Source organism: Rattus norvegicus, chromosome 14 (assembly GCF_036323735.1).
Source record: "Rattus norvegicus strain BN/NHsdMcwi chromosome 14, GRCr8, whole genome shotgun sequence".
Lineage (NCBI taxonomy): Eukaryota > Metazoa > Chordata > Mammalia > Rodentia > Muridae > Rattus > Rattus norvegicus.
The window spans coordinates 10,622,576-11,776,008 of record NC_086032.1 but is presented as its reverse complement, the minus strand read 5'-3'; the positions used below and the strand labels follow the sequence as shown (position 1 = coordinate 11,776,008).

The window sequence follows — 1,153,433 nt, the reverse complement described above, 5'->3', positions numbered from 1 at the left end:
AGAAGGGAGTATGGCAGATGCCACCAGCGTTGCAGCCATAGCCACTCACCCACAACCATCTGCTGGTGCTAGCCTGGCTTGGAACTACAGCGCTTTCTCCTCTTTGTCTGTTACTATTCTCTGTGGCCCAACCCTGCCCTGCTTATAGTACACCATATATAGAGACTTGCATATATACAACTTCCTCTCCCTTGGGTGGGAGAACTCCACTGATTAAGCTCCATTCTTTTTCATGCCGTAAGTTGCATGAAAAAATATATTTCTTGCTTTTCTGATTCCCTACCTACTCTCCTAGCGATGTCTTCACAGGCCTCCTTTCTGTCCCTCCCTCTTATGCTTTCTGCCTCAGACCCCAAGCTCAGGAACTGAAGCCCCACCCACCTCTCTTCTGCACAGCTACAGCCTGTAGACATCTTTACTCAACCAATAGTTTTAAATCGAGAAGCGAGGCTTGACCAGCAAAAGCTAACATACATGAGGATTTAATCATCTTGAGACAACTAGACCTTGGGATACAGAACTGAACATTACGTTACATAGTAACAGACTAAACCTTAACAATTCCTCCCCTGCCCATCTTTTGTCTAAATAAAAAGGTTCTTCCTCTTATGATAATAATAATTGACATAAAATAGGAACAATTATGAAACAGTAATAAAGTTATTAGATAAGAGTTACATCCAAAAAGTCCAGGCTGTTTGTATTTAGCAATTTTTTACCTAAAATATTTTATCATTTATCCTATCTTGGTGAGTTTAGAGTTCCACATCTAAATCATTTTTTAATCCTAACTTGTATTATCATCCCTAAAACATCTTCTTAGGTCTAAAAAACATCTTCTCAAGTCCTAAGCAATTTAAGCTTCAATGTGAGACTGTAACTATCTAGTCTTCAACCCCATCAGAGACTTGAGAAGAAAATAAACATTCTGAGTATACAGGGAGTACAGAAAGCACTTCCAAAATTATAGAAGTAACAGACAGTTGGCTGCCTGGACAGTTACCCAGTGTTCTAAGACATCAGAATAGCATATCACTGTACATAAATTTAGTATTTTCAAGCATAAGTAAATCTACCTTTCCCTCACTTGCTAAGGGGAAATGACTTTTGGTGATGCCGCTCTGTCTAGCTCACATGAAGAAGTCCGTACTAACATTTACGCCTTGCAGAGCATGGAGAGAGGAAAAGACAAGCGGATTGGTTAATCCAGAAAGTCTTCAGGATGCTGTCAGTCCCACTGACACAGGACTAGGAGGTAGACTGTGGCTAGGAAACTCCAGACTTCAGGGAACATGGAGGCAAGCCAAAGGGCAAATAACGACCTTCCTTCTCCCTTCTCTTCTCCATGAAAACTCTTGCCCCATTCCTGGCTGCTTTTACATCTGTACTGTGTCGTTAGACAATCTGGCTACCCAGAACCAAAATGCTATTAGGTGATAGCACACAAAGGAAACCTCCAACTACCCTGAAGAAGTGTGTTCAGAAGTATTTGGTACACTGAAATGATTCTAAATTATGGAATGGGTCCCAACACAGGCAAGGAAAGAAAGAAATGGAATCTCAAGGTTACTCACCCCACAGAATATAATCTGAGTCCCAAATCTATGTCAGTATTAGACAAAGCACATCAAACCATGGCGCGGTAGAATGTTCTGCAAACAGATATGAATTTGTATATGAAAATACAAACAAAGGTAACACCACACTTAAAATTTCCTTACAGACTCCCTGTTTTCAAAATTAACATGGGGAAAGACAAGGACGAGGGTTAGATATTTTTCACAGGCTGGGAAACAGATCGAATGCTGGAGCAAAGGATCCAGGAGCTCACCACCCTACTCCCAGGAGGCAACAATAAATGAACTAAAGCCCGGCTTTGCCACCAGGTGGCTGTAGGTTCTAATCCTGGCTCAGCCACCTGCTGCCTATGCAGTCCTGGGTAACTTTTGTAACTACTGAGAATTAGCCAAATACTGTGGAAGGCAAATGTGGCCCTAAAGTTACAGACGCGTCAAAGAAACACAATAATCATTCATATTCTACTAGATTCAAGTCACTGCCCAGAGCTAGATGGACACGGTCAGGAGGAAAAGAAGAACATGCATACATGCATGCATATATAGGTGTGAGGAACATACATACATATATGCACATATAGGTCTGAGGCACACACATATATGCCTATATAGGTGTGAGGAACATGCACATACATATATGTGTGTATGTGTGTGAATGTATAGGTCTGAGGCACACAACACATATATAAGCATATATAGGTATGAGGAACACACACATATACATATGCCTATATAGGTGTGAGAAACATATACATAAATACATGTATAGGTATGAGGAACACCCACATGCATATGTACACATGTATAGGTCTGAGGAGCACATACCAACATACATATACATGTATATATAGGTATGAGAGCAGGGGGAAAGTACATAGAGAAGAAAGGGCCAGACATTTCCCAGAAGGCTTCTGTGCATTCCACCACGCATGTTCTAGTGAATCGAGATGAATGTTTAAATTACAAACCTGGTCTGAGCAGTAGAGAACTACATCATTATGGCACCTACCAAGCCAGTTATCCCTTCTTCAAGATCCTCTGGAGTCCAACATAGATCAACTTCAAACAGGGATTCTGCCCACTAAGCTGGTAATTCCGGGCCCTTGACAAGAGTTTCTAATTTAAAATAGTTCACTTCCTATTCATAGAACGGTCAACTTTGAAGATATCTGAATTTTCTACTGTTTCTCAAAAAGGTAAGAAAATAGAAACGCCAAAGAAAAGAAATGTTTTCCGAACATCAGAGAGCTAGGAACACTTTGACTCCTGTCCGTGCGGGTGGGAAGATCTAACAGTGAACGCTTGTCAGGTGGAAGTCTCACAAATACATTATGAAGGCAGCAGAAATGACTTAGTCCTTGGTTCATGTGTTCCTTATGCCTAAAATATTAAAACTGAGTGGATGCAACTGTGCTACTAAATGTGCTACTTGGGCAAAATCCAAGACTTCAAATAATTAATGAATCGTTGACCAACAATGTAAATTCATAATATCCAACCCTAATAAATTATGAAGTAAGCTGGGCACACTGGCCCAAGCTTTTAATTTCAGCACTCAGGAGGCAGAGGCAGGGGGATCTCTGTGAGCTAGAGGCCAGTCTGGTCTACATAGCAAGGTCTAGGAAAACTAGAACCACATAGAGAGACCCTGCCCACTCCAAAAGGGGAAACAAACAAACAAATAATATGAAGTAAATTTTGTAAATAAGAAAATATGAATAACACTGTGCTAAAAATCAAACAGTGGAAACACACACATACACACACACATACACACACACACACACACACACACACACACACAAATAGCATTAAGTAGAGGCTTGAGAGGCGACGGGGTGGACTCTTATAGAGGACTTGAGTTTCTAGCACCCACATGATATCTTTTATAACTGAGGTCCAGGAGATCCAACTCCATTCTCCTAGCTCCACAGGCACCAGGCATGCTCACGGTATATACAGACACACAAATACACGAGACACACACGTAGGCAAAACACTCGCATTCATAAAGTAAAATACATCATTTTAGTGGCAAATTGAACATAAATATGAAAATATTTTTGTGTGTATTTTTGAGACAGGGTTTCATTATGTAACCCAGGCTGGCCTCTCAAGTTCTAGGAAGACAGTCACTCCAAGGTACCCAGAAACACTTTTAAAGAAATACTCATTCTGTGGTTGTTATTTATGTTAATGGATTGTGAACTTTGCTCATTACGTTCTCTTCCAGAGAATACTTAATGAAAAACTGAAAAAAAAATCACTGAGAAGCAGAAACAGAGACAGTGTATCATAGAGTGAGTACTTTTCTTTATGTAAACAAATATATTTGCGGACAGTTTAACAGAATTTATAACACGTTTTCTGTAACTCGCCGACAAATCTTTCTACTTGAAACTTACAAAGGCCAGAATGTTAGCAGTTCTGTTTTAATTAATCAGTTTGTTTGTTTGCTCTACATCCTGACCACAGGTTCTCCTCCCCCATCCACTCCTCCTCTATTTCTCTCTATGAAAGGGCAGACCTCCTGTGGATATCGACTACCCATGGCATATCTAGTTGGAATAAGACTAGGTACCTCCTCTCCTATTAAGTGAGGCTAAATAAGGCAGCCCAGTAGGAGGAAAGGGTCTCAAAGGCAGGCAACATAATTACACACCGACCCTGACCCTCTATTAGGAGTCCCACAAGAAGATCAAGCTACACAGCTGTAGCATATTCTGAGGGCCTCCGTCAGTCCCGTGTAGGCTCCCTGGCTGGTGGATCAGTCTCTGTGAGCCCCTCTGGGCCCAGATTACTTGATTCTGTGTGTTTTCTTGTGATGTCCTTGTTCTTTAGGGATTATCAGATAGCCAAAGGTTTCAAATGTTTTCTGTGGGTTTCTGCAAATGCCACGGCTTGCACAGTCATGATCACGTGAGGCAAGAAAGAGCTCTGGTTCAACACAACATCTGCCGTCAGGTGCCAATCATTCTCAGGAAGTAAGTCTCTACCTATGAAGCATTCTGTTTCTTTTATTAGAAATGGCCCTCGAGCCAGTAAGAAGCCTCAGCAGGTGAGAGCACTTTCCCTGGAAGCCTAAAGCTCTGAGTTCCTTACCTGGAACCCACGTAAAAAGCCAGGGGCAATGGTGCACACCTACAAGCCAGTGAGCCTACTGTGAGAGTACAGAAGAAGTAGAACAGCCCAGCTTGCTAGCCTTAGATGTGTAGAGTGACGATAAAGTAAAAAGGACCCTTTCCAGGGATCAAGAGAAAGTTCCGTGGTTAAGAGCACTGGCTGCTCTTCCAAAGGACCTGGGTTTGATTTCTAGCACCTGCATGGTAGGTCACAGCCATTTGTAACTCCAGTTCCAGGGGAATCCAATGTCCTCTTCTGGTCTCTGAGGGACCAGGCATGGATATGGTGAACAGACATGCATGCAGGCAAAACACCCATACACAGAAAATAAGTAAATGAAAACAAAAGATGAAGACGCTGCCTCCATAAGGTAGTAGACAAGAAATAACTCGCACGCAATCAATCAATCATCAATCAATCAATGATTTGCCCAACATAACTTTTCTCGTAAGAAATAAAATCAATTTTCATGAGAAAGTAAAAGGAATAAAAAATAATAATAATATCAAGAGACCAGGCATTTAAAACCAGATTATTCATTTTCTCGATTTCGTGACATCTATCAACATTTCAAATCCCGTACATTTTGAAATATCGTTTTTCTGATAAATATACATCATCATGTTTAATTTTCTATTCATTTCATATTGTTCCCCCCAAAAGAGGGTGTCTAAAACTCCAGTTCCCCCTCCATATCTGGCTCCTCCCCAAACACAGTTCTGAGATCTACTTAAAAATGTCTTGTGTGTCACTAGACGGTGAAGTGCATTAGTAGATAATTAAATTTATTAATGCTGTAATACTCTGTATGCTTCCTTTCAACAGTAGTTCTGAATTATCAATGAGACCATTGATGGAAATGCTTTCAAAGGGAATAAGCACCATATCAGTGCAGACCGCCATTTTATACCCTTTTAAATGCAGGCGTTCGGCGTTCTTTTATAGGTAGCTATCTAGTGATAGTTCACTAAGTGCATGGGGTTCTGGGGACTGGGGGACGGGTATAAAATAATTCACATCCAAACTTATCTTCAGGGAGCTCACTGTCTACAGCATGAGGAATACTTCACCAAGAATAAAGCAAGGGATCGATTCTACATCAGTAAGCTTCTACTTTTATTACCATCTACATTTTTAAAGTGAAGCTCGAAGTCTCCACACATACATTCACATGTACCTACACAACACAGATTAAATAAAAGATAATAATTGCTAAAAAGTGCATGCTGAAAGGGACCGGATATAGATCTCTCCTGAGAGACACATCCAAAGCATGTCCAATACAGACATCAATGCTAGCAGCAAACCACTGAACTGAGAACAGGACCCCCTTGGGGGGAATTAGAGGAAAGATTGAAAGAGCTAAAGGAGCTTGCAACCCCATAAGAACAACAATGCCAACCAACCAGAGCTTCCAGGGACTAAGCCACTACTCAAAAACTATACATGGACTGACCCAGGTCTCCAACTGCATATGTAGCAGAGAATAGCCTTGTTGGGGCACCAGTGGAAGGGGAAGCTCTTGGTCCTGTTAAGCTTGGATCCCCTGCCCAGTGCAGGGGAATGTCATGTGGGGAGAGGGGTAAGGGGGATGGATAGTGGGGAGAACACCCATATGGGGGAGGAGAAGGGGATAGGGGCTTATGGACAGGAAAGGGAATAACATTTGAAATGTAAATAAATAAATATATCTAATAATTTTTTCAAAAAAAAAGAGCCAAAAATAGAAATAATTACTTTTACCTGACACACAGCCTTATAGTTCCCTCTTCTAGTCAATTCCAGAAAATACTGGTCACGCATACCCTCAAACTCAAATTTTTAACTTCCTAATGGATCGCACCCTATCATTTGAAAAATACTGCTCTTCGTGATTTTTGTCTGACGGAGTGTGAGTTTAAGAAAAAAAAAACTATGAACTTACTAAAAGAAAACCTTCATTATCTTCAGTAAAAGTTTAAACTCTGGTGGGTGGAAAAAAAATGTCGTTGAGAGTCTATGAGACCTCTGGTCCCAATTCTTCACATGCTTGGCGCTGTTGGAGGAAAATGCCGGCAGTTCTCCTGCACTGATATGCACAGGCGTGAGAACAGATACTTGCCCTCACGTGCCTGCACTCTCCGTGTCTATATGCTACATTAGTTTTTGCACGCTGACAACTGCAGCGAAGGCTCCCTGCAGGGAATCACGGGAATTTGAGTGAAGGGGTTACTTTACTTGTTCTTCGCCATCTCAAAAACTGCGTTGAGCCACAAGGGCTTTCTGACAAGACTTGGCAAGCTCCAGCTATTTCCAAGATTGCTTATTCTGCTGGCAAGGTTTTGATTAAAGAATGTGTCTCTTTATTTCAAAGTATTTGTGAGTGTGTATCCTCATGTACATATTTAATTTTTTATTCCTTAAGGTCATAATAAAAATTATTATTAAATCATTTACCTTTTCCTTTTCCTCCCTACAGATCCTCCCCTAAACCTCACTCTTTGCTCTCTTTCAAAACCATGGTCCCCTTTACCATGAATTGTTGTTACATACATACATACATACATACATACATACATACTCGTAACCAACACACATATACAGAAACACGGTACACAAATACAATTTGCTCTGTATAAGATTACTTATGTGCACCTCTTTTCAAGGCTGACAATTTGGTATTGGATAACCAATTGGTGTGCTCTTCCCTGGGGAAGGCCGTTTCTCCTGTGCCCCGCATTCCTTAGCTGCTGTAGCTGTTTATGTAGACACCAGGCCTTGTGAGCTTCTCCCTTCACATTCTCCTGTCTGTGTTGTCCTTGTTCAGGTCATGATTAGGCAGCTGTGATGGTAATACTTCATAGCTATAGCTTTTCCAACATGTCTAGGAGACACAATCTAACGAAAACATCCCTGATCCTCCAGTGCTCACAATCTTTTCACCCTCTCTTCCACAATGATCCCTGAGCCTTAGGTATGGAAGTTGTCCCGTAGATGGGTCCAGTAAGACCGAGATCCACAACTCTATATCCTGATTAGTTGTGGTTTTCTATGATAGTCTCGGTCTCTTTCAAAGAAGAGAGATGAGAATAACACTTTTGGGTAGTATGCATGAGGACAAATATTTAAAATGTAATTGCAGTTGATATTGTTTTGGTGAAGCAGTGGGTTTTAAGCGTTCCTCCAAGACCTGTGACTTCACTAGCCCCGTGTAGTTGACTAGTTCTCCTACACTAAGCACTTACACTTAATGCTACAGAAGACATACACACACATACACACACATACACATACACACACACACCACACACACATACATACACATACACATACACATAGACACACACACACCACATACACACACACACATACACACACACCACATATACACACACACCACATACACACACATACACATACACACACACATACACACATACACATACACACACACACCACACACACATACATACACATACACATACACATAGACACACACACACCACATACACACACACACATACACACACACCACATATACACACACACCACATACACACACATACACATACACACACACATACACACACACACACACACACATACACACACACATACACACACACACACACACACACACACACACACACGGATGGGTATAAATACTTTCTTAAACATTCTTGCAACACTTGTGCTTTGGTTGCCATATGACCATAGATAATTTTCTTTTAAAGGGTGTCATATGATGTAATGGTTCTACAAGCCTTCCTCATCATCACAGAACTCAACTATGTTTAAGAAGCACATTGGGTCTGTGTGCCTTAGAAGAAGGTAGCCCATGAGAATAGCAACAGTCACAGTGGGGAAGAATATATTCTAAACGCAAAAGTATTAGCAATGTTCTACTCTAGGAGATGACCAAAAAGTTTATTCTATCCGCTTCTCTTTACATCTGAAGGAGAAATGCCGTGGTCTACCTTCATATTTCGCTCTGATCAGATTTCATCTGCATATTCACTTCTTTTGGCTGGTGCAAGAATCAGAAAAATCATGGTGTAGTGAGAACATGACCCTGCAACTCTGGGGTCCAAGAAATGCCTCTAGTGTCGACCCTGTAGTCATTCATGTGGTGTTGTAATGATGTTGCTACTCTGAAAGTCAATGTCACATAGACTATAGACCATGATGACATTTGGTGAGATGACTGTCGCGGGATGAAGAACGTGAATACGTAAGACCATGAAGCAAATTCAGATTCATAGATTCATGAAATACATATATGTGTCATTGGAAATTGACCAATGTTTCCTTTTAAATTAAATTATACTTTACAATTATACTGTACATATATATTGCATACATTAATTATGCTTTACATACATATCAATTCAGCCCAAGAATTCAAACGTCTGTGACTTCCTTGTTCTTCATTTTTGATATAAAATTCAGTAATTTTTGATTCTCAGCTCCAAAATCCCTATGTTTTTTTAAATCCTTTCATTATTGCCAGGACCCATTCTTTTCCATTCATAATCACATGTTTTATGCTCTGCCTTGCCTGTGCGTGCCTTCGTGCCATTTACACACGCCTAACGCTCTTTCCCTTCTGTATGTTTTTCCTTCTATTCCACAACAGCAGCTCTGAGGATCAAACTTAGATAATTCCCCTGTGAGATCCTCTGGGAAGCCAGGAAAAGTGAGTCCCTTTCCCTCACACCATTAAGGAGCCTTGCATGACCTTTTAATGTCTTTTCCTCCTTTCTTAGACTGGAAGTCCCTGGAAAACTGAAAGTGTAGGATATTTCCATTTTGTCCTTAATGCCTCGTAGAAATTGGCACTGGGTTTTAATAGATTATTCAATTCATGGATCCATTTAATCAATGTGATTGCCTTGATGTCTCTATAGTTCTCAGAGCCCTATTTTATCCAGGAATATTTGTCTCTGTCCTGTCTGAATCAAACTGTGTCCAGTCATCATTCTTGGGGTGACTTTGTACTTCTCCTGAAGTCTGTGAATGCCTCAACCTTACACAGTGTGACTGACGGTGGATGGGCACGTGAATGGGTACACGTGATTGACACTGGCTCATGCATGGCCACAGCGCCTGAACAGGCCTGGTCTCCTCTGAATGGCGCTGGCTTCCTCTGATATTAGAGACAAACTGTTTCAGAAGCTTCTGTCACTGCTGTTAATTTTCTTCCTTGTGATTGACGGACTTCTCTGGTACATCAGATCACCCGGGGCAATGGTAAAGTCAGGATAGCAACTTTCTGCCCTGTTAGTCTGATGTCCCCGGATTAGCATCACTTCTCAGTTGCTGGAGTCCACAGTCAGAGGCTGATCTTTCTTAGCCATCTCTGAAGGTTTCCCTGCTCTACTGTGTCTGGAAGCTCAGCAAGTGTTCTTACAGGCATTATTTCCCTAGGAACTCTTTGCCTCTATTTTACCTGTTGTGAAAGTTGTCCAAAAATTCCTTTAGTCTTGCTTGACATCCAAAGACAAGTTTTACCCTACTTAAAAGGTGGATCGAAACATATCAAGGCATGAGTAGCCCATAATCCATGAGATTTCATGAGAAACATTTATTCACTTTCTTTTTCAACTCAGTGATAGAATATTATTTAAAAATACCTCAGTAGCCCTGGGCCGCCTTGTTTAAGAAAAACAGAAATCTTCAGTACCATCTGTAGCCATGGAGGGAAAATTATTAGTATTTAATAGAGTTCTAAAGACCACAGACCCCAGCTTAGAACGTCCCCATAGGACCAGCCATAACAATTCCAACTGCATTTGCTATAGTCTAAGCCCTCACTGGGCTCAGTGGTACACACCTGGGGCCAATACTCCTAAGGCCGAAGCAGACATTGAGAGCTGACAGCCAGCCTAGACTTTGTAAGGAACTGGATTCAATAATTAAAAAGTCCAATTCAAGTACTAAACTGTCTCAAATAATACGTCTGTCCAGACATTTTTTTCCTTGTATTTAAGAAAAGACACTGGGGGATTGGGGGCGGCACATGCCTTTAATCCCAGCACTCAGGAGGTAGAGGTAGGCAAATCTCTGAGATTTGGAGGCCAATGTCCAGGACAGTCAGGACTAACACAGAGAAACACTGTCTCACAAAACAAAACCAAAAGGGAAAAAGAAACAAAGAAGAAAAGAAACAGGCAAAGAAAAGACTTATCCTTCAACAGCAGATATGGTCGCTGGGAAGCTTTAGTGGCAGTTCTAATGAAAGTCCTGTTACCTTATACCAGAGCACTTGTAATTTTTTATCTTCCTCTTTGGAATAGATCTCAGCTACATTTTCTTAAATGTGATGGCTCTTCGTGATTGCCAGCCCTAGATTTATAATCACCTAGGAGACAAACATCAGGGTGAGCTATAAATGCATTTCCAGAAAGATTTAACTGAGACAAGAAGATTCCCCCTGAATGTGGGTGATGACGCTTCAATGTCTGGGACCCAGAGCTGATAAAAAGGTAGACGTGTTACAGCTTTCTGGCCAGCTGTGTTACAACTCCAGCAGCCATAGCTAGAGATGCCCAGGGTACCATTCCTTCCCCACAGAGATGGACTGCCGCTTCTCACTGTAAAACAAACCATTCCTTGTGGGTTTTTTTTTCAACAAGAAATGCAGTTGGTATACAAACATTGTTTGTCCTAAATATTCTTATTGGCTGTCCAAGACCATACCTCGGATCTCAAACAAACTCTGGAAATATCTTCCTGGCCAGATTCTCACTCCCCTTCCAGCTGCTCTTAAATAACCCATGCTGTGGCCCCTGAAAATGAGTAGATGTAATGTGTGGTAAATAAAATAGTTCGAGAAGCCTAGCACGAAATCAGTACCTAGAAAGTTCACATTGGACAAATAGTTCAAGATCACAGTCAAAATTAAATCTAATCGCTATGATTAATTTCTGAAAGGAAAGATGATGAACGAAAATGGGATCTGATTGGTGTTCTAGTTCTTCATTAACTTCATTAAATTGAAAGGAGGAAGGCAGGAATGAAGGGAAGGAGGGAGGGAGAGGGGGAGGGGGAGGGAGGGAGAGAGGAGGGAAGAAGGGAAGGAGGGAGGAGAGAGGGAAGAATGGAGGGAAAGAAGGAGAGGAGAGGGAAAGAAGGAGAGGAGAGGGAAAGAAGGAGAGGAGAGGGAAGAAGGGAGGGAGAGGGGGAGGGAAGGGGAAAGGAGAGAAGAGGGAGGGAAAAAAGCAGGAAGGGAGAGAGATAAGGAGGGAAGGAAGAAGGGAGGGAGTGAGGAAGGAGGAGGGAAAGAGAGAGAGAGAAGAGAGAGAAAAGAAGGGGAAGGGAGGAAGGAAGGGAGAGGAAAGGAGAGGAGAGGAGAGGAGAGGAGAGGAGAGGAGAGGAGAGGAGAGGAGAGGAGAAGTGGGGAGGGAATGAAAGCTATCAAATCAGCTAGAGAAAGTCAAATGGACTTCCCTATATTAGATAATTTTAGAATTAAGACAATGGCAGTTTCCTTTAACTCCATTTTATCCCTCTCTGGCTCACTAGCACCTCACAATTTTCTAATATCCCTCAGAGGTTTTTGCATGCAGAGAAAACACTCGGGGATAAAGGGTACAAACCTCCTTAGGTCTTTAGACCACGAGGACGTCTACAGATGCTTTCTTTTTAATAACAATAATACCAGATAAGTGCACTTTCACGACGATTATAGCATATTATCCTCACAGTAATATCCCCAGGGAAGATATTATCTTCATCATACATATGGAAACAAGCTCAAAGAGGTTAAACAGCTTGTGTCACGACAAGTGGGAAATAATGACCTCCGAGTACTCCTGCTGTCCTCTCCATTTTGCGTGGACTGTCTGTCTGCAAAACACAAGCAGGGAGCTGAGGGCTACTCACCGTCAGCGACATCCAAAGGAGCAGAGAAAATGAAGCCAACCAAAGTTAGCGTTTACTCCCCAAACTGTGATTCCCTCAGAACTGTGATTTTTATACATTGGCTCCAATACTCTCAGTAGCAGGAAAGCAATAGAAATGACCACTATTTCCCGTTTTTGCAGTAATTATAACCACAGAACTCTTCCCAGACACGGTATCCTGCCAACTATCAGTACTAGGGAGACACCAGCCTCACAGAAAAGAAATCCCGTCTTCTTTGGTGAACCCTAGTGGGTTCTGCTTGTGCCCCTAGATTGTGTGCTGTCTAGAGAACGTGCCCAATGCATTTTCTTTGTTCCGCAGAAGAGGCCTCCAGAAGAGTATGGATTTTAATTTGAAAAATAAATAGGCACCCTTGAGAAAAGATAGCGGTGTGTCCCTGTCCCCCTCATCTGACATCCTCATCCATTAGCACAAATTTCCTGAAATATAGAGAACGGAGGCAGGGCTCAAGGTGAGAGAGAGGTGGCACCACGCACAAACTTGGATAGGCCTTTGAAAGAGTGCAGAAGGAAAGTGTGGTTTCTAAGTTACAGTCGTTGCAGAATGAACAGCATATTGTATGTGCTATGCTAGAGGTATGTTATGAATAACAAAAGCCCTGCAGCATTTACATATTTGTTTTCAGCAATCCCGGCAGTTGGATCTCACCAGTCTACGCCTCTTTGCCAGAATCACTAAACACTGGTACATATGGCATCTGAAGGACCATATGCCATAGAAAATGCTAGCTGATGCCTATACTTCTATATTATATTTTTATTTCAGATTTTTGCAGTTTGAACAAAGAATAGTCAGGGGGAAAAAAAACAAAATATTGGACAAGCAGTAAACACGAACGTGGAAAAAAAATTGCCTTCAGAGAAAGCAAATAAAGGAAATGAATCTATCATGAACTAACATGACTGTATGGTAATGAGTCAGATATGGGAAGTAATTGTTTTGCATGAAGCACATTTACATAGCTTTTCATTCCATTGTGTTTGAAGCTAAGAGCTACAGCAGGAAGATTGAGGGGTAACATATTTTCCCTACCTTATTCTGTCTGACATTTCTTGCTAAAATCAAATCTCCATTTGATTGAAGTTAATTAGGAAGAGGAATACAATTGGCACATTTAAATGCAGGTTAAGGCAGAACGATTTAAATATCAGGAGTTACTTTTCCAATATTTATTCAGGTTTTTAACAGAGACGTTTAGTACAATGTAGGTAGTTTGGTGGTGGTCTTTGTTGTTTTTGTTTGTTGTTTTACACGAGGAAGTTTTGAAACAAAATCAACGTGACTGAATATTTTGCTTTATCAAAACAAGAAAACAAAATTCCCAGGCCAGTCTTTTACCAATTTGAAAAATACCAAGATATCCAGATAGATCTGGTATGTAAGAGGAATGTTTTCATCGCTGAAGAGGGAGGGGGAACTACATATTGCAGCAGCATTCCAAATGTAGTTTGCTCCCTTTAAGAACTCCAAAATTCCAGTGCAGACTACCCAGCCGAAATGTGCATGGTGATTAAAATGAACACGCAGTTCAAAAACAGTGGTACACGAAAAAGTATTGGAATCATTGATTCCGTGGTCTCTGTGGTTGAACGCACAAATCAGAAGGAACGTGAAATAATGGTATGGGGGAAAATACATTTGTATAAAGCACATGTGTTGTAATAGTTTAGCATTAAATCACTTAACAAAGCCATTAGTTTGAAGCTACCCTGGTATAATACTTTAGAGCTTTAAAGAGCTCTTTCACAGTCTGTCTCGTGGGAACAAGGCATAAGTGCTTTCCCATTTCACAGATAAGAAAGCCAGCCAGAAATGTTGCTCTCCTCTCCCTGTGTCCTCTGTATACCGCAACTGTGTTACAGTGTAGAACTAAGCTCACTAAAGACTGGGAAGAGGTTCATAGCAAGACATGCTCGCAGAGGAACTGTCCAGTATGGCACAAAATTGCGTTTGATACACAGTCCTAAGGTTCTCCCAAAAGCTTACTCATGGGAGTTATGGATTTTGATGAGCTTGGAGCTGTGTTTTCTACACTTCAGTCATTTCGAAATCAGGGACCTCAAGCTGTCGAGTCTACAGAGGAAACCAAGTGGAGCATGTGCTAGTGTTAGCCACCCGTCTGGAATGCTACAGTATAGCAAGAAAGATATGTTTGCTTTGGAGAGCCACCCTAGCAAACGGATCCTGCACTTTAGAGCTTAAAGCAGCAGCATCCGGGACTAAGTCACACTCTGAACCCCACAACACAAAGATCTCCCTAGAAGTTCCAGAAGAGCATCCTGCCTTACCGTGGGGATCCAGTTTCCGGCTTTTGCCTTTCAGTGAAGTTCTCTTCTTTATCTGAGCCATTCTCCTGTGTCTTTTTTAGGACGTGTCTTGTTAGCTTTGGCAAGGCATGCATTTCATGTCAAGAGCATCTGACATGCTTGATTGCATTAGCTGAGACAATATTTCCAAAGAAAGCCATGATAGGGTTTCCATTTCTGGGAACTAAAAGGTAGCTTATCTTTTGACCCTGTCCAATTCACTTCAGTCCACCCTCCGCTGTCCACCCATTCTCATCTGCCGCACTCATAAAATCATATTCCTATCGCCCTAGCAGCTTCCAAGTCTCAAACCACTACAATAGCAATGTCTAGGTACAAAATTTTAAACAAATATCATCAGTTGAAAAAAAATACCTAAGTTTATTATGTGGGCTAGGTATGTGTTAGACTCTAGGTACAGTCTATGCTAAGACAAAGTCGTCCCCCTTATGTAGATACAATAACTAGGAAAATGTATTTTTCTAACTTCAGTAGTGGAAGGGATGCAGGCACGAGATATAGACAAAAGAGAGAATCCCATTCCAAAAGAAAAACTGAAGGGAGTAAAGGGATCACCGTTTCTAAGTAGGTTTGAAAGGCATCGGCAGGAATCCCATGCGTTTGTCTGCGAGTAAGATTCTGTGTTCTTATCTCATGATGGCTGGGACCATGAATAGACCTCTCTCACCTTCCAGGCTTCACATTTGAGTCTCCATTCCTCTCCTCTCTCAGGAACTGCACTTCCAGTCTCTTTCCTGGGTAATTCTGAAGGCTCAGTCTCATTCTCTCATTTTGGCCCTTATCTTTCAGTGTTCAAACCATCAGCATTCGTGATGACACAATATTATCAGAACTCTCGTGATTCTCCCACACAGGACGCATACAGCAGAGCCGCGCATGGCACTAGACGAGAGAATTCTTCACAGAGCTCCTCTGGATCGCCACGTCTCTGTTCAGGTACCTATCCAGACAACCGAATGGTTCCTTAACTCACAAACCTAATTGAGTAAAAGTGTTTCCAGCGGTACCCCAGGCTTCTCTCCAGAGAGCACTCGCGTGATCATGATTTTGTTTATCTCAGGACACTCTACAATCTGGATAGGCAAGAGCCTTCCAAACCACCACGTACTGATTTCTTTTTGGCTGACAGTTTGGTTCCTTAAATTCTGTCTTTCCTACAGAACAGGAAAGAGAGAAGGAAAGGGGGAAGTGGACCATGCCTTCCATGCCTCCCTGGATACAATGACATTACTTCCTGTTCTCCCCATTCCCGTAGAACAATCAGTCAAGTTTTCTCCCGCTGCCTAACAATACCTAAGTGTATAAATCCATTCAGTTTTCCTCATCCTTCCCATTCCAATCTGAGTTCTTATTGGAGTATCCCTTTAGCATCTTTATTTCTAATCAATCCCTTCAAAGCAACAGGCTTTTCTACTACGTATTTTAATTTCTTGCAGCCTCTACTAATTGCCTAATTTGTTATATAAATAAGCCAGTAACGACTTCACTGTATCAGCTCCCAGGTTGTTTACTTTCCCATTAACTAAAAAGCCTGGCACCGGCAAATCCAGACATTCAATGTCCAATTGTTTTCAACAGGACCCAAAGAGGCAGACCATTAGCTACTTCAGAACCGTCTCCTTTGCACAGTCCCATGAAATTAAGTTGCAGTCTTGGTAAACTAACTGCTAGCTGGGGATAAAAGACAGTCTGAAACCATGAGGAGTGTAAGCTGCAGGTGACTTCTAGAACTGGAGAATCTCTGCTATGGTAGTAAGGGACATCTCAACAGGTGCTCCCCTTTGAGGGGGCTGCATGGAAACTTTTAGACAGTGTCCCATTGTGAGGACTTCCCGTCATACGCAACTCTGCCCTTCAGCCTGATGGTGTCTAGGTGTGCCCCTGCTATTCCTTGGTCGTACCTTTTCCTTGGTCAGCTCTTAAATAATTTTTGCACCTCTCTACAGACTAGAGGATGAACTAGGTTTCCCAGGCTTTTAGGTATTTGTCACCGAATCCCTCCACTTTCCAGGGCAATGATATTGTCTCTTTAGCAATGTCACACAGGTGCAAGCACCCCTGTGCCACTTCTTCAGAGCCTCTCACTCAGCTTGATGCTTTCGGCATCCATCTATACCCCTCAAACTAACCCGTCTTTCTCAGTAAACGGTGTTTTACTATGTGAATGAACCAACCGAGGATAATCCAGTTGCTATCAGTTCAGGCAATCACGAATACATTTGTGAACATCAGCGGATAAGATTTTGTGAATGCATTTCCGTTCTCCAAAGTACACACCCAACACGTGGGACTTGTGGGGTATAGGGCATATGCTCTTTAAAAAAATAATTACCAAGCTGTCTCAAAATAGTTGAGGTCCCTCACAGGCCATGCTCAGTGACTGTGAATCCCCCGTCCCAGGCGGCCTCATCAACTCTGAGAGCCTCCACTGCTTTCAAGCAAGTCTAAGAATTTCATTCATGAAATCACAAGGAAGCCTCCAATCCTTCACTGTCCTCCCCGTCCTCCCTGAGGAGTGTCTGTTTAAGTTATTCCCTCCTGGGTTAACTGGGCTATTTTCCTGGCAGAAATCATGTTTACCACAAACTGTCCTAATTTGATATTAAATTCAATCTATTATTTTTATGATTTGTTACTTTGATACTGTGTCTAAGAACATTTTGCTATCGTATCTAATTCCAAGTCACACACCTATCTGTTCTTCCAAATGCTATAGGTTCAGACATTCCATTTAGATCTGTGGTAGGTTTTGTTTTTTTGTTTTGTTTCGTTTTTTGTTTTTTTGTTTTTTTTTAGTTAATATTGATATAAGATATAAATTTCCCTACATTGTTTTATTCTGTTTGCATAAACATGTCTAATTGTTCCAACAACAGTTAACCAAAAGAACTCTTGGGGTGGAGAGAGAGCTCCATAATTATGAACACTTCCTGATTTTGAGGACTTAGGTTCAAATCCCTGTACCCACATCAGACAACTCCCAACAGCCTGTAACTCCAGTTTCAGGGGAACCCAACACCTTCTTTTGACATCTATGGGCACCTGTATATTCTTGGTGCACACATACTTTTAAAAAGAACACACACATAAATAATAGATATATTTTTAAACGTGTATTTTATGCGTTTATAAAATTACAACTGTGTATGTGTATGTGAACCTATTTTTAATTAATTATTCTGTTCCAAGATCTCTCTGGACTGAACTACAAATGAATACCTTTGCCAACGTCACTGCTTAAACACTGTAGCCAAAAGTCGGATGCTACTAGCAGCTAACGAGTTTTTTCAAGTTAATAGGCAAAGCTCCTACCCCAGCAAATATATTTCCAGTCTAAGAATGAGCTTTCCTGTGTTTACAACAAAACCCCTCTGAATCTCTTTTTGAGATTTTCATACATGAGTACAATGCATTTTAATGGTATCTACCCCTTCCTCCCTCTAACCCCTTCTGTGTCCCCTCAACTTCTGTTAAATGAATGTTTTTTTATTTTTATTATTATCATTATCATTATTATTATTATTATTATTATTATTGTATACATAAAGTCTATTGAGTCCAATTAGTCAGCACTTAGGTGTGAGGCTAACCACTGGGGTTCAACCCTAAAGAAAATTGACACTTCCCTTTTCTGTAACCATACAGTATACCTCAAACAAGGACAAGGCCCTGTGGGCTCTTCCAATTCACACTGCAACGCCAACTGGTGTGATCTTGTGCAGGCCTTGTGCGAGCAACCGTGTTGAAAAGACCATGGGTACAACATCCCCACCGTGTCCAGAAAAGACAGTCCTGCGGCGGTTGCCCTGGTCTGCCAGCTCTTTCAATCTTCTTCCACAATGATTCCTGAGCCTTAGGTATCATAACTGTGTTACAGAGGTTCCACCTGGGGTTGGACACAACCCAGCCACTTATTCTCTGTACCTTGCCCAGCTGTGGTTCTCTGTAGTAGCCTCCGTTTCCTGCAAAGGACACTTCTTTGACAAGATGCGAGGGCGGCGCCAATCTATGCCTATCAGGCTGAGCACTTAGAAGGCAGGTGGATGCCATATCATAGGATGTCATAGAGAGTAATGGTTTCAGATTCTCCTATCGTGTCCATGACTTTCCTACTCACCAGTTCTTGGCTAGGTTTACAGTACCAGGCATGAGTTCTTGACCATTGAGTGCTCCCCCAAGTGCAGTCTGGCATCCGTTTGTCACCCTGAGATATTAGAGCATCACTGAAGCAGGAGGCATACTTTGCAGCACCAGACATTACTGCCATAGTCAGAATTTAGAGTCCACACAACATCTTCCAGTATTACAAGAGCTAGCCGCCAGGAGCAGTCTTCCAGACCTCTCTGAGTCCCGTAGGCAACATATGCCATAAGTTCAGTACCACTCCGACTAAGTCGAGTCCTTGCAATCAACCAAGAACAATGGGAACAGCCCGTACTGTTTGGGATTTCTTGGACCTCCTGACCTACAAGTTGAAAAAGATATTCTATACCTGACCCTGGGCTTTTGTTTGATGGTGTATTGTAGGTACCCACACTTACTTACTAGACCAAGGTTACCTGGTATGGCCAGTTGAAGAATTAAACCAGGCTCAGGTTGCTGGCAAGACTCAGGCTATGACAATTTTGTTCAGAGCAATCAGACTTGTTATACCCTTGTCAGAAACAGAAGATAGTTGCAATTGCTGGGAACAATATAGTTGTGGTTGCCTGGGTGCAATGAAGTTTACAAGCTATATAGGGCACGCAAGACCATGTGTCCTGTCAAGCGTCCACATCTAAGGGAACATACAGCTTCCACACCTCCTTGACATCTAAGGGAACATAGAGAAAAACACACGGCAGCCTGAACACTTCACTGCCTGAGGGAGAGCACTGGTCTCGAAGAAACTGAAAGGAACACAGTGCACCTAGAACTTCTGACTCTACTCTGAAAATCCTATGACACAAACCTCTCAAGGCAGCTCGCAGGACAGCTCCATGGTTCCCAGCAGTGTGTGGCTTCTTGAAGGAACGTTTTTTCCCCATGTAGGGTAATTCTAATTAGCTACAGTTTTCATAAATGTTTCTAAGAAAGCTTAAGAAGTAGTTTATGTCTGTCTTGTTCAAGCATCCTTAGCGTTACCTACCCCCTACTCTACACCACACTCTCATGCCCCTCTCCCTTGTTCTTCATTGCACTGTTTCCCGTTAGAGTGGCTCTTCTCTGTATCCACTCTCTCGATGTCTCCCCTTCCCACCTCACTGGTACATTTATAGTTCCTGACTTGTACAGTTACTATAAATAAAACACTCAAACCTAAAGATTAGGAGATAGGGTCTCCGTATGAGAAAGAACACAGAGCATTTGTCTGAGTATGTGTTACCTCACTTCCGGTTCCATTCTTTTACCTTCAATTATCATTATTTTATTTTTATTTACTGCATAATAGAATTCTGCCATGTATATTTATAACATTTTCTTTTTTAATTTTTTTGGTGTTTTGTTTTGTTTATTCTTTAATCTTTTTTTACAGTCCAGTCGTTATCCCCGCCCCCAGTTTACCCTTTGAGTGTTCCCATCCCATGCCTCCACCTTCTCTGAGAGAATGTCCCCATCCCCCTCCCACCACCACCCGGTCAGACCTCCCCACTCCCCGGGGCCTCAAGTCTCTAGGGTTTGGTGCATCTTCACTCCCTGAGGGCAGACCAAGCAGTCCTCTGCTGCATATATGTCGGGGCCTCATATCAGCTGGTGTATGCTGCCTGGTTGGTGGCTCAGTGTCTGGAAGATCTCCATTTGTTGAGACAGCTGATCTCCCTATGGGGTCGCCCTCCTCCCCAGCTTCTTCCAGATTTTCCTTAATTCAACCACAGTGGTCCCCAGCTTCTGTCCATTGGTTGGGTGTAAATGTCTTTATCTGACTCAGTAGCTTGTTGGGCATTTCGGAGGGCAGCTGCGCTAGGCTCCTATCTGTAAGCACACCATAGCATCGGTAATAGTGTCAGGCTGTTTACCACAATTTCATTGCCCATTCTTCACCCGATGGGCATGCAGGCCGTTTGCATTCCCTAGTCACTGTGCATGGAACAGTACCAAGTGTGGATGAACAAGTGTGTCTGCAGCAGGATATGAAGTCTTTGGGTAAACACCCAAGAGAAGAACAGCCAAGTCATACGGCAAGTCTACCCTTAGCTTTTTGAGGCTTCTCCACACTGATTTCCACGGTAGCTGTGCCAATTTTCACTCCTGCCAACAGCGAATAAAAATTCCTCCCCCCACCCCGTATTCTTGCCACCGTTTGTTGTCATTTGTTTTCTCGATCTTAGCAATTCTGACTGGAGTGAGATAAAAATCTCAAAGGGGCTTTAATCCGCACTTCCCTGCTTGGGAGGACGCTGAACAACTTTTAACGTATCAGCCGTTTTTATTTCCTGTGAGAGCTTTGTGGAGATGTTCTATGCATAGATGAATCGGGGGTCGGTTGACAAGTTGGCCATGTTAGCCGCTCTGATACATTTATTTAGCCAAGTCTTGTCAGTATTTGTACTTCCTTAGAGATGTCAGCATATCGATTGGCCAAGCTCACTGTTAGATATTCATTTTGTAAATTTTTTTTGCAATTTTTATCAAAATAATTAGTATCAATGTGCACCTTGTCTCTATATAGAACAATTATCCTTTTGTGTACTGACTATATAGAATTATGATATTTTACGTTGCTTACTTTACAGTTCCCTTGGAGAGACAGAGAGAGAGAGATGGTAGCGATGTAGATATAGATATAATCACTGTTGGGGCTCAACCCTAGAGCCTCCTTCATAAAAACAAGTACTCTATAAATAAACAATATGCCCATTCCTCTGACATCTTAGGTAGGGTCTCCCTTGCTGTAATAGAACACCATGACTTTGGCAGTTTATAGAAGGAAACGTTTATCTGGAGGTTATGGTTCCAGAGAGATAAGATTTCGTCACCATCACATCAGTCAGACTCGGTGACTGGGCCTGGAAGCCGAGAGCTGAGGGGTCTCATCTCAAGCCACACACAGGAAGCAGAGAGCAAACTGGAGGTGGTAAGAGGCTTTTGTAGCCTCAAAGCACACTTCCTCCAGTGAGGCCATACCTCCCAAGCCTCCCTAAATAGAATCACCAATCAGGGACCAAATATTCAGATGCCCAGTCTAGCCGGGTAGCATTTTTAACCAAGAATGGATGTTGATAACATGAAAAAGAATGAAATTGAACTTTTACTTCACCCCACTTGTAAAAATAAGCTCGAATTTGGCTACAGACTCAAATGTAAGATTTCAGAATGTAAATTTGCTATTTTAGAAATAAAAGAAAATTTTCTTAGCAGTGATTTCAACAACAAAATAATTGGACATACTTCCAAGAACACAAGGAGAAGATTAAAAATAGACAGAGAATTATATCCAACAAAAAAAAAAAGCTTAAGCACAACAAAAGAAACAACAAAGGGAAGAGATAACCTATGAGATGGGGGGAAATATTTACAAATCATGCATCGGATATAGGGTTAATGTCTAAAGTACATAAGTACTCAGACAATTCACGTGTAGAAAAACAGCTCCACTAAAAATATATGAAAGATCTGAATTGAGACACCCAAAAGGTATTCAAAAGACAAATAAAAATGCCATTATCCAGGGAAAAGGGTTAAAGTTATAATGAGACTCCATCTCAGTTTTCTAGAATGAATTTTATCAAGAAGGTAACAGAAGGTAGGCATTAAGAAGGATGCAGAGTAAAGGAAACCCTTGCGTACTCTTAGTCAGAGCATAAATAAGCAGGGGCCATATGGAAAACAGAATGGAAGGTTTTCTCAAAGAACAGTAAAATAATTTTATCACCTGATCCAGCATTTCTTCTGAGTATATATATATTCAAATAAATTAAATCAGTGTGAAAAAAGTCTCTGCCCATTTATGTTCACGGGAGCGTTATTTATAACAGTAAGGTATGTCAGCAACTAAGGGTCCATTGATAGATAAACGGATAAAAAAATGTTGAAGGTTGAAGAAGGCAGTGAAGTCCGGTGGAACAGTATTTGTGTCATATGCACAAGGTGCTGGGTTCGATCCTCCGCCACAAAATCAAATAAGCAAACAGAAAGAATAAAAGGAAGGGAAAGGGTGGAAGAACATGTATACAATAGGGTAAGACCGGAGCTGAAGGAGAGAATCCATCGCTTGCGACCATGTAGACAAACCCCAAGAACGTTCTGTTAAGCACGGTAAACTAAGTGGGCAGGAGCCTGATGTCACTCAGACAAGGAATGTAGAGGCTGAACTCTAAGAAGAGGAGGCTAGAACAGTGGTCAGCAGGGCTAGACGAGGATGGAGGTGTTTGAGTTTAGTGACAAAGCAGGACCAAGTTCTGAAACAGATCCGGCGCATGGACCACAGGCAGCCCTAAAGTACTGTGCAGTTGAATTTGTTGCAGCTGCAAGTGTTGGGTTGGAGGATGTGGGATGGGAAAAGAAGTGAGTAGTGGGTAGGTTAACTGAAACTGGGATGTATGGAAAGGCTCTTTGGAAAGCCACTGGAGAGTGAAATATAACCTTAAGAGTGTGGGCATGATTGACAATTCCACTCCCAGAAAACGTGGGTTATTAGCAGTGCCAGGCATGGAAGCCTTCCCTATGGATTGTTGACCAGAAAGACCCAATGGGTCTCCCAAACAACAACAGGCTATTTCTAAGGCCCTTGGTTACCAACCATAACTACATCGTAAGACCCTATGGCAGAAGAAATCACACGCTGGCTGTGGGGAGTAAAGAAGTCAATCTTAAACTGGCTAAGCAGTTTTCTTCCTGTTGACTGGCTTTCATGGTGCCAGAAAGTGCAATGGAGGCTGCTGGGGGCGGGGAGAAGGAATCAATTGTTTTACCCAGCACTGGATTCTGCATGCTACAATACTGACAGGCCAGACAACATGTGCCCAGTGGTGTGATTGTGGTACGATCTCTGGAGGGTACTTAACTGCCTTCTGATTAGATCTGTGACATGCTCCACAGGAGGACAGTTCACGCCTGACACTGTAACCTGCTCAAAAGCCACGGCTGGGGAGGCTATAAACCCACAGAGCCTGCCATTGCCATTTGCTGAATGGCCATGCTCTCTGGATGCTTCTAAGTGTTTATGATTAGAGCCATGGAGCTGGGCTGATCTCAACCTCAGTCAGAGAGGCTTCTATCTCCAACAAGCAGTCCATGGGGAGGTCCACGGAGGGATGCATAAATAGCAGAAGTCCTGAGACTAAGAGACAAAAGGCTCAGCACTAAGTGTAGCATTTGTACGGACCCCTTCCTCCATAGTGGAAGCGAAGTAGAAGGAAGCGAGGAGAGGTGCTGTCAAAAGTGACGTCTTCAGGCTGCGGCATGGTTACTGAACTCATAAACCCACAGAGGCTGGGGTTGCCTGTACGAGATCAAGCCGATCACACTTACAGCTTAGATGCGGTGGGTGAAGCCAGGCTTCAGGGTTTTCTGAGGAGCTATTGACAATCGATTGCTAATAAAAAGGGAAGATCATTCTTATAAGGATGTATAGATTCCCCATAGATTCCCCGTGCTCCTGTGGATGGCCCACACCCGTGCACTTGTTGGCACTCAGTATAACTAATGGAACTCAGTAGATTATTTTTAAAATGACATAAAGTTGGAAGAAGAGCACCCCTCCCTCTGGGGATGTGGGCAGGATTGGAAGAAGATGGGAATAAATGTGATCATATTTCATTGTATCCACGTATGAAATTCTCAAAAGCAAAGGAAAACATTTCAGCCCGATTTTCCATATACTCATCACACACAAGCCAGGGAATGCTGAGATACACCTCTAACACCAGCACTGGAGACACAGAAGCAGGTAGATCTGTGTATATAGTCTACATAGCAAGTCCCAGGCTAGCCTAGGCTACATGGTGAGGACAAGTCTACAACAGTAAAGAAAACAAAACTATGGTTTGGATCAGACGTGTGCCGAAACCCCATTGGCTTGTTCTTCTGAATACCTGGTCCCCAGGTGGTGTCCCTATTTGAAGGGGGTGGCAGTTTAAGAAGCTGAGGCTTAGGTGGAGAAATAGGGAAAGGTCAATAGGTCCACGGAGATTCATATCCCTGGGAAATTCCTGGTTCCACTTCCTGTTTGTCAAGAGCAACTGTTCTCTGACCCATGCTCCCATCGCCATGGTCTTTTGCTCAAGTGCCACAGGCTAAAAGTCATGAGCCAAAGCCCATCGATCCTCCTTCATGAGTTGCTCCTGCCAGATATTTTTCTCACAAAGATGCAAAACTAAGAACAATGGAAAACTGGCCACAGAGGAGTGAGGGGTTCTCCAGCCTTGACCGTGTGGTTCTTAGGCCTTTGTAGCTTAGAAGAACTGCAGATGTGGACAAAGAAGTCCTCCAATTCCCTCAACAGCCAACCTGATGGGAACTCAGGTGACCAAAAAAATGTTAATGGAAGATCAGACAGTAAAAAGCTGCACACTTGGGAAGTCATAGATGAGAACCCAGATTCCATTGGTAATAAGGCTAAAGGTCATCCACGGCTGGCTAATAATTTTCTCTATTTTCTCAATGTCTTGAAACTTTAGAGGAGGTCAATTTTAAACGAGAAAGGTGAATTAGGGGAGGCTATTTCAGGATAACAGCAGCAAGGCTGTGTCACAGATTTTACTCATGGGTTGTGGCTGAATTTACAGAGATAGACAGGAATGAAGAGAAGAGTAGATGGGTTTCAACACCAAAGCCCTCTGGCTAGATAGCAAAGGAGAATGGTGAACCATGGGAGTTCCGTTACTAATGACATTTGAACTATTAACAAGAAGCTAAGAACGTTGTACTGGAACAAATAGGAAACTGTCCAGACCCCACCTGTCACGAGCTTCAAGTTGTAAAACTGTAAACGAATTGAAAGGCTTCCTCTGAGAGCGCAGAATACAGCTAGAGTGTCCTATTGGCACAGGGCCACCCAGAAGCTAATGCAGCCTAAGGGGCTCAGAGAATGCTCAGCGGACCTCAAGATGATACCAAGTCTGAGTTTACAGAGGCGCACACCTAGATTCCTAACGAACGCTTTAGAGACCAAACAGTACATAATATGGCTAATCCCTAACAGAGAGCCACAGAAAGGGCTGAGAAACTGTGAGGGAGGACTGAAAGGCACTGGAGACCCTAGGAAATGCAGACATACGGACCATCTGCTGAGGCAATTCCAAGACTGTAGAAGCCAGAGAGGACGGACGGCACCAGGAGAACATGACTCGCTCAACCAACTAAGCAGGGCTCCTGTTGGCAAGCATAGAGCCTGCATGGGTCTGCGCAGGTCCTCCGCATATATGTTTTGGCTACTGGCTTGTGGGACTCCTAGCTATTGGAGCAGTCATGACTCTGACTCTTGTCTGCTCTTGGGACTCTTCCACCTGACGGGTTGCCTTGTACTGCTTTGGTATGAGGGAATTTGCCTTGTCTTGTTGGGTTTTGTGTTCTCATGTTCGGTTGTTGGCTGTCGGAGGCCTATTCATTTCTCATGGAAGATGGGCCAAGTGTTGATCTCCAGAGGTGGGGTGTGGAAGAGATAGAGGTGGACCCGGGAGGAATGGATGAAGGGAAAAACTGTAGGAGAGAGGAACCTATTTTCAACAAAAAGAGAGCTTTTCCTAAGTCTCAAAAGCTTCTATAAATTCATACTTCTGAACAATGTTGGAGCTGTTAAGTGATTGAGGATTCATAGATAAGGGTTGGACGGGTTTTCATTATGAAACTACGGCTTTTGGTGGGCTGTGGGTGGGATTTTCTTATTTAAAGTGAAGTATTCGGTGTCCATTTGACAAGGGGTAGACTAGGCACAGTTAGTCGTCACTGCCAGCTTGACCGTATCTGATACCATCTAGATCAGCGTGCATCGTGATGAGAACCGGGTTGCGCCGTGCCGTGGTCTCATAGTGACGAACTGGACCCTGTGGAAGAGGGAGCCAAGGTTAACTCCTTCTCCCTTGAGTCACCTTTGCTCACACTCGCAATACTATTAGCTAACCACATCTTGATTTCCTCCCATTACAGAGAAAGGAACATCTGAGACTCCGCCCATGTTTCCTGCCCTCGCACCTGTAGATTATCAGAGTTATGATTCAAAGTGTGGTTGTTGCTGGTTCTTTTCCCCCCTGATATTTCCTTTAGCTGTGAGATCTGCATCTGCCAGTGCTGTAGCCGTTGTATGTAGCTATGATCGCATTCTCGTGTGACTATTTTTACGTCTCCATATTAGCTTACCCTTATCACTGCATTTGAAGTAACAGTTTTCAAGGATGGCATCAATTTGATTGGTGGTGACATTTCCCCTGAACCCATTCTTTGGTATGTTTAGAACAAAACACGCTTAATGCAATTAGCACGTTTTCGCTTCCACTTCGAGCTGTCATTTTTATTTCTCTTTGTTCCACATATGTGATTTTCACACTTCTGTTTCTCCCTCTCCAACTTATTTGGGATTGTTTTGCCGTTTTTTATGTGCTAAATCACATAGTAAATGCTGTTTCGTTTCTGAGGCCCTGTCATGACCTTGCTGTTGTTGGTAACTGTCTTGTCTTATCATAGCCATTCTGGAAATGTTACCTCATGATTTTTGACTTATCTTTATCATGTTTCTGTGTAGTTTAAAGTTCTGTTTTGTTTTGTGTTTAATGTTCCACACAGCAGAGCAAAATTTGTAGTTAAAATATTAATTGAATAACTGTCTTATTAATTTTATCAGGTTGATTATTGAAAGCCCATAATAAATACATTATCTTCTTACACATTTATTGTTATAGTGTCGTCCCATTATATGTATTCACTCTGATAATGATGTAATAGCTTTCCTGGATTCTTCTGTATCACATCATGCCTCCCACAGATACTGCTTAGCTTTATTTTTAAAGGCGGGTGTCTTCTCTTTCTATTTCTTGCCTCAGTTCTGTGGCTAGGATTCCCAGCCCAGTGCGGAATATAGGCTGCGCAGCAGACATACTTGATTTGCTCCTGATCTCTGCAGAAAGGCGCCCAGCTCTTGTCATTAAATACGATGTGGCTTCTTGTGAGCATCCTTTATCAGACTGGGGAAGCCATCTATCCCTGGTTTGCGGACATTTCAATCATTAAAAAAAAATGTGTTGGCTTTGTCAAGCGCTTCTTATGGATCTGTTAAAAAAATTCTTTCACTTATTTTCGCCCTGTTGATATTTAATTGATTTTCAAATATTAAGCCAAAGCTGGGTCTCTGAGGTAAACTTTGCATTAATAATATATGTTTCCCTGTCCTAATGTGTGTTTCTTTTTAAATGATGGATGACATTCATAGTTATTTTCTTAAAGACTTCCCATTTATGTTAGTTATGGAACAATATTAATCCAGACTTTCCACTCTATTTTTTGATATATTTTTCTGACTGTGTAATCAGGCTAAAATAGAAAATTAGTGGGGACTGGTTCTCTTGTGTTGAACTTTGAATATGAAATGATGTAGATGAGATAGTAGTAGTTAAGACCTTTCTTCTAGGCTTTTACTGTGGATAACTTTCTATGTTAAAGCCGTTTATGTTTTAACAAGGTATTTATTTACAAAGTAAATAAAAATTGCCAGCTGTAAGAGATGAAGAGCAAGTTGGAGAGGTGGCTCAGTGGTTAAGAGCACTGACTGCTCTTCCAGAGGTCCTGAGTTCAAATCCCAGCAACCACATGGTGGCTCACTACCATCTGTAATGGGATCTGATGCCCTCTTCTGGTGTGTCTGAAGACAGTGACAGTGTACTCATATAATAAAATAAATAAATAAATCTTTAGAGAGAGAGAGAGAGAGAGAGGGAGAGAGAGATGGAGAGCATGTAAAAAGTAAAGTAGATAGTGCTGGGGTTGCATAGTTTCTGTTTCTTAGTGAACACAGCACTGAGCTTGGGATGTAGCTCATAGGCAAAGCATTGGCTTGGTTGCCAGCACCACAAACAGAGATAGAAAATAAATGAGTAAGTAAATAGGTCAAAATGGAAAGTGATGGGATTTCCTGTGTATACCACCCACTGGGACAACTCTTCCATAAGTCAACGCTACAAAGTTACCCAAGAACAAAAGTTGCCTCACTCAAATACCATGTGAACTTTTCTTTGTTTCCAAAGCCATATTTTTCTGCAGTTTAATGCAAATTGTTTTCTAATATGTCTTGTTAATTAATCACATATGTATGTTGCGATGGGGAGGATATGTGTGCTTGGGCCGGCAGAGACCAGACAAGGGTATTGAATCCACTGGAGCTGGAGTTACAGGCCGTTGACACAACATAAATGATAAAATGTTGCAGGCACTTGCAGTACCCCACATTATGTTTTGATGTGAGTATTCACTGTGGTACGGTTTAAGTCAACCTTGTTGGCTTGACTATTATCTGACATCGTTATCATTTAGTATGATAATTTCATTATCGACTCCGCCTTTTCCTTTGTTTTATCTCACCCACAGTGGGCTGGGCTCTCCCACGTCAATCATTAATGAGTAAAAGCCTCAACAGGTTTACTCAGATTCCGTATTTGGACTAGAGCTATGACTCAGTGGCTCAACCACAGGCACCGGAGTATGGAATCTCAGCTGTGCAATTCTCTGTTTGACACTGCTATGCTAGAACACATGACCAAAAGCACCTTGCAGAGGAAAGGGTTTAGCCATGCTAGAACACATGACCAAAAGCACCTTGCGGAAGAAAGGGTTTATTGGGCTTCCATGTCCAAGTCCCAGTCCATCACTGAGGGAAATCAGGGCAGAAACTCAAAGTAAGAACCTACAGTCAGGGACTGAAGCAGAGGCCATGAAGGAGTGCTGTTTACTGACTTGGTCATCATGACTCGCTCAGCCAGCCCACTTTTATATATGGTCCAGGACAACTTGCCCAGGGGATGACACCACCCACAGTGGACCGGGAGTTCTTACATCTATCACAGCCCGAAAGTGCCCCCCAATCCTTGCCTGTAGGCAATCTGATGGGAGCAGAGGTTCTTGCTTCCCAGATGACTCTACCTTGCATCAAGTTGACAAAAAAATAAAAAATAAAAAATAACAAAAGAAAAAAAGCAAAAGAAAACAAAACAGAAAACCCCAAAACACACATGAGTGTGCGGCCCATGGGCTGCACATACTTCAGGACAGCTATGAATTCAGCCCACAGAAAGTCATACTTATTAAAAATGTTATGTGATATTCTTGGTAACTCCCTTGCATGATTCTCCAGTGTTAACTTTGTAGACCACAACTTACATTACATCTGGGAAGCAAGAACCTCTGCTCCCATATCAGAGTCTTTGTTGTTTTTGCTGTTGTTATTATTATTATTATTATTATCATTATTATTATGATGATGATGATGATTTTCTAGTTCTCCTTTTATTTACTTACTTTTCTGCATCATGTAATTTTTGTTACTCTCATATTAGGGACATATATATTATATATTATATGTTATATATGTATATATTACATATATGTATCTTTATGTGTATGCATATATATGAGTACATTTGTTGTGTATATATGCACACATATAAATACATCTTTGTTTATAAGAATTATAGCTTCCTTGGAGGGTTGACCTATTTAGAAGTAGAAAGCCTCCTCTTTATGACTTGCGATTTTTTGCTCTTAAAACTGCTTTGCCTAATTCTCAGCTGTGCCTACTTTTCTAGTTGGTGACTGGTGCTCTTGAATTCTTTGACTTTGAGTCTATCTGCATCTCTCTATCTAGAGTGTCTTCCCTTTGTACAAGGAATGGTTGGGTCACGCCTTCTTTAAAACCCCTTCCTAAGCATCTTGGCTGTGATCTAACTGCTAAGTTCCCTCTCCCAGGAGGTTTCTATTGTGCCTGTTTTATCCAGCGTGTGTCTCATGCTTCCTATTTCCTTTGTATGCTTCATGATTTTTGCCGGAAAATGGTTATTGTTGATAATATATTTAAGTAATTCTGGGAACTTGTCCCCACTTAAGGCTTGTTACTACAGTTTTCTTGTTTACGTGTTTAGCAAATGGAGGGTCATTTCCTTTCCGTTAGGTCTGTTCTGCATCCTGTTCTCTCCACATCCTTCTCGTCCAGAGCAGTCAGCCTCTGATGCTGTTTTGTGAAGACACACAGCTTTGACCCTATTGCACTGCATCCTGAGATACCCATAATGCTGCAGGTTTCTCCTCAGCCTTTACTGGTCTCCTCCAGCTGCGAGGCTCCTAAGTTCTGGGCCACATTGTTTCTTGGCAGAGCTGTGATGTATAAGCTCCTCCCAGGCAGTTCTCCTCTCTGTTCTTTATGTAAAGAACAACCCTGAATTTAAGGATCACACTTAGGTGCATTTTTGCTTGTGGCAAATCACTTGGCCGCTGTGCACTTACTTTATAAGTTAGTTTTAGTCATTTCTTGGGCTTTATATTTACCAAGGCTCATGAGAACAGGTAAACATTGTGACATCACCCGTGATGTGTCAATGTGCACACGCTGGGGAACATCATTTCATTCCTGAATATTCTGGGTTAAAATTTTAAATTTTTAAATGCGAGATTTTTATTACAAGTATGTGGTCTATATTAAAACTTGTTAAGGGGTTGGGGATTTAGCTCAGTGGTAGAGCGCTTGCCTAGCAAGCTCAAGGCCCTGGGTTCTGTCCCCAGCTCCAGAAAAAAAAAAAAAAAAAAAAACTTGTTAAAACTACCTAAACTTTAAGCAGTGATGGTATTTAAGTAAAATGTTATTTTTGCATTTTGCAGCCCGAAAAACAGTTGGGTTATGTATACAGATATTCAGAAATTAAAATCATAAAACTTAAAAGAAATAAAGGTAGATAAGTAAATTCCTCCCGGATTGATCTGTTCCTACCATGGCTCCTAGAATGGACTATTTTCTGGAATCAGTATTGATATAAGTATTGATTCCCTCTTTTCTGTTTGTATCTTTGTTAACAACTCCTTTAGGCTGTGTTATTTACCAATTCTTTTCTGCAAACTAGATGACCTACTGCCCGGTCCGTATCTTCTTCATTCGCATCTCTAATACTCTAGCAGTTACTTTCTCTGAATGGCATTTACTGTTTTGGAGATTGCTCTTAGATTTAAAACTCTACATTTTGTTTCAGATGACAGTATCTTGGGGAGGAAGTGATAATCTGCTTTATGACTGTATAAATTAATGATGTGACAACTCTCTGGTCTGCTTAAAGGGCAGGTTTCTATTGTAGATATGAAAGAGAGAAAAGCCAGAGGCCTCTGGAAGAAGGTAGAGCAGAGAGAGAAAGTAGACTGAATATGGCCAGCTTACCTGGCCTGGCCATGAGAGAAGAAGGAGCAGAACAGAGGTGGTGGGGGAGGGAGTGGAGGGAGAGAGATGAAGACAAAGAACAGTCCACGACAGTACAAAGCTGAGATAGTAGAGTTATAAGGAAAAGCTGAGTTGACAGAAGCTCCTGAGCTGGGGGTTGAGGGGATAACTGCTGAGAAGAGCATGGATGCCAGCCTGGACTCTGAAATGTGTAACAGGTACTTTCAATACTGAGAGAGCCTGGAGACCAGCATGAGCTTTGGGTTATGGAATCCATTGATAGCCATTCGTCCCTTCTGCCAGTGATTAGGGAAAGGCTCCTTGGGTAGAGAGAACTAGCTGTACAAGCTCCTGAATGAAGATGGGAAGATCTCCCAGGCTCAGGGATCAAGTAGGATTAGCATTGTGAAAACGGCCATCCTACCAAAAGCAATCCACAGATTCAGTGCAATCCCCATCAAAATTCCAACCCAATTCTTCACAGACAATGAAAAAGTGATGTTCAACTTCATATGGAAAAAGAAAAAAAAAGACAGGATATCGAAAATAATTCTCAATAATAAAAGAACTTCTGTGGTAATTACCATCCTGACCTCAAACTGTACTACTGAGTAATAGTAACAAAAACACAAAGTATTGGTACAGAGTCAGGCAGGTAGATCAATGGGATTGAAGACCCAGAAATAAACTCACACAACTATGGACACTTGATCTTTGACAAAGAAACCAAAACCAAACAGTAAAAAAAAAAAAAGCATCTTCTACAAATGGTGCTGGTCTAACTGGATGTCTGCATGTTGAAGAGTACAAACTGATCCATATTTATTACCTGTACAAAGCTCAACTCCAAACCCATCAAGGACATCCAAATAAAGCCAGACACATGGAATCTAATATAAGAGAAGTGGGAAAGAGCCTTGAGGACATTGGCACGGGGAAAAATTTCCTGAATAGAACACCAATGGCTCAGGCTCTAAGATCAACAATTGACAGATGAGACCTCATGAAACTAGAAAGGACACTGGCAATAAGACAAAACATCAACCTACGGGTTGAGAAAAGTTCTTCACTAACCCTACATCTGACAGAGGGCTAATATCCAAAATATACAAAAACAAAAAACAAAAAACAAAAACAACAACAACAAAAAAAAACCCAAAACCCTCAAGAAGTTAGACTTCAGAAAACCAAATAACCAGATTTTAAAATGGGGTACAGAGCTGAACAGAGAATTCTTAAATGAGGAATTGTGAGTGGCTGAGAAGCATTTAAAGAAATGTTCAACGTCCTTAGTCATCAGGGATATGCAAATCAAAGCGACCCTGACAGTCCATCTTACTGTGGCGTGTAGTTTCCACTACCCCACTTCAAACTCCAGGTACACCATGCTACCAGCCACAGCACTGGTGTCCTTGGATCCAGGGCTAAAAGATGGATCCATACACATACACTAGCTTATATTCAATACACTTCTTAGCTAAACGGTCAGGCACTTCTAGCCTCCCACAACTAACATGTCCTTACCTTCACCCCCAGCCCAACATCTCTAAATCTGCTCTGAATTGAGAACCCCGTTACCTTCTCCTTGCTCGGCACCCTAAATCTGCCCTCAGCTTAGTTGCATTTCTAATCTCCCACCTGCTACTCGAGGCTCAGTCGGGGAAGCAGCCAATGAACACTCCACATGAGATCTCACATGGCTGGTGCCTCTCTCTCCCTCTGAAGCATAGCAGAAAAATCTTTCCTCCTGTGTCTCCTATCCCGACCGCAGGAACTTGGAAGCTCCGCCTCTTTTGCCCTGCCAATGCTGCTAGCATCCTTACTGATCGATCAAGAACCAATTGGGAAACAGGACATTCAGCATCCACAGGCAGTCCTGACCAAAGCTACCGAACCACTCCCTGCACATTACACAATCAGAATGTCTAAGTTCAAAAGCTCAAGTGATAGCACATGCTGGTGAGGATGTGAAAAGGAACAATTCTCTATTGCCGATGGGCTGGCAAACTGGTACAATCACTCTGGAAATCTGTCTGGCAATTCTTCAGATTTCTGTCTGCTTCCAGTTTCTATCTGTACCCAGAGCTGGCCTTGTGCCAGAGCTCTCTGTACCCACATGCCGCCAGAAGAGAGCTGGTCTCCCAAGTGTGCTGACACACCTGAGAGCACAGGTTAGACCACCACTTCTGCTCAAATACAGGGCCCAAAAGGAATCTGGCCAGAGCCCTCAGGACACAGGAACCTAGAAACAGTCTGGAACAGGACTCTTCCAGTTTTCGTCTGTGCCTGGAGCTGAACTTGTGCCACAGCTCTTGGTACCCAAATCCCTTCAGGAGAGAGCAGGTCTCAGAGTGCTGATACACAGGCTTACAGGAAGGTCAAGCCAAAGTCAGAGACAGCAAGACCAGCTAACACCAGAGATGACCAGATGGCAAGAGGCAAAGGCAAGAACCTAAGCAGCAGAAACCAAGACACTTGGCATCATCAGAACTGAGTTCTCCCACCACAGCAAGTCCTGGACACCCAAACATACCAGAAAAGCAAGATTCTGGTTTAAAATCACATCTCATGATGATGTTAGAGGACTTTAAGAAGGACATAAATAACTCCCTTAAAGAAATACAGCACAACACAGGTGAACAGGTAGAAGCCCTTAAAGAGGAAACACACACACACACACACATACACACACACACACACACACACCTTAAAGAATTATAGGAAAACACAACCAAACAGGTGAAGAAATTGAACAAAACCATCCAGGATTTAAAAATGGAAATAGAAACAATAAAGAAATCACAAAGGGAGACAACCCTGGGGATAGAAAACCTAGGAAAGAGATCAGGAGTCATAGAGCAAGCGTCACCAACAGAATACAAGAGATAGAAGGGAGAACTTCAGGGGCAGAAGATACCATAGAAAACATTAACACAACAGTCAACAAAATGCAAAATGCAAAAACATCCTAGCCCAAAACATCCAGGAAATCCAGGAAACAATAAGAAGATCAAACCTAAGGACAATAGGTATAAAAGAGAGTGAAGATTCCCAACTTAAAGAGCCAGTAAATATCTTCAACAAAATTACAGAAGAAAACTTCCCTAATCTAAAGAAAGAGATGCCCATATACATAGACATCTATAGAACTCCAAATAGATTGTATCAGAAAAGAAATTCTCCTATCATATAGTAGTCAAAACACCAAATGCACAAAATAAATATTAAAAGCAGTAGGGGAAAAAGGTCAAATAACGTATGAAGGCAGATCTATCAGAATTATACCAGACTTCCCAATTAAGACTATGAAAGGTAGAATATCCTGGACAGATGTCATACAGACTCAAAGAGAGCACAAATGCCAGCCCAGGCTACTCTACCCAGCAAAATTTTCAAGTAACATATATGGAGAAACCAAGATATACCATGACAAAAGCAAATTTACACATCTTTCCACAAATCTAACCCTACAAAAGATAATAGATGGGAAAGCCCAACACAACGAGGAAAACTACACCCTAGAAAAAGCAAGTAAGTAATCTTTCAACTAACCCAAAAGAAGATAGCCACACAAACATAATTCCACCTCTAACGACAAAAATAATAAGAAGAAACAATCATTGGTCCCTAATATCTCAACATCAATGAACTCAATTCCCCAATAAAATGACATAGACTAACAAAGTGGATCCCTAAACAGGACCCGGCATTTTGAGGCATACAGGAAACACAGCTCAGTAACAAAGACAAACACTACTTCAGAGAAAAAGGTTGGGAAGAAATTTTCCAAGCAAATGGTTCCAAGAAACAAGCTGGAGTAGCCATTCTAATATCAAATAAAATTGACATTCAACCAAAAGTTATCAAAAAAAGGTAAGGAAAAATCCACTCTCAATTCTGAATAGCTACGCTCCAAATGCAAGGGCACACACATTCATAAAATAAACTTTACTAAAGCTCAAAGCACACATTGCACCTAGCACAATAATAGTGGCAGACTTCAACACCCCACTGTGATCAATGGACAGATAATGGAAACAGAAACTAAAAAGAGACACAGTGAAACTAACAGAAGTTATGGACTGAATGGAATTAGCAAATTTCTATAGAACATTTCATCCTGAAACAAAAGAATATACCTTCTTCTCAGCACCTCATGGTACCTTCTCCAAAATTAGCCATATAACTGGTCACAAAACAGGCCTCAACAGATACAAGAAGATAGAAATAACCCCATGCATCCTATCAGATCACCACAAACAAAGGCTGGTCTTCAATAACAAAAACAGACAGAAAGCCCACATACACATGGAAGCGAAACAAAGCTCTACTCAAGGAAGAAATAAAGAAATTCAAGACTTTTTAGAATTGAATGAAAATGAAGGTACAACATACCCAAACTTATAGGACACAATGAAAACCAGTGGTAAGAGGAAAATTCGGGGTTGGGGATTTAGCTCAGTGGTAGAGCGCTTGCCTAGCAAGCACAAGGCCCTGGGTTCAGTCCCCAGCTCCGAAAAAAAGAAAAGAAAAAAAAAAAGAGGAAAATTCATACCTCTGAGTGCCTCCAAAAAGAAACTGGAGAGAGCATACATTAGCAACTTGACAGCACACCTGAAAGCTCTAGAACAAGAGGAAGCAAATACACCCAAGAGGAGTAGACAGCAGAAAATAATCAAACTCAGAGCTGAAATCAACCAAGTAGAAACAAAAAGAGCTATACAAAGAATCAACAAAACCAGGAGCTGGTTCTTTGAGAAAAATACTCTCCAAACTATTCCACAAAATAGAGACAGAAGGAACACTACCCAATTCCTTCTACAAAGCCTTAATTGTACTTAAAACTAAACCACACAAAGACACAACAAAGAAAGAGAACTTCAGGCCAATTTCTTTTATGAATATTGTTGCTGAAATACTCAATAAAATTCTTGCAAACCAAATATAAGAACACATCAAAATGATCAACCATCATGATCAAGTAGGCTTCATCCCAGGGATGCAGGGATGGTTCAATACAGGAAAATCTGTCAATTTAATCCACTATATGAACAAACTTAAAGAAAAAAAACACATGATCATCTCATTATATGCTGAAAAAGCATTTGACAAAATGCAACACCCCTTCATGGTAAAAGTCTTGGAAAGATCAGGAACTCAAGGCCCATACCTAAACATAATAATACCTAAAAATAATATACAGCAAACCATTAGCCAATATCAAACTAAATGGAGAGAAACTTGAGGCAATATCACTAAAATCAGGGACCAGACAAGGCTGCCCACTCTCTCCCTACTTATTCAATATAGTGCTGGAAGTCCTAGCCAGAGCAATTAGACAACAAAAGGAGGTCAAAAGGATACAAATTGAAAAGGAAGAAGTCAAAATATCACTATGTGCAGATGATATGATAGTATATTTAAGTGACCCCAAAAATTCCACCAGAGAACTACTAAACCTGATAAACAACTTCAGCAAAGTGGCTGGATATAAAATTAATTCAAACAAATCAGTAGCCTTCCCCTACTCTAAAGGATAAACAGGCTTAGAAGGAAATTAAAGAAAAGACATCCTTTACAATAGTCACAAATAATATAAAATACCTTGGTGTGACTCTAACCAAGCAAGTGGAAGATCTGTATGACAAGAACTTCAAGTCTCTGAAGAAAGAAATCGAAAAGGTCTCAGAAGATGGAAAGATCTCCCATGTCATGGGTTGGCAGGATTAATATAGTAAAAATGGCCATTTTGCCAAAAGCAATCTACAGATTCAATGCAATCCCCATCAAAATTCCAACTCAATTCTTCCTAGACTTAGAAAGAACAATTTGCAAATTCATTTGGAATAACAAAAAACCCAGAATAGTGAAAACTATTCTCAACAATAAAAGAACTTTTGTGGGAATCACTATCCCTGAACTCTGCTTCTATTAACAGAGCAATGGTGATAAAAAAATAAAAAATTAAAAATTAAAAAAACCTATATGGTGGTATTGTTGCAGGTAAATCAATGGAATAGAATTAAAGACCCAGAAATGAACCCGCACACCTATGAACACTTGATCTTTGACAAAGGAGCTAAAAAACCATCCAGTGGGAAAAAGGCAGCATTTTAAAAAAAATGGTGCTGGTTCAACTAGAGGTCAGCATGTCAAAGAATGCAAATTGGTCCATTCTTATCCCCTTGTACAAACCTCAAGTCCAAGTGGATCAAGGACCTCCACATAAAACCAGATACACTGAAACTAATAAAAGAGAAAGTGGGGAAGAGGCTTGAACACATGGGCACAGGGGAAACTTTCCTAAACAGAACACCAATGGCTTATGCTCTAAGATCAAGAACCAACAAATGGGACTTCATAAAATTGCAAAGCTTCTGTAAGGCAAAGGACACAGTCATTAGAACAAAACGGCAACCAACAGATTGGGAAAAAGATCTTTCCCAATCCTACATCTCATAGAGAGCTAATATTCAATATATACAAAGAACTCAAGAAGTTAGACTCCAGAGACTCAAATAACCCTATTAAAAATGGGCTACAGAGCTAAACAAAGAATTCTCAACTGAGGAATACCGAATGGCTGAGAAGCACCTAAAGAAATGTTCAACATCCTTAGTCATCAGGGAAATGCGAATCAAAACAACCCTGAGATTCCACCTCACACCAGCCAGAATGGCTAAACTAAAAAACTCAAGTGACAGCAAATGCTGGTAATGATGTGGAGAAAGAGGAACACTCCTTCATTGTTGGTGGCTGGTGCAACCACTCTCGAAATCAGTCCAGCATTTCCTCAGAAAATTGGACATAGAACTACCAGAGGACCCAGCTAAACCCCTCCTGGACATATACCCAATAGAAGCTCCAGCATACAGCAAGGACACGTGCTGTACTATGTTCATAGCAGCCTTATTTATAATAGCCAGAATCTGGAGACAACCCAAATGTCCTTCAACAGAGGAGTGGATACAGGAAATATGGTACATCTACACAATGGAGTACTAATCAGCTATTAAGAACAATGACTTCATGAAATACTTAGGCAAATGGAAGGAACTAAAAACTATCATCCTGAGTGAGTAACCCAGTCACACACACACACACACACACACACACACACACAAAACCCACCACACACATGGTTTGCACTCACTAATAAGAAGTGGATATTAGCCCAAAAGTTCGAATTACCCAAAATACAATTCATAGACCACATGAAACTCAAGAAGAAGGAAGAGCAAAATGTGGATTCTTCAGTCCTTCTTAGAAGGGGAACAAAAATACTCACAGCAAGAAATATGGAGGCCAAGTGTGGAGCAGAGACTGAAGGAAAGGCCATCCAGAGACTGCCCCACCTGGGAATCCATCCTTTATACACCAACCAAACTCAGACACTATTGCTAATGCCAAGAAGTGCATGCTGACAGGAGCCTGATATAGCTGTCTCCTGAGAGGCTCTGCCAGAGCATGACAAATACAGAAGCGAATGCTCACAGACAACCATTGGACTGAGCATGGGGTCCCCAGTGGAGAAGTTAGAGAAAGGACTGAAGGAGCTGAAGGGGTTTGCAATCCCATAAGAACACAATATCAGCCAAACAGACCGACCCCCATCTCCCAAGCTTCCAGAGACTAAACCACCAACTGAAGAGAACACAGTGTTGGTATCAGGGACAGCTTTCACCTCCAGCAGTGATGTTACCTGCAGGCACATCTGTTGTCATAGCAATGGCTATACATTTCCAGCATACATTTGGTTCTGCTCCCACCTTCACCTTGGAGCAGTTACATCACAGTGTAAATAAATGGCAGACCCTTCCTGTCCCTTTTCTCTTTCTCGTTCTCTTCCTTTTCTCCCCACCCCACATCCACCTACTGTCTCCTCAATGCACCTCTTCCACACAGGACTGTATTGGCCTGGTGTGGTCTGTCCAGACATGAGCTGTGATTCTATTACAACACACATGAAGGGACCTATGGCTTCAGCCACATAAGCAACAGAGGATGGCCTTGTTGGGCATCAATGGGAGGAGAGGCCCTTGGTGAAGGCTCAATGCCCCAGTGTAGGGGAATGCTAGGGCGGGGAGGCTGTAAGGAGTGGGTGGATGGGTGCGGGAGTACCTTTGTAAAAGCAGGGAGAGACGGGATGGGATACCGAGTTTCTGGCGGTGAAACCAGGAAAGGGGATAACAGTTGAAATGTAAATTTTTAAAACTCCAATAAAAGAAAAGAAAGAAGAAACTGGAAATTTTTCTATACCTGCCTGGACATATACCCAAGAGGTACTCCACCATATCATAAGGACACTTGCTCCACCATGTTCATAGTGGCCTTAATTATAATATCCAGAAGCCGGAAACAACCCAGATGTCCCTCAACCGAAGAATGGATATAGTAGAAAATGTGGTTCATTTACACAGTGGAATACTACTCAGCTATTAAAAACAAAGACATCATGAATTTTTCAGATAAATGGATGGAACTAGAAAATATTATCCTTAGTGACGTAACCCAGACCCTAAAGGACATAGATAGTGTGTACTCACTGAAAGTGGATATTAGCAAAAAGTTCAGAATACCCATGATACACAGACACAGAAAAGTTAAACAAGAAGGAAGGCCCAAGTGAGGATGCTTAAATCCCACTTAGAAGAGAAAATAAAATAATCACAAGAGGCAGAGGGAGGGAGGAACCTTGATGGGATAAGGGAAGGGAAGGGAAAAGAGAAGGCTGCATCAGGTATGGTGGAGACAGGAGAGAAACCCAGAGGACCCAGAGAATAAATAGAAAACAGGCAGTAATAGAGGGGAGGCAGGGACGGGAGAGGTTCCTAGGACCCAATGGGGATGATCTTAGCTGAAATGCTCAACAGTGGGGAGAGGGAACCTCAAGAGACCACCTACAGTATATAGACAAGACCCTCATTTTAGGTATGGCGCCACCCACCTGTCCATCATCAAAATACTTGACCCAAAATCATTTCTGTCTAAAGAAAATGCAGGGACAATAACGGAACAGAGACTGAAGGAAAGGCCATCCAGAGACCAACCAGGCCAACTTGGGATCCATCCCATGTGCAGGCACCAAACCCCAGCATTGTTACAGCGGCATGTTGTGTTTTCAGTCAGGAGCCTAGCATGCTTTTCTTCTTGGAGGCTCTACCAGCGTCTAATTAAGACCGATGCAGATACTCACTGCCAACCATCAGACTGAGGTCAGGGACCCCTAAGGAAGAGTTAGGGGAAGGACTAAAGGAGCTGAAGGGGATGGCAACCTCATAAGAAGAACAACAGTGTCAACTAACCTGGACCTCTCAGAGCTCCCAGAGACTAAGCCACCAACGGAAGAGCACACATAGGCTGGCCCCTTCTCCCACCCACCACCCATTCCTGCTACATATGTAGCAGAGGACTGCCTTATCTGGCCTCAGTGATAAAGGCTATGCTTAATCCTGTAGAAACTTGATGCCCCAGGGAAGAGGGATGCTAGTGGGGCGAGGTGGGAATGAGTGGGTGGGTGGGAGGAGCAAAGGGGAGGGGGATATGTTGAAGAACTCATTGGGGGAGAGGGGCAGAAATGGAGGCAACATTTGAAATTAAATAAAATAATTTAGTTGAAAAATAAAGAGTAAAACAAAAGCAAAAGCAAACAAACAAAAGTTCCAGAGGAACATGCTCACTTTTGTCTCACAGCAGATTTGGGGAAATGGAGCTTCCTTAGGGTCTGAAGATGCCCTGCTTCTCTTCCCAGGCAAACTCCTGAGCAGGTTTCTGGGAGTGGGGGATAGAAACAGTTGACAAGTTCCTCTGGGTGGCACCCAGTTTCTAGGCCTTCAGGGCTGGGTGGTTGAGGTAGAAGTATTTGAAAGGGTAAAGGCCAGAAGTCCCCTCTGCTTGCCTCTCATGATGTGTAATCCTGACCTTCAAAGACCAAGGGAAGGCCCCTTAAGTCCCAATATACCATATTCAAGATAGACTCTCTAGGGACACAAATAGGATTTAGGTGGAAGGAGACAGCCACCGCCGCCACCACCACCACCGTCACCATTCCCCTGAAGCTTAGCCTTAACCACCAGGCAGCTGGGAATAGAATGAGGAAAGACCACTGCCTGCCCATCCTGTAACAAAAGTCCAGTGGCTGAGATGGGCAGCCAGTCTAAAGTACTCTCTGTCTTGCTACTTCTGTTTCTGCAGACCAGGGAGAGAACTGGAGCAGGATAGTCTTGGAGCAAACACTGCAAACCCGCTTTTCTCATTGAATTTGCATAAGTCCCTTTGAATGTATGCTGTCTTATTTGGTCTTCGCTTCTATCATCATTTTTTGATCATCCAAATGGTTGTTGTTCTGTATGGTATGTGGGTTGAGGGCATTGTTATATTCGAGTGCTTCCGAGTCCTCTGCTTCCTCCCTTGGGGGGTGTCCAGATGCCACTGCACATTGGGCTGGAAGGATGAACCTTACTGCTGAAGGGAGTTCTCTAGTTTATACCAAGTTCAGAAAAATCTAGGCAGTCCTGGTAGACTGCGAGCTCAATTAGCAGGGTCTCCCCACTGTTTCATAGGTAACTTCCACACCTTATTGCTCAGAAATCAACCTGTCTCTCTTATATTTTCTGTTTACAAAACTGTTCAGAAGCTCTGTTTGTGATAAGATCTAGAGTACCCAACCACCTGTAATTTTTTTTCCCCTAAGTTTGCAGTGTTTCTCTACCACTGTGCTCTTACTCTCTTGTCTGGGGGTTAGTGCAGATTCAGGAGCAGAGGTCAGGAATAGGAAGTCGGGAAGAGGAAGTTTCTGCATCCTGGAATTCAGAGGAAGTCATGGAAGTCTTCTGCCCTGAGACTGATTTGTTAAGAAGTGATCGTCATTCACTGAAATCTGGCTGGTCTTGAGAATAGTGACTAACAGAGTCAGCAAGTGACTAACCAAATACGGCAAACCTGGTCCTATCACAGGAAGCCACAAAAGGATGAGAAGCACCAGGGGTACCCAAAGAAAGGAAAACAGTAGGGTATGCCTTCCAATCTTTCCAATCTTCCTGATCTTGACTTGCAAGGCCTCCCAAGACTTCTTGAGAGCTGTAAGAGCCCTTCAGCCAAATGACTCAGAAATGATTCTTTAACTGTGAATTCAGGGAGGGAGGGGAAAAACAAAAAAGAATGGAATACTTGGGGCTGGAAAGTTATAATCATTAAAGTACTTGCTGCTGCAAAAGCATGAGGGCCAGAGCTGCCAGATCTGGAATCATTTAGAGACAAGCGACCCAGGTACATTTGTAAGGCACTATCTGGCCTGGATATTTTTGTAAAGGATTATGTTGATTAAAGTGTTCATTGGATTCATTAAATAGGATTATGTTCATTAAAGTGGGAAGACCCACACTAAAAGTGGGTAGCACCATTCCCTTGGCTCAAGTCCTGGGCTGTACAAAAGGGAGAAAGTTGGATAATCCTGACCTTATCCTTGAACTGTGATCTGGAATAAACCCTTTCTCCCCAGAGTTGTTATTGTCAGGATATTTTATTATAACAACAGGAAAAGAAACCAAAACAGATGCCCAGTAGCCAGAGGAAAACCCAAGTGTGATGAATGGGAGAGGCAAAAGGGACTTGGCTTGCTGTGAAACAACTCACTCACCTACATTTAAGCTCAAAGCACTAAAGCTTGAGCAACCCATTCATGTGTATGGTGCCCCACAATCTAGTCACCTCTTAAAAGTCCTCATCACTCAATATCATTACATTAGGAATCTATGTGAACTTCAGAAGGGACAAAGCACATTCCAGCCGTAGACCTTATGTCCTGTTTGTATTCTTTTTGTATTCTTGCACTTCTGACACTCTGTGTGCCCTGACTCTGATGAAATTCACAAAGATAATTCTAAATACAAGAGTATGTGCAGGCACATAAGTAGTTGATAGATAATTTCTCATTCCACAACACCTTGGTTGGCCTTGAACTCATGATCCTTCTGCCTCTACCAAGCACTAAGAAGTTTAGAGATTACAGGCCCCTATTATAAAGGCTAGGGTTTTGGGGGTTTTGTTTTTGTTTTTCGAGAGGTGGGGGGCACTGTTGGGTTTTTGTTAGATTGATTTTGTTTTATGTTTTTGTTTTTTGGTGTTTTTTTAGTTTTTCTGTCTTTGTTTTTGTTTATTTGTCTATCTTGTTTTGTTTTGTCTTTGACTTTTCATTTTTCGGTTGATGTTTTGAGACAGGATCCTGCTATATAGGCCAGACTAGCTTAGAGCTTGCTGTGTAATATACTAGTCCTTCAAGGAAAAAAAAAACTTTTATTTGGACTGGAGAGGTGACTCTAAACCTAAGAGCACTAGTTGCCCTTGCAGGGATCCCAGGGTCAGTTCTCAAGACATATGTGGTGGTTCAAGACCATCTATAATTCCAGTTCTAGGGGATCTGACACCCTCTTCTGACCTCTGAGGGAGCCAAGAATGCCTGTGAAGCACATTCACATATGCAGGCAAATAGTCACATGCAAAAAAAGTAAATCCAATAATCTAATAATTCTAATGATCTAATTTTTAAATATTTTTGTTTAGGATGTCCACCTATAAAACTTGATAATGTAGTCTTGCTTGGTGCTAGCATGAACTCCTCTCTTTTATCCTTCCATTTTTAAGAGTTCTCTTTTTAAAAACCAAAAATAAACATGCTTGCTGTCCCCTAAAAAAAAAAAAAAAAAAAAAAAAGTTCTCTTTGGGGCTGGAGAGATGGCTCAGCGGCTAAGAGCACTGACTGCTCTTTCAGAGGTCCTGAGTTCAAATCCCAGCAACCACATGGTGGTTCACAACCATCTGTAATGGGATCAGATGCCCTCTTCTGGTGTGCCTGAAGACAGCGACAGTGTACTTATATGTAATAAATAAATCTTTAAAAAAAGAGAGAGAGTTCTCTTTGTAGCCCAATAACTATCGTCAAAACCTGTATCACCCCCCTTTTTTTTCTTTCACCTTGAAGACTAATCTCCCCAGACCCCTTGGCTGGTATCTATGGCCATGTGACTCAGAGCCAAGTCATGAAAACTTAAAGTAGTCCCTTCATGGATGAAAAGAAATAGCCCATCTCTTCGCCCATCCCTTCTTTAACCTTAAAATAATAATGTGACACCTGGAGTTATAGGGGTATTATGGTGAACATGAGACAATTGTTAAATAACGTTTCTATACAGCTATGTAGTAAATAAGCTGCCCATTTAAATTTGAATTTCTTATAAATCACTAGAAAATTTGAAGCATTAGTATGATCCAAATGTTTACAGTGTATATTTTAAAAGCATAATTTTGTAGATAATAATATGCATGTGTCTTAGTCAGAGTTTCTATTCCTGCACAAACACCATGACCAAGAAGCAAGTTGGAGAGGAAAGGGTTTATTCAGCTTACACTTCCACACTGCTGTTCATCACCAAAGGAAGTCAGGACTGGAACTCAAGCAGGTCAGGAAGCAGGAGCTGATGCAGAGGCCATGGAGGGATGTTTCTTACCGGCTTGCTCCCCTGGCTTGCTCAGCTTGCTTTCTTATAGAACCCAGGACTACCAGCCCAGGGATGGCTCCACCCACAATGGGCTGGGCCCTCCCGCCTTGATCACTAATTGAGACAATGCCTTACAGCTGGATCTCATAGAGGCATTACTCAAGGGAGGCTCCTTTCTCTGTGGTAACTCCAGCTGGTGTCAGGTTGACACACAAAACCAGTCAGTACAACACGTATACTAGTTACATTGTGAAGAAGAACCAGCATTTTAAAAATAAAATTAAGAATGCTGTTCAGCTGAACTTTATACGGAGAGCCACACTCTTTAAAAATTTCCCGTTTTTGTTATTAACTGTATCAAATATCAAATGGATAAAACAATGTTTATAAAAATGTGCGCGTCAAAAAGAAAAACAGTAGAATGACGGCATTAGCAACCACCTAGTCCAGGACTATCTTTGTCTAGGTTGTGTTTAGTTTTCCTTTTCCTTTTAAATAGCTTCCTTCGTTTGTCCAGCTCTATCTTTGGCTAAAATCTAGGAACTGAAGAAAGGCCTTTGAGTCACTACGGTAAAGTTAACCCAGCAACCCCTCCCCTACCCCCACAACCCACTTCCACATGAAGGCGCTCTGTCAAGATACTCAAAGCCCACCACCAAGTTGATCTTTTTCAGACCTAGTCGGGTTTCTAGGCAGACAAGAGAGACTACAGAGAAGGTATTCTTGCAGTGAAGGGTGGAATGTGGGTCTCTGTGTGTTTTCAGAGAAGCAACCCCAACAGTCAGGTTTTCTCAGGAGTTTCCTCTGCCTCTCCAGGACTCAACCGCAGACATGGCGCACACCCCTGCCCAAGCCTCCCTCCTGCAATCCTGCATATGCTTTCAAGCTAAACGACCCTTTCCCTGGTTATCTCCTCACGGGATACATCTGCTGGATGCCTAGCCTCCTCAGCTCGGCTTTCATCTTTCCGTGTCTCAACACATTGTTTCCTCCAGTCCTGATGGCAGCGTGGAAGGCAGCCATCCCACCCGGCCCTCTTTGGGATTGGCAGCGAATGAATGATTGGCAGCGGGCATCTCTGTCAGAGCTTTGGCATGCCGCAGAGTGGGAGCCCCGTGCTAATGAATGCCATCTACACCTACCAGATGTGCCACTGGGTGACATGCCAGGTCTTTTACATAATGCCATTCTGCCGGACACGGGACAGCTGGGGGTGGGGGTGTCTTTTAATGCCTTGGAGTACGAGTGGGTCTGCCTTCCCTTTCTGTCATTTTTTATTCAGGCTACCCTCTACTGTCCATAAGCCCAATTAGTTCCCATTATGCTGCCCTAAAGACTATAAAGTTGAGGATGGCGAAGAGACAGCTCTAAACTGAAGAAACTTGAGCTTAATGAATATGTCCCCTGACCTCCCACGCACAAAAATAGCCCGTCTTCTACTGCCCGCTTACTCTCTGCCTCTCCGCTGCCATCCCTAGAGAAACCGCTTAGAAGTGTATAGAAAGAATCGCAAGCACCTGGGATATCTGGTATTAAATGGGGGAGGGAAGGCCCCAAACTTCTCACCCCCCCCCAGCCCATGTTAAATGAGCAAGAATGAGCTTTGCACGCCTCGGCGACCCCATGGTTCTTCCCTTCTCAGTCGGCAGTGTTTCCCCTAGGGAAGGTACCTTGTCCAAAGTGTGTATCAAGTTATGGATGAAGTTATGGAGGTGAGAATGTTTCCTGAAGTAGGGTGAACTCTGTGGGAAGCACAAGGAACTAGATAGACCACTTTTGAGCAATGGCAGGTGTCTGCGCTCCCGTGTGTGTGTGTGTGTGTGTGTGTGTGTGTGTGTGTGTGTGTGTGTGTGTGTGTGTGGCGGGGGGGGGGGCGGTCTCCACTCCAGATGGAGAACTGAGAGCTCAAGGTATGCTAGATTAGTCCCTCTGCTTCTGCCACATCTACCCCAGGGGATGCCGAATCTTAGGCTACCTGAGGAGAGCAGACCTCAAATCCCCCCTAGACCCATACCTTCCTCACGCTCGCCCTCCCACACAACCGCTACTAACTCTGAGGCCACAAGGCTCCGCCGCCACCAGGCGCTGCTCCCACGCGCCGGCCACTGCCCTTGGCCTAAGGGTCCCGCAGGCAGGGCCAGTCCCTGTCACCCGCGCCCCGCCCGCCGTCAGACTCCAGATGGCGGTTCCTTGCGCTCTGCTTGCGGTACCCCAGACGCCGCCCCGCAGCAGCCGGCAGCCGCTCCCTCCCTCCCAGCTGCTGCTGAAGAGCCCAGTACGGATCGCAAAGCCTCGGCTGGGATCTGGGCCCAGGAACCCGTGTCGGAGCGCGGGACTTCAGAGGTCGGCTCGCCCGGACTGAGCGCCCCGCATTCCGCAGGTAGGAAGCAGGGGATGCTCACTCGGACGCGAGCGGGAGCCTGCCCGCAGGCGACCACCCGCACTCTCCCTTGACCTTCCTTCCCTCACCCCTCCTCCAAGCGTGGAGGGCGGGGCTGGGGCTGGACCACCCGTGGGACAGCCAACAGAGGCTGCGCAGCCGCCGGGAGAGGGCGCCCAGACGCTAGTACCCGCTCTGGAAGCTCGCTGTCTGGGCGCCGCGCCCCGGCGCAGGGGAAAGAGGTTTCAACCGGAAGGACGACCCCTTCCGTCCGAGAGTGGAAATGACCACTACGAGCGTGACAGCCCACTTCCCCATTTTATTTTATTTTATTTTATTTTATTTATTTTTTTTACTGTTCTCACTGTCCTCCCTCCTCTTCCCCTTCCTCCCCTCTCCTCTGATCTCCCTTCTCGCCTCTCCCCTCCTCTCTTCTCCTTTCTTCCCTCTCCCCTCCTTTCCCCTCCTTGCCTAGTTGTCTTTCTACTGTCTGCTCCGCCCTAGCATTCCCGTACTCCTATTCTTAGAGCCCTCAGAGGCTCAGGAGGAGTTTGTCTGCCCCTGGGAGATGCTACGGAAGGCGATGGGTTTTCTGCCCAGACTTGTTGCTCTGAATGATCCCTCCCTGGGCGCTGAGTCCAGCAATCAGCTGGGAGTATGACAGCTCCGGGAAGTTGGGGTTTTCCTCCCATCCCGTTGGAGGAAATGGGGTATTTGATCAGGGAGTGAGTGTTTTGGTGGGGAGCAGCACATCCCCGGAATGTGGAGCTCTGGGTTCCCACTCCTAGACAGAATAAGTGAAGTGATGTTCAGTGGCCTGGTACTGAGTTCCTTCCTCCCAAAGCACTCAGGACGTTCCGTACACTCCTCCCTTAAAGGAGACATCCCTAAGTCAACCTTCAAGTCCAGTCCTCTCTGTTTCCACCAAAGCCGGGCCTGAGGGTGGGGATGGAGGAAAGACACTACAGGCCGCGGTGCCCGGCCCCTGCGCGACCATCTGACGTCCCCTCTAATCCCCAAGTGTCCCAGCGCGTGCCCACAGTGCCCTCCGGCAGAAGCAGGTTCCATAAGCTCTCAGAATAAATCCCCTTGGAAACATTAATCACAGCGACCCGTAAGTGCAAACCGTGAGCCCGCCCGGTGTCTGCCCTTTAATCCCTCCCTCTGTCTTCTGAAAAAGCAGCGGGGGACAGGCTCAGTTGATCCCAACCGGGCGTGCTTTCCCGAAATTTCACGAAGCCTTAGCCAAAGTAAAGGGATATGAAAGTGGAGAAAAGAAGTGAGGGGAGACAAGTGGGAAACTGGGGTGCAGGTTAATTTCTGCGGAGTAACCCTAGCCTGGAGCCCAGAGATTGGACAGGAACCGCAGCACTGCCGGGGAGTGGGGGGGGGGGAGGGGTTGCCTGAACTGAAATGCTGGTCTAGGTTGGGAGCCGGGGTTGGAAGCCAGTTCTTTTCCTTCTGCGCTTCAACACACGTGACCTCACGTAGGCGTTGTCCCCTCATTTGAGTCAGCTTGCGAGAATCAGGGTTTGCCCCTCTGGGGCTTGTTGCTCGCACTTGAGATTTCACCATCATGTCGTTCAATTAATCATATTCCACTTCTCCTATTTTATTCAAATCCGTCTTCCAGTTCCCTCATAATCGTAATTTGCGCCATTGCCTTTTATCTTTGATTAATTAGGAAACTGAAAATGATAATGGAGGGTTGGACCAATAAATTAGCTTTAAGAACAGACTGACCGACGTCCAGGCTTGCTGGGTGGGTGGGCGCTGCAGAAGGGGGGCGGCGGCCGCGGTGGGTGCGAAATACACCCGTCCGGGCCTCAAATGCATCGGGTAGGACCACTCTCTGCCCTGAGTGCTGAAAGACCCCTTCTCGAGTTTGAGTCTGCACTTGGAGAGAGGCTAGTGAGGGCGGGCTTCACCTTTCTTTCTGAAGCCTGGCTAGTGGGTCCAGGTTTAGGAATCGCTCCTGTTGAAAATATTTCTGAAAGTTACCGTTGGATCTTGCACTCTTTCTTCCTCTGCGTTCACTGAGAGAGATTGAGAGAATCTAAAAATCCGCCCCGTGGCTCCCAGGCCCAAGAGGCAAGGCCCGTTGCGCCCCTTTTCTCCTTCCATGAAATCGCTCACGCCTCCAGACGGCTAAAGGAGAGAGCACTTTGCGGCTCTTCACGGCTTCGCTCCAGCCTCTTTAGCTTTCAATTGGAAACCAATTAAAGGTTTCTATAAATCTGTTAGCTCCCCTTTTATCTGGAGACCCCTGATGCATGCGATATTGCCCTTTAGATGGCTCTTCCGCGTTTTGTTTTACAATTGTTGTATCAATATAATGCGGCCTTTCTTCTCCTGTCTCTATAGATACGGATACACAAGGAAAACCAGAGCTATTCAGGCTCATTTGTCCAGGAGCCTAGCAGCGGTGCCCTTTCTCTGCGGCTGCTTTCCCTGGTTCGGTAGCAGCAGTTATGGTAGAAGCAGATGGCTGCTGATTGGGGGAGCTTTGTGGCTCTAATGCTGAATACTTTATGGAAAAGGACTTTATCATGCTTGGTTGGGCAGAGGAACAAGGGGGGTGAGATTTATGGCCAGGAAAAATAAATCTTTTTCCAAGTTGTGGCTTCTTCTCACCAGTGTCTCCTCTGCCCCTGGGGTCAAACACTAAGGAATTGGTTTGATTTGATTTGATTCGCCTTTCTGCTAACAGCATTTTTTAGTCAGGATCTGTGTGGAGCGAGCACTGAGAGCCAGAAGTTTATGAAATACCCCAGGTTGCTGGTGCTGCTTCAACACGGCCTCACCCCGGGGTGAGGAGCAGAAGGACATGCTCTTAAAGGCTGTTTGAGGCCCTGTTTTCCTGTATGTCTTGCTGAGAGAGGCTTTATTGCTGGTTATCCTATTATCCGTAAGGAACAAAAGAAGAAGGATGCTCCCACAGCCAGAGGCAGAGGAGGACACTGATCGTGAAGGAGGGAGAAAAATGACAAACACGGAGAGGCGGGTGTGCTTATCACTTTGAAAGGGTGTGAGGTGGAAGGTAGTTTAAGGGATGTCGGTGAACTCAGCGGGGTTTTTTTTTTTTTTAGACTAAAATTCAAATTCAGTTGTGGAGGGGTACTCACAGTGCAGCCTTCTGTTAGAGGCCGAACTCACCTCAACCTGTACCCTTGTCCTTCTTCACCTTCTCTTTACCTCTCCTGAGTTTTGCTTAAGTCAGGTGTATTCTGCCTCTGCTGCTGTAGTGTGCACCACTCCTCTTGCCTTTAGAAGCTGTTCTAAAGCAGTGTCACCCACCCCCAAGGGCACACAGACATGTTCCTAACATGCACAGCCTTGAAAGTCTGGCTTTAAAACAGGCTAACCTATCTCAGTGCTGGCTCTCTTTCTATTTCAGGTGTAGTCCTTGTTTTCCCGACCTTGAAAATGCCGCCAGTTTTCCATTTTAAGAAACTGTTGACCCTTCTTCATGTTCCAAAGTCCCTTTATCCTGCTTTTCACATTTTAACCTGACCCCAGAAACTGAAATGGCCAGGGCAGCTTCCAAAAAGGTCACAGTTTTCTACCTCAAATTTACCTCTACGTCTCTGAAGAGCACTGCTACCCTACATTCCCACAGGCACCTTTACATCTTGTTTCTAGAGAGGAGAAAACATTATACATATATACTGTAGCTGTCTTCAGACACACCAGAAGAGGGCATTGTCTCCCATTACAGATGGTTGTGAGCCACCATGTGGTTGTTGGGAACTGAACTCAGGACCTCTGGAAGATCAGTCAGTGCTCTTAATGGCTGAGTCATCTCTCCAGCCCCACACTTAATTCTTATGCTGACACATTAACTAATTTTTTTTTATCACCATAGTTTTACTCTTCCTTCAGGGGAAGCAGCAGCACAGAGAGGCTGCCTAACCCAAGCATGTGACAGAGCTGGGATCCTAACACAAGTCTGCTCTTGGTGTACTGGAAGTTCAGAGAGCTTAAGAGGTTCTCTCAGACACATGGCTAGCTCACTGAAGACTCAGAGGTCAGACATAGGTGTCCAGTGTCCCAAATAAAGAGCACTTAACTCCTGTCTCCGTTATTCTTCAGGAGGAATTTGGGAATCCACGAACGTTCCTGGATTCAGAGACAATAGCTCGAGATCATAGCTTAGGACAAGCATAAGTTCTAGCTTCAGGGAGTGTGTACAATAGGAGGAAGCAGATTCTAGCTGGGCTAGTAGTAGGTACCAGGACTGGGGAGGGGAAAGGGGAGAGAGAGGTTGAGGGTGAAGAAGAGCTTACTTGGCCCTTTGCCCAAGGAGCACGGGGCTTAGGGCGTGACTTGTGAACCATCCCTAGGAAAATTAGCAGTGCTCTCTGCCCCAGGGCCCTGAGACTGCTGCTCTAGACCCAGCTGCTTGAGTATGTTGGGGTACAGGGGTGGGGAGGCTAGACTCTTCTTTCCAGCCAGGGCTTGCAGACTGTGACCAGTTACAGGCCTCAGTTTTGACTGTAAAACTTGAGTTAACCTGTATCACATCCAGGAGTTTCTCATCTACGGAGCCTGTCTTACCTCTGACAATCCCACCCCGTTTCCTACTGAATCTAATGTGGCACTATGACCCATGGCACCTTACAGGCCATAAGTGGGAATGGAAGGGGGGGGGGTCGTGTCTATTCTTTTATCCATTTATCCTGCCCTCTTGCACATTCTTGAGGGCCTTTGGGTGGAGAGGCAGCCAGCATCTGCGACAGGAAGAAGCGATCACAGGTTTTGCCTACTATATCTTCCAGTGACTCCACTCAGAAGTCTCAGCCTTCCCTGAGACCCCTGGAAAAATGGGTGAACGATACACTTCCAGCTTTCCCGATTAGGAAACAAAGACAGCGTTAGTGACCTCAGGTATCACGGGCATAAGTTTTTACTTGCCCTATACTAGGCATTTATGTGCGCTCGCTTAAGTCAAACAGAGCCCTCACAGTAACTTCATAAAAGGACTCCTGTATTGCCTTGCATTAGTAAATGAGGCTGAAATACACATGCACAAAACCCAATGTATCTTCTCTGTTTGGGGCAGTACGTCTGCCTGTGTGTGTGCTTAGTGCTGGTTTTCCTTGGGTCGGAGCTCTAGGCTTCTAGCTAAGGAGACTTGTTCATTAATGAAGGCATTGAGACCTCCCCAGAATGTCAAAGACTGAAATGAAACTAGCCCTGGCTCTTGGAAGTAATCCCTTACCATCTGCCCAGCAACTGGCTTTCCAAAACTTGCTCGCCCTGGTTCCCTCACTGCGATCCCTGAGGCAGCTCTTGCCAGCTAGTTCAACTGCAGGAAAATGGAGCCTGAGCTAGGTCACTGTCTGCCTAGCTAGTGAGAGTGCTAACTCAGGGCGGCGCGCTCGCTCGCAAAAGCTGGGAGACCTGCCAGGGCAAGGTCGTGGCCAGGAGCAGGTGGGGAGCGATGTGTTTCTGTCAGAGCAGGTTTCTCCCTGGAGACCTCGTACTACAAGGATCGCCTGACACCTAGCAAAAGGCCTTGAGAGGAGGCCTTTGGAAGGTTAGGGAGCCTGCGGAAAGTGACAGACCCTTAGAACTTCCTGCCGAGTGTGCTTCAACAGGAGCACCAAACAAACCGGTCCGGCTCTAAGTTCAAGGTTCCTCCCTGCTTCTAAAGACCACCCCCTCCACTCGCAGTGGGTGGCATGTTGTTTGACCTTCCATAGGTGGCATCTTCGGTCAACAGCTCTGCATTCGGATGAATTAGCGCAAATGTCATGGAGCCCTTGCTACTTACAAGTCTGGGAAATCCAGCTGGGTGCCCTCCCTTCAGGGAAGGCTGGGTGGCCTTCTCTGAAAGACTCTTAGCCATCACTATTGCTGAGTCATGGACACCCAAGGAGCAGAAGTTTCCCACACCCAGAAGGACTGTCCACGCTTTTCTCTGCCACCCAAACTCTGAGCTCAAATTCGGTTCTAAACCCAATGATTCTAGGGAGGAGATGGAATCTTTTGCAGTCAAGATGCACTGGCTTTCTCCACAGGTTCAGGGGAAGCCTACCTGCGTGTAAACAATATGCTAGCACCACAGATAGACCTGAGAATGTATGATGCCACCGGGCACCTGCTCAGACACAGACACCGCACAGTAAGAGTGTATTGAGAAATTGTGTCCTTCTTAGCTCTACCGCTTGGCTTCTCTCTGGGGATGAAGGCTTTATCATAGGACTTCCAGTGAAATGTGTTCTCAAAACAGCATTGAGTGCCCTATAGATAGAAAGCCAAGGGAAAGACAGGACGTCATCTTTCTCAATTGCTGATCTCAGCAACTTTCACGCCCCATTGTAAATGCACAAGCATACTGAGAAAGCGTTAACAAGTGTTTATTATCTTGTTGTCTTAATGGATGTCAGGGAAACAAAGAGTCAGCCTGGAGTAGAAAGAAAGCCAGCACCAAGATTGGTTGGTCCCTCTCAGTGCCAGGCTTTCAAGGGCAGCACAGGTAGGTTCCTACCCATTGGGAACATCTCTGTGTGTGTTTAGTTATGGCTCTTGGAAGGGGAAGACCTGAGGGGCAGGGTGACGCTGCTTTACCACAGGTTCCAAAGGCAAGAGAGGAATACACTCCAGCAGTAGACACAGCACATCCCGCTGAAGAGAAGCAAAACCCCAAAGGGGGAAGAGAAAATGGAAGATATGGGCAGATTTTTGTTTGTTTTGTTTTCTGAGATAGGGTTTCTCTGAGTAACAGCCCGGACTGTCTGAGAATTTGCTTTGTAGACCAGGCTGGCCTTGAACTCACAGAGATCCACCTGCCTCTGCCTCCCTCCAGAGTGCTGGGATTAAAGGGATGTACCACCACGCCTGGCTGATATGGGCAGATCTTAAGGTGAACTTGGCCTTCAATTGAAGATTTCCCTGTGTGTATTCCTTGATATTTGAATTTTAACTTCAATAAAATTAAAAAATGTTACAGCTCTCCAGAGAGGGATGGGTATGTGTGAAGGGGTAGGGGGTGGGGAGGCAGGGGTGGGGAGGATACCATGAATAAATGAAATCCACAGATATTTTGGCCTACATTGAACTTGAGGCCTAGGCTATCACTCTATCATAGTCAATTATGTTTGTTATTAGGAATGTTTCAAAAGATCCACTTGGCAATTTCAAACGCCATCCATCCTTTAAAACATGAGTTCTTATTAAAATGTTACGGAGGCTCATCGAATACGTTCAAAAGATCATACACATCAGCTCCTACTGTCTAGTGTTTCTTCCACCTCATAAAGCTCTTTCACTGCGGTGTGTAACTCCTAAGATGTCACTGTGGCTTGTGGCAAAAACGTTCCATCCTTAAAGTTTTAAGGGTATTGTTCTTCCAAATATTCACCTCGAAAACCACGTTTGGTCGTGGCTTTGCGTACCTTTGAAATTCTGTGACAAGTTCCAGGCTTTCCACGGAACATTTGAGAAAACACCTTCCACTGTTGTTCAATTAGCTTATGTAACACCTGTTGTTCATCTGCACTGAAATAATGGAAGCCTGACTTGTGCAGTTCAATTGGCAAGTGAAGGAAGGGAGTGAGTTAGGTTTCAGGGGGACTTCTAAAACTCTTGCAAAGCAATGTGGAGCTCTCCATTGTTACTGTTGACATCAGTCCCCATCCCCCAAAGTCTCAAGAAAGTCTATCACCATTAGCAGATTCCTAGCTAGAATGGCCAGGAGCTTGTGAGTGGACTGGCTAGTCTCCTTCTCCCAAGAGAAGATAGTGCTTCTCCTGCTCACTCCCAGCAACAGGATCTCTTGCAGGGTAAGTGCTTAGAAGGTTGGGTGGAATTAGGCACCAGGGAATGAGCCTGTCTCGGTGCCAATAAGTGCCTCCTTTTAAAACTCTAGGGACACAGCTTGAAATGAGCAATGGGCCTCAGGCATTAAACGCAGGATAAGGTCTTTCTCTTGGCTTTGTGAAGAAGTTGCTTATGGAGCAGGAGAAGCACTACACACAATTTTAAAGGCCAGCTAGCTCTCGGGTGAACCTCAAAGAAAGTGCAGTTGGAACTCAGAATCCCTCAGAGGAAGATACAGACTTTAGAAAGGTAGATTGTAATAACAATGACACCAACCCTGGTAGTGTCTAGCAGGAAAGACAGCTGAGGGAAAAAAGAAAGGAAAAGGAAAAAGGTCCTTCTTTCTTCTTTCCCCTTCTTTTCTTTCTCCCTTTTTTCCCCCTTATACGTAGGTGAGGAAAGACCCAGGAATATGATGAGCTTCCTCCTGACAGGATATAAAACTGTATATCTCATGGGTTTCTGGTTTTCCCAAGATCAGGCCAAGAAGCACATACTTTTTATTTTTATTGTTTTTATTAACCATCCAGTAAACTAACTAACAAGGGAGGGGTGCACCCAAAGTGACCTTACCATGCATGTATGCTTGTAAAGTACAAACTGTGCCCTCAATCTTGGTGAATCTTTGTCCTCACCAAGATATAAAACAAACACGCAGATTAATCTCCCATACTCTCTTTAAATCCACCAAGTATTATTCTCAGGATAAAAGAAAAACAAAGAGCTGGAGAGATGGCTCAGTGACTAAGAGCACTGACTGCTCTTCCAGAGGTCCTGAGTTCAATTCCCAACAGCCATGTGGTGGCTCCCAACCATCTGTGATGGGATCTGATGCCCTCTTCTGGTGTACAGATGTACATGCAGATAGAGCTCTCATACACATTAAATAAATAATACATCTTAAAAAGAAAAATAGAGGGCTGGAGAGATGGCTCAGTGGTTAAAAGCACTGTCTGCTCTTCCAGAGGTCCTAAGTTCAATTCCCAGCAACCACATGGTGGTTCACAACCATCTGTAATGGGATCCAGTGCCCTCTTCTGATGTGTCTGAAGACAGCTACAGTGTACTTACATGAGTAAAATAAACACGTCTTTAAAAAAAGAAAAATAGAAAAATAGAACAAAAACAGGTGTGGTGACCCATGCCTTGACTGCCAGCTCTCAGGAGGTAGAGGCAAGTGGATCTCGGAGTTCGAGACCAGCCTGGTCTACAGAATGAGTTCCACAACAGCCAGGGCTACACAGAGAGACCCTGTCTCATCCCCTCACTACACTCCCACCCCCAATAAAAGAAGAAGAAAAAGAAGGAATTAAAAATCATCCTGATCAATAGCTTTGGTATCTGACAAGTGTTTTCTGCTTCCAAGTAGAGATGGTAAGTCAATTCCCCTTAGAAAGTGCCTTATTCCAAGGGATAAGGTTAGTACTATATGCTACCCCTGAAGTTTTTCTTGCTCTCTCTGAGTCTGACAACCTCTTCTTGTAGAAACTTGGGAAGACTGTGGATAGCCTCCCATCTCTGAGAACAATTCTCCCTTATTATCTCAGAATAATTTCTGTTTGCTACTCATTGCCAAACTCTTCATCACCAAGACTGTGATGGTAGATTGCTTTGGCAATCAAATAAGAGATATAAAACAGGACCCAGACAGACACAGACAAACAGGGTGTTATTACAGTGATAATTCCTTAAGTGAGTTCTTCCCAGAGAAGTCATTATTTTACTCCTGCTACAGTAGCTAAACTTCTTGAGGCCCTGCTTCTGAAGTCCAAGGGAGAGATTCACTGAGAACCAAATTTCCTTTCTCATCCTTCCTTTACCCCTTCTCTTAGGTCATAAAAAGAACCACTTCAGGAATCCTTCATCAACTTCTCTTTAGCCTTTTCTTCCAAAACAACACTGCTATTGTCTACATATGGGCATGGGATTGTTTGTTTGTTTGTTTGTTTGTTTGTTTGGGTGAGAGGGTTGCCACAGCTTCGAGAACCTTTGCTAAACCAGATCAGAGTGGCTATTCTTATTCATTATGACTGTACTTCTGGTCATTTAATTGGAAAGAGCTCCAAATACATTCATAAACCTATCATTCTACATCACTGTATAAAACTATTGGGTGAACTGTATTTTTATAGTGCTGTCTAAGGCTGAATTAAGTGTCTTAACTCTTTGTTTAGCATCAGTAAAATCCAGCAGTTGATTTCAACTGCTTGTGCACTATCTTAGTCAATAGATGGCTAGAAAACTAAAAAATTATCTATGGAGTTGATTAACACTCTATTAATGATTGTCATTTTGAGCATTTATGTGACCAAATAAAATGTGCACCACTTAATATACTGGAGACCTCCGGAAGTAAGAATTTCAGCACTTGCTTTGTTTGGTTGTGTCAGCCATTTGGTCTTCAAACAAAAGAGCAACTGGGATTTCATGAAATGTGAGGGATTTAAAATTTAGATATTTAACCTAAGATCAGAAATTGAAATTGATCTAGAGGGTGGAAAAAAATGAGCTAAAACATCAGTTGATCACAATGTGTCTCCTTTGGGCTGGAAGGTTACTTGGCGACAGGGAACTTGAGGAAGGTAGGCTCCCTTATTTCTGATGTATCGAGCTCTAGGTTCCCTCTAGATTTGCCCTTGAAAGTCAAGCTGGTGAACTCCTATCTGAAATGCAAGAAACATTCTTATTCCACACAAGGTAGAAACAAGAATTCAGCCCTTGAGCAGAACTACGTAAAGAGAAAGAAGGTGTAATAGTAGGAGAAGAGAAGTCAGACATGAGGAAAAACACCCTCCATTTAGGATTAGGTTTCTAGAAGCCTACCTTCTGGAGTGGAACAATGAGTGTTTGGGTATTTACAGGATGTACAAAGACTGTTAAAAATACATTAGCTGATGATGTTTTTCTGAGAAAAACAAGCTTCATGTTTTCTTTTAAAGAGAAACCAAAGTGACACAGAGCACTGTTTTGTTCAACTCTGAATGAATGAAGGTGCCCCAACAGGCCTTAATTCCATTGCATCACTGAGTCAGTCCTTGGTTACTGTACAACCACAGCTCTCTCAGAACTCATTGGCTTATATTTTAAGTTGGGGGCCTAGCCTTTGACCTGATGAGCCCCATCTCTAGCCTTAGAACGGATTTGCTATCATGCCTTTCTATTCTTAACAACTGGGCCTTCTGGCCTTTCTTGTTCTTCCTTCTCTTAATTCACATAAATATCTCACCTCTATGCTTCTACCCAGGTGCTTAGTTTCCAGGTTTGAGACAACTCTTTCAACATTTCTAACGCTCCAGTCCAAAGAATCAATATGGGGATGCTGTGTGAGAGAGAAAAGGGGAGGAGGAAGAGGAGGAGGAGAAGGGGGAGGAAGAGGAGGAGAAGGAGGAGGAGAAGGAGGAGGAGAAGGGAGAGGACGAGGAAGAGGAGGAGGAAGAGGAGGAGGAGAAGGGGGAGGAAGAGGAGGAGGAGGAGAAGAAGGAGGAGGAGAAAAGTTGTTAACATTTCTTCAATGCCAATTCTTCCCTGATGGCAGGTACCTGCAAGGTACTTTGATGTCTTGCTGACCTCCAGGCTTCAGGACAGAAGTCAGAGCTCCATACAGATTTGCCAACCGTCATATGCTCACCCCAAGAGGCAAGGGCAGAGATTGTCTCCTCCTTAAAATTGGGCCCTGCCTCTTGCCCTTTAGCGAGTAAACTGTACAACTGGATTTATACTCAACCTGACCTATTGCTCAATTGAATGCAGGGAGAGTGGGGGGTCGGGATTGAGGGATTGCCCGTGCCACTCAAAGGCCTTTCTTTCCTTAGGAATAGAGAGCCTACCAGAGAAAAACAGCCCCAGAGCCCCTAGCGTCATTGTTTTGTGGCCCCCGCAGAAGGAGAAAACTCTCCGGCTGGCTGTCAAAGACCTCAAGTCATTAGCATCAGCTGCCGCTCCAAAGGACCAGCCAGCGCCTCTAAGTGGCTTAGCGCACAAACGAGGCTCCCGAGACAGCCTCACTCTTGTGATTCCATCCGCTCCTCCATCAGCCGCTGAATGTGAAAGGCTTTTGAGAGTCCTTCTCAGTATTTTTTTTTAACTTTGAACCATCCTTTCTTTACCCCGAGGTCTTAGAATCTCGGCCGCCATTCCCATTATGGGAACCTCTTGGGAACCACATAGTACAGAGTACAGAAGGTGAAAAGCTTTAACACCTGAGTCCAGTGACCCAGGCTTTTCCCAGCAAAGCTCTCCTAGCCCATACCCACGCACAGACCCTTGTCCGGGGACCTAAAAACCACCGAAGTCCCTTTAGGGGTCTGGCAGCCTTCCAGGTTTATCTTCAAATCCCACCCCATTGGGCGGGAGATGGCTAAGCCAAGTTCCCACCAAAGCACACTCCCGGTTGCCGGTATTTGCCCGGGACTCCCTGCTAGGTAGCGTAAATGCATTCAAGGAAGTCTGTTTGTCACCTCCTAGGCCACTAGCTTTATAGACCAGCCACAGCTCAATGGCCAGAGAATCCCGCGGGGAAATTTCTCACCTTCCCCCCCCTGGGGGGGGCATACCACTCAAACTCTGGGGACATAAGCAAGTAGTTCACGCGCTGGAAGCGTAGCCAATTCAACTCCTAGTCCTAGGTCCTCGAGTGCCTAGCAAAAGAGAAAAGAGCCGCTTTGCTTTTTCTGGCACCTTCCTTCCGGAGCCTGAAGCGGATTTTGCCAACCCAGGAGTCCCAGAGGGACCCAGCTGCAGAAGGAAGCAGGCCAGGATGCTCTGGGGGAAGCTTTGCCACTTGGGGAAGGAGCTCAGAATCTGCCTGGCGCGGGCAGGCCAGCAAAACCAGGCTTGCGGCGCCGGAGGGAGCTCCCAGACCAGCAAGAGTTAAAGGGAGGGGACGTGGGCTGTCACGCGTCATTGGGCAGATTATGTGCAGCAAACAAAAAGTGTGTGTCTGCGTGCCAGTCAGTCATTGCATCGGGTCCATCTGTACAACTCTCTCTCTCTCTCTCTCTCTCTCTCTCTCTCTCTCTCTCTCTCTCTCTCTCTCTCTCTCTCCTAATCTAGCTGCATCTCTCTTCTCTCTTTGGACAGAACCTACAAGACTGACACCGACACCTCTTGACATGGAAATACACTAATGTAATAGGCAGAAAGGAACACTGGGTTGCACCCCGTCGGTTCCAGGTGGCCTTATTTGGGCGACTCGGTCCTGACCTTATTTCTGGTAAGTCTATTTGCATTGACGTGTGAGGCGTGTGAGGGGGATGGGAAGACGACAGGTTGAGTAGAAGGAGTGAAAAATTTGCCCCCCTTTTCCTCATTATCTAGAAGATAGGAGGGAAACGATCGCTGAAATGTTATCTCCACTGCCAATAAGATTATACAAAGGGAGGAGCGGGTGGGAGCACTTTGCTGGATAAGCAAGGGAGCTCGCGGCTACCAGACAATGCCAGCCGGGAGTGGAGGGAGAGCTTCGGCAGTAGCGCCCGCTTTTCAGCGAGCCCAGCTGGCTCTGGGTTTCCCCGGAGGATCTGGGGAGGAAGAGAACCCGGGGCCTAGAGATGGGCGTAGGACTGTGAAAGACTAGATATTAAAGCCCGGGGTCCTGCCTATCGCTTATTGTGGCTGGTTTGCGTCGTAGTGGCCACGGTGGCAGCACGGACCGCTATTAGCCCGGCTCTGGGACCTTTTTGCTGTATTGTTAGATAGAACTGCATTTTAATGACTGGGTCCCTGCTGTTGCCGAAGTGGAGGGCGATCTCCTGTCACAATGAAAAGCTTCTGTGAAGGATATTTTCAAAAGCGAGGCAGAAATCAAGGTACAAAACGTTGAAATGTAGGCAACTGGGAAGAGAGAGCGAGTGGGTTTATACGGAAAGGGTGCTAAGAGAACCTGTATTCTGCAACCTAGTATTTGATTTGCAATTGGAAATCAGAAGGGAACAAGACAGGTCCAGGAACAGAAAGTAGTAATCGTAAACTTTCTATTTTGTGGCTATTTCCCTTATGCCCACTGTTCGGAAAATACACTTGCCATTTGGGGCATATAGGAGAACGAACAGGAAAGAGGCTAGCTGAAGCTACGGGCATTGCATTTTCTTACATTTGTAAGACTAATTGGCTAGTAGATGTCGATTTAAAAAAAATACACATCACCAATATTGTTCTTTAATGAGAAGCTAGCCAAGCAAGAGAAGAATAAGATTGTTCTCCCTCTGCCACTTAAGGCGTATAAATACAGAGAAATCACCATCACTGGCGAAACTGCTGGGGGAAAATCAACTTAGAGGAATTGTTACATTCCCCAAGAAAAATGACATGGGTAAGGAAGAGCTAGTTTAAATACCTTCAACTATTGCTTTCTCTAAGTAGTATAGGGGGTGTCCAGTGACTGAGGAAGGAAGCCATCCCTGTGTGACAGCTTAATAGAGAGCCCGCCACTGGGGCATTACTTCTAAATTGTTGCGGATTAAACAGCTGGAGGGCCCACTGAGGACCATTCAAGCAGGACTGCCCCTTCTTGCCCAAACAGTGGTATCCAGGGAAGTGAGAATTCACCAGTCATTACACACAGTATTTCAGACAGGGGACACTTCAAGCCTGCCCTATACCTGCTCGCTTCATGGGCCACAGGCGACTCAATCCACCCTCTTGTATAACAAGGTAACTGGGATTTAGCCTCATCCATAAATAAGCATGTCGAGAGAAAATAATTACCTCTGCTTGCTGCTTTTAATTAAAGCCTCGGAGGGACACTGTTGGATTATGGTAATGAGCAGACATGCGTCCCTTCTTGTAGGCTGCAAAGAAAGGTTAGCTGACATAGAATTAGTGGCCCTGACACTCCACTTGAAATCCATTCGCCATGCTCTGTGGTCCCCGCCTGCTAGCTAAGGCTGCTCCCCTTGTTAGAAGAAAAGAAATCGCATCGAGTTCAGTACATAGGACAAGGCTGTCCTCCGAAGATTAAAAGTTTGGGTGAGGAGGGGTATATAAAGTCACAAAAGCTATATATGCTAGTTTAAGGGCAAACAAACCTGCAAAAGCCCTCCCTTCACCCCGATGCCCACGCTATAAATCCCAGGCTAACACAGACACAGCCTGCTCCAGCCCTCACTAGCTCTTTATTCTCTTATTCTCAAGCAGGAAGTGTGCTCTCACGCTCGTTCCAGTTATTCAAAAGGGAGGAATAATACTTTGAAGTTGGCATCTTTAAAACAAGCCAGATTGATCTGCTTTATTTTTAAAATAGGAGCTATGGTTAAAAAAAAAGAAAAAAGAAAAAAAGCCCCAAGTGCAAAGAAAATATGTCTGGTAGCGGAAATGCTCTGCGGAGGTTCATAGCAGAAAAGGGAATAACAACTTTCTCTTCTTGTCCTGGGTATCTATCTCCAGTGATGGAGGATTCAGGCATCCAGAGAGGCATCTGGGAAGGAGATGCCAAGGCTGTCCAACAATGTCTGACAGACATTTTTACCAGTGTGTATACAACCTGTGATATCCCAGAGAATGCCATATTCGGTCCCTGTGTTCTGAGCCATACCTCCCTGTATGACAGCATAGCCTTCGTAGCCCTCAAGTCCACGGACAAGAGAACGGTACCTTACATCTTCCGGGTGAGTCTCGGCAAGCAGGCTGGGGGTGTGTGAGGGTAATTTCCTGTGGGGAACCAGCCAGGAGCCATCCTAAGGACAGCCGGTCAGAGCAGAGCGGACACAACAAAAATTAGAAAAGGAAAAGTAGATTCGAACGATCAGGTCCTTTTCTGAGAAAAAAAAAAAAAAAAAAAAAAAGACAACACCAAGGTTGCCCAGGTTCTGGGTTCCCTGGATTAGGATTCCCTCAATTGCTAAGGAGACCTTGCTAGGACGGCCACGATTACGAATTAAGTAGTCCTTGGGGGTACTTTTACAAGTATCGAGTGTATTTGTTTTGTAACTTGGGAGGTCACAATAATTGCCTGATTATTGCTGTCTTTAGCTAACATTAGCTAGTGTTCAGAGTTTGCATTTAAATAAAAATGTCAAGTGTTTTGCTAGCAAAGTATTGTTAAATCCACATTTGTGTTTGTAACAGGCCTCTCTCCTCCTGGTCTTTGGTTGTTTTTTTTTTTTTAATTAATTATTTTATTTGTTTACATGCCAAACGTTGCTCCCAGTCCTTTCCCCCCAGCCCCCTCCCAGAGTTCCTAGTTTTTCTTCATGCAGAAAACCTGTTAGTCCTTCAGGCCTCAGTTAGGAAAGATGGGCTTTGAGAGCTATAAATAATTTCGAAGACCCAAACTTACCCTTTACTTCTGAAACATACGAAATTGCCCCTACTTCTGTCATGCATGGCAACGGAAAAGGAAATTCTACAGAGGCTAATCTGTAAGTCTGACTCAATATTGCGAAGGATGGCCAGCTATCATGCCCGGGGATGCAGTCCGACTTTGGTCAACTTCTGCAAACTTGGTTTCAGATCATTGTTTGTTAGGAACAAAAACCAAGCAGAAGACACATCCCTGGTTTCTCTGGTTTCTGTCTTTCACGTGGATGACCCCCCCCCCTCTTGTCTTTCTTAAATATTGTAGGTAGACACTTCGGCGGCAAACGGTTCCTCTGAAGGTCTCATGTGGCTGCGGCTGGTCCAATCAGCCCGAGATAAGGAAGAGCAGAATCTCGAAGCTTATATAAAAAACGGACAGCTGTTCTACCGCTCTCTCCGCAGGATTGCCAAAGATGAAGAGTTGTTAGTTTGGTATGGGAAAGAACTGACTGAGTTGCTCTTGCTCTGCCCGTCTAGATCTCACAAAATGAACGGTAGGTTGGCTCGCGACCTGCACGTGAGTCTTTCGCTAGCTGGGGAGAAGTGCAGGGACTAACCAGGGTGCCTGGGTGCGCTTTGCTTTCCTTGGGCTCCTCATAGGCTGGACGAGACTTCTGAGGTGTTGTCCAAAATGGAACTGGTACAGAAAGGGAAGGAAAAGCCTAGCTTGATAAATGTGCAAATCAAGAAGAAAAGTTTCACCGAGTAGAATAGCGTATTCTTTTCACAGGCACTCAGAACCGAAAGATAAAGTGGATTTGTTATGGGAATGATGGCTTAGTGGCCTGGGGGCGATGCTAACTAACCTTGGTGTGTGTGTGTGTGTGTGTGTGTGTGTGTGTGTGTGTGTGTTGTTTGCTCACTAAGCAGGGTCATCTCCTTACACATGCCTGGAATGCAGCCAACGTTTCCAGTTTGAGTTCCCCTACGTGGCACATCTGCGATTCCGCTGCCCCAAGAGACTTCACAGCACTGATGCCAATCCCCAAAGCGAGCAAGGGGGCGGCGTGGGCACCAAGGACCAAGGCGGCGGTGGTGGTAAAGAGCAGCAGCAGCAGCAACAGCAGCAGCAACAGCAGCAACAGGAGACGCCATTGATCCCGGGCCCCAAGTTCTGCAAAGCCGGCCCCATACACCACTACCCCGCGTCGTCCCCGGAGGCGAGCAACCCGCCGGGTGCCGCGGGTGCCGGTAGCGCCAAGCCGTCCACGGACTTCCACAACCTGGCTCGGGAACTTGAAAACGCCCGGGGAGGCAGCAGCTGCTCGGCGGCCCCGGGCGTCGGCGGTGGCGGCAGCGGCCACCAGGAGGCGGAGCTGAGTCCCGATGGCGTCGCTGCGGGCGGCTGCAAGGGCAAGAGGCGGTTCCTGGAGGAGGTGGCGGCGGAGGGCGGCGGCGCGGGGCTGGCGGGCGGCCGTGCGCGCTTCTCCGAGCGGCCGCTGGCGACCTCCAAGGAGGAGCTGGTGTGCACGCCGCAGCAGTACCGCACCGCGGGCAGCTACTTCGGCCTGGAGGAGAACGGCCGGCTCTTCGGGCCACCCAGCCCCGAGACCGGCGAGGCAAAGCGCAGCGCCTTCGTGGAGGTGAAGAAGGCGGCCCGCACTGCGGGCTTGCAGGAGGAGGCGACGGCGACAGACGGCGCAGGGGGCACGGCCGAGGACCCGGACGTGGGAAGCGGTGTCGCCAGTGGCGGCAACGGCTCGTCCACTCCCGTGGCAGGGTCGCCCGGGACTGCCGAGAAACTGCTGGCCCCGCGTCCTGGAGGCGCGCTGCCCGGCCGGCTGGAGGGCGGGAGCCCGGCGCGCGGCAGCGCATTCACCTCGGTGTCGCAGCTGGGCGGCGGTGGCGGCGCGGGGACCGCGGGGACCGCGGGGAGTTCCGGGGGCGGCCAAGCGGCCGCGTCGGACGAGCGTAAGAGCGCCTTCTCGCAGCCCGCGCGCTCTTTCTCGCAGCTGTCCCCGCTGGTCCTGGGCCAGAAGCTGGGCGCGCTGGAACCCTGTCACCCGGGAGACGGCGTGGGTCCCACCAGACTCTACCAGGCCGCCGCTGATCCGCTGGCTGTGAAGCTGCAGGGGGCCGCGGACCTGAACGGAGCCTGCGGGCCCCTGGCGAGCGGCGGCGGCGGCGGCTTGCCCAAGCAGAGCCCCTTCCTCTACGCCACCGCCTTCTGGCCCAAGAGTTCGGCTGCCGCTGCAGCCGCGGCGGCAGCGGCCGCGGGGCCCCTGCAGCTGCAACTGCCCTCGGCGCTCACCCTGCTGCCGCCCTCCTTCACCTCGCTGTGTCTGCCCGCGCAGAACTGGTGCGCCAAGTGCAACGCCTCCTTCCGCATGACCTCCGACCTAGTGTACCACATGCGGTCTCACCACAAAAAGGAGTATGCCATGGAGCCCCTGGTGAAGCGGCGGCGGGAGGAGAAACTCAAGTGCCCCATTTGCAACGAGTCCTTCAGGGAGCGTCACCACCTGTCCAGGCACATGACCTCGCATAATTGATGCGTAAAAGACTCCGGCTTTCCACGCGTGTGCACGCACAGTCAAGCCACCTGCAGGAGCAGACACGCGAGGACATCCACCACTACCTTATGCCCCCAAACACTGCAACCAAACATGTGCACACACAGGTCCCTCCCCTCGCCAGGAGCCTCATCATCCAAATGTTTAATTTTACACACACACACACACACACACACACACACACACACACACGGACGCACGCTTGCACGCGCGCGCACACACAGACAGGATGGTGGATTTTGGATTGGGTGGGTTGTTTGAGGGGGTTTTCTTTTGAATGCACGAATTTTCACTTTCCCAAAAACAAAGGTACATTTTAAAAAATGTCATATATTGCAACATATTGATGCATTTGTCATACGTTTCTACTTAAATTATTAAGCACTTATGGTTTAGATGTAATAATTATATGTAAGGGCAAAGTTTATTTTAGATATAAAGTAATGAAGGAAGATGAAATGCTTTCTGCATTTCCTGATGACAGCTGTGTTCTTACAAAAATAAACAAAATGAATAAAAAGGGGGTCACCATTCAGTTTAAGTTTCCAGGGGGAAGTGCATGTATCATGAAATGATTATGGACTTCAGTGAAGAATGTCATCGATGATGTAAATATGTATTTCCTTTTAATACAAAGTGTAATTTTGTGCCAGTGAAATGGAGTCTGAATAGTTATGTGTTTCTTTTATCCCTAAAAGATTTATTAAACTTTATAGTTTATCCAGGTATGTTGGATGCTTTGACAATAAATAACTATTTTCCTCAAAGCAAATATTTGGAAAGTTTACAAACATATTTTTAGGTCAGTATAATACTTTGTGTAGTTAGTGCAGTTTCATCAATGCCTTGCAAAGGAGCGAAGAGACCACAGTCTCCTCCACAGGCATTTGCTACAAGCCAGTTTTGACCCTAAGGGTGTTGATTGTCACTTGAAGATTCTTAAGCTGAAAGGTGTTGGGCTTAATGATTAAGGACAAATCACTTAGGCACGGTAATCACCATGCAGGTAACCTGTCAGGACAATGTCAGTGTCTTTTCCAGAAGGAAACAATTAATCTCCACACAAGTGACCAGCCTTTTGGACAGCATCTGGAATAACAGATTTTTTTTTTTAAGCCCACTTTAGGATCTAGTAGTGGTGCTTCTTCCAAAGGGCGTCCTACATTCTAGAACTTTCAGCTTTCTGTCCTCCATTAAGGACACCATGGAGAATTTGTCAAATAGTACAGTTTGAAAGATCAAGGTTTGATGACAGTGTATCAAAGGGCTCAGCCTCCACACCTGTACATCTGAGAGTGATACCAAGACAGAGATGCCAAGGAACCGACTTGTTCTTTATGAAAAGTCACTGTCACCTTCAGCTACTGTCTTCAGTTCTTAGAAAACATCGTGTATATGTCTGGTGTACACTGAAGCCTCTCCATTAAACACCAAGTGACCAATGAGTCCTTTTAGGCAGCAACCTCACTCCCGCCCCCCACACCTCCCCCTCTCCCAGGAACAAACCTATTTCTCCATCAATGGAACTATAACCTCCCCCTCCTTTTCTGTTGATTTCCCCCTTATATCTGAAGGACACTGTGAGTTGATCTCTAGTGAGAACTGCACACACATCTTCAAGGCTTTCCCAAAACTTTCCCTAAAGGACTTCAAAGCCTTCGTTGTGTTTAGGGCCACCAGACAGCATTTAGAAGAGGGAGCCTGTAAAGAGTAGTTGGTGAAAAAGCTGTCTGTCTACCTTGGCGTCATCCAAATACTATTTTGGTATGATCATTCTTTGAGGCCTGCTTTCAATTTTCCCACATAGTCTGATGATTTTACACTCAACTTGCTCAAAATGTTAAAAAAAAAAAAAAGAATGGTCCCAAGTTTCCCAGGTTTTACCTCTGCTAATGTCCACTAGTGTTCTCCTTGTTGACATCATTTGGTGTACCTGTGAATTATTTATGTCTCCTATAAAACCAGTGAAGCACGGTCGGTCCAGTGGTGTCTTCAAATTACTTCTAGCACCGAAGAGGGTCTTTGGTTTGTTTGTTTTTTTGTTTGTTTGTTTTTTTTGTTTCCCAGTCAAACAAATAATTGAACCTAACAAGAGATTTCTAGAAAAAGGCTAAGATTAGTTGTGAGGAAAAACCGAACAGCTGGAACGCAGAAGGATACTTAGGTGTGAAGAGAAAACGGTCCTTAGGTGATGCTTAAATCACGGTGTCCGACTGACTGGAACTCTCTGTGCTTGGGACACCACTGTACTACTGGGGGAAAAAATCTGTTAAAAATGAGCAAACAGGCCGTCTTGGGAATTACCTCCAAGGGGGGTGGATTGAACTTGCCTTCCTTTTTCTCTGATCCTTCTGGAACTTCAGCTTTCACCTAAACAACTCCATTAGCAGTGGGGATTCAGACGGAACTGAATTGTCTGAGAAAAGTTCTGCGGATACTGCTCCTGGAAAGGGGTTTCCGAAGGGCATATGCAGACATATTAGTCCCTTCTTTACTGGCTTTGCTTTGGTTGTTATCTTACACACACCATCAAGCAGAAAGCCTCCCAATGGCTGAGCTATTTCCTAGGCGATCCAGGTAGGCAGATACTTTAGTTCCGGGGTTCGCCATGCCGACCATTCTGTGCAGAGCATTTTGGCGGGAGTAGTAGGGGAAGGATGCCCAACGCTAGCTTTACCATTAGCCAAGGCAAACTCTGTAATGTTCTCTTTTAACGGGGCACTGTCAGATGCATTGCGATCCCTTCCCCTGTCTAAAGCCCAGAAAAGGGCTTCTAGAATTCCGAATCTCTCCTAGCTGAGGTCATTGGCTGGAGCTGTGCTAATGCCTGCACGCAGCTGCGGAGGAAACAAGGTCACGGGACTCCGTGACAAGCTGGTTCCACAAATTCGGTGCCAGGTGTCCCAAGCTTCCAGGCCAGGCAGGTGGCCTGAGCTTTGAGTGTCCTGCCGGAAAAGCAGGTCACAAAGTCAGCCAGTTGCGTCTCAGCATTTGTTCTACCGGAGTCACTGGAATAACGCCCAGACGTGATCTGGCATCTGGGGTCTTCTTCTCCAGGCATTTGCGCATGGAGGAGCCCATACGTTACAGGGTGTCTTTATGGGGTGCAGCGTGCACCCACAGGCCCGCAGAACAGGGAGGGGGCATGAAAGGACGCACGTGTATCTGCTGGAATGTACGGGAGAGTTAAGTCCGAAACGAAATCTTATCTGGGAAAGTGTTCAAGTTCTAGCAGCCTTGAGTTTGCAGCCTGAGTACTGTACTCCCCGAGCCTGGAGCGTGGCAGTCTCAGTATGGTGGGCAGGAACTAGTTGCAAACGCAGGCTGTGGTCTGGTATCCAAATTGAGGGATGAGTCCTGTGTCGGATCTCTGAACTACGGCTTCCTGTATCCTGTTAAACTTGTCCCAGATACCTTAAATCATTTAGACTTTTTGCCAGTTGAGTGTTACTTCTAATGGGAAATTGTTGAACAAACAAGGATCTGAAAAGTCCAGAAAAGGGTGCAGCACCGCCCCCCCTCCATGCTCTTATTCTGAGAGTTAAGGCCCTGAACAGCCTCACCTGGGAGGAGGGTGGTTCTGCTTTTTCACTCATTCTGTTTCTTAGATGGAGGTAGGCCAGGTTCTCCTGCCTGCCCAGGGTGTGCTGTAAGCTTCAAGGCTGGGGCAGAGGCCTCAGGGATTGGGCAGAGCCTCAGACCAAGCCCAGCTCACAGCAGGAAGGCCAGCAGCTGTGGTAGTGGTGTGGGGTGTTCAAGTGTCGACTTCCCTTCTTTATTCCTGAGTGGCTCAGGCTCAGGTTCTGGAATGAACAGAGCTGATTCTGCAGTGTCTCTGCCGCTCACTCCAGCTACCTTCCTGTCTCTCAGTCTCCTAAGCTTTTGTGGAGGTTTCCCTTCCCAGTTTTATAGTCTTCTTGGAAGCTCTGCCCTTCAGGCAACTGGTCCCTGTAACTCCATATGAAGATTATACTGCGAAGTACTCACTCTGGGATTGGGAGAGATGGATTATCCAACACACAGACACACACACACACACACACACACACACACACACACACACACCATCCTCTTCCTTTTGTATATATACAGGAATGGAAGTTTGCACACATGTCCACCTACATACAAACACGTGCATCACGTATGTATACAAGTGGCATATGGCAGGAAATATTTTAAATATTCTTCCTATATTGACTTAGTTTAATCCTCACAACCTACCCAAGAGGATGACAACTAAGGAGCCTGTCCCCTCATGTCTCAGCATGACAGTATGGCTGTCACTCTGGGGCGGAAAGGTGGGTATTTAATTGGGTAGAATATAAAGAATAGTGGTCATAAGTCAGTAGACATGCTGAAAACTTGTGGCCTAGCTGTTTATGCTACCTTTCTAGAGTGTGAGTAATACCACCTGTGCATTTACCTGAAATGATATCTTAAAACTGAACTAAAGTCATGTATGTAGAAGTTTGCCATTCTGTCATATACAATGGACATCATTATTGGTGAGCAGGATAGACTTTTTTTTAAAAAAATTACTTATTTTGTGTATATGAGTACCCTATAGCTGTCTTCAGATGCACCAAAAGAGGGCATCAGGTCCCGTTACAGATGGTTGTGAGCCACCATGTGGTTGCTGAGAATTGAACTCAGGACCTCTGGAAGAGCAGACAGTCCTCTTAACTGCTGAGCCTTCTCTCCAGACCCCCCCACCCCCTTCATAGCCTTTTAGTCTCTCTTTATTTATCATCCTTAGATGATCAAGATACTCTAGTACCTCTATCAGGTGCCTTTTGTGGCCTTAATATTCTTTAAAGGTCTTTGTTTATTTTTAATCATAGGTGAAAGCGATCACTGGTTGACTTTGGAGGTACACACATAATCACTTTTAAGACTTCTAGTATCTGAAGCTTACAAGGGAGCCACTGGGGGTGTGGGGGTGGGGGAGGATGTGAGACAAATCAAGCCAAGTTCAGATCCATTCATTTGCATATAGTTTCAGCTTCCTTAGCTGCAATGGGACTAAAGTCAGGTATTTATAAGTGATAAGCCACCATGATTATAAAGGTAAAACAGATCATAAAAATCTCAAACTGTAATTTATCCTGTCATAGACAGTGTTGAGAACATAGAAGAGTAAATTACTCCTCTTCTTGGTGGCTATATGACCAACAGCTCCTTGCTTGGGAAGGCCTGCTGTGCTCAGTACTTGAGCCAGTGTTCCCTCTGTAGCTCGTGATGTCTCCTGAGCTGACTTATCTGTTCATGTCACCCAAAGGGAGCCCCTCCGCCCCCCCCCACTTTGGCTTCAGCTCTGCAGTATTTAAAGGTACGCTGTGAGCTACAGGACTCTAGCTTTATCATTAACTACTTTTAAAAATGGAGACTCAGAACACCCATCACATCTCTTCTTTTCTGCCTGCTCTTTGGGGAACAGATACTTGATTGAAATGGGGAGTTCACCTTCTGTAAACTAAGAGACATTGGTATATGAAATTGGTCAAAAAGAAAATAAAAGTAGGGGTTGGGGATTTAGCTCAGTGGTAGAGCGCTTGCCTAGGAAGCGCAAGGCCCTGGGTTCTGTCCCCAGCTCCGGAAAAAAAAAAAAAAGAACCAAAAAGTAACTGTCAGTTCTTCGTTTCTTCACTTCTCCCCAAAATGCTCAGCCACCAACTCTAAATGCCATCCCCATTTCCCAGGTTTCAGAAGAGAAATGCACACATCACTTCTATCCTTGGTGGTGGTGGTAGTGGTGAGGCTCTGTGTGGGCTGTTTCCAGGGTTGAAGTCTGCACTATTTCTCCAGAGCTGCACCTTTTCTCTGAGGTCATCTCTGGGCAGCTGGGCCAGTATTACAAAATTGGAAACTGCTTGTGCAACTCAAGTAACCTTTTCTGTTTTTCTTTCCCCTAGTGAAGTGGTTTTTTTTTTTTCCCAAAAGTTTTTGATGGCTTCTTTTTCTCTCAAATCAAAATAAATTAAGGTCTCTTTTCCTCTCTGGTATGGCTTTCCCCTGGATCTTTAAGAAAGATAAATGTGGTCGAACAGCGACACCCAGCCCAGAAATCCGTGGGAGTCTCAGATAGAAAAGAAGTCTTAGTTTGCTTCTCCTCTAGGCTCAAAACAGCGGGGAAGAAGGAACGTAAAAGGGGTACGGCCCTAGGAAGATTAAAGGTAGCATTCCGGGAGGGTAATTATGTTTCCATTCAATGCTTTCAAGGAGAGTGAGAGTTAACTACTGGCTTTAGAAAGGAGACCAGGCAGGGATAAATAATGAGTGTGTGAGAGCTGATCTCCAGGGAGGTTTAATCAGCTGATGAATCCTATCTCCACCCCACACCATCTTCCATTGCTCATATCACTAAGCTTTTAAACATCCCCTTCCTCCTTTTCCTCCCTCAAGCAATGAGGTAGCCTCTAAAATCCTGATCAGTGCCATTACCAGCCAGGATGAAAGTTTCAATTTACATTAGACTATTAAAAAAAAAAAGGGCCTTCCCCCCTCCACTTAATTTCTAAGTTTGGAACATCTAAATAAAGAGGAAGCACCAGTATGTGGAGGTGCCTCTCCACCCAGGGTGATAATGCTTCAAAGGTATTTGATTGTGAGGGTCTGGCTTATTGGGCCTCCAAACAAGCCTAAACCTAAAACCAGGAAAGGCATTTAGAAAACGCAGCCTTCAAAATCCGAATTCCATACCCAGGGAAGAAGAGCACGGTAAAACAAGTCACAACAGGTTATATGATTGGCATAGTCTCATATATGAACTTCTTAAATCCTTTGAATATTCAAAAATACACTTACTTTTAACCACTGAAATCTAGAGGGTTGGGATTTTCTGCATCTATGTAAGTCACCGGGGCATATGCTTTCCACCAGCTTCTCTCCAGGAGATCCGGGGAGGGGTTCTTTTTACAGACATTTCAAAAGAAGCCTCTTGTTTTATTGCTATTATTCTGGCTGGTGTTTTGATACAGAACCTTCATGCATAACCCAGGCGGGCTGGGAACTCAAAACTCTTGCTTCATCCCCATAAGTGCTGAGCTGACAGATATGGGCCACCTTACTAGGTGGAGGGGGACCTGAAGCATAGTGCTGTATTGTTTGAGTGCCTGTCATTCTTAGCTTTCTGTAGGAGTCTCCTCGGGGATGCAGGATACAGTCAACTAGAAAATCAAATGAAGGGTGCAGGTGTGACATCCAAGTCTCATGGATAGCACATGCTGGAAACCAAAATCTGTATGAGATTCTTTGAAGGAGCTGAAGGGGCTTGCAACCCCATAAGAACAACAATACCAACCAACCAGAGCTCCCAGGCACTAAACCACCATCCAAAGAGTACACATGGAGGGACCCATGGCTCGAGCTGCGTATGTAGCAGAGGATGGCCTTGTTAGGCACCAGTGAGAGGAGAAGCCCTTGGTCCTACCAAGGCTGGACCCTCCAATGTTGGGGAATGTTGGGGGGAATGGAGGAAGGGATGGGTGATTGGATGGGGGAACACCCTCATAGAAGAAGGGGGAGGGGGATGGGATAGGGGGTTTATGAACAGGAAACCAGGAAAGGGGATAACATTTGAAATGTAAATAAAAAAATACAATAAAAATTCTCATCAGCACTATTATTATGTACATTTTTGTATAGTGTGTGTGTGTGTGTGTGTGTGTGTGTGTAAGTCAGAGGAGTCCGTTCTTTCCCTCCGCCATATGGGTATGGAGGATGAAACGCAGACCAGCAGGTTTGGTTGCCAGCACCTTTACTCCTGGAGCCGTTTTACCAGCCCAGGAATTTTCACTTTGAACAGCAATGGGCATTAGCCACTACTCAAACAAGAAACAAGAACAGAACCCAAAGGACTTTGTAGCCGTCCGACAGGAAGAGAACACTCCTGTCACTGTTAACTTAGAGATGCAGACCCTACAGGCATGACCAGAGACCTGGCAGAACTCTCACAGGGGCCAGAACTATTTACCTTCGGCAGTCGACCAGGAACCTTGGAGAGGTGCTGTATCTGCCCTTAGCTAAAGTTAGAGAGGAGGTTAGGACCAGCCTGACAACTGCCGGAAATGCCGGGGTTGCCATCTTAGAGAACAGCTCTGTCCCTGAGACACAATGTGCTTTATATTGATGTAAATACAATTTCCTAATACTTCAGCACTGTTCTCTGCATTTCAGATGGCCACGCTTTGCTCTTTGCTTTCATCCCAAGTCCAAGGAGATTCTGTAAATAAAACTTACGACAATGGGACTGGAGAGACAGCTCAGGTGTTAAGAGCACTGGCTGTTCTTTCAGAGTACCTGGGTTTAATTCCCAGCACCCACAAGGCTGTTCACAGCCTTCTGCAACTCCAATTCCAGAGGATCTGACTCCCTCTTCTGGATAGCCTTTGCTGCCCTACATGGGCACCAAGCATGTACTAGTAGTACGCTGCACATACGTAGAAGCAGGTAAAACACCTACACAAATAAAAAGAAAATAATTTAAAATATGTTTAGATTGTGAGGATGTGAGAAAGCCCCTGAAGAGTACCAAGAAAGAAAGACTTATTTATTATGTATACAATGTTTCTTTATTATGTATACAATGTTTGGCCTGCACATATGCCTGCAGGCCAGAAGAGGGCACCAGATCTCATTACAGATAGTTGTGAGCCAACCTGTGGTTACTGGGAATTGAACTCGGGACATCTGGAAGAGCAGACCGTGCTTTTAACCTCTGAGCCGTCTCCAGCCCAAGAGCACCTTTAAATTAAGCAAAAGAAGTTGTTTAGATGTTCATATGTCAGCACCGGCTCAGTGGTTTCCATTTCACTCTGTAGACGTCAATGCACCCATGCATCAATCCACAGCTGTTTCCCATGTGTGCCTTTTCAGGATCTGACACAAACTTCCCAGGAACTCTCTTGAGTTCAGGTGTTTTTGAAAAGCTAATGGCAGAAGGCCCTTAGATTCCGCCCACCAGCCAACCCTGGTTCTGTCTCTGCCAGCAACTACTTTCATAGGTACTGCCATTTTCTGACGGGGGAGTGGGTCTAAGTCTTTGTGCTTCTGCGGCTGGTGCCAAGGCAGGTCTCCACTTTCTACCTGTCATTGCGCAAAGGAGTGCTGTATTCTCCTGCTATGTAAGGGTCAGGGCAGTGTCTCAGGAGGCAGGGTAGAAGAGTTTGGCAGTACCAAGTAGAACGCATGCAGAACGTTCGAGCACCCATCAGATCTATGCTGCCCATGGCCCTGGAGCACAGAATGAGTTCCTGGAACGTATCCTTTGCATAAACTTGGCTGGGAGAATCCTGCCTTTCTAGGTCTCTGGACAGGTCAGGATACCCCAACAAAAGGGAAGGTACACTCTGACAGTGGGTGGTAAATAGATCACCTCAAAGTTCCTCGAGTTATCCATAAACACTCAGAATTCTGCTAAAAAAGAAAATCATCTCATGTGTCAGAGGATCAAACACCTAATTCCGTTTCGGCTATGCTGTTTCCTAGCTGTGAGACCTTGAGTGAAGCAAGGCCTCTAAGCCCCTGGATTCTCACCTATAAAATAAGAAGGATGAGATCACGGCTTCCTAGACTTTAGAAACCATTTGCAAGGTTCATACCCGGGCTTTCTTGTACTTCTGGAAATTCAGAAGAAGAATGGGAGTGGCTAGAGTCTGTTGAGATCTGTACTTTAGTGAAGCTTCAGATTATCCCCTAGTCACCTTTTGGAAATGTATCTAGACCCGTAGTTCTCCGTTGTGGTCTCCTATTAGAAACCTTTGAAAAATTTAAAAATTACTTATGACCAGTTCCATTTCAAATAAATTTCTAAGACTATTCGGTGTCTGGGTTTGGGGCCCATGTACTAGTGAGCAGAAAAATTTTGTTCTGCAGCAAAGAGTCTGTGGGTTAGGTCATAGCTAAGAGGTTTTCTTAGGCTTTTTTTTTTTTAAAAAATGTTATTTAATTACAATACTCCCCCTTCCCTTTCCCTCATGCAAACCCTCTTATATACCCCTCCTAATTCCCCCTTAAAATCATGGCCCTTTTCTTGCTAATTGTTATTGCACACTCATAAGCATATACATATATATTCCTAGCTATGTCCTCTTGAGCTCATATAATGTATTTATGTGCGTGTTTTAAGCGCTAACCATTTGGCACCGGATAACCAATCCTTGTGCTCTCCACTGGAGAGGATCTCCTCTCTCTCACTCCGAACTTTACTCTGTGGCCCATAGTTCTTTGAGGTTGAGGACCCCTGGGTCCCAGTCCTGACACCCCGCCCCTCCAGACAGTTTTGCTCTGCCCCTCCGGGCAGTTTTGCCCCGCCCCTCCGGACAGCTTTGCCCCGCATCTCCTGGCATTTTGCTTGTCTATTGCTGTTCCTTGTTCAGCTCAGTGGGTGGTCCTGTTGGTGAGACTTTACAAGTGTAGCTTCTGATGTCACCAGAAGACCCTGACTCACAGAAAACAGTGCTCCTCTGGCTTTTCCAATCTTCTGCCCCCTCTTTCACAGGGTTCCTTGAGCATTAAGTGTGGGAGTGTTTTATAGATATATTAGGACTGAGATCCACGGCTCTGTAATGTGACTGGCTGTGGTTTTCTGCCGTGGTCTCTGTTCTAAAGAGACATTTCCTTGTTGAGGGGTGACTGTGGGTATAACGGTATAAGGACGACTGTTTACAGATTGTTGCTAGGGGTTATGCTGCTTTAGTAAATTCGTCCTTATAGAGTCTCCTCCAGTAACCATGACTTCCCTAGTGCGGAGGACTCAGCTACGTTTCCTGTACGTTGAACACCAATTTCTCATCTAGATTTCTGCCTCTGTACTTCAGCGTGTAAGTGAACTGAATTGTACCAACAGATTTACTATTGTGTATGCAGAATTGTTTGTTCCTATATGTACCCACTGAGGTCCTAACACTCGAAAACTTTGAATATGATTGCCTTTAGAGAAGGCTATTACTTGGGTCACTAAGGTTATATAAAGTTCCTGGCATAGATCCTACTTTACAGGACAGATGTTTTATTAGGAAGTGAGATGCCAATACAAGAACACGGGCAAAGGGACTACCACAAGAAGAGACAATGAGAAGGGGGCCATCTATGGGTCAAGGAGAGAGGTCTCAGAGAAAGACTCCCTGAAAACCTTAGGATACACAGTGATACACTGTGAACTCATCGTCTGTCAGACTGGACAGTGAGAAAGCAAACTGGAAGTCATACTGGTATTTGCTTTAAGGCAGATTTATCAAATACACAGTGAAACAGATTACTAAACCCACGGGACTTCAGCAAACACAGTAGTTATCTTATTTGTTCGGGAACAAAATACTACTAAATGAGTACAAATGGACTAAAAGACACCTAACTCTTCAAAATAATGAGTTTAGTAGGACTTTATGGCAAAGTGATTATTAACATGATCCAGGAAAATAATAAATACATTTAATAGTGCTATAGTCTTTTTCCGGGGCTAATGTACTAAGCAGTTGGACTTAGAAAAAAATAGAACAAAGAAAATATGCAATACTTTTTTGGTATAAACAAGAATACTCCTAATTCTTTTAATAAATCACTATCAAATATTTAATATGTTCCTTTCGGAGTTAATGCAAATCCTGAATATGACCATATGAGAACACACTTTATCATTTGAGTTTTTATGTTGGAAATATATGTATGTCATCATATATTTACAGGTTCCTGCCTCTCTATGTGAAGGTTTCTTTAACCTTAACTTTTAATTTTAATTTTCAGTTGGTTCCATTAAAGGGGGGGAATACTCAAATAGGTATTTTCGTTTTACCAGAACTGTAAAGAAAAAAGATATATTGCCACCTAGTGGAAAATAGGCTGAATATCTGTGTAATCTGGGTTTTAACCACAAAATGAGTAGTGGGGAAGTGTTTCTGAATGAATATGCATGCATTGTAAGTCAGAGAACAAGATCCAGGCCTGCCTGTCATGTCGTTTTTTTGGACCTTCACGCAGGATGTCATCACTGTCTCTGTCAGCCACTACCGGAATCTGCTACTGCCCTGCGCTGATTGACACATCAGAGCAGTTTTCCTCAAAGGCATTTAGCCGAAACAGTAAGACAATTCACAGAAAAATATAAAACAATTTCCATTACAGAAAGCCAGTACGTAGTATGGTGACCAGCTAGGGTAATTACGGTTGACTTATCTTGGAAAAGTCACAACTCTAGGTGTGTTTCTTCACCCTCCTAAATAAGTGAGTGAGTAATAAATTAATAGAAGGGGATTGCTCCATTTGTAAAAAGCTTTCAATTTTAAGATCTGACCACATACTTAGACCGTGCAAAGTTTTCTTCCTTTTAGTATCAAGTATTTCTGTTTTGTTTGGTTTTGTTTCCTTTTTTGCTCTTAAGTAACTGCCCTCCCGAGTTCTTTTCAGAAGTAGTGCTCACGAGTTAATGGGTGTCTGTCTTGGAACAACATTTCAGAACAGAGCTGAACGAGCTTATGAGTGGGAAGGAAGTCCCTAGCTATTTACTTGGTTGCCAGGTTCCCAGAGGTATTTTTTTTTCCATAAGAGTAAGGTGACCTGTCTAATTTTATCTTCAGAAATTACGTTCCACCCAGCTAAGTTATCCTCAGAGCTTTTATCTGGATATAGCATCCTTTATTGTTTCCTGTTCCGAACTTTAAGGAAGTGTTTATTAACTGATTTACTGGTGCTGACCTTTAACAAGTATGGAGAGGGGGGAGGGTGTTAATTACCTGGTACTTCTGTAAGAGCCTTTCTTACCAGAGACCATGGAGGGAGGAGGGTTTAAAAATAGTTTCCTTTCGGTAGCTTGTGGTATGTCCTGAGAATATCACAATCCTTAGTTAGCCATAGAAGGTGGATGGCTTCTGACAGGCAATAGTTCAGCTGATACAGTGAGGCAGGGAGCTTAAGGTATCGAATAGTTGAATGGATTTCCTTTTGGACTAAAAGAAGTCTCTAATAGTTTCAAGTAGTATGGGCCTCCTATGAGAATATCAAGTCTGGGAAATAGCAAGTCATGAAATACCTTAGCTAGGCAGTGGGAATTACTATTTAGCTTTAAAATAATTACTTTATAAGGGACTTATTTTTAAACTTCCCTCACTCCCTGGTCTGTGGTAAGACAGGCTCTTACAGGAGTACCAAGTGTCCATGAATACCCCATTTCTGACTATATTTACAAGTTTTACAAATCAGCTACAAAGAACAAGAGAAATGGGATCTCATTTTTCTTCCCAGAAACATTTAAAATACATCCTCTTCAGAAATAGTTGATTCTTAGACGAATTTTTCTGGCATTGCTTGTTTATCCCGAATGAGAAACTACAAGTCCCTTCCTCCTAAAAAGTCTTACCTACTTGCCTATTGTACTTTTCCTTTTTATATAAAAATTGTTAGGTTTGTTTGTTTTATGTGTATGAATGTTTTGCCTGCATACATGTCACCATGTGTGACACCAGCCTGAGAAAAGTCAGAAGGATGTTCTGGGTTCCTTCGTACTGGAGTTATAAATGGTTTCCAGCCACCACATGTGCACTGAGAATCAAACCCCTGTTCTTTACAAGAGTAAAAGTTGCCCTTAACTGCTAAGCTAACTTTCCAGCCCCTGTTGTGTTTCCTTTAGAAGTAATCTAGACATAGGTTCACTTCATGTCAGAGGTTAGACTGTCCATTTAAACTGTGTCTTAGTCAGGGTTTCTATTCCTGCATAAAACATCATGACCAAGAAGCAAGTTGGGAAGGAAAGGGTTGATTCAGCTTACACTTCCACACTGCTGTTCATCACCAAAGGAAGTCAGGACAGGAACTTACACAGGGCAGGAACTTGGAGGCAGGAGCTGATGCAGAGGCCATGGAGGGGTGCTGCTTACTGGCTTGCTCCCCTGGCTTGCTCAGCTTGCTTTCTTATAGAACCCAGGACTACCAGCCCAGGGATGGCACCACCCACAGTGGGCTGGGTCCTCCCCGCCTTGATCACGAACTGAGAAACTGCCTTACAGCTGGATCTCATGAAGGCATTTCCTCAAGGGGAGGCTCCTTTCTCTGTGGTAACTCCAGCTTGTGTCAAGTTGACACACAAACCAGCCAGTACACACTGTAAAGTACTTTCCCTCTATCAGCTTTGAAAGCTGCCTCCCATTGCTTTCATTCTCCGAGTTACAAGTCATCTCTATCTTGGTGTCTGCCTCTGTGTTTGTCTTTGTCTCTTCCTATCTCTATATCATCCATATCCATCTGCAGTTTTTTTGATCAGGCAGGTGGCTTCAGCAACAAAACATGGGAAATGAGTACTGCATGCCTGAAGCAACATTTGGAAAGTGACAAGGACAAATTAAAGGTCCTGACACACATTTCATTAGGCAAACTTTCTATACATTTGAAAAAAAAAAGCATTAAGGTTGATCTGACTCAAATTCCAGTATAATTTAATATGCCTGTTCCAGGAATAGATACATCTGCCAAGTCATTACCATTATTCTCTGTAAGATAACGTTTCCCCTCCACTGAAATTAAGTAGTATCAGATAACAACAACAACCCCTCATTTCGAGCAGCCTTCTTAAGTGCAGAGCCCTGGAATGGATATTTTAAAAGGTAACTTCCGTTGACTGCACTATTTACTGCTAGTATTAACTGATAATTAATCAAATATCATTCCACAATAAAGTGCTTTATTATTGGAATGCATGTTGTTTTAATATACATTCCAGAAGAGCTGAGGCTGAAACGTCTTATCATAATAAATGAGAAGAGATTTCTAAAGTCACACGTGTTAAATTCCAGGCATTTTCTTTAGCGCTTAGTAGAAAGAAAAAAGTCATAGCGAAAGGGGAGACTTTGGCAATGCTGCTGTTCTCAGAATTTAGGGAGTATTAAGTTAGGAGAAATTCTATGAGGCATGTGTAAACCAACACTGACTCTTTCTACTGAAATATTCTTCTGCTTGGGTCTAAAACGTTGTATTAGCCCTCCTTTCTATCGAATGCAAGTTTACATATGCATGATAATAAGCTTATTTATATTCAACGAAACATTCTTTTGGCAAGCAGCCTAGAATATTCTAGTACTCTAAGAGTCAAGCAAATGCCTCAGAGAGTCAAAGTCTTTGTTTCCTTTTCAATGATGCAGAGCATAACAATTCCTTATCCTCTTGTTGCTACATTGTAAAGAGTGTATTAATTGACAAGCGCCAGGTTGCCCGGATGTATTCTCTGCCTACTAACAGTAGAGCATCCACCTAAGAATTATGCCTGGTACCTTCAATACATGTATGTACTTGAGTGGATGTATTTTGGCTTCCAGACTAGTCGAAGTGTGTGTTCTATTCGCTTTGTTTTTGCTGTTGATTTAATTCTCATGCATTGGTGACATACAAGTTAGGTAAGGGTTCAGAAGCCCCAGATGGGCAGCGAATGAAACCGAATGTTTACATATCAGATCTCTGGTGAGCGAAGGAATGGCTGTAGGCCCTGCTTATACTTCTGGGCTGTATTGGAAGATGGAGGAGAGTCAGAAAGACTCCAGTGACTCCTACTACTTGGGTTGTGTTCTATGACTATATGAACTGTTGGCAAGTCACCTTCTGGAATCTGTTTACTCCTCTGTTACCGGAAACACTGAAAACTCTCTGGAGTTGTAGTAAAGAGTGGAGATGAGCCGTGGAAATCCAAGTCACATTGGATAACATAAATATTAGCAGTTCTACAATTCTCCCTTGCAGATTTTTGTGATTTCTTTTTTACCTATGGCTTCTCAACTTTAATGGAGTAAACACTGTTTTTCTCACTTATGAATAAAAGAGGCATTTCTCGTCTTCTTTCTGGAACAGGATGTTGCTGAGAAGATGTCTAAGGGATACACAGTTCCTTTTCTTTGAGAAAGGAAAATTAAAGAAGACCAAGTCCGGTTTGAATCCAAATCACCTCTTGCACTCGTCAGAGTAGATTTCTTATCTTCCCTAAACATCTTGGGTAAAAGAAATCATTCCACCAAGACTGTCTTGGAGGTTAAGTACTCCCCAGCTCCCTTCCCTGGTGGTCTGGTGAAGCCCAGGAATGCTGGCCTTTAGGGCACATGGCCAGACCTGTTTGCTTGCTCCTGCTGGAGTGAACAGCGTGGGAGGTCCTGATAAGCTGGCTACGGAAGGGTGCAAGAGGCTGTCTGAACTTTTGTGTATATTGGTGAGGCTGTCAAATGGTCACCAAGATGTTTCTAGTCAAAAAGAATATGACCGTGTATTGTATTGGCATATTACCTTATAAAATCATTGCAATGATTCTCTAAAATTACTTTGTATCATTTATACAAATTCGAAAAGTAACCACTTGATTCTTTAAAATAGCTCTTAGCCTCTACGGAATTGTCTGGGAGCCAGAAAATCCTAAATTCAATTTTGGTATGAATTGAATAACATTTCTAAAAATGGAAGAGAGGGTTGACTTCTGTCTTTGTTTAATTCGTTCATTATTTAAGTAGTTCTCAATATGTGTGAAAAGAGAATATCAGTAAGACCAAGCTTTCTACAGCCTGTTTTAAGTTTGCTCTCTTGAGCAGAGCAAGGCTAGACTGAGGGAGGGTTGAGGTCAGTGAAGTTTCTCTAGTCTTGTTAGATGGCATTGTGTGCATTAGGGAAGGCCTATGGAGTTCAGCTTCTAAAGTTCCCTAAGCTTAGTACAATTACAATATTCTAGATGAGAGAACCCAAGTGACTGTGGGTAGCACATGCTTGCCCTTAGAATGCAGGAGGCTTAATCAAGAGGAAGAGTGGTTTGAGGCCAAGCCGGGCTTCAGAGGGAGGGTATGTCTTAACAAAAGGCAGGGAAAGAAGAAAGGAAGGAAGGGAGAAGGAAGGAAGGAAGGAAGGAAGGAAGGAAGGAAGGAAGGAAGGAAGGGGAAGGAGGAAGACTGGGCCATTCCCACATGCTGTTTGAATCTTGTGTGTTTCTGGAATAGCAGAAAAACCATATTCTGAATACATTTCTTTTTCCCCCTTCCACTATTCATTTCTCAATATCCCCAGAGTCTAAATTTTCCTTTTATTGGTGAGGCATGGTGGGACACCCCTTCAGCTCCACACAGGCAGATCTGTGTGAGTTTCCGGGCAGTCCGGTCTACTTTGTGAGCTCCAGGCCAGCCACAGTGATATACATACATACTGAGATCCTGTCTCAAAAAACAAAACATCTGGCCGAAGAAACAGCTTCCCTTTTATATCTTCTCTTCCCTTCTGGAAATCAAAACCCTTACTTTTAAAATAAAATAGAACTCGTAATGTGACCTGAGAGATGGGTGTCTCTAATTTGGTGAAGATCTCTTTCACTGTCTCTGTTTCCTTATACAACCATTAATCGGCACTATGCATGTTCTCAACATATGCTTTTTAAATGGATTTAACTCCTGATCCTGAAGCAGGAAGCAACTGATATTGATTTATGGCCCTTGTTCAAATCGTCCAGCAGAGGCTCCAGGTCAGGGCAGAGGGTTGACCTTCTTTTAGAATTCAAGGGGCCAGTGTGAGCTGTTTGGTCAGTTGTGGAATGCTCTAGACCAGTTCTGTATGTCTGGGGCAGGTCCAGAAGTCTATGTACTGGGTTGTCCTGGGTTGTAGCTCATAGTGCCAAGCTGTATATGTCATGGGCTGACCAGACACGAATGTTTGTCTGATAAACACGATGCCGTGCAAGCCAAAGAAAAACAAAAACAACCAGACAACCCCCAAAAGCAACAACAACAAACCGGTCTTTTAAAGTTTACCTTATGTCAAACATGTTAGACCAGAACAGTAGAATTCGTAAGTTTCCTTTGAAATGTTGATTTTAGAACTTAAATGCAATTGAAATAAATGGGCTACTAAGTCTGATTTTAATGCTATCCCTGAGTGACTTGCTTAAATGTTGACACAAGTGACGGAATGAATAAATAAATTAAAATGGTGATGGTGGAAGCAAGGAAAAACTTGCTTTTTCAAAACAAAAGGGCCAACATGCCCAGTGAAGAAAAAGCCCACTAGAGGTCACTTTTCAACTCATTTCTCCAAATAACTGATTCTAAGTGAGTCTTGATTCTAGCTACTGTTTCAGCTCCCTTCCCGTCCCTCCCTGCACATCTGGTTAGAAGCTGTTACTAAAGAGCCTGTGATTTTCCCCTGAGGCTGCATACTGTTCCTTTTCAAGTAAGGTATCTGTCGTGACATTTCTGATGATTGTTTTGGGTACCTTACTCATTCCATGCTACTTCTGATTGTTAAATGCCACTATTGGAACTCAAACAAGCTGTGCTAATCTCCTGAAGTTTTAGTGAACTTTGTAATGCTGGGTTTGCATGAACAAGGAAGGGCTGCAGACTGTGAGGCACCCATTCAGTTACCTCTCTTGCTACAAACAGCACCACTTCCACACAAGCACTGTCGATCGGCTTGAAGCTCTGACAAGAATCCCACCCTTCTTGATTTCCCCCAGTATTTATTAAATTTGACTTTGACCCAGTGAAAAGGAAAAGGCTTGGGGCTGAGAGCTTAGCTCAGCTTGGTGGTGAAGAAGCCTAGATGTATTACTAAGGATTACTTCACGGAATCACGCATACATACATACATACATACATACATACACACACACACACACACACACACACACACACAAGCTGAAAATTCCTAACATGTCTGATTCAACAAAAAGACATCTTGAAACTATTTTTCCTTAAAGTTGAGCATCAAAACATTCACAAGCTTCTATCATGTCAATGCCACAACTTGTACATGAAAGGAATCCTGAACTGTACATTGACTAAGAGCCTCTGGACCCACGGAATTAATATAGTTACTGATCTTCAAATATTTCTCAGTTATGTGAAATTTCAGTCAAAATAATGGACCTTTAAACTTGGTGTTCTCCTATGGCAGATGTGATGGTTCGAATATGCTTGGCCCAGGGAGTGGCACTACTAGGAGGCGTGGCCTTGTTGAAGATGTGTCATTTTAGGCATGGGTTTTAAGGCCCTTGTTCTAGCTGCCTGGAAGCCAGTCTTCAGATGAAGATGTAGAACTCTCAGCTCCTTCTGCACCAAGCCGGCCTGGATGCTGGCAAGCACCTGACTTAATACTGGACTGAACTTCTGACCCTGTAAGCCAGCCCCAATTAAATGTTCTTATAAGAGTTCCCTTGGTCATGGTGTCTGTTCCAAACAGTAAAACCTAACTAAAACAACAGAAAAGTGTTAGCTTCAAAAGAAAATCACACGCAGAAATTACTTTGTCTCTTAAGGTCATTACTGTCCCTCACCTACATATGTGCCATAGAATACCAGACATGGGTCTTAATTCTCGACCCCTCCCCTAGCTTGGTTCACTCATACTGTCCTTCACCACAGCAGCTCAATATAAACTCTAGTCTCACAGCTTCTTATTCAAAATACACCTCAAAGGTAACTGGACTTTTGTAATTTTTTTTTTTGCAGTTTCACAGACAGTTCACTGATTTTCCCTACATATACCACATCAGAAAATATAGCCCACACCTCATTATTTCAGTCCTTACGAGTCTAACTAGCCCACACCATAGTGGTCATGCATTGATAGGATGCATGTTTTTGTCTTGTCTTTGTGACACAAGGTTTCTCTGCATAGCCCTGGCTGTCTCAGAATTCACTATAGAGGAAGCTGCCCTCAAATTCAGAGGTCCCTGTTTCTCTTCTTCCCAAGCACTGGTGTTAAAGTCATGAACCCCCACACCACTAGTGCCTTCTGCCATTAGAGAATTGGCATGACTTAAGTTGTAAAATCAATATTCTGGTAGCCATGCCAAAATATAGGTGAGGAAGCAAAGACCAAAACAGTATAATTAAGAAACGTTCCAATAATTCAGGCAGGAGATGACTGTAGCTGTGTCAGGTGGCAAAGAGAGTGGAAGAGCTATAAACTGCATATGGCTGCCCTCATCTTCCAGTACTTTTTCTGAAAAAAAAAAAGTTAAGAAAATACCCACTTTAATCCCTGTCAACTAATGGAAACCAGAAACGTTATAGAAACCACACACTTTTAAGTGCGACTGTAAGCTTTGTAAATTTGTTAATTCCTCAAGACTGACTTGCAACTCTTACATTGTTTATAAACGTCATTTTCTCACATAGCAGGACAGCACAATGAACTAATCTGGGTGAGCAGTACCTATCTCTCTAATCCGTGAAGAAGCAACCAAGCTTTTCCTGAAGTTTGCAAACATTAGTGGCTACAAAGTAGCACTGAGGTAAGGCTGTTTGGCTTCACCGTAAATAACTAGTCTGTTGCAAATAACCAGTCTGTTGTAAATAACCAGTTGGTTGCTGTGGACACAAGGAAAGGGTGAGTCAAAGCACATGCATGCACAACATCGTTTAATTATCACTAATTTGGCACACCTGAATATTCTGAATGTCAAGTAGTTGGGATTGGGTCACAGGATATATAGCTGGGCTTGGAATGAGCAAGCAAAAATAACTATCAGAGTATGTAATACAAGAAACATGACACTTGGAAGCCTGTTCCTGGCTTTAATGGAGAATTTAGTTCAGACTTAATCTCTGACTGATTTTCCTTCTGCCTGACTACAAAGAAAATCCGGTTGTTTACGAAACAAAAGTTTAGCTTTGTTCAATTATATTTTCAGTTGAACACAGAATTGAAAAGCTGGAAGAAAGCCTGACTTCTGGTGTTCTAAGTAAGGTCAGGCTGAGAAAGATAAATGATTTGCAGGATTGGAGATAAGAGCAGGCAAGGATGGTTTAGGTGAGCAGTTCTGGCACTCTGGAGGCTGAGGTAGGAGGAACCTGAGCTTGAAGCCATCCTGAGTTATCCAGAAAGTTTAAAGACAACTGGTACTTCACAGAGGGATGCTGTCAATCAATCAGATAGCACAAGGACAGCTCAGTAGTTAAATACTTACCTGGTATGAGCAAGGCCCTGAGTTTGATCCTCAGATTAACAAAATCATATTTAAGGAAAGATGGATTCATGACATTTTAATACTGAGGACTACCTTTTCCATGTGCACAGAGTTGAACTTTTTTTCCTAGTAATTTCCTTTAGTTTACCCATGCTACATTTTTCTCTATTATAGTTAGAAAAGTATATATCTTCATTGGAACCCATGCCTAGGCTTAAAATATTATCTAGGAAGCGCAAGGCCCTGGGTTCGGTCCCCAGCTCCGAAAAAAAGAACCAAAAAAAAAATATTATCACTTTTCTGGTCGTATGGCTTCAAGAAGTTTTCCTCACCCCAGCCAAATTTTCTGCTTTTTAAAAAATGACAGTTATAAGATGTGCCCCCATGTGCCTGCTGTGATAGCAAGAAAGAGCAGAAGTGCCTGGCACTCAGTAGGTCTGTCTCACGTGATAGGCATGACATCTAGCCTCGACTTACTTCTTCCTTAGACTTCTATTGGAGGGATTCATTCATTGAACTGATTCTGTAGTAAATGAAGCAATGCTTGGAAGCTTGCATTCTGTCCTGCTTCAGACAGCTCTATCCTCTTCTTCCATAATATGAAAAGCTCTCCACAGCTGTAGTCATCCAGTCATTTACAGTCTCTGCCTCTCTCTCTCTCTCTCTTTCCTTGTACGAATTTTGTCCTTACAGGGCAGTGAAAAAAATGCACAATACAGAATCATAATTATAGAGAGACACTTTTGCTTTCCAATACTACTTTTAGGTTCCTAATAAAGAAGGAGCTTAACGTGGATTTTATTTCTTTGAGTCTGAAAGTTACATATAGATAACTTAATCATTCGCAATTAAAAAAGCTTAGCTAGAAAAAATAACTAATTTTCCCCCAAGGTACGTGGTGACTCAGTTCCTGAAAGACTGAAACTCAAGTCCACGGTGATTCTTTATGTGACACCCCCTCTACCATTGCCAGCTTCTGGTGATTGGGGACTGTCGTCGTCTTGACAGAATCTGAGGCTCTAGTAAATAAGCACAAAGACAAGAGGACTCTAGTAAGGAGGTAGCGTGGAGGCCCCAGACCCCTCTGATTCCATGATCTAGAGAGCCTTGTGAAGTGAAGACAATACTGTTAAAGACACTCAGATATACAGGCTTGAGGATCTCAAACCTCATGATTTTAAGTCACAATGTTGCATAAGAGAGACTAAAATTTTAAATTTCAATTCATATTTCTATCGTTTATCTTCATTCACACAATGACAACTTTAACGGTAGCTCTCTTTGTGTGTTACCACTCTGTGTGTCTATGTCTCCCTACCCCTTCCCTTCTCCCCTCCCCCTCTCCCTCCCCTTCCCCTTCCCCTCCCTTCCCTCTCTCTCTCTCTCTCTCTCCTTGTATGAATTTTGTCCTTACAGGGCAGTGAAAACATGCACAATACAGAATCATAATTATAGAGAGACACTTTTGCTTTTCAATACTACTTTTAGGTTCCTAATAAACAAGGAGCGATCTTTAGCAGATGTGGTTGTCTAACACAGAAAAGAGTCCGACACTATTCCCTTCCTTCTGCATTCAAAGTAAGTTTTGAGAACGTGTTCTCTATGACGTTCACCAAGACCCTCCTCATCTTGAGTCACTCTTAAGTGCAGCCACGGGTCTGACTGCCGCGGTGAGCCTCGCTGACTTCCTCTGTGCTGTCCTACAGCACAGGAGGGATGTTTCACAGGTCAGGACAGTAAGAAGCATTGGCCGACACCGACATTGTACCTAGGTCCTCTGCTCACCCCCACGAGCCACACCACCATTAGATTTCATTTCCAAAGGGAAATTCCACACCAAGCTGATAAGAATTTCAAGATGCCACTAGCAAATCATGAAGCCAGTCTGAATCTGCGCAGGTTCAAGGTGCAAGGTCATGAAACGGACTCCACTTCCCGTCAGGCACCTGGCACGTCTGCTCTAATGGGGCACCTCCTCTCTTCCCCTCTCACTTTTCTTTCGAGCATCTTTTGTGCACGATCTCTACCTCCACGCCTGACAGTCAGCTTCTAGTCCCCAGCCCTTATTAATCTAGATTGTCTGGCTTCATTTACCTTTGACATCATTATACACCAGTCAAATAACTTACCATTTTTCACATGAATTTCGTCGTCTTTTCAAAGCCATTTATTATTCAAATTGTCGTTCAATTGTATTTAAAAGTACAGCAACACTATTTTTTTTTTTTTTGGTGTATTGAGATGTTTTTCTTGTGTCTCAGCACCTCAGAAATACAGTCTATGTCTAACATTTTCCGCATAACTAAACTCGTCCAGTTTGGTTACTGCATTTGAGAAACCTCAGCTAGAAAATGGGAACAATTTCCCAACTTGCCCATGGTAACAAGATTCAATTCCTGTCTTAAAAATCTATTTCTTGGCTGGGCATAATGGCTCATGCCTTTAATCCTAGCACTTAGGAGGCAGAGGCAGGCAGATCTCTGTGAGTTCGAGACCAGCCTCGTCCACAGAATGTGTTCTAGGACAGCCAGGGCTACACTGAGAAACCCTGTCTCAACAAATCAAAATAAAACAAAAATCTAGTCCATGGCTGTTTCTATTATGCCTTTTTAAAATATATTTTTTCTATATTTAAAAGAGACTGGGTCTCTTGTGTCCCAGTAAGTCACTTGTCGTCCATGGTAGGAGAACAATTTTTGTAAATACTTGCTTCTTGACACATTGTCAACATTCCTTGGAGTTCTCTTTCAGATGTAACTTCTTCAAAGTGTCAGTTTTTTTTTCAAATGTGCAGAACTGAGTTCTTTCTTTAGATGTGTTTTGTCACACAATGCTATGGTTCCATTGAATCATCTGTGAAGTACAGATGAGAAGAAATATGGTGAATAGTATTTTAGTATTTCATAGATAGCAATGAGCTTTACACGTATTTCCTTACTTGGCCTTTATAGAAACCAGAGCAAATGACTTTCAAATGTATTTCAGTGTTAAAATTAACAATCAGTACATGAAACAGCAGATTAATGTACTTATTTTCCTACCCTAGAACTTAAATTATTATTAGAACATTTTGCATATATGTGTGTATATTATATATAATATATTTCCTTCCTCCAAAATCCTCAAATATGTCTTCGTGAGAAATAAATGAAGTTGCTATTGAGGCAGGGTGTGGTGACACATGCCTTTAATCCCAGCACTCAGGAGGCAGAGGCAGGTGGATCTCTGTGAATTCCAGGCCAGCCTAGTTTACAAAGTGAGTCCATGGTAGACAGGGTTCTGTTACACAGAAAAACCCTGTCTTTTTTTTAAAGCTATTTGGGGTTGTGATAGCTGAGGAGGTTAGTGGTGGACATGTAGTATAATGGTAACTGAAGAACCTTAGAAGCAGTGAGTCTTCATTTTGATATGTTTTAATGGGCATTGAGTTACTTCACAGGCCTCACAGACCACGGTGGAAGAGTAGGCTCAGTCATTTAGTCCCTGTGCTTCTGTTGGGAGAGTGGGGTTAGCAAAAGTAGCATTTAAGTGTCATAAATAGGTAAAAACAACTATCTGAACCATACCACCCATTGTCTTGTTTTCTTTCTTTTCCTTCTTGTATCTCTTTTAAATCTCTCTCTCTCTCTCTCTCTCTCTCTCAGATTTATTTATTTTATGCACGAGTACACCATTGCTGTCTTCAGACACACCAGAAGAGGACACGGGATCCTATTACAGATGGTTGTGAGCCACCAGTCCTGGGGATTGAACTCAGAAACTCGGGAAAAGCAGCCAGTGCTCTTAATGGCTGAGCCATCTCTCCAGACCTACTCTCTCTCTCTCCTCTCTCTCTCTCTCTCTCTCTCTCTCTCTCTTCCTTCCTTCATTTATTATTTTGCTTATTTGTTTGTGTATGTGTGTGGACATGTGGAGGTCAGAGAACAACTTGTGGGAAGTTGAATCTCTCTTTTTCTATTGAATGTGTTCTCTGTGCTGACTATTCTTACGTTAACTTGACACACTAGAGTTATCTGAAAAGAGGGGCTTTTAATTGAAAAAAAAGTTTCTGTAAGATCCAGTAGGGCATTTTCTTAATTAGTAATTGATGGGGGAGGGCCCAGCCTATGGTGTGCGGTGCCATCCCTGGGCTGATGGTCCTGGGTCCTATAAGAAAGCAGGCTGAGAAAGTCCACGAAGAGCAAGCAATTGAGCAGCACCCCTCATGACCTTTGCATCATCAGTTCCTGCCTCCAGGTTCCTTCCCTGCTCGAGTTCCTGTCCTGACTTCCTTCAGTGATGGCTAGGCTGAATAAACCCTCTCCTCCACAAGTTGCTTTGGTCATGGTGTTTCAGCCATAGAAACCTTAACTTAAATAGTCGTTGATAATTTTAGACCTTATAGAGGTCATTCTGACTATTGTGACCGCTGCTCTCTAATTTCTCAATTTCATTCCCATGTATGTTAATCTCTTCCCTACAGTTCTCTTCAAAACTCTTTCTCTTCCCCTCCCCCACCATTGCCAACTTCCCTTCCTTTCTTTGGTGTTCCAGGCTAAACTGGACTTAAGACAGTTGTCTTGTCTTCACCTCCCAGGTACTGAGATTATAGGCACCGTACCCAGTTTTCATTATTATTTGTTTAAGCAGGTTCTCACTAGCCCATGCTGGCCCTCAGCTAGCTTATAGTTAAGGTTGGCTTGAACTACGAATCCTCCCCTTCTCAAATGCTGGGTTAACAATCATTACCTGCTGTGGCCAGCAAAAAAATATTTCATGTATTATTTTTCTCCAAAAATTTGAATTAGGAACAAAGGTCCTTGAGCTTAGAATCGCTGTAAAATATTCTTGCTATTACTATACTCCCAAAGGATTTGAGAACCACCCAGTCTTAATGAATCCATGTTTCCAAGGTGCATAGCAACATTGTTACTTGAATCGTAAAGAATCCTCATCTCATTCTTATTGTATCAGTAGCTTAAATTTCTTAGGAAACATCTTCGTGTAGCACAACATTTATGCTTACATGGCCTAAAATGTATGGCTTTACAAACCTATTGAAATCTTTCTGAGAGTGCTCCTAAGTTTTACCCAAGTTCACACATACTGCTTTCTGGTAACTGCATTCTGATGACTAATTTCTATTTTAGATTCGGAGTCCTTCGCCTGCTAACTGTCCATGGCTTCAGCTGGACACACCAATCCTTGGAATACTTCTTCACACTCACACTTCCTGTCGCTGTGGTTTCATCTTACTTCCTTTTCCTTTCGCGCAGGTGTTCAGTTTCTCTACTCCCAGGTCCTCTCATTCCCCTGCCCCCTTCCTGCCTGCCCTTGGGCTGCTATGTGTCCCTGAGAGTCTTCAGGTCCCCATAAGGGGAGGAAGCATGTATTCTTGTCCTGTACTACACAGCATTTTCCTGCTACTAGCTGTGTCTGCTTGGACTGTCCGAAATCCATGCTCCCCGATGTGAATGCTAACACCTTTCTTTCCTGGTGTATTTATTCTTTTAATCATTCCTCTTATAATCATTTCTTGTATCTGATGTGGAAATTCCAGCCATTATTTAAGCTATTTCTTAGCCTTCGTAAGGCAGTCACCGTGTCCAGCTTACTGATAAAAAGAAGGAACATCTGGTCTCGATGTGACTAGCTGAGGCTCACTCTGGCAGTCACTGCTGGAGACTGGAGACTAGAAACCTCCATGCCCTGTGCAAGCATAGCCAGGACTCACTTCTTCAATAATGTGCCCTATTATGGAGGACCCTGGCTCACCACTGCCGATATCCATGCTAGAAGGGTATTCCCTGCTTTTGCTGGAAAGAAAATATTTTGTATGTAAGATGCTTAAGAATTCAAGGATGAAATACGTTGTTTCCTCCCTTCTATTTCATATTTGCATTGACAATGCTGTGAAAAGAATATCATGCGGAAATTATTCACGAGGAAGTATACAAACATGGATTAGACCAAGAACTAGAAGCTCATAACCTTTGCCTCCCAATAAGTGATAGGCTATTAAATAGGATAGTAATTAATTGATTAAATTTATTGCCAGAGAATGGTAATTGGTCAAAAGCATGCTTACTATAACAAATATAATACATACATGATGTACTAACTGTACACTTCCCCTGTATTTAGATTATATGTTTTGCCTGTGGCTTAGGGACATTGAGTGACAGGAGCATTTTCCTCTCTGAGGGAGATTCTATCATGGGCATTCTTCAGAGTCATCCTGATATACACAGGATATGCAGGAACTTATGAAAGCTCCCACCACACTGTCCTCAGTTAGGGTGATTTTGTTCCCTAGAAGGCATTTAGCAAAATCCGGAGACAGTTTTACTTGTCACAATATGAATTGGCAGGCTACTTGGCCAGGAGCCACAGAGGCTGCTGGGTGTCCCACAATGCACAGCACAGGCCCCCACAACAGAGCATTCCTCTTTTCAAATGCCTGCAGTGCTCCTGAGGGTGACACACCTGAGTCTACCAAGACAGCTTCTGCTTTACGAAGCTAATCCCAATTAGTCCTGCTGGCTAATCCCATTTCACGTGTAAGAAGTCAAACACTGCCTCATTCATTCTCGTCCTGTCTTCTGTCATATCTTGACCATCCTTCCATTTTCGAGTTGTTTGACACCTAGTGTACGCTCAATAATCATCATATTATATCAGACACCTATAACTTTCAAAAATATGATTCAAAAATACGATGCATGCCACTGTTAGAAATCTCCATAAATAGCTTCTTGACATGTCCGAATAAGGGTTTGAATGATTACATCCTTTCTCTCTGTGTGGTGGCTTCCCTGGTTTTCATCCAGACAGGTGGCTCTTTCTGAATCAGTGACTGGATAGTGGGTAGAAATAGCATGCAGAACACTGTCGGGTCAGAGGATTTGTGGATGCATGCGAGGGCATGCAGAGAATTCTCGGTAGTCAGCAAGATATTTCAGAGACTTGAACTCCAGGAAATACTTTTCTCCTACCTGCAGACTGAAGGGACAGCAACCTACCAATCATGTAGGGAAGGTCCCGTGAGGTGGGGATGTGTGCTTAGGAAGGGAACAGCTGGGTTCGTGAGACTCTGTAGCACTGTCAGGGGGAAGGGTTTAGAGACTGCACACACAAAATGCCGAAAACGAGGCTTAGCCCATGGGAGTGCTGGGGGAACACGTGGCTAAGGTCTCCTGAGTTATCCCAATCTTGCCCCAAAGACAGACAAGAAGATGAAAAGCAGAGAATAACATTCTCAATGCTTTGTAAATCTGGCATGATGGGGACCATGAGAAACAAACTCAGTCATTATATATGTATATATATATATATATATATATATATATATATATATATATATATGTGTGTGTGTGTGTGTGTGTGTGTGTATGTATTATATTATACAATGCATACAATAATACATTATATATACATATATAACATATAATATATATGTAATATATGTGTGTGTTCATAATATCACACATACATATATATGCATTTGAGTTTCTTGCCTATGCGGTTCGTAATTCCAATTTCAAACCAACCAGGAGGAGGAGTTCTTGCCCCTTAACCCTGGAGTTCAGAGAAAACCTGCTCTCAGGAACCAGTTACAATCTCATTTGCACACAAGCTGCTTAAGCCCCTTCAACCGACTAAGTATTGATGAGATGTGAAGATAACTTTTAGAAATTAGCAGCTCAGATGAGAAAAAAGAAAATGTCAATGCCACCCGAGTCCAACCTAAGTATTGCTTGGTGAAAGTGCGTAATGCAAGCCACATGACTGTACTTGTACTGGAGATGAAATCTTTTTAAAGATGAGTTCCTAAGAGACTGTTAGACTTACTTCATCCCTCACCCTACCTCCTTCACCCTCCTCACAAGCACAGAGGACGTTACTCTCCTCTGCCCTTCACACTCTTTCCTCTCTTGGTTAAGCAGTCTCCATGGTGCCTCGTGGAACTCCTGTTGAACTCCTGTTCCATTATATTTCCAACTGCATTCTAAAATACGGTTCCTTTCTTCTGGCGTTAGCCTTATCTTCAGTCACCCCAGTGCCCACCCCCACGGCATCTCAAGTTGCCACTGTTACCCTCTTTCCTGATGTTTTAAGTGCTTTGTGTCCCAATCAGGCTAAGTGTTCTTCCAGACCATGGCCTCTCACTTCTTAAAGCACCCAGCTTTACAGCTCACGTGGTCACACAGCACCACTTGGCTACCCAATTTGTTGGCAACATCTAAAGACACTCAGGTGACCTGGTTCCTTACAGACACTTCCTCATGAATCGTTGCCTTTCATGTTTTTTTTTCTTTTATTTATTTATTTTTTTTTAAATATTCTTGCTTAGCCCCTTGGTCGTTCCCGTGATGATCTTTTCTTCCACTCACAGTTGTGGACTAGTGCCTTAGCCATACCGATAGGTTTTACTCTGAATTCCTTGCCATTACCTGCAGCGCTCCCCGGCAGTTCAACTGCCTTCGACCACTCACTCTCCCAGCACAGCCGGTGAGAATCACAGTTGAGGCGACTGAGGCCTCGCTAATGCACTAAACCATTCCCATTCACAATAGCTCGCCTCTTCTCTTTTTGCCTCAAGGCTGGCTTCTTCCCTAACCAGTTCAATCTCCACGCAGACAGATTGCCATGATCTCCTACAAACAAGTGAGCAAACCCCTTACATCACCTTTTAAAGCCTTTATCTACTCTGAGAGAGTCCATCCAAGTATATCCTGAACATTTCATTCCCTCTGCCCTTACCCTTACCACCCTTTCAACCCTCCCATCCCTTCCAATCCAACCTGTGACTTCCCCTTCCTTCTCTTTTCTTCTGGCTTCATCTTTCCACACTGAGACTAGTTTGGGCTGGTAGTTCGTCTTTGAATTGGAGTCTGCTATGGTGTGTAGTCACCCTACCAGGGGTCAGTCACATCATTAAGGAAGGCTGACTCTCTTTCCCCCCAGCAACAGCAAAATACCAATAGCTCTTAAGATAGGAATAGGATGTCATGCCTACTTCTTCTCCTTCTATTCTGGGATTTTGTCTCGCAGACACTTGGTTGGGTCTTGTGGATGCCTTCACCATTGTTGTGAGTTCATATATACCTATTCCCTGTTGTGCCTGAGAAACATTGTTTCCTTGATGTTACCACCTCTGGCTCTAAAAGTCCTTCTCACTCTTCCTCAGTGATCTCTAAGCCTTGGAGAGAGGAGCTTGATGAGACTATCTCATTAAGTGTGAGCACTCCAAAGTTTTATGTTTCCTGTATGTTGACCAATTGGGAGTCTCTATATTAACTGCATCTAATGCAAAGAGAAGTTTCCCTTATGAGGGTTGAGAAATGCTCTGATCTATAGCAATAAATCATTAGGAGTTATTTTAATACTATGTCCACTTAGCAGGATATTCATGTTGAGTCCTCTCCCCTTGTTCCTGTGACCTATGAAGCCATGATTCCTGGTCTCTTTAGTCGTGATAGGTATGGTTTCCATCTCAAGAAATGGGTAGTGATCTAATCATACTATGTTCGGTTGCTTCTGAAACATTTGTGGTGCTATTGCATGAGTGAGCCTTCTTACCAGACCAGTTGTTAGTGTGGATTTTCAGGGTCTCCAGCCAGGCGAATTTATTTTTCTCCTCTGGTAGCATGCATAGCACCGTCTGTGAAAGCTAGCCAGTAGAGATGAAACTTGCAAGGTGAGTACCAGCTCTATATACGTGACTCAAGTATATAGTGTCTTCAGCAATAGGGTCTTGCCATCAAATTCTGAAGGGCATTACTCATGGTGGCCCACAATATTTGAAGTCTCTGTGATCTCCTTTGCCAACTACTCAAAAGGAGACCACCCATTTCTGGCACTTGTATTTTTATTTGCTAAAATGGGGTATTTCATGAGGGTTATTTTCCTTTCATGCAATGTAACTCAATTAAAACTACTTTTATGCATGCATATGCATATATTTTATGAACTCTTTATAGTGATAGATTTTCATATGACGTTAATATCAGTCATTCCTCCCCGTATTCGGTCCCGTACTCTATTCTCACGTCTTTCACGCTCCTTATTCCGGGTATACTGTGTACTAACAGTGGTGATATTTTTGAAAGTTGCCAGCCCAGGTAAGTTTGCTCAGTATCCTTCAATCATATCTCTTATCTTTTGGAATAAAATTCTCCCCCTCCTCCGTGATATCACACATGGCGGGCATCCCTTTCCTTTGACCTCTTCTACCGCTCTCAGGCTCTAGGACTGTGCTTCAGTCACTGGCTCTCCCTGCCATTACTCCTTCAGTTCCTTTCTCCTCCGGGATATCTCTCTTATGTTTTTAAATGTATCCCCACGGTTTGTCTCCTCTCCCCTTTTCCATGTCTCTGTCCAAAAGTCCTCTTTTTGGAGGCTGGAGAAATAGCACCCCAGCTATTTAAGAGAAGGTACTGCTCTTGGAGAGGGTCCCATTTGGGTTTAAAGAGCCTGTGCTTGACAGCTCACGTCCACCCCCAATTTCAGTTCCAGGAGATCCAATAACCCCTCCTAGCCTCTGAAGACACCACTATTCAGATGTGCATTTGAATTCACACACACACACACACACACACACACACACACACACACACGAGAGAGAGAGAGAGAGAGAGAGAGAGAGAGAGAGAGAGAGAGAGAGAGAGAGAGAGAATGTGGAGAAAAATAAGCTGATACTGATCTGAAAGCTTCATTCATACGGTTTTGCTTTCATAGTGTTGGGAGTTGCTAAGCAAGCCACCAGAGGAGAAAAAGAAGAACCACTAAGTCTTCCCAACTTGTGAAACCCACAAGCTACAATTATGACTGGCCTGGCACGGTATGTCCAGTGACACAATGGTGCATCGAGCGTTATGGTGCTAACCAAACATCTTGTGGTTGCAGCAGAGGTCCACACCTTGAGATGGAACCCATATATAACTGTCACTGTTATTGGGACCCAATCATGTGTGGCTAATGGCTAGATGAGTCACGGGTCCACTGTGTCTTTCTTCTAGATGCATGTAGTGTTAAACAGACTCCTAGTAACTTATGTGTGTAGATTAGTGTGGCTCTCGAACCCCATCTGAGGAGGCTCCTATTGTAAATGATGATTGACAGCAAACCCAACAACCGTGCATTGATGGATGAACAAGAGACGGCAGAGTGCTTGTGTTTAAATGGAACATTTGTGTCACACCTCTTAACTCCAAGGCTATCGTTACAGAAGGGGGAACAGAGATCGTAGGAGCCAGAGCACGCGGATGACTAGGTGAGACAGTGTTTTCCAGACACAACAGAGCAGTGAACTCACAGTGCTTGTGACACATTGCGTAAGACCTGCTCAAGAACGAACCAGAGAGAATACCGACGTGGGAGTGGGAGAGGGGCAAGAATTTCCACCCCATCTGAAAAGATACTGATGGGTGATAGCTGCTGAGAGAGGGGAGTCATTTTTCATTAAGGGTGTGAGCCTTGGATGTTTGACCATGCTCCAGGGGACGGCCTCACAGCCAAGAGCATTTGGACAGCACACATGGGACTGGAGAAGTTATTAAAGTTATTAAAAGTGAGGGCACAGGTATGTAGAGAGGTTGGGGAGGTCTGGGAGGAGTGAGAAAAGAAGGTAGGCATGAGTAAAATATAATGTATGAAGTTCTCAAAAAATTAAAGATTGAACATATTTTTGAAAGTTTCCTCTGATCATCCCTGTAAGCCAGCAACATCCTTTCTTGTTATAGCCCAATGTCTCTGTCCTACCATAGATAATGCCTTTATTTTACTTATTTTTAAATATTTATTTATGTTTATGTGCATGTACCTAGATGGGTTTAGGTTCAGTTTCTCACAAAAGGCAGAAGGGGTTAACTCCCAAAGGTGGAGTAACAAGGGGTTGTAAATCATCTGACGTGGGTGCTGGGAATTGAACCCAGATCCTCTGCAAGGGGAGTGAGCACCGTTAATCCCATCCAAATTTTATCTTTTAACGAATCATTTACTACCTTTCTCCTTGCATTGGGAGAAAGGCCCACAGATATACTTTTGTGGGTGTTATTTTGTTTATAATTACATGGTGGTTATATATGTTTATGGTGTTGTACCTTTTTATTCTACCAGTACAACCAGAATGACACCCAGTACAAAGTAAAAACTAAAACAAAACTAAGAAATTCGATCATTTTGCCACTACGACAAGTTTACATTTTAAAAATATGTCCTTGCGTGTTTCATCGGAAAGTGTGTGTGCGTGCGTTATGTGCATGCCGGGTACCTGTGAAGTCAGAGAAAGACGTTGGGTGCCTGGAACTAAGGTGAGAGGCAGAGCCTCCGTGGGGTTCCTCCAGAAGAGCAGTCAGTAGCCTGACTGGCTGAGCCATCTCTCCACACACACAGGTTCACATTTTAAACGACCACACTTAACACTCACTAAGTCTCAGAGACTATTAAATACTGAGCTTTACACACTGCAATATTCTTCAATTAACTGTGCCTGCAACTCAATTCTGCCCTGAGTGGGACTGACTACCACCCTCCTAGCAGACTACCCTCTTGTATGAGAAAGTTTGCTAAAGCAAACATGATAAAACATTGATGGGTTTCTATCACACTGAATTAGAATGTCTTTACATGATGATGTCAAGGCTTGACCGCAGTCTCACCCAGCAACCGTTCAGGGTGATCCACTGTTTAGAACTTTGATGCAGCAATCTGGCATCAGTAAATATTAACTCCATTTAGTCATATGAAGGGAGAACTTTGCAATCGTTTATAACCACCATCTTGATGTTGGTGTTTACTATGGCTACAGAGTTGCTAAAATCAAGTTCATGCCACCTCCGATTGCCAGTAAGAGCTCTGGGTCCTTAGAGAAGGAGACCACGTTCAAAGGCTTCTCCCGGACTGTTGTTGCTTTCATAAATGATAAATGAAAATCACATGCCTCCAAGCTTCATTTCTCTTTGTTGCCTTCTCTATGGCGTCTGTAGTGGACCAGCTGCCTTCTGGCACGCATGCTCTGGGCGACTCTCAGGTCTGCTGCAGTTCTGCAGGCTTCACTGTCACTGTGGTGTGATCCTCTCAAGCCACTCAGGGCTGTGGGCCACCATTTCCACTCTCATCACGGGCCCTGTTTCTGTGTTCAGGGGGTACCTGTCATCCCGCTACGGCAGTCTGTTCTACCCGCCATGTGTGATCATAGCTACAATTTCTCCTCTATCAGTGGTTCCTGAACTCTGGCTTCCGACAGCTTGCCAGCGACACGCTCTGTGCCCTTGACATCTCTACCCTATCACACCTGCTGGTGCCACCTGCTCCTGGACCTTGCCAGCATCTCCCCTACCGCCTTCATTGCTGGCCACGGATCTGTCAGGAGGAGGAAGGACTCCTGCTGATCAGTGGCTGCTTCTCGACAGCCACACAACTACACAGTGACATCTGGGAAAGACCAAGTCACCTGTCCTTGAGACTGGGAGCATCTTGTATCACAGCCAAGACCACTTACCACTCAGTTCATGGATCTGCAATGTCCACTGTCCTTAGAATACTCTCTCCTTTGGCTTTCTAAGAATTCCACCCCCTACCAAAATAAATCCTAAACTTCAGTTAAAAATCACTCCAGTCAGTCTCGATTTTGTAGTTCATCTTTGACTACCCCATCGAACTTTGTGGGGAGAAGGAAGGAACTGTTTCTTTGATTGAAGCTGGTCCCCACGTCACTGACATGAACTACAATTACACAAGTCTACAGTGAAGAACTCTAGTATGTTGATAAATAAGTCTTGAAGGAAACGCTTAGATTCTTAAGTGAATTCTGGTAAGTGAGGTGTACAGATAATTAATTAGAATGTTTGTAGGTAAACCTATACCATAGTTTTTCAAAATGCCAAAGGGAAGATAGGGTTGGAGGAAAAGAGGAGAAGGAGTTGGGGATTGTATTTGGGGTTATAATCTTTTAATTACATTAATACAAATCACAGGAAGATTGTTTTAAAATTGCATACTCATAGAATAATAAGTTAATCTAGATCCAAAGACTAAGGAGCATTAAAGCTTATGGCTGTGCTGTGAATGACAAAACTAGGCAAACATGGGGCCTGTGTTTTTCCAAAGCACAGTTTCCCAGGGCAGTAAATTAATCTTGTGACGAAAAGGTTTATTCTGTACGTCAGGGCCCTCTAATGGGTGCAAAGACTGCAGCAGGGAAAGTGTACTGTGATTCATTTACATCATCAACATTTCCATGCTTCATAGGGCAGAATAACCTAAGCGCACTTTCAAAGCCCTCAATAATCGAACGCACTCTTGTAAAAATGCAGAAGTTCACAACAACCATGTGTTTATACAAGTGAACACGTAAGGGTTTCAAACACCCAAGAGGCCAAAGCAGGATGACCTGAAGCCCACCAGCCTGGTCTGTGTTGTGAGATCCCATTTGGTCTCCTTTTTTTTTTTTTTTTTTTTTTTTTTCTTTTTCGGAGCTGGGGACCGAACCCAGGGCCTTGCGGTTGCTAGGCAAGCGCTCTACCACTGAGCTAAATCCCCAACTCGTGAGATCCCATTTGGAAATAGCGATATTGTTTAAGGAGTTAGAGAGAGTCCCTCAACTTCTTGGTAATTAATTTGGCAATGTGTAGTAAAAACTTTAAAGTGCCCCCATAACACTGTTACAAGAATAAAATCGTTGGTTATAGTTCAAGGTTTATTTAACACATTTAAAATGAATGATCAAGTGAAATTGGAAATGATTTGAGTAGCTATAAGAGAGGTTTATCCTAATGTGTGACGCAGAGCAAACATTTCATAGAAGGAATTAGTTCCATGCCTAGGAAACCTTTCTTTTATCTGTAAAAGCACAACCATATTGACATAATGCCAGTTCTTGACACAAATTCATCCACATGTATTTGGGCATAGATTAAAACATTGAAGGCTCATGCAAAAAAAAAAACATTCTACATGTTGTTGACAATAGATATCTTTTTTAAATACCCACTTTGTTTGAAAACTTGTTTTCATTTTTAAAAGTCATATTTACTGTTAGTGTTTCTTTTGGTTTGGGAGTTGCATACTCACTTCCCCAGTCAACACTGACTATTTATTTATGCACAACCACACCCTAATTTCGGGGTGTGTGTGTGTGTGTGTGTGTGTGTGTGTGTGTGTGTGTGTGTGTATTTTCAAGACAGGGTCTCACTATATAACTCTGGCTGTCCTGGAACTCACTTCGTAGACCAGGCTTGCCTCGAACTTACAGAGATCTACCTTGCCTTTATCTCCTCCTAAGTGCTGGGAGCTGAGATACATGAATTATTATCATCTCATAAGTAGTTGTTCAACTCAATAAGCTACGGCATAAGGCCTTTGTCACTTTTTGTTTGTTTTTGTTTTGTTCGGTTGCATTTCTTGTTCTTGTTTTCTGTGTAGGAGTATCTGCCCTTCCTGGGAGGATGGCTGAAGCTTGTACACTTTAGGATCAGAAGAGGGCATCCGTTTGCCTGGAACTGGAGTTTACAATGGTCGTGAGCCACCATGTGGGTGTTAGGAACTGGACCTGGGTCCTCTGCAAGGGCAAGATGTGCTGTTGAGCACCAAACCATCTCCAACTGGTTTTTATTTTGTTTGTTTGCTTTGTTTGGCTTGGATTTTTGAGACCGTATCACTGTGTAGCACAGACTTGCCTTAGACTCAGCTCTCCCTGCCTTGGCCTCAGAAGTCCTGGAATTTTGAGTACGTGCTACCTTGCCTTGGTTTTCTTTGTCTCTTTTGAAGTATACATCTTCTTATGTCTGAGTTGTTTCAGCTCCAAAATTCAATGTTTTCTCCCCAATTCGTCTGTGTCCTGTGCTCAATGTTCCTAAGCCTTTCAACCACGTGTTAGGACTTGGAGACGCTCTTCTTCCTTTTTTGTGTTAAGATTCATCATTCTGCTTTGGAAACATTTACCCAGTATCTTTGACGTATGCAAGAACTTCAGTAGACTTTTACAAGGTTTGGAGATTTATATTAAGACTGTGATGGATCGCTGTCATAATGCATTAATAAACATGCGTGTGTGTATGCATGTGTGTATATGTGCATATGTTTGTGTGTATGTGCACACACGTGGACATGTGTGTTCTGTGCATGTGTGTGTTTGTGTATGTGTGTATGCATGTGCATGTGTGTGTCGTGGATGTGTGTGTATGTATGTGTGTATGTGCACATGTATGTGACATAGGTATGCACTCATGTCGGTGTGTGCACAAATGCGTATGTGCATGTACATGAGGAGGACAGAGGTTGCTGTCTTTAATTGTTCTCTATCTTATTTTTAAAATTTTTTGTTTTTTTCACATTTGTGCTTTCATTTATGAAAGAGAAAACAAATAAAACATCCAGGCTCATGTATGCACAAGTCATGATATATAAACAGGGTTCCATATCAACATTTTTATGATTATTGATATCTTATCTAAAACATATTTACAATTATTTTGTATGGGGGAAGTGAATGTTATAACAAAAAATAGTGAGTAAAAAGTTTTGAACATTTTTATTTATGATTTTCAACTATGAACTACAATTCTACTAGTAATAGTTCAAATTAAGTACACGTTAGTTTACGGTTTAGTTTATAGGAATCTTTAGTAGCTCTCATTGGAGGAGAAGACGGAACAAATTGAAACGTCACATGAAAAATCCAAACTCTCACACACACAGGAAATTCGGATTGTACAATTCCACAGACTTTGCACAAAGCACCTTGATGTTTAAGCCTAACGTTTCATTGAGCATCAGAGGAACAGTAAGTGCATATATTGGTTCTTTGAGTAAATTAATAAACAACAAGGTTGAGTTTCTTACATAAATACCCCCAAAGAATACAGCTGAGCTATACCCCTAACAGTAAACAGCTTTATACCAAAGGAGTCTGAGACCGTAAGGTTGTATCGTCCAACAACACTCATTCTCTAAATTATACTGCTCAACAAGAAACTAAAACTTACTAATAAAAAAGGTAACACATTCTGGAAATATATGACTCATATTTTTTACTTGGGGCCACTGCTATGACTCAGGTACTCAGGTAAAGGTGCCTTCCCCAAGCCTAAAGGTGATGGACTTCAATACCTCGGACCCCTATGGTAGAAGGAGAAAGCTAACTCTGCAAGATGTTTTTCCTTCAACATATAAACAGTATGCACATGAACATGCACATGTACACGCACAAACATGCACACACACATGCACACATACATACACACACAGGCATGCATATACATGTGCACACACAATTTCCTATCATAGCCACATTCATCTCTCCACCACTCTTACCCTCTTCTCATTCCCACCCACTTCCTTCCTCCGGACATGTCCCCATCCTACTTTCCTATAGTTTTTGACTTTGCTTTGACCCATGGGGTGAACAAAGGCCACCCATTGACCCATGGATAAGTCCCCAGTGGCTACGTACTGATGACAATGACTTCTACAGCAACTGTCAACCATTTCCTGTCTAGACAGCAAGCCTCGGAGGTCGCTTCTATCTCGGTGTTTTTCTGGGTTCAGGGTTATGTATACTTTCTTACTGCTATGCCCAGGTTTTTACATGGGTTTGGGGATTCCAAACTCAGGTCTTCATGCTCATGTGGTAGGAACTTTACCAAGTAAGATGTCTGCGACCTGTGTTCCTGAATGTTTTAACGCAAACTGTGTGTTGTCTCTCATCTATCATATTTTAGAAAAAAACATTTCATCCTACAAGCAGTGCCTCACCTTCAACTACTGTCAGTTCTATTCTATTCGCCATGTTAGTGTGAAGAAGATAAGGCTATACTGTACACTTGTTATAGTTACAATTGTGTAAATAAAATACCTGCCTTATTATAATAAAAAGAAACTTGAACAGTAAAATTGCTTCTTTTATTAGGGGTAGGTATTAGAATGTGGGAATTTTGACCCTCCCTTCTTTTGATGGTTTTCCCAATTTTCTTTAATAACATTTAAATGAAAAGTCATATTCATTGAGCAAAATAACTTTTATCTTGTTTGAACAAAGTACTTTCAACTCTTTAGTCTCGATGAAAGTCCTTCAGTGGATAAGCTGCATGTTCAGGCTTTGGATCAGGAAGAAACATGGTTAACAAAGTGACTGCTGGACTAGACTGATAAATGAGGGAAAACCAAGTGTAGACACCCACTCTCACGTTGTGACTTTAAATCTGTTAATAAAACCTTAATAAATATCTCGCGGTACTCACAATATGCTTACTCAAGAGACCCCGAAAGTGCCATGCTGGGAGCATCTGTATTCGCATCTGTGGAGTTAACCGAATCGCTTTTCCTCAAGGAGCAGAGTAGAGCGGCTCATAGCAACAACATCAACACGCAGCTACAGGCAGTGTGGCACTTGTGACACATGATGGAGTGACAGGAACCCAATGGGACAGAAGACTAGATGGTGCTCTGTTGCCCCTCACTGCTAAGGTGTAGTCTATCGGCCATGTCCCAACAGCGTTCCTGAGCTTAGCACAAAATGGAGGACTCCCTTTTTTTTAAGTGCGGGTTTTCTCTTCTCCACTTGATCTGGGGAGCCCGACCCCCTAGTATTCTACCTGAGGAATGCCACGTAATCCTTGGTGAAATTACAGGTTGAACTTCCCGGAATGCCTCTTCATGAAAATAAGGTAGTCCCCTGACCTTTAAACCCCAGCCAATGAAATTTCAGCCTAAGAAGAAGCCCTCCCCACCCTCCAAGGTTCATGTATATAGCCTATGATTCTCCCCAGTGAAGTGGATGAGCACAAGATGTCTTGTCGTCTAAGAGAGCTGTTTCCTTAAAGAGCCGTAACACTGAAATCTCCAGAGGACACAGCCCTTACCAGCATTCGCTACCAGACAAGGATGCCGCAGACCCACCTGTCCAGTCCTTTTTCACCTGGTGTGCATGGGGTCCAGGCTCCTCTTCCTTCTCCACCTGGTGTGCAGCAGCACCCGGACACCTCAAGGAAATAACGGAGAAATAACAGTGCTTCTGGAAAGAACACAATCGGGAAAAATCTTGAAAGATGAAAGCAAGCAATGGGGGAGGGGTGGCATTTGGGAGATTGAGAAAGGTATTCTAGCCAAAGAGACAGTCAGTGTGAAAGTCAAGAAGGAGAGACAGATTGTGGCCTGGGACTCATGAATCTATGCTTAGTTTATTATGAACGAAGCAGCGAATAAGAGAAATAAGTGAAGGCCAGCTCATGAAAGTATTTTTAGCCTGGATCTCCGATCCGAATTTGTGTATTATGTGCTCAATGTCATAGGAAGTCACTGAAGGATCTTAAGTAGGGGGATGACATAGTCAGATTTGCAACGTGATAACCCCGGTGACATTAAGAGGAATGTACTGAGCAAGAGCAGAGCTGGGGTGTGAGAGCAGTGACCATCAATTAGGCCAAGTGGAGAAATGGCGTGCTGTCAGCCATGGGAAAGGTCAGGGCCGTGGCGATGAGAGGAGAGTGAGAAGATTGTAAGGGGCGCTGTTAAGCTTTTGAGGACTCTCCCTTCTTCTGTGCACAGTAATCATGTCTTATAATCCAGCAATCCCAATTCTGCAGTCAAAATAATCGAAAAGTATGGCCTTAAAGAGGTATTGCATCCAGGGCATTGCAGCCAGGATGAAAGGATTACAAGGACGGCCAACAGCTCACTGGATGACCAAGTGCAAGAAATCAACCAAGAGCAAGAATCAAGGAGGTCACACCACACACCAACATATTGGAGAACTTTGAGGACTTAGGCTGAGTGCAAACCAGTCATGAAATACGTAAACACTCTACCTTTGTATCTAGTAAGACATCTCCAACAGTTGAACATGCATGTGCAGAAAGTATGGGTGTTGAGCACAGGCTGTGTGGAGGTGGGAGTGGAAATCGTTGAGTTGGTATGAAGTTTCAGTTTTCTAAAAAAAAGTCTGAGAGAAATGTTTTAAAACAATATAAATAAACTCATCACAACCGAACCACCGTACGTACAAAAAACAGGGAAGACGCTGTGCTGGTTGGTGTTGTTTGTTTGTTTATGTCAACTTGACACAACCTGGAGTCGTCCAAGAAGAGGGAACCATGGGTGAGAAAATATCCCCATCAGATTGGGGATAAGCAAGTCTGTATGGCATTTTCTTGATTAGCAACTGGTGTAGAAGAGCCCAGCCCACTATGGGTGGTGACATCCTTAAGAAGGTGGTCCTGGTATCGATAGGAAAGGTAGTTCAATAGGAACCTCAGGGAACAAGTCAATAAGCAGCACTCCTCCATGGTCTCTGCCTCAGTTCCTACCTCCACGTTCCTGTCCTGCTTGGGTTCCTGTCTTGACTTTCCTTTAGACTATGACTGAGGAACGTAAACAAAACAGAACGAAATTTCCCTTTCCTCCTCCAAGCTGATGTTTACCGTGGTCTTTGTCAGAGCAATGGAAAGCAGGGAGGGCAGATGATAAATTGTGTGATTAATTGAAGCATTTTCCCAATAATTAAAAAAGTATACAAAAAGCAAAAATTGTTCATATTAGATGTGGGAGATAGAAAGGTGGAGAAATATATGATAGTGTAGAGGATCTTGGCTTGGGCAGGAGGTAACTGTATAAATGAATGGGTGTGACGAAGAGCTCGGCTTGGAGATTATTGTAGATACTAGGGTACTTCTCTCCTTTCTGCCCTAATGCTTTCAGTCATGCAGGAATACATGGCTTCCACACTGCTGGCAAGGCTACCGGCTCAGAAAATATAGTCAGTTTCTCCCCAGGTGTCTCTCATCAAGTCTAGCATCGTCAAGGAGCACATGGGTGTATTCCTCCTGTGGAAGGAAGCAGAGTTGGTAGGGCATGTTCTGACCTCCCATGCTCCTAGGAGTCAGTTGTTGAGGTAGTTTATAAAGAATGCCCTGAGATGTTTCCAGTGCATCTGAGTCTTAGATGATGACTCTGGTAGCCAGTTCCACAGTCTCTCTCCCTCTCTCACCCTCCTCTCCTTCTCTCCATCTCTTTCATCTCCCTCTTCCTCTTGCCCTTCACTTTCTCCTCTTCCTCACCCTCCCTGTCTCCCTCCTTCCCTCTCCTTTTCCCTCCCTCAGTGCCTCTTTCCTTCCCTCTATCTCCCTCTCTCCCCCTCTTCCTTCCCCCATTACCCTCTCCTTTTTTCTCACCCTTTCTCCCTCCACCCTTCTCTCCCTCAATCCCTCCCTCCCTCCTTCAGTTCCTCTCTCTCTCTCTCTCTCTCCCTCTCTCTCTCTCTCTCCCTCTCTCTCCCACTCGCTCCACCCCCCCCCCACACACACACACAGAAATGAGCATGGACATGGACTGTGGAAACTATACTTCATTCCTTTTCTTCTTCCAGTGAATTTGCGGTGACCAGATACAGCTCTGGACTCTTTCAGGGACTCTTCTGCCTTTGCAAGCTTTCCATCTTGTGTGAACAGTGGAATCTTCTCTACCTTCCTCATACTTTTACTTTATTAAAATGCAAAATAGAGGTTTTGGATAAAAGGAGAACAAACATAGCAAAAAGAGACTTTAACTTCTGTTGGGTTTTCATCTTTGCACCTCTCACAGATAAGAGGGATTCTGTGCTGGTTCATGGCTTGTAGGACCCCATCCTGCCCAGGTGTCACATCCTATTTGATGCATGAAGTCAGAAATGGGATTGAAATCTGGAGAAATCCAGGACCTTTGGCACTTTTCCAAAGGCTAAAAGAAATGAAAGGTGTTTGCAACCTGGGAGAAATACGTTCTTAAAAACATTAAAGCAAAACTCTGTTCTCAAAGAATGACAGATTTAGAGGATGAAGTGAGCCTAATCTGTCCTTGAGTGACAGTGTTCTCCCCTTCATGTGTCAACACTGGTGATCACATTTTCTGGTGGTCATCATCCTGTAAGAACAAGAAGCTCCAATGCCAGGCATCATTGTAACGTGTTTCCTGTCTCAGATTTATGTCTAATTTTTCTTGCTTTTTTAAAGAAAGCATCCTTCCTGTAGGATGATGTCATCATGCAGGTGTAGGCAGGTACAAGATAGAATGAGGGCTGTCATTGGATGAGAAGGAAGGATGGGTGAGAGAAAAGATTTAGAGAGGAAGAGACTGGAAGGGAAGCAGAAGAAGCAGTGGAGAGAACGTGGAGGCTGATGCTGAGGTTCCTCTCTGCGCATTTACAGGTTATTATGAATATTCTTAAGGGATGGATATGTGTAGGGCTTTGTGTGCCTAGGTGGGCAATTATATCTTATCAATTGGTTGTAAGTTAATCGTGTTGTGTGTTCTTTCATGTGGTGATTTAAGTTCAAGAGAATATGTGGTGACTGGAGATACTGGGCTGCCAAGGAATTGGGATGCATATGTCTGACATGGTGGCAACCTGCCTTGGGAACTAGGTGGGTAGAGAGATTGTTGCCAGGCTCAGAGAGAAGCCATCAGCAGTGTGATATGGGATGGAGCAGAGCGGGTGAGACGCTTCGCTGACTGAGATGGAGATATTTACCAGATATCTTGGAAATGGGGCAAAGTTACACAATGGAGTACTACTCAGCTATTAAAAACAATGACTTCATGAAATTCTTAGGCAAATGGATGGAACTAGAAAATATCATCCTGAATGAGGTAACCCAGTCACAAAAGAACATACATGATGTGCACTCACTGATAAGTGGATATTCGCCCAAAAGCTCAGGATTTCCAAGAAACAACTCACAGACCATATGAAGCTCAAGAAGAAGAAAGACCAAAATGTGGATGCTTCAGTCCCTCTTAGAAGGGGGGAACAAAATACTTATGGGAGGAAATACAGGGACAAAGGGTGGAGCAAGGATTGAAGGAAAGGCCATCCAAAGACTGCCCCACTTTGGGATCCAGCCCATATACAGCCACCAAACCCAAACACTATTGTGGATGCCAAGAAGCACTTGTTGACAGGAGTTTGACACCGGTGTCTCCAGATACAGATGAGGTTGCTTGCAGCTAACTATCAGACTGAGCACAGGGACCCCAATGGAGGAGTTAGAGAAAGGACTGAAGGAGCTGAAGGGGTTTGCAACCCCATAGGAAGAACAATATCAACCGACCAGACCCCTAGAGCTCCAGGGAATGAACCACCAACCAAAGAATACACATTGAGGGACCCATGGCTCCAGCAGCATATGCAGCAGAGGACAGCCTTGTCTGACATCAATAGAAGGAGAAGCCCTTGGTCCTGTAAAGACTCATTTCCCCAGTATAGGGAATGCCAGGGAGTTGAGGTGGGAGTGGGTGTGAGAGTGGGTGGGTGGGAGTGGGACCATCTTCATAGAAACAGAGAGAGGCGGGAGGTGTGATGAGAGAGGGGAAAAATAAAAAAAATAAAGAGAATTGCTGGACACTGAATGTCATTTAAAAGGCATCAATTCAGAATTTTTTCTTAAAGCAGTAGTACTTTAAAGCATGAAGCTAAAATCCCTTAGAGTTTTGGCTGTAAAAGACCGAGAACACCCATGTGCTCTCTGACATCAATTCACAGGGAAATAGAGAGTCACATCCTTAGGATACATAGAAAGCTGTGCACCAACAACCACCCTGCTCAAGACTCTGGTATGTTCTTTCTCCCCTTCAAGGAAGTTTGATTGAAGCAGTGTATAATGTGGTTGAAGTCTGAGATCAAAAACAGATGTGACTTTTTTTTTTAATGCGCCTGTATTTATGTCATAGGTTCTGTATTTTAGAGTCACTAGAGTTTAGTGATCATCTAATCTTTTTTTCACCCCAATATTTTATATTTTATAAGATACACGAGAGAGGGACGAGACCTGCCCAGCCACATGAATACTCTTTGGGAATCACACCCTTATCCAGGCACTATGTGAACTGTGCAGGTTTTGTTTCAGTTTTAAGTTGGGGTATCCCTCTGAAGTCCATGCTGTCCTTCAGTTTATGGTAATCTTCTTACCCCAACCTCCAAAATGCTGGAGTAGCATATATAAGCCAAGGCCCGGTCAGTGTGTTTCTTAACTCTCTTCCCTGCTGACTCAATGCAACAAGGAGCAAGAATAGAATCCTGACCCCTGTGAGCTTAAGTGGATCTGTAGGCTGGTGCTTATTCAGTTGTGGCATAAGAGTGAGAATTTGGTAGTACATATTTGAGGGCCCCGGGTCACGGCCTTGGTCTGTTCCTGGAGGTTAAGTGTATAAAGGACTCATGGTCTTTGAGTCCGCTTATCTCTAGAAAACTTGACTGACACATATACCTCATTCTTGAGCGCTCCTGTTCTATGTCCCGTTGCCCCTCCCCATTGGTCTACCCTGTAGCAAAGCTACGAGAACCCAAACTTTGTAAACATCTGAGTGTTCGTCTTGCAATATTTCAACGCTAGACACACTTCTAAAAATTAAATTAGTTGGGAATTTCATACATCTGTATGATGGGCTTTGATGACATCCATCGCCCAACCCATGCCCCTCAAATTCGTCCCCTATCCCTTCTACTTTCCATCCCAACTTCCTGTACTCCCCTTTTTAACCTCCTGAGTCCTTCTAGTGGTACACCATGTGTAGGACCATGTCCTGGAACATGGGGTAGTCTCTTAGAGGCTGCATCCCTGGCTTTCTGTCCTCAGGTACCACCCATTACTGAAAGCTCCTGAGGTAGGTAGGGGTCCGACTTCATGAGCCCTCCCAATCCATGCTAAGGTTTTTGGTGGACTTGGTTTAGTGTAGGTCCTGCCCATGTAGTCACGGCATGAGCTCAGCATGCATTGGTCCTCTCGTGTCCCGCAAAGACAGTTTGCCTGCTGCTGTCCTGGTAGTATCCTGGCGGCCTCCTGTTAACGGTGCAGCCTAGCTTAGAGTTAGTGCCCAATGTGGTCTACAAGAAGCCATCTGACTCTAGGTGAAGTGTCACTTACTGATTAGGAGGTAAGCTCATACCAAAGATAGACAAAGGTTTTACATTGGCTTCACTGACTCATGATGATGGGTTTTTAATTTTTATTGGATATTTTTATTTACGTTTCAAGTGTATCCCCTTTCCCAGTTTCCCGTCCATAAACCCCTATCCTATTCCCCCCTCTTATGTGAGGGTGTTCCCCCTCCCCAACCACCCACCCCTTCCTGCCTCCCTCCCCTGACATTCCCTTACACTGTGGGGTCCAGTCTTGGCAGGAACAAGGGCTTCTTCTCCCATTGGTGCCCCAAAAGGCTATCCTCTGCTACATATGCAACTGGAGCCATGGGTCTGTCCATGTGTACTCTTTGAGTAGTGGTTTAGTCCATGGGAGCTCTGCTTGGTTGGTATTGTTGTTCTTATGGAGTTGCAAACCCCTTCAGCTCTGTCAATCCTTTCTCTAACTCCTTTAATGGGGACCCCGTTTTCAGTCCAATGACTGGCTGCTAGCATTTGCCTCTGTATTTGACATGCTCTGGCAGAGCCTCTCAGGAGACGGCTATCCCAGGCTCCTGTCAGCACGGCGCACACTTCTTGGCATCAGCAATATTGTCTGGGTTTGGTGGCTGTATGTATATGGGCTGGATCACCAGGTGGGGCAGGCTCTGAGTGGCCATTCCTTTAGTCCCTGCTCCAAACTTTGTCTCCATATCTCCTCCTATGAATACTTTTACTTTTACTCAGTCCCTTTTAAGGACTGAAGCATTCTCACTTTGGTCATCCTTCTTAAGCTTCATGTGGATGATGATAGGTTTTGCTGCCCTCACCATACTCCTGACCCCACCCTCACCCCCTACCCCCAGGCCCTTTACTCTCAATGCACACAGAGTTTGACTGATCATTGGAAGAAATGTAGTTGAGTTTGAAATTTAAAAAAAGTCTGTTAATTTTAGTCCAGTGCTTGAAGAGGACATGAAAGCAAATGTTGTTTTGGGAAGAGACCAGCAGTGTCTAACACATGTTCGGTCTGTTTCTTCACTTAGGTGTGAGGGGAGACAGCACTAAAATGATTTAGCTGTGCAGAAAAGGTTCTGTTTGGACACAACAAAGGAAAAGTTTTACAAGGATGGAAACTTTTGAAAATGCAGCCTGGGAGGACCTAATCTAGATATGGGGTAGGTCTGGAAATCCTTCTTAGAAAGCAGATTTTAAACAGAAGGATTGAAATGAAGAAGCACATAGAAAATGGGTCGTTTGTGGAGGGTTCATTTTCAAACTCAGAAACCCAATACCTTCCTCTAATCTTCCTTCACAGTTTCTCACGATTTCCATGAAGCATCAAATCTCATATGGCTTCTCCTTAGGTTGCATATTTGTCATTTTTCCTTATGGCGAGTGTGTGTGAGTGACTAATGCGGTGGGGGGAGGCACTGGTGCCACGGATTATGGGTGGAGCTTACAGGTGTCATGGCGCATGCGTAGAGAGGTCAGGGCTAACAACTTGGTTTCCCGCCTCTCACTTTACTTGCGTCCTGAAAATTAAACGGAAGCTGCCGTGGTTGAAGCGTCTGAGTTGACATGTGCCTATACCCACCGAGATAGCTCCCCGGCCTTACATAGCTAGAGCAGACTAAAACCAAGGGACAGTCTCGGTTATGGTGATTGTTATACAGCCATGAGTTCATCAGAACTCAGTTAAGTGCACTTCAGAAGATGAGTTTTACCACATGGATGTTTAAAAAAAAAAAATCAAATCAAAATGCAAATTAACCGTGCCGCTGGCTACTGCCATCCAGTTCCTTTCTCAGCTTCACAATGAAAGCTCCATGGAAGGGTAAGCGGAATTGTGTGCTTCTGCTAAACCCTAATATACATGTACACGCACACGCACACGCACACGCGCACGCGCACGGGAAACCTATCTTAATAGAGTTTGTGTGTTTCCTGCTCCCAGGCTGTTGGAGGAAACACTGTAGGACAGCTCATCCAGCCAGTCCTCCTCATCCTAATCATCATCATCTCTAGGGCCTCCTGTCTTTCGAGGGTTAGGCATATCACTGAGGCCAGACCAGGCAGTCCTCTGCTGCATATGTGTTGGGGGCTTCCGAACAGCTGGTACATGCTGCCTGGCTGGTGGCTCAGTGTCTGAGAGATCTCAGGAGTCCAGGTTAGTTGAGACTGCTGGTCTTCCTATGGGGTCTCCCTCCTCCTCAGCTTTTTTCAGCCTTTCTCTAGTTCAACCACAGTGGTCCCCGATTTCAGTCCATTGGTTGGGTGTAAGTATCTGTGTCTGTCTCAGTCAGCTGCTTGTTGGGCCTCTCAGAGGACAGCTATGCTAGGCTCCTGTCTGTAAGCACACCATAGCATCAGTAATAGTGTCAGGTTTTGGAGCCTCCCCTTGAGCTGGATCCAAATTACGGGCTGTGAATTGGACCTCCTTTCCCTCAGTCTCTTCTCCATTTTTTTTTTTTTTTTGTCCCTGAAGTTCTTTTAGTCAGGAACTGTAATGTTTACGTGTGTGCTGATTTCTTCCTGCTTGAGTCAGCTCATGCTGGTACCAAAGTACAGATCCTTTCCCACCATTGCCAAGGACCAAAGCTTTAAGGAGCTATAAGCAAAGAGGCTTTGCTTGGTTAACAATCCTAGCAGGGATGGTGGTGTATTAAATGTCAGAGAGTTACGAAGGCAGGATGTAAATGTTTTCTCCTTCCTGTCAATGATCAGAAAGGTAATAGAAATTCTTAATAATAATTTCAAATGTCAGTGGCAAACCAGTGCTAATCCGGTCTTTAACCCTGGCATAGACCGTTCCTTTAATTCTCGTCTTAGCTCCTTTTGTTTGTAGCTGTCTGGTGCCACCACCAGCTTTGCCCAGTCTGATTCTTTTCCTTAAAACACACTGACCTTTCAAATTTGTAACTTGGATATGTTCAATTCTTTTTCACTAAAAAAATGCCTATTATATTTAGACACGCGGCAGTGTGAAACGTCTGTCCAAACAAACCCCAGGCCGTATCAAGTGGTGTGGTTAAAAGGTCCTAAAGTACTTTGCAACTCTAGCTGAGTAAAATTCTTTAAGCTTCAGATTTGTCTCTTGGTTTTGAATGGATGGAGAAACCGATGTGGAAAGGAATGAAGCTCTTCCGCTCAATCGTGAAGGTTTTCTGTTTTTGGGCTACCCCGGCGCGAGAGCGGTTGGTGTAAAATATTCTAAGGTGGAGACCTGAAGCGAAATCCCTGTTTTTAAAGAGTAGCCAGATGTCTATCCACAGGCCCCCCACACTGCAAACTACTGCTGGGGGCTTCCTTCTGCGTTAGAAGAGATGGCGGTCTGCTGTAGCTCTTACATAATGGTAGCAGCAGAAACCGATGCTGGTGAAGACCTTGGAAAGCACACGTGGGTCTTTATAGTCATTACCTTCCTCTCTTTGGCGTTGTTGGGGCGAGGGGGAAGAGAGGCAGCTACAACCCTCCCATATTCACTGGAATTGCCTTGAGCCAATCAACTGCCCAGAAGGCTGCACCCGCTTGTCAAAAGATGCTAGGTCATCCCCTTCTACTGTAAATCACAATGTTCAAAATCAATGATCTTATTTTATTGTCCGCAGTCAATGGATGAATGGAGGCCCTTCTTATCACTGTGCTTAAGCTTTTTGTGTATTTGGAAACTGTCATTTAGACATATTTAATGCAAAGATTGTACTTGTGCAATGATTTCACGGTCACGGTGACACTCAGGCTCTCATTTTCTCCTAAAACAGCAAAAGACAGGAAGATAAAAATTGTCCCGTGATCTTGCAGAGAAGGAGCATTGAGTTCTGAGGGTTGATGGAGGCTCGTCAGTATCTGTGTGTTGGGGTGGGCTGTAGGATTGGTTCCTGTTATCAAGTCCTTCGTTTTGAAGCACTACCATCCTTCTCCGCTCATATGTCTTTGCTTTCGTGTAGGTAGCACAAAGAGCTGGGCTCACACCGTCCCTGTCCTCTGGTACCGAATCCAACTGCGTTTGTTGCTCCAGTGAAATCCCCATAGGGAGTGAGGTCTCATAGCTTATGTGCTGCGAAGTGTGTGTGCACAAGAGCGAGAGTGAAGGCTCGAGGTGTCTGTCTGTCTTGTGTCCCTGTCGCAGATGCCTACCCCATTTACCACGTATGTAGAATTGAAGCGAACTTCACGGCACCGTTGGGGCAGTTTGACACATTCACAAAGGATACCATGAAAGGGAATGCTTGACCCCGTCCTCCCCTTCAAGGCACTTGAGAATTGGTTCTGGCATGACCCAATCAGATTTGTTTACGCACTCCACATACTTACTGGGTACCCACAGTTTGTCAAGCGTGATTTGTGGACATTGTCTAACTTTGGACAGAGGAAATATTCTGATTTCCATCGAGCTTACATGCTAAGCAACTGATCGACACAGCTGGCTCTCACAATCCTGACGTTCTCCTACAGCAGCTTAGAGGTGATTAATTACCACAAAGACTCAAAAGCCTAGCTTCTGGGACAGACTCCTGAGCTTGAACCTCAGCCTTCCAAACTACACAAAATAAGGGTGTCTCTCGGCTTCTTTGCCCCTCGTGTGTTTTTAGTGACCTAAAAGAAACGAGAAGATGGTTCCTGTTTCTGAAAAGTTTTTGTGAGCATTTGGTAAGTTAGTACCTGACCAGAAGGCTTGCCTTACAGCACAGCCTTTCACACCATTTGTGAAAATAAAAATAAAAGACAATCGCTGTCGGGGAAAGAACCAGAAAGCAGCGTGGATATCACAGAGGGGTTTTATACTGACTTGCTCAGATTTGAGAGGAAAACATCTGAGGAAAGACTTGGAGGGGTAATGGAGTTAGTCAGACGTGTATAGTGGAAAGCCCAGACTCAGCAGAAGAAGCAGCCCTGGTGGCCAACCGGAGATAAGGATGTGGTTCCTGAGGGGAAGCCAGTGTGGCCTCAGTGGGGAAAACCTTATCAGGTTGGTGCTTGAAGGTCACTGATGACACTTACTTTGAATGGAAGGAGAAACGATGGGGAGTTTTAAGGAGGGTGTTATGAGCTGAGGATAACTTTCAAAAAGATTACTTAGCTACTCTATGACGACGAGACCAAATTGCAATCGCCCAGGGCCCAAAGCAAGGAGATCTGAGGTTGGGAACATTCACATATGGTGTGATGGCTGCTTTGTTCCAACTGTGTGCAATGGGGGGGGGGGGACAGAGGGATAAAAGGATTCTTGATGAATTGAATATGGAACATGCAAGAAGAGAAAACCCAGCAGTGAACCCAAGAGTAAAATCCTCTAAATGATTCTTTTGTTGTCCCTCTTCCCCGTGCGTGATAATTTTTTTTAACCTACCTTAAATTTCCCTTTGGGGTTAAGTGCAAAGAGTGTTCTGCTGAGAGTAGGAAGGACCACAGTGCAAGGAGGGGATCTCGGTGTTATGAGGGACAATAGGACAGAGACAGGAAGCACACCCATCTGGAGGAAGAAGGAAGGCTGGCAGCTCCTATCAGAGAGCATCATGGGGAGCTGTTCCAACTCAAGCAGGTGCAGATGGATCCTTAGAAGTCCCTGCTCTGTGGGCAGTCTTTCACAGCACGAGGCGGGCTCCAGAAGTTTCCCGGTGCCAGTATGAATTTCTATACATATTGAGCCAGGGGAAGAAAAGGTTAGAACATCTGAGAGTGAACAGTGGTGCTGAAATCTCTTGGGAAAAGAAAGACCCGTGAGCGTTTTATTTTTGCTCCTTCTCATTCCTCAATGCCTGCTCCCTTTTGTCCCTTCCCTTCTCCATATAAGGAGAGAGACTATTGTCAATTCTAACCTGTCCAGGAAATACTGATTACTTAGGAAATCGATTATGGTTTTTCCAGTGATGTCTAGTACAACACATTTGACTGTCCCCTCGCAACACCAGTTCTGTGCCACCAACTCCCTCAGAAGGGTCCTTTTCTGGACTTCTATGGAGAACAAGTTTGTCTAGGCTTCTCTGTTAATATCATTGCTTCCTTTCCTTTCATACCCCTCCTTCTAAATTATCAGGTGAATAATTACCCAGGAAATCATTCCTACATGGTGGTGAACTACAGCCTCCTTTAAAAGGGAGTTCTCCTGGACTCTGAGCTCCTTCATTTGCTCAGGAGCAGATGTTGCAGCCCCAGGCTGCATTTCTCTGGGGCAGACAGAGATAGGCCAGCAGCCTCGTGGACATCTTCTGTTAGAAGTCAGTAAGCCGCCATTTGTTCCTCCCCGGGGCCCTAGACAGTTGCTCATCCTTCCTTCTGACAATTGCAAAGGTTTCCAGGACCCTGCGACAGCCCTGAGTGGCTCTCCTAACAGGTGTTCCTCTGAATAACCAGACAACAGGTGTTAGCCTGGAATGGCCTGCCAAAAGCCAGGGAATCTGGACTAGAAACCATAGTGCATTATTTGAAAATGATTACTATAATTAAGATCTATGGTAATACAAATGATGAAAACAGACACACACACACACACACACACACACACACACACACACACATGAGTGCACACATACTCATGCATCATAGTCACCCAAATCCTCGGGCCACTTGGTTAAGGAAATGATGGAGAGTAAATTAGCCAGCACCATTAAATGTTAACTTCCCAATGTTAAAAGTGCTCATCACTTTTGCGGAGATCTTTAAACAATTATTCAGCACCACTGAAAACATTTCCCATGAGAACCTGCCCAGGATTCGCTTTCAATGGTGTATCTCAGGAAAAGTGAGACACTGGATACTAAGGAGAGAGCAACTGTATGTCCTTTCCTTCGGGAGTGACTGTATCACCACACCCAGTTGAAACTGTGTATCCTCTGCTCACCTCCAGAACTGCTTCATTTATAAGCAATACAAATTTCCATTCTTGAGAAGATGTCTCCTCTGCTCCTTACTTCTTTCCATCAGAATTGCCCAAAAACCTCCAAGACAGGGCAGCCAGAGTGATTTACAAAAGGTAAACCCTCCCCCTACTTCTCCTCCTCCCTCCCTCTTCCCTCTCTTCACTAGACAGGATTTTGCCGTGTTGCCCAGGCCACTCTCCAACTCCTGGGTTCCACGTGATCCACCTCCTCACTGAGCTGGAACTGCAGGCAAGTCTTACTGACTGCTGTGCCCAGAACTCCTTCCCCTTCCCTCTCTCTCCTTCTCTCTCTCTCCCTCTCCCTTTTCCCCTCTCCCACCCTCCCACTCTTCCTTTCCCTCTCCCTCTCACTCCCCCTTCTCCATCTCCCTTCCTCATCCCCCCTCCCCCTTTCCCTCTCTCCCTCTCTCCATTTCCCATTCCCCCTTCCCCTTCCCCTCCCCCTTCCCCTGGTCTCCCATCCAGCTAGGAGCTAGGCTGGAAGCCTTTCATTGCTCGAACCCAGTCAGCTACAGGAATGACCCAGGCAGGAATTATAGTAACATGATTTTCTGGTTGTGTATCTATGGTCATAATAATCAAACTGATCCACGTAGGTTAGGCCTTGGTTCTACTTTAGATTTCTTGGTTTGCAAATGGTAGGAATTGGGGGTATTGGGTAAAATTCCATTCCAGCTATCACCAGGGCCCACACACTCCTCAGACTATGGATTATCAATAATTTACACACCACTTTGAATAAACAGTCTGGATTTTTAAATTAGCTATTGCCTAGTTAGGAAAGACTGGCTTGAAGAAACCAGAAGGACTGTCCAGTAATCCTCCTTGTAGAGACTGCAGCAGGAAGATGTTTTCCTTCCGTCCTTCCTTCCTTCCTTCCGTCCTTCCGTCCTTCCTTCCTTCCTTCCTTCCTTCCTTCCTTCCTTCCTTCCGTCCTTCCTTTCTTTTCCTCTTTCTTTCCTTCACTGTTTTATTTTTTCCTTAGCATCTTTTGGCTGAGCTAAAATCACTTTTTTCAACTTCTAAAAGAAAGTACGCAGCGATTCTTTCTCTAGAATGTTTTGCCTGAACCAGGTGTCAGGTGCACACCTCTAATCCCAGCACTTGAGAGACAGTGTCAGGTAGATCTCTGTGAGTTCAAAGTCAGCCGGGTCTACATAGAGAATTCTAGGTCAGCCAGGGCTACGTAGTAAGATCCTGTTTCAATAAGCAAACAAATAAATACTATGTATTCGTTTTCCTTGGAAGAACAAAAACTATCATCAAACCAAACTTAAGTAAATACCCACATGTTGTTGTTGACAGCATCTTTCAAATTTGGTATACCCTCTCCTTCCTATATCTAGATCTTCCTCCTTCCTGATCACATGGGAAAACAGCTTACCACCCGAGTGTACAGACTTAGTGTGAGACAACATCTTCAGAGTCCCTTCCTGAACAAAGGCTGGTGAATAGACAACATTGTGAGGTTGGCAGCAGCAGCCCCGTCAGCTTAGGGCCTGTGGTTCCTGTTTCCTTCCCACCTTTTCCATTTGACAGGAGAAGAATCTCCCAGGTGACAACACTTCTCTTCTTCCTACCCTCTGCCCATCTTCTGTACTGCATTCCCATTTGCCCTGTCTTGCCTCTCTTGGTACAAATAAACTATTCAGAGTGCTAGATGGACCGATCTGAAGAACAGAGCTGATTTTCTTCCTTCTCCTTCACATATGTGAAAAGCCTATGGTTTCCCACCCAACGTCCCATGGTAACCTGCTGAGACTCAGGACACTGCACTCGTCCCACATGCACACACCATGTTCTTTGACATGATTAGAGATAGATAGCGCCCAGAACAACAATCTGTCACATTATTGTCTGGGGATCTTGCACAGGGTTGCAGGGGCCTCTGTATTGAAGGAGGGCTTGAGTTATGACTTTGGTATCCATATGAAGTAAATCCTCCAGACATCTCATCTTCTACTCCTGACCATCGAATACTCTCAGACTCGTGATTTCTCCCACTATTGGATCTTGTGCTTTGAGATAATTTGGCAGTGTTCTGGGGGAATTGTTGCATGAACTTTAGCAGAAGCTCAAACGTGAACAGTCACTAGGTTAGTTCGGAAGCCTAGGAACTGAGCTATACTGAGAAAGATATGGCTGACTTTGTTGAGTTTGTTCAGGTTATAGAAGGTCTCTTTATACCTGATGCCACAACCGTCGATGAGGGTGGTGACCAATTCCAACCATCACCCCTTCGTAGAGAGACCAATGGACTCTGAACACGAGGGAAGAGATCTCCTCCTCTTGTGCTCTCCTTGGCTTTCTTCTCCCACAGGAGGCCCTTCCCACCCTTCTCAACCTGTTCAGCCTGCTTCGGTAGCCACAGGCAATTTTACTGCTGTGGTGGCTGCCAACTTGGCTGGTGGGAAGCCAGGCCTGGAGGTGAGTGACGGTCATGGCAACAGCATGATCTGAGGGCCCTACAGGTCAGCTCCAAACTCTTCCCACAAGGCAACCTTGTTGCTTTTTGTCTTCAGCTGTTTCAACAAGAGTATATAAGGTAGGATGGCTTAGAGAGCATGAGGCTGACTATACAGTCGGCAGTCTGGGAATTCTCAGATCAAGCTACCTTACGGTCAGGCTCTTACTCGGAGGCAGGGGTGGGAAGGGAACTAGGTATTTTCTATCCCTTCCTATAAGAACTGATTCATGAGGGACCCATCACCAGGGCCCACACACTCCTCAGAGTTCCATGACCGAATACCACCATGCTTGAATTTAGGGTTCCAATGTGAACTTTAAGACAACATACACCTGAGATCCACAGCAAACTTCTTGAAAAGTTGTATGGCATCCCTGAGAACCTGGTTAGCCAAATATGACGCGTGTCGCTCTTTGAACATGACCTCTCTGAATCTGAAAGGGAGACAGGAATGGAGTTAAGACAGCTTTTGTAGGAAATAAAAAATTCTGATTGTCTCCTCATATCAAGGAGAGGCCTTACCTTCCAATCACACCCTCAAACATTCAAACCGACCAAGCACTTGCATCTCTGGGAGCAGAGATTTGACTCAAATGAAGCTTTGGGGCAGAGGTCTAGGCAAGCTTCTGGCACTGGAGTCTGCTTCCAGCTGGGAGGGCCTCTAGCACGGCTTGCACTGCCTTGGGTGCTGCACCCTAAGCCATTATCTGCATCTTTGCCTACATCCTGGTCCTAGCATGATACACATTTAGGAGGGATGCCTCGGTGAAGCTAGGCCTTGGCTTACAACCAGTGGAGCAACATTAACAGTGAACCTGTTCCTTAGGTAAAAGGAAGCCTTTACCTGAACCTGAAGCCTTTACCCTGTCTTCTTGGACTTCTGAGGTCTAAGCTGAGGATAGGATATTGTGTCTTCCTTACAGATGATTCTTGGGGCTAGAAACTGAATCAATGATGTAGCTGATATTCTCAATTAGGAGAGGCCTGGAAGGGTCTAGATACTAGGGCCAAGGAAAAGGGAGTCTGAGATGTTAGGGCTTCCAAATGTGAGGTTTAAATCAATAAAGTGACAGCAAGTGAGCCTGAGGAAATAGGACCATAGAAGGCCACCATGATGGGGTAGGGTGGAACAGACTGCACACCCCTAGCCTGGAGCCTAGGTGATTGGTGGAATCTATCAGCTTCCTGAGCTTTTCAGGCAGCAGTGAGTACTTGCACACTGCCCTTCCAGAATGACGACGAGCTTTGCAATGCAGACAGCATGGGTTTTCTCCAGGTCCAGCTTCTCAGCTCTGAGAGAGTAGGGACTGGGGGATGACACCATGGTGCTGGCTATGGGCACAGGCTTTTAGGAACTGTGTCCAGGTTTCAGTGGCTCATATATAGCAACTGGGGTACTATCCCCAGCAGGGGACTTTAGCGTGATAGCCTTGTAGAAAGCCACCCGAGTGAGTAAGTGAATGTGGTATAGTGTCTCACTCATTTTGGGAGCAGCCAAAACATAGAAATGAGAGATTTTTACCTCCAACAGTGAATTTCCTCTGAGCCCAGCTCTGGCTGAGACCAGCTAGTCATGTGTGAGAAAGGATGTGAGCACTGTGGGCTTGCACAGCACTGGTGTGCAGAGCATTAACCACAGAGAAAAGCTGGTCACTCGGCTCACTGGCAGGTGACAGGCATGCTGTCATAGCTTCAGTTCCTTGGCTCAGTTTCGGCAGCCCCCACCCCTTAAAACAGATGCAATCCCAGTTTAACAGTTTTTCATCAATATAAAACTAACGGCAACTTCGCTACTTGCTTACATGCCACAGCAGGGAGAGGGTCTTAGAGGCACACGTAGACATTTCTGCCTTCCAAGAAGAGAGCTAAGTTGCTTTGCCAAATTTAATCGCTTTCCAAGGCAGCTGGGGTTTGTCTCTTTTTAGGGAGCCCCACCCAAACTCTCGATTGCCAGAAAAAGCTCACCTCGCCAGTCCCCGAACTGAGACAGTCGAAAGCCTGAGCAAGTGTTAGCCTTTCTAGGTTACCCTTGGATAAGAGTTGACCTTCAACTTGGCTCTTTCCAGGGACAAGAGTGACACAGAAATACTGCCTCAGCTGAGACAGAGCTCAAAGAGGAAAAGGTCAAGAGGTTGAGTTTCCATTTTAGAAAAGTCCCAGAGTCCTTTGCTCTCCCCTACTCCCCACCTACACACCATGCAGCAAGGGGCATGATCTGACACCTAACAGAGAACTTACTCAACTACTCGTTTCATAGACTCCTACGATGGTGGCCAGTGACCCAAGTCAGTCATAGGCAGTGGATTGTGTCTTACTGATGTCATCCAGAGACACCAAAAGAGGCCCAAACCATGTAAGACCAAGTGTTTCCTCTTCAGAAGGCACACACACACAGCATCTCAGCATGCTAAATTCATCCACCCTTGAAGAAGTGACTCTTCAAATGGGACTTTTGGTAGGAACCTGGTGTTGTTCCCAACATTCACAAGCTAGAGATTCATGCTACAGAGCTCTGTACCAGGGACACAGCCTCAGGTCACAATCTTTTGTGTTGGATATCCCCTTTATTGCCTATGGTGACTTCCCTGTGTTGATCAGGTGACCAGCTGTCTGTCATAAAGCTGCCTTGCTGCCCCATACTCTGTGCCCTGTCCAGGGAAGATTTGCAATTCTGAAAACAAATCTACATCTGTTTTGTAGGTTTGCACTCTTCAGGAAGGAAATCCGAAGCAGATACTCAGTAATGAATAAAGCCATGTCTTAGCATCAAGCATGATTGATGTGAGTTGACCCCCGGTGGTGGCCGGTTTCATTGACTTTTCATTGAAATGACCAATGAGCGATATATCATAGTGTAGTTTAAAGTTTCAAATATGTCTTCAGACAGAAATATTCCAAGAATGTAAGTCAGGTATATTTCTCAGATAAATAGCAGCCATAGCATTACATACAGGGAAACTCTCCCTTCTCAGGTTTCCCTAGCTTGGGATTCAGGGGCTGCCATTAATCATTCATTGGGGTCGCTCTTCCAGTCAGTGGAAGTTGAAGAGTGCTGTTGGCTGATTCCTTTAGGCAAGGGATCATGGGGTCAGAGAGGACAACTGGGCAGTCCTGGTATCCAGACTCAATTCATCCTTGCCTGGAGTTCAATCAAGTGTGTGTGTGTGTGTGTGTGTGTGTGTGTGTGTGTGTTTTCACCTGTTTCAACACAGAAACTGGTTTTCCTGAAGAAAAAGAAAGACATGTCGTTCATTGACAGAGTTTCTTACAGGGCAGCCTGAGTCCTGACATAAGATTCAGGGTGGCTTTCTAACGGAGAAATAAACGCCCATCTTAGTTTTTTAATAAATCAGTAACAGCAAGAAACCAGTCTTCTTTCCCACCTGGGCCACCCCAAAGCCTTCCCAAGTTCTGTGGCCAATCAGTTTTTGGTTCCCTTCGGAAAGTGGTTCCCAGGCTCCAGATGGCAGGGGCCAGCACGCTGGAAAGCGGGTGCTGGGTGGGACACATGTGACCACAGAGGAAGGGAACCCGTGCCCACGTTGCCTGCCGTCCGTCCGTGCCCCTTGCGTGGAGAGCGGCGCGCGCGGAGCCGATTCCGGAGCGGCTGGCTCGGGCAGGGGGTGGGGTGACCCGGTGGCCCTCCGGGTTGCGTGGCCCGTGCGTGGTCGCAGCCAAGGTCCAGGGGGCAGCTTCTGAGGGCAAGACACCTCCTCCCACTCCCGGGATCGCATCTCCCTCCTCCTTCACACCCCCGCCCCCAGGACCACGGCGCTCCCTCCCCGCACCGGCCAGTGAGTACACAAAGCGGCGGGTGAGGGGAAGCTTCGCAGGCGTGCACGGAGCAGTGAGATCACTGGCGTTATAAATATCCCGGTGCCAGCGCCGAGATCAGCTCGGGTGGCCCCTCTCTCTCTCTCCCCCTCTCCCTCTCCCTTCCCCGAGGCTATGTCCACCCAGTGCGGCGAGGGAGGCAGCGCCAGAGGCTCGCAGCCGCGCGGGGGCTACGGAGCCCGGAGCCAGCCCTGCAAGATGCACTTAGGACCCCCGCGGCCGGAAGAATGAGCCTGTCCTTGCTCTTCCTCATCTTCTGCAGCCACCTGATCCTCAGCGCTCCGGCTCAAGGGGAGAAGCGTCTCACTCCCGAAGGGCAACCCGCGCCTCCTAGGAACCCGGGAGACTCCAGCGGCAGCCGGGGCAGAAGTAGCGCGACGTTTGCTTCGTCTTCTGCCTCTTCCCCAGTCGCAGCTTCTCCGGGCAGCCAAGGAAGCGGCTCGGAGCACAGCAGTTTCCAGTGGAGCCCTTCGGGGCGCCGGACCGGCAGCCTGTACTGCAGAGTGGGCATCGGTTTCCATCTGCAGATCTACCCGGATGGCAAAGTCAATGGATCCCACGAAGCCAGTGTGTTAAGTAAGTTGCTCACTCTCCAACAGAACCTGTTCTGGGAGGGACGGTCAGTGTTCCTTTGGGCCACGGGGCACCTCTAGGAACCCCAGCGTCTGGGACTCAGTTGGTTCTGGAAATAGTCCGGTAGGGTTTCCGCGGAGATGCGTCTACTCGGGGCGAGCAGACGCACCCCTCTGTGGTAGCAGGCATGGCTAACCCCAGGTGAGGTTGCTGTGTGAGACAAGCAGCTCCTTTCTAGAATGCCCTGGCCGAAAATACCAGCCACGCACCATAGCTGGAGGAAAAAACATAATGAAAGAAGTAACAATCTTCCTCCTGGTACAATTTCTTTCTACTTATCAACCAGAAGCGCATTTTTCTTTAAGCGTCAAAGTCTATCTCTAATTCCCTGTACGCAATTTACGTTAGTTTATGAAAAGAACAGATCTGAGTACTTCCAGTCTCCAACTGCAAATATCCCATGTAGCCCATATTATGTTTTTATATGAATATGAGTATGTAACTTTATATGCACAGGCACCTTTCACACGTGTGCATACATATACACATACATACATACATACATACATACATAGGCACACAGACCAACTACATATGTCTACGTAGGATTTATGCGGACATACATCGGGAGAACAAAGTTCTGCTTGCAAGAAAGCAACACTATCTGGAAAACTGGACAGACGGATGGTAACTAAGTCGGGTGCTGGGTTTATCAACGTTTAGTAGGCTGAGACCCTGACAATACTTTGCTAGCTTTTGGTTTCCAGGGACAGATGGAAATTCTTAATTTTAAAAGAACTACAGAGGAGGTTGAAATGGTTGTAAATTGAGCACAACTTAAAAAAAAACGACAATCCAACTTGAAATTTTTCTGAGTTCTCTCTCCTTTCCTCTCTGCTTCTACCCCACCCGCGTCCCCTTCACTCCCTCCCACCCGCGTTCCCTCCACTCCATCTGCCTTTCTGACCATCACAGTAGCCATTCGCACTCCCCTCGCAGCTCGTAGGCCGCCGAGGTGAGCGGTGTTTCCCGAGCGGTGTGAATGGAGCTGTCTCGGCAGGGTAGACCAGCGAGGTGTTTTCTCAGTAGGTTCACCTCGCGTTTCCAGCAGGGCTCAGTCCACCAGATAAAAGCCACAGCAGGGACCGCTCAGACAACCGTGGAGAGCGGAAACGGGGCGGGAGAGAGTGCTGTGTGGTCACCTGTCCCCTCTGGTTTTCCTGGTGACTCTCAGGCACACCTCACTAGACCAGTGTCCCCAGAAACTAGAACACTGTTTACTCAGCTCCAAGAACCACGGACTTTATCGGCTGGGGCCTGTGGAGAGGGTTTGGAAATTCAAATACAGGTGGCACGGCTGACCCACCAGCCCCTTTCAGTGAGTTAAGAGGATCCGGCTCCTGAGTCCCGACAGGTGCCGCCTGCAAGCTGCGTGCTTTGTCTTTGGAGAGCACTCCTTCAGCTGGCTGAGGTGCAAGTGGAGAGGCTGTGCCCAGCAGAAAGGGCCCTAGTCTCTCTCTCATCCTATTAGAGTCACAGAGCTTCCAATATGGTCCACACTGGACCTCCTCTCTTCACGAAAGAACGTTGGTCTTTGTGTATGAGAGGAATTATCTGTTCCAGTAAGGGTGGATTTTCTGATGCTTCAGGGAGATGTTACTTCTGTTTCAGTATTTCTACTCACTCTCCTAGTTTGGCAGGATTCAGTTCTCCCGCGAGAGACAGCCTTTCTCTAGTTTGCTGCTGTGGGCGAGCAACAACTGCGTGTAACCTGTGCTTGCTCAGGAGAGGCCCGGGTTGCAGGGATCCAGCAGTAGGGTGGGATGCCCTGCCTGGGGTAGCTTTGGAGTACTAGGGAGTTCTGGAAGCAGAACACTTCAGCCCAGTGACGCTGAATGTGACTACAGTCTAGGCCCCACTAGAAGGACATTTACAGAAACACAAATGGAAAAAAGGGAGAACAGATAAACAGATTTCATTTATCCAAAGAAGAAACTGGCCAGCTACCCATTATTTCTAGGGGCTAATTTATTTTAAAATCCTCATAGAAAGGTGGCCACAAGCCAGCAGGAGATGTATCCTAGGCAGAGAGTAATAAAACTTTGTAAGTTGCCTTTTCCTAACTCCCAACTTTGCGATTTTACACAACCGTTCGGAATGTAATTTGTATCTTTCAAAAGACTGGCATTCATCCATCCATTGATTCATTAACTCATTCATTCACTCACCCAATGTAGGGCACCTGCCTCACCATGCTTGCTCTGGTTACTTCCCTGCTATGTTTTCTTTTCCCTTTTGCATTTTCTCTGGCTTTGCCTTCCGCAGGAATTTCTCAAAGGAAAGCATAACTTAAATCTCACAGTCGTAGCCCTTTGGATGTCAGGAGTTCCCAACACACCTCTGTGAATGACTTTATGTGCAGTGGGAGAGGCATGGAGTTTGGAAATTTAAAATGTCTCTTTACACTTAGGTAGCCACGGAAGAAAAGGAAGCATCTACATGCAATTGACTACTGTAGGGCACTTTGAAGATATATGTATATATATATGTATGTATATATATACATACATATATATATATATGCATGTGCCTTGGACTATGTATTACTTAGACTATATGTTTGTGTCTCATAAGAAAGGCCAAAATGCATTGAGGGAAAAAAAAACACCCTCAGAATAAAAGTTATTTTTTATTAGATGTCACAATAAGACTTTTTTTGTCAAATAAGATGTCAATTTTTACTTGATAATCAGTGTACTTGCCAATCATGAAGATTTGTTTAGTTTGACTATCAAAATCATGCTCCAGCCACAGATACTAAAATGTCTCTTTAGGTACTTGAATTAGTAAGGCCCCGGTTTGCCTCCCTCAATAGTGGTACCATGTTTTAAAGGCAGACTGTGGTATTTAGCATCTTGCATATGAACCCTTGTAGGAAGGAAATGCTGGGGAAAGAGGAAGGACAGACAAGACGAGGGGTTATGAGCTCTGACCTTGAAGAGAAAACATCAGCTGCTCTAACTTATAAGCTGTCAAGTTTAGCTTCCAGACAGTGCTTTCCTTGAGCCACTTAAACTATGAAATTAGATAGTTAGCAGTTCAGAGGGACAACTTTAGGTGAAGGATGTACAAAGTAGCCACACAAAATACGAAGATTTCATTCACATGTTGGTTAAGACAGTCCTCAGTTTTACACTTTGTTCTGAAAGTCTGATTCGACTATCCATTTTGGTATCATACACTCATCAGACATTTCCCCAGGCTGAATAAACCAGAGTTTACTGTGCAGAGAAATTCAAGGGGAAATTTTGTTACTAATTTAATCAGCAAAGACTGTGCTAAATTGAATCATTCAAGACGAAGATTTGATAACTTGGCAGAGCATATCTGTTGTCATGGGTGAGAGTAGAGAAACCTCGGCTCTCCATATTTTTTCTTTGGGAATTTTCAAATGCTTTATTGAAAGCTTTGAACACATGTGCTGTCTATGTTGTTCTAGCATGCACTCTCCTGTAATAATGTGTCCCCGGTCATCAATAGCACCTTCTGATATTAAGAGAGCTAAAGAAGAACAGGAAGGGAGCTGTGCATGCTTTTCCTTACTAAGGTAAACTTATTCTTAAAGGGTAGACATCCTTTGAAGTAAGTGGATTAAGGACCAATGGTAGAGACACCAAAAACTTTGTCTCTTTCAATCTTGATATCAACCTTGATTATTTTACTAAGAAAGGCCTTTTCCTTCCATCTCTGTCTCTCCTTTTCTCTTCTCCTAACCATAAGCATCTTGGGAAAGATAACACACCATCTTTAGTACCCACATATGAATTAATTTATCCTGAGTTCTCTACACCCATTCCCAAACAGGAGAGAGACACAGAAAATAGTAAGAGCAGCTCAAAACACATGTACCTACAAGGGGTTTGTCCCCAACACAGTGCAACATCAAAGGCAGTCACTGGCCCCTACATGAGTCTCCTTGGGGTGTCCCCAAGACAGTAGATCATACCAGATAGTCACTGGCAGGTCTGTAAGACAATTGCCTTCCACAATTTTGCTTAAGGACACTGTCTTAACATCCACAGGGTGAACACGAAATTTCCCTTAAGTTTATACTGAATTTTTTAAAGTCAGCTTTAGAGAAATGTTTCTTGGGAGGCGTTAATTCATGATTTAATGCACATGGGTTTACAGTATTTTCTAGAATTCTTTAATGAGTTACTGAGATCTGCGTTATGAAGCAGATAGCACAGATAAAGAAAGCCCATTGTGAGTCGTGCAGAATTGGGCTGGTATTCTAGAAAACCAGACTGTGTGAAATCATTATTGATATTAGTTTAGAAATTATGATTTTAACAATAATTCCAATATCAGGTAAAAACTACATTAAGGATTAAAAGATTAATTACCAACTTGCAATTCTTATATACACATTTACATATTCACATGCACACATACATACATGCATACACATACACACATGATTATTAAGCTTTCAGGAACATTAAATCCTAAAATTACATACTTTCCATTATAGGGCAATATGTGCATTTTATAATAAAATTTATCATACAAACAATGCAATGTGTAATAAAACAACACTTTCATAGGCATTATTTCATCATCTCCCCATATTTAAAATTAATTGCAATGAAAATGTATATAATGAACACAAATAGAATAAAATACGCAGTGTATTGAGATACAAGTGAGCTGAAACGAGTTCTTAAAAAAAGATCTTAGGTCAGAAAGCAGTTGTTCAGTTAAACAAGGACATATATGTTTTGTAAACCAAGTAAATATAAAATTATTTAATTTCAACATCTCAAAAGTTAGACTGAAAGTGCGAGAGTTCGATCTTTGATCCTGCTGTATATTTTCACTAACATATGACCAGTTTACATTAATAAAGCTGAGTACATCCATACGAAGAACAGAACATTCTTCAAGTTCATTGTCATGGCTTCCTAATAATTAAGATACAGAATATACTGAATTTAAAAAGGCATCAGAAAAATGTTTCTTGGGCTGCATAACTATGTGAGTTAACGCGTCCCCAGACATCTAGAACCACGAGTACACTGAAGACAACCATGAACAGCTCATCATCCAGCCCTATTGCCCTCCTGCGTCAATCACTCTACAAAGAAGAGCTCTCACAATGACCCTTCCGTGCTTCTGATCACATGTGTAGTGTTCACACGTTCATCCCCAACCAGCTAAAGGCTGGAACTCTTTACTGATGCTTCCAATTTCATTCTTAAATTCTGACTCAAACATAGCTTTTTATCAGATATGACAGTCCTGTTTTAATAATAATGTGTAACATCTTTATAATTTATTTTATTAAGTTAAATAACATACGTGTGAAGTATACTTTAAATTTCAGAAGGTTAAATGCACCATGTGTGCGAAACCTCTTATACCCTATATAAACTGGTGCGTGTGCCTTTACAAAGTATTCCGTGTCCTTCGCCAGGATCTGGTAACGTGATGGTGCTTCTAACTCCTCGGACGCGCATCACAATCAAACCATTTTTATATTAAGTTCTACACAAATTAAATTTTAGAAATATTTGAGAGGAAATGGCATGCAGGACACTAGCATCTATTAACACTCCTCTAACACAAGATCCTTGTTAGGTGAGTTTTGTTTTGTTTTGTTTCTTTTTGTTAGTTTGTTTTTGGTTGTTTTTTTCTTTTTTCTTTTTGTTTCTTTTAATTCTCACGAAAAGACGACAATGCTAGAGTGATGCCTGCAATTTTTCCAAGATGTTTTTCTCATTCTGGGCTAAGACTGTTCAAAACAACAATGACAAAACAGTTTCCTGGGTGTTCCCCTTCCTTTGTGGAGTTTCTAAGTGTTTGAACAGGCGGAGCTGAGCGAGTACACTGCGGTGCATTTGTGAGAACAACAGGTGCCCAGCTTGCACTGTGCCATGTAAGTCTTCAGTAAGTCGATTCACCTATGTGGACTCAGCGTCCTTGTTGGCAAATTTAACCGTGGTGCACATGGGTCAAGTCCTGCAGGGGACATTGCTCTTTCAAGGAAACCTGAGGAAAATGTCCCCTCTGTAGAGTTCTCACCACATACCTTAATCAGGGTACAATCTTGAAACAGTTTTGTCCAAGTGTTGAGATCTGCTTTCTCCTCCTCTGTGTTTTCTTTGGTTTTTCTTCCCTCAGCTCTGATGAGCTATATTAATATATTTCAGCCCTAATGAAATACACTATATATTTTAACAATATCATAAGTACAACTAACAAGAATATTGTCTCTACTCGTATTTATATAAATTCCTTTGTGACTTTATTACTGGAAAGGCAGGCTTTCTAGCTCTGTGAAGAATGCACACTGAATCTTATTTAAAGCCCTCAATGAATTGCAGTGAACAGTTAGGCACATGGCTGCGTGAAATGACTGTAGGAAATGAAGAGACAGGGTCTTGGCACACAGACTGCACATTTCACGGCCACAACACTATTCAGATCATGACATTCTTTTCTAGGGCATGACTTAAAGTGCAATCCTTCTCCAAACGTAATTCATTACACCATTCACAGAAGTAATGTCATTGATATCTTTTAGTACCTTAGGTGTGGTTTTTACAGTTTTAAAAAGATTGTTTTATGTAAGAAATTATACATTCCCAGGCTTTTGACTTTTTCTTGCTGGTGAAGTAGCAACAAATTAGAATATTTTAAAAAATATTTTAAAAGCCTCTTTCAATACCTTTAGGGCTTGGAAAGAATCGATTGTCAAATTAAAAAAAAAAAAAACCAACAAACAAAAAAAACCTCCAACAACCTGCTATTTGCAAACACAGAAGTACTGAGGAAGCAGAATAAAGTCTCTGAATCTTGAAATAAGTCGTTCCGAGTGGACACGCAGTGCTACCCATTCTTTAACATACTGAATCTCGCGAAAGGTCATCACGTGTTCTTTTATTTGGTCTCAGTAGTAAAGACTGAGAACGGCCGACGTAGACATTGAATTCTTCACAGTTCTGTGTAGAAGAGTCTGTGTTTTATTTTGGGATTTTTTTGTCATCCTAGGTATTTTGGAAATATTTGCTGTGTCTCAGGGGATTGTAGGAATACGAGGAGTTTTCAGCAACAAATTTTTAGCGATGTCAAAAAAAGGAAAACTCCATGCAAGTGTAAGTAGAAACCGCTTCGTGTTTGTTAAAAAGTGCTCCACAGGTTTTTACGTCTGTAACAAAGTGAAGTGATTGTTTTCAAAATGAGTAGATAAGATAGACAATTTGCTTAAGGAACTTAATTTTTTTCTCTGGTAAAATTATATGTTTGAATAATCAATTGTGTATGTATCTGTAAGTAATCACTGGGATATTTCACTGTCTTGAGAACAAAGTCTCCGAGACTGTAAAGGGCAAATGTATTTGTACACAGCCTTTGCACATGAATGGACACTGTTAGTTTTCTAGAGAGCCCTTGGTTAGTTCTTTAGAGAACTGTCACAGCAATGAGCCATTCCGTGGCATCACATAAATTTTACATTTGGTGGCATGTGTGTTTGATAGATAGGGGAGTTCTTAATTGATTTAACAGGTCATTCATGATATCGAACTCGGGTCTAAGTGCTGTCATGTATTTCCATATAAGGAAGTAAAAGACAAGACAAAGTTTGTAGAGCCTCTCACCTCCCAGAAAGAAACCGTGCTCGATGAAGCAGGGGGATTTCTCTCTTGTATTTTTGTCATTTCAACTATAATTACTTAATATCAATCTTGCATTCAAAAGTTTTCTTCAGATGACTTACACATTTCATAATCATTTTAAAAATTATTTGTCTCTTAGCTTGCACTATACCTAGAATTTATTTGTCTTAGTGTCTATGTACCACACTTAAAAATTACTTAGGATTTTTCTATGACAGAAGAGTCTTTTTAACACCAAATAAATTTAAGAGGCAATTACTTGTTAAAGGTAGTTCTTTAACTAATAGGAAATGAATAGCTGAATATTTCTTTTGTAACTTTCAAAGCATACTGAAAGTCTAACGTAAGGATGAGATAAACTGATGCTTGCTTCTTAACCTTTTACTCTGTGGATCCTTTAGGTAGCCAGTAAGAATCCCACACATTTCTATATGGGGAAACTTTACAATTTCCTTTCCTCTGCATGGAAGGAATTAATAGCTTCTTGAAGAACACTGTCGCTACTTGGGATTTTGTGAGATGGTTCACGTAAAGTCCTTAGGGGCAGCCTTTGGGACCTTCTAAGTATTCCATAAACAGTGTGCATTATTAAATGCACTCAGCTAAACACAATGTAGCAAACCACTGCAATCTAGGACTAATGGAAACCTTTTGTTAGACTCTTTAGTCATTAATTTCAAGAATTACAGAAGCAATTTGTTTCATTTCTGGGTTGTTTTACTTTAGCAAGGACTAACAATTTTTCAAAATAAAGGCTGGACAAGTAAAAGTAACCTTTTACTTGTTTCTGTGGTGGTGGGGGGGATCAGACATCTCTCGTTTTGTTAAGCATAATCTTTGGTCACTAAAAAATTCACATCCAGGTTGGAAAATAATGACTTTCCATCGTTCCGCTTTGAGGCTGTCAAACCTTCAGAACCTCAGTGCCCTAAGATACGAGACAGGAGATCACCTCTTGTGGGTTTGTCTGAGGGATGTAAAATCCTAACACTGAAAATATTCTCATCTGTGTACTAGTGCATACAAAAATAGCCGAAACTCGGGCCAGCGAGAGGATAATTGCCGCAGAAAGCCAAGTATTATAAGTGGATGCCAATTAGAAGGGTCAAACCGAGAGGTTAGGATACATGATTCCTCTGTCAAATGCAAGTAACTAATTTCTAGAAATTTGACCCAAATGTCTACGGATGACTGGGAGAAATAATGCAGATAACGCAAAAACAGCATCTGTTATTCTTTTCATCCTGCCAGGCCAAAGTTATTTCATGGAATAATGACTTTTAAACAGTACAAAGCAAGCCTTGGTCTTGTCACTCATTGGGGCTCTTAGATAGAAAAGTCATTCTGATGACTTTGAGCTGAACTGTAGATAAAAAAATTAAGCCCCAAGATTGTGTCCAAACCTCCATTCTCTTATCTGAGCTTCTATTGGTGCTTTTTTTTCTCTCTCTAGGTGGAAACCTAATTAAATTATGAAGTGATTTATTTTTAAAGAAGTCAAGCTTAGAGACAGCATTAATCATAGCAATTATCGGCTTTATGCCTAGCTTTGTTTCCTGTTTTCGCTGTACTGGAGCACGATGAAGAGGCATTCCTCTAAATTTCAATGTGTTTGCTTGACTTGGTTTTGATATTTACAGAACCGTATTATCACCCAAACCACGACCCCGCACTCAGTAACGCAGAGATTGTGAGTTGCTTCATATCCATAACCTTGCAGTGGCCTTAGAGAGCACCTCTCGGCCTCTTCATCTGAACTGAAAGTGAGTTAGATGTGTAAAGTAGCCAGGTAACTGTCGAAAATAATCCCCCAATAGTGGGTTGTCCATTTCAACTCGGTTCCGATCACAGAGCTAAGGCTGGTCACCAGGCTACGGTGATGTAATTTCAGGGTTCTGCAAAGGACCTTCCACTCCCATGACCTCATCAGACTCTGAGGCAAGGAAAGAGGCTTGAGAGGGGTAGTTACTTTCCTAAGGTTACACAGTTGTAGGACTGAAGGAAAACTGTGCCCTCTTCAAACTCCCTCTTTAGATATCCAAATGGTTTGCGGGCATATGATAGTTGAAGATGTAGCCTTGTGTTTGGGAATGAATTGCATTGTTTTCATGTGCTTATAGGAATTAGTCAGTGTCTGATTAAGTCATAGTCTTACACCATACATAAAAGGTGAAGACCGGCAGATTGTTAAGAACATTACAGGGCCCTGGTAACTAGCGGAGGAGAGGAGAATCCTAGACTAGATGTGTAAAGTTGTAAATTATTTTCCACCTTCTCACCTTCCCTTGGATTCAAAACATTTACTTCGGCCCTAGCCTTCCCCTCAAACTCTCCAGTACTTTATTTTAGTCTGCAGGGGAGGGGATGTGTCTGCCACAGAGCTTTACACAGACATATCCGGGGTGACATTGCATTGCTTAGGGAACCCCTCAAGGATAACTGTCAAACAAAAAGGAACTGCTGCGTTCCTAAAAGTATTCATGCTCTGAATGCTGCATTTTTATGGGTGTAGACAAAGATGGCGTACTACAGCAGCCCGGCCCTGACTGAGCAGCATGAGTGAGGTGGCGCTGGTGCTGACAGAAATTGTCCTGCTTGTCAGTTTCACAATAGAAGTCTTACTCGAACCTCGAGTGGACAGGTGGTGTTGCAAGCTCACACCCCATCCCCTCTTCCACATCCACCTCTCCTCAAAACCATCCACGGATTCCAAACGCACAAGATAGCCACCTCCCCACTGTGTGAAATTCCCAGCATGCTCTAAAAGAACTTAATTGAAAATGGTTTTTTTTCTCCTTCATACAATATATGGTTTTCCCTCCTGCAACTCCTCGAAAGATCGTCCCCACTTCCCCCACTCACCCAAATCCACACTCTTTCTCTGTGGCACGCAAGAGAGAAGGGTGTTATGGGCTGAAAGTGTGTCTGGTCCTTTGGTGAAAAGGTGTGAGGAACTCTGGAGAATAGGGGAGAATGATTGCTTCCTAGAGAGCCAGCAGGGTTCGTCAGGCATCACCATGGCTCTGTTCTCTGTCTTAACCTGTTCTGGATGGAGGCCCTTTCTGAGGCTATGTGTCCTCCTCAGACTTTCAGCTCTTCATGTTCGAGGTCTTTACGGAAAGCCCTCCAGAGGACCTTTCTGGCTTTTTCTACACAGTTGAGGAGTGAAGTGTGTATCCCTCTGGGTGTGCACGCAGACCACTTGTAGACCAATTCCACTCCACACTGTCACAGTTATCGAATACCCTGTGTTTGGCTTTTATAGTAGAAACAAATAGGAAAATTACAGCTGCTACCTGCAGTAGTGACAGTGGTGTTTTACACAAGACTATGTACAGAATTTTTGCTGTAGTGTCTAGAAATTATTACTACTCTACTATCTTCCGGAATGGTCTCTGGTAGCTGGTGGGCGATCGCCAATGTCTCCTTCTGATTTCAAGGTCAAGTACCTGTGGTTCCTCAGTTTTTTTAGATTAGCCCAAATCCTACACACCATTAGCCTTTGTTCCTTGGGACACCACTGTTGGCCTCTTATCTGCTAGGTTTTCCTTTTGCCAAGGAATCAGAATTAAAGCAAGGTTCTCAGGCTCACACTGGCATGGAGGTGGGGGGCAGGGAGGGTGATGTCCCTGTTCTCATAGTATTCTAGTCCTTTTGGAGTCCTACAGTCCATTTTAGTATCTTAGACCCAGAAAGGAAAATTACGAATGTTGGGAAAGTTGGATAGCACGTGTGTTTCATGAAGTATGTTTCATGAAGTGTTTCATGAAGTATGCATGATAGCTTGTTATGCACTGGGAAAAACTGTGTTGGCCTAGCTATCCAGAGAAAGGCATGTGGTCAAATGGTTATTTTCTTATGTCTCCAGGTTTTAGGGGATCATGTTTGGAAGGAAGGCTAATTGCAGAGTTTACGAAACAGGCTTGGAATGTGTGCTGATCAGCCCCAAGTGAGGACTAGAAGATTCTCCTTTCCTGGGTTCAGAGTGTGCCAGCTGGCTAGCCAGGAGGAGATTCTGGACTGGATGTCCAGCGCTGGGGGGCAGTGAATGAGGAGCCAACAGCCCCCCAAGCTCAGCGTGTTTAGTAAAAGGGGAAACAGAAAAACTAGAGCAGCATTGTCGCTTAGGAAAATAGCCTATTATGAGGTCCTCTTCCTGTCAAGATCATGGGATCGAGGTATAGAAATGCCATTAGCATTGTAAGAGCTCATTTATATGGAAAAAGGAAAGGGCCAGTAATTTGCCATCCAGAATGGGTTTGCAGTTAATTCTTGTATCAGACTCTTAAGTTTTCCTTCTGTCAGGTTGGTGAGAAGGACTTTGTTGAAGAAATGTGGGCAAAACGAGTGGACTTATTGATTCAAAGTCCAAGTTGCTTAAAGCAAGGAATAGTGTGTCATTTGTCTGATGGTTTGGGGGATGGTACTTAGCATTTATTACTCTTTGAATATGGGAGAAATTCAGAGTGAGTGGGCTGCACAAATGTGAGGAGACAAGTCTTGAGTCTGAGTTATGGAAAGAACTGTAGTCTTGGTCAGGAGATGAGAGCTATGCAGCCAACCTGGTACATGAAAATGTGGGACTTTAGGTGGTCAGTGTCTTTATTTGGACTTAGGGCCAAGTAATAGCATCTTGATGGTTGCAGGGGAATCACGTGTGTGGAGTGGTGCAGTTTGCCAGGGCTATTAAAGGCACCAGAAATCAAGACCTGTTTTCTACCCCCGGTCTCCATATACAACCCTTACCCTGACTCCATCACCGCTCTCTAGCTGCTGGTGATTCAAGTCCAGACTCCCATCTCACGCTTATTAAACTAGAATCTCTAGAGATACAGACAGGGAAATAGGCATCTTAAATCTGCTCTAAGATTAATTTTTTAAAAGTTATATCGACGTCCTTTAAGTTGTCTATTTTGAAGCCATTTAAATATCTGTATAAAGTTCTTAAGCCTTCCGAGGTTATGTAGAACTAAAATATAAATCTGCTCTCTGATTTTTAGGACAATTCCTAGTTGGCATTTGCCACTGTATTACTGGAATGGTTATTATTAAACCCAATAATCCCTTCTGTTGATCCATAGGAATAATGAAATATAGAATGGTAAGATGTTCAGTGTCCAGCAGGAGCTGTGGCCCTGCTGGGATAGCATAACAGGGTTTCCATGGACCTCCATATGACTTACATGGTAAAGGGTAAAGGCAGCTCCATTGGGCTCGCATTGCCCTACACCAGGACACAGCTGTACACAGCAACATGAGTGAAAGTAAAGGTGGGAGCCCAACCTTCCTGAACATAGGTAGAGCCAGAAGCTGGGATCCACGCAGTTCGGCAACCGCTTACAGCACACTTTGGCTGATACTTGTTTTTATTCCAGTATGTAATAACATGTTAATTATTGAGATTAAGTCGATTCTTCTCAAATTTATAATTTTTAGGAGAAAGAAGGCAACCAACGCAAACATGGTAAAATGGATAGATAGATAGATAGATAGATAGATAGATAGATAGATGTGGATGGATGGATGGATGGACGGACAGACAGACAGACAGATAGACAGATAGATAGATAGATGGATAGAGGGATGGATGGATGGACGGACGGACGGACGGACGGACAGACAGACAGACAGACAGATAGATGATAGAGGGATGGGTGGATGGATGGACGGACAGACAGACAGATAGATGGAAGAGGGATGGATGGATGGACGGACAGACAGACAGATAGATGGAAGAGGGATGGATGGATGGATGGACGGACGGACGGACAGACAGACAGATAGATGGATAGAGGGATGGATGGATGGATGGACAGACAGATGGATGGATGGACGGACAGACAGACAGACAGACAGACAGATAGATGGATAGAGGGATAGAGGGATGGATGGATGGATGGATGGATGGATGGATGGATGGATGGATGGGTAGAGAGACAGAGAGGGATGAAATGCCGTATAAACCCTGTGTGTTAGGTACCATCTATCCAAGTTCGCTCCAGTGGACACCTCGTTCATGAACTGCATCTTCATTTGTCGTGTACACTTTGAGCACTGCTGTTTGCGTAGCCCTGGCCTGGACCCAGAGATCCTTTGCTTCAGCTTTTCCAATGCAGAGATTACAGGTGGGCAGCGAGAACTTTTGAAAAAGCACAGATCGTTTAGAATTGATTCCACACTGTGAGAACACACGGTAGAATCAAAAGCACGACTTATTTATTTATTTATTTATTTATTTATTTATTTATTTATTTATTTATAAATAAATTAGCCCACAAAGTAATAGATTTCACTGTTTTCAAAGACAGCTTGTAGTTATTCATCTTCTGTCTCCTTTCCCTCAACCCGACCCCTCTATGCTAACTCCAACAGCCACTTGATGTCTCACGTTTGTTTGCTACCAAACTCGGCATCAGCTTCTTTAACTCCCTTCCCCCTCCTCTGGCCTCCTTTCTAACGTCACGGCCTGTACCCACTTTCACCTCTCACCTGCATTAATAAAAACACCGAAAGACTCGAAAGAACACGTGGTTAGTCTTTCTATGTATCCCTTACCTAGCTTGATACAATACTCCCCACCAAATGTTTGAAACGTTTGTGAGTTCACTGTTCTTTACAGCAGAATAAACTGCTACTTTGTATAAGTACCACATTCTCCTTACCCATTTCTTCTCTGGATAGTCATCTAGGATGGTTGCAGTTCTCTTCTTTTATGAATAATGCCACAATAAACATGAGTGTGTAAATGTCTCTACAGTGGGCTAGAGTGGTGTCCAAAGATGCCCAGGCTGATATAGCTGGGTCCTATAGTAGGTCCATATAGATTTCCATGGTGTCCACACTGCTTTAAAGTCTTCGTCAGTAGTGCATAAACTTCCCTCCTTCCTCCATCCCCACCATCACCTGCTGACATTTCATTTCTTGGTCTTGCCATTCTGATGGGGAACTGGATGAAACTCAAAGTAGTTTTAATTTGCAGTTTCCTGATGTGCAGTTCCCCAATGGCTGAGTGATGTTGAATGCCTAAAAAAAATATGAAACAAGTATTTCCTTTGTGGAGAGTTGCCTCCTCATGCCCACTTATCAACTGGCAGTTTGATTTTCTTGGTGTTTAAGTTTTACAGGTCTTTGTGTATTCTAGATAGGACCTCTTTGCGGCATTCTGCAGGCTTTCCGATAGTTTTCTTTGTGCATAGGAACCTTCCAATTGCAAAGGATTCTATCCGTTGATTCTTGGGGTATTCCCTGCACGACTGGAGTCCTGGTCAGGAAGCACTTGCCAGGAGCTAGAACTTGAAATACACTGCCTGTTGCTTTCCTCTGGTAGGTTCAACACTTTGGGTGTTCAGTTGAGGTCTTTGATCCACTTCACGTGTCTTTATGCGGTGTGAGAGATGAGCTTCTAACTCAATTCTTTTGTAGGCAGAGGTCAGTTTCACCAGCACTGTTTGTTGATCCCTTTGTCAAATATTAGGTAGTCATACCCGAAATCGCAGCCGTTGGGCAGTAAAAAGTTCTTGCTTTCATTAGCAGCCCATGTATCCCCTCCCTCTGCGTAATGATTGGATATCTAAGCATGCATAATTTAATTGGTTAAATTTTACTTGTTTTGACAGAAATAGTAAACTACAATAAATTAGTTGGTCTAAATATTTCACTTTAATGTTCAACTCAGGGCCTCTTGATTGTAATTTGTCCAGACACTTATAAAATGAAAGAGAAATACACAGATAATTTAATTCATTATGGGAGACGGCAAGGGCTTATGTCCCTATATAGTTTTTCTCTATAGAATCTGAAGATGCCATGCCATTTGGCTACACAGTCAGCAAGAGTTATCAAATCAATTCAAACATATCTGAAACAAAGATAGGGGAGAAGTCTCTTTTTGATTTTTTCTTTCTTTGCTGAGACGAATGTTCACTGACCTCCTCGTCACTCTCTTGTTTTCCCCTCCCGAGTGCTAAGATTACAGGTGTGCCATCCTCCAGCAAAGACAGAGATCGGAGGCCCTGCTGCCCTAGTGGCAGACAGTGTGTGAATGCTAAAGCTATGGCTGGTTTCAGTGGCTCATTGAGCATTTGATTTACCTGTCTATATCACACCTTTGATAGATGAAAACACGTATGCCAACTTTACTCTTCCCCCCAGGGAAATGATGCATGTCAATGATTTAAAAAACATATACTTTGTTAGAAAATCTCGTAATTTAAAGGAGAATGTGGCATGAAATCCCCCTAGAAACACTCAGACCTAGATAGGATGTCATCATCAAACCCCTCCCCCTCAGGAGTCAGGGAAAGATGCAGAAGAAAAGGAGGCAGAAATCATGTAAGAGATGGAGGGATTGGAGGACGTCAGGGAAACGGTGTCTCCCAGAGTCAGCAGGGCAGATGTGCACAGGACAACAGAGACTGTGGCAGTGTACATAAGGCTTGCACAGGTCCAAGCCAGATGGGGTCCCAGAAGTGAGAGGAAATTGGACACTCTCATTCCTAACCCAGAAGCTATCCAAACGACAGCTTGATTGCCGAGAAGAGTCAGTTTCCTCCTGTGGAGTCTCACTGGTGTACAAATCACATTTATGGGCAGACCCGGTGCCCCGTAGTAGACACTGACACAAAATGAATTCGGGGTGCTTTTGTAGGTTTTGAATGCTTGCTTGTTTTGCTTTTATTTGTTTCTTTTTGTAATTTTTCTCATATTCCTTTGGGCACTTAAAAAAATCACTGGTCTTTTGCTTGTATTTTATGGTTTTTGATTTTGTGATTTGTATGGGTTTTGTCTGCATGTGTTCCTTGTGTTTTTTTCTTTTTTAAATCCTGGTCTGTTTTATTTCCCTGTTTGTTTGAGAGAGAGAGACAGAGAGAGACAGAAAGAGACAGAGAGAGACAGAGAGACAGAGCCAGAGACAGACAGACAGAGACAGACAGACAGAGACAGACAGACAGACAGACAGACAGACATGGCATGGCATGGCATGGCATGGCATGGCATCGAGTTGGATGGGCAGGAGATGGAGGATATTGGAGGAAATGAGGGAGGGCTAAGTAATCAAAATATGTTATTTGATTTACTTTTCATAAAAAGGTAAAAAAAAACAAATCACTCTAGAAAGCCATCCTCCAAACGTTTTTTACAGAGTCATTGTATTCACTTGGTAAATGTATGCATATTGTGCTAGGCCCATGTTTCCCTGGTCCCTCGCTCTCGAGATGCTCCACACTGACCATTGCATTGGAGATCCTCCGTTTAGTCACCGTTAGACCTTTGAGAAGGGGAGGGTATTGATAGCAACCATCAGTCCTTCGAGATGAAACTAGATTTCCTAATTAAGAAGGCCGTGAAAAGATTTGCTCAAATAGCTCTGGTACATCACAGATGGGGGAAATATTCAGACCAACCACAAATTAGACGTCAATGCAGAAAACCCAAACAGTCTGACTCTCTTTACTCCGGCTTTCACGTAGGATGTGGAGGGAATGGGGACTGCACATGGCGTACAGGGCATCAGCACAGTGCCATCTCTCCTGTGACCTCTGAAGGAGGAACAGTCTCCCTGGCCATCACATATGAACATGTGCATATGTACAAGCATGTGCCAGACATGTCCTTAGAAAGACTATGTGTCTTTACCATGAGAATAAACAAGACTAAATGCAGCCCTTGGAAAGCCCGAGTGCCCTTGTCATCTGGCAACATTGTTAAATGAAAAGAGTTTTATTGTTTGAGATGCTAAAGACTAAACCCAGGCCCTCCCAAATACCAAGAGTCTAACTCGGACCTGTTTGCAGCTTTGGCCTGTTATTCTTGTTAATGAGATGCACCTCGTCCTCCTAAAAGGCTTCTCTTTTTATGGTGCTGCAAACAGCTGAAACGGTGACATTTTTATTTTAAAACTGTGACTGGAAGCCAGGCATGGCACACACCTTTACACTTAATCCCAGGCAGAAGCAAGCCGAGCTCTGTGACCTTGAGTCCAGCCTGGCCTGCAGAGTGAGTTCAAGGATAGTCAAGGCCACGTAGAGATCCCCTGTCTCATAAAAGAGTAAAGTAAAAGCAACAAACAAACCAAACCCGCCCTCTGCCAGGAGACAGTTTCTGGGAGTTTGAGGCCAGACGGGTCTACATGAGAGCTCCAGTAAGGGGTATATAGTAAGCCTTTGTCTCACACAAAGCAAAACAAACAACAACAGAATATTAAAATCATAGGTGTGTTTATTTAAGTTGAAAGCCTTTTAAAGAGCTAAACAACTATAGATAAAAATATGTTGAATTTACAAAGACAAACCAGGAGCAAATTATGTATATTATTAATGGTATTATTATAAGGGTCATTACAGAGCCTTCTCTGCAGACACTGGCAGGCAGTTTGGGAATTAAAGACAAGAATGTGTGTGTGTGTGTGTGTGTGTGTGTGTGTGTGTGTGTGTGTGTAGAATATATATATATATATATATATATACATACATACATATATATATTCTTCATAGCCATTGCAAAGAAGCTTACCTGAACTTGGGGGAAAGACTAAGGAGACCACTGGGTCGTGGTGGCACATGACTTTAATCCCAGTACTCTAGAGGCAGAAGCAGAAGCAGAAGCGGGCAGATCTCTATGAATTTGAGGTCAACCTGATCTACAGAGCAAGTTCCAGGACAGCCAGGGGCTTCACAGAGAAAGGTGTTTGGATTTTTCCTGTCCCTTTACCCCCCAAAAAACTAAACTGTGAAACATAGGTAAAAATGTTGAAAACACTCTAAGGTGGGTTGTGTTTTTGGATTTGCAGAGGTAATAACTTCTTTAGGGGAGTCTTATTAATGGATTTGTGTGATTTTCCTTGAGGGTCCAGACGTTCAGATTTCAGTGTGTGATCTTCATTGCAGAGAAAAGTTTGGTATTATTAGAAAAAGCAAGGAACAGAACATTTTCTACACAGAAGCATACCGCAGCAGGGAAAAACCACCCGTTATTCTCAGACGCAAGAACTTTGTACAAACGGGACTCTCTGAAATTGTGAGTCTTGTTAGTCTGGACTAGCACAGGAACTCCTAAATCATTCAAGGTTTTGGGCTTTCTTATGTTTGATCAGAACTACAGATCCTTATCTTGGGAAATGTGTTGGTCCTCATAGTGGCCATATAGGCCAGGCTTCTGCATAGGAACGGAAGGATAAGAGCTTAGATGGCAGTCCCAGGCCATGGTAGGAAACCGAAGTCCACCCACACTGTCCCTCTGTCCTATACCTCCAGATTGCTCAGCTTGGGAGACAAGTTGTTTTAGGGGTGGCACTGGCTTGCTTTGTCAGTCCCGTCACTTCTCTTTTCTACAAAGCTCCCAAGTCACATTGCAGCATTTGTAAGGGTTCCCACATGCATTCTCATGCACATATATACCTTCTTACTGTCTCACACATGACACAGCTGCAATGCTGGCTGTCCTGAGCTCCTACCTACCACCTCTGCTGCTGTCATTGTACTCCCAGCGCACGGAGGTCACATGACCTCTTATCATAAGCTGCACCTTGACAGACCCTTCCAATCTACCTTTCTATGCATCAAAGCGAGCTTGACTGTGTGGGTGTGGATAAGACTCAGGTGAAACGTGGCTGATGACTTTTTCCTTCCTGGAATCAGCTGTACTTTCTTGAACCACATATGTGAATATATTTTTTTTCCTGAAGAACTTTAACACACGCCATATTAATAAAGCCATATGCTACCCCTTTCTTGGCATCAAGAATCACACCGATAACACTGAGAATGTACGCTTGTTTGAAAAGACTCACAAGACTCTGCTAACTGCATCCCTAGGAGGAGCATGGCTCTCTGCATACACAAAAGCACGTTTGATTGGGCAATTGTTTCTGAGGAATATAGTTCTATTTTTTTTTCCTGACTCACAGGGGAAAATGTTAAGTTAAACTTTAGGTACAAATTTCAAAGTATTTTGAAAAAGAGTAATAACATTTATACGTAATAAAAATGAGAGTCCATAATGCTTAAATTTAATAGTTCCAAGTCTTTGTGTTCACAATGACACCACCTAAACATAATGAATAAAAGTTGTTACAGAGACAGCTTAGGAATATAGAACCCACCTGTAACACACACACACACACACACACACACACACACACACACACACACACACAAACACACACTCTAACTTTAAAGGGAACAGAGTACGAGGATCCAGATTCATACAATTTTTGGATTTTTCAAGACTTCATATTTATTGTATGCTGAAAAACTGTCACAACTTAAATTTTCTCTTTCCTCCCACCTCTAGGCCAAATTTACAGATGACTGTAAGTTCAGGGAGAGATTCCAAGAAAACAGCTATAATACCTATGCGTCAGCGATTCACAGAACTGAAAAGACAGGCCGGGAGTGGTATGTGGCCCTGAACAAGAGAGGGAAAGCCAAAAGAGGCTGCAGCCCACGGGTCAAACCCCAGCACGTCTCCACCCACTTCCTACCCAGGTTCAAGCAGTCCGAGCAACCGGAACTTTCCTTCACCGTCACTGTTCCAGAAAAGAAAAAGCCACCCAGCCCCGTGAAACCAAAGGTTCCCCTGTCGCCACCTCGCAGAAGCCCCAGCCCAGTGAAGTACAGACTGAAGTTTCGCTTTGGATGATGCTCGCCCGGAGCCTTGTGGGAAACCACTCTTCTCCTCAGGACCTTCTGCAGGCATCCTCGGAGCCCTGAAGGAAATTTCGGACACAGTGTCCATCCGCTGTGCTTGCACGAGTGGAAGTCAGGTCACTTGTTCTGCTTTGACTGGAACTAAACTGCTTTCTAAATTTTAAATAGAAACAGAAGTGGGATTCTCCGTAGCGATCCAGGGAGCACATCCCTACGGATCACTAAGGTTATAAAGGCTGCGAGATTAGAGGATGTTTAGCATCATGGATTTTCAGACCGTTCAATACCCCGGACTGTGTATTTTTCTGACTTTTACAGATCAACCGGGAAGAACACACATGATACATTTTTATTTTTGTTCTCCAAAGAATATTTTGATGCAGATAAAATATTTTATAAACTTTTGGGTTTTTTTTTTTAAGGTACCTCAACATTGAGCATACTTTCTTACTTCTATTATTTTAATTAACGTGACACAAGCAGTTGGTTTGTTGCCGTTCGCCGATTGTAAACATTTTGGTAGCTTGTGTGGTAGGATCTGGATCTCCTTCGAGTTTTTCTCTCTCTACAGCATTGTTTACTTTATTTTAGCGATACCTCAAATCGTATAGGTTTAGTTCTACGTTTTAAGACTTTTTTAGAAAATGTGCTTTCAAAGCGCCAGAGGCTCGGCGTGGAGGTGTGTTATTTGTGTATAAAGTCATGGCATTCTACGTGGAATCTGGCCACGTTAGCGGCTGGGCTCTCGATTGGAAGGACGAAAATTTGAGGACGTTTTGATGGATTGAAAGGTTGGGTATAAAGAAGGACGGAGGCAAACACAGGCTGAGTGTGAAGCTTTGGCTGAGATTTGACTCTGTCTTTGGCTTCCTCTCCTTTTATGTGTGCCCCTCCCCCCCGCCCTGTCCTCATTCAAGAACAGCTGGAAGAATAAGTTTTATTCTGTCCGTCAAGCATACACTATGAAACTGGAGGAAACTGGAGTGCTTAAAAGTACTTCTACGACTCCCAGTCATCCTTACTGTATGAACCCACAGGGAGCAGCTAATCAGGATGCGCGCATGTGTGTGTGTGTGTGTGTGTGTGTGTGTGTGTGTGTGTGTGTGTGTGTAGCTGAAGGAGAAGAATCACTAACCAGGTTTTCACGTCAAGTCTCATGCTCAAGCACACTTCTATTATTCAGTCAAATACCTGTTGAGCTTTCTATCCTAAAGGTCACGACCTCGATGAGTGGGTCCGCTCTGCTCTAAGAAAACCTGACACGCCCCAGAAGCATCTCGTGATGCAGGAGCTTAATTTGGGAATTTGATGAACTGAGAATGACACTTCATCCTCAACTGGAATTCCAAACGCTGGGTGGACTTCACAAATAGTTTAACTTATGAAGAGTTACTAAATTTATTTTCTTGGATAATCATTTTTTTTATGGAGATCTATGGAGTATAAGTGTTCACCTTATGTTCCTAAGTGTTGCAATAAAGACTCAGAGGTGACCATTACATGTGTGCCTTTCGTAGAGCAAGTCAGAGATGACCATTACATATTATGTGCCTTTCGTAGAGCAAGTCAGAGATGACCATTAGATGTGTGCCTTTTGTAGAGCAAAAAGCATTCATGCGATACTGATCAACTCTTTAAATAAAATGAACTATGGCTTGCTTTGGGACACAAATGCAGTTAAGACACATCAAAACTGGACTTAGTGGCACAAACACACAAGTTGCATTATTTGAATGGGAACAAGCTACTTGTTATCTGTTATATATAATATGCTCAGAATTAAAGTCGGTAAGTTGACCGAATATCACACGTAACACATATAGAAATGAATTGCTGCAAATTTTAATTAGCATATACCTGAGAATTCTCCCGATTTCGAGGAGACAATGGTATTCTGCAAGAACAGATTATGTCAAACTCCTATATGACTACCCCATGACCCTGTCTACACAGGACCATGCTATAAATCCTCTTCTGGTGGATTTAAGTGTCATGTTGAAAACCGTGAAGTATTTATCAAGTTAGTAGGCTACACAAAGAAACAGATCTTCCTCATCCTGTTAATAAATAAGGAACAGATGATAGTTAACATATTAGTATATATCAAGTCAGCTAAATACCACTCTGCTCTAAGTGTAGTTTTTCTTGCACTTTGAGTTTGGTTTAATTAACATATCAAGGTTACATCGGGAGAGCAGCCGAATATGTAGTATATACAAGTCAGGATTCATTAACTTCAGAATTTGAAGCCATACTAAAATTGAAAAGAAATTAAATTACACTGATCTGAAATTTACAGGCACTATGCGGTTAATTAATTATTAATGCACAGTTGAACAGAACGCTCCTTAAGTTAAGGGAATCATGTACAGGGGATATGCCTATGTACTGTTTCCTTCCTAGAACAACTTCCTAGGAGACACATAGGTGGCTATGTGGTTTCTGATTATTTTTAAATACCTGGCCCGTGTCATCAGTCAAACAAAGCCGCCTGAATACATCCTGTCCACCCCAAAGTGTTAATGTTTGGGGAGCTAATTTGTGCCAAACAGACATAAACACATCAGATGGGGTGCAACAGCTTTGCAACCTGCTTTCTGTTTGATTATTAGCTTGCTCTATCTGTTGTCTGAAACACAGGGAGATAAGAGAGGAGTCTAAATAAGATGACAGCATGATAGTTCCCCCAATCAACCTCTGCTCCCTTCTAAAGAAACCAATTATGTGAATAGAGAACTGTGAATACAACCCCTCTGTCCTTTTAGCTGAATTACAGTGGTCCCTGCGCTGGGAAGTGCATGACAATAATAAAAGAAAGGAACCAGCAGAGTCATTTCCAAAGCACACACAGCCTGGGAACAGAAAAGAGAGCACAGATCAGATTGGCAAATTTATTATATAAATTACTCATGAAGTGCTTAAAACTTTTTAAAAGTAAGGTGTGACGGCTCTCAATTTTCTTTCATTGTGTAGCTTAATTATACAAAACCGTGGTGGAAATAAAATTCTCATCTTATGGAAGCAGAGACAATGTTACCTCCAGCCTTGAGCTCTTTGCTCTATTTGAAAGTCCTGGAGAGAGAAGAGACAGAGGTCAGTGGAGGCTGTGTGTAGACCTAATAGTCAAAGGCGGCGGATCCCAATCTTTCCAATGCTAAGAATGTCGTGGTGACCCCCAAAACCATGAGATTATTTTGCTGCTACTTCATAGCTGAAATTTTGCTGCGGTTATAAATCCCCATTGTAGATATCTGATCTGCAGGATGATCTTAGGCGATCCCTAGGAGAGGGTTGTTTAACACTCCCCAAAGTGTGTGACCCACGGGGTTGAGAACCACTGGTCTCAACAGTACATTCATGTGTGCTTCAAGTCATCAACCGGCATTCAGATGGCTATGAATTAAGGAACATGGCAGTTAATAAGTTGACAAATCTTCATCACCTTCCAGCCTCCCCCTCTCACCTTTGACTCTTATTGTAGACACTACAAGTCACTAGCATGACCTCTGCCATTTGATCGTTAACATCATCCCCAGCTTTATCGCAATAAATTGTATGACCTTTAAAATATGAACAGTCCTAGTTAGGTTTCAGAGAGGGACATGGCTCTGGTTTAGATCCAACTAGTAATCAGCATCTGGATGAAATAGTGCAATCACTGGGGAGAAAAATTCAACGAGGTAAGAAATACGCACTTATTTATGTATTTACTTCCTTTTTACTTATTCACTTTATGTCCTGCTCACTGCCTCCTTCCTGGTCAACCCTTCCCATAATCCTTCCCTGATCCCCCCTCCTCTTCTCTGGTAGAGTCACTATTCCTCAACCCTGGCTTATCTAATCTCTGTGAAGCTAGATGCATCCTTTCTTACTGAGGCCAGACAAGGCAGCTAGAAAAACATATCCCAGGTTCAGGCAACAGCTTTTGGGATAGCCTCCACTCCTGTTGTTCGGAACCCAGATAAAGACCAAGCTTCACGTCTGCACATATGTGCCTGGAGGGTTAGTTCCAGCCCATGTACATTCTTTGGTTGATAGTTCAGTCTCTGAGAGCCCCAAGGTCTGGGTTAGTTGACTCTGTTGGTCTTCCTGTGGAGTTCCTATCCCCTTAGGAGCCCGAAATCCTTCCACCTATTCTTCCATAAGAGTCCCCAAGCTCCACCTAATGTTTGGCCGTGGGTGTCTGCATCTGAGTCAGCTGCTGGGTGGAATGTATCAGAGGACAGCCATGTTAGATTCCTGTCTGCAAGCATAAGAGAGTATCTATCATTAATAGTGTCAGGGATTGGTGCTTACCCATGGGATGGGTCTCAAGTTGGGCCAGTCATTGGTTGGCTGTTCCCTCAGTCTCTGCTCTATCCCCTGTCCTTGCAAGGAAATACATGTATTTTTAAAAGACGAATTCTTAGTTTAAAAAAAATTACTGGAGATAGAAGTCAGTGGGGGAGTACTGATTAGAATTCAGAGAGCTCTGTGTTTGATCCCTAGACTTAACAACCAGCCAAGACGGAGATTGGATCAAGGATCAATAGACTCATAACACTGAGGTTATCCTGGGAGTCCGGTATTCTATGGAAGACACGGGAAGTGTGAATTATTACAGAGAGCAATGCTTGGAGTGGTATCACTGGTCACAGTAAATAGTTCTCACACCCCAAGTCATCTTTTAATGTTCCTTTTGTGACGATAATTCTGTGCTCTGAAAGCCTTCAAGAAATGTATGAAGGGCTAGGAGCCGCTCTTTCTTGACTTCACCACAAACACACAGTCATCTTTTCCCTTCTTTCTTGTCATTCAGGAAGTTTTCTCTAAAGTTCTAACTTGCACAAGTCACTCAGCTAGTGAGATACGTTTGATTTGCACAATTCTTTTTTTTTTTAAATTATTTTATGTATTTACATTCTGGCTGTTGTCCTCCCCTTCTAGTCTCCCCTCCCACAGTTCCTCATCTCATTCCCCCTCCCCCTTGCCTCCAAGAGGGTGCTCTCCCCCATCAGGCCTCCCTCTTCCCTAAGGTCTCAAGGATTAAATGCATCTTCTCTCACTGAGGCCAGACCAGGCAGAGTCTGCTATATGTGTGCCAGGGGCCTCAGGCCGGCCCATGTATGCGTGAGGTTGGTGGCTCAGTCTCTGGGAGCTCCATGGGGTCTGGGTTAGTTGAGACAGTTGGTCTTCCTATGGGTGGTTTTCCCCTTCAGTTTCTTTAATTCTTCCTCCAATTCAACCATAGAGGTCCCTGACTTCAGTCTAATGGTTGGGTGTAAGTATCTGTATCTTTCTCAGTCAGCTGCTGGTAGGGTCTCTCAGAGGACAGCATGCCAGGCTCCCATCTGTAAGCGCACCATAACATCGGTAATAGTGTCAGGCCTGGGTGCCCCACCATGAGATGGATCTCAAATTGGGCCAGGCCTTGGACTTCCCTTCTCTCAGTCTCTTCTCCATTTTTTTGTCCCTGCAGTTCTTTTTAAAAGGAGCAATTCTGGGTCAGAAATTTTTACTGTGGGTTGGTAACCCAGTCCCTCTACTTGAGGCCCTGTCTATCTACTAGAGGTGGACTCTTCAAGTTCCTTGTTCCCAATGTTGGGCATTTTGGCTAAGGTCACCCCCACTGAGTCCTGAGAGTCTCTCTCCTCCTGGGTCTCTGGTACTTTCCAGACGTCCTATTTCTATTCATTCTCCTGGCCTTCTGATTTGCCCAATGCTCATTCAATGTATTCTTTGTGCTCTCTTATCCTTAAATTTTGGAAGGGCCTTATCTGCACTCGTTACACTTTACAATCTGACATTAGGCAAGTCTTTCATCAGAAGGCTTTTGTGAAATTCTCTTAGCTGGTAGTAATTTTGAATACATTTCTGTGACATATTTTTGTAGAGATGGGCGGAAATGCGACTTATCCACAGAGCATAATATACACATATAGGTCTAGGTCCCTGGCATATGTTAGCTGCTCGAAAATTTTAGGGTGGAATGAGTTGGTGAGTAGGATGTATTTGAGGAAGTCTATCCCAGGTAAATGGATTTCATGTTAGGTGTAAGATAGCCCCTTCAATATGAGCGGGACACCCACTCTTCTTGGCACTATAATTAAACACAAATTGTGATGCCAGGGCACTTATGAGCTTGTTTTGGCACCAATACACCAATACATTAATTAGTTAGCATGTGACTCCTCAGTTCCATTGATCATCATAAAATTAGGTCACTAGGCAAATCCCCATGTTCCGCTATTTGTAAACCAAAGAAGCTGTCTAGTCAAACAGTCCGTAGGTATCAGTGGGGGAGTGGAGACATTTCTCTTTCAGTAATTTATTTCTCAATGCGTTTTTCCCCTCTCTCAGATAAACTCTCTTAGAGAGGCCTGAGTTCTTCTGTCCCCCTACAGTGAGAGATTAGTGACTGCACAATCACACGGTGACAGGTCCTGTTCCAACGTGTTTCTCATTAAATTCTCTGTCGTTCCCTCGGCGGGAAACTGGAAAATTTATCAGATTTTCATACAGGGAGGTGAATTTCTGCTGAGGAGGCAACCTGACTGCTTTTACTCTCGGGAGAGCAATTATGGCTGTGCGTCTGCCTGCAGTCCTGCATTTTATGACGGCTTTCAGTAGAATATGTGCATTTCACACGCTGTCCCATGCGACATTCTTACATTTTTGTAAAAGTTGGATTATTGTCCTGCATCTACCTCCACTGAGGGCCCCTGGTAATTTTATATATATATATATATATATATATATATATATATATATATATATATATATACACATACATATACATATACATATACATATATATACATATATATATATATATATATATATATATATATATTCCTGCAACAGTCCCTATTCTCTTAGAGCATGTGACATAATGCCTTTAAATTTTGGAGAAGAAAACAGTATACAAGTAGCATATCTTCCCTTAACGTCAATTCTGATTTTTTTCTTTTTTCATGTAGCATGCATTAGCATGGGGTGAAGGTGTGGTTTTGTTTAGTGAACATAATTTAAGCTGTCCACATGGGATCCACAAATATCCTTTGAGGGCTGGAGTTCCTGCAAATGATAATTAGGAAGGGAAGCCATGCTGCTTGTATCATTGAGGATTAAAATAGGGTTGCCCCAGAAGCTCATTTTTACCTTGGAAATAATGATGTCTAAAATCCTTAGCTTACAATATGGAGGGGGAGATAGATAGATAGATAGATAGATAGATAGATAGATAGGTAGATAGATAGATAGATGATGGACAGACGATGATAGATAGATAGATAGATAGACAGACAGACAGACAGACACAGATAAATAGATAACTGAGATAAGTGCACACATACATATGGCAGCTCATTGTGCAGAACACAGGCTCTAGTCCTGGCAATTTAATGTTTAATGCTATAAAATCAACTCCATTAAACAAAACTCCCAGGTCCAAAGGAGTCAGTGCCAACTAGATGAATAATGACTTCATGGTTGCCAATAATATATGGTAGGCACCACCAATACATTTCACGCAAACACTCAGTGCCCAGTTCACAGCATTACTGTGAGGGTTTAGGGATGAAATTGAACACAATACCTGTTTGAGGGAAGCTTACATTCTTGCTTTTATTCTTGTGATAGTGAATCCTAGCCTTGGAATGTTATATCCAGTTCTTAGTATATATATATTAAAAAATCTTTATTTTTGCGTAAGTCGTTTAATGTTAAGATACTGTGTACCATGATAGACCCAAAGCCTAAATTGTAGGTTATGCTACCTATCTAGGAAACAGTACATAAGTGACCTTGGTGTCCCCTTTTAAGAATGCATAGCATATTTTCCACATTTATTGACTTACAGGATATTATCAAGGGCATAAGACTGTCCTATGCCCATTTAAAGATAACCAGGCAAAATAGTACATGGCCTTTAAAAGGATGACTTCAAAGTCCATCTGTTTTAGCAAACATTGACAGCAAGAATTAGGAAAAAAAAAAAAAACAGAACAAAAACCAACCAACCAACCAAACAAACAAACAAACAAACCAACCCCAGGATTTCTCAGAAAGTGAAAAAAGAAATGACCCGTGCTTTCCAGAGTCTCGCTATTTTCAAGATGAAGATGTCTGTGTCGCAGAAACAGGTAGAGAATGAAAACACCAGGAAGTGAATCTGGCCCAGAACCTACTGCAACTTTCCAGCTGCTTATGTACCTGCTTGCTCCAGGAAAAAAAAAAAAAAAAAAATTAACAATTTTTTTTTTTTGGTTCTTTTTTTCGGAGCTGGGGACCGAACCCAGGGCCTTGCGCTAAAAATTAACAATTTAAATAAAACATCACCTCCCACTGCTGGTCTTAGGCAAGGGATTATGTATCAGACTCCCTCTGAGAACAGCTGCTGCAGTTTGCACCGCTGGGGTGAGCGCAAATGAACCTCCCCCAGGCCATGTGAGGGGGCTGGCAGATGCTGCTGGGTCTTCCGTGGGTGTTAGAAGCACCCTTACTGTCCGTGGTTTCCGCCAGCGTTCCTCTCGCATTGGCTTGCTGTCAATAAATATTTCATGTCTTTTTCCCCCCGGGGGTTGTGCTCAGAGGACCACCCTGCAAGTATATGGGTCTGTGGTCACAGCTTCATGCCGTGAGCGGTGAGTGGGTGTGCAGCCGGAGGCAGGAGGTGCAGGCAGGATCCAATGCGGTTAAAGTTTGGGGTCACTAGTCTGGCTTTAGGGAATCTGGAGCCTACTCTGTGCCAACACTTGTTCAGGGAGGAGAAGCATGTCCACCAGAGGATTAGCATCAAGCGTCAGGGTGACTCACGGAAGGGCTAATGGAAGGAGACATTCATAAGAGGTGAGGTTTCGGGTTAAAAAAGAGTTCGGTCCCCAGCTCCGGAAAAAAGAAAAAGAAAAAAAAGAAAGAGAGGCCTCCCTAGGTAATACACGACTCTTGCGTTTAGGCAGGTGACTCTCAGTTTTCGAGTGATTTCAAAGGTACTCAAAGGAGGAAAGGGTCTCTTTCTCCTCGGTTCCTTAATATAGGCCACAGGCTCTACATCAGACAATACAAGAGAGCATTTAGCAAACCGAGCAATACAAGGATTGGCCAAGAGTTGGGTTGCCTAATGAAAAGACTCAAAGGCAGAAGAGAACAGAGGTGATGTTGCACAGCCTACACTGATTTGAGGGCCTGAGCTACCCATTGCCCTGACAGAGGCAAGCATGGAATGCATTACAATTGGAATAGCTTGATTAGTTGTTCCCTGTTTGTTTTCTACAGACATCAGTAGGGACTAATGGCATGCCCAATGAGGCACTAACTGTTGGGGTGCACAGAAATAAGTAAGACATGGTCTCCCATCTAGAAGCCCATGTTTTAGTCTAGGTTTCTATATCTGTATAAAAAAACCATCATGACCAAGAATCAAGTTGGGGAGGAAAGGGTTTATTTAGCTTACACTTCCACACTGCTGTTCATCACCAGAGGAAGTCAGGACTGGAACTCAAGCAGGTCAGGAAGCAGGAGCTGATGCAGAGGCCATGGAGGGATGCTGCTTACTGGCTCGCTTCCCCTGGCTTACTCAGCTTGCTTTCTTATAGAACCCAGGACCACCAGCCCAGGGATGGCACCACCCACAAAGGGCCCTCCCACCCTTGATCACTAATTGAGAAAATGCCTTACAGCTGGATCTCATGGAGGCATTACCTCAAGGGAGGCTCCTTCCTCTGCGATAACTCCAGCTGCTGTCAAGTTGACACACAGAACCAGCCAGGCAAGCCTGTAAGGACGTCGGGAAGACCTTCAGTGATACCATGAAGCTCTGCTGTGTGGAGGGGCCGGCCTCTGTGGGCAATAATGCTAGTATTAGTCTTCCTACTGTGAAGGTTGCTACTGCCACCTCACACCTGGACAGCCCTTTTTAGTTCCGGCTCAGTGCTCTTATGTTTCCGAATACATTCAGTTACCTTAATAACTAGGTGGGTCAATCACCCAAGGGAGGCGGAACGTTTCCACAGTGTTAGCATTCAAACCTTTGATCCTTTGGGGGTGTGGTCTGTAGTCCTGTGACATAGCGCCCCCAGTGGCTGAAAATACAACTGTCCTAAGGTGTGTCTTTCAACACTAGGGAAGTTACTTGGCCCAGGTAAGGCACAAGAGCACCCTGAAGCCACAGATCCACTGATTCAGAGCTACAGTGGTTCAGTCTTGGTTTCAGAATTCCCCATTACCGTGAAGCCATAGCGGCTTCCACGTAGCCATGGGGTGAGCTAAGGTTCAGCGCCTAGGTCTCATTGTCCTTCTGTCTGCCCCTTTCCACTTCCTGACAGGCAGACACCTTGGAATCCTTAGAAACAATTTTTTAAAAATGCGAATTTAATGTAAACACAGAATGAGCATAATTCGTTTTTATTTGTTGCATCTGAGAGATGGATGGGACACGCAGGGATCCCTTTCAAGAAGACTCAGTCCAGTCCATGGCACGATGACTGACTCAGGAATTTGAGCACAACATTTGGGATCATTCTTGTGTCTTTTTCTTTTGCTCATAACCCTCATTCAAGCTGCTTGTGACACCTTTCATCTAAACCTTCAAAATAAACAAATCCCATCCCTTCTGTCCGGCCTTTATACCTGAGTCTACAATACTCTTATTTTGATCTATTGATTCAGCCTCCCACCTGGTTTGCCTTCCTATTTATACTTTTAGCCAAAGTGAAATTTTTAGCATAGGAGTTGTCTACTTTTCTTTTCTGCTCAGACATCTTCAGCGGCTTTAGTAGGTCCTCCTGGGATGGTTTGGGTCCTTACCTCACTCTCCTGTGATGTCTCTCTTTGGTGTCAGGAGCTCTGTTTGAATTACAGATGTTTAGAATGCCTCTCCTCTGGTCTTTCACCCACTGCACCCCCTCCCCAGAGATGTCTGCCCTGATGGCTCTGTTTAAAGTGTGTCCTCCACCTACTCCATCAATGTAAGTGGTCTGCCTCTCACTTGGTTTCTTCACGGTGGCAGGGTTTCTGGTCCCGAGCAACATACTTAGTACAACGGAGGTACCCAAACTTTGTGGATGAATAAACTGAGCAGGCACAGTCAGTTCTGCTGTAACGTTTGTGTTGAAAATACTCTTTCCTTCCCAACTTGATGTGCAAGAGAGCAGTTGGAGCATAGAGCGAGTCGTCCCTGTCCCATTTCATCTGTGAGACTCGTTAGCAGCCTCAGCTGGGCTAAGCTGAAGACGCACTGCATGTACACGTATTCCGCACAAGACCAGTGAGCCATATCTGCCCGCTTCTGATAGCACAACTGTCTCCCTGCTTCAGCCTTGTGGTGGACGGAATGAACCGTGTGCCTTCTAACACTCATGTGTGCTGAAGCCCTGACCACCAATGTAGATATAATGACATCATAGAGACAACTAAGAATAAATGAAGTCATAAGGCGGGGTCCTAATTGGAGAGGGCTCCTGTCCTAAGATATATAGGAGGAGAGAGAGAGTGCTTCCTTTGCTGCCTTGAGTAAAGGCATTGGGGGTGGGGCAAAGCTCGATTACAGCCATTCGCAAGCAGTCAGTGCTCTTAGCCACCTCCCCAGCCCTCTTTCTTTTTTCTCACTGTTACCATAAAGGGTTTGTCTTTGTCATATTTATTATAGCATTTCGTGGTTTTTTTTCTTTCATTATTTGACATATCCAAAATCTTTATCACTATTCTTAGTAGGTCCCCATCCTCTTAAATTTCGTGCTCTTAATCCTATTATAGGTCCTAAGACTTTTATGGAGCAATTTTGAATGTAGTGGTGACTCGAAGAAAGTGGTATGTTGTACTCTGTAGAAAACAAAAACTATGGTCTTTTTGCTTTCTGATGGAAAAACTTACCCTCATTCTCTACACGGCACAGAGAACTGGTGCCTAAGGCCCAGTCAGTACCACCTTAATGCATATATTCTGCGATGCACCCTCTGACATTAATTTTCATTTAAGGTTATAGAACAGCCTTCATCCGATCGTTTCTAAAGTTATCTTCTTTGTGGTGAAGTTTACCAAGCAAAGGGAATGAAAGCACACGACTTAGATGATTTAAACCCAAAGCCTGCAATTGACTGTACAGTTTTTTTATTTTTATTTATTTATTTATTTTTATTTATTTTTTTTATTTTTTTTATTTTTTTATTTTTTTTATTTTTATTTATTTATTTTTTTTATATCAAGACTGTACAGTTTAAAATGGATTTGGTAATACATCTTTGTTCTTGGGTTCAAAAAATTGAGTTAACAATTTCCTAATGCATACTTTATTTTATTTTAGGTCACACACATTAATTATTAAATCATTTCAGTTTCAAGTTGTATAGATCAGCAGCAATTAAAAATAAATACATTAATATATAAATAACCACGCTTTTTCTTTTTTTGAGACAGCCTCATGCATCTTCAGCTGGCCTTGAACTCCTGATCCTCCTGTCTTCATCTCCCAAGAACTGAGATTATGGGTGGGTCTCACCGTGCTAAACTTTAAGCACAGTTTCAAAAAACGAGACACAGCCAGGATACAGCAGATACAGAGGCGAATGCCAGCAGCAAACCATTGAACTGAGAATAGGACCCCCGTTGAAGGAATCAGAGAAAGAACTTGAAGAGCTTGAAGGGGCTCGAGACCCCATATGTACAACAATGTCAAGCAACCAGAGCTTCCAGGGACTAAGCCACTACCTAAAGACTATACATGGACTGACCCTGGGCTCCAACCTCATAGGTAGCAATGAATAGCCTAGTAAGAGCAGCAGTGGAAGGGGAGGCCCTGGGTCCTGCTAAGACTGAACCCCCAGTGAACTAGATTGTTGGGGGGAGGGCTGCAATGGGGGGAGGATGGGGAGGGGAACACCCTTAAAGGAGGGGAGGGGGAGGGATTAGGGGGATGTTTGCCCGGAAACCGGGAAAGGGAATAACACTCGAAATGTAAATAAGAAATACTCAAGTTAATAAAACAAAACAAAACAAAAAAAAGAGTGTCTTTTTTTTTATCAGATAGTATTTATTCGATTTGCCATATGAAGACTTGCAAAAGGGACTAGAGGGGACTCAGGGTTCCTCTGCTATATTTCTGTGTTTGTCTGGCCTCTTGGAGTATCTAAGCTCCCTTGTTCTGAAAACACTCACTGACTCTGAAGTAGTTCTGCTGTAAATTAACTCAGAAGGTCTAGGCCTTTTGTTGGGGTTTGACCTGATAATTTATAGAACTCTCTAGAAGTTTGAGCTACTATTATTTTTCCTGTTAGTTATCTTTCAAGACAGTTTCTAAACTGGGTACATGTCATGCTGACATTTCTAGTCATGGGGTGCATCTTCTGTGGGGAAGCCTCAGCCCTCTCTCCTAACTCTGCAGGTATCTGCAGGTTCCCGTTAGAAAGGACCTGGTAAACAGACATGATTAAGAGAAAGTTATGAGTATAGTATACTTAGGTATTAAATATTTAACATTAAATAACAGACTATTCTGGTGGAGGGGAGAATGCTAACCAAACTTTGTTAGCTTAATTACTGTAGCTAATTGAAGAATGAGAAGAGTAACAAGTATTTCCTCGTCCCCCTTTGCTGTTGTACTATTAATTCTCGGAGGTCTTTCAACATTCTACTCTGGGTTCCAGGAATCAACGATTGTGACTTGGAATTGACTGAAACCTAAATTCTCCTACTAGATTAAACTTCGCCTTCATCCTGAGTCTCTTGAGTGAGCTGCATAATACATTCTAATAGGCCGTCTGTCACTGACAGTCATAACAGTTCTAAAACCCTTTTAGTCTTTCTAAGAGTCAATTAGTTTTTTCTAAATTAACAAAAGGGAGACAGCAAATCATAGAACAGCTGTAAATGCGACCACGAACAAGACAAAGTACAAATACATTCACAGATAGGAAGTTGGATTAGACTGCTGCTACCATACTCCTTAAACCTAGGCTTTCGAAAACTATCATGAAAGTAAGTGTCAGTGCTGTGCTCAGCCACATATGGGACACCCATATTACCCTCTCCCTACAAGGCTCAGGGACCATCTTAAAGGAAGGGGTAGAAGGATTTTAAGAGCCAGAAATTGAGGAGCGCAGCAAGGCAGTGTCTTCTGGACCCCTGTACTCATGAGCTCACGGTACCTGTGGTTGTCTGTCTGAAACCTGAACAAGACCAAGCCAGTAGACATTCTAGATTAGGGGTTCATGAGCCTCCATTCCTACCAGAGGAGCTATGGACAGTTGATGGCCTCTGGGCAGGGCAGATTTCCTTAAGGGTGTAGCTCATGGTAGGTTGACCACACTCAAGTGGATGCCCCCACACCCTGGAGTATTTGGTAGGTCAAAATGATGTGATGAGTTTCAAAATGAGGACACAGAGTCGGTGGGGGAGAGGACATGGGATTGGATTTGGGAGAACTTAGGGGGAAGAGTACGGTGTGAATGCAATCAAAATGCCTTGTGTGAAATTCTCAAAAAAATAATAAAATAATTTTAAGACCCGCCTTAAATGGACTCGCTGGTTGTAAACACCTTGACTGGATCAGCTGCTACATTAATCATTATTTAAAGCCCTCAATCAAAAGCTCACTGCAGAGGAAAAACCACGGCAATCATACTTAGAACTGACCTTACTATGTGACCTTAAGACCTTAACACTGAATGGTTCAGCGATATGACACACATTCAATAAGGAGTTATTCACACAGAAAACTTGGTCTTGGCGCTAAGTGGTTTGGCCAGACTCATTTCTGACATTTCAAAGGTCGGAAAACTGAGGGCTGTATTGTCAACAACAACAATAAAAATGAGCGAGACTGCTGAACTCTACAAAAGATGGCTTGTTTTGTCTTAAAAATCCAGCCAGAGGCGAGGGAAAGGTCACTTGAGCAAGGACGTGTGTATTTTTAGCTGAAGTTGTGACCACTCATGATTCAGTGTGAAATGTGTCACATCTGCATAACAGACTGCTATGGCGATTGTTCTCACCGAACTGTGTGCTTTTGATGCATTTCTATTCGTGCTAAAGCAGCATAACAAGTGAGGGAACCACAGTCAACGATTGGACACACGAGATATCTTTCTTCTAGGACTCTGAGTCAGCCTCCGCGGTGGATTACTAAACACATTCCAGAAATCTCATAAGTTACTACTGCTCTAAAAATGGATATAATTAAGGTTGAGCAAACCTACCGCAGAGCCTGATGCAATCGTTAAGCTAATTAACACAAACTATTTGCAACAGGCGTTTACTCCGATCTTCTAAAGATTGCATATATGTTACTACAAGTTCATAGACCTTACCATTACAAAAGCGGCCCCCCTCCCCAGCATTCCGAGACCCAGAAAGGAGAGACTGACCTTGAGGGTTAGACAGAAGAGATCTTTTCAGTAACCCTAGTTGTTTACTTCGCCTAGCACCAGCCAGAGACGTGAGAATGCTTCACAAATTCCATTATTTTAAGGTTTACCAGGTAGATTCCTCTGGGGGTAGGAGGACTAAGATCTGGAGCATGCAACACCTAAGATCCCCGACTGCTCCAACAACAGTGTTTTTATCGATGTGTGACCAGCTTCTTTCTATGGTGGTGAAGGCAATGATTCATCCCCCAAATTCTTCTTTTTGGGACTGACTGACTGTTACTAAACTCTTGAAAATAAGGATCATCTTCTTGCTGTCCAAAGGTGCTCTCAACTCGGGCACTCATACCACAGCAAGGCTCTCAGTTCCTCAAGGGTTTCCTGAGAGAGCCATTCGTAGAATGTCCTGTCTTTCGATCACATGAAGGTGGTGTTTGGTATAAGCCAGAGAGCATGCTAGGGGCTTTGACTTCAGAACCACAGAATGTGGTTTTCCTTCAGGTTAGACATGAGACTGAAATACTGTATCAACCTCCCAAGATCTTGAGGCCAAGTTTAGAAACTGGGTTTTTTTTCCCCCGCTCTGTCTTCTAGTTCAATGCCACACAGGGGTAATCATTCATTTCTGTTTTAATTTTTATAAAATGCTTATCCTTAAGACTCCATAGTACATACCATGTAAAACCTTAGTTTCCCCCTTTTCTATTGAGACAACTATGAGGAGGGAAGGCTTTTTAACCAGGGTTCAGAAAGAAGTGGGTATTAGATGTAAATTTGGTTAGCTGAACTGGAACACAGAACGTATGTGATTTGCAAGCTTGCGTATAGAAGAGATGCCCCAGGCACTGAGGATGGACTCAATCAAAGGCTGCAAATGAATCATGGACACTTGCTTAGTGACTCTTACTTCCTGTGTACTCTGCAATGAGCCTTTTAGTTGTACTGAATTCTTATATGCATATATATATATACATATATGTATATGTGTGTGTGAATGTCCCTTTCCAAACTTTTACTTAAAACTATGTTTACATATGCTTTTATAACAGTCATTCAGATCACATTTACTTTTAACATCAAAGAACCAGGAAACAAATCGCAGGCAGAAGCACAGCCCCCGAAGCCTATCTTTGAGATACCTTCCTCTCATTATAATTTGACCTGGTCTTACTTTAGCAGTAGTTGAGAATATTGCTCTTAGCTGTCAAGATTCAGTTGATCCATCACAGATCCCTAAAGCTATGTAGGGAACTCTCTCCTTAATTCCAGAGGCTTCATTTCCAAGCATCTGTAATAGTCCCTGCTGGGTTCAGGGAGAGTTTTGCTTGCTCTGAGCATGAGATCACGCCCTAGGTAATTACAGTGAGCATGCAGCGAAAATATGTGGTGAATATAATGTCAGGAAATCATGCAAATTTTATTATCACCGGTGAAGTGGTGGCTGGTGGAGAATGTGTCAGTATTTGCAACATGAAGCCTTAATTACCTTGATTTACTTGTACTGCCATTCATAACCTTGCCGCGATGTTGCTCCTGACAGTGCCTCTGTATTTTACAAGGAAGGAATAACACCGTGTAAATAATTTAAAAACAATAAATCATTTAGAGTGGCTTTAAACCAAAACCTAATGCAGTAGCTGGCTGAATACTTGCTACACTTGACAGGTAGCTGGCATGCAGAGTTCATCTGTGTCTAGAAGGGATTTACTCCTAAATTCCGTAAATGCAGAGAAGGCAGGTCAAGAGAGATGCAAAACCTATGAGCGCATCCGCCCTTTTACCTTTTGGACACGGTATGGAAAATGGGGAAATCAAACTCTAATCAGGGTCCTCCTACTTCAAACGGAGATTTGCTGAGTTACACCAGGCAAATGGCTAATTAAGGCTGCCTCTCCAGCAGAGCAGAGCGGGCTGAGCTTGGAGAGGGGGTATCTAACTTGCCCCGGGCTGCTTCCCCACCTCCTCCTCCACCCCCACACCAGAGCTGGGGTGGGGGTGGGGTGGGAGGACAGGATACGTTGGGAGCAGGGAGAGGAAACAGGGCTGACAGGTAAGCAGCTCCAGGAGGGCAACACTCTTTTCTCTCTGGTCATTTCTCCACACAAAGCAGATAATAAAACCATCGGAAAAGCTTCTACTTAATGAAGGAAGGTAGGAGGACTCGCTTTATGCCCGAGGGAGCTTGGGGCTGCCAGCTGCTTCTGGACAATTGCGTTCCTACTGGGTGCCAAGCCCGTCATTACCTCTTTTAATCCTCACAACAATTCTCTGAGGTAGGTATGATTATCCCCTTTTATAGATAAGGACAAAACCAGAGTTAGATTAAGTAATTTGCCTGAGATCACCAGCTAGGGAGTGACTATCAGGATTAAGTCTGAAACCTTCTGACTCAGGCTGCACTCCCTCTATCCCCACTCTCTTCCCTCCCCCACAAGCTGACTTCTTAACTCTGTGGATTCACATATAATTTAGACATGCCTTTGACGTTGTTCTGTGAACACTCAGACTAGTGGAACCCTTCTGGGGATAAAGGCCCAGAAAGCCACCGGTCTGGCTATGTCTCAAACACCTCTGCTCTACTTCCCAGATAGGTGTCTTGGCTGACTCTGCCCTGTTAGTGCTCAGGAAAGGGCACAGGTATATGTGCTTGATACAAATCATAACACCATGTCTTCTACACTGATTCCATTGCCCGGCATCCCCCACCCTGAGTTCCCTGGGCAGCTGCTCCCCCTTAACCATTTTTCTTCAGGAAAGGTCAGAGTATGTTTGCTGTTCTTTCCAAAGCAAGGGCATTTGAATACCTTTTACCTTAGACTAGATAATCCCCCATTATCTGTTTATTGATACACATCAATTGTACAAAACAATGGGTTTCCTTATGAAGCCTTCACATATGTGTATATGACTTTGACCATTCTCACCCTACATTGCCTTCTGTTACCCCCTCACTCCAGAGACCTTTCTTTTCCTAAGTCCTTTGTGCTAAAGGTAGTAAACCAGGCTCAAAAGAGCAACTGTCACTCGTTTTCCCTCACGTGCAGGATAAAGATTTATTTCAAAGAATTTCACTCTTAAAGAACGAAGGTGAAACGACAGGGCCTCTCGGTACAGACTTGCTGATGTTTACTGATTGTTAGTCATTCCTGTGGAACCTTGGGAGCTACTTAGAGAGGACTCTTGTCTTCTGTGGTACAAGACCTTTATGGAAAGAACCTGCTAGGCTTTTATCAATGGACTGCCCTTCTCAAAGTCCCATCCCAGGAGCAACTTGGAAAGTACCTGGGACCTTGTTGGAAATGCAAATTCTCAGACTTACTCAATCAGAACCTGTGGGCAGGAGGCCTAGGAATCAGCAAGTCGTGCAGAGGGTTCTGGCGAGGAAGGAAGTTGAAGAATAAGGTCCTGTGACAACTTTTTAAAAGGAAGTATCCGAAGGTTACAATGGAGGGCTAGAGAGATGGGTCAGCCAGTGAAAGGGTCTCCTGAAGGACACGATGACCTGAGTTCAGTTCCTGGCACCCAGATTGGTAGAAGAGGACTGACTCTGGAAGTTATTCTGTGACTTCTATGTGCACAGCGTGCTACATATGTGCTTCCAAGCCCATACCTGTGTAGGTGGATGTGTGTGGGCACATACCACACCACACATACACACACAACAAGCACTCATACACACCACACACACACACACACACACACACACACAGCAAGCACTCATACACACCATACACACACCACACACCACGCACACACACACATACACGCACACACACCACACACCACACACAGACACATACTACAAACAAAATGTAACTTTTTAGAAAGATTAGAAACTAAACATTTGACTTAAGACGTTAGCTGTGATGCTTGTCGACAAGCCCCGTTACGTCTAGCAGAGAGCAAACTGAAGCTCCAGAGAGCTTTGCTCTGGTGAGCAGTGAGTCTCAACTCTGACTGCATGCCAGAACTATGTGAAGGTTCTTTAAATGCACGGTGCACGTACGTTTTGTTGTTGCTAATTTTTTCACTATTGTTTTTCACAATATTATTATTTCACAATATTTTTTCATCTATTAATATGTCATATTTTGGCTTTGAACTGTGGTTAAAGCTTTGTGGTGCATACTGAGCTCATTTTGACCGAACTTTCGGCTCTTGTCCTTTTGTAAGATGACACAGAAAAGGAGCCGGAAACACAGCTATGTTTCCTAAAGGGTTGTCCTGTTTGCAGGTACGCATGCTCCCTGGGAACGCCACCTGTATGCCATCAAGAAAGTGAAGCTGGAGCCTACCACCCTCTCCCCATAGGTTTCCCATGCCAACCTGTCTAGTGAAATAGCCCAGTCCTGAGCTACCTGTCCATTACAGTGAGCTTACAAAGCCACATGACTGTCAGCAATTTGGATGGCAAGGCTTTTCTCAGAACTTCGGATTTTCGGGAAAACCCATCTTGCATCTGGTGCTTGAGATCTTTTGAGATCTCGTTTCTTCACTCTGGGTGGAAAGCAATGGCATTCATCAAGTCTTCGAGTATTAAGACCCCCATGTCGAGCTCGCACAGGGATGTGGGAACTTACAGTTGTGTGAGATTGGGCTACATTTCTTCCCACAGACCGCGGCGTGTGACTCTATCAAGGGTCTACACCTCACATCTTCCTAGAATCTGTTAGGCAGGTACCCAACATATAGACAAGGAAAGATGCAAAGACCCTACTCAGACCACATGGAAAATGTAATTGGCATTTAATTAACCTCCAGGGTGTTAGCAGGACCAAGGGTTTCTTCTCCCATTGGTGCCCAACAAGGCCATCCTCTGCTACATATGCAGCTGAAGCCATGGGTCTATCCATGAGTACTCTTTGGATAGTGGTTTAGTCCCTGGGAGCTCTGGGAGGTCTGGTTGGTTGGTATTGTCGTTCTAATGGGGTTGCAAACCCTTTCAACTGTTGTTTTGAAACAAGAACAATAAAACCAGAATTTGTAGTTCATGCTTTTAATATCATCATGCAGGAGGCAAAGGCAGTTGGATCTCCATGAGTTTGAAGCCAGCCTGGTCTACATACTAAGTTTCAGAATAGCCAAGGCTACCACAGTGAGTGATACATTGATAAACATATCGTTTAATTCTAGAAATCATACTTCATTAGACAACTTTGTCATTTCGAGAGCAGTAAAGAATGCATGCATACAAACCCAGATGGTATAGCCTATCACACTGAGTACATCAGAGTGGGGCACCAACGTGTTTGTGTGTTTGTGTGCATAAGTGTGGTATAGCTTGTTTAGAATAGACTGACTGGGGTTGGGGATTTAGCTCAGTGATAGAGCGCTTGCCTAGAATAGACTGACTGACCAGTAGATGATCAACCCTAGGAAAATGAAACTGAAGAAAAAGTTATGCTATAAAGAGACCAGGTAAACACAAGTGGTTTAAAGCTTCTTCAGCTATAACATGCCGTGATCTCTTATAGTACAATTAAAAAAATAATAAAACTCTCTTAAAAAGAAACTGACAGTGTATCATTAATACATAAACTAATAACACAGTTGCTTAGTCTTATCACCAAATACTATCCCTCGTGCATGAGTGTCCCTGTTACCTTTTTATACAAGGGCCAGCACAGTACATTTGTTTGCATGAGTGTTGTCATAGCGCTTGAGTGAAGAGTTGCAGGTCAACTCGGTGACTGCTATGATGTCATCAGCCCCATTATAAACTATGAGACTACCATAGATGCAGTCTGTGATTAACCCTAATGCCTTCAGCTGGTTCATGAATGTCCCATCCCAGGCCACTTCCTAGACACTGCTAGTTCATTGTCCTAAGGTAACACCCCAGACTTCCGCATTTTTCAGAGGTTCAGAGATTCAGTTGAGGACCTGCAATTACGCTGACTCACGTGTCTTGAGTTTGACAGTCATTGCTGTAGATGCTTCTGAACTGGGACATGAGAAAAAGTTACAGATGATTTTCTCTTCTTTCTTTTTTTTAAAATTTTAAGTATCTGTACGTACACCTGCATGCCAGAAGAAGACATCGGATCACATTGCAGATGGTTGTGAGCCACTGTGTGGTTGCTAGGAACTGAACTCATGACCTCTGGAAGAACAGTCAGTGCTCTTAACCACTGAGCCATCTCTCCAGCCCCTAAAGGTGTTTTTTTGATTTGTTGTTTTGTTTTGTTTTGTTTTGTTTTGTTTTGAGGTATAAATTTGTTAAGTATGGGAAGGTAGCTGTCCATCCAGCAGAGAGCGTGGGGCTCTTATTGGTTCTTGAAGCAATGTTTGAGTTCTCCAGACGGCAAAGCGACTCTCATTGTTCCTAGATGACCTGTTACGTAGCCCTCATAAAACTGATGGGTACAGATGTTCATCGTAAACGTAATCCAAATGTTCCACCCATACCTCTCCTCTGTGGAAGAGGGGGAGGAGTAGCGTGCATGGAGAGAAGTCTGAGTCTCAGAGTTAGAACGTCAACGTCGGAGGGCGCGCCGTTCCATTAATGGAGCTCTGTAACTGGGTCAAGTAACATGAATGCTTCGCGCCTGTTTCCAAATCTGTGCCGTGCAATTTGAAATAAGAATTTGTCCCCTTCGTTCTGTGTGAAGTGGCCACCATAGGCTTATATATTAAAGGTGCACGTGTCTCAATAGACGTATGTATGTTGTACCTTAGGTAAACTGCACAGCTCACTGCATTTGATAGATCTCGCTTCTTATTCCTTCAGCTTACGCATCTATTACAGTTAGACCTCCGTTCTTCCCTACGTGATGCTGATGTCCCAGGGCAAACCTAGAAGTGGCCAGAGTAATAATTACACTGTGAACCGAGAGGCCCCACTTCACCGCTTCCAACAGAAAAAACAGAAACAACCCACCAGAGCTAGCAGGAGCATCAAATTACTGCTAAAAGCAAGTTTTCACGAAACGAATAGCCCTGCTCGTAGAAAGTAAGACATTTCTCAAGCCTTTTTTTCTCCTACTGTTTGATTTCATGATCTGTTTTTATTATCAACTTAGAAGTGAAGGCCAGGGAGGGCTTGGCTGCTGTATATTCCCTCTCTCTCATAAATGATGCTCCAGATTCGATGCGACTCTGTAAGGTACCATGTGAAGCGTACCGCACAATCGTTAACGCGCCGGTCATCCTGCGGGTTCCAGAAACCCACGCGAGGATCAGATTCTAAATGGAGTCCTCAGCCAGAAGACAGATAGAGCCTCTAACTTTACCACCGCTGCACATGCTCCCGCTTACGGTTCATGTAAATGTTCTCTCTCTCATGGTCTCTTACATTGTTAATGTTTCTGACGTAAGCCCATTTCAAAGTTTCTCACAAACTTCTCGAAGAGAGAAGAACAAACCAATCCATAAACCATTTTCATTTATGTGATTTTTTTAAACAAATTTTGATGCACATTCGAATGTCTCTGCAGCCTCTGTAGCAGATAACCCCTTCTCTTCAGCAGAAGCAGGGCGACAGAGAGTTAATCCGCAAACATGTGACCGGGTAGGACAAGGCTCCCATCACGCAAAGGTGCACAGAGCCTTTTGATTAGCACGAAAAAGTAAGTGACGGTTCTCAGGGAAGGGAGAAATTTTATAAAAAGTGCTTTTTGTGAGTATAAGGTGGAAAGGAGATGCTTGTATGACAGGGATACGGAATGCAGATGTCAGTGTTGTAAACAGAATCGATCTCATTTGGATCGATGTATTATTTTGCAAAGAGTACTTTTTGGTGAGGACACTTAAAATCACCCTGAGACATACTAAATTTAGAAACACTGCTTTCAATTGTTGAAGCGTGACGAGCAGAACAACTGAGTTTATAAAATCGCATTGCTCTCAGTAGAATGTTAACACGAACAAGGGCAAAAGGGTTCTTAGCTACTGCTAAAAATTATTTAAAAATAGACTATCTTACTTAATAATTTTTGGGTCATTTGTATTTTAATTCACGTTTAGGTATAAATGTATGTCACATACATAGTTAGTGATATTTCATGTTTATAAGGGAAAAACTACCTTGTCACTGAGTAACTGATAACAGAAAATGAAGAGGATTCTAAGTAGATAAATTAGAGTATTGGGGTCATCAGCACTCAAAGTCAACTACACACTTACACACACACACACACACACACACACACACACACAGTAAATTTAATAAAAAGTTGCAAGTATTTCATGCAACACCCTCAATTCTTATACACATGATGCTTATAAAATTACACACGCTACTGTGGAAAGAAACATAGTTATCAGCAATGAATATTCAAAGACAAAATGTTTGATATTCGTTCGTGCTGTACCTCACAAGACATTTTCCTTTTGATTGTCGCATTTGAATTTACTCTGCCATCTTGTATTTTTCATTAGAAGGTGCAGTGACTCTCAGTCACTGTATCAGTCAGGGTTCTCTAGAGGAACAGAACCAATAAACAGAATATATATTAAAAGGAAGTGTTAGATTGGCTTACACAATCCAGTCCGGGCAGTAAGACAAAAGTTGATTTTACCCTGGAAAGGCTGAGAACCCGTAGCTGCTCGGTCCACATAAGGAAGGGTGGCTCAGTAGCCTTACTCAGTGGAGAAGGTCTGGAAGATTCCTGCAGAGCCACTGGTTTTCAGCCCATGCTAGAAGACCAAGAAGTAAGGTTCCAATGTCAGTGAAGGATGGAGACAGTGGCAACAGGGACAGCAACAAAGTCGATGCACTGGACAGCAAGCATCAAAAGCAAGCAGGCAAAGAGCTGCAGCTTCCCCTCGGATCTCCTTCTTTCTGTGCAGCCGCTACTGGAAGGTGTTGCCCACATGGAGGTGGGTCTTCCCACCTCAGATAATCAGGAAAATCCTTTATCGGTTTACCCTGAGAGTTGCATCTTAGGGGACTCCAGATCCAGTACAGCTGACAACCAAGATTCGCTTCACAGTCCCCCGAGCACCTCCACAGAGCCCTATGTGCTGAGCTAAGCTATGTCGGTGACACAGGAAGCAAGACGGTCACAATCATAGTGTCTAATGCCTCTGCAAAAGACACCACTGTTGAATGCTAAAATATAATTTAGTCTTATGTTTTAATGCAGGAATGTTCCTCTCTTCCACCCATAGAGTACGGCCAACCAGGGGTAAAGCATCCAGGAAATCAAATACTAAGGTAGGAAAGTTGGAAAACAACCTCCATATTCTTACAGAAGTAGATAGGCATTCATATATGTGTGTGTGTGTGTGTATGTATGTGCGTGTGTATATGTGTATATATATGTGTATATGTATATATGTGTGTGCATGTGTATATGTATATATATGGATGTGTATGTGTGTATGTGCATATGTATATATATGTGTGTGTATGTATATGTGTGTATATGTATATATGTGTGTATGTATATGTATATATATGGGTGTGTATATGTACATATGGATGTGTATATATGTGCATATGTATATATGTATGTGTACGTATATGTGTATATGTATATATGTGTGCGTATGTGCATATGTATATGTATGTGCATATGTGCATATGTATATATATGTGTATGTATATGTGTGTGTATATATATGTGTATATGTATATTCATATATGTATTAATGTATTACATTTAAAGTGTTTCATTAATATCAATGATGGACACTGTCAACAAATACAGTTCATAACATATTCCTATTATGTTACAATTATACCTGAATTTGTGAAAATTTATGTATAAATGATTTATATTTTCAGGGAAATAGGCTAACATCAGGAAAAGAATTCGAAGCCATTTTGAGAATAATGTACCACATAATGTGCTATTTTTATATACATTTTCTTATCTGTCATTCTAAGACATCTCCTAAAACAGCCACTTTTATTGCTCTCGGTTAAAAAACATAATAAAACAGGCACAGGATATAATGTATGGATTGGCCAGTATGACAGTCACGGGAGGCAGATCTGGGTTTCAAGTGCAGATCATCCTGTTAATAGCTGATGTCTGCTGAGCCGACGTGAGACCTGTTTCCTACCTCTGCACCAATGTGGACAGTGCTTTGCAAAGATTAAAACCCGCAGTATTTAAGCACCACTTAAGGGGCATGTTCAGATACGTCACTTGTAACGAGCATTCTTGTGGTTTGCTTTGTTAGGAATTAATGATAGCTCGAGATATCAACTTTGCCAAAGTTTAATAAACACAAAATAACTATTTTCATAACGGCTGAAAATGGGGTCTTAAAAATCTATGAGTACCTAGTTAATAAAAACGTGAACACAACTGTCCAGCTCATAAGACTAATTGCTCAAGCCTTTCCTCTGCTTGCACATGCTCCCTTTAAAGAAACGCAAATGGAAAAAACCCACAACAGAGGGATGAAGCTGCACCACGAATCGATCTAATCTTCTATCTGGGATTCACATTATCTGGGAGCAACTCCACTGTCTGTTTCCCAAACTTTGTCCATGAATATCTTTCCTTGATTTTGTCTAAAACTGTTTCTAAGAAATTACTTTCATGGAGGAAGATCACGTATCTGCCCTCCATGCACATGCTCTGGTTCTGCATACCTGAGGTCGAAAGGTTGCCTCTGAACTCAGCCCTCCCTGTGTTTTGTAAACCACTAACTCCTCACCTAAGTTGCTCAATGAGTGTCTCAGAAAGACCGCTCGAGACAACGATGTTGATGATAGATGACAAAGAACCGAATTGGCCTTCACAGACAGATACCTATATACATACACATATGTGTGCGTGTGTGTGTGTGTGTGTGTGTGTGTGTGTGTGTGTGTTTGCTTGTATACACAAACTTACTGCCACTGGAATGCAATAGTGCCTCCCTGTAATTTTTCATGCAAAAAAATTTTTTTTACAAAGAAATGTGTCTCATTTTATTGAATGATTTTGTGCTTGGTTAAAAAAAATATGTACTCTTTTTAGAATCCTAACATTTGTTTTAGCTGGAAAGTAGAAGTTATGCTGTGAATAGAGTCATCAAAGGAGGAGGACAAATAAATGGTATTTATAGTAAATAACAGCAGGAAATGGGAAGACAAAAGAAATATTTTATCAGATACAGTAATCTACCTGTATAAAGACTTTCTCTGAGATGAAAATTTCAGATGTGTACCTAAGAAGTAAAAATTATCTTTATTTGGGAAGACATTATAAAATGGACAGAAATTTATAAGCAATCCACGGAAAACTGACTAGCACTAGTAAAACCAGCAAGGTTGTGGCTGTAAGATTAAAATGTAAAATCGGTTGTAGCTCCAGGCTCTTGCAACGAATGAGTTAAAAAGTTGAGAAAACACTGACTCACGATGATTGCTGATTTTAACAAAGTCAATAGAAAACTAGCACTCAAATAAAAGTCTAAGCACACAGACACTGTCTGCTCCTGTGGGCCAACGTTCAATTTGCCAAATGTTCTTTTTTTCTTTTGGATAAATTATTGGTATGAAATTTTTTTAATTTTTATTGGATATTTTTAAATTTATTTACATTTCAAATGTTATCCCCTTTCCTGGTTTCCCATTCATAAGCTCCTTATCCTATCCCCCTTCTTCTATGAGAGTGTTCCTCACACATCCGCCCACTTCTTCCTGCCTGCCCACCCTGACATTCCCCTACATTGAGGGGGTTGAGTTTTGGCAGGACCAAGGGCTTCTCCTCTCATTGGTGCCCAACATCCTCTGCTACATATGCAGCTGAAGCCATGGGTCTGTCAATGTGTACTCTTTGGATGGTGATTTAGTCCCTGGGAGCTCTGGTTGGTTGGTATTGTTGTTCTTATGGGGTTGCAAACCCCTTCAGCTCCTTCAATCCTTTCTCTGACTCCTCCAATGGGGGCCCTGTTCTCAGTTTAATGGTTTGCTGTGAGCATCACCTCATATTTGTCATGCTCTGGCAGAACCTCTCAGGAGACAGCTATATCAGGCTCCTGTCAGCATGCACTTCTTGCCATCTGCAATATTGTCTGGGTTTGGTGACTGTGTGTATATGGGCTAGATCCCCTGGTGGGGCAGGCTCTGAATGGCCATTCCTTCAGTTTCTGCTCCAAATTTTGTCACTGCATTTCCTCCTATGAATATTTTTGTTCCCCCTTCTAAGAAGGACTGAAGCATTTGCACTTGGTCATCCTTCTTGAACTTCATGTGGTCTATGGATTAGATCTTGGGTATTCTGAGCTTTTGGGCTAATATCCACTTATCAATGAGTGCATACCATGTGTGTTTCTCTGTGATTGGGTTACCTCACTCAGGATGATATTTTCTAGTTCCATCCATTTGCCTATGAATTTCATGAAGTCACTGTTTTTGATAGCTGAGTAATATTCCATTGTGTAGATGTACCACATTTTCTGTATCTATTCCTCTGTTGAGGGACATCTATGTTCTTTCCAGCTTCTGGCTATTATAAATAAGGCTGCTATGAACATAGTAGAGCATGTGACCTTGTTATATTTTGGAGCATCTTTTGGGTATATGCCCAGGAGTGGTATAGCTGTGTCCTCAGATAGTAATAGGTCCAATTTTGGGAGGAACCTCCAGATTGGTTTCCAGAGTGGCTGTACCAGCTTGCAATCCTACCAACAATGGTTCCTTTTTTCTCCATGTCTTTGATAGCATCTGTTTCCATCTGAGTTTTTTATCTTAGCCATTCTGACTGGTGTGAGGTGGAATCGCAGGGTTGTTTTGATTTTCATTTCCTTGAGGACTAAGGATGTTGAACATTTCTTTAGATTCTTCTCAGCCACGTGGTATTTCTCAGTTGAGAATTCTTTGTTTAGCTCTGTAGTCCATTCTTAATAGAATTATTTGATTCTCTGAAGTCTAACTTCTTGAGTTCCTTGTATATATTGGATATTAGCCCTCTATTAGATGTAGGATTGGTAAAGATCTTTTCCCAATCTGTTGGCTGCTATTTTGTCCTAATGACAGTGTCCTTTCCCTTACAGAAGCTTTGCAGTTTTATGAGGTCCCATTTGTCCATTCTTGATCTTAGAGTATAAGCCATTGGTGTTTTGTTCAGAAAAATTTCCCCAGTGCTCATGTGTTCGAGACTTTTCCCTACTTTTTCTCTTATTAGTTTGAGTGTATCTGGTTTTATGAGGAGGTCCTTGATCCACTTGAACTTAAGCTTTGTATAGGGTGATAAGAATGGGTTGATTTTCAATATTCTATATGCTGACCTCCAGTTGAACTAGCACCATTTGTTGAAAATGCAATATTTCTTCCCTCCTGACACATCAAGCTGCCGTGACTCTGAAGTCAGCAGGAACATTGTCAATCATTTTTGGTGGCTTATGGGGAATCCTCTGTCATTGCTTCTAACTGAAATACTAACTGGTAAAGATGCTTAGCACTATTGCTATGGAATTATGTCTTATTAGAAACGATGCCCAAATTTTTCTTTAATCTATATTTAATCTCCATGTAAAAGTAGACTATTCCTAACATCTCTCCCTAGGATCACAGCATGCAGTGCATAGATTATGATGTGGACCTCAGATATATTTCTTCCATTAGATGGTTTTAGCTCCTTTGTCAAAGATCAAGTGACCATAGGTGTGTGGGTTCATTTCTGGGTCTTCAATTCTATCCCATTGATCTACCTGCCTTTCTCTGTACCAGTACCATACAGTTTTTACCAATATTGTTCTGTAATACAACTTGGGGTCAGGGATGGTGATTTTTCCAGAAGTTCTTTTATTGTTGAGGATAATTTTTAAAAAGATAAGTTGGATTTATAACAGTATAAAAGGATACTGTCAGAAAGCTAAAATCCAGCTCTTAGAATGATAAGGTTTACTTGAAAATTACGTTTGACAAAGACATGTAGAATGTAGGAAAGTCCTATAATTTAACGATGTAGCAGATCTACAGAGTTCTTGTTGGCTTGTTTATGGAGACTATCATTGAACAAATGTGAAGATTGGATACAGACAGATATCATTGAATGACTGTGGAGACTGGAGGGACCTACCAGCCAAATCACTTTAGAAAAGAATATCTAAGAAGAAGTTCTACCCTTCAAACCTACCATAAAGCGGCAGTAACCACGACTGTCAATTATTAGTTATGTCTGTATATGTATAAGATATATATCAACATGTGAGTTATATATGAATATATTTTATATATGAACGAGTGGACATATGCCACCGTAGTATAAGATCAAAGGTTCAGAAATACTCTTATATAATATGGTCCATTGAATGTTTCTACTTTCTCTCTCTTCTTCTCTCCACATTCTCCTTTCCCCGTCTTGCCTCTCCTCTCCTCTCCTCTCCTCTCCTCTCCTCTCCTCTCCTCTCCTCTCCTCTCCTCTCCTTTCTCCCCTTCTTTCCTCTCCTCCCTTTTCTTTCGAGACAAAGTTCAGGATGCCTGTGGATTGAGAACCTCATTTTTCAGCTCCCGGATGCTGTATCTACAGGTCCGTGCCACAAGATCCAATCCAATCAATGTTCAATAAAACCCCAAGAAGACTACTCGAAGAAAGATGTTTTCAACAAATACATCTGGGACAAGTGGAGAGACACAGGAGAAAAGAATGACATTGGACTCTTGTGTTTCTCATCCCAATGAAAAGCAGCCTGAGATGCTTCAAGAAACTGAATGTGGAAGATAAAAGTAAAGACATTTTAGATACGAACTGCGGTTTTCAAATTAGGGCTTCAATTTTCACATGGTTTTATCACGAAGTGTGCTAGGCATTGGGGGAGACTTAGAGAAATGTAACCGGCGACCCATGTTCATGAACAGCTACATCACATCCAGAGGGCTTTTCTAGTAGACACTGAACCTGTGTCCCCAGAAGGGAAGCGATAAAGGCAAATGCTCCAAATGAGAACTACACCATTATATACTATTTCTTTCCCCTTATATTGAATTTATTTTTTTTAAATAATCAATAGAAGTCGCTTTCTACCTTTTGTTTTAGAAAGATTAAAATTAGAAAGGTAAGAATATACAGCCCTTAGAAATAAGCAAAACAAACAAACAAAACCCAGGAGCACACTGGACTCAGCAGCTTCTTTGACAAGTTCCTAAAGCACTGTCATCAGAGTTCAGAAAGGTAAGTTGACCTTTTTTACCATTTTAAGACTTTTGCAACCACCCCCCCCCCACCGAGAAGATACTGGAGGGGAATAAAAAGATGACTCTCAGAATGATTTAATTTTTTGTATGTGCACCTGTTAAAGAGACTGTATGTAGAATATGGAAAACCTCCTATGATTTAATTACAAGACTTGCAAATGCTGTTAAAATAAACACAGAATATAAAAAAGATACATGTATGTGGATAGAAAAGTTCACTGTGTTTATTCACCAAGGACACGCAATTCAAAACCACACAGGCACCCCTTCAGTTCACTAGAGATGCCAGAGTTAAAATGTCTGTCAGGAGCTGGACGAAAGGAGAAGAAAACAAGCCTGTATCACTTACCAGGTGAGAGTGAGGATCAGTCCACTGAGTTTAGAAAGCTGTGTGGTAGTTCCCCAGGAAGCTAATGGGGAGCACCGTCTAACAGAGAGTTCCTACTCTTGGGACTCTGTGAAGAAAAGTGCACCAATATCCACACAAAATCCTGTCCAACATCATAGCAATGACATTCATAAAAAGCCAAATATGAAAATAATCCAAGTGCCTTCCGTCTGGTAAATCAGCAGAATGGGGGCTGTGTGGATGACGGAACACCATGCTACCGGAATAGGTATGAAGTGATGAAGGTTTGCTATGGCATGGATGGATTTTTTTCTTTGAATCTTTAAAATTTATTTACATTGGTGTTCTGCTTCCATGTATATCTGTGTGAGGGTGTCAGATCCCTGGAACTGGAATTGCAGACAGTTGTGAACTTCTATGTGGGGGCTGGGATTTGAACACCAGCCCTTTGGAAGAGCAACCAGTGTTCTCACTCTTAACCGATGAGTCATCTCTCCACCTACATGGATGAAGCTTTAAAGCATGCTAAGAGAATTTGGATAAAATCCCGTATGATTCTCTTTATATAAATGTTTGGAATAGGCAAGTGCCCTGGGTAGGGATGGGAACCTGGGAATATTGGGAGATGGCTGTAGGTAACTGAAGAGTGCAGAGTTTCTTCAGGGGCTACTGGAATGTTCTGAAACTGATGGTGCTGCTGGATAATGCCTGACTATGCTAAAACCCATGATGCAATACACCTTGCATTTACAAATTATAAGGTACTTGAGTTATGCCTTAGTAACATTATTGCTGATTAAAAATACAGTATTCCTCTGCTAAAACCCATGATACAATATACCCCGTATTTATAAATTATGAGATGCTTGAGTTATACCTCAGTAACATTGTTGCTGATGAAGATACAGTATTGTCTGTGTATACTTCTAGAATTAGGAGTCCAGCCCTCAGCATTAGGAGAAGCTTGTGCAAATAAGGCGAGGTCACAGACTACATTTTAGAAGGGGATTTCATTTGGTCTGGATGAAAAAAATGCCCTGTTCACTTCTAAAATACAGATGCATAAGCTTCACTTGTCACTTAGCAGCACCATGAGGCTGAAGGCTGGAAAGGTCAAAAGGCATGAAATAGGAGATCGCATTCTTTGGACTTTTTTTCATTTAAAAACAGGTGCACTCTATCCTCAGAAACAGTTGGTGCAGCCCGTAGTAGATTCATTTTTTTTTTTTTGGTGTGTTGATTTGTCAGTAGAAAAGTCTATTTTCAGAACGTGCTCCCTTCTAATGAATTATACATTCACAACTTATTATTCTTACCCAGCTATGACAACAGTCGTAGGGCATCTCACTGGAATCCTCAGGAGCTGGCACGAAAGCCAATTCTGTTTGCCTCTTGTCTCCCCTGCCGGTGAGCCTTTCCGGTTAATAAATCTGAAAAATGTATTAGTCACAGAGGTTTGGAGTCTGCTTTCCTAATGCTGCGTTTGCAGTGAGCCTGTGCACTGCTGATCTGAGCTTCTCCTTTCCTTTGCTGTCTTTCACCCCAGGCTTTTCCAGACCCAAAGTGTCAAAGTATCAAGCAGATAGAGTTACAGCTGGATCATTGGCTTGGTGGAGAATGGCCCCATGCTTTTAGCAAATGTGCACCAGTATTATTTAAAAAGAAAAAAAAAGATGGACTGTTAACAGAAAGTTTGTTGAATATGGTTTTCTATCCTAATTTTTGTATTTAGAGAAGATATGTGATGCCGTAAAATAAAAATCAAATAAATCAGCTATCCGCCTAGGAGCCCAGTCGTTTTTAGTAGGCTTGAATTTATTTATTTTTTTTTTAAAGTTGCATTTAAGAGGAGGAAGAATCTGAGCCCTTGTATATGTCAGAATAGGATTTTTTATTTGTTTGTTTAGTATGGCCTGCGATGTGAAAGCACTTTTCTGATGCCTTAAGAAGGTGAGAATGACCCTTTCCTCTTTGGTCGGCTCCCTACACAACATGAGGCAGGGCATTTCCTTACCTTATAAAGAACAGCTCTGCAATTACTTACGGGCCCACACAGAAGCACGCAGCCGCGCTGCTGGGATGGACGGTGTGTTCTTTCATCTTTAAGTTTTGTCTCTCTGCCCCTCACAGAACGAGGACAGGGAGAGTGTAATGAGAGCTGGACCAGCAAGTGGCCAGGAGTCAGGTCTCCAGGCTCAGCACTGGCTCAGCCACTGGCTCTCCTCTGCAGTCGTCTTCTGTTCTCATACTACGTCCCTCACTGAACAAATAATTTTCATTACGTAGTATATGAATGACACTGTTTAGATGTCCTGGGTTCCTAATAGATAAAATGAAACATGAATAAAGCTGTGACAAGTGTGGTAAGAACCAGAGAACAGATACTAACACATTTTGCTTATATAACGCCCATCTACTCCCCAGTAGGGATTTCTTATCGTATTTTCCAGTCTTCCCTACTGCTCTATAGTGTGGATGAGCATCAGGGCTACCCTGCCCTAAACTAAACCAAGCCATTTTTTTCTTTTCCCCTCCCTTCTTTGCTCTCTCCCCTGCTCTGCTTTTTTTCTCTTCCTCTTCTGCAATATGGAGAACCCCGCACAGGCTAGATGAGCATTCTACCGGGAAGCTCTACTCCAGCCCTCCCATTAAGCTACTCAGGCTTGCTTTGAAATCACATTGTAGCCTAGGCTGGTCTTGAATTCACTCTGTAGCGTAAGCTGATCTTAGACTTACTTGGTAGCCTAGGGCAGGCTTGAACTCACTTTGTAGCCTACACTGGAATTGAATTTGCCATTCTTCTGCATCGTTTCTCCAGGGAGCAGGAATTACAGAATGGGCCTATCTCAACTGATACAGCTTGAAAATGGTTTTAAGTAAGCTCTCTCTCTCTCTCTCTCTCTCTCTCTCTCTCTCTCTCTCTCTCTGTGTGTGTGTGTGTGGTTTGTGCAGCATGATAGAAAGTTGATTTTAAAGATTTATTCATTTTTATGAGTACACCCTTGCCCCCTTCAGACACACCAAAAGAGGCATCAGATCCCATTACAGATGGTTGTGAGTCACCATGTAGTTACTGAGAATTGAACCTAGGACCTCTCTGGAAGAGCAGCCAGTGCTCTTAACTGGTGAGTCATCTCTTCTCCGGTCCCCATGATAACAAGTTAATCATCAGATAGAGTATTAGACAATGTATGATATTGTAATTCCACAGTGTTTGGAAATTCCTTCTAGTTTGCGTAATGGGGGATTTATTTTTAATAATGAAAAATGTATTTGATTCTATGGTTTATTCCATCTCTTCTCCTTTGCAGAAGAAAGCAATGTCCAGAAGCACATGGTTTCTGAGGTTGCCCGAGAGTCAGTGGCAAATGCTCTTGACTGCAGGTGCAAAAATAGTATTTGACATGAGCCATTCTACAACACTTGTGTCTGCTGCAGCCTTGCTCAGAGCCAATGCACTTTGCTATGGTGGGAGATGGAGCCCAGAAATGTCCTGACTCTCTTTCCTCCTCGGAGCCCATTGAGAATGTAAGTGGCCCAATGGCCATACCTACCTCAGCCTCCTTTCTTCTCCCTGAGCCTACACCTAGAACCCCAGAGATCCCTGTCAACATGGGCTCTATGAGGCACATCCCATGCAGGTGTATGAACCCTGGCTGAGGGATGGTCAGAAGGGTGTGTGTGTGTGTGTGTGTGTGTGAGGAGGAGGACAGGTATCTGATATGTAGATGAGAGAAAAGAGGCATGGTCTCCAGATTATGCTGATATAGAGCTAGCCCGGGAGTCTGTATTAACTCTTCATTATATCGTGTATGTTTTTGTGGTCGTTCCCCATCCCCACATTTGGAAGATGCAAAGGTATAAAACAGACACCTGTAGATCAATTTGACTGCAAATGTTTTAAGTTAGTTATAATCAAGCTTGGGTCCCTCCACCCCACCCCCGCCTTTATGTGTCTTTTAGTCTTCTTTTTCTTTCTTTCTTTCTTTCTTTTTTTTTTTTTTTTTTTTTTCGGAGCTGGGGACCGAACCCAGGGCCTTGCGCTTGCTAGGCAAGCGCTCTACCACTGAGCTAAATCCCCAACCCCGTGTCCTTTAGTCTTATGAGAGTCCAATTCTAATAATCTAAAACATCACATCATGGTCTCATGGTCCGTCCTGGTTGCTTCTAATCCCATAGGGTACTCCACCTGGTCCGAGATCCTGTTCCCAGAGTCTTCTTCATGCTGCCTGATCCAAATAAACAAGAATTCCATTCCTCCCCCAACCCCCAGGAAGTTCCCTGTTTGTATAAGTAGTCAATGAGTGGATTGACCGTATTTCTCATGATACATTTTCTAATCCAATGTTCTTCCCTATAGACAGTAAGAGTCACAGTCATATTTAAATACAGACTCGTTCGAAATGTAATTAACAGAAAGACAACCTCCATAGTTAGACAGAACTTCAGACTGTGCAGATATTTGGAGGGTTCATCTCTAGGTGGTCTTGATCCTGCCCACTCTGCTGGAATCTTTCTCCTGATTACAGTTACAGTTTCTGTTGCCTTCCCCACAGAGCATTCCGGGTCCTCGCCCCCTACCGATGAGGCCAACTTTAAAAAAAAAATACACCTTTTTTTCCTTCCTATTTGCTAAAGTCTAACAAAAGGGAGACAAACAGATTAAAAGCAACACAGACGGTTTGCTCAGGGGTATGGCTTCACTATCACACAGCTGTTGAAATCTTAAGAAACCCAAGTTTTCAGTAATCATGTAAGACAACAATTATTTCAGTAGGAATAGGTGGGAGTAGGGGCTTGAAGAGTTCAGATGCAAAACAACAAAGTTATTTTAAGGAGCAACCCTAATGATCCTTGGCTGGAACTCCTGGTAGGCTGCCAGGTGAGCTCTTGGCTGGCAGGCTTGGTGCCCTTCAAACCATCCCATAGGATACCTTGCACCTGTGGGAAAAGCTGATCCTGTAGAGAACCTGGGGCAAAGCAGAAGAGATTGGACGCCCTGTTCTGACTGGGGAGACTCAGGCAGGAGCACCACCCACAGGAGGCTGGGATAAATGCATTTCTCTGAGAGGCAAAGCTGTTCAGCCTATGGGCAAAGACATCCATCCAAAGGAGGAACAGCAGTAGCTGGGACGGGGTCAGACAAGCCCTGTGACAAAGGCAGACTTCAAAAGTATATAGTGCCGGAGGTTCTAGCTAGAGCAATAAGACAACAAACAGAGACCAAGAAGATACAAATTGGCAAAGAAGTCAAGGTATCACTACTTGCAGAGGATATGATAGTATATATGAGACTCCCCCTCAAACTCTACCAGAGAACCTCTACAGCCAATAAACAACCTCAGTAAAGTGGGTGGATATAAAATTCTCTCAAACAAATCAGTAGCCTTCCTTTATACAAATGATGAATCAGCTGAGAAAGAAAATGGGTAAACAACACCCTTCACAATAGTCACAATTACTGTAAAATATCTTGGGGTAACTCTAACCAAGCAAGTGAAAGATCCGTATGACAAGAACTGCAAATCTCTCAAGAAAGAAATCAAAGAGGACCTCAGGAAAATGGAGAGATCTTCCATGCTCATGGATTGGTAGACAATACAGTAAAAGTGGCCACCTTACCAAAAGCAAGCTACAGCTTCAACGAGATCCCCATCAAAATTCCAACACAATTCTTCAAACGCATGGAAAGAGCAGTTCTCCATTTCATATGGAGAAACAAAAGTAACAGGCTAGAAGCTACCTGTTCATTTGGCTCTGGACTATGGTCCTAGATGGGGTGTCATTTCCTGTCGTGGGTGCTGACCTCGAAGTCTGAAGAGCAATATAGCGTAAAGGAAACGAAGGGAAAGGAGAAAGCAGGCCCTCTGTTTTATGCTTTTGCTTCTTCCCATTTCCGTCAGTTCTTTAACCACGGCTTGAAGGGACTTAGAAATTATTGGAAAGACCGTCAGCCAAGAAAGTAAGAGGTAAAGAGCTTACAGTTTGGTTACGGTCCTAAACAAATAGATAGAAGAACTAGATGTAAGCCTTGATTTTTCTAAGAGTCTAAACCCAAACCATGTAGCTATTAAATATTGACTTAGGATTGTATAAATCGCTTAGACACTTAATAATTGCCTTAAATGCCTCTTTCTCTTAGTGACCAAAGACATACATGAAAGTCATATTAACCTAGGGTCTGGGGACACGGCTCAGCCAGTAAGTACGTGCCAGCAAAGCAGGAAGAACCGGAGTCTGATCCCTGAATCCACCTAAAAGCACAGTGTGGTAGTGTCTGTCTGTAATTTCACTATTTGAGAGACAGAGGTGGGAGGTTCCTTGGGGAGGGCAGGTAGCCAGCCAAGCCAGATGGGTGAACTCCAGGATCAGTGAGAGACCTTGCTTTAAAAATGAGGTGAAAAGTAGTTAATGAAAACACTTGGCCACCACATGCATGCAAATACACAAAAGAACACGTATGTACACATACACACCACACACACACACACGCACACACACACATTAACCTTAGAAGGCTATAACTAACACTGATAACTATGGAGAAGAAAGTTAGGTGTATAATCATGTATAGTGTAATGGTCAGTGTTGTGTTTGAGTGAGAATGGCCCCATAGATGCATCTTTTTGAATACTTGGTCCCCAGTTGGAGGAAGTACGTGGGAAGGGTTAGAAGAAGGTGTGTCATTGGGTGTGGCCTTTGAAGTTTGAAAACATTTGCTCCATTCCCAGTGAGCTTTTTCTGTTTTTGTCGTTGTATTTGAGGATGTGAGCTCTCAGCTGCTCCTCCAACACCATAGCCTCCCGCTATGTTCCCAGCCATGCCGGTCATAGACTCTAACCCCGAGAATCTATAAACCCCAAATACATTCTTTCTTCTATAAGTTGTTGTTATCATGGTGTCTTATCACGGCAATAGAAAAGTAACTAAGATAGTCAACAAATCGTGTAAGCCTATAATGAAAGCATTGGAATATTCCATAGAATTATTATAATTCTTCACTCTTGAATAGTTATGCAGGCCAAACTTCCAGAAAACAGCCCAAGCATTAATGTTATCTTTAATTATGTTTTAGGCTGTTTTAAATTAGCAATTAGATTCTTCCTCATGTGTCAGTAATTATTTGGAAACTTTACACACTGTAGGTTAATTAGAATGATTGTCAACAGTCATGGTCTTCAGATGAGTTCTATTTTAACAATGATTTGAGGGAATTAGTTGAACGATGAGATAATATTATGAAAATACATTTAAAAAGTTCAAAAGCTGACTATGCTGCATGCGCTTCTGAAATACATAGTGGAATTGGAGACATTATTAAAAAAACAAGGACAAATAATTGTTTTGCTTTTTAGAGTGGACATTAAGAAAGACTCCTAAAGTATGATGCTGCCCATTTTTATATCATCTCTTCACAAAGTACCACAAAGCCTAATACTTGTCTTATTAAACAAAATTGTAAAAGAGAAGAAGAAATGTACACTCCATGATTCATTACACTGCATCATAGAGTAAGATCTAATTTATCATTACTAATGTATTAATGATATTCACACAAACAGCCCTACTCAAAGGTTTGGCCTTCGTTTTGTTACATTGTCCCTTGCAGTGGTTACAATTATGTAGCTGCCCTGACTGTCATGCAAACCCAAGGATACCTATCACTGATGTGCCTGGGAGAAAGCCATATCCAAAGAAATGAAAATTTGTGAGGGTAGAAGTAATAAAAAAATATAATATATCTTATGGTGAGTATCTTAGTTAGGGTTTTACTGCTATGAACAGACACCAGGACCAATGCAAGTCTTATATAGACAACATTTAACTGGGGCTGGCTTACAGGTTCAGAGGTTCAGTCCATTATCATCAAGGCGGGAGCATGGCAGCATCCAGGCAGGCATGGTGCAGGAGGAGCTGAGAGTTCTACATCTTCATCTGAAGGCTGCTAGCAGAATACTGTCTTCCAGGCAGCTAGGACGAGGGTCTTAAAGCCCAAGTCCACAGTGACAAACTTACTCCAACAAGGTCACACCTATTCCAACAGGGCCACACCTTCTAATAGTGCCATTCCCTGGGCGGAGCATATACAAACCATCACATCGAGTACATAGGAACTATGAATATGACAGTAAGTGTTCTGAGTAGCCACGGAAATGCATACATTTAGGGAAAAAGGCTAGACCATCAGAGGCATGAAGATCCCAATGGTTGTGATGCAAATAAGTGTGTGTCCTTTATTGTGGTCACATAAGTGCATATTTGTTAACCTCTCCTTAAGTATAGACTCACAGTGTTTACTGATGAGACCCAGTAGAAATATAAAGAGTTTAAAACGATTTTCATTTTAAAATGATTTTTTAAATGTATATATATATATGTACGTCACACACATATGGGTGGCCCAAGGAAGCCAGAAGAGGTGTTGAACCTTCCGGAACTAGAAGCATTTGAGAGTTCTGGCCCCCTCCAAACTCCCTCTGGAAGAAGAGTGAGCACTCTTTGTAGTCAAACTATTTCTTCCAGCCTCACCCTCTTTTGAAAAGCACATTTTCCAGTCTCTCTTCTTTTCCTTCATAGGGCAGGCTTTCTTTAGGCCTTAAGGACCCTGTCTCTTTCACCAGCTTTGCACCAGGCTGTTCAGGCTTTCCCTGCTTGAGAAAACAATTCCTAATAACCTAGCTGTGGGTGCTGCAGTTCCTGTGATCTAGAAGCTTCACGCTCAGCTTGGGAAGCCCAGAGGCATCCAAGACACCTTCTTCAGAGATGGTCCTGAAAGCCATGATTGCTACTACACTTCAGACCAGTTTCTGAATGGCTTCATGCCCTGGGCATAATCAAAGGCTGTCCCTGCAGTGAAAAGTCAGGGGTACTTTTGGCATTGCATTTTTTCCTCTTCCTCGTTCTTATTCCCCCTTTCACCAAGATTCCATTTTTGGTTATTGAAATCCATATCGCCTTGTATTTGGCTACTGACAACAGAAGCGTTTGACTTTGTAGAAGCTCCTCATTTTTTTTCCCTATAAATAACACCTTAAGATACCAATATGTGGGGGTTGGGGATTTAGCTCAGTGGTAGAGCGCTTGCCTAGGAAGCGCAAGGCCCTGGGTTCGGTCCTCAGCTCCGAAAAAAAGAAAAGAAAAAAAAATACCAATATGTTTAGTGCTCAATTTATTTGGGGAGTGCTGTCATTTGGAATACTTGAACTATCCTAAAAAATGATATCTCTGATCTATTCTGTCATCTGGAAATTAAACTGCTGAGGGTAAACATTTGTTTTCCTCTAATGGCAGCAGCTGATGTCCTAAGTGCATTTGAAGCACTTTCAGTTTCTTGATAAAGTAATGTCCTTGTTCCAAATTAGCACTTCAGTTTCATTGCCACAATGTTGCTTACAAATCATGCCATACTGCCGGCAAATTTCATTCCACTTCTAATGTGACTGGCCGGCCATCTGGGCATATATTGTAGAGGGATATTTTAATAAAGGCATCTTTGAGAGCAAGCATGCAGAAAATAGTCCTACACTCTTAGGTCTCTGGATGAAGGATGAGGCATCTTCGTGCATTACTTTAGGACCCTCAGCCTTGACTGGAGAGTTGGAAGGAAGGAAAAGGAAGCCAGTTACCTACAGTCCTACTAGCTGCAACGGCCTGCAGATGAAGACTGTATAGTCATTGTACAGAGGCTGTACTGAGGCAAGCAATTTTATTGGGTAGTCTTCGTTAAAAACAAAAATAAAAAGACCCAACTTCTTAGTTATTACTATTCTATACTATCATTAGTATTTGAGTTTCCTCTTTATTCTAATTAGCTGCATATAAAGAGTCCCTTCTGAAACTGCCAATGTCAGCGAGGAAGGTGACTCATTCTTTCTGTCATCCCCGTCTTCCTCCCTTCCTTTGAGAGCGTGTGTCCTCATAGTTGTGAACGATGGTTCTGGAACTGCATTCTCACTCTTATTTTCGTACCTATGCTGCTTATGTGTAAGCACGAACCCATGCATACACAGGAGAACGCGTGCATGAGTGCATTCCCATGTGTGTGCCCTGCAAGAGGAGAGTTGTCTTTGTGAAGTTCAAATCCTTGGGAAGTCTGGAAATGAAAGAGGCAAACAGGGGGAACGTTAGTAGGATGAAGCAGAACCAAAGCCATGCATAGAGACACAGGCCTCTAGTCCTAGCTGTTGGAAGGCAGAGGCAGGCACAACTGCTGTGAGCTCCAGAGGCCATCCTGGTCTACATAGGAAGTTCCAGGACAGCCAGGACTATACAGTGAGACCCTGTCTCAAACAAAACAAAACAAAACAGCCAAAGAAAAGAGCTTAGAAGTAAAAATTCCTCTGGATTCATCACGCCGATGTTTTGTGATAAGCTAAGGCACAATGTCTATTGTGGTGATAGCAGAATTCTTTGAACAGAACCAGTGCTAACAAACCAATCAAGAGTCTTCTACTGGGATAACCAATCACAGCACAGAGTGCACTGTGCATAGCTGGCCTGTATCCCCCTCTGAGTGCAGTGTTTAATTCTAGTTTTTCTAGGCACTGATTTCTTATGAGTTTCCACTGACTCAGTGACATTCATTAGAACAATGGCTTTGTGAATGAGGTTTTATTTCACTTACCATATCTGATTTCAAATTCCTTTGTGAGGATTTTTAGAAAATATCTAACGATTGGTGTGCCGTAGTATAGATGTGTGTTAATCTGACCCAGGCCAGAGTCATCAGAGAGGAGGGAGCCTAAGTCAAGAAAATGCCTCTAAAATATTGCGTTGTACACAAGGCTGTAGGGCATCTTCTTAGTCAGTGATTGATGGGGGAGGGCCCAGCCCACTGTGTGTGGTGTCATTCCTGGGCTGGTGGGCCTGGGTGTTGTAAGAAAGCAAACTGAGCAAGCCATGAAGAGCAAGACAGAAAGCAGCACCCCTCCATGGCCTCAGCCTTAGCTCCTGCCTCCAGGTTCCTGCCCTGTTTAAGTTCCTGTCCTGACTTCCTTCAGTAATGATGACATTGTGGAAGTGTAAGCTGACAAAAAAACTTTTCCTCCCCAGCTTGTTTTTTGGTCATAGTATTTCATCATAGCAATGGTAACCCTAACTAGGACAATTAGTTTTATGAAACCTGTAAGGTCTGGTTACTTTATAAGTTGGAGTTTTCCCATCATTAAACCCATACTCAACACTTAGCAAGTTTTAGGCATTGCTTCTGGTGTCTTGCATATAGAAACCAAGTCTGAGGAGACATGTTTCGTGCACCAACTCTACATTCCAACACATAAGTGTAAAAGATACCAGTGATCACTGCGTGGAGAACCAGAGAATATATTTGGCTACATTGAACCGGATATTTAGTATCCGATGTCATTTGTATCAGAAACTCTGACATGAGAAGGACCAAGTGACTGGGGTGAGGAAGGAGGATGGGCTACAGGAGCATAACTACAATAGATTTCAGGGACCGAAGAAAACCAGAACTAGGGATTCAACAGTGGGGGACTAAGGTTTATTGAAGTAAGAGGAAAGGCCAGGAAATTCATAAGGTGAAGAGGTAGGACTCTATAAAACAGGAGAACTATTTCAGAAAATTTTCTAATTGCAGCGGAAGTCATTGATGACGTTAGCGGAACGACATGGCCTGATATGGTTTTAAAATGAAATGGTCATGCGTCTTCATGTGGAGTGAGGCTTAAGGGAGGTCCACTGGGGAAATAAAAAGGGCTTTTTAGGAAATTAAGGCAGTTGTTTAAATAGATGATAATGATGATGGTAATAAAGTGCTAGTGTGTATTGGGATGACACAAGTGGAGCTGGAAAGAACTGAATGGATTTGAAATGACTTTGGGGCAGGGCCAGACAAGCTAAGCCTACCTGACAGATTAGATGTGGGCGATGGGAGCGAAAACAGAATCAAGTCAACTCGTGGTTTTTTTTTTTTTTTTTTTTTTTTTTTTGAGATGAGGGACAGGACTACGATGGAATTTATTTATTATTTATTTATTTGTTTGTTTAGCTGGTGTGGCCAAGTTGAAATTTTGAGATGACTAATTGTATCAGTGTGGAAAAGTCAATATTTCAGACAGAATTTTGAGAATTGGTCAAAAACAAAAACAAAAACAAAACAAAACAACAACAACCAAAAAAAAAAAAATTCCCAGTGTAGAGAAAGGATTTAAAGTGATAAGATGAGATAACCCAGAGAGAACATGTAAATTAAAAATGGCTCTCCAGGATAAACTCTGAAGCATCTAAGGTAGTGGGATCCCCAAGCTTAGAGGGAGGAGGCAGTGTGGTAAGAATACAGCGAGACAGTGAGACAAGAAAGCATTCAAAACAGAGAGACCAGGACCAGTCAGTTGCTTAACGCCACCCAAAGGTCAGGCACATTAATAGCAGATCCACATCCTAGATCAGACCGCAAAGAAGTGATTGGTGGGTTGGGAAAGAGCAGTGTTAGTCAGGACACAGTTTGACTTCAGAGAACTCAGGAGAGGCGAGAGAGGGGTGATGGCATCTATGGTCTCCTCTTCTCGGGAGGTTATTTTTGGGAGAAGAAAAGAAGTAACAGTAACTGAAAATAAGAGCCGGAGTCTTTTTAAGATATGGGATCCGTGCCACGTCTGGATAAATGATCAGGAATGAACTGTGGAATAACAGAGAGATGACCAAAGTCAGAGGGAATGGGTGCGGCTGCAGGAGGAATCTGTGAGTGGAGGAGATAGGATGGGCGTCAAGAGTGATGACCGGCACCCGCGGCATCCTGTCAGAGCACGCCTCATAACTATAGAAAAAGCGAGGTGCATCATCACAGATGCAAAAGTCCGGTGGACCGACTGGTGGCAGGAATTAAGCCACGGGCTGAGATTATCACTTGGGAACACGTGTTCGCAAAGGAGTGCGACAGGTGGCCATGCAGGGTGGAGCGGAGGAAAGGGAAGGAAGACAGCAACTTTAAATAGGAGTGAGCATGGGGATTAGGGAATTTTGCTTTGTAAGAAAGAAAGTAAATACACTAAGGCAGGATTGTAGGGCTGTTAGACACATTACGATTCGAATGCTTGAGATAGGGTTCTTAGTTAAACTCAGTTCATTATCCCAGTCAAAGCACAGGCTAGGAAAACATCTGCATGCTGTCTCTTTTTCCTTGGCTACTTCCTTTGAGCCAAACCCAAAAGTTAGTGAAAACATATTAAAATACTGTCCCAGAATTCTCAAGTTAGATATGACCTCAGAAGCCACCTAGTGTCTTAATTTACTTTTCTTCCAGGTTAAAAATTTTATTTTTGGGGCTGGGGATTTAGCTCAGTGGTAGAGCGCTTACCTAGGAAGCGCAAGGCCCTGGGTTCGGTCCCCAGCTCCGAAAAAAAAAAAAAAAGAACCAAAAAAAATTTATTTTTATTGATTTCTTAGCCCTTTTAAAAAAATATTAGCCTGTGTGTGTGTGTGGGGGGGGGATTTGTTCATGTGAATACCATTGCCTGAGGAGGCTAGAAGGTATAGGATCGCCTGAAACTAGAGTTATAGTTGTGAACTAAACTCAGGTTCTGTTTTTACCTGATGAGCCATTCCACTTCCCACTACTGACTTCCAAAAACGCATCTATCATCTTTGAACTCTGTGTTAAGCCTATCCTCTACACACACACACACACACACACACACACACACACACACACACACGCACGCATAAATATATATATATATATATATATATAAAATATATATATGTCATCACAACTCTTGTAGATTTTCACCTCGATCATTTACAAGATTTCCTCATTACACCTCCTCACAGTATTTGGTCTTTTCCTTCTTTTTCCTCTTTCAATCGGCTACTAGCACAGGCTTCCCTTCTTCCAGGCCTAAATAGAATAGCCCTGAAGGGAAGGCTCGGACACTATTTTTCTTGCATAATGAGTGACTAGCACCATTCGAGTGTAACTCTTGGATTACCGTACATGACTGTTGAAGTAAGTTTGTCTGAGTGGATTAGAGGTGGTCAGAGAGAAGGATAATAAATATGTAGACAGAATGTGTGGTATCCTAGGACTACAGAGCTGAGTCCAAAAGGGCAAATTAGCCATTAATAGAATTGGCATCTCTGGTGCTGCCTTCACGTGGTCTAGTGATCTTCATAGTTTTGCTTTTCCTTTCTGCTTTGGCTTAGTTGTGCTGAAGTTATCCCGTTACCAGGGCTGTTGAAGAGCTTGAGGATCTGATGACCTCTGACAATGTGCTCAGAGGCTCAATTGAAGATGTTGGTTTTAAACTACACCAAACCTCTCCTCTTAGAACTCCCATAGGGGCCACTGTGTGTTTTAGAAGGGCTAAATATACTCCTCGGAGAGGCAGCCTGTTTCCACCTTGTCTCTGGGGTTTGAAAGATGTAACTTTCTACCCTTTGCTGAAATTTCATCTGAATTTCTTTCTTACCGTCAAGTCGGTGCCTCGTTAGTGAGTAAAGTACTTGTGACTTCGTATTAAAAGGCAAAGGTAGATCTTATTTTGAGCAGGCAAAAGTTTGATCTGAACGAAGAACTGATTCTTGCTTAAGGGCAAAGCTCACACTGGACTTGAAATTGGTCCTGCATCTGCACAATTCCTTCCCAAAGAGTCTTTGGATCCATCTCCAGCGGCCTCTTTCAAATTGAGAATCTCCTCTGCCCTGCCTTCTGATGTAAGATGTCTTTCTACCTCCCCTCCAGCCACTCATGGCTGTCAGAAAACTCTTGCTAAGCGCAGCTGTGATGATCAGTTTTTTTCCACAGACCTCCTTTGGATTTCTCTTGCTTGGAGCATACAGGGAGCTGTTAAGTGGACAGGGCTCAGTGAGGTCTGCTTTCTGATTCCAGTCCTATATTTCTTCTCTTTTGTACCTGTCCTGCAGGGTCATCAAATTGACACACTCCGTCTTCCCTAAACATCATTTGTCGCCTGCCATTGCAATTTTAGCACATGATTCCTTTCCTTGCCCATTTATTCCTCATTTATTAAGCAAGCTCTCCTTGACTCCCTCCAGTTATAACCCAATGTTATCTTTCTAAATTTGCCTATTACTTCAAATTACAGTGGTATAGCTAAGTACTATTCTAGAACTTGGGTGCTAATACTAAGCTTACGCCTATTCTCTTTACACTACAAGTAATGACACTTACCTAGCAGTTTCTAAAACAAGGGAACGGAACACGAAAGAAGATAGTTTCACTTAGCAAATAATTTTGAGGAATGACCATGTTTCGGGCATGGTGTCACCTGCAGTGAGTCTAGTAAGGAGACTTGGCACACCCTTGATCTTGATGTGTGTAGGTTCTATCTATGAAACGTAGCACTATCTTATTCCCAGGCAAACTCTTCCTAAGAGATGGTATGCAAGTAGGCAGACAGAATGTGCTTACACGAAGGCTAACCTCAATGTCTTGTCTTTCTCTGCATACCTGGATGTATAATGGGAAAAGGGCACACTGTGAAAGCACGTTCTAGGCTCAATATCCACCACTTAGAAATACAGTGGTTCTTTTGAAAACGCCAAGCTATCTGGTGCGGTTGGCCCTTGAAACAAGTAGCATGTCAAGTGCCAAGTGAGGGTCAAATGTAGACTATTTGGCAAGCCATGCTAATGAAATAACCACAGATTGGAACAGGGAGCCAGCGCCAAGTCTTAAAAAGGGAATAATGAGATTGAATTTGTATTCTTTTAAACTTAAAAAAAAAAACCCTTGTGTGTGAGCATTTGCCTGCATGCATGTATGTATGTATGTGCACCATGTGCATGCCTGGAGCCCTGCGGGCCAGAAGAGGGGATCTGGATCTCCTAGAACTGGAGTGAAGGACAGTTTTGGTTCACTATGTAGGTGCTGGGAACTGAATCCAGGTCTTCCACAAGAGCAGCCAGTGTCTTTAACCACGGAACCACCTTCCCAGCTCCAACTTGGTGTTTTTTGTTGGTTTGTTTGTTTCATCATTATCGTACATATTTTTATTTTATTGAAAGGTATATAATTAAATTAGAGTTCGAGTACAAATTCTATTTTATTTGCTATTATTTCTTATTCATGAAAAATCAGACATTTATTTCTTATTTATGGAAAAAAATAGGTTTTGCAACATTGATGCGAGACACAAAGTCCTATTTCTAGTGTCTTCGTTTCTTCCTTTTCCCCCACATAACGTTCTTATCGCTTCTCTGGGAGCTTCACATCAGGCACCCCAAACGCAATTCCTTCCTGGATTTTCCATGTCTGTTCCAATCTGTGTTATTTATATTCTCACCTGGAGTATGGTCAAACTCTCAGTGGGCTGCCCCTTAGACAGAACTAAGTCCTTCCTCTTCCATACAAACTGGCGTTTCAAGCAACTACTCTGACTTCCTTCTGAGGAGTGGATGAGAGAAAGGGACAAAGACAAACCTGGAAAAAGCAGTCACGCTTTGGCTTGGGCAAAGAAACATTGTCAGTGAGTTTGGGGAGACATTGTAACCTCTGAGGCTCAAATACCTCTTCTTGAACACTGGGTTTGTAGAGAGATTACCCTACAGCTCCTTTTCTTTTCCTCTATTTTAAAACATTTTAAAAATTCATTCTTTGAGGGTTTCACACGGGCTTTGATCATACGTCCTGCCCTCCCCCCATCACCGAGAGGAGCGAGGACATTATGTTGAAGGAGAGAGAGAGAGAGAGAGTAGAGAAAGAAGGGAAGAGAGAGAGAGAGAGAGAGAGAGAGAGAGAGAGAGAGAGAGAGAACACTGAGGAAGGGAGGGGAAATTTACCTTTATACATGGTATACATTCAAGGGCTGTCTAATAGATGGCTGGATCTGAGGTTTGGAGCTCGGGAGAGTTGCACAGCCGGTTATTTAAATCAGAGACCCACAAACACATGGGGTAGTAAGCAAGACCGTGGATGTGGAAGTCCCCATTGATGAGGACACCATTCAGACACAGGACTCGAAGGATGTGAGCTGGATCTGACCAGAAAGCCTCCTCCATGAGAGCTATTTTCCTTTATTTTTATTTTATTACTCTTTACATGTATGGGTATTTTGTCTGCATGTATGTCTATGCACCACTTGCATGTCTGGTGACCACAGAGGCCAGAAGAAGGCGTCAGACCACCAGGAGCTGGAGTTAATAGGCAATTGTGAACTTCCACTGTAGAAGCTGAGAATCAAACCTGAGTCTCCTGGAAGAGAATCCAGTATTCTTAACTGTGAAGCATCTCTCCAGCCTAAAGACGAACTTTCCTAGCTCTGAAAGGTGCTGTACAAGCTGCCAAGGGAGGGAGGGCAGCAACCTTTGGAGTCCTACCAATATGTGATACCTATGAACCACCATGAAGATCAGTATGGCAAGATATTCCTGAAGGTTTAATCGTTGCCTGGTCGTAACCAATTGTTGTCTAGTTGGACTTAAGCCCTGCTCAAAAGGAGGTGCCTTAGTCAGGGTTTCTATTCCTGCCCAAAACATCATGACCAAGAAGCAAGTTGAGGAGGAAAGGATTTATTCAGCTAACACTTCTACATTGCTGTTCATCACCAAAGGAAGAAGTCAGGACTGGAACTCTGGCAGGACAGGAAGCAGGAGCTGATGCAGAGGCCATGGAGGGTGCTGCTTACTGGCTTGCTTCCCCTGGCTTGCTCAGCTTGCTCTCTTATAGAACCCAGGACCACCAGCCCAGGGATGGGACCTCCCACCCTTGATCCACTAATGGAGAAAATGCCTTACGGCTGGGTCTCATGAAGGCATTTTTCCCAAGGGAGGCAGGCTCCTTTCTCTGTGATAACTCCAGCTTGTGTCAAGTTGACACACAGAACCAGACAGCACAGGAGGGAAATGAAGCTAGGTACTGGGAATGCTAGCCACCTAACCAGGGGACTAGTGATGCCATGGACCTTAGGAAAGAACTTACTGGTGCCAGTTTGCAAAACCAGAACAATCCACAACTGCATTCTAAATACTCCTAAACCTCACCAAAGAAACTTCTCTTTGCAAGAAACCATTAGCAGAATCCAGTATTGGTCCAAATGCAGACAGCTCATGGGGGTACTTGGTTCCAATGAATACATCTTCAACACAGCTCCTGTACCTAGGGCTCCAGCAGTATTTGGAAGAGGTGGCAGGGAGATCCCAATAGCCAGAGGATCAGGAAGTCTGCTGTGAGACTGTGTTCTCCTAGAAATAACGGGGAAGCTTCACCCAGAATACCTAAAAATGTGTCTGTCTAAACAAGCCCTGAGCAAAGACAACGCCAATAGACAATGCTAAGGCCAGAGAGAAATGTTATTGGACTCCATCCCTACTCAAAGAACCACAGGCAACTAGGGGATCTTAACACATAGTACACTAGCTTTTTTTTTTTTTTAAATCATCTGCTGATATTCGTTAATCTCAAACCTGGGAACAAATCCATCTTCTATTGTCTTTCTTCTGGACTCTGTCACACTGCCAGGTATTGAAGAAGAATGGAGGGTGCATGAATTATGACATGTGAACAACTATGTCTCTGTGACTGACAAGCAGGGGAACATGAAGTTCAGCATGCTAAGCTACAAGACTGTGGAAGTCCAGTGACTTCATCCGAAGAATTAGTTTAACTGCATTTAGTGTCATCATTATTACAAAACATACACACTACACCACACACACACCACACACACACACACACACACACACACACACACACACACACACACACACAAAGTCTTGTTGGCTCATGATTAAGCAACGGCCCTCCCCTGCAATCACAGACACTTAATAAGAGGTTGGGTAACATCAGACACAAATCGCTTATCTTACTAGAGAGAGCATATGTTTTTCTTTCCTACTCTATGGTAATGCATTAAGTCCCTCCTAATGGGAACTCCAGTTCTTACCCATAGTGTTTAGCATTTATTAGCATAATTAGCACAGTGCCCCTTTCCTAACATGTCCACATACAAAATTATATTCTCTACTTACTTTCTCAGCTAACATAGAGTATTATTATTTGGAAATAGAAAAAGATAGAGTTTAGTTTGGAATGACTTCACCTCTCTCTAGTGTGAATAGAAGAAAGCCTATTTGTTTCAAAGAAAGGCTAGGGTTTTGGTTTCTCCTATGACCTTTACTCTATAGTATGGCTTTCTGTATCCAGTAACTAAGCTAAGTGGGGCATTATTTTCTTACCCTTCCATATGTCTCTTCTCTCCTACATTTTGCAGTTTGTTGTGAATATATATGTAATCCCCGTCTTTTGACAAAGAATAGAATTTCTGGGACTGGTGCTAAATTCCTGGATTCAATGTTTAAAAGTCCCAGACTTGAAGAAGGAATTTATGGTTTCCAAAATAAAGTATTTCTTCGTCATAACAAAGGCCTCACCATAGGAAAGAGACTTGCTTAATCTTACGCATTTCATGGTTGCCTCTCCTTCATGTCGTTTCTCAGGCTCTGGTCTAACGTGTTTCTGAGGCAAAGTGAAAATCTAGAAGACTTTGCTGTTGGGCTTAGTGTAACTTTAACCTTTCTGTGCGGAATGGGCTAAATTTATAAATTTCTTTCACTACTAATAAAGACACTGCTCTCTGTTAAAAGTATTTGGACAGTATTCGGGTCATCGATTGCAAGTTGTTTACATCCCTATGCTTTCAGGATTATTTCACCAAAGAGCTACTGACTGTAGTCAATTTAATGAAGCATCCCTAGAAACGTACAATGACAATGGATCGTACTAGAACAAGGAAGGCAAAAATAGTCCTTGGTACCAGAGTGCCCCAGTGTCATGAATTCAAACATTCCCTGGGTGTTTCCTTGTTTCAAGAGGGTGATAAAACCTTGGTGCGGGAGGATGTCAGAAACAATCGTGATCCACACAGGCACAGCCAAGGGCTCCCGAGATGAGCAGTGTGCGGTGTGTAATAGCATGGGTTCCATTTCTGAAGCCATGGTCTTCCCAGCTTCTCCTGTTCAAGGACATGGCTGGCCTCTTTTGAAACTTCTTTTAATGCAGCTTCCAATTTCAATCAGCTTCCTTCTCTGTCTCCTCAGCTTCCTCCTTCCAAGTCTTTCCTAACCCTACTGGCTAACTGTCCCTCCATTCTGCATAAAATGTTTGTTTCTTGCCTCCACCATTTGGAAGATGCCCGATGACTCCTAGGCTTAGTCTCAATCCCTGTTCGTTATCGCATGTTTATTTTTCTTTCTAAGAAACAAGCCTTTATACAGCTCTTTGTAACCTCCGTGCATTCCCACCATGAGAGAAAAGGACTATTGTTATTTTTGCATTGTTTGTTTTTGCACCTGACACTTCGACCAAGTCATTGAAACTCGAATCCCGCCTCCACATTGAGGGTAAAACCAATGCTGGGTTTCTAGTGAGTTTGTTGCTGTGAGTAAAGGAAATAATGATGGTAAGGTATTTAGAACAGGGCTGGTATGTGGTAAAGTCAAATTAGTTACCTTGCTAAAGCAAGGTTCCTATTCTGTGGACCCCAGTGGCAGAAACTTTTCTAAGCTTTCTGTTGTGCTGAACACACCCGCAGTAATGTCTCTGGGACAGGAGGGGTTGGGCAGTGAGGCAAGAGAGCACAGGGTGGAAACATCCGGGTTACATAGGAACGGAAGCTGTAGGACCGGAAGCTCATGGGCTAGAGAAGTTCAGGGTAGGGGGCAGTGTGAGGGTCGCTAAGAGGAGCCTGTAGTCAGCTTGGACTCTGTAATAGGTACGTGAAATGCTGACAGCCTAGAGGCCACCATGCCCTTCAGAATGCTAAAAGACATAAAAGGCTGGACCTGACAGTACAGAGACTTCTCTACTTGGGACAATGTTTTAAGTCACATGACTTTTTTTTTCCCTTCTACTTTTGGAGTTTAATTTCTATAGCTATCTAGATAATTATACAATATAAATTGTTGGTAGCTGTTTATTTTAATAAAGATATAATTTACTGTGCAATTTGGGGTCCTAAATAGTCTTGGCTTTTACTTTGTATCTACGTTTCCCTCCACCAACAGATGGAAAAGATTCATTGCAGAATCTGATTTGATTTCTACAAAGGAAGGGATGGTTTTAAGTTCCTTTGGCCTAACGCACGCATCTGTGCTTTCAGGGCAGAAGCGGTTGTCCAAGTCGACTGTAATAAGACATGTTTCAGGTTCAGCTGTAGACTATAGGATTTTAAAGAAACGAGTAAATGGGAATATGCGGCAATGTCAGTATTTCCGTGGGATATATCGTACCATGCTTAGCATTTCCCCCGTTTTTTTTAAGAAGGACGTTCAAGGAGGCAAGATTTTTCAAGTAATTTTCAACTTACTGAATTTTAAATAACAAAGTAAAGAAGATGAAAGGCAGAACTCAGGGACGTAGGAGATCATTGAGGCTGCTTCGTTTGGGAAGTTTCTAAATTGTTCCTGGCACTCAGATGCAACCATAAGCCTTTAAGTTGTAATTATAAAACTGACCCAAATCGCGTGTTATTTTGAAGTACCCAGCAAGACTATTTCTTAGATTTCGAGGTTCTTACTGAAAGCACTGAGCAGGCACATTCGGATTGCGCTAAGGCTTTTACCCCGCAAAAGTTTGGGTTTGCAGTGCGGGGCTGACAGCTTCCAGGGGTTAGAACCGCCCAGGGAACGGGCTGGGGAGGGGCCAGCGCAGCGCCCTCGCCCCGCCCCCGCAACCGGCGCGCGTTCGGCCCCGCCCACACCGGTTACTAGGGACGCGTCGGTGTAGCCGCGATGGATCAGGACGATGGAATGACGGCCTTGGACAACATCGTCACGCAGTTCAACACCTACGAAGACTTCCTGGACTCGCAGATCACTACGGTCGACCTGTACTACCTGGAGGTAAGCGCGGGTCGGCCTTGGGGACCGCGGCGGGGCTTGGTCGCCCCCTGGCGGGGACGGCGCGCACCGCAGGTCTCTGGCTTCGAGAAGCTTCCACCTCCGCAGGCTGCAGGAGTCCTCAGCTCACAGGCAGCTGTCGACTTGGTCACTGTAAAATGGTAATCACGAAACCAGTAGGAAGGAGTTGCTGTGGGCAGCTGGGGGCAGGGCAGCGGGAGGACCCGGAAGCGCGGGAAAACGCAGTTGGAGGTGGGGGGGGGGGGTCTGCAAGTCCCTGACCGCAAACTCCCAAATGCAAATCTCACAGACCAGCCCAGGCTGTCACCAGAGGACAAGAGGGCATCTCCCTATTCAGGACAGACAGAACAAGCACCTTTCTGGGGGAATTATCCATAGAGAGGTCTGGGAAGTCTGGGAAGGATTTGAATCCTGCAATTCCCTTCATTTCTCTTGTGCACATGGCAGTTTAAAATATAGACACTCCTTTTTTTTTTTTTTTATGTGCCACGGTATGAAAATAATCTTAGATGAAGATAATTTGTTCTTTTTGAAATAATCTGTTAAAATAGTTGTAAGTGGTTTCTAACAAAGACGATTTCTAACCACCACCACCACCACCACCACCACCAGGCTTTTACGGTTATTTGTTGGGTAACTTAAAGTCCCGTTTGTGTGTATGCACACACGCATAAAAAGTCAGCGGGCAACTTGGAATCGCTTCTAAACTTGTATTCTGTAGGTCCAGGGATTGAACTCAAGTTTGGCAACAAGTACCTTTCCAATTAAGCCATCTCTCCAGCTGTTAGGCAGTATTTTAAACCCACGGAAGTTGCTTTAAATCCTTGTATCTAAGCCACTGAAATGAAGGAAGGAAAAAAAAAAGCTCCTTGTTGGTGTTTGCACACAAGGTTTTGAACATTAAAAAGAATCCCGCAGAAGACGAAATGTGGGTAATAAATCTCTTAATAGATAAGGTCATCTTTGTGGCCTAGGTGGGACATTGCCAAACTTAAGGCTAATCGTATTAGGACAGATTTTAATATTTTTTTTAAAGACGGATCTTTCAGATCAGAAACTAAAAATGTCCATGTTCAGGAGAGAGATTGTTGTGTTATTGCCAGATCAAATGAGAGCTGAGAAATAACTAAAGTTCCATCAGTCAGAACAGAGAACGGTAACGCTGCTGAGGAAATGCTATGCACTCTCGCATTTGGAATTATTTAGATCTTTTTAACATTCACCAAAGATTAAGAAGTAGTTGAATAATGATTCTAAAGCAAATATGTGTTGGTGTGTGCTTGTGTGCTGGTGGGCGTGTCCCAGCACATAGCCAGTGTGGAGGTCAGAGGGCAGCTCAGGGGAATTTATTACTTCCTTCCATTGCGTGGGTCCTCAGATCAAATTCGAGTCACCAGGCATGGAGGTCAGTGCCTTTGTTAGTTGAATCAACTCATTGGCTCCAATGACAACATTTAAAGTGCTATCATCTGTGGACTGGTAGGTTCTCAAATGTAGCTGCCAGGTATGGGCCATTTAACTCACATAGAGAGTAGAATCCTCAGAGTCCCTTCAATGGTACCACAAGTAAACTGCTCACAGATCATGCTATTTAAAGCAACCCCTCTTTTTTTTTTTTTTTTTTTCCCATTGGAAACTGACTCAGGTTGCAATGAGGAAATTATATTTACCTCACATAATGTGGTATTTTGAAATATACATACCGTAGGACAACTAAGATAGAGACAATTAACACATGCTACTTCACAGTTATCACCGATGTTGTAAAATCATTTAAAATATACTTCTTAGCACTTTCAAGACTATATTGTTATCAACTATAGGTACGGTACTGTGCAAAGATCTCTTGGGCCCATTCGAATGGGGCAAATTTTCAACGGTAAATTAAAGATAGTTATTGTAGTCAGGAGAGCTGCGACTTCTGAGACTTACTTTAAGCCGATTTGAAATCCCATTTCTTCATCTGAAGAAAGCGAAGGGGCTGGATTAAGAAACACTCATTACTCCTTTTAAAATTAAAACTTTATTATAAACATCTTACAAATTAAAACGCCGCATGGTAAAATTAGCCAGGCTCAAAGTCTATCTACAGATTATTTCAGCCAAAATATGAGTTATTGGTTACCCTTTTAACCAATGTCTCTCACCAGTCTTCTGTGCTACAATGGCCTGGAGGGTTCTAGACTCTCTCCCACTCCCCCACCTCTGTGTGCACAGGGCTGTCTGAGGGACTCTGTAAACATTTTATAAGTATGCTGTCGTCCAGGTGTTTACTATCTGCTGCTCCACTCTTACGAAGCCTGCTGCTAGTTTCCATGAAAACTTCTAGCAATAATTCTTATTTATTAGGGCCGCTGGTCTGTGCCGGTTTCAGCCAGCAGTACACACCGGGAGGGATGGGAGGGTTGCTAGACAGTGGATAGAGGATGTATCCCTCTCTTCTGCTGGCTGTGGTGTGGAATCAGCTGCATCCCCTAGGTTTGGCCATCTTCCCTTGCGTGAGTCCAGCCCTGTTTCCAGGTCCTGGCAGTGTCTGCTGCCCCAGGGATTGATTCCTTCCAGTCTCCTGCCGTGGGTCACGTGTAACTATGGCTTCCGAGTGCTGCTTGTCCCAGGGCTGGTCCTCATTCTTTGTGGGTTTCCATGAACTCTGTCCGTGTCACTATGAGTGTTATCTTGTTTTCAGCCACCCGCTTTTGAGTTTTCCCAATGACTTGCCTCCACACAGCCCTAATCTCTATGTCACCATCTAACACTTCAAACATACATTAAACAGACAAGTTAACACATGGGTGTGATTATCACAATAGATGTTACAAGAAGCTTGTTAAGGGAGACCGGGAGGTAAGGAGAAAAAGGGTGAGTCCAGAGGATGAGGAGCGTGGTTGGCCCATGGTTGGCAGACCGGAAGTAGTGATGAGCCAGAGCATGAGGAGCATGGTTGGCCCATGGTTGGCAGACCGGAAGTAGTGATGAGCCAGAGCATGAGGAGCGTGGTTGGCCCATGGTTGGCAGACCGGAAGTAGTGATGAGCCAGAGCATGAGGAGTGTGGTTGACAGAACGGAAGTAGTGTGTCTCCATCCTCTATTCTCTGTGTTCACTAGATAACGACAGAACACTAAAACAACAGCACTGCAGTGGCAGCAAATCAACAATTTTTATTCTAAAAGTTAGTATCATCTAAAAAAGCCAATCACTTCAGCAAGTGGAGAAGTTGTTGAAAAGCTTCAGCAAAATTGCTAAGCTATGAGTTTTAGATTCTTTTCCAGTCGTCTGTCCCTCTGACCAAACACTCTTTGGTGGCTGCCTGTGGACTACTGGAAAAGTAAAAAGTCCCAGTTGAATTGCTTTTCTCAGGGAAGGGATGAAGAGATATTAAAGTTTTGTAAAGATCTTCCTGGATAATGGATCCCAGTCATGGATAAGTTATTTACAGATATAAATGACACAATGCTTTACTCAAAACATCCCCCCCCCCCCAATACTCAGTGGTAGAGTGATTGCTGACTTGCATGAGTCCCTAGGTTTAATCCCCAGTATTGACAAAGCAACACACACACACACACACACACACACACACACACACACACACACACGCACACTCACACTCACACACACACACCCCAGCTAATTTTGATATGCCTTGACAGCTCAAGGGTTGAACACTTCTAACTGTCCCCGTGGCTAGCATACACACACCCCTGCCAGTAGTCTTGAGTTAATATTTGCTAGATGCTTATTTCTATTTTTATTGGATATTTTTAATGTACATTTCAAATGTTATTTACCCCCATTCCTTGTTTCCTGTCCATAAACCCCCATCCTAACCCCTCCCCCTTCTTGTATGATGGTATTCCCCCTCCCCAACCACCCACCCCTTTCTGCCTCCCTGCCCTGACATTCCCCTACACTGGGGGGTCCAGCCTTGGCAGGAACAAGGGCTTCTCCTCCTATTGATGCCCAACAAGGCCATCCTTTGCTACATATGCAACTGGAGCCATGGGTCAGTCCATGTACAGTCTTTGGGTAGTGATTTAGTCCCTGGGAGCTCTGCTTGGTTGGTATTGTTGTTCTTATGGGGTTATAAGCCCCTTCAGCTCCTTTAATCCTTTCTCTAACTCCTCCAATGGGGACCCCATTCTCACTTCAATGGTTTGCTGCTAGCATTTGCCTCTGTATTTGTCATGCTCTGGCTAAGTCTCTCAAGGAGACAGGTGTATCAGGCTCCTGCCAGAATGCACTTCTTGACATCAGCAATATTGTCTGGGTTTGGTGGATGTATGTGTATGGGCTGGACCCCCAGGTGGGGCAGCCTCTGAATGGCCGTTCCTTTAGTCCCTGCTCCAAACTTTGTCTCCATATCTCCTCCTATGGATATTTTTGTTCCACCTTTTAAGAAGGACTGAAGCATCCACACTTTGGTCGTCCTTCTTGAGCTTCATGTGATCTGTGGATTGTATCTTGGATAATCCGATGTTTTGGGCTAACACTCATCAGTGAGTGCATACCATGTGTGTGGGTTATTATTATTATTATTATTATTATTATTATTATTATTATTATTATTTGATTGGGTTACATCACTCAGGACGATATTTTCTAGTTCCATCCATTTGCCTATGAATTTCATAAAGTCATTGTTTTTGATAGCTGAGTAATATTCCATTGTGTAGATGTACCACATTTTCTGTATCCATTCCTCTGTTGAAGGGCATCTGGGTTCTTTCCAGCTTCTGGCTATTATAAATAAGGCTGCTATGAACATAGTGGAGCACGTGTCTTTGTTGTATGTTGGGGCATCTTTTGGGTATATGCCCAAGAGAGGTATAGCTGGGTCCTCAGGTAGTTCAATGTCCAATTTTCTGAGGAACCTCCAGACTGATTTCCAGAATGGTTGTACCAGTCTGCAATCCCACCAAAAATGGAGGAGTGTTCCTCTTTCTCCACATCCTGGCCAGCATCTGTTGTCACCTGAGTTTTTGATCTTAGCCATTCTGACTGGTGTGAGGTGGAATATCAGGGTTGTTTCTATTTGCCTTTCCCTGAGGACTTAAGGATAGTGAACATTTCTTTAGGTGTTTCTCAGCCGTTTGATATTCCTCAGTTGACAATTCTTTGTTTACCTCTGTACCATACTTTTAAATAGAGTTATGTGAGTATAACTTCTTGAGTTCTTTGTATATATTGAATATTAGTCCTCTATCAGATGTAGGATTGGTAAATATCTTTTCCCAATATGTTCGTTGCCATTTTGTCCTGATGACAGTGTCCTTTGCCTTACAGAATCTTTGCAATTTTAAGAGGTCCCATTTGTCCACTCTTGAGCTTAGAGCATAAACCATTGGTGTTCTCTTCAGGAAATTTTTTCCAGTGCCCATGTGTTTGAGGCTCTTCCCCACTTTTTCTTCTGTTAGTTTTAGTGTATCTGGTTTTATGTGGAGGTCCTTGATCAACTTGGACTTAAGCTTTGTACAAGGAGATAAGAATTGGTCAATTTGTATTCTTCTACGTGCTGACCTCCAGTTGAAGCAACACCATTTATTGAAAATGCTATCTTTTTTCCACCACATGGTTTTAGCTCCTTTGTCAAAGATCAAGTGACCATATGTGTGTGGGTTCATTTCTGCATCTTCAATTCTATTCCACTGCTATATCTGCCTGTCTCTACCAATACCATACAGTTTTTATCATTATTGCTCTGTAATACAGCTTGAGGTCAGGGATGGTGATTCCCCCAGAAGTTCTTTTATTGTTGAGGAGAGTTTTCACTATCCTGGGTTTTTTGTTATTCCAAATGAATTTGAAAATTGCTTTTTCTAACTCTATGAAGAATTGAGTTGGAATTTTGATGGGGATTGCACTGAATCTGTAGATTGCTTTTTGACAAAATGGTCCTTTTTATTATACTAACCTTGCCAATCCATGAGCATGGAAGGTCTTCCCATTTTCTGAGATCTTCAATTTCTTTCTTCAGAGACTTGAAGTTCTTGTCATACAGATCTTTCACTTGTTTGGTTAAAGTCACCCCAAGGTATTTTATATTATTTGTGACTATTGTGAAGGGTGTCCTTTCCCTAGAATTTCTTTCTCAGCCTGTTTATCCTTTGAGTAGAGGAAGGCTACTGATTTGTTTGAGTTACTTTTATATCCAGCCACTTTGCTGAAGTTGTTTATCAGGCTTAATAGTTCTCTGGTGGAACTTTTGGGGTCACTTAAGTATACTATCATATCATCTGCAAATCGTGATATTGTGTCTTCTTCCTTTCCAGTTTGTATCCCTCTGACATCCTTTTTTTGTCTGATTGCTCTGGCTAGGACTTCGAGTGCTATATTTATAACTAGGGAGAGAGTGAACAGCCTTGTCTATTCCCTGATTTTAGTGGGATTGTTTCAAGTTTCTCCATTTAGTTTGATGTTGGCTACTGGTTTGCTGTATATTGCTTTTCTATGTTTAGGTATGGGCCTTGAATTTCTGATCTTTCCAAGACTTTTAACATGAAGGGGTGTTGAATTTTATCAAATCCTTTCTCAGCATCTAATGAGATCATGTGCTTTTTTTTCCTTTGAGTTTGTTTATATAGTGGATTACATTGGTGGATTTCCATATATTGAACCATCCCTGCCTCCCTGGAATGAAGCCTACTTGATCCTACTTGATTGTTTTGATGATGGATGAGTGTTCTTGGATTCTGTTTGTGAGAATTTTATTGAGTATTTTTTGTGTTGATATTCATAAGGAAATTGGTCTGAAGTTCTCTTTCTTTGTTGGGTCTTTGTGTAGTATAGGTATATGTGCAATTGTGGCTTCATAGAAGGAATTGGGTAGTGTTCCTTCTGTTTCTATTTTGTGGAATAGTTTGGAGAGTATTGGTATCAGGTCTCCCATGAAGGTCTGGTAGAATTCTCCACTAAATCCATCTGATCCTGGGCTTATTTTTTGTTGGGAGACTTTTAATAACTGCTTCTATTTCTTTAAGCGTTATGGGACTGTTTAGATGGTTTATCTGACCCTGGTTTACCTTTGATACCTGGCATCTGTCTAGAAAATTGTCCATTTCGTCCAGATTTTTCAGATTTGTTGAATATAGGCCTTTGTAGTAGGATCTGATTATTTTATGAATTTTCTCAGGTTCTGTTGTTGTCATGTCTCCCTTTTCATTTCTGATTTCGCTAATTTGTATACTTTGTCTTGCTCTCTGGTTAGTGTGGCTAAGGGTTTATCTATCTTGTTGATTTTCTCAAAGAACCAGCTCCTGGTTTTGTTGATTCGTTGTATAGTTCTCTTTGTTTCTACTTGGTTGACTTCAGGCCTGTGTTTGATTATTTCCTGCCATCTACTCTTCTGGGGTGTATTTGCTTCTTTTTGTGCAAGAGTTTTTAGGTGTGCTGTCAAGCTGCAACTGTATGCTCTCTCCACTTTTTTTTTGAAGGCACTCAGAGATATGAGTCTTTTTTTTTTTTTATTTTAACATTGCTTTCATTTTGTCCTATAAGTTTGGGTGTGTGGTGCCTTCATTTTCATTAAATTCTAAAACGTCTTTAATTTCTTTCTTTATTTCTTCCTTGACCAAGTTATCATTGAGTAGAGCATTGTTCAGCTTCCATTTGTATGTGGGCTTTCTGTCATTTTTTTGTTGTTATTGAAGACCAGCTTTAGTCTGTGGTGATCTGATAGGATGCATGGGATTATTTCTATCTTCTTGTATCTGTTGAGGACTCTTTTATGGCAAATGATATGGTTAATTTTGGAGAAGATACCATGAGGTGCTGAGAAAAAGGTATATTTTTTTTTGTTTTAGGATGAAATGTTCTATGAATATCTGTTAAATCCATTTGGTTCATAACTTCCGTTAGTTTCTCTATGTCTCTGTTTAGTTTCTGTTTCCACGATCTGTCCATTGATGTGAGTGGTTTGTTGTAGTCTCCCACTATTATTGTGTGAGGTACAATGTGTGCTTTGAGCTTCAGTAAGGTGTTTTTTTATGAATGTAGGTGCCCTTGCATTTGGTGCATCAATATTCAGGATTGAGAGTTCATCTTGGTAGATTTTTCCTTCGATGAATATGAAGTGTCCTTCCTTATCTTTTTTTGATAACTTTTAGTTGAAAGTTGATTTTATTCAATATTAGAATGGCTACTCTAGTTTGTTTCTTGGGACCTTTTGCTTGGAAAATTGTTTTCCAGCCTTTAACTCTGAGGTAGTGTCTGTCTTTGTCACTGAGGTGTGTTTCTTGTATGCACGGAAATGCGGGTCCTCTTTATGTATCTAGTTTGTTAGTCTATGTTTTTTTATTGAATTGAGTCCATTGATGTTAAGAGATATTAAGGAATAGTGATTGTTGTTTCCTTTTATTTTTGTTGTTAGAGGTGGAATTATATTTGTGTGGCTGTCTTCTTTTGGATTTGTTACATGAAAATTACTTTCTTGATTTCTTTTTTTTCAGGGTGTAGTTTCCCTCCTTGTGTTGGAATTTTCTATCTATTATTCTTTGTAGGGCTATATTTGTGCAAAGATATTATGTAAATTTGGTTTTGTCATGGAATGTCTTGGTTTCTCCATCTATGTTAATTGAGGGTTTTGCTGGATACAGTAACCTGGGCTGGCATTTGTATTCTCTTAGGGTCTGTATGACATCTGTCCAGGATCTTCTGACCTTCATATTCTCTGGTGAGAAGTCTGGTGTAATTCTGCCTTTATATGTTACTTGACCTTTTCCCCTTACTGCTTTTAATATTCTTTCTTCATTTTGTGCATTTGGTGTTTTGACTATTATGTGATGGAAGGAATTTCTTTTCTGGTCCAGTCTATTTGGAGTTCTGTAGGCTTCTTGTATGTTTATGGGCACCTCTTTCTGTAGGTTAGGGAAGTGTTCTTCTATAATTTTATTGAAGATATTTATTGACTCTTTAAGTTGGGAATCTTCACTCTCTTCTATACCTATTATCCTTAGGTTTGATCATTGTGTTCTGAATTTCCTGAATGTTTTGGGTTAGGAGATTTTAGTGTTTTACATTTTCTCTGACTGTCATGCCAATGTTTTCTATGTTATCTTCTGCCCCTGAGATTCTCTCTTCTATCTCTTGTATTCTATTGGTGATTCTATGACTCCTGATCTCTTTCCTAGGTTTTCTATCTCCAGGGTTGTCTCCCTTTGTGCTTTTCTTATTCTTTCTATTTCCATTTTTAGATCCTGGATGGTTTTGTTCAATTCCTTCACCTGTTTGGTTGTGTTTTCCTGTAATTCTTTAAGAGATTTTTGTGTTTCCTCTTTAAGGACTTCTACTTGTTTACCTGTCTTGTCCTGTGTTTCTCTAAGGGAGTTATTTATGTCCTTCTTAATGTCCTCTATCATTATCATGAAATGTGATTTTAAATCTGAATCTTGCTTTTTCTGGTATGTTGGGATATCCAGTATTTGCTTTGGTGGGATAACTGGACTCTGATGATGCCAAGTAGCCTTGGTTTCTGTTGCTTAGGTTCCTGTTCTTGCCTCTTGCCATCTGGTTGTCTCTGGTGTCAGCTGGGTCTTGCTGTCTCTGACAGTGGCTTGACCCTTCTCTAAGCCTGTGTGTCAGCACTACTGGAGACCTGTTTTCTTTCAGCTGGATCTGGGTAGAGAGCGCTATAGGACTGGTTCACCTCTGGGTGCAGGCAGAAACCAGAAGCGTCCTGTCCCAGACTGCTCCTTGGTTGGTGTGTCCTGAGGGCTCCAGGTGGGTCCCTCAGAGCAGATGTGTTGGTCTTACGTTTGCTCTCAGGTGTATCAGTGCTCTTGTTGACTGGTTTTCAGCTCAGGGTCCAGGCAGAGACGAGAAGGATCCTCTCTGTGACTGTTCCTATGTTCCTGTGTCCAGAGGGCTCTAGGCAGCTTCCTCTTGGGCCAGGAATGTGAGCAGAAGCAATGGTCTTTCCTGAGCTTTCAGGACTGTCTGCATTTCTGAGCATATAGATCTTTCCCCTATGGGATTTGGATAAAGAGTGCTAAATCTATATTTCATTTCTGCTACCACAGACACAATCATGGGATTACTTCTAGGGCCATTTTCCTGGAACCTTACATGTCATCAGGTCTTTAAGTCTGTTCTTGCTCCCTGATCATGGATTCCTTCCTTCCTCCTCCCCGTCTCTCCCTCTGTCCCTTGCCTGTACAATCTGAAAGTCCTTCCCTGTCTCCCTGACCAGCCACTGGCTACATGGTGATTCTTTATTACCAAATGAACCTAGCTGGGGGCAGGACCCTCAGGTCTGGAAGCATGGCTTTGGGAACCAAATTAAGACAAAGCAATAGAACCAATTCCACATGTTATAACACTCCAGTCTATTTCTCCTTTCTTGGAAAATCCCCTTCTTGCCACCCCCAATCCCTTACTAATTACCTAACCTCTGTGATTATTTGGACTGAAACAAACACGTATAAGGATTAAAAGCCAATATCCACATATAAAAGAAAGATGCAGTTATTGTTGTTGTTGTTGTTTTTACTTTAGATTACACACTCAGACTGAGTGTTTTTAGGTCCACCCAATTTGTCTGCAAACTTACACTTTCTTTTTTCTTAACAGCTGAATTGTAATCACTGCATTGTGTAAATGTACCACAAATGAACATCTAGGCTGTTTCCGATTTCTGGCTATTATGAGTAGAGGAATAAGCATGTATCTCTGTAATAAGATATGGAGTCTTTTCAGTTTATGGTCCAAGCTGGTGTAGCCGGGTCTTACTGTAGTCCCAGCTTACTGTGGCATTTTGCATATGGGAAATTGGTCTCTCATTTTCTATGTTAGGTCTTGATATGGTTTTGGTATCAAAGAGGCTTTATAAAAATGAGTAGGGAATGTTTCTCTAGTTTTTATTTTATCTAATGTTTTGAGGAGTACTGCTCTTTGAAGGTCTGGTAGAATTCTGCACTGAATCCATTGGCCGTCCCCCACTTTTTGCTGGAAGACTTTTAATTACTGTTTTCATTATACAGAGGGACATGGATCATTTAAATTGCTTATTCGATTTTCATTTAACTTTACATCAAGAAATCTGTATTTCTTTCAATTTTTCTAGTTTGGTAAAGTATAGGTTTTAAAAGTATTTCTCTGTAATTCTCTGGATTTCCTTGGTGTCTATAGTCATGTCTCCCATATAAATTCTAATTTCATTAATTTGCAACTTGTCTTTCTGTCTTTCAGTTGACTTGGCCAAAGAGTTGTCAATTTTGTTGATTTTCTCAAAGAACTAACTCTCCTTCACTGATCCTTTGTAATTCTTTGTTGTTTCTATTTCGTTTATTTCATCCTTAAGTTTTATTATGTCTTCCTATCTTATCTTTCTTTGGGTTACTTTTCCTGTTTTTCTAGTGTAGTGGTTTTCAACCTTCCCAGTGCTATGATCCTTTAATACAGTTCCTGATGTGCTGACCCCCAATCATAAAATTATTTTCATTGATACTTCATAACTTTAATTTTGCTACTGTTATGGATTATAATGCAAATATTTGTAATGCAGTATCTGTCTTTTCTCATGGTCTTAGGTGACCCCTGTGAAGAGTTGTTTGAACCCCCCCCCCCCAAAAAAAAGGTTGTGACTTACAGATTAAGAACTGCTGATCTAGAACTTACAAGTGTGTTGTTAGTAACATGATTTTCTCCAATATTTTTGTGAAAGCCTTCTAGAACTGCCTTCATTGTATCCCCTAGATTTAGATATATTGTGTTTTCATTTTCATTAAATTCTAAAAAGTTTTAAATTTTCTTCTTGCTTTCTGCGTTTTCATTCAATAGTGAGTTGTTCAGTTTTCATGAGTTTGGAAATTTACTATTGTATCTTTTGTTGTTGATGTCCAGATTTAATCTGTGGTGGCCACACAGGATGTAAGGTGATGCTTCAACTTTTAAAATCTCTTTTGAGCCTTTCTTTGTGCACCAATTTGTGGTAAATTTTGGGGGAGGTTCCATGGGCTGCTGGGAAGAAGGTATATTCTTTAGTGTTTGGGTGGGATGTTCTATAGATGTTGGCTGGATCATTTGACTCATGTAATTCAAGCATGTCCATTTAATTTTTGTCTGGATGACCTGTAATGGTGACAGTTGGGTATTTAAGTCACCCATTATGCCTGTGTGTGGCTTGATATATTATTTTATTTATAGAACTGTTTCTTTTATGAACTTGAGTGCCCATGTGTTTAGTGCATTGAATTGCAATATCCTCTTTGATTTTCCTTTAATGCTTGTACAGTATCCCTTCCTTATCCCTTCTGATTAGTTTGAATATTTAAATTGCTATGCCTGCCTCTTGGTTCCATTTACTTGGAATTTTTTTTAATCCCCTTTATCCCAAGATGATATCTGTCCTTGATGGTGAGATGTTTCTTGGATGTAGCAGAAGATGGCTCCTGTTTTCTAATCTGATCTGTCAGTTTATGACGTTTTTGTTTGACAGTTGAGATAATTAGTCTTGAAAGTTATTAATGAGCAGTGTTATTCCTGTCATGTTGTGGTATGGGTGTTTGTCTTTTACTTTTGTCCATTTTTTGACTAACTGTTCTGGGATTATTTATTTCTTGTGTCTTCCTGGATAACCTCTTCAGACTCAAGTTTTTCTTCTATGGAGTGCCTTATGAAGAGCTGGTTGGTGGAAATTGCTTAGATTAATTTTTATATTAAATTGGTTTGCTTTCTCCATTGATTGTGACTGTTAGTTGCTGGAAATAATAGCTTGTGATGCCATCTGTGGTCTCTTTGAGCTTTTGTTCAGGCCATTGTGGCGTTCACAGTCTCCACTTGAAAAGTCAGCTGTTAAAGGAGCACATCAATACATGTATTCCTAATGGCGTATTACTGTACCAATCGATCAGAGCATCCATCATCACCAGAGACGCGTCTTCTTTCATTGATAGTAATTTACATAGGGCACACAACTGAACAGTGTGCACACAGTGAAGGACTCTGGAGCTCTCAGCCTTAAGTGAGATGGCATAATCAAACGTCTCTGAAGGCTTAAGGGTCTACATGATGTGGAAGAAGAGGAGGAAGGATTTTAATGGTCAGAAATGGTGGTGGACTCCAAAATGACAGCATCTTTCAGACTCAATGAACTGATACACCTGTGAACTCACATGGACTGGGACAGTGTGCATAAGACGCGAGTAGGTGTGAACCAGGCAAAATCCCAGCACTTGAAAAGGAGAAGTGGACACAAAGTTCCAGTTCTACTCAACAGACTATTTGCATTTGATACCCGCTGGAAAAGGGAAGATCAGTTCTGTGATGAAGTACCATTAGGTACCTTATATAAACCACATTCCAAGGCAGGTATTGGGTCAACCCTAAGTGGACTCCATGTTTGTTTTGTTTTTCGTTTTTGTTGTTGTTACTTTGTCAGGAGCTATTTGGTGCTTCTCTGAAGCAGAAAGGGGGTAGAGAGAGGAGAGGAGAGGAGAGGAGAGGAGAGGAGAGGAGAGGAGGGGAGGGGAGGGGAGGGGAGGGGAGGGGAGGGGAGAGAGAGAGAGAGAGAGAGAGAGAGAGAGAGAGAGAGAGAGAGAGAGAGAAACAAGCATGAAGTTGGGGAAGGAATGGAGGTGTGGAGTACCTGAACAGAATGTGAGGCAAAGAATATAATCAAAATAATAAAAGCATTCTATTAACATACTGTTTGTATTTGGAGAGGAGAACAAGGAAAGAATGAAAAATTCGTTTCCTCACAATAGGGAAATCACCAAACAAACTTGTCTGGATGCAGATTAAGAAATATATTGCATGAAAAAACCTAAATGAAATTCTATAAAAGATAAGTTACTATTCTAATGGGCCTGCTTTTATATGTAACTTGGTTTATTACTCCAGAAGCTTTTGATATCCTTACTTTGTTCTGTACATTCAGTCATTTGGTTATTATGTGTCACGATGAGTGTCTGTTTTGGTCCCATCTGTGTTTCTTGTTCTGTATGCTTTTTACCGTGAGATGCATCTCTTTCTTCACATTGGGCAATTTCCCCCCTATGATTAGGTTTAAATATTTTTGTGCCATTGATCTTTTTTTCTTTATACCTGTTACTTGTAGGTTTAATATTTCCACAGTGTCACAGATATCCTGGATGTTTTGTGCCCAGAAATTTGAGATTCAACATTTTCTTTCTCCGAGATACCCATTTCTTCTAGACCATGTGATCTAGACTTGAAATTATTTCTTCCATGACTTTTATTCTGTTAGAGAGACTTACTGCTGAGTTTTCATTTGATATTCTGAATTCTTCATTTCCAGATTTTTCTTTCAGTTTGAGTTTTCTTTAGTGATTCTATTTCTTTGTTAAATTTTACTTTAATTTCTTTTATTGTCTCCATCATTTCATTTAACTGTGTTTTCATGGTCTTCATTGAAGTCATTCACTCACACTCCTTTCAGGGACTCTGAACATGCTCATAATTACTATTTTGTAGTTCTTGGTTTGTGCTTCACCTAAATTGCTTTTCTCAGGGCCTATTACAGAAGGTTTCTGGCTTCTGGAGGAGGCATATTATTTGATTGTTTATGTTTATGATTTGGCCCTGAGATTTAATTGTCTGGAGTTGTGGAGTTTGAAGTGTTTCTTGGTCTATCTTGTGTGGTCTTTGTTGGGTGGGGGCTCATCTGGTCTTTGGTGGCTGTTGTCCACCCAGTGTACTAGCCAAGTGCAGCCCCTGTGAGGTTTCTTAGTCCCAGTCACTGGCCAGAAAAGCTGTGGATCCCTGACAACAGTTATAACTAGATGGTTCAATACTGGTCTTTCTAAAGTCACTACCTACCTACAATTGCAGAAGGTAGAGAAATTCAAGCTGAATCTCACCTGAAAACTTCCTTCCTGTTGGCTGCCTTTGGTAGTTCTAGAAGGTGCTATGTAGGGATGGGAGAGGAGAGGCATCAGTGGGATTTCCTGCAGTGAAGCCTGAACACTGCAATACTGACTTGCAGGACAAGGTGTACATGATGGTTATGGGAGTAATTGACGGCTTTCTGATTAGAAATCTAATCTAATCTAATCAGTGAGAGATGGATATGACCAATATATACATGACATGAAACTAAATAAAGAATAAATTAACCAGATTAAAGCATTAACATGTCAAAAGTAAAAGAAAGAAGAAAAAATTATGATTCTTGTAGATACAGAAAAAGCATTGAAGAAATTCAATTCTATAGCTACCCTAAAAATGTGATAGACTATTTTAAACACTTATAGACTATTTAAGTCTCAAAGCTTAATTAATATTCAAGCTAGAAGCCTATGACTGTAGCTGCTGTTGGCAGTCTAGCCAATAGAATGCAATGCTTCAGTGTAAAGAGAATGCCCTGCATATTTAGAAGGAACCAGAATATGGTTATGGTTAAAATGCGATAAAATTGGCTGAAATTTTTTAAGAACAAAAAACAAGTTTAACAAGCAAATAAGGGTTGAGCTAAAACAGTTCGTTCACTAGCAATGGACAATGTGATCTCAACAGATGACGTTATGTAGACAGAAATGAATCGAGTCCAGAAGCCCTGGCGTAAGCATTGTCAAACACCTTCATGTGCTTGATGGCAGAGTTAGCAAGAGCTGAAAGGGAAATATTTGAAAATATGAGTTTTTTTTTAAAAAAAAAGACTTATTTATTTTTGTGTATGAGTACTCTATCTGCATGTATACCTGTCCAGAAGAGGATATCAGATCCCATTGTAGGTGGTTGTGAGCCCACCATGTGGTTGCTGGGAATTGAACTCAGGACCTCTTCTGTCCTGTGCTCTTAACTGCTGAGCCATCTCTCTAGCCCTAGATAATAGTTTTATGAAAATTATAAATGTAAAACATCAAGAACTTCAACAAACTCTAAGCTTAATAAACACAAAAGAAACCCACAGTAGGGAATGGCTTCATGAAATCACTAATGAGTAAGGAAGACGAGTCTCAAATGCAGCCAAGTCAAGATGACAGACCACAGAGTGAAAGACAACGACTGGACCATTTCAGTAGCAGAGCACACCACCAAATAGTAGAATGGTGTTTTTAAAGTGCTGAGTGGTACAGAAGTCAAGGGAACCGGCATCATATTCGGTGGTAACCTTCACAGAGGGCAGCAAACTGAAAACACAGTGAACTGTGTATAATATCTGTACTCAGAGTTATGGAATATATACAATTGCTAATTTTTATTGTATCATATATTTCATGGAAAGGCATCCAAGATAAGGTATTAAATTTAAAGAATTGGGCATGAGAAGCTTTGCTCGACATGATTTAATTTTGTTCACAGAAACCTAGGATGGTCATACACATGCCAAGAACAATGACTGGAAGTCTATGCTCCAGGGCGTCAGTGCTTGTCTTTGAGTGGCAGAGTCATCTGGAATTTACCATTGGGGCAATGTGTCTGTCCAATGTCTTGACGTTTTCTTCAGCAATCATTTTACGATTGTGAGGAAGAGAGCTGTAGTTTTAACATCGTGAAGTTTGTGACTACGTCATCTTTCTCATGGTCTAAATAGCACATTTCTGAATCCTGAGCCAGAGAAAAGAGAAATGTCATAATACATACATGTATTTAATATAAAATTACCACTATATATAAAATATACATTTTTATATATAATATATATATATGCATTGCCAATTTCAGAACTATCCAGATGAATTTGTGTAACCAAGTTAAGACACAAAGGCATGCAAAATTTAGAGAGTAAAATAAATACAAAAAAATATCAGAGGTTCTCAGCATGTAATTGATCACAAGAAATTTATATTGTCTTGGAGGAGTCTTCCTGTCTTGGCGAGTAGATTTCTATGCACAGATTCATTTTAGAAGAATATTTAAGGTGATTTATACTCAAATTAGTTTTGAAAGCAAACCTTAAATGTGTCTTGCTCTTTCTATTAAAGATTAATTCCACTAGGTGGAGGCATTTGCCCAGTTTTGTGGTTCACAGTCTCTAAACACAGCAGTAGGGAAGTCTGTTATGCAGAGTGTCTGAAACAAGCCTCCTGTGCTCCTGGGCCTGGAGTCCTGCACTGTCAGGGCCTGGGGAGCTCGAGCATCGTCCTGTGGAGTTAGGAGTTTTAACAGGGATAATGTGAACGTTATTTGGTGGGCAGAGCAGATTAGTAATCTAGCATTTTTCACGTATTTATCTAATTGTTAGTCTTTGTTTATTACTGTTTAAATATAATATATGCTGTTTTCATTGTATTTTGAATGCTTTCCATGTCATTAAGGTGATAATTGTTGATAAATAAATTTCTTTTAATAGTTTGAATTAGTAACATCATGTAAAACAATACGTCTTTAAGCCATGGGAAAACACACACACACACACACACACACACACACACACACTCACACACACACACACACACACACACACACACACAAACAATGTTTATGACACAATTCTTTTTTTCTTTTTTCTATTTTTTGGGTTTTCTTTGTTTTTTTCCCCCATCTTTATTAAATTAGGTATTTCTTATTTACATTTCAAATGTTATTACCTTTCCCGGTTTCCAGGCCAACATCCCCCTAGCCCCTCCCCCTCCCCTTCCTTATGGGTGTTCCCCTCCCCATCCTCCCCCCATTATGCCCTCCCCCCAACAATCACCTTCACTGGGGGTTCAGTCTTAGCAGGACCAAGGGCTTCCCCTTCCACTGGTGCTCTTACTAGGCTATTCATTGCTACCTATGAGGTTGGAGCCCAGGGTCAGTCCATGTATAGTCTTTGGGTAGTGACTTAGTCCCTGGAAGCTCTGGTTGGTTGGCGTTGTTGTTCATTTGGGGTCTAACCCCTTCAAGCTATGACACAATTCTTAAAGTAACTGAAATATGACAGGCTTAAAATGCTGTGGGGGAATTTGCTTCTGTCTACTCCGGGCACCTTGTGGCTCTCTTTTTGGGTGCAGCCTTTTCTGTTTTTATTGGCACCGCCAGTGTTGAGGAGCAGTACCTTTTCAGTTTAGTAGGAATTCATCTGCTCCTCTTTAGCCCCATTTGAAGTTGTACAATTCTGGGTCATCAGCTAATTAATTGACTTAAGTCAGTCTGAAGCACTGGGCCGTCTGAACGCTCCCCCTTCTCTTTGTGTGCACTTAAGTGTCAACGGCTTTCTTGTATTCACACGAGTGTCTCTAATGATCTTTCTTTAAAGATACACTGTTAATTGTCTACTGCTGCTTGCATAAATTGTTTAAAAAAAACAATAGATCTTTGCTCTCTGATCCCTTGGAGAAAATTTGGTGGTTCTTGTCTCTCTTCTCATTGTATATCTATCTGTGGTTAAAAAAGGCCCGACTGTGTCTAATTGTACTGTCAGGAGGCAGTTTTGTATATGTAATAGCCCTTGTGTTCTTTCAAAGAAGGGCACTTAGCTTAAACAATTGTTTTGTATGCATTGAAAACAGTTCACCCACACATGTGCCGGTTGGTCTCTCCCTCAGGACGAAGGCCTGGCTCGACAATTGGTGGAGCTAGGCTACCGTGGGACAGGGGAAATCGTGAAAAGGGAAGACTTCGAAGCGAGAAAGGCAGCCATTGATATTGCGAGACAGGCTGAAAGAACGCAGAAAAAGTAAGTGTCATGCTCCACATCGGGATGCTGTCTTCTAAGTGTCGGTAAGGTGTAGCCTCTCTTCACTAGGGTAGCCTGGAAGTCCTGCAGTAGGGCTGAGAAGCCCTAACCTTGAACCCACTCACGAAGCAAGGGGCTGTCATGCTTGCAGTAATGCTATACGGGAGGAGTTGGACCTACTCCTTTACGGAACGCAAATTCCAAAATATGGTCATTATGTCAATAAAGTCACGTTATAAAGTAACCCACGAGTACCAGTTTTATGCATTTACACAGGAAAAGTATGTGACACTTGCCTTAGAAGTCTTTGTCCTTTCGAGGCAAGCAAACCTTGGCATTGCTTATACTCTCGGACTTGCCAAACCTTAATTCATGTGGAGACGATAACTGTCACTGGCTTCTGCTAATGTGACCGGTATAAGTTCATACGAAGTCTGCACTGAATAAAATGCATTAAGGTGGGTAATCAGGAGCGGGCAGACAGCTCATTTGGTCTTGTGTGGAGCACTTGCTGTAAAAGCATGAAGACGTGAGTTAGATCCTCAGAGCCCACGTGAACAGCTTGCCATGCGCCGTGTGCGTGTGCTACCAGTGTTGGCAGATGGGGACAGGCCAGACCCGATCCCCGAGGTGCACTGGAAAGTCAGTTTATTCTAATCCTCGGGTCCTAAACCTGTGAGAGATCCCGTCTCACGGACTCAGGTGTAAGCGACTGAAGAGCAACATGTGAGGTTGCCGTCTGGCATGCACATGCATGTGTCCATATGTGCAGGGGCACCTGCACACATGTGAGCACACGCCTCTACATGTACACATGCATACCTAGACAGAGATAGGTAACGGGAAGACAGTCCTAGGCTGAACTGCGTCAAACTGCAAAGACCGTTTAAAGGAGTTGATGAAACAACTGTCTATTTCATTTTAAAAAGTCCTTAAATGTTAAGTGTTGGAGATGATAACTACTTAGAAAACACTGAATTTTTCTTAGATATTACTCATTATCATTAGAAATTTCCCGTATGCTCATAGATAATTGGTTGGACCAGGAAGTGAATGGGCTCTGGGAAAGTCTAGTTTTAGATGACCATTTGAGTGGTTCTTGTGTTTCCGAACCACACAATCCTATATTTTAACACATGCGTACTCTGCAGGACAAGCTTTCTACTGTGTCCATAATACATAGCCTCAGGAGGCATAATATAGAAGGATTCATAATTCCTACCGTCAGTGTGGCAGGACTGGAACCTGCTTTTGCTTGGGCTGAAAGCTTGTCCGGACCAGGCTCAAAGGCTGAAGCCCAGTCAGTCAGCTCGTAGCTTGTGACTTTTTGTATTGTGGTCCTCATTTCCTTGTCATTTGTCATTTGTCATTAGGAATGGATTTTTGCCACGAGAGGTAGTCCTTTTCTTTTGTTCTCTTCCTCCAGCCATAGTTGCTCACCCTTTAAATCTTCCCACTCTCTTCCGTGAGATCCTCTCTGATCTGGTAGGGAAAGTCCTCTCCTTTAGTGACTCGTCTGATGACAGTAGGCCTAGCTAGATGATGGAGGACTATCTTCAGGTTTCAGAGTCTAACCCGTGTCATGCATGTAAGGTCTGTGAGGTAACACATTCTTAGCAGTAGGGAATGGTCATCCTTGAAGGAAAGTTCTGCCCATTGTAGGAAACTCCTACAACCCTCAGTAACTTACGCACAGTAGGCCGCTTAGCCTATAGTCTTAGAATTTGTAACTATGCAAGTTTTATATATAGGGTTGTGTATGTCTTATATAAGACGTTGGAGAGACGGACAGAGGCAGAGAATTTATTTACATTTATGTGTCCTTTTATAAGATATAAAACTAGTTAATATTGAGAAGTATTAGTCGTGTTTAAAGTTTAAGTTCTGTCCAAGTTACATGTCCATTTTGTGTTTGACAACCAAAGTGGGCTTATTCTATGCTGTCTCTTTAACTGCTGGGAGCTGGAAGTCATCAGGGTACTCGAGTGCCAGTCCGGGAAGAGGGAGGCCAGTCCCACCCAGAGCTTCTAGGAAAGGAAGGTCCTTTCATCTGCGATCTCTTCTGGCTGTCTTTGTTAAGGATGTGTCCCATATGTTGCCTCCTGTCCCAAGTGTTGCCCTTTAGTGTTGTTGACAGCACGGCCAGCAGAGGGCGTCTGAGAGCCAAGAATATTTGCTTATGATCACCTTGGAAATATGCTTGAGGCTCTGCTTGACTGCACGCTGTACCGAGTTAGAAATCAGATGTGGCATGCTCACTTCTCTACCCTGCAGATGAGACACTCTAACAGTTCTCCTGGTTTAGCGATTGTAGAGCGGCCATTTGTAGATGTGCTGGAATATTTCATTTAAAATAGTTCTTCATGGAAAAAAGAAGCTGGAGAGATAGAAGTTAAATAAACGGGAAGGGATTCTTTTTGTGAGGGGAGTTACAGAAGAAGGAAAACCTTGGGAAAGAATTTTGAGTGTTTAATCATGTGCAAGTCTTCATAGATAGCCATTGCATTAGGCCCTATGCCAGGTTCTGGGACTATGGTGAGCCCAAGGCTTGGTTACTGCTCTGGAGGAGTTTGCAGGCTAGGTGAGTAAAATTAAATCATTGGTTGGAATGGAAAATGGAAAACAGCTTGGCTATTTTTCAAAAAAAAATTAAACAGATTCTTACCATATGGCCCAGCAATTTTACTCCTAAGATTATACCCGAGGGAACGGAAAACACGGGCAGGTAAGTACTCACGTACGACTGTTGAAAGCAGCACTCTTCATAGTCGCTTCTAAGGGGGACTTCAATCCAAGTGTCTAGTAACTGATAAATATTAAAATGTGGCACACAAGTATGATTGGGCATTATTCACTTATAAAATGTAATGTGCTTTTCTGTGCTCCAGCACAGATAAACCATGAGATCTAAGGGGCCAAGGGAAGGAACGGCACACAGAAGTCCGCTGTCCTGAGTGAGGTGGCCTCGTGGGCTCCGACATTTGGGTATTGGTTCCCAGCGGGGGCGCTCTATGTGGAGGCTTAGGAATTGTGGCCCTGGTGGAGGAAATGTGGCACTGGGAGAGAGTCCTGACGCGGTCATCAAAGCTGTAAATATGCCCGTCCCCTCTCATATCTATTGTCATTGTTGTTAATATGTTATTTCACACATCTGCCTGCTCACACGGCTTCTGTCTCACTAAGCACTGAAAAGCCAAGGTGTGGCGTATACTCGTAGCTCCAGCCGTGCAGAAGACAGGCAGAAGGGCAGCCCATCAGCTCGAGAACGGCCCGAGCGGTGTCACGTGACCCAATCTCAAGGCCAAAGTACCAGAGCCAGCGACCTAGCTCAGCAAGTAGGGGACTTACCACCAAGACTGACTGTGGTATGGTCCGTAAGACCCACAGGGTAGAAGGGAGAGCTGACTTCTCTAAGTTCTCCTCACCTCCATACAAGGGCCTTGGCATGTACCCTCCACTGCACTGTAAATACAGAAAATGTGATAACAATTAGCCCCCCTCCCCCCGTACTGGAGAAGCTATCCTCCTGTGTCAGGCAGAAATAATGATTACCTTTCTTTTAGCTTTTGGTTATTTATAAACAACTGCGATGATTTAAAATGTCTTTTTTTAAAAAAAACTGAAAATTTAAAACTATTAAGTGTTGCTAGGTGTGGCGGAGCACAGTCTTAATTCAGCCCCTTGGGAAGTTAGACTCCCACCATTTCCAGTTCACTTTCTGTGTCATGATTGCTGTCGAAAGTGCGAGCCCTCGGCTCACTGCTCCTGCCTGCAAACCTCAGGTTGTCACCATAGATTCTAACCATCTGGAACTGTAGGCCCGATAAACACTGTCCTTCATCACAGTGTTTTTATCACAGCAACAGAAGAGCAACAAATACAACCATAAATTGTATAATTTAACTTATGAAAGACGCCCAGATTAGGTGAATCCACGAGACAAGTAAGTTCATAGTTGTCAGAGGACTGGATGCAGGACTGTAGATGTCTGCTAAAGTAAGTGAGGTTCCTTTTGTGGGCGATAAAATACCCAGATGGGAATTGCAATCCTTGCTTATTTTTAAAATACGCTCACAGCTACTGAGTCATTGCCCACAAACTGAACACCTATATAGTATTATTTAATTTTAGTTTTATGCATATGAGTGCTTTTGCCTGCATATATACCTGTGTATCGTGTGCATGCCTGTGTCATAGAGGTCAGGAGAAGGTGTGAGGCCCCCTGTAACTGAAGTTACAGATTGTTATCTGCCTTCGTGTGGATGCTGGGAAGGCACCCAGTGCTTTTGACTACCGATCTATCTTGCTAGGCCATTTATAACACATATTTACACCAATAAAATGATAATTACAAAGCTACCATGTGACCCAGCTCTGTCACCTCTGGGCATATAACCAAAGATTTCATTATGTCACAGAAGCCCCTGCAAATCCTTTTCACAATAGGTAGGGAGTGGAATCAGCATAGACATCCATGAATTACTGAACAGGAAGTAAAAGTGTGACACATATGTACAATGGAATTCTGTTCATGTGTAAGGAAAAATGAAAGTGCAAATTTCAGATGAATGGACGAAGCTGGAAAATGACTTTACAGAGTAAGGCGACCCAGGTCCAGAAGGAGCCCCTGCTTGAGGGATCCCACCTTTCACTCTTCAGTTCGCTTAACTCCAGGGTATTCCTGGAAGCCATGAAACTGGGAAGGGGCAGAACTGCCTTCAAGAAGGGCAGACAGTGGAGCATAGGGGAAAGAAATGTAGAGAAGGAAATATGGTGGTTGAGAGCTTTAAGCAGGGAAGGCATGAGAGGTTGGGGCATGAGGACAGGAGGAGGAGTCACCGAAACCAAGAATGAATGGAAATCTCATATATCCTTTCTCTGCTCCTTCACAATACACAAGAGGTCTAAATAAGTTACCCTACATGGCCAGATAACACCCGTCCTGGAAACAATGGACTACTAGACCATTCTCCATCCCAGGTGTGAGATACAGGCCCAGGAGTTGGTCAGGGACCCAGAGGCCCTCAAACAATTTCTCTTTCTTTTTTGGGGGGTTCAGTGAACTTTATTGATGGTATTCAAGAGAGAAGGGAGGGCTCCCTAGGACCCTCCAGTTATTATGGGGTCTGGGATGGAATTGTGGGGGAGGTGCTCAGTGCTGGGGGCTGAGTTGGGACGGGGACTCCTCAGCAACTGAGGGCCTCTCTCTTGCTCTCAGTATCCTTGCTGGGCTGGGGTGGGTGGTCCAGGGTTTCTTACTCCTTGGAGGCCATGTAGGCCATGAGGTCCACCACCCTGTTGCTGTAGCCATATCCATTGTCATACCAGGAATGAACAAAGTTGTCATTGAGAGCAATGCCAGCCCCAGCATCAAAGGTGGAAGAGTGGGAGTTACTGTTGAAGTCACAGGAGACAACCTGGTCCTCACTGTAGCCCAGGATGCCCTTTAGTGGGCCCTTGGATGCCAGCTTCACCACCTTCTTGATGTCATCATACATGGCAGGTTTCTCCAGGCGGCATGTCAAATCCACAACAGATACACTGGGGGTAGGAACATGGAAGGCCGTGCCGGTGAGCTTCCCGTTCAGCTCTGGGATGACCTTGCCCACAGCCTTGGCAGCACCAGTGGATGCAGGGATGATGTTCTGGGCTGCCCCACGGCCTTCACACCTCAGCTTTCCAGAGGGACCATCCACAGTCTTCTGAGTGGCAGTGATGGCATGGACTGTGGTCATGAGCCCTTCCACGATGCCAGAGTTGTCATGGATGACCTTGGCCAGGGGGGCTAAGCAGTTGGTGGTGCAAGATGCATTGCTTACAATCTTGAGTGAGTTGTCATATTTCTCATGGTTCACACCTATCACAAACATGAGGCCATTGGCTGAAGGGGCAGAGATGATGAACCTTTTGGCCCCACCCTTCAAGTGAGCCCCAGCCTTCTCCATGGTGGTGAAGATGCCAGTAGACTCCACGACATACTCAGCACCAGCGTCACCCCGTTTGATGTTAGCAGGATCTCATTCTTGGAAGATGGTGATGGCTTCCCGTTGATGAGAAGCTTCCCATTCTCAGCCTTGACTGTGCCGTTGAACTTGCCATGGGTAAGTGATACTGGAACATGTAGACCATGTAGTTGAGGTCAGTGAAGGGGTTGTTGATGGCAACAATGTCCACTTTGACAGATGCAGAGGAGAAGGCAGCCCTAGTAACCAGGCGCCCAATACGGCCATATCCGTTCACACTGACCTTCACCATCTTGTCTATGGGAGGCGGCTGGCACTGCAGGAGAAGATGTGGCTGTCTCTGGAGCAGGGAGGAGCAGAGAGCCATAATTTCTCTTTTTATTGAGACAAAGTCTTCTACATTGCCCAGACTGATCTCTTGTGCAGTAGAAGTTATTTAGTCCTGGGGTTTCTACCCGACCTTTACACCATTTAGTCCCCAGATAAAAAGCAGATGGAACCTTTATATTTACGATACGCCTTAGCCAGCCAAGAGCTGGGCAGATGCTACTTCGTATGTTGTCGAGAGCTACATCCTATTGATAACCCTGAGTTACTACTGTCTGTGTTTCATCTGAGCTACTCTTAACTCCAGCTGACCAGCCCACAGGGACACCTGTTTACTCCTAACCTGTGCTGACTTCTCCTTCCTCCTCCTGTCTTCTCCCTGCTTCATGGTTCCTCTCTGACCCCGAGCCCTGGAAACCTAAACCCCACCTATGTCTCCTCTTCCCAGCCACTGGCTGTCAGCATCATTATTTACCAATCAGCAATGACTTGGGGGACAGCGTCCCAGGAGTCATGTGCAGACTCCAGGTCCTAGGGTCCTGCACTTAGCTTTACAAGAAATAATAAAAGACAAAGCCTCAACACACTGCAGTGGTAGAGACACATGCCGTCATGCCTGACTAGACTTGGATTTTAAGTTACCTTTATTTATTTACTTATTTAATACGTGTGTGTATGTGTGTGTGTGTGTGTGTGTGTGTGTGTGTGTGTGTGTGTGTGTGTGTGTGTTTATAACCACCGTGCACATGCGCCATTACACAGGTGTGGAGATCAGATGACCACTTGCAGGTGTTTGTTCTCTTCTTCCACCAGGGTGGCCACAGGGATTGAACTCAGATCCCCCAGCTTGCAGTCAGGTGCGTCTCACGCTGAGCTGTCTTGCCACTCCTCAAGTAGTCTTGTCATTAAATTTTAATCTCCATATTTAGATTAATTTTCCAAACCCCCTATTATGGCTTTTTTCAACTATTTATTTATTGTCTTTTTTTTTTTAACCCATGACTGTTGAGATTTATAGACAAATGGTGGACATAGTTGTAAAAGTCTTCATTGTGAAAAACAAGACCAACATGAGTGTATTTGGTGTGACGTAATGTTAAGCACTGGTCATATTATAGCTATGGTTTGCTGACGCTCTGGACTGGAGAATTCTGTACATATTGTAATTTGTTTTCTGCTCATGGCCATCTTGGTCGTTGTACATACTATTACCCCTGTTTTAGAGATGGAAACATAAACACATGGAGTTTATACTAAGAGAGGCCAGAAGCAAGGTGAAAGCTCTGGGCAGCTGGTGACAGAGCCTAAATTCTTAACAACTACACTCTTTTGCTTTGAATGCTAAAATGCGATGTTACCTGCGACAGCTTCGGAATGCGGGCTCCTCCTTAGACCCCATTCCCTCTAGTCAAAGTCAGTAAGTCACAGGAATAAACCACCATTTGTGGGAGGTGTAGACATTGAGTATCTCCTGACCTTTGGAGAGAATGGGATGAGATGCAAGTTCATCTTGGAGAATCTAAGTAATTGCTTAGTTCATGGCAGATGGGACAATGGGGTTTTGATGACTAAGCACCCATGACCTTAGCGTGCTTACTCTCTCACAGTATTAGATCAGTTTTGAAAAGGTGCAGGTGTGTTTTGGTAGCTCTCTCTAAGTAGCTAATTTGTAACATTAGCAAAAATGTTTTTGCACCTGGAATTGGACAGTGATAACAAACTTTCTCAAGCTAAGAATAAATTAAGACTAACATTTAGTTTTTTCTGTAATTTAAAAATATTTGAATTATAAATAGTTTTGGAAAAAACCACAGTAATAAATAAATAAAATTTGTTTACATAGGTGCTGTAAAACCATTTCCTTTCATGGAGATTACTCCTTGTGAGGAATTAATGATCTTCAAATTAAAAAACGGCTAGAATATGGGCAATTATTTTATTTTTTGTAGATTCCAAGGTTTAAAAGTGATTCTGGCCTTTTAACTTTTCTCCTTACTCCCACACCACTGTCAGTTTTGATTCTGTTCCTCTGGAGCATAAGTCTCATCCTGAAGCAGACCCCTAGGGCTGGCCTTTCTCTCTGCCTCATGCAACACTCTGTCTGGAACCTGCTCTACATCTTAACCCCTGAGTAGGGGCTCTCACAGAGGTCTCCCCACTGTCCATCTGAACTCTGCCCTTCTGAACTGAGTAGCCAGGCTTTGCGAACTGCTGCATCTTTCTGCGAGCTTTCCTTAGCTATGTAATGTCTTTCTCCTCAACTACAGATGGGCTCTGTATGAGCAGCCATCTTCTGCCCTTCGTCACTGCCTGATCAGAGGCAGTCATCACACCTGAGAAATATTAGGTGACCAACACAGTTGAATAAATGACGGTTTATTCAGGTGCGAGAGTGGCAGTTGGTGCATGTATAAAATGCATATTTTTAAAATGTAATTTCTTACCCACGTGGTCATGGTGCACACCTTTACTCCCAGCACTTGGGAGGTAGAGGCAGGAAGATCTCTGAGTTTGAGGCCGCCTGGTCCACAGAGTGAGTTCCAGGACAGGCAGGACCGCACAGAGAAACCTTGCCGTGAAACAACAACACTGCAATTTCAGTTGCTATTTCAGTGCTCCTGGGTGAAATTCCTGAATGAATGGTTTTATATACACAAGGATTTTTATTTGTGTTTATTCTGGGCATCTAGAATGTTATTTTAAAAGAATTTGTTTTAGATATTTTTGAGAATTTCATACATGAGTGATGTTTTTATATCATTTCCACTGTTCCATCTCCCCTCTAAGTCCTCTTGTGTCCTCCCCACAGACTCTGGACTATGTTACCTCTTCTTTAAACGTTGCTGATTTGCATAGATATAATTTAGTGTTGCCTATTGGTACGTGTTACTCAGGGCTGACTCTCTCTCTCTCAGCAGTTGTAAACTACCTGTCGCGTTTCATCTATACTTGGGGCGTTAGGTCAACTCTGTCACTGTGAAGATCTTCTCAGACAACTATTTTTGAGCTTTCTTGGGACCAACACGTATTTCTGTAGCAGGATCTTGACTGCTATGGGAGTATGCCAAGAGTGGAATAGTTGGGTCACATTGGTGAATTTCTAGCCATTGAGGAACCTCTACACTGATTTCCATGGGGGCTGTGCCAGATTTCCCCTTCCCCAGCAGTGCATAAATGTGTATCTTTCCTGACATACATGCTAGCACAGCATATGCCCGCCCTTCCTTCCTTCCTTCCTTCCTTCCTTCCTTCCTTCCTTCCTTCCTTCCTTCCTTCCTTTCCTTCTTTCTCTCTCTCTCTCTCTCTCTTTCTTTCTTTCTTTCTTTCTTCCTTTCCTTCTTTCTCTCTCTCTCTCTCTCTTTCTTTCTTTCTTTCTTTCTTTTTTTCTTTCTTTCTTTTTTTCTTTCTTTCTTTCTTTCTTTCTTTCTTTCTTTCTTTCTTTCTTTCTTTCTTTCTTTCTTTCTTTCGTGCTTTGCCATCTAAGTTGGCCAAGATGAAATTTCAAAATACTTTTAATTTTTTCTGCATTTTTCTGAAAGCTAATGATGTTGAAAAAATAAAAGTTTCTCAGTCAGTTGTACTCCATTATTTGAGAACGCTCTGCTTCATTCCACTTTCATACCCCATTTCAAAATTGTGTTGTTTTCATTTTTTTGAGTTCTTTGTATATTCTAGACACCTACCCTTTGCCATATGTATAGGTGGTAAATCATTTTTTCCCATTCTGTATCTGCTACTTCACTGTCTTTTACTGTTCAGAAGTTTTTCAGTTTTGTTTGGTCCCATTTATCAATGCTTGGTCTTAACACCTGCAGTACTAGGGTAGTGATTTAAATCTCTCCCCTCACCCATATATTCAAGCATTTAGCCCACTTTGTTCTCTTTTAGAGTCAGGGCATCAGGGCTTATTCTGAGGTCCGTGGTCCATTTGGAGTTTCCTCTTTGTGTAGGGCGAGAGATAAGGAGCTATTTTTAGTCTTCTACATCCAGTTTGACCTGGACTGTTTGTTGACGATGCTCACTTTTCTCCAGTGAGTGTTTTGGTCATGTTTGCCAGGAATCAGGCATCTACTGGGCTGTGGACTTAAATCCTGGCCCTCAATCCTATGTCACTGATCAAGATGTCTTGTTCTTATGCTAGTGTCATGCTGGTTTTTATTACTATAGCACTGCAGTATAACTTAATATTAGAAATGGTGATGATTCCAGCAGTTCGGCTATGCTCAGGCTTGTTCTTGTCATCGTGTGTGTGTGTGTGTGTGTGTGTGTGTGTGTGTGTGTGTGTGTGTGCGTGTGGATGAGTCTTTTGTGTGTGAGTGTATGATTGTGTATGTATGAAATTTAACATCATTTTAAAGATTTATGTAATGAATTGACTTGGAATTTTGATGGTGTTTTAGAAAGGGTTTTCTACTGCTGTGAAGAGACACCATGACCTAAGCAGCTCTTGTACGGACAACATTTAATGACTGGCTTACAGCTTCCGAGTTTCAGTCCATTATCATCATGGCAGGAAGCCTGGCAGCTGAAGGAGCTGACTACATCTTCATCCAGAGGTAACCAGGAAGAGACTGTCTTCAGGCAGCTAGGAGGGGGGACTCAAAGCCCACCCCGTAGTGACACATTTCCTCCAACAAAACCACACCTCCTAATAGTGCCACTTCCTGGACCAAGCACATTTATAGGCTCACATTCCACTTCCTGACCCCCATTGGCTTGTTCAAACACAAGATTCTATGGGAGCCAGACCTAGGCACAGCATAATGCAAAATACATTTAGTCCAACTTCCAAAGTTCCATAGTCTATAACAGTCTCAACAATGCTAAAAGTCCAAAGTTCAAAGTCACTTCTGAGGTTTATGTGATCTCTTGAGTATATCCTTTAAGAAATCAAGATCATAAATTCAATCACATACCTCCAACATCGTGCAGGATATATATTACCATTCCGAAATGTTATGGTGAGGAGATACTGGACCAAAGCAAGACAGAAGACTATCTGTGCAAACCCCATACTCTTGATTTGTCCTGTGTCAAAGCGCTCTTCAGATTTCCAACTCATTTCAACCTTGTTGCCTGCTGTTGGCAGATCTGGCATTCACCAGCAACAAACTTTGTTCTTTTGAGCTGGTTCCACTCCCTGTCAGCAGCTTTCCTTGTCACGTATCCCATGGCTCTGACATCTCTAACATGTGTGGCATCCAAGGCAACTTCATCTTTATCACTTCTTGTTCCATTGTCTGGGATCCACACGCAATCTTCTAGGGTTCTCTGAAGAGCTTGGGTCACTTTCCAGCACTGCCCTCTATAGCGCCCTGGTTACAGAAAGGTGCATACTAACTATACCATGCCTGGGCCTAAGCTTTTCTTTATCTGTAACTTGCTCTGTATCAAGCTGGCCTTGAACTCAAGAGATCTGCTTGTCTCTGTCTCCTGGGATTAAAGGCTTGTACAATCATGCTTAGGCCTAAGCTTTTCATGGCCACTATGCCTCAAGATCCAGATCAAAAGCCCGTGTCCTCCGTTTCTGGATTGTAGTTCATTCCAGATTAAAAGTCTGGATGAAAACAATAACCAATAAATAATAATGCTTAACATGACATAAGTATTCCTTGTTCAATGGGAAATGCAAAGAATAAACAAACAATAAACTGGGTGGGATCTTGCCCAGAGGTCACCGTCACCACTCCCTTATCTGTTTATCTCCTTGATCACAGGATTCGGCTCCATTTCACTTCCTGGTGTCTCTTTATTACTCGAACCATACATTTTGTATTTTTCCTTTATAAGCTTGCTATGCTTAATCAAAATGCTCTTCATGAGAGTAAACTAGAGGACACCATCTATGCTGGGCTTATCTGAGACTTCCTTTATCAATGCAGTTTATCTTATTCTCTTCACCTAAGCCTAAGCATCAGGGAGACACTTCAGATGAGAGCAGAAAGCAGCCACATTCTTCACAAAAATATTGCAAAAACAGTTCCTAGGCCACATACTAACATTCCTTTCCTCTGAAACCTCTTTAGCCAGACCCCCACAATTCTGATCACTGTCAGGACCACTGTCTTCCCTATTCCTTCTAAGATGGCTCATTAAGGCCCAGTTAAAGCATTCCACTTCTTTCCAAATCCAAAGTCCTAAAATCCACATTCCTCCAGTCAGGCCTATCACAGCAATACTGAACTCCTGGTACCAAGTTCTGTTTCAGTTAGGATTTCCATTACTGTGAACAGACACCATGACCAAGACAACTCTTTTTTTTTTTGGTTCTTTTTTCGGAGCTGGGGACCGAACCCAGGGCCTTGCGCTTCCTAGGTAAGCGCTCTACCACTGAGCTAAATCCCCAGCCCCCCAAGACAACTCTTATAAAGGACAGAATTTAATTGGGGCTGGCTTACAGGTTTAGAGTCCATTGGCATCATGGCAGGGAGCATGACAGCGTCCAGGCAGGCATGGTGATGGAGGAACTGGGAGTTCTACATCTTAATTTAAAGGTAACTAGGAAGAGACTGTCTTCAGGCAGCTAGAACAGGGTCTCAAAGCCCTTACCCCGTCAGTGACACATTTCCTTCAAAAAGGCCACACAGTTCTAACAAGGCTATACCTCCTAATATTGCCACATCCTGGGCCAAGCATATTCAAATCATCACAGATACATTGATTCTGTTGATTGCGTTTTGTTGATGGACTTTCTTATAATATTAATCTTTCCATTCCATGAGTGTGGTATCATCTTGAAATTTTTTCAGTGTCTTAAATTTTTCACTTACCTGGTTAGATTCATTCCAAAATATTTTTATTGTGAATAAGATTTCTTTTTAGGTGTTTTATCTCCTATATATGAAGGCTACCAATTTTTATGCATTAATTTTGCATGGTGTTACTTTGTTGAATGTGCTGATCCCTGGAGTCTTTATGGTTATTTATGTATAGAATCAAATCATCTATAGACATGGAGTATTAAATGTTTCTGATGTGTTTCAGAATTTTAATTCCTCAAAAATTCTGCCATGGTAAACAAGAGTTGCTCTAGCCATGCCTCCTATTGTAGACATGGCTGACTCCTCTGGGGCATACAGTAGGCACTAGAATGTCACTTGTGGTGTGGGATGTGAATATTTTACCATACCTTCAAAATAACTGAACCATTTTTGCCACTGTACTATTGTAAGATGGCCCTAGGATTTAAGATGTGTTTCAAGGAGTCCTTTCTAGAATCTTCTTCTTACAAGAAATATCATGCTGGAAGTCAAAATGACATCCCCCATGTGCTAATCCTGATACCAAGAGAAAAGTCTACTCTCCCATTTCTGGTAACAAGGGTCCACAGTTAATACACATGCGCATATTTTCTTGCTTTTGTTTCAACCATCCATAGGTTTTTAACATTGTTACAGAAAAAGATATTCTGAGAACTTCTTTCACCCCAATTCTGGCTAAAATGAAAAAAATATATATAATGTGTTGTATAAATGACGACACACACACACACACACACACACACACACACACACACGGTATATATACAAGGTAGAGTTTTCTTTTTTTTTTTTATTAACTTGAGTATTTCTTATATACATTTCGAGTGTTATTCCCTTTCCCGGTTTCCGGGCAAACATCCCCCTCCCCCCTCCCCTTCCTTATGGGTGTTCCCCTCCCAACCCTCCCCCCATTGCCGCCCTCCCCCCATAGACTAGTTCACTGGGGGTTCAGTCTTAGCAGGACCCAGGGCTTCCCCTTCCACTGGTGCTCTTACTAGGATATTCATTGCTACCTATGGGGTCAGAGTCCAGGGTCAGTCCATGTATAGTCTTTAGGTAGTGGCTTAGTCCCTGGAAGCTCTGGTTGCTTGGCATTGTTGTACTTTTGGGGTCTCGAGCCCCTTCAAGCTCTTCCAGTTCTTTCTCTGATTCCTTCAATAGGGGACCTATTCTCAGTTCAGTGGTTTGCTGCTGGCATTCGCCTCTATATTTGCTGTATTCTGGCTGTGTCTCTCAGGAGCGATCTACATCCGGCTCCTGTCGGTCTGCACTTCTTTGCTTCATCCATCTTGTCTAATTGGGTGGCTGTATATGTATGGGCCACATGTGGGGCAGGCTCTGAATGGGTGTTCCTTCAGTCTCTGTTTTAATCTTTGCCTCTCCCTTCCCTGCCAAGGGTATTCTTTTTCCTCATTTAAAGAAGGAGTGAAGCATTCACATTTTGATCATCCGTCTTGAGTTTCGTTTGTTCTAGGGATCTAGGGTAATTCAAGCATTTGGGCTAATAGCCACTTATCAATGAGTGCATACCATGTATGTCTTTCTGTGATTGGGTTAGCTCACTCAGGATGATATTTTCCAGTTCCAACCATTTGCCTACGAATTTCATAAACTCGTTGTTTTTGATAGCTGAGTAATATTCCATTGTGTAGATGTACCACATTTTCTGTATCCATTCCTCTGTTGAAGGGCATCTGGGTTCTTTCCATTTTCTGGCTATTATAAATAAGGCTGCGATGAACATAGTGGAGCACGTGTCTCTTTTATATGTTGAGGCATCTTTTGGGTATATGCCCAAGAGAGGTATAGCTGGATCCTCAGGCAGTTCAATGTCCAATTTTCTGAGGAACCTCCAGACTGATTTCCAGAATGGTTTTACCAGTCTGCAATCCCACCAACAATGGAGGAGTGTTCCTCTTTCTCCACATCCTCGCCAGCATCTGCTGTCACCTGAGTTTTTGATCTTAGCCAATCGCACTGGTGTGAGGTGAAATCTCAGGGTTGTTTTGATTTGCATTTCCCTTATGACTAAAGATGTTGAACATTTCTTTAGGTGTTTCTCAGCCATTCGGCAATCCTCAGCTGTGAATTATTTGTTTAGCTCTGAACCCCATTTTTTAATAGGGTTATTTGTTTCCCTGCGGTCTAACTTCTTGAGTTCTTTGTATATTTTGGAAATAAGGCCTCTATCTGTTGTAGGATTGGTAAAGATCTTTTCCCAATCTGTTGGTTGCCGTTTTGTCCTAACCACAGTGTCCTTTGCCTTACAGAAGCTTTGCAGTTTTATGAGATCCCATTTGTCGATTCTTGATCTTAGAGCATAAGCCATTGGTGTTTTGTTCAGGAAATTTTTTCCAGTGCCCATGTGTTCCAGATGCTTCCCTAGTTTTTCTTCTATTAGTTTGAGTGTGTCTGGTTTGATGTGGAGGTCCTTGATCCACTTGGACTTAAGCTTTGTACAGGGTGATAAGCATGGATCGATCTGCATTCTTCTACATGTTGCCCTCCAGTTGAACCAGCACCATTTGCTGAAAATGCTATCTTTTTTCCATTGGATGGTTTTGGCTCCTTTGTCAAAAATCAAGTGACCATAGGTGTGTGGGTTCATTTCTGGGTCTTCAATTCTATTCCATTGGTCTATCTGTCTGTCTCTGTACCAATACCATGCAGTTTTTATCACTATTGCTCTGTAATACTGCTTGAGTTCAGGGATAGTGATTCCCCCTGAAGTCCTTTTATTGTTGAGGATAGCTTTAGCTATCCTGGGTTTTTTGTTATTCCAGATGAATTTGCAAATTGTTCTGTCTAACTCTTTGAAGAATTGGATTGGTATTTTGATGGGGATTGCATTGAATCTGTAGATTGCTTTTGGTAAAATGGCCATTTTTACCATATTAATCCTGCCAATCCATGAGCATGGGAGATCTTTCCATCTTCTGAGGTCTTCTTCAATTTCTTTCCTCAGTGTCTTGAAGTTCTTATTGTACAGATCTTTTACTTGCTTGGTTAAAGTCACACCGAGGTACTTTATATTATTTGGGTCTATTATGAAGGGTGTCGTTTCCCTAATTTCTTTCTCGGCTTGTTTCTCTTTTGTATAGAGGAAGGCAACTGATTTATTTGAGTTAATTTTATACCCAGCCACTTTGCTGAAGTTGTTTATCAGCTTTAGTAGTTCTCTGGTGGAACTTTTGGGATCACTTAAATATACTATCATGTCATCTGCAAATAGTGATATTTTGACCTCTTCTTTTCCGATCTGTATCCCTTTGATCTCCTTTTGTTGTCTGATTGCTCTGGCTAGAACTTCAAGAACTATATTGAATAAGTAGGGAGAGAGTGGGCAGCCTTGTCTAGTCCCTGATTTTAGTGGGATTGCTTCAAGTTTCTCTCCATTTAGTTTAATGTTAGCAACTGGTTTGCTGTATATGGCTTTTACTATGTTTAGGTATGGGCCTTGAATTCCTATTCTTTCCAGGACTTTTATCATGAAGGGGTGTTGAATTTTGTCAAATGCTTTCTCAGCATCTAATGAAATGATCATGTGGTTCTGTTCTTTCAGTTTGTTTATATAATGGATCACGTTGATGGTTTTCCGTATATTAAACCATCCCTGCATGCCTGGGATGAAGCCTACTTGATCATGGTGGATGATTGTTTTGATGTGCTCTTGAATTCGGTTTGCCAGAATTTTATTGAGTATTTTTGCGTCGATATTCATAAGGGAAATTGGTCTGAAGTTCTCTTTCTTTGTTGTGTCTTTGTGTGGTTTAGGTATAAGAGTAATTGTGGCTTCATAGAAGGAATTCGGTAGGGCTCCATCTGTTTCAATTTTGTGGAATAGTTTGGATAATATTGGTATGAGGTCTTCTATGAAGGTTTGATAGAATTCTGCACTAAACCCGTCTGGACCTGGGCTCTTTTTGGTTGGGAGACCTTTAATGACTGCTTCTATTTCCTCAGGAGTTATGGGGTTGTTTAACTGGTTTATCTGTTCCTGATTTAACTTCGATACCTGGTATCTGTCTAGGAAATTGTCCATTTCCTGAAGATTTTCAAATTTTGTTGAATATAGGTTTTTATAGTAAGATCTGATGATTTTTTGAATTTCCTCCGAATCTGTAGTTATGTCTCCCTTTTCATTTCTGATTTTGTTAATTTGGACACACTCTCTGTGTCCTCTCGTTAGTCTGGCTAAGGGTTTATCTATCTTGTTGATTTTCTCAAAGAACCAACTTTTGGTTCTGTTGATTCTTTCTATGGTCCTTTTTGTTTCTACTTGGTTGATTTCAGCTCTGAGTTTGATTATTTCCTGCCTTCTACTCCTCCTGGGTGTATTTGCTTCTTTTTGTTCTAGAGCTTTTAGGTGTGCTGTCAAGCTGCTGACATATGCTCTTTCCTGTTTCTTTCTGCAGGCACTCAGCGCTATGAGTTTTCCTCTTAGCACAGCTTTCATTGTGTCCCATAAGTTTGAGTATGTTGTATCTTCATTTTCATTAAATTCTAAAAAGTTTTTAATTTCTTTCTTTATTTCTTCCTTGACCAGGTTATCATTGAGTAGAGCATTGTTCAATTTCCACATATATGTGGGCATTCTTCCCTTATTGTTATTGAAGACCAGTTTTAGGCCGTGGTGGTCCGATAGCACGCATGGGATTATTTCTATCTTTCTGTACCTGTTGAGGCCCGTTTTTTGACCAATTATATGGTCAATTTTGGAGAAAGTACCATGAGGAGCTGAGAAGAAGGTATATCCTTTTGCTTTAGGATAGAATGTTCTATAAATATCCGTTAAGTCCATTTGGCTCATGACTTCTCTTAGTCTGTCTACATCACTGTTTAATTTCTGTTTCCATGATCTGTCCATTGATGAGAGTGGGGTGTTGAAATCTCCCACTATTATTGTGTGAGGTGCAATGTGTGTTTTGAGCTTTAGTAAGGTTTCTTTTACATATGTAGGTGCCCAGAGTTTTCTTTTAACATGCAGGTAGATTCAGACCTGGAACCATACCTTATAGCCAGAGGCTCCTGTCACCCTACATGTTAATAGAGTGACTTTGGCTTTGCCTCTCATCTAACACTTGTCAGAATTTGCTTTAACTTTGCTGCTCAGCCATTTTCACAGTAGCTTTTCATGGAGCTATGATTTCAGTTCCTCACTGTAGAGGAATTTTGTTTCTTGAAGTCATGAAGACTTGCAGTAGCTTCTGCTAGCTGGCAGTTTTCTTTTGTTTTGAGATGTATTCCTCAGTTAGGCGATGGTAATGATGGTGTCCTGAGGTTATCTAGTGTTTCAGTGTAAGGTGCATGGTTATGTTTCTGTGTGAAGAGTAGAAGTCAAACCTGGCCTCCACTTAGAACTGTCTACTGCCTTTGGAGGGAATTCTTAGGCAGAGGAGACAGCCAGAGGGGCTCTTATGAAAAGGGCGAAAAAGATAAGAAAAGTCTGTACTTCAGAAAGTAATGACTTTCTAAAATGAAAACATTGTGACACAAAATCTTTTTAGTTCAGCTTTTCTAAACAAACAAAAATAATGGTTTTGTACTACCTTGAGAAAGATAATCAACTGATATAACTATGGTTTAAAGTATTTATGAATTGGGAACTTGGATATTGGTAGTTTCACGATTATAAACATGAAGAGAAACGTGAGACATAAGCTGTTCTCAGATATTGTTACTTCTCACAGTTGACTATAAGGTATTTCAGTTACTGCCAGATCCTCAAATGCTAGAAATGTGCCACCAGATAAATACATATAAATACATACTTACAATCAATGCAGCTGTGAGAGACTGTGTTAATATGTATTATAGATGGCAGATTCAAAGAGAAAAGCTCAAATAAAATTTCAAATGTGCTAAGACTCACCATTTTTCATGAACTTGTCAATAAATTTAAAAACAAATTTTAGCCCTTTAATTTGTTTTTCACAAACTTTTTCAGATGCCCTCACAGAGATTCTTAGATTATATGACACTTGAACTAGAAGATGGATTTTTTAAGTGCACATAAAAGCATGAAGAAAATAGGTCCTAAAGCATCACCAGGATGTAGATATTGATGGTTACTTTATGGATTGTGTGAATTTGATTTTGTTTTGACAGCTTTTCTCTCTTAGTTTTTATAGTCAGTAGAAAAATGTTCTGAACTAGTACACTTCTAAACTCCGTCTTCACTAACAGAAATTATTTGAAGCCCCTGAAATCTGATACAAGCCTTAAAGAAAGGTGCCATGAAATGGTAGCATTCATGATTACAGACCAAGAGGTTTAGAAAGAGCAATATATTTTTTGAAAAAAGAAAGTCATCCACACCACTTGGAACGTTTTATCGAGAGAGTGAGACAGAAGCAAAGAGCGGTCCTGCTTTGTTTGGCATTAGTGCTGTGTTCGATTTTGGTCTTTGCATTTGGCAAAGACTGTGGAGACTCTGGAGAAAGTCCAGAGTGAAGATCAGCGAAAGTGATGTAAGGAACAGGGACCAGGTCCTAAGAGAGGGCTTCGCGGGATCAGAACTGTTTAACTTGGAGGAGGGAAGACGAAGGGTGATTTAACTGTCTTCAAGTATTTGAAAGGTTATTGTATAGAAGATGCAGAACAGATGTTCTTTACTCTCGCAGGAGACCAAATAAAAGGAAATACTTTAAAATTGTAGCAAGAGAAAAAGTTCAGTTTGTTATAAAGACGGACATAAGTAGAAAGAGGGGATTAGACACCGAGACAGGTAACTCAGGAATATGGAGAAGTTCAGTCCTTGGAGATCTTTAAAACTAGAAGTACATAACCATCTGCCTCGGATGCTTTAAGTGTCCTCCCACCTCCGTGCAGGGAGCCCTTCTGCCGCTGCCTTTGAAACTTGGGTCTCTGACATTCTGAGCATGTTGTCACCATCACGGAGCTATCTAGAAAGCCACCAGGGGCCTTTATTAAAGCATAGAAGCTGGAACTGAAGACGCCGGGGTTCCAGGGGCTGACACTTGACCCTGATTCTATCTCTGTTGCAGGGCTCTTAGTTGCTGGGTCTGGGATCTTGCATGTTTCTCACCTGTGCATTTGTAGGACTGTCTGTGGTCCCCCAGCTTCCCCCTGAACTTTGTGCATCGGTACTCTGGGGAACTGTAGCAGTTACTTTCATATTTAGGATCAGACATTGCTTTAAATGATTTTGTTTGCACATGGGGAGGGAATGTGTTCCCCCTCTCACAGGTGAAGAAGGACTTGGCTTAGAGAACTTTAGTTATTGGCCTGGAACCCTTCAGTAAGTTAATGAAGAGTTACAAACTTGGCGTGCAGTACGTCTTCCCTGCCCTATCCTCAGAAGTTCTTTCCATTTAGAAGCACACACGCGTGTGCGCACACATGCATGCATGCACAATGTTTATAAATACAACCTCTGACTTCGTTTAGCATTGTTCATATGTATGTAGGTTTAGTGCTGACCACTTGGGACTGCATAACCTTTCAGGGTCCTCATTTCTGAAGAAGAGGAATGATTCCCTCCTCTAAGTAGTCATTAATGCCACATTGGCATGCCAACTGGTGTTATTTTTTCCAGCTCTTGTTTAGATAACAAAATTGCTAAGATTTCATGGGTGTGGTTTCCCTTACACATGTAGAAGACCCTGTCTCACAGCAGGCATCCGGTTCCTGCAACCCTCATACTCTGCTGTCCCTCCTGGGGTGTTTTCTGAGCCTTCAGTGCAGTGTTATGCTGCAGGTACATCATTTGGAATTGGTTCTCACGTAACTAGTTCTTTTCTGATTCTTGACTAGTCGCAGCTTTCCGTTATGGTATATGCTGCAAAAGTAAGCCTATCTGATGACAAGCAACAGCTGTCCTCGCCTATGGTTATTTAGAATTCAGCTAGAGATGATTTGGGGTCAGGGAAGGAATGCTAGTAGGTTCTCCTCCAGAGTCCAGCCTTACCAGCCACAGAGCTCAGTAGGTGTTTCTGATACCATACATGAATTCCCTTCTATTGACTGGGCCTTATGTCCAGCAAGTAAATAGTTGCTGGTTACCCATGGGACAGAAATGCTTCTGTTGTACCTTTCCCATACCGTGTTGCTCTGGTGATTGTTGTGTTCTATAAGCTTCACATCTGGGTAGGACTACGATTGCCTTTTAACCTTGGCAGCTCGAATAGCTTCTAGTACTCTGAGAGCTAGTCCTCAGACATGAGGTTCCATGTCAGTTCCAGATTAATTCCTCCAAGTCCTGAATCTGAAGTGTGTCAGGCCGTCAGTGAGGGAGTCTTCCCTTCACATTTCGGGAGCAACCACGGGTAATGGCCTATATTGCTTTGGGGGCCTCTTTATAATTTGTATGTGTTCTAGAATTTGAACATCCTGACCTCTGAAAGGCATCAGAAAACTGAGACTTGGAAAACACCCACAGCTTGGTGAAACTTTAAATGATGGTGAACTATGGCCATTTTAGAGAAGTCCTAGTCTACATGCAGAAATGGGTATTTCATTCGATATGAAATTGTTCTCACCCTTTACTTCCCTCTATTACTTCCCAAACTTTAGAGTCCTTGCACTCAAAATAAACAGTACATCTGAGAAAAATCCAGATGGATGTAACAAATGTAAACAGCCCAATTTTCAGTGAGATTCAACAATTAAACTGCAGAGCACTTACCTTACTGTTGTAAAATGGTATCTTCCTTATTTATGCTAGGTATTGAACCTAGCATAAATTCTGTGAATTCTTTATCATTTTTACTATTTGCTGAGTGTGGTAATTGGTTCTTGGGGTGCTTATAAGACAAACGGGTTAGGATGTCTTCAGTGATATTTTCTGGGTTTGGTGTGTGTGCATGTTCATGTCTGTGCTTTCCCACATGTGTGAGACAATGCACATGCATGTGTTTGTGTGTGCATGCAGAAGCCAGAGGACAATCTCAGATGCCATTCTGTGGGAGCATACACATCAGTTTTTGAGATAGAATCCTTTCCTGGACTGAAGGTCATGAAGCACTAAAATGACCTTGCTGGCTAATAAGGATCAACTTGCTGGTTAGCAAGTGCCAAAGATTTACTCCCTATCGACTCCTAGTGCTGGGGTTGTGAATGTGCACCATGACATGTGGGTTTCGGGCAATGATCTCAGGTCCTCCCTCAGACTGTGCTGCAAGCACCTTGGGGATCGAGTTCTCTCTCCAGCTCCCTTGAGTGTTCTTTTTTTTTTATTTAAAAAAAAAAGCTTATTTATTTAGGCTGTAGCTGTCTTCAGACACACCAGAAGAGGGCATCGGATCCCATTACAGATGGTTGTGAGCCACCATGTGGTTGCTGGGAATTGAACTTAGGACCCTTGGAAAAGCAGTCAGTGCTGTTAACCATCGAGCCATCTCTCTAACACCCAGTGTTATTTTTCAATGTAAGATTTCTCCTTAGTTTTCTTTTATATTATATAATTTTTACTTGATAACTAAGGGAATAGTTATTTGTGATATAACAATAATAAATCAGAGTGCCCCCTGAAAACATCATCTCTTGTATTTTCATGGCTCCCTATATGACGAGTGTTATGTAAACACTTTGCACACATTGTCTCTTGAACATTTACAATCACTTATGGACTGTGGCCTTTACCAGACACTTCTTAGAGAGGGTCAGATGCAATTACTGTAGCATTAGGTAGCTTTTTGGGGTCACTCAGGTGGTCCATGAAAGAGGCGGGATTTGTGTCCAGGCAGTTTGGCATCTGTGTTTTTGGCTACATCATCTTTGTCACCATGCGGTACCCTCGTGGTAGCTCCAACAGCTCCCAGCGGCCATACTTTGTTTCTAAACCAACACGTACTTCTTACCATTCAAATAAGTATGTATTTGTCACGTGCTACTACTAAATGTGTATTTTTCCTGATAGGTTTTTGGATAAGAAATTAAGCAAGAGATAGTCCTTCTCATTAAGGACCTTACAGTTCCGAGAACTGTCTCAGACATTCAAGTAAGTGTGTCTTGAACAGGAGTGTCCTACGTGAGAGAGGAGGAACACAGACAGCATAGAGGAGAAGCAGGAAGGAGCAAGAGGCTCAGGACCACCAAACGAGCATGCTTAGTGAGCCTTACCGCAGAGAGCAGAGCTGCAGGCTTTGTCTGCGGTGGAGTAACAATGAGAATGTGGACACTGACAATGGGGACCATGGGGAATATCATTATTCCTGCAGCTTTTCCTCATCAAAGATGAGTGGGAGAATGCAGCACCACATAGAAATGTGTCTCAGCTCTTTAATTATGACACGAGGAAGCAGCTCCTGGAGACTTGCATATCTACCCATCCATCTACTTACTCACCGCACCATTGAAATACTGATTAAAATTACGTTAATTCACTCTGACAGTGATGGTTATCTTTGTGCCCATGAGCAAGCTGTACAGCAACAGTGTGGGCACTGGTTCAGTTGGGAAGTGTTTAATCAAGAGGGAGAAGAATGAAGTTGCACAGCAAACACAGAGCCACATGTAGACTCGGACCCTGGTGGTGTTTTTATTTGGGCATCAATTGTGGAGTTGTCCGTGGTCTTTAGGTGACTGGTGAAGCAGCATGCATCCCGGAGAGACTCCACGAGGTCCAGAAGTACTGTGTATGGACTCACCTGTGACCTGCTTCAGGATAGGACCTGGGAGCCAGAGCTCTTCACCATTCTCTAGCCAGGGATCAACATTCCCAGTTGCATCTTGCCATCTCTACTGAAACCCTGTTTGCACTACAGTTGTTAGAGCTGAAATGTGAGGGAAGGAAGAGGAACTAAAATCTAGGAGCAAAGTGACCGAGAAACTGGAAGCATGGTAATATCTGTCTTGTTGATTCCTGAGGAAGGAACAGACCATGTGTCCATTTTACAGCCGAGACTCATGAGTCACTAGAACCCAGGATCTTAGCTAGAAGCTCTTCATGTGCCCTGTGTTCCTAGACTTCATTTATTCCTGCGCTTAGCCTAAATTGTTTCTCCATCTCTGTGTTTATCTTGTAAAATGTTTTTGTCCTAGCACTCAGAACTGATAAAATTCGAATCACACTTTACATTTCCAGGAGAAAAACAAACAAACATGTGTTTGACCCAAATTCAGACTCTTCTAATAAGACAGAGTCATCTTAAGTGTGAATAGAATCTTTGACTGGGCGGCCGACACAGCTGAGTTCTTGAGGAGGGGAGGGTCATGTAGGAGGTCATTGGGCAGTTCCTGGGTAATGTGGCAGGTCTAGAAAATGCAGCTACAGAATAATACAATTCCATTTCCAGATTTTAATTAGAGGGCAGCTTAAAGTATTTCAGAGTATCAGAATATTGTTTACATGGATCTAAGGAGATTTTCATCTACATTAAGAGATAAAATGAAGCACTGTCATTAGTCATCAGTTTTCAAAGCTTTTCTTTTCTCTTTTTTTGGCTTTCGGCAAATGAACTGCCATGGCCAATGTCATAAGATAAACAGATTGGTGTAAATGTGGCAGCAGGATTACGGAGAGGATGCATGGGATGGCCAGTGTCCACCCTCTGAGAGAGTGTGCTATTCTCTAGTAGGTACCACTCCCCTTCTGTCCTAACCCCCCTCTTCTCACAGCATTCCTACAGAGCTACCTGAGTTATCCTGGGGAGAATTTCATCTTTCTTGATATATTTATCTAATTATCTGTGTTCTCTATTTTCACACATTTGATTTTTGTGAGTTTTGTACATATCCATATTAAGTTCAGTGAAAGGAGGGACTTAGCCTTTTTGGTTCACCATGATGGCCTTGCCTGTACAACCTGCTCTCTGACGTGAGAAGTGCTGAGTCAGTGGCCCTCGGGAATGAATACGGATAAATTGAGAACTCTGTACCCATAGGTCAGTGTGTCACTCAACTGTCACTCAACCTTCAGAGGAGAAGCTTCTTACTGTGCCAGATGACAGCGACTACTCCTGGACAATGTTTAGAGAGTGGGGGATTTTGGAGGCCTCATCTACAAATGGGGTTTTGTACCTACCCCCCCCCCCGCCCGGCCGCCCCATCTTCCCAGGGCTCACAGGTCGATGTGGAAGAGGAAGAGAAAAGATTGTAAGAACCAGTGGTGATAGATAACACCAAACACCAAGGAAAGAGCACTTTCCACACTCAGCAGGGCTGATATACACCTACACTCACAGAGACTGTGACAGCGCCTCCAAGCAAGTTCACACCAGAAGAAATCCCAGCAAGGAGAAGGGGAGGCAGACACAAAGGGACATCTCCATTCAAGAAGCCATTTGTAATGGATATCCAGTGGGAAAGGGGAAATCAGTTTTCTTTCTCCAGTGGAGTGTTGCTGGATTTATAGACCACACTCAGGAGTAATTGGCAAATACAAAATGCACTCCAGATTTTTGTGTGCACTTTTTGCTTTGTTTGCTACTTTTTGTTTTATTATTTTAACTTTATTGATTCATTTTGACTCTTGCTTCTTTTGTTGAAGAGAGGGAGAAAGAAAGAAATTTGGTGGAGAAGGAGGTTAGGAATATCTGAGATGAGTTGTGGAGGGGAAGGAAGATGCTTACAGTATATTGTAGGAAAAAATTGAAATAAAAAATAATTTACATGCACGTATGCACATACATATGTGTTCATACATGTATGTACGATGTCTATAGACAGAGGTGATGCCACAGCTTAACAAAGATTGTGCGAACAAGTGTCGAGTTGAGGATGAAAATGAAGCTTCTGTCACTAACACTGCCTGGTAAGATCCTAGCCTTGTCTCTGGCCTCGTGTCTAACGACAATCTGGCAGGCTTTCAGGATTAGCTAATGTGTGATTCAGGCCTAAGAAGTGACTTAAGGGTTCTGAAACTGCTAGTAAGGTTCTATGTTTTTGATCTGTTCCTCAAATTTGAATTACAAATTAGTAAAATAAAAGTATCCTGCAAATATTTGCTACTTGCATAAAAATGACTGTCTCTTGTAGAGAAAATTACCAAAGTGTATATGAATACATTGAATCTGAGGGAAATGAACTTTTCATTTTTTTCTAAAATTCTGGTGGTTGAATTGGTAATTCAGTTATATAAAATTAATGTATATTAATAATGCATGTCTCAAAATACTGTTGCAGTCTGAGATCTATCACTGTGAAAAGCTACTGTGTGTATTTATGCTGTGGACAGTAGGTCCATTTGGTATGATTTAATCAACAATTACAAAGTAAAGCATCAGCAACTGGAGTTTATGAAATAACTTTGATAAAATTCAACAGTTTGCTGTCTGATGTGACTTTTAGGTCACAGTGTAGGCAACATTCTTTTTTTTTTTTTAAGCTGAAAAGCGAGTGTGATTCTTCAAACTCAGAAAAACGGTGCAGAACCATTTTGGAAAGTTTTAGGATCCACTGGTAGGTCTACTTTGGAATTTATTTGATGTCCACAAAGATAGTTACAAAACCACAGAACAGAAGAGTAGAGCGGACAGGAGTGTGGCCTATAGACAGGAGGAAGGTACAGAGAATTCCTGCGGTAACCAAGAATAGAAAATGACATTACTTTAATGGTATTCTGAGAGCCATTGTTTTATGGGTAAGTTGGGTGAATAATTCAGAACTGTCATTAGCAGAAATGCCAGAAGGGCAGTTGGTTCCTTCCCTTGTGTGTAGTCTTGACACCTCAGGGCTCAAGGGGGAGTCAGTGTGAATGCCAGTGATTGGGGGTGTCTTTTGAAGGTGGGCATGATTTTACTGTTTAGAATTGTGCTTTGTTATAGCAAACAGGAGACTCTGTGTCCCAGTCAGGATTTATTCATCATATATTCTGTTGGTTTTACTTTTACATGAATTATGTATTTTTGTGGGGTTTTCACCAAACCTTATCCTCTTTTTGTGAAGGTTAGAATTTAGAGCACATGGGTTAGAATATGTTCAAAGCTGGTGTAGCTAAGATTTTCATCACAGATGTAAAGCAAAGGGGCAAGTGTTTTGTTACCTCCTATGTCCATACATGTTTTTGCATCCATGAGTTCCACTCTACTATTAGGCCATTGACTTAAGGCCAAAGGAGGTGACTCTCAACATGATGCCAGCTGAAGACAGAGACTCCATGTGTATTTTGCAAATCACTGAATTAAGAATGCTAACTTGAAGAATAGTTTACAGTGAGTTTAAACTCTGAAGCCTGAATATTTGGCACTGTTATTCTCGATGTGAACACTAGGGCAGAAGGCCTACCACAGCAGTGTAGTTCGTTATGGATAAGCAGTAGTGTGTGAGAACAAGCAGGGGCAGGGCCGGAGGCCTACCGCGGCAGCTCACCACCAGGAAACACTCCCCTGTGTGTGCTCTCACGTGATATGTCCCCTTTCCTGGAAATGTGTGCTCTTTCTGTCTTCAGCCTTCATTTTGGTGGTGATAGGCTATTTGTCCTGTGACAAGGATTAACTGGGAGACAGCTGCTTCACAATTAGGTGTCCATTTGAAATATAGTTATATTTTCTATTCTGTTAATTTTGGAGTCTTTCCAGGGCTCCTTACTTCAAATTCTGGGCGATGCATAGTCTTTTGGGGAAGGTTGGACAGCTCATGGTTGGAAGGTCCCCAGGGCTCATCTCTTCTCTTCAGTTTTATTATTTATTAGTTTTTTTTTTTAAATTTACTCTTTGGTTTTATTGGAATAGGGTCTCGTCCTGTAGCCCTGCAGACTCTACAACGACAGGACTCTCCGGAGGACTGTGGTCACAGGCGGGCACTGTCACCCTGGGCAGTCTTGTCCATCATTGAGACTTGATGTTGTTCCCACTGAAGCAGAGCTTGCTTTGGGGACTTCACAGCTCCAGATCTCCAGCAGCTTCCCCCAGCTCTTCCCCCAGCTCACTTTCTCCGCTTTCCTTCACAGTTATTTCCATCATGAGAAACTGCCCACTCTGCCTCACAGAAAGAAGTCTTGGTGGTCTGCTTCTTGCCTTAGGTCCTCTGCGTGTTGTGTCATGGAGTAACTCTCTCCCGGGGACTGTTTATTATTTTCATTAAAGATGCTCTCTCTCTCTTCTGCACCTCATCCTACACATTTTAAGTTTAAATTTTAAAATGTAAAAGAAAAAATATTTCTTATGCTTCTGGATGTTTTATCTGCACGTCTGTGTTCCACATATGTGCCTTGTACCTACAGAGACCAGAAAAGGACTTTGGATATCCTCGAACTAGAGGTACAAATGTTTGTGAGCCACCACACGGGTGCTGGGAGTCAAACCCAGGTGCTTAGGAAGAGCAGCCAGTGCTCCAATCTGTCACACCTTCTTTCCAGCCCCTAATCTACTCATTGTGCATGGACTAATGTCATATGATAGGAAGTCTTTTTCAATATACCATAGTAGGCTTACTTTTCTTCTCTGTTGAGGTCTTATGATACAACATTATATGATAGGTACTCTTTACGATTTTATATTATCATTTTGTCTTGTTCTGTTTTGTGATGGGGCAAGACAATACAAAGTTTCCACCATCTTGGATTTTTGTGGAGGTTATTTCCAGGTTTAGCTAGAATCTGATCTCTTTGATGGAGAACCCCGTAGAAAACTACCCAACTCTATCCTAGGTTCTACTCAACATATTTTAGCCATTGTTAAAACTGCTTGTTTGTACAGAACCTCTTTCAGCTAACTGCTTATCTTAGCCTCTATTCAAACTGGTTGCTTTGGACTGCTTCCTATGCAAAGCTCCCTGCCCCTGCCCCCCACAGCTGCTGTGCAAGATACCTGGATAACGTGTCCATCCTTAAAATATCCATGGTCTGGACACTTGAGGCCACATTTTCCTCTCCAAACATGAGAGGCCTTTCTATGTGTCCATTGGAATACAGTCTCACAGAGGGGATAGGTGCTGCTTCTGAAAGATCCCCGAAGGGAGACCCTTACGCAAGTCTCGGGAAATCGCAGACCCCAGACACAAAGAGACCATCTTGATGTAATATGCAAAGGCGAGGTTTATTACGGAGATCTCCGGGCCGACACGTATCCCACGCAGGAGACAGAGGTGTCGACCCCGAGTGGCTGGGAGAAGGGCTTTTTAAAGGAAGAAGTCACAAGCCCTAGGAAATGCGGGGATGTCAAAAGGAAATACCAAAAATTTCATAAGGGGAAACTCTCAAAGTCACAGGATTGTTCTTAAGACTCTAGGGTTTAAATCAGGGGAAAGGTCAAGCCCTCATTCTTCTGAGAACAGATCTTGATTCCTGTCCTTTAGGGTAAATGTTTGTCAGAGTTGACGAGGTATCTGCATTTGAAACACATCTGGTTAGGCTTTGGCCCCCTTTCGTGGAATACTCTCTGCAGGACACAATGGCTGGAACATTATCTGTAGGGCACAATGGAGGCTTGAACAAACTTCACAGGGGCAGAACAAAACCCATTACTCATTTACTCAGTCCGGTGATAAGCGGGAGGGTCAGTGTCTCTGAACCAGTTCTCCTGCATTTTTAACAATCTGTCTTCCTGAGTCAGATCCTGTTGCTGAGTTTTGAGCTAATTTAAAACCCTATCTCTCACTTCAGTCCCACTGCTTCCTCCAGAATCTCTAGCGCAGTGCACGCAGGTTCTCAAGAGTTTTTATGGAATAAATGACAAGCATTACACTTTAACTCATCAAATCCAAACTGATTTTAACACTGCGAAATGAGGAAAACAATGTTTACTTTGTTATGGCCTGTGGTCTCACTACGGAGGGTTTCGGAATAATGAACATTTATTCATTGGCTGTCTTACAATAGTTTTTCTTTTAATTTGAGATTCTAATGTAATTACATCACTTCCCCCTTTCTAGTCCTCCTTTCAAGCACTCCTTTGCCCTGTTTTAAATTCATTGCCTCTTTCTTCCATTAATTGTTTTACACACACACACACACACACACACACACACACACACACACACACGCATCCTAGACACATAAGCATACCCTGCTCAATCTGTACAATGTCACTCATATGTATGTTTGCAGGAATTATTTTTTTTTATCTGTCCACTCAGGGAGACAAGTAATGTCCTTGGATCCCATTGGATCGCCCCACCAGTAGCGTCTATCTCGCCACGCCAGAGTTGGGTGTAGTGAACAGATTTCTGTCTGATACATTTATTCTTCCTTATGGTCTATAGCACACTGGGCCACCAGAATGGTTTTCACACCCTGGCTACAGGCAATAATACATAGTTCAGACTAATGAGTGAATGTAGGGTGTGGGTGGATCTAGACCCGAGTTTACGGTACTTGGAGGATTCATGTGCCACCTCCAGCAGTGAGGCTGTTTGTTACTCTTATTCTGCTTTGAAAAGATAGATTTTAGCCCCCTCTACTCTCAGGACTAATGGATGCCACTCACACCTCTGCACGTGGTACTTTCATATGGTCATGCCTCAGGCCACCCAAGGGTGTCTGCCATTCTGCTCTTATTCATAACACCAGTGTTCCTCCATATTGACAGCCTTGTCATCGCTCTGAACCAGGTGCACTCTCCCACTAAATCTTAATCCATGCTGAAAGAGGAAGAGGTTTTTCTTGTCTCATTGGGACTCTTCTCTTTCTGACCATGCCTCTTCCTATAACCTACACTGCTGGCCATTGTGGAGGGAGAGAGAAGGGGATGGAATATGGGCAGGATGTATTTAACCTACAATATATACTCATATGAAAATTAATAAATAAGAAAACAAAAACATCAAATAAAATTATTAATGTGGACAAGGGCCACTGAGTTCTAGATGAGCCCAACCAGAACTAGTCTATCAACTGCCCAGGGGTAATGATGTTCATCTTTGTCAGAAGACAGCTCATCACTTGTTTACCTGTGGAGAGACAGTATGTCTTTAAGTTGCCCAAGAGTTTATATGCTGCCTTAGACAGTTTGCACGTGTCTTCTGGTTGAATGCAAGTGTTGAAATCTCATTTCAAATGGAATGGTGTCGGGAAGTAAGGGCTAATAAAGGACAATTGGGCCATATGGGCCATGAAGGGCTTCTGCTGTGGGAGTGGGCTCCATAGAACAAGAGTCCAATTCCCCGTTGTTTCTTGGCCTGTCTTTACCCTGTCTACTGTGGGACAATGCTACAGAAAGTTTCTTGCCATTCACCAGCCTCTTGATCTTGGACTCCATAGACTTTGGAACTGTGAGGCCACAGTTGTTTTGTTCACTGTAAACTGCCCCACTTTTGCCCTTTTTTCAGAGTAACACAATAAACGGTGACTGCATGGATACCTGAAATGTGGTGGAGGTATGGGAAGGAATGGTCTCTTTTTCTCTGTATGTAAGTTAGAAAAGAAAAAAAAAGGGCGGGGGTTGAGGGGATCTGTCATTGTTTCAGTCCTTGAGAAATTCTAAACTAAGTTCTAAAGCAAAGTCCCTATAAAAATGACATCAAATGAAGTTGCTAGCCCTTTAAGAGGAAGATCGGATTACTTGGAAGAATTATGGAAGCTGAGTAGTGTACCTGGGCAGTACTATAATACTCTCCATGCCTCTTAGATTTCTAAATTAAGAAAATGCAAATGAATGAATTGACGTGTAGCGCCAGGCGAAGCAAAGACTGTACTGTTCTGTACTGGCTCATGTAATATGCACACAGTGAATGAATTGCTATGTAACATAGACATCGTTGGTATCAGGAATTGCCTTCACGTCTAGCAGCAACACCATTTGGTCACTGTTACCATGGCAATGGCCATACGTTCCCAGTATACCTTTTGGCTCAGTTCCCAACTCTACTTGGGAGCAGTTACATCATAATCCAAATAAAAGGCAGACATCTTCTGCCCTCTCTCTCTTTTCTCTTTTTCCTCTCATCCCTTCCCCTTGTCTCATTCTCCCCTTAAATCTCTCCGTGTGGAACCGTGTTGGCTTGGTGTGCTTTATCCGGGTGCAGGCCGATATTTAAACAGCAACAGACATGTTGAATGTAAATCTAGAATCAGTGTGTTTTCCTTTCTCTCTGACTTTTCATTGCTCTCTACACCCTCCCCCCACCTCCCACAATGGCTGGGGTTAGTGCTGTTTTGGCAGGAACTGGATTTTAAATGTTCCTTGATATTTCTAGTTATTAGTCATTTTGTTACGCTTTGAATGTATTACCTCATAGTCTATCCTATGGTCTCCTTTCATATATACTGCATCCCAGGGACAATGTCTTACTTACCGTAGGCTGTCAGCAAGTATGGGGAAGGAACAATAGATGTTTATTGTATGACGTTGAGTTGTAAGCCGTTACTGTGTAACAGACAACATGGACCACACTCAGTTCCTAGTGCTGCCATTAACCATGTCTTTAATTGGGGATGAGAAACATATTCCCCTTACCACAGTTTAGTGCACACGGTTTCTTGGAACACAAGGAGCTCTGGGGATGTCTTTGTGAAATCAAGCATTATTCTTACCCTGTCTTTTCTTGGAGAAGGCCTGTGTCAGGCTGTTGTGAAGAAATGCTTAGTTGTTTTTATGTTCCATTATCTGTCCTCGGTCTTTCACTCTGAGTGTTTGCAAGCGCAGGTGTACAAACAGACTTGTTTTCATTCAGGGAGAACCTTGCCCTCAGCGAGCCCCTGCCCAGTTGTTCTCTGCACCTGCAGCAATAAAATTCAAGAGATAATGGACTGCGTTTTAATTACTTGTTGCCTTGTTACACAGTCACCATTTAAAAACATTTCCTTTATTGTGCAGTGGTTAGTAAAAAAGGGCAGTGTTGGTAGTTAAGCCACCCAATGGCTCAGGGAGTGATTTTACACGGGGAATGACTAGAATGACTAGAGTGTCTTGTAAAAATAGCAGAATCTTTCCTAACGTGAGTAAGTCTGACAGGCAATCTCCACAACAGTGGAGCTACCGGAAACCAGTCAGATGTATGGCTATGTGCTTATCTGTGTGGAGGCCGGTGGGGTTTTGTCCAAGTACACAAAAGGAAAGTGTCATTTAATCATTAGCTTCTTTGTACTTAATTATGCTGAGCACCAATGACAGCTTAATGAGCTTCAGGTAGAGCCTTAGGCTCGCTCGCTTTTAATGCTATCTGATTTTCATAAAACAGTGGCCTGATATTTAACATTTAAATACATCTATATCTATTTACTTTTCTATACCCTGCATATTCACTCAGTAATTCCAGGTACTTTTAAGGTACTGTGAAAAGGCAGAAGACCGTAGGTGTGTCAGCTGTTGACTCTCATAGAAGCAGGGGGAGGGCAGATGGAGCAGAGGGGAAACCAGGAAAGGGAATAACGTTTGAAATGTAAATAAAGAAACTATCCTATAAAAAATTAAGAGAGAGGGGGTGGAGAGAGAGAGAGAGAGAGAGAGAGAGAGAGAGAGAGAGAGAGAGAGAGAGAGAACACAAAGAGAAGGGAGAAGTGATGTCCTAGTCAGGGTTACTATGGCAACAGGTGAAATGCCATGACTTAAAGCAAGATGGGGAGGAAAGGGTTTACTTGACTTACACTTCCACATCTTTGAACTCACACAGGGTTGGGACCTAGAGTCAGGACCAGATGCAGAGGTGAGGGGTGCTGCCTACTGTGTGTGGGTTGCTCCCTGTGGCTTGCTTAGCCTGATTTCTGTTAGAGCCTAGAACTACAAGCCCAGTGTTGGCACCACCTACAATGTTCTGGGCCCTGCATCATCAATCGTTAACTAAGAAAATACCCTCCAGGTCTGCCCACAACCTGATCTTATGGAGGCCTTTTCTCAACTAAGCCTTTTTCATCTCTTATGACTTTAACTTTGTCAAGTTAACATACAGCTAGCCAGCGTAAGTGACGTAATTATATTATGATCTGAAAATAAAATAAAAATTTAAAACCCAAGAAGCATGCATAGAAAGTGTAATGTATATATAATTACTTTTAGTCTTTGCCTTAGGGTATTCCAGAAATTCAGTATAAGGAAATTTAGTTAGCTAATATAGAGAGAGACACAAATATCTGTATGAAGTTCATTAATCACCTTCAGTGGTGTTAGACATAATTCTCATGTGATGAAGCCAGAAATCTTCAAGTTGTGTGAAATGGGTGGAAACGTTTCTATCTTTGCATGGATGGAGTAGAGAAGTTAGGACTCTGTGGCCGCTGAATCATGTATGACAGAAGAGACTGTGGCTTTTGCTTCAGCTCTCTAGTCTGCGTGTTTTAGTTTGGAGCGTTGCTTTCGGTGCCTTTCACTTCTGAGGTTTCCTCCGTCTCCTCTGGCTCTCGCACTCTTTCCGCACCCTCTTCGTTGGCTTCCCTGAATCCTGAGGCTTTGGTGGAGACATTTCCTTCAGCACTGTGTGTTCTGAGTCTCTTGCTCTCTGCCCATCTTCTGGATCTCAGCATCTGTTCTCTTCTGCTGCAGGAGGAAGCTTCTCTGAAGATGGCACCCGTTCAACACGAGTAGAGCAGTGTCCCGAAGGATCATTTTATCTCTACCTTCCTCTAGTGCAGCGGTAGTAATTGGTTACCCCCTAGGTCCCCGGGCTATCTAGTCTCAGGTTCTTGGTCATCCAAGTAGTGTTGGACATAGGATTCATCTCCTGGAGTGGGCATTAAGCCAACTCAGACATTGGTTGGTTACTCCCTCAAGCTTCAGGCCACCATTGCATCAACACACCTTGCAGGCGGGACACCAGTGTAGACTGAGGGTTTATAGCCAGGCTGGCATTTCCATTTCTCTCTTGGTAGGGTCCAGAGCTCCATCTCGTACTAAGAGCACTAGCCTACAGTGTGAAAGCTCTAGGTAGGCACCAGATCAGCTTCTCGGTGCTCAGTGTGCTGTGTGAGGGCTGTCTTCTGCAGTAGGGCCTTGCTGCCAGTTTGTGGAGAGCAGCTACAGACGTGGCACCAGGCTGGATTATTGACGGTTTGCATGGGAGCCCTTAGATATACAACCTGTACAGGAGCTTCGCTTGGGGACAAGAGATGTCCAGTTGGAGCTCTGTCTCCTTCATTTGACAATTTCATTTAGGTTTCCTTGTATGTGTGTGTGTGTGTGTGTGTGTGTGTGTGTGTGTGTGTGTGTGTGTGTGTGTGGTGTGTCTGTTTGTGTGTATGGAAGCTTCTACTGTATTAGGTTTCCATACTATCCCTCACATGGTCCTTAATTTCAGTTTTCTTTATTTGTATTACCTCCCTCATTTCTCTCTTCCCTTCCCATCCTCATTTCATTTGACTTCTCTGTTCCAGTCTTCCCTCCCAAACAGTAGTCCAGCCATAACTGTGCTATTTCTCCTTCCTAGGGAGATCTCTTCCACCTGTCTCTTACTCTCTCCATATTCAACTTCTGTGGTCCTATGAATTGTAGTTTGCCTATCCTTGACTTATAGCTAGTAAGTAAATTCTTCCCACATATGACTTTCTGGGTCTGGGATTGTTAGTGAAGAACTGGAGATTGCCTACCTGCTTCCTGGGCCTAACTGCATTTCTGGAAAGCTTGCCCAGTGGATTCCCAGGGAACTCATGCTGGAGTCAGGGACCGAGACAAAGGGCTAAGTGTGGAAGGATGTTGGAAGAGAAGATCTGTGTGATCAGCTGGAGATGGGGCAGGGAGAAAGGAAGGCACCTTCAGGCCTGCTACAGAACTGGGGGTGATCCTGGAGGATTGGATTTGAAGGAGAGGGAGAGGTTGAGGATCGGCCGTTTGCCTACCTGCTTTCCTCAAATTCCGGTTTGCTTTGTTTTAAATCGAAGTCGTTCGATAGGTTGTGATGCACTCACTCATAACGTAATGTATTCTTATGCTACTTTCGTAGCGCACTGCCTTATTCTCCGTATTCTGTTTGTTTACTTTAGCTTTTACTTAGTTTCTTTACATTCTTCCTCTTGTCTTAGGATTGATTTACAAAGTTGCCTTCGTTTGTTTGGGTTCCTATTGCTGTGATAAAACTCCATGACCAAAGCAACTTGGAAAGGACTGGTCCAAGTCACACTTCATCAATCATCAACAAACAGGACAGGAACCAAGACCTGGAGAACCTGGAGTCAGAAAGTGACACAGAGGCCATAGTGGGTGCTGCTCACTGCCTTGCCCCTATGGCTGTCTCATCTGGTCTCTTACAGAATCCAGGACCACCATCCAGGGATGGCACCACCTTGATGGGCTGTGCCCTCCCTCATCAGTCACTAATTAAGAAAGTATCCACAGGCTTGCCTGCAGCTCTGTCTTACGGAGGCATTTTCTTGATGGAGGTTCTAACATCACTGATGACAATAGCCTGTGTCAAGTTGACATAAACTGTCCAGCACTCAGATCATTTAAAATTTTCATTTTAATTTATCTATTGTTAGTCTCTCTATTTGCATAATTTTTACTCATGCTCTAGGGATTAATTATACACACATCACACACATACCCCCATACAAAACTCATTAAAAGCTGTTTGTCTAATTACTTTTCTAATCTGAACGAAGCATAAAAATTTTAATTCCACGTTGACCCTTTCCTTAAAGTTAAGTGTTCATTGTTTTATATACATTCTTAACATGTATTCAGAACCATATCTGACACCACTGTAACTTTTGTTTCAAAGTTCAAATGTTTACTTGCTGTTGTATTTCTTCCTTGAAGCCTGTTGGTTTGAATGGCACACTTATCCTTCAGGATGCCCGATACTGTACTCCAGGAGACCCGGCAAATATGAAATAGTTACCGTTCCTCACAGGGCTCACAGGACCGGGATGGAGGACAAGAGTCAGGTCTCGGGGGAACAGAGCACTATCTAAGCTCCTTTTTCAGTTGTTTTTCCTCATACTTTCTTATTTTGTCCTGGTTATAACAATCCAGAAGAAAGTTAATATTCTTATTTGATGAAGTACAAAATGGGTTCCAACAGTAAATACATGGTTTTTAGAAAGGATTCTCCCATGTAGCCCAGGCTGACCTCTCAAACTCACTTGGTCTCAAACTCAAATGGTGTCTCAGTCCGTCAGGAGAAACTATCCCCTTGGGGTAACAATTACAATGACATGCCACTTTCTCAGCCTTTTGTGGCCCTGTGATGTGTGTGACTTAGGTGGGTTATGCTTGGCTCCATAGCAGGACACTTTCTGCTGGGTTTAAACGGCTTCATTCTTGAACATGGCCCCGTCCCACCTCCCACAGTACCGGCAGGTCATAAAGAAGTAACACTACTTGTGTTGGCATATGATACTGCATGTTCTGTTCTAATTTTTTGTGAATCTACTCTGCCATTGTTTTTCCCTTATACTGATATCTCAGTTTCTTACAGAAGAGACAGAACGTACAGTATATTTCGCCTCTGTCTAAAGTGGATTATTGATGAAAACATCGGTAACTGTTATTTAGTAAGTAAGACAGTTTTGAGTGTATGACATATTTGGAGGGAAAGGGGACTTCATGCTGAAAAGAAGCTGAAGAACTGTTAAATGTCTGTCCTGGGTTTGTGCACATGTATAGTAGCAGCCCAGGAAAGCTCTGTGGAAGACAAGCCCCTGCTTAACTTTGGTTAGCCCCACTTTCTGGAGGATATTTAGCCATAAAACTCTGTCTCACTAATATTTTAATTTTGCGTTGTGTGGCACCGTAGTTCTAGAGTATTAACATCTACTAAAACATTTTTCGGCGAGAAGGAGAATTTTTGGTGCCTACCGTGCTCAGTACATTATCATTTCTGCCTGGCCTTCTGTAGCCGTCCTGCTCATCTGCCTGCAAGATGTGTTCCTAACAAGCCTGGGCTGTCAGGGTTTGCACGGTCAGCACGGATGGTCTCAGAGTAGCGTGTCACTCTTAGATGTGCACGTTTCTGGAGAAAGCACCATATTTTCAATGTTAATGTGGTGGTTTATGTATGCTTGGCCCAGGGAGTGGCACTAGTAGGAGGTGTGGCTCTGTTGGAGTAGGTGTGCCACTGTGGGCATGGGCTTCAATACTCTAGTCCTAGCTGCCTGGAAGCCAGTCTTCCACTAGCAGCCTTCAGATGAAGATGTAGAACTCTCAGCTCCTCCTGCACCATGCCTGCCTGGATACTGCCATGTTCCTGCCTTGATGATAATGGACTGAACCTCTGAACCTGTAAGCCAGCCCCAGTTAAATGTTGTCTATATAAGAGTTGCCTTGATCATGGTGTCTGTTCACAGCACTAAAGTCCTAAGATAGTTGGGTTCTAATGTGACTCCTGAAAGATTTAGACCATTCCATTTTAGATCATTGTACCATCAGCCTTGCTGGGACTTCCCCAAACCAAGAACACACGAAAGAGTGTTCAGGTAGCTACAAAAGATGCTGAGTGCATCATAATTCATGGTACGTTAGGACATTCTGTTTTTAGTTAATCATCTCATAATTCTTAGAATTTATATACAAAGCAGAACAAGCTAAACACTGCAGTGTTAGATATTTAGTAGAAGATTTAATGTTTATTTTTCTTTATGCACTCAGACCTTGATTCGTCTATTACTTTTGCCTGTTAGTCTTGAATCGTAATGCTGCCATCGTTTCTCACTTAGGTATCTTGAAAAGTAAGAAACTATACTAGTAAGCAATATTAATTTGAATTTGCACTGTTCCATTGCTCAGGGGACAGTTGGTAAAGAAGCGTTACAGACATCAAGCTACTGCAGTGACCAACCGTTGCCAAATAAAGTCTGCAGAAGTTGAACGCATGACTGTTGGCCAGTGATTGTGAAGTGGTCCTATGCCTTATCCAGCGCTTCCTCCTCATGGCCTCCATCCAGATGGCGTTCCTGGGTCTGCTGGGTTCCCTCATCAGCGGATGCCTTTGGCTTTGTTATTATTTCTCTATTCTATAGAGTTTCTACATCCATGCCGTCACCATTTCTACCCATTCAGAATCTTAGAATTTGCACTTTAACTTGAACATGGATTAGGACTGGCCTTTGGCCTGTCTCCCATGAAATGCTGTGACTGGGATTAAGTTCCAGGGCACGATGGTCTAAGTTTAAGCGACCCATGTGGGAGTGGGAGTGGCTGGAGGCACAGATTCTGGACTCTTGCTGTTCTAAACAGCAGCTTCGCTTCCTACCAACAGAATTAATTATTTTAGGTAAATAATGCATAAATGAAGTAACATGGAAAGTATTTCTTTGAAAGCAGTATTTAGAGCTTGCCCCACTTGGGGATCTAGTGTGTGTGTGTGTGTGTGTGTGTGTGTGTGTGTGTGTGTGTATGTGTGTGTGTGTTTGTGTACTTCCCAGCACAGCATGGCAGCTCACAACTGTAATTCCAAGACCTGACACTCTCACATAGACATAAATGTAGACAAAACACTAATGCACATCATATATATATACATATATATATATATATATATATATATACATATATATATCTCCACCAAACCCAGACAATATTGATGAAGCCAAGAAGTGCATGCTGACAGGAGCCTGATATAACCATCTTCTGAGAGGCTTAGCCAGAGCACGACAAATACAGACGGGAATGCTAACAGCCAACCACTGAACTGAGAACTGGGTCTCCATTGGAGGAGTTAGAGAAAGGATTAAAGGAGCTGAAGGGGCTTGCAACCCCACAAGAACAACAATACCAACCAAACTAGAGCTTCCAGGAACTAAACCACTACCAAAAGAGTCCACATGGACAGACCCATGGCTCCAGCTGCATATGTAGTAGGGGATGGCCTTGTTGGGCACCAATGGGAGGAGAAGCCCTTGTTCCTGCCAAGGCTGGACACCCCAGTGTAGGGGAATGTCAGGATGGGGAGGTGAGAAGGGGGGTTGTTGGGGAGGGGGACACCCTTATAGAGGAAGGGGGAAAGGGTTGGGATAGGGGGCTTATGGACAGGAAACCAGGAATGGGAATAATATTTGAAATGTAAATAAAAAATACCCAATAAAAAAAAGAAGTTGAACCAGGGACTGGAGAGTTAGGAGCACTCACTGTGCTTCCAAAGGACCCGGATTCAATTCCCAGCAAAACATGGCAGCTCACAACTGTAACTCCAAAACCTGACACCCTCACACAGACATAAATGTAGACAAAACACTGATGCACATAAAAAATAAAAGTTGGGGGCCTAGAGAGATGGCTCAGCGGCTAAGAGCACTGACTGCTCTTCCAGTGGTCCTGAGTTCAATTTCCAGCAAACACATGGTGGCTCACAACCATCTGTAATGGGATCTATGCCCTCTTCTGGTGTGTGTGTCTGAAGACAGCTATAGTGTGCTCATATATATAAAATAAACAAATAATTCTTCAAAAAACCAGAAATATTTAAACAAAGCAGCATCACATTTTTAAAGTGAAATCATGAATGGACATAAATGAATATTTCCAGAATTATTTGCACTCCATATACAGCATGGCTATTTTTCTTGGCCTTAAACATTTTCCCTCTAAATTAGGCTCAATTCCATTTAATTATATTTGCAGAAAGAGCATGAGGTTATTTGTGGGATGAATGCTTGACAAGTTCAAACAGTGTACAGTTCAGAGTTCAAAGTTGAAATCACAGTACTGTTTCCCTGTTGAACTCTTTCTGGCAAATGGCCTAGGAAAATTCTGGAATATTTCTGTTTATTGCACGCAATAGTCAACTGATATAAAATCAGATAGGACTAATTGCTCTGGAGCTATTTATCTGAGTAAGATGAGTCCTATTAGCTTTGGTAAAGATAAAGGCATGGTAACTGAACAAGTCAGGTATGAACACCTTGTTCTAAAATATTGCATGCCTGCCAGTAAGTATATGAATCATCTTAGAAAATTATAGTTAAGACATAGAAATATACGACCACATACTTAAGCGTACGAAGTATAAAATCATGATAGAGACGTTGGAGTATCCCTGCTTTAGTGTCATTAATCACGTGATTCTCTTGCATCCCTACTATGGCAGCATCATTTTTCACCTATTAATTTATTTTTGTGACTATGGTGGTGAAATTTTATGTCACTTCAAATGATAAACTCAGCTTTATTACCATCTTAAATGGCATTTAGATAGTGAAGACTCTATTTGGCTCTGATGGCATGAAGGTAAAATTGGATTTTAAGGATGTGAGCATGCTATGAAATGTTTATTATTACTAAGATTTTGATTCAGTCTTTTATATCTTTTTCATAGAATTAAATACTACTTGAAAGAAGTGGAGTTTTGGTTAAAATAATTAATCTGGATGTTAAAGGAGCGGCAGGGAATGCACATTTTATGTCGTATTTCCATGTTTCCCTTACACAGTTACTCTCGGAAGTCATGTCAGTGTCACCTAGAACACGAAGCTTGGATACCCCTCACAGTTTTATCCTAACTGCCCCAGAGAACTGTACCATCACAGCATAGTTGCCGCTTTATTTTAACTTTATATTAATGACTGAGAGTAATTGAATTATTGCTTTTTATAGAGCATGAACTATGTGCTAGGCACTGTTCTGGTGCCCGATAATTCATTAAATACTAAGTAGGAAAATGCATATGGTAGCAAAGTCACAAAACATCAAGTCCAGTGGCCGACTGCAGTAAGTCATTACCTGTTATCTGTCTTGTAGCCCTGAACACAAGCAGACTGCTTTCTCTACCCCACTCTCCTTCCTTCACTTGGCGTTCACGTTTCTCTCCTCTCCCTCCCCTCCCCCTCTTTCTGCTATTCCCCCCTCTAGCTCTTCTTTTTTTTTTTCTTCGATATTTTTTTTTATTAACTTGAGTATTTCTTATATACATTTCAAGTGTTATTCCCTTTCCTGGTATCCGGGCAAACATCCCCCTCCCCCCTCCCCTTCCTTATGGGTGTTCCCCTCCCAACCCTCCCCCCCATTGCCGCCCTCCCCCCACCAGTCTAGTTCACTGGGGGTTCAGTCTTAGCAGGACCCAGGGCTTCCCCTTCCACTGGTGCTCTTACTAGGATATGCATTGCTACCTATGAGGTCAGAGTCCAGGGTCAGTCCATGTATAGTCTTTGGGTAGGGGCTTAGTCCCTGGAAGCTCTGGTTGCTTGGCATTGTTGTACATATGGAGTCTCGAGCCCCTTCAAGCTCTTCCAGTTCTTTCTCTGATTCCTTCAATGGTCAGCATCTTTTGTTTGCTCCTCTTCATCCTCTTAATTCCTCAATGTTGAAGTCCTATGCAGCCAAGTCATTGTCTGTCTGCGGCTTGACTTTGTGCCACCTCTTGTTAGCTGGAAATTAAATATGACTTTTATCGAGCATTTACTTGGTAGCTCCTACTTTGGATCTCTTCCCTCCTGTCCAGATTCACTATTAGATTGCTTACAAGTCCACTTGACCACACCTACGCCTGTGCTCTGAGCGTCCGTCCCAAATCTGCACAGCCTATAGATTGTCTAGGCAAGCAAATGGAGATCAGAGGCAAGCACTGGGGCTCACTCACATCTCTCCCAGCACACTGTCCAGCCAGTGCCTCTCAGCTCACCAGCCTAACTTCTGGGACCCCAGCCCCGTCTGCCACTTCCCATTCCTCGTGTACTCCAGAAGTCATCCAGACCCTGAGCCTTGGCCTGGAACTCGGTCCTCCCAAACACTCTGCTGGTCTACTCCTCACATTCTTAGCGTTGGCTTCTCAATTCAGCTCAGTGGAATAATCCACTGAAAGGTGCATTTCTGTCCCCCACTGCAGCTGCCCTACCTCATCCCCTTCACCGTCACATGTTTACCTAATTGCATTTATCCATATTAACTATATATTTCACTTTATATTTATTGTTGGATCATAACCCCACTAAGACAGGCACTTTACGTGAAGGAGTTTTCATCCATTTTTTGTTTATACCTGGAAGACAGAGCTTAAATCTTTAATGTAGTGGGGGACCCCAATAACCCAGAGAACACCCCTCAGACTGTTCCTTCCTCTCTCCTTTCTCTGCTTCCCACTCTGCTCCCTCACCCCTGTCTTCCCTCTGGCCTCCTCCTATAGCTCCTTGCTCCCCTTCACCCTTCTTCACTTCTCCATCTCTTTATTATTAACCCCCGACCCCCGTCTTATTTCTCTTAACTGGTTCAAAGAAGCCCCTTGAGTTAGGGCCAGGTTTTCATTTGGAGCTCTCTGCTTGGGTTGGCAGTCACCAGGTTATGTGGGAAAGTTTGCAGTTTCCCAGAGCTTTTGACTGTCTGAGACTTCTTAGAGATGCCTCCTTACCTGGTGGGACCCTACTCATTTCTCCAGATGTTAGAAGCTTCACTCGCTGGCAGCTCAGTAGTCATAGAATGCTGGGATATGTGTCCCTGAAAAACAGTCATGGTCTGCAGAATGGCTCGTCGCTTTAGTGGAGTTGTGGGTTGCTGTGGTTCTGTATGGCGCCCGTTATGTCTTTTGATGCTGGGTTGCGGTTATAGTATGGCTTACGTTCTCTGTGCTACTACACTGTAAGCTCGATGATCACAGGGATGTTTCTTGAATACCAAGGCCTAGAACAGTACCCAGTTCAGGGGAAGACCATAATAGGTACTTTTTGAATGAATAAATAAATGAATAAGTGCTGAATCTCACCCGTAACTATAGGCAAGTCTATGTAAGAGAAGATTCCAGTGGAAGCCACGTTCTGATGATAGAGTGCTGGATGTGACCGCCAGTTCTTCCTCTCATCTGTTTTATCTATAAGAATGCTTATGTAAGAAAGCATGGTACTCTTTTTCTTATTTCTCTTACAATGGACAATCTACTTTAGGATACATGTGCACATGATGGTGAGCGTTGGAACTGAGAAGTAGGGAGCACAGATACTCGGCTTGGTATCTGCCCAGGTTCTTTTCATAAGTCTTATTCATAATAAAAGATAACACCTAGGGTTGGGAAATGACTTGGTTGGTCAGTGCTCGCTGTACAAGTCCATGAATCTGAAGTTCTAGCTCCACCCCTCTGCTCTTTCCCCAAGAAAACCCAGCACTGTGACTCCAGTGCTGGGCCGCCGGGCACATGAATCCCCAGCTTGCTGGACAGCTCCTCTAGTCACCTTGGCAGCTCCAGGTCTAGCCAGTGACTCTCTCAGAAAGAAGGTGGAGAGTGACTGAGGAAGGTGTGTAGCAGTGACCTCTGTCATCTACAGACATGACTGTGTGTACACATGTGCAAGCACACACACACACATGCACATGTAAGATGATAATTCTTATATTCTTTATTCATGTTGATGATAGAATATTAAATGGCTTTGCCCACTCTCACAGAGCAAACACTATCATCAAATAGACTGGTAACAAGTTTCCCACGACACAAGAATGGGGCAGTTGTTTTGCGGCATGCACGGACCTTAGTGGGCTCATCTGTTTTCAAATACAGAGAGCTCATGTAAGCCAAAGTTGTGCGATTCCCTTAGAGATGCTCTTTCCAGGAAGCAGCGGGTGCGCCATGTTAATTTACAGAAGGCGTCAGGGGACATGGACCACTGACTAACTATAGCACACACTTTATGTAGGTGCATACATATCACTTCCCTCATTGGGCATAAAGCCTTTTGAATTATGCATCACAACCGCTCTTGACACACATGAACACTGGACATCTGTGGTGATGTCCACTTTATGAGGAAAGCCTCAGAACTGAGAGGATTTGCCTTGAAGACTAATATTCAGAGTTCTGTTTCTCTCAGCTCTTGAGGATGATGAATGAATCATTGTTTTATTCAAAAAGTAAAGCACGAATAGTGTTGATGATTCCAACAAATATTTTCTTTCTATTCATTTGAATTACTTGAAAAAAAAAACCCAACTTCAGCAAGTCATTACATGTCTCACTTTCATATAACCTGTTCTTTTAAGAAAATCTTAATCTTATTTACTAGTATCGGTCTTAAGGCAAAATTTGGAGGGAGGCACAATCTCTAAGCTTTTTGAAAAATGCCCATTATTATGATTTTCAATTCTAATACCACAATACTGTACTGCAGTGCTTGATGTATGTAAGTCAGTCATGTGATATTTGCATAATCCATTAATAAATGAATGGATTGTTGTATATAAAAAAGAAAATCTTAGATAAGGAATATTTGATTACAAACTTAGTATAAATAAAACATAAAACAATAGCCAATTATTTACTTTTCTCATGGAATAGCTGCTTTATTTAATAAGGTAAAAAGGATAACTTAAATGTATGGTTTCTTTGCAATTATAAAATTCTTTGAAAATATTTTGATCTGTTTTCTGAATTCACCTGGAATTTTGTTGAAATTTCCTGATTATTACAGTCATGACAGTCATGAAATGTACCTAGTGTTTCCTTTTTATGGTTACCACTAGTAAGCTGTGTGCGCCTCTTTGGTTAAGAGGACTTCTTGTCACACTTGAAGTTTCTGGATGAAGGCATGGTGGTGCATATCTGTCATCTCAGTACGTGAGAGGCAAAAGCAGGAAGGTCTCTGGAGGTTTGCAATGTTGCGTGCACTGCTCCAGGCCAGTCTGGGCAGCAGAGTCCAGCAGCAGTTGCTCCACCAATATTCGTTGAGTGGTTCGTTCGCTCAAGTCTATTGTATCTTAAGTGTCGAGTGAGTGCAAAATGTAAAGTTCATACTTTACTTATTCTAATATTTTTACATTCATACATTGATCGCAATGACATCACTAGAATAGCAACTGCTCCCCAAATGATGACCTAGTCAGCTTATTACTTGCTGTTGGTTCACATGTTAGATACAAATAAGCAACTCACTTGGCCTGAATCCATAAAATCAGTTTTCTTCCCCTTACTCTGTTTTTCTTTCATTCTCTGATAATTGGAGACCCTATTGTAACAGGGTCTGTGTCTGTCTACAAAATAAAGATCACTTTTCTAAGTGCCTCTGGATGTGACTTGTGCTTCCTTCAGACATGTCCTTAAAGATAAGAAAGGTTGTTCCTTGTGTCACTTGTTTCAATCTTGCTGCTTTGCAAAGTGCTCCGGCCATGTTTATCAAGAACTACCTAGAGAAGAGCATGATCCCAGAAATGACAGAGCTGCTGGGCAAAGAACCCAGCATCCCCATAAATGCCCTGAGGAGATGGAAGTGAGAAAAGGCCTCTAAGTCTGTCTTCTTTACTTACTTCATTGGCATCACAGTTTTGCATTCCAAACCTGTATCCTAACAGATTATTTTTTCCCGGAAGTAAGATGCCTTCAAAGGCCTAACCTAGAACCTAGGTATGTGACATGTGCTGTGTACCATTTGGGAGATGGGATGAGGACACATGGGGACTGGGATCTGAAGAATAGATTGCTCTTAAGGACACTGAGGAGAGACTTAGTCAAACTGTAGCCTTACCTATCGCACAGCTGACACAAGCTAAAACCAAGACCATAATGTTCAGATCTCAGGCGTGGAGGGACAGGGTTTTGATGTGTGTTGACTGCCACTTGCTCTTCCAGCAAAATCCTATCACAAGACTGGACCCAGATGACAGTCAGCCAGCAGACAACCAGACGTGGAAAGGAATACAGAACCGCTAAGAAAGTCTCCTTGTGCTGGGTTAGCAAAATAATTTCACTGAGAGACCTATAATATGAGGTCCTTAAGGGTTGAAAAAGTCAACTCCTGTACTCCAAACCAAAGCAGTTATAATCGGTGGCTTCAAAGCCACTGCCTCAGTAGGAGATAAGCTTGAGGCTCTGCCAAATTTGGGAGCCAGACCAGAGGCAAAATCAAATTAAGGGTATTGCCTTCCCACCCAAACAAAGTGGTTTGCGTAGCCTGCATGTAGCCTCCCCCAAAGAGAGGGAGAGCAAATGCAAGATAATAAGAAAAAGACAGGAACCTTTAGGTTTAAAAACTGCATCGAGATTAGATCTTTGGCTACAGTTTCTTACATATGGATCTAATCCAAAACAAATTGCCTAGAAGCTTACCGAGTTTGTGAAGGAGTTGTATGGATAGAGAACAACAATATGCCCTGCAAAAGCCTATAATTGTCCAACCTCTAAGGAAAAATTCCTGGGCCTCCAAACCTGGAGCAGCCAGAAGCAGGCTACTAGCATTTCAGTCCCCGAAAGGAGTGATCTTTATAATGACTGCTTGATTAATGACAGGGAGAAGAAAATACAGGAAAATGCCATGCCAAGGAGAGAAATAAGGTCTTTGGAAGACACAGGAGATTTCTTCCAAATAAAATCAGGGGTTTCCAGATAGGAGAAATGAAGAGGCCTTCACCACGGTTAGACCAGGTCATAGTAGAGAGCCCTGCCTAGGGGATGCAGTGTTGCAGGGCCCAGTGACTATGTGTTTCCCAATCCCTCCATTTCTGAGGGCATTTGGATGGCCATATGTGGCATCTTTAAAAGTCTCTGGTATCTACCACGGTGACAGACAGATAAGCTTACAATTTAGTGTATAGTTTGCCAGACCAAGAGCCTCTGTGTCTATCCTCACTACAAAGGGCTGTGTATCTCCAGAAGTGGGTGTTTGGCTATAGGTAGTCATTAATGGGACTCTCTTGTGTTCCTCTTTTGTAGAAGAGTTTGACATTTCCCTACCAGGTTGTGCATGGATATTTCAAGTACCACAGTCTGTAGCCAAGAATGAAGGTTGTCCTCAGATTTCTACTTGAGCCCCTTCTGTAGTGCTATGGGTCCTGAGTTGTAGTTGAACACAGCAAGTTTTCCTGACTCCCTTGAGATTCCTGTGACCACATTACAGTGGTTAGGAGCACTCGGAGAAGTCTGATGGGCACAATTGAACTGTCTTTAAAGGGGAGGGGCTGCCATTATGCCCCTCCCTCACCTTTCCCCCTTTTAAGCACATAAGAGGGCTGGAGAGACAGTTCAGCCATTAAGGCCTAGGCTTACAACCAAACGTAAGAATGTAAGCAAGGATGTTGAACAGTCATAGGAAAGAGTGTGGTCTGCAATGAGAGGTGATGGAGAGGTGAGACGAGAGCTCCTCTCCCCTCTCTGAAACACCATTCCTCTGTGCAGCCCTGGCTGTCCCAGGAACTCATTCTGTAGACCTAGCCCAGCCTGGAACCCAGAGATTTGCCTGTCTCTGCCTCCCGAGTGCTGGGATTAAAGGTGTTTATCACCATGCCTGGCTAAGAGTTCTCTTTTGCTGGGGTGACTTCACTGGACAGTGCCACAATCCCCACCCTATAAAGTGCAGCATAAACTTAAAAAAATCTTTTTATTGGATTTTTGGGAATTTCATATCATGTAATTTCATATCACTCACCTCCCTGTCCCTTCACATCTACCCTCCATATTTGTAGCCTCCCCCTCAGAAGAAAACAAAAAGTAAAAATAAAACAAACAAAAATATCATCTTGCTGTGGAAGCTAGTATGTGTCAGTGCATCACGCAGTGTATCCTTTTGCCCAAACACCTTTACCTGCCAGTGTTCATTGTAATGAGTCATTGGTCTGCTTCAAGGCCTCTGATTTCTGCTACTGTCAATACTAGCTTCTCTCAGGTACTCTGTTGTTGCCTGTGTCATGGAGATCCTGCAGCTTTGGATCTGTAGGGCTGGTCCCTTCACATGCACCAGCAGGTCATGCACGGAGTAGATTTGGGCTGGGCCAACTCAAGTCCTTAATATGGGTGTGGTGGGAGCTGAGTTGGTTAGCCTGCCCCTGTACCATCAGACCCAGTTCTATTGTTCTGTACAGGCAAGGTGTATGGCCCACTCTCCCAAGTGCTACAATAGGTGAGGGGTGGGGCCAGCTCCTGCTCTTATGAGCTTGGGACCAGCTTTCTTGAAGTTGGTGAGGGGCAGGATACAGGGAAGGACATATAGGGGCAGGGCTAGTTCAGCACAATGTTTGGACATCAACATGGCCTCAGGTGTCAATCACCATGTCCTCAGGTAGTTGCCCAGGCTCCTCAGATCCTCTCATTCCTCAACACCATCATGCCTCTAGCTCCATCTGCCTCTACAGTGCAGAAACCACTCTGCTTTCTCTCCCACCTCTCCACCACGTGCTCTCTTTCTCATCTCTCCATCACACATTCACTCATGGTAGTGACTCTCACATCGGGACTGGAATGGGTACTTGGGCATGTTTCTCTGGTCCACCCTGGGGCCATTTTTATCACATGAAGGTGTTGATGTTCAGGGCTTCTATTTGTCAGCTATTGCATAGCAAATGCTGTTAAATGCTTGGGATCAGGGAAAACTTAGCATGTCTTTCTTACACTGATTTCGTTGGTTGCATACAAATCTCTATGTCATCTTCACACAGTCTGGTAACTTTTGTGACACACATTTCTCTTTTTCCTAGGACAGCAGGGCTAGTCAGGAGCTAACCATTGTGACAAATGTCAGATAAATGTGAGTCAGCATACAAAGATGCACATAAATATCACCTCGTTGAAGAGAAGCGGAAATGAGTTTTCTAAGGTGTTATTTAATGATGCCCTGGATGGAAATGGGTGACGACTACGTTGCTAGTACTGATGTAAATGTATAAAGGTCTCTCAAAACTGTAAATGGTCTGAGATAGCCCTCCACTTGCACATTGGCAGGTTAGTCTGTCTTAATGTAATTTATACTGATAGGACATGGCAGAAGCCAAATACCCAGAATGTCGTTGGCCTCTGTTCCTTAGTTGAGTTATCGCAAGTAAACATGGTGAAGATGAAGTAATGTCTGTGATGTTGATGGAGTGCAGCTTGGGAGAGAAGGTGTGTGTGTGTGTGTGTGTGTGTGTGTGTGTATGTGTGTGTATGTGTGTGTGCCTGTATGTGTGGGAGTGTGTATGTGTGTGTGACAGTGTATGTATGTGAGTGTGTATGTGTGTGTGACAGTGTATGTGTGTGTATGTGTGTGTGCCTGTGTGTATGTGTGTGAGTGTGTGTGTGTATATGTGTGTGTATGTCTGTGTGTGTTTGTGTGTGTGTGTGAGTGTGTGTCTGTGTGTGAGTGTGTTTGTGAGTGTGTCTGTGTGTATGTCTGTGTGTGTGTTTGTGTGTGAGTGTGTGTCTGTATGTATGTCTGTGTGTCTGTGTATGTCTGTGTGTGAATGTGTGTGTGTGTGTGTGAATGTGTGTGTGTGTGTGTGTGTGTGTGTGTGTGTGTGTGTGTGTATAGGCCAGAGCTCAGTAATAACTGTCTTCCTTAGTTGGTCTCTATCTTATTTTTGAGGCAAAGTTTCTCATTGAACCTGAGTTCACAGATTTCGCTGGACTGGCTGAATATTGAGCTAGGTGCCCCTGAGGAACAGACCACACCCTTGTTTATGTGCTTCATGTTCAGCTTCTACAGGTCATTCCTAAGCTGTACTTACACTGTGCCCTTCCCATGTGTGTGAGTGTGTGTGTGTGTGTGTGTGTGTGTGTGTGTAGAATTCTCAAATTCTTTACTTACCTTTTTTCTTTTCCTTTAAAAAAGGCAACTTATTAATTACTCCACTTGTTTCTTTACCAAATTGGAAAAGTCATTCACCTAGAAATAAATCCCCATCTGGATTAGGTTTTATTTTATTATTTATTTCACTTACTCCCTTCTGTTTCACTCTTCTGTTTCTCTTGTTATTTTTTTAATCGAATCAACCCACAAGGTGATTTAATTTTAATAACTCCTCTTGTTAGAAGTGACTAGTCTCCTCTTATCAGTCTGACTGACATTTATGGTCCTAATGTCCGCTTCCAGCAGAGTTCAGGGAATTTTAATCTCTCCCCTGGATATCTAAGAAACTGGCAGGTACATTACCTCATCTCTTGTAAGACTGTGGCTTGTCAGCATATTCACTGGAATATTTTTGTCGTGTTTCTCATTACATAGTTAAAGAATAATAATAACATTTCAACATTTCCTTTAAGCTTTCTTCTTGTTATTTTAAGTGGAGTGGTTTTTCTAATTTCTCAAGTCTTGAGCTATTTATGCCTTAATTTACTACTTCATTTTACATAACGCCACTCTATAAAATTAATCACCATGTTCTATTAATTTACCTATCGACACTTTCCTTGTAAATAGCTTCACGCTCTTCTTAAGTAGGGTTTTGCCCTTTTATGCTGGTTGCTGATCGTAGTTCAAACAGTTCTTACTTACATTTTTGGTACCTCCCTCCCCCCTCTCTTCCTGTTCCCTTTTCCATTTTCCTATTCACTTTTCTATAGTCTTTTTTCTTTTGAGTATGAGTCATGTGAGGACTGTCTCCTAACTCACTCGCCCTTTTGGTGTCTAGCGATGTGTTCTACCTCCTTGGCCTGCCACCCAGGATGGTCTGTTTTGCAGTTCTTCTACATCTCTGCAGCCTGACCTGTTCCTGCACATTCTGCACAGTTCCTGTGCTGGCAGCCCTAGGCTCTGAAGAATGTGTCCTGTGTACTAACCACACACCTTCCAGTGTTGTCTGTAAAAGCCTGTTAGGGTCTGAGAATCACTGAAGAAGACCCCAGACTCAAAAAGTGTGCAAGGCAAAGAGTATTTATTCTGCAGAACCAAGCAGCATGCAGGGGTCAACCATTCATCAAAATGGCGTCTGGCCACGTTGGTTACATCCCAGAATGGAATCATGATTTAAGATTATCTGAGCAGGAAGTCCCACACTGGCGGATCCCGGACCGCAGCAGCTCTCTGCTCCCAAACCCCGTGGGAGAGAGACCCCACCGCCTGATCAGGTGGGCACTCCTGAGGCTGCAGAGCGGAGGAGACCACCAACACTGCCCACCCCTGCCCACATCCCTGGCCCAAGAGGCAACTGTATAAGGCCTCTGGGTTCCCGTAGGGGAGGGCCCGGGAGCGGCAGGACCCCTGCGCCTGAGACACTGCCGGAACCTGAAGGAAACAGACTGGATAAACAGTTCTCTGCACCCAAATCCCGAGGGAGGGAGAGCTGAACCTTCAGAGAGGCGGACACGCCTGGGAAACCAGAAGAGACTGCACTCTGTGCACATCCAGGCGCCAGAGGAAAACACCAAACGCCATCTGGAACCCTGGTGCACGGAGGCTCCCGGAAAGAGCGGCACAGATCTTCCCGGTTGCTGCCACAGCGGAGAGGACTTAGGCAGTACCCCACGAGCAAACTTGAGCCTTGGAACCACAGGTAGGACCAATTTTTCCCCTGCAAGAAACCTGCCTGGTGAACTCAAGACACAGGCCCACAGGAACAGCTGAAGACCTGTAGAGAGGAAAAACTACACGCCCGAAAGCAGAACACTCTGTCCCCATAACTGGCTGAAAGAAAACAGGAAAACAGGTCTACAGCACTCCTGACACACAGGTTATAGGACAGTCTAGCCACAGTCAGAAATAGCAGAACAAAGTAACACTAGAGATAATCTGATGGCGAGAGGCAAGCGCAGGAACCCAAGCAACAGAAACCAAGACTACATGGCACCATCGGAGCCCAATTCTCCCACCAAAGCAAACACGGAATATCCAAACACACCAGAAAAGCAAGACCTAGTTTCAAAACCATATTTGATCATGATGCTGGAGGACTTCAAGAAAGACATAAAGAACTCCCTTAGAGAACAAGTAGAAGCCTACAGAGAGGAATCGCAAAAATCCCTGAAAGAATTCCAGGAAAACACAATCAAACAGTTGAAGGAATTAAAAATGGAAATAGAAGCAATCAAGAAAGAACGCATGGAAACAACCTTGGACATAGAAAATCAAAAGAAAAGACAAGGAGCTGTAGATACAAGCTTCACCAACAGAATTCAAGAGATGGAAGAGAGAATCTCGGGAGCAGAAGATTCCATAGAAATCATTGACTCAACTGTCAAAGATAATGTAAAGCGGAAAAAGCTACTGGTCCAAAACATACAGGAAATCCAGGACTCAATGAGAAGATCAAACCTAAGGATAATAGGTATAGAAGAGAGTGAAGACTCCCAGCTCAAAGGACCAGTAAATATCTTCAACAAAATCATAGAAGAAAACTTCCCTAACCTAAAAAAAGAGATACCCATAGGCATACAAGAAGCCTACAGAACTCCAAATAGATTGGACCAGAAAAGAAACACCTCCCGTCACATAATTGTCAAAACACCAAACGCACAAAATAAAGAAAGAATATTAAAAGCAGTAAGGGAAAAAGGTCAAATAACATATAAAGGGAGACCTATCAGAATCACACCAGACTTTTCGCCAGAAACTATGAAGGCCAGAAGATCCTGGACAGATGTCATACAGACCCTAAGAGAACACAAATGCCAGCCCAGGTTACTGTATCCAGCAAAACTCTCAATTAACATAGATGGAGAAACCAAGATATTCCATGACAAAACCAAATTTACACAATATCTTTCTACAAATCCAGCACTACAAAGGATAATAAAGGGTAAAGCCCAACATAAGGAGGCAAGCTATACCCTAGAAGCAAGAAACTAATCATCTTGGCAACAAAACAAAGAGAATGAAAGCACACAATCATAACCTCACTTCCAAATATGAATATAACGGGAAGCAATAATCACTATTCCTTAATATCTCTCAATATCAATGGCCTCAACTCCCCAATAAAAAGACATAGATTAACAAACTGGATACGCAACGAGGACCCTGCATTCTGCTGCCTACAGGAAACACACCTCAGAGACAAAGACAGACATTACCTCAGAGTGAAAGGCTGGAAAACAATTTTCCAAGCAAATGGTCAGAAGAAGAAAGCTGGAGTAGCCATTCTAATATCAAATAAAATCAATTTTCAACTAAAAGTCATCAAAAAAGATAAGGAAGGACACTTCATATTCATCAAAGGAAAAATCCACCAAGATGAAGTCTCAATCCTAAATATCTATGCCCCAAATACAAGGGCACCTACATATGTAAAAGAAACCTTACTAAAGCTCAAAACACACATTGCACCTCACACAATAATAGTGGGAGATTTCAACACCCCACTCTCATCAATGGACAGATCATGGAAACAGAAATTAAACAGAGATGTAGACAGACTAAGAGAAGTCATGAGCCAAATGGACTTAACGGATATTTATAGAACATTCTATCCTAAAGCAAAAGGATATACCTTCTTCTCAGCTCCTCATGGTACTTTCTCCAAAATTGACCATATAATTGGTCAAAAAACGGGCCTCAACAGGTACAGAAAGATAGAAATAATCCCATGCGTGCTATCGGACCACCACGGCCTAAAACTGGTCTTCAATAACAATAAGGGAAGAATGCCCACATATACGTGGAAATTGAACAATGCTCTACTCAATGATAACCTGGTCAAGGAAGAAATAAAGAAAGAAATTAAAAACTTTTTAGAATTTAATGAAAATGAAGGTACAACATACCCAAACTTATGGGACACAATGAAAGCTGTGCCAAGAGGAAAACTCATAGCGCTGAGTGCCTGCAGAAAGAAACAGGAAAGAGCATATGTCAGCAGCTTGACAGCACACCTAAAAGCTCTAGAACAAAAAGAAGCAAATACACCCAGGAGGAGTAGAAGGCAGGAAATAATCAAACTCAGAGCTGAAATCAACCAAGTAGAAACAAAAAGGACCATAGAAAGAATCAACAGAACCAAAAGTTGGTTCTTTGAGAAAATCAACAAGATAGATAAACCCTTAGCCAGACTAACGAGAGGACACAGAGAGTGCGTCCAAATTAACAAAATCAGAAATGAAAAGGGAGACATAACTACAGATTCAGAGGAAATTCAAAAAATCATCAGATCTTACTATAAAAACCTATATTCAACAAAACTTGAAAATCTTCAGGAAATGGACAATTTCCTAGACAGATACCAGGTATCGAAGTTAAATCAGGAACAGATAAACCAGTTAAACAACCCCATAACTCCTAAGGAAATAGAAGCAGTCATTAAAGGTCTCCCAACCAAAAAGAGCCCAGGCCCAGACGGGTTTAGTGCAGAATTCTATCAAACCTTCATAGAAGACCTTATACCAATATTATCCAAACTATTCCACAAAATTGAAACAGATGGAGCCCTACCGAATTCCTTCTATGAAGCCACAATTACTCTTATACCTAAACCACACAAAGACCCAACAAAGAAAGAGAACTTCAGACCAATTTCCCTTATGAATATCGACGCAAAAATACTCAATAAAATTCTGGCAAACCGAATTCAAGAGCACATCAAAACAATCATCCACCATGATCAAGTAGGCTTCATCCCAGGCATGCAGGGATGGTTTAATATAAGGAAAACCATCAACGTGATCCATCATACAAACAAACTGAAAGAACAGAACCACATGATCATTTCATTAGATGCTGAGAAAGCATTTGACAAAATTCAACACCCCTTCATGATAAAAGTCCTGGAAAGAATAGGTATTCAAGGCCCATACCTAAACATAGTAAAAGCCATATACAGCAAACCAGTTGCTAACATTAAACTAAATGGAGAGAAACTTGAAGCAATCCCACTAAAATCAGGGACTAGACAAGGCTGCCCACTCTCTCCCTACTTATTCAATACAGTTCTTGAAGTTCTAGCCAGAGCAATCAGACAACAAAAGGAGATCAAGGGGATACAGATCGGAAAAGAAGAGGTCAAAATATCACTATTTGCAGACGACATGATAGTATATTTAAGTGATCCCAAAAGTTCCACCAGAGAACTACTAAAGCTGATAAACAACTTCAGCAAAGTGGCTGGGTATAAAATTAACTCAAATAAATCAGTTGCCTTCCTCTATACAAAAGAGAAACAAGCCGAGAAAGAAATTAGGGAAACGACACCCTTCATAATAGACCCAAATAATATAAAGTACCTCGGTGTGACTTTAACCAAGCAAGTAAAAGATCTGTACAATAAGAACTTCAAGACACTGAGGAAAGAAATTGAAGAAGACCTCAGAAGATGGAAAGATCTCCCATGCTCATGGATTGGCAGGATTAATATAGTAAAAATGGCCATTTTACCAAAAGCAATCTACAGATTCAATGCAATCCCCATCAAAATACCAATCCAATTCTTCAAAGAGTTAGACAGAACAATTTGCAAATTCATCTGGAATAACAAAAAACCCAGGATAGCTAAAGCTATCCTCAACAATAAGAGGACTTCAGGGGGAATCACTATCCCTGAACCCAAGCAGTATTACAGAGCAATAGTGATAAAAACTGCATGGTATTGGTACAGAGACAGACAGATAGACCAATGGAATAGAATTGAAGACCCAGAAATGAACCCACACACCTATGGTCACTTGATTTTTGACAAAGGAGCCAAAACCATCCAATGGAAAAAATATTTATTATTTATAATAGCATTTTCAGCAAATGGTGCTGGTTCAACTGGAGGGCAACATGTAGAAGAATGCAGATCGATCCATGCTTATCACCCTGTACAAAGCTTAAGTCCAAGTGGATCAAGGACCTCCACATCAAACCAGACACACTCAAACTAATAGAAGAAAAACTAGGGAAGCATCTGGAACACATGGGCACTGGAAAAAATTTCCTGAACAAAACACCAATGGCTTATGCTCTAAGATCAAGAATCGACAAATGGGATCTCATAAAACTGCAAAGCTTCTGTAAGGCAAAGGACACTGTGGTTAGGACAAAACGGCAACCAACAGATTGGGAAAAGATCTGTTACCAATCCTATAACAGATAGAGGCCTTATATCCAAAATATACAAAGAACTCAAGAAGTTAGACCGCAGGGAAACAAATAACCCTATTAAAAAATGGGGTTCAGAGCTAAACAAAGAATTCACAGCTGAGGAATGCCGAATGGCTGAGAAACACCTAAAGAAATGTTCAACATCTTTAGTCATAAGGGAAATGCAAATCAAAACAACCCTGAGATTTCACCTCACACCAGTGAGAATGGCTAAGATCAAAAACTCAGGTGACAGCAGATGCTGGCGAGGATGTGGAGAAAGAGGAACACTCCTCCATTGTTGGTGGGATTGCAGACTGGTAAAACCATTCTGGAAATCAGTCTGGAGGTTCCTCAGAAAATTGGACATTGAACTGCCTGAGGATCCAGCCATACCTCTCTTGGGCATATACCCAAAAGATGCCTCAACATATAAAAGAGACACGTGCTCCACTATGTTCATCGCAGCCTTATTTATAATAGCCAGAAACTGGAAAGAACCCAGATGCCCTTCAACAGAGGAATGGATACAGAAAATGTGGTACATCTACACAATGGAATATTACTCAGCTATCAAAAACAACGAGTTTATGAAATTCGTAGGCAAATGGTTGGAACTGGAAAATATCATCCTGAGTGAGCTAACCCACTCACAGAAAGACATACATGGTATGCACTCATTGATAAGTGGCTATTAGCCCAAATGCTTGAATTACCCTAGATCCCTAGAACAAAGGAAACTCAAGACGGATGATCAAAATGTGAATGCTTCACTCCTTCTTTAAATGAGGAAAAAGAATACCCTTGGCAGGGAAGGGAGAGGCAAAGATTAAAACAGAGACTGAAGGAACACCCATTCAGAGCCTGCCCCACAGGTGGCCCATACATATACAGCCACCCAATTAGACAAGATGGATGAAGCAAAGAAGTGCAGACCGACAGGAGCCGGATGTAGATTGCTCCTGAGAGACACAGCCAGAATACAGCAAATACAGAGGCGAATGCCAGCAGCAAACCACTGAACTGAGAATAGGTCCCCCGTTGAAGGAATCAGAGAAAGAACTGGAAGAGCTTGAAGGTGCTCGAGACCCCAAAAGTACAACAATGTCAAGCAACCAGAGCTTCCAGGGACTAAGCCACTACCTAAAGACTATACATGGACTGACCCTGGACTCTGTCCCCATAGGTAGCAATGAATATCCTAGTAAGAGCACCAGTGGAAGGGGAAGCCCTGGGTCCTGCTAAGACTGAACCCCCAGTGAACTAGACTATGCGGGGAGGGTGGCAATGGGGGGAGGTTTGGGAGGGGAACACCCATAAGGAAGGGGAGGGGGGAGGGTGATGTTTGTTCGGAAACCGGGAAAGGGAATAACACTTGAAATGTATATAAGAAATACTCAAGTTAAGAAAAAAAAAAAAAGATTATCTGAGCATAGGCTTTCAGTTACTAACCCTGGGTTGTGAGTTTTAATCTTATCCAACAGTTTCTAAGTCAATAATCCTTTTTGACCCTGGACTTGAAGAACATGCCTGACTCTGAATAGAGTGAGCGGTACCACATGTTCCTAACTAACAATGAGGTCAAATAACCTAAAATGGCAGAAGAACAGTCTGAAACAATTTCAAAATCATCCATATTTAAATAACATCCAATGAGAGTTTACAGCATTTGTTTTCATGTTTCAAAGTCTGGCTGCCAGCAAGGAAAAGTTCTAGTATGCAAACACATGAAGGTACAGTTTTAATACCTCATTAAAGAAACATTGTTTTAAATATTATCTTTTATAAGTGTGATTTTTAGGACAGGAATTGCATAAAAATATTATCCCATATCCCTGAATTGGCTCACAACATGTGATCTTGCCCAGAATGATTCCAATCCTGAGTTACAGGTTTTAATCTAACTTTTTGTTATAGATGTTATGTTACAGACTTTTTTAACCCATACCCAGTAACATATAAACCAACAATTTAAAACCAAGACATATAGAACATAGTAAACGTATACATTGAAGACTGGTTGGAAGTAAACATGCAGTAGCCACATACAGACAGACAAAACTTTTCTTCTTTCAGTTGTAATTTCAAAGCAGGAGCACCTTGCAACTGTTGAATCTGATTTTCATGGGCACAGAGGCTTTGTTGCAGGCCTAGCCAAGCTGGTGCCCCTGTAAGAGCACAGACCAAGCAGCCCTGGATTGATATCTATGTATCTATGTATCTATGTATCTATGTATCTATGTATCTATGTATCTATCTATGTATCTATCTATCTATGTATCTATCTATCTATCTATCTATCCTTCCATCTATATCTATCTATATCTATCTATCAATCTATCTGTCTATCTATCCTTCCATCTATATCTATCTATCTATATCTATCTATCAATCTATCTGTCTGTCTATCTATCTATCTATCTATCTATCTATCTATCTATCTATCTATCTATCTAAAGATTTACTTCAGATCTTCTTAAAGCCTGGATTTCAGAAATGTCCTTTTTAGAATTATGAGGTGTTTTTGTGAGTCAGTATTTGTCCATCAAGATGTGTGGCTTGTTCCTCATTAAAAAGTTTAGAAACATGGAAAGTTTAGAAACCAGAGAAACAGCCAAGCTGTTAAATGGTTTTCTAAGAACCCAGATCAAAACACTCTACACGGAGATACATTGGTTGTCTAAGATACAATGTTGACTAGTTATGGAATCAATAATTGATGAGTGATATCTGAGAGGGACGGGTGGACAGACAGACAGACAGAGACAAAGATGGAGTCTGACGTCATGCGTTGTATATTTGCAAAGTTTAAAGAAAGTGCTGTTGGCTTTCAGAATATAATACTTGAATAACATCGTTTTTTAGCTTCCAAGCAGCTTAATTAAGTGTCTGTTAGGTACTGATAGGGCAGGAGAGTCAGGGTGAAGCCTGCCCACCAGTGCTTTCTCTCCTTATTCTCACCATTGTTGAGCTGAGGAGAGCAATGACTGGATACATTTGGCGATTAGCTCCAGGGATTTCTAATACACGGAGGCCTGATATCAGCAACAGCACAAGGACGTTCACAGTTAAAGGTCTAGTGCCATGGTTCGGTGGCTGCAAACACACGTTGCTAATTCTACGACCTGAGCCCCATCTCTGGGGCTAACACAGAGGAAGGACATAAGTGAATCCTACAAGTCATTCTGACCTCTATATGTGCACTGCTCACAGTGAATGAGTGAGTGAGTGAATGGACAAGTGCAGCTCAAACTCTCATAAGGGTATTTATAGTTACATGAAAAACTTAAATTACAAGTTAAATGGAAGTTTTGAGTTCTGATAATTTTATAAGAAAAATATTTCCAACAACAAATAAACGTTTGTGGTCACCTGCTCGTTGGAAGGAGACTCATGAGTGATTATGCTATGAAAAATTGAAGGTGTTCATTACAAAGTCTTAATGAACACCTGCCTGGATCATGTTTCTTTGTAAAAGACTGAAAAATTGAAAAAGTCTCATTTGTGTTAAATATTATAAAGTCTTTCATGACATTTTTGTACTATATTTATATATAGTAATAATTGGATTTAATTAAGTACAAAAAGATAATATCAAAGATCATTCTATGATAACTTTATCACTGTGATGAGAGTCCCTGTACTGTTACAGCAAAGGCTGTGAATGAATTTCTTTGTAAATTGTCAGGGGAAACCAACGAGCAGGAAATGGTAGGGTGACAATGACAACAAAAGCAAGGTTTTAGAAACAGGCTTTCTTCATCAAGGCGGGGCTTTCTAAGCCATTTAAATAATATTTACATCTAGAAATGGAAGTCCAAAAGGACAGCATCCGTGGGATTAGTTTCTGTCCCAGGTTTGCAGATGGCCGTGGTCTTTCCTGTCTGCACTCTCATTCCATGTGTCTCCATGTGTCCACGTTTCCTCTTGGTACATGGATTATGTTAGTGTCTATAACTGGTTTCATGTCTATTTCTAAGCATACTCAGGTTCTGGGCTTAAGAAGAACTTAGCATAATTTGGCACAAGTCGGTGTATAATAGGGGTCTATTTGTACAGTCAAGCGTTACTGCATTAAATATTTAGTTATTCTTTCTCCAGTGGAAAAATGATTTCTATATTACTTATTACTGATAAATTCAGTATTGATAATCCTCTCTGATACACAGTTTAGATGATATTATCTACTGAGAACATTTTTGCTCAAATTGAAGGTTTGATTTAAGGTTGCTTTTAATCGTTTAACAGCATAGAATAATTTTTCTACATTTTAAAGACTTAATTTTTAATTTTAGTCATGTGTGTGTATGTGTGTGTGTGTGTGTGTGTGTGTGTCTGTGTGTCTGTGTGTGTCTGTGTGTGTCTGTGTACGTGTATGGGTAGATGTGTGCCTATATGTGCCTATGTGAGTGCATGTGCACTTGGTGTCTAGAAGAATATATTAGACCCTTGAAGCTGGATTTAACATTAGTTGGGAGCTGCCTGATGGGGTATTAGGGTCTTTCCTACCCAGAAGCACTCTCACTCTTAACCACTGGAACCACTTGTCCTTGTCTTCATCCTTTTAATAATGCTCTACACAACCGAAGTCAAGAGAATGGAAGCTCCAGCTTGCTTAGTACCCTCCTCACGTCTCTTCATTACTCTACAAAACCTATACACCTGCTAATTAAGAACTGACTACACCTGCAGGATGATGAGCCAGAGAAAGAATAGATTCCAGTAGCTCTAACACATGTGCCGCCATCTTGAAAAAGTTTGCCTGGAAAACTGATTTTTTACTAGATCCCGCAGAACACACATAGACGTGTGCCTGTGTTTCCCGCCACCTTCTGTCTTCTGGTAGGGAGGTACACAATTCCAGCTCGTTAGACTGGAAAACATAAGGCGGCAGCAGAACTAAGCAGTGATTTCCAGAAGCCCTTATCACATCTTAACCTAAACAAGTGCTATCCTGGTAGTTCATGCCTTTTAGGTCCTGAGAACAAAACCTGTGCTCCACTGCTGGGAGCACATCCTTGAAATGATGGTGCGCACGCTATGTAGAATGCGTGTTACAACCTTGGTTCTACACTTTCGCTAAAGCAACATGTAACCTTCGCCTGGCTCTGTGGAGATCCTTCCGTCAGTTACGTCATCCTGTCGGGACCACCAGAACTTCAACTATTCATTTTACTCCATACTCGCCTTTCTTCATACCCACCCACAGGATAAATTATAGGACATGTGGATCCAAATTAGCTTTTCCTGGCTACTGCCATTTCTGGGAAACAGACAGGATGGAATTACTTTTAGAATTTCTTCTGAGAAATTTATTGGTCTCTTAGGTTTGTAAAGGCCATGGGTATTCTATATGGAACTAGCTAAGTCATGTTAACATGCTGCTATTAGGGTCAGTTCTGTTGTAAAATCTATCTGATGGTTGGTTTGTTTTACATGGCAGAAATTTAATGCCTTTTGGAGCTAAAGCCACTATTGTTAATATCCTTAACTCTGGAAAGGCTGTCAAACTAAGCTGAGTGAGAACAATGTGGTACAACAATAAGTTTGAAAAATAATGTAATTAAACGATTATATTTTACTTGATTACTTGTTAAGCAGTAGAAATTGTGGGGGTAGATTATGAGATTTGTTTGAAGGGATGTAACACATTTCGCCAAATGAAAACATCTGTTCGTGTTGGTGTTTTCCATTAGTCATCTTCAGAGATGTTAATTCAACTTAAAACAATTCACACTCTTCTGTTGATGATTAATTTCAAAATGATGTTTGCATTATTAGCTGAAGTCAGAGACACCATGAGGAACGGGAGTGAAAACAGATGGCTGGATGATGCATGTGGTACTTTGAATGTTTACATTAAAGCACTGCCTGGCATTTGCATCTAGACTGGGAGAAGATGAAATGCTAAAATGGGCACGGGTTATTAACATGCCCAACTTAGAGTGTCCATGTCGGACATCTCAAAGGCACTGCACACCTACCAAGTTTAGTGTGATGGATAGGAGGCCCTCCTTTGCTTCTCTTCTATAGCCCCATAGGGTGGGGCGTGAGTGCCCAACATCTTTCCATTATTTATATTTATAGAACAATTTCAAATAACAAAACTATTAGAAGACATTGTGATTCACATGTGAATCTTGCATATCATAAACACTCTAGGTTCAAGAGTCATCAGAATTTTCTCTGTTCAGGCAAATGTCTCTAAGTATATTTGGGAATGCCTAACCTAAAACATGCCTCCTCGCCAACCATTGCTTTGCTTCATTGCTTCTCAAGTTTTAGAGTGAACATCCCTTCTTCTGAGTCTTAATCCATTTGGTCAGCAGTATGTTCCAGTTATCTAAACTTTTAACATGTTTTTTTTTCCTTAAATAATAGACAGTATTTTCATCTACCATACCTCAGATTAAGTTTGGTTGGAGGTGTCACACAAAACACATCGTGTTGTGCCCTTTACCATTTAGACTCCTCAGTGAACAGGATGAAAAATATAAACAATGATTAAAATAACAGGCAGTGGCTGTTGGGGCTTGGCACTTTTCCAGAATTTTATGCTACATAGAATGCAGTTTGGAAAGGGATATTGGAAGAGGCAGGCTAGAAGGTTCCAGGATCTGGGTGTGGGTTGATCTGCTCTCTGAATCCCAGAGAGGCTCAAGACTCAGAGATGCCAGGTGTGATGAAAACCAGAAGTGAAAAGAAGGTTGGAAAGAAGAGGAATTGGAGGCTTCCAGATGAAAGGGTATCAGCCAGGGGCAGCAACACACAGACAAAACACGGGCATGTCCAGGTCTTCAGAACAGAGCATTCAGGTTGAATATGGGGGACAGCTGCTGTTGGAGTTGATATCTAGGGCAAGCACCTCATGTATTAGGATTGAATAATACAAAATAAAGAACAGATCCCCACCAAAATATCCCAGTAACTCCCAAGCACAGGTATTTCTGTGGCTTTATTCGCAGGTATGAAAAGTGCCTAGAGTTTAAGTGTGAAAGCTTAAAATGTAAGACACACATGTAAAAAACTGCTTGTAAATGCTCACACAGAGACAAGCGGGAGAGCAATACCCTGGATTTTCAGTTATCTTTCTCCTACATTCTTGCATTCTATTCACACATGCATGTGGAGGTCAGAGATCAACCTCGGATTTTGTTCTTCACGATGGACGGCCGTATGTATGTATGTATATATGTACGTATGTATGTATGTATGTATGTATGTATGTATGTATGTATGTTGTTTTGAGACAGGGTTTCTCAAATTTACTTCCCACACTTCCACGTGTGCACTTGCACATCCAACTTCTCATTTGGGTTCTGAAGGTTGAATTTACATCTTGCTGCTTGCAGGGCAAGCACTTTATGGGTGGAGTTACTTCTTTTTAATATGCTTTTAAAAAGTCATTTCTTTTACTTTTTTTGAAAATTAGCATAATTATATCATTTCTTCTTCCCTTTCCTTCCTCCAAACTCCCATGCAGCCCAGCTTGTTCTCTCTCAAGTTCCTGGCCTCGATTTTTCATTATTTGTTGATTAGTATTCTCAAAAGCAAGAAGTCCATCCATGTAAGAGCTTGGAGAGCCAAGGTGCAGCTTAGTGACAGAACATCTGTCTAGCATGTAGGATGCTTTGGCTTCAACCTCTAACACTGCCTACAACAAACAAAAGCAATAAGATAAAAAACAAGCATGAGTGATCATAAATGTGCAATAAAACGTATTGGAAACTGGACCACAGAAGGTGAGGGTAAACCTTAGAGACCACGAAAAAGAAGGAGGTATGGATGAACGATGTAAGAATGCAGCATGTGGTCTAAGGCCCTAAGCATCTTCTTTGATGCCTTCCTATGATTGGCATGCACGTTTTTACATGTAAATCTGGTACTCACCAGTATATAATATCAACAATTCACAATCATGGAATTGGACTTTATCCATTTATTGTCTGTTACTATCTAATGCATAGAACACAGGATGTTCATGCTGCACTCCACAGACCCAAGAGGCTCGATGGGAGGGAGGGCACAAGCAAGGATGCTTGAGTCTCACTTGCAAAGGGGAATGGAATGGTCATAGAAGGCAGATGGAGGGAAGGAACTGGGTGGGAGAGGGGAATAAGAGGGGAATGGGTGTCCAGGGGTCGGGAAGAGCAGAGGGATGGCTGGATAGCCATGAGAATGAATGGAAATCTGCAAGTGACTTGGGGAGTTAGGAGACGTCTCCAGGAAGAGACAGAGACCTGGCATCAGGGCAACCAAAAATCAATGGGTGTGCCCTTAGCTGTGAGTCACAGGATTGGGAAGGTTGAGACTGGGGAGGCTGCCTCCTGTGGCCAGGAAGAAACTCTGGTGGATTGATAGAGACACCAACCTACACACAAAACTTTGGGCCCAGTACTTAGCCTGTCTACAAGAAGTGTAGGGGTTGGGGATGGAGCGGAGACTGAGGGAATGGCCAACCAAGAATAACTGGTCCAACTTGTACCCAACTTGTACCAGCTAGATAGCCATCACTGCTCCAAATCTGAGAATATAGAAATATTAGAACAAACAAAAATCACTGTCCACAGAGCTTATGTTTTAAAGTAGTATAGAAAATAAATAAAGTATAATGTATATAATATGAAAGCTTGTGATCTGTTATTTAGATACAAGTTAAACCCATTGAGGAAATAGATTGGTGTGAGGGGTAGGCGCATTGTTCTTAAAAGAATGATCGAGTTCATTTAGAACTTGATGTGTGAGACAAAAATTTAAAGACTGAAGATAGCAAGCACTAGAGGAAGTGTGGGACAAACAGTATTTCAAAGTGGTGTGGGGACAGGAATAGACACCCTCAGGTGGCAGCCAAAATGCTGGCATTCTGCTGTAGAACAATGATGAACCTGTACTGAGGGAGGGAAGTGAAGTGCACTAAAGGCAGATGAGATCACAGAAATGAAGAATGGGGCAGATTTATGGTGGGTCATTATGGAGATTCCACCTTTTTTCTTTTGATTATAATTTAATTACAACATCTCTCCTTTCCCAGTCCTCTCTCTAAAACATCCCATACACCCCTGCCTGGTTCTCTTCATATTCATGGTCTCTTTTTTCACCAAATGTAATTGCTTGCTTATATATATTTCTAAATATAACCTTCTTGTCCATATAACGCTATGTACATGCGTGTTTTCAGGGCTGACTGGTTTGTACTGGCCATCGTTGAGATAAGAAGCATGAGGGGCTTTGCCCAGAAAGGTGATACTGTCTGGCATAAAAAGACATTTCTTGACACAATCACGACAGTTTTAACTTTGAATAAGAATGGGAGCAAAGGTAGCAATTATTGAAATTAGCTAAATAGTTCCTGATGTCTTGTTCACTATGACAACAGCATTTGATGTTCTGAAGAGTGCTTGAGATCTTTTGAAGATAAAACCAAAATTCCTTTCTGATCATTGGATATAAGATGAAGAATGGAGAAGGCGGTGAGGAGACTTAGAATCAGTTCATATTTTAGATGTGTCAGGTTTGACATTGCGATATATTGTAGATACTGTTTTAGTGTGTCTCCTCAAAGGTTCGTGTATTGGAAGTTTTTCCTTGTTTTCTTTTTTTAACTTATTGACTTTATATCCCACTCATTGCCCCTCTTCCAGTCAACCCTCCCACAATCCTTCCCCTATCCTTTCATTTTCAACATCTGAGTAGTATTCCATTATGAAGATGTACCACCTTTTCTTTATCCATTCTTCTGTTGAGAGACATTGGATTGTTTCAAGTTTCTGGCTATTATGAATAAAGGTGTTGTGAACACAGTTGAGCAAGTGTCCTTGTGCTATGGTGGAGCATCTTTTGGGTCTATGCCCAGGAGTTATATAGTTGGGTCTTGAGGTAGACGTATTCTCAGTTTTCTGTGAAACTCCCAAATTGATTTCCAAAGTGGTTGCACAAGTTTGCACTCCCACCAAGCAATGTAGGTGTTCCCAGTGTTCCACATCCTCACCATATGGGCAGTTTCTTGAATTTTAGATCTTAGCCACTCTGACAGCAATCAGGTGGAATTTCAGAGATGTTTTGATTTGCATTCCCTGACGACTAAGGACTTTGAATATTTCTTTGAGTACTTCTTGGCCATTCAAGATTCCTCTATTGAGAATTCTCTGTTTAGTTCAGTGCCCCAATTTTAACTGGGTTATTGGAATGGTTGGTGTTTAGTTTCTTGAGTTCTTTATAAATTTTGGATATTAGCTCTAGATGTAGGGTTGGTGAAGATCCTTTTCCAATCTATAGGCTGCTGTTCTGTCTTAGTAACAGTGTCCTTTGGAAAGGCTTTTTCTTAGCGTTGTGGTGATGCTTGGCAGTAGAAATTTGAAGAGGGGGTGTATTGCCAAGTAGTGAGGTCCTCAGAAGTGGTGTGGTAGTTCTTGCAGGACCCCACTTAGTTCACATGAGTGTGAGTTTTACATAAAAGAAAACCAAGCCAGCCTGACTGCCTATTCCGCCTTGCTTGCTGCTCTGCCATGTGTTTCCTTCTGCTGAGATTCCCACCATGCGGCCCTCACCAGAGGCCACACAATGAGACCAAGTGTGTGTGGATTTCCAGCTGCCAAGCCGGGAGCTAAGCGAGGCTCTGTATATGAAACTCAAGCCCAGGTGTTGTGACCTAGCAACAGAAAACCAACGAATGTCGACGCCATTAGGAAATTCAAGTGAAGACAGACGGCAGCTAGATGGCCATGTAGGAACTCAGTAGGGAGGTTTGCTTGGAACTACTGATTTTTGAGTCATAAAAGTATAAGGGAATTTAAAATTATGTAGCATGTGTGAGCCCTGCAATGTTAACAGGTTTAGCTGACAAAGAGCTGCAAAATACTAAAGAAGGAAGGATATATTGAGTTAAAAAAGGAAGTATTTTAAAGATGTCTTTATAAAGAAAAATATGTTTTTTGTTTGTAAAAGCATAATGGTAAAGTTCTCATTATTGTATGAAGCTATTAGAACACATAAAATGGAAGTTATACTGTACAAATAGTTCACATTATACCAAAATGGAGCCACTTCAAATACAGCTTTGAAGTAAACACAATAGAAATAAATTATTCAATTAAACATTCAATTGCCAAGTCAGGAGTCATAATATTTGACAATCTGCAGACAGTGTTTTCTTCACCATTAGCAATAAATCACGTGCATTGAGTAACTTCCTTGCTACCCAAAGTCTTGGTAACATCACCACAACCTAGAATCCTTGCTGGGGCCCTTTGGAAAGCTGGTCACGGTAGTTTTCCTGCCTGGAGAAGACAGTCAAACAAGCTGCCTTGTAGATACTTGGAAATATGTTCTTCTGTGTTTTCACACTTACTAAGTTAAATGAGTGACAGATGTTCTATCCACTAAGTCCCTTCGGCTTGCATAGATTCACAGAGGATTAGGAAATATTCTTTTAATATATTCTCTGAGTACCTAAAGTGCTATTTGAACTTGATTCATTATAAATGTCGGTGTGTAGTAAATTACCTCATTCCATACATGTTTGTTGGTCATATATATATATATGTATGTATATGACACACACGTTCTACTTGACACCGTGATGTATCATGCCAAGGTTCTGGCCCAAGTTTCGAGTTTGGTAGGCAGTTCTTCTGAGCCAACGTTATTTTGCGGTCTACTTCCCGCCCCCTTGTGTAGGTCACTGTCTAAGGCCCTCCAGGCCTCTCTATCCATATTCCAACCTCACACTCATTTTAAACAGAATTGTCCACTTTCCTCCTTCGTCCTACATAAAGCTAAATCCCCAGTTGAAGGCACAGTTTTATTTTCCCTGTTTAGCATTCATCTAAAGTAGAGCCTGTTCATTTCACGTCACACAGGGCTTCTGGCTACTTATCAATCTTCTGAACCACTGTTCCTGTCTGTCTGTCTTTGTTGTGACGCTGTGCCTGGGGAACAGAAAATCACTCATCCCAGTTGGAGGACCAATGGTGTCAAAGTAGGGAAAACAGCCAGACCCACTCCACGATCTAACCAGTTTATTGGTGTGACTTACAGGAGAGTGGAGGAGGGGCTGCTGACAGGAGAGGGAATAACTCACAAGTGCACCCCCAAAGCCTTCCCCTGCGTGGATGAGAGCTCATGAAAGCTGTAAGCCTGGAGCTCACTGTCTGACTGTGAGGTGGCCTGACAGTTGCTGCTTTGTGACACATACTCCATCTTTCTTCTAAATATCCTTTCCACCAACAGATGACGGTTTCCCTCAGCCTCGGGCAGAAGATGTTTCTGTTTGCCATGCTTGACAGTTAGTGCTTGGACTCATAGCTGGTCAAAGTGATGAGAAGAAATGACTGTTCAGTGCTTTAGTCCTACACATGGCGATTATCTTACCCTACTAAGGATCACAAGAGGGGGAGATTACGTCAGGGCCAACGAATGGGAAGGTATGCTATGACCTGTAATCTTATGGATTTCACACGTCTGCTTCTCCGCGACTGCACACCAGCCATGGCTGCCTATACATGACTTGCACAAGCGTGGGCCCATCAGCATTCCCTTGTGATCATACGCTCCTTCCAGAAGAACTGTAGTCAGCTAATGGTTGCTGGGAAAGGGGACCTGAGCTATATTCCTCGGTGCTGTAGTCGCTGGGAAGCTACCCTTGCTTAAGTAAATAACCCCCTACCGCCACCCACACTCCTGTGAGCAATCCCAGTTGAACTCAGCCAGTTGCAGACAAACAACAAAAGACATGGGAATGTGAGAGCGATTAGTTGCAAAGAAAAGGCTTGCTTATTCTGGAAAGCAAAGGAGATAAAGTAGATATGATAGCATGAGAGGGACATGGTCAGAGAGCATGTGTGTGAAGTACATGACAGTTTGAAAGAAAGTTTTAAAAGTTTCCAAATGAAGTCCTGGAATGCAAACAGGTAATGGAGATAATCCTGCCGTTCTGATTCCCAGAACAAAACGCAACAGCTCAGGTTAAAGAGCGGAACTTACTGTATGCTCTGTTAGGCCAAAGTATAAAGCTAAGCTGTGGTCAGGATTGCTTTCTGGAGGAAGACCCCTTTCTGACAGATGGCTTTGAAATTCAGTCTCACGTGGTCTGTTCTTTTTTTTTTTTTTAATCTTTATTAGCTTGAGTATTTCTTATTTACATTCCTATTGTTATTCCCCTTCCCGGTTTCCAGGCCAACATCGCCCTAGCCCCTCCCCCTTCCCTTCTATATGGGCTTTCCCTCCCCATCCTCCCCCCATTACCACCCTCCCCCCAACAATCTAGTTCACTGGGGGTTCAGTCTTAGCAGGACCCAGGGCTTCCCCTTCCACTGCTGCTCTTACTAGGATATTCATTGCTACCTATGAGGTCAGAGTCCAGGGTCAGTCCATGTATAGTCTTTAGGTAGTGGCTTAGTCCCTGGAAGCTCTGGTTGCTTGGCATTGTTGTACATATGGGGTCTCGAGACCCTTCAAGCTCTTCCAGTTCTTTCTCTGATTCCTTCAACGGGGGTCCCGTTCTCAGTTCAGTGAGTGGTTTGCTGCTGGTATTCGCCTCTGTATTTGCTGTATTCTGGCTGTGTCTCTCAGGAGCGATCTACATCCGGCTCCTGTCGGCCTGCACTTCTTTGCTTCATCCATCTTGTCTAATTGGGTGGCTGTATATGTGTGGGCCACATGTGGGGCAGGCTCTGAATGGGTGTTCCTTCTGCCTCTGTTCTAAACTTTGCCTCTGTATTCCTTCCCAAGGGTATTCTTGGTTTTTTTTTGTTTTTTTTTTGTTTTTTTTTTGTTTTTTTTTGATAATGACAGGGGTCCTAGCAGATTAGCTCATGCACCCATGACCTCATTCATCCATAATCTAAAAAGTTCTTATCTCTGAACAGTCAGCCATGGTTAGAGCTTTAGTACAGGATTCGGCGGGCTACAGCACAACCGGTCACATGATTTCAGGCAGGGTAGAGAGTCTCTGAGGCGGTGTTTTCTCACTCTGTAGTGTTGGTATTTGTGCGGGCTTCTATGCGCAAACACTGAGGTATTGCCAACCGGGCCTGGTCTGCATCAGCTACAAATGTCTGCAACATCTCACCTCCCAGTTAACGCTTATTAAATCACAAGGGCATAATCGTATCTATATTTAGCTAAAACGATGTTGTTGTTTTTTTGACTGACTTTGACTAAATAACAAGACAAATAATCTTAACTTTTGTGAAACACATGTACACACACACACACACACACACACATACACACACACACATGCACACAATGTACAGTATAATTAAGAAATCTTATGCCAAGTTTTGGAGCAAAAATTTAAGACCAAATTACGTCTTCCTTAGTGTGTGGGAGGTTGGTAGATCTTTCTCTCCCCATCCGACCTCGCAGAGCATGCGGCAGCTTCCTTTCATCACTGGTTCTGAAACCAAGTGCGGCCTCACAGGCTGCCATGTTAATCGGTGTACCAGATTTCTGCTTTACTCCATGTTAGCATTCTCTAAGAGAACAGAATATTCTCACAGCGGAAAGAGAAAAGGATGATGCTCATTGGGCATGGAAAACAGGGCAGTACTGTTAAAGGCCTTTGTGTAACTTGAAAACAAGTGTCAAGAAAACGGAAACAATTTTTCAGCATTTAAAGCAAACTTTACCCCTAACATTTCCCGGCTTTGCACACAGAGTAGGTCATCCAGGACTCCAAACGTCAAAGGCTTAAAAAATGAATGGCAAAGCTAACAAGCTTTTCGTTTTTGCTTTCCTTCTGTTATTTTTCTAACCTTTCTTTCAAACAGCCTTCCTTGCATTCGCCATTGGCAGATAAAGTTTGTAGTATTTAAATCGTTCACTCTAAGTTTGTTCTCACTGTGCTAAGCTCTCTGGGAGTTTCACCAAATGTCACATACACTGTTCCGTCGGGAGCTGTCGTGACTTCTGTCTTGTCAGTGTTTTGATCTTCTCATGGGCTTCATAATGAAAAGTGCATGGAATATTCAAGATTAGTAGAAAAACAAGGCTCCTGCCGCGTCCAGACCGTGCCTTTATGTCTTTTGCTTTCTCGGTTTTCAAAAAAAATTTTTTTTTTACTCTGGCAAAAAAGAAAAGCCAGCTCTCTTTACCTCTTCTGTGATGAGCATAAAACTTTTTCAAAATTAAGAATGGCATAAAAATGCTAAATTCTAGCATAATCACAGTTATAATTGTGTTACCCTGGGTAACTAATCTCAAGATATTGACTAAACTTCATTTACAGAAGAGAGTTTATAGAAATTCTAATTCTGATGCAGTCACAGTTTATTTCTTGTGCGTGGAATCTAAAAGGTCAATATTATTTTGCTAAGTTATTAGTCTTTTTATTATATTTACTGGACCTCACCTATTACAAATTAATGTCAGAAAAGAAAATAGAATTTGTCATTTCTACATTTTAAACTTTTTTATTTTAATTATTTTATTTGTTTACACTCCAGTTGTTCCCCCCTCCCAGTACCCCCCCACAGTTCCCCCCCACAGTACCTCATCCCGTTCCTCCTCCCCCTTGTCTCCAAGAGGGTGCTCCCTGACATCTGGCCTTCCCCTTCCCTGGGGCCTTAAGTCTCTGGAGGATTAAGTGAGTCTTTTCCCACTAAGGCCTGACCAGGCAGACTATATTTGTGTCAGGGGCCTCTGGTCAGCCTGTGTAGGCTCCTGATTGGTGGCCTCAGTCTCTGGGAGATCTCTAGTATCTGGGTAAGTCAAGACTGCTGGACTTCCTAGGACTTCCTATGGGGTCACCCTCCTCTTCAGTTTCTTCAGTCCTTCCCCTGATTCAACTATAGGGGTCCCTGACTTCAGATCAATGATTGGGTGTAAGTATCTGCATCTGTCTTAGTCAGCTGCTGGTGGGGCCTCTCATAGGACAGCCATGCTAGGCTGCCATCTCTAAGCACATCATAGCATCAGTATCAGTGTCAGGCCTTGGTGCTCCACCATGAGTTGGATCCAAACTTGGGCAGGTCATTAGACCTCCTTTCCCTCAGCCTCTTCTCCATTTTTGTCCTTGTAGTTCATTTAGGCAGGAACAACTGTGGGTCAGAAATTTTGACTGTGGGTTGGTGATCCAGTCCCTCCAGTTGAGGCCCTGATTGTCTCCTGGAGGTGGACTCTTTCAGTTCCCTCTCCCAAATGATGGACGTTTTGGCTAAGGTCACCCCACTGAGTCCTGAGAGTCTCTCACCTCCCTGGCCTCTGGTTCCTCCCACACCCGGTGCTGCTTATCCTCATTCATTCTCCTGGTCTTCTCAGCTTCTGTCCTGCCCCTCTGTACCTGATCCTGCTCCTCCTTTCTCTTCCCCCCTCCTCTCCTGCCCAGATCCCTCCCCACCTCTGCCTCCCATGATTATCTCCCTTCTAAGTGGTGTTGAAGCATCTTCACTCGGGCCTTGTTGCAGTTGTTTCCTAGATATTCTGTACTTTTGGCTAATGTCCACTTACCAGTGAGTACACACTGTGCATGTCCTTTTGAGTCCGAGTTACCTCACTCAGGATGATATTTTCTAGTTCCATCCATTTGACTTCAAAATTCATGATGTCCTCGTTTTTTAATAGCTGAATAGTAGTCCATTGTGTAAATGAACCACATTTTCTGTGTCCGTTCTTCAGCTGAGGGACATTTGGGTTGTTTCAAGCTTAAGGCCACTATGAACATAGTGGAGTATGTGTCCTTGTGTTATCGTGGCACATCTTTTGGGTGGATGCCCAAGAGTGTAATTCTTACTGAGCAAGTGAAAGATCTGTATGACAAGAACTTCATATCCCTGAAAAAGAAAAAAAAATCAAAGAAAACCTCAGAAGATGGAAAGATCTCCCAAGCTCATGGACAGGTAGGATTAACCTAGTGAAAATGGCCATCTTACCAAAAGCAACCTACAGATTCAATGTAATCTTGAATTTCTAACATGCTTCTTCATAGATATGGAAAGAGCAATTCTCTACTTCATATAGAAAAATAAAAAACCCAGGATACCCAAAACAATTCTCAGCAATAAAAGAACTTCTGGGGGTTATCACCATCCCTGACCTCAAGCTGTTCTACAAAGCAATAGTATTAGTTAAGGCTTATTTTAAATATAAAGGTTGTGTGTCTTTCATCTGGGAACTGAATGATAAAAACTGTCATCGGGGCTGGGGATTTAGCTCAGTGGTAGAGCGCTTACCCAGGAAGCTCAAGGCCCTGGGTTCGGTCCCCAGCTCCGGAAAAAAAAATTAAAAAAAAAAAAACCCTGTCATCTGCTGGTACATTTGTCAGCGGTAGGGCTATGGTAGAGGACCATTAGATTAGCCCTTTCTTTTCAATGCAAATGGGATTGGCTTTACTTCCAGTCCCCCTGAAGCCAGCCACAAAAGCTGGCTTTCACCTGTCTACTTCAAACCACAAAGAGTCAGCAACTCAGCACCTCAGCCCTTGAATCCTATAACTTACTTTTTCTTCGTTTCCCCAAGCACCGTGCACTTGACTTTCATTCTTCCTATGCTGTCCATCTCTCTCCCACCCAGTCTAATATCACAGGTTCATCCCTTGTCATATGTAGCCATCAAGGTAGCTGATCTTTTCTCGTAGGTTATGTTTTCATGTAAAGTGTATCTGGAGCCCTTGAGGGGCAAAAGCAAACACTAACAGACTTGCAAGTCAGGCAGGCATTTTTCGATCAACGCTTTGCAAACATTACCTATTAGACTGTGCCCCAGCCCTGCCATGCATATTGATGGTGATTGGAGGAGAGTAAATGTGACCACTCTTTTGACTACAGTCTTTGTAAAGGAATTTTAATCCAGCCACATGGCTGCTCTGATCACATCTACAGACATTGTAGGTCTACGTGATCTGGGTGGAATGTAGAGGTGCCTTTAGTCCACACCTTTAATCTCTCTGGATAGAATCCTTTAGTATACATCTTTAATGCCAAACTGAGGGGCAAAGTGGCAAATCAGCACAAGACTTGACAGAATGAACCAGAGATAGAATTCGCCCTACTCTCAGGAAAACATGGGAAAGAGAGGCTACTTAAGAGCAGTGCAGGGAGAATCACTCAGTTCCATTCAGTGAAGTTGAGTTTCTTTCAGTTTGCTCAGTCAGTGCAGTGGAGTTGAGTTCATTTGTGAGTTCTTAAGGCAGTGGAAACCAGAGAATAAGAATAAGCCAGAATATTAAAAAATTGCCTAAGTTAGTTTGAGGCCAAGCAAAGTAATTCAATAAGAGGCTGAGAGAAGCCAGATTGAATCAGTCAGCGGGAGAGGAGTTTGAGTTAGAACATCTGAGTTGAACCCGCCAGCCAGAGTTCAGAAAGAGCTAGGAAGGGTGAGCTTATTCAGCAGCAAGGCTCCAAGACAATGACATCTGGTGAATGAAAGTTACTTTTACAGTCTTAATTAACCTCTGCTTTCTTCCTCTCATTCTCAGCTGGCTCTGACCTTCCTCTCTGACTGATCCACCTTCTTTATTTCTACTTTTTTTCCCCCTCTACATTTACTATACTTTAACTTCCTTCCAAATCCTGTTCTTGAAAATGCTCGCTCCTGTCTGGCTCCACCTGTCAGAGCTCTAAGCCAGAGCTTCACCTATCAAAACTGCATGGAATATGAAATTTAGATAAATTAGAGTATCTAATTTAGTTTAAGTAATGTACCTGTCTTAAGTGATATGACAGGGGTGTGGGTGAGAGTCACCTTACAGAAGGGAAAAACTGATAGCTCATAGGGGTAATGTCTGTCGCCTGCCTTGTTATATTTTGTTTTAGCTTCTAGACATAGGCCAACAATTTTCATTTTAAGAGTAAACAAACTCTAATGCCTTTCAATAAATCAAAACAGTGAGAGCCCAGGTAAGCACAATTCTTTTGTTGGCTTCAGAGAACTCTTGGCAAATGTAGGTTCAGAAGGAATAGTAGTACCGTGTCCCCTGGCCCTGATCTCTTATCCTTTTCCTCAGTGACAAGCTTTATATTGAGACTTATATTTGCGAACAAATTTGGATCACTGAAAAAAAGCAATCATTAGAAATATACTATTAAAATGGTGGCATATGTATCATCTACACATTAAAATCCTATATGAGTGCTTCTCGATATATGATCTGAGACCAGGGACCATGGCCGTAGCCCTTGGAAGCCTGTTAGAATCGCTTGACAAATAATAACCCATCAGACAAGTTTCAATAGACACATCTGGAACCTTTGGTCATAGAGATAGTGTTTCCAGAAGACACTGAAAAATAATGTGTGGCTTTTCACTGTGCCTTCCCCATTCTCTCATGGTGTATGATGCTCTCTAGGCCACCAGAGTCCTAATTAAGAAAATGTCCCAAGAAATCAAGTTCACTGCCCCTTAGGTGATGGTTTCACTTAGATATCACCTTAAATGGAAAGGCACTGCTTTAAACCTCTGTGAATGTGACTTTTTACATGTCATTACTGAGTTACTTGATGCCATTTAATGCTCCACATTCTGCTTTCTTCTTTTTTTATGTAAGTGCTGAGGGTGTGGAAGTTGTGGCTTGCATTGATCTGCTTCTGTCTTATGTTATAAATGACTACTGAGAGCGTGTCTGTTGTTAACGAAGCCCAAGAGCCATCTTACATGTCATAGGACAGTTAACCTCCCTCCATCAGGAGAAATTTTTAAAATGAATGAATGCAGGGAGCTATTCCTTAGAAGTTAGTTATAAATATGTTTACAGTTTACTCCATAACTTATGGACTGAAGAACTTTGGAAACCTTGTTACATGAAGTTAAGTTCTACATGAAATAAGCTGATGCTACAACCAAGGGGGCAAGAAGAACATCAATAGTAACTTCTCAAGGACCCGTGTACTGAGTCATGGAGTCCATGAAGTGAGTTCCAGCAGAGCGCTCCCGCCACTGTCTCTGCTTTACAAGAAGGATGCAAGCTTGAGGGCTCACAGAGCTTGCTCTGGAACTGTAGCAGTAGATGGCTCAACAAAATATGGTTCCTGAATATTGGGTCAAAGGCCACTCTGATATTATTGATCATGGACCTAATGCAGCTTTGATTGTAGAGATGTCAGGAAACTAGATGAACCCATTCAAAATAAAAACCAACCCCAAATTACCTCCAAACAATTCTCAGGAAAACCAAGCCTTAAAACAAAAGCAAAAGACTTTCAAACCAGAACTTTAAACCAATTTCGCTAATGAGCTTCTTGCTAAAAGTGTGGCATGGTCATTAGATGTTAGAACTTAACATAGTGCTTCTGTGTCACTCACAGATTTTGTTAGTGGCACTAATTCCGTGCAGACATGAAAAGGGTCCTTCGCTCAGTGCCAGCAAATGAGGTGGTAAGAACTGTAGACTTGCTCATCGAGGAGAGAAGGGGGTGTCTAACAATCTGCTTTGAGGTCTTTCAACTTCTCCTTGAACAACAGTGATGCAAGGTCTTCCTTCGGAGCCAGGCAGATTGAGAGTGCATGTGAAATGAGACGTGCCAGGTTTACAGAAGTGACACATTCAGAATTTGGCCTGCAGACTCCACCGTTTACCTGCCAGTGTGCCTGCAGCCAGGGCATGGGAGGGCTCGTGCGCCACTCCACACATCTGTGTTGACACTGAGGCCCTGGCAGCTCCTGACCGGCAGCAATCCTTCTCTCCCAGCTTTGCCTCGCTCTCAGCCGAGGCAACACCGCCCCTATGCTTTCACCAGCTCGCACACTGTTGACTTAGCAGTTCTAAGCTCAGAGTTTAGTGGAAATCTGTCTTGCTGAGTCTTCTACTTCAGAATGTTGCACAGACATTTTCTGAAACCCTGAAGTGGGAATGATTTTCCATGTATATGCTGTCGGATGAGAGGCACTTTTCACCTAGCCTTCTACTTCATATGTCTTCCCCAACTAGCATCCCTGGGATTTGACATAAGTTAACTATTTTAGCAAGGTAGGGGAGGAGAATGGTCCTCATTGAGATTTCTTAGGTTTCAGGCTTGCTGTGTTAAAGAAAAGGGCATAAAACAATATACTGCTCAGAGTCCTAAGCACCTCCAGCCTCCAAGTAGAGCATGCGTGGCTCTCTCTGAAGGGCTCTGTGTTGCTGGCTTTTATGGGTTTGCTTCCTGCCATCTCCGTGTACCTGACCAGAAAGTGAAGCAAGTAAAACAGCTCTCCCCTAACAAACAGAGCTCTCTCGTGGGGAGGACTGGCACTATGAGCAGGCCAATGTTTTCAATCTAAAAATACTGAGAATGCTTTCTACAGGAAAGCACAATCTAAAAATACTGAGGATGCCTTCTCCAGGAAAGCACATGACAGAAGAGAAGAAATAGGAAGGCCCAGGAGGAGGAAGAAGGGAGGTGAGAGAAGGCCAATGCGTCAGAGCTAGGGTACTTCTGGAATTCATGTTACCTGTTTACCAAACAAGTCTCCTGCTGGTGAGAGGCCTAGGTCAGCACCATCCGATTTAATTAAGTAAGTGCACTTATTTAATTAAATTTAGCTTCATACTAAGAATGGGCAACGAACACATATAAACTGTGTTTGCCCAGTTAAGGGATTTGGATGTGGGGCTAGAGATATGGTTCAGTGATTGTGAATGCCCGCTACGCTACCTGGAAACCAGAGTTGGATTCCAGCACCAATGTCAGGTGGCTTCCATCCACCTGTAAATGAAGTGTGAAGGGATCCAGTGCCTTCTTCTGGCATCCATTGACATTGTGTGCACGCACACACACATACACATGCACACAAATAAAAAATAATAAAATTTACTAGAGAAAATAAATTGGATACTACTTTTTAAACAAAACTTGCTTCATAATCAGTTTTTTCAAGGTATGTGCCATACCCTGGTTGGGGAATAGCGGATTGTATCATCCTCTTGGCCTTTTGAAAAGTTAACAAGGTAGTGTGGCCACATTTAAGTACAGGAAACATTAGTGTTCTGGACACTGTTAGGAAAATGGATAAGAAACTGTTCTGTTTCTGAGACAGGAGCCTTGACAAAGGTAACCCGCTCCTGATCTGGAGTTTACTAGAACTAGACAGACAGAAACAAGAACGTCGTCAGTACATGAAGAAGAGATGCATACGGCACTCGTGACTCCATGGGAGGATGCCAGCACTGATGTGGATCGGGAAGCCTGGGTAGAGGGTGTGTGGTCGGGCAGACAGCTTACTTGTGAGGCGAGACAGTCGGATGAGCATCAGGGTAAAGATAGTAAAGCGATCTATAAAGGGCAGGCCATCGTCAATCTCTGTAGCCAACGGTGCATTTCTCAAGGCAAACAGAGAGAAATGAGCCCATGGGCCACTATCACTCATCATTCCCAAGTGGTCCTGAAGTGTATTTTCATAGTTTTTGATGTGTTTGAGTGGCTCTATACTTAAAACCCAAAACTCTAAAGTATAGGTTTTGAAGAGGTGAAGCATCCCTTATGGAATATCTACTTATAAATAAAATAGAGAATTAGGCTACTTAAGATTAGAAAGTTTGCTTGAGTCAGCAAATAACCCAAAAGAGATTGATTAGATTTTAACATACTAAAACTAACTAACCAACTACTACTACTTCTTCTTCTTCTTCTTCTTCTTCTTCTTCTTCTTCTTCTTCTTCTTCTTCTTCTTCTTCTTCTTCTTCTTCTTCTTCTTCTTCCTCCTCCTCCTCCTCCTCTTCTTCCTCCTCCTCCTCCTTCTCCTCCTCTTCCTCTTCTCCTTCTCCTCCTCATTATTATTATTATTATTATTATTATTATTATTACTTTACTACTACTACTACTACTACTACTACTACTACTACTATTACTACTACTACTACTACACTGTTAGATGGGCATGGTGGTAGTCTGAGCATGCAGGGGGCTGAGGCAGGAGGATCTGGAGTTTCATGTTACTCTGTGCATATAAGTACAGTAAGACTGTCAAAAACTAAGTATCAAGGCTGACGCTCACATGGGGAACACTTCCCTAGTCAGTGCAAAGCCCGGGGCTCCATCCATAGCACCCCAGAATTATTCTCAGTATCAAAAATGCTTGCTCTTAACTAACTCTTCCTGTTCTTTGACTGTAACATGAAATTCGCATGTTACTTCTCTTTCTATCTTCTACTATGTCTCTAGCTTTTCCAATTCCATATTAAATATCATTTTCATTAGGCACAAGCTATACGGAGTAATAAAATGACCGATGCTTTTATTTGTGGTAAACTTTGAAACACTGTTTTGGAATGTTCACGTTTTTATTTTTATAAATAAAATACATTTTAGCATACAAAGCCTGGGGTTTAGTTATGCAAACGGTGTTTTGCTGATCCTTCCCCCAATCTACCATCTTTCTGTCTATCTCTTCTACTCTGAGGATTTGGTTTTAGTTTACGTGTATGTGCTGGAGCCTGGGTGAGTTTATTTGCACCACCTGTGTGCAGAAGCCCACTGTGCCAGAAAAGGGCATTGGATCTCCTGAAACTGGATCTACAGGGAGCTGTGAGCTGTCAACGTGTGTAGCTTTCCTCTGAGGCTTCCTTTCTGCCTTCCTGCCATTCACCTGAGCGAGTGGACAGCCTTCACTGCAGCGGTGTGTGTGGACAACCTACCCTTCCTGCTTTCACACTGTTGTGAATAGACAGCCTAACCTTCTAGCTTCCATGCCGTTGGTGTTAATTGCCAGCCTATTAGTTTGGTTCTCCTTCAGTCAGATGCAGGTAGTTCAAGTAAGATTCCTTACAGCACCATTCTCAGCCCAAATACTCACATTAACGACCTTTATCCTATCCTTGATGTCCTCACAGTAGTGTGGAATTAACCACTTTGTGTTCTTTATCTGCTTGTGGTTATACAGAAACTCGGGTGTCTGGAATGAGATTTCAGCATGGTCACGTGGCAGCTTGCCCTCCGTTTCTCCTGTAAGCTGGTGCAACAGCTTTCCTTGTTCTCAGCTGGGATGAGATCCTAGACCTTGAAGTGACAGTTCCACGCAGTCTTAACTTACAGAGTCCACCATCTTTACTTTATTTTAGGAGCCACAGTCAATTGAACCTGGGGCCTTGCTGAGCTACATCTGTCCCTAGCCCCTTTTTATCAGAGTTTGTCACTGAGCACTCAGGCTGTCCTTGAACTTACTCTGTAGCCTGGGCTAATCTTGAACTTGTGCTTGTGATCCTGGCACTGGGTGCTTCATTTGGTGTCAAGAGATATCTAGTTGAGGTTTTGTCTCCCCCATTATATGGTTGTGCCATTTAGATTTCTTTCATATTTGCAAGTATTTTAAGAAGTTTCTGTGGTATGACCCCTAAAATGGCCCTTACCTTTGGCTGTCCATCCCCATGTTCCATCCATTGTACCCTTCCCTCCCTCTCCCTGTTTGATTCTCCCATCCCAGTCCCTCCAACCCCACTGAGATGCTTTGCTCTCTCCAGTCGCTTACTTTATACCTAACCTCTGTGGTTAAGCAGACTGTAGCCTGCTCAGTGAAGACCTGACCTACAGCGAATGCACAACTTATTGGCCTGTTTGGATCTGGGCTACTTCACTCAAGGAGACTCTTTTGGCTCCATCCACTTTCTTGGGATTTTTATGATTCATATTCATTCATTCATTCATTCATTCATTCTCTCTCTCTCTTTCTCTCTTAAGCAGATGAGTAAATAAATATATCATATTTTCTTTATCCGTTCATCTGTTGATGGCCATCTAGGCTTTTTTCCTATTTTTGACTGTATTAGTTATGGTTCTTAGAATCACAGAACTTATGGAATAAGACTATCTATCATCTCTATCTGTCTGTCTGTCTACCTACCTATCTATGTATCTGTATATCATCTATCTATCTACCTACCTATTTATCTATCTCTGATTTAATGGACTGACTTGCAGACTACGCCCCAGCTATCCACAATGGCTTGCTGTAAACAGAAAATCCAAGAGTCTCGTTGTTCAGTCTCACAAGCATGGGTGATCTGTGTATATAACACAGTTGAACAAGTGTCTCTGTGGTCGGATGTAGGTCCTTTGGGTATTTGGTCAAGAGTGGTATTGCTAGATCTTGAAGTAGATCTATTCCTCGCTTCCTGAGGAACTACACACTGATTTTCATAGCGGCTGTACAAGATTTTCTTCCCACCAGCAATGAAAACTGTTCCCCTTACTCTACATCTTCGCCAGCATGAGCTGTCAATTGTTTCACTGATATTGGCCATTCTGACTGGTGTAAAATGAAATCTCAAAGTGGTTTCATATTTCCCTGATGATTGATGATGGCGAACACTTTTTAAGTGCTTCTTAGCCATCTGTGTTTCTTCTTTAGAAATCTGTACACCATTTTTATATTGGGCTATTAATTTTTTGATGTCTAGTTTTTGAGTTCTTTATATATTTTAGTGTCCCTCCAAATGATGTATCACATGGAATTCATATATATATTCATATATATATTCATATATATATCTGTGTGTGTGTATGTTTTGAGTCTTTTGTTGATGATCCTAACATATGTATCTATAACAAAGGAAAATAAGTTGATTTTTTTCTTTTTGCCATGTTTCTAGATGTTAAGGTAGGAAATAAATTATCATTTTGTTAAGCCACTGATGAAATTTAAAAGTCTGGTATATAGTCTGAAAAATCATAGTAAAACTTTTCCTTTCTACATAGCAGTTTTATTGGTTCTCTAGGAATTTCAAATCATGCACCCTGATCACAGTCTCTTCCTAGTCCTTCCATGTCTGCACCTCATTGTGACTCCCGCCAAAAAAGTAAAAAATAAAAATAAAACAATGAAGTTCAATTCGTGTTATTTATGTATTCATTGGAGCTTGGTCAAACTCTCAGTGGACTGCATCTTAAAAAGACCCAAGTCTTTCCCTTCCCACATCTCTGCCAGAAGCCATCAACTGAGGTGTGGAAAACTTCTCTTCGGCATCCCAGTCACACCTTTAGGACTTCTCTTCTGTGGCTTTCTTTCCAGACTGAAACTACATTTTTGGGAGAGGAGCAAAGGAATAGGGATAGGGTAGAGGTTGCCTTCCATGTCCCTATCTCTCTATGTAGTCATTGCTATCACAGCAAAAGTAGCCTCCTCAGTCTTCCCAGTCAGCAGGAGCATGGATCATGGGCCTCCAGCACAGACCATGAACATGGCCCCTTGCTGCAGTAGGACCACAGGCTGAAAAGAGGTACTCGGAGGCAGGCAGCCCAGATCTCAGACATCAACACGGCTTCAGGTGGCAGTGCAGGCCACTCAGATCAGTATGACCCCTGGTGGCAGCACACTCCACAGACATCTGCATGTTCTTCAGTAGTAACTCAGACTACAGACATCAGCATAAACCCTGGCTGCAGTAGGGCCTCAGCCCTGATATGGACTTCCAAGGCAGCAAGGATGATAGGACATCCTCATGGCCTCAGGTGACAGCTAGGCCACCCACATCAATATGGCACCTAGCTGCAACTCAGCGTACAGACATTGATGTGGCTTCAGGCTTCAGCATACACTGTGGACGTCCTCATAGCCTTTGATGGTACTTAACATCATCGATGTACCACAAACATCATCCAGCCCCCAGTAGGGTGTGGCGGGGCAGGGCATGGGCAGTCACTGGCCTAGCTGGCTCACCTGGCTACCAGCTCTTCCACTCCGGGGCCTTCACTGTTGGCTCTTTAGCCAGTAAGGCTTTTTTTGGTTTTTGGGGTTTTTTTTTGTTTGTTTGTTTTGTTTTGTTTTGTTTTGTTTTGTTTTGCTTTGAATGCAGGAGTTTCAAAGTCGAAAAGAAAATGAACTAATTTTTCATTTAAGATGCTTTATTAAGAGAAGCCATTGTAATTTTGAGTGCAACAGGTTTTCCAAGTTGACTCTGCTTCCCTACATGCTTCTTAGATGAAAATGTAACTCATTGTCTTAATGAAGTTGTACTTTGCTGTGAAAATCATTGTTACAGTGGGGTGCCCTGGACAGAAAGGCCACACTGTGGTGTAGAGGTATGTTAATAGAGTTAAGTCATATTAGTTGCAAAGAATTCCGCCATCACAAGAGAATGTATAGCAGTCATATAAGACAAGTCTAGAAGTGTACATTGATTTTGAGTTTGGCATAGGCTATAAGAATTAGACAAATATGCCCAGTGTTGCATATCTTAGGTCAAGATAATTACAGACACTTTTGACAAACAAGAGGTCCAGAAATAGATATCAGTTGTGATTTATATGATAAAAATAGTAGAACTTGCCTTTAACAATGAAGAGATGTCCCACAGAGCAACCTCTGATGATGCCCCACACAGTGCCTTTGTGAACCTGACTGTGTTCTTCTGGCTACACAAAGGTTGTACTGGAGTTTGCCAGTTTATCCAGACCTCTGCTAAAGAGAAGGTGAGTGGGGGGAATTAGAGCTGCAAAAAATTGGAATTCACAGATTATGCAAGTAAATAATTTAATATTTAGAAATTTAATATAGAAAAATTCTCAGCGTTCTTCATTTTTATCCCAGAGCATTTAAAGAATTTTCTGAATGAGGATGGTAGTTTTTATGAGTGAAAGATTTTTATGGTCCATTGACTTTAGGCAGCATTGAGTTAAAAATCAAACTGCTTTATTTATTGCAATATTTCTCAGACCATTTAATGCCAGTTAATGTGTAGAAGAGAATTCGAGGTTGGGGAGATGGCTCAGTGGGTAAAGCTCTGGCCGAGTAAGCCTGAAGAACCGAGTTTAGATCTCATAACCTGCGTTAAAGCAGGATCCAGTAGTGCAGGCATGTATGATCCCAGTGCACACACAGTAAGAGATGGGAGGGAGAGACAGGGGAGTCCAGAATCTTCAAGGCCACTTACTAGGACTCATGCAGTGCTGACGTGATCCTGTCTTAAGTAAGGTGGGAAGGGGACAACCAAAACCCCTGTGACAGTGACAGTGTGGCAGCACATGCCCACAGTTACACATCCACACATGCACAATATACCTGCTTACATGCTTACCTATGCATTCACATCACAGAGATGGGAGGAGAGAGAGAGAAGGAAGAGGAGAAATAGAGGAGAAGGTGGGAGAACAGAGATGTTCCTATTCTGTCGTGCAAGCTGAGAGACATACTTGACTCAGACTTTAAATCGGTGCTCTGTTGACTGATCTTCAGTTGCTAGGTAACGTCAAGACACATTTCTGGTCCAAATCACAAACAGTGATGACTCACTAACACAGGATCACTTAGTCTTTGTCAAAACTAGTCTCGGGAACCTCAGTCGACAGGTGCCTGCTCGCACTGACCCTGGACAAGCCTCCAGGGCATTTTATTGCTTAATGGTTGATTAATCAAGACCACAGCCATATGTGGTACTGTCCCTGGGCAGGTGGTCCTAAGTTGTCTAAGAAAGCAGGCTGAGAAAGTCCTGGGGAGCAAGTCAGTAGACAATCTTCATCCATGCCCTGCATCAGTTCCTGCCTTCAGATTTTGTCTTCATTTCCTGTACTGACTTCCTTTCACGATGAACTACAAGGTACAAGAGGAAACACTTTGCTTTTGGTCATGTTTCGTCACAGCCACAGAGATCCTAACTAAGACAGGGAACCTGTGCCTACACTCAAGCATGTCTTAATTCTGCATCTTTTTGAGGAAGCAGCACCCGTACCTGGACCCTGCAATGTCTCTGTGCCTTCTGGGGACCTTCCTTTTCCCTAACAACTGTGTTTAATATTAAACACGATTAATGATAAACGGTCTTTCTTACACTCCAAAGCTGTACACTTACAATGCAATCAAAGCCAGATGAACATTGTTGCATTTTGAATAATTGTCTACAAAGCATTTTTAAATGTCCACTCATTAAATTAGTGAAAATTAGGTATTTTAATTTTAAGCAGTTATATAAAACCTTTATTCCAACATTACAAAGAGCTCTGTCATCACCTTAGTATATAAACTTGTTTAACTCAAGAAAATTGGCCTAAATATTTGAATTTTAGATAGAAAAAAAATCTTTGTATTGGTAGTAAGTGAATTTCATGGACACCTGGAATGTTTACGCATTCTGGGGCGCCTTGGGAGACCAAAAAATCTCACAGCCTATTGCCACAAGATTAAAACACATGTTCTGATTTACACAGGCCAAGTATCTGCTAACGGTTTTATCCCATTTTTAAAACAGTTATACCCAGAGGTACCATTTTACTGTGTGCAGTGAAATGCCTAGCTAGTGTATATTTTTTTCTGAAGTATGTACTAAGGCATTTTGCTTTTAAAAAATCAGTTAATGCAAAACTTTTATGTTCTTTCTTCAATTTTTCTTGGGCTCCCTCATGGTACTGCATCAACAATTTTCAACTAAAAGCACCTACAATGGCTGTGAAGATGCTGCCAGCCATTGTTTTATGGGTTAAGGCAGAATGAAATGGTATTGGTTTCTTAGAGCAAACACCAGTTTATAAACTGGGCAGCTCTAAATCAGAAGTGATTTAGGGATGTACAAAAGTAGGTTCTCAGTGGGATGGACACAGAAGTAAACTTCAGAGGTTGATTAATGGCTGCAAGTATGGATGTCCCTTCTGTGGTTCTTTCCTATGGGAAAACCACTAGTTGTATAGATAGGTGTCTTCTTCCGAGTTATTGAACTGAGGATTCGTCTCCCTCTAATATAAACATTTACAAGAAATAGCTTAACTTCAGTATCTCTTACTTTCATGCCTATAACATACTTTAAAGATAGTTATCCATCTATAGGGCTGGACACAGCATCATGCACCTTTAATCCCCATACCAGAGAGGCAGAGGCTGGGTGAGCTCTGATTTTGGTACCAACTTAGTCTACATAGTAATTTCCCACCCAGTCAGGCCTACAAAGGGAGACTTTGTCTCAAAAGAAAAAAATAAAATAAAACCATAGCACATTAATTTAAGTCATGAATCCTTTAAACAAGTAGTTGCTATTGCTAAAGACTAAGAGATACCCAAAGATTGTGTTCACTATTCCCAGAGAGACATCGCCAAGCCAAACAGCCATATTTCTCAGACTGTTAGTTTGTAAGCTGTGTGAGCACAGATGATGTTTCTTCATGACCCAGCGTCGTGTTTGACCCAGCCTTCACCCTGCTTGCCGGAGTCAGCACTAAGGAACACGCTTGCCGTCTGTAGAGGTAGCCACTTGTGTGGGTTTTGGGTTTAGCCTGTAAATACAGAGTCCAGGCAATGTGCTTTTATCAAGGAGGCTGGAGTTGTGAAATTCACAGCAGGTTGATTTGGGGATATTCTCCTATGCCTCAAAGCTAAAAATAATGTGGTGAAATGATTAACCATCACCAGAACCCCCCCCCAAAATATATAGAAAATAGTCTGATGCTTCCAGGGTCTATGTATATTGGAGAAATATTGATTTTCAACTTAACAGATTTGAAAGTGACTTCAAACTCGAATATAACTTAGCTAAAAGCATGTATTAAAACTCACCTGACTGAGTAAGCTCTTTTATTAGTGTTCCAAAGCATATATGATATGATTTTGTTAATGCAAAACGTTTTCTTGAAAGAATTTAAATGAATGACTACAGCCACCAATGCTGATAACAAATTTTAAAAGTGGAAAAAACATTTTAACTTACTTTACAGATCAATGAAACCATGCATGACCCCAAGGGCTATAAATTGAATTGTTTAAAAATCACACGTTGAATAGTTACAGGGCTGACGTTAAAGATTTGATGTCCCTACTCATAAACTTGAAAATAGAAAGTATCTGAATTATCCCATGTTTATATATTCTTAAGTGTAACCCTGTATTTTCCTTTTGTTTATCCTAAGAAACAGAAGTTTTCAGTTGGTGCCTACTTTACATTTAAGACCTAGCTTACAGCTAACACTAAAACTCCCAGGAGAACCACCTGGCAAATGAAGAAACAGTAATTTTTCCCCCAGTTTATTGGTAATTTCAAAATACGGTGAGATGGGCTCTGAGTGACCCTGTGAGTGAGTGTCACTGAAACTGGAGAGCTAGTCGGCAAACAGAGGCATCAGATGCACAATGGCCCTGGAACGGCACAAATGTCATTGCTGCTGGGATATAGAGCTTAAGGTAATGCATTTAAGATCTTTCTTACCGGAGGTGTGTGCAAGACCAATAAGAAAGTGCTCACTCTGTCCATTGTGGCAACACTGTAACTGCCTCCTTCTGACTTCCTCCCTTTCTGTCCTTGATCAGAGGTCGAGAGGAAATGCAGAGTGATGTTCCTATTATTTCTCTGATTATGTTACCCGTAAAGTATTCTTGGAATGCTTAAAATACCACCAAAGAAATTATTCTCCAAAGAAATCTCTTACGTCATCCAAGAAGTGTAAGTTTTAGAAAACTTACTTAATAAACATCCTTGGCATTCAGACTGTAGTGACATGCGCACTTTGCAAGTGCTCCAGTGTAAAGTCATAAAGAACAGGGCAGGGGACAGTACTTGGCCTTCCCTGTGCTGCAGTTAGAAGGAGCTCTCATCTGTGTGGTAGCGGACATTTTCCACCATTTGCTCATCTCCGTAGTGGACTTTCACACGTCTGCGAGGTGTCATTGTCTTCGTTTTGGCAAAGCAAGGCAATTAATTGCCAGTGCCAAAGCCTTTATTGTTTAGACTTTCTGTGTTACACACTGTTAATTTCAGTTACTGTGTAACCACAATGGCCCAATACATTGAGTTATTGGAGAGGTCATGTATTAAAGATTGATTTAACTAAGACATCTAAATCATATTTATGGATTTACTCAGTAAGCTACATTGTTGGAGCGTGTATATCATAGGATGTATCAATGTACCCTATAAATTAAGAATAGTTTATTTACCTGAACTAAGTATTAATGAAAATTGTTTACACAGTCTCAGGTGGAACTTTTCCTTGCAATGTTTGCCACATTCTCTATGAAAAGTTTATAAAACAATTTTGCGTTTATTTTTGTCAATGTGAATAGAACTGTATTGTAGAAAAACTAATTACAAATTTCATTTTCAACTAAATTAGCCACATTGAAAACACCAATGTTCTGTTTCAGTGTGTGTACCTCTCTGTATCTATGCTAGAAGAAGAGGCACTTTTAACCAGTAAGTGTTATACAAACTACATTTCAGGATATATCAATCCAGATTGTGTTCAGATTGATGAGATCCCCTTCTTTACAAAAATAATCCCAGATGAAATATGTAGAAAGATTGCAGTAATTAACAAACCGTGTTTTAAAATCCTAGTAAGAATGACACATTGAGTCAGTCACGCCAGCGAGTGCTGAAGTCAGTGGAAGGATGGCTCCTGATAATGGATTTCACAATGGAAAGGACTGGCCGTCCTCACTTCAACTCAGTGTCCTTAAACTGAATCAGTGGGGCGACATGTATTTCTAGATACAGTACTCTGTTTCCCTCCTATGTGTTACTCTTGCTGAGAAGCTAAACTTGCTTTGAGAGGGCCTTGAGCTCCAGCTACATCTTTCATGACCTGTGATAGAGAAAAGATAAGAATAGAAAAGAACAAAGATCATGGCAGCACTTCATAACATACTGTGTTCTCTGAGAGCAAACAATTTCTCCCGGTCAACAGTCTCACTAAGCGGGTGGTGTAGGAGGGTCTCGTTACTGATGAAATCAAATGTCGTACTGTGTGACTCAATTGGGAGGAAACATGTTTTAGGATGATTGTGTATGAAAGCATCTTAGTTAGGGTTTTATTGCTGTGAAGAGACACCATGACCAGGACAACTCTTATAAAGGACAACACTTAATTGGGACTCGGTTCTGAGGTTTATCATTCAGAGTTCGCCTTATCATCATCACAGGAAGCCTGGTGGCCCACAGGCAGACATATTGCTGGAGAGTTAACTGAGAGCTCTACATTTGGATCAGCAGGCAGTAAGAAGAGAGAGTGACACTGGGCCTGGTTTGAGCTTGTAAAACTTCAAAGCCCACCCCTAGTGACACACTTCCTCCAAGAAGGCCTCGCCTCCAATAATAACTCCCCATGAGCCTGTGAGGGCTAACTTCACTCAGACCACCACAATGCCAATACATTATTGTAGTATTAGATGATGTAACTAAGCATTTTTTGTCCCATCTCTGGAAATATTTCAGGATAAAAATGCTTTTATTTGAAGAATGTATTTTAAAATGGAGAAAATTAAAGGAAAAAGAAAAAGGAATATCAAGGTAAACACAGTAAAGTGACCAAAACATTTTAATCTTTATTTTAATACACTTTAATTCATCAAAATAAAGAATTTCTAAATGACGTAGTCCCACACCCACCTGCCATCACAATATAGCCCACGCTGGCTCTGAATTCACCATCCTTTTGCATGAGGTCTGAGATTCCATGAATGCTCATGCCTGGCTGTAAGGAATCATTCTTTCCTAGAGTGCATTTTTCCTCTCTACTGTAATGCCTTAGGTGATAATATTGTAAATTTAATTCTTGTGATGAAGCACTACAGCCTCATGCTATGTGAAACACCCCATGAATCAGAGTACTCACCATGGCTCCTGTTTTGCTTGTTTCTCACCCAATGGTATTATTTTAGAGGCCATGGACCTTTAGGAGGCAGGGCTATTGGGGGTGAGTCCTGGGGGTATCTTATCCTGCTCTTCTCATTCTGGTCTGCCATGATGCAAAAAGCCTTGTTTCCAGCTCATGCTATGAGCTGCTCTTCCAGGCCTTCTCCATCACAGTGGGCTAAGCTCTCTGAACCCAAGAAAACGTTCCTCTTCAGTGCAACTACATGACAAGTGGCTGGCACAAAACACATTAGTTTCGGTCCTCAGCTCCAAAAAAAGAAAAAAAAAACACGTTAGTTTAGCTGAAGCATAAGCAGATTAGTGACTTTAAGTCCTATTTGCTTTGTCTAAAGCAATATTTTGGTACTTGGTATCCTCAAGCCAGTAGTGGGAATGGAGATATTTTATGGAGTTCCCTGTCAAGGAGAGCGCTGGGTACCTCTCATTTCTTATTTACATAGTAGAGATCTTCCAGTACCAGTGGCTTCCACATCTGGTGCAGTTGATTTCCATAACCATTCAGTTCAGTGGTGCAGATTCTGCCACAGGCTTAGACAGTGCCTCTGAGATGTAAAGGTCAAGGAGCACAGGTTCTCCTTCAGCCCCCTTTCCAGGTTAGGTTGGAAAGTGCCCCAGGCCTGACTGCTAAGGGAATTACCACAGCTCTGACACTGTTTAAGGACTTTAAGGCCTGCAGGCTGTTTTGCCTTCGACTGCCAAAAATGAAAGTTCTAGCCCTTATTCATCTCTCAGAGAAGATACACCTATTGGATTGATGTACACAAATGCAGTGTAATGAACAAGAAATTGCTTGGCCAGGGTTCATGTCTGCACTTTAGTGACTCAGGTTTTTATCCCCATGCCTCTTGTCAACCACAGGCCTGAACTTTGAAGAGCTCTTGGCTGGCAAGAGATGTTTATCTAGACCAATATTCAGCCTGGCTAGCTCTAATTCTTTTTTCTACTCATGTTCTACTGGCTTTTTATGAGGCAAATTTGATCCATCGACCCATTTACGAAAATACTATATTCCATCCATTGTTCTGCATTGTCTAGGGCCATCATTAGTTGAGTTTGAGATTTTTGCAGTAGTCCCAGGTGGTCTGATATAAGATATCAGGTATATACAGAGGTAGAGTCCAAGGTAGGAGGTGGCCTTGTATGGGACATGGTTAATTTCTCTGGGTGGTGTGCCTAAGTTCACAACTCCCTTACTTCTGGATACAACATTAATTTGGTTGGATGAATAGCTTAATAATATAATCAAGATTATTGGAATGTAATCAACCCCATCTTTAAGTGTTCAGACTTTGTAATAAATATCTTACCTTCCTGAATAGGCATTCCTATTGAAGAATTTAACATTCATTTCTAATGAGAACTCCTTTAAATCTCTGAAATTGTCTTTCTCAATTTTGTAGAGAATGTGAAAATGCCCACCCTCCCACCCCAGTTCTTCTACCTGGAGCTTGTAAATGTTTCTTACTGTACAAAGATTGTTTCTGATTTTTAAAAATTTTGATATTTCTGACATTTTTCTCAAATATGAATGTCACTATTAGTTTGATTTTAACCAGAATGGTGGTCTATAGTTACTTTGTAGTTACTTTGGTTTGATGCATCACTAATTTGGGGGAAAATTAGCAATGCGTTCTCACCTGTAGTATTATCAGACACTTTCTGTGTGCCACAAAGTCATAGCAGAACCCTAGCTAAAGTGTCTTACAGCTAAGCATCCTGGTTATTAGATCCTTCCCTCTGAATTTTATGATGTGTCAGAAGTAGACCAAACAAACCACCCTGCAGAACAAGGTAAGAGGCTGTGTAGAGTTGAATCATGAGAAATTTCAGAAACGAAGGTCTCAATCAAGGGTACCGGATATTGTCTCAAACAAGTAAGGCTGGATTAATTCTGATTGCAACCAAGAAAGTTTAAGCAACGTCATGAGTGTTGTTATGACTTACCTCTGTGCCAGGTGAAGGGGTAGTAACAAACCAAGGGCATGTCCTTCAGTTAGTCAAACTGCGAGAGGAAAGGAGACACTCAGCATTGAATCTGGCACTGAGTGCAGAGCCTCTCTGTCCCCAAGCTGTGACACTGGCTATGTCTGCTTGTCCCAACCTTTCTAGACCTGCTGCTTGGATTTCATGTGTGTGTGTGTGTGTGTGTGTGTGTGTGTGTGTGTGTGTGTATTCTTATTGTTACCTATTACATACACACACATATTTGTGTGTGTATGTATATACACAAATACTGCAACCGTTCAATAAATAAGACATTAACTAATCTAGATAGCCTCCTTCTCTATGTAAGTAATAGCTTTATTATGGACCACAGTAGTTTGTGAAATGATTTCAAAAAACATTCTTTTTATTGTGTTTATGTTCCCAAATTTTACGGTGTAAGGTCTTTGACAATCCAGTGTCAAGAACAATGAGGGATATGGATAGAGAAGTGTGCACATGGTAGCCCATCAGGATAACACAGCTCTTTGGTAGCGTGAATGATTTCTCTCTGGGGCTCTTTGGCTAGGAAATAGAGGATTTGTGACTTTTCTGGGACAATCAAATTGGACTTGTTTAGAGGCTTATAGGCTCTGTGTTGACGGCTTAGCATTTAAGTAGGCATTTTCATATGAGGTTTTTTGTTTTTATTTTTAACTTTATTTAGCAATTCCCATGATAGGGAAAATCACTGAAGTATTGGGATTTCAACATACCAGGAAGCATGTGCTCTATCAATCGTTAAAGTGGATATATTTACACTTAACTTCTGTAAGTTGTACTTTATATCACAATGGCTGTAAGAGGAAAGACTGGTACTGCAGTCTTTGTACCTGGATATATCATATTCTTGAACGTAGCAGATTACTTTATTCTTACCTTGTTCTTCATCCAAATCTTTTCTTTCTGTTGTTCCTACCTCACTCAGTATTGTCAGCATTCTTGATGAGCTGAATTCTGTCCTAGAGAGACTCTAGATCCCCCCTTAATTACATCCCTCACATCGATGCATCAGAAAATCCACAGGCTCTACCTTCAAAATGGATCTCAAGCCCTTCCAGTTATCCTGAGCTCTGTTATCCAACACTGTTGCCATGCCAGTCCAACATGTTTCTTTTTACAAAGAGATGTATCCATTTTACTGTATATGTTTTATAAGAGAAAAATCCAAATTTATATGGTATATGTTATTTTTTTTGTGGTGAGGAATTTGTAGAATACAACATTTATACAGATCTAATATTTTTCAAGATGATTAATTCAGTATTATGTTTTATAACAAAGGTGGGAAGAAGGGTGGAAGACTGTTTAATTTGGCCGATGTTCTCCCTTCTTTCCTGAGTTATGCTTACAGGATTTACTTTGCTAGCAAACGGGCTCTACAGCGAGAACAAATTTTGCTTCTCTATTAAAATAAGCTTTTATGAAATCCCATAAAGAAATATTACAGACACATTTAGCAGCTGATTCTTGGTCACTGTAAAATGTTCAATGGGAGCTAAAAGTCATAGCTGCCAGTCTTCTCTTTGTTCAGAGAAACTCTTCCATTTTCTACTTATGTAATCTTTTTTATTTATTAACTTGAGTATTTCTTATATACATTTCAAGTGTTATTCCCTTTCCCGGTTTCCGGGTAAACATCCCCCTCCCCCCTCCCCTTCCTTATGGGTGTTCCCCTCCCCATCCTTCCCCCATTGCCGCCCTCCCCCCAACAGTCTAGTTCACTGGGGGTTCAGTCTTAGCAGTAATCTTACAAGTCACATCAGAACTTCCTCTGTCAAAAGTTCTCAAGGTGGACTGCAGACAGTGGGTGGAGTCATTGGGGGTGGGGCTTGTACATCAGTGATCGCACTGTTAATGGACGTGGAGGCACAAAGGGAAGGAGTTCAGAGCTAACCTTTGGTTTGTAAGGAGTTCAAGGTCAGCTAGAGCAACATGATTCCCTGCTTCAAGCAAAGCAGTGTTTCCCAAGGGTCGGCCATTTCTTAAGTGACAAGTGAAGGAGGTGGGAGTACTGAGGGACCCTGCCCCAAAGAGTTGCCTTTTTCTGTTCTCTCTATACGCACACACAGAGAGCAGCTTCCTTCCCGTCTAGGTTTTATTAATCTCTACTTGAGAGAGCTTATTAAAAGCTATTGCCTAGTTTTTCACATTTAAGAGCCCCGTGTCTTTTATTAAAACATACTCCGTAACTTCAAATGTGTGTAAACTGTACCACATTCATAAAATTAGTCTCCAAGTTAGAGTCTTCAGCCACAGTGCTTCTATTAACTCCATGTATTTAATCTTCTCATTTGTGGGGGTAACCTGTTGTTTTTGTTGAAAGGGCTGTCCAAGCAGTAGTAAATTTACTCTGGGGTGGTTTAATGTTTGCAGTATTTGGCAGTGCATTCAATAATCTTTAATCGTGTCTGATAGAAATGCCCGTTCATCTGTCTCACACGTGCGTGCGTTCCACTCAGCGTGGCACCAGCGCACGTCTGTTTCTGACACTCATGAATAAGATACCAACAATCTCGCAATATTGCTACAGTCTGTTCTGGACCAGATTCTAAAATGTTAACCACAGGAAGTGATTTTATTTCTTTTTTAAAACAATTTCCCCCTTCATCAGCCTCCTACGTGCTCAATGTGGTCTTTTGGATTTACTGGATTCTTAAAGTCCTCCAAATTGCTGGGTTAACCGAGTGGAAGGTGAGTGCACTCATTCAGACAAAATGCAGATAAGTATCTGTTAAACTCATAGCTCTCTAAGATTGTTGCAATTGTTTTATCATAGCCAGGGTTTTAGTAAAGTCCACTGAGGCTTATAACCTGGCACTCACAGCATATCCAGCTGAGTGCATTAGCCATCGGTGTTTCTGATCATTTGTAGGATAATTTGGTCCCAGAATCCATTTATTCTATGTTTAATGTATTTTGTGTTGGAATGGGTACATGCATCTTAGGTAGCACTTATAGCTATCAGAGGACAACTAACAGGAGTCAGTTCGCCTCCCTTGTCATCTCAGGAGCCAAGCTCAGGCCTTCGGTCTCAGTGGCAGGCACCATTACCCTCTGAAACATCTGCTAGCCCACAGAATCTGCCACTGTTAACTCTGCTCTATCCTACAGCTACCTCACATCCTCTTGTTTGCTTCTTTGTTCTCTAATGGGCAGATTTTTCCTTGTTGTATTTCATTAGGACTTTAGAAGGACACCAACTAGAAAAAATTTTTCTATTCTTTAAAATTAAAATATAATTACATCATTTTCATCTTCTACTTTTTGTTGTTGTTATACATACACATACACACACACCACCACCAACCTGCATACTACACCCCCCCACACACACACACACAAACATACTTGTTCGATCATTATGAAGTTACTTGTCTGCGTATGATTTTAGGGGTTACTCTGTGGTATTGGATAAACAGTTCAGGAGCTCTTCTCTAGGAAAGACCTCCTCTCAAGTTGTTTGTGGTTCCTTAATTAGGTTTTACGCACCATGACATTTCCCACTTCTGTGTTTGCCATTGATTGGTGTCATCCTTTGTTCAGGTCTTTTATAGGCAGACTTCATGGTGAGGCTTCTCTTGAGTTTTCTAGGAAAATAAAATCGCGACCATCTGTTCCTCTGGCTCCTACAGTCTCGCTGATCACCTTCTGCTATGATCCCCAAGCCTTAGGTATAGGACTTATGTTGTTGTATCCATTGAGGCTAGACACCACACCATCTCTTATTCTCTGCATTTTGATTGGGTGTGGTTGTCTATGGTCTCTGAAGGTTGCAAAGAGATATTTCCTTGGTGAAGGGGTGAGGACACTTATCTATGGGGGTAAAAATAAATATTTAGAATGTAGTTACCAATTATGCTAGTTTGATAATGGAGAAGTTGTAGGTTCTCCTCTAAGACTCATCACTTCACTAGTCTGAGGGAGTTGCGTAGACATCCAGTATCCAGCAATATTTCCCTCCTATTGAGCAGGTCTTAAGTCCCGTTGGTGCTCCTAATTCCCAAGTACGTGCGTCTCGATTGCACCCTTGTGGTGTTGCCCATGCTAGCCGATGTTTAGTCTCAGGCATCGTAGCTGGGCAGGACTATTGGTCGCTTCCCTCCCTTGGATGCTTTCATGGCACCTTTTACAGGTCAGAGCCAGCAAGGATCCTCAGAGAACTGTGTGCAAAGTACCCTTTCTCCCTTTTATGTATGATCCAACCTTTTCCTGGCACACGATCTTGTACTCAGCACAGTTAATCACAAGCTGTTGGGGGTAATGGAGTAGAGTTTCAGAAGAACTATTAAAATAATAAATACACACATACACACACACACACACACACACACACACACACACACACACACACACACACATTAAAACCAAGGAAGATTCTAATCTCCATGACAAGAGGTGGGTTGGGAAGATTTCCAGTAGGAACTAAGAGTTGAAATCAGTGATTGCTATAATTTCCTAGAGAGGCAGAAGATCAAGTGAGATTCGTACATTCTACCAAAAACATCATTATTCTGATATCAAAATCCTTCAATCTTAGCTAATATTCTACAAAATAAGGGTAAATCCTTTAGCATAACACTCACAGGGCTTCATATTCTGGAAGCAATGAAATATTAAATGCTATGCATATACACCACTGTCAGACTGTGTGATTGGGGCAGGAATTAGTACATTCATCTGTATGGTTATAAATATAAACAAAAAAACCCCACCCTGTATAATGAGTTGAGAGGGATGGCAAAACACTGGGGTTATAGATGCAGTTAGGCCATAGAGTGATATTTCCTTCATGTACTAGGCCCATACATCCCCTTCAACAAATCTTTACTGTGCTATTCACTATACCAGACATGATGCTAGGAACTACAGATAAATCATTGTGCACGAACATAGCATGCACAGCTTTACAAATTTTTACATCATGTTGGTGATTACATGTTGGGAGGGATGCCCTTGAAACCCTCCATTATTGATGTTATTATTATGGTTAGAATTAAGTATGACTAGGTTCATGGAAAATCCCCAGCCAGCTGCAGAAGACTAATACAAATCTGGTGGTCAAGATGAATAATGATATGATAAAGTTGAGACCTTGCTGAGAAATACATCTGACGTCAAGATACCCAATGTGATGACCTGTAACCTTTCTGAAAAAACCAACATCCTGTTGACATCAGCTGACCACATGAGTACTGTGTCCTTGGCCTGTGTAAATGTTTCACACTTTCCCCCTCCCTCTGTTGCCCCTGTTATGGTATAAATACAGTCTTGGGGAAAAATAAAATTGTCACCTTGATCAGACTCTTGTCCTGGCGTCCTTCTTCACGTCTCTTGTCCCCCATTCTCTTCCAGGTACCCTCAGCACCCTTCGTTGACAATAACAGACATTCATTAATTATGTAACTTAAAGTTTGTCTAATGCTGCCAAGGGTGGTTTGTGGCATTCTTACCGTGGTGGTGATGAATAACCAAAGTAGACTCAACACTTTCTTGTAGGCAATCATCTGGATTCTAAGCAATGCAGTAAAGCGCTACTGAGGCAGTAGGATGGATACTCATGTGCAACTGAAAATAGGTTTCTTTAGCATAAGATCTCAGGAGATACCGTATTTAAAAGATTAACATGCATGTTGTATGTAGAAAGGAATATTTTATTGCTTCCAAAGGAGTTTCTTGTGATGTTATTTCCAGGATCTTAATAACAGAAGTCTCTGCTTGGTGGTTTCTGTTTGGAGATGAATTCATGCGTGTTCATTTGGTACTGTCTTCCTTGCATTGGTGTGAGAGATGATATTCAGATGTAAGAGATAAGAATGACATCATAATTTATTCCAGCTTTAAGTATAAGACGCTGGCATTCATAAATTCCAGACTGAGTTTGATATGTGCACTTTAACATCCGTTTTTATTTTAAATTATTTTAAGAAGTTTTTGTAACACTAAATCCAGATGAGGCTATCTGAAACCCATGTCTGAGCAAGAGATTCCTGGGTGTGGGGACAAATTAAAAATTCATGTGGAAATTATTGCAGTCAGTGGGATTTGCATACATGCAAAGATAACACTGGAACCCAGATATCGTGTCTGTCAGTGGAGAGGGTGGACTAGCTAAGTAACAGCCCAGGACTCACCATTCCTGAGAAATCCTCCAGATGAGCTTTGTAGAACTCTGCTCGTATTGATTCCCATTCATGGTTTTGGAGAAAGAGAAGCTGGGGAGGAAGCTTTAGTTGCTCTAAGGCTTAAAGTGATTGACATCGCACTGACTGAAAGGACAATGTAAAGAATCTGGATGATTTTTATGTAATTGTGAAGCAGACAAAATTGATATTTGCTCACAATTTTTCTTTATTTGGTTCAAAGTTCTTTTAACTAATAATCTCTTGTTTACTCTTGTCTTGTAAACTTCTATTCATAGTTTTCTGACAAGCAAAGTCCAGGTGATAAGAAACATAGCAAACAGATTTATAGAGTTATGGTTAGTGCTAGAGTAGTTGAATTCATTGCTGAGTTCATGGAGTTTTAGTAAAATATACAAAAAGAAATACTAGTCATGCACCTACCCATAGATGAGTCCCATGGACTAAGTTCTAAGGACATTTTGATTTTTACATGAGAAAATGTTATACTCACTCATGCTATTTGCATGTGAATTGAGAAGTGGATTTATTTCAGGTTTATTCCTTAACAGCTTTCCCAGAATCCCAGTCTGTTTTATCATCTCAGGATAATCTCATGCCGCTTCTCCTCTTTTTCACACCTGCTCAACTTCTGTCTTGAAGGTTCCTTCCTCGTTTATAGCGAGCATATGTGGCTCTTTGAGTCTGGCTTTCTTTCTTCCTTTATGGCCAGCATGTGTGCCTGTTTGAGTTTGGGTCCTCATGGAGGGAGACCAACAGCAACTCAGTTGTTCGGATGCCTCAAGGCGAGATTTCAGTAACAGACATCTACACAGCTGTGACAGGGCTGATATTCTTTAAGCATCATAGAGTCTTTCTACTCTTTCTGTTCCTAAGGAATGTTATTACAGTCAGTGCATTTGGGAACCTTTGTAGCTTCGTCCTATAAAAAGAGGTAAGGCAACTTTCAATGCAGCACATTGGATTTTGACATCAGCATTGCTTCCTTGGCAATAGGCAAATCTTTTAGAAAGTTAGCATTTAATCGAAGAATCCAACCTGTTAGTAAAATCATGTCGACTACACCTCAGAAAGAGATGCCAAGCCCACATACCCCTCTGCTTTATCTGCCTGTTCTAATCTAATCTAATTTCTACTTTGAGTATCATATCTGCCCCAATGGTGGTCTGTGTGCTCCCCTACTTGCCCCTCCCCCAGCTTTCTCTACAGGCTCTCGCTGCTGTTTTTTTTTTTTTTTTCTTTTCTATTTTTCGGAGCTGGGGACCGAACCCAGGGCCTTGCGCTTGGTAGGCAAGCGCTCTACCACTGAGCTAAATCCCCAACCCTGTTTTTTTTTTTTTTAAGATGAAAATAAATAGCAGATGAAAAAGCTATGTCTTAGTGCCCAGGCTCTTAGGGTCTAGAAGCTCTATTCCTTGGATTTCCTTCCCTTAAAATGATAAATTTTAACTGATTTCCATGTAAAGAGAGATGACACTTAAACTACGTTGTATCCTTATACTATACACTGTAATTATTCAGGCTCAAAATAACTCTAATTATACTAGCTAGACACATTCCAAGAGTTGGTCTCAGCTGGTATGCAAGAATAATCCATAATTGAAACCTTACAAGTTATGTCATGTCCACTGTACCCAGAGAAAAATTGAAAAAAAAATCCTACCTATATTTAGAGTATACTGAAACAGGTATGTTATTTCTTTAGAGGAAAAGAGTTAGTATGAATTTGCCTTTTTCATATTAATGCGTTTACCTTCTGAAGTTAGTCATACAGCTGTGAGTATGTGTGTGTTCATGCAGTGTACACATGTGCGTGAGTGCATATGTGTGTATGTGTTTGTGCATAACATGCACGAGTGGGTATGCAGCTTTGTGACTGCATGTAGGAGCCAAAGCAGGAAGGTAAGTGTCTTTTATCATTCTCCGTGTTACTGGAAGCTTGGCATTTCAGTTAGACTATGTGGCCAACATGCTCTTGGGATCTGCCGGTCTCTGCTCCTCAAAGCTGGTGTTACCATGTGTAATCATGACCGATTTTTACGTGGGTGCTGGGGATTCAAATTCAGGAGCCTATGTTTACAAAAAAAGCACTTACCCACCATGCCATCTGCCCATATTCCACTTTGACACTTTATAGACTTGGTCATCCTGTCCCCCAAGTTTTTGATAGTGATGGGGTCAAACCCATCAAGCGTGTCAGGTAAGCACTCTAACGGTGAGTTGCTCTTTAGCCCAATTTCCACTTTTACATTTAATTTTTAAATACAATGACTAAATACACTGACTGTAAATTGCTTCACAAGATGGTAAGTAACATTAGGTCTCTCTATACACATATTCTTCCATAACTTTGCTGAGTTCTTTCCCAATTACAATCAGTCACTGCCATGGAATAGCCTTATCTCCTTTTCTTATTAGTGTGATAAATACTTTTGCAAAAGAAACAAGGGAAAGAAGGTTTATTTGACTCTTGCTTCCAGGGTAAGATCTGATGGCAAAGATGTCACAGTGTCAAGAACTTGAGGGAGCTGGTCATATTACATCCTTAGTCAACAATCAGAGCAATAAAAGAATGCATACCATGGCTTCACTCCCTCTCCCCACTATATGGCTCCGCCAGGGATGTTGCCCCACACAGTAAACAGCTCTCACTACCTCAGTTTATCTAGTCAAGAAGTCCCTCAAAAGTGTATGCAGAAACTCATCTCCTTGGTGATTCTAGATTCTGCTAACCTGACTATTAAGAGTAGTCATCAGAGTCCCTTATACATAACTTTTTGCTTGGTGTTTTTCTTTCCAATGTAATAAACACAATAGGGAAGAAACTTGCATAAAAAAGATTTTCATTACATCAGCTCTGTTTGCCTCACTCATGTTAGAAGATGCTTATTATATTGTGTGTCTGCTTATACTTTCAAGTGTTTTCAATTCATTTCAATTCAATTCATTCAATTCTGAATAAAACTTATTAGAAAGCTCTAAAAGAGTTGTGAAAGCACTGAGGGAAAGAGCCAAGGAAATGTCTAGATTGATGAGTGTTGGGAAGGCGACAGGAGAAAGGAGGTTCATCAGCACACGCTTTTGCTTTGACCCAGTCTTAGGGAGTCCCTGAAATAAAGACTCACACACTCTACCTGCCTCTCTTCGCTAGTTGAATTTCAGGTGAGAACCTAGAGAAACATCATAAGCTTTGAAATTCAAGCAACCTAGAGCTTACTTCCATTGGAGAGCTTGAGACTCACCATAGAAATTGTGGCAGGTCTAGGCAACTGGCCTGAGGCTGGTCACAAACGCTTCCATTGCATGGCTTACTCTGCAGTGACTGAGCAAATCCTTAGACATGCAAATGGAGAGAGAAAGAGAGAGAGAGAGAGAGAGAGAGAGAGAGAGAGAGAGAGAGAGAGAGAGAGAGAACACTCATGATCTTACAGATGAGAGTTTAGTTTGCAGATACATGATCTCAGTAGAACACATTGAGGTGATTCAGACGATGTCAGCATCGATGGCAGGCATGCCCATGCCCCACTAGTCCATCTAGACTAAGTCCTGAGCAAAAGTGGTTAGCGTTCAAATGAGCTCAGCAATTACATTACTGTAAATAGTGTTATTTTTTTCATATAGACTAACTTGTGACTGGAGCTTTCGCACATTTTTGGACACATCGAGATTCTTAGCTAATGTGTGTTCTTGGCTCAGGGAGCTGCAACAGTCACAGGAGAGAGGAGTGATCACACTTGCTCAGCTGAATGCCAGGGACCAGTTGTATGACACATGGCAGCATTTTATGAGGCTCCAACTGGCAAACTTATCTTCCTCATGGACCAAGGAAATGAGATTCCTTTGATCTTGCAGTTACTTGAGACCAGTATAAGAATAACACACACACTCCATCATCATGTAATAATACCAGGAGTGACTACATTTCTGTCTATTTTGTCTAGGAATGAGATAAAAGTAACATCCACAGATTTCTAGGGTTTCAGACCCAACACCAAGTAATTCCCATGTTCATGTTGAATTGCCTCCTCCCAGGGTTTATAGGTTTATTCTGGAACGCAGATCTCCAGACCCCAGAGCTGGGCAAATGACAAGCTGCCAACAGAACTATATGGTGTGTGCTTGAGAGCCTTTTAGATAGAAGCATGGCATTCTAGAGCTGAAAGTCAGCTCGAATTGTTTATCCTTTGCTGCATCTAACCCTGTTGATGATTCCCTGACCTCAGACATGGTTTTTGTGACTAAGGAAGAGGATGAGGTTTTAAACCACAGGATGTAGTGTAGTTGGACATAGATAGCTATGTATGGCTGGTGTTAATTAAATGCAGGATTTATGCATGTATCCTAAATACATGAAATTATTTTATTTTAGTTTTAAACACTTTATAAAAATGAACAGCAAGCACTCTATGTTTTATTAGGTCGTAGCATGCTAAAAATATATCACTGATTCTCTAATTTTTCTGAAAGTACCTTAGGATAGGCTTAAAAATAGAGGGTCAAATTACATTATTTATTGACAGCTGATTCTGCTTATAGAGGAAGCACAGTTTTTAATGTGTGCTCTTTAAAGTGAAGTTGGAATAAAGTGTAAGTTTAATAAGTATCAGAATCTTTAATTTCCTTGTGCAAATGTGGCTTATGATCAAGAATGTATTATCATGCACATTTAGGGGTTTTCCTTAGCTGAGTCTTCAAAGGTTGACCACACAGTGTGAACACTGAAATCCTATATTAGGCTCCTACAAAGCCACACTCTTCTAAAGTATAATTACTAGCAGAAGAATTTTCATAACTTAAAGAACTTTACTAATTTCAGATACATAATTATTTATTTATGTAATGCTGTCAACTGTGACTGCTGTCTTTAAATAGACAGGGACAGAACGGTCATCCACTTTTGATCATCTTGTTTCATCAAGATAAGAACCAAGGCCATGACCTGCATAGAAATTGCCATGGCTTTGTCTGATCTTGTCATCTCTGTGCATTGCTTATAGAGATCATTTTTATTCCTATACCAGAGCGTTTACCTCATCTACTTCAAAAACTGGTGTTTTCTCATTGGGCACAGATTAATCACTTTCCTGCTGAGCTTCAACAGAGCCAAAAGTGCAGCTCCAGACTGTCCCACAGTTAGCAGGACCCCATGCTTGACCTAATGCTCTCCCACAGTTAGCAGGACCCCATGCTCGACCTAATGCTCTCCCACAGTTAGCAGGACCCCATGCTCGACCTAATGCTCTCCCACAGTTAGCAGGACCCCATGCTCGACCTAGTGCTCTCATCATCTCATTTTTGTTTGAAGATTTAATTTTGTATTTTTTATTTTATTTATATGGGTATATTGCTTGTATGTGCACAATATGTATACCTGGTGTCCAAAGATGTTTAAATAGGGTGTCAGACACCCTGGAACTGATGTTATAGGCAGTTACAAGCCACCATATAAGTACTAGGAACCAAAACCATGTTCTCTGCAAGGGCATGAATTCTTAATTGCTGTTAAAAGGGTCTCTTCCACGTTTTCAGTCTTTACAGGGTCTCACAAATTATGTGGGAAGCATTTTCCAACATCGCTAGACAGAATTCGTGTGTTTTTTCCTTCTGCTTTTATGCCCTCAGAAACACCTGTTCAACGTAGGCGATCAAGTTACATCCAGGTTAATCATTACCACCTCCTATACTGACATGAGCACCAGTCAGCTTTGGTGGAAGTGGAAGGTAATCAAGCAGCAGAATCAAAGGTAATTCAGCAAATGGGGCCAGCCTAGCTGGACAGCTATCACCACAACCTCAGAGAGAATCTCAACCTGTACCTCCTGGCACACTCACAGGATGATGAGCTCAAAGTGGGCAAAATGGAATGTAAAGATACCTCATTTGTTAAAGAAAACAGGCTAGAAAATTGACCCCATCTAGCACTCATAACGCATGCACAGAAATGTGGACAGATGTGACTGTGAACGTTGGAACACTGTGGGCTGTATCGATGTTAATATCCAGTTTGGAGGGAGCTCTGAGACAGCTTAGTGGTACTTGCTGTCTAGGCTCTGAACCTGACCTTGATGTCTGGAACACACACAGCGGAAGGAGAGAACCAAGTTCTGCTGATTGTGCTTCTTGTTCAAAAACGCCCTGCACGCTCACGACTCCCACCCCCACCACTATGTTTACTTTGTATTAGCAGACTAAGATTTAAACTATGTACATCTTGTTTTAAGAAGTGGAACATTGATTTTTAAAATAATTATAAAATTTCCCTGTGAAATATGACTGTTGATTTAGAGTGTGGGCATGTGCAGTGATTTTCAGTTGTGTTTGACTTGGTGTTGTTAACCAGAAAGTTTTTTTTTTAAAAGAATTTACATGGGTCTTTATTTAATTAGGTTTGAGAACTGAAATTTTGTTGTATCTGGACCAGAATCCTGGCACAGAATTGACGAATCTAGTAGAATCTTTGTCCTTTTCTGGGCTAACATTGTTCACAAGAATGAGAGCGATTCTTTAAAGGGGGATGTATGCCTTTAATCCCTGCTTGTGACCACTCACTGTGCTTACAAGAGCAAGGGAAAGGAGTAAAATGGATTCAGAGTTGAACAGGGCTCTCTATGGTTGAAATGATGTCTGTGTGATGAATTTTCTTTCTTTAAATGTTTTCTGTTTAATGGAGGGAGAGACCAAGGCATGGGGGAGGGTGAGAGGGAGAGGGGGCATTTAAAAACTGTCCATATTTCTGGGGCAGCACGTGATACTCTGGAACAAGTACACAAGTGTTCATGGGCTCTTAAAATAGCATCGATGCTTGTCTCCTGTACACAGGGAGTTACTCTAGGTAGTACTGTTTGATAATCAAAACAAGTATAGTAATCAAGCCCTGCAAAACTAACCCCACTCCAATTATTGCTTATTCTAAAACGTACGGCGTTGGATATGAAATTGCATGAGCTAGGTCACTGGCTGCTGGTCTCCCGACCCATTGTGTGTTACTTTGGAAAAGTGGGCATTCCCTATTTTATTCTGACAGAGAGTCAGTCACTCTATATCCCTCTGATTTTTCTCTTCTTCTGCTTTTTATTTCTGGCCAGCTTATAAAGATGAATTTGGTATTTCTCTAAGAAAAACAGATCCCAGATCCAGTGGGGGTGTCGTGGGGGGTGGATTGTCAGTGGTATCTGGATTTTGGGTTAATTCTTTGTGTCATTTCTGTTGGAGAAGTGTGAGGAATCTGAGCGTGGGTGCTGGGGTTGTTCTGTTGGAGTAATGACCACAGAGACAATGGCCACAGTACAGCACACAGAATGTGTTTATTTCCTTTGACTGTTATTAAAGTCCAGAGTCATCAAACAAATTATAACATGACATTCTCCAAATCTATTGACCCGAGGCCCATCATGTGACCTAGACCTTGACTAAAGGGAATCTTTATGTCTTCTTATGGCATGTGCAATTGTAGTTAAACCAAGCATAAAATAACAGGCCCTCTTTAAAGTTATATTAACTTAATATTGCTGTCTCCCAAAATCATTATAAAAATCATGACTCCAAAGGTAAGGTGTCATATAAAATGTGAGAGATTCATACATGTCTAGAAATTGGTTTTTAAAAATTAATAAGTTTCAAAAATTATTGAGTTATTTTATCGACTCTTCTCCAGTAGTTTCAGAATCTTCCAGCGCTTTCACATGTGTCAAACAGGTTAAAATGACTGTTAAGCATAACCTTGGAAACACATAATTTCCACTTACATTTATTTTGCCTTAAAAAATACAACTTGGCACATATATCATAAGACTATAGTACGTGTCTTACAGACTGCCAATATGCCGTCTACACAGTAGCAGAAACACATCTGTTTCCATTCAACATCTCTCTCCCTTATTGGTTACCTGGATGCTAATAAGACTGAAGAAAGTGGTAAGACATGCTGTGCTAAGACAAACGTGTATCAACAAAGAAAAAAATAACTAATTATTGAAAAATAGCTCATGAGCAAACACATTTTGAGAACACAGGAGATGGTTAGCCCTCGGTAAAGAGACAGACAGGTGTTTTGAATCCATCTGAAGGCAGTCTTCGCTCAGTCTGTGCTACTTACAAGATGGCAGGAGCCATGATGATGATGATGAGGGTTTCCACATGAGGTGTAGGAAGGCACACGGTCTGCTCTCAAAGCCCCTCTCTACAATTCACTAGCACTGGACTCTGTAAGAGTTTCTTAACTTCTTTCTCTATCTTTGTGCTCTTGCCTCAAACAATGGTCATCGTAACTCCTTACAGTAGTTTTGTAAGGATGTAATTAATACAATAATATTGAGCACTTAGCAATCTAATACTGTGTTCACTGTTTTAATTTCTATTACTTTATCATGATGATTTTAGGACATCCCTCTGTTTAAAATTTCTGTTAATGAGTGTTTAGTGTTACAAAAATGTTTCACTGGTTGTTGTTCTTTTGTACCTATTCACATATTAACTTTGTTATTTAAAAATAGGGAATGTGAAATAATTTATAGTATATATGATTCTTCAACAGAGGGATCTTATGTCAGGCAGAATTGCATTAGTAAAAATAACTTTATAAACATCCAATTTACTTCATTATGCTTCTCATAAATATATGTGCAAGGCTGAAGTTGTAAACAGGAGCCAGATGTGATGAATCTGTAATATACGGCTTCAAAGTCATTGCACAAGCACAGATTTTTTAAACTAAACACAGTCACAAATATTTAGCTCCCCAGAACTACTGTAATGGCAAGATACATGATGTAGTTAGCCCAGAAGGAAGGCCAGATTCACATTCTAACACAATTCTACTATTTAAACCTGTGCCAAAGCCAGCCTGTGAAAACAAAATGTAATATTGGTTGGTTTGTACTGTATGTTTTTACTTAAAAAGTTGAATACTTGAAGCAACATCCTCAATGTAATTAAAATGTTTATTAGATTCAGTCAGGGTGCACTTGAAGTTACAGTTTATAAAGTATAATCTTGAGAATCAAATTGTAGATAGGGATGGCAACTGGTATAAACACATCTGTCCTTTCCTTGGGGTCCCATCTTCAGCACCAGCATGCATGCCTACTGCGCAACTGGGCCTGGGCTCAGACCCCAAGGCTAGACGCCACGTGCCCAGATCCCAACTCGCTTGCTGCCTGTGCGACTCTGTTCTGTGCTGCTTACCTTCTCTCCACTCCCTTTTCCTTATCTTCAGGAAGATTTATGCTAGTCCTAACTGTGGAGTTAACGGGAAGATGAGTGTTACTGACACGTGCATGTGCGAGCTCATTGGTGCCCAGAGAATGGCCACATCTGTATCTGCTTGACTCATTATCCATATTTTCTGTTAAATTGGAACAGATTTGAAGCTATAGTAGTTTTCTCAGTACATGTCAATGAAGGTATAGTCAATATTTGGGTAACCAATCAGAGACGTGTGCAATGGGAAGAGAACATACATATATGTGTATATTTATGTGTGTATATGATTTATATGTATATGTATACATACGTAATTGAATAACAGTATTTTCAATAGCCTTTCTTGGTACATGCTGAGTGAAATATTATAGCTGTTTGGATTTGTTTTTATATATTATCCCATTTCTCTTTTGGCGTGATTCTCCCCCCCCCCCAATATTCAGTTTTCAACCAGGAGCTGCTTTAAAATGACCTGTCTGGATTTTTCACTAGTTTTCCTGGTCACTACTCTACCATGAAGATAAATAATGGCTTCTCACCCTTTTGAGTCATTCCACTCTCCCTATCTCCTCAGATCTCTCATGTGAAGTGGTCGGCATGTAACACCCCAAGCCTTACAAACAAGTGCAGAGTGTCTGATTTTGATGCAAAAATATTTCCCTCTCATGGGGTAGTAAACACTGAAGTTGTACATTTTCATTGCTTTCAATGGATTTACAGAATTGGAAAAGTAATGATACCTTTTAGAACAGCACATGCTAAAGAACAATAGATTGGCCTTCCAGGTACAAATAAGGGGTTAAAAGCTGAGCAGTGAGACTCAGTGAAGGAAGAGAGGATGCTACACAATACTGTTCTCTGACAAGAGGCTATAGTTGTAAGGGAATTTATTGATCTAGGTGACATCTTTATAGAGAAACCAACAGGGAGGACTCAAACAGTACCATGAGGACACAGCCATCTCATGGTGCTTCAGTAGGCATTGCCAAGGCAGTGCTCCTCACCCTATGTGGGTGCTGCAGGAACAGTTAGTATCTGGTGACCAAGGGCTGGTTAGTGACACCCAAGCACTAAAGAACCAACACACCAGCTCCAGCAGAGCTCAGTGGGAGGACCAGACAAGGCTTTCACCCTCTCCCTCCTGACATGTGTGCCCCTCAAATGGCCAGAGAGAAGTAGAACTGAAGCCTTGCTACAAGCTGAGGTCTGGGTTTGGTGCTGTGGAACCTGAGGCTGAGGCAGAGAGCTCTCTTGTCTCTTCCCTCTATAGTCAATGTCATGTGCAGAAAGAAATGCCCACCTTTAGGAGCCTCACAGCCAGAGAGATGACCTGTCCACGTACAATTCAGTGTTAGAAACCAGTGCAGGCGGTAGATATGGAAGCAGATGTGTGACCTCCAAGGTTTTGTGGAGGATCCTATCACTGCCTTGTAGACCAACAACACAGGACATGAGAACTGAGAACTAATACTCTTTTCTCATAATTCAATTGCTCCCCTAAACCCTATCCAAAGGAAATGTGTTTAAACTCAACTGGAGCACATCACACCCCAGATCTGCTTTTATAGGTTTGAACTGGAGTGACAAATTTCCATCCTCTCATCAGCTCAGTTTGCCACATGGAACCACCCAGAGGGAAAGAATGAAAAGCTTGTCCCACTAGGGAAGGAATTCTGACCGATGAATTGTATTTTTTAATCTATTGTACTTTCTCCTTTGTCTTTTTTAGCATTTTAAAATAATTTTTAACTTTGTAACATTCCTATATATTTATATTGAAATATAAGAACATAAAAACCTAAGAAATGTTCACCGTCCTTAGTCATCAGGGAAATGCAAATCAAAACAACCCTGAGATTCCACCTCACACCAGTCAGAATGACTAAGATAAAAAACTCAGGTGACAGCAGATGCTGGTGAGAATGTGGAGAAAGAAGAACACACCTCCATTGTTGGTGGGATTGCAAACTGATACAATCACTCTGGAAATCAGTCTGGAGGTTCCTCAGAAAATTGGACATTGCACTACCTGAGGACCCAGCTATACCTCTCCTGGGCATATACCCAAAATATGCTCTAACATGCAACAAAGACATATGTTCCACTATGTTCATAGCAGCCTTATTTACAATAGCCAGGAGCTGGCAAGATCCCAGATGTCCTTCAACAGAGGAATGGATTAAAAAAATGTGGTACATTTATACAATGGAGTACTACTTAGCTATCAAAAACAATAACTTCATGAAATTCATAGGCAAATGGATGGAACTGGAAAATATCATTGTGAGTGAGGTAACCCAATCACAGAAAAACACACTTGCTATGCACTCACTAATTAGTGGATATTAGCCCAAAAGCTTGAATTACCCAAGATGCCATCCACAGACCACAAGAAACTCAAGAAGGATGACCAAAATGTGGATGCTCCCACCCCTTCTTAAAAGGGGGAACAAAAATATACATAGGAGGGGATATGGAGGCAAAGTTTAGAGCAGAGACTGAAGGAATTGCCATTCAGAGCCTGCCCCACATGTGGCCCATATATATACAGCCACCAAAACTAGATAAGATTGATAAAGCTAAAAAGTGCATGCTGAAAGGGACCAGTATAGATCTCTCCTGAGAGACGCAGCCAGAACATGTCAAATACAGTGGCAAATCCTAGCAGCAAACCACTGAACTGAGAACAGGACCCCCTTTTGGGGAATTAGAGGAAGGACTAAAAGAGCTGAAGGGACTTGCAATCCCTTAAGAGCAAAAATGCCAACCAATCAGAGCTTCCAGGGACTAAACCACTACCCAAAGACTATACATGGACTGGCCCAGGGCTCCAACTGCATATGTAGCAGAGGATGGCCTTGTTGGGGCACCAGTGGAAAGGGAAGCCCTTGGTCCCGCCAAGATTGGACCCCCAGTGCAGGGTAATGTCGGAGGAGAAGCAGTGAGGGGGGTGGATGTATTATACTATTACGTATTATGTTTAAAATATAATATTATATACATATGAAAACATGCAAGTCATATTCCCGGATATTTACCCCTCCCCCTCAAAATAATCCTTATTTTGTTAATATATCACAAAGGCACTGTATATCAGTCTTTATTGTAGCCCTATTCATAATAGTTGTTATGAAAAGAGCTTTGGTGTTCAACATCAGAGGAATGGCTTAAATGTGGTATAAATACACAATGAATTTTTTTAATTCATGAAGAATAACATCATGTAGCTTTCAGAAAAATGGGACAAGTAGATAAAATTATATTAAGCTAATTAAGCCAGCCTTATAAAGTAGCTCAGAATGTTACATGCTTCCCAATTAGCTCACTGCAAGTGGAATATTAGGAGACAGAAATCAGGTTCAGGTAGCTTGTCCATTTTTACTTGTGTATAAAATTTTAATATAAATGTGGTATGTAAAGCATTAATGCTAGTCATATTATTTCAATGAGTAAGTTTCAACAATTCACCTCTATAAAAATTATAAATAAACCTGTAAAGTTTTCTGGATGATATTTAATGTTCAGATATTTTTTTAAAAAGTGAATTTGTATTGACAGCAACTAAATGGTGTTTGTAGTATTTTTCTCATATATTCCACCTATACACTGCACATTTCTGAGTTGTTATATCCAATACATGATTTTAGTGGTGTTTCTCGTCTGTGTTGTTTCTCTGTGTTTACATTCAACTTACAAAAAGAATAATGAATAGCTTCTGTCCCAGTTTCATTTCTGTTGCTGTGAAGAAATATACTAACCAAAGCAACTCAGTAGAGAGGAGTTACTCTTAGCTCACAATTCTAGATTATAATCCATTACCGCAGTTCAACAACTGCAGGAGGAACTTTAGACATCTGGTCAACCATATTCACAGTTACGAACAGAGAGAAGTACACAATTACTTTCTTGCTTGGTCTCAACTCTGTTTCTCCACTCACATTTCAGGACTTTCTAGGTAATGGTGCACCTACAGCGGGCTGTGTCTTCCCATGTCAATTAATGAGTAAGACAGTCCCCTACAGACAGGGCAATCCAATGCAGATAATCATTTACTGAAATCTTCTTTTAAGGTGCTTCTTAGTTCTTTCAAGTGAACAATTCAAGCCAGCCATTATGTTTCCAGTAAAAAGTGATACCATTTGATGATAAAAGTGTCTAATCAATTTTCTTATTTAGAGGGTGAGACTTCATATCACTATTTATCTTCTTAACAGCTCCAATGGTCATGACCTAAGCCATTACTTTTATTGGGATATCTTTTAAGAGGCAAAAATGTTGGAACAGAGAGCAATTGCAGATGTCATTTTCTTATATAGAGTTATCTTACTATAGGAAATATAATTGGAGTGAGTTTTAGGGTGAGGAAAAAGTAGCATTAGCATAGCCTTGGTAAAATGGCAGACAGTAAACACACTGTGGTATGTGAATGTGTATGTGTGTACGTATGTATGTGTATGTTTGTATATGGGGTTTGTGTGTGTGTGTGTGTGTGTGTGTGTGTGTGTGTGTGTGTGTGTGTGATTTCAAACCAAAGCAGGCAAAACAGTGCTTAGTAACATCCTGTGAAGGCCTCCTCTAGGACGTGAAGGAATCTACTATTCTCCACCTCTTAAAATTTCTACCACCACCCAGTTGTGCCACCATTTAAATGAAATCTTCAATCATACCTTGGGAAGTAGAAATTATAGCAGTTCATAATAAAGCATAGAGAATATAAGAAATAGAAATGAATCTATTTCATTGTGATACCTTTTGGGACCATTTGTGGTTATTTTTAAATAGTTTAATTTGAGCAATTTTAAAATGCAATTCCATAACAAATGAATCAGTTTTCAAAATCACAACTCCTGGGTTGGGGATTTAGCTCAGTGGTAGAGCGCTTGCCTAGGATGCACAAGGCCCTGGGTTCGGTCCCCAGCTCCGGAAAAAAGAACCAAAAAAAAAATCAAACAAACAAAATCACAACTCCTAGAGTTTCCAAACTCTACTAACCATGCAAGTGTACTGGTTACAGCCACAGTCATACTGGTCAAGAGAAATTTCGTTGATGAGAGTGTGGAAACCAGGCTGACACACCTCTAAGAGATGACCAGAGAGAGCCAAAAATGCTCTCCCTGCTATCTCCTGACAGATGTGTTGTCCTTGCTCCTCTGAAATCTGCAGGCTTAGGCAATGCCCTGAGCTCCTTCAAAGAACACATGAAACCTGACCACCTATGAGGAGCTATTTTTAGGGTAGAACAGTTGTGCTGTGGAATCTAAATAAATAAACAATTCTAAGCAGATGTTGGAGTGGCAATGCAGTCTTCTGATATGTGTCTTTGCTCGGCTCTCCACCCATTTGTAACTCCTCAGTGTCCAGCTGTGGAGAAATTGCTCTAGAGCCCTGTATAAAGTGAATCTCAAGCTGCCAAGACCAAACATTGAAAAAGAAACCCTAGATGCCTACGTGGTGCTAATGTTGAAGAGAAGGAAGTTTTGCTTTTATTTCTGTGAAATTGACTTCAATTACATAGTCCTGTAGCTGAAGCGTTTGAAACTTTCTTGTATCTTTTTTCCCTGAATTTCAGTTTCCACGTTACATGATTGATGATAGTGACGAAAATAAAATATGTATTGGAAAGCAAATTCAAAAGGAATTTGTTGAAAGCATAAAATCTATAGGTAAAGATTATGTTATTGTAATCTAAGTTGAGTTCACATTTTAATTTGCTCAGTTTCTATTTAAAGGGAGAAATATGAATGCAGGGTACCTTCTTAGATCCCCAGATGTTCAGGAGGTTGTATGTACACAGTCTGCGTGGCTCCGTCTATCAGTTTTCCAATAGATTGGTTCACAACACCCCTTTTTTTCTTAAAAGTGTCTTACTTTGGTTGGAGAAGAGTAGCCATGTCTTATCGAATATATTGTATTTATATAGGGTGCTGTTATAGCCCCCCAAAGCCTGGCATGTCTCCAGCTGCAGCTGGAGTGATGTGCAAGTAATTAAATAAATGTTCATCAGAGCAAGCATCATTTAACTGTACTGTAACAATTTACTGTATGATGTTTTTCTCAAGGTGTTTTTCATTACATATTCGTATGAGAAAAAACCTTTATCATTCATTCTAGCAATGTCAATTCAGGTAGTGTTAAATCTAGGGTACTTTTTCCAGTTGTACGGCATTCCTGTTAACACCTTAATCTATCCATAACTCAAGAGTTTGTGTTATTTCATTAGAGGAAAGAGGTTTCAGAACTTAAGCCTGTATTGGGTAATTCTATCCCAGAGTTCACTCTGGTTCTTTGAAAGGGCTCTTTGAAGAAGCACAATGACTGTTATTTGGAAAGCACCAAGCATGTGGTAAATAGATGAAGGCATCACAAAATTAATGTTTTTCTTCAGAAATTAATTTGAATATTATGAGTTAATGATATTTCTTCTGACCATCCCACCTATAATAAAATAACAAAATTCTTACTCAAGAGCTATCCATCATTATGATCAAAATTTATTTGATTATATAACATCGAGATATAACTAAGGAAGAATTAATTAAGTCATCTCATGCAGGGCATTAAGTGTATAAGTATTAAGGTTATTATATATTTAAGCATGAAGAAATGACAATGATCCTAGTAATTGCATGGTGGAGTCCACAGGATCCCAGGTTCAAGGTGTGTGGGACCACACAAAGAGACCCCGCCTCAAAATCCCAGAATAACAACAGCAAATCCAAGACGCTATGGAAAAGTGAATGACGTGAGATAACTGAAGGTCTTGCTATGGTAAACAATGCTATAATGACTTTCTGCTACAAAATTGTAGTCGGAAACCTGTAACTAATTATTATGGAGTCTCTCAGGAATAGTCTTTTCATGCTATGTTGCAAAGCTAATCTCTTTCACTGTCAGAAAGCTGACTTGTGATTTCACTCAAGTGTCAGGAAAAATCAAGACAGGAACAAATAGCAGAGCCTTGCAGAGTGGGAGGGCCTGGAGGAGACTGTGGACCTTCCAAATCATAAAAGATGAGCTTTGCTCTTTGATCGTGCAGTTAATCTTTCAGGAATTTAATAAGACTGGGGGCATCTTGCTTATTCAACTCAGAGGGAACCAATAATTACAATGAAATTGAAAGTGCCTGTGATTGTCTGATGAGCAGAGAAAGGCAGTAGTGGCTCCCAGTCATGAGACTCTAGTGCCTCAGCCTGACAGAAGATGGACTGGTGTAAAACATGGCCCAACAGGTGCCTGACCAGCCTTTACTCAGGGAAAACAATTGCGAGAATCCACTGTTATTTGATGCTACAGTTCCCACATCGAAGACTTGACCTTACAGCTTTCCGTTGTTCCTAAGCATGCTTTTCTCTGCCTTTCTCAATCCTTTCTATTGGTTTCACGCCTTAGAGTAGATTGTTACTAAGGAAGAACACCGTTCCGCAGCCTTTAGGAAAAGAGAATCAGATGGAGACAAAAGCAGGTCACAGCCGTGTTTGATAACGATGTCATGGAACTGCTGGAATAAACAAAAGATCACTTTAATATCACACATTTTTAAGAAATCAGGATGACTCATTTCTAAATTTAATTTGATATAACAACTTTTTAATGCAAAGTGTAGAAAATATTAAAAAAAAATACTACCTCAGCTCACGCAGGGCTTGAGAATTACAATAGAGAAAAACAAATCTGTTCCAAGGTAAATTCTTTTAGTTAAATGTAACATTCGAACATCAAAACCTGCATACAGAAGTTTAACATGTTTATTTTATGGAGAAATAAATATGAATAATTTTATATTTTTTAAGATTTACTTATTTATTTTATGTATGTGAATACACTGTCGCTGTCTTCAGACACACCAGAAGAGAGCATTAGAATCCATTACAGATGGTTGTGAGCCACCATGTGGTTGCTGGGAATTGAACTCAGGACCTCTGGAAGAGCAGTTGGTGCTCTTAACTGCTGAGCCATCTCTCCAACCCAATTTTATAATTCTTAAGCTCATTTGCTTTAATACCCAAAGAATATTTATACCCAGCCAAGAATTATTGCTCTGTCCCACTGACAGAATCAGCTTTCAAAAGAATCTGTTTGTTTGTTTGTTTGTTTGTTTGTTTGTTTTATGTGTTACAGGGTATGGTGGGGTGTGAGTACTCAGATCGTAGCGCACATGTGGAAATCCGAGGGCAGTTGATGGCAGTTAGTTCGCTTTTCCCAGCATGTGACCCAGAGCATCTTCAGGCTCTCGGGTTTGGTGGCCAGAGCCTTTACCCACAGAACCATCCTGTTGGCTATGAACAGTGTTTCTCCAGGTCTGCATTGATTTCTTGAGGAAATATATAGAAATATATTTGTACATCATGTCCATGACCATATCTAAATTGCATTACTTTGTCATTAGCATACGTCAAAATTATTAATTATTGTAAACATCCCAACATTGTTATGCTGCTGTCAGTAGCTGACCTCATCTTTTTTTTTTTATTATTAACTTGTGTATTTCTTATATACATTTCGAGTGTTATTCCCTTTCCCGGTTTCCGGGCAAACATCCCCCTAATCCCTACCCCTCCCCTTACTTATGTGTGTTCTCCTCCCCATCCTCCCCCATTGCCACCCTCCCCCCAACAATCTAGTTCACTGGGGGTTCAGCCTTAGCAGGACCCAGGGCTTCCCCTTCCACTGGTGCTCTTACTAGGATATTCATTGCTACTTATGAGGTCAGAGTCCAGGGTCAGTCCATGTATAGTCTTTAGGTAGTGGCTTAGTCCCTGGGAGCTCTGGTTGCTTGGCATTGTTGTTCATACGGGGTCTCGAGCCCCTTCAAGCTCTTCCAGTTCTTTCTCTGATTCCTTCAATGGGGGTCCTATTCTCAGTTCAGTGGTTTGCTGCTGGCATTCGCCTCTGTATTTGCTGAATTCTGGCTGTGTCTCTCAGGAGCTCCTGTCGGCCTGCACTTCTTTGCTTCATCCATCTTGTCTAATTGGATGGCTGTATATGTATGGGCCACATGTGGGGCAGGCTCTGAATGGGTGTTCCTGCTGTCTCTGTTTTAATCTTTGCCTCTCTATTCCCTGCCAAGGGTATTCTTGTTCCCCTTTTAAAGAAGGAGTGAAGCATTCACATTTTGATCATCCGTCTTGAGTTTCATTTGTTCTAGGCATCTAGGGTAATTCAAGCATTTGGGCTAATAGCCACTTATCAATGAGTACATACCATGTGTGTTTTTCTGTGGTTGGGTTACCTCACTCAGGATGATATTTTCCAGTTTCAACCATTTGCCTACGAATTTCATAAAGTCATTGTTTTTGATAGCTGAGTAATATTCCATTGTGCAGATGTACCACATTTTCTGTATCCATTTCTCTGTTGAAGGGCATCTGGGTTCTTTCCAGCTTCTGGGTATTATAAATAAGGCTGCTATGAACATAGTGGAGCACGTGTCTTTTTTATATGTTGGGGCGTCTCTTGGGTATATGCCCAAGAGAGGTATAGCTGGATCCTCAGGCAGTTCAATGTCCAATTTTCTGAGGAACCTCCAGACTGATTTCCAGAATGGTTGTACCAGTCTTCAATCCCACCAACAATGGAGGAGTGTTCCTCTTTCTCCACATCCTCGCCAGCATCTGCTGTCACCTGAGTTGTTGATCTTAGCCATTCTCACTGATGTGAGGTGAAATCTCAGGGTTGTTTTGATTTGCATTTCCCTTAGGACTAATGATGTTGAACATTTCTTTAGGTGTTTCTCAGCCATTCGGCATTCCTCAGCTGTGAATTCTTTGTTTAGCTCTGAACCCCATTTTTTTATAGGGTTATTTGTCTCCCTGTGGTCTAACTTCTTGAGTTCTTTGTATATTTTGGATATAAGGCCTCTATCTGTTGTAGGATTGGTAAAGATCTTTTCCTAATCTGTTGGTTGCCATTTTGACCTAAACACAGTGTCCTTTGCCTCAAAGCTTCTGAGCCTTGCAATTTTATGAGATCCCATTTGTTGATTCTTGATCTTAGAGCATAAGCCATTGGTGTTTTGTTCAGGAAATTTTTTCCAGTGCCCATGTGTTCCAGATGCTTCCCTAGTTTTTCTTCTATTAGTTTGAGTGTATCTGGTTTGATGTGGAGGTCCTTGATCCACTTGGACATAAGCTTTGTACAGGGTGATAAGCATGGATCGATCTGCATTCTTCTACATGTTGACCTCCAGTTGAACCAGCACCATTTGCTGAAAATGCTATCTTTTTTCCATTTGATGGTTTTGGCTCCTTTGTCAAAAATCAAGTGACCATAGGTGTGTGGGTTCATTTCTGGGTCTTCAATTCTATTCCATTGGTCTATCTGTCTGTCTCTGTACCAATACCATGCAGTTTTTATCACTATTGCTCTGTAATACTGCTTGAGTTCAGGGATAGTGATTCCCCCTGAAGTCCTTTCATTGTTGAGGATACCTTTAGCTATCCTGGGATTTTTGTTATTCCAGATGAATTTGCAAATTGTTCTGTCTAACTCTTTGAAGAATTGGATTGGTATTTTGATGGGGATTGCATTGAATCTGTAGATTGCTTTTGGTAAAATGGCCATTTTTACTATATTAATCCTGCCAATCCATGAGCATGGGAGATCTTTCCATCTTCTGAGGTCTTCTTCAATTTCTTTCCTCAGTGTCTTGAAGTTCTTATTGTACAGATCTTTTACTTGCTTGGTTAAAGTCACACCGAGGTACTTTATATTATTTGGGTCTATTATGAAGGGTGTCGTTTCCCTAATTTCTTTCTCGGCTTGTTTCTCTTTTGAATAGAGGAAGGCAACTGATTTATTTGAGTTAATTTTATACCCAGCCACTTTGCTGAAGTTGTTTATCAGCTTTAGTAGTTCTCTGGTGGAACTTTTGGGATCACTTAAATATACTATCATGTCATCTGCAAATAGTGATATTTTGACCTCTTCTTTTCCGATCTGTATCCCTTTGATCTCCTTTTGTTGTCTGATTGCTCTGGCTAGAACTTCAAGAACTATATTGAATAAGTAGGGAGAGAGTGGGCAGCCTTGTCTAGTCCCTGATTTTAGTGGGATTGCTTCAAGTTTCTCTCCATTTAGTTTAATGTTAGCAACTGGTTTGCTGTATATGGCTTTTACTATGTTTAGGTATGGGCCTTGAATTCCTATTCTTTCCAGGACTTTTATCATGAAGGGGTGTTGAATTTTGTCAAATGCTTTCTCAGCATCTAATGAAATGATCATGTGGTTTTGTTCTTTCAGTTTGTTTATATAATGGAACACGTTGATGGTTTTCCATATATTAAACCATCCCTGCATACCTGGGATGAAGCCTACTTGATCATGGTGGATGATTGTTTTGATGTGCTCTTGGATTCGGTTTGCCAGAATTTTATTGAGTATTTTTGCGTCGATATTCATAAGGGAAATTGGTCTGAAGTTCTCTTTCTTTGTTGTATTTTTGTGTGGTTTAGGTATAAGAGTAATTGTGGCTTCGTAGAAGGTATTCGGTAGGGCTCCATCTGTTTCAATTTTGTGGAATAGTTTGGATAATATTGGTATGAGGTCTTCTATGAAGGTCTGATAGAATTCTGCACTAAACCCATCTGGACCTGGGCTCTTTTTGGTTGGGAGACCTTTAATGACTGCTTCTATTTCCTTAGGAGTTATGGGGTTGTTTAACTGGTTTATCTGTTCCTGATTTAACTTCGGTACCTGGTATCTGTCTAGGAAATTGTCCATTTCCTGAAGATTTTCAAGTTTTGTTGAATATAGGTTTTTATAGTAAGATCTGATGATTTTTTGAATTTCCTCTGAATCTGTTGTTATGTCTCCCTTTTCATTTCTGATTTTGTTAATTTGGTCACACTCTCTGTGTCCTCGAGTTAGTCTGGCTAAGGGTTTATCTATCTTGTTGATTTTCTCCAAGAACCAACTTTTGGTTCTGTTGATTCTTTCTATGGTCCTTTTTGTTTCTACTTGGTTGATTTCAGCTCTGAGTTTGATTATTTCCTGCCTTCTACTCCTCCTGGGTGTATTTGCTTCTTTTTATTCTAGAGCTTTTAGGTGTGCTGTCAAGCTGCTGACATATGCTCTCTCCTGTTTCTTTCTGCAGGCACTCAGTGCTATGAGTTTTCCTCTTAGCACAGCTTTCATTGTGTCTCATAAGTTTGGGTATGTTGTACCTTCATTTTCATTAAATTCTAAAAAGTCTTTAATTTCTTTCTTTATTTCTTCCTTGACCAGGTTATCATTGAGTAGAGCATTGTTCAGTTTCCACGTATATGTGGGCATTCTTCCCTTATTGTTATTGAAGACCAGTTTTAGGCCGTGGTGGTCTGATAGCACGCATGGGATTATTTCTATCTTTCTGTACCTGTTGAGGCCCGTTTTTTGACCAATTATATGGTCAGTTTTGGAGAAAGTACCATGATGAGCTGAGAAGAAGGTAGATCCTTTTGCTTTAGGATAGAATGTTCTATAAATATCTGTTAAGTCCATTTGGTTCATGACTTCTCTTAGTCCGTCTACATCTCTGTTTAATTTCTGTTTCCATGATCTGTCCATTGATGAGAGTGGGGTGTTGAAATCTCCTACTATTATTGTGTAAGGTGCAATGTGTGTTTTGAGCTTTATTAAGGTTTCTTTTACGTATGTAGGTGCCCTTGTATTTGGGGCATAGATATTTAGGATTGAGAGTTCATCTTGGTGGATTTTTCCTTTGATGAATATGAAGTGTCCTTCCTTATCTTTTTTGATGGCTTTTAGTTGAAAATTGATTTTATTTGATATTAGAATGGCTACTCCAGCTTGCTTCTTCCGACCATTTGCTTGGAAAGTTGTTTTCCAGCCTTTCACTCTGAGGTAGTGTCTGTCTTTGTCTCTGAGGTGTGTTTCCTGTAGGCAGCAGAATGCAGGGTCCTCGTTGCGGATCCAGTTTGTTAATCTATGTCTTTTTATTGGGGAGTTGAGGCCATTGATGTTGAGAGATATTAAGGAATAGTGATTATTGCTTCCTGTTATATTCATATTTGGATATGAGGTTATGTTTGTGTGCTTTTCTTCTCTTTTGTTGCCAAGACGATTAGTTTCTCGCTTCTTCTAGGGTATTGCTGCCTCCTTATGTTGGGCTTTACCATTTATTATCCTTTGTAGTGCTGGATTTGTAGAAAGATATTGTGTAAATTTGGTTTTGTTATGGAATATCTTGGTTTCTCCATCTATGTTAATTGAGAGTTTTGCAGGATACAGTAACCTGGGCTGGCATTTGTTTTCTCTTAGGGTCTGTATGACATCTGTCGAGGATCTTCTGGCTTTCATAGTTTCTGGCGAGAAGTCTGGTGTGATTCTGATAGGTCTGCCTTTATATGTTACTTGACCTTTTTCCCTTACTGCTTTTAATATTCTTTCATTATTTTGTGCGTTTGATGTTTTGAGTATTATGTGACGGGAGGTGTTTCTTTTCTGGTCCAATCTATTTGGAGTTGTGTAGGCTTCTTGTATGCCTATGGGTATCTCTTTTTTTTTAGGTTAGGGAAGTTTTCTTCTATGATTTTGTTGAAGATATTTACTGGTCCTTTGAGCTGGGAGTCTTCACTCTCTTCTATACCTATTATCCTTAGGTTTGATCTTCTCATTGTGTCCTGGATTTCCTGTATGTTTTGGACCAGTAGCTTTTTCCCCTTTACATTATCTTTGACAGTTGAGTCAATGATTTCTATGGAATCTTCTGCTCTTGAGATTCTCTCTTCCATCTTTTGTATTCTGTTGGCGAAGCTCGTATCTACAGCTCCTTGTCTCTTCTTTTGGTTTTCTATATCCAGGGTTGTTTCCATGTGTTCTTTCTTGATTGCTTCTATTTCCATTTTTAATTCCTTCAACTGTTTGATTGTGTTTTCCTGGAATTCTTTCAGGGATTTTTGCGATTCCTCTCTGTAGGCTTCTATGTTTATTAATGTTTTCCTGTGTTTCTCTAAGGGAGTTCTTCATGTCTTTCTTGAAGTCCTCCAGCATCATGATCAAATATGATTTTGAAACTAGATCTTGCTTTTCTGGTGTGTTTGGATATTCTGTGTTTGCTTTGGTGGGAGAATTGGGCTCCGATGATGCCATGTAGTCTTGGTTTCTGTTGCTTGGGTTCCTGCGCTTGCCTCTCGCCATCAGATTATCTCTAGTGTTACTTTGTTCTGCTATTTCTGACAGTGGCTAGACTGTCCTATAAGCCTGTGTGTCAGGAGTGCTGTAGACCAGTTTCCCTGTTTTCTTTCAGCCAGTTATGGGGACAGAGTGTTCTGCTTTCGGGCGTGTAGTTTTTCCTATGTACAGGTCTTCAGCTGTTCCTGTGGGCCTGTGTCTTGTGTTCACCAGGCAGGTCACTCACAGCCGAGAAGTTGGTCTTACCTGTGGTCCCAAGGCTCAAGTTTGCTCGTGGGGTGTTGCTTATGAGCTCTCCGAGGCGGCAGCAACCAGGAAGATCTGCGCTGCCCTTTTTGGGAGCTTCAGTGCACCAGGGTTCCAGATGGCATTTGGTGTTTTCCTCTGGCGTCAGAGATGTGTGCAGAGTGCAGTCTCTTCTGGTTTCCCAGGCGTGTCTGCCTCTCTGAAGGTTTAGCTCTCCCTCCCATGGGATTTGGGTGCAGAGAACTGTTTATCCGGTAGGTCCCTTCAGGTTCTGGTGGTGTCTCAGACGCAGCGGACCTGCTGCTCCTGGGCCCTCCTCTACGGGAACCCAGAGGTCGTATATAGTTTCCTCTTGGGCCAGGGATGTGAGCAGGGGTGGGCAGTGTTGGTGGTCTCTTCCGCTCTGAAGCCTCAGGAGTGCCCACCTGATCAGGCAGTGAGCTCTCTCTCCCACGGGGTTTGGGAGCAGAGAGCTGCTGTGGGCAGGGATCCATTGGTTTGGGACTCCCGCTAACCACCGGAAGTGCCCGGTCCTAGAGGAATTTTGCCTCCGTGTGTCCTGAGTTCACCAGGCAGGTTGCTTGCAGCAGAAAAGTTGGTCTTACCTGTGGTCCCGAGGCTCAAATTTGCTCGTGGGTTGCTGCCTACGAGCTCTCCGCAGCGGCAGCAACCAGGAAGATCTGCCAGCTGAGCTCATCTTAGCTTTCTTGAATTCCCAAGACAGTCATTTCATTTTCTTTTCACTTCCTTTAGTCCATATAGGCAGCGGAGTGAGAAACTCTGTGGCATCCAGAGCATTCTACCTAAATCTTTAAGAGTGTGTCTTTGTTGTTATTTGTTTTTTCTCTGCTGGTATTTGATAGCATGTGTAAGTGTGGACCACACGCATGTCACTGGTGCCCACGGAGGACTGAACACAGCATCAAGTTCCCTAGAGCTGGGAACTTGGAGTGTGAACTGCCACGTGGGTGCTGAGTCCTCTGTAAGAGCTGAAATACCTCATAATTCCTATGGCATCCCTCTGGGCACAGTCCCCTCCTTCCCACCCAGAATAAGTATGGTTAGGTTCTATGTCAAGAGTGAAAAGGAGAAATTAAGGTTTTTCCTGTTTAATTTTCTTATTGGAGTGAAAAGAAAATTTGATGTCTCAGCAAATGGGAATACAAGTTGTGATACTGTTATTTATGTAAATGTTCTAGGGAGAACTGAAGCCCATGGAGGTGAAAATGCCCAGCCTCTCCGAGAAGCAGCAGCTAGGAGTTGCTGTTCCTGGTTCTGGCCCCATATCTCCTCCTTTTGGTCCCAGTCATCTTTAGAGAACCTGAACTGCAGAGAGACTGAGGAGGTGACAGGAGATGACTGGGCCAGCCCTGCCTGCAGAAGGCCTGGAAAGGTGCAGGACGAACATCTAAATCTGAGAATCTTCCCGGTACTTTAGGAGTCAGTCTAGAAGTGTCTTGCATGATGATTATACGGAAGACACTACGAACATTACTCCAACATGAGGGAGAACAAGGGGCCACAAGATGTGTGTTGAATGTGACACAGACACATAATGAGCACAGACATTCTCAGGCAAGAACTGAGGGGCATTGGTGAAAAACAAAACAAAAACAAAAACCCAGCTGGATCTAGGAAAGAGGAAATCATCCAACAGCAAATAAACTCAAATAAAAATGTCCCTTCCACAGCTGCTCACAGCCCGGACACTGAAAGTCCTCCCTGGTAAGTGCAATGACTGGGAACCAGAGGGAAAAGTGTCCCTGGTAGGCAATGGATTGCAGACTGGAAAACTCCCACAGAGAGCCAAGTCAGACACCAAATCTCTTTTCTATAGAGAGCAATGACCTAACCTGTTGAGTTATGAAGACTATGAACCCTGTCTCCATCTGCAGAATCAACTGTGAAAGATAATCTAGGCATTGAGCAAGAAAGGCTGTTTATCCCACGAGGAAAGAAATGGTGGCTGATTGTTTTTTGTGTGTACTGGGGCGCTGCTAACAGGGTCTCATGAAGTCCAAGCTGGTTTTAAACTTGCCATGGAGCTGAGCATGACCTTGAACTATTGATCACCCTGCTTCCACTTCCAAGTGTTGTGATTAGATTACAACCATGTGTCGTCATCATGCCCAGTGTGTACAGTGTTGGAGACTGACCCAACTTTCGCACATGCTAAGCAAGCACTCTACCATCTGACTTGATTTCCTTTGTGGTAGTGTCTCACTTATCCATCCTGGCCTCGAAATCATTACACATGTCAGGGTGATTACAGGCATGTACTGGCAACCATAGGTCACCTTAGACGGAACCCAGCTTTTCGTGGACACTGGCAGTCACTCTACTGCCTCAGATATGTCCCAAGACATTTTGTTTAGTTGTTACCCTTAATAATTTTAAGTTACTATATATTCCGAACTTTAAAGTTATATTATGTATCCTCAATTGCTTTTTTTTACTTTGTTATAGCTTGTATCTTTCCAGAATAGGAAATATAAATATAAATATAAATAATTATTTATTATTATTATAGCTCTTTTTTCCCTCTTACCCAGACTGAACTCTCTCTGTTCCTCATTCCCCATATATTTCTCCTTTCACATAGCAATAAACACTCTTACCTCTATAAGCCTACTAACTACATCTCTCCAGAGTTACTCCAGACCCTGCCTCTGAACCTTATCAGGCTTCTTGGTAACACTGAGTCATTGTTTCTGCTACTGAGGCGTTAACACCCTCCTTCCCAGGACTGACAGACATAAACCCAAGCAATGGCAAACAACAGAAAGACTCATACAACATAAGAAAAACACAACAAAAACAGGAAGTAGGAAAACACAATGTCTAGGGTTACATTTATCCCACCAGTTACATAAAGCTAGAAAATGCACAAAAGCAGAGAAAAGAAACCACCTGAATACTCCATAAGCACCCAACTGCCCAGTGCCTGCATTCAGAGTTAGTAATGCAAGAGTGTTTTAGCATACACAAACCAGTAAACGTGATTTACTAGGTAAATAGGACAGAAATTACATGGCCCCATCTGAGTAGATACAGAGATACCCATTGCCAAAGCTCAGCATCCTTCCCTTCTAGAAAGCTCTGAGGGGCTACAATAGAGTGGCTCATCTCTGAAACAAAGAAACAAAGCCCATTCCTGATCAAATTATAGCAGCTATACTAAATGTGGAAAAACTGAAAACATTTGCTCTGAAACTGAGGATGAGACAAGGGCATGACTTTTATTCAGTTCGTTTATCAAAATCTTAATTCAGGACAAGAGAAAGAAATGAGGAAAGACGAACTTGTGCGCAGTCCTGCTGGGAATGTCCACTGGGTGTAGCAACTATAGAACCTTTTATTCTGTTTGAATTTCTTGTGTGTATCTATTTACCTAGTCCTTTGTTAATATAAGAGATGTTTTAGGGGATGGAGAGATGGCTTAGTGATTAAGAACAGCTTTTGCCCTTCCAGAGAACTCAAGTGCATCCCAGCACTGCCAGCTGGTTTACAAATGAGTAACTCCAGCTCCAGGAGAACTAATACCTCTTGCCTCAGTGGGGACTTGCACTAATATGTACACACACACACACACACACACACACACACACACACTTAAAAGTAATTGGTGAAGATTTGGATGTAAAAGTCTTTTGGGAATGGATGAGTGCATTTCAGCTTGCTACAACCTAAACTTACCAGGGAAGAGAGTCTCATTAGAGAGGCCATCTAGATCTTGTTAGCCGGTGGCATGTCATTAGGGATTACTTTGCTTGTTACTCAATTCATCCCTTTGTGGTTGGCACTGTGAAAGATCCCCAAATCGGGGAGACTCTTGCTCCAGTCTCGGGATGGCGTGCCCCAGGAAACACGCGTAGCCGATCTTGATGTAACAGCAAGAGGTAGTTTTATTAACGAGATCTCGGGCCGACACGTATCCCACGCAGGAGATAGAGGAGTCGACCACGAGCCTCTAAAGGCAGGGGTTTATATAGGGAAAGCCAGGGGATTTCGCACGGTTACACACAATTGGCTGATTCAAATGGTACACAGTTACTTTTGGCACAGAATTACATCAGCAAAGAGTACGTGTAATCTAGCAGCTCAGCAATGTGGGTAGGGTAACTTATCTTACTCAGCAGGGGGATGACTCATCTTTAGGGGATGAAGGAAGGGGAGGGGGTGGCTCCAGATGGCCAGTGTCCTTGGGAGCTGATAGTCGGGCCAGTGAGCCCTATCTCAAATTCTTTCAGGCATGTCCGGACTTTGTTTGAAACTAACTTTTTGAAATTTAACTCTTCAACTGTACTTTGGCTGAGGGTGAAGAGACCTAGCTACATAAGGAGGATTGAGGGCTGCATTTGTTTTTCTGCTCTCGGGTTTATATGATGCAGCTAGCTGCTGGAGTTCCTGCCTTGGGGGCCTCCCTCAACAATGTGCTATCCCCTTTCCTTCCCTGTGTTCCTTTTCATCAAAGTGTTTTATCACAGCAACAGAAAAGCAGCAGAGTGCAGGGGAAAAGCATCCTTTCAGCCTATGTAGTCTACATGCTCCGAAGTGTATTGTTTAGGGCATAGCCTATACTCATAATCTGTATTCACTTTATCTTAGCTCATAATTCAATCTTGATTTAGTAACAGCTCAGTAAGTGTTTGTTGATTGAATAATTGGACGCAGATAAGGATGGAGCAGCTGCCACCAAGCTTGACAATAAACAGGTGACTTGTAACTTGGATGGGATTGGGATTTTCAGGGAAATGTCTAGGTTTAGATCTTGTTGAGGAACACATGGACTATGTTTAGATAACAGGTCTGAATGCAGTAGCTCTGGTGACATTATGGCTGAGAGGAAAGCAATAGGCACAGGCTAAATATTAACAGGGCAGCCCTTTTCTAGAACTTTCTCAGGACAGAACAATTGAAACACAATTGCCTGGTACTACAGATTATATCTGGGAAAATACAAAAGCATGGTAGCAGGCCAGAACCAGATTCAGGGTACACTGATGAGATTTGGTTCTAGGAGTGGAAAATACTAAATAATGACAAATGTGGACACAACACTGGCCATTTATGTAGAGGACTAAATCTCACTGAAGATGAGAACACAGGAGACCTGAGAAAATCGGACATGTCTGTATGAACTTTAAACACTCCTGGCTAATCTGATTAGTTGTACAGGAACCTAGGCTGAGAACAAAATCCTTCATCAGATGTGGGGACATGACCTAGAGATTGGGAGAGATTGGTAGATAACAAGTGGGTTGGGAGAAAAACTGCAATAAGTGATAAACATTGGATATCAATAGTCCATGGAGAATTCTATAATAACCAACTTCTGACATCACTGAGGATTTATAACAATGCCATCCTCTCACCTGACTCCCAAGAATGGAATATAGATCCCCTCTCCCACCACCCCCAGTGTGGGGGAATGTCAGGGCAGGGAGGTGGAAAGGGGTGGGTGGTTGGGTGGGGGGAAGGGTATAACATTTGAAATGTAAATTTTAAAAATCCAATAAAAATTTTAAAAAATACATAAGAAAATGACTGAGTCCCACTTGCTACTTCTTTATGAGAGAATAAGTTTTCAGTTGAGACAGGATCTGGAAAAAATAGTGAAGCCAGAACAGTTCGATTTATTTTTCATCACACGGAACAAAGAAATATCTGGGGGGAAAAACATGCTCAGATGAGATTTGCAGAATTAGATGGAACAGAAATTCAAAGACAATAAAATGTCTGAACAAATGTGTGTGTCTGGCAGTGAGCAGGCAAAGAAAGCAGGGTGAGGGGCTCACTGGCTTTCTTAGCCCTCAGGCTCCACTGGCTGCTAAATGGGTCTATGCGATACTCCCAGTGAGGAACAGCAATGGCCTGGATGGCCTGGATTACCTTTAAAAGCAGGGTTTGAAGTGAGTGTGAGTTTGCTAGTGCAAACATGGGAGACTGTGAAGACTATGGCAGGCAAAACGAAAGTGTACCCTCAACTGCACAAGTCCCAAAATTACACGAGTGTGCAACATGAACTGTGACTTATGAAATAGAATGCTGGGCTGGGACCATGAGATTTGAGAATAGAGGAGTAAAAAAAAAAAAAAAGGAAGAAAAAGAAACAAAAGGAAAAGGAACATCCACAGGTGCTGGGGACCGCCTCCTGAAATCAAACAAGTTCTTCATCAGTGTAACTCACTACAGAGAAGGCACCCAGTTGATATTTATTGAACAAATATTGATACAGTGATTTTAACATTGCAGGTTAATTTGTGTTTTGATTGGATTTAAGACACGATGACAACCTGCAGTATGCCCAGGCAATACGATACATGTCAACATGTGTGCAATATAACATCTTTTCATATGTAGAAGCCTGTCACCTACGTGTGTGATAGCAGTTGGATCCTGGTGATGACCAGTCTTAAAAGCAGACAGTGCTAGGAAACAAAGGGTTTTTAGTTGAGCCTGGTGACTCAGGACACACTATTGTAGGACTGCCTCAAAATTTTGAACACATAAATGTATCTTGCATAAGAACTTGGAAGCCATACAAGTCACAATATACCTGGGCCATCACTTTTAGTTTTGGGCATAGAATTTCTTGCAATTTATATTACGTTGCAAGCATAGTTAGTTAATGTTGGACAGGACAAAGTGCTGTGAAATGATAGTCTTTGCACATCTTTCTTGCCTATTCCATCAGTATTTTAGGCAAATACTATTTAAAATTTGCTAGAGCCTGCAATAGATACTTGGAAGTAGCATAGGGAAATCTAACAAAAACTTCTGAAGTTTTTTAGTTATTTATTTATTCTTTGTTCATGTAATATCTCTCTCTCTCTCTCTCTCTCTCTCTCTCTCTCTCTCTCTCTCTCTCTCTCTGGGCCTCAGATAGGGTCTTGTTATGTAGATATGCTGGCCTTGTATTTGCTCCAGTGTGCTTAGCCTCATTGTGCTGTGTTGCCACTAAGCCTGACATAAGTTGTTTCATTGAAGTGTGTGTTATGACCAATCAGAACTTAGTGGTGCTAAAATAGTTTTATTGCTGAGCCATCTTGAACTCGCTGTATATCTTTGGGCAACCAAATATTAACTCTGCTGGCCGGGTATGTGTGATGGTGCCACTAGGTTCCAGGTATGATCTACTTAGTGGTAGTTTGTTAGTTTCACTTGGGCCCATGTGATATGTTGTGCCAGCTAGTTTTATGGTCAACTTGACAAGGTATAGTCATCAGAGCTGAGGAAGCCTCAATTGAAAAACAGTGCCTCCATTCTCATGCGTATGAATCAGGCTGTAGGCAAGCTTGTAGGGCATTGTCTTAATTAGTGATTGATTGGAGAGGGTTCAGCTATTGTGGGTGGAGCCATACCTAAGCTGATGGTCCTAGGTGCTGTAGGAAAGCAGGCTTAGCAACTCATTAAAAGCAAGCCAATAAGCAGCCATCTTCTGTGGCCTCTGCATCAGCTTCTGGCTCTGGGTTCCTGCCTTGCTTATTAAGTTCCTGTTCTGACTTTCTTTGGTGATGAACAATGCTATGGAAGTTTAAGTCAAAGAAAACCTTTCCTCTTCTCCCCAACTTGCTCTTTTGGTCTTGGTGTTTTGTCATAGCAATGGAAACCATAACTAGTACAGAAATTGGAACTGGCATCATGAGGTATTTGTGTGATAGATCTGACTGTGTTGTTTTGGGGAGGATAGTGGAAGGGCTGTGGAATTACAAGCTATAAAAGTCATTGAGTGTTGAGAGCTCACAGGCTGTGGGGTGTGCTCATGTAAGATAAGAATGTTGAGAGCAGTAGAGACAGACCATGGGGGCCTGGCTTGTGAAATTCCAGAGGAGAGCAAAGATTCTGTCAGGACTTTTGTGTGAAGAATCTATGGTATCTGGTCAGCTGGAACTGAAGAATCAGATGTGATCACAGAGACTAAAACCACTAAAGTCAAACCTTGCTGGGAACAATGGATGGTGGTCATCTGTGGTTAAGACCAGTGTCATTGAGATTAAAGTTTTGGAAAGTGTACTCAGGGTCAGCACACAGACGCTGTTTCAGAAGGGTCAAGGTTGTACCTTCTGTTGGCAGCCGAGCTTGGTGGTTAAGTGGGTACTGCTGGTTTTGCAGGCATGAAGAGGTCTTGGAGAGCAGCTGAGGTGTGGCATTGTGTGGTAGGGCTGGAGTCCCTCAGGAGATCCAAGGAGAGGCTTTTGGTGAAAGTGCAGCCCAGTTGCAGCAGAAGACACCAGCATTTTAGAGATTTCAGTGTCATGGTGAAACCAGCACGGACAGCAGTGTGTGTGGCTTGGAGTCGGACTGAGTGTGGGAGGCAATCTGCACGCAGAGCCGGAGAAGTGAGCAAGCCCTGTGGATAGGCCCAGCCATCCTGAGTGGACCCCACGCTGGCTGTGGAGTTATCTGCACAGTTGTGAGGTTGTGACTCTGCTCTGGTTCTTCCTCTGGAAGTAAGGGAGCACTTTATTTCTGATTTTATAGGAGCCCACAGTCGAGAGACTGAGTTTTAAAGATGGTAGGTGTTAAAAGAGACTTTGGAACTTCATAAAAATAGACTGGATTTTAAAATGTTTGAATTCGTAAAGAATGTGGACTTTTAAGACTTGGGAAATTGTTTTTATTTAGTTATTTGTTTATTTTATGTAAGTATATCAGACACACCAGAAGAGGGCATCAGATCTCATTACACCATGTGGTTGCTGGGAATTGAACTCAGGACCTCTGGAAGAGCAGTCAGTGCTCTTAACCACTGAGCCATCTCTCCAGCCCCATGATTTTGATTTTTTAAATAAATACTACACGACTTCTCTCAGATCTAGTTTTTTAAATTTTATTTTTATTAAAATTTTAGATTAAAATATATTCTTTCCCTCCTTCCCTGTGCCCTCTCAAATCACCCCCATGTCCCCTCTCACTTCCTCTCAAACTGATGGTTTTTCTTGTTTTAAAAAAATTATTTTATTTATTTACATTCCAGCTGTTGTCCCCCATCCTTTACTCCTCCCATGGTTCCTCATCCCATTCCTCACCCCTTTCCCCCAAGAGGGTGCTCCTCACCATCCTGTTGGGCATCCCCTCTCCCTGAGCCTTAATTCTCTTGAGGATTAGGCACATCTTCTCCCACTGAGGCCAGACCAGGCAGCCCTCTGCTATGCATACGTTGAGTGGCCTTGGACCACCACATGTATGCTGCCTGGTTGGTGGCTCAGTCTCTCATATCTCCCAGGGGTCAGGGTTATCTGAGACTGCTGGTCTTTCTGGGTCACCTTCCCCTTCAGCTTCTTCAATCTGTTCCCTAATTCAACAATAGGGGTCCTGGACTTCAGTCCAATGGTTGGCTATAAGTGTCTGCATCTGTCTCAGCTACTGGAAGTGCCTCTCAGAAGACAGCCATGCTAGGCTCCTGTTTGTAAGCATATCATAACATCAGTAATAGTGTCAATCCTCGATGTTCCCCAACCCCATGAGGGATCCCAAATTGGGCTGGTTACTGGACCTCTTCTCCTTCAATCTTTTTTCCATTTTTTTCTTCATATATTTTAGAGAGAAACAATTCTGGGTCAGAAATTTTGACTGTGGGTTGGTAACCCAGTCCCTCCACCTGAGACCCTGTCTATCTACTGAAGGTGGGATCTTCCAGTTTCTTCTCCCCACTGTGGGGCATTTTGGCTAAGGTCCCCTCTCTTGAGTCCTTAGAGTTTCTCACTTCCCAGTTCTCTGGGACTTTCTAGAGGGCCCCCCACCAACGCCCAGAGGCTGCCTATTTCCATTCATTCTCCTGTCCTTCTGAGCTTCTCTACTGACTCCCCCTCCCCACCTAATCATGTTCCCTCTTATCCCCATCCTCTGTCACCCAGGTCCCTCCCTTGATTGTTTTCTTAGTCCTTCTAAGTGGGATTGAAGCATCCTCACTTGGGCCTTTCTGCTTGTTACACTTCTTACGTCTGTGGGTTGTATCCTAGGTATTCTGTACTTTATGGCTAATATCACTTATCAGTGAGTACATACCATGTATGTCCTTTTGTGTCTGAGTTACCCCACTCAGGATGATATTTTCTAGTTCCATCCATTTGTCTGCAAAATTCATGATATCCTCATTTTTTATAGCTGAATAGTATTCCATTATGTAAATTAACTAAATTTTCTGTATCCATTCTTCTGTTGAAGGGCATCTGGGTTGTTTTCAGCTTCTGGCTATCATAAATAAGACTGCTATGAACATAGTGGAGCATGTGTCCTTGATAGAGCATCTTTTGGGTATATGCCCAGGAGTGGTATAGCTGGGTCTTTAAGTAGAACTAATTTTCTGAGGAACTGACATATTGATTTCCACTGTGGTTGTACAAGTGTGCAATCCTACCAACAGTGGAAGAGTTTTCCTCTTTCTCCACATCCATTTGATCTTAGCCATTCTGATTTGTGTAAAGTGGAATTTCAAGGTCATTTTGATTTACATTTCCCTGCTGACTAAGGACTTTGAACACATCTTTAAGTGCTTCTTGCCCATTTGACATTTGTCTGTTGTGAATTCTGTTTAGCTCCATAGTCCATTTTTAAATTGGGCTATTTGGTTTTTTGGAGGTTAACTTCTTGAGTTCTTTCTATATTTTGTATGTTAGCCCTCTGTTGGATGTAGGGTTAGTGAAGATTTGTTTTTTCCAATTTGTAGATTGCTGATTTGTCATACTAGTGTCCTTTGCCTTACTGAAGCTTTTTAATTTTATGAGATCCCATTTGTCTACAGTTGATCTTAGAGCCTGAGCCATTGGTGTTCTCTTCAGGAAATTTCTCCCTGTGAGTTTGAGGCTCTTACCCACTTTCTCTATTAGATTCAGTGTATCTGGTTTTAAGTTGAGGTCCTTGATCTACATGGACTTGAGCTTTGCTCAAGGAGGTCCTTGATCTACATGGACTTGAGCTTTGTTCAAGGTTATAAATATGGATCTGTTTTCCTCCTTCTACATACAGACTGCCAGTTAGACCAGTACTATTTATTGAAGATGCTTTCTTTTTCTACTGTACATTTTTGGCTGTTTTGTCTAAGATCAAATGTCCCTAGGTATGTGGGTTTAGTTCTGAGTCGTCAGTTTTATTCCATTGATTGACCTGTCTGCCTTTGTACCAATACCATGTGGTTTTTTTCTTATCATTATTACTTTGTAATACAACTTGAGGTCAGGCATGGTAATTCCCCTGAAGTTCTTTTCTTGTTGAGAATTATTTTGGCTATGCTGGATTTTTTTTCTTTTTCTATATGAAGTTAAGAATTGCTCTTTCCATGTCTGCAAAGTATTGTGTTGGGATTTTGATGGGAATTGCATTGAATCTGTAGATTGCTTTTGGTAAGATGGTTATTTTCACTGTTACTTCTACCAATCCATGAGAATGGGTGATCCTTCCGTCTTCTGAGGTCTTCGATTTATTTCTTCAGGGATTTGAACTTCTTGTCACACAGATATTTCATTTGTTTGGTAAGAGTTACACCAAGATATTTTATACTATGTGTTGCTATTGTGAAGGGTATTGTTTTCCCAATTTCTTTCTCAGCCTGTTTATCATTTGTATGAAGAAAGGCTACTGATTTGTTTGAGTTAGTTTTATATCCCACCACTTTGCTGAAATGTTTACCAGCTATAGGAGTTCTCTGGTGGAATTTTGGGGGTTACTTATATATACTATCATATCATCCACAAATCATGATACTTTGACTTCTTCCTTTTCTGTTTGTATTCCCTTGATCTCCTTTTGTTGTCTAATTGCTCTAGAATGAACTTCAAGTACCAAATTGAATAGACAGGGAGAGAGTGGGCAGCTTTATCTTTACCTGATTTTAGTGGTATTGCTTCTTGTTTCTTTCCATTTAATTTAATATTGGCTGTTGTTTTGCTGTATATTGCTTTTATTATGTTTAGGTATGAGTTGTTCAGTTTCCAAGAGTATGTGGACTTTCTGTGGTTTTTGTTGTGTTACTCTGTGGTAATCTGTTAAAATGCATGGGGCTATCTATTTCAATTTTCTAAATCTGTTGAGGTTTGTTTTGTTTCTGATTATATGATCAGTTTTGGAGAAGGCTCCATGATGTGTGAGAATAAAGTATATTGTCTTATTTTGGGGTGAAATATTCTGTAGATATCTGTTAAATCCACTTGGTTCACAGCTTCTGTTAGTTTCACTGTGTCTCTGTTTAGTTTCTGTTTCAATGACCTGTCCATTGGTGACAGTGGATTGTTGAAGTCTCCCACTATTCATGTGTGATGGTCAATGTATGTTTTGAACTTCAGTAAATTTTTTTATAAATGAGGGTGCCCTTGCATTTGAAACATATATGTTCAGAATTGAGACTTCCTCTTGTTGGATTTTTCCTTCTATTAATATGGTGTTCTTCCTTATATCATTTGATAACTTTTGGTTGAGAGTTTAAATTATTGGATATTAGAATGGCTACTACAGCTTGCTTCTTGGGATCTTTTGCTTGGAAAACATTTTTTCCATCCCCTTACTCTGATTTAGTTGTCTTTGTTATTGAAGTGTGTTTCTTGTATGCAGCAAAATGTTGCATTTTGTCTATGCAACCAGTTTATTAGCCTGTGTCTTTTTTTTTTTTTTTTTTTTTTTTTTTTTGGAGCTGAGGACTGAACCCAGGGCCTTGCGCTTGCTAGGCAAGCACTCTACCACTGAGCTAAATCCCCAACCCCAGCCTGTGTCTTTTTATTGGGGAATTGAGTCCATTGATGTTGAGAGATACTAAAGACTGATTATTGTTAGTTCCTGTTATTTTTGTTGCTGGAGGTGTGTGTGTGTGTGTGTGTGTGTGTGTGTGTGTGTGTGTGTGTGTGTGTGTGTGTATGTTTCTCTTCTTATGGGCTTTTTGTGAGATGTTTAATTTCTTGTGTTTTCCTGGGGGCAGTTATCTTCCTTGTGCTGGCGTTTTCTTTCCAGAGTATCTTCTGTAGGATTGGATTAGTAGAAAGATATTGTTTGAATTTGGTAATGTCATGGACTATCTTGGTTTCTCCATCTATGGTGATTGAGAGTTTTATTGGGTATATTAACCTGAACTTGCATTTGTGTTCTCTCAGGGTATGAGTGACATCTGTCCTGGATCTTCTGGCTTTTAGTGTCTCTGTTGAGAAGTCTGGTGTAATTCTGATAGGTCTGCCTTTATGTGTTACTTGGCCTTTTTCTCTTACAGCTTTTAATATTTTTCTTTGTGCATTTAATGTTTTGATTATTATGTGACATGAGTATTTTCTTTTCTGGTCCAATCTTTTTGGTGTTCTTTAGGCTTCTTGTACATTTATGACCATCTCTTTCTTTAGTTTAGGAAGTTTTCTTTATGATTTTGTTGAAGATGTTTTCTGGCCCTTTGAATTGGAAATCTTCATCCTCTTCTATTCCTATTATTCTTTTTGATTCTTTTTTTTTTTCGGAGCTGGGGACCGAACCCAGGGCCTTGCGCTTCCTAGGTAAGCGCTCTACCACTGAGCTAAATCCCCAGCCCCTATTCCTATTATTCTTATGTTTGATCTTTTCATTGTGCTCTGAATTTCCTGGATGTTTTCAGTTAGCTTTTTACACTTTGTATTTTCTTTGACTGATGTGTCAGTATCTTCTATGCCTGAGATTCTCTCTTCTATCTCCTGTTTTCTGTTTGAGTGTTTGTATCTGTAACTCCTAATCTCTTTCCTAAGTTGTTCACCTCCAGATTTGCCTCCATTTGTATTTTGTTTATTGTTTCTATTTCCATTTTTATGTCTTGGACTGTTTTGTTCAATTTCTCCACCCGCTTGATTTACATTTTTCTGTATTTCTTTAAGGAATTAATTTGTTTCCTCTTTAAGGGGTTCTCTTTGCCTGTGTTTTCCTGTATTTCTTTAAGGGACTTATTGATATCCCTTTAAATCACCTCTGCCATCTTCATGAGATGGTATTTTAGGTCAGAATCTTGCTTTTCAAGTGTGTTAGGATATTCAGGGCTTCCTGTGATGGAAAAATTGGGTTCTGATGGTGCCAAATTGCATTGCCCCCTCCCCTTTTTTTTTGCTTGTGCTTGCCTCTGGCCATATGGTTCTCTGTGGTGTTAACAGGCCTGGGTGTCTCTGACAGGAGCTGGCCTCCCTAGAGGCAGGTAGAACTCTGTGACATCAAGTACAGTCATTCTCCTGGCAGTCTTGTCTTTCCGTAGAGGGCCTCCTGTGTCTCTGTTTAGAGCAGGCCTCCTGTGTTCTTGGTTAGGGCTGACTTCCTATTTTCCTGGTTAGGATGTTTCCTGGAGACAAAGGCTTCTGGTTCCAAGGGCAGTGTCTGCTCCAGGTGCACATGGAAGTGCCAACCAGAAGGATTGTGCCCCTGGGCACACCTGTGTCCTCTGTTACAGCACACCTCCTGGGGACAAACAGGGCGTGGGCTGTGCTGTGTGGCAAGGTATTTCCCTGCCATCATGGCCTAGTGGAGGAGCAGACCAAAAGGGAGATGGAGCTCAGGTAGGCAGGGTAGATTCCCCCATCAGCTAGTCTCTGTGGGATCCCTGCTGGTGCAGGTATTTGGGAGGGTGTGTCACCGTGTCCCTGATTACTGAAGACCTCCTGGGAGATAGGAAGGCTGTGGAGTGTGGACGGATATTCAGTCTGCTGCTCTGGACTGAGTGGAGAAGCAGACAGAAGGCAACTTGAAATAGTTTATATTGTGATGTTCTTATTATGTGTGCTATTGGGAATGAACATAAAAGGAAAGGTTGTGGTTTAACAGTGACGTATGTTTATGTGAAGTTTACAAGGGTCAGTTGTGCTGTGTGGTTTATATCAACTCGACACAAGAAATAGTTGATAGAGAGAAGGGACTCTCAATTGAGAAAATACCTCCAAAATATCCAGCTGTAGGGCACTTTCTTAAGTAGTGATTGATGGGGAGGTCCTAGCCCATTGTGGGTGGTGTCATTCCTTGGCTTGTGGTCCTGGGCTGAGGAAGGCATTGGGAGCAAGCTAGAAGCAGCACTCCTATATCGCCTCTGCATCGGTTCTTCCCTCCAGGTTCCTGCCCACACTTCCCTCAGTGATGGAGCATGAGTTATAAGTCTAAGATGAAACACAACTCTTGCTTCCCCAAGTTGCTTTGGTCACAGCCTTTCATCTCAGCAGTAGTGACCCTCAGTAGAGCATATGCTTAGCGCCAGGGCTAGCATTGCTCAGCCCAAGGTGCGATATGCTTGGTGGCAGTAAGTCAGTGTTACTCTGTGCTGTTCTCTATCAGAGTGCTTTCTATGGACATGTCCCATGACACAACACAGTTATAGCTTACCTTCATTCCTGGAATAATCCACTTCTTGTTTAAGGTTATTATTTTTATCATCATCATCATCATCATCATCATCATCATCATTATACTTTCATTCTTCTTTATCATGGAAATGGCCATGAATTCCCCTAATGTCGTCATTAACCCTCCTCTGTAGTAGTTCACCTGCACTGCAGCTCCATCAAATCATGCCCCAGCAGCACAGTTTACAGTGCACTCAGATCAGCTTTGCATATTGAAAGAGGTTTGAGTCTCTCTAATTAGGCAAATGTGGGGGAAGCAATAATAAATTCTGTATATTATATATAAGAAAAACTAGCTTACTGATAGTAAAAATGACTATTAAAAAACCTTGGGATCGTGTGTTTATATACATTTCATCAAGTTTTTTTTCCTGGTTTTTAAAAGTTATAAGTTAATTATATTTGAAGCTATTCTACAAATAGTTTAGGGAAATGTATAGAAAATAAATGCAAATTAGAACAATAAATATAAGGGATAAGGTAATAAAGAAGACAGGAGCATAAAACATGAGTTCCCTGAGGTTGTAGGCAGAGTGCTAGACATGTGATCAGGAAGGTACTCATTGCTTTTTTGTAGTGAGGAAAGTGATACAAGCTGATAACAGAAGAGGGAACTTTTATCAGTAAGACAATTATCCAAATATGTAGATGAAATTTCAGTATCACTTGAAAAACATGCATAGTGATGTAATTAAAGGTATTAAGAAACTAAAATGATGGAGATTTTAGGCTTGTTTTCTGAAGAACTAAGCTGACAGTAATCACTTATATATGTTGTTTTGTAGAACACGCTGCAGATCATGCCAGTAAAGCTCTGTGTTTTTGTAGGTACAATGAAAGATTGGGTCTACTCATACATGTTGCCCTGGTTAGCTTCAGTTGTTATGTAATGAAGCCTAGGGTCATCAGACAAGAGTCCATTTGAGGCATTGCCCAGGTCAGATTGGCCTGTGGGTACATCTGTGGGAATTGCCTTGTCTGTTAAATGATGAGGAGAGCCCACTGTGGAAAGCACCAATCCCGGGCCGGTGGTCCTCTCTCTGAGAGAAAGCTAGTGAAGTATAGTGGTCCTCACTGTGAGAGAAAGTTAGTGAAGTATGGTGGCCCTCACTGTGAGAGAAAACTAGTTAAGTGTGGTGAACCTGTGAGTGAGTGCACAGACAGACGTCCCTCACTGGCTCTGTTTTTGTCCCTGGGCTGACTTCCCCTGGTGATGGACAGTGACATGGGATTTTAAGCCCTACCACCCCTTTCCTACCACAAGTAACTTTGGGTTAGAATAGTTTATCACAGGAACAAAAAGGAAACTATAGTGGAACTTACTGCAGAGGTAGGACGTTACTATGATAGGGCATTGGTGGTAGGGCTGTCTTGTCTGAGCAACATTGCCATGTTTTGAAGTTCAATCTGAAAAGGCTGTGGAGTGCTCAGAGCGTAAGGGGCCATTCCATGAGTGAAGTGTGGAAGACATCTGTTGTATGAGAAATGTGGGCAGTGTAGACTTGGCTTGTGAAGTCTCAGAGGGGATCAAGGAACTGGGCTAGGAGCCATTTTTGTGATGTTCTCACTTAGAATTTCCGTGTGCTGCTCAGCTGGGGTTGAAAGCTCAGCTGTGGTTACTGTGACATGAGTGTCACTGAGATGAGATCTTTCGAAGTGTAACAAAGTTCACTTAAGGTCAACATAGAGAATCTGTGCTCCAAATTTTCCAAAGCTGCAACTCAGCTAGGCCATCTTGACAATGTGTCCTTATGCAGTGCCTCTTTTAAAGGTGGGATAAAGCCAAGATGGATGGAACCTGGAAAGTGCCTGGTACCTGGCACTGTGTTGGGGATCAGCATCCCTAAAGAGATTCTAGGAGAGACACTGGTGAACATGCAGCCTCAGTTGCAGGACAGACGCCAGGATATTGGAGATTTTAATGTCATGGGACATCACCATGTTCAGTGAGAGGTATGAAATGGAGTCAGCCTGAAGCCACGAGATGCGCTGTGCATGCTGCATGTGGCAGAGCTGGAGAGGGGGGACTACCAAAGCCTCTTCAGGCAGAAGGCTATACAGTGAGGGAGACTCATGTTGAACGTTAATATAGAGGACTGAGGTACACTGCAGGGTTGGCTTTGAGATGAGGCTGGGTGCCTCAAACCAAGTTTGCAACTTGGTTTCTATTTTACAGTATACCACAGTTAAGTGACTTTGGGTTCATAAAGAGACATTGAACTTTTAAATTTTCAAAGGCTGGGTTTTTGTTACTGTTGTTATTGTTATTGTTGTTGTTGTTGTTGTTGTTGTTGTTGTATTGCTTTGTACTATGATATCAGGGGGAAAATGAAAGGTTTTGTTATGAAAGTGATGTGTTTTCATGTCAAGTGGACAAAGATTGTTCTAAGTCCTAGTTAACTTTAATTGACACCTTAACTCACTTCACAGGCACCTGAGGAAAGGTGACAGTCCTCAATTGAAGAATTGTCCAGATCAGATTAGCCTGAGGGCAGTCTGTAGGGGGTTGTCTTGATCGTTAATGATGCAGGCGGTCCAAGTCCACTGTGGGCAGCACCACCCTTAGGCAGGTAGTCTTGGGCTGCATAAGAAAGCTGGAGGAGCCTGAGTGAGCAGGCAGACGGCATCCCTCTTCTACCCTGACTTCCCTTAGTGATGGTTTATGACCTAGCAGCACAAACCAATAAAAAATAAAACAAAACAAAACAAAATAAAACAGTTTCTCCCTAAGTTCCTTTCAGTCACAGCGTTTGTCACATCAATGGAAGTAGAACATGTGACTATTTATTTATAAATTTTACTTTTAAAAAGTACAATAATAATTTTCTGTTTTAATTTTATGCCATAATATTTGGCTATGATAAACATAAGAGAATGATTTTGATTTTTTTGCTGTAGTTAAAAACCACCCACATGAAATCTCTTTGCTTGACAGATTTCAAGTATAGAGCACAGTATCACTGACTGCACATATGGAATAGAAGGTCATTAGAACATTTTAGTTTTGCATGATAGAAATTCTATACTCATTGAAATGAACAGCTTTCCCCTTATCCTAATGGCCAGGCCCCTGGCAAACACCATTGTTTATTTTGCTCTAGTATTTTTGACTGCGTTTGTTATCTTGTGACATAGACTGATACTGTTACTTCTTTTGTTGCTGGCTACTTAGTCTCCAAACTCAGTCATTTAAGTTGCAGATTTTTTCTTTTCAACACTGAATCATAGTCCATTATATTCCACACACTATCCACATCCTTTGTCTACCCATTCATCAGTGGGCTCTCAGATTGTTTCTCATTCTTAGCCTGTGACTAACCTGTCATGCACATGGTGGTACAAACACCTTTCCCAGCCCTATTTTCCATGTGTCTTTTGGGAGACGGGTTACACGAACTGTGGACTGAGTAGATTATATGGTAGATCTTTTAATTGCTTGAAGGACTCCTGTACTGTCTCTCCACCAAGTGGACCACTTTTAATTCCAACCAACAATGTACAAGTGTTTCAAATTCTCCATATCCTCAGCAAAACCTTTTTTTTTTTTAATTTAGGGGCTTTTGTTTGTTTCTTTCTTTGTGATTGGTGATGGCTATTTTTGGTTGTCAACCATGTGACTACATCTGGAATTAACTAAATCCCAATAGACTGGGTACACCTGGTGAGGGATTCCATTTTCCTAATGAAGCCCTTCAAAGTGGGAGGATCCATGTGGAAATCCAGAGCTTTTGCGAAGGGGAGGTTCATCTTTAAACTGGGCCACACCTGTTGGCAGCCTATAGAAAAGCCGTGGAAGAAGGAAGCTTGCTCTCCCTGCCTACTTGTTCTTTCTCTTGCTCTCCTCTCTTCCTTCGCTGGCCTTAGAGCCAGTTTCTTCAGGATTTTGGTACACATTGAAGACCAGCTGAAACATCTGGCTTCATGGATTAAATAACTAATGGGTTTTTGGATCTTCCCATGGTAGACAGACATTGTTGGACTAGCTAGATCATAGCCTGTAAGCCATTCTAATACATCTCCTCTCATGCCCTGTTTGTATCTCCATGTCTCTCTGTGGTGTGTGTGTGTGTGTGTGTGTGTGCCTCCAAAGTGTCAAACAGCAAGGGCTGGCTCCTGTGCTTTAATCAGGTGGCCCCAAAACTGATCTAGGAAAAGTCTCAGGCTGTTTGCTGTTTGTTCTGTCTTGTCTTCATTTTAACAATTAAGATCACCATCCCTTTTATTATTTGTGGACTAGATGATCTACTACAGATAATTCACAGAATTCCTGGCACCCACGTCTAGCTCTGTTAAGAGACAGTTACCACTAACTGCTGTGATTAACACCATTGACTGCTAATCACAGGTCTGTGAGTAATTAGAATGGTATAATGAAATGGTAGGAAAATCAAGTTTGAGTTTTGTATGTTGTTTACAGAAAAAAAAAATGAAAGCAAAACTTCAAAGTCCCAGGGGCAACCACAGTAGATCTGATAGGGATGCTCAGAGGGCAGCTGCCAAAAGTGCAGAGGACCTCCCACGGGGAGAGGGCTGGGTGGACGGACAGCTAAGCGCTTTGCCTTGCCTTTTGGATTCCATTACTTTAATGCCATGAGGCCAAGCATCTCAATACTATAGGCATCTTAATTTATTGTATTTTTGTTGTGTCTTTTCCCACCTGACAGGTCTGACCCATATATATATTAGGTCCTATTGAATTTCTTGAAATCAATTGTCTTCCTCTGAGAAGCTTTCTCCTGCACTGCTGTAATCCGAGTGCAGCAATCTTGCATGCGTGTCTGTAGAAAAGGATTTAAGAGCTCATTAGAAATATTAAATCTGGAGGGGAGCCCAGGTGCAGGACTTCTGGCTTCGGCTACATTTGCGTAATAACGGCTGGGTAATTGAAGCTGTCAGTGGTGCCCAGCCAAACACAAAAGGTAAACCCACCATGTTGAAGCCCAAGCCCCCAAATCTGTCTCCCTTTCACTTTTTAAGAAGTTGAGTGAATGTTGTTAATGTTTATTAGTATACACAGGTGTAGAATTCCAAGATTCTATTTATAAATTCTTTGACTGGAATGTCTAAGTTTCTTCTCTTAATCTTATTTATTCAAGGTACAAAAGAAGGTTTTTGCCATTAAACCTCTTTCTTTTTTTTTCAGGATGGGCACCTTTCAGAGTTTAATTATAGAAAAATTCTAAGGTTGGCAAAGTAAAGCCACTTAGTTTTCTGCCTCAGGGAAAATTTCACAGAAAATTGCAAGATTCTGTGCACTATACACCAAGATACAACCATTGCCCAGAGACTTGGAACACTAGAAAGGACCAGAACTTAAAACCTACAATTTAGCAATACATCTAAGAAGCTTTTTAATGCAAACCTTCAGTCTTCTGTCTGTCTGCTTCAAGGATGTTCACCACAAAGTTCTTAAAAAATCAAAATGCCCAAGAAAGTCTGTAGTGAGATATAGAACCCACGTCCACTAAGGTATCTCTTAAAATGATACCATGAAAGGCCTCCTCAAATGTGTGAGCAGGTCTTGGGTTTCTTTTTTTTTTTTTCTTTATAATTTTTTTTTTTATTTTTTTAAAAAGAACTGTATTGGAGTGGTCATTATATCCAACCAGAATCTTGAAACAGGCATTTTGTGTACAGGTAGCCAAAGCAAGTTTCAATAATTGCTAACTGAAGTTATAAATGTCCCTTTGAAACAAAACCCCTCCTTCAAATTGCTGCTTTTCTTTCTTTTTTTTTTTTTTTTTTTTTTTTTACTTGAGTATTTCTTATATACATTTCGGGTGTTATTCCCTTTCCCGGTTTCCGGGCAAACATCCCCCTCCCCCCTCCCCTTCCTTATGGGTGTTCCCCTCCCAACCCTCCCCCCATTGCCGCCCTCCCCCCATAGACTAGTTCACTGGGGGTTCAGTCTTAGCAGGACCCAGGGCTTCCCCTTCCACTGGTGCTCTTACTAGGATATTCATTGCTACCTATGGGGTCAGAGTCCAGGGTCAGTCCATGTATAGTCTTTAGGTAGTGGCTTAGTCCCTGGAAGCTCTGGTTGCTTGGCATTGTTGTACTTTTGGGGTCTCGAGCCCCTTCAAGCTCTTCCAGTTCTTTCTCTGATTCCTTCAATAGGGGACCTATTCTCAGTTCAGTGGTTTGCTGCTGGCATTCGCCTCTATATTTGCTGTATTCTGGCTGTGTGTCTCAGGAGCGATCTACATCCGGCTCCTGTCGGTCTGCACTTCTTTGCTTCATCCATCTTGTCTAATTGGGTGGCTGTATATGTATGGGCCACATGTGGGGCAGGCTCTGAATGGGTGTTCCTTCAGTCTCTGTTTTAATCTTTGCCTCTCCCTTCCCTGCCAAGGGTATTCTTTTTCCTCATTTAAAGAAGGAGTGAAGCATTCACATTTTGATCATCCGTCTTGAGTTTCGTTTGTTCTAGGGATCTAGGGTAATTCAAGCATTTGGGCTAATAGCCACTTATCAATGAGTGCATACCATGTATGTCTTTCTGTGATTGGGTTAGCTCACTCAGGATGATATTTTCCAGTTCCAACCATTTGCCTACGAATTTCATAAACTCGTTGTTTTTGATAGCTGAGTAATATTCCATTGTGTAGATGTACCACATTTTCTGTATCCATTCCTCTGTTGAAGGGCATCTGGGTTCTTTCCATTTTCTGGCTATTATAAATAAGGCTGCGATGAACATAGTAGAGCACGTGTCTCTTTTATATGTTGAGGCATCTTTTGGGTATATGCCCAAGAGAGGTATAGCTGGATCCTCAGGCAGTTCAATGTCCAATTTTCTGAGGAACCTCCAGACTGATTTCCAGAATGGTTTTACCAGTCTGCAATCCCACCAACAATGGAGGAGTGTTCCTCTTTCTCCACATCCTCGCCAGCATCTGCTGTCACCTGAGTTTTTGATCTTAGCCAATCGCACTGGTGTGAGGTGAAATCTCAGGGTTGTTTTGATTTGCATTTCCCTTATGACTAAAGATGTTGAACATTTCTTTAGGTGTTTCTCAGCCATTCGGCATTCCTCAGCTGTGAATTCTTTGTTTAGCTCTGAACCCCATTTTTTAATAGGGTTATTTGTTTCCCTGCGGTCTAACTTCTTGAGTTCTTTGTATATTTTGGAAATAAGGCCTCTATCTGTTGTAGGATTGGTAAAGATCTTTTCCCAATCTGTTGGTTGCCGTTTTGTCCTAACCACAGTGTCCTTTGCCTTACAGAAGCTTTGCAGTTTTATGAGATCCCATTTGTCGATTCTTGATCTTAGAGCATAAGCCATTGGTGTTTTGTTCAGGAAATTTTTTCCAGTGCCCATGTGTTCCAGATGCTTCCCTAGTTTTTCTTCTATTAGTTTGAGTGTGTCTGGTTTGATGTGGAGGTCCTTGATCCACTTGGACTTAAGCTTTGTACAGGGTGATAAGGATGGATCGATCTGCATTCTTCTACATGTTGCCCTCCAGTTGAACCAGCACCATTTGCTGAAAATGCTATCTTTTTTCCATTGGATGGTTTTGGCTCCTTTGTCAAAAATCAAGTGACCATAGGTGTGTGGGTTCATTTCTGGGTCTTCAATTCTATTCCATTGGTCTATCTGTCTGTCTCTGTACCAATACCATGCAGTTTTTATCACTATTGCTCTGTAATACTGCTTGAGTTCAGGGATAGTGATTCCCCCTGAAGTCCTTTTATTGTTGAGGATAGCTTTAGCTATCCTGGGTTTTTTGTTATTCCAGATGAATTTGCAAATTGTTCTGTCTAACTCTTTGAAGAATTGGATTGGTATTTTGATGGGGATTGCATTGAATCTGTAGATTGCTTTTGGTAAAATGGCCATTTTTACCATATTAATCCTGCCAATCCATGAGCATGGGAGATCTTTCCATCTTCTGAGGTCTTCTTCAATTTCTTTCCTCAGTGTCTTGAAGTTCTTATTGTACAGATCTTTTACTTGCTTGGTTAAAGTCACACCGAGGTACTTTATATTATTTGGGTCTATTATGAAGGGTGTCGTTTCCCTAATTTCTTTCTCGGCTTGTTTCTCTTTTGTATAGAGGAAGGCAACTGATTTATTTGAGTTAATTTTATACCCAGCCACTTTGCTGAAGTTGTTTATCAGCTTTAGTAGTTCTCTGGTGGAACTTTTGGGATCACTTAAATATACTATCATGTCATCTGCAAATAGTGATATTTTGACCTCTTCTTTTCCGATCTGTATCCCTTTGATCTCCTTTTGTTGTCTGATTGCTCTGGCTAGAACTTCAAGAACTATATTGAATAAGTAGGGAGAGAGTGGGCAGCCTTGTCTAGTCCCTGATTTTAGTGGGATTGCTTCAAGTTTCTCTCCATTTAGTTTAATGTTAGCAACTGGTTTGCTGTATATGGCTTTTACTATGTTTAGGTATGGGCCTTGAATTCCTATTCTTTCCAGGACTTTTATCATGAAGGGGTGTTGAATTTTGTCAAATGCTTTCTCAGCATCTAATGAAATGATCATGTGGTTCTGTTCTTTCAGTTTGTTTATATAATGGATCACGTTGATGGTTTTCCGTATATTAAACCATCCCTGCATGCCTGGGATGAAGCCTACTTGATCATGGTGGATGATTGTTTTGATGTGCTCTTGAATTCGGTTTGCCAGAATTTTATTGAGTATTTTTGCGTCGATATTCATAAGGGAAATTGGTCTGAAGTTCTCTTTCTTTGTTGTGTCTTTGTGTGGTTTAGGTATAAGAGTAATTGTGGCTTCATAGAAGGAATTCGGTAGGGCTCCATCTGTTTCAATTTTGTGGAATAGTTTGGATAATATTGGTATGAGGTCTTCTATGAAGGTTTGATAGAATTCTGCACTAAACCCGTCTGGACCTGGGCTCTTTTTGGTTGGGAGACCTTTAATGACTGCTTCTATTTCCTTAGGAGTTATGGGGTTGTTTAACTGGTTTATCTGTTCCTGATTTAACTTCGATACCTGGTATCTGTCTAGGAAATTGTCCATTTCCTGAAGATTTTCAAGTTTTGTTGAATATAGGTTTTTATAGTAAGATCTGATGATTTTTTGAATTTCCTCCGAATCTGTAGTTATGTCTCCCTTTTCATTTCTGATTTTGTTAATTTGGACACACTCTCTGTGTCCTCTCGTTAGTCTGGCTAAGGGTTTATCTATCTTGTTGATTTTCTCCAAGAACCAACTTTTGGTTCTGTTGATTCTTTCTATGGTCCTTTTTGTTTCTACTTGGTTGATTTCAGCTCTGAGTTTGATTATTTCCTGCCTTCTACTCCTCCTGGGTGTATTTGCTTCTTTTTGTTCTAGAGCTTTTAGGTGTGCTGTCAAGCTGCTGACATATGCTCTTTCCTGTTTCTTTCTGCAGGCACTCAGCGCTATGAGTTTTCCTCTTAGCACAGCTTTCATTGTGTCCCATAAGTTTGAGTATGTTGTATCTTCATTTTCATTAAATTCTAAAAAGTTTTTAATTTCTTTCTTTATTTCTTCCTTGACCAGGTTATCATTGAGTAGAGCATTGTTCAATTTCCACGTATATGTGGGCATTCTTCCCTTATTGTTATTGAAGACCAGTTTTAGGCCGTGGTGGTCCGATAGCACGCATGGGATTATTTCTATCTTTCTGTACCTGTTGAGGCCCGTTTTTTGACCAATTATATGGTCAATTTTGGAGAAAGTTCCATGAGGAGCTGAGAAGAAGGTATATCCTTTTGCTTTAGGATAGAATGTTCTATAAATATCCGTTAAGTCCATTTGGCTCATGACTTCTCTTAGTCTGTCTACATCACTGTTTAATTTCTGTTTCCATGATCTGTCCATTGATGAGAGTGGGGTGTTGAAATCTCCCACTATTATTGTGTGAGGTGCAATGTGTGTTTTGAGCTTTAGTAAGGTTTCTTTTACATATGTAGGTGCCCTTGTATTTGGGGCATAGATATTTAGGATTGAGAGTTCATCTTGGTTGATTTTTCCTTTGATGAATATGAAGTGTCCTTCCTTATCTTTTTTGATGACTTTTAGTTGGAAATTGATTTTATTTGATATTAGAATGGCTACTCCAGCTTGCTTCTTCTGACCATTTGCTTGGAAAGTTGTTTTCCAGCCTTTCACTCTGAGATAGTGTCTGTCTTTGTCTCTGAGGTGTGTTTCCTGTAGGCAGCAGAATGCAGGGTCCTCGTTGCGTATCCAGTTTGTTAATCTATGTCTTTTTATTGGGGAGTTGAGGCCATTGATATTGAGAGATATTAAGGAATAGTGATTATTGCTTCCCGTTATATTCATATTTGATGTGAGGTTATGTTTGTGTGCTTTCATTCTCTTTGTTTTGTTGCCAAGACGATTAGTTTCTTGCTTCTTCTAGGGTATAGCTTGCCTCCTTATGTTGGGCTTTACCATTTATTATCCTTTGTAGTGCTGGATTTGTAGAAAGATATTGTGTAAATTTGGTTTTGTCATGGAATATCTTGGTTTCTCCATCGATGTTAATTGAGAGTTTTGCTGGATACAGTAATCTGGGCTGGCATTTGTGTTCTCTTAGGGTCTGTATAACATCAGTCCAGGATCTTCTGGCCTTCATAGTTTCTGGCGAGAAGTCTGGTGTGATTCTGATAGGTCTCCCTTTATATGTTACTTGACCTTTTTCCCTTACTGCTTTTAATATTCTTTATTTTGTGCGTTTGGTGTTTTGACAATTATGTGACGGGAGGTGTTTCTTTTCTGGTCCAATCTATTTGGAGTTCTGTAGGCTTCCTGTATGTCTATGGGTATCTCTTTTTTTAGGTTAGGGAAGTTTTCTTCTATGATTTTGTTGAAGATATTTACTGGTCCTTTGAGCTGGGAGTCTTCACTCTCTTCTATACCTATTATCCTTAGGTTTGATCTTCTCATTGAGTCCTGGATTTCCTGTATGTTTTGGACCAGTAGCTTTTTCCGCTTTACATTATCTTTGACAGTTGAATCAATGATTTCTATGGAATCTTCTGCTCCTGAGATTCTCTCTTCCATCTCTTGTATTCTGTTGGTGAAGCTTGTATCTACAGCTCCTTGTCTCTTCTTTTGGTTTTCTATATCCAGGGTTGTTTCCATGTGTTCTTTCTTGATTGCTTCTATTTCCATTTTTAATTCCTTCAACTGTTTGATTGTGTTTTCCTGGAATTCTTTCAGGGATTTTTGCGATTCCTCTCTGTAGGCTTTTACTTGTTTATTAATGTTTTCCTGTGCTTCCCTAAGTGTGTTCAGGTCTTTCCTGAAGTCCTCCAGCATCATGATCAAATATGATTTTGAAACTAGATCTTGCTTTTCTGGTGTGTTTGGATATTCCATGTTTGTTTTGGTGGGAGAATTGGGCTCCGATGATGGCATGTAGTCTTGGTTTCTGTTGCTTGGGTTCCTGCGCTTGCCTCTCGCCATCAGATTATCTCTAGTGTTACTTTGTTCTGCTATTTCTGACAGTGGCTAGACTGTCCTATAAGCCTGTGTGTCAGGAGTGCTGTAGACCTGTTTTCCTCTCTTTCAGTCAGTTATGGGGACAGAGTGTTCTGCTTTCGGGCGTGTAGTTTTTCCTCTCTACAGGTCTTCAGCTGTTCCTGTGGGCCTGTGTCTTGAGTTCACCAGGCAGCTTTCTTGCAGCAGAAAATTTGGTCTTACCTGTGATCCCGAGGCTCAAGTTCGCTCGTGGGGTGCTGCCCAGGGGCTCTCTGCAGCGGCAGCAACCAGGAAGACCTGTGCCGCCCCTTCCGGGAGCTTCAGTGCACCAGGGTTCCAGATGGTCTTTGGCTTTTTCCTCTGGCGTCCGAGATGTGTGTGCAGGGAGCAGTCTCTTCTGGTTTCCCAGGCCTGTCTGCCTCTCTGAAGGTTTAGCTCTCCCTCCCACGGGATTTGGGTGCAGAGAACTGTTTATCCGGTCTGTTTCCTTCAGGGTCCGGCGGTGTCTCTGGCTGGGGTCCTGCCGCTCCTGGGCCCTCCCCCACGGGAGCCCAGAGGCCTTATACAGTTTCCTCTTGGTCCAGGGATGTGGGCAGGGGCGAGCAGTGTTGGTGGTCTCTTCCGCTCTGCAGCCTCAGGAGTGCCCACCTGACCAGGCGGTTGGGTCTCTCTCTCACCGGGTCTGGGAGCAGAGAGCTGCTGCGGGCCGGGATCCGCGGGTGTGGGACTTCTTTATAATTTTTTAATATGGTTGCGTGTTTGGCTTCAGTGATGCTTGTGTACTGCGTAGATGTTGGGAACTGCGCCCAGGTCCTAGTCTGTAGTCCAACTTCCCAACAATGATCAGCAGCAGCTGTGAATGGAAGTCCAAGGATCTAGCAGTGGCTCTGTCCCACGAGGAAGGCAGGCAGGCAGGCAGGCAAAAAGAGAGAGCCCTGGGTTTCTTAAGAACCAAAACCAATGCCCACATTGAATGATGTCATATATAAACAATACATTTACCATGTGGCTATATAATTATGTATAAATAGTATGTAAGATTATGATGGTGATTCAGTGCTATTCTTTGGAAGTACTACAATCACTAGACTATAGTTCTATGACTTAATATAGATATCCCATGAACAATCAAAGGATACCAATATGCTTAATCCTAGTTTTATAACAATATCCACAAAGCCCCCACAAAAGCCCAAACAGTAAGTGCAATGTTTTTTCTAAGGGTTGGGGATCCACTATTTTCTTCTCCCTCCCCCTCCCCCTCCCTCCTCTCCCTCCCTCCCCCCCCCTCTCGTTGTGTAGACATGGGAATGGCAATGTGTGGTACACATTGCCTGTGCACATACATACAGAGTTCAAAGGATGACACTAGATGTCTTATTCCTGCTGCTCCCAGCCTCACTCCCCTGAGGTCTCTCTCTTTGGGCCAGTGAGGCCCCATGAATCTGTCTGTCCCTGTCTCCAAAGCTGGTGTTACAGGCGTGCTAACTGTGCACGGATGTTAGCTAGATACTGGGGATTGGAGGTCTTCAGGCTTACATAGCAAGTGCTTTTACTCCCTAAGCCATTTACCAGAGTCACACATCTTTATTTATTTCTGTTTATAAAACTTTCAAGAAGTTGAAGGGGTTAATGTTTTAATACAGGCCATGATGAATGAAATAGTTTTAAAAATAGGTATTATTTTTTACACAAATGCAATGTCTGTATTATACATTTGTTAAGGCTTAGAAAATTCCCATAATCTTGTGTGATATTTTTACATAGAAGACGGTATCTCACTTCAGTTGTTTGGTTCATGAACCCTGGGGTGTCTGGGGTTAGTGCAAGGAGAATAGAGCACTTCCTAAGCTAAACTCTACTATGAATGACCATTTCCTAAAAATTGACTATGACTCATTTTCTGCCCTTTTTTTGTGATTTCTGGGAGCTTCTTAAGATGTTCCCACACATTCTACTTATGCTTTCCCTACATAGACTGCATTCTGTTGTTTGCAACTAAATACATTAAGTTGGAAAGTAGAATTTAAACATTTGCAGTGTTCCCAAATTGGAAAAAAAAACCAAAAAAGACAACAAACAAACAAAAAAACAGGACACAAAAAAGCAGGAAAATCTTTTAAAATTATCTTGTTTGTATATTTATTAGTATTTCTGCTTTTAGGCAGACGTAGCTGCTTTCCAACAAAATAAAATGAAGGAATTACAAATGGGAGCTGGCGAGCTCCTCAGTGAGTGAAGTGTTTGCCATGCAAAAGTCAGCTTCTGAATGCGATCCCTGGTACCCACTTAAAGGTGGACGGAGAGTACAACCTCGAAGCAGTTATCCTCTGACCTCCACACAGTGTCAGGCTTGCATGCAAGCCTCTACCCCTACAAGGTGCACACAACACAGACACAGACACAGACACACACAGACACACACACAAGGACACAGACACACACACACAAAGACACAGACACACATACACACACAGGCACACACACACAAACACACAGACACACACAGGCACACACACACAGACACACACAGAGACACACAGAGACACACACAGAGACACACAAACACAAAGACACACACACATAGACACACACACAGACACACACACAGAGACACACACACAGACACACACACACACACACACAGACACACACTACTAGAAATAGTTTAAATAATATATTACAGTTGTTTCTAATAGCTTCCCCCCAATAACATAAAACAATGGTGAGCATTGTAGGTAACTTGTAACCTTCAAATACAAATGTAGATCCCTAAGACTATATTCACAGGCAGTGTCTCAGAGATAGACTCTTTATAAAGAACAATTTAGCTAGAAACTCAAACAAAGCCTTAGCGCGGTGAGAGGGAAGACAGTGGTTAGACACCAGCTTACGTGACACATACTCAGCAAGCAACTTAGAGTCTTCTTATTCACACAGGAGGCACAAAGTGTCCATTTTGTCTGTATGCCAGCTCCGTTTTCCAGTTTTGAAGCAGATGTCATACTGTAGGTTTAAAGTATGGGAGCAATGAGGCCATGAACTTCACTGAAAACGGCGCCCAGTAACTTCCCTCGTGGTGTACAATTACCTTTGGACTGAGTTGCCGGAACGATGTAGCAAGGCCTTTCAGCTTGTGCTGAATGTCATCTGCCCCTTTGATAATCACCAGAGCTTCCAACCACACAGAGGGGTCAGGAAGCCAGTGATGCATCCCTTCTCTGATCTCTCTCTCATAGTCAAATCAAAACCTTGCTACCAAAGAGAAATTTGTTTCCACAGAGACATTTTGTAATATATCCTGCCTTTTCTAAGAAATATGTTGGACATACGATTTCATATGATTTAGACATAATATTAACAGAAAATAAATATTTCACATGATAATACACAGTCAAATTGTGAGAGATGTTTTACATGTATTTCCCCTGTCTCCTCCTCTCTCTCTCAGCATTACAACAATGCAGTTTCTCTGTTTATATGTAATTCATATAAACATGGCTAATTTTATTTGAATTCCTTGCTTCCACATTGCTTCATTGTGGTTGGTAATTCTGACCAATGTAAGGATGAAACATTTCTTCAAAGAAACAGATGGGTTACTTCAATCAAAGCTGTAAATGTGTTAGCATTGCATGTTAGCTAAAGAACCATGAATTAGTTTGGTATAGTGTTAGACACCATTTTCTGAGACTTGGGACTGAGTCTACCTCACAGCCATTTGGGAAACATTTCGCTAGGAATCCGTCTAGTGTTCCTTGTTCCCCAGTGTGCTTTTGACTCTATTAGTACAGGGCCTGCATGGTATCATATGTCTATCTTTAATGTCTATTGCAGTAACTGACACAGTAAGTTTCCCAAAACATATTGAAATGCCCTGCTATTCAGCATGTATGCCGTTAAATAAGATAAAATTCTTACTTTTACTAGATTTAACTTTGGCTAATGGATATTTAATAATAAAAACACAAAATTAGTATATATGAGAAAAAATAAAAAGTCTCTTCTAGAGTTTATGGGAACACTCGTGTCATGAGATGGGAATTCCAAGTTATTTGCCTGTTATCATGGTACTTGACCACTGCTGAGCCACAACCAAGGACAGATAGGAAATCAGGGACAGATGGTGTATTCATAGGCAGGGTCAGAGAGTGCTTAAAGCAAAAACCAGCTTCTAAAATGTCTGTCTTCATGACTGATTGTGGAACTTGCCAAACAGGAAGGTCAGTTCCACTCTGGTTCTCTCATCCCAGTGAGCCTATGGACGGTCTTCATGTCCCCTCTCTCCTCTGTGAGTCTTGAGCCTATGGACGGTCTTCATGTCCCCTCTCTCCTCTGTGAGTCTTGAGTCTATGGAGGGTCTTCATGTCCCCTCTCTCCTCTGTGTGTCTGAGCCTATGGACGGTCTTCATGTCCCCTCTCTCCTCTGTGAGTCTTGAGTCTATGGAGGGTCTTCATGTCCCCTCCTCTGTGAGTCTGTGAGTCTATGGAGGGTCTTCATGTCCCCTCTCTCCTCTGTGAGTCTGTGAGTCTATGGAGGGTCTTCATGTCCCCTCTCTCCTCTGTGAGTCTGTGAGCCTATGGAGGGTCTTCATGTCCCCTCTCTCCTCTGTGAGTCTTGAGTCTATGGATGGTCTTCATGTCCCCTCTCTCCTCTGTGTGTCTGAGTCTATGGATGGTCTTCATGTCCCCTCTCTCCTCTGTGAGTCTGTGAGTCTATGGAAGGTCTTCATGTCCTCTCTCTCCTTTGTGAGTCTGTGAGCCTATGGAGGGTCTTCATGTCCCCTCTCTCCTCTGTGAGTCTTGAGTCTATGGAGGGTCTTCATGTCCCCTCTCTCCTCTGTGAGTCTTGAGTCTATGGAGGGTCTTCATGTCCCCTCCTCTGTGAGTCTGTGAACCTATGGAGGGTCTTCATGTCCCCTCTCTCCTCTGTGAGTCTGTGAACCTATGGAGGGTCTTCATGTCCCCTCTGTCCTCTGTGAGTCTGTGAACCTATGGAGGGTCTTCATGTCCCCTCTCTTCTCTGTGAGTCCATGGGTCTAAGGCAGGAGTCTACTACTTTGCTCGATTCACTTGCCAACTGGCATTTCTATCTTCTATAGCAAATCATGTAGTGTCATCCTGAGGTGCTCTGTTTACTCTTTCCTCTGAAATTTCACAATGGTGTACCACGCAACCTGACGTGGAATGGTGGCCACCAAGGGTTCTCTGAGGCCATGACATGCAATTATAGATAAACAGAACTTAGAGAGGGGGAGGAGGAGAACAGGAAGAAGAAGGAGAAGAGGAAGGCAGAGGAAAGAAGAGAAAGGGGAAGGGTGGGAAAGAATTCTGAACTTTTTTTTTCTACCAAAAAAATCAGCTTATAGGGAGACTTGCAGTAGGAAGTGACTATAGACTTTAAAACTGTCCTCAGTCATAGTTGGGTAGTACATGTTTATGCTTTTATATTTTATTCTAAGTTAAAATTTTTAAGAAGATTAAATAACACACCTCCACACATTCATAGTCACACAGGTGCATGCAGGTATACACACATACTTAGTGGATTCTGGCTTCACTGAGGAGAATCGCTCAAGGAGGAGAAGGGGACACACACACTACAGGGGTGCTAGAGTTGAACATAGATGATTCCTGGGCTTTGCATTTACAATAGTAGCGAAGACAGAGGAAACAAATGGCTTCACACACGTCATTACATATGAAGAGACTACTTTCCCAAGGCTCAGTGAAGGGTAAAAGAGAAGGCCTTATGGATTAAACTGTTTTAATCTTTATGATGGTGTCTCTAAGAGTAGTCTTCGAACACATGTGTTAATGGACACTCTTTGAAAATATAAAAAGTGATTCTATAATCAAATTTCTAAAGCACAGCTTAAATAAAATCAAGGCAAAGTTTTTCAGTGCCTTTAACTTGCTAGTCTATATTATGGACTTCTGGAGTGTGAAAGTGAAATCATATTATTTTTAGGTTTTTAGTGGGCTTCTCACAGTCTCAATTCAAATAGTTTATCAGATCACTAGATAATCAATCAGCTTTCATATTATATATGACTTCTGTGTGAGTTATGATCATAATTAGCATATATAATCACAGAAATAAATATCTGGTCTTACTTTTCACACAGTGCTGCTCCAGTCAGCCTGTTGCTATAGTTCTTTGATATATTCAAAAATTATTTGGTGAGCTCTTAATCTGCACTAAGAATGTCTGCATATGAGATGATCAATAAAACACCACAATAACATTAGATCTAGTATGTATTCATTCATATATAATATATGTTGACTGGAATTATGTTCAGAGTCCTCTCTGTGGTTTGGTCGAGTTAACTGGACCCAGGTCACCATATTTAACTCTTTAATTCCTCTTTCCTACATTAATATACCATTGTTTAGTATACTTGGCTGGTTTGAGAGGAGTAACTTACACATGCTGAGACCTTGGTCAGATCTCTGTGCTCAGATGTCTGTGTTCCTTGCCTGGGCTTAGGAGTAGACTGCTCCCGCTCTTGCTTCTGAAATGATGTCACAGCTTGAATCCAGTTCTGCTCCCTTTCCATCTCCCCTCTTCTTACCTTAATAGCCACATTTTTCATAACTTTCCATATTGTTCAGGGAGACACTAAGTGTCTGAAAAATACCAAATGTTTAATAGTGCAACTGAACTCACAAGCATTCTCACCAACACATACATAAGTGTTCAGATATGAGATGTGACGAACAAACCCCACCTTTCCATTCACTGCAAACTCCGCTGTGAACACACACACTAAATGCTCTCAGGTACCTTGCCTTTCCTCTTTCCAGAAGTATCAGCCTTAATAGAAAGCTACTTAAATAACAAAACCCTTAAAAACTGTATCGTTAATGCTGGCCAAGGGGCATGAGCCCTGCTGCTGGTAGCTCTGTTCCCTGAAAGATTCCTGCTAATATATGATCAGGTGTGGACTCTCAGTGTAAGGCAAAACCCTGATAGCCATAGGAACCTCAGCTGAAGTGTACGAACAACAGAAATACTTTTTCAATCACATACTCTGTAGAGTTTCAGATCTCAAACAGTAAGTGCAGTTTTTCCTGTTACCTATTCATTTTACTCAGCAATAAAATATGTGGTATTAAGGCCTGTACAAAGGCATTTCCCAAACATTAGATTATATAGGTTATAATAAAAAATTTATAGTAAAGGCTTTAATGGACAACCTTCTAAAAATGTCCAGAAAAATAAAAAGATTAAAATCATGCTTTAAAAATGATTCCCTAATCCCAGTTTTTATTTTAAAGGATCATACATTTCTGCTCTTTAATTGAGATATAAAATATATAATGGGAAGATAGAGAACACATAACTAAAATATATTCATTACAATGACATATACATTGATATTCATAACTCATATATGTTCTAAGTATAAATAATTAGCCACAAAAATTACCAACTATAGAAACAACATTGCACTGCAAAAATTAACTAGGCTTTTCCCCCATGAAGTGCATTTTATATGTATGGCACCTCCAATGATAAAGCTAAGATTTCTTCCTATGTCTTATGCTTTATTTTGTGTATAGGTAATGTACATGACCATTAATACTTTCAAATCATTTATTTGATTAAGACAAAAATTATTTTTAGCATTCAAGGAAGTATCTAGATACAACTAGCCAAAGAATAGAAACTGGGTTTCTTCCTGATACAGCATAAGGACTGGATTCTGTATGGAGTGTCATTTATTAAATAGTACTATACATCACTGCTTTAGGTCAGAAATCCTGTGCTACTTAACTGAGCTTCATACCTGTTTGAAAATTGAATAGACCTTAATTTTACTGAAAAGCACAGAGCCATAAAGTGGAAATATTCTATAGAGACTTGATGCCCCAGGAAGGGGGATTTCTGGGGTGGGGCACCTGATCTGAGACAAAGGGCAGGGGGAGAGGGGGAGGAGTCCTGTGGGGGGGGAGGGGCAGCATTTGGTATGTAAATAATTAATTCGTAATTATCTTCACTATTCATATTTGTTAAGTTCTAGAAAGCAAACATTATAAAAAGAAAAAGAAAAATATTTCCTTCCTTGTCCTGATCTTTACATATTTGCATGGTACAGATGTGACTGTGTATCTCGCCCTGACCAAACCAGATGGAATTCTTACTGGAATAGCATGAGCTGTAGTGTTCTTTATTGGAAAACAGTGGTTCGTTTTATTATCTAGATGTCATGTATAGCTTCTGAGTATTTCTTCTAATACATCTCCTAAGTAGTTGAATGACACAGAATAGTGTAAAACCTGTAGAGACAAAAGACATTAATGAAACAGGGAAAATTTTTGTTAATATGAAAGGCAACTTTACAGAGAGTTGAACAAAACTTGAACAAGTTTACTATTGAACCCAGTTTGCAGGGAGGCCATATGTTCCACAGGTTTCTGTGGGACGGGATGTTCTATTACCCTCTCTTGGGGAGTACCTACTTCTTATTGTCTGTCTTTAGCTGAAGCTCTCCTACGTGACTTTGCTGAGGATTCTGTGGCATGCTGCCATTTCTGTCTTTATCTGCCCCTATCCCTCCTTTTGTTTTGTTGAGACATGGGCTCATGATGAAGCCTTAGAAGGCCTTGAACTCTCTACGTTCCTGCCTTGGGCTCCCAGCTGGGTGATGACAGGCATCTGACACTGTGCCCAGTTCTATTTCATTGATATTTTACCTTACTCCATGCCTTGGAGTAAGATACCAGATTTACAACCAAAGCTTCAATTTTAATTTTTTAAAAAAATTCTATTTGTTTTATTACCTTATTTTAATTTTACAAAAGTGATGGATTTTGCTATGACATCTCCATAATGTATGCAATGTTCTCTGATCATTCTTACCCCTAAATTGGTCTTATTGTTCCTTGTGTTACATGGTCTAAAAATAACTTTTACTAAAGTAACAGAGTAAAAGATCATCATCGAGCAGGCTTTGTTTTAAAACATTACTAGGTTGCATTTGCATAAAACGAATGCCATGACGTTTTCATATATGTACAGAATGTTCTTTGATCATTGCCCTCCTTTTACGCACAGTCTCTCCCCTACCGATTCCCAACTAACCAGCCTTCTAATTTTATATCTTCTCCTCTTGTCTCTTGTGACCTATCAAGCTTAATTAGGGCGGTTTACAGGAGCTTGGGAACCATTCTGGTTGATTTACCACTGAAGAAAATGTCTGTCCCTTTCTCATTCATTGCGGTAGGAGTGGCATCCCTGAAACCCTCCCTTTCCCCAACAGAGGGAAGGACCCGGTCTTGTAGGTAATCACAGCTGCTGTGAGCTGATGACAGTTCTCCCCCAGATCCATAGATCTTCAGACTCTCGTTCGGGTTTCTTAGTGAAGAGAAACAGCTGTGTAGTGTGCACATTAACACCCCTCATCCCTGAGTGTCCCGCAGTCGACTGTTTCTCTGAGATGTCAGAAGTTACCATGTTCATTTGATCATGCCTACACTGAGAGGCAAAGGAAAAAGAGGCATTTTCCTTTCCAGTGGAAGGTTGACTCTTATTTATTTATTTATTTATTTATTTATTTATTTATTACTAATTTTATTTATTACTAATAAATGAATCTAAAACTTACTCCAGTACAGGATTTATGATTTGTGGAAGCTAGACGGAGGTCATAGGACATATCATAACAGTTCTGATACAACTCTTACAGCACATTATGTTAAGTATATTATATTAAAAGAAAAGCTACCAGAGTGCTTCTAAAAAAAAAAAAGAGCAACAACAAAACCCCAAGAAATCTATCACAGTTTGCTTCCTTCATTCTGCTTCTCTTAGGGCTTTAAGAAAAACACTCCTTTAGAGGCTAAGGGTGTAATTTTTTATTAAAATAATATTCAATCTTTTGGATTAAAGTGCTATTTCAATATGAACATACTGAGTACATATATAAATGTATTATTTGACACACATACATAAATGTATGCTTGTAAAAATTACTTAAGTTTTAGTAAAATAAAGCAGTATTTTTCTGTTAGAATATGAAAAATATATCTTACAGTGTTTATAAAGTTCATAGTGTTTTAATATAATGTAAATCAGAGTCTACGAAATGTAATATACATTTTAGGCAGTGAAAGGCTTGTATTTAAAATGTTACTGCATTTGCTTTTTTAATAAATTCTTTATTTTCTAATGCAGCAAATAACTCAGAAACTTTCAAGGAAGGGATATTGATATAAAAATTATATTTTTAACCTCTGATCTTTCTCTCAGCAAGATGTGCTGAGACATGGTGGTTCAGAGCTTGTGGGGTGGCAAACCAATGGCTGACCTCACTTGAAGCCCCAGTCACAAGAGGGAGCCCATGCCTAACACTGCCTGGATGGCTAGGAACTGGAAGCCGGATGGTTCAGAGACCTGGGGTAAAAACCAAAAGAAAATGAAGTCGATGAAATGATTCCTAATGGTCTTTGGCTACATAGATTAGTGCCTAACCCAGATGTCATCAGAGATGTTTCCTCCAATGAAAATGGAGAAAATGCAGCTGATCTGTGCAGATGCAGAGACCCACAGCCTAACATTAGGTGGAGCTTGGGGAACATCGAGGAAAAGGCGGTGGAAGGACTGTAGGAGCCAGAGGGGTCGAGGATACTAGGAAAACACATCCCGCCGAACCAACTAAGCATGGCACACAGGAGCTCACAGAAACTGAAGCGCCCATGATGATCCTGTGGGTCTGTACTAGGTCCTCTGCAAACATGGTTGTTTATCTTGGAATGTTTGCGGGACTCTGCACAGTGGGACTGGGGGTGTCTCTGACTACTTTGCTTGATCTTGATACTATTTTCCTCCTACTGACTGGATTGCCTTGTCCACCTGATACGAGGGTCTCTGTCTAGTTTTACTGGATCTTGTTAGGCTGTGTTGGGTTGATATTTCTGGGGAGTTGGGGAGGTGCTCTTTTCTGAAAGGAAAATGAAAAGCGGTAGATCTTGGAGAAAGGTGAGGTATGAGGGTTACTGGGAGGAGCCAAGGGAGGGGAAATTATGGTCAGGGTGTTATTGTTTGGAAAAGAATAAACAAAAGGATAAAAGAAAAAACAAATTGCATTTTAATTTTTTTAAGATTTCTTTTTATTTTCTCATACAATACAGTTTGAACATATTCTTCCTCCTCAACTTCTCCAGATACTCCCAACATCCCTACCCACACAACTTCACCTCCCCCCCCCGTCAAAATAAATAAATAAATAAAACCAGTCAGACAAAAAGTAGCAAACAAAACTAACACAGAAAGTGCACAGAGCACATGGTGTATATACACATGTGTGCTCTGCACATGTTCACAGATCCCCTGACGTGGATGGCCATGGACCACCATGTGGGTGCTGAGATTCAAACCCACATCCTCTGCAGGAGCTACCAGTGTCAGCCTCTGAGCGAGCTTTAAAGGCTTGGATGTAAAAGTCCAAAATAATAAAAGACTGTCCCATGAATCTTTTAAAAATTAAATTTTAAGCATTTTTGTGAATTAATGTTTTCAAGCTCAGTGGGTCAAGGCAGAAGAATTTAACCGCTGACAGTGGTCCTACATTTTGATGCCACAGAAGCATTCCATTCGAGTTATTTTGAAGCTCATATAAAATGTAAACTTGGACTTGAGTAATTTATTACTAGAATTTAATGAAGCACAATATCAAGTCCATCTATTATCCTACCTCCCATATTAACAGTAGAAAAATCACACTGTTTCACAGATTGAATCAGTTCTATGTTCCCTTCCATGAAAACAAACAAAAACAATTGCAACAACTGTAAAATTTTAAAGTAAACAATTATTTAAATGCAAACATTTCCAGTGTGTATTTTTTCTGACTATATTAATATTTCCTTTCTAACATCCATTGTAGAATGAATTGATATAGGTTTTCTAAAATATATTGTGGGGCAGTGGACCATGCCACCTGACAGAAAATCTGGTAAAGTCCAGCAGATTCAGAAACCCCAGTTCTCATAATTGAGAGTGGTAGGTGCTTAAATCTGTCCCTGACCAGGTTCCTGTCCTGGAACATGTGACCTCGACACCCCATGGAGAGGACTGTCACAATCAGTCACAGAGGGACAACACCTGAAGTCCTTCTACAGGAAGATCAGGCATCCCCTAACTTCTCAGACCAACCCAATAGAAAGCAGCTGCCTTTAGATTCCAAGCAACCCCAAAATGTTTGTAACATCCTATCCAAAAGGAATAAAGTGCCTGAGTTATTTCAAGAAGGATCGATCATCTGAGAGTTTGTGTCTCAACCCCACAAATTTCTGAGATTAGCTCCTGGTACACAGACTGGCAGCATATTGTAGTAGTAATTCAAGCAACATTCATTGTACATCAGGTAACAGTTTGTACATACAGTTTTTAGGGATTCGTGTGTCCATAAAAAAATAGTGAAAAAAGAGGAAGGTCAGAAAGAAAGGAATTATTTACCAGGGTCAGGATTTTGAAGTGTAATATAGAGTTTTTTTTAATGTGCTTTTAATTGAAATAGAATTATACCACTTTCTCCCTTGCTTTTGTCCTCAGCCTCTCTGAGCGACCCTCCCCTCAGCCTGCAGTTGTCTAGGGGTGAGACCTGACAACATTTTCCCTTCCATGGTAACATGTCCATAGACGCTGCTAGTGTTCTGTTCATGTTCATGCAGCCATTTCTAGAAGATACTGTTTCACAACAGTCTTCCTGATATTCTGCCTAGTATGGTCAGTCCACCCTCTTCTGTCCCAATGTCCTCATAGCCACAAATGCCGGAGCTATCCTGTAGATTTATCCGTTAGGACTGATCTCGCATGATCTGTCAGTTACTGCACTGCGTCTGGTGTGATTCTGCATGGTCCTCATTTGCTGTAAAGAGAAGCTCCTCTCATAAGAGGCAGTACCTACAATTTTTGGGATATGGGAGAAAACAGTCTAGAGTCTAGAAGAATCCGACTATGGCTGAGGGCAGGCAAAGATATAAAACTATAACTTGTCAGTGGTTTACAATGCCCAGAGACTAATTCTGATTCAGGAGGAAAGGTCTTGTCTCTGTAGGCAGATGGCTGAGCCCTGCCTCTTCCTTCAGGATAGAAGAAGACAGGAGAGGAGGGAAAGTTGCTGTATGGTGACAAACAGGCGGCCATGTGTCGCCAGTCATGATGGACAGGTCTATAGCTGAGGCTGTAGGTCGGATAACATCACTCCAACCTCTTCATGTTTTCCAGATGGGAACAGTAAGGTCTCCTTCCTATGGCTTCTTTCTGTGTTTCTACCATCCCAATGCTCTCTCATAACTCATTATTGTGGACATAATGTTATTGGACACTCTGTAAAGATTATCCTTGTGTTCTTCAAATGCTGATTTCTCTGTGCCCATATCTGGTTGCAATTCGGACATGGCACTGTAATGCTTAGTCTAAGAAGCTCCCCTCTCAGTGTGTGCAAGCATTGCTCCCCAGTTATTCTCTGGTTTGTCAATAAAAGCTGATGAGTCAGTGACTGAGCAGCTGAGAGAAAAGGACTGAACTGATCCCAGCCAGGGGAGGAGGGAGGGGGAGAGAGAGAGAGAGAGAGAGAGAGAGAGAGAGAGAGAGAGAGAGAGAGAGAGAGACGCTATTCATTTGGAGATGGTTCAAGGGACACCAGGAGAACACACATAGGGAAGAGAGCATGAGATCAATGCAGGTAGCTTGGGATGTGGGCTAAAAGGTAGCCAGATTAGCTCAGAGGATTAGAATCAATTAATAACTGCTCAGATACTGTGCTGTAAACTTGATTACGTAAATGTTATAGTCTCTTTCTTGTCTATTTGGGAGCTAGCTAGGATAAAGGAAAATGTGTCTCATACAGTTGCAATTGAGACTGCTGGTATCCTCTTTCTTTCTCTGTCTTAAATTCTTTCCATACTCATTTTCCTACTGAGCTCCTGACAGTGGCAAAGCAAACTCGCAGGATTGGGCGCTTTACCTACAATGCACACATCTCTAGATTACATGTACCTCGTGCATGTGGATATCTATAATTAGTTTTAGTACTGTATTTTGTGGTATAATAACAAAAAAAACAGTCCTGGACATGGGAGGTCCAGCTTTTCAAACGGATCCTGAAATCCAAACTCAGGTTTTCAAGCTATCTGAGCAGCTCACTTTATGCACCACTCGTCTCTCCGGTCCAAGTTTGCTAATTAAAAAAAAGAGAGACAAATTTTTACAGTACACTTTCACTCGTTCATTATTTTAAAATTACTCTCTATTCAATTTTAAGAAACTGAAGTATAGAGAGGTTTGATTCTATATTCAAGTAAATGCTATCGAATTAGAAATTATAAATGTAGGCCGTGTTGTAGTTCACTGGCTTAAAACCAATCAAACCTCCTCTGGACAAAGTAGTAAATCACAGTCCCCATTCGACTGGAATGATTATTACGACTAAGCTTCCATGTAGACCTAACGGTTAATTCTGCATACCTTAGCACTTCTGCCCTCCAACTGAACTGGTCTCTTCCAGTGGACTCTTTGTTTCTCTTGTGTAAGAGAATGGGAGATAACAGTGTACCAGAGCCATGCTTCGTCAGAGAGATGCAGGCTTAAAGCTGAATGTCAAAGGATGACCAAGTTACCCAAACATATTAAGTCTCATTTCATCTGATAGGAAAAGGAGTATATCGTCTTATATTTTTGGTTGTGAGTCTAGCCTTTAATGGCTGAGCCATCTCTCCAGCCTGGAGTATGTCTTCTTTAAGCCTTGACTTGTGAATAACTGGTGGTGTTTGGAACAGTACTCAACAGCTAAAAATACTCCTATTCGAACAGACTGGTCACTAGGTCTGATTTAATGAATTTTAGGACCTTTGTATGGAAATACATCTCAATAGTTAATCTAAGTTTGCTTATTATAACGTTCCAAGTTTTACATATCATAAGACAGCTAATAAAATAGTCACACTTGCTAAAACTGTTTCAGCAATCAGCTCTCCAAAGCGAGTTTCTTCTTTATTGTTCCATACTTGTTCCTTTCGTTACTTATTCTTCTGCAAGTGCTCGTTATGTGTGTATCTGAGATATGACATGTAAACAACGCTTAAGCTTTATAACCAGTAGCCTAGTTGTTGAGGATTAAAAATATTTTTATAGTCACTCACGCCAGATTATATAAATGCCTTTAGCTAATGATTAAGCACAGTCGGTAAAAATTAACTCATCAGCATATAGCTTTCAGGCCATTTGAGCGTGCAGTGTGGCGTGTAAACAGAAATGCGGTATTTACCTTTACAAAACTCAACACTAAGGTTTTGTAACATACCCACTTCTTGAGGAAGTAAATTCTTTTGTAATATTTATTTAAGCAAAGTTTCTCAGGTCACTGACTGTTTAAAAAAAACACTAGGTATTTAAGTGTGGTGTGTGTTAAGGTCTTAGGAACCCTCTCTCCATGCTGCGTTTTTGTTCTTGATGAGGAGTTGCAGGCTCTCAGTCTTCAGGATGGGGTTGGAACTATTTGCTATGTAATCTTTTTCTCTTCTGTGTATAGCATTGTAACTGTAGACCCTTATTCTCCCCCTGTAATGCACTATGCATTAATTCTGCTTGCTAATATTGTATGCCTGTTTTCACAAGTTTTATAGATTGAAGGGGCTTAGAGATTATTAGCCTACCATGAACCCAGGTTAGGAACATGTGGTGACTTGACTAAATTGGAAGAGGAATAGACATTAAAGATTGCTAGCCCATGTGAGATTTCAGTTTATTTTCCATTATCTCATGCTTCCTCTTAAGATGGTTAACTGTAGGCTGTCAAATATAAGTTAAACTTTTAAACAACACTTTCCTGGGAAATCTTTAAAATATTAACACTAAATATGAGTTTAAAGTTCAGTTTGGTCTCCCAACCAATCACCAGATACCTTTGTTTTAAATAGGTAAGGCTTTTCAGGTAGTGAATTAATAGGTAACATTGATGGCCATTTTTCACCAGTGGCCACACCTTGTCACACTGGTTGTTTTGTAGTTCACAGAGATCGTAGCTGGTTAAGACAGTTGAAGACACTGTCCCCTCAGCAGCCTGCCTCATAACTTGTACTGCTATGGAAGCTAGTCACCAGGGAGGAAGCTTCTTGGTCTGTACTGACTTGATTTATCCATGCTCAGTGACCCCAGTGTCTTTGACAGTGGGGTTTTACCACCAATTCTGGGAAGCAGCCAGAAGCAATGGATATAGCTGAATCAACTGGGAGATCTCTGGGATAAAGGTAGAATGTTTTAAGAAGGATGAGATGTTGGGAGGTGGGTAAGAAGGTGAGAGAGAGAGCTGGGAGGGTTGGGGGTGAATATAATCAAAATACATTGTATGAAAACACCACAGAATTAATAAAAAGAGCAAAGCAAAATTGACAATAGATAAAAGAAGTTATACATTCTTTTTAGTCCAGATGGGATCAGTCCAGGCTGTGTCGATGTCATGGTACCCAAAACCCCACTCCTCTCTCTTTCGTTTTCCTTTAGTAGTTTCTAGTTATTCCAACATGTCCCTGAATGGTAGGTACCCTGTTCTACAGATCTTCTCTACATTTTTGTGTCTCATAAATCTGGACATACATAACGCAGGTCATTCTTTTCATTCACAGAAATATCTGGTCCAACGGGGGGAGAGAAAAACAAAATAGTTGCTGTCTAGGACTTTATTGCTCTGCAGGGACACCATGACCACACAATGATTACAAAGGAAAAACATTAACTGGGCCTGACTTACAGTTTGGATGGTTCATCATTGTCATCAAGGCAGAACAGCATGGCAGTGTCCAGACAGACATATTCTGGAGAAGGACCCGCACGCAGTGGCAGAAGACCGCCATACTAGACTTAGCTTGAGTGTACGAAACCTCGGGGTTCTCCTCCACAGTGACAGACTTCCTCCCCTGAGGCCACACCTCCTCAAACAAGGCTGATCCTCCTCTGGGCCAAACACTGACACTTAAGTCCGTGGGGGCCATTCCTGTTCAAAATGTTGCAAAATGTGTAATCAAGTGAATAGTTTTCCCTAAAGTATTATGAATATAAATACACTATATAAACATAAATACATTGTATAAATATGATATTTTCATATTACAATGATATCTATTTCAACTATATCCTATAAAAATAACCTTGAACAGTGCACGTGAAACTGGTAATGATTTTATATGCTGTGTTGTAGGACTTAGATCGGTGATCAAACTGTACTTTAAAGTGACATGTGAAAGTCTGAGGGTTTACAATTAAACAAGATATGACAAAGAAGTAACAAAAGGAAGGATTATTAGATTTACCATATGGAAGTCTGGGAACTCGGGAATGTTTTTGGGCAGTAATGGAATCCATTCCTTTTTTAATTTAAATTTTCCTATTGGTATATATTTATTTTACACAGTGCTAGGTTTCATAAAGAATTTTATTTTTCTAGTGCATTGTGTATCCTGACAACATTTACTCCCTAGACTGTCCTCTGTTTCCACCTTCCTCCTCTTTCCTCTACTAGTTTGATTAAATGTGCAGACAGTTATAAAAAGATGATGTGTAAGTGGAAAGTAAGCATAGAGAACCTTTTCAACATCCTGAGCCATCTTGATGTGAAAATTAAACCCACACCGAGGTTCCATCGTCCTTGTCAGAAGAGCTCAGAAGGAAGACAAATAGTAACAAATAAACGCTCATCTGCATGGGAGGGAGATGAGACCTCGGACATCATGGTGGGGTTTATTAGCCCAAGCACTGTGAAGTCACTGTGGGGTATCTTAACCGGATAACCATTTTACTGATTATATATTTTATTTATGAGTAATAGTTCCAGATTCTAATGAGTTAAATTAAAACCGATTTAATAGAGTGTCAGTATTAGAAATTCAAAGGAAAAGTGGAGGTGGTTGCAGTGTTCTTAGAATAATTTCTTATAATTGGACCCACTGAGGTTGGCTGGTTTGTTTCGGTAAAAAGACCTGGTGAGCTCTGGCTGATGAACTTGCAAGCGTAACTGTAGAGGCTTCTCAGACAATTCCCAGTGCTCTGTCATTACTTTTTATTCTGTTACATTTGTCCTTGTTCAAATCACGTTTGGAAAGTCTCATTGGTGACACAATATGGGTGTAGCTTTTCATATTACTTCCTGACAGCCTCACTGCAAACTCCTTGACCCTCGGGTTCTTGCACTCTTTTTACCCCTGTGTGTGTGTGTGTGTGTGTGTGTGTGTGTGTGTGTGTGTGTGTGTGTTTGTCTGTGTCTGTGTCTGTGTGTGTGTGTGTGTGTCTGTGTGTGTGTGTGTGTGTGTGTGTGTGTGTGTCTGTGTCTGTGTCTGTGTCTGTGTGTGTCTGTGTTACCACCCAAGTGTATAGGTGAGAAGACAGCTCTGGGAGCTCTTTTTTTTCCCTTCCATTCTGTGAGTCCTGGAGATTGAACTCAGGTCCTCCGGCTTGGCTACAGGCTATTGTTACAGATGCCTTTACCCACTTGCCAATCAGTCTCACAGGTCCCACCATATCTATTAAACTCACGGACCCATCCTTTCCTGCTTACCCTTCCCTGCCTTACAGCCAATGCTGCTTCTCTCCCACTGGACCTGTATCACGCCTCTTGTGAATCCCTCTAGAGTTGTCCTTTTCTTTCTACATCTCTCAAAAGCTGCTGAATATTCTTTCTAAAACACAAATTATCTTATTTCTTTGTGTGAAGGACAGAAGCCTTCTTTGAGTGGAGCTTGATGTTACTGCTGGTGTTTCTGCCGGCTTTCAGGACATCCTTACAAGTCTTCAAAACTGCTGTCATTTATTATTGTCATGTAGTTTCCCCTTCCTTTTTTTGCATTTACTTTCTGACTGCCCTGGCATTACCCGAAGTTACCTTAAAAACTGACCCCTGTATTCCTTTTGCCTTTGAAATTACAAGTATTTTCTTCCCGGACCACCACCCGCAATGACTAATAGGCTTATCTTTCAGCTCCCAGTTTAAGCATAACGACTTTGAGTATAAATTATCTTCCTTCATAGGATAGAATATTTTCTCATGAACTTCCCTGATGCTCTCTCCGTATTTCTCCCGAGAGTTGTCACTGCTGTGTTTACATGCCTGCCTACCTCCATGAGACCACAGGCAAGCTAGGAGCGGAACTGTGCTTTACTGACCTCTGGGCCCTGATAAAGCTCCTGATTAAAGACAGAAACACAATACAAACATTTGTTGAATAAACAGAAAATTGCTGTGTGAAAACAGAATTATTATTTTATAAAACATTGTTCAACTTTTTACTATTTGATTCAGTGCTGGTACAACTTTAAAAATTTATTTTTTGTATATGGGTATTTTGACTGCATGTATTTCTGTGTAGCCTTTGAGTGCCTAGTGCCAAGGCAGGCCAGAAGGCATCAAACTACCCAAGGACTTGATTTACAGATGGCTGTGAGCCACTCTGTAGGTGCTGGGAATTGAACCTGGGTCCTCTGGAAGAGCAGCAAATGTCCTCTTAACAGCTGAACTCTCTCCAGCCCTCAGTGATCTTTGTCCTTCCATTTTTAATATTTTATTTAATATTTGATACTTTCTATACAATATACTTTGATCATATTTTTCCCTCCCCAAACTCTCACATTCTTTTTCATATTCCTACCCCTCCAACTTCACATTCTTTCTCTGTCTTAAACAGCCATGCACACAAAAAAAAGTGGAGTCAAATGCCTATAGTCTTACGACCTGCCCTGGCCTGTGGTTATTATACCAATTAACAGTACATTGAAAAACTAACACTGAATTTCCCTCTTTTAGAAACTGAGTTGTGAATAGCTTCTTGTCCAGAGCTGGGTCTTGGAGCCACTTCCTCCTTTACAGTGAGATTTCTTTCTGGCTTACTCAGGTCTTGTGCATGCTGTCATGGTACCTGTGAGTTAGCATGTGCATCTGCCCACTGTGTCTGGAAAACTATTGTTCCCTGTAGTCATGCACCACCTCTGGATTTTACCATCTTCTTGCCCCATCCTCTATAGATCACTGGGCTTTGAGTGTAGGGGTGTGATTTGGACATCCAGTTTGGGGCTGATCGTCCAGTTTCTTACTTTCTACCTGTTTTCCAATGGTGCATCTCCCATCTATGGTACTTCTGATGAGGGTTGAGTGATGTGCTCCACTGTGGATCTAGCAATATCTCATGTAGTGTCTTTTCCTTATTTATTCATTTATTTATTCATTTATTCATTTATTTATTTATTTATTTATTTATTTATTTATTTATTTATTTACTTATATCCTGATTGCAGCCCCCACCTCCCCTGCCAGTCTGCCCTCACAGACCGTTCTCCATTCCCCATTCCCCTTTTCCCTTCTCCTTTGAGGGAGGGGAGGCCTCCCTTGGTTTCACCCACATCAAGTCACTGTAGGACTAGGCAGATGCTCTCCCACGGAAGTCAGACAAGACAGATCAATTAGGGGAACAGACTCCACAGGCAGGCAATAGAGTCATGGACAGCCTCTGCTTCAGTTGTCGGGGGACTTGTATGAAGATCAAGCTGCACATCTGCTACATATGTGTGGGGTGGGGGGTAGATCCAACCCATGTATGCTCCTTCGTTGGTGGTTCAGTCTTTGGGAGCTTCCAAAGCTCCAGGTTGTTTGACTCTGTGGCATTCCTATCTCTCTGGGTCCGCCAATCCTTCCCCCAACTCTTCCACAGGACTTCCCAAGCTCCATCTAATGTCTGGCTATGTGTAGGTTGATGTCAAGGCAATATATGATTGGACAGTAGAGAATGGGGTGGGGACAAAGTTTTTGTAAGGCAGGAGGAGGAGCAAGAGAAATCAAGGTGGAGACAGCAGAGGAAGATGATTCCGACCCAGTGGGTCTAGGTCAATTTTATATTGTCTAGGTGGGTGGCGGTTTCTATCTTTATTAATTGGCAGTGAATTCTGTGGATGCATTGTGGATTGAGTATTTAACATATAAATCTAATTGCGAAATTTCAAGTTTCTGGAACTTTGATTTTACCCGCCAGGGGGACAGTGTGTGAAAGTGGCTGGCAGAGAAACAACTGGAGTGCGTGGCTCCTGCGGATCCTCGGCGAGTGAGAATGCACGTGGTTCCATCACTCCAGTTCAGCACCATTTGTTAAAGATACTTCCTCTTTTCCATTGTATGGTTTTGGTTGCTTTGTCAAAAATCAAGTGTCCTTAGGTGTGTGGGCTTATTTCTGGGTCTTCAATGTGATTCCATTGACCAACTTGACTGTTTCTGTGCCAATATCACGCAGCTCTTATTATTATCGCTCTGTAGTACAGCTTGTGGTCAGGAGGGGATGCTCCAGAAGTTCTTTGATTGTACACGATTGTTTTACCATTCCTGGTTTTTCCATATGAAGTTGAGTATTGCTCCTTCTAGTTCTGTAAAGTACTGTGTTACAATTTTCATGGGAATTGCATTGAATCTGTAGATTGCTTTTGGTAAGATGGTCATTTCCACTATGTTAATCTTGAAAATCCATGAGTATGGAAGATCTTCTGTTATCTTCTTAAATTTCTTTCTTCAGAGACTGGAAGTTCTTATCATGCTAGCCTTTCACCGGCTTGGTTAGAGTTACACTAAGATACTTTCTATTACTTCTGGCTATTGTAAAGAGTGTTGTTTCCTGATTTCTCAGCCCATTTATCTTTTGTACAAAGGAGGGATACTTTTATTTTTAGTTAATTTTCTACCAAGCCATTTTGCTGAACATGTCTATCAGCTGTAGGAACTCTTTGGTAGAATTTTTTTGGGTCACTTATGTATACTATCATGTTATCTGCAAATATCAATACATTGACTTCTTCCTTTCCAATTTATATCTCCTTGGTCTCCTTAGTTGCCTTATTGCTCTAACTAGAACTTCAAGTACTGTATTGACCAGATATGTAGAGTGTGGGCAGCCTTGTCTGTCCCTGATTTTAATAGCATTGTTTCTCTCCAATTAATTTGATGTCAAATATTGCTTGCTATATATTGCCTTTATTGTGTTTAACTATGTGCCTTGTATCCCTGCTCTTTCTAAGACTTTTTGCTTGAAAGGGTGATGGAAGTTGTCAAAGACCTTTTCAGCATCTAATTAGATGGCCATGTGGAATTTTTCCTTTCAGTGTGTTTATATAGTAGATTACATTGATAGATTTTTGTATGTTGGGGCATCGGGGTGAAGCCTAGTTGAACATGGAGGATGATGTTTTTGTTGTGTTCTTGGATGTGACTATTTTTGCATCAATGTTCATAGGGGAACTTTGTAATTCTCTTTCTTTGTTGTGTCTCTGTGTGGTTTAGGTATCAGGGTGACTGTAGCTTCATATAATGACTTTGGCAAGGTTCCTTCTGTTCCTATTTTGTGGAATAGTTTAAGGAGGATTGGTATTAGGTCTTCTGTGATAGTCTGGTAGAATTCTGCACTAAAACTATCTGGCCCTGAGCTTCTTTATGGTTGAGAGACTTTTAATTACTGATTCTATTTCCTTAGGGGTTATGGAGCTTTTAAAATAGTTTACCTGATCTTGGTTTAACTTTGGTAAATGGTATCTGTCTAGAAGTCAATTATTGCAATTTTCCAATTTTGTGGAGTACAGGCTTTTGAAATAAAACCTAATGAATCTTTGAATTTCTGCCTCATTGTTTATGTCTCCCTTTTCATTTCTGATTTTATTTATTTGAATACTGTCTCTCTCTCTCTCTCTTATTTAATTTGGCTAAACTTCTGTCTATCTTGTTGATTTTCTCAAAGAGCCAACTCTTGGTTTCATTGATTCTTTGTATTGTTTTCTTTGTTTCTAATGGATTGATTTCAGCCCTGATTTCAATTATTTCCTGCCATCTACGTTTGCTTCTTTATTTTTTCCTAGAGCTTTCAGGTGTACTTTTAAATTGCTGATCTGGGAGCGCTCTGATTTCTTTATGGAGCGACTCAGTGCTGTGAGCTTTCCCCTTAGCACTGCTTCATTATGCCTCATGAATTTAGGTATGTGTACCTTCATTTTCAATTCTAGAAAGTGTTTAAATTTGTCCATTAATTCTTCCCTAACCCACAGATCATTTGAGCACAAAGTTGTTCTGTTTCCAGAAGAGTGTATATTTTCTGGTGTTTGTGTTGTTGTTGAAATCCAGCTTTAATCCATAGTGGTCTGATAGGATACAAGGCATTATGTAATTTTCTTATATCTGCTGAGGCTCTGTGATGGTAAATCTTGGAGAAGGGCCAAGAACTGCTGAGACACAGTGTGCTGTTTTGTGTTTGGGTGAAGAGACTATTAACTTCTTTCGATTCATAACATTTGTTAATGTCACTATTTCTCTGTTTAGTTTTTGTCCAGATGAACTGTTGATTGGTGAGAGTCTGGTGTGAAAGTCTACCTCAATTAATGTGTGGGGTTTGATGTGTGATTTAAGGTCTAGCAATGTTTCTTTCACAAATGTGGGTGCCCTTGTGTTTGGGCCATAGATTTCAGAATTGAGATATCATCTTGGTAGATTTTCCTTTGACTAGTATATAGTGCCTTTCCCTGTCTCTTTTGATTAATTTTGGTTGAAAGTCTATTTTATTGGACATTAGAATGGCAACTCCAGTTTGCTTCTGGGGTTCATTGACTTGGAAACCTTTTCCAGCCCTTTACTCTGAGGAAATGTCTACCTTTGTTGCTGACATACGTTTCTTGTATGCAGCAGAATGGTGGATCCTGTTTATGGATCCATTCTGTTAGCCTGTGTCTTTTTATTGGGGAATGGAGTCCATTGATGTTTAGAGATACTAATTAGCAATGATTATTTCCCGTTATTTAGATGTTGGTGATAGTAGCCTGTGTGTGTGTGTGTGTGTGTGTGTGTGTGTGTGTGTGTGTGTGTGTGTGTTTATGATTCTCTTGGTTTTGCTGGTGTGCAATTGCTCATTTCTTGTATTTTCTTGTGTATAGTTATTTTCTTTGTGCCGGAGGTTTCCTTTTTGTACCCTCTGTAGGGCAGGATTAGTGAAAGATCCTATTTACATTTGGTTTTGTCCTGGTTTCTCCATTCGTGGCAATTGAGAATCTGCTGGTTATCAGTGTGGGCTGATGTTTGTGGTCTCTTAGGGTCTGCAAGACATCTGCAAAGACCCGTCTAGCTTTTAGACTGTCTGCTTAATAAGTGAGTGCGATTCTGATAGGTCTGCCTTTATGTTTCTTGTCCTCTTGCAGCTTTTAATATTTCTCTTTGTTCTGTACATTTGGTATTTTGATGATATCGCTTTTCAGCCTTTTTGCTAAGATCAAGTGTAGAGTTTTGATTACTTTGTGGTGGAAGAATTTCTTTTCTGGTCCAATTTATTTGGTGTTCTTAAGCTTCTTGTATGTTTATAGCCATCTTGTTCTTTAGGTCAGGAAACTTCCCTTTTATGATTTTGTTGAAGATATTTTCTGGGCCTTTCATCTTGGAATCTCCTTCTTCTATGCCTATTTTCTTAGGTTTGGTCTGGCTGTTTTGTGTTAGAGACTTTTTAGATTTGGAATTTTCTTTGACTGATGTATCAGTTTCTTCTGTTGTCTCTTATCCTCCTGAGACTCTCTCTTCCAACTCTTGTATTCTGTTGGTGATGTTTGCATCTGTGGTTCCAATTATTTTTCCTAGGTTTTCCATCTCCATGTTTTCATAAGTTTGTATGTTCTTTATTGCTTCTATTTCCATTTTCAGGTTGTGAGTACTTTAACTCATTTCCTTTATCCAATTGATTATACTTTCCGGTATTTCTTTCATTTTATTGTTCTGTTACTGCTTTAAAAGTTTTACCTGTTTGATTGTATTTTCCTTCATTTCTTTAAATTATTTATTTCTTCTTCAATAGCATCTATCTTCATAATACTATATATAACGTCATTTTCTTGTAATTCAATTGTGTTAGGGTATTCAGGGCTTGCTATGGCAGGAGAGTTGAGTTCTGGTGATGCCCAGCTATTGCCCTACTTTTGTTGATTGTGTTCTTACACTGGTCTTTAGAAATGTAGTTGTCCCTGGTGTTCATAGGCCAGGGCTGCAGCAGCCTCCAGGGATGCAGGCAGAACTCATGGTCCCTGATAGCTGTAGTCTTCCAGGATTGTAGGTAGAGGCATTTACAGGAAGTTGGAGTCCATAGGGCACAGGGCCAACCTCATGTCTGCTGTGCTTGCCAGGGGACAAAGCAAGCATGGGATTGGGCCGTGGGAGTGTCATATAGTTGCCCCAGGTGATACTAGGCCTCTATGGATACAGGGAGGGCTTTTGGCCTGGGTAATGGAGTACAGATCTGGGATTCCATTTACTATCTTTTAAAGTGACATTCTGTTGTTACACTATGTTCTTTAGGTCTTCCTAAGGCCTGTGGCCTACTTAATCTCAAGTTCATGACCTCTTTAACAGTATCAAGGATGGGTCCCATCTCACATGGAAGGCTTTTAATCCAATTAGAAAGTTGTTGCATCATATCACTGTGACATCATGGGCACCTCTTGCAGGTTGGTCATTATCTGGTCAGTGGTCTAGTTTTCTGTATCACAAGAATGTGTTGTTATTTTCAGCAACAAGGTCTTACTGTCATGTTATAAAGAGAAACAGAGCTTTGGCAAGGCAATGCCCTCAATGCTTGGGATGTCTATATTGACCTCTTTGGCAATGCTGGAAAAAAAATAGAACCTAGTTCTGGTTCTGGATAATTTGGTAGCCTATGGTATCTAGGTTAACTACTATCTTGAGTCATCTTTCTTATGAATATTTTTTAAAATCTATTTCTCTCTGGATTTTTGATATTTCCTTTTATCGGATAAAAATATACCAGAGTAGTTTTCTTTCTTATCTTGAGAACCTCTATTTATGGGTGAAAAATTGTTGTTTGTCATACTGATTTTATAGAACCAACCAGTAAATAATACCCAAATTATAGACTTTTTTATTGAAAGCAAGAAGTATAAATATGTTGACTTTTCATAGATTAAAAAAAGATGGACATGGAAATGAAATAAATTTTGCATGGCTTGAGACTTAATATGGATTTTTATTTTATTTATAAACCTGGTTCCAAGTATTTGGAAATAAAGCTCAATGACTGTAAATATTTAAATCTGAGTATGATAATTGTGTGCATTGGGCCTCCATGTTATAACTACATTGTCAGTTAGACTAAAGGAACACAGTTATTGACTTCAGAATGTTTCAAAAGCTTTTTTAAAAAAAATCTCAGGTACGTGGCCTTACGGTATGATTGTGGTTCTGTGTCTCTGTAGGACACTGACAAGTGCTGGTAAGGACCTGCACGATAACTTCCTGAAAGCCCTGGCCATGAGGGAAGAGGACAATCGCACCGGGAAACTGAGCGTGAGTACGTTTTACCACCAAATTAAAGTGGATTTTCAAACACAGTTAATATCGATGGTGCGACCCATAATGCCTTCCATAAGATGGAGTTCAGGTAGGGGAGGGACAGATGGCTCACGAGGGAAAGGCACTTGCTGATAACCTAGCTCACCAGCACACACCCTGTAGAAAGAACAACTGAGTGTCCAGCTCTGTCCTCAGATCTCTGCATGCCTGCCACCGCCCATGTGTTCCCCATCCCCACAAAATGAGTACTTGTAGTGTGACATTGTCTGGAAATAAAATATGACATTTACATATTATAGTAGCATGTGTAGATTTCCTTTTTTATGATTATTTCTGTTTCTAATAGTAGCAAAATGGTAAAAATGATAAGATTCTAAACAATTTTAAAGAGGAAAATGGCATGTTGTTTTTGCATTTCTTTTTCCCTTCTAGAGACTACTTCCATTAATAATCTGATAAATTTTCTACTGTAACTTACAGAACCCTTGAGAGCCTAGTTTTGATCTATATTTGTACCTCTATTGAAAGCCTAGATTAAATTCTGTTTTCTAATCAGGATAAGACTATTATTCTTCCTCTCTGTCTGTTAATGGTACACCGAGTCTTGTCTGCACGTGAAATTACTAGTAGGCTTCATAGTAAAGGAAATCTTTTTTTCCGGAGACAATACTGGAAAAGTAAGACACTTTTATAATTATTCTTTGACTCTAAAATTTCCATTATACCACTTGTGTTTATTTTCTGTAACTCAGTCATCAAGACTGTTTCAGTATGAGTATTTGTTTTTGTTTGTTTTTAAGTAAACTTTATGAGAACTGAAGGTGAATAGCAGGGAGAGATTTTTCAAAAAGCAAAGTACAAATATAGATCAAAACTAGGCTCTGAAGGGTCCTGTAAGTTGTAATAGAAAATTTATGACTTTGTCTGATTATTAATAGAAGTAGTATTTAGAAGGGAGAGAGCAATGCAGAAAACTGTGCTTTCATGCAGTCCGTGTTATATATAGACTCTTGGGACCAGACAGTATTCTAAGTCATTCTCAGCACCATGTGGACTGGAAAGGTAATCAATGAATTTACAACAGTTTTTTTTAATTGATGTCATTTTTACCTACAATAAGGAAATGCACAGCAGATCCAAAATAGGGCTCAAATGTGTTTCACAGTTGGACAGTAGAATGAGTAAGCACACACAGCTTTGAATACCTTAACCCCACATTTTTTTTATTTTATTATTTGTGTGTGTGTGTGTGTGTGTGTGTGTGTGTGTGTGTGTGTGTGTGTGTGCGCTTTGCTGAGACTTGGGCTTCAGAGGGATATGGAAGGATTTGTGAAAGAGCATTTCCATAATCCAGTTTGGAATATTCTGTAGAGAGCGGGTAGCTTATGGAATGAGAAATGTGGTGCTGAGTTTAGAGATTGTAAAGCATTTGATACAGCTCAGGAGTTAAAATAGTCTGGAGGTAGAGAGTGACTACCGTCAGGATCAATATAACAGATAATAAAAAGGTTTCTAAGTAAAGAGAACTCATAAATTAGACCTATTCTTCTGTTTATCTAAGCTATGGTGTCCTGCACCTTAATATGGTATTTAAATAAATATTCTCCATTTAATACTGATTAAGTTTTGAAACAAACTAAGCATAATGCATGATACTTTAAGCATTTATTAAATAATAATATGCTATCCAAATTATATTTATAAGTACTAAAATTAGAATTATGGAGGAAATTTATATAAACAACATTGGAACATAGTTTTGCTAGAATATAAATTTGAATAGCTCCTTAGAAAAGATAGTTCTTTGTGATGATTGTAAATTTTATTAGGGATCTAAATATTATTCATCACTGGTGGGATTCTATACAATCAGAATATTAATAGTACACTTTATAGAGTACACTGCTGCTATAGGAAATGCTTGTCCTTTTGTGCAAATCTCTCTTATTTTTTTCACAAACATGGTTAAGATATAGGCTCTCCCTACATTTCTGTTGTCACAGGTTTATGTCACTCTTCTAAGTAGACACATAGCTAAATGATTTTTCATGATTATTGATTTCATGAGTGAAAAAAAGAAAACACTTCCTATCCAATCAGAGTCTAATGAGTCTGTGATGACATTTTGCATGGTGCTCCTGGCAGGGCCTAATGAAACTTATTTTCCCACTAGATGGTGAGTATGTAAACAGCACATGGCTGACTTGTTTGAGCTTTGAAACATGTGTTATCAAAGCTGACATTAAAAACAATGTTTACAGCTGTCCATTCATGACCAGTGAAAGAAGCCACTGTAACCTGGACAGGGAAAACCTATGAATTAGGAACTTCTAATATACCTATTTCCTGTGTTGAAATCTTTATGAAACATAAGATTGCATTGCATATGACCAATTACATTGTGCTGACACACTCTTTTCCCTCCTTCCTATCTTACAACATCTCTAACATGTCCCCTTTCAGAAAACAAAGGTATCAGAAAGATGTTTACTTCTTTTTCAATAGACAAGTATGGACTTGTCCACTGTAACCCATTGTGGAAGTCATATTATTTGTAAAGTTTTACCTTTGTTATAAACCGGTTTCTTCAGCACTTGGAAATGCATATCAATTATCCCTTTGGATAAAAAAGGATATATGGACATAAAACATTTGGAGGTTATGTGGCCGTAGCATCTGTGTTTAGTTTTTGAATTGACCACTTAGTTCAGGTTAAACACATGCATTTTGACTTTATACAGCCCTACTTTTCCTACCTAAATGTAAAGATGTTTACACTGATGAGACATTGCCATATTAAAACAACATAATGTATAAAGCATGTATGTATGTATGCGTGTGTGTGTGTGTGTGTGTGTGTGTGTGTGTGTGTGTGTGTGTGTGTAATGCTTAGATGGTTAGGGTCTCTAGAGGCAAAGCCTAGTGCTCTACTGTGACATCTCTAAGGGCCCGAGAAAACCGGATGATGTAGGTAGAACAGGTGGCAGAGAGGTGACCCCAGCAGATCCCACTCTTAGTTGATCACATAGGAAACTGAATTGTGCTGCAGAGTTTGTTCTGCTGTAAAGGAAGGGAGCTATGACATCATTATGCTGGCTCCACTTCCCCTCTGTCAGTTAGCCAATGGCTGTCACCGATATGGGAGGTCAGCAGAAGTCATGCGTCCATTTCAGGAAGGGGAAGGAAGGAAAGGTTAGCTATTGATTAGCACGTGCCATATGTGCTTGTCCCAGGACAGGGATCCAGTAATGAAATCATTTGCCACAGTCTCTGGAGCTCCCACCATGAGTTTATTTCATTCCCATTTCTTTTCTTTACCTCCATTAGAAATAAATAAATTAAAACATGGGATATTTACTTCTTAAGTATATCTATCATTTATGAAGCTAGTGTTAACTGGTATTTACATAAGAATTTTATACATAAGAAACAATGACAATAGACACTTTTTAAAAATCAAAAGGAGTAATACTGTAACTGCTCAGTATCACATATGAAATCATAAGAAAAGTTTAAAAAAATATTTACAGCAAATCAAAGGGAAAATATTTCATTTCACTAATATATTACTTAAAGGGAAAATCTATTGCACTAATTTCATTCATTTAAATACCAACAAAAGATTGTGCCAGATGTTATTTTCCCATCATTGTAAAATATACAAAAAAAAAAAAGCAACAGTTTAATGGCAGAAACTTTTATTTGCTTCTGAGATCAGAGATTAGGTGTGCTGTCCCTGGATAGTTGGCTCTTCCATTGCTCCTCAGCCTGTAAAAAGGCAAAAAGTCACAGGGGAACAGGAGAGTGGAGCAGAGATGCTCTCCTTAGGCAAGCAGTGGAGAGAACACAGAAACACAGACTACAAGCTCAGCATGTCATGACCATACAAGTAAACAACAACTTGCCCACTTTCTTCAACTAGGTCTCGCACTATAGCTTCAATGATCTCCAAAAGAATTTGTATTGATTAATCATAGTTAAAAGGTCACTGATTAGGGACATACCCTCAGGATGCAATTAGTCTCCAAAGCCGATAATAAGTCCCCTTCTATATGAGCCTGAGGGACCGTGTTAGATTCAACTCACAATAACCATTAAAAACGATCAAATGAATGAATTAAACATCTGGTTTGAAAAACTAGAAAAGGCTTTAACCAAGTAAAAATAAAGAAAATGGGGAAGATGGGCATTTGAAAAAGTAGGAAAGGAGTTAGAAACCAAAACAAAGTAGGAATGATAACCTTTCATCTGCTTTCATTTTTGAGACTATAGTTTAATTACAATACTTCTTTCCCTTCTCTTTCCTTCCTTCAAGCTCTCCCCTGTACCACTTCCTGCTCTCCTTCAGATTCATGGCCTTTCCTTTCTTTGTTATTGGATGCATATGTGTGTTTACATATTTGCACATTCCTAAATGTAACGATTGAGTCCACCTATCTCTTGCATTTATGTTTTCAGGGCTGACTGTTTAGCACTGGACAACTCGTTGATGTGCTTTTCCGTGGGTAGGATTGCCTCTCTCACTCCCAGCTTTACTCAGTTGCCTGTAGTTCTTTGTGTAGGGTTGAGGCCTAATAGCCTTTTCCCTGTGCAGTTTGGCACGTTCGTTGGTGTCATCCTCCTCATTCAGTTCAGGTTTGGGTGGTCATCTTGGTGACTTAACAGGCATAGCTCCTGATATTATGAGCAGACACAGTCTCACAGCAAAGTCTCTGATCCCCTGGCTCTTGGAATCTTCCTTCCCCCACTTCTGCCACGTCCTCTGAGCCTTAGGCACGGAAGCTGTCCTGTTTGTATATACATCAGGACTGGGCTGCGCAACTCTGCATTTTGATTGGTTGTGGTTCTTTGTACAGCTCTCCATCTGTTTTAAAGAGAAGTTTCCTTGATTAGAGGAAAAGGCTACACTTGTCTATGGGTATAAAGACACACTATTTATATATTGTTGTTAAGGATCATGCTAGTTTAGTAGAGTAATGTCTGTAGATTCCCCTCCAATAACTGTGATTTCACTACCACTGAATAGTTAGATAAGTTTCCAGTATCGGACATAGTTTTCCTCTTGTTGAGTATCTCTTAAGACCAGTTGAAGAGCTGTTGGTTACCACCAAGACAGGCAAGTCACTAACATACATGTACACATAGTGTTACCATGCCATACTGGTCATTGGTGAGTTTCATCAGCATCAAAACTGACAGCACAGTTTATTGCTTCCATCCTTCTGAAGCTTGCATGGAGTCGTCTGGTCCTGCAAAAGCTAGTTCTCAGGGAACCTTCTGGCACTGTGGAAGCTAGTTCTCAGGGAGGCATCATTCAGTTCAGTTCCAGTTAGGGGTCCTGTCTTAGGTAGGGTTTGACTGCTATGACCAGACACCATGACCAAGGCAACTCTTATAAAGGACAGCATTTAATTGGGGCTGGCTTACAGGTTCAGAGGTTCAATATATTATCCTCAAGACAAGAGTATGGCAGCATCCAGGAGATATGGGACTGGGGGAGCTGAGAGTTTCACCTCTTATTCCGAAGGCAGCTAGGAGAAGACTGGCTTCCAGGCAGCTAGGATGAGATGTTTTAAAACCCAAGCCCACAGTGGCATACCTACTCCAACAAGGCCACACCAAAGCCACACCTACTCCAACAAGTCCCCTCCGGGGGCTAGGCATTCTCCAAGCACAGGTCCCCTGGCAGCAGTGCTGCTCTGTAGAGGAAGTGTTAGGTAGATATTGCACATCTACACGATGGCATGTTTTATGTGCATTTGTAAAAAATATTCTGCATCTAAACCCGTTTAATGTCCTTTAACTTGTGCAAACATTAACCTTCAACTTGAAAATGCTTCAAACATTGGGAAATGCAGGGCAATATAGAGTGTGTCCATAACATTTAAAATTAGTAGGTATAGTTGCTTCCATGATATAAAAAGACACTGACTTTTAGTGTTTTATTACTTAAGTTATAAAAGCTGCCGTTCTATTATAGAAGACATTTGTGTATTATTTGCAGTTGGGACATGTGAAATGAGGGCCAAATACATCCATGACTTACTTTGTACAGTATGAATATTTCTTTCTTCACATTCACAAATTGTTGGAGGAAATGTCTGCTTGCCTGATGTTACCTGTAGTGGCTTTCATATTGTGAATGATACAAAATAAGAAATCAAAATATAAAACCATATGAAATAAATATCTAGAAGTGAACGAATTAAATGTCTACTCAGCCTACAAATAGGTTCAATTCCTAAAGATAAAAATAGCACTCATAGGAGAATTCTGCTGAATATCACCTATCAGGAAGTTTGGTACTAACAATAAAAAGATAGCTTTCAAAGCAACAAGAAGGATGTAATAATTGTTTATCTTTGAAATGCATAACAATTACTTAATTCGATATTAAAATATAGTGATGAATGTGACAGAATAACTTAGTTATAAGACACTTCTAATTTGATGTTTATGTTAATAGGAAAAAGTATATTAAATTATATTCAAAAGATTTTCTTCTGAGTTTCCTGTTGGATATAATTTAATACCACAAGAGATTGGTTTACACAGTGTCAGTAGTATTTGCATATACATTACAGAGGCTTTTCTCCCAATAGGAAGTATCAAAAAAGGTGATGTATCACCTTGGTCAAAACTACAGAGTCTGTTTAGACCAGCATGGCCACCTGGCTTCTGAAGAGTCTGAGAACTTGGTAGCTGTTCTGTTTGTGAGGATGGATCTCTTAGCATTCTCATTCTGGTGCCTAGTTTATGGCATTCAGTCCATGGTGCGAGGCTAAATGAAGAGTCTGTTGAAGTTAGGTGCCTCAGCAGCCCTAATCATGGCAGAAGTTTGAAGATTCCTGTAGAGTCTCTTGTGTTGAGTCTATAGTGGAGGGTTATGCAGCTGGAGTATATGGTTATTGTATTTTGTGAAATGTATGAATAACTACATATATAACTAATATATTACTAAATGCATAATACATGATATAAGATCAGCAGAGGGCATCAGCAGCTGCAGCAATAGATACAATGTTCAGAAAAGGAAGGTAGGTTGGTAACATTGCATGTTTCTGAGACCTCTTTGTATTTTGGCTCAACATCTATGAGCAGCAGGTCTTTCCCTTACTTAATCTTCCGTAAGTGACCTTCGAGATCCATCCAGACATGGTACTGCTAGATGAGTCCAGATCCCATCTACAGGTGAGGTTAGCTGTCAGTATCAGGAACAAAGGGACACAGCAACCAGGCCATGATCCTTCTCCGTGTGATAAGCTGTGATAAGTGGAGACTTCAGGAAGTGCTCTTGATAGAGTAGTCTCTGAACCAGTATCATGTCAGTACTCACAGGCATTCTTTGTTGGAACAGTTTCAGACCACAGGTCTCGATGTTTAGTCATGTGGGTGGAAAAGGCCAAGGGAGCTGGCTCTGAACCAAAGATTTCACTACAGTCGGGACAGGAACATACTTGTGTGAATTTTCAGGGGAGCCTTGAATTGCTTTAGTACCTAAAAGATGAAGGAATGCCTTCTAAGGCTTGTTTCTCCATATTTTCCCCTCTAAAGTGTCTAGTTTTCATTCATATTTGGCCAACTTTGGAGCTTTTCAGTATCAGTACTTACAACTACAGTTAAAATAGTCACATGGATAAGGGCATCACTGGGAGGAGAGGCCCTTGGTCCTGTGAAGACTCAATGCCCCAGCGCAGGGGACTGCCAGGGTGCGGAGGTGGGAGTGGGTGGGTGGGTAGGGGAGCACCCTCACAGAAGCAGGGGAAGGAAGATGGGATAGGGGTTTGTGGATGGGAGACTGAGAAAGGGATAACATTTGAAACGTAAATAAATAAAATGTCCAATAAAAAGATTGTACTTAAAAAATAGACATTAAAGCAGGAAGGCTAAAGAGCAAGGGTCATGTAGACGGCACTCCTGCCTGGTTTGCATTAAGTTTTCGCAGTGAGCCCGAGGAGAGGTGGCAAGAAGGGAGCTAAGAAGAAAGTGGTTGATCCATTTTCTAAGAAAGACTGGTATGCTGTGACTGCTCCAGTAATGTTCAATATTAGGAAAAACTTTAGTCACAAGGACTCAAGGAATCAAAATTGCATCTGGTGACCTGAAGGGTTGTGTGTTTGAAGTGAGCCTTGCCGATCTACAGAATGATGAAGTTGCCTTTAGAAAATTCAAGCTAAGTACTGAGAATGTTCAGGGGGAAAAATGTCTGACTAATTCCCAGGGCATGGATCTTGGTCGGGACAAAATGTGCGCCATGGTCAAAAAGTGCCAGACCACAACTGAAGCTCATGCTGATGTCAAGACGACCGATGGGTGTTTGCTCCAACTTTTCTGTGTTGGTGTCACTAAAATATGCAACAACCAGATTAGAAAGACGTCATAGGCACAGCACCAGCAGGTCCGCCGGATCCAGAAGAAAATGGTGGAAATGATGACCAGAGAAGTGCAGACAAATGACTTGAAGGAAGCAGTTATTAAACTGATTGCAGACAGCATTGGGAAAGGCATAGAGAAGGCTTGACAGTCCATATATCCTCTCCATGATGTCTTTATTACAGAAGTAATAATGGTGAAGAAACCCAGCTTTGAGTTGGGAAAGCTCATGGAGCTCCATGGTGAAGGCGTAGTTCTGGCAACACAACTGGTGACAAGGCAGGAACTAAAGTTGAACTAATTGATGGACGTGAACCACCAGTCCAAGGAGCTGCCGAAAATCCAGATTTTTAATAGTGACAAATAAAAAGTCCTATTTGTGAAAAAAAATAGTCACACTGAGCAGAGCACTTGTAATTTGACACATACTTGCATGAAGCCACTATAAGTTTCATTAACATTTTTTTTCTGTAATGGATTCACACTTTTTATTCTTCATCCTGCTCACTACTACCCTCTTGAGCAGTACTCCTAATGATGATTAATTTTTTGATCTTTCCAAAGAATCAGTATTTTCATTGGTCTTTTTTTATTTTTGGTCTGTTTTATAGCTTCTAGGTCGAACTTTCTTGACGTCTCCGTATTCTGTGATTCAAGTCTGTGGTGTCATCAGCAAATCCTGGGGGACAACCAAGATAATACTTTGGTGACTTTGGGAACTTATTAGCCAATCACTCCAGAATAAGTGACTCATTTCTGGCCTGGGGCTTTTATTCGTTAGCCTCTGTGTTTAGTGGGAACATTGTTATAGTTATCTGCAAGTTAATTCGTTTCTAAGAACTTGTGTGTTTTCTAGCATCCAGGACTTCACCGATTTCTCTGAGATTACTTAGTCCATTAATTTTAATTATGTTTCCATTTTTCCATAAGAGTTGTGATGCTGTTACTTAGATGCACTGGGAGTTCACTGAACACACTTAGTTCCTCTGCTGTGTGCTCTCTGTGGATGATCACGTGATGTCCACAGTGTGAACCCTATTAGCCTCTGCATTTTAAAAATGTCTCACTCGTTGTTTGTTTGATGCTTGTTCACCTTACTATTGTGTTACTTGACTTCTGAGGAGATTGTAGTTTTTGTTTATTACTCTTCTTCCATTCTTTGTCACTTCTGTTTCCAAAATAAAATTTTCTTTTTGTATTTGCTTCTGTAACACTACACTGTTCTTCTCAAGTATGTAGAGTCCTTTGGGCCTGCATACTTATTTAAGGAAATAGGAACACAAAGGCTGGCAGTAAATGCTATGCACTTGGGGAACACTAGTTAGATGTAACTGATAGACTTTGGGCTACCATGTTTGCCCAGAGAGCTTGTCACTAGGCAGAGTCACGATGTGCCACTTAGCACCAAGACCCAAAGTATCTTTCTGTCTTTTTAGGGGTTTTGCTTAGTTTTGTTGTGGCTTGAAAGTATCCTGTAGGCCCATCTGAACATGTCATCTCCTACTGGGAACGTGTTTCTCATTGCCACCCTGACTGTTGGCACCTGGCTTGCTCTCGGGCTGTCGTGCCTTCCCCACCACAATGGTTGTAACCCTTGGAATGGTAAGATTAAACTGTACCTTCCTTGACTTGGTCAAGCAACAAAAAAAGTTCCTAATAACATTTGTTTAAGTATTACAGCTATGTAATTCATTAGCTGGTTCATCTGAGAGAAATGGTTGTCTATTGATAATTCTGTTAAGGGTAGAGTATATTTTCAGTTGACTTTCTTGTCTTAGACCTACTTTAAATTGAGTGTTTTCCAAATTATTGATTTATTGAGTTTGAGTTGCCAGAGTTCTGTTTATAAGATAGGTTTCCTTCTTGGATGAAGTCTCTGTTCTCTTCCTTCCCACATCAATCCTTCTTCTCTCACAAAGTAAACTCATTGATGACTGCCTTGCTTTTTTATTAATGATATCTACTTCTGTATGGACCGTTTAATATGCAATGGGCTGTGTTTGATATTAGCAAGGTGCTTTGTTTCTCTCAATGGCTTCATATCTTGCTAAAATGGTTGAAAACAAATCAGATAAAAAGGCATTTCAACTATTTGCGAGTGCATATGTCCAAATGAATGTAATAGCTTATGGTAGCCACCTTTGTGTCAGTCTCTTTGTACCCAAGAGCTGCGGATGCCATTTAGAGGGTGCTGCATCTCTTATCAGGTGTTAGTTATTATTAAGTTATCTAGCAAGAGAAATTGTACACATACTTTCTGTGTTTTCTGAAGTGGCTACATTTTCCAGACTCTTGAAAAACTATTTGGGGGAGGAGAAGCATCAAGTTCCAAGTATTTTAATTTGGGGTAAGCAGAGTTGGTATAAAACATAAAATATTTTATGTCTGACCTCCAGTAAGGACTTCCACCATAGCCCCAAGTCTTGGGAACTCTCCAGAGTGGGGAGGAGCAGAGAAACTGCAAAATTACATCTTTTGTCCTAAGTTTTTAGCCAGAGGAGAGTAGAGAGGACTATGGAAGGGGGGCCAAGGAGGGGCAATGGAGTAGACTGATACATGTTGGATGCCAGCTTCAGCCTAAGCCCTTACGTCCCAGAAATGACAGGAGCAGAGTTTATCTTGATTTGCAGCTCTCCCATATGGGAATCTCCTTTGTACTCTGACAGATGGCTTCTCAGCCTCTTCCTAAATAGTTTAAATATTTTCAGTGATAGGAAACTCATTCCTCTGTAAATTGTCTTTCCCATTTCAGCAGAATTAAGCTAGAATTAGGTTAGAATTGGGCTGTAAATGGTATTCATTAACTTTGGTTATTGAAGCCTGACTATTTAGATCATCTTTTTAAAAGTTTTCTCGGTCATTTTAGGCTAAAAAGGAGCAGTTCCTTCTGTCATTATTTAAACCTTTGCCATTCTAAGTAACTTCCTGGTGGTTCCTAAATTTCATTGTTTCTTAACAAAACAAAACAGAAAAGCACCATCTCCAGTTAAATAATTAAAGTATAACATACATATTAAAGTGTGTAGCTCATAAGTGTGTATGAATCTCTGTATTTCATAAACTACTCACAAATGAGGTCGTGACCCTGAATAAGAATGCGGATGTCATGGACAGCAAACAACCCTATTTATGCCCCTTCAGTCATAGCTGTCCCACTTCCCAGGAGTCACAGCTCACGCTCTGCCGAGATTGCCATTCCACACAGTCGCTCTCACACTACTACAGTTATAAATACAGTAGTCCTTTCCACATTCTCGAACCCCATGCTTTGTTTGGAAGAATCACCATGTTACTGAATGCAGGTGTGGTGCGCATGATTTCATTTGTTGAGGGTTTTTATTTTCCTTTTGATGGTGAAGAGAAAAACGGAATCTTAAGGTAAATCCATTTTTTTCTTTGTGGCTAGAACATTTCCTATCCCACTGAAGGCACATTTGCTGTCTCAGATCACTGATCTGTGCTCCTTTCGTGCCATATGCACCATTGGGATGTATATCTACCTGAGATGGTTCAGGAAATATATGGTGTGAAACAGGAATCATGACAAACCAAGAGGCTGAACATCTCTGCAGGATGTCAGACAGGTATAGCTATGTGAAATTGGATTTTGAAACAGAAAGTCTAGGTAGAAGTTGAAACTTAAGTTTCTCGTGTCCACATTCTACTTAACCCTGTGTGTTCACATGCTCAGTTGTGGCCATAGGCCGAGGAGATCATTCTGGTTAAAGCCAGCAGCTTTGATTATGTTGTCCCAAACTCGACTTGGTACTTGGTGCTTCCTCGGTATTCTACAGTGCAATGCTATTGAATTGACTGTGTTATACCTTCTAATAATCCGGATATTATTTTATGTAGTATATTCTGTGATTATAGCCATTGTTTCTATTACATTATGCTACACTGCAACTAAAGTGTCGTTTCAAGTAAGAATTATATCAGACCCTATATAAATGATTAAAAAGCCATGTTCTTTTGTTATGGTCCAGTGGAATTAATTAGAAAGCTAGAATTTGCATTTGTCCCTAGCTGTGCACGCAGTACCAGAAAGTTTGATCAGCAAGTGACTGACAGTCAGGACTGGGCACTCTAGACTTATCCCTCTCAGCATCCCTGTTCACAGAAGCTTAGATTCTTCTCAGAGTAAGTCACCTCCAGAGTAGATTTGTTTTACCTCTGTGTAAAAGACTATCCAAAGGGTAATGTGCTGTATGTCCACATGTCATACTTGAGCCATGTCTACTCTGAGAGAAGAAAAGATTTATGTAGAGCGGCATTCATAGACAAATCTAAAAGGAAACAACCAGCAAACTCCAGCCGAAGTATTCACTGATTCCAACTGCAATTACACTTTCCTTCAAGGGGCTCTTTGGTGTGCTAAAGGCATGATGTGAACTGTGGATCTCTGTCCTCTCCTGTCATATCTGTTGCTAGGCCAGTCCTTTGTATTTCCACTGAACATACAGTTCTTTGCTTTGTGTGTTACTCACGTCCAGTGTAGATCCTGGGGTTATGCTCTTCCTTATGACACCTGTGGGCCACCCCAGGATGCTGCTCAGTTTCTCCTCAGCAGCAGTGCCGCCACGCGGGTCTTTGTTATGTGTTTTACACTCCCATCCTGTGAACAATTTTTCCCCTCTGACCCACTGGTGAGAATGCTAGACTAGAGTGTGGAGACTTGCTGGAGTTAAGCCATGTTGTTTGTTAACCAAAGGATCTAAAATGTAATATCCAATCACTTTTGGTAATGTATGTGCATTTTAAAATTGTCTACAAAATTGGAATCATTGGAGACAATGAATTCAAACACACATTAACATCGAGTATATATTCAAAACTCTCTTGGTTGTACTTCATGATTGCATCATTGCCAATTGTGTATAAAACGAGGCCCCAGTAGTCTTCGTCTTGCAGGCTACTCCTGTTACTTCCTCAGGAAATCTTTCAGGTCTGAAACTTGTTTTTCAGGTGCAAGCGTTCATTTATTCCTCAAGCACTACCAATAGTGTTTTTATAAGGCATGCGACCAAGTCATAATGTGTGCTTTAAGCAATGAAGTAATGAGAGTTGTTGACTATCAGTAGGAAACTTGGATGCTATACAGTTGATTTTGGGGTATGAGGAAAAAAAAAACCAAAAAGCTACAGCTCACTACATCTCAAAGGGAAAACTTAAAAATCTATGAATAATAAACAGAGGAAATATTTTTAAAAGGCAGGGTGTCAAATACTTATGACATCAGTTTAATATATATGATCTGCACTTATATATAGCACATTACCAACCATTGAAGAGACCTTGGCCACTGAATGAGGGTGATAGTTTTGAAAGACTGAGTGGTATTGAAGCAGTTGCTGAAGTAGAGTGGGCACAGATATTCTTTCCTTCCACTGGGTATACAGAACTTTCCCCCACCTGTTTAATTTTCCTTAAACAAACATATTATCTGATATAAGTAATCCAAAGTAAATGTTCTCTTCCCACACATGAATGAAACCCCGTCTTACCACCCCTTCACTTAGTCCTGGAGATTCTGATGTAGCTTGGGCTCTTATATCATAGCATGTCACTCTTGGAACCACTTCAGTGAGTGCCCAGAATTCTATTCAAACATCTAACCAGCTTCTGTTTAAGGCTGCTTTCTCCCTTGACAGAAGACGTTTATTTCCACATGCAAGAATAGTGTAATACAGACGAGAATCCCTGTGCTGGTGAAGCTTTCTATGAGAAATCAGCTGCTGTCTTAAAGTCGTTGTTAGGTACCCAAAATGGCAAACCTAAAAAATGTTTCATCAAGTCTTGTACCATGGCCCTCATGAAAATTCTTTGCTACTGTATTTGTTTCCTGATAATTAGATACAGACTTATGCTATGCTATGGATAACAGGCCTTGCAGTTATATCTCAGATTCATGGTACTTTGAGAAGACTTTAGGGGAAGCCTCTGTTCTGTGTTTTAGGTGTTGGGTGACAGTGATGATGACAGCCACTTAGTGACCTATAGGATGCCTTAAACAATTCATCGTGATGTGCACAGTGGGGCTTCTCTATTTACTGAATGCTCAGCAAATATTAGATAGTAAGATACGCTAGATTATTATATGAAATAGTAACTTCCACAAGAAAAATTAGATGAAGTTTTGAAATGTTGTTACTTTTAGTTTATAGCGGATGAAGTTGAAGCTCAAAACATGTGCTGGAGCTTTCCGTCCATCCTGTCTGGAGCCTTCTGTCCATCCTGACTTTCCTCTATGTAAAATTGGAGTGCTAGGATTTTAATCTTATTGTCTAATTACTTGACATTATTAAAATTTTGAGCTTCTGTGATGTACATTTGTCTAAATGTTGAATATAACTGATTTACATATTTAAAATGTTTCCTTATATAACAAATTGTCCTTGAACACACATGTCATGTGTTTATGTCTTCTCATGGCTCTGACCTAAAATTTCATTTGATTGAAAAAGATTCCAAAGTCAAATTGGATGAGAACATGATCTTGACTCTGAAACAGATAAAGCTACACTGGATGAAAGTGAAGGAATGAAAGACATGTTAGGAAACACTCATGGTTTTAGACTCTCTTATTTGTTAATCACTAATTTTTGCTCATTGCAATCTAATTATAAATTAAGTAGTGTTTACATTAAAAAATTATCTGTATATAACTTAGGAAAGTGGCTCTGTTAGTAGGACTAAATGGCAGCCTACAGAGTGGGAAAAGAGGTTTACTAACTTCACATCGAATAAGACAGCTAATTTCTAAAATATATAAAGAACTTGAGAAACTAGACATCAGCCAAATAATCCAAATTAAAAAATGGGGTTCAAGTCTAAACAGAGATTCTCAACAGAGGGCTCTCAATGGCCTAGAATCACGTAAAGAAGTGTCCAACATTCCTAGTTATCAAGGAGATGAGAGTCCATCTTCCGCATGTCAGAACTGCTAAGATCAAACACACAAGTGACAGCTCATGCAGGCAAGCATGTGGAGGAAGGGGAACATTCATCTATTGCTGGTATGAATGTCAACTTACACAGCCACTTTGGAAATCAATATGGTGGTTTCTCAGAAAATTGGAAATTGTTCTACGTTAAAACCAGCTATATCATCCCTGGGCTTCACCATAGGACAAGGACACCTGCTTAACTATGTACATAGCAGCTTTATTCACAGAAGCCAGAAACTAGAAACAACCCAGATGTCCTTCAACCAAAGAATGGAAACTGGAACATTTACACAGTGGAGTATTACTCAGCTGTTTTAAAAAATAACCATGAAATTTGAAGCCAAATGAATGGAACTCGAAAAAAATCATCCTGTGTGAGATGACTCAACCCCAAAAAGACAAACATAGTATGTACTCACTTAGAAGTGGATATTAGCTGTAAGTTTGTTCATGCTACAATCCCACAGACAGAGATGCTCAAGGGAAACACATAAACTTCCCTGGAAACGGGAACTAGACTAGATACCATGGGTTGACTGGGGTAGGTTAGGATGGAGACAGGAGGGATTAGGTGGGGGAAGGAAAGAGTACTGGGAGAGACACTAGAATTAGGGGGCATCTCTGGAATGTGTTATTTTTCCAAAATATTGATATTTTATTGTAGTTATCCTATACACAAAGTTTGTCTTTCCATTTGTTGAAAAAGTGTTTTATATCAATCAATGAAATTTTATAGTTCTCTTCATGCATCTAAAATTTAAACATTTAAAAAAAGACACCATATTACAGATACCCAGGTCCCCAACATTTTATAGGCTCTGCTATAAGAAGTGAAATTCACATGTCTGTGTTTATGTGCATGAGTTTGTGTCAGTGTGTGGATGTACTCTGTTAAAAGAGAATATCCAAGATCACATTATTAATGATATATGAGCTTATAAAAAACCTACCCTTAGGTAATTAAAGACAGGAAAGTTGGAATATATTTTAATAAATATTAAATCCCAATCAGTAGATTCCACTCTGCCTTTGATTAATCAGTTACTGGATCAAAGACACATCAACCATTATATTTATAATAAGCCTTTATTGGCACTATGCTGGGGAGATATGTGCCTTCTATGTTGTATTAATATTTCCTATCAATAACCCAAGTTATGACCTACTATGTTTCATCTGGGCTTCTGTTAACTACAATTGGACAGCCCTCATGGCCATGGTTTCTTGACCCTTAACCAGTGGTGTTTTCCAGGAGCCCAAGACCCCACCTATCTCTCTTCTGCTTAGCAGTTGATTGTAGCTATCTTTATGCACCAATCAGGGATAACTTGGGGGTCAAGGTTTCATTGCATCACTTGGGTATATTATGTCATTTGGGCACATGCGGACTCTCACATCTCTGGAGGCAACCAGGCCTTGGTGGATAATATTTAGCATTACAATTCAAGCAAAAGATCAAACATCAACAGGGTTGAGGTAGAAACTTGAGTCATCTGGGAAGCTTCCAGTAATCTAAGAGGATGACCCTACCTAAGACTCTTAGTGAGGGGGATATGGAACCGATCTCTTGAAACAGGCAAGACTTTTAGTGGAGGGATTGGGACAACAACCCTATAAAATTAATTATTTTTATATAAGTGTAACCAGATGATTAATCTGTTATCTGTACTTTTCTTTCTTTGCTAGTCTCCAATAACCACATAGAGAAACTAAAATTTATTTCAAGTTGCACCTAGGTAGCTAAGCAGTTAAATGATCTATCTTAACCTCTGTGCTACTCTGGCTACCTCCTAGCCCTATCCCATGACATTCAAATATTGTTATTGTCTTTCTGGACCCTCCCTCCCTCATGCCAATCTGAATCTCTGCCCTCTCCTCCTCCTGGCTGACTAAAGCTTCTACCCTATTCTCTCTTTTGCCCAGCCATTGGATGATCAAATGACTACAGAAAAATAATGTTCACTTAATAAGCAAACATGAAAAGAAAATTTTCTATTGTCCTTAGATTTAGGGATTATGAAACCTGGATTTTTCTTGTTAAAGCCATTATCCTCAGACTAATCACAATTATTTTCTTCAGGTGTTTGCCTGAGCAGGCCTAAAGGGATGGTTTAGTGGTTAAGAGCACCACTTCTCCAGAAGAGCTGGATTCAGTTCCCATCATTCACTAGCTAGCTCAAAAGTGTAATTCCAGTTCCAGGGAGTCAAGTGTTTGCATCTGGCCTCTTCAAGCATAGACGTTCACTGTGCTGCACAGATATGTATGCAGGTAAACATGGACACCCACTAAGACAGGGCGAAGAGCAGGAGAAGGAGAGAGAGGTTGGTCTAAGTAAGTAATGGTTAAGGTGAAGGCAAAAGTGGCGGTGGCAGTGGCAGTGGCGAAGGTGATGATGACAAAACTTCATAGTTGAAAAAACAGAATTTTCTGGGAAGGAAATAACATTTAGTTATCAAAAATGTGAGGAACCAAAAGTGTTTATAGAAAATTATAAAGTTGGAGGGCAAAGAATGCAAACTAGTGAACCACTGACCAAGGATACACCACACCCAGTACCGGTTTGGCCAGCTGGCTCTAAAAGAATTGGATGTGCCCTTAACTTAATATACGACCTCAAGGAACCTTGGGAAATAGTTTAGTGTCCCACTCTCTTGTCACATTTTGACTTATGGCACCAAGTCATGCCAGTTGAAACTGAAGATGTCACTTATGAAATCCCAGAGCAGGAATTGATTTACCTACCTTCCAAAGTACAGCCTTGGTACAGGCCGAAGAAAAGCCTTCTTTTAAGCAGTCTCTAGATAGAAGCATGAATGAATATGGTGCCTGGGCAAGTGGCTCACAGTCAGTTTCATCAGACACATAAAAAGATGCATGACTTAGAGGCACAGTTAACTCATTAGGGTCAGAATTCCAAAGCAAAGACCAGTGTGTGTCGAGGTGAATGCAGGGACAGTCGTTGAACACTAAAGCATGGTGAAGGCACATCACATTAATTCAGAGACAACGCTTGAACATTGAAACATTGACGGTGTGCACATCATATTGCACATTGCAAAGGTAGGCGCTCTTGCTGTTCATGACCTTGGCTCAAACACTTGCCCTACAGATCTGTTTAATAATGGAAGGAAACTTCTATCATTAGAATGATGAGAGGGAGGATGAAGCAGAGAATTTAGAACTGACTAAACATTGTCGAGTTAAAAAAAAAATGGAACTGAGTTCATTTTACGTTGGCATAATCATGTGTTTTGCCACCAGTGAAAAAGGCTCCCAGGTAAGTTACAGAGAACGTCTTGAAGATAGTTTTCATACCACAGGTCTGTAAAATGCCTACCTCAACTAAAAGAGAAATGGCCGCCATTGTACTTGAGGTCGCACTGGGACAGTTCCCGCATACTTTGGAGAGCAGGGGTGCGAGGCTTTCTGTGGAGAGCATGCCTCCATGCTGATGTGGTTTTCTCCCAGGCATTTCCCTTCCAACCAGAAGCAAGCTATGAATGTCTGCAACTTCATTTTCCCAAAGCAAAAGCAGCCTACTGGGAGGAGAAGGGAAAATGCCAGAAATGATTTTTCCTAAAGTGTTTTTTGCAATAATCATTTTTCCTTAAACATAAAAGAAATTACACCCATACATCTTGCTCTGACTACAGACTGGAAAACTGAAAGCGTAGAGTATACAGCCAAGAGGAAATGGTGGTGACGTGCTCCCTCCGACTTCACTGCATCTTTTCAAAGAAAAGGAACAGAAACAGATGACAGGAGTGTGTTTTCGAAAATGAGTTTGTAGCTTGTTGTATTTTATGTGACTTTAGCCCTAAAAGAAGACATGTATTTGAAAACAAAATAGTTTGTATGTCATTTAGTTAGTAATATTATTACGCCAGTCTCCTCTTTTTGCTTTAGATCTATTTCTTAGGAACTAATGTGTGAAACATCAGAGTCCCTGGCCCAGATTCACCTGGTTTTGATTATCATTTTAGCAATGCTTTAAATTGGCTGTTAAATGTATTTATTTACATGGTGTGCTTGTGGGTGTGCATGTGTGTGTGTGTGCGTGTGTGGGTGTGCATGCGTGCATATCCATGCATGCACATGTAGTGGTCAGAGATGTACAGTGTGGATTCTCCTCTATCATTGTCTACTTTGTTTTGTATTTCTTATTGAACCAGGAGTTTATTGACTTTGCTAGACTGGCTGCCCAGCAGGACACCCAAGACTTTCTGTCTGTGACCCTCAGATCTGAGCTTATCAATGTATGCATCTTTACCCATTCTCATTTTTTTTATGTGTACAATCAGAGACTCATGATTACACAGCCAGCATTTTACCCTCTGAGACCTCTCTCCAGCACACCTGACTTTCATATTACCAGGAGGGTCTTGCCCTCTATGAGGACTCAGTGAGGTCTCAGCTATTCTTGCAAGTATGTCAATGAGTGAATGAGTGAGCGAGCTAGCGAGCGAGCGAGTGAATGCATGTATGGGTTAGGCAACAATAAATCCTAGTAACAGCTGTAAATGTTACTAGTGGGAGTCCTACTCTTCAGTCTCATTGCCTCACTCTGTGACTAATGGCATCTCATAAATAACTCCAGAAACATTCTCCATCCAAGATGAGTAGTCACCACTGCAGTGATAAACATCAATAACTCACACTGATGCAGAAGTCCAATATTTCTAGAAATTGAACTAAAAATCTTATTAAAATACTAATTTAGAAGGCCTTTTCCATTTTTACCTAATTGATTATTGTGCCTCTGGGTCTCAGCTTGCTTTTTCTATGCAACAATATATCAATTAGCATGTTATTTGTTCAAATAAATCTGCCCCGGTCTTTTTAAAGGCTGCATAATATTTACTCATACAAAAGCAATAACTTTTTAATCCACAAATTACTAATGAAAAATTCTCTTTTACTTCCACTGTTACAAAATTTAAAATAGTGTTTACTATGTGTGTTTTCCACTTGAGTGAGATTTATGTGACATGAGATTCTTGCGGATTTTCCACTTAATTTATGATAATTCTTGAATGGTTTTGAAAAGGACTGTTTGGAGTTCCGGGACTTGGTAAATAGAAGGCATGGAGTGAAGAACAGAAGGGAATAAAGTCCGGGTAGGTTTTACAGGAAAGTAATGGAACATAAAAGCCTCTTATAAATGTCATTTCCACCTGTCTTCTATTGTGTCTTTGGAAATCAGTTTAGATTTTACTTTCCTAGCAACAATGTTAAAAATAGCATATTAATTATTTTGTGGAGTATCCTTATGATATCCTAAATTATCAATCACACTAGAAGTGATTTTATCATTCATATAGGCAATAAAAAGACCATCAAAGATCTGTCTTGTTATTTAATGTATTATTTCTGCAGGAAAATGTCTAGATATTTAGCATTGTTTAAAGGAAGAAGGGGCAGGGATTGGGTTATGTTTATAGTCTCAGAACTAAGGAAGTTGAGGCAAAAGAACCACAACTTTGAGGTCAGTCATGGCTATTTAGCGAGACCCTGTAAAGCTGCATCAAAACCTACTCAATTAGAAACTTATAAATACATATAAAAGTGATTTAAATGAAGTTATCATATAATGAGGGAGACAGTGTTCCAACTAGTCATCATTTGTTACCAATTAAAACCACCAATAGGGGGAATCGGTTACGTCTTTTTGAGTTGCTGACCAAAGTGTTCCCATAGGACCCCAAAATTCCAGACTATGTTCAGTGTTACTAGTTACCTCCCATAACCTGCTGGTAAGACCCAGTTTCTGATGACACTGTATTCTCATGGCACAGGACATGGAGAAATAGAGGTGGATTCCAGCAGGAAACTTCCCCACTGCTGGCCAGTGTTCATAGTGCTGGAGGGTCCTAAGCACACCTCTAAAGTGGGAAGTTAATCATCATTTTACTCAGCTACAAATCCTGGAAGTTACCACAACAACCTGCCTACAAGATATAGTCCTCAGTCCTCTGGTGGGAGGAGGGCAAGTGAGATCAAGGTAATTTGATAAAGCCTCAAGACAGCATATTGTGTTATATTTACCTAAAATTATTACACATGTTATCTCCCCCACCCCGTGTGTGTGTGTGTGTGTGTGTGTGTGTGTGTGTGTGTGTGTTTGCATGTGTGCAAAATAAATTAAGGTTAGAAAAATATGCTCTTTAGGGCAACAGTGACACAAATGTTGTAGGATTAATCAATGACTTTTGGATTGGATTCGAGGCCTGCTGCATGAGATGGAACCCAATATACTGCTGTTGATTAAGGCAAAAACCTGAGAGTAGCACGTGGGCCTTAGGGGAAAGCTTACTACTATTATTCTGCTAAGAAGGTACAGTCCACTGCATCACTTGACCCTCATCTGAGAAGTTTCTTCTCATGTCTTAACACAGAGACACAATGTAGATAATGTGCACAACGTTTGAGACTTTGGAGCACCTAAGTAGGATGTCTTTATCAAACCTTCGCTCAAGACTCAGAGGTCACTGTGGAATTGGAGGACAAGTCGTGAGAGCCAGAGATGACAGACAGGGCTGTAAGGACACATCAGTGCACACTGTAGCCGATGTCCATAGGAACTACAGACTGCGGTAACGTGCAAAGATCTGCACAGTGCAAACCAGACAAAATCCCAGCTCAGAGAAAGGGAAATGGACACAAAGTCCCACCCCTATCCAAAAATTATTTGCAACTGAGAGCTGCTGTGAGAGGGAAAATCAATTTAATGGGGAAAAACACACTGAATAAATCAATCATACTTCAGGGCAGGACTTATGCCCAGGTGTTGCTAGTTGGCCATGACAAAAGAGGCACCATGATTGGTTTTTGTTTTTGTTTTTGTTTTTTTTTCTTTTCTCTTTAACTGCATTAATTTTCCATCCCGATTGCTGCCTTCTCCAGGTCCCCCCTCAAAGAGTCCCTCCTATCTCCTCCCCTTCTTCTCTGAGAGGGTGAGGGCCTCTGGGTATACCTCCACCCTGGACCATCAAGTCTCTGCAGGGTTAGGCACATCCTAACCACTGTGGCCAGACAAGGCAGCCCAGTTTGGGGAAAGGATTCCACAGACAGGTAACAGCTTTAGGGATAGTCCAGGCTTCAGTTGTTGGTGGGCCCACATGGAGATTGAGCCACACATCTGCTACATATGTGCAGGGGGCCTTGGTCTAGTCCATGTATGCTCTGGTTGGTGGTTCAGTTTCTGAGAGCCCCCAAGGGTCCAGGTTAGTCAACTCTGTTGGTCTTCCTGTGGAGTTGCCAACCCTTTCAGGACTTTCAATCCTTTCCCAGGACATGCGTGGCATGTTATGGATATTAGCCATGAAGACACCATAACCATGATTCACTCCATAGACCCAAAGAAGCTAAGCAAGAAGGAAGACTCAAGCAAGGATCTCACTTAGAAGGGAGGAATAAAATAGCCATAGGAGGCAGAGGGAGGGAGGGAATTGGGTGGGAGAGAGGAAGAGGAGGAGAATAGGGGGTAGGATCAGGTACATGTAGGGAGACAGAGAAGTTGGGGCCAGAGGGCCAGGAGAATGAGTAGAACTCTGCAGCTGGCTGGGGTACTGAGGTGGGGAGCATCTCTAGGAGGTGCCAGAGACCTGGGATGGGGAACCCTCATAGGAGTCTATGGGGTGACTTTAGCTGAGACTCATAGCAGTGGAATATGGAACCTTAAGAAGTCACCTCCTATAGCCAGACAGGACCCCAAGTTGAGGGATAAGGATACCAACTCACAAAACTTTCAACCCAAAATGTGTGCTGTCTAAAAGAAATTCAGGAACAGAGATGGAGCAGAGACTGAAGAAATGGCCACCACTAACTGGCCCAACTTGGACCCATTCCACGGGCAAGCACCAGTCCCTGACACTATTAATGAAATTCTGTTACGCTTGCAGACAGGAGTCTACCATAACGGTCCCCTGAGAGGTTCCAAGCAGTTGACTGAAACAGATTCAGATACTTAGAGTTAACCATTGGATGGAGCTCAGGGACTCCTATTAGAAAAACAAGGGGAAGTTGGGTGAGTAAAGCTGAGTGAGCTCTTGGAGGAGCTTGGTGAAGGGAAAGAATATGATCAAAACATACTCTATGGAGATATATATATATTAACAGAGGGGAAGTAGGAGATGAAAAGAAAAGGGTTTTTAGCACCCAAACAAGAACAAATCAAAAACAGAAAGTGAGAAAAATGGAGAATGGGGGGTGTGGGAAAGGAGGGAGGGGCATTTTCCACCTGTGGAAAGGAAGGGTTGCAAGGGCAAACATGTGGGATAAGAATTGCTGTCCGACGACTGGTTTTATAATTGAAACTGCAAACAAGACTGGGAGATGTGTCCCGGTGAGGTGAGGTAGGAAGGAGAAACCATGGTAATGAGTCTCTAATGATGGGCCAGCTTGGAAATTACACCAGAGCCCCACGGTAAAACAATATGAACATTCTGTGAAAAAGGTTGCTTTCATTTTGGGTCCAACATAAACAATTCATAATCAGATTTTTAATTGTTTTCATATAAGTTAATATATTAAGCTATTTTCATTCAAGATATCTTATCTTAATTCTACAGTAATTCATGGATGTCAAACAAATAATTTGGAAATACATTACAAACTTCTGGTCATACACTTATTTTTTCATTTCGCTCTCTCGTTTTTATACCTGTCTCTTGTTTGCTCAGACACTAGAAAGCACATTCATGAACGAACACCTGAAATCCAAGCAAAGAAGTTGCATGTTTATATCTATACTATTCATATGTCATACCGATCAGTGTGACCAGCGAATACATGCTTCTAGCATTACCAGAGAGCGACTGTCACACAGGCTGAAAGCAGGAGGGCTCACTAACATATGAGTGCACCTCGCATGGATCTCCTCACTTAATTTATTGATGCTAAAGCGACAGGAGTCTGATGTTGCTCACAGGGCAAGGGAACTAACAGAAAGTTCTGCTCATGGAAAACTCTCTTCTACAAGTTAGAAAAACATGCTGGCTCCATTCTGCACATACATTCCACATGAAGGCTGCTTGCTACTGTTTCCCGAATTACTCACTGGTTTGATGAATGGCAGTTGCAATAGTGTTTTTATTGCAATGTATAGATGTTGATATTTTCCATAATTTTCTTGGAGTAAGTAGAGGACTTTCATGTTGAAAAAATTCATTTTGGATGTAGTAAGAAAAAAAAACCCTTAGATTTCTACTTTTGAGAGTTCTATATGCAACTTACATTTTATTCCTACTTTTTAGAGTTAGTTTGTTTAAGGAACCTGTCTCCCTTAGCATTGGTAGAGAACAGATGTTAACAACTGGATGGAACTGGGAGGTTTAATGAGAAAAATAGTTAAAGACAGCAGTGTTGCAGAGGGCGAGCAGTGGGTTAGAACGGAGAACAGTGAACCTCACGGTGTGTTGTGTGTGCAAAGAGATGAAGAAATCAGACGAAATGGAGAAAGTGTCGTGTGAAACACTTCATACGGGCCGAGGGCTGCCCACACTTAAATATGATTTAATTGTGTATTTAGGCAATCTTAGTTTCCAAGACTGTACCTAGGACCCAGACTAAAGCACTGAGTATGGATTATCCCCCTCGAAAAATTTCCAAGGACTTTAATATACATATGCCTGATATTTGAATTCTGTGCTGTATTCCCAGTCATAAGTTTTTAAAAAATAATTCACATCATGTTAAAAATGTTACGTTTTCAAGTAGGACATTAGGACATTAGCCTTGTGCGTTTTTATACAAGCAAATTAACATACAATGTAAATAAGTTTCACAGCATCAAAGGGATTTTATTAGCTGTTATTTCGCTGATTAAAGGATCCTGATGATGATATTACAATGCTCATGCGAATATGTTTAAGATCTGGACATTATGCTAAGAGAAAGACACTCTATAGGAGGTGGAGAGCTGTCCTCGTGAAGATAACGGAGGTTTGGTTTCTGTAACTCACTGAAGAGGAAAGAGCTTTTGAGCTCTGTGAGTTCCGGAGGGCTTGTTTAACCTGATGAGTTTTAAACAATCGAGTGTGACAAGTGCAAATGCCATTTTCCTTAGTTTTCCTATCGTCCAGTGCAAAAATGGACTACGCAGTGATGTTTTACACAACATAGTTATTAGTGTTTGCACCTTTTCCCCATTTTTAAAATTATTAATTTATTTTTATTGGATATTTTATGTATTTACATTTCAAATGTTATCCCCTTCCCCCCCATCATCCCCCACACTTCTATGAAGATGCTCGCACTCCCACCCACCCACTCCCACCTCAACACCCTGGCATTCCCCTACGCTGGGGAAACGAGCCTTCACAGGACCAAGGGCCTCCCCTCCCATTGATGCCAGACAATGCCATCCTCTGCTACATATGAGGCTGGAGCCATGGGTCCCTCCATGTGTACTCTTGCAATGGTAGTTTAGTCCCTGTGAGCTCTTTGGGGTCTCGTTGGTTAATATTGTTGTTCTTACTATGCGGTTGCAAACTCCTTCAGCTTCTTCAATCCTTTCTCTAACTCCTCCATTGGGGTCCCTGTATTCAGTCCGATGGTTAGCTGCAACTGTCCTCATCTGTATCAGTAAAGCTCTGGCAGAGCCTCTCAGGGGACACCCATATCTGTCCCCTGTCAGCAGGCACTTCTTGGCATCAGCAATAGTGACTGGGTTTGGTGGCTGCATATGGGATGGATCCCCAGGTGGGGCAGTCTCTGGATGGCCTTTTCTTCAGTCCCCGCTCTACTCTTTGTGCCTGGATTTCCTCCCTTGAGTATTTTACTCTCCCTTCTGAGAAGGACTAAAGCGTCCACACTTTGGTCTTCCTTCTTCTTCAGCTTCATATGACCTGTGAATTGCTTCTTGGGTATTCTAAACTTTTGGGCTAATATCAATTTATCAGTGAGGGGATATCATGTGTGTTCTTTTGTGATTGGGTTACATCACTCAGGATGATATTTTCTAGTTCCACCCATTTGCCTATGAATTTCATAAAGTCGTTGTTTTTGATAGCTGAGTAATATTCCATTGTGTAGATGTACCACATTTTCTGTATCTATTCCTCTGTTGAAGGTCATCTGGGTTCTTTCCAGCTTCTGGCTATTATAAATAAGGCTGCTATGAACATAGTGGAGCACGTGTTATTGTTATATGTTGGGGCATCTTTCCAGTATATGCTCAAGAGAGGTATAGCTGGTCCTCAGGTAGTGCAATGTCCAAGTTTCTGAGGAACCTCCAGACTGATTTCCAGAATGGTTGTACCAGCTTGCAATCCCACTAACAACAGAGGAGTGTTCCTCTTTCTCCACATCCTTGTCAGCAGCTTGTCACCCGAGTTCTTGATCTTAGCCATTCTGACTGGTGTGAGGTGGACTCTCAGGTTGTTTTGATTTAAATTTCCCTGATGACTTTTGACACTTACAGAACTACCTTATTTTCTCCCTTCCTTGATTCCTTGATCCATTCTTCCCTCCCTCCCTCTCTTTCCATCCCTCCTTCCCTCTCTCCCTATCTTTGCATCTACCCTGCCCTCCCTTCCTCCCACCCTCCCTCCCTCTGTCTACCAAAGGCTTAGGATTACAGGATTACTCACCAGCCTACAATTTCCTTTTTACTTGTATCTATGTTTTTCTTAGTTTTCCATTGATAAATGGCCCACCTATAAATTTGAACTTTTATATACCACATTGTATTAGTTTCTGAGCTCATGTTCCTAATGGAATTTATAAGGGGAAACAATCATTTACCCAAGTAGTCCATGAACAACTCTCAAAATGATAGAAGGAAATGAAGACTAAATCTTACTGTGTTTGGGAAAAAATAATTGTGCTTTAATAGTTCTGTCCTTCTGCATGGAAATCATATGTGGGCACTGTTTTACCTGTAGAAAATTTCTCAGGATGCTTTAAATGACTAAATAATGTCCATTAGGGTCTACAACCTGCTGAGGAAGTTTATATACTTATCCTTGTACTTTGAGGTGGTTTTATTAGTGATGCTTTTCCAATTCCTCTGTTTCTTCTGTTTTGTTTTCCTAATTATATTCACAAGTTTTTAAATTTAATATAGGACCTAATAGAAATAAATGGCCCCAAGGAAGAGAAGAGGGAATTATTTTATTAATTACTTTCCCTGATGCTATTACCAAATACCTGCCAGGAACTCTCAGAGGAACGAATCCTTGTGTTTGCTCGTGGTTTCAGGGGGTTCGGTTTGTACAGCAGGGAGGGCTGGCAGAGCAGCACCTTTCACATGGTGGAAGGCCAGGAGTCGGACATATGGGGGGGCATGTCCGTTTTCCTGACTTTCCCCAGGGAAAGTTTCTGTCTGCATTCAGAGGTGTCTCCTGCTTTAGCTAATCACCTCTGCAAACATCCTCAAGGATCCCCCAGCACTGTGGCTCCTCGTCACTAGGCCGTCTTAAATGCAGCCGAGTTGACCGTGCAGATTAGCCGTCGGCCTGCCTTGGCTCACGTTGCATATTTCTGGAGTCAATGTCAATGTCAGTGCTTTCCTTATTCATTCAGGGACCTTCCAGATAAGATTCATTCAGGGACCTTCCAGATAAGATTCATAGGAAATGAAAAGGTTGGAGCTGGAGAGCGGGCTCGGAGGCTAAGAGCACTGACTACTTTCCAGAGAACGTAGATTCAAATTCCAGCATTCATGCGGAAGCTCACGGCCTTCTGTAAATCTAGTTCCATGGGAGTCTCCTGTCTTGTCACGGACAGACATGCTAGCAAAACACCTCCACACATAAAAAGTTAAAAACATAATCTCAAAAGAAAAGAGTTAACTGAAACAAAAGTGCTATGTAAATTACTCATTGTGTAGAAATAACCACATTTACTTTCTCCTCCCTGTTTATGTGCCCCTCTTATGATACTCATGTACTAGGAATTTCTGCTTACAACTGGTCTTGTAGTTTTCTTAGGCGGAGTACCTAAAAATGGTTGTACAGCACGCATGTTGGTTTCGAAAGTAGGTTTCAGGTTTTAATCAAACTGGACCAATAGCTAAAGAATCTGTTGGGATCTCAAATGCAAACCTGTGGTTCCTCTTCACTGGTAATAAGACAGGCTTTTCATACCCAGATCACTATCTCCGAGTTTGTTATTAGCCCAGAAACATGCTGTCAGGGGGGTTTCATCAGCCATGTTCCGGGTGGCCTGGAACCGTGCTGCGGTTTACAGCTGGGGGATGGGCGCATCACGCTGTATTCTCACTAAGATGTCCCATCAAGCAAATGCCAGTCAATGGGTCCCCAGCCTCCTTCAGAGCACACTGTAAATCTTTGTAACTTCGTGGCCATGGTGGAATGGTAAGCAGCAGGGCCATGTGACTCAACTCCCTGGAGAGAGTCACGTGATTCCTGTCAGGCACGTCTGCCCTCATTCATCAGACTGAAGCTTTCATCTCCTTTTAAAGTCATGGCCTTTCAAGCAAGGGTGAAATTACACCTGTCAGTAATGAATGTCCCCAGTGCTCTCTGTCATTCCATCATTCCACAAAAAGAAATTAAAAGGAACTAGATAGTCTGTTCCATATGCAGTTAGCCAGTGTTTGCCCCTCCTCTACAGCACTTTTCAATACCTTCTGTCTCTAAAACTGTGCAGACTTTTAAACTATTCAGTAAGTGTGAGGACATATGGGCATGATGGGAAAGTTAGCCTCCATGTGAGGGGCCCATTATATTTAATAACTGCATAAGACTTACTTGACAAAAGACTTAACACTGTACACAACCTCCAACGGAAATCTCCAGTGCCCTTTAGCATACTTGTTCTGTTTATTTTTTCTGTGTTACACTCTGATAACTTCATGGTTGCCCAGAACACCATACACCTGTGCAGCCACTGTTTTATTTACATAGAGAACAAAGTTAATCTTTTATCAAACCCAGACCACACCTGGGTCAGGACATTAGCAGGAAGCTGAGTTCAAGTCAAAATTACTCCTTTTTTGGACTGGTACTTGAGCACCATTGAGCAAATTCTCTTTGAATGATTTGAGGACTCGCCATGGTGAGCCCCCAAAGTCAATGACAGGAAGGCAGCAGAAGGACTTAAGGCAGTGTGTATTGATACAGCCATCCAACTGGATAGGGCCCGCCCAAGAAACCGGAATGAATTTCACCTTTACTGCCCATCCTAGCCATCATCCCCAACAGAAGACTCTCTAATCGGGTTGCTGCACCTAACTTTCAGAGCACATATTTGATCACTGAACTAAATGAGTCAGTGAAAAATTAAAAATAATTCACGACACTCATGTTCTGAAACGTTGAAACTTAGATCTTCTGCAGTGTATCAAGCGCTCTTATGATGCGGCATCCCGTTGGCCTCTTCATACATTTCCCGTCCCATCCTCCCAGTTAACTGAAAGGCAGAGCCTAAATCTTAGCCAGATAGGCTAGCTCACTTTGTTACTGAAGAATTCACCTCTGAAGAATAAATTACAAATCTGCAATGCATTTGTTAGAGAATTAAAAACATTGTAACTCAGAAATCATTCTGTGCCCTATGATTATAGTTTGGTGAGGAAACAGAAAAAACCTACTGTCTTTATTGCAGTTGAATTCACGGACTACTATTATTAATATTGTTTTACAAAATCTACAATCAGCTTGTGAAATGAATTTTCTTCATTCTTTTTAAAATATAGAATAAAATTTATTCACAGCATGGGGAGGGGAGTTGAAAGAAAGGGAGAGAGAAAGAGAGAAGGGGGAGGGGAATGGGGGAGAGGAGGAGGAGGAGCAAGGGAGCAAGAGAGCCTCTATTCTATTTTCTAATTGTCTTTATGTTAAATAAATGTCTGTGTTTTTATTAAAAATGTTCTAATACTGCTTCTGCCTACATAGAGGTTGGACTTAACACTCTCAACTTTTTTTTTTTATTAAATCTTAAAAAAAAAAAAAAAAAACAGGCTCTGGATGCTTAAGAGTATAGCCTTGCTTCAGATCTTTGCCCACTCACCTCATGGTTCCTTACAGGCTTGCTTATCTAGATATTTTATTTACTTTCAGAAGACAGGCACTAGCATACTGGCAGGGACATGTGAGGCAGAGGAGGACCGCCCAGAAGAGAGAGGCAGCAGCCATGGTGACCTGCTGCCGACATCCACTCACCAGTGTGGACTCTGGCTGCTGCGCACACGGCCTCAGTTGAAGTGCAGCCCTGGTTTCCCATGCAGGCAAGCCAGGCTCAGATGACCGCTCCTTCCCACCAGGTTACTGAGCGGCAGGGCTAACTCGGGAGCGAGGACCAACAGGGATAACGTGTCTCCCACTCCAGTTCAGTCCTGCCCAATGTGCTATGTTATAGCAATACATAAGGACTTATTGTGAGAAAAACTCCATAGAGCTTTAAAATATACAGAACGCCAATAACTGAAGCATCGGACATTTTCCCCAATGTTATTAAACACATTTTATTTTTTTGTTTTCCTGAATCCTTTAACACGGAAACCAATGTAGCCTGCATCATATCACACACACACACACACACACACACACACACACACACACACACACACATATTTATCATCTCATTTATATATATATATGTATATATTATATATTATCATCTCATTTAACACATCATGAGCAAAGCCTACCCACCCTTCCTTCCTCCTCTAAAGCCAGCTCATGGACGGAATGCCAGTCTGAAGGTAAAGCACATGCCCTCATTGCCACCAAAATTTCCACCTAAAAAGCAAACAAACAAACAAATCCCTTTAAGTGAGTTTGTTTTATGCCCACATCCTGCACATATACCGTTGTTATACATTACCTTATATGCATTAAATTCTAGCATCTACCCTCACAACCCCATACCCTCTGTTGCCCAAAGGCCCCCAAGTCCCTTCCCCTTCACGTCAGTGTGCTTTTGTCACTGTTCTATTATTTCATTGAGACCCTCTAAGCCTAACCGGCATCCTCCATGGGTTTAGAACTATCCACCGGAGACTGGCGGGCTCCTCCGATGCATGTGGTTTGAGTTTGATGTTCTACTGACGTGCCTGTGTACCAGAAGAGCAGGGCTTGGAGAAATGCAGTCTCATCATCCACACTGAAGTCATGCAGGCTGCCTCTGGAGATTAAACCCTGAAGTACAGAATTGGGCCTCAGGTTTGCTGAAGTGTAGGAGCCACCTTTCCCTCAGACGTCATCGTCCTTCATGTGTTAGGAGGGCAGTGCTCTGCAGCTGCCTGCTTTTCACACTCCAGCCATCTCGGCTAAAGGTCGTGCTTGGACAAACCATGCGTGCTTGGAGAGACAGACATTGGTAAAGCTTGCATCGCTCCTCCATTTGTAACTCCCAGGACTCTGCCCTGGCCGTCCTTCTCCCTTTAGCATAGAGGTACAGGCAGGAGCACATCTGAGCCAATTTCTTTAGTGTATCTCGGAGATCATGGTTGGTTTGTAATCACTATGGAATTGGGCTTTGTTATTCAAAGCTGTAGTTTTTACACCCCTACTGTTTATATTAAAGAGAATTTGTATTTCACTTCTCCTTAATTTCTTTTTTTCCCCATCTTTATTAACTTGGGTATTTCTTATTTACATTTCGATTGTTATTCCCTTTACCCATTTCCAGGCCAACATCCCCCTAACCCCTCCCTCTCCCCTTGTATATGGGTGTTCCCTCCCCATCCTCCCCCCTTACTGCCCTCCCCACTTCTCCTTAATTTCTATGTGATCAATAACCCCTCTTTGTGTTAAATTTCCTCCCACAGAAGGTTGACATTGACTTTTACTCTTTTGATGCTATGGTGACATTGTGATTACAATTAGGTGCAGCCAACAGTGTAAGTTTTAAGAAAAGATTAAAACAAAAGGAACTGTTACTCCTGAAAGACTGCGTCTGGGAGGGGCCTTCCTGGGAGTTCTAAGGAGCCGCCCCCAGTTCTCTATGTTTAGTAGAGCTGACAGACAGGCGACTCCTGCAGCAGAGCAGAGACTGGGAAGTCCAGAACTGCTGTAGAAAGGAGGCCTTGACCAGTGCACATCGCAGATTCTGTAATTAGGGAAGATGGCTCTGATTTGGTGGGAGCCACAGGGAAAAAACCTTGACCAAGTAGGGCACTGGAGAAGCCGGTGCTGTGAATGATTTAGGAAGTCTGGCTGTCTCCTAACGGCAGGGGAGGCAAAGCTCAGGTAGTTTAGGTGACATTATGTTTTGTCCCCATTTTCCTTCCCATTTCCCCTTCATTTCCCTTCCGCCTTTTCACTTTCTTCCCTTTTACCGAAAGATTAAATACTAACAATTGCCAGTAACGTGTCCTCCAGAATGTGCTTACAAGTCTTGAGTTTCAAAGAGTTGGTTCAAGTTTTTAAAAATGTTGTGCAAACGTTGCTTACACATGCTGGTAAAATACTGTTTGAAGTTGAAATGTTTTGAAACAGTATCTGATCAGAAGCCCAAAATAGGATCTTAACATCAACATGTGGGAGACACCTTTGGATACATTTGTACCAAAACATTGTAAATCAGCCTGGTTAATTATAGCCCCAACTCTCCCTTTTGCTCATCCTTATACTCAAAGGTTAACTGCTAACGTTGGGGGCATGGCCCAGTCCATACAGTGCCTGCAGCGCAAGCATGATAACCTGACTTCCATACCCTGCTTCACGGAAAAACTGGGTGGAGAAGCACATGTTTGTCATGCCAATACTTCGAGTGGGGAATCTTCGAAACAAGTAGGTCAGTTTAGTCAATCTGTGAGTTCTAGGCTCCAAGAGAGGCACGGTCTCAAAAATCAGCTGGAGTGCTGCTGGGCTGATTCAGCAGGTGAAGGCGCTTGTGGCTAAGTCTTACGACCTAAGTTCAAATCCATACAGCAGACTGTTGAAGGTCAAAACTGACTCTCACGAGTTGCCCTCTGAAAGCCATGGACCCATGGCCTGCTCTGCCCTCCCCATCACATCACAAAATAAATAAGGGCAAGTTAAAACAAGTAATGTGGAAAGCAATAGAAGACACCTGATGCTGACCTTTGGCCTCCATAAACACATACCAATATGCACACATACAGATACACACACATGTACGCTAGAAAACAAATTAATGTCCACATTATAAATACCATTTTAAATAACACATTATATTACAGATTTTTTTTAAAGATTTATTTATTTTATATATGTGAGTACACTGTCACTGTCCTCACCAGAAGAGGGCATCAGATCCCATTACAGATGGTTGTGAGCCACCATGTGGTTGCTGGGAATTGAACTCAGAACCTCTGGAAGAGCAGTCAGTGCTCTTAACCGCTGAGCCATCTCTCCAGCCCTATATTACAGATTTTTATCAGTAGAAAAGTGTATTAAGTTTTCAGCATACTTTAATGGCATGCTTTCTTGATAAACTTTTCTTTATTGCAATAATTCTGTCTTGCTTTTTCTGTAGCTAACATTTTAATACTGGGAACAGAAGATGCTAACATTTAGCAAGATAGACTTGGTTATCTAGACTTTGTGAGCTCTGCCTTGTCTCCTCAGACTATCGTTGAGGAGATCGTAGCCAGTGAGTGGCTGTGTAGGGTGTATTTGACAAACACTGGTGTTCATTGGCTAGACACACAGTCATATGAAAGTAGACTGATAGAAATGTAAATACTAATACATTTACTTTTCATAATCCTTGTGTTTATTTATAAAAAACTATCTTGGATTATTAGAGTGCATATTTAAAGAGCAGAGCTCTGAGCATATTATAGCGTTTAAATAGGTGTGTCTGCAAGGTTAGGAGGCTGGCAGTTACCCAGCAGGCTGGAGGCAAGCATCACTTCCAGCAACGATATCTCAGAAGTGCTTTATGTCTTTCATGTAAGCAACTGCTACCAGAACTATAGGCATTATTAAGTCACCTTTATTGAATGAAGCTGCATTACAAATCTTGATTATATAATAGGGAGTTTCTGGACCCTCAACTTTCAAAGTATTCTCCGACCGTCACCTTTAGCTATTTTCCTTCTGCTCTTAGAGGACTGATTATATCCCCAGTGGCAGATCACCTCATTCTACAAATACATCATATCTTATTTCTACATAAATATCTCACTTACATGTCTTCATAAGCAAACTACAGTTTTATCTGTGTATATTTAGACAGTGGGCCAGAACCACACCAAAGCAATTTTTCTTTGTGAACCGTGGACCTTCACTCAGCCTTCACACAGACAGGAGAAGTTATTAGACTATGAATACTAACTAAAACTTAGTACAACAAATGACTAAAATCATCAAAAAGTTTACCTATATACATTTTCTACATTGAATCTTACATATTATACAAGAAAATACCCCCGAACTGAAGGGACCATTGATGCGTTCAAGCACAGTTTTATTTTTCCACTAAGGCGATCACACTGACTGCAGCAAGGTGACCTTCCTGAGAACCCAAGTCACATAGGCAGGCCTTATACCCAGGTCCCACCCCTCCCAGCTTCTGCTATGCTTTCCTGGAAGGCCTGAGCACATGTGTTCATCCAACTCAAACTGTGTGAGGTGCTCACAGTTTCATCAGATGAGTCAAAGAAGAAATACAAATAGTGCTTTGGATGATTCTATGCAATGTCAAGATAACAGACCACTAATAACGCATCTTGGAGATGTGAAATAAGGTCTGCCTACATACATGTGTATTAGGTGTAGTATGTTGCCGGAGCGTGCTGAACAATACTTGTTTAATAAGCTAACAGTACTGGCAATGATGCTGTCGTGGCAAGCAAACCCTCACATCATGGTTTGGATAGTTATCAGTTTTTATACAAACTCAATTATGTGCAGTTTTTGATATAGCAGTTCCCACTACAGACCTTTATAGGAAAAGTAATTTCATGGAATGTATAAATAAGAATATTAGAAAATAACATGACAAAAGTAAAAAACACAAGATTAGCTACATAGCTCACCATTGATTTGGTATTTTTAAAATCATGGAACTGCATATATCAGGTGGGTCCTTCTGGGGACATAACAGAAAATCGATTCTGAAAGAAAGGGCTGAGAAAGGCTGTTGTCTTTTTTTGCCAGGCAGTTCCCGTGATCTAGTTTATGTTTGCCTAGAACTGCTTTTATAGCACCATTAACACATATACAACAGTTATCAACTGAATCTTGCCCATCCCATTATTTTAAAAGACAAGCGTTATGTACAATAAACGTCTCTGGGATGAGAAGACTCGAAGCCATAGGAATGAAGCAGCCTGAATTAGTGCACAGACTGAAGGACTGGACGGTTACAGAAACGCCTGCCGTGCGGTACTGACACTTTGGTGTAACATACTTGTACCTCCAAACTATTGAATAAAGAAGAGCGTCACTTGCTGTGTTTCACCAACATTCGTTAGCACGAGTAGAATCTATTCAGCAGCGACCACCTCAGAGCTCTGCTCCAGACACCTGTTGTTGGCTGTGGCAGTTTGTGTGATTTGCTGACTTGAGTAGGTTTACACACGCATTGTTTCTTTAGACATATGTGGGATTGTAGCATGATGGTTTGCCTTCTCTTTCTTCAGTAAGATATAATAGATAGACTTGGCCACCATGTTCTTGGGTTGTTCATCTTCCATCGTGAAAATGACCCATTTCAATTATTACTTTTCAGCTCCCATAAGAACACATTGCTGTGTAAGCATAGAATGGCACAATACCCCCAAAATGTTGAGATAATAAAATGGCAAAGGTGTGTAGTGACAATTTTCCGATATGTGACGTGCACTCTAGTTAATTTGACATTGTTATTATGCTTAGATGGGATGTCTGACGTTTAAATTAATTACATTTATGGGAAAAGATGCATAAGGCAATTCATCCATCTGCACACTTCTGATTCAACACTTGGACGTGCAACACAGTAGCTAGGCCTCTGGTCCATACATTTACACACCCAGGGTCTTCAGGATTGAACGTGTTGCTACACTTGTTTGCTCTTGTTTGTGTGGTTGTTTATGAATAGCTAATCAATGGGTGATTCCAGAGAAGACAAAAGGAGCAATGTGCTAAGACGGGATGCTCACGGCAGTGTCAGGGTGGCGTGATTCTGAGAGAGGTGTTCTGCTTTCTGACGTAGTTGATGAAGATTCTCTGAAGGCTCCATAACCGGACATGGCAGTGACGTCACAGATGTTCACAGATGTGCCTTCACAGAAACTGCCTTGAATCGAATCTAGTAAATTTTTATATTGGGTTTTCTGTTTGCCCAGTGGTTATGTAACTTTAAACAATGTTATGATTATTTTAGCATAGTGGTTTGACGTGTGACACCATGCTGGTTAATGCAGTTCAGTATCTTTATTCCCGCCAACATACTTATCGCTTTAGTTAACGCTGTGCGATCAAAGTAAAGAAATGTACAGTGACTGACAACATCTCCAGGTCCTTTTTCCTCTTTAAATCTGTTGCCTCATGAAGGCATGTAGAGCGCCAACTCTTGAATGAAGTACATTTGGTTTCAAATTCTAGTTTTATCCAGCAGGCTGTATAGCCATAAGATTGGCATCAATTAAACATCTGTAAACCTAGTCTATTTTTTATTCTACTTCTAGGGCTTGTTTGTTAAAAACAAACAAACAAACAAACAAACAAACAAACAGTGTGTGGAGCGCCTAGCAGACCCTGAGTATTTGAAGCTTCTATTTCTGTGATTGCATATTCTAGGCTCTGCCTTTATCAATAATTCTCTCATTAATCTCTTAATCACCACGGTGACCTTTCACACACTTTCACAGGCCCTCTACAGAACTGGCTCTTCTAGTAACTCTCCTTAGTGGAGAATTTCCAGTAGAGTCTTTCTCTCCTTTAAGTATTGTCTCAAATAATTGGTATTCCATGAAAAAAACAGAAACTTTGAAAATAGATGTTCAATGCAAATGAAAGGCCACATTCATTTTCCCACTTGAAGATAACTTCTTACCTTTTCCCAATGTGTAGGCTTGTGCTATTAGACACATTCAAATGAGTAATTATATTTTTAAAAGAAGAATTAAATATAAGATTCTTTTCAAAATCCCTTCTGTTCACCACATAAAATATTTATTTATCAGTCGATAAAACCACGGCCTTAATCCAGTCATATTTAAAATAAGTATCTTATTGTTAAGGCTCTTTGGGGTAATTTTTAAATATTCCATCCCATTCCTTTTTTCTAGACAAAAAAAACTCATCTCTTGTTTTAACATAAATATTCTAGTCAGAGGTTAGAAGAACATTATTTTATTAAATCTAATGATGGAGCATCATAAACATGGATTGAACATCTGATGCAAGCTAAACACTGTTCCACACATTGAAAATTCTGGGATGAGTAAGACCAGATGCTTTTCAGAAAGGTTTAATTGTTTATATAAAACTGTTTATAATTAATTAAAAACAACAAAAATAATGCAGCACGTTAAATTCTTCAACCTTTCCATGAACCAAGTACGAGGCCATCCAGAGAGGAAGATATTTAACTTGAATATTTAAAAAGTTAGGCATTTTCATACCACTGAGGAAGTAGGGAGCGCTAAAGAGAAAAAGTCCAAAATATTTTGGCTGGAGGATCAAGCAGAATGAAAGGCCTCTAGTCATCAAGTGCTGTGCTTTTCAGGTTTGATGGTGGACAGAGAAGGCAGGTAAACTCCAGGAAATCAAGGTGAGATTAGGCCGAAATCACAGTGCTCTCAATGCCAAGACATGAGCATCATTATAAACACAATCTACAGGACTGTTTATTACAAAGGTCTTCCATGATTATCACTTTTAAGTGATATTTCTTGTAGCAGAAGAGGGTGGAGGAACAACTGGAACAATGTGATAACGTGAATAATAGAGGATCTGGGCACGCGGCGCTCACTGAGGAGGAATATGGCAGTCTGTATGATGTACTCTCCACTCTACTGAGGACTTTTTCCTCCTTCAGATTAACATGCATATTGTTGTTTTCATGTTTGTCTTGTTTTCTATTTATTGCCTAATGTAATCAATATCCATTTTCTGGCTAGTCAGGCCAGATGACATTGATTAGCATTATGTCTGATTTAGCTATGACAAAATGTCCTTTATTGGATTAAAAAATATATACTGACATCTTTTTCAAAATTATTTGTTTTAAAGTATACTAATTTCCTTAGCCTTTATAAATTTTCTTACCAATATGGACCGATGGTTTTGGTTGGGATAGCATGGTGGATTCACGTATAAATGATAACTTCTGCTCCCAACACTAGAAGCAAAGGCTAAAAGTGTTAGAGATGTCGGACTTGAAAACAATTCAATAAACTGCAAATATCTAAAACTACAATCTGGCTGCAGTGACATGGCCTAAAAATGTTGAATGGGACACTTGGAAATAGTCAGTCATCTTATTAATATGTGAGGTCTAAGAGCTGAAATTATTCTTAACCAATGTAGTTCATCACATGCAAGGATTGCAGATTTACAGTCTGACTGTGGTCTGAGACTATTACCTCATAGAATACTGTGGTACGGAGGAGATGAGAAGACCAAGATGTCCTTGTGTAGCCATAGAAACTTGGTTATGTTGTCCAGTGATTTAGTGATGCAATTTGTTGTCAGGGCTATGTAACATAATGAGGAAGGGAATATTTTAATCGTTTGATTATAAATTTATTTATCACGTGAAGTATAACCAAAATTCTGAAGAGTTACAAGGCCCCATGATAGCTGAGAGATGGAGGAAAGTCTCCTTTCATGGAAATAGGCTTGTAATTTATGTTGTAAAGCATGTGAGCAAACCTCAAATCTTAAGGAGAAGACCTCAGTGTCAAACTAACTTTACCGAGCCTTGTATGTCCGTGCATGCCCGTTACTCCAGCACTAGGGAGCAAAGTTAGAAAAAATGAAGGGTAGCCTGGGCTACAGAGATAGCAAGACTCTGTTCAAAAACAAACAAACAGCAAAACCCAAACAAACAAAATGAAATCAATCTTATGGGAAAGAATAGTTTTTCTGAATAACATTTAAAAAAATCATGAAGTAAAACGGGCAGGCCGAAAAGAAAAAATAATCCAGCATGGATAGCGTTGAGGAGAGAATAGGTTAGACCAGATGTTAGGATAGACTCTTCTGTCTGTCTGTCTCCTCTCAGAAGTACCAGGTGCATGCGAGTATCTGCAGAAAGGCTGAAGGAAAAACTGCTAGTGTCACAACACTTAGTAGCACGCACTGGGAGGAAGGTATAGGAAGGACAGATTTATGTCACACTCTTTATCCCCACCCAGCCACAGGCAGTGTGGTGCGCCGTTGTTACCTCTAAAGAAAGGGGCACCTAGGACATTAGCACAGGGTATCCCATACCATCTAGAGTCATGACTCTGGGGAAGGGACTGGTGGTGATGGGAGGGAGGAGATAAGATTTGAAGGGAGAAAAGACAGGACGACGAGAGATATTTAGTGTCTGGAACTGCCAGATTGCAAAGTTAATCTAAAAAGAAAAATAACACTAAATAAAACATTGATACTCACGGAACTAAATAGTGTAAAAGGGAAATGCATATTGTGTGGTTCCTGACTAACTTCATTCTTCTTCTGTAATCGTTTACTATCAAGCAAGTATCTTCGCCTTTATTCTTCTATTATAATCGTAGTAGTTGCAGAATTCAAGAGTATGTCTTTTATTCATGATGAATTTAATTTTTTCCTGTAGTGTTGAAGTATGAATATTGCCTCGTGGATGAAAATCCCTTGCTAGACCTGAGCCTGCTCACAGTCTGGTTCTGCATTACAAGGTTACAGCCTTTAAGAATATATACTTTTGGTTTTCAAGTCACCAAATTTGTGATATTTTATCCTAACAGCCCAAACATATAGGGTAACACTTTTCATTATAATATAAATATTTTGTGATTCTCTAATATTCATATTGTTTAAAAAGTATTTTCTCTAGACAACTCTATGTAATCTTTATCAGTAAAACTCATTCATTTCTCCTTCCAAATGATTCATTCATTAAATAAAACTATTGTTCTCAAAAGCTCTGTATGCTAGGCAATTGCTACCTGCTGTTCATGAAACTTTGCACACTGTCAGCAAGTAACTGGACACTCTTGAAATTAAAGACCCTTGGGAAAGACTTGCAATTAGTAAGAAAAAAAATTAAAAAACAGTGTGAGTCTAACCTGAAAGAAATCAACATCAAAAATTGGTGTGTGAATTACATAGTAACCACACACACAGGCCCAGGAGGACAACATTGGTATGTACATGTTACATAATAACCACACACAGGTATATATAAGGACATCATTCCTTCTCATATGTGAAAATAATCTTTAGCACTAGTTTTCAAGTTTCTGTGAGTGTGTTCAACATTTACATACAACAGTACTAAGAAAATCCGTGCTTAGATAAGTACATGTTTATAGGGTATTGAAAGAACAGCGGCAATGGGGGTTTCAAAATCAGTTTATTTCATTTGTGAATTAAATAGTTCAGAACGCATTTTGTTAAATGAATAATGCAACATTTTTTTGTTATCTTTATTAACTTGAGTATTTCTTATTTACATTTCAATTGTTATTCCCTTTCCCGGTTTCCGGGCCAACATCCCCCTAACACCCCCCCACCTCCCCTTCTATATGGCTGTTCCCCTCCCCATCCTCCCCCCATTGCCACCCTCCCCGCAACAATCACATTCACTGGGGGTTCAGTCTTGGCAGGACCCAGGGCTTCCCCTTCCACTGGTGCTCTTACTAGGATATTCATTGCTACCTATGGGGACAGAGTCCAGGGTCAGTCCATGTATAGTCTTTAGGTAGTGGCTTAGTCCCTGGAAGCTCTGGTTGCTTGGCATTGTTGTACTTTTGGGGTCTCGAGCCCCTTCAAGCTCTTCCAGTTCTTTCTCTGATTCCTTCAACGGGAGTCCCGTTCTCAGTTCAGTGGTTTGCTGCTGGCATTCGCCTCTGTATTTGCTGTATTCTGGCTGTGTCTCTCAGGAGCGATCTACATCCGGCTCCTGTCGGCCTGCACTTCTTTGCTTCATCCATCTTGTCTAATTGGGTGGCTGTATATGTATGGGCCACATGTGGGGCAGGCTCTGAATGGGTGTTCCTTCAGTCTCTGTTGTAAACTTTGCCTCCCTATTCCCTGCCAAGGGTATTCTTGTTCCCCTTTTAAAGAAGGCGTGAAATAATGTGACATTATTAAACATAATCTATATTGTTTTAAAAGACACAAAATAAAGAATACACAATATCACATAAGTGTCTTAACATCACAGTGATGACCTAAAATGATATTGAAAACCAATTAAACAACCATTAATTCCTTCTTTATCTTTTTTCTTCTTAAAATTGATAAATATTTTTGTTAAAAATTTCATTTTACACTTCCAGATAACAGCCTTTCACTGAGAGAAGTCAAGTCAGGAACTGAAGCAGGGCAGGGACACTGAGGCAGGAGCTGATGCAGAGGCCTTGAAGAAGGGCTGCTTTTCCGTTCCCTCCCATGGCTTGCTCAGCCTGCTTGCTTATAGCACCCAGGACCACCAGCCCAAGGGCGACACTACCCACAGTGAGCTGGCTCTGCTGACATCAATTATTAACCAATAAAAGGTGCTTCCTGCTTGACCTTGGTCCTGTCTTGAAGGACCATGTTATCAGCTGAGGTTTTCTCTTTGGAAGTGACTTTAGCTTATGTCAAGTTGCCATAAAAAATAGGCAGCAGACTTGATTCCTTGTCACAGTAACAAACAAATAAATTACCATTAATCTACTACCCTTTTCTCTTTTGGTTACCCCCGATCTCATATTAATACTAATATAACAATATAAAGTATTCCCAACTTAAAAATTCCCAGTTCTTGAAAATACAAGCGCTTTAAAAGTTTTGGTCTCTTTAAAACATCCCAAGTTTCTCTAAACTATGCAAAGCCTCTCTAAAACTTCAGAGTCCAATAAAAAATATGTTGCATATTTTCTTATTTCAATAGGGGTGGAATCAGGACATAGTTAAAATCAAAGCCAAGCCAAGCCAACCTTAACTGCATAAAAACTTCAGTGCTCGATGTCTGGGTCCCACTCACAGTCCTCTGAGTTCCAAAGGACTTCAGCCAGTTCTCTAACGCTGCTCTCTGCAGCACGCACATTTTGGCCCCTAGGCTACTGTCCTTCGTAGGCATCCCATGGTATTGGCATCTCCAAGATACTGGGGTCTGCCCTGCTACTGGGCTACACCTTCCCCAACTGCCTCTTCTGGGATCTCTTCAGGGTCTCGGAACCTGTCACATGGTACCAAACCTCACCTTCTCTCCTTGACCCCCTCAGTCCTGGGGCTTCAACTTCAACTGAGGCTGTCCAGGCACCAGTGGCCTGTCCGGTCCTCTCATCATGCAGCCTCTCCATTCTGATCCTCAAAATATCTGGATGGCTGCCTTGAAAGTTAAAACTAAACATTGTCATAACAATGTTAACAACCTTTATGGCTTGCTATAAATTCCCATTCTTGAGAACGTTTTTTTCCCCAAAGAAAATATAATTATGGCAGCTAAAATTTTATATTGACAAGATGCTATTACAGCAGGTGACAGTTTCTTGTTTTTGTTTGGTTTTGCATATAATTAAGACTACAGGGTACCTATAGAGGCATTACAGGTATGGCTGCTCTGTCACATGTGCATCAGTAGGTGGCGAAGAGGAGAGAGGCTACATCTAAGCTCAATGTTCTGACCTATAAACATTTGAATAATTAGTGTCCCATCGTTCCCTGAAGATTGCAAGCGCCAAGGGGCCTGGATAGCAAGCCTGAGACCACAACCATTGGGACATGGGCCTCCGGGGGATGGAGTGGCAGACCGTGATGAGATGACCCCTTCCCAGGTGCACCAGCAGGGCATAGCACTCCTAAGACCACTGCTGAGATGACCCCAGATACTCAGAGAGCCCAGGGCCTACGGAAAGCAAGTAAATGGTGGAGAAATGGAAGAGAAAGAGAAACAGAAGGATGTGGGCACAAGGAAGAGAGGCAGAACCGGAGACTGGAGGATAGTGAGATTACGGAGGGTCTGGCCAGTGCTGCCACTGGGGGCCACGTCTGGGTCATGGAGATCCTACAATTATGGATCTGTAGGACCAGCTCCTCCATTCACTACAGCAGTTCATAGATAGGGTAGATGTTGGGGTTGTCCTCAATCTGGGCATGAGTGCTATCTGAGCTGGTCAGTTCACTGGCCCTCCTGCTCTCTGATCCACAGGTGTCTCACAAGCAACCCCCGACACCAGCACCGTCTCTACCCTGCTGCCTAGCTGAGCTGCAGGGCCTGCCCTTCCAAGTGTTGCAGCCAGTGAGGGACATGGTCAGTTCTCCGATTCATGACCCCAGGGTCAGCTCTCCTGCCAACATCATAGATGATGAAGGACGAGGGAAGGAAACATGGTATAACTCTCATCTGCACCATCACCCAGCAGACAAGAGACAGGGCTGGCTCTCCCATGCTCACATCCTCAGGATTGGTTCACAGTCAACCCCTGCATCTAAAGCCAGCTTTACTGTGCTACCTAGGCCAGTCACAGGGACTGCTCTCCTAAGTGCTGCAGCAAGTGAGGGACAGGGTCAGCTCTACTACTCTGATGATCCTGGGACCTGCTCTCCTGCTGCCTGCCATATGTGACAAGGGGGTGGCGTGGGGTGTCACCTCTCCCTGGTGATGATCCAGTGAGTGCTGTTGCCAACTTCTTGCTTGGGTTAACCCTTTTACTTGTCAGTTCCACTATGGGTAAATTTAAGACACTACTGTGTCACCATATATGGCTTGAAGACACAATTAAAAGAGTGCATGATCTACTTCATAAATGCTTATTAATTTTGTTAATGTTCAAAAAGTCTACCTAAGCTTCAGCTAGAGTAAAGGAATCTTGTCTGGGGTGTTGATCTTGAGGTTGAAGATGCATGTGACAAACCACGCTTTTTATGATTTGCAATGATTGGATCATGGAAATACTCAGAAATGCACTCACATTGCATTTAGAGATTGGATTGTGGTTTTGGAAGATAGCATCATGAACTTACAGTACTCTTTAATTGTTTCATTATATTTTGATTGACAAAGGGCTCACTTAGTGTTTGCCAGACTAAGTAGAATTTGCTGAAATGTAAAACATGTGACCCTTTGTCTAATGTGAAATAAACAATTTGGACCTAGTGAAATAAACATGATAGTATGCAGTTCACTTAGGTCATTATAAATCATTTTCATTCTACCTCCCAGAGGAATCCAATAAAAGGAATTAAGTATATGATACAATGTCTAATCCAAATTGTACTTTTGTTAATATATGCAGTATATCCTGGTCTAGCCTCATGATGTGGTCTAATTTATCTGTAATCCATAAAGTTCTGTGACTTAAAATTATAAAGTATAAAATTACCATTAGTGTTGCTTATAGATTTTATTTTTAGTGTGTAATGCCTGAGGTCCTTTAGTTCTTGGTTATACTGAATTTAATGGAAGTAGAATCAAGCTGAAGACAGTTTCCACGGACTCTGTCAGTGAAGTGGTCCTCAGTGAAGTGGTCCTCTGAGGGCTGCAGAATGAAATCTCCCTGTGAGTTAAGGATCTAGAATCTGTAACTTTTCTCTTTTTCTTCCTGATGTAAACAGCTGTTCTAGAGTATGAAGCTAATTGCAGTCTCTTACTTTGGCTCCTTTATTGTTAACTGAAATTATTAATGAAGAAAATAGTTAAAAACTTAAATTGTGTGAAAATGTGCCATTTTATAAAACTCCATTGTGAATTCCACAAAACAAAGGTGCCTGCAGTCTGGCCTCTGCAGCCTGGCCTCTGCAGTCTGGCCTCTGCAGTCTGGCCTCTGCAGTCTGGCCTCCGCAGTCTGGCCTCCGCAGTCTGGCCTCTGCAGTCTGGCCTCCGCAGTCTGGCCTCTGTAGTCTGGCCTCCGCAGTCTGGCCTCCGCAGCCTGGCCTCTGCAGCCTGGCCTCTGCAGCCTGGCCTCTGCAGCCTGGCCTCTGCAGTCTGGCCTCTGCAGTCTGGCCTCCGCAGTCTGGCCTCTGCAGCCTGGCCTCTGCAGTCTGGCCTCCGCAGTCTGGCCTCCGCAGCCTGGCCTCCGCAGTCTGGCCTCTGCAGTCTGGCCTCTGCAGCCTGGCCTCTGCAGTCTGGCCTCTGCAGCCTGGCCTCTGCAGTCTGGCCTCTGCAGTCTGGCCTCTGCAGCCTGGCCTCTGCAGTCTGGCCTCTGCAGCCTGGCCTCTGCAGTCTGGCCTCTGCAGTCTGGCCTCCACTGTCTGGCCTCCGCAGTGGTCATGATCTAGCGATGGCACAGCCCCTGCTAGAACTGCTTGCACGTTTCTATGAACTCTGAAGTGCTGCCGTCTCCTCATTTTCTCTAACTTATTCTTGTACGCGAGATTAATGAGTGAAACAAATACATAGTCAACAGATTATCTTCTTGTTTTCTAACGTCTAGTTATCTTCCTATATTCGTCTCCATTTTTTCTGGATAATGCAACTGGAGCTTGATAGAAACGAGTGTGGGTGACACGTGTTAGCGTTGAATATAGTGGCAAGCACTCATCTGCGACATACAGAATTGTAGAAGTCTTGATCTCATTGAATTTCATTCCTTTAGGACACCATACTACTTATGGCCCATTGATAATTTTGAAATTACACATTCAATAGTAATAAAAATGACATTGCCTAGAAGGATTGTCACATATACTCACTAGTAGCTAAACCACGAGAAGTAAATCTTATCAGCACTCTTCGTCCAATTAACTACAAACCCCATGCTATTCTCAAAATGGCAAGTCTTTCGAGGACGGTAGTCATATAACCATGATACTAACATTTCTCAAAAGGTTCAAGAAATAAAGGCATAATAGCAAATGCCTCTAATTTCAGCTACGTAGGAGTCAGAGAGAGTAAGACCAGAAGTTGAAAGGCAAGTAGGTGACTTAGCAGAACTCTGTTTCAAAATAAGAATAAAAAGAGCTGAGAATATAGTGCAGTGGTAGAGTATATGCACATGCATCCTGGAAAGTCTTGGCATTGGTCAGTTCTTACTGTAGATACATGATGGATGGATGGATGGATGGATGGATGGATGGATGGATGGATACACAGACAGACAGACAAGACAGACAGGTAGTGTGGTGTTTGAATAGATATGGTCCCCGCAGACTCACGTATTTGGATGCTTGATTATCGGGAGCAGCACTATAGGGGCATGGCTTTGTCGGGGTGACTGTGGCTTTGTTGGGGGAAGTATTCCACTGGAGGGACAGCTTTGATATCTCCTATGTTTAGGCTTCGCCCAGTGTGGTACACAGTCTCATTCTGCTGCCTTCTGATCAAAATGTAGAACTTTCGGTTCCTTCTCCAGCATCATGCCTACCTGGGTGCTGCCATGCTCCCCATATGATAAGTGCCTAACCCTCTGAAACCATGAGCCAACCCCAAGGAAATGCTTTCTTTATGTGAGTTGCCATGGTCATGGTGTCTTCACAAGAATAAAACCCTAACTCAGACAGACAGACAGGAAGAAATCGGGCTCACATTCTGAAATTTCGTTCCTTCAGAGGTACAGATAGGAATGAGGGAAGAAGAGAAGTAGCATTTGCTGACAGAGTTGATCAGCTGCCTTATCCTTCACATGTCCTTGACCTTAATATGGAATTTAATCTCTTGTTAGATGTCATAGCTGGGCTAGTCCCAAAATTTCCTGTCTGGCATTAAAATTCTTTCTGTAAGTGAATGAAGCATTTCATACAAAATGACTTGGAAACTTTTTGATTGACCTGAGACTTACTTGTCAAAGGAAAGCAAGAAAAGAGGTTACAAATGGAAAATTTGAAGGGAAAAATCTGTTCTCAAGATTTAGCATTAAGCTTCATATTTGTTCGTAAATAGTCAAATGTTACTCCCTAGTGGCTGCAGAGGTATCAGGGTTTGACCAAACTCACTTAGAACAGTCTCGTTGTATTGTAACTTAGGCTGAAGTAAGTTAAGAGAGATGCATGAAATGGTTCAGTAGAAAAGATTGCTCGACATCAGTAGATTCTGGCGAACTGTGCTTCTGATTACGTAACACCATCTACGCAATGTGCTAAAACAACAGGCAGGCAGGCATGGCTGCCGCACCCTGTCAGCCTGCTCTTCAGTGCAGAAACTATCAGGTAACCCAGAGACGTGACTATTCATTTTCGTAGGAAAGTTAAAATATCTTCATACGTTATTTATTTATAGAGAAAGTATTCCTACTGTCTAGCAGGCACAGATAATTAAGCACAGGCATATATTGCAAAAGTAGAAAATTTAATAGCCTCCTAACGATAATGAAGAGTGTGGTCATCCACAGATAGTACAGTTGGCTATGTCATAAATTACTTGTTTGTTCTGTAAAGATCAGGTACCTGAAACCTGCTGTATTCATTAAAAAGTAAAATGCTGAAAGGTCTCCGAAACAGATCATACCCTCTCAATTGCTCCTCAAAGAAATAAGGGGGGAAATGCCATTGTCAGCAAGATGTGTGGGTGTAATTGAATGTACAGTCAAAAGGAGAGGTGATGGACATGTGTTTCCCCTCCCCTGAAAATGCCCTTGCTTTGGAAAGAAATGGCTGTCAGTGACTGTGCCTTCCCTTGACAAATCATACTGTGCTCCACAATGGCAGCTTTGTCTCTGGTCTGTGGACCTAGGACATTCCCCACTGATGGGACCTTCTCCTATCCAGGTAACAAGAAAGTGGTCAGTCATGCAATCAGAAGATCAAGTTTAAAGTCAAAATTAAAGAAGGACTCCCAGCACTATAACATTTCGTGTCATGTAAAGCTCTCATCAGCCAGGCCAGCTCAAATGTCATACATATGCAAATGAGACCCCAAGGTTGATGTGAAAGGTATATGCTTGGTAAGGTAGCTCGTTCCACAGAACAGAGAAGGACAGAAATGCCAGAACAAGACTAATAGTGACGTAATAATGGATGCCAGGTAACCTCTACATGTCCTCTAAAAACATGAGTTCCAGAAGTTCAACTAAAGGTCACAGTGTCTTACTCTGTCGGACCTCCCTGGACAAGCCACTTTTAAAGTGTATAATAAGCCCCCTTTATTTCTTTTGAATTACAAGGTTGACTGTGTCTAATTTAAAAAACCATTGTTTATAACAATGATTTAAAAAACAATTAATGTATACTGAGTAAATGTGAGGAAATTTTGGTATGCTTATAATTCAGGGGCTGAGCCTCAGCAAATCTCTTTTGTACTGACAGATTAGGGCGCCAAAGGAAAAGAGGCATGTTACCAAATCCGTGCAGCAAACTGTGATCAAGCCTAGCTAGAAACAACCGCCATCAGTCTCTTGTCACTGGCTTCTTGTCTGGGCCAGCCTGATTCACACACACACACACACACACACACACACACACACACACACACACACACACACACACCATACACATACACACACACAGAACCTTCCAAGAACTTTTTAATTCACTTTAAGTGTTCTGTTGAAAGGAGTTAATTTAGAACAGCGTTCCAACGAAGGAAATCCCTGAGACATTCAATGATTATAATTCAGGCATTTCAATGCTATAAACTTTGAGTCCAATTTAGCCGTTTCAGGTTTTGTCATAGATCTCTCTATAAAGACAGAGGTTGATTTGAAATTTGCAAGCAAATGAAGTAATCTCACTTCAAAGAGAGATGAGAAGAGACTTTGTGAATCAGAAACAATGGGACTAACCAGTTGGAATGTTTAAAACACTTGCCTTGACTGGAGGGCATGAAGACAGCATTGTAGTTCACATTGTCCCTGGCAGATGAAGTCTATAGCTTCTGGATTACCAAAATGAGCCCATTTCCAGATGGAAAAGTTTATTCTTCTCCCATAGTTTCTATTGCATTTGAGGTCCAGTGAGGAAATCACTATGAATGCATGACTTCGTGTGTATAAAGACGGATTTAGGTGGTGGAAGCTTTGCATTCCAAGTGAAATGGCTTTTTGGAGGTAGATTCTCATGAGTCGTTAGAAATAGGTGTCAAGACCTGTAGAGGGCTAATGGTAGGTCCTGTGGGCCCCAGACAGTTCTGCATGTGAGGTGACTTAAAAAGGATGATTTGGGTTTTGGTTTATGGTTCCCAACGTGGTCCCTCACTAAGGAAACTTTACAAAACCATTTCCTAGCCTCTTATATCAACAGGGGAAAACAGACGAAGCATGATTCCACTTATATGAGGTAGCCTTGTGATGAGTGAGGAAAAGGAAGGGGGAGTTACGGGTTAATGCACAGATTTCCAGTACAGGATGATGAGAGCACTGTGGAGATGGCCAAAATACGGTGATGGCGGCAAATAGCGTGGGAAGTCCTTAATGCCATGCGACTTGACACCGAAGTATGCTAAGCTTACATCGTGACTCTTTTATCACACTAAGAACCAAGACAGAATAACACACAAACAAAAAAGATAGAAAGAAGAAAAACCAGTGGACCAGACATGAGATCCTTCTGGTTCAGTATGTTGTGTAACTACCTTATAGCCATGTCCATTAAGCCTGCTTGATTTGTAGGGAGCTGTGGGGGTGATAAGTCCACAGCGGTGTAGGGAATTCCGTGGGTGTGTAAGGACTGGCAGGAAATGCAAACTGGAGCAGAAGCCTGTGAGAGGCTGTTCCCACGATGGCTTGGCTTCCCTGGCTGAATGTTTCCCCTTCTCCCTTCAGTGCTCACCTGCGTCCAGGTGCACCTCTCTCGGGACCTGACACCAGTCAGTCTACACAAACACGACAGTTCTCAACAGAGTCCCTTTGTTTACTTGTCTGAATAACAGCTCCAAGTCCTCCTCACGTACATTCTTCAGTGTGTGGTGAGGAATTCACACCATCATGTCTCAGGGTTAGTCCTGGGAATTTCATAATTCCTGGAAATGGAACCCAGTGGTGACATTAGATATCACCTGTAGTACTCACTGGAATTCCTTGACTCTAGTCTATTTTTGTTCTGTGTGTATTTTATGGTTATTTCTCCCTCTTGTGTGTACACTGCTCATGGTCTGTCTCAGAGGGTTACTCGAGATTAATTAGTGTCCCCTGTGGATAGGAAATGACAACATCTGCAGTTTATCATGGGAAAACATATCAATTTACTTTGCTCAATCAAATCCAGATGAAAATATTGCATATTTTAGTGCAAGTGTTAAAGGAATAAATTAAGAAAATTCCATGTCCCTGAATTAGTCTAGATAATAATATCACTCTCGGTATAGATTTTAATATATTATATTCCACGAGTTAAAGTAATTTTATTATTTGAATTAGTTATCTTGGACATCCAACAATCAGAAAGTGGTTGAGCAATTATAATATATCAGGATTTGGAAAACTATGAGTTATCTAACTATATCTATTACATTCTAGAAATTAATCATATACTGTCCAGTGAGGACTGCTGGTGATACACTAATGTGCCCACTGCGGGTCTTAGTTTTATACAACCAAACGAAACCTGTGTGCTGTGAATGGTCCATTACTACGATTTAATATAATTTAGAAATGTCTATGATGAGTTAAGTGCACTTGTTGGTGGGCCCGAGTGAAATTACTATGCAAGGGTTATTATCTCTATTTTTATAGTTATTTCCACTGCCCCATTGGTGATAATGAATACACATAGTTACTTCATATTAAAAACTAAAGAATAAATGAGTTTAGACTCGAGACTCAATTACTCTCCTTAGTGATTCTTCCCAATAAAAAGGATAATCTTTTATCTGACTATGCATTTTCTTCACTATTCCTAGGGCTCTTTTTCCTCTGCCTGATTCCTCACATAATTTCAGATGTGTTGGTAACAGCAGTAGGGGAAGCAGGCACTTGTCATAAGCATTTTATGAAGATAGGTTAGATGGGAAGAACGCTGAAGGCATTCCAGTTCTTGTTCCTTGAGTGTATTTGAAATGGTATTTGAAAATTTTTAAGCTCCAAACAGCTGCTTTCTCTGTAATGGTTCAATGTGTGACTCGGGGCTCATTGCCCAGCTTCACAAGGCAATAGTTTCAGGCTTCAATATGAAATGAATTAATTTTTGAACGTAATTCATTCGATGAAAAAAAGGAAGAAAGAATGTTAAATGCAGATTATTTCTCTCTTCAGTAGCAATCGTGAGTTTGCTTTGCTCTCTCCCCTCAGTTGTAATGCTCGCCATGCTTCAGAAACGCTGCCTCTCCTTCCATGGTTTCAGAGAGATCTGATTAATAAGATCCTTTTTATTTTTTTCCTGTATCGATTCACAGCAAGCCTCGGTAAAGCAAAATTCCTGGTCTTTCTTTTCCACCACTCCCTTCCGACATCTGCCACCTCAGTGAATGGTATAATCACTCCCCCAGATGTGCTAGGCTAATTCTGTTTCCAGCAGTGCACTCTCACCCCCATGGTTTGTGCTGTCTTCTATCAGGCCTTTTTTGTTTGTTTGTTTGTTTGTTTGTAGTTTGTTTGCTTGTTTTTTTTTTTTTTTTACCTCCAGTCCCTTCTCCCAGTCTGTTCTTTGGAAAGTCATAAAATCAACCTCATCACTACTTTAAATTTTATCTTCATTTCTCATTTGTCTTAGCATAATACCTCCAGGAGCACCCTAAGCTGGGCAGCCTCTCCCCTATGCCTGGGCTTTGGCACACACATCTCCAATTTGGGATTGGCTTATCCCTACTTTCTTGTTTCATCACTGTATCAATTGCTAAACCTTAAGATCTTAGTTCCAGTATTTTTTCAGGAAAACCTTTTCAGACTAGACAAATTTGCTTTTAGTTCTTATTGTACCAAATACTTCTCCTTAGTTATTGCAATAAATAAAAATAAACATTTGTTCTTTGTAGTGACAATACTGGAATTTTGGTTCCTCCAAACCCACAGGAATGTTATCAATATGTCTTTGTCCTGGGTGTGGGGATGGGCGGCTCTGCACTGCCTGCAGTAGCTGATTATGCCTCACCCTGTGCTCTAGCAGAGGAGCAGTTTTGCCAGCTGCACACAGACAGTTTTTGAGACTGCGTGACATTTGGAATTCTGGGAACTTTTCAGAATGAATGTAAATGCTAATAAAGCCCAGCGAGGTGGAGTTGTTGGCTGTTGGATGTTGGCTGTTTATGGAGTTTGGTTGTGGTTTGTTAGTAGTTGTGCTCAAAGAAAAAACAAAGGTAAAGAAGTTAGATTCATAGATCTTTCTCTCTCCTGCCCTCTCTCCTCTCTGGTAATGGGTAGGGGTGAAACCCGGGATTGCAGGTGGGGATAAAGGATGGGAAAAAGAAGAGCCTACAAGGTAAGGAAGAGCAGCTACAATTTCTATGAGTTGATTTTTCTCTGTTGTATAGCAGAAATACAACTAGTTCATCCTTGTATTTGTAGTGATTGTAGCCAAGAATACTCTAAGGGTTTGATACATATAAATAGATGAAGAGATCGATGCTCATGGAGATTCTAAAGTTTATTAATATTCTTTTGATAATTTGCCATTTGATTACATTCACCTTATCAAATTGAGAAAAGTGGTCACTCAGATACTTAGATTAATAATTAAAGTAATAATGTAAGGATGAATGTTGACCTTCTTCGAGATGAAGCATTTGACATTGACCACTCATGCCTGTCAGTTCTCTAGTCTTTAATTATGTATATTTCTATCTATGTTGTCATAGACAATTTTATATACATCTTCATAATCATCTCTGTATGCTGATGTATAAATGCTACTTTGTTTTGATAATTTGTTATTTTAAAAATATGTTTCTGAGTCTCACTGTAGGAAAGTGACATAAAATTCAAAACTGAACCCAAAATCAAGTCTCTTATTTCCTGAGAGGCAGACTGCACGTGTAAAAGACATCATTATCAGACACATGTGGAGCCTTCTGAAATTATCCATTTATTGACAATAATTTGTCCTGGTCTTTTGCTGCATTAATAGAATGCCATGAATGGGTAAGCTAAACAATTTTTATTTGGCACAGTTCTCAAAGACGTGAATCTGACATCAGTGTGCCAGTGTGGGTGGCTCTTAGAGAGAATGTCTCAAATGACTGGCTTCCATTGTGTCGCCAAAGAACAGGGGGATTCCTTGTAAGGATATTAATCCTATCCTGGGGCCAAACCCTGTGTCTTTAGCTAATTATCTCTCAAAGACCCTAGTACCAAGTATCAGCTTAGCCTTTCAATATATAAATTTTTAGGGAAGAAACATTTCATCTATAGCATGTACAGAAAGCACACACACACACACACACACACACAAATACATTCATTTTTGAAAATTAATAATGCTTTTCATATGACATAAAATATTCCATATTTCTCCCTATGCACCAAGTTAATCATTTTTATGGTTTCATTATATGGCTGTATGATCATTTGTACCTACTGGTGGTGACACGAAATTGGTTGTAAATATGTCCCTTTATACTATGAGTACATAACCATTGTATACATTTCTACAGAAGAAATTGAACAAAGGAATTTTCATCTTTTAAATATTGTAAGAGATTGTGAAACTGTTTTCATGGAAGTCGAGAGTAAGAGCCCTGAAAGGGGTCACTAATTTCTATGGTAACATGTGGTACTCCAGGTTGGGGCCCCTAGAATTTCTGGTAACAATTTGCAGAAGATGCGAATTTAGGATTTTAATTTGGCTGTCATATGACTTGGAGGCTAAAGAAACCCTAGCAGCTAGTGGGGAAGTTGCTGCATCCCACGTTAGTTGTAAGGTCAGGAAGAGGTGCTTGGTTCTGTCACGTGCGTTCTTTCTTACGTGTTGTACTTTCCATGGTCTCTGTGACTCAGGGTCAAGGGCCCCTTGTGCAATTTCTCATAAACAGGAACAGGTGAAGCTAGGACAAATGGTTAGTGCAAATGTGTGCACAAAAGGTTTCCTCAGAACCTGTGTGTGCTCACTGTGGCTGGAGTGCTAGTGATTTCTCTGTTAAGTGGCCAGAATTAGCTGGACCTTGACACGCATGCTTCTTTAAACGTTTAGCTTTCAAGACACAGCTTTTGAACACACTATTTACTGCGAAGGCAGCACCCTTCCTAAACGTGGTGGCGTCTTTGAACCCCAAGTTAATGAAAATGGAGGAGTTTAACTGCCAAACCACAACAGTGCCTCCAGTGTCTGTCATCTTGCTTTGAGCTGGTGCAAAGGCATGTGTTTTGCATCTGTATTAGAGAGGTTAGCCTGGACATTCCTTCATCCCATGCAATATTTGTTAAATAAAAGGAAAAGAGAGAGGCAGGCATGCTTCACCCAGATGTGATATTTAGTCAGCTTGGACATTCTTATCCTTGCTTTTCTTGTCACCAGGACTGGCCTCCTGCATCCAATTAAAATCGATGATTGCTGGTGACTTATTATCCAGATTCCTAATCAGTTAATTACCATGGACCTACTGTGCAGAACAAGAGCGGTACATTACATTCGATGGAAGCTTTGCTCTCTGTTTCATGATCACAAAATCCCATTTAATAACTGCTCCTCCACGAGCCACGGGCGTTTGTAAATATTTTTAAAGGGTAAGAAAATCCCCAAATCTCTTTTCAACTTTTATGAGAAGACAAGGTCATGTGTCAAAACCTGATCATATTTACTTTTGCAAACCAACACACATTTGTTCTTCTTGGTAGAAACCACTGTCTTCTCTCAGTCCAGCTTCAGTCTATAGGAAGTCTCCGTGGGACTTTGTTCTTTCTACCTCCCACTTTCCTTTTCTCAAAACTTCTCGTTGTCCTCTTGTCCCTTGTCCCCTTTTCTCACTTTTCTTCTTTCTTTAAAACATAAATTATGTCTACTTCTATCAATCAAATATCAATGCAAAACTTGTTGAAATTGATTAGAATTTATATTTTATTCTCTAATATGATACCACTAGGGTGGTTTTGAACTATATGGAATCAAAGGGAAAATTTGAACAGATTACCTCAGTTACCAATTCTTTAAAAAATGAATCAGAAAATGTGTGGGCATGTGCATGTGCGTGCGTGCCTCTGTGTGTGTGTGTGTGTGTGTGTGTGTGTGTGTGTGTGTGTGTGTGTGTGTGTGTATTTAGTTGAAGAAAAATGGTAAGAACAAAGTTTGCTTTCAAGGATTATGAACGTTGCTTCCTAAAGTGATACAAACATGTAATAAATTACATTGAGTACAAGATTTTGGTTTCAGTGTCCAGTTTACAAAGGCTGATCTTCAAACCATGACATAGATAGTCAGTCTATAAAGTATTATTTTAAAAATTTAAATATGTGTTGCAAAACAATTTTGCATTTGTGAAGAAGAGATATTTATTCTTGGAGAAGTTAGACCATTAAGTAAACTTTCTCTTTTAATTGCTGTGCTGTGCACATGGTTGATGGACTCAGTGTTTTTTACCAAATGGATAAACTGTATCTTTGTGCTAACATAATATGAATAGGAAAATTCACTTCTGTCCATTTTCCTTTATGTAAATTTTTTGAAAAAATAGATTGTATTATAAACCACTGAATCTAAACTTAGAGTTTATATATTTTAGACTGTATACATTCTAAGATTCTATACATTTTAATGTATAATATGTGTATAAAATTTGTAAATATCCAACTTCCTTTTGAGTATGCAGATATATGTGTCTAGCTGAGCAATTTGACATATATCTAAATATATAAATAAAGATACACATATTAATATTTCTCAAGTAAGCTTTACTTGTAGAAATATATAAACAAATGTTTAGAGTCTGCTACTGAGTAATACATGTTCCATAAAGGAGATAATCATTTCATTATGCTTCTGGACCTTGTGCCATTTGTTACAAATTGGGAAAACCAGTAAGTACTTATTAAATTAGTCAATGGCCGTCTTTCCGTACTTTCAAAGAGCTCAATCAGTCACATCTCAGACACATTTGTTCGGCCCATGCTTTTGTAACCAGAGTTAAAAACAGAAACAACAATTTTTTTTAACATCAATTTAAGTCTTTTATTTCCTAAGTTTGATTTTGACATCAGTTAACAAGCAATATTTTAATAACAAGTCTTAAGATGATATCTTACAATTTTAAAGTTATTTAAGTTTATTCTACATTTTGTATTTATAAGAGAAAGTCAAATACTTTCAAATGATAAATTTGTAAGTAATTCTAGAAACCCATACTCAGTGGCTTGCTGACCTATGAAGTGGTTCGTGATTTCTGAATCTTAGTTTCTGATGTCCATGTCATAGAGGCTTACACTGAGTGATGCACGCTTCCCATCCATGTGCTCTGACTTCCTGCCATCAGCTTGCATGCTCAAGAGACATTTGTATTTGTATTCAATGTTTTCCTGTAATAGATGCACTTGTTACTTTTCTATTAAGGTTCAGGCTTAATTATTCATATGAATGAATCAGATATGTAATGAGTTATGTAAGTAGATGAATAGATGCCAATTGAATATTAGAAAATGTTTTATTAGAATTGTGATTGCATTGGGTGGAGGGACAAAAATTGTACATATCTCGATAAATTATACATTTACATATACATATATGTAAATGTATATACAAATATACACATCTCGATTAAGTCATTTCTGATTCGCTAATTATATACCACAAGGAAACAAGGGTAGATTTCATTTTTTATTTATAGACTGCAGTTTGTGTAAAGCAGATAATGAATTCAGAAGAATGGTCATTCTTTAATATGCTTAAAACAAGGTCATAGCCATCATGTAAAAAATGCAACTTCAATTACATTTGCTTGTGTTACATAAACCATTGTTTATAGATACTTTAAGGTCCTCTCTTTGACTGTTTTTATAAGAACGTGACTCAGCAAAGTCTAGTTTTGTCTGGCTTAGCAATCATTAATGCTTTGGGACGATGCAGTTAAAAAGTACTAGGACTGAAAAACAATATTTTAAAATCCTTTTATCATTCCTTACTTTACTGTCTGAGCAGTTATTTTTTTTGCCTTGCTATTATACAATGTAGGAAAACTTCATACCTAAGGAAAAGAGTAAAATAGTACAGTTGGTCACCAAGAAGACAATTATTCTGATATCCTAATTTCAAATGTCTTATATAGTATCTCAATTTTTTACCTTTTTAAAATTAATAAAGATGAACCTATCCAAAAACTTTCAAGATGTATTTTATTATATTGAGGACCTACACAAATATTCGTCTTTAAATAATTACATTATCAAAAATGCTTCAGTTTTTCTAATTGAGGACATATAAAAGTGATAATGACTTTTCCTTAAGCTTGAAAAAACAATATTAAAGATGCCCCCTATACAATATATGACTATATGTGGTGAGCTCAGTTCCCACTAAGTGGCTGAAGGACACCCCACCAAGAAACTGATGCTTAAGGGGCTAAGACTACAGACCAGCCAAGCCTGTGCAGTCCTGAGGACCTGAGTTCAATCCTCAGTCCATACATGAAGGATGGACACTGCGCTATGCCCTGGAAATCCTAACACTAGGGAAATGGACACTGGAGGATTCATGGGTGTTGTTAGCCAGGGTAGCCAAGGGTGTGAGCCCCAGGGAGAGCTAGAGAACCTATTCCCTGGCAAGTACAGCAGAGGGCAACTGAGGAGGATGGTTGATGTTAACCTCTGACATCTATGCATGTGCACACATGTACACATACATGTATATAAGAAACTATCACTTAAATCTTACGCTATCCCCCCAAACAAACAAAAAACAAAAATGATGTGCTTTTTAACTGATGGCACTTGGGCAAGAAGAGTCTGTTTTCTGCAGGGATGAGAACACCGAGGGGTCAAGCTCCAGTAAGTAGATGGTTCCACATCCATTTACATGCAAGTAGCCCTAAATGGCCTTAGTGGGTTTTAGATTTTATTAGCACATGAAGTTGGAAGGGAAAAAGATAGAGAGGGATTGGAGGTGAGGGGATTGGAGGTGTCTCATATACTGAGACATTCTTTTAAGTAAAATTATTGTTGAGTTATGAGGTAAATTGTGAAGTTTATAATATACAAGTCATCACTCAGTGCTCCATTGGTCAGCCTCCCTTATTATCAAAATTCCACCACTGAGTTGGCCTTTAAAAAATCTTCGTCTAAGTTAAAAATTAGCTTTTTAGTTAAAAATCTAGAAACAATTCCTAAACAAAATATGAGAGTAAAGTAACAATTTCCTCTTACTGTATAGAAAATGTTTGCTCAAATTGTATTGTCATTAACAGGGGACTAAAACTGGATTTTAAAATATTTTTGAAGATGCTAAATTGTTGTCCTATGCCTCAATTTTATGTGCCTTTACGAAAAAAAATGTGTTTATTTGGCATTAGGGATTTTCTTCCAGGAATCATTGAAGAATGTGTTCATTTTAAAATGTACGTTCAATTTCATTCATAATATATTGGGAAGAAGAAGCTCAATGGTCATCTATCCAGGGCTGTACAGGCATTTGATTGGGAGGTTTACCTACTGTTTTTCAACTTTACATTTATTTATTTATTTCCTTACTTACTTTTGCACTCCAGATTTTATTCCCCTCCAGGTTCACCCTCCAACTGTTCCACATCTCATCCCTCCTCCCCTTCCCCTTCCCCTTCTCCCCATCCCTGTATCCAGGAGGATGTCCAACCACCCCATCCACCCCACCCATCCCATCAGGGCTTCCTAAACTTCCCTCTAAACTTCCCTCAGGGCTTCCTCCAGCCCTCAGGGCTTCAGTCCTTTTCCCCCACCCAATACCAGATCTTGTTCCTCTCTCCCCGACCCCTATTCCCTTTCCCTCCTCTGCCCCTCCCTCCCCCCTTGTGGTTGCTTTCTTCTCCCTCCCAAATGGGACTGAGGGATCCTCACTTGAGCCCTTCAGCTGACCTTTTGAGTTCTGTGGACTGTATCTTGGATATTCTGTCCTTTTTTTTTTTTTTTGGCTAATCTCTACTTATTAGTGAGAACACACCATGCATGTCCTTTTGGGTTTAAGTTACCTCACTCAGGATGATATTTTCTAGTTCCATCCACTTGCCTGCAAAACTCAGGATGTCCTTGTTCTTAATAGCTGAGTAGTACTCCATTGTGTAAATTAACCACATTTTCTGTATCCATGCTTCTGTTGTGGGACATCTGGGTTGTTTCCAGCTTCTGACTATCACAAATAAGGCCACTAGGAACACATGCCCTTGTGGCATGGTGGGGCATCTTTTGGGTATATTCCCAAGAGTGGTTTTCTGGGTCTTTAGGTAAGTCTACTTCCAATTATCTGATGAACCTCCAAATTGATTTCCAGAGTAGTTGTACCTATTTGCAGTCCCACCAGCAATGGAGGAGTGAAATTCCTAAACAGAACTCCAGTGGCTCACATTGTAAGATCAAGAATTGATAAATAGGACTTCATGAAACTGGAAAGCTTCTGTAAGGCAAAGGACATAGTCAATAGAACAAATCAGCAACCTACAGATTGGGGAAAAAAAATCTTCACTAACCCCACATCCGATAGAGGGCTAATATCCAAAATATATAAAGAACTCAAGAAACTAACCACAAACAACAACAACAAAAAAAAACCCCAAAAACAAAAATCCAATCAAAAAATTGGGTATAGAACTAAACAGAGAAGACCTGAGAAGCACCTAAAGAAATGTTCAAAGTCCTTAGTGATCAGAGAAATGCAAATCAAAACGAGATCCCAACTTACTCAATCAGAATGGCTAGGATCAAAACCTCAGATGACAACACATGTTGGTGAGGATGTGGAGAAAGAGGAACAAACACTCCTCCATCACCTACTTCTAAGTAAGCAAAACAACTACAAAATAGTTTCATGGTAGAGAAATAACTATATTATCTACATGGAATATGAAAATAAAAACCCTGTTCATCAAAATAAGTTAAAGTGATTAAGAAGGCCAGTATTTGCCAAGAATTAAACAGTTTAAACAGCTACAATTGTTACTTGTTAAATCAAGAACTTATAATTACTCTGTGACTTACAAAGGGCAGAAACATCAACTACAGCGACTGTGTCCAGTCATCCAGAAGAGTGAGACATACGGAACATTAGAATGTATGGAACATTAATCCTTCTACTTGAGAATGAAGCCAATTCACACATTTACAAATGTATGATTCTCTTTCATTACGGAGTAAGGGAGGCTTTGACACAATTTTAAAGCAGACGAATCTCCCCCATGAGAAAGACATTGCAATTACATTCAAACACAGAGGCCGCCAATGACTTCAGCAACTTCCAACTGGGGCTGTGTCTTGGGCTGTGTGTTCGCTTCAAGTGTGGCCCTTTGAAGCACAGGTGTTTTAATTTCCTCTTATTGAAAATAGTTTGTTTCTCACACAATATGTCCTAATTTCAGTTTCTCCTCCCTCTACCTCTACCCACCTCCCGTCCCATCCAGATGTATTCCCCTTCTCTCATTAGAAAATAAACAGGTTTCTATGGAATAACAATAAAATAAAATGTAATAAGATAAAACATAAACTAACACTTCATTAAGAAAAAAAGAAACCAGAAGCATAAGCACCCAAGGAAGGCACAGGAAGCAGAGACCCACTTGTGTGCACATTCAGAAATCCCATAAAAACACTAAACTGGAAGCAATAATACACATTCAAAGGATCTCTGGGGTAAAAGGAAAAAGAAATTAATATGTGAATGAAATGAAAATTTGAAAATATGATTCAAAAAGAGAAAAGGGAGACAAAAGGACGAACCCTGGCCTGGCCTTGTGAGACAAGGACCCTCTGAAAACACCACCCACTGAGTTAATTTTCTGTTGGCCATCCACTGCTGGGCCATCCTACCCTTAAGGATGGTTGTTATCCCCTGTGAGACTCCCTTGGAAGAAACTAAAATTTCATTCAAACGTGGCTATCAGTTGGAGATGGTTTCTGGCTTAGTCAGGGGAGGTATGTGCCCACATTTCCTTTAAGCTCTAGGGCTCTAACTGGTGCAGATCATGTGAACCACATGGACTGTTCCCTCTACACAGCCAAGATTTAAAAAGTGACTGAAGAATGTGAAAGGAGATTCTTGCAGACCCAAGAGATACCAGTTTTTGTGAAGTGAGTAGCTCAGCCAAGGTGTCTGCTAAGTGGACATTTTCCTTTAATCCCGTGAGGCCCTGAAAGTGTTTTAATGCAGCATCTGTGATGCACACTATAAGCACATCACACTTGGCTGTGTGTGATTGGTCCACTGTAAGCTTAGTGCTTCGAGTGTGTTCAAGAACTCTAGTTCAATTTTGTCTGCATAACGAATTCAAGGCAAGCCTAAATTTTATGAGACTCGGTCTCAAAATAACTAAAATAAAACTAAGCAAGGAAAAGAGAGATAGCCAGATATGGTGGCTTGTGCATGTGATGCAAGCACTTGTGAGACTGAAGACTGCTGGGAGATCAACCCTTCCCTCCTTGAGTTGTTGGCCAGGGAACTCTCAGAGGCCCCAAGACAGTGAAAACTAGTGGGATCATGCATGGATGTCTAGAAGAACTAGACAGTGTGGCCATATTGCTGAAGAGAACACACTCTAAGTAAAGAACTGGAGAACTGGAATCTTTCTCATTGTTGGCTACATTTCAGTGTTGGATGGCTTTATTCAGGCCATTGAGAGGGAAAAAGTCATCATCTCAGCTGGAGACCCTGTGTGCCAATAGTGAGTGACCTGGTGAGACACGTGTCCACTTGTGAAATACTATCATAAATTCTGGGCACTGCTCAATGAGTACATTTGCAACCTGCTCCACGGGTGAGAATTCATGCCTGGTACTTGAGAATTTTTGGGAGGGAACCCATTCCTGGTACTGTAGGAATTTGCCAGAAGTCCATAGCTTAGAAGGTCACAGATGTTAAGGAGGATTCTAGTACTGATCTGTGCTTTTTTCCAAATTGACATGAAGTTAAATTGTCTTAGTCAAAGAAGCCTCTTCACAACTAGACCATAGGTCAGGGTGCTGGGAAGAAGTGAGGGCTGAGTGCTTGCCCATGGAAGAGATGTCGGAAGGACTGATGGACTGATGGACTGAGAGGAACAGGGTGGGATACGTCTTCTGCCCATCCATTGCAATCATGAACACAGCAGTTATCTCTGCCCACCTGAGGCTAAGCAGTAGAAGGCGAAAACAGAAGTAAGGGAAGAATAGGGGGAAGGGCTCTATGAAGGGAAGAGATTAGCTGGGAAAGGGTGAGGTGACAAGAAAGGGGGAATGGGAAAGGCAGAGGGAGGTGAATGTGATCACAGTCACTACAGATGTGTATGCTACTACAAAATTTGATATCACAAATAAAGTGTTCTTATTTGATACTTTTCCAAATTAAACCTAAAATACATTGAATAAACAGTTACAAAATCAGAGAAGTAACATATGGTCCAAATAGCCCAGAAGGGACAAGGGTTGGTTGTACCACTGCCATCGGGTTTGAACAGGCCGCTTCTCCAGCTTGGGATTCTGGAGTCTGTGTAGAGCACTTGCCTTACTTGTGCAGGCTCCATGATCCCAATACTACAATTGAAAGTATTCACAAGTCAGTAAATATCTCCCACTTACAATCAGTTAAAACACTATGGCTAAACCAGTCAAGAAGGTGAAAGACTGCTACATTAAAAATTCAGAAGCACTTAGGGAAAGGACAGTGGAGGATGGAGAAACTGCCTATGTTCATGGAATAACTGGATTAATTTTATGTAAATGACTATTTTAATGAAAATAATATTCATGTCTACTGCAATTCCAATGACATCCTTCACTGATTAAGAATACCACAACTGTAATACTCATGTGGTAGCATGGGTTACCTCAGATAGAAAGTGAACAATCATTAATAGAAAGGGGTGCCTGAAACATCCCAGTGCCTGCCCTCCAGCTTTCCATGCATTTCATGATGCCATAATAACAAAGCACGATGATCCAGGAGTAAAAACAAACACGTGGACAGGCGGGTCAAACATCGAAGCCCATATTCAGTCTTACGAAGCTACAGTCACCTTGGCTTTGACACAGGCACCAAAATGTGTATTGGATAAAAGACAGACTCGTTAACAAATGGTGCTGAGGAAACTGGATTTCCATGTGTAGACCACACACACAAATCACCTCAGAATATGACATACACTTGAACCTGAGACTTACATAGATAATACACTTCAAGATATAGGCACAGGAAAAGATTTTGGATAAGGACTTTAAAACCTAGGAAATAATCACAAGAACTTTTAAACAGCACCTGAAAGTTAGATACCTTCTGTATGGGAGTAGAGGGAAACGGCAGCCTACAGGATGGGAGAAAAATCTGTGTAAACTGAATCCCTGGTTGGAGATTAATACCTGTAGTTTGCACAGAACTAAAAGATTAGACACCCCAAATTAATAAAACTCAAAACTAGGCGAAATGGATCAAACAGATAGTTCTCAAAAGAAGGAATAAAGATGACAAAGTGTCACGCTCCTTTAATTTGTGGGATCTAGATGTTACTGCGTATTTACCCAGATACACGCAGGACACGAAAGGGATAGAGATTAACCCGGAGAGGGAGGGGAAGATGGGGGAGCTGGGCCCGAGTGAGTATGCGCAAAGTGCAGTGATACACGTGTAGGAAAAATAAAATTGAACTCATTTTCGCGTGTTAAAACAAGTGAAAGCAATATGTGAACAAAAAAAGGGGGGGAAGGAGACATATCTTATCCCCCAAAAATGTATGTAGGTGTTTCTGAAAACATAGAGGAAACAGCTCCCAGATGATTAAAAAAAAAAGCTACATTTGCACAAGAAGATCAAAACCAGGACTATCATTAAGTCTCTCAGACACTCGAGACAAATTAGACTGTGATTGTCGCAGCATTTTTATCTGATGAGAACTGAAGCTGTGTGCACATGGGTGCCAGTAAATGTTTCCCATTAGAAACCACGCTGTTCATTTTCGATGATGAAACCACGTTGGTAATGGATGCAGAAACTCGCTCATGCCAGAAAAACTTCATCAAGTAGATTCTCTGCCTGAGGTAAAGTTTCACCACGTTTCAAACTTTTATGAACAATATTTTATAGAACATATATTTTGATATTTGGCAAAACTATAGAGAAAGGCGGTAAATGAAGAACATAAATTTCAAGTCAGTAGTTACCTCTGGGAGAGAAGGAGGTGGGTGTAACCGGGGAGGGCAAAGTGGGGGCAAGAACAGCCCTGGGAAGGCTGGGACTGGTGGGGGTTACATGGGTTTTCAGAAATATGCTCCCTCGGGCTTCTAGTAGACATTGTGTATCAGATCTGTTTGAATGAGATATTACAGTATTTTAATAACTCGTGTCGAAAAGAATAAAACACTGTTCTGGTCTTATGCACTTCCTGTGAGCCTCGGTTCCCTTCCCTTCCAGCGATTCCATTCCCTGTGGTCCCCAGCCCCTCTTGTGTCTCTGCTGCTCACTTACTCAGCTCTGACAGTGACAGTGGCGATGATGGTGATGATGATGGTGAAGATGGTGGTGATGACGATGACAACAGAACACAGAATTTCCACACAGCACACCAATGAGCTAAGACTCCAGCTCCACTTTGTTTCCAGTGTAGAACTTACCTGTGCCTTCTTTTAACAACCTGGATCCATGTTCCACGATTTCAAATGATCTGTACAGATAACTTCACCCACATCTTCCTCACCTCTCAAAAGCAAGATGCTGCCTCCTTTCTTTAGAGTTCTCAGTTCTCAGCTCCAAGTGTCGTCCGTCATTCAGCTGCCTCACAGACGGTGACTAAACCCCTTCTGCTCTTGGTGGTGGCTAATGCCAGGACTGCTTCTCAGCGGTACAAGTGAGATCAGGACCCTCATACCACCATTTCCCGGCCTCCACACCTCCCTATTTTTGTCCATGTTGCCCTTTTTGCTTCCTATATCTCTTTTCCCCCCTCTTACTCTGCTAGACCTCATTTTGAGTAACTGGATTATGTGCATGAGAGAACAAGAACAAACACCCTCACTGGTCTTTTTTCTTTTTTTTGTTGAAGATAAAAAAATATTGAATGTTTTTCATACAATGTATTCTGATCACAGCTCCCCTCCCCCTGAGACAATGCCACTCAGGCGTTTGTTGGAGACAGCGCATTTCCTACTCAGCAGTCCAAGGTCTCTTGCACTGCAGCTTACTCACTTCCTCTCCCATTGGCATCCTCACCCTCTCTGTCTCTCCTTAGAAAACTATGGGGATCTAAAGAAGCTTGTTTTGTCTAAAGGGACAAAACCAACAAACAAAGGAAAAAGAGACACAGAAGAAACGCAGTATACAATGTAGATGTAGAGACACGTGTTCATAAGGGGTCAGCGGAACCGCTTAAAAGTGTAAAACTGGAGGCCCTGATACACAAAGACCTGAAGGGGAAATGCTCTATCAAACTCCTATGTGGTAAAGAACCTTCTAAGAGGCCATTGATTTCATTTCGTCATCTACAGACATGAGGCCTGGCCTCAGAGTAGTTTGTATCCTCAGTGAGACTACACTGAAGAGAGCTGCTTTCTTCATTTGCCAGTGGTTACCAATTGGGCATAGCTTTTGGGCTAGGGATGGAGGCTTCTGCCTGCCTCTCCTCTTGGTACCGGGACTGAATCTAACACAGACCCATGAAGGCCTTGTGCACACCTCCACAGTCTCGGAGCTCATACGTGTGTGGCCCGCTGTTTAGAGAGCCTTGTTTCCTTCTCCATCCCTCCTCCTCCACGGTGTTCTCTGTGAGGGGAACCTTTGAGGGGAAGGACTTGATGGAGACCTCCCACTTAGGACTGAGTGTTCCAAGGTCTCTCATCTTTGCACATTGTTCAGCTGTGGCTTTGTATTTATTCCTGCAGGAAGAGGTTTCTCTGATGATGGCTGAGGGAGACGTGATCTATACCAGAAGGTTGTTAGGAGTCTTTATATAGCTGCGTTCTTTTAGCAGAACCGGTATTATTTGGTTTTTCTCATGGTCTTTTTCTTGGCCACCCACCAATGTCAGGGATGAGTTCTAGCTCATGGAATGGGTCTTAAATGCAAGCAGATATTGACTGGTTACTCCTGAATGGTTTTGTCACTTGCAGTGGTACATCTTCCAGGCAGGGCACCATTGTAGATCAAAGACCTTTTCTATTGATAGCATGCGTTATACATTTAAGTACCATGGACATAGTTCATAGCACTGGAAGGCCTAACTAAGCAGGCACCAGCTTGCCTTCTCTTTGTTCAAGAAGTTATGTAGGTGTTAACTTCAGAAATAAGGCCTTGCTGTCAGTTTTGGCGAGCAATCAGCAGCCTTGGTAGTAGTCTCCATTGGCTGGGTGTCCCATGGGTCCCCTTAGCCCAAGAACTCGATTAGGCGTAATTTATTCCAATAAGTGGAAATTTTAGTTGGTTACAAGAGATGCCAAGCAAGACTTTCTCTCTTTGGTTCTTTAGTGATATTGTTTAGATCACATTCACACATGTATATGCTTTAGGAAGTTTCTAGTGTATTAGTTTCCAGATGACCCCTCCGTGGTCGAAAGCTCTGTCTTTTCCCATCCCTTCCTTGGCTCCTCTTCCTTCGTCCTCCCAATTTAATCCTCCTATTTAGGTTCCTTCCCTACCCGTCCTTAAGGATATATTATATCTTGTTCTCTGTCACATACTCAGCTCCTTTCTATACAGAGCAAAGAGACCAAATGTATGATGGCCTATACCATCCTGCTGAAAATCACTGTGTCCTCTGACATTCTAGCAATGCTATCCACAGCACATAATTCACAGAGCAGGCCAGGTGCACAGGCAGAGTGCCTGTAAAACTATTAGCATTTCTGTTTCTAATGGTTGACTGTAAGTCTTCTTCACAGCACTTTCTATTAGTGTTGTTACAAAACAAGAGTTATTAAGAACATTTTCACTATTTTGTAATGGACTTGAAGCTTACAATGTTTTAAAACATTTTTGCTAAAACCATTCAGTGTTCTCTTGATGTTAAACTTCAATACTGAAACATTATCTTATAATTAAGTACACTGAGTGGTTTTTGGACCAGGGCCTCACTATATAGCCCCATTTAGGCTTAAATAGTCTATGTAGACCAGGAAGGCCTCAAATTAACAGAGATCTGTGTACTTCTGCCTTTTGAATACTGGGATTAAAGCATGAGCAACTAGACTGCACCTCTAGGATACTGTTTTTATCAAATGAGAAGTAGCAAATTACAGTATTATATTCTTGTCGATATGTTCATATAGTTTATAAAATTGTTCATTGTTATCAGAAACTCTCTCCGAGTTGTTAGCCTGTCTTAAAAATAACACCCTTGCAGTTTCTATGTTATACTAAAGTCTTCAGTTAAGCTGATTTTCTTGAGTGAGCATTTTCCACCAAATTTACAGTCACCTAACTTTTTGCAGAGCAATCTCTTTAGTATGAGGGACAGAAAGAATTTATTGTAAAGTAAAAAAAAAAAATTGAAGGTAAACCATTTCCCATCACACCTGGTCAGTGTTGGTGAAAAAAAAAAACTCATTTAAGAGTAAGTGTTCCAGAATCTTCCCAGGAAATATACTTCCTGTGCACTAAGCTTGAAGCAACTAGGAGGACAGTTATAACAGAACTGGTGTGAGTGGGTCCTGCAGCTGTGTTGGCTTCATAAATATTTTCTTCTTGAGGAGCAAATGGAGACCAATCCTTCTTCTTCCAAGGGCATGGAAACAGGTTTCTTTCCTTTTACTAGATATCCCTGTTATTTTCTTGAAATGTTTGAAATAGCGAGTAGGCACTCCAGCCTGATGACACAGCTGTTAAGAAGACCAGACACAAAAGAAGCCCGACAATATTCTCAAAGCAAGCCTGAGACTATAATTATGTGTTAGCCACTGGAATTCCAGCACTGGTCCCGGAGATGAGAGCTGGAAAGCTGCCATAGCTCCTTTTTAGAAAACCCATTCATGGATAGCACAGAGAAGCTTGGGACTCCCCCCATCTTTACTGGGATGCAGTCCCTCCCCTTCTGATCTGATTGATTAGGGGTTCTCTGTGTTTCTGGGTTTGAGGTAGAAGTGGAATGGCTGGAACTTGCCTTAACGATCTCCCAACTTCATGAATGAGCAGCTGCACCTAATTGCTCCATATCATTTTGATTATGCAAAGACTGATGTTCAGGTCCAATGAAAATAAAATGTGTAATTTATCTCTTTGGCCATGTAGGTTTTTATGTTGAGTACTTTTAAGGCTTTAACAAATTGGTTGCATTGTGATGCTAAATGTGACAGAATATTTGTGTCCTGGGACCTCTAAGATATATTTCTGGTTACTTCCTAGTGCTTTGGAGATTTCTAGACACTTCTGAAGAAAGCTAGAGAATTCCCTGCCTTTGCAAAATTTCTTAGCAATTGTTTTTACTCTCTTATGTGCTACTTTCTTCAAATTGTCAGCTCTGGCTGTGGCTATGGGAGATGGTCATTTGCTCTTCTCAAACACATTGAGACACTGTGCCCTTTCCCTTACTTTCCTCATTACTAGTACAATGCTAATTTTGGTTTGCTAATTTTTTGTTCATATTCACCTACGTGTATTTTAATCCGTTCCTCTCTCCCCCAAACATGTTTGTCTCCGTCAATAATGAACAAATCCTATTTGCTTTCAAGTTACTGCTTCTCCTCTACTCATTTTACTTGGAAGTTGGTGGAAGACTGGTCGTTACGTCAGTGTGTGGAACAGTTCCTTCATCCCTACCTCAAGCAGCGGTAGCTGCTTCTAAATGTGCAGCGGAAGAAAGGCACAAGCAGTGGACCTTAAGAGGTGCTCTTTGCTTGTTCCAGTGAGCAAGGGAAGTGAGAATCTGTGCAGCGACTCTGCTCTCCAAAGCAGAGCCTTGCAGAGGTGGTGAGCTAAAGAATTCAAGAGAGCCTCAGCGCTGCTCAGCTGGGCAGCCAAGTGAAACAGCTGAAGGGAAAACTTAAGGGTTCTTTGGAACGTCATTTGTGTCAGATGGTGTTTTGCTGGGGCAAAAACATGAAGGGGTGTTTTCCTGAAGTGGATACGAGTGAAAAGATGTTTTACTAAAGCATGAAGGAACATTTCGCTGAGGCAGACACAGGTGAGCGGATACTTTGCTAAAGCAAAGGACATGGGACGAGGATTCTTCGCTAATAACACACATGTACTGGTTTGTGTGTGTGTGTGTGTGTGTGTGTGTGTGTGTGTGTGTGTGTGTGTGTGTGTGTGTGTGTGTGTGTGTGTGTGTGGTTGAACGCCATTTGTCATGACTCCATAGAGAGGAACACACCTGTGGCTTCTTGCTGCTTCTGTGGACTTGGGCTGATTGATAGAGTGACATCAGCTGATACAGACTTTCACAGAGTTTTGCTAAAACAGACTCACTTGCTGACACAAGACACCCGGTGAGGCAAGACCCATGGAGGACACGTGCTGTTTCCAGGGAGTATAAATAGGACCCAATGGACAACGATGGGGGTTTGTCTTGTTTGCATAGCTAGCTTTGCAATGCTTTTTATCTCCACTTCACTGAGAGAAGCAAGCCAAGAACGTCTAGTGTCTCTGGTGGTCCTGTTCTCTCCTGCTGACTCATGCCAACTCAGCTGAGGCCTGGCTGCTTCTGTTAGGTTGTGCCACCACTGATGATTTGATTTTTGCTATCCTGACTCTAGTTGACTGGACGGCTGGTGTATTGGTGAAGTGTTTGTGAGTGGATCTGGCTGGCACTGATGAATCCTGTGAACGGAACTGCTGATTTCCTGATAACACAGATGGGATTTGCTCCAAAGAACAATTTCTAAACAGGTTCACTTCCCCCATATCCTAACAACCTTTCTTTTCTTCTACCTCTCATGGGTGGTGGGCCAGAAGGGAGCTTAAAGCACTTCAGAACTGTTATTAAAAATAGGGTTGAGAAAATTTTAAATTTACATCTTCCAGAAAAACAGATTCACCCACAGTTTCTATCCCAGGAGTAAATTTCCCCTGGTAGTCTTTCCTGTTTCTTCTTAATCTGAGTAGATTTTACTGTAGTTCCTCCTGCTCCTGCTCTTTGGCTAGTCTCACCCAGACATTCCTATCATTTTGTCCCACACAGAACCTTTGCAAGGCCCTCCTTACTCTCTGCCCCTTGCTTTCACTGTGAATACATACTTGTTTAAGCCCACATTCCATCCCTCCCTTTCCTCCTCCTTCCTCTCTCCTTTCCTAGTGTTCTCTGTTAACCTTACATTGTACTTGCTTCTCACATTATGCCCAGTGATCTCTATTTAAAGTGAAGACAAGGGAAGGATATGTGTGTCTTGTATTTCATTCTTGTCTGAACTAGAAGTCAGTCCTCATTTTAAACAATCACAATGGTCCCTGAGACTTTATTTTGGTTATTTTTGTCTTGGACTACTCCTAAGTGACATTTACTGTCTAGTCTTTTTCTACAAAATCTCCCAGTTAGGTGTTCTCTGAAGATCTACTCCAGTGCCCTTCACTCTCCTTCATTCTCTGTAGTCTCTTGACGGCAAGAGGCAGCCTCTGGACCAAATCTTAATTTACTTGTAAATGCTCTCAACACTTTCTCCTATACGTGCAACTCAGCATGTTCTCCATCCCAACCCACAATATTTGACTTCTACACCACATTCACAATATCTTGTAAGCTAGCACTAAATGTTTATTTTCTACCTTTTTGAGTATGTACGGGACCAAACGTCTCTTTAACAAATATGGCTTCTAGTTAGAGGTGGACAAGGAATGGCTGAAACTTAATGATTTCCTCTTACCTTTATGAGTGAGCATCTGAAAGATGCTAAAGGGAGGAAGAAAGAATAAAATTATGTATTAGGTCTGAGATTTCTGCAGTGAAAATGTAAAATTCAAATTTTAAGGAGAAAGGCATTTTCAGCAAGGTAGTGACCTCAAAAGAAATATGATCTTGATCCTTTTTAGAAAGTCTCAGGTGATAATTACCTGGCTGTTTTCATTTACTGTGTTGGATGGAGAAACTACCTGTGCAGCTGGGAACCTACACTTAGGGTAAACTGAGGTGCTCAGAATAGATTGTGGAAGTCTGGATGCTAGGAGTACCAGGTAAGCCATGGGTGAAGGGAGTGTTGGTAAGATGCCTAACCTTAGTAGGTCACAAGACAAAACAAAAGGCATGAATGTGGGAAAGGGATTTGGGGAGTGGGTAGGGTTGACAGGGGTGAGAGAAAAATTAGAGGAAGTAGTGGTGAGATTAAACAGAATGCATTTTATGTGTATAAAATTGCCAATGAGAACACTTAATTAAAGTGAAAACAAGAGAACACTAGCAAATCTTACATTAATCTGTGCAACAAGTAGCCATTTTTAATTATTTATATTGAGTTACAGAGACCTCTCTTCTTGTATAACATGGATTTTAACCCAGGAGTTAAAGTACCTTATGCAGACATGATCCTATAAAATGTCTACTGATTTGATGGCATCTGAATTCTTTGCTCACAAATTCAAACAATAAAATTACAGACCATAGAGGGTGAGTTTTAGAAAGAAGTTTATTATGGAGGTGAGAACAGAAGATGGCAGAGAAAACAGGCTCCAGTGTTGCAGGAATAAGTACCCAGAAAGTGGGGGAGCTGTCAACTTATTGGACTGAAGACTTTTATAGGATCTTTGGCAGAAACCAGGGTGAGACATGGGGAGGAAGTCATCCTATTCACCAATAGTAATGATGGCAATGACTGGATTTTATCTCCCCTGGATAGTCTGGTTACCCTTTTCAAAAGTTGTTTGACCACATGAGATTTTACTTCCTGGCTAACTCATTCGTGTGCCTACACTTCTATCAGTGTATGCGCAGCTCACTGGTGAAATGAAGGTGGCCTTTGAAAAGCACCGAAATATAGAACATTATGACCTCAGAATTTCTTCTTTTTCCTCATTGTTTCTGATATTTAAAATCCACATGAATTTTGGTTATTAGTTGCATATTTTTTGTTCTCCCCTTGTTCAGCCATTAAAGGTTCACAAGTATAGTCACAATTAGTATTCCAATCCTTTCTCTTATCAACAGAATGCCGGTTTAACATTATATATTATGAAAGACATTAATAATATCAAAACCATATGATACTGTTTTATTATGCAATGGAAACAAGCTCATACTTACCCTGCTCTTTTCTGAAGAGAAAGGGAGGAGAAATGGATCTTAGAAGAGGGGAGTGGGGAGATGAACTAGGAGGAGTAGAGAGAGGAGAAACAGCTCAGGGGATATTGTATGAAAGAAGAATAGAAAGAAAAGAAAGATGTTAGAAATCTGGTCCTGAATTCTAACAAGCTGTACCATGAGAAAGCTGTGCAATTCTTCAAAGCTTATGTCCCATCATTTTAGATTAAAATGGACTGTCTGTATGACATGTCTCACCTCCAACATGTTATGAAACATATAAAATCTTGGAACTAGGTGCATGTCAGCACCAAAGTGAGGGCTACCCACAGTCTCAATTGCCCAGGAACCTAGATAGAGAAAACCAAAGAAAGAAAGAATTGTCACTGAAGTGTTGAAAGGGGAGAGAGAAAGGCTAGAGTCCTCTTAATTTGCCAAGAATAACTTAGCAGATTACAAATGTGTAAATTCCAAAATGGGATCTTGGGCAGTGACTCCCTTGTACCCCAGGAAGTTCCACAAACCCAGGGCTTTAGTTTGGAAAGACTTAGACATACGTAGATGGATGAGTGGCTACATCTCACTCCTAACTCTGAGTACCATAAGGCAAAGCAGCCCTTAACAGTCAAGAAACTACCACCCAAATGTTCTTAGGTATAGGGCCTTCTGCTGCAGAATGGTTGACTTGCCAGGAGTTGTGCTCTTAGAGAAAACTCTCTTCCCCAGCAGCTAACAGTTGCCAGGGACCCCTTGACTAGGCATGGGTCATCATGCCCAACTCCCTTTTCCTTGCTGGTCTGTTGTAGGCCTGCACAAGCCTCAAGCAAGCTGTCACAAGCCCTATGAGTTCCTATGCTCACCCGTCCTCCTGAGTCCAGCAAAGGTTGCTTCCTGGCCACTGTGCTCTACTTTTGTAGCTCGTCCTAGAATTACAATGATGCACTTAGGAAAATTTGGTTCTCATCTCCATTACATGATAAGGAAAAGGGAAGCTGAAGCTTCCTTGGCTCTGAGGAAATGCTAGGCCATGATCACTGCGCATGATCAATGCCTCCAGCATAGTTATCCCTCCTGTTGCTGGGAAGGCTGCACACATTGTCACGCACAGCCCTCTGTACTGCAGTAGTTGGTCAGCTGACATCAGTACTGATTTATAGGTTGTGAATTACCTCGCACTCATCCTCTTTTCTCCATCTGGTCTACCTCGCACTCATCCTCTTTTCTCCCTCTGGTCTACAGATTCGGTCAGTTCTTTGTTCTATAACACTTCCATCTCACTAATTCTATAGAATGGATTCTCTCTGGGTTAGGTTGATACTGCCATGCAGGTAGGAGTGGAAGTCTGTAAAGGATACCATGTAAGTGTTGGGACTAAACATGTCTCAGACATTCTACTAATGAACGCTCTTCTAAGTGCGCAGATTGATATTTTTATTCAACTCCCATTCCTCTATCCGTCCTCACACTTTATGAGACCCAACCTAGTTCCCAGCAATTACATTTTTTATAAGGTCAGAACGTCTTCATTTAGTTATTCTATATGATATTTTCTTATTTTGTCATTTCTAAGGGATGTGTTGGAGAGAAGACTGATGCTAATTTTAAGACATTAAATGGACAGGCATCCGTGGAAGGTCTGTCTGTTCTTTTACTCAATTACTGTAGATCTAACAACAAATAACTTAATAGGAAATCTCTTAACTATATTTATAATTTATTTACTTGTTAATTAATGAATCCGATGTTTTATTATTTAATTGCTTATAGTAAGTATCTTAGAATCTTTATGTATGATCTGTTTTGGAAAATAAGAACAGTGCCTGTTGTGAAACACAGTAACATTGCATTGCATTTTAAATATGTATAATTTTGTATTTCTAATTATGTGGTTGGACTTGAGGTATGTTTGAGATTTAATAACCATGCATTATCTACATTGCCCTTTATATGTCACAAATGCTCCATATAGCTGTTATAACAATCTAGTCCACTTCCTTTGCTGTATTATTAGGCCTCTTTCAGTTGTAAAGAGTGCTCATTCATTATAATATTCTAGTATTTGGCCAATAAGTCAATTTTTATAACTTTTTGGTTATCATTGATTTCAAACCTCTGTACTCAAATTTTGCCTTCTAAATGGTGACTCTAATATCTTAAAGTATTATCTTCATTGAGAGCTCCTCCCACAGAATCTTGTTCAGGGTAGCTGTGTGTCTTTGAACATTTGCCAAAACACGCTCTATCTTTTATCTTTCTACTGTACACCTGGTTTGCCATGATATAAGCCCGCACGTTTGTGTGGCGTCTTCTTTGTTTAGGGCCATTGCAGAACTTTCTTACATGTGTGCATGCTTGTTTTAATTCCTGTTATTTACATTGAAATGGTTACTTCAGAATCTCCCTACCAACTATACAACTAGTTTAACTCAATAAAAGTAGTATTTTACTAGATGACCTAAATACACTTTTATATTTTGAGAGTTTTTTTTCTGGAGTATTATGAAGCATATGTTATTTATACTCAATAAATAGGCATTTAAATTGCTTTTGTGTCATCCTAGTAATTTGCCTTTCCTGTATTATAGTTTCTTTTTCTAACTTTTAAAGAGTATGCACTAGTTCTAGTATCTTAGTAGTGTTATAGAACACTATAATAACGTGATCTCAATCTCATAGAACACTATAATATATAATATATAATAATATATAATCTCATAGAACACTATAATAATGTAATCTCAATCTTGCCTTTTACTCTTCTCCTCTCTTGCTCTTGCCTTCCTGCTCCTGCTCTGTCCTCTCGCGCGCCCCCCCCCCCCAGGCTCATGGCCGGCCTCTACTTCTCTTCTCTTCTCTTCTCTTCTCTTCTCTTCTCTTCTCTTCTCTTCTCTCCTCTCCTCTCCTCTCCTCTCCTCTCCTCTCCTCTCCTCTCCTCTCCTCTTCTCTTCTCTCTTCTCCTCTCCTCTCCTCTCCCCTTTCCTCCTCCTCCTCTTCTTCCTTCCCCCCTCTCTCTCTCTCTCTCTCTCTCTCTCTCTCTCTCTCTCTCTCCCTTTCTCTACTTCTTCTACCCTTTTAACTCTCCTCCCCATACCCTGAATAAACTCTATTCTATACTTTAAAAAAATCTTGCCCTTTAACTTAAATCTACAACCTAGCTTTTTATACAATGCACTAAGTATACCCATCCACAATCTGTCATTATTAGTACTAGTTTTTGACACCATAAACAATGATTACTGGGGCTGGGGAAATGGCTCAGATAGTAGAGGACTTGGCACATAGGGAGAGGGGCAGAGCTGATACCCGGCCTTTGTAAAGGTGCTGATGGGATGCAGCAGGCGTGGCTGTCATGGCAGCACTGAGAGGCAGCACTGAGAGGCAGACAGGGAGGAGCCTGGGCCTCCTCGGAAGCCATTTCATAAGTTTGGATGCCCATTCACTGAGAGGCCTTGCCTTAACACGTAAGTGTGCAGAGCAACTACAGGAAGCAACATAATGATGATATCTCACACATACACAAAGGCACAGGAACAAATTATATACACCACCATAATATTCCTTTCCTAAGTCAGTAGATGGGCTCTCTTCCCTTCTCTTTGTCTATTTACACTTTCAACACTCTGTCTTATAAACTTCAGGGGTGTGTGTGTGTGTGTGTGTGTGTGTGTGTGTGTGTGTGTGAGAGAGAGAGAGAGAGAGAGAGAGAGAGAGAAAGAGAGAGAGAAAGACAGAGAGAGAGAGAGTAGCAATAGAAAATAAGCAGGATGAATAAAATAGTATAATTCACACACACACACACACACAATTTCCCATGTTGGTTCCCAGGAAAAGACAAACTACAGCGGATACATCAATTAACTTCTTAATTACCCTGGTACATATTAGTTTGTTTTATTATAATTCAAACAGTGCTGGAAAATCATTTTGGGTTTGGACCTCAATGGTACCTCATAAAAAGCGACAAATAAAAATAAATTTTAAGACTAAGGCCTAATGCTCAGAGCATTACAATGCACCTTTGCACATTTTCCAGATAAAAGAGACCTTGCTTTGGCCCCCCACGGCCACCCAGCATTCCTCTGGCGTTCTCGTCACTTAATCTAAGAAGTTCTTGTTCAGCACATAAATTTTCCAACTGTTATTAAATTTGGGTTACTAGTTTCTCAGATTTGGTTTGAGATCTCCGAGGGGAAAAAGTCCAGGCCTTCAACATTAGCTACCCAATGCATAATGTCTGCTTTCAAAACAAGGAACTGAGAAACCCGACCCCGTGTTAGGGAATTGAAGGCCTGCCAGTGGTGCTGAAGTGTTACACTCATGACATCATACCACACACATCTGATAAGGGGAGACAATGCTGTTGGGTAGGTTCTTGTATCTGAAAACGCTGAGGGTCAAGTAAAGAGCTGTTTCTCATTTAAGAACTGAACTATGCAGGTGCTAATTTGGACCATATGCCGGACAGTGCCGAAATGCGCCACTCCACCGTAATGTGTGATACTGGGTATTAAGGGGAAGCTTTTTGATTAATTAAGGTGCTTCTGCTCTGGTTAACTTAAGCCATAACAATTCAGTTGACAGAAGTTTGTAAAAAATGAAGCTTACACGAAACTGTCATAAGGCTGCTTTCCCCTCCTGTTCCTTTTCTTCACACACTCCGAGGTTTTGACGCTCCCTACGGACCAGTTCATTTGAGAGAAATGTATTGGACACTGGGAAAGGCCAAATGAGAACTGAAGCAGCAGTTGACTCCCTCATTAAATATGCCTGCCTTGGGATCTCCGCCGTGGACCTGGCGCACGGAATGCTGAGTGATTCAGCTTTTTAAGAGTTTTCATCTTTGTGTGGGAACCAACTCCGAATAAAGGACCCCAGAGGTAACGCGCAAAGAACCATTTTTACGGTTTAATTGCAGATTTATTCTAAGCAAGCAAGGATAGCCTGCATGTCGAAGATTAAGTACATCCACGGTGCCTTTGATGGCCGTTGTATTTTAACACTGTTAGAATCAAACCGGAGGAGAATGTTTTAGATTCTGCCCCATCTCACACCATTTTCCCTTTCCAGTGACTCTGGCCGTGCCCTGCTCTCCTCGGTTACTCATTGTCTCCTTTGTGAGGCTGTGTTACTAAGCTGCTTTTATTTGTCCTCTAACTTATCCTCTAACTTCTTAGAAAATATCATAAGAATTAAGTCATTCTTTAACTCCCTGTAGCATATAATACATGTGAATTAAAACGACTTGTCGCAGTACAGAACACGGAGAGAGCTGTTGCAGCCCTTCCCGTGTTGTGCGTTAGCAGTATTAAATAACCATTGGGCTTACGGTGCATTGAAAGTACGTGGATCAAAAAAAAAAAAAAAAAAAAAAAGAAAGTACATGGATCAACCCCCAATCCCGAGGAAAGAGGATGTTTACATGAAATATAAATATCTAATATGTCTTTGCTATACTGGCCCAGCCGGTGCAAAGTCGAGCAGTCCTCTGGGGGGGGGGGTGAGGATGGTTATAGGAGAGTCAGGACAGAAGACTCAGAGACAAAGGTTAGAAATCAGGAGGCTGTCAGTGCTGCGGCAGCCCCAGGTTTAATTCTCTTAGGCTTTCCGTACTTTACAGCATCATGGGAAGAAAAGTCACAACCACAGAGAGAATGGCTGGCGGACATTCGATATCTGAACCCATCTGGAGGCCTCCTATTCCTCCTGTCCCTACCTCCAAGATTAACACCTTGAGCTTCAAGTGTATCCCCTCTTTCATGTGATCTTTCAGATCCTGGCCTGACTTGACTCTGCCTGACAGGCAGGCTGTCACAGAAGCAGTCAAAATGGCTCCTGACACTTTGCTACTTGACCAAGAAGATGGTCTTTTTTCCTTCCTTTACATTTCTGACTGAATCCACTCGAAGGAATCTCTTTACAGCTCAGTCTTCTATAACTAGAATGCACACGTGAGGCTTATCTCTCTTAAGATACCCAGATTTATCATTCTCGTTAATTGCGATGAGAAACACCTTGTAAAAGTTATTCTCCTTAGGAAATAGTTTTGCTTCTAAAATAAAACTTGAACCCCTGCTGGACGAGCCTACCAATCAGCTTCCTCCCTCGCTGCTTCTGAGCATGCGTCCTCTCTAGAAGCTTGGTCCCTCTGAAAGCATTACATCAGTTCGCCCAATCCCTTTGCCCTGGAATGTGCCCCTCCCTCCTTTCTGTTTATTCAAACTCCATATTTCACATTCCATGTCAAACTCGGCTCTGCCACCCAGGATCTTCTCAACTTGGGAACTCCTGAAGGAATTTACTGTGGAATCCCAGACTTTCATACCTCAAAGGAGGTTTGTAAGTGATCTGTTTTAATTTCCTCATTTCATGGGAATATGACACCCTCCTGTATACCTGTTGACAATAATGAGAAAAAAGGGAGAGTGCTGGGCAAACATCTGCTCTGAAACTATGTTGCTAATCACCGCAGGGAGGTGAAGACAGACACATATGGTTCTATCCCAGTAAGAGAATTATTGTATGTAAAACTGCCAATGACTAGAAGCCAGTCTGCAAGATCATATTACCAGCTAATTATTAAAGGAAGTTATAAGAAGGCAAGAACTCACACTTAGTGGGAGTTACTATGGCAAACTCATGAGCTCTGGGTTTGAGTCTTATATCTATCACCTAGACAGCATGCAGTAGGTTTAAAAATAATTTGAATATGTTATCCCAATGATATTGACAAAATGGAACTCAATGACCACTTAATCATCTATCTGGAACCTAAAGCATTAGATCCTATCACTAGGAAAGTTATAACACAAATAATATAAAAAAATACACTCAATTAATTTAGTAGATTATTGCCCTGGGACTACCATGAAGTCAAATTACTTGTTGAAGAAACCATTCCTACAGTTCCTCTTAATATTACTCATATAGAAATATTATAAATATCTTTTACTTGAAAACTTATTCGGTGTAAACTTGTCAGTGACCTTAAAAATCCATGTCATTTCTGGCTTACCACAACATTCTGGAAATGCAGCAGTCGAGGGCTGCAAGCCGCACAATGGAGAACAGTTTCTGGAATCTTCTTTGTTTGATCTCCACTGCACAACACACAAGCTTTGTATTTCCACCTGAATAAATACAGCCCTGCTTTTCACCTTTTGAGGTCAGTGCATACATCTCACAGGACAGGCATTTGTGCCAATTCTGATGAAAAGGAAAGGCTCCGCCCCCTGCCACCTTGCTGAGAGTGGAGAGCTCTGTTTTATTATTCTCTGTCCTGTTTGCCAAGGCTAGCTTTTAGTCATTGGCAGTTTTACATACCCTAATTCTCTTACCAGGGAAGAACCATATGTATCTGTATTCCGGCTCCCTGCTTTGATTAACAACATAGTTTCAGAGCAGATGTTTGCCCAGCACTCTGACTTTTTTCTCATTATTGTTAACAGGTGTACAGGAGGGTGCCATTTTGCATACTGTTCCGAATCCCATTGTTTTCAAAGTGAAATGGAATTAAATGGATGTGGTTAATTATAACTCAGCTGAAGCACTCTTTCAAATGTTTAACTTTCAATAAAAGTCATATTTACATATTCATATGTCAGTTGAATAGAGTTTTCTGGTACGGGGGTTTTTGGTGAGTAGCATTGTCAGTCCAAGTAGCTAGCTTAAGTTTTTAAACTTCTCTCTCTCTCTCTCTCTCTCTCTCTCTCTCTCTCTCTCTCTCTCTCTCTCTCTCTCTGTGTGTGTGTGTGTGTGTGTGTGTGTGTGTGTGCACATAAATTTATTTGTATCATGTATAATTTTAGGTTAAGTATAAAATAAAATAATGGATTACTTTTGCCTCATCAAACAATCTTGGTATTATTTTTTAGTTGTTTTTTTTCTCCTTCTATATTGACCTCCCTCCTTTCTAAATAGAGCCTCCTCTGGGTTACTTCATTTCTCAGTTCATACCATATACATCCTTCTTTTTCTCTCCTAGGCACCTGTCTCACATTCCCTCCATGGTACCTTTATGCTTTCTTGGTTTCTGCAATTAGTCTATTTGGTATGCTCTCATCTGAGGATGTGCAGCTAGGGACCAGAGATGAGAGCAGACATGTGTTGTTTGTCTTTGTGGATCTGAACTTCTTCACTCTATATAATAATATAATGTATTTTATAATTTAATCTCTATGACATAATATCTATATATAACATATAATATAATCTCTATAGTGTAATAATCTCTAGTCATTTTCTTGAAAATTCCACAATTTCACCTTTTTCCTATTGCTGAGTATCCCTCTGAACACACGTGTCATATTTCTGCTATCTATTCTCCTGTTGATGGACATTTAGATAGTTTCTATTTCCCGCTTTTGGGAGTAAATGAGCGCTGTGGAGCAAGGTCAGGGTAGATCAAGTGACACCCAAAACAACGTGGATTATTGATTAAGCCATCATTTGCCTCTGACGGTTGAGAGTAGGTCTCTGTTGTTGAGGACTTGGATTATTCAAGCTGGATCTGACCCGAAAGCCTCTGTCCAGCTTCTACAGTTGCAGAAAACACTGTGTAGGCTCCCAAGAGAACCAAGCAACCGAACTGGCTTACCCAGCTGCAACACCTATGAACCATGAAAATGGCAAGCATAGCTGGGAATGCACAAAGGTGCAACTCATGGCACTGTGTGCTGCGGGCAGCAGCAGCTGTGTATTTGAACGTAAGGACCGCCCCACACGAGGGAAACCTAGGCAGCCAGCCCTAGTTCTGCCATGGACCTTAGAAAGGAATCAACTACCATAACATTGCTAGAGCACCATCATTCTGTTCTACGCTGTAAGTCACATGTCATTTGACTACCACACCTCCTGAAAGAATCATCTCTTTATGGCAACTGGAGATTAGAACTTGACATAGTACAGACATCAACGGACTGTAGGGAGCCCAGCCCCAGAAGATCCATCTTCCTTAGGCATCTGTGGCACAGGGAACATCACAGAAGAGGAGATGAGAAGATTTCGAGAGGCGGAATACCAGGAAGTATACTGTGAAAGTCTCTCCTAGAAATGGCTGAATAAACATAACCAGAAAAATGCAAGTATTAATAAGCATCTCAACGTGAAAGTATTTGATTCTGTGGGTTCCAACCTCTAAACAAAGAGCCATAATCAACTATCGACTGTTGGGAGAAGGAAGCCTCTCCCAGGGGTGCACCCTCTTATTGGTTGTCCACTGCAGAGTGGTCAGTCTTAATTAGCAAAAACATATGGACTCAGCAAATTATATATATATATATATATATGTATATATACATATATATACACATATATACAGATAGATATATAGATATACATATATGAACATATGTGTATGTATGTAAAAGTAGAGAAAAGGAGGACACTATGAACTTGAGTGTCAGGGGTCATGAGAGGGGATTAAGGAGGGTAGTTGGGAAGGGCTTAAGGGAGGCAAATATGGGAAAGTGATTTAAATCTATTCTACTTAAAACCTTTTTTAAAAATATCAATTGTAGACAATATTCATGGTAACCGTTAGGTATTTCGTATCAATTACAGCATGGAACAAAAACTGTTTATTTTGAATGTGTCCCCGAATTTGGTAGTTTGAGAAACCATTATTGTAGAATTGTATATAAATTTGATCCATAATCAAACTTATTGTTAGAGTCACACAGAAGATGAAGTTCATGGGTTGATCTTCTTGCAAGGTGGGATATATATATAATTATATAATATATAAATGTTATATATTATATAATATTTTGACATTATATAATGACACATCATTAAAATAAAGTAAGTATATTTAAAAGCCAAGGTAGATACATATGTGCACATGATTTTCACATTTGGGCACATAGTATTTCATGCCTCATCATTTTGTTTATGAAAATTTTAATGTTTGAACTAAAATGGTACTTTGTATATTTCTGCATATTCTAAAACATGTATTATATTCTTTAATCTCAGTTTTCAAGAAAGTGCTAGAGATCTCTCTTTGCTTTCTATGGATCTAGCTTCTTCCATATTCCTATCATAGGAATAGCTTTCTTACATGTAACTCAGTAAAAAGTGTCCTGTGTATTTGAAAGGCACCATATCTATTTGTGCTATTTCTGCAGAAGATGTCTTATCTATTACCCAGATGGACACAGTCATGACCTATCACGTCTACCACTTCTAAAACACAAAGATTAAAATGCTCAATTAGATGTGAGCATCAGTACAGAGAATGTTTGAATTATCCCCCACCCCAACAAGTCCAAATTCACCTCTCTTGGTATCACTAGAATTGAATGCATTAGAAATCAACCAGAGCAAACTAAATCTAATCTATTGTCTAATAAGTTGTCAATAGTAGCTCAATTCTCTTAAAACACTATAATGTGTTACCATAAATAGCGAGCCTAACGTATATCAAACTTTAAAGTGAGAAGAATTTAGACCTCAGTGTCTCAAACACACTATTTCCAAGTCACTTGTTTGGAGAATTCATTGGAGAGATGATGTAAGTATGGTCTTTCCACAGCACATGGTGGTTGCACACCCTGTGAAACATGTCAGACGGACTGAAAATGCCAGTTAAGAAGCAGGAAACTTAGCAGAGGAACGCAAGGTCTCTAGAAACCTGAGACTGTACACATCCTCATTTGGTTTCTACACAGACTCTTCCTCTCTCAGTCACCTTTTGTATTCTGGATCTTACAGATGTTAAAAAAAGAAAACAGAAAAGTTGCTGATGGAATAGAGTCGTGACTAAACCACGTCGATTTATAAAAGATGACAGCCAAAACAATTTGAGATCCTAGGAGCAAAATTTTTACTTTGACATAGGCATATTAATTTTAATGGGTATCAAGTAACATGTACTTATTTTAAATGAGCAAGTAAGAGATTATAGATATTTTGTTCTCCAGAAGTCCACGCCAATATTTAAAATTGTAAAAGAACATGATTTGATATTTAAAAACTCCAGTATCTTAGACAAATTGTAGAAGATTAAAGAATGATATCACTGGTTGATTACAGAATTGAAATGCTAGCCTTGCAAGATTTTGTCAATGTGATTCTAGCAAAGCACACTAATCTTTGAGATTCAGTTTCTTATCAAATGTAGAAAAAACATAAATTGTACTATTACATTATGAAAGTTAATTCATAATGAGGGATAATTCATTTTGAGACACTGACAAAAGTGTCTGAGTTATAAAAACACTGCAACCTAATATTGCTACCCTGTTTCAAACACAGTAGCTCTTTGAGGATGAGCCTGTTTAACATTACATCCCTGGAATCCTGCCCCATGTCGGGAATCAGCGTGTGTTTTGAACTAATTGAGATGGACAGATAGACAGCTTCACTCACTGCAGATAAGTTCCTGAATGACTTAACGTGACTCTCATTTCCACTCGTGTTCGGCACAGTGATGGTTTCTCGGTGTCTCTTGTATACTGAAGACTACTGTAGGTTGCACAGTCATTGCCTTTAAAGAATTTTACCTGTGCCATGAAATATTTCCACCACAGATAAGAGTTAGCAGTGCAGTAATAAGTCATTCCCACATGGAAAACTACAGTGCATTTACTATTTCCGGCAGAATTTGCACTTTCTAAGCACCTGTAAAGGCATTGGTTTCAGTGAAGTTGCTGAACAGCGTCTCAAGATGTGTGCACTCTTCTTTACGGACAAACCACACAGAGAAATAGTTCCGTCAGATGTAGCTGACTGAATGTCAAGTATTCTTTTAGTCTGTATTCTAGAAAGGGTCGTCCTTTGCGTGACGGGTTGTTTTATAAAGCTGTGAGAGTCTGCAGACGACTTGCTCAGCATTGCTTCATCGCTGACCAGCACACACCACACTACCCGCTGCCACCCTTCTTGACTGCACAGTTGCCTGTCACATGACACATTCCTCTCAGATGCAGAAGTCACAGGGATCCCGAACGGTAGTCTCATGATTCTCCTCATCACCCAAGTCTGAAGCAGCTTGTGTTAAACAAACAAGGTGGAGGTGGTGTCCGGCTAATTTACGATTAGAGTCCCAAGAAGTGTTTGGTAGTTAATCAAGTTCACAAGAGCAGGTCAAGAGATGCCCACTGTGCCGTGTTTGACAGAATTGCCCAGCTCTCTTTTTTTTTTCTTTTTCCTTTTTCTTTTTCCCGGAGCTGGGGACCGAACCCAGGGCCTTGGGCTTCCTAGGCAAGCGCTCTACCACTGAGCTAAATCCCCAACACCCCCCCCCCCCAGCTCTCTTTAACTAGAGGTTTTTAACAAAGTCATATTCTTCTGCTAAAATGTTGAGATGCTTACTGGCTTCCTAAATACAATATTTCCAAAGTATAATTGATTGTCATATTTTGGAAACTTACACATTCTTAATTTTGTGTGACCAGGCTTAGTTTTTCTGCTCATGACCCTAATCTACTACTGACATTTAGCTCTAGATAGTCTAGGCTTAATTTTGGATCTCTAGTCTGCTGGCCATTTGTGTAGAGAGAAGGATGACTGGAGTGGGTTTTGATGGGGAAGGCAGTGTCTGTGATGAACTCAGGTTTCTATCCTGGGAAGTAACTGGGAACATTGGAAACAGACAAGGAACTGGGAAGAATTCACCACTGCAGTGGTCTGGTCCAGATTAGGGAACTGAGACAGGAAGACACTTGAGGATGCCACACCCATGTAGGTGAGGCAAAGGGAACCTGAGGAAGTCATGTTGAAAGGGAAAGGAGATCTGAAAAGAGCAGAAAGTGTCACTGATGCAGTAAAAGAGGTGATAGGGTGGGAAGATGAGGTGACTCCCTTTCTGGATGCCAAGGTACAGTTCTTATAGTAAGGTTGTAAATATTTAAGATAAAAAGATAGAGGGGTTTGCAGAGAGAAACCGGGAGAGGGGATAACATTTGAACTGTAAATAAAGAAAATATCCAATTAAAAAAATGGTTTTGTTGGTGAGGAAAACTGTGTGCAGCCAAGTGTAAGGTCAGTTAGGATTTCAGTAGAACTATGTTTTAGCATCCCTGGTGGGCACAGTGCTTCATGGGAAACCAAGATGATGGAGCAGGAGAAACCCAGAGCCCATAGTTGGGCCATGAGGTCCCCAACATAACCTTTAACTCTCCTGTTGTAATTCGAAAGTAACCGTGCACGTGGAAGGAGCAAGTCATCCCAGCAAAGAACGTATCTACAGAGTAGAAAGGAGATGGCCTGCGGCTGGTGTCTTATTCATATCTGAATATTCAGAGCTCTTTTTGTGTGCATGATGGCAGAGAAATGGATATTCATATAGAGAACAATAAGTAGTAAAAATAGTAAAAATGGGTATTTATATCGATCAGCTTGTCAGAATACTTTATTGAATTATGTATCTGTTTTGTTCCTTCTGTTACATACAAACTCGTACAAAGATCTTCTGTACAATGGTAAATGTGTACACTTCTCTTCATATCCTTGTAACATTTCGCTTTGTCTTTTGAAGGATACACCATCAAATAAATAGAATGTAAGTTTATATCAAACTAGTGGATCAAATCTTTTATTATATTAACGTATCCTATCCCATCGGGAAAAGAAAAAAAGATACCAAGGTAAAAAAACCCACTTGATGCTATGTAGCCATGGCAATTTACAGTGAGCCTTTTTATGTTAGACATGCATAATGGTAACTATCTGATAGGGTGTTACTGTGATATTGAGTTATTACTTGTCAGTGCATGGCACATAATAAATACTTAGTCCTAGTAATTACTGTTATTTGAAATTAAACCATAGTGTTAATACTATTAGTAGTATTATAGTGACTCGTCTAACTAGGGTAGAGATAGGAAAGCCAAAAGCTGATGGGTTATTAGACTTAATTTAGGATTAAGAGCCAATGCTATTAAGATCCCAACCCAGCATGAAGATTGCCCCAGAACTCTAGAGCAGGTTCCCAACCTGTGGGTCATGACCCCTCCAGCAAATCTTTATCTCCAAAAATACTTACATTATAATTCATAATAGTAGCCAAGTTACAGTTATGAAGTAGCCACAAAATTAAATTTATGGTAGAGGGTCAACATGAGGGATTTACTCAAGGGTCACGGCAGTAGCAGCATTAGTAACCGCGGCTTCTAAGCAGGAACCAGCACAGGAAGGCAAACGTGAAGCAATGTTTCATTTCACAAACATGTAGAAAAGACAGCAAGATAGGGAAGGCACAAAGAGGGTGTTTCTCTTCAGAATCATTTCTTATGTATTTGTTTCTTGTAGAGTGAGTTTACACAAAGCCCAAAGTGAGGTCAAAGCAAAGCAAATGAGGAAAATTATTAATAATGTACACTAATGATTTGCTAATACAAAACACATGCACTGTGTCTGCTAGTCATGTGCTATGGGCTTCGAATCCATGTAAGCTGGTGGTAAACCGTCGGCTGTTAGAGGCTAAGCTCTCATACCTCACCTAGAATCTAGCACCAAAGGACACCCAGATTCACAGTATTAAGCATTGCCTCCAATGCTTGGGATAAAAGGGATAAGGGATTGTGCTCTTAAGAGAGCGAGAGTAGGGGAGAATTGAGAACACATAAAGCCAGGAGGATTAAGTAATCCTTGCACTAGATTAGAAACAAAGACATAAACTTGTTTTTGCAAAACCACTGGAATTCTAACATTCAATTATCAAACACTTACCATCAATCCAGATTAGTTAGCCTACTGCCTTTTCCAAAATATTTTAATATGTCACTTACATTGCTTCTGGTAAGAAGTATTTAAAAGTAATGAGCTTGCCTAGCATGGCAGCACGTGCCTCCCATCTCAGCACTCAGGGGCAGAGGTATTCTCTGTGAGTTCAGCTCTGTGAGTTCGAGGCCACTGTGGTCTACAGAGTGAGTTCCAGGACAGCCAGGGCTACACAGAAGAAACCCTGTCTCTAAACAGACAGACAGACACAAACAAACAAACAAACAAAATAACAGAAGAAAAAGCCAAGGAAATAAAGAAAACAAGTAATGATCTCATGATGCACTTACCACCCTGAGTTTAGACAGGAAGCACAGTAAGAGTTTTCATTTCATTCTTTCATTCTTCTTTAAGTACCCTTAACAGGGTAACTGAGCAGAGCCCTCCATCCAGCAATATTGGTGCATGTAAACATGCTTGCACATATCTTTTTCCTCCTTGTTTGCAGGCACACAGTGTTGTCCTGAGTCATGTCAGGGAAGTCCCTATTGACTCAAACCAGGCTCATAACACAAGACATGCACTTCTACTTTTTATAGGCCAGTGACATAGAATGATTTCAAACAACGATTGTGCCAAGCTGACACTACTAATCAACTTGTTTAAGGAAACCCCCAGCTGTATGCCAAGTACCTGCCATGTTGGGAGGGAACAGTTTATGTTCTTTCTATGTGGCCAGATTTTGTTCCCTGGAGATTTGATGCTATGAGGCAGGAATTCAATTTGTGTGTGGTTAGGAATGATATTAAGTCCTGGACATTCTGCCAGAGCATGTCTTTCCAAACAGGTGGGAAATGAGGTGCGGTGGAAAAAACTCTACAGTGAAGGAGAGGAGACAGAAATAGATTTATTCTTATTATATTATTTCAAAATTCCTCTAAAACTTTCTTCATCTGTCCAAATAAATTAGGGAGTTCTCATAATACTTCACATAATGGAAGAAATTTCAGCATTTATAACGACCTTCTGTGAACTCCATACATCTATTTCTTAAAAACTTATTGGTTTATTTGGGGTGTTTTATTTGGTTAAAAAGTAATTTATTAGTTAAATAAATGTATAGCACAGAAAAATTCTCTCAGGACTGTTTAAGAGGTAATGTAAGCTCTCTGCTTTTCCATGTAGGTCTGACCTGTTTTCTAAATAAAGGGGGGAAAATCTGTTACCAAATGTCTGAAAAGTTGCCACAGGAGCAGGCTAATTTGCATGTCTGTAGTGAGAATTAGGTTAGTCTCAAAACCTTCTCAGATAAGACCCCACACATATTTTTGTTTATCTCTGTTAAATTATTGCTACTTAAGTAAATTCTGGAATTTTATTGAATATATTTCCAGCCCATTTGCCTCATATGATATAACATGTAAAGAAAAATGGGAGGGGTCCCTGCAAATGGCATACATTCTAAAATGCAGGCAGGTTGATCTCTGTAAAGTTTGCTTCTATTAGTCATTTCAATTTAGTTAATTGCCCGCACCGTTTAAAGCCTTCTGTCCTACTAATAAATAAACCTCAGTGAAACGCAAAACTCTGCCAATGGAGCTGAGCCTACACTTTGATTCATGGAGCATTCCTGGAGTCATCTGGGAAGGATGGCATAATGTAAGAAAAAGAACTTAGCCTTCAGGAAGATGCCGGAAGCAGACTGGGCAGAACATCTTTCGCAGTGCAGCCAGCAGCCAGCTCCCCCTTCCACTCTGCTGATTTAGCTAGACTTGAGAGGGCTCACCAACCCCTGCACCCCATGGCTGTCTTTTACAGACACCAATGGGCTTAGGCTAATGGGGGCATCAGTGAACGTTCATACTGTTCCTGCTCGCAGCACATAACATTTCTGACCATCAGATCAGCCTTGCGTGGTCTGGCCTTCCTAGCATTGGCTTCTACAGCCAAACCCTTTGTCACCTCGCAGATAAAATCTCAGGATGCAAAGGGCAAACAAAGGACGGCCTACTTTTCCATGTATATCAGCTTAAAGAGAATGAAATGCTAGCACAGCCATTAGATTCCCGGAGTCACAGTGAAAATCAGCATAATTTTTTAGCCTTTTTGTACAAAATAGCATCTCTATTGCTCTATTTTTCAGTCACTAAACACGCTATCTGAAAGTGGCTGGTGTGGAAAGGGAAGCAAGTCCCTGAACTGAGTTCATCAGCCTGGATCTGGGAAGCACACACAACGCCAACATCCAATAAGTACACACAATTTTGCTATACACTAAGAAAACCAAATTAATAGCAAGAAACGAAGCAGTGTATGTGTTAAGAAAAAAATAAGCTTGGTAGTGTGAACCCGGAGGAAGTGGGAATCTGAGCTAGAAGTATGCATGAATGCACACCTGGTGTCCGATGACCTACAGTACGGCTTGAGAAACAACAGAGAGAGGCTCTTCTGGTGAGGGAAGTAACAAGGGGCATGTAGATCATTCTAATGACAGGTGAAAGGGAAGGCGTTCAGTGAGCTCAGGTAAATGTGCTGCGGGTTCTCAGGGGCTAACTACTGACCGGAGAAATGGAGGGTTGGTGGCAGACCCTTGGGAAGAGGGAAAAACATTCTGAAAAAGAGAGATCATGGGAACCCAAAAGTTGTCTAAGGAATTAAAGGAATGTAATTTAAGTGGAAAAGCCTCTTGTTGTAATCAGACGCTTACAGAGACTTAAGGAACCCTGTGCTTTGTTCATTTTCTAAAAAAGAGACTCACTGCTGGACAGTTGCATTTTATAAGCAAGTTTTTGATAGATTTAGCAGATAATATGCCTAGTGACATGTCAGGGCTAGTCTGGAAGATGACCTAACCTTCCTGAAATTGCAGAAACCGTAGGCCTTCAAACCAGTAATTATAATAGAATGAATGGATATTGGTCACCACACGTCTTCAGCGTCTAGCCGCTCCAACTATTGTAGATTGAATACCATTTTCAAATGAAGTAAGAGTTTTTCAGGTTTCAGTCTACTCTCGTTTATTCTCTCTCGTATAACATTCACCTGCCTGCTTTTGTATTGTGAGGGTTGTCAGTCAAGAAGAATTAAGTCTGTAGGATGAACAATCATTTTACCAGTTTCTGAGTGATGGGGAAACTGGATCAGGCTCGGTTTCTGTGTTTCTGTGTTAAAGCAAGGCTATTGCCTTTCAGCTTCACTGCAGACTCAAGTAGACCCTGGTGATGACAGTCTTCTTAGGAATGGTGTGGGCTTTGGAGACAGCATATTAGTGGTCTCACTTCATAAGGAAGGAAGAACCATAATCTCTTCTTCATGTGTCCTGCCAACTGCATTAAGTAAAGTAGTAATAATAACTGCATAAACAAATCGATCCCAACATTGACAGTTGAATAGGGTTGAGCAGAGTCAGGAGAATCAGGACTTCAAGGCCATCCTACCCTAAAGAAGACCTTGACATGAGCCTGGACTATAGGAAGTTCTGTATTGAGGAAGCATTGATTTAAAACAGACAACTGGAGACTAGAGAGATACCTTAGCTTTCTAAAGCACTACTGTTCTTAAGGATCTAAATTCACTTCCCAGCACCCGCACAATAGCTCAAAACTACATGTAACTCCAGTCCAGGGATGCTGACATCCACAAGCTCCAGCACACACATGGTACCCATGCATATCCAGGCACAAAAATTTATATACCAAACCAATCAACAGTCTTTAAATTGTTTAAAAATTACACACACACACACACACACACACACACACACACACACACACACACACTGCATGCATGCACGCACGCACACACAAAAGTTGAGTTATCTGCCCACAAATACCCTCTGAGCAACCCCGGCAGAATGCTCTGTTTTTAGTCACTGAGTGACCCTGATTAACAGAGTCTCATCCTTATCACACAGCTGCCAATATCACATGGTTGCCACCCTCCAGTGACAGCCTGAAGTTGAGGCGAGTGGCACACAGTAAGTTCGATGGGCCAGCCTGTGAAGCGTCTCACTCGTTTGTGCTGACAGTCCATTGTGTAGCACGGCATCTTCAGACCAAATATAACTTTAAAGAAAATGGAAACTATAATTATTCATGTGCCAAGGGTTTGGGAAGACTCTCTTCCGTAACCCGTACTGCCCCGACTTCCTAACACGCAGTGTGGCAACAGCAAGTCACAAATAGATCTCCTAGCAAAGCTGACCTCTGTCTAGTCCAAGCCTCCACCAAATGGGTTGTGAACCCTTACCGGTTTCCTTCGAGTTAACTTTTATTTGAGTGCATTTTTAATTTAACAAACTTCAACTAACTCAATAGCCAGCAATTGGAAGTGGTTTAATTAGAATCTGCCCTCTCATTGTCACTAGTGTAGATGACATTTAGAAACACAATTGTGTGACATGGAAATGTCTTGTGATTAATACAGGGCACAAAACTCCATCTCCACATAACTGGCAACTGTGAAAATAATGAGTGTGTTTGGATTGTGAGACATGGAAATATCATTGATAAACAGAATTTTTCACATTTTTTACTTTTTATTTTGTTACTGCTGGGATCTTATTTAGGCAATTGGTAAAACCTGCCTTCTCAAGCAAGAGCCCAGAGCTCCCCTATGTGTTTAAGTATTTATGTTAAGGTATGGTAATGTAGAATACAGCTGGGAAGGAAGGTCCAAAACTCAGTATTTCTTTTCCTCACGATCATAATTTGATTTCAGAATGTAGACTCTTGTGAGCAATTACAGCCAGATGCATTCTTTAAAATTCATCATCATTGTTCGCGTGGATTGTTCTGTGGCCAGCACTGTGTCTTAAGCTACTATTGTTTATGTAAACGCACCTTAAAACATTGAAAATTTAATTAAAATATGTTGCTTTTCAAACTCATGCATTACGTAAGGATTAAATGAAAATATCGTTTATGTTAATCTTGCCCTCAACTTCAAAGTTTCAAAGAATGAAGATCTTTAGTGGTTTTTTTGTTTGTTTGTTTGTTTTTTTGTTTTTTTTTATCAAACACAAGGCTTTTGGAAAAAAACAAAATATTTAATCCTATTTGAAACTTTTACTTTTTTCTCACTGAATAAATTTCTTATACACAAATATGAAAGCACTTAAGAACTGTGAACATTAACACCTGAGATTAAAGCATACACAGAGAACGTTTTAAATTTTCAGTAAAGCTCCTGCCTCAGTGCCCCCTCCCCAGGCTGTGTCCGCCACCCCACCCCACCACACCCCTGTCCTTACACAGGAGGTTGTCAGGTCTAGCAAGTCAGAATGGGTAAGAGCACTACCTGCCTTCTGACCCTCCCCCCCACTTCTTTCATCCAGAGCCTAAAGACTCAGGCCCTTAACCAGCAGCAGCAGCTCCAATTGCCGCCTCCACCCCTACCCAGGTGGATACCTGCTGCTCAAGTGCTAGCCACCCAGTCAGAGATCCCCTGTTGAGCCAAAGTCTAGCCCTCCAACAATAATGGAGACTCCTGCTATGCCAGTCATACTGGTTGGCAGAAGTACAGACCATAAAAACCAGAAGACCAAAGAGGAAACAGAAACTAAGGAACAAAACACCCATGCAGCAAAAATAAACTCGGAAATTAACTCCTAGACCTGTATTCATCCCAAACCCTGATACCTAGATATCAGTGTAAGAACACAATCAAAAATAGCCAAGGACCAGAGCATAGTGATCCTACTACAGCAACCCCAGAATATCCTAAAACCAGCTGAAGCACAAGAAAATGACCTTAAAACCAACTGAGAGAAATTCAGGCATAGAAGATATAATAGCAGAAACTGTTGTATCAGTCAAAGAAAATGGTAAATCTAAAATTTCCTGACACAAAACATTCTAGAAATCTAGGAAAGTATGTAAAGATCAACCTAAGAATAATAATGATAAAAGGAGATCTCCAGATCAAGGGCCCAGAAAATATTTTAAACTAAATCATAGAAGAAAAATGTTTCAACCTAAAAAAGGAGATACCTATAAAAATATAAGAACGTTACAAAATATCAAGTAGATTGAACTAGAAGAGAAATTTATACACCACATAATAGTTAAAAATACTAAATATGCAGAACAAAGAAAGACTACTAAAGGCTACAAGAGAAAAAGACCAAGTAATATATAAAGGCAGACCTATTAAAATTATACCAGACTTCTCAAAGGAGACTCTAAATTCTAGAAGGGCCTGAATAGATATTTTACAGATTCAAAGAGATAACAGATGCTACCCTAGATTACTATATGCAGCAAAACTTTAAATCACCATAAATGGAGAAAACAAGATATTGCATAACAAAGTCAAACTTAAACAATATCCACAAATCCAGCTCTATGGAAGATACTAGAAGGCAAACTCCAACCTAAGGAGGCTAATTACAACCATGAAAACACAAGAAATAAATATTCTTATATCAGCAAAACCAAAAGTAGGGAAGTGCTTTCACTCAAGTGCATGTGCACATACACATGTACACACCATCACCACCAACACTACCACCACCATTCTAATCATCATCAACAACAACAAAATAGCAAGAATCAACAATCATTGGACAATGATGTCTCTCAACATCAATAGACTCAATTCCCCAATAAAGAAGACACAGAGTAACACAGTGGATGGGAAAACAGGATCCACCCTGCTGCTGCATGTTGAAAATACACCTCAGCGTCAAAGGAAGATGTTACCTCAGAGTAGTACCTTTTGACTTCACACTCATCAAAGGAAAAATACAGCATGGTGGCATCTCAAATCTATACCAAAACACATTTGTAAAAGAAATATTACCAAGGCTTAAATCACCCTTAGAACCACACACATCTATAGTGGAAGGCTTTAATACCCTGTTCTTACCAATGGACAGAGCATTCAGATAACTAAACAGAGAAATAATGGAGCTAATGGATGTTATGACTCAAATGGACCTAACAAACTTCCATTGAACATTTCACCCAAACACAAAAGAATAAACCTTTTTCTCAGCATCTCACAGAAATGTCTCCAAGGTTGACCATATACTCAGTCATAAAGGAAGCCTCAACAAATACAAGAAAATTTAAATTTTTTTTGGAGACAGAATCCCCTGTATCCATTTAGACCACCATGGTTTAAAACTGTATTTTAATAACAACACAAACAACAGAAAGACTACAAATTTAATGGAACCCGAACAACACTCTACTTAATTACTACTGGACCAAGGCAGAAATAAGAAATTAAAAACTTAAAAAAAAAAAAGAAAGAAATTAAAAACTTCCTAGAATCCAGTGAAAATGAATGCATAACATATTCAAATTCCGGAACACAAAGCGATGCTGAGAGGAAAGTTCATAGCACTAAGTGCCTTCATAACAAAATTAGAGAGATCTCATACTAGCAACTTAACAGAAAACTCTAGAACAAAAAGAAGCAAGAACATCCAAGAGGAGTAAATGTCAGAAAATAAACTGAGGGCTGAAACAAAAAAAATAGAAACAAAGAGAACAATTTAAAAAATCAACAAAACAGCTGGGTTTTTTTGGGGGTGGGGGTGGGTTTTTTTTAAAAAAAAAAAAAACAACGAGATAGACAAACTCTTATCCAAACCAACTAAAAGGCAGAGAACATCAAAATTAACAAAATCAGAGACAAAAAGGGGAACATAACAACAAACACTAAGGAAATCCCCCAAATTATTTGATTATAGTTCAAAACCAATACCCTACAAAATTGGAAAACCTAAAAGAAATAGATAATTTTCTTAACAGATACCACTTACCAAAGTTAAATCAACATCAGATAAACAATTTGAATAGACTTATAACCCCTAAGGAAACAAAATCAATCATTAAAATGTCTCCCTACCCACCCCCCAAATCCATAACTGCATCATTTTAGTGTAGAATTCTAGCAGACGTTCACAGAAGAGCAAATACACATACTTCTCACATTATTCCACAAAATACAAACAGAAAGAGCATTGCCAAGTTCCTCTTATTAGGCCACTGTCACCCTGATAAGTAAACCACACAAAGATTCAGCAAAGAAAAGACTCATGGACCAATTTCTCTCATGAACATTAATGCAAACCACTCAGTAAAATATCAATGGAATCCCAGGAAACATCAGAATGATTCCCTACCATGACCAAGATGGTGTCATCCCAGAAATGCAGGAATGGTTCAACATATGAAAATCTGTCAATGTAATCCACCATATGACCAAACTTGAATAAAAAAAAAAACACACGATCATCTCATTAGACACTGAAATGGCTTTGACAAAATTCAACAACACTCCTTGATGATAAAATTCTTGGAGAGATTAACAGTACAAGAGACGAACCTAAACATAATACAGGCAATTTACAGCAAGCCTACAGTCAATATCCAATTAAACAGAAACTCAAAGCAGTTCCTCTAAAAGCTGAGACAAGAAAAGGCTGTGCACTCTCTCATTTATTCAATTTAGTACTTGGAGTTCTAGCTATAGCGATTAGGCAACTGAAGATCAAGAGGAAACACAATAGAAAGGAAGGATTCAGAGTATTGCTATTCATAGATGATCTGATAATATATATAAGCGACCATGGAACTGCTACAATTAATAAATACCTTCAGCAAAGTGACTGAATACCACATTAACCAATGAATGAATGGAAAGATGGATGGATGGATGGATGGATGGATGGATGGATGGATGGATGGATGAGTGAATGAATGGATGGATGAATGAATGAAAGAGAAATGGACTGAGAAAGAAATCAGGGAAATAAAACTCTTTCTAACACCCCCAAATTATATAAAATATCTTGAGGTAACTGTAACAAAACAAGTAAAAGACCCATATGATGAAAACTTGAAATGTTTGAATAAAGATAGTGCAGATATCAGAAGACAGAAAGATCACCCATGCTCATGCATCAGTAGGATTGAAATAGTAATAATGTCCACTTTACCAAATGCAACATTCATTTTCCATGAAATCTCCATCAAAAGTTCAACATCATTCTTTATAGACCTTTGAAAGAACAATTCTCTACTTCATTCAGAAAAAGAAGAAACTCATGACACATGATAGCTAAAACAGTCCTATACCATAAAAGAACGTCTGGAGGTATCATCATTCTTAATTTCAGGCCGTACTACAGAACAATAATAATAAAAACTGCATGGTATTGGCATAAACACAGACAGGTTGTTCGATGGAATTGAAGGCTCAGACATAAATCAACACCTATGAACACCTGATTTTTGATAAAGAAGTCAGAATTATATAGTGGAATAAGGAAAGCAACTTCAACAAATCGTGCTGGTCTGATGATATCTGTATGTAGAAGAAAGCAGCTCCATATCTATCACCCTCGTCTAGGAGGATCCAAAGCCTCAACACAAAACCAGATACACTGACTTTAGAGGGGAGAAAATAGAGAACAGCCTTGAGTGCACTAGCACAGGAGACAACTCCCTGAACAGAACACCAACAATGTAGTCACCAAGGTCAACAATTGATAAATAGGACCTCATGGAACTGAAAAGCTTCTGTAAGATAAAAGGCACTGTCCATAGGACAAAAGAGCAGCCTACACAATGGGAAAAGATTTTTGCCAACTCCACATTTGTTAGAGGGCTAATTTCCAAAGTACACGAAAAAGTCAAGGGTTGGGGATTTGGCTCAGTGGTAGAGTGCTTGTCTAGCAAGCACAAGGCCCTGGGTTCCGTCCCCAGCTCCTGAAAAAAAGAAAAAAAAGAAAAAAGAAAAAAGAAAAAGTCAAGAAACTAGACTTCAATAAACCATGTAATCCAGTTTTAAAATGGGGTACAGATCTAAACAGAGAATTCTCAACATAGGAATCTCTAATGGCCTAGAAGCACTTAAAAAACTGTTCAAGGTCCTTAGCTACCAGGGAACTCAAAATGAAACAACTCTGAAACTCCATCCTATGCCTGTTAGAGTGGCTAAACTCAAAGACACAAGCGAAAAGTTCATCTGGTGAAGATGTGAATTAAGGGGCACAGCACTCCATTGTCGGTGTGTGTTCAAACTTGGAAATCAGTATTGCAGTTTCCGAGAAAATTAGGAATCTGTCTATCTCAAAACCCAGCTATACCACTCCTGGGCATTTACCCTAAGGATAATACATCCTGCCACGGGAACACTTACTCAACAATTCATAGCAGCCTTATTCATAATACCCAGAACACGGGAACAATCTAGATGCCCCTCAACGTAATAAGGGATGTAGAAAATGTGCTACATTGACACAATGAAGTAGTATGCTGCTGTTGAAAAACAAGAAACAAAAACAAAAACCAACAAAACAACAAACATCATAAAAATTTCAGGCAAATGAATGCAACTGGAACAAAAACCACCCCATGTGAAGTAACCCAGCCCCAGAAAGACAAACATGGTACACATTCATTTGTAAGTGGATATTAGGTATAAAGTGAAGGACAGTCATGCTGTGACCCATAGACCCAGAGGGGCTAAGTAGCAATGAGGCTCAGGAAGGAAAGCATGAATCTCCCTGGGATGGGGAAATAGAATAAGAAACAGTGTGAGTGGCTAGGGGAGGATAAAGGATGGGAATAGAGACAGGTGGGGAGGGGTGGAGGGAAAGAGTACAGGGGTGAGGTAGAAACCAAGGGCAATGGAAACTCCAAGGGATCTGCTAGGATGGCCCTAGCTAAGACTTCTAGTAAGCGGAAATATGAAGCCTGGACCAGTTATCTCTAACCAGGTAAGACTTCTAGTAGAGGGACTGCGACACAAACCCAACCTCAAAACCTTTGACCTACAATTCACCCTGCCTGCAAGATGTCATGGTAAAGATGGCCCAGAAATTTAGAAAGTGGCCAATCCACGGCAGGTATGGTTGAAACTCATACCACGAGAGGGACCCCACCCCTGACCCTGCCTTAATGCACTTAAAAAAGTGGTCAAAATCATTAGCTATCAGGGAATTGAAAATCAAGCAACTTTGACATTTCATCTTTGTAATGTCAAAAAAACTTCAACATTCAAGCAGTCTTTGACATTCCTAACAGTGGGAGCAGGGGTTGTCTTTGACTCTTTTGCCTTTTGGGACCCTTTTCTTCATACTAGGCCAGGAACCAGAGTTTAGACAACCCAGATACCTAGGATAGAACCAAACAGGACTTGCAAATAAAAGTCAATAAAATAATTATTCTTTATGGCATCCTGCTATACTCGTAGACAGAAGCCTAGCATAATCATCAGAAAAGCTTCATCCAGCCACTGATGGAAACAAATGTGGAGACCCACAGCCAAACATTAGGCAGAGCTCCGAGAATCCGGTGGAAGAGGGAGAGGAAGGATTGCAGGGAGCAAGAAAAGACAAGGATACTACACCACTACACACACACACACACACACACACACACACACACACACACACACACACACACATTCAACTAAGCGTGGCTCACAGAGACTCACAGAGGCTGAACTGACCATCAGGGAGCCTGCATGGGTCTAACTAGGCCATCTGCACATATGTTAGTGTGTTCTTCTTTGAGACACTAACTGTGGGAGCCGGGGCTCTTTTGCCTGCTTTTGGGACCCATTCATCACACTGGTTTGCCTTCTCCAGCCTTAATACACAGATGGTATCAAATTTTATAGTAACTTAATATGCCATGCTTGGTTGGTATAAACATGTGAGAGAAAAATAAATTTTAAAAAGTCGATAGACACATTATGTAGTTTTATACTGAGTAATAGAAAAGTGTGTGTGAGTGAGAGTGTGTATGCATGTGTATGTATGTGAGGTATGTTTTAGTGTTTTTTTGAGTATGTGTATGCATGTGCATGTGTGTGAGGGGTGTTTGGGGTATGTGTGTGTGTATGCATGTGCATATGTGTGAGGGGTGTTTGGGATATGTGTGAGTGTGTGTATGCATGTGCATGTGTGTGAGGGGTGTCTGGGGTATGTGTGAGTGTGTGTATGCATGTGCATGTGTGTGAGGGGTGTTTGGGGTGTGTGTGAGTGTGTATACATTGCTTGCATCTATTTAACAAACCTGTAAGACTTGATTTCTTACTTTGGATTTGTCCTACCATGAATTTGCTAGGAAAATATTTATTCTGTGAGAGAGCTGAATCAAATCTGATAGTAAACTTCATTTTCTTCCAAAACCTTTGTCATTTAATTTTTTAAATGCTTTGGTTTGGGTGGGATATATATGACCATAAACCTGACATGGCCATTCATACTATATATTAACTCATCCTTTTAAGAAAGTTAATTTTGAATTTTCACAAATACAAGGATAATATGGAAGATTTATTAAGTTTGTACTCCTAATAAAATAAAACATATATATTCAACTCAGTGCGTGTTTATTTCCTATAAGCTTGGCTCCTGGGTCACACAACAAGACATGCTGTCTCGTGGGCACACAACTGAGTATTTCTTTGCTTATATTCACATCTACTAATGTGGCTGCCAGAGGACAATCTGGGAGTCAGCTCTTTGTTTCCACAGTGTGGGTCCCAGAGACCGACCTCAAGACAGGCTTGACAACAGATTCTGAGCAACGTGTCTCCATAAAAGGAATTACTCTATGTTAGAATGCTTAACTGTATATTATGTGGAGTTCATGAAATACGATGATTCTGAAATGAGCACTTTTTGTTCTTCACACTTCATATTTAATTTGAATTGTATTGCAACAAATGTAATATCAACTACTTTTTAAGTTGTCAAATATGTGAATTTTATATCGGGGCTCCCTACCTATAGGTTATGAGCTAAATATGGCATATTCCTCAATTCTGAAAGGACCATTGTTAGAATATATATTTTGAAATTGTTGAATACAAATCAAAGGAAGAAGAATACTTCATGACTTCTGAAAACTATATACAATTTTTTAGGTCTATAAGTAAACTTAACTTCGAACAGTGCAATGATCTTTTGTTAAAGATTACTTCTGGCAATATTGATTACAATATTAATATTAAAAACAGGGGCACTCCTATGTGACGTCACAGTACATAATGTACTCGGACTACAGCCTATAGACTGTAATAAATTCCAGAGAGAGATATGGGATATATAATTATATATATTTAAGATACATTATGAAAAATATGTATTATGGATATATGTTATGGATATTATAAATAATGAATTATAGATGTAATATATAATTGTAACAAATATCTCCTTATACACACACACACATTATATAAGTTCTGTTTATCTAGAGAATACAGGGTAGCTAAAATAGAAAGGTCATAACAGCTTAGGTTGCCCCCTGGCCTTCACACACAGGTATGTGCATCCACACACAACACCTGGTATAGTCTCGGTCAAAGTCAGGGAGAGGAAGTGGGTTTTTTTTTATTTTAGTCAGTGATAAACAGTGATATTTAAATATATATATAATATATATAACCAAATGTATATGTATACACACACATATATATGTACATATATATACATATATATCTGGTTATATATTATAGTTGTGTGTGCATATATATATATATAGGATTTTATGTAACTTTTAAATTATAAAAATAATTATATATTTCTTACAGAGGAGGAAACTGGGGCTGTGGATATTAAATAGTTTCTCAAAACCCACTAAGCTTGTAAGTGATAGGGACAACATGGAATCACCAAGACAAAATGTCTTCCTATGTCATATAATCTATTCTGTTACTTGAACTTTTAAAATGTAGCTGTGCAGAAGGACACATTGCTCTGGGTGATAGTCTAATCCAGAGTCTCACATTCTGTGATTATGCACCTTGGTCAAGGTGAAGATGTTCAAGATTCTGCTCTCTAAATAGACTAAAATTTGTAGCTGGAATTATCAATATAAAATTAAATTTTTATTTGCATTTCAAATCCTTTCTGCTCAATTCTTATGTTAATGAGGAGATAGTTATCTAGCTTAAATTGTGCCATCAAGGTTTCCTATGAAAAGTTGAATTATGGTCAGCTTCTGGTGAGCTAGGAGCAGGCTTAGTTTGCTAAGGTTACCTGATAGGCTAAGAGTTTATTGGAGACTAAGGCGCAAGTCCCCAACAATAAGCCTCACTCTGTATGTCAGTAAGACTTGAATGACAGCATCGCTCTACTGCTAGCTTAGGCTTGAAGCCCTAGCAAGATGGAAAGCATCTTGTTTTGACTTGAGCAAGTTAATTTTGTAAATCTATAACAGTGACTAATTGTGTGATCCATACCAGTTTCACATTATTTCCATCATCAACATGGGAAAACTACAAACTTCCAAGTCAGCACCTAAATACGCTAGAATAGATCTGAAGATGTTTTAAAATCAGACCTATAAATGATTTATGCCAGAAACTCTGTTTGCAAATTTTTAAAAGAGGTTTCTTTGGAATCAAAGCCACAGTTTAGTATGATATGTATTATTACTATAATGATTTTGTTTGTTCAATTAATGAATGCTAAATTATAAACAGACTCAACAAAATTTGTACTCAGAGTACCAACATATATTAACTACAAGGACTACCATATATCAACCATAAGAATGTCCATATATCAACCATAAGTACATATGGTACATATGTCAGCCATAAAGTACTACTATGTATTAACCATAAGTATACCAAATATTAATCACATGCACTACCATGTATTAACTGTAAGTACCATAATGCATCAACCATAAGTACTATCACAGATCAGCCATTAGTTCTACCATATGTCAACCATAAGTACTGCCATATATCTATTGAATTCTATCAAAATTATGGGCAGTGGGGTTACTTGCCTCACTGCTGTGGCAAAATACCTGAGGAAAACACCTTCAACATGAAAGGTGTATTTTGAGAGTGTAGCCCATCATGGTGGGGAAGGCACGGAGGCAGGAGCATGAAGCAGTTGGTCAAATTGCGTCAGTACACAGGGAGTCGAATGCTGCCATTCGGGTTACTGTCTCCTTTTCAGTCAGTCCAGGAAGCCTGCCCACGGGGATTATCCCGCCCACAATTAAGGGACATATTCCCATCTCAGTTAATCTAATCTAGAAACTCCCTTAAAGAGACTTTCAGATTTGTTTCCATGGTGACTCTAAAGCCCAGCAGGTTGACAATCAAGACTATCACAGGGTGGGGGAGGGGTGTTCTTCCATTATCTCAAACATTGAAAGCTTCCTCAGTACCAGTACAGGGTTGTGTGCTGGCCTTGAGGGAGCAGTGGTGAGCAATAACAGAGCAGGAAGCCAGGGAGTGTAGGAGCTGGCGTCGTAAAGATGTGTGCACATGAGTCCAAGACCAGACGAGTTGCATTCCAGCAGAGTAGAGACAAAGGAGCAAATGCATAGCAATGAGCGTCCTCGGAAAAGACCGTAGATGAATGGGCACTAATGGGTCTTAATGTAGAAAGAGGACCCAGAGAGCTGGACCAAAGCTGGTGCACAGGGACCCTGGTTACTGGACTGAGTCCTGTAAGGGGCCAAGGAATTGCGTTCCCTCAAGAACTGCATATGGAGCTTTGTTGGCTGTGCCTCAGGTTTCAGTGTGCAGTTTTCTTAATTCTCAGACCTTAAAGCAAGATTTCAGGAAGAATGGGGATGGTCCAAGCTAAGCTATCCTTACTTCACTGTAATCCACGTTGTTTTCTACATAGGGGAAAAGGCCCTAGAGGAGTTGCACAAAAATATCACCATCGGCAATGTTAGTGTCAGGACCAGTAGCAACAAGAATTTATGGAGCACTTGCTCTGCACCAGGCATCCTACCAGGTTCCGGCCATGCTCCAGTGCAGCTGGACTATGTGATACAGGTCCTCTGGTTATCCCGGGCTTAGAGAAACTCAGAACTAAGCAGCCCATGGGAGACAGACGTTTGTTTCAGAGCTCTGATTTTAACCACTATGCTATGCAGCGAAGTTTACTTGACTTACAACTTATTTTATTCAGAACTTTAAGCATTCACAATACAATAAAGAAATAGTCTTCAAATATGATTTGAGTGTTTTTCTCTTCTAAAAGAATGTGGCTTGTATGACTGATATTGCCTTTGCTTCAGGAAGGTGTCAGTTTTCTAAGTTTTCAGTTTGTAGCTATTTCGATGCAGGCTTCAACTCCAAAGAAGGGACTTGCTCAAGCCCTAGAAGTGAGCCACTCAGCACACAGTATTAGAATGATGAAAGAAAAGATTCCCTCCAATACATCTTGCTACTTCCCCCTTAATTTTTGTTGATTTATTTTGTGTCTCCCTGAATTCTTTTAAGGCACAAGTTACCTGAAGTTGATTCAAATAGACAGTTAGGTAGTTCTTTGAATTGTTTGTTTGTCTGCCAATGGCTATCCCTCTGGGATTGATTTAATATAAAAATGAGGGCCAAGAGGAGTCAAGAGGCAAAGCCAGACAGAGGCTTTTAAAGTAAATGGAAACCATCACCTTTTGAAAAGATCTTCTTCTTCAAAAAGTAACTGATGTGATGAACAGTCAGACCTCACCATCAATGGCCTTTCTAGAATGAGCAGTCAAATCTCACCATCCATGGGTTGTCTCCAAACCCCATTCTTCCATGCAGGTGACTGTGAAACTTCTGTTGTGGTCAGATTGCCTGGATCAAGTACTCTAAGTAGAAGATCAAGTACCAACATTCATGGGCAGTTTGAGCTCTCCACACCAATTCTGGAAATACCCAGAGATCTCTTCTCTTCCCATGAACTTTGGCTAGCTGAATCAATTCCTGAGCAGATGTCTGCTTCCAGAATGCTTGCAATAAAATTTTAGTCTGAATCACTGGGAAGACCTGGACTCCTGCTCTGCTCAACAATGTTTGACAGTGAGTCATTTTCTTACCTTGCATTACGCCCTTATCTACAAATGTGTCACTTCCCATCAGACATGTCTAGAACTTGTTTAGAAAGAAACTACAATCATCCTGAGCCGTGGAAAGGAGATACAATTTGAAAAGGCATGGCTTTCATTATGTCTGTGTCACATCAGGCCAATTTTGGAAATCTACTGAGCAAAATTCTGACACTGACAGTTTTGTTCTTTACTCCAAGGAAAATATCAATTCTGACACCTGACAATGTCTTACAGTTGCAATTGATTGAATATCTTGTTTTAAAGCTGCACAGTTCTTACTGCATTGCCCAGTCCTGACTTGTGGCAAATTTAGAAGAACTGATAATGTCACTAACGTTTGTCATTGCACAGGCAGCTCCTGTCTTACCAGTAAATCACTTTCTTTCTTCTCAAGGGTTATTAGGCTTCCTAACATATACCAAGTTGGACAGATGTTTTGAAAATGTTCTGGTCAGTCCAAATGAAGAAATAGGGGTTTGAAGCTCCCTGTATAAACATCATGGTCTGGAAATTTGACCATGTGATTGGGTGAAAGACAGGGAAGAAACAGAAAGCCTTTTGCTGCCTCTATATTACCCAGTCTTGTTTAACAGTGAGGAGAGAATGACATGTGGGCTGACCTCCGATGTTTTGATCTCTCTGCAAATCCTGACAATGCTTATGTGCTGCTGATAATTACAGACCCAGTAATTCTTTCAACCAAAGCATTTACTTTGTATCTTGTGATGGCCTAAATTCATTTGTTTCTGATGTGGCAATAACAAACATTTTCCTTTCCCAAAGACTGTCACTAGTATTGCACTTCAGAGGAACCGAAATGAGTCAATAGTTTGTGTTGTAAAAGAAACACATTCCAATGGTCATCAATTTATTTAATGTGGTGTGAGCTTTTCCAATATAAAACAGCTTTTATGAACCAAATGAAACGGATCTTAAATGTTTAAAGTACACAATTTTAAGTGAATTTTTCACCTAAATATTTTTTAAGTGACTACACTATGGCATTTCTATTGGCATGGTTTGAGACTATTTGAGGTTTTGATCTTCACTTAATTGAGGGCAGTGTCCAACCAGGAATCTTAGAGCTTAGCAATCTGAAGCTCCGTGTAAAAGGGCAAGTCTGATACCATTTAACATGAAGCCTTTCTTGGGTTTCCATGTAGTTTTAATGGCAGCCATGTCATGACAATATGTAATGTCAGCACTTGTTGCTATTCTGAAAACCTGACTTGCATTTCATTATGTCTGAATCAGAATGCAATGTAATTTAATTGGACTGATAGAAAACATGAGTCTTAACCTGTAAGTTCTCTAGCGCCATTCCCAGTGAAAATAAAACAGAGAACAGAGAGGAGAAACCATAGTTCAGTTCAAGAGGAACAGTATTGAAGGCAATGGCTGTGTCAACAAAAGTTTTGAAATGTTCTGCTAACATGCTATTAGTCATTCCTGTGTGTGGGTATGTGATTTGCCTTCCTCAGGGGTCCCCAGAGAGATGTAAGGCACATGGTATTTTCATTTTGTGTACAAGGGAACTAATACTTAAATGTTCTGATGCCTGACAGCAAGTAACTATCAATAAACACAACACTAACTCATAATCCATGTCATTTGGGGTTTCAATGTTAGTCATTCATTGGCCACAGTTAAAGGTTTCATCCATTGAAAAACAACTAGAACCTCAGTAAAATGCCACCATCCTACTTTCAAACATTTTTCCTTGATATATAGGCTTATCAATATTATATGAAATTTTGGCTCTTACGTTGACAAACTGATTCTGGTTACATCTTTTCTAGGCCATTTCTTTTTCTTTTTTTTTTTTCCGGGGCTGGGGACCGAACCCAGGACCTTGCGCTTCCTAGTCAAGCGCTCTACCACTGAGCCAAATCCCCAACCCCACTCTAGGCCATTTCTTTATACCAAAAGTGAGTATTGCACTTCTTTTTGATGGATTGAAATTACCTGAAAAAAGTACCCAGCCTCTATGCGATTGGTTTTCTACAACCTAGCTTAGTTGGCTCTGAATATGTGAACATTAAGAACATACCAGGTAGAGAGATAGGAATGGATCCCAGTGCATGACCACTTGAAACATTCTTGAGCACCAGTGGGGATGTCAATGACAGAGTCGACAAGAGTTTTCAAATGTACTCACAACCTTACGCAGTACCTCTGAAGGTATGAGGCTGCCTGTTCTCTGGTGTCTACTACAAATGCAAGATCTAACTTTCTCTAGACCACATTTAAGTTGGCACATTCATCATGGAATTTATACATTCACTCAGTATTTCTTCAGTAGTCAGTGTTGCGTTGAACCACATGCTTAATCCTAAAGATATCGAAATGAATAAGACAAACATGCCTCTTTTATCGAGTTTGAAAACTGAAAAAAAAAAGACAATGCAAATATGTGACATATGGGATGACAGAGGAAACTGGAGTGAATGGCGTAAGAACTCTTAGCAAAGTGTCTAGCCTAGACTAATGGGAATGGTACCAGTTTGGAAGTGAGCATGTGCAAGCAGGAAACTAGACGATGAGTTAAGATGTTTAAATGAAGAGCGCCAGAGTGTCTGGCAGTGATTGTCTCCTGTGTACTCCCAGCTTCCCCCATGACACTTGAGATATACAAAGTCATGTTTGAATGCTCTGTTGTGACCACTGTGTGTTACTGGAAATAAATTCAGGTCAGGAGAAATCACAGATACCAGTCTTCTATTCCAAGTGCTGGTAGACAAAACATCTGAAGGCCTCAGTTCTCCACAACTATATGATTGAAAGATTTTTAAGTTATAGGAGTATGTCTTAGGATCATTATTGAAAAAAATAGAAAAAGCCCATTTTTGTATAAAAATGTATCAATATGATATTGAAGTACTGACCTAAATTGATACTGACAGAACCTCTCTATATCTAATGTGAGCTGTGCCAGGAACACTTTTCATATTCACTAACTTCAATATATTTTAATGTTTTGTTTTAAATAGTAGCTACACATACTTAATATTTTTAGTTTGAGTCTTAACAGCGCAATAAGAAGGCTAGTTATCCAGATTTCATATACGTCCAAGGATAGTTAAAGGGAAGCTAGTCTAATTCTCTTTATATTTCTCCATCATAAAGTTTATTCTTACAGACATTGGATATGAAGATATGGCCTAACTGCAACATTGGATGTCCCCATTTTTATAAACCTTTTTTATCATTGATGATTGTAATTTTATGATCTCTTTCATCATTGCAACTATAGTTATGTACTGCCATTTTCAGATGTATATTCCTTTCCCTGCATTTTCTGTAATTTTTGGCCTATGAGAATGGATGCCTGAACAGTTGAAACCTTACCTGTTCCGCAAAAGGTGAGAAAGAATAAAGAAGGATTGAGACGATACATCTTCTGCTACTGGCAGTGGGTAGGACAGATGCTCTGAGGAAGCTCTCTGGGGATTCTGAGGCGTGTGTCTGGCAGTAGGAACTTGTTACAGAATTCAACTGAAAGCACAGAAACAAATCATGATGGGTCCATACAACCTCACGTCAGAAAACACCAGAGCCCACCATCTTCCCTGTAGGACAAGGTCCCTGAGTATGCAACTGTCTTTAATAAGTTGAGAGTGAATTAAAGCATGTTCAGGCAGGACAGGAAGGGCCCGTGGGGTAAGAAATGTTCTCAACACCATCATTTTCAGGAGTGTAGTCTGTATAAAGTGGTTTAGAGTCATTGCAGTGGTAAGTAGGGAAGTTGAAGGAGTTTAATGGAAGTAAATAGACTATCGGGAGGGCAATGAAAACAAAATTAAAATCACACTTAAAATATCTTGTAAAAGCTTATTTCATAATAAGTGACAAAATATCAGTGTGTCTCATGAAATAAAAATACTGCAAAAGCATACTTTCTAATTAAAACGTTATAATTATAAACTGTTGATCAAAAGTCCATTCACTTGTAATCTAAATTTAATAGATACATAAAATGTGCTAGCTCACAGAAGAAAAGGGGGAAGTTAGAAATATGTAATTAAGAAATATGGAATTAAGAAAAAGGAAGAGTGGGTTTACAGAATAACAAAAAAAATATTAAAAGCTGAACCAAAAGGAAGAAAATGTATGTAGTGTCAGTGAGCTAGTGAGCAACTAGGAAGACTAGCGTGCAAGAACTGGAAGGGAGCTGGGCAGGAGCGGGAGACCACGTCCAGGAAACTGTAGCTGTGGTTGGTCCAGAGCCGTCACGTGGGTGCGTCCAGAGCCGTCATGTGCGTGCTGGAAACTGAGCTTTGGTCTTCTGCAAGAGCAACCAGTGCTCTCTGAAAAGAAAAAACGAATTATTTTATTTATTTACATCCCAAACATTGCCCTCCCAGATCCCCCTTCAAAGAGTTCATCCCTCGTCCCCCAGGCATCCCCTTCCCATCAAGTCTCTATGGGACTAGGTTCACTCTCTCCAGCAGACCCGAAGTTAAACAAGAAGGAAGGCCAGGTGAGGGTGCTTCAATCCCACTTAGAAGAGGGAACAAAATAATCACTGGCGGCAGGAGGGAGGGACCTGGGTGGAAGAGGGAAGAGGGAGGGGGGAAAGGGGGCAGAATCAGGTATGTGAGGGACACAGGAGAGAAGCCCAGAGGGTCTGCAGAATGAATGGAAATCTGCAGCTGCTGGGGTGCGGAGTGGGGGAAATCTCTAGAAAGTTCCAGAGACCTGGGATGTGGTAGACAAAATGCCCAACAGTGTGGAGATGAAACCTGAAGAAACTGCCTCCAGTACTTAGACAGTGGAGGGGTAGGAACACCAACCCACGGATAAAACCTTGACCCAAAATTGTTTCTGTCTAAAGAAACGCAGAGGCAACACGTGCTCTTAGCTGCTGAACCACCTCTAGCTCCTCCAATCTCTTGTTTTAGATTTGGCTCCTGGGATGCCTCAGTTGTGGGAGAGGGGACATTTTCCCGCTGGCAGGGAGACAGAGAGGTTAGCTCTAGCCAGTTCTCCACAGACTTTCATGTGATTTTTAAGAGTATGGCCCCAGCTTGTGGTCATCTGCATGATTCTGGTGCCATGACTCTGTGTCCCTTTGAATGACACTTGGGCCTTCTTGTTTTCTGCTCTTTTGCATAAGATTTGAAATCTCTTTTATGTACTCAACAAGTTTATAGATATTTTTCTGGTTTCTCACATGCTCCATTTCTCATTGCCCAGATGGGTTTATACCGTTTGTCCCTTGGTTGCCATTTCTCTCGTCTTTCCAGGAATCGGGGCAAAGGGATCTTTTTATACTCTTCCACATAAGTGAACTTAGACTCTCACCCTGTGACACATTTAGAATTGTGACATATATCTTAAAGTTACCCATACTTTTCCAGTATTCATAAACTTTGTTTTTGTTTAATTCATTTGCTCCTGTCAAATGGTTACTAGCATTCGATAAATAATTGTTTGCTTTGAATGAAAGAAAAAAATGTATTAAAAGCCTCATTTATTTTATATTTACTAAAATATACTTAAGCACCGGGGAAATAGCTAGTAGATAAATACTTGCTACACAAGTGTGAGGGCCTGAGGTCAGTTCCCATTAATCCACATAGAGCTGGGTGAACTAGTGAACATTTGTAATCTTAGCGATCCTAAGGGGGGAGAAAGAATGGTGATAGCACAGGCCTCAGCTAGCACAAAGGAGACCCTGTCTTAAACAAGATGGGAGGTAAGAATTAACCCCGAGATTATCCACTGGCTTTAATACATCTGTGCCCACCCTCCCACAAATGAATACACTCACGCACACATGTATATATGTGTGTGTGTGTATGCACATACATATACATATACATATACATATACATATACATATACATATACATATACATATACATATACATATACATATACATATACATATACAAAAAATAAGACACATTTGAGCCTGGAAAGGAAAGGGAAAATAAGCCATATCAAGTGAAAATGAGCTTTCTCCCATGCTAAGTGAGCACTGGCATGTACTTTGAGCCATCTTCCTTTGTCATGTTTTTGGCATTTCACGAGCATAGCAGAGCCACACAAGCATATGGTCTCCCTCCGATTTTCCATTTCTTCTCTGCCTTACACATTGTGGAGACTTGCCCTATTACTCACCACTGGTGGGATAAGCTGTTGGCTTTGCAGTTGATTTAAATCAAGTCTGATATTTGAAAGATATGATCATGTTTTGCAGTGTTGCCACAATCCCCAGGAGACATTATCTAATCAATGGGGTAGAGGTATTTGTTTACAAAGTCATCTTTACTCATCAATAAGGACTTTTCATGAGTAGTGTCAGTTTTCTTTCATTATAATAACTTAGTTCAGAGAAGAAAACTGTGTTTTCCTCTCTATTCTCCACCTCATCTGGACAGTAAATTAAGTAAAACCCAAATAAAAGAAACTCATCTTCACTAGCGGGGCTAATAATCTAAATATAATAAGATAACATGAAAATATATTAGGGAAATATTTGTTTCCAATGTCACAGGAAGTCCATGTATCCTTTCTAGAAAAAATATTTTTATTTCAGCTCATTCATAAGTTATAACAGAGTCCCAAATTTTGGGTCTTTTAATAAAGACATATATACATTCCTTTTTTTTTCTTTTCTTGGACATTTTTAAAAAGAATAACTAGAGTACCTTGATAAAACCATTAACTATATTATTTTTCCTTTTACTCCTCTAAAGGTATGGACAGAGTACTGTGTGAACTGTTTTGAACACATGCTAGAGAAATATAGAGTTGAATAAGCCATGCAAAGACCCTCAACAATAACATACACTTGAAGCAAGCTGTCTGAATGGATTCCAGTCTTGATTCCACCATTTCCTGTTTACTGAAGACACTGGTTTTGGGCTCCGCACTGTTCGGAGAGCTGATATTACTTATGTGAGGAAAAAAAAAAGACATCTAACAGGCTTGTGGGAGGGGGAAGCATCAAGCATAGGGTCATTACCTTGTAAGGACATACTAAATGTTTCTATTAACTATTACCATAACCATACCACTCCATTATTATTACTAAGAGACTTTATTTGTTCTCCAAATATAGTCTGTTGTTATATTTAGGACAAAAACATTTTTACATCTCAACTTCTGATTTCAGAAGTCCCTGATAATATGTTTTTCAGAAATGAGTCTAGAAAACAAATAAAACGTTTGGTGAGAAATACTAGAACATTATTCCTATTATTATAAAGTGAGAGCAATATTATTATATGTGAGAATTTAAACTGATGACATAAATTAAATATAACCAAGTTCCTGAATATGTTGATATTTTTAATTTTGTAGCCAAATTAAAATTCAGATCAATTCATGTATCAACTGAATAGCAAAACATGATTTCTTGTTCTGAAACGGTGAACTTCATGGATTTCCCTCTAAACTTATTACAACTTAAACATTGAAAAATGCCACACTGGGGTTGGGAAGGAAACTACACCAGTATTTCTATTGTTAAAACTTATTAATTTAATAGGAATTGTTACACAGAATAATGAGTAATATCACCACCACATTCATGCATCAAAACTTAGAATACTTTTAATCAATGATTGGAGCTTTGATTTTTAAATTTCAAGTCAAATAGAACTTAGCTTTTTACATTTTTCACAATTTCCAAAGCTAAAGCAAAATCTCGAAACTAGAAATTTTGTCAGGGATAAAAACAGACGAATATTACAGTAGATTAACTTACAGTAAAAGTTACTTTCGGAACCCTATTTGGTCATTTTTCTGTTCAATTTTGATCTCATGTTTAAGCTTCAGAGCTATAACTGCGATGTCTGATTTCCTTAAACTTACAGCCATTATTGATGGATCTCATCAACACAGCTAGGAGCTTGGGTGCCAACCTCACTCTCTTCTTCCACAGATTGTTTTCAGTCCCCTCTCTGCATGGATGGAGAGAACTTCTAGTTCTCTCCATCTTTCCTGCCTATACCTTAGTTTTTACATAAGTACAGAAAACAAGGACTTGGAGAAGCAGCTGTCCTTGCCCCATGCCCTTATAAAACTCTCCACATTTATTCAGTGTGTCTTCTAGAAAATACATCCTTAACAGCATACACTCACACCCTTCTGCGTGAGAGATGAGCAGTGCGGTGCCTGGCCTTTGAGATTTGTACCGACCTGTTCAAGGATACACTTTGCATTTGGCACCAGTGACATCACCAGATTTTTAATATGTTCTGCCTAATAGCTCCCTGCAACCCACACACAAACAAAAACTTTCAACCCCCAACCCCCTCAGCATTGATGAGGCAGCATAATTTGGGTTAACCAAGCCAGGATTTCATTGTGTGTGGGTAGATAGATTTAATTGTTGCTTTATATCGTCTAATGGATAGGTAGGGTTTACAAAAATTGAAATAATGAAATACAAGTGCATCCTGTACTTTTACTCTAAGTAAATTTCTGAGGCCTTGATATAGCTGCAAAGATTGTTATAGATTTCCTTGCTCTCTGTAGACGTAAAGCCACTAGTTTGTTCTACAGGAAGGGTGGTCTTTGGTGCTGTGTGGGAAAGGCCTTTCCAGTACTGCTGCTAGCTACATATGTCCTTTCAGTTCCTTACCACCCTGCTTTGGTGATATGACCTTAACCTTGGTCTATAAATAAAGTCATCCACTTGTACTAGGAAAGCTCTCTTAGTAGCTCCCAGTGATTCTTCTACATATGAAGAATATCCTTCTACAGAGGGAACACTTTTTCTTTACCAGCCTGGATTCTGTGACTCATTTCTAAAAATGTATAGCAGAAAAACATGTCTTATCAGGCTTGATAATGGATCATAAAATGACTATGGTTTCCTTGCTGGGCACTCTTGTAGCTCACTCTAAGAGGCAATCTGGGGTCAGGTTCCAGGCAGCTTTGGGGACAGCATCTCTAGTGTACTTGACTGTGGGTCCTTCAGTCCTTCAGGTCTATCCTTGCTGCAGTCACATGGAGAAACCCCAACCCAAAAAGACTTGTAGGTAAATACACATACTTGGGCCAGGATCTGATTCTTGATTCAGAAACTGTGAGATTGTAAGTGTTTGTTGTTTTAAACCCAAGTGTTGAGGTTGAGAACAACTGACGAATACTTTTCCTCACAAGCCTTCATGCTTTGTGTTGACTGACGTCACTTAAACACACAGCTAAAAGACTGGAGAAATTCTTGCTTTACCTCTTCCCTCTACTGAGGATGCCTTTGCCCCCGTTCTATACATCTACACTCATGAACCCCTTGGAGAAGGCTTCCTGAAAATGGAACCCTAGACAGCACCTTCTTTTTATCTCTCCAGTGCTTTAGACCTACTGGCTCTTGGCCATCGGATACTACCTGGTAACTGCCGGACAGACGCGATGACATAGAGTTAGCACAAGCACTAATTCTGTGTGCTGCTTCCCACTGTTTCCTTATGGAAAAGAAAAGAACCCCTTCCCTCCCAAACTCTACCCGGTGAAGGCCCCAGGCAACTTGTTTATTTATTTATTCTTCTCTCAGGGGAGCTTTCCTACCAAACCAAACTGCATATTGAAAATGGTATACAGCTGTGGTAATTACCTGCTGCTAAAATGAACCTCAACGGAGAAGATGGCGGCAAACAAACACAGGCACAGTGGTCACCCAGCTCTTCTGAGCTTGCAAAATGCCCACTGGCAATTTTTCCCCCAACCCCCATTGACAATAAGAGGAAAGGCATGAATGCGGAAATACACCATAACGGCTTGTAAACTAACCTTCAAATTGCACACAGCCCCGGCATTCCACTTTCTGAATGGGTGCAGGTGCAGCTGTTTTCACCCTGCTTGCTTCCCCCCCATCAGCTCACTCGCTGAGCTCTGTAAACACACTCAATTTTCTCAGAGAAAGGACAAGATTTCCCGATTTTACCACACTCAAACAATGAGTGATTCTGCATTTAACTGTCTGCAGTTTTCTGAGTTAGTCATGGCTGGGTAGATTTTCCTCACTGCCCTTTTTCTTCATTGCTTCTTATTATATCACAGCGATCATTTGCTCATTCCATGAGTTCTAGATTCTAGAGTAATCTCCCAATTATTAAGTTTTTAAGTGATCATTTTGTCTGCTTATGTAACGATATAGACTGACCTGCTGTATTTCTAAAACATTTCTAAACTTCAGTCCTCCCAGGCCAGTTCTCCTTAAAACGCTGTGCAGAGATTTCTCTGGGTTGAAAAAACACAATTGTGTATTTAGAATGTGGACACTCTAAGCAGGAAAAGGACCAATCTGATTGGAAATGTTCCAGAGAGGGTGGAATATTTGAAGGAAATGATTTAGTTTCATGGTTTTTCTTAGTAAATCTGGCTGTTTACTTGGAGACGTGCCATAGGTACTCTGGGAGTTAGCTTTGAGGATCATATCCCTTCAGTATGGGATGTTGCCCACTGTTTTCAGGTGCACAGGAAGACTAGATTTCTATCATGCTTTAACCTTTATCCCTCAGGTTTTAAAAAGCCTTCACTTTTGGCTAGAAATACAGTCAGCACTGGCACCCACCGGTCAGGGAGAAGCTCACCTAAGCTCCTCTTCTGTGGGAACCACAGAGGAACCCTTTTGACTGTACGGACCTTGGTTCTTACCACTCCGGTTGAAATTAGAGAAGCAGAGAAGAAATTGTCCCAAATGGTTCTAAAGTTTCTTTGCTTTTCACCAGGAAAACCCCTCCTTGACCTTCAAGGTCAACCTCCTGAGGGAAAGTCTTCCTCTCTACTCTTTCTGGGGCCCTCACATTTGCTGGTCTATTTTCTACTCAGTGTTTTGTAGGGCTCATGACTTGGAGCTCATTACTCTGCAATCCTTGTTTTGGAAATGCATGAGACTCAACAGATGTTGGTTAGGAGAATAAGCCAATAGCAGTGCTACTTATAAAATTATTGTCTGCTGAAGCCTTGAAATAAAATTTAGTGTTGATTTTTGACTTCTGATGACCATAAATATAAAAGTGCTTTTCATGGCTTATCACCACAGCTAGAAATATGCATATGAGTCAAAATGAAGTGTACTGCCACGCACAATGGAACTACAGTTCTTTATCATCTTGAGATGGCTATAAATTTGAAAGATGATAGAGTATATTTTATATATTAATTTCAGATCTAGCTATATGTATATATCTATCATATCTATTAATACTTTGTTATATATCTACAATATTGAACCAAAGCCAAAAACCTATGAATTTGTTTGTGGCTTAAAGATTTTTATTGATCCACGAGACTAACTTTTTAATGTGTAGCTAATATTAGAAAATACATAATTGTCTCTGCAAACATGGGGCAGGAAACAATGGATTCAAAGAGGGGATTCTTTTAGAGAAAGTAAGCAGTGCCTAGTAAAAAATACTACATTTAATCACACATTCCTACAGAAGTGATTACTGGTTATACTCTACTGCTAGCTCATAGGGTAATGTAAAGCAGTTTTTGAAATGGCAGATATAGTCTAGTATGTAGATAGAAGTAGCTTTTTGGTAGGTGATCAGTGAATGATATATGAACGATAATCAAAAGATAAATTGTTTTTCTATCAATGAGTTCATTTCAAAGATTATAAAACCTCACATATGAGGAAGAACTGTTCTAGATGTAAACCAGAAAAGATCAAATGTTAAATATTGCTCTTAACTTAATGTGTTGGCCTCCATGCCCTGTGTTTGAAAGTTGAAGGCAATATTAATTTACCTTAGAAATAGATCCAATATTATATCCTATAGAAAATGCCACTCAGGTAGGAAATTCATTCTTGTAAGAAATATACTCCAGATATATTTGTAGTCAATGTTGTTTCAGAAAAAGAAGAGGTTAGATACGTTAGGAAATTCAGAAAGTTGATGTAATAGTTTACTTGGTTGCTCTAAACACTGACATACATTATAACCTGAACTTAATATTCATCTTACATGTTATTTCAAGTTACACATCTATATTTATACAGAAAACATATACTTGAATTACACAAGAATGTGTTGTTTGCATAGAAAGGTTTCAGCCATTTGGTTTTGTGTTATTCTGAGGTAGATGGGCTAATAACAAACAGCAGAATGTTACTCCCATTTCTAGTTAGTGGTCTGGTTTAAGTAGTCCTAATTTCTCAAGTTCAAGGAGCTGGTTACATTTTCAAACAAGGATCCACCCCAACCCCATTCTTTAGCAAATAGACTTGAAGGAACACAACACCCTTAAAAGTAATCCAATCTATTTTCATTTGGGAACATTTGGAATAAAAACACATAATTAAAAAGTGCATGTTAGTTTTGGAAGGCACAAGTCTAGAAAAACAATAGGATTTTCACTTCCTGTTCATAAAGGAAGTCTTAATTGTGATAGTTGGCCTTGATTGGATTGAGACATCTGGAAGATGAAGAAAAGCATGCTTTGTTTGTCTGCGAGGGTGCTTTCAAAGATTTGACCATGATGGCCTTGACATAATGGATAATTTATCCATTTGTGGTTATAGAAATTTAGTGACTTAGGAAGTGATTGACTAGTAGAAGGTACAGCCCAGTGAGGAAGTAAGCTACTGTGGGCAAATGTTTAAAGATTTTGTCTTAGTTGTTTCCTTTTGTTTAGTCCTTTGGGTTTCCTGGATGCCCTGGGGTAAACGTCTTTCCTCATCAACATCCTTCCTTCCTGACATCTCTGCCTTCCCCCAGGCCTGGAAGCCATGGATTCAGTTGACTGACAGGAAAGTCTGATGCCAGGAGTGTAAATAAACCACCTCCCTGAGTGCTTTTCACAGATACCTTGTAACAATGACAAAGACTTTTTCAAACATAAATATTTGCCAGAAAGTCTCATTTATAATTTAAAAATCACTATCTTTGCATTTAAGTTTGTGGATACAGCTGACTTCAATAAGGTCACCCGCATTCCCAAGTGAAACCCACTGTGCCATTTTAAGCCTATAATTATTAGAAATCCACCCATTAGTCCTGTAACATGGCCTGCAGAGGGGATCTTACTTCATGGCAGCCAGGAAGCAAATGGAAATAATCTCACAGGAGTTCGTTCTTTTCTCTGATTCCCTCCTATAGCCATACCGGGAATACATCCTTCCACCTTATTTAGTGCTCTCCAGAAACACCCTCACAGACATGCATTGAGAAATCTGCTTTACTGAACCATACACATTCCTCAAACCAGTCAGTTTGACCACTAAGACTAGCTGTCCAGATGGTTGTGTTAGTGCTTGGCTGAGTACTAGGACCCAGAACACGGCCATCAGAGAAGCTCAAACCCGAGGCCAGCTTTGGCTATGTTCAGAGATTTTTGTTTCAAGAAATGAGAAAGGTTAATAGCCACTATCTTCGTCATTAAGAGCGAAGTGCCTGTAACTTCAACAGCCAAAATAACAGCATACAAAGTTTTTAATGTCATAGCCCACCTTTCTTCTTTAAAAAATGTGAATTTTGGGCTGGAGAGATGGCTCAGCTGTTAAAGGCTAGGCTCAAAACCAAAAAATGTGAATTTGCACATACTATTTTTCATGTAAACCCGTTCGTATACCTATATTCACAGATATGATATATATATATATATATATATATATATATATATATACATGTGTGTGTGTGTGTGTGTGTGTGTTATAAAATACCCCATACACTTGATGATGGGAACTAATAGGTGGGTAAATGACTAGAGTACAAAAAATAATAGTAAATGAATCTAGAGTCCATTTCTATCTAATTCATAACCATTTTACTATGATTACTGCTATTTTGAGTAAGGGTCTTGAAGTATGGGTACCCGTGTAGTGACTTGGCAGGTATCGTTTCTGAAGTCCCTGTGATATGCAAATTCCCCATCCTCTTTCTCCATCACTGTCCTCTCTCGTACCATGTTCCCAGAACCGTGGGTGTAGGGGTTGCATTGTGGATGTCTCAGTCGGGATTGTGCTCCATAACTCTGAGCCTTGCTTGGTTGTGGTTTTCTGTATGTGGTCTCTGTCTTTTCAAAGAGAATTTTCCTTGATGAGAGGTGAAGATTACACTTGACTGTGGGTATAAGGACAAACATTTAGAGTGTAGTTACAGATTATGATGGTCTAGTAAGTGGCTGCTCTAAGTTGTCCTCCAGGATCCCTGACTTCTCCAGCCCTGGGTAGTATGCTCAGTTTACAGTACCAGGTATGAGTTCCCTCTTGTTTCTTGGGTCTTAAATATAGGCATGCTAAAATGGACTGGGCAAGACCATGAGGCCTCAACAATATGCAAAGAACTAAAGACAAGTAAGGCAAAGGCATGCTGAAAGTGAGAGAAGCCATTTTTCCCAGGTTCGAGCACACCAATTAGTTATCCAAACCAAATGGTCAGCCCTGATAACATACATACAAGTTGTATCATGAACATTAAATATCTTATAAATACATTTGTGGATCGGGGGCTGTCAACAGTTAATTACAAAATGGGGGCATAAATTTAAAAGAGAACAAGGAAGGTTTTATTGAAGGTGCTTTTAGGGGGAGAGAAAGGAAAGGGGTAAATGATGTAATTATACTTTCAAAAGATAAAAGAAATATTTTCAGTATTATTTAGGGGTCAGGGTATAGCTAGGTGGGCAGAGTGCTTGATCAGCATTCTTGAGGCCCTGGTTTTGGTCCCAGATACTGAAATAACTGTGTCCGTATTTCCAGTACTGTGGAGGTGGACACAGGAAGAGGGCAATGCCATCTTAAGTTCCATAGTTAGTTTGAGGGCAGCCAGAGCCACAGGAGCTCAAGAAAGAACTAGTGAGATAGTATCACAGTGAGTGAGGGAGAGAGGAAGTATGGGAGGGAGGAAGGGAAGAAGGGAAAGAGGCCAGGAGGGAGGGAGAGAGGGAGGGAAGGAAGGAGACAAAGAAAATATTATTTAGCTGCACGGTGGTATTTAAGAATGAGCAGAATGGAAATCTATAAAATATGACTTAATTTGCCACGTGTCAGAAACTATAAAAGCAATTGTATCCAAGGGCCTTTCATGCCAGCGTGTATAACACAAGTGGTCTTTTTCATCATTTATAGTAAATATGATTATTGCCAGATTGTCAATATGGTCTCAGTCTGTTCCTAGGAAAATTTGGCTCAGTCTGTTTGCAACTCTTTACAGATGTGAGTTTTCCACCAAGACCCTATCATTTTTACTTTACTATAAACCAAAGATTAGATAATCTCATTTATCTGTACAAGTATACAATAACATTATTTATATGAGTCATTTTAGAAGGATTAAGGGAGATAAAAAGAAAGGTGGGGAGTTGGGGAAGGCATTTGTTCAATATACAACATATACTTGAAGGAAACTTAAATTTGCAAAGACAATTAAAATAAATAAAAACTATAGTAATGTAATTAAATTTGTATTGTTTAAAAACTGACTTTCAGCAAAAGAACATAAATCTGTGTTCGTCCCAAGCAGAGCAGGGGTGCTGGGTAAAGGTTTCTGAATTGGGATGGGAAGCATGACTACCCATAGCTCTCCTGTCCACATTACTACTCAGCTTGGGAGTCGCTCCAGTGCTTGTGACTTACATTGAAATCTTGGAGTATTTTTAATCCACTCAACATGGGTACATGGGAAGTTGTTGAATGGCTTAATTCAAGGCTAAAAAATAGCAACACAAAACAAAAAAATTACTATTTATATTTAGAGGATGATGGTTGTTTAACAAAGTGGCAACATTTTTGAAAGCTTACATGCAACAAATTCAATGAATTTGATGAGTATCCCACACCATCTTACTGTCACCTCTGGGCTCACAGTTAGTCGAGTATTAGTCTAGTGTTAAACATCACCAAGCATATAGGCCTCTGTTAAAGGGTTTGGGAATAGTCTTGCCATGATGGTAAGTGTGAAAATAATCACTAGCTTGTGTAAAATGGTCAGAAGGTAACTGAAATACAACCTGAGATAAATCTTGGTTTTACAAAGTTGCCTCGATCAAATAAAATTGCATTCATTTTCGCCAAGGCTTCCCCAGAAATACTGTACTGTAACTTAGGACTGTATTTGCAGGTTTTCAGTTCAGGGAACTATAGAATGACTTCTGTTTTACCTCTTCAATAGAACTTTAAATTTTAGAATACAATTAGATACACAGGAAGTTAGTTAGATTTACAGGAAGTGAGCATTACAGCCTTCACATACATAATAGACTCACTTTATGCCTTTCTTCTTTTCCATTGCTTGGGTTCATTTGTGAGAACTAATTAGCCAAACTGATAAATTCTTAGTTACTAAAGTCCATACATTATTAATATTCCTTAAGTTTTTTTCTAAGATTGCACATAGACTCCCTCCTTCCTTCAGTTATCCTGCTTCCTCAGATTAGTCACTTTTAAAGACCCACATAGTGTTTAGGAGAACCAATCTGCTGTCCTATTCACAACTTGTCTTAGTTGAGACTCCACTGATATAGCCAGGGTCTCATGTAGGGAAGGCTGATCTCAAGCTTCCTATGTATGACCTTGAATTTCTCATCCTCCACCTTCAGCCTTTTGAATGCTGGGATTGTAGATGTTCACCACTGTGTCAGATTTCATATGGTACAGGGGTCCAAAGAAAGTCTTCATGTACAATAGTCAAGTACTTTCCTGCTGAGCCATACCATGCCCAGTATGCTTCCTAAAACCATAACTATTCTTACAGTGCTAGGTTCTGAATCAAACACCATTCTTAACTCTGCCTCAACAACTTGCACTCAGGGAGCATCACAGAAGAGGAGGCAGAGAGATGTGAGAGCTGGACAAGAGAGGAGTGCTGTGAAACCCAAAACTCTAGGGTCAAAGCAGCTCTCACACTCATGCACTCACACTGCCTGTGGTTACTGGCACAAGATCAATCCAGCCAAAATCCCAGCCAGCATAGATGACAGAGGCGAATCTTTGTGCAACCATTTACCCGATTTCTAAACATGAGCAAACAAGCTCCCAGAACTCCTTTCCACAAAATTAAAGCCATACATTGTAATTTAGGGACTGATAAATATTTAAATAAATTAATCAGCCTAAGTTTCAGGCGTACTTTCTGGACATAGTAATTTATTAATAAGTAAAAGGCTGAAAATATTAGTAGGCTCTATGTACAAAAAAATGGTGGCACAAAATAGAATCTAATAAAAACTTGTCTAGAATGATAGGTCTGAAGCAGGCCTATTCTAATTATGAAAATATTTCATTTGGGAATACATATTCTCCTAAGTGACATAACAGTTTTGTATGTGGCCTCACTAGAACGGTGATATTTTGAGGTAAACTATTCATTCAGCTTTAAGAACGCTTTCTCCTATGTTGCTGTCATTAGATTAAAAGGCTAGTATCAATCAGGATTTGATTTTCTTCAGTTAATAGATCTGGGATAGCTTTTGAGTGGCTGATCACCCTCAAGCAATTTCAGATTAAAGTCACATTCATAGTCCAACAATAGTTAATTGTTTAATGAAAATGCTTTAATACTGGAGACAGACAGCTGTTTTCACAAACTTGTATTCAAGTAGATAGTGAAAATGGGAGACATTATGTAGTCTTATTGTAATGCATTTTTAATTTCCCAGTGAAGAATCACCTAATCAAGACCACTCAAACTTGCACACATGAAACCAAGCCAGAGTCTAGGAAAGGCCTTTCTGAATATGATAAGCTAGATAAGAGTGAGTGAGAGATCATGATCACCAGGACTGTCTTTTTATCCATGACTTTAAAGAAACGAGAATAGGTTCAATGGAAATCGGGCTCTGAGCCCAAGCCGAATTAGGCAAGGAGCCTAAAGGAAATTGAATGTTCTCTGTGTCTCCTTTCTGCTTTCGATTTAATTTGGTTTTGGAAGAAGTGTCTGTTTGTGAGACAATCTTGAGTTTATCTGAAGCAGGTGGATAGTGCTTTTAAGTTTTCTGAAATGGAAAAGCAAAGAAGAGTAGAAGAGAAAAGCAATGCTACCAGCAGGAAACGTTCGAAGGGAGGCATGGACTGTGGAAGCCTGGCTGTGGGGTGGGGCATACGAATTCCCCCAGGACAGCTGGACATGGAGTTTTTTGTATTTATTCACAACTTACCCCATGTGTCCTGCTGTATCACAACAACTGCAATAATCTTCAAAAAGGAATTTACATACTCTAATTTGCTCAACCTTCCTTCCTTCCTTCCTTCTGTTCAGTAAATGTACCAAGATATAAAGAAAGCCTGTTGTGTTAAACTCCACCTTATTTTTTAGAAACAGAACAGTAGGATAGTGATCTATGAATTCAAATGATAACAGTATTTTTTGGATGGATGGAATGGGAAGAAATAACTGAGTGTATCAAATAACAATAAAAATGCATTTTCCAAAAAGTACATTGAAATCGTTTATGCATGGCAGTTGGGACTAAATATGTCCTAAGCATTTTCTAAGAAGAATCAGGAAATCTGAGAGATAACGGGAACTTTAAAGTTTGGTGCACATATTTTTTTATGTGTACATTGCAAACTTCCTTTGTGACTCCAGTTTTTCGATGCATTTAAATAGCATTTAAAAAGTGAGAGTTTTTTGTTTGTTTGTTTGTTTGTTTGTTTGTTTTTAAATAAGAGCACAAAACAGTCCTAACTAGTGTTAGACACAGAGGGACATGGTGGGCACAAAGTGAGCATTAGAGTTGCTGGTTTTTTTAACGGAAAGGATCTTGTGAATAAAATAAAAACAACAGTGGTGTTTTGAGTGAAAATGTCTCCCGTGGGCTCATATCTGCTTAATCACCAGCTGATGAACTATTTGGAAAGGGTTAGGAAGTGGAACCTTATTGCATGAATCGTGTCAACAGAAATGGGCCTTAAGGTTTCAAAAACCTTGTGAGGATCAGTTAGTTGGTCAGTCTGTCTGTCTGTCTGTCTGTCTCTGCCTGTCTCTCTCTCTCTCCACAGCAACAAAACAGTAACTAAAACAGCAATAAAAACTAATAAAGAAGTCATGCACTGATTATGCAAAGATAATTAGCAATAAAAACAATGTTTCTTACATACTAATCAGTATATTATATGATTACAGGATAAATTGTACAGTGTTATACATTAAGAGTATGAATGAGTATAAACCAAAATCTTGAACTCAACAGAAAAAGAGGTATTTATGGCTAGAGTCCTGGACTCCGGCAAGATTTGTTGGTTAGAATTAAGTTTATTTTGCACAAGCTATTGTTACATGTGTCATTTATGAGCTGGCTTTGCTTTCTCTACAAGTAATATTATTATTATGCAAATTAACTGAATCTAATTGAAGCTCCAAATAAAAGGCAAAAGAAGTTGTAAAGTTCCAAGTAGTACCTATGCCTTTGTTAAGGGGTGTGCTCTTCCAACCTGATATATCCATTCTTAGCAGTAAACCTGAACCCATGTCCGTGTTAATAATTAACAGTTGCAGCAATTCAGCCCTATTCATGGTCCTGTTTGTCACTTTGTGAGAAAAAAGCACCATTATGTTTGTTACATTGAAAGCTTCCAATATAAATGCTATCCCTAAGCACATTTCATCAAGATGGAAATATATATAGGAGGCAGAATAAATACATGTATAAAAGGAGATCTATGTCTTTTATTTATCAGTATCAAAATTTGTTTTATTTCAGACTAACAAATCCAGAGATTCGTATGTAAATAATTTCTCAATGAAATTAATCAATGAGAAAAGAAATAGTAGCCCTTAGTTTACAATAAATCTGCTACTTAGGGATGACTCTTACTGATTTGTCACCCTAGGTTTGCCCTGATACATGCATCTGGGGGAAAAAAAATCCCTGGCCCCTAGCTGTTATTATAAAGCAGTGCCTACTAAATAGAGTATGATTTGAACACCCACCACATTTCCTTAGCAAGGAGTGCTCCTGTGTCAAGACAAAGGAAGAGCTGAAGCTGTCAGTGCTGAGCACTGTGGAGTCCCTTTCTCTTGTGCAGTCTGTCCAGTTGGTCTCATCGGGGCATCGATGGCTTAATGGAGCTGCTTCCACTAGTCCACGGACAGTACCTACCTATTTACCACATTGGTTGGCTAATAAGGATTTGTCACTGTGAATGAAATTAGTAGCCTATAATTAGCTACTAGGATTGGTCAAAGCAAATCTCGCAAGCAAAATCTTTATCAATGATGTTCTATTCAGTGACTTTCAATGCCTTTAGGCCTGTAAAATATGTACGCTGTTGACTGGTCACACAACAGGACTCCGTCCTTGCAGAGTTCCAGCTTCACCTTCTATGGCTCTCCTACATGAGCGCCAGTCTTCCCTTCTTGATTATGATTTTCATGGGAACACACTGGCTTCCTTCTGTACGTCTCCATTTACAGGATATTATGTTTGCAAAGATGGTTATTTCCACTGTTGTCTTGGAATTCAGTCAAATTCATTTAAGTTCAACTGTCAGTCATCCTGTCTCAATAGAGCTCTCTTCAATTTTCTGTCTAGAATCTTGCCACCATCTGCATGTAAGTCTGAGACTGGCTTTGTCACTTACTAGGCAATATATCTTCCCATATACTGCCCATTTGTTCAGTATTCATTAACTCACTGAAAGAATGGACAGGGATATTTGTTTCCTTTGAAATATCTGAATCAAATATGAAACATGATCTGTCTATATATCCAACAACTTGGTAAATAACATAGATTTTCCTTTGGTGTAAATTTCTTCTTTATCTTCATATGTTATTTTTTCTTTAACCCTTTCATCAGCATTGCTTCATAGAAAGCACTTAGGTGTGTGTGTGTGTGTGTGTGTGTGTGTGTGTGTGTATGTGTGTGTATAATGAGATTTTATACCTCGTTTCATAAAAGGAATCCATTCATCTACTTATTTTTAGATATTTTATATAATATCAATATTGAACACTCTTTATAAAACTTTGGGATCTACAGCCTGGATTTGAATTCTTATTTTTTTCCACATAATATCTATTCCATCTACTTGATGTTTCTTTGTCTTGATTCCCTTGGATTCACAGGTAAATAGCATTTCACCATTCATGTCTGTTGTAAGAATTAAAACTACTACTACCTAGCCTAGTAGGTGATGTTTGGTAAGCAATAACCAAATGTTAGTAATTACTAAGGTAAAACTTGGAAAGATAAGCCCTTTACTTGGAATTCAGTTTTTATTTTATATTATATTTTATATATATCATATGCCAGTTTTCTACTATATAGACTTTGATATTTCACAATATAAATGCATAATAAATCATTCAAATTGTATAAAATGTTTTATAATGAAAAGTCTGCCATCCATGCAATTCTCTTTGAAAATAAAAACATATAGACCATATATTGATGTTTGCAGTGCATGAATGGAAAGAGGACTCAACCACTGCTACTTGTGCCAGTGCTTGCCTCTGTAACACTCTGGCATGATTCATTACCATTACCACCTTAGCTTCTGGGAGAGTGCCATTATCAATTCACAAAATGCATGGTGACAATGAGCACTGCGAGTAAGAACCATAAGTCCTGGATAACAGGAATCCACTGTGGCTTTATGGTCTTGACCTCCAGCCATGAGTTTTCAACAGCCATGAGAGCTCAACCCTATTTCAAATAAGGAAACTTTTTAGCCATCAATTATATTCCATCTATAATTGTGTCGAAGTCTTGGAACCAAGAGTGTTATTGACAGCGCAGTGTTTTTGTTTGGTTGAAGTCATATTGAAGCCGCAGCCTATCTGTTAGTAGCCTTGCCAGTGTCTTGGTTTGATCATGGAGCAAAGACATTTGAGACAACCTATGCTGGGGATCATGAGATGCTCTGCTTGGCTTCCTTTCCGAAGCACAAAGTTGCAAAGCAGATTCGATTTAAAGCCTTGCAGTCCCATTATTTGTCAGATGTTAACAGAGGCCTGAGAAATGTGATGGAGATAAGATAGCAGGAGGCTCTTTCGGATTCGTTTCAAAGAATCAGTTGTCTTCCATGTTCTGAACTTATTATGCAGCACATTAATTGAAAATTTCAGTTTGTATCAATTACAATTGATACAGTTCAGTATCAATTACTCTTTATCAATTACTGTCATACTAAATGCAAAAATTCTTACTAAAATTACTAATAAGTTGTATTACAAATAAATACATTTTATATTTATTAGATTTCAGTGAAGGCTGATATATTTATCATAGTGTGTATTACTATCTGTGTTTGTGTGTGTGTGTGTGTCTGTATGTGTCTGTGTGTGTGCACGTGCACACATGTTAATGACAATTACAAAACTTGAGATTTGAACTTGGAATATGACAGGAATTGGAGAAGGAGAGATGGGGATGTTATAAATATAATCAATGTATACAATTCTTAATTCTATTATGTTATCTCAATAATGCTAGATTGATACATTATAAGACTGTGTCTGTGAGTAACACGAACAAGCATTAATAGTATGCTAAAGGTAGCCCAAGGAGGTATATCTAAACCAGGTCATTTTCTAAGTTTGCCTTTTTTTCCCCTACAGAGTTTTCACCAGAATGTAACTGTTGGTTTTATTTAAATAATTATTATCAACATGTGATATAATATTTTTTGTCTTATTGCCTGACTTTAAGTTTAAAGTCATTTTGATACAGATTGGAAATGTATGTACCATGATTAGTTCTGAATATATAGCTTTGATGCCAGTTAAACAGATGACTTCATTTTTCTCAGTGTTTACCTATTTAGTATATTAAATTTTAAAAGTGTGTACAAATCAAAGTTTATAGCTCACAATACTGAAAGGAGGATCCGTGCACATAGGTACCCCAAGGGTGTCAGTGAAGCTCTCTGGCGACCCAGGAGCATCTCTCTTAAGCCCTGTTTTCATACATAATTCTGTTCATATCTAATATCCCAACTCCTCAATGCATGAATTAAACATTTTGCTACCATCGAATGCATAAATAAGCAAAGAGATGTGTACTTTTTCTGCATTTGGTTTACTTTCCTGAAAACTATTGTAGGATTAATCCATATTATGGTACTTTGGAATAGGTTCTTTATTTTTATATGAATGTGGCTCATATTGTATCTACCAAAGGGGGGCAGTGAGGATAAGCACTTTTAATTAATAATTATGCGTTATTCTTGGAAATTTCAAATATGCAATGACACTTCATCCAGCCTAGATTTCCTCCCTCCAACTCTAAGTCCCTTTAACATAGCTCCCTCCTAACTTCATATTTTCTTGATGTACGTGTGTGTGTGTGTGTGTGTGTGTGTGTGTGTGTGTGTGTGTGTGTGTGTGTGATAGCCTACTAAGTTCAGTTAAGGCTGTGCATATGTATGGATATAGGAAATTTGCCAGTGGCCATTCATTCTTAAAACATGAAGGAAGGGAAAGAGGGAGAGAAGAAAGCAGCGATCTTATGCCAGTAGTTCCTAAGTAAAAGGCAAGGGCTGCAGTGCACTCATTTTTCTTACCTATGCAGAACTTTTGGCTGACATTATTTTCTTATAGCCCCAGCTAGTATGAGTTCATGAGTGCCATGGCCACGGGTAGCCTATATGTCTGCATCCCTCAGCCTTCCTTCCATTATCTGGCTCCTATATCTATTTTTTTCTTTACTGTTATTCCCCACCACACCTGGAAAGGGTGTGTGAGAAAGACTCTCCAAAAAGCTGAGAGCTCTCATCTCTGTCCCTCAGTACTTTAACCAATTACATACGCCATCATTGCTTGCTTGCTGCTTACGGTAAAATAGAAGCTTCTCTAACCAATATAAAAAAACAGCCCAAGTCTCACATCTGACTTGGTCCCTTACCCAATCAAGTATTGTTCTTAAAATTATTTCATTGTTTTTAATGAAATTCGGGTGGGATGTGAGTATTGGACTGGAATCCAAAATGTCAGAAGTTAATCAAGTGTTCCCAGGTGGGGAATGTTTCCTACATCACGAGTGCTACACAGGGCAGAACTTGCTTTTCATGGACCTCTGGATCAGGCGAACAGAACTGGGCATCTGTTCTTGCACATACCATTCACTGGTTAAGGTCAACCCCTCTTTAGGTGAAAGTGGAAGTTTGCTCCCTGAGTCTCAGGACAATCGTTGGTAGAGATGGAGATGTTGACAGTTGAAAATAACAGTATATGGATGAAGATGGCAGAGAGTTCTCCCTGGACATGGAGAGAATATATCCAGAAAATCTGTTGTAAACATCGTATATCATCCCCCATGTACTCCTCTCACTGTTGACGGGCGTCTGGGCTCGGTTCTGGCTTTAGGTTATTATGAAGAGCACCGTTGTGAACATTTTGACATTTCTGCGTACATTTAAATAGGAAATATAATCGCTGCACCATACATTATTTACTTCCCATTCAGTTAAAAGTATCAACAGTTCATGATAATTCTTTTAACAGTTTGTTGTGTCAGCAAGAATGTATGGGACTCACCGAGGCTTAATTTGGTCAGAACTTGAGTTTGCTGGTCTCGCTTTTAACCATGCCAGCAAGTTGGCAGGAGTGCCTGATTTTCTGCTATCAGTATGGTCTTACTTTGCACTTCTCTCAATATCTCGTGGGGAAAATCATATTTTCATATGCTTATAACCCATTTAGGCACGCTCCTTTTCGAAGTTATCTTTTAGTCATTGTGTAAATGTCAGCAGATTGCTTTTACCTTAATGATTTGTAAGAGTTCTTTGCATAGTTTACCTTTGATCCGTTTGCCAATTATACTGTAAAGAATTCTTAGAATAGTGACTTCCTAATTGAATCCCCCTAAGGAGAACAGGTCTGAATCCTTGGGACCTACAAATACTATTTTATATGGTACAGAATTTTACACATGTGACTAAAGATGTTAATTAAGATAAACACATTAACTTGGATTATCTAGGTGGGTTTTTAATGCAACTGGGTATATCAGTAGAAGAGAGAATCAGAGGAAAAGTTGGCATGTATACAAGAGATAAGGTGCGAGGGAATTAGAGCCTGGATAAATGCAGTTACTAGAAGCAAGAAGAGGCAAAGAACACATTCTGCCCAAGGCCTGTTGACACTTTGATTTTTGTCCCAATGGTACTAATTTCAGACCTCTGGAATCTAAAACTTTGAAGGAACATGTTTGTGTTATTTTAGTTCACCTGGTTGGTAAAAATATATTAATAGAGTAATTCATGTAAATTGTAAATGTTCTGTGTACTGATTTGTTATATTTTGATTCCTTTCTCAATGTCAATATGGCCTACAGGATCCCAGTGTGATTTTGGTCTGGTTCATTACTCTTTCTGTACACTGAGTTGTGATATTTCTTGCCATGTGTGTAAAATGTTTCTCTGTTGTGATTTCAGAAAGAAAACCCCATTTAAAAACATTTTACCTTTCAAATGTGTGTCTACCAATTCTCTAGAATCTACCTATCCACGTACCATGAGGTAGTAAATCTGTTTATCCATTTACCAGGAGATACAGTGCTCAGGCTCAGTGGCTATATCTACTCCTGCTGTAGATTCCTTCTGACAAGCATCGTTTATTAAAGCAAATGCACTTTACCTTTATTGCTGGAATTTTAGGGGTCTTGGTTGTAAATGAGATATTTTGTTGCTCTGTTATTGTCCTCTGTCCCATTGTTATAATTGTCCTTGTGCAAAGAAACAGATCTAGATTAACATGGTGTCTATATTTTCAGGTGTCTCCTCCAGAGTTTTTCAAGGTTATCCGTTTTAGCTGCATAAAGCTGTAGATGCTTTAGTGTCATTTTATTGGTTTTCACAAAAAAGTCAAATGGAGTTTTACTTCAGTTAACTACAGAAATATCTGCAGACATTTGGTACCTGTAAAAACTTTTTTTTCATTTCACAAAAGTACCATTTCCTTCCACTTATTTAGGATTTTATTCTTTAAAATAGTATTTGAAACTTGTTATTTATTTAAATCTAAGCATTTCACATTGTAGTTATTATAAATGTAATATGTATATTACATTTACAATAATAACATATACATATATGTACAATAATATATATTACAAATCCAAATAGATACAAAATAAACTTTTTATTGAACACAAAAATTATTTTGTGTTTAATGCACATATTATATGATGTCCTAATAAATTATTATGATTTCTTCCCCAAATTTATAGTCTACCTCTTCTCCCTTCCCTCCTTCTCTGGCTCTGTTTTGCCTTCCTCTTTTCTCCCTACCCCTTCCTTCTTTCCTTCCTTTCTTCCTCTCTTTCTCCTTCCCTTCCCCTCTCTCTACTCCTCCTCCTCTCCTGCCCACCCTTTGCCCTATTGATAAGGCTTTGCACTACAGTTTGAGTAGAAGTGCTAAGTTTGAGTAGTGGTGGGTCTCATGTTCTTTGTTCTATCCCGAGGGAAGATTGTGACATGCTACCACTAACTCTGGGATTTGCTTAGATTATTTTGTCGGTGCCATTTGACAGAAGAAGAATATTTCCTTGTAATTGTAATTCTGATGAGAGTCTACACCCGACAATTTTCTAGCACTTAGTTCTGCGTGTTTTCCGCCATGATCATTTACTTTTCTCTCTGTACTTGTATGTGTAGATTACATCAATTGATTATCTAAGGGGACGAGACCTAACCGATGACACGTTATCCTCCTATATATTACTACATTTATACAGTCATTGTTGAGCTCTGCTCTTCAGTGAGGTAGCCTTGTAATTCTCCCTCTCTGCAATATTCTAAGGTGTTGACATAAAGGTTACCATGGACCCATAAAGCAGCTTATGTCTTATTTTCCTTGTTGGTATATTCTGGATGTGTCTTATATGGCTAACATGATTTCTTCCTTAAGTGTCTATTAATGAAGCTATCTGAGCTGGAATTATATTAAATAAAGGTAATTTATATATTCAAACTATTACTTATGGACCCAAGAAAGTTATTTTCTTATGCTAATTAGGCAGGATATATTGTTCTGGAATTTTTATATTTCATGGACTTTGCTTTTTATTGCCATAAACTACTTGGTAATATAACTTTATGTTCTCTAATGTCTGCAGCTCATTCCCGGTCCATCTCTAGTAACGGAGTTAAGCTTTCACTTTGCAATATTTAAAATTTTTCTTCAATGAGCAGTGTCCAACAGGAACACCGCTAATATAAAAAATGAGTTTTAAGACTTTAAATTCTGTATTTGTCTTATCATACATTGTGTCATCGAACTTCTGATGTTTTCTATCCTGTAGTCGGAGTGCTTAGACAACCTTCGGTTTCATCCTTTCTTTCTGACTAAATATATGGATGTCAGGCTATTCAGCTAAGCACGCATCTAGCTGCATCTCACAAGTATTTTATAAATACATCCTATATTTAACTACACACACGCTAGACAACTTAAATTCAATTCCAGGAACCCACATGGACTGAGGAGAGAACACATTACAAGAATTGTCCTCTGACATCCACTCATGACTTAGCACACACAGTCCCCAATGTGTGCACATGTTTGTGCACAGAAGCACACACACAGAAATAAATAAAATGTATAAGTGTGTTTTACTATGATCTGCCGTTATGATCTCTAGTTTGATATGTTGGGGGAAATTTTGAAAACAAAAAAATTGTATGCATGTGGAAATCAAAATGTGATTATCTCTATTGCCCAGAAGTGCCACTGTGACACTTCCTAGTCAGACAGACAAGGATCTGTTTGCTGCTGCTGTTAATTAGATTAGTTTTATCAATTTTACATGCACGGAACCGTACAATATATGTCCTCTCATGTGTCTAGCTACTTTTGCTGAGAATACTTTCTTTGATTTATTCACGGCAGTATAGGGAGTAGGCCCTTGCCTGTGCTTACAGCTAAGGAACATCCCATTCAATGGGAGAACTCCTACTTCCCTATTCACGTGCTGCCATAGTTAGCTTTCCATTGCTGTGATAAAACAAAAGCAACTTGGGGAGGAAAGAGTTTATTCAGCTTAGAAGTTAGGATCAAAACTCTTCACTGAGGGAAGTCAGGGTGGGAACGTAAGCAGGAACCTGGAGGCTGAATTTGGAGCAGAGACTCCGGAGAGAAGCCAGCTTGCTCCTCACTGTTCGCTGAGGGACCACCCGTCCAGGGATCGCACCACCCACACTGGGCTGGGCTCTTCTGCACCATCGTTAACCAAGAAAAGACCCCTGAAAACTTGACGACTGCCCTCTGAGGGAGCCATTTTCTTAGCTGAGGTTGTTCTTCCCAGCTGATTGTAGCGTGTATCAAATTGACTAAATAAATAAATAGAGAAAAAGGAAAAGAAAATCACTGAAGTACTTTGGAGCTGTTTCCTGGCATGGAGGTAGGTTTAAGGGCTCTCTGTTTGAAAATATGCCCTAATCTCCCCTGAACCAATGCCTTTGAGTAGGATCACCAGATCGTATAATAAGGATGTATTAAGACAAAAATAATAAAAATATGTATTTTCTACTTAATTTTCATTCATTTAATGTCCTACATGTTAATATTTGCAGATCAAATATTTTCTTAAACCATATTGTATTTAAAGAGTCCTCTTTTTTATTTTTATACTAAGGTGTATTGGCAATGGGATTTCATGTATTTGTCTGAAAACCATACATTTTTATTTTTTCAAACATGTAAATAATGCATTGTGATCGAATCCTTCCCCTCTCCCTTTCACTCTCACTGATTCCTTCCTCTTCCCAAGCCATTGTCTGCATACTTTCCTGTGTATTAGTAAGTGTTCCTATGTGTGTGTGCATGCCTGAGTGTGTGTTTGCCTATGTGTGTTTGCACATGCTTGTGCATGTGTATGTGAGTATGTGTGAGTCTGTGTGCTTATGTGAATGTGGGTGTGTGTGCTTCCCTGTTTATGCACATGCCTGTGCATGTGTGTGATGTGTGTTTATACTTGACCCCTATGTGTGCACATTGCTGTGCATGTATGTCGTGTGTGTGTCTGTGTGTGTGTGTGTGTGTGTGTGTGTGTGTGTACTTGTGACTTATGCAGGTGGTCACAGTTGGAGTAGTTTGTTCATGGTTGTGATGGCTCTGTCACTTCTTCCAGACAAGGGTGTGCAACATTACTAACTTTTGAATAGTTTTGACTAATTTTTCAGATGGACAAGGCTGTGGGGTTTTCTGTCTATGAGCACTTTTAAAGACTTCACAGTACCACGTTACCATTGAGAATTCTGCTTTAAATTGTATTTTTGTTCCTTCGATGTAATGCATCTTTTTCTCCTAGTTGTCATCAAGATTGTCCTTCTGTCTTTGGTTTTCAGCAGTTTGAATATGATATCCCTGGGGGTGGGGGTTGTTTGTTTTGTCTAAATTTATTCCGCTTAGTGTGCTCTCTGTTTCTTTGTGACTGGGTGTGCAATATTAATTTTGGAAAACTTGCAGTCTTTCTACAAAAGTTTTTTGTTTTTGGTCTGTTTTCATTCTCTTCTTTTAAATGTCCCATTTCATGTGCGCAACACTAACTGCTTACATCAGCCGCTGCTCTATACTGTCATTTCTTTTTCTTTTGTTTCTGTGTTCCCTTTGTTCTATCTTCTGTTTGGGGTATTTCTACTGGACTGTCTTCCAGTTCACTGTTCTTTCCTATGCTATGTCAAGGTTAATCGAGAGCCACTTGAAGTCACATTTCATCTAAGGCTATGCATGTTTACTTCAGTTCTAGCATTTTCTGGTTTCTCGCTCACTCCTGAAATGATCCCTCTATTTCTACTGTCAATCTCTCTTTGCTACTAGGATGTTTGGTGAATCAGTAACAATACTGTAAAACCTTTGAGCACATAGCCTCAATGTGAACATCATATCTAAATCTTGTTCAATACACAAAGCAGAAATAAATAAATTTTGTGTCTAGATATCTGTCTTTGCTCTGGTCCTATAGTATGGGGAGGTTTTGTTTTTGGTTTTCATTTGTACATCATGATCTTCCTTCTAGTTCTACCTCGATTGTAAGACGGGGGCTGGTTTCCTAGAGTGTGAAATCACACAGCTAATCCACATTTGGCTTTGGACTCTCCCCTTACAACATCCTTAATATGTTCCCAAAAATCTCTGTCTTCACCAAAGAATGAAAAGTCTCTCACAGTTTGATAGCCTGTTCCAGGCAAGAGAGGGAGACGAATTTCTTTCACTAAGGGAGGGAGATTAAGCCTTAGTCTCAGGCATACACTTTGTCAAGGATGTGAAAGTAGGGCATTCTCAGGAAGCCTGCTCTAGCCTTGGACTTCATTCTGGACTAGATATATGTTCTTTGTCCTTTTCCTGGATGTAGCTGGTTTTTATCAAGTCTCAAAGGACAGTATGACTCCTTGTTCTTCATCCTAACACTCTGAGGCTTCTTCCCATGGAAAAAAAACGAGAGGAAGGTTTCACCCCAGCCTTTATGTCTCTTCTACAGTGATTGCTATTCAATTTGGACTTCCCTGTTCTTTCTAAGAGACTTCCTATGGCTTCAGATGATATATTTCAAGCACTTGAAGGCTGTCGAGTATGACATCCATGATGATGCAGTTCCAAGTTTTCTATACTCGAATCATCTCTGTGCCAGACTGACTTCTGCCCTGTGCTCATAGGTAGATACCTGCCCCAGGTAAATATGCGCTGGTCTATTCTTTGAAATTCATGTCTTCGTTTAAAGTTCATCTTAGGTAATCAGTTTGGGTCTTCAGTTCTTCAGTGAGGTCCAGAAAAGTCAGTGTGTTTATAGATTGCTCAAAAATATTGTTTCCATTATTGTTATTTGAAGGGTGGGGAACAATGCTCTTCTTCCTACTTCCTATGTGGCAACGGATACTCATTTTCAGTTGTCATTGCTGAGATGAAAGGGGATGTCATTGTAGTATTTATTAAAGAGATGGGGTTTAGTAAAAGGGTAGCCTGAAGTTGATCTAAGCCAACAATAATCAAGTTAAATCAAATCTATAATAGTACAATAAAAAGATAGATAAATGAATGGTTGTCTTATTTTCCAATGGTTATTTTGTTCTATTATGTTATAGGGGGAAAACGTAACATGATTGATTCTGCTGTTTGAGAGACATCAAAAAGACTGAAAGACACAAGGGCAGATGCAAAATTGGTTTCTTTGGAATCAGATCTAACAAAACAAAGGAAGTAAAGCCAAAATCATGAGTGAAAAGTGTTAAGCTCTTTGTAGGACATGAAAATTTACTCCTACTTCCCATTTCATTTGATTGACTTTGAAATGTTCTTCAACCTTTCCTCTGTTATAAATGACGGAAAAATACTTTGAGAATAAAATTAGAGGGCCATAATTCATATAGAAGAAAGGCTTAAAAGATTCTACCATGCAATTATTAAGTTCCCTTAACCATCGGGGCAGCCAGTGACCAATGAAAGAAGTGACTGAAGTTTCATGGAGAGTAGAAAGGCAACATAATCCAGTCATTGGTCAACACTGGACTAGTCACTGCTCAGGGAATAAATGCTCTCTATCCATTGGTGGTGCAAGACATAACATAGTTTTTATTACATTTCTTTAACCAGCAGCAACATATACTTAATTCATTTAACTGACGAGTATTTTTATATTTTACACGAATAAATAAGATGGGCCTGACTTACCTCTTACTATTCCTTTCTCTAGTACCTTGGTATGAAGGGTTCTTGGCACCAGTGTTCTTGACACTACTGTTACGTAACAGTCTTCCATCAGAAACCTCTGAGAGCTACAATGTGTGGACTTTGCCTTTTCTACCCTAGAGAGAATGGTTTATGGAAACTAAGGGAAAGTGTGTCCAGGGCTTTGTTGGACTATATCACTTTACATTCACACTCATTATTTCAAAGGCAGTCATTATGCCTCCACTTGATTTTTAGATGCCTGTAATATAGAAAATACCTGAGATTATATTGAGATTATAATAACTTTTTAACAAAAAGTATTTCTGAGAGATTTTCTGTGTTTATGCTAATTTTATTTAAAAAAAAAAATCCTTACCCGCTCTTTGTTTTCTCCTATGAAGGAAATATGGCATCGGTTGAGACTTTCTGAGATATCTGCTTTTGTTTATCTGTATTTATACAATAAATTTTTTCTGTAAGTATGTAAGTCTATTTAAGGTGATCATTTTTCTGTCTTTAGCCACCATCAAAAACTGAATTGTCAACTTAACAGCTGAGCTCAGTGGACAGGCTCCTTATAACTTACATCCAAGGTGATAAGCTGTGACCTTCATGCTGAATCTAGTCTTGGAGCCAAGCATGACTTTTGCATTTTCTAATGATTATGAAGCATAATATTTATTTCCTGACACACGAAAACTACCTAACATCCTTGTCTCAATGCACATAAGCAGAGTTTTACTCAATTACCACTGCTGTCCTCTGCTGTGAGTTCCTAATGGTTTGTTTTTATGGTAGAGTAGCCAAGTTGATTAGATGCCACAGACCTATAAGCCTCCAGTGCCTAGAGCACTTACTATCTATTCACTTAAAGAAACATCTCTTGACTTCTGGAACCCAAAAAGCATCTATATCAAGGGATAGAGAGGTGCGAGCATCTAAACACTTCCTGTGAAAGTCAGAGCACTTCCTGTGAATGCCAGAGCACTTCCCTTCAAAGTCTGAACACTTCCTGTGAAACCCTGAGCATTTCTGAAGTCCAGGTGCTTGAAATGCACAGAAAAATCATGCAGTAAGATGATGGTTCCTTACAACCCAAGTGCCTGGGAGGCAGAGACACGGGGGATCCCCAGAGCAAGCTGACTAGCTGAACTGAAATTACAGACTCATTCCACTAAGATACCTTCCCTTAGTATATAAAGTGGCAAATGATTAAGGATTTGGAGCCTCCACGGGCACAAACACACACGGGCACACATACTCACATACATGTGCACCTACAGAGAGGTAGCATCCACACACACAGTCACAAAGTTCTTTTTAAAAATACAGAAAAGGTATCTCATTAAACCAGCCTTGAAGGTTTTGTGCCTATGTGGGAGGAGGATCAAGAATTGAAGGACACCCTCCTTCACACATCAGATTTCAGAATAGCTTTGACTTCAAGGGATTCTGTTTACATAAAGGAAGTAATAGCATCTAGATAAATCATGATGAGTAATATTTCAATAAGGAAATATTATGCCAGGTAGTAACAATCCAAAGGAATGCCTGTTGCTACTTTTAGCATAGAATAGTGACATCTTAATTATAATATATAATTATGAAAAGTTTATTCAACCTTTGTATTTGCTTTTAGTTAATCCTGATATCTCTTCCATATGCACATAACATACTTAAGAATTACAAAACTTTCTGTGAAGCACGATTTAAAAAAGTAACTATATTATCAGACAAACAACACATTAAAATCTAAATTGTTTTGATAATTATAATTCACCAAACCTAATCAAGTGTTCTGGGTCAACTCTTCTTAGATTCTCCATAATTTCATGTAAGATAAGTTAGAAGGAATTATAGAAGAAAAAAGTAAGAAATACAGGGGAAAATCAAATGAATAGTGTTAACTATTTTGATTCTGCTAATTTTGACAATATTATTTTATTTCTTTGCTGTTGTTTTGTTGTTATTGTTAGACTATTCAGCAGACTTGAACCAAAGAACTTGAAATTATTTAATGTCAGTTTTATAGAGATCTAACAAAAAGCAAAGATCCTTATTCTGATGTCTAGTAACATAATTATTACTGAATAAGTTTCCCACCGTTCATTCACAAATCTAGACTCTTGAGTTTCATTTTATTTTTATTAAAAAGCATCTTTCATTCAGTATATCTTAGTGATATTTTTCCACTCTCCCAATTCCTCCCAAATCCTCCTGACTTCCTACTCACCCAACTTTATGCTTTCCCCTGCCTCTTTGAAAAAAACAAACAAGCAAAAGACCAATAAGAAAAAAGAAGTCAATCCCCCCAATATAAAATGAATTAAAAGGGCCACAAAAATATCACTGAGTTCGTCTTGTGGCAGCCAGCTACTTCTGGGCATGGAGCCTGCCCTGAAGTACGGTGTGACGTATAGTGTGAGTTTTCCGTTGGTGAAAACTGAGTTTCTTTTGGCAGCAGAGATCAATTTCAAATATCTTCCTAGCCAGGAGTGCGATGTTGTATGTGTTCCCCTCTCTCAAGAAATTACTGACTTTGACATTGAAATTTAACGTTTTTAGTTTTATTTAACAAACATGATGTGGATATGAAGTAATATGAGTCCTGGGCAGTGGCTATGACCACTGTGATGGTCAGAGTGTGAGCAGAAACACAACTCCTTGCTCTGGAAGATCTGCGAGCAATGCATTGATGACCGAGAAGGCCTCTCATCTGTGAAAGAAGCTGGGGAGTGGGAGGTCCAGAGGAAGAGCTGAGCACAGAGCCAGGGAGTAAGACTAATGAAGGGTACACACCGGTTCTCCATCCCTTCTCCCACCATGTCTCCTCGTGGCTACTGCTTACTTTCTAGGTTGCAAACTTGGTGCAGGTTTCTCTTATCTCTAACATAAACTAGGAAGTGAACCAGGAAATGAACTCTAAGAACCCTAGTTTTATTTCAGCCATAGTGTATAGCTAACATATTTCTATTTTAAAATGTCTGTGGATTTATCCTCTTAATCTACACATGAATGAGTTCTTACTCCTTTTTAGTCTTCTCGCTCAGTGTTCAGGACACCAACCTAAACAAGACTGTCTTTTCTCCTCAGAATTCAAGGAAATAAAATATGGGCAGTATTTTAATTCTTAAAAGTATAAATAAAATACAGGTGAATTAGAAAGAACCCAGGAAGCCTTTCTGAGCAACGAGACATCTAAGCTAATAACTGATGAACTGGTGAACGTGATCTTGGGAAAGCAGGGAAGGAAAGCCATGTCTTTCATATCCAGGGGGTAGGGACAGAATGGTGCAGGGAAGGAACTGGAAACAGGTCGGCGTGAGCAGAATCCTGACTTCCCAGAGGAATGAGTATCCACCGATGAACAGAGCCTTTAATAAGTGTCACATGCAGGTTTTCTTCTTTCTGTGCTCCAAACTCAGTTTGATAGCATTTTAGTCATCTGCAAGTTGCCATGTTTAGAATTTCCTCTGATCTTAGGAGTTGTTTTCATAGGTATTATTGTCTCACAGCAGATGTTTTGGAAATAATTAAGTCTGACAAAAACTGCATCTTATTTAAAATTTTCCATTTCAATGTGTCTAAAAGTATAATATAAACAAGAACATATGTTTAACCAAACTTTTTTTTCTCTTCCCATATCCATTTAGTAACATGTCTATTCCTTCTGGGTGGTCACTAGTGCAGTATTTGTTTTTAAACAAAAGAAAATATAGGAGGACTCTACTGTAAACTAAGATACAATGGAATTTTGCTTACAATTTAATTCTTAAAGAAACCTCAACCATGCATACTTCCTGTGACTTATTAACAGAGCAAATCTGTGAGTCTAATGATAAACTTCACTCTGAAAATCTGAAATGTTGATACGTTTGTATGAAAATGAGAACATGAATACACTTTACCTGAGAATCAAATGCCCAAGCTAGAAACATTAAAATTGCCACCCATCAAGTACATGAGGACAAAATCCAAACAGAGAAAAGCAAATGCTTTCTGCTATAGCTATAATCATTAAGCACAAAAAAAAAAACCCTGTCATAATAGGTATAAAATAATTTAACTTTCAAATTTCTATGATATCATGATCTTATTTTATGAAATTCTTTCTGTCTCTCTCTGTGTGTGTCTATATTTATATTATATTATATTATATTATATATATAAATAATATAGTGTGTGTGTGTGTGTGTGTGTGTGTGTGTGTGTGTAAGTGTATGGAGGTCAGAGACAAGTCTTGTTCTGTGAGTCAGTTCTCCTTTCCTCCCGTGTGACAGAGCCTCTTCTGTGGTTGTAATTGCCCATCCCAGGCTGTCTCCACTTCCTATCTCATTGTAAGCATCCTCGATTATAGATGATGCCACCACATCCACCTCAGATAGTCAAGCCATAGTACATATGCCCTCTGAACTATCTTCCACACGTGTATTATGTAACTCTCATATTTAAGAATCTTTAGCAACACTATTTTGTACAAGATATGAATCATGTTACTTTCCTACAGGATTGAGATAATGTGATATAAGTTATTCTCTATCAAAATAGAGTTTTTTTTTCAGTAGATAAAGATGTTATTGCCCTCCATACTACCTTTTCTAATACTTTAAGATTAGTCTTGAAAATTTAACGACTAATGCACACATTCCCTATAGGTTACAATATTATTTCTGGGTGGGGTTGTGATTTGCTTGCCTCGGGTATGAAAACCTGTGTGTGCTTCAGATTTGCAACTAAGAGAGTTTTCACAGGTATGGTCCACAAGTGCTATTGGCACTGGCTTTCTGCCCCTCAGAAAGAATGACTCATCCGTAAACAAAGATTAATCACACGAAAATTCTAAGCACAGGTTTTAAAATCTTCAGAAGGCTTTAGACGTTCCCAGGAATTTGCACAGAAGAATGCTATTAACTGACAGTTACTTGCGTCTGCTCATTCTTTTCATTATAAATAGATCATTCCAAAGACGATAGCTTAAATATTATGCAACAGGACAGGCATGGGGAGGGGGACAGAGGAAGTATGAAAAGACAAGTCTACCAGAAAGATTCTGTAATTGTCAATAAAACAGCATTTGATTTTAGCTGAACTTTGTAAGCTATTGGGTTGCTCTGTAGTACATAAAAATGTCATAGTCTTAAAGACAAATCATGTTTAAAGCACAGAAATATCTTTATTTTTAACCATATCTAATCTGTGTTGATTGGCCTAAGGATATTTAACATTAACCATTACAAGATACACAGAACATGTAAAGTATTGCATTAGCATCATGTGCTAAATGGGATTTTTTTCCCTCATGGTTCACTTAAGTTCAATACATAGCATGTACTGTATTATTGCTACTCTATACCAGATACTTGGATAGATTCTGAGACCTACAGTCTTAAGACTCAGATAGAAAAGGAAATAAAATGGATTGAAATGCATTCACTTTTAGAAGAAAAACAGTAATGTAATCGACCTGTGAAATAGCATGCCTTAAATAGAACTGCAAACAGCATCTGCTGTGGTAGCCGAGAGAACAGACACTCATCTTGCCAGCTATGTTGTAAGCAGAGCTTGTTGGGGAAGGAGGCATTTGGATTTGATGTGACAGGAACAGTGATGCTGTCCAAAGAACAGCAGGACATAGCAGATTCCCTTGGGGTTCAAACTTTGAGAGATTCCAATATAGTCTGTTGAAAGGAAAATTAAAGTTTATATACTTATCTTGAAAATAGTGTTGTACAATAATAATTGAGAAGACGTCATGAGTTTGAGGCAAAGTGGGGGAAACACAGGAGGAGATGGATGGAAAGGAGGTAGAAATTATGTAAATGCGACACACACTTATATAGAGTTGTTTAAAAATGACAACAGAAATTAGTTGGAAAAAAAGTCATCAGCCAGTGTCCTGGTCTTGCAATGTCATCTACAACTTAATGGATGGTAAAGCAAAACAGACTTTTACCTACTACTTCAAGCTTTGCAAGAATTATGTCATTTAATGCATATGTCATGGTATAGGCATTATTATCCTGGTGCATTTACTGATAGAGAAACTGAGAGATAGAAAGCTTGTGGCTAGAGTTTTACTAAAGGTGTCAGGGCTCACTGCGGCCTCATTCATTTTACTGATGAATAACTCGGTAGCATACACAGTGTCTTACAACAGTTCCTCCTTATTTATCTAACAGTTCTGTAGGCTGGAAGTCCAGATGTGAAGGAGCCCAGCTGCTCTCCCAAAGCCAGGGCCTCTCCAAGCTGAGACTGAGGTGTTGACCAAGCTGAAGCTTGTGATCTTCCGGTTATAAAACATTGATACGTACAAACCAGGGCTTCCTTTGGCTCTGACTAAGCTCTCAGTGTCCTTGAAAATTGTCAACTAGGAATGACTGTTACCAACTAGAGGCCACCCACACTTGGTTGTTGACTGACCCCATTTCCTAGTAGTTTCCTTTCTTTCAAACTTGGAAAAGCTGATCTCCATCTTCCAAACTCCCCTGCTGGTTATTAAGCTATAATTCAATATGACATAATCACTGAGTGACCATCCCACCCGTTTTCATGACTCTTAGCTTCCTCACATTTCCATGGTCTTTGCATAGTGAATAGGACATTTAATAAGACATCTATGCTGGGGGACAGAAATCTTGAAGGCCTTCTCTTACTGTGATCTGCCCTTCCTATCACAAGATATATTCCTCCTTGTCTCAAGGTCCACAGAAGTCTCGCTGGTTACAGTCTCAGCTGTATCTCACAATCCCATCATCTAAATCAAGTACACATGCTCATCCTTATATGTAATTTATTCACAGCATTCCTGAGGCAAAATTCTTTTCTGCGGATGTGTAAAAATTAGAGACAAATTCCTATCCCACAATACCCCCAACATAAAATATTTATGCAATCATAAGACTACATTAAAGAATTCTGGTTGCTCAAAATGGGAACGAAAGATGAAAAGGGGTCTCTAATTCAAAGCATGTCTGCATCCCATCTAGGCGAATGGGAGCATCTCAGTTTGTCTGTAAGGGTTGGGATTAAATCTCTAAGACTCTTTTTCTCTCAGTGCCTTTCAAAGTCACCTGTGCTTTAATGAAATGCCGTACCACCTTTATTAGTCTGTTTCCTGCCTGCTGTAATTTTTTTTCTAAATTTGTTTTGTTCAATCTTAATGTCTGAGATCCTTGCACATGCTAACTTAGTACTCTGCACACTAAGTTGTATCACCATGCCTTAAATTGAGCGTAATTGCCTTCCAACACTCTTGTATTAAAAGGACTGCTCCTTGGAATAGTACTATTGGAGTGTGGTAAAGTATTTTAAGTGATGGTGACTGCTGAGATTGTCTAGGTCATTTGGGGGTATGTCCTTAAAGAGTTGAGGCACTCTGGTCTTTTTCATTTTTCTTGTGTCAAGCTATGGAGTAAGCTACTTTGCATACATGTTCCAAAACAAGAGAGCCAACTGACCACAGACTGAAATCTTTAACATGTGAGCCAAAATAAACCCTTCCTCTTTATAAATAGATTTTCTCGATAATTTGTTGAAATGACAGAAAGACTGACTGACAGCACCAATATAATTGGACTTTTCTTAAATAGTATCCTTTCGTTTGCTCCTGCCAAGTTAAGTAAAGCAAATGTGGTCTACTCAAGGGCTCCATGGACCCTCTGTGAGTATCCACAGGATTCACTCCATCAGACAAAAGTCCCATTTAGAAATGTCCTCATGTCCTCATAATTTCTTCTTTCTTTTTCTTTTTTTTTCTTTTTTTTTTTTCGGAGCTGGGGACCGAACCCAGGGCCTTGTGCTCGCTAGGCAAGCGCTCTACCGCTGAGCTAAATCCCCAACCCCCATAATTTCTTTATATTTCGACCCTCTTCCTAGAGACCCACTGGTTTGAGAAGATTGTACAATTCTTATTCATTTGAAACTGCCTTCATGAGGCTAGTTACTCTGACTCTTCGTTGTAAGCAATAAAAACCAACCTAGTAGCACCCTTTGGTATTTATTTCTCCTCAGAAAGGAAATCTTAACTGTCCACCAAAGTCTATCAATTCGAAGTTCTGCTTTCCCAATGACTGTAGTAGGCTATTTTGTTAAGACTTATGCCATTACATAGTGGGTACCCCATGTTGTATTTTTAAAAATAGATATGGTAAATAAACTGCCATTGCAGTTGTTATGTGGCTTTCCCCCAACAAGACCACAATGCCTATGGGCCAGCAAAGAGCATGGAAATGAACCACACCAGAGACAGTTTCAGGGAAAACCATCTGTTATATTACATGTGAACAACTACTTATATAGTAGAAGCCTGTTGACTGTGATTGGTTAGCACACTACCTGGGATAAGACAATGAATACTCATACCACACATCTCTCTGGGGGAAAAGCACAAGGAGAAGTGAAGCATGCACACACACCAGCAGGCCAGTTACCAGCTACTCAAGTTACTTCAGAATTCAGTGTTGCGACATCTAGGAATACTCAGAAGCATGGTTTGTCGTGCTTCTTAGAATCACAGTGTGCCAAGTAGGCTGACAACCAGGCCATGCCTGCATTTTCTCCTACATATAAAAATAAATGAGAAAGAATTAAAGGAAACAGCACATGTGGTAGTTTGAATGAGGATGGCCTCATAGGCCATATTTGAGTGCTTGGTCTCCAGTTGGTGGAAATGTTTGGGAAGGATTAGATGTGTCTTGTGGTAATAGACTTGGAGATTTCTTAAGCTTATGCCCTTCTCTGTCTGTTTGTCTGTCTGACTGCCCCCTGAGGCCTTGAGATTGTGGATCATAATGTAAGGTTTTAGCTACTTCTCTAATGCCATGCTCCCTGTTATGATGGCCATGGCTGCACCCTCCAAAGCTCTAACCCTCAAATTAACTCATTCTTCTGTAAGTTGCTATGGTCATATCTTATAATAGAATTAGAAAATTAGCTGTGACATACATTAATTCCAGGGCATGGACTACTGCTACAACAAGCCTGAGTAGGCTGGGTTTTTTGTGTGTTTTGTTTTGTTTTGTTTTGTTTTTGTTTTTGAAAAACATGGAAGACTTTGGCACTTTAAACTAGGAAACCAGTTGCATACTCCAAGTTGGGCTTAAGGGGCCATTCTTGGAGGACCCTGGAAGACAGTAGTGCTATGAGAAATGTGGACTATGGAAGCCCAGCTCAAGAGATTTCAGAGAAGAACAATGTTTTAGCACCTGGGCTAGAGACTAATGTTGTGACATATTGGCAAAGAATGTAGGTGCTTTCCATCTTATCATAAAAATCTGGCTGAGGCTAAACTGAAATGTTTTGGAGAAAATTTGTTGGTAGAGGAGAGTTCAAGACAGCCTAGTATTAACCCTGTCATGTGGTTATTAGTAATCACTATTATTCCGATATACAATGAAACAGACCAAGGAGAGCAAAAAGAATTTTAAAATGTACAATTTGAGAAGAAAAAGAGCACCAGGAAATTTAATATTGGAGGTAAGACTTGTGTTGAAAGAGATAAGGAAAGGTCTGATCTAAAATAGAGTAAGGGAAGTAGGTGTCCTCCTGAAAGGGCCCACCTATCGATTTCTGCAGCTGTGAAAGGAAAAGGCTTTAAGAATTATCTGTTTCCAAAACAAAGGAAAGTTTAGGCAAGAAAGGAAAGCCCTATGCATATCCAGAAGGGAGCCAGGCTCCATCACAAGAATAGCAGAATTGAACTTGGAAGCTGCAGCAACGGAGTTCTGACTTTAGAGGATACAAAAGCAAAGAGTATGTGGAATTTTCCTCTTCAGTTAAGGGAAGCCACTGAGATCAAGATTATGGCAGGGGAGTCCCTGCATGGAGGCTCTGAAGGCTGTTGTGTCAAGTGAGAAAGTGAAACCTGGATTGCACTAGAGCCCTGCCCTCAAGATGTTGGAGGAGCCAGAGCCATGGGATGTCTGCTAGGGGGACATGTTCTAGGAAATGGAAACATCCTATAAAAGAGAAGTGTGCAGCAGTTAGCAAAGCTTGAAATGAAGAGCTATCTAAGCCCTTTAACATTGGGTGTAGAGGTACAGTATTTGGAGTTTGCCCTGAGGTAGGGTACTTTTGTTTGTCTGGTTGGTTGGTTGGTTTGGTTGGTTGGTTTTGTTTTTTCATTGGTCCAGTATTTCCTCAGTATGACCCTGTTCTTTCTTTTGAAATGGTAATACATATTCTTTGAAATTGTGTATTACGAATATGTAGTTTCCATTTTGATATTACAGGGGGTTACAATTGAGAGAATATTTTCCTTAACTCTCAGGAAAAGACTTTGGACTTTCAAACTTGAGACTGAAAGAATTTTTAAGTTGAACTAAATAATTTTGCATTATGATATGGTCATTAGCTTATGGGAAGCAAGCTGTGGATGTGGTGGTTTGAATGTGAATCATCCACATAGGTTCATATGTTTGAATGCTTAGACCCTAGTTCTTGTTTGTGGGTTGAGATGTAAGCTCTCAGCTACTGCCCCAACACTATGCTGCTTGCCTACAGCCGTGTGGTAATGGCTTTAACCCTCTGGAACTGTGAGTCCCAAATTAAATAATTTTACAAAATGCCTTGGTGTTTTATCCCAGCAACGGAAGACAAAGATGTAACAGCAGCCTCAAAAGACATATGTCATGGGATAATTCTACGCAAGCATTTGAAAAATGTTATTTCTTTATTCCCAGACACCATCTCTTGCATTAACCATCCTTTCAGTTAAGAAACATTCTAATTCAGAGAAAATCACTTTCTTCTTAGAAATAAATATATTTGATACAAAACTTTTAGTTATATAAACATTAATTATACCACTAATCAGGACTGCTTAGTTAATATTTTTCCTCAGAATCAACTCAATAAATTCAATCATTATTATGTTCATAAACAAGGAAAATTTGGTTGTTATAGCACTAGGCACCTTTTTAGCTCATGTTTTCACTTAGAATTCTAGTCAACAATAATAAATCATAAAGTACTGTTGGCTTGAATAATGGATTTTCTCACACACCGAGTGACAAGATGACTACAAGCATCTGGTGTGGGCGCCTTAAGATGCTGTGCTGTACCTGGACCTCCTTCTGTAATTGTTCAGGCATCATATGCACATTCTCTCTGGCATGTGCCTTAAGGTGGCCTCTCTAGCACAGTCCATAAATTAGTACACAAAGAAAAAAAGGACAGGGAAGGAATAGAGACATCTCTTCAAGAAAATACCTGGAAGTTGTGAAGGAAGCTCCTCCTATGCCCATTCCCTTTTTATAGACACTGAAATGTCCCTTCCTAGGTGCAATCTACTCTGAGCTTCGCATTAGACTGGAGACTTTCGTGTTCTTACTCCTTCCTCAAACCATGGATATTCAAATGATATCTGATCCTACTATTTTATATGTCTCAGAAAGTCCATTTGTTCTCTGGTTAAGTCACTACAGTCTACAAAATTGAGAGCACTCTTGGCTGATCCATGTGTAGGGTGGGGACTGAGATCCACACAGGGCCGGACACTTACCCACAGTGACCTAGAATTTCCCTAGTGTCAAGAGCAGAAGTGTGCCCCCTGCCTGCGAACCACTCTGAAACTTTCATTGAGAAATAAAGCATGGGCTGAGCAATAATAGATACAAATTAAAATGCTTATTATTGTAGAATTTAGAAGGGAAATAGAGAGCAGAGGACCACTGTTACTCACTGCCCACATTTTACAATTATTACCCAATGTTTTGTTGGCTAACGCTCTGATGGGCAATTCTTACTTATCATTTGTGGCTAATCAGAGGAATGTGAATAAAAATGCAGAAATATCTCACAGGATATGAAAATATGAAGTTTTTATTGGAATGGAGCACAGCAACACTTTTAAAATACCAGGCAAGGATACAGATGGTAAGGATCAGAGTTCAAAAAGAGCTCAGTGGATATTTTCTGCTTAGCAAAGTATGTGATAAACATCAGTAAAACATGGATAAATGCGACAAAAATGGATCATGGTTCCAGAAAAGCAAAATATAGAAAATGAAGAAAAGGAGATGTGGCCTACCATGTAGAATATGGGGGATGTAACAGTATGTCAGGGAAGAGTACTATTTTATTTAGCACTGATTCAAGCTGTAGTCCCAAGGCAAGGAACACATTCAATGTGCAAATAGAAGGAGGATGATTTTCAAACCATTAAACTGAAACCCCTGACATCCCCTGAATTTCATTCCTCCATAACTGCTTGAGAAATCACTGTTTCCTGTGTTATCACCATTAATGTGATTGTTGTGATTTAACCAGAGAACAAATGAACTTTCTGAGAGATATAAAACAGTATGATCAGATATCATTTAAATATCCATGATTTGAGAATTGACCAAGGAGAAAGAACTTGAAGGTCGTTCAGTCTAGTGTGAAGCTCAGGCCAGATTAACTGTGATAGACTCAGGGGAAGGATCTAGAACGTGAGGCTACTGATGTGAATCAGACAAAGGATGATCTCTGATCAGTTTCCTGAAATTGAGAGCATTCTTGGATGATTCCATCTGTAGGGTGTGGACTGAAATTCACACATGGCTGGATAATTACTCAAAGTGACCTAGAATTTCCCTTAATGTCAACAGCAGAAGTGAGCCCCCTGCCTGCGAACCACTCAGAAACTTTGATTCAACAGAAGTGATCACTTTACTGACTTTGTTGGTGAATAATTTTCCTAAAAATATAGAAATGCAAATAATAATAATATGGTATCCATTTCATCATAGCCTTACTAGATTATTAAAAAGAAATATACAGAAATGGTGATTCTCTGTAATATTTCAGATACTCACCTTCATTAAGTATTTAGAATATTTAAATAATGAAATTTTGGATAGAATATTTTGCCAACTGATACTTATTTTGAGTGTATTTGAAAAATTGTTTAGGGCTTGAGTTTTAATTCAAAATTTAGGTTTTAAAAATATGTCCTGGTTATGGAACTCAGGTATCAGTGCTTGTAGCTTTTATACTGAGTTAGACAGACAGACACACACACACACACACACACACACACACACACACACATACACACACACACCCTTATGTATGATTTATATTCACTGAATCTTGAGCAGGAGTTTTCAATAAACAGTGCGCTGTCACTTATTTCCTTGAGAGCTGGTTTATTTAACACACATTTATCATATAGTTAATTAGCTTGAGGAATGAAAAGAGGACACTAGTCATAGTCCAAGCAGATATTCTTTGCCCTAGACAACCCTGCATATTAATCACAAGAGACACCCGAACACTAAAAGTGAGGAGGAAAATCAGTTCAAATATTTTTGTACAAAGCCTTAAAATTTTAGGCTTCTGAACATCTTGGAGAATATTTTTGAAAAATCTAGCCATCCAAATAAAACTTATTTTTCTGGGATGCAAATGCATAAACAAAACGGTTGCATAAAGTGAGAAAGGCCTGGGTCTTCGTTTGCCTCCATGTTATTTTTAACACTTTGCAGTGTTCCAGTAAGTGATTTGAATTGCAATTTGGGAACCAACTGAGTCAACACAATAAATATGACAATTTGATGCTATTTGAGGATGTTGGCATTTTATGAAAGAAATTGTCACACAGAGCAAGTGATGGTTCTGGCATAGGTTGCATCCTCCTCCTCCCCACCAATGGAGCTATCACTACCCTGTTCGAAGCACTCTGTGGCCAATTCTATCATTATTGTAGCAATTAAAAGTTAATAATTTTTGAGACATGAATTGGACTTGATGTTTTCAGCTACTTCAACAACTCCTTGGGAAACAAGGGAATGCTTGTACAAGTGGACCAAAGAGGAAATACGCAAATGCATTATGCAAATTTGGTGCTTTTTTTACAAATAATTTTTTGGGAGTGAATATGGTTTTATACTATAGCTTATTATGGTCCTGCCTTTGCATTAAGCCTCTTGCCTCACCACCCAGAAGGCTAGGATTATAGGACTGAGCCCCCACAACTGACTCTCCAAGTGATTTAGGTCCATCACCATCAAGAAGCTCATCCTTTCGTGTTTCCATTTTCTCTGTGGACTCTCACCATGGCAGTGGCCAGATAATGCTTTCATGTGGTTTTCAGCAAAGAAGTTTTAGTCTCTTGGGGATTCCACACTTTAGGTCAGAGATGCCACCCAAGTCTCCAAATGACTTTCAGGGATTACATAACTGAAGATATATAAAAAAGTTTTTTATGTAAGTCCATATGTAAATCTGACTCCAAAAGAAGAATCACGTAAATAAAACAGATTCCATTTTCTAAAGGCTCAAACAATTAAAAACCAGGCCCAAATAGGTACTACAATAATGATTCCTGCTTTTCTATCTCCTCAAACATTCTAGGAGGACATGTGTTAATCTCAAAAGTCATGTATAATACTCGTCTATAATTATCTTCCTCACTGAGCACTCCTATTTTCTCAATTCCTTCTTGCTGACAGGTGGCTTCATCATCATATACACTCTTATATACACACTGCATTTAATAAAAGAGTTTGTTTCAAATGCATATTGGCTAAATACAATGCTATAGCTTGTATTTCCAACAATTTTAAAGATATTTATGCAACAATAGGAGGAAATCTAGTGTGGTAATACTGTTTTTGACTATTTTTAAAGATTTTTTTCTATTAAATACCTATCCTAATTATATGTGTATAATATCAACTTATGTATAATTGTTTTATTATAATCAGTGAACCTGCTACTACATAGATAGATGAAACAAGATATGCCATGTTGATAATTTTTGAATCCTATCAATAAGTCTAGGAAATAAATTGTATTATTCTATCTAAAATTATATTTTGAAGTGTTTCTGTGTTTATAAAGCCAAACAGAGAAAAGGTTTAGTTTTAGCTACTACAGATGTCTGTATTTCCTTTAAAATGTTATAGGTGTAGAATTAATTTGATATGCAGGTTCCACATATTTTCTCAAAGATGGTAAAAATAATACTTCACAATTCTAGCCCTCAAAATTTCTATGTCCCTATAGGAATATAAGATCATTTCTTCCTCATTTTTCTACTTTCTAATTTGTATTATGGAGGTGAAGCCATTTAAGTTGCAGTATAACAGTTATTTAGAAACTACTTGTGCACAGAGTGTTTTTCAGGCCTTGTGAGGCGAAGTGAGTCTCCTGTAAGGTCCCTTTGAACTCCACCCCCTTCTGCTTGTGAATGGAAGGAGAAAGTGTGCACTTCTCTGAAGGAAACAAGTGTTAAGTTCTCGGTATCAGCTCTAGCCTTGCAGATGCAGCCACTGAAAGCCAGTGTGCAGTGAAAACAGACACTCATGTGATAACCTCACGGTTGACTCTTTGCTGTATTCTACAGACTCTAAAGCCACATCAGATGAATTTTTCTTTCTTCCATAAGGGAGTATAGATTCCCTACCTGTCCCATTACAGCCACTGTTGATAAAGATTGGTGTAAAGACATCCATTTTTGACTTTTCAAATGATAGTCTTCTTTACACGAGCTACTGAGCAACCTCTACATATTTATAAAAGGACAGAGAATGGAATTCACCTTTTTTTTTCAAATTAAACTTTTTATTTCAAGTTAAGTCTAGACATGACCCCATATGAAATAATATTGCTTATATGGATCTCCTTATCATATAAAACTACAATGTAATGTCAAACCAGTATCTGCACCTGGATGTAACTAGGCATCCTTTTCAGCTTTCCTCGGTTTACTGAAAAACACAGTTCTCTGTCCATTAGAATAGGAACGGTTTAATCAAGATGTTTTCTTACGTGTGTAGGTAAACCCACAGATCATACTTTGTGTGAGTTTGTACAAATAATACATTTTTTAGCACTTAGTATTTAACCCCATCATGACTACCATCTCAGCAAAAGCTGCCCAGGCCAAGTCCCACAGCTTGAGGCCAATGAGAGGCAGAAGCTGGATTCGAACTGCTCCTGTTGCATCTGCCATTGTTGTGTCTAGAACAGCTGCAGATCACATTGCTGCTGCTCCAGGTTCAGAGGACACCAGAAATGACAACTTGCAACCTTGAAATTTTACTGAGGCCCATGAAATATCAACCAAGTAGCTATTTACATAATTCCTTGAGCAGTCATTATGGTATGCTTGAGGCTTTAAACATTTCACAACTGCACAGGAAAACTCTGATCCAGCTCATAACCTGAGGATTTTAGCTTAGTCTCAGTGTCCTTAAGGACCTTCCATTTGAATCACAGGAACCATCACAGGCTTCATGGATGCCACTGAAGCCACAGCTTCTAGTGGTAGAGACTTAGTGCCAGCCATGGCTGCTCCATTCTACCAGCAACAGCCAAGAGAGGCTTCTTGAAGACCCATAAAGACTCCAGATGGTACCTTTTATCTCCCAGCCTCCAGATTCACACCCAAGGTCTAGCCTTAGTCCAGTTAGATAGAAGCATGTCCTCTATGCATGATAACTGAGGCAGACAGACCTAGTATGCCTGCATAGGTTGAGTAACTAAGTAGAAAGTTTGTGGCTACTAACAGAGATTGTGCCCAAGAATGACAGGTTTCTCTTCTATCCCACATCTAGAGCCATCTGAGAGACCTCCCTTCCATGTTCTGAATTCCTGGTAGTACAGCCTAGCCCCTTGGTAAACACCATCTGAGTACTTATGACCTGCTGTGACTTTAGCATGTATAGAGCAGTTTGATCTGGTAACATGAAGAGAAGGCAACTTTTGTGCCTGCCAGCACCAGTATACCCAGAAGCAGCATTTACAAGGTAGCTGAAGAATTCCAGATAGCACAAGGACAGATACTGTGGACTGAAGAAGGGCTTAGATGGTGAAGTTGGCTGAGTTCTCAGGCTATGGAAGAGGATAAGCTAGAAAGGGCCAAATCTACAAAGGCAAAGGACATCAAGTAGCTGAGAAACTCTGTGTGTGTGTGTGTGTGTGTGTGTGTGTGTGTACATTTATGTGTGTGTACATTTATGTGTGTGTATCTGTGTGTGTTTCTCTGTGTATCATGTCCTTTGATCATATTCTTCCCATTTCCTTATATCACCTGTACACTCAACTCCTTTTTAACAACTACTTTTATGTCATTTCATGCATGTTCTATAAACTTAAGTGTTCCTTGCATGACCATGAGAGGAGGTTTATTTACTTCACAGAGAGTAGCTTACCAGTCAGTGGCTTTATACCACTGAAGGCTGTGACTCCTTTTTTTTTTTTCCAACAACCACTAACTGCCGGTATCTCCTCAGGGATGGATGGGCATCACAAGACTTTACCCCATCCATGATGGAATGTTGTTGGATCCATTTGTGTGCTTCTTGAGTCTGGCAGTAAATTTCTATGTGCAGGACCACACAGAACAAAAAGATGAACATGTAATACTATTTTTTCTATTTTTAATCACAGAAAATACATCCACATATTTTTAAATAATGTTGAACCATAATTGATATTTTCTTTGGCTTCTTTTTAGCCAGTAAACTAGTTAGCTTGAGTTCTAACACATTTATGATATATGGGTGACTAGTACAAATGGGTCTTCTATTTGGTGGACTACATTTTCTGCAGAAGGAGCTGTATTCCTTCAGGCTGTTTTCCTGACATATTTTTAAAAGGAGAATGAATCTTGGAGCAATCAAATCATAGTTTGGTGTGGAAAGGAAGTATAAGAGAAGATATTAAAATCAATGGAAACACTGTGGGCCACATTACCTTGGCAATCTGACAGAACAGTTATTTGCACCACTGGAGTGTATACACAATAGCCCAGCACAGTTTGACTTTCAGATTAATGACACTATAAAGACAAATTACCACCTAGATACTTTATTACTTTTCAAATATGAACTCCTTTAAAAAACTAAAGTCTAATTATGGGTAATCGTTCTCTTGTGAATATTAGTAAAAGTTTGACCAAGCCTGAATTATGCTTCACACAACCTTTTTAAGTGAAATGAAACAAAAACAAACCTCAGCCGATTATAGTAACAGTGTAGGAGGTTTGCAAATATACGATACATTTTGACAGCTGCTTTTTACTGGAATTCTATCAAGACAATCACTGAAATATTTTAAATGCTTACAATGAGAGAATGCTAAATTTATAACTGTTCCTCAGTCGCTGGACATCCTGGAGATGGAGAGTGCTTTTGTGGTTGCTAGCATGCTTCTAATTCTTGAAGTCAGCCATATTCTTCAGTCCAGGTCCCCAGTGATCAGTGCTAAATATTTACTTTAAATTGAGTTTCTCAGTGTTTGAAATGTTTATATCGTCTGAACAGACAAACTTGTACCTCTGGCATACCAATGAAAAAATAAGATATGCAGAAACTGTTAACATAGAATATATTTATGATTAGAAAATAATATTTCCAGACTTATAATCTTTATAAAATGCTATAAAGAAGGAAGAAGGTCTAACTGGAAATGTGCAATGCTAAGTCTTGACCCTGACATCGACATAAAATGCCCTATCTTCTGTTCAATGAGGAGAAAATGTGTAAGATCCATGTGTTATATGATGTTATATGTGCATATATATATATATATATATATATTCTCAGTTTCCTTCTGGTGGTTCTTATTGCCATTGTGTGGTGTTTTTTTTAATTTAAAATAAAGTTAACTTGAAATTTTATTTTTTGTCATCCTTTTAATTCCATTTTTTGTCATTTTGGCCCCCCTCTCTGGCCACCTTGTTGGGTTCTAGACCTTCAGAGCAGCATCTGAATTTAAGGCTTCCTTTGCTTACATCCTCCTCTCTTGGTACCCCTTCCTGGGGCATCAAATCATCTCCTGAAATCACTTCACAATATCCCAAGGAAGTGCAAGAAAATGAGTTTGTAACACAAACTCCACCCATGCAGAAATATGAGTTCCAATCTGCCAAATTTGTGCATGGCTTGGGTCCAAGAATCCTAACTAGGCACATCAAGAAAATGAAGAAAGGACAGACACATATGCATGGAAATGTTTGGACTGGGTGGCCTAGGCTCTCTGATAGAGAAGCTGCGGCACCTGGACGCTCAGTGGGATTATTATATACAGTAGGACTCGGAGGCAGAGTTACTACATGCGAGATATTAGGAACACAAGGTCCTTGCCCTCACAGATAAATGCTAAGGAAACCGGGAATGTTAAACACACAGGTTTGTCTCTTCAGTAGAAGAGATATGTAACTTGGTTTTCCACACAGAATACTGGTTGTTAGTAGCCTGATAATCTGTGTTACCTCTAAGGCAAGGCCATGTCTGTCTACCACATGCAGGACTGGAGGTGGCTAATTAACCCACATGACCTCTATGCTATGGGTATAACAGAGCACAGCAGGTCCTTCCACAGACAGTGAAGGTAACACACGAGGCCTGTCTCTGGGAACCACATGACCTCTATGCTATGGTATAACAGAGCACAGCAGGTCCTTCCACAGACAGTGAAGGTAACGCACGAAGCCTGTCTCTGGGAACCACATGACCTCTATGCTATGGGTATAACAGAGCACAGCAGGTCCTTCCACAGACAGTGAAGGTAACGCACGAAGCCTGTCTCTGGGAGCCACATGACCTCTATGCTATGGGTATAACAGAGCACAGCAGGTCCTTCCACAGACAGTGAAGGTAACACACGAAGCCTGTCTCTGGGAACCACATGACCTCTATGCTATGGGTATAACAGAGCACAGCAGGTCCTTCCACAGACAGTTAAGGTAATACACGAAGCCTGTCTCTGGGAGCCACATGACCTCTATGCTATGGGTATAACAGAGCACAGCAGGTCCTTCCACAGACAGTGAAGGTAACGCACGAGGCCTGTCTCTGGGAGCCACATGACCTCTATGCTATGGGTATAACAGACCACAGCAGGTCCTTCCACAGACAGTGAAGGTAACGCACGAGGCCTGTCTCTGGGAACCACATGACCTCTATGCTATGGGTATAACAGAGCACAGCAGGTCCTTCCACAGACAGTTAAGGTAACACACGAAGCCTGTCTCTGGGAGCCACATGACCTCTATGCTATGGGTATAACAGAGCACAGCAGGTCCTTCCACAGACAGTGAAGGTAACACATGAGGCCTGCCTCTGGGAGCCACATGACCTCTATGCTATGGTATAACAGAGCACAGCAGGTCCTTCCACAGACAGTGAAGGTAACACACGAGGCCTGTCTCTGGGAACCACATGACCTCTATGCTATGGTATAACAGAGCACAGCAGGTCCTTCCACAGACAGTGAAGGTAACGCACGAGGCCTGTCTCTGGGAGCCATTCCCATGGAGGAACTGATTTGTTCCTTGAGGAGAGTCAGTGCAATTGTGCCTCATTGTGCACAGGGGATTGTGTTGCACCAGGAACCTTTCTCCCAAATGTTGCTGTTCTTAAATATCTGTATAATAAAGTGCCCGCTGTCAGACCCCAGAAGGTCGAACTAAAATTGGCTACTGAGTCACATTGATTGGATTTCCTTTTGTCTCACACAGAGCTCACTCTGCTGGCCCTGATAGCCACAGATCTCGCACACTGAAAAACTAGGAGGTGCTTATTGTCTACATATGAAGAAAGATGCAGGTGCAGCTAGTTTTGTTAGGAAGAGTCTCTTTAAGAAGGTAGTCTTCAAGCAAGTAACATCCAGGAGGCGTTAAACTTCCTTGGATGTTCGTTCTTTTTTAAGGGCAGTGACTTTAAAACAATTTTATTAAAAATATTCATACAATATCTTTATCGTAATCTTTTCCCTACCTCATCTAAACTCTTCCCAGATCCTCCCATCCCTCCACAAAAGGCAAACAAAATCAAAACAAAAATAATAATAACCAAGAACACAACTTACTCACGTCATCAAACATGGAGAAATTGAGCTGGTGCCCAACTAGACGCCTTACCCCTACTGAGTATTATTTGTGGCTTGTAAAGCTCTTCACATGCTAAGGAGAAAGAAAGGTTCAGTATCACCAGCTACAAATACACAACAGAAACCTGCCTACATAATGTATCATTGGGCATTTTATGCCCACACCATTAACATTCTCACTAGGAACAGAGAAAGGTTTTGCCATCTCACTGAATCTCAACTGGACAAATCTTTACCACTCCCATAATTCTAAGGCATTGGAGGAAGGACATGTCTATTCCAATGCCAACAGCAGACATCCACTTGGGAGTTTACTTTCTCCCTGGAGTAGGCACCTTCTGCATAGTTCTTTGTGGTTATTTGTTAAATCCCCTATGTTAACTACTGTATGAGAAAAGGATCAAAATATTTAAAATATTAGTTCTAGCCAAATTCAACTCTCTGACTCTGACCATCATGTCCAAGAGTCCTCAGAATAACAAACTCATCTGAAGACAAACAGAAATCCTCCCCACGTCTCATCCAGTGATTCCAGGAGGCTTCTGTACAACACATTAAGAAAAGTTTTGATTCCCTCCAATTCTCCTGCATTTAGGCCATTGACCCTAAACTGTCATAACAACACTCCTCAGTGTGTGGGAGCTTGCATTTCTAGAAAATCATCACAGGTGCTGGTATTCTGAAGACCATGCTTTGAAAGTCCATACTGCTGGTTTTGATTAAATGTAGAAAACAACACAAAGAAGGTTTCTCCAAATCAATCGTGAATACTTCAAGGTCCAATGACACGGCTCTCTCTCTCCTCTTAGATGTACTATTCGTGCTCAGACACAGTTGGACAAACAATAAGTCAGCAGTACTGCAAATTCAAGCTCATAAGCCGAGAGGCTATACAGAAATACACCGGTAGCCATAGAGTAAAGCTTCAGTCACTAGATGTACATGTGTTTTCCTGATCACCATTTGGGAATTAAGTAATAGTTCCCATTATATCTGACTATTTAGAGATTGAATTACATACAGTGACATACATTATGCATAAATATATACTTAGATTGACTGTATAAATTTACCCAAATATATGGTGACATAATGTGACATATAGTGACATACTTGTCTCACTCTTAGTAAGTGCTTACTAAGTTCTCTGAAGATAAATTTAGTTGAAAATTCAGTTGTCACCTCCCCGTTCTCCTCTTCCTGCTCTTCTCTGTCCTCCTCCTTCCCCTTCTCTTTCTCCTCCTCCTCCTTCCCTGCCTCCTCCTCCCTCTTCTCTTTCACCTTCATTTCTTTCCCCTCTCCCACCTCTCTTTTAACACCATTAAGGACATACATTATATTGTCCATTTTATGCAGATGGGAGTCGAGGAGACCAGAAGGAAGAAAAAAACACCATATAGAGAGGACAGGATGATATATAAGTGGTTTTTTAAACAAAATTTTCTGTGGTAGCTAGCAAGTCTTTGTTTATTAAAAGTGGTTTAAGGCTAGACAATATGTTCTTGGGTTTTCAAAGGGTTGGTTTTCGTTGGAATGGGCAAGCCTTTAAATTAAGTGTGGTTGGCTTAACACAAACATCTAATACATTCTCCATCTCCTGTATCTGCCCTCGAGGGAACAGTGCCAAGTCATTTGAGGGTTGCTAAAATACAGCTCTTGAATAATGATTTAACACATAGAATGAAGTTATTTTTCCATCTGGAGATTTATACATATGGATAAGTTAAAATACTAAGAGATTTGGGTTATGAAAAAATCCAAATTCTAGGAAGCAAACATGAATAGCTTTGATGTTCATCGAAATGAACAATTGGCCGTATTGTGGTCAGTACTTAACAGGAATGGGTGCACAAGTCCAACGTGAGTCCAACACAGCAGGGACTTCATGTCCTTTCTTACCACCACACTCACGAGAGCCCAGCCTATTTAAGTATCTTATTCCCATACTGCTGTGTCTTATACACCCAGAGACTGATGTAGCATTCAGTTGGCGCCTTAGGCAAAGAGTAGCGTGATACTTTTTAATGCACTGATTATTTCAGTTAGAATTTTGCCCAGTTTAGTTAATTTAATAATGTTATTAATTGGAGCCTGGGTTCACAATGATGAAAATTTACTTGTAGGAACTGATTTTGTTACTCTTCTCATACATTTTAGTATCTGTAAACTGCAGGCCAAACACTGGCATATACCATGTATGACACACTTACTGTTATACGGTTCATTTCTGTCTTTGCTTTTGAGATAAGTGAATAGAAGCACAGAGCAAAAAGAAGAGGTAAGCCCAGGAAAATAATCTTTAAGGATCAGATTTGTGACAAAGTCTAAATGCAAATTTAGAGATGGCTACATTTCACGTGACTACACTTTCATCTCTCCCTCTTTAATTACTTCTAACCCTTTAATACTGCTTATGTGTCTCTGTGTTCAAGGCTGAACACTGGGGATGAGATTATGTATTAAGGGCTCATCCCGAAAGAAGACTGATCCTCCCTCTCTCATCAGCCATTCATTGCCTATAGTTCTTCATTTTGGAATGGGTTCCTATGGCATTTCCCCCATCTATACTAAATCTCCATTTGTGATGTAAGTTTTTAGGTTTTGTTCAGGCAACCATAGTGTTGAGATTTCATGGGTGCAGTTTCCCTGTCATATATGGAAGACAACTATCTGACAACTGATGTCCTGGTCCTCTGTCTCTTATGATCTCTCTTCCTTCTATCCCACAATGCTCACTGAGCCTTAGTTGTTTAGATGTGGTAATTGGGAAACCTCATGATAAGTTGGTCTCTGCATTTCAAGGAACCAAGGCTTTCTGTAATGGTCTCTAGCTACTGCAAAAAGGAGATTGATACAGGGTGAGAGCTATACTTACCTGAGGATATTGCGAATGGGACAGTTTCATGATTTCTTTGTCGGCGTGCTTGGTTTTGATGTACAGAAAGACTATAAATTTTATGAGTTGGTGTTTACACTGTCATTTAATGAAATGTTAATCATTTTTATAAGGATTTTGTGGAATCCTTGGGATCTTTTACGTATCATTTCATATCATCTGAAGATGGTGGTAATTTGGCTTCTTCTTCCCCTCTTTGTATCCATTTCATTTTCTACTCTGACTAATGCTCTAGCTTGGTCTTCAAGCACTATATTGAAAAGGATTGGAGCAGCCTCTCTTACGCCTGAATTTAAAGGAGTTGCTTTGACTTTTTTTCTTTATTCAAGGTGATGTTGGCTGTGGGTTTGTCATGTACTGCCTTTATTCTGTTGACAAATGTCCCTCCAGATCTTCTCTCAATATGACTTTTATCATAAAGGCATGTTTAGTTTTGATCAAAAGTCTTTTCTGATTTACTGAAATGATCACATGATTTTCACTTTAAGTCCATTCACATGATGTATTACAATAAATGTGTGTTGAGCACCCACAATATTTCCAGGAAAAATTTGACTTGATCCTGGCCAATGATCTTATGTATATATGTTAATAACCATTTTGCAAGTATTTCTTTCTGAATTGCTGTATCAGTATTCATCAGCAATACTGGTTTATACTTTGGGGCCTTTTAAAATAAATTCATTTTAGTTTTAGAGAATCTGGCTTCATACAAGAAATTGGGATATATTTCCTATGTCTCGTCTTAGTTTAGTTCTTTCAATAAATTAAGAAGTACTGATTATAGCTTGTTGAAAATCTGATAGAATTCTGCTATGAATCCATCAGGTCCTTTTGCTAAGTTGGAAATCTTTTTATCACACTTTAATTTTTCATAATTTTATGTGTTTGTTTAAAGTGTCAATCTCTTTTTCTAACTTTGGTGATTTAGGTGAGTGTAAAAATTTCTTTGAGATCCTATAATTTAATAAACTGGGTTTTTTTTAAAAACTATTTCTTCATAATATTCTGAATTTCTTTGGTATCTACTTATTCTAATGTTTCCCTGATCATTTCTGATTCTATCAATTTGAGTTCTTTCTGTCTTTCCTTTGATTAATTGGGCCGAGGGCCTGTCAGTCTCATCAATCGTCTCTAAGAACCAGCTCTTGGATTGATTGATTCCTTGTACTGTTTTCTTATTTCTATTTCATTGATTCTCTGATTTTTATTATTTCTTGCCATATACTGGAGCTAGGTTTGGATTGTTCTTGTTTTTCCAAACTCTTCAGTTGCATCGTTAAGTCAGTTTCTCTTGCTCTTTCTGAGTTTTTAATGTAGGGATTTGACACTTTAATTCCCCTCTTGGGGGCGGCCTTTAATGTTTCCGGAGAGTCTTGTTATGTTGTGGTTTTGATTTCATTTAGTTCCAGACACTTTTCTATTCCTTTCTTAATTTCTCCTTTGTTCTGCTCTACCTCGTCTTGTTTAATTTCCATGCATTTGTGTCATTAGTAGCAATTAACTTGCTCTCAATTTTGTTTCATTTTATTCTGTCAGATAGGAGACACAGTTATTTCATTTTTTCTGAATTTGTTAAGATTTGTTTTATGCCCTTGGGCATGGATTCTTTGTGAGAAGCCCCATGCTGCTGAATAGAATACGTATTCTGGAGTATTTTGAGAGAATATTCTAAGATATCTGCAAAGTCCATTTGATGTATGGTGTCATTTTGCTCTAATGTGTTTCTACTTCATTTTTGTCTATATGACCTTTGTCCTAGAAAAAACTGAGCTAATGAAGCCACCCACTTTTTCTAAATTGGAGTTAATGTGTTTTGTTAAGCCCAGAAACACACTTCATATGGAATTGGGTGGGCCAGAGTTCAGCGCATATATGTATTAGTGTCTTCATGATTAACTGTTCTCTTTGATCGAGGTACCCTTTCTTTATCTCCTCTGATTAGTTTTAATTTGTTTCCTACTGTGTCAGATAATAGGACAAAAACTCCTATTTGTTGCCCAATGCCAGTTGCAAGGAAGTTTTTGTTATAATTTTAAGGTGGCTCTTACTTTGAGTTTTTAATGGGCAACACAAAAGTATATTTGTTCCTTAATCCATTCAGCTAACTTGTGTCTTGATTGATAAGTTCATTAATATTTAAAATCATGACTGAAAAGGGTGTGTTGAGCGTCATGTGTTGCTGTTTTGCTGTATATTGTTCTAATTCTTACTTTGTGTTTCAGTAATTATAGTTTTATTTATTTCCTTCATGTATTGTCTTGGCTTTGGCTATACATATTCCTGTCTCATTCCAAAGTGTTGCCTCTAGTCTTCTTTGTAGAAATATTTTGGTTGACATGAATTCTTTCATCCTATGTAAATAACAACTCAAGTATATAATGCATTCAGCAGTAAGGTCTTGTCCTCAACTTCTGGAGAGTAATCAAGAACAATGACAAGAGCCCGTAATGTCTTATGGGGCATCTACAGAACAGTACTGACAAATAACTTGAGCAGTGGTAGCTCATATCTAGAACCAGTCTTTTCATCTGACAGCGTTTACTATTATGATAGGCATTCTCTCCCCATTATAAGGTATTTAAGCATACAAACATTATATATATATATATATATATATATATTTGCTTTTCCTTAGAAAGCTTCTACAGTAGTAAGTTTCCACATTTCTCTTAAGTCTTTAGTACACAACAATTGGTTGTAAAATATTACATGGCTAGCCTAGATGCATACATATAAGTAACATGCAGATGAGCAGACACATAACCACCACATTGGTTTCCTCTCCATTTTCACTCCCACCGACAATGGGTAAGTGTTCTACATCTCCACATTTACGTCATCTTTAGTTCTAATTTTTTTACTCTAACCTATTCTGACTAGAGTAAGATAAAATGTTGACATATTTTGCATTTCCTTTCTGGCTAGGTATATTGAATATTTAAAAAAAACTACTTCTCAGATGTATTCCTTCTTTTGAGAACTCTCATTTAAGTTACATTTTTATTTTCTTTGAACATGGCTTGCTTTCTTGGTGCTTAGTTTTCTTGAGTTCTATGTATACTCTAGATAATAATTCTCTGCCTCATGTGTGCCTGATCAAGACATTTTTTCATCTGTGTACATTGCCTTTTTTCCTTGCATAACGGTGTCCTTTTCTGTACAGAGTTGCCCTAGGTTCTTGAGGTCTTGTTTGCCAGGGTTTGGTTTGGGTGCCTGTGCTACCAAGGTCTGTTTAGAAAGGGCTCCCGGGGCCTGTCCTTTCTTCCTCTGCCAACGGATGCATGGTGCCGGCTCTTTTCTTATCCACTTGGAATTGAAGTTTATGCACAGAAGGCGGTAATAATCTACTTGAATTCTATATGCAGCTACCCAGTTGGAACACAACACTGGTTGACGATGCTGTCATTTCATCCCAATGGGCATTGTTGGCCTCTCTGTCAAAAATGAGGTAGCCTTAGGTGCATGGGCTCATACACGGGTCTTCAGTTCTGTTTCACTAATCCACATTCCTATTTTCATGCCAGTCCAATGTTGCTTTGTCACTATCACTTGAAATCAGGGCTCATGTTGCCTTCACAGCATGTTAATTATTCTGGATTGTTTTGGCTATCCTGGGTCTTTTGTATTTCCACATGAATTTTGAGATTATTTTTTCCAATTTTTGTGAAGAGTTTCATTGTGATTTTGATGGGGATTACACTGAATCTGTAGATTGCTCTTAACAGAATGTCTATTTTCACAATATTAAATTGTCAAACTATGAGCATGGGAGATCTTTCCACTGATGAGTTTTCTTTTCTTGTTCTTTCTTTGTTTTTTTCATTTTATTGGATATTATTTTTTTACATTTCAAACGTTACTCCCTTTCCCGATTTCCCAGACATAAGCTCCCTTACTGATGAGTTTTCAATTTCTTTATTCAGTGTCTTAAAGTTTTCATTAGACACATCTTTCATATCCTTGGATATATTCCAAACTTTTTGAGACTGTTGTAAATATGATTATTTCTGACTTATTTCTCAGCACTTGTCATTACTATGTAAAACATATACTAAAGTTTGTTCTTTAATTTTGGATTTTGCAACTTTGGTGAATGTGTGTATTAGCAGTTAGAGTTTTCTAGTAGAACCTTTATGTGTGGAGACAGGAGATCCCAGGATATCCAAGATGCCTGCTATCCCTTGGGGACAAGAAGCCAGAGACCTGTGGGTGAGGCAGAGCGATTCTTACTCAGAGACTCAGAGAAGGGAGATCACAGAACAAAACTGCCTAAGGGCTGAGAAGAAGCAGACTCTACCAAGTGGTGAGTTCCAGGGAGCAGGATTAGGCACTGTGGGGTAAGGTGGAGCAGGGAGGATGTGGTGATTCAGGGAAAAGATATCCTAGACAGGCCAGGCAGGCCTATAGAATGAGAACCGAGAAGCCCTATCTAGTGTTGAGGGGGAAAGGAGTCTGGGAGCAGCTGGGCAGTGGGTACTGTATACATAAAAGTAGGATAATTATATCCTCTATTAACTAATGAACCTGTATTTATTGTCCAACTAAAAAAACAGTGAATTTTGAGCTTCTAAACTGATTTTCATAATGTTAAAAGAACAGACAAAATTTGAAGCTATGGTTTTGATAACTTATTACCAGCAGTAGATTGTCCATACTCTAAAACCATGTGATTTTCAGACTAGATGCAAATGTCCTGACTACCTACCATTTGAATATGAATATTTAGGAGACATGTTGTTGTAGGGTTTCAACAGGTTTATTCAGGGTCAGCTTGGAAGAAGACAGACTAGCTCTTTCAAGCTCTGTCTTCTCTGTTTCAGATTTGGAAATGGTGTTTCAGGGTGAAATGAGGCAGGCAGACTGTGCAGAGGGTTCACCAGATAGCAGATGCCGTGTTCCTGAGCACTGCAATGGTTGGTGGTGCACTTAGACCTTCTCTGGCTAGTTATTAAGGAAGGGTGTTCTACAGGTCATCTTGGTTCCACAAATATAGACAAAGATTCTCTTCTACCAGAGGAATAGGAAGCAACAGAAAGCAAAAGAAATATACAGAGGTGCAGAAAATCATTTGCTAATGTGTCTCCATGACAGCGTGATACCTATGAATATGTGGCATACTCTTTGACTTTTATCAATAAAGTGAGTAATTTTTCTCTACCACTATGCTTCTGATGTGTCCCTTGCGAACTGAAGTTTAGTAAACAGAAAGATACCTTGTCAGTCATCACTAGAGAAAAACAGTTGGCAAGATGATAGAGTGCCCAATAAATTCATATACAGAAGTAACGAAAATGCCTTCTGTGGTCCAAATCACTCTTATGAACTACTAAGCTTAATTGTGTACTCTTGGGTGGTGGTTTTCAGAAGAAATCATGCCAAATGAATCAGTTGCCCCTTGTTGATTGTTTGTCTGTTCTTCTTCAGTTCAGTCAGTCATTACATCAACCGAGAGATGGACTCAGGAGAGCAAACCAAGACAATCGTTGAAATCAGGCTAGACAAACTTCCTGCATAAGAGATGTGTGGCTCGTTCTCACAAGGCTGGGTTACGCAGGATCTCAAGCCTGTTTTGCCCAGAGCACTCTTGGTTTTCTCACATTCTGGGGCCTATGAAGTTAAATAGAAATGCAATCCTTATGTCTTTCAGTCATTTCAGCTAATTCAGGAAAACAATATTTTGCAAGCATGTTTTGATGTCAGAGAAACATGGTTTTTGTCTCTTTTAAGCCATTTTGTTGTTATTGTTGAAGCAGGAAGTCACAAATTAGCATACAGGACAAAATATTATATTTTCAAAACATGATTTAAGCCATGAGAATTAACCCTAAAATTTGTTTAAGTATGTCTGTTTCCCTCACTACTTTAATTCAAATGTTTGAAAATAGTCTTATCACAACCACATGACTTGTTTTAAAAGAAACTAGGTGCTAACTTGTAAGGGTGGGAAAAGGGAGTAGTAACTAAGTATATATATAACACACACACACACACACACACACACACACACACACACACACACACTGCAGTGGAACAGAGAGGTTTCGGAATAGTTGAGAATATTCATCTTGAGGCCTGGCATTCAAAAATATATGGTTTTGATGTGGGTGAGTAATTTTAGTTGTGGTTTATGTGATTATCCTATTGTTTATTTTTTACCTCTTATTCCCATTCTATCCTATTTCATCATAAAAGAATAAAAGATTTGAGAGCTTTCCCATCCATGCCTGTCACTCAGCAACAGCCATCTGTGAATGTGCTGGCATCCCCACCACCTGAGATGCTCGCTCCTGATGCGCCCCACTCTTGCTGCATGCAAACACTCTTTGATATTTGAAACCTTCCCTGTGTAGGAAAAGTTCTGGGAAAATGATCAGCCTTAAAGGGGAAGCCCCATTTCCCACATCTTCCTCACTAAGTACACTCGGAGAGTGCTTACTATCTTGGGCTTGGTTTTCTTAAAGTGTAAGCATTCGCTGCCCACTAATGATAATTAATTCTATTGTTAAGAGATATGGTATAATTTAAATAAATAAAAATGTGATAACATCACAATATAGTCCTTCCATAATTAAGCTGTGTGAAGTTCAGTAACGCCTTTCTATGGAATCTAGAATTCCATAGAAACACCTCTATTTAATCACCAAAACATTTTAAAGACAGCTCTTCTAACCTAAGGGTGTATTTTTAAGCTGTATAAAATGATGTGCAAGAGACTAAGTCAGGATATGGCACAATCTTTTATATAACCTGCATATTAACATGCAAATAACATTTTCGAATTCACACACACTCAGCAATAAGGACATAATTCAGACCAAATCTTTGGGGCTCACAAGTTCCTGTGTGTTATCTTACTCAGTGTCGTTATTGGGTCACCCTTGATCTTCGGGAGAACTCACAACCTGTGAGGGGATAAAAGTAGACCAGCGATTACAATACAGCTTAGGAAGACATAGAAGCAAGGGTGCAGACTCAACAACAGGGCATGGACAACTTTGAAATACTACTAGTATTTTCCCAAGGAAATTCAGGATGGATTTCCATCCAAGACACAGAGGTATGTAGAAGCCTGTAACTTCATTAGCACACCATTTCACATCACAGAACAGGTAGTTTACAGCAAACTGGATGAGTGGTAGAACCACAGCCCCATTGAAAGGCCAGTGAGGGGAAAGCTAGAGCCAAGTGGAGTTTCTTGAGCTCTTCATCTAACTGTAGTACTAATCTAACACCTGCTATATGTGCAATTTGATTTTTCTGCTAGCAACATTAGAGAAGAAAATCAGGGAAATTAATTGTATTGTATTCCACATAGAAAATACGTGTGTTGTAAATAACAGTTGAAAACATTTCATTCAGATTCCGTATTTATATTTCCAAAATGTTGTTGTAGCAAAAGCTTATAAATGTTGATCATCTTATAACCATTTGAAGTGTGCAGTTCAGTTAGGCCTTTGTGTTACCGTAGCAAAATGTCTCCCGGTTTTAAAGATACGGGACTCCCAGATCAATAAAGCATAAGGGCTTTCTTGTATGAGTCTTCCTGTACCCTCATATGGTGAAGAGCAAAAGAGGTAGAGGGCAGAGCCCTATGTGGGCCTATTGTAAAGGCCTTTGTTGTGCTTGTGAAGGAGGAGTCCCAGTGACCTGCTCACCCTACTTCACCCTAGTACATTAGATACTGTTCCAGCATGAGTTTGGAGGGCACATTTACACTATCCTCTAGGGATTTAAAGCCATCTCTGTCATTCGTCTTTGTAGCATTTTAATCTTGTTAACCTCAAGTCCTAAACCCATTAATCAACAATTTCCTAGTCTTTCTCCCTTCACTACCTAACAATTTCCATCCTACTTTTTTTTTGCCTGTCTGCATTTTACAGCTCTGTGTTCCTCATTCTGTTGAAATTGCACAGTTATTCTCTGACTATGTTTTTCGTAAACTTCTATCTCTGGTAAGGCATATATCAGAATCTCATTTTACAAGGCTGGTGTTCCTCCTGGTAAAAGTCATATTCAACATATTGTTCATCCTTCAGGGGATACCTGGGATGCTTAAGTGTCTTGGCTATTGTAAGAAATAATGGTATAAACATGGTTGCTTGTTCAGTTGTCATAATAACCTATGACCTAGTTTTCAACATATGACTACTTTGTCCTCGAAAATCATTCCAAGTATAAAGTCCATTGTTCCCTGATATCAGATAGACACCTACTGTCTTGTAGTTACTCCCAACGTCCATTGAGGAACAGAACCTTATTAGAAATTGTCTCAGTGGTTTACTGTGTGGTTTTCCTTAAGCTTTAAAAAAAATATAAACTTACTATTGAAGATTATAATGTAAGTAAACTATGTGATAGTTTGGATGAAAATGGGCACCATCATCTTACATGTTTGAAGACTTAATCCATAGTTAGTGCAACTGTTTGGCAAAGATTAGGATGTGTGGCATTGTTGGAGTAGATGTCTTACTGGAGAAGGTATGTCACTAGGGAGCGGACTTTGAGGTTTCAAAAGCTCATGCCCATCCCAATCTCTCTCTCTCTCTCTCTCTCTCTCTCTCTCTCTCTCTCTCTCTCTCTGTCTGTCTCTCTCTCTGTTTCTCTCTCTCTGTCTCTCTGTCTCTCTTTCTCCGTGTCTCTCTCTGTCTGTCTGTCTCTCTGTCTCTCTCAGTCTCTCTCTTAGTCTCTTTCTCTATCTGTCTATCTCTCTCTCTATCTATCTCTATCTCTCTCCCTCCCCCGTCCCTCCCTCCCTCTCCCCCTCCTTATTGGTTGCAGACTGGGATGTAAAGTTCTCAGCTACTGCTCCAGCACCGTGTATGTCTACTTCTGGCCAGGATGCTCATAGACTTACCCTCGGAAACTTTACATTCGCTTTCAATTAAATGTTTTCTCTTATAAGTTGTCTTCATCATGCCATCTCCTCATAGCAATAAAATGGTAGCTAAGATAGAGGTTGGTACATGGGACTAGGATAGGGCTGACCATGCTGTTGGCAGAATGTGGAAGATAAGACTTTAACTTAGGAAAATGGTTTTATTCTGTAAGAAGAGATGTCTTAATGGGATAGCCTGGTAGAAACACAGAAAGCAGTAGTACTTGGTGCTGTGTGACTAGTAGGCCCAACTCAAGAGATTTCTGAAGAAAAGATCCTATTGGCTTGACTTAGAGACTGTTCTTGTAATAAGAACAGGGCTCCCGCCCTTGTCCTAAAGACTGGCTTGAGGCTAAATTAAAGAGTTTTGAATTAATCCCATTTGCAGAGACTATTTCAAGACAGTTAGACTTGTGTCATAATGGTTATAAGTGTCCATCTGTACACAGACCTACAATAAAAGGAGCAAACAGGGCAAAAAGAAAAAGTACAAAATGTGCACTTTGAGGAGCAAAGGACCACCAGGAAATGTAAGGTTGGAGCCATGTCCTATGCTCAAGATGATGAGAACTTCAAAGGAAAGACCTGTGCTAAAAGGAATAAAAAGTGTGGTAACCTCAGAGCAAGACCCCACCCAAGTAATCCTGCAATCTGTGAAGGTAACATACTGGATGAATTTCTTAGGCCTAAACAACAAAAGAAATCTCATACAAATGTAATTCAAGAAGGGAACCAGGTTCCAGCCCCAGGAAGCTGAAGAGCTTGGCATCTTCAGCCATCTGGTTCTGCCTTTAGTGTTAAGAAAAGAGGGGAGTCACTGCACAAAGGCCTGGAGAGGACATTGCATGAAGCTAGGAAAGTAAAGCTTGGGTTATGTTGGGAACCCCAGAATGTTGGAGATGCCAGAGCCATGAGATACATGGGAACAAGAAGAGCTGGTAATGGCTCTGGAAAGAGCCCAAGAGAGAAGTGTGTTGTAGTCAATAAAGTTGGAAAGAGTTGTAGTTCTGTAGAGTGCTTTGACATTACCCTTGGATGTGCAGAATTTGGAGGTTTCCCTGTTGGGTTTCAGTCTTGCTTTTGTCCATTATTTCCTCACTATGGCCCCTTTTTCTCCATTTGGAATGATAATAAATAGTCTGTGCCATTGGGTGTTGAAAATATATGATCTGCTTTTTGATTTTGAATTTGCAGGGGGTTACAGTTAAGACAGAATCTCAGAGGAAGCTTTGGAATTTTAAACAGTGTTGAAACTGTCAGGGACTGTGGGGACTTTTGAAGTTAGAATAAATGTATTTTGCATTATTATAAGACTATGGGTACCAGGAAGTAGAATGTGGCAGTTTAACTGAGAATGGCCTATGGGCTTATATGTTTGGTATGTTTGAAGTTTCAGTCTCCAGTTAGTGGAACTGTTTGAGAAGGATTGGATGGCATGGCTATACTGGAATAAATGTGGCCTCATTGGAGAAGGCATGTCAGTGGGAGGTGGGGTGAGCTTTGAGGTTTCAAATTTCATACCAACCCAACCCCATGTCTCCCTGCTGCTCTTGCTTGTAGACTACAATTCTCTTAGCTACTGTTCCATTACCATTCATGTCTACATCCAGCCTTGATCATGGACTTAAACACTTTGAAAAAATAAGCAAGCCCAGAATTAAATGCCTTTTGTTTTTCATAAGTTGCCTTGGAAGTTGTGTTTCTTCACACCAAGAAAACAGTAACTAAGATAACCATTACGTTTGTTTTCTTCTTCTCACCCTTCTCAGAATCCCCTTGTTCTCTTTCATACTCATGGATCTTATTCTTTACTTGTTGTGACATATATGTACACACACACACACACACACACACACACACACACACACATCGCTCAGTTCATATAATGTTATTTGTATATATGTTTTTAGGGCAGACCATTTGATTTTGGATAACCAAGTATAATGTTCTTCCATGAAGAAGATGGTTTTTCCTACTCAGCACTTCTGAGTCACCTGTGTTACTTTCTCTAGGATTAAAGCATTATAAACTTTCCCTTCTCTCACATTAGAATGTCTGTTGCTATTGTCTTTCTTCAGGTTGTTCAGAGTCCTACTGGTAGACATCATGGGTCTACCTTCTGACATTTCTAGGAAACACAATCTCATAGCAAACTCCCTGTTCTAGCTCTTACAATCTCTCCACCTAGGTCTCCCACAGTATCCCCTGAGCCTTAGGTGGAGAAGTCATGTTATAGATGCACTCGCTGGCATTGGGCTCCACAGCCCTGCATTTCGATTAGTTCTAGTTTCCTTTTGTGGTTCTCATCTATTGAGAAGTTCTCTTGGTGGGTGAGAGCTACACGTCTTTGTGGGTCTAAGAAGGGATATGTAGAATAGTATTTCATAGTATACATGCAGTACATTTCCATTACACATTTCATCACTTGCTAAGTTCTCAAATATGGGAATAAAAATGGCTCAAATGAAAATATCTCAAAAAATGCTCAGCATTAGGAAAATACAAAGCTTAAGATTTCTTCTTACCCCTGTCAGAATGGCAAAGACCAACACAATAATTGACAATGAATGTTGGAAAGGATTTGGGGAGAAGGGCATCCTCATCCCTTGAAGGTAGGGATGCCAATGGGTATGACCATTCGGGAAGTCAGTGTGGAGGATCCTCAAATATCGATAGGTAAGTCCACCATCTGATCACTGTTGCACTCCGTGGCATATGCCCAAAGGATTTACGATAACATCCCACAGATGATTGCTCAGCCGTGCTCATTGCTGATCTCTGCCAAATAGCTAGAAAACAAACACTTTTATGGAAGACAAGGTAGAGGAAAGCTGCTTATTTTGTGGTAGTAAGAAAAGAGGAAAGAGATGAGGTGAAGATGGTCAAGGGATGATACACAAAGTGACAACATATTCAAAGTGAACCACTCCCTGCCATGGGTCCAACTTTTATCACCCATATAGAAATCAATTAAAAAATAAAAATCTAAAACAAACTAAAGGTGGGGTATTTCATATACAGCTATACAAATGGAATATCTCCTTTCCACAATTTCACTGTTAATCGATTTACCTTTGTATTTAATGGCTCTATTTGAGTCTTACAGGGGACAGATTGCTAGAGCACAGGTTTTTACTTGTTTGCTTATTCTACTAAAAAGATTAACTCATTCACCCAGTCCTGTCCACAATAATAGAACCCATTATAAATGCAATATGAGTTTTCTACTAGCTATGGGTTCAGTGTCAGTCACCCACATTCTGGGTGATCCACTGCATTCTTCTAAGTCTTGCCAGGAACCAGGCTTCAGAGAGGAACCCAGGCAGATAGATACAAAGGCAAAATATTCATACAAATAAAATAAGATCAATCTAGAGAAATGCCTAGAAAAACAAAAGTCAGAAAAGTTGATTTTATGATCTATAATATATATATATCTTGTATTTTATGAGTAATTGATGAAAATTATCTGACTAATAAATAAGGACCTATTTCTATCAGTTTTTCTATTCATCATATAAAATTTCTGGCTCTTCTAGATTTATGTCTTTTATTTCCTATGTTATTTTTTTGTATTTAGTTGATTTCTTTGTAACAAAAATATTTACATTTTTATGATATCTTCTTGTGTATATTCTGTAGCTGTTTTCTTTATGGTTACCATGGGCATGAGATGAAACATCTTAACAAGACAACACTGTAATTCGTATTTATACTAGCTCAACTTTAAAAAAAAAAAACATAAGAACTCTGCTCCTTTATGACTCCATAAACTTCTTGGTTAATGGTGTAACAAAATCCCCTTTGTATATTGTGTACTAAACATACAAACCAATCATTCCTGAGATGTATCAGTGTTTTAAATCATGTTACAAGCAGTATGTAGAACCAAAGTTACCATCATTTCGGTTTGTCCCCTCCACTGCTACCCCTTCTTCCTTCATTTTTATTTCTGCCTTTACTCTTCCTCCATAAACAGCTAAAAGCTCCACACACTCTCAGACGACACCACAGGGACCTTGTGTTTCCTCACCTGTGCTTGACCTTCTTCTGAATAAATGCCTTTCCTCACACATGTTCATTTTACAACAAATACTTATTATGCATTTGACACAGTCAACCAATAGGCTAAGCGTCATGAGTGTGGAGAGGAGGAAAGCCTCTCTTCAGAGAGGTCAAATTGGGGTAGAGAAAGAACTTGCATGGAATGTACTTTGTTTGTGTGGCCTCCTATGTCAGTTGAGAAGATGAAAGTTTCCCAATATGTTTCTTCTTTTACACTTTTATTTGTTCTTCAGAATTTCATATATGTGGGGGGGGTGTGATATATGATATGTATATATGATTATATGATAAGTATAATGATATGTGTATATGATTGTATAAGTATAAATATGATATATATAATCAAATACAATCATATTTTCCCCTATTTTCTTTCAATTCCTCACCTAATCCACCACATGCTTACAAACGTCCAGAAGAAGGTGAAATGGGCTTTTTCCAGCTGTATTTCGTGCATTCTTAATATAAATTACTTTAAATTAAAGTGAAGATGTATTTAGCACATAAAATAGAAATTTGTCTTTGAGAGTTTATCACCGAACACAAAGATTTCATAATACATTGTACAAAATCATAGCAATAATCATATAAAATAATTAGTTTAATGAAGGAATATCATTTCTCAATAGTGAGTTAGAAAGACTGTTGATGCATACCTTTCTGTGAATTAAAAAAATTCAATATTTATGGTGACTCATCTTATAATTGAATTTTGAAGTTAACAAACCCACTTCACAGGCCATGCAAGGGTGAACACGCTCCACAGGTTATAAGTTTATAAAGAGTTCTTCTGAAGAGTTATCTACATTTCCACCCACCTTTCAACTGGTTACCATTTCTTTTTTTTATTTCTTTCTTAGATATATATCTTTACTTATATTTCAAATGGTATTCCCTTTCCCGGTTCCCTGTCCATAAGCCCGCATCCCCACCCCTTCCACCATATGGGTGTTCCCCCCATCTACCTCCCTTAATGCACTGCTCCAACATTCCCCTGCACTGGGGTGGTCCAACCTTGGCAGGACCAAGGGCAAGGGCTTCCCCTTCCACTGGTGCCCCAACAAGGCTATTCTCTGTACATATGCAGTTGTAGCCCTGGGTCAGTCCATGTATAGTCTTTCAGTGGTGGTTTAGTCCCTGGAAGCTCTGGTTGGTTGGCATGGTTGTTCTTATGGGATTGCAAGCCCCTTTCAATCCTTCCTCTAATTCCCCGAAAGGGGGTCCTGGTCTCAGTTCAGTGGTTTGCTGCTAGCATTGACCTCTGTATTGGACATGCTCTGGATGTGTCTCTCAGGAGAGATCTATATCCAGTCCCTTTCAGCATGCACTTTTTAGCTTCATCAATCTTACCTAGTTTTGGTGGCTGTATATATATGGGCCACATGTGGGGCAGGCTCTGAATGGCCATTCCTTCAGTCACTGCTCTAAACTTTGCTTCCATATCCCCTCCTATGGATATTTTTGTTCAGCTTTCAAGAAGGAGTGGGAGCATCCACATTTTGGTCATCCTTTTTCTTGGGCTTCCTGTGGTCTGTGGATTGCATCATGGGTAATTCAAGCTTTTGGGCTAATATCCACTTATCAATGATTGCATACCAAGTGTGTTTTTCTGTGATTGGGTTGCCTCACTCAGAATGATATTTTCTAGTTCATTCCATTTGCCTATGAATTTCATGAAGTCATTGTTTTTGATAGCTGAGTAGTACTCCATTGTGTAGATGTAACACATTTTTTGAATTCATCCCTCTATTGAAGGGCATCTGGGTTCTTTCCAGCTTCTGGCTATTATAAATAAGGCTGCTATGAGCATAGTGGAGCACGTGTCTTTGTTGTATGTTGGAGCATCTTTTGGGTATATGCCCAGTTCAACAAACACACCTAGCTCACTTTATAATTCCTTGTTACTAAATATAAACTTTAATTAATATTTAATGAACACCTGCTACAAAACATGTGCCGTTGCAAAGGTAACCTCCAGGAACTTGACGGGCAAGCACAGAAACAAAATACACTGTGAAACTCCTGCACAATTAAAGATCTTATAAAGGATTCATTTAGCAAATATTTATTGATTGTTATTATTAAGCTACTCAGAACTCTAGAGCTTAACTTTAAAGCTACATGACCTCTGAAATCAGCAGAGATGGCCTATGGAATCCATCTTGCAGTGCCAATGGACCATCAGTGACAGGTAGTTAATACTAGTGATTACAAAGACATCAGAGAAAATGTATAATTGAAAATGAACATGGATTTGGTGTTGCCAACCAGAAGGTGCTGGTGGACACTTTAGAAATGGCTGGATTCCTATAGGCCTGAGAGCAGATGGGGCAACTGAGTGTTCACTTTTGCTGTACTTACTCAGAAAACGAAGAAATCTAAACTGTGTTAGCAAATGCAGGACAATCGGAGGATGCACCATGGTGATTGCTGGCAATCTGGAGATCATAGTTTTTCTCCAAGTAATTGAAAGAATACAAAACCAATTATATTAAGCTTCGAAAATGGGAGTAAATTACCTTTAGAGAACTCTTGATCTCCCAAGGATGTGAGCTGAGGGACAGTGTCTTAAAGACATGGTGGTATATAGCAGTTCTGATAGAGAGATACCTCTCCCCTTGAAAGCAACTTATCTGGCTAAAACAATGAGGCTCAATATTCTCAACTGTTCCCTCTAAATATCTCAACTTAGAAAACAGCACAGATTGTGAGGAGGAGGAGACAAGTATAATCCACTCTAACGCTCCTTGTTCCTGTCCACAGAGGCAAATATTTCCAATAAAGTTATTTTCAAAATAATTTGATATTTGCCGCAAATGTAGAATAATCTCATGCATCATGACATACGATACATTATAGATGCAGAACTCACACCCTGTATCTTCCAGATGTGAACTAGGTAACAAATGCTGTATTATATTGTGCCCTACAAACTTTAGATGACAAAGAAATGCCAGAAGCAGGATCAGACACTATCCAAAGACCTACATTTAATGCCTAAAAAGTTCAGTTACTTAAATGCAATACAGAACCATGTGCTTACCCTTGAACTGGAAAATGTCATATTAAAACTGCCTTTCAGGAAGGTTCCAGCCGCCTTCCTAGCCAAGATCAGAGGTTGTAGCATGAGGCCCCGATGCCGGACTTCTTGGCTGGTAATATTTGTTTGCTTTGCTTTGTTTTTCCTTCCCTTGTCTGTGAGTGAGCTTGTGTTAGTGTATGTGTACTTCATGTGTGCAGGAGCCAACAGAAGCCAGAGGAGGCCAGGAGGAACCCTGCAGTTGGAGCTGTAAGCAGCCATGCTGGTGACTGGATCTGAGCCCCGGTCCTCTGTAAGAAGAGTGAGTGCTCTGAGCACTAAGCCATCAGACCACTCCAGTGACTGGATTGTAAGGAGGGGCTCTCATATTTGATAGATACATTAATGACCGTTCGTTCAAAAATTTCTGGTAGTGATTCCCTACATTTCCTTGACTGATCACATTTTTTTTTTGCACTTGTGAAAACATACATGTTTACGCATCTCAGCACTTTAGCTGAAATGTATCTTGTTGAAATAAAAATTGGTGTTGGTTGGACTTTGCTTTGGCAAAATATCTGTCGATCCAGAAGGCCTTGTTTCCTTTGTGTCCTCATCCCTCTGGCTTTACAGTCTTTCTTTTCTCCACCTGGTTCTCTGAGCTTTGAGGGGAAGGAAAGATTTGATGGAAGCCTCCCATTTAGAGGTGAACGTTCCAGGATCTCTCACTCTCTACCTAATGTCTGGCCCTGGGTCTCTGTATCTATTGCCGTCTGCTGCAGGAAGCTTCTCTGGTGATGGTAGAGCAAGGTAGTGATCATGAGTACAGCACTTTGAATTCGGTTGTTTACTCCAGTGCCCTCAGTGCATTCCCCACTTTGACATGTTGGGGATCGATTGAACTTTGGAGTAGAGGTCTTTGGCTTCAGTCCGATTTCATGTTCGGTCCCAGTATATTTGTCTGAAGTGTACAGTGACCTGTTATGTCCCTTCATGAAGCTTCAAAGGTAGTGCTTACTTCAAACCCTCTACCCCATGCTCTGTATATGGCTGACATTAACTAACGTGATTTCTCAAGCAACTATTCCATACAGCACGCGTAGGAATGCATGCCTGTGAGGGTCTTGATTCTGAAAGCCAGTTACTGGTTAGAACCCATTCTTCTTTTTCTTCTGTGGTTCAGTCGTAATGTGGTCAGTGTCCATCATCAAGTGATTTACAATCACGTGGACCACGCACCGGCTTCTGCCTCTCATGTGCATTATAAATTCATATGCACACCTTCCAGATGCAGGGGAAATGCAGAGACATTTTCATAATGGATGATTCAGACCATTTGTAGGGGAGATCCAAAGCGAAACCAGCTTTTCCATATGGCATCCATAGCTAAAATGTTATTTTATAGCAAGTCCTCAGAAGAAGCAAAGCTGTCCTTGACAAAGAAAAAAAGAAGCCAACAATCTATTTATAGCTCAAGCGTAGAGCAAACCTTTTGCCTCTAACCACATTTGCTGCAGAATTCTCCTCACTAATTGCAGGCTACTCCTGCTTTGCATGGAGACATCTGCACTGTGGCACACCCTGTAATTATATGGGAAGGGATCACTCATGATTCTGTTGATAGTGTATTATAACTAAGTCCTCTGGATGGGAACAGGAAAAACGAATTGTTTCAATCCACAGAACAAATCGCGCAACTCTCAGGGAAGTAAGATCATCCACAGAATAAACCATATGCACGCAGTACAATGGTGTTTTATACTGCTGCCCTTACATTCTGTAGAAGAGAGTAGGGAGAAGAGAAAGAGGATGTCCACACACACAAGATCAACTCCTCCTGCACATTTAAAAGGAGTCATATGCACCACCACCTTAGTGCAAGCCAAGCCCCTCATCACCTCCAGATGATTTGTTGGGGCAAAACAAATATCCTTGCAAAAGCTCCCTGACGTGTTGTATAGCCTCCCCATCCTTTATGCTATCCGGACAGTAAGCAGTGTTGCACAGTCCTAACTCTGCCTCATGCCAATGGGCATCCTCTCCAGCTTCTGTTGTATATTCTCTTCAAAGGCTCAGGACTCCCACCCCCTGTCAGACTGGACACCAGGTCCGCTACCCTGGCATCCATGACTTCTCTTGCCTTCTCCTTTCTGGTACTGCCTCCTGTACCATTGTATCTGCACGGATGCAGGGCATCCTCCTGTCTCAGTTCAAACTCTTCTAGTTTCCATCCCATGGACAGTGGCTTAGAAACTCAGTCTTGATTACTTTGCCTGTAAAATGGGTGTGATGTTAGCATCCGTCTTGGAGTTTTCATGAAGCTGTAAGATGATAATGTATGCAAATCCCAGTAGCCTCTGGCACATCAGTGTGAACTCGGAAATTAACAGCTTTTCTTGAAAGCTGTCTTGTTCTTTGTTGTTGTCCTCTCTCCGTCTGTGGACACATAAGGACTCCTCTCACTGAGTCCTTCTCGGGGAAGGATTTGATAGCCGCCCATGTTTGAATCGCATTTAAAAATGCCATGTGCACAGACTGGTCTTAGTATCTAGTATCCCTGTGTCTCTGTGTTTGCGTTACCTCCCTACCTCTAAAGGCTTCCATCAGGGTTTTCTGAGTAAGTGAACCTTAACCCACTCTTCCTCAGTGGGCTGAATAATCCCACCCCCTACTTTACTCCTAGCCCTACAAAGTTCAGATTTATGCTGAAGCTCAAAGTGTGAGCTTACTTTAAAACAATGTCTTGGCACATGCAATTAGTTAAGAATCCTGAGATGGGATCTTCCGGGGTTTAGAGTGAGCCTTTAATCCGTTGACTATTGTCTTTCTTAGAATATGAGAGAGCAGAGATGACAGCTTAAAGACAGAGAGGGAGAGTGCGCAACACTTCTGCAAGCCAGGCAGCATTCGAGATCTCGAGCAGCCACCAGAAGCTAGGGTGAAGTGGGATATCTTTATATGGAGATCCTCCAGAAGGGACTGCCTCCGCCCAAATCTTTTTTCAGACTGCTGGCCACAAGAGATGTGGGACGATGAACTTCTGCTTTGTTACAAAATACAGTTTGTGGCCATTTGCTATAGCAGCCAATGAAAACAAATATGTGAACATACTTCTGTCACAAAACTCACTTTAGTCGCCAGCCAGGTGGTGGACCTGTCACTGCAGCCCAACACAGTTGTTCCGTCTCTGAACCTTCACCAGAACATGCTGTCTGCTCAAGGCTGTTCTCAGCTTCCTGTTCTGTTGTCTTGACAAGCATAAGTCTATTTCCTCAGCTAGGAAGTCTCTGTAAGGGTGGAATCTAACTGTACACGTTTTTATAGACCATAGCAATTTCAGTACTAGGAGCTGTTGAATGATCATTGAGTCCTCCAAATTACTCCTGAATTTTGGAATAACGTTTAGAAAGCTCTTTGAGTATCTGTCATGGAAGCAACATAGCTAATTGTCCTTCACCAACATATTCTAATGCATAAATTGTATATTTGGAGTGATACCTCTGCAACGTGGGATTTGAAGCATTTCCTAAGCAATAACCATCAGAAAAACACACTCCTAAAACACAAACACATACACAAACACACAAACACACACACAAACACACACATATTATGCATGTAGCTATTGTATAAAATTAGGCTTGGCGTATATACATTAATATCAGAGATAGCAAGAATTTTTCTCATATTAGTCTTCTATTCAGTAGATGAAAACATTTGCATGCTTTCAAACCTTAACCTGATGTTGCCAATGCCTACTATGGTGTAGTATTAGGAACGTTTCACTTGGTTGTTAATAATTAGTTCTTTAAAGACTACAGTCGAGTCTGTGGTCTGGATCTCTCATGGTCTGGTTAATTTTACGCTGCTTTCTAGCTACAATCTGTCCTCTTCACCAGGGCTGACTGGGTCATACATCTGTGGTTACTTACAGAAATGACCCCCCCCCCCAGCACTAGGTCTGCTGTGTCTGCTGCTTGGTGATGTGGTGGGTAGAGAAGCTCCCCCACTGGGTGACAAGGTGAGAAGGCGTCTGACACTTGAGCTTGGGAGTTCCTGGTGTAAACTGAAAGTTCATCTCCAGAAATAGACATGCAGGATAGCAGATGTGAAAGCAAAGGAAACGTACACAGAAGAGAATTTGGCAAGTCGATGGTTAAATAAAGATGTTTTGGGAGGTAATAAATATGAAAAATGCAAGACGAGGATACATAAGATTGAAGAACTATTTTGTTGTTGTTTTAAGTTTAATGATGTTTATGATTTTAAAGGGAGTGGAAAAATTAAAAAACTCTCAAGTACTATGTCAAATCTACAGCCTAATATTTTAGAATGTTTAGGTTATGCTGTTATTTTATTTTTCCTATTTATTTATTTATTTATTCACTTTACATTCTGGTCAATGACCCTCATCCTGGTCCTCCCCTCACACACTTTCTCTGCCTATCCCTCCTACCATTCTCCTGTGAGTATGTGAGGGACCCTCTGGATATCTCTCCACATTGGCACATCAGGTCTCTGCAGGGCTAGGCGCATCTTCTACCACTGAGACCAGACAAGGCAGCCCAGTTAGGGTGATGGATTACACAGACAGGCAACAGCCTTAGGGATAGCCCCAGTCCAGTTGTTAGCGGATCCACAGGAAGACCAAGCTGTGCCTTGGCTACATATGTGCAAAAGGCTTAGGTCCATCCTGGGTCCATCCATGCTCTTTGATTGGTGGTTCAGTCTCTGAGAGGTCCAAGGGTCCAACTTAGTTGACTCTGCTGGCTGAATTAATCTTTAGGTGAAGGGAATCTCAGTGACAAAGGGATCATGTGAAAGACTGCAAGGTTCAAGAGTGAAAAGTAAAGTCTTTTCTTAGTGAAAAAGAGGAGAAATATTCATACGTTCGAAGCTTCTAAAAAGTTTGGAATAGTAGTAAAAATTATGTGTCTATGATCTATGCCCAGTCAGAGAACCAGTGAGTCAGAGCTGGCATGAGCTGCCTTCCCATCTTGGATCTTGATCTCCACTTACGTGTCGCAGCTTTTCTGGCAGGCACAGGAACTGCCTCTCCCGAGACTGCACATTGGGTAGATATACACTGGCCCTATTGAAGACACGGTGGCAAATGTTCTCAAGGAGGCTTGCAGCATACGGAAGGGTAATGCTGCACATAAAATGAGTCCCTCCCACATCCTGGGATGGACGAAGAAGAGCTGCCCGGATGCTGGGACACATGAGGATGGGGAGGACGAGGAGGAGGAGGAGGAAGAGGAGGAAGAAGAGGAAGAGGAGGAAGAGGAGAAGGAGGAAGAGGAGGAAGAGGAGGAAGAGGAGGAAGAGGAGGAAGAGGAGGAGGAAGAGTAGGAGGAGGAGGAGGCGGCTGCAGCAGCGGCGGCTCTAAACAGCTGTCAATGGGAGCACTAGCGTCTACCATGGAATTTTCCTTTTGTTTATTCCACTCATTTATTTAGGTTTTAATGAACCACCCATTGTTTCCGAGGCACTAGAGAGTAAGAAAGCACGTAGCACTCTCATCTAACCATAACCCCGCAGTCTATAGAGATAACTTTGTAATTGAATTTGGCATAAGTAGTTACATTACAACTGGAAAATTTGTTCCTTTAAGGAAAAAGTATAGTATTTGTATTAAAAACCAAATAGCAACAGAGAAATGCTTAACCATTATTTGCATAAATAACCCTTGGATCACCTTGTCCCAAAGCCTGAGTGCTATAATAATTTACTGTAATGCATGTTGATTTCAAATTTCATGATAATATCACAAATATCTTCCCAAGGCTCAAGGAAGCTGATGTCCATTTATTACTATATGAGAATATTAAAATTCCCCATGCTATTCGTAAATTCAGAGAACATTAAGAGGTTGACTTGTGGCATGTTAGGACTTGAATATATTTCAATACTGCATTACGTAGTAAGATACTGTGTCTCGCTGATGTTTAAAATGCTTTTCTCCTTGGATAAACAAGTGGTCCTGTGTATGCAGAAATCTATGTAGTTTCTGTGTTTTCCAGACAGAGAGTTTATATGTTTTAGAATACAAGAAAACTTATCTTGTGTCTTTATAACAGTAAATTTACAAGAAATTGTCTACCTTCCAACAATTTGATCTATAAAGGACCCCATTCTAAGAACAAATACATTTCCTGGAGTTCCTCAAGAAATTTAATAAAAATAAAAGGGCATTGTATATGAAGAATTAAACAATAGGTGGGTGTGGTTTTTCATTTGTATGTAAATTAAAAGTATATTTTTCTCCTCATTCTCGTATAATTATCTGAGGTTATGCATACTGTCCAAACAGTGAGCCTTTGGTGGCTTATGAATGAAGCCCTGGCTCATCAACTATGTATGTACCCTGGAGATGTGGTGACACAATTTGTAGAGCTTACATGAGGGTCTGGGTCCAGTCCTCAGCACTACATAAACTGTGTGTAGATTCACCCACCTGTAATCCTTGAATTCAGGAGACAGAGACTGAAGGATCGTTAATTCAAAGTCACAAACTTATATAGCACCAAATAGTCAGTCTGCCGCCAGCCAGAGTTTTAGGAGACCTTGTCTCCAAGAGACAGAACTTACATGGATAAAGGTGTTGGTTTTTTCACATAGAATTTAGAAGTTGAAGAAAGAAGAGATCATTTAAACATCTATTTTTGAAGAAGAAGAAGGAGGAGGAGGAAGAGGAGGAGGTGGGGAGGGGGAGGGGGAGGAAGAGTATAAAGAAGAGGACAAAGAAGAGGAAGGAGGAGGAAGAGGAGGAGGCAGAGGAGAAGGAGGGGGAAGAGGAGGGGGAGGAGGAGAAGGAGGAGAAGGAGAAGAAGACACCATATCCATGATCCATGTCGGTAGCTGTAATATTTGGAGGAATTGGCAAATAAAGTGACATTATCCAGATCATTCAAGTCATGGCAGAAGTTTAAGGTAGGTTGGATGCTAAGCCTTGATGTAGTCAAAATTTTGGAATGGATTCTTGCCTGGAAGGAAAGATAAATTAAATTAAAATTTGAAGAAGTTTTTTTTTAATTTCTTAGATGATGGGGAAATCACTTAATTGATTCATTTAAATTTATTGCCAGTGCAAAATAAAGGCAGAGTACATCTGCCCTTCCTTCTCTTTGGTTATTAATGGCTTACATTTTAAAAGTTAATGTGCTTACTCTGTGCGGGACAACCTTCTGTAATTGTTTACATGGTAGCTAATATTCAAAGTACTGGAAAGTTTTACTTAGCATAATAATTTCTCTTTTATGTTCTGTCACTGCTCTTTCCCAAGCTCTGGGTAGAATGCTACTTCTTAAAGCTCTGAAAAGTGTGTTTGAACAGGTTGAACCCGATTACACTTCATCATTTCCCCTTAAAATGTGAGCTAATTATGGTCTTCCCTTTGAAAATGTTTGTTGAGACATTCACACGTGTTGCCCAGCAACCTCCCCAACTTGTTAAAAGCACGTGTGTGTTTTCTTATGCTGGAAATACATTGGCTGTTGGCTCATGGCATCAAACCCAGATGGACATGAATGTCATGTCATTAGTAAACCCATAAAAGAGGCCTCTTGTTACGTTAGGGGAGATTTCGAAAGGCCTTCAGATAGTTCCAGTGAGAGAATACTTGAACCAGCACATACATTCCACAAAAAATATGCAAGAAATTAAATCCCCAGTGAATTTTTTGTTTGGATGATCCATTTTTCTTTTCTGAGACTCTCAGTAATTTGGGAGTAATTTTAAAATCTCTGGCTAATTTGAATACTGGTTATGTGATTTAAAATACTTCCTTGGAGTATTTACCAAAATTAATTCTTTTAATTCGGCTATTAATTTAAAATAAAGGTTAAAAACATCTTGGTTGCCTTTTTCAACAACTTAGTTTTGAGCTCCCAAGTGAATAGTGAGACTAGAATAGTAAACACAGCTCAGCCTAGCATGAGCTCTCATCCTCTGGAGGACAGTCAACACACAGAGGCAAGGGACAAAGCCCGAGGGACAGGGCTTGTGCTCTAGGTAAGCTCTGTATTGAAAATTCTGACTTTGATATCACAAGAAAAAATTAAAATGTACAATATCCAGAAAAGGGGACATCCATGTGCCTCCATATACCTTCATCCTCTACCCATGAATTTATGTACACCACACACACACACACACACACACACACACATACACACACACATACACATACACACACAGGTGTATATAAAACACACAAGGAGGCAGGGAGGCAGGGAGGGAGAGAGAGAGGGAAGGGAAGGAAGTAGGGAGGGGGAGAGAGAGAGGGAAGGAAGGAGGGATGGAGGGAGGGAGGGGAGAGAGAATACACATTGACCAATACAGTTATTTATTGCAGTCACCAAGTGAAAAGTGGACTTACCAAATCTAGTTATAAATAAACAAAACGTCCGATATGTGACGAATAGATTTAGCCTAAGTACTAAATAATGCCATCATAACTCAGCAAACAGAAGCACACGCCAAAGTGTTAACAACAGAAGCAGAAACACTCTTAAGCTGGCGTGTGACGTGCTTAGCAGGGCAGCAGCTACGGTATCAATAAAACAAACTTTAGCGATGGTAAAAAGAAGTAGAAATCTTCAAAATTAAAAATAAGATTGGGCAAATAGTCCATATACATTCTCAGAACAGGTTGGCTGGAGGCCACACTAATGGGCTGTTGTGTCCTTGGCTGGTGCCATCAAGAGGCACGTGGCTTCCCTGTGGAGCTGAGGGTCTGCCTATTCTCGGGCCTCTTCAGTAAATAGAAGCAGCCTGTGGGCCAGCTTGCTGGTATGCGTCATGGCGGAAGCTGCACGATCTGCTAGCTGACAAAGACCTCAATCTCCCTTATTCCCAAACTGAAGCAGAGGCATCGTCACCCATATCTGTGAGCCCTAGAGGACGGTTCTTTATAGGAGTGGAAGCAGCACCTCTGCCAAGTCCTATTTGTTTGTTGGTTGGTTGGTTGGTTGGTTGGTTTGCTTTTTATATCCAACGTCTGGACCATCCTGGGAAAAAGAATAAAGAAAGCCAACTCCTTTGTCTTACCGGAACAACTGTGAGGACCATCTCAGCTCCACAGTCCCCCAGATGACGAATTGTGGCGTCTATTGCAATGGCACTATAGCTCAACGTTTATAATCCCGTTTCCTTTCCCTTCCACAAATACTGATTCCTAGAGCATGTCTCCAAAGAGTCTCCTCCATGTATTTATCCAAGTATACTTACAGGGCAACCTACCTAAAAGGCTCTATCTTCTAATTCCATCCTATATACAATAGTTTATAATTTTATAAGTAACTATTCCTTTAAAAGTAACGTTTTTACTAAAGTAGTGAATGTTTGTAATAATATATAAAATGGTAGAAAATTATAAATACTTTAAAAATGAATAGGTACATAATCATTTTCCATATCTAGTTATTTGCTTGTAAAGTTAGATTCATGTAGCAGAAATGCTTGGATCCTGCATTTCATTTTTCCAATGTGAATTACATGACACCATAGCCCTTGGCACGGTTGTGTAATGTTTCAATGAAACAAGGCACTGTCAAAGTACAGGTTTGGATTTCCTTCACAGAAGAAAAACTATTAATTAAAATGCTTCTGCAGCAGATACCCTCACGTGGTTCACGTTAGTGTAGATGCACGAGCGTTTTCCTTAGGACCTGTTCCTTGTTAGCAAATGGCTAGAGCACAATCTCGCTCAAGGGTAAGATTACTCAGCAACTTTCTTTCTTTTTTTTTTTTTTTTTTTTTTTTTTGGAGCTGGGGACTGAACCCAGGGCCTTCCGCTTGCTAGGCAAGCGCTCTACCACTGAGCTAAATCCCCAACCCTTAGCAACTTTCCATCAAGGAAGATCGCACTAATTTGCCAGTGAGACACTCCATGAGTTTCCTTGAAAGTTATCTTTTACTACATAGACTTAAAACACAAGGCTATGTATAATCTCAAGGCACATCTTTTCATAAGTAAAATAAGACTTCCTGTGTCTATTGATTATTGATGGATTTCCTTCGATGAGCCACACAGTCATTCTTCCCTATTTGGTCTTCTGGGTTTCCTATTTTTCCAAAATAGGAATTTTATCTGAGAAATGGTATATGGATCTACAAAATGATGAATAAACCATAATACATTTTGCATGAAACATCATATTTTATTTTAATAAATAGTTGTAATAACTTAATTGGTCTATGTTATGAATAGGAATGCAGGAAGTTATCTTACAAATGTGACCATTTTATTGTGATCAGATCTCAAAGTATAAATTGAATCCCTTTGGCATTGTTGGTTTTTTTTTTTACTTTTACTTTGTTACAATGCATTCGTCCCTCCCCTCCTAGTATACCCTCCCACAGTTCCTCATCCCATTCCTCCCTCTGTCTTCAAGAGGGTACCCCCACATCACCAGACCTCCCCACTCCCTTGGGCATCAAGTCTCTCAAGGGTTAGGCACCTCTTCTCCCTCTGAGGCCAGATGAGGCAGTCCTCTGCTGTATATATGTCCAGGGCCTCCAACAGCTCTGTACACTGTCTGGTTGGTGGCTCCGTGTCTAGATCTCAGGGGTCTGGGTTAGTTGAGACTGCTGGGCTTCCTGTGGGGCCGCCCTCCTCCTCAGCTTCTTCCAGCCTTTCCCTATGTCCTATCATTAGATTAGAAGCCTCCTGAGATCACGGATCTCTGTGCCTTGTCCTTTAGGACCAGCTGGCACATAGAGTTTTAGAATTATTTCCTTATAAAAGCATTTCTGTTTATAGGTCCAGAATGCCCTTTTGCCATTTTACTTTGCATCATAACTTTATTTACTTTTAAAACCAAAGCTGCAATGAAAAGTGACTGTTGTTTTGCTTTCTAATGCTCCAGTGCCTTGCTTGGTATGCTCCTTGGTTCCCAGTCTCTTCTGATGCCACTCCAGGTCCTCACCACCCACAACCCCTGGATTCCAAAAGCACCTGGCGCCTTCTGTAAAATGGCACGGTGTTTCACTTAACCTGTGGATATCCTCTAGGACGCTTTAAATCACGTGTGAGAGGTAATGCAATGGAGTTGCTTTGCAGGTTGGTAAACAGCATAGTTTAGTGAAAAGTTCATGTATGTTCAATTAATTCTTTTTCTCTTTGTGTGTTTGTATGCACAGGTGTGTGTGTGTGTGTGTGTGTGTGTGTGTGTGTGTGTGTGTGTGTAGGACCCAAGACAATCTCAAAGTAGGCCATTTAATTTCATCTCTTCTTGCTAACGACACTATTATTAACATTCCTAACTAGAACTTCTCAGGTGCTTGCAGTGGTCTTATTGGGTTGGGCATGGCCTTTGATGATCTGTGTGTTATAGACTGCTATAGCTAAATATCTCTCTCTCTCTCTCTCTCTCTCTCTCTCTCTCTCTCTCTCTCTCCCTCTCCATCTCCCTCTCTCCCTCCCTTCCTCCCTCCCTCTCCCTATCCCTCTCCCCCCCCCCCACCATGTGTGTGTGTGTGTGTGTGTGTTCACAAACTTGTATGTGTGTACATGCATGCTTTAAGATCACAGACGTGGTTGGCTTTCATTCTGTGAATTCTTTGATACTTCTCTGCTTAAATCTCCTGTGTGTTTTCTTCTAGCTGGGACATGTTAACCATGGCAGTCTTCTCTTCCCATTATGTCACTTTCCCTGTCCCCTTTAGATTGCATGTGTCTGTCAGTCCTCCTAAGTAGTTATCCGTATCTCTAAGTTATGTGCACGTGATTTTCAACACAGTTTACAACACTGTAAGGTCAAGGTTTCTTTTCCCCTTGGGGGAAATACTCAGCTTACTTCCTTTTAATGTACGTCAGCAATTTAAAATGGTCTGTATCTGTTCATGCTTACAGAGAGTGCTTTAAGCAGACTGAAAAATAATTCTGAAGTAAATAGTATATTGCCATGGCCCTAGGTGACATTTTAATGTCACTATTTTTGATGCCTTATGTCTAGCTGTTGTTAAGGTGATCATCACAGCCCGGTTCAATGGCCCTTGTTCCATCTGCTTTTCCAGTTTTTTAATTATATATCTAGACCCCATTTTTCAATAGTTGAAGGTCCTTTAATAAAAGCAACAAGCAGGTCTTTATACATGCATCCTCCCGACGAATGTGTCTCAGATTTCTACCATATGAAGAATGCTCCAGCCCCAAGAAGCACAGAGGGAAAGAATAAAACCCAACAGAGAAACTCTGTCTCTCAGAAACTTAAGGAACTTTAAGCTGTAGATTGCTGTAAACAGGCTCGGATCCAAAGCCAAAGCAAGGGACAGGTGGATGGAACAGACAGGGATTCAGCTACCCTGCCACACGGGTGGATACAGGCCATTGCTCATTGTGTCTGAGGAACAGCCAGAAGGGTGGTGTTGCTCGACCTGGGTATGAGCAGTAGTGGGGAAGGACTTGAGAGGGCCTGAGTAGCTCCTGTGTTGCATAAAGCCTCAAAGGAGATAATACTCATTTCCTGTCAGCAAGAAATAGCTGACTTCTGTTTTGAAAGCATCCTCTGTGCGGTAGGGAGACAGGAGGCTGCAAGGGCTTTGCTTTTCCCATCACCTTGATAGACTATTTGACAAGTCAGAGAAGGACTGACCCGCCTGCCTGCAGGGCTAAGGCCTGCAGTCCTGCTCAGCAGGGAGGCTGTGAGCAGTAGAGGACTAGAGGCAGAGAGAGCTTGAGGCAGCTGTTGACACCCAATTTCAGGGTCAGCCTTCAGAAAACTGAGAGTGAGTAGAAAGTAGGGCAAGTCCTGTGAGACCCACCCTCATCCCCACCATGGCCTCCTTCATCCATGGTGTAGCCCCTGCTTTCTAGAGTTTCCACAGCCTACCCCAAGCAGTACCACCTGCTGGGCATCGCAGCCTCAGACAGGAGACTCTGTGGGGCCACTTCACACTCCAACCAAAGCAGGCACCTCCAGCCTTATCTAGTCTCCTTTCCAACTTACACATGGTTCCATAAATTGTGATGTGAAGAAATGGTGGGTGAATATGTTTTATGGATCATTAGGTTTTAAGAACTTAATAAAAGCAAATCTCTCAAATAGTGTAAGGTACCACCTTGGATAATAAAAGTTACAGACTGACTTTATGCATAGAGAACTGGTGACTAGATCCTTAGACTAATAGCTCTAAATGCTATATGTCAAATATGACAAATATTAATATTAACCAGATTCCTGCAAATATAGTGAACAGAGTTCAAAATATTGTTAATCATTTGGGGACATTGCAAAACTGATCACAGAACTAATGGGTCATAAAATAATTCTGGTAATTTCTGTAAATTAAAATTTTCAAAGGAAGGCAATTTTGAACATTGTTAATTAAGATATTAAACTCAATGAACACTTCACTGTGAACAAGCCAGCCTTTGCCACATTTTTGGATGTGTGGTGTCGGTGAACGCATCACAGAACAGACTTGATTAAAAAAAAAAAGTGAAGGTCCCGTTCTTATCCTTGAGCTACTGAGAAGGAAAATAATTCACTTTTGAAAGGTGTTCATTTCCTTTCGTGCGACTAGGAGTATAAAGTTGAAAAACAAGGAGTTCGGAATCATGCAAACACTTTCCACCTCCTTTCCCAGTAACACCGGGCCAGCGGCTCTCGGGTTTTTTTGGAAAACACATTATACAAACAAGCCTCTGAAGAAGAGAAATGCTTCGGAACCGAGCAGAAGCCGCGTTCTTCTGGTAGCCATGTAAAAGCAAAACCAGCACACCTGTTTGCAGCTGGCCTCCCCTAGCAGATCTCGCAGGGCCTCCCTCGCCATGTGAAGTCTCCGCCAAGTCAAACACGGAGCAATTTTAAAGTAGCACCCAAAAAGGAGCTTGGGCAGAGTTAGCCAGCAAAACCCCAGACCCTAAAAGTCCCTTCTCCACAGACTTCATTTTCATTTCCTTGACCCATTTGCAGAGAGTTGTTACTGATGGCCAACTCTGCCTCCCTGTAACAGCACACGAATAATAAACAGAGGCCAGCTGACACCCCGAGACACCTGCAGAGCTCTCACAGTGCCGGATTGTTCACCCAGGGGGAAACATTTCTGCTAGGGGCAGATGGGTGACCATCCACTCATAACACACTCGGGCACGCTCACAGGGGAGCATGCGCGCACACACACATAAACACACTCACACACACCCCAAAAGAAGTTTACCAAGGGCCTTCCTGAGGCCCGCTGGACTGCCAAGACAACTACTAGAAAAGAACCGCTGGCTGTGGGAACAGGGTGTGAAAAGGCCTCTGTATACAGTCAGGCCGTGTGTCTCCAGCACTTGGACTTGATGAAATTAATTTTGCAAAAGTGCGGTAGGAGCTGTGAGCGAGCCTTTGCACAAGGCCCTTAAAGCAATGAGCTTTTTACTCCAGTTTCTCGGATCCAACTTCTTATTTATGCATAAATTCCGTATTTGCCAATGAAAATACTTTGTCGAAGGCCTGATCAAGCAGGTGCATTGAAGTAACCTGAAAGCCTTCTTTGGCATTTGAAAACTTTTCAGAACTGAGTTTCTTGGAATTGACAACAAAGGTCTTTATTTTTTATTCCGTGAATTCAAGCTAGAAGTTTTATCTAAATAATTCAGAGAATGTCATTGAGATTGCTACTGGATTGATGGGACTGGGTACATAAACATTCACCATATTATAAAAGTAACTTATTTCAAGTATATTCATGTGCAATAATTAACATCTTTAAGAAGCCCTTGCTCAATATGTTCAGTACACACAGCATTTTTATTATGCTATTCATGACGAAATAAAATAAAAGCTGCCTTTATAGCTGAAATTTTATAGCTGTCAGGTTCATTCAGTACACACACATATCCCATGCATGCTGTGACTGTGAAAGCAGTGTGTGAGGGACAGAAAGAGAGACAGAGTGAAACACACACACACACACACACACACACACACACACACACACAGAGGAGGGAGCAGACAGAGACAGACAGACATACAGAGAGAGCAGAGAAAGAGACAGAAAAAAATGGAACCTGAAAATATAAGATGACATTACTAAAGGCTGCATAAGAGAGGGACAGAGTTAGATTTCAAGGCTGTAATATAATGGACACTTTACAGATAATTTTTTGACAGGTTGGGTCAACATCCCGGTCTCAGAACACACAAAAGAGTAAAATATTTTCAATGTATATAAAGATTCTACAAGAAAATAGCGAGGAACTAACATACAAGGAAGACTAGTTCTAAAATAATTATGGTGGAGAGATCCCAGCGTATTGAAATTTGGTGGGGCGGAGGGGAGCTCATTTTTTTTTTCGCATTAACAGAGTATCTTCCTGATAGTCTTTAAAGTCACTTCGTTTTAGTAGTTCGAATCATTCTTGGACAAGACAAAACACACCAGCTGTGGTGGTTTAAGCATCAACACAGCTGTGGAAAGCACGCACGCGAGACCTGGGGCTGGAACAGAGCCAGCCTGTCTTAAAGAGCCCCACCTGGACCTACTTAGCACCCACCTCCCTTGCCCTAACCTAACACAGGCCCCTGCCCTCCTCAGGGACAGCAGGGAACCAGAAAAGCTCGAGGATTAGGACATGGTTCCTGTTGGCAGGATTATTCCAGGCCTCCTCTGTTTCCTGCCTCCCCAGTGCAGGCCCCTGATTCGCTTTCCTCTGTGCTGCAATAGAAAACTGGAACTTGTTATCATGCTACACACTGATAAACTGCATCCCTTCCCCATATTGTCTTTTGGTGAAAGAAACCTAAAGGTTATACTGGAGATTATCTTTCCTTGCACGCAAGCAGAGCCGTAAATATGGAAGAGTCTGGTCCAACTCTTTGTAGATATTGTTGGTTCTGATGTGAAGACTAAAGCAATAATCCTCTCCCTGTCCACACTCTTCTGTACACGATTCCTTAGAGACACTGCTCGTCCATGTGCAGCAGCTGACGCTGAGTTTGCGGGGCTCCCCAGGTACATCTGCAGTGACCCATTGTGGTTTCCTTTATTTTACAAATGCTGATCTCTCTCATACTGGACCGAGAGACCTTACTGCGTGTCTAGTACTGTCTAACCGCTCTGCAGAAATTGCATGGTATAAACGAAATTCCAGGAATTCGAGCAGCAAACAAAGGCATCATAAAGAGTCAGGAAAAGAATAAGCAACCAAACCAGAGGGAGCACAGGACAGAGCGATCAGTGTGACAGCAGGATCGATAACTAATCCATAACCATGGAGATAAGGAACACTAAAATGGTGACAAAAATGCATTTACAAAAGGACAGGCTTCAGTAGCTAGAATGATTAAGGGGGAAAATCTCTAACTGAAACAGCAAACTTGTGAATTTACTACAAATTTTACAGAAGTAAAAAGTGAACCATGAGACTGTACTATAAATAATTATAGGTTAACATTGTTGACAATTTAGGGAAAAAAGGGACTAATCTCTCTAGAAACACCGGCCAAAACTGGATCATGAAGAGGTAAGCAGGTCTGAGCAGACCCGTAGCAGAGACATTGCATCCTTGTTCAGAGTAACTCCCAACAGGTAACGGTCTGGAGTCAGAGTCACCAGAGACTCCTACCAAGCACTGGGAGTAGTATCAACCCATCGCAAACCTTTTAAAGAAGACTTTTAGGAATAGCGAATACTTCCAGATTGACATCACAAGGTCAGCATTGTCCAAAACCGAAATCCAAACCAAGCAAGGACGATATGAAAACAGAAAACTACAAACAGATACATACGCACGAATACATACATCACATTAAAGAACTGAGTTCCACAGCACGCCAAAGGGATTACGTATGATCTTTGTTTTCCATTGCTGATAAAACACTGGTCAAAGGCAGGGGTGTGTGTGTGTGTGTGTCTGTGTGTCTGTGTGTCTGTGTGTCTGTGTGTCTGTGTTTTGTTATTTGGCTTACACTTCACAGTCCATCCCTGAGGGAAGTCAGGAAAGGAATTCAAGCAGAAACCACTGAGGGAGCCTGTTTTCTGACTTACTCACTGGCTCAGGTTCAGCTAACTTCCATGTATCGTCCAGATACACCTGCCTGGAGTGTTTCCACACACAGTGGGCTGGGCCAGTTCACACCTATCATCAGACTGGACGATTTATCACATACACTGCCATATGCCAATCTGATCTGGGCAGTTCTTCAACTGAGATTCCTTCTTCCCAGGTGACTCTAGGTTGTGTCTTGTTGACACAACTGCAAACAGAAACTCAGGACTGTATGTGGCTTATTCACAGAATGCAAATGTGATTCAATATACAATGATCAGTCAATCTGTTACACCGTGCATTCATAAATGAGGGTAAAATCATGTGGTCCTCTTAATTGGTACAGAAAAGGCATTTAACAAAATCCAGCCTCCTTCATGATTAAAAGCACCCATCATAGACTTAAGGGTAAAACATTCTTTTTTTTAATTGCATATTTTATTTATTTACATTTCAAATGTTAACCCCTTTCCCAGTTTCTCCTCCGGAAAACCCCTATCCCATCCTCCCTCCCCTGCTTCTATGAGGGTATCCCCTACCCACACACTCCCTCCCACCTCCCTGCCTTGGCATTCCCCTACACTGGGGCATCGAGCCTCCCTGGGAACAAGGGCCTCTCCTTCCACTGATGTCTGACAAGACCATCCTCTGCTACATATGTGGCTGGAGCCATGGGTCGCTCCATGTGTACTCTTTGGTTGGTGGTTTAGTCCCTGGTAGCTCTGGGGAACCTGGTTGGTTGATATTCTTGTTCTTCCTATGGGGTTGCAACCCCCTTCATTTCCTTCAGTCCTTTCTCTAACTCCTCCATTGGGGTCCCCATACTCAGTCCATTGGTTGGCTTCAAGCATCCACTTCTGTATCAGTAAGGCTCTGACAGAGCCTCTCAGGAGACATCCATATCAGGCTCTTGTCAGCAAGCACTTCTTGGCATCAGCAATATTGACTGGGTTTGGTAGCTGCATGTGGGATGGATCCCCAGGTGGGGCAGTCTCCGGATGGCCTTTCCTTCCATTTCTGGCATATGAAGACCCAACTGAACAAATGTAAAAGAAATATTGATTTTTTTCCCAAGATCAAGAACAAGGCATACATACCCAATTTCCTTCCTTTTGCCAACTAGAAGTCTTTTAAGAAAGGCATCCAAATTGTAAAGAAAGGGTAAAATTGTTCATTTTAGGGAGATGATAATTAATATAATAATACCTTAAATATTAAAATTCCTAAAAGTGCATTCTTTCTTTCTCTTTCACACCACACACACACACACACACACACACACACACACACAATGATGCACAGTTGGCTTGTGTTTCTCCAACAATGAACAATCTGAAAAGGAAATTAAGAAACCAATCTCTTTGCAATACTATCAAATAGAATCAAATGATGAAGAATTAACTTAAACAAGGGGGAAAGCACTTGTAAAACTAAGATCTCCACAGCATTGGCAAAAGAAACGAAGGGCATAAAGGAAAGGAAAGACATCTAATGTCCATGGAGTAGAAGACTGAATATTGTCCAAATATCCACACTGGAAAATAAGTGCACAAAGTCAATGCCAACGAAGACAACCACACCCCATTGTGTGTGTGTGTGTGTGTGTGTGTGTGTGTGTGTGTGTGTGTAAATTTTGAAATCTATCTCATGTAAAAAGGAAAGTAATAACATTTTCAGAAAAATATGGAACAAGCTGTTTGATGTTGGAATCATCAATAGACCAAATGAAGCATGAAAAGCAATACAGGTGACAAAAGTAGACCTGAACTTCCTGAAGATTAGAGGTGCCACACATCACTTGACAGCGTCAAAACTGGCACGGCAGCCTGCAAACATGAGGAGAGGGATTTGTGATCCACATATTAAGATAAACTTTACTTCCAGAATGGATAGTAAATTATTAAAACTCAAAGACAGAAATTAACCTGGATACCAGGCAAACCAGAACACAGAGCTTGAACTGTCTCTTTAAAGAAGATAATCAAGTTGACAATAAACACATGAAAATCTTACATCTTCATTGACGACTTGAGGAATGCAAACCAAAACTACGAGGTAATCTCGGCACCCATGAAGACTCTGGTGTCCGCCATCAATGAGAGCAGACAGGCATAAATGCTGTCGACCAGCATCCAGGACAACGGTTAACATCGAAAGTGGAAATGATTAGATGTTGATGAGGACATGGAGAAACTGAAGCCTTTGTGCAAACAAAGAACACAAATGGTGCTGTAAAGACATTGTAGTTTCCAAATGGTGCTGTTGAGAAAGACATTGTAGTTTCCAGAAACTACAGAAAGGAAGGAAGGTGGTGGCAGAAAGGAAGGAAGACTTATCAGCAACTGCAAGTTAATTCTACCTAGCAACAGTTCTCAGCCCTGTTGTGGATCAGGTAATCTGTGAAAAGATAAGAATGTGAAAGTGAGCACTTGGTCCTTTCCAGCCACAAGCACAGAGACACCCCCCTCTGCTTAACTCCAGCCTCTCAGAGATGCTAGGACGGTGAACTGCTCTGACTGAGTTCCAGCCGTGCTTCTCCAGATGGGAGGTAGGACTGTGGGTGCTAGGAGCAATCCAGTAGCATTCTTTAATATGCAAAGTCTTCAGCCATTTTCTTGCTTCTAAATTAGAACCTATGAGAGTCGAACCCAGAAATGGTATTTTAACCCTCAAGCAAGTCACTAAAAATAAATATTGACAGCTCTTTGCCTGTGATATTTATCTACATTCATATTATGAATACACCTTAGTAAAAAGCCATGCTATTGGCCCTCTAGTGTGTGACACACACACACACACACACACACACACACACACAGAGTCCATTCTGTATGCTCCACTCTGTAGCTTACAACTTTCCATTTGAACAAAATTCTTTCACAAACAATAGCACTTCAATTCTCATTTCTCTCTGATTACTCAGTATTGTCTACAAAAGAGAACATGAACTCTTTTTTTTATTAACTTGAGTATTTCTTATTTACATTTCGAGTGTTATTCCCTTTCCTGGTTTCCAGGCAAACATCCCCCTCCCCCCTCCCCTTCCTTATGGGTGTTCCCCTCCCCATCCTCCCCCCATTGCCGCCCTCCCCCCAACAGTCTAGTTCACTGGGGGATCAGTCTCAGTCTTAGCAGGACCCAGGGCTTCCCCTTCCACTGGTGCTCTTACTAGGATATTCATTGCTACCTATGAGGTCAGAGTCCAGGGTCAGTCCATGTATAGTCTTTAGGTAGTGGCTTAGTCCCTGGAAGCTCTGGTTGCTTGGCATTGTTGTACATATGGGGTCTCGAGCCCCTTCAAGCTCTTCCAGTTCTTTCTCTGATTCCTTCAACGGGGGTCCTATTCTCAGTTCAGTGGTTTGCTGCTGGCATTCGCCTCTGTATTTGCTGTATTCTGGCTGTGTCTCTCAGGAGAGATCTACATCCGGCTCCTGTCTACCTGCCCTTCTTTGCTTCATCCATCTTGTCTAATTGGGTGGCTGTATATGTCTGGGCCACATGTGGGGCAGGCTCTGAATGGGTGTTCCTGCTGTCTCTGTTTTAATCTTTGCCTCTCTATTCCCTGCCAAGGGTATTCTTGTTCCCCTTTTAGAGAAGGAGTGAAGCATTCACATTTTGATCATCCGTCTTGAGTTTCATTTGTTCTAGGCGTCTAGGGTAATTCAAGCATTTGGACTAATAGCCACTTATCAATGAGTGCATACCATGTGTGTTTTTCTGTGATTGGGTTACCTCACTCAGGATGATATTTTCCAGTCCCAACGATTTGCCTACGAATTTCATAAAGTCGTTGTTTTTGATAGCTGAGTAATATTCCATTGTGTAGATGTACCACATTTTCTGTATCCATTCCTCTGTTGAAGAGCATCTGGGTTCTTTCCAGCTTCTGGCTATTATAAATAAGGCTGCGATGAACATAGTGGAGCACGTGTCTTTTTTATATGTTGGGGCATCTTTTGGGTATATGCCCAAGAGAGGTATAGCTGGATCCTCAGGCAGTTCAATGTCCAATTTTCTGAGGAACCTCCAGACTGATTTCCAGAATGGTTGTACCAGTCTGCAATCCCACCAACAATGGAGGAGTGTTCCTCTTTCTCCGAATCCTCGCCAGCATCTGCTGTCACCTGAGTTTTTGATCTTAGCCATTCTCACTGGTGTGAGGTGAAATCTCAGGGTTGTTTTGATTTGCATTTCTCTTATGACTAAAGATGTTGAACATTTCTTTAGGTGTTTCTCAGCCATTCGGCATTCCTCAGCTGTGAATTCTTTGTTTAGCTCTGAACCCCATTTTTAATAGGGTTATTTGTTTCCCTGCGGTCTAACTTCTTGAGTTCTCTGTATATTTTGGATATAAGGCCTCTATCTGTTGTAGGATTGGTAAAGATCTTTTCCCAATCTGTTGGTTGCTGATTTGTCCTAACCACAGTGTCCTTTGCCTTACAGAAGCTTTGCAGTTTTATGAGATCCCATTTGTCAATTCTTGATCTTAGAGCATAAGCCATTGGTGTTTTGTTCAGGAAATTTTTTCCAGTGCCCATGTGTTCCAGATGCTTCCCTAGTTTTTCTTCTATTAGTTTGAGTGTATCTGGTTTGATGTGGAGGTCCTTGATCCACTTGGACTTAAGCTTTGTACAGGGTGATAAGCATGGATCGATCTGCATTCTTCTACATGTTGACCTCCAGTTGAACCAGCACCATTTGCTGAAAATGCTATCTTTTTTCCATTGGATGGTTTTGGCTCCTTTGTCAAAAATCAAGTGACCATAGGTGTGTGGGTTCATTTCTGGGTCTTCAGTTCTGAGAACATGAACTCTTGAATCCTAAGGACGAGTCTTTGTTAATACCGTTTCAAGTATTTTTGCATGTCAGAACTTTACTATGACATTCATAATAAATCCAGGCCATGGCCTATTCAAAAGATATCCTTCTAAATAAAGCACATGTAGAAAACATGTGTCAGGTAGTATTTTTGTGTTAGAGCGTTGAACACAAGAGGAATGGAGTAATATACCTTTGATGCTCCAAATATTTACTGTCAAATGCTCAGGGCTGCTAAGTCTTAACTGGAGCTGATTTCCCTTGTGACAATCAGCTAGGACTGTCAGTAGTGAGATATGCACAGCATAGCACCTGAGGGGTGACTTCTGTCTTGTGGTCTATGATGCATAGCCCAGTGACATTGCTCAGGACCAGTAAGTCTACCTCAAAGGGAGTCTAAAATTCTAAATAAGTCCTCCTCTCTCTCCCCATTCTCCCACTCCTCCCCCCTCCTCCTCCTCCTCTCCCCTCTTCCTCCTCCTCTCCTACCACCTCCTCCTCTTCCTCCTCCTCCTCCTCTTCCCCCTCCTTCTCTTCTTTTTATCTATTTCCTATCACAGCACATTGGAAAACATACCCACTATTGGGAAAGCCGCATGCAAGTTTGTTTTCAAAAACGATGTATAAGTACTTTGTGTATTTCCACAAAAAGTATCTATCAGTGGCATAGTAAACAAACATAAGTCATATGTTAATCAAGGTCATTACTGATTTTGTTTTGAAAAGAAATGGTAAAGACTGTACCAAGTAGTTACAGCGGGTTTACATCGTCTTCAAATAATGGTAAGATTTAGTGTAAATATAAAACTTTTGATTTTTTTATTTCCATTTCGAGTGTAAATATTATATTTATATTTCAGCCTTCAGCACTCAAGATGATTTTTAGTTCATTTTTAGAATAAAAGTTTGTTATCACAAGAGCTAAACCTTATGTAGAAAATGTGTTTTCTCCCGCAGAAATATCTACTATGATAAAGAACTACTGGTTAAATATGTACTTTAATTAAATAAGCGAGAAATGAAGGGAAAGGAAGTAACAAAAACAAAGAGACGAAGAAGGTAAAAGAGGCAGGAAGGGGTTTTAAAGCTGCATTAGAAAATATTTTGCTGACTAAAAAGGTATATTTCTACGTGGGTCCAGATACAGAAATGGATGTTCTCATTTGACCTTCTTTGATTTTCTCATAATTGTCCAAAGAGGTCCAGTTCATCCCTGCAGAGGCCAACACACAATGTTCACTCTCTGGCCTAAACTAAACACCAGCTAAAGCTTCTCGGTGGACTGTGAGTCCCCTGGATCCTATGCAGAGATCACAGGAGTCAGTGTGTCAATGTGCTGCTTCCTATTCAATCCGAACCACAGTTAGCTGACGCTACCAGTGACGGCCTGACGCCCTTCCCAGTGATCACACCCCGGATCTCACTGGAATCATCACCTGTGACAACAGCTCCCTTTAATTTTCTGGCAGGTTTGCTGCTCTAAGCGGATACATCAAGAACGTGAAGCCACCGCTGCTTTGTCCTGTTCAGCTCAGTTCATGGCACTGGGATGGCACTGGCACCCAGACCTAGTAACACCTTTCAGTTTTACATGCAGCTGTACTTTCTGACTCTTCGCTCACCTTCCATTTAAAATAATGGGCTTCCCTTAAATTTTCCCCAGTGAAGATCCCACGATCCTGAAATACTAACATCTAGAGATGGCTTTCTTCTATAAGCACCAAAAACTCGAATAAGTTGAATTTCCTAGGAACCATAAAGGAACACTGATGGAAGTTTTATAAAAGACGTTTTAGAGCCTACAAGTAGCAGATCACCCTCTTCTATAACGTTAAGGGCACAAGCCTCTAACTGTGCCTTAAGATTTCCTATACGTCTTAAAACCTATATTGCACCATTCCAAATGGACGTAGTCCAAGTCACTTCGTGTGTAAACCCACTCCATTCTGTATGTTTGTTCACAGTTATGCTGCCTTTGTTAAGTTGGATTTCTTTAGCCTCTCACATCTAACCACGAAATTCTGACTATTTTAGCTTCAAAAGATTTATCAAGTCATGCCATCTTTTTTGTTATTTTTTAACATAGGTGTATATGTGTGTGTGTGTGTGTGTGTGTGTGTGTGTGTGTGTGTGTGTGTGTGTGTTCACAAAAGTAGATACCCACAGAGGCCAGAAGAGGGCATAGGATCCCCTGGAACTGGAGTTACAAGGGTCTTGAACAGCCGAACATGGGTACATAAACCAGACTCTGGTTCTCTGAAAGCTCAGTTTGTGTTCTTAACCTCTGAGTCACCTCTCCAACCCCTGGAACAGAAGCTTACTTCAAACCCTTTATAGCTCTGCACGACTAGCATATCATTTCGCAAATGCTGTCCAACCCTTGCTCTACCAATCTTTAACTATGGCCCGTCTTGTTTTATGTGTTGTATGAAGTTGTGAGATGTAAACTCTTCAGTACTGGAGAATGGACAGACAGCACATTAACATTACATGACTATTCACCTCTTTCGTAGAATTTCTTTTGGGCAAAAGAAATGAATTTAATTTTATACTCCTATTTATTTTATCCAGTTTCTAAACTCGTCTTTCCACAGCCTCTCTACAGAGCTGTGTTATAGTTTTAGAGTGCATGATTGTTCAGTATTTTCATTTTAGTATAATTTAAATAGTATTCATGGGCATAGTTAAACTATAGGATCAGGAAGAGCAAAGTATTTGTTCTCCCCACTGTAGTCCTTTTCCCCATATTTGAAGCATCTTTTCTCTCCTGTTCTTCATGTTGCCTTTTTATTCCTTTCGTTTTATCTTTGCATACAGTAATGGATTTAGGATTCCAAATGGTCCTCAAGTCTTCTCTCTGAATCGGTAGTCTGCAGTGTTCTTCTCTTTGCGATGTACCCCTGTAGGTCACTGTTTTCTATCTGTACTTAATTCTTCCTAGGCTTCCAACAGAACAGACCATTACCTTGAGGAATTCCATAACCATCATAATCCAACTAGTATTCATAATAGATTTTTTAAATATTCTGCTTTATATTTGTAATAATTACTGTATGTTTTGGGGCCCTTGCAGATTAGATCCTACATCATTGTTTGGCTTGTATCCTTAATATGCCTTCTGATTTCCAGTTCATGAGATGTGTGTAACACACAGTTTGGGATTGGGATGATTAACAAAAAGCCATCGAGATCACTTTGGGGACTGCTGCTGTTTTTTCCCTAGAGCATGCCCTCGTGGAGCAGACTGCTGCTGGGATCAGCGGATAGCATTTACTGAATGTTCCCTCTCTCCTAAGTTTTTTCTCTCATTTACTATTAACCCAAGAGCTGCCATGTGGGTACCGTCATTAAATTCATATTGTAGAGGAGAAAGCTAAAGTGAGAGCTGAATAGGTAGGTTCTTTTTATGAGACTGCATTCCAGAAACAAGGTGATTCTACTCATCAAAGAAATTTGATTTCCTCTTTATCATCTGCAATGGTGTGGCATTACTCTTCCAGGGAGGTATGATTGTTTAGGAGGGAGGGAGATAAAATTTGGAAATTTGGCTCCCTGGGGACTGTTAGTCTGTGTGGGCATTATCCTTCTGGTAGCAGAAAGTAAAACATTCAGCTCGTCTCAGTGTATTGATTTGTATCCAAGATCTTCTCAAAAGCCATTAGAAACAATAGGAAAGTCTGAAAATAATATAGTCAGTCACTCTGATGAAATAGGAACAACCTGAGGCCATAGAACTTGTGATAGAGCCAAAGAAGAGTAAGATTAACTGTGGTCTGAAATGGTTACCAACTCTGGACTTAGAGGCACAGGCCATCAATTCTCAGATCTCTGTGAATTAGAGGTCAGTTCTAGGATGGCCATGGCTACACCAAAGATTAAAATATTACCCAGCATCACCAGCTGGCTAGAATTTTTTTGGTTTGACTCTGTTGGACATTACAGATAAAGGTGGGATATCCCCTTTGTGTTGATAACCTTGGACCCTTGGCTATTGAAGGCGTAGGATTAAGATCTTATAGCTCCAGGTCCGGGGAACTAAAGGCTCACTAGCTCAGGATTGGATTCCACAGATGTGATAGTTCTAGATGTTCAGGTCTGAGGTTTGTTGCTCTGGGCCTTGAGTGACAGGAGTCCACATGGCAGAGAGTGTAAACCATAGCTTCCAGTACCAGCAATCAGCAAGCCATCAGTACTCGTTTCTTCTAGGTCTTGAGTGCCATGACCCCTAGCCCATAAGAGAATCTACAACATAGGTCTTTAGCTTTGGGTGTTGGTGTCCCCAGCTCATAAAATGTGGCAGTTTCCTAGACCTTCCCAGTGAGTAAGATATTCGTCCCTTCTCTCTCTGCCTCATCTCACCTCTACACTGCCGGAGTCCATTACCTCAGCTGTGACCCCACCTCACACTTCTGACTATGGTGGCTCTCTGGAACACCTTGACTACTTTATTGCCACTGTTGCAGAGCTCTTAGAGAGCAAGCAAGCCTGTTTTGTTGGTTAAGTGATCCAGTTACAGAAACTAAGATCCTAGAAACTCAAAGGCCTGGTAAGTCTCGGAGACCATGGCTCCCAGGTTTGCTGTCTATAACCTTAAACGATGGTGATTCAGAACCGTAGCAGAGCAGAGGAAGTGGTAGAGCAGCAGCTCACAGTAAGAGAGGGGACTTGGAAATGAGGTATCCGTCTGACCCCCCTGACTGTTGTAAGTCTAGAGCCTGATCAGCCTAGCACCAGATGAGCTGAGAGGCTTCTGTGTGACTGAACTGAATGGGTACAGAGGGCATTGGGTGGGTGGAAGGTGAAATAAGAGAAGTGGGTACAGGAAGAGCCCATCAGCAAGATAAAACAGACAAAACCAAAATACCCCCAAGAAGTCTGAAGGAAGAAGAACCAGAAAGTAACAGAGCAAAGGCCAGGATTCAGAGCAAAATCTGTGATGAGCCCTTATCTTGCTTTTTGATATTCGCAGCTTGGGTTGGAGGGGGGGCGTGTATCCGGGAGGGGATGGGGAGAAAATGATATGATTATATTTTAATTTAAAAAATCACAGCTTCTAAGCTAAACCTAGAGCCGATCCACATCATTGAGGTCCAGGATTCCACCTCCACTGTGTTCATAGGTTTCTTCTGTGCTAATTTATAGATGTTTCCTCCTACACAGGACAGTCTCGAGGCTTAGCCCTCTTAAAGACAGATTCTTTTTCAGGGTCCTCTTGAGGAAGATGTCCTCAGCGTGGTGGTAGCAACAGTGATCTGCCCCCCTCATTGGAGTATGGTTTCATGCAAACATCCATAATGTTTAAAGAAGCTGGAAAGCCATGCTAACATTCCAGCCATCCAGTCACCAAAAGAGAGGCTCGTCAGTTGTTAGCTTCCACATTCACGGCTGCCAGGCACCAGGGACATGTCAGAGGTTAAACCAGCCAAACATCTAGTAACTTAGCTTATTTGAAGGCAAGCTGAGCCTTAAAGGGTGCTTACAATAGTAACCTATCATTAACATTTGCATTATTTAACAGCGATGAAATCCTAGGCAGGTACCCATAAAGAAAGGGAAGTAAACATAGATATCTATGCCTACTCTATAGTCTTCAGATTCATTGAATATGAATGAATGTATAGAAAATTCTTTGTGGTTTTCACTGTTCTAAACTCCATCAATCTCCAAAGGTCCTTTAACATTCTTTCTACAACTCTTAATTTAAAAAACATTAAGCTATGCATGTTAATATGGCACTTGAGTAAAGGAGAGCGTCCTTTCTTTAGACGAGTTCCTCCAGTGCTCACTGGGAGTGTTCTGCACAAAGTCCTGTCCTTCAGAGTGGCAATGCAACTGTGAGGAAAGTATGAACTTGACCACTGGCTCTATCATCTCTTGATGGAGAGAGACCAGCACTGCGTCTAGAATCGTAGAAGAAACTTCCTCTCTCTCACCATCTGCCATTTCTTCTTATTCTGAAATTTATCATTTCAGAAAATCTTCTGGACCTGTTCTTGCATCTCCACAAGACCCATTTCTTAGGTCTTTCCTAAGAGTCAGTAACATTGGATTTTACTTGCTTCTCCACTGTTTTGTGGCCTCATACCTACCTGAACTGCTTCTCATCTGAAAGATTATTTCTCTTTGCATATAAAGAGAAATACACTAATGTTCACTGAACGAGTAAGGAAAAAGACAAAATATCTTTCTCTTACTACTTTTCATATTTTAAAATGAGTAGGAGTCACAAGATCAAAGGCCAGACATAGTAATAAACCAATACTAAATAAACAATAAATCAATAATTAACAAACCATAGTTTATTGATAATGCTCCATGCTGTGGTGGGCATCTTTGTGTGTATTAAGCTAGATAGATTTATTCCCACTTTTTAATCCCATAAGAAAAACATAAAATTCATTTGGCCAAGACCTCGCATTATACTGAGTAGTCAAATTAGAGCAATGAATATTTATTAATTCAAGTCTTTGTTTGACGCAACCAGTATGAATTTTTCAATTCCATATGCATGGGCAAAATCATTTCCAACTAAGTTGTATACTTGTTACTTTGATAGTGAGCACCTTCCCTGGGAACACGTCCGCAGTCCAGTGTGCGGAGTAGAAACCTAGTAGATTTATGAAAACTTACACTGATTCTTAACACAAGACTGTGTATACAATAAAGGAATAGCATAAATTATTATTTTGTTTTCCCTATTTAATTACTTGGGTTTCCTATTCAAAGTACAGATTATTTTTTTTCTATAGCTTGTTGATTACTGTAGTAAGTTCCTTACTTCAGCAATTGGAATGAACTTTGAAAGCCCGTCATATAATTATGTTAGAGATCAGAGTAACTAATGTTTTCCTATGACATTATTTAGACTTTAAGAATCTTTAGGTTTGGGGGAAATCCCACTTAGATCTTGCCAACAAATCTGAATTTGCAAACAACATTTAGTTGTTTAGAGTTCAGGAGAAACACATGCGTGGAGAACCATGCCGTTCCTGAAATGAAGATAACATTTAATGTTAATCTGCATTTTATAAGAAAACTTTCAAATGAAAAAATGACAGGAAATGCTCTCGACACTTCCTTGTTACATCTCTGTGGTGTTTATATGAGCACATAGCAGTGTGTTTACTTCAATAATTACTGGGGGGGGGAACCACAGGGTATTGAGTAATTCATGATTTAATTGAGAACATCAAAATCCATATATGTCATGCCTAACTTAATCACAACATAAAAATTTAAACCTTACAAATAAAGTCAGGACTTGGAAGACGGTCCACGACAGCCATGCATTTACAGCTCGAGTCTCTGGGGAATAAGCCAAGGAGAGTTGGAGAGCAGCCATCCTGTGATGGTGGGAAGTCACTGGTTTTGTAGCTAAGAAAGAATGGAAACTTTAGAAAGCAGAGCAGAAGGGGAGAGACTCCAGAGTATGTATGGTCGGTCTCAGCCGCTAATAGGGAGTCCTCAGCTCCCAGCCTGGAGTTAGTGCATCTGCTGAGGGCTTAAAACAACCCGAGAGAAGCACTAAACCCTAGTATCAGGTATTTCAAAAATGGAGGGGGAGAGGAAGAGGGGAAAATACGGGGTCAAGGAAAGAGATGAGAATATAAATATAAATACAAATAAGAGGGAAAAGCCAGATACAAATGTGTTAGCAGAGGTCTGGTAGATACAGTAGGGAGGGCGACTCAACAATATGACAAACAGTGGACTGGTCACTGAGCAGGTCTAAGTCCAGGGTAACTAGAAACTTTCTATCTGCATATCATAGAATCCCAATACTATCCTCTCTCCTCAGCATGTGGCTGTGGCTGGAGCTGAGAGTCAGTTTAAGAAAACCATTACTGAATCAGCCAGTAGGTGACTCTAAATGGAAAGGTCCCTCCATACATGGTCCATTCTAGGAGCCTAAGACAAATGCCAGAGCAGAGGGTGGCATTCTGAAACCTGGTCTGAAGAACCTTTCAGATAGAAGGTAAAAAAACTCAGCCAGAAACATGGAGTTAGACATCTGTGTTGTTGACACGCGGTAGACGTTTACTCTGAGCAACAGATGGAGGGAGACACACTATCTCCCTAGAGCACGGATGAGCAGTGACATGAACTTGCAGGTGCCTAAGTCCAAGGCACGCCAGTGGAAAAGTTGCCAAAAGCTCTTTGCAGTACCTAGAGAGAGGAAAACGCCTGGAGTAATAAACACCCACTGCCCAACCCAAACTCTGCATCTGTGGTTGCTGGGCAAATTACACAAACATCAACAGAGGAAATGAGAGAGGCACAGTAGCCACCTCCCATGGAGCATCATCAGCTTAAGTAGTCCGAGGAATTAAGAAAAGTGACGGCAGACTCCCCTTGTACCCAAGAGAGTAACGACAGAAAGAAAAATTCTGTACCCTGTTCTCTTCCTTTACTCTTACACTTGCCTTATTTAGTCCCTAGTGCTGTGGGCCATCTCTGCCTGCTCTCAGTCTCTCTGTCATTTCCTGTTCTGAGGCAAGTTGTCTCAGAGGGTATGAGCTAGTTTGATCCTGGGAGTCTCCCTGCTTCGGGGCCTCCTGGAGGCCGGGATTGGTTTAGGTTGTCTGGCTTTGTTTTTTCTCTTTTCCCTCCTAGGTACTGTCTTATCTCCTCCTGTGTCTTTACCCCCACCTCCGTGTCTATTTTCCTCCCTTCTTGTAATTTTCCTCTGGTGCTTTAATCGCTCATCTTACTCCAGTTGTTTTCTTTCTGTTCTAAACTGGGACAAATGAACACCCACCACACACTGCTTTGTCCTGTTTTCTCAATTTCCAAACTGAGTAAATCAGGTAGTTGTTTTTAATTGGTTGGTGGCCATAGGAATCAGTGGCAGTTGGCTTACTAGGTGGTTTACACTCAGAGTAGCACTGAGGATCCTCTCTGGTGTCCTGAGAGCATGTGCTCATAGGATTAGCTTCCTAGTCTTTTGTGGCATTTGTGATGCTGAAGGAGGCTGGAGTCCAGCATGAGCTTCGCTATGCTAATAGGCACCTCAGGACCCATAGCCTCATTCCCTTCTGACTGTGTCTCCTTTCGGTAAAGGGGAACAAGTGCTTAACAAGTTCCTGAGGAATGCTGACTTTTATCTAACCACCAGAAATTCTCCTAGAGTCTCCTATAAGAGCTATAAGAAAGTATTCTATAGTCCTCCTTGTGGAGATTGGGGAAACAGATTCCCCTTTGGACCTAATACCTATGACCTATGAAAATTTAGACAATAGGATATAAATAATGAACAAAGAGGTTAAATCTATGATAAAATGTTTCCCAAGTGAGAAAAGCCCAGTCCTATAATTCTTCCAAATCTTTATTGGATCCTCTCAATGAACACATATATGAAAATTCTCAATAAAACATTTGCAAACTGAATTAGTGATACATGGAAAGATAATTCACAAGGACCAAGCCAGCTTTGTTCAAGGAATGCATGGATAGTTCAACATATACAAATCAATGGATATAATATATCATATATAAATAGACCCAAGGGCATAAACCAAAAATCATTTCTCTAGGTGGAGAAAGGTCCCTGAAAAGAGTCTTGAAGATAAAATGATGAAGAACTAGGAGCATAGTTCAAAACAGTAAAGTCTGTTTATGTGGCAAACGATAAATATTTATAGTTACATTACACCTAATGGAGAAAATATCTAAATTATTTCACTAAAATTAAGAACGAGACAAAGATGTCCAGTCTTGGGTCTTCTTCCACATACTATGTGAAATCTTAGTGAAACCTATAAAATGAGAAAAAGAAATTAAAGATACACAAACAGGAAGAGACGATGTCACATTATTCTTACTTTCTAGATGATATCATCCTACACACTAAGAGGCTCTGACATACCCATCAATAAGCTATTGGTCTGATAAACACTTTGTTAAGGTAGCAGGGAACAAGATCACCATACAGAAATAGCAGCTTCCTTATTACTAGTGACTCATATGCTAAGAAAGAAATCAGGGAAGTCACTCTGTTCACAATAGCATCTAACAACACAGAAAATACCTAACCAGGAAGTGAAAGGTTTAAATTCTGAGATGTTGAAGATAGCAATTAGAGAAGATATTAGATTGAAAGACCATCTTAACTGTGGTCAACAGAATTAATATTGCAAATTGCTATAGTACAAAACATACTCTCCAGATTCAATGTAACCCCCAACAAAATTCCAGAACATTCCTCACAGAAATAGAAAAATCAATCAGAAAATTCATATGGGAGCATGACTAACCAATCCTGAACCAAAACAATGATGTCGGGGCTATCAAAATACTTCAGGCTACAATACAGAACCATAGAACTCAAAATAGAATGCTAGTGGTCAAAAAAGAAAAAAAAAGAGGAGAAGAATGGAATAGAATCCAAGAACCAGTAATGAACCCACATAGCAGCTACAGCTACTTGAGTTTGAAAAGGATGCAAATATATCCTCATCTTTATCTAAGCATCCAAATGCAGGAGCCTGTGGAAACCATACTCATTCAAACCACTGTAGTCCTCATCTAGCAATCAGTAAGCAAATGGAGAGGAAGGCTTCAGTGTTACCAGAGAATTGCTATAGGAAGGAAGGTCTCTGGCATTATTTCATCCAGTACTGAAGAGCTTTAGATGGTTAGCACTGAAGTTTGCCTACTACCAAAGAAAGCCTGAGGGTTCAGTCATTGCCTTTGTCTTCTGTTTAACACACTGAGAGTCCATGCAAAGGTCTCTGTTCCAGACAGTAATGGGACACATTGCATTCACTCAGGAGACTCCTTTCCACTGGTAAAGAGGGAACCAAAGTGTTGTTGTAAAAATATAAAAAATAAAAAAGCTGTCTTTTATCCCCCAGTAGGTCTGTCACCGCAGTGCCCCATGATATCTACTAAATATCTTAAGTCTCAGTCAGCAAAGCTTCTCACCCTCTCTGCCCCATCCCATATCACACTGCCCAAGGGCTCTCTCTGAGCCGTCAGCAATCTCTCTACCTACCTAGTTCCCAAGGCAGGTTTCCATGCCAGAAACACACATCCCAACTCCGTGATGGCCCAGCCCAGCCGCCCCACATTCCCTTACACTTAAATCTACACATGAAAGAACACACAACACAATAACCTTTGACCCGATTGATAAGATATAATTGCCCACCTAAACACACAAAGCCCAATACACATCCATCCCTTAAGAGCATTAATAACGACCTGTACATACACAGAGCAGAATCTTAACATCACCTTCCAGGTTGTCTACCGGCTACTCTCTCTCTCTCCTCCTTTTCCATTCCCATCTCCTCCTCTTCCTTCAAACTCTTCTCCCGCCCGTCCTTTCTTCTCATACAATGACAGGCCTCCTTCTCTCCTGTTCCTGCCCTCACCTGTATTTTACAAATTCAGTGGGGAGAAGGTTCTGGCAAAGTCACCTGGGTCCTGAGTATGTGACTAGGCAGCTGTCCTTTGGGCAGTGGAATTAGCATCAAAACACAGATAACTCCAGGGCGAACCCCAACACCAAAGTATGCAGGTGCTCGAAGGTGAAGACTACATAGTCAGGAAAAGCTGACACCGAAGAGAAAGAACATAAACAAACGTGTAGTGGAGCCAGGTCTTTCACAGGAGGACGTGCATTTATTGAAATTTGAATAATGTGACCACCATGGAAAAGTATAGGGAAATGCATATTTAGTGGAACTAAGGCAGGATCTGGTGAGATGTTTCACAGAGAACGGTGCTTGCCAAGTGTTGGCCCAATCCCTGGTGTCCATATAAAGGTAGAAGAAGAAAATCTATCCCCCAGAGTGGGCCTCTGATTTCCACATGTCTCACAGGACACAACACATATTCAAACACATGCATGCACACATTCTGATGGCTTTTTATTTTTACATTTTTAAGATTATAGTATTATTTTATCTAGATGAGTACACTGTAGCTGACTTTAGACACACCAGAAAAGAGCACTAGATCACATTACAGAGGGTTTTGAGCCACCATGTGGTTGCTGGGAATTGAACCAGCAACCTCAGGACCTTTGGAAGAGCAGTCAGTGCCCTTAACCCCAGAGCCACCTCTCCAGCCCCCAACACTGATGTTTTAAAATTTAAATAGTGCCAATATGGAAAATTGTCTAGCCTGTTGAAGCAGAAAGGTCAGTGTAACTGAATTATAATGACAACAGAAAGTGGAGTGGTATGGCACCATCAAATCAAGGGACCGTTATACAACTGTTGTCCAGGGAAATTGGTATGAGCACACCAAACATCAAGAGGCTCCACACCTCTGAACACTGGCGCTTCCTGCTGGGTATGACAAACCCTTGCCAGTGAAGGTACAGGCTCAAGGCACACCGAATCACATGACCTCTAGGTGAGGGGCTTACTCTCAAAGATGTGCTGATTCCTCATTGTATGAAAGAGTGAAATGAGCACCAGCCAATATTGCAACTGTTCATGCTATACAGTGGTGTAAGTACATAGGAACAAGGCACTCTCTATACCTGCTGACAGTCTAGTATGTGATTAGATATCATTATTCTCAGAGATACACAGCTATCGTGAATGGCAATTTGGTGAGTGCAAAGACTCTGGACAAGGTGGGAATCAAATACCAGTGTCTACCACAGCCCGCTTTCCTGTGAACCCAGTGTGAGCAGCAGTGAATATTTGCCCTCAGTGAGACTCAACCATCCCATTTATAAGGGAACAGGACTTCTGAGACACTGATTTTTTTTCCCCTTCGGAAAAAAAATGAGCAAAACCAATTGTCCTGAGGATATTCTAGTTTGATATTTCCCAATGATTCTAGAATAACTTGTGTGCTTAATAAAGATTAAATTAAAGTAAGATCATCTTAATCCCCTCTTTCCTTTGCTCCTAAGTCCGGAAGGATCTTTAGCCAACTCGAAAATCGTATGCATCATGCTAGTGAAAAACAAAACAATCAAAATAATCCCTGAGAGTCCACATCAGATAAAAAGAACCAGGCTTCTCCCCAAAGTCTCAGTAATCCTAAGCAGGCTGGCTGTGGCTGAAGGGACATAGGCAAATATCAAAATGGGACCTAAGGATGAAAAAAAAATACTTATCTTTCTTGTCCACCCATGCAAAACGCTTTTGTCCTTAACTACAATAATTCATGCAAAACGCTTTTGTCCTTAACTACGATAATTAAATCAAAGTAGCCCTGTATTATTTATCGTGAAGGCCAAATACTTTTGTACTTTCAAGGATGTCAGTTTGAAATACCAAGCCATCGTGAGTCCATTCTTCCTCAGTGATCTGTCAACCCAGTTCATTCACACCGGCCAAACTGACAGATGTACAGAGTTAGCAAAGGAATTAGCACAACACTTGAACAGACTAGAGTAATAAATACCATCCAGTCCGTATTTTCACTATGACACACTAAATGTCAAATATATGCATATTTCATCAAAACAATTCTTTTAGTAACATTGACAAAGCCGAGAGACTCATTGTTGAACATTTTCAAGGCTGTTGAGTTGAGCTACTAAATTTAATAAGCCTACACAATAGGGTTTTAATAAAAATACCTCATTTACAACTCACAAAAGCTCTGTATAGTGGACAAGATATCCTTTGTGTCAAGCTCTAGAGGAAGACTATGGTTTCTTTCTGAGAACCGTCACTTCTTGGTGGTTTCCTAGGGACTGTAAGGTCTCAGCACAGAGAGTAAAGGACACTGTGGCTGTGATGTCCCTGTGAGACGCCAAGCTGGGGCATTTAGTACCTAGGTTATTCAAGAGGACAGTTGATAGAGAGTGCCAACAAGCACATCATAAACCATTTGGTTCTTAGGGAATGTTGTCAAAGTTTAATTAAAGGTAGCCACAAAGAGCTGCCCAGGTTTTTACAAGCATTTTAACTTCTCTTCCTCCCTCCCTCCCTCCCTGCCTCCCTCCCTCCCTCCCTCCCTTCCTTTCTCCCTCCCTCCCTCCTTCCCTTCCTTTCTTTCTCCAGTGTGTTATATAAGGAAGGAATTGCAAGCATCTGTGTTAGAGGAGACATCACCTTGGTGACTGAGATGTCTGGACTGCTAGTGAAGTCTTGAAGGACTAGGAAACAAATCTAAGTTTACTCGCACTTGGGAGTTTCTGTTAGGTTATGCGTGAAACATTAGTCTCTCAGATCATCAACCTCAGCCTGCTGAACTGAACAGATATCAAGCAGTGCCTCTCATCGCTGCTCAGAGGGTAACCTTGCTTGTGGGAATGCCATCTTCCTTAGAAATAGGGATTTCGAAGCGATGTTGGCTCTAAATGCAAAGGAAAACATCCAGGCGTCAAAGCATGTGAGCACCTCTAGGAATTAGATAAGAAAAAAGGGAGGTGTCCCTCAGGTAGCCAGACGCAGAAATTTGGCCATGACACTTCCACTTTAACGTAGTAAGATCCATGCCCATTTACTGACTTACACAGTCCTAGGGTAAAAGCCATATTGTTGTTAAGTTGGCAGTTTCATGCCAATTCATTAAACTCAAATAGAAGAAAGTTCAGTAAGAAATTTCAGTTACTTGCATATATTCTGGAGTGACTCCCATATTCACTGTAGCCAAGTGTTATATAAATTGAATAGTATAATTAACTATGCATAAAAGCTGATGTAAAATTAGGACATTGGGCTTAGAACCAAGTGCTAAGTCAATTTCAGGATTGTAATAGATAGGCTCTAAAAGGAAAAAAACACCATGAGCAAGGGCTGTCATAGTCATATGAGGACACATTACAAAATGTTCCTTCTGGCTGTCTAAATGTCATTCACAAAAAAAAGGTTGTATTTCGACTCACTGAAAAAGGAAGGTTGTTATATTTGAAAAGGAGCCAGAGCAGGTATATGTACTTTACACTACAAGAAAAATATCTTCATGGTTCTGGTTGCTGCCAGTTTCCAAAACAACGTGCTAACAATGCACATGTTTCTAAATTCCTGTTGCCATTCCTACAAGGACACTGACTGCGTCAAGACTCTTGGTATAATGACCAGTGCAAAGGCTTTACAATATATGGTGGCATTTGCAGATTAAAGCTCCTAGAAGATGAGGCCAGTCTGCCTGTCCCTGAGATCTCTGAAATCCTTCTCTGTAGAGGCTGCACATCTCTCTTTCATCTGAGAACTGATGACAAGGGCCATTAGGTTTCCTGTTCTAGGTCAGCACTGAGACCAAGTCCCTTGAAAGCACATTGTGCTCCTCAGGGTGCTCCGGAGGAGCAGACTCGACCCTGCTAGAGGAGCAGACTTTGGGTCACCATCCTCATCCGCTGAGTCATCACTCTCTGGGGCAGGCCAAAGCAACCCGTTTTACATGGTGATCCTAACCCATGCTAATTGAAATACAGGGACCACCCAGTAAAGTGAAGAAATGAGAGGAGGAGGGAGAATAAAGGGAGGGAAGGTGGGAGGTGGATGGAGAAGCTTGGGCATTAAAGCTGCATTCATGATAAATGTTTGGTTCTGATTCTTAACTAACCAAAGCAAAGTAAGCACTTTAGAATTCCCCCAGTGCCAAGGTCCTGTCACAAATGAAAGCTCAATTCTCTATTGCTATAGGCAGGTAAATTTATCAGAATTGAGGAAAAAAAACAATCAAACAAACAAACAAACCAAAAACCGCTTTTCTCATTTCCCAACCCCCTTCGACTTGGTCACAGCTGAAAGGCTTCTGATGGTATGGCACTACTCAGGGTAGTGCTCTGTCTTGTACTGAAATTTCAGCAACATGGAGCGCAGTTGGCTATTCCACCAGTATATGCATGCTGGGAATCCCGCAAATCCATTCTTTTAGCAAGTCTTTCCTGAGAAGCTGGTATACAACGGGTACTATTCAGTAAGTTTAGAATAAAGAATACAATAAAATTATTTTATGGGCCCTACAATCAAAGGAGGAATAAAGAAAAATGACAATGCTGAGAAAGTGAGCACCAGATTAATGAATCTGTGACAGAAACCAACATGCAGCAAAGTGACAGAGCCTAGAACATATTCATTATTTTTGTTAGAATGATGTGATGGGTCAAATTTGAAAAACTTTCCAAAAGACTGGGTTTTGTCTGAGGAAACACAACACAAAAGGGCACTCCAAATCAGGCATGGCTGTGCGTGCCTGCATTCCTAGCACTCAGAGGCTAAGGCTGGCTCATGAATTTGAAGCAAGGCTGAACTACGTAAAGGGCTTCTAGTCTGGGATGCACATGGAAACTATCCTAATGGACAAACAAGCAAATAAAAATAAAAATAAAAATAAAAATAAAAATAAAAATAAAAAAGCACAGCAGTAGAGATCTTTTCATCGATGGGACCTAGAACAGAGCGAGGTTTAGAGATGATGGAGTAGCATCGTATGCTTGTACACTGAGACAGAGGTGCAGTTTGCCGGCAGTTGGATGGATGTAGAATGTGATGAGCAGTAATGAATCATCGGGCTCTGGGCTTGAACAACTAGGTACAGTAATGCCTCTTACTTAGAGGGGAAGAGTTGACCAGGATGGTGAAATAGTGTCAGGAGAGAAACGTCCAGCGTAAACAACATGAAGAAAAGGAGCTCACCCTCAAAGTCATGAGCCTAGCTCAGATCGGTTAGTAGATGACACAGAAAACGGAGACCCAAGCCTTGGGAACTCTAACCCTTATAAATTAGGAAGCACAGGAGAAACCAATAAAGAGGAGGTAGATAAAGTATAGCACCCTCACGGGGACCTGGAAACACATCAATACTCCTACATGACGTGTTTCACATAGGGGTAGGGCTAACAGGTGTACCTCAGGCCATGGAATTTGAGTCAAATAAAAGTTGAGATTTGACTATCATGATGACTTTTAAAGAAGGCATAAATGTTGTTAGAACTATTTTAGCAGAGTGGTCAAAAGAGGATTGGTTTCTATAGCTCAGAAATAGGTATTTTGCTGTAAAGAGAAAACACATCTGGAACTATAACTTACTGTCTCTTTCTTTCTTTTTTTTTTTTTTTTTTTTGGAGCTGGGGACCGAACCCAGGGCCTTGCGCTTCCTAGGTGAGCGCTCTACCACTGAGCTAAGTCCCCAGCCCCTTACTGTCTCTTTCAAATAGTAGCTGTTACATATTAGGTACCAATAGAAAAAAAATCATAGAAGAAATAAACTATTATTCAAGAGAAAAGAATGAAGAAATGTGACCAAGTTAAAAAAAAAAAAAAAACGGAGGCAAAAGTACTTAAAACACTTACACATTTCAGCCTAATACTAGTGTGGAAGGATGAACACAAAACTAGGTGTGGGTGAACAGGTACATCATGATGATGATGATGATGTTGATGATGATGATGATGATGATGATAGTGATGATGATGATGGTGATGATGGTGGTGGTGGTGGTGATGATGATGGTGATGATGATGATGGTGGTGGTGGTGGTGGTGATGATGATGATGATGGTGATGGTGATGATGATGATGATGGTGGTGGTGGTGGTGGTGATGATGATGATAGTGATGATGATGATGATAGTGATGATGATGATAGTGATGATGATGATGATAGTGATGATGATGATGGTGATAGTGATGATGATGATAGTGATGATGATGATGATGATTGGTGGTGGTGATGGTCGTGGTGGTGGTGGTGGTGGTGGTGGTAGTAGTAGTAGTAGTATTGTAGTAGTAGTAGTAGCAGTAGTAGTAGTATTTACTTTATATTCTAACCCCAACTTCCCCTCCCTCCTCTCCTGCCAGTCCCTCCCTCTCACCTCACCACTCCCCAATTCACTCATCTTTCCTCTGGCTTCAAAAAAGGGAGGTCTCCCCTGGGTTGCCGGAAGAGTATGTGTATCTTCTTCCCTTGAGGCTAGATGAGACATTACGGTTAGGGGAATGGGATCCAAAGGAAGGCACGGAGTCAGAGACAGGCCTTGCTACCACTGTTAAGAGTCTCACACGAAGACCCAGCTACACAACTCTTACATGTGTGCGGCGAGCCTAGGTGCGCCCCATCAGGGCCCTCTGGTTGGCTCCTCGGGCTCTGCGGGCCCCTCTGGAGCCAGGTTAACTGATTCTGTATGTTTTCTTGTGGCGTCCTTGATCTCCCTGGCTCCTTCAATCCCCCTCCTCCTCTTCTGCAGGATTCTCCAAGCTCCACCTTAGGTTTAATTGTGAGTCTGCCTCTGTTTCCTTCAGTTGCTGGGTGAAGTCTCCTGATGACAGTTAGACTAGGTTCCTGGCTGCAAGGATAGCAGGATATCATTAACAGTGTCGGGTGGGCTTCCTCTCATGGGTCTCAAGCTGGGTCAGTCACTGGTTTGCCTTTCCTTCATTTCGGCTCCATGTTTACCCCAGCACATCTCGCAGGCAGGACAAGTTGTGGGTTGAAGAGTTTGTGGTTGGGTCGGTGTCCCCAGGCCTCCATTGGAAGTCTTGTCTGGTTACAGGAGATGGCCATTTTGGGCTCCATCTCCCCCACTGCTAGGAGTCTTAGCTAAGGTCAACCTCATAGAGTCCTTGAAGCTTGCATTGCCCTAGGTTCCTACCTTGTCCCAGAGAGGCCCACTCGCCATTCCAGTTGTATTGCCCAGTATTCTCGCTCATGTCCTCCCACCTCTTGATCCCTCCTGCCTTTGTCCCCTCCCTTGCACCCATCCAGGTCCCCTCCCTCCATACGCGCTGATGTTCATTCTATTTCTCCTTCCCAGTGAGATTGCGGCATCCCGCCTTGAGCCCACCTTGTTCTTAGCTTCTTTGGGTCTGTGGGTTGCAGCGAGGTTATCCTTTATCTTAGGGCTGATATCCACTTAGAAGTGAGTACATACCATGGGTGCCTCTCTGGGTGTGGGTTACCTCACTTAGGGTGGTCTTTTGTAGTTCCATCCATTTGCCTGCAATTTTCATGGCGACATTGTTTTTCATGGCTGAGTAATAGTATATTCTGTAAATACCACATTTTTTTTAACTCTTCTTTGGTTGAGGGGCATCTAGGTTGTTTCTGTTTCTGGCTATTACAAGTAAAGCTCCCGTGAGCCTAGTTGACCAAGTGTCTTTGTGGGATGGCGGGGCATCTTTTGGGTCTATGCCCAGGAGCTGTATAGCTGGGTCCTGAGGTAGAAGTATTCCCAGTTTTCTGCCAAAATGCCAAATTGATTTCCAAAGTGGTTGTACAAGTTTGTGATTCCACCAGTGATGGAGGGGTGCTCCCCTTGCTCCACATCCTCGACAGTATGTGTTATCTTTTGAAGTTGTAGATTAGCCATCCCGATGAGTATAAGATACAATCTCATGGTTGTTTTGATTTGCATTTCCCTGCTGACTAAGGATGCTGAACATTTCTTTAAGTGCTTCTCAGCCATTATAGATTCCCCTATCCAGAATTCTCTGTTTAGATCAGTAACCATTTTTGAATTGGTTTATTTTTTGTTGATGTTTAAGTTCTTGAGGTTTTTCTTATATATTTTATATATTAGACCTCTATAAGATATAGGGCTGGTAAAGATCTTTCACATTCCATAGGCTGTTCTGCCCTATTGACAGAGTCCTTTGCCTTACAGAAGCTCTGCTGTTTCATGAGTTCCCATTTATTAATTGTTGATCTTATTAATTGTTGATCTTAGTGCCTGAGCTGTTGGTGTCCTGTTCAGGACATTGTCTTCTGTGCGAATGCACTCAAGCTATTGCCCACATTCTGTTCTATTAGATTTAGTGTATCTGGTTTTATGTTGAGGTCACTGATCCACTTGGACTTGAGTTTTGTCCAGAGTGATAGCTGTAGATCACTGCAATTTTCATGATGTCTACATGCATGCATCCGATTAGACCAGCACCATCTGTTGAAGATGCTTTCTTTTTCCCACTGTATAGTTTTAGCTTCTTTGTCAAAAAGTCACGTATCCATAATTATGTGGGTTTACTTCTGTGTCTTCAATTCAATTCCATTGATCAACCTGGATGGTTTTTATGTCAATACCATACAGGTTTTGTTGCTATTGCTCTGTAATATAGCTTGAGGCCAGGCAGGGATGGTGACAATTGGATTTTATAGGGGGGGGGGAATGAGGTGATTCTAATTTAACTTCTATTTCATCAAGAAAATAAAGATCTTAAGAAATTACATTGCAGAAAATTTGATGAGAGAAAACAAAATTCAAGATGTAAGAGAGGATAAATGTATTATGGCTAATTATTATAAATGGTTATGGAGTCCATTTGAGTTTATGATTATTGAACTTCAGGAAGAACAATTATAATAATTTCTAGCCAAATTTATCTTAATTATTCTGTGCAGAAACAGAATAAAGGGAAAGTCGGGTGGAAATGATGCTGGAAATATTTCAGCGGGTGTTCAGGATTGCTCAACGGATTGGAAACATCCTGCAAATGAAAAATGTGGCTGCACTATGGCATCTACACTGAACAAGAGGAAACAGTACATAGAATGATTCATGGTAAAACATATGGTTGATGGATTAGTGGCCTCAAGGTGCTGAAAGGATTCTTAGTTTGGAGTTTCTAGGGTATGCTAACTAGAAATCAAGGGGATGTGAGACATAATGTGGTATGATTAAAGGCAAGATTTTGGAATTGCATGCTTTACAAAAGAGTAGGAACCCATAAAAGGCAGAAAGTGGCCCTGTTGAAAAGCATTTATCCTATATTCATACCCATATGTGTGCATGCCACCCGTCTGCCAATCCTTGTAACGATATTTAATTTTTTATTCACTCTTCTTTTTGCAAAATGCAAGGTCTACTTTTTATTTGCTATTTTCATAATTGCCTTTTTACTCATAACCATTTATTTCTCAATTTTCTGTTGTGTGTATGGTGTACATCCATGTGTATGTCTTTTGCATTTGTGTGATGCATGTGTGTGCAGGTACATGCACATGTGTGTTTGTGTGCCTTCTTCAATTGACCCCTACTTCATATGTTGAGGCAGGATACGTATTTGAACCAAAAACTCACCAATTTTGCCAATCTTGGCTAGCCAGATTTCCCATGGAAACTCTGTCTCTGCCTCCAGAGCACTGGATTATGAGAGTCTTCCTCACTTGCCTGAAGTTTAAATGGGCATTGAGGCTCTGAACTCATGGTGACAGCCTAGTGCACAAAGCACTTTACTCACTGAACCATGTGTCAGCCCTGTAAATCTTTATTCTCGGAGGCAAAACTTTAAATAATCAAAAATCCTTCACTGGTGTTGAACTTAGAATGTCAATATTCATTTTAGAGTAACTTTTTTTTAGTAATGTCCTCTCTTTAGCTTGGGAAACATTAGACAAGCCTTTCATGAAAATATTTGGAGAAATCTTAGTGACAAGCATAGTGGGGGTAAAGGCTGCCTATACAACAGCTAATGATTCTGACTTGGGGAAGGAAAGTTTATTTTTGCATAAGCATGTTGGGTTGGATTAACACACCGAATTGGGAGACTTTGAGTGTATATTTTGGGTTTTAAAAGTAAATCTCAGTTTATATATAACTTTGAACATCTCTTTTTTTTTCTCTAACACTCAGAGTTTATATAAATAAAACCTGCATGTGTTTTTGCATGTTACTTTCATTCACTCAAACCTTCAGACCATTTTTATTTCTAATGATGAGGACACATGATCTGAAATTATTCCTTTCCTTGCAGACACTGCAAAATACATGAGCATAAGAACTTACCTCGACCATTTTGAATACAGACATAGCTTAAAAACCAGAAGGAAAAAACTAACATCAGTGATTTCCTTTAGAAAGCAACTCTTCAATTACTGCAAAAGGACAAGTGAACTACATGTGACACTCAGAGAATCCCACTAGTTGTAAAATGGCCACGGTCCTGCAGCCTCTCCCCTTCACAGAGCTGCCCAGCAGCTTTCCTGCCAAGAGAAGATGAGGTCACCCTCCCTGTCTCTGAAATCATAGTGGACCAAGAGTTACTTTGGCCAACTGGATATAGAAAACAGTATGGTCCTGAGCCTGTGTGCAAGAGAGAAGACAAAGAGCAATTGCTAACAGTCCGAAATGTGTGTGGGTAATGAGACTATACGTATCCACCCGAGAGAATCAGAGAACGTGGAATTAAAAAACAATTATCAACACAGAAATTTCATACAGTAATCATTTTTGAAGTAATTTATCCTGGCATTCCTTTCGAAATGTTTAAAAACAGCGCTGATTCCCTAAAGAATCATGACCCTATCATCAAAACCATTTCTCAATTATATATAGATATAGTTAGATATTATTCCCTTCAATTAAGAATTCATTAGCACATTCCTCATTGTAAAATTCTAGATGAGCATTCCTCCGTTCCCCTCTGAGGGGCAGGATGGCCTCCTAGGGGCAGCACAGACACTCAGTTCTGAACTCCTCCTTGGTTGTCAGCCCTGCAGCCTGCTGCTGAACACTCTCGGGGTTCTGTTCCCTTTCTGCGACTTTGGCTCCCCTGGCCTCACACAGTCCCATTTCACTGTATCAGGTTCATATCTCCTCATTAGTAATTGGCAGGAGAAACCAGGCAACACATGTCCCAGGCTTATAACAAGTTTATGAGATTGTATTTTAATCCACTTCTGGGAAAAGAAAAGCGGCCAAAGATCTAAATGATACATTAACAGACTAAATTCTACTTTAATTCATCTTTTTCCAATACACAAAAGGCCAGGAGGGCCTAACTCTCCATTCCAGAAGTCGTTTCATTTAACACCTGTTTGGTTTTGAGGTCACAGACTGTCCCACTGACCTCAGATTTCACAATCCTCAGTGCCTCAAACCCCACTCCTATATCACCAGTAAACATGCACTGATACGTCTCAATTGCTTTGTCACAGTGGATAGATATACCCTGCTTTTTATTAGTGGTTAATTCAAAGCCTGTTCTCTCTGACTAGGTGGCTGGAAAGTGCAGGTTGGTGTGCAGTAACAAATGTGTCATTTTAACCCCCATGCATTCTTGGTTCTGCTTTATCTGACTCTAAAGAGAAGAATTAAGGAAATGGTGAAAATGTGCATTTTGGGATGTTTTTTAAATAAATGTAGCATGTCTTAAAAGAACCCTTAACTATATAAATTATAGCTTTCACATATCTTTTGGGAAATTAACTGTGAGTTAAAAAAAGTATTAAAGTGAAAAATCTATTTCTTAATTTTTTTATTTCATTTATATGAAAAATGCAGAAAATGCCACTGATAGTCAGCAAGTGGGTCCAGGACGTTCTGAGGCTGCTGGGGTGGGGGTCTTAGTGAGTCTGGCCTTAGGATCTCCTTGGTGTCATGGAAACCACCGAAGCTGGACTGTAGTCCACAACTCTGTGAATTTATTGAGAAATTATTGAGTTGTGCATTTGCAATTTAGGAAGAATTTGATGCTGTGTAAAATGTACCCTCAGTATCACTGGAATAAAAATAGGAACTAATGTCAGTAGAGGAGCCTAAACAACTATTCTCAAATGATACAAGCCTCCAGGATAGCAAAACCGTCAGTTACTGATCTTCTGTGCTACAGTCTGGGAGAAGACGCCCTCAGCCTAAGATGGCTGTCATATCCTATTCTGGCTGTTTAAGAGCCAGGTGTGATGGCTTCAACTGGGTCTATTCTATACATGTATAGTAATATTGAAGGCATGTATGTATATATGTGTGTGTGTGTGTGTGTGTGTGTGTGTTTCAAAATCTAGCTATTTTCTTTTTCAACTTGTGTTCTTTCTTTTATATATGTATATGTATACATAAATAATTAATAAAATAATATATAATATATATGTATGCATAAAATTATATACACATATAATTAATTATTTTATTTTATTACATACCAAATGCTGCCCTCCCTCCTGGTGCCCCCTCACAGAGTTCTTCATCGTATCTCCCTTCTCCTTCACCTCTGAGAGGGTGCCCCCCTTGGGGAATCGTCCCTCCCCAAGGCATCAAGTCTATACAGGAGTAAGCACATCCTCTCTCACTGAAGCCAGACAAGGCATTCCCCTGCTACTTAGGTGCTGGTGGTTCATATATGCTCTTTGGTTGGTGGCATAGTCTCTGGGAGCTCCCAGGGGTCCAGGTTAGTTGACACTTGTTCTTCCTATGGGGTTGCCATCCCTCCATGTTAAAAGGCTTGGAGAGATCAGGAATTCAAGGCATAAACATAAACATAATAAATGCAATATAAAGCAAACCAGGTATATTTGTATTTAAATTTCAAAACATCAAGATCAGATCTGTCTGTGCACTGTACACCCACATAAGAACATGGACATCACAGGAAGCTGACCTATATCTAACTCTAGGGTGTTTTATTCTGTCTGCACATTTGTGGGCACTTGTTTAGCGTCACAGTGGGCTTAGCACCCACATTCATAAAATAGAGGTAAAAATGAATGTTGCCTGTACCTTATACAATTTTAATGAATCATTTAGGATTAAGGTGCAGATTAGTGAGCTTCATTACAGCACATTCATATGCACTTTGCCCTTGGTGGGCCTTCGCTTCTCTGCTCCCCTTCCTCACCCAGCTCTCGCTGATGATTCTCCTTCCAAATAAGTCTCTTCTGAGTTCTTGTCACAAGTATTCTAGCCCACTCTTCTCCTCCCCTTGGGTACTTTTTTCCCACCCTTTCCACTTCCACTGCCCACACCCAAATTATAGAATTTTTAGAGGATTGTATAAGGTAAGGAGAAGAAGTCACCCAATACTTTAGCCTCTTATGGAGAGCAAGTAGTATTTGTAGTTAGTCTTATTATCTCTCAGATTTATCATGGGGCAAATGTGAGTTGTGAGCTTTTTGGCTCTGTCAGGCTCAAGGTCGTGATTTAGAAGCCCGTAGGCCAGAGCTGGCTTCAGGGTTGTGCTCTCTTCTTTGGGTCTTTGCACTCTAGGTAGAATGCCATTTTCTTACGAGTGTATTTTAGAAGTTATGTTTTTGATTTGGCCTAGGAATTTCATTTGCTTTCACCACAAAGATGGGTAATATATCTAGCCTGTCAATCTACTGTCAAAATATTTCCCATGGGAGAAAGAGAGAGAGAGAGAGAGAGAGAGAGAGAGAGAGAGAGAGAGAGAGAGGCGGGGAGAGGAAGACAGAGAGGGAAATAAGGAGAGAGCAGGGAAGGGGGATTCTTTTCCTGGTGTAGAGTTCTATTCTGAAACAGAAGGCTTCATTAGAACAGTGGAACATCTTTCCATGTGGCTGGCACTCCCTTGGGGGTGTGTTGAAGATGATGACAGGCCCAGCACCTCTAGAAATGCTAATGACTCAAGCAGTTGTTGCTCATGGCCTTGCTTAAGGAGCAGCAGCCACTCACGTTACTGGTTGCGTAGCATAAGAGCCTCCAGAAGTCTCTTCGGATCAATGTCCATTCAAACTTTATGATGAAGAAACTAAAAATAATCATAAATCTATTCTGATTTCTCAAGGGCCTGTGTGGAGGAACTTGAAGGACTAAGGGTTGAAACAATGTCAACCTACGAGACAGGAATAGTGAGTGTTAGTTCATCCTGATCTTCTCTGGGCTCTAAGATTACTTTATCAGATAGCTTCTCTCTTTTTGTAGCAAGAACTTGCTTCAGAATCCTCCTCAACATAGTGTCTGCTGCACTCAGCAGCCAAATAAATAAAACAGACAAGCAACGGAAACAATGTGGGGAAAAATCCTTCCAATTTTATAGCTTTATTCTTTTGAAAAGCTTGATATCTAAAGTCAACTCTGTTAGCTCATAGCCTCAAAGACCCAACAAGTGACTGAACGCAGAGAAAAAGGCGGTCTCCAGAGTTTGTCCAAACAGTGAGTTTTACCACAGAGTCCTACTACTTGGTTTAACTTTAAAAGCAAATATATGTATTTAGTTAGTTAGATGACAGGGCTTCACCTGCTTCTTCCCGTGGCTTGATTCCATTGTCCAAGTCGTCCACTTGAAGCCTGCTTACCTCCCACCTTCCCACCTTTGCTCACAGCCTCGATTACCCTTAACTGCACATCTAGGCGGTGTGTGTGTGTGTAGCTCTACTGTGACCGTCTTTCCCTGGTGATTCTCTGTGTCCCAAGTCTACTGTCTAGATGTCTCTAATCAGCAAAACAAAAGTTCTGAATACCTGGACTTTAACATTCTCATGGTTCACCCCATCCCTTTACTCTTAAAAACCTATAGAAAGTGGTCAATAGAGTTTGTGAAGAGATTAATGTGGATGAGAGAATACAACCTATTCTGTAAGTTTAATATACATATTCTGACTACGTAAATTAGAGATTGACTGCCACGGTACTAAGAATCTATTTATATATCTCTACTAGCAGACATGGAGAAGCTCATTTGGAGAAAGAAGGAGTGGTGTTGAAAGACAGTTTTGCCATTTGGTAGCTGGGAAACCCGGAGTGGCTCAGCCTCTGCCTGTCTCAGATTTCTATTATATAGTTTCAGTTTTATACACAAACAACCACAAAGAAGATGCGATTGATACAAAATAACATGAAATATTTATAACACTTAATACAAGCTTTTGTTAGGAATACTGGTCTGAACCATTTATAACGAGATGCAAAGTTACTATAAATGTACCATCTACACATAAGGCTTCTTGTTCCTTCAGTTCCTGTGGGAAAGAAATAACAGCGTCTACCTGGCAGAATCATAAGGGTGAAGCACACAACAGCACTTGAAATAGCCCTTGGCATATGCAGTGATTCATAGCCACAGCTTCTTAAAGTGCCCAAGTGACATTATTCATGTCCCTTTTCCATTCTTCATTGTTACCAGACGGTGATCTTCATTCGTGACAAAAATTCTCATGGGCAGGAAGTGTCAGGATATATCGACTATGCTCACAGACTAAAATCTGAAGATTTTGAAGTCTACTTTAATGGGAAAAGAAGACTTCTTCCAAGGACCACGGACATGAGGTAAATTGTACATAATTCTTGTACCTTCAGGGAAAGGGATATAGAATTATCGTGTATTACATGTTGAGACCAGTATCATAATTCACAAAGGATAAAGGTGTGAGGCCGGCAATGGATAGCAGTCAGTGCTGGGAATCATCTGGGAAGTGAAGATCATAACCACAGGGAGATACCATCTTCCTCTAGTAAAACTGGGAATGGCAGTAAAGCTAACAAGAAGATGTTTCCACTGGGTATTTATCCAATAGTAATAGAATCCATATAAAGAGGCATCGATATAACCAAATTTATTATTATTTATTTATTCACAACAATTGCCAGATGGCAGAAACAATCTAAGCATCCTTGAATTGATGAATGAATTTTTTAAAAAATCTACATAAATACAGTGGAGTACTATTCAGTCATAAAAATTATAAGATTCTGCCATGATATCACTCATATGGTATCCAAACAAGTTGACCTCATACATGCTGAGAATCCAGGGTTGCTTACTGTAGGCACGGAGGGTCTGGCACAGCTGAGGAAAGGTATGGTCCATAGGTACTAAGCTATGGTTAGAGACCTGTAAAATGTCTTCCGTGCTACTTCCCATATGATAGGGTAACTACTGATAAAATAATAGGGTGTATCTTCCAAAGCACTGGAAGAAAGGATTGTACTCATTCTCATCTTAGATGTAAGGGTAGATGCTCAAGAAGACAGTAGAACTAACCAGCTTTACACGTTACACATTACATGTTACATGTTACACATTACACGTTACATGTTACACATGCACACACAGGCTGCATGTATAGCAGCATGCAGCTGTAATACATTCTGTACTAGAAGTCAGAGGATCCCTGGAGGTGGCTAGGCAAGCCAGATAGTCTAGGCAATAATCATCATGATGGCTGACCAGATTTGACATCTTTATTGGCTGCTCAAAATTTCTTCCTTTTAAATATCTTATTAAAATCCACCCCCAGCCTCCATTTTATCAAAGGGTTATATTTTTATTTGTCTTGTCAGAAGTCATATAAACTTAGTTGTCTGGACCAGATCTGGCTATATAACCATTTTTTTGTACTGCACAATGTATTTTTAAATTATATTATTTCTGAAAAAGGACACCTTGTTATGTACAATACCTGAAATTTGAAGAATCTTCTAGAAACTCAAGACTAATCATATTACCTAATCTTTCTCATCCCAACCATCATCAGTATGAAATCTGCTCTACCACACTCCCACAGCATTGGCTGTTCACCCAACAGCACAGGTGCCGTCAACCCAAGGGACTCTCTCCAAGGAGCTATCAGGTCCTCTGGGACTTTACATTGTGACTGTCCCAAAGTCATATTTACTAGCTCTGCCATGAAATCCTCTGATCCAGCCACGTGGGGCTGCCTTAGTTTCAGCTTCTGGGCTCTCTCAGCCCGTGTCACACCATCATGGTTAACAAGGACAGTTGGAGGAAAAGTGTGAGATAATTAGAGAAAGGATCAAAATTATCTTAGCGCTCTGCTAAGCAAGTTTATATTTATCGTTTCATTTACTCTTTCCTACAACCGTACATGTTAGAAGCTTCTGCTACAGTTTAACATAAAGAGAATCAGAGTCATCACAGCATTAACTGGCATACCCAAAGTTACACAGAGACCTTTGCACACAGCTAAAAGTACAAAGCCAGACATGAAACCAATGCTCTATTCTATTTAGATCTGGTCCTGCTAGGATGTCATTTTCCCCATTGCTCTCTGTCAGGTCATAGGCCTCTTTTGCAGATGTCTGTCTCACTTAACAAAGCCTAATTTGAGGTTGCTTTTCGAAACCTTAAGCAATCCTACTGTCCACAGTTAAGACAAGAGAATTTCGGCCTTCCTGTACCCACCCTTGCCACTTCCTCCTCTCATTGAGCTTGGCAGAAAACAACCCTTTGTACTTAACCAGGAGTTCATTTTCAGTCCCTGAGAGTAAAAATTACCGCGTGCCACAGCTTTGTGTGTGGAAGAAAGCTGAACAGAACTAGAAGTGGCCTGTAATTATGGCTTCAGCCAAAAAGTCATCAGGGGAAAATTGGCCGTGACTTGCTGAACCTCAGTTATGTCCCAGGATACTTTTAGAATCTATTCATATCCTCTGAACTGTGGTTCACGTCTTTCCTTTTTTTTTTCTTTTTTCTTTTTTGTAATATCTACTTGGACTTCCTTCACAGATAAATTGATTTCCAAATACTTAGCTCCTTTTAGCATTTTTTTTATCCAAAGATGAGCAATAATAATTTTTCTCCCTTATAAGCTCAAGAATAGAGAGGAAATGATATAACACCATTTTTAGATACATGCCCTGCCTGTCTATAAAACACAAATATGTTGGAATTATTAATTGTGCTGAATCTGTGGTGGGACATCATTCCACATCATACAGGGCCAGTATCATCCTGGCCATTCTCTACATCATCCAGGGCCAGCATCATCTGGGTTATCATCTAGAAAGAAACAGTCAAATTTGAGCCCACATATCCCTCTGTCCCTGCACTCATATGCAAGCTCACACATGCAAACATGTTTACACATAGGCCCAACACACACACACACACACACACACACACACACACACACACACGCGGGCTAACAAGATGAGGTTTCTCTGTATAACTAGCATTGGCTATCCTAGACTTACTCTACAGATCAGGCTGGTCTTGAATTTACAGAGATCCACCTCACTCTACCTCCCAAGTGATAGGATTAATTTCATATTTTTATTACAGAGATTTTACATTCTTTTAAAGTTGTCTTTTTGCTTTCAAAATCCCAAACAAGGCTTATGTATTTAATAACAAGTTGTTTTGCATTAATATAAATTCTACATTTTATCACCAGCTGAGATATATAAACAACAGTTCACACAGTAATTAACAAAATGACTTAGGAAGAGTTTGGTTGAGAGTAAACTTTATTGTAGAAAACAGTTTGGTGGCATGAGATGAGGCCAACCTTTGTTTACCTCCCAGGGGTGATTATAAACCTAGAGTAGTCTTTATCAGTGTGGTTCTAATTATCCCATATCCACGTGAACTTGTAACTTCTGTTAATGGCTTGGAGAGCATCCCCCCCCCCCCCGCAAAGCTCAAATGATTGAAGGGTGTTCGAGAGGGTAGGAAGCAGGAGAGCCGCCAGGCTATACTTCACAAATATGGCAAATCTGTAGTGACAGCATGTTGGTCCAGAGACGTGGCCAACACACTGAAAGCGGGTCTCCCTGGGATTCCTTTCTTTCCTCGCTTCAAGTTTGGTTATTTTAAACTGTTCTAGGCTACAAACTTCAAAAGCTTATGCTTTTTCCTGTTAAAGTACATAGATGCATTTCACAGACGTAAGTGTGTCATCTTAAAGAAGCAGTGCATTTTGTACCACACTACTGTTACAGACAGCAAAGAACTTTACACATGATATTCATGTTTCTAGGGCCTCAGTGGAAAAAAATGAAATACAATGATAAGAATCTGGGTAATGACCTAATTAATAATATTTATATGATTCCATTTAAATGCCTAGAGATAAATTCTTTCTAAGGTTTCAGACAATCATTACTTCTATTTGAAATAAAAGATTCCTCTCAGTCCTGCTGTCTTGTGGCATGTGTGCACATCGTCACTCTCCCTAGGGTTTAACTACTAAGAACTGCTCATGGGTTCTAAATAGCCCCGCTGTCTCACCTCCCTTTACTCAAAGTGCCAGGCCTCACATTCCATGACAACAAACACAAGGCAAGTGAGGTTTCTTTTCCAGGACTGCCATTCCCCGAATGGCCTGCCTCCGCATGCAGTTCCCTGTCCCTTTGTCATCCTTTGTCTTTACATCAGTCATGATGTGTCCATGCTTTGCTGTGAACTACAGAGCATAAGGTCAGCTATGACACTGCAGGCTTCAGGGTGACACATAGTGGTGCTTTGTCTTTAGAGACTCAAGTGGCCACAAGCTAAACTAAAAGTCACAGTGAGGACTCACTAAGTAGACAGTAGAGATGCAGACAAAGGAAGTCCTTCCCAAAGGAGATAGAACATAAGACACACTGCACACGCCTCTACATGTACTCATCCACTCCTACACACGCCTCTACATGTACACATCTACTCCTACACATGCCTCTACGTGCACACATCCACTCCTGCCCACAACTCTACATGTCCACATTCAGTCCTTCCCATGTCCTGTGTACATATCTACATGTGCACATCCACTCCTGCACATGTCTCTCTACATGTCTTCCGCTATGTACTTATTTGTTATTGTGACAATTTTAGCACAATGATGCCTTTATTTCCTTTCATACATGTCCCATGTGCAGCAACTGGCATGTACAAGCATTTAGCTTTCTCTCAGTGCTGGCATAGAAATGAACCTGCCTCTTATTATCAAGTTGCTATTTGGTTTTAGTTTGTTAAATAAGAGGAGCATGGTAGTAATTGAGGACAAAGGAACTGCGTCTACGGGAACTTGTGCAGTCCATGGCTAAATTACTTACAAAGTTATGTGAGTTCCACGTCTACTAATTTATAAAATTGGATGCTGCAACACGCAATCAGTCTCTTTGAAAGGATAGGACTTTATTTTCACGAGTTACAAAATAGCTGTCACATAAAAAATTCATTTCAAAATCTGAATAATAACTTGTGACGCCAAATTTCCCTTAAAGATTTTGTTTTGGAAAACAAAACAGCCTGTAGACTATTTTATACTTTACTCCCCTCTGCTTCTAGGAATAAAAGCATTAGATCTCTCAAAAGATCTAAATAATTCCATTCAAATACACGGCTCTTAGTTTGGGCCCAGGAGCCAACTGGAGAATAATGAAACAGAAGCCCAGCTCTGCACTCACTACTTCTGTTTCTTTCTAGAGTCAGACCCAAGCTAAAGATTCTCATGCCAAGCATGTCGGGCCAAAGTAGGTACGTCTGGCTGCAGCTCTCCTGAGTACTGTCGGCCAGAAATATACCTCTTCAGTTGCCTCCCCCAGCCACTCTCAAACTTGTAAAGGTGAAGCAGGAAGTGGTTTGGTTGGTAAAATGGATGTTACAATCCAATCCTGCTACTCCTGCTATCTTTATTCTTTTAATGGTCAGAATGTAAAACTTTCTTTTGAGATGTATTTGCTTTTACTTTCATATCATCATGTTTTAAGAGTGTGACTGGTCTGCCTTGAAGCAACGTAGTGATTCCTGAGCAAACCTTACATCCAGTTACATGTGCTTCCACTACTGTGCTATTTTATAGTGACATAGGAGGAATGGCTTTCTATGGCTAAGAATCCTCTATAACAATCCATAACAATTCAACTTTCATTCTCATCTTCCATGTTTAAATAAATAAGGCGATAAGCAAGCCCAAACAATGGAGAGATAATCACTTGGATGCTGAAATACTTTGTTACTAATCTCTAATCTCACATTGACTTTAATGCACACATGAGGAAGTCTCCAAAGTGTTTGGGGATTTTACTGTAAACTTGGTGTTAAAGCAATTGACTCTGATGCTGTCAAGAAAGTTCAGAAAAATCACACACACCCCCCCAAAAAAATGAAAAGAAACTGGAAAGAACACTGCTAAGGAAAATGAAGATAAGATTCTGTTCAAAGAAGTAGGGAGGAGATACAAGGGAAGTAAGTTCTATAAATACCCCAAAGTTAATTAAATGAGTCAGATGACACAACAGGAGGTCATAGTTATTGACCAACCAATGTAATGATATCAGTACAAATACCATTGAAAAAATTCATAATTCAGCGAAGTAGAGACATCCAGTGGAGCACAACAGAGAGCAGTCACCTCACCTGGGTAAGAACAATTCCACTCTGTCAGCTCAGAATCTCTCCAAGGCTAGTTTAGCCTGGCACCGAGCAGAACGTCTAACCCTGTAATTTACCCTAGAACAGGAAAGAAAGACCAGGATGTGTGCTGGATGCCTAGCTCCTGCCTTCCATGAAGCTGACTTCATGTTACTTCACACGGTGTCCGGAGCAACTTGTGGGACTGATTGTCCTAAGTGACAAGGAAGGGAAAAAAGATGAGGAAAGAATCCTCTTTGCCAACATTGTTCTCCACCAAAGGGAAACGTGTATGAAGAGGAGGTTTTCTTCCAGAAGGGAGGGAAGGCTGCAAAAGGAACCTTATATCCTGGTCCCTTTTTGGGTGCCAGTTCCTCTTTAGTCACATAGCATGCTAAATAGACAAAGTAACTTGTAAAAATATACAGGAAAAAGAGGCATGCATCCTCTCATAGGTGACCCTGAAACAGGTTAAAAACTGCAGAAAGAAATGAAGGATTCCCACAGGAGGAACTGAAGGAAGTTAAGGAAGCTTTCTCTCAATCTCACGGTGTTCCCTGACGACGGTCTTACACAGCCACAGATTACTGCTGGGGCAGTGTGTGTCCATGTCAAGATACCTCCAGAATATTTGGAAAAGATGACTGTTTCTTCACATGTGAAGTCAATAACACAAACATACAGAGAACATTGAGAATCAAGAAAATAATGACACAAGTGACCAAAAAAGCAATTTGACACCCTGACAGAGGAAGTTGGGTTGCCAGAGAATTGAAAATAATCATCTTGAAGATGCCTAGTGAGTTATGAAGCAAGACAAAATCATATGATATCTTAATGAATGAGAGTAAAAACAAGATATAAAAACGGTCTTTTTAAAGTTCAAACTAACATTTTGAAGCTGAAGAACAAAATCATTGAAATGAGACTTTTCTCTGGATGGGCTCAACAGTAGATTTTTGTCAAATCAGAAAAACAAACCACCAAACTTTAGAAAATTTATGAAAAATTTTCAGTGACAGGAACAATAGGAAAGAAAACAAGGATAAAAAAGATGAAAAAACTAAGGAAATAGTAGGATAGCATGAAGAGAACTCCCCTGAGCGCAGTAGCTACAGAGTGAGGAGTGGTGTTTAATGAAGAGATGGAGCGATGGCTTGTCCATCACGAGTGTCTGCTGCTCTTGCAGGGGATCTGAGTTTGGTTCCCAGCGCTCACACTGCGTAGCTCCCCACCAATTATAACTCCAGTCTCAGGAGACACTGTGTCCTCTTCCAGGACCTCAGACCCCTGAACACATGGGTATACAAACATAAAGGCACACAAAAATAAAAATTTTAATACCATATTAATAAAGCAATGCCATCTGGGCATATGGTTCATATATGTAATCTTAGCCCTTGGGAAATGAGGCCGAATGATTTCAAGTTCAAAACTAGAATAGGTAAAAATAGGCCGTGTGTTAGCAACAAGAAAACAAAACAAAAATACAGAGATGGAGAAAGAATTGGGAAGGGGAGAGGAGGAGAAAAGGACCAGAGTAAACAGTGTTAAAGATGATGAAGGTGATAAAGATGATAAGAAGTATTGACATCGAAGGCTATATACCAGCTGTCCATCAAAATGCAGAAATAAAGACATTTCCAGTCAAACAAAAGAAATGGGAAGCTATTGCTACTGCATCTTCCACAGTAGAAATGTTAAAGTTAACTCTTACAAATGAAATGAAAGACTGATAATTACATAAACGGTAAAATCATAGTACTGTTAAATACATAGAATCATAAGTGAATACAATTGTGTTGGTGCCGAATAATTCAAAAAAGTATTATGGAATTAAAAGGTAATGCAATCAGCAGTACACTTGTTACTAGGTTACAGTTGTAAGTCCTATATCTGTGACAATCGTGACACAGTGTTTTGCAGGAGCAGGAATTAGCAGCACGGAGCTTTTGCATATGATCAAAGTTAAATTCTTTTCTTTAAAAATAGAATATGGGTGCTTCACGTCAGCCTCCTAGTGAACAAGCTGAAAGATACATAGGAGACAGATAAAACAAAGAGAGGAGGAATCTAAGTGCACTATTACAAAAATAATAAAACCATATAATTATTAAAGACATCAAAAAAGAAAGAAGAAAAATAGTAAACAAGAAATGACAACTCATGTATCAGTAAATATTATGTAAGTATTGAATTAGTTCCCCAAGTCAAGACCATGGCTGATTGGGTAGTAAAGACTATATCCAACAATATGATGTCTAGTAGAGTTTTGTTTAGCTTTAAGAATACATACTTATCAAAAAGAAAGAATTAGAAAAACATCTACAGAAAAACGTATATAAAAATATATGAAGCAAGACAAAAAAAAAAAAAGCAATTCAAACAGAGCCTTACTGCATCACTTTCAAAGTGAACCAATCATCTAAACAAAGAATCAACATGAAAAGCAGACTGAACAAAACTCCACCCCAAAGTAGTAAAATCCACATGTTTACCAAATGCGTATAGAGCATGCTCCAAGGCAGATCATATGATAAGTCAAAAAAGCTTCTCAAGAAATTAAGAAAAACGAAACCATAACCAGTTTTTTCCAACCACAATAATATAAAATAGAAATCAATAGATACTTGAGAAAATTCACAAATATTTGGAAATTCAATTACATACTCTCAAAAAAATACTCGCTGGGGAAAAGATTAAATCAAAGGAGAAATAAAAATATCTTTGTACCCATGTAAATGGAACTTTCATGGAAACCAAACTCAGGGCACTTAGGAAACACTCTAAAGAAGTATGGTGCTAACACCTACGTCTTACTGTTACTCCTAAAAGTACAATAAGAATAAATTAAGCCTGACATCAGCATGAGGAAGAAAATGATATCAACACATGAATAAATTATAAAGAAAACACAAACAGCCACTACTTTTAATAAAATTTACAAGCCTTCACTAGAAAAGAGAAAAATATGACAGTAAAAATGTGCCAACTGATTCCACAGCAGTACAAGGGATAAAGATGGGCTAAGATAAATAATTATATGCCAACGATTCTGATAGTAGAGATGTGAATGAACTCTTACACGCATAGGATTTGAAAGATGAGTTAAAGCAAATTTTAAATACACCAGTAACCAGTTAGGAGACCGAATCAGGAATCAAAGATTTCCAACAAAGCAAAGCTCAGGACACATGGCTTCTGTTGAAGGCCATCAAACAGTAAAGAAGAATTGCTTGTACTCCTTGAGCTTCTCCAAAATTTTAGGCCAAAGAAACACCTCCAAAGGCAGTTTATGAGTCCAGTGTTAGTTTGATTCCAAGGCCAGGCAAGGACATTCATTGTAAGTAGACTACAGACAAATTTCCCAGATGAATACACATGCAAAATCCATCAGTAAGATACTAGCATTTGGAACGTAATGGTACCACTGCAGGAGCACGCTACACAATTAAGTAGAATTAATTGTGACCGTGCAAAATTTTAAAGTACTCAGATAAAAATGTAGCACATTAGATTCATTCAGAAAGGAAAGGATAAAGGTATACTATCATATTGATATATAATCAAAGCACTTGACAAAACTCAGAATTTATTTTAAAAACAACCCATAATTCTCAACAAGTAGGTATAGAAAAAAAGCATAAATAACATCACACTCAGAAGTGACAAACTGAAAGCTTTTCTTCAAAGCTCAAGTATTAGACAAGAATGCTCATTCTTATCGATTCTGTTCAACATGGTATTTGAAATCTTAGCCAGAGAAATAAGGGAAGGAAAAGAAAGGTAGGAATCCAAATCAGGGAGGAAGAAGTACAATGTCTCTACTAAAAAGACATCATGATAGACATCTACTTTATTGATCGGTTGTGTGTATTCATGCATAGGTGGTAGCTTGAATAGGTTTGGCCCCCATAGACGCACATGTTTGAATGTTTGCCTCATAGGGAATAGCACTATTAAGAGGCGTGGCCTTGTTGGAGTGGGTGTGGTCTCATTGAAGGAAGTGCGTCACTGTGGAAGCAGGCTTTGAGATGATCTATGTTGAAGCTACACCTAGTGAGGCACATACTCTCCTCCTGCTACCTGCAGATCGAGATATAAAACTCTCTGCTCCTCTGGCACCATATCTGCTTGAAAGCTACAATGCTTCCTGCCATGATGGTAATGGACTGGACCTCTGAAACTGTCGGTCCCAATAAAATATTTTCCTTTGTAAGAGTTGCCTTGATCATGGTGTTTCTTCACAGCAATAAAACCCTACCTGAGACAACATGTTTTCACATATTCATGTGCACCAGGGTATGGGTGTGAATACACGTATGAAGGCCACAGGTGGAAGTCAGGTGTATTCTGCTACTGATTTCCACATTTTAATAAAGATTTCATTTTTAAAAATTAATCACATGTAAGTGGGTGTATAGGTATGTGCATGTGAGTTCAGTACCTGTGGAAGCCAGAAGAGTATCAGCTGAGCTGCAGTAGAAGGCAGCTGTACGGTGTCTGAACTGAAGTCTGGGAACACAGCGACGGTCCCACGAGAGAGGAATGCTAAGCCAACATCTCTTCAGCCCCCAACATAGTTTTTGAGATAAGGTTTTTTCACTGAACATGGAGCTTAATTATTTGGCTAGACTGGCTGGCCCGTGAGCCCTAGAGACCCTCTAGCCTCAACATCTCCTTTGCTGGGATTGTAGCCATGTGTGGACACCCTCAGCTTTTGACTTGAGAATTGCATGTCTAAACTCAGGTCCCTGTGGTTGTGTGAGGGGCTCCTTACTGAGTCATCTTCCCAGGCCCCATCATGATCTTAGAAAAATCCTAAAGACTCCACTAAAAATGCTTGAGCTTACACATGAATGTAACTCACTAAAACTGTTAGGTAGAAAGAACAACAATAAAGCAGTTCCAAGTACATATACTAACAATAAATTATCTGAAGAAGAATTAAATAAAAGCTTTTACCAGAAGATAAAACACTTAGAAATAAATTTAACCAAAGAAATGGATGAGTTATACATTGTAAACTCTCAAACATTGATGAAAGAAATTGAATTAAAATAGTGTTCATGTGTTGAATAATTTGTTTGTTAAAGTTGTCAATACTCTCTGTGCTTGCTGGGTTTCTGTTATTATGATAAATACTTGAGATTATCGACTCTAGAGAACAGGTTTATCTTGGTTCCAAGTGTTGGAAGTTTCCTTTCCCATTCAGGCTTGCCTGTGAACTGGGCCTGTAGCTAGACAATAAACTAGGACAAAGGCTCATTGCAGACTACAGTTTCCACCTGATGTCTGAAAATTCGGAGAGAAGAAGCCAAAGTTCCACAATCTTCTGTAAGAAGGACACCATTAATGACAGGAAACCTCCTTCTAACAACTTCTTAAACTCCCCATCACCTTCCAGTAGCATCAAGTACTCGACCAAGTTGTGAGCACATGGGTCCCTGGAGGACATTTCAGATTGAAACTATGGCCTCACTGAAGTGTTCTAAAGACTTGCTGCAAAGTCTATCAGAATTCTCATGTTCATCTGAACAAAACAGAAAAGAAATCCTAAAATTACGTATGTTCCAGTTTCATTCTGTTACTGCAGTGTAACACCCTGATAGAAAGCAACTTGGAAGACGGTTTTATGTGACTTACTATCCCGGGTTGAAGTCCCATGTAGCATAGACATCTGAAAGACATGTGCATGTAGCATCTCATAGTTAAGAACAGGGAGAAATAAATGCACGTGTGATTGTAGTCAGCTTGTGCTCAGCCTGATTTCTCCACTTCTGTCCAGCTCAGGAACTCTTCATAGGGTATGGTGCTGCCCAAAGTAGACTATGTCTTCTCACATAACTAAGACAATCTTCTTAAGACATGCCCCACAGACCAACCCAATGTAAATAATCTATCACTGAGACTCTTTCCTCACGGGGCTCTGGGTTGAGCCAAGTTGGCAGTGCTAACCATCACACATTGGAGCTACAAAAGGCTGTAAAGAGTCAAAGCTGTTTTACACAAGAACAAAGCTGTAGGCATCAACTTCTTAGTTGAGGAATATGTTTTATATACTTTAGGTATGATGTTAAATATGCAAAACTATATAAACGTAAAAATTAACCTAACAACACAGTCAAGTATACTATCAAGACTTAGAATAAATGGAACAGAATGGAGAACTCAAGAAAGCGTGTATACATTGTATATCAGTTAATTTCTATAAACATTGGAACACATATGTGAAGGAAAGATCATTTTTTCAACAAATGATATTGTTTAAACTGAATATACACATGCTGAAGAGATTAAATAAGGAATCTATCATGCAGAATTTATTTTAAAAACAACCCAAAATATATTCTACATAAATATTGGTCCTAAAGCTGCTAAACTAGTAGGAGAAACATAAGAGGAAATTCCTAGCAATAGTCTTGGAAAAGACTGAAACACAGGCATCAAAAGCAACAGTTGACAATAGAACCAAGACTTTGTACTACAAAGAAAAGGTCAACAGAGCCAAGAAATAACTAGAGAATGGGACACAGTATTTAAAGCAACATGTGCCACATGAGATTAGCATCTTAGAAATACAAGGAACCTGAACAATTAGCAAGACTTTTTTTTTTCCTTTCCGGAGCTGGGGACCGAACCCAGGGCCTTGAGCTTGCTAGGCAAGTGCTCTACCACTGAGCTAAATCCCCAACCCCTAGCAAGACTCTTGATTCAAATCTTATCAAGTCATCTGAACAGATATTACTCAAGAAAGATATATGAATGGCCTATGGATATATGAAAATATGTTCAACATGTCTAATCATCAGACAATGCAAATTAAAGCAGGAGAAGGTAATTCCTCCAGAGTTAGAATGACTACTGTAGCAGACACACAATAAGTGTTTGCAAGCATCTGAGGAAAAGACAAACTGTATAAAGTTAGTGGGACTTTAAGTTGGTATGGCCTCTATTGAGCATGGTATGTAGAATTCTTTAAAAACCAAAATTAAGTGCTATGTAAGCCATCAGTTCTACTTCTGCATTATTTCTACAGAAACTGAAATCATAGCTTAATAAAAATCCCTTCACTCCTTTGTTTACTGAAGCATTCTTCACAGCGGTCAAGATACAGACAAATGTACATGAGTGAAGAAAAATGATTCTGTCTCGGAAAAAAAAGAAAATTGTGATGTTTACAACCACGTGGATGAAAACCAATGACACAATGCTAACTGGAACAGCTAGACACACAAAGAAAAGTGCAACATGATAAAAGTTTAAGTATTATATTTTAAAAAGTAAAGTTCAAAGAACCACCAAGTGCAGTGGTGGTCTCTAGGGGCTCATGGAAGGGGAAATAGAGAAATGACAGTCGAAACACACACAGTTTCAGATATGTGAGAAAAATATCTGAGATCTTACAGTTACAGTCAATGGCACTGCACTCTACTCAATAACACTGTATGTTATGCCTGAAATTTGTAAAGACAGTAGACCTTTATGTTCCAGCACACATGTGTTTACACTCTTAACTGGGTGAGTTTAAGGTTGTGTTAAGTGGCTGGATCATAATTCTAGGCACATCTTAATGTAGACATATTTCACATATCACATCAATATTACACACACACACATGTCTTCATGTCTTATTTGTCAATTACATCTGGATGAAATCAGAAAAAAAGGTGCCTTTGCTCTATTTCTTTAACTTAGAGGTTGGTTAATCAAGGGAAAAATAATAGGAACTTTTTCAATTTGTTGGAAAACCAGTTTTCTTTGTTTTGTGAATGAATAAGCAAATATATTTCTTTATAATTTTCAAAACCCTGGGCTTTTTCTTCATTAATTTTCAATGAGTGCACAATGCTTGAAAGAAACCAAGCTAGAAGACACCAATAGCTTTTCTGCCTTCAAGTTCTCATGAACTCCCACTCAAAAAAGTACGTAGCAGGGGTTGGGGATTTAGTTCAGCGGTAGAGCACTTGCCTAGCAAGCACAAGGCCCTGGGTTTGGTCCTCAGCTCTGCATTGGGGGGTTGGGGGGATACGTAGCAATGGTCACATTCCTAAGGATGCTTCAGTCACACCTCCTATGAATACCATGTAGAATTTGTCCAATTTATCTTTCCTGAAGATGAACATGAATCTCTTAGAGCATCCAGGAAGCAGCTGCCCAGAGACCAAGGCAAGAAAGAGAGATCAGTGTCAGTAAACAAAGAGGCAGATGGACAAGAATGGGGTGAGGGGGATGAGAAACCAGAATCTGTTCAAACACAACAGACAGGAAAAGTGAGGAGGAGGGCCTTTCCTGCTAAATCAGTAAATGTTTCTTCTAGCCAAGCACACTTACACACCTGGCTTGGGCTTGGTATGAATATTGCTTCCTTCCTCTTACTCTATTTTCTTGCACATTTCAGTTGACTAAAATCAAAATCAAAATAAGTGGATAGATATGGTATATAAAATTGTAAAAGTCAAATATAAATACTGATAGCCCAAAATTCAAAATATCATTGCTATTTTACAGGTCTGTTGTTACCTTTGAATAAAACCTGCAAACATTGTAAATCATAAGTACTTACTTATATATTACTTAAATACTAATCACCAAGTAACATGAAATAACTGTCTTTAAAATCTTCAAAATGACTACATGGATGTCGTGGTTTTAAATTCATTTGAAAGGAAATAAGAGGAAAAATTAAGACAGTGACTTACACATCATTTTGAAAAGATGGACTGGAATGACCAGTTCTAAACCGGATCAGTCATCTATTTTCAGAGATGCTGCACCGAGAGAGCCTTCCATTCTTATCAACCACATAGTCATGTCTGTTTTGGGGGTGGTAGGCTTCTTGACCCTCTGTTCCCAGAAGCTTAGAAATATCTCAGCACACGTGAAGCAAGTCAGACCTCAGAATCAAAAGAAGTGAAATATATCCAAGCACTTCCTAGTAGAGAGGCAAGATTGGGTGATCACTATTTTCCGGTGCTAAATGTAATAGGAAAGATACTAATGCAAAATCTATCTTATGACATAATTTAGCAAGTATTGTTCCTTTTAATGCTTTGTAACCTACAGATTTTATTTCACTTAGGAGCTGTAACATAACGTTACAATACAATCCTTTATTCTAAAAAAAAAATGCTGTACTGAAATATCTTAAAAACATCCAGGCACACAAGTTAAGATGTGATTAATCATTTGGGGAAGGTAGCAGACAGATTGCTGTCTGTGACAAAGGAGTGGGAGTAAGAAAGGAAGCCATAGGTTAGGAGAAGGAAGAAGAGGAGGCAGGAGACATCCCATCCCCACGAGTTCTCAATCAACCCTCACGCTTTCTCCTTGCTCCCTTACAGTGACCGTGCAATGAGTTTAACAGAGATGGTACTGAAACAGCCATGCCTTGTCACACTGTGACTTTGTATTACTGTGTGTTGTATTGTGTTATTTGACCAACCTGAATAAAGAAGGAGACAGGCCAGTACTTACCAGAGCAAACAGGTTATCAAGATTAAAACCTGAATCAAGAGCCAGGTGTTCACCTTTAATTCCCAGACTCAGGAGTCAGGGGCAGGCAAATCTCTGTGTGTACAAGACCAGCCTGGTCTACAAAGCTAGTTCTAGGACAGCCAAGGCTACACAAAGAAACTCTGTCTTGAAAAAGAAGAAAGAAAGACAAAATTAAACAAAAAGCTAATGGTATCAAAATTTGACAGTTGAATAATAAATCAGTGGAGATATATATACTCAACAAACATTTATTTTGGTTATGTAGCATAAATTCCTTCACCTGTGTGACTTAGTTTCTATGTGTGGTAATCAGGGATAATACTGACTTCATTGTGCTAGTGTGAGGCACAGTGAGGTATGGGCTGGAATAAGGCTAAGAAAGTTAACCCACAGAATGTGATAAAGAACGGGGATTCTGAATGGGGAACTGCGAGGATACATATGATTATCAGTGAGTTAGGAAATTGCTTCCAATTTTTTTTATCTTTTGAGATTATAATATAATAGCATCATTTCCCCTTCCCCTCTCCCTCCTGCTCCCCCCAACCCCTTCCCCCCTCCCCCTCCCCCTTCCCCAGGAAGACCCAGGAGAGCATACCAGAAAACCACAACCAACCAGAGTGCAGAGTTGTTGAGCCTTGCCCCAGCAGATCTATTTACAACACATCTCAGGGAACATCAGAGAAGAGCATCGGGCAGAAAGGTTGTAAGCAATCATGATCAGGATGTGTCTCCTCCTCCTCCTGATCTCAGAAGCTACACCCAGAAAGTCTCACCAATAGGACTGCCTAAGCATGGGCCGAACAAGCCCAACAGACCTGCTAATGTGGATTAGGAGGGGAGCCACGGAGGCCTGGGGCCTAAGTGAGGAACCTCAGGCAACCAGGAGTGCTGAGAGCAGTGTTTCTAAAGAAGGCCTGCACCATACTTGGCCATTCCCAAAAGATCGGTGTGAACCGTCCCCTCCGCCATCTCAGCACTAGTTCATTTAGAATAACTATGTATTGTCAGAAAAGGGATGACTTTTTGTTTTATTGTCTCAGAAACCCAGATCTTTTGTTTTGTTTAAAAGCAAGGCATGTCTGTGGTGCCTTTATGTGACTAATTGGAATAGTCAAAGCGGCCCCGGGCTCTATTTTAGAGTAATTGGTGGCATCTCAGTGCTTTTGTTGTGGTGGTGGTTCTGATGGTTTGGTGGGTTGTTTTGTTGTTGTGGATTTGTTTGGTTTTGTTTCCCTTCTTCCTTTTGAGATGTGTGTGGTGGTGTGAGTGTCTTTAAAAAAAAAAAAAAAAGAAATATGTGTTAATCAGTAGACAGCCATTTCCAGAGGACAGACTAAGTCCATCTTCCGCTTACTAGTTTAGAAAATGTTTCCTCACCTACTGCTCTCAGGAAGGAGTGTAGAAAAGGCTCAGTTAGTAACAAACCCTCTGAAAGTTGCCTCTTCTCCTGAGCCTTGAGGAGATCCAGTCTCCGATGAAACTTTTGAATGTGGTTAGAAACTACACGGCCCATGTTCTCTCCAGGACACACTGTTCACCAGACTGGGTTCTTAGTACTAAATTGAATGGGTTCCTAACTTAAAACTATTGTTTCACTCCATCCATAATTTTCTTGCATGCTTAAAGTAGATTTGCAGCTCCCTCTGGGGGGTTTCTAGAACCCAGCTGGTAACCTGGCTACAGAGGAGCAATGTCAGACATTAGCGGAATACCTCCAGGTGATTGTTACCTGTTTCCAATAATGACGTCAAAGTGGGGGTGTGGGACCTTCTGGTAACATTATGAAGATTGAGCATGCCGTACACACACACACACACACACACACACACACACACACACACACACACACAAAGAGGCCATTCGAGGAGGACAAGGAGTATATGTGAGAGGGCTAGGGTAAAGGGAATGAGGAAATGATGGTAACTATAATCACAAAAGAAAAGAAAAAATAATTAAGGAATCTAGGAATATGTGGGGGAGATAGTTAGCAACATGGGGACCAGTCAGGGCCGTCCCCCTCTTTTCTTAAGTGTATATGAGGAGCCCTTGAGTAACTGGCTGAAGCTTTCTCATTCAATTAAAGTCAAGGCAAGACTGGTGACTCTTAACATGTCAGTAGGGATTTTATCTGGTTATTATTTTTTTTCCAATTTTAAAAATGTTTAGGTGATCTCTTCTGCTTTCTCCAAGTCCTGATTCTTGTAGATTCGTTAGTCCTGGACCAACATTTTCTCTTGTCTCAATTCTCGTGTATACACATTCCTTTTGCTTCAACTAAACGAAACCCTTCACAAGTGTAGGAAAGAAAAAGGACCACACTGGGTTATGTACATCTTTTGTTTCATACCCTGGCAAAAATAACTCTTCTTCCCTTTAACTTTCCCTGAAGGGCTCTTGGAGGGGTTTGGCTATCCTTGCAGAATTTAAGGGAAGATCCAGAGGAGTTGATATTGTATGACCTTTCAAAACAATTTGCTCAGCATAGTTGGTGTGGGTCTTGGGTTGTCGCTTTAGGCAAAGTGGTCCTTGGAGTTTCCCCGTCGTGGTTCGGCTTCCTTGCGAAAAGGCATACACACTGGGCTCTGTGGGGAAAGCCAGGTCATTAGAAACAGCTGCCTTCCCATCTGCACAGGAACGCCGAGCTGTCTGGCGCTCAGCAAGGCGACATTGCTCCTTGGGGATTCCCAGCTATCTGTCATAGGCAGCAAACAAATGTCCTCAGCCTGGTCAGAGGCAATGGAAGCATGCACCTAATCTTAGGGAAAATGGAGTGTACCTTGGCAGATGGGAAAACATGGTTTTGCACTATGCTAAGCTTATCTTCAAACACCCAGACTTGGGGCGATTTAAAACACTGTGAAATGCCAGTGAAGTTTTATGTGAGAAAAGTTTGTAATAAAACCATGTTCCAAAATTTCTGTTAAGATAAATCAGTTTTAAAGGTACTCCTTTCATTCCTGATGACTTCTAAAGATCTTCACTTCTTGAGCAGAAGGAAAGGTGCAAAAGCTTGAATAATGAAGTCGAAGACTCTCCAACTGCAGTGGGAAAGATGTTCGTCTTGCTGGAAATTTCTAATTTCAAGAATCTGATTATTGCTTTGTAGCACTTTAAGTTTGTGGTCTATACATTGGGCTCTGGTTCACCAGAGAAAGAAGCAAATACAAGGAGCTGGCCTTCACATAGTCTGATGCCTAACTGGAGCTCTCCCTAAATTCCTGCTCCTGGACAGAGGTTACCAGGCCAGTTTTCACTACTCCTCCTTAAAACACTGGTGTTTCTTTTCGATTTAACTTACTTTTATATTTACGTGTGTGTCTGTCTGTGTCTGTCTGTCTGTCTGTGTCTGTGTGTTCACATACATGTATGTGCCTGTTGATACCAGAATAGGTTGTCAGAGCCTCTGGTGCTGAAATCACACATAGTTATGAGCCACTAACATGGCTGGGAATTGAACTTGCCCTTTGCAGAATCAGTAAGCACTCAAAATTTCTAAGCATTCTTTCCAGCTCCTTGGACCATTTTTTAAAATAAATAAGTAACACTAGGGATTATAATTGTCAATAATTAGCAACAATATTCTTGGTGTTTTAAGAAAACCTGACAATGATTTTACTGTGACTTTCCCTGGCCAAGAGTGCTGTGAGAAATGCATTGAGTCCTCCTCCAGAGACCTGGCAGGATCCTGAGGACTTCTTCCCAAACCTGGTTGCCGCACTGGAGGACTCCTTCATCTCAGTGCCCATTGGCATTCCTTAAGGCCATCACACTTTTATCTTACGATTTATAGACTGATGTGAAGTGATTTCAAACGTCGCTCAAGCTCAGAGAATCTAAAGTGCCTTTTTCCTCAGAGATTGAATTTCTCTGCCCTCGATAATTCCTCTTCTGATCTCCCCCATGATCTGAGATACTCGTTAAGTTGGAAAATGCAGAGTGAACTGTCGTGTTGGGGTTCACCACACGTCTGTGGAATGGCAGCTTGATTTCAGGTAGTGATAAATCCTACAGATTACATGCATCAGAGACGTGAGAGAGAGATGTGAGAGTAAGTGTGTCAGTCAACGTCCATGACGCACCCCGGGTTTTACCAATAGAATGGTCCCAAGGAGCTTGGGTCACCATGCCTTGGGAAAGTCTGGCTGGGTCGAAGCTTTGTCTTCTGTGGTACAAACAGGCCATTTTATTATATCTCACCTTTCTCTCAAGTTTAACAATACAAAACCTGTAATCTGTTACTCAAATATCTACAGTATTGGTCACGAATAACAATTCAGATCTATCTCACTGATCGTACACGGGCTATTTCCCACTACTTAATTTCTCTTATTAATTGTATTTGGTTTGATCTTCATAAGACTTCGGCAAATGAATTCTAGGGGCCTCGCATCCTTACAGTGAAATGAGCTCATTCTCTTATATTTGACTTACTCACTTTTCAGCGTTCTTGTCCTGGGATTTTACACGTTTCCCTCTCCTCCCTTTTCCTAACCATACGCTCCTCTCATTGTGATCAGCTAAGTTCACATGTGAGGACTCATTAATAGCATCGATTTCATCTGTTTCCTAAATGAGCAGTTATTAAGTCTTTAGGTGACATCATTGATCAAGAAAGTAAAAAAAAGTATAAAGCCAGCTTTTATTACAAACACAAGGTTTTGATAGATTTAGAACCAGGTATCTCTTCCAAATGGAGATGGGTTTATTTTTTAACATGATTTCTTCTATTAATTTGTCTGTATGCTAAAAGGAAATTTAAATTGAATGTGTTCGTCATCGAAATTAATGTCAGGCTTAAGTTATTAGGAAAAATCTGGCTCCAATAAAATCCTGGTCAACTCCATAAATTTCATGGTAACTTTCATGTCCTGCTAAAGCCCATCCATCACATGGACCTCTGAAAGCCATACCACATACCAGAGAAAGGAATCGCTTCTGTCAGGTTCAGACCAGCATTCTAAGAAGCACTTGTGGGAGGGAAAGTGAGTTACAAAAAAGAAAGGGGAAGTTGTTCTGAAATATGTGTGTCTGTTTACTTCTTAATATACCATGAGAAAGGATGGCTTGGCCTTTGACTTAGAAATCAGTTTCAGAAGCAAAATTTGAAATTACTGCCAAAGTGTATACACACACAGAGAGAGAGAGAGAGAGAGAGAGAGAGAGAGAGAGAGAGAGAGCCTACAGATGCTGACCTTATACCTAAAGAATACATAGCAGCTCCTTCTTAGAAGTAACCATTATAGTTCTCTAAGGTGAATACTTAGAAAGCACTCACTTGGTTTGCTAAATGAAATGTTTGATCCATTGAGAAGGTTGCATATTCTTTGGGCTTTTCAGTGTCTCAGACAAAAGCAGACAAACCTAGTCATATGTTAGCATCTGAAGGAAATCTAAGTACGGGGGAATATGCTAAGGGAACATAAAACAGTGTCTATCTTCTTACCCTAACTCCTCTAGAAATGGCCCGTAAGCTGCATCTGAGGCCTATGTCGCCATCAGATATTCACCATCCCCTGCTGTCCATGTTACACCAGAAGGGCAGACAGGGGACCTATGGACGGAGTGGAAGGTGAGGTCCCAGCCCTGTACCCCTGGGATACCATGTTAGCATATGCACCCTCTTACCACCTAACAAGGTCCAGTTTGTGTGGCAAGGCAAAGACTATGTATATGTGTGGAGAAGGTGACCACCATTCTTTTATGGGGTAGACTTGTAGCTCTTAGTAGGGCTGAAAGCAGGCAAGAGTTGATGGCCTGGTCCAGATATGTGACTCAAGTCCAAACATCAATAGTAATCTGGAATTATAAACTTGCAATCTTGGTCTCAAACAAGTAAAAAAAATGCTTCAGATCAACCTCCAGCCTCTTTTTGGCAGCACAGGCTCCTATAGTTTTCTGGGAGAAATACTGTCCTAGCCAATGGAAGCAAGACTTCCATAGCCCTTCTGGAATATGAGCTCAAGCTCCAGATCCTGAGGAACTCTGGCCTTTTTTGGTGGGGTGCATAGGCAAGAGTGACGGGAAGAAGAAAAACAAGCACTCGGACTTGAGAAGGTAATGTCAGGGGTAGAGGGGTTGTCCAGTCTTGTCTTATCCAAATAGCACTGACAGAAAGCCGTGCTCTATGGACCACTCGGGGTACTTAGGAAATCCCTACAGAGGCATCCCAAGTATTCTCTAAAGATGCGCACTTTCCTTTGGTCTAAGGACACTATTGCCCTAAAGACGGGGCTGAAAGGGGACTTTTAAAGCAAGGGTTCTCAGAGGAAATAGGAAGACTTGATGGTGAGCCAGAGGGAAAGGTAGGAGACTTAATGGAACGATTCCCAATAGAAAAGTAGGAAGTGTAAATATTCCACACGAGGCACATGGAGCGGAAACGGGAAAGAGAGCAGACCATCACAGACACTCTGGACATTCTCCCTGGTCTGGGGACCAGCTGTATTTACTGTGCCATAGTGCACTGTGGAAGCTGCAGGCTGGGGTCACCCACATTCCATCAGGCTGAGAAGTAAGTTCCGCGTTTTCAAATGTAATGCGTAGGGAGAAGCACACCACAGCTGTCCTGTCGGAGGCTCTGGACAGAGGCCGGGTGGTTCAGAACGAGTCCCCTAATTTGTCATTTGTGTTTCCTTTTATATATTTGTAATGGGTTTATTCTAAGGATGATCAGCAGATATAGACACTCATGGAAATGCCCGTCGTCACCATCTAGAGCACTTTCGTTATGTCTTAAGATACACCACATTTGACTTGAAGTGCCAGGATGGGGGATACCCAGGGGGGACCCTCACCTGCCCAGAGGTGAAGGGGAGGGTGGATGGGACAAGGATTATGGGAAGAGGTTACGGGGAGGGGGCAGTGAGCAGGATGTTAAGTGAATAAGTAAAAAAAGAAAGAAAGGAAGAAAGAAAGAAAGAAAGAAAGAGAGAAAGAAAGAAAGAGAGAAAGAAAGAAATTAAATTTTAAAAGAATCAAGAAAGATCATAATATTATAGAAAAATCTAAAGTCCTATCTAGACTTTAGACTTTTTAGTGAGCTGTGAAATCAGCATACCTGATATGAATCGGGCTGAGGAGATGAACCATAAGACATGGTCATCAAAATACATTGTCTGAAAAGAAGTTAATTAAAAACGAAACAAAAAAGATATGCCTCTGTTTTTTCTTTGCACAGGCACACACCTACCCTGGCACTGTTGATTTACTGTTTAATATTGTGGTGTATGTTTTTCTTAAATTTCATGTAAGTGGAGCTGAACAATATGGAGTCTTCAGGGAATGGTTTCTTTCAATGAAACCAATGCTTTTGAGTACTGATCTGTCAATGCCCGCGTGCCTACTGGCAATATTCTTTCTGATTGCTGAGTAGAATTCCATTGTATGCACGCACTATGGTCTGCTTACTAATTCACTTGTCAATAATAAACACTCAAATTATTCACAGTTTATGTCAAACACTAGCAGAATGGCCAGGAAAATACACAAAAGTCTTTGCGTGGACATGCATTTTCATTGTTCTCAGACCAATATCTATCAGTAGGATTACTGGATATAAGCCCATGTTTAAGAAAGAAAGAACTACTCAATGTTTTCCAAAGATTCTGAAGCATTTTCTATCCCAGCACCAATATCTGAGTATCTGTTCCTCATTGGTTCGGCAAGTCATTTTAATTTTAGCTATTCTATTCATTTGTGTGTGGGCACATGTGTGTCTGTGTGTGTGTGTGTGTGTGTGTGTGTGTGTGTGTGTGTGTGTGTAAAAGAGAGAGAGTAAGAATGCATGTGAGAGATTTTTTCTTTTCATAATTTTTATTCACATTACATCCCAACCTCAGCTCCCCTCCCTTCTGTCCTCCCAGTCCCACCCTTAAAAATCCTTCCCCCCATTACCTCCCCTTCTTCTCATAGAAAGGGAAGCCCCCATGGGTACCACCCCATCCTAGGACATCAAGTTCCAGCAGGACTAAGCACATCCTCTCCCACTGAGGCCCAACCAGGCAGTCCAAATAGGGGGAAGAGAATCCAAAGGCAGGAAACAGAGTCAGAGACAGTGCTCACTGAATAGTTAGGGACCCACATGAAGACAAAGCTGTAAATGTGCTCTAAACGTTGGGTGGAACCAGGTCCAGCCCCTCATCCTCTTTGGCTGGTGGTTCGGATTTCTTAACCTCAGCCTCACTCTGAATGACAGTTTGGTCCAGTCTGTGTGTGTCTCAGTTTTGCACTATGCTTAGACACATCCTGCACTTGAGACCACTAAGTGTTAGTAACAGTAATGCCACACACAGATGCTGCTAGAAATCTCTCTGAGGTGAGCCTGACCGACTGAGAACCATAGTGCAGTGAGGTATTACTGTTGATTCATAATCCACTTTTAAAATAAGTGACAGCGTGTGTCTTCCAGTGCGCTTAGCTGCAGACCCCATCCAGCTGTCTCATCCGCTCCTACCTTTAGCAGACTGTATCCTTCAGTGAGTTTGACAGCTTGTCAAACTCATTGATTTCTAAAGCAGAGTCGCCCACAACATCCCCTCCTCACTTTGCAGTCTGTAGACGGTGTACTGCTGTTTCTCTTTCATGCTCGCTCCGTGTGGCTGAGCTCTCGCAGATGTTCTGTATTTTCAATGAACAAACTTTGGATCCTTTTCACAGTTCTGGTTCTAGGACGCCCCCCCCACACACACACACCGGTGCACATGCCTCAGTTTACTCTGCTTCTGGACACCCATTGCACACGCGTCAGCTCATTCCGACACTCCTCCCCTTCTGTAATTGTTTCTATTTACATGCATCCGGGTTCACTGACATTTCTCTTTCCGTAATGCCTAACCCAACAAATAGATATTTTTATTTCAGGTGCTAAATTTCTTCTTTCACATTTCATTTGATATTTTCATGGCTGCTAGGCTATCTCTTTAAGGGTATACCTTTCGGTATATTAATAAAATAGACACAGATGGCAAGGCACTAAGAACAGCAGGCACGTGGTAAACAGCCAATGTGCATCTTATGGATATGCAGTAATTAGTGGTTTCTTCCAGGTACATATCTGTTGTTCTTTGTGTGGGGCATTTGCTGGATGCACTATAGACCGTATATCATTTCTACTTGGTAACGAGTCCTCTTAGAGAATTTGGAGGGATCTTTGTACTAAAAGGCAGTTAACCGAGTCAAGTCCCGCTGACACTTCTTAATGCTATGTTAAGCGAGTCCAAAGCAGCCTTCAGTGTAGGCCAAGCTTGTTCCTTCCTTTCCCCAGTAGCCCATGTATGGTGAGGTCTTTGTGATTGGCTGGTGGAAACTTGAACTATTATTCACCCTGTGCAAGTGCCTGTAAGTCTTCCTTTGAGTTTAGTCATAGTGCATTCCAGAGAACCATAAATGAAAAGGAAATAGGTTTTCTGGGATTGCATAAGTGGCATAAGTTATAAAAGACTTTAGAAGCCAAAAAAACTGCAGTGTTACAATCTGATTCATGAGTACGGACAGAAGTATTAACTACTAAGAAGGTGTGCGATTGAATACACAAATAAAATCTGAAGCACAGTAATTTATTGGACATATTCAAAAAAAATAATCTAGAAAGAAGCGGTCAACCAAGACTTTGATGAAGCAATCTAGAAGTTACCCTTTAGGGGAAGTCTAAAGCTAGCTGGAGGAAGAGGGTAAAATCATTATGGATGATATTGGGAGGGAAAAATATGTTGGCAGGCTGGCTAGGATGATACTGGAGGTGGAGAGGAAAAATATAAGAAGACACCAGGATTCCTAGGTTGGGGATTGCAAAAGCAGTGGAGAGGAAATTAAGCTTACTTCCAAATAAATGATAAGTTCGATTTGAGTTCTACGATGCAGAAGGCACATCCATGTCTCCTGGCCGGAAGATAACCCAGTGTTTCACAGATAACAGACTTGGGCAGGGAGATTTAAATCCTAGGGAAACACAGGATCAATGAGACTGAATTTATCTGGGTTTCAAATACCAGCCTCGAGTCTATCAGACTCCAATAAAGGAAAAGCAAGTAAGGACATTTTCTACTTTCTGTTTTACGTGTATTTTGGTTTCCAGATGGAGAAAGGACTGAGAAATATCAGAGCAATGCAAAGGAGGCGGCTCTTCCGTGCCGCTCCTTACATAAGCATCGACGCCTCCCCGAACTGTTGTGCTTGAGGGCACTCCAGACCATATTCTGTACCAGAGCCTTGGCTACTCTTCAGATGCACAGCCTCCAAATAGCTCACCAGTCACCCCGGACGCTGCCAGACCAAGGCTTTCATTTCCTCTCCATGCCGCTTTCCCCAAAGTATCTGAGCCTTTTGTGTTCTGAGGAAAGTTTTCATAAAGCAGAAACATGCCCCCAAAGCACAGCAGATTGTTATTTCTGTTCGTTTTATTGACCCGCCAGCTGCCGACTACATCTCTCTCTCCTTTATTCTCTGCAGTTTGCCGAAAACTATTTAATGATACTGCTCAAAATTAATCGTAAGACGAAGGCATACATGGACGTTCTAGGGCGTGTGAGAGAGCGGCCGCTGCTTTGCTTGCCTTGCTGGGCAGATGTGAACGTCGCTGGTCTGAAAGGAAGCAATAGCCTTCCCAGTTACTGGCCCCGAACTGGAACAAATTCCTTAACATTCTGTTCACTGCTGCTTGCAGCTCTGTTAGCTCGGCTCCTTTGTGAGCACCTCGAAATCCTCTTAAGACACTCGATGCCAGCCAAGCATGGTTTCGCTGGTTTACTCACCCTGCCGGTATCGTATGCTATCTTGGTTTTCTATTCTATTCACGATGCAGCTGTAACCCTGGTTAAACTCCAATTGGCCGGCAAAGATTCAGTTGATTTCACAACACATTGAAAACAAGCATTTTGCTTATATCTTTTTTGTTACTACATGCCTTGACTATGATTATGAGATAAACTTCTAGTTTCCATGGCTACAAATAACAACAAAGTGGATTTTTTCCCCCCAACATCAACCAACGGGGAAAAGGTAACAAATAAATACATCCTGGTTTAAAATAGCTGGTTATGTAGAGATATTAATTACCAACCCCACAATTTTTCTAATTTCAAATGTTTCAAATCTTATTTTAATTCCAGAGTTTGTAAGGTGGCTACTAGAAACACATATTATATTTTCTCAAGAGTATTATTTATATTATTTATATAATTTTATACTTTGAGTGTATGTGTGTGTGTGTGCAATCTCTTAAAATGGTAACTATCTTTTATTTGTAATGTGATACAGTGATTTATATACGTTTTATATTTTAACTCAGTTTATCATTATTATTATCATTTTGTGTGTGCATATAGAATGTGGTATGCTGGGTATTTGTGAGGGGAGTCAGAAGACAACTTGCAGGAGGCAATTCTTTCCCTCCATTATGTGGGTCATAGGAGTTGAATTCAGATCATCAGACTTGGCACCCACTGAGCTACACTACCAGCACTTTAAACTATTTTGAATGATGTAATCTTTGTTGCCAATAACAACCGTTCTCCAACCCCACTGGTAAGCTCAGACGCAGTGTGCACAATCCAAGCCCCAGTGGATAAAGACAGAAGTGCGTGTGGGAGGCGGCATTGACACCGGCATTGACGTTGGCCTCCTCAGTAGCAGATGCTGTCCGTATCAGGGAAAATTTGAGTCCAGGGAACTAGTTTTCTGTTTTTCTTTTCAAATTGTATGAAAACACATTGATTTTCCATGGTGGTGGAGTTCACAGTGGTTCTCCATGTGTATATTTAGGGAGCACCCTCATGCCCATCAACCCTTCTCCTGCTCATCGCCAGTGCCCAGCCCAGTCCCTAGAGATCAGTGTTCTCTCTTCAGGGTGATTTTGCTTTTATACCACACACAGGATGGAGAAGGTGTGAGACTTCTCTTTCTGTGCTGCGCTATTTCTCTAACATGCCACTCCCCGGTTGTTTTAGGGTTTTATTGTTTATGGTTGTGTGTTCCATTGTGCCTATGTGCCATACTTTCCTCATTTGCATATCTGGTGATGAGCCATTAGGCTAATTCCCCACCTTTGCTCTTGTGGGTAGCACCCAAGGGCAGACAGGCATCGCTTCCCTGAGTTCCTTTTCTCCGAGTGCATACCCAGGGGCCAGCTAACTGGGTAATGCGGACAGCCCTACTTTTTACTTATGAAGAACAGCCATGCTGTTCTCTGCTGTCCGGATTCACCTGTGGAGAAGCTAAACTTAAGTTCTATAGGTTGGGACAGGAGCTGAGATGTCCAGAAATAACAAGACCCCTTTCTTTCCTGAATAGGGCAAGGAAAGATGCCCCCGCAGAACAGCATGTCTAGCTCTAACCTTCATGAGGAAAATCCAGCAACTGTCGGTATTTTCCAAAGTTTGGTGCTGAACCCACAATACTGAGAACTTGAATTAATTTTCTGGTTACTATTTCAGTAAATATACATTTAGTTCTTAATAGTGGTTCTAAAGCAGGCTACAAGTTGGGCAAATTACAAAACTGAATATTCCTACTTAGAATGATTTCCAGATCCCACAATTCAGGTTATAATCCAACACATTATATCAGTATTTTAGCCTCCATATGTTTTAATAACCATGTTGAATTACCATGCAACTCTTTAATTCAACTTATTGGACAAATGTGGTACACGAAGTTCAAGAATGTAGCCTCTGGTCACAATCATGTCTACAGCAGAAATGCAGTCATCTGCACATTATAATTCCAGTTGATGGAATTTTCTATTATAGTTTCAGGCTATTTTAATGTTTTCCATTTTCAACTCTTAGTTTGAGATCCTCAGGTAACATTGAATTATCCATTACTTGAGCTTAAATGGCTCCCTCACTTTCCAGGCTACAGAAGAATCTGTTTTTCTTCTAAGTCCATGACTCACACATTCAATATGTCTGGATCATTTTATAATGAGATGAACATCATTTTCTCTTGTCTTAGTCCAGATTTATCTGCCTCACATAGAGTCAGACATTGACTCTGTTCAAGTAAGGTCTGTTACATGTCTGTTAATTCCAGTTTTACATTAAATACGATTATTGTGGATTATTGTTAGCACCACAGAGAACATACCAAAAGGCACAGTCATAGTTCTTGTCAGAACCCAAGTGTCTGGATACATACCTCAAATCCTTTGCACAGACAAGGTTTGGGTATGCCCTCAGACATGAGAACTTACAGGACTACCCTATGTAACTCTACAATATACATCTCAAAAATAGCCTATGTTTATAGAACCTGACATCTCATTTTAACTGCTTGTAAAAATGTGGACTAATTAAACCTCTTTTATGCAGAATGCCACTTTCCCACTGGAGTTACTGCTACTCTTCCTGTGTCCCCTTTCAAATTTAAGAGACAAGGAAAGAAACTCTAGTTCAAATTCTTTCCCAACAAATAGGAGTAATGGAGCTTGGGCATAGCCATCAGATGGACGTGCAATCGCACTTCCAGTTTGTCATTCAGAATTGGAGTTCCCTGCCTTCCCTTCACTGAGTAAATGTCAGGTCCTCCTCAACATAGGAGTCTTTCTGAAATGAGTCAAACTGAACATTGAAGCTCAAGGTAAATAAAGCATGGGGCTGGTATGATGTGGGGCAGGGCATGTGTCGGCTCGTCTCACCTCCTTTTCATATCACAGAAGGGGCTCAGTCCTTCAGAAGCGCTCACTCCAGACATCAACTGTCGGTCCCCTGGGTCTTCTAGGCTACACTGTGTGAGTTTTCACTCTCTTATTTCTATCCTTTTTCCAATTCTATTTCTCCCACTGAGTCCCTTGACATGTCCCGTGCTCCAGCTAGGCACCTTCTGATACAAAGTAAAAATGGCTCAACCTCCAGTTTCTTTTGATTCTTCTAAAGGGAAATCCACACGTTCCCTGAATGAAGATAACTTTATGGCCAGAAGGAGTGAGCTTTGATTAGTTACCACTACCATGAAGGGACATAGATGAGGAGGGGGAATGTGGACAAAAAGCTTTAGATGAGTTAAAGCATGGGCGGAGAGCTCCATGTTTGGTTATGACTGATTTTATATTGCCCCTGATATGGAACCAAATTCACTACATGAAAATAATTTCCTACTGATGGTTACTTAATAGCCCTTATGAAAAGTGAACATTTCTTTTTTTTTCCCCCCCGGAACTGAGCACCGAACCCAGGGCCTTGCGCTTGCTAGGCAAGCGCTCTACCACTGAGCTAAATCCCCAACCCGTGAACATTTCTTAAGTTAATCTGACTGTTAGTCTATTCTTTATAAACCAAGAATCATTTTATAGCTGGTTAAAGTCCATGTATTCTCTTGAGGTCTTAATTTCTGTAAAGACGTTTTTCCTTTATTATTTGACAAAGACAAGAACCAGCCCCAAAAACTAGCCTGGTTATCTGCTTATTAAATTTTCATATCTCTCCCTCCCATGTTCTCTCTTCTCTCCTCTCTCTCTCTCTCTCTCTCTCTCTCTCTCTCTCTCTCTCTCTCTCTCTCTCTCAGAATAAGGCCCCAGGCCTTTTAAATGCTAGATATTTAGTTCACTACTTATACATACCTCAGCCATTTTATTTTATTTATTTTACTGAGACAAAGTCTTACCATAACACACATAGACCAGGCAGGCCTTGAACTCTTGTATCTTCCTGCCAGTAGGTTCAGAGGACTGTGATGACAGGCCTGCTCCACCTTGCCAAGCTCTGATTATCACATTCTTAGTCTCTCAAAGGTTTAAGGGGAACAGGTAGGGATTTCTTCCCTCCTACACAGATTTATGTCTTGTTTAATTCTTAGTCACGACTGTGCTGTGTCTTGAGCCTAGTATTAAGTGATCTGAATCACAAGAACTAAGAGGTGGCTCCCTCCCTTAAGGAGAACATTGTTTTGAAAAAAGTAATGCTTAGACAATTTGAAGCTGATTGGAAGAGCCAATGTGATAGACATAGTCAGGTTGTTTCCAAGTGTCAAGAAGAACATGGAACTGCTGTGGGGATAGGCCAGACTTCCTAGATTAGCCAAGCTAATTTCTAAAGAATGTATAGACATTTCCAGGCACAGAAGACAGGGGTGTGGTGTTTAGGCAGAAGGAGCAGCACAAACAACAACATAAACCTGAAAAACAGCATGCTTCATAAAAGGGAAATTATTGGCAATTTGGGGATGCTACAGCATAAATTTCAAACCTGGAGCAAGAAGACAGGAAAGGCCATGTAAGCTAAAGGATGAGCCTGGAATGCATGCTATAGGTGGCCGTGAGTCACTGAAAGGGATTTGTACCGAGGAGTAAGATGGCTGAATTTATATGTGAGAAACATCCCTGAGGGCTGTGTGCAAGGTGGGTCCAACAGATTGAAATCAGGAGGCAAGGAGACAAATAAACACTGCTACTGGGGCTAGATCAGGGCAGTGCAGCAGACAAGGCAACCAGAGGCCAATGTGAGCGATTTATATCAGTGTTAAGTTGGTGAGCAGGCAGAAGTGGGAGGATGGGGAAGACGCTAAATTAAGACCAACGTTTCTCAATAACCAGGACCAAGCATCATGTAAAGTGACATGGGACACTCAGGTAGCTGCATCAGAGGAAGATCCCTGGCTTGGTTTGGGGACATGCCATGGAGTCATGCATATGAGATCAGTGTTGCTGTTCTTCTTTCTGATGCAATGCCCCACTCATTGTTTGTGAAGAATAGCCATGTTTTCAATTCGTACATATATGAATTCTGCATAGTTTTCTAAGATGTACAGCTGGACAGAAACAATTAAACTTTTACTTGCAAATTAAAATTTGTAAAGGTAAGGAAACATGTATTTAAGCGACAGTATAAGTTATTTTTATTATAACTAAAGATCACGAGTATGGTTATATACTGTTCTGAAAGCTGATGCCATAGGGGACTACATAGAGCTCACATGCTAAGGACACTTGCTGTGCAAACATGAGGACCTGAGTTCAGATCTTCAGCATCCACAGAAGTCAGGCATGCACACACACACACAAACACACACACACACACACACACACACACACACACACACACATGCACTAAAAGAGAGAGAGAAATAACTCACTGCTCACTGCTTACAGAGGGAGGTCATACCAGTCCTTACTGACTAAGAAAAACTTAAAGGATGCTGAAATATCCACCATTTATACTTTAAGGTTTTTTAAATATAAACTTACAAAGCATTTCAAATTTAGATAGATATATCAAGACATGAGAAAACAAGTTTCTGTTTTCTTTAATTAAAGTGAATCATGTTTTCTGGATTGAAAACGATGCCCCAGACTAATGCACGTGCCCAAGTGCCCACTGTGGTCTTCGCCTTCCACAGACCCTTCGAACTGCACGCGGCTGTAGTCATGCCCTTGCTCTTCCTCTGAAACATCTCTGGCTGAGTTTTCTATACAGCTGATGACAGCTCTGTTTACTGAGAGTCCTGAATCTTTAGGAAACTATGGTAACCACAGGAGACTATGAAGAATAAAAGAAAACATTGACTCATTCCTGCTGTCCCAACTCAACATCTTCAAACATTAAAAGGACTGAAATGCTCAGGATATAAACAAGATATAAAAAGTTTTATAATTATCTTAAGGTACTATAAATAACATCTTTGGGCATACACACACAGAAAAACATACACAGACACATAAAATTTGTACATGTATGTATATATGTATATTTACTTCCACATCTATCTGGGTGAAATTACATTCACCAGGACAGGGACATTAGATCTAAGGTATTCTGTGTGATCAATAGTCAGCTTTCTGTCTGAAGGCATGAACTGTAGAACGTCTGCATTTGCACAGTTTTCTCCAAGGAGCAAACTCCTAGCTCCAGGGGGTCTTCTTGCTGACTGCAGGCTTAGCCTTGAAAGGACTTCTTGAGCTAAGACTTCAGTTCACTCACAACCATCTGTGCTGACTTGTCAAGTGGTATTGTCATTTGTCAGACCTTGAGGCACTCATATTGCTGAGATTTAATGCTGACTTTATCTCAGCAGAGATCCTGGTCACTGGGCTCTTAAGTTCTGCTCATTCTCTCTTCCATGGTGAGCCTTGACCCTTAAGTATAGGAATTGTGTTGTAGACTTGACCACCTGGGGCTGTGCACCCCATGGTCAAGTGTTCTCTGCATTTGACCTGTTGTAGCTTGCTTTAATGCCAAAAGAAGCTTCTTGGATGAGAGTTGAGAGCCACACTTAACTGTGAGTATGGGGGTAAGAGTTTAGAGTACAGTCAGGAACTGTGCTGTCGAGAGAAGAGACAGTAGTGGGACCTTGTCCCATGGTAATTGTTCATGTGCGTATATCTTTGTAATTCTTAGAAGTGAAATTGTTATATAAAGACTTAGATAGCTTGCTAAACCCAGTACTAAATTGCTTTTAAACACAGAGAGTGGGCTAAGAAGATATCTCACTTAGTAACACACCTGTCATGCAAGCAGGAGGGCCTAGGTTCAGATTCTTATGCCCAAGTAAGAGCTAGGCATAATGGCAACTCTGACCCCAGTGCTAGGAAGGTAAATACAGGGGGATCCTGGGAACTCACTACCAGCCTTCGAGACACATTGTTTCATGCCAAATTAGGTAAGAGACCTTGTCTCAAAAAACAAGGTGAGGATGCTGACCTGTGGCCAAGATATACCTGCACAGATGTGAACACGTACAAACACACATGAACACATACATACACATATATACATACATACATACATATATACATTAATACATGCATATAAACCATCACATAAACTACTGATAAAAGACTCAACTGCATTCAAACTAGTGGAATGTATAATCTTTTTTATAATCTCTAAGTTTAAAGGACATAATCATTTTATTTGAGATTCTTTAATAATTAGCAAAATTAATGCTCATTAAAATCATTTATTGCTATTATTTTAAACTCTGTGACCTATCTGAAATTGTTCTCTCATAGCTTTAAAAGTTGAAGTCACTAAAACTTTTTAAATTACTGTATCAGAGAATCTTATACATGAAGAGTATTATGCATAAATGTTCACTTATTACTTGTCTTTTACTTACAACCCTTGACAAAAATGGCTTAGCTGTTATGAAGTTTTATCTTTCTCTTTAAAAATTTCCATTGCTTTGGGGTCCAATGTGTGAATACTTATTAAGCATTTTATGTATATCATCAAATTACTTCCCAAAACAATACATTGTACTCATTAAACATAGGAACTGCCCCTTTGGCTTCCTGCAGAGCTCATATAATATCCATATGCTCTTGGTCTTCCTTCCTTTCTGTTCATCTCTAAAGTTTCATCATCAGTGTGAAGTTGTAAGGTGTCTTAAGGTAGCTCCTTATGGGTAAAACAGTATTTTTTTTAATACAAGGTTTTTACCCAGTTATAATGACAGCTTCCATTCACACTCAGTGGAGCATCTCATGCTTCTGTCCCACCAGCAACTGAGCTGGGTTTTGTATCCAATAAAGAGTTGAGCATAGCCTTAGGTCAGCGCTTCTGCAGCACTCACTCAAGATAGCTCCTGTTTCAAGGGTCAGAGCACGTGCCATACAATGAGATGGATGAAACACACAAAGGAGATGGAAAACAGGTTTTTATGTGCATGTGTCTAATGGTGTCCTAAGCCTAAGCTCCTAGTGATGTAATAAGAGGCTAAAATAGAAAGAAGGCGAAAGAGAAAAGAGCGAATGAGAAGCTGAGACTGTGAGGAGTGTCTGGCCACACCACTCACACCAGTGTCAGTGACTGGTACAATGGCTGATCCATAGACAAGGGAGGAACAGTTACTGAAAACAGCCCAGTAGGGTTTAACTTGATGCAAAAATATTGTGGAATGGACAGTACAGGCTAAGAGAGCCACATACAGTAGAAAGGCATTGCAAAGCCTAGAAGGGAATGTTTGAACCACACATATATACTAGGAAAAGCTAAAGAGAAATGGGAGACTGGGTATGGGTGTGGGGCAGGAGTGGGCTATAGAGATAGTCTTCAAGTTTTGATGAGTTTGTGAGCTATGACTTTGTCCTAAGAGAGCTTATAGTATTAAGGAAGTATGTAATATTTGGTTTCTTAGTATACTATGTCTAAAGAAGTATATAGACATAGGAGAGGTGATGGTGGCAGAGTGTGTATGACTTGACAAGGGAACAGGACTCAAGATGAAAGAAAGAAAAGTCAAGGATGGACTACATTTTAAACTTGGATGCCATGGTAGATTATCTGTCTGATTATGAGCATATCCATCAAATTATGACTCAAAACATAAGATTGCGTCTTGCAGATTCATTGTTTAAAAAAATGTGTAGGGCTAAGAATCAGTTATCAATTGCAGAGGAAAAGTTTTAATGCCCCTCCCTCCATAACAGCGAACAGGTTCCAAAATGGTACGAGTGTAGGCAACAGCCTCGTGTATAAATATCAAACCATGAATAGCTGCTTACGTGAGTGAAGGGAACCTTCGGGAGGAGATCCACTAGTTTCAAAAGGCCAGATGGCCTGGAAGTTTTAACTCTGTATCTTCCCTGTCCGGGTCTTACCATGTCACCAGCGCAGGGCCAATGCAGCTGCTTCTAGTTTAACTCTGGTTCAGAGTGAACCAATGTGTATTTCCTTGGCTCATCTCTGTGTAACTCAAACAGATGGATAGTTTCTAAAGATAATTTTCCATATCGTGCACATAAATGGAGAATTGTCCAACGAGAAGTCAAAGGCCGTGCAGCTTCTAGCTTTTTTCTCTTGGCCTATGGTTGTTTTTCTTACCATATTGATTCTTACTCCTTCAGCCTCTGTTGTTTTATTGTCCTTTTGTTATTTCTCCCAGGTTACATTGTAATTATAACTCCTGTTCTTGATTCCCCAAACCTTAGTATAAACCAAGGTCACATTCCTTTCAATATTCAAAATAAATCCCAAGCCTACAGTCCCTTCCAGCATTCCATCCACCCTAAAATGTTCACTTTCTCTTCAGCCTCCCTCAAGTCATCCAGAAGCCTTCACTACACCCTGTTTGTTAGGTCTGTTGCTGAGTGACAAGCCATCACTCATCCCATCACTGAAGATGACACCCACTAATCATGTCACAGCGCTGTATGTCAGAGGTCCTACCTAGTGTAAGCCAGTTCTCAGTTCACCATCTTGGAAGTCTGGCAGCTCAGCAGAGGGCTACCTCCTCTTCCAGGGGCCTAGAGGAGGAATCACCTCATCGTATCATTTAGGCTGTGAGCAGAAGTGAATGCCTTCCAGCTGAGGGAAGGATTGGAGTCCTGAAGTTCTATGGCCCCTATGTCTTAAAGCTATCGGCAGTCTACATTTTAAATCCGCTTGTGTCCACTGCACTGTCCATTGTCTTCTTTATGATAGTTATGTGGTTACACCGTGGCCCCATAGCCTAGTATGCTTTCATCTTCTCTTTCTTGCTTTGCACTTGACAATGGAGACCCCATGAATTTCCATCCTTTCTTATCTCCTCTATTTCCATGATGGTTGACCTATAAAACTGTTACTCCAGGGCACTTTTATATATATATATATATATATATATATATATATATATATATATATATATATATAACAGTTGATATCCCCTGGTGTATGTTCATCACCCCAGTCTTGTTCTGTACTATACCTTCAGAAAACTGCCCCTTTAAAGAAAGCAGAGGCAGAGACAGAAGCATCCCCACTAACCTCCTGACTAATCCATCCAAGCCAAATCCTGAACGTTCTCTACAACACTTCTTACCAACAACTCTTTCACTGCTGCCTCATTACGCCCCAAAGTAGCTTTTTCTCCAACACCATAACCCAGAATGTGCCCAAAATCTAGACTGAGTTACTAAACCAGTGTCTACATTGGCCAGTCGCCTGTCTTCCAAGCCTTGGAACCTTAAATCAGCGCTCTACCCACTGCTGGGCTGGTCTTGCTAAACTGTGCATCTAGTCCTGTTGCTTTCACATCTGTAATCTCTGATGTTCCCATTGCCTCAGAGTGAAGACAGCATTGTTGAAACCAGCTGTCCAGATTTACATCCAATCGCTCTCCTTGCTTCTACTTTCTACTACGAAGATACTAAGTCATTAGCCTCCCATCCTTAGTGGTCTCATTCAGTTCGTCAGCCGATTCCTTGTGCCTTCGCTGCTCCAAAATGTGTTTTTTCATCTCTAAGTCCAGCATTTCCCCAGGCTAAGGTACCAGCCCCAGCATTTTTCCTTCAAAGATACTCTTCCCTCAGTCTGGGTGAGGTTTCCTTCTTCCACTGCCCCACTGAACCCCAGGGGTTACTTTTATTATCTGATCTGTCTCTTTACTCCTGCTAGACAGTGGATTCATAAGACTGTGACTACGTCTTAATCACTCATTTGATTACAAACACCTAACACTGTGGCTAAAGTGTAATGCGTGCCCTCTCTATGACATCAGCAGGCAAGAAGGAAGTGGATGGATGAGTGAATGAATCAATGTAACTTCTTGGACACTTCCCTCAGCTTTCTACATAAGACATTCTTCTCACCCTGCAGGAAAAACAGGGCCGGGGGGGGGGGGACCTGAAACTAGAAAACCTCCAAGCAGCCTGTTTTGGTTCAAATTTCTCTTTATTGGAACTAAGTTGTCCCTGTAGAGTGGGAGGCTGAGGAGCAGTGGTATCGCTATAAGGATGGCTGCCTTGGATGTAAGCTAACAGTTGGCAGGATCATGTTGTGCATTGGTAGGCGCTCTACACAGGGAGAGCACTGTCTCACTCTGCCAGTGGGCCTCGCAGAAGCAATTGTTCTTATAAGAAGCTACTCTCCAGTATTTATACCGTGCTAAAGATCTAGCCAAAGTCAGATGGGGCTTTGGAACAAAAAGAGAATGTGCACGCACCACTCTGCATTAGCAAGGAAAGTTAAGTTAAATTTAATATGCCAAGCACATGTTCACTCACTTTGACAGACCAAGCAAATCTTAAAAATTTCAAACCTTGCTCTAATACATGTAGTAAATTGAGCCTAATTTTCAAAACAGGTCACCCCACATCCTCCCTGGGCTGAAATGACAACGGGTTTTCTAGGACTGCCTTCTTAACAGTAAAGGGACAATTGCCTCAAGACCCTTCCTTTGGGATTAACCCCCTGTTTTCTTTCCCCTGTGGTTTACTCTGAGAGAAATATATTTATAGTTTCCACAAGAAAGCAGAATTTGTGAGCCAGTTTGATTAAACTGATATGCATTAGTGATTAGCAAAGATCAGCAAGATTACAATATGCATCTTAAAATCGTGGGCTAGACCATTCCTAGCTTTAGTGTCTCCTAATACATCTAGCCTCTTCTGTAACTTCAATATTAACGTCTGTACGTAATAACTATAATACACCCACGCATGTTTACATATCTTGCTTCGCGTGCTCTTCCAAGTTTCTAAGTCAGAGTTTCTTCTAAATTGCTAGAGGCATTCTCGAATCAGGAAAATGATTGTGAGAAATGGCACCCTCAGCGTGTCCGTCTACTGGGATAGAATCTGCTGGCAAAGCAATTCAAGCAAGAAGAGTTTATTGTAGTTTAATGCTTAAGAGTACTTTAGTGTCATAATGTCATGGGGGGCATGACAGCTAGAGCTGAGAGAGCTGGTCACATGACTTCTGGAGTCAGAAAGAAGAAGGTAGATGAGAAGCAGTCAAGTTATGCCCACCATGCTTCACTTCCACTACCAAGGCTCCCCCTCCCAAAGGGTATGCAACCTTCCTAAAAGGGTACCCCCAGCTGTGGACAAGATGCTTACCTAGATGGGCCTATTGGGTGTCACTGCATTTGACTGTCTCTGACACCTGCTTGTCTTGGCATTACCCTCCTCCAGGGCTCTGCTCTGAGCAAGCCTTCTGCCCTAGTATTTTGACCATAAATGGCCACATAACACGATTATTATAGAACTAGGTACTGGCATTCATTGTTGAACTTGCAATTCTCAGTCCCTGATTACAACTGGGAAGTAATCCAGGATTTTCCTGACACTTTGCAGTGGCACCACTGGAAGATCTTTCATAAGTCCTAAATCTGCAGCCCAGCTATGAGGAAGTCTGGTAATGGGAATGCGTTCTGTTTCCATTCTTCTTTTCCTTGGTGTTTGGAGATAGCAAGAAAACATTCCAGATGTCCAACCACAGATCTAGAGTTCTAGTGAGGAAGTCAGCTCAGAGGTGAGGGGTGTGGAGGAAGTTACAGAATTCTTCATCAGATCCTCTAGCTTTCTAAAGGGAAATCTGTGGAGGTGGCCTAAAAAAAAAACTATAAATCAGGGTCCATTATTCTTTACCCTGGGTCCTACAATTGTCACATGTCATTGCCCTGACGGCCTATCATTCCCTCTTCTTCAATACCCTGCCTCTGCTGACACCACAGTCTTTTATTCCAAGTGCATGGCATGGTGAGCCAGTCAAAGAGGTCTGCCTGTCAGTTTACCTGGACAAGAACTTGGAATGGTGGCTTCCTGGCAATGGAATCTTCTTCCTGTTTATCAGCCTTAAAAAGAAACGACAAGCCAGACCACTAGACATTCCTGCTGTCTTCATTCTGAGCACACCAAAAGCAAGGCACTCCCAGTCAGAATTCCGTCACAGCAGAAGGAGACTAAACAGATTTTGCTCTTGATTCCCAAGAAGCTACCTTCTGCCTCACCCCAGAGGGCACTGCTCCATTAACGCTCCGTGCTGACAGAGGTGCAGTCCTAGGTTTTACCTAACCTAACTTTCACTGTCCTTCCCATCTAAAATGTAGGCTTCTGAGTATTTTCTGCAAAAACAAATTCCATTAGTAATAGATATTGCTGAGAAAAATGTCAGTTTTAATGATTGTGCTCTACGAGTAACTGACACAATTTTTTCACACTATATTATAATCTTCACTCACTTTTTTTATTCCTTCACAGTGTGACTTCCTTAAATAAGAACTGTTTGCTTTTACTGCTATGTAACCAGGACCATTCCTGCCAAGGAGTAGATGCTCAAAATCTGATTGATTAAACTGTTCCTCTGAGAGTGTTTAACCCTGGGAATTTTTATATTCATAGCTATTCTTCTAATATTTAGAGTAGAGTTTTCCAATAATCTGTATTTTCCAAACAGGAATATGCATTTGTTAAACAGCTGATTGAAATTAAAGACACAATGTATGGTCATAAGTAGGAACCAAGTTAACTCACATACGAGCACTAAACTTTAAATTTCATGTTCTTACCAAGCAAAATAATTGATCAAACAAATATTTCTCATGGAATACGATATTTCAGAAAGGTTTTATAATAAAATATTTTACTACCATGATATTATTTTTAAAACAGGGAGGGAGAGCTGGAATATTTATTATTCTAGGTTAAATTTTATGTCTCTGTACCACAACTGCAATTCTATGTAATATAATTTTTCCACAGCAGTAAAATAAAATAAAAAGGATTAACCATAAGAAAACACATTTTAACATTGTTTAAACATCTTTATCATATTTTGGCAAATCTATGGCAAAGGTTTGGAAGTAGTTTTCATAAATATTGAATAAATCAACTGTAACTCAACAATGTTGAGATGGTTTGTAGGTGTGGAGGCCACACATCACTATTTGCTCTGGGATGGTCTATGGACTCATTCTCACATTCTTGGAACGACAATTTGTACAGCTCATTTCATTCTCATAAAAGATCCTAGTTTGGGCAATACAATTCTAAGGCTACTCAGCCTTCAGTCTGTCCACACAGAGGAGGGAAAAGAGAGAGTAATGTGACATTTAAATACCCACAGAGTGTCGCAACCACCTCAGCCAGCAAGGAAGATGCAACACTGTCGGATTCTTCTCAACAGCCTTTATTGTAGGAACACCTCATTATTGATACGGGGATCCCGAGCAACAAAGGCACCAGCCTTATATACAAAACAGGCTATGGCTATATACTTGTCCTCTAGGTATTGGTGGAGCATGAAACACCTCATTAGCATGAATATCACTCCAGCCTGATAGCTGCCGGAGAAATGCCAACACATGTGCTTTGTGGGTGTTTACCACAATCGAGTACCAGATGTCGGCGCCATCTTTAGCCGCTCCCTACAACAGAGGGATAAAAAAAATCTTCTAACTTTCATACATTATATGATCATGTATAGTGTAGATGTCCACTTGAGATTTTTGCATATGCTATGAAATCATCACCACAATCAAGCTAATTAAGAAAGCTGTCACCTCATATAGTTACCTCTGTGTCTTCCTTCCCTTTTTTTATTGTCGTGACAAGAACATGTAAAAGCTCTAGTACCGTCTTTTACCTGCAGACACCTCGCCATGCTAAGCTCTCCAAACCTGAGAGTTTATCTTGCATGATGTAAAGTTTTAGCCCGGTTTCTTCTCTGTTTACCTTCACTTCAGTCTTCTCCACAGAAAGCACCACTCTACTCTTTGTGAGGCTGAACATTTCAGAGTACACGTATGTACGAGATCATGCAAGTGTTTTGTGTTTCTGGGTTGAAGCCTTAAATGCCCAACGTCATGTTGTCACAAATTAAAACTACTTCTTTTAAGGCAGAGCAAACTTTCCTTGTATGTGTTCACCATTTTTTACTTAAATTCAAGTAACTTGTTTGGGTGCGTATGTGTGAAGTTGGAATGCTAGATCACACCATAGATCTGTTTTTTAACTTTTATTTGGCCTGTGAAAATTCTGAGAATCTTTACTGACACCCATTGTGTGCTTTTATAATTTTTCCCAAATACAGCATTTGAAGAAAGTAAACAAAATGAAGGTAACTGAGGTATTCTGGGTACCCTTGGTGACCCAAAACTGTGCTTTTCTGTGCTGTCATTAAAGTATCTCCCCTGATATTAGGATTCATCGTGTACAAGTGGAAAACAGATAAATTTGCAAGAACATCCATCATCTTCCCATGTGACTTATTGAAAAGACACCATACATATTTTATGCCAACTTACTTTCACAAGCCTGGTATAACTGCAATCATTAATTTAAAAAGCAAAACAAAAACAGACAGACAAAAATAAAAACAATTTTAAGGTAATGGGATGGCTCAGCAGTAAAGGCACTCATGTATTCCTAAGGACGTGAGTTTGATTCCCCAGAGCCTGTGTAAAGGCAGAAGGAAAGCACCAATACACAGACCCTACTCTGACTGTCATAGCTGTACCCCCACAAGGTATATGTGCATACACACATAATCATATACACTCAATAACTCTGAATAAAATAAACTTTAAGAAAGTCAAGGCCAGCCTTAGGGATATAGACTGCTCAAAAAGGACACATGCAGAGAGAAGTATTGTCTTCAATAGGAAAAGCAGCCAATACTCTTGTCAGTAGTCTTTGGTGTTTAAAGGTTCCCATGGGCCCTTTTGGGCAACAACTCACTGAGATGTCATTTATTTCTGTCACTGTAGGTTTTAGTTGGTGACATAAGATATCTAATTGGGATATCATCACCCCTATTATGTGATTATTCCACGAATTCCTTTCATATTCATATGTATTTTAGGAAGCTTCCATAGAAGTACGTTTCCATATAGATTTTCTCTTTTGTTTTTGTTTTGTTTTTTCCTTTTATTGAAAATGCATCCTTTTCTTATACAACGTATTTGAATTATAGTCTCCCCTCCTCCTATTCCTCCCAGTTCCTCCCCATCTATGCTCCAGACCTACTCCATTCCTGTCTCTCAGAAAAGAACAGGCTTCTAAGAAATATCAAACAAATGTGACAAAGTAAAATATAATAAGATGAAACAAAACCTATCATATCGAAGCTGGACAAGGCAACCCAACAAGAGGACAAAGGAGCAGGTAATAGAGTCGAGACCCACTCGTTCTCACAGTCAGTAGTCCCATAAGAATGCCAAGCTAGTAGCTGTGATATATACACAGAGAACCTGAAGCAGCCCTGAGTAGGCCCTGTGCTTGCTGTTTCCGTCTCTGTGAGTTTATACGCACCTTGCTTAGTTGACTCAGAGAGCCTTGTTTTTCTGGTGTCTTCCATTCTGTCTGACTCTTACAATCCTTCCACCCCATATTCGATGGGATTCCCTGAGCTCTCAGAGAAGGGATTTGATGGAGACACCTGTAATCTTCTACTTTCTCTCTCAACTAGAGTCTAGTTGTGTGTCTCAATCTGTTCCCATCTGCTGCTGGAGGAAGCCTTTCTGTTGATGACTGGATAAGGCACTGATCTATGAGCATAGCAGGATGTCATTATGGATTAGTTTGGTGATGTTTTAAGACCAGTAGTGTTGGGTTTTATCCTAGGTCTCTGGTTTTTGGTCATTCAAGCATTGTCATGTATGAAGTCCTTCTCATTGAGTGGACCTTAGATCAAATCAGACATTAGCTGGCCATTCCCACATGTTCTGTGCCACCATTGCCCTAGCATTATTTTGCAGTCAGGACAGATAATATAGGTCAAAGGTTTGGTGGGTGAATTAATGTCCATGTATCCTTTTCAGTAGCCTACAGAGTACCTTCCAACACCAAACAGACTAGAACATGAGGGTGAGGTCTTCATGTAGGCTCCAGATCTACTTACCCTGCTCGGTTGCCTGGGTCCTAGGCAGTGCCATCCCCACCCTCTCACTTCCCCACCCAACCCCCAACCCAAGACCTGCTGTCAGATTTTGGAAAGCAGGCCTCTGTCTTAGGAACAGCCTGGGTTGTTTGGGGATCTTCATGGGACCCCTTGGCCAACAACTCAATTGAATGCACCCTAGTCCCGCCACTGGAAGGTTTACCTGGCTACAATGATGGCCAGTTGAGACTGTACCCCCATTACTAGGAGTCCTCATTAGGATCACCTTCACAGCTTCCAGGAAGTTTCCACTGCACTAGGTTTGCATACCACTCCCAACACCCCCTCCCCCCATTTCAGCCGCCTTCCCCAGCACTCTCTCCCTTCATACCATCTCTCCCCCACACCAGATCCCACCCTTGCTCCTGTCCCCAACTACCCTAAGTCTGCCCATAAAATCTATTCTATTTCTCCTTCCCTGGGAGATCCCTATCTTTCCACTGGACCGTTACTTAACTTCTCTGGTCTATGGCTTGTATCTTGGTTATCACTTTCCTAACGGCTAATATTCCCTTATAAGTGAGTACATAGTATGTTTTTCTTTCTGGGTCTGTTATCTCAATCAGGCTGGTTTTTGTTCCGAGTTCTATCCATTTGCTTGCAAATTCCATGATGTCATCTTTTTAACAGCTGAGTAATGTTCCACTGTGTCAATGTACTATATTATTCTATCCATTCTTCTGTTAAGGGACATCGGGGTTGTTTTCAGTTTCTGGCTATTATGATTAAAGCCTCAATGAGCATAGTGGAGTAAGTATCCTCATAGTAGGATGAGTGTCTTTCAGTGTCTGCTGAAGAATAGTATAGCTAGGTCTTGAGGTAGATGGATTCCCAACTTTCTGAGGAACTACCATGTTGATTTTCATAGTGGCTATACAAGTTTACACTGCCACAAGCAATGGAAGACTGTCCCAGGGCTCCATATTCTTGCCAGCATGAGCTGTCATTTGTGGTTTTGATCTTAGCCATTCTGACAGGTGTAATAAGGAATCTCAAACTAGTTTTGATTTGCAAATCCCTGATAGTTAAGGACACTGAACATTGCTTAAAGTGTTTCTCAGCCATTTGAGATTCCTCTATTGAGAATTCTATATTCATGTTGATTAGCCATCTTTAATATGGATATTTTGGTTTTAAATATCTAGTTTCTTGAGTTATTTATGTGTTTTGAATATTAGGCCCTGTCAGGAGTGGAGTTTGTAAAAATCTCTTCCCCTTCCGTAGGCTGCTGCTTTGTCCAATTCATGGTGTCCTTCGCCTTACAGAAGCTTTCCCATTTTCATAGTGACTGTACAAATTCACTCTCAGCGTCAATGGGTAGATGTTTCCCTTACTCTTCATCCTCACAAGCATGATCTGTCATTTGTTTTGTTGATCGCAGCCATGCTGACAGGTGTACGGTGAAATAACAAAGTAGTTTTAACTTGTGTTTCCCTACTGAATAAGAATGTTGAACGTTCCTTCCAGTGTTTCTCAGTCCTTTGTCTTTCATCTTTTGAGAACTTTCTGCTTAGTTCTGTTCCTTATTTACAATTGGGTTTTTTTTCCCTTGAGCTTCAGTTTCTTTAGTTATTTATATATTCCAAATACTAACCCTCTACAGTTATGTGCCCGGTGAGGATATTTTCCCATTCTACAGATGATGCTGTTCCTTGTCATGTAGAAGCTTGTCCTTTTCATGAGGTTCCATTCATGAACTGTTGGTCTTAGTGCCTGTGCTTCTTCAGAAAGTCTTTTCCTCTGCACTGAGTTCCAGGCCAGTCTTCTCCTTCCCTTCTACCAGGTCCAGTGTATCTGGTTTTATGTCGAGGTCCTTGATTTATTTGGAATTGAGTTTTGTGCAGGGTGACAAGTATGGATCTATTTGGATTCTTCTACATGCAGCCATCCAGTTTGACATGTGCCATTTGTTGAAGAGTGATTATTTTTTCTCTCTACTGTGCATTTTGGCTTCATTGTAAAAGGGGGGGGGGGCGTCATCCATAGATGTGTGAACATATGTGAGATCTTCGGTTCCATTCATCAATGTGTCTGTTACATGCCAGCGCTAATTATTTTTCTTACTATAGCTTTATGCTATAATTCGAATGCTGGGATGGTGCCACTTCCAGCAGCAGCCCCTCTTTTGTTCAGGATTGTCTTATATGAAATTGAAGATTGACTTTTTTATTTATGAGAAGAGTGGTATTAGAATTTTAATGGGAATTACATAGGGGATGAAGATATTTGAATCAATCTACAGCTAATATTTTTCAGTATAAAGATAGTCAAAGGATAGAGTTATTGGCAAGTGTTTCATGAATCGGAAGAAAATTTTGAACCATGAACAAAGTAAGGTAAAAGAAATATGTAGATAAACTAATACAAATTACTAAATACCAACTAAAAGTAACCAAAGAATGGCAACTGAAAGGAGCAGTTGGCTAAGAATCTACAGCCTGTGTTTGAGGCTTTTCTACTGTACATTAGATATATGAACTTGAAATTTTAATTATCCTCTTTCAATTCCAGCTCTTTCATCTATGTTGTAAGGATAGAAATAAAAATATACAATCTTCTGATTATAATTGCATGTGTAGAGCTATGGCATAGCTCCTCACATTACTAGGGCAACCTCAGCAAACTCCCCTGTCCTCTGGCTCCCACAGTCCTTTTGCCCCGTTGTCTGAAATGTCCCTTGAGCTGTAGCTTGGGGAGTGTTTTGTCGATATATCCATTTGGACTGGGTTTCACAACTCTGAATTATGCTTGGTTGCTGCTTTCTATAATCGTCTCCAAGAGGGGAAAGGGGAAAAATGATGATGTCATTATATCAAAATAAAAGAACAAAACCTTTTCAAAAAGAGAAATGGCATAGCACTTTTAAATGTGGATTATGTATTTTCATAACATTCGCTATGACAAGAACTTTCTCGTGGTCATTGTCTATTTGGATCCCCAGTTTCTTTTCAGTATTTTTTCCATCGTGGAACCATCGGGGTCAGTATGATTCCCTCTTAACAGAAACAAACCCATTCGTTAATTTTCAGATCACTGTGAAGTGTTATCCTTCTTTTCTTATTTTTTTCATACACATGTTCTTAAGAAGTGAGTCTTATCCCCTAATCTTTTTCGTCTTCCCTTTAATTCTCTATTATCTGACTTCTCTCCCATTACAACATTGCAAATGATCGCCCTATTATCTCAACAAACTGACAATATTACTTCATACTTCATTACATTCATACTTCGTCTACTTTTTAAACCATTTCTCACTGTTGTATATGTTGATGTGTTTGTTTGTTTGTTTGATTACTGTTTGGTTTTGTGGTGCTGGAGACTCAGCTGGATAGGCAAGTGCTGACACTGAGACCTCCACCTCTCTATTGTCCTTGTATGATATACCTTCCTTCCTCCCTCCCTTCTTCTCTCCCTCCCTCACATATCCCCTGCCTCCCTGCCTCCCTCCCTCTCTTCTCCTCTCTTCCTCCGTAAGAAATCTCTAATGGCTCTTCTTGATTTCTGGTTATTTCTGCATCAAATCGCCACATTTTGCTATCCTGCTTCCTCTTTATTCTGTATAAAGTTTATGTTCTCAAATTTCATCCTTTGCAGAATATTTCAGCTATGCCACCCCCACCTTGGAATTCAGACATTTGTACTGGATCCCACAGATACTTCATATGTATTATTTCATCACAGACACTTCTTAAAGCTCCCGAAACACATACACTGTGTGTGTGCAATTACTGTGCGTTTGGAATGTATAATGTGCCAGGTGTTAGCTTGGAAGAAGAGGCAGAAATAAGAAGGGGAAACAACAAAAGCCAAGCTCTCTGCTTCCATTTTCCTGGGTGTTTTCCAGGGAATTCAAAGTTCAGTCTGTTCAGGAGTGAACTGAAACGGCTCCGTCTACAATCAGCTCCTTCTTCTGTGTTCTCTATCCAAGCCAATGCACTCCGCCTCGGAGACTCAGATAGAAATATCAAAGTATATGTAGACTCCTGTCCTTGTCACTCACATAGGCAGTGTGTCCAACCGTATGCCTGCTGAGTAGCCTCTCATATCCAGCCCTTTGATTTCAACGTTACGTATAATTCAGGATTGCCTGGACTAGTCCTGGCCAGCTCTCAAAATAGTTATCCACGCTACTTCTAAATCCTTCTTTCCAAATGCACACCTTGAGCGAGTTGCTTCATCACTACAATCCTTGTCCGTGGCGGTCACCTAGGTCTGTCGTTTTCCAGTTATCACAGAAGGAACACCAGGGTCTCTGTCCCCACCGTCATCTTCTCTAAATTAGTTTTTGTCTTAACATGACCCAAATAACCGAATCTCAGTGTTCACAACTGTGCTGCCATGTTTCATGTGCCCATGCCTTTTCACATGGTCTCTCAGGGTAAAATGGCCTTTCCCCTTCTAAACAGCCTGGCGTGCGATTTGTAATGCTAACTGTAAGCCCCACTTTCACTGCAAACCTTCCTAACCCCTGGCTTTGGGCATGAAGAATGCTTGCTCTCTTGCCTCCTCCACAAATCCTACATGGTGTCCTCACCTGTCTGCTGTTGACTTATTCTGGGAAAGGACTCTCCCCCTTCATTTTCTGCCCTTCCTTTAGTCACAGATGATCCTCTTCCTTAACTGTCCAGTAGACCCTAGAGTATATAAGCTGAAACGTTCTAGAAGCCTGGAGTTTAACTGTAAATTTAATCTACTTCAATATTGCATTTAATCTCAGAGCAGATAAGGATCTAACCTATACAAGACTTAATTAAATTATATTAACTTGGCCCCAGAACAAAGACAGATGAGTACTAAGTTCATGATGACTACAGGAGGCTGTGCCTCTGATGAGAAAGAACTCATAGGCCTCGGATTTTATGTGGAAAGTCACTGTGTCCACAAGACAGTTCTTTTCAATGAGACGCATTAACTCCAGGACCTGGTAGGAAAGTCCTATACTCATTATTGTTGTTACGCAGTGGTTTACTTTGGTTTAATTTACATGTGTTTATTGTGTCTGTGTTTCACTTCCATGTATGTCATGTATTGTGTGTATGTCTGATGCCCATGGAGGACAGGAGAGAGCATGGTAGCCCCTGAAACTAGACTTACAGTTTTGAGCCAATTTGATGTGGGTGCTTAGTTATCTAATGTTTAATTTAAAACTCAAATCTAATAATTTATGAAACTAAAAATATTGAGGGTTTTTTCAATTTTTTATCTCCTTTATCTTTAACATCTAAACATATACTGTTTTTCTTCCAAGAAGGATGATACCAGGTACCTAAAATATTACAAATTTTTCTTATTTCAGATTTTTATAAGAAGAATAAATTCTTCATGTGAAAAAAGTAATGTTTTAGATCTAAGGATAAGAGCAATATTAATGACATTAAAATCTTTTTCCAAAATGAAAATTGTCTAATCTGTCTTCCCTAAGGATGTGACCCCTAATCGGTTATCTACTACAAAGTACTCATCCGTAAAGACATACACATACAAGGAACATCGCATTGACTCATTAGGTTGTATTTATATATGCACTCATAAATATGCATCATATGTAACAATACTACTAAGAGGAAAAAGAGGCCATGAGTTTGAGAGAGAGAGAGAGAGAGGTAGCGTGGACTTGGGAGAGATAAGATAGAGGAAAGAGAGAAACGAATAATTTATAATTTAAAATAAAAACAAATTTTACAGTATATAATAATATTTGCAAATAAAAATGTTAAATCTGTTACAAAGATACATTAAACATAAAAATCAGAAAACCTTGAAGAAACATTCAATAGCATTTAATTCTTTATTACTTTAGCTATAAATTTTTAACCTTTTACCGTACATAATTATTTTTCTTGAGCAGACTTACTTTTGAAATGAGGATGTCATATCATTGGTAGTACAACCATCAGCAGGGACCCAAAGAATCAAGTGAGGAAAAAATAGATCTAATAAAGTTATTTCAGAATACTGTATGCAAAATAAATATTCACATAAGAATATATACCCTTAAATAATATATACCATATTGAAGACAGAGCAAGGACTGTAACCAGTTTGTAATAATAATGCATAGAACAATGATAACCTATAAAACTTCAAAGAATACCTTGAAATTTTAATTCCTCCAGCGAAGTCATCCATTCGACTAATTCATGCTGGTTTTTCCACCAGGCGTTGTTGTAGGCAGAAAAGTTTAGAAACAGAGATCAAACTCATGGAGCAACAGACTATATAGTTAATCTCAAATTATCGATATAATGCTAAGAAGGAAAACTAGATGAATATTTATTTTTGTAGGATTCACAATGGCATCAGGTTTGATTAGTCAAACCTTGGATATGCTCCACATTTGGACTAAGCACCCAATTTGTATTTGTACGAGCAGAACATGAAAAGCTCACCAATACTCTTTATCACTTCTACATTTCTTGAGAGAAAAGATGCATGACAGGTCATCGCGTGGAGGAGGAATGAGTTCACAAACAATGCTAAACAACTATCATGTTGGCGCCACAGACTATGATTTCCTTCTTTGCGTTTTCAAACACAGAAGCCATGCTAAACCATTTGCACTAATATCTTCTCAGACAGCTCATTTCTTTAGTCCCAGTGTTTCATAAAACCCTATACATCTTCAGCCCCGGGTTCCCGTCATCTCCCTTTCAGCTGGCTGGAAGGAGAGCAAACTGTAGACATTTGTATGGGACTGATGAAAAGGGCCAAGCGTGACTTCTGCGCATGCCCCATGGTTGCACAGCAAGAAAGAATTGGACCATGGTCTGGGAGGTTGCCCACGGAGAAGTTAAACTGGTTATCCTCTGTGTCAGAGCTTCTCCAAGTGTGATGTCTGCTCAGGAGGTGTGTGAGCAGCAGTTGGGCTTTAAAACTCGACAGGCGCCATTTTCTTGTTAGTCCTACATGGACAGGTGGCAGATCGTGTCCCTGCTTCCCCGGCTTGGTGAAAATTTGTGATACTTCAGTAGGCTTACAGCAGGATCCAGCAGGTGTTGTTACGTGGTCCTCTTTATTAAAAACTAAGCATTAGCTATGAGAATTGGTGGAAAAATGAAGCCACTTAAGAAAAGGTATTGACAAACAAGGGTTTCATCAAAAGCGCCATGCACTATACAAATTCAACTTTTATATGAAGTGCATTTTTAATAAAATCTGACTGGATTTCCATAAGGCTTAACCTGAAGTCTGAGCAACAAGATAGGAATGTACGATATAAGCCATGCCACTGTGAACACAGTTATGACTCAGGCGGCATGCTGGGATTATCTATATCTTTGTATCTCATAAATAATTATTTAGACATATATGTCAAGTTGAAAGTCACATCATGTCCCCCATTCTAATCTAGCGATCTTGTAACCGAAAGTCAATAAGATGAGGTCAAACTATCTTCTATCTTTGGGTGAAACTGAATTAGAAGACCTAGTTTGGAAGGATGCAGAGTCAAATGAGCTGCCAAGACTTTGCTATGCTTCTGTCACTAAGTCCCCAGAACTCAGCCTTCTTCCTGCTGCTCTTACGAACTGGAGTCTGAGCCTATCATTTTTAATGTCATTCCAGAGTTTGAACCGAAGAGTGGGCGAGGAGATGGTATGCACAAATCCTTATTTTAGTTTCCAACCAGATCCTTCTGCTGCTTTCTGGGGAACTCACGATAGCATGGCGTTGGTGGCAAGCCCCATTTTCTCAGCCTGCCTCAGAAAGGGTAGGGCCACGCTCATCAAGATCTGTATTCCCAGTAATAAAAGCACAAGATCTGTGCAGTCAGTCCTGAGTGTTGGGAGGTGTCCGAGTTAGGGTTTCTATCGCTGTGATGAGACCATGGCAACTCCTATAAAGGAAAGCAGTTGACTGGGACTGGCTTCCAGTTCGTTGGGTTAGTACATCACGGCATGGTGTAAAGTCTGGTGGCCCGCAGATAGACGTGGTACTAGAGAAGTCACTTAGAATTCTACATGTGGATCTGCAGGCAGCAGGAAGAGAACCTGACACTGGGCTTGGCATGAGCAGATGAAGCTCACTCAAGGCTCATCCCCAGTGACCCACTTCCTCCCACAAGGCCACACCCACTCCAACAAGGCCACACCCACTCCAACAAGGCCACACCCACTCCAGCAAGGCCACACCCACTCCAGCAAGGCCACACCCACTCCAGCAAGGCCACACCTACTCCAAGGCCACACCTCCAATCATGACGTTCCCTGGGTTTATGGGGGCCTATTTCCTTCAGCCCACCACAGTAACTTACTACATTTTCAGACAGCAACACAAACGTGATGGGTGATACTGAGGCCACCTAAACTATGTAGCAATTCAGAGAGGATTAATCAATGAAATCGTGTCTTTCAGAAGGAAAAGAGAGTAAGGGGCCAAACAACCCACAAGCAGAATCCCGGAAAACCAATTACAAATGCACACAGCAAGGGCTATAGAGATGGCTCAACAGTAAAACACATGCAGTGCTTTTCTAGAGAATCCCATTTCTCTTCCCAACACCCAGTCAGACAGGTCACAGCCACCTGTAACTACTGCTCTGGCCCACGCTTGTACCTGTACTTACACCAAATAACTCTTGTTTTAATTTAAAAAAAAATACTGCAAATACTTTAAAGACAGATAAGTCAATTGTGTGTGTGTGTATGTGTGTGTATGTGTGTGTATGTGTGTGTGTGTATGTGTGTATGTGTGTGACCACTTACCTTGATACTTGTAATTTTAAAAGCAGGAATAACATTAGAAATGTCTCGATAAGAATGAGACACAGTAAAGATTGTATACTGAGATTTCTTTCAGTTCGACGGGCTGTTATGTATTCAACTTTGACAAGGAAAAGCAAGCTGTGGAAAAAGCTTGGAATCCTCCATAGAATGTTTTTAAAGATAAAATGCTAGAATAGTTGAATGGCTGAAAGAGCGTATGCCTGCTCTGAAACACTCAATTCTGAGCTGAAATATTCTCCATATGACACATGAATTTCAAGACCTTGAGTATGCTAGTCGCCTTGCCTAGCCTCCTGGCCTTCTCTGAGTGAGAGCAATTTCATATGGATATCCTCTTAGAATACATCAACCATGTCTGTCCTATGGTAACCACTCGAACGAAAGTTCCTCTGCTCCCTGGGAAACGAATTGAAGTAGAGATCATGGTAGAAATAAATCAACGTGAACTTGTTTTGAATGGAAAGAGGTGACTTTGTCTGCCCTTTCTTCCCTTAAACAGTCTCTCTATACCCTAAAGAGTCTTCAGAGGAACAAATAATCTTAAATTGCATCAATTTTCTCCTTGACTTCCTGTGACTATAATACTAGACTAAGTCCTAAATCTTACAGTGTCCAAACCCGGAAATCACGGAAAATCGTTCTGAGTGCATATCCAAATGACTGGCGAGTCACCCGAATGCTCTCTCTGCTAGAACTCAAATCTCAGATGTGTTCCTCATGGGTTTCCATCACGAGGACAGACCATCCCAAGTATTTTCTGAAGTGCCTGTCACTTTAATGTGTTATAAATCCTAATCACTTATAATGTTTATTTTTATAGCTTTTACAACTGGGACAGTCATATTGCTGTTTGCAATTCAAGTCCAAATTACCAGGTGATTGCTGACAACCCCGAAGGCTTACTTTTCAAATATAAGAGAGACAGAAAAATCCTCAATGTGGACCCAAAGGTAATAATGATTTATACTTACACGTCTCTTCAAAACGTGTTACACTCCTACCTGGTCAAAAATTGCTTAAATGTTTAACGTCCTTAGGGCTTAGAAGTTTTATTTGTTTTATAGCTTTGAGGTGAAAAACGGCTTTGACACCTAGGTATTCAAAAAGGGAGACAGGATGAGGATGGAAAGGGAACAGAGGAGGAAGAGGGGGGACAGGAGGGAGGGAGGGGGAGGGAGAGAGGAGGGAGGGAGTGAGGGAGGGGGAGGGAGAGAGGAGGGAGGCAAGGAGGGAGGGAAGGAGGGAGGGAGAGAGGAGGGAGGGAATGAGGGAGGGGGGAATGAGGGAGGGAGGGAAGGAGGGAGGGAAGGAAGGAGGGGAGGCAGGCAATCATTCCAGGCAAGCATTCCCCCAAAGTTTGGTAGATTACAGAAAGAAGTTTAGGCAGGATTGAAGCAGCCCTTCCAAGAGGTAAGATTCCTCTCTGCTAAGAGCAGAATTAGACTTGAGAGCAGGTAGACAGTCTGCTCTGATCCTTGAGGAATCAGGTCTCTCCAGTAGAGGTACATTATTAGTGGAGAAGGAGCCTTATCTTTTATTTGTAGCCAGAATTCTTAGCCTTCTCTATATATGACTAATATTGAAAAAAAAATGTGGCTTCTAAGCCCATCAAGGTGTTTTTTACCTATGACCCCAGCAACGTGGAGATTGAAGCAGACGAGTGCTATGAGGTAAGGCCAGCTTGAGGCACACAGTGAAGTCTAGACCAGCCTTAGCCAAAGACAGACACTGTCACAAGGCCAAGAGCAACTGAAAAATAAATACACCCGTTAAGTGTTACTTTAGAAAATACTCATTACAATATTGTAAGGACATGTCTTTTGATACTTGACTTCATCAAGGTCCACTGTTTCGGTCTTATGTAGTTTCAAAAGCTCAGATCACATTTTGGTTATCACTTCTGTGTCTAGGGATTAGAATTTTGAGTAACACTGTTGCTAGAATTGTTTGCATGTTGATTAGCTTTTGTGCTTTTCTCCTTTGGCTTTGTTTTTTGTTTGTTTGTTTGTTTTTACTTGATTTTGCTGTTGGTGCTGTTCATTGATATTACAAAATCGACCTAAAATTCAAAGACAAGAAGGAAAATCATAAGAATTGTGTAAGAGGCATAGGTTAGAGGCAGTGTATAGAAGGTCACACTCTAAATCTTTTTTCTAAAGTTTTTAGAATTATAAAGTCAAAACCTCCTTTAGTTTGGCTTAATACAGATTCTATCATATGCAACTTGCTCAATAACTAAGAGTCCAGAGAATGAATGAATGAAACTGTACAAGAAATAGTGTTAATTGTGGTCACATTCAAATGGAGGAACAGATTTCAGCTGGACAGAAACTGCTCCCTCCTGTATGTCAGTCTAGACAGTGGCATCCAAAGTCACCTGAACCAGGACCACTGTGAGCTGTTCTGGAGCCCAGATATTGTCCAGGCACGGGCAAAGCAGACCACCTCATGAGACATGAAACCGTATGGAAGAAAGGCTCCCACTGCCTTCAAAAAAAATTTTCCCAGAAATTTCTGTACATAAAGCCTCTCATATCCCATGGTTCCTGTGTGGCCGGATGTGGCTTCAGGAAGCCCAGAAGTCTGGGAAGCAGCATTGTTTCTCCTTAGGTGTCCATGCACCCAACTAAAACCGTGGGTTCTGGGACCAGGAGAGGAGAGAGAGGATTAAAAGTGAAGGAACTTCTGTCTAATGCTGTGTCCTTAGAGGAAATGCTACTCCTTTCTTTGTCACAAGTCTGTCCTTACTGAAACAAGGACCAGGAAGCTCTGTGGGGCCACATTGGTCATCAATACTCAAGAGTTAATAGCTTTGGTAAAAGGCCATCTCTGTAGCAGGGTTTCTTTTGTAAAATCCAGAAATGTAATTAGACTGAGTTCGTGCAGAAAGCCATTCACAGAGGTTTTCTCTTAGAAGCTACGATGTGTATTTAAGGAAAACCTCAAATTAACAGCTTCTCTTAGATTTTGTGGAAAAGATGTCCAAATAAGTTTGAACAATATAATAGTTAACCTATCTGACGTACGTTGGGGCTCTGTTTTAGTTAATGGCGTATTTTAAGAATATACGACAAGAAAAAGCATCAATGGGCTTTGAGCAATCTGAACTATTCACATCAAAAGTTTAAATTGCAGATTAATTTTATCTCTTTGATCTTCAGGAAGATAAAACTAGTGTCACATTCACTTTCAGGAATTAAACACTGGCCTCAATGTCAAGAAACAAACTTGTGAGCGCAATTCACTGGAGGGCACTGCCTGAGAGACTCAGCGCCTTCCCTGTTAGCAGATGGACGTGAGGGGCTTGTGTGCGTGAGGGGCTTGTGTGCGTGAGGGGCTTGTGTGCGTGAGGGGCTTGTGTGCATGAGGGGCTTGTGTGCGTGAGGGGCTTGTGTGCATGAGGGGCTTGTGTGCGTGAGGGGCTTGTGTGCATGAGGGGCTTGTGTGCGTGAGGGGCTTGTGTGCGTGAGGGGCTTGTGTGCGTGAGGGGCTTGTGTGCGTTTGCTTTGTCTCATTAATCTCTAGCCTCTCAGATTCAGCCTCAACTGAGCTCAAGAAGACCAAACTTCAACAGTGATTCCACAACTTGCCCGTCACCCGTAGTTCAAGAAGCCTCTCTCTGGAAAAGCAGTAACTTAAGAGATCTGGCACCCTCTGCCCAAACAGAGGTGGGAGAACACAGACTTTAAGGGTGAAGGCTAGGCATTAAATGAGCATCTATGTCCCCGATATAATCTGTAGCCACCCTTTCTAGGTGCCCGGATGTGTCATGAGCCAACATAACAATTCTTGTAGACCTACCATGGAACTAAGAAACATGACTAAGCTCTTGTTTTAATGACTAGGAATTATAAGAATCACATTTTTATATCTAGTATTTCTCGTAATCATTTCACTTCAGTTTAATTTTTCCAAAACCAACATTTTGGGATCCGGACCGATCAGGTGCGGGGAAGCATCGTGAGAACACAGCTCTCCCGTCCTGTTCTTCCCTTCATGTACTCTCTCTGAAGTACTTGATGCCTCGAATTAAAGAGGTCACAATCAATGAAAGGTGGGAACAGTGCAAAACAGGATGTGCTTCCTTTGCACAACAGACGTAGCCTCATTAATTCCGAAGTGTAGTTCCCACGAGCACAGTTGTTGGCAAATGGAAACAGTCCGAACAAAAGAAAACGGGGCAGCTCTCAGAACCAGCAACATGAGTTCATGGGTTAAGAAATTCCAAATGGAGTCAAGAGATTGGTTGCATTGGAAACAGGACCACTGGCTTTAACCTCCCTGCAGCTGTATAACATCTGGAACAAATAAGACAAGTTTCTATTTTTGAGTGAAGAATGCTTGTCTGAGTGATTCACACCCACCAAAATGTTTCCAGTATATTATCTTAGAGGGGCTTAGTGGGAGCACTTTGCGCTCGCTCCTCTGCACTATCTGAGCAAACGGGAAGGGGGAAAGCATTTTTTCCCTCTGGTATTAAAAAAAAAAAAATAGGAGCCGAAGACAGTTTGCTTGAGTCTCACCATCGCAAGAGTGCACTAAAAACAAGCATATTTCACCGGGGAGGTGAGGGAGACGCAGTCGGACAATGGCAATGGGGAAAGGCTTTCTTTCTCAGACTCACTAACTTCACCCCAACTTTCTCCTTCCCATCCCCCAGACGAAAGTGGCTCATAAGAATCCATCAAAATCTATTTAATTTAATTAATAGATACCTAAGGGGCCAAGGAGACAGCTTGGACAGTAAAACACTGGTCCTGAAAGCATGAAGACCTGAGTTCAAATCCCTGACACCTACAGAAGTAGCCAGGCACAGCGGTGCAAGTCTATAATTCTAACACTTGGGATGATCTCCCTGGCCGGCCATTCTAGCCAGTTCTGCGATCCTGGCTCAGTGAGAGACCCTGGCTCCAAACAATAAGGTGGAGAACAAATGAGAAAGGCACTTGATGCCATCCTCTCATCTCTCCTCACGTGTACCCACATCACAGATTCATACACACATGAACATGGGCACCATACTCAACACAGGTGTACAAAGTATTCAGCAAGTATCCCCTAAAGAAATGAATGAGTGAATGGTTCTTTTTTCAAAAAAAAAATGATGATGTGGTAATAAAGACTTTGGTGAATTATGCCACTGGTGCTGGGTGTAGCAATGACAGTGGAAACTAGTGTAGCCACCAACCCCGTGAGCCAAAAATAACTTTAAGAATCCTCATCAGAGGGAAGGTCTGGAGAATTCTTTATTTTTGTCTATGCTTCCAGATTTTTTTTCCTGAAATCAGAGAAATATATAATTTAAGTTGTTCTCCGTGAGAACATTAAATTAGAATGTAGTTGTGACTTCTAAACCCACTCCCATAGCTCAAGTACATATCTAAGATGACACTATTCACAGTAGAGGCTAGCAATGGACTTAAATCAGTAATCAGGAGACGACAAAAGGGAGAGAAGGATGGAAAAAACCTCAACCTTTGCCATTCAGTTAATTCTGAGTGTTCTTAGTTTTAATGCTTTGTTTTAGATTTTGTTTGGTGAGAAACAGGTATGTGAAGACAGAGTGTGAGTTAAAAGGAAGACAGACTTAAGTCACAAAGTCTGCGCTATGAGCTAGCACCTTGATAATTCAGAGGAAGAAGGGAGAAAAAAACCTTTGACCTTGGGCTGGAGCTAGTGGGAGGGCTAGCGAGAGGCATGAGGAAATGATAGGTTATGGTGAGCAAGGAGATGATCTTAGCCCTGGGACAAGGCTAAGAATTGAACTTGCAGAGCAGGAGAGAGAAGACGGAAACGGGAAATGAAAGTGTTCATTGCGTCCTTTGGGCCCGGCACAGTGTGAATTGAGCCCTGTGAGATCATGATGAGGCTCCCAGCACAGAGGACCCATGGGGACCCTGCTCTGCTCTTGATAGCAAATGGAGAAATATGCCAAGGCCAGTACAGAAATCACAGGATGAAAGTCCTGCCATAGGGTGGTTAGAGGATGTAGAACAGAGCAGCCTGCGAGGAAAACCCCGCAGGTCAGGCAGTCACCAGTACACACAGAGAGCCAAGAGGATCTGAGAAGGGATTCCGTTCCAGGCATCTGCGGGCTGATGCTTTCCAACTAGCCTCCATCTTGAGGGCAACAGTGCATCTTAGAGAATGTGTATTTACCTAAGCAAGTTTTCAGAAACTCTCACTTCGGCCAGTCCTCTGCAAAGAATCGTGCGCATGCGCCAGAGCAGAAGTTGGCTACAGCTGCTCACCGAGCGACAGGCAACAAAACGACCAGAGCAAGCATCGCATGCAAGAACTCCGAGGCACGTGGGTTCCGTTCAGTGCTGAGCACTGAGCACCGTGACATGGCCGCCCTTCAGGGACCTTTGCAAGTCGAGCGATTTGGAAGGCTCATGAGATACATCCTGTGTGTTGATTTAGCAGGAGGCAGGTCTCGTCAAATTGCGCATGAGGGCCCTACACCCCTTTGAAGACGGGTCACAACTGTATTCATAGCAAGAAGCCACCACTCTCCACACTAATGTCTTACTAGCTGCTGCCTCACTTACTGTGCGTGATAAAGGAACCACGTTCATTCCTGTGTGACATAGTTCAAGTCAGCATTCTGGGCTTTAAATGTTTTAATTCACAGTTTAATTTCTAAAACTACACAAAAGGACGGTTAAAGGTGCTATCCTTGTTCCAAGAGTCCTCACAGGAATAATCCTCTTGACGCTTCTGGGTGATAAATCACCACGGTTTTCCTTATTCGTTTGGGCCACTCTAGGAAAGGGGGAAAGTATTCCGGATGGCACCTGTTCATGCTGTTCTTGCCGCCTCGAGAGCCTCTGTATGAAGATTCTCTGCCTTGAGGATCACATGAAACAAAACCTGCAAATCAGAGGTGGAAACTGCCAAGCAGGACCGTAGTCGGGCTGTTTTTCTTTTGTGTTGCCGGTGCTAGCCGTACTGCGCATGTGCAACAGTGGCGTTGCTAGTGCAGTGAATCCTTGCGGATATTAAATACTTGCTAAAGCAATAAGGAACAGGCCCAGAAGAAGCCTCAGAACCTTTAGAGGCTGACTTCAGAATTCCTTAGAATCTCAATCGTGAATGAGATTAGCAACCATCTTATTAGTTTTAGATAATTGTCTATATGTTATATATTATATATAAATTATTAAATTATATTTTAGCATAAATGCTGAATATGTGCCCAACCCTACTTTTATTTCTGTGAACAACAGGATGCCAGGTAAACAAGATTTTGAGTTAAGTAAATGTGTCAAACGAAACCACCTGCTCTCAGTTTTGCTTTTTTGTTTTTTGTTTTTTTTTAATTTAATTTGGATGACAATTTCAGCACCATTAATGCCTTTCTCCCCGGCCCCAGAATCCACCACCCAAGTGCTTCTTGCTATTAGTAGGAAAGGTGTTAGTTGCCTCCTCCACTCTGCCTCAGCCTCTGAAATCATTGACTCTGATTTCCTTGGCACCCAGACCTAAACATCCCAGCCCTTAATGGGCTTGAAACTGCTGCTCCCTAGGTGGAAGCCTGTGGCATTCCTACACCCTTTAGGCAGATGGTTCTAGTTTAATATCTTGGAGCTTGATGCCCTGGGGAAAGTCCTCGGTTTGACAATCTGTCTTTTTACAAGAGCCAGGTGCGTTTCCTCCCCATCACTGCAAACAAGAACCAAAAGAGAGAGGGGCTAAACAGCCCAAGATTAAATGGCCCCACAGCTCCTTCAGTCTTCAAGAATGTCTCCTCAAACTCCAGGGCAAAGCTGGCTGGCCCGGGCCAGGAGGGCAAAGGACATTCACTGAATCGACAGCTCCCGTCTTGGGGTCTTTGGCTTCTCCTCAAGAGGCTGCCTGTGAACGTTGCTTTCTAACTATGGCACAGTCACAGTTATTAAGAAAAGCTAAGGTGTTGCCAACTTTCTGGGTTTGCTGCCTAAATTACTGAATATTTGGTTGATTATAGCCCTAAAACACTTACACACTAAGTAGCTTTTAAACATTTTCTCCCTTGGGCAATCACCTGGAATATCTGAACTGAATGCCTACCACATATAAATTAAGTATTTACTCAACTACTACTAAAATCAATGGCCTTAAGGAATCCATTAAACATTGCATAATAGATCTTGGCCTTTATGAATTAAAACTCCTAAAACTTAAGTGCCATGTCCTCCTCTTGACCGGGAAAACTGATTTTAATTTTATATGCAGTATTTATGGAACAAGCCCTAGAGATAAGCACAAAAGTTGCTAAGTGTCCAAGGCATGAACTCATATACGAAGTATATAACCCAAGAAAGGCAAACTGGAGAAAAGAAAAAAATCAAATCTATTATACTGAATTATGTATAGCTCTCAGTTTTGGTAATAATAATAATAATAATAATAATAATAATAATAATAATAACTTTGTACAATCTAAGTTGGAATATCATCAATGATATTCAATGTCCATGTCCTAATAAAAAGTAAGAAAAATTTCCAGCTACCTTTCTCATTACAAAAGTAGCCCAATCACATGATGGCCGAGGATGCTAGATCCAATTGGACCCAGGAAATCGGGAGGCAGAGATCCAGGATCAAGAGCTTTTTGTTCACTTTTCCCCAAAATACATTATCAAGTGCTGGGAACAGGACGAAGAGGGGAGAGTTATTTTCCACCATGTGGAAAACTTGGTAAGCACAGACAACATTGTAAACATTTCTTCCATGATCATTCTAAGATCTGATTTCCTCTCCTTTTCTAAAATAACTTTTATTGCGATTGCTTTTTGATGTTTTCATGTATAAAGGTCATGCATTCAGACTCCTGACCCTCTCTAATCCCCCCACACACACTAATCCGCCGGTCTCCCTATACCCCTCACTCCCATGCGCACGACCAGTTCACTGTTGTAATCATTTTGTTTTTGTTGAGATTGAGTTTGACTTGCGTCATCTCTGTGACCATAGGTTTAGCACTATCCAATGGAGCCTCCTGGGATCCGCAGTGAATGAATAACTCTTGGAGGACCCTGCTGTTTAAGGTCCCTGTCCACCATGTCCTGGTAGCTCTCCAAGCTCGGTACAAAATGGAGGATTCCCTTTCCCCAGCAGGGCTTCCTACTCCTTGCTTGGCATTATGTGGAAGATGTCTCTGACCTTATCTGGAGTATGATAGTTTCCTGCAAACACCCTCTCCCTGTCATCCATATGATAATTAGGTATTGTGCTCCCCTCCATATGATAGGACCATGCTGCCTAATACAAATAAAGCACACTTGTGCGTACCCATTAGATGATGCTCAACCATTAGGTGATGCACTGCCTACTGTCCCTGTCCTACACATTCTCCTCAACTCCCTAGAGCAAAATAGAGCTGTCTCGCTGAAGAAGCTTGAGGAAATCATTCTGTCCTACTCACAGCCAATGACCCCCACGGAGAAAGGCACAGTTGGACCAGACCCACCTTCTCCTGGACCAGGCAGCCTAGTTAGGGTAAAGGGATCTAAAGTCAGGCAACACAGTCAAAGATAGACCCTGATTCTGCCAGTAGGAGTACCACATAAAGGCCCTCCCATGCGTGCTCTCTGTTTGCTGATTCAGTCTCTGTGAGCCCTATGGGCCCAGGTTAATTGAATCTGTGGGTTTTCTTGTGGTGCCGTTAACCCTCTCTGTCTCCTTCAATCCTTTTCCCTCTGCCTCGAGCTCCTCCTGATATTTGACTATGGGTCTCTACATCTTTCCATCAGTTGCTGGGTAGAGACTCTCAGATGACAGTTATGCTAGACTTCTGTCTGCATGTATAACAGAATATCATTAATAGAGTCAGGGGTAGGCCCATAAATTCTCTCCACCCCATCTGCAGAGATCCCCGAGGCTTAGAGCCAGTGATGCAGATGACTTGTTTAGTGCTAATCATCCAACCATTGTTTATGCTTCATACCTGCAACAGAAATGCTTCTCTGTTCACCACCATGCACTGCTTCTCTGATTAAGGCCACAAGTACCATTAATCTATAGGCAAATACATAAATAGTTAGCAGGCAGCTCAAATTCATGACAATCTAGTTCAACAACAGTAGTGAGTTCACCCCTAGGGCCTGAGACCTCGTCAGCCATAAGTTTAGGACTAAATGTATAGTATTATGAATTCACTTTTGTAGAAAGGCTCTAAAACCCAATCGGAGAGTGGTAAATCAGCCCATAACAACCACGTCACCACTGTAGCAGTGGACACCATTTGCCTAGCATGTCACTATTATAGATTATCATAGTCACACCTGGGTAGAGCCACTGATGTCTTTTCTCCCCGGTTGCCCATATTTCCCTGTGGCACTGTTATAGTAAGCCAATAGGAAGGAAACTTGCAGCACAGTTCAAGTTTGACTTCTCTACCCCTTGCAAGCCTGATATGACATGTCTTCAGCAACAGGATCTCATCAGTTCTGGTGGACAATGACTAAAGCTTGCACTGTCCGCTTCTCATTAGCAGGGATTTATCTAGGACTGCTAGTTTTGCTTAATAACCCATGTCTTTTGTGAGCATCATTATCCAGTCTGGCAGGATACCTCTCCCCCTCCTCCTTTCTCCTTCTCCTCCTCTCTCCTCCTCCTCCTCCTCCTCCTCCTCCTTTTCCTCCTCATCCTCTTCCTCATCCTTCTCCTCTTCCTCCTCCTCCTCCTCCTCCTCTTCCTCCTCCTCCTCCTTTTCCTCCTCATCCTCTTCCTCATTCTTCTCCTCTTCCTCCTCTTCCTCCTCCTCCTCCTCCCCCTTCTTTTCCTCCTCATCCTCTTCCTCCTCATCCTCCTCGTCCTCCCCCTTCCTCCTCCTCCCCCCTCCTCCTCCTCCCCCACTCAGCTTACAAAATAATAACTTCAAATATGGTTCTTTATTGTGCACTCAGTGGTTGATGGACATCTAAGCTGCCTCCATTCCTTAGCTATTCTGACAGCAATCAATGAATATGGATTAGCAAGAATCTCTGTATAGAATACAAATTCCTTTGGGCATATGCCCAAGAGTGGTGCCCAGTTTCCCTTCCCACCAGAAAAATAGGAAATCCCCTTACTTCTCCATGTTGCCATGTGGTTTCTTGATAACCTCCATTCTGACTAGACAGACAGAATCTCAGTGTAGTCTTCATTTGCATTTTCCTGATTGCTAATGATACTGAGCATTTTAAAAGTGTTTGTTGGCTCCTTTTTAATTGTGTTCTTTTCTTGATATTTAGGTTTTCTAAGCTCATTTTATATTCTAGATGTTAATCTTCTCTTCAAGGTACAGCTTGCAAAATATTTTCACCTGTCAATGGGCTATCTCATTACTCCAGTGACAGTTTCCTTTGTTGTATTCAGAAGCTTTTTAAATAGATCTAATTTGTCAACCTTTGGTCCAATACCTGATTTCTAATAAAAATAAAATATCAGTGAGTGAGGTATGGAATCATTGTACCTGTAAAACCCATCCCCCTTTAAGGAATTATTTAATTTTTTAACTGAAAAAAAAAGTTTCATACAATGTATTCCTATGATGCCTTCTCACTCCACAATGCTTCCCAGATCCCCCCACCCACCCTTCACCCACTCAGCCACACGCCCTTCTCTCTCTCTCTCTCTCTCTCTCTCTCTCTCTCTCTCTCTCTTAAGAAAAGAAAAGAAATATGGGCAAAAAAAGAAAAACATTTTTAGAAGAAAAAATCATAGGAAACACATTGTGCTTTCTCTTGGGCTTGTGAGATTTCAATGTGTTAGTTTTTTATTTTATCTTATTATATTTTGTTATTATCCCTTCGAAGCTTGTTTACTTTGAATGAGAGTCAGAAAGGGTGAAAATCCAGATAATAGGGGAGATGAGGAGGAACTGTGAGGAGTAGAGGGAAGCATATTAATCAAGCATATATATGAGAAAAAAGAAAGAAAAGACTTATACTAGGGATAAGAATTTTTTTCAAAATTCCTCACAGTTTTCTGCAATAGGACCCTCTCCTCCTGTTATCATAATAATTTCATGAAAAAGCTACTTGATCATCAGACAAATCTGGCAACATCTTTTGCCCACAATGTCTTACTCAGCCAGGGGAACGCTACTCAACAATCAAATGCAGCTGCTCTACGAACTGCAAGCCAGGCAAAGTCTTACTTCTTGTTGTTGTTGTTGTTGTTGTTTATTGTTGTTGTTGTTTGTTGTTGCTGCTGCTGTTGTTGTTTGAGACAAGGTCTTACTACCTAGACCAAGCTGGCACTTGGTGGTGGTGGTGGTGGTGGTGTTTGAGACAAGGTCTCACTACTTAGACAAAGCTGGCCCCTTGAACACCCAGTGATCCACCTGTCTGTGCCCTTCCAAGTGCTTACAAAACCAGTTTTCAGAGCCATGTAATGTTGAATAAGATTAAATTCTTCCCAGAAATTTGTATGAGGAACCTCAAGTTGTACTTTTAAAAGTTTGTTTTGTTGTCTCAATGGTAGTAAACCAAGACCATGGAGAGATAAATCAATCTCTCTCTCTCTCTCTCTCTCTCTCTCTCTCTCTCTCTCTCTCTCTCTCTCTCTGCTTGAAGTCCCCACAATATCTTTAGGTTAGTTAAACATATTTTGGGGTTCTTTAAGTGAAAATACAGATCAATTACCAGAAAGAGCTCTGAGGTTTGGCCTCCAGAGAGGAGAGAGAGAGAGAGAGAGAGAGAGAGAGAGAGAGAGAGAGAGAGCGCACACAAAAGCTAAACATAGTTTAAGAGCATTGGTTTCAAATGTGGCCCTTCAAGTATAAACTTCCTTGAAAAAATAATGATGGTTTTTCATTGCTGTTGTACAAATTAATAAAGGGCCTTTGAAAGTAATGGAACTTATTGAGAACTTTAGCGACAAAGGAATTAGAGAGAGCCAGATCTCCTTTGTAAATGTCCTGCTTCGCTTTATGATAGTAGAAGCTGGACTTAATCCTGGTGGCGAGAGATTTACATTTACCTTCATCTACTTTAGAGGCAGAAGGGTTTCAAGGCCTGCCTAGGCTACAGAGCAAGATCAAGGACAGTCTAGGGAACTAAGATAGACTCTGTCTCAGATATGGATACAGACAGATATAGATATTGATAGAGATAGAGATAGAGATTTTTAAAGGTTTACAGGAAAGACCTAGGACTGTAGCTCACCTTACAGGACCAAAGCAAAAGATTCAATCCCTAGAACCCTAAGGAAAAAAGAACGAAGGAGAAACAGAAGGAAGGAAGGAAGGAAGGAAGGAAGGAAGGAGAGAGAGGGGGACAGAGGGAGGGAGGGAGGGAGGGAAAGAAAGAAGGAAGGAAGAAGGAAGGAAGAAAGAGAAAGAAAGAAAGAAAGAAAGAAAGAAAGAAAGAAAGAAAGAAAGAAGCTATTAGATTTCTAGGGGTTACTGACTGTTTAAGAAAGGAAAAGCGTGTTCTTCCATGTTCAGAAAACAGAGGATCACACTATCATCAGCATTGTTGCAGGTAAAGTGCACAAGAGTTCTGTTCATTCAGCCCCGTGGCCGTGAATTCCCACTGCACTGGCTCCACACTAGCCATCACATACCAGCCTTTCCTTAGCTGTAACAACTCCTGGAAATCATGCCTTAGTCTATCCTTGAGATGTCCGCACTGTCTCGCCCATGTCAGCTCAGCTATGAAGTGCCGATGCAGAAGGCAGTGGGTACTGTTTCATTCCACAAGTGTCTGGAACTGTTCTCCCTCGGGGAAGAGATTCTGGGGTGGGGGGACTCAAAGACAAGACCGCAGGTAATGGGTAAGAAGTCTGGAATGAAAAGACTCTATGAATAGTATATCTGGTTCAAAAACACAATGAAAATAAGTTTTACTCAACTGAATAATTTGATATCCTGACACATAATTTTAAATACCAGGAGTGTTAAGTAAAGAAATTTGATAAGTCTACACCGAGGCCCTAACATTCATGCGTGTTAAACAACAGATCGAATTATAACTGATACCATGGTGCTTTTATCGCCTAATATTATTGGGCAAGTACCAGAAGAGATATGTTAAATATAGGAAGACCCATGGGTGGGGGTGGGGTATTGCTAGACTTGCAATCAGTGTTTTCCTTGTGGATCAAAAGAGATAAAGCACTGACTGTGGTGATAAAGCTGTGGATGTCCCCCATGATTTACCCATGTGACATCACACTGTACAGCTTTGCCAACAAGAGTAGGGTGGGGCGGGTGAGCACCTCCTCTGATTGGACGAGCCCCCTGCTAGGAGTCCACAGACAGATGTAATTGTTTTGACCAGCATTTTTCAAAATAAAAGACTAAATCTTTGTGTGGCTTTTTCTCAGAGTGCTCAAGGAAAATTTTAAAAATAGTTTCAGTATAAAAAGTTATCCTGGAGACTTTGTTTATTTTTTCACTCTACGTAAGATCCAATTGTGAAATGGCAATAATAATAATAATAATAATAATAATAATAATAACAATAACAATAACAATAACAATAGTAATAATAATAAATACAGTATTGTCAGAAGGTATTTTTGAATTTGATAAAGATCAGTGTGCCAGAGAAATACTGAGCCAACTATTTAAGCAAAAATTTTAAATAATAAACTATTTTTAAAACAAGTTAAAATGGTTGTAAAGAGCCTTATCTAGTTATAAATGAAGAATCTATTTTATTTTAATTTTATTGTTTTATTCTAAATAACCCAGGATATTACAAGTTCTACACAAAGCAGAACAACAACAACAACAATCCGTCAAGACAGAGTGTCTTTTCTATCTCACCTGGTTACATGGGTTTTTAAAAATTCCTGTGATATATCAGGCAGAGTTAAAGTCTAGGGAGACCAGGACAACTGGCTCATCGAGACTGGGCAAGCTACACTAGAAAGAGGAAATATTTTGTGTTTGTACAAAAAGATAAAGGAGTCCCCATACCATCACCATCAGCACGAGAAACACAGAAGTGGCTAAAAATCACATCCCAGCACTGTCCTAGATCAAAGACAAGCATGTGCAAACTCACCAGGCCATACATAGACTTACCATCCTTCCCAGGGAGAAAGACCAGACTCTAAATCTTAAAACAGGCAAGCAGAGGAACAATGAAAACTCTGGATTCCATATTGTCCCTCATCTAACACAGAAGAGAACTCCCTCCATTACAGCATTTACAGAGATACCAAAGATAAGTCAACCATAAAGAATATACACTGTTGTCGGCAGTGGAGGAGAGTTGAGCAGTTGTCAAACTTTCAAAGACAAAGACAAACCCACAAAAGTAGTTAAAAGTATAAGATCAGTATAGAAAGAAACAGGCTATCAGGTAAATTAGCCTTTCACTGCTCCTGGAGATTCACCTCTGGGAGCCAGGAAAGATAGGCTATACCACTCTCTAGAGGCACAGGCTGGCCAACCATTAGAAGAACCTACTGGATATTAGTAATGTCTGCAATGTTTACAAGATGGTTTTCTGGAAAGGGTGTAGCCATAACTCTCAGACAGATGCAAAGCAAATGTTCCAAAAGTTGTACTTCATCTGTAGATTCTAGAGGAAGCCAGAATGATACATTAAGAAAATTCAAAGAGCAGAAATACTCATACAGGAAACTAGGAAAACTGACATTAAATAGATGCAATTATTTCCCTCAACATTATACGACCTGTGCCCCACACAACACTCTAAAGTCTGCAATTCTGGACATAGGAATATATTTTGCATTAACAGCAGTTAATGCAGTCTGAAAACTGTAACCAACATAAGATCAGAGAATAGCAGAAATATTGTGTGTTCATTGCTTTGTTTCTTACAAGGACTTTACAATTCTCCCAACTCTTACTAATACAGCATAGGCTCAAAATATCCTTTTACAAACAATGCAAGAAATTCAGTGTCACCAGGGAAAAATCAATATAAAACTTGGCTGCATACCAGATCTATATTCTTTTTCACTTCTATACACAACAGAATAAAAATGACCTAGTTACATTTGCACTTTTTGTGTATTAAATATACTAAAGACACAGTGAATATCATGCAAATTATTTTAGAAAAAAAACTTCTTCCCTTGAGATTCAGCTTCATCGAAACTCTTCATTTCTCCCTCAGTAACAAGATTAGCAAGTAACTATTTCCATGGTTTCCCCAGAGCCAATCGTCATGCCCAACAAGCCTGAGCAAAGGAAAAACGACCAGATACTTCTCACAGATTCACTTTAGAGAGGAAAAATAATCCGGTTCAGTTCCCTTTAAAGCTGGTGAGAAAGAAGCTTTTTGTGAAAACCACCATGGGCAGGTATTTCCAGGGTCTAAATCAACTTCAAACCCTAGGCGTCTTTATACACTAGAGAGACAAAGTAGGATTGTGTTTGAATTAGGAGTCTAAACTAACATCTGTTTGTGGGGCCCTTTATGAAGATTTCTGAGGAGTTAGTAAGTCCTGGGTTTAGTAGACCAGCGGGAGCCTGGGACATACTTTGATCACTGGTACTTCAATAATGTCCCAGCCCAACTGATGCAGCAAACTGCTGACAGAAATCATCAACCCTCAAGACTCCTGAAAAAAAAAAAAAAGGAATTGGGAGGGGAGGGAATGTGTAATGGTCTCTATGGAAACAGCCTTTCCGATCCTGTTTTCTTTAATATCAAAGAAAAAGAAAAGCCGTTTAGTGCCAGTTATGTACATAGACCCGACTAAGAACGTGATTTGTGTATTTTAGGCCCATCCAGGTGACAACTCGACCCGGATCCCTATCCAGACAGACCTCTACACACATGCTGTTCTCTTTGACCACGTTTCCCGAAGGAAGACTTAAACACTGCACAGTAAATGGCTTCCTTATTGTTTGCTACATTTAAATGAATTCCTTGGTCAGAAGCAAAGTGGAATCATAAATGAGCTGTATAGCTAGAAGGCACATTAGAATAATAAAAGTTAACAAAGACAGAAAACTAATCTGGACTGCTCTCTTTTCTTCTTGTATTTGTTTTACTGATAACCTCTTGTTCTGATTTGGGTTTTCCTTTTTATTCTTCCCCCCTCTCCCTCTCCGCCTCCCCCAGAACATAGACTGGCTGCAAAAGTCCATGGAGGGGAATCTTGCTGCCACTTCAAAGATGCGCTAATTGGTGACATATTTTGTAGCTCAGATGTTCCAAAACAAAAATGTTCCAGGTCCCACTATTGCCAAACCTAGTGTGCCACGCATGATGCCATGTGGCCATGCCGGCAATGATGCTCCTCCCGCCTCAGAATGCTGCATATTGATAAGGGGCCTCAATGGAAGAGCAGAGTAGAGAACCTCACAAGGTTTTCAGTCGTGCCAACTGAGTAAATGAAACCAGACACATCCCGTCAACTGTAGAACCACAAGGCGAATAGTGGTGGGACGTTTCTATGTGCCTGCTCGACCTGAGTCCCATGGCAATGGGGAGGCCCGAGTTGATGAGAGCTAAGGGCAACTGGATGACTTGAGGGAATGAAGACTCTATAAGAAAAACTAACGTGTTTTTCTAGTGTGCCCTCCCGATGACCTCTGTGCAGAAGAGACTACTGAGAAGTCACTTCTTATTGGAGTTAATATTTGGTCCTTATTCCCATTCAATTATTTTCACCTTCTAATCAATGCCATAGCAAGGCAATTCATTGGAATCAAGGCAGGTAGGAACTTGACTCCCGTGGAAGTGAGGAGAGCCCAAAGAAGAGACCTAGAGCTCAAGTGGGGCAGGAGTGTTGTAAGGCATGAAACTCACAGAGCCGAAGCAAGCAGGTGGACTGGATCTGTTACGGTTAATTATAATTGTCAAGTTGAGAAAGTTTCAGGTCCAGGAAACAAACCTCCAGGAATATATATGTTGGTGTGTTCAGAGAGGTTTGTCTGATGTGGAAGGACCCAGGCTGGGTATGGATTATAGGTGGTGCCATTCTGAGGGGGGCTGATACCCCACCACACACACACACACACACACACACACACACACACACACACACACAAGTTGAAAAAGAGAGACCTGCTGGACTCTGATTCCTGACTGCAAATACAATGTGACCCGACCAGCTGCAAGGTACAGGGACGACTCCACTGTGATCAAACCCAAACTGTGAGCTGTGGTAAACCCTCTTGAGCTCCTTTTGTCTCTAATTTAATCAGAACAATAAGTAACTAGCACTGGTATTAAGTTGGAATTGGATGTGCCCGCGCAATCTCGATCCTCAGTGTATACGCTATACACAGCATGTACAATGCACAGTGTGTGCCTATGTGTGCATATGAGTGTGTCCGCTTACACAACTTTTGAGCAAAATAAGCAGGGATCTCCATGAAACAATGATTCAGGCATGAGGAAGAGAAAATACAATCTGGAGCAGCCTTTGCCAGAGAGCGGTTGGTGAGTGAACACGGAGAGCTGAGTGTTTAAAGGACAACAGCGGTAGGAATGCATAGGAACCCCTGGGTATAGGGCAGAGGTCTCATGAGGAAAGTTGCAGAGTAACCTGCCCACAGAATGCACAGTGTTGATGGGAACACTGGAAATGAGCAGCAGACATCACCTCAGCAGAGGATCCATGAGCGTCAGTGATAAGGCCAACCATTTATGCTCCTTCAGTTGAGATCAATGCCTGGAGCAGTGAGCTGTCTATCAGATTTTCAGAATGACTAGGAAGCCGTATCTGATGCAATGGATGCTGCTGATGTCTGCGCCCATGCTGTAACAGTTCTGTCCACCTTGCAAAGTCTCAACCCAATCCAGAGAAAACATAGAACCAACTTCTGGGAATGTATGCAAAATAACCGCCATGTATGGTTCAAATGCTATGACTATAGAATAAAGAAAGACCAAGAAGCCATCCCGGGCTGCAGGAGGCTTGAGACATGGTGCCCAAGTACAGCGTGTTTCTGAGTTGGAGTCTTAGCCTATAAAGGAAGTTGGAGGACAACTGTTGAAAAGGGAGTAGTTTACAAAGATTAAAAAGCAGTAAAGTAAAAGTGTTTCTTCGTTGTTCAGGACCACCATTTTGTGGTTATAGGCTACAAGACCCTTACCTGTAGGCAATTACACTAAAGCCTCTGAGAGTCAAGGGACAGTGTGGCGGCTGTACAAAAGAGGGAGGAGAGAGGGTTTGTACTATCCTGGCAACTTCTCTGGGGTTGTTTTCATTCTAAAGTCTGTCAGTGTGTTAGTTAACTCATTCTGATGGGAGATGGGACACCCAGGTACCACAGCATGCTGGTAGATGTCACAGGACAATCTGAGGGAGCAGTCTCTTCCACCAAACTTAGGCCCTCACTCTGGGCGACAAGCTCTTTTACATAATGAGCCATTTCACTGGCCCCTGAAGCTCTTCTAACAAAGTAAACATCAGATGTATCACACAAGTACGTAACATTGCTTCTGTACACTTAAGACAATATGTACATTTATTCTAACTTACGTCCTTCATAGATTTGGTTAATATTTATAAAAACTTTCCATAACAAATATTTAAATTTCATTCCCAAAAATTTCATGATACATGATTTTCTAAGAATTTCAAATCTTTAACAAACACAGTCTTCCTATGTGATGAACAAATATTGCAAGTCTCAAATATCAAGTCTTATACAGTGCCTCTCATGCTTCCTCAAGTGTTCCAGTATGTTCTGCCATATCCAACCTCGAACCAGTGACATACCCAACTAAGGCCGGAAGGAAATGAAGAGAAGACCTATGTGTAACCATGCAGAAGGAAAAGCTGGGTTCGGTGGCCCGGGCTGTCTGATGGAGAAGTCGTAGCTCACCTGGACACTCCTCTTGTTTATCAAATAGAGTTGAACAGAAAGATGAGGTCATTGCATGTAGCTGAACGAGGAGAGGGGTTATAACATAGGGATTATCAAGGATGCAGGGTTTATAGTACATAGCTGGAACAAGGATCCAGGCTTAGTTAATCTCAGTAGAAGTAGCCTCTGTAGGGGAGAGGATTCCAGGTTCCAAATATTCAGGGGGAGGAAAGCTATGGTGCACATATTATATACAGACTGTCAGCACTCACACTAGGTTCCCCAAAGAAGTTTTGCTCTGCCTCTGAACCTCACCGCAGGGGGAAGCGTCCGACAATGTCTTAAAACACTACAAGCTTCTATTTTAAAACCATGTGTTCATTCATTATCCAAACATCACATTTTCAATAGAAATAGCAAAGGTTTATTGTTGAAATACTAATCATCTAATGTGTGAGTTTCCTGTAACCATAACTATTTCAATTTTAACACTTTTATTTGAAGACTGTTCCTATATTTAATTCCAGTGTTTAAGACACTAGAGAAACAACTCTATCATCACCAGTAATTTTCCCATTAACTCCTGAGCTGGCATTACTAAGAATAAATACTCTCCAGAGGCCTGAGTTGAATTATAAGCAGTATTAGTAAGGGTTGCCATAACAAAGTACCATAGGCTTGGTGGCTGAAACAACAGTTATTTCTTGTCTCAGAAGCCAGAGCTCTACTAAGGTGTCAGCATGTTTGTATTTCCTGAAGCCTCACTCTCTGCCTTGTAGTTACCACCCTGTACCCTCCCTCTTACTCTATCCGTGCACACATCTGTTGTCTCTGCAGCCATCCACTGTCTTATCTGTGAGGGCCCACCATAATAAAGTGATAGTAACTTTCCCATTCAGTACTCCCGCCATAGCCAACATGAACATATGAGTGGCCAACAAATTTTGGGTAGGCACCATTCACTCCACAATACAGAAGGTGGACAATGAGCTTCTCGCACATTATTTTAAGATTATAGTCTCTTATGCCATGCTAACCCGAGTCTAGATCTCTGACAGAATGAATATCATGCCATTAAAATAGAAAGTGTCACAGGCCCTGGATTCAACTTTGATATTCTATAATTCCCTTGTGTTACTGCAGGATGAATCCATGTACGGTCTCCTATTTCTGAGGAACATTCTGATTCTTTCTATTCATTGGTCCACGCTCCTAAACATTTCAATGGCCCCTGACTGTTGACACACCTTTCACTAGCCTAAGATCTCACTATTGGAATGATTGGGACTTAGAACATCTCTACATGAAAGCAGGTTAAGATGACCACCACCCAGTAAATAGGGGGGAAAGTACTGTTAGACGTAAGCCAAGTTAAGCTAGAAGGTAAATTTACTGAAGCTAGTGGTTGGCCCAGAAAATGAGGTCTGTGACCTATGCAAAGAAGGTCAGCACACAGGATAGTGGGCCAAAGACACAGAACCAAACCTGAGCTCGCCAACTGAGGGGAAATGACACAAGAAGCCGGGCAGAGGTATCGGGAGAAAGAGCGTCAGGAACCAGACTGTTTGGCAAGCTGAGGTCGGTAACTGGCCAAATCACTCTATCTCTCCAGACTTTGGCTCTCGGAGGTGCCTTCAAAGTCCAAAACATCCATGGTTTCTTCTGGCTGTTTCTCTAATCTATTTATAGACTGAGCTGAAGGGAAGAGTACTGCAAGTTATCATTTTCTCCAAGCAATGATTTAGATTACCGTGTATTCTGGATGGACGTGACAGATGTCTACATTGAATCTCTGTGATAAAATGATAGAGATTAACAGCCAGCACTAAAATAAATACATCTGAATCGAGGAATAATAATACTCAAACATGAACACCATCAAACATCAAACCACGCTTTTAACTCAGAACTCTAACTCAGTACTCAGGGGTCTAACTCAGTACTGTGTCTTTGTGCATCCTTTTCAATAAGACAACCCCTGTGCTTTTGACATGGGAGAAAATATGATTTCTGCAGTCCTGAATGTGACAGACATGTTCTCAATCTGCTTTCTCTCTCTCTCTCTCTCTCTCTCTCTCTCTCTCTCTCTCTCTCTCTCTCTCTCTCTCTCTCTCTCCCATTTCTTTTCTCAGAAACTCAGAGATGAGGCATTTAACTAGGGAAAGTTGGGTAGAGAGCCCCCAGCAAAATTTAAAACCTAAAAGACAGACCATATAGAATTCTCATTTCTGTAATTACAGAAACTTTGCTAAGCTGATAAGCAGGTGCGAATCTTCGGGACATTGAGGAATTCTGGGGTGGGGGTGGCAGGGGTAAAAAACATATAGGTCAACAGAGTGGGAGGTGGTCCATATGGCAACAGTGAAATCCATCGCACTGTGCTTGGATTCTGGGGCTCCAGGTCAACAATGCCTCTGGTAATTCCATGAAACAGACAGCTGAAGGAGGGGCTCTGTGAAGTTTCTCTTCTGTTTCTCATTCCCCAGTACAACTGATGAAGGCAAGCACAGGTATAGTAAAACATTGCCCAACAAACGGCTGGCTTTTCTATCTTGTTAAATCTCCAAGCATAATAGGAGTTGAAGCAGCACATAGTAACTACGAGGGAGTATCTACCCCTTCCCTACAGGGAGTATCTACCCATTCCCTACAGAGAATACCTACCCCTCCCCTACAAGGGAGCATCTACCCCTCCCCTACAAGGGAGCATCTACCCCTTCCCTACAGGGAGCATCTACCCCTTCCCTTGAGAGAGGTTCGAATGCTGGGTCAGATACACTTCTCACACACAAGAAAGGATAGTGTTCTCTCAGTAAATTTACCAGTTTGGCAAATAGAATCTAAGGAATCTTGTGATTCTTTTATTGTTCTTGGCTATTGCTGCTATTATGGTGCTTGAATATTATCCCTCACCTCGTGTTACATTTGCCAAAAGAGTATAGAGAAAGCAGGCATACAGTGCTGTGAGAACTCACATTGGATCTGTGCTCATTATGGAAGCTGATCTGAATGCTTTTCGTCGCTATCCTGATTTTATAAATGTACACGTCTACAAACAGTGACAATTTATGCTCCTCCTATTCTCTGGTTATACCATTTCTACAGGACTATGTTAATCAAGACTTTTTAGACCCACATAAGTCATGGGGACGACGATGGCATATTGCTAATACATTGAGAGAAGTATTTTCTTATGGGTACTTTGTAAAGTGCTAGTAGGGTTTTGTTTTGTCTTTGTTTTCCTAAATGTCTGGGGGGAAATCCTCTGTTGTTTAAAAAAAAGGTATAAAATCGTGGCTGTAGCCATGAGGCTCACATTGTGACCCGCTGCTGGTGCTGGGAAGTTTCAAGCAGGATATTCCAGACCCATTTAATCTTAGGTCTCACAACCCTACTCTCTACTTCTACCATGATATACATCAGTGTCTACGTTGTTTCAGATTCTTAGCTTCTGTAACAGCCACATAAAGCCTCAAATCTCTTGTTTAATCAGAAGAAAAGAACGTATGCAAATCCGAACAGCCCATACCCACATACGTGAGCAGGGAAAACGCAGACGAGTTCATACTTGGATGTGAAGTAGCCACCCCCACTGGAGGCTCATGCGTTGAAGGCCTGACTGAAAGTCATAGTTTGGTCGAGTGAGTGTATCATGAGGGCTCTACCTGATCAATAGGTAAACTGACTGGTACAATCATAAATAACATTATTATTGGGAGTTTGTAACTGAGGTATGAACTGGCCCCTTCCTCACTATTTTTTCTTTTATTCCTGGCTCTCAATGAGGTGAACGGCCGCCTGTCACATGCTCCTGAAACCACGATACTTTTCCAAACCATGTTGTCCTTAGCAATAGAACCAGCCAAAACGGATGCAAAACACACCTTCTTCCATTAAATAATCTAAGTGACAGGAAGTTGGTTGAAACAGGAATAGTAGAGCTTGTCTGTCTGTTCGGCACAGCTGCAGTAAAGCTAAGCTCCGCCTCCTTTTCAATTTCTCTCAATCACATATATTAAATCCTGGAAGATTAATCTGATCCCCAACACCAGGTTCAGGTATGCATTCTTTATCTGTTTACAATGGTTAGGGTCAGAGGTCAGAGGTCAGAAATCAGACAAAGTTCCTGGGGTCCCTCCCTGTCCCTTCTTTATTTCTAGGGACATCTCCAAGTGATGATTCTGACTTAGGAACCACCCCCAAAGATCTCAACTATAAAATACCTTGCAATCACTACATATTTTATAAAAGTTCAAGTATGACACTTCCTCAGGTTAATGTTAAAATTTTCATTTTATTGGGAAGTATACTATTTTATTTTAATTTTTTATTTATATTATTTCTACATTTTAGTGAGACTGGCTGTCAGTATCTTCTTCCAAGATTATTCTATCCAAAGAACTAGAATTATTATGAGTAAAATTAAGTTGCTCAATGCACTGTGTGTGAAGGCTGAGAATAACTCCAGATAAACACACTTTTAAGTTTAAAATGATTTGTTTGTCCTTAGAATATTTGAGTTTTTTCTCCAATGTATGTATGAAAATACTTTTATACAAATAGTTTTTTCCTCCTTGCCAACAAAACTTTACCTATGAGCCCTAAATCTTAGACTTGAGGTATTTTTCAGTTAATAGATTAATTTTCATTAATATTAAAATATATAAATTCCTATTTTTTTAGAGCAATATTAGATTTACAGGAAAAAAAAAAGCACAAAGCACAGGTAGCATCCATATACCTTTTCCCTTCTGTACACAGATTCTTCTACTGTAACATTTGGCATTAAAGTCATATTATTCACAACTGATGAACCAATATTGAGAAATAATTAAGTTCATTGTTGACTTTTGAGACCACTCTTTGTTATTTCATTTCTGTATGTTTAAGCTAATTACTATCTTGTATCCATAAATATAAATGGTAATCCATTTATTTTCAATTACCAAATAGTATTTTCTTGAAAGATATCTTGGTTATTTCCAAATCTCACAGTTGTGAATAAGACCACTATAAATATTTGTATGTAGGGGGTTGTATGGACAGAAGTTTTCAGCTCGTCTAGGTAATACTAAGAGGCATTATTGCTAGATTATGTGATAAAATCATACTTAGTATTTTTTTTTTACAAAAATCTCAAACTGTCTAAGAAAGTAATTCAGTAAGTAAGCCATTTCACAACTCACACCAGCAACAATGAGAGTTCCGGTTGCTCTTCAGCCTGATCAACACCTGATGTTGTCAGTTCTTTGGAATTTAGCCCTTCTAGACTGTGTGATGACCCCCCCCCCTTTTAGTTCCATTTCAAGTCTTATACTTATCAAGACTTCCACTTTTTCAGTTTAATTCTGATTTTTGTACATTATTTACTTCTGAGTCAACTCCAAGTATTTTCACATTCCCTTATGATAAATCTCAATCTTCTAGGAAAAAAATCTTCATTGCAATTTCTTATAGTTCACACAATGGCCTTTATAACATCCTTAATAGCATGTTTTAAATGGTAGAATAATATATAAGGATTGAATAAGAACTAAGAATAATACCTACGTTGGAATAAGCATTTGATAAATTTCAGTTTCTTATATAAATTTGATCTCAAGTGAAGTAAAATACCAACATTATGTGTGCTACCACAGATTCCGATACACCCGTAACTGTTTTAATTTTCCACTCAGATCTGTTTCTCCTGTAAAATGTGTATATCTCCTCAAGACTCATCAGCATAGCTTCCTCTGCTGCGGAGGACTTATTCCTCTATGCAGGACTGTGATAGGATCTTCCCCTAATAAGTAAACATTACAAGGGACCAATCACTGGGTGAGTGGGCAGGACTTCCGGGTCGGAGAGAGGAAGAGGGAGGCAGGAGAAAGAAGCTTCGTTTGGAACTGGAGAGGGCATCGAGGTACAGTGTTTGCCGCTCGAGGCTGTCAGTTCAAGTGACCGATCCACTGCAATCTGCCACCCGAGGATTTATAACCGATTAGTTTACAAAATTAGGATGTTAGATTCAGCCACCAGCAATCGTGTTACCTGTTGATTCCAAACTAAGATTGTGTGGTGTTTTCGTTCAAGCAGCGACTCAACTGGGTGCCAGAGAAAAAGGTATGGCAGAACGTGGTGTCCACGGGAATTTGGAAGTGCAGGGTGTGTGTGGCGACAGCCAACAATGAGAATTTAGTGAGACAGGAAGAAAGAGCTCTGGTTAAAAGGAAAGAATGCATGCGTCTTGGTCTGTCTGCCAGGCTGGAGACAAGCAGAGGCCATCTGCCCTGCAAGCCCTGTGTTAGCATGGTTCCTTTTTTTTTAAATATTTCACGCTACAGGTGGCGCCCAACTTGGGACTTGAACCCACGACAAAATAGTGTTACAATGTGCTTTTATCAAATTTCCCTTCTCCTCTACCTCAGCATTTTTCCTACAGTATATAAAACTCTCTTACTAAACAGTTGAATAAGAAACTATTCTACCATTGTTATTTCAGAGAAATGGTAGGATAGTTTGCTTATGTTAGAGAACGGTGCTTTTAAAATATCTTTCTGATTCTTTGAGAATTTCATAGAATTGCCAATCGCTCCTCAGCTAGCGGGGAGGGCTGGTGAGCCATCCTATCATGCTTAAATGTTAACCGTCCTCCCTTTGTGAGGATCTTGTGAAGCAGGCCCAGCTGCTGTGAACCCAGGAGAGCAGCTGTCCTGACAGAGCTAGGAGATGCTGTTTTGCACCCGACCTCCGTAACTTCTGCTCTTACCATCTTTCTTACCACGTCTTCAGCAATGGTACCTGAGACTCGGAAAGATCAGGACAGACACAGAAGTCCCATTTGTGGCTGAGCACTCCACGGGCACTGTTCCCCACCCTTTGTCTACCAGTGAGTTTCTGTGTTCACCGCCATCCAGAGAGCAGTGCTTTTTTTGAAGTTCTGTTCTTCAAATTCTAGGGTCTAAGTTTAACAACCCATCTCCAAGGGCAGTGCCAAGCAGAAAGACAGAAGCTCTCAGAGTCCAGAGCAGGCAGCCCCCACTGTGTTTCACTTGGACAGTATGGCATTATTTTAAAAAAAAATTAAAGACCTTAGGAGTGGAAGACAAAGCAAAAGAGAGACACCTGTCCAGCTCTCCAGTCAGTATGACTGTGATTTATTGACAGGAGGAGAACTTTTGTCAGAGGAGAAATCTGCCTTGCAGACTCTTTTCGGTGTCTTCTGTCTCCACAGAATCAAGCTGATCCCAGCTGATGATACTCTCACTAGCTGAAGGACACTAGTTCACACATTACTTTTCCAAGGAAGGGGCTATAATAGGAGATCTGTTGGGCCTTTCCATATCTTCTTATTGTTGATGACTTTGCTTTTAAGATCAACACAAAGGATGCAACTCAATAAGCTCGCCAGGCTTGGAAATTCCTTCTGCAAACCTGCGCTTGTTGTTTTTGTGTTTAAAGAGGTGAGAGGAGCTTTGTCTTCTGATGGGATCACCTGATAAAACTTGAGGTCATAAGGTAATGATATTAAAGGTTTTACTCACTCATTCAGAATGCCTAATGAAAGGCATACATGTAGGCAGTTATCTCATTCCATAATAGACCTAACATAAGAAGTCACTGCTGACTGATGATACCAACCTTCACCCTCTACACACTTAACTCCGCTGGGTCAGCTGGACTCATGGTTTCACCAGCATTTCATTTTCTCTAATTTTACATTTGAAAAACGGATCCATAAATAACACCGGCTTCAGATTTCCTTTAGCCTCCTCCTGCCCCCGACGAGCCTTGTTTAATAGAATCTAACTTTAAAGATAAAAACAGTTAATTCCCAAGAAACACTAATGTTTGGTTGGAAATGACTCATAACCGTAATAGACCAATATTAGAAAATTTCCCTCTTAAGAAGTAATAACATTGTCAATATGTGGTTCTGACTTCTCTCGGGAAGTTAGGTAAATATTTGTTAGCCTGATGGAGCAGTAAGTAACAAAATTTAACGTGAATGCTGCTTTTTTTTTCCTTTCCACTTATTCCATTGCTGGCCTCCAATCATTCAAAAACCACGAATTTATTCCGTTACGTATGATTGCTTGTCAACAATTAAAGATGAGTGAACTCGTAATCCTAATTTCCAGCTTATAATACACCAGTCATTTTGAAGAATAGCATTCCTTTTTACTTGTCCTTTCAGGAAGGATTTCTTTAATTATTTTGGGAGTTCCATGCATGACTCCTATGTTACACCATCTCAACCTTCTCACTGTCCTCCACCAACTCCTCTCGTGTCCCCGTGCTCCCTCTCTGCTTTAATTGTTACCGCATGTAGAAGGGGCTTATAGAAATGCTTACAAGAAACCGAAACCATGGTAAAACTAGCAATGTTTAACCCATGCACTTGAAGGTACATTTGTCAAATTCTTCTGCAACCCTAGTTGTTCACTATGACTCTCAATGTCCTGCAAAGCCTTGCAGAGAATAGGATGCCCAGGTTACATTAGGATTTCATTTTCCACATCACAGCAACCAACACATCTCAGAGCCTCCACCAACCTTGGATTTGAACTGAGAATGTGACAGGACAAATAAGAATTAAATTACCTTAAGTGAGATAAGTATTGTAGCAGATAAGTGACATTATTTGAACTACATACATGGGTCATGTGTATAAATTATTATTTCATATGGGTATTATGAGGGACTTAGCTTTTCCCTATTTGGTAAAGTAGTAATCTATTTGATTTAATGGTGTTGCAGGTTGAAATGTACCACATGGACACCTGATAGCCATATTCCAAATGAGTTGCTTTCTAATTTCTTGGGTCAAAGATACAAAGTGTTTATAAAATCTTATTTGATTATTTCGTATTTTTTTTTGAGCCACGTAAGATGTTATTGCCAATAAAAAAAAAAGGCAGTTTGGCTGAATTTGCCAGTCAATTTATCCAAACACTCCCATTAGGTCAATCACATTAGCTTTGATGGGAACAATATACATAATAAATTAACTCCAGGAGACTGAGGGCTGAGTTCAGTTTTCTTATAATGAAATTAAGGATGTGAACACATTCAAGTAATGTCAGTCCCAACAGGGACTGGGAGCCTCAGGATTTCTGGAGTATCCACATCTGATGAAGACATTCAGAATTGGATGCGTCTAATGTGCGTATGTATCACTGGCCCCTGAACTGGGCAAACTGGAATATTTATATTCCATTTATAGAAGCACAGTGTGAGAACAGGAATTTGGGAGAGAAGGAGATAAAAACAGGCTTGGCTAGCTGAACTTTAGTACAAGGACTGAAAGGGAATGAAGTATGTTGAAAAGAAAGGATCATGATTAGCAATTCATGTGAAAACACCATTTCCTCCTGTACCCCACAGAACAAATATACAATTATCGTCTGATGTCTTTCTTTTCTTTTTTCCTTTCTTTTTTCCCTTTGCTTTGAGAGGTATAAGGATATGACATAGACCTTAGAATTTGTAGAACTTCCTGAAGACAATGCAACTGGTCCCTCAGAGGTTACGTGCACTAAATCTTAGGATGCCTTTCTTACTTCTTTGAGATTTTGGAGATTTGCTTTTACAAGATACTATTAATAAAATCTAGGAAATAAGTCACTGAAGGCATCCACATGGCAAAAAACCTGGCCATTTCCCAGGGCAATGGCACGAACGCCAATAAGGGAGAGTAGCAGGAATGTAATACAACCAACAAAGCTGAGGGAAGTTCAGGAAGTTCATCACTTGGAACAGGGAGCTACAGAGACGTGTGGTCAAGCCGGAAGGGACTTATTCAAGTCATCTTTATAGAATCACCATCAGGCAAACCAAAAACATACACAGTATATGTTCAGCGCTCAAGTGCCATCATCTGCCTTTCCACACGATTGGTAAGTTTAACTAGAGGTGACGAGAATCCACTTAAGATTATGAAATCCTGGGGCTGGAGAGACGGTTCACCAGTTAAGAGCACTGACTGCTCTTCCAGAGGTCCTGAGTTCAAATCCCAGCAACCACATGGTGGCTCACAACCATCTGTAATGGGGTCTGATGCCCTCCTCTGGTGTGTCTGAAGACAGCTACTTATAAGTACAGTGTACTTATATTTATAAAATAAATAAATCTTTAAAAAAAGATTATGAAATCCTAACTCAAGATTGTTTTTCAAACTGAAAAGAAATCCTCAGAAAGCAATGTGTTTTACTGGTCATCAACTATTACAATGGTTATACTGAGAGCAGTTATGTCTTCTATAAATGATTGTCAGTTCCTGAACAAACTCACTGTCCCTGTGATAGTTTGCATATGCTCATCCCAGGGAGTGGCACTATTAGAAGGTATGGCCTTGTTGGAGGAAGTGTATCACTGTGGGGGTGGATTTGGAGATCCTCCTCCTAGTTGCCTGAGGATGCCCGGTCTATTCTTTGGATGAAGATGTAGAGCTCTCAGCTCCTCCTGCACCATGCCTGCCTGGATGCTGCCATGTTCCTGCCTTGATGATGGACTGAACCTCTGAACCTGTAAGCCAGCCCCAATTAAATGTTGTCATTTATAAGACTTGCCTTGGTCAAGGTGTCTGTTCACAGCAGTAAAACTCTAATGAAGACAGTCCTTATTAAGCTAATATATGTGTGTGTGTGTGTGTGTGTGTGTGTGTGTGTGTATGTGTGTTTATGTGTGTATGTATATGTAAGTATATATATATGTATATATATAAATATATATACATATATTAATATATACATGTATATATATTTATATATATAGCAATACAGGTTTGGGCAATAAGAGAGATACAGTGTCACTATGTATGCTGCTGTTTGAACTTGGCTATACATAGCGTCTGTGGTAGTTTGAATAAAAATGGCCCCCGCGGGCTTATATACTTGAACGTTTAATCACTGTGGCATGGAATCAGGAAAGGTGGCTTTGTTAGAGGAGTGAGGCTTTGTTGGAGTAGGTGTGACATTGTTGAAGGAGGTGTGTCACTGGGAGTGGGCTGGGAGGTTCAAAAGCCCACAGCAGACTAGGGTTTTTCCACTCTGCCTAGTCTACAGATCAGGGTGTGAAGTCCTCAGCTACTTCCCCAGCACCATGCCTGCCTCCCTGCCTGCCATGAAGATAACCCTATGAAACCATACATGAGTCCACAACCAAATGCTTTCTTTCCTAAGAGTGGCCTTGGTTAGGGTGTCTCTTCACAACAACAGAGCAGCAACTTAGTTTCCAGTTAGCTCACATAGTGTATTAGATTGCTTATTATTTCTGAGAGACAATGAGATAGGCAAGTGCCACAGGATGAAATTCACAGAATTCGTCACATAAATGTCCAGTATATTGCAAACTTTTGGTGCAATAGTAATATAATTTGGATTTTCTTTTAGAAATTCACATCCTCTATTAATGGTCTCAGTTCTTTCCATCAACATATAGATTATCAGAATGGATTAAAAGACAGGCCCTGTCTATTCATTGTCTCCAAGAAAGACAACTCACCAGAAAAGACAGATGTTATCTCAGGGTAGAAAGATAGAAAACGTATTCTGAACCAAAAAGCTTAGGAGCAAGCAGGAGTCGAAGTTTGATTGTCTGACAAAATCAAATTTAAAGTATAGCTAGTCAGAAGAGATAAAAGGTACTTCACATTTATTAAGGGATAATCCTCCCAGAGGATATTAGAATTCTAAATGTCTATGCCCCAAACACAGGGGTGCTCAACTTCCTAAGACAAAGGCTGCCAGATGTAGAACTCACTGCCCCACCCTCACCAACTGACAGATGAGCCCAGCAAAAAGTAACAGAGAAAAAAATTTTGAACTAAATGATACTTTAGATCAAATGGACTTAACAGATATTTACAGAATATTCCACCCAAATACTGAGAAGACTGCGTGGAATTTTCTCTAGAATCCATAACTATCTTATGATACAAACCAAGTCCCAACGAATAAGGAAAACTGAAAAATCCTTTCTGTTATGTATGATCACAGTGAAATGAAACAAAACAGCAAAAGCCACAGATCATTCACACATCCGTGAACATTAAAGAACACACTAATGAATGCAGAATGAATTATTGAAGCAATCAAGAAAGAAGTTAAAAAATCCAGAGGATTGAATAAAAGTAAAATCATACCAAAGCATATACAAGTCTTAAGAGGGAATTTTATAGCTCTAAGTGCTTGCATCAAGAAATCAGATCTCATATAAATAAATCAGTAGTGAACCTTAGAGCCTGGAGAAGGCCAGGGCAGGAACTCGAGGCAGGCATCTGAAGGCAGGAACTGAGGGAGAAACTGGAGAAAGACACCTTCTTGGCTTCTTCTTCTGCTGGCTTGTTCAGCCTGCTTCCCTACATTTCACATGACTGCCTGCCCATGAGTGGTGCTGCTGTCCACAGTAATCAAGTAAATACTCCACAGACTTACAGTCCACTCGTAAGGAAGCATTGTCTCAGTTAACATTTCCTATTTACAGATATGCCTATGTTTGTGTCGAGTTGACAAAAATCACAATTGTTGACTTGTCAGCTTGACACACTAACACTCCACTTGATAGTCCGTAACTTTTTACTGTCATCTTCAAGTCAATATCACAATATTAAACACTCCAACTTTTAAAATTCCCGGAACCTACAGGTTTGCTTTAAAATTTCAGTCTCTTTAAAACATCCAAAGTCTCTTTTGAAGTTCAAAGCTTATCTAAAACTCTCAACTCTGTCTAACCCTCCAAAGAGTAAAACTCCAAATTCTCTTTTTAAAGAAACATATTCTCCTTAAGAGTTCAAGTCTCTGAACTGTGTGCTCTTGTAGAATAACAAATATTTTCTTTTTCAAAGAGAGAGGAATCAATGCATAATCACAATCAAATCAAATCAAAACCCAAATGCAACAGTGTAGAAGTTCAGTGTTTGCTCTCTGGATCCCACTCCAACCATCATGGCTCAAAAGGGCTTTGGGAAAAAAAATCAAGCAAACAGTGGGATATTTGAAAAGATCTGTAAGATTTACAAACCAGTATTCAAAGCATCCAAAAGGGAGAGAATGTCCAAGTCACTAAAATTAGTGGTAAAATGGCATTGTAACAAAAAATAAAATTTAGAAAATCACTTGGGTGTGCCTTTAAAATACAGATTCCATTCCATCAGAAAATTTAAAAGAAATGAATGAATTTATAGATGCAGATGCAGATCCTTAAATCAAGACAAGTAATTTAAACCTATCTACAGAGGCAGTAAAATTACAGTGGTAATAAATATGCAGGTCTAGAGTCTGGAGTCCCTAGAAGATCCACCAGAAAACTCTTAGAACTTTTACTTTCAGCAGAGCGGCAGCATCCAGAATCAACACAGAAAACTTAGCCATCTTATACACCAGTAATGCAGGTGGAAATCAGAAACAATTCCACTCAAAGTAGCCTCAAAAACTAAACAAAAATACCTTAAAATAAACCTAACCAAAGACATAGAAACCAACACTGAAAATTCAGAAAAGACCCTCTAGAAAGGGTTGAAGATACTAGATCTGAAAAGTTCAGAATATCAGAGAACTAATGCCATGAAAGCAGTTATCTCCCCCAGTGCACTTTGTAGATTCAATGCAATGCCAAGTAATGCTAATCCTATCCTTCAGAAAAGCTGGAGAAGCAATATTAAAATTCATTTGAAAGTACAAAACAATCAATGACAGCTAAATCAACACATGGCCTGAGCAAAGGTATAAGGATGGTGGTACCAACCTAAGGGTTCTTTGGAAAGTTGGTTGGATGGTGTTTTCCTGGGGGCAAACATGTAGAGGAATGTTTAGCTGAAGCAGACACGGGTGAAAGGCTAATGTAGACTCTTGAAGGACCATTTAGCTAAAGTAGGCACAGGAGAAAGGCTGTTCTGCTAAAGCAAGCGTGTGAAAGGTTATGTGATGGATTCTTTGCTAACAGCACCCGTGTATTAGTTCGCCTTACATTTCATAGCTGAGCTGTGCTTGTCAGGACTCCGTAGAAAGAAATACACTGAAAAGCCTCTGGTGGAGTGCTACAGTATCTTGCCGCTTCCTCAGACTTGGGCCGATTGGCAAAGTAATGTCAGCTGAGACAGATGCACATGCTGAGGTAGGACCTGAGGAGGACACATGATGTTTTGAGGGTAAAAATAGGACTCTACGGTAATGCTGACAGAGGCCAAGCTAGGCTTGCCTATAGAGCTAGCTGAGCAACACTGTTCTAGAGTCTTACCTGATCTTCCAGTCACTAAAAGAAGCACAGCTGGGATCTCTTCCTGGCATTCCTGTTGACCCTGGTCCCTCCTGCTGACTCATGAGAATGAGGCCTGGCTGCTCCTGCTGTGTTGTGTTACCCCTGCTGCTAACTTAACTCTCCTAAACTGGACTACTGGTGTATCTGTAAAGTGTTTTCAAGTGGATTGAGCAGCCACCTAAAGCGGTCCACTTACCCAGGATCCTTTCTTTCCCACTACCTCTGGTGAGTGCCGGGCTAAACGGGAGGTTAAAGCATTTAAGAACCACCATTAAAAAATAGGTTTTGAAAAAGCTACACACACACACCTGATTTCAAGTTATGTACAGTGATAGTAAGCAAGGCTGCATGGGATGGTACTAAACAGACATTCAGGTCAAGGGAACAGAGTAGAAGATCCAAGTGCAAACCCCACTACTGCAGCAGCCTCCCGTATGTGAACCACACAACTACGGCCTTCTTATTTGTGTTTCTGTATTTATTCTTCTCTCATGCATGTGATACTTCTCAACCACGGTTTCCCATCCCTCCACTCCTCCCAGGTCCAGGGCCCACTACCACCTTCTAGTCCACTTGGACACCTGTATATGTACTCACATACACATGTGAACACACCAACATGTACAGCAAAGATTCATGAAGTTAGCACATGTGCGTTTGTGTGTGTGCGTGCGTGTGTCCATGTGTGCGTGTGTGTGTGTGTGTGTGTGTGTGTGTGCGTGTGTGTGTGTGTGTGTGTGTAACAATAGTGAAAGAGAAAGCCTATCTAGCTATCAACTTGAAGGGTAATAGAAGGTTTTAACAGAAGTTGGCTGGGAGAGAATGGAGAGAGAAGACAAACAGAGAGGAAAATTCTACTTCAATTACAAATATAGTTTTTTAAAAAAGAATTTTTTTTAAAGATTCACAAGTTGACTTCCCTGGACTTTTGCTTTGAAGTTCTAAATAAATTGTCCTCAAGCTTAAAAACAAACGAAACCATATGTTAAAAGGGTGGTAATTGTCAGGTTCTAAAACAAAACTAACAAAACTAACAAAACAAAAAACCAAAACCAAAAAAAAAAAAAAAAAAGTTACATTGAACCTGGTGACAATAATAAACGTTAAGGGCTGACAGTATGGCTCAGTGGGTAGAGTGGCTTGCTGCCATAGCTGACAGCATGAGTTTGATCCCCAGAACCACATGATAAAGGAGAAAACCAGCTTCTCCAAGTTGACTGCTGATTCAAGTCCACATATGTACAGTTGTGCATTCATGTCCACATTTGCATGTGTACATGCATACACACACCACACACGGACATTCGCACACACAGACACATGAAAATTAATTTAAAACTTTACAATACACACATTCCCAGGCTACTTCCTAGAGCTACTGAGCCAGAATCCTCTAACAGTGGCCACTCCTACACTCACGACACAATCGGCCATTTTCAGTTGTAGCATCATGGCCGTTAGAGTTTCTTCTAGGCTCTGCCCCACAGCAACTTGGCAACAGGTAGGTATGCCTGAGTAAATGTAAAAGGGACTGCTTGACCCCTTCTCTCTTCTCTGGCTCTCTTCCCCTCTGCCCCCCTCTGTCCCTTCTTTCCCCATTCCCCTCCCCACTCCCCTTTCCATGTGCTCATGGCTGGCTGGCCTCTACTATTCTCTCTCTCTCTCTCTCTCTCTCTCTCTCTCTCTCTCTCTCTCTCTGCCTTCTCTGCCTTTCCCTGTTTCTACTCCCTCAACTCCCCTCCCCATGCCCTAAATAAACTCTATTCCATACTTTATCCATTGTGTGGCTGGTACCTCAGGGGGAGTTCCTCAGCATGGGCCCACAAAGGTACCCCCCACCCCGCCAGCACCCCCTGCACCCACCATACCACACTCCACCAAACATGTTCCTGGCTTCTCATCCCTCTGTTGTAGGTCAAAATGGCTCCTGTTTAGCTAGTGCTAGAAGTGGTGCTCCCTGCTCTTCTGGAAAGAACATGCTTTATGTTCCTGTCAGTGGATGACAGAAACTTATGCCCCACAGCCTTCCTTCTTTTACCGCTCTCAGCTTCCCAATTGTAGGATTCCCCAAAAATAAGATAAATGGAAAAGGAGACAAAGTGTGATTAAGTCTGACAGACAGCACTAGAGAAAGACACTGGGGCAAACCATATTGCTTCAAAATAGTGCTTTATCTCCACAAGTTGCAGGCCCCAGCAGTCAGGGATGGTGGTAACCACACAGTTGGAATACACCGTGTTAGTAGGTTAGATGCTCTAACTATTCACCCAGTCTGTCAGTGAGCAGGATGCACATCCACACTCACAGACTGGGAACATTTCTAGACAGTCCAGTGTATGAAGTAAAACTGTTGTCTTATGAACGCTAAACTTTTAAGGGGACTCTGAACCTCAGAAAAGCAAAGCATTTATATGCATTTGATATCAGCTCCCTCATCTGCATAATTTAGTCGAGGAAGAATGTATAAAATGGGTCAAGTGCTACATTGCATGATTTTCTGTGCTGTGAAATCACTACCTGGTTTCTAGCTCACTTAAGTGGAAATGAAAAGGAGATGGTTTTATATTTTTTCTATGAAGTTCAAGTCTTTTACGTGAGGAAACAAACTGGATTTGTCTCTAGGGAGGATTATTTTCTTCCCCATTCTCTATTTAATTACCTAATATTTTAATAGAGATGCTCTTAAAAGCCAGGAACTGAAACAAGATAGAAAAGATGTACCAGGGCTCTTGAGGTACAAATGGCTTGAGGCACTGATCAAAAAAATTAGACCCATTACTGTCCTAAGAGACTGGAACAAGGCTTCTTAATTAGGTTAGAGAAGAAGAAATAAACTTTGCACTGCCAAGCACACTCAGTATTATGATATGAAATCTCTAAAATGAGTGTGTCGTGAACCATGCCTAGTTATATAATTTCAAAGCCCTACCATAAATAGAGAACAGTCAATAATCATTCCAAAAAATAATTCAAAACCTATTAGGGAGGAACATGCCCTCTATTTCTTTTGTTCCCAGTGAATTTTGTTAGTGAAGTGTCTGTGTCTAGCCTCTAAAAGAGTTCGAAGTACATTGTAGTTTGGAATGGTGAGAGTACATCTCCAACCGAGACCAGGAAAAGATTTTCTTTTCTTGCAAAATCATCTTGTTTTAAGACTCCATGCCTATTGAATACATGTAGGCAACATGAGTGGGGTCCAGTCATTCTGAGGCGATATTTATGTGTCTAATACAGATAGATGGATAGGTGGGTGGATGGATGGATGGATAGATGGATGGATGGATGGATAGATAGATAGATAGATAGATAGATAGATAGATAGGGGGTGAGTAGATAGATAGAATAGTATATAATATATTTATATTTTAGACACAAAAATATATACTAAATTTATAGGTGTGAAAAATTATCCTGTTTGATGGGACCTGTTTACCAATATAATTAATCCCACAGCTACAGAGACACTGCACTGTGAGGAAGCACAGGGCTGAAGCCAGGAAGTGTGTCTTGGTCCCTAAGTGCTGTTCCACAAACTGGTCTTCAGCTCGATGCAGAGGTCTATTTCTCCAACCCAGCAAATTTCTTTGCTCTATTTTCCCCTTCTGGTTATTATATTCAGATGTTATCTCCCTCCCCCCCCATCTCATCGACCTACAGTTGGTTCCTTTGCTAGTTTTGCAAGTAGAGGCAGCAGCTTTAAAACAATCTGCCTTACAGCTAAGATTCACCTAAACTCAACCACAGTTGGCTTTCTAAAACCTCAAGGACCCTATTGCTTGTGGACTGTGTATCGACCTTATAGACCGAGATAATGACTATAATAATAACCGAGTTGCTAGTGGGTCTTGGAATCTCATCATATTCATGGTCATAAGGACGAAAACTTACAAACATCTTGTGAGAAGAATAATCTAACCAGCTCATTGCCATGTTCTCACTTACAGTAGACCTGTGTCCCAAGGTTAAGAGTGTTAATATAATCTTGTCTAGTTCTATTTTCAGACAATCAGTCAAGCTTTAGCAGAAACCTCTGAAATAGTGTGTTTTCAGTTATGCATCTTATTTTTTAGTATCTATTTTCTTATAAAATAATTTAAAAGTTCACTTTTGTTTCTTAAACAACCGTTTTTGTTAAAGGAGCTATATATCCCCTTAGATACCTTGAAATAGGGGCTTATTTCATTTTGTCATAAAAATACCATTACAGAGTATATATTATGCCTAACCGTAACCATAACGATAACTTAGACCAAAAAATTGAGTAAAATGTCATCGAGAAGCATAATGAGGCTCTCTGACACACGTTTATGGATGTTAACTCAGAGGCCAGAGCTATGGTGAGTCTTTCCACAGCACCTCATCTCTTAACAACATGGCGTCTTCACTACCTCACCCCAGCTTCACTACAGGCAGAAGGGCACCATTGCTTCATGCTTCGGAGTCTCTATATCATGGGCAGAGATGCTCGATTAAATTTCCATGTTATGTCACCAATGCCGTGTTTGAACCTGGGAGAGGATTTGCCACTTTGTGGTAAAATTAAGCCAAAAAAAAAATTGAAGTATACTATCTATTATAAAAAAAAACTTTGTTAGATTTAAATTGTACTTTTTAAAAATTAAAATGTAGTCACACCATCACCCCACTCTCTCTCTTCTTACCTTTCCCCATCCATGCTTTCCCTCCCCAATTTACCATCCTGTCTTCCTCAGCTTTTCTCTCTCTCTCCCTCTCTCTCTCTCTCTCTCTCTCTCTCTCTCTCTCTCTCTCACACACACACACACACACACACACACACACACACAATTGTAATTTTCTCAGTTCTAGTAGGACATCCGTTTTACTCACTGGCAGGCACATTCTTGGGAAGATGCTTTGCTGGGCAGAAGTTCTGCAGACAAGAAATCACTGTGGCTTTTCCTCGAGTAAAGGACAATCATGTGCCCCTCAATCCAAAGCTGTTCCCTCCTTTAGGAAAGGGCTCAGGGCTCTGAATGGAAGACCATCATAAAGATCTGAGCTACACTGAGACGCTTTGAGGAGGCAGCAGTGGAACCACCATTTGTTGGATTACAGGATGCTAAATTCTCTCCGCCCTTTTGTTTCCCTGGCTTCCTAAAATGACATTAGCAAGCGCAGCTCTTGTATTTTTACCAGGTAACAACCGTAATGTGTTTTGGAGTGTTCAGAAGCACACTGCAGTGAGACAAAAATTCTTGATGTCTGAAAGCATGTGAGACTTTAATTAAATGACCAGATAAAAAGTAGGCCATTTCCAAGATCTTGTGTGTGTGTGTGTGTATATCATCAGTATCAAAATCAGAAGTGTGTGTGTGTGTGTGTGTGTGTGTGTGTGTGTGTGTGTGTGTGTGTGTGTGTGAGAGAGAGAGAGAGAGAGAGAGAGAGAGAGAGAGAGAGAGAGAGAGAGATTTTCTGAATTTGCAACTGAAGGGTCATAGTACTAAAGTTTTGTTGTGGAATGGGAATTGACTGAGCTCCTGGTTCTCAGATAAAGGCATGGAGTCAGCTCCCGTGACTGTCTGTGAGGCAGATGGGGTCTCCTCATGCTTACCAAGCAACTGTGCTTCAGGAAGGAAAACAAAAAGCCAGGTGCAGGATGTATTGCAAAAGTGCAGATGTGCCTTCCAGAGTGTCCACTGTTTACAATAAATAAGGAGGGAGGTCTCGTCACTGACTGTACACTCTTCCGGGAGATCCCTGTCCTCCAGCTGGTCTCAGAAAGAGTACCACCGCACAGGCACAAGCAGCCACCGTGAATGACCTCTGCCCTTTCCCAGGGTGAAGCTTGGTGGTGCTCTCACTGGGTCAAGATGTGTTCAATCCTGAGCTCTGTGGCGGTGTTTCTATAGCCTGGCCACCTCCTGGCCACGTTGCCCATCTCCTCCTTAAATCTGTTCTCAGAAAAAGAACTAGTTCCATCTGGTTCCTCTATTCAGGTTCCAGGAGTCATGTCTCTGCCTGGTGATACAGGATCAACTCCTGGGTGTGTCTGAGTCACTGTGAGAATGAAAGGCCATTCTGGAAGAGACTGGGATGAAAGGATCAGCCTGTGCGGGCCTGGCTGTGCCTTGGGGAGTTCTCAGTGTTTGCATGTGGGTTCATCTAACCATTGTCATAACTGATTCGGTATTGGAAACTGAGGCCCAGGGAGGCTAGTGGTTTTTAAGACTTTCTGGGACATGGGGGGGGTGGGGTGGGGGCATAGTGGTTCTGGCCTTTTATTCCAGTACTCAGGGAGAGAGAGACACAGGGATCTCTGTAAGTTAGAGACTCCCCAAGGCTACATAGCAAGACCCAGTCTCAAACAAAACAAAAGCCAAACCAAATCAAAAAAATAAAAACAGATTGTCCAATCCCTCCTCTCCCCAAGTCACCTTTCACATTATTCAACTAATCTTCATAAAATATGGCTCTGACTATCCCACACTCCAGCACCCATCCCTTGCCTCATACATAAACCACAAATGGCCTCTTCGATGTGGCTTCAGGAGGACCACCCAGTATTGTTCCAGGTCCCCCACCGATGTGTGTCTCTCCAGCAAAATCCCACGTTTTACCCTTTCCTCGACTGAGCAAGTCTTCAGTCTTACTCTTCTTCTTCTCCTCTCACGTGTATCTGACCACATTTCACAGAAGAGCACAAAGATTATCTTCATCACAAAATTCCTTTTTAAAACAATCTGCTATATATTAAACTCCTTGTAACTCATAGAATTGTAACACTTGCCTTCATTCAGTATATGGTCAAATTTACAATCAGGGCATGTCATCTCCAAGACAGGGGGATTTAAAATTCCAGGCCACATAACAAGGCCTTGTCTAAGAACAACAGAGATAATAGTAAGAGCCTCCATAAGATGCAACATTAGGCGCCATTTTATAGAGAATTCAAGAAGCAGACTTCTAAAGACAAAAGCTTCCCTGCAATTAAAAAGATCCTATATATAACTATGTCACACACACACACACACACACACACACACACACACGGAGATGAACTCATAAGTGACCTACAAAATCTCTCTGAAAAGAAAAGGCCCCATAGCTCTGTTGTGTAGCATTTGGCAATATAGTGTAAATACTTTCACTACTAATATTTCAATTTCAAGCTACCCTTGAAATGAAAATGAATACAAGAGTCAGAAGAAATATGCAGTCCTGGCTCCGAAGGGTTGCCACCACAGACTTCAAGCCAATTTTTCTCTCTTTAAGTCAATAAGAAGGGCGAGAGCCCAAGTGGCTTTGGGGCATGGGCCAGATCCCGCTGTAGGCTTACGAGAAAGCCATTCTTCTAGACTCATGACACTACACGCAAACTTCATCTGACTGGAGGTCACTGTCTAGACTGAATCCGTGAGGTAATGAAAGGGGGAACTTGCACACAGACAACCTCCATCACCTTCATTTCCACTCTAGAGAGGGGAAAACGGCAGAATAGTCATATGGGAAACAGGTCCTTACAGAAGGCTTCAGAAAAGGGAGGAGCTCAGACAGCACACCGGAATAACGATCCGAAACACAAGCAGGAGGAGGGAAGGTGCTGTTTGCCTTCCCACACACCTGCCCGAGCCTCGAGCCTTCTCCATGTAGAGATACTCACTCATTTTTCCCTCTTAATTCAGCACATAGTGAATTTCTCCTTGTTCCTTCGGTCTATCCATTATCTTCCTTTTCACCCTGCTTTCTCTTCCCTTCCTTTTCTTCTTCTTTGATCCTTTCTCTCTGCTTGTGTTCTCTCATTGTTATCCTTTGGTTATGAAGAATCTAAAACAACGGGCATGCTGTTTCCCGACATTGTACTTTGCACTACAATTCATGATGGACTGTCAGAAATGGACTGCACTTAAGCAGAATGGTAAAAAGTGGCGGGTAAGGTCAGGAACGGTGGAACATGCTTTTATCAGGAGGCAGAGGCTAGTACGTGTCAGTCAGTTCAAGACCAGCCTGGTCTACATTGCTGGTTCGAGGCCAGGTAAGGCTGCACGGTGAGACCCTGTCTCAAAGGAGGAGGAGGAGAAAGAAGAGGGAGGAGAGGAAGAAGAAAGAGGAGGAAGACGAGAGGGAGAAGAAGGAGGAGGAGGAGGGGGTGGAGGACAAGGAGGAAAATGGAAGGAAAAAAATGAATCCTGAGCCACAATCTATTAATAGAAGGGAAAGAGACCTAGAAAACACAACAGCCCCATTTGCAGAATGGAACACAAAACTCACTTCTAAGACATTCAAAGCATTTTAGTTCTTTTCAGTGTGTACAGATCAGAAATTATAGCACAATTTTTAATTATTTTTAGAAGTGCTGAAGATTGAACAAGAGGGTCTTGGTACAGGCTAGGTAACCACTCTGTCACTGAGACACACTCCAAACTCACGATGCAAGGTTTTACGTATATAATTCTCACATTCCAGTACCTCTTTGAACTGCATTATTATTGTGTGACTATGTGTATACATGAAATGTGGGGCGGGGGCTGGGAGTTCACGCCATTCTGAAAGATGTGTACGGACATTAGAAGATGACTCTGTGAAGTTTTTCCCTTTCCTCCTTTGTGTGGGTTTCAGGAATGAAATTTAGTTCTCTATGCTACTCTGGCAAGTGCCATATCCAACAAAGTCTCTTGCTGGTCCTTCAGACCCCAATATCTTAAAGAAGACCAGTGAGTATCGTGAGAAATAGACTAAGTGTATCTCCTGTTGTTTCAGTTGAGAATTCATCCCGTATGTCACTTAACCCTGTTAATTTCAAACTCCGCTTCATAATAGAACGAAGCAATTAACACAATTGACACAGCAGATCAGATTTAATAAACAGCCCATGACAAAGAAAACGAAGCCTGTGCCGTTAAAGCAAATAGTTCTTCTGTGAAAAGTTATACGCTCAAGAGTCACTTTGCCGTCCCCACGCTGTATAAAGTATTCCCCAGGGGAGAGCTGGCCCCTTTCCCATCCACCAGCACCCTCTTCATGCGCCCCATTTGTCAAGTCATTTGTCAGCACACAGCCGCATCCAACAGGCCTGCAGTCTGTCAGGCTCTCATCTGGAGAGTAACACGGAGCTGTCTATAGCCATAGCTGTCCCCACACGGTGAACAGGACCCAACCTCACAAACCTGCTGCTGCTGAACTGTGCTCGCCCTGCACCCTGCCCCTGAGTGGCTGCAGATCCGAATCTGCATGCAGCACCATTTATAAAACAGTGACAGGGACGTCAGGAAGCAGAGTGGACACCTGGCCCTTGAGCCTCCAGGACTCTCTTCATTTTTACACCAGACAAGATGTGAGCCAGATGGTCCTAAAGTCATTTCCAGGTCAAAATCACTACTGTGTCCTGCTGTCTTAACTGCAAAGAGTCAACAAGTATGATATCTTTGGAGTCATTTACCCTAAACAGGAGAAAGCATTAGAGTTTTACTTAGCTTAGAGATTCTCAGAGGAGGCTATCACTTAACAAACAAACAAAAATCTCCAAAAGACATGGAGCAGAAGAGAGAGTTGACATCCACTGAGAACGCACTATGTAGACACATCAAGTAAATTCCCAGGAGGCAGGGCCTCCCGTGCTCGCTGCACGCTGAGAGACCAGCTCCGAGTGTCTTAACCAGAGCTTCTAGCTTTCAGGCGTCAGCGATGTAGCTGTTCTCCCTAGACATCTCAGTCCACTAAAGCAACATTAGCCCCATCTTACTAGATAAGAAAAGTGAGCCTCAGACATGCTGGGAAACGTCTCTAAAATTCTAATCATTTAGAGACAAGAATTGGTCTTAAATCTTAGTGTCTTAAATAAAACTCATTTTACATGATACTCTAACACATAGTGTGGTCCCAGGATGGCCTATATAAGAATCCCCCAGGGTGCATGTTTCTGTTCATTCCTAGACCTCAGGCCATATTTTGTTAACACCCCTCATGTGTGTGTGTGTGTGTGTGTGTGTGTGTGTGTGTGTGTGTGTTATAAATGCAATGGGGAACAACAATCTAAAATTTGAAAAAAATAGCAAATTGTTGTATATATCCCAATTCAAGGTTCAACACAACAGCACTTTGTCTTTCTAAGTAAAATTGACAAGTACTTGGTATAATCCCAAAATACATATAGAAAAAGATTATAAAACATATCAGGAACATTGTAACACTTGGGTAAAATGACTAGTCTATTCACTACCAACCCTAGACCTCAGTAGAGGGCCTCGAGAGCAAAAAGGAGCAGGTGGAACAGCTACCTGTTAGGGATCCTGTTCCACACGCTGAAGGCACAGTCGCGATGACTTAGCATACCTGAAAATGATAGTATTCTGTTTGTAGATGATATGAATGGCTGACGCTTACAGAGGCCACCTTGTTGGTATTCTGAGAACTTGGATTGTATTATTTGTGTGAATTTTCACAGCGGAGCAATGAGAGAAACATCACTCTGTACCCTCGTGTGACAGATGCTAAAACCGAGACCCTAAGACATTAGTAAATGACTGGGAAGGAAACACGGAGCCTCAGGCCACACTTCTCTCATCCTGCCCGGTACTTCTAAAAACTGTTCCATATGCTTATTTTTTTTTCAGTTTTTGGTTTTTAATAATGAAAAGCCAACCTCTACGTTCAAGTGGCACTTTATAGAAAGACTTTGAATTGAAGCTAAAGATTAGATGTTATAACTGATGTTATAGCTCACACATGCACACGTGCACACACGTACAGACCCACACATACACACACATAAACAGACATACACATACATCCACACACATACATACACACACATACACATAAATACACACACACACACACTCACAAACACAGAACAGTGACATGGAAATACTAAACTGCTTTTAAGTATCTGGTTGTCATATTCCCAAAAGGATGCAATCCACTCTAAACCAGTGATGATTTTAAAATTACATAATACAAATCTTAAACACTGATGTCACTTGGGAATATTAAATCAACTGAGTGAACCACGGGACAAAAGCATATCATGTCTCCCTGGTTACTTCAACCCCGATCTGACATTTGCCTGATAATTTTTATGATAAATTACTTACAAACTTAAGTCACCCTTCCTATTTAGGGATATGGTCCCCTTCCCACATTCCTCCTGACACTAGAGATGGCTTCCAACTAACTCACACATATTTTGTTGTTCCACTATCTGTTTTTATTGGTCTTAGTTGATAAATGAAATTTGTATGTACTTGTGGCACATGATGTCATGCCAAACTAATTAATTATACTTGTAGTATTCCCTTGCCTTTCAAGACTGTTTCAATATAATTATCCTACAAAAGTACGCTCATGTTACTTTATAGACTGCATCTAAATTTAATTTACCTTATAAAAATCTCTACCAGAAACAGTACATGTCTCACTACTTTCTTTAAAAAACACTGAATAAATAAATACCTATAATCTGGTTATTTCGTTGTTGTTGTTGTTGTTACAAGTGTATAAAAGATCCTGCCTCAAATGCTGTTAAAGAAGACTGCAAAATATCCTTGAGAAATCTACCTTTGCTTTGCCTCAGAGAAGTAACCCATTGTGATGGAAATGTTTATAAGGTTGGCATAGGGAAAGGCTGTTACAATGTCCATTTGCATGATTCAGTGAGGAGTGAATGTGGAAGAAGGGGCAGAGGGAGCCTGTGCTTAAAGTGAAACTTTGAGAGAGCCATCTGACTTAGCCAAGGTTACCTGTAGCTTTCAGTCAACACAAACCAAGTCTCAAGTCATTTCTTAAATCTGAAGTAACCCTATCAACTCATCCCATCTGCCCAGGTCATCGAGGAAACTCTAATGGTTTGATTTATACAAAGAGGAAACGAAAACTACATTTTTGTTCCAACTCCTCAATCCAAAAGTAATAGTATACAGGCCAGGTATTCCTTCCACTGTGAACGTTCACTGGCTGACCCCAATGTGTTAATGTGCATTAACATCCCTATGGAAGCCAGGCCTCAGAATTAAGGCCCGCTGGTCCTAGAAGAGGCTTTAGAGATGAAAAGGAGGAGAGATTGGAGACAGTCTGGGCCTTTGGTTTTTTTCTGTTTGGTTGTTTAGTCTGATCTGTTTTTTGGGTTGGTTTGGGTTGGTTGGTTAATTTGTTGTTTGTTTGTTTGTCTATTCCTTGGATGCTTGTTCGTTTTCTGAGGAGAAACAGAAAGGGCCTGCATCCAGGTGGGAGAGGAGGGGAGGACTTGGGAGCCACAACAGGGAATTACAGAAGCAGTAATCAGAAGAATACGTAGTGTGGAAAAACATCTACTCTCAACAAAAGAAAGGAATACAGTTTGCTTTGGGGAAAAATTAAAAATAATCAAAATAAAAACAAAAATGGCTCCTTGGACAACTAAGGCAAAATTTCCAGCCATAGCTACAAATAGTTTTGTCAGGACACTATAACCCCCCATGAACTATTCCTCAATGAAAAATAAAATAAAATTTAATCTCCAAATAATAAACAGCTCCAAAGAAAAGGGATGAACCTACAACTGAAAATACATTAGAAAATGGTGCGGACAGAGAGGCAAAAGACAGAGCATTAGGATTGGGCTGGTAATGCACTCTACTGTTTCCACTTTGTAGTTTACTACATTTTAGTTTTAAACTATTGCCTTGAAGATCTACGTCACCTGGAGGCGAGAGCCAAGAGCAGCAATGATGAGAAGAGAGCTCTGCCTATGGAGTCTACTCTGTTACATCAAGACCTTAAGCCCCACCCAGCCCGAGCTCTCCACACTGTTCATTCGCTCCCTGGTGTTGTACTGGGTGTCTGTGAGCTACAGACACAATGTGATTTGAATCTTCCAAGGCCTAGGTTGCTGTGACCTCAGTTAACATTGGGAAGCAGACAATGTTTCTTCTTGAAATGTTTGACTTAGCTTAATAAACAAACTAAAGGTACAAGAACTTCTCTCCTCCCCACCCTCTCCTCTCCCTTTGCTTTCCCTTAATGTTTGGTTTCTAATGACAATCCAGTCAACGGTTTTCCCCTTTCTGGTGAACCCAGACAATGTATGCTAATTAAAAAGTAAAATGTGCTACAACATTGCCTCAAGCCTAAATCGAAGTTGATTATCTATAAAAAGAAAAAATGTTCAGACGTTCCGTCCTGCTGGATAACCAAGCATGCAGTCAACTAGCGTGTGCATCATCAGGAAATCAGATACACAGAAAAGGGGGAAAAAGAAACAGGAATGATTGAGTTGGGACTGAACGACTCACTGGACAACAGCAGCACTTTAAAGAGAATATCCAACAAGATTCCCTTCTGAAGGAGTTTCCTACTTGGTGCCATTGCAACAAAACCCTTCACAGACTTGCATAGTTTGTAAATAATTAAATTGACTTCTCATAGGTCCAGAAGCCGACAGTACGAGACCAACGTGCCGAATCCAAGAGCAAAGTGAGTAGATAGAAACAGCAGAATAATTGGTTGGGTGTGTGCTTTGTTTGTTAGAAGAATGACAATCTCTCTGAACCTCTGTTTCTTCCTTAGAAAAATACTTATCAAAATAAAAAGAATTCACAATCCTTCCAACTCCAAAGTGCCTTGTGATTTTTCTTATGAGATCTCTGAAGTACACAAACATATACATAATTTTTGTTTTACTCCTTAAAAAAAAAAAAAAAAAAAAACTACTATTTGGCCGGTTTTTCTCCCACTAAATCTTGTTCCTGTCTCCAGATGCCAGATGAAGTTAAGAGCAGAGTGGAAATGGGCCCTAGGACACAGGAAGAAGCAAGAGAGTTTTCGTTCCTCGTTCTCTGGAGGGACTGAAACTCTCGGGATCAGGTGTGGAGTAAGAAGGAGTCAACGTTTCCTCCTGTGGGTCAAGCACTGGATGGTTCATGCGGAACAAGGTGTGAACCAACAGTTACCACCCTGAGCAGTCATCACAGGGTCAAAGTGCAAGGAGCACACGGTGTTAGTCAGGGCTCTTGTAACCTTCACATGCCCTCATAGCCGGGCTGACGGGGTCTGAAAAACACGGTCCTTTGCCCATAGCTGAAGGATTTTCAGGGGTGGACGGACAGGAAGCATAACCAGAACTTCCTAGGTTAAATATTCATTACATGTGGGTGGTATTTTCTAAACATATCCAGGACTTGCTATTGAAATGCAGATGTGTATTTTCTGTCATGAGGGCCATCTTCTTTTAAAAAACAAAAGGAAAAAAAAAAGAAAGAAAATAGACAATACCCAGAGCTGGAAACTGCCCCCTGGGCCAAGGGCAGATGTGAGGCCAGACCACAAACATGCAGGGAGGACATGAAGAAGAGAGGGGAACAAGGAATAAAAGGACCGAAAAGAAGTATAAAAAGCCGACAAGCTCATCCCAGGAGAGCTAATTAAAAAGTCACAGCTGAGCCCGCCTTTGTAGCATCCAGGAAAAAAGTCTGCTGTAGTGGGCAGAGCGGTCAACAGTGGAGAACTGGGAGAAGCAACGGCGACAGAGCTGATCTTCACTGTGCCTGGGACAAGAGTCTGGTACTTCCTCCTGTAGATGACGCAATCTCAGGGAAGTCTGCAGCAGAACAGTAGCATCACGGGGGACACAACAGAAGAGAAATGGCTGTCGGAGGCAACACGGAGGAGTCTTCCTGCCAACTACACGGCGGCAGCAGATGAAACCAAAGACTTCGCTAGCAGTGTGTCTGTGGGAAAAGGGGATAGAAAAAATGAATAACCGCCACCCTGACATCATTTCCCTACTCTAAAGCGTCCTGAAATCTGAAGAAAAGCAATGGTCGGGCCGGCTTATGAATCCAGAAACGTTAGGCATCATTGTTGTTTCTTGAACATTCAACAGATAAAAGCAAAATGTTAAAAATGAATGGATGGATTAAGATAGATAGATAAATAGATAGATAGACAGATGATAGATAGATAGATAGATAGATAGAGATAGACAGATGATAGATATAGATACATAGATGATAGATAAGTGGATGATACATAGATATGATAGATACATAGATAAATAGATGATATATGGATAGATAGATGATAGAACAATAGATGATAGATACATAGATAATAGCTAAATAGATACATAGATGATAAGTAGATACTTAGATACATACATAAATGACAGGTGATATATGGATATATGATAGATAGATAGATAGATAGATAGATAGATAGATAGATAGATAGATAGATAGATAATAGATGATAGAGGAATAATAGGAATGAAATCTAAATGCATGTATGTTTCCTTGTAGATACAGTGTCTATGTGAGTGCATAGGTATGAGAAGTTTCATAGAATTAGATATTTTATGTATGAATCAAATTTAAATCAAATAACAGTTAAAAGACAGTTTTACTCTTTGAAATTGATTTATCCAACCAAACATTATCCATAAGCACTATGCTGTAGGCCAGGCTGAATCCTGACCACAGAGCGGTGAGCAAGGATAGGCACAGTGTCTACTTTGTCATTAGATCAGAAGAGCATCCGTGCGGACACCCGGATGTGCTGAGGTCCTCTTTCCTTACTGAAGTGGGCAATGACCAGCAGTCAGTGTGGCTTTGCTCAGAGTAAAGTCATGACCAGTTTACATTAGAGAGAGAGAACTGGGCTAGCTGCTTATCAAGTGGATGGGTAGGAGGGCAGGTTGAGAGACTGAAGAGGTTTGAAGACTGCCATCTACGGTTCTTGTGTTAACATGGCTTGAGGGCAAAGAAATGGTCAGTAGACCATTTGTGTTGAGGAATAAATATACCAATAATAATAATAATAATAATAATAATAATAATAACAATAATAACAGTAGTAGTAGTAGTAGTAGTAGTAGTAGTAGTAGTAGTAGAAAACTAATAAACAGACCAGGTATTTACCAAGCTGACAAGATTTATAAGCAGCTTGGGCATGTGACAAAAGAGGAAAGAAAGTAAAAAAATGGAAAGGAAGGTTTTGTAGAAAAGTCTACATGATAGGAAATAATTTCTTAGTTTAAATGAATGAATCATTCTAAGCAGAGAAAGCCAAGAGAGTAAATTCACTCAGTCTTTCTCCAAACAGTAAGAGAAAAGGCAAGCTAGAAGGACCACAGCTCCCCAGCCCCTGAGGACAAAGGTGGGACGGGGGCTACCTACTGTTGACTCCCCTGTAGCGCAGCCTCAACCTGCCAGAATCATAAGAGCAACACCCCTCAGACCAATCCCTTATTTATTCTCCAGAAGGCCCTTTCACAGAGTACGTCTCCGTTTCAGAACACAGCTGGGCCTTAGGGATCAGAAACCTGACTTTAAAAGGCAAAAAATAAACTTTAAGTAATATCAGATAAGGAAAAAAATAAAACAAACAAACAAAACAAAGAGCAATTGTTTTCTCCTAACTCTGTTCTACTAGCTGAATGACTTAAGTAAGAAAAGGACACCATGTTGTACTAAGTACAAAGTTGGGGCCTCAAACTTGTTCATTTTTTCATTCATTCAACAAGAGTTCTTTAGGCTAAGCAATAGCCATGAATGAATGAATGAATGAATGAATGAATGAATGATAGGAAGATAGAAAGAAAGAAAAGAAAGAAAGAAAGAAAGAAAGAAAGAAAGAGAGAAAGAGAGAAAGACAGAAAAAGAAAGAAGACTGAAAACAGTGGAACACAGTACATCTATGCATGCAGAGCACAACACCAGAGAAGGCCAGAAATCCCTCCTGGGCTGTGGAAATTTCCTGGAGAGAGTCAAATCCAGTCTTAGGCTCTCCAGTTGAACAGGCGTCTGCTTGGTTCATCTACCGAGGTTGTCTTTCCCAGTGGGGTGGTAACGGAAGAACTCATGGTCAGCACAGTAAAATACATTGGCCTAGGGGCTGGAGAGATACCAAAGAAGTTAAGGGTACCTGACTCTTCTCGTACAGGATCCCTGCCCAACTCCCCAGCACCCACACAGAAGCTTATTACAACTGCCTATACCTCCAGTACCAGTGAACCGAGGCATTCCTCTGGGCTTCACAGACACCAGGCACACAGGTATGCATGCAGAAGAATACTCATAAAGAACAATAAATCTTTTAAAAAAGCACTGAAAGATAATTTTCATTTGAAAGTGATCTTGTAAATCTTCAATTAAAAAGTCTTTTTCCAGCAAATAATGTCTAGATAATTTACTTACGTTTATGTATGTATATACACCTTGTGTGAGCCTGGTCCTTCAGGGGTCAGAAGAGCGTGTCTGACATAGGAATTACAGATGGTGGTGGGCGCTTGGACTCACCTCGGCTCTCTGGAAGAGCAGACTCTTCACCACTGCAGCATCCATTCAGTCTCTATAGCTTTTGAGAAGAAGGCAGCAGAATTGAAGACACCAAGAAATTGTCCTCATCTTAAAAAGAAATATTTTAAGCGAAATTCAAAAGGGATTTAAAGAACTAAGTATGACCTTCATCCTAACACGAATTTCTGAGAAGGAGAAACAGATATAGGCAATTCTAAAACAGTGTCCTGTAAAATCAGGATTTCTCCCAGGGCCTGAGTTCCTCTAGGCTTTCTCAGTGCTTCATTCATGGTTTCTCTTCTCAAAGGGTCTTGATGAGTCAGCTTTAAAACCTACAGACGATCTCATTCTGCAGTGTGGACACATAGAAACTTACCGATTTATTTTATTCACGGTTCATCCTTTTGATGTGAACCAGAGCGGCAAGCACACGGAGGTGGGTATGGGGGCTTGGTTCTGTTGTGCATCCCCTTTTTCTGCACATCTGATGGGGAGGGTGTGCTCAATATTCTCCTCCTCTCCTCTTCCAGTGACATCTGTGACTTCTTTGGAAGAGTTGCAACTTGTGTTTATAAAGGCGCCTTTGGGGGGTAGCAAAGGGAACACCGTTGTAAGAGCTGCACTAAATGACCTCTAAGTTACAGTGATACTGGAGTGTCAGAAAGCAGCCAACAATAATTTACTGAGTTCTTACGTTTTGCAAAACACATTGTGTTATCTTAATCTGTATGAGGCTTAAATGACAAAAGAACGAATTATCATTTTCGAAGTAGTTTTGCTCTCTAAAGTTATGATGGACATTGAGCTGGTGTCCACCAAATCCTCATCACACAGGGAGCCTCTGGCCATAATATTTCCATCAAGCAATTGGTATATGACTTGATTTTATGTGGGTTTCTATTCAAAGGCTTCTTATCTAATATATGCCGTTGAGTCATTACCGCTGAGCTCGGCCAGCAGCTCTGTCCCTCATGCTTGAATGAAGTGTATCCAATGCTCTCTTTCTCTAATACACTACACCCCTCTCAGGCTCAAACACATTGGCCAGCACTGTAGTATTATGCTTGGAGGTTGTTCTAAACCACAAAGGCACTAACAAAGAGCACAAAAGACCATGTGGGAAAGGACAGCTGTTTATAGCACCAGCTGAGTAAGAAATAGAGGATTGCCTCGGCCATGTCCCCTGGTGTACAGCTCATAGTTCTCACCCCTCTGGGCATGCACACCAGTGGCTTCAGAAGTGTCCCATCCTTGGTCAAGTATTCACAATTAATTTCAGCAGGTAGGTAAATTTACAGACACAGAATCTGTGAAAGACAAATACTGAGATTGTATCTGTTGCTACTGTTGATAAAGAGATGGAGATTTAGAGAGCAAATGGAGTTTGCTTCTAGGAAGTAACTAACTCAGTGATAACCAAAGTCTTTAGCCTTAACACCCTTCTGCAAATTGTGTGACGTCAGGACTCGAAGCACAGGTTTTGGAAGCTGAGTGGCTGTGTTCAAAAGATAACCTTTGCCTCATTTTCTTTCTGCCCTTAAGATATCAACTAACTCCTCCAAGCCTGATTACCTCACTGGCAGAATGTGGACACCAAGGATTGAGACATGGCTAGCACAGGTGACACTGAAATAAACAGACCTCTTACATGGTCAGTAAAAATGTTTGCAGATGAAAGTGACTAATGTCTCTGTAGCCATCGCAGGCTAAATAAGAACCAAATCCAAACACTAAATAGAAACACAGGATTCTATGTGTCCTTTCAGACTCAGGACAAGGTACACAGAAGGGAGAGCCAGTCAAGGTGCTGATCATCATAGTACAATGACATAAGATGAATCAACAGACAGAGACAGTCTATACAAGATGAATACATCTGAAAGTTGGCTGTGTGTACAAAGATCAGTTAATAAAAATAACGTGCTAAGTACTTGAAATGACAGAGGATTGACTCTATATTAAATATTCATTTCAATACAAGAGTCAGAGAGAAAACTTCTATACATAATGGTTAAGTTATAGAACATACATAGGCCACCACTTCAGGGAATAGCTTCATGCATGTATCCTCAAATGTGTCAGTATGAATGAAAGCTCCAATAGGCATCATTTTCACGTTGGAGGTAGCATGTACATGTGTTCATATGTGTGTAGATTGCACGCATGCGTGCAGAAGCCAGAAGTCATCACTGGGTGTCTTCAATCTCCACCTTAGCTTTAGAGATAGGGTCTCTCAATAAAACTGGTGCTCACAATTAGATGGGCTGGGTGGCTGGCAAACCAGATATCCTCCTGTCTCCACCACCCCAGTACTGGGCTTGCAGGCACTTGCTGCTCTGCCTTGCTTTGACATAGGCACTAGAGATGTGAACCGAGATCCTGACTAACTCTAGTCTCTTCACATCTTTTTTTTTTTTTTGGTCTTATACACAATTTTTTTCAGTTGTTTGTTTGTTTGTTTGACACAGAGTTTCTCTGTGTAGGTCTGGCTCTCCTGGAACTTGCTCTGTAAACCAGGCTGGCCTTGAACTCACAGACATCTGCCTGCTCCTGAGCACTGGGATTAAAGGCATATACCACTACCACCTGGCTCTATGAACAATTTTAAAAAGAAGTTTATTATAGACTTAAATGGCAATACCTCATATTAATAGAGTCTTTCAAATCACAGTGTGAATATATATATATATTCCTTAATTGCCTCTCTACCCTAACTGTCCTTTGGTACACAGCTTAAGAACTAAGGTTGAGAAGACAATTCTTTCACATGGATGAGATACACAGTACATAGATGGCAACCCTCTCTCCACAGCTCTCTGCTTGACATACACTTTCAGATAAACTGGGTGCCGTCTAATTGGAAGGCAGCTATTTAAACACAATTCTACATCAAATGTATGGATAGTTCTCGTCTTCCTATGTCAGGCACTGTAAAGGACACTGTGAATATCAACATTTTTGTCCATTTTCTTCCTAAATATGTTCTCATCCATTTTCTCATGACATAGTGTTGGAGACTTTACAAGTTTCCAAAAAAAAAAAAAAGACAAAAACAAAAAAACAAAACCATTAAAGATAGGACTCAGTCACATCCAATGTTACATTAACTTTGCTAGGTCATGGTACCTACTTGTTTTATCGAAACAATATCTAGACACCGCTGTGTTATTTATTTCTGGTAAGTGGGATTAACACGGAGAATTAACTGTCTTCCAATAGTGCAAATTACCCTGATTCCATCTGACCAGAAAAAGGGTATTAAGAGCAAAGACTGAGGTTTTCTGAGGAAAGAACAATGTTTTCTCAAACCACAGCAGACACTTCCTTCTCTAGCTTCCATGATACTGGCCTACTTGCCAGCCGTGCAGCCATGACGGTCAAATCCTTATGAAAGAGAACGAGGCAGGGGAGGGGGGAGAGTGCAGGAGAGAGAGAGAGAGAGAGAGAGAGAGAACCAGAGAGAAAGAGAGAGAACTAGAGAGAGCGCACAGTAGAGGGGACTATAGATATATAAGTATTCCGATATGGAGAGATGATAGGTAGATGGAGACGGCATGTCCCTTATACGAAGTGCTTGTGAGTAGACTTTTCTGGGGATTTAGATTTTGAAATATTTGTAGATCTCACCAGCTGATCATCCCCAATCCAAAGCTGAAACGGTAAGTACTGAAGGATCTAAAAGGTTTTGTTGGTGGTAGTTTTCTGTTTAATTTTTTTATTTGTTTGTTTTAACATCTGTTGGAACTCAAAAAGTTTTGGGTTTTGGAGAAGTTTCATATTTTCAGACTAAATATGTTTGCCCCACCCCCTCCGCATGTCTCCTTACCTTTCCTATTTTTTTCCAATTCCCTAGAACACCCCTAACATATACACTGAACAACCAACCATCTTGGGTTGCATAAGGCATTGCTTGTGTGAGACATGCTAAGCAAACTGGGCATGATCTTCTCAGGTAGCGCCATCTGCAGCACCTGGTCTGTTAAGAGGGAACAATAGTGTTATATAGATTCTTAGAATTCTCTGATGATCTCTGGTCCAAGTTATCAAGATAATTACAAGTTAAATGATATTAACTTTTCATGGTAGTGTGCATGTGCGTGTGTGGGTTACACAGTGGACCTGTGCCTTAGGGAGATAAGTACTCTCTCCAGTAAATGAGAGATACTCGATTAAACTAATAATATCACATTTAGATACTGGAAGAAATCCAAGGCTCAGATTTGACATCTAAGCTTGTTCTCTCACACAAGACAGGTCATGTATACATTAAGTCAAAAGCAGTTTTAAACAGAAAATCAGAGGAACAATAGGATGAGCACAGTACTCACGTGGGAGTGGTCAGGGAGAGCCAGTAATTAAGCACACGTGTGTATCCACTGATCTAACCCACTGAATCAGAAAGACATCCGAGAAATCAAATTCTGAGAGCTGAAGAAATACAGATTAGAAGAAAGAAGTGGGGAAGGGATTTCAGGTTTGAAATGATTTATCCATGCATTAAACAGCCCTACTCAGCAGTCGCTATGCACCAAAGGCTTTTCAAAGTTCTCAGATTGCCGTCGGAATCATGGGGCTGACCCCAGAGGTTGGGCTATTTGTTACAAAATAGATTAGATGTTCTGAATTTATGGGAAAACGGAAAGGAAAGCGAAGCTGACAGAGTAGACTGATAAACGTTCTCAACCTTTGGAACGAGAAGTTCAGATGTCAAATGTTGGTCCCTGGGGAATCGCTATGGATTCCTGAGTAACTACTGAGGAAGATGTCATCTTGGGTCTTCTAGACCAGGCTTTCCTCGTGAGAAGATGAAAAAGAGCAGTAAGTCTAAGCCAGTTCAGATGTCAGTATGTCTTGCTAGCGAGCACAGAGATAGCGATGACTACAGAGAAAGAAAAGACACACTTCTCACTTTTTCACAGGACTGAAAAATAAAAATTCCTCCTCACACTGACTTTGAGCTGGGCTAGGCTTCACATTCGGATATTACTCATAGATAAGGAATGCCATAAAACACCTGCGCTGGGTTATAAAACCCAACAGCGTCGCTTTAACACTAGGACCTAACCTACATTCCTCTTCATTTAGTAGGACTTCTACCATGACCTGGTTACAGATACAAGTAGACCCAGCTCTCTGCAGAATACAGGTAAAGCAATTCCTCTACATATCAACATTCTGCAGGCTGCCTAATCCCGTTTACAGTCCCATCATAAAACAAATAATAATACTTTGTACTTGTGAACTGCCTCACACAGAAAATCTCAAATGTTTTATAGACCATAAATTCTCCCAACACCCTTCACGAGATAAAAAATAATTATGCTCTCCAATTAACAGGTAAACTAGGAACCAGCTTAGCTGAAGAACTCACTTGTCCAAGGCCACTGAGGTAAGACAGGGTTCACTTGTTCCAAGACCTTGAGCCAGGCTGATCCTGACTTGAGAGCACGGAAGGAGCCAATCCTCCATGCTGGGCACGGTTCCTACTTCCCTTTCCTCCTATACAAAGTTTTGGCAACACTCCTAAGTTTCCTATAAGGTGTTAACTGATACCAGTAGATAGTGCTCAAGGTGTTAGCCTTCCCAGGAATATCTCTGTTTTATTGGGGGGCTTTTGAAGGCTGGATGCATGACAAGAGCCAAAGAAAAGGAACTTGTTGACTCTCTGACGTACAACTTGCTCCTGTCCCGAAAGCACAAAGTGTCCTACCCAGGGGCTCTGCACCCAGGACCTTGATTCCTAGAGACCATCTCCACTAAGAAACTTCCTCCTGTGTCAGTCAGAATGGGAGGTCTCACTTTAAGTTAAAGAGAAAAGTGAAAACAATGGAGCTTCTTTTGTGTGATGCTGGGACAATGCTTCTGACTGTGCCACCCTGGCAGGAAGGGAAGATTTCTAATACTGTATGGATCCAGTTTTTGTACCCACCTTTTGTTTGCAAGTGAATTGTTTCCTGGTATATCCTCTGGAAACACAATACAAACCCTGCCACTGCTGGGCTTTCTCTCATGCTGCAGGATAGGCATTTTTCTGTGGTATCCCCAAGGAGATTGACAACATTTAACAATCCCTTCTTAGACAAAAATTTGAAGCCACCAGGAAAATTCTTAGTTGCCTCTGCCTTTGGCTGTGACTCGTAGTAGATGTTCTTAATTAATTTTAAATAGAAAAGTCTCTTATATATGATCCAAGAGAAAGGCTGGCACTAGGAAGTTGGGGGTCTGAGGAACCCCTTCCACATCTTTAGGACAATCATGTCAGTGATTTAGAGAAAAGTTTTACGTTGTAAAGAACCACTGAACCTGGAGGGAGAAATGCTGAGAGCAGGCCTGAATCACTGTGTTGATGCCAAGATGTTTCTTTCTTCTGAAGGAGATGTGAAATGGAGTTTGTTTTTGCTAAAAGGGAATAAACATCTGCTATAGACACAAGGCACAAAGTTACAACCAGGTAAAAGAAGAAGAGTAAAAGAGAAAGTTCTCTCTGTCTTGCCTTCTCCTGACATGGAAGAGGAATCACTCACTGACTGTGTCCTCGCTGACTGTCCTCCTCTCAGCCACCCTTCAATAGTGATTCACCAAACAGCAAACAGGCAAAGAGCTTTCCTGGCAGGACTCCTTCGGAAGCCAGCTCTCAGGAGAGATGTGCGTGCACTCGTTTGCCCATTCATGCCGTTACTAGCTCTCACATGCTTATGCATCCCATTAAAACCATCTGGAGTCGTGCAGTAAGCCCCATGGAACAAGTGGCCTCTGAGGCTGGCCAATCGGGACAAGGTTGGTACTTCTGGTTGAACTCTACCCCTGGGTCTCATTCCAGGGAAATGTGCTGTAAGGTCGCTAAAGCAAGAACAGCCACCACAGGACAGACATGTGTGAGGGGTGATTCTTGTCAATGAGTTGAACAGACGAACCTGAAGTGTCAGAGTTCAAAGGTATATACCAAACTAGTAACAAAGGTAAGGAAATCGCATTTACCTGTACTACTTTCGAAACAGACAATTCAATAAAAACGTGTCACATGTTGAAAATAGTGGGATTATGGAACCAGACCAGCTACAGCCCGTTCTCCTGTGAACTACACTGTGTAGGATTTTTCAGTTCTACTTCATTGTAATTCCCATCTGGTCAGATCCCACTGAGCTCCCCCCAGTGCCTTTCAGGACTTCTGCCCCGATTATAGCCATCGTTACCAGGACTGACAACATGGATACTTGAAATATTTATATAGTGCCTATGCAATCACTCTTCATTGCCCAGACACAAAAGAAAGAAGAGACTTGTTTGCATGGGCTGGCTCGTGCCAGAGTTATGTTGATCTTAATTTTGTAAGGCAAGAATTAACCTCAGAGTCCAAACATTGAAAAACTGGGCAGGAAAATTGTAGGTAGGGGATCATCTGTGCTCATGGATAGCTGTTTGCTTTTCTATGGGCAGACATCCAGGGGCAGCTTCAAGTGACTCCCCTCAAGGAAGATATGCCAGAGATTTACCTGGAAACTCTGAAGCAAAAGGAACAGGTGAAATAGTCTCCCTGCCCCATCCGTCTATGTACCTAAAGCCGCTGTCATCGTTCCTCAGCAACTTTAACGGGTCTTGTTAAGGTTTTACGTGGGTCATCTGAGCAGCTACCCCTGGAGTCAAGAGGCTGAGAAGCTAATGAATGGATCCTGGATGAGATCACGTCCCTCAGTGGCTCAGCTCCAGATCCAGGAGGTCAGTATCTTCCTCTATGCCCTGTCCCACAGCATTTACAGGTAGTGTGGGAGGCTGAAGATGGGGAAGAGGCTAAAGAGAGGAACATGGAGACAGTGAGGAAGAGAGAGAGAACTGCAGGACTCAGCTATATGAGATCTTCTGGAGCTGGAGAGAGGGCTCAGAGGTTAAGAGCACTGGCTGCTCTTCCAAAGATCCTGAGTTTGATTCTCAGCACCCACATGCTGGCTCACAACCATCTGTAATAAGATCTGATGCCCTCTTCTGGTGTGTCTGAAAACAGCTACAGTGTACTTATATATAATACATAAATAAATCTTTAAAAAAATTTAAAGACAGTCTTCCAGCTCCTCCCACATGAGAGAAACCAAAGCAGAAATAAGAATGGAAATGATCATTGAATCATGTGTGGCACAATTGCCACCTATAAAATATGTATCACATGTTCCTGTTTTGAAACTTATTTCAGGAAATAACCATCATAGGAATGAGGTGAAAAGAGAGATGAGCTCTTAAAAGATCGTTTTAAAAGTTACTATTTCTAAGGTTAAGAGACACACACACTAAAACGACTATTTACAGAACTGGCCATAAAGAAATGAAAAGACAGATAGACAGACACACATGAGAGAGACAGAGAGATAGGACAGAGATACAGAGACAGAGAGAGACACAGAGACAGAGAGACACAGAGACAGAGAGACACAGACACACACACACAGACACACACACACACACACACACACACACACACACACACACACACTAAAACAACTACTTATGGAACTGGCCATAAAGATATGGAGAGGGTTTGGGGATTTAGCTCAGTGGTAGAGCGCTTGTCTAGCAAACACAAGGCCCTGGGTTCAGTCCTTAGCTCTGGGGAAAAAAAAGACAAAATAAGATATGGAGAGACACACAGACAGGAGAGAGAGAGGCAGCCATGAGAGACAGACAGACAGAGACAGAGACAGATGGACAGTGACCCAGGGAAACAGAGACAAAGACAGGCAGACAATGGGGAGAGGGAAAGAGAGACAGAGAGAGCGAAAGAGAGGAGGGGGAACACCACTGTTGAAGGAAGGCCTATCAGAGGCTGTTGAGAATATAAGAACAGCTTTTAGGTAAAATCTACCACTTGAACAGTCTGTGGGAAGACACCGGTTAGGCTTGTGAGTGCATTCAGAAGGCAGAGTCCACAGGCAGCATGAGGAAAACCGTGCAAACAGCTCCGAACCTAATCCTTCCAGGCTCGTGAGTTACTGAGCACAAAAAAAAAGACTCCCTTTAATATGACTAAGACTTGACTCAAAATATGTCATTGATGGGAACCAGCAATTGGTGCAAGTGTTTTTGATGGACGTTGCGATAAACTCTTGTAGCACTGTTTTTAGGAGTAAGACTTGGAAAATGTAAAATTCGGTAACATAAACAAAAGTACAGTCAAGAAGGACGCTCGGGTATGAAACTGTGTGTGCCTGTTGTTCTGATTTGTTAATGAAATACCGTATAAAGAGACATACTGCCCTCCTAATTTCTATTTTTAATTAACTAGAAAAAGTCAAATACTATATGATTATAAAGATATAATCAACACACAGAAATAGTCTCCACCCTAGGCAAAGAAAAAGTGTGAGTGGAAAGTATGTTCTAAAATGCTAATTTTGGTTTTGTTTGAGTCCCGTGACTATGGGTGATAGAGAAATATATAAAACACAGCGCGTGCCCTCGAGGAACTGACTAATTCTTCTTTCTTATTATATTTGTTTAGTCATCTTTAATTTTCATATCATTTAAACTTTAAGGAATGCCTTAATTGAAAACAAGTCGAGTGGATTTTATAAACGGGGAAAGTAAACACATGGGAGATCATATTGTTTTATTTTATAAGAACATGAAAATGATTTTAATTCAGTGCATCTTCTAAGATAAACAAATGAGTTGGGCAGATTTAATGGGACACCCATTCCATGTGTCATCATTCAGTCTTATTGAGTCAGCAAATATCCCTATGGAATATATAAGTATTCCCATAGAAGGCAGGCCTGTAGAAGGAGCCCCGTTGGAAGCAGCAAGAGGAAGAGTTAGACAATCAATCCCTACATCAAAGATTAACCAAAGTTGATGCGAAGCTAAAACTAACTCTCCCCACTCCCAAAACTGCCTTCCATTCTCTTTCGATGTTGCTCTATAAATCAGAGAATAGATCCAGGATGACTAACACTTTTATGCCAAGTTTTAGAGAGTGAGAGATTGTCACTAGATGATGCTAGTAGGCAAAAGTGGGGACTGGTCTCTAGAAGACATCTAGCAAGCCGTACTCGCTCATCGATCAGCTTGTCTGAGCAGATTTCTTGCACCTGCCTTTCATATCATCCAAGTTTTCACTCAAATCCTCTCTTGACCTCAGTATCACAGAGCAGTGCTCTACTCTCCACCCAGCCCTTGATCCTACAACTCTGGTTTATTATCTTCACAGTGTTTCTGTGACTTTTCTGTTAATTTGAGGAAACTTCTCCATGTTTTAGGACCCTATGCTCAATGTAGGAAGTCTTTGGAAGCTTCTAGAATACTGTGTGTATGGTTCATAGCATGGGCTCAATGAAGATTTACAAACAAGTGGGAGAGGAACATCTGCCCCTGAGTCTCCTTGTCTTACTGTCTTGGCTCTAGACTTAAAATCCCATAAGTTTTCACTTTGTCCCCAGCTGTGCCACCACCAGGTAGCGTGTCCTGCATCTGGAAATATCACAAAACTGCTGAAAAGGCAGAGAGTGCAAAGAAAAACGCCCAAAGGCAGAAAACCAGAGCCAAAAAGATGGCTTAGTGGATAAGAACACTTTCGATTCTTCTGGAAGACCCGAATCCAGAGGAGACTGGATGCCCCTATGACCTCCTCAGGCACCTGCATACATGCTATACACTCGTACAGTCAGACAACACACACACACACACACACACACACACACACACAAATTTTTGTCATATTTTTAGTAGACAGAAAACCAGAGGGGGAAATGTCATGTAAGACAGATAGTTGTATGTTGCTATTAGTGTGTTTATTCCCATGATCCTTTAGTAAATTTAATTTGCAAATCCCAATGTGACAATGCTATGACCCAAAGGAGGGTGAAGTGCGTGTTAAGCGTGGGCCAGGATGAGTGAAAAGAACATAGCACAGTAGTACCCCCCTGCAGAGTACACAGCACAGCACCCCCTGCATTCTGTGCATAGAGGAATTCACAAGAAAACAGTGGTGCAGGTGGAAATTCAGTGGTCAGATCCTGGTACCTCTCACTGAGAGAGCTGGGTATGTTTATTATTATTATTATTATTATTATTATTATTATTATTATTATTATTATTTTAATGAAAATGGTCTTGCTTTATGAAAGCAAATGGGCAGTGCAAACAGCTCTTCAGCACTGTAGGAGAAGTACCAAGGTCTGTGAGGATGTGATCACTAACGCATCTTCAGACAGAAGGATTGGACTCCATGAAGGAGCTCCATGGAGGAAATCACATTTTCAGACAGATGAAACCCCATAGACAAAGCAGGCAAAGGCACCAGCAAGTGGAGAAAGTTCGAACAATCATCTACTGGGTCCGAGGGAGTGGAAATGTTTGAGAAAAGAAAGAGAAATGCCCAAAACTTAAGTTGAGGGAAAATCCTAAAGGCTTGAGTACAAGCCTGAGGTCTTGACTTGATTTTGTTTTTAATGTGGTTGGTCATGTGTAGCCTGCATTGCCTTTGGGAGAGAGTTTACAATAAGAATGGACTGTTAGGGGAGCACAAATCTAGTAGCTGGCTACTTGGATACCATAGCAGCCAGCATTCTAAAATAGCTCTTAGTGACCTGGGACTTTAAGGGAGCTCTCCATTTTGAATGGGCAGAACCTGTGGCTATGAGAGTATTTCACTGAGGTAAGTGGCTTGCATCGAATGCCAAAGTTGTCCTTAAAAAATGGGGATGACTATTGGTGGGCCTAACCTCAGGTAAACTCCCTAAAAGAATTTTTTTATCTTTGCTTTTGTTTCACTTTGGGTTTTGTTGTTCTTTTGTTTTGTTTGTTAGTTTGTTTTTCTGTAGAAAGAGATTAGAAGTACCACAGTTAACATACAAGAAACTCTTCACCGCTTGTCAAAGACAGAAGGGACAGAATCATGGAAAAGGCTGGCACCTTCCAGAGTTGATACAACCCCTGGCAATCAGCCAGCTGGATGAGACTCTGATCACATACCAGCACAACAGAATGCTGGGAAACAGATGGATTCAGAAAAAGACTTGTGTCCAGAGCCCTCAAATGAGAACTCCAAAATGACTAAGTTTTGCTCTGAGCCCCAGAGCAGAAAACCCCACCCCAACCTTGCACCCGCCAGCCTGCACTCTAGACCCATGAGGTGATAAGTGGGCATTGGGTAAGCCTCTGTGTTCGTGCTGATTTCTTACAAAGCAATAGAAACCAAGTACACTTGAGATAAAAAATAAAAAATAATAAAACCCTCAGGTCCACTTCTGAGATTATAAAAACTAATCTGTTTTAAAATAAACCAGTAGCTCAATGAAAGAGGTTGCAACAGAAATAAATCAGGTGGATACAGTGGATAGGAGAAACGTTTGAAACAGATCTCTCTATGGACTCCACGTGATGGTCTAAGAAATGTCAGGTAAGAGACCAGGACATGGGACCCGGGTGACTGATGGAGAAAGAACACTGTCACTCATAAAAGTTTTCAAGCACGTTGGGGATTTAGCTCAGTGGTAGAGCGCTTGCCTAGCAAACGCAAGACCCTGGGTTCGGTCCCCAGCTCCGAAAAAAAGAAAAAAAAAAGTTTTCAAGCAGGACTGTGCCTCCGGGGTAGACATGTGTTTCCTTTTTCATATAGCAAAATTCATGGCATCAGCAGGGTATCCAATAATTTATTCAAAGTGGGTACCAAAGCCCTGTAGAGAAGCTAAAGTCAACAATGTCATTTATAGCTGTCCTGATAGCTAAATAAGAGAGCACAGTTACTGTAACCTCACTGAGGACACGCGGCGAGGACGTTGGGCGAGGGGCAAAGGCAGTGTGTAAGAATGGCCTCTCCACCCCTAGGTAGATGAGGCTCTTCCTCTGCGTGGAATATGCTATCTAAAATTCCTTGGAAAAATCTCCTTCTTAACTTTGAAAGTGTTCAAATGTCACCCTTTCCACGTAGTGCGTCTTCTACGGTTAACAGAAAAAAAAAAAATCACTCAGTCGATCAAAATCACATCAATTTTTGCAAAGTTAATATCTCGCGTCCCTGGAAGACTCTTCCCAGGAAGAGACACCATTATGACATCATCTTCTTAGTCTCCACACTAAATTAAGTTGTCGCGATCGAAACAAATGCTAAAGAGTTTGCTGGAGGGATGAAACAAAGATGGAGACGTGAAAGAGATAGGAGCCAGGCCCCAGCGCTGCAAATGCAGCCTTACATGACGGGACGTTCACTCTCCTGGGGCTGCGGGAATGGAGGAGGGTTCACCTCAGGGTACCAGTGACAGAACAACACAAACAACTCTGTCTACTCCAGCTCATCTAACAGTGGTTACGGATAGGAGTGAGGGGAAGGGGCTATCTTCAAGAGCCTGAGCAACTTACAAGTAGCTACATCAAAGAAGAGGCCTGGCCCCCAAATCACTAACCACTTACATTTCCACGGGGAGCAGGGTGGGGCCTCATGGGCTGCCTGCTCCTCAAAATGCCTCCTCTCTACCCACAGAGAATCGTTAGTGAAAATCGTATGTGGGTTATCACAACTGCCCTAGCCATGCCATAGTGGGTATTCAATAACCTTTCTGATAGGGGGATTTTAGTATATGATTGCACATAGTGTGCAAGTGTGTGTATATATATATATACACACACACATATATAATAAAATATATGTGATATATATATGATTGTGTGTATGTATATATATATGTGTGTGATACATATATATATATACATATATATATATATGATTGTGTGTGTGGCTTTGAACTCACATATAGCATTTTCTGGCTTCCTTTGTACAATACCCCAAATACTGGGCCTCCTGAGTCCTAGGACTGCAGCAGTGTCCTATTTATTAGGCCTAAGGAGAAAATACACACACAGAGAAGTGAAAGTTTATTCAGTTAGGAATGGGTGGAGGCATGCAGGTATGCTGTCATTTCCAGTCCCCATGCTGTCACTCCGTACAAATCAAAAGAGATTATAGGGCAACAAATTGTGCAGTGAAAATATGAACCAGGGTTAAAGGCCCGAGGGAGACAGTTCCTTGGAGACACCAAGAGACAGAGGATAGACCATTCACACTGAGGGCTCTGGCTGCAAGAAACCATATACTGTGAGGTCACAGTGACCACCTTAGGCAGGAAGAATGGAGGGTTTTCTTCCTCATCTGGCATTGCTTCAAGGCAAAGCGTGAAACTTCGAGAACACTTCACACAACCGAGAAAGAGCAGGAAGGGGCGGGAACGCAAAGGCTCACAGGGGAAATCACAGGGTTAGCTCCCAGTGCCTATTGAATTTTGCAATTAGGTTTTTATTATTAATCACAAAAGCTATTATGTGTTCTATGCCAGGCGAAGCTCACCCACACGAGCCTCTCGACCACTCGTGAAGTAAATGTTATTATCTGCAGAGCTGTTCCCGGGGTGGCCTAGGGCAAAATTCAAACAGCAGAACAGTGGGTTGAGAAGTGGCTGGGTGGGGAGACTGTGGTCTGCACTTGGGATAAATTTGGGAGAGAAAGGATTGAGTCTCTACTAAAGACTAGACATGTGCCCCTCACCGAGTACTGATTCCTAATATCATTTCAACAAAACTCTGAGAGGATTCATTATTATTCACCAATAAAGGAGAAACTAAACTTTAAAGGCTCAGTGTGACCCGCGAACCTATTTCTTTAAAAAAAAAAAAAAAGTCAATGCCCCAGAGATGGGACATTGATTGAGAGTCCTACTCCCAGGAACAATGGCAAGGGTCAAGCCAACTTAAATGCTACTTCCAACTTCCATCCTTAAGAGTGTGGTGATCCTAGAGAGGAAGTCAGACTCCCAGGGTTTGGGGTTCAGTTCTGTCACCTGTTTGGTATCGCCTTTTCTGTCTTCAGTCTGCAACTTGGACTTTGTTTTGATGATTCTGTGAAAACAATACCTACGGCCCATGATTATATCACTCCTGTGATCCCAAATCCTGGGGAGGCTGAAGCTGTAGGAGTCTGAGTTCAAGGCCAGCCTTGGCTACACAGTGAAACCTTGTCTGGACATTGGGGATGACAAGTACCGAGGATATGATGTTTGCAGCCACAGTGCTGGCTAACAACAGTTTAATGTCTCTTTGAACCATAGGCTGCTGGGATAGCTTGGACATCAGAACTAGTTACACCCAAGTGTGCACACCAGGTTCTGCCTGAAGACGGGTACACATACTCACATCGGCCGTCTTCAAGAAACCTTTGTGAGAGGGGGCTCTGACGGAGCTCGAGCGGGCCTGTGGTAGTTAGCTTATCTTTTTAAAACACGGGGTGAAATTTCATCTTATCCCCTCTGAAGAAGACGAGGATGTCTATGAAGAAGAGATACTGTGACCAGTAAGCTCTAGGACGGCACAGGTGTCTGGGTCCACAGCCCTCCCAAGCATCCCAGCAAAGAAGCCAAGTGTGGTGTTCATGTAGCAGTGATTTTATTTGGAATGGGAATACAGGAATACAAAGCAAACTACAATAGCAAAAAAATTTCCACAACAAAGGGGACAAAAGCAAAACAAACAAAAAACAAAATGGGAAGAAACTCTTCTGTTTGCCTCTGCCCTTTTGCTAGCAGGAATGTAGCCACTGTGCTCAGATTTTTTAAAAAGTCCCTCCTACTCTTCCTCCATCCTCCTCTCACCAGCGCCACCTGCCCCTCCCCGTGCGCCCTCCCTCCTCTCTCCCTACCCTTCTGGTTCTGGTTCCCTGGTTACTTCGCTCCAGGCTTCTCTCTCTTCTGGAGGTAGTCCTGTCCCAGCTGCCTTAGGAGGTCGAGCTAGAGGCTAGAGGGAGAACTTGGCCACAGGCGGACCAGACAGATCGGATCAGGGCAAGAAGGAACAGAACCAGTCTGTCTCTCTGTCTCTGTCTCTCTGTCTCTGTGTGTGTGTGTGTCTCTCTCTGTCTCTCTGTGTCTCTACACACACACACACACACACACACACACACACACACACACACACACACACACACACACACCACGTCCTCTGAGAACTCAGCTGGCTGCGACCGCGCACACCCCGCCCGGGCGCGCGTCCCAGGCTGGTGGAGCGCAGATCCAGATCCCCATAGCGGCCGGGTGTTCCCGAGTCTCAGGTGGCGCGGAAGGGAGAACCCGCGCTTGACAACTCGTCTGCGCTCGCCCAGACCTTCCGCCCTCGGACCGGCCGGTGAGCGGAGCTGAGCGGGTGCGGCTGCCACCCAGAGCCCACCTGCCGACCCTCGCGTCGCGGCCCCGCGCCAGCTGTGCCGGGCTCCCGGCGCCCGCTCCGCAGCTGGAGCGCCACCCCGGCTCTACTACAGTCCCTTCCTTCTCCAGAGTGTCCCGGACGACGGCGACCCGAAGTAGCGCGGCACGACAACGGGACTTGACTATGGCTGGGGCTCGCGGGCTGCTGTGTCTGTGGCTAGGTTGTTTCTGCCTGAACCTGGCACAGGGACAGAGACCAAATTTGCACCTCCCGGGACTCCGCGGGACTGAGTCAAGCGACCGCATGACAGGTGGTGGCCCGAGCCCGGACCTGAGGCCTCACGACAAGGTGTCAGAGCATATGCTGTGGCTCTATGACAGGTACAGCGGCAGCAACAGAGCCCAGGCTACCCGGACACCGGGCTCGCAGCTCCCGGGTCCCCAACCCCTGCATGGCGGTAACACGGTTCGTAGCTTCAGAGCCGCAGCCGCAGGTGAGTGGGGAGGAGAGGGAGCCCATCCCGCCCGGGGGTGCAGAGGGCAGCTCCTCCCGCCGTGCCACTCCGCCGCCGTCTCCCTCAGTACACGGTAGGGACCTTTCCTGGATGCTGCCCTCCCGTCCCCCTCCTCCCTCTCGGAATGCACCAGGGGCGGTCCGGATAAGCCCAGTTTGAGCCCAGCTGAGACAAGAAAGTGGAAGAAAAGCTGGGACAGTGACAGGGCTTAGTTAGAGAGGTGCGGCAGGGAAGAAGCGAAGGGACGACACCCAGTGTCCAGAAGCCCTCTTCCGGGCACCCAACGGAGATCTTATGCTGATGATTAAACTGCTCAGCGGAAATTCCCTCCGACCGGCCTTGGCAGCGCTTAGAGCGAAGTGAATGCTATTTTATGCCAGCCCTGGGCCTAGAGAGAAAAAGCGCACTCAACAGGCACTACTCCAGACACAGCACTCACTCTTAACTCTGCGACCTTTGTGTTGCTATATCTGACACTTTCCTCTCGATAGTCCCCTAGTGGCAAACACACAAACAAAACCAGGTGCTTGAGTGTTTAGATTATTCCTAACCCATCTGGGCAAATAAGTCTTGCGTGGTCCAAGCTGGGAAGAGTTAGCTTGGGAAGGGACCGCCGGTGGAGGATAAACACCTCTTAGTATCAGCGATGAAAATCTCATCTTCCCGGTTTTTTTCTCAACACAGATCCTTGAGGCTGAAATTCATGGCTTAACGCCACCCCAGCCCAAGCCTGCCAGCTCCTGTTGCTGAAGCTAACAGCTTTCTCTAACAGCTTGAGGGCAAATTTTCTGGATACTCACTGTTGGTGTGCTCTAGGGATGCACTAGGGTGTGTGTACATTACCTTCAGGATTAAGGGAAAGGTGATGGCAAAGTCTACCTTCCAGACTTGTTGAGGAACAGTCAGGAATATTCAGGGGGGTCTCTAGCTGTGTCTCCAGAGCTCTCTCCAGTTTGCCCAAATCCCTAGATGAATTTTCTTCCGACCTCACCCAGTCAGGGACTGGGGGCGGGGAGGGGGATATCCATCAAGGAAAGCCCTTGCTCGCCACTGCGAATTCACTCTGGAGCTCACGGGCACAGGGCCATTTACAATAAATGTGAGTTATGCTTTTAATGCAGAGACGTCTTTAGCTAGAAGCCGGGCTAAGCCAGATTTCACTTGTTCCACAGACCCACCACTGGCAGGATCCGAAAAGAGCTGTCCTCTTCTGGGGACACCGAAACCTATCCTGCCTGGTACTTAGCATCATAGCCACTTGAAGAGACAGACGGCTCTCATAGCCCTGACACCAGTGACCCACCCGTCTGTTTACATTAACGCATCGCCGAGGGCAGAGCTGAGCAAAAGAACAGTGTGGGACTAACGAGATCTGGAAGGAAGCTGGTGGGTTGGCAAGGCAGGTGGCAGTAAGGAAGATTTAAAATAGCTGGCTTCGATATTTCTATTTGCTTATGCTCCCAGGGACTAGTTGAGAAATCCAAGTGACAAGCCATTTTTGTATCGACAGATCTATGTTTAGCGTGTGTCACAATGGTTGAAAGTAAAACTGGACTTTTTGTCTCTTTCACACATACCGTTTAGCTGCTGATTTTAGACTGAGGAAGTCCTGGGTAAGAACTTAATACTGTCCGGCTTTTGCTTGTGCTACCCATTGTAATTCCAGTGTCCACTGTGGTGTCTTATACCATCACCGGATAAACTCTGTAGCAGAGGCCAGACACTCCCTTGGAATGGTAGATCACCCCTTGGAACATATATACAAGGCTATGTGCCCTGATAAGAAACGTAATCTTTTAGCATCCTGCAAACTGTCTTAATGACTTATTCATCAAATGTAGGCACTGTTGTTATTGGGGCGTGTGTGTGTGTGTGTGTGTGTGTGTGTGTGTGTGTGTGTGTGTGTGTGAGTGTCTGTGTCTATGTAAAGTGTGTCTGTGTGTGTGTCTGTGTGTGTGTCTGTGTGTCTGTCTCTCTCTCTCTCCTCTCTCTCTCTCTCTCTCTCTCTCTGTGTGTGTGTGTGTGTGTGTGTGTGTGTGTGTGTGTGTGTGTGTGTGTAAGCTGAAAATCAGGTTACCTCCTTGGAGACTCCTGGAGAAGTGGCTCAGGTTGGACTCTTTCCAACAGTGTTTAGCTGCTCACACAGTGGAAGGATTTTGTTATAAGACCTGTCTGGCTGTAACAGGCAGGACTCCGGGAAGGTGATGAAGCCTTGGTGCTTTCCTCTCCCTTCATCAGTACCAGTATCCCAGACACACCCTTCACTTGGTGGCCGGAGTTGAGGTAGGTAAGAGAGGCCTTTGGGGTTAATAAATTAGATTGGTTTCTCCAGTCCAACATGCTTAAGTTCCTCTTCCAAAGACGTTACAGGTTTGTGGGAGGTCAGGTGCCTGTGCTCTCTCTGTATATGGAGTGCCCACGGGTCTGCCAGGCTCTCTGAGAGAGTGCTTATTCAATCTGAGTCATAGCCATTTGCTCTTGGAACACACCTGATTAAAATCATGTACTGTTCTAAACCTAGAATATCTGAAATTTATCTGCTGTGGTCTCCCTCTGATTACTTCCCTGATGGTGGGTGGCAGCTATCCTAAACACACTTTCTGCTAACCTCTGTTCTCCTCTCTCAGCTCCAGGAGGTCGGTGGGCCAAAACCATAAGCTTGGAGCCTTATAAGGCTTTCTTCTGATATGTAAGGGTTTATGTAAAAGTGAATTTTATCATTTCCTTTGTAAAAAGGGACTCACACAACTAGGGATGGCAAAGACGTCCAGGCTGACAGAAACACATCATCCAGAGACAGAAGGGCACAGAATTAGCTTTTATTATAGTTTTGGATTAAGTTTATCATTGGCTAGTATTTTTCCTGAGGGTTTTTCCTGTCCTGATCTTTTACAGTACATAATTTGTGCTTCTTGTTTCCACAGTCACTTGATCTTACTTGTCTTACTCATAACGTCTCTAGGAAAAGCAATGGAAGCTTGGCTTTCTTATTTTAAAACTATCCCTATTTATGATATGCAACTATAAAAAGATTACACTCCAGTGTATATGCACCATCTTTAAGAAAAAATATATATTGCCTTCATGAATAAAAGAAGGAAATATTGAACTAACACAGACTCCCAAGTGAATGTTTGGCCCCAGCGGAAAAGGACAGAGGATTCTTACCTACTGTGAACCAGAACATTTCGATATAAAGAACTGTAATTTTGGCATATTTCTAAAGAGCAATGCTAACCCATAAGGCTCTAGGAAAGTTGATATATAGTACAGGCCTGAAAAAGCATTACTTGACTAGAGGCCAGCGTTCTGAAGAATATGTGGATTAGTGGGAAAGTGCTTTCCCTTTGCTGCTGCTGCTGCTGCTGTTGTTGCTGCTGTTGTTGTTGTATTATGGCAATAGAATACAATAACTTTATTAGGATACAGTTATCAAGATTCCAGGCACCTAGAAACAAGGCTTGAAGCTGTAGAATCCTTGGATGGTATGGCGTTTTTATTTAGAGGACAACAGCACATCTGGAAGAGAGGAGCAGGGACGTGCAGCTGCTTTGAATTACACACTACTTTGAATACATGATAGCCTCTAATGAAGTTTTACTGTAATAGGCAAGACAGCTTTACAATCCCTGACATTTAAAAAATCCATAATACCATGAATTCTCGATTATTCATGCTGGGTGGAAAGGAAAAAGAGAATGAATTAGATTTAAAAAAAAAAACAAAATGTACCTTTGTAGTAAAGTTACACACACTCAAAGGTCCCAGGAGACCCACGGAGGTCAATGTGAAAAAAAATCCTAAGCTGATAATTCATTCGAGCAGATGATTTCCTAAATTTTTTGCACTAAAATCTATGCATAATAAGGGACTGAGAGGAAGACATACCTTAGCCGAGTCATGGAAGGTCGTAAGTGCTTGTTCAATTGCTTCAAATATTTTAAATTAGAAATATGAAGGACAAATCTACATTTAAGGATTTCTGCATGATAAACTTTTGCATTAGAAAGATGGAGGGAAGGGAACAGGTCCTTTCATGGAAGCAGAAATGGGTATTATATCTTCTGGACAAAGTTTCAGCGTACAAAGCTAATTTCAAAGTCCATTGTTTCAAGTGACCCGATCTTTTTGTTGTTGTTGTTGTTGTTCTGTTTTTTGTTTTTTTTTCCTTTTCTCCATCTTTATTAAATTGGTTATTTCTTATTTACATTTCAATTGTTATTACCTTTCCCAGTTTCCAAGTAAACATCCCCCCAGCCCCTCCCCCTCTATTTGGGTGTTCCCCTCCCCATCCTCCTCCCCTTACCGCCCTCCCCCCAACAATCCCGTTCACTGGGGGTTCAGTCTTGGCAGGACCAAGGGCTTCCCCTTCCACTGGTGCTCTTACTAGGCTATTCATTGCTACCTATGAGGTTGGAGCCCAGGGTCAGTCCATGTATAGTCTTTGGGTAGTGACTTAGTCCCTGGAAGCTCTGGTTGGTTGGCATTGTTGTTCTTATGGAGTCTCAAACACCTTCAGCTCTTTCAGTCCTTTCTCTGATTCCTTCAACAGGGGGCCCCGTTCTAAGTTCAGTGGTTTAATGGTGGCATTCGCCTGTATATTTGCCATATTCTGGCTGTGTCTCTCAGGAGAGATCTATATCTGGTTCCTGTCAGCCTGCACTTCTTTGCTTCATCCATCTTATCTAGTTTGGCCAATCTTATTTTATAAAAGAAAACTTTACAGAAAGAGGTCTCTGGAAGGTATTGTATAAAACTGGGTGCCAAGGTCAAATGAGTTGAAAAGAATGAACACTGTGGAACCTATCGGTCCCCTTAATGGGTGTTCTCCCCTTAAAAGAACAATTTTTTTTTTCTTTTTCCTCAAACAAACCTTCTGAGAATTGTGGCCCTAGGACGTCTAGTTGGAAAAACACTGGGTTAAAAGCATTCCCGACTCACCATAAAAGGTAGATCTACAAAATTCAGTGACCGTCACTCTGCAAAACAAGCTGGACTCTCACTTCACTGTGGTGGTGGCGGGGGTATGGAATCACAGCATCACTTCTTAGATGCAGATCCATTTGTCACTGCCATGTCTTCTTTTCTCCAGGTTATAAACTTCTGTAGCTGGGCGTCTCTGTCATTGCATCTCATCTCATCTCTTACTCCTCCTCTGGATTGGTTTTCTCTCATGGTTTTCTTCTCTGCAGTTGTTTTTTGTTTGTTTTAGAGCCTCCACAATAGCTTGACAGGGGGAAGTTACCTTATTTGGGGAGCAATACAGTAGGGGGAGTATGTACTGCCTCACTAGCACCTGGGCCAGCACTCATGCCTTGATGAAAGAAACATCCACCCAAGACCTCTGGCAAGTCCTTTATTTATCTCCAGTGTATGCTGTATTTAACAGAAATACTATCATGTTCACTGGCTATGATCTAACCCTACATCTGTGCTACACGATGGTACAGAACTTTTATACCCAAAATTTGATGGTTTTCCCTTTCGTTGAATTTGCAAATCCTGGTAATTAGTATCTTCAGCATTTTACTGTGGTAATAGTATCAGGAAGCTTGAATTCTTATGATTATGTTATGAATTGTGTCATTAAATGGAATGTGTGTGTGTGTGAGAGAGAGAGAGAGAGAGAGAATGAGAAGGCATGTGTTGTTTGTGTGAGAGAATGCCATGGTATATCTTGGTGCCCTTGGAAGCCAGGTGAAGGTGTCAAATCCCCTCAAGCTGGGTGTTGAGAAGATGGACCATCTGCCCTCCAAAGGCTGACTGGTCAGGCCTCTTTCCTCTGAATAAACCCGTTAGTCACAAACACCCTACGGGTGAGAAAGACAGATATGCAATGTTCACAACCTTCCTATCATTAAAGCATAATGCACTTTCCAAAGAGATGCGCACCATGGCATGGTGGGCATTCCCTTTGTCCACTGCAATGTCATCTAAGGAGGTGAATAAGACACGAAATAGAATTGTGACCCACGTTTCAGTAAGGATTTATTCTGTGAAGCCTAAGCATTCTGGGGCCACTGCAGAGCAGTGTTCCTCAGGGCTCAGAAGCTCAGCAACAGCACAGACCCCATCTCTATCCCCATAACTTGCTTCAAAATGTCCTCCATGAGCTCCATGCTGTTGATCCACGCCCCACGCCATTAGACTAACCAGCCCCCCAAAAAAATCTATTAAAAAAAATCTTGGCAGCCCTGCTTTGTTCAGCCACCAGGGGTAAGACAGAACTAGCCACTTGTTGAAAAATGGGTTTGGAATAGCATGGATTGCACAGTAAGATGAGTTCTCTGTGTTGACAACATACCACAATGCACTGCGCTCACAAACGCATGCTTATTCCCAACATTGGAGGTGCAGCTATGCTTTAATGGGAAGCTAGGACAGAAAAGCTTCTGAAACATATGAAGAATACTCCAGGATTCTAAACGCTTCTTAGACTTTTCTTTTTCAATCGAGTTTCCCTCTTTTTTTCCTGGGAGACAGACCCTAGCGTGGCTTGCCAGTTTCACAGATGAGGAATGAAGACTAGCAGTGTTAGAAGGACTAGCAGGATAGCCAGGACCGGGGTTTAAATCTAATTCTTCAGCTTAGGCAACTGAAAAAGAAAATCTTGTTGGTGAAAATGATTTAGCTCAGTTAAGGCCTGAGTTCAGCAGCTACACTCAGACCAATATTCACATTAGTCATGCAATGTCACTATAAGGTGCTGTGAAAGAAAAATTAGTAATAGTATTTCAAACTCTAGCTGTTTAAAAGGAGAGGGCCAAAAAACAACAACAAATCATACACACACACACACACACACACACACACACACACACACACACACCACATCACACCACACACACACACACACACAAACATATCACATCACACACACACATACCACATCACACACATACACATCACACCACACACACACACACCACATCACACACACACACACACACACACATATATATATATGATTTGACAGCCCCTTACTTAGGAAAATAAAGAGAATTAGCTGAAGTTAGTAATACAGTGTGATAATTTTCCCCAAGCACTTTAAGTGATAGTATTTCTGATGATCTAGCCAAGGTTACTGTTGCCATGAGAAGAAGCCCATGAAGTAGGTTGAAGGAAGATCAGACAAACACCGAGGTCATTCCACTCAGGAGCCTCTTTTAGAGATGAAAAAAAAAAATCTCTGCCTTGAAAAATGGCTACTTTGTTCCTCACGGAGGCTTCCACAGAAGGGATGTATCCAAATGGCCGGCCTCTCTCTCACACCTGCAGAGGGTTTCCCACCCTATAGCTGTGTTAAAGTGAGAGAGAAGAGAGCAAGGATTTACTTACCTTGTCAGCCTTTGGAAGCAGGGTTTCTATCTCATTTTGCCTTCACGATTTGGGGGGTCCTGCCACAGTTTGCCATTGGTTTGAACTCAGTAAGCCTGACAGTTGAATTGAACGCAGTGTCTAAGTTGCAAGATCAGAGAAGAGAGGAGCAAAGCTACCTTCCAAGAACGCCATCTTTAAAAATAAATTAGCCTTAAAATAACTTCCAGCAGGGCATGTTACCATTAACATGGAAAATGAGAACATATTCTACTTCATAAAATATCTCCTTTACGTCATTCTTTTTTTTTTTTCTTAAGATGAACAAGAAGGAAAAAGTAGAGGTGTTCAGACTAAGTACGGTTTTTATCAGCTTTGGGGAATCTGAACTTGACAAACTCTTCCCTTCCGTGATAAGTAGAAAACACTTGAACTTGGTAAATTTAACAGTTGTCCTTGTAACAAGTTGAACCAACGATCCCCAGTCTGTGGGTGACACAGATTGTATATGGAAGCAATAGGCTCCAAAGAGCTGCAGGACCTGTCTGCCCCGCTCCCTGGGGAGTTCACAGTCTAGGAATACCCTTGGGTGAAGGCTCTGGGCACGTAAACAATTAGTGAACATTTTTTCCATTCTAGGGAAACATACATTATCTCATCTTTGGCTGGTGTTTTGCTCAGGACATAGAGAATGGCTGTTTGGGGATTCCCCCCCCCCAAACTTACTCATTTGACTGAGACCTCAAAACAACACAAAGTGCCATGATTTGTGTTTGTTTCAGAGCCTCTGTCAGAACAAGAGAGGCAGCCTGGAGAGGGGCAACCTAAGTTACCAGTGACTTCGGTGTACTCCCCCCACCTGCATCCCCCACCCGAGGCACTGGACCTTTCTAGCAACTCAACTTCCTTTGGAGAAACAAACAGGGAGTGGGTGTGGAATTCTCTGCCTAATTACATATTTTCAGTATGATTGAAAGATTTTTTCCCTCCTTCCTGGGGATTTAACTAGTCACAAGCTTTCTTTCAGTTTATTTGCCTTAAAATCAGACTTCTCATAGAAAGTTTTTCATTGGATCTGTTAATTCCCTTTGAAGATGGTCTGTGTGGGTCAGTCTGAACGGTAACTTCCTTTACTCAGCTCCTGAGATACTGTCTCAGCTAGTCACAGAGGGTGGCTGCACAGAAATGGTCCTGAGACTCCCTAAATTAGAGCCTAATTACAAGCCTCCCCACCCCCCTCAAATAAGAGTCCATCCCCTAAGCTCAGTTTTTTCGGTTTTGGTTTTCAGATAAAAACAGAAATGCATCTTCCACCTTTGTTTAACGGCCAACCCCCTTAGAATGATCTCTACAAGTAACAAACAACCCCAGCCCCACTTCCAACAGCTGACTGCTGTGCCCTTCAATCTGTAGTGAGTGAAAAAACCTGGTATGTTCCTTTACACAACAAAATAAAAGGCACTTAATGAATTCTGCCGAGGGTTCAAGCCCTACCCTAAAGTTAGGATAGTACAGAGCAAACCATGACCCTGTCGGTAAGGAACCGGCCTTGTCAGGAAGGAATCAGGAAGGAGTCACAGGGACAAGGTTCTAGACAAGGGAATGGATTGTCAAAATAACGCCTGCCTTTGCTTTCGAGGCAAAAACATCCCGGCACTCAGTGGAGAGGCTTACCTGGCTTGCTCAAGACCCTAGGTTCAAGCTCCAGCACAGAAACCACCATCCGGTTCTCAGATATGATTTAGAGTCAGAACACAAGGTTGTAATTGGCCACACAGACCCAAGTGCAGTTCCGAGTTGCCACCAAATAGAATGAGAATGGCGCCACCTATTGGTAGATGTATTTTTTTTTTAAATTAAAAAAACAAAACAGCCACCAGTCTCCTTGGAAAGAAACCTGCTGGGTTTTTACTGTATTTTGCAAGAGTACTAAGACATTCTCGGGTTCCCGAAGACCCTTTGCCACAGTGTGAGGAATCTCCAATAGCAGTAGACTTATGACTGCGTCCTTGAATGCCCCATCGACGCTTCACAGTTAAGTCAGAGTCGTGTCTTACGTGACTTCGGAACCAGCCCCTATTCAGCTAAGACTCAAATGCCAATCTCACCTACAGTCCTGGAAAGACGCAGCCTGATCTTTCTGAAGCCTCTCACAACCAAAAACAATTGTGGGGCTGGGGAGACGGCTTAGAGACTCAAAAGTGTGTCGTCCTGCTCTTGGCTAGGATTAGAGTTTGCTTCCTAGCACAGCCCTCCTCTCCAACCTGGCGCCTCACAACCCCTAGCTCCAGCGGGGACCGATACCTCTTAAAATATGTAGTTATCACTTCTAAGCAACGAAGCTCCTCCCTACAACAAATGGAGGCCACTGTAGAACTACAGCTAGACACAGAGGGGAGATTAGCAGATCGTGGAGATTCCTAAGCCCGCGGATACATATGTCACGTGACCGGCACCCATTTCTCAGGGAACATTGTGGGAAAGGAGGAAGAACATTTACAGAAGCCAGAAGGCCGTAGGGTCTTCTATTAGAGGTGGGCTGCACATGCAAGTGCTAAATAATAACAATGTCAATATATATGCTCACATGGAAGGAAGAACATGTCGCAGGGCCTACCCAGAGACAAGAACTATAAGGAACTAATGACTGCTGAGAGAGGGGAATAAACCTCTTCCAGGGATATGCTCCCTAACCCATTATCCAATACAACATGGGCTGCCCTGACACACACACACACCAAAAATGGACTCCGCAGGTTGTATGGTGTGTGTGTGTGTGTGTGTGTGTGTGTGTGTGTGTGTGTGTGTCCATAATCAAAGGGAAGGAGCCTGTCATTTTGAAAGTTAGGGGGTATCTTAGTAGTCATGGTTACCATTGCGTGATGAAACATTATGACCAAAGCAACTTGGGAAGGAAAGGGTTTATTTTGGCTCCATCATCAAGGATGTCAGGACAGGAACTCACACAGGGCAGGAACCTGGAGGCAGGAGCTGATGCAGGGGCCGTGGAGAGGTGCTGCTCACTGACTTGCTCCCCATGGCTTGTTCAGCCTGCTTTATTCCAGGACCACTAACCTGGGAATGGTGCCACCCACATGGGCTGGGCCCTCTCCTATCACTAAATAAGAAAATGTTCCGCAGGGCTACCTGCAGCCCAATCTTATGGAGGCATTTTCTTAAATTAATACTACTTCCTCTCAGATAACTCCAGCCTGGATCAAGTTGACAGAAACATATCCAGGCTAAGAGCACCTGAGAAGACTTGGAAGGCGGGACATTGAAGGGGTTGGAGAAAGGAAGTGTCAGGGGAGAAGCGATACAGTTATATTTTAATGGAGAGGCACCTCCGTGGCTAAGAAAACTGGGTTCTTTTCCAGGGGACCTGGGAATGAATTACAACTGTCTGCCATTCTACTTCCAAGGTATCTGAAGCCCTCTTCAGAACTCACAGGCATCAGGCACACAAAACAGTGCATAGGAGTACATACAGACAAAATACCCATGCACGTAAAATAAAATTAAGTAAATGATAACATTTGAAAAATGTGTTTAATTAAAAATTAAAAGAAAGCCAACAATCCTTGAGTATCAGCCCTTTTATTCTTTCTCCCTGTCAGATACTCTTTATTTATTCCACTGGAAGCTGTGATGCACTTCCCAAACCCTTCATCCCCATCACCTTCTCAGTTACTCCTCTCCAGTAATTAATCAGTGGTTAAGATGATAGTGTCAGGATTAAGCACACTGCTGCCCGGGTATTCATTAGGTGCAGCGTTCAGTTGCTATTAGGTGACTGAGGGTGCGTGAGCTAATTTTGTAAGCTGATAAAGTCCATCTTTCTTATTCATATTGCAATGCTATTGACACTTAGAATAGCATTAAAGTCCATTTTCAATTTGTGATTAAGACATTTTAAATCCACGTGTCTGCGTATGCAAGAAGACAAATGTGGATATTAAATACTTTCCTCTCGCTGATATTTAAACTTAGATACCTAAGTGTGCAAGAACCGTGGATAAACACAAACACACGCAAATTTCCTAATTTTTTTTTCATTTCAAGGAAGCAGTTGTTTGAAGGTTGGATGAGTTGGATCATGTCTATAGTCCCAGCATCTCAAAGGCTGAGGCAGGAGGCCTGCTGCTTGAGTTCGGTGCGAAACTAAGTTCCAGTCAAGCCTGAGCTGGAGTTTGAGATCCTAGTGCAGTAAAATTATTTGGAAAGTTAAATTACTTTAAGACCTAAAAGTAGAAAGAATCAGAAAATAAATTCTCAGTAATCACCTGGGACCTCACATAGGGAGCATTTATCTCTCCAAACTTTTACTCTCACAATTTCCTACCATATAGAAAGAATTTTAATCGATCATTTTTACCCCAAGTGACTCTGTCTTGTCTCTCTTCTTTCTCCCACTGAACCCCCTTCTTCTTTCCAGCTTTCAAGAGTTTCTTTCATGGCCATGGTGGGAGATTCCTTAGCAGCATTTATAAGACACTGAACTATTGCTATCTGCTCGTTTGTTTGACCCCATGAAACTCTTGAGTAGATGCGTGCGACACACTGCATCCTTGTTTGTATGAGGGCTTTGAAATTCAGGGAGTATGGCGTACTTCCAGTGTGTATCAATTAGACACGACCATCCCAGACAGTGCAGTTCTGGTTAGCTGATGTTTAACGAGCCTGCGTACTGTGTGCTTTCCGGGAGTTCTTTTAACCAATTCTCACAATAGCTCTCTAGTTAGGACTGCTACGTTTGCTTTAGAGGTGAAGAGTCCAGCACCCTGGGAGCTTAGGCATTGGCTACAGTGTATCTGAGCCTTGGTCCTGAGGCTGAGACTTCGAAATAATGCACTGGACTGAACTGAGGGAGGTGGGAGAAGGCAATGCGACAGAATTCCGAGAGGCAATCGGGACTGAAGGTCGGAGATGGGTGGTGGCGGATAAATGACAGCAGGTTACAAGGCAAGGAGAAATGTGCTTGAAAGAAATGTAACATTCAGAGATGGGATGTGCCAGGAAGACGCAAGATGAGCCTACCAAGTGAGACGATGACACCCCACCCTTGAGCGCTCGTCCATCCCCCCTGCTAGTGTGTTTGTGGGTAACCTTTTCATTGCCACGTACTAGAAACAGGGTGTGTTCTCTTGCTTGCATTTTAAATGCCCCTCAGCTACGAGGGGTTTGGGTAAAAGTATATGTTGTGGTGGCTGGGCTGAATTAAGGGCAGAGCCCCTGGATAGTTTGATGCCCGTGGCTTTGTTACAGAGGTCTGTAAGATATTACCCGAGTGTCATGGATCATACAAATGTGTACAAATGGAAGTTTTCTCCTTTTGCTTCACACAATGTTAAAAATGAACAAAATATGTTTCCCATTGCACTTCCCCCGCGCTTGGGGACCTGATGAACTCATTTTAAGTCTCCATGTCTTTATAAAAATGTTTTGTTTTTGCTGAAACGTGGTTTTGATCAAGAACATAATTTCATGATTGCGTGTGTGTTTCTGAAGTAAGTATGTATGTGGAACAAGTGCATGGAGGCGGGCTCTCTGAGACAGACCCCAGGGGCGGGATTCTTCCGGTCCAGCCTCAGCCTAGCCGGAATTCACTAGGTGATCTTCGAGGACTGGCTCCCCGCTCCTTCTGTTATGTATTTCTCACTTATAAGAATGAGAAATGTGCTTTATCACTGTCAGTCACTTTTCTTGAACTATTTACGTTTAGAGTTTGAATTCAATGCTGACCTTCAGACAACAATGTTTCCCAAAATGATTTCTCCTATAGGGGTATAGGAACAGTTTCAGCCTCCACCACAGTGAGTCGATGGTTCCGTTTTTAGGTGATAACCCCACCATAAAGTTCAACTGGCCTGTAAGGTTTCCCTGTTGCTGGAATTCTATGTGACTCCATGTCTAGGATTCTGACTGGAGACCTGCAAGGCCCCTTTGGAGAAGGGGTTAAGAATGTGTCACTGGAAAAGCTGGCAGTGAAACACATTATTTACTCTTTTCTCTGTGCCTTCATACTCGAAGGGGGATGAGGCAGGTTGAGTACATTTGGGCTTTGTCAACCTGCACCACCAGATTTCAGGCTGACAGCCCCTCAGCCAGTAACAAGCCTGGGTCCCATTGGCCAGGAATCTGATCAGAGTAAAGGAGAGACGAAACATTGATGCAAAGGTTTTCAGAACGCTCTCAGGGGTCTCGTGACCCAATGGGGAGTCCATGTTCTTTATCCAAAAGCAGTTTTAAGTGTCTGTTGTAATAGTCTCTCCATTTTGGTGAATGAGAACATTACCTCGCCCAGAGTTGCAAAGCTAACAAAGGACCGAGTCCATAACTAAACCCAGTTCAAACTCAAAACCCTGTGCTTGCACTAGGAGGTTGATGAAATGGGTCACAGAGGCAGCTGTGATGGGGCACAGTCCACAGACATCCATCTTGGTGTTCTCCAGAGCTCGCACATCACCCGCTACCATGCACACACTAAGTCTACTAGTGTACTATAGTTTCCACACATTTGTGGCGCTACAGCAAAGAACAAACAAACTAGAGAAGCTGATCGATCTTTGCTGTGCTCTTTTCTGCCTTTTAAATTAACTCCTGTCAGCTTGGAGAGTTTTCCTAAGAGAAATCCCCCAAACTCAAGAAGCTGCACAGAATCCATTCTGTTTTCCCCCTCCAAACACTACTGTGTACCCCTCCTTGCTCTTCTGCACCGAACTCACACAACACGAAATTAAGTATTTTAAAGGGAACGGATGATTAAGCGGGAATTAATGTCTTCAGGACGCTGCACTGTTGCAAACTCTGACCTGTTTCCCAACATCTCCACCAAACCTGAAAAAAAGCCTCGGAACCCTTAAGGACTTGCTTTGCTCATTCCCTGTCGCCTTTACCCTGAGCGAGCGCCTCTGCTCCTAGCATTATGGGTTTGCCTATTTTGGGTAACGAGTGCAAATGAAATTGAACATTCGCTGAGTTTTGGCATGTGATTTCTCTGTCTTGCTGAACTTTTCCAGGCCCGTCCACATTTTTAACACATACTGGTGTCCCTTCTTCACAGAAACAGTGGTCTGCTTCATAAATGCACCACAAATTGCTATCTCCCCATCAACCAAAAGCCAGCTCTTGGGTCATCTGTCTGTCTGGTCAACCCATGTAGCGATATCGTGTTTTGGCTGTATCACTCAGCTCTTACGGAAGGCCAGGAGCCTTTTATCGTGGTATGCACCAATGTCGCTGCCATTTCTGAGCCAGACAGCACGGTACCTAGCTTAGAGAAGTCATAGGTATCGATCATGACCGTTTGGACCGTTACTACCCTTGGCCACTGAGAAGACACTTATTTGAGTGCTTGCCTGTCTCAGGTTTCTGAGGAACTGTCTTATCATATGTTAATTTCCTGTTGGGTTTTTAAAGGAAGTACTAAAGTGTTTTCAACAGCAACTGAATCGATTTATAGCCACTCTAATAATTAGAAGGAGTTCCAGTTTCTTTCCCGAATCTCTCTGGTATTTGAAGGTTTTTGTTGTGGTTTGTGATAGCCACACTACTATGGTATGTATCACATGATTGAGGTTTTAGGTTTTATTTCCCTGATGAGTTTCTACATGCTTTTCACACCCGTACCAGTCACTTGTATATATTTTATAGATAGATAGATGGATAGATAGATAGATAGATAGAAGATAGATAGATAGATAGATAGAAGACAGATAGAAGATAGATAGATAGATAGATAGATAGATAGATAGATAGATAGATAGGAGATATATCTTTCTAAATCCTCTGCACACATCCGTATCTCTGTTGTTGAATTAAAACTGTTACTAGCATATTGTATTCTGGCTACTAAACGTTTAGATACACAGACAGCAAGAACTTTACAGCAAACTTTTTTTTTATCACATCCTGTAGCTTATCCTTCCATTTCCTTGGTACTTAACTTTGATGTACAAACATCCTAACTTCAATAAAGTCCCTTTTACTTTTAAACTTTTACTTGTTGATCTATTTTCCCTTTTGCTGAATGCATTTGGATCCATATGAGTAGATCTTTTACCAAGTCTAAAGTCATGAAGATTTTTCTCCCCCCATGTTCCCTTCCTCTGAGGATTTCATGGCTTTAGCTGTTGCATTTCATGCTCTGATTTATTTGGAGTTGAATTTTGAATGCTGTATAAAATAGTAGTTCCTGTTTCTCTTTTCTTCTCTCCTAGGAACTCTTCAAAGAAAGGGCTTGCACACTTTTAATCTGACTTCTCTAACCAAGTCTGAGAACATTTTGTCAGCCACACTGTATTTCTACATTGGAGAATTGGTGAACACCAGTGTGAACTGTCCAGAATCCCAAGGTTGTTCCCATGACAGCCAGAGACAACACATCCAGATAGACCTCTCTGCATGGACCCTCCAATCCAACCAAAGCCAGCTCTTGGGTCATCTGTCAGTAGATACGGCCAAACCTTATAGAGACAGCATGTCTTGGCTGTCAAAAGACATCACTCAGCTCTTACGGAAGGCCAAGCAAGACGAGGAGTTTCTCATAGGATTTAACATTACCTCCAGAGCACACGAGCTTCCCAAGAGGATGCTGCTTTTCCCAGAGCCTTATATCTTGGTGTATGCCAACGATGCCGCCATTTGTGAGCCTGAAAGCGTGGTATCTAGCCTACAGAGACACCGCGATTTCACAGCAGGAACTGTGCCCAGACTGGATAGCCACGTCAGAGAAGCCCTCTCTGTTGAGAGGAGGAAGAAGCGCTCTACTGGGATCTTGTTGCCATTGCAGAACAACGAGCTCCCTGGGGCCGAGTATCAGTACAAGGAGGCTGGAGTGTGGGAGGAGAGAAAGCCTTACAAGAGCCTTCAGACTCAGCCTCCTGAAAAGAGCCGGAGCAAAAAGAAACAGAGGAAAGGGCCTCATCAAAAGGGACAGACACTGCAGTTTGATGAGCAGACACTGAAGAAGGCGAGGCGAAAGCAGTGGATCGAGCCTCGGAACTGTGCCCGCAGGTACCTTAAAGTGGACTTTGCCGATATTGGCTGGAGCGAATGGATTATCTCCCCCAAGTCATTTGATGCCTACTATTGCTCCGGAGCCTGCCAGTTCCCCATGCCAAAGGTAGCCGCCGTCCTTCCTCGTGCGCTCACTTTATTTTTCACGGGGTAGAAGAGTGTGTAAGAGTATGTTTTCATCTAAAAACCTCCACTCTGACCTTTATTTACTACATTCTAAAGTCTGACCAAATGGGCAATGTGGTTATGCGTGGGTTTTCTTTGATGATTATTAAGCATTATACGAGGTATGAAGTCTACGAAAAGCATATGTGCACGATATGCATTTTTTTTGTTTGTTTCCAAACATGGCATACATCCAGCCATGTGGTCGGTCACTTGTAAAGATACACCTGTCCACAGTGAGCAGACCCCAGATGCCAGAAGTTGACCTGCGAGCGGTGTTCCAGTGGTGGAGGGGTATTGTGGGAGCAAGAGGCGGGGCTAATGGGTGTGGCGAGCAAGAGGTGGGGCTAATGAGTGTGGCGTTCTGTTGTAGAGTACTGCTAGATAAGTGGTTTCTCATGGACTGAGCTGTCCCGGTGCAGGTCAAGATCAGGGTCTGGACAGGTGAATTGGCTTGAAACCCAGCAGATGCTTCTCTCATTTGCTTGACTGCCGAAGGCAAAACAGGATGCAATGGTAACTTCTTTCCAGTCCCTCTCGCCCTGTCCGAAATTACCTTTGTATATTTCTGAAGCGTCGGGGACTGCATTTTATATCAGCATATTCTCAGCAGTTCTTATGTCTCCAACAACTCTCCTCCAAGGCAAGTCCACAGGGCAGATCCCCTTTCTCTCAACAGTACACCCCGTGGCAAAAGTTAGCCACGCCCTCCCGCCTCCAGCTAAACTTAGCGCTGTGCTTGCATATCGGCTTAGGACAGCTTAAATCTCCACTGCGCCATACAGTGACCAAACGGACCGGATTTAGAAAAGGAATAAAAGCACGATTCTAATAAAATATGAATCAGTTCCTTGTTGCTGTCTAAAAATAGAAAAAAAATGTCCCTTTGCCTCTTAGACTGTCAGTTTCACTTCAGGGGTCTTTATTAGCGTGTGATATTCTATGGTCTACTCCTAGAATCACGAACTGGCATGCACGTAGACAGGGCTATTCACAAGGCCAGGTTGGCCTCTGGGCCAGCAACCCATCCGAAATCCAATCTTCCTCATTAGTTGTCTCAGAAGGATGAGCTTTGTACATTCCCTACGAAGCTGTCCTTTCCGTGGGGGTGGGGAGGTGCTGATGTCTTATTTTAAAAATCCAAATATGGGAGGGGTGGTAAAGAAATGGGAAATGGCTCCGTTCTGACCACTGGCTCCTCTTCCAGAGGTCCTGAATTCAATTCCCAGCAACCACATGGTGGCTCACAACCCTCTGTAATGGGATTTAATGGCCTCCTCTGGTTTGCATGCAAACAAACCACACACACACACACACACACACACACACACACACGTATATAAATATATATATATACATATACGTGTATATGTATATGTATAAATATATATATATATATATACATGAACTATAAATAATTCTTTAAAAAAGAATCCAAATATAAAGTAAGGATAATGAATTCAGAGCTATGTCAAGTGTCCTATCTTACTTAAAGAATCGTAAAGGATCTTTACTGCTCAGACAAAGTTTGTTCAACTGGGATGACACTGAGAATCTTGAGTGTAACGAAGATGATGAAAGGACAAAACAGAGATGTGTCCTATCTTACAACGTGGCTTGCTTTGTGACACTGAGGAGCAGGGATGTAATCCAAAGTTGACTTTAAGTCAGAGTGACTGATTTTAGGTAGGTCTTAGGGTTTGTCCAAGTAACCATCTGCCCTTAGTCCCACAAGATGAATTTCTTCTAGGTAGCTTAGACAAAAAAGTCTTTTTTTCCTTCCTCACTCCAGTCTCCAGGCTCCAGAAACCACACAAATAGCGATGCCCGGTCCCTTTGCTTCTCATCCCCCAACTCTAGGCGTTCCCACCTCTCTAGTCTTTCCCAACGTGTGCCCCTTGGCTTCGATGTACTTCCTTTTGCTGTTTGTGAACCCACTGTCTCCTTAGAAGAACTTTACGATGGTTCCTAGAGATGAAAAGAAATCATACCTTCAAGTTACCAGGGGATAAGTTGATAACCACAGAGATAAACTTAAGGAGAGCAGTTAAAGCGTCTGCAGAATTAACTAATCATGGTTGGTCATATCGGGAGTCAAGCTGCTTGGAATCTCGTTACTACATAGAATCTGATGCCGTGCATGTGACGTGGAGGCTACAGTGGATTCTGCACACCTAACGGTGTCCGAGGTTAAGTTGCTGGTTCACAGAAGTCTCTGGAACAGCAGCAGCCTTGGTAGTTAGTTCCCTTTGGCTTGGATGTTGGTTCCACACGACTGAACAATAACGGCCTCTTAGACAAGTCGATAAAACAGTCTACATATTAATTTTCCCTCAACACAGAAAGAAATGAAGTACTAGAATATCCTCCGTTGAGCGGGCATTCTGTAACTATCTGCTGTTGCTCCAGTGAGTGGCCATTGAGGAGACCAAGTGGCAGAGTCGAGTTAATTACACTGGTGTCTGAGGAAGCTCTGTGCAGGGAAGGCAACTGTGCAAAGGAAAGCCATGAATCAAGAAAGGTTTTGTAACATTCAGCCCCCGAGCATCGCCAATTTTGAAAAGAGGATTCTCCCCCTGGGTTCAACAGCCCACGAGCTCTTCCAGGGGTCTTCATCCTGGGGGAGAACAGAATGAAAAGAGAACCTGTGGTAGTAATGAGACTCATTATATTTATTGAAGCTCGAAATTGGCAGCCTGTAGCAGGGATGCATGTGGAGGTCTTTTCTCTGAGGTTGAGATTTCCCTTGGCCAAGTTGAGAGTGGAAGTTTGGTGTTGCCTTGTGTAGAATTAACGTGCACTAGGGGTTCCCTTTAAGCTCTCGTGACTTTGTATCTTTCAGTCAGTACAGTAACAAGGGAGTTCAGGAAATGTGATTTAAAGGAAGGGGTGGGTTAATATGTAGCACTGCTAGCATGATGCCCCATCCCAGAATGGGGTATTTAAATAAAAATGTAGTCAGAGCAGCAGCAGAGGAAAATGAAGGGCTCTCATCAAATCAGCACTGCACATGTGGGCTGACTGAAGAGCCAAAGAGCTCTCTGACTCTAGAGATACATTTTGCCTCAGGGGGAAGTTCTCCCAGGCCAGATTCCTCTGTTGAGGGGCCTCCCGATTTTTGGCCTCCTGGGCGAAAACCTGGGTTATACCGTGGGGTTCTTTGTCTGCAAAAGTCGACAACCTGCTCTATAATTCAGAACAGCTGTGCTCTGCCTTTCCCGAATTCCAGGCTTTGCCCTTTCCCTGATTCCAATTAGATAGTTTCTGGGCCATCACACCCATGCAGGCTGGACTGAAATAGTGTAGAGGAAACTCGTGGCCCAGGTCAGGAATGAAGCTCTCAGCCGATGACATACTCTCCCCTTCTAATGTACTGTGATCAGATTTAACTAGAGGACAGCATCCACAGCTTGGCAGGTGTATAAGCCTGGCCACCGTAGATCTCATTCACAGACACAACAGTTAGGATTTTTTCCCCCCTGATTTCCAGCTCTTATGTGACCAATCTGTTCTCCCTGAGAAGGACTCTCGGAAGGACGCCATATGATGAAAAAATACCAGACGGGCAGAGCCAAGTTCTGTGCTTCCGCCTCCCCTCACCACCTTCACAGCAGTGGAAAACAGAAATTTCCAATGAAAGTGATTGAGCCATTGTTCCTGACAGAGATCCAAGAAACCAACAAGGGTTATAGGAATGAAATTCTTTCTGCAAGGAACTGTGTGAAAGCTGGGGACAGCAAAGGCACAGAGTTAGTTAACACATCACTGAACCGAGCATTCCATATAAAGAGGTTCCCATTGGATGAATGCAAAATGATAGACCCTTAAAGATCTTCCAGTTGTAGCCTCGGTCACGGAGATGGACACCATGAACACGAAACTTGACAGACCTCAGCAGAGTGGCACCTGAATGATGGGCGAAGGCTCACCCCATCGTTAAAAAGTGTGATGGGTGCAGGGAGGAGCTCAGAGTTACACTTTTGACTGGTGTCAGCTCTAAGCTTAGAAGAGAGAGTCACGAGAAACATGATCCTAGCTGGAGGGCGTCCAGTCTTACTGGCAGCATGCCTCACAACAGCAAATGACAGCATGGATCGTTTATGCATGATGTGACTGTTTCTAGTAAGGGTAGCTCCATCAGAGAATCCCATAGCAAGAAAATAGAGGATCCTCCCTGGTCATCTGAGAGGTCCCTAATACAAAACACCCCAGAACCAACGGCCTGATTCTGGTGAGCCCACTGGAAAGGACTCAGATATTCATTTCTAACTTGGATAGAAAGAGAGAAAGGGGAAAAGAAAGACAGGAATTTTCCCTAGGTAACACCCATGAATTTTTTCCATATCTACACCAAGTCACTTGCGCAGAATCTTTTATTTTTGTTGATAGGATTTATTCCTCCCAATCCGGTAAAACGGAGGCTGTACTGTTTCTTCTAAGTATTTCAGCCATTTAACAATAGTGCTGTGGCCTCTGGATACACTATTCTAGGCGCCGAGGGAGAGGCTGCATAGTCATAACCAACTCTCATGCACTCATTTAATTAAGGCCACCATACTACATGACACCCGGGCATTAAACATTAACCATAAAGAATAATGACAGAAAAACTGGCTTTAACGACCTCTCATCCTTTAGCAGCAAGCTGTCTGGAAGACTGAATCTTTCTAATGGCTTTCAGTCAACAGAAACCAATAATGTTAATGCCAGCATGTGCCCTGCTGTGTGACAATGCTAGACGCCATTCCTGTAGACTACATGGACTCGTGGAGGTCTTCTGTTTTTATTCATAAATATTAATTATGTGGAATAACCGGAATCACGGTGACATTTTCATAGATTCTCAAACCCTCTTTTGATCCCCATATTTTTTCCTAATAATTTTCATCCAGTAAAGTAAACTCATTTTAGTACAGGGCAAACAACAAGTAAAGTACAAACACTAGGAGAATACGTTGTTAGAACGTTAAGGTGGGAATACCTCGTCTTGTACCCAATTAGAACTGATTAACCATTTAACCATTTAATTAGCCAATTAAATCGATTTAAAAAAAAAAAAAGTCGTCCTTCAAGTTACTAGGAACCAAGAGTAGAAACAGTCTTGTACTGTTGACAGTAGTTTTTAAAAATTCTTTCACGGAAATCGAAGTGTAGTGTAGTAATTTTCACTGAAATTAAAAGATGGAGTGATGCAGATTTCCCTTCTTCTGCCAGCCCCATCCTCTCACTGACTTGCTCTGATTTTCCGAAAACACATCAGCTTTCCACATCACTTTCTTCTCCGTTGGCCTGGATGCACCCTTAACCCCCTCAGCTTCTCCATGTTCCCATTCTGAATTCAGGCTGGGAATTCAAGTCCCCAGTTCATGGATCCAAAAGGCTCTGAGTTTTAGCTGAAATAATATTGTCCACTTTTGGCAAATTATCCTGCCCTGTTTTGTTGTTTGGTTTTCTTTTAGCAGAGAACCTCATGTAATCCCGGATGAGTTTCAGTTACCTGTGTAGCTGAGGCTGGCCTCGAACCCCTAAGTTAGGATTGCAGGATTGTACCACATGGTTAGTCTTTCTTTCTTTCTTTCTTTCTTTCTTTCTTTCTTTCTTTCTTTCTTTCTCTCTCTCTCTCTCTCTCTCTCTCTCTTTCTTTCTTTCCTTTCTTTCTTTTCTTCCTTTTTTCTTTCTTTCTTTCTCTCTTTCTTTCTTTCTTTCTCTCTTTCTTTCTTTTTTTTTTCTTTTGAATGGCAGCTGGGGAATCAAACCCAGGCCAACCTCAGTCCTCAAATTTATGTTTCTAAATGTATTTAAAACAAAACTAAGTACATCCACCTAGGAACAATTATACCAGGAGAATTGTGTTTCCAGGTATTGTGTCTTCTCTTCTGGAGTACTTCTGACCACTCTGGGCTTGCAAGTGGGACTGTTTTCTATGCTTCTAGGGAGGGTACATAGCTTAGAAAGCTTACATAGCTTTCTAAGTAAAACGCATCCTATTTTCTCAGGGAAGGGATTTAATCAAGGCTTCCTTGATCAAACTTCTGTCATCCATGTGAAAAGCTCAGACCCCCATACTTGATTCCCAAAGGAATATTTGGGAATATCATTCCATCGTCGACCGCCAAGCCACCTCTTATATTGCCCGTGGAGCAACAGCGCCTCCCAGTGGTCAATGGTGTGGTCTTGTCAGCCCCAGTCTGTAGTCTGAGCTGGATAATTGAATATGAATGAAATAGTAACCAAAGAGTAATCCTTTTGACAACAAATAAATAAATAAATAAATAAATAAATAAATAAATAAATAAATAAATAAATAAATAAATAAATAAATAAATAATAAATAAATAGCTATTCCACCTAGGTTAATTTTAATAACAGTGTACAAATTCCCCTTTATATTGATGATGGTTCGTCTCAGTGTGTTTATTGGAGTTCTTTAAAGGTTAGAGGATCAGGGACAATTTTGTTGTTGTTGTTGTTGTTGTTGCTGTTGCTGCTGCTGTTGTTGTTTTAATTAAAAACATGGAGAATACATTAATTCCATGGTTGGGGGCTAAGTTGTTTCTAATTAAACGATTCCTGCAAACAGAATGGAGTTCAAAGATTCATTGTACTTACCAGCTGTTGGACTTCAAGACATGTCATTTAGCTTTCTGAGTCTCTGGGAGGAAAAAAAAATTATGACCAATTTGTTGTGAAGATTAAAGGCTCCACCTACAAAATTCCCCAGACCGTAGGAGGCCCTTTATAGATGATACATCCTTGGAGGTAGACGAGTTTGGGCTGAATATTCAGTGATGTAGGCCTTTCTGGGTCTGTTCAAACAGTTCCGTTGTGTGCGATGAGAACCGAGGAGAACGTTTTTACCTAACATGTTTGCTTTTATTTCTCTTTCCAGTCTTTGAAGCCATCAAATCACGCCACCATCCAGAGCATAGTGAGAGCCGTGGGGGTCGTCTCTGGGATTCCTGAGCCCTGCTGTGTTCCGGAGAAGATGTCCTCGCTCAGCATCTTGTTCTTTGACGAGAACAAGAATGTGGTCCTCAAAGTCTATCCTAACATGACAGTAGACTCTTGTGCTTGTAGATAACCTAGCAGAGAACACACTCAAACGCTCCATTCAATCATTAATTGGGTTTTATGGACTTTTATTTTTGTCTTTTGCACTGCCAATGCATTTTGTCCCAAAAGATGTTTTATAGCAGAAAGAAAATGAACAAAGAGATCGAAGATTTCCACCAAACAAAGCCGGACTGTCTTTTTTTTCCCTTCGAATGTAACTAAAAGTAAGATTTTGGTAAATGTGGACGTCTATTTTGTTTTTTCTTAATCACATAACAAAAATCATTACTCAAACTGTTTTTAGAAGTGTTAGAGAACACATCGACTTATTTTTGTATTGGGCTTTAAGACTAGGCGGGAAGGGACAGCAATAACTTATCATTTGCGCTACTCACATAAAGACTAAAGGGAAGCAGATAGAATTCTTGGGATGCTTTCACTAGGTTTCTTGCCTTAGGCTCCTGAGAAGCGAGCAACCGCTAAATGCCCATCTGACTTTGGTGTTCAAGGGGAAGGTTTCTGAGACTTGTTTATCCTCCATTTTTCTCCACAATCACCATGTGAGCCAAGCTAGTGTGCAGAGGGCCAGTGTGCCAGCCCGCTGTACCTCTTGTAGGAAAAAAAAAAAAATGTTTCCTTAATGTGATTCGATGGCTCCATCCTCACGGCATTCCTTTGTTGTGTCAATATCATACTCTGGCCAGCGCCATCCAGTAACGATGGCATGATCCAAGAGCCTGTGCCAAGAGGGACTTGTCACTGACTGGAATTGCAGATGCTTTCATTGCCTTGACTCCCAGAAGAAGAGAGCCAGAGGCTTCATCTTTGAAACTCCAGTTGTAGTTTTTTCTGTATCTCTCTGTTTTTTGTTTTTGTTTTTCCCCTACACATAACATCATTTGCTCTAAGCTAATTTAGGAAGTGCTTCCTGAAGTTATTGGCTTTCCAGTTTTCTTACTATTATGCTATGTCTTCATGTGACGTTGTTCATAGATGTTGGGGTTCACAAGCTGTTCTTAGAAATGACCGGTCGAATTGCTCTCTTGTGGTGAATATCATGTTCCACAGCTACGTCTAGTCTCTTCTGCACAGAGATCAAGATACTGTCCTCAGTCATGGAGCCTCTCCTCCATCAAGGCTTGCTGAAAATTATTCACTAGGAAAGAGAGTCAACCTGGACACCCTTTATTTCTATTTCCACTTGCCATAAGTACGCCATCTTTGATTTCTCCCTTTGAAAGTTGTTTATCTCAGTGGGTAACGGTACTTGCTACCCAACCATTCCTGGACCCCACATGGTGGAAGGAGAGAACCAGCTCCCACAAATTATCCTTTGACCTCTACACACACACACACAGACACACACGCACACACATATACACTCACACACACACACACACACACACACACACACACACTGAAAACCTTTAAAGATCTTTTGGTAAATGCGATTACTTGAAAGATAGAAGTGATTTCAGGTTGTGGAGAGCTGGTGGCTTTGTCTCTGAGGACACTTCTGATCTTAGGTCACTCTGACACAATGATTAGATATAATGTGATGGTTAGGTATAAGTACTTCATTTCAGAGCCTGTATGAGATCAAAACATGGGTTTCTTTTTTCCTATCTCTGCCTGTAGCTGTCTACAGCTGCCCAGTCATTATGAAACACTGGTTGAGTGTGCAATGCTGCAACCTGCATGAGTAAAGCAGGAGGCTGATGGGTTCAGTGGGAGCTGAAGATGATGGTGAACTGTTCCATACATCATCTTTCAGGGGTGATGATTAAGCAGAGACGGAGCGACTACAAGTACCTCTGTTCACAAACGAGGTCAACAAATGCACTGTGCGGTGTTCTACCCCAAGGCTACCACATAAAATGGCCAGGCAAGGCTCTTCCCACTTTGAAAGGCCATACCATAGTGGGGAATAGTTCTAACTCTCAATGAGACACAGAGGGTTTGAAAGACTGAGTTCAAGGACCAAAGTTCCTGGGTTCCTCTGGATCATTCCAGAGGAGGATTGATTTAACATAAAGTTGATTTAACATAAAGTTGAATGTGGATTCAAACTCCAGTGGGGGAATAAATCCCAGACAAACTTGAAATCAGAATACAGAACAGAAACACCATGCTTCATATTCATGGGTCTTTCATCAAATAAAATTTGCTTCCCTGAGTAGATTTGATGAGACTCTTAATTTGGCTTTTCCTAACGATATACCAGCCCCAAACCGAAGCAATTCTTTGTTTCACTTCTCAGCTTTTTATATTCATATTTCTGTTGCCTTTTAAAATAAATCAATTCCTACTTTTTTGGTGTGTGTATTAAACCTGCAGTGTGGTCAAGTCTTCTTGATGCTAAAAGTTCTCGAGTGCTGACTAATTAATGTTGCGTTTTGATGAGTGGCTAGCATGCTGAAAGCAGCGTACGTTGAGCTGTGACAACTTCTTGGCAATGTGGCAGATAGAGGTCACTGACTGCTCTAAATGGCTGCCGGCCAACCTCGGCGTGTTCTAAGTCGGAGGTACAGTGACATACATGTACATGGGAAAAGAATGACTCCTAGCAGAGGGAATTAAAGTAAATTGGCCAGCGTTTTAATTGATAAGACTTTATTTAAGTGCAATATTAAATAAGTGCCTAGTTTGCAATGTGTTGGGTACAAATTTCCATACAAGATCTTAAGAACTCTCCCATACAGTTTTGGGGTTGATGGGGAAAAGCATTACATTTTGAAATGCTATTTCCTAAATAAAATCATCTTGCCTTATCTCTATTTCTGTCTCTCTCCCTTCTCAACATCATTCTTCCTGTATTCTCTCTCAAACCATGTCCTAGACATTCTTACATACACACACACAGACACACACACACACACACACACACACACACACACACAACACAGAGAGAGACAGACAGAGACAGAGACAGAGACAGAGAGACAGAGAGAGACAGAGAAGCAGACAGACAGATAGAGTGAGACAGAAACTGTGACCAAGACAGAAACAGAGACAGAGACAGACAGACAGTCAAACACACATTTAAGAAAATAATTCTTTTTTTTTAAAGTCTACAAAAGTCCCACTGAGTTGGTTTATTCTGACCATTTATTCCTAGGCATAGAACTTACCATGAAATGTGGTTAATAAACCCAGTAACACTCGATTGGAGCAAACTAATTTTTCCTCTGCAGGCGGGTATAAATTGCAGGCAGGTTCTTGGTTAGGGGAGAATCTCATGTCCACTTCCCATTTGCAGCAGACTCCGTCTGACTCAAATCTATGCATTCTTTTCCTGATAACTGTCTTCTGGAATTCCAGCTGAGGGAATTCCCTGTAGCCATGCAGTATTTTAAGAATTCTTCATTGTAACCTGTGTGAATAATATATAATTTAAGGAACTTAATGTTGTAGAACGAAACTGGAAGATTGAATGCCTGGACCTCAGGATTGCAGTATTCCAGGTTAAATCCTACCCTACCTAGCTACGTATTAGCCGATGGTCATTTATTCACTAAGGTAATGTTTTACTATCTCTGTATAAAACTTGTATTACCCATTTAATATTTCATAAAAAATCATGAGTAACAATGTCACCAGCCTGACTTATACAATGTTTATGTAACTACACTATTCAGTTAATCTTGAAGCTTTACATTTTCTCTGTGCTACCGAGTAGCAAACGTCTAAACATGATGAATCAAGGTTGGTCTAGAAAATAGCTATGCATTCCTGACGCATAGGATGAATAAACAACTAAGTAAGAAATCCGGGGCAAATCTGATTTCTCAGTATTTTAATGTAGCTTTTGAGTGATAAAATGATTCCCCTTTCTAAAGACAAAACTTTCCCTTCAGCTTTTCACACAAGTTTCTGTAAATGTATTAGTTGGAAATTTAATGCTTGTACAGTCAATGGCAATTGGAATATATATTATATGTATATGGAAAAAGTTTAAAGATGCTTTTAATTTATTTAATGACTGTTGCCTTTCTATATTGGTAATGATTTTCTTCCGTACTAGGTGAGAAAAAAGTCTTTTCTTTACCATCGTTCCTAGAGAGGACATGACATTTAGTTCCTTAGTCAAGGCCATCCCAAGGCCGTGGCAGTGTAACTGTGAAGGGACCTTCACCACCGACGTGTTACGCTTTATTGAACTTGTGTCATTTTCCTCCAGTAACAAAGACCTCTCATCCTATATTGCAAAAATAAAAACTGCTTAATTGATCGTTTTTTTCTCTTCTTTGCTTTTTTCCTGAGAAAAGTTTTTAAGAATGTTTCTCACTGTATGACATTTGGAAAAAAAGGAAATACACTGAGATACAAAGTTAAATCTTTCAAAGGAATCAAGTTTTCAATGAACAGAGCATCCCTAACTTCTAATGCATAAAAGACGGTCAGCATCTTAGAATATCCAGACACACCCGAAGGGGGATCTTGAGCTTTTGCAATTAGAAGCCTTTACCTTGATTCACTTAAAGGTTTCTTCCCTCTTTAAACAATAAATTCTACATAGGTGATGGATATTTAGGATTTTAATTCTTCCCCCTAATTGTCTGGCTTACTATCTCAATGATAACTTTGTTTCTGCGTCCGTGATTAACACATATCGTCATGGTAGAATGTTAAGGTCTAAGTTTAGCTAGTCTGGTCTTTGTGATGCTGTTTAAACTGCAAAGTGATCTTTCATTAAAAATTGGCCTGAGGTTGTGAAATAAAATGCACACTCCGACCCTTCTCAGCCTTCAGTCTGAGCCTATGCACTGTGATGCAGTAAATCCCCGGCCAGCTGGGACTAGAGGCGCTTACTGATTCTCAGTGCATTTCTTGATCTCACATAGCTTCATTTATCTTACAACTCTTTACCAACCTCCCAAAGGGAGGTTAGAATTAAGATTACACAAAGAACTTGAAAAACTAAAAAAAGGGAGAGAGAGAGAGAGAGAGAGAGAGAGAGAGAGAGAGAGAGAGAAAGAGGAGCCCAGTTTAAAAAAAAAAAAAAGGCAAATAAGGAAATGGAGAGCACTCCACTCAAAAGACGAAATAAAAAATGCTCAGAATTTTTTTTCAAAGACATTATTGAACTTAGTGCTTAGGTCATCACGTAAATGAAAGTTGACGCCCCTTTGAGATTTCATCTTACCCCAGTCAGGTTGGATTGAAAAGCAAAAGACGATTAACGGTGAAGAGGTGGAAAAGAGGAGGCAGTGGGATTGCAAACTGGCAAAGTTTTCCCAGGTGGAAAGAAGGGAATATACCCCAGGATCCAGCTATCCCGTCGTCCTACTACATGGGCACTTGTTCATCCATGTTTATTACTGCTCTATTCATGATAATGAGACAATCTCTCGATGTCCGCCAGCTGATGAAGGGACAATAAAACCATACTGTATCTTTGCAATGAAACATTCATCTTTTAAGAAAAAATGAAATTTGAAGGCAGATGGTTGGAGCTGGACATACCCATCCTGAATAAAGCAACTCAGATAAAGACAAATATTGTTTCCTTTCACATGTGGGTAATAGCTTTGGGTCTTTAGATGGGCGGGGTTTTTTATGTGGAAAAACTCATAGATGTCAGAAAACTGGAAAGGGATTATGGGGAGTGAAGATAGGATGCATTGATATAAAGGGGGATTGTGAAATAATGGGGCAGGAAAGGTTCAATGAGGTGGAGGATGGGAGGCCAGAATAGAGGATCGAGCATGGGGAAAGGAAACAAACTCTAAATTAAAACCTCATATGAAAGCCTATGGTTATAAAAGCATTCTAAACTCTGTGTGTGTGTGTGTGTGTGTGTGTGTGTGTGTGTGTGTGTGTATTTCTGTGAAATGCATATGTAAAAGTACACAAAAATAAAAAAAAAACAGTGTTCCATAGCATAGATTACAAAATGCAATTTGAAAAACACAGGAATTCTTGGGAGAAAAGACCTTGCTTTTCTTCATTGAAAGATAGGTGGAATTATATATATATATATATATATATATATATATATATTTGCAAAATAACAGAAGTATAATACCAATGCCAGAAAGTACAGTCTAGTGGTAGAGGTGGATTACCTCTTTTGGTAACAAACGTAGGTCACTGGGGACTCATAAATGCCCCTAAATTACACTATTATTGCTCTTGTTTGCCCTTCAGAACTTGACGACAAGACCCCATTGCTGGTGATACCAAACACTTGAATCATAAAACATGGAGAAGTCAAGCTGGTACCTACCTGGAAGGTTCATCCCAGCTTTCGTAGTGCTGGAAGTTGCCAGGCACACATCCAAAGTAAAAAGCTATTCATCACTATAATCCAGCTGTGGACCCTGTGGAGCTACAATAAAGACTAGCCTGGCAAAATAGGTCACCTGGACAACAGTGTCACAAATATTACGGGAGTCACCGAGCACCTTGTGATTGGATTGAAGGCCTGATTCACAAGAAGGCCCTTACCTGGCACCACTATCAGGGCCAAGAACGTGAGGCGAGACAGGCCGTGAGGGTTAGGAAAGAACCTAGTGCTATCCTTCTGCTAAACGGACATAGTATGAACCCAGGTCCTAATGACTTACTGCTGTACCTCTAGATTCAACCATCTCTCAAACACCATTAGAGAAGCTTCAGCTCGTAACGGCTGGTGATTAACAGAAGGGACACACGACTGACTGCTGTGCATAGAATAAGCTTCAGCCTGCTCAGCCCTAAATGGGACATCTGTATCCTACCCCTCTCCTCAGGAATCATCACATAAGAGGGCAGGAAAGATGGTGAGAGGCGGACGATGACAGTGAGACAGTGTCCTCAGGACACAATAGGACAATTGTAGGCATAACCTTACAATATTAAGGATAGCATGTATAAGACCTGTGCAAGCCAGAGCCAGACCAAATCCCAGCATGGGCCAGGGGTGGGCAAGCATGAAGTCCCATCCCTAGCTGAGGAGTTAATGGCAATCGATAGTTTCTGAAAGGGGCAGAGTTAGTTTTCTAACTAACCAGTAGGTTGCTTCTGTATGGTGACTAAAGCGGTAAGGTGGAGTTAAATTTGTGAGGAGTTGGTGGGAGGTAGAGAGTGACCATTATCAAACTAAGGGTATGAAATTCTCAAAGAATTGATTAAAAACGTTATTTTAAATGCCTGCCTCATGTGGTTTTGATGAGGTTTAATGTGATAGTGTATGCAACTGACTTAATCAGTTTCCTAAGGCAGAATAAAGGACATCTTATCATTCATGTTTGTTATTATTAGTCTTATCCAACCCTTTATTGCATGAGCTTATTAAACATTCACTAATTTTGACTTCCATTTGCTTCTTGCACTGTTTTTTCTATGCATCCATGGACTCTAGAACTGGCAGGACCACGTTCTGAGCTTCCAGTCACACTGAGCTTCTCCAGCTCTGAAATCTTCACTTAGATCATCTTCAAACTCCTCTTTCTCGGGCATACCTGATTCCGACCCAAACCTCTAGCTAAGCCACACCTTGGAAGCATTTTTTTTTCCTAACCACGCTTTAAAGAACAAACAACAACACAAGCCACAATAGAAGGACAAGCATGAGGCAGGACAGGGAGGATGGACCACCCTCCCCTCCCCTCAGAAGATCAGTCATTTTCACTGCTGCTGTAAGAGGAGGCTTGTGAGACTTCTACCGTGTATGTCTGTCTCAACTGTCACCTGTCATCCCTTCACCTTAGTAGTCAAATACAGCTCTTACAGGAAGCGATTTCATGTGAGAGAATGCATTCAGGTAGTTGGGCCTTCAGACATGGATCCACATAGTTCTGGAATTCCAACTATGTCACTTAATGGCAACTATGTGACCTTGAGCAAAGTGTCACATCTCATCCCTTTCCCCTGCCTAATGTGTAAAAGGAGAATGGGACACTTTTCTACTTCATAGAGTCATGAGGACTCCCTGAATCACGAGGCAGGAAGCACATTTGCTCAGCACAAAGTAAACAAAACTGCTTTGTGATCCGTCCACTGTATTGATATTTCAGAGATGGTGCCTTTGCTCAATCTTGAGCAATGGCGGACAGTGTCTACATGGTGTTTATCAAGGTAAGCAAGTGTCTTACCTTACCTCCGAGCCCTGCTACAGTTGTCTTGGTTGTAGTCCAACTAGTGGTGAACTTGTGCGAATTTTCCTATTCCTTTTCACTTTAGCTCATCAAGACTAGATCTTCCTAACTCCTTCTCTGTCTCTGTCTCTGTCTCTGTCTCTCTTGTCTCTAGGTCTCTCTCTCTCTCTCTCTCTCTCTCTCTCTCTCTCTCTCTCTCTCTCTCTCTCTCTGTTCCTGTCTTACTATGGTCTCTCTCACACACTTCATTCTTGTTGTAATGGCATCCTCTGTTGTGTAACACAACAAGGGTAAACCTTACCAGAGCCAGCAGTAGAACTTTCAACTGCTTACACCCTGCACCAAATACCCCACTTTTCTCTATACATTACCCGAGGTAACAGAATGTATAAAACTACACCTTTAAATACTTCCATACAGGAGATTCTGTTCATCACTGCATCTCACTAAGCACGGCCTGACCAACAGAATAAGAACACATTATCACAGCTTCACCAAAGAAGGTGGACTGAGGGTTGAGTGGGCAGTTTTCATCTCCTAAGCAACGGTATCATTGCTGTTCCTTCTCCCCTGAGAAAGAGCAGTAAGCAAAGGGAGAAATAACAAGAAGTACCTCTCACTGCTGTCTGCTGTTAGCGGGTGAGCCATGTGCTGAAAGGGACTCGTCCAGCATCTTTTGCGACAGAAACTGCCTCTTTCCCTTTGAACTCAGCACACCCGTTAATTACAATCCTGACATGAACAAGTGCTATACTGTAATGCTTTGACATCGCTTCTGGATCCCACCTCCATGTCCCTACCCAATCTCTCTGTGTGATTTCTCTACTCTGTTTACAGTCTATAGAGAAAGAGAGCTCTAGTCTATGAGACAATTGGAAGCTTTTGATAATTACTGTACCCAGATGAGAATGTGAGGTATTGTGTGTTACCCCACTCTTCAGTGTTTTCAGGTTTAATTAACAATAGTTTGGTGTTCATTTAGTCCTCACAATCTTTTGAAGCATAGAAGGACTTCCTCGATGGTAATAAAGAATCCAATCTTAAATAAAGTTGTATCAGCTATCCCCCGCCCCATATTAACAATCCCCCTTTGTAGGATGCCCTACAGGTGAAGGCAGGTACAAGATAGAATGAGACCTGTCATTGGACGAGAAGGAAGGATGGGTGGGAAAAAATTTTAAGAAGAGGAAGACTAGAACGGAAGGAGACTGGAGGAGGAAGACGCCAAGAGAACATGGAGGCGGCTGTCAAGATTCCACTCTGTACCTTTACAGGTTGTTATGAATGTTCTTAAAGGATGGGTGTGTACAGGGCTTTGTATGTTCAGGTGAACAATTATATCTTATCGATTGGATTAGAGGTTATTATGTTGTGTGTTCTTTCTTGTGGTGAATTAAGTTTAAGAGAGTATGTGATGGCTGGGACACTAAGCCACCACGGAATTGAGATGTATATGTCTGGCATGGTGGCAGCCTGCCTTGGGAACTGGATGGGTAGAAAGATTGTTGCCAGGCTCAGAGAAAGGCCATCGGCAGTGCAATATGGGATGGAGCAAAGCAGGTGAGAGGCTTTGCTGACTAAGATTAAGATATCCACCAGATATCTTGGGGCACTGCAATGCCGAACCTAATGGGGGTAAAAGACACCATTTATTATAATTTTACAGCAACACCCCTTGGCCAAAACACCAGTTAGCTATGTTGTCCTGCGTTATGAAGTCTTTCATTACCATGAGCACTGGCCTATGAATACACGAACACACCCAGTTTTTCTTTAGTGAGCTCAGCCCCTGTAATTTCATTAAATGATCTTACTGTTACAAATGGAGGAAGTTAATGGCATGAAATCTGCATGCTAGTGATTGTGACAAGCATGAGGACTGAGGATGAGTGGCCCCACCCATAGACTGTTCCAGTCACAACTGTGAGTGGGACTTTCAGAGCTGTTGCAGTCTTTGGATGACTATGACTCAGAAGTAGATGGCATGCGTGGGTTGGGCGTATTGAGGGCATCTTCATCAAGACATATGGAGGTCCTCCAAGCTGTACTCCATACTTTGACTTGTAGCTGGCCATCTAACTCTCTTGAGTGAAAACCCTGTGGCACCGACAGTGCAGGCCTTGAGAGCTGACCTGAGAGCTCTTCAAAGTTTCCTTTTTCTCTCAATGTCACCGACAACTCCCCTTTCCTTCGGCAGAATGAGAGAGTGTTTGTTCTTAAGTCTATTTCGCTGCAGTAGAATCTAGATCTAAAAGGGACATGGAGCATCCATCATCATCTTCAGACAGCAACCTATTAGAACCTTTTTGAACAACCTATTAGAGTAGAAGAGCTTGTGCTCAAGAACAGAGGAAAAATAACTTAAACTTGAGTATATATTTTGACTCAACTAAAATTAATCTTTCAATATAAAGTCTTGGAGGAACTTGGCCTTTGCTATCATTCTTTCTTTTGTAAGTTTCTGGAATAAAAGTTGAGTTTGAGATAGGAATCCACTAGTGGCAAGTGGTTATTAGATGCCCTGTGTCAGGAGTGGGTGCTGGAACAAACCACTCAACTCCTGAGCAGGAGGCAGAAGCCACATGAAGAATAGACCAGGGTCCTTTTGAATGCCAGCCCTCAGTGATGTAAGCGATGAATTTAACTTCTAAGCTTCCCATCACCTTACTGTAGCTCCGTTCTGGGAACGACTCCTTTGAGGACCATTCACCACCATTCCAAGCCACAACATTATTCAAGGTTTACTTATAGAAAAGACTTGCCAGTGTATTGAGTATATGGGGGAAATGACAAAGCCATGCCTTGAACTTCAATAATTAAAGTAAAAATAAAAACTTTGGCTGTGAAGTTTCTTACTCAAAGAAAGAAAATAGAAATATCAGCTCTGAACCACTGACCCGTTTGAAGAGTGTTTCCATGATTGCCACCAGAGGCAAAGGGTTGGGAGAGTAATTCATCCACTAATGGAGGACAGTGGCCGAAGGGAGACGGATGCAAACAAGTGAACCCACTGTTCAAAAGTACAGCCTAAGATGAGTTTTGGTGTAGGTTTTGTTGTTTTAAAAAACTAAGTTCCACTTGTTCAATTTTACCAATGAAGACTCAGAAGCCAGGCACTGGGGTGGAGAGGCTGTGAGCTCAGAGAGGCAGAGAAAGCACCCACCTGACCTTCCTGCTCTGTGGACATCCCAGAAGGAAAAATCTTGTTTTCCTCCTTAAATACCTGTCAACTCCAAGACCCTCCTTTCTGTATACTTACGTTCACTCCCTGCTAGCTGGTTACTTGTTCCACCTCTTAAACTATGGTTGACTTTATTTAGCTCTTGGATTAAAGGCTTGTGAAAGGCTGAGCCACCACAAGTACTTGTTTATAGTAAACAAAAACTCTAGGATCAAAGGCTAAGGCACAATTACAAACAGATTATTAAAATTTTATTTATTCCCTTTACAATCTATATCTGCCTTCTTTACCTCCCAGTAACTCCTCACACAAGTGTTGTCCTCATTTCCCTCCCCCTGCATAATACCCCTCACCCCCCCCAACTACCCCACTAACACTCCCTACCCTACCCTAATTTCTACTCCATTGCAGCACAGTGATAAATACAGATAATTGACCAAGAGAGCTGCCCTACTCACTCTAACATTATATGACCAAGAAAGTCCCCAATAAGGTTTTCTTCTGGCATAAGAACTCATTAGATGGTATTGGATCTTCTGAAGTTGTTCCTAATTCAATAAGGCATGTCCACTTGGGCATGAAGCTGCTTTTTTTTCACCTTAGAAAAATTCGGCATACTTATCATTACATATATGACTTCAATTCATAGATATATGCTATCTGTAATAGCAGGACTAGGGGAACCAAGGCAGGAAGACTGCCATGAGTTCAAGTTCATCTGGTGCACATAGGGAATTTACAGACAATCAGAGCCACGAAACAGTGGCCTGTGTCAAAACAACAACAAGAAGAAATATAACAACAACAAGAGAATGTGTATAATCCAGTTGTGGTGGCCAGACTCTGTAATCTTATCCCCCTAGGGCTAGTGACAGACAGGTCTAGGTCATGCTTCATTCTATAGAGAGTTTGAGGCCAGCCTGGGCTACTTGAGATACTGTCTTAAAAATGATACGTGCAGGTAAATAGGCAGAGAGATAGATAACCAATATTAAATCACTTTGCTCTGGTTTTCATCAGCAGTTATTTCAATCCATTTTTGATACCATCTCAACTTAGTTATCCAGGCAAATGGCTGGACAACACAAAGGTGCTAGCCACAACAGTGTAAAAGGTTGTACAAGAAAAATCATACTATATGCATTCCTATATATGTAAAATTATTACGTAAAATACAATTTCAGTGTATATTTTACAAAACTGGGAAATGTTCCCCCAAATTTTCATCTACTTCTTTTGGGGATATCAAAACACATAATAAACACTTAGAAATAGTTTGGTCAGAAAGGTAACTATTTTCCAGGCTGAAATAGAACATCGTGAGTCTAAACTAAACAAAGACAGTTCATTTTAAACTCTCCAGCTGGTTCTCCATGCGAGGTTGAATGTTTGCCCAGAAAGCCGCAGATTTACAAGGGGAGTCTTGAGCTTCAGTTACCCAGAGATAGAGTTACTTTCTGCTTTCCGAGGACTTACATTCCTCTATATTCTTAAAAAACAACACAACTTTTTAAAGGCACAAAACATACAAGACAGCTGACTGAAACTGTTTCTGTATCTGTCACTGAGAATGAAACTCACAGGATTCCTACACCATGGGCTAGGTCTTAGTTGTTTTCACAATATGTATAATATAGTAAGATTCATTTATCGGTATTCCCACTAGAGTCTTGAGTGAAATTTCAGAAACATAAATAAGATGTTTGATATGGAAATACTGAGCAATGAGGGGAGCTAGATAGATTTGTAAATGTAAAATGTCAAAGTTGAGGTGTCTTCATAGTGTGCTTGGGAAGGCAAGGGAAGTAAACAGAAGACATCGGCTGCAGTTTGTTATGTTCTTTATCATTTTGATTGGTTAGCTGGTAGATCTTTCTCTGATTGGTTAACTGGAAGCTCTTTCTCTGATTGGTTAGCTGGCAGCTCTTTCTCTGATTGGTTAGCTGGCAGCTCTCTCTCTGGTTAGCTGGCAGCTCTTTCTCTGATTGGTTAGCTGATAGATCATTCTCTGGTTAGCTGGCAGCTCTTTCTCTGATTGGTTAGCTGGCAGCTCTTTCTCTGATTGGTTATCTGGCAGCTCTTTCTCTGATTGGTTATCTGGCAGCTCTTTCTCTGATTGGATAGCTGGTAGATCATTCTCTGACTGGTTAGCTGGTAGCTCTTTCTCTGATTGGTTAGCTGGTAGCTCTTTCTCTGATTGGTTAGCTGGTAGATCTTTCTCTGGTTGATTAGCTGGTAGATCTTTCTCTGATTTGTTAGCTGGTAGATCTTTCTCCGATTTGTTAGCTGGTAGACCACTCTCTGATTGATTAGTTGGTAGATCTTCCTCTGATTGGTTAGCTAGTAGATCTTCCTCTGATTGGTTAACTGGTAGATCATTCTCTGATTGATTAGTTGATATCTCTTTCTCTGATTGGTTAGCTGGTAGATCATTCTCTGATTGATTAGTTAGTAGACTTTCTTTTCCCTCTTAATAGTGCTGGATGTTTCCTAGTTTGCTGTGCTGGACCTGATTGTTTTCTTCCCTGTCCTCCTCTTACTGTCTATTGCTCTCATGAATGTATTCTTTCCTGCATTCTTGTGTCTTAAACCATTATTTTTCTTCCCTTGTACATAGAATTCTGCTATGCATTTTCTGAAGTGCTGTCTCAACTGTCATGAATTGCCCTAAGTTGTATTTATCTTAAAACATTCCAATTTCCCCATCTATTTTAATAGATAATCTTGTTGGGTACATCAATCTTAGCTGACAGTTAATTTCAAAAGCTTTAAAGTATATGATTTCTGGCTTTTAGTGTTAGATAATTAATAACTAATGTTATTTTAGCATTTTGATCACTGTATGCTAGTTGGTATTTCACTTTTACAGCTTTAAATATTTTTGCTTTGTTTTGTATTTTTGACAACTCTACTATGATATGATATGGAGATTCTTTTCTTCTCATGTTTGCTTTGCATCTAAAATGCTTTCTGTGTTTTAATGTCTATTTCTCTCTCTAAGTTTAGATAGGCTGACAAAGGCATTTTATTTTCTCAGCTCCTTCCTCTATCCCCTGAATTCTTAGGATTGTTTAATTATGCTACAAAACTGAAATGACAAAGGTAATTGTGATTGACACAAAAACAGATGTGTAGACCAACGGGACCTGAATGAAAATAAATTTAAGTAGACCAAAGATCCCTTAATTTGAGGTCTAACATGCTGAAAGTGCAAAAGGAAGTCATGGGAAAAGCACTTTGGAATACAGGTGTTGTCTTAGTTAGTGTTTCCATTGCTATGAAGAGACACCATGACCAAGGCAACTCTTATAAAGGACAACATTTCACTGGGGGTGGCTTACAGTTTAGAGGTTTAGTCTATTATCACCATAGCAGGAAGCATGGCAGCACGCAGGCAGACATGGTGATGGAGAAGGCGCTGAGAGTTCTGCATCTTGATTCAAAAGCAGTGGGGAGAAACTGGATCTTTAATACTGGGTGAGCTTGAGCATAGGAGGAGGCCTCCAGAACCCACCCCCACATGGACACACTTTCTCCAACAAGGCCACACCTTCTAGCAGTGCCACTCTCATTCAAACCACCGCAGGCGTGGCTAATGAACAGCATAGGGAATAGCCCCAGAATGGGGTTATATGAAATGTAAAAACATTCTGGACAGCGAAAGAGATTATCAGTAGAGTAAATGCCCTACACAATGAGAGACACTTTTTCCTAGCTCTTTATCTGAGAGTTAGCATCTAGAATATGTAAAGACCTGGTGGGGGTGGGGGAAGCAAACAGAAAAGAAAGAGAAAGAAAGAAAAACTGCTAATCAATACATGGAAGGATGAAAGAGGAAATGTAAATGATCAAAAATATTTTTAATTAATTAAAGGCACTGTCAATCAGAAAAACTCAAGTAAAACTACCTTGGGACTCTGTCCTCCCAAAGGATAAGTGCTGACAGGGGTGTGAGGAGAGGGAAATCATTCTCTGTGGTCGGAGGGCAGTCTGGTGGGGCTACTATGTAAATCAATGGGAAGCAGCTCTAAAGGCTAGAAATGCAATACACCCTGCTACAGAGGTGCTCGCACACCCATGTGTTTACTGCCTCTCGTTTTACAACTGTGAAAAGGGGATGTCCTAGATTCATTGACAGGTGAGTGGATAATGAAAGTGTAATACAAACGAATAATGGAATTTCAGCTTTGAAGAAATAAGGAGTTATGTAAATTTCAGGAAAATTGATGGAACTAGAAAATATTAAGTGAGAGAACCCAGGGTCCAAAAGACAAACGCCACATGTGCTTCCTCATGTGCATCCTAGTTTCTAAATGGTTAGATATGTATGGTTAAGTGGAGTAAGTGTGGGAAGGGCCTATGAGAGACAGACAAGGAGAGCTTAAAGGAGGCACGTGGGGAGGGCAGGCACTAGGACACAAAGGTCATGAAAGTGCAAGGGGGACCACTGAGGGCAGAAAAGTGGAGTGAGGATTGGAGGTAAGGTCATGAAATGGAGGGAGGAGGTCAAAGGGATCAACCAATATGCAAATGTGTATGCAAATGACATAAGGAAACTTGCATTTTGTAGGATAATTTTTTTTCTAAAGAGGAAAAAAAATGAAACTCTTCTAAAGATAACAACCAACTTCAAGATGTTCTGACTTCTTCCTTGGCTTAGAATGTGCTGATGGCTCTTTGTCTAGTGTTTCTTTCTAGGTGGGTCCTTCATTCCCAAATGTAGTCAAGCACACAGCTACCAGAGGCATCGTCCCACTCGTGACAAGTTTTCATTCAATCCCTTCAATCTTGGCTGATGCACTTACATTCTGATTTTCTGGTGGAGAAAGAGTGGAAGCTTTTGGACTATCAGAGTCCTCTTGAATCAGCCAGATAATGGGCCTCCATGAGAACCCAAATATCATGGTAAGAAACCAATGCCATTCACAATAATTCAGGAAGACATGACAACAACCCGTCATTTATTCTTATTGGTGTGCGTTTTGTGTTTATGAAAGCGTGTTGTATCAGTAGGTAGCTTTTAACATGTATCAATTTCTGTTTATTTAATCTACCAATTCTCTATCATGCCCAATAGTCTGAACCACATAAGGTTTTCTCTTTTCCTCATTGTGAGTAGGAATGTGAATGCTATGTTTTTATCTTATGAGCATTATCAACTTAATTAGAAATTTAAAAATAATAGAACTTGGAACCACAATATGCTTCCGGTGTTATGATATTATCAAACAAAAGATTACTAAAAAATAACAGAATGCTTAATCCTTGAAGTAATCTTACACATGAACTATGTGATGGTGATGTCTTTCATGCATTGGACAGTAGGCAACACTCATTTTTTTCACAATGTTGAGTTTAGCCATTACAGTGCTGGATTATAAGACTTAGATGCCTTCACAAAATTTATATTTAAGCTATGATTCTTCCAGACCCAAATTTAACAGCATGAAGCACACGGTGAGATAGAAACATACTCTCTTAGTAATGTGTATGACTTATGATGCCGACTGAAATGCAGGGGGTTTTATTACCCATCTTCCTATGGCTATGAAGTTGAGCCCCAAAGGTAAATGAAATTTCTAAAACCGTATGGCAAACTACAGTGTGCCTTTTATTTTTTGATTGTTTATATTTTTACAATTATTTCATTATTACTATTTCTTAACTCTGCAAGTATTTATTGGGCTCTCTGCTGTGTGCTCTCTCGGGATACAAACACAAAGGAGTCCCTGGTGGTGCCTGCCCTAAAAGGGTCATTGTCTAGTAGATTCAACATGTGACTCAGCAGGCAGACAGAGTCCACAGAGAACCAAGAAAGCCAAGTGTTTTTCTACTTTCCTCAAAAAGTCTCAGGATGTTGTGTAGAGAATTGCAATCTGCAAACGCTATCCTTCCCACCTGGACAGTAGAGATGGCTGTTGCTGTCTTAGACTGACTGTTGGAGTAGTTGCCTCCTTGATTTCCTGGCAGCTGGAACAAATTGTTTGGGGACATCTGGACACGGATTCACTAAACGTTTATTTATCATGTACAATATTCTAGGCCCCAGGGATGTGGTATAATATACACATACTCAGAAAGTTATCAGAGTCTCCCAAACCATTGCTCCTAAGTAAACTGTCCAGATTCAATCTGACCTTAAAGCACCAGCCATTGTAAATACACATACTATTGAAGGCATTACGTTAATAATCTTCTAACCAGCGTGACCATTTTAACTTTCCCAGAGACGGTTCCAGATTTCATTTGTGCCTTGGCATAACTAAAGCGAACACACGTTCACTGTCAAAAATGATCTTATTTGTTTAATAAATCATATAGCCAGCCAACGTCTGATTAATAGAGGATGGTTCTTGCTTCACTTCAATACAGAGAATGGTTTGATTTTTTCAATTCTGAAACACTGGCTCTGTGCTAGGCATTATACTTAAACCATCCTGTCTGTTTCTTAAGTAGAATGACATAATGCCATAAGGCTAATGCTAACACTAGGATTCCAGAACAATCCTGCCTGGCTCCACTACAGTAACTTTGGCCACAAGATTAAGAACAGAGAATCCCATCTCGGAGAAGTCAAGAGCTTAGTATATTGATTGGGCCGACAGGATGGAATCAGAGAGACTTCGGGTGTAGAGAGAGAAGGCCCATGGGTTCCTGTGCCTTCTCTACCCTCTCCTTACGTAGGGGCAGCGATCCTTAGTCATTTTCTCAGCTCTTACACTTGAACCTGAATAACACCGGGCCCTATGGAGCCTGTACGTACATGTTTAGAATGTAGACGGGGGTGTGTGCTCTTACCATGGAGATGTGTTGGTATGTCCCTCTGAGTGAGGCTTCCTGTCTGTACATGTTTCTTTCTTATCCCCTAAGGTCTGGAACCTCACTACAGTGCCTAGCGGGTCCAAAAAGAGCATTTTTCACTGGTGAACTAGACCTTCTGTGGTCTGAAGAGATTGAACCCCTTTGTTGTTCCCTCTACCAACAGCACTTGGTTAACTTAACTGAATAGTTAAATAGTAACTAAAACTAATTTAACTAATTAGTATACTTAATTTATGTAATTTCTAGTAAACTGAAATGCATTTGCTATATACATTATTATCTGTAGTTCTTTTATTGTTAGTAAGAGATTGGTATTTTTGTTTTCATGTATAAGAATTCTTTATTTGTTAAAACTATTGTTCCCAAGAGGCCAGCTAATTTTTTATGGGCACTAGGTTTTTCTCTTATTGATTTTATACGTATACCTATATATGTATATACACTCATAGACAAGTTATAGACACAGGCATGGATACAAATAGATTAGTCACTGCTACAGATCAGTATGAAGGGTGTCTCATCATTCTACCACTAAAAGTAAATACTTCATCCTTAGTGCTCTAGGAGTAACTCCTGTGGCCATCTGGCTATGAAATTTAATACTTCCTCTAATGTGTTTTAGATATTTACATTAAAATTTTATCTATTCCCTTGAACTGTAAACCCATGGTGCCCCACAATGCACCTAGTACAGCACTTGGCAGTTACTAAGTGATGGAGAGGAAGAAAACTTTGTTCTTTGCCTTTACAGTTCTAACAGCAGGGACCTGGACCTGTCCCACACACCCGTCGATTAATGGACCGGGCCTTTGATCAAACAGTAGACATTTCTCCTGACGTTCACCTGTATTCACTTCATGATTCTTCCTGGATTCAAACAACAATAAAGTCTCCCCTCACAACAGCTGTTCCTATGGGGCGGGCTTAAGTCAGCAAAAGCAGTCACAAAAAAGAGGTGTCGGAGCTCCTCGTGTGGAAGTTTGAAATCCTGTTATTTAGTTCATCTCACGGATCTTCCAACAACAGCAGTGGACTCTTACCACCCTCCAGTCTGTTTACTTTGGAAGTCTCTGTGTCCGAGCAGCCAGACCTTAGCTTTCTTTTGTACCACTAGAGGGAGTCCAGTTATTAGATGGAGACAAACACAGTTCATGCTTTTGCGTGAAACAGTGATGCCCTGGTTCAACAGGGTTGGGTTTCTTTACCATGAGATAATTATTCGTTGGTGAAGGTCTTCAGTGAAGCTTTGCAGTGGTGCTCAGATGCTGACAAAATATGTTCCTCTCTGTCTCTCTGCTGTGTGGCTTGTTCTCAGAATAAGAAAAACAATCATGCAGAGCTACGAACTCCAATCACGAGTGAAATGTGACAGACAGAAGGTCCGGGAGAGCATGGGCCTTCACTTCCAGCCTTGAGCAGTCACCTGTATAAAAGCAGATTGTCTAGGCTCCATCAAGTTACCCTATTTCTGACTTAGAATTGAAAAAATTTTACACTTTTATATTACAACATTATTAAATTTCTAATAACACATTGTTGCTGTACAAATTAAAATAAAATTGCGTCTTTTACCCCACACTCGGTCCAGCACCATAGTGCCCCAAGGTATCTGGTAGATATTTTCATCTGAGTCAGCAAAGCCTCTCACCCGCTTTGCTCTATCCCATATCACACTGCTGATGGCTTCTCTTTGAGCCTGGCAATAATCTCTCTACCCATCTAGTTCCCAAGAGAGGTTGCCACCATGCCAGACATACACATCCCAATTCCATGGTGGCTTAGTGTCTCCAACCACCACATACTCTTTTGAACTTAAATCACCACATGAAAGAACACACAACACAATAACCTCTGATCCAACTGATAAGATATAATTGCCCACCTGGACATACAGAGCCCTGTACACATCCATCCCTTAAAAGTATTCATAACAACCTGTACATGTGCAGAGAGAAATCTTAACATCCGCCTCCGTGTTCTCTCTGCTGCTTCTCCGTCTTCTCCTCAGTTCCAATCTCCTTCTCTCTAAAGCTTTTCTCCCGCCCATCCTTCCTTCTCGTCCAATGACAGGCCTCGTTCTATCTTGTACCTGCCTTCACCTGCATAATGACATCATCCTACAGTACATCTAAACGGTACTTGAGCCAAAGAACTCAACTTCATAACAAGTGATACAGGGATCCCTGAATTCATGTTTACATGAATTCCTTTTAGAATAATCAAGAGGTTAAAGGCAGGCTTGGCCAAGAAACCAATCATTTGGCACATGAGTAGCACAGCGTTTTAAGATTGGCCTGGGAAATCGGGTTGGCCATGACTATATTCCCTGAGAAGACAATACTGTGTTAAACATTAAAATCTATTAAAATCTATCATGTGCTCATTTTCTTATTTGCATACTATATGTATGAACAGAAACTACATAGGCAGGACTATCAGTAAGCCCTGTGTGAAAGTAGGAAGTAAGTTTGCTGGCCCACTTTTGCTTGGGACAACTAGACTTAAAAATATTCGGGGAAGTTCAACAATGAGCAAGGTGAGAACTTCACCATTCTGAGTACCGCTGTGAAAGACAGACATGACATGAGTACATATCTACTGAGGAGACATGTTAGTGTCACTGCACTATTAAGCTTGAATCCATTAGACCAGTGGTTCTCAATCTGTGGGTCTCTAAGACCACAAGAAAATGCAAATATTTACATTACAATTTATGACAGTAGCAAAATTACTATTATGAAGTAGCAACAAAAATAATTTTATGGCTGGGGGGGTCACCATAACGTGAAGAATTGTATTAAAGGGTTCCAGTATTAGGAAAGTTGAGAACCCTGGTTCGGATACCTTGAATAGCACCCCACTACCATATATGCAGTTCCAAATATTTCTCCCCAATTCTGAGCTGCTGTCCCACCCCACTGTAGTGTGTGCAGCATTCAGAAGCTTTCAGTTTGATGGCACATTACTTGAATCTTTTCCTTATGTGCTCATTTAAGGATGTACATGGCTTCAGGTCTTGCTTAAATCTTTAATTCATTTTGAGTTTATTTTTGTGTTTGCGGTAAAATGCAGCTAATTTTGGACACAGATGTCTAGCACTTCCAATGCAATTTGCTGAAGAAACTATCCTTCCAGACCAAGCATTATCGGCACCCTTATTAAATATTGATGATTGGTGGGTGTGGTTTATTAAGGCTTCCTGTTTGGTTCCGTCAATCAGTGTGTCTGCTTGCGTACACCGTAAGCCGTGTGACTGCACGAGGTTCTGAAAGTCAAAAGTCTGCTACTTTGATTTTTATTTTTTTTCTTCTTTCTTAAGACTTCCTGGCTCAAGTCTTCTATAGTTCCCTGTGAGTTGAAGCATTTTCTTATCTCTTTCTGAGGAAAATCAATGGCGGGGGGCGGGGAGGTTGCGGAGAAACCATGGGTAGCTTCTATCACTAGGGGCATTTCAAGCAGTTCTCGAGCACAGGTTATCTTTCCGTGTACTTGTGCTGTCCTCAGTTTGGGTTCTGTAGCTTTTCTTGTACAGTTCTTCAACCTCTTCATTTACATTGATTCTCAAATAATTTCTGTTTTGGCGCTATTTGAAAATGAGATGGCTTGCCTGATTCCTATTTATTTATTTATTTATTTATTTATTTATTTATTTAGGTTCTTTTTTTCCGGAGCTGGGGACCGAACCCAGGACCTTGCGCTTCCTAGGCAAGCGCTCTACCGCTGAGCTAAATCCCCAGCCCCCCTGATTCCTTTTTAAATCGTCTTCCTTAATGCGAATGAGAAAAGAATTTTATTTTTACGTCATTCGTTTTTAATTTGAAAACAGATATGTTTCATACGATATATTCTGATTACAACTCCCCTCTCCCACCTCCCATGCCAGATCCTTTGCACCTTCAAGCCCACGTAAATCCACACCTCTTCTGCTCACTCTCATTAGAAAAACATTCATCTAGATGATGACGACAACGACGACGATGATGACGATGACAATAAATGATATACTATAGAAACATTGCTTCTCATTGGATGTGCATTCATACTATATTAATCCTACTGATCCATGTTTACGATCTTTACACCTTCTGATACCTTCTGCAATTTCTTTCTCCAAAGACACGAAACTTTTATCATAGAAGTCTTTCGCTTGTTTGTTTCTAATTAACCAGAGATACTGAGGCTACTGTGAAAGGCGTTGTTTCCCTGGCTTCTTCCTCAGTTCGTTTGTCTACGGGACAAATGTTTTGTTGTGTTAATTTTGTATGCAGTTGAATGGGTGTTTATCAGCTGTGGACGTTTCCTGGTGGAGTTTATCTGTAAGATTATATCATCTGCAAATGAAGATACTTTGGCTTCTTCCCTTCCAAATTGTGTCCCCTGGATCTCCTTCAGCTGTCTTATCACATTAGCTAAGACGTCCAGTGCTAATACTAAATAGGTACAGAGAGAGTGGTCATCCTTGTCTTGTTCTGGATTTTAGTGGATATGCTTTGAGTTTCTCTTCCTTTCAGTTGATGCTGGCTGTGTGCTTTCTGTAAACTCCCATTATTATTTTAAAGTACGTGTCTTGTATCCCCAATCTCTCCCTAATCATGAAGGGGTGTTGGATTTTGCCAAAGGCCTTTTCCGTATCAGTGAGATTAATGTGTGTTTTTTGTCTTTCACTCTGTTTATATGGGTTACATTTATCAATTGCATATGTTGACCCATCCCTGAGTCTCTGGAATGAGATTTACTTGGTTACAGTGGATGATCTTTTTGACGTGTTCTTGGATTTATTTTGTGAGTATTTATTAGAAAGTTTTGTATTTATATTCTTAAAGAAAATTGGCCTGTAATTCCCTAGTTGGATCTTTATGTCATTTGGGTATCATGGCAATTACAGCCCTGTAAAAAAATAGTCAGACAGTGTTCTGACTTCTATTTTCAAAACAATTTGAGAAGTATTGGCTGGCATTGGTTCTTCTTTGAAAGTCCAACAGAATTGTGAACTGAATCCATATCATCCTGGTAGTTCTGGGTCGGTAGGCTTTTAATTACAACACCTATTTCACTAGGTCTTATAGATCTGTTTAAATTACTTATCTAATTTTGGGGTAGGTGGTCTTTGTCAAGATAATTATCCATTTCTTTTAGATTATCCAGCTTGGTGGAGTACAGATTTTATTTTTTTTTTTTTTTGGTTCTTTTTTTTTTTTTTTTTTTTTTCGGAGCTGGGGACCGAACCCAGGGCCTTGTGCTTCCTAGGTAAGCGCTCTACCACTGAGCTAAATCCCCAGCCCCGCTAGAGATTTTAAAGAATGCCCTTTTTATTCCCTGGATTTCTTTGGTATCTGTTGCTATATCCTCTTTTTTGTCTCCGTTTTTCTTAAGTTGAATCCTGTCTCTCCATCTTTTAGTTAATATGTCCAAATGCAATCATACTGATTTTCTCAAAAAAAAAATCAATTCTTCATTTCATCGATTCTTTTATAGTTTTTGTTTTCATTTTTTATTTCAACCTTGAGTTTATTTCTTGTCATCTTTTCCTTTGGGGTGTTATTTCTTCTTTCTGTACTAGAGCTTTTCAAGTATGCCATTAAGTTATTAACATGATTTCTCTGTAGTCTGTTATGTGGACTCTTAGTGCCGTGAGCTGCCTTCATTGTGTCCCGTAGGCTTGTGTAAGTTGTGTTTACATTTGCAGTCAGTTCTAAAAGGTTCTTCCTTCCTAAATTTCTACCTTGACACATGAGTTGTTCTGTTTCCATGGGTTTGTAAGCTTTCAAAATGTTGTTGTTGATGTCCAGCTTTAACCTGTGGTGGCTGGATAGAATGCAGAATGTTACATTAATTTTCTTGTGTCTGTTAAGACTTGCTTTATATTAAAGTATATGGTCAGCTTTGGAGACAGCTTCATAAATTGGTGCAAAGAAGGTATATTCTTTTGTGTTTCAATGAAATGTTCTGCATATATTTACTAGGTCCATTTGCCAGTTAGCTCTAGAATTTCTCTGTTTAGTTTTTGTCTGGGTGACCTGTGAGAGAAAGTGACATACTGAAGTCACCCACTTTAACTGTATGAGGGTCAATATGTGATTTTAGCCGTAGCAGTGCTTCTGTTACAAACTTGGGTGTCCTTGATTGGGGGAGTAGATGGCTAGAATTGTAATATTCTCCTGTTGGTGGTTTCCTTTGATGAGAATGTAAAGTAATTCCCTATTTAATCAGATTAGTTTTGTTTTAAAGTACATTTTGTAAGATATTGAAATGAGTTTCACTGGCTTACTTATGGGTCCATTTGCTTGCACTACTTTTTCCATTTTTTTAACCCGAGAAGATGTCTATCCTTGTTATTGAGGCATGTTTCTTGGACACGGCAGAAGAAAGGTTCCCTTTTAAAAAAAAAAATCCAATACATTAATCTGTTTCTTTTAGTTGAGGAATTAAGGAACGCAAATATCAATGAGCAGTGTTTTTTTTTATTACTGTTATTTATTTTGTTATTATGGTGTGCTTCCCCTATCTTTTAATTTGCTGATCTGGGATTGTTTCTTGTGCTTTCTTGGATGTGATTAACCTCTTTAAGTTGCAGTTTTCCTTCTAGTATCTTATATAGAGCTGGCTTTGGAGACAGATACTGCTTAAATTTTGTTTGTTTGTTTGTTTTTCATGAAATGTTTTTCTCTCTATCTTAGGTGATTGAAAGTTTTGCTGGGTATAGTAATCTGGGCTGGCATCTCTAGTGTCTTAGAGTTTGTAGAACATGAGCAAAGACCCTTCTGGCTTTTAAGTCTTCACTGAGATAGTTAGGTGTCATTCTAATGGGTCTGCCTATAGATGATACTTGGTCTTTTTCTCTTACAGCTATTAATATTCTGTATGTTTAGTTTTTTGATTTTTATGTGCCAAGAGAATTTCTTTTCTTTTCCATTCTATTTGATATTCTGTGTGCTTCTTGTACCTTGATAGACATCCTCTTCTTCGAGTTTAAGGACTTTTTCTTCTTTGATTTTGCTGAAATTATTTTCTGTACCTTTGATGTTGGTTTCTTCTCCTTCCTCCCTTTCTATTATTCATAGATTTGACCTTTTCTTAGTCTTCAACATTTCCTGGATATTTTGTGCCTGGATTATTTTAGATTTAACATTTTCTCTGACTGAAGTATTCATTTCTTCTATCTTGTCTTCAATTCAATGTTTCCTATCTTTTGTACTCTGTTGGTGAGACTTACCTCAAAGGTTGCTGTTTGACTTCCTAAAGTTTTCATTTCTGATTTATCTGAGTTTGGGTTTTCTTTAGTGTTCCTATTTCTGCCATCATGTCTTGAACTGCTTTTGTTTATTTTGTTTGTCTGTCTTCATTTTTATCATTTTGTCCCATTGTTTGTATTTTCACAGACTTTATTAATGGATTTATTCACATCATCTTTGAGGTCATTAAGTAAATTCATAATAGCTAATTTGTAGCCCTTGCCCTGTGCTTCAAGTATATTATATTTCTCATGGCCTACTGTAGTGGGGTTGCTGGCCTTTGGTAGAGGCATATTGTCTTGGTTGAAAATGATTATGTTTTTGAACTGGTATCTAGGCATCCAGGTTTAGGATGATTGTGATTCTAGGTAATGATATGTGGTCTTGTCTTTGTTTGTTTGGAGCCTTGGTTTCTTACCTGGATTTTAGGAACATGCTGTAGTATGTGTTGCCTGTTAGGGTGTAGGTTGATGTCATTATGCAGGAAGGCAGGTACAGGATAGAATGAGGCCTCTCATTGGATGAGAAAGAAGGATGGGTGGGAGAAATGTTTTAGAAAGAAAAAGAGAGGGAGGAGAAGCAGGGGAGGAAGAGCTGGGATAACATGGCTGGTGGCGGATGTTGTTGAGATTCTTCTCTGCACATAGATATAGGTTAATATGAATATTTTTAAGGGATGATTGTGTACAGGATTTTGTGCTGTCTAGATGGGCTAATTATATCTTATCAATTAGATCAGAGGTTATTGTGTGCTGTGTTCTTTCATGTGATGACTTAATTGAGTTCAAGAGAATGTGTGGTGACAGCATGCACCAAGCCCACCATGGAATTGGGATGTGTATGACACTGGCATGGCAGCGACCTTCATTGGGAACTAGATGGGTAGAGAGATTGCTGCAGGGCTCAGAGAGTAGCCATGGACAGTGTGAGATGGGGTGGAACTTAGCAGGTAAGATGCTTTGCTGACTGAGATGAAAATATCCCACAGATGCCATATGGCCCTATGGTGAGGTATAAAAGAAACACTGTTTTGTTTTTACTTCAACATTAGGGAGTACTTCTGAGTCCTTTGTGGGTATTGGGAGCAGATTTTAACAATATATGAATGTGCTAGAATTGGGGTGTGTGAGTTTGAACGGGTCCACAGGAAGGAGGAAAGCTGGGTCTTCCATGAGACTTAGCAGTGTCCATAGGGAGTAAAATTGGAGGGAAGGCAATCTCCTACATGTTGTCTGCTATGGAGCTGGGGATGGGATGGAAGTGGGTAATTGGAAACGGAGGAGGGCAGAGACTCAAGATTGACTATGCAACAATGATTTTAATAGCATGATTGTATAGCTAGAAACTTCACTGAATGTGCTTGTTAGTTACACATCTGTTCTTGCTTGATGGTACCAAGGGTTTTCTGAATATAAGGTCATGCCATCTGCACAGGGAAACAATTTTACTCCTTCTTTTTCAATTTGGATGTCTTCTGTTTCTTTTTCTGCCTCATAGCTCTGGCTAAGACTTCTACTACTATTGGGATTAGAGGTGGGACAAATAGGCATTTTTACATCGTCCCTGGTCTTAGAATGATGTGCAGTAAGTCTGTCATGTGTAGCTTTTGAAGTCAGTTCGAGCTATAAATAGTTACTTCTTTTTGTTGGTTTGTTTATAGTGAAGGGAGTCAAATGATGTAATGCTTTTTCTGCATTTATTGAGATAATCATGTGGTTTTATCCTTCGTTCTGTTGACAAGGTGATTCATATTAATCAATTTACATATAGCCAATCTAAATTTGGCTTGCTAAATTTGTTGTGGATTTTTAAATTTATATCCATCAGGGATATTGGCCTTTAGTTGTCTTCGTCTTGTGTGGTTGGCTTTGGTATGGTAGTAATACTGAACCATGACATGATTTTGGAAATATTTTATTCTTTATCATCAACTTTTGGACAATCTTGATAAATATTGCTGCTAAGTGTTTTTAAAAGTCTGACGAAATCACCAGAAAACTATTTGATTCTTGGCTTTCCTTAGCGAAAGGCTTTTATTGTTAATCCAATCTCCCTGTATTAGTTCGCTTTTTGTTGCTGTGATAAAACACTAACCAAAACACAGCTGGGAGAAGAATGGCTTTATTTTAGCTCACAGATGTTACTCCACTCTTAAGGGATGCCAAGAGAGGCTCTTGAAGCTAAAACCAACAGAGGTTGGTGTCTACTGACTTGCTTTTTCTGAACTACTCAGCTTTCTTTCCTACAGATCCTAGACTTACCTGCCCAGAGATATTACCATTCACGGGGAGCAGGACCCTCCTACATCAACTAACAACCAATTAAATGTCCCCATAGACATATTCACAGGCCAATCTGACGGTGAGAATTCCCCAATAGATTTCCTCTTCCCACACATGTCTAGATTTGTGTTAGGTTGTGTTAAGTCTCTTCAATTGTTTATTTGTTCAGATTTTCTATTCTTTCATGAGTTAGTCTGGATGATGTATATGATTCTAAGAGTTTATCCATTTCTTCTAAGATATCCAGTTTATAGAATTGTTCGTCATTGACACATTTCTGTGATACCAGTTGCAAGGTCTCTTCTTTTATTTGGAGTTTAATTATTTGAATCTTATTACTTAATAGAAAAACACAGGAACCCAATTAAAAAGTGGAAAAGGGGAATTTCTCCAAAAGATGAATAAGAAATGGTCACAGGTGAGAAAAGAGATGGTCATCTGGGGGATGCTGACCGGAGCCAGAGAGAGGTGTCACCTAAGGTGACAGGTGAGTCAGAATGGTTGTGAAAATGACTTTTTTTCTCCAAGTATTATACAATGACCTTTACATTATATATAACATTCCTATATAATATAAAAAGTATACTGAACGAAGGCCAACTTATCGGGATTCTGTACAAAATAATAGAATCCTGGAAAGAAAATCTGTAACGTGCAGACATTCTGTAGAATCCATTTCAATTGCTGTGAGCATCATTGTGTGCTTTAGCACTAAAACTGTTGAAAAATATTAATAAATGTTGGTTTTCAGTGTAAGAAATGTTTACTAGCAAAGTAAGCTAGAAATTAAAGCTGGTTCTGTCATTTGTATGTGAAACATCCTCAGTTCTGTCTTGTTCCAGTGAACATTTAAAAGGTACAGTTAGAAGATGAGTTTGAGACACTTGGTCCTCAGATGGAGAGATTACTTAGGAAGCTGATGGGACCTTTAGAAGTAGAGCATTGCCAGAGAGTCTGTCACTAAAGATGGTTTTACAGCTTGGCTATATTTTCTGTTCTCTTTCTCTGTTTCCTGTCTGGAGATGTACTATGCTCAACTACCCTCCATTTTCTATGGCTTTGGTTTAAAGTTTCCATGCTTTTTCTCCTGCCAGAAAGACCTTCTGGCCTGTGATAGGCCAAGTTCAAGGTCAGACCAGGGCATGTTCACTCCAAACTTGTGGGCCTATCAGCTGCCCTGTATTTGTTCAAATCTTAAATTAGAGGAGGAAGAACCTTCAAAGATCCTTAGAGCCCCCAACCCTTAAAGAAAGACTGACCTTCCGCTTCCTGAGTCCCTCTTGTGCTTTTCAGAGGGTTTTCTCTTTGTGCAGTGCTGTGTTTCTTCACCCTACCGATAGCCTTTCTTTTCTGGCTGATTCTGCTCATTGCTGTCTCCTGTGTCCGTGCCCCCCCCCCACTCAATCCCCACTGATACCTCTGAACAGGAGTTCCTGGACAGAAGCTGTGTCTTCAAAGACTGCTTATAACTGCGTGAGTTTGGAATGCAGCAGGTCGACAGGCTAATTACCTTATCTAGGGTTAGTTTCATCAGGCATACCAAACAGCCTTTCCTAAACCATTTTTGTGTCAGACTAATGTCCAATGACTAATTGATAAAAACTTTTTGAAATCTATTATCTTCACAGACTAACAAGAAACTTTCCAATACCACAGTAATCACTACTATGATGTATCCTCCAATGAGTTTTAAACTTGCCTTGATTATAACATTGTTTGTTCTATGGAACTTTGAACTGTTCCCATGTTGCGTGACATAGAATTTGGGGTATTCAAAATCTGTATTCCTGGGCTGTGTTCACCCAAACTGTCACCAGAATAAACTTTTACTTCCTTTAAGATGAGATCTGTGGATTTCTCATTGACGTACCTGTTGTACTCAAGATTTTTTTTTCTACCTCTTAATTTGTTAACTAGCAGACAAAAGGGACACTCAGTCGAGACTCATAAATGGTAATCATTTCTTATCATACCAATATAAAAGTAGCTGATATAGAAAAGTTCCAGGAAAGCAGAGTTGTGGAGGTGACTGGGTTTTGGAGGATGTCAAAGTCTTTGGAACTTTGGATAGAAAGGCCACTAAATACTGTGGGCATGACTTCATAACTTGGGAGGCTCTTTTGTGGGGGCTTGTAAGACAGGAATACTTAGAATAGTGCAGGAAGTAGAAGTTCATCTCAGGAGGTTTGTAAGCACAAGGAAATCTATCAGCAATCTGGCTAGTGGCCAGCTATGTGATGTGTAGCAAGGAATCTGCATTCCAACCCTCTCCTGGGAATTTAGAGTAGACCTCGTCAAGACATCATTGAGTTTGTAGCATAGTTAATCACTGAGTGCTCCTAGGTAGGTCTACAAAGAAACAGGTGAAGGGAAAAAAGAATCAAATATGTGGTTTAAAGAGGGGGAAAAAACACTAGAAAAATATAGCAGCTAAGTTATATGCTAAAAAGGAGGCAGCAACTGATAGTTTATCACCATTAAAGAGAAGCTTCCTGTTCATGCTGTAATCCACAGACCCAAGAAACAGTTCTGCACTGAACCAATAGGAAACACTGCCTTGAGAGGAATGTTTCCCCAGCCATGGCTTCAATTCATAAAAGAGGAGAGCCTGCGCTGAAGCCTTCCCTGTTTCTAGAAGCTAAGAATTCTTTTCGTTAGTATCAGTACACGGAAGCTGCTTCAACTGAGGTCCAAGAAAGCAAGCTCTCCCTGAGCTGCTAGAGGAACCTGACAATATCTCCCATGAGGCACTGCTTGAAAATATACAAAATGAGATTCTGTCTCCATGGTTTTAGAGATCTGATGAAAACAGGCAACATGTGGCAAGGTTGGAGTCTCTGAGAGGAGGCTCTGACTGGGCATTTTATAGAGCTGTGAAGGTGAAGCATAATGCTGAGTCTGGCTTGGACACATAGGGATCAGTATGATATGGCTTCCTGCCCCTGGAGCAGACCCAACAGGGTATGGGCCTCCATGAGTGTTGGTGGTTGCTGTGAGCATAAGTCTTATTTTTGTAATAATATATAGTTTCACATTCCTCCTTCAAGAAATGTCTTCTCTGCCAAGGTTAATGACTCCCTGATAATCAGAGAACGTAGGTCTGGAAGGTGAGGGTGTGTCTATATCTCAGCAAAATGGTAGAATGCTGTGATCTTCAGGACAGACCTTAAGGCTGTCGGAAAAAACTCTGAAAACATGAATTTGAATATTTAACTTCTCAACTATGTAAAATATAAGGATGTAATATGAATTATATGGGGGTCTTTCTGGACCTTAAAAAACAGAGGCAACTATGAGCCAGCTTGTCAGAAAGATACAAAGTCAGGCAGATACAAAGGCAGTAGATTCATGAGTTCAAGGTCAGCCTGGGACAGAACAAATTTAGGTCTAGGCATGGTCGGAATTGTAATCTCAGGACAAGGTACCACTCAGCTAAGTTATAAAGGCAGATAGATTTCTGAATTCTTTTGTAATGTAAAAAAAATGTACTTGCTGTCCTTTTCCTGAGTTAAGAGGCTATGGTCATAGAATCCTGATTTGTGGGATGGTCAAGAGGGAACCTAGAATAAATGATTGAATTAATATATAAATTTTAAAAAGTAGGCTTTTGGTCTCATGAGATGAGATAGCAGCAGACAATAGCAGTTCTTTAGAATTTCTTCTAGTAAGAGCTGAGCTATCTGGAGATCTTTGGAGAATGAATATAAATCTTCAATAATTTTTTCTAACAGTATTTCTGATTTTGGTTGGAAAAACCATGGAGAGCAAGCACAGTTCTTTTAGAAATTTTCATAGCTCTTTTAGAAAATTTTCTAACAGGATTTCTGACCCAAGAATTACTTAGAGAGTGAACACAGCTCTTTTAGCATGTTTTCTAGCAGTTATCCAGAGAAGGTTATTTGAAGATTGAACACAACTCCTTTAGAATGTTTCTGGCTTTTGGATTTTCATCAGAAAACCCAAGAATTACTTTTAGAATTTTTCTAACAGAATTTTTGACATGGTTAGAAAAATTCAAGAATTTTTATAGCAGCATTTCTGACTTTGGTCAGAAAACCCATGAGCTACAGAGAGTTTTTAGAAGTAGAGAGCTGTCTCAACCAGAGAGAGCTATCTTGATCAAAACATAGGCTGTCAGCTTGTATCCACGATTTGACTTTGAGTCATCTGTTTTGCTGCTCCCAGACACTCCTTCTCTCAGAACCCCTCTCCAAGCTGAGGCTGGTCCTTAGTAGCATAGTGTACTGCCTGGTTTTTTGTGTCAACTTGACACAAGCTGGAGTTATCACAGAGAAAGGAGCCTTCCTTGAGGAAATGCCTTCATGAGATCCAGCTGTAAAGCATTTTTTTCAATTAGTGATCAAGGTTGGGAGAGCCTATTGCAGGTGGTGTTGGCCTTGAGCTGGTAGTCTTGGGTTCTATAAGAAAGCAAGCTGAGCAAGCCAGGGGAAGCAAGCCAGTAAGCAACATCCCTCCATGGCCTCTGCATCAGCTCCTGCTTCCTGACCTGCTTGAGTTCCAGTCCTGACTTCTTCCTTTGGTGATGAACAGCAATGTGGAAGTGTAAGCTGAATAAATTCTTTCCTCCCCAACTTGCTTCTTGGTCATGATGTTTGTGCAGGAATAGAAACCCTGACTAAGACACATAGGTTGTGACAAGATGATGGCAGACCAGTGGAACATCTGCTGAGAAGGGCTGCTTACAGGGAGTGGAACCAGCCCCCAAAAAGAGTATTTGTTGTGGTCAATGAGGCTGAAGGCACAGAATCACATAAACCCCTTGAACTTGAATCCCCAGGTACCAGACATGAAGGATTTGATAGATTTTGTGCTCAGTTTCAGTCTTGTTTTGATCCAATCTTTCCTTGCTAGACCATCATTCCTCCATTTTGGAATGGGAATGTATATTATATGCCATAGTATGTTGGAATTGTTTAATATGATTCTTGATTATACAAGAGAGTCACAGTAAGAGTATTTACTGTATTTAGACAGAGATGTCATGAGCCTATGGTAGTCAGAATATTCTAGAATTAATATACCTTAGAGATTAATAAAGAAAACCACTTTTAAAAATAGGTATGCCTCTGGCTCTGGCTTCCCAAATAGATTTTCTAACTTATATATGGATTATGGATTACAATGACACAGTGTCATCCTCAAATCTTCCGCAGATCCTAGTCCCAACACTTTGAACAGTTTTAAGCACAGACTGGAGATGGCAAGTCTTGTTACTTGGATAGATGGGAGATTAACACAGTAAAAGTTGCTGTAACTATTCAAATTCATTGGTATTGTTCTTTCTGAACAGTTGTTTCATCTTGCCCACCTGGCCCAATTGTGCTTGTCTTGATCGGAGTTCAGTAGAATTAAAGGCAGATCAGGACTTACAGAAGATGGAGCTCCAGTGTTTCACCTTGTTCTGCCCCCTGGGGGCAGGTTCTTTGATATGGAAATGGACTTAATGATTCTTTGTAGGATGGTGTTCTCTCTGTTGTTCTGTGTCTGAAACCTAATCGGAGGTTCATTTTGGTGAATAGACATTAGCAGGAACTTTCTCAGCAGCCTTCAGTTATGGTGCAAGGTTTTGTGTCTCTCAGTTTCTAACAGTACACTACGTACATTCCGGTGGTATTGGTGGCCTAACTTTCTAAGCAACTTTATTGTAACCCTTGGATCACCATTAAGCACACAGTAGATATTTAAAATGATTAGCTTACACACATTTGAAATATAGAAATTCCTTTTTTCTCCCTCGGGTCAAGTTTCTTCACACATTCAGCGATGGGATCAATAAATGTGTGGAAGCAAGGCAACATTCCAAAAGGAGGAAACCGGATAGAACCCCTCCTCATCTCCCTGTACACTGCCTGTCTAGTCAGTACTGAAAAAGGGTCTCTCTCTCTCTCTCTCTCTCTCTCTCTCTCTCTCTCTCTCCCTATCTATCTCTATCTCTCTGTCTATCTCTACCACTGTCTCTATCTCTGTAACATTGTACGGTTATGGCCACCAGTATCCTGCAACTCTATCTGAGAAGTAGCCAAGGACATGCTTTACAAGTTGTTATTAGAAGGGGAAAGACTCTCCTATGCACAGGCATACACATCCACACATGTGCGTTGTGTGTGTGTGTGTGTGTATATATGTGTGTGTGTGTGTGTGTGTGTGTGTGTGTGTGTGTGTGTGTGTGTGTGTATTGTTGTAAAAATATAAAAATAAAAAGTAAAGGTTGTCTTTTACCTCACTGGGTCCTGTACCGTGGTGTCCCAAGATATCTGCTAGATATCTTGGCGGAAACACATCCCAGCCACACACTTTCCTACACTAAAACCCTCACATAAAAGAACACACAACACAATAATCTTTGACCCAATTTGTAAGATATAATTGCCCACTTAAACATACAAAGCCAGATACCATCCATCCCTTAGGAACATTGATAACAACCTGTAAATACACAGAGCAGAATCTTAACATCACCTGCCATGGCTTCTCCCCTCTCTCCGTCTTCCTTTCTCTCCCTCTCTGTCCTAGTCTCCTCCTCTTCCTTTAAACTTCTCTCCTGCCCATCCTTCCTTCTCCTCCAATGACAGGCCTCCTTCTATCCTGTACCTGCCCCTCTCCTGTACTTTACAAATTCAATGGGGAGGTGGTTCTGGTGAAGTCACCTGAGTTCTGAGTATGTGACTAGACAGCTGTCCTTGGAGCAGTGGAATTAGCATCAAAATACAGATAACTTCAGGACAAACCACAATTATATATATATATATTATATATATTATATATAGTAACTATATATAGTATATATTATACATATATATTTACCCTACACGTTGAAAGCTCTGAATTCCACCCCACCCCACCCCCACACACAGACCCAGCTCCTCCATTTTTCTAGTCTCACACCTCTCTCTTCTCTCTCTAGGTAGAGCTCTACCCACTCACCAAGCTCGTTCATGACCACTGAATGCTCTGTTCTGGACCTAAGCCCATCTGTGTCTCACTGAACCAAGTAACTCAACAGACAGCTGACCAGCCTGAATGCTGTCACCACTCCCCATTCATGTCCTGCCGAAGGATACCACCCCACAGCGATCGCTAAAAACATAAATGTGAAGAAATGGTGGAATGAGCAGAGATATGAAAAATCTTTAAAATGTAGCCTATATTCCAGGACTTGTATTCATTTATTACCTGTGAGAGATTTCACTTTATCAATCAACTTAGGTTGAACCTTACCATTAGCTGTACTAAGAAGTAAAAAATAAGAATGATAATATTTTTGCCATAATGAAATATTATTCAAGCATAAAAAATAGCATTGTATCAATGGTACCGAATGCTTGCACCTGAAAAGCGTTGTGTTAAATATATAAACCAGAAGGAGAAAGATAAATTCCACACACTCTCCTTCAAGTGTGAAGTGTAAGAAAAGCAGAGAGTAATGCAAAACAGGGATACTAGGTGCTAGAATTAGGAGGGAAAGGAGGGGGGTTAGATAGCAGGGGTCTAAATATGCCCAGCAGTGACTTCCAGCCTCCCAGATAACAGGGAGGGACTGTAGTCCACAGCAACCTAGAGTCTACTGTATTACTTACTAGGGAAAAATAAGTAGAACACGAAGTCATGATAAGAACATGGAAATGTTAAGTATATACCGTATATATGTGTGCATGTATATGTGTACGTATGTGTGTATGCATGTGTAGGTTGATGTCATTATTTAGGGGAAGGCAGGTACAGGATAGAATGAGGCCTGTCATTGGATGAGAAGGAAGGGTGGGCGGGAGAAAAGTTTTAGAGGAGGAGGAGACTGGAGTGAGAGGAGAGGGAGCAGTCAAGAGAACATGGCAGCTGATGTTAAGATTCCTCTCTGCACATTTACAGGTTGTTATGAATATTCTTAAGGGATGGATGTGTACAGGGCTTTCTATGTCTAGATGAGCAAATTATATCTTATCAATTGGACCAGAGATTATTGTGTTGTGTGTTCTTTCACGTGGCAATTTAATTGAATTCATAGAGTGTGTGGTGACTGGACACACTGTGCCACCATGGAATTGGGATGTGTGTCTGGCAGGGTGGCAAACTGTCTTGGGAACTAGATGGATAGGGAGATTGTTGCCAGGCTCAGAGAGAAGCCATCAGCAGTGTGATATGGGATGGAGCAGAGCGGGTGAGACACTTTGCTGACTGAGATGAAAATATCCACCAGATGTCATGTGGCTCTACGAAGCTGACACTAGTGCGTGATAAAATAAACCTTTTTTAAACTTTACAGTGACGTGCATGTATTATTGCATCTCACCCATTAATTTATACTATTAAAATATTTTTAAATGAGCAGATTCAGAAAAGAAATAAACATATATCCAGTTAGATTCCTCTTCTGCTTCAAATGGGGAAAATGACATGGCTTCCCATTTATCTGGGGTGAAACTCAAAGCCTTCAGGACTCTCAGAGTCAGGAGAACTCTCAGCAGGAGCCTTCTGCTTTTCTAAGCCTCACAACTGGAGACCTGCAAGGCTTCTCTTCCTTCCTGAAACACAGTGGATTCATGAACACCTGCAGCTCCTGCATTTGGTTTCTGGGCTCAGAACTCTTGATAGTCTAACCTTGCTTCTCCTCACCGTTCAGGCTTGGCTCAGGCATCATCCACGCACGCATCTCCTGACCACTTCCAGTCTCCCAGCTGCTCATCCACACTGTATCCTAAGATCTTGTTTAATGGAATTCATCCCTGTGATGAAAGTCTCTGGTATATTTATATAAAAGAGAAATAGTTTTCTTAAATGAATAATGAGATCTTGGTTTTCCATTTTGAAAATAATCCTTGTTCTTTGGTTAGAAGCATCCCATTGGCCATTGGCATCAGTTCTGGAAGGCTCTCTCTGAAAAACCCCAAGGTACTGTAAGCTTTGGAAAGTCGAAGTCAAAGCTTTGGTCCCAAGGGAGGTTGCCTTAGATTTGCTTATCTCTTCCTTTACTATTTAAATGATGACACTTTGTAGAAAAGACCTGAAAGTTTTATGTATGTAAAGGCATTCTGAACAGAGCAGAAGGAGGAGGATGCTTCCTCCCAGGGAACTGAAGGATTAAATGAACAAAACCAGGCCTCTTTCCATCTTGGGGTTCCTCATAGGCTTCTCCTGAAGGAACTGCAGTGTAATAACTTTGGTAGATGCAGTAGATCTGAGAGGGCCTAACCTGTAAAATCAGAGCATGTAACTCTCATGGGGCCTGGCTATGGAGCTCGTCAGAGAGAGTGCCCTTAGCGAGTAGCAGGTGGCTTTGTAGGGTAATGCAAAGCAGACCTCATCTGGAGCTAAAAGAGACAGAATTAGGCCTAAGCGTCTCTCGTTCCAACAATAACCAAGGGGAATGATTATGACTGAAGGAGGCACTGGCCCACCAGAGAAAACAAGAGGTAAATTTTTCCAGAGACTTGGGCATCACGCTGACTGCAGCCATGTTGCCTTAAACACTTCCTCTATGTTGGTAAGGAGTATAATGAAAAGACCTACTCAGTTTGAACCCAAGATTTTTTTTTTTTTTGTCTCAAAGGGATGAAAGCTTTCATAGAGCAGCAGTTACATGACTTCACAGTTAAAAGACCCGCATTTCCCATGGAGCCAGGCCCATGCCAATTGGGGTGAAACTTGTGCTTAGATGCGTCTGTCAACTTCCACACAGAAATTTGAGAACCGCTTCCCTGGAGGGACTCGTCCAATTGAGTCAATTGTTTTTAAACAAGATAAGACTTTAAATTCTCCTTACTTAGGAGTGCAGTCCACTAACGAGGATGTACTGTCTTTCTCTATACACAAATTCTGTGTTAGACTAATCTTCACTGTTTCTATCCTCATGTCCTAGCCATTACAATCTGTGCTGCACTGTAGAAATAGAAGATGTTCACTGCTGACCATCCAACTCCTGGAACTGGGTCTGGTGCAGTTGAGTGACTAACTGAGCACGTATATCAGTTTATCAAACTATTCGTTATTTATGCTTACGTATTTATCAGAGGACAGGCAGTGTCAGGAGATCTCTGACTCAGGCTTTGGAAGAAGGTGGGAGAGCAGAAGTCTATCAGAAGTACAACTTCAACCTTTGTCGTAACCCATCAACAGGACACTTAACAACAATGATCAAAGAGAAGGAGTCCATGAATTTGGGAGGGAGAGGGCAGACAGGGAAGAAATGAGGAGACAAAACAGGGAGGGGAAATGATATAATTACATTTTAAATAAATCAAAGAAATAAAAAAATATATATCAGTAAGGATACATAAGAAACAAAGTTAACATAAGTCTATAAAGATTTAACTCTAAGATGCAGATTCAAAAAAAATCAAGGAATCCGTTGTTATACAGGTATGGAAGAGGTTACCACAGTTAGCTGCCTACACACTGATTTGTTGTAGTGAAAGCTGAAGATATTAGACATTTATCATTATTATTATTATTATTATTATTAAATTATTACTTTAAGGATTTGCTATCTGGCCTACATCTATGATGCAAGTTAATTTTTTAGAGTTGGTTTTATTCTTTGAAACAAAATATACAATAAGTGCGTAAGACAGAGCACGAGATAAAGGGATTTTATGGTCGTCGATGGAGGGGGATCATTGCGTGAGTATCCTTATCTGACAAACACAGTCATGTGTTAGGACTGTGAGCTTTGCCCCCTTCTTATCCTCACTGTCTGGAACAAGTCCTGCAGCATAAGCACTCTCTTAGTAATTATTAGGAAAATCTATGAAGACAGCTTAGACTCTCTCGTCATGTCCACTACTCATTTGTCTAAGAGGTTCTCCGGTGAGAGAGTCACATCAGAAAGAGTCTGGGAGCTTGTAGAAGGGGTAGACTACTGGGTAGTCTAATGTCCTCTGGGCAGATTTCCTGTTGTACTCATGAACCCATAGCAGATGTGATTACCTCAAGCCCTATGCTAAAGTAGACCCTGTCATGGAGGAGCAAGGGCTCACAAGGCCCTACCCTTCCTGGAAGATGTCTAGGCAGTTAATGGTTGAGAGACAGTCTCCTCAGTGGTATAGCCACTGGTAAAGTGCCATGCATCTGTAAATAACCCATCCACCATGCTCTGTGAAAACACTAGTGGAACTCATTAGGTATTACACACACACACACACACACACACACACACACACACGCACACACACACACACACACACACATCTCAAGAATGGGGGAACATGAGTGGAGTTGGAGTAAGGAGAGGGAAGAGTGGAAATGATGTAAATACAGCATTCATGCTTGAAATTTAAAAAAAAATTAAGAAGAGTCCAGTGCAGACAGAGGGCTGCTCCAGACCCTAGCATTCATGATCCATTCCAACCCAAGGCTCTTCTTGCAATTTAAATATCAGGGTTACGTAGTTGTCTCCCAATCAGTGCGTGTTCTTGTACACCCAAACTTTCTCACCTGGAGAGGAAGCCCCCATTTTCTGCATAGAGCCCCAGGACTGAAGACTGGACAGGGTCTTTCTTAACTGCAACACATTTCCACCAGCTCTTAGCTCCTGTTCAGTGCGTGTCTATTTGCATCCCTCACCAAAGAAGTTTACAAATTTCACGTTGTTTTCCCTTTATAATTTTAAATTCAAATCCATCCACTAAACAGTGAATAAAAGATCTTCCTTTTGCCTTCTAAAATTCAAAATGGCGCAGCTATAATTCAATTTAGAGTTTGCACGTCGATCACCTAAGTCAACTTACTATTGTTGTTTCCTACTGAATATGATGCTGATGTCCTCCACAAATGTTAATAAATATTAGATAGAAAAAAAAAGGAAGCCTATTGGTTAAAAAACGCAAATTAAATAAGAAAGCTATGTAGAGGGGGACAGTCATGTATTATGTATTTACTGGTTTTGAAAACAAGCTATTTTGTGCTCTGTTAACTTAGCTAAAGCTGAAATGTGTTCCTCTAGACATCCTTTCTACAATACTGCTGCAAAGCCACAGGGCTGGTGACCAGAGGGCTCACCTTGGGAGAAGTAGCCATCAGGCCTGTGACTTTGGTCCAGACAGACTGATTCCCACCCTGCCTCTAGTGTTTTTAAATCTCAAGTAAGGAAGATGTAACAAAGGTTTGTGTATTGTATAAGCTGTGGTTCACTTAACGTGACAAGATTTGGTCATTGTGAAAGCCAGATGCAAGCTCCAGTTTATGGTCATGTGTTGTGTTCAAATTATCAGTTTTCCCTCAAGAACTCAACGACCCTGTTTTGTGTCTGCTTTATTGTTGCTTCTCCTTTCTGATTATTAACAGGAAGTTAGGAGCTTGGGGCAAATCTAAAGAAGAATGAATTTTTTGTTGGTGAATAATTTCAGTTTTTGGTGATATGGTCTCATGACACCCTGGTTGGTCTTGAACTCACGAAGTAGGCAATGGTGATCTTGAATTCCTGGTCCTATTAGGTCTGCCTCCCCAGTGTGAGAATTCCACACATCTCCAAGAAGAGAGTATTAGAAAGAGCAGACATCACAATAAAGGAGCTCTCGGGATGTTTTTGAAGCTGCTTGAGACAGCATTTTTAAATAGATTTTAAAATGTCTCAAGCATGTGCTGTCCAGTCATTGACGGAACATGTGTCTAATAGAGTTCATTGTGAATTCACGTACGGCAAATAACTGAAGAACAATTCCTAGGTAACACCAGAGCACAAAATGGCACCCCAAGTCAGGCCCAGAAACCAGAATTGTGGTATTCAGGGGTGTCCAACCCTTTGATATTGGATCACTACATTGACCCCCACACATGTGCTGAGGCAGACTAAGAGCTATTGTGAGATGATGCAGCCCACTGGCTGCAGGTTGAATACGTCTCTCAGAGTGAGCCTGAGCCTACACCATCCACTGTGTCCTACACAAAGATGCAAAGAGGTGGCCTTTCATCGTTTCGCCATGGGGTGCTGTGAGTGTCCAGGGAAGATGGCTTATTTACTTGTTTGCAAGGCTTTGAGCCTTGAAAGAATATACTCAAGGAGATGCACCCGGGGGCCTCCATCCGCACCTGAATAAGGATTCAGATGACAAGATCCTGGATGCTGAGCCTGATGATATATTTACAGAAGCTCCTGAGAGGGAGTGGATTTGTTTTGCATATGGGAGTCCCGGAAGTGGATTGTGGTTGTTGTAAGACTTGCTACTTAGGTTTTGAAAACTTACTTCATTAAGAATTCAGCATTTGCTGTCACCTGAGTTTTTGATCTTTGCCATTCTCACTGGTGTGAGGTGAAATCTCAGGGTTGTTTTGATTTGCATTTCCCTTATGACTAAAGATGTTGAACATTTCTTTAGGTGTTTCTCAGCCATTCAGCATTTCTCAGCTATGAATTCTTTGTTTAGCTCTGAACTCCATTTTTTAATAGGGTTATTCGTTTCCCTGCGGTCTAACTTCTTGAGTTCTTTGTACATTTTGGATATAAGCCCTCTATCTGTTGTAGGATTGGTAAAGATCTGTCATTTTGTCCTAGCCACAGTGTCCTTTGCCTTACAGAAGCTTTGTAGTTTTATGAGATACCATTTGTCGATTCTTGATCTTAGAGCATAAGCCATTGGTATCTTGTTCAGGAAATTTTCTCCAGTGCCCATGTGTTCCAGATGCTTCCCTAGTTTTTCTTCTATTAGTTTGAGTGTATCTGGTTTGATGTGGAGGTCCTTGATCCACTTGGACTTAAGCTTTGTACAGGGTGATAAGCATGGATCTATCTGCATTCTTCTACATGCTGACCTTCAGTTGAACCAGCACCATTTGCTGAAAATGCTATCTTTTTTCCATTGGATGGTTTTGGCTCCTTTGTCAAAAATCAAGTGACCATAGGTGTGTTCATTTCTGGGTCTTCAATTCTATTCCACTGGTCTATCTGTCTGTCTATGTACCAATACCATACAGTTTTTATCACTATTGCTCTGTAATACTGCTTGAGTTCAAAGATAGTGATTCCCCCAGAAGTTCTTTTATTGTTGAGGATAGTTTTAGCTATCCTGGGTTTTTTGTTATTCCAGATGAATTTGCAAATTTGAAGAATTGGATTGGTATTTTGATGGGGATTGCATTGAATCTGTAGATCACTTTTGGTAAAATGGCCATTTTTACTATATTAATCCTGCCAATCCATTAGCATGGGAGATCTTTCCATCTTCTGAGGTCTTCTTCAATTTCTTTCTTCAGAGGCTTGAAGTTCTTATTGTACAGATCTTTTACTTGCTTAAATTCATAGGCAAATGGATGGAACTGGAAAATATCATCCTGAGTGAGGTAACCCAATCACAGAAAAACACATATGGTATGCACTCATTGATAAGTGGCTATTAGCCCAAATGCGTGAATTGCTCTAGATGCACAGAACACATGAGACTCAAGATGGATGACCAAAATGCGAATGCTTCACTCCTTCTTTAAAAGGAGAACAAGAATAACCTTGGCAGGTAATAGGGAGGCAACGTTTAAAACAGAGGCAGAAGGAACACCCATTCAGAGTCTGCCCCACATGTGGCCCATACATATACAGCCACCAAACTAGATAAGATGGATGAAGCAAAGAAGTGCAGGCTGACAGGAACCGGATGTAGATCTCTCCTGAGAGACACACCCAGAATACAGCAAATACATAGGCGAATGCCAACAGCAAACCTCTGAACTGAGAACGGGACCCCCATTGAAGGAATCAGAGAAAGTACTGGAAGAGCTTGAAGGGGCTCGAGACCCAATATGAACAACAATGCCAAGCAACCAGAGCTTCCAGGGACTAAGCCACTACCCAAAGACTATACATGGACTGACCCTGGGCTCCAACCTCATAGGTAGCAATGAATAGCCTACTAAGAGCACCAGTGGAAGGGGAAGCCCTTGGTCCTGCCAAGACTGAAACCCCAGTGAACGGGATTGTTGGGGGGGAGGGTGGTAATGGGGGGAGAATGGGGAGGGGAACACCAATATAGAAGGGGAGGGGGAGAGGTTAGGGAGATGTTGGCCCGGAAACCAGGAAAGGGAATAACAATCGAAATGTAAATAAGAAATACTCAAGTTAATAAAGATTAAAAAAAAAAAAGAATTCACATCTATGTACCCTTCCTTCACGTCTGGGTGGACGTGCATTTCCATCACTAGAATAAAGCAGAAGTGATGTTAGACTACTTCTGACTTCATACAGAGCTTCTGTCTCTGTCTCGTCTAGAACCTTCCTTTTTGGATTCCAGTGCTGCTATAGACGTATCTAGCCTAAAGACTCCAAATCGTTGAGGCAGCAAGCATAGGCTAACTGGTGCAGTGCTGGCCATTGAGAAGGTCCAGCTCAGGCACTCTGGCGCCCTCCAATGCTGTGGTATAGACCCCTCATCTTCCATTGCTACCTGTCTACATCCCCTGGCACGAAGGATCTAAGAGACAAAATGATGCTTCTGGGTGAGTGCTCTAAGTTTAGGGATAATTTATTAGACATGTACATCAACGGGCAGTTGTCCAGGCAAAAGCATTACAAGGAAATCAGGAATGCAAGAAGTATTTAGGAATGTAATAAGTATTTAGGAGTATAATAAGTATTTAGGAATGTAATATGTATTTAGGGATGTAATAAATATTTAGGAGTGTAATAAGTATTTAGGGATATAATAAGTATTTAGGAATGTAATAAATATTTAGGAGTGTAATAAGTATTTAGGGATGTAATAAGTATTTAGGGATGTAATAAGTATTTAGGAATGTAATAAGTATTTAGGAATGTAATAAGTATTTAGGAATGTAATAAGTATTTAGGGATGTAATAAGTATTTAGGAATGTAATAAGTATTTAGGAATGTAATAAGTATTTAGGGATGTAATAAGTATTTAGGAATGTAATAAGTATTTAGGAATGTTATCAATATTTAGGAATGTTATCAGTATTTAGGAATGTTATCAGTATTTAGGAACATAGTAAGTATTTAAGGCCAATATGGGGATTTGGGAACAGTCAACAGTTGGTGTGGGATATAATCTGGAGATTCTTATGTGCATGAGACAGTGCATTTAAGTGCTTCTAGTGTGGTGTCTGACAGGCAAGATTGGGGTGTATTATTAGGTTGAGAAGCACATGCACACATTTTTGAGTGGTTATTCTCAGGGATCTGCCACTACGAGTACTTAGGTCTCATGTTTCAACATTTTAAGTGTATATATTAAAATGACTGATGAGCAAAGATGCGATTTATGGTTAAAAAAAATCTAGGTCTCATCCTTTCTTTTCTGGATTTTTACCATCCTTCAGATATCAATACTTAGGTAAAAATTAAGGAGCAATGGCGATGATAAATTGATTCTGCATGGAAAAATCTGATGAAGAAAAAATACAGTAACATCCTAGAAAAGAGAAATTAGAAATGATTTAATGATTAAAGATATGATGGCTTTTACACATATAGGGATAACTTCCCATTCGTGTGTGTGTGTGTGTGTGTGTGTGTGTGTGTGTGTGTGTGTGTATCTTTAACCCATAAATTTTAAATGTAAGTCACTTCAGTAGAGCACTTCATTTTGGTGATGATTAATGAATGCTTTCTATACACCAAAGTTTGATCAACCATCTTTACTGCAGAGACTTAACTCAAAGTTTTGCACATAGACACCATTGACACACATGGTTCAGAACTAAATAGTTATTAAGGCCGCTTTAATTTCAACAGAGATAGTAACAGTAGCTTCCACCGATGTAGCAAGGACCACTTCACAAATACCAGCAGGATCTGTCTGTAGAGACCGCTGTACCTAGTCTTTGTTCTACAAGTAGGAAGCTAGTACCCAAAGACAAATCATTTTCCCCAGGTCACTGAGTTAGAAATCAAGTTGAGATTAAATGATAATTCATTCTCATACATCCTCCTCTTTATAAAGGAAACACATTAAATCATGTGTGGGAATTATATATGGTATGGCCACTGAGAAAAAAAATTAACCTCTGAGGTGTGTTTTAACTCTCTACATGTCAGATTTGTCTTTTCAATTACAATAATGAGACACTCTTGAGAAAACCATTGTTACTATAACTGTACAGTCTTAAGGGCCATCGAATAGATCAGTTTTCTACCTGCATATGTTGGTAATTATAAAATATATACATGGAAAAACATATAGTACATAGAAACCAAATGCAAATAAGATACTTTTAGACTTTAGAAATTCTTTAAGCATGTTATATTAACCCTATTAAAAATGGCTTTTCTATATACAATACATAATCTTTAAAAATCTATCCCGAGAAACGAAACTCTTTGGTTCAGCAAAGGACTCTAAATGTGTAAATATAATTTCTTAAGGATGCACTTTCTTATTCTGGGCTTTGCTTCTCTGGCTTCAGTCTTCATGAGACAGACAGCTGACTTTCTCTAAAGAATGGAGATGTGTCTGTGGAATGGACGGTTTTCTTTTCACATAGAATATATCATATGAAAATACAACCAGAAGCGTGAATGATACATGAATCAGGATACTGTCTCTCCTCTTCCAGACGAGAAATATACAGGGACATCTGCCATCAGTTTGGAAGGAAAGGGAGAAGTGGGACACCTACAAACACCAGGAAAGCTTTCAGGGACAGGAGTCCAGTGCACTGGAAGCTTTTCTCTCACTTCCAGATTGGAAGATCGCCAAGAGGCAACAGGACAAGGCCAGCTTCTGGGCGTTCATTTTCCTTCTAAAATCCCATCACACCCTCAGTATCCTGGGTTCTCTCTATATACAAGACTTGATTGCCTCCTTCAAGCAAAACCATTACCTCTACAGTGATTGCGAGTCTCAACATTCGCCAATGGGCTTCTCGTTAAAAATCCCACGTGGTCTTTCTATACTTTGGGTTTACTAATAGCAGTAGTAACAGGATTGAACGAAGTATCTCAGAGATTGCAAGAGTCAGCAACTTTAGCTGTCAGGGTTCGTTATGCTTTGTCTTCGGTGGGAAGGAAATGTCCCTAGGATTTTATTCCACTGAGTTTTCTACTTTGGTAGTGGAAATATATTTTTTAGCCTAAGTTAAACCTTCCCGAAGGCCCATCATTTAGCCACACTTTCCAAACTATTTTTAACAAAGTTTTTGGTAAGTTCTGCAGTATCGCAACTGGTCAAAGGAAAAGGAATGGTTTTTGCTTTATTTTTTCTATTTTTTTATTAAAACTGATATGATTATCTGATTTGATTGACTGGCCTTCTTTAGTAACTGGCACTACTCATTAATATCCAAATGTTTCCTTTTGCTTCAATAACATCGAAAAATATATTAGTGTATCTGTAAGTTGAAAGAAAATAAAATTCATGGTCTTCTATTGACTTCCCAAGATGTCTGGAAACCACAATCGGAGGAGGAAGTCCCTGGTGTCTGCTGAGCCCTGGAGTGATTCTTCTAACGTTGTTCTGTAGTCTTCCTTCTATCTGGATAACTTAGGTGCTCGAGAACAAAAGCCATATTAATATTATTAGGATTCTAGGCAGGAGAGTTTGATTTGGAGGGAGAAACCGATTTGAGAGAAAACTGTGCTATGCCAACGAAAATGGATCGGACCATGGAAATGGAAAGGAACAACCTTTGACATCTTTAGACAAGAACAGAATGGAATACAGGAATAATTCACAGCATCTAAAGGACACATTCTCATTCAGAACCACATCCGGCCACTCTCCTTCCCTGTCTATCAGGGTTTTCTTTTCTGCCATTGTCTTCCGGGAGATCTAACAATGCTTTGAAGAGAGGGATAATCAGCATCGTGTCACCGATCCTCACGGTCCTCTTCCACGGTGGCGTCGGTTTCTCTCCTGTCAGAAGTCCTTATCCCAGCCTGACATTTCATCCGGAGGAACCCCCTTTTCAGGAGGATACTTGTCAAAGTAGCTGTGATCTATGGGGCCACTGAGCTAATGGAAAAAGGATAGAACAAAGGTGAGGACCAAGGTGACCAAGTGTGACAGTACATCCAGGTGAAGCTTCTCCTACCTGAGTGCTGACTTCACACCGGAGCCTATCACATACATCACACATCACACATGACATAGAAAGGAGAGCCACTCATCTGCACCGTGTCACCGTCTCCCCACAGTGAGATCATCTCATTAGAAGCACATGATTTTATCGTTGGTAACATGCGTCAGGAGCTACGCAACAGGAGGAATTATTTTCTAAAGAAAAGGTAAAATGAATACTATCTACCTTCCTATATCAAGTTAAGGGATGTTTTCAAAACAAAAAGGGTTTTAAATATTAAAATCCATCAGAGTTCCTCTTTCATTTAAGTTTCTTGCCAGTATTGGATTTGAACAGTTACTCTATCCCTGTAAAGTATGCAAAATAGGAAATAAGTGGACAAGCCCAAATCTAAGCGGTACTGAAATGTCACCAGGAAAATTAAATGACTGTGGTATTAAACTATTTGTAACCGTGGTTTGAAATTCTTTACTTAAAACAAATTATAGAACACCTAATTCTCCTTTTAATGGAAAATAGGTTTATAATTGACCATGATTCTTGATCTTTCTTTAAGTGCCTTATATTTCAGTTTATTTTCTCTATTTCTGAAATAACAGTAGTATTTCTCTTAGGTATAGCTATAATTACATTTTTTAATAGCATGTGTTGTCACATGGCGAATATATTACAAGAGTCTTATTGTAATTAACAATAAATTACATTTCATCTGTGTACCCGAGCGCTTCTAACTGCTCTGGGACTTGGTGATATTGGCATATCATTGATTCCTGAGAGGTGACCCTAGTGAACATCCCATAGGCAATTCTATTATTTCATTTGTGTGTGTTTATGAGCATATGTGTGCTTGCGGATGCATGTGTGGGTTATCCTGCACACTGCCTGTGTGTGTACTTGCCTGTGGATGCCAGAGGCTGACGTCAGGCATCGTTACTCAATTACATTCTACCTTACATTTTGAGGCAGTGTCCCTCACTGAAGCTGGAGCTCATCACTGGTGAGTTCCCAGGATCCACTTGTCTCTGTCTCCCCAGCATTAGGATTGTAGACACACACACTATGTGCACAGCTTCTTATGCACACACACAACAGTACACACCTTCTTATGCATGCACACACACTACAGTGCATAGCTTCTTGTGCAGACACATACACTATGTGCACAGCTTCTTATGCAGATACACACTATGTGCACAGCTTCTTATGCAGATACACTACAGTGCACGCCTTCTTATGCAGGTACACACTACAGTGCACGCCTTCTTATGCAGGTATTAGGTCTTCATGCTCATGTGTTAAGCACCTTTCCCACTGAGTCTGTGCTCCAGTCCCAACCACACTATTTAAGTCTCTAGATCACAGTTAGTAGGACAAGGAGTTGGGGATTTAGCTCAGTGGTAGAGCGCTTGCTTAGCAACCGCAAGGCCCTGGGTTCGGTCCCCAGTTCCGAAAAAAAAATTAGTAGGACAAACTCACCTAATAAGAAGTATTTTTTAAAAATCTAAAATCTCTTATGTATGTGCTCTCTCTCCCCCTTCCCTCCCTCCCTCTCTCCCCTTCCCTCCCTCCCTCTCTCCCTCCCTCTCTCCCTCCCTCTTCCCCCCCTCAAAATGTATTTTAAAAAACTTGCTCCTAGAAACTAATCGCAGGGGTGTTTCAGCAAATACCATACCTCTCTTCGTAAAGGTGAGGGAAGGCTCCGTGCTTTCAACCCCTCCCAATTGAAACCGTTTAACCACCTAAAATGAGAGAAATACGGAGGATATTACTCACAGTCTATGATTAGCATGTGAGAGTACATCTGTCGATCCATTATGTCACTCCCTACCTGCGAGAGTGCAGCTGAAGTTAACAGGGAAGGCTGTCTTGACCCATTTCATATTCAATCCATGACTACCGGGCACTCCCACTGCCCGGCAACCACCCTAGACATTTCCCTGTCTCACTTGGGTTCAGAGCAGATAGGGTATCACCTCCTCGGACCTTCAGAACTTCATTCCCATCTGTATAAGATTTATCTACTTTACATGTACAGGTTTCCTTTTCGCCTGCACACATGCAGGCTCATGAACACGTGCACCCTCTTCTGAGCATATCTGGCTCCGAAAAGGGTGTCAAGTTCCCCTGAATCAAAGTTATGGAAGGCTGTGAGCTACCGTGTGGGTGCTGGGCACTGAATCCAGGTCCTCAGCAAGAGCAGCAAGTACTCTTAACCACAGAGCTATCCAGTCCCAGTGGTTCTCAACCTTCCTAATGCTGGGACCCTTTCCTATAGTCCCTCATGTTGTGGTGACCCCCAACCATCAAATTATTCCATTGCTATCTGTTAACTGTAATCTTGCTGCTGTTATGAATCGTAATGTAGATATCTGTGTTTTCTGATGGTCTTGGGCGAGTGTAAAAGGGTCGCTCAGCCCCAAGGGGGTGGATTGTGAGCCGTAGATCGAGAATCATTGCTTTAGATGCTACTCTTGATTCTTAATTCACTGAGAGTTATGATGAGAAACAAAAGCACAACAGGGCAAAACTGGGAAGGCCCATTAAACAAAATCATCCGCAATCCATCTTCAGCCCACCTGCACCCCACCCCCGCATTGCCTTCTGTCCTGAACCACGAATGGGCTTCCTTATCGTCTCCCTAATGCCAGTGTCTCTGCTACGGGCTCCATGACTTCGTCTCTGGTTATTGCTGTGGTTCTCTCATCCTTCGCCATCACTGCTGTCGCTGCTCGATTATCATCCAGAAACGACTTCATTCTTACAACAACAAAACGCATCCTGTGACCCAACTTCCTCTCCAACTCGGCCTGCTCCTCTCCTTCGCTTTGGAGGAACAATGGCCCCAGGAGTCTTTCATCAGTCCATCCGACCATTTTCTCCTGAGCACTCTGCCGTCAGCTTCCTCCACTCCACGTTCTCCAGTGTCTACAGACTCAGCAGCAAAGTGCGCTGCAGTGAGTGACGTGTGGGGATACTGAGTCAAGCTGACGGCTGGAATTTCTTATTCACATTATATCATTAATGTAAAGAGGTGTGTCTGGTCTTACGTGTCATAGCAGACGTCGGGAGGCCTCCCTTCTCCTAGAGACCCACTGCTCTGCCTCTTGGAATCTTACAAAAGGCTAATCTCTGCCTACTGATCAGTAGTTATTAGGCTACTGATGTCGATTTAGCCAGGGAGCAAGCACTACGGAAAGACAACTTGTCCCAAGTATGAAAAAATATCTAATGTTTTTATCTTGGTAAGGCGGTAGACAAAGTAAGTGACCATCACAAATTGCTAGATTTAAATCGAGACACTAGTAAGTTCCAGGAAGGTGAAAGAGAACAGAGTGGTAGGTGGTGGTGGGATGGGGCAAGCTCGGAAGGGTCGCTCCCAGTTGGGGTGGTGTTTAAAGAGTGAGGAGATGGGAGAAGTCATGCAGGATTCTGCAGCAAGGACCTCCTAGATGGAGGAGGCAGGAGTCAGCTGAGATACAAACTGTGAAGAAAATAGGGAGGAAAGATACCCAGGGGTTGGAAAGATCATTAGGGTCAGAGGCGGTGAGTAACTTCAAGGAAACAGTGCGGCGGAGGATTTGTCTGTCTGAAATGCATGGTGATTGTAACAGCATGCAGACGATCTTTGAGAGATGAAGTCCAGCATGGAGGAGGGAGGGAGGGAAGCAAGAATCCCATTCAAGGAGGCATTGGCAAATGGTGGCTGCTGGGAGGACAGAGAGTCAGTTTTCTTAAGTCAATCACGCTCCAGGGCAGGTCTTACCAAATTGGAGTTGACGGGTTAAAGATGAGGAAAACGCAAAGCCGGATGGGTAAAGTCGAGAGTAAAAAGGGTGGATTCAAGAGGGGTCCTGAAGGGTGTATGTGATCAAAATCCATGGTATGACGTTCTCCAAGAATCAATTAAAACATGGTAAAAACAACTTAAGTAAATTGTAAAAACGAAGATGGCGAAAGACAGCAAAGAAACAGTGAAATGCCAGGGGGCTTTGTTGGAGTTTAGGGCACAGTAAATTTAGTGTGATAGAAAGCCATTACAAAATGCCGAGGAACCGTACAATCTGGTTCTCGAAAGGTAACTGTAGTCATCTGGAGAATGACCAAAGGGGGGTGCAGCACTGTGAGTGGTGACGGCCAAGGGCAGGAGACCTTCAAGAGCCTCTCACTGGCTTCTTTCAGCCATACCAGAAGCCAAGTCTCCTCCCTTCTTCCACAGCCTTCCCTCACTTCAGAGTTAGTTTTGGCTTAGCCCTTAGCTGGATTTCCCAGTCCAAGTCTAAGTTTGGTAATGGAGTAGGAACGCATGCCTTCCACTTCGGGCACCATATCAGTAGAAGTTCTTACTAGAGTAAAACGCAGGGATCAGATGACGACGTTAGCTCGTGTCGGCCTATCCTCTGTCCTGTGTGAAAGCACCTAGGTTTTCTCCAAGATGATCCCATCAGACTTGACACTGAGCTGGGCTCCCTCTGCAGACATTTCTTGGTACCTATTTCTGTAGGATGATCATCTTTGCCACCCAAATCAGGAACTACTCTTAGCACAACTTACAACGCTTTTTAATCCAAGGATCTCTAGTGATTAATGTTCTAGCGAGGAAAATGGCCTTGCACTTCTTAGGGTGCTTGTTGCAATCTGACCAACAGCAGCATTTGCTTAGGGCGAGTGGCCATTGAATTAATCCCGGTGTCCTATGACAGGCTGCAGCATATGCAATGCAGGAGACAGGCTGTGTTGTATGCAGTGCGGGTGTGGCACACTCTGATAAGAGAGCAACATTCAGCAGAGCTGCACTGACAGGGACACAACAGAAATTGCTCTGGGGAGATGTACAGACACTGTTCTCGAATGTCAGGGTAAGGTGCTTGGTTTATCTCCTTTCAGGATTGCATAATTACATCCACCCAGGTTCCCCAGCCTTTCCTCGTCTTTGGGAGAGAAGCCTTGTTTCTTGGTTAGCTACACACACACACACACACACACACACACAGAAGGTGATTTAATAAAGGGCACACAAACTAGGCATATTTATTGATAGAGTAAATGCTATGCCTAGGCATCTGTAGGTTGATGTCAAGGCAACACATGATTGGACAATAGAGAGTGAGGCGGGGACAAAGCTTTTGTAAGGCGAGAAAGAGGAGGAAGGAGGAGAATCAAGATGGAGACCGGGAAGGATGACCCAGATCTGGGTGGTCCTGAATTGCCAAGGTAGCTGGGATGGACTTCCGTAGGCAAATTTATCTTATCTAGGTGGGCGGTTCATATCCTTATCGATTGGTTGTAAGCTTATTGTGTGGATGTATTGTGGATTGAGAATTTAACATGTAGATCTAATTACTAAATTACAAGTTTCTAGAACTTTGATTTTGCCGGGCTAAAGAGGGCGCTGAGTGAAAGAAATGGCTGAGAGGCAGTTGGAGCATGCAGATCTGGTTCTGTTGCCCACGTGCGCGGGGAGAACGTGAGGGGCAGCAGAACCAGATGTGTGTGTGTGTGTGTGTGTGTGTGTGTGTGTGTGAGAGAGAGAGAGAGAGAGAGAGAGAGAGAGAGAGAGGAGAGACAGTGAGGAGAGAGACAGAGAGGAGAGAGACAGAGAGAGAGAGAGAGAGGAGAGAGAGACAGAGAGAGAGAGAGGAGAGAGACAGAGAGAGGAGAGAGACAGAGAGAGAGACAGAGAGAGAGACAGAGAGAGGGGGGGGGTGGTAACTACTGCCTAGGGGACCTCGTGGAGAGGGAGGCTAAAAAAGAGATGGCTGGGAATGGGTGGCTTGTGGACCCCATGGCAGGGTAGCAGGCTGAGCGAGCGAATCCGGCTCTCGGGAACTGATAGAAAAATGTTGTTGCTGTTGTTGTTGTTGTTTTAATTTTTTTATTTTTACTGCATCAGGCATACTTTGGTTTTAATTCAAAGCCAGAATGAAAAGTTTTCTTTTAAAAATTAATTTTGTTTTACAGAGGAGTAGGAGAATCTAACACAAACATTAAAGATATTTTGTTTAAGGTTTACTTTATTATGTTAAAGTGTGTGGGGAGTGGATGGGTGTGTGCATGCGTGTGTGTGTGTGTGTGTGTGTGTGTGTGTCCAATAAGAAGCCCAGAAAAGGGTGTCAGATCTCCTAGAGCAGGACTTAGAGGTGGTTGTGGGCTGCTGGCCTGGGTGCTAGGAATTGAACTCATGTCATCTGCAAGAGTGGTTTGTGTTCTCAACCATTCCAGCCCCTAAAAGACTGTTGTTGTTGAATTTTAAGAATATCCTGGGTGGTAACAAAGCTATAGACTTGGAAGGTTTGCATGAAGTTTAAAAAGCTTTTTATCTAGAACAGTGGTTCTCAACCGTCCTGATGCTGCAAACCTTTACTTAATACAGTTCCTCATGTTGTGGTGACCCCCAACCATTGAATTATTTTTGTTGCTATTTCATAACTGTAATTTTGCACTGTTATGAATCATAAGGTAAATATTTGACATTCAGGATATCTGATTTGCAACCTTTGTGGGGGTCATGAACCAAGACTGAGACTAGACTGCTGATCTAGACACACACACACACACACACACACACACACACACACACATACACACACACACACACAGATACCTTGAGCACACATAGACATACATACCCCACACACACCCCACACACACCCTGAACACACACAGACACACACACCTCACACACACCCTGAGCACACACAGATACACACACCCCACACACACCCTGGGCACATGTAGATACACACAACCCCCACAACACACCCTAAGCAGACAAAGACACACATACACCCTGAACGTATCCCGTAGCTCGGTGGCTTAGAAAAAAATAGCTCCAGGAATAGAGAAAATTAGGATGAAATCCTGTTTTTCAGTTCAGAGAATGCCATGCGATCTGTTGTCTCTTGCCAACTCTCCCCTGCACGCTGCCTCTGAAGCCCTGTGTGGTAGAAGAAAGCCTCCTTATTCTAGAGAATGGACCAATCAACTTCACTGAAAGGAAAAGCCAAATCATGTCAGGTGCTTGCCTATCCCACCACAATGCACCTGGCGCTTCTGAATGAGCCTCAGGTGAACCGAGGAACAGGCTAAGACCGGAGCTTATCAGCACTTAAGACCACTTCTGTTTTCCAACCACCCCACAGCAAAGCATGAAAGCATGACAACTCCTAGATTAAAATCAGGGGGGCGTGGGGACAACAGAATAAGAATCACTCTAACTGGCAGGCTGCCTGTCAATATGAATGGTGTGTTTATATGTCATTCTGTAATGAGAATAGACACTGGCAGCAAGTGTGGGGTCCAAGCAGAAGATAAATGGGGTTTGAAGACAAATAATGAGAGTTTATCTAGAACAGTGTTTCTCTACCTTTAACGGAAGGCGACCCAGAGAGTGAATAAAGTATTACAAGCACTTTAATGTCTATGAAGTTCCAAATAAATCTGTCTTCTGTCTCCCCCTCTGCAGTCTCTCTCCTTCCCTCCCTCCCTTTCTTTCTCATTCACCCTGTGGGGGAGCTTGGTTTCTCAATGGTGAACACAGGGCTTTATTGTGAGGGAGATCATGAAATCAGGCAGCAAGACTGGCAGCTTAGGAGTTTTCATTTTGCAGCTGAAGCCAAGGAGAACAAGTAGCCGCCTCCTTTTTTGTCCAGGCTGCTGACTCTCCCCTGATTCCTCAGTGAACGATACCAGCAGAGTGCAGGGGCATGGCTTGCGGGGAATGCACGTGTTAAACATGCATGGGACTCCAGATTTTATCTTGACTCCCAGCACATACACACAGAAACGTCAGCCCCCAATCCGAGAGGAATAAAACAGAGATGTTTTCATTTCTGAAAGGGAGCACATCGGCATATCCAAAGGCTTACGATAATAACATTCTCGCATTTATATGTGGACCATCAAACCATAGCCACAGGTGATTATTTTCTCTGTTGGTTATAAGCAAGATGAAAACATCCTGAAAACTCTAGGATCTGCCAAAGATTGACTTTGAAATCACAAGTCCTAAAGGTTCAAAGTGCCACATTTGAATATTTGATCAAATTAGAGGGGATGACAAGGAAGTTGTCAGGGGTCTAAAAGCTATTAAGGGAGAATGCTGGGTCACCATGAGATGACTCCAAGTTGTGGGTCTGTGCAAATCAATGGACATCAACAGAAAAATAAACTTGGAGAACTTGGAGAATCCCTCAAAGGAAACTATATTTTAAATGAATATGTAGTTTTAGTTATAACTGAGATGGGCTGGGGATGACTTACAATAAATCACACACAGACAGAAACTGACATAATTTGAAAATAAATAAAAGAGGTTTTAACAACCTAAAACTACCAACCATGGTAAGTATTACCACAATCAACTGCTCTCCTGGTCTTGGGTGCTGTGGTTCCGTTTGACATTTTAGCGAGCGAGCACGTTATTCATCGCTTGCTGCAGAAAAGGTTTTAAGGAGTCAGGATACAGTTTCTAGGGAGGAGATGTCTAGACATTAGCAGGCTTTAAGGACTCTGGAGCTGGACTCCTGCTTCACAGTGCACAGCCTGTCAAGCCAAGGACCAGAGCTGTAGGACTTCAATTACTTTTAAATGACCAGAGTCATTTCTCTGCCCCTGGAGACGTGACCTCCTGAACTGCCCTGAAAGCAGTTAACACCACCTCAAACAAGATCCAGAAGCCTCAAACCTTGTAAGATCGCTAGCCAGCAGGAGCCTTGGCAACCCACTTCCCTTCCTGTAAGACAGAACCCGAGAGAGTTTGTCAGTCTGGACAGGAAAACGCCCCTCAGGAAATCTGTCTGTTCACGTGACTTAAGAAACAGGCATCGAGCATACCTACACATACAGTCAGAAGCAGTCAGTGATCCTGTTGCCCACCGTCTGCCCTCACAGTGACACGAGGCGCTCTGCTCTTCAATGGTCCCTTTGGCCACTGCACACTCTTATCCCTTGATGTGCCACCTCACATGGTAATAATTGTTCCCTATCTTTTATACTATACTTTGTCTCTGGTGAATTCTTTTAATGGAGTTGTAAGGATTGAGGACCTAGGTGAGGCCAGAATAGGATCCTGCCATAGTTCCTGCCAGAGTTCCTACTATAGTTACATAGTAACATAGTAACTGAGTAGTTTCTACATTGTTACAGCACGGTACAGTAAAAAACGCATTAGTCGGTGATGTTTAATAATGGGTTAAGCTGCATCTTTCTCTTCTACACCTCTACAAGAATTAGACCCTGCTCTGTTTACAAATTCAAAGCCAAAACTATTATTTAATTCCCTTACAGAAGCCAGGTTATTAATATGATGATAATGGTGGTGGTGGTGATGGTGGTGATGGTGGTGGTGATGATGATGATGATGATAAACTGTAGATGCAAAACTGTTTCTGTGACTCAATGGTGTGATTTTATAGCTTGTAAAATAACTTAGCTCATGTTTGACATGAACCCCAGTATTAAGGAAAGCATATTATGACTTATTCGGGCAACTATAACTAGCAAAGTACAAAGAAAACCTGTACCCTGAAACACCCAAAAGTGGAAAGCCTGTAACTGAGCATGGCGGTCTCCTGAGAGAACCCATCATGGTCATCTCATATACGGATGGGTGGCCTGTATGTCAGCCTGATACCATGTAAGATCAGTTGGGAAGAGAGAACCCCAACTGAGGAAAATGCTCCCCACCATGTTAGCCTATGAGCAAACCAGTAGGCAGCATCCCTCCATGGCCTCTCCATCAGCCCCTGCCTCCAGGTTGCTGCCTTGAGTTCCCCTGGATGACGGACTACAAGCTGTAAGCTGAAATACACCTTTTACTCCCTAGATTGCTTTTATCACAGCAAAAGAAACCCTATCTAAGACACCTGTTTATTCTATATATTTCTATGCTTATCCCAGCAACAAAGAAAATCGGTACCTGTGTTTCTTAATGTCGTTGATCCCATTCTTCAGGTTCCCCAGCCTTTCTGTTGGGTTTTGCCTAAAATAGTTTATGGAAGAAGATTGTAGTATCAATATACGAGTGGTTTTTATATTAAAGGGTAATGTTTGTGTTTAACTTCATTCACTCAATAACCTTCATCCGATCCTACTGCAGCTCAGCCACTTGAGGACAGGGAGAAAACAAAGTCATGGGGTTTCCATGGAGGAGCGGCAGCTGTGTGTCTGGATATATCAGCTCTTCCCACGAGCTGTGGCTACACCGTGAATAAATGTTAGCCTGCAAACCTAGTTGCAAACTCTGCTAAGAAACCTGGGAAGTGTGTTAGGGTTTCTCTATGCCTAAGCTGCAATCTTAGAAGTGGGTAGGCTTTCCTAGTTGCAATTCCCAAACCAGGTTTGATGTCCTAGATTTGCTGATGTTAAATCCTTCAAAAATGTCTTCAAAGGTGGGGCGGGGGCACAGCAGTTTGAACAAACGAAACAAAGCTCTGGGAGACTCCAATGTTTCCCAGAAAAATGATGTTTTCAATAGTGAGCCGAAGGCCGACTTTAAAAGAAGATTGGAAGAGTACATTTTCTTTTTTTTTTTTTTTTCTTTTTTTTTCCGGAGCTGGGGACCGAACCCAGGGCCTTGCACTTGCTAGGCAAGCGCTCTACCACTGAGCTAAATCCCCAACCCCAAAAGTACATTTTCTTAAAGACAATTAAGGGGCTGGAGTGATAGCTCAGTGGGTCAGAACGCTGACTGTTCTTCCAGAGGACTCAAGTTCAAGTCCCACCACCCATAGAGCAGCTCACAGCTGTCTCTAATGCCAGCCCAGGAGGACACAGCACCCTCCTTTGTCTTCTATGGAATGCACATGGTACATAGACATACAAGCAAGCAAAATACCCATAAACACGAAATAAAAATAAATAAAAATCTTTTCTTTAAAGCTGTTTAAAAAACGAAAAGGAATGAAGAATACTGTGGAGCTAGAGATGTGGCTCAGCTCTGGTTAAGGGAATTTGCTGCTCTTCCAGAGGGACTGTCCTGGTCCTCAGCACCCACATGACAGCTCACAACCGTTAATAGCTCCAATTCCAGCTGCGATGACATCACCTGGCCTCCAAAGGCACCAGGCACGCACCCGTGCACATACATACATGCAAACATTTTTCAAAAAATATTTTTTAACTTAAAACACTTTCTTCAATTACAGCAGCAACACAAGATGTTCAAGTCGTGGACACACAAAAGCTAACTGTGAAGCATTCACTCACTGCACAGGTAGCGGAAGCCTTCACACTTCCTCCACAGAGAGGTGTCGCCCACGGTCATTCTTACCTGCAAAGCCTCCGGATCAAATCCTCGGGTCGCCTTGTTATCTTTCTAGGAAAATCCATTTTCTCGATCCCTTTGAGAATCAAATTGTAGGTCATCATTTGGTCTATCCCAGAAAAGGGAGGGCTGGAAAAGACACAAAATAAAACATACTTCAGCGACAGTCTAGGAGGCTTCTGGGACAGACTACTCTTTTCCTACTTCTCTTTCCACTCTGTTCTGTCCTCCAATCACCTCCTCCCTTCTTAGTTACTTTACAACAAATTGTGGTGCATTGTGGAGAAGCCTTCAGGGAATTTCCTCCAAGCTCATCACTTGAATGATAGGCATAGGTAATGTCAAGCAGTCATAAGCCCTAAAAAAGAAGGTAAAAGGAGAAGGGGGGTGGAGGTGGATGTGATTTCCATCTCTGTGTGTGTGTGTGTGTGTGTGTGTGTGTGTGTGTGTGTGTGTGTAAGAAGGTGAGTAGGAAAAGCCTCCCCTCTAAGCTGACAAAGGAGAAGTCTCAGAGGACAGAGGGAGCAGATGGGACACAGAGTTGCCTTGTTTGTGGTCACTGAGTTCTGAGACAGGAAGTATGTGGCAGGAGTGGACAGGAGTGGGCAGTGTAGACGGCAAAATGAGTAAGCTTCTAGGAGCCTGAGGGATTACAGCAGCGTCCTGTGTATCCCATGGGCTACAGTAAGAGGCTGGGCACGGATCTGAGTCAGTGGTAGAACTTAGAGTCACTCCGGTCTTCTGTTTTGTAATACAAAAAATAAAATCTACTACGGGATGAAGCTGGCAGGCTGACTGTGGGAAGCAGTGCTGGAGGTAGTGAAATAGACATGGCTCTACCTAGTCCGTGGGCTGTACTAATTATGTCCCTTGGTCCGATTTATACGTTGGAGCCATACTCTTGAAGTGATGGCACATGGGATTTTATAAAGCTAATTAGGTTGAGGGTGCGGCCATCTGTGAGTAGGATTGGTGAGCTTCTGAGACAGGATGCTGGCTGTCCAGCTCTTTCCTGGTGAGGATGCCATAAGAGCTCTACGACTAAAAGGGAGCCCTCATTAGAGCTCCCAAACGGTAAGAAACAAATGAGCTCTAAAAAAGCCACCAGTTTGTAGAATTTCGTTGTATAGCCTGGGCTAAGACTAATGATGACTCTAACAGGATGTGCTGACGTAGTGAATGGGGTGGGGGAAGCGAGAAAAGGAAACCACGAATGATGCTTGCCTACAGTGCCCGAGATTAGAACCGTTTTCTCTAAGATGGACAAACTAGGGAAGAGGTGAGTGTTGTAATATGGGTCCGGGTTATCCCGCAGAATAGAGACGTAGTGGAACTTTTGGGGAATGAGGCCAGAAGAAGGGCCACTGGAGAGATGACCTTGACTGGAATATTGGGGTGCTCGTCTTTTCCTCCTTGTGTCCTGGCCACCATATAGTGGCAGACCTCCTGCGGAACCAGAGTAAATCTTTTCTTACTCGTAAGTGACCTTGCGTTAGTGACACAGCAATGGAAAGTTGGCTGACTCAGTGGTGGTGCAGCTTGTTACAGGGGAAAGGATCACGGCTATGTCCCAGAGCCACAAGGAACTGACAGGCAGGCTATTAGGTTTATGAGCCCAGCATGGAGGAAAAACACAAAGGAAATATGAGCTGGGCCATCTTGTAAGGTTTATGGCTGCAGGACTTGAGGGTATGACCCAATGAGTGTCAATTGGAAAAGAGGCCAAGGTCTGACCGGTCCAATGTGAAACTCTCAGGAAAACGAGAAAACTCAGAAATGAATACAGAGAAGGAGCTGTCACCGGAGGATGAGGAGGGAGAAGGGGGCCCTGTTAAGCACCCAAGAGAAGAATACGTCAGAGAATGTCCTGCCGGGTAAAGAGTGTGTGAGATGTGGCCAGCGAAGCAGGTAGCATGGCCATTCATATATCGCCTGGATTTCTAAGACAGTTTTGTGTCTTAGAAGTTTTAAGTTTGGAAAATTACATGCGATCTCACTACTCGGTTGTCTATGCCCTGTGCTGCTTGGAAACCAAACCGTACTCACCTTTGGCACAATAAAATAAAATAATAAAGACTTAAGGCAAGGGAAATGCACCGCATTTCCAGCGACCTATGCTGCCCCTGTGAAGAGAATGAAGCTGGAGGGAAAGCCATTGGTTCGGGATCTTCGCCACACACAGAGGCAGGCATACGACTTAGGCTTGCAGATGGGTTGTTATTTCCACAGTGTTCTTTCCCTGACATCCCGAGACACTGGATCAGGACACTAAACACGGACTTGTCTTCTGCCCTGAAGATGTCTGGCAAACTGCCTTCCTAACTTCTTTATGATGGTTCGAGGCCCCCTTAGCAATTCCAAGCCTCCGTGTTTTCTCTCCCTTCATTATTTCCCCAATATATTTTGCTACTTTGCACGGCACATTTCCCAGATGACGAGGATTTTCCAGAAGCTCCAAGAACCCCCAGGCCGGTACCTCTCCCCTAGAAACCTCTAAGATGAGCAAAAAGAAATATTGGAAACAGCACAGGGTCCTCCACACCTTAGACGATTTGTCCTTCTCAACGACTGCCTGGAAAATTCCATTCCTCCACCTAAATCTCAAATGATGAGTATTTGAACACGGCTATAGGTAATGAATAGTGGTCCGGATAAGGTACAGATTTTCACATCTGTTTCCCCAGTGTGTGTGGACAGAGGTGCGATCCACGGGTGTTTTAACATTTTTTATTGAATATTGAGACTTGCAGCGCTTTGGACAGTGAAGGACCCTGCTTACTGGTAGACTGCGTCTTTAGAACGTGTAAAGCCCTAGTTAGGTCCTTACTGTTGCACAAAAAGAAGAAAGTTCGAGAAGATTCTATGAAATGTCTTTTTCACATGCATGTTGATGTTTATTTCCACGCTAATGGGTTCATCTCAGCAGCAATTACACAATTCCTAGTTCGAATGTCTCTGGCACTAATGACGTCGAACACAGTTGGCTATAAAGGGTCATAAAGCACGCGTGTGTCATGGAAAAGTTCGTCACAGACAGAGTCAGGAGACCTGGAATCAAGTTACTGATCTCAGGCAGTTAGCTTTGTGACCTAGTTGTCTAGCTTGTAAATTTTAAATCATAAAATAATCAGAAATAATAAAAATTCCTACCTTATCTTTCTCACGGGTGTTAGAAAACTAAACTAGGTTATGCGTATATGTGCTTGGTAGCAGTGGAATGTTTTACGAATGTGGACTTTCTTGTATTGCATGTGTACATGTGTTATGTGTATTTGTGGATGATCACGTACACTGTACTGTGTTGAATATTTGGGGATGCAGAGTCAGTAACCCCAGCTTTTTAATCTCTTGGTAAATGACAAGTCACTCCTAACTGCTGAAACCCATGCTGTGCCTTGGTTCTGTCCATTAGCACCTTGTAAGGAGTTGTCAGGTGATTTAAATTTTAAATTCAGCATCCTAGCTTTCTCCTTAGCATTCCTGGTTAAGGACATCTGGGGAAGATGGCAGCTAAATTTAGTTTGACTGATCAATGAGTTTTACTGAACTAGGAAAACAGCTTTCATCATTTGTTTAAAAAGAAAGACATTCTAACAAATTCCAAAGTTTTCATTGTTTCTATTTCTGGATTATGAAACTTTCTCACACTGAATGTGTTTCTGTAACAATGAAACTTGCCACTTTGGGTAAACCATAAGAACTCTATTCTCCTCTGCCTTGGCTTTCTGATTCCGTTCTGTTTTAAACTTCCTATTCAAGCCCTGTGTTTGAAGCAAGATGAAAAGGAAAAAAGCAACATTCTTAAAAATATCTTCAGATAGGTAGATTTCATATTGTGTATTTTTTATCATTAGTGAATTATTTTTCTCTGAAGATGAAGCGGAATGAGACTGGACTAAGACGCTGGTTCACACTTACTTGCCCGTTAGAAGCTCATAGACCAGAATCCCCAGGGACCAGAAATCCACACTGAAGTCATGTCCTTTGTTAAGAATGACCTCGGGGGCCACATACTCTGGAGTCCCACAGAATGTCCACGTTTTCTGCCCAGAGCCAATCTTCTTAGCGAATCCAAAGTCAACCTAAGGCAGAATATCAAAGAAAACTGAGGATGTTATAAAACTTAGCTGCTTCTAAGTTTCTGCTAATTTGTATGAGCTTTATTACAAGCCCAAACTTTGCTTCAAAACATAACACACACACACACACACACACACACACACACACACACACACAGTAGATCCTGTGTTAATCAAGTTGTTGGGAAAGGTTCCATTATATGTATCACATTACTCTTGAAGACAATTCAACTTCATTCTTAGGCTCCCAGCAAACAGGACTAAAGCCTATTTTAATTCAGTGGCTTATCTGATGGACTGAAGAAGGGTGGGGGAAATAATAGAAACAGTTATCTGTAAAACTCCTCCAAGGATTAAAATAATAGCAAAGTTGAGAGTTTGGGAAAGAGCTCATTGCTAAGAAGAGGGTAAGACCTCTGCCTGTTCTAATGATGCAGTGTTCATAGCATGTAGCAACTATTTCTGCATCCCACGGCACAGCCCCAGCATCTTTGCCTAGTCTGCTTTGATCTCCAAACACTTCTGATCCCCACTAGCGAGGAGGGTGGTAGATTATTAACTTACATGTTCTGAAAAAAGTAGTCAGCACCCACTCTAGCTTAGATTTTTGCTTCATGCTTATCATATGAAGCTGACCATGAGAAGCTCAGAGTACTGGGCCAACTTATGCACACAACGTCCACACAACATCCTCTGATACACAACAGGGAAGAAAGTACAAACTCATAGTGAGAAGAAAAAGCTAACATCCTAGAATGTTTGGGAGGTAGGGCTGGGAGAATGTGGGTACCACGGGGAGGTAACACTCCAGGTTGTCCCTGACTCAGGTTAGGAACTCTCCTGTAGTAAGGAGTCAAGGGTTCCCATTTTAGTCTCTCATTTTTCCAAGCTTTTAATCAATGAACTCTGTAGAACAGATGAGAGAGAGAGAGAGAGAGAGAGAGAGAGAGAGAGAGAGAGAGAGGAAGAAGAAGAGGAAGAGGAGGAGGAGGAAGAGGAGGAGGAAGAGGAGGAGGAGAAAGAGGAGGAGGAGAAAGAGGAGGAAGAAGGAGGAAGAAGGAGGAAGAAGAGGAGGCAGAGGAGGAGGAAGAGGAGGAGGCGGCCAGGGATTCAGCAGCCTGTTGCTGAATGAGGTAGTGTGTGTAACTGAAATCCAGTCCTGTGGATTGGCTCACCTCTTCACACAGGGAAGTGAGTTAATCATCTCTAATGTGCACTATTTGCATTTTAACCTTCTTTACCTCCCTCAGGTAACACGCATAGACATTGTTTCTGGGCTCACCATACCCATTTCAATAGCTTTGTTGCACATGGGTAATTTCAATAACATATCAATGATCCAAAACAGAGAAAGCAAATATCAGAATGAGACCCCCACATTGACAAGCAAGAGCCACGAACCATCTAACTCATTTGCCTGTTCAAAGAGTCATGTTTAAAGCATCCATTTTCCGTTAAAGAAGTCCTTAGAAACTCTCCCTTTTTTCTGAGACTCGTACTCACCACAGAAGTAGAAAAAATTTCGTTAGCAAAAGAAAGAAAGGATTGCAAATGACACGACTCAAAATGGGCTTTTTCTGTTTGCCTTTATCTACGAAGCATGACTCATGAAAATTAAATCTGAGAGGTGACTGGGAATATTATAAAATTAAAGTCTGCAACCAGCTGAGATGAGAACAGCTACATATTCCTCAGAGAAAGAAGCAATAATGAAAGTCCTGACTAATTTTATAAGGAAATTTAAGAGGTGAGAAAGTGGCGAATACAGCTGCAATTGTATATATGCCCACACAAAACGCTGTACTTAGTTGGGTTATAACAGCTTCTAGACTGTTTTTTAATTGCATTTTATTTCCCTTTTAAGAATTACTAGAAGCTCATTGGCTGTTTAGGAGAGCTATTCTAATTTTTAAAATAATACATTTTAATTTGAATTGCCAGTATGGTGTTGCAATGTTTGTATATTGGCTCAACAAACTGGTAATAATTATATTAACACTCCAAGATTTATAAAATTGTACCCCTTTCTTTATCTACTCGGTTCATACCAACTTTGATCTGATACATTTGGCCAAAATACCCTGGCATTCAGAGCTACCCAAAGTTGTGTCACTAATGCAGAAGAATCCAGATTTTCTATGTTAAGTTCTGTGTGTTTTCTATAAGAAGCAAGCTGCCCCACCCCCACCCCACCTCAGTACCAGGGCTGCACCAAGGAGACCGCACACTCCTCTGGGCAGCAGGGAGGAAGTTCAACTTTCCTTTATTCAGAGGCACTCGGTGAAGACCATCCTCTACCAGGTACCAGGACACACACAGCTTTAGCTCTTAAGTTTGTATCCAAAAGAAAAGAAAAGCGACGATCATGGAAACATATCATAATGATGATATATTGTCACGTGACAAGACATTCTGTGGAGAAGCAAACAGAAGATTTCTGTGCAGAGAACAAGATGGATTCACCATACTTAGGAGGGCCAGGAAAACACAGTTCATGAGGTACACTTGAGCAGATTTGAACAGGTATCTGAATGAAATAAGAGGAGTTCGATCAATATGTGAGAGAGAGGGTCCGGCCAGGAGGGAGGGAGAGACAGCACCAAGGCTTGAGAGGCAAATGCTGGTAGGCAGTTCAAATCCTGCCAAGGTCAACATGACTCTACTGTCATCCATGGAGGAAGGGGAGGCAGAAAGTACACACAGGTCTGCATGGGTTTGAAAACCATGAAAAGACTTTTGGAAGAAAGGGTACGATTTATGTCCTCAAGAGATCATGGGAAGAAAAAGGTTGGGATCCTCTCCCTTTGTTTTCAAACTCTGCAAGACCAAAACCTAGACTTTTAGGGATCTCTAGAAAAGCTATGCACAGTTTTTTCAAAAAAAAACTGTCTGAATTAAATTTCCACCACTAAGGATGGATGTGATTGAGCTGAGAGGTTTCAAACATATTTATGGTGGCTGAAATAAACTAGAAGGATTTGAGATACTTCCAAACCTGGAGCTGTGGCTGTGTCATTCAGAAAAAGAAAAATTAGCACGGGACTTCTCAGAACTGGCATCCATTAACAATGACCTTCCTTCTCTCACAAGTTTCTCTTTGGGTTAGCAACATTTCTCAGATATTGTTTCAGTCACACAGAAATGGGCACAAAGTGACTAGCCTAATTAAGACAGATGACTCACGGAGACGTAACATTCCAGAAAAGTATTTATGTGGCATGTTTAGGGCACCGTCTTTACCTCGGGCTAGATGAGGTAAAATGGAATCTCTGTCTTTCTGCCAACTCCTGCAATTGATTTAACATCCTCCTCTAATGGACAGCAATGGTGCTTTCCCCTAAGAGACAGGAAGAGAGGCTGAGGTACAAGTAGAGAAGCCTTTTATGAAATTTGACTTCTCCATGGGGCGGAGAGATTCACAGAAACGGAGCGCTGACTTGGGCAAGAGAAGGGGAAAGACTTGATTCACAAGGCTGAATTAGGAAAATACGTTGAGACTCATCTCCTTGTATCATCTCCTCGAAGGTTACCCTGAATCATGGGCCTACGTCTCTCTCCTTCCACGTTCTTTACTACTGAACATACCTCAGAATCACATGCCTTTGGATAGCAAAGGTCAGTCAAGGCAGAAGATATTTTTGAAGGAGAGGTAGCTGCATGGGCTCGGCTTATTGATGGGACAAGCTTGGTCCCACCAGCAAATAAGGTAGTCATGCTGTGTCAGCAGAAAATGGTTGGAGCCCAGTGAATATTTTCATATTTTACATGAGGAAATTCTTGATACATAAAAAATAGGACACAAATGCAAGAGAATCAGAGGCCCCCCGTGCACCACCAGTTCAGTAACAAGAAGAGAACTGAGATAGAAACCCTTACCCGTGTGTTCTTGCCCATTGCCAAGCGACCACCCAAGCTTACACACACATACCTATCAATTGGCCCCGTTCATTTCTAACTTTACCACACATTTGATATCGCAAATACAATACTGCCTCTAGTTTTTTAATTTTTAGATCAGCATTATCATACCTATTTTGGATAACATGATTTTTTTTTCATTCAAGCCGATAGTGGTGCATTTGTACAATCAAGTCTATTTACATTGTAACACCATTTAATTGACAATTAATTACTCTCTGTGAGGATGAAGTTCCAACTTGAACTTCCTCTGCTGAAGTATTCTAGCTATGATCAGCACACATAACTGAGGAGACAACTTCTTCTTACCTTGGTTTCCTTATGTGGCCTCATAAATACTTTGGCTATTCTGAGTGCTTGGGTATCCTGACATAAATTTCTAGCATCAGCTTGCCAAGCAAGAATCATAAAAGCTCTGGTGGAAATTTTATTAGAAGGATATCAGACTGTAGATCAGCTGACAGAGTACCTCAAGGAAGAGCAGTCTTCCTGTATTTAAACATGACGCATCTGTCTGAGTCGGGGTAAGTAATGCTGGCTAGTATAAAAATAGATTCAGGAAGACATTAAGTTTCAACTATACATTAATTAATTCTTACTCACATAATGGCTTTTCCTGGGACGTAAAAGGATCTTGAAGCCATGATTCAGGGACACAGATTTCAATTTTAAGGCTCTGCCAACTCTAGTTGTCTGTCTTTGTTGACAAGTCAGAAAGAGTACGGACTTCATAAGACGTCTGTAAGCCAGAACTTAGTGGTGTGCACAGCATGGCTGTGATTGCACAAGCTACAACTATGTCACTTGGTCACAATGACCCAGAAAGAGGGCTGAGAAATTGTGTAGTTCTGCCCAGAAGAGGGCATGAACCACCCCATCTATTAGTTTTGCTCTTTTAAATGTCTTTCTATAAAACTTTGCAAGTTTCTCAGTAAAGCTGTGAATACTTTACCACACTCGGTCCTAGGTACACTGTTTCATTTTGCAAGTGGCATTTGTGTCCCCATTGACTCTCTTTCTGGTTATTTTAAAGTACGCTGTGTACCAAGACGCCCTGCAACCATACTGCAAGCCCTCCATTGAACTGTAAAGTCTGCTTTTATAAAATCTGGATTCTTCTATAAAGAATCAATCAATCTGATAAATTTTGTTGCGACTTTTCAGTGTGTCTTTTAAATATATTTACATCTTACTGCATTAGGTAGAATGTCCAGTAATGATTTTAAAACTTTTTTATTTTTTTCACACAATGTACTTTGATTATATCCTTTCCACACAGGAAACACCCCCCCCCAACTCTTCCCAGATTTTCCCAAATTCCCTACTTCTTGGGCTTCATATTCTGTCTGTCTGTCTGTCCACAGCAGGACAGTTTTTGCAAATGAGGAACCACCCAGTGTTAACAAGTCATCATTCCCAAATGTCCCCTCTTTATATTAGGGTTCATAATTGATGTATATTTTGTAGGCTTGAAAATATATATAATCATGTGTGTCTCATTATATACAGCACTGAGTAATTTTACTATCCCAAACTATCCAGACTTATGCCTCTCCCATATCCTACATCTTAGCCGCTACTAATCTTTCCACTGTCTCCAATAATTTTCCTTTTTACAAAATGTCTTACACTTGAAGTAACACAGCATGAAGCATTTCAAGCAGGGCTTTACTTTCCTTGCTAATAGCATTTAAAGTTACAGCAAGGCCTCTCATGAGTTAAGAACTCATTTGATTCTAGAGTTGAATAGTTTTCCATAAAAAAAAAAAATCCAGGTTAAACTGGTTTTACCATAGTTTATTCCCAGTTTAGCACTACGATAAACCCATAAACCCACTAGTGATATCTTAGTTGCTCTGAGATTCAGCAATTATGGTAAAGCTATAAACATTTATGTCCAGGTCCTTAGGTGATCATAGTTTCTATCGCTCTTCAGTAGGTACAGAGAATATAATTGTGTGATTGGTCCATGTGTGTCCAGTTTGTTAAGAAACTAACCTATCTGTCAAGGGAGCGGTACCATTCACACTCTCCAGTACTGAATGAGAATTCCAGACCACCCACATTCTTCAGTGCTTGGGGTCCTCCATGTTCTACACTTTAGCCACCATACCATGCACGTGGTGGCGGTGTGCTGATTTAGTGTCTAACTCCCCAATGATCTATAGCTTCATATTTCCCATATGCCTCTTTCCCATCTGTAATTTTCTGTGGTAAGCTGTCCATAGACGTCATTAGTCTATCTTTAATCAAGTTGTTTGCAATTTTGTTTTAAGTATTTTTGTACATTTTTTTTGCAATGAGCCCTTATCTGATATATCTCTTAAAAAATGTTTTTCTCTGGACTTTGGCCTCGCTTTAATTTCAGTGAAGTCTAGCTTACCGATTATTTCTCTCATAGATCATAGCCCTTCATATGTGTTTACGAAGGCTTCACCATTCTCAAGGCCATCCAGATGTTACGCTATGTTATTTTCAGGGGCCCTATGAGTTATTATGCAATGCTTATCTCTGTGATTGACTTTTACCTAGTTCTTATGCAGGATGTGGGTTCGATGTGTGGGTTACTTGGGGTGGGTCTTAGGTGGACCATAACTACAGCGTCATTTTTTTTAAACAACTGTCTTTGTTTATGGATCACCTTTGCTCTCCTTATTTATGTTTTATTTCTCCTAACAGTTGGAAGACAACGTCTTCTCAAGAATTTGCTCATTTAATCTAAGCTCTCGACCCCATGGGCTATTGACAGAATTTGTTTATCGCCATCTCCATATCCATGCAATAATATCATTTTGTAATATTCTTTTGAGAAACTAATTTGTGAGTCTCCTCTTCTTTCCCTTAATATTTAATCTTGGGATTTATTGATTTTTTTAAATCACATCAAAGCATCAGTCTTTGAAATGATTAGCTTTTCCTCTAGGAATTTTCTGTTTTCAATTGCAAGATCACCGGTTATTTTCAATTATCTTCCAGTCTAAAGAACGTGAGGTTTTGCTTCTGTTTTGGTATGGTATTCCCTCAGTCGGGAATGTGTATGGTTGATTTTTTGATCCTTCTCCTTTTTAATATGGCATTCAATGCTTTATGTCTCTCTATCAACGGTGCTTTGGGGAGCATTATACAACTTACGATAGCTTGGGTTTTCATGCTTATTTGAATCAGAATATTTTAAAACACAATTATGAGACCTCTTTATTGACCCATTGTGGTGGCTAGTGTTGTCAATGACACAGAATTTGGAATCACCTGAGATATGGGCCTCTGGGCAAGCATGTGGGGATTGTCTTGGTTGCATTAACTGTTGTGGTAAGGCCTGTATCTTGTGAACAGCGCCACTCCCTGATTGGGATCATGGACAACATCAGTGGAGAAGGGAATTCTGTGGCAGCATGCGTTTATTGACTTCTGCTTCCTGGTTGTGGTTCTGATATGATCATCTGTTTCGAGTTCTTTTGTCTTGGCTTCCCCACTATAACTCACTGAAGCCTAAAAACTGTGATCCAGGGTAAAACTTTCTCCTTTAAGTTGCTTTCATAAGAGAATTTTACCACACCAACAGGAAAACAAAACAAAACAAAAACAAACAAAAACAAAAACAAAACAAAGATACCTAAATGATGTGTGTAAGTGTGCTTGCACCAAATGAGTTTGTCTTTCTGCTACCGGTTACCCGTTCAATGCCGTGTGGTTGTGAGCACACATTATCACCATGTGGTTGTGAACACACACTACCACTGCCTTCACACACTCAGTTAACACAGTGCCATTCACAGGCATAATGAGAGCACCCCCTGACTCTTCTTTCCCGTCCTTGTAACTATCCTTGTCGCCATCCCATTTCCCTCACGTGCTCCACCCTGTGCATCTGTGTGGACCTATAGCTGACTTTTGCCCATGCTGCTTCCAGCACGGCTTCTGTCCCCTTTGTCCTCTCCCTTCTCATCTCAGTCTCCTCCGGTTAGGAAACACCCTTCAGTTCCACAGCCCGTGACTAGGTCTGCTTTTGGGTTGATTGGTTGGTTGGTTGGTTGGTTGGTTGGTTGGTTGGTTTGCCTGTTTTACAGTATCTGCTCTCTTGGACTTTTAAAATTTCTTCAGATAATCCTCAAATCCAGAGATCCTTATGTCAGCCTTACCTAGTCTGCTAACAGTCTCATAACAGCTACTTTTATTATTTATCTATTTTTTGTCGTTTTTTTTCCCTTTAGGATTAATATCTTTACTTACATTACCCGTCTGTTCTTATAAGGTACCTGGATTGTCCCTTAAACCCTTCAGTATGTTAACTGTGGCTGTGTTAAATTCTGACAATTCTTGCCTAGTTCTGAGGCAGGCTCTGCCTCTTCAACTTACCATTTTGTCCTTTAATCACCTCATATCATATCCATATGTACCGTATAATATGTACCGGAGAGCCAGCTATGGAGAGCATCGCCAAAGGAGCGACTATGAATGGTCCTGGGTGATAGTTCCAAGGAGAAAGAGTCTCCTCGATGCCTCTGCAGTTAGGCCCTGGTTCTTTAGTGAACCAAGTTTCTGCCATGTGAACTTAGCAAATATTTCCCTGACTTCTTCCCCCTTAGGCGAGGCAGAATAGCTTGAGTGGGGTTGGAGTTGGTACCCTTCTCTTCTCGCAGGTCAGTTTGGCTCTGATAATAGCCTATCAGGCTAGGCCCTGGCTCTGAGTTTCTCCCGAGGCATTCCTCATCAGGGAGAATAAAGTGCACTGTCTCATTTCAAAACAGCCCCTCTCTTACACTCCTTGAAAGAAGCCTAAGGAAATCTGTTCTGTTTGCTGAGAAAAATCAGCCAAGCTCAGTAGGACAAAGCCATGAAGTGTGAGTACCCACGAAGGTTTCCAGCCCCGAGGCTTCTGCTCCTGCTCCTGCACACTGTGACCTCCGTGATCCTTCTCAAGCTCAGAAACACGTGCCTTGTCACCTCTGTCTTACAGATCCCAGAAGGGATGCTGACTGTCGTGTTTGACCTGCTCCTTACAAGAGCTAACTAACTTCCAAGTTCTTTACACACAGAACCAGAAAACGAAAGGCTCTTTCTATGAAACATCTCAGGTTAAACTGTGTTTACAATCCACAAATATATCTAACCTGGTATGGTATCTGTAATGAATTTGTGATTTGTTTTAATGATCAGTTGCTAATATTTTAATGTATGCACTAGGTTCATGAATGAGAGGGAATGTCAATTTGGCTTTTAAAGGAGATTTCCTTGAATAATTAAATTTACATTGAGTAGCTTCTTAAAGTGAGAGCAACTGGTCTTTTACTGTTCTTGCAAGGAATCCTTGTAAGATGAACTGTAAAATCCCTTAAATTAATAACATTTTAATAGGACTGTTTTATTTTTCCTTAGATCATTTTATCTAGATATTTTGTATATGTTTTATGGACATCTGAGATTACATATACAGTGTAAAGTTACCCAACACATTGGAAGTTACCTCTCTAGCCCACATAAACCTTGCTAATATTCATCTATAAGAGAATTTTTCTGTAGACCCTATTTTCTTTGAGGCAGTGTGGTGGTTTGAAAGAGAATGTCCACCCCCAGGCTCCAGTACTTTGAATGCATAGTCCTAGTTGCTGGAACTATCAGAGGATTATGGCCTTGTTAATGGTGTATCACTGGGGGTCAGCTTTGAGATGCTAAAAGAATTCCACCATTCCCAGTGTCTTCGCCTCCAATTTGTGGATTAAGACGTAGGCACTCATCTGTTTCCACTGTGATTTTGCCCTCCTGTCGCAGACTCTAACCTTCTGGAACTTTTAAACCTCAAATTAAACGCTTTATTTTATAAGTTGCTTTGGCCGTGGTGTTTTATCGCAGCAATAAAAGAGTAGCCATGACAGAAATTGGTGGCAGGAAGTGAGCTACTGCTGTGACAGGCCCGGCCATGCCAATTTTCGGAGAAATGTGGACGACAGTGGGACTCTGGACGGGGGAAGGGTTGAACTCACTAAGTGAGGCTTAAGAAGTGAGACATCCTAGCAGGATCCCGGAAGTCCGTGACAGTCACATAGACAGTGGAATCCTACCTCAGTCTCAAGAGGAAACACAACTAGTAACTGGGCTAGGGACAGTTCTTGTGGTATTTTCGCAAAGAACGTAGCTGCTTTCTGTCCTTGTCCTAAGAACCTGTCTGAGGCTAAATTGAAAAGTATTGTATTCCCTTAGCAAAGAAGATGTCGAAACAGCCTACAATGGGCTTTGCTGCATGGTCATGTGTAGACTCCTATGAAGGTCTACGGTGAAGAATAGTAAGTGAGGTGAACGGAAATACAAAACGGACTGTTTGAAGTAAGAAAGAACACAAGGGATTTAATGGCTTATGTTGAAAGAGATGAGAAGAGTAAGGAAAGGCCTCATATGAAGTCGAGCAAAATGTGGGCATCCTCAGTGTAAGACCCTACCCAGCTAAGCCCCCAACTTGTCAAAAGGAAAGCTCTGCTTCTGTAAAGAGAAGCAGAGGAGAGTTTCCGCCTGCATGGATGATTCCAGAGAAGCAGCCTCCACTTCAAGCGGTACCAGATTTGGCAGGTCTGGACATGTGGTTCTGCCTTTAGAGCCACGAAAGATACACAAGAAATGGAGTCGAGGAATCTTCCTTCATGGCCACAGAGAGCCACTAAGGACAGGGAGGTAGGTGGCAGAGGAGTCCGAGTGTGGAGGGCCTGAGGGGCCATTGTGTGAAGAAACTGTGAAAGCAAAAGCCTAGATTGATTGGAGAACCCAAGATGGTGCAGAAGCCAGAGCCTTTCTGCTAAGGAGAGCTGTGGTCGGAAACCAAAGAATTATTATTAAGTATTAAATAAATTTAAAAAAAAAAAAAAGGAGAGCTGCGGTCAGGGAGTGGAACTGAACCAGCTGGAAAGGGAGCAGGGGACAGCAGGGGAGGGTGGGGAAGGGTCTCTCTATCCTCCATGCTGGAGCCATCTAAGCCCTCCAATGTCAGACATGGAGTTAGAGGATTTGGAGATGCCCCCTCTGAGTTTCAGGCTTGGCTTTGGTTCAGTATTTCTTCACTCGGCCGCCATTCCCCTCTTCTACAATGGTAATGTATAGTCTATGCCACCGTGCGTTGCCAGTATGTACTTCGATGTTTTATTTTACAGGGGCGGGAGGGGGGGTTGGTGGGTTAGAATGAAGACATTGCCTTGAGTCTCAGACGTGACTTTGGAGTTTAAACTGGGAAGAGACTAAAAGACCATGGGGACTTTTGAAGTTGGGTTAAGTGCATTTTGCGCTGTGGGGGACAGGGATCGCAATGCGGTTTGAACAAGAATGGTCCACCTAGACTCGTGTATTTGAATACTTGGTCCTCAGCTGGTAGAACTGTTTGGGAAAGGGGAGAGGCATGACCTGGTTGGAGGAGGTGAATCACTGTGGGTGGGCAATGAAGTTTCAAGAGAGAGCATTCTCAGTCTCTCTCTTTCTACCTCCAACCTGTAGAACAGGATGCAATTTCTCAGCTGTCCCAACCACCAGGCATTGGCTCTGCCATCTAGCGCTCTGAATGGAAGTCCCAAAACAAATGCTTCCTTTGATAAGTCGCCTTGGTCGTGGTGTTGTATAACAGTGATAGAAACATAACTAAAATGAACGGGAGATTTGTTAACTTTATCAATATTTTCAATCAGCTTTAGCTTTGTGAATCTTATTTCCCTCTTAATTCCATTCATGGTCTTCTATCATTTTAACTTCTAAAGTTGGATACCTGTTCACTGGCATTTCCTGCTTTCCTATTTATCTTCTGGTCCTCCTAGATATTTCTAGTTCGCTCCTCATTAGAATATTCTCTCACCTGGTTGCAGACTATTAACATTTTCTCCACTAACTGTTGAGTTATTTTGATGTCTTTAAAACTCCACCCAGATTACTTGCTGGTTTCTGTTTTGTACAGGTGGGACAATAGAATGACTTAGTTTTACTTAGAGTCCTGCGTAAGAAAATGTAAGATATGCTCAATGTTGACACTGCGGCTGATGTTTTTATGACCTACACACTTCCCTCTACACTGAGGCTCCTGACACCAGCCATGTCCAGGTATTCACTACCGGACCCAGCTTAGAGTTGAAATGTGCACTAGTGCATCCCTTTCTTTTCATGCACACGTACGTTTGTAACGTATTGGCTTCATTGGCCTTCCTTGGCTTGGAAAGGGAAACAAGACTGAAGAAATAAACTATGGCGTGTGTGAGGGAGAGACATGTGTGAGATATCCGTGATCCTCTGGTTCTTCAATCTGTACTTAATGTGGTGAATTGGTGAAGGCAACTGGGACCTAGGTAGAATCTAGGTAAGGACAATTCAGTGAAAGGACACCAACTAACAAAAAGTGAACGCCCATTTCACTCAGGACTGAGGGGGAAGAACAGAATGGCGTCTTCATTCTTCACACAGCTGTGTCTGTAATTATCAGCAACGGGCACACTCTTACGACACTCTAAGACACGGAGCTCCGAATCTTAGCTTTTCTATTACTTAGGTATTTTTTTCCTCAGAGTGTCTATGTTTTACTTCCCTTTTTTTTCATTTTCAAACTGAAAACAGTCATATTTTTTTTAAAAAAATCATCTAGTGTAGTCTTTTCTTTCATCTTAGAAGTAAGATGGTTCAACACACAGAAGTTTGGAGGTATAATGAAGCATCTAAGTAGATTGTGAAGGCAAAAATAGTATGACTCAGTAAATGTATGAAAGGCCTTTGACAAAATGCAGCATGACATCATGATAAAAGTTCCAGAGAGCAGGACCGAAGAGAATGTATTTCAGCAAAGTAAAGGCTTCCTATGACAAACCCACAGCCAACGTCATCCTGGATAGAGAAAGGTTGAAAGGAATCCTCTTCCAGTCAGGAATGAGACAGGACGGTTGGCCAACCCCATTACTCGTCAACAGAGTTTTTGAAGGTTTAGCTTGAGGAATAAGACGAGAGAAGGAAAGCACAAGGAAACTCACAGACTAGGAAGAACTCAAACCATCCTTTTTAGTAGATGATGTGATAGTATACATAAAGGATCCCGAATTTTCTACCAGAAAACTTCTAGGAATAATTAATTTCAGCAAAGTGGTAAGATACAAAACCAACTTACAAACCCAGAAATCAATCAATAAAACAATAAAACACATTGGAAAAAATCGTGGGAACATGCCCACTCACTAGCTTCAAAACAAACATCTAGCAATGAACCTAGAGCAGGAGGTACTAAGAACTTTACCATAATTTCATTTTATGCTTTTTTTCTTACTTAACCTTCATTAGATGCCTAACTTCCCATGAAATTTTCAGTGTGGCCAAGGTCATTGCTACAAGGACCCTGTGACTACTACCATGCTGATGGCAGGTACCCCGACCACTGCCAATCCATTCAACCACCTCGGGAACCCTCAGTCAATACAGTTCTACAGGGCTTTCTGCCAACAGCCCAGTCCCTGTATTTTTCTCTGCTGAATGAAGCATGCTTAGTGACCCAGCAGTTGCTAAAATGTCTCTCATGGGCACTCATCAACCTACTGGGAACAACATTTCACAGGCCTACGAGGTCAAGTTTGTTACTTGTGTTCTATGCATCTCCTAGTGCTGTGGTATTTTATGATATTAACTTTTGAGTGGTACATTAAAATGTCTGTAGCTGTATGTGCCCCTAATTCTGCCGGTGTATTGTTTACTTTTGAAGAATCTAATTGGAAAACACTTTGAAAAACCTGACTTTTTCTATGAGCTCGATGAACTGTGCGCCATCTCATAATATGGTATCGTTTCACCTTTAGGAATATTTCTTCCCTGACAAAGAAACAGTGAAGCCTGATTTTGAATGACTCAGCATTTCCAGACACATCTTTTTCATCCTTAATTCCAGTTTCCTGCACCTCATTGTTTAAGCCTTTCCGTTGCAGATATCATATATCTGATTTTTTATTTTCTATTTTATAATTTTATTTGACAATTCTTTTTTTATTCTGGAGAGTTTAGTTCATTCCCATATCTTGGATTTTCTCTCTAATTTCTTAATTTATGTTCTTTGCTCCCCCCCCCCCACCGGCTCTCCTGTTTCTTCTTGCTGCCTTCTTTGACGATGACATTTTATCCTCCTATTTTAATTTCAGAGACCCCTACTTTAAGTTTATATGCCGCCGCTGTTGAGTTAGCTTGCGTTTTCTTGTTCTAATGTGATGCGTTACAGTGCGGCCGATTTATACCCTAATGTTTGATGAGCTGACAGATTTACCATTGTCCAGTGGTCACCACTCCTACTGCCTTGGACTCTCTTTGGGGGATGGGACATCATATTTTACCCTTCCATAATCATATCCTTTTTTATGTAGCAAACAGCTCTCGTCTTTGTCTAAATATCTCATTGCGCCCTTTCTGAAAGATGGTTTCTCTGGGCTTAGAATTAAACTTTGTCAGTTATTCGTGTTCAGGATTTTTAGCATGATTTTCTACTGAATTCTGGCTTCTTTTGTTGCTGGTAAGTTGTCAGCTGAAACTCTCTCCACTCCCTGATGTCCCCGCCCCGTTTATTTCTTTCTGTTTATACTTACTGGCCTTTCTCTTCTACGATTCACTTTGTCTAAATTCTGGATTTCCCTACTACAGAAGCCAATATCCACGGGAACCCTGACGGTGCCCTGGAATTCAGGGACTCTTCTCCCACAGAAAACAAGTACTGGCTCTGTGTGACCAAAAGAAGACGGTAAAGTACCAGCTCGTGACATCAAAGAGCAGGTCTTACAAGACAGGTTTGATTGCACAGGCACAAAAGTCACATAAATCAATTTGGAAAACCCAACATCTTTATACAAATTTTTCTTGATACACTCTTACTTTCTACAAATCGTGAACATATTCTATACTACCATTTATTTATTATTTAACGATTTCCAGTGAAGAGCTACTATATTATACTGTGTAAATAAACCTTGTTAATTTTTCATAATGATGATACCATTTTAATATAACATTTTATAATTTGTGTAATGTTTTATAAGTGCCATTTTATTTCATTTAGAACTTTTTATCGCTACTATATAAAAAAGAGAATTTTACTTGTGTGTTGATTTGGGGCCAAAAGTGCTTCTCTTACACACTCTAAGCTCTTTTTTGGATGCTTTTAGCCTTCTCTAAATAATGAATAAATGATAATAAAATAATAATAAATAAAAATTCATGCTACAGTCCAATAACAAGAGGTCATTTATTTCATTTTCTGACTTGGGGCCTTCTGTTGTCCTTTCTTGGTTTATTTCATTTGCTGAAACCTATTACCATGTTAACAGTGTAAGATCAGATAATCTTTTTGTTCTCAATCTAATGAGAAACTGTTCAAAGTCGCTCATTGGCTATGATGTTAAATTAGGCTTAATCCTAATCCCTCATATACCGAGGCATATTCTCAATAAACGGCTATGCAGCCATTTTAAAACGTGGGTCTCACCTATCAGGACACCCTTTATCAAGGCTTAGGTCTTTATTTGCTTTGATGGCTCCCCAGTGACTTCACATTTTATACATAAATTAGTCACACAAGGGTGGTCCGACCCAAGCTACTCCACCACACGTAAGAACTCCCATTGTCTATTTAATGAATATTATAGTCTTATTTTCTCAGCAGACAGTTTCTCCAGGCTTCTTAGATCTTCTTTGAGAGCCCAGAGCTTAAACATCTACTGCTCTTCATTCTCTTGCCAACTAATGCCCATGATACTTAGTATTTTTTCTCATCCATTTATTATTAATGTATCTAGCAAGAGCGTGTCTTCCCTGGAACGTCACCTCCAGGAGTTCTTTGTGTCCTGAATTGACAGAAAATTCTTTTTAAAAGAATCTGCAGTGGTGCCTAGGACCTTGGGCATGGCTCCAGCATGGGTCCCTCCTCATTTAAATTCTTGCTTGGATTTTTTTTCATTAAGAGCAGCTTGTGGCCAAGAATTCTTTTAATTACTCTCCCATGAGCTAATGATGACGTAAGTATGTCTGTCTATGCGCACCATCTTTATAACTCTGATATTTGTTTAACCTGTTTGGGTCCTGCCTCTGACGAGAGTTCTTCTCTAGCTCATTTTCCCACAAATTTTTTATATCCCAGATCTGAGGGTTGATCTCTTATTCCTCAGTGACACGGCCACTAAATCAGAATTCTAGGTCATTTAGACTTGCTTGAGCATGCAGCTTCGATGACAGCACTGGGACTGGTTTTGCTCAGATGAGGTAACTGCTGTAACTTCTGTGTGCAATGTAATAACCGCCCACTACTATTCTATCCTCTTCCCCAGCCCCAAAGGAACTCCCATGTTGTCTGTGGAACCCCTCCGTGCATTCCCAACACTCCTCTTCGTGTCTTATCTGGTATTTCCAAACATTTTGTCTATTCAGGATATCCAGTTCAAAATATAATTGGTAATTGAAAATTCAACACTGACCTTTTAGGTACCTCAAACCACTAACTGTTTATTTTGCCTATTGATAAATAAATGTGAAGGCTATATAATAATAGCAAAGAGGAAGTCACTGCCATCTAGTTCTAGAAATATTAAATATGCTCTCCGAGAGTTTTGGGAGAACAACTGTGAAAAGTAAGAGATACATTTAATAAACAGTCTTCAGCCTTCGTGATAGTTTTTCTTTCTTCTACAATATTCCAAAGAGTTTCCCTAAAGACTTGGGGGAGTCACAGTCAATGGACGAATTGTGAAGTCTTGTGTTCGTACCTTGCCAGTTCTGAAAGCTGTCTTTCATGGACAAAATAAAGCTTGAATGGATCAAAATGTCTCTTGGGAGTGAGCCAGGTTTCACATGAAAGGCCTCTTATTTTATCTCATAGGAAACGATCTCTTAGAAACTAGACATAACAAATTTAATCACTTGGGCTAAATTTCGAGATTACACCAATTAAACTGATCTCATACATTATCAAGCAGATTCACTGTTAAAAGTTTTAACATAGCCTCTGTGTCTGATAACTGATCAGTAAGTAATGTTATCTCCCCACATTGAAGCCCCAAGGTGGCAGTATCTTTGCAAGTGGTTAAGTTCAGATGTGGTTAGATATCTTTGAGGAGCTATCAAAATGGATGCCAGAAAGCCACTTCGGTTTCCCATCCTGTAGGCTTTCTTCCTGAAATCCAAAGTGGCTTTATTTTCCCTCAGTTTGAACACCAATTTCTATTAGCATCTCCCTGAAAGAAGTGTATGCCTTTTATGGTCTTATGGGGTCTGCAAGGAATAAATGGTCCACAGAGATGGTTAGCAAGGAAAGATGACCTCGTAGCTTCTGAATGCTGACTTCCTATGTGAACAAGTAGAAAGATTTCAAAATAGCTACCAGTGGCCACATGTTTCCTTCTCTCCCTACTTAGAAAGTGGATCCCTTGAGACAGAAGTCACACTCACTTCTTTATTCCTCACAAGGCAGTTCCTATATGCAGCACCAAACAAAAAATGATTATGTGAGGGCTGGAGAGATGGCTCAGTGGTTAAGAGCACTGACTGCTCTTCCAGAGGTCTTGAGTTCAATTCCCAGCAACCCCATGGTGGCTTACAACCATCTGTAATGAGATCTGATGTGCTTTTCTGGTGTGTCTGCAGACAGCAACAGTGAACTTATATATATGATAAAAAATTTAAAAAAAAATGATTAAGTGATACTAACAAATTCAAAAGACATTCCATGATGTGAATCTTCAGAAAGAGTAGTAGACATGGTTGGAGCACTGTGGCATAAAAGAACGTATGTATAGTTAATGGGGAAACTGCTCAGAGGTTAAGAGCATTGGCTGCTTTTTCAGAAGGCAGAGGTCAGTTCCTAGCACCCACATGGCAGCTCCAGGGTATTTGACACCCTCTTCTGACTCTTCAGGCACAGGCATGAGTACACAGCACACACAAATATGCAAACCACCCATACATAAAACATATTTAAATAGAATATACTCATAGCATTGCTCACAGGGTTAAGCATAAAGTATTCCAGGGCCAAGTCCCTCAGAGTAAAAAGTAGCAGTTGCACCAAAACCAAAAAAGAGATTGCCACTACAGCACAATGCTGTTGCGGAAATGCCTCACATGTTCCTCTGAGTAAGAGGATGCGCCTTACCAACTTAAGGTAGCCATCGGCATCCAGAATTAAGTTCTCTGGCTTCAGGTCTCTGTAGATAATGCCTAGTCGGTGTAGATAATCGAATGCTTCTGTCACGCAGGCCACACAGAATTTGGAGGTGGGTTCATCGAAGCTGCCTCTGCAATGACACAGTTTCTCTTCTTAATACTCTGATGTCCTCGGTGCCGTACTAGGCATCTAGACCATATTGTAATTTACATGTGGTTGTGTGCACAAATTCTTAACCTGGCATTCATTTACTTACATCCCTAGCTCAGTGGGTCTTGGCCATGAGAGCACTGATTAGCCTTTAAACAAATAGTTGACTGAATCACACCCCAGGAAAGTGAATCTCGACATGTGATGATATCACAAAACGTTCTTGGCTTGTAAGAGCTCTGCATGTGATTGCGTCCCCCAGACGGGGTTGAGAACCACTGTGCCAAAGAAGGCTATCTAAGGGCTGGCCAGTCAACGACTCTCCTATCTATTGCAGCATGCCCTCCTCACATCGCTCTCCCGGTGCCCTTGTCTACTTGCTTTCAGCAGCTCAAAAGTCTACAGCTCTCCCACCTTGCCTTTCCACACCTCTCTGCCCTTCTGAGTCAGTCTTTGTCATTCATAGGGCGTCCTTTGATTTACCACCTCCTTACAAACTCGTAACTTCTCTGTGGTTATTTAGCTTTCCAATTAGCGGGATATTTTAATATTACCCTCTTCCTTCAGATAATTCTGAACTTATTTTTTTTCCTAGAGTTCATACTTATAGCCTTCGACACGCAAAATCCCATATTGTCTAGGAACTTTCAAACTTCTACCACTATGCCTTCTACATAGAAGCTGCTTCGTACCATCTGCATTATGACTGCCAACATCACTCCTTTCATGAAACCAAAACCTTGTAGGCATCCCATTCTGCTTTGTCCGGTGAAGGCCTGACCACTCTCCACCACATCCCATTTTAGTATTCTGAACCTGAGCCTGCCTCTTCCCATCCATGTGACCTTAGATAGCTCGTACATGCCATATGCCTGAAACCCTTCAGCCCATATACCAGGAGGACAGATTACGAGACCCGCATGTTACTTCTGTAATGTTAGCTAACAGAACACGCCAATTACTACCTGGTTCTGTGTAGTGAGAACATTCTCCTACGATGGTACCAGAGTACCGTCCTCACAGCCCAGCCCAGATGTGAGTTGATAAGAGTGGTCGCTTGCAGACCTTTTCCTTACCTGTCCCTTAATATACTCCAGAGCTCCCCACCTAAGCAGGCCTCCAGAAGCATGTATACGTATTTATTGTCCTTGAAAGTACGATACAATCTGTGGAGACAGAGTAAGCAAATGCTTAGAAATGTAGCTCTAAAATCTTTGAGGCTGGAGGAGCTCTAACTTCAGTAACGTTCGCAAGGGACAATCACTTCCATTGTCACACAGACATCTGTGGTGATTTGAATATGCTTAGCCCAGAGAGTGGCACTGTTAAGAGGTGTGGCCTTGTTGGAAGAAGTGCTGCGCCACTGTGGGTGTGAGCTTTAAGACCCTCATCCTAGCTCCTGGGAAGCAAACAGTCTTCTGCTAGCAGCCTTCAGATGAAGATGTAGAACTCTCAGCTCCTCCTGCACCAGGCCTGCCTGGATGCTGCCATAATCCAGCCTTGATGATAATGGACTGAACCACTGAACCTGAAAGCCAGCCCCAATTAAATGTTGTCCTTTATAAGAGTTGCCTTGATCATGGTGTCTGTTCACGGCAGTAAAACCCTAAGACAACATCCAACAGCTGCACAGGGCGTCTCACCGAAGCCTCTCTGGTTATTCCGTGGACCTCTGACTTCATCTTGTACTCACACAGCTCTGCCTCTGCCCACTGAACTTCCTCATCTCCATTTCCAGACCGCCTTCACCACAAAGACGCTCGTCACGCCACCTCTCAAATAGGGGCTGTCCTCCTTCCCCAACGCCACAGGCCTGTCCATATGATAAGTACCTTGCCTAGCAGGTCATTATATGCATGTTGTATGCCCCCTAATTGGTTAGCTAGCATTGGAACTAGACTAGGGGACAGACTTTGAAGTAGTAAGGCTAGTGGGGAACGACTTGGCAAGGACGCCTAGAAGTGAAGGGCAGTCTGGGTGAGGAGTGTGTGTAGGATCCGGGTTCAACAAAGGCCGGTCTGTTAGGAGCTCTGCTGCCCTCGGCCAACCTCTGGAGATTAGATGGTGGGTATAGTGATTCTGAGCATTAAAAACAATGCATGAGAAGGACAGAGATGGCATGCCTAACAGGCCTCCATACTCCAAGCTTAGGTATGAGAGCCTGAACAGACCCCCATAATCGAGTAATCGAAGCTGGGGCAGGGGAGCCTCAGACCTGCAGTGGTGTGCCTGGACAGTAATGCCGCATTCAACACTCGGGGGCAAACATTTTCAGTTGCTTGGAGTTCAAGAAGAATCTGTCTTAGGGGCTGGAAAGATGGCTCACCCCTTGCTGCTCTCACAAAAGATGTAGGTTCAGTTCCCAGTAGCCACAGAGCAGCTCACAGTCATCTATAACACCGGTTCCATCGCCTTCCTTTTGGCCTGGGTGGACACTAGCCATGCATATAGTACACATACATACACGCAGGCAGACATTCATACACATAAGCTAAAAGGAAGGAAGGAAGAGTGAGAGAGAGGAGGAGGAGGAGGATGGGGACGGAATGGTGGGAAGTGAGAAGGAGAGGGGGAGGCGCTGACACTTGTCTCGGGTATACCACACCCAGAGAGAAGCAGCTGACAGACAGTGCACAGCACTGGGAACTGCACTAAGTCATCCTTCGGGAGCTGGGTACGGTGCACACATTTACAATCACAGCATTCAGGAGCAGGAAGGTTTCTGTGAGTTCAGGGTCATCCTGGGCCGTGCGCACAGTTAGTACCAGGCTTGTCAGAGAGTAAAAGCATTTCAGAGTGGGGCCCCAGAGCTAGAGTCCAGGCTAGATGCCACATGTCCCACCTATTTTGTCTTTCCAGTAGGCTACACATCACCAGAAATCACCAAAGCTTCACTTAGGGATCGTTAAGAAGTAGATGAAAACTTAAACTGGTTATATGGGTGGCCCATGGGTATGCAAGTGAAGAGGGCGATGGCCTAGAGAGTATCTCTGCCAAGCTGCTCACAGGTACAGAGCATAAGGGAATAACTGCCAGGAGATGGGCACTTTGGAGCTTGGAGCTTCCAGGACCGGGTACGGCCCTCTTTGGTAACTGTGTGTGGCCAAATGCCTTTCCTGCAGAGGTTTACCATCTGCTCACCCGGGGCGGATCCTTGTTTCCTCCTTCCCAACTCTACATTAGCTTCAACTACTTTATAATATACCCTACACACACACACACACACACACACACACACACACACACACACATACACACAGAGAGGGGGGGTAGGGAGGTACACACAGACACATGCACACAGAGAGAGGAGGGGTAGGGAGGTACACACAGAGACACACACACAGAGAGAGGAGGGATAGGGAGGTACACACACACAGAGAGAGACAGAGAGAGAGACATAGAGAGAGACACACACACATATACACAGACACACACACAGATATGCACAGACACACAGAGAGACACACAGAGACACAGATACACACTACATACAGAGAGACACACAGAAACACCCAGAGACACACACAGAAACACACAGAGACACACACATATACACAGACACACACAGACATGCACAGACACACACAGAGACACAGATACACACTACCAACAGAGAGACACACAGAGACACACACAGAGACACAAGCACAGACACAGAGACACACCACACACACACACACACACGTGTATACATGTGTGCACGTTAGCAAGGTTTCCTTAGGATAGGACCAGTTGGAAACTCCTACCCAAGATCCCATAGGAGAACTCAGAGAGCACGTCCTGGAGTGCCCACTGCCCACTCACTTCACGATGAAGGGAGAACACAGCTCCTCCAGGATCCTCTTCTCGGAGTAGACATGTTCCTGCTGTTTAGTGTCAACAATGTGCTTCTTCCTTATACACTTCATGGCAAAAGCGATGTTCTCATTTTTAACTTTAACCTATGTGAGAGATGGAAGCATTCTCATACTTAATGTATCACAGCAATTTGCAATATGCAAGATAACCTATTAATTAACAAGAGTTAAATTAATTTAATTTACTTTTAAAGAGTATGTAAGCTTTTAACCATGTATCTCTCTAGAATTGATTTCTATATAACATTATACACTTCTAATCATTTTCAAAATACTTCATATAACCTGGTTCTAAAATTTTTCTACTGAAGTAAGAAAACAGATTCTCATTAAATTTCATGGACAGAAATCTTTAGTTTTCATTGTGTAGCATGATCAACTTCGCTAAGAATTGCCAAGGCTTCTGACTTCTTAATAGTCACCTCTAATTTTCACAAAAACTCATATCAAATTAATTCTGTGTCTGTCCTACTCAGTGGGCCAGCCTACTAATTGTATGAGGTTATTTAAATTTAAATTAGTTAAAAGTAGAAATTCATTTCCTTGATTGTATTATGCATATCTCCAAAGTCCATCGGACGTATCAGGTAATAGAAGTGTATATATCCATCATGGTTGAAATTGGCATTAGAAAGTAAAAGAGGGCCTTGTCTGTATGCAAAAAGGAGAACACATTCTTTAGGGTATATCAAGATTGAAAACTATTTTTTTTCTGATAGGTATAAAAATCCAGAAGCAGACAATATTCTCATCATATTTATAATTATCATTTATGATGTCTACAGAGTTTTAAATGGCTGGAGGAATTACGTCTCCAGTAGTTGTTATGCAGGAAAGAAGATCTCAGCATGGTTAATTCAGTCTTTTAGCTTGGCTCTTGGGTGGAGAATATCTGTACAGGGCATAAGACGCATTACAAATATTCTTCGCCCTGTGAGGGAAGTGTTTTTCCCTTCCTCCTTCAGAGATGAGTCTGGAGTGGGTGTGACCTGTTCTCTCGGGGTCTGGAGCAGCATTCCACAGCTGCTAATGTCCACCCATCCTGCAGACAAAGGCCTCGAGGTAGCTCCTGGAGGTCACTGTACAGTGAACTGTTAAAAATCCCCGGGACAAAGAAGGACTTGGTGATTGCCAGAGGCTCAGAGCCATCTGCGCCCCACAAGAGCACAGATATGTATTCCAAGGTTTCCTCAGAACACTTGGTCTAACCCAGGACCTCTGCTACTTCTTGGGAGCTGCTTATTAGGATATTATTATTAGCACAGAAAGGCGGTGCTCGCTGATACCAGGCCGTGGCTCCCAGCTGTCTGTTGAGTGCTGCGGAAGGCTGCTCTTCAAGCATCCTTTTGCTTTTTCCTTCTTTCCTGTTTCTCTGATGGAAATTTTTTACACAACCCCAAAACATGGTAATGAAAGCCAAGCACAGAAGTAGGGTTGCTTAAGGATATGACTGTAATATTAAGGATCCCACCTAGGGTATTTCTGCTGGCCACTGCAGTGAGATACTGTGTTTGACTGTACACATCTACGCACATGTGAGTGGTTGTTATGAAATACATTTTTTTTACACTTCATAATCTTTCAGAATGCCTATTTGGTACATTCTCCAATAATTACTGTCAAGAAGGATTCATCACGGGATGTGATGTAAGAGATCACTTAATTACTAGTTGCGAGCACAAATAGATGGAAAACGTTTACTTCCTCAGATTCAGAACTCTTTAAGATACCAATGATAACTCAGATATTGCTCCAACCTAAGCTGGGATATAAAACAGAACAAACAAAAAAATCAAAATGCTTCTCTCAGATGCTTGAAACGTAAACCCCTTACAAGCTCCACTCTTCCGAACCCACCAACGCCCAGTGTTGCGATAATCTCAAGGTTCTGGAATGGGGAGGTTGAGGAGAATCTGGCCACCTTCTCTTTCAGCTGAATCATCTCCAGAGAAAGGGCTTTGGACAACTTCCAGCTAGACATGGAGCGCCTGAAGAGAGAAGCGAGAAGTCACACACACACACATGTATGCTGATGGTGCCGGTATCCTGCCAGTCACAAAGTCTACTCTCACACGGCCCATTGGTGCCAATAGGACTGTCTCAACTTTTGACAGGGATGCATTTGAACAGACCTGGGGTCACTCGGTGGGACAAAAGTCAAATTCAATGCGAGTGAAATGGAGGGATTTGGAGCATTTGAAACACATCTCAAAAAAAAAAAATCCCTGTTAATCAATAAACCAGCAGAGGAGTCCATGGAAGAGAATGAAACCAGTCACGTTTGTCATTCCCAAAGGCCACACTGAGAATTTCTGCTGTTCGACAGTGAAGAGTTTCGTGCCTTAGGCAGAACGACTGCTTTGTGAGATGAGAACATGCACTTCTCATTTTACATCTAAGCGCTGCTGTTCATAAACACCTGTCTCGTCCCTGAATTAAAGCCAACTGTTCTGACTTCTGCATGGGTGAAATGTTATTCTAAAAGGCTGTAGGCACAGAGATTGAAGGTGCATATCTTGGGGAGAAATGAAGTGCTGATTGAATGCTTTAACTCAAAATTTACTCTTTCTGGAAATTTTGAGTGTACCTCACCAGAAGCCTGTCTCGAGAGCATAAGCTTCAGTCTTCCCTCATATGCCTTAAGGTTAGCATATTGTGTGTGTGTGTGTGGTGGGGGGAGAGCATATCTTTGATGTATGAGGTCGTAGGTTTAATTCTCAGCACAAAAATATTACAATAAAATTTTAGTGTAACAAAAATATACAAAAGTTCCCTATATTTAAAAAAAAAAACCCTATTACTAATTTGAAGTAGTCAACTCAATCCAACGTCTTCCTACTCACAAATACATCCTTGGAAACTTTCAAAGAAAAAAATCCATTCTAAAGTATTCCCTTTATCAGAAAAATTCTCTCAAATTCCTACTCAACGCTCGCAGTGTTTACTTAAGAGGCTTAAAAACTCCCCATCCTAGAGTGGAAAGTGTCTCCAGAATCCTCTAGCAAGGGTGCATGGACAAGCACTCCTGTCCCTGTCACCGCTCTCAGGGAAACCTCGTCTCACTTACTTTGCGTGTCTCTTTTCATCGTCACGGTTCAGGGTGGCCACATACCCCTCAAGGTATTTTTGGAGTTCATCAAATGTCCCGACAGTTTGGTTGAATGTTCTAAATAGAATGAGACAAAGCGGTACGTCATGAAGGTATCAAGACAATTTGACACTCTCCGTTCCCATTTATTTATCTGTGTGTTTCTATGTGTGTGTGTGTGGAGGGGAGGGGTATACCTGTGGCGGCCTAAGCTTGGGTGTGATTATTCAAGAGCTGTCCACCTTTAGGATGGGGTGTCATGTTGGCTTAGAGCCTGCCAATTAGATTCAGCTGGTTGGCTAGCAAGTTCCAGAGATAAATTGACTCCCTCTACATTCCTAGTGGTGGGGTTATAAGCATATGTCCCAGTGTCTAAAATTCGTATGTGGTTTCTGGGGATAGAATTCAAGTCCTTGTGGTTACACAGCAAGCACTTTGTTGGCTGAGCTATCCTCTAAGCCCTAAGATTTCCTAAATGCTCGTACACGCACACACACACATACACACACTCACATACACACACACGTGCACACACACATACACACACTCACATACACACACATACACACACACTCACACACACACATACACACACATATACACACATGCACACACACATACACACACATTCACATACACACACATACATGCACACACATACATGCACACACAAACACACACTCACACACACATACACACACTCACACACACATACACACACATACAGACACACACATGCACACACACATACACACACATGCACATACACACATACATGCACACACACTCACACACACACATGCACACACATGCACACACACATGCACACACACATGCACATACACACACATACATGCACACACAAACACACACACTCACACACACATGCACACACATGCACACACACATACACACACATACACACACACACACACACACACACACACACACACACAGCCCTGAACCATCCCCCAAGCGGGAGAGTTTTACTCAGTGTAGGAACACACACAAAGCTATCTGAATGTTTGTTTCAACTTTTAAACTGCTTTGTGATAAGTTATGGAATAAGTTAATATGTCACAGGAGTATGTCTTATTTCTTTGATGACACTATGGCTGTACCCAGAACACGGTTCAGTTTTTGTCTATGTGAGTTCTATTCTTTGGCTTTCCTATATTACCAGTGAATATTTAACTGATTAATGAAGGGTCCAAGGAGCCAGGTTCAAATGGCCTTTGAAGTAGAGAGGGATAGAAAGAGAGACTTGTTTTAAAAGAGTAACCTAAGAATGATATCAATATTGGTGCATATTATTACAAAATTAGTACAGTTGGCCCTGCCTCTCTGGAATGATACTTAAAAGTGTAGGTTGATGTCATTATGAAGCCGAAGACAAGAAACGATGAAACCTGTCACTGGACAAGAAGGAAGGGAGGCGGGAACAGAGGTTTTAGAAGGAGAGGGAGGAGTCAGAGTGAGGGGGAGGCAGCTGAGAGAACATGGGGGCAGACGTTAAGATTCTCCTCTGTGCATAGTTACAGGTTATTATGACTATTCTTAAGGGATGGATGTGTACAGGATTGTGTGCTGTCTAGATGGGCAAATTATATCTTATCAATTGGATCAGAGGATATTGTGTGATGTGTTCTTTCATGTGATGACTTAATTGAGTTCAAGAGAACGCATGGTGGCAGGATGCACCTGGCCCGACACAGAATTAGGATGTGTATGCCTGGCATGGTGGAAACCTGACAAGAGAGCTGTGAGTGAGATCAGGGCGGCCTGACAGGGTGCCACATTAGAATGGCTCACGAACAACAGATCAGAAAGTACTCAGGGACAGCATCGAGCCGCTGAGATAAACTAACACTGGTTCCGATGGCCCACTGGAGCCTTGAGCTAGCGAGGGTGTGAGACCGCCTGGGTACACATAAGAACGATTCCACTTGTTTTATATTTTTACCACAACAATAGTGACTAATTTTTTTTTAATTCACAGGAAGATTCTGGACTGAGGAGATGGCTCAATAGTTAGCTGTTCATGTAAAGGACCCATATTTGGTTACCAGAACCCACACCAGGTGGATCGCAACATCCTGTAGCCCCAGCTCCAAGGATCTGAAGCTCTTCTTGTCTCCTTGGAGACTTGCCCACGTATGGCGTGCCCACAGACACATAAATAAATCCATGAAAGCACTCACAAACTGAGCTCCCTGAAAGACAGAATTTAAACCAGCCCATTGCTGATAATTATGTATCAACTTTGCACACAAAATATTTAGCCTGCCAGCATCTGCCACTGCAGAGACAGACTCGGATCAGAAGGCCCGGTTCCTGCTCATGAATTTTAATGGCATGTACGTGCAGCTGAGCATTGGCCAGCATTTCCAAGCAGTGATGGATCTGAAAACAGAGAGGGCTTGGAGTAACAGATGCCAAGTCTTGGAAAGTAACAGGTGCCTGTCTTCTCTGACACTGGGACACTCACTCTCGGTCGATCACGAGGCATGCGACATCATTTTCTTCCGCGATTATATTGGCCGATCTGACATCATCACTGCAAATGAAACAGAGAAAGTCAGCTTGCACCACAACTAGAAGTTAAAAGTCTGTTTTGGTTAGGGGACCTGCAACTTTATGTGAATTCACACCCAGTAGCTAAACCATTCAAAGACTACAGCAGATTTTTTTTTAATAGCATGGTATTTTATACCCAGCCCTTTTAAGAAATGGATTTGAAATGCGTCCCAATGAAGGTTATGTACACAAAGAATTCAAGGACGGTAACTGTGCTGGGAGCTTGGAAGAATCACCAGCAGCCGTGATGCGGAATCTCATTGGTGTTTGTCACAGTCAGACAAGCTCTCCCCTATCAAAGGAGAATCGAGAGTGAACAAGGAGGCAGCACAGAGACCAACAGATCAGGGAAATGTACTGGGAAATGGTCCAGTGCATGCCCTACAGCAAACCAGTCAAGATGGAATCCAGGCGTGAGTGCAGAGTCATAGAAACAGATTAACTGAATACAGAAACACCTTCATGTCATAGGATATAAAATGGATATTTTTCACCCCTCAGGAAAAATCTCTAAAATTAGTATCTCATGAGGATGAACCATAGCATAATTAACACCGCTACCTTTCCTGTACATAATGGAATACAGACCCTCACCACGGATCTCGTAGATATAATGAGTCATTACATAGGATCTGAAGGCAGTGTAAATGTCTAAGTAATATTGAGGGGTCAAGAATCAGGTAAAGTATTTCTTCAGTGGCTTTGGCTAATGTATTCGTTCGAAGAACAATTAGAAATTAGAGTCTAAGGAAAGGCACAGGCATAGTATCCAGTGCCGAGAGACTCAGAGTAACTCAGGAGTACTAACAAAATGTGGACATCATATCGACAGCTCTAGACAATTCCATTAAAAATGCCAACCATGTATTCCTTCGCATGCCCTTAGTGGGAGCACGGAGAAAACCCGTGCAGCCCATCTCCTGTGTGCCCAAGGAGCCCCCTTTCTTTCTAGATGATTCAAAACCCACCTTATAAAGTTGACAGTTTGTCTTCAGTTATAGGGTTCCTGCTAGAGGATATCTATCAGTGGAAATAATTGAGCCTCAGGGAATTTTAGGCAGAGGTAGGGCAGCTTTGGATCAGTTTTACCCAAGCAATTAAAAGCAGACCAGAGACAGAGGTATGAGTAAGTGGTAGAAACAGAAGCAGAGTAGAGAGAACCAAGCACTTGTGGACTCACACAGACGTAGGTACGGACATGGCCTTGGGTGGTGAGTTCAAAGCAAGAGAATGCTTAAGGCATTTGAGTTCCACGTGCACTCCATGAATGTCACAAGGATCATTCTCGGCACACACCACAACAGGGTCCCACATGTGCCTTCAAAGTAACCGCATGTTAAGTGCCATGGATTTATTTTTATGAATAAAATTCTGAAAGAACTCCCGAGACCATTCAATGTCATTTTGGAAACATAAATGGAAGGAAGACCGAGAGCTGCAGTCAGCAACTCTAAAGAATGGGGTCATAAAAATGTGCAAAAAAGGGAAAAATATTTGTATCCACATTTCCTTCCCATTCGTTTTAGCTCTGTGCTTTTCAGATGCATTGGGGAGCTAGCTGTCTGGTTTAAACATAAACCCTTGTGTTTCCTATAGGGAAAGAACTATAATTGGCTAGCTGCAACAGACAGCACAAATTGCTTCAGGTCCAGCAAAGCCAGAGAGCACACTAGCTCTCAAGAGAAACTTAATATCTATACTCCATTTACAGACTCTTTCCTATCTGCACGGCTTATTTGTTTTGCTTGAACGTGGGAAGATAATTATGATAGCGCAGAAAAATGAGGTAATCTCATTATTATCAAAGTAAGTTTATTACCAGCTAGAAATTAAGAAAGGAAAAACTCAGCCTGTCTCTAAATTCTACTCCAAAATTGCTTGCATAACAGCTAAAGCCCAATTTATTATGTTTTACTGTTTGAGCTTTCTTTGAAAAATAAGAGATGTAAGAGTTTTAGATAATCAGATGTGTCTCTGGGTAATTTTGGAGCGCTTTCTCTCTCTCCTGCGGTAATTATGCAGCCTGTCATGCAAATTAGACGAACAGGAGTTTCATGGGTGAAAGGGAAGAACATGGAGCAGAAAGAACCTGTTCCTCAATAGCTCTTTTCTTCAAACGTAAACTTGCAATAAAACCATTTGGTGGTAATATAAAATTTAAGAGATTCCTAAATAACTGTGAATTATTCACTTAAAAACACATTATTCCGAAAATGTCTTTCTCTGAACTCCATCTTGTTATTTTATGAAGCTACTTTTTATTTAGGAAAAAAATATATATATTTCTTTATACATGGGGGTTCGTTTGTTTAAAGAAGTACAAGGTTTCCTTGAGCCACTTATCAGCTTTTAAAAACATATTTCCATAACTTAGGTCAATTGTAAATAAGCCTATAGTTCAAAAGACAGATGGGTCACACAGAAATTTCAAAGGCACTATTCTGAGCTGATGCTAAGACTTGCAAATCGAACTCATAAGAAAGTCCCTAAAAATTGTTTTTGACATGATGTTTTAGACATGCCCAGCGTGTGAAAAGCTGTTGTGACTTTTTAAAAGATTCTGTTAAGTTATTTAGTGCGTGCGTGTGTGTGTGTGTGTGTGTGTGTGTGTGTGTGAGAGAGAGAGAGAGAGAGAGAGAGAGAGAGAGAGAGAGAGAGGGAGAGAGAAGTCAGAAGACAGTCTAGGGGAGCCAGTTCTCTCCTTCCACCATGCTGTTTCTGGGGATCAAACTCAGGTCCTTAGATTTGGCTGCAAGCCCCTCCACCCACTGGCCCTTCTTGCCAGCTCTCTTTTCACATTTTAATAAAAAAGAAAATTGTTGAGCAGGATACTTTTGCAAACCACAGAAACATAATACCTTGCACTAATGTTGTTAGGCTAATCACTTCCTCGCTTTACATTCTTTTGCTAATGTTTTTAAGCTAAGAGTCAATCTAACACCATTTGGATCTAAGACTTGTTGTAAGACTTTCCAGTTTCTTCCTGTGCAAAATTGGCGTGTGGGCAGTTTTGACGTGGAAAACACGAACAGACTCGTGTCTGAGCATGATGCATGAATCCGTGGACTCACCTGATCAGAGCCTTTTCTCCAAAGTACTCTCCTTTCTGCAGTGTTTTGATCAACTGTGGCTGATCATGGCCCTCTGTGCTCTGTGTGACTTTCACCTAGACAAAGAGATCAAAGCAGAGACCAAAGTAAATGAGGGTTCTGAATGCACAGCCATCACGCACACTTGCAGAACTATGGGAAAGAGGGAAAAGAAGAGGCCGCATTAGTGGTACAGTTGTCAGGACAACGCACTACACTGCTCTGGTTCAGGCAGGTATGAGACAAGTCTCTGTAGCAGGAGAATCTCTTCCCAGACCAACCATTCAGATCAACTCCCGAAGTCAGTTTTTATTTGTATTTTTATTTATTTTGTTTTGGGGGGACGGGGTTTCTTTGTGTTCTCCTGGCTGTCCAGGAACTCACCATGTAGACCAGGCTTGTCTCAAACTTGGAGGTCTGCTTCCCTTTGCCCCCCAATTGCTGGGATTAAAGGTGTGAGCCACTACGGCCGGCTCCAAAGGACAATTTTAAGAATGTAAATCCCGTGATCCTTACTGAGAGATCCTCAAAGCAAATGATGATAGTCTTATAGGGATTTTTGTTGCTTCAAAAATTCTAACAGACTTGATGACTTAGTCAAGAATCGGTTTGAAGTCTGTCCACAGGTAGGCTATCTCATATGGACCTCCAAAACAATGATGCCTTGGAAAGGCTCACAACTCAGTGCCCATTTCATAGGGACCCACAGGCTAGGCGGGTACGGCATAGAGACTCAAACTTAACAATGTTCTCTGTTGGAGCTAGGATTATTCCTTTGTCCCTTTCACATTGGCTAGAGTTCATGATTGATTTTATGACACCATTTATGTCACTATGAATTAATATTTTGAAATTCTCTCGAAGAGTGAGACTTTGCACGTTGAGTTCGTTCTCCTGAATTCTTCATCATATCTGTTATATTAAAACATTATTCTAGCCCCACTCAACTGACAATCAGACAGATACTCATTCCTAAAAGAGGACTCTAGAAATAAACCAGCCATCATAGACATTACACACAGTGAGGCCTCCATATGTCATCTGTGGTCAATCAGGAGTATCCTGCGCGCTCATCTCCAAACCTGGGCCTCTGAGAGAAACCCAGAGATGCTAACCGAGATATCTCAAAGCCCTCCCTCCACAGCCACATAGAGCACCACGACACTGTTATCACCCTGAATCCAGCACAGCTTTTATGACTTAAACTTGACTTAGAATTTACCTTTCCTTTTGCCAAGATGAAAAAGGTGCTCCCTTCCTCTCCTTCTCTGATGATATAATCTCCTTTGTCATAGTATTCCTATTGGGATGAAGAAAAACAAACAGAACACAAGATCCAGTGAGTGTCTATGACTGAAAACACCCAGGAACTGAACCCTTTGTGTCTTTGAGTGTGGACTGCCTGTGAGCTTACCCTACCTGCCATTAATGCTGTGGTAAAACTAAAGGGCATTGCTTTATTGATCAGCTAGAACACTTTGCTTACTCTTATCTTTTATCAGAGAACCTTCACTTGCAATATTCACTTTCAGTTAGGGAGGGCAGAGATACGGTGAGAAGGGAGAACAAGGCGACAGCCAGAGATACAGTGTGACCTCACCTCTGGCTGAACCGCCATGTCTAGTAACTGTCTAAAGGGTAGGTCAAAGGTTCAGAAAGGAACACATGATTGCATGATAGCTTGAAAACATTCCCAGTGGGTATGCGGAGAGGCAGCCGCTGTTTCTAACTCTTTGTGGAACAACGACTCCTAGAAAGAGTTCCTGTGCACAACAGACCTCTCTGCTGCGTGCATTGCTTCTAAAAGATCTTCATCAGAAAAGGTCCCAGCAACATCAGAACCTATGTGTGCAAATTCTGGCATTAGGGTTGATTTATCCTCGTGAAAGTGCAAAATCACTTCTTTCTTCTTTTTTACATTACTTTTTCTGTCTTTCACACATAGTTGTGTGATTTGAGACTTCTTGGCGAGAGAGAAGTATCCACTTGTCAGAGCAAAAGAGCAGCCCAGGATCATGGGACACAGACAGATCATACTAATCTCTTCTATGTTGTCTTAGTTTGACGTTGTCTCAATTCAGACAAGTAAGGTAGATTTCTTAGTGATTTCTACAAGCAAAATGATTTCTGCAGCAAAATTGACAACATAATTTCCCTCATTTGTCTCCTTTAGACTGGAAAATAAGTCCTAAGTTAAATCTGTCTTAACACATTTGCTTTTCAAAGCCTTCCTGGTCATTTAAACAAAACGACCAAAGTGTAATAGAACAAGTCTTTATGGACTGATTATTACTCCTCACATCAATGAATACATCTTTTATTCTCATAGCATTGTATACACTTATTTAGACATTTCAACATCTCTCAGAAAGACCCATGAAGCCAAAAGGACCAGATCCTAAGCCCAGTTCTACATGGAATTGCTTTTAAATGAATAGATCAGCCGAGAACCTTGACCCTCAAAGCTATAGAAGTATGTGAGCTTTCGGTAGCTTCTAAAACTAACAAGCACAGACCCAGGGCCTTAGAGCAACTCCCTCTGGTCAGCTCAATGTTTCTGCAGATCAGAAAGCCCAAGGACAGAGGAGAGCAGCTGCTTGAGGCCTTTTAAGATTGGGTTGAAGGTATTAGAGGGGGTGTGTTCTATCCTGAAATCTCCAGGTAGAGGAAATCTGCTTCAAGTTCCCTATGATGGCTGTCTGAACTCTCTTGTGGAAAAGATGGCATTTCCTTCTTGGCTGTCAGTGGGGAGTCAGCCAGGTTGCTCTGAGCTCTTGGAGGCCTCTGCCTGCTGTAGTCCCCTTGACATCTTAGAACAAGCATGGCATGTAAGATTCTTACTCATGGACTCTCCCCTAGTTTCCACTTCTGATTCTACATAGAATGATTCTCTTCTTTCAAGGCCTTCAACCCATCTAGTCAACAAGGGATTGGGTGTGGCCATGTGTGAGTACAATTCTATATATCCCCATACAACAATGTTTTCTGAAACATTGGGGACATCTTAAACACAGTAAATGTGTATTTAATAACTGATGTATCAAGGAAAGGTTCGGTGGGATATGCTTTACTGTCACATCTCTGGACCTAAATTTGCTCTTCTGTATCTACTGCACCCAGCACTGTCTGAGGAAAAAGTAGAAATGTTCATGAAGTACGCGGTAGAATTTTTGGTACACACCAGGCACCTAGCGACTATTGATCTCCATGACAAGACTGCAAGCTGGTTCTCAGAGTCATCTATAGCTACCAGTGGAAGTGATGCTTCTGTTGTTATTATTAACCACATGGTTAAACTATGTCCTAAAGGATAAGGCAGAGGTTTTTATCTCACTTCTGAGCCAGACACATGAACCAGTCCAGGTGAACATCTTTAATCTTTCATGGCCTAGAGGGACCTTGGAAACCATTTGCTAAATGATGGTGGCAAAGTAGCCACCAGTTTACATCTCCAGATGTCTGGGTGACCCCAACGTGCCATCTAGACTGGTCTGTGAACGAGAGGCGAATTCTCTTTTACACAAACAATGAGGTTTTACATTCGCTTTGCTTAGTCCAGCTCCTTCTTTTTTTTCTTATTTCATATTTTTTCAGAAGTCTTCTCTCTGGAGACGTTCCATTACCACACCCCTGCAATCCAAGATGTCCTCCTTCTGCAACTAAAATACCAGTCGCTTCAGTAAAGTGGCAGTGTCCTGTCATGGCTGAGGGTCTGTTCTCGATGTCCCTTATCCCCATTTCGTTCTTGGTCCCCATCACCCACATGGAGCAGAAACAACAGAAGAAGTTTCTGATGGACTAACCAGACTGTTCTTCGATTATTTGGAAACCATGGGCAGAGGTGTGGTCTTAATTCCTGACAACCAGCAAGTTCAGAGGGGGCAAGCTTGAAAGGGGGCATTGAGAAAGAGCCTTATTATTTCTGAAAGGGCAGCTTCCCCAGTGGAATCATCCTGGGAATGCTTCTTTGTCACCTCAAACCATGGAAGGAAGGCAAATAATACCTCCCAGTGTGTGGACAGTAACTCATGGATCAGGAAAGGCTGTGGAAATAGGTCAGACCGATGAGAACCGGCTGTGGTCTTAGACTACCCAGTATTTGTCAACTGGGGAATGAAGCCAGACAGGCCCGGGCAGCCACCACAACCAAAAAGAGAAGGGCAAACAGTGCGATGACTGTCCTGTGGTTACGTTGCAAAGGGTCCCTTAGAAGACCAAGAAGCCATGGGCTCTGCCCTGTGCAAAGTTGGTTTTCTAGCATTTTCCCCGTAATAAGGAATTCACTTCACATGTTTGCTCGATACACCCATCAAGGTACACACACATAGACACTTATGTAAAATTGAAACTGTCTTTGAAACCGTAGCTACACTTGATCCTTTGATATTGGCAAAACTGTTCCACCAAATTGCTTCCGTGAATTAGTGTTGATCCACTACCCAAGGCCCCTGGCCTGAAAAGGAGTCTTTAAAGGAAGACACCCAGGAGCCCGAAGAGAGCTATAACAAACGTGAAAAAAAATAAAAAGAAGGAAATGAATTTGAGAGCAGACTAGAAAACAATACAAATGGACAGTGGCCCCTACAGGCATGACTTTTCACTGTGAGAAAGACATGACTCTTGTGCTGATGTGGCAAAAGGCAAGAAATTGAGGTTCTGTACAGAAAGCATAATATAATAACTGGGAAGAAACTCAGGAGTGGCGGAGGAAAATCAAAGCCTAGACTTCCTTACAATATAGAGGTGGTGCTACCAACCTTCACCGAAAAGAAGTGTTGATGAAGGGCAAGATGTGACATACGCACATGCACATACATACACAGAAGCACACAGGTACAACTCATTCTAAAAACTTGTTTGCACCCCTGGGGGGATACTTCAGGCTGTAAGGTGCTTACACAAGCATGAGTACCTGAGTTTGATCCCTCAGAGTCTACATTTTTGCAAACTAGATATGGGGGTGCTTGTTGTAATCCCAGTACTATGGAGGCTGGGGCAAGTGGATTCCTAAGGCTCACTGGCCAGTCAGCTTAGTGTAATCTATGCATTCAGGCCAATGCGAGACCCTGTTCAAGAGAAAGGGGGATTGGCGCCCAAGAAATAACACCCACAGTTGTCCTCTGACCTCCTTTCACGTGCAAACACACCTGTGTTCACACCTGCACACTCACCCACACTACAGATAACACACAGAGAGCACTTACCCAAAGTACGGATAACACACACATGCAGAGGCTTTGCCAAACCTGATTAAAAGTGGGAATCTCGGGAAAGAAGAGGCAGACCACCAGGGCACCCTACAAAGCAGGTTTCTCATCCCTCAGTACTTCTCAAACCCTAATGAGCGTAGGGATGCCGTTGGTGAAACGCTAAATTGTGAAATTGGCATTCTCTACCAGTTTCTGGTTTACTAAGCGTGGGGCAGCCCCTGGGAATCTGTCTTCCTATTGGCAACCCAGATCTGCAGGAGGATGAAGGCATTCACATTACTAAACCTCACCTCCCCTGCCGCAACAGGGGATCTAGGAAAGGTGCAAAGGTAGGTACCATGGTGTCAAGTCTAAGGACCACAGGGGTCAGATTCTAGGGCTCTGCCCTACACAAATTCCGTGCTTTGCCCTGTTGCTGACATAGAAGCAGATATTCTTGCCTCCCCTGTCTTCTTCATGACTGACTGCCCAAGCTATACAAGGCACACTAGAGTTTTTATTAATCATCCACTGTTACCACCACTCCTCCTTTAAGACTGTCATTAGATGAATCCGAAAGCATAGCAGTAACTGTGTGCCGTTATTCCTACTTGCGTTCTGGTCAGAATGTGAGCGGAGGCTTCCAGAAGATGGCTGCCTCCCAAACTCAATGCTCTGGGAGACGTGTGTTCAAAAAGGCTGATAAAAAACTGAACTATCAGAGCCACTTGGTGTTGGAGTTCACTGTTGATGTCTTAAGCACAAAGGATCTGAATGAAAATGAGGATGTGTTCGTTTCTAGGTATGGTAGAGGAGACAGGTTTTATTGTAGATGTGAGGGAGGGTAGCGCCAAAGGTATCTGGAAGAATCCAGAGCAAGGAGAGACAGAAGGAGACTGACATAACTGAACCACAGGGTCATGAAAACAGAGAGAAGAGTGAAAGAGGATAAGAAAGAGAGGGCACACCAGGAACTGGGGGTGGGGATGGGATGGGGTGCGGGTGGGGGATGAATAAGGATCAAAAGAGCCAGTTGCCTAAATGGCAAAGTTCATAGGAACCGGAAAGTTCCGGAAGTCCCGCCCCCCGGAAGCCCTGCCCCTGGCTGGGCTGGAGAAGTTTAGAGGCTGGAATGAGAAGAGCTGAAAGGATCCACCCTGTGACTGGTGGTCCTGAACTTTGTCATGCTAAAAGGCACCAGTTAGTACTGAGTTTCTTTGGAACCTGACAGCTCTACAGCTTGGTACCTGAAACTCTCATCCCCCTTTCTCCACCTTTCTTCCCCACACACAAAGAAAAACCAGCTTCCCTACCAATCTCTAAGCAGCCTTTCAGACACCTCCTTTCTCAAAAAACCGCGGAGATGAGTTGCAGGGAACTCAGCCAGTGCTTCCTCACAACTCTCGGCACTAGGGGGGTTGACTGTGGTGAGGATCTGGGTTGCACACTTTTCTCGGAACTAAACAGACTGCATTACTTCCTTGCTAATCACTTCCACAGCTGAGAATTTTCGCACATCACAGGGATGCGTTTGTTTCCCAGGTGTGAATAAAGAGCCCTTTATACATGGTGCTGCTGTCTGCAGGGGCTGAGAGGTAGTCAAGCATTCCTAGGGTGTTTTAAAGGATGAAGCTTGCAAACTTGAACTGTGTGCTAATTAATACTGTATCGAGACCCATCTATGTATTGTGTGGCTGCCGCCTATGGCCGCTATGAATATGTCTAATTGACCATTTATTTCTAATGATGCCAAGTTCTCATATTCCCTATGTAAGCACTGAATTCCCCTCTGGTGAAACCACTCTATTAGTAGTATATTAAAAACAGATTTTCTTTTGGTCAACAACAACAACAACAACAAAATATGTACATACAGGGCTTCTCTGGGCTGAAAGGGAAAAACCCTAAGAAACTAGGATGAATTATTAATTTGTAACATCTGTAATTGTTTTATGTTACATTGGGAAAAATCTCAAAGGAATGCAGGGTACAGGGGCTTGTTGAATCTGACTTTATATTTGAAGTCCTAGGGGACAGGAGGTAAGGCATGGCCTGCCCTTGCTAAACTATTCGCTGGACTTTGCGACTATACATGGAATCATTACTGGTGTTGCTTAAATTTAGAATAAAATAGCCCCAGCTTCTCTCTCAACACATAGGTGTTTGCACTGTATGTTATGATTGACAGGGGCATGAATTTGTCAACAGATGGGCGTGATTTTTTTTTAACTCTGTTGCCACTGAAAGCAGCTCTTTATAAGCCTCACACCCAGCAACGATATTGCCACCAACCCCCTACCTCCTCTTAATTTCTGAAAGGTCATTTTGGTTTCAATGAAACGGGCCCCCCAAGAAAGCGAAAGAGGCTATTTGCTTTCGGTTGAAATCTTTGAGATCTGAAGAGGTTTATATAAAACGTGTATCATTTAAAAAAAAAAAAAAAAAAACAAGGTACATTATAAAATCATTTTCTCACAATAAGGCTTGACGAATCTTAAACTAAAACCAGCCATCTGGGGGATGCCAGGAATAAGCTTTTGAATGCTTTCCAATCTGCCACTTGCCTCTAGATATTGAAATAGGTAAAGTACTCAAGCGTGAGCTTTTCAAATCTGTTCCCATGGCCCCCAGCGCTGAGCATAGACTGCTTCCGGGTCTGGCTTTTGGGCACCTCCCCCACAGTACCAGCTCGCCCTTTTTGTACCCTGCTTCCTAATTACGCCTCGCTGACTCCTTTATATTGTGAAAACTCAGCGAGGGATTGTGATGTTAATTGGAGAAAATCAAATGCCTCTAGAGTAAGGCAGATTAGTTGTATGAAATGTACTAAAAAGATTAAAATATGTAAATCAAATTTCACTTTACACATGCAAATTTCTTCCTGCAAGTTCCAAGGCTACCTAACTGGCTGGCCCCTTATCTCAGTGTGAGTTGGCCTAAGATTTCTCAGGACTGGACATGGCTCCTGGTCTCCGGAGTTTAATGCTCTCCCATTCTCCCCTCTTTATTCATTTACGGTACTAATACTATGACTAGATCTAAGAGCTAATGGTACTTGCTTTTTATTTAAAATTTCTTACCACTTCCAAGCAGTCAATAATCTTGGTTAGTTTGTCTTCAGGTAAATTCTTCAACAAGGAGACACTTCAAAATTAAAAAGAAATTTTAAATTAATTATCTCTTTTTAATTAAAAAAAAATTTTTCGAGATAGAGTCTCACAATGTAGTCCAGGCTACCCCTGAACTCATGATCCCCCTGCTTCGGTCTTGTAAGCACTAAGATTACAGCCATCCAACACCACCCCTAGCTCTCACCTAATTATGTCTTATATATTATTTAAGACATAATATATATATATTGCATACAGAATATATACTGCATACATAATATATATATATATATTTTGCATTATATATATATATATTGCATACAGATTCTAAATCCTTATATTTGCACAATATTATAGTACAAGGCACTTCAGTTTTTCCAATGTAAGCATCCAAACAATTAAAATCACATAAATAACAGTGGGAAGTGGTTCATATATACTGCGCTATTCCAGGCATTTGCCATAGGTGCAGAAATGAAGGTGTCGGCATGATACAAAGGGAACAGCCACACCCCACTACTCAGGGGACCCAGCTCACACTGTTGTTGGTGTGCTGAGTGGCTCGTATCTGAAAAGTGGGCTTCTACGCCTCCACGTCTCTTATAGACCAGATGACTTACTCTATTCAAGACGAAGGTCAGATTTTCATCTAACTCCTTTCAATTATTAGGTAAAAACCGAATCCATGAGAACATGAAAATTACCAGTGACACATTCTTTGATTATTAATCCTACTGTGCTGTCTTTTTAAACCAATATTTCCAGAGTCAGGTAACAGGAACATTTGAAACAGAATACTGAAACCCATTATTCTTTTTAAAAAAAATCGCAAATTTTCCTCAGTGTGATTAACTAATCTATATGATTGGACTGCTTTCCTGAGTCCATTTTTATTTCACACATTTTTATTTGAGACCGTTGACATCATTTTTCTTTCTTACCATCTACCATCTGACACTCTTGCAGGAAATATTCCGCCATTCCCGAAACCCATGACTAAATCTCGGGAAGGCAGGGAGCTCTATGCAGATCCATGCACATCATGTAGCATGAAGGGCTAGGCCAGAAAACACGAGTAAGATGTGTAAGAATGCCTACACTGGTGCACTGGAATCGCAGAACGCCAGAGTGAGCCCAGCTTGGGAACATACATGGAGACGGGTAAAGAACGAACGGGTTGGAAAAATAACACCATTCTTATCAAGTTCAACATGGGTTAAATCATGCCACAAACACAAAGAATAGCTAAGGAATAGTCACTAAACTTCCAAATTCGGGAGGAGAGGAGAGGGGAAGACATCACTAACTTCACTGATTATATAACGACAATGTTATAATCCACTTAGAATACTTCTTATTCATTCATTTAAATTTATTCTGATTGGAATATATGTATAAAATTGGACATATTTATAAGGTTCTTTGCAATGTTTCTATACACATATACATATGTGCAATGTTTAAATACGGGTAAACACATACTCCCCAAGAATTTATTATTTTCTTATGGGAAAAACATTCGGGCTTCTTCCTCCCAGCTTTTTTAAGATATGCATTACATTGTTATCATGTATAGTCACCGTACGGTACAATAGCACAACTTCATACTCCTGCCCACCTCTAGCCTCACACCCGCTGGTCAACTTTTTCCCACCCCTGTTGTAAGCATCTGGGAAATACCGCTCTGCTCTTAGCATCTACACAATGAACTCTCTCAGCCTACATCTGAGAGAGATTAAGCACTACTTGTCTGTCTATGCCTAGCCCATTTCAATAAACGGAACATTCCCCACTTTGAGTCATCCCAAATAACAAGTTTTAATCTTATTTTTATGCTTAAACATTCTTCCATTCTATGTACCACATTTTCTTTATCCATCCATGGCTGATGGTCAATTAGATTGTATCCATTTCCTGGTTATTCTGGACGGTGCTGCAAAGAACATGGAGACACAGATGTCTCCTCCAACACACTGACTTCATTTCCTTTGGATGTATTTCCTAATGGGATTGTTAGCTTTATGAGGTTTTGTGATTTACATGTATACTACAGTCCTTGTACATTACACTCCACATATAAAAAGAGCCTATTATATATAATGAAACAAAGAAGAAAAAAACTGCATTACTCCAGAGTACTGCCCCCCTGTTGAAATGGCAAAAAACAACCAGAACTCGATTTCCACAAGTTTATGAAAGTTTCCCTTCTGGTCCAAACTGGGATCCATGAATAGTAAGCCTGTCACCTTTGGGAGTGGCAGGTAAACAGATGAGGCGAAATCTCAGTTCCTTTCCCCTCTGTGTGGACGGGGGTCAGGTTTACCTTGTTCACCACTGAATCCACAATGTTTGGTGTGCAGAAATAAATATTTGTTGAATGGATGAATGAAAATAACAAAAAGAAGGTTTGAGAAAAGAAATCGTGCCGGTTGATTCTCTAGGCTCCTTTAACTCAGAGTACGCTAGGTTCCAAGGGGATCGTGGCTCTGTGGAATGGTTGAGGTTTTATCTCGGACAGTTCACCTACATCCTGTGGCCATTGGTTTATTCCTGTACCTTTTTTTTCTCTCTAAATCGTCCCTAAGTGTGGCTTACTCTCAATGCTGTTCTGTGACATTCCGCTGCAGAATTTTGAGATCACCTATATTTAGGTGGATCCCACCACATGACGGCTAAGGTCCATGATGCCTAGAGATGAGACATCTGCTTCTCATTATTGCAACTCTTTGTCGGGAGTCATTATTGTCTCTGCCGGCGTACGCCAGGGAGATGTTCTGCAAGATTCTGCACACTGGCTATGTTCTGCTGAATTCAACGTGTTCGTGCCTACGATCCCCAACCAAATGCTAGGTGTAGGCGGCCGGAACACAACTGGCTTTTCAGGCTGTGTATGGAAGGTCACATCACTAGACCGTACTTAGGAAGAGCTGGTGAAGGATTAAAATTAATAATAAGCCGCCTAGCTACCCAAAAAGAAGAGGTAGGGTCTGTGAGAACATGAACTTTTCGCCCCTCCCTTGCTGTGCAATGGTTCCCGGAACATTCTTGCATGAAAGGTTTCCTGGAACAGCCACAATGACCCATAGCCTCCGGCCACAATGGTCCAATGGCCCTGTAAAATGTCGCAAAGTCCTGGGTGTGTTGCCTAGTGTTGCACGTGGCTAGCATATGGCCTAGATGTATGGGCAGTTTATGGTTTTGGAATTCCCCTCCTCCCTCCCTCTTGATCCCCCTGGTTTGTGGTTTTTTCCTTTATAAGCTCTGTGAAAATTCAGGTCGGGGTCGAACTCCTCTACTCCCTGTGTGGTGTATGAGTCTCGACCCCAGCATGCTGGCCTGAGCTCTCGTTTCATCTCGCTCACAATAAATCTTCCTCGTGTGATTACAGCAGGTCGGTGTCTGTGTCCCACTGGGTGCGCGTCTTTCCCGAGACTTGAGTGGGGGGCTCCCTTCGGGGGTCTTTCATTTGGGGGCTCGTCCGGGATCTGCGCGACCACCCAGGGGTCCTAGACCCACTTGGAGGTAAGATTCTCTGTTTTATCTCAGCGCTGTGTCTGGGTCTGTGTCTATGTTCTGTCTGGGAATCTGGTGCGATCGCTGTTTCGGTTTTGCGGACGCTCAGTGAGACCGCGCTCCAGGAAGGAGAGCGGGGTGGATAGGGATAGACGTGTCCAGGTACCCACCGTCCGTTCGCCCTGGGAGACGTCCCAGGAAGACAAGGGGGGACCAGGGACGCCTGGTGAACCCCATCTGATAGGTCCAGAGGAGACTTTACTCCTTGACGACCGGTTTGTTAGGCAAGGTCTGCGACCTGCCGATCAGTTTCAGTGCCTCTGGTCGACACGAAGTCGACGTCGGTTTTGTTTTCTTTTTTCTCTTTTGTTTGTGCTCGTGTGTGTGAGTGTGTGTGAATTAAGTCCTGTAGTCTGTGTTTTTCGGTACCGGTTTAAGGTCTTAGTGCACTGTCTGGGCAGATGAAGGATTCCTGCCCTGTGCACGAGAGTCTTAGTGCACTGTCTGGGCAGAAGAAGGTTTCCTGCCCTGTGCACGGGTGGAAGAAGGTTCCCCACCCCGAAATGGCGCCTGTGAGTAGATGAAGGATTCCTACTCTGAATAGTCTTTTTCTTTCTTTTTTTTTCCTTTTTAGAAAGCGCACCGGGGGACGCCCCAATCGCGCAGGCTCTGGGACTCGTGAGAGACGTTCCACGAGTCAGCCTTTGTTGGGTCCTGGCTCTGGGACGCGTGAGAAACGTTCCTCGAGCCGAATTTTGTCGGGAGGACCTGGCAACGGACAGTCAAAAAGATCTGACTGTGACTTTGGAGGTCGCGTTCGGCTGCCTATTTAAGTATAGGCACGGACAAGTGTGCTTAGATGTGTTAGTGTCTGTTGTCTGTATTCTGTTTCTGTGTTTGGTATCCCAGAAGCAGCTAAGGTTAAGCTGCAGTTTGGGCCAGGTACTGAAGGTACCAGGCATCTGTGGAAATTGGTTATAGGATGCTTTGTCTTGGTCTTGTTTGTCTGGATTGTTTTCTGTGGTATTGTCCAGTGTTTTTTTTTGACTTTTGTTTCGTGTTTGAATTTGGACTGACGACCGTGTTTAAAATCTTGGACTGACGACTGTGTTTGAAATCATGAAACTGTTTGCTTTGTTCGTTGAAGAGTTTTACTTGGTCCCCTTAATGCTTAGTGAGTAAGAAACTTAATCTTATGGACCCCGCTCTAGTGGCGGTGTGTTGGTTGATAGCCAAAGTTAATTTTTAAAATAGTGTTTTATCTGTGCTTGTGCTCGCAGCACACAGTAGAGGGGAGCGAAATTAGCTGCGGAGCTGCTGCAGCGAGCATGGGGACTTCTCGAGTCTCACCCAATTTTTCTGGCTCTTCAGGAGCTGTTTAAAAGGAAAAGGCTTAAGGTAAAAAGAAACACTATAGAGAGATTTCTTAGTGAATTACTACACCTTGGTTCGCGATCTCTGGGAATCTCAGGGTGGACAGCTGAGATAAGCTGGAAAAGGATTTAAATTTTGCTTGGGAGCAAAGAATCTTAAAGGCGGAGTTTCAGCCGGTATGACACTTAGTGCTTAGCTGCCTAAAAGATCAGAAATGCTGTTAATAGGCTATAAAAAAGGGACAGGCTGTGTTAGAAATGCTACAGAAGAATAATCTAAAAAGGCTGAGAGCTAGGTGGGGCTATAAGGAAAATAAGAACAGGAAAGGAATTTCTGACATTTGCTCACAGAAGGAGAGTGCTCATTTAGAGAAGTTCTTTAAGGAAGCCTGCCTTATCTGCTGTCTTTATTCCAAGGGAGGAGTCAGTCTCCAGCACTAAATTACTTGGAGGTAGCCAAGGTCAGGATTAATGTTTTCTTTTCCATGGGCCTTTAAACCCAGTGAGACAGTTTGGTAAAGGGCTACTACTGAGGTCCTGATAGCCCCAGGTGAACTGGTTACAATTCTTTTATCAGCCCCCTGGCATCTAGCACCCAGGTTCTAACCATCTCTCCATCCTTTTGTTATTAGTTGTTACTAGAAGCCTAGTGTCATTTGGAGGCTGGTTCTCTTGAGAGGCAAAGCCATGGAGCTGACACTGACAATGGCCTTTTTGTTCCAAGAAAGGCCTCCTGGTTTAGCTGTGTGACTAAATGCTGTTTGCCCTCTTCGGTAGACTCTATTCTCAAGATTCTCTTGTTTTCTCACCATCCCATTTGATATGCTTGTTAGTAACTGTTACAGGTCTTCTTTACCACCGATGAAAGACGGAATCCTACTGGAGACCAGAAAAAAATGTTCCAGACACGGATAGAAGGCCCTCACTTCTGCCTGCTCTCTTCATACCCCTGAAGGTAGGGAGTGCTCCAGGTCTGCCCCCAGGCTCCAAGGGTGGGTCTCCTAGGGGCTGGAAAGTGCCCCACCAATCTGGCTAAGATAAAGAAAAGATATGAAGAGAAAGTTACAGAAACTTGAAGGGTTAAGCTAAGTCGCTGAGAGAGTTATTGTAAGTTGCAGAGAAAATAAGTTGATGCGTGGTTCAGGGTCTGTGCAGAAAAGTGGACAGCACCTAATAGCTGTAGAAGAAGATGCAGAGAGACAGAAAAAAAAAGAAAGAAAGAAAGAAAGAGGTAAAGAGTGCAGGAAGATAGGGAAGAAAAGAGACTAAAAGAAGAGGAAGCTAGAGAGCTAAAGAGAGATAAAAGACAAGAGAGGAACATATACTGGCCACAGTAGTTAGGGAACCTAGGAAGACAGTACCTGGCAACAGAAGAGAATTCCTGGCTAAAGATCAGTGTGCCTAATGCAAAGAAAAAAAAAAGACACTGGGTCAGGGACTGCCCCAGAAAGAACAAGAGGGGACACTGGAGAGCCTCTTGGTCCTAGAGTGCTGGCTATGTACAGAGATAGAAGGGAAGTGTGGATGCAGGGACCCAATGCTCTGTGCTCCTATGCCCCCCTCCAGTGGGCCAATATCCAAAGACCTTGGGTACAGGGGCCTACTGGCAACAAACAATACTTATGGACTGCCCGAAGAACAGTGGACCTTGGCGTGGGCCGGGTAACCCACTAGTTCATAGTCATCCCTGACTGCCCCTATCCCTTGCTCATGAGAAAATTGCTCTCCAAAATGGCTTGCGTGGGCTGAAATGGCTGGGTGAGGCCATGTGTATGCATATCTACAGACTGTGTATGCGGAGCTTAAGACCTGTCTCAGTGCACCAGTACCTGATGCTGGGAGACGAATGGCTTAGCGCTGTTCTACTTGGAACATATCACTCCTGCCAGCCGGGCACTAACAATTATCACCCAATCCAGGACTTAAACTGTGATAGAGTGGCTGATGTTCTGCCTTTGAATAGAGTGTCCCAAAAGATGGGACCACTGGTCAGCTGCCATGGACTAGATTCTCCACCGGTTGGGGACAATCTGGTCACCTTGCTGCCCAATCCGGACCTGGAGCCACCACAGCACAAGTGTCAAGTACTGGCAGAAGCCCATGGGTGGAGGAAAGACCTCTGCGACTGGCTGATTGACCCCTGCTGAAAGCCGAGGACCTTGTCCACAGACGGGAACAGTTCTCTTCATGAATGAAGGTCAGAGACAAGTGGGTGCTGCCATGGTGGACAACACAATGTCATCTGGGATGGCTGAACCTCTACCCCCCCAGTACATCAGCACTGCAGATGCCTTTACCATCTCTTGGATGCCCTGGTGAAGCCAACAACTGTGAGTACTATTCATTGCTCAGGATATCAGGAGGGAAGAGATTCAGTGACATGGGGCAATAACGAAGCAGATAAAGTGGCTCGAAAAATGGTTATGCAGGAGCCCATCCTGGTTGCAGGCCTGCAAGAGACAGCCACTGGGAACTGGGATCGGACTAAGGGATGGCCTCACTTAGAAAAGGCCCAAATTGCTTAAAAGATAAAGGACAATGGCACATTGAGGGGAAAGCTATACTTCCCAGAGAACAAAGAAAAGACTCACTTTGCCAAATACAGAAATGGACTCATTTAGGAGATAAAAAGTTTGTCCAAGTAGTTAAGTGTATGTAATAGACTTTAAGATTTTAGCCAGAGAGACAGTAGAAAGTATAAGGTATGTCAATAAGTGAATGCTTAGCAAGCAAACAGGGCAAAGAGACCTAGAGAGTTTGGTGAAAAGTCGAAGTGAACTTCACTGAGATAAAACCAGAAAAATATAATCACAAGTATCTCCTAGTGCTTGTAGATACTTTTTCAGGAATAGATAGAAGCTTTCCTCACCAAACAAGAGACGGCCTCTGCAATCATCAAGAAGATACTGGAAGAAATCTTCCTCTGATTTGGAATGCCCAAGGTAATCTGGTCAGACAACGGCCCTACTTTCGTTGCCAAGGTAAGCCAGGGTGTGGCCAAGTATTTAGAGGTCAATTGGAAATTACATTGTATTTACAGACCTCAAAGTTCAGGACAGGTAGGGTAAATAAATAGAACTCTAAAAGAGACCCTGACCAAATTAACCATGGAGACTGGCACAGACTGGGTGACACTCCTTCCCTCTTGCTCTCTTCAGAGCAAGAAATACCCCTTCCAGATTCAGCCTTACCCCCTTTGAGATCTTATATGGGGCCTCAGCCCCCCTGACTGTATTAGATGATGTTACTGAACCAACATGTCATAGTGCCATAGTAATAATGATTTGTGTGCCAGGCTAAAAGACCTACAGGTGATACAGAAAGAAATCTGCTCACAGCTGACAGCAGCCTATGCCCCGGAGACCCCTGAGACATCCCATCAGTTCCAGGTTGCAGCTACACTGAGTCCAGACACTCGAGCCTCGCTGGAAAGGACCGTACCTGGTGCTGCTGACCACCCTGACAGCTGTCAATTCTCAGCCCTCACCAGCCGTGTACTAGCTGTTGGGGCTGAGAGCTGGGACCTAGAGGGAAATTCAGTCATGTTTGTCCTGGGTTCTATCAAGATAGGTGTGGGATAGGCTTGATTTCCATTACAAATGATGTAACATTGCATATGTTAGTACTCTTAACACTTCTTGGGACTGTGCCTCAGGGATCACAGTCCGTATAAGCTTAGAAGTTCTAAAAGCTAGTCATGACCTTGGTGGATAGGCTTGGATAGTGTCCAGGTTAGAATCCTCATGTTAAGACTACAATACCAAGCTGTTATGCTAGATGAAGCTGAGTTCTCCATGAAGTTCTAGGATTAGAACTATTAACAAAAAAAGAAGAAGTGGGGAATGAAGGATTAAAATTAATAATAAGCCGCCTAGCTACCCAAAAAGAAGAGGTAGGGTCTGTGAGAACATGAACTTTTCGCCCCTCCCTTGCTGTGCAATGGTTCCCGGAACATTCTTGCATGAAAGGTTTCCTGGAACAGCCACAATGACCCATAGCCTCCGGCCACAATGGTCCAATGGCCCTGTAAAATGTCGCAAAGTCCTGGGTGTGTTGCCTAGTGTTGCACGTGGCTAGCATATGGCCTAGATGTATGGGCAGTTTATGGTTTTGGAATTCCCCTCCTCCCTCCCTCTTGATCCCCCTGGTTTGTGGTTTTTTCCTTTATAAGCTCTGTGAAAATTCAGGTCGGGGTCGAACTCCTCTACTCCCTGTGTGGTGTATGAGTCTCGACCCCAGCATGCTGGCCTGAGCTCTCGTTTCATCTCGCTCACAATAAATCTTCCTCGTGTGATTACAGCAGGTCGGTGTCTGTGTCCCACTGGGTGCGCGTCTTTCCCGAGACTTGAGTGGGGGGCTCCCTTCGGGGGTCTTTCACTGGAAACCTACTACTAGAAGTCACATGATGCATAATTAGTGTTGCGCGTATCCTAAAGACATTTTATCACATGCTGTGTCCCCAATGCAGAGGCTGTCCAAACTCTCGGATGCAAAACTACTGAACATGGAAGAGTGTGCTCTCTCAAAAAACGGCTATCTCCTTAAGCTCGCTTTTGAAATTTTGCAGACATGTGCTTCCTTACACACTGTGCTGAGGCACAGAGCATTTTACAAAATGAACTGTCCCAGTATCTGTGCCATCAGGGTGGCAGCTTGTAACGTTTTGTTTTAAGCTGCTACAAATCATGGTTGCTCAGAAGGTAGTGTGGCTTTGCAAATGAGAAAAACAAAGTCACCTGCAGAGTAAGGGAAGTTCAATGAATTCATCTTAATAATCCAGGTGGGGCTGGTGAAAGGGCTCAGCGTATAAAGGAGCTTGAGGCGTGGACTGATCACCTGGGTTGGATCCCAAGGAACTGCGTGCCTGGACGTGGTCCTCTGACTTGAACACATGATGAGGCACACATGTAAGTGAGTGTGCATGCAATTAAATAAATAACAAAATGTAATTAAGGTAACTAAAATCAATGTTAGATGAGTTAGCCCTAGATCATAAATGTTTTTCAAAGCCCAGTGAACAAACCCGGTGAATGTTTTTAAGGTGTTTCTGCATGTTTTTTACACTATGGCCCCTTCAATACTAAAACTAAAGGGAACAGCAAGAAAATAATTCAGCATACAAGCTAATAGGAAGGAAATACAAGTTTTAGTGTCTACTGCCCTTTTCAGCGAGTTTTCTCTATAGAAACTGCTTAAATGGGAGGGAAGCCATTAAGGAAATCATTACGGCGGCAAAACCCACCCTGCATACCAACCTCCGCACTTTCACCCGCCACGCGGTTACTTTCACCCGCCACGCGGTTACTCTTACCTTCTGAGGAAGTTTCTGTATTCCTCATCCCTGGCTTGCGCCGTTCTCCTCATAATGTTCTGGAAAACCTCTCTATCGAGAGCCCAAGTTTTAACATTGGTAATAGCTTTAGAAAATTCAAGAAAACAATACGACAGTGTTTAGCGCCAGACAAAAACATTCCAAAGTGTTTAATCAGTGAGTAGTCACTTATTTATTGGAAATGTAGTATTAAGCACACGAATGAAAGGAAATAATGACACTGTGGGTAGTTTCCTATGACTTCAGTTCTGAAATCTACCGTGACTCGGAAGTGGGTAGGAGATTTCTTTTCTGATGATATTTTAGGTAGGATAATATTCAAATAGCTTGTCTGCAATTTCTAGCTGTGCACTGAGTCCACCACGTTTCACAGGGTGTGCTCTTGAATCACGCCAACCAGCCAGCAAAGACCCATAAAGAGTTCATAGGCAGGTAACTGGAAACTAAAAGTCTGTGTGCACGTGTGTGAATGCGTGTCTTCCTATGATGTTTAGACACTGATGCCTGAGAGCCAAGGCCATCTAAACATCTCTACAGTTACTTTCCTATACAATGGACACAAACGATTTTTAAAGATAAAACAAAAGAAAATTCGGGGGGGGGATTTTTTTATATGGGAGAATTAAAAGCCAGCATGATATCCAAACTGATAGGGAACATCTTGGGGGGAAAAAGAGGTTTAAATACATTATGATTGGAAGATGTAAAAGCATAGGCTGCAGGGACGGCTCTGTGGTTAAGAGCACTGGCTGCTCTTGCAGAGGACCCAGGTGTGGTTCCCCATCCCCTGGCAGCTCACAATCATCCAGAAGCCTAGGGACGGAGACTGCACATGGTGCACGTTCCCGGATGCAGGGAAAACATTCATACACGTAAAGCAAAACAAGCAAACACTTCAAAAATAAAAGTATTAAAAAGATTTTAAAAACACAATAAAAAGAATAATAACACAAACCTATGGTTCACCAAGCTTCGGAGTCAAATGGAACCAGTCATTCAATATTCTTGCTTAAGAAATGTATCCCCGCCCCAGTTTGGTTATTCTTCAGGTTTGGGGGTGAAACTTTTCTTTTTTTCTTTTTTCTCTTTTCTAATGCACAGACATGTGTGTGCGCTTATGTAGGTTCGCTTCTGCGCTTCTGTGCAGGGACAGGTGTGCACACACAGATGGGTGCCTGCACCTGTGTAGGTGTGCATGTACGTATGTGTGTTTGCAAGGCCGGAAGAGAGCCTTAGGTGTCATCCTCAATAACTCTACCTCTCTGCTCTGAATCAGATTATGACTGTCCTGGTTCTCACCAATTAGGCTAGACTGTCTGGCCATGAAGCCCAGGCATCCCTCTGTCGTCACCCCTCCAGCACTGGGACTGAAGGCTCTTCGGGCACCCTGACACTTACAGAGTCTAGGGATGGACCTCTGTTCCCTATGATGCCAAGTCAAGTGTTTTCCCTACTGAGTCATCCCCAGCCTAGGAAAAGTTCTTCTGAGCTAATCGCTTGTATCAAAGCTCCCATATAAATCTTCTTGTTGGAATTGTATTTTTTATCAACAAGAGTTTAATGGGGCAAAATGAGAGAGAAAGTCCACAAGCTCGGCTCAGGAGCCAACAGTGGACGCAGTAGTGAATTTGGGCAGCTCATCTCCTCTTACCTTTCACAGAGGCAGTCCGCGTACAATTATACAAAATAGCCAGCTCCCCAAACGTGGTCCACATTGGGATGGACGACAGCAATTTCTCTCCTTGGAACACCTCCAGTCTACCCTCTATCAAACAGAGTTTGAGAAAAACACAAATCACCAGAATATACCTGGGTTCCATAAAGAAGACGAAAAGAACCAGACAGCCTGCAGAGCATGAAGTTAGGTCACTTAGGAATCTAGTTAATGCCAGAGTGGTTAAAAGATCAGGCCTGGAACCCAATCTTCTGGAGGTCAGTGATTGGCAGATTGGGTTCCAGGCCTGATCTTTTAACCACTCTGGCATTAACTAGATTCCTAAGTGACCTAACTTCATGGAAGGAAGACTCGTCAGAGCCATGATGTTCTGACTGTTGGGTCAAGCCACCTAATTCTACACCTGGTTTGCATTTGCTATTGGTTGTGTAACCCTGGATAAGTGACTTGATGGTCCTCAGCTGCTGAACCCCTCACCATCGTATATGCCTATACATCTGCACCTCCACAAAGCTGAGGTGGAGAAAACAGTGCCAGGCAAACTGCCTACAGGTGTTTTGTCCTGGAAACCATTTTCTTGCCTCGTCAAGCAAAACCTCCTCTAAAATGTCTGCTATATTAAAGGAAGAAATCTGGGGGCAAGAAGCAATGGCCGTCTTTGTCCTGCTCCCAACAAACTTGGGTCACTATGTCATCCTGTGTCGTCCACTCAATTTAACCAATCTGATATGAGAAGAGACATTATCCCAGAAACTATTGCAGGGTCCAGACCAGAGAAACAAGGATGTTTACTGGGATAGAATAATATTCTAACAGAAAAGAAAATCTTTTTCTTTTGGTTCTAAATTCCACTCATTACACTTACCATTTAGGGATTTCTTATTACAGCCAATTCTAGCTACATCGAAACCACTTGGGGTTGCAATCCTGGATCCTAATACATGTCTGGGTTCTTTCCTTAATTGGTTATGGCTCATAGGATTTGAGAAATACTGAAGAATTATGTGGAATACCAAGAGTTTAGTATGCTGTGGTATTTGCCATTCAGGCTATCTCTTATAAAGGGGAGAATTCCAATTATCAAATTAATTTGCTCAGGCAGATAATTAAGGCAGGCAATTCAGTCCTTCGATGCCACCGTAATTAATTCATGTAAGAAAGCATTGAGTCTTCGCTTCCATGTGTGCTGTCTGCCTGGGCTCAACAGCTGTGGTGCTACTGACTCCTGTCTAACCTCTTCTTTCCACAAGTCTTTCATCAGAGTCACTGGCAAGGAACAGGATGGAACTGTCATGACTTTCTTGGGCTCTCTCAGCAGGTTCCATAAATATTTGTTGACTTAATGACCTGTCTTCTCCTGCCAAAACGCTCTCGTGATGCTAAAATAGACGTGCGATGGCCAAGGGGAAAAAAAGCTGTGAGAAGAAAGAACCACTGTGGGTCACCTCTCCCTGTAAAGATCGAAGGCTGGACTAAATTAAGACTATAACTCATGACAGGGGTAGAACAATCACTCTGGAGTGACAGAACCATGTCGAAGTTACCTTTAAAGATTGTGTAACAAATAATGCACAAACAATTTTAAAAACAGATAGGCTTTTAGAATCAATGTACGAAAACGCAATCCTTGGAGGGTGTCGGACGGGAAAATACAAGCTCATTAATTTGCTTAGGTAGGCAACTTTTAAGGCCGCGGGAAGCAGAGAAAGTAACGGGGTTTGATTGTTTAGATTATTGGGAACCACACTTTGAGGTAGAAGTTTGCAGCATCAATCAGAATGCCATGCTACCTGGGTAAGGAAGTTTAACTTTCTTTCCTAAGACTCAAAAAGTTGAGGCAATTCAGAACTTCCCATGACAGTCAATAACTTTAATCCCTAAGCAGGCAAATTTCTTGCTTCTTTATATTTAAAAATTATCAAGCATTTAAGATTCATCCATGGGTCTGTTACTATCTCCCAACTGTGTGTGTTCAAATGATCATCAAGCCTGGAGAATAAATGGGTATAAAAACAACAGTTTAATAGATAGGGCACTTGATCTGCTTGTTAGAAAAAAACTTAAATTATTCTTTGAAATCATTGGTCTATAACCCAAGTGAATTCCGAAACCACAAAAATTAAACTCTCCTTGGTAACCATGGCAAACGTGTCAACCCAAACACCTACATTTTGAAGAAATACTTTTCAATAAGCAGCCAGCCCTCTAAGTGTGGAGCCTTGAGTCTGGCTTCCTGTCTGCACTTTACATTTTCCATTTCTGCGCAGTGAGGCCTTGGATATGCGATTTAACCTCCAGGGGATGGGATATCGATCCCACTGATTACATGAAAAGAGCTGTGCTCACTGCTTTAAGAGAGATAAGAGACGGAATGGGACCTCTTTTATCAAGTGCTCAGTGGGGTGATCCACACAGTATATTCCGTGGACATCGACCACTGCTGTGACTACATCATCAATGTCCTCCTCACGCACAGTCAATCTGTTTAGTTTCTACAAACAGAGCAAGTTGGTTTTGTTTTTTAAGATGTCTGCAAAACAGCCAAAATAAACCAAAACATTCATATGGGAACTCAAAAAGAAAAAGGACAAAACCTGTAAAACTCACCGGCCAGCACAAAGATGTGGTTTCCAGGTTCCCCTTGCTTAACGATGTAACTGCCCTGTTGATAGTTTCTCCCGTACATGCATTCCACCATGTCTTTGATCTGCTGCGGATCCAGTCTCTTCAGAAACTGGTTCTTATTCAGGGCGTCTGTGATAAGTTTTTTCTCACTGTTGTACGAGAACAGAAAACGAATGGTCATTTCAACAAGAGGAGAGCATGAAAGATGCACTTCATTCTGTGTTTTGATGACAGTCTTCAGATCTACGTGTTTATCATTTTTTTTTTTTTTGCAAGGACGTATCTGTTCCCTGGTCTCACCTAAAACTTCACCAATATATCATGTGCCAAACTCTTAAGAATATCTCGAATATTTTTCTGAGTTATGATATCAATTTAATTATCATGTATAATCCCATCTCTCAATGAAAAGTTCCCATGCCATGCCGTTGTCGGATGGAAGCAGGTCTGGAAAGCAGGAGGAAGTTGTGTTTGTGAGATGACAAATCCTTCATTGGTGCATGGGTGCTCCTATGCACACACGGTGCCAGTGCCAGTGCTCCTTTATATCCTATTTAGTTCTTCAAATAGTTACTATTCCCATGTTTGCAAAGAAGGAGAAGAGAAGGGAGGGAGAAATTTACTCTTCCTAGACTTTGAATCTGAGTCTGTTAATCTGCCCTCTCTGATATGTCCACCTCCTCCCATTACCTTCTGAAGACAAAAGCTGGCTCCTTAGGTTTGATTGACATGGGTTGGAGGGGGTGGACGTCAGGGTTTGCTTGAGGATGTTTTTCTAGGCATGACTGGACCAGACAAGAACTCCGTTTCCAATGCTACACTCTTTTTTCACTGCCCAAATTAAAGTCTTACTTATTGACAATCCTAGAATCCACTGCCTTCTGTTAGCGAAAGGAGGCAGCTCAAAATAGTTACTCAATTGCCATGTGTTTCAAATGTTCTAATTAACATACTCTGTCTTAGCTGTTACAAAGTATTGAGCGGGAGGGAAAGATGCTTCATGCGCTGTGGGAATTTTTACATATTCCATTCACTGTCAGTGTAACTTTTAATGGTCTTTTCCGCCCTGCAACATTCATTCCAGTGCCTTTTAACAGTAGGGTTTTTTTTTCCTATTAGGAGACCAGTAGCCCTTTCCTCTACAGTTTTCAAACACAGGTTAAAGACTTCCTGAAATGAGTAACTTTCCTCGTAACCTCATCAAATCACGAAGCCATGGAAAGGAAGCAGACAAGCTCCTCGGTAGGAACCCCTTCCTCTTTAAAGTACCTTCTCTATCCTCAGAGCCATCCAAACCCAGTGGTCACCTTAAGAAGTCCCTTCTCTTTCATCTAAACCATCACAGAATTTTGTCAACTCTGTTTCAAGTACAAAAACTGCTTTTACTGGCCACAAAGATAAGCATCATGCAGCTGCAATAAAATATTCATTCAAGCGAACTCTTGAATTTCAACTCCCCCCAGATCCAGACTCTCTACATTCCCTTGACTTGTTGACAGAATAGTCATTCTGAAGTCAGGGAGCTTCACTTAGGGCTTCAGGCCTTCAGTAGCAATTATGTTTCTGTGCACTTACCCGCCATGAAACACCATGCCGGAGTTGGAACTAGAAGAGCAATTAGCTTGGTAGCATCTTTTGTGTTCCTGTCCCCTTTATCTGAACACTATTCTTCCTCATCAACTTCTGTAACCCTCTAGCATCTCCTTCTAAGTGCTTCACTGTGGCCATACACATATTTGTTTCTACACACATGCATACATGACAGTCTGATCCATGGATGAGGGGGATCTAAGTTGTTTTTCTTTGGGGATTGCATGACCTTGATTGATACTCTACAGCATGCCCTTCTGTTTCCTACTAAGTTAGTGATTTCATTTTTCTTTAAACTGAAGAATATTCTAATATAATTTCTGTATATTGTATGTTACTATGATATCTAGATGTGCTAATTCTCTTTACAAAAGAATTACAGCTGCCCTTTTTATTTTTAATTTCAATGATGTCCCTTTAGCATAAGAACAATTTATGGTTCTAGACTATAAAGTTAACAGCTTCTTCACTGAGATTTAAGTTTCTTGGGGCCTTACCTTTCAGGTCACCCTGTACTATATTATGAAACTAATCTTGCTAGGAACAAAATGTTGGGTGTTTCGTCCAGACTCTCCTTTATCCATTAACATAAATAAATAAATGTACTCATAAACTAGCCCTCAGCTAATATATACTAAGGGTAAACTTTTGTTAGATAAGGTTTTTGGCTCCAGTACAAGATATGGATATCATACAAAAAGTTCCACACCAGTGGAGTTCTGACGCCTGTACAGATTCCGATGCCTGTGCAGATTTCCCACGTGTGTTGCCTCTGCGCCCCCATACCCCATTTGCCCAGCATGTGTTCTTAGAAACAACACTGATGCCAAAGTGTCCTGAGTTTAACCAACTCTGGAAGTTCATAAACCAGAATTTAAAAGTTCAAAAACGCCTACCAGTAAGTAAATATGTTAGAATGGTATTTAAAAAATTAAAAATTAAAAAATTTTAATGTATTTCTTTGTACACTGACTTCTGTTAACATCCTATAGAAATGTTGTGAAATACCCTGTGTCTAGAGGAAAATCAGTATTTTACACTTGATCTTAGCCAAAAGGCCGAGAAGCGATAAGATCAGTATTTTAAAATACACTAATTGTCTTTTTTTTTTACACCAATCTTTTCTTGAATCAATCCTTTTATGAAAGAACTCCGTATTATCAGCTCCTATTTCTGTCAGCTTTGCCTTAAAGAGCAGAAGACATTTTCTCCTCCAGCTTCGCTTAGTTTCTTCTCAAGGTACTTATATCTTATCCATCAACCAAAAGTCCCTCCCAGGTCCTGAGTTGTCAGCCAATTCACAAATCCTCCTTCCTACTCCCAGTATACTTGTATCCATGCATTATTCAATTTTTTTTCTAACACACAGGACACAGACAGCAGCCTTAAAGAATACGAATAACTTGGTCTTCATATCAGTTCAAACAATTGGAGCTGGGGCTATCCCAAAAACTGTTGTCTGTACATGCGATACATTCTTCTAGCTGGCCTGCCTGGTCTGTCCTCAGTGGGAGAGGAAGCACCTAGCCTCTCAGAGATTTGAACTGCCAGGTGGGAGATACCCAGAGGGGTCAAGAGGAGAAGGAGAGGGGGAAGGATTTGGGAGGGAGTGACCGGGAGGGGGGCAGTGAGCAGAATGTAAAGGGAATAAATAAAAAATAAAATTAAGTAATAAAAAAAGAATGCGAGCAGTATGGAAAGATGGTTCAGTTGGTAATCTATATATTTCATAAAACATACAGTTTTGAGTTTGGATCCTACCAACCATGGAAAATCCAGGTAGAGTAGCATGTGTCCTTCACCACAGTACCGGGATGGAGATAGGCAGACATGACCAAACGAATTGATAAACCCCAGGTTCAGAAGAGACCCTGTCTCTAAACAAGTAAATAGTAAAAATGGAAAGCAACCAAGGAGGCCACTTCACAGTGACCTCTGATTTCTGCTCCGATCTGTCTGCACGACCAGATACAAACTCACACAAGCATCACACACACTCATGGACACAAACTTTTCCAATTCGGTGTTCAACTATGGTAGACCCACTAATTATCTACACAACTTTCTCTGTTCCCACAAAGCAAGAACAAAAGATGAGACAGATGACAGGTAAGTGATGACAGACAGACAGACAGACAGACAGACAGACAGACAGACAGACGATAGGTTCCGCTATTGAGACTAGCAGAGATATGGTAATAGGACAAAGACTCACCAGAACTAATCTCAGCTATGTTCTAAGCTTCTCCTCTGCCATGAGGTGGGAAACTTTGCTGCACCACGGCCTCCCCCATTATATTTTATCTCACTGATGACCCAGAAGAAACAGAGTCAGCTGGGCATTGACTGAAACCTCTTCTGTTTTTTAAATTTTAATTGGCTATTTATTTACATTTCAAATGTTATCCCCCTTCTTCCAAAAACCCCATATCCCAGCTCTCTCCTCCCTATTTCTATTAGGGACCCACCCACCCACTCAGTTCACCCTAGCATTCCCTACGCTGCAGCATTGAGCCTCCATAGGACCAAGGCCTCACCTCCCAAGAGTCCCCAGAGCTCCCAGGGACTAAAGCACCAACCAGACAGTACACATGGAGGGACCCATGGCTCCAGCCACATATGTAGCAGAGGATGGCCTTATCTGACTGAAACTTCTTACACACTTAACAAAATCAACTTTTTCTCCTTTAGTCCATTTATATCTCGTGCATTTTTGTCCTCGGCAATTGAAACTCAGTGTTTTAGTTGAGTTTCTATTGCTGCAATAAAACACCATGAGCGAAGTCACCTTGGGGAGAAAATGGTTTGTTTTATGTGTGGCTTGTAGTCCACCATTCAAGGAACTCAGAGCAGGAGCTCAAGGCCGGAACATGGAGGCGGGAAGTAGTGTAGTGACCATGGATGAGTGTTTCTTAGAGACTTTTCCCCATGGCCGAATCAGCCTGCATTCTCATAGAACCCAGGACCATCTGCCCAGGGGGTGGCGCAGTCCACAGTGAGCTGGGCCCTCCCAAATCAGTCACCGATTAAGAATATGCATCACGAGTTTGCCTACAGACCAATCTGCTGGCAGCATCTTCTCAGTTGAAATTCCCTCTTCCCTGTGGCTCTAGCTTGTGTCTGGCTGACCTAAAACTCGCCAGCACAGTCAACTATATTTAATTGATCATATTCCATACTGCCATTAGATCAATTAAAAGGCATCAAGCCACAAAAAAGATGCCCTATAAACCCCAGACCAAATACAATTAAAACTATGTCTAGGCCATGAGGTAGATAAAAGGGAATAAAAGCACTGAGTTTAATTCCTAGAACCCAATGTGGGAGCAGAGAACTGACCCCTGAAAGTAGTCTTCTGACTTGTACAAACAAGCTATGCCATGCACCCCTATTCCCTTACATCCTATGCGCTAGCGCGCACACACACACACCACACACACACACACACACACACACACACACGCATGCACACACACACTAATGATGATGCTAAGAATAGATTTTAAATTAAAACTATATCTAGGCCCATCAAAGTTGAACTTCTGAAAACAAAATACAATCGGAAGAGTGAAAAAAAATAAAAACCCAGCAGCCACATATAAGAGAGACACATAACCTTCAAATGACCAACAACAGGACTAATTTACTCTTCAGCTGAAATAATGGAAGCCAGAGCACAATAGAGAGTCTCTGAATGCCCCACAGAGCCCATTCAGTCTCGCTGCCCTGAACACAGCCTTCAAGAGTGAAAGCGAAATGAATGCCTTTTCAAACTGTTTTCCCATTGGCAAAGGACGGGTAAGAGTGGAAGGCTCGTACATGAGGGATGTGATGCCCAATGAGAACCGACAGATGTTACAGAGAAGGAAAAGCCACAGAGTAGTTAAGTGTGTGGGTGATGAAAGAAAGGCTGTCTTTATAAAACAGGGATACCTTGGGCAGCATAAAATATATAATAAATAAATATATGAGATAGACAAGACATAGAGGAGACAGAAGGAGTTAACGTAATAGAAGGTCCAGAAATTAATAAAAGCGGAACGTGGAGCGCTTATAAATTACCGAGGCATGCTATAATTTAGAACACTCCTTACAAGATTAATCAGGGGATATTCAAATAAAATGCTAAAAATATTGCAATAGAATATATATAGTTAGTCAGCGCAAGGAAACGACACGATAAGAAAGCAGGTTAACAAACAGTAACGTATTAGGTTTAAATCAACAGTTGTATAATTACATGACGTGCCAGTGTAGCAAATATTTTAGTGAGAAGACAGAGTTATGAAGCTGATAACAGAAAGAATACCACGCTTGCTATTCATATAACAATACCATGTATGCTATACATACAACAATACCACGCACGTTATGCATTCAACAAATGCTCCACGAACAGGAAATGGGAAGATATGGGATATGTTGGTACCTGTTAAAGAGAATTTGTGCTGTTTCCTGATGAGAGCATCGGTTGAAAGGCTGGGGAGGCATGCACCTAGGAAGACTGCATCAAACTCACAGCAACGACATTCAAAACAGAGATTGACAAGACTCCCACAAAAACATCTGGATACTTTAACACCTCTCTCTGAAAGCCAAGTAGACACAGTAGTTGGAAGTCATATCTAAACCATTGGCTATGAAAGTTTACTTAAGCTCTAGAGTCCGTTGATATTTTAAGTCTGCATTCAAATGCAACACCTTTTAAGTGTTGCACCAACCTTCGTGGAGATTAATCTCATGCTAAACCCTGGGGGAGAAAACACAAAGCTTCCACACATTTCCACACAGTCTCTTCTTTAAATCCTGTACACTACACAGAAATTGAAAACCCAAAAAAGCCACAAAATCCTCACATGTGTGAGAGTTGAGCAACACAGTTTAAATATGCCATGGATACTGTTCGATCACAAGGAATCTAGTTAAAATGGAGCATAGATAGAAACCTTTAGGTATGAAATAGAAAAGATTAGAGATTATAAATGAGTTGTCTCCATGTCAAAGAAAATCACAGAGGGCCATGGTGCCTGTCTGTAATCCTAGTACTTGGGAGGCTGAGGCAGGAGGACATCCATTCGAAGCAAGTTGGTATTACAAAGTAAGACCCCCTAATGTTTGCATGCACACAAGCCATAGAAAGGAGAAACAAGGAAAGAAAAGCAAGTTGAAAGAAGTTGGGGAGGAAGAGGAAGAGGGACACAGAGGGAGAGGGAGGGAGGAAAGAGAACGGGGGCTATAGAGTGAAGGGAGTCAACAAGCCAATATAAACATCTGTTGTTAGACTAATGCACAGCTGAAATGGCTAAATTGCTGGCAAGATGGCGGCCGCAGGGGAGATGTGGCTAATCCGGGAAATGAGAACCATCCCTTCAACAAGAAATAGAAAACTCAATAATAAAGAAATGGAATACAAAATTAAAACCTATCTCCTCAAAATTATTGATTCCAATAACTACCGTTAAAATTCCCAGATATTTGAAGAAAGAATAATATTATCACACAATTTTTTCCCCAGAAGACAGGAAAGAGACACTTTACACAACTCATTTTAGGACTAGAGAGTCTGATGCAAAAATAATATTAATAACCCAAGGTAAAAAATATTATTTTTTATTAATTATTTCTAAAAACATAAATGTGAAAAAGTAAAACAAAGTATTTCAGATAAATATTGAGGTTGAAAAGTAATGAATGTAGTCAGTGTAATGGCAGTGCCTGCAGTCCCAACACCCAAGAGCTGAGTCAGATGGCAGGTCTGGGACCAGCCAGAGCTACAGAGGAGACTCTGTCTCAAGAAAATTAAAGCAATTAGCCACATGAAAGGAACAAAGAGGCAAAAAAAATTATACCAAATCTAATTAGATATTTTAAAGGCATTGATAAAATTAAACACCTGTAATTATTTTTAAATTTAAAACTGCTCTCAGCAGGGGCTGGGGATTTAGCTCAGTGGTAGAGCGCTTACCTAGGAAGCGCAAGGCCCTGGGTTCGGTCCCCAGCTCCGAAAAAAAGAAAGAACCAAAAAAAAAAAAAAAAAAAAAAAAAACTGCTCTCAGCAAACCAAGAATGGACAGGAATCTTGAACGTATTGATAAACGAAGCAAGAAAACTTTTTAGTGAGCTGAGGGGACTGGAAGCATCCGTCCAATGACAGGCAGTATTGTATTAGACCGAGGACCCTTGGGAGGTTGCTCCAAATGTTAGCCAACAGTGATGGTTGAAAGGTTCCACATTTCAGTCAGCAATGTGACACTAAAGTCTGACAGGAACTGGACATTTGAGTAAATTTTATAAGGCCCTTAAGAAAGATAAGCAAGGGTTGTAGAGATGGTTCAGAGAGATGGGTAAGAGCACTCACTGACTGCTCTTCCAGAGGTCCCGAGTTCAATTCCCAGCAACCACATGGTAGCTCACAACCATCTGTAAAGGGATCCGATGCCCTCTTTCTGGTGTGTCTGAAGATAGCCACAGTGTACTTACATAATACATAAAATAAATAGATGATTCTTTTTAAAAGGATAAACAAAGGAGAACATCAAAGATGTAGACATAGCAACAGGAGAAAGTAAGTGTCACTCATTCCAAAAGACATGGCTGTGGTAGTGAAAAAATGAAGGGAAACCAAAACTTTCAACAGTGTCTGCCTTCGTACAAAAGCAAGGTATAAATTCAATTATATTCCCATATCCCATGAATAGTCGAACAATTAAATAAAAATTGTGAAGTGGCGTCACTGAAGATAGAACTTACATCACCAGCTAGTAGGATTATATCTAAGGTAGACGATTCCTCCATGCAGGAAACTGCTACATGCTATTAAGAGAAAGAGCAGAACACCGGGCCCAAGCAGCAATAGGCTAACTACAGATCTCCTCCCTCCTTGCCTCCAAACCCAATTCTCCAGTAACCTCCAGTTCTCCAGTCAGCTCAGCAGCAGGGCAGCTGCTGCAGCCTCTTCTCCTTCTCCGCCCCCTCTCCAGGGCCCGTCACACAGACCTTACTCTTCCACGGAATAGAAAGAGAGTTTAACCAGGAACACATCCGACAGAGGGCTAATCCCGACCGTGTGTCAAGAATGAAAAACACTGGACACCAAGAAAACAAACGACCCCATTGAAATATGGAGCGCAGATCTGAAAAGAGAAGTGTGGAAAGAGGAAACTCAGAGGGCTGAGAAACATTTAAAATGACCTTCGTCACCCTTAGTCATCAGGTAAATGCAAATAAAAACTACTTTGAGATTTCATCTTATACACATCAGAATGTCTACGACCGAGAAAACAAATGACAGCTCATGTTGGCGAGGATGTGAGGAGCATTAAGCTATTGCTGGTGGGAGCACCAACTTTTACAGCTACTTTGGACGTCAACGTGTTGTTCCTCAGAAAGATGGGAACCAATCTAACTCAAGACCCAGCCATCTTCGGCATAAGCCATAGGATGCGTCAATCCTCTACAAGGTCACTTGTGAAACCATGTTCACTGTGACTCTATTCATAACAGCCAGGAACTGGAAACAACCTAGATGTCCCACAGCAGAGAGACGTGGGCAAAGAAAGTGTGGCACACTTACACAGTGAAGTATTATTGAGCTGTTAAAAAAGATGACATTGCAAAATTTGCATCCTGAGTGGGATGTCACAGACCCAGGGAGACAGAGGTGTGTGTATTTGCTTATATGTGGATATTAGCTCTTAAGTCAAAGGTAACCAATCTGCAAAACAGAACCACAGAGGGTAGGTGTGGAGTAGGGAAAACGGCCAGATTGGGCTAGGAAGGTGATATGGAATCGAGACAGTAGAGGATGAACTGGGGTATGTATGGGGGACTGGAATGGGAGAGTCGGGTGCAGAAGGAAGGACAGAGGACAGAGAGGACGATACAGGAAGAGACAGCTAAAAGAAAGAACCATTGAGGGATAGTATGGAAACCTAGTCTGAGAAGCCTCCTGAAAGATATATATGCATGAGGGAGATCTAACTGAAATCACCACATAATAGGGGACACAGCGCCCAACTGGACGCTTCTCATCACCAAATGAAGCATCCAGCACTGGGAATGAATTATATCTGATTGTTGGTCAAACAGGTCCTATGAAAACCTCCAAGCAACATGCTGTAGAGGGAGGAGAGGAAGGGAAAACCGAAATACAGATTTATTATATGAGAAAAAATCGATTTTTAATAGATGCAAAAAAATATAAATTTCAATGAGACTAAAAAATTAAATTACAAAATAAACACAAATCATTTGTATATGTTACATACATATAGATATGGATATAGATATGGATAATCATATAAATCGCATAGCGCTTATTTCACTACTTAATATATGTATACAATAAAGGAAAAAAAAACATCTACTTGTTTATTTCTATTTCCTCTAAGAAGGTTTGGGGCTTGAAAGTTAAGGAAGTAAAGAAAGACATGAGTAGAAAATTGAAAAAAACAAAACAAAACAAAACAAAAAAATCCGCCCTGGCCGTGGAGGAAGCAACATTTGCATGGCCTGGCGCAGCACTCTTGACCTTTGACCTGAGTACTAGCTCTGAGGGATGTCACCGAAGGCTTCACAATGCACACAAACACAAAGCCTGTTACACGCTCTCCCGTTTCCCACTGGATTCCAGAGAAGACTTTGCTCTTTCCAAGAGAGAAGTGGCAGCAGGAGGAAGGATAAATATTAAAAGCAGAGCCATATAATGAGGTTCTTAATCTAAAACTGAATGTTAAAATGACACTTTCTTGAGTGTGTGTGTGTGTGTGTGTGTGTGTGTGTCACCCTTCTAAGATGATAACTTATTAAGTGCACACGTCACCCACGTGGAGATCAAAGGACAATTCTGTATAACTGGCTCTCTCTTCTACCTCTATGTGGGCTTCAGAGGTCAAATTCAAGTCAGCAGGCATTGGGCCAAGTGCTTTTCTTCACTGATCTGTCTTACTGATCCCTAAAATAAAATGCTTAATGATGTCAACTGTTTCCTAGCTGATAACAGTCTAATCATTTTTTTTTTTTGAGAATTGGGAAGCTGATTCTAAAACTCTTATAGCTATAAAAAGGTTAAACCATGGTCTCAGAAAATCAAAGAAAATGGAACATTATGTAAATAATTGCCATATATCAAAATAACTAATATGTAAGATGGACCAAAAGACGTTTGGTATAAAATTCAAAGTCGAGGAACCGGCCTAGAAGTGCAGAAATACATGATAAAGGGTAGCAGCCATGATACAGGGCTATGATAGGCCAAAACACACACTGGTGGAAAACAGATCAGAAAATACTCATCCGTTTTAATTGGGAAGGAAGAGCACAGGAAAGCCACAATGGAACATTGCAACATGTTCACCAGAACGAGTAAGGTGGAAATTGCTAAAGTTCCCAAGTACCTCAGAGAACTTAAAGAAAGATAGTACACTTAGGTTGATGGGGGTGGGGAGTATCAGCTTGTTTAGCCATTTTGGAAACATGGCTGTCTGTGCTAAATTCCAATTTAGAAACACCGTACCGTCAAGCTATTTATTTCTCTGTTCACCTCCACCAGATGTCAGACATTCACGCACAAAAGACATGGCGGCAGTGACCATGTGCGTTGTAACGCCAAATGTCCGGTAGAGAATTGGTCCGTTAGGTAGAGTCACACAAGTCACTACACAGCGACGATAATTCTAAAGCACCACTGTATAGGGCGTGAGTGAGTTTGGCTACATAAAGAAAAAAGTTTCAGAGCCTGTTGAGTTGTGATCTATGGCTCCATTAGAGTAAGATATTAAACATGCCCCTGGGTTGTTACTTGGGTGCTAGGGACCTGAACTCATGGCCTCAAGCTTCCCAGACAAGTACTTTAGCCACCGAACCATCTCCCCAGAACCACCACTGCTCCCAAACTAATTTAAAATGTACGTGGCTCAGGAACCAGAAACCGCTCACTTTGTGTGTGAGCTCTGCCATCTCCCAACTTCACGTCCTTGGAGCGGCTGCTTAACCCTCTAAATTGTAGGTAGATCGCCTGTGGTTAGGGCACGGCACCCACACCTGTCCCACGGGAATATTCTGCACATGAAGTCTGATTACACGGCAGCAAATCCTTGATGCGTAGCAGCACCAGCAGTTGGGCAACAGGAGCAATTATAGCATGTTTCTCTGGAAAGGAAGGTTCTGCAAACCACAGGAGCGTTCCTAAGACATTCTGCTCTGTCCAAAGTTCCCCCGGTGAGGAGGATCTCAAACTCATACCCATCTGAGGGCACCTCACAGCCTTTCGTAATCCGTTTATGGCATCAATCTATTTAATCAACATTCCTTGAAGCCATAAACTCCCAGCTTCTAAGTTGGCCCAGGTAATTCCATTTGTCAAAGTCCACCCAACGTTTCTCACTACTGGGGTCATAGGCCACCTTCTGTACCCTGGATATCAGAGCCCTCTGTTCTCCAGTTTGGTCAGACCATGTTACCCAGTGAGCTTCTTTACTCGAGGTTTGGCCAATAGCCCTGTCTGCTCTCTTCCCACCAAGTCTTTCTCACAAGCATCAGCTCTGTGTCTACATCCTACATTGTATGGCATTGTATTTCACAGCTCAACTATCCAATCCAGTAAGAGTCATCCATAGGGCACACTTCCTATGGACACAAGATCGTGAACGGGGATGCCAGAGCTTGACTCTAAGGTCTCCCATTATGAACTCTGGAAGCTTGGCACATCACCTTGCCTCTTGGATTCTCTAAGCTGTAAGGAACAATAAACACGGTCCACAGGTCGTAGGATTTCTGAGAATTAGATTATTTAATAGCATAATGCAGCAAGAACAGTACCTGGGACATAAAATATACTACTCAAGGGTTAGCTATTACCTGGGTGAATCAGCTTCTCCCCACCAACGGAAAGACTGAGAACTGCTAAACCTTACAATCTTGACCTAGGCTATACCCATATACTCTCAGAGAAATCACTTCAAAATGTTGCTAAAATGCCTGACGGTTCAACCCCTCTGCTTGACCAGTTTCCTCCCATCTTGGGGTATCCACACCCACTGAGCTGTTTGCTGTTCCCAAATGTGCTGGCCCACTTTATATCCCTACGGTCTACCCAGCTTGAGAGCTTCTCTTCAGGCTGGGTGTGGTGTGTGCTCCCTTCGGCAGCACATCCACTAAGTCTGGGTGTGGTGGTGCACACCTGTATTCCCAGAAGTCTGGAGGTAGAAATAGATTACTGAGTTCAAGGCCAGCCTGGGCTACATGGTGAGAACTTGTTTCAAAGGAAACAAAATATCTTGCTATTTTTTTTAAGCCCCTTCTTTCCTTATGCCTATCTCTTTCAGCAGAGTATTCGCCGCCGCACATGGGGGAAATAAATTTAATTTCCCTAAAGAGACTCAGATCATGGAGTTTTTGATCATCACGTTTTCCTCCCTCGACCTATACCTCAACCTCTCAAGATGTACCTGGCACATACTAGGAATTTGATGATACTGAGAAAACTGGGAAACATTCAAATTTCTTCCCTTTGTTTATATAGTATAGACATGAGGGCAAGAATGGGTAAAAATTATTTCAGTCACCTAATAAATGGATACAACTGATAAACAGAACGTACACAGTTTTGTTTCCTTGGTTTTGTATCAGAACCGTAGATTTTTGATAGATAAAACAGCAAAAAGATACCTAATCAACGTATGTGTTTATAAACTATAAACCAGCCCAGGAAGGGACGAGGTCATTCTAGGAGTAACCAGAAAACAGGCAGGGACTTTCTCCTGTGAATCCCCTTACCTACCGACCGTGTAATCAAGCCAGGTTCTAAGTCAATCACGTAGCTGTTATTTCCTGCTCACAACAAACACTTCTCGGGCTCTCTCTCGGGCCTCTGCAGATGGCTCTTTCCCCATGAGTATCAAAGAACACAGATTAATAATGAAATGTTGAAAACAACCAAAAATCTACAAGAAGGCTAGCATGACGCACTGGATGATATGCATGCACTGATGCGCCACGGTAATTAGGTATAAATGGTAAATAGTTCTAAGTATCTAATTAGCACTGATCTTAGATCATTCAGCTGATTATTTTGGAAGTCAGTGGGGGTGGGGGCACATCCTCGTAACGCAGGGGTTCTCAGTGCTAGCAGCGAGCAGTGTTTATAAATCTGATATCATAAGCCTGGGCTCTCTCACCTCAAACCGATTTAATCAGCCTCTCCCAGGGCTAGACCCAGATACCTTTAAAAATAATCCCCCCAGTGACGACAGCTCTACTTGAGAACTATAGCTGTTGGCCAATGAGATGGCTCAGTGGGTTAAAGGTGCTTTGCCCATATATGTGTACACACACACATTAAAAAATAATATAAAAATCTTCTTCTGAAGTGTTTTAGATATGAACACGGGATCTCATCCTTCCCTCTATCCTTCTGCAAGACCAGGAGGAAGGGGAAGATACAGAAAACAACAAAAGATACGTAACAAATGTATATGCTTGTCAGGTAAGCAATCAGGTAGCTGACTAATACGATGTTTACTGTAGCACGTTGACATATTGTACTCTCTTTCACGGTATAACAAATGGGTGCAGCACTGAGAACAGCCTGACTCCCTTCTCTCTCCTCCCAGCCCCCATCTGGAACTTGCAGCATGCCCTGGCATTTGGGAGAACACAGTTCATCAGTCCTAGAATATGTCTTTATGATGTGACCAAGCACATACTATGTAAAATGTGCCCCTGAACTACTTGAATGCACAGTTCATTAGCATTAAACTTATTCCCATTGTCTGTAACTCAATTGCTTCCAGCTCACACCCATTACACACTCGATCTCTCTGTTCTGCCCCCCGCTACGCTCTACTTTATAACTCTAAATTTTGACTACTTCGGATAGCTCATAAGTGGAACTATACAACATTTTCCTTCTTGAGCCTGATCTATTTCACTTAGTATAATGTCTTAAGGGTTCATTTTTGTTATAGCCTGAGGTATAACGTCTTGTTAAGATTCTGCATGCTGCATTCTGTTTCTGTCTTCATCCAGTGATAAATATTAAGTGGTTCCTATCATTTGGCTCTGGGGATGACAGGAACATGGACGTATGACTGGATGATGTTGAACCTCTTACACGTGCCTTATACACCCACAGGGCCATTTTGACCAGAGAGTCTCACCTCAAAGAAGTAAAGAGTTTAGTGTGGCTTCTACTTCATGTCCTTATATAACACCTTGCCATACAGTGGGGCAGATCCAAGGACCTTTTCCTTGCCAACAAAACACACAATAGTGGAAGGCCACCCCAGGGTTTTATGAGCACATCTAAGCCAACTGTAAAGAGACTCCCCAACCGCCACAAAGAAATTGTTGTAAGGAGGCCTGAGAGAGACACATACCACAGGGACCTCTCAACAGGTCTAAGTCGCTGGGCTCAGCCCTCAGCTGAAACCAGTAAGAAATCTAGGCCCTTGGTCCAGTACCCACAATGCACTTAATTCTACAACAGTTATATGAGCTTGGAAAAGAACCTTCCAGAACAGTGATTCCTAACCTGGGGTCACAACCTCCATGGAGCTTGCATATCAGATATCCTAAATATTTACATTACGATTCGTAAGAGTAGCAAAATTGCAGTTATGAAGTAGTGACAAAAATAATGTCATGGTTGAGGTTCACCACAACATGGGGAGGTGTACTAAGCGGTCAAAGCACTAGGTAGGTTGAGAACCACTGGCCTAGAAGGTACTAGAAAAAAAAGCACAGCTGACTGACCCTTCCACTGCAGCCTTGTGACCTGCGAAAAATGCTCTGAGGTAGCAAATACATGTAGTTTACATTGCAAATTGTGAGGGGATTTATTACTTGTATTTCTCTGAGTCCCTAGTCCCAAGACGTTTTAAGCAGTAACCTCTTCTGGTGTCTCCTTAGTTCCTTGTCCCTATTCTCATGTGGAAAGGGGAATGGGGGGTTGAGAGCACCAGTGTCTTTTTTCCTTCCTACCTGGGAGCATGGTCTAAAACTTCTGAAAAGATTGCCAAGACTGCTGCTAGGAAATTATCCCCCAACACACAGCCCCCCGTTGAGCTGATATGAAAGAACCTAGGACTGGGAGGCTTAAAGGGACATGGGACTTCCTGACCACTCATACTTTATTATACATTATATATAAAGCATCCTCCAGCTGGTTCTAGACAAAGAAAAAGACACCTGCCAGTTAAGAATGCCCTGAAATATTTATAACTAAAACTAAAAAATACTTCAAAGACAGATTATTTTAAAATGAGACCTTGAAGCAGGAGGCGTCATCACAGGATGAGAAAGGTTTGCTTTGCAAAGAAGGTGCTTCAATGGAGTCTAGACACCGGAGAGCTTTGACCTTGACTTAGCTCTTCTTGCCTCAGACCTGGATTGCTGTTTAAATCTTAGAAGTCAGGCAGGGAGCGGTATTGGCTTACAGAGACTACAGTGTTTGTGAGACCAGGGCTGGAGCAATGCTTCCCTCTGACCCATAGAGCAGGCTGGTGCAGGGGGTACTGGCTCCTCAACGGCATGGTTTCTACTGTTGTCTTCTATGTGTACCCAGCCAGGAAACATGCACTGTCTAGAACAGACTGATTATGAGGGGGGGAAAAGTATGAGGAAAACACATTCTGTCTCAGAAGACACGGAAAGCTGTCATTAAGATTAGCTACAAGCTCCTACCCAGGCCTCCAAGACAGGGGTTTAAGCCGGCCTACACGGCTCCAAACCCATATGACCAAGAAGGTCTACAGAACCGACAGATTGTGGAGCGAGGAGGCAAAATAAAATGTGTGTCAAAATAGCTGGGATTCAGCTGTGTCTGTGTTAACTTGAAAGTGCCATGAAGGCCACGAGGGCAGTTGCAGGGGAGGGTCAAGACTCTTAACCAGCTGTGAATCCTGTGTTTGTGCAACAATGATCCATGTGGCAAGGTATACGCCCATGGCTGCAATAGTGATGTGAATGTTTTCGGTTAGACTCAAGGTACTGCAAGTCTAGCCAAGCAGCTGTGATTCGGTAGCTCTCTAGTAGTGAGTGGAGTACTATTATTTTAGTAAATGTGCATAATATCAAACTGCCTTCCAGATGGGTGCCTCTCTACCCACAGATGAGTGCAGGTCTCGGGCCTCATTAGGGAAATGTCTTGGTACGGATAGTCGTTAATGCAGAAGCTCGGAATTCTACAAGGCTCAGAGAACAAGCTTCTTTGGGATGCTCATCCACATTTGGGACCTCTAGAATACACCATGTCCTCAAGGTTCAGGGGCCATCGCAAAGGAGAGTGAGATTGTAAGAGTTGGGGGTTGGGGGGAACATTGCAAAACACTGTCTTCTGGACACGATGGGACTACTGCCCTCCTGAACTCACCAAAGATATGGTTGCCTGCCCACACCAGATGAAGCCAGCCAACATTCTTGAATGGGGTGGGAAGGGACTTGTGAGTCCGACTCCTAACTAAGGTGCTATGGGTAGTGGTGGCTTCTGGGGAAGAGTCCAGTTGGTTTTCTCTAGGGCTGTGGCTCCTGGTCAGTTGACCATTCTCCAGTGCACAGTCCCATACTCGTGAGTGTATGGACAGTGCAGACTGGAGCCTATGAGTTAATAAAAGAAAAAAGGAAGAGGGAACCGATTTGGGGAGGAGTGGATGTAGGGGTGGATATGGAAGGGATATTGCGGTGGTTGTAGGAGGAGGATGTGGGAGGGTGAGGGGTTGGATCTGGGAGGAAACAGAAGGAGTATGACTGAGACACACCTATGAAATCCTCAAAGAGTAAAAATGTTTTTAAAAAGGAACCTCAGGTGACAACCACGACCTTGTGAGGCACTCTGTGAGGTCACAACGGTAACGGTGGCTTAATTATATTTAAAGGATTGAGCTTCATTGATTCAGTATTCGGTAAATAAGGATTGATTCGCATGTGTGATTGCAGCGCCATCTCACTGCCTGCCGTAACCAGAAGCTATTGGTTAGAATCGATATGGTTTCTGGGTAGTATAAAAATAACACAGTGTTTCATCGTGAGAATGAGGTACGTGGGGTAGTGTCCTCAGGGTTATCACGGCGCTTAGATATGAGCGCTCCAACGTCAGACTGTTCAAAACAGTCAGGTTTCAAATCCTGGGCATCTTCTGAGGCTCTGTTACATATTTTTCCTAGCACCTGGCTGCTGACAGGCTGGAAGTCGGGGTTGTGGTGAGAAGGAATAATGGGTAGAAAGGAATAAAGCAGAGCACGTAAGCATTGAGGACAGAGACGAAGAGACGGAATGCTCTCACGCAGAGCCCTGGGTTTCCTAGAGAGAAGTGGCTGGAAGTGAGAGAGGCCAGATGCCAGCTCTTGGAAAGGTCATGCATTCATTTAACTGCTTTTAGATGACAAGCCAGCTGCATTGAATTCTAGACACATTTAAAACTCCCCTGTACTTAACCTTTCTTTTTCTATAAAACTTAAGGGTACCCCTCATTCACCCCAGCCCTGTAAAAACCCTCAAGCCTGGTTATACAAACCTACGGGATGCTATTCATGCTGCATCTGATTGAGAATATAATTAGACATCAGGTAGCCCCACACTGCAAACCTGCTTCAACAATCTGCCAACACTACAAGCTTCATTCTAGTGACAAATACCCTGAGCTTTAACTTCACCTTTGGTACAACAGAGAAAGCACACATACCTGAGTAGGCAAGTCCAAAGCATCCAAGAGATACTGTGTGGAAGAGAAAGAACCAGCGGCTAATAGTTAACCAATAGCTTTGTTCCCTGATCCCATTCCTCAGCAGCTAGCTTGGATCTGGGTGTCTATGCAAGCATTATTGTTATAAATCATAACCTCTGTTTCCAAACACACGGACGCCTTCCAGCACACATGGCACTTGGCAATCATCACCCATGGCTTCTAGCAATCAGATCAAACAATTGGATTTCTGTTTTCCCAGGCCCCCATTGGACTGAGCGATCCAGCATTTGCTACGCTAAATAGGGAGGTTATGCTAGCACTGTTTTAAGCATAGACACCAACTTTTTAACTACCAGACTTGATAGGTAAAAGTCTAGAGTTCACCCCAAACATTCGTAATTGCTTGTTGAAAGCTCTTGGATAAAGACGCCTAAGTTACTACCTCGGCCCCTCAACCCTCATCCCACACAAATTCCTGGTGCTCTGAACTTATTTCAGAGAAGCCCTTGCTGCAAGTGTAATTTTTCTTGGAGAAACAAAGAGAGGGATTTTCCTGGTGGTGTTTTGTGTTGCCTTGCTAATTATAGCATTTAAACAATCTATTTATTATTATTTGGTAGTTAGTTTACTGCAAGCATTTTCAACCAAACTATGGGAAGCCCTCTTCTAATTCTAATTTTGAAAAAAAGATCTGGCAGAGCAGAAGTTGGAGCCGCTTTGGGGCCTTTGAATTCCTGTGCGGAAATGTAGAACTCTGCACCCTTAAGTGAGTGACGTCATGCCTCACGGCCCAGATTTCTCACCTGTAAAGTGGGTTGTGATGATCTACGAAGTTGTTGCAAGCGTTAACATTTCTCTGCAACTATGCAGTGTTTAGACTTGAGACTAGCACACATTGTGTGTGTGTGTGTGTGTGTGCATGCGTGTGTGTGCATGCTTGTGCCTGTGCAAGCATGTGCATATGTGTGTGTGCATGTGCGTGTACGAGTGTGTGTGTGTGTGTGTGTGTGTGTGTGTGTGTGTGTGTGTAATATGTAAAGCAGGGGAGTGACTATCTACAAAGGTTGCTGTATTACATGTCTCTATTTGGGGACACCAGACTGTGACTAGCACATAGTTATAGTGTGTGTGTGTATGAGTGTGTGCAAGTGCTTATGCCTGTGCAAGCATGTGCATATGTGTGTGCATGCATGTGTGCAAGTGCTTGTGCCTATGCATGCATGTGTGTGTGTGTCCGTGCGTGTGTGTGTGTGTGTGTGTGTGTGTGGTATGTAAAGTAGGGGAGCGACTATCTACAAAGGTTGCTGTATTACGTGTCCCTATGTTCATGAAGCACCAGCCTGGTGACTAGCACACATTTGCTAATAGATCACCATTATTTCTTCCCATAAGAACTCTCCTGTTGAGTGAGGGAAGCCCGGGTCTCTGATGCACACTTACAGTTCTCCTTCGGAAAGGAAGTACAAATGAGAACGGCACACTCTCCCTCGCCCCGTCCCCCATCTTGCTCCAGCGTATGATTCACCAGTGATTTCCACTTTTACCTATTCATCCCCTGGGGTGGGAGTGACAAACAAAACTAATTGTCCTCCCCAAAACTGGAATCCACGTCTGAAACCCAGGGCAAGCCTTTGTTTTATCTTTCCTTTTCACAGAGGAACAATAGTTTCAAATGATAGTTTAAGCGTTCTTAGCAAAAGGCGCTCATAGCAGCCACTTGCCAGATGTCTCTGATAAATGTGCCTGTGCTCCACCAGACATTCAGCATGAGCTTCTAATTTTTGCTCTGCCAATGCTGGAGTTTGCTAAGCAACATCTACGGAAACAGGAAACTTCGTTCCAGTAACTGGCCCGACCTCTGCATGCACAGCTACCTTGGTGCTCATGGCAAGTCAGACATGGACAAAAATACCGAGCCCTTTCCTGGTTTCAGCCTTGAAAAGCACAGGATTCATTCACAGAACCGCGTGTGCTCTGCCGTGTCCAACATGGCCTGGGCCAAATCCATTCTCCACACCCTTTACTCACAGGCCTCTCTTAGGATGTAGCTGATGATAATCATCGGTGCAATGCACAAGTCCTACTCAGTTCTACACAGAAGAGGGAGGAGGCACCATTACTAACCGGTGGAGTTAGTTATTACAAAGCATTGTGGGACCTGAACTGAGGGAATGACCTATGTGGGTAGATCAGAGGTCTCTAAGTCAATCCTAGAATCCAGTCTGAGTTCACCGCCCACTGTGGTATATTTTGTAATGTCGACGTGTGCCTTCCATACTCTTCCCAGTAACGTGAGGTAATCCCTAAGCTCCCCCGAGCTCCAAGGTCTTCTGGTGCTCACTTACATTACACTGGACTCTGAGACCAAAACGCCTAATAGTCTAAGTCAGGAATTAGGATGCTCTGATAAACCTGGGTGCCTACAGCAGAGACAGACGGCATGCCTACTCAGCTGTCTGCATTTGAAGATCTAAACTGGTCCACAGGCTCAGTGCCAAATGACTACAAAGTACCACGCACGCACATCCAGAGCCGCTTCACAGAAATTCTGCTCTGTGATCACCTCAGTCTGTCTGGAGCATTCACATTTTCTGGGGCTGGGCCTAAAACTGCTCTTACTTTATCTATAAAGTGTTCCCAAAGTCCACAGAGGTCACACAATTCCATCAACGGCAACGACAGCAACAGAAAACACATATTCTAGAATGGCAGCAACTAGTACTCTCCACGCACATGTAGGTACATAACTACAAGTAACGGAGGTTGAAAAATTTCATTTCCTTGCAGGCGTCACCCACCTTTCAAACAACCAAGAGCCATGTTTGACTACTGGCTATTACGCTGGACAGCACAGGTTACAGAGCCTTTCAGTCACTGTACCAAGTCCTACGAGATAGCACTGAACCACTGTAGAGCCTAATCCTTAAGAGCAAATCGTTGAACTTTCTAGACCTCTTCAAACTCTAAAAGTTATGTTTAGCACACCCAGGTCAACAAAGCTGGCCTGAGCTGAGACCCCCTTGAAATCAGTGATGTTCCCTCTTCAGTCACAGTGTGGCTGAATAGAGATCTCAAAAGCCACCGGCTGGGGGGTGTTGTGAGCGACAGATCCTTGTGGGTTATCAAAACTGAACTTTGAAGTTCTTGTCATTCCATCAAAATTTATCCTCTGGTTTTCATAGCGGTTCATAGATCCCTAAGCTATTAATTTTGGGAGACCTCTGTTTACAAAGGTATTCTTTTAAAAGAAAATATCACACGATATTCATCAGCTTTCTGGGCATGCGTGGAGAGCCATCCATATATGTTAGGTATGAGTTTAGATTTCAGTCCATCCAGGAAATATTAGAGAAGCTCAGTGAATAAACTGTGAGTGCCTAGGAGTGAACAGAGGAGCCATTTTAAGTGACTGCAGTCTTACATCTCTAGCAGGTTCTGTGCAGAAAGTGGCCAAATCCATGGGCTGTGTATACAGGGCCCATTAGTGAGCAACACCCTTGTATTCATAGCGCTCTGACTTCCAGAACATTGTTTCTTATAAAACATCTTTATAAACTGCCTACAAGACGTTCAGAATTTGTCGGGGTGTTTAGGAATGGGAAAATGAATTGTTACTGGTGAATACTTCTGAAACACTATAAGATTACCTCTATGAACTGAGTTAGCTGGGCTTAAACGGTTATTTCGGACTGAAGGAGAATGCCTTTGGACACTTATCAAGTAAAGCCGAGACACAAGCTGGCCGCTGAGGGATGGTGGACCCATATTCTTCTTAAGGAGCTTGCCTATGACCTCAAGGCTCTGTCAACGTACATGAGAGTTATTAGTGCATGGCTTATCTGCTGTTCTATTTAGGACTAATCATTTTTTTTAAAAAAATCAATTCATCTTTTGATCTCCAGTATTGCACAAAAATCAATCAATCAATCAACCAGTGCCTTCTTTATCCTGACCTACACATAGACGTGTACCCATCCGGCTTGTCACTGGGGTAAGAGGAATCATTGATAAGCCTCACTCAGAGGCACACTGCCTTGCCTTTTCTGTGACCCCTTCATGATGCACAGAAGGAAATACATAGGGGATTGGCTTGAAAATCCTAAGTGTTGTGGTGAATTCTCCAACCCAGACAAGCCTGTGCAAGGAAAACACAGCTCAAATAGCATGAATGCAAGCTGCCTGCCTAAACCGGGCAGATCCATGGCTGCACTACTCTACTCCCTTCTATGAAATCCCTTCTAACTTGTGATTCCTCCAGGCCATGTGCTTCAGCTCCATCTTCCTTCCACCTCTTCTTCCTGTCTTCTCCCTTCTCCCTCTCTCTCTTCCCCCAACTCCTCAGCTCCACCCTCCCTTCCACTGCCCAATCAAAAGCTCTAGCCTTAGTTTCACAATTAAAATGAGGACACCTGAGTAGCCTTTCACTCCTCCTCCTAGGCAGCCCCTGTTGGGGAAGCTCAATTAGCATCAAAATGCAAACAGCGCCAGGGCCACCCACAGTACGTGCATAAATGATAATTTCTTTACCACGTAATAACCGGGCTAACCAGCAACGCAGAGGAACACTTTTGTCTCTCGTCACTCAGCTCTAGATTAGCTTTGACTCAAGGTGAATGTAGGTCTTTGGACCAAGCAAATAAACAAATCCTTGGTTTCAAGAGGAGGGGCATAGTGGCTTATGTAGAGAGAAAGCCAAAGGCAGCCTTGTTCTAAGTTTGCTCAGTACTGTCCTATATATAAAGCCAGCTTCAGTTTGAGGAGATTTGGGGATGGCAGTAAATAATCTATTACTTATGCCCACGTAACGTCCGCATGCGTACAGTGACACAGTATAGAGTCAATAAGTGTACATTCATATATCAAAACACATAGTCTGTTATAAACAATGGCAGGTGATATACAAGTTCTGAAAATATGCCTATGTTCATAATAACTATAACTTATAAACCCACGCCACTAGAATAATTACTATGTTGAAAGGCGTAAATAGATAAGACCCTTCTAAACCAACTAATAATAAAACTTTGGACTCCATCCACAAAGCCATTGTAATGACTGATATTAATCAGATTTTTTTTTTCAGCTACGGAATTTTATGATTAATGACACAGCATGACTCTTTCCCTTCTAGGTATTTACTGATCAGTCACTGTTCCGGCTACTGTCAACAAACTGAGGAATTAAGCCTCCCTTCCTAATTCTGTTGTCAAGATCGGTCAACTATTTGTTTAAGTCGGGTGTTTCGTCTTGATTTATGTTACTTGCGCCTGTGAGTAAATTAAAATTTGATTTAATTTCACAGATCTTGCACAGAGTGGCAGGCTCTGCCCAAGACGGCACCAAGGCGAAGAGTTGGTGTCAATTAACGAGCGCCTATGGAAAGGCCACACAAAAGGAGATCATGACTAACCTTTCTCTCCTAATCAGGAAATCAAACTTTAGTCAGAACCGTACTCCTAAATACGCACTGGCAAACACTTAAGAAGAAAGCAGTGGAGAAATTCTATATCTCCTCTCAAAATTTCAAAATTTCACCCCCAAACATAAATACATCATAAGAACACACAAACCCTAAATTCCCAATTTCGTCAATCCCCACCATATATATGCCTATGTTAAAATATCATACTGCTCATATAAATATGCATGCTTACTGCATGTTGATTTAAGACACCGAGAGGGAAAGCAGTCTGGTTTTAGAAATCAATTCCAACTTTTAATCTGTTCCCTTTGCTCTTTTCACCTAATTTCCACCAGTTCTGTCCTTTGTGTCTCAGCTAAAGGTCACCTCATCCATCAGCTGGGCCTCTATGACAAGCCCAGTTCTCTCAACGCCTCCCAGCCCCTCTGACAGCACTTCTGTTCACTGTCATTTATCCCAATTAATAATTATACAGTCCTCATCCGTCTCTCTCTGTGCTATCTCTCCCCATGAGATGGACAGATCTGTTTGTTTATCTTAAGCAGCCATTATGGTGGCTGGCAGGAGCAGCGCTCAACAGGAACTGTGCAGTGAATGGATGAGGTTATCCTCCCTCGAGCACCCATCGTGGTCCTCAGGGCTCTCACAGACCAGCGGCTAGGAAGCCAGCTTTGCTGTGCGTGTTCGGCCCCCACTGCACTGTGTGTACTGTTAAGTCTGCATCCTTAGGAAGACACATGCACACTTCCTAAGTGATCTTCCATTCTCTGGGAGTGTCAAGGGAACAGAGATGGCATCTTCCAAATCTGGCCCCTCAGTTGAACCTGTCTCAGAATCTATATACCTCAGCTTCCAGGGGGCAATTCCAGATCTGAAGTAAAAGCTGCATGATAAGAGATACATTCTCCACAAAACTCTCTTTACCTACAACTGAGGGTTCCATGCTCCCCGTCCCCCCCCCCCCCCCCCGCCATTTTGGAAGCAAGCTTCATGGACACCTCGCTGGTCTTTCCTACTGCGAGGGCCACTTGAATGCACAGGGCATAGAAACTTCTTACCTGGAATCCTTCCTGACCCTCGCTTTCTCAAAGGAGAACTCAGGGGGCTTGTTGAGGTCATAGGTCCGGCTTGTGGGCTCTGCAGACACTCCAGCCTTCGCCCCCCTCCTGCTGTGGAGGGAGACCAAGCCTGAGGTCTTGCGGTGAACATCCAGAGGCACTTTGTCGGGAGAGGCCTGCAGTGGGCTTCCTCCCTGCACGTGGATAACATCCTGCAGCTTGTTCAGCTGGATGCACTTGCTCTGCAGCTCCTCGGTGAGCTCCGCAATGGCCACGGTCTGCTTAGCCAGCTGCTCCCGAAGCTCCTTCAGGTGGTACTCGCGCTCCTGAAGTTCTGCATCCTTCCTCTTCACCTCGCGCTCCAGCTCTGCCACTTTGCTCCGCAGGGCTTCATTGCTGAGGTTCCCTGACTGGCCGTCTGGGTGCTTCGAATGCTTGGGTTTCACTGAACCATTTCCCATGTTGCTCAGGAACCTACGGGAGGGCACAGAACTGGGGGTGAGCAAGGGGCGTTCCACTTTCGAACAGCCCTCTCCTTTCCAGACGCGCAGTAGTCATCATCCCTTCGTGAGCAATAAAACCCTCCATTCCTACAGAGGAAACGAATGACAGAGCTCCTCTATCCCTCTACAGAGAGCGGTTAGCATTTGGGTTCATTCTCCCCTGTCTCTCAGCAGCCCAGGCGTCACACTTGAGCATTCTCTACAACTGACCCTCGTCACCTACTCTTCCAGTGCTACTCTCTGGATAGTTGTCAAAAGCCTCCTAACAGGGCTGAGTTTGGATTGTCACCATGGCGGAAATTAAAGGCAAAGGAGCAGCCACATCTATGGAGAGAGGCTTGAAAAAAATATCACGACTCCCACCGTATCCACTGGGCTACAGTTTTTTTTTTAAAGCTCCCCTTGATTTAGAAATCACACATCTGCATTCCTCACAGGGTAGAGACAGACCCCGTGTTGCTCTGTTAGCAATGTGCTCTTGCCTGGTACACTAGTAAGCGTTGTCTTTCTGCCAATGCTGGCGTTAAAAACTTGGAACCGCGATCCCTGAGAAGAAAACATCAGTATGAAGTTTCTTCCTCATCCTTCACGTTGGGTCCCCAAGCCAAGTTGTACAAAAAGTGACAGCCCATGCTGTGATGCTCCGATTCTTTTCTTAAGAATATCTTCATGGAGGGAAAGACAGTTCAGTGGGTGAAGCACTAAGTTAGTACCCACATGAATTCTGGGTAGACAGGGCAGTCTGACTGTATTCCCAGTGTCCAGGGTACTGAGACAGGAGACAACTGGAGTGAGTTGTGTAAGGAGACTATCCAAATGGGTGAGCTCCTAGTTTGGGTGAGAGACCACACTTCAAAAAAGTAGAAATAAATTTACAACACCTAACATCAACTTCTGGCTTGCCTAGGTCCAGACACGTTATGTGAATTCCTGCAAGTGCACACACACACACACACACACACACACACACACACACACACACACGAACATGCACACACATATATGAATACCACATATATTTGCAAAAGAGATGGGGATATCTCCTCACGGCAGGGCTGGGGAGATAATTGAGGAAGTGCTTAACGTGCAGGCATGAAGACCCAGTTAGGCCTCTAATCCCAGTGCTGGGAAGGTAGAGGCAGTGGGATTCCTGGGGTTTTCCAAGCTTTGCATTTATTTTAACATACACTATAAATCCAAAAGTCTGGCAACAAACATTCTATTTCGTTGATGCTATTACTTCAATGGGAACCAAGTAGCACGTTTAGGTTTACCAAGCCAATTCCACATAAATAATAGTGAATTTTTTAAAAAAGTAAATCAGGGCTGGCTGGAGATAATGGCTTAGCAGTTAAGAGTAGCAACTGCTGACAACCACCTGTAACTCCAGCTTCCAGCGATCCAATGCCCCCTGCTGGCCTCTGTTAGCACTGCACTCACGGGAGCCTACACATCATTAAAGATTGAAAAAGAAAATCGTTTTTAAGAGTTAATCATCCGCATAAGTCATAAACCTATGTGGGCAAAAATCCCATGACAGCAGAATTCGCACAGCTGAAGTGCAGCAGATGCTGTCCTAACTGACTCCTCTCTGTCCGCCAAGCATTGCCTTATTGGATGCCTTAGTCCGGGAAACCGTGCATCGACTGTGAAAAACATTTGGATTAATTCTGACCTTATGCAATCAGAAACAGAGGATCAAAACTGAAGTTTACAGATACGCGTTTTCCAGCTCTCCCCTTCAGATTTCTAGCTCAGGGAGAAACAAAGATGTTGACTGGATTTCACGAGTTCCGCCAGATCAATCGTGGCTTCTACGGAGGCTGACAAAGACGCGAAAGGTTAACTGTCTTCGGACTTTAAACAGATGCCGCCAGCCAATGGAAGCAGCACAAGATCAAGTCAGGAACAGGAAGTGGTTCGTCTTTTAACAGTGGATTCTCTCTGGAAGCAGCCATTAGTAAACCTAAGTCTATGCAGAGTTGCTTCCACAATGGCAAGCACGGAGCAGGCATAACCCTAAAGCTTCTGTTCGTGGGGCAGCATTTGTTATCCTTCCCCATTAACATCACAAAGAAAGATAGAGAGAGAAGAATTTAGAGACGGCACGGACTTGGATCCAGAATAAACAATTCGTCAGACTAGTTTGAGGCTTGAGCGTTACCTTGAGTGATATTCTGAAAGGCACTCCCAAAGGCCTCTGAAATTAGCATGTGTACAAGTTTCTGTCCTGCGGCCCTGAGCCGTTTTCTAGGCGGACTTTGTGGTTTGTGAACAACCATTTTCAGCCAGGGAGAGGTAAGGGAATAATCACAGAATTGTCTTACAGAGGACGTGGCAAGCATAAACAGATTTAAATCTAATATTGAACAAATGACTCATTCTGTATCTGTGAAGCAACTGTATGCTGAGCCCGGAGTACCATATACTCTGCGAAGTATATCCATGGATATTAACACTTGGATTAATAATAAAAAGTTATAACACCCTAAATACGGAACAGTCTAGAATCATTGCTGTATAGGGACAAAGAAACATCAGTACCAATCCAATCACTTTACAAACCTGAAGCACAATTAAATATAGAGCATTAGCCGTCCCCTCCCCAGTACCATCTCCTCTGTTTCCCTGAGGTCACCTCAGAAACTATAAAAACCCTGTGGCGTGTTTAGAATTCCTAAAAGAAGAAGAAATCAGAGCTTACCTTTCGAGTCACTGACTTAAACAAGTTACTAGGTCTTTCAGGCTGGCAGGAGCTCCCACTCCACCTGCTTACATTTTGCTACCCCTAAAGCAAGGTTTCGAGTCTCCGGCCACATAAAACCTGATTAGATTCACACTGTGCACTCCTTAGCTGTCACTAAGGAAGGCAATTTCTCAAACACGGGTTGCCAGCCACGGGAAGAATTGAGCTGTGGGCTGTTGCTCCGTCCGTCTAGCAGTTACGGGTTATTAAAATCATTTTTACTTTAAGGGACAGTGGGTAACGTAGTAAGAAATGACTTTAGAGACTAAAAGCCCAGTTTAACTTGAGCAACAGATTCAAGATGCGCAAGGGGAGGAAGAAACCCACCCTTTCCAAACCTTCTCTAAGTTACGTGGCATCTCCAATTTCACCTTTGTGTCTATACAATGAGTACATTTCTCTCCACCCCGTAAGGGTCATGGTGAAGACTGCAAAGCATCCCTGTGTGATACAAAACATGTAGGAGACATGAGTTACACAGAGGGCTCTTTTAGCAGTGCGGGCTAGAGGTGGGTTTATATGTCTCTATAGAAGGAAAACACAGAATTGAGTTTCTGTGCACGGGGCAGAAGTCTAAGGGACCGGATACCTTCCAAACAAGAGGTCCTTAAAGATACAAATATTCCCTTGTGGGAGTGAGACCTTACTCTTCCTGCACATTACATCCCATTGAGAAAAGAACACACATTATGGAACAAACAAACAAACAAACAACAACAACATCAAACATGAGAGGAGCTCTACCAAAAGGCTGGAGGTGAGAAAACAGTCTGAATGACAAAAAAAAAATCCTATCGATAATTTCTGGGTCTCCTCAAGTTCGTCAACTTCTTAGTGTAGAGTCTACTTAGTCTCATATACTGAAGAGAAATTTTTAAATAAAAAGGCTCACTGAGTTACCTCTGAAGGCACGACAGTACGCACTGGAGAGGGGATACACCTCACAGTCACGGAGGGGAGAGAGAGAGAGGCAAGGAAGCCATGGCATTCAGCAAGAGAAGAGGATAAAACCACAGTGTCCATCCTTATCCTGATTCTCCTTCTGCAGAAGAAGCCACTCACAGAGCAAAGACGCGTGGGCTGAGTCACACCTGGCAGTCCGTGTGGCAAAATGTGGCTCTGCTGTCTGCTTTCCTTTAGCTCTCGAGTAGTTTAAAAAACGTAAGCATGGCTCTGGTCTAGATAGTTGTTGCTCCCTCTACTCATCTAGAGTCTGATAGAAATGCATCCACATGAACAGACACATACACAAGCACAAATAGAGATACACACACACACATACACACAGATAAACACAGTGAGACACAGATACACACAGATACATATACACACAGACACAAAGACACAGACACACACACGCACACACACACACACACACACACACACACACACACACCAACCACACACTGATACACAGAGAGAGACACACATACACAGACACACACAGGGAGAGTCACACACCTGCACACATAGATACTCACACTCACATATACATAAAAGATACACACACACACACACACACACACACACACACACACACACACACAGAGAGGGATGGCTCAGCCTGCAGAGCCAGAATCCATGTCTAAGAACTTTTAACTAGTTTTCTGGGTCCTTAGAACATTTCCTAGGCTTTAATGATAAGAAGAGAAGAGATAGATGGATGGACAGATAGACAGACAGATGGACATGTAGAAAGACAGATGGACACATAGACAGACAGATGGACAAATAGGTAAAACAATTTGCACATCACATAAAATTCTTAGAGGGTCATATGACATAGATAATGATAAGAATTAGGCACTGTTCTTGGCATATGTCATTATGGCTTAATGGATATTAAATAGCACTATTGCTGTTAGCATTATTTACTCAAGGGAATGGCTTATCTCAATCAAAACAAAATGTATTGATTAAAAATTACACCAAATAAGCAAGCTGTTAAAGGAGAGCACTCAGAGTGCTGACTCTAGCCCACACTGTGCTCACAGCAAGGCTACAAATATTGAGAGGGCATGAAGAGGAGAGCGGCTGTGAGAGCCCTGGTGAGACAATTGCCACGGAGATCAATGGAGCAGAGCAGCCCAGAAGTGACCTCCAATGCTGCATATCTGACTCTTGAAGAAAGAGCTAAGGGAAGCGGATGGAGAACAGGGCATATTTGAGAGCCACATGCAGGCAACGAAGGAAATCACCCAAGCACAGACTTCACAACTTTTACAAAATTTAACCTGAGAGTAGATCATGGGTCTAAACACAGAACTCTCAAACCTAGAAGAGTCCAGATGGTCTTGGATTCAGTGGTAACTTTTAAAAGTTTTTAAAATTTTCTACAATTAATTTATGAAAGGAGACATTGCTATGTTTATACTTTGTTACAACTGAAAACTCTGCAAAAGAAGAGAATGGGGTAGTGGAGCAAGTAAAGGAGGTGTTCTCAACACACAACAATTTAAACAAGGCTGAAAATGGGGAAAGACCAGAGCAGATGTCTCACCAAAGTTCATAGAGAGCAAAGAAAAGCGGGAGGAGACACAGTCAGCTGTGATCAGATAATGTCAAACTAACTGGAGATATCGAGACACGGTGGCCACAGTCCACAGTACAGAGCACACTGAAGCTGGCAGGGTATGGACTGACAGGAAGGTTGGTGTGATCAGAGGCCACATAGGGTGATACAATCACCTAGGAAGACAGAGTAGGCTTTTGTTACTCAGGTAATCAAGCCTCCCTGTGATTGCCCAACAGGAGTCACGTGGCTTCCTCAAAACTGTCAGCTTTGTTCAAGGTTGATGCAACTTTGAAGCAACCATGTCCTGTTGGTTATCAAAGAAACTATTGTCCATCAATTTACCAGAATTTCAAGAATAAGGAACAGCATGTGAGAGAGAGAGAGATAGAGAGAGAGAGAGAGAGGGAGAGAGAGAGAGAGAGAGAGAGAGAGAGAGAGAGAGAGGAGAGAAGAGAGAAGACATAGAGGAACTTCAGAAACATTACTAAATGAAGAAGCCAACTGGGAAAGTTCAACAAACTGTCTGAGTCCAACTGCACAGCATGATGGGAAATAGAAAAGGTGTAGAGAGTGAAAAGATGTCTGTCAAGCCCCATGGAGAGCATGAAAGAGAGGAACAAAGTTAAACGCCACGGCGCTTGTGACATTGAAACGATTCTGAATGCTCCCACAATGATAGATATGCCTTACTGTGCATTTTGTCCCAACCCATGGCATATACAATACAAAAATGGACCCAATTATCATGATAGGCTTTAGTTAGTAATATATCCATATCGGTTCATCACTTGTAACAAACACTGATATAGATCACACTGCTGCAAGGTGTTATGAGGGCTCACAGGTTAACAGCCCTTGCTACGCATCCTGAGGACCAGATTTCGGTTCCCAGCACCCACACAAGCAGTTCACCGTGGGCAGCAACTGCATCCCCAGAGGCTCTGACGCCCTCTTCTGGCCTCTGTGAGCACCACACGTGTACAGCACACATGCGCGCCGACACGGGCACGTGTGCATCAATAAAAACAAACTTGAAACGTTTTTCTAAATCTGTTTTTAATGTTGTTAGGAACAAAGGCCACTGAAGGGGGCGGTATAGAGGCACTGGACTTTTCTACAAACCTAAAAGTGTTCCCCAAGTAGAGTGTCTATTACTTAGAGCACTTACTTTGAAATAAAACGCAGGGAAACCAGAAGCCTAACTCACTGAGGAAATGGGCTAAGTGGCTGATGGGCGGAAGGAAAGTAATGAGTAACAAGCTAAAAAGAAGGGATCTGCTGGAGTAAGGAACTGAGATGCACATGCCTTATTATGGTATCTGGGTTTTAATGCAAGCCAAGTTCTTTTTCAAGCTGTATAGTCATATCTGTCCTTTAGAAGACAGCGCTCCTGGAATAGCCATGAAACCAAACGAAGAAAGCTCAGGGGGGAGTAAAACAAAGGCAACTGCACCCAGCCAGGGGAGAAGTGCTTACGAGATTAAAGCCAGCCCAGAGTCTCAGACCTATTCTCACTCTTGAACTAGGGAACAGAGAGACCATCGCCATGGTAACTAGGAGGAGGAAGACATTACCACAGAAGATTTCACAGAAGTGATGGTTCCAGGTAACCGCAATTTCCTCTCCTTCAATAAATCATGAGAAGCAGAATAGATTACTTTTTATCATATTGGCGGTTCAGCTTGATGTTGGAGGAGGGGGGTGTGCTGGCTTCCTTAGATAACATTCTAAGGTTATGTGAAAAATGATACATTGGTCTATGACCCTGCCATTTGTCTGTCTCTCCAGAGATCTTTTAGAAAATGAGTAACCGTCACGGAGTACCTAAAGCCCTGCTTCTTTTCCCTGAAGCAACCCATACAGCATTGACCCTGTGACAAACAGCCAAGTCCCCTATCAGAGCCACCATTACAAGCTTCTTCCCCGTGCCCTGTGACCATGGACATGGGGACTCAGCACGGAATCCACTGCTGTTTTTTCTATGCACGCCATCTTGATATTGAGAATGCCTTCCTCTTGGTTCACAACCATGTGAGCTTCTCATTCCAATGCCCCAGCCACTACCAGCTAGCCGTGGAAGAATCCATCCCCCAGCAGAAGCCACAGCATGAGTTTTATGAACACTATGTATCCTGTATGTTGAAAAGTTGAGTAGCACTCCACTCAGCTCCTCTGGTGGGGAGGGAATGCTTCACAAGCACATAAGCCATAAAGGCAGGCATGTGGGCTGGCAGGCACAAATCAGGACTTTACAGCAGATAGAACTCAAAGGGAAGAAGGGGAGTAAGGACCTCATGCTTCACCTTGTGGCAACCGGATGAGAGGTGATGACGTTGGCCAGCATGAGGAGTAGACTTGGGAGACAGAGCGCCAGTTTAATTTTGGACATGCTCAGAACCTGTGTACATTTACAAGCACAGAAGTGAGCAGTGAGCAGTAATAAGGGACTGGAAATCAAATGAAAGGAAGAGCCTAAGACTCATAGCAGTGGTGAACAGAGGAGTGGAGACTGAGCAGGCTCCCTGGGATTAGTGACACACCAGGAACTGCAGCTTGAAAATCTGACTCTTAGATTAGAGAGAAAGGAGCTGTGGTAAGAAGCTATTAAAGTGAAGAGGGATAGCTACACAAAGAGCTACAGGAACTAAGGAGAGTTTCCCCAAGGGAGAGCACGTGGGGGCAAGTGGACCTATGCCACCAGACAAAATTGGTAAGGGGGAAGCAGATTCAAAACCCTGGTAAATCTCATAATTGAGAATGGTAGGTGTTAGAATCAGTTCCCAGCCGGACTACCTGGCCTGGAACATGTGACCAGGACACCCCACAAGAGCATACCCATTTGTTGTCCCATGCCAAAGGGCCAGGCCTGAAAATCTACATACTGTAAGTGAACACACATACATATAACTATATGTGGACTGAACAGGTTACATATATCATATAAATCATATGTCTCATATTATATTTTATGATCTATCATGCAGTAACAGTGAAAAACAAGGTCATGAGTTTAAAGGTGAACAGGAAGGGTAGATGAGAGCTTTTGGAAAGGGAAAAAGGAAGAAATGTTGTGATTATATTATAATCTCAATTTTTTAAAAATAGTTTTAAAATACAGAGGCAATTGAGAATCAAATTCAGGGTGGGGTCTCTAATTGCCCAGGAGACAGTGGGGCAAGTCAGTCCCAATGTTTTAATTTTGGACGGGTTGGGGGAAGGTGAGACTTCCGTTATTCATTCACTTAGTGATACATGTTCCATGGAGCACCATCTACAGTGATCCTCCATGACAACAACAGAAGGAGGGAGGAGTCACACAGGAGGAGGGAGGAGTCACACAGGAGGAGGGAGGAGTCACAAAGGAGGGAAGAGTCACAAAGAAAGAGGAGAGAGTCACAAAGGAGAAAAGAGTCACACAGAAGGAGAGAGGAGTCACACAGGAGGAGGGAGGAGTCACACAGGAGGGAGGAGTCAAACAGGAGGGAGGTGTCACACAGAAGAAGGGAGGAGTCACACAGGAGGGAGGAGTCACACAGGAGGGAGGAGTCACACAGAAGGAGGGAGGAGTCACACAGGAGGGAGGAGTCACACAGGAGGGAGGAGTCACACAGAAGGAGCTGAGAAGGAACTCAGCTCAGATGTGGGGAGTTGGTCATGGGCCAACAAGATGGAGATGCCTATACAAAGAAAAGAAGAAAGCCTGAGATTCTACCTTACATCAATCAGAATGACTAAGATCACAATCTCAAGAGACAGCACATGCTGGTGAGAATGTGAAGAAAGGGGAACACTTCTCCATTGCCGGTGGGATAGCAAACTGGTACGACCACTCAGAAAATAAATCTGGCGATTTCTCAGAAAATTGGAAATCGTTCTACCTGAAGACCCAGCTATACCACTCCTAGGCATACACCCAAAAGACGGCCCATCACACCACAAGGACATGTTCTCCACTGTGTCCATAGCAGCTTTATTCATAATAGCCAAAAACTGGAAACAACCCAGGTGTCCCTCAACCGAAGAATGGATACAGAAAATGTGATTCCTTTACACAATGGAATAATATTCGGCTATTAAGAACAAGGACATAATGAGTTTTGCAGGCAACTGGATGGAACTAGAAAATATTATCCTCAGTTAGGTAACCCAGTCCCAAATGGATAGGCATGGTATGTACTCACTGACAAGAGGATATTAGCCATAAAGTACAGAATACCCACGATACTCCCCACGGACTCAAAGGACTGTGGCCAGAGGACCCTAGTGAAGGGATAAGGATATGAACGCATCACAAAACTTTTGACCCAAAATTTGTCCTATCTAAAAGAAACACAAGGATGAAGCAGAGACTGAAGGAAAAGGCCAACCGGTAACCGCCCAACTCAAAACCCCTCCCATGGGCAAACGCCAATCTCTGACGTTATTAATGATACTCTGTTAGGTTTGCATACAGGAACCTAGCATAACTGTCCTCTGGGAGACTCCCTCAGCAGCAGACTGAACAGATACCAACAGTCAAATACTGGATGGATGGAGGTCAGGGACACTTATGGAAGAGTTCAAGGGTAGGGTATGGGCTGAAGGCCCTGAAGGAGAAGGGAACATCCCAAGAATATCAACCAAGTCAACAAACCTAGACTCGTGGGAGCTCTCAGAAACTGAACCACCAATCAAAGAACACACATGGCCCCTTGCACATATGTAGCAGACAGCTCAGTCTCCATGGCTGCCTTGTCTGGCCTCAGCAGGAGAGGAGGTCCTTAATCTGGCAAAGACTTGATGTGCCAGGGTGAGGAAATACCCAGAGGGGTCCACCCTCTCAGAGGAGAAGGGGAGGGGTGGGGGGAGAGACTCTCTGAGGGAGGAACTGGGAGGGGGAGCAGCATTTGGGATGTAAATATATAAATCAGTTAATAAAAAAGAAGTCAGGCCAATTCTACAGAGGTTAGGATTTGAATTCACATGAACTGATGAGACCACGGAGAGGGGTAGGAAAGAAATACCTACATGGCCCCGTGTGGACATGCCACACCTGTGAAAATATAATTTGTGGGAGAAGTCAAAACAGAAAAGGATAAGGAAACACTGTAGGAATGACAGAAGTCTGCTAGACAGCTTGGAAATAGACATTTCAAGAGATGGGCAGGCCACAGCTCAAATCCCAGAAGTGTCAAAGAAAGGGAGATCGGAGGGAAAAGATCAGGGGTTATACATTTCGGCAGACTGAAGATAGACTGCATTTAAAAGTCCTGTGGAAAGAGCTGAAGCCAGAGTTGGGACTTCGGGATGGCATTAAAGGGGCATGCGGAGATCTTTTTTACAATAGTAGAAATAAAAGCATTGATAAGTTCAAGACAAGGAACCGAGGAAGCTGGAAAAAAATGAAAACATAGGAAAAGAGGGGACAATCGGAAAACAACACAGAGAAACTGACAACAGGAGACTACAGGGCTTGGCCAACAGCCGGGCAGCATGTGCCTGCTCTCCTTCTACAGAGAGTTCTCAATTGCATCCTGTGGATACAGAGGCCTGCCTGGAGTCAAGGACTGGTAAACACTGGGTTCGCGGGTATTGTCCTTGCAAATTGTTTACTCTGAGTTATGGCATGTTGCGATGCAGAAAGACAGTCTAAGTCTCCAAAGGGAATTCCTCACCCCAGCACCTCACTAGCCCGGTGTGCAAAACGCAACACGAGCAGCAGCTGTTGTGTATTCTGTGGGATGTACGCCTTCTCCGTGAGCTAAATAGAAACTCGCTAAGATGAGAAATGGTTTCTAAGGCGCTCGTGCGTATGGGGGTGTGGCAGGGAGCAGGTGGATGTTACACTCTTTAAGAAAAAAAAAAAAAGCCCCTTTCCTACAGAACTTTGGAAACAAGATAAGCATAGTGAGGGTCACCCTTTCTAATGGTCCCCCAGACTAGTTCTGTTCTCAGCTCTAGCCTCCCTGCTCTGTCTTCATACTTGAACCCATCTTTTTCTCCCAGGGCCAAAGTGGCTCTGTTGTTTTAATAGCGTCTGTTTGCTCTCTTTGCTTCTTCATGAGGATATGCAGAAATGTGCAGGCGCCTCTGAGTGCTGAGTGACAAGACACCCAAACAAGTTTGCAAGCACTTGAAAAGTCCTTGCTGGAATCTTGTGTGCAATCAGCTATTCAGACCTTGGAGAACCAAACCAAGGTGGCACATCATGACAGCACCCCCCCCCCCTGAGCCCCCAGTCCCAGCACAGCCCAAAGGACGCTGCAGCCCCATTGCGCTCTAAACCCAACTGCTGTATAGAGCCACCCGCGCCACAGGGAGAGGAAGAAACGCGCGTCCACATGTCCCCATGCAAGCAGCATGAGAGACCGGCTGGGTGTGGGAGAGGTGCACAACGCGCAACGCACGCCCAGCGGCACCCTCGTGTCCCCAGTCCCATCCCTCGTCGCGAGCCCCCCGGGTACCCGAGGCCCCCAGCCTCACCAGGCCGCCGGGTAACTTTCCAAGTGCGCAGCTCGTCCCCTCCGCGCGGCCGCAGCGTCTCGGCGTCCTCCGCCACGCCGCTCCTCTGCGGCCCCAGCCGGGCTCAGCTCAGCTCAGCCCCGACGCGCCGTGCGCACCGTGCGGGGTCCGGGCTGCTGGCGCCGCCGCTCGCGCTGCGTGGGAGCCGGGGACGCGGCGGGCGCGCTGCGGGCGGGAGCTGCGGCGACGTGGGTGCTGCCGCCTCGCTGCTCTGCGGGGGCCGCCGAGAGAAGGAGGCGCGCCGGAGGGAGGAGGGAGCTCGCAGGAGAGGAGGGACGGAGGAGGGCGGGGGTCAGCCCGGCGTGGCGTGGGAGAGCCGGGAGCCCTCTTCCTTGAAGGTGGGGTCACCCGCGCCGGCGCGAACCTGTACTCCGGAGCCGGCCTGCGGCGACGGCGACAGTCTGCACTTTATACCCCGAACCTCCGGAGTGAGGCAACTTAAGTAGGGCGATAACATCGTGGATGCTAGCGGGTGGTTGGTTGTGTTATTATTTCTATTTCAAGTGTGTGGGCCGAGGGAGAGGAAAGTTGAGGGGGTATTCATCATCGCCTTCCCTCTCTACCCCTGTGCCTCCAGCCTGCTTCACTGCAGGCTCTTAATCTCCCTTGCTGGGTCTCTCTCCTGCCTTCCCCTCCAGAGCGCAAAGGGGCACACACACATCCTGGCCATGCTCTCTGGTGTCACAGCGGTGCCCTTCTACATGACACGTGACCCAAGGGCTGCGTGGCCGCGTGCTCTTCCAGGACTCTGGAGCCTTAACTCTCATCTAGTCAGTCCACTGTACGTGATGCATGCTGGGGACAGGGGCTGAACCCGAGTTTCAAGGGACAGAGATTGTACCTCCTGAATCTGAGGCTTTAGCAGGAAGCTCTCTTGGTTATTCAAGCAGGTAATTTAATACTCTCCTGTGGCCTTTTAGACACAGTATCCCGAGGCATGCGTTATGGTTTTCTAAATATAAATAGATCCACTCACCCACCGCAGTTTGCTGTGCTCTGGTGTTGCGAGATCTCCTATAACAAGTTCTTCCTCCTCCCAGAGGAATGCCTGTAGCAGATTCACAAGGACAAGGGCGGTTTCTCTGCAGAGTGAGTGGTACAGTGAGGGTCTATTCTTCAATTTGTATCCAGAGGACGTTAGATCCCGACTCCCTAGGGGTATCAGCTCCCCGGAGGCTGTGAGTCTCCTGTGTGCTGTTACATACATAAACCTACATAGAACGAGGTCTGTGTACACTTGTTGAATGGGGCCATTAAGTCTCAGAGGACTAAGAGCGGTTGTTTGTTTTTCTGCTAACTGGATAAAATTAAGTCCAGGCAATTTTTCTCAAATCTGTACATTCCGCGTTGGCCAACCAGAGACGGTGAAGAATTCCAAAGAAAAGGGAGGATCCATAAGAAAAATCTAAAAGTCATGGTCAGAAAGGATTTTAAGGCAGACTTGACACACTAAGACAAGGCTTCCTTTTTTTTTTTAAGAATAAAAAATGCATAGTAAATGTGTTTTATGAATCCTGTGTTTCCACTAAGTCAACCAAGGAATGGTACTTTCTGTCCATTGAGGTAAAAGTTTGAAAACCACTGATGGGGATAGGCAGTGGCATAAAACTAGAGTTGACGAGGAGCAGGGGATCACCCCTAGTGATGGGGTTCTTGTAGGTCTAACTTGCTGAAAGAAGAGAAACAAGAAAAAACAATCAGAGAAGGAAGGTGTGGGGGTCAAAAAGCAAGAGAAGGAGGAGGAAGAGGAGAAGGAGGACAGGAGGAGGAGGAAGGACTTTTGCTTAAGAAGGCAAGGCTCACAGTCATTCTTTCTCAGAGTGCTTTAAGCACCACCACCACCACCCCCACCAACACACACACAACCAAGTCCTTATTCCTGGAAATTCAAGGGTGATCAAAATGAACTTCTCCTGTCAACTTAGAGTCTGCAACCCAGTGGGAGAACAGACATTAAATGTGTAAGTCTGCATGCGGTAAATACCGTGAAAGAAAAGAATGGAAAGATGAGGTCGTCATGGGAGTCTGCCATTAATAAATAACCTACGTAAAATGTCTGACATGATAAGGACATTTATCGTTTCATATAGCAAGAAGTCCCAAGGTCAAGAGGCTCTAGTTGGTCAATTAACCAACTGAGTAAGTGCAAGGAGGACTGTGGGCTGTTTCTGCTATTCCGTCTGCTCTCTTCAGAAGGCCAGCTTCACTCCCAGAACCGCTGCACCCACGGCTTCTGGACAGGAGAGCCTCTAGTTATGCAATCTCTACCCCTGTCAGAAGGCAACAGGGTGTCTTTTTCAAGAACAGTACAATCTCTCTCAGAGGCTTCCAAGGAGACTTCTTTTTGCCTTCCACTTCTCAAAACTGGGTGCCGTGCCCACCTCTGAAAGCAGGGAGTGATGGGGTGGAACTTCGATCCTTGACTTGAGCTCTACCCCTGGCATCCTCAGGGCTGAAGAGCCTCCAAGCAGATTACTGCACAAAGGAGGAGGTGGCAGCAATGATACCCAGTGAGCAATGTCAGGTCTGCTAGGCAGCCTCAGACATGCTGTCCCTGAGGTATGATGATGTCGTTCAAGCTTAAGATGAGTTAGAGCCACAGGAAGTGAGGAGGCAGCAGAGGGAATCCCTGTGTGGCCTGACCTCATCTGTATGGTAAAGGATTGCAAGCATTTTTTTTCACTTACTCCATTTAAGGCACCGGGCAGGGAGACCTCCGGAAGCAAGCTCAAGGAGTTAACTCAGGCCTGAACTCACAAAGCTAATAAGCTTGAGAGTTCTCCCATCTCCTGTGTGTGTGTGTGTGTGTGTGTGTGTGTGTGTGTGTGTGTGTGTGTGTGTGTGTGTGTGTACGTATGTGGAGGGGGTGAGCGTGTCACTCATTGCCTTTTCTCTGCCCGTGACAGAGGAATGCAGCTCACCTCTGAGATATGTCACCTTTAGTCCTGGGATACAAAATCTAAGTGCTAATACGTAAACCTCCTCTTGGTTATGTCTCTGCTATACACTGTGCCCCTGGCCTCTTTCAAGCCTTGTCCTAGGAGAATGAGTGTTTACACAACAGATGCTGAAGCTCAGGAGTCCCCTACAGTGATGAGGAGAACAAAAGGCCTACCTTCTCTTCATTACTCACATAGCTTTAGAAGTCCTAGTGCAGCCCCCACGCCTTACAAAAGTCTCTCAGTGTCTCCTACCTTTTTTTGCCCTATAGAGAACTTTGGAGGCTGAGCTGAGAGCAGGTTCTAGGGAGTAGAGTATTTCCAGAATTCCCAGCACCTAGACTACTAAATTCCTGTGCAATCTCTTCCAACTGGAGTTCTCTTTTCCCGGGATGGATTTCCACGGAGGAGCCTCTAGAGATTCACCACACACAGACTTATTACACTCCTCCTCCACCTCAAAAACAAAGTCTGGCTTAGAGCCCCCAACACTCAAGCTGAGCCCTCTTCTAGATCATAGGCTCTGGGGCATGAGAGGAACGAAACTAGCATCTTGGTGGCTCACACGGTATCCTCCTCTTTGCCAAGTTCCTCTCCATCTCCTGTGATTGGTTCCGTCTGTAGCTATTCACTTGTCTCCAAACAGGTTTGCAACTTGACTTCTTGAGCAGCCATTCTACCTGGTCAGGGTAGAGCCTTTGGCCCCCATGTCTTCTTTCTTTTGGCCTTGCCAAACTCTAATCTAGGAAATATATTCAGGTATCATTATTGCTTTTGGTATTCTGGTTCCAGCATCATTTGTCAAGAGAGCTTCTGGGTTGTTTGCACTACCATTCAGTTCCTCCTTGATGCCACTGGCTGTGACACAGGGACCCTCTCTAATTCCACAGCCGTACAATGCTCCAAGTATCATAGGCTTGTGGATTCGCCTGCCTGCCCTGTTGGACTTGAAAATGGACACTTGGTGGAATCGATCATAACAGTGCCATATATAACCTAGTTCAATGTCTCGTCATTAATTTGAAGAAATAATTTTAACAAACTTCTTCCCCTGTTTTCTTTAAAAAAAAAAAGGTACTCAACAAAATACCCAAGACTTGAAAGAAACCTAAACATAGTCTCTGCTTCCTCCATGGGAACAAAGTCTTACTATTGCTTATCATCTTCCAAGCCCAGTGCTGGGGTCATTGCTTCAGTCCACCCTGAACTTATGAAGGGGTCAGGGGCCTCTCATTTGTTTAATTATCCCCTCAGATTCCAGGAAGAGGAAGAGTGAGCTTCATGGGCTTTAATTTGGGAGTACATGTGGTCTGTTTTCCTTTGTAGAACCTCCTTGTGTCCCCTGCCTAAATTGGCCAGTGCCTTGCCTTTGCTCGCCCCCTCCTTGGAGTACCTCAACTTCTATCCAGTCTGAAAGATCCCGGGGCTCTGTTCTTAGCCCTGCCCCCCTCTTCTATCCTCAGTCACTCCTTGGAAATGTCTGGTCCTCTGTCAGAAGCCCCCAGTGCCACACTCACTCTCAGCGGGTTTCATAACATGTATCTTTTCCCTCTTTGTATTATCACTGTCAGTCTATGCTCGTGCCTCTCTGGTAGACTATTAACACCTAAGGGCGTGACTAACATTTACTTCACCCTTGTTTCATCTCTCCTAATACGTGTCTGATTCTGAAGCAGATACCATCGTAAGTGATCGCCCAGCGTGATGGAACTTATGCTCCAGAGAGTCTATGGAATTTGGGGAATGTTCTTCATGAAATGAAGACAATGGCTTGAAACGATAATTACTTAATTTAAAACTTAGCACTTTGCCTAATTAGAAATCAAGAGATACTAAATTTTCTAATAGAGTACCAAAATATAAATTAAGTTAATCATCTGTATTGTCTGCTTTTTATTTTTATTAAGGAGCAATTTTTCCTCGTTGCGGGTGCGTGTTAAATAATACAGTTACTTGGTTATGAGATATCCCTCAAAACAACTCCGGTATTGAATGATTGGCCCTGAGCCAATGGTGCTATTTGGAGAGGTTTTGGAAAATTCCAAAGGTAAGACCTATCATGAAAAAAACAGGTCACTGAAGGTGGGTCCTTGGCGGCATACCTGTCCCTACATCCTTCCTGCACCATATTCTCCAGGAAGTGAAGAAACTCTTTTAACATGCCTTCCTGTCTGAATGATCCTTGTCTGAGCACAAGGAGCATTCAAACAGCTCCGCCAAGGTGAGCAGAAATCAGTGTTGCCTCCACCTCTCAGATATTCTAGTCACCCACCAAAAGGTAGCTAAGCCAGAGTATCAGGCCCATGATGATTGACATCCTGCCAGTCTGCACTGTTTCAAAAGACCACCTGTACAACACGTTGGCCTCTAAATTCTCCACTTCTCTCATAACTAGTCTTATACCTGATGTACAGTTCCCTCGGCCTCAGCCATCCCCTTCTGCAGTCACACTTGGGGTTGTTACTGAAAGGACTGCCTTGACAGCACACGTGCACCCTTAGTAGCCCACACACAGCTCCAAGATCGCAGCCTTTGGCTCTGCTTCTCCGCCACAATAGCACTGGCAGTGGTTCATGCGATCTCCGAGGTTGTAACACTGGGGCTAGTATTGCCATTTAATTCAACCTCCCTGGAACCGAGGATGGTGCCAACACAGCTTCTGTCACCCTCCCACATTAGGTCCTGCCCCGTGGGATGACTTGACTAAACCCCACAGGAGTTCTGACTGCCCTCACTGCTGCTTGGATGGGACCAAAACACAGCCCAGGAGTACAGTGGAGTCCATGCCTTGTGGAGCTGACCTCCACCGCTGAGAGGAAGGAGCCAGGATGGAGACAACAGATACATTGTTGGCCTATCCGCCCACCCAAGAGCTGTTCTAAGACTCAGTGGTTCTGCACCTCTGCCATCCTTTCCGTGACTCAGCAAACCAGCCGTGTTGCTAGAGAAACTGAGGTCAGATTGGAAACCTACCACCCTGCGTCTGCTCTTTAACCTGCTCACTTCCACATTCTCCTTCCCTCCTGCAGCCCTGGGAGGGATCCCGTGAATAAAGTCTTGTCAATAAGTGTGGGCTCTGTGGGTTTTATTTTCTGGGGCACACAAGCCAAGAGAATACTCTACTCTGTAACTACCTTTCATCCTTCATGCCTATCTGCTCGGTCCGACCTTATACGGAGACCTAGATCCTTGAGCCCTTCCTTGCTCTCTGTCTATATTCGGTTCCTGAAAAGTTAAAGTGCTGTACGTTAAATTGTGCACTTTCGGGACTTCATCCCAACCTTGGTCTTCCTGGAGGATGTCTATTTCCCATGATCTCTTTATTTTTAGACATTAGAAGGTTAGGAAAGCAAGGTAGATATAGGTCCCTTTCTCATAACCCTAAAGTCCTAGCTGATGAGAGATTAGACTGGTGAATCTATTTTAGAGACCCAGAATTTACTCAAATTAAAATCTGCACAGCCTGCTGCCAGATCTACTTCTGGACAGTCTGCATAGCCTAGGGAGCTTCTCATAAAGAAAAAACACACGAAACTAAAACTGCTTCATCCACTACTATAACTTATTTGTTGTTGTTATCGTTGTTATTAGAATAGGGAGTCTTGGTGTCTGCCTGTGAGAAGACGGATGTGTACATCCCCAGTGAACATACACCAGAAAACACTTGGAAATAATAGATCTAGTGTTGAAAAGGCAAACATGGTAGAGAAATGATACCATGAGGGAGGGGTGTGTGTGTGTGTGTATGTGTGTGTGTGTGTGTGTATGTGTTTGTGTGTTTGTGTGTGAGCATGTGTGTGTGTGTTTGTGTGTGAGCATGTTTGTGTATGTGTATGAGCGTGTGTGTGTGTGTGTGTGTGAGCGTGTGTGTGTATGTGTATGAGTTGTGTGTGTGAGCATGTGTGTGTGTGTGTAAAAAGAGGATTGTACAAAGCCTAATAGTCTTTCTATAATGTAGGGTGGCTATGCATAAAATACAATGCTCATTTTGCAAAACCATACACAAATAAAAAGACACAAAATAAGCACCTAAGAATGTTTAACAACGTAGGAGACAGATGGGAGGGGTGTGCCGGAATAAAATAAACAGTAGAGGGGATAATTCCTGGAGACAGACAATAACTATACAAATATGAGAGATGCTTTTTCTAATTTGGTTGGTGGGGGGATCCAGGCTGTGGGTTAGAGCAGTGGAGGTTGCAGGTAGAGGGCTGCCTGGTGAGGCAGCTTGCAGAAGACCGCTCTAAAGGGAAAGGATGATCTGGGGAGGAATGTGCCAGGCAGAAGGCAAGAAGAGAGGGAGTGCAATGGGCAGAGGGATCTTGATGGGTCCTGAGAGCAGCAGGCAGTCCATGGGCGCAGCCTAGGAGAATGCAGGATGGTGTGGGATTGGATGTTTGAAAACAGAGAGCTTAGTTCAGGATCGCAGTCCCGGTAAGTCAAAGCCTTGGAAAAAGTCTCATTCAGATACTAGATGTTCCACAACAACCCCACTGAGCTCCCTTGTCAGTGTCCTTTCTAGCAAGCAGAATGAAAACAGTCCAGTCATTTTCTAAATGTTCGTTCAGCATTCTTATTTGTGATCATTGGCTTCCTTGACTCCTCGAAGTGAAAGGAAAAGGAACTACTATGATTTGAATTATTTCCCAAGAGTAGAAGAATGCGCGCGCGCGCGCGCGCGCGCGCGCGCGCACACACACACACACACACACACACACTCACGTGTGTGTGTGCACAAACATGGATCATCAGTTAGATCAGGATCAAAGGGAGTAGTCATATCAAACCTTTTTTGTGTTATAGGTGCTTTATGTAAATCTGTGCATCATGCATATGCCTGGTGCTAGGTAGGCCAGAAAACGGCATCAAGGCCCTGGAATTAAAGTTAAAGACAACTGTGAGTCACCATGTGAATGCTGAGAATCAAATGCTAACACCAACCCTACTGGAAGAGCAGTTGGTGATGTCAACCACTGAGCCATCTCTCCAAGGTCCCCCTAGAAAACTCTTATAAAAAAATGTTATTGGTTATTTTATTTATTTACATCTCCAATGTTATCCCCTTTCCCAATTTCCCCTCTGGAAACCTCCTATTCCATAGCCCCTCCCTCCTGTTTCTATAACGTTCTCACCCACCCACCCTCTCCGGACTCCCTGCCCTGGCATTCCCCTACACTGGGGCATCAAGCTTTCATAGGACCAAGGGCCTCTTCTCCCATTGATGCCCAACAAGGCCATCCTCTGCTGCATATGCAGCTGGAGCCATGGGTCTGTCCATGTGTACTCTTTGGTTGGTGGTTTAGTCCTTGGGAGCTCTGAGGGGTCTGGTTGGCTAATATTATTCTTCCTATGGGGTTGCAAACCGCTTCAACTCCTTCAGTCCTTCCCCTAACTCCTCCATTGGGATCCCCATGCTCAGTCCAATGGTTGGCTGCAAGCATCCGCATCTGTATCAATAGAGCTCTGGCAGAGCCTCTCAGGAGACACCCATGTCAGGCTCCTGTCAGCAAGCTCTTCTTGACATCAGCAATAGTGACTGGGTTTGGAGGTTGCATATGGTCTGGATCCCTAGGTGGGGCCATCTCTGGATGACCTTTCCTTCAGTTTCTGCTCCATTCCTTGTCCTTGTATTTCCTTTAGACAGAAATAATTCTGGGTTAAAAATTTTGAGAAGGATGGGTGGCCCCATATCTCAACCAGAGCTATACCTAACCTCTGGATATGGCCTCACAGGTTCTCCCTCCCCTTTGTGGGGTATTTCAGCTAATGTCATCCCCATTGGGTCCTGGTAAACTCTTGCTTCCCTGGCATCTGGGACTTTCTGTTGCCCCCCCCCCAGTTCCCCATCCCCCACTGCTACACACCTTTGTACAATTTCCCGACCCTTTGTACATCTCCCTGTCTCCTCCCACTAGACAACTCTTAAAATGGGTCTGTCATCCCCTGCTTCATGGCCTGGGTGATCTAATAGCACTGAATGCCCTGTAGCATGTGAAAGTCACATTTATAATTTTCCTAGGGAGGTCTGAATATCAGAAAAATGAACTGGCTTCCTAAGAGGCCCCAGATGGGATCGTCTGACTTTCTTATCCACAAGCTTTCCAGACAAGTGTATGAAAACTCAGGCCCTGATCCAGTAGGTCCTGTCTGAGATCCTGCACAACACTCTCACAGGCTCCCAACTCCATTGCTGCTGGCCCAGCGATCGCTGTTTTGGATGCCAAGTCTCTTCCTCCTATTTCTGCTGGGCACCCCAGTAATGAGAAACTTTCATGGGCCTGGCCATTCCATGACTAGAAGGCACTGGTAACACCATAGTGCGTTTATCAAAAGACACAACCAAGGATTGGAAGAAGCTCATGTGCCCTCTCCATGTGCAGGATTAGAGCAAGATGCATGGGGTGAGCGGCGGAAGAAACAAATGTGCACACACTGAATCAGGATTGCTCTCAAGCCTGAGTTTAAGACGTTAGACCTTGGCTATGCCTTTGACTTTATGACAGCTTCTGTCACAGGGTTCTGTAATCCAGATGCTCAGGAACCTGGTAGGATTAAATTGCAAACTCCTAAGTAGCCAAGATAACCTTTCTTTTTATGGTTATCAGAGAACATCTGTGGAGAAAGAGGTGTTAAAATCCATTTGGTCATCACTTCTATGCAGAGTGCAATAGAGTCCCGGAATGCCTCCTCTGGCTCGTCCTTGAGTGCAGTAATGAGGTGAGTTAGCTGTTTGGAATCTCAGCTGCCTTGTGCTCCAACCAATAGAAACGGCGTATTGCCACAGGTCTATAAATGGCACTCAAAACTGTAAATTTCAAAAGAACATCCATCTCTACCTGGAAATCAGTAGGGTGACAGTTAATTTTTGAGTACTAGCTGTGTTTCAGTCTTTGTTTTACAGGCTGTGTATGTTAGCTTATACACGAATGCACATTTAAAGTAATGCTAACTTAATGCCAAAGTAAGGAAGATAAAATAACCTGAGTGCCATTATTTGGTTTTCACTGGCTCTTCTGGAGTTTAATACCGTATGGATACGGACAGTTATTTTCCTATCTTGGTAGTCAAACAGCAGAACCCGAGCTTAAAACGCATTAGAGTTGTCCCTTCAAATAACCATCCAAGAGGAGCTAAATCCATTAGGACCTCATTGGAGACATACGTAGTCTCATTTCCCAAATTCAGTTTGTCAGTAATAGATCTTTCCAGAAAATCCTCCAAGACACCAAAAGTTTCATTTAATCAGTAAGCGATAATATTTCCCCCAAAATAAGGATAATTGTGAATCCTGCAGTCCTTCCTTGGGCCAATTTGTTTTGCTGGCCTTGCTCTGTCTGTGTAAACAGGGTACCATTAGATGAACTCATCTGATGGCATAACCCCAGGCAGAACCATCTGCTTAGAGACAGTAAATCATAAATCACCTTCAGACCTGTGTGTGGCCAGCATGTTGCACTGGGAAAGCTCTACAAAGCACCTGGTCCTCCAACCTAACCCTGTCAGATGCAACTAATTACTCCCACTTCATGACTTTGGCCACAGGAATGCTAGTAAGTAACGTAACCTATGTATCCATTTTCTCCTTTCTTCTACTTGTTACTAGCTTTGCAACTTATTCAGCTAACTTTCCTAAGGAGAGCCTGACTGGGAGCAGCTACCAGTTTAACTGTCCAGGGTGGTCCATTTAAAAACATGTTCCTATATTGGTCGAATGCAACAGAATGCATTAGAGTTGTATGCATGGATGGTCCTAACCTCTAGTTATCTCGTCTTCTAAGCCAAGGTCAGTGACTATCAGAGGCCACAAGGATGTATGGTAGCATTCAGACTGGGTGTTTGCAAACATTCACAAACATCCACACATACTAGGTCATTAGGAAACACTCTTGAATGGGTATAAGGACATTGCCAGGTTTACTAGCTGTAAGGTCAGCGATAAATGACTTCTTTCTACTTTTGTTTAAATTTAAGAAAAATGAAAGAGACATGCATCGATTTTTTTTTAATTGTAGGTTTTTATTAGAAATTTTGCAGGCGCAATTAACAGTTGTTTCTCTTTCCTCCGTGACTGAAGGGCTCCTCTCCTGTGAGAACATTTCAGGAACGGCCTAATTGGTATCCCTCCTGCAAGAACTAATTGCAGCGCATGTCCTGAGATCTTGTGTGTAACAGAAGTCCCTCAGCATTAAGAGAGAAACAATTTGAAGGATTTGCAATGGGAATAATGGACACCAAGATTTAGCTTTGTGCCAGAGATGAAATATCTGGTTCTGGTGGCAGGTTCCTGAGAAGGAAAAGAACTTCTTTTGTGGAGGGAGTGGGTAGAGAAACATGGTGGCAGATGGGGCACATGTGGCTTCCTGTCTGCTTTGGCACCCAACCTTTGCAGCAGCCAGAATGAAGCCTCTGGGAGGGAATGCTTGCTGGGTGGACAGTGGGTTCTGAAACTTCTTGTGAGTCCATATTTGTCTAGCTCAGAGGTTGTCATTTTTTGGTCTCAGAAGACTTTTACAGTCTTAAAATTATTGGGGACCCTTCCCTATCCTTGTTTATGTGGGTTACGCCTATCAATATTTATCATATTCAAAATTAAAGCTAAGAAATTTTATAAACATTTGTTAGTTTTTAAATAGCTATTATTAATAGTTGTTACATGTGAAGATAAAAATAGATGTTTTCTAAACATTAATGAAAAGAGTCATTGTTTTGCTTATTTTGGACTGGATCTGTTTAATGTTTGCCTTATGGCAGACACGTAAGTCTGGATTTGTATATTGATGTCTATGTGATGATAAATCACCTATTGCTAGGTATCTACGAAACTCCACTAAGAATGAAAAGGGTTAAGTTCTCAGTGTTGTCAGAACAGCCATTCAGAGTCACTATGTGGTTTTGTTGCTTCTCTCATTGCTGGGACCTGATAGAAACAGTAAAGAGTGGACAGATTATTTTTGGCTCACAGTTTGAGGAAGTGCAGCCCATCGTGGGGAGGAGGACATGATAGCCAACACCTGAGGGAACTTGTCCTGGTCAGGACATGCTCAGTCTGAAAGCAGAGAGATGAAGGCTGCTGTTTCCTGAGGTTTCTCGTTTCACCCTTTATCCACTCCAGGACTTGAGACCCTGGGATGGTGTTCCCAATGCTGAAGTTAGACACATTCTCACAGACAACCACAGAACTGTCTCCTAGATCATGTGTAACACGCTCGAGTCGACAGTGAAGATTAATCATCACCGCTGCCTTTGAAAGGCCTTAGGGGCCCCCATGGATCCCAGATCACACCATACTTGGAGAAGTGTCCCGTATTATGAGCCCACATTATGACTTACATCCCAGGTCTTACGTCCCAGGTCTTCCTCAAGTCAACTACCACTCTGATTGTCTCTCAGCCTCACCCAGTGGCATAATTAGCTTCTCCAAGCTCAACCTTCCAACGGGTAAACAAATAAAATAAAATAACAACACTAAAGTTGAATAAAATATGTGGGAATCACTTGGCTATGGGAAACGTCATCAATTCCCAAGAACAAGTAAGGAGGTATGAATGAAATAAGATGCATTTTCTTTGTTTTTGTTTTCTGGTGGTCTCCTGAATGAAGACTTTTTAAAAATAATTATTTATTCACATTACAGTAAATCACAGCTGCCCCTCACTCTTCTCTTCCAAGTCTCTTCTTCTCAACTCACTCCTCCATTCACCCCTTCTCCCCTTCTCAGAAGAGGGGAGGCCTCCTCCCATGGATGTCAACCAGCCTTGGCATATCAAGGTGTCAAGACTAGATGTAACTTCTATTGCAGCTAGACTAGGCAGCCCAGGAAGGGGAATGGGATGCAGAAGCAGGCCATGTAGTCAGAGACAGCTCTTGATCCCCTTGTAGGACCCAGGTAGGACGTTTAGGACGTGTCGACCCAGCTGCACAACTGCTGCAGCTGTGCAGAGGACCTAGGTATGTCCCATGCATGCTCCCTGGTTGACAGTGCAGTCTCTTTGTGCCCCTGGAATCCCAGGTTAGTTGTTTCTGTAGGTTTTCTTGTTGTGTCCTTGACCCTTCTAGCTCCTCCAACCCTTCCTACCCTTCTTCCACAGGATCCTCCAAGCTCTAACTAATGTTTGCTTGTTGGTCTCTGGATTTATTTCCATCAGTTGTTAGGTGAAGTATCTCAGATGACAGTTATGTGAGGCTCCTGTCTGGAAGTGTAGCAGAATATCATTTATAGTGTCCGGGGTGGGCCCCTTCTCATGGCATACGTCTCAAGCATCTTTTATCCCTATATATTTTGCAGACAGGATAAACTGAGTGTATAAGAGGAGTTAACAGCCTAGTCCTTCCATTGGAAGTCTTACCAGGTTACAGGTGATGGCTGTTTCAAGCTTCATATCCCTCATTGCCAGAAGCATTAGCTGGAGTCACCCTCGTAGATTTCCTTGGAGTTTTCATTTCCACTGTCTTAGGTTTCTAACTGTTCCTGGAGATGCACTACCCCCCACCCCCACCACAATCCAGTTGTCTCTCCCAGTACTTTCTTCCTCCATCCTCCCCCCACCTCATCTCTCCTGTTTCCATCCCACCTCCACCCCACACTTCACCCAATACCCTGGATCTATCCACACCTAATGTCTAATCTATTTCTTCTTCTCCTTGAGATCCCAGCACCCCCCTTGGACACTCCTAGTTACTTAGCTTCTTTGGGTCTGTGGTTTATAGTATGGTTATCCTGAATTTTATGACTAATTCCACGTATAAGTGAATACACACCATGTTTTTCTCTCTGGGTCTGGGTTACTTCAGTCAGGGGGGATTTTTTTTTTCTAGTTCTATCCATTTGTCCGCAAATGTGATGATGTCCTTCTTTTTAATAGTTGAGTAGTATTCCACTGAGCAAATGAACCATATTTTCTGTATCCGTTCTTCAGTTGAGAAACATCTAAGTTGTTTCCAGTTTCTGGCTACCACAAATAAAGCTGCTATGAAGAAAGATGAGCAAGTGTTCTTGTGATAGCATCTATTGGGTATATGCCCAGGAGAGGAATGGCTGTGTCTTGAGGTGGATCTATTCCAGTTATCTGAGAAACTGCCAAGTTAATTTCTGAAGTAGTTGTATAACTTTACTCTCCTATCAGCAATGGAGAACTGTTCTCCTTGCTTCACATCCCCACTAGCATGAGCTGCTCCCAAGATTTTGATGTTATCCTTTCCAATGGGTATAAGACAGAATCCCAGAGTCATTTTGATTTGCATTTCCCTGACGACTAAGGGTGTCGAACATTGCTTTGAGAGCTTCTTGGCCATTAGAGATTCCTCTGTTGAGAATTTTCTGTTTAGATCTGTACCACATTTTAAGTGAGTTATGTTAATAACTAGTTTCTAGAGTTCTTTACATATTTTGGATATCAACCCTCTGTCAGATGTGAGTTGCTGAAGATCTTTCCCATTCAGTAGGCTGCCTTTTTGTCCTTTTGATGGTGTCCTTTGCCTTATAGAAGCTTTTGAGTTTCATGAGGTGTATTTAGTAATCGTTGACCTTAGTGCCTGAGCTCTTAGTGTGCTCTTCAGGAATAAATCTCCTGTGCCAATGCCTTCAAGGCATTGTCTCTTCTGTGAGATTTAATGTATCTGAGGTCTTTGATCTACTTGGACTTGAGTTTTGTGCAGGGTGATAGATATAGATTGATTTGCATTATTCTACATGCAGACATCGAATTAGACCAGCAACATTTGTTGAAGATGCTTCCTTTTTTCCATTGTATAATTTTGGCTTTCCATTAAAAAATCAAGTTTCCTTAAGTGTGTGGATTTAAGTCTGTGTCTTCAATTCAATTCTATTGATCAACCTGTCTTTTTATGTCAATACCACACAGTCCTTACTACCATTACTCTAGAGCATAGCTGGAGATCAGAGATGGTGATAGCTCCAGAAGTTCCTTTATTGTACATGATTATCTTAGCTATCCTGGGTTTTGTGTTTTTCCATACAAAATTGAGTATTATTCTTTCAAAGTCTGTAAAGAATTGTCTTGGAACAGTGATGGGAATTACATTGAATCTGTAAATTGCTTTCAGTATGATGGCCATTTTTACTATATTAATTCTACTGAATCACCATGAGCATGGGTTATATTTCTATTTTCTTCAATATCTTCAGAGACTTGGAGCTCTTGTCATACAGGTCTTTCACTTGCCTGTGTAGTTAGACCAAGATTTTTGTATTACGTGTGGCTATTAGAAAGGGTGTTGTTTCCCTGATTTCTTTCTCAGCCCATTTATCATTGTATAAAGGAGGGCTACTGAGTTCTTTTAATTAATTAAGTATCCAGCCACTTTGCCGAAGGTGTTTATCAGCTGTAGAAGTTCTTCTGTGGAGTTTTGGGGGTTGTTTATGTATACTAGCATATCATCTGTGAATAACAATACTTTGATTTCTTCGTTTCCAATCTGTATACCTTTAATCTCCTTTAGTTCTCTTACTGCTCTAGCTAGAACTTCAAGTACTATATTGAAGAGATATGGAACTAGTGGAAAGCCTTGTCCTATGCCTGATTTTAGTGGAATTTTTTTAAGTTTTTCTCCATTTAATATGATGTCTGCTATTAACTTGTTGTATGTTGCCTTTATTGTATTTAGGTATGTGCATTGTATCATCTCTTCAAGACTTTTTAACATGAAGCGCTGTTGGATTTTGTCAAAGGCTTTTGCAGCATCCAATGAGATGATATACATGATTATTTTCTTCCAGTTTGTTTACATGGTAGATTAATGTTGATGAACTTTTGTATATTGAACCACCCCTGCATTCCTGGGATGAAGCCTACTTGATCATGATGGATGATGCTTTTGATGTGCTCTTGGATTTTGTTTGCAAGTATTTAATTGAGTATATTTGCATCAAAATTCATAAGGGAAATTGGTCTGAGATTATCCATCTTCATTGAATCTTTGTATCAGGGTGAATGTGGCCTCATACAGTGAGTTTGCCAATGTTCCTTCTGTTTCTATTTTGTGGGATAATTGAGGAGTGTTGATGTTAGCTTTTGTTAATATCAGAAATGAAAAGGTGTATAGAACAGACACCAGGGAAATGTAAAAGAATCATTAGGTCGTATTTCAAAAGCCTGAACTTGACAGAATTTGAAAATCTAAGTGAAATGGGTGATTTTTTTTTGATAAATACCACTTACCAAAGTTAAATCAGGATGAGGTAAACTATGTAAACAGTCCTGTGACTCTTAAGGAAATGGAGGCAGTCATTAAAAGTCTCCCAACCAAAGCAAAAGCCCAGAGCCAGATGGTTCTAGCACAGAATCCTACAGGACATCCACTTTTTGTTCATTTGGATATTGTCTCTCTGCCTTTTAGTTTGGCTAAGGGCTTGTCTATCACGTTGACTTGCTCAAATAACCAACTCTTGATTTCATTGATTCTTTGTGTTGTTCTCCTTGTTCCTATTTTACTGATTTCCATCCTGAGTTTGATTGTTTCCTCTTGGGTGTGTTTGCTTCTCTTTGTTCTAGAGCTTTCGGGTGTGCTGTTAAGTTGCTAGAATGAGAATCCACTAATTTCTTTCTGAAGGCGCTCTGTGCTATGAACTTCCCTCCTCGCACACTTTCCTTGTGTCTCATAAGTGTGGGTTTGCTGTACATTCCTTTTCACTGAATTCTAGAAAGTCTTTTGTTTCTTTGTTTCTTCCCTGACCCAGACACTGTTGAGGGGAGAGTTGCTCAGTGTCCACGAGTTTGTAGACTTTCTGTTGTCTCTGTTGTTATTGAAGTCAAACTTTAACCCATGATGATCTGATAAGATCCAGGGGGTTATCCCATTTTTCCTGGCATCTGTCGAGGCGTGCTTTGTGATGGAATGTATGCTAAATTTGAAAGAAGGTTCCATGAGATGCTAAGAAGGTATATTCATTCATATTTAGATGAAATGTTCTGTAGATATTCCTTCGGTCCGTTTGAGTCATAATGTCTTATAGTTCAATTATTTCTCTATCTAGTCTCTCTTTGGACATCCTGTCCATTGGTAAGAGTCAGGTGTTGAAGACACCCACTATTAAATGTAGAGGATTCAAAATGTAATTTAAGTTTTGGTAATTTTTTTTTTTTTACAGATTTGTGTACCCTTGCATTCAGGGCATAGATATTGAAAATTGAGATATCACCTGGTTGGATTTTTTCTTTTGGTGAGAATGAAGTGTCCTTCTCCATCTCTTCTGTTTAATTTTGGTTAAAAGTCTATTTTATTAAATATTAGAATGGCTACTCCAACTTCCCATCACTCTTAGGTTCGGTCTTTCATCAGTGGCCCAGATTTCCTGGAGGTTTTTGTGTCAGAAACTTTTTAGAGTTAACATTTTCATTGGCCAATGTATCAATTTCCTCTGCCATATCTTCTGTGCTTAATATTCTTTTATTTCCTGTACTCCGTTGGTGATGCTTGCATCTGTAGTTTCTGTTCACTTACCTGGGTTTTTCATCTCCAGGATACCCTCAGTTTGTGTTTCCTTTATTAATTCTATTCCTGTTTTCAGATCTGGGGTTATGGGCACTAACCATGTCTCTGGAGACCCTACTACTATTGTGGTCTGGTGTCCCTGGTGCCAGAGGGTCTCGTGGAAAGCAGGCAGAATTGTGGGCTGGAAAATGGAGTCTAGGGGGTGGGGCACAGTTTAAGGCCATTGAGTGTGTTTTAATGGGAGTTGGCCACCAAGGGTTTTGGGAGGGGTCTTGCCTGGGTGTCCTATGCTGGCAAGCCTCCAGGAAAGCAAGCAGAGTTGTAGGCTGGGAAATGGAGCCTAGGGAAGAGGGCGGCATTTTCTTCACTTGGGAATTATATTACAGTCTTTGTCATGACATCGAGTTAGTCTCATTCTATCTGTGGTTAAGAGCAACAAGGCCAACTTCAGGTCCTTTGTAGAATATTTCATCACTTTCTCTAGGACCCAGAGAAATACAGAGGAAAAATCAACCATATGGAGGTCTTTTAATAGCTGAAACTGTTAGTTCGTGCATTGGTCAGATCATTGATCCCATAAGCAGAATTGTAATTTAAGGAGTCAAATAGGAAAAAAAGTAAGTTCTCTGTTCCTTAGATGTTTAAGAACTGTGCAGTAAGTCAGAGGCTGAGATGATTTGGTGGATTGAGCCCATGCTGGACTTCTGCTCCTTCATGAGCTGGTTTGGATAATGTGGAATTTCTACTAGGATCCAGAGGATAATATTAAATTTGTAAATATTCTCCTCAAGGAAGTTCCTAGATTATAAGTTTTGGGGGGATCACACACACACACACACACACACACACACACACACACACACACATACACACACACAAGCACGCACGGGCAAGTCTGAGGCAAGTAGGAACAGCATTCAGAACACAAGCAGGTGGGCCCCAGAAAGTCTGTATGCCACTTGTTATTCCAAGAAATGTGCTTTCTGAATCCATTTCCTAGGACCACCATAACAACTTGCCATGCCCTGATTACATGAAACAGTAGGACTGTGTTGCCTCACAGTTCTAGAAACTAGATGTCTAAAGGCATCAGCAGTGCACCCTTTCTCTAAATCCTATTTTTAAAAACGCCGTCATCTAAAATTCCAGGTGGTGGTCACCAGCCCTTGGAGTGAGTCCCTTAGCTTGTCACCATAGAATTTCAGCTTCTGCATCTGTCATCCCACAGCAGTCTCCTTATATAACAAATTCCCTTGTCCATAAGAACAATATGTGTACTAGATCAGGACCACTCTCAGGGACTCCTCTTACATACAATATCCTCAAAAACTCACCTTTAAATAATACATCCGTAAGAACTAGCAGTGGGCACTGCAGCCTACTTTTTGGGGTGACATAGTCCACCCGTAATAGCATCCTTAGTTAACTAATTTAGAACTAAAACTGAGTGCAATGGTGACAGAAGTATAAAGCAGGACAAAGACCCTCTCTCTCCCTCTCCGGAACCTATCTGAAACGATGCATTCAAAGAGGGTCTATGTCTGAGTATCTCTGCATAGCAATAGCTGAAGAGTTGTTGTCTGTTGAAGTCTGAGAGTAGGATGGTGGGTGGGTGTACTGGTCAAACAGGGATGGACCATAATAGAGGCAGGAAAGGGTTGAACAAGATTCCTGGTGACTGATAAGAAAGAGGACCCTATCTCGACTTGGAAGCAATGAGCTCCACTAAATAGGTGGGATGTGTCAGGTAAACTGAGCCGGAAACCACAGGAGGAAATGCAGGTTTCCTAAGGGATAAAGAGAAGACACTATGTTACAATGCCAAACATGGGTTCCAAAGGCATGAGGGTTATTAAAACCAATTTTGAGAACCCCCTTCACTGAGGAAGTTTTATGAGGACATCATTCAATTACACGTTTGCCCCCTCAAACAGCACGTGGTCACGTTACTCTGAGAATGCCTCCAAGGGCTGTTTCCCTCTCCCATCTGCCCCACTTACCCACACGAGTCCTGCAGCCATCCTGCTTCTTCCCCTCCCATGGTAACACCATCATTTATTCGTCTCCCAAGCCACAGAGCCCAAACCTTCTACAAAGCCTACCACACAGCACACACTCATATCTCATCATCAGGTCCTGGGCTTTCCAGTTTCTGAATCCCTCAGTTAGGCCTAGTCATGCTCTTTCTTGGCTTCTGCTTTACACAAGGTTTTAAATCGCTCACTGTCCCATTACAGGAGCAGCTAAACAGGGTTACCTGCGGGTGTGCTTGACCTCACTCAGAGTGCACACAATGTATTCTTTGCAGAATGTGACGTCTGCCCATGTTGACTCTCTGCTACGATCTTTCCCTATATCCCCTTCCAGTGCACAGAAAATAAAATCCAAACTCCTTGTCACCAGCCTACAAACCCTGGAGGACTTTGCTTCTGCTCGTCTCTAGGCTCCCTCTCTTTCTTAGTACTTCTACTATACTTAAGGATTTGAAACTATATTCTCAGAATAATTCTTGCTCCCTTTGCCTGGTGTTTCTCCTACCTCACTGGGCCTTCTCCATCTTGCCTCTGAAATCACCTGCCTTTCTTGGAATGTTCTGTCTGACATCTGGCTATGTCTAACCTTCTTTCCCTCTCCTGCCTCTATATTGGCATGCTTCCCCTTACACTTCAACACCAGGTGTCATGTTTAATGCAGTTCATTCTCCAAGTCTCCTGAACCCGTCTTTAGGATGGCCTTAATTTTACTCTGCAGGCAGACTGGGTACCTCAGACTTGTGTGCACTGTGTTTTTGCTCATTATAGGGAGATGGATGGGTTACTCATCTCAGGTTTATAAAACCTGTGGAGCAGAGGACTGGTTAATTCAGACACCAAAAGAGAGCTCGAGGCTAACAGGAACGTCAAGAAAAAGGAGAATATGAAAGGAAAAATAAGTCGTTATAGACAAAACTGAAATATTGTAGGAAATATCAGAATTTAATGTGTTTGGTTAAAAGCTTTTATAAGACCGGGGTTTCTGCAGCATTGTCTTTAAAGCAAACCATACAGATCAAGTCTGAACAAAGTGAGAATTTCCGAATATGAAAATGATGTCATTTTTAGTGCTTTCATAAAAAGGAATCAACAGACCAATATATTGCTTTTGACACTTTATCCACATCAGGCAAAGTAGCTTTCTACCTTTCTCCAGTCAACATAGAGACATGGTTCAAAAATACATTTATATGAGAAAAATAGAGTAGGGAACCTATTCATTTTCTGATTAGATTTGACCCCCAAAGATATCTGACCTGGCTTCTGACTACAGACTTGCCCCTCACCCAAACACACACACACACACACACACACACACACACACACACACACACACACACCCCTTGTATATGGCTGTGGCACTCCTACTCTCAGTGGCCACTACCCTTCTCTTGCTCTCTAATATGCCTAAGGTAAGGTCTGGTCCTCAACCTACCCTGCAGATCGGTGCACGAATCTTCCTATACTAGCACTCCCGAGTCTGCAGCCCAATTTCTGTTTGAAACACTCCATTTCTCTATTAATACTACTAGTAATATTTACATTCCAATGTTGTACCCCCTCAATTCCCCTTCCCACAGTTCCTTATCCTATTCCTCCTCCCTCTTGAGTCTGAGAGGGTATTCACCCCCAGCCTTCCCCTTCCCATCCCCTTCAAGTCTCTTGAGCATTAAGCACATCTCTCACTAAAACCTGACCAGGCAGACCTCTGCTACCGTATTTGTGCCATGAGCCTCAGACCAATCTGTCTGTACTCCTGGTTGGTGTCTCAGTCTCTGAAAGCTCCCTGGAGTCCCAGTTAGTTGTGACTTCTGGTCTTCTTATAGGGTCACCCTCCCCTTCAGTTTCTTCAATCCTTCCCTAATTCAACCACATGGATCCCCAACTTCAGTGCAATGGTTGGGTGTAAGTATCTGCTTCTGGGTTAGTCAGCTGCTTGTAGGGCCTTTTACAGGACAGCCATACTAGGCCCATATCTGTAAGCATATCATAGTTTCACTAACAGTATCAGGCCTTGGTGTCTTCCCACGAGATGGATCTCAAGTTGGGCCAGTCATTGGACGTCCTTTCCTTCAATCTCTTCTCCATTTTTGTCCCTGAAGTTCTTTTAGATAGGAACAATTCTGGGTCAGAAATTTTGACTGTGAGTTAGTAACCCAGTCCCTCCTCTTAAGGCCCTGTCTACCTACTGGAGGTGGATCTCCTTGCAGTTCCCTCTCCCCAATGTTGGGCATTTTAGCTAAGGTCACCCCCATTGAGTCCTTAAAGTCTCTTACCTCGCTGGTCTCTAAAGTGCCCCCCACCTCCCACTTATCATACCATGCATGTCTTTTTAGTCTGGGTTACCTCATTCAGGATGATATTTTCTAGTTTCATCCATTTGCTTGCAAAATTCATGATGTTCTTGCTTTTAATAGCTGAATAGTATTCCATTGTATAAACGAACCACATTTTCTGTATCCATTCTTTGGCTGAGGGACATCTGAGCTGTTTTCAGCTTCTGGCTATTATTACAAATAAGGCTGCTATGAACACAATGGATCACATGTCTTTGTAGCATGGTGGGGAGTCTTTTGGGTGTATGTCCAAGAGTGGTATAACTGGGTCTTCAGCTAGAACTATTTCCAGTTTTCAGGGGGAACTGCCTGATTGATTTCCAGAGTAGTTTTACCAGTTTGCAATCCCACCAGCACATTGAAGTAGTGTTTCTCTTTCTCCACATCATCACCAGCACTTTCAGTTGTGGTTTTGATCTTAGCCATTCTGATTGGTGTAAGGAGGACTCTCAGGGTTGTTTTGATTTGCATTTCTCTGATAACTAAGGACTTTGAACATTTCTGTAAGTGCTTCTTGGCCATTTGAAACTCTTCTGTTTGGAATTCTCTGTTTAGCTCTGAATCCCAGTTTCTAACTGGGTTATTTGGTTTTCTTGGAGGTGAACTTCTTGAGTTCTTCCTATATTTTGGATATTAGCCCTCTATAGCATGTAGCATTAGTGAAGATATTTTTCCAATCTGTACGTTACCATTTTGTACTATTGACAGTGTCTTTTGCCTTACAGAAGCTTTACAGCTTCATGAGGTCCCATTTATTAATTGTTGATATTAGAGCAATTGGAGTTCTGTTCAGGAAATTTCCCCTGTGCCAATGAATAAGAGGCGTTTTCTCTCTTATTAGATTCAGTGTATCTGGTTTTACATTGAGGTCCTTCATCCTTGGACTTGAGCTTTGAGCATGGTGATAAATATGGATGTATTATCATCCTTCTACATATAAACCACCAGTTAGACCAGCACCATTTATTGAAGATGCTTTCTTTTTCCAGTGAATGATTTTAGCTTCTTTGTCAAAGATCAAGCGTCCATAAGTGTGGGTTTAGTTCTGGGTTTTGATTCCATTCCATTGATTGACCTGTCTGTCTCTGCACCAATACCATGTGATTTTTATCACTATTGCTTCGTAATACAGCTTGAGGTCAGTGATGGTGATTCCCCCAGAGGTTCTTTTATTGTTAAGAATTGTTTTGGCTATCCTGGGTGTTTTGTCTTTCCATATAAAGTGGAGACTTGCTCTTTCCTTGTCGGTGAAGAATTGTGTTGGGATTTTGAGGGGGATTGCATGAATTTGTAGGTTGCTTTTGGTAAGATGGTCATTTTCACTATGTTAATCCTACCAATCCATGAGCATGGGAGATATTTTCATCTTCTGAGGTCTTCTTTGATTTCTTTCTTCAGAGGCCTGAAGTTCTTGTCTTACATATCTTTCACTTGCTTGATTAGAGTTCCACCAAAATATTTTATACCATTTTTGGCTGTTGAGAAGTGTGTTGTTTTCCTAATTTTTCTCAGCCCATTTATAATTTGTATAAAGGAAGGCTACTGATTTGTTTGAATTAATTTTATATCCTGCCACTTCGATGAAGTTGTTTATTTGCTGTAGGAGTTCCCTGGTGGAATTTTGGGAGCCACTTATGTAATCTACCATATCATCTACAAATAGCATACTTTGACTTCTTTTCCAATTTGTATCCTCTTGATCTCTTTTTGTTGTCTAATTACGCTAGCTAGAACTTTGAGTATTATATTGAATAGATAGGGACAGAGTGGGCAGGCTTGTACCACATTTTAGTGGGATTGCTTCTAGTTTCTTTACATTTAATTTGATGTAGGCTGTTTGTTTGCTGTATATTGATTTTATTATGTTTAGGTATGTGCCATGAATTCCTGATCTTTCCAGGACTTTTAACATGAAGAGGTGTTGTGTTTTGTCAAAGGCATTTTCAGCGTCTAATGAGATGACAATGTGGTTTTTGTCCTTGAGTTTGTTTATATAGTGTATTATTGTTGATGGATCCCTATATATTGAACCATCCCTGCATCCCTGGGATGAAGTCTACTTGATTGTGGTGAATGGTGGTTTTGATGTGTTCTCGGATTCAGTTTGTGAGAATTCTATTGAGTATTTTTGCATTGATATTAATAAGTAAATTTTGTCTCATGTTCTCTTTCTTTGTCTTTGTGTGGTTTAAGTATCAGAGAAACTGTGGTTTCATAGAATGAATTAAGTACTGTTCCTTCTGTTTCTCAAACTCAGGGCTGAAAACTACCAGTTAGAAACAAAGAGAAAGATACAAAGAATCAAGAAAACCAAGAGCTGGTTCTTTGAGATAACCAACAAGATATACAAACTTTTAGCAAAACTAACTAAAGGGCACAGCGACAGTATCAAAATTAAGAAAATCAGAAATGAAAAGAGAGACATAACAATAGACGCAGAGGAAATTAAAAAAATCATCAGAACCTATTCTCTACCAAAAGCCTATACTCTACCAAACTGAAAAATCTGAAATGAAATGGATGGTTTTCTAGACAGATACTGCATACTAAAGTTGAATAGAGATCAGGTAAACTATCAAAACAGTCCTGCAACCCATAAGGAAATAGAAATAGTCATCAAAAACCTCCTAACCAAAAAAAGCCCAGGGCCAGATGGTTTTACTGAAGAATTCTACCAGACCTTCAAAGTAAAGCTAATACCAATACTCTTCAAACTATTCCACAGAACAGAAACAGAAGGAACACTACCTAATCCACTTCTCTTCTAAGGGGCATTATTAAACTGCATTTGAACAATCAACAGTGTATCTTGAAATAAATTGACACTTGAAAGTTTAAAGGTAAAACTACCTAGACTTGTGAGTAGGAAGGTGGAATCTTGTAGACTTGTTTTTACCTATTTAGTTGCTGAGAAATGTTTTATATTAAGATCCCTGGGGAAAACAGAGCAATAGCCTTTTCAAACTTGAGGCCTGCTTAGATCTCTGTTCTGTCATACATTCAATTGAATGACATCTTTCTGCTCTACTCTTTTCTTCTCTAGAAACTTTGTATTGTGCATCATGGTTTCCCACATCTGTTGTCTGGTCCTCTATCTGGAATTTCTGGTCTAGGCTACTATCCCTTTGTAAGTGTGGTATAGCAGCAACTTCAAATTTGCTTTCACTGCCTCTATTTCTTATCTTTTCAGTCTATTCTGCATGTATTCTATAATTGAGCATGCCTCTCTCTACTTAAAATCAGTTATAAGCTTACCATTCATTAGAACAAATCCAGACCTCTGTCTTCTCAGGGGACCTTGCATGGTCTGACTCCTATCCCATTATATAAGGTCTTTTACTCCTTGGGGCTTTGCACTTCTTACCTCTCCTTACAGTGATAATTTGTTTCATCTTTAGTTCTCAGCTTAGTATCACCTTTACTTGGCCCGTCAAATCTCAAGACTTTGTTCTATTTCAGCTTTATACACTTCTGTCATAGAAATATATGTACTGTCTATAAAAACTAATAAGCATAACTCTTTGTTTTCAATTAATTAACAAATCATTGTTTTATATATCCCTATACTATAATAGGGCGGTCTAACTTATTCAAGTTGGCATTCCCGAGACATAGTTCATCATGCAGCTGCTGATGAGACCCCCAGGTATGCTTGTTGAGCATGTAATCTTTCATGGCATGTGTTATATTAAGTTTAAAGGATTTTTTTATAAGTTCACTGATGTTTTATGTGGGATTTTTAAAAAAAATTGAATATGTGATCTGCACTAAGGTTCTATGGGTTCAAGATGAAGCCCCATTTTGCTTACAGCTTTATTCCAGGGATTCTGCAACTGGTAAGGCCCCTGGCATATATCTTTATTCAACACTACCAAAATAATATTCTTATCTGGAAAAAAAGTGACTGAAATAGAGCCCTTTTATTGAATTACAATCTCTTTAAAACTCCAAAGCAAGAGTAGACTAGAAAATGAAATCGAGATCTCTCAGTTACCAAGGGAGTGTGAGCTTTATAGTGAAAAATTGGCTTGCGCCTTATTTTCTGAGTGAGCACAGAGAGCTAAGTGGGTGGCAAAGACACCACATCCTTTGGTCAAGTGTTAACTGAACCAGACACATTGACTGGAATAGCAGTATCTTCTCAGTGTCAGGTGTGTTTAAAGACTGACTTCCATGCTCTCTAGATTTTGGACTAGAAAACTGGCCTGGAAAATGAATGGGTGGATAGTGTGGAAGAAAATAAATCATGTTTTCATTCTTTATTCATCTTATGCCCTTTCCCATCTCTGACATCATGGCCATGGAGTCTGTCCAAAAAGTCTAGAACCCTGCCCCCTGCTCTAGACTAAAGCTCATCACTGAAAAATTCATCAGATCTTGATCTCTTCAGACACTTGCATCAAAGCTTTTCACATGCCAACAATACACATAGCTATCTGCCTTAGCTTCTTTTCCTGCTGCTGTGATAAAATACTGTGAAACAAAATTGAGGGGGAAAGGATTGATTATACCTCGCAGCTCCTGCTTAGAGTCAACAGCTGTAGCAAAGCTTGAAACAGCTGACCACATTATACCCACAATCAGAAGAGAACAAGTCATGTGTCAATACGGTAATCCTAAAGCAGCATCAGGGTCTTCGTCACTTGTGATTACTTTTGTTTGCACTTGACATCGAGTAAGTCCTGTCTGTTGACACCTTCAGCTGGATGAGCAGGCCCTTGTAGCACACTTGACCTGAACACCACAACTTACACATGGGCTCATTCTCCTGATTCACCTTTCCTGTGCTTAGGGCTTCTCTGTTAATTCCATCGACTCCCGCAAGGTAAAATTGCTCTCCAGAAGCTTTCCGAGAGTTATAGAAGGTGTGAGCAAAGCAGCTGTTGTTACTTTTCTTGGTGATGTATATCATGATAGAGGAAGGCAGACCCATTGCCATTAAAATATCTGAATAATACTTCTCCCGGAAGGTATGCAGAAAGAAGGATTACTATTGGATCTTTCTGTTACAAATCCTCTCTGGTTTTTCTTTATGACCTTCAAATCTCTGCCATATGGGTTATCCTCAGGCTCTCCTTGAGTATCTATGTCTTCAAATCTCCTCCCTAGTTATCTCCCTGCCCTTCTGACTCTATTGGGTTTCATCTTCATCTTCAGTGGTTTTGTCACCCAAGAAATAGCTACTGTCACCTGACATCCTCAAAGTCAGTAAAATGAGTATCATTGTACTCTTCCTTAGCCTCAAAAGCGTAAAACTTGGCTTCAAAGACATTCTCAGGCATTAAGAGCACAACACAAAAACCACAGCTGACATTTAAAGCACCTTAAATGTAAGCTGCAACCGAGATTAAAATACATCAGGGGTCCTAAAGTCACTACCTCCATTTAGCCTGTTTTGTGGCCACTAATTTCTAGTGGCCAGGGCATTACTGACTGTGATGCCTTTAAGACACAACCCAATGTACTCTTCACATCCCCCCAGCTGCCCATTACTTTCTAAACAGTGTGGAAGATTACCTGAACAGCATGAAGAGTGTACATTGGTCAAAGAAAGACCTTTCTGTAACTCGCCCATCTTAATAAGGTGGGTCTGCTCAGAAAATTACAGAACCCTGTCTCCTGGACCAGAAGTGCTCTAGCTGATGCTGGAAGCTGAGTTTCTCCATAGGATTCATCAGGTTAAAGCCATGCTGTTCTGTGCTCCTGAAACTAAAGGTAGCTACGCTCTAAGGGACCTGACTTAGTTAGGGTTTCCATTGCCTTGAAAAGGCATCCATGACCAAGGCAACTCTTATAAGGACATCATTTAATCTTACAGGTTCAGAAGTTCAGTCCATTATCATCAAGGCATGATGCATGGTAGCATCCAGGCAGGCATGGTGCTAGAGATGGAGCTGAGAGTTCTACATTTATCCTGAAGTGAACTAGGGGATGACTGTCTCAATGGCATCTAGGAAAAGGGTCTCCCTCATAGGACAGAGCCTGAGCATAGAACCTCATCACCTGCCCTCACAGTGACACACTTCCTACCACAAGGACACGCCTATTCCAACAAGGTCACACTTCCTTATAGTGCCATTTTCCATTAGCCAAGCTTATTCAAACCACCATAACATTGAAGGTATGAGTATAAATGCCTTACAAGTGATTTTACCAAGGTTATGGAAGAAGGACTGATCGTTGCATTAAGGAGAGCCTCTGAGCATCCTCTTTTTTCCTAAAAAAGCTTAGGCTGCTCATTGTTACTGCCACTCTTTAGTCCGTTATCTCAGACAGAGGTCCAAGTGAGTCATCAATACTACACAGGAAGTAGGTTCATGTCCAGTGTGCACAGGAAGTAGGTTCATGTCCAGGGTGCCTGAGAATGCACCATTTTAAAATATGTTTAATGTACATAAACGTTTTTCATGCATGTGTGTATGTGCACTGCATGTGTGCAGTGTGCCTGGAAGCCAGAATTAGAATTATAGGAATGGCAAATGATGCAAGCCACCATGTGGGTGCTGGGAACTGAAACCACGTGCTCTGAGAGAACACCAAGGGCTCTTAACAGCCGAGCCATCTCTCTAGCCCTGCAAAGCACCATCATTTTCAATAAAATAAACAATCAATATACATAAAATAATTTATGATGTTCAACACTCTATTTCTAATTGTTGGATAATAACACACACACATACATAATTTGATATGTGTTTAGAATTTGTGCTGGAACAAAATCTCATCTCATATATATCTTCTAGGGAAGACTTCCAGTAAGGCAATGTCAAATAGGGCAGGAGTCATACTATTCTGTAGTTCCTCCCTGTAAGAATCTATCTACGTGCTGTTGCATTTGACTGGTCCAGAGCTTATTCTGATCAATAAAGTACAGCAGGTGTGATACTGGCCCAGTTCTGAGTCTTAAGAGGCATTACAGGACATGTTCTTGTTCTCTTAGATGCAATCTAGGTGCCATGTGGATGAGTGTGGCTGGGGGTGGGGCGAGCATGTAGAAAGAGGTGTGTGAATGAGCGTGACTGGAGGGGGAAAGCATGTAGAAATAGGCATGTGAATGAGCATGGTTGAAGCAAGCACATAGCAAGAGGCCCTGAATTCTCCACATATCCTAGCTGAAGCCTAAGAACCAACAATCTGCCCAAACACCAGCTGCCTGAAGATTCATGAGAGAACAGTGGTAGTCACATGCCAATGCTGCTGTGAGAGATACTGTAGTATTGTGACTAGGTTGAATAAAAGTTCGTTGTATTAGAGTTTGAAGGGCTAGACTTCCTTCCTCTTCTCCTTCCTTGCTGTTTTCCTTTTATTCTTTTCAAGTCGAGGTCTCATTATGTAATTTTGGTTGGCTTGAAACTTGATATGCACCAGGCTGGCCTTGAACTCATGAAGATCTGCTTCCAAGTGCTGGGATTAAAGGCCTGTGCCATCATATCCATCTGGTTCTTTCTACAGTTTATGAGAGAAAGGTTTACTCTAGTCCTCTTCCCTTGGCTTATAGACTCTCCCTTCCAGTTCATAGCATGTCCTGACATTATCTTCCTCTGTCCAACTTTCCTTGTCTTACCGGACATCAGCCCAGCCCTTACTGGGAATAGACAGATGCTAGCCTGATGATTTCATTGTAACTTAGCTACTCCTGAGAACACTTTATCCACAGATACCTATCAATCTGGGCTCCTAGAGTTTAGAACTGTTGTGATTGTGGATGGGGCATAATCCATCTTATAATACCAGCAAAGGCCAGAGAAGATAAGGAGGCCCGATTAGTTGAGCCTCGCCCCATCTTCTGACCTGGGAAATCAAGGGTCAGACAGCCTGCTGCTGTTCTGAGTCACTGAAGCAGTCCATTGCACAACTGAAAAGCTGTGATCAATTGAACTTTGCTATGCTTGCTCCTTGGTTTTCTAAGACACGCTTGTAGATATCACTGAGTTCCAAGAACAACAACTTGCTGAGATCAGCATACTCCAGAAGCACACATCTCTGTGGCCCTCCAAGATAGGCTATCTGTGACTAACCATGGTGGTTTTATGACTTCTCTTGGGTCTCTATGAAATCAGAAGCAACGAACACAACATCACTTCGAACAGACTGTTTTCAATCAGTATCAGTTTCAAAACCTCTTCGTGTCCAAGTTTAACATGACCTCTTCTCTAAGACAGCCAGATCAAGTTTACCTCCTAGCATCCTCGTGTCAATAGAAAACAGGGTTTATTTATTTTTAGGCTTATGTTGCATCTCTAAATTCCAATATTTTTGCAGAAAATACTTAGTCCTGTGAAGTTCAATTTCATGCATGTCACAGGTATTTCCCCGACTGGGTAGATACTGAAAGGGTCAATCCTACTTTTTTCACAGAAAGCGCTAAATGTGCTTGGTTGTCAGGTTTGAGTGAATATTTCAAATGGTGTCCAGATGTTTCTGGCAGTGTCTCAAAGCCCTAATGAGTCTCCCAGCCAACTGCTGCTTTGATGAGCAGTCCTTTCTACTGGCAGGAAGTTTTTCTAGTTAATTCATCTTTATTTACATGCTTTTTCTTTCTTTCCTTCCTTCCTTCCTCCCTCCCTTCCTTCCTTCATTTTATTTATTTATCTATTTTGTGTTTAGGCACAGTTATGCCTACGACTAAAAAATGTTTTATGAACTTCTAACTGATTAAGTAAACTTACTGCTCTAATTTGTGATTTTAGTTCTAATAAGATTAATCTCCTTCCAAAGTGTCCCAGGTGAATGGCGTATATCTTATTGTCCAACTTCATTGAGACTTTAGCAAATATTAGGAAAATTACTGGGAGAATGAAGGTATTTTTTTTACTTTTAAAGGAGCATTATTAATATTCTAAAATATCATTTATATAAGTCAGTGTTTGTGTAATTTAATTTTCCCTTTTAAAAAGTTGCAAAAATCGAGGTTCAGCAGGATGGTCCGTCCAACTAAACTCTCAGACTTCTCTTTCTCTTAAATATGTCTTGAGAGTTGGACATGTAAATCAGCGGTAGAATCCTGTACTAGGCCCCTGTTCTATGCTCAGAATATGAAAAATAAAAATGTAACCATATCTATCTCACTACCACCATTGCAAACCGCTGAGGGCCTGTCACTGTGTGCTTCAATGTATCAATAGTTTTCCTGTGCGGTTGTCTGAGGAGGTTGACAGGTTTGTCCCTTGTGTAATCTTGACACTGCTTCCCTTGTGTTGGCTTTAACTGGGTTTCTGCCATTTCCTGTGTTCCGGGAAGTCATCAGCCTTAATGTGACTCTAATTTAGTTTATCTGGTGCTGAGACACAGATTAAGTCCTAGATAGTTTCACGTGTGTTTGCAAATTGGCCCGATAACAACATTCAGTTGTATAGATTTCCTTTGTGAGTTTGTCTCTTATGCTAACAGTCCCTAGCTGGAGAATGTTCCGTTGGCACATACCCATGGCTTCTCTGGCTCGATGCCTTTTTTTTTCTTTCATCTTTAGCAGTGAAACAGAATCCCTCCCCTTTTCTTTCTTGTTTTAAATTCTACTTTTATCTCTGCAGGTCGGGCAGCAGGAGAATTCTCTAATTTTGCTCTGCGTTCCTCCTGACCCTGGCAAAGCTTTAGCTCCTGTGGGATCTCTTTCATAATCTAATTTCTTTGATTTTTCTGGAATCAACAAGGAAATTATTCTTGTCATAGTCCTTCCTGAAGAGTAAGCCAATGTGCCAGGATGTACTAGACAACTTTCTCCCCAGACTTTCGAAGTTGAAAAGCCCTTGATGGAAATTGTTACAAAAAAAAAAAATCACCATTGGAGCCCAACTTCTCAAGGCTTCCTCAGCCTTCTCTGTTTAAGAAACCATCTTCCCACTCAACAGAATTTTCTACAGGACTGGATGTAATTTTTCCTTAGAAATGAATAAAAGATGTAGCCAATAAAAGCAGGCAAAATTATTTCTTTACATTCCCTGCTTCTGTATTTGAAAAAGGGGGGCTGATTTGGCCATCACTGTGACTCCAGACACCAGGAAAAAGAATATTAATCTAAATAAATTAGCTTGACAGTTCTAATGATGCATGCCACTCATATGCTAGAGCAGTCAGTTACTTGAATGGTCAGAATCTTAAGGTAGGTTTGACATAAGCCAGCCCTTTGAGCTGTCAAATACTACCTATGACTACCTGTACAGAAGATTCCTATCTTCGTGTTCTGAAAACCATTAGGGACATGAATTATCCCAAAATGTTAGGATGAACTGATGGTCTTAGAGTTAGTGTTTGAGTGATTAACTGACTTGAATGCATCCCAACAGAAGACAAAAAAGGAAGGAATTTGCATTAATTAAACATCTACTCCAAGAAAAATCCCATTGGTGACCATCTATTCATCCGTCATGGTAACCCTCTAAGTTCTAAATGAGAAAGCTAGATTTAGAGACATACAGTAGCTGTGCACAATAACCCCGTGCTACGGCTACAGCTGGTGTTGAAAGAAGGTCCTTTCCAAAGGCCAGGGCCACTCTCCTCTAAGCACACATATTCCTAAAGAACAAAAGTAAAGAGCAAACGTAAGGATACGGGATTCTTCCCTGGGCAGTTCCTGCATAAAGTATCCCAGAGGCCTAGAGAAGATGGTGTGAGCCAGCGTCTTCTGAATGGGGAGTCACAATCTCCACGGGGGACTGAAGACGATTGATTGGTTAAAGTTTAGTGCCTAGATTGAAATGCCTTGTGGGTACGCTTTCCCAGACCATCAAAGACACAGTTTTGTGGACCTCTTGGGATAGATCATACATATCTGGTTCCCTTACCTTCACCCGCTGAATTTTTGACAAAGTACTCAGTCTCTTTGTATAATCATTCCCTTGTTTATGAAATGAGGGTGGCTTTAAGGAGTACCTTACTTTCCTGGGTGCAACATATAATAAGCACTTACAGGATCATTAAACATATAAATCTCCTATAAATCTGTCACAAACATTAGCCTTCAGGACAAATGGTAATCTCATTAGATTGTCTTAGATGCCCCTGAGATAAATCGTGGAGTTTGGGAGAACATGAACTTCATCAACATAGAGCGATGCTTTAGATCAGGATACCGGTCTTAATTCTGCTGTCTACTAGAAATGTAGGCAGGACCACCTGGCTGGGCATTTTTGTCTTCTGAAATGGGAGAAGGATAGCTACTTCCCAAGGGTGCAATGGGAGTTAACCAAGTCGTACTTGGTAGGACACGTACGGGAAATAAGGAAGTTAGTCATGTAGGTATCCAAAACTTGGAGTTGCAGAATAGGTTCCCCTTAAGTGTACCTCGTGTTATGACAGTGGTCTCTGAACCACTTCATCTCCCACCCTTCAACTCAGTCACTCCACAAAACAGCTCTGTGAGACATGTATTACTGTCCTTACATCACAGAAAGTTTTACTCAAGATCACAAAATGTTTAAATGATAAGAGTTAGAATCTGCATCCATACCTCATGAGTGCAGACTTCTGGACTGGGATCCCATGGCCTCCTACTTGCTTCTGAATGTTCTCAGAAAAGGGATTGGAAACCACAGGAGGATAGCATCCTATGGGCCCCTGCTGTATTTTGTACACGGGTAAAAGTGAAACCACCAACCAAAGAGTACACATGGAGGGACACATGGCTCCAGCCACATATGTAGCAGAGGATGGCATTGTCTGGCATCAATGGGAGGAGAGGCCCTTGGTCCTGTGAAGGCTCAATGCCCCAGTGTAGGGGAATGCTGGGGTGTTGAGGTGGGAGTGGTTGGGTGGGAGAGGGGGCATCCTCATAGAAGCTGGGGGAGGGAGTATGGGCGAGGGGGTAACTGGGAAAGGGGATAACATTTGAAAGGTAAATACATAAACTATCCAATTTAAAAAAAGATTAAAAAAATCAAGAGTAGCAAAAAATAAATAAATAAAACAGAAAGAGTGGGGGAGGAACCTTTCCCAAAAGCAAGAATATAATTTCAAAGTAGAGAAAAAGATAAGAATGAGCGAGAGTTTGGCTTTACATGTCTTTCGCTTACAGCTCTAAAGTCATAGGACTCACTCTAATGACCAGCTGACAGGGTTCATATTGAGATCTGTGAATTCAAGGTAGGAGGGCTCAGAAAAATAAACTAAGCAGGAGCACAACCAAACATTTATATTTTATTGTTTTATTTTCTAACATTCTCTTTTTATATCCACACACATGAGCATTGAAAACCCATGTAGAGGCTAGCAGGAATATTATTAGATTATAAGAACCCATTATTGATAGGAATGTGTAGATAATTACTATGATTTTTTTCCCCTCTAATCCACTGTCAATAACTTACTCCCATGGTGTAAGCTGACATTTACTTTCTTACTTTTTTTAAACTCCTGGGTTTCGGCTGAAGCTCAGTTTCCAGGAACTCTCTCCCCTTTGGGGTCACTGTGTACCACAGCCTCAAATTCCTCTCCCATCCCTGGCCCGTGTACACAGTCAGACAACTCACCGTCTGTTCAAGCTGGTTTGGTAGGCCGTGCCCATGTGACAAAATTATATCCCTTGGGAAGGAACTGGAAAAAGAGAGAACAGATATTGCCCTCTCATAGATGGGACTTGATGTGGGAGATGACTGTCATGCAAGCTGCAGCCACAATCACATGCTCTCCCTGCAGGCTGGGATTTCTCTGCTTTGGTCGGTGGAGTCTGTCGTGCTCCTTTAAAAGAGAGTGCAGAGATCTGAGAACCATAAAACCCAGTCCTTTCCCAGAGCAAGGCAGTCCTGCTGATTCCACACAGAGGTCTAAAGTCAGGATAGGACAATGATGGCTTCACAAGGAGGGTGTAGAGGGAGTTATAGGTCAAATATAAATATCCTGACGAGCCTAAAAGGAGTGTAGCTATGAACTGAGCTGTGCTAAGACTGACTTTGGGATAACAAAGTTAACACGGTTGGTTGCACTTTTCCTCCCAGCCATTCCTTCACAGGCCTGGGCATTCGCCAGGGCATCCAGTAGCGTCCTCCATGCTGTAGGGAAGCCCATAACACAGAAGATCACTGAAACACTGAAGTCACTAAGGGTTTTGCAAGTTTGTTTGTCAGCTACACAGACATACTGCAAGGCCTTCGGTGGGCTGGGACCACAAGTGAGCGTGTGGTCCAGAAAGAACTCACCGTGCAATTTAACAGATTCCAAAAAAAGGAACAAACATCCTAAGAGACGACTTCATGACAGTAAAAATTATGGTTGGTGAAACTTGGCTGAATTGGCTGGGGAATTCATGTGTCTGAAAAGATTTGCCTAATATATTGGGGTTAAATTCAGTCATGAAAGGGCCTATTTGAAATCATGTTGTTCTTGCAGCTGGCTGAGGGCATAGCACCCCAAATTAACCAGACACGGATGCTATTTTTAATCTTCTAACATTTTATTAAGTCAAGGGTTCACATCATTTAAGCCTAGTGTTTCATAGTCACAGTATAGACAGCAAGCATTGGAGTGCGCACGATATTCTGATTGATGAGGTAAATTTCCCACTTATGAAGATGTTCTCCGTGATCGGGTTTCATCGTGGTGCTGGCTGCTGAGGAAGCCAGCACGCTGAGTAGACACTGATTCCTTCTTAAGCGACGGTAACCAAAAAGTGTTGCAAGACCCTAGATGTGTTTAAATATCAGATCCTGGGTAACTTAAAAACTGTGATTCTAAGGCCTGGGAGATGTTAGAAAATATAATAAAATGCAGGACCATCTTAAAATGGGCCCTTGATCTCCAAGTACATCTGCTTGGCTATTTTACATATATGCCAATGTTTTCAGATTACATCACAGTTATTAAATCTGCACCTGACTTGATTTGCTTTCATGGCACATTGTTAAAAGTAACTAAGAGACGGCGGCAACTGAGGATTTCATCGACAGGGGAGAGAACCCACAACATGCTTGGGCCTCCTGTATCCATCGATCTGACTCTGTCTCCCTCAGTCTTGGCATTCTCTAGTGCTGCAGTGTTCTGTGCATATGGCGGAGACTTTAGACATTCTTAGAACTGACTTTAGGAAGCTGAGTTCTGAAGGGTGGTGGGAAATTCCAAAAAGGTAAGAAACCTAAATGAAGTTAGGACTCAAGAATCAGCCTGGCTGTACCAAAAAAGCAAACCAGGGAGAAATGGTAGAGTCATTTCCCTGTTGCTTAAGAGGCCGGGACACCAAATAGGGCACACGGTTTTCAGGTAAAGGTACAACGGAACTCAATGCTGGACCAGGGATGGAGGTGAAATAGAATCCCAACTTTTGTATCCGTTCTCAGGGTGGGTCCTTAAAATAGAAAGCTCCCAGGGAGTAACGGCTATTTTAAGATCCTTCAGTCAATATTTCCAAAACATTTCACAATTTTATCGCAGCCTGTGTTCCTGCCATCCATCTTTGTTATGGTCCTGTGTCTTTAGGTGCCTAGGGTCTTTATTTATACACTGTCAGGCTAGACACAGTGCTTTCCTTTGTAACCTTGTCAACGGATGAACATGTCTTCTGTCTGGATGGTCCAGCCCGTAGTAGCCACAAGCCCTGTAACCAGAGAGTTTTTCCTCACCTCTCGGATTTGGTTTCTGATTGTTTCTGTCTTAGACTACAGAGGGCTGGCCTTGAACACCTGGAGCAAGCGTGAAGGCAGAGCCAGAGATTAGAGGGCAGAAGAGTTCATGGCTTGCCTGACCCCGGCCCTGCCTCCAGCAGCTCTTAGATCTTGCTTAGTGAAGAGTATGAATAGCCACTTCTCTCTCCTTACTCAGGACAGCTTTGGTAGATGCCAAACTCTCAATTCTCATACAGCACACGGCTGATGGTACTCTATGCTATCTATGCTTGCTTTCTTTCCCTACCTGTTTCTCCTATCCCCTCCTCAATAGCTTCTCCTAAGAGCTTGTGAATACATACACACACACACACACACACACACACACACACATATGTGTATATATATATATATATATATATATATATATATATATATATAATCACATACATTTGGCCCAGTGAGTGTGGCCTGTTGGAGTGGGTGTGGCCTTGTTGAGGTAGGTGTATTACTGTGGGCATGGACTTTAATACCTTAATCCCAAAATTATCTACTAGCAGCCTTCAGATGACGATGTGGAACTCTCAGCTCCCCCTGCACCATGCCTGCCTGGATGCCGCCATGTTCCTGCCCTGATGATAACGGACTGAATCTCTGAACCTGTAAGCCAGCCCCAGTTAAATGTTGTCCTTCTAAGAGTTTCCATGGTCATGGTGTCTGTTCACAGCAGTAAAACCCTAACTAAGACAGAGCACTTCCTCAGTAAAGCACTTGCATATAAGTTCTCATGTCAGAGTCTCTGCCTAGGGGTTTCCAAGACTGACTACAACGCTGGTTACATTATGACTTTTCCCCCAGCCCCAGCCAGAATTAATCTCTAATTTGTCTAGGCAACAATTGTATTTCATTTTTAACTTTTAATAGGTCCTTACACTCACGATTTGGCCCCTGTTATGAAGTAATTATGTCTTGCCAAGATCCGTGTGCTCACATTCTAACCTCCATTGTGCCTGCATTTGGAGGTAGCACCTGTAAGGAGGCAACTTAGATTTATTGGGATTAAAAAATGGGTTCCTAAGCCAGTAAGGAAAAGAAAGGAAGAGATTCAGGGATTCCCCGTTCGTTCCCAGAATGCACAAAAAAATGTCGTTTAAGGACACTCTAAGAAGCAGCCATCTGCAAGCCAGGAAGAGAGGTCTTCCCTGAAGCTGAGTCTGCAGGCAGTGTATCTGGGGCTCCCAGTCCCCAGACCCCAGAGGAAATCATTTCTTCCTTTAAGCCACCCAGACTGTGCTGTTTGCAGCCCTAGCTATCATGGGCAGCTCCCAGGCAGGAGGTGAGCTCTTCCGGAGAGAATCATTTCATGTTCCTTTTGCTTGAATTGCTACATATTAATTACACCAAGTAAGGAGTTAAAACTAAGGTTTTCTTTGGCTGTTACAAGCCAGGGGCCCACACCTGCCAGGCCAGCATTCTTCCGTTGAAGTACTCTCTGGGCCTCAAGATCGTCCTTACAACTTCCTTGTCAATGTTTTATTGAAGTCTTACAAAATGTTTGCTTATTTGCTTGAAGCTACTGGAAAAGTTGGAGATAATTACTTTTCACTATTTTTAATGAAAATGTCTCAGGATTTAAAGTCGCCATTAAACATATGTAAGAGAGATTGTCGCACAAGGTGTTTATCGCATACCGCACCCATTCTGCATTCTGTGGTACTAGCTAGTTGTTCTCAAAAATAAGATGCAGTTCGTACAAGAAGCACTCATTAACAGTGAGCTCTTTAGAAAGCCAACTGGGGTAATTATGACCCATCCATGAGCTGAAACAGTAAATGTACACACCAAAGAAAGAATAAAAACCTCGACCTCCCCACTCACCTCTAAGTCACAGACCATGCTAAGCATTTTAAAGATATTAAAAAACCATACAATCAAAAGTACTCAATACTTGTCAGCTAGACACTAGGCAATGGTTAATGACAAAAAGGCAACAGAATAGTGTATATATATACACACACACATATATATGTATATACATATATATGTGTGTGTGTTATATGTGCCATGCATTATATACATGTATTTTGCTATGTACATATATATGCATATACACATATATGCATATACACAATACATATATACACATATGCACATACACCCACATACATATACACATATACATATTTACATGCATACATATACATATGTATGTAGCAAAAATATGTGTATGTAATACATATATAATACATATATACATATGTGTACATAGCAAAAAATATATATAATGCATACTATATATATTATATACTATTCTGTTGTCCTTTTGTTATTAAACATTGCCTAGTGTCCATATGTGTATATATAGGTATATAGTAACATATATGTTATATAGCAAAAATGAATGAATGCATGTCAATACACACACATATATACATATACACATATATACATATATAAGTATATGTATATATGCATATATATATCAGTATCCTATCAGAATTTTGCAGCCCTGCATGGCTTTTCCAATTAGTGAGATCTAGCGTGCTCTCTGTGTTTGTCTTCTCCATGCTGTCTCTAACAAGCATATAATTTTGGAATGCACAGGGAAAGCTCTTTTGAAGTTTCTAGTCCTATCCACATCCTATGAGCTCGACCTAATGATTAATGGCAGTTGCCAAGCAACAGGCTGATGAGCAGAGAAATAATAATGAAAACAGTCAATCTGCCTTGAGCTGCCAAGCCACGCCCAGTCCTCCTGACTAGGTGTCATCCTACAGGTATGGGCCCAGGGCCTGCAGATGCTTTGTGCATTAAAATCAAGAGGAAAGAAACTCTATGACTTGACAAACTGCAAAGAGATTGACTTCTGAACTCTATGAATTCTAGAGGCAGACACATCCAAAGCAACCGAGTACTATAAAAACATATTCAGGTACAATCCTATGATCCTGTAATACTTTCTTTGTGTATTCTCACCAGAACCATGTCTTTAGGCCAAAATGAGTTAATATGATCATGTGATATCAACCCAAGTGATATGTGAGAAGTTTACAAGTTAATTTGCAGAGCGGACTGATTGTATTATTCCTGATCCCATCATGTGTAATTATTTTTAAATCACTTAGGAAATTCTACTTTCTAAGCTTGGATATTTCAGGAAAACGTCCAAGCATTGCCTCTTCAAAATTGGCCTTTGGTTAAGCTTCATAGCAGACCTCCGTGTGTCTCCTTTCACACTAAATAAAAATGTAAGAAAAATCTAAAAGCTGTGCTTGCAAAGTGCATAGCAGAACTTCCTGCTGGTGTGCTCGTCTCACTACCATGTTCACATACATTAGCACTGAGAGGATAGTCGGGCACACACTACTCTTAGCTTAGTAGTAACCCAAAGCCATCCTCAAGCATCACCAGGACAAGCTGTAGCAAGAGGCTTGGCACATTCCTACGGGTGTGAGTGTAAGTGCCTGAGGGATGGTTTGCATACTAGAAATCAAGACCATTTCTCTCCTACCCTTAGAAACTAGTGAGTGCCCTGGTCTCATAGGATCCCTCCCATCCCCATACCCTCTCCGGTGTTTGGCGGCTTCATAGGCTGGGGACAGCAAACTAGTGACATGAAGTTGCTCAAATCACCACTCAGATGGCTCTAGCCCCATCCATCCGTCTGGGTGGTCTACAGAGAAAACCCTCAAAGGAACCCAGATTAAAAGCAGAGCTAACATGCCACCCACATCATTTCCAGGGTTAGAAGCCAGCCAGCTACAGCATATTGGCTATCCTAAAATAATAAAAACAAATTAATGGAGCTGCCCCAAGGGAAATCAAGCTCCACTTACGGGCAGAGTGGCAGGAACAGCTGTTAAAACTCACTCGGTTGGAACCCCATAGTAGCTTCTTAAGCAATGCTTTTCAAAGACTGCAGGTCACTCCTGCGAAAAACTCAGTTAAATACTAGTCACCTGAACAAATTTCAGTGGAGGGAACGTGAAATCTGCATAGCATTTAAAACTGCAGCTAGACCATTTGCGATATTCTTCAGTGGGCTTTGATACACAGGGCTAAGCCTATTTTAGTTTTAAATTTTAAGAGGGGGGGAAATCATTAAAACCCCATAAAACCTTTCCCTTGAAAACTCAAAACCCCAAAAGCCTTTCCATAGACCGTGAAACCCCAAACGCCTCACTGACAGTGTTCTAGGTGACATCTGAGACGTTTTAGACCTGGTTACAACTCCTATAATACAATTCCTGCCTAACGAGACGGGAGCAACTCTAACTCTGCATCACTGGTCAGAGCTACCCAAAGAGGTGCAGGCTGACAGGAACCGGATGTAGATCTCTCCTGAGAGACACACCCAGAATACAGCAAATACATAGGCGAATGCCAGCAGCAAACCACTGAACTGAGAACAGGATCCCCGTTGAAGGAATCAGAGAAAGGACTGGAAGAGCTTGAAGGGGCTCGAGACCCCATATGAACAACAATGCCAAGCAACCAGAGCTTCCAGGGACTAAGCCACTACCCAAAGACTATACATGGACTGACCCTGGACTCCAACCTCATAGGTAGCAATGAATAGCCTAGTAAGAGCACCAGTGGAAGGGGAAGCCCTTGGTCCTGCCAAGACTGAACCCCCAGTGAACGTGATTGTTGGGGGGAGGGAGGTAATGGGGGGAGGATGGAGAAGGGAACACCCATACAGAAGGGGAGGGGGAGTGGTTAGGGGGATGGTGGCCTGGAAACCAGGAAAGGGAATAACAATCGAAATGTAAATAAGAAATACTCAAGTTAATAAAGAAAAAAATTGGTATGTATTAAAAAAAAGTGTTTGCTACCAAACCTGAGGACCTGAGCCCAATCCCCATGACCTACATGTTGGAAGGAGTGAACTACCTCTTGACAATTGTCCTTTAACCTCTACATGTATCCCATCACACACACACACACACACACACACACACACACACACACACACACACACGTCATTGCAAAAGTAAGCTTTAAAACTAAGTTACCTCAAATTTGAAAACAAATTAACGGTCTACATCCTTTCCCAAAAGGACCTTTCTATTTGGCTGAATGGTTGTAGTTATATAAATGTTTCTAGAAGAATCTCTGTAAGGTTAGTGACCCAGAAGTGCTTCAGACAAGAAATGAACCCAGAGAACCATCTCACTCTCTTCATCCTTTTACAAAGGGTTAACTTGCCTTAGATGATGTCTGAGGCCTCCTTTGGCACCAAACCCAGACACTATTGCTGATGCTAAGAAGTGTTTGCTGACAGGAGCCTGATACAGCTGTCTCCTGAGAGGCTCTACCAGAGCCTTACCAATACAAAGGCAGATACTTGAAGTCAACCATTGGACTGATCATAGGGACCCAATGGAGGAGTTAGGGGAAAGACTGAAGGAGCTGAAGGGGCCTTATCTGTCATCAATGGCACGGGAGACCCTTGGTCCTGTGAATGCTTGATGCCCCAGTGTAGAGAAATGCTAGTGCAGTGAGGTGGGAGTAGGTAGGTGGGTGGTGAAGCAACCTCACAGAAGCAGGGTAAGGGGGGATGGGTGAGGAGGTTTGCAGAGGGGAAACCAGAAAAAGGGATAACATTTGAAATGTAAATAAATAAAATATCCAATTTTTTAAAAAAGAATAAATGATATCACACCAGTAAAAAAGAAAAAGAAATGAAAATACTAAAAGTTACTCACACCAGTAAATAGCAGAGTTAATGCCTTCATTCATTAAGCCAGAAGAGATGCTGACAGAGAAAAATCACAAGACAGCAGAACTGAATTCTTCTACCTGCAGGTAAACGAGATGTCACGATAACGCTATGAGGGGGCTCACAGACCCAAACAGAGACCTGCAGAGTCTGAGACCTAACCAACAGGAATTACCCTTTGGGGGATGAGAGGCCTGTCTTCAAGACACTGTGTTGGAACCAGCTAGCTCACCAACTAGACTTAAGATTGGAAGCCCTGTGGAGGCCGCCATTACTCACATGATAGAATGATGAGTATCCTATTCTCCCACACATTTTAGTATCCCTTCATCCATTGTGAAGGATGGGAACATAAAAGGTATATCCTGAAATTCTAAAGATTACATTCCTGTAAATTATAAAAATTATAACCCAACCCTCTTTAAAGCCAGCAATCCAACTGTATGTTATCTTGAGTTAATTCTCTGCATTTGTGTGAGCTAACCTCACACAACAGATGTTTGTGAGATGGAGGCCATATTTGTGCTGCTTCTGCAGCATCCCAAGTATAGCAAGGATGTCAAAATGTTTGTATTCTCTGTGATATGTTTAGCTGAGGTCTCCAACGCCAACCATTAACTTACTAGTTACTGAGAAGTATGCAGGGCAGGGGTCACTCATGTTCTATACAACTGTCATGGCTCTGGAGCCAATGATTCTGGCTATGATTTCTGATCTCCCAGTCACAGACAGACAAGGCAGCCTGTTCCTGGAGCCAATGGCTACGGGGGTAATCAGTCGATGGCACTGCATTTCCTAACTCCTCATCTTCCTGATCATAATTTGACCCCTCCGCAGGCTACACTTGTTCTGAAAATAATTCCCAGAATTCCACAGGTATAAGCAACCATGCTTACTGGGTCAAGGTCCCCTGATACAGTCTTGAGAAATGAAGTCAGGCTGGTGGGAAGGTCCACAGTGAAACTTAAGCTGTGGCAATTTTGAGACCAATCGGACTTTTCACGCCTTTGTCAGACACAGAATATAGTGACAATTGCCAGGATCGATACAGTCATAGTTGGCAGGATGCAATGATGTTTGTGAACTTTAAAGGGCAAAACATGATTAATGTCTAAGACCAATTGTACTGTCAGGCTCCCATGCTTCCTCAACTACTGAGGGAACATACAGAAGAACACCAAACGTTTCTTTGCCTGAGAGAGTGCATTGAGCTCTCAGGAACTGGAAGTCAGGTGCTCCTCAGAAGCCACATACTCTAACCTGACAAACCTATGACTCTCGTCCCTCAAGGCAGCTAAGCCAGGTCAACTCCATGGTTCCCTGCACAGGTGTCTACTAATAAATCCTATTCTGCTTAAATACGAAGCTGTGCTTCCGGTTCAGTAAATGGACTCTGTGATCCATCACCGTTTAGACATCCATCTCTCAACTAGTGGGTGAGAATAGATGTTGACTTGAGAAGCCAAATCTTTTAAGCCCAGACTCCATTTTAGAGAACCTGACCTAAGTTTGAACTCAGGTAAACTAGCAGGCTGGTACCTAGCATTAGGTCCAAGTTGCTCCCCCAACAAAACCTGAGCCTAGCTCCATTCTCTAGGCTAATCCCCAACAAGGCCAGTGTCTACAGGTTACACCCTCAAGAAGACCAGCGTCTCCAGGCTATTCTCCCAACAAACCTGTACCCCCGGGTTACAAGCCCACCCCCTGCCTAACAACCACCAATGCAGAGGGGAACAGAAATTAAGTTTATGACTCCCAGCACCAGCCAATTATGTTAAAGGCCACAGTAGCTTTCCAATTAGATGCTTGCACACTTATTCCTGATTGCTGCTTACTAGAAAGTCTTGCCCCAATAGATATTCTGGGCTCCCCCACTACCAAAACCATCCTTCATGACAGTGGTGCACTGAAGGGGTGGCCCAAGCTAGCTCGAATAAAATAAAGACCCCGCTGTGAGTTGCATCAGATCGGTTCCTGTCTGTTTTGGAGGGGATCACTAACACTTCCCTGGTACTATAGGCTGGGAGCCCTACCAGAACTGCATACCTAGAGATAAATCCTCCATAAGAAAAATGAGGTACATCTCAAAAGGGGGAGCTGTATTGTGGGTAAAACAATCAACAAGTGCCCATCCTGTCAATGAGCACAGGGATAATATAACCAAAGCCATTTCAAGAGGGGCTTGGACAGGTTCAGTTTTCTGGAGTCCTGAGTTGTTCTGAAAGCTTTGATACTCCATGGGAGGGGTCAGAAGTTCCTGAGGGTAGCATCTGATCCAGGGCTTTCAGCATGGGTACACATGAAGACTTTTCTGTGGGTGAGATGTTAGCAACGGAATCTGTACTCTATATGCGTGTTAGTGCACATGTGTATCAAGGATGCCAGTTCACTGAGAAATCCAAGAGTAGAGAAGCTTCATTTTGAACTTTTACTACAAGGTGTAAATATCATTTCTATAAGAAAGTTCTGCAAAGAAAGGCAAACGCCCAAGACAATATGGACTCACTTGTATTTGTTAAGTGGTGAATCTTGACCTCTGTACTTCTGAGATTTATCCAGAGTACAACACAAAGAGCCACCTGTCCAAGGCCGGTTAGTTGCGTTCTGTGCATCCTGTCCTCCTCAGAGGGAACTGAATTTAATTCCTGAACACATTCCAGATGCTAAGGCTCATTATTCCTGGATTCCCCACAGCACCTGCTTGTTTTCATGACATCTCAGCATTCTTCCCTAGGCTTCATTTGCCTCCTGTGGTCATGGTCACTAGCTCAGGGATTGGTCCCTTAGGATACCAACTTTGGGTTGACAGTCTCTCTTGCTTGCCCAAGGAATGCTGGGCTGCTACTATTCCCTTCTGCACTCTAAATAGAGCTGTGGCTTCATTTCTGTCCTGGTCTGGGACTCTGTTGCTTTTCTCACTTAGTCATTTAACACATCTTTTACCCACACTGGAAACGCTGCTAGGGCAATGCTGTCACAATAAGGCGTTGACCCAAGCTCACACGTGTGTTTCAAGTGCCACCTGATAGCACCATTAGGAGCAGGACGGGAAGGAAATCAAACACTGATTGCATCTCTGTGATGTGCCAGGCATGTCTCTTAAGACCCTCACTACCTGTTAACTTGGTTCATATCATCAACTCTGTGGTTTACTTCCCAGGCCCAAAGCCAGTCATCCTTCAGTGTCCGTCAATACTTCCCAGGGACTGGCTACACTACAGTTTGGCTTAAATAACCACTTCTCTCCCAGCTGAGTCCTTCACCCTATTTATCCTGCCCCTGATGCATGAATCCTTCCCCGTCCTTGTTCTATCACTTCCATCCTAAGAATTCACTTCAATTCAACCGTCCTGTACACCTGAATACAAACGTACTCTTTCCAGCTTCTATGGAGAAGCTCTGACCACATCCCAGACAGTTCTGAGGGAAATAAATGTATATCCTTTAGGTGCTGAGACTGACTGACTTCACAGAGAAAACACTCTGACCTCAACCAGGGTCCTAGCATACCTCCTGTTTCTCTAAAACTAGCCCTACCTGTTTTGAATTTGTGGCACACTAGAAGTGACTGTGACCCTCACAGCAGGATAAAAGGGGAATGGATGTAACTTACCGAGCAATATCTTAGAGCTTCTCTGCACTTCTTGGCCTCCCGTGTGTCCTTTCCAAGCTCCAAGAGGATTACTAAAAGACAAGCTCCCAAGACGAGGGATTGTGGAATAACAGTGTAGTAAGTACACACACAGCACCAGCAGCAGCTCTAAGGGGGCCTCCCTGAGCGGAGTCTGGGTTTCTTCTGCATGCATGGAGGTTTCGCAGGTACACACCTGCACAAGAGCTGGCCACATCCTCTTCTGCAGCGGCCCAGGGTCTACGGTGTTATGCTGCCCTCCCCCTCCCTGAATTCCAAAGCATAAAAACTGTTAAAGAAATAAATCTATTTTTGCCACAGGATTCCTGGTGTTAGGAGCTTTGTAAAACAGGTTTAGTCCTGGCTGAGAAATCCAAAGTGCTAAGTTCCTAAAAAGAACTGTGAGAACTTGGATTCCAACACCTCCCTGGGGCTTGAGGTGTTAGTACAAGGTATTTCTACACCCCCCTCTTTTCAACCACCCCCAACACGTTAAGATGAGAAGTGAGAGCCAGAAAGAGTTCATCTTTTAGGGAAATGCTGGTGGTCTCTTGGCTTAAAAAAAAAATGTACTCCTCCCTGCAGCTCCCCCTACTGGGAAAATGGACTTTCTTCCCTGGATCCAAAGGAGGACAACAGGATAAGAGTCTGTGGTGATGTTTAAGGAGCAGTGGAAACACAGGGGCAAGAAATGCAGAACCTGCAATTTGCAAAAGCATGGTGGACACGTGAGGGTAGGCTGGGGTTTCATTCCTTTGTAATAATAGATCTGCCACAGAACCCGGCTGCATCATCTGCCAAATGCCTCTCTGGAGAGAAAGAAAGGACACCAGGGCAAACCAGCACACTGAAAGCTTTGAGGAGACAGCCAGGACATGTCCTATACCCATCTATCAAACTAGCCCCTGAAAGGTTGTAGGTGGCGGGATTCAGAGGAGGCAGATATAGGGTGAACCGGGGCCTGTAGCCACGTACCGTACCTCGGCAGCAAGAGAAATGGAGAACTGGATAGAGAATGGCTAGATGATGTTACCTGCTACATACCACGGAGCAGGGAGATGGCAAAGGTGCAGAGAATTTGCCATTTATGCCTTAGTAAGCATCCAGAGTGTAAATACTTAGGAAGCCTTAAAACTATGTGAGAGAAGAGACTTCAAAACTGGCCTGAGCAATGGCGACTAGCAGAAACAACTGGAGCATTTTCCATAATTTTTAAGTGTGCTTTGATAGACCTTTGTTATACTGTTCAGTGGAATTTCTCACTGTGCCTTTAAACTTTCTACACAGACCTGCCTGATGGTTGCAGGATCCCTAGCCATTAGGATTTTTAATGGCGGAACCTCATGATTAACTTTTCCCTACTTTTTAGCTGTCAGCAGTTACGTGTGGAGAAATGTTTAACAACGGACTCTCCTGGGAGGAGTGACGCGCCTGTTGTGTGTGCAGCTTGCCAATTCCTGTGACATAAACACTAACTGTGGCCAGTTTCAAGCTACCAATGTAACACTGGGCAAAAACGGAATTAGAGAAAGACTTGCTTGCCACAATTGTTTCTCGGGAACCAGAGCATGCCACTTTAAACATCTCACCAAGCTGAAACGTGATGTGGAAATCCACTCATTCTTTCCCGTTTAATTTCAAAATGGTTGGTTATATGTGTGGTGTGTGTCCTCTCTCAAATGCCATCAAACAAACAAACAAACAAACAAACTCCTGTGAAAAGTAGAGGGGCAAAGATATAAAGATGAGGGGAGTCCACTTCATCAGGAGCCGTCTCGACAGATGAAATTAGTGGTATAGTAATAGACACGTCTTAAGGAAAGAAAACAATGGTCCTGTCAGCTCTAGTTGCCCGTCCTGCAACACATCCTCAACCTAAGACCTTTGGAGTAGATTTACTGGTGGTGGCTTTTAAAGTAACTTGAGGGCCAATAGTTAAAGTGCTAACCACGTAAGCCTGACAGCCTGAGTCTAACCCCTGGAACTCACAACAGGTGAGAACTAACTCCTGACATTTGTCCTCTGACCTACACACACACACACACACACACACACACACACACACACACACACACATAAACACACACACACACACCTGCACCACTCACTATACAAGCTAATAAAAAGTAAATATACTACCTTTATCATAGAGGGTATGAATAGAACTATCACTTCTGCACTCAGTCATCTTACTGGCTGTTTGTGGAAGTACAACTATTTACAGTACACACTATAAATGAGATAAAGCTAGAAGAAAAAGAATCTAGAACTCTTGGGCCAAAGAAAAAGGTGCCATGCCCCAACCCCAAGATAGCAAGTAGCAAATCTTGGATGTCCAGAGATCTAGTATTAATCGTTTCCAAACTAAGATTCCTACTGAGGTCTCTGTACATTTAGATCTTCAGCTGTAGCCCGAATGGAGAGGAAAAGGTTCCGTCCACAATTAAGGTGCTCTCTCCAAATACAACAGAAAGATTACATCTAGCACTCCTATTGCTTGGAGGAACATACCAGAAAGTCATACTGTTTTCAATCAAAACCAACAACAAAGAAAGACTCAACAGTGTGACCTCAATTTCACAACCACATTAACAATTCAAGAAGAATACTTTCGAAATCATCTCTGAGTAGAAGAGTCCATCACTGGCCCAATTCAATTATGTGTTGAACTAAGGTCAAGTCAATTAAAAAAAAAAAAGATAGCACAGAGAAGACTCTGTATTCTCACACAGGACTTCAATAGAAATCGCCTTCGCTTTCGATGTGCTATGTGTACACAGTGATTATGTCCTTATGAAGTTCAGTGAATAGCATGAGGTCAAACCAATTAAACGCAAACATGAAGCCCTTCCTGCACTGGCTAGTCAGCCTCTCCCTAGCTACAATCTTCCTACCCAGTCATGAATGGAATCACAGTCCGGTGTGGAAATTTGAAAGTCTTTACTCTGCTATAAATAAAGAGTTTATGATAAAAGGGTCACTTTAAGCCATTGTAGGTGCATGTAATACAATTCCACATCATCAAAATGAGAAGCCAGAGTTATGTTACCATGTTTATTCACAATTTTCCCCCCCTCTGGTCATAATCCATCCTCCTCCTTTCTCATAGATATGCAAGCAGATGGTGAATGCATGGGTGGTGATTGATAGATACTAGACAAATAAATAGGTAAATAGAATCAAGAAATACTAAAGTTCCTACACAGGACTCTATCCATAATTAAAGAGTTTCCTCAGCAAAACAGAGATACTGGCAGGAGAGAAAGCTTAACCAAGATAACCAATTTGCGAGGTTACACAAACAGAATGTGACCTTAAAGCTCAAAGTCCAACTCCGAGTGTGCTAAGGCTTTATAGCTGCCTCAGAATTTACCTCTGGCTCAAGTAGCTCCCGCAATGTTCCCTGTGAACTTATTAAACAAGATAGGGCCAGCCAGGGATGCCAACAGTATAGCAGCATTCATCTGGGTACGGCTTTATAGAGATGGCTCCATTTGGGAAACAGATGACCACCAGGTACTTAAGGAACGTTCATAATTGTGAGCCAAAGTAGGGCAGCTGCAGGCAGGATGGGGCAAGAAGGCTATTTTAAGGGTTCCCTGAAGCTGAGCTTCAGATGATGAGGTCCAGCTTTCTCATACTGGCCTGATGGAGATGCGCTTTTAAAGACTCGAGGCTAACTCAGGAAACGCAGAGCGGCGAAAGGCTCTGGTTCTGCAAATAGCAGCAGCAACCATGCTTCAAGAACAGAATGGGTCCTTTCAGCCACTCCTATTTAAATGATGAACCTCTGTCGCTGTCATCCTAGACCTAGATAAAGAAATTCATCTGGAACAATTACCTCCATAACATAGGTAGCAGGCGGCAAGTCAGTACATGGAAAACGGTTACAGATTTTGAAAGGCAGAGCTATGATAATCGAAAAACATATGAGAAAAAAAGAGCCAATTTAAATAACAACCAAAGACATAAGGTATCAATGTTTATGTAATTCTTAAATGCTAATACATAGTGCACAAGGAATAACAGGGAAACCGAAACACAAAGTATTTATTTATATATTTATTTACTTATTTAGTAGGCATCTAGTAGATGCCACATACTGGGCATAGCTATGAGAAATGTGGTAATAAAACATCTTTGTTGATGGATGGATAGAGACAAGGCAGACAAATAATAAGTAAACTGGTCGATAGAATCAAGAAACCACTTTATTTTCATGGATCTTACATTTTTTAAGAGAAATTGGTAGATTGCTAAAATAATTTTATGTATTCGGGCTCCTATATAAATAGCGATGGGCATTAGCATAACCAGTGACAGGTGAAACACACATTTCAGGCAAATGGTGCAAGGCCTTTTGAAAGACATGACAGTTAAGAGGTGATGTCACTATGAGAGCATTTCTAGTTTCAAAACCACACAAAGGGGATGATGTGTCTGAAAGTATCCAACTGTGGGATTAAAGCCACCGTGTTCTATAATTTCAGGAATGTAAAAACAACATAAAAGACTGCTCTTTGCCTCTCTCGAAATACTTTCTCTAGAGGAAACAGTAGTGGTCCTATGCAGATGCCCAAGTAGCAAAGAATGAGGTCCCAAGCCAACAGCCATGTGAGTAAAGGTGGAAGGGATCCCTGGGCTTGGTCAAGCCTTCTCACTTTGGTGGTAAGCCTGCTCTACCTACCTAAGCTTCGCTAAAGTTCTTGAACTCTGGAAAACTGTATGATCATCACTACCTGTGTAATCTGGCTCGAATGGTCTTTGACATTTGAAACTCGGGGTTTTAGATTTGGGCACTTGCCCCCCCCAGTTTTCTACAGACCTTACTGGTATGCTGTTCTGACTCTCAACAGTGACATCCATGCCAGATATAGATAGTCCTTTAGGACTTTTCATCATCCTGACGGTAAAAGTTGTACATTGTCAGCAACTGTTTCAAGCAGATATTTTCATACTGCGGTCAGAAATGCATATGTCTTTATAATAAAAACTATTTGAGATGGGCATGCTATGTCTAAATTTCTCTTCAAGACCTACTGAACATTGGCATCTTGAAGGCTGTAGGACATCCATCCTTCAGGGGAGATTTTCATTGACTTAATATACTCCAAAACTTAGCTATGTACTTATCTCTTCTTCTTCCAATCCACCAGGCAAGTACTACTCTTTAAGGCATTCACAGTAGCTGTGGCCATACTATGCAAACTTTAAGACAGGTTGTTTGAGTTAAGACAACAGCTAAAATCGTGAAGTTTGCAACATGGTCATCTCTTTTCCACTAAACAGAGAGATGAGCTGGAACCCTACGTATTTTGTACATTTCTATAAATAGAGAGACCCCTGCCTGGCCTGATTGTCTTAGAAATTTCCCTTGCTCAGAATCAATTCTGTGAAAAATGACTATATTACCAAAAGTGGTCTACAAATCCAACACGATCCCCAACTAGAAAAATATCCTAAAATTGGCCTGAAAACATGAAATAGCTTGAAGAGCAAAGCTAATCCTAAGTGGAAAGAACAATGTTGAAGAACAATGTTGAAGATACCATAGTAGCTGAGCCTAAGTTACACTACAAAGCTATAGTAACAACATCAGCATGGTGCTGGCACAAAACCAAACATGTCTACTGATGAACAGAATAGAGGACACAGAAATATACTCACCTACCTAACTGTTTGACAAAAGTGTCTACTTGGTGAAAAAAAACTCAGCAACAAGTGGTTTGGGGAAAATAAGATGTCCACAAATGTAACATATGTAGCATAAAGTAACACTTCAGATCTGTATCTCTCACCCTACACAAGAATCAGTTTGAAATGTGCCCAAGACCGGGAAAGTCTGATCCACTACTGGGAAACAAAGGCAAAATACATAAGGATTGGCAAGCATGTTCTGTCAGGAATTCCAACAGTAGAGACAATAATCCCCAAATGTTGGCACTGGGTTCCATGAAATTTAAAAGCTTCTGCATGGAAACCAACATGTTGGCAGATTCAAGAACCCATGGACTAGAAGAAAAATCTTTCCCAACTATACATCAGACAGGGGGTTAGTATCTAGAATACATAAAGAACACTAAAAATAAAAATCAACAAATAAAACCAACTTTTCAATGTGTGAAGGAGAAGAGGATATCCTGGGGGGAGGGGGGTATTGAACTCCATGAAGCAGGAAAAGAACTCTTGCAGGGAGGAGGGGCCCATGAGAGGGGGCAGTGGGACAATCAAAAGCAGTGGTGGAAGAGCCCATTGAAGAGCAAAGTACAAATGGAAATGCCGCAATAAATCCATGGCGGAATATGCTGTCTAGACACTAATTAGAAACGGATATTTACCGTGACTCTTTCTGTAACACAATCCATTGCCAAACATGGGCGTACAGGGAAATCGTTCCCAGAAATTGCTAGGTACAACTGCTACCTTAAGTCTCTGCCAAGTTCCCCCTACTGTCTAGCTGGCACCCAAGTCAGGAAAGCATGACTATTTAGATGTCAACTTCTAGAAAATGGACCCCCAAAAGATAAGAACAAGAAAATATATAGAACAAAAATAAAAAGTGTGTATAAACTTACTTCTATGACTGGCTCCCTGGATATTAAAAACACAATTCTCATAGGGATAGTCTCACACATGCTATGTTGTCTGTAATCAAAAAGTCAAATTATAGCAAAGGTTGGTGAACGTAAACCCACACAGTTGTTACAGAAAACAGCATTCAAATGCTTCAAAAATTAAAACTGGAACTACCATGAGCCAGCCACCACACTTGGAAATATGTAGCCAAATTAAATTAAAACAGTTTGCCAAAGAGCTCTTTTTCTCCCCTGCTTAATGCAGTACTACCCATAAATCTAAGATACAGACTCAACCAAGGTATTTATCAATGAGTGAATAAAGAAAATTTAACATTTATATATACATGTATATAAATCATAATGTTATACAACCTTTTAAAAATGAAAACTGGATTGTAACAGCGGGCTTTTCCGTCCATGCCCAGTTCTCGATTAATGACTCGGAAGCTTATCTATTCACAAATAAATACCTAGGCCATATGCTTAGGTTAGTTAGTCCCCCAGGTAGCTCGTAACTTATATAACCTGTTTATTCTAGTCTGCTTCTGCCTCATGACTAGTTACCACTCTTCAATCTCATGCATCCGGCTTCCTCGGCGTTTAAGGAGAATCTCCGGAGCCTCTGACTATCTCCCAGAGTTCCAGTCTCTAGGGACACTCCCACCTGTTACTTCCTGCCTCTTGCTAATAGGCCATAGCTTTTGATTGACAGGTGATACTTCCGCACAGTACACAAGAGATCATCCCTTCACTGGATACACTGGTGCGCACGTGTAAGTCTTCAGCATTGGAGAGTCACAGGCAGGACAACCACATGTTTAAAGCCACCACGGGTACACAGTAAGTTTGAGATCAGTTGGAGCTAAGAGCGAAGCCCTGCCTCACCACGAAGGAGGAAGAGAAAGAGACTATCGTGGCATTTTCAACTGCTGGGATGGATCTGGAAGACATTGTGCTAAGTGAAATAAGCCAGGAGGACATTACTGCACGGCCTCACATATAGATGCACTATAAATAAATTAATCTCACCCAAACAGCAGTAGGGACCACACCAGGAGTAGGTGCACAAAATGAACTCTAGAGCACTTTTGGAGAGGTTTTGCCCCACAGTGGTTTATCACAGCATTTTTTACCTTACAAGTGTTCTGCTTAATTCTCCTGCTTAAGGAAGCAGGCTCCAAGATCTGAAGGCTAATGTTTGGAAATATTTGTGGCTGCTTTTTGGTTGGTTGGTTGGTTTTTGTTTTTTGGTTGTGTTCTGTCTTGGTACCTCAGAGTATTTGTACAAAACTCTTGAAAAGCAAGCCCTCCTAATATCTTACTTGCATCTTAAAATAAAAGACTATTTTTTAAAACAGTTACTCATAATAGACATCATAATAATGTAAATGCTGCCTCTGAAAGGACCTGGACATCCCAAAAGGCAGTTTGTGTAAGTAGACATTCTCATGGACTGCAGAAGAACACAGAATTGTCCTTCCTGGAGGCTAGGCGGGGAGGAAGGAATTACACACACACACACACACACACACACACACACACACACACACACCCCTACAGGCACACGCACACATACACACGTCCTATTCTGACCTACAGGTCAGAAGGTTAAAACCTCTACCATCCAATGTTACCTCATTTATCCTTCCATCATTAGATTTGGAAAATGATTGAATTTTTAATCTCCTTAAAACAAGACTCAATGAATCGCCTTACACAGTGAGGTCTGTTAAGCTTGGTCACACTCCTGGAGACTTACTACTTTTGAACTTTTGAGCTTGGTGTTTAATCCGCATAGCATTTCTCTGTCTGCTTCGAAAGCGTTGGAAACAGCGCTGAAGAGCACCTCCCGTTCTCACCCACCCTCATCCTGGCTCAAAACCTCCTGTGCTCAGGTTGAAGCTGCTTACATGAGGTAGAGCAGAGTTTTTACTCAAGCCTCACAACTGGCCATGCGCCTGCGACTGACCACCTAGGGTGGTGAGTTTAACTGTAAATTTGACATATCTAAAAATCATCAGAGGAAGATGGTTCAATGAGGAATTGTCTGTGTTAGCTTGAGCCTGTATGCATGTCTGTGTGACATTGTCTTGATTATGTGGCTTGATGTAGGAAGGCCCAAACTAAAAGCGGCATCATCCCCAGGGTCTATTCAGCGAGCGGAGAATCAACATGGCTGCCCCTTTCCTATTGGCTTGCGGGTGCAGTATGATTACAGGCTTCAGGCTCCATTCACTTTAACTCCCCTTGGTGTTGGTATATAACCTGTAACTGTGAGAGAAAATGGACCCTTTCTTCCTCGAATTCCCTTTATCACAGCAACAGAAATGAAACTAAGACACTATCACGGCCTGAATCCCACTTTCCAGATGAGGAAGCCAGCCCACGCAGAGCTTTCACAGGTCCCACCACCAGTAAGAAGATGGCACAGCAATGTGATCCCTTCATCCCGGTTCCACAGCTCAAGGTGGGACACCCAAAAGGCTTCCTTAACCTGAGTCCATCAGCTACCCTTGAAATCAGTCCTTAGGGAAGCAGGGCACTCTTGGCTTCAGTCACCCTGTGGGGAGGTTTTGTCTGTTGTGTATGGATTTCTGTGTCCCTGGTCTTTCCTGGACCTTTCTTCTTCTCACGAGTCCCCTTGCCCTGGTCATAGCCTTGGTAACCCTTTGACCAGTGCTGTTGAAATGTCAAATGCTTACTTCCCAAGCCTTGCTCTTTTTATTGCTCTCATGGAGTTTTAATGTCCTTATTTCAACATCCTAGTTTATACATATTCACATGTCAACTTATATGATGATTGTGTGTGTGTGTGTGTTCATGTTATTCATGAACATTTACATCTTAATTAATTCAATAACACAACGCCTTGAGTTTATCACTCTACATTAGAAAATCAACTCACTTCTCATATTCAAATTTGACCACACAGGCACAGAACTGTGGTAATACAATTAACATAACTCACATGGCAAAGCGTTCAGAGTCTCCCAAGTCCTCCTGCTGTTTATCAAACCCGGCATAAAATGCCACTCATATACATGGTTGTTTTTTTTTCTAATACAGCCACCCCCACCTTGGAAACAGTTCAGCTGTCACACCTCATATTCCACTTAGAAATAGAAAATGATTACAATATGGTTTTTAAAGTATATATGGGTATATATGCCTTCAAAAAAATGGTAACAATTCTTGCTACCCATACTTGCCTATGCACACATGGTTTTCTGATATCCACTAACCACGGTGCCTGGCCAACGGGAGGAGATTCTTCAGGGATTAAGGAGAGAAGGAAGCAAGGCTTCATGAAACAAGAGAGGGATGGCAGGGAAAACAGTTGAGATGGAAAAGCGGGGCTAGTCAGGAAAACTTAACAAACATGGATAGGAAGATTCCTTCATCTTAAAAGGCAAGTGTCTTTCTATGGCTACAAAAAACAAAGGAAAAACCTGAAAAATAACAATTTAAAGGAGCTCACATGGTGTGTGGGGTCTCAGAGAGCTACATCTCAGTCTTTTACAAGCAAGTGTTTCCATTTCCGGGCTTTCAAATGCTTTGGTCGAGCAACGTCTCTGGCCTCACCTGTTTAGCAATGGGTTTGTGGTGAGGAAAACATGGCAGTGTATTTGGGGAGCCATCTAACCTGAGAATGGGTAAGTGAGAAGAGTCATTCAGTTTGGAAGACCTCAATCCATTCTAGTCCTGAATCTACTGGCCCTCTCTGTTCTCAGCTTCCCTCTAATAACAGAGATATTGTAAGTTAGCTTGGAACACCGTTGCATAATATGTGCTCGACAAAATAAATTAGAACACGCAATACTGGCAATGTCTATTGTACAACTCGCTTCAGCGGTAGAATGGATTTGTTTCTTCGGCTAAGAACTTTATAAATTGTTAACAAGAGATTTCCTGCTGGTATGCTAAACAGTAGCAGTCTTTTTCCCAAAGCTAGCTTTAAACATCTGTTTTCCCCATTAAAGTTATTGTTCACTCCATCTCAAAATAGGAATAACACAGTGCTAAGCTATTCCAGAAATAGACCTATCACTGCTAAATAATTACTAGCAAGAGCATCATTCTGCAGATAAATAAAATTTATATTCCATAATTCAACAAATAGATCTTAGTCATAAGACAAATCACAAAATAGATACTGCTGCCCCTCCCCTTCCCACCTTCCAAATGACATCATACAGAAACCCCACCATGGGTGGATTTGGAGAAGGAATCTTTATTAAAAGATTTCAGAGTAAATGAAGCCATAGAGTAACATCTGGGCCCATGGTATGGACACAGAGCTCATAGGCTTGGTATAGACTTCATCTGAAGAAGTAAGGCCAGAAAGTATGATCCTCTAGCCTCTTTCTGCAATCCTCCTGCCTCACCCTCAACTCCTCCTTTAAGCACACACACAAGAAAAGCTATGGAGTGACACAATAAGAAGGCACAGCCATCTGCACACCATGAAAAGAAATCAGAGCAGTAATGAAACTCACCAACACGTTGATCATGGGATGCCAGCTCTCCCAAGGTTTGAATAAAGCATTTGTGTTGGTTAAATGGCCCAGTATTTGGTTATGAAGACCAGCATAGACTGGAACACGTACTCTATGGGGGAAAGAAAAGGAAACACAAGATAGGGAAAAGAGGGAGTTTTGCTTGGTAATGAATGAAGAAAACCTTTTGTGTCTTCTTGAAGTCATCTGCTGGTCTGTTTCTCAGAATTGGAGGTTTAAACAAGGAAAATTTAAACAAAGGCAGGCAGTTACAGGGCACAGGATGGGACCCCTAGATTAGTAGAAAGCCTGTGCCCCATCATTCCTTCAGCTGTGTTCTGTCCCCATTTCAACGGTGTAGCTAAAAGTGCTACCCAGCCTGACTCCTTCATAAGCCCTCTGAAGGAGTTATGGATTTTTATGCACTTACAGGGAACATGAGATTTTGCGAAGATATCATACATACATCCATAAGAACACTGATATTGGCTGAGGACTGATGTTGGATTCATTTATAAATGAGAGTCTGGGAGTACAATAGAAATGTTTTAGAAGAAAATAGTGTGTGTGTTTTGTTTTGTTTTTTCATAAGAGTCATAGCAGGCAGAATAGTTTGGAGGGGAGGAGCTGAGAGAGACATTAGGGAATGGGAAAGATAGATTACGTAACAAACGGGCGCAGTGAATGGCATATTTTAGGCACACGTTAAGTCATGGGAGTTCTGGGGAACTGGAATCAAACCCTGGTCATGCTGTAAGACAATCTCAAGCAATCACACAGCACGTCAATCAAGTCACATTTACTTCAGGCCTACTATGCTTAGTGTGTCACACTGGGTGCACACAAGCACATCTCAGTGGATTTTACTGTGCTTTACAGATAGTTCAGGGCCTTGTGGCAATCGTGTGAGCCTCACAGCACGTGTTGTCTTTGCATCGAGTTTCGGCAGCTCGTGCCATACTTCAGACTTCTTCCTTGTATTGAATCCTCTCGTCTTTTTGATGATGTCCAACTAATTATTTCTTTTCAGTGGCTTTTTTTTTTAGGTTACCATGGTGATTTTTTTTGATGGCAATCATGAACCATTCTCATAAAAGATGGTGAATTTAATTGATAACTGTTTCCTTGCCTCTGCCTCTCCTCGGACCTCTACATTCCCTAAAACACAATACCCAAACCAAACTAATTAATCCCATAGACTCTCAACGTTCAAGTGAAACAAAAGTCATGTAGCTCCCACTTTCAATTACGTATCCCAAATGGTTGAGGTTAGTGAAATATGCATGCCAGAAATCATGACAGGCTTGAGGGACTAGCTCAGATGGCATCTACACGCTATGGCATCTACCAATGCCACCTTGCAAGTGCAAGGACCAGACTTCAATCCTGAGTCCACATGAAAATCGGGGTGTGCTGACATAAGCTGGTAATTCCAACACGTGGGAGGCAGAAACAGGCGTACCCCTCGGCTTTCTAGCCTGCCGGATTAGCCTACTTGGCAAATTCTAGGCCATGGAGAGATGTTATCTCAAAAAATAGAAAGTAGACAGTACATGAGTAATGACACCTACGATCGTCACTTCCACATAGGTATAGCCCTGCCTGCACCCACATACATGCGCCAACACACTCATAACACATGAAAATAACTCTTAAAAAATACTAAGATAGGATGCAAGCGAGGCCTGGTGGGCCCGGTAGCCAAAGACGAACCTAGAGCAAGCTCTCTTCACATCTACGGGTGCTGAGAGGAAGGAGGCAGTGGGAGACGAGCTGGACACTGCAGAGTGCTGGTTCTTGAGGCTGAGGGCAAGACATAATTTTTCTTGGAAGGTAAGAAAAGCAAAGGTTGACACAGCAGCTGCTGCAAGCTGACCTGGCCAAGATCATAGATGAAGCAGGACACACGCAGCAAACAGCCCTCAATTGGGGAAAATGCCATCTAGGCTTCCGGAGCTAGGAGAGGTCAAGGCCCTGCATTCTCGTCAGGGGAGTGGTAGCAGTTGCTTGTTTAACAGGCTGCTGAGGCCCACAGGAGTGCTGAGAGTGCTGCTCTGCGTGCATTCTGTAAGCGGAATAACTGAGTTCTGATACCAGCAGTTATGTTTACACAGTTCAGGGATTCTTTGCAGACATACATGGGGACCTACTTCTCAGGAATGAAGAGATCCCTTTAAAATATCACTACTCACGGACAGCGTACCTCGTCATCCAGAGCTCCAGTAGAGATGCCCAGAGAGTAATGTCTTCTCCGTGCCTGATAGGGCGACTTCCCTCCTGTGGCCTGGGGATTGGCAAAGGACTTTCACACCCAGACATCCCAGAGATGAGACACGCAACAGGAAGGAAGAGTAATTCTTAGCCTCCTGAAACTATTTAGAAGCCAGTACAAACACTCATGGCCCATAGGAGGAGAGCGAAGGAGCGACTTTAACGGGCAGCGGAACAAGTGGTTTCCAGTCCTCCAGACTTTGAAGAGCCCGAGACTTGAGTGGAGGAAGCAGGCGCAGCTGTGACAGAGGCAAGGACTAGAATTAGAAGCGGAGCCTGCAGATGTGGCTGAATTGCGGCAATCTTGCCAGGAACACTGTGATAGCTGAGGATGGACAGGGAAAGCCATTTCTTGAGGTGAAATGTATTCCCAATGATGAGTTTGTGGGTCTTAAAGGGATGGCAGAGGATTTTAGAATGTTGCGTAAGCCTATTTAGTTAGGCAATATTGGTCTTGAGAGAACTCGCTTCAGTTGTCAACAAAATTGCATTGACAGCAAAATCTACCCCAACAGCATGGCAGGGCACGGGGAAATCTCATGAAACTGGGAGTTAGTTGATGAAGTGAGCTTCACGGCTATCTCCAGGGATCATCACAGCTCACCCAACCATCACCAACCACCACTGAGAACAGTCTGCAGCCATCCATACCAAGGCAAAACATTCCACTAGCAAACATATTATAATGTGCTAAGGATTCGGGTGCTTATTGGCATTCATTAAAAAAACACTGAAATTAAGTGTATTGATAGACTTAATAGTAATAATAAAATATATTGTGATTAAGACAGACATATATGTGTCTGTGTGTGAATGTGTGTTAGACATGATGCTATTTCAGATTTAATAGACTACACTATAGCATAAATATGGCCTTTTGTGTGTGCTAAAAAAAAAAACAGCCGATTATGTAATTTCTTTTATTGTGACATTTGCTTTACTGGAATGGTCTAGCCCTGTGTCCACAATGTCCCCTGGGTATACCTGTATCGTTTTCTTCTATATAAGGAAATGATCCAATCAATGAGAGTCTATACACGCACAAATGGGTGACATAGTATTAGAAGATAGGCAAGGGTTTGACGTGTCACCAATGTCATGTGGATAAAGCACAGCCCTTCTGGTGTGTCGGTTGAATATCAACTGCTTGAGAGAGCTGTGCAGTCCTTTGTAGCTTTGACTATAGCATAAAGAAGTTAGCGAGCATGGAAAAAAAAATGAGGTGGAGAATCCTACAGGCTTCACCAAAGATGACCAATTGGAAGCAGTTTGGGATGTACTCCATCCCAGTGGTCAACCCGAGGCTAAGAATTGGCCCTTTACTTTTGTGACTTAAAGAAGGATTATGGAGAGATTACCTTTTAAAATAATAAACCTGTTTGTATGACAGAACATGTGATGGCTTTTTCATCTCTGCATAAAAAAATTCCCAGAAAAAGATTAATTCACCGAATAGCATGTGTTCCATGCACCCCATGAAGTAGAGTTCATGAAGTCAACATGCGTCAACATGCGTAAACATGCATCAACATATGTCAACATGCCCATCATTATGTTGATGTGTGTCAATAAGCATCGTTAGCACAGAACCTGGAGAAGGGCTCAGACCTTGAGCACTGAGAGGACTTCTTTCCTTTGCTCTCCATCCCCCTGCCTCCTATGTGTTCAGCATGAACCTGAATTCCCTTCATGCTGAAGCAACAAAATCCCTGCCGGTCCTTCCCCAGATACATCGCTCATCACTCCCAGCTTTCACTAAAGTGTGCAACGTATTTTCTTCTTAAAAGGCAAGCTCCCGTTCTCTACAATCCGTGTCAGCCAGCCACGGAGGGAAATGGATGCTTCCCTTCATATGACAAGATGTGGACGCGTTTGTCTTCAACAAATGACTGGCCTACACCCTCCACTCCATTTTGTCTGGTCTTCTTCAAATTTCATGTAAGACAAAACTTCATGGCCAAAATAAATACCTAAGTAGGACTTGGCAATTAAATTTACCTGAAAGTAATGTCTTAAAGTTGAAATATGTATTTTCATTTCAAGCAAATAGAATACTGAATGCCCTTTCATTTCCCTCTATTTGAGGCTTTTCCCCCCTTTAGTTGAATACAACCAAGCCCTCCATTTTCCTCCCAGTGCTTTATACTGAGTACAGCATAGAAGCAAATCAAAAGGGCTTCTGTTTTACTTACTTATTTATTTTACAAACTCTATATATTTTTTATTTACTCACTTTACATCCAGCTCGCTGCCCCACTTCTTGGTCACCCACTCCCACAATTCCCATCTCCCCCATATCTCCCCTCTCGTCCTCCTCCCCTCTGAGTATTCTCCATCCTGACTGGTCAAGTCTCCGTGAGGCTAGGCACATCCTTAAGGATTCTTAAGGCCATGTCTAAAAGAAGGAAAGCTTAACACTAGTTTGAACACCACACAGTAACAAAGCATGCTGGGATGCCACCTTCCTTTCTATTCATTTGCCTCTCACCTAATGACCATGGTGGACTGATGATTTTGTTATTCAGGAAGGAGGCTGCCACATAGTCCCTTACACAGAAAATAGAAACCTGTGACCTTCTTTCTGAGTCAATGTAATAAACAAACACACACACACACACACACACACACACACACACACACACAATTTTTACCCACTCCTTTCAACAGAAACCATCTCCTTAAAGACCCAGCAAACCGGGGCTGGGGATTTAGCTCAGTGGTAGAGCGCTTGCCTAGGAAGCGCAAGGCCCTGGGTTCGGTCCCCAGCTCCAAAAAAAAGAACCAAAAAAAAAAAAAAAAAAAGACCCAGCAAACCCCAAAACTCCCTCAGTGCTTTAAGTAGACACCATAGGAATAAAAAGCAAACAAAAACATCAGACAGAATAGCTTGGCTGTCTAGTGGGGCACTAGGCCATGTCTGAGAACTTGGGGAATGGAAAAGTCTGGAAAAGGGCAAAGGCCAGACCCAGAAGTGAGCCTCATGAGTGTGAACATCGCAGAGGCTCTGCCTGGCTCAGAAGGATGGCAGCTACTGTGTACTTTCCTTTCGGCTTCTGAGCACTGAGTGCGTGCTGTTTACATATATTCTGTTTTGAGACAAGGTCCTTACTAAGCTGCCCTAGGCTGGCTTTGAACTTGCAAGTCTCCTATCTCAGCTCCCTGAGTAGCTGAGCTTACAGGCCTCCTCCTTCTAAGCTCTGAGACTCATCTACTAAAGGCCCTTCTCTGATGCTAAAGGCAAAACAGTGAAGCTGATCTTTCGGATTCCGTCTGAGGAAGCACAAAGCAAGCTGAAGCAGAGCTCCCGCCATGGCATGCCAGATCCTCAAGCCCTCTTCCCTTGCTTTGCCAAAGTCAAGTCTATAAAGCCCAAGCCTGCTTTAGTCCCTTCTCCTGTACTTTAAGAAATGCCCAGAGGTCCCAAGATTGTGTGTGTGTGTGTGTGTGTGTGTGTGTGTGTGTGTGTGTGTGTGTGTTTTATTTACACAAAGAGGGCTGACCCAACTGGCTAGACTTCTGTCCCTAGGACTCTGCCCCTCTACAGTTCTGCAGGCACAGAATCCTGCTTTGTGCTTTAGTAGCACCTGATGCAGGCATTACCCTCCCTGTGAGTCTGAAGTCTGTTGCCTGGGAGGTCAGACCTTGGTTTAGATTGGTCTTTCCGATCCTTTCTTTCCCACACCCCTCCCAGTGCTTGAGCCTATGTATATTCTGAACGAATTGCTCAAAAATTGCTTTATTGGGTAGAACTATCTCCCTTTGTAGTTAAAAATACCTTTGGGCAATCTGGCTCTCTAACGAACTTTATAAGCTTCTATTCAACTTCCTGGGCAAATTAAAGAGAAAGGGCATTACGATCACAAACATTTCTCCCAAGGAGCAATTTAAAAACATTTGAGTGGATCGTACTCTTTCTTTCCAACAGGCTGCAGAAAACGTCACAGGGACGCTTCCAATACTCTTCTGCTTAGAATTACAGTAACTCATTTTCCACTCCAGGTCACTCAGCATTCAGGTCTTTCACGCTGAAAACATCTTTTTAAATTAACCAGTAACGGCTCATTATAAAAAGCTCTATATTGACTCCATTCTCTGTAAAACTGGTATATAGGATACAGGAAGGACATGTCACGTGTGTGCCCTTAAGATTGTCCTCAGTAGACACGAGCAATCAGTAGACCTAGCAAACTCTTCATCTGACACATATGTGTCCAGGGCAGTGATCTGCTGCATGAGAAGACACAAGCTGTGGGTGGCTGGCCCTCACCACAGCGAGGCTCTCCCGGCTTGAAGAGTACTTCGTTTTCCCATCCTTCAAGCAAGCCAATATTGTGCCTTGGAAACAAGTTTGCTGTGAAGCATTCTGAGAAGCAAGAAAGTACACCCGTCCTTGGCTTTCTAGAAGTCTTGGCAGAGGCTCCAGAGCCCACCTTTTTTCGACAGAAGATGGAGATAAATTTCAGATCTGCTGTCACAAACACTCTGGCAGCCCAGTACTAGGAAGACGGGGCGATAGTAAACTCCATGTGGTCCAGGAGGGGCCACGTGTTGCTAAGTCTCTCAGAACAGTCATGTCCTCGGCAGCAGACCTGTATTATTTCTCTGACTCTGCCCTGGCTTAGAATTCTTTAATATCAGAGTCCTAAGAAATTCACTAAGCTCTTCTCCCCTCCACATACACAGCCTTTTCCATTACCTACCCACACACATCCTCCACACGTCCCTTTCTCTGAGAAGACAGTTTTGCAATAAAGGAGGCAGTCTTGGGGGCTATCTTTAGAAGAGCATCTTCCCTTCGTGACGAGCACTTTCACATGCATTGATGTTTATCCTATAAACTACACAGAAAGTGCAATATCCAAAAGTACAAAATGCCGACTCAAACCCCTGATAAATAAATTATCCCCCATGAAAAAATCCTTCCTACGGGCATAAAAAGCTTCACTGACTGAAGAATGCACACCAACCCTTGGCTCCAACACCTTGCTGTATGAACCAGCATCCGTTAGCGTGCTCTCTGCAGCAGACATTTTGCTAGCAGAGTTCCCTGTCACTTTATATAACTCCCCAACAGTCTCGGGATTCACGCTCCGACTCTCATTTCTCCAGTGAGAAGTCCAAGTACGAAAACGCCACGCAAGTCATTAGTCATAACACAAATTCCAACTCAAGCCGCCGGGATCCCACACTAGAACTTCCTCTCTTGTAGGAAGATAACTTCTTAGTCATTTCGTTTCCCAAGCTCCTTTTAGAACTACCGGCAGCTTCCGGTGTTACTAGGAGACCCAAACGTGACCTGAACAAGGATATGACAGCAGTGGATGTGCCGAACTGGATGGGGAAAAGCCCATGTCCTCAGTCCTACTCCAAGAACTACAGGCCATGAATTTGAAGGGAAGTGGGGAGGCACATATGGGAGGATCGGGAGGGAGGAAAGAGAAGGGCAAATTTTTGTATCTATATTATAATCTCTCTGTCTCTCTCTGTCTCTCTGTCTCTCTCTGTCTCTCTGTCTCTCTCTCTCTCTCTCTCTGTCTCTCTCTCTCTCTCTCTCACACACACACACACACACACACATGCACATAACCTACCAGCAATTTCAAAGTTAGGAGCTACTCAATTAAAAAAAAAAGTTAAGTAGTACTTAGAGAAAATAAAATGATTTGTTTCATCAGTTTAAATCCCACTGCGTGTGGCTGGGAAGACTGCTTAACTGGGAAAGTAGGTACAGCATAAAATTCTCTCCATAAACTGGAAGTCAGACAGTCAGGGGCAAAGTTCGATGGCTCACTTGGTGAGTTCAAAGTTCAGTGAGAAGTCCCATCTCAAAAATAAAGAACCCCAATAGAGAGTTAACTGAAAAAGATACTCGACATGAATCTCTGACTTCCATATCCACATACACACAAACACGAGTGCACACACAGGAGCAAACACACAATGCACTACCCGCCACACACAGTAAATTAGTAGGAAGTCCCCCTATTGGCCTAGAACTATATAAATTACATAAATAAAGTGTATTCAATTGTAGACTTAAAGTATAATGGCAATATTGACTGCATCGTGTGTGCTTGGTCCCCTCAGAGACCAGAAGGGGGCATCAGCTGCCTTGGAACTGGAGTTGTGTGTGGTTGTGAGGCCCCATGTGGGTGCTGAGAATCAGAGAGATGCTCTTAATAGCTGAGTTGTCTCTCCCATCTGACAATTTTTAAGGAATAAATTAATAAAGGAATTTCACTGTGAAAGCGACAGAAAGCGCTCTGCGAGCTTTCTGTCCCTGCTTCTCTGCTGTTCCCCGTGGCTGACATAGGTCAAGAAAGACGGAATTTCCTTGCAGGTCAGGATAAGGCATCTGAAAGCCATTAAGGTGGGGGCCTGAGAGGGCTAAGAGAAATCAAAGGAAAGAATTGTGGTTCAGTGCAGTTCCCCGTGGAAAGCCCCGATCCTGCTGCCTCTGGAGAGCAGGGGTTACTTATTAAATCATTTGCCTTTCTTCTCAGGCTTTAATCTTTCGCTAACAAGAGTCCTGTACAAAGTTCATCAAGATTTATTGCTGTGTCCAAATGTTTAGCTAACAGGTCATGTGATGTGAGAGCCATCCCCAGTAGTCTGTTTCCACAGATAAAGATAATAAAAATGTATGACTCTGCATGTTTTTTGCAAAAGAAAATTGAGTTGCATGTCCATATCTAAACAAAACCACTGCTATATTACGGAATAAAGTAATGCGACAGTTAAATTATTTTGTTATGATAATTTATTGCCATTTTAGTATCATCTTCTTTCTTGGAGTTATTTTCTTGAGTTGAAAAAGATCAGTGTAACTTATGGATTCAATTTCGGGAGAGTCTGACTTCACAGTCTCTGGCTACCATCTTTGATACAGGAAAGAAAACATAAAGTTGCTGAGAGGTAAGGATTGGTGAAAGTTTAAACAAACAAACAAACTTTTAAAGGGAGATAAACAGCCTCTGTGAACAGCAAACTCCATGGGATACTCATCCCCTCTTTGGGGATATGGTGCAGTGCAGGAAAATTCATTCATATCTGTGACTTGCAACTTTGAAACTTATAGTGACCTCTGAGATCAGTGGTTTTCAAGCCTCCTAATGCAGTGACCTTTTATTACAGTCCCTCATATTATAGTGACCCCTCCAGCCATGAAATTATTTTTGCCGCTTCTTCACCACTGTAATTTTGCTATTGTTGCCAATCATAATGTAAATGTCTGATATACAGAATAGCTGATATGCAGCCCCCGTGAAAGGGTCGCTCAACACCTCCCAAGGGGGTTGCGACCCACAGGTTGAGAATTTCTACGAGGGTTTGTTCATAACTCATGTCTTATCGTTATACCCTTGGCTGTTCTGACTTAGTAAGCTGCAAACCTCCATTCTACTTCTGACGTTCCTCATATCCTTCCCTGATTTTTTTTTCTTAATTTACAACACTTACCACCTTCTAAAATACTGGCTGAATAAGTTGTAAAGTTAGGTTCAGCCTCTTTGTCAGTATCCTCCCATTGGTTTTCCTTGCCTTGATGGCATAAACTGGGTTGAGCAGAAGTCACAGAAGGAAGGCAGAGTGGGGACTGTCTCCTTTAGAAAAAAGGGTGATCCCACCAATGGGGTGTTGCTTACATTATCATAGACTGTTTGCCAGGCCTGTCTTAGGCTACTGATGATCCTGGTGAGAACTGTCAGATGCTCCCACCTAACCATGAAGGGTTCCAGGATGGGTGTTGGACAAAGGCCTGGACAAGAGAAGGAAATGTCTGGATCAGTCATGGAGGTGACCGAGTGAAACTCTTGCCTGGTATCTGCTGAGTGACAAATACCAATAAGCTTTCCTTTCAAAAAAGTGTAGTAAGCTCCTGATTACATTTAAAGACAAACACTGTGAGAAATGTGGAAATACTGAGATGTCAATGGGGGTGAAGACTTTACTAAGTCCTGAATGAGACTTGATATCAAACTCACCCATCTTGCCCATTAAAGGGAGTTCTCCCAGCAGCCCCAATGAATGCGTCTACTTCAGAGCATCTGTGGCTCAGGGAACATCATGGAAGAATGAAAAAACAGATTTATAAGAGACAGAATTCCATGAAGCCTTCTCTGAAACAGCCTACGGTGTTTTGAATTTGCTCTGCCCAGGGAGTAGCACTATTAGGAGGTATGGCCTTGTTGGAGTAGGTGTGGCTTTGTTGGAGGAAGTGTGTCACTGTGGGGATGGTCTTTGAGACCCTCCTCCTAGCCACATGGGAAACAGTCTTCTCTTGTTTGCCTTGTGAACAAGATATAGAACTCTCAGCTCTGCCAGTGCCTGTTGGACACTGACTTGCTTCCTGCCTTGATGATAGTAGACTGAACCTCTGAAACAGTAAGACAGCCCTAATTAGATGTTGTCCTCTATAAGAGCTGCCTTGGTCATGGTGTCCCTTCACAGCAATGAAACCTTAACTATGACATAGTCCCTCCTAGAAACAGCTGTATAATCTAGAAGAGCGGAATACAGTATCAATGGACATGTTAATGTGGGAGGAGGAAATTTTCACAAGGTCTCATCCCCAAACAAAGAACTACAGGCAACTCATTACTCTGAAAGAACGAGGGTTAGCATTTCCTGTGGATGAACACTCTCTCCAATCCAATGCAGAGTGGAGAGCCCTGAAACCACACACAAACACTAAAAACAGACTGAAGGAGTTGAATATATATATATATATATATGTATAATGTATAATATATGTATATATGTGTATATGTGTATATATATTTTTATATGTATAATGTATAATATATGTATTATGTATATATATGTATAATGTATAATATATGTATATATGTACATACATACATATATATATGTACATACACAGAGAAAGAGAGAGAGAGAGAGAGAGAGAACATAGCAATAAGAATCAAACAAAAAAGCTTGAGACTGGAGAAAACAGGAGGAGATAAAAAGAAAAAAGAAAGGGAGAAAGGAAAGTAATGATCTATTTCAATTAAAAATATTTCTTTTTTAAAGGAGAAATAAATTTTCTTTATTCTTTCCCCCCTTTTATTAAGCATAGATTCTTTTCTCATACCATATAATCTGAATTCAATTTCTCCTCCCTCTACCCCTTCCAGTTCCTACCCACCTCCTCTCCCATCTCTGCCATTTTGAAACAACCCTGCTCCTTAAGAGATAAAAATGTAACTCAGTAGAATAGTAAGATAAGACAAAAACCACCATTTTGAAGTTGGACAAACCAGGCCAACAGAAAAATAAAATACCCCCAAGAGAAGTCACAAGAATCAGAGACCTTCTCAGTCGTTCATTCAGGGCCCCCATAACGGTACTAAACTGGAAGCTGAAGTATGTATTCAGAGGACCTGGGGTAGGCCCTGTGCTTGTTGCCTCAGTCTCTGTAAGTTCAAATGAACTTTGCTCTGTTAAAAACATGTCCTTTTGAAAGGGTGTTCCCCAAAAAGGAAAGAGGGCTTGAACTCATGGAATGTTAGGCTACCCCATGAGCTATGCTGTTTAGCTACCTGTCGGTTAAGAGATTCGGTAGAGTAATAGTTACAGAGACGGTACAATGGAAGCACTTATTATCCTAAGTGAAAACGGCAGCCCCCCTTTAGAAAAACCTCCCCTCTTCTGAGGAGCAAGGGAGAGGAAGATGGGGGAGGGGAGGGGAGAGGGAGAGTCTGGGAAGAAATGAGGGAGGAAAGGCTTCGATCAGGATGTAATAAACTAATTAGTTAACTAATTAATATTAAAAGAACATAAAGCCTAGCAAGTGCTGAGCACTACGTGTCTCCACCCCCGTAGATGCTGCAGGACGGGCAGGGGCGGGGTTTTCTGACGAATTAGAACAATGTATCTTACACTCATCACCCAGAAGCAACGTGCTAGTCTTTAAATAACTAATTCTAAATGGTGAATCACACCTTTTCGTCCTTTGGTGAAACAAATTGGATAGAAATAAGAAATACAAGAAACTTAACCAAGAAGTAGCTTAGTTGGATAAAGTGTGTGCCCCCTAACCGCGAGAACCCGAGTTCAATCCCCAGAACCCGTGGTAAAGGAAAGCCAGATGTGTGGTATCTCTAACAACCTCTGTCCTAGAAGAACAGAAATGGTTTGATCTCTGGGGCTCTGTAGCCAGCCAGATTAGCCTGATGGGCAAGTTGCAGGTCAATGAGAGGCCCTGTCTGAAAAACAGTGTGGATGACAATTTCAAGGAGTGACACACTAGGGCATCTTCTAAGATCCTCATTCACGTCCATGCATGTGCACACACCTACACACACACACACACACACACACACACACACACACACCTCACACACGTACAGTAAATGAAGTTCCCAAGCGGTCTAATACCCAGGAAAGAAATTATCTATGAAACATGCACTAGAAACTCAATTCTTTATAAGATCTTTGGTTTAGTAGGAAAGTTATAAAAATATAAAATATTACTTAGAGCAAACTTTAATATCATACTGTAGTTTCAACTTAAAAAGACCTAACCAAGTGTTCAGCAAAATGAATAAAAAGTAAAGAGTGTAACATAAAACGAATGGGCAGGCTTAATTCTAAATATACACAGTGCGGCCATTTTTATCGATACCAGTTTTAGAGTTTTATGAATAAGTTATTGTGATGAAAGGACTATGGAGTAGATGGTGAATAAAATCCAAACGTAGCAGATGAGACATTTAGGACAAAATTGGGATAACAAGTAGAAAACTTTAAAACATGGTTCTTGAAGTTGGAAATTGATAATAGCGATGATAGTGAATATGGTTAGAAGATTGGTAAGTCTCCTACTAAAAAGCCAAAAGAACATAGGAGGGTCCAGTGAGTTCCTGGTCCATTGAATTAAAAACTCACATGCACACACATACACACACACATACACACATACAAACACACATAAACATATACACACACATACTAAACACACATACACATACACACATACACATATACACACACTACACACATGCACACACACATACACACATACAAACACACATGCACACACACATGCACACACACATAAACATATACACACGCATACTAAACACACATACACATACACACACACTACACACACACACACACACATACACAGAAACATACAGACAGAGACAGAGAGTCAGAGAGACAGAGAGAAAGAATACTACTTTTAACTGTTCAAATACCATGAATAAAAACAAGAGCCAAAACACTGCCCAGAGAGAAGAGAAAGACCAGCAGAGGTACCATACAGCAGATAGCCCACCAGCAAACCAGCAGCTAGGAGACAAAGGAGTGCCCAAAATCCCCAGAGAAAGTAACTTCAGCCTCAAATTCTAGAGTCCAGTGTGGTAGAATGAAGTACTTTCCCCAAACCTGCCTCCCTCTCCTTAGGAAGTGGCTGGCTGATAGGGAAGGCAGTGGTTGAACGTAAGCAGAGAAAGAGCTTCCTTAGAACGGCAGATCTGACCACAGAAAGAGATCACACATTTAGGGGGACATCTGACTAACAAAACAAGAAGGAAACCAGAACAAACTGGAGACAGAGGGAGTACTCCAGGCCCAAGCCCTGCATGGACTATTCACAGAGACGCCATGAACAGAAACGTTTCAATATCATAACAGATTCATGAAGAATAATGAGAGAATCAACAACAGAGATGGTGGCTGATATTTATTGACCGGGGGGTCTCATAAGTGCATGGAGAATTACGAATCTGAAAAATCACATGAAGTATCAATTATTACATCTAAAGGAAATGCTATTCCAGGAGGAAAATGATGCTGAGTGCATTATGTATTGGTGGTTACTAATACCAACACCATATTAATACGATAAATAAATATGGATCATCTGCAAAGCTAAGATAGTTGATGTCAGTGACTTAGTGGGGGAATGGCGCAGAGAATGACAGGATGGAGTTTGAAAGAATGTCCTAGCCACACTGAGTGTTGAAGGGTAACGTTGAAGTGGGTCATTCAAGGTAACAATACTGTCTCTAAGTAGGATACAAACTCCGAAGGCGAGAGGTCAGAAACGAAGTGTTTGCTGCATAGCACAGGGCCCTGCTTGCAGAAAAAACAAAAACAAAAACAAAATCAAAAACAAAAAAAAAAAACACCAAACAAAACAAGCGAACAAAAAAAAAACCCAAAAAAACCAAAAAACTAGACTATTGCTTTTTTTCATTATAAAGACTTTCTAAAACTCCTAAACCATTCGTTTTATTTAAAATATTTAATAAGATAACTCTATTGCAAGACAAATGAAGGACAAACAAACCAATACCTTCAAAGGCACGCTGTCACTTAGAATGTTCACCCGGACCTTTTCCTTCCGTGGTATGTGACAAGGCATGCTTGCTAGCTGGCAACATGTAAATATCCCCGCTTTGATTGACTTTGAGCTATCGACAAGGCCACACTGAATACTGAACTGACAACAAACAAAACATAACTCATCGCAGGGCAGTATTTCCATAATTCGGATACAGTAAACATGAATGACGGTCTGACCCTAGACAATGCTAGAATGTAGCGAACTACTTCAGAACTATTTCAGGTTGAGCATTGATGAGCTTGGTCTTAATGAAGTTCTTATTAGCTTGTTTACTTTAATCTTTAAATGGGTGTTTAAAATGTTCAATTTCAGGGAATTAACAACCATCACTCTCGAATCATACATAAGTCATAGCTTCAATACATCACTGACAGCTGACATCAACCTTCCCGGCACATATATATGGAGGGGTGAGTGTTGGACTGAAGGAAATAGGGATTGTGAGGAGCAGAGGAAGCCCTGAGTGACTGTGTAACAAGCAGGTGGGGGGCTGAGAGAATGTGTGTTGTTTGACATGGACATAACCATGCCAAGGACCAAGGCCTCAGACCCATGGGAAATAGGTAAAGCCTTTCCCCCAGGGCAAACCCAGGATGGCAAAGCTTCTCTGTGTTCTGAGTCTGAGTGTTTACAAATGATTGACTGGCATATGCAAAAATAGCAACTGTGGTTCTCTCCTTGGGGATATTCATCACAGATCACCTTCAGAAACCTCGTCCCTAGACCAGCTATCAGGAAGCACACTGAGGTTCCAGGTATGCCATAGTTGGTTTGTCTTTATCAGAACACATAAAGCCCTGTCTTAGTCAGGGTTTCTATTCCTGCACAAACGTCATGACCAAGAAGCAAGTTGGGGAGGAAAGGGTTTATTCAGCTTACACTTCCACACTGCTGTTCATCACCAGAGGAAGTCAGGACAGGAACTCAAGCAGGTCAGGAAGCAGGAGATGATGCAGAGGCCATGGAGGGATGTTACTTACTGGCTTGCTCCCCTGGCTTGCTCAGCTTGCTCTCTTATAGAACCCAGGACCACCAGCCCAGGGATGGCACCACCCACAATGGGCCCTCCCCTTGGTCACTAATTGAGAAAATGCCTTACAGCTGGGTCTCATGGAGGCATTTCCTCAAGGGAGGCTCCTTGCTCTGTGTTAACTCCAGCTTGTGTCAAGTTGACAAAAAAAAAAAAACAGCCAGTACAACTACCTCTCCCTAGCTTGCCTCTATATATGTCTGCCCTTTTTAATTTCCTCTCTACCAGAGTCAGTTTCCAAAGACAAAGCCATGTGGGAAAGAGCAATGGATGGCCAGTGGATCAAAACATAACTTACAGGAATAACTAAGTGCCCTAGATGCAATTCTTAGAGCTAAGTATCTTCTTCTGAGGTTAATACTTGAAAGTTTAGGGGTTGGGGGAGGTATTTTGTTGCTTACTTAGTAGGCTGTGTTTTACAGTGTTGCTATTGGTTTTTAAAGTGTCGTTATGAGTCTGGGCTGGCTTCCAACTCACCATGTAGCTCAGGCTTGCCCTGAATTCCTAAGGACCCTCCTGCCTTGGGCACCAGAGTGCTGGGGTTACAAATTCATAGCACCATGCTTGGCTCAGCACTGGAATTTGAAGACAGTCATTCTGCGTGATGGGCATAGTGAAAAGCTGTTGCAGACTCTATTGTAAAAAGCACGAGTGGTGGTGGAAGTTTTTGTTGTTATTTTTAATACCATTTTGGCTACACACACACAAACACTCATTGGAATGTTTCATAAAGTAACGTCCTTGTCAAGCCTAAAGACATCGTCAGTACTCATCAGTGCCTAGGGTTGTATTTACATCGTCTGCTGAGAGCATTCTGGGAGAATTAAAATCTTCAAACAAACTGCAAATATTTGAGGGCATATCATGTATTCAGCCTCTCTCTCTCTCTCTCTCTCTCTCTCTCTCTCTCTCTCTCGGCGTATATTACTGTGTGTTGCCATGTACTATAGATGTGTAGTGCATGCATATGAGTGCATGCATGTACAACCCTGTAGAGGTCAGGATAGAGCATGGAATTTCTTACTTAGTTGCCCCTCAGTCTTGTAGCTGTGACGGAGGCTCCTTCCCTGGACTGGAAGCTTGCTGTTTGGGCCAAGCTGACTGACCAGTGAGTTCTTGGGATCTCAGTGCCTCAATGTGAAGGTTACAGGCACAAGCAGTCTTGACTGGCTTTTTATAGGGAGACTGGGGTTTTGAACTCTGGTCCCCTTGCTAGCAGAGCAAGAGCTCTACATACTGAACCATCTCCATAGCTTTATCGTTTATCCCCATTCTCCGTTATTGTTTTCTAACCTTCATGGCTTCCACACAGTGTTTGAATCTAGGATGAATGTATCACTCAGTTTGCCAATCACCCATGTTTTTTCTCTTCTAGTGAACTGGGCTCTCCTTGAAGGTGACGCTTTCATCTTGTCCATGTTTTATGCCAGTGTCTGCTTTCTATTAACCCTTCACTAAATATTAGTCCACTTAGAGTGAAGAGCTATCTGATACACACTTATTGAATTAAATTAATTAGATTGGATCAAAATTTAATTTGATGTCATGGTAAGCAAACTCCTGAAAGAGCTATCAAATAGACAAGGCTTGCTTTGGATCATTAGGCTCTATAATGCACACAAGATGGATTCAAATAGCATCTGCCTCTCCCTTGCAAGTTCCGAAACTTCAACAAGAACATAGTCTCCATGTGCCTCAGTTTCCCTATCAAAAGAATCAGCTGTTAGTAATAAATCCATATAAAGTACTTAGCATAAGACTTGCCCCATATGGAGCTCTATAGGTAATTGCCATAAATATTGTTGTCTTTTGTGCTATAGGGAAATCTAATTTGTGGTCACTGATAAGATCAACCTATCCCAATGAAGCGTATTTCTATTAGTCCCAATCTTTTCACAAAGACAGGCTCTACAAATTGGCTTCGGATTGTCATAGCATCCCCTCTAGATAAAAACCATGACTCATTAAACTAAATCAGGACTGAGCATTATGTGGTTACTGAACGTTGGTTTCTGTCTTGCCCTGATGTGCCTTGATGACTTGGGTACGTCAGAGAAGAAATATGCAATTCTTCACATTATCTTATTGGATCTTCATGCCCAACCATGGAGTTGACAACTTTCATTTGTCCCTCAGAGAAAAAAAAATCGATCTACGGGATCACAAGGCTCAAGCAGAAAAGCAGTATATCAGTTCTGTAAGCATTTAGCATCAAAGTCTTTTCAGTTATCAAAAGTGGCCTCTCACATGCCCAGTGATCCCACATCTCACTCCTTTTTATCAAGATTTCTCTTGAGGTAAGCTGCCTAGGAACAATATCTGCGTGTGTGCATTCTTAACCCTCACTTGTATGCCAGGAACATTTTTATACACTTTTCAATTGAGACTCAGTGAGCCCTCGGCTGCTTTAGTCAATAGAAGATGATGAAGGACATTGCTTCTTCTACAACTACCACGAATGGCTCGCCCCTCCCTCCCCCATCCATTTGCAGCGCTCTCTAAAATGTCATGAGCTGAAATATCAGGAGAAAGCCTTAGCAATGAGACACCAAGTAAACTCCCTGGTCACTGATTCCACCTGAAGTCAAACTTAAGTTATCCCAGCCCAGCGCCCACGCATGTGACTGGAGGAGGCTCCGAGTGATTCCAAAGCTCAGCCACGAAACTCATCACTGTTTTCTGGTCTACTCTTTCATCTGAGCATCGGCACCGTGGAGTTGAGGAAAGGGCCCTGAGGTAATCTGTAAATATAATAAAACCCTTATTGCTCAATCTTAATGAATTAAGGATAGTCTGATATGCATCTATTGGGATTGAAACATTTAGCATAAACCCGGCAAGGAGTCATTGAATTTAAAAGTCACATGGGAAAAAAAACTGAAATCCTAACAGTGGAGGTGGAGATTGTCCCTGACTTGACCCTTTGACCTACTTGTGGGACCTTTTTCCTCCTAGCTGGTTGTTCAGTCTTGATGTGATGATTTGTGCCTGGTCTTATTGTAGCTTAAACATTGTTATGCTGCATTTGGTTGATGTCCCCGAGGGACCTGCTCTTCCCTGAGGAGAGGAGGGGAGTAGTATATCTAGGGGGAGGGGAGACATGGGGTGAGGAGAAGCTGGAAGGAGGGAAGAAGGAGAAACTGTGATCTGGATGTAATATATGAAATAAGAATTTAAAATTATAAATAATAATAAGTAAAACAAAAAACTGAAAATCTTGCATGAAGATGCATATGAAACCAAGTTACACAGTAGACTCAAGATACACATATCTGTACACATGCACACACACACACACACACACACACACACACACACACACACACGATCTTCTCTTTCCTTTTTCTAAACTTAAGTGTATGAGAAATGGCCCCCATATTTACTTTATTGAGAAAGGGGTTGAAAGCAAAGCATGTGCCTTCTAACAGCCTGGCCCATCATCACTGTCTCTTCCTACACTGGCTTCATCCCGAAGAATCTAACACTTTGTCCCAACCTGTGAAGACTTCAACAAGCCACCCTGGAAAGTTGGTTTCACTGAGAGTGTATATTTTCCTTCTTCAAAACTGATAATGACTTTATCCATACCTAGTGGTCAAGAATTAAGATGCAGGACCCTGAGGTGGTCCCCTACATTGTTGGGCCCAGTATACAACTCAGGAACTCAAGATCATTCAAAGGGGGTTGCTTGAAACTTAAAAGCCAGTACATGTCATAGATGCCTGGATTGAATTTTTTAATCTGTATGATTGTAACCAAAAGGATATTACCAGTCAACCAAGAAATACCCCAAAACAGACTTCTCATGAAAGCTTGGCAGAATGAGGGTACCCTAGATAACAAATGATTTAGACACAGACCTTTGTTTTCAGAGAATATCAGTTTATCATAGCCTCTTACAGAAGCATCCTAGAAGCCCCATTCAGTACATTTCCTTCAGAGAGCAAAGCAGGACCATCCTTGAACCTGTCACAGATGCCTGGATTGAATTTTTTGACGAGGTGGAAAACCACATACCTCTAAAGGATGTTGTCCAGCTGCCATCTGCCCAGACTTCCCAGAAAGCAAGCTGGTTTGCTGGTCATAAACACTCATGAACTCATCGGGAAAGGAGTAAGAGAGCCTTGACTTCCAAGAGGGTGAGTGTTGCTTCCCGGCTTAGGGCAGAGCAGTGCAGACCCACAGAACATCACATACATGACTCACGGGGCAAGATCCAGAAGCTTCTGAGGCTAGGCAAGAATTTCTAGATATTGGTGACCTGTGCTGGGTCCCATGGACTCCTGACCTGAGTGATCTATGTTTTTTTCTTTAAAGTGTACCACTGGAGCTTTCGTGAGGATGTCCCCAATAGTCCTAACAGCCAACACATTCATCAGAACTGGAGACGGAAGCGGCAACTTCTTAGTACTAGCATGTGTTATCACTTTCTTCCTAACTCTCTACTTCTGTGGTTTTTGTCTGTTCTTTCACGCTATGCTCGGCACCCCCAAAATATAGACTCTGGCAATTTCCGTGATTAACTGTATGTGAGACGCAGCTGTGTACAGGAAGAGATGTTTTCAAATCTAAGAGGAAAAAAATTTCTCCTACTGGGTAAGAAAGAAAAAGATCATGATTTTGGAAGAATCTTTTTTTTTGGGGGGGGGGTCAATAAAATCAAATGTTACTGAGTTCCCATTATACACTAAATATTAGTCATGGCACTTGGGACACATGAGAGAATAGGACAAGGAACCCTGTCCTAATTGAGTGTGCAGGTCATGGTGTGTTACCACTTTACCTTTGCACTGCTTGTGACCTTGGGAAAGTCACTGCACCTCTGCTCAGTGGGAGAATAGGCAGGCAGGCTCAGTGGACATCGAGCCTGGTATACTGCAGATAGTGAACAGAACATCCTCCCTAACCCGCCACACAGACAACAGAGAGGGTTTGAGGTTGATTTTTAATAATCAAGTACAATGCAATGTGGAGTAGGGAGAGAAGGCTGAGCCACGCTGGTTGTTGGCTCCGTGATCTTCTGTGGCTGTTATGTGGTGGTGGCCTCATGGGTCAGGTCCTTGCCCTTCTCTGTAGCTGCCAGCACAGTCTCCTTTGCTGTCTCTTTGGCCTCTGTTGATGTCTCAACAGGGTTTTGGAAGGGGCCTCCTCATGTAGTTTGGCCAAGATGTATTCAAAGACCTTCATTGTCTTGGTCACATTGCTTCTGAAGCAACCAAAACCAAATTCGTCGGCACCTCTGGTGACATCAAATAAGCTTACAAGAGACCCAGTTTGCCAAGGGACTTCAGTCCAATAGCTGTCATTAGAGTTCACACAGTAAGTGCATTGTTTCTCCACAACCACCAGTGGGGTGTGGTTGGTGTTCCAGATGAAACTGGTCATGGTCTGAGTCTGTGGGTCCTCAATGGAGTCTTCCAGGATGTGATCCACTGAGCAGTGTTGATAGTCACTGTGCCCAGCATGGCAACATTGGTCATGTTGGTCTTGGTCATGTTGGTCTTGGTCAGGAGTCTCTGGGACAGAGGTTTCTGGTCAAGGGTCGCCTCAAGTGCACTACATCTTCCCTTAAGACATGTTTGATATAGGGATTCAGGTACCATTGCCAGAAGGCTGTGAGTGATTGGTTTCAGGAACTTGGGAGAACTCTTTGGCCCAAGAAATGCTTCACTGCCATGCGGGCCAGACAGCTTCAGCACCCCAGCACCCATACTGTATCCGAGGACAGGGCCTGGAGAGATGTGGCTCACTAGGCTCACAGCTAAGCCATGTGCCCGGCCCAGGTCATTACTGCCGCCATGAGGGGCTATGAATCTTTTCTTCCCAAAGATTATTTAATACTATTTAAACTACAAGATATGAAAGGATAAGAAAAACCATAGACTAAAAAAATGACATAAACATACTTTCGTAATTCATATTATCAAAATTATATGATCCTTACAATTTCTTCACATTCGCTGGTGCTTTGATTGCCTGTTTGACCTGATGCACACTCAAAGTACACGCGACAGGGCAACGTAATTAAGACATAGCCACACGCTGTACTTCTTATTCACAGCTAAAATACAAAATGCCGTCAATGAAAAAGTAAGGTCCTCATCACTCATGGCTATGAAATAAATGATTCATACAAATGTAAATGCAAAAATAACAAACACATTTTAGTGAAAGGAAATGTACACCAGGAATGGTCTTCACAGTGACCTGTAGTTCTTCTGGTCATTGATATTTAACATTCTTAATGAAACCTTTACAATTCTGTGATAAAAGAGCATTCACCGGGTAGAGGTCTACAGGAATTCTGCAAGTCTCATGCCTTTACCGATGTTACTGGCAAAGATAACCAGGCCCAAGGACACTTTACTAGTGAGAAAGCAGAATAGAATAGAGGGCATGTCATTGTCAGAGTGTGCGTGGCAGGCTGACAGCTGACAGCTGATCATTGAAAGCATCCTTCCACATGTCTTTTGACCTCATTGAATCCTGAAAACAAAACTGTGAGGCAGCCCATTCTTTCTATGTTATAATCACCAGCTCCGAGAAGCGGAACAAATTCCCCAAGGAAAACCATAAGTCTAAAGTACACAGACACACTTCACTATCTCACAGTAAATAATGTGTTAGTCTGCAAGACAGATGAAGAGAGCATCACTTGGAAAGATGTGTTTTTTTTTTAAGATAAGTTTTTGCTTTCTTAAGAAAACTAAAATTATATACACAAAATCAGGTAACAAAGTAGACATTTGTTCTGAACAAGAAAAAAGTCAGCACAAATTACAAGCAAACAAAGTCAAAAAATAAAACTTACAACATTACAAAAATATAGAAAGAAAAAATATATATATATTAGGGTTGGTGAGATAACTCAGTGGGTCTCTTGCTACCAAACCTGAAGACCTGACTTTCATCTCTGGCATGAAGCACAGAAAGAATAGACTATGGGAATGAAGGTGGGGGCTCAAGGACAGCTTGCAGGAAAGCACACACACATGAAATAAAAACATACAGCAAGTACAAAGTTCAAGACAGTTTTATAAAGTAACTGTTGACTCCTCTGATATGGTTTTCTCTATACTTTTTATTGCATATTCCTTTACTGTCTCTTCAAATGATGATGGTTTTTATACTATAGAACATCTCAAAAAGATATCTTTTTTGTATCCACTTGATACAAGGTATAATCATCTAGCCAGAAAGAATCTTAGTCAGGAAAATATCCATAATATTGTCCTACAGGCAAGCCAAGAGGACATTGTCTTAATTATTGATGCGGGAAGGTCCAACTATTGTGGGTGGTTCCACCCCTGGCCTGTGGTCCTGGGCCCTAAGAAAGCAGACTGAACAAGCCAGGAGGAGCAAGCCAGTAAGTGCAACTCCTCCACGGGCTCTACTTCAATTCTTGTCTCCACATTCCTGCCTTGAGTTTCTGCCCTCACACCCTCAGTAACAGATATGATCTGAGAGCTGTAGGCTGTACTAAACCCTTTCCTCCCAAAGCTTTTGGTTATGTTGTTTAGTCATAGCAATGAAAACCCTGACTAAGACAATGAACGTTAAATCGGACTTATCTGTTTCTTTGTCATAATGAAAAGACTAAAACATTCACAGAGATCTTGCTACTGTTTGTAAAACTAGTAAATATTTATCACATACAACATGGAACTCTGATAATTAAGTCTTGACAACCCCTATTAACTACAGTGAACTAATTTTTCCATAGGTCCCACCCCTGAGTGTTTCCAATATGAACTGTATAGACTTTGACTAGGAACCAACAGGATCCAAATTCTTTACCTGCAGTTTTGGACATCCGGTGTTTCAGATATTTTTGTTCCACAAAGAAGAAACCAAATTGCTGTTTCTCGTCATGAAACAATCAACAAGCAATAGATCAAAGGTTTAAATAGAAGATCTAAAGCCCAGAAACTGCTAGAATAAAATGGGAGAAACACTTCAGGAGATTGGGTCAGAGCAAAGGAATATTTTTCATAATTCCCCAAAAGCCCACGCAATCAAAGCAAAAATAGACAAAGGAGATTATTAGCAAAGTAAAAGGTTTCTTCCCAGCAAAGGAAATACTCAAAAGCATAAAAAGGCAAGCTACAAGAAAATAATAAATATTTGGAATTATTCATCTGAAAAGGACTAATATCCAAGATCAGTATAAAATCTCAACAATTATAACAGCTAAAACAAAAAGTAAAAGAAAGTATGGGTTTAAAATGGATTACTGATATCAATGACCATTTCTCAAAAGAGGTTATACAAACGGCCAGGGTATATCTGGAAATTGTTTGACACCAACACTTATGGAGGAAATAATACTTAAAGCTACATTGGGGTACCATCTGGGGCTGCTGCCAAGACAACCCCACCCCATGTTCCGGTGAGGACATGAAGAGAAAGGGAACCTTCATACACAGGTGGCAGCAAAGTAGTCCACACAGCTATGTGGACGATGGCATCAGGGTCCCTCAAGCCAAAGAACTATAAATAGAACTACCTATGATCCAGGAGGCTTACCATGAGGATTTACTCCAAAGAAATAGCACGGTGAAGCGGTATCTGCACTCCATGTCCACTGAGGCATTCTTAACCACCGTTTTACATCAGAGCAGCTTTCCGTCAATAGAGGGCTGGAGGGACTTGTAGAGTATCTGCTCTGTGATAGAATGCGACAGCTCGTGGAAAAGAATGAAGCTTTTCATCTTGTAGTGACAGAGACCGGCTTATAGGATGTCGCATTAAGAAAAATAAATCTGGCACAGAAAGGCAGGTCCCACCGGATCCCTATCAGGAAGCTAACAGGGTTGACAAAAGCGCAGGATAACAGCTACTAAGAGATGGGGAGAGATGTGGAAAAACACGGTCAGTGGGTGCAAGACTAGGAGGAGTAACAGCTAATGCCTGTAACGGGAGGGGATAATTACAGTTGAAACAATTAATTATGTATTTTAAATTGGAAGCCAGAGAGGGTTTTAGGATGTTTTTCACGTGAAGAAATGACAAGTGTTTGAGGTTCTGGACATGGCAACTACCTGCTGATCTTATCGTTGTGGGTTGTATGTGTGTATGTGAGTATTAGACTATATATCCCACAAAGATCTACAACTATGGGCCAGTTGAATTTTAATGTATTTTTTTAAATTGGTAGGACTTCAAAGCCTTCCATCACTTCTTTGGCTGAAACTCGAGCAGCCAATCCCATATCAAAGTCCCAATTATCTCAGGATCTTGCCAAGCACCACTTCGGAGCTAATGAACTTTACGCTGGGCTTCAAAGGGGCCGAAGGAGGCCCCGGGAGTTTTCGGATAATTTAAGATCCAAAGGCACTTCATCTAGATCAATTAGAGCTCAGTGTTGACTAGCTTCATTTGCATATCTCTCTTAGTTCTGCACCTCGCGGAAGGCTGCATTCAATGACAGCACATGGCTTCATTTACCAGCTTCAAGGGAGGCTGACAGCAAACAAGCATCGCTGTCCTGTGGTTCAGCATGCAAAGAAATCCTCAGAGGGGAGGGACAGCCTCCCGGCCTGCCCAAGGGGCTTGAATGAACGTGTTGGCAGGGACCCCAGGTCCGGAATCCCAGGCAGCACTGCAGGGAGAGCGTTCAGAGCGCTGGATGGTCTGCAAATGCAAACTCTGCTCATGTTTGTAATTTTGGCATAAGTTCAGGAAGTAGCAGAGATTTTGACGGTCTAGAAGTGGAAGCACTGCCTATTCCAAAGGAGAGGAAAAATAATGTTATTAAAAAATGTCAAGTCAGAGATCTCAGTAGCAATCTCCAGCAAGATGTTAAAGGAGATCATCATTTTATCAAGGAAGAATTCCACTGCCACCAACTTAGTATAATCAAGTTGGATTTCTGGATAGTAGCCACCATTCCACTTGACAAAGAAAAGAGTTTTCTGTTGGCCTGTGGAGGCTCAGAAAATAGAGCACTTGGCATGCAAGCATGAGGAGCAGAGTTCAATCCCTAGGGTCCTTTTAAAACATAGGGGGTTAACCTTATGAGGTAGAGATGGGAGGATGACTTCAGGAGCTTGCCAGCCGACATTCTAGACCATCAGTGAGCTCTAAGTTCAAAGTTTACTCAGGGTCCTGCCTCAAGAAGTAAGATAGATGGAGAGCAATTGGGAAAGACCTCCAACGTCAAACTCTGACTTCTACATGAGCATACAAAACAGTCTACTCATTCCTGAATTTACTGGTATCTAATTTAGAAGCCTTTTTTATTGGCAGGTTCATAACTCAGAAGACTTTCAGGTCTTCTCTTGGGTTCTTGCCCTTCTGTCGTTGATATTGAGCAGCCCACCCCACCCCAAGTCTTCAATGACCGTAGATCGGTAAGGGGTGTGGGGATGACCATTCTAGGGACGATGTCAGGGAACAGAGTCTGTGTTATTGAGTGTGGACAACGCTTGTATAGCTACAACCCATCAACTGTGACTGATTAGCACGTTACCTTGGACTGGACAGTGTGTGTTCATACCACCAGGGCCTCTATGTACACAAAAGAAGACATAAAGAGGGCAGAGTGGTCAGCAGGCCAGCTACCAGCTGCTCATACTACTCCAGAGCTCAGTGCTCTAACTTCAGAGGATGATCAGAAACAACGGAGTGCCATGTGCCACATAGGCTAGCCACCGGGTCATGCCTGCATTTTTCTCCTACATTCTTACTTTGCCTTGTGGCTGATTCTGAGCTCACTGCCAAGAATGGTGGCCAGCTTTTGAGTTTTCAATGCCTACACCCCATGCAAGCAACCATTCCCTCATCTACACAGGCCTTTGGATAGACACTGGACTCTAAGGTCAACCTCAATGACCTCAATGGGCTACACAGAGCAGGAGACCAGATGCTTCTACCAACCTCAGCTGCAAAGGGGCCATGATCCTGAGAGACAGGATTCATTGCTAAGTCTTTTTTTTTTTTTTTGTGGTTCCATGCTTTCTTTCAGATTGTGTTTGCAAACAGTACTCAAAGCAAATTATGTTGCTCCTGGAAATTATGATTAGTCTTCCACATGCAGAGGTTAAAACACATACAGAACCTTGGGTGTTCAGAAAGGAAAGCATCCAAACTTAACAAAACAGAATCTAGAAGAGATGGTCCTTTCTGTCCCCTTCTCCCCCTACTCCCTTCCTTACCTCCTCTTCTTTTTACTTCCTCTCCTCCATACTTCCTCTAACCCTCACTCCTAAGAACCACTTCTTCCTTCTTTCCATCCTTTCTGTTTATTTTGATGGAGTAGAATGAGAATTCAAGACTAAAATAAAGCTTACGGTTTATAAAAACTCTTAGGTATTTCACAAAGTGTTTGCTCTCCAAAACCTGCATGTGTTTACATCAATAGGAGGAAAAGCCCTTGGCCCTGTGAAGGCTTCTTCCCCCAGTGTAGGAGAATGCCAGGGCAGTGAGGTGGGAGTGGTGGGAGGAGGTGGGAGCATCTTCATAGAAGCAGGGAAAGGGGCAATGGGAGACCAGGGAAAGGGGATAACATTTGAAATATAAATACATAAAATATCCAATAAAAAAACAAGTAAAAAGAAACTTCTATTATACTAGCCAGTGTTTTCTTTTTAAAGATTTATTTACTTTATATATGTGAGTACACTGTCACTGTCTTCAGACAAACCAAAAGAGAGCATTGGACCCTGTTACAGATGGTTGTGAGTCACCATGTGGTTGCTGGGAATTCAACTCAGGACCTCTAGAGAAGAGCAGTCAGTGAACTTAACTGCTGAACCATCTCTCCAGCCCCCAGTGTCTTCGTAAGAGAAAAAAAAATCTTGGAAATTTTGAGGAAAAGCAAAACATGAAAATCTGGGAAAACTATAAAACAAACATCTAAGTTAAAGAAACCCAGATTGTTTTTCATAACATTTCAGAGACATGATACAGGAGAAGGATAACTTTAATTTCCAACCACGCAACTGTGGGAATGAAGCTGAGGGGTTGAGCCACATCCTCAAGGACCAACCGCCAAGCAGCCTCAACTGAACTTAAAATCTGGGCTTTCGTCTCAGCCACTGTTCACTGGGTATGATACTGTGGCAGAAATTAAGGACCAGCAAGTCATGATAACAGCCCTAGCTTTAGACAGCACTAAAAGCTAACTGGGGACATCAGAGGAGCCCAGCCTGCCCCACCCTCTAAGCTTGTGAGGGGCTCCTACCACCTTTCCTCATCTAGGCATGCAAGAGTAGGCTCTCAGTCGGTTCACAGGACCATGTTTAATTGTGAAGTCTCATTCTGGGGACTATCTTTAATGTAATGAATCTGCCAATAGTAGAAATGTTCACAGGAGGAAACTAGCGGGAACCACACATCAGGACTTTTCCTAGCCCCAGAGACATAGCTACAGATCACTGCTCAGGGATAATCTTGCTTCTGCTCTTTCTGCTGCCACCATCTTCCCCAGCGCTGTATTATATTCCACCTCAAATGTCTTTAGAGTAAAACAGAGTCTTCTTGTATCTCCTTATGACACATGGCAGCTAGAACTATGACCATATCATTTTAAGGAAGCCGAGGTCCCTACAACAGTAAGACTCAGTTAAATACAGGATGAGGTTAAAGACTCCTGGAGCTTCCACTGTCTTACCCACCTTGGCCTAGCTCCCTCTCCTTGCTCCCCTGAGTGGGTGAATAAATAAAATGTATGCGCCCTATCTTCTTGGCACACAGGATGACATGTACTAAAGATAGTGACTTCATTGACTGCAGAACTAATAAATGCATTGGGATAAAACAGTTGGGATTCTGTTATAAGCCCTATCAAGCTGAGGCTGGCACAAAGGAACGGCGAAAAACCATGTGACACGCTCAATACTCGGTTTTCTTGAAATCTCCTCTGCCAATGATGTTATTCCAAATCTCTTCAATTTAGTCTTTAGCAGACTTTGTTTTCTCTTTTGGAACTCAGTAGAAGATAGGCACATTCCTTCCCAAAACATCACAAGAACCGTCTCTAGGCCACATGCTATTATGCTTGCCCTCTGAAACCTCTTGAGCAGTTCCGTATACTTCAAATCCTCCTTGGTCCCACTGTCTTCCAAGCTCCTACTAGGATGGCCCTTACACCCTGTTAAAGGTTTCAACAGCTTTTGTAGACCAAAGTCTCACAACTTCCACATTCCTCTAAGCAAGAGCTTGGTCAAGGCTCTCACAGCAATACCTCAGTCTTAAAACCAACTTCTGGCTTAGTCACTGTTTTATTGTTATGGAGGGACACCAAGGTCAAAGTGAATCTTATAAAATAAATTACTTAAATGAAGGCTTACTTACAGTGTTTAAAAGGTAATCCATAATCATTATGGCAGGAAACAGACAGACATAGTGTTAGAGTAGTAGCTGAGAGCTTTACAACATAATCTTTAGGCAGCAGGCAGCAGGCAGCAGGCAGCAGGCAGCAGGCAGCAGGCAGCAGGCAGCAGGCAGCAGGCAGCAGGCAGCAGGCAGCAGGCAGCAGGCAGAGGGAGAGGGAGAGAGGGAGAGAGAAAAAGAGGGAGAGAGAGACAGAGAGACAGAGAGACAGAGAGAGAGACTGGGCCTAGCATAGGTTTTTGAAATCTCAAAGCCCACCCCAAACACACTTACTCTAACAAAGCCACATTCACTTCAGTGAGTCCACACATAGTCCTTTTTAAGTAATTCCACTAACTCTGAACCAAGCAGTCATATACATAAGCCTTTGAGGGCTGTACTGCCTGGTTTTGTGTGTCAACTTGACACAAGCTGTAGTTATCACAGAGAAAGGAGCCTCAGTTGAGGAAATGCCTCCAGGAGACCCAGCTGTAAGGCATTTTCTCAACTAGTGATCAAGTGGGGAGGGCCCAGCCCATTGTGGGTGGTGCCATCCCTGGGCTGGTAGTCCTGGTTCGTTCAGCTTGCTTTCTTATAACAAACCAGGAGAAGCAAGCCAGTAAGTAATATTCCTCCATGGCCTCTGCTTCAGCTCCTGCTTCCTGACCTGCTTGAGTTCCAGTCCTGACTTCCTTTGGTGATGAACAGCAATGTGGAAGTGTAAGCTGAATAAATCCTTTCCTCCCCAACTTGCTTCTTGGTTGTGATGTTTGTGCAGGAATAGAAACCCTGACTAAGACAGGGACTATTCTCATTCAAACCACAACAGGAAGCCTGTAGGAAATATTGGGCTGAGTGGAATCATGGGAAAGCCTCTTTGTGTATTCAAGACCACAGCCAAATGGCATGTGCATGTTTCCTGGCTTTAGTTTCTTTCTGTGGTAAGTTGTGACACATGGGGGACACAGCAGGGCAGACTGGGAAATTCCTTTTCTCCAGCTTTGGCCAAAAGTATGAACAAAAGTATAAATTCATTTTTACATGTGTGTGTTTGTGTGTACATATGTATACATATACATATACATTTATATTTGTATCACTTTTCTCTGGATACAAAGAAGTATGTGAACCCAGATGAAGGTCTTATGGCTAGAGAAGCTGGTAGCATATGAAACCTCCAGCTAACAACTAAATATTTCTTTTCATACAATTACTTGGCCAATAAAATTACCATATTTAATTTTTTTAAGTATTAAATGAACAACACTGTACCTAGAGTTTAATATTCGGGCTAAAAAGTAAATGTGTATCTCAAAAAAAAAAAAAGAAAGAAAGAAAAGGAAATCTCCTAATTCTCACTTACTGATGCTTACCTGAAAATTATCAGGCAGAGTATCAAGATCTCTTATTTGCTATAATATAGCAAAAGGTGAAACCATCCTTTTTACTGTAAGTGCATAGAGATGACTTCATGAACATTTCACCAGGAAATGCTAAAGCAAATTAACGTCATGCAGACTAGATGAATATATTTTAAATATCCTAAAATGCATACTTTAGCAAATGCAAAAGGGATTTCTAGATTAAGCATATGCAATTAAAGACTGGGCCATTTTTGGTTTGGGGGGTGTTGTTTCTGTTGTTACTGGTGTTACTGTTGTTTCTTTTGTTGCTGTTGCTATTGGGATTGCTGTGCTGTTGCTACTGTTGCTGTTGTTGCTGTTGTTTCATTGTAGTTGTTGCTGTTGTTGCTGTTACTGTTGCTATTGCTGTTGTTTCTCTTGTTGTTGCTGTGCTGCTGCTGTTTATCTTGGTGTTGTTGTTGTTGCTCTTGTTGTTGCTGCTGCTGTTGTTGCTGCTGCTGTTTTGCTGAAATGCATTTAGTCCAGATGATGTTAACAATTGTCCCTTGGGTAAAAAAAGCAGAGCAATCATCCTTAGTTTTGTTTTAGCTGAGTTCTTTACACAAAAGTGTATGATACTTTTAAGATACATTAGGAAATAGATACAAGCAGACCTGGGCATAATACAGTCAGAGGTCACAGGCCAGTCCTGAAGTACCACTGTAATGAGCAAGTATACAGCAGAAAGAAGGGAAAGAAAGAAAGGCTGAGCTGTTGTATACTGTGACAAGAGGCACAGCTGGAGACACAATGGCTGTGAAGAACAGCTTGATATCAGTGAGAGGCCTGCACTGCCACCAGAGGCCATAGTGATATCTGGGCCTGTGCTGCCATGTCTGTGTCTTTGGCCCTACCAAAGCAGGGATCTGTGTCACTGTCTGTAGCCCACATTACCACCAAAGGTCATGAGGACATCCCTCCATGGTCTGGGCTGCCATCTGAGGCTGAGCTGAGCTGGCCTTGCCCCTCATCTGAGCAGCTAGGGAGAGCTGGTCCTGGTGGCAAGGGAGGAAAAGAGCTGGCCTCACCCCTTGCTGGGGCAGTGAGGGAAAGCTGGCAGAACCAAAAATTCAGAATCTCCATGACTCGGGCAACAGCAGGATATCTGAGCGGAATCCTGGTGAGCATCCATTATTGATGGTGTAACAGATGCCAGAGGCCTTGAACCAAATGATTCAATGAAAGGAACATTACAAGTAAAGCTGTTCGGACCAAAAGGTATACTATATGATGCACCATAGCTTCCAATAGATGGTTCTTTTTATTTAATTTTGTCTTATTTTTCTGTTGGGGGTAGGTTAAAAAGGTGTTTGGCAGATTTGGAAGAACTGGAAAATGAATGGAATTGTGGTACATGCTATGAAAATCACAAATAATTTTTTAAATTATAGAAGAAAAAGAAAAAGAGATGTCTCCAAACCTGATCCAGTCAGTAAAGTGCTCTCCCATAAGCATAAGAACCTGAGTTCAATTCTCTAGCACCCAGTAAAAGCTAGGCACAGATGTATACATATGAAACCAAAGCTCTGAAGGGCAGGGAAGGGAGGCAGAGGCAAGACAGATCTCTGAAGTCCAATGGCCAGCCAGACTGACGAGTTGGTGAACTCAATGAGAGACCCTGTCTTGAAAATTACATTGGAAAGTCACTGAGGAGGACACCCCACACTGACATCAGGCCTCCATGTACAAATGCATATACACACAAATGTGTACACATACACTACATGCACACATGATAAAAAGAAGAAAATGTATCCACTCAACAGAATAAAGAAATCAAAGTTAGTTTTTAAATATAGTTATGCTACTTTTGTTAAATCAGAGGAAGATTAAAGTAAATGATGACAAGTTATGATGCCTTCTCTAAGAACAAAACAAGTTGCTACATTTATAGTGTGTGTAAGTGGGCAGTTGAGGGAAAGAACGGTTTTAACACAGACAAGTGTTTGAGAGCTATTTGCTCAGGGATGCTCAGCTGACCAGCAACAGACCTGACCTTTCAACTCTTCAGTAGCTTCTCCAACAACTGCCAAAACATGCTTTGATCATTCCTTGGGTCCGAGAACCCTTTCTTCTGTAGCCAAGGTCACTAGTGACAGACTCTTGTGATGAAGGGCAGAGATGCCCATGATGCAACTTGTGAATTGTCCCTGTGTGTCTTAGAGAATAAAGGAAGTGGATGGCTTTCTTTTTTAATGCTGTAGCCCTTTCTCTTTTCTTCAGGGGACACAGCTCAGCTACTCCTGTGGATGCCTGAAATCCTAGTTAGTACCAAGTTCTGCCCATACTATGTATTTCATGTGCATACATGGAAGAATATTTAATCTATATTTAGGTACAATAAGAGATGAACAATAGCTGAGAATAAGATACAACCCTAACAATATACTGCAATGGAAGTAATGTGCTTTTGGGCTCTCTGTCTCTCTCTGTTCCTCTGTCTCTGTCTCTCTGTTTCTGTCTCTGTCTGTCTCTCTGTTTCTGTCTCTGTCTCTCTGTCTGTCTCTGTCTCTCTGTCTGTCTCTGTCTCTCTGTCTGTCTCTGTCTCTTTCTCTGCCTCTCTCTCTCTCTCTCTCTGTGTGTGTGTGTGTGTGTGTGTGTGTGTGTGTGTGTGTGTGTGTCTTACTGCATTCACCGTTTAATACACAGGAGTTGTGTCATGGCTTCCCTTCAACATGACCATTATCCTTATCTGAATTGCCAACATTACTGTTAGTTGAAAAGCAGCATATTCCTGGATAGATTGTGCCAAGTCAGTACAGTTCTCACTTTAGGACATCTTTATTGAAAGAGGGGGAAGAATCGAGGAAGAGAAAAGAGAGCTATAGGTCAGGGTCTGTGTCTTTTAACCGGGCTGTGATGTAGGTAACGCAGATTGGGATGTGCACAGGTGATGCAGGAAAAGCAGGTAACGCACGTGCAAGGGATATGTGATGGTTGCTATGGCAACAAACTCAGGAGGGCACTTATTGCCCAGGGATGACATCATGGCTGGATTCAGAGGTTGGCTGTAGAGAGCCTCTGATGCTAACAATTATTGTACCTATACTTCAGGCCATTAGTTAAATAATGGCTGCTTAAGCAGAAACACTGCCTAAGCAGCACAGTTTCTATGACAACCAGATGGCTAGGAAGAAGAACCTGTCAGGCAATGTATACAAAGTGGATACACTGGGTAGAGGGATGATCCCAGTTTGAGGCAGTCTTTTCCTAGGCTTGACTGTATTGTGCCACCCAGATTGACAATTCCACTTAAAAATTTATGGATTATTTATTTCTAAAGATTTCTACCTATCATTTTTAGACTACGGTTAACTGTGAGTACCAGAAACTCTAGAAAGCAAAGCTTTAGATTAGGAAGAGCATCTCATTTATTTACAGCACTGGAGTCGACCTTGGCAACGTGCAGTAGCCATTGCTTACAGAGAAGAGAACAATGAAAGATAAAATAAAATAATCTTGGGGGGAGGGGGGAGAAGATCCCACTGAAAAGGTGGGATCTACTTATATACTGAGATTAAAGATATGAGGACAAGTTGTGTTAAGATACAATGAAAGAAACCAAAGGGACTAGTAGCTTGATGAAGCTTTACTGGCAAGAAAAGAGCATCGCAGATTCTGTGTTACTGGACAGAAATCAGTTTTGTGACCTTTGTTCTACAGAAGGCCTTGGGAGGTTTCTTCAATGAAGCTACCTGGAAACAAATTGTCTATGCAGCTTAGCCCAGTGGCTGTGCTTTGAGAAGCAGCCACTCATGGACATGTACTGCAATGGGATTCAGCCTAGGACTCTCTCCAGAAGACATCAGTGAGTCCTGGACAGCCAGTCATTTACCAGCCCACAGCAGCGTGAGGTTGCCACAGCAGCATGCACACACATTTCTCCAGTTGTCTTCGTACATATTATTTGGATCCAAAGCTAATCACATCCCTTTTCTCCAAAGTATTCAACCCCCAAGGTTGCTGCACAGCTGACGTGGAGGCAAAGGTATTAAGAGAAGGAAGCCACGTTCAGAAGGAGAATGGTCTTTTGCAAAGGAACTTATAAAAGACGCAAGAGGGGTCACTAGAGTTAATAGAGACTTAGAAACAAGTAGCAAGAATTACTTGGGTCTCAGCTCTATACAACCAACCCTAAACTTAGAGTTAACCTCTGCTGAGCTAGGAGGAAACAAAGGGAGATGATTCACAAAGCACATTAATCCAGTTCTCTGAGAGAAACCAGAAGGGAGCATGTAGAGAATTGCCAATGTGAACTGAGGTACTCTGTTCTAATGTCCCAAGTACCTTTCTATCATTAAATGCATGAGGAAGTAAGTATTTTGGAGAAGTTACTGCCTGGGAATAGTAATATATAATATCTGAAAACTATGCACATATCTAATTAGTGATTATTAAAACTATAAACATATTATATGCTTGATTCTCTTCCCCAAAATCTTGCAAAACTGCCACCAAACACAATATTTAATAAACCTGATTTTTTAAAAAAAGTCTCCCAGTTTGAGCCAAAGGGAAAAAGGAGGAAATGAAAACTCCATTTCTTGACATTTTTTATTTATTCATTCATCTAGTTTATTTGTTTGGTTTTGTTACTTGCTTAAAGCACCAGTTCTATCATGGTTGCTTGCTATGCAATGGAAATGCAGTGACATGCAATCCATGTTGCTAATATGTAGAGACGAACAGTGAGAGCAGAGGGAGTGCTAAACACATGATATATGACAGGGTGCTGAAGACTATACGGGTGGCATAGGCTGGTATTTTTCTGGAGCTTTGAGAAGATGTGTAAGGAGATAGTGGAAGAGCTGCCTTGCAGAGGGAGAGGAAATTGGCAGCAAGAGCATCCCTGGGGCTCAGGCTTATCGCTCACACATCATGGGAAAATTGTCCACGAGAGTGAGCGAAGCCCCATTTCTGAGGGAAGATGACATCTTTCTGTTGTGTGTAGTTTTGCACTGCCCACCTTAGCTTCTTGAAGTGGCCGCACTACCAGACCCCTCCCAGCTTCCTTTAAATCCACAAATAAAAGACACACACACATTTGTTCATTTTCAACTTGCCTTCTTGACACAATTGTTATCTCTCACCTGGATAACATGCCCTTATCATTACTTAGTTCCTCCCACCTGCCCTAACCTTAGTCAGTCAGTGGAACCTGGTCTCTGCTAGACATTTCTGACCACCTGCCTATAGGAGCAGCTACAGCCTATCTGAAGAAGATCTCTTCTTCAGATCCCACATGGTTGCCTGGTACTCCTCTCTCCTTCCTCGAGTCCCTCTTTTGCTCCAAGGACCTGGAAAGTCCGGTCTGTCCCTTTTGCCCAGCAATTAGCCAATGGCTTTCTTTACTGATAGATCAAGAACCAATTGGGAAACAGGACCTTAACATCAGCACTACCCTTACAATTTTCAACCTCAAGTTCTCAGACTCAGGTCAAGAGCCACTCAACCTTGTAAGTAATCCATCTACAAGAGAGTGCTCAGGCCTGCCGTGCTAACTTCTTTACACAAACACCTGTACCAGCTTGCAGCTCCACAACTTCAGCATGACGTAAACAGGCTTTGAGCTGTTCCTCCAGGTGGCTGCCCTGGTTCAGATCACAGTATGGCAGAGTTCTCAGAACCAGCTTTCAGTTCCACAGAGCGAGGCTCGTTTCCTGGGCTCTCGTGAAACATGGCTATGACTTTAGCCTGCTCTGTCCAGTCCTGAGAATTCAGCCATGGATGTAAGTCAGCCATAGATGACTTTTTCTACATATGCCAGGCCCCGGGTGTGATCCTTGGTACCAAAATAAATGAGAGGTCAGTTAATTAGAACAAAGGGTTAAATTGCACTGGCTAAATTGATGTCTCTTTTTAATAATCTTGACACAGAACTCCTGAGCTCAATCCAAGCCCAAATCAGATATGTGTCTTGGTCTTTGTCAGTGTGTGACCCACTCCCTGTGTTGATTTTAGTCTTCTCCTCGTGTTAGCCTTTCTGCTTTGGCTGAATTCCACCTTCTTCCCATCAAGAGTCAAACCCTCTTCTTCCCAGCATGCCTGTCGCCAGTGCTGGGAAGCACACACTATCTCTCTATCTCTGAAGCATGGGAGTAGCCATGACTATAAATAAGGAGACTTGTTATCTCTGCTGTTCAAACATATATCAGGTGTTGGGGCCCCAAGGCTTGCTAGTCAATTGGGTATTTACAGCAATGGACTTTGTCCTAACTTCGGTCTTTATCCCTCAGCCCTTTGAGGGGGAGTAATCTCAGCAACTTGGAGCCAGGGTATATAGTCAGTTATGCTCTACTGGGCTGCTAACATGTACTGGGAGGGATGGGGTTGTGACAGTTGGATCTGAGGCAGCTGCTGTGCTGTGGGCTGATGCAGATAATCACAAACTTGAAGGGAAAAAGAAGTGTTCTAAGGGTTCACTGGAGCACATCTTCAAGAACACACACACAAAAGGCAATTAGAGGATTCGGATTGACAAGCAGCTATCAGGATCACAGCTTTTCTTCCTAGAGTCCAAAAATGTTGAGAAATGCATTGGACTGAGTAGGAAATGGTCCCGTGCACCAACATGTCTATTGGATAGCTGTGACTAGCAGTAATTATGCACATTTCCTGTGTACCCAGTTTAGCAAGGACTATTAGGTCACTGAGGGTATTTTTGGCTACGTGGTAACCTAGGTTTTGACGTGTGACAAGGGGTGTTGAACGTGTCTCCCTAACCCCCTATCTTGCAGTATATGCACACACAGAGCCATCCAGCCGTTCTTCATTCTGAGTAAAAAGAGTTTAGTGACCACAAGAGACATCAGTAAGCTGGACTATTGGTTCAAGAACAGAGGACATACAAATGAACAGTTATGGATTCAGTGTGGTATGACAAAAAAAAATAAGAAGCAGGCTTAGAGTCAAAGCTGAAATCAAATGAGCATGTGTTTCTGGTCTATAAATTAGAGAGGAAGCACTTTGCACATTCTTTCACAATCACATAACATAAAAGCCTTCTCATAACAGAAGCTCTAAATGCAACCCATTCCCTACTCTGCCTTTGATGTCCCCAGAGAAAATAGACATATGGGGCAGGAGGCCTCAGCTTGGTCTTTCACTGGGCACCCAGGTCTTGTCAAGCTAAAGACCTGGCTTATGAGTCCTATTAAATTATGAGATGATGATTTTACCCTCAGCATCCTGATGAGATGAACTTATAGAATGCTCATATCTGTGAGGTGCTTTTTTTTTTAGAACAATCAACTTCTCACCACATTTCCCTGTGAAGAGGAACACTCACAGGCAAGACTCCAAAGGCTTCTTCAACGGCAGCAGCCTTACACTGGAACACTCTAATGCTTGTCTTCTGTGAGGTGGGTGTTTGTCAGGTTTTTTTTTTTAATGGAGGATGATATGTAAGGGATTTTTCAGTACAGTTTGTGGCTTAAATTTAAAGCCTGAAAGCCAGCCTTCTATAATATTGTTGTTCCGAGGATGCTTGGGCAAAAACCAACACTATCTTTATATGCTGGTTCAATTAACACAGCTAGCTCTTGTGTTCAGTCAGGTGGGAATTAGAAATTGGTACACAGTATGAGAACAGTGTGCTGCCCATGCCAGAACTAGCATCTAAAGTAGTACAGGGTCTGGCAAACATTTTGAAGATGCTGTGTTAGGCATTCACAAGACAACCTTGGACTCAATGTCCCCCTTAGAGAATTCACATGGCTCATTGTCTAATGATAATCATACCTATGAATTATTACAGCCAAAAGATACACAGAAAAATCAATATAGCGAGGCTATTAATGGAGCAATGTCTGGAGGAAGAAGCACTAGGCTGCCTGTTGTCTCTGCCCAGTGGAGCCACACAGGACATTCTTAATTTTTCCAGCAATGATTTATGTCAGTGAATATAAAATGCTGTCTACCCAGAACAATTTACAAATTCATCTGAAATACCAAAAAACCCAGGATAGCTAAAACTATCCTCAACAATAAAAGGACTTCCAGGGGAATCACTATCCCTGAACTCAAGCAATATTACAGAGGAATAGTGATAAAAACTGCATGGTATTGGTACAAAGACAGACAGATAGACCAGTGGAATAGAATTGAAGATCCACAAATGAACCCACACACCTTTGGTCACTTGATTTTTGACAAAGGAGCCAAAACTATCCAATGGAAAAAAGATAGCATTTTCAGCAAATAGTGCTGGTTCAACTGGAGGTCAGTATGTAGAAGATTGCAGATCGATCCATGCTTATCACCCTGTACGAAGCTTAAGTCAAAGCGGATCAAGGACCTCCACATCAAACCAGATATACTCATACTAATAGAAGAAAAAGTGGGAAAGAATCTCGAACACATGGGCACTGAAGAAAATTTCCTGAACAAAACACCAATGGCTTATGCTCTAAGATCAAGAATTGACAAATGGGATCTCATAAAACTACAAAGCTTCTGTAAGGCAAAGGACACCGTTGTTAGGACAAAATGGCAACCAACAGATTGGGAAAAGATCTTTACCAATCCTACAACTGATAGAGGGCTTATATCCAAAATATACAAAGAACTCAAGAAGTTAGACTGCAGGGAGACAAATAACCCTATTAAAAATGGGGTTCAGAGCTAAACAAAGAATTCACAGCTGAGGAATGCCGAATGGCTGAGAAACACCTAAAGAAATATTCAACATCTTTAGTCATAAGGGAAATGCAAATCAAAACAACCCTGAGATTTCACCTCCCACCAGTGAGAATGGCTAAGATCAAAAACTCAGGTGACAGCAAATGCTGGCGAGGATGTGGAGAAAGAGGAATACTCCTCCATTGTTGGTGGGATTGCAGACTGGTACAACCATTCTGGAAATCAGTCTGGAGGTTCCTCAGAAAATTGGACATTGAACTATCTGAAGACCCAGCTATACCTCTCTTGGGCATATACCCAAAAGATGCTCCAACATATAACAAAGACACATGCTCCACTATGTTCATAGCAGCCTTATTTATAATAGCCAGAAGCTGGAAAGATCCCAGATGCCCTTCAACAGAGGAATGGATACAGAAAATGTGGTATATCTACACAATGGAATATTACTCAGCTATCAAAAACAATGATTTTATGAAATTCATAGGCAAATGGATGGAACTGGAAAATATCATCCTGAGTGAGGTAACCCAATCACAGAAAAACACACATGGTATGCACTTATTGATAAGTGGATATTAGCCCAAGTGCTCGAATTATGCTAGATGCACAGAACACCTGAAAATCAAGAAGGATGACCAAAATGTGGATGCTTCACTCCTTCTTTAAAAGGGGAACAAGAATAACCTTAGGAGGGGATAGGGAGGCAAAGTTTAGAACAGAGGCTGAAGGAACACCCATTCAGAGCCTGCCCCACATGTGGCCCATGCACATATAGCCACCATACTAGATAAGATGGATGAAGCAAAGAAGTGCAGGCTGATAGGAACCGGATGTAGATCTCTCCTGAGAGACACAGCCAGAATATGGCAAATACATAGGCGAATGCCAGCAGCAAACCACTGAACTGAGAATGGGACCCCTGTTGAAGGATTCAGAGAAAGGACTGAAAGAGCTTGAAGGGGCTTGAGACCCCATATGAACAACAATGCCAACCAAAGAGCTTCCAGGGACTAAGCCACTACCCAGGGTACATGGACTGACCCTGGGCTCCAACCTCATAGGTAGCAATGAATATCCTAGTAAGAGACCAGTAGAAGGGGAAGCCCTTGGTCCTGCCAAGGCTGGACCCCCAGTGAATGTGATTGTTGGGGGGAGGGCGGTAATGGGAGGAGGGTGGGAAGGGGAACACCCATACAGAAGGGGAGGGGGAGGGGTTAGGGGAATGTTGGCCTGGAAACCAGGAAAGGAAATAACATTTGAAATGTAAATAAGAAATACCCAATTTAATAAAGATGGGGGGGGATGCTGTCTACCAGAAAAGCTCACTGATACTAGAGGCCCAGGATTATTACTTTTTAAAGACAGTCATGCTACATTCTTTCCTTGGAACTTACCAATCTGCTAGGCATTTAGAGTGGGCCAAATCATTTGTACAAGATGTCTAAGAGCACTCTTATCAGGTGGGACGACATGAATCTTCTCAAAAACCTGAGAGTCCAGAATCTAGCTATGGGCTGACTTTGCACACAAGTCATTTGTAAGACAACAGTCAGACCTACTGTGTTAACTCCTTTCTAAACACATACCCACTGATGTAGAGGTTTGAATATGTTTGGCCCTGGGAGAGGCCCTGTGAGAATAGGTGTGTAGCTGTAGGGGTGGGCAATGAGACCTTCCCCAGTCCTCCTTACCATCTGAGAGCCAGTCTTCTCCTAGCTCCCTTTAAAACAACAGGTAGAACTCTCAGCTCTTCGGTGCCTTGTCTGCCTGGACACTGCCATGCTTCCGCCATAAAGATAATGTATGGAACCTCTGAACCTGTAAGCCAGCCGCAATGAAATGTTGCCCTTTGTAAGAGTTGCCGCAGTAATGGTATCTCTTCACAGTAGTAAAACCCGAAGACAACTGGAAAGCCAATGATATAAGCCATGCAAATAGCAGGACGTGGATGAGCCATCTGTTTTACAAAATTCATCTGCAATGACCTAAGCAACTGTGGTCATTGGAGAGAAAGGACTCAAGCCAAAGACTCTAACCAATCAGGAAGCTTCTAAGTGGCAATACTCACTTAGTGTGAACGTTTATAAGTAACACCATAAAAGCAAAAGATACAGGAAGTTAATGCCATTGCCCGATCCTAGCATATTCATGACTCTGGGTTTGTTGTTTACCACCGTACTCTAGTAATTCTTTTGGAAACCCTGAGGTGTAACTTGACTGCTCCAAGACCACACAGCTGGTGGCGGGCCCATCAGGGAGTATGCTATGCTGTGAATAAGGTCTGTCCCTTCCAAACTCATGCAGGGGCAGGGTCCTTAGTGTGGCAGGTGATGGAGTAGGAAGGCTTTTCCTTTAGGCCCAGCCCCTGAGGGGAATTAACACTGTTCTTTCAAAAATGCTTAGAAACCAGAGCTGGTTGAAACCATGCAAGCTTGGCCTCCTCGATTCAGCCTCACCTATCCCTTTCCACATGGTGTGTTTCCTGCCGGTTGCTGGCTGCTTTCTCAGGTATCCCTAGCCCCGACTCCATCTGTCTTTGTTATTATAGACAGACCACCCCTGGCAGAGGGATGGGGCTGCTGGATCTTAAACTTTCGGCCTCCCAAATGAGGCGTCTATCAACTTCATTTCTTTATAGAACACTCGGTCTCAGGCAGTTAGTTACAGCAATGCAGAACAAACAAGGTGTAGTAGAACCTGGTTGCCCAACTTACAATGGCACACTTTCCTTCTTCCATTCCACTGTCATGTTTTGAAGTCCATATATTAGCTTGGAAGGTCTTAGAAGGTGTTAGATATAGAAGAACCATGATGGTGGCCATAACATTAATGAACCCTAAAACCAAACTGTTAAAATCCCCTGCAAAGGATTTTTAAAAACATGAGCTGCAAAAGCTTTTTCAGATGTAGAATGTGAGTGTTGTCATGACGATGCTGAGGAAATGAGCTCTGGGCTGGGTACCAGGCTGGTGCCAATGTGTTAGGTGTGTCTCTCAGATCATTTTCTCCTTGGGTAAGTGAAGTCTAACTATAGGCTAATGTGTGCTTTTCTGCACGTCCCACATCCTATACTGGTGCTCAAAGGGTTCTTGGTGGATTTCACTCCCTCATCTAGGAATCAGCTAATCAAAGAAGCAATGCAGAATGTTGTCAGAGGTTAGCGGAGGGACAGAGTCCCTTTCCATAGCAAAGGATTTAGAGTGAGCTTGAGGCTGGCCACACACTTGCTCTTCTGTATAGCAACCAGGCCAGGAGTCAGGGTCTGAAGAGACATTGCCTAAACCCTTCCTCTACCTACTGGGTTCCCCTCACAGAAGTGTTCACTCCCTTGGGGACAATGCTAAGACAATGCTGCCACAGGCAAATCCTTTTCTGCAGGAACCTCAGAGCTATAAAAATACCACTTAAACTTAGTGTGAGGGGAGGGATGCTGAGAAGGTGGCCCTGAGTTTAACATGGCGTACTGTTCTTGGTGAAGATCTAAGCTTGGCTCCCAGCGTCCAGAGTCAGCTCACAGTCCTCATACTCCAGCCGCAGGAATGGAATGAACTCTTCTGGGTGCCGTGGAGGCATGCACTCGTATGTGCATGTGTATTTATACAGACATATGCTCACCTATAGTTTACTGAAAACAAATCTTATGACTCCTGGCCATGGGGATGGATAGTATATTCCACTTAAGTTTCTGCCAATGAAAGGCAGATTCAAGGGGTGATTATAAGAGGGAGCCCACATGTGAGGGTGAGAAAAATCAAAGTACAGAATGGAGAAAATGACGATTCCCCCCTTCAGTCCTCATGCGTTATATCCTCCTGCTTGAAATGACTGTGTGATACCAGCAAGAGAGGGGTTGGGAGAGAACTAAACATGGAGAAAGGTCCTCCTTTTCCAAAAAGAGAAAGAGAAGGTAGATACTTCAGGGGAAAAAAAGACGTCTAGTCTTGACATTTAAGATCCTCAAGAAAATAGCCTTGGAAGCTTGTGGTACCAACGATCTGAACGGCCGACCACTCAGGCTCCTGGTGATCCTGTGAGACAGGTCCTCATATGAGGCTCCCTTGAGATCTCACCTCTTTCAAACAGGCTAAAGATTGCCCTCCAAGGCCACATCCCTCCGTTAAAGGGCATTCTGCTCAGTGCACTGCCCCCCACCACATACCACAGAGCAGAGTGGAAATGGATATGCTTTTCTCTAAATGTTGGAAATTATTTAAACCTTCTTTGGTGCTCTCAGTCTGACCCATTCTCCGGCCCCAACAGGCTGTAGTCAAGGGGAATCAGCACAAAATCAGATCAGGCCCCCAAGGTGCTGGTCAAATAATTGCTCATCCGGTGCCTGCCTGACTTCGCCACTCAGGAGACTGAGAGGCTGAGACTGGCCTCGCCCATCCACAGAAGTTTTACCTTTTCCTCCAACCCAAGCCCAGGAAGCAGACAACCCCTCGTCGTTAAAGATTAGCATTCTGTGCTTCCAATATCCGGACGATAAGTGAGAAACGGTGTAGACCTGTTTATTCTGAATAATTCTGAATACCATCCACTGAGTTCACCTCTTCTAGGCCCACGTGATTCCCCGGTCAGCATTCCAACTTTTGAAGAATATATTTTTCTAGTTATATCAGAGGATACATTGTGATCCACGTGATGTAAGAACTGAGACAGAACTCGGGTCCTCCGTGAGAGCAGTGTGTGCTCTTACGTCATGAGCCATGTCTTAAGACCCTCAGCATTCTTTCCCTCACACCTTAGACCTATTCTTAGGTAAGCTGAGGTTGATGAGAGAGCTCTGGGTGGCTGCATCTTCTCCTCAGATACGGTTCTTTCCTTGTTGTTGTCATCTGTAATTCTGATATCCTGCTCAATTCCTCGGCTTCCTGCTGTTGCACGGTGCTTTCTGGACACATCTGAAAACACACACCTTCCCTTCTCAGGCAATTCTTTATTCTTCACCACTAAAGACATCCTTCTTCTTGATCAGAAGGATGTCTAGGTCTTGCTGATCTAGAGAAGCAGCTGCCTCATTATTCCCTCCCCATCAATAACTTGGTATGAGCAACAAAGGGTCTTCTTTCCTCCTTCTCCTCCTTCTCCTTCTGCTTCTCCTTCTCTTTCTCCTTCTTCTCCTCCCTCTCCTCCTCCTTCTCCTTCTCCTTCTCCTTCTGCTTCTCCTTCTCCTTCTCTTTCTCCTTCTTCTCCTCCCTCTCCTTCTCCTCCTTCTCCTTCTGCTTCTCCTTCTCCTTCTCTTTCTCCTTCTTCTCCTCCCTCTCCTTCTCCTTCTGCTTCTCCTTCTCCTTCTCTTTCTCCTTCTTCTCCTCCCTCTCCTTCTCCTTCTCCTTCTGCTTCTCCTTCTCCTTCCTCCTCCTCCTCCTCTTCTTCATCCTCCTCACCCCTCTCTCTCTCCCCCTCCCTCCCTCCCTCTCTCCCCCCTCCCTCCCTCTCACTCTCCCTCTCTCTCTTTTTCTCTGTAGCTGAATAAGACTGGCAAAACGGTGCAGATGGTAAAAGTTTTAATTTTAGTGTAATTAATCACTTCGTGTGGGGCGTTTACTTGGTTTAACATTTCAATCTATAAATACAAAGGAGCAAGAGAGTAGGTGGGCTTCTGTATAAATGGATCTGTGTATAAATGTGAAAGAGCAAGAGATAGGATAGGGGAGTGAGAAAACCATTTCACTGTTTCCGCTCAGCAGGAAATGATGCTATTTTAGTGATTATCATATATGAATATTAAAGAGACTGACTAGAAAAGCCTGCTGAAGATACGACTAACCCGAAGGTTGAGCCCCTTTAAGAAAAGCATAAGGTATCGATTCAGAGTTCAGGCTCTGGAGTTTGACAGGGCTGGCTTTCAATAATGACTCCTCTTCCTGCCTATTCTGTGACTCAATAACCTTATTCTTTGGAGCACACGATGCCTTTGTCTAGAGCAGATGCTTATCAAAGTATCTCACTTCTCACTGTGAGATAGAAATTACAGAATATACAAGGGACGTAACAAAGACCTACAATCGTAGTTACCATGTGGGTAAAGACTCTATGGCTCCTTATTGTAAGTCATGGAAAAACAGAGAGTAGACTTGGTGGCTTTAGCACGAGTGAAGTGCTCACCGCTGCTTGCCCAGCCTCTCACTGTCTATAAAGCAAAGTGGCTCCTGGGTTTAGCTGATTAAATAAACTAGAGTTAATGGAATATTAGTGGCATTTATTGGATTGCCTTACACAGTCGGAGGTTGAGTGGTCATGAGGTCACGTGCTTGCTGAAGAGGCAGAGAATCTTGCTTGAGAAGTTGCTCAGTCCAAGAACCTGGAAACCAGGGCTGAAGAGATGCTTCAGCCCTTCAGAGAGCTTAAGGCTCTTCCAGAAGACCCAGGTTCAGTGCTCAGCATCCACGTGGGGCTCACCGCTATCTATAACTCCAGTTCCGGAGATCCAATGCCCTCTTCTGGCCCCCCTCAGGCACCAGGCACTCATGTGGTACCAAGATCTACGAAGGCCAGCCCAAGCAAGGTACAAACACAAACCAACTCTTTTCCTTCAGGGCTGTCTCTTTGAAGCTACTCTCTCTTGCATTGTTCTTTGCCTCGGGATGGAGGTGAGTGGCTCTCACTGTGCTCTGCTCTTATTCAGTAAGAGTCACTGTTATAAGAAGTAAACACCTGATGTTTAGTCACCACAGAATTACAGACTCACATCCCCTTTTAATCGTCATGGTACCAGCTCAGGCCGGTTTTAGTGCCTCCAGACTGAGGATGTAGCTGGTAACCTGCCCACTTTATGATTCCCTTTCTTTCCCTTCATTCAGTGTTATTTGGGAGAATGAATGATTACACCAACATTAACTCAAATTACTTTGCTAAACTAATTTTCAAACCCTGCCTTCCCATGGTAGCTTCATAAGGTGCCATAATTTCCTCCAGTGAGGAATATAATTGTACCCCACTACACCAAGCAGAGACAAGGTAGACCTTTGTGCAAGGTCTCCAGCCAGTCTGATGGTGCAGGAATCACTGCTGAAGAAGGCAAGAGGCTGACTTGGTCCAAGGCCTTGCGTCACAGACAGGAAAAGCTACAGAACATACAGGGTTCTATGCAAAATAAAAATACATGCCCCTTGTTCAAAATACATTCAGACAAACTCAAAATCACTGACAGTGACAGTGGAGCATGACGCCAAGCTCGGGACCCTTCTGAGCACAGGGCCTGAGCCACTAGACATCTAATGCAACACTCAATGTTATCTGGTCATGGAGCAGAAGCGGGAGAGAAAATGACAGGAAATCCAGGTATAAATTGGGCTTCTGCTTGCAGGAAATGGTGGAAAGGAAGAGTCAGATCCAGAGCTGAGAAGATGAAAAGAGACAATCAAATCTCAGAAGCTGGAGGATTCCTAGAATGAGACTTCAAGAATGCTGAGCCTACGGTGGTTAGAGTAAGAATGGCCCCCATGGGCCCGTGGGTATGATGACTGCTTCCTCACTAAGAGCTCTTGGAAGAGACTAGAAGGCTTGGGAAGTGTGCCCTTGTTGGGAGAAGTACATCACTGGGGTGTGGGCTTTATGGTTTCGAAAGCACAAGGCAGGCCCAGTCTTATTCTGCTTACTATCTGTGGTTCCAGATGTAGCTCTCAGTTACTGCTCCAGCACCATGTGCCCCTCTACGATGATCATGAACTAACCCTTTAAAATTGCAAGCAAGTCTCCAACTAGAAGCTTTATTTGATAAGAGTTGCTATGGTCAATAGACTAAGATACCCTCATCAGAGGGTGCAATTAATAGATATTAACATAGAGAACTACAAATTCGGAGTGCTCAGTGCTAAACAGGATGTCGTCATCAAGGCCCTATCGTCAAGGATCAGGGAATCTATGTGGAAGAGGGGGCAGACAAACAGAGCCAGTGGTGGTAGAGGACTCCAAGGAAAGAGACACAACAGGGCCAATGCGCACAAACTCACAGAGACTATGACAGCATGCACAAGACCTGTACAAGTTCAAACTGGACAAAATCCCAGCATGAAAAAGGAGAAGTGGTCACACCCCTAGACAAAAAGCTATCCACAATTAATAGTTGCTGAAAGCAGGGTAATCATTTTTCTCTCCAGTGGCGTGATGATGGCTAAAACTCTGGGGAAATTGGGTTAAACAAGAAGGGTCAGCCATTGGAGAAATTTAGGTAGATACTTTTTTAAAAAAAAAAAAATTGGAACTCGTTGAAAGAAAAAATTGAAACTAATTGGGAAAAGTTTTTTTTTTAAATCATAACCTGCCCTTGGTTTATTTCAAAATTACCCTTGAGATTCATTCTTGAAAACAGTGTTTTCCTATTTAAATTTAACCATTTAATAGAGGGGTCTTCTCCCAAGAATATGGATTGAGTTGAACCTTTGATTAAGAGCTTAAGACTGTTTGCATTCTGTAACCATCCTCATGCCTCTCATGGGCAGACCGTCAACACCTCACAGTTTAATCCCAATGAGTAAATAAAATTAGACCTAGGTATAAACCTAAGTACAGAGCAACCATGAACGTCACATGGCATAAATACGAGTGCACGAAAAAGCCTAATGCTCACCCTCTCAAGTCCCCTCCAACACTGAGGCGAAGGACCTCGTTCACCCCTGCTGTACCCAGTATTTTCCTTGATGTGTGGCTGATGTGATTAGAAAGTGTTTGGAGTCTATGAAGAAGTGCTCTGAAAGGCAAATCACTTCCTAATAAAATCAAGGCTATTTCTTGCAGCAGACTACTGGCTGTGGCAAATGTTACCCATAAAACACCTGTCAGCAGGCCAGAAAGAAAATCTAATTGTGAAATAGGTAGAAGCTACATACATCTTGTTCTGTTTAAAGAAACTCTGTTGTGTTCCGAGGAATCTTAAACCTTCCATGTAAATCGGAGTGCTGTTTGTATACGGGGTACACAAGAAATGAAAGCGCCTTAAAATAAAGTGCGATCTCTCATACAAGCCCACAGGCAACTCTCATGCTCTGTTAGGTTCTTTTTCATAATAAAAAAGGTATATAATAGTATCATACATTTTTATATCTCTAAACAACAATTAGGAAAACAACTAAAATATATCCTTGAATGGATACTCTTTGTTGATACATACACAGACAGACACACTATTTATCATGATCATATATATGAGAGTATACATAAATTATCATGATGTTATATATGAGAGTGTACATAAATTATCATTACCATATATATGAGAGTATACATGAGTATTCCATCTATTTGCACAACAAAGAAACAGTAAACACTGCTGGCCACAAGACTAGACTGTTGAGATTTGAAATCTGTTTGTGTTTATCTTCTTGTTAATCTTTTCTCATCCTTCTTAGCTATATCTACCTTTCGTGCACAGGTGTCTTCTGTCACTAGGAAAACCCCTGGGGGTAGACACTAAAAACCAGAAAGAGGTATTTCTTTGTACTTTATACCAATTAATAATTTATACGATTTGAATCTCAGTCAGGTTTTCTTCTCTCATCCAAAGGAATCAATCCTTAGCAAAAGCTAAAATAATGTCATAAATTAGATCTCACAGAAATACAAAACTTTCTCATTGCGTAGGATACCGTCAAGGCAATGAAACTATGGACCCACGGAGAAGGGGTAGGTCTGGTGGGGGGAGCATCCTTTCAGAGGCATGGGGTAGGAGGAATGGGATGAGGAACTGTGGGAGGAGGACCGGGAGCAGGGAGCAATGACTGGAATGTTAATAAATAAAATAGTAATAAAAAATATGGAGCAACAGAGTGGGGAAAAAAAGTTTTTCCAATGGTGTGTTTGATGAGAGACTCATATCTCCAGTATGAAAAGAACACTGGGGACTCAGTAACAAAGGGCAGCAGAAATTTAAATTGACTAAGAGGTTGAACAGACATTTCTGTAAAGAAACAAAACTAAATAATGCCAACTAAGTCTATGAAAAGATACTTGACTTGTTGGTTATCAGAGAAGCATAAATAAACCCTAAGGCTTCACTTCATGTTGACCAGGATGGCTGTGAATAAAAACGTGGGACGCCTAATACTTCGGAATGGCTGCTGGGAATAGAAAATGGCTAACATGTCCTGAAGGATCGGGAACCCCCAGGGAACTGAGGAGGAAGACTTACAAGGTTCAGTAACTCAACTCCCACCTACACATCCACCAAGCTGTTCACGGAAGCATGTGCACATGAGTGTTCCCAGCAGTGCCAGTCACAAAAGATTTTAGAATGGGAAAAAGGAGTTGGAGAGGTGCTTCGGTAGTTAGAGCATGCACTGCTCTCCTAGGGGGCCTAAATTCAACTCTTGGTACCCACATTGGGAGGCTCAAACCCACCTGTAAATCCAGCTCCAGGGGGATCCAAGACAGTCTTCTGGACTCCCTGGGTACGTGCTCACAAGTGTGTGTACATACATTCATTCATTTTTTGTGTCATATATATATACATATATGTATATATGTATATATATATGTGTGTGTATATATATATATATATACAAATTTAAAATAAACATCTTTTAAATGAAACCAAAATATGGTATGTCTGTACAGGGGAATATTATTTGGCAATAAAGAGACATTAAGTACTCATGCTTTTACAAATAAACCTTGAAAACACTTTATTATAATCGGAGGATGACAGAGAACTTTGTTCTACATGCCTCAATTTAAATGGAATGTCAAAAATGAGCAAGTCTTCATTGTCAGAAAGCAGGTTAGTGATTTCGTATGGTGGGGAATGGGCAGTTGGACTGATGATAAAATATGCTGAAGGAATACTTCTCCTCAGCCCAATCCTTCTCCTCACCCCCAATCCTTCCCCTCAGCCCAATCCTTCTCCTCCCAATCCTTCTCCCTTACCCCAATACTTCTCCCCCACACCCAATCCTTCTCCTCACCCCCAATCCTTCTCCTCACCCCAATCCTTCTCCTCAGCCCAATCCTTCTCCTCAGCCCAATCCTTCTCCTCACCCCAATCCTTCTCCTCAGCCCAATCCTCCCCACCATCGATCTTTCTCCTCACCCCCTCCCAAAGCAGTAAGGAGCACTAATTGATAAACTCAGCCTCGTGGAAGTCCACACACTTATCTACTCCTTTGTAGTGGAGAAGTTCTAAATTGAGTATCCAAAGTCCCGAGCTTTGTGTCTTAATTTTTAATTGTACGATTTTAAGAAATTCACTTCACACTTCAGTCTCATAAGATAGAGACCCTAAAAAAATACCTCACAGACATGGATGGTCGAAAAGTGTGGCCAGCTAAGGAGCTACGAATGAATATAAACGCACCCGCTTACTAATATCTGTTCTATAGACCCAGGACCTGGAGAAGTCCGGCCCAAAGAGACCCGATATGCAAGAGTCACATGCCACAGACACAGACACGAAAGCTGCAATCTGAAATTCCAGTAAAAATCTCACCAGCAAGCAGTGGGGACAGACATGTCACACTGTCCACTCTTTTCCTCAGCAATAGATGGGAAGCTATTGCTCTATCGATGGTGAAGCCCAGTTATCACTGCCAAGTGACTAAGAGAATCGGGGCCAGGGGAAGACTTGGCCACCCTGGAAGCCATGAACACACATCATCATGAACACACATCAATCTGACAACCACCTCGCTTCTCAGATCTGCAAGCAAACTCAACGTTCTCGACTTCGGCTGAGGGCTGCTTGCAAGTGTCTGATTCTGCTGCCATTTTTCCAGCTCAGCATCATCTGTCCCCTGAATTTCCCGCATTGCTGCAAAGAGCTGGATTGCTCACTGTTGACATCTGTGTGGCAAACATACCCCGAGGAACAAGGGAAGAGGCTCAGTGCCATGGGACACAATCCGAGAGGACCAGTATCAGCACAAGACAACCCAAGACCGTGTTCTCCTCACAAAGGGGGTATATTTGCCCCCAAAGAGCTGAAGACAGAAGAGAGAAGAGGTCAAGGGAAAAGGGGAAAAGAACAAGAGAGAAGAGGTATTTGTCCTGGGCACAAAGGACTGCCTCTGGATAGAGAAGAGACGGGTGTGGACCATAGGCGAATGATGGTTTATAAAGGTACAAGGAGAAATCCTGTGTTAGGACAAGGTGTTTAAGTTTAATTGGGTGTGTTAATCAGGTGAGCCGAAGGGAGCTTTTGACTACTGGACTTCGATACTTTGATTCCTGGATCTCAGAGGTCAGCCTCAGGAGGAGGAAGTGGCCAAATAAGGAAATAGACCCTGGCGGTTAGCTTTAAGAATGTAATCTAATGGTTCTTAGCAAGACAGAGGGACTAAGGGGAGAAGGACGAGGCCTGCCAGAGCCATGTGTAACATGCTCAGGCTGTCTAGAGTCCCTTCACAATCCATCCTGGTGGGGAAGCATGGCTCCTGAGCTCGCCATTTGTAGCAGCAGGAGTGTAAGAAGGTAACTTTTTCATACACTCAGACCAGAACCAGAGGAAGGTCTAACAGGCAAGCCTTGCCTCTGGGAGACCTACTTGCTGCAGCTAGCTGTAGTCCTAACAGCCCTGTAGCCTCCCAAAACAGTGCCGCCAGCCTGGGAGCACATGTGCAAGCACATTAGCCTGTGAGGGACCTTCAGACTGAAGCTGAAAGAGCCCGATTGCGGGTCCCGAGCTTCTTTCACACTCAACTGTATTTTGCAGACAGACTGCTTCTCTATGGCTATTTGGAATCAGTTCCCTATTCTCTCTCTAGTAACTTTGACCTAACGCAAGTGCTACCGAGAAATCTAAACTCATCTCTGTGGAGTGGCGTATTCTCTGGTCCAGTTGTCTTCCAGACAATCTGTGGCCTAACAGGCATTCAACAAGTGTGAGTTCCTACGATCACTGCGAAGCCCTGCAAGGCCTTGGTGGTTGGTTGCAGTAACATGAATTGTCCTAAGGGGGAGCAGAGCCCCAGCTTCTAACCCACCTGCCTTCCTGGAATACACAGATGCCTACATCTTTAAAAAAATTAGCCTTGTCCTGAATAATTTCAACAGTAGAGGAATGAGAACTCTCCCAGCCTCTGGCCACAGCATTCATTTTTAGTCTCACTGGGAAGCCTTTCTTCTAGAACAGAAATGAAGGGTTAGCAGAGAGGTGGAATCTCCCCAGAAATGCAGGCATCATTAGGAGTGCTCTGCGGAATAACAGTAGGAAGGATGTGGATGTTTTGCGTTCTGAGAGTTTGTTCCGAATTCTAGTTCGACCTCTTCTTACTAGTACATCTTGCTCTGGGTACTTGAGAACTCTGAACCAGCTGTCGTCCGTTACAAATGCATTCGCTAAGGGTGTCCCGTGGGTCAGCTTACTTGTCTTGTTCTTGTGATGTAAGCACACATTGACAGAAGTAACTTAGGGTCACAGGGAACTGTTCCAGCTCACATTTTCATAGCGTACAGTTCCTTGTGACAGGGAAGGTCTGGAGGCTAGGTGGTGTGGCTCTGACTTTGATGGAGGGAGCCCGAAGTATATCTTCTTCGAGTGTTGGTAGATCAGGAAGCAGAAATCTGGATCCAGAACCTGAGATGGATATAATCCTCAAGGCTTGTCTGTTACCCTATATATGCTAGTCCAAAAAAATCCCATAACCTCCCCCAAACAGCACCTCCAGCTGGCAACAAATGTTCAAACACATGAGCCTTTAGAGGACTTCTTGCATTTGCCCCTTAACATCTAGTTAACAGTGAAACGCCATCGAGGTAGCAGCAGCATAGAGGCGAGCATGCTATAAGAACCTCACAAAGGAAGGCTACAGTTGCAAAGACCGCCCCATTCTCTGAAGAGACGTCTACTGTCATGAGTGTAAAATCAGCATTGACCCTGGCTTGCTATGTGACCTTCCAAAAGTATGACAACATAGTCATTATCTTTGAAGTGAGGGGTAAAAGTCAGTTTCCACATTTGAAAGGGATAACAGGGCAGCGTGGTTTAAATTTTCCTTAGCACACTGAATATTTTCCTAAGCATTCCCCAAAACAGGCTCCGTGCAGTATAGAAGCTGAGCTGGGTTTATGGGGCAAGCTCTAAAGAAATTACCTTCTATGTAGAGAGCACAAACAGTATCTGTAGAAATCTCGTCTGATCTCATCTGCTATTTTAGGAGGGAGAGAGAGAAAGAGAGAGAGAGGAGAGGCAGATCACAGCACTGCAGGCCTCTGACTTCAAAGCCTCTTCAATTTAAACTGCTGTTTGACTTGGAAAAACCAAGGTCAGATGCCTGGGCTTTTTTTAACAAATCAAACAGCTCTTAAAGCTCCGGTAACTCATTCCCTGGCTTTTCAGACCACATCTTTTCCAGAAGGGAAAGGATGAGCAGCCTGAGAAGTACTGTGTAATGGGACATTTATAGCTGGTCTAGTCCTTTGCTTGGTCAGGTGGTCTCTGTGCTGACGACACTGGCACCCCCTTCCCCACTGAACAAACAGATGCGGAGGGATGGGATCTCCGAATGAACACCAAGCAGCATCACACAGTCTCAGAGGAAGTCGGGATGGCTCTCCCCCTCTTCCTTAGATCATACACCAGGCTCTTCGGTCTCTTGGACTGGCCTCCAGATTTCAGGAACCTGCCCTGCCCTGTCCTGACATGCCTCCGCTACCCAAGGAAGTTGATTCCCTACTTCCCATTTCAAACTTTTTCGACTAGCTGTCGATGACTGTCGTAACAAACCATTAATATCTGGGTGGCTTAATTGAAAGGTTTCCCCCACATCTCTGAGGGCAAATAGCCCTGACTAATTTACCAGCACAGCCTTCTGGTGAGAGTCATCCTCCATGGAGGGAGAAAGATCGTACCAGCCAATGGACATGGCGGGAGGGCACCAAGGAAATCTAGCCCTCCAGACACAACAGGAACGATGCGCATGCGCACAAACTCTCAGAGATTGCCGCAGCATGCACACCTCAGCAGATCCCTAGCGGGCCAGAGCTGAGAGGAGAAGTGGGCACAAGTTCCCATCACTAACTCAGAAGCTATCTCCAATCGATAACAAGAAAAATCAGCTTTCTCTACTGGAGTCTCCAGGATATGCAAACCACACTTAGGGCAGACCCCATAGTCAACAAAAACAAACTCCATGGTATTTTTGAAGGTTTTTATCTTTTTCTTTGTCTCCTAATTTTAATTTTGCCTGGGCTATTTTTAAAGGTCATAGGTCATTTGCTTATACATTATGATTCACAGTTTCATTTTTTTTGTGAGCTTTTTGTGTGCTCGAATGAGTGTGTGTCTATGTGCTTTTTTTTTCCTTTGGCTCTCTTTTCTTCTGTTTATTTCTTGTCCTATTCTTGGAAGTTTATGTTTTATATTTTATTATTAAATTTTTATTTTTGTTGCCTTTTTTCTTTTTTAAAAGAAGTATTTATTTATTTTATGTATATGAGTACACTGTCACTGTCTTCAGACACACCAGAAGAAGGCATCAGATCCCCTTACAGATGGTTGTGAGCCACCATGTGGTTGCTGGGATTTGAACTCAGGACCTCTGGAAGAGCAGTCAGTGCTCTCAACTGCTGAGCCATCTCTCCAGCCTCTTTGTTTTCTAATGAGAGTGAGGAGGAGTGTGGATTTGGGTGAGGATATAGAAGGAGTTAGAAGACAGGAAACTTTATTTTAAACAACCAACAACAAAATAAAACCCTCTTCCTCATATGTTAGTGGTCTCGTCTTCCTTGTGCACGCACATAGAGATAAAGGGAGCAAATTCTGGCTTTTCTTCTTATGATGGTGCCAATTCCACCAAGAAGATCCCCAAACTCATGACTCTTTATCAAGGTTCAGAAATAAGAAAACTCTCACTTACGTGGATCAATAAATGAATGTGTAAAGAATGATGCTAATATGTTGGCAGACAGTGAGAAATCAAAACATCACAGTATACTCTTTTGAGCAGCATGAGTACTGAAACTGGAATAATTCGAAACAGGTTAGAATGGCCCCTTTGCAAGGAGTACGTGCAAAATTGAACTTAGAATATTTAACAATATCCGCCCCCCCCCAATAAAGTAGGTTTCACAGTGGGGACGGGATGTTAACATAAGTCCCAATATTTGATTCAACAAACTCCAATCCCAAATGTTTGAGGTTTTTGCTATTTTTCCCCAGAGTTCTAATTAGGAAGCCCCATTCGACACTCCAGCCAGAGAGGCAGGCAGGCAAACAGCGGGTCTTCACCTCCCCCTCCTCTCCTCAAACCCAGTTCCCCCAGTCTCATGCCCAGCTTGAGTGAGTCACCTGCTGCAGCATCCCCTCCATCCCTGCTCCCATCTCCAACGATTCCACAGATCTCCCCTCCAAGTCATCACTTTATCCAGTCTTCAATTCTTAGAAGTCTCACGGACCAATCCAGCCAGGGAGGCAGGTAAGTAACCTAGTGGAGGATCTTTACCTCTCTCTCCTCTCCTTCAAATCCCCACACCCCCTCCTCAGTTCTGTAGCAGACTACCTAGTATGACCTCTCTTCATTCTCTGTCCCTATTCCCAGGGAGCTGAGTAGACTGTGGTGTAATACCTGGCTTCCCTCCCTCCCATGTACCCCATAGCTCTCCACCTCCTAGTTCATCTCCCTTCAGAAGTGACAGCTCCCAAGTCCTAGAAACACACTTTATCTGAAATCCCCAGTGGCCACACATAGCAAGATCTCAGAATTCCCTACTAGGCAACACACAGCTACCACACTCTCATAAGAATCAGAGAGGACACCAGGAAACAAGGAACAGAACTCCCACCCTGCTGCGGTGTAATTAAAAATAGTCATGACCGGTGTGTCACCGATCCACACTGGGCCCCTGGTACGCTTGGACCGGGCAGTGGCTCCCTGGCATTAGTTCTGGCACCATAGGGCCATATAGAACTAACCTTAATTTATCTCAGTGGTGGCTGGCTTCAGTGAGACACTGTACCACATTAGCCTAGCTATCTTCTCGCCCCAGCGGTCTTTCCACTCCCATTGATAGTCACCCTGGCCAACCCTGACCAACCCTGGCCAGCCAGGAACTCCATTCCCAAAAGACTCAGCAAACTGTAACCCAACAACCAGATCTATACGTTAAATACTCAATGTACATCCACCCAATAAACTTACAGCCAATTGATAAGGATATAAACCGCCCACCTAGATAAGATAAATTTGTCTACAGAAATCCATCCCAGCTACCTTGGCAATTCAGGACCACCTGGATCTGGGTCATCCTTCTCAGTCTCCATTTTGATTCTCCCTCCTTCTCTCCCTCCCTACAAAAACTTTGTCCCCGCCTTATCCTTTTACTGTCCAGTCATGGCCTCAATCTAACTTGTGCCAGCCCTCACCTGTATCATGACATCAACCTACATCACCCAACAAGACAAGACCAGGTGTCAGCACCTAGAATTACAATCATCCCAAACCCTGGACTCCAGCACAAAAACACAGTAGCAGACAGCTTAAAAAAACAACTGAAGGAGGTCAAGGGGATACAAATTGGAAAGGAATAAATCCAAGTATCTGTATTTGCAGATGATAGGATAGTATACATAAGTGAACTTCCCAAATTCCCCTGAGAAACTCCTGCAACTGATAAACACTTTCAGCAAAATAGTTGGATATAAAATTAACTCACAAAAAAAATCTGTGGCCCTCCTGTATACAAAAGACAATTAAGCTGAGGAAGAAATCGGGGAGGCAACATCTTTCACAACAGGCTCAAAAGATATAAATTATATTGGAGTAAGTCTAATTAAGCAAGTGAAAGACTTGTGTGAAAAAAAACCTTGCGACGCTGAACAAAGGGATGGAAGAAAACATCAGAAGATGGAAAGATCTCCCATGCTCGTGGGTCAGTAGGATCGCTCTAATAAAAAAGGCCATGCTACCGAAATCTACAGCAATGTGCAGATTCAGTGCAATCCCTAGTAAAGTTCCAAAACAATTCTTGGCAGGTCTTGAAAGGACTATTTTTAGCTTTATATGAAAACACACACACAAAATTAATTAATTAAGTAAATAAATAAATGAATAGTGGGACAGCTAAAATAATCCTGAATAATAAAAGATCTTCTAGAGACATCACCAATACCAAACTCAAAATGTACTACAGAGCGAGAGTAGTAAATGCATCATGGTATTGGCACCAAAACAGATATATTGATTGGCGGAATCAAATTGAAGACCTAGGTATAAATTCACACACCTACGTAGACCTGCTCTTTCATAAGGAAGTCAGAAATACACTCTGGAAAAAGAAAGCATCTTCAACCAATGGTGCTGCTCAAATTGGATGTCAGCATGTAGACCTACCCAAATAGATCCATATTTATCACACAGCACAAAAACGAACTCCGCATGGATCAAAGACCTCAACATAAAAACCAGACACACTGAACCTGATAGGAAAGAAAGCAGGGATTTTCCTTGAATATCTTAGCAGAGGAAAACACCGTCTGAAGAGAACCGTTAACACGGCACTAAGGTCGACAATCAACAAAGGTGACCTCATAAAACTGTGAGGCTTCTGCACAGCAAAGGACACGCCATCCTCTGTGGAACCGGAGGTCTGGGGCTCTCTGGTCTGGCCAGAAACAGCCAAAGTGTTACAGCTCTCAGTTGGGAAGCCTACGCAGGGCCGCTACCGTGGCAGTGCCAATGCCAGTGCCAAGGGTGGTAGAGGTGACGGGGGGGGGGGTGGCTGTGGCAAGTGGCAGGGATGGCAGGGGTGTGAGCCCGGCCTGCCAGGCTCTCTAAGACAATTCTCAGTGAAATGACGTATGCAGTCTATTTCATGTGTACAGAAACTTTATAAACATTGAGGAGTAGGGTGGGATCCAAGGTAAATGCTACCCATTGGCTCAGTTTGAGATGCTCCGTTAGCATAAGGAAGGGCTTCAGGTGTTTTCCCCATGTGACTGGTTGTCATGGTTACATAGTCCAGATCAGGTAGAGTCTGGCAGGGAGCTGACCCCATGCCTACCTTACTCAATTCTGAGTTTCACTGGGTTAGACTTACTCAACCTTACCAGTTTTTCTGTCTGGTGGCACTGTCTTGCCCTGCAGGATGCCATTACTCAGATAAACTGGCAGCCTACAGAATGGGGAAAGATTTTTAACCAACACATCGGATAGAAGGCTAATATCTATATTGACCTCTAAGGACTTCTATCTGCACTTGAATCTTACATAAATATATTGACCGATTATCTATCTTCACCTTAATTTTTTTTTTTTTTTTTTTTTTTTTTTTTGTGGAGCTGGGGACAGAACCCAGGGCCTTGCGCTTGCTAGGCAAGCGCTCTACCACTGAGCTAAATCCCCAACCCTAATTTATTCTTTTAACTTTGGTTCCTATCAACTCTGGTCCACTTTCAATCATTTTCAATATTATTATTACCTTCACTCTATGAGTGATACAGTATCTTCTCTCTAGTTTGTTCTTGATAACCTGCTTGTTCCAGCATTACTCATTTTAAATAATGCTTCTGGGTCTAGATAGATGGATCAGCAGTTAAGAGTACTAGCTGTTCTTCCAGGGGACCGAGGTTCAATTCCCAGCACCCACATGGTGGCTCACAATTATCTGAGCCCCAGTTCTAGGAGATCTGACACCCTCTTTTGGCCTTTTCAGACACCAGGCATGTACACGTTGCACAAACAAGCAAAAGAACCTTACACAAAATCAGCTAACCTTTCAAGCCGGGTGTGTTTGAGCACGCCTTTAACCAAAGCACTTGGAGGCAGAGACAGGTGAATCTCTGAGTTTGAAGCTAGCCTGGTTTTACATAGAGAGACCCTGCCTCAAAAATAATAAAATGAGGTAAGTAAAGCATCCTTGAAAGAACTTGTGCATCCGTGTGGGTAGAAGAGAATCAGGTACACATCCCAAAATTGAGAAAAGTCATCCAAGCCCTTGGCTTAATTACAAATGGGCACAATGATGACAACACTCATTAACTGAAGGGTAAAAGGGTCCACAGGATCCAGCTGAAGCACAGAGAGGAAACAGACTGGGAAATCACGCAAACAAGCCAGCCAAGCTCGGTGCTGGCTTGTCCGGCCTCATCGAGCCCCAGTAAGGACAACGCTAACAGTTCCTTAGACCCAGGGACTCAGATTGTGACAATCAGAAACATCATCCTTGGAGCTGGTCTTAGACCACAAGAAAGGGATGCTGTCTTATTGCCTGGCCTGGTCCCATGGAGGTCCCAAGGTTAGCCTGGAGCTCCTGGGGTTGGCATCACCAATAGTCCTGTCCTGGACTTCTCAATTATGTGAACAAAGAGTGCTCCTCTAGCTTTAGATGATGTCAGGGCAACTGTTTTTGTTTTCTCACTCACAGCAGGAACCCTGACTGTAAATAACTTCTCTAATCTTACACACTGCCCAAATGCCTTTGTCCATACCTTCCAAAAGGAAAAGTCAATCTCAACATATATGTGTGAGAAAGAGAGAGAGGGGAGAGAGAGAAAGAGAGAGGGAGAGAGAGAGAGAGAGAGAGAGAGAGAGAGAGAGAGAGAGGAGACTATACCTTAGCAGGGATCTTTTAACATCGGAATGTTAGAAAACAGAGCAGAGAAACAGAGAGAGAGAGAGAGAGAGAGAGAGAGAGAGAGAGAGAGAGAGAGAGAGAGACAAAGACAGACACAGAGAGAAATCAATCTTCATTTTAGGCCTTTCCCCTAACAAGCTGGGAGCCTGGCTGGGAGCTCCCAGGACATCTGTGTTACAGTCCTCCTACAGCAGATCCCAACTGACCCATATCCATTCAGCAAGCCTCTGCATTCCTCTGTCCTTGGCTCACTCTATTGGACCCCTAAGTTTAATATATGGTTTTAATTAACACACTAAAAGCTCAACTCTTGGAGGGAATGACCTCTTCCGAGTGGAAGGATCCTGAGTGGACCATTCCTTGAGGAACGGTGTCCTATTCAAAGGCTTCCTCATTTCAACACTTCTGCTTTGGAGTTCAGAAAGAAGCTAATGTTCAACGTTCCCGTCAGGTGGGGCAGAAAGCTGACTTGCTCCCCTCTCTGTAACTTGACAAAAGTGGCTTCTCAACCTCTCCTGTTGAGTCCTTCCTTCCCTTTGCCTGACCATGTATGGTACTCTGGTTCTGGGCTGGGCAGTGTCTGTTGAGTTACACACATAAAAACTACCTTCATTCAAACCTTTTTTTTCTCTTTTCTCTATTTTATTTCTATTTTAATCCTTTACTTGAATTATGATTTTTAAAAGTGGTGGTATCTGTCTTTACTTCTTTGCTGTTTTATTCTCTGTGTCCCCCCCTTCCCCAAAATCCATGAATACATAAATTTAAAGTCTAACAAGCAGGGTGTAAGGCTGGCCCGATAATTTCCCATTATTTTGTTTTTTACAACGTATCTTTAAATCTCTTTGATGCATGCCATTAACACTAGGGGATGTCATGTGACATCGAGATTCTCTTGGAAAGCCAGGCTTTCTGTCACTGGTGGCAACAATCAGCTAAAGCAAGGTAGTCACTGACTCTTTTTCCTTAACCCTGGTCCATGTCACTCACTCACTTATCTCCCCTCACACTCCAAGATTCCGGAAAATGGGCACCATACAGAGTAACCTCCAGGTGGACTAGAAAGCCTTCAACAGCCTATGACCTATCCTGCAACCCCAGCATCTTGCTGTGTGGTCTTAAGCAGGAGCAGAAGTATTTCACAATGCCAAACTCAGAGAGGTCTAGAACCCATAAACTGCGATCTATGGATGATCAGGCAACCAAGGAAATGTCAGCGGATGCCACCGATGAAAAGAGGAAGGCTGAGGTCAGAAATCCCGGTGCCTCCAAAGGAACAGAATCTTGGGGAAGGGCAAAGCTGCGTTCTCAAGGCTTCAGGTTAACTCTCCTAGGACCCTGCTCACAAGGGTGAGGGCAGTCTCTCTACACCAGCAATGCTGTTCACCAGTTCCCCAGTAAACCAGCATGGTCATCTTTTATACACTATTCATGGAAATCTAGTAATAAAATATTTTTCTCTGCATTTTGCTGTAGAACATGTTATTTTCTTCAATGGTTTGTTTGTTTAACCCTCAAGAAATTTCGCGTGATCTCCTAACGTATCTGATTACCAGAAGAATATTTTTCAAAGTGTACAGCTATATACTTAAGAATGACCTGCACCAGCTGTTGTCTATTTTTTTTATTGCTACTAACAAATGCCTAATGAAGAAAACGCAGCTTGAAACAGCAGCTGCCGTTCCTAGGAGACGCGTAAGATCCAAACTATAGCTCTGCTTATTCAAAGTGGAAAGATCTTACAGTGTTTATGAAGCTCTGCGATGGGATTTCACTCTCAATGTATACCTCATCCCATTTTTCTTAGGCAGACCAAAGTAAGACTTGCATGCCACCTCAGAACATCCCCTTTAGTCCCTTCACCGCCGGGGGCATCATGGCACCCTACAGTCACGTGCTCAATTTGACGGAGAGGAAAGCGCTAAATAATGCATTCTGAACTCGATTTCCCCTGTACTACAAAACAAAGCAAAAGAGGATGTGAAAGGTGCGGATCAGGGTACGTCATCACGTCATCGTCGATCTGTATCTGTCAGGGTACGTCATCACGTCATCGTCGACCTGTATCTGGTACGAGGTCACAGGTCTGACAGGCAATGGCACCCGGTCTTTATCCCTCCCTTTGATGTGCCTCCCTACAAACGTTCATCTGGGGAACTTACCTCAGCAGGAGTATGTGTCTGTTGAGTTTTCCTAGAAGCAGACCCTGAGATGAACGCTGAGTGCATGCAGCTGATTCTGGATGTGTGGGGGAGATGAGACAGAGAAGGGCAGCCAGGAGGGTTGAGATATTGAGCCTGTTCTCTGTGGAACAACTAGAACTTCCTCCGAGTGGGAAACTCTGGGAAGGGCACGAAGTGCAGATCAGAGCTCTTCTGCCACTGCTGCACAGGGCTGGGGTGTTTATATGCTCACCCTCCCGAAATGTAATGTTGTTCCAGGAAAGATGTGCTTAATTTCTTTATAGTTCAATAACCAAGGTGGCTTCCAGCAGCCCAAGAGCAGGTGCCGTCCATTGTTAATCAACCCCAAATGCAGAGAGATGGTTAAAGGTAATAATAGAACAGCCCTTAGAAATGTTGTATCTCACATCATGTGCTAGCTTCTTATAGACATCCATGATGGAAGCTTCCAGTCCCTTTGGGTTGTTTTAGATCATATACAGAACCTCCTTTCTCCTGGAGGTGAAGGCTGACTCACTGAGAACCTCATTCCCTTTTACCTCTCAATGAGGAAAACAGCTTCTTAGTGACAGAAGAGTTGACTTGTATGACATCTGTGATGTGGTGTCCAGATGTGAACCTTCCACCCCACGGTATGAGAACAAAGATGCAAAAAAAAAAGGGGGGGGACATCTCTGCTTCTGTGAAGGACCATGACTTTGTGGACTGCTTTGATGTCAACTCTCCTGGTTTATTGCGTGCTATTTTGTTTTACAAGCAAGGGAAACATCTGGGCAATTTCTTTCAGCCGGCTGCGCTCCTAAGTAGTATTTAGGACTGTTGTTTAGAAAAGGCCATATTCGATCTTGCCAGCGATAACACATGATCTGGGCTTTGTTTCCTAATGTTCTTAGCATTGCCTCAACAAGTTTCCAAGCCAGACCCGGGCTGCTCAGATGACCCTTGGCTACTAGCGTCCATATTTGCTCTCAACAGAAGGTGAGGAGATCGCAAGACAGCTAATGTGCCTGGAGGACAGTGCTTTGTGTCTACTCACTATTCAAGCAAGACAGGGCCTTGGAATGGGACTCAGTCCAGCTGTTTTCCTTTGATCTGTAAACCTATTCTGCTTACTAAGTGCAGGCCACTTTCTTCTCCAACTGAGACCTACTGTTCTTCTAGGTTGTTGCTATTTAAGGCCATGGAGTGGAGATCTGTATTTGAAAAGATCCTGGAGACGTAACAGCAGGGGTTGGATGAGACTCCTTACATAGGCTTCTCACTGGACACTCTGCACGTGTGTCTTAATTTGCGTGTCTGTGTATTGGCTCCTTCTTATTGCCTTGCCTCGTGAATTGAAGCCCTCTAGGTTCACGTGGGCACTCAACAGGTCGAGGATGCTTTGGAGTATATTTTCATGGATAAAGATTATTCTATTAGATTTTATTACTGCAAACCAGAAGATAGAAACTAGATTGCGATGTTAAATCATATTACTCGAAGTCAGAAGGCGGAAACTAGATTGTGATATTCAATTTTCTTTCTCTAGATCAGAAGGCAGAAACTAGATTGGGTTAAATTGTGTTATGCTAAATCAGAAGACAGAAATTAAAGTCTCATTGGTCAAGTTTAGCATATGTATAAACTTAAATATACAGATATAGACCAATGTAAAAGAATTTACATTTTTATATATAATCAGGGTGTACAACATAGATATTGTACAATATGTATGCCTTGTGTGATTCAGAAAAATCTGAAATGTATATTAGATACATAGAATATCTTTATCAATATTAAATGTATTGAGTTTTGGTGTGTTGTAGAGTGTGTGTGTGTGTGTGTGTGTGTGTGTGTGTGTGTGTGTGTGTTGGGGGAATGCATGCCCAGGTGTATGTATGGAGTGTGGTGTACATGCATTTGTGTGTGCATGCATGTGGAACCACAAGTCAACCTCAGATGTCATTTCTCACGAACAATCCATCTTTTTTGATACAGGCTCTGCCACTGGTATCTAGGGCTTGCCAAATAGGCTAGGATGGCTGAGTGGCCAGTACCAGAGGTCCTATTCTCACTACACCCTTGGCCCTAGGGCTATAATCACATGCCACTCGCCCAGCTTTGTAGATGGGCACCAGGCATCAAACTCAGGCTGTTCACAGCAGGTGTTTTATCTTACCAAATGAGTCCTCTCCCCATTCCCTAAACTAATTTTTAAAGACAGCATTTGGATAAAGGCAACACTTCATTTATCCCTCATAAAAATGTTAAACGCTTGACCTGTTCTTAAAATGCCATAGCTTATTTGCCAATATAGATTTTTCTCCCCTGCTTCCTTCAAGAAGTTGAAGATTCTGCATCCCTGAGCCCTCGTTATGCCCAGTGTGCATGTGCTACAGCAAGAAAACAATCCTCCTGCAGACGTGAGAAGGCCTGTCCAGTTTGCTACAGACCTTACCCCTACCTGTTGGCTGTTTTCTATGGGGACCCAATATCGGTCACCAGTGTTTCTGCAAACACGCTGCCCTAAGTGGTTATGTGGAATTTGAGACTTGGAGTTCTAGAGAAACGGAGAGTTATCCGCTTGTCGCTGCTCATCTAGTACTTACCATGTTCATCTAGTACTTACCATGTTCATGGATAAGTACGGGCTAATGGGTAAAGGGACACTTATTCCCACCTCATCCTTTAGCAATGAAAGGCACTTGCTTGTAGGAACGGTGGGATGCTGGGTGGAATGTCAGACCCCTTGAATAACCTCTACTGACACATAACTTGGACCATGCTCAGTAGCACCGGGAGGGAGAGTGCAGAGTCGGTCTGACCAAAACGACAAACATCTGAATTCATTGACAGAAACTCTGGGCACCTTCCCTTTCCAGGTCACAACATGCTTACTTATAACAAAGAGTAAGGGACCTGTTGAATATTGTTTTACAAATCATAGCCACCTGCAATATCTGTGCTCCTAACCCAGTGGTCCACTGAGGGACAGAGGCAACACCCACCCCAGATTCCTGTCTCCCTCCAGAGTCAACCACACCAAGGAGAAATGGGAGACAAATTCACAAGGCCTTCAGAGAAGAAACCTAAGCTGTCAGCCAAAGAGAAAGCACTCAAGAGGCCATCTATGATATTGAAGGACAAACCAAGTTGTAGAGTGAAGACTTCATTTATTCTTCTGTTTCTTCAGCAGCAGATTCCCTCCTCACTCCAAGCTATGAAACCTGACTTGACAAGCTGAGGAGGTCCTTCCTTCCGGCTTTGGCTCTGTCGTGCAAGCGCTGTTAGACACACTCAGAACCTTTTCCTCTAGCCTGGAATGCTGTGTCTGCACACAGACGACCTACAGTCATCCTGTGATCTCAACTTTAATAACCTCCTCAGAGGGGCCTTCCTTGACCACCCCATCTTAAAGTAGCCCAACGTCCATGTCTACTTACAGTTGAACACTATCAGAAGTTACCTAGTTTATTCTCTCATACGTTGCCTATTTTCTCTGCTTGGCAATGTGTTTCACTAGACCCAGGCCCTGATCTACGCACCATCGTGTTCCCAACCCATGGCATAGGGTAAGTCTTCAGTAGTGAGTTATCAGAGGGAGAAATAGGTTCAAGAGTTGCTTATGGGCTTATGTGTTTAGAAGAAGGGTTTTTCAAATGGAAAGGCAGCCCTTTCACTCGGATGCAGCTTCTCCCTCAGCAGAGCGCTTTAAAGGGAAGAAGAGAAGCAGGAACCAGCTGCTATTGCTCCCCTGAGCCTCACTCAACATCCCTCCAACACGCTCACCTCCTGCCTTTTGTGGGTGAGGAGCTTGGAAGACACAGCCCACCAGCTGAAACAGCCCTTGTCTGGCCTGCAGGGCTCAGTTAACTCCAACCCTGGGGGCAGTGGGGTCAGTGGGGGCAGGGTCGGGGGAACAGTACATTAGCTGAACTACATAACCATTTCCCATTTCCTCCACCTTCTCCAGCTGGGCCCGTTTACTCCTAGCCCCTGTCACTCCCTTGGGAGCCTGACTCTAGAAATTAAAAGGCTTTAAAAGCAAGGTTTATCCCCCAGCCGTTGTGAGCTATAGGGACGCGCTCACATTTACGGAGGGGCTGAGCAGCTGAGGCAGGCTCCTCAGATGACTCATTTCATTGAAACCTCACGCCTTCCCCATGACAGTGAGCATTGTCCACCCATCTCAGGTGAGCAAACCGCAGCTCAGAGACTTCGCTCTCCTTACCCCGAGTCAGAAAGCGGCGTAAACCGGAAGCGATGCTGACATCACCACCAGTCTGGCTCAAAACACTTTCAGGCATCAGCAGACCGAATGAGCAGACCTCTATACCCAACATCGCCCCAGTGAGTAGACCCATATACCCAGTTTTATTTTGGACTTTGGCGTGTTGTTCTCACTTTAGCTGAGTAACTGGTTCCTGTTCTCTTTCATCATTGTATGGACGATAAATATCTAAGTATATTAATCTAAGTTTCTATAGATAGATAGCCACCATGAAATCTAAGGAAATGAGGTGATTTCTGTGCATGTTTTATCAGGGGAATTGAGAAAATGCATTTTCCTAAGACTCTCTCCTTGCCTACTCCAGGAACCCCTAACCATTCTAGGCTCTGTAAAGCAAGTGACTTGTAGCTGATCCACACTCTGTGCCATGCTGACCCCTAGTGGTCAAAATAAATTTAGCTTCTCTGTCTCTGTCTCTCTCCCTCTCCCTCTCTCTCCATAAATATATTCTCATTTAGAGATTCTCATTTAGAATATCTAAAGAGAGAGTATATAACTTCAGGTGTTTACATGATCCAGATACACTGATTGGATGCTTTAAAATAATTAGCGTGCCCTTGAACGACACAGATTCTCTCTACGTAACAACCCAGGATTGGGATATGGGTTCTAAACTACTGTGAGGCATTTCCAAATGAAACAGGCGTGTTCTATCTGTTATTGTCTTCCCATAGAAATTCAGCAATGGCTGTAATGTGTGAAGAGAGGCTGAGACCATGGCAAGTGATGTGTGTGCTACAAGCAGGGGCCACAGGCAAGGACTCAGATCTCCTGTGTCAGAGGGAGTGACAACCCATCAGCACTGTGGCTGCTGCACTGAGGGACTGTATGTTCCATATCCTCCACCCCCAAATCCAAAGGAAGAGTAAAGAGGAAAAAAAAGAGGCCGGTAATGAGACTCCAGAGGGTGTCTTGGTCACAATCGTTAAGAGTCACTTGTTTAATTGTAGCCCATTTTGAAACTGGCTTGTGAGAAAGTCGGAACTCAGAAGTCACATCAAGCTGCCAAAATCAACCCTTCCTTTAACTTTCCTTCTCTGAATAGGCAGTCGTTCTAACAACTCCGAGATGACAAGACCAAACTACATTAGGCCAGCCCACAGCGCTTGCAAAAGAGCTCACAGGGGTGACGTCCACTTTAAGATGCATGCAAAGCTGGAAACAGAGAGAAGGTTACAGACAAGGCAAGGGGTGCAAAGGTAGACACTGGCTCCTAAAGCCTCCCATGCCTGCCCCCAGAGCGCATCTAAACTCAGAGGCCAGCTCAGCCCACTTGGGTGACATACTACCTACCACTCATGAAGAAGGAGCCGGACTCCAAGACGACAAGGAGCTCTTTATATCACCTGGGAACCATGAACTGGAGTGAGATAAAGTGGCTGAGGGAGACTCTGTGCTGCTCCTCTCAGAAAGACTGAAACGCCCTTTGGCTGAAGGGGCTTTCGGTGCAGGAGGCAGTGGATGGGTGGGGAATGGTCCCAGGGGAACAAGAGATACTTTCTAATCTAGAAGATTCCTGAAATTACAGATCAATGTTCTTCTTTAGCTGTGTAAGGCAGTCATATGCACAGTTCTAGTCAACAAAAAATAAAAACGCCTGGTGAGTTTTCCCAGTTGAAAAGATTGTGTATCCTTGGGATGAAGGGGCAGTCTTCATCTTTCTTACATTATTTCTTAATAGCCGATAAACAGACTGGAGGTGCTACCTGCCCTTTGTGACTACGGACAGCAAGCATAGAAGTGAAGGCTTAAATGTTAACGGCGGCAGAGGCAGGGCTCACAGTGAAATGCTGGCTACCAATCCCTGAACCTTTGTAAGACAAGCCCTAGTGTTTAAGCCGTTCTTGTACAGGGTGTCTCAGACTGAGCTGCAATCACAAACTACCACAGATTGAGTGGCATAAACAACAGAACTTCATTCCTCTCTATGAAGGCTAGATGGCTGAGAGAGGAGCTAGTAGACTCTGTTCCTGGTGAGGCCTTCCTTCTTGACCTGAAGACAGTTGTCTCCTCAAGGTAAGTGAGCGGCCCGTTAAAGATGTCTCTGTGTCCACAAAGTTGCTAATCCAGTTCGGCAGACATAGCTTCATGGCCTTAGACCCATCTACAATGCTCCTTCTTTAGATAATGTCACACTGCAGCCAGGGCTTTGAGGAACAGAAGGATTGTACAAGCAGGATACGTGCACAGTGACAAACCAGTAAGTCTGTTAGTCTAGCAGTTAAGAGCACTTGTCATTCCTGCAGAGAACCTGGGTTCATTTCCTAGCACCTACATGGTGGCTCACTATTGTCTGTAGCTCCAGTTCCAGAGAATCCGATGTCTTTTTCCAACCTCTGAGGACACATATGCAAGTAAATTGTGCACATAAAATTTTTTAAAAAAATTAATTTCTTTGCAAAAGAAATTTTCCCATTTTCTTTAGCCATACCGTGTACACATATGGTGGTGTCCTATAAGTCATAAGAAGTCAGGAGAAGGCACAATCAGGAAGGGTGTCCTTGTCAAGAATCAAAGGACAGCACTTGAGATGGTTGAAATTTTATCAAGAGTTATCGTACTAGCCTGAGTCATGTTGAAGAAATAGAAACTAGTTGGATATTTGAAAGGACTCGTTTAACTCTTTGAGTCATAACTTCAACTCTTTGCTGAGCTCAGGATATGAACAACCAAAAGCTCGTTTCTATGTGGCTATCGGAGATGTAGCTCACATTTAAGAAAAAAAAAAAAGCACCTATATACTCTGTGTGCTGCAGACAGTGTAAATGCACTAACCTCATTCTAGTACTCAGACTCCTGACGACGCTCTTCTCCAGCATCATCAGAGGAGTGATAAAGAGGCCACTGTGAACCCATCAAGCGACCCCTACCAAGTGCACCTCAAACTCAAGTACGAACACAAACTGTGAAAGAGGTGGATTTGAGGCAAACTCTTGAAAGAGCTGCAGTAGGATGCAGGATGATTTTGTGTCAGTTCAGCAGGAAAGGATCTGGGTGTCATTGAAAGGGAGCCTCTCCCGTCATAACAGAGACATTACTGCATGCAAGATTCATGATCGCAACTGCAGGCCGTGCTAGATCTTCTTAGACACATATGTTCTGTATATAAGAACATATGTCACTCTATGTTCTTACTTTTCTGTTGCATAAATAAAACAAACAAAAAAGGTCTGTAAGAACATTTTAAGACATTTCACTGGACTTCTGCAATTCTTTCATTCATAACAGTTATAAAAAGGACTATATAGGTCCCCCCGGCAGACCCGCAAAACTATGCAACATTATATAAGTACTCGCTAGGCTTGTAACCAAAGGTTTTACTTTCCATGGGAGGTCCTTAGCCTGTAAGCCCGCACCTTCCTGCCCTTCCAGTTCAGACCCCGGTGGAGGTCGAATCCAGGGTAAAGGTTGCCTACTGTTTTAGAGGATAGTGTTAGCGTCAGAAACTGCATGAGGGAGAGATGGCTTAAGACTGAGACACACACATCTTGTTGTGAAAGCATTTCTTTCTTTCCTTCCTTTCTGCTTTCCTTCCTTTTTTTTTTTTTTTGTTGTTGTTGTTGTTTGTTTGTTTCTTTGAGACAGGGTTTCTCTGTGTACCCCTGTCTGTCCTGGAATTTGCTCTTGTAGACCAGGCTAGCCTCAAACTCAAGTAAATCCACCTGCCTCTGTCTCCCAAGTGCCAGGACTAAAGGCTTGTGCCTCGTGAAAACATTTTTTTATCATGATGTATTCGTGATGTGATTAAGTCAAAATGTGACACGCAGTTATGCTGAATGACCGTTTCCCTTTCCGCTCTACTCGGTAAACACTCGACAAACAGCCTCATGCTATGGACCAGACCAGTGAGCCTCGGCTTACAGAGTTCAATGGGCTGAGCGACCACACCCTCCCTTTTGCCTCTGCTCGCCCCCTCTTTGAAGCATCAGGAACTAGGCTGAATCATTACTCAATTGTCCTACAACTTCTTATTCCACAGTCATAAATGAAACTTCGCTACAAATAAGCAGTATACCCCAGCACATTTATTCTGTTTCAAGGGAATTTCAGATCCACAACTAAAAATAGTAACAAACTCATGAAGTACGTTTTTCTACATGTACGTTTATTTTAATAAAAAAAAAAAGTTACAAGAGAAATACGTTTCGCCAAAGCTGTAGGTATTTAGGAAATTCGTTTCTGTTAAAAATATCATCCTTGTCCATCCAAATCTTTTCCAATTAAAATCAGATTCGCTGGGGTTTGGGTACCCTGGGTGTACAGTTTCAGTGTGTTTTCCTCACCTGCACACGGATGACCACACTGGGGAGGTGTTGGGGTTGTGTTTTTTTATTCCATGCCTGTGAACCACATCGTACTAAACACTCTAGAGAAATAGATCCATAATTTATTCCTATAGCAGATACCACCTGCGCAGTGGAAAACACCACAGCCCCCTCCTCCCCGGGCCTCATCCATGGTTCCTTCCAGGGTTTCAGCACAGGCAAGGACTTGGGGAAAGGAGAAGCCCTAATTTGAGGCACACAAACAAGAGATGGAATCACAGTTACTGAAGTAAATCTTACCCACACGTGAAACCAGAGGTATTATAAGGTGTCCCAGTGACATTTCGCATGAAGTAATCTATCTGTGGGTCCCCAACCCACCCCCAGACATCACTCCTGTGCCGTTTCCTCTGCCCCTATATAGACATCATATCTGTCCCTGAATATGACTGTAAGCATCTGTCCAAATGCAGCAAGACGGGTTGCTCTATTGGCATTAGAGATGTATGTTTAAGTAATTGTTAGAGCTGTGTGTTTAAGTCATTTGAGAGACGTGTGTTTAAGTAATTGTTAACTGGCAGCTCTGGGGTCATATAAAACTAGTCTATCCGTGGACTAGCAAATATTTCCCAGAGTATATTCTGCTCGTCAACGTTCAAGTAAACAGGAGCCTATGCCGTGGAACAAGTTCCCTAAATTATTCTAATCTGTACCAGGGTTTGTGAGTGACAAGATGTGGTCATTTCCTCATCCATACATTCATTCGTCCACTAGATATTCACTTAGCTTCCCTTAAACACTGGATGGTACAAAACAGCATGATAATTACAGGCCCGTCTTCAGAAGCCTCATACTTGCTGAACTATGTCCTGCGGTCCCCAGTGTCTTCTGAGACATTAGTGATCGTTACAAAACGCTGAACACTCCTTTCTGCTGAATGGAAGGAAAGTCATCAACTACCTGAAAGGTAAAGAATATAGACAACGCAAACAACTGGAGACCGGTTTTCATTATCTCAAGGGCTTGGGAAGTGGGCGGCAAAGGACATCACCATTAAGGATGCTGTCTCCGTGCAGAACAGGACGGGGTGTGGCAAGAGGAGGAGCCATACATTGAAATCTGCCGGAAGTGGGTAGGACGGTATCTCAGGGCTCCTGGTAAACAGAAAGGTTGCTTACTCTCCACAAACAGAAAGTTAAATGAGGTACTAATTGAAACTCTCTTCGAAACGGCATGTTCTGAGGCTGGGGAGATGGCCCGTGTGCTAAAGTACTTACTAGGCAAGCATGGTGACTTGAATTTGGATCCCTAGAACCCACGCAAGAATTGGGCACAAAAGCTTGTGTCTGTGACCCCAAAAGGTCTGGGGATACAGGTGGATCTCTGGAGTTCACTGACTAGCTGATCCTGCTGTGCGTGCACACACGCGCACACACGTCATACCTTTAAAGGGGAGAGTTAATCCTTCCTTCTTCCTCCTCCCCTTTTCCTCCTCCTCCTCTTCTTCTGAAGGGTAGGAGATACTTTGAGATCAGGTCTCACTATGTACCCCAGGCTGCCCTCGTTTTTAGAGTTATTCTTCTGCCTCAGCCTCTCAAATGCAGTGACTACGGGTGTGAGCTATCAAACCCAGCTTAATGCCTATCTCATGTGTCAGTTCCTGAGCGTCAGGCAGACTGCAGAGAGTTAGCAGGGCTAAGGAGGATATGAAGACAGTAGTCAGCTATACTCCCGCACTGATGTATCTGAGACATTGTAACAGTGCTCCTCATAAAAGAACAGCTAAAAACAGCTAACCTCTGAAGTTTCCAGAGGTAAGGATCTTAAGAAGTTACCATGCCTGGGGTTGGGGATTTAGCTCAGTGGTAGAGCACTTGCCTAGGAAGCACAAGACCCTGGGTTCGGTCCCCAGCTCCGAAAAAAAGAACCAAAAAAAAAAAAAAAAAAAAAAGAAGTTACCATGCCACTTAGACAAGGCCAAATTAGAAGTTCTGAGGATGTGGTTTGGTGAATAGCTGACATCCAGGAAGAGTGAACGAGGGCCAAGAGAGCCTTGGCCTGTAGGTGACTGCTTTAAGAAGTCACTTGTAGCAAAGTGGCTGGGTATAAAATTAACTCAAATAAATCAGTTGCCTTCCTCTATACAAAAGAGAAACAAGCCGAGAAAGAAATTAGGGAAACGACACCCTTCATAATAGACCCAAATAATATAAAGTACCTCGGTGTGACTTTAACAAAGCAAGTAAAAGATCTGTACAATAAGAACTTCAAGACACTGAAGAAGGAAATTGAAGAAGACCTCAGAAGATGGAAAGATCTCCCATGCTCATGGATTGGCAGGATTAATATAGTAAAAATGGCCATTTTACCAAAAGCAATCTACAGATTCAATGCAATCCCCATCAAAATACCAATCCAATTCTTCAAAGAGTTAGACAGAACAATTTGCAAATTCATCTGGAATAACAAAAAACCCAGGATAGCTAAAGCTATCCTCAACAATAAAAGGACTTCAGGGGGAATCACTATCCCTGAACTCAAGCAGTATTACAGAGCAATAGTGATAAAAACTGAAAGATATTGGTACAGAGACAGACAGATAGACCAATGGAATAGAATTGAAGACCCAGAAATGAACCCACACACCTATGGTCACTTGATTTTTGACAAAGGAGCCAAAACCATCCAATGGAAAAAAGATAGCATTTTCAGCAAATGGTGCTGGTTCAACTGGAGGTCAACATGTAGAAGAATGCAGATCGATCCATGCTTATCACCCTGTACAAAGCTTAAGTCCAAGTGGATCAAGGACCTCCACATCAAACCAGACACACTCAAACTAATAGAAGAAAAACTAGGGAAGCATCTGGAACACATGGGCACTGGAAAAAATTTCCTAAACAAAACACCAATGGCTTATGCTCTAAGATCAAGAATCGACAAATGGGATCTCATAAAACTGCAAAGCTTCTGTAAGGCAAAGGACACTGTGGTTAGGACAAAATGGCAACCAACAGATTGGGAAAAGATCTTTACCAATCCTACAACAGATAGAGGCCTTATATCCAAAATATACAAAGAACTCAAGAAGTTAGACCGCAGGGAGACAAATAACCCTATTAAAAATGGGGTTCAGAGCTAAACAAAGAATTCACAGTTGAGGAATGCCGAATGGCTGAGAAACACCTAAAGAAATGTTCAACATCTTTAGTCATAAGGGAAATGCAAATCAAAACAACCCTGAGATTTCACCTCACACCAGTGAGAATGGCTAAGATCAAAAACTCAGGGGACAGCAGATGCTGGCGAGGATGTGGAGAAAGAGGAACACTCCTCCATTGTTGGTGGGATTGCATACTGGTACAACCATTCTGGAAATCAGTCTGGAGGTTCCTCAGAAAATTGGACATTGAACTGCCTGAGGATCCAGCTATATACCTCTCTTGGGCATATACCCAAAAGATGCCCCAACATATAAAAAAGACACGTGCTCCACTATGTTCATTGCAGCCTTATTTATAATAGCCAGAAGCTGGAAAGAACCCAGATGCCCTTCAACAGAGGAAAGGATACAGAAAATGTGGTACATCTACACAATGGAATATTACTCAGCTATCAAAAACAACGACTTTATGAAATTCGTAGGCAAATGGTTGGAACTGGAAAATATCATCCTGAGTGAGCTAACCCAATCACAGAAAGACATACATGGTATGCACTCATTGATAAGTGGCTATTAGCCCAAATGCTTGAATTACCCTAGATGCCTAGAACAAATGAAACTCAAGACGGATGATCAAAATGTGAATGCTTCACTCCTTCTTTAAATGAGGAAAAAGAATACCCTTGGCAGGGAAGGGAGAGGCAAAGATTAAAACAGACACAGAAGGAACACCCATTCAGAGCCTGCCCCACATGTGGCCCATACATATACAGCCACCCAATTAGACAAGATGGATGAAGCAAAGAAGTGCAGACCGACAGGAGCCGGATGTAGATCGCTCCTGAGAGACACAGCCAGAATACAGCAAATACAGAGGCGAATGCCAGCAGCAAACCACTGAACTAAGAATAGGACCCCCGTTGAAGGAATCAGAGAAAGAACTGGAAGAGCTTGAAGGGGCTCGAGACCCCATATGTACAACAATGCCAAGCAACCAGAGCTTCCAGGGACTAAGCCACTACCTAAAGACTATACATGGACTGACCCTGGACTCTGACCTCATAGGTAGCAATGAATATCCTAGTAAGAGCACCAGTGGAAGGGGAAGCCCTGGGTCCTGCTAAGACTGAACCCCCAGTGAACTAGACTGGTGGGGGGAGGGCGGCAATGGGGGAGGGTTGGGAGGGGAACACCCATAAGGAAGGGGAGGGGGAGGGGGATGTTTGCCCGGAAACCGGGAAAGGGAATAACACTCGAAATGTATATAAGAAATACTCAAGTTAATAAAAAAAAATAAAAAAAAAAGAAGTCACTTGTAAGGCCCTGCAGCTGACAAGTCATCCCCTAAACCACACAGCACACAATAGCATATTGATTTGCATTTCTATCATCTCTTTAGGCGAGAGGATTTGGTCCTTGTGAAACAGCTTCTGGAAGTAGAAAGAAGTGGGAAATGGGAACTCAGGCTAAGCTCCTGTCTTCCCTGCACATCTGTGCTAGAGTGTGGCAGGCATAGCATACTGCACTGGAAAAGAAAGCTAGGCTTTCAACTGGATTTGACCAGACCCAAGGGATTCCAAGCTATGGCATCTGACCGTAGCTTTATGACAAAAGTGTGTGGCCAAAGTCAGAAACTGAAAAAAATTAAGTATGTCCTTCACCAGCTTCACCACACACACACACACACACACACACACACACACACACACACACACACACACACACACCCCACAGGTATTCGATGATTAAACTGTGTTCTTTTCTCCAATAAGATTGGGATACAAGGTAAAATAGTCTCTTATGCAGAGGCATAGCATTCTGTTGGAAATGACAATGACAGGCAGTGCACTGAAGACTGGGGGGTTGTGTGAGCAGGCTTTTCTGTTGTACCTGTCAGCATTTCTTTATCTTGTTGTATGTGTGGGTCTGTGTGTTTATGTGTATGTATTTGTATGTGTGTGTGTGTGTGTGTGTGTGTGTGTGTGTGTACCTGTGAGTATCTGTGTGCCTCTGTGAGTGACTGTGTGTTTCTATGTGTGTGTATGCTTCTGTGTATTTGTATGTCTGTGTTTGTGTTTATATGTGTGTGTGCGTGTACCTGTGTGCATCTATGCATGTGTCTCTATGTGTGGTTGTGTATTTGAATGTGTTTGCATATGTGTGTGTCTCTTTGTGTTTGTGTGTGTGCATGCACCTGTGCGTATCTGTGTATGTGTCTGTGAATTTGTGTCTCTATGTGTGCCAGTGTGTATTTGTATGTGTACCTGTGTGTGTCTGTGTGTGTGTATCTGTGTGTGTGCCTGTGTTTCTGTGTATTTGTGTATGTGCCTGTGCGTATCTGTGTATGTGTCTGTGTATTTGTATGTGTGTGTCTCTGTGTGTCAGTGTGTATCTGTATATGTGTGTACCTGTGTGTGTATGTGTCTGTGTGTATCTGTGTGTGTGCCTGTGTATTTGTGTATGTGGCTGTGTGTGTCTGTGTATTAGTGTGTGTGTGTGTGTGTGTTTGAGTGTATGTATGTCTTGTTACATGTTACCGGATGATAACTTTCCACAGAGGACAATTTCAGAAATAAGTGCTAGGGTGAGTGCTACTTGGTATACTATTCAAGATGCAACTGTTTCATGAGGCCATAAATGGAAGAGATTACCTGTAGTATTAGATTTTAATATTGTTTTATTGCATTAGCCTTGTAGTTGGTGAAAGTAACTTTGAAAAGATTATCATTCATAAAGTAACAAGAACTAATCTTTATTACGGCATATCTTCTGGAAATTTGTCTATGCATTTTAAAGGTATTACCACATTTTATTTTCCCAGGAGCCCTCCAAAGCAGTAACATTTATCTCCCCTAATTATAGCTGAAAAGATAGAAGCTGGGTCACTGGTGGAGACCCTTAAGCCCATGGCTGTCAGAGTTCAGCTCTGCTCTGGGCCACTGGGATATGTTGTTCTGTGTTCACATTTTTCTCTACATTCATATGGGAAATTAGCCAAACCGTGATTCTAACGTTACTCCTGGCCACACTGAATAATCAGTCATAGCTATGAGTCTTGTAGCAATTAAAATGACCCAGTCTTTTCTAACCTGCATTTGCAGGTTAAATAACAATGTAAGGGTCTGGGTAGTGAGTGTTCTATGATTTGAAATCAATATGAACTACAACAGAAAGGCCACAGGGAGCTCAAGCAGCTGCATGCCGTGCAAATGTTAAGGTTCCTCTGGGTGGCATATTCTATGAGTCCCTAGAGAGAGTGCGAGGGGGAGGGGGTGGGTACAGGAGAATATTTATCTTCAATATACCCTGAGTATGAGAAAATCGGTTGCAGATGGCTCACAGCTGTAAGGAATACCTTTGTTTCATTTGAAACTTGGAATAAATCTCTTTCTTAAACTACCTGCTCCCATGACTTTTAATTTGGAGGCTGTTGGTTAAGTCCCTGTATATGACCCCCATATATCATCATAAAAGTGGTGGGGTGGCTTGGGCCAGAAACCCCTGGGAACATCCCTAGATTTATTGAAAGGCAGGATTGCTTGAGGCGATTCAGAGAGCTTGAGTAAAGGCTTTTATTGATGATCAACATCGTAAGAAGAAATCCATTTTTACAAGAGGGCGGTTTTAGGGAAACAAATCCTTTTTAGCTAACTGTTTGGTTCTGCCCTGTTGTGCTTTGTTGTGTTTTCCTCAAAACTGCTATGCTAGAATTCGTGGGTTTTATTTTGATAATGCTTGGGAAGATGAGAATATTATTTTGTAAGTTGGACTTGGACTAAAAAAGACTGAAAGGTGGGGAGTTAGTTCACGCATTTTCTGGAGAAAGTCAGCAGCTGTTGGACCAAGAACCAGTGGTCCACGTGGTGAGGAGGCTGAGCCAATGATAACAGAAGAGGTTATGGTTTTGTGACGTACATGTGTGTGTGTGTGTGTATGTTGTGTATATATATGTGTGTGTATATGTGTGTGTGTGTATATATATATATGTGTGTGTGTGTGTGTATTTTAAAGAACTTTTCTTAAATATTGGAAGTTATACCAACTTCAATATCACTGCTTTTCTTTCTCATTATTGAGGGCTCAAGGATCACCTAACACCTCCCACCAGGTCTTTGAATGGTGAAGCCTCAGTACTTAGCACTCTCATCCTCTGAGTCCTTGGAGGTTCTCAAGGACATTTGTGGGTGGACACGCTGCACTGATCCGCTGTTCTGGTGAACACTTGTATTAAGCCCAGGCTGCCAGGAAACCTGTTCTGACCTCCCTGCATGGTTCCAGGAGCCCTCAGGAGGTCTTCAAGACAGAGTGGATGAGGAGATGAAGAAGGCCCAGTGGGAGGTGGACAACTGTATGTACGGCCTGTATGGCATGCATGGTTCAACTACTTGTGTTCATGTGTTAGCTCTAGACCGATAGTGGGTGCAGGACGAGATGGAAGGCTGTGGAGCTCCAGACTGTCTATGCTGGAGGACTGGCACAACCAGACTTCAACTCTGTTGAAGGATCTTGCTTCAATTCCCACCATTTAGCCACTGACTTGGTCCCAGAAATGACGATGTTTAAAAACTGGGCCAAGAATCCCATCTGAGGAATTTCCACTCTTGCCAAAGTCACTGTGTGGTCAGAGGACACACTGACCATTGGCGACACAGGGCAGATATGTCCCTTTATAACAAGTGGCTTTATACTTCTGGGTTTCACAGTGATGGTGTCATCTTGTAATTGTGTGTAGAGTCAAGATATGAAAATCAAGCAGTCAAGTTCAGAAAAGGAAAACCCAGATGAGCCGAAATCTTTCTACATAAAAATAAATATTTCCCTTTTACAATCGGAAAACTGTTTTTCAAAGACTCTTCTCATAGGTAAGTAAAGTAAACGGAGATGGAGACTTGTCAAAGTAGCAGCAGGGGATCAGAAAACCCACAAACAATATTCATGGCTGCAACTCTGAGTTTGCCCTTGGGTTATAGACCTATTGCGTGTGTGTGTGTGTGTGTGTGTGTGTGTGTGTGTATAGATAGATCTTATCTCCGAGTCATCCCAAACACTTTCCTTACCTCACTCCCAACTAGAGTGTCTTAGTTTTCCTGGTTTAGAGAGGGCTTAGTAGGTTATGATGAACAAGTTCTACATTTTTCTGGGCTTAGAGCTTAGCTGATCTCCACCTTGCCTCAGCAACCCACCTCACCCTGAGCCAAAAAGGCTCTCCAGTTCACTTAGGCCGTGAAGAACATCCAAGGAGTGAGGGGGAGAAGGGGGAAGGTCATTTGATCAAAACGCACCATATACATGCATCTATAAAATTCTCAAACGATAAAATCTTTTTTAAAAAGCGACAGCACCTGAAGACCCACACTTGGTCCCTGTTGCTTTTTTTTTTGTTTGGTTTTTGGACGGGAGTTTCGTATTGTTGTTTTGCTTTGCTTGACGCCTGGGATCTTCCATCCACTGAGGGGACCACGGAGATGCTTATCCAATAGATGTCAGCTGAGAACTCCAGGATCACCCACTGGAATCTGCACTTGGCAGAAATCAGTTGACCAACTTGCTGCCCACTTGCTTTACAAGATTGATGAGGGGTCTGAAGGACGGAAATGCTGAGCTGTCACACGAGGACTCATCTACATAAATGTAAGGACACCTCAGGAGGGGCTTGTAGGTCAGTGGGGCCCCATAAAAACTTTCCTGACCACGTAAGGACATCCATGGACAGATTTGTGCAAAGTCCAATTTAATGAGCATGAAGATGAAGCGTAATCTTTACAGGGACCCTGATGCTTTTGTGCCCTTGTATTTAAAAATGGATGAAACTGGAGTTTGGGGTAGGGATTGCCTGTGAGACAAGAGGGGGAAAATGATTAGAAGGTTCCTCTAGGGACGATACTGTAAAATGAGAGGGAACAAGTGTCACACTGGGAGGCCTTTGTTAATTGAGTATCATAAACCTGCAGGAAAATCCCATTTATGTGAAAGACAGAAAAACCTTGGGGGGACCGAGATGTGTAATTGAGACCATACGCATGTGTGTTGTTCGGGCTTTAGGGGACTGGAGTGTGTGCACACCACCAAGGCTTGGCTCTGTTAGTAACACAAAGCAATTCTGTCTTCTGTGGATGAAGTTGTATTTTGTTGTTAAACTTAGGCAGGGAAGAGCCCAGGTTGACTCTGGATCTATGACCCCATGTGTGTGCTGATGCCCTTGCACACGCTCAGGCTGAATCAGCGTGCACAGACACACAGTATAGAGGTGCACCTGCACACACTCAGGCGAAGCCAGTCTCTCAGAACGTGCAATGGATGCCCCGGGATTGTGCCAACATTCGTGCCACACTAAAACAGGGGCTTTGCCACCACCCTGGATACAAACCCCAAGGAAACCTTTTGCCTACCTCCAAGGAAGCGCTCTTCAGAAGCAAATTGTGTCTTATAATGAAGATGCTATGGTAACAGGTCCCAGGTTTCAGGGTCAGACTGGACTGACTTGGGGTCTCAGCTTTGTGATCTACAGGAAGTCACTGTCGACCAAAACTCCAAACATTAGCTACGTCTTCAGTGGAGTGTAGATGAAATTCCTGCCCCTACTGGTTGGACAGCACACTAGATGTTATAAATGCAAGAGTTCCTGCCCCACACTGAAGACTTTATCTACACAGAGGAACAAAAACAACTAAGGTCAACACAATTATGTGACGCTGGGGCATGACCCCCTTCTGGATGGAAAGTCTGAGGATGGCTTTCCACAATCTCGGCTGAGACCTCCAAAGCAGCAAGTTGTCAAGACTAGTCAGTGACCTGTGCAGGATGAATAGCAATGCAGACAGTGAGCTGCAGTGTGGCTCTGTGGGCAGGGGGATTGGCTAACATGCAGAAAACTCTGTGCTCAACTGCAAGCCCAGATGTGGGGCTGCAAGACTGCAGTCCCAGAACTTGGGAAATGGAGGACGGAGACAGAAGTTCAAAGCCATCTTCAGTCCTGTAGCAAATGGACATCAGTCTGCTAGGGAACAGGAGATCTTGGATCAAACAAACAAACAAAACATGCAAACGAAGACAGTGCGGGCAGTTAAAGGGGGTCTGCATGCCAAAGACCTAAGAGTCACCTACAAATGAGAGAAAGGAGCGGAGGAGAGGTAGCCAACAGCTCCTAATGACTATCTAGCACCTGGTGCCTGTTTCTCCTGTTGTTTGGCTAATCCCTGCCCTGTACCCATGCTCCAATTCACTGTGCTCACACAGAATTCCAAATATGCATGAAATAACTGGAGATATTTTTCTGCTAACTTAAACCACCTATCCTAACGTCCATACTAGACAAGGTAAGAAGAGACCATTGCTCACCATTTAATGAATTGTAATGCGGTCACTGAAAGACCTTAGACCTTTTTGAAAGGTCTAAGGAGCTGAATCATCATTGTTATGGGTACCAGCCAGGTGATAAAAATAAATAAGATAATAAAATCAAAATCACAATAGATGTTGACTCACCCAAATGTCCTTAAGACCCTAGGCATCACGTCTCAACATGTCGAGATAGCTGGACCGTTTCTCAGATGTGTAACATGTCTACCGCTAATAGTCACTTAAACAGCAAACCTCTTCTTCTGCCCTTCCTTTGTCAGAGAATGTGCAAGGCATTCCACTGATCATTTACATCCATCTCCATTTACTCGGCTGAGAGAAATGATGTAGCTGCTGTCTGTCTGTCGTCTGTCATCTGTCTGTCTGGGAAGCCAAGCTATTGCACAAGCTCCAGCTCTCATTTTCACAATGGCTCTGACATTTTTAATCTCACAATGCTGTAGTTCTGGATTTGGGTTCAGTGATGCTGTGGTAACTGCCAGAGGCATTTCTGAATGGGTTAGAAAATAAGGGCACTTGTGTTGAAATATGGAAAGTGTTGCTCAAACTACGTAAGGCCCTATAAGGCCTTGTCAGTGGCTATTCCAAACATCTCTGCACTTGCTGGGGCAAATTCCCAGAGCTCCTTGCTTCTTGTACCCCCCTCACCTTTGGAGAGATAATTGTTGCAGTCCTCTAAACCCCAAAGGCTAGTCTAGGACATAGGATCCAGCTGAAGGAAATTGTCTGCTCCAGTTAGGTCTTTAGGGCTACCTGGCCTTGGCCCCTTTCTACCTTTCTCTCTGCATGCTGTCTACTATGTGGTGGGCTTCCACACCACCACTTCCAGGTCCTGATGGAATGTGAACCCCTGAAACCATGAGATACATAAGTAATTCCAACCTTTCCATTGTTTTTCCTAGGTATTTGATCACAGGGACACAAAGTAACCAATCTGCGTTTTGTCACCCCTGCAGGAGTTTCTTCATTCTCTACAAACAGAAAGCTGGAGTGTTTCCAGGAAAAGCTCCCCATGGCCTCAAAGGATGATCAAGGGCTAAAGAAGTCATCAGTGTCCCCAGCCGGAAAGGAGAAATAGAGCAATTAACACCAAGACAAGGAAACATTCCAGTTTCCTCAGCTGAGACCTGGAAAAACTTCCTAACTATGCTCCATACCAAGAGAAAGCCAGGAGAGTATTTCTAGCTGCCTCCAAGAGAAAGAGTTCGTACACTGTGGTTACATTCTTTACACACGTTACATTCTTTCTGTTTTCCTCCAGACCTTAGCAGATTGTCGATCTTAACACGCCTGAACTGTGTTTAGGCCATGCTTCTCCTGAAAGCCTAACCCCAGGGGAGCTCTGTCACAAAAGGATTTGGTTTTTGTGCAGCACTCATATTCTTGGCAACATTTAAGGAGCACCACGGAAATCCTCCACCCACAGACATGCCCGGATTTGTGAGTTCTGACCCACAGCCCACCAACGATACAGACGAAGGCCAGATTTGCCTTACAACACTAGTGTCTGGAAGCTTTATATGGTACTAAACTCAAGGGTCCAAGAATCTTGGGAATTTGCTTGATATTAAGACTAAGAAAAGCCCTCAAGAAATTTCTATAAATCTTCAAAAAGGCTTCTCTCTATTTTTTTTTTACACTGGGGATTGGACCTTATGCATGGCCGGCAAGAATTCTACTATTAAAGTATACTCCCATCCCCCAGAAAGCAAACATCCTTGAGAAACTGTCCTTATAACTGAGCATCTCTGCTGATACAGTATAAAAGTAGCCACATATGTCCTATGAATGAATGAATGTGGCTCTGTTTCAATAAAACTTTATTTACAAAAAATAGGCAAATGACAAGATTACTCTTCTGGGTTGTAGTTTGACTTGTCTGTTTCTAAGGGGAAGAAAAACCAAAACAACAACAACAACAAAAAAAAAAAACCTAGACCCCAGAATTAGATTGAGATTAATAAAGATAAATAAATGGGACCCTGCACTAGCCAAATCTATAAAAAGAAATGAAGCTGGGGCAGAGAGGACAAGAAAATTCCAAACAGCAATAAAAAGGCTGCAGCAGGAGTACGGGAGGAGACTTTCTATTGAGTGTCCCAAGACATTTAAAATTAGCCTTGCTCCAGCTACTGCCTGGAGACATCTGGGGAGTAGAAACCTAGTGACAATCATCTGGCCGAGAATCAAGTGGCTGTCACTTCAGTGACCCCACTGCTCGCTACCATTTTTATTTGATAAGCAGAACCTTCTACTTGGGCCCAGATTTGAGGCAAGATCATTAGTGATTCATGGTTTGGGGACTAGAGACCCCCAGCTCTAGGTTGGCTTGTGTTTGTGATTTCTTGGCTCAAGCCTTGTAGATGTTTTCAATTAGGTGAAAAGTGAAACCTCAAGAGAGTATGGCTTTAACCCAAATAAAACCTACCCCCTGCATATAACTCTCTCTCTCTCTCTCTCTCTGAACGTGTGTGTAAATGGTTGAGACAGCTGCATTACACAGGTGACATCCGAAGCAGTAAATAACACAGATTTTATAGATGGCTTGAGACACACGGTCTCGAAACAATTAATTTTACCACTCCACATTTGACCTAAGAGCACTTTTTATCACAGCAGGAATTTTTTATCAAATTCTCAGGTGCAGGTGCCCTGTAAACACTTCAGAGTCACGTGGGCCTCGTGGGCGAGCAACTTGAGAAACAGTAAGATGTGGTGTGGAAGAAAGAGAGATATAAAAGGCTGACCCTCCCTCAAAGAGACAAACACAAATGATCAGCCCACCAGTCTAGATGTGATTGCATACTATTGCCCAAACGAGGTGCTGGAAGTCAGCCGGCAGGATGAGCTGTTGTTTTGTGGTAATGAGTAAGTAAATAAATGGAGTAATAAATTAACACGGTGAGCAATGGAATCTTATTGCATCTTGGAAAGCACTGGTAAAAATGGCCGAATGAAGGACAAAGAAGTCACCCTGCTTATAAATAGGGTCTATGGAATATTCTCCAGAGATAACTACCCAACAAGAATATTTCAGAGAAAAAAATACACATGAAGAAAAGTATATATATACATTACACACACACACACACACACACACACACACACACACACACACACACACACACAAATGTACTTTAAATGTTCACATATGCATCATCCCTCTGGTGCTCAAGACAATCAGCTTCATTCATTCATAAGTTATCTAGCTACTGAAAATTCCTTGCCCAACTGTCTCCATTTTATTAAACAAAGAATTGCTCCACAGAAAAATGGGACCTGCGAGCTAGAGATTCTGCCAGGATTTATATTTTGGGTAACAAATTTTGATTTCTTTAGTTGGTTGATTGTATTCAGTCTTTCCCACTTAACAGCTGCTGGCCCATCACATCTTTGTTTAATACCGACAAGGAGTGAGGGAACTATTAATTATTTTTGAGACCCGTCAGAATCTTGACAGTGCGTCAAGTCCAACACATTTTTTCTTTTTCCGGAGTGAGAGTTGAACACACAATTTACCATGGTCATCGTGCGCACACATTTAAAGAGCATCCATTTGCTTCTGAGCCACCAGGCTCTCCTGAGACGCAAATCATACAGCCTAGAATAGGGCAGGTGTCCTGGGAAAGAGGAGTGCGTTAAGGGAGAAAAGTCTCACTACTCACAGTGTGAGGTTTGTGTGGAATCATTAGCTTACAGACTCAAAACCCCTGTTCTGTGTAGGGAGTGTTGTATTTTGCTTCTCCGCGTCTCCTTCTTAAACTCATGTTTTATTGCACCTCTTATTCCCACTTCACTGTCAGAATGAAATTGTTCTGGTGTCTTCCTAGGCATAGGACTCTTAATGCTTGGCGACTGAGGGCCTAATCTCCCAGAAGCTGTGGTTGACAAGGGACACACATGCATAAACACAGAACCAATTAGAAGCCAACGACAGGCCAACACACTCTGTGATCCAGGTCTCTTTCCAGGAAAGATACACTTGGTTGTTTAAGCCTGAACTGTCTGCTTCAAATATTGTTCCATTACTTTTCCTCAAATGTCTGAAATGTTTAACACCTAGTGAGTCCCAAGTGACTCCCACTTCTTGAAAGGGAAAACCATAACACATTTTCTGTTAAGAAGTAAGTGTTGGTAAGATGAGCATGCCAGGATGTTTGTTCTTTGGATTTAAATGTTCTTGGGCATTTGTCTTTTCTCTAGAGATTGTGCGTGTGCGGTGTTGTTCAACAGAATCATAAATATAAGAATATTCTCGTTTATTTACTCAAAAGCCAAAAATTCTTGTCTGTCTGCCATTAGAGAAAAGATCACCCAAAACCCAGAAACAGATTCATAGCTCAATGCTATAGATATTAGTTGGGAGGGGGGACCAACACTCTCCTTTGAACTAAGAAGACATAAGAGAGGCTTATAAATCTATTTAATTTAAAAATTAAAGGATGATGGTGCACTAGACTTACCAAACTGGGATACACTACAGTCAGGCCCTTCATTTCGCTGGAGATCTCTCCAGTGCTTCATCAGAGCATCCTCACTGTGGTAGATCTTCACACTTCTCTCCCTCCTCTTGTTCTGGATTCAATCCTATCAGACCACAAAATTGAGATCCTCCTCATGACAGAGAAGAAAATATAATTACTTGTTGTCACTGGACTAAAGGTTAAAAAGGAAACTGGTGTTCCCCAGTCCATGATCAATAGCTTTTTCTCTTTTGAAAATACTTTTGTTTCATATAGAGCAATACAGCTTAGATGTAAGGTGGCAGTATAAATCGATTTGATACGGTTTTAAATAGAAGAATAAACTGCAAAACCCATCCCCCTAAGCCAAAATTCCCCTGTTTAAAGCTGTGTCAAATCATTCTATCACAATGTTATTTGAAAAGTAAAAGATGCCACTGTGCAAAATAAAATATGGTTTTACTATATATGTGTGAGAAAAAACTTTAAAAATAAAGTCACCTCAGTGAAAAAAGAGCTGACTCATTTCAATAATATATTGTTACTGTATTGCATTAAAGCTAGGACACTGTTGATTTAAAGATCTACCATTATAGCACGCTGTCGAGTAAGTTTCCTGTGAGATTAAAACTTTTCATTCATTATCCATTTTCAATTCAAAATAGCTTCAGGAAGTTCCTGAAACTGAGCAGTTTCACTAGACTCCTCCCCACCCATGAGTAACAAGTAAAACTGCTAAGAGTCCCAAAAATAGACAAGAAAGTGTACAGAGTCCCTCTAACACAAGCCAAGCTACAAAGAAGCCTCTGAGACAGAGCAGTTGCCTGGAAGAAGCAGAAATCACCTGAGCTGCCTGGAAGAGGTGTGGACCAAATGAACTACCTGGAAAGGACACTCCAACCTGCTGATCTGCCTGCAGGCTGTGTAGTGTGCTATAGGTTCCCAGCTTTGTGAGATGTCACCCATGCCAGGGTGTGCTTTGGTGATATTGTCTTTGAATCATTTCTATACCTGTAAGCAACCTCCCCGCAAAATCATTGGTTCACCAATGATTGTTTGATGGTGTCTCTACTTTAGTCTGCTATGGGCTTCCCTATCTGCAGTATGTAGGTGTGTGTCAGATGTTCCAGTAAAAATGCCAGCACATTTTGACTCCCTTTGACCTCAGATTCTACTTTATGGCTCTCATGACTTTTAGCACTGACAAAGAATAGCTATGTGTCTTAGGGTTTCATTGCTGTGAAGAGGCACCATGACCAAGACAACCCATATAAAGGTAAACACTCAGTTGTGTCTGGCTTACAGTTTCCGAGGTTTAGTCCATCATATCATGGCAGGAGGCATGACAACGTTCAGGCAGACAAGGTGCAGGAAAAGGAGCTGAGAGTTCTGCATCTTGATCCAAAGACAATGAGGAGATCCTGGCTTCCCCAAGCAACCAGCAGGAGGTTTCTTCCACCCCAGATAGAGCCTGAGCATAAGAAAGAGACTTCCAAAGCCCACCCCCACAGTGACGTACTTCCTCCAACAAGGCCACACCTCCTAGCGATGCCACTCCCTACGGGCTAAACACATTCAAACTACCACACTAGGTTAATGTGTTTCCTCAGAAGGAACTGCTAGAAGGGCTCTTTGGGCAGTGTACTTGCCTGGCTCCCTACTCTCCCGATCATAATTCTGATTCCAGGGACAAGCCAGAGAAAGCAACTTTCTAAATGAGGACCTGAAAGGCTTAGACACAGAAGAATGAAGAGCGTAAAGCCAGATGGGTTTCACAGGCCCTCCATCCTGGACCCGCCATGTTGTTTCCTTTCACTAGATCTTTCACTCCTAACTAGTAAAACAAACTACTTAAAAGTTGTGAAATTACGTCTCAGGTAAACCCCACATTTCAAAGAGAAACAGAGAGTAGAATTAGAATTGAGAAAAGAGTTCACCCGCGTGTTATTTTTCCTCGGAGAGAGCGAGAAGTCCATTCAGTACCCAATTAACAATCACTGTCTTCTCTCTGTAGGAAGAACGGTCAGTATGCAAGTTTCAGGATCCCCGTGGTAAGAGGGAAATGAAGCAGACAGTGCATTCCATACATTTATAGAAAGGAGAGATTTTAATCTACTTCATTCCGTTTCTCATTCCTCGCCCCTGCACCTCAGGGACTGCTGACTTTAGCACTAGGAAACAGGAAGGGGAGCCGCCCCTGCTCTGAGACCTGGTAACTTCAGGGTGTTATGGGAGTGCTTCCAGACATTTAGGACAGGAGAGGATTTGAACTAGGCTTAGAAAGATGAATAGACTTCCGTTACCCTGGAAAATGGAAGCTAATTTCAGGTAGAGATAATGATAAAAAGTAAATGAAGCTGGGCAAGGAGTTAAAGGTCAGCTAAACTTCGTAAAACTGTCTCAAGAACAGAAAGGAGAAAGGGGGGTTGAGGGAGGGGGCTAGGGAGAAGGCTAGGCAGTTCAGAGCATTGTATGCATTTCCAGAGGACCTGGGTTCCGTTCCCAGCTCCCACCTGATGGCTAATAGCTGCTGGTATCTCTCTCTCTCTCTCTCTCTCTCTCTCTCTCTCTCTCTCTCTCTCTCTCTCCCTCCCTCCCTCCCTCTCTCTCTCTCTCTCTCTCTCTCTGTGTGTGTGTGTGTGTGTGTGTGACAGAGAGAGAGAGAGAGAGACAGACAGACAGACAGACAGACAGACATCTGGTACACAGATGTGCAGGCAAGACAGCCATACACATAAAATAAAGTGAACCCCTTTAAAGGGCTGGGCATAGATGTCAGTGGTACAGTGCTCACCTACTGTGCATGACCCCAGTACAGTCAAAAGGCCTCATGATGGGTGCTGGGTAGCTCCTCAGCCTCAGTCAGGGTTCAATGCTATCAAGCCTCAGCCTCCCTGTGATCTAACTCAGGTGTTTCAAACCACGGACAGAATCCAGCCTGTTTTTGTCAATAAGCCATTACTGGAATCTCTATACTCATGCTGCCAATGACTACTTTGTACTGTAATGGCCGAGTTTCGTAAATGTGATAGAGACAGTGTGGTCTGCCAAGTCTAAAATATTCATTATCTGGAGTTTGTGGATCTCTGGTTTAGAGCTTTCAAGTAATAATAGCCTTGTCCTTCAAACGAGGACTCAGGGGGTTGTAAATAACTGACTGACATGGTCCATGAACAGAAGTCACAGGGCCCACCCCGCCTTTGCATAGCTCCTACAATCCCCTGACTTGGCTCCCATCCCCCAACCTGTCACTCCCATCCCCCAACCTGTCACTCCCATCCCCCTGCCTAGTCACTCCCATCCATTTTCTCTCCCACTTAAGCCATTAAGTGTTCTAAAATTCAAGTAGTCACACAGTACTAAAAAGGTCATCCTCTCCCACCAGCATCCAACCCAAAATAGAGCTTAGGTACCCTAGTGATGGGCAGAGAAGAAGATAGCTGTAACCGTAAGTAATGGAAAAAAATCAGAAACCTGGCTTAAAAGCAAAACTTACAAGCTCCTGTAACACAAAATCAATGGTGCCCTCAGGGCCCAGGTTTATAACACTGTGAGCACCACTCAGTTCTGTATTGATCTCCGTTCAGGTTTGTTCCCCCTGATTGCAAAGAGTGGCCAAGGGTAGTCAGGGCTGCATGCGTCCTTGCTGCTCCCAGAATGGGCTGAGAAACTTTGCTTGCAAATTGCCCTCTGGCCCTTTCCTTTGGTACCATCAGGCCTGTGTGTCCGTCGTCTGTGGACTGAAACAAGTCCAGAAGAGCCACATTCATTGTAAGTTGGTGCTAGAAGTAGGTAGACACTTGAGTCTGTCAAAAGGGAGGGAGGAGAGGGAGGGAAAGATGAGGGGAAATTTGGGTTTGGGAAAACTGTGTTTAGGGTCATCCCAGACTAATAACTACTGACAGGGGGATTAATGGATGTCCCAGCTGAAGGCACTGTCTTCCATCAACTATGTTGATTGTCACCATACTAGAATAAAATTTTGTCTCAGGATGAAGAAGAGATTTGGTGATGTTCTAAAGGTGTCAACACAAGCTGGAGTTACCACAGAGAAAGGAGTCTCCCTTGAGGAAATGCCTCCATGAGACCCAGCTGTAAGGCATTTTCTCAATTAGTGATCAAGGGCGGAGGGCCCAGCCCATTGTGGGTGGAGCCATCCCTAGTCTGGTGGTCCTGGGTTCTATAAGAGAGCAAGCTGAGCAAGCCAGGGGAAGTAAGCCAGTAAGAAACATCCCTCCATGGCCTCTGCATCAGCTCCTGCTTCCTGACCTTCCTGAGTTCCAGTCCTGACTTCCTTTGGTGACGAACAGCGATGTGGAAGTGTAAGCTGAATAAACCCTTTCCTCCCAACTTGCTTCTTGGTCATGATGTTTGTGCAGGAATAGAAACCCTGACTGAGACAATGACATATAGGACAAGACTCTGAACTTTAAAAGGAGAGTGGAAAAAATGAAATTTTATGTTTACTCTGGTAACTGAGGGACAAGTCAACTTTAGAGGCTTCAGTTTACGGCAAGGGAGCAGGGAACATCATCCTTCTGATATTTGATAAGAAGAAAATTGAAGAGAAGAGACCTTACCTTAGGGTTTGACTGCTGTGAACAGACACCATAACCTAGGAAACTCTTACAAAGACAACATTTCATTGGGGCTGGCTTACAGGTTCAGAGGTTCAGTCCATTATCATCAAGGTGGGAGCATGGCAGCATCCAGGCAGGCATGGTGCAGGAGGAGCTGAGAGTTCTACATCTTGCTCCAAAGGCAAACAGGAGAAGACTGACTTCCAGGCAGTCAGGATGAGTTTCTTAAAGTCCATGCCCACAGTGACACACTTTCTCCAACAGGGCCACACCTTCTAATAGTGCCACTCCTTGGGCCATGCATATTGAAACCGTGACAGGCCTTAGAAGATGTAGTTTAGTACATATACCTTATAGTCTCCTGAAGGATTATGTTTAATAAAGAAATTCTGGTTTAGCCAGGGTGAGGACTTAATATATATATATATATATATATATATATATATATATATATATACACACACACATACACACACATACATATATGTACCCTGTAGCTATCTTCCAACACACACCAGAAGAAGGCATCAGATTCCATGACAGATGGTTGTGAGCCACCATGTGGTTGGTGGGATTTGAACTCAGGACCTCTGGAAGAGCAGTCAGTGCTCTAACCGCTGAGCCATCTCTCCAGCCCACATCCCTATTTCCTAAAAAAGCATAAATATGCACCATCTTAATAATGTACCTATCACAGGTAACGAAATCAATTCATAATACAAAACAGGTTCAAGAGACAATCTAATAACATAATCAAGTAACGTTTATAAAGTCAAATTTGCCTAGCACCTGGGGTGGCTCACAGAGGTGACCACCTCCTTGTCTTGTCCCCATCACCTCTGGCCAGGCTCTGTTCATTCATATTGATAGATTTCTGGGGATCTCCCCTCTCCCCATTTTCATGAGTTTTTGTCATTTGCTCAGACTGGTGACATTTTCCTAAGGAAGTAAAAAAGAATTCTAGGTAGCTGGGCGATGAGCTACTTGATTTCCCATGACCTTACGTTAGCACTGAGAAAAATGGAAACCATGGCCTCTGTCTAGGAATAGGGCAAAGATTTTTCTGCGTGTCTGACTTCTTAGATCTCTAGCTTTTTAGTCAATATTTACCTGTCGGCTCAAAGCGTGTTAGTATTGAGCTCAGGGAATTAAATTGATCTGGTTTTTCGCCTATCGTGTTAGACCCTTCCTTAGCCACAGCCTTGCGTGAAGTGGATATTTTAAAATGACAGGCACAGCAGAAACCCTTCATCACACAGGACAAAGGGACCGGATCCACGTGTAACTCAAAGGCTTAGTGACTGTGGCCACTACACTGTTATTATCCAGAGCTGTGGAAACTCCTGAAACACAATCATACCGAGAAGGGCAAACCCACGTGATCAGGAGTCATGAAACCAGCTTTCTGTACGTCAGAAAGTAATATTTAGAAAGCATTTGGACCACCATAAGCACTATATAAACAGGTTTTATTGGTTCGGACCTGTGGGGTTTCCTGCTCTTTCTTTATTGGGGTGCCACATCTGCACCTGCAGCATATTCCCCTAGGAAAGCATCGGCGTTAATAGGACATTAGCAGTCGTCTGTACTAACATCAAGTGTGCCGGGACTCATTTTTACTTCCCTCAGGATCTACACATTTTCTCCCACTTACCCATTTGCCCTCTGCTTCTTCCTACACCCAGGTGGTGGCTGCTTGAAGAACAGAGCAGAGCCAACCTCGGGCTTCCTCCAGATCCTCTCCGATCCAGATCCTGGTGAGGCTCAAAGGTAGTAAATAAAGGCAGTATAAGCCAGAATAGACTGCCCGGCAATGTCCCCATAGAAATATCCAGAGCAATCACCATCAGTGAGATAGAACCATTTCTAATGAATACAGTTCGAGAAACAAAAACGACACAGTTTTCAAGTGGGACGAGCCTATGAGGTGCATGGCGGTGGTAATCGGTCTTCCCTTATTGTTCCTCTTCCTGAGATAATTATAGCAGCGAGGTCCTTCAGCTGGTTTTGCTCTGGTGCAGGTTCTTTCACTTTTCTGGTGTTGTGGATTTAAACTAGGGCCTCATGAGCACTGAGCGGATATTCCACCATCGAGCTCAAAGCCCCTGATGCAGGGCTGAGGAATATCCCAGCCACTAAGACTAAGGTTGCTCCTCCAAAAGACCAGGGTTTGATTCCCAGCACCCACACGGAGGCTCCCAACCATCTGTAACTCCAGTTCCTGGGAATCCAGCGCCCTCTCTGGCCTCCTCTGGCACAATGCACACAAATGGTGCACAGGTATACGTGCAGGCAAAAGACCCAGGCACATAAAAATAAATAAATATATATATATTTATAATATGATATCATATGATATAAAATATCATATATAAAACATGCAAATCTATTTAGATAATATATTTAATATATCTAGATATTATATATTTATATATAACATGTTTATATATTATACAGAATGTATACTTATAAGTATTATACATGTTATTCGTATGCATAAGAGAGAGAGAGAATTGTATGCCCTGAGGTATTTTGAAAGATTACTTTACATGAGTTGCTGTTAAAACACCATACATGCTAAGAGAAGATCAATTTCTCCCAGTGTACAACATGAAACCCTTCCAATACTAAAACAGAAGTATTTGCAACAGGACCCTATTGCTAGAGAGGTAGCATGAGGGTAAGCCATTCAGCAGTACTGAGCACCTCAACCGTGTTGAGTACCTAGGACAGGGTAGTCTTCAGCCGTGCTGAAGACTTTCTACCTACTGGACACTTCTCAGTGTTACAATGGTAACAGTCAAAATCAGAGGTTGACAATCCCAGATTCAATATCTCCAAACACTTAATTTCTCCGTTTGGTTTGCTTCCCTGCATCTAGCTTTCCTGTTCCCTAAGAGCAATGGATAGTTTTTACAAATAGCCACAGAAGTATTCCTCTCTCATTTTAAGTCTGTCCAGGAAGACTCGTCTTCCCTGCAGGCAATCCCAGTCCTTCCATGAACCTAGGGCAGAAAGCACTAAGCACAGCTTTGAATGACAGTGTTCTTGGTCTTTAGAAGAGTCCTAGCCAGAGCACTCAGCTGCCGTCTCCTGCTCCAGGATTACCTCATACACTATCTCCAAAGGAAGGAGAGAAGCAAAGGAGTTGACCTGAGTCAGGCAGCAGAGGGAATCTTGTCAGAGAAGACTTGGGGGTGAGAATGGCTTTGATGTCAGGAAACTTCTACACGAATATTAGATGACATTCAGTCTTTGACAAGCCCGAGTGGACTGAGGGAGATAAAGTGCTTCTAAGAGTCTCCAGAAGATGCTCCAGGGATGGGCTCCCAGTAGACACCAACTTCAACAGTTACTCAGGAGTGAGAACAGCTTCAAAAAGCTGAGGAAACCACGTCTGAGGCTCCAGAGCCTGGTCTAGTAAAATAATAAGGGGTGGCAATTTGAAAAGGCAAGAGAGTAAGAGTTGCCTGTATTAATCCTTCCGGACTCCAAGAAGTTCAGCGAGGAGGGAGACAACTCTCATTTTGAAGTGGAGAAGAAATCAAGTCCACAACTCCATGCCTCAACTGTGAAGCCCAGTGCTGGGTAGGCAGTGTTCCATGCTCCCTGTCCCCCTATCTGTCAAAATAGGCCAATAAATGTCAACAAACTGTTTTCAGAAGGAGACATATAAATAACTAGCAGGGTATCATGAGATCATAGACAAAGAATGTAGATCACAAACCATTCCGAAAATTAAAATCAGAATGAGATGTCACCTCACCCGAGGGAGACTGGTTATTCTCAAAAAAGCGACCAGGGAACAGCGACCCCCACCCCACCCCCCCCCCCCCCGCACACACTTCTGAGACGGCAACCAACCTGGTGGAAATAAAACCTTATGTCTTTCAGTCTTACTATGAGACCATTTAAACAGTGAACCCCCAAAGAAGTGGGGTTCCCCAGGAGTCTCATGCTGGGAGAAGGAAAAGGACACGAGGGGGAGCTTGTCTCCCAGAAAGATTCCACACAGGTCTGACAGCTCGTCAGACCACCTTACAGGATGAAACTGAAATCCAGATGATAGGTCAGAGGAGGGTGGGATCTCACCTCGACTGGGGGCCTGGGTAGATGATGTGCAGACCTTTGACCCTCCATTTAAGTCTGATCTCACTTCGGGTCCCCAGGACAGACTTATGGGTTCATCGAGCCTCTCTGCTCCACTTTCCTGTGTGACCACACTCCCATATTCAATAAGTCTCTCTGTTATTTGCTTGTTTTTGTTCATTCGTTTCTGCTTTCACTTATAATTTGGCCCTTCGACTTGGAGTATTGAGGACGGGTAGCCAGACTCGACATGGGGCGCAGATTGTGAGCCCCAATTTTGATAACTGTATAAGCACTGTGGGAAACAATATGGGTGGGGGGGCTTTTCAGAAACAAAATGCCATAGGACCCATCGACCTCATTCCTAGGAACAGAGCCAATTGTAAATACCATCAGCACATCCGAGGGGCAGCCACACGCCCATGTTTACTACAGAAAGGTTATAGTAGCCAAGAAACAAAGTGTGGGTCCACCAAGATGATCATGACTAGATAAAGCAAAAGGTGGAGAGCACGTATACTATTAGATATTATTTGGCCAAAGAAAGAGAACGGGGGAAAATGAAACCCTGGCCTTTGTGACACTGTGCATGGAACTAGAGATCACTGTGTTCAGTGAGGTAGTACAACCACAGACAGGTTCCGGCTGATCTCACCGGCATGGAGATCCTAAAGCTGTTGGTCTGAGACTTGGAGACAAGGATGCTGATTGCTTAGAGGCTGCAGAGAGAAGGAGGAGAGGAGGAAGTCTGGAGAAGTGTTGGTTGGTGAGCATTGAGTTAAAAAACACGAAGCAGAAATTCCACTACGCGACTCCACTCTGCAGTGATGGGCCTGACGATAATATATATTCCAGACAGCTGCAAGAAAGGAATTTCAATGTTTCACCACCAAGAGATGATAAAAATTTCTTTTGAGAGGGTAGACAAGTTGAATCTGGCTTAGACATTATACAGCGTTCTTTATGTGTATGGAAACATAATGTGTACATAAATATGTACGAGCTTGATATTCCTATGTATACATTTTATAAATAAATTTAATTTAGATGTAAGAATAAGAACATATTCACTTCACAGACCACAATCAGGGCTCTGAGTTTCCTGGCACGGGTTTGAAGCACTCAATTTACCCTGCTTGTGAAATCAGTTTCAAGTTGCCTTCTCTCCCAGAGGAAGGTCAGAGAAAGGCTACATGTCTGGGCCACACTTGAAGGCTAAGAGACTTGGAGGCAAGCGGCCCCCCGGCCTTCCAGAGCCATTTGCTCACTATGCCACGTCCATGGAGTCTGGTCCGCTCAGCTGGACGAAGGAAATAGTTTTCCAAGGAAGATTAATCAAGCCGTTACTGCCGTTTGGGACCTCACCTCTTTGCACGTACACAATAGATTTTTTTCACCTTTCTGTTGATGGTCTGTGGCTCAAAAGTTGCCCACTTGGGAAACTCCTGGAACTTGGTCTGGGGGACCGTGGTGCGTGGTTACAAAAGCAGATGTGCAGCTTGCTTTGCACGCCCAGTTGGCCCTGGGTGGCAGGAAAGCTGTTTCCACTTTGCTTAATGAGTAGATGAGGCCTGAAGGAATGGGATGTGAGCCAGGGTGTCCCCTCCCTCTGCACAGCCAGATCTCATTCCTGAAATGCAAACCTCTGGCAGTGCTCACACCCTGAACAAGTGCTCCTTAATCGCCAAAGTGGGACTGCAGGTGTTTCTTCCTGAGGCAGCTAAGACTCCATGGTTCTGAACCTGGGAACGGCCCATCTGATAACATGGAGCCTGACCCCAACAGTGGTCCGGGGACTGCACACTGAGCGTGTGAGGCCTCCGTCGAAAGTTACGAGTGGAACATGTAACACAGCTATGACTTGCTTTGTTTTTGTTGGGCGAGAGCCTGTCTCTGAACGAAGTGAAGCTTCTTTCATGGAGCTTCAGAGAATACTAGTCTGGCGTCCAGCCTGGAGTTTAACACTTGCTAAACGTGATCATTGGAGCCCCTCGGGACGCTGCAGTGGGACTCCTGAAAGTCTTCATTCCCACACTTGAAAAGTGTCCACTTGCCCTTAGCCTGAAGTACAACCTTGAGTGAGCACGGATGCCACAAGGAGCAGGCTTTGCCACTGGACCACAGAGAAGGTTAAGCCACCACACACAGTCTGAGAGGAAAGTATGGACCTGAGGGGTTATGTCGATGCCTACTCCTCAGAGCTGTTAGAAAGATTAGAATTCCCTGAATCTCACTGACACCAGTATGGACAGTCTTCTTAATTCAGAATGGAGAGAGGTCCAAACTGTCGCTATGGTAACAGCATCACCAATAACAAAAACCCCAAACCTAACAATGTTCTCCTATAGCAGTGGTTGTCAATCTCCTAATGCTGTGAACCTTTAATAGGTTCCTCACGTTGCGGTGATCCTAGCCATAAAATTATTTTCGTTGCTGTTTCTTAACTGTAATTTTGCTATTGCTGTGGTCCTGTAAATAGCTGTGTTTCCCAAAGGTCCTTGGAATCAAGACCCAAACAGGTTGAGAGACACTGTCCAACAGCCTTATGCCGTTATCAAGTATGAGGAATTTACAGACTATTCCTCAGGTTAAAAAAATCACTCTGCGGCAGAAGGAACACCCATTCAGAGCCTGCCCCACATGTGGCCCATACATATACAGCCACACAATTAGACAAGATGGATGAAGCAAAGAAGTGCAGGCCGACGGGAACCGGATGTAGATCTCTCCCGAGAGACACAGCCAGAATACAGCAAATACATAGGCGAATGCCAGCAGCAAACCACTGAACTGAGAACGGGACCCCCATTGAAGGAATCAGAGAAAGGACTGGAAGAGCTTGAAGGGGCTAGAGACCCCATATGAACAACAATACCAACCAACCAGAGCTTCCAGGGACTAAGCCACTACCCTACCCAAAGTCTATACATGGACTGACCCTGGGCTCCAACCTCATAGGTAGCAATGAATAGCCTAATAAGGGCACCAGTGGAAAGGGAAGACCTTGGTCCTGCTAAGACTGAACCCCCAGTGAACGTGATTGTTGGGGGGAGGGCGGTAATGGGGGGAGGATGGGGAGGGGAACAGCCATCAAGAAGGGGGATGTTGGCCCAGAAACTGGGAAAGGGAATAACGATCGAAATGTAAATAAGAAATACTCAAGTTAATAAAGAAAATAAATAAATAAATAAATAAATAAATATCCCTCGCGCGACCTCGCCAGCAAGAAAACACGCGGGGACATACGAATCCTTGTTGCAGCCAAAACTTTTATTCAATCTTGAGGAGAGCCCCGCGCGCCCACATGGCGCGGCTTATATACACCCTAGCGCGGCGCATCCACACCTGATTGGTCGCTTACCCATGATCTCATTAGGCACGCCCCGGAGTGGGCAAAGACCTGGCACGAAGGCACTCTTGCACATGCGCACACAGTTAACTTCCTGAAAGGAAGTCGGCTGGCGCGGCGGAGGCCAGTGCCATCTTGTAATGGCGGAAGCTATCCTGGCCTTCCATGTGGGGCGCAGTGGAAGCCAGCGCCATCTTGTGGTGGCGAATGTTAAAGCGGCCCTCTACATCTCCCCCTATTTATTTATTTTATAACAGTCCTGATCACCCTATCGCGTGCAATGAGGAAACCTCAGCGATGTGGAAGGGCTGATCAAAGGATCATTGAGTCTCTCTCATCCCAGTGCAATGGATCCACAGATCCATGGGGTGCAAGAGCAGAGAACTCAGATACCGAGAGAGAGTCTCTCTCATCCCAGTGCAATGGATCCACAGATCCATGGGGTGCAAGAGCAGAGAACTCAGATACTGACTAATTTTTGAAGATAGATAACCAAATTCCAGGGGAGGCCCCTTGTACAATGGCCACAAGTGCTTGAGTGATAACGGCCTTGTCACGTTTCTGTTGAGATCTGAGTTTGCAAACCAACCATAGCATGAACACTAATCCACAGCATAGGGCTGCACCAAACAGAGCCACTCCCGATAAGTAGTGGGCACCTCATCTGGTACACCTCAGCTGTTACCACCAAGGGCCGTAGTCAAGCCGCTCCTATAATAGAATTTAGAATTTCCAATTGTTAGCAACTACTCCAGAAAGTTCACCCACTGTGTTTGTCTAACAATAGATTGGGGGAGGATAACTCCAGACACTGTAGACACAATGGCTATAGCAGTAAATGGCTGCTACAATAGCAGCGAAAGTAACAAGGTCTTTTCCAGGACAGTTCAGGATCAGTCATTTTTCTCTGGAACAACCAGCAGACAATGGAACCATTTCTGAGATCTGTACAACCAGGGCAGGTTCCCCAGTCCACAGCAGCTTTACGCAGGTGGCATTCCTGTGAAGCTACAGTCTGTAAAATGACCAGTTAAGGCAGCAAGAGTCACCAGGGAAATGAGGGAGGCAGCAACGGCTGGAGTCCAGTCTTCTCCAGCAAGCAGCAGTGCACAGAGGGTCAGAGAGCGGGCCATAGTGGGACGGGACACACGCAGCAGTAACACTGACTGCAGCAACGCCAAAATCTCTGTGATGACAAAAGGTGAGGGGGAATTTCTATCTTCCTCTCAGGACAGAGGAATGACTCCAGGGACCCGAACCACAAGAGCTGAATCCTCATGTAACCAGGATCAGCAAGTCTCAGCAACCACTCAGGCAGCTGGCACACTCTTGTAGCATCCTGTAGAAAAAAACACAAACATTCCCTCTTCCCCATATAAAATATCTGAACAGGATCATGTCAATACGTGGATCTTTCTATTTCACCTAGGCAGAAGTACGCCTAGTTGTAGGGTGCCATAAACTTTGGCATCCAAATTTTAAAATTGAAATAAAAGGAGCATTATTTAGCATACAGGGATAACTCCCCCTCTTTATTTATTAAGATATAGTAAAGATATTAATTATTAAGGTAAGTCCTCAAGGATTAAATTGAGGACACTGAGCACTTGTATTTATAAATTGACTTGTATACCAAATTATTGTCTCCAGCATTATTGTTTTGGATATATAAAGAATGAGATTTTTGACTAATTATTCCTATGTAAGGCCTATAATCTGTCTGGTATCATTGTCCTCCCTTGTTAAGGAATCTAGGCAATCCAGTTTGAGTTCTTAAATGGTCTATTAAGGAACAGTACTTAGTGTTCTTAACGACTAAGCCATCTCTCCAGCCCCTCACCAGCTTTATTTACCTAAACATAAGCATTAATTAGAAATGTCAAAACCTGTAAATATTGTCTAGATTTCAGTCTTACTAGAAATCCCTGAGCTGGCAGGGCGAGGCTGGGAATTGAAAGTAAGCAAATGGAGTCTTCCTCTTTTCATATTAACTCTATTACCATTTTCAAAGAGCTGGGTCTATGGTTTTGTTTAGTTGTCTAAGCCAGAGCACTGAAAGGACAGTGAGTTGTCAGACAATTCACACTGAAATCACTCACTGATTTTAAGTAGAAAACCTGTCTCTAATACAGCATTAAGTAATTGAAATCAATTGTAAACCACAAGCCACACATTGGCTATCAGTATGTGAATTGAAAGCTTGATTTTTTTAACGTTTTAAAAACAGTGGCTATAGCACTTAATTTAATAATCTGTGTTGAAGCAGGGGAAACTCAAGAGAATAAACAAGTGATCCAATCATACATGTAGCCTTTTCATTAGATGAACCACCTATAAATACACTAAGCGCATTTCCTATGGGTTGCATGCACAAAATATACAGGAAGTACAAAAGCATGTAAAGAGTAAAATTATCAATTTTGCCTGAAAAATTTGTACATGTAATAGGCCAAATATCAGTATTTTGTAATAACCAATTTGATTGTTGTTTGGAATAAGATATGTTTTACCAGGTTTCTTTTTAAAATACCTCCATGACTCTAGCCTACAATTCTGTATTAACACAACTGAAGCTTTATCTCCAATGAGGATAACAAACAAAGACCTAAGCCCTCTGGTAAGGTGAGGTACTTAGCCAATTAACATATCCTTAGAAGCTTAAAATTAGTTTCAAATATTCTTTTCTGGAGTAGTGCAACAGCTACTCCCCAAATATTAAAGCTCATTTTGAGAGCAAAGGTTTGTAGTAAAAATTTCCATATACACTGAAAGATTCAAAGTTCTAACTTTTTGCATTGAAGAAACAACAAAATTACCTAATACAAGGCTGTTAGCAATCCTCTAAATCTATCTTAAAATGGTGGTTGAAGTAAGCAAACAAGCTGTAATGCTCTCACAAGTTCTAAAACCTCATCAATCCTTCGTAAATCTTGTAACAATCTCTACCTGTTTGATTTTTCTTAATTAAAAATAAGTTTGAGTTAGTCAATGTAACACTGGCAATCCTAAATCACAATCTTTAAGTTCTCTTTGTAACACCAGAGTACAACCACAAGGTCAACTGAATTCTGAGTACATGACTAGGCAGCTGTTCTTGGGGCAGTGGAATTAGCATCAAAATACAGATAGCTTCAGGGCAAACCACAACTTTGGAAAGCAAAACCTCTAACAATCTAGTACAAAGTTTGACTGCCAATTCCTATATATGAACACACGATGGTGCGGTCTCCAATACCTCAACAAAGAGACATTGTCCTGAATTCTTTTAGAAGCCTGGTTTCTAGGATAAGAATTCCATAAAAATATTATCTCAATTTAGACCTGTTTCCCTGGGTTGGCTCATGCCACATGTTGTCTAGAATGACTCCATCCAAATTACCAGTTTTATGTCAACTTTCTGTTACCAATATTATACCTTTTTAACCATATCCAATAACTAAAATGCCAACAATCTATGGCCAAGGCAAGTAGAGCATATTTACACATTTAAAACCAATGAGAAACAAAATTGAAGTGGCTACACATATCTTTAATATTTAGACCAAAGACCATTTTTACCTTTTTAGCTATGATTTTAAGAGAAGCACCTTGTCACCTGTTGAGTCAAATAATGTCAGGGATTTCTCTAAGAGAAACAGTTGTCAGTTTTATTACCATAGAAGCTGAGAAGCTGCTGGCGCCTTTAAGATCAGCTCGTGCAGACGCTTAGCCTTTGGGCAGCTTCTCCAGCTAACCTAGACTCCTGGCTGTAGGTGCAGGGCTCTAAAGGCCTGATTGAAACTGTTTTTTATTCATTTGTCCCTTTTTGAAATGACTTAAAACCAAATCAAGGAGTGAACGACCGGCAGATAAAGTTTTTACCACTTTTTCTTTTGAACATGAAACATAAAACATTTAAACAACGAGAAGCAAGAACCACAGACATAAACTGACAGACATGGGGACATCCTGGTGCACCAAGGACAGACAATAGACAAAGAGGGAAAAAACCAGATGGTGTTCACGGTGACTATCCACTCGAGTGGAGTCGATATGGACGATGGATTGTCTCAATTCCTGGACTAGTCCATCAACGTGTTGAAACCCAATTCCTGTAAGATACTGAGATATATTACGAGATATCTGAGCAGCACAACTGACATTCACAAATGGTATGGAAGTGAAACACAGTCCTGAGTATTTTTACTCACAACCCAATTACATTAACTCCATCAAGCTGTGCATGGGCATTGAGATGTCCTTTTGTTTGATTCTCCTGAATAAATTTTCAGGCGGTCTGCCTCTATCAAGTCTAATCAGTATGACTCTGCAAAGCTTCCAGAGCCTAATCACGCCTTTTACAAGCACAAAGACAAAGTTTTTCTCCCAAAATACTGTGTTCCTTTTATCTCCTTTTCTTTTCGTTTTTTCTTTAGAGACCTTTTCTCCCCCCGACATACTTTCTTGTTGCTCTGTAAGGACCCTCTGACCTGTCCTAACGGCTGTAACGGATTCCCACACAAAGAAAAAAATAAACAAAATTACCAGCCTTGTCCACGAAAGATCCATAACTTTCGGTTTCTTCACAGTGGCTCTCCACCTAGGCCCATATCTTTCTTCTTCATAGCGAGCTGCCTCATCTTCTAAATCCTCTTCCTCAGAGGAGCCAAGCTCGTCTGTTTCTGAACTATCAAGCCCCAAGACCTCCTTTATCGGATAAAGGCTTTTTTTTGGGGTTTTCTCCTCCTTTCCCTGTTTATTTAATTTAATCTTAGCAGGGAGGCCCCCTTTTTTATTCAGGGTCCCCTTTGTATTCGGGGCCCCCATTTTTGCAGGGGTCCCTCCCTCAGTAGCCGAGGTGGCCACTGTCCCCGGGGCATCCTTTCCCCGTTCTATCACCTCTGACGGTGGTAAGACCGCAGAGGGGCCTGGTGCTTGAGATCAATCAGTATCATTTTTTCATTGCAACCTTTCACTACGCTCCGTTTCTGACATGCTTTCCTGAATTTCGTCCAGGGCCTCTTGGCCTGCCGCTATTATAGAACGAAAAATGTCTTTACCTAAACAATCCTTAACCATCTGCCAAATTCCTAACGTTCCCGGCCTCAGACTACCATGTAATAGAGGCCTCAACAGCACCCTCAGCAGAAGGAGAAAGATAGGATAGGTCAAGACCAAACAATTCGGAAATTATCATGTCTCTCGGAGCTTACCTCAATTCCTGCAGCTTCTGGAATCTCTCCGCGGACAGAGGACCCCCTCTCGGCGCCTGGCGATGGTGTGGCGTTTTTTTATCCCAGGTTCTCGGCACCAGATGTCCCTCGCACGACCTCGCCAGCAAGAAAACACGCGGGGACATACGAATCCTTGTTGCAGCCAAAACTTTTATTCAATCTTGAGGAGAGCCCTGCGCACCCACATGGCGCGGCTTATATACACCCTAGCGCGGCGCATCCACACCTGATTGGTCGCTTACCCATGATCTCATTAGGCACGCCCCAGATTGGGCAAAGACCTGGCACGAAGGCACTCTTGCACATGCGCACACAGTTAACTTCCTGAAAGGAAGTCGGCTGGCGCGGCAGAGGCCAGCGCCATCTTGTAATGGCAGAAGCTATCCTGGCCTTCCATGTGGGGCGCAGTGGAAGCCAGCGCCATCTTGTGGTGGCGAATTTTAAAGCGGCTCTCTACAAATAAATAAATAAATAAATAAATAAATAAATAAATAAATAAAAATCACTCTGTGTGATGTCACCTGTCCTGATTGAAAGCTCCTTGGATAGAGAAACCAGATTCCGATGACTTTCATAGCAAGCCTGAGGTAAAAACATAGCCTCTGGAGTCAGATTGATCTGTTTTAAATGCCGGACTTTAGTAGATGCTTATCTTTGTGAGATTAATTAGCTCCCCTAGCCTCAGAGTGCATATCTGTCAAATGAGAATAATGTCTTCAGCACCACTTCCTGGTCCTTCATTTGACCATGAAAAGTGTCAACTCTAGTATTCTACGTATATTCAGGAGACGTTTTCTGTAAGTAAGCAGATGTTTCCAAAGATGAGACAATATATTGTGCAATGACCTTGCATATGAATAAGAAAAGGAACTGAGGGAACTCTGCTCACTGTCCATCGTCCATTCTTCAAGGACACATTGCTCATAGATCCAAAAACAATCACATCTCCTGGGCCAGAGAGATGGCTCAATGGTTAGAAGTGCTTGTTCCTATTACAGGGGACCTGAGTTCGAATCCCAGCACTGACACAGAGGTTTGCAATCATCTATAACTCCAGCTCCAAGGTTTCTGACGGCTTCTTCTGACCTCTTTGAACACCAAGCACACACAAGTTGCACATACGGACATGCACATACGAAATACACACGGACTAAAATAAATAAGCCCGACTTTAAAAGAAAAAACAGAACTTTTAAAAACCAAGACACCCGAATTTTTGATGAATTCTTAAGGGTCATTTAAGGCCATCTGAAAATGTCTGGTTTCACAGGGAGCAATGGTCCATCAATAAGTAGAACAGAGCAGGCAGATGGTACAGCTTCTGGAGTCTCCTCCCAGCCATTGGGATTCCTGGATGCATTGCTCACCCGTTTTGTAGCCTCCGTCAAAGGCATTGAACACAGAGTCGGGCTCGAGAGTAACTGAGAGATGCCTTTTGTTGAATAGAAAGACAACATTCAAGAGGTGTCCTCAAGTAAAGGAAGGCTTAAGGTTAGCTGGAAGAAACCACAGTGGCAATATACCTACACCTCTGTAGAAGGCCGTCTTTCAGTCTGTCCCCCTCCTTGGAGCTGGTTAACCTACAGACGGAAAGTGCTCGCAGTTTTAGCGGCCAGAAATCCTGGAGAGGCTTGTCCCGTGATTTTTCCTCTGCTGGGAGCTGAATTACATTGTGACTGACGGAATCTTGGTGCAAGTATGTTTGACAAGGACAGAACACAGTGCAGGGCAGGAAGCCCAAGATGTGACCTTATGAAGTCAAGTCAGGGTCCCTGAGAACTAAATCCATCCATCCCAAAGACAGAGCGCTAAATGACCTAATCCCTTCCCATTTCACCCTTTCTCTTACGCGTCCCACGTTCTTTGACATTGCCCACGCTGGGGACCAACCTTGAAACACCACAAAGCCGTTGGAGGGTAAATCGCCTACAAACCATAGCATCTCTGTGTATTTGACTCCAAGTTCATTCCACCCTGGAAGACCAAGAAAGTGACAAAGTGCTTGCAGATGGATGCCAGAAGCAGATACTCAAGAGGGCTATTGCCAAAGGATTCCCTGTTGGAAATAACTGGAGGACCTGGTGGGCTTCTAGCCGTGTCCACCCCTCCATTCTAGACTTGACCCTTCCCTCTTAAGACCACTAAATGAAGTGTGAAGTTGATCCTAGAGACCTTCATAAAGGCATTTTGGGAATCATCGTTGGGGACCCTTGCAAACTGCATCTCCTTGCCTTCTCTCCAAACTGAGGTCAGAGAAAAAGTGGCTAAATACAGTGCGAAGGACAGACAGTACAAGCAAGACAAACGTGGCTCCGGCAGGCCTTACCCTCCTCCCCTGGTCCCTCTGTCTTGCTAGAAGCCATTAGATTACACTCTCAGAGCTAGCCACCAGAGTCATACCGTATTTGTCCCCTTGCTCCTCCCGAGGCCGATTTCCAAGGTCCAGCTATCAAAGTATTGGAGTCCAGCAATCGAAAGACTCTTTTAGCTCACCTAATTAACATTTAAATTGGACATTTAGTCCAATTAAAACTAAACACCTCATCCTAACACAGGAATCCCCCCTTTACCTTTACGAATCACCATTTGCCTCTATCCAGAAGCAGTTCTCTGTCCCTCCTGACAAATACCCCTTTCCCGTCTCGATACTTCTTTTCTGCCTTCTCCCTCATCCTCTATCTCTTGTCTTTGTCTCTTATTCCCTGACTTCTGGGCACATAAATCTCCTCAGAGTTGAGAACTTGGTTTTGGGGTACCTGGTGCCGAGACCTTGCCAAGGTCTTGTGGTTCCTTTCACAGTGCCTACAAACCAAATGGAGCAGCTAATCATATGAGTCTCACAGAGCTTAACTCAGAGAGCAAAATGTTGAAAGCTCTAGGAGTCATACTCCCAGGGAGGGCCTGCTGCCACTCCAGAGCTGTAGCACCTGTACATCTGAGCATGAAAGGGCAGTGGTTGTCTTTCAGTTCCTCCAGCACCACCATTTTGCTTTAGCTCTGTGTCGGGGCAGCATGTACTGGACAAAAGTACTTGTCTGTCACAAGCAGATGTTTCAGCCAGTCTGTTTTCTCAAGAGAAACACCAAAAGAGGAGGAAGAGGAAGAGGAGGAGGAGAGGGAAGGGGAGGGGGAGGGAGAGGGGGAAGAAGAGGAGAAGGAAGAGAAGAGGAGGAGGTCTAAGGAGGAGGAAGAAGCAGAAGCAGCAGAAGCAGCAGAAGCAGCAGTAGAAGCAGAAGCGGAAGCAGCAGAAGCAGCAGCAGCAGCAGCAGCAGCAGAAGCAGAAGAAGCAGAAGAAGAAGCAGAAGAAGAAGCAGAAGAAGAAGCAGAAGCAGAAGCAGAAGCAGAAGCAGCAGAAGCAGAAGCAGAAGCAGAAGCAGAAGAAGCAGAAGAAGCAGAAGAAGCAGAAGAAGCAGAAGAAGCAGAAGCAGAAGCAGAAGCAGAAGCAGAAGCAGAAGCAGAAGCAGAAGCAGAAGCAGAAGCAGAAGCAGAAGCAGAAGCAGAAGCAGAAGAAGAAGAAGAAGAAGAAGAAGAAGAAGAAGAAGAAGAAGAAGAAGAAGAAGAAAAGAAGAAAAGAAGAAAAAGAAGGTGGTGGTAGTGGAGGAGAAGGAGGAGAAGGAGGAGGAGGGGGAGGGGGAGGAGGGGAAGGAGGTGGTAGTGGAGGAGAAGGAGGGGGAGGGGGAGGGGGAGGAGGGGGAAGAGGAGGAGGAGAGGGGAGGAGGAGGAGGAGGAAAACTTAACTGACTGGAGCCTGGAGTCAGGTGTGTATATTAGAGCCTACATTGTCTGTTAATTGCTCCTGTACCAGGAGAGAGATGGAAAGAGAGGAACAGAGGACTGCAAGAGGAGATAAAGTAACAAAGAGAAGACAAAGTAACAAAGTTGACAACTGGAGAGACTTACTCACTGGTTAAGAGGACTGGTTGCTCTTGCAGAGGACCCAGATTCAGTTCCCCGGCACCCTATGTGTATCAATTGTTTCTGTGTGTCAATTTGACACAAACTAGAGTCATCAGAGAGGAAGGAGCCTCAGTTGAGGCTCAGTGAGATCCAGCTGTAGGGCATTTTCTCAATTAGTCTTCAATAGGGTTGGGCCCAGCCCATAGTGGGTGGTACCATACAGTAACTGCTGGATTTTTCACCCGCATCCCCAAAATAGCAATTCTGAGGCTTATTATTTATGAATAGATGCCTAGGCCACCAGCTTTGACTTGTTCCTCAACTAACTTACAATTGAATTAATCCATGTATTCTATTCTTTTTTGTTGTTGTTGTTTTGTTTTTGTTCTTTTTTTTTTCAGAGCTGGGGACCGAACCCAAGGCCTTGCGCTTCCTAGGCAAGCGCTCTACCACTGAGCTAAATCCCCAACCCCATGTATTCTATTCTATGAGTGTCACATGGCTGGTTACCTTTCCTGCCCCTGACTATCCCAGAGTTCCTCTCTACCTACTGGAACTCCCACCTTCTATTTCCTGCCTCAGCTAATAGGTCATCAGCTTTTTATTGACAGGTGATACTTTCATACAGGACACAAGAGATTTTTTCTTCTACACCATCCATGGGCTGGTGGTCTATAAGAAAGCAGGCTGAGTAAGCCATGGGGAGCAAGCCAGTATGCAGCAACCCCTCCATAACCTCTTCATCAGCTCCTGTTTCCTGTCCTGTTTGAGTTCCTGTCCTGACGTCCTTCAGTGGTGAACAGAAATATGGAAGTGTAAGCCAAATAAACTCTTTGCTTCCCAACTTGCTTTTCGGTCACGGTGTTTCATTGAAGTAATAGAAACCCTAACAAAGGCACCATGGTGGTCACAATTGTCTATAACTCCATCTTCAGGAATTCAATGGCCTCCTCTGATCTCAGCAGAAATCTCAGGCGTCCACATTGTTCATGCAAGCAAAACACTCACGTGCATAAAATAAAAACAAAACTTAAAGGGTGAAAGAATATAGGCACACAGACAGACAGACACACAGAGAGAATGTGGGTGTTAGAACCTTTGTTATACAAGCGTGAGACTCTGAGTTAGGGTCTAAGCACCCACATAAAAGTTGCACATGGTGATAAATGTCTTTAACCCTCATGTGGGGGTGGGTGAGGCTGGGGCACAGTAGGTGGATCCCAGAAGCTCTCCGGTCAGCTAGTCTAGCAGACACACGGAGCTCTAGGTTCACTAAGAGACACTGTCTCAAAGGATAAGGCTAGAGTAATAGAGCAGAGTACCTGATGCCCTCCTCCAACTTCTGCATAGGCACACATGAACATGTTTCCCTACCTCTCTATAAGCATCAATGTTTCCCTGCCTCTTCATAGGCACACATGAACATGTGCCACAGAGGGAGAATAAATGAAAATAATAAAAATTTCCTAAAAGAAAACAAAGAAATGAAATAAAAATAAAGGTTGCTCATCTTAGGATGGGAAGACACAGCAATGGTTTACCATGTGTGCAGAGGGAGGGTGTCCTAGTTAGGGTTTTACTGTTGTGAACAGACACCATGACCAAGGCAACCCTTATAAGGACATTTAATTGGGGCTGGCTTATAGGGTCAGACGTTTAGTCCATTATCATCAAGGCGGGAGCACGGCAGCATCCAGGCAGACACGGTGCAGGGGGAGCTGAGAGTTCTACATCTTCATCTGAAGGCTGCTAGCAGAATACTGACTTCCAGGCAGCTAGGATGAGGGCCTTAAAGCCCACGCCCACAGTGACACACTCCACTCCAAGGCCACACCCATTCCAACAAAGTCACACCTTCTAAAAGTGCCACTCCCTGCTCCAAACATATTCAAATTACCACAAAGGGGAAGGAAAGAAAAAGAGAAAAGAAGGAAGGAAGGAAGGAAGGAAGGAAGGAAGGAAGGAAAGGGACAGACAGCGAGGGCTGCAGCAGACTGTGGAAGACTATCTGCTCAGCAGGGCCTTCATTTATGGACAGTGACTACAGGCTGGGTGTTACGGAATCCTGGCTTTTCAAAATCAGTTTGAAATCTAAACATTACATGGATCATTCCAAATTCTAAACACTGGTGAAACGTCGTTCCTCATCAAAACGCATCTGCAGGGCATATTTTAACCAAGACTGAGACTATCAGGTGAGGAAGGAGCAGCGGAAGGATTTCAAGATGGAGGAACCAAAGAGCTGCTTGTAGAACCAAGCACGACGATCACCGCACGAAGGAGTGGCTTGGTCATCTTGGGTCCAGTAACAGTAGCTAGGGGCTCAATCGGCTTTGGCTGTATCTGACCCACCTCTGTCGTCCTTTGACTCTTACCTGTGAACAGAGAAGTAACACTGACCCTGCATAGTCGGTGAGCTCATTGGAGAGTCTGCCACATAGGAGCATGCCTCGTGAGTAGCTGACAGAGTTGGGTCGGGGGAGAACGTGGAGCTGCGGAGTCAGCTTGAGAATCTGTGCTTCTCTTTAATGGCCTAGCAATTAAAGTGGGTCACTCTGAACCTCCAGGAAAGCTACAAAATCTTTGGAGTGCTCTGGCCATAGAGGAATACCCACTCTCTGAAAAATATGTCACCGTCTGTTGACTTTGAAAGCAAAAGGCGAACAGCTTTGCCTCTTACTCATAATTTAGGAGAATATTTCACGTAATATTTTTCTAGCCTATCTAGTTTCCCCTCTTCAGTGATCACTGTAAAGAAGTAGAAAAAATAAATATATCATTACTAGAAGTCCAGATCTGTAAACAGGTAAGATTTGGACTACGTCCTTGGACTCTTTCTGGAAATCTTGGAAATTTGTCTACATTACAGACTCCACTGAACTCTAGTGGAGACACATTGTCTCAGCTGTTATTTACCATGGTTTTTATGCTGACATCTAGGCATTGGGGTTTAAGAAGACTGTAATTCTACATGTTTACATCTTTATCTTGTTTAAATCTTTATCTTGTTGGATAGGTGTTTTATTCGTTGGTTTCTGTTGCCCTCTCTGGTTTTTAGGAGGGTATACTGTCTGTGTAATATCTAGTAGTTGGGGCTGGGGATTTAGCTCAGTGGTAGAGCGCTTACCTAGGAAGCGCAAGGCCCTGGGTTCGGTCCCCAGCTCCTAAAAAAAGAACCCCCCCCCCAAAAAAAATCTAGTAGTTAATTCTTCTGGGTTCCTGCCAGGTTTAACCACTAGGGTTTCTGGGTAAAATGTGTTTCTAGATACTGGGACCGGACACTGAGGAATGCAGATGGACTAGGAGACAGGGTATGAGAAGGTCCACAGGAGGGAAGAAAGCAGTGCTGTCTGCTAGGATCTGTTTAGTCCTCTGGGAATGGGGCAGAGAGTGAGGAGAGGCCACAACAGGTAGTCTGTTGGGGACAAGACTAGGAGAGGAGAGCAAGATCTGAAGCTCACCTCCCTGCTTCTCTGCTCTCCTTGCTTCTCTTTTGGCTTGACTGGTGGGTTGCCAGGGCTGCCCACTGGAGTTGTGGGCTGAGGTAACAGGATGAGTGATGGGGAAAGCTGGAGAAGACCCAAGTAGTCTGCTGGAAGTGGGGGCAGAGACGAGAGGAAGACATGAGTCGACATTGTTGAAATGGCCAGCACTTACAGACGCTTAGTGTGAATTCAAGAGTGCTGGAAACTTGTTTTCCTCTTGAAGGGATGAGAAAGTACAAGAAGCTTTGCTAAGAAGTGTGTGTGTGTGTGTGTGTGTGTGTGTGTGTGTGTGTGTGTGTGTGTTTATGCGCCTATGTGTTGCTGATGTAGTTGAGGCTGAGAAATGTACACATTCACACAGAAATGACAAGACTACAACTCTAAAATAGCATATTCCTTTCCTCTATGAGAGGAAGACATTAATATCAATGGTTAATTGGACTGGGGTCATGGTTTTTCCAAAGGACAAATTCTGCCTTAGAAGGTCCTGTCCTGGCTTCTCAGAAAGCTGACAATACCATGGTTCTTCTCACAATCCCCACAAGATGGCAGCCTTTCACCAAAGATGTCCCTCTCGTTGCCTATAAAGAGAAAGAGGTGGAAAATCAGTAGTTGGGAACTCATAAAAATAGACAGAGCTCAAAATAGTTCCAAACCCCGGTGGTCCTCCAAGTCAACAAAGGCCTTTAATTGGAGCAGTTGCTCTCTGATATAATGAATGGCTTCTTGCCTCCTGCCACTTAGAGCAAGTCCCATCTGACGCTCCAGTGCTGGCCCTGTGTTCACCACACGAGGGCAGTGACGGCCCTTCCACGTCAGAGGGTTGATGGTTCTGAATCCATTCTGTTGAAGATGCTTTGGGTTCTGGGACTGGAAGGAGGATGTCTAGTCATCTCTTGGCACCATGGGAGCAAGTGCAGGGCCATAGACCCATCCACCCTTTCTTCAATATCAGTCTAATCAATTTGGTGACTTTCTGCCTTCAGCCCCCATGGCTGAATGTCACACTGGAGACATGAGGAGAGTCACGATCTTTGGTGTTGTGTACAAACATGGTGCACAGTGGTCTTCACTGTCTCGGATGGTATGCCTCCAGGATCAGCAGTAGCTTTTAGAACAAAGACAAGGCCATGGTGGATCCCTCTCACTCCGCCCGCCCTCCGCCACCAGACATGAGCTAGCTTTCACTCTTATACCATAACATGCTATTGCTTTGGCGATCAGCTCTTAGGTCAACGCTGCTTGGAAAGAAACAAGGAGGGGGATTCAGGAAAAGCATTTGTGAGAAGAAGAAAAGCAAGAAAAAAAAGAGGCTGTCTGGGGTGTGAGTGGCTTAAAGTTTATTGAAAAAAGGAGGTGGGTGGGTGGACAGATTGGTGGATGTTGTCCTAAGAAAGGAAGTTAGGCTTTGTGAAATCCTACTTCAGTGTCTGTTCCTCCTTGCCCCCCCCCATCCCCAATTCAGGATGCTGTCTGTCTCTGTCTGCCTTGCTACCTCTCAGATTGTATCTGGGTGCCGGGTGAGGCAATGCCTTCTTGGCACTCCCAACCTACACACTCGGTGTTTGCAGACAGTTATCATATCATTAGTCACTGCCTAGCAAGTCCTGCTTTCATGTTTCCACATCTGAGTCCCTCCCACCCCCTCAGCCGGGTCTGCCCGGCTCTCTGATCTCCTTCCAACACTTCCTTCTTCTTCAGACCTCAGAGCTCTTCACTGACAACTTATTGTCTCAGGTAAAAGATCAAAGCTATCAGGGGAGGATGGGGGCGTGTTGTGGCTACTCAGTGGAGAGCGAACATGCTTCATAACAGTTCTAAAGCCAGAACCAGAATCAAAGACACTCTGTTAGTGACCACCCCATTTGCACAAACTGTCTAAACTCTTTTTAAAGTATGTGACCTCTGCAACTCAGACTCATACGATTTGAAAGCATCCCTCTAAAGTGGATGGAATACATGTAGTACTTTTCTTTCTCCTCACTAGAGAACAATCCATTACAAAAACCATGAACTTTTGTAGAGCCAAGAGGGACAAGACCCAAAGAGAAAGGAGGAAGGTCACAGGAAGAGACTTCAGCCTTGGGCCAGAAGACTCCGTGCTCTGAGGCCTTGGCAAGCAGTCGTGCTAGGTGCAGGCACGAGCTGGTTGGAAAACAGGTGGGAAGGAGGTGCAGGACGATGGGGCTGGAGTTGATGAGTCTGTTGTCCTCCATTATCTCGATGAATCGGGAGATGAGAGTAAATGGGAATGACATAGATCTGAGGAAGATCAGACCAACACAGCCTAAAGGAGGAGCATGTAGGACTCCCAAGAGAGTAGACATTCCCCAACCTGCTGGGGCTTTAATCTGAAAGTCCAGCGCCCCCTCCCAACATGCAGTGATATGGTCCATGTGAGTTCATTCTGACTATCCACGTTCTTGGTCCTGCCCTCTCTTCCCCGTCCCGACATCCCATTCTCTTGCTACAGGTCCGTTGCTTGTGCCATCACCTGTTGATCTCCCTCCTCTGTATTCCACCCCCAGCCAAGTGACAGCTCTGTGCCAAACCTCACACTATGACCACATGGCTAAAACCTCAGAGTCGGTGATGACCTCGACTGTGAGGCAGAAGTCATACTCCTTGATTTTATATCATGAGACTTCTGATAAGTTGAAAAATAGCAACCAAGTTTCTCCATTATATAAATACATTTTTTTATGTGGTGTGGTGGCTTGAATAAGAATGGCCCCTATAGGCTCATATATTTTAGTGCTTAGTCATTAGGTGGTGGTGCTACTTGATCAGGATTAGTAGGTTTGCCTTGTTAAAGGAAATCAATCAATCTCTCTCTCTCTCTCTTTCTCTCTTTCTCCCTCCCTCCTTCCCTCCCTCCCTCCCCCCTCAGAGAGAAGACAGAGAGACAGAGAAGCAGAGGTCAACCAGATTCTTGACCTTAATATTTAAGTGAGGAAAAGTAAGGATCTACCAAAGATCTACCACTAACAGTCCATAGCGCTCCACCTATAAAACACCCAGGTCAGGAGAAGGCTGGATCACGCTCTACAACCTGCCTCCTGGAGCACCACGGCATGGTCTTCTCCCCTCTGGGATTTCCATGAGATTGCTGCCTCCCCTTGAGGTAGCTTCCTGCGGGATTTTACCTCCCACAAGTTAGCTCTTGGCCTCTTTCCTGCCTTTGTTCTTCCCACCCTTGGTGTTCCTATGAGCTGCATCTATCCCTCTGAGCATGCGCACAAAGACTTGACTGCTTGCTTTTGAAGGAAGAGTCTGTCTCACATCCCCCATGAATGGTGATGTTCATGTTCCTCCCAGCTGACATCATGTGTGGCCCTCCATGTCCTGCACCAATGCTCTAAGCTCTGTGGCAATGCCTGGATGCCAACGGCTCATACCCTACATATGCAGTCTCCAGAGAATTTCAGCACCTGCCACATTAGAGGTTTTCCATCTTCAGCCTCCCTCCATCAAAGTCGCTCATACCAGTCATGAGGGTTGCAGGCACAAAAGCCAGGCAAATTCCTGGGTGTACCATATGCTCCCAAGTTCCCCGGGGGAATGAAGCTGCCCCTGGAACTTCCCTTAACACTCTCCCGTTCTCAACTTCTTCCCGTTCTTACATGATGCACTCAGCTTCCTTCTGGTTCCCGTTAGGAACGATTTTGTAGCATTTATTCTCTAGAGAGACTCTTACTATGTTTGTAAATTATATTTAATTACCCTTTCTATAAAATGTCCCTGACCACCTTGAAAGAGAAACAATCACCCCTTCCTGCTGCCCCCACCACTGCTGTTCATTCATACCAATGCCAGTGATTACAACATCTGTAATTGACACCCTTCCCCTCATAGATCGGTGAAGGATACAGTTGTTATTACGACTGGTATGTCTCCCACAACCACTAGGGATGAGGAACATGTTTGCTGATTAGAAAACTTTTGGCATTGACTTGAAATCTGCCTCTTTCTAATTTTCTGGCTGGTAGCAATTCCTGCCTTCTCACATAACAGAGTTAATTTCCCATCAGGTTGAAAGTCTGACCACGGCATCTAAAGAGGCTCTTGGATGCTTTTGGTTCACAAGATTTCCCATCTTCTTGCTGCTCTAAAGTCTGTCAGTGTCCTCTGAGAGCCTGACAGCCAAAACTAGAAATGTTGCGATGACACAAAATGGACCTGTTTTAACAGTCGGCTGACTTCTCCGTCAAGGCACGCCTGGTTCTGTTTGTTTGTTTTCTTCACTGAGACTAAAATGCTTGAGGACAACACCAGCGTGGTGTCACACTGAGGGCTCTACATGAAGAGAGCAGTCAGTAAGCTTAAGCCACCAGGCTCCCTCACGTGGACTTTTGGAGAAGGGTTTTTCTCCTCCTGAATTAGCAACCATTCACTGGGTTTGAAGCTCAACTGAAGGTTTAACCCTTGCCTAGCAGGCTTGGGCCCTTAATCTTGATTTCCATTATTTCATTATTGCTACAAAAGAAACCTTTTTTTCTAATAGTGCTGAATCAGTTTTGTAACCTGCCCAGTTGTTTTCCTGATTGATAAGAAATGAGAGAGCAGAGCCAGAAGCCTGTCACTTTGTCACACACGGGTATCTACAGAAGCCTGTCACCTTGTGGCACCTGTATCTAGGTGGACACAAACTTGTTAGTCTCCATCCCATCGGGGGTGTAGTCCAGCAAGCTTAAATTGCTATGATGCCATCTGAATTTATTTGCTCACAGAGTGATATAAATACTTACTTTTAACATTGCCAAAATAAATGTTTAATGTGCATTTGAAATGTTCCTAGTGGAGAGAAAATTATACAGCAAGTGAGATCATGATTTCAAGGGTCACAGTCAGATAAATAGGAGTTCTGCCACTTATCAAGTTTTGCAACCTTAAGCAATGTCAATATAGCTAAGCCATAGTTTCTTTACTCCTTTCGTAAGAATGGACATGGCTTCTGTTTCATAGGGAAGCTGAAGTAAATGAAATTAATCATTAATTTAAGAGATATACAACCAGTCTAGATGTCCATCAACAAATCAAAGGACAGAAAAAGTATGGTACATACGTAATGAAATTTTATTCTGTGATAAAAAAAATGAAAATTTCAGGAAAATAGAACTAGAAATCATTATGTTAAAATAAGCCAGACTCAAGGAGGAAAAAAAGACACATTAAATACTATTTTTCTTTCAGTGCATAACATCTACTTAAATCTGTAGCGATGTACATACATGCAGATGCATACTACATAGATATAACACAAAACAGAAAGAAGAATTTAGTAGAGAATTTATGATGTAATCATATCATTTTCCCCTTATTACTCCAAAGTAGCATGAATGCTAAGGAGAGATTAGCTGATGAGGAAGGATCAGAAGGCTTCATGGAGGAGACCTTTGAGCACAGAGCTGATGGCAAACCGCAAACAAGGCATGGTGCCCTAGGAAGACCGCTTCAAGACCAGGAAGTGGAAACAGCTCAGCTAGTGTGTCTACAGACTAGCAAAGACAGCAGATGTAAGTGGCAGGACCAGGGACTTGAACGATCGTGAGGGGGACCACAAGGGAGAGGATGAGGCTAGAGAGGCAGCAGGCACAGATCTCGTGCATCCTCATACCTCACTCTGGAGAATAATAAACCGTCATCGGAATGTGGACAACAGTATGGACAATGTAAAGGAACTCTGTTCTGAAGGACCACCTTCACTGTCAGCCAGTCAGTGGGTCATAAGAAATCAAAGTCTGGGCAACTACTGTAGGAATTTGACAGAAGATGGTACTGTCTTGACCTAGTAACTCTGTTGGATGTGGTGAGCAGCAGTCGGTTTCCACGCATATCTGAAGACTCAATCTTCGGGATGGGCAATGAAAGAGGATCAAGGATAACTTTGTGATTCGACAGATTTACTTATGAATATGAAGAATTCACGGGAGGAACGGACCTGGGAGGTGCGTCATTCAGAACAAGCTAGCTTATGCTAGCGAGCAACTCCTGTGTCTCAGTGGCTTAATCCACACAGATGTCTTTCCTCACTCTCAACCACATGTCTAAAATGAATTAGAACGCTTCTCTGCTCAGGATATCCCCAGGGAAGCCAGGGTGCCCAGGCCTCGTCCTGACCTTCTATCACAGCATAGCCACAGCAGAGCCTGAGAGAGTTAGAGACCGGCTTGCGAAGTTTCTGCTGAGAAGTGAAGTCACTCCCTCTCCCACGTCAGGGGACAAAGGAACCACAGAGCTCTGCCTGGCTTTAAAGAGGGTAAGGAGGACGACTTACCTTAGGACTAGACACGTGAGGTAGGGACTATTTGCATGCTGACACTGGGAGAGGAAGAAGTGCATCGTGGCACATGCTTGGAAACCCAGAACACTGGCAGGCAGAGGCAGGCGGAATTGCTACCAAGCTACCGCCGTCCTGGTCTTCATAGCGAGAACTGGGGGAATCCAATGTCTGAAGATTGATGATTAGTTGATAAGAAAATTAGTTTTCTCTTCTGTTTGCCTCGTGCCTGCTCTCCTATAGGCTCTTGTCGTCACCATATCTCTTCCCTAAAACTGCTGCAGGATGGCATCTCTGAAACCCTGATCCTCCTGTGTGCAAGACAAGCATGCTGCCAATGATCCATGCTGGTCGCCAAGGTACTCGCTAACCTGGGCGGTCCGTGAGGCACCTTGCCACACTGCTTTGCTCTCACTCACAGCTCCCTTGGCGGATTGTTACCGTGCCAGGCATACACATCCCAATTCCATGGCGGGCTTGGTGCGCCCCGCCACCACACCTTCTCTTGAACCCAATTAAGTCACCACATGAAATAACACACCACACAATAAGCTCTGATCCAATCGATAAGATATAAATCTGCCTATCTAGACAGCGCAAAATCCTGTACACACCCACCCCTTAAAAATTGTCATATCAACCTGTATCTATGCGCAGAGAAGAATCTTAACATCTGTCGACATGTTCTCTCAGCTCTTCTTCCTCGATCTGCTTCTCCTTCTCCTTCTAAAACTTTTCTCCCCACCCATCCTTCCTTCTTGTCCAATGACAGGTCTTGTTCTATCCTGTACCTGCCTTCCTTCATAAAGACATTGACCTACGTGTGTGTGTGTGTGTGTGTGTGTGTGTGTGTGTACACTCCAACAAGGCCACACCCACTCCAAGGTCACACCTCCTAATAGTGCCACTCCCTATGAGCCAAGCATTCAAACACACAAGTCTAGTTTTGTAATGAGGACTGCAGGCCTGCTACCAAAATACTCCTTCTTACAGAACACCCAGAGTCCAGCTCACGCAATACAGAGTTCTCTGATTTTTCTAGTTATTCTATTTTCCAGCCAACAGTCTGTTGGAGGAAGTGCGTCACATACATTCGTACACAGCAGAGTTGAAGCCTAAGGGAAACCAGCAGCCTCCCAACCAAAATCTCTAGATGGAGAGCTGCCATTGTCTCCTCCCTTGAGAGTTAATCCAGTTGAGCTGGCCATCATCCAGCCAAGAGACTACTCTGAGGAAGGTGACTTTACCTTAAAGCATGCTCAAGAAACCAAAGAAGTAATCAGCCCTTTAGTGAGACCTTCTCCCAAATCCTTGCCCACTAACGGCAGTCTCCCTGTTGGGGCTGTCCACCTTTCTGAGTCCGGAATCAGAAAAGCTTACCTTTCCCTTTTGTCTTCTCTTCTGTTTCTCTCAAGTACTGAACAGAGCCAAAGTATACTTTTTCTTGTTTTCTGGGCTTCCCTGTTCTCTCCCTGAAGCTCTCCTTCCCAACAAATGTCAGCTTATCCATCACCCACCCCGCGTCTAACTCAAACGTCAGTGCTTTCTCTCCCTCTTAAGCTCACACCTATGCATCTATAAAGGAGAATTCTCACGTTCTGTGATCTATGAGACAAGAACCTGAAAGATGCTGGCTTGGGTGGCCAGAGCTTCCAGGCCTTAGCTCCCTAGAAAGGTGTTGTTCTCAAAAAGCATTCTCATGCACATGGGAGGAACCTAAGAATCCTTGGTTCATTCTCTTTCCTGCTCCCCCGTGCTCTTCCCAACGGCCTTGTAAGTTTTGGGATAGGCGGAGAGCAGCTTCTGCTAACTGACCTCCCTCCCGGTATTTTTATAGCATTTACAAGGTCAGTTGAATAGGTTAATGTAATCGAAAATAAACCTCTTGGTTATCCAATTCTATTCACTTACCTCATACCTAATCTAATAGTGACTAGTTTGTGGGTTCCCACGGGAGCCGGTTTCTTGGCTCATTGTTTCCTCATTAGGTTTTAAATGAGTCTGTTTACAGAGGCCTCACATCACTCTCAGGTCTGGGGGACAGCGCTTGTCTTTCCCCACTTTTGATCTAGCTCCCACTGCTGAGTCCTACCTGGGTGACAGTTCACTGAGTACTTACCCACAAGGAAAGCTCTTACCATCCAAGATGATGAATTTATTTCCTCTCTGATTTCCTTTGGCACAGGACTTTGTCTAGCACACATGTCAAATTCGACAGCCCACCTCCACCTCTGTGTCTGAACAAAGGCAGAACAGGACTGGGATCATCACTTCTCTAAATCACGGTAGGCCAAAGCCTGACTTTTGTACATGGCGAGGAGGAAAGAGGCACTTTAGGATATTTTCTCTAGATCTGTGTTAGCGAGCGCAGTTGTAATAGTGACTGGGACAAAGATGTAGTCTACACAGCAAAGTCTTTGTGTCGTCCTTATCCGGTCTCAATCTAGAACCTTTGAAGTCAAGTATAAGGTCTCGCATAAGTCTATTCTCAATGTCTGGGCTGGGTGACGGCCACTCTTTGCTATGAAGAACCATCATGTTTCGTGGCACACGGCTGGAGGGGTGAACCGAGCTTCTGTCAGGCCTTCATCTGCTACCGAGTAGTAGCCATTGGCCTCTTAGCCTTTCCCTCCACAAACACAATTAGACTAAGCACAAAGGATTGTGGCAGAAGAGAAAGTGACAACGCACAAACAGGATGCTGCCTGTGCTTGCTAATTCGCCTCAACTCTAGGCGAGCGGAGAGGTTGATTCTAATGCCAAAGACCTTTAGATCCCCCCAACAACTCACTCCTCTTCAGTCAGTGCAGAACCAACACAGAGATCCAGAGAAGCTTCTTGGAAGCCCCAGGAAACTGAGCTGAGTGAGCTTTAGCAACCGGTTCTTACTCTGAGTGTAGCGCTTTTTAAGGAATGTGTTTCAGACACATATTCCCATGTCCCCAAACCATGTCAGCCACTGTGCTGGATTTTTATAGTGTCATTGAAGGTAGACTTCCTGTCATGTACTAATAGGTACAGAGGAGTATTAATAATTTAATTAATTAAAGTAAACACACCGACTTGGACTTTTCTTTGCTGGTCTCTGGAGGGGCAGAATCACTTTGATCTACTTAATTTCCTAAAGCCAGATATGCTAATTACTTAAGTGAAGACAGTGAAACCTGTGACCTCTGGATGATAAGCCATCTACTAACTGGCTGGAGCGCATGTGTGTTTTCCGAGCCCACACTACCTCCACATCACCACCGACCTGCACTTGGGACTCCAGCCACTGTGTGTCTCAACTACGTTGACAACACGTTCTGCTAAACTGACTTTCCCACAGTGATTCATCAGGAGAAAAATGAGTTCACACTGACTTTCATTTCCCCAAGCCAGCGTAGGTGGAAAGGGAGAGAGAGAGCGGGCTCGGCGGAGGTACAAGGCTTGTTTGGTGCTTCGTCAAGGGGCACCCGATTTCACTCTTTATTCTGATTAGTATCTGTCTCCTTCAGTTCCCTAGATTGGGATCTCTGCACTTTAGAAGTGCTAAGTTGGACAACTTGGACACTCAGAAGCAGGCTGACAGTTAACACTGGTCTAAGGCAGCTGCTTCCCCCTGCCCGGACTGACTACACACACAAGTGTGGACAGAAAGACATAAGGCAGAGGCTCACAGGCTGCACAACTAAACCTATGAATGGCTACCAGCACTACAAAGGTAATTAGCTACCTGGGAATTTCTGCACTGGATTAAGTGAAAAAAGGAGAAGGAGAGAGGGAGGGAGAGGGGGCAGGGAAGAAGGAGGAAGTGGAGGGAGGGGGAAGAAGGCAAGAAACCAATGAAAGAAAGGAAGGAAGGGAAGGAAGAAAGAGAGAGAAAGAAAGAAAGAAAGAAAGAAAGAAAGGAAGGAAGGAAGGAAGAAAGAAGGAAAGAAGGAAAGGGAGGGAGGGGGAAGGGAGGGAAGGGAAGGGAAGGGAAGGAAGAAGGAAGGCAGGCTGGAGAGATGGTTCAGCAGTTAAGAGCACTGACTGCTCTTCCAGAGGTCCTGAGTTCAATTCCCAGCAACCACATGGTGGTTCACAACCATCTGTAATGGGATTAAATACCCTCTTCTGGTGTGTCTGAAGAAAGTGACAGTGTACTTATATACATAAAATAAACAAGAAAGAAAGGAAGGAAGGAAGGGAGAGAGAGAGAGAGAGAGAGAGAGAGAGAGAGAGAGAGAGAGAGAGAGAAACTGGATAGGCTTTGATTCTTAAGAAAAGAATTGGGGCACTGTTCTACTTCACACAGAGCCAGTCTGCAGTTTTGAATGACAGTCCCTAAAGCCTAATAAGGCTTAGAGACAAACCTACAACCCCAATATCCCTGCCAGCACCGAGTGAAGTCAAGTGACCCTGAAGCAGAGAACTGAGGCAATTTTCTCCACAGCAGAATCTCTGGGCCTGAATTATCCAGTCCAGGGCCGCCTTTCCGCCCGTCACTCGAAGCCCAACTCTGACCAAAGCTTTGCCCTGCAAACTTGCTAAGGGTAAATAAAGTCAAGGGACGCAGCACTGCCCTAACTTTGAGTTTTATGTTTAGTTAGTAGTTAGTAGTTTCCAGGTCACTGACCACATTCCAGGAAACACATTCAAGAATTCCTTTGAACCCTTGGCTACGGCAGAAGATTGGCCCGAACTGCCTTATTCCCAGTCGGCCATTCTCCTTCCCTTAGAACAATGAGACTGTTTTTGGAATACGAGCAGACATTGCCTTGTATTGAGAGCTGCAGGGTAAATGAAAAGCATTGGTGAATCCTGGGGGCCCACTCAGAGCCCAGAACTTCTAATGCTACAGTTTAGAGTAGAGTCTATACGCAGGAGGCAGGTGCACAGCAGGAGAACAGGACTGTGCTAGAAGAAAGTGCTAGAAGACAGGCAGACATGTGGCTAGCAGAGGTTCCAGCCTGGTGAATGGGAAGGTGAAAAAGTGTAAAACGTCCAAAGACAGAAGTGACATCGGAGTGTCCATTGTGATGTCTTTGTGAGCTATGGAAAACAGCCGGCATGCTAGTGAACTAACTGGGCTGTGTCCTCAAAAGGGGTTATTTCCGGTCGTATACTTCCTTTTATCTACCTGCATCTGTTCTCTACTGAGACCGCAGACCCGGCCAGGCCGACTCAAAGCCCTGTGGGCTCGGAATGTGTGGCAGACGTGCTGTAACTACTGCCATTGCCTGGAGCTGTCTACGCTGGCGTTTAGGAAAGTTTCCAGCCAACCACGGGAATTGGAGATGTAGTTACTAAAGTGCCGTGAAGGCCACACATGGCACAGAAGGAAAAGCTACTCCGTGGTTTCCATAAAAGTTCATGCAGGGTTTGAACTTCTGGCTCAGCTGGAGAGTAAAACAAGAGCATGGTAACCATGGTGACGGAAAACCTGTTCAAATGCGGTTCTGCCTTGGAATTACATTTCTGGTCTCAGGGGGAAAAAGGATCAGTGGCCACATTTAGGCATCTAATGCTACAAAGGACCTTATAGAGGTCTTGAAAACTATTGGTCTAACGCCGAAAAAACAAAACAAATCAACAAAAAAGAACGACTCAGATCAGGTAAACTTTCCGTAAAGGGCCAAAGTGTAAGTACTTGGCTTTGGGGCTATACGCACTCTGCTATACATTATAACACTTCTGTAGCAAAAGACAGCCACGAGAGAAGTGTAAATGGCTAGCATGCCCATGTTCCCTTAAATCTTCACTATGGACAGTGAGAAGTCCATAAAATCTCCACATGGTGTACAATATAATTTCTCTTTTGAGTTTTTCAACCTGTGAACCTATAGGCCATAGGGATCAAGTACCTGGCTAGATTGGGCCAGCGGACTGTAATGTGCCAACCCCTGACACAGACAGGTGAAAATATAAACACGGCTATTATCAATTACAACTCTGGAGGCCAGGGGAAAAACAGTACAAATGGGGGGGGGGGCACACTACTATAGCACCGTATTAATTCCCTCTTAATATTTCCGTAAGGTGTTTTGAAATCTTAAGAATCTTGCTGGTGGGTGAGACACAGACCCTTCCAAGGCTGGACATGACTGCAGAGTGATGGCCAAGAGGAGACTTTCCATACTGTACTCTGCTGACCCTCGTCTGTCCCACTGGTTCTCTCCATCATCTTCCCCAGAGCATTTCTCCAGTCTGATCACCCCCAAGGCACATCCCTAGGCCACAGAGACCTCCAGGAATTAAGGACCAAAACAAAGTACCTTGCCATGCCTTTCTTGAAGTCTCCCATAGGGCAAGGCCTCTGTTTCTCTTCTATTTCTGCCTCCTGCACCTGGTGGACCCTCTGGTCTTTCACTGCTGTGCCCTGCCCTCTTCTTTCAAGAAATGTAAGATCTCTTTCAGTGGTGCTGCCTTCCCTACGTCATTCCTCTCCAGGTACAAGTGAGACAAGAAAGCTAGTGTCTTAAGGACCTCAGCACTGGAAATCTGCAGGGAAACGAGATTCCTCAAGCTATCTGCAAGGACACAAAAGCCTGAGATGCCATGGTGGTTTAAAGCTGGGGTTCCGGATTAAAAGGCCTACTCTAGCCTCTCATTAGCTCTGTGGCTTCCATCAAAATATATCCATTTCCCCTTCCCTGTCTGTGTGGGTTTGAATATGCTTGGTCCATAAAACAGTGGCACTATTAGGAGGTGTGGCCTTGTTGTCAAGGGTGTGGCCTTGTTGGAGGAAGTGCATAACTGTGGGGGTGGGCTTTTAAGTCCTATGCTTAAGCTCCACCCACAACAGAAGAAAGTCTTCTGGCTGCCCTCAGATTAAGATGTGGAACTCCCCTTCCAGTACCATGCCCGCCTGGACACTGCCATGCTTCCCGCTATGATGATAATGGACTGAACCTCTGAAACTGTTAGCCAGCCCCAATTAAATGTTGCCCTTTATAAGAGTTGCTTTGGTCATGGTGTCTCCTCACATCAACGGAAACCCTGAGACAGTAGCTAAGGGTGGAAATGACGATGTTAGAATCTGTGCCTACACACCTTAGAACGTGTCTGAAAAATACTAGTGATTGAATATTGCCTAGGACTTCTTCGAACACAAACGCACATCTGTGCCTGCACTCCTGAGGCCTTTCCCTCAGGCGTGCGCACATTTTGAACCAGTCGAATGACTACGGCTGTGAGCCCAACCATCCACCCACGATTCCATCCAAAGAGCGAAGGAAGACGCCACAACTCCTGGCTGCAGAGTGTAAAATGTATTGACATTGTGAAGGGACAACTCGGAGACAGGTCAGGCCTGTTGAGATGATGCACAGTTAAGACATGCTGGTCCTCAGGATGGCGTCAGAAGGGTTAACAAACACGGCAGGAGCTTGGCATTGTGCGTTTTCATTAGCGGGGATCACTACTGTAAAGTTTCTCCAAGAGTATCAAGATGGCTAATTTCAGAGCAACTACGGACCTAATTTAGATGTTAAGACTGATCAGTCACCAGCAAGCTGGTTTTCATTTGGTCACTGCTACGGGGGGAGGAGGGGACTTTCCTTAAATGTATTCCTTGTCTATGTGTTTAGCCACCAACTGACTCCAGAGGATAATGAGAAATAAGTTAGTGAAAAACAGCAACTGGGGTTAGGTCATGGGTGTTTCCCCCCCAAGACCCTTAAAGTCATAGCATTTACACTGACGGGGATGGGGGTGGCATCATGGAAAAGCAAGTTAAGGACAACAACAAAAACAAAACCTACTGAAAAATACATCTACAGGACACAGTGGTCAGCTGTAAACAGCTCAGAAGGGTAAAGAAAACACGGTCCCTTCCCACAGGATGGGCGATCCAACAGTGACAAACTCTGCCTTTCCCCCCCAGTGGCTATTTTCCTACCACAGTGTTGAGCTTCATTATTACATTAAATAACTTATATGGGTAAGAAGGAGTTTGCCAGCCAGCAGCCAACTCAAGCCTTGGAGGAAGGGGGGGGGGGAGGGAGGGGTGTGTACAATACCGCATGGGGTAAGGGGAAGTCTGCAGCGGAACCCCACCCAGTTTTTTTACCCTCACTGGAATACTGTTCAAGCTGAGGTCTGGGATCCAAAAACTGAAGTGGGATCTCCCCCTTTTTCATTTAAATTAACAAAGAAACACGGGCTTCCACAGAGCCAGCACTCGGCTGTGTAAGTTCCATTAGCAGCAAATGTTCAGGCCAAAAAAAAAAAAACCCCATAAACAAAAGAAAACTCCATCCAGGTGCAGAGCTGTGATTCACGTGGAAATTCCAGAAGATGAATCATACGCAGAGCTGGGACTCTTAGAGGATTCTTTCTCAAGTGTCTTCAGTGAAGATTTCAGTCTCCAAAAAAAAAAAAAAAAAAAAAAAAACAATCCAAGTCAATCTGTCCGCTGTGGGAAATGGATTCCCCATCCGGATCGACAGCTGGGCTTGCCTGCAGTCCGAGGGACAGTTCCTAGTACTGGATGCCAGAAAACAAGGCCAGCCCCTCCGGGGTCTGTCTGATGCAGGAACAGAAGCATTTTCCTTGTGCTAAACTCTGCCCAAGAGGCTGGCCCTGTGGAATGAAGGAAACCACGTAAGTCAGAAGGCAGAGGTTCAGTTGTATTGGCTCAGAAGGCCTTGCCCAACGCACATTTCTCCCTCGTTTTACATGTATTTTTTACACAGTTGAAATGATGGGGAGAAATCAAGGACAGGTATCTTAGTGGCCCTTCAGGCAAATCGTTGGACACTTAGACCGTTATTGACGTAGGCAGCCAAAGCACTGTCTACGGTAATCTCTATGTTGAGTGGTATTGTATTAAATCAAACAGTGAACACCATCAACGACAATGAGCTGTTATGCACGTGTGACTTGTGTATGATACACAGGCTCCTGTCTTAGTTGGGGCCTCAATTGCCGTGATAAAATACACTGACCACGAACAACTCGAGGAGGAAAGGGTCTACTTGGCTTCTACATCACAGGCCACCATCAAAGGAAGTCAGGGCAGGAACCTGGAGGTCAGACTTTGAGGTAGAGGCCATGGAGGAGTGCTACGTCCTGGCTCGCTCCTCATGGCTTGGTCAGCCTGCTTTCTTATAGCCCCACAAAGGATGACCCAAACAGGGTGGCTCTGTCCCCAGTGGGCTGGGTCCTCTCACGTCAATCACCAATCAAAGAAAATGCATCGTGGGCTTACCCACAGGCCAATTACATGGGGGCATTTTCTCAACTGGGGTTTCCCCTTCCATAATTATTCTAGCCTGTGTCAAGTGCACATAGAGCTTGCCCACGCGGTTCACTTAGTGGATAGGCCATGGGGCTAAGGAGCATTGGGGACATGCCCCTGTGCTCAGCCTCAAAAGGACAGCATAGCAGCTATGCAAGAAGCAGACGCACCACACTAGTAAAGGACAGTGCATGGCAGATGACAAGACGAGAGCCGGGAGTGTCTGAGGAGTAGACACACAGGAGCAATTTCCATCTCGGGAGCAGGCAGTGCAGAGAGGCCATGGCTGTGGTTATGAGAAAGGCCAAGCACAAGGCTTCCATACAAGGAGAAACCTATTCCTTAAGCTTCCTTAGAAGGCCATCGTAACATAGAAACCAGTCCTTTACACCAAAGAATGTCTCCCACTGGGTGCACAAGATGTCTTCTCATCAAGTCACTGCCACAGCAGCAGTGGTGGCAATGGCGACACCTTTACTGTTATTGTTCTGGAGGTGGAGTTGCGATGTATAGCCCAGGTTGGCCTCAGACTCACTCTGTAGATCAGGCTAGCCTCAAACATGTGGTTCTATTACCTCAGGTTCCCAAGACCTAAGATTCTAGGTATGCTAATAACGTGTCTGACCTTCAACCCTCAAACACACTCTGATGAGAAAAGGATTATTACTGAGTTTATACAACTGTAAACAGATCCCCGTCTGCCTTTCTGAATTCAGCCGGTACACGTGCAGCCTTTCTCACACCACTTTCTAGTTCCGCCACTAAAATCTTTGGTTAAATCCTTGGGTTACCATATACTGTATGCAGTGCACAGAGCCTTGGAGAGAGTTAACAATTCAGCTTTTCCTGTCAAACCTTGGGTTTGCAACCTAACTACTGATCTGCACCAGAACAGAGTAACTAACTATAAAGAAATTATGGGTATATCTGGATTCCACGAATAACTCAAAACTCGCAGAACCAATCTGTCTACCACAGCAAGGTTTCAGGTACTAGGAGTCTTACCAAAGGCCCCGCTTGTAGAAGGAAAAAAGAAAAAGAGGGTGATTACAAAGAAGAAACTTGGCAGGCAAAGTTCACCCTGAAATATAAATTACAAGAGTTGATCACCCCATTTTTTCCTTTGTTTTTGTGAGATACGTGCTCATCATGTAGCCCATGCTGGTCTTGAACTCAGCTCCTCTTGCTTCGGCTCCCTGAGCGCCGAGATTGTCAATCTGGGCTATTTCACTTCTGTGTGTGTCTGAACCAGTCTTGATCATCTTATATCGTATTGTGCCCTGGCTGCCTTTTAGCCTATTAAAATATCTTATGGACTGGGAAGATGGCTCAGCTGTTAAAGGCTAGGCTCACAACCAAAATAAAATATCTTACATGTGTAAGCTACAAATACTTGCAAATCTGCTTAAAAATACTAATAGGATAGCCAAAGTCTTGTTGTTGTTTTTAAAACCTACAAATTATATTTTAAGTTCAGATTCTTTCTCTCAAACCAAAGGAGGCCTGATATCTGATTAACTGATGCCCCAACTTTAATTGATGTTAATCTTAGCCAGTATTTTCATTGGGACCCCACCCAAATAGTTTTAAGATTAGAACTATTCAAAAATAAAGCCTGAACTTAAAAAAAAAGATTTATTTATTTATTTATTTATTTATTTATTTATTTATATGAGTACACTGCAGCTGTCTTCAGACACACCAGAAGAGGGCATCAGATCCCATTACAGATAGTTGTAAACCAACACATACAATTGGGAATTGAACTCAGGACCTCTGGAAGAGCAGTCGGTGCTCTTAACCACTGGGGCTTCTCTCCAAGTCCAAGTCTGAACTTTTAAACAAAGAAAAATTGGTTTTTTTTTAAACTTGTTTGTTTTGTTGTACTATCCCATGGGGCAATGTCAATTCCATACTCCATTACATCATCAGGGAGGAACTGCAGTCCTGCTACCATCTGCCAGTGTAAAGAAATAAAAGGCAACAGGACCGGACAATGGCACCTAGAGTCCCAAGTCACAGAGATTCTGTGACCTGAAGACAAGACTCTGAGGTGGAAATTCCTGGTTTCTGTGGAAACTCACTTGTGTCGCATGATATCTTTCTGGACGCTGTCTTGTGAGAGGATGTTTTGCTGAAGCGGATGTTTGAGAAGGTGAGTGATGTTTGGAAAGAGTGAAAGCAGGACCCCACGGACAGTAAAAGGATGCTCTTGTTTTGCTACACCTGGTCTACGGCCATACCACCCTGAACGCGCCCGATCTCGTCTGTTTTGCTACACCTGCAACCTTTTGTTGGTCTTCGTTCACAGAGAGAAATGTGCCAAAGAACGTCTCATGGTGTTCTGGCTGACTCTTGCTGGTTCTGCTGACTCAGACCGATTGGCAGAGCCTTGCAGTTTCTGCTGCATTGAACTGCTACTACTGATTCATGTTTGGTGTTTGCTACTGGTCTGAACTGCTGGTATCCTGACAAGGACTGGAATCACCCCGAGGAACTATGTCTAAACAGGTCCACAACACCCTTGTCCTATTAACCATTTTTCTCCCCTACCTCTGGTCGGTGGGCTAGAAGGGAAGTTGAAGTATTTAAGAACCCTAAGTAAAGTAGACTTTGAAACATCTAGAGAAGACTCTGCCGAGCAGGTGGATAGCGCCTTCCTACACAAGGCACGCATATGATTTTCCTGAGGTAAAGCCAGTGTTCCCTGTAGACTAGTAAGACCATAAGAAGCATTGAGACTCACCTTAAAGACTTCCATCTGTCCTTCTCTATATTATTTTCAGGTCCTTCACTCTCATATGAAGCCAAGTAGAGAGCTGCAATCAACCAGAGGAAAAAAAGGCATTACAACCGAGGCCGTCTCCTGATACCATTAACCCCACTGCTGGAAAGGCCTGCTCCGGTTGGGCCTTGGCTCGGGTACACACTTCAGATTTGCTGAGTTATCCTGAAGAGCACAGAGCAGCACTCTGCTTCTGATTAGGCATTGCCTAACCCCATGGCTTTGAGCTGAAAAGGCCGTGAATCAATCAAGAATGACTGAGGCAAGAAGCTCTTGAAATGCAAAGCGTACAGTCCTGTTGTACACTCAGATGCACATTCTTCCTAAAGGAAGGGTCGTGGCTCTTTCCTGGCGCCCTCAGCTCTTTAACAGAAATTACACGTAGGATGTTTAAATCCGAAACAAAATCATCTCAAGATCGTAAAAGTTGTTGCTAATCTTATTGATAGAGACAAAATCAGCTGCCTTCCCCCACCCCCAACAGGCAATATGAATTCAACATGTCTGCCGGTCATTCATGCAGACCCAATCAGTAAACCCCGAAGATGTAACACATCAGTAGGTAAGCCCTCCACTAAGTATTCTACAGACTAATAAGGAATTGTCCTAGGCAGAACCAGGCATTTTCCCGGCTACCACTGCCCAGTGCTCTCACAGGTCAAGACTGTCTACACCTTTTTGACATGTCTAATAAGTTTTGCAAGGCTGCTTATCACTTTGTAGGACCGGAATTAGGAAAGATGTCTTGTGTCCTTTGTTTAGGTGATTACAAAATGAAGACATCTTAGGGGTAAATCGTAAGACTTTCTGAGCAACAGAAAGGAAAGGTTGGATCAGCTCAGAGGCCTGGCATCATACGGCCAAGGACAGGCGTTTATCTGGGGGCGTCTGGGACAGATGCAAGCTAGAGACTCACCGTCTTCACTGAATACGGGCACTGAGAGCAGGTACTGTAAGACCTTCCGGTCCCGCTCGAACGGACACTCCACCTGTTTCCATGTCATAAATTCACTCACTTGTTTGGCCAGTTCCCAAAATTTCTGAAAGAGAATTGAAGAATATTGAGGGCGACGGTCAATAATTATCGGGTTGCGGGACCCGATTCCATTTTAGAAGCACCTAGTTTGGGAACCTCGGAATCTTCTTGTCTTCATTAAGATAAGCATTGTATCGGCTAGCTAGGGAAGTGAAGATTACTCATGTTCCTGAAAGTGACAGTGCTGCTGGGGGAACAGCCGCTGTGCTACCTGGTGCTGTCGGTTTCTTATAGACAGTAGGCCAATAACAGGTTTGCTCTGAGCTGCAGAATCTGCCCTGCTGCTAGGCTGGGGCACCGGGAAACAATGGACTCTGGCTTTTAAGATTTTAGTTTTTGAGACAGACTCTCATCCTGTCACACTGGCTGCCCTGGAATTCACTCTGTAGACCAGACTGGCCTCAAAGTTGTGGTAATCCTCCTGCCTCTGCCTCCTGAGTGCCACCCATGCCTGATTCCTACTCTGCGATTCCTATCCGACCTCGTTACACTCACCTCAAAATTGACGTGGCCATTTGGAAGACGGTTGACACAGCCCTCGTTGAGGAAATAAATGTCTTTGATTAAGAGACTGAAGAATGGTATCACAATCTAGGAAGAAAATAATAAACATTTAGCCTCTTGTTACAGATATAAGGGGAAAAAGGGCAGTGTTGACTTGGAAGGCACGGAAGGCCATAGTGAATTACTGTACCCTGTTCTGTACGCTCTACACACTTCCCTACCTCCCATGGCTCCGCCTAGATGCAAATGTCACCAACACTTAAGCACAGTCGGGACCTAGCACTGTTGGCAAGTGGATGGGTCAATACTATTCGTTCAATTTTCCCTATTTTTTTCAATGTTTATGCTGATAAAATTTAAAATTTAATACCTAAAAGAACTCTATTCGTTTACAGACCCCTCGATTGTAGTCGTCTTAAAGGCCCATATCCTTGCTAAGCTCTGTGTCACCCCACCATTAGACATCTATGTTTTAAATGAGTGGGGCTTTTTTGTTTGTTTGTTTGTTTGGTTGGTTGGTTGGTTGGTTGGTTGGTTGGCTGGCTGGCTGGCTGGCTGGCTGGTTGGTTGGTTTTATGTTTTACTCTTGAAGCCATTTCTCAAGACAGTGTGACAGCCTAAGGTTTTAAGCAATGATTGCTACAGCTTCCTTCTGAAGCAAGCTGGCTGTGTGAGAGAACAAGTCTTCACATGCTGTCCTGGAAAAGCCCCTTAGAAGAACCTGGTACTCTCCGTTGCCAGACAGATGCACTCCAAGTGAGGGAAGAGACGAAAATGTGTGAATTACAATCAAAGACTTCAAAAACCAATACGCTTCTGTAATGATAGCTTCTGGGCCTGGATTCTGCGGTTCGATGAGGCGGCAGACTATCCTAGCGTAGCTAACAATCTTTACAAGTATCCTCTGTCGGACCGCTCCCATCTCATTTAGAGATCGACGTCCTGATACAGTCATTTTTAATTTTTTTTCCCCAAATGCGATGTATTTGAAAAAGCTTCTTCACTGTAAATAATGCATCCAACAGGCTATTTGGGGGAATTCTGAAAACACCAAGATCAGGTCTTTGAAGTCTTCTGAGCTCATGACTCATGGATGAGAAAACAAACTTTTTGGCTCACACACAAAGAGCAAGAGCCAATTCGCTTCTAGGGAGAAATTCAGCTCTTTCCCCTGAAGTCGTTTTCAAACAGACTTTTCATTAATCTTGTTTCATTGATCCTTGAGAATAATCGAATGCATCTTCTGCTTCACTAGCGCCCCTGACTACCTGGTATTTGCTCTTGCCTGCGAGGCCCCTGCAGCAGAACTGGCAAAAAGTGTATGTGCTTCCTTCTCCCTGTCCTGGTCCCGCCTCTCATCCTACATGAACCTCGCCTCTTTCAAAGAACACTCATGAGGGTCTGTGGACCCCACCACACATCAGTTTAAAACCCGGCTCTCCAGCTGGCTAGTAGTAAAAGCTAGGGGTTGGCAAAATGTAAGTTTTTTGTTTGTGCTCTGTTTTGCTTTAAACGTATGTTGTTGTTATTCTTGGGATGGCCCAGAAGACGCATACCTTACGTTTTTAAGGGGCTGGTGCAGGGCATCATACAAATAATACTTCAGGGTGCATGACAAATGTGAAATAGAAGTGACAGTGGCCACAGAGTCTCACTGGAGCATGGCCATGCTCATCCATCCAGACACTGGCTGGGTCTGCTCCCTGCTACTACCCAAGTCTTGAACAGACTCAGAAGACAATAGATACACATCCTGGGACAGCCCCAGGGAAGCGACGGCACAGTGAGAATCAAGCCGTGGTAGTTCACAGTGCACTGGCTTTTAAAGGAGAAGCTTCTGTACTGTCCTCAGGGCTGGGCTGTGGGCCTCATTTACTGTCGTGTAGCTAAATCCACAGTTCTCGTCAGCGTCATTAAACCGTGGGAGGCAGAAGGATTCCTTCTGGGAGTTTTGCAGTTGGTGTCTCTACAAGATGCTGGACTACTGAGTCATTCTTCCAGGAACATGGAAACACAGTGGAGCACTTGGCTGTTCTATTTCTCATGCCGGTGACAGGAAGGGGATCTCAGACTTTAACCCCTTATCACTCCTCAGAGTCCCTATCAGCTTTGCACAAGGAGTTGACCGGTGTAGAATATAAGAACTGAAGGGTTTTGTGAGACAAGCAAAGGAAATATATCTTGTTTCTGTTAGGTCTTGCCACCATCATTAGTGGGAAAACTAGGTAGCTATATATAAGCAAATATATTACATATATATACATTAGATAGTCATATATAAACTAATATATGTGTGTATATATATATGTGTGTGTGTGTGTATTCTATAGCCATATATAAATTAATATATGTAGAATATATATTATCATGTAGGATCTTGTATTTCTCCTGGCTGCCCTCCAAATCACTATGTAGCCCAAGATAACCTTAGACTTCCCTAATTCTCCTGAGTGCTGGGATTTTGGGCCTGTACTGCCTCATGTGGTTCTCCGGAGAGCTGAGGGCGGAACTCTACTCCTTTTGTGCATCCTAGACAAGGACTCTACCAACTGAACTACAACACAAATTTCCCCCTTAAAAATATTCTGAATGCTGGGGCTGGACAGATGGCTCAGCGGTTAAGAGCACAGACTACTCTTCCAGAGGTCCGGAGTTCAATTCCCAGCACCCACATGATGGCTTACAACCATCTGTAATGAGATCCAATGCCCTCTTCTGACATCCAGGCATACATGCAGACAGAGCCCTCATATATAATTATTATGTATATATATACACATATATATTAATATAATAATATATATTCAAAATTCAGAATATGAATTCATTTAGGCCTGATAATCCCACCTACTAGGGAAGCCAAGGCAGGAGAATTGCAAGCTGAAAGCCTGCCTGGGCTATTTGGTGAATTCTTTCTCAAAAATAAACCAGTGCAAACCAGTGAAGTGACAGCTGGGATATGGTAGAAATGAATGGTGGGATGCTTGTCTGGTAGGCATAAAAGTTCCAGGTCTGACCCTCAGTCCTGTAAGTGTGAACTGCTGGTGTTCAGAGTCAGCCTTCGTACTTTAAGGCATTATCAGTTCCGTGCCTAGAAACTGATGCTAACGAGGACAGAAACGCAAATAGGACAGAGAAGGGATTGGAAGCCACGCACTCAGGAGAGCTGCATGGTTGAAAACTGAGAGTACACTGAGTACCCACAGGGAGGGAGAGAACTGAGAGAGCACTTAAGGCTCCTACACGGAAGACAGATTTGATTTGCGCTGTAATGGGTACCTGGGAATGCACTGCTCGGACCACATAAACTTGAGATTTGGAAAAGATCAAAGACCATTATTCGAGATGTTCTGCCAAGGAGACTGTAAAAAGGGCAGTTACTTTGGAATAATGAAGTACTCCCTCAGCGCGAAATAAGGAAAACAGTCTCATGTTTTAAAATATAAAAGGACAGATTTGACCAGGCGTGCTTTTCCTTCTTATCTTTTGAGGCCAATTATGAAGAAGGGACGGTACCCTTCTTCAGATGGTTACAATTATGGCTGTTCCGTCAGCTACAGACACAAGCCATAAATGTACATAGACCTGCCTTTTAGAAATAAAGCAGGATTAAGTAACTAAATGATGCGAGGTGTCAATAATTACGTTTGTTTTCCTTTCTGGGAACAGCCATTAAAGTTGCACGAGTGACAGTGGCTTCCCTCGGTGGCTGCTGTCAGAGCTGCAGCCCTCTGACAGACAGGACTCCACAGCCACCTCCCTGCCTCACCTAGGGCCGTGTGGAGACGGGCATCCACCACAGGGAGATGTGGGGTGGTCTCATAGCTTCCCTGCACCCCTCACTCAGGGTGTTGGGGTCCTCCCTTGCTTTTGCTCATCTTCACTAGGAAGCTTAACCCACTTCAGATTGGCTCTTCTCAGCAAAATATAAAAGCTAGCCAACTGCCAGGCATCTGGAAGTTTCCTCGATTAAAAAATCGAAGTTAATGCATTTGCGATGTGTCTCAGATTTCACTGGAGCAGGAATTTCAGTTATAAGGAATTTTGGTCTTAGCTCATTAGTCCTGATGATTCTGTGTGGAAGTGACTTAGAAGTCAGGGAATATTTTTCTCCTGTTTCTTCAAACTGGTTGAAAATACTGTTTAACATGGGGACAGAATTTAAAAGTTGATAGCTATCACTAATAAGGATTAGTGGTTGGAGAAGTGACTCGGCAGTTAAGAGGACAGTGTGCTCCTCCCGAGGGCCTGGGTTCAATTCCCAGCGTCCACGTAGTGGCTCACAACTGTTTGTAGCCCCACTTCCAGGGGATCTGACACCCTCACACAGACACGCTGCAGGCAAAACGCCAATGCACGTAAAATAAAAGTAAATAAATTTTAAAAAGAAAAAGGAAGTCAGCACTAGCTGTTATCATAACTGAACATTTGCTTCTCAAACGCCATGGCCGACAACCTGTCCTTCCTCTGAGAGGAACTAAGGTGGAAATGTGTCTCAGAGTCCAGAACTCAAGGTGCAGTGAATCAGGGAGAGAGGACCGGATCATTAATTTTTTTAGACACTGCCCCTGTATTTTTCATGCCACCTACATATCCAATTAGTCACAGCACGCCCAATGCCATAGCAACTAACCTACTTTCTGAGAATAAATGGCTTAGCTGTGGGAGGTAAGCTAATTCTTTTGAAAGAAAGGTTACATTAAGTGAACCACCTTATGCAGAGCTCACATGTCTTTTTCCCATTAAACCAAATTACTCTGTAATGCTATTAGTCACCATATCATACGACTTAACTAACTGCCCAAAACACAACTACGATGCCCCACAGAACACATCAGAAACAGAATAATCGACAAATGTAACAGACCACTGCTCAGATTGACCCCACGTCACTTCTATAGATAACAAGTAACGCCCTCACAGCATACCTTCTCTCTGCTACTGTGGGCAGTGAGGGACCTTTGCGCTGCCCCTCGGAGAGCTGTCCTGTAGTTAAGGAAGTTGCTTGACGGATCCATCTGATGCTGTGGGAAGAGATTGATATTAGCCACTCAACTTCCAACTTACAAGATCACGCTGACACATACAAAGTCACAGGAAGTTAGGGACTGCAGTAAACGTATGATGTATCCATCACACACACACACACACACACACACACACACAGCCTTAGAGTTACATGGGAATGGCTGTTTGGATTAACCAACTTTGCTCAAAGACTGGTGAATAGATGAGCAGTCTAAGGAGATAACGACAGTGTAGCGGTACAAAAGGCAAAGCAGACCCCTCTCGAAGGTTCAGGACCCCAGTTCTACTCTGGCATATAAAATTATGTGACCGAGACGTCAGCATTTCTTCTATCAATTACTCTAAAATGTCCACCTCTGTTATAAAAGGACCTGCCCCAAACCAGCTTTTCTTTGCTCTACTCCAGTCTGAGTCCCTTTCCTACCTCCAGGACCAAGAGCCTTTGTCTTTGATGGCGCTATCTGATGGAGAAGCTGCATCGTGCCCCTGAATTCCCTCTGCCTGGTGCCTTGCTATCCATCCCAGGCTGCCCTAAAACTCAACCTCCTGAGTGCCGGTATCACGGGCACGCTCCGTCAGTTAACACTGAATCATCCCTCTCACATACCTCAAGAATGTCGAACTTCGCGGTCTTCACTTTGGCCCAGGTTTTCTTAAGTCGCGAGACCGGACTCATGTTCATACCAGCTTCCCGTTTAAAACGGCCGTGAAAGGAAGAGAATAGAAACACAGATGTAAGAAGTCGCTGTAGCTTGCACTCCCGTAACTCGCAGGTTACTAAGCACTGGCAACTGGTTCTCCGACTAGTAGTAACAGCCTCTGATTTTACGGCATTTCCTGGCTGGCTTTTCCTCACTCAGCTCAAGAGCAGTACAGCTATGAACTGGGCTAAGAACATTTCTTGGGGTCATACTGGAGGGCCGTGACCCTGCCATGTTGTAGCATGTGAGCAGCCAGGATAACTACATAAACAAAGGGTCCTGACTACAATCCTTTAACAGCTGACCTATAGATGCTAATGGTTGTATGATTTTGGTTTCCTGAGGCAGGCCCTCATGTACTTCAGATTGGTCTGGACTTTTCTCTAGAATTAAGACTTGCCTTCCAGCCCCTCGTTTTTCAGCCTCCCGTGTGTTAGGACGAAAGGTGTAAGACACCACGTCTGACACGATGCTAAAGTTTGAGTTTATATTATATTCGTGTTGGAAATTCTTTTTTTCATTTTTTTGCAATCACTTCAACATATCAGAATTCTAGCTCATTGGCCACTAGAAAACAAAATGGGGCTGTTGGTGATTGGGCCACAGGTTATTTGCTGACCTGTTTCCTGTTACCTAACCTGTCATGCATGCGTGGTGTCCTATATTTCCTCACATTCCTCCAAGAAGAAGCTAAGTTCCAGACTGGGGCATTTTCCCAGTGTTGTCCGGTTGCCTCAGTAGCAGAGATCATACCAATGTGGCCCCTCGGGCCATACTCATCCCATGATGCCACACTGCCTGTCTCAGGGAAAACCTGTATACCACAGCTACTTGGTACCCCACTGCCATGGAAAAGGAGTCCACGCGGACCTAAATGAGTACACATATTCATCTCCTGCCACCAACAGTTCTGTGTTTAATAACTTTAAGAGATTTCTAATTGAGGCAAAACACAGACACAGACCTTAAATGTTCAACGTGATGGATTTGATAGGTATACAAAGTCATGTATCTCCATCCCAATCAAGTTATGACAGAACGTTCTATCACCCAGACAGCTCCTTTGGAACCACTTCTGGTCAGTCTCCACCTCCTCCAGAAATGGCAACAGTGGTCAAGGGTCACCTGTCGCTAGGCATTAGTTAGCTTTGTCTAGTCTAGACCCTTCATGTGAGGGATCCCACTGGTCTTGCCTGACCTGGGAAAGGCTCAGCACGATTGCGAAACTCATCCAGCTCTTTACCGCTCCAGAATATTTCTCATATGATTATGCCACAATTTGTTCAGTCATCTACTTGCAGACAGGGCATTTGGGCTCTTTCTAAGCTGGGGCTTAGGAATAAGGCTTCACTTACAATGCTGGCACAAATCTTTCTGTGGGCGCACTCACTTTTTATGGGGCAAATATGCCAGTGTTGGAACTTCTAGATTACAAGGTAGGTTTCCGATTAGCTTTATAAGAAAATGCCAGTTGCTAAAGCCACAAAACTATTCAAACTCCCCCTGTCCCTGTATAACACATTCCACACACCCCTTGCCCTCGACAATATTAGGTGCAACTGGTTTTAAGTTGCTATTCTGGTGAGATGGTCTTTCACGACGACCTTTGTGCATTTCTGATGACCCTTTTATATACTAAGCATCCCCTGGCTATTTATCTAGTGCGACTGTATGGTTCTGTATGGGTTATGGGTACAAGCTCTTTGTTGGCTGTGTTAGTATCTTGTTCCACACTACCGCTTGCCTTGGCACTTTCTAATTGGTAGATGAAGAAAAATCAAGTCATCTTCTATCACTGAGGATGTCAGCCTTTCAGATCCCTGGATTGGATGACCGCTATATCCACAGTAGGTCAAACATAGTCAGCATTTTAACGGGGGTGGGGGTGGGAACAAAGGCTATCCTTATTTCATAAGACTAATGCTTATGAAATGGTAAGAGTTCATCTCAGGTGAGGCCATTTCCATAATGCTTGGTATACAAGCTGCCCAGATACCACTAGAAATCTTTGATTTAGACACGTGTTTCAGTCCTCAGCTTCTACATTTAATTGAGCACGAATGAACTAAAGACACGAATGAAGTCAAGCTTATAAAGGGCAGATTATATGAACTTGTACTAATTTGGGTCCATAAAGCATTCTGAATGCTCCAGAATGAGACATATTTTCAGCGGATACATTTTGCAAGCCCCAGGAAACCAGTATCCTCACGTGCGCACACGAATACTCACAGATGATTGCCATCAAGGAGTTGAAGTTTCCTATGTTGAAACACTCTCGAGCCACGTCGATGAAATACTCGATCATCCTCGCTCGGTGTTTCTTCTTCACAGGCTGGAAGGAAAACACTATGAGCAGACAGGAACCCAACACAGGGGCCCAACGGACAGAAAGGAAGCAGGAAAACTGGATTTGAGGGGGGAAAAATCTATCATCTCACCATGCAGATTTCCGTGGCAACCAAGTAGCTTAGCCGATTAAACCACTCTACGTAAGCTTCTAAGTTCCGTGTTTTCTTCCGTTCACTGTAGCAATTCTGCAGAGGAAGCAAAGGGAGAGATGAGGTGCGTGAACGCACACTGATCGCATACACTAAAGTGCCCCTCCTTCCCTCCCAAGAAATGACGTTACTCCGGGCAGCGAGTGCCCTCAGATCCTCAATTCCAAAGAAGCGTTTGCTGGTTACTACTTTTAACTGTCAACCCGACAAGCTAGAATCACAAGGGAAGGGCAAGTTTGTGAGGGGCTGTCTTGATTGTCAATGGATGTGGGAAGGCCCAGCCCCCTGAGGGCAGCCCATTTCCTCCAGGCAGAGAAGCACTTGTGTCAACAGGCCTGGCTGTGCTTGTTTCTCTCTACTCCTTTTTCTCCCTTTAAAGGTCAGAGTTGTATTTCTGAGGAACCAGTCACTTTTAGAGAGAACTACATAAGAAAGCAAAAATGTCATGCTCCCCTCACCCTAGGAGTAAACCAGGGCATAAAATTCTTAAACCCTGACATATTTCTCTTTGCTCTTGACTGGGACGTGACTAGCCGCTTGGGTTCCAACCTTGATTTGGCCTGGAACTGTGAGTCAAACGAGCCCTTTCCCCTGAGTTACTTAGTATCAGGGTGTTTGATCACAGCCACAGAAACGGAACTGGAGCACGGCTCCATCCTCAGACAACCTTGGGCTGCCCATACCAACAGGTATCAGCACAGAAAGGAGAGGCTAAGAGGGAAAGGAACTAGAAACCCCTCTTCTAACAGGAAGATGGGAAGACAGGATTTTGGAGCACCATTTATCCAAAGATAATGAAAACCTACATCATCATGCTTTTGAGTAGGGTGAATGCCCCCGCTGTTCTAGGAGTTCAAGGACAAGCTTGGAGAGGATCATTAATCCTCTTTCCTTCCTTTCAGAAGACAAACAAAACAGTCCACCAGCTTCCTATTGAAAAACACAGTCTCCACTTCCCATACTGAGAGGAGCCCGTCCAAGGCGGGAAACAGCTGTTGGCTTGTCTCCCAGAGAGACTCCCAGAGTGATGTAGCAGTTACAGATGGACTAGCAATTCAAGATGCTTCTAGGGGCTCACCCTAGAAGGGCGAATATGCTCACATGTTCACGAAATGTACATTGCACGTCCAGCACCATGTTCTTTATACACCTGCAGATTCACTTATACGTGTGCACAAAGGGGCCAGACCAACAAGAGCGTGGCTGTGCAGGCTGGACGTACGTCCTGCTTCTCCTGCCCCTGAGGCTGAATCACAGGCAGGCCCGTTCTCTTTGGTTTTCTTTCCGTCCTAATCTGTTTAAACCATTAAGCGCTTATCTTCTTCTTTCACCAACACCGTGTCTGCTTGCCAGAAAGGGCTTATTAAATTCCCCAATAAGGAGGAAGTGATGGGGTAAGACTATTATAAAGGCACTCACAGACCCAGCCCAAGAAATAGTACAACGAACCACAAAACGGGGGATGAAAAACACCAAGCAAACAACTTGGTATCGATTACCTTATCATTGTCCAAAGGGTCCTTCTGCACAAACGCCTGAACGAACTCTTCTGGGCCAATGTAATTGAGTCTCTCCTGAAATAAAAGCCAGCAATATTAAAGAGACCGAGAAGAAAAACATGCTCACTTCCCTCCCTTAATTCTGGCACTACCTCGCGTCTCTTAAAGCAGATTATGAATGAGCTTTGAACCCTGAATACTTTTCATCCGCTTCAAGATGGGAACAGAGGCATCTCTCTCCTTAGGTCAATGTTTCACAAGACATTTGAAGAATGAAAGGAATAACAGGGAAATAACAGGAAAGTGACCGGGGGCAGAAGATAAGGAGGGTCAGTAAACTTCGCTTTTCCCATCTTGTTTAGTATGCGTTTATGAGTAAATTCCCAGGATCCAAATGCTAGCTCTACATGTTTTGTGGATGTTTCCCCTTCGTGTTACCCCGACCTCTCTCCTGACATGACTATCAGCAAGCAGCCTGGTTGCCAGAGCAAACGACAGTGCCTCACCAGCTCAATGTGAGTCAGCTGCTGGGCCAACGTGTAAGGGTCGCTGCAGACGGTCATGATGTCCCGCTGTATGGACTGGGGCTTGGCCTTCAGGACCGTGAGCCGGTCTGTGGCCGTGGAGCTGAGTTTGGCCAGGACTTCCTCGTACTGGCTCAGGGCCGCGAGTTTTCGGATCAGACACTGCATCATCTGCTGGACATTCTTCCGGTACGTCTGCTGGGAAGTAAGAGAAGAACGGCATTCTTACTCTGCATATATCCTGCTCCGGGCGCCTCAGGCACCCCACCCCGCCTTCACAGGCGCTGAGCTCTATCAGATAAAAACCACCTAGGTTTATTGACTTGTTCTCTCAGGTTGCTTTTGAAGATACAACTCGGGCCGGGCCTTGACAGCACCTCAGAAACTTCAGTTAAACCATCGAGGTGATCCAGTGTAATAAACACTCCTAAAGCGTGCTCTAGTGGAACTGTCCCTGTTCACTTACGTTAGACTAAAGCCGCATGGGCCTCAAGGCCGATCACTGTCTCTCCAAGTCACCTACACGTGGCTTCTCCATGCCTATAATTTCCAGCCTTGTTTCTGCCAAGCGCACGGCAGCTATGTGACCAAGAACTCGCCACTGCTGTCCACCCCACCTTCCCGACCTTTCACATCTAATGTGGGATTGCGTATTTGCTCTCGTCACTTGTCTGACCTCTCTTGACTCACGTCCATTCCCTCCCATGCACGCGTCAGTACTGATGTTCACCGTCACTCTTTCGCAGGGCAGCTCCCGCCACAATGCTAGTACCAGATGCCACCTCACTCATGACTGAGCCATGCTACACTCGTGACTCTTAGGAGACGTTAATTACAAAGGTATTTCCTGAATTATTGGTAAATGTCAACTTCTTACCTTTAAAACACTCGTTAAAGCAAAGAAGTGACTTCCCAGTCAACCCACCCACCCTTCCTTCCTTCTGTCCTTCCTTCTGTCTTGCTTCTTTCTTTCCTTCCTTCCTTCTGTCCTTTCTTCCCTCCCTTCCTTCCTTTTCTTCCTTCCTTCCTTCCTTCCTTCCTTCCTTCCTTCCTTCCAGTGTACTTATTTGATATGGAGTTATTCTGGTCTTTCTTTTCCAGCCTCCAACTGCTAACAGCGACCATCCTTCGAGGTAAATTATGGTGCTCGTGTTGGCAAGAGCCATGCAGACTGACCTAGTGCCAGCTGGGCACTTAGGCAGACAGCTCCACAGAAGGACAGACCCAGGGAGTCTAGAGTTGCAGGCAAGCCTATGCTTCTGCCTCACTGGCTTTTTAAAAGGTGCCTGGTATCTGCCAAGATTTGAAATTTGGAAATTGTAAACCTAAAAAGACACATTTTTTTTTCTAATTTGGCTTAGAGTATGAAAAAAAAACAAAAAAACAAAAAACAACCCAGTAGATGTGTACAAATCTGAAAACGGCCAATTCTCAAGTAGGTGAGAGTTAAGAACAAGCAGGGCCTTCTCCATCTTTTTCTTCTCTACCTGGAAATGACAGCCCTTAAATATGCCCATTATTAGTAACAGTTGAAGCGGAGGGTGGGGGGTTCACCAGAGGTGAGTTCGATACTCACCAGAGATCGGTGAGAAGCAGTCTCGAACGAATAAACAAGCATCGTCCGCTCCAGGGAAAACAAAAAACCAAAACCAAACAAAACTTTAAACAATCTATCTCCCACTGAGGACTAGGGCTGGAAGTTGATATTTATCTGGTAATGTATTTCTCATTCAAAGAAAAAGGGGTCTTTCTTTGGCATCCAAACTTCTCCAGACTAAGTAATGTGCTATTTCACACCCATCCCCACCTCACCTTCTCTAGCGACAGTGAGATATACCAGAACTAACTGGTGATGTTTGCTTCTGCCTTCTCTACCAAATGTCCTTATAAATGCCTACGTGCACGTCCCTACTTCTTAAAGTTATGCAATCGTCCCCAGTATACTGCCCTCCTTGAGACACTTGGCTGCATCATGTGTCATCCTGAGTAGAAAACATGTTACATTTTCACAGTCATTACAACTTATTTACAGGGGCTGGAGAGATGGCTTAGTGGTTAGGGCACTGGCTGCTCTTCCAGGGGACCCAGGTTCAATTCCCAGCACCCACACGGCAGCTCCAGGAGTTCTAACACCTTCACGCAGATACACATGCAGGTAAAACACCAAAGCACATGAACAACAACAACAAAACATATCCACAAGTGTAAGCCACAACTGTCATTACTAACATAGAAAGCATAGTTTGGTGTGGAGAAGGGACATATTGGTCAAAATCTTCTGAAGAATCAAAAAATGTATAAACAAAAACTGAATTCTCTAAACCCACCGTCCTACGGGTGTGTGTACCCATGCATACATCTGAGCCAAGGAAGCATTCTGGAAGGTACACACGCATCTGAAACCACTTGGTGCTATTCACAGGAGCAGGACTGGCATTTTTTTACTTTGTTTGAACGTTCTTATTTGATAGACCATACTCCTACACTGCTTGATTTACTGTAAATAAAGCGAAAGCCAGTCCAGTGTTCCTTCCAAACGGAAGGGACGTGTGTAAAAAGGTTCCTTTCCACTCGGAAAAGTGAAACTCATCTTTAAAGTGTGCATTATCTTACATCCTGCATCTCACGTCTCACCTCCCGACCTTCTCAGGGTCCCTATCACAAGGGACTTTTGGTGGAAATGGCCACTTTTCTACCGGTCACCACCTGAGGGTCCCAGCAGGAAAAAAAAAAAAAAAAAAAAAAAACAGTGGCTGAGTAGGACAGCCTGCAGCGTGGGGCAGGTTTCTGACTGAGCTGGGATAAGACGCAGTTTGGGTAGCACACCGCAAAAACGCCTCACGTGATTCCGACAGGCGGCAATGGGTACAAAGCAGAGCTCTCCTGAAAGTCTATCAGGTGAAAGACTGTGTTCTCCACTTTAAAAAAAAAATGTTATCTTTGGGAAGGGTGGAGGAACTGCAGGTCAGAGAGCAAAGAGCAACAGCGAAGAGAACGCAAAAAAGTCCACAACGGGCGTATTGAGTCGGTGTGTGGAGAGAGAGGGAGGGGGTACTGTGAGCCTTTTCAAAGCTTCCTGCTTCTGTCTGATTCCATTTGAGGAGTCGGGTTCTGTGAAGTTGAGCTTCCTCACTGAGTCATGCGTTGCTAAATATGTGCTTGTTCTCCTTTGTAACTTCAGCTGCCAGTGCCAGTAATTACCTGGCAAATAAAGGCTGAAGCCCTGATTGCAAAGACCAGCCCCTTAAGGAAGGGAAATTGCCCGCCGCCCACTCTGGCCATTTGTCATGAAATTCAATCATTAGTTTCATTTTGCCTTTCTTCCAGGAGAGTCCTAATAAACCACTTCATCTGGGGCAGGTCCCCAGGGGAGAAGCACATTAGGACAAATCATGTGGAACTGTCCTAGCAGATTCTAAAGAACCTGACTAAATTATACATAGGGCGCACCTGGACTTACTGATTGCCAAAGAATAAAATCCCCTGAAGTCAGAGGCAAGAAGCAACAGGTCCCAATTCAAACCCAGGCTTCTTCCTCTGGGAGGAATAATGTTTCCCCATTCTCATAACTGACTGACTTGTTCCTTCATTTATTCATCCACCCACCCACCATCCATCCATCCATCCACCATCTATCCATCCATCCATCCATCCATCCATCTATCCATCTACCATCCATCCGTCCATCCATCCACCATCCATCTGTCCATCCATTTATCCATCCACCATCCATCCGTCCGTCCGTCCATCTGTCCACCCATCCACCATCCATCCGTCCATCCATCCATCTATCCATCCACCATCCATCCACCATCCGTCAGTCCACCCATCGATCCACCATCTATCCATCCATCCACTATCATTTACCCATCCATCTATCCATCCATTCAACCATCCATCCATCTATCCATCCATCCATCCATCCATCCCTTCAAATATACTGGGAACCAAGTACATGCCCAGCATTAGATAGGAATTAAATCATCGTGAACAAAGTGAGCATAAACTAGAGTCCGAAGGAGGAACAAACAATGAGCTACAAATCCCAGAGTGCCAGGAAACGAAATGCATACAAGTCAAGGGTGGGAGGGTCTGTGACTGGAGTTGTGGGAGGTCTCTCTGAGAAGAGAGATTTAGGCAGGGAGAGCAGGGAGCCCGCCAAGACTATAAAGCACAGCAGGGCCTTTAGCGCATTAGCACAAGGCACTTAGTGTCATGATTCATGGAATGAGGAGGGAGGAGGAATTCAGGGGACAAGCCAGAGCACACCCAAATCAAGCAACTGTTATGTGCAGAGCCAATTCCTAAATTCTGAATAAAAGCAGCCAAGAAATGGCAGCTTCCCAGAAGCCCTGGCCAGTGAAGGCAGACACGGCCTCCAACTACCTGAGTTCAGTGTACTCCCTGGTAAGTCTCGTTCACCTAGCAGTAATGCCTGTGCCATACCTCTCTCAAAGCCAGCTGACCCTTCACGCTGTCAACACAAGAGTGTCCATGAGAGATGTCTCCATTCCCCCAGTCCCTGAAGCCTCCACCTTGTTGATAAAGACCAGATCTCAGTTGGCAAACACATAAAAAGAACCACCTATTTTTTTTTAATTTCCATGATAAGAAAGACCAAATGCCATCAATTTAGCATTTTCAAATCACTGCATTTGATAAGCCCTGGGATGGCACTCCTCCTCTGACCAGTTTGTCATGAGCCAAAGCCACCAAGCCAACACTGGCCCTGCCAAGCACCCAGCGGCAGCCATCCCTAACACTGGCCCTGGCAGCGGCGGCCATCCCTAACACTGGCCCTGCCAGTGGCGGCCATCCCTAACAGAGGGCTTATGGCAAACTGCACTGTTAGCCATTCACCTTTGCGGGTGTCCATCTACATGCTCATTCACATCAGGAAGAACCAAAGACAGACAAACGGACCAGGAGAGTCCCAACCAGTGGTGCGTTCCACGTGACGTCATAAAGGAAGCATGAACTCCTGGGTTGAATACCATGCGAGAGAGCTAAGTGCTCCTAAGAGCTGGTTTTTGCCTCCTGTCACGGATCTTAGGTTAGGAGAATGGTGGTAAGACAAAGTGACAGGACTCAGGGCAGGCGTCTTGAGCTGTTACGTCTGCAGCACAGAGCTCAGAGAACCACTTCCTAAGGGAGCTGTCGTGGAGGCCCAGAGTATCTTCCCACCACTGAGACATTGCTCACTGCCTGGTGCCTAGGCTACCTCTTGCTAGGTGACAGCATTACATCCGTGCCAGACTTGTTCCCAGAAACTTATCTGCCACACGGAAACTACAAAGCTATCCTTGCCCAACAAGCTTCAACACACAAAGCTAGCCCTCCGGGCCTGCTTCAAATAACCTCGAATCCATTGAAGCTGGTTAGCGCCTGCCTGCCTATCAAAGGCTCAGTTGGGGGAAGTGATATTTGTGGAGTATGACCTAAGAGACTTTGAATCTCCACTTATTCTGGGTCCTACCCTTGAAGCAACTTCTGGCACCAGAATACCTGGATTGTTTCCTGCCTGCCACCCCCAGCCCCAGGAATCACTTTTGCTAATTACACAACAGTGCACCCTCTCTCTTTTATCAAGGGGCGTTCACTGTAAACACTGCAAGAGGCGCGTTAAAGCCTCCTACACGAAATCCCTCCACGGAAGGCTTTGTTTTCTGTTGTTTCTCTTGTACGTCATCACACTGCCTTATGTCTGCTTGGCAAACGTTCTACCGGCCTCAAATTTCTAAGTCTTTCATTTAATGCCCGGAATAATTAGTATGTTTTTTTTCCCTCCTCTGACATCTGTAAACAGCTGTATTTTTCCTTTTATCAGGAACTTACAAACCACCGAGGTCCTTGGCAGCTACACCCACACTAAACACCGGCATGTGTGTTTTCCCCTCCACGGCCTGGACTGTCTATTTCTAATTACGAGTTAATATGCTATTTAGCTGTGTCTACTCTAAGTGTGGGCAGACACACAGAGATTAATACGTGAGCTGGGTCAAACCTTTGTAGAAGACAGACTGAAGGGCAATAAGATCAAAACACACCTGGCACCATGAGCTAACAGGAACAACGCCCCCAAATAAACATAGAAAACTGCAGACCACACTCATCAAAGTGGAGTAATTGTTCCCCACCCAACCCGCCAAAAGGCCATTGTAGGCCAGGTAGAGGGCTGTCCAAAATCAAAAACAAAAAGGCATCGCTGAGTTCTGTGGCAATCCAGCCCCGGTCCCACCAGGCTTCATCTAAGCACCGGTGGCTTTCCTAAACTTCAGTGACCAACCTCCTCGCCACTGGCCATCCTGTGCGCCAGGTCCTTAAGGTTCCGCATCATTCTCTCATCCCGGAAGTCATAAGGAAACGTTTCTGTCCACTCTGTCAAGAGTTGAAGAATTTTCGGTGCAATTTTCCTCGTCTGGTTCTGGGGGAGAAAAGGAAACCTTCGTCAGAGAGATCCATCACCGCGGTCTGCATTAAATAAACAACCAAGTAACCGGGGTCGCTGGCTGGCGTCTAACGCTACAAACTCTCTGGGTTGGGAGAGGCAACACCAAGTGCAGTCCAAGAAACGTGAGACTGAGGGTCCTCTGTGACTTTCCTACTGTCCTTTGGTTCATTTTATCCTTATTCTGCAGTCCTGGGAATCTAACCCAGGGCCCTGTGCCCAGGAGCTAAGCGTCTATCAGGGAAACCACTTCCTGAGCCCTACGCCATGATCTCCACACCATTCCCAGTTCCATATGCACGGTCATGGCGCCATTTAGGTGCATCAGTCTGGGGCTGGGCTAGGGTCATTCATGGAGATCGCAAAACCTAAGCCAGAGCTAGCCGATCTGATGGAAACGGACATTTAAGTGTCGCCTTACCTTATCACCGTCCCCCTCGCTCAGCCGCTGGTGCTCAATGCACAAGTGGCAAACCTTGGCCATGAGTTCGTAGGGATGCATGAACAACCGGGAGCTTAGCAGGAAGGTGAATATGTATGTCCTCTGAAAGAAGGGGAAAAGAAGAGTCGTCACCGTCACCATCTCCCCCCGAGCTCCTTCCAACCCTGCGTATCCTAATCTTCTTCTACACCAAGTGAACAGGCTGTGGGCGGGGGTAAACGCCTGCCGGTAAAACAGGGCAACATCGTTTTCCCCCGACCAATGCCTAATCCTTTCCCCTAAGGCACACTAAAAGTATCAGGATAAATTCTCCTCCTGGAATCATCCACAGGGCACTTCCTCACCAGTCCTCGGGGACCGGGACGGACTCATTTTCCAGTGTAATCAAAACGAGTGAAATTCAGCCCTGAGGGGCAAGACTGCCTTACGTGTCCACGTATCATCTACCATGATCAATAAAAAACAAACAAACAAACAAAACCAAACAATCACCCCACTCCCATTCAGTCCAAGCATTTCCCAGTGTGTTCAGTGCAGAACACCCAGTATTTGTATCGCGACATTCGAAGGCTGAGTGGCTCACTCAGGGCTAAGCAGCTGGATGAAAGGCAGAATAGCGCGAGCTACCTTTCTTTGGCCACACCGAGAAGCCGGCAAGGAAGCAATGCTTGTTTGTTCTAACAGTTTCAGGTTCTCAGAGGAATTCCATGAAGTGTTTGCTCCCCCCACCCCTCCTCGCACACCTTCAGTGCTTCATAAACACTTACAGCACTGAACAAGGGGTTCCTTTTACTTTTGATAACGAGGTTCCCCTGGGTGGGAGCATATTTGAAAACGCTCTGTAATGAATCACATCGAGATAGCTCAGCAAGGAACCTCATGGTGAATTACCACGGGCGGGCACACGCTCTCCTTTGAGCAACAAGGTTATTATTGTATTTATAAAAACTAATAAGTGTGCTCTCTAGGTATTTCCACGAACTCACTATCAATAACTGCTACTTAGGAACTCAACCTCCGTGTCCTTCTGAATTCAGACGCGGGAGGGAAGGGGGAACTCGCTTGGCCCAGATAGGAAACCAAGGAGTAAATTTATGGTGTTGACCTTTGACCTCTGCCTCCCCTCCTGCCTCTTGGAACAAAGACCGAGATAACACACACTGGGTTTCCTAGCTTACATGTGCTTTACAGGCTAATCAAGAGAAAGCCAAGCCAGGCCAACAGCACCTGATGGCCAATCTATAAATCACCACATCCGGGTATAACATCTCTTTCTGTAGACTCTCCCCAGTTACATTAATGTCATATTATCAGAGCATCCAATCCTCTCTGTGATAGCGTTTTTTATTCACACAGCAAGATGCAGGCATGGAGGAAGTCTGTGGGCATCGCTCCACAGAGGCTGCCTAAAATGAGGCGGAGGACCTAAACAGAGACGGACAGGGAGACTTTACCGCAATCCCGTCCATCCTCAGGCTCAGTGTGGTCTTAGAACCTTTTCAATAATCGCTACGTATTTTCTTCTTCGAGAAAACTCTTAGCGACCTAGGTAATTGCACAGCAGAGGCTGGGTCCCTGTGCAGCGCACTGCAGCTTGTAATCCGTACGTTGGTGGGTTTTAGGGGAACCAAGATACCTACATCAGGATAGTAGTCCACATTGGGCACCAAGTGTTGGATGAGCGCTTCCAGGGACCCTGAAAGGAGGTTATTGTCGTGGTAGTTCAGGCCCCCACAGCTGTCCTCTGAAGGCTGGTAGACGTTCCGGTTGTAACCGCTGCTGTCAAACATTGCTGAGAAGGGAGGTGTCTGAGGCATACTTTCCTAAGAGGGAGACAAAAACAAGAAACCATGGTGATCGGTGGCATGCAGCATGAAGAGGAAAGGTTTCGGCGGTAATTTTTATAACGGAAGACAGGCAAGGTAAGAGAACAACTATGACACACCATCGGAAGCACGGAGGGCCGAACTGCCATTCCACACTCGCGCATACGTTCAATTGAATATGAAACCCCTAGATCCACCCGGAGCCATTTTCCCACTCATGACTTTACGGTCACTTGTGAACAGGCACACAGGAACCAGACTCCAGCCGCTTGATGTCACTGGGTCAAGAGTTTTCAAGTCAAGACTTCACTAGGATGAATTAGACAAAACCTAAGGAAACTCTGAGAGGAGGGGCGCTGGACATGGAGGAATCTCAAAGGTGAAGCTGCGAAGACTGGAATTTGCAAGGGACCTAACCGAAGTGCATGGTTTGTGTCTTTGTCTGTGTGTGTCTTGAGTGTGTATTTATGCTTGCGCATGTCCACAGACTTGAGGCTGGCTCCCCATCTTTACTAGAACATCCGATAGTTATTTGACCTTTGCTCCTCTCATCAAATCTGGGGTTTGGGGTGCTGTGTGTGTAGCGTGTGCAAAGCCTCTGACTTTGAGGAGGAGACACTTTATGTCTAAGAACAAAGAGTACTGACCAGCCTGGATAAGTTGCTCTTGCCCATTGGTGTTGTTTTGTCATTCACAAAGCCCAGTCAGACACTGCTCTATGCAGGCCAGGAGCCATTAAGTTATTACTTGGATTTCAGGGGACCTAGAGTGGGGCCTGTGAGAGGACTCAGGTTTCTGGCTATGCGTCTAGACATTAGAGGCCTTCAGGACTTGTGAAACCAGGGGATTCAGAGCTGAAGGAAATGCCAAATGCTGTGCCCAGGACAGAAGTGTGGCTCAGGGCTGACTGGGAGCAAGGGGGTGCAGGAGGACACACCTGAGCTAATCCTTCTTTTCAAGATGCTGGAAGGTATTTGCATTTCAACGAGGGGGATAAAGCTCAGTCCTCCCACAGCATCTGTCCCACCTAGGGGTGTGGGGCGTGGGCTAGGAGCCTCATAACATGGTGGGGGGGTGTGGTGTTGAGTGGGTGATGCCAAGGGATGGGGTGTTGGAAAAAAAGTCTATAAAGCCAATGTGACAAACAAAAAGAGCACTTAGGAAAAGCAAGAATCAAGAATGATATAGAGATACAGATGTGCTGGGCATGGTGGTGCACACCTTTAGCCTGAGCGCTCTGGAGGCAGAGGCAGGCAGGTCTCTGTGTGTTCAAGGCCAGCCTGGTCTACAGAGTGAGTTCCAGGATATCCAGGGCTGGGTAGAGAGACCTCCCCTCAAAAAGACAGGAAGATAGAAAAAAGCTTCTTGTGCCCAGTAGAAACCAAACAGTTTGGTGTCCTAGAGCCCCTTCCCGTGGTGACTGTCATACAGCATCCTTCGCACACAGAATAAAGGTTAAGACCCCCTGCCCCCCGCCCCAGAAAACGAGCTTTTCTACCCAGAACCGTGAAGTTCCCTTGCTATTTCTTTCACTTGTTATTGAGACAAATCTACTCAGATATCTCTGGGAGACGGTTAAGCAGGACTTGAGAACCCCAGAGACAGCACAAAAGTGATAAACACTCTCAAGGGCCACAGAAACCGTCTGTTTCAAGAGGCAGAAACTAGATCTCCTTTCAAACTGCGGTCCACCAGACTTCCTTGACGGTCGCTAGCTCGCAGCCAAGCCTGGCTTTCTCTGAAAGACTAACACAACACATAATCACAGAGCCAGCCAAGGGGTGCAGAACAGACTGCTGGGAAACTTGGTCTGTGCGCCTAAGAAGACGGGCCTCGCGGCGTGGTTCCTCAAGCGCTGTCAGTACCGTGCTCTACAGAAATAGCCCGTGTTTGTTCAACAACACTCGGACTCCACATCTGGGCCTTGAGTTGTATTTGTTTCAGGTCTGGAGTTGAAGACCGAGGGCCAGATGACGAAGTGAGATTCCAAAATTTGAGCGTATAAAAGCACTCGGGTAAATCCTGGCTTGATGTATAGCTAAATCAAATGCCAAGAGTTAATTCCCTTGAGAAAGAGACTTGAGATGTATGGAAACCGGGTGACTATTCAAATCACTGCTTAATATAAATGGTAGAGAGTAGCTGGATAATAACTCTTACTCTAGAGAGTCTCATTTCTAAGTTGGTTGCTTGGAACTCAACACACATTCACAGACCTCTTTCCTCTCCCGCACTGTCCTTCCTCACATGAATACACTGGTGTGTCTGCATGTATATTAATGGAGCTCCTGTCCAGTACAGGGAGCTGTCCTGTACGGAACCTACATATCATATGTCTAGTCCAAAGCAAGAGGGTAGGATGGATCAATCGGCAGAGAACCTTCCTGGAACACATTTAGGACCTGTTGGAGAGGGTTCTAATGCTTTTGATTCAATTGGGAACCTGCATGTCCAAATGCCAAAGGTCCTTGTCCCCAATTGGTTTACGATCAACCCATAAAGATGCCAATGGCCAATGGCTGGGTGTGGGGCAGGACCCTTAGAGTTGCACCAGCTGGGGTGCAGAGAGGAATGGGGGAGCATCACCAGGATGCGGTGGGAGACGAAGAGGAGACGCTGCAGGGGAGAGAGCCAATGAGCCATGTGAGATTCCGGGTTAGTGGCCACTTTCCTGATTGGGCCTGGGGTAGCCAGGGAAGGTTTAAGGGTGCCCAGCCTTTGAGGTAGCCAAGGCATTTTAAAAATAAGCTAGTGTGTGTGTGTGTGTGTGTGTGTGTGTGTGTGTGTGTCTGTGTCTGTGTCTGTGTTTAGGGGGCATACCAATTCAACTGAGTTAAAGATAATACAAGAACAACATGTCTTTGAGGCAGAGTTCCTGAAACAGGCTCCCGGCTCCTAATGGGGCATCACTCTGGGTAGACAGCATAGCAAGATAACAGGAAACATATTTTTATTTTATAAAACAATAAACTAGACTAAAGGAAAAAAATATCTTTCTGGCCACTGAGATTGGCCCACAGATTATAAATTATGCTGGAAAAGTTTCTAGGAGGAACGAGGCATACCCAAGCCAGGCAGAGAAGATGACTATTCCTTCTTGAAATTGATTTGGTAAGCTGAACTCAGCTGCCAGACATCTTACAGGGGCTGTTAATTTGGGCACAAAAATAGATCATGTTCTTCCAAGGACCCTGAGGAAGTTTGGCCTGACATTGATCCCTGAGCGAGGGAGCCAGGCTGTGGGTGATTTACAGGATGAATGAATCTGAAAGGCATGCCTAATGGCTTTAGACCAATCAAAGCTCCAGATGAAAAGCCGTCCTTCTGAACGGCAGACTGTGTTTGAACTAGCAACCGCTTCTGCACGACGTTATTTATGACGAAGCAGGTGCACGGGGATGATTTCAGGTGGTAACTCAATGTGGAAAAGAGACTGCGGTGCAGATGGGCGTGGAGAGACATCAAAAACCATCCCTTCTGTGGCAGACGCTTTGCCGATCTTCCCTAGAACAGCAGTCAGCGTCTCCTTCACTCTCAAGAGAAAGACAGAAATGCTTTTCTGCTCCACGTCATAACAGGACGAGGTGTTTACAACCCAAGGCTCTACACTGATTACAGTGTTTCAGCAGCAGCCTAAACGCTAGACACGTGTCCAAATTTAAGTAACGAGGCAAAGATCTCCTTCTCTCAGCTAAACCTTGAAAGCACGTTTGTTTAGTGGGAAGAGATTTCATTTAATACCTGGAGCTCGACCTTTCTCCATTCCTGTCTGGACTCCAAAGGAACCCCACACCTTGCATATTTAACAACTCTCTGCTTTCTCAGTTGACACTGCAGACACTGGGTAAATCCTTCCAGCTAATGTTCCAGACTGACAGCTTCCTTTCGGTGACAACAGGCTCGGGAATGCAGACTGACCAAAGATCCAGGTGACGGCAGATGTGAGCCCAGGCGAAAGGCCAAAGTCAAGCTTCTGAGGCTACCTGAAGCACAGTGTATTCTAAGCTTGGAAGTGTTGAGATGCTTATCTTCTCCCTCCTTTCCACAGACTGAGAGCCTTTTTAGCAGAGACTGCAGACAGCATCTGTGGAACCTGCAGGCAGGCTACGCCTCCACTAACCCTTCTTAGAAAAGAGGTATTTTGTTAAGAAGGCAGCTGAGAACAGACAGCAGTGTGCACGGACACAACCCCACAGTGTACCGCTTTTCGAACTGAGTCCAAGTGGTCTACAGGGTTCCTAGTTTAGGAAGGAAGATTACTTATTTAAAAGTTTGTAATTAATGTATATGTGGGGTGGTACCCAAGGAGGCCAGAAGAGGGCGTCAGATCCTCTGGAACTGGGGTTATAGGTGCCTATGAGCCAACAGGGATGCTGGGAACTGGCCTGTTTTCCCTCTGCAAAGGAATGGGAGTGTTTCCTGATTTGTTACATGTCCCCCAACTCCCCACCCCTCACTGCTCACACACACACACACACACGCACATGCACACACACACACGCACATGCACACACGCCAATTTACATTTTGCTTTATCAGGCCTTATGTTACCTAGATTTTTTTTTTAACTAATCCCTAATTGGCGAAAGAATTCTGACTCAACAAGTTAACATTTTCAGTTGGAGGAAAAACATGATCTTTTTGTTATGGGATGGTGTTAGCAATTTATTAAAGCACAAAATGACATTTTGGTACATGGAAACTCTGAATAGGCCTGGAGTGTCATTGAAAATCTTCCTATAGTGTGTAGCAAGGGAAGCCGGGACACGCTGACTTCCTACATGCCTTTAAAAGCCTTTTCTCCTCTACAGCGTCCTTGCAATTCTGGAGCTTAGCAGTAGGTGGCGCCCGGGTCCCTGTCTTTGACAGAGCTGGTGCTTTCCAGCACTAACTGCTGGTTTACAAAAAACAAGGAAAGGGCAGCTATTGCATGGGGGATATGAAGGTCTCAGCATAGGACTGGGCTTGGGGAACAAGTAAGTCATAAATTAGTGGACGGTGCCCCCACCGCTCCATTTCCTGATGCCCCAGATGCCCATCTGTGATGAGAATCAATTATTTCATTGAGAATAATAAGACTGATCTCCAAAAATCACCATTACCTAATCAAGGGTTGCCACAAGGGCTGGAATCCTAAGAGAATGGCCTCTTCTTCATTGTCTGATAGCCACCACAGGCTGCAGTGACTATGGGACTTCACACTGGCTAGTCGGCTGGGGGTGGCTTGGTGGCACAGCTCTGGTAAAATAGGGAGTGGTTTGGTGGCATGGCTCTTAGCACAGCATGTACAAAGCCCTGGGTTTCACCTCAGCTCAAGAGAGAGGGACAGAGAGAAATAGAGGGGGAAAAAGACAACTGGGAAACCAGTACTTTTGTTCAACTTAAGCAAATTTGTTTAAATATCTCCATGTGGCTAGAAGCTGTCCTATTAAACAGAACAGATGAACTGCAGATTATGCAGGATATACACATAAAGCATCTCAGGGGGATAACCTCTATTAAAATATTTTATTTTTCTCTGTCTAACTCACTTCATTAGGGAAATGGTTCAATACTCAGTAGAGATATTTGTTAAAAGCCAAGATTATTTCTCTTTGTATTTTATTATGTAACATGATAAAGGGGACAATTTAATTTGGGGGGATGAAAACTATGGTTTTCTCCCTTCGATGTTTTTGTCTTTTAGACAAGTTGAAAAGGGCTAATGGTCTTAAAGTGTTTTCCTTTTTTGCATGACTAAATCTTGTTGTGTCAAATCTCCACATCAGGGTGGTTCCCTAACATAACTCCTGTCAACTGGATCATTCCTAGGTCTATATGCACTTTAAGAGAAAATAATAAATGCACAAGTCTATGAAAACACATTGGTAAAAGAGAAGGTGGCGTTTGGTTGACAAGAATGATGAGTTTGTAAGATAAAATGTTTTTCTGACCCCACCTTATTGATAATTAGTAACTTTTTAAACATTCTCCCGATGACGGAAAGGGAAAGACAAGTCAAGGAAACACTAACTGTCTATCTGCATTCACCTAAGAAAGAATGTTGCTCACCCCTGTCATTCCCTGGTGCTCAGAAGACAACTGCGCATGCTGCCTTCACCCTGGCGTGTTCCACTTTAGGGTGGATGGAGGAAAAGGTTGCAAGGAAATAACGTAACTAGGACAGAAATACAAAGGCCCCATAAGCCATCTCCTTTAACTTCCTGTGTCCACTTCACAGATGTTACAGCTACATAAAGAAGGCAGGGGTCTCGATAGGTAGGGAGATGGTCCCCATCTGCCCAGACTCATTTCCAGGGCAGAGGTCTGGCTAAGCCACTGCGGCCATCTTGGAATAAACAATGCCTATACACATGTAATTTTTGTAGGTTTAAAGGATGACCCAATAGAAGTATGGCCAACTGTATACAGTTATATAGTTCTGGAAAAATGATGGTAATGGAGACAGAGAATACTTAAATTCAACGACTACCCTCCCCCACCAAGACAATCAGCCAATGTGAAGACCTCACAGGATCTCTTTAAAGCTTTTTCATTGGTTTTCTAATAAATTCTGCCATCAGAACTAAGGTTCTCTTCGACCCTTGCTTGGGATTCCTGATTCTTCTTCCAGGCAAGACTGAGGACCTTCCTTTCCCTGTCTCCTCCCCGGGTGTTCTCCTTGGAGGCCAACCAAATATTCCAAGTTCAGTTCTAGGAATCTCTGGAAAGTGAACAGGAGAGTCCCATGGTTTTCCATACCATACCAGGGGCCCTGCCTGGCCTACGCAGGTCCAGTTGGCCCACATCTTTCTCTCTGTTTTCCTACCCATTCCCTTTAAGGAGTGGTTTCTAACTGGTTCACTTGGCCTACAGTTCTCTATTAAACAGTGGGGTTAATGTTATAAGAAGGAGACGTTAGTGAGAGGAATATTGTGTTAAACAATGAACACAGCAATACTTGGCTATATATACTTAGGAATATATTAGATTAGATGCTAAGGGTAGGGAAAAGACAATATGGATACAGTCTGATGAGTATCTTTCCACAAGGCCAGGTGCGAAGCGTGGCCCCACAGACACAGTGTGCAGCATATGACAGCAAGCAAAGCTGAAGTAAATAAGTCCCAGGCCAGGATTCTTAGTAGTCAGAAGGGCTGGCACCTCCAGGAAAACAAAGGCTTGACGGACACAGGGAAGCGACTTGCTCAAGAGGCTGATGCTATCACACTTGCCAGCAAATCTGGTTGAAAGGGAAAAGCAGCCGGTACTGTTAGTGAGCCCTGACTTCTGTCAAAAGTGCCCGGGGTCCTCAGTGACTCAAACATGGCTCCCTGCCCCGAATAAAACTGTCATTAATGGATGACACTGTTTAACTGGCTGCCATTTTTCTTCTATGCATCCTTGACAGCCAAACATTTTTATTCCTTTTAATAAATCAATTCTCCATGCGCTTTGAACCTCCTACGACCGGTTATTTCCCCCAAATCTTCAAATCAGCTACACGACTATCTTCTCTTTTTAAACCTCCTTGTTTAATCCTCTTCGCATAGGCTGACCACCCTGGTCACAACTATGCTCCAATTAAGGCACAGTCATCACATGCCACGCTCCAGCTACTGTGCTCATGAGGAAAGAGTAATTATTCACCATCTGAGTCTGACTGTGCCAGACATCAGTCAGGAGCTCGATAACCTTATTCCTGGATTCTTCCCCCTTTATCCTCTCGGCTCAAGACCCATCCTCCCCGTGAGACACCATCAGGGCTAAATATAGATATACGCACACCAGCAGTTCCAGGCCATTGTCACATGGCGCTGCTGGACTCCTTGGAGACGCGTTCACCCAAACATACATTCACAAGTATGCCTGCATATTTATCCGTATACACCAGACGCCCTGAATCCATCTGCAAGCAGGCACATTTACATTCACAAGAGAAAACTGCAGCCTAGATGTTTTCCTCTTGCTGTTTACCACACTGTTCAAGAGAACACCTCCCTGCACCGTCAGAACCTTAGCCACACTGCTTTGCCTGAACTGCACCAATTTGAATGGGGTAAGGTGACAAGCAACAGTCAAATCACTTACACACACACACACACACACACACACACACACACACACACACACCCCACAGAGAGAGGGGACGGGGGTAAGGGGGACGGGGGCGAGCACACCTCCGCGATAGCCCTTTTCTCTTATACTGTGCTGAAGTTGTTCCCGGGGGCTCTCCAATAAAGCTCTCCTTCACGCGCTCAGCCCACAAGGCTACCAGGTACCCCAAACCACGTTAGTATCACCCGGGCTAGTGTCCGAAGTCAACTCCCCTGGGTCACAAAACAAAACAAAAAACAGGCTACTTGTTCAAGTTTGCATGCGAGCCTGGGGAACACACAAGTCTTGTTTCCCTGTCTGCTCCTAAGAGTCAGACCTTAAATTATCAGGAAACTGCAGCAGAAATAAACAACTGCCTCAACACTCTGGAGCATCCTAGGAAACTAGCCAAAAAGTCATGGAAACAACCCAGGTGTGCACAGGAAGCTTAGAGGGAAAGCAAAAAGGATGAACGAGACTCTAACTCAGACAAACCCTCAACATCTAAGATCTCCCAACAGAAGGCCTGGCCCGGGCGAAGCGCAGCACGGCGTCCCCAGATCCCCGGGTCCCCAGGGCTCAGCTCCGCACCTGTTGGGAGCGCGGCAGCCCCGGGCACGGAAGCAGCAGGCGCAGGGACTCCTAGGTCTCTGGCTTCGCCTGCGCTCGCCGGCCAGGGATCTCCCGCCGCGCCGGGGCGCACTGGACAACCGGCGCCGTGCCGGAGCAGCGCCCTCGCAGCCCCGGGGCTCCGCGCAGCCCGCTCCCGCCATCCCGCCGCGGGGTCCCCTACAGCACCTACCCGCGCACAGCTCCGAGCCTCCACCTACTGGATGCCGTACCGAGGCGCCCCCAAGGCGAGCTCAGGACCAGGAAGGGTCGAACGCCGGAAGAAAGGAAAAACCCGCCGATCCAGTCGGGGTCCTTGTTTATACTGAAACTCCTGCCCGAGTCGCGCACACCCCCTTGCTGGGGAATGCCCGCCTCTTGCCGCAGGCCACGCCCCCACCACAGGCCACGCCCTCCCTACGCTGGCCAATCACAGCGCAGCTCTCCGCCCTCACCGCCCTGCAGCGGGCGCTCGGGGACTTGCCTGGGTCCCCGCGGGTTGGGACTCCCGTGACGCTGCGGCCGTAGCCACCCACGCTGCAGAGGCTGGCTTGCTGGCGCAGCGGGTCTCGGCAGCCAGGGCTGGGCCCAGTCGGCGCGCGTTTCCTCCTCGGTGCCGCTGCCCGCGGCTGTTTGTGCAGTCATGTGTCCCCGAGTGTGTATTCATTTGCCTTGTGTGCTCTACCTGTAAATACCGGCTCGACTCGTTGTACAGTATCTATTATCATAATTATGAGCTGAAGGTTACTGTCCGTGTAACTTTCGGAGGAGATCTGAGAGGAACCACGAAGCACTTGCTGAGTGCTGGGTATTGTAATAAACGCTGGGGGCACACTGGTGGCCGCAACCCGCTGGTCCCACAAGCTTACTGGCTAATGCTAAGTACACTGCCACTCAGTCCACATATGAAAATTACAGGTGTTAGAACTTCCGCAAAATGAAAGGAACGTACTGTAGTACCTAAGGCTGGTTCTCAGTGAAGGATGTTTTTAATCATTGTGACCACATACTTAAGGAGACCATTGAATACTTGATAACGATTTCAGAAAGAAAAAAATAGAATTCAAAACTCTACATGACAGGACAGAAAGGTAGGGGAAGAAGTTGAAATAAAGATACCCACGCGGGAAAATGTACAAGATCTGGAGACTTGGCAGCTGTGACCCTGAGTAAGAAAAGTAGGTTTTGTGAACTTCGGTTCATAGGTAAACACTGTAGGGCCATCCTATGGAGCTGTAATTGGCCTTATAAAAATGGAGCAATACGATCCCTCCTCTAAGGTCCCTGCCTGTCCTTCCCGGGATGGAAAGAGCCACGTTTAACCTTATGTTCGTCCATGTTCCTTGACTGTTCTTGGCTGGTCCCTGTATCTCCCCCACCCACTTCTTCACTATCCCATGCAGGCCTTCTACAGATGGGTCTCCCTAGACCCGGCAATTTATTCTAAAAAAAAAAAAAAAAAAAGGCCTGAGTGCCTTTTGTCTAACTCTGGTGTTTGCACTGTGAAGGAGAATGGATTCAGAAAGGAAACCATACTCAAGGTCCTGCAGTTGTGGCTGAGCCTTCTATCCTGGGTCTATAAACAAGTAGACCATAGGACACTGGGCAAATCACACTCTTCCTGCTCAAATAGCAAGAAACTAAAAGGGCTGGACTAAACCAGGATTTCTTAGAGGTACCACCAGAAATGCCTTTGTGATGTCTGTGAGCTCTCAGACCACTGAGAAGGCAAACCCAACTTTCCGAAGTCTTTCCTGCTAAACAAAAGATAAAGTCCACTTTAGATTCCAAAACCTCTCGGGGCCCTTCTAGCTCCAATGTGACAATGTGGCTACACCTTAGGAGCCAGCATTCCTAACCAGAAGCCTGTCTCTATCACACAGACACCCGTGAAACCCTCCTCATGGTACTGTAGGCCTCTGAGACCCTGTTTACTCACATGGCGAATGGAAAGAACACTAACACACACACACACACACAGACACACACACCACACAACTGATTAATACAAAAATGTAAATATTAGTAAACTCAACAGTCAGGTTGAGGCAAATAAAGCCCTCAGAGTAGAACCTCATTCCAGGGCTGAAGGATAGTGACCAGTGTTACACCTCCACTGTACAGGGGCTGTACAGGTGTGTTAGGAAGGATTGTCTCTCCTAAGCCTCTCCTAGTATTCAGGCACACAAAAGTGCAAGTCTAGTTGTGAATGGTGCAAGTCCAAACTTCCTTTATTTTTTGACACTTTCATTTCCAAAGGAAAACCCCAGCTTACATCATGCTATATTCAGAGTATTTTTAAAACCTATCTTTTGGGAACAATGATGCTGTTGATTGACAGGTCCTATGAGTTATTCCCCTAGATGTCAATGTGAATCTCTTCCGTTATGTTCCCTTCAGCTTGTGACTTTTAAATAATTCACTTTGTTTTATTTATTACGACTGTATGTGTGGTGTGTGTGTGTGTGTGTGTGTGTGTGTGTGTGTGTGTGTGTGTGTGTGTGTGTGTGTAAGCCTCAGGACAACTTTTGGAAGTTCCATTCTGAGTTCTAGCAATGGAACACAAGGGGCAGGTTTCTATAGCAAGTGCCTTTACCTACTGAACCGTCATGCTGACCCAACTAATATGTTTTTTGCTTTCTTTCTTCTCTTTTAGATGGTGTGTGTGTGTGTGTGTGTGTGTGTGTGTGTGTGTGTGTGTCTGTATGTGTGCTCCTGGCTCCTGTGTGTGTACACACACATAAGTGTGGGTCCCTACAAAGACCAGAAGACTCCATGCCCTGGAGCTAGAATTACAGGGGCTGTGAGCAGTGAGCTGTCTGACGTGGCTCCTGGAATTTAAACTCCTGTCCTTTGGAAAAGCAACAATCTCTCTCTCTCTCTCTCTCTCTCTCTCTCTCTCTCTCTCTCTCTCTCTCTCTCTTTGGTTCTTTTTTTTCCGGAGCTGGGGACCGAACCCAGGGCCTTGCGCTTCCTAGGTAAGCGCTCTACCACTGAGCTAAATCCCCAGCCCCAGCAACAATCTCTCTTAAACACTGAGCCATCTCTCCAGCCCCTGAACTTCTGTTTTTAATAATCTATCCATGTTAGCATATATCTCTGTCATTGACTGGGTCTACGCACTGTTAAACGGTTTACCATAGCTGCACCACATCTGATTGTGTTGTGTTCAATCCACAACAAAGCCACGAGAGGCAGATACCATTAGATACATTGTAACAAGAGGGAATGAGACTCAGTAAAATAAAGAAGCCACACATCCTGAATCCAGTGCTCTTGTTCTTTCAGTTCCAGTAATGTGCTAATTGGGCATGTGAGTTTGCAAAGGATGTTTAAAAGTCTAAGATGCATACATGTCAGAAACAAGCTAAGTTTTCTTGCAACCCAATGTTTATTATTAACCTAAAACAGATACTAGTTTAATCCCATTAGTTATAACTTGCTACTTCATTAAGGCATTTGAACCTTAAGTGAAAATGAAAGCATGATCATCTTCAAACATCAAACCACCTGTGTTAAAACAAAACGAGGCACCAGAACATCAGTCAGGATCAAAGAAAAGGAGTGAGGGAGAGGGCTAAAATGTCTGTGCAGTGGGAATACTGCAGCTATCCGAATTGGACAGGCAGCTCTTGCTTAGATCTCACTTTGTTCGTTGTTTTATTTTTGAGAATTTCATACATGAGTATACTGTATTTATATTATTTCCACTTACCCTGGTTCCCCTTCCAACTTCTCCTGTCCCTCTAGCCTGTATTCATGACCGGTTCTATAATTATTATAGAAGAATTATTATATTATATACAGAGAGAGAGGGGTAAGGGAGAGGGAGAGGGAGACGGAGAGGGAGAGAAATAATCTGTGGAATCCAATTAGCATGTGTTTACAGCTGACCCTCAGGACTGGGAAACCTAATGAGAGGAAAACCAATCCTTCCTCCCTCCCTAGGCACTCAAGGACTGCCTGCAGCTTTTCTTCTAGACTAGGGCCTTGGGACATTTTCCCCATCCGTGTTGACACATCCATTTGTATGGTCTCCTGTGGGTTGCCATAGTGTTGAGAGTGCATGGGTGCAGCCTTCTGGTCATGTAGAAGACAGTGTTCCACAGCAGCCATCTGGGTCTTCTAGCTCTTTTTTTTTTTTTCTTTTTCCGGAGCTGGGGACCGAACCCAGGGCCTTGTGCTTCCTAGGCAAGCGCTCTACCACTGAGCCAAATCCCCAACCGGTCCTCTAGCTCTTACAAGTTTTCTGTTTCCTCTTCCCCTATGGTCCCCAAGCCTGATGCGAGGTGTCCCAGATGAGCTGAGAACCTCGCAATCACTCGTTGTTGCATTTTGGTCCTTTGAGGTTTTCTACCATAGCATTCATCTACCGCAAACAAAGAAGTCTCTCTGATGAGGGTGAGGACTGGTAGTTATCTATGGGTATAAGGATAAATATTTAGCAAATGTTTGGAAGAAATATTAGCTGAGCAAACTAACTGTAGTTGGCTCTCCTCTAGAGTCTATGACTGCTCCAGACATGGGTTCTTGATTAGGTTTACAGTACCGAGCATAAGTTCCTTCCTACTGAGAAGCCCTCAGGTTCAATTAGACAGCTGCTGGTTACCCTTAAGCTATTAGCGCCACTGCCATTACAAAGTTGGGGCTATCTTCCAGGCCCAGGCCTACCTTTATTGAGGTTCCCAGACTTCACGACTGGGTAGTGTTGTGAATAACTTTTCTCATCTGGTGGCTTCTGATACTATGGGTTGTAATACATCTGTAATAGATCTGTAAGGGCTTTATGAAGTGCCCAGGTAACACCTCAGAGTATTTTTACATTTCACACTAACTGTTCTCTCAGACATTCTGGAGTATGGGTATGTAGCTGAAGGTTTGAAATATGAGCTCCAGTTGGTAAATGGAAAGAAACAAAGGCCCGGGTCCCAGGGTGAGTCATCAGGTAGCCTGGGCACTGCCTGTTCTTCTGGCTTTCAGAAAACAAGGAAGGTAAACTAAACCCACTCTTGGCAAGGATGCGTTGCGTGGTCTGTCTGACATGTTGACAAAAGACTGCTAGACTTTTATAGAGCAAAGCCCTGGGGAGTGAGCGGATAAAGTATTGACAAACTGCATCCAACAGTTTCTGAGTATCGCTTCGCTGCTTCTTAACCTGGAGCATATTCAGAAAGAGTTCCTTGGTGACATACAAACGCAATAACTTCTTTTCTTCAACAGGCAAGAAATAAGAAGAAGGAAAAAAAACCCTCTAATAACTACAGTATTTAACAGGTGAACCACTCCCTGTTTTTACAACAAATAGGTGTTAAAGAGAGGAAGAAAATATAACAACACACACACACACACACACACACACACACACACACACACACACACACACATGCCCCACCCCTGACTCACCCACACCACAAAGGAGGAAACACTGCAGTTGTACGACCAGGATAGGGGAGAGCACAAGGCTCGCCTCCTGGAGCCCTCTGTCTTTGAACTCTCACTCTCATTCGGCAGCAATGGAAAGTGAACTACTGTGTGAAGGCCTTGGAGCAAGGACAATAGCTTGGTTTCAGACCCCAGAGAAAGCCCCTTGTTTTCTTCCTTACTCTTGAGTGTTGCATTCCATGACTTTCCTTTCCTCACAGCAGAAGGGGAAGGAGGTATAGCTTGGCGTGCTTTGGTTTTCTGCCCTCTTCCTGCTTTGACCTAAGGAAAACCTGCCCGTGACCAACCTAGCTTAGAATGTGGCCGTGTTGGAACTCCGTAGAAAGACAAAGGAGTGGTGTGGGGAGTTCCAACCATTCACAATCCTGGAGCATGGCTAGAAGGACCGGGAAGGCAGGATCTAAAATTGTATTTACTTATGACCCTAACTCCCTCTCAGTACCATTAATTCTTTGATGACTACAAAATGAGCCCTGCTGCTTTGGAGAAACTTCTGTGTCGAGAGAAATGGCCAGGGTCGCCTTGAAACGAGCATCTCAACGCTTACCAACGTTGGTCAGTTTGCAAAAATTCTTCCCCATCTCCTGAACTGCCTTGGAGAGGGCACTGAGAGTCATTCAGTGTAACAGCAGTCATGATAGGAGATAGACAATTCATTCTTCGAGAGCAGCAAAAAGATTATATGCAGCCTGCCAAGGAAGGCTTCGCTCCTGTGAGGAAGGTCTTGACTACAGAAGATCGCTTCAGGAAGTGTCCTTTGCGGACACGTCCCGGCCCTCACCACTCTTTATCTCAAAGGCCCTAATGGTCCACCAAGAATGGAACAACTGTATGGGAAATTCCGCCCTGCAAAGGATAGTTTTTCAATTCCTTTACCAACGTGTAAAGATTCTAAAAGTTACTGTAAACTAAAACTGCCAAAAGGCAACACTATTGTTCCTCCTTTAATAAGCATTATTATTTCCCCTACCGATCCATATGTATCCATACAGAGTAGCTACATGTGACACAAGAAAATATCTCCCTCTACGTAGTAAAAGCTGACATAACTTGACATGCTCACAAGGTCGTAGAGCAAACATCCCTGTCAATCATGTGACGTACAATAGCATACTTTTCTACACTGGCAAAGAATAATAAATGTGGGTCGTTGATGTAAGTATGTCAACATTTTGAGCTGGAGTATAACCGTGCATGAGCTCATATGGGTATTCTTTCTTCCCTGGATATTCCAGGTATATTTCTCTATTTAGAACTTTTATGCTGGCAGGATTTGTCTGTTTTCCTCTGAGAGAGTTGATTTTAAAGTGAATTAAGAAGAAAATACTTTCACGTCATTTTATTTGGAGACAGGATATCACACGCCCTGAACGACACAAACTCCACAAGATCAAGGATGACAAGAGAGTTTTTATATTTGAGACACTTTCAGCCTTTTACAATAAGCCTTCTTACTTTTCTAGAAGGTCCCTTCCTTTTTAACTAATTACCACTCCGTGTCCTAGAACATTGAGTAAGAAGGAAGAAAGGAGAAAATGAATAATAGAATAAGACAATTTTTGGAGCTGGAAGGAATATTAATTATCATCTCTTCTAATCTTTCCTATCCTCATGCTGCCAATCAAAGCATTTCAGAGATGAAGAAATTGAGTCCCAGAGAGAATAAATGATCTCTCCCAGGCTAACAAGATAATAACAGGGCTACACTTGTCCAAGACTGGGATATAACTCAGGACTTCAAATACTACCTGATTTGGCTTGCTAATTATCACCCTGCAGGGCCAACTCTGTGGGGCTACCTTGACATTATAAAGTTTGTTATCAAATGCTGAGGACAGATCCGGCTAAACTAAGGACTCTTGATGAGATGACAAAGTAGAATTTTCTAGATACTGCTGACCCATTGGAATTCTCTAAATATTGCCAATACTGGTAATTTATGATCTTACTTAATGTCTAAGGCAATAAAAGCATAAATTGTTTAATACCTTTACCAGTAAACTAATCATTTTTTAGTCAATCTATTAGTCAGACCTCACAAAATTATGGTGGTCAAAGGGCTCTTCAGTTAGCGTTTGCCGCCATTGTTGTTAGGGAAGCCCATGGCTAAGGACTCACCTCCGTCATAGTCACATATCCAATCACATCATTACATCATCTTTTAAGTCGATTAGACATCTATCTAAAGGGCTGACTTCTAGGGGAGTCTGTGACATTAAATCTGTGAAAACACCCAAATACTCACTTTAACATGTGGGATAAATATCATTTCAGTAGTAGAATCATTGTCCACACAGTACATCTGGATGACACTCTGCCTGGATAAGCGCAGTGTTGAATGCATCTCACACACGTGTACACAATCCCATACGCTCACACACAAGGCACGGGAGCGGACACTAGAATCCACCTGCATTGCTCTAGGTGGCTGAGAGAACTCCTGTCAGGGGGGCCAGCTGAGTTTAGGTAGGGGAGGCCAGGAAGGCTTTAACTTAGTCTGAAGAATTCAACTCTTCTCATGAAGAAAGACTTAGCAGATTTGACAGTGTGTCTATTATGATTACCCGATTGGCAGGTAGATGGATACCTTTGTTTTTATTTTGTGAAGTCTTTAAAAAATAAAAGAATTTATCATCAAAATCAGATTTTTCTCATACACCTATATTACATAACCTTAAACTTTCAAATTTACTTAAACGCAATTCTTACTGATGAGATGAGGTTCTAAATTTCTCTTATTTCATTTCTATCTATAGATTGATCATATTTACAGAGTGCCTATTAGTAGTCGGGTCTGACCACGTTAAAGGATAGCACATGTGACGTCGTTAAAGACTATGATGCATTTTGATGTGACTGTGTGGGTCCCACAATGCGATGGACACCGTGACACACAGCACATGAATAAGCTTGGATTCTTGACTGAAACCTGCTTAAAAGTCAAATCTCTCACAGTCACACTACTAGCGTATGATGAACGCTTCCAAGGCCTGGAATTAACTGGTGATAATTTTAGAATCTACAATTACCCCCCACACAATTGTCTCTAATTAGCTGTCTCTGAAGAGCGGTCAAGAGTGGGAAGAACTAGAAGCTGACTCCGGCTCCCTAAGTGTGGATCAGCGCATTCGCTTGAGATCTGTTCCCACAGTGAAGGAGGTGTGTTGGGGTTAGCATATGGGTGGGAAGGACGTGGCTGTCACAGAAGCAGAACTTGAAGAGAGTGAGGACTAAAAACAAGACAAGTTTTTTTTTTAAGCCAGACCACAGCTCTGTGAGTTAAAACATGTGTTGAAGGAACTGAACCTGAAGAAATAGATGTAAGGCAGTCTCTCCTCAGGTAGGAATTTAACACCTTTCCCAGCAAGACAAAATCTCCCGGTCTAGACTGAGTCCCACAGATAAATAAGACATGTGCCTTCTATTCTGTTTGTTGTTTTATAAAAACTCACAACAAATTCTTCTCCTAAATACCCTGATTAAAAAGTCAAACGCCAGCTGTTACAAGTCATAAGCCCAATTTTTTTCAGATGTCCGAAACATTAACAAGCCCCATTTCCCTCCAAAATAGTTGAACTAGGACATGGGGTTTTGAAAACATCTCTAAATAGGGGTTGTTTGGTTAGCCCTAGGCCCTCTCACTTTAAAGCTAACTGTAACCTTTCCAGTCAGCGTACACAACAAAATGAAAATGAATGAGAGTTTTGTTCTTTCTCTTGATGAGAGGAGTCACTGTGGAAGCCAAGCCTGTACAGTGTGTCACAGGACAGCAAACTTGAGGAGAGAAAGCTTCACACTCAAGGGGCCTGCTGGGTTCCATGACATTACAGGAAAAGCTCTCTCCCTCCATGTCTCTCTCTCTCTGTCTCTCCATGTCTCTTTCTCGCTGTCCCCTCCCCCATCACGTTCTCTCTCTTTCCCACTCACCCCACCCCCTTTCTGTGGAAGTCAGGCTATGGAGAAGGCCCGGCGTTGTAAAGAGCTTGTCTCCCAAGCATGGAGCCCTGAGCTTGGATCCCCAGAACCCTTGTAACGCCTGACTTGATAACTCACACCAGCCACCCCACTGCTCCAATGGAGGGATGGGAAGAGTTCCCAGTAGCTCTCAGGCCAATCAGCCTTTTGGACTCAGGGGCAAAAGGGACCCTGTCTCAAACAAGATGGAAAGCAAGGTTATACACCTGAGGCTGTATACCTCGGCCTCCCTTTCTCTCTCTCTCTCTCTCTCTCTCTCTCTCTCTCTCTCTCTCTCTCTCACACACACACACACACACACACACACACACACACACACATACACACACGGTTTGAAAACTAGAAAGTAATGAAACAAATTTCACTCCAAATCTAGGAGCAGTCATCCACGTCTTAAGGAAGGAGACTTGTCTGGCCTGCTAGAAACCAGTGCTTTGGGGGAAAACAACATGGCGGTGGTCATTTGCACAAAGGCTTGTAGAACTTGTTCTAGAGCGCTCTGGAGAGAAGTGGTTCAAACCAGGAGGAGCAGTGAGAACGAGGGGAGGCAGCTGGGCTCACCTCGAGAGTCTTTGGCAGTGTTTCAAAAGGACTCTGGTCAGATTAGAACAAAACACAACCAACCAGCTTAGAGAAGACTGTCTCAGAGCCTTGGAGTTCCACGGGAAGGTAAAGATTGCTTCTGGCGAGTGCTGCTCCCCGTGAAGACTGGTTTGTTTGTTTTGTTTTGTTTTTTCTTGTTTGTTCGATTGAGTTCTTTGTTTACTTGCATTTTATTTTGAGATAGGTCTCAAGTAGCCCGGGCTGGCTTCCGATTCAATAAACAGCCTGATGATAAACGCCTAATCCTCCTGCCTCCACCTCCCAGTGCTGGGATTGCAGGTCTGTGTCACTACGGCCAGTTTATGCAGCCCAAGGTTTTAAACGTGCCAGGCAAGCATTCTGCCAACTGAGCTATGCAATCCTCTCTCAAATACTGCCTGTTATCCATAGTTGTTAGATGGAGATATGAGATCTTCAATAGCCGAATGGCTTGAGAAGGCCCAGGAGGGACAGACTTGCTCCTGCCCCACTGCTGTCAGGGAGAAGGGCAAGTTTGTCTCTGAGCCCACTTCTGCCTGGTTACACTGATGCTCGTCAGACTCTCGACCTGAGCCTGCAAATCTTTTCCTTATGGCCCCGGTCATGCACAACAACAAAAAGCATAAACAAAACCTCCGCCCTCACCTCAGAGGTTTGATAGTATATTCTGGAGCCAAATATAAGAGATGATGGTTCAGGAACACAAATTTAGATTATTCTAAATCCTGTGTCCCAACAGGGTAGCAGTCCAGAGAAGTTTTTAATAGTATCCAAACCAAGTAAATCATAAACACTTCTAAAAGACGTTGGAACAGAGAAACTCCTACTATAGGCCTTAATGGTATAACACGCTTAGCTTTTGGTGGCTGGTAGCTAGGGGATCTGTCCAAAATGATTTACCTGATGGCTGCAAAGGCATTGGTCACACACAGAGGTGGGCAACAAATAACCATGTGGGGACTAAGATAGCCCATGTGGGAACTGAGATAGCCCATGTGGGAACTGAGATAGCCCAGGAAATCTAGCTGTGGACAAGCAACTTCCCTACTCTGTACATCACCGACATTCAGGTCAGTTAACTAGCCTTGGACAATGTCTGACAGGGGTGGGGCATTTTCCTGGGATGTTAATGTAACAGCTCAGCTCTCTATGACAGCAGGTGACTCAAACTTACTGTACAAGGGCACAGTGTCGACTCTGCGTGAGGCTGGTTAAAACACAGTCAAGATACAATTGCTGTGAGAGACAGTATATTGTAACATTAATCCTGTATTCAATTCATTTGCATGCCAGTCGGGTAACCAACCGTCCTGCTTGGCCTGGGACCAGCCAGGTCTCAATATTGAATTTCATGATGTCTTAAAAAACAAAACAAAACAAAACAAAGGTTTTTTTTTCCTTTATTTTACGTCGGTGAGTGGGTGTTGGCACAATGCTCCTGTGGAGGACACAGGACACTTTGTAGGAGTTGGAACTTTCCACTGTGTGAGCTCTGGACATCAGGCTAGGAGCAGGTGCCTTTACTATGGGCTCTCCTTCCTGGCACTAGGGCAAAGCTTTGGATGTGGGTTAAAAGGTATGGTTGAGGGGCTGGGGATTTAGCTCAGTGGTAGAGAGAGCGCTTGCCTAGGAAGCGCAAGGCCCTGGGTTCAGTCCCCAGCTCCGAAAAAAAGAACCAAAAAAAAAAAAAAGGTATGGTTGATCTCCTAAATTGAGACATTACTAAAAAAAAAAAAAACAAAAAAAAAAAAAAACAAAAAACTTGTGGGTCCTGGAGAAGGCATTAACAAAAGCCATTGAGGACAAAACAGAAGGTGGCTGCCATCTAGAAGTGACGACCGAGGAAGGCAAGGCAGACGGCATCAGAGGTCTAGATACGAAGTCCTCACAGAGACGCCCAGTCCTGGGACAGAGAGGTACTCACCACAGGTGGGATAGGCTGGGAAAGTTGCCTGCCTTTCATAAGTACAGGAAGGAGTTAGCATCGGATTTTGTCAGGGTAGGGTCACCTGACTTCATTTTTAAGTATTTTTAAGCTCTTTAGGATCTCTGGAGGATATTAAGTCTCTCTAAAATTAGGTTGAAGATCTATTTTTGATCTTCTACCAGAACTAGATTGAGTAAAAATCTCGAGGTGGAGATGGAGTCCGGTTGGCACAGTGCTGGCCTGGCAAGTAGAAGGATCTCGATTTTACCCCTAGTGTTCACAAACTGGAACACAGGAGGGTCAGAAGTTCAAGGACACACTCGTTTATATAGGCAAGTCAAGGCCAGCCTGGGAGGAGAGAGGACGAGGTGGTGGGGTAGGATGTATATTAATATAATCTTAATAGAACAATTAGAAAGGGCACAGGCTAACAATGACCTTGCCTGTACTCTGCCCTGATGCCACAACACTTGGCATACAGCAGGTGCCCAGTGTTTAATTAGTAAATATGTGAGTTAAAATATTACTGCTTTTTTTATGTGTTAGGTTTAAGCCCTAAATTTACTTTCCCTGAATAGTTCCTCTCTTCTCAACCAACCTACCGGTAAGCCTGAAGTAATTATAGATCAAATGGACGGACCGTGGCTTGTCCGTTGGCTTCAGACTAAAGGTATCCAAGGCCAGACTATACCTGCTGTTTCAAAGACACACTTTGTATGCCTTTGCGTTCGTTCTGTGCCCACGTGTTAAGTGGTCTAATACCTAAACTGCGGTGAGACATGTCTTTGCTTTAAGCCCTGAGTGTTAGGATGGTCCGGCTCTAAAGAGGGGTTGTGGAATGACCAATATTAAGAAGGCACGGAGTTGAGGTCTGACAATTCCAGTGTTTGCATTAGGGGACTTCTCCCCTCCTACTCTTGGCAGAACCTCCCAGCACTTTCTCCCTTCTGACCACTCCCCTTTCTTGACCACTCCCCTTTCTTGACCACTCCCCTTTCTTGACCACTCCCCTTTCTTGACCACTCCCCTTTCTTGACCACTCCCCTTTCTTGACCACTCCCCTTCTTCGAAAGCTCCAGGCCTTGACCTCAATGCCTACATCAAGGACCACCCCCGGCCCCCACCTCACCTCTTCTTTTTTGTCATGAGATCTCCTTTTTTCTGTTGCTACTTCTGGCCCCGCTGCAGTTTTGAAAGGAGTAAAAAACTTCAGCCTGCCCGATGACTATCTCTCCTCACTGACGGCACTCATGTGATTTACTTCAAGGTCAGTGCATTTCCCGTGTCTGGGGTGATAGGCAGCGGAGGAGTCCTTCCTTTGCTTCACAATGGACAACGGTTCGCTATGTTTAAGCAATTGGAATCCTCAAGTTTACCTATTTTTTTACATTTTCTATACATAATAACTCAAATGAGTAGATCATTTACCTGTGGGGAAAGGGACCTGCCTAAGTTGTCCTCTTCCAATGGCTTTCCTCAGACGGTTCTGCACATACAGGATGAACTTTCAGAGCCCACAGATAGAGTATTAATAACTGCTGTTTCCGTCCCTTTTTTAAATTATTTTTATTTTTCGCTTACGTGTGCGTGCACGCGCGCACACGAGTGGTGCTACCCTCAGATGACAAAGAAGGGCATCAGATCTGTGGAACTGGAGCCACAGGAGTTGGGAGCCACCGTGTGGGTGTTGGGAACAGGACTCAGGTCCTCTGCAAGAGCAGCCAGAGTTCTAAACTGCTGAGTCATCTCCGCAGCCCTCTGGAAATCTCCTGACATTACTTTAATCTTCAGTTGCTACATAAAAATCTTTAAAAAGTCGCCACAGACTAACAGATCACAACAGTTAACAGGAACAAATGTAACTTTCTGCACTTCAACTGAATTCTATAGGAGATTTTTAAGGACAATGTTACAATCCCTGGTGGCAACTTGACCTGCTTGTGGGACCCAGCCTTGTAATCCCTTTAGCACTAGGATGTTTTCTTCCCTGTATCAGCTAGAGTTCTCTGAGGACACTCAAGTTGAAATGTAAAGAAAGGTGGCCGCTTATATCCAACACTTAGTGTTCTCTCCATCATCTTCAACGTGGAAAGTGAAGGAGAGGGAGTCTTCACTGAGTGAGAACAACATCTAACAACACAGCCAAGATACGGACCGACAAGGCCTTCCTCCACAGAGCTTTGTATCACAAGCAGAGTTCATGGAGCAGACACACAAGCATTGGCCGACTTTCAAGTAAGCGCTACAACAAAAGTGAAAGAGAAACTGCGGGCTTTCCACCGAGGCTTGGGGCAGACAATGTTGCAGTGTTCAAGATCGCCCACCATGGAAAGGGGAAGAACCTGCATAACCCCCCACTCAGAGCTGACTTGAACAGGCTGCTGGTCACTCCAGGCCTCGTGTCTAAGACTCCTCCTCAGCTAAGACCACATGGATGCTGTTTTGAAACCGAGGTTCAATGATGCATACAAAGTCATTAGCACGAACTCTGGAAAACAGAGCTCAATAATGGAAGTTAATTAAATATAATATCACAACTACTCAGCAGCCTCTCCTGTGCCCACAGCTCAGCCTCTCCCAGAGTCCTTTAGAAGTCAGGGGATCCCAGCACTTAGGAGAAGCACAGGTTCAAGGCTAACCTTGGCTATATAAAGAGTTTGAGGCCACATCGAGAAACAGAGACTATCTCAAAAGCAACACGCACGAATGCGCGCACACACACACACAAAAGACACCACACATACCACACACACATACACACACACACACGACACCACACACACACACAAGATACCACACACACACAAGACACCATACACACACACAAGACACCACACACACACACAAGACACCACACACACACGCACACAAGACACCACACATACACACACAAGACACCACACACACATACACACACACACATATACGAGACACCACACATACACACAAGACACTACACCATACACACACACACACACACACAAGATACCACACATATACCACACACACACCATACACAAGATACCATACACACACCACACACACACACACCACATATACAAGACACCACACCACACCACACCATATGCACACACACAAACACACACACAAGATACCACACACACACCACACACAAGATACCGCGCGCGCACGCGCACACACGCACACACACACACACACAGGACTAGCCGGGCATGATGTTGAACACCTGTCACCTGAGTACTTGGGAGCCTGAGCACTGAGGCAAGGCCTTACTACAGAGTGAGGTTCCTTACCAAAGACAAAACAAAAGAGAAAAGACAAGACAATCATGACGATGTATCTTCCTATTCAGTGTAAATTCACTTTGTGTTGTCGGAAAACTATTAGAAAATTATAAGCATCCTTAAGAAACTCTTGCTTGGGGGCTGGAGAGATGGCTCAGTGGTTAAGAGCACTGACTGCTCTTCCAGAGGACCTGAGTTCAAATCCCAGCAACCACATGATGGCTCGCAACCATCTGTAATGAGCTCTGATGCCCCCTTATGGTGTGTCTGAAGACAGCTACAGTGTAATTGTATACATAAAATAAATAAATCTTTAAAAAAAAAGAAACTCTTGCTTGTATTTTCTAAATAAGTTATTGCTATTATATATACCACAGTCTATTATCCCTGAAGAATATCCAATAATAGCCCCTATCATCTAATTTCCACCACATGTTTCAATTTTCTAAGTGATCCTCAAGACTATCCCCAAGAATATTTTAAGCTTCTTCAAGGAACTAGACAACCTGACCAGGTGAAAGCATTGTGTTCTGTATTTGCTGGTATTTTTCTGTCAATTCTTTTTAACTGTTCATCCAAGCTCTGGGTCACCTATAAATCTGAATGCAGTTCTTTGGTTCTATTGTTTATCAGCTGAACACTGTGGTGAGAATGTTTTAAAGTCAATATTACGTAGTTTACACTAGACATTATCAATCAAACTTTCCATGACCACTTCCCTTTCCAGACACGCTGTGGTTTCCCCTGCTTTCTCTAAGGTGTGGCCAGGACATTGGCTTTCAACTGTGGCTTCACTTAGAGAACATCTACAGAGTGTTCCAGAACGACAGCTCTAGGCTTGAACGAAGGGATTGTAAATCTTCCTGGGCCATTTTCCTGTGTACCTTAGACAGTGAGTGGCTTGGACCCCACAAAGTCTGGGGGTCTATTTTTCTTTTTGTTAGCATTCCCAGTGGTCAGCAGAATGCCGGGTTCACAACTACTTCTCAACAGGACGTGAATTTTAGCACAGGGATGACTGCAACCTCGCTCATGTTCTGGCTTTTTCTTTTTTTGCCAAAGGCTCGAACAGAGCGAATGGGTTTAGAGGGGAGAAGACCTGAGGGTCTGCTCCCCTTTTGTAGTTGGTTACTTCAAACATACTGAGCGGTTCCCAACCATAGGGAAGAAAGCTTCGGAGGCCACACCTCAACATGCTCAGACTCAGCTTGATCCAAGTCTTACAATGGCATAAGCAAGTGTAGCATTAACCAGTCCTTGTCACCCTCAGACACCTATCAACTTGCATAAGAAGGCGGTGGAAATGGCCACCTTCCCCTGTGTCTAGAGCAACTCAGGAAGCCGCTTACACTCTTGCTTACAACCTGAATGAAGTGAGAATCAGAAACGACCCAACAGGAAACCCTTAAAGCCCGGAAGCTACCCTTTGTATCCGAAAGACTTCTACATAGGAAAGAACCGTCGCTCAGGCTCATAACAGCAAACTAATAAACCCAAAACCTACTGTTTGCTCCTGAGATTCACAAAAATCTTCTATACTAGGAAGGGTTACGAAGGAAGCCCCTTTTGTTATTTTGTTTGTTCTAAGAAAGGATCCCACTGTACAGGTCCAGCTAGTCTGGAACTTACTTTGTAGATCAGGCTGACCTGGAACTCTTGACCCTTCTACCTAAGCCTCCTACCATTGTAGGCCCCAGGCCCTACTGGGGCATATATTCCAACTAATTAACAGGAGCCCATAGATACACTCCCCTTGTTCTGTGAAATATCACACAAACAAACATACCCGTTCTGTGAGGGGGGAAAGATTAGAAGAAACAGACATTAACTAAATGTCTGTTAGCATAGAACTTATAACCTCTGAGATGCTCATCGCAGCAATAACCTTACGGGTATAACGGAGGCTCACCACAAAACATGGATATGGCATTCCATAACAGACACGAGAGACAGAGTCAGAGACAGATAGAGACAGAGAGACAGAGAGAGACAGAGAGCTGTATTTTTGTGTGCACACACACACACACACACACACACACACACACACACACACATCTATATATGACACAGAAAGCACCTGGGGAGGAGGTAAACTAGGAACTGGAAAGTGGTTATCTGTGGGAGGAAGGTTGTAAGAGGAAGAGACAGGGGAAATTTTCACAAGATACCTTTTTACATTTCATCCTGTTTGAACTACGTCACTGTATCACAGATTCAAATTTTCTAATATTTTAAAAAGTCTAATTACACATTATTGGAAATACATGTACACATTTTAATTCTAGATGAAACTATTCCGTATCTTCATACAGCCCTTGTTGCGGTTGTAGGGTCCCAGAAATTAGTTTACATTTCTTTCTCGTTTCACTAAAAATGGAAGTGAAACTTTGCATATTTCTCATACTCAGGCCTAAAAGTTGGTTCAGAGGAAAACGTCTCCTGATCCTTTCCCTGTTCTTTGGTCATTCTGGTCCACTGAGCAGTCCAGAGTTCACACCGGTGGGTGCTTTAGTCTCTCTGAAGCTACTGTTCACACTGAGGTAACGGTGATAAAGTGAGTTCTTTTTTTTTTTTTTTTCTCTTCGGGGGCATCTCTTAGGTCCAACAAGAGACTGGGTGGGGAGAGAAATTCTATTTGAGAAAAAGCAGGGAGGGGTTCTTCACAGATAAATCAATAAAATCAAAAGTTCTGGTGACTGATTTATTGGCCTCTGGGTATCTACCACTCTAGGTTATGACTTCGCTTGTGTGTATTCTTTCGTAGGAAAAGAACCCTTGTCTTTTGCCCTTGCCATAACTCTGAGATTTTGCCCAGTGTGATACATGCAAGTGTGCCTTAGGTGTCTGACAGGCCACAGTCCTTGTGCCCCTCCCAATAGATACCCTCCCTATGTCTTCATTCCTATCATTAACTGGAGAAGGAGGCATGGTACCTACTCTGAGTATGTCGGATTTTCATATGGGGACCAGCAACACCACCAGTATGACAGGGATTTGAGAGTGAACACGAGAATAGCTCGGATATTTGTGTGATCGCGACAAGGACATCTGCAGATGAGACGGAGGAGGATCCTGGCAGATGAGCAAAGGAAACTGATACAGGTCAACACGAACCCAGACCAACCTTGGTGAAAACCAAAACTAGTCAGGAGCCACGAGTGAAGGCCAGTTTCCGCCAGATGTTTTAGCCAGCTGCCACGTTTCCTTGATCCTTGGCTTCTGTTGCCTAAGCCTAGAGGAGAATGTGAGGAATGAGAAGGGCCTCTAAGGACTCTGGTCCCCAGAGGGATGGAGACTCACTGAAGAGGAAAGTTGAGAAGGCACAGAGGACAGTGGAGTGTTGGTCCTGTCCTGACTGGAGCAGTGTAGAGAAGGGTGGAGTGGAATGAATGCCCCAGTAAACTTGCCTATGTGTCTGTGATCTGCCAGGCTTGTTAGACATTTACATCTATCTCACTTAACCATCATGGATGTAATCAGTGTCACCTCCATTTTCTAGTTTAAGAAATGAGACAAGGGAAGGCTGATAGTTCCCCCAGAGCCTTGATGAGTTCTGACGTGATGTGAACCTGGTTTAACCACTCTGTCTCTCCCAAAAAACCACAATTATTGACAAAGGCCGCAGATGATGTGACCCAAAGGAAGAGAATTAACAACAGTTAAGGGCATATTGATAATGCATGTTTGAAGTCTTAAAAGATGAATATTCTTTGCTGAATATTTCCTTCTCTGCACATGGAGGGTTAATAAAAGTGGACAGATATCAAAGATGGAGTGATTTGATGTGTTTTGTTTCAGAGGGAGAGAAAGTTGGCCAAAAGCTCTTTATGACGGACACCGTCAAGATGCTCTATCAGAAGGACCAGAACAAGGCTTTACAAGGTATAGTAAGCACGGCCACCTAGTCCCATGTGAGCCCATTACCCAGGAACACCCGCTTCTCTACACCGAGAAGCAAGGCCTGCGACCCATGCACAGGGCAGGCGTTCTAGGCTCTGTGGAGTATTCTGAGAGACGGGATCAAGATATCATCGGTCCCCCCAACTTTCTCACGTGCTTGCTCTTAACTCCATTTTGAAGACGAAGAAACGGAAACAGAAAAGTTAGGAAACATGTTCAACCTGCTCAGAGTGGTGTGGCTGGGATCTCGACTCAGGCAGCTCAGAGAGATGAGCTTTATATGGCATCATTGCAGAGCACTTCCCAGAGCCTGTCACCTAGGGCTTAATTCCCAGAGCAGCGTGTGCCTGACCTAAAGGTCTGAAACTGTGGAGTCCGACAGATGGGGGTTCGTTTACCTACACAGAGGTTATCCCGTCACTCACGCATCTAACATTATTACACAATGGCCGTAATATTAGCAAAAGCAGACATGGTTTCTCTGATCCTTAGAGTCTTCAGAGGTGATATACTTAAGGCATTTTACAAGCAAATGTAAAACCATACATGCTCATGAGTACTTGGGAGGAGAGATATGAAATGTTACAGCGGGGGACCGGAGTGACGGCTCAGCAGTTGAAAACACCGACTGATATTCCAGAAGACCCGGGTTTCATTCTCAGTACCTCGATAATTCACACCACGTCAACGCCAGTTCCAAAGATCGGATGATTCTCCTTTGTAGGCCTCTATTGGACACAGGTACACAAAGAGTACACGACACAAATGCAGGCGAAAACACCTATACACATAAAATAAAAGCGGGGATTGAAAAGAGTGCTACAATTTAAGGTTTTAAAGGCCTCTAAGTAGGTTCACGACACAGCAGAGAGCAGTGGGTCCTGAAATAACGACCTTCGGTTATCATCTAGGTTCCTCTTAAACTCTTTAGTATTTCAAAAATCTCAATTCTCAAGAGGGCTGGTGGACAGTCTGTGATTCACTGAGGTGATAACAAATGCTAGAGGGTGTCCCAGGATCTCGGAACTGCCGCCGTGGTGTTTCCCACTGCTGCTGGCTAGTATCCAGCAGAAAACTGGGTAAAAGATTTAGAATGGCAATAATCAGACGTTGGGAATGAGGAAAATACAGAGTACTTCAGAAACGCTGGGGATTTTACTGCTGTTGCACATATGTATATGTGTGTGTGTATACACATATATATGTGTGTGTATACATATATATGTGTGTGTATACACATATATATGTATGTATGTGTATGTCTATACATGTGTGTGTATACACATATGTGTGTACGTGTATACACATATATGTGTATATATAGATGTATGTATACATCTATATATATATATATATATATATATATATACATACTGATTTGATGGAGTCTATTCCTTTAGTGGGGTTATTCAGTAAGATGAAGAGCATACAGCAAGCGAACAATCTGGAACATAGCTGCATGTGGGAGAATCTAAAGCCTTGTTGGCATTCTGCATATGGGGAATCTAAAGCTTTGTTGGCGGTCTGCCCACATATCCTGGATTCTGTTGTGATACTGTCCTCTGCAGCATTTATTCCCGTCCTTTCCAGTATTTAAGTGATCCTTCCAGCACGAGTCCTAGGCTGGACCATCTTCTAACCAGAACATAGCAGTGAGGTGTAGTAGACCTTGAAGCCCAGTGAGGTGGGCTGTACCTGGGTGAAGAAGGGCAGTGTAGTAGTGATGAGGATCTTAACAACTATAGAGACAGAAGGCACTTCAAAGCCCCTCACACGGTTTTAACCTGACTGCTTGCTGCCTTAGCTTAGGGAGAGAGTAAAATAAGACAGACAGCCTGGTGAGTCTGTCCTCACAGAAAAGGACTCTTTCCAGAACCTTGAGTGTCTTGGGAGGGATCTGTCTACGAGGGTTATCTCTTGCTGTATTTTTCTGGTAGATGTGTGTTTGTATACCCCTAGAGAGAGCACTTCAAAGCGTGAGAAGCTACTTCAGGAGCTTTGCTGGCACCAATCCATCCATGACTGGAGCTAAGTCGATTGAGGGCTGAGCTCCAGGAACTCTGAGCACACAGTCAGACCAGAAGGCAGTAGGTCGTACACATGGGCTTAGTCAGAAAACCACCTCTCCCTCTCTACAGGGGAGAGGGAGTGGCTGTGTGGTGAGGCTCTCTGAAATCTGGGCAAGGGCCTTTTTGTCTAGGTTAAGTCTAGACTTCAGCGCCATTCTTCACTTAACCTCCAGCTTTGTCTCCACAGTTCAGACCAGGCCAGCAGCATCTTTTAGGAATTCTGTGAACGATTGCCCTGCCTACCGCTCCAGCCTTGGGATTACCATTGGTTAACACACTGACTATTCTTGGACTCGCTCAAAACAAAGGAAAGAAAAGCAAAACAAGACAATGTGTCCAACATCCTCTTCTTGATTCCTTCTAGGAGAAAGTCTAACATTAGAAGGGAGCTATGTAATAGCTGGAGATATGAGGTGCTGTGTGTGCAGACAGTTCCAGGAAGTCTGTATTAACCACAGGGCAGGTTGCCATGTTCTCTCCAAAGGGGGGCAGTTTTTAGTGTTGTTATTAATGGTGATGGTGTTTTTGTTTTTCTCTCATCAAAAGAGACCAACAGTAGGTCTCAGGTTTCCAGAAGAATTCTCCAGGCGTCCCCTTTCATTGAAGCTGGATGTTGATTAATGATAACAGTAACGTAGGCCCCTCCTTTTCCATGCACACAGATACTGACAGGGGAGGAATGAGTAGAACCTACACAAGCCACTAAAGGACTGGGCTAGGCCAAGTATGGTGGCATAGGCCCGGAACCCTAACATTCAGGGGGGTCTCGTCAAGAAGGCTGCGGTTTAAGGCTCTTCTATGCTATGCAAGAAGACGTTGTCATCGTCTCAAAGCCACAAACAAACAAACAGCCCAACATATAAAGAAGGGAGGGAGAGACTTGAGAAATGGAAGGAAGGAAGGAAGGAAGGAAGGAAAGAAGGAAGGAAGGAAGGAAGAAGGTGGCATGAGGAGAAAGACTGAGACAGACAGACAGACAGAGAGAGCAAAAATGAGGGGGGAACAGAAAGAGAGAGAGAGAGAGACAGAGACAGAGACAGAGACAGAGACAGAGACGCAGAGAGACACAGAGAGACACAGAGAGACACAGAGAGAGACAGAGACAGAGATGCAGAGAGACACAGAGAGAGACAGAGAATATAGCCTTTCAGGCATAAAGACTTAAGGAAGAGTCCACAGGAAATAGAGCTTAAGTTTCTAAGCATGGCCCAGCTTCTAAGTCTCCAGTGATCCTTACCACACAGTCAAGGACAGAGAAAAGACTGCGCTTACACAGAGGGCCTTCCGTTCAGTCAAACTTAGTCTTAAAACTGTGCAGCGGAGAGGGTGTCATTTCCTCCCTCCAGCACACCAATTGTGTTTCAAAGTGGTAGATTCCCACGGGCACCTCAGGAAAGCTTTCCACCTCTCCCACAACACAAGGCTATGAGAAGCAGCTATAGAATACAATACATAGAGTATGGAAACCGATGCCTGCTTCTTCATGGGGGAAAAGAATTGGACTGTTCGCCTAATGTCGAGAGACGAAAGGCCCCTCACCGCCCTGTTCTCCTTCAATCCCAGAGATAGAAAACACCTCCTTGTTTATCCCTCGACCTGCGAGTGCCATACCTAGACTTTAGCTCTAGAAATAAAAAGGAGAGAAAAACATCTCCAAACAGGTTTTCAAAGGAGGGGGCCTCCTCCCGTGCTGTTTGCTGTCACCCTCTTTCTTCTTTGCTTCCCCCCACCCTCAGCCTGACATCTCTTCAAACGCTACCTGACAGCCTGCTGCCGTCACCCGTGAATGTAAGTAATTTCCTTATTGACAGCCTCCCATTCTCCCTGACATCTGCCAGCACTCCCTGACACTTGAATAAGTATAAAGACATTAACAGTCTGGCGCAGGTTGCAGGGCTGGGATAGCAATGCCTGGCAGGCCTCCTGCACCACGGAGCCACAAGCGAAGGGACCCCCGCTCATTCAGTCCCTGTCGTAGTCCTTCTGCTTGGAGGACGGCGGCGGGGCTGGGAGTAAATGCTGATTATGCGCTCCAGTGCGCTGGCATTTTGGTGTCTCCTTCAGCGGGCCAGATTGGACATTAAAGGAAGAGAGAAAACACACACACACACACACACACACACACACACACACACACACACACACACACACGGCTGTTTCTGAGGCAGCACGAACACTGTTTCGTGGGATGAGTTAGTGTTTTAAGGGGGTTGATCTGATTATGGCAGATTCATCCCACAGACTAGAGCTGACAAATGCCGTATTCACGCCAAGGACCTTTGAAAGCAAATATGTCGTATCGACGATGACAATGGTCAGAAAACGATTAGGAAAAGAACACCCCGGCAGCCTCCGTTGCTACAATCTGTTCATGGGCAAATGGCAAAGCTATTCACATAGAAGACATTAAGCCATTAAGTGAGTCAAGGTGTGGGGGGGGGAGGGGGAGTGGGGGGGTGCTACCTTAATTCTTTTCTAAAGAAGGCTTGTTTGGGATCAATCAGAAACCCTGTAATCCACCCAGATAATGCAAAAATTAACATTAAAGTAGGGGGGTGGAACCTTGGATGAGTGGGACACTTTCTTGAGTCAAAAGTGACTCAGTGTGACTGCAGGTGGGGAAGAATAAAAAATTAAAGTGGGCTTTGCAGGAACTCAAAGTCCCTAACCAGCGGGCCAGCAAGATTGAGCGGCTCTCAGGTGCCTGAGTCCGCTACTCCTCCCTTTAGCACCTTGAGGACAGCATAGCCGCAGCTGAGATTGGACGCTGATCGTGCACATAGGGCACTGGGCCATTATTTCTGCCAACCACCTTCGTGCTCCTGTTTGATCAGAGCCTGGGGTCACTGGGTCAGGACTGCAAGTGAGGAAGTGAAAGTAACTCAAAAAGAACAGGACACTTTCTCCAAGATTGCACAGGTAATTAGGGCTGTGTCATAATTTGAACCAGCATCTTAACTCCCATGTTGGCATGCTTCATTTATAGTAAGTTCCAGCCCCAGGGAACTGGCTCCAGATTGCCAGCAACAAGGCACAGGAAACCCAGAGAGGCAGCAATCACCATCCTGGAGCCGTAGGAGCCATCTGTGGCCTTGATAAGGCTGGCCAGAACCTCCTGTTGAAGCAGGAGTTGCGATTTGCCAATGGCTCTGAACTGCTGCATGGGGTTTGGAGTGGGCTCTCCCCACTCAGGCAACTCCCTTAGGACCGCAGTAGAGAGTCAAGGCCAGCAGATGGTGGGTGTGTATGTCTACAGGTGATAAGAAGAGGGCTAGTGTATTGAACTAAATTAGGTGCCAATTAGCTTTGGGATTTGGGAGGGAGGGTCAAGGGGACTGAATAGGCTGGGCTACTTGATTCTTGGTCTCTTCACCTATAAAGAAGTACAGCGTTACCCTTGGACTGTGGTCTATTGAGTTAAGATTTCACAAAGCAAAGAGTTAGCAAATGCTTAGCTAAGTGCCCAAAAAAATAAACGGCAATATATTCTTCGTATTAATCCACATAAGAGCTTATGAAATGCTTCTATCGCCAATTGTTCTACTTGCCATGTCTTCTAGACCTCCTGTGGGTAACATGGCATCTCTCATTAATATCCGTGGGCTTCATCTAAGAGCGCACCTTTGTGATTTAACACCATTCAAATGGCCTGCTTTGGATACAACCCCCAAACCAGTTCCCTGTCCACGTGGCCCTAGCCATGATAACAAAAAGCCACCAACTGCCAAGCCACTCTCCTAGGCTCCATGCGTATTGTTTATTTATGCTGAAGTTTGGGCCGTTAACATTTGTAGATGGGCTCATTAAAGCCCTGAAAGGTCAAACCGCCTGCCAGAAGCTTCCCCAGTCCTTCAGTGTCACTTTGATGGGACGGTCATCTGTCACCAGAGCCTGTTTGGGCTAACCTTCTGAACTAACATGTGCCCTGCCTCACCTTTCTCTTCCCCCTGGGTCTCCAGTGCACACACCCAAGGATCCCTCTCCCGCCAGTCCTTACACCGAATCTGCCAATATGGTGGTTCTGTGATTACTGCCACATCAGGCTTGGGCATCCCTTCTTACACTCAGCTCCCTTTCTAGCTCTCTCTCACAGTGTGACTAGGTCAAGCTTCACACTGTGCCTTCACCATGCCTTAAAGAAACCTTCCATGACACCCCCACCCCGCCCCGCCCCCAGGTCCGGGTGCTGAGGACTATGACTGTGGTCTGCCTTGGTGGGGAATGAGATCTGCTTCCTCTACACATGTACAGCTTAGCTTTGCAGCCCCTCCCCTGCTGCCTTCTCTGCATGCTCGGAAGAATGCAGACTCCAGATGGCCATAAATTCACACCCCTTGATCACGGAGACATCCCCACTCATAGACTGATGCCCTATCGGAAGGACTGTCAAGCCACTCTCCTAGACTCCATGCTAAGTATTTGTTAAATGGGTGAGCGAAATGATTTTCCCAGCTAACGTGATTATCCCCTTTCTGTGCTAATTCGCCAACAATACACCGAAAGACTTTAATCTCCTTCGAGGGTTTTGGAAGATGTTCTTTTTTTTTTTTTCTTTTTCAAAGGAGGAACATCTGAGTAAGGATTCTTAAGATTCTGTATATTATATGTTTTTTATTTATGTATGTATTTGCTGTGTTGAGGGTTGAACCTATGGCCTTCAGCTGGCTAGGCAAACCCTGTGCCACAGAACAACGTCCTCATGCCCCAAACCTGTCATGTTTTAAAGTTAGCCTCTGTCGAGTCAGGATTCCTAATGTTTATGAAGCAACGCATGTAACTGTGCTATTCCAGGATAATAATAGTATTTATTAAAATGTCATCCTTAGTGTTGGAACACCAACTTAAAATAGGGTGACAAGTGACCCTCTGCTCTGGCCAGCAGATGCCTAGCTGAGACAGGAGTATTAAGTCTTCGGAGACTCCTCCTGCATGGAGTCCAGAGACTGAGGTCTGCTTTCCACGGCATTGGCTAGGACACTGTATACTTACATTCCCTACCTTCCTACCTAGGCACTCCCCATACGCCCAATCTGCCCTTCGAAGATTAAATCCAGTCCTCCCCTCCCATCCCTTCAAAGGGCTCCCTAATCACAAAATTTTTCTCATTGGCACAGCTTATCCATAACAATCAAGCAAGTTCAGGTATGGTTTATCCTATGCATTTTTGGTGTACTGGTCTTCACTGGTGTACGGGAACAGGGTACGTCATCCATCTCTTTGAGCCGAGTCTGCCTCCTGCTTTGTGGCGCTGAATGCCCACAGATGCTCTTGATGTACTTCTTGAATAAATAAACAGCTCCGTCAGTGCAGGTAGACATAACAGATGGCTGATGTGTTGGCGTGAGGCATTCGGCTGCCTGGCCCTGTTAGGGAAGCGGGCGAGAGGGGCAGTCTGCATCTGTTGGAGGGTGAGCAGAGGAAGGCAGCATTGGGGAGTGGGGATGGGCACATTGCTGGGATTTAGAGCAACTCTGCCTCTTGTTTCCCATGCAGACATCCAGAGGCGTTTCCCCCTATATCACAGATCGGTATGAAGACCCAATGAGAAGTGAACGTTGACGTGGTGGCCCCTGTTGCTGTAGATAGCAATGTCGTTCTACACAGTTGTTTGTGGTTCCTGTTGCTCACAGGGACATTTGTACGCATAGACGTCTGCCACGGAACCATCACGAGTTAGAAACTGGGAAATCCGAGCAGCACGCCCTTCTCTATCCCTCCCATTTCCAAGGCTGGCGTTCTCAGACTCTGATGGGGACACAGCTGGGCTCTCAAGAGGCCTTGAGTAAGAGCACTAATCTATTTGATAAGGACCCCACCCCAGGGCCTGAGCACCTCCCAAGGGCTTCACCTCCCAGCATTAACCGCACCAAAGGGTGACATTTTATCACATGGAAGGAACACGAACGTTCAGTCGCTGTGATTTTTTTTTTTTCTGGCTGTCCATTAGATTCTTTCCATCAATAACTGAGCTTATCAGTGTGACTTTCCAAAGTGACATGCTATGACTGGGCAGAAGCTTCCAATGGGTGCATTAATTTTTTTTTCTTCTATAACAAACAGGTCTGCTTGTTCGCTTTGGATCCTGTGCTCTGGAGCCAGGTGGAAGGGAAGCTGGCTCATCACAGCCTTTACACACTTCTGGCCACTGGTCACTAGGGTTTGGGGAATGTCCCTGTAGCATACACTGCTGAGAACTGACTGACAGCCCAGCAAGCAAATGTGCTCAGTCCAAGGGCTCAGCCCTGACCTGCAGGGAGAGCGCACTATGGCTTTGGCTCTAACTTCCTCATTCGCACTGGCTTGTCTTAACAGGACAAGTCACATCCCTGCACTCGCTGAGGCGGTCTGTCAGATGTGATCCCCTGGCTAGGAGTGAGATGCACAAGTTCCAGATCAGGGTCCTAGGCCCTTTGCTGGGGCTTTCTCATTACAGATAATCATTGAAACTTCTTACAGTTTAAAGAAGTTTCTGGATCTATACAGT

At 42.2% G+C, this 1,153,433-nt stretch overlaps 6 protein-coding genes, 1 long non-coding RNA gene, 1 other non-coding gene and 3 pseudogenes across 20 annotated transcripts in view; 7 read left to right on the top strand and 4 right to left on the bottom strand.

Moving 5' to 3' along the window:
- The first annotated feature begins 47,897 nt into the window (after positions 1-47,897).
- Positions 47,898-67,532, top strand: Prdm8 (PR/SET domain 8). Of its 3 annotated transcripts, XM_017599430.3 has the most exons (5): positions 47,898-48,128; positions 61,032-61,164; positions 63,336-63,556; positions 64,513-64,741; positions 65,115-67,488. In XM_017599430.3, exons 3-5 carry the CDS (start codon positions 63,338-63,340, stop codon positions 66,737-66,739), a joined length of 2,073 nt encoding a protein of 690 aa, XP_017454919.1. In that variant the 5' UTR covers positions 47,898-48,128; positions 61,032-61,164; positions 63,336-63,337; the 3' UTR covers positions 66,740-67,488. The 3 variants fall into 3 exon arrangements, with proteins under 3 accessions (XP_017454919.1, XP_063129123.1, NP_001358896.1); XM_063273053.1 differs by lacking the exon at positions 47,898-48,128 and having other exon boundaries at positions 60,553-61,164; NM_001371967.1 differs by lacking the exon at positions 47,898-48,128 and having other exon boundaries at positions 60,947-61,164; positions 65,118-67,532.
- A 58,233-nt stretch (positions 67,533-125,765) lies between these two features.
- On the top strand, positions 125,766-148,103 carry Fgf5 (fibroblast growth factor 5). Of its 2 annotated transcripts, NM_022211.2 has the most exons (3): positions 125,766-126,281; positions 133,332-133,435; positions 146,249-148,103. In NM_022211.2, the coding sequence occupies exons 1-3, from the start codon at positions 125,933-125,935 to the stop codon at positions 146,594-146,596; spliced, it is 801 nt and encodes a 266-aa protein (NP_071547.2). In that variant the 5' UTR covers positions 125,766-125,932; the 3' UTR covers positions 146,597-148,103. The 2 variants fall into 2 exon arrangements, with proteins under 2 accessions (NP_071547.2, NP_001399265.1); NM_001412336.1 differs by lacking the exon at positions 133,332-133,435.
- A 50,924-nt stretch (positions 148,104-199,027) lies between these two features.
- On the top strand, positions 199,028-684,695 carry Cfap299 (cilia and flagella associated protein 299). 2 transcript variants are annotated; one of them, XM_039092653.2, is made up of 6 exons: positions 199,028-199,192; positions 217,637-217,767; positions 392,356-392,446; positions 616,038-616,180; positions 668,606-668,735; positions 684,464-684,695. In XM_039092653.2, the coding sequence occupies exons 1-6, from the start codon at positions 199,082-199,084 to the stop codon at positions 684,557-684,559; spliced, it is 702 nt and encodes a 233-aa protein (XP_038948581.1). In that variant the 5' UTR covers positions 199,028-199,081; the 3' UTR covers positions 684,560-684,695. The 2 variants fall into 2 exon arrangements, with proteins under 2 accessions (XP_038948581.1, XP_038948582.1); XM_039092654.2 differs by lacking the exons at positions 668,606-668,735; positions 684,464-684,695 and adding an exon at positions 641,566-641,862 and having other exon boundaries at positions 199,031-199,192.
- On the bottom strand, positions 222,936-224,022 carry LOC108352715 (glyceraldehyde-3-phosphate dehydrogenase pseudogene; annotated as a pseudogene).
- Positions 400,136-421,289, top strand: Rps3a-ps3 (ribosomal protein S3a, pseudogene 3; annotated as a pseudogene).
- LOC120096815 (small nucleolar RNA SNORA17) lies at positions 435,350-435,481 on the top strand. Its single transcript, XR_005493648.1, has one exon. It is a non-coding gene; the product is annotated as a small nucleolar RNA SNORA17 (small nucleolar RNA).
- A 50,031-nt stretch (positions 684,696-734,726) lies between the features above and the next one.
- Bmp3 (bone morphogenetic protein 3) lies at positions 734,727-763,445 on the top strand. Of its 2 annotated transcripts, none has more exon segments than NM_017105.1 (3): positions 734,727-735,640; positions 751,198-752,102; positions 759,051-759,389. In NM_017105.1, coding segments are annotated over 3 exon segments (1,407 nt in total). In that variant the 5' UTR covers positions 734,727-735,330; the 3' UTR covers positions 759,243-759,389.
- A 39,946-nt stretch (positions 763,446-803,391) lies between these two features.
- Positions 803,392-911,989, bottom strand: Prkg2 (protein kinase cGMP-dependent 2). 4 transcript variants are annotated; one of them, XM_039091638.2, is made up of 19 exons: positions 911,735-911,877; positions 899,509-899,982; positions 874,740-874,906; positions 872,109-872,222; positions 870,437-870,542; positions 860,210-860,273; positions 853,163-853,240; positions 851,923-852,017; positions 848,763-848,831; positions 846,254-846,352; positions 845,108-845,174; positions 843,134-843,270; positions 840,406-840,495; positions 839,168-839,309; positions 820,970-821,133; positions 817,058-817,180; positions 815,705-815,767; positions 807,461-807,527; positions 803,392-805,721 (listed from the first exon to the last, which is right to left on the bottom strand). In XM_039091638.2, exons 2-19 carry the CDS (start codon positions 899,967-899,969, stop codon positions 805,626-805,628), a joined length of 2,202 nt encoding a protein of 733 aa, XP_038947566.1. In that variant the 5' UTR covers positions 899,970-899,982; positions 911,735-911,877; the 3' UTR covers positions 803,392-805,625. The 4 variants fall into 4 exon arrangements, with proteins under 4 accessions (XP_038947566.1, XP_063128947.1, NP_037144.1 ...); NM_013012.2 differs by having other exon boundaries at positions 804,953-805,721; positions 845,021-845,174; positions 911,735-911,989; XM_063272876.1 differs by lacking the exons at positions 803,392-805,721; positions 807,461-807,527; positions 815,705-815,767; ... (2 more) ...; positions 839,168-839,309; positions 840,406-840,495 and having other exon boundaries at positions 843,138-843,270; positions 845,044-845,174.
- LOC134481716 (uncharacterized) lies at positions 863,177-869,424 on the top strand. Its single transcript, XR_010057463.1, has 2 exons — positions 863,177-867,322; positions 867,397-869,424. It is a non-coding gene; the product is annotated as an uncharacterized LOC134481716 (long non-coding RNA).
- Positions 911,990-989,175: 77,186 nt separating the features above from the next.
- Positions 989,176-989,823, bottom strand: Prelid1-ps4 (PRELI domain containing 1, pseudogene 4; annotated as a pseudogene).
- Positions 989,824-1,091,824: 102,001 nt separating this feature from the next.
- The window catches only part of Rasgef1b (RasGEF domain family, member 1B), a 519,819-nt gene continuing 458,210 nt past the window's right edge, over positions 1,091,825-1,153,433 (bottom strand). The window contains exons 1-14 of one of the 5 annotated variants that reach the window (XM_017599429.3): positions 1,131,392-1,131,545; positions 1,116,918-1,117,100; positions 1,115,257-1,115,379; positions 1,114,674-1,114,811; positions 1,108,370-1,108,585; positions 1,107,864-1,107,938; positions 1,106,305-1,106,400; positions 1,106,096-1,106,198; positions 1,103,770-1,103,849; positions 1,103,063-1,103,158; positions 1,098,126-1,098,221; positions 1,097,511-1,097,634; positions 1,096,556-1,096,628; positions 1,091,825-1,093,151 (exon numbers count right to left, since the gene is read on the bottom strand). In XM_017599429.3, the coding sequence (XP_017454918.1) occupies positions 1,093,127-1,093,151; positions 1,096,556-1,096,628; positions 1,097,511-1,097,634; positions 1,098,126-1,098,221; positions 1,103,063-1,103,158; positions 1,103,770-1,103,849; positions 1,106,096-1,106,198; positions 1,106,305-1,106,400; positions 1,107,864-1,107,938; positions 1,108,370-1,108,585; positions 1,114,674-1,114,811; positions 1,115,257-1,115,379; positions 1,116,918-1,117,100; positions 1,131,392-1,131,406 (1,443 nt within the window). In that variant the 5' untranslated portion in view covers positions 1,131,407-1,131,545 and the 3' untranslated portion in view covers positions 1,091,825-1,093,126. Of the gene's footprint in view, positions 1,093,152-1,096,555; positions 1,096,629-1,097,510; positions 1,097,635-1,098,125; positions 1,098,222-1,103,062; positions 1,103,159-1,103,769; positions 1,103,850-1,106,095; positions 1,106,199-1,106,304; positions 1,106,401-1,107,863; positions 1,107,939-1,108,369; positions 1,108,586-1,114,673; positions 1,114,812-1,115,256; positions 1,115,380-1,116,917; positions 1,117,101-1,125,981; positions 1,126,147-1,131,391; positions 1,131,546-1,153,433 lie in introns of those variants that run through there. The other 4 variants (XM_063273740.1, XM_002728083.7, XM_017599428.3 and 1 more) reach the window with 4 other exon arrangements.

Coding starts and splice junctions, on each gene's coding strand:
- Bmp3 (XM_063272879.1), top strand. CDS start 751,458: ATGTCTTGGCTGTCAAAAGACATCACTCAGCTCTTACGGAAGGCCAAG. Junction 752,103..759,050: donor GCCAGTTCCCCATGCCAAAG/GTAGCCGCCGTC, acceptor TTCTCTTTCCAG/TCTTTGAAGCCATCAAATCA.
- Prkg2 (NM_013012.2), bottom strand. CDS start 899,969: ATGGGAAATGGTTCAGTGAAACCCAAGCATTCGAAGCACCCAGACGGC. Junction 821,134..839,167: donor CCGATGGCTACCTTAAGTTG/GTAAGGCGCATC, acceptor ATTCTGCCTTAG/GTTGACTTTGGATTCGCTAA. Junction 817,181..820,969: donor TATGAGCTTCTAACGGGCAA/GTAAGTGTGAAC, acceptor TGTCTTTTCCAG/CCCTCCCTTTTCTGGGATAG.
- Prdm8 (XM_017599430.3), top strand. CDS start 63,338: ATGGAGGATTCAGGCATCCAGAGAGGCATCTGGGAAGGAGATGCCAAG. Junction 63,557..64,512: donor CGGTACCTTACATCTTCCGG/GTGAGTCTCGGC, acceptor TAAATATTGTAG/GTAGACACTTCGGCGGCAAA. Junction 64,742..65,114: donor TAGATCTCACAAAATGAACG/GTAGGTTGGCTC, acceptor TTGCTCACTAAG/CAGGGTCATCTCCTTACACA.
- Fgf5 (NM_022211.2), top strand. CDS start 125,933: ATGAGCCTGTCCTTGCTCTTCCTCATCTTCTGCAGCCACCTGATCCTC. Junction 126,282..133,331: donor CCACGAAGCCAGTGTGTTAA/GTAAGTTGCTCA, acceptor TTGTCATCCTAG/GTATTTTGGAAATATTTGCT. Junction 133,436..146,248: donor AAGGAAAACTCCATGCAAGT/GTAAGTAGAAAC, acceptor TCCCACCTCTAG/GCCAAATTTACAGATGACTG.
- Cfap299 (XM_039092653.2), top strand. CDS start 199,082: ATGGATCAGGACGATGGAATGACGGCCTTGGACAACATCGTCACGCAG. Junction 392,447..616,037: donor ATCGCACCGGGAAACTGAGC/GTGAGTACGTTT, acceptor CATTGTTACCAG/ACGGTGATCTTCATTCGTGA. Junction 616,181..668,605: donor CCAAGGACCACGGACATGAG/GTAAATTGTACA, acceptor TTATTTTTATAG/CTTTTACAACTGGGACAGTC.